We start from the raw sequence: 1,153,433 nt of genomic DNA, 5'->3' as shown, positions 1-1,153,433 counted from the left end.
GCTTTCTAAGGTTGTGAAAGACCTCCTAAAACACCATAAGGGTTGTCTGGACTGGTGCAGCGTGTCCACTTACATAAGTGTACATCATATGCCAGGCCAGCCTCTCACAGACAATAAAGTCCCAACAAACAAAAATCAGTATGTTGATAAATGCATCATCCTGATATACATGTAGATAATTTGCCCCTGTAACTGAAACAATGAAAACATGTCAGATTTCAATGTAAGTGTACTTAATGTTATGTCAGCAACAATAATGTAAGCAACAGAACTATGTCAGCTGAGATAGGATGCATACTTTGTGCTAAAATGTCTACATATGTCTAATACTTCACACATAGAGAGAGATAAAAGAGTATGTTTGCAAGCACAGATAAAAATAGAAGAGGTTTAAACTGGCCCTGTCACAGTGTTCACAACAAAGGTGGACCAGCTGCTTCAAATAGTGGGTCTGTCTTGCACTAATGTGCTGTTCCCAGCACATTAACTGTAATAGGTTGTACTTTCCTGGTCGGAGCTGAGTGCAGCTTGCTAAAGATATACTGTGATGCAAACTGGGGAAGTGTACTCCATTTGTAATATGGGCCATGCTGTTCTTGGTTATGATGAGAACAATATAACTTTTCCCCAAGGGTGAGTTAAATAACTGTTCCAATGGTCATTGCAGTATCCTGTCATTCTGCTGAATGGATATGCAGTTTACGGTTATTAATGCGGGCAATGGCATGTCGTGTTGCTCTTGAACCTAGTATTATCCATGTCTATGGATAGACACTATGTTGTGGTACCCACTAGGGTAAATCTGACTGCCTAGCTTGGTAAGATGTTGTCGAATAACATAGGATTTGTTCCTGTCTGTATGCTGAACAGGCACTCCTGTCCCCATGTCTAGCCACTTACTTTTGTCAGAAGGTGGAGAAGGATTTAGTATAGGTTATTTGAACAGTTTTTGATAAAAGTGCATTTGTTCCCCAAATGGATGGAATGTTTCTCCTTATATCTGACCTCTCTTTCCTATATCTTCACGGTATTGTAGACATTGCAGATCTCTATGTCCTCGCCCCAGACCTGGACATATCAATTGCTTGAATTTTGCATTTCTGCTCCTCGCATTTTATTGTCCCACCCTTGTGGAATCTTACAGCTTTGTGTCACTTTCCTTGGCTCTCACAGAAAGTACGTCAGGGCATGTCTGCCTATCAGCAGGCACAAGAATTTCACATGTCAATCTATTTGCACCTTGAGGGATCTGTCAGGATGGGACAGCAAAAACATGACACCACTGTTACCACTGTTAGTGTATACATAGAGGGCACAATCCATGGCGTGGATATGATTGAGGGAGGAGGAGCCCTGGGCCCGCACCCAAACCGACAGACCACGCACGCAACCTGGGCTTCATCCTGGACTCCTCCTTCTCCATGACCAGACAAGTCAACGCCGTCTCCTCGTCGTGCTTCAACATCCTGCGCATGCTACGGAAGATCTTCCGTTGGATCCCCACCGAAACCAGGAAGACGGTCACCCAGGCCCTCGTCAGCAGCCGACTGGACTACGGCAACGCCCTCTACGCCGGAACCACCGCCAAGCTCCAGAAGAGACTCCAGCGGATCCAGAACACCTCAGCCAGACTCATCCTCGACATCCCACGACACAGCCACATCTCTGGACATCTGAGAAACCTGCATTGGCTCCCCGTCAACAAAAGAATCACCTTCCGTCTCCTCACCCACGCACACAAAGCCCTACACGATCAAGGCCCAAGCTACCTCAACAACCGCATCAACTTCTACGCTCCCAAGCGCCATCTCCGATCAGCCAGTCACGCCCTCGCCGCCGTCCCCCGCATCCGAAGAACGACAACAGGAGGAAGGTCCTTCTCCTACCTGGCCGCCAAGACCTGGAACTCCCTCCCGACCGACCTGCACCTGACCCAAGACCACCTCTCCTTCAGGAAGAAGCTCAAGACCTGGCTGTTCGAGCAGTAGCAGCACCCCCCCCCCCCCCCCCAAGCGCCTTGAGACCCTCCGGGTAAGTAGTGCGCTCTACAGATGCCTTGATTGATTGATTGAGAGCAGTAGACCTTGCCTTGATGAATGAGGATACATGTATTAGTTCTGCACTTACACACTCACAACCAGCAACTCTAGTCTTACTCCCTGCCCTAGCCGATGCTCCTGGGAGGAGGTTCCTTCTGTGGTGCCCCTATGTCTGCAAGAGGTGTAACTCAAAATGATGGGGCTCCCCTGCAGAAAGTGATGGGGTGGCTCCTACGTCTCCCATATCATTCAGATATTCATTGACATATGATTGAATGGCTCCCCTCCCTGGACGGCTGGGGCCTGCTCTGAGCTGCAGGGGGCTAAATTGTGCACCTAATGAGTGCTAGCTATACTAAAGTAGTCCATGCGCACTTATGATGGGTGTCAAGTGAGTGTGCAAAGCAGAAGCCCTATACGTGTATACTGACACACAAAGATCTATAAGTCAGGTCTTGCCTCTACAGGGATTTTTAAGCTTAGGAGTGCCCATAAGTACTATTTAGACATTTAGAAGTGGGCATATTTGCTTCAAAATAAACTTTGAGCGTCTTACAAGAGGCCTTCCATCACCCTTTAAAACAGAGACAGCGATTATATCCTGCAGGACTTGTCTGGAAGCATTTTACTTATTTTCTCAAAATAGTGTACAGGGTTGTCTTGCTCTCATCAATGGTATAAATATTTATGTAAATAAAAGACAGTCTGCACTTTTTTCAGAGCACCTGAATCATAGATGATGTGAACAATGTTGACAGCACAGTTAAGAACAGCTATCACTTGATAATTAATTAGTAATTACACTCCGATTGGCATTCAACTTAAAAGCAGTTTTTCCTGTCAAAACACCTCTTTGATATGTTGCAAGCCCGTTTTAATGTCGCCAGCTCCTTCTGGCAGTGAAACTGAGAGAAATAAAAGCATCTGGTTCACCAACAGGTTTTCTAAGCCTCGATGCCTTTTTTTTTAATCGCATCTGCTATGACAAATTGTAAAGTAATACATCACTGCACACCTTCTGGTGCATGGAACCATAGCTATGAATTTATCACGCTGAATGGTTTGTCACCGAAGCTGCAAACGCTAGGTCTTGGATCCACAGCCTGAAACTACATAATTAAGAACACTTACCTTGAACTCATTTGAATACTGTCAGGAGGAGCGCGAGAAACACTGACGAATATCACTTACCACCCACTTGCTCTCTGAAATCAGCAGGACAATAAAAGATATTTCCATGAAGTTTTTGGAAGGTGATGAAGGCGATGAGATAATGTTTTTAGTCTAAAACTCCCAACTCTATTGCACGAGTTTGTGTGCTAAATCTTGGCTGTGAATGAAATGCAGATGAATTTTAAGACATGCATGACTAATAAATAACATGAAAAGATATGCAGTGATACTTGAGTATGACGTGAACACAATACATAAAGGGCAAGGGACTATGTTCAAGCATATTAAAACTTTAAAAAGATGCAAATACCCATGGATGACAGATTACCCCTAGATGTGAAAATGGCCCGCATGCTGAGGCATAGGTATATCTCCTGATAAAACGATCAGGTCTTAAATGCTCCCCCGGAGGGCAGGCATGTAGCAAGGGCACTTTTTCACCCACATGATCCCGTGAAATTGAAAGGTTGTCCAATTGGGAATCGTCCAAATGTTGGGATTTTATGGCTGTTAAAATGTATCCGCAAACAGATTGTATCCCCAGGGGTTTTGAAATTAACATCTTCGCTTCAGTAGTAGATCTAGATGAGGAAAGTGCCAAAAGATAGGAAAAGAAGCTAAATGAGGCTTAGAGAGATTTAATAAGCATTTTAATAGAACGCCTCGTTGCAAATATGTGAAATTAATTGTTATCAATAGCCATACATGATGCTTCAGAAATATTGTATTAGTTAATTCCTTTTATAGATACAACGTTTGTGGGTCAGACATGATAAAAAACGCACAGGAATTGATACTGACTTTAAGAAAATGTCATAACAGTGCAGAGAAGCAACATTAACCTTATGATGAGTGGTTGAGGACACATTTAAAAAAATGTAAGAAAAAACTAGATGCTTCTTTTTTTCAATATTTGAATTGATCATGCTGGTAGAGGAGGATTACTGTTGTATCTTAACCCTGTCCTCCCCTGTGCCCTTGTTACCTCTCTGACGCGAGAGCTCCCTCTGTCACCTCTCCCCTTCCCATTGGTTCCCCAACGTTCCAACTCTTCTCGCTATTCCAAGTACTGCCAAACTGTCACTTGACAGATGATCTTCCTGACCATGCACTGACCTGGTGTGGGGCTGTCGTATGAATAAACTTGATTGCAGTTTAACTTCCTGCTTCCAGTATCCTACTTTCAACAGTGGCGACGAGGTAAACCTACAGCCCCTGACCACGCACTGACCTAGTGTGGGGCTGTCGTATGAATAAACTTGATTGCAGTTTAACTTCCTGCTTCCAGTATCCTACTTTCAACAGTGGCGACGAGGTAAACCTACAGCCCCTCACCACAGGGGCTTTATGAATGGTATTCTTGCAAGACTCATCAACCTGTTTTGTCAGTTGATGAGTCTTGCAAGAATACCATTCATAAAGATTTTCCTGAAGTGTTCTCTGGAAAGGTTGGTCTTCTCAACAGTTTTGAACACAAAATTGAACTTAAAGACTCAGCCGTTCCATGTATTCACAAAGTTAGACACTTACCTGTGTCAGTAAGGAGTGATATTCAAACAGAATTGAATAGACTGGTCAAAGAGGGAATAATTGAGGAGGTTGAATCCGCGGAGTGGGTTTCTCCCTTAGTTGTGGTCAAACGTCCCAATGGAAAAATTAGACTATGCATTGACCTTAGGGATCTTAACAAAAACATTATTGTTGACCAGTATCCCCTACCACGTATTTGTGAAATGTTTAATGCCACTAATGATATGTGTATTTTTTCCATAATTGATTTGAAATCCGCGTATCACCAGATACCCCTACACGTGGACAGCAAGAAATACACCACATTCATCGCCCCTTTTGGTTGTTACCGTTTCACTAGGGTACCGTTTGGGTTGGCCTCTGCCGCAGCGCTTTTTCAAAGGGTCATGACTTTCATCTTGGAGGGCGTTGCAGGCATCAGGTTCTTCCAGGACGATATTTTAGTCATGGGTGGCAATCAACTGGAACATGACACACGCTTAAAGCAAGTCTTCAACAAACTCAAAATGCATGGTCTTACTGTCGAATTAGATAAATGTAAAATATCTCAGGACAAGGTGGTTTATTTGGGGCACACCATTAGCCACGAGGGCATCAAACCAAAACAAGGCTTAGTAGATGCCATTCTCAATGCTCCCTGCCCATCCAGTAAAGAGGACATCAGAGCCTTTCTCGGATTAACGGAGTATTACTCCAAATTCATAAGGAACTTTTCAGAAAAAATGTACAGTCTAAGACAACTACTGAAAAATAAAACAAAATTTGAATGGTCCCCAGAATGTCAGAACACCTTTGAAACTATCAAAAAAGAAATAGCTGAAGCACCATTCCTCAAGGGATTTGATCTCAAAGCAGAAATCTATGTCACAACCGACGCAAGCAACAAAGGTTTGGGTGCGGTGTTAGCACAGAAGGATAATTCAAACCAGGAATGGGTTGTGGCTTTCGCATCCAGATCACTCACCCCAGCTGAGGAGAAGTACTCTGTAATAGAACGTGAGATGCTGGCCTGTTCATGGGCGCTCAACCACTTCAGAGCATACATATGGGGATACAATATACATCTTCGCACAGACCACAAGCCATTGATCAAAATCTTATCTGCTTCTGGTTTGCAAAATGCCTCACCACGACTAAGTAAAATGTCAATAAAATTATTGGACTACAAATACACAGCAGAATATTGGCCAGGTATCAAGAACAAAGTCGCTGATTTTCTCAGCAGATTACCCCTGCCACATAACGAGAAAATGAATGCTCCTGAGGATGATGAAAGAGTGGCTCTACTCTTCAACACGAATTTTGAGGGAATCTCTACTGGAGAATGGGCGAATCACATGTCTCAGGATTCAACGTTAAAAGACATATGTAAATTTGTCAACACCTCTTGGCCAGAGAAACGCCATCTTCAGGACAACATTAAGGTGTATTGGGAAATAAGGAATGAAATCAGTTTGGAAAATGGTGTGTTATATAGAGTCGGAAAAGCCATAGCCCCCATCACTCTCAGAGACAAAATCCTGAAACTTTGCCACATGGGTCACCTTGGCATTACCAAAACAAAGCAAAGAGTCAGAACCTATTATTGGTGGCCCGGTATTGACAAACAAATTGAAATCCTCATAAGAAACTGTGTCGAATGCAGTGACTCAGATAAAACTCTCAAGACTTCCAAAGTGTCTCTCTCTCCACTTCACCCTCCCCAGATGGCCTGGGAAAAATTAGGCCTGGACATTGCTGGACCAATTGAAGGACACGATGGAGGAATCAAGTACATCATAGTGGTCATTGATCATTTCTCCAAATGGCCGGAAATAGAAATTGTATCTGAAATAGACAGTTCAACAATCATATCCTTCCTGGATAAACTGTTCCTAAGTGAAGGTCTACCAAAATTTATTCTCACAGACAATGGTCCACAGTTTTGCTCAATGATGTTCAAATCATTCCTTGAAAGGAACTGTATCACCCACCACACTACTTCTTTATACCATCCAGAAGGTAATGGTCTTACAGACTGCTTCCACCGTGTCCTGAAGGGACACATACAATTGTCAAGGAATGCCAACCTTAACTGGGAAGAAGAAGTGTTCAAGCTCATCTGGGCTTTCAGAATATCTCCTTGTACCAGCACCCGCAATGCACCTTTTGTGCTCATGAGAAGCAGACAGCCCCTGAGCATTGACCTAGGATGGATGCCTGTTTCAAAGCAACTTGAATGGTCGCTAGATGTCATTAGGAATAACATAATCAAGGCGCAAAAATACTACAAAGAGTGGTATGACTCTAAACATAGTGCAAAAGAACACTCTTTCAAGGTAGGGGATCTTGTGAAAGTTTGTTTAGAAAAAAAATAAGGAAAGGAGAAAGCAGATTCACCTCTTCTCTTCGCATCAATGAACTGTATAACAACGCCGCTAGGCTCAGCGATGGGAAAGTGTGGCACATGAGTAGATTGGCTAAATGCCACCTTGAAAGCAAAGCTCCAAGTCAAATGCAACCTAATGTGCATAGCAAAGATTTGTGGGTTGATTATGATATGTCTAGCTCTGAACATAGTTTCAAGCCCAGCAATGAGACTTCACATGTTCTCCCACCTGTCTCTGACTTTGCTGATTGTCATTCATCAGACCGGTCTGTTGATGTCAGCCCTCACACTCCGATACCAATGCGGGGTTGTCAAGGCGACTCACACTCTGACTCTGAAGTCATGTCTGACAGTCATAGCGTCAGTGGTAGGTCTGGCAGAACCAGTAATGATCCTCACTCTGACACCGATTGTGTTCCTGATCCTCACCGTGTCATGGGAAGGTTTGGTCGAACCATTCGCAAGCCAAAGTGTTATGAAGACTTTGTATATGATTAATGTTCACTGTTCTTCCCGCATGACTATATGTTTCACTGCTAAGTGTTTAATCCTTTAAAAACTCTCAAGAGAGGACGATGTGTTGTATCTTAACCCTATCCTCCCCTGTGCCCTTGTTACCTCTCTGACGCGAGAGCTCCCTCTGTCATCTCTCCCCTTCCCATTGGTTCCCCAACGTTCCAACTCTTCTCGCTATTCCAAGTACTGCCAAACTGTCACTTGACAGATGATCTTCCTGACCACGCACTGACCTGGTGTGGGGCTGTCGTATGAATAAACTTGATTGCAGTTTAACTTCCTGCTTCCAGTATCCTACTTTCAACAATTACACTATCTATTTTTCTCCAGTGATACCTCTTTCCTTGAGGAAGTAATTACTAATAGTAAAGGTGATCTCAGATTGAATTTAAGGACAATTTATAAAAGCGCAGAGAGTTGACTTTCAGGATGAGTGATTAGAGTGATTTGTGAGTAACAAGAATATAAAATAAGTTTCCTTCCTGATATATATCAATTTCAATTAAATTCTTTATTCGGCGCTTAAAAAGACACCATAAAAGTACATAAGCAATTACATTTTAAAAACATATTAAAAAAGCACATCTAAAATGTGATAAAAAAGCCAAAAAGCATTGCATTCATTAAAAAAGGTTTCCAAAAAATGAGTCTCTGATTATGGGGCATTACAATCGCTTGCTTCTCTTGTGTTCCTTAGCCTCATTGCCACCTTGATAAAGCTTACTATACAAAACAATGTATGGACATCAGGAGCTTCCTGCAGAAACATTAGGGCTGCTTTCGCCTGTCTAAATTTAGCTTCTTTCAAAATCCCCACTAAAAACTTACGACTGGGAACAGAATAAAAATGGCATAGCAGTACGAAGTGAAGGGTATCCTGCGGAGACCTACCGTCGCAGCCGCAGGTACCCTTCACCTCCAATGATAGGGTAAATCCAGAGGGGACAGAAAGTAGATGATGTAACATATTAAGTCTGAAACGAGTCATGTAAAATGTATCCTGTGCGTTATACAGCACGGCGAGGTATGGGTCCATTCCATATGTCTTTTTCAGTGAGCAATAGGTCAGGACTGTAGATTTACGCTTTTCGACAACAGCCCTGTTAGCAAGTGTCCAATCAGTAAAAAGTTTTTTTACCATTATCTTGTTCTGGGTATTTAAAGTTTCCGGAGCAGTGAAAAAGTTTTTGCAGCCAATTGCTTCCAAGGAATCTTTTACGCAGTTCATCCAGGGGATATGACCCCCTCTGTCGAGGTTCAGGCAGTCTTTAAGAATTTGCCTGGTGAGGCCCGCCTCTGGGTTGGTCCAGATTTTAATCCAGGTCAGAAGTGGCCTGATCTTGATTGGGTCTTCAATGTAGGGCTCTCCCAGTTCTTCATGTATAATATGAGATGGAGTACTCTGTGGCACTTTCAAGATTCTTTTGAAAAACTTGGTTTCCTCCACCTGAATCTGGTGCAAATGTTTATTTGTAAAACCCCACACTTCTGATCCATAGGTTGCTTTAGCGTAGCAAATTGCCCTATACAGATTGAGCACTTGCTCCGGTGACCATCTGCCGAGTCTTCTCCCATAGCCCATTATAGCCCCTGATGACGCCACCAGTTTCGCTGCATGTTTTTCCATCAGGGGTTTAAAATTTAAATGTTCATCAAATAACACGCCTAAATAGGAGAAAGACTTGACCTGGCCTATTTTGTGAGAGCCTATCTTGTATACGAATTTCCTTTTTGCTCTACCTCCCGCTATCATGACGTAGGATTTTTCCAGGTTAGCTGATAGATCGAGTGTGGCCATAAAGTTGACGAATCCATCAATCAGCTTCTGGAGCCCCAGCGGTGTTCTTGCTAGCAACACCGCGTCGTCCGCGTAAAGCAATACGGGCACCGCTCAGTTTGGATAATTCTTTGTCCAGGTTATTAATATATACCGAGAATAAAAATGGCGCTAAAATACAGCCCTGCCGTACGCCACTCGTGCATAAAAATTGATCCGTCTTGCTTCCCTCTTGGTTATATCGGACCGTTGCTGAGGTGTTCCAATGTAGGGCCTTCAGGAAGTCAACTAGCTTTTGTTCCACTCCTATGTTTATCATCAGAGCCCACAGTTTTTCTGTTTACGCGGTCGAAGGCCACAGAGAGGTTCATAAACCCCATATAAATGGCCCCCTTACTGGCAATAGTATACTTAGCGGTCAAAAGATCTAAATTCAGACACTGGTCGGTAGTAGATCTACCCTCCCTGAACCCATATTGTATATCTGTGAGAATTTGATTTTCCACAGCCCATTCTTGTAGACGATTTAAAATGGCATGGCCCAGCACCTTAGCCGTCACGTCGATTAGAGATTTAGGGCGATAACATTGTGGGTCATCCCGATTCCCTTTTTTGTATATTGGAACAATAGTTGCCGATGACCAAGAACGTGGCAGTCCTGCCACAACTGCCTCGTTCAAGACCCTCGTGAGAATGGGAGCCCACAACTCTATGTTGCTCAGATAAAGGTCAGGGGTATACCATCTGGGCCTGGTGCTTTATTTTTAGTTAACCCTGAAATGGCCAATTCCACTTCTGCCATGGAAAAATCTAGTTGTGCGGTCAATTTTGGCCTCTGATCTTCATCATGGGTTGTTTGCCCTGTGTAGTTGTAAAGACTCTGGAAGTGAGTGTACCATTGTTCTGGTAAGATAGTATTTAGTACTTTTGGTCCGTCAGTTTCCTGGAAGCACGGTGTATTTATAACTTTCCAGAACCCAGACATATCTCGTCTTTCGGCCGCCTCCCTTAAGTCCTCCCAGGCTTGTGTTTGTAAACTTTCTTTACGGGATTTTATGGCCTTTTTATATTCTGATCTACAGTGGGCTATTTTTGAGTTGTCCCTAGGGCGCTGCTTAAGGCTATGTTTGAGGTCTTTATGTGCCTTAATACAATCTTGGTCGAACCAGTGCGATACAGGTACTGTTTTGCTTCCTTTAGAGGTCTTTAATAGACCTTCTACAAGACATGCTATTTCCTCAAATGCACTAACCACGATCCCTCCCTCCATGCTTTGATCAAGGCATATGTTTATAGCATTTTGCCCTGCTGTTATTAGGCTTCTATAAAATTTATCTCCGTCTATCTTAGCCCACTTGAGCCTCCTCCCCTGATCCACCGCCTTTTCTGTTACATCTGTTCTACATGAACGTTTCTTGCAATTTAGACCTTTTAATTCTATAACCAGAGGGTTATGGTCACTTAAAATACTAATTTCAATTGCCATACTGCTAGTCCTTTTTTTAAGTGTGGGCGAGACCAAAACGAAATCTATATATGAGTGGCAGCCTCTGCCCTTAAACGTTGGGTTAGGATCTCCATTACTGCCTAACTCTATCAAGTCCATAGTGTGGACCAAATTATGCCCTTTTGTTACCTTCTCTATTACCCATCCCTCTGTAGTATGTGCAAAGTGTGGTCCATTTAACACAGTGCACCGCGACCAATCCTTATTCAGTGGTCTCAAATTTTCACAGAGGTGACAGTTAAAATCCCCCGTAAGTATTATACTAGGGATACTTGTTGTCTTATTTAATGATATCTGCACGTCTAGTCGGGAATCCAATTCTTTTATTACGTTTCCTCTGCCATTTGAGCCCACCGCATTATACCAGTTTAGCACTAGGATATTAGTCCCTTTAGCGCGGTAACCTATCGCCTGCATGTTTTGTGAGTTCCAGTTATAATTGCACCAAACCCCTTGTATATGGAGGTCTACATATATTAGAAGTCCTCCAATCTCTCTACCCGATGACGGTCTTACGGCGGGGACAGAGAAACATTTATACCCCTCCATCCTGTACTGATTAGGGTCGACCACCCAAGTCTCTTGCAGGCATATAATTTGAAAATTATGTATATACTGTCGCCATTCCTGGCAGTCATATTTGGCCGCCAGGCCTGCAATGTTCCACGATATGATTCTAATACTATCCTGACTAACCAACATTGTTGCTTCTTCCAATTCCCTTAATGGACAAGATTTCCCAACTTCCCCCGCTGTTGTAGTATTAGTGTTTAGAACAGGTGTGTTTTCTACATTCATCCTTGCCAGTTTATCTATCGCCTTTGATTCTTTGTACTTTGTCTCCCCTTGTTGTTCTGAGGTGTTCCTTTTGCTGACCCTCCTACTTCGACTTTCTTCTGTAGTGGTGGGTGTGGTGTTTCCCATCCCAGACAGCCTTTCACCAAATATACTTGTGTCCTGTTGTGTTATACTAATTTCCTCATGTACGAGTCAGTCCACCTCGTCCAATACACAGAACCTATTCCAATGAGCATACTATGATGTGATAGGCTCATCATAGATGGGTGTACCCTGTCAAGGTGTTTGCCATTGTTGCGTTCTATACTGGGGGTCAAAGTGATAGACCTTACTCGCAGGAGCCCTATTTATCGGCATGGTTCTTTGAGGCATAATTGGGTAAAAGTATGATAGGTGCAACGGGTAGATTTGTATATTTGTTCCACTCAGCGGGGCATTACATATATAATTTACTGCAGCGGTGTCTCTAAAGTTAATCGTTATAATGTCCCCTGCTAACGTTTTTATTCCTTTCCCTATCCACTCCCCTCTTCTGACAGCAAGTATTTCACCGGAGATGTTTGGGGGTAAAGGTCTGTTCGCCCTTAACCATTGCACACATTTGTTTTTTAGCTCAAAGTGTGTTTCTCTTTTCCCCTCCTTTAGGGGGGGAACTCCTGTCAGTACTACGATGAAAGGCAAGGCTTCTGGGGGCAGATTAATTGTCTGGAAGCGAGCCGATCTTGATTTTTCAGGTATGTCTTTGGGCAGAGTATTTTTGGTTGTAATGTTACTCTCCTTCGTGTTTGGGCCAGTTGTCCCATTTGAAACTAGAGGGTTTCCCTTACCCTGATTTGTATGTACATGGGGGTGGTAGTAGTATTAGGGTTCGGGGGTATGGGAGCTTTGTTGTTTTTTGGGGTAGTAATTTGAGTACCTTTCTTAAATTTATTTATAGAAGGATTAGCAACTGGTACTGCCTTCTCCTTATGTGTGTTATTAGGAGTTCCCCTTTCCTGCCCAGCCTGGATTGGTATTCCGTCTTGTACCACCGGCCTAGAAATTCCTACCCCCCTATTATTTGTTATAGATATTAATCTGTCAATCTTTGACATCAGGGGTTTGATATGGGTAATGATGGTTTCTTCTAGATCTGCCTTTAAATCAGCTACCATGTTTGCCACCCAACAAGGTATCCCTGGTGTGATATTAGTTATTGGTGCAACTAAATTATCATTTGCCGTATAGTTTCTCCCTTTTTTTTGTTATTTACTCGAGTTTCTTTGGTCCTTTTCGGGTTTATATTACTTGGTCTTGCCTTTTCTGTAACGGGCGCGGGACTTAAGTTGATCGGGATATTCTCAATACCTCTGGGGCTCTCCGTGGGTGCCTGTGCACAGGGAAGCTCCGCATAAGAGGAAGTAAGACAAATGCTTGTGTCCGGGACATCTGTTGTAACTACTGAAAAGTCATCACCTAAGTCTTGGATGGTTATGGTCGGTGGTAATGAAAGCCTCCTTTCGGTGTTAACTATTGCCGTGGCTACTACCCCTATAGTTTGTTGTAGCATTTTGTCTATCGCTGTTAGTGTAGGTAAGGGCTGGGATGTATCAGGCTTCTGTCTGGTGTTAAAGCGTAGCGTGGGCATCCTGGCAATTTTAGCAACCTTCCTCATGCTTTTATGAATAACGATTATCGAGTTTGATAAGTTCTCACCCACTGAGGAATTTCTCTTACGCGGATGACAAGACAGTCAATATCAACACACAATTAACAGGGTACAATAATCCGATGGTCTTGATAGTACCTGTCAATGCGTTAGTTGTCCACACATAAGGCAGTTGGTCACAAGTAAGGGGGGTGGCCCAGCCCAGCCTCGGTGGGCCGTAGAGGGCCCGCCCTTTGCCCTGGGCTTTGGCCCGGCGTCCCGCGAGGCGCGGCTGGCGCAGTTTATATGCGCCTCCTGGCTGTTTCCTATCTCACTTCCCGCATGGGCTGCTGGGATTTGTAGTTCCCGCTCTCCGCTCTCCGCTCGGCGGCACCACTCGACAGATGCAAGTAGCGAGTGGGCGGCGGGAGGCAGGCAAGGTACTCCGGCGGCTGTGTGGCGCCCATGCAGGTAAGTCCCAGTGACTGTTCACCAGTCAATTCGTGTGGCAACTCGGCATGTCGGCGTTCTCAATTAGGCAAAGCTCTCCCCCCTCAGCAGGGGCTGGCGCAGTTTATATGCGCCTCCTGGCGCGGTTTCCTATGTCACTGCCCGCATGGGCTGCTGGGATTTGTAGTTCCCGCTCTCCGCTCGGCGGCACCACTCGACAGATGCAAGTAGCGAGTGGGCGGCGGGAGGCAGGCAAGGTACTCCGGCGGCTGTGTGGCGCCCAGGCAGGTAAGTCCTAGTGACTGTTTACCAGTCAATCCGTGTGGCAACTCGGCATGTCGGCGTTCTCAATTAGGCAAAGCTCTCCCCCCTCAGCAGGGGCTGGCTCAGTTTATATGCGCCTCCTGGCGCGGTTTCCTTTGTCACTGCCCGCATGGGCTGCTGGGATTTGTAGTTCCCGCTCTCCGCTCTCCGCTCTGCGGCACCACTCGACAGATGCAAGTAGCGAGTGGGCGGCGGGAGGCAGGCAAGGTACTCCGGCGGCTGTGTGGCGCCCAGGCAGGTAAGTCCCAGTGACTGTTCACCAGTCAATCCGTGTGGCAACTCGGCATGTCGGCGTTCTCAATTAGGCAAAGCTCTCCATATAGGGTTTTTGGGACTCATGAGGTTAATTTCGCAAACATATGATAGTTTATGTGAATAAAGTGAATGGATTATAAAAAAAACATTTTAGGAGTGTTGTAACCAATACATAAAAAAGAGATTTAGACAATATGTGAAGTTCCTTGATTATTCCAATCACTTTAATGGAATTATATACTAATGCTGGCACATCAAAACATCGAGGTATATTGGGCCAGAGGCATCAAACATTTTTCTCCTCGCAAACGGGCTGAATCACAGAATCGGACTGTTTGCGATCGCAAAAATTGCTTTTCCGATGCAGCAAACTCAATTTTGCGATTTGGTAACCTGTTACCAAATCGCAAAATGGGTTTGGGATTCGCTATTTGGAAGGGGCATGTTTAGGGCGTCCCTTCCAAACAGCGAATCCTAATTGTATGCATGAATGTTTTGTGACCATGACTGCGGTCGCAAAACATTTGCATTTTACCACCTACTTCAAGTAGGTAGTAACTGACTTGCAAATGGGACCCCTTCCCCTTTGTGAATATTTGTAAAATAACTTTTTTAAGAGCAGGCAGTGGTCCCACGGACCACTGCCTGCTCTTAAAAAATGAAAAGAAAACTTTTCATTTTTGTTTTTGAAACAAATCCCGTTTGCCTTTAAGGAAAAAGGGCTGTATTTAAAAATAAAAAATTGCTTTATTTAAAAGCAATCACAGACATGGTGGTCTGCTGAGCCCAGCAGGCCACCATCCCTGTGATTTTTGCAATTTCTTGGGGGTCGCAAATTGCGACCTACCTCATTAATATTCATGAGGTTGGTAATTTGCGATCCCTAGGAATCCCTAAAAGTATTCCACACACCTTCATACATTTTGTTTTGCAATTTACTAATTGCGAAATAACAAAGAAGACCAATTAGGAAATCGTAAACCAGTTACTTTAGGCATCTGCCCTAAATATACAAAGTGAAAGTTTATTTGAATCCTATATTTTAATGATTTGTGATACCAGCACAGGTGTTGTTGAGGGGGTGGGGGGATTGGGGTAAATCTTAAGCAGTGACTTAATTTACAAATGACACTATGAGAAAGAGATCCACACAGACAAACGCTTTACAGAGAATGCGACTGATTTATGATTAGTTTGATATATTTTAGTGGGACATTTATACGACATGAATTCAGATTGAATTTGAGTTATGCTGATTTGTGCTTTGATTTATCGACAGCCTTGAAAAGAGGATTCTTCCCGAAAAACGTGTTGGCTTTTATGGGAAAGACTGTTTTTTTAAAATATTTATGAAAACAAATGTGAAAATATAGAACTACAATTAAAACCAAAATAAAACAGAGTCAATTGAATTGATCAATGGCTGAATGGAGTCCTTAGAATTGCTGAACGTTTTGGGTGAATGCTTTGGAGAAAGACCTCCAGAAAGATACTATTTTGAAACTACCTACTGGGGTTGGGTGCTGGGGGTAAAGATGCTGTGCTATTTTCCCGAATTGCAAATGGCTAAGTCTAAACTGAGGTGGCGTGGTGAACAAAAAACAAAACAATGGGTTAAACCCAGATCTTTGACCGAAGGAGGAATGTTTGATGTGTTCAGCATTCCATTCATCATTTGTTCTTTTTGATTTCGTCGCCCTAAGAGGGAATGGTGCGCCCAGGCGTGTTCCTGAGTTCGCTGTGCCACTATATGCAAGCTAGCCTGGATGATGAGGGGTGATACCCCGAAACCGGTTTCAGGATGCTTGTTTCCGGTGCAGGGAGGACCTGGCCTGGCAGTTCGGACTAGTCCATTCCGATGGGGAGCAGGGTCAAGTCTGATTGACGTATGGCTGGGTCAAAACTGGGGTGGCATGGTGAGCAAAGAAGCAATGAATTAAAGCCAGATCTTTGACTGTCGGTGAATGTTTAATTTGTTCAGCATTCTGATGACGCTGGGATTCCCACCTTGATTTTGACCTTACAACTCCGAGGAATCCCCTGGTCGACGGGTCTTTTTAGTTTGCATGGAAGTGTGAAGGAAGTTCTTTAAATTCAATATACCTTGACAGATTTCCAAAATCATTACATTTTAGTATGAAGAACAACTGACGCCAAGAGGAAATTTAAGAATTTATTGCAAAGCCAAAAATAACTGAACATACAAGCACCTCAGCAAGAGGTTCAAGAAATAAACTGGTACTAATACAAACATAATCCTACGCAAGAGTCTCAGACGACTTAAAATGAAAAGCAGAGTTAATTCTAGAAGCATTAGACACGCAATCACCGTGCCTACTGGAAAACTGGACTACATCTATTCCGGTGAAAAAGAAAAGATTAGTCTGTCCCTACTCTAATTCTAAAATGACATCCCTACTTAACACACCTCCCAGGCAAGAGAAAAAGGTGTCAACTGTGAGGCTCCCTAAGAAGCACATTCACTTTTTCCAGGTAAGTAGTCTAAACTACCAAGCTCTTTCTAAGATGCTCCTTAATTTCTCCTGCCTAGTCCAAACTAAGACCCATGTCTAAATGCATATCCAATTGGACTGCCTTAGACAGGACCTCGTCTAAACCCAACTGACCATGCCCCTAGCTTCACTAAGACTGAACTAACTCTCCACCCTCGGGGCACTTTCCCTAATACAAAATCCCAAAAACAATGAGTACGCCCATGACACTCCTCCTTCAGCAGGTACAGCCCCTCGTACTTTTCCTGTGTCGAACCTTCTTCTTCCAGAAACCATTGCTGCGTCCTTGGATCCCAGGCACCTTCTCCGCCTAATGTTGCAATCGTACCTGCCAGCACATTCTTTTTGTCTTCACTCCTATTAATCTAACTTCTAAACAATGGCTTATTCTACCTAACGAGCTACACGACCTTGCACCTGCAAAGGAAATGCATGAGAACGATCCTTCCACACGCCCCAAGTTACAATTCGGAATTCAACTGCAACCATAAGTTTTTTTTCCCAAAGCATTCTTCCAGCTCTAGGCCTTTGCTAGCATTTCTTCTCTCAGGTCTTTACTCTTTTAAATGCATTTCTAATATAACAACATAAGCATTTCATTAATAAATCCTAACATTACACTCTATGTTAACGAACGTTATTCTCATGTTAAAACATTACATTTCTCACTAAGCAAACTACACGTGCAACTTTAATATGGCACGTTTAATCTTGAGGCACATTACATGCACAGAACAATTAATCCTAAATTACTTAAAGCATTATTTTTTCGATTAAGCACTACATTAATCAATAAATGATATGAGCTTAATTATATATGTTGCAACACTCTCGATTAGTCCTACATTTCTAAACCAAACATTAGTAAGGTCCTCTAAATATGCGGGTGCTGACTACAGACGATTATAATGCACCCCTTCAATTTTTCAAACAACATGGTGCTCTATCGGACCCCCCTTTGATGACCTGTGTCATCACACACTATATCATTGTTAGGAAAGAACTGACTTAAACAGGACTTGTTGCCATTCTACCTCTCCTGAGCAACTCCATGTTTTTCAAATTCTGATATTGACTTTCCTGCAGCCTCTCCTTTCGTCTCTCGAGTTCTCAAAGATCTTTCCACTCTGCCAGACTTATACCATTTATAAGTTCCGATCAAACCCCACAATCCAATCACACATGCCACGACTATGATAAGAGGTTTCAACACATAACCAAGAAATCCCTTTCCAAGATTTGCAAGCCAACTCCCCACTTTGCCAAATCTTTTTCCAACCTTTTCCCACACACTTTCCGCAGTCAAATCCTCAATCTCATAGTGAATGGCAGTGATGTTACTTATATATTTCTCCAGATCTTTACTGTTGTCTGGTATATAAGTACAACACTCTTGGACCTTCAAAAGTTTACAGACTCCTCCCTCTTTTGCTAGAAGGACATCTAAAGCAAGACGATTTTGCAAAACCATCATCCTTATCGATAACATCTCTCCTTCCACCAACACCAACAACTTAGCAGTATTGATTGACAACTCGCAGTCAGAGACACTTGGGATTTCGCCCACATTTAATACTTGGAACATTTGCAGACATCGAAGGCTGACACCTGGGGTTTCCTACGTCGGAGCGGGACTGCGAGGACCAGAGGTGTTTGCGGTTCCTCATCTTCCGCACCTGGTGCCTCTTCACGCCCCTTCCTTCACCTATTTATTTACGCCCATAACCGCTATCGCGGGACGCGGGCGCGCGCGCGCCGGTGCGAAGCCCGGGCAAATGGCGGGCCGTCTAAGGCCGTCCAAGGTCATTCGAGGCCGGGTTGGGCTCCCCCCTTTAAATCGTGGTTTGGTGCTGAGTGTTTATGATTCCACATCAGCCTACTAGTCCTTTAATATTGTTGTGTTTTCTTTCCTGTGTTAAAGCCTCTAGGAACCTTTTACTATGTCACTACGGTCTGGGAAGGATAGAAATGTAACCCTTTCATCCACGGGCGGGGTGGTTACTGAAACATTGGACCATTTTTTAAATGGGCAACAGTAATTTTAGAAAAAGAAATAGCCCTTATGGAGAAACGCTTGTCCCTAGATCTCATAACGGGGAAGCGCTCGTCTCTAGGCCTAATTGGGTCAATTGTCTCCCCCGAACCACCAGGACTATTAGACCCCTTAGCTGCTCAGGGCTCCAGCTCTAGTCCCATGCTGGTAGCCCCCGATAATGTAGCGGGTTGCCCTATCTTAAACACAACTACAACTAGCACGGTCTCTATCAGTTCTAATTGCAGAGTTTTAAATTCTTCCTCGCCACATAGTTCCCCCCTAATAGTTCAGAACCAGGGCCCACCAGCTAATACTAAACATAGCAAAAGCAAAAGAGGGGGTGGTCCTCAGAAGGGTGGCCTGGCCAAAATTCAAAAGAAAAATAGCAAAATACCGGCTTCACTTGTTGCTGCCCAGCCCCCCAGCCCGCCTAGAGCCCCCACAGACTTTACCCTACAATCCCTCAATTGTGGTATAGATGATGCTGGGTTCCTGGGTAAAATGGAAATTCTAGTCAAATCCTTGATGTTGCCCTTACTGGAAAGAACTAGGATGATCAATTCTAAACTAGATCAGATAGAGAAGCTAGTTATAACAAATTCCAGCACGCTGGATAATCTTGTAAGAGGTATGGATAACACAAAGGACCTAGTCATTGCTCCCCAAGGTTTGGGGACTGATAATGGTTCAAGGGTGGTCCAAAAAGCTACTATCGACAAGCCTAATATCCAGTCTGGACGACCATGTACGGAGAAGTGCCCTGTAGGAAAAAAATCCTTAGGTATTACCAGGGACAGGGGCTTGGTGGCAGGCGCGGTGCCTAGAACGCAGACTGCATCGTGTGTACTAGACACAGGTAGTAAGCCTAATGGGTATTCCTCGCTGGAGAAGGAGGTCATTAAACAGCGACTCCCATGTGTAAATCTTCCCCCAGAGTCCGCACCTTACACGATTATATTGGTGGGAGTACCAGCAATTGGGGAGGAGAAAAAAGAATCACACAGGGAGCTGAAAAATAAAGTCATTTACTGGCTCAATAAGAACAGAACTCTTACTCCCTCCTCCAACACCGCGATATTGGGTGTTAGAGGGGTGAGCTGGGTGGGACACAGTCCTAAGGATTTAGAGGGAGATTGTGTTATTGTGAATTTTAGGGATCCCTGGGTGGTCGATTTCATTCGTAGAGAACCAAGGTTTGGGAGAGTGGGTGATGTTCAATCATTGGAACTTGATTATTTTTATCCCCGTACAAACTGTGGTCCATTCCACCCCCAACCAAAATTCCGTCGGGGAAGACCCTATGGTAAAAACCCTTTTGATCGGGTGGTGCAATATCCTCCCTTGTCGAATAGGTTTGAGCCTTTTACTGATTTAGAGGGGGTATATTGACTTTTGAATTCATCTGGTGGTAATATTTTGTTCAAGCAATCTGAAAGGTTTCCCTTGGAGGAGGGCTCACTGGTGGTTGGAGTCGCCGTTGGTAGCGACACTGTACCCTGCAGAACTATAGGGGAGGATAGGGTGGGTCAGGAGGTCAGTATTGGGGTGGGAAGGTCTTCCCCGGCTTCCCCAGCCAGAGAGTCCCCAGTTAGAGAACCCCCGATAGAGGGTGGGTGGCCACCAGGGTCTAACCTGAGGGTGCCAGAACAAACACAGTTAACCACTCAGGACGCTCTTCTCAAAATAGCTTCATGGAATATTGCAGGGCTGAAAAGCAAATTAGTTATAGGAGAGTGGGGCGATTTTGTGGATAACCATGATATCCTAATATTTCAAGAAAGTTGGGCCCCTGACCCTATCCACCATCTAGGGTATCTCAATTTCTATATACCTGCCACCAGGGCCAGAATGGGCAGAGCGTCATGTGGTCTAACTATTTGGGTAAGGCCGTCTCTTATATACAGGCCCACAGAAGTGACAGTATACAACCCAGATATTCTTGGGATAAAGCTTACCAGGCCTAACCATCGGGAGATTTTTATTGTTAATGTTTATGCCCGTGGCCTTCCTGGAGGGCGGAGTCCGGTGATTATTAATGAGCTAGATTTCTTTCTCAACTCCCTGGGGAGGGACACGTTTGTGGTTGTGGCTGGGGACCTCAACTGTACCATTGAGCCCCTATTAGGGGAAGGAGAGGACTTCTATGCAGAAGAAGATATGCTATGGAATGTCCCACCCCTTGAATTAAAACCAATTAGGAAAGGGACCGAGGCAGCACTACACTGGTTGGGATTGTGCCTCGAGTGGGGGCTGAGCGCAGTCAATGGCTGATCACATTCCGACAAAATAGGCAGGGTTACATTCGACAATGGTATTAGAACGAGTCGAATCGATTATATTTTAATCAAGCTAAGTATTGGTCACTACTGGAGGACATGTTAGTTTCCGTCCGTCCCGAGAGTGATCATAATCCATTGGTGCTCAGTTTAAAACTTGAAAGTAGCCCAGTGTGTATTAGAGCAACTGAGTGTGTCACGGCAGAGGCCATCCTAACAAATGATAGGCGTAGGGTTCGGTGGAGTAGGGTAGTGGAAGACCCTGTAGTTTTAGACAGGATCTCCCATGAAGTTTCATCTACCCTGCATGCCATTGAGGCATTGATTGATCACCTGGACCATCTGGCCCATATAAGTGCACTTCATGAGCAGCTTTTCAGTATTCTGAAAGCCCTCTTTTCTAAAAGTTTTAAGCCCGGGAAAATTTCGGCTATAAAATCAGGGAATAAATGGTATAATAAATCGTGCCGACAGGCACATAGCTCCCTGGTCAAAGCCTTAGAAACCCGCAATATTGCAGATATTAGTAGGATGGCAAGGTTAGAGTATGAAAAGACCCAAAGGGAGGCTAAGAGAGAATGGGATGGCCAACACTGGCAGGACCTATATGAGGCAAGCAGGTCTAGAAATCTGACCAAGTTTTGGCAGATCGTTAAAAGGGGAATTACCCTGGAATTGCAAGTCCCAGCGAATCATGTATCTGCGGATGATTGGGTTGATCATTTTGAGTCCCAGTTTAGGGGTCCCGAAATAGAAACTGTTTGTGTTTCTGCTGTGTGTGCCCCATTGACACGGACGCCGCGTCTTCTCCTAGTGTTTGAGAATAAAGATGCAGAGATTGCACTGGGTTTGGTACAAGCCGGAAAGGCTCCGGGTATGGACTGTATTCCAGCAGACTTATTTAAATATGATTCGTCGAATAGGGTGCCGTACATCACCTTACTAGCCAACGCCATCGCGAATGGGGCTCCGATCCCGGACTCTTGGCGGGGGGCCGAAATATTTCCTATATTTAAAAAGGGGGACCAATCGGCCCCGGGGAACTATCGCCCCATTAGCTTAATAGATGCAATTCAGAAAATCATAGCTAGGATGGTGTTGGCTAAAATCCAGGTTTGGATGGAGCTTGAGAATATTTTATCCCCCATGCAAGCTGGTTTTAGATCCTGTGTCAGTACGATCGACCAGGTGTTTAGATTTATTCTTATCTATTGGAAGGTGGTGACCTTGGGTGGAGGAACTATTTATGCAGCGTTTGTAGACTTAAATTCTGCTTTCGATCTTGTCCCAAGAGCTAAGTTATGGGTTGCTTTAGGAATTATGCGATCTTCTGGATTTAGTAATAAGATTGCACGAGGCAAACTTTGCGCAGGTTAGATGGGGCAAGCAGGGGCAGGTCACAGAAAGATTTCCTGTTACTCGTAGTGTCCGCCAGGGGTGTGTACTTGCACCGACTCTGTTTTTATTATTTATCAACAGGGTCGTGCAGTATTTTGCGGATACACCGACAGATGCCACTGCCCTAGGTGGTACAAAGTTTCCACTTCTTATCTTCGCAGATGATACCCTTATCCTATCCAAAACTCAAATGGGGCTCCAAACTGCATTAAATAAGTTTGAGGAATTTTGCAAGCACAACGACCTCCAGGTTAATGTGAGTAAGACCAAATTTATGGTGCTAACTAAAAACAGGCCGTTGGTGGGTCATGTTAGCATGAATGGCATTGGGCTAGAGCAGGTGCAAGTGATGACTTACTTAGGGGCGGTTTTAGAAAATAAGCTTAGATGGAAATCGCAGCTTAATGTACTTTCCTTGAAATTCGCCCATTTGACTGGGTATCTTATCAAGGAATAGAGAACTTCACTAACAAAAAGGATTGGTCCCGCACTTAAAATATATAATGCTAAAATAAGTTCTGCCATCTTGTATGGTGCGGACCTTTGGGGCTATTCGGACCGATCCTGGCTGGTTAGAGTACAAAACAAATTCCTTTGTAACTTGGTTGGCCTTCCCCAATCTACCCCATGAAACCTTTGTTACTGGACCTGGGTTGTCATTCTTTTGATGAAGCTGCCCGGTTCAGGACTGTTGCTTTGTGGAGGAGGATATGGTCAACTCCGGAACTTGCACCCTTTGCTAATGAAATTCTAGAACTTAGATCCATAGTGGGATCAGGTAATCTTCCCTGGTTCAGAAATGTAAAATCTATATTGGATAACATGAGTCTTAGTCAGTTGTGGTTGGCCCCTGGAAATAATGCCTTTCCTTCTAAAAAGGACTTTAAGGCACTTTATTGGGCGGCCCAAAGAAACCAGCTTATCGTCCAGTCTGACTCTACCTCTCTGACTGGCAGGTTTTTGGATCATAAGCTCGACCCCTCGCTAGAGGATTACTGGGATGTTATCACCAAGAGTAGCGATAAGAAGCTATATCACCTGTTTAGGGTCGGGTCGTTACCTTTGAGATCTTTTACAAATAAATGGCGGGCCAGTCCAAAGAGCTCTGTCCCTGGTGTAGGGACCAGAAAGAGTCACTTGGCCATGTTTTCTTTGTCTTCCCTGCTTACCTAGCCCCCCGGAGAAAATGGTTAAAACCAATTTGTAACAACCTGAGAACATGGGTGGGTCAGGAGGCTCTATGGCTTCTAAGGACAAACACATCTGATCCTGTGGCCATAGCTGTAGCAACTTTTTTGGGTTGGACATGGATTATTAGAGCAAGGCACATACTTGACACTTGTTAGTTGATCTATTGATTGTTTTAAATTGTAATATACTCCTGGTATGTCTTTAATTGTAAATGTAATCATGTTTTAAGTATCTTACTTAATTAGATTGTATGACAGGTCTAATCCATTATTTGGTGAGAATTGTGTTTAGAAATCAACTTTTTTAACTAAGTCTTAATGCTCTTTATTATGTAGGGTACACGCTGTAATTAGTTTGAGTAGAGTGTTTTATGAATGTCTTTTATGATGGAAAATTTTGAAATAAAGACGTATGAACTGAACTGATTGACAACTCATCCACAACAGTCACCTTCTAATTTTTACATCATTTAAGATCACTCCCAAAGTTGGTATCATTGCTGCAAAAACATCTCCAACCACAGGTGCCGCACCTCGCTTCACTCTTGCATGTTGCCCTCCTTTTATGAGCTTAAAATCTTCTGTATGGTAAATCTTAGGAAAGATTATAGCTAAATAGCACGTATCATACCATTTCTCGGGCAATCGCAAATAAGCATTCTTCCCGCACACAAAATAAACAGTTGGAATTACTTGCACTATACCTTGCAAAAAGTCCTTTGAATAATACTCCATCGTAAATGTATGCTCACATTTGGTCTGCCCCTCATACACATTCTCATAATAAGTCTGTGGACGACTGATGCACAACTTCCCCTTTTGCACCTCATCTAGGGCTATCGGACCATAACTCCTATTCAACTTGTGTAACTTCTCCTCATCTGTCCGATCTACCTTACTTTGCCCTGAATCTCCCAACTGCTTTTGTTTCCTGTATTTATCTTCCACTTGATCTATAAATTTCTTCTCTGTATCTGACAACAAACATGTCAAGTTATGGCGATGAGCATAAGCTTTGTCCAACTCTTGAGTCGGAATGAAACACGTTCTAAGTCTATCTTCAGATTTATAATAATCATACTTATTCAAATGCTTGTAAGCAGGTACTTCAGGAAGAACAGCATCATAATTTGAAAAGAAATACTCAAAATTATTTCTCCCATAAAAAATGCTAAGCAGCAAACTACATGAAATACCATATATCAAGGGAAGATGATGGTATCTGATACCCTCATCCACTGAAGCTGGCAACTGCATACACACATAACAATCTTTCGCATCCATCGCATCAATATACTCATACAACAACTTTGCATACGCATTAAGCTTGAAATTGCCTCTGGACAGATCTGCATGTAACCTACGACTCTCCTCTACTAGCAAAGCTTTTTCGTTTCCTACCTTGACCTCTTCTTTGCTAGGAGTTGTAGGTGTAGGGGTTCCCTCTACCTCCACTGCCTGCTCATTTGGTGCTAAATATGAGACTACAACTACCAACATTATGAAGAGTATCACTCCTCCTACAAGTGTGCCTACTATGCACCTAGCTCTACGATTTGGGTTTCCAGCCTCCATGGTCTCAGAAATTTTTCAGCTTCTTCATTCAATGAGAAACACTCAAAAGTCTCTCTTTTTTTCAGATACTGGTGAATCAATTTGAACCACACCTCAGAAAGCTGGAAGCCCCCTTTTTGTTTCAGTTCCTTATTTATAGCAAGCAAAAGACAACCATAACTCTTCTCTGTCTTCTGTGGAAAGTCCATAAATTTCTTCTTCTTCCACTCGGACCTAGGTTAATTGTATTTATTTACAGTAAAAGTCTCTTTTAGTCCATAATAAAATTTGTTCCAACTGCTTCTAACACATATTCCAAAAGTACAAGACAAAGAACAATCGATTCATGAGATGGAATTTCAGTACCAAACGTAGGAAAGATCAGTCTACTCAGAATTAGATGGTGAATTCCACTCAGTATCGGGGGATTCGGAACTGTGATGGTCAGTACGCCTTCGATCTCGAGTCCTGGTACCAACAACAACACATCCAACTTGCTGTTAGGACTGGTACTGATCACTGGCACTGCCCTCACCCTTCCCGATCTCAGCACTCCGGGCATCAGTCACGATGTATGTCCACTCTGGAGCTGCGTACTTTCGGCAAGGCACTCTCTTTCTTCTTGATCTTCTCAGACCTCCACAGGCTTGCCCTTCTTCACCTTCGTCTGACTCTGACTCTTCAGACACAGGGGCAAGATCCCTCTCGGAGACCAGTCTCAAGTTCAAGCGCCTCTGCCTCTCTGGCAACTGCTCCTCAGCTCTACTTGTTGTCTGGCTTTTTCTTCGCTCACTCTGCTCACAACTTCTCTCAGCTGAGTCTGACTCTGGACCACTTTCACAGCAACTTCCCCTTTCAGAGGCAGTTTCAGCTTCGCTGCTGTCGTGACCCTCCTCAGCTTGGTCAGGTGAGCAACCAGCTTCTTCAGACACCCTTACAGCTTGGCTTGTCCCCTCCCGTGGCCCTGCCAGTTCAACTGTGTTTTCATTGGGGAGAGGAGCTGTTTCTTCCAAGGGAGCTGAAACTCAATGTGTGTGCAAAGCATGCACCCAGTTCGGCAGACCTCCACACTTCACTGCAGTGTTCGCACCATGATGACTTGGTATGGGCCTCTCCAGCGAACATCCAGGCAGCTCTTTCTCACGTACTTCCAAACCAGCACCCAATCCCCAGGACTCAGGTCGTGACAGAGATCGCTTGCAGCTGGGACCACAGCAGCCTGCACCTGATGGGACACAGAACGGATGACATCAGCTAGTCCCTTGCAATAATCAAGGATCAGATCATCGGTGATGCTAAGCAAGGCTGTCACTGGAACTGCTGGCAACCTCATCGTCTTCCCCATCAGTATCTCATGAGGTGAAAGACCTCTTCGCCTGTCTGGGGTACTGCGCATACTCATCAACACCAACTGCAATGCATCAGGCCACTTCAGAGACGTTGATGAACACACTTTTCCCATTCGGGCTTTCAGAGTCCCATTGACTTGCTCCACTATCCCAGGAGCCTCTGGGCAATAGCTGAAATGAAGTCTTTGATCAATTTGCAATGCGGCACAAATCATCTCCATTATTTCACTATGGAAATGCGTTCCTCTGTCCGATTCCAAAGAGGTCAGAATCCAAAACCTAGGCACAAGTTCCCACAACAACAGTTTTGCTACTGTGAGTATATCACATCTACGTGTAGGGTTCACCTCCACCCACCTTGAGAATACACACACCACAACCAAAATGTACCTCAACCCATTACACCTAGGCATCTCAATGAAGTCCAATTGCATCCTGTTGAAAGGCCCCCCGGACCTCTCAATGTGACTCATTCTGACCACAGTTTTCTATCCTGCATTCATTTATTGACAGGTGATACATCCCTGACACACAGCTTCTGCTACAGCACGAAATTGTGGATTTTACCACGTTTTCTGAACACTCGCATCATAGCATTTCTTCCCAGGTGCACTGCACCATGGATCTGTCTTGCCATTGGGCTCAAAAACTCATCCGGCAACACTGCCCTTCCATCACTTGAAACCCAAATATCCACATCTCCTTTCAAGCAGCCTGCATTGATCCACACATTCTTTTCCTAATCAGAAACCTGTTCCTGCAGATACTTGAGTTCATCCCAAGTATTTGCCATGGCCAACATTGTGTTAAACTCGGTTCTTTCTTGACTCCCATCTACATGTTTCTCCGTGAATGAACAACCTTGTTCAGCACAAAATCGTGCAACTTCATCAGCATAGCGGTTTCCAAGTGAATGAAATATGTTCCCTTTCCATGAGCTGTGCACTTTACAACTGCAATTTCTCTGGGAAGCTGCAAGGCCTCTAGAAGAAACCTGACAAACTCCCCATTTCAGATGGGCGATCCAGACGATGTCATGTAACCTCTCTTGGACCAGAGCTGTCCGAAGTCGTGAACCACACAAAACCCGTACTGGCTATCAGTGTAAATGGTAATTCAAATTTGGTCTGCTGCCATGCAAGCAGGAGTCAAAGCAATGATCTCAGCCACCTGAGCAGAGTATACTCCTTCCACGCAGGCAGCTTCAACTACTCCTGTAATGGTCAATACAGCAAAGGCTGCTCTCAAACGACCAACACTGTCTCTTAAGCATGAACCATCGACAAATACAATCTCATCAGGGTCAAGCAATGGTTCATCAACAATGTCAGGTCTCGGCTTAGTGCAAAGTTCAGTCTCATCAAGACAGTCATGGTCCGCACAATCTTCATCAAGTGTTTTCGGCAACGGCATCAAGGTAGCAGGATTCAAAACAGAACACCTCTTGAGGGTCACATTCTCTGCAGCAAGTATGACCTGCTCATAGCGTGTGAGCCTATTATTGGTCAGGTGCTGTGTCTTGGTCCTGGTCATCAACAGTTCAACAGAATGTGGAACATGTACAATCAAAGGGTGACCCATGACAATACTCTCACACCTCTCAAAGCTGACACCTGTTGCAGAAACGGATTTGAGACATCCGGGCAATGCTAAAGCTACTGGATCTAGGGTAGCTGAAAAGTAGGCAACTGGTCTACGGACACCTCCATGATCCTGGACTAAAACTGCCAATGCACATCCTTCTCGCTCACAACAGAATAGTGAAAAAGGTTTGTTTGAGTCAGGCATTCCCAATGCCGGAGCACGACAGAGGTCCTCTCACAACTCTAAGAATGCCTTCATACAGTCATCATCCCATGGTACCGGATCACTTACACCCTTGTGCATCAGTTTCTGCAAAGGCTTCGCTTTCAATGAAAAGTTAGCAATCCACTGACGACAGTAGCCAACCACCCACAAGAAAATCCTGACTGCTCTCTGAGTAGAAGACACCATCATTCCCATGATTGCTTCTATTCTGTCTGGTGACACCTTTCTCTTGCCTTTTTTCTATCCGGTGACCCAAATACTGCACCTCATTCAGGCAGTATTGTAGCTTGTTTGGCGACACCTTATGTCCATTTTCTGCCAAATGATTCAGTAAAGCAATGGTGTCAATCCTACACGCATCTTCAGTCTCTGACGCCACAGGAGGTCGTCTATGTACTGTACCAGATATGTACACCAATCTCAGCGCGGCTTCACACCAACTGCCCTATCACAGCGCGGCACCTTCTGACGTCACTTTTCCTCCGCTCGCAGCAGTTCCTTTTTGAACAAATTTCGCAACACTTTAAAGCACTTCATGAGGAAGCCAGCGTTTCTCTGTTCACAGCACTTGTTAACTTCCTGACGACAATCCACCAATCTCAGCGCGGCTTCACACCAACTGCCCTATCACAGCGCGGCACCTTCTGACGTCACTTTTCCTCCGCTCGCAGCAGTACCCCTCCTTTTTACTCCGCTTCTCACTCACGCATACGTCCCATACATACACTGAAATGATCACTTACGACCAAGCAATCACTTCTCTGAATGTACGTCCACAGTCTGACTGTATGTCCACAGTCGTGCAATTGTCTACCGAACTGGCAACTGTCTGTCCACGAAATGACCAGACAATAACCTCAACTGATAGGTTACAAACACTCAGCAACTAGGCCAGCGTCAGTTACTCACTCACTCACACATTCATTCTACCTATCTCGGTCCAGCGGGTACCTCACGATCCCCTTCACAATGGTTGACAATTACGTTTTAGGTGTACGGTACACCCGACCCACTTAGGCTACTCCTTGAGCCTAAGATTTTTCCTGGGCTGCACGCACTTGCAGCCTGATCTCCTTTCATACAACAGGCATACCACAAACATCACAAAATAAACCGCAATCTAACAACACAAAATCCTATTCATACTCACTCTACCATGAACTGCTGCTTTTCACCTCACCGTCACTCTCTGTCAGTTTCCATGGAACGCCGTCTTCCAACGGTAATCCACTGAACGGTCATCACCTGAATTCTATGGGCCTCAGGAAACTCTTATCCTACTCTAAAACTCCCTTACTTCCAGAGACAAACCGTCCTCTGGCTACCGACTGATGATGCTGGGATTCCCACCTTTATATTTACCTTACCACTCTGAGGAATCCCCAGGTCAACGGGTCTCTTTAGTCTGCATGGACGTGTGAAGGAAGTTCTTAAAATTCAATATACCGTGAAAGATTTCCAAAATCATTACATTTTAGTCTGAAGACCCACTGACTCCAAGAGAAAATTTAAGAATTTATTTCAAAGCCAAAAATAACTGACCATACAAGCACCTCAGCAAGAGGTTCAAGAAATAAGCTGGCACTAATACAAACATACTCCTACACAAGAGTCTCAGACAACTTAAAATGAAAAGCAGAATTAATTCTAGAAGCATTAAACACGCAATCACCGTGCCTACTGGAAAACTGGACTACATCTATTCCGGTGAAAAAGAAAAGATTAGTCTGTCCCTACTCTAATTCTAAAATGACATCCCTACTTAACACACCTCCCAGGCAAGAGAAAAAGGTGTCAACTGTGAGGCTCCCTAAGAAGCACATTCACTTTTTCCAGGTAAGTAGTCTAAACTACCAAGCTCTTTCTAAGATGCTCCTTAATTTCTCCTGCCTAGTCCAAACTAAGACCCATGTCTAAATGCATATCCAATTGGACTGCCTTAGACAGGACCTCGTCTAAACCCAACTGACCATGCCCCTAGCTTCACTAAGACTGAACTAACTCTCCACCCTCGGGGCACTTTCCCTAATACAAAATCCCAAAAACAATGAGTACGCCCATGACACTCCTCCTTCAGCAGGTACAGCCCCTCGTACTTTTCCAGTGTTGAACCTTCTTCTTCCAGACACCGTTGCTGTGTCCTTGGATCCCAGGCACCTTCTCCCCCTAATGTTGCCACCGTACCTGCCAGCACATTCTTTTCATCTTCACTCCTATTAATCTAACTTCTAAACAATGGCTTATTCTACCTAACGAGCTACACGACCTTGCACCTGCAAAGGAAATGCATGAGAACGATCCTTCCACACGCCCCAAGTTACAATTCGGAATTCAACTGCAACCATAAGTTTTTTTTCCCAAAGCATTCTTCCAGCTCGACATTTCTAATCATGCTAAGAAAATCACAGTTAGGCCTTTGCTAGCGTTTCTTTTCTCAGGCCTTTACTCTTTTAAGTGCATTTCTAATATGACAACATAACGATTTCATTAATAAATCCTAACATTACACTCTATGTTAACGAACATTATTCTCATGTTAAAACATTAAATTTCTCACTAAGCAAACTACACGTGCAACTTTAATATGGCACGTTTAATCTCGAGGCACATTACATACACAGAACAATGAATCCTAAATTACTTAAAGCATTATTCTTTCGATTAAGCACTACATTGACCAATAAATGATATGAGCATAATTCTATATGTTGCAACACTCTCGATTAGTCCTACATTTCTAAACCAAACATTAGTAAGGTCCTCTTAAAACAATAGTGAAAGATTTCGAATGTTTTTAGATAACAGCGCAGATATCATAATATGCATGTAACCCCTCTCAAATATGGCCGCTACGAACGTAAGGGCCGCCTGTCTTTGCTAACATTTTCGTTTACCTAATGAAAAGCAAGGAGGCGATTACCTCAGGGTAAACAAAGGGATCACTTCCAGTCTCGCGGGTTTTTGAGGCTGCCGCAATGGAGATCACATTTGTTACACTGGACGTGTCCTGTGGAGTCCACGCCGTTCGTTCCTCAGATAGAGAAGATACCATGAGAGCATTATTAGATATGTGGCACTTGGTTGATATACCGGGGTACAGGTTATTTAAATACTGCGCAGGGTGTAAAATAAGAATTTGGACTTCTGGTTCTTTTATAGTCCCTTTTTAATTTGTCCGACATACTGCCTTTTATGTTTGAATGTAAGCATAATTGAGTATATTGCCACACGTAGGCACCAGATATTTCACGTGTTGTTCGGCACGTTTAAACAGATAAATTATTATGTGCATCTCCAGTATTTTAACGTGGCTTTTGGGACCGATCTAAAAGAGGGGGTCACTACTTGGTAGATAAATACTGTGTAGTTCAGAAAAATATTGAAAATTGGACCACAAAATGCTCGACTTCTTGTTCCTATGTTTAAGTGGAATCTCCAATAGATAGACTGCATAAACAGTCACTAGACGCCTCACGTGCTGCTGCGAATGGGTAAAACAGGAGTATCACTAAGGACTTTGGAGATATTATCTTGAGGTGTAGGAGGAGTCCGATGAAAACAAACAGAATAAATAGTGTGAAACGTTTAACACTCTTAAGAAAAGTCTTAACTAGACTCTGTTTTAAAACATGGTTATCAGTACCATAGGTGAATATACGCAATTAGAAATTCTGACTTCCTTTCTTTCAGAGGCCTATCATAGCCAGCCTGGTTTCTATGTACGTCTTATGTTGCACAAGAGGAACAAACAGGAGTAAGTATTACTCTGTTAGACCGGATCTGATGTCTAGGTACTATTAATGATCATTATCAAATTTATATTTCAGTCATCTTCTCTATTCCTACGAAACATTTCTATAATGTGGTAACCACGGCGAAGCATTTGAATAGCCATTTAACTATTGGTTCTATCACCAATTACACTAATATTCAATTACGTGTCAACATACAGGTGCGGCCAATGTCAATTATTTTCTTTGACATTACAGTCTGACATGGCATAGATGCTTATGACCTACAATCTTCTTATTTGCCTTTTGAATTATTAGAATCCTCTGATGTGAGGCCTATCGGATCCATTTTGCAGGCACCTTTTCGATAAAGTGGGTGGATCCTTTACGTGTAACTGGAAAGTGAGTTCTATATTTGATCACCAGCCCAGAACACTATTAGTATTAAATCTAGCTAATATGATCACCATTTACTATATACTCATAATTACAGATCCTTGGTCACTGCTGTACATGATTGAAGACTTCCCGAATCTAGCAAACTCTTCGCATTCAATGCCTTTTGAATTAGGGAAAAGGTCAGTGTCTCTAAAATTGTGACTGGATAATAGGGACCTGGCTCACCATCTGTGTTTATATATTCCTTTCGGACATCTATTGCTTGGCACGGTGTGGCAATGGGTCTATCTTGCCTTTGGATAAAAAGTTAGAACTTATTTGGCAAATTTGTTCAAGTCTTTTTTCCTAATGCTTCCACTCCTAATTGCCTTCCTTTTCTGGTTCTCCATCGTTTTTGGTTCTTTTACTTTTCTTTCTCTTTACCTAGAGAAGGCAAAAAAGATTTTAAACTTTGTAGGATTCACTAAATTTTCTGCACGTATATATGAAATGAATGAGACTATATTATTATCTTCACAGCCTTGAGAAAGTCACTTGGCGTGACGAAACACGTGTCGGCTGCCGCTCATCTGGACCAAGATGAAGAGGACACAACCACCAACTTTAGTCTTTTGAATGTTATTCCTTATTGGGGGACATTTGTCCTTCCTTGGTCTATTTTTTTAAATCTTTTGAAACTGTATGTTTGAAATCTTTGAAATTGTGATGTTCCAAATGTAGCTTTGAATTAAACATCTATCAATTTTGAGAACCTAAATTTGTCTACTGCCAGTGATATTTGGAGAAAATATAAAGCATTTTGTTTTGACCAACTATAAATAAGAAATGTTACTTTTGAGTGCCGGGATATCTGTACAATTACATTGTGCTTTACGGTAAATGGACCTGTGGACTTTAGCATCTGGGTAGTAGGGTGCATATTTATCCTGAGTGGCACCGCCTTCAAAAAGATGTTTTGAGACTTGCGAATTTTGAATATTATACTCTCTGACCCAATCTGACTTCATACGTGCTTGAGGTGTGCTTCCCTTACATTACTACCATAAAGTGTTGCTTTAAAGTTTTCTGCTTGAGCGACAGGAAAATCTGCTAAATTGACCATGTGCTCTTGTGCACCGCATCTGCTTGTGCTTCTGGTGCTAAATTGTAGCTTGAGGCCTTGAGCAGTGCGATATTCATATATTTAAGACCGCTGTCGAAGTCCACTGGATTTCACTGAGTTTTTTAGTACCTCCACGAGTTCTACCCTCCCCTACTTATACGTTGCTTTTGAACACCCTTGTTGGAATTATGGTTTATTAGTAGGTATTGGTAAGTACTTACCACTAGTAATAAGACCTCAGTCACAATATAAGGTCCAGTCAAGGTCTCAAAATGATACCCTTGCTCAAAAGCTGGTAGCTGGCTGTGAGCAAGCAGTCTTAACTTAGGAGACAGTAATATAAAGCATTTAAAAACATCAATGCATTAAATAAGCAAGACACAAAACACTATAAAAATCCAACATCATATTATAAAAATAGGAAATACTGTTATGTGTAAAATGACATAAAAACAAACAAATTCCAATGCAGGGAACCAGAGACATACATTTTTAAATATTAAAAGTAAAACCAGCTCGTTGAAGCAGAGAGCGCTCAAAGTGTTAAAAAAGGACATGGTGTGCTAAGGCAAAGTCAATAGTTTAGGTCGCCTTCAATCTAACACTTTAACACTTACTTCCAAAAGTGTTTCTTGATGTAGGAAAGTGGTCCACATCACCAGTCAAGGGTTCAGAAGCTATGGTTTGCCCCTTGCGGTCTGGAACTACCACTCCCACAATGTACCATGTCAATCCAGGTAAAAGCCAGGTGAAGCTTTTCAGCTAGAGTTGACATCATTGTAGATGTTGCAGGTAGACCTTCCAGCACTTTTCTACCTGTTGCTGATCAGGATGTCTACTCCTTATCCTTTAAGACAGGCAAAATCCATGTGTTGTGAAGCTTTTGAGTGCAGCAGGTGCACTCCTTATGAGTGTGGTCCTCTCTTGTGCAGTCCAAGGGTCCAGCAGGGCAGTCCTTCTTGTCCAGATGTTTCTGTTGGGTCTTTAAGCGTCCACAACACCAGTCCAAAGTTTGAGAATATTTGAGCTGCTGTTTGGGTAGTTTGGATTATAAGACCAACAATGCACCTGGCCAAATCCTTACAAGTCCACTGAAAGGTATCCAGCTGGGTTATTCTTGGTGGAGATGATGCAGGTGGAGCTCTTTTAAACTGTTGCTTTCAGGGAGTCCACATCTCAAACTTTTAGAGTCAGGCAAAGTCTGCACTAGGTGCAGTCCTTCACAGTACAGTCCTCTTGGTGGAGGCCAGGGGTTCAGCAGTGCAGTCCTTCTTTTTCTTCCAGGATGGGATCTAAGTTGCTGGGGCAGCTCTCTCATATTAATCAAGGCTTCTGGACTGACAAGCAGGGGGGCACCTCTGACCAATAGGGTGCCACCCTCAGGTATGACAATTTCCTACAAAGTGTGACATATTCCTATCCCAAAAAGCACTGTTCTTTAAAATCTAAAATAGGGAAAGTCTCTCCTGGAGCTTAGGATCTGGCTAGCCCAACCTATTGGTGTGGCCACCTTTCACTAACACTCCCCTTTCAGCCCCTATCCGAATTTGATTGCTGGAGATCCCACCTGGTTGGTGGTGCAGGAAATGAGCGTGGGTTTGTTCCTGCCCTAAACTGTAATTCCCTCTTTGAAGATCAGTTTGAATACCCAGCCACATTCCTGAGCAGTGCTTGGCAGCAACATTTCTCCTCCCACCAGATGTTTCATTTGTCTCAATGCAGGACGCTTCACACTTCATCAGAGCAGTTTGGCTCAGCCTGTCAAAGTCTGGCCAATCATGAAAGACTGATAGAAGGTTGTAATTTGGCATAACAGAAAAGCAAGTTCTTTAACGTATGTTCTCTCATAGTTATAATAAATCTAACCTTGGCAAGTTGGTGGATTCATGCTAATACGAGAGGAGAGATTGGGTTTGGGTGAGGGACAGGAAGAAATGGCGTCTAGCGGGTACGAAATAAGTAAATTGTATGCTTGTTCAGATAACACGGTGCAAACAGGTCAGGGGAACAAACCCAGACAGAAAACAGCCCCTGCATAGGTAAGGAACAAGTTCCCTACCAAACAAATGTAGACAAATCCTGTGCACACATTTTCAAATTATTTGGTTCTTCTGTAAGAACTCGATGAGTAAGGCAAAAGTTCAATAAATGAGGTTGAGATCCAGCGACGTAAAGTGTACGTTCATAGTTCAATCTTGATCAGTACATACGAAATACAACTAGCCGACACGTGTTTCGTCACACCGTGTTAAGGATGTGACTCTTCAGGGCTGTTGGATTCACAAGGATAATGGGATGGCACGCCGGTCCGGTGTGTATCAAGACCTGGCTGCGTGGTGGGTAGAGGCGGTATGCATCAATTAGGTGAGGTACACCTCCGTATGGCATTAATTGCCGATGACCGAAAACACATCTTTTATTACGTCCCTGCTTATAGTTACAAGGCACCCTGTCCCTGGGGCTCCTAGGGGAGAACTTAGAGGTGACTCATATGTAAAGATAAGGTTGTTTAAGACTTTGGCAGTACCTTTAATTCCAAAGTCAAATGTGCATATGATTATATATTAAAAGCAGCCTGCAAAGCAGGCCTGACTTTAAATTGACAGCAGCCAACACAGCAGAGCACACTTACATGCATGAAATCAACTGGGCCTCTAAACCTACATCCTCCACCATACACTAGGGACTTACAGGTAGATTGTCATTACCTATTGTAAGTATGCGTAATTACCATTTACCTTTCACACAGAGCACATGGGTCTGGTTAGCAGAGCCCAGGGCACAATCAGAGTCAGAAAACCAGCATCTATTAGTCAAGAAAATGTGGGCAAAAAGTGAGGGGACATTGCAAAAAGCCCTGTTTTCTCACAACCCTTCCATAGAAATTAATTTAGGCAGGAACTTAAAATAAAAGCCCATAGGTACTAATGTTCGATAAAATAAACATATTTTTAAAGTTTAAAAAATATCAATTAATGTACTTTAATGTTAAAACATATATAAATATGTCATAAATAAATATGTCTTAATTATTAATTTATTATGAAACGTTAACAACCTTTTTAAAATGTAAACGTTAAAGTAATTTAAAAAAAAACATAATTAAAATAAATGAAACATATTTATAACATTACACCATTTGTATTATGTGATATGTAAATATCACATTTATATTTTAGCAGTTTTTTATATAAACTGTAAGATACATTTTTTAATATGATTTAATACATCAGAAAAGATACATATTTGATCAAAAATCAAATTAATAATGTTATAATATATTTTGTTCTACATATAGAAACATATTTTACATTAATTTACATTCTTATAAAAATATACATTTTTACTAATCTATTTTTAAGTTTAATAAACTTTTCCCTACATATTACCATATGGCAGAGGTCTTCAAACTTTTCCAGGTTGAGCCCCCCCAGCTGAAATCCCCCAGATGTTGGGCCCCCCCACCACCCGACAGAAACCTCGGGAATCCGGCACACCACATGATCGACTGCCAAGCGCACACCACGGGCCATATCCGGCAAACAATGCTCAACACAACAAGAGTGCCTAGCAAACTGCAGGCCTGTGAGTGGGTGTGGCGAAACGACAGAGGCGTTCCACACATCTCAAAACACAATCCTCCAAGACAAAATGTGCGCAAATTCTCCCCACTAGGATGCCCTGCCTTACACAGGACACAGATCAACAACAACACCACCAACATGAATGTGACGGGTGTGCCGGTGCCCAGCCACACCTAGACTCTCAATCTGTGGGTGGATCCCTGACACTGCCATCCTCAGGCTGTGCTCCACATCCAGTCCTGAACGGTACCTAGTCTTCAACACTGCAAGTGCTGAGAACCCAATCTCACAAACTACCCAACAAATAAACAAATACATTGTAGGATGTAAAGCACCATGCACAAGTGAACCAAAGGGAGGACCGCCATGATGAACCCACTATAGGGAACACACCATGGGTGCTTCACCAAGCGGAACCCAAAACATGGAATCCGACCTTGCCCATGGGGACCCCGCATTCAAGTAGCAGCTGGACGTCACGCAAAATGTCACACGCATGATGCATAGATCCCACACATGAGCACACATAGAATACAGAACAGTAACACATGGGCAAGGGAGCAGCCAAACAATTCAAATACCTTCCACTCTGAACCACAGCTCCCATGGCACCAAGAAAGCAAAGGAAGTCATCACAACCCTCCCCATCCATCATGTACACCTTGTCATCCACCAACTCCCCCACCATTCATTCCGTCCCTCCATCTGAGCCCCATCCACATCCAAACCCCTTCAACCACTTGCAAACCCATCCACCATCCATCCCTCCATCCATCATTTCACCCATCCATCCCTCCATCCACCCCCTCACCCATCCATCCATCATCCATCCATCCCTTCACACAATCCATCCACTCACCAATCCATCCACTCTTCCACCATCCATCCACCCACTCATCCATCCAACCATTAAACCAAGCTATCCTCCCACTCATCCATCCACTCCTCCACTCTGCCATCCACTCCTCCACTCATTCACCCACTCTTCCACCCATTCATCCACTCCTCCACCCATCCATCCATTCACTCATCCATCCAACCACCCACCCTCTCACCCATCCAGCCATCCCCCCACTCACTCATCCATCCACCCAGTCACTCATCCGTCCACCCAGTCACTCATCCGTCCACCCACTCAACCCCCCACTCATCCATCCACCCATCCATCCCGCTCTCCACCCCCCCACTCATGCATGCACTCTCTGACCCATCCATCTCCATGCTCCTCTCCTCACCCATCCATGCACACACCTGCCCATCCACTCTGCCAATCATTCATCCATGTCCTCACTCATCCATCCATCCAGCCTCCCCCTCTCTCTCCATTCCCCCCTCACCCAGCCACCCATCCCTCCAGCCACACTTCACCCATCCACCCACTCATCCACCCACTCATCCATCCACTCATGAATCCATCCATTGACCACTCATCCACCCCTTCACTCCTCCATCCATCCATCCCCCCGTCCATCCACCCTCCTCAATCACCCATCCATCCCCACATCCACCCCTTCACTCATCCATCCATCCATTCATTCATTCACCCCTTCACCCATCAATACATCAATCCATCCATCACCTCTCTCATCCATCCACCCACCGACTCATCCACCATCCACCCCCCCATTGATCCATCCACCATTTCACTGATCCATCCACCCCTCCACCAATCCATCCATCTACCCTTCCAACCATACACACATCCATCCACTCCCATCCATCCCTCCACTCATGCATCCATCCTCTCTCCCACCATCCATTCACCCCTTCACTCACCATCCATCCCCTCACTCATCCATCCACTCCCCACCCATACATCCACCATGTCACACACACATCCACCATGTCACCCATCACCCCACCCATACATCCACCACTCCACCCATACATCTATTCACCCACATGGCAACATAACAGACGTCTGGTGGCCGGCTCCACCCGAGATCCCTCACACATTTGATGATTCAAATTCGAATCTGCAGACCAACATCCCTGAACACTGACACTTCGGTGCCCACACAAAGATCCTCATGAATTGAGGACCACAGACCAGATCCCACTGTCCCGATTCATGGCCCAAACCCGGATTGCAACCTCTCCCTCCCTTCCCAAAATAACTAAAGGACTCCCGCCCCCTCAACTCCCCCTCACTCCCACCCTCCTTGAAAGGCTGGGGCCCTGGGCCAGAGCCCACCCCGCCCGTGCCTCAAAACCTCTGCAAAACCTTCTCTCCCTTCGGGGAAGAGCTAACTCTCCCAGGAGGGGGTTAATGCACGGAGATGACAGATTCAGCTGCAGTGGGAGGCAAGGGGTCTCCTCTGCTAAAACTGAAAGCGTGTCTGTTTGTTTGCTTTCGTTTTTAGCAGAGGAGACCCCTGCCTCGCACCACAGCCGAAGCTGTTGACTCCGTAAATTGGCCCCCTCCTGGGAGAATCACCCAGACAAAGGAACGGTCACAAAGGGAAGATCGGAGTGGAGCCCACGCACCCCCTGGGATGGTGCCGCGCCCCCCCAGGGGGGCGCGCCCCACAGATTGAAGAACCCTGCCATAGGGAGATCCCCACCTGCATGTGAAAATTTACAAGTAGTCATTTTGTCTATCATGATGGGAGTGATCCTGTTGAGGAGATAAGGGCGGGGTCTGTGAAGTCTATTATTAAAAAGTGTACCCCCATACCATGAATTTGTATATTCCAGTTTGAAGGCTACGTGAATATTCTGTACCTACTGGCCCAACATCGGCCAGATATTTGTTTGTAATGTTCTCCCTGTTTCTTGTCACACTTTGGTACCTCAGATGTTCCCATGGCATACATTTATTTCAAAGCATACTGGCAAACATGTGACTTACAAACAATCATACACATACATAATGAGGGGTCTACAACATTGAAACTTGCTACGAGGGATCTTTTAGTCATTCCTCACAGCATATTAATCAAACATTATAAACAAATGATCGCATAGATGGCATCTTTGACAAAGAAAGGAAAGAACTTAAACACTGAGCTGATTTAATGTTACTTGGCAATACATGATTTAACTGATTTCTTTACCCACATAAAAAGTGTCCAACATATATAGTCACATACTCATATTATGAAAAAAAAAAGAATTTGTCGGGTAGTGTCCAACAAACAAGATCCACAATATCAAGTTTCAATGTTGTAAAACCCTTTTTACATATGTGTATAATTGTTTGTTAGTCACATTTTTGTCAGTATGTTTTGGAATACGTGGATGTCATGCGAGTATCGAAGGTATTGAAGTGTGAGGAGAAACGGAGAACATTACAAATAAATATCTGTCCGAAGCTGGCCCAATAGGTACTGAAGAATCAAAATGGATATACAAATTCATGATATAAAGGGTACACTTTGAATAATAGACATGTAAATTAGGCTCTGCCCCTGAATTCAGAGGGTGGAGACATGCAAGTCTAAACTTCTGAGTAACTTTATGCGCATAAATGATGAATTGCCAAAAGTAGTAAAGTTACTCAGACGTTAAAGAGTAAAGGTTCTGGATCTAAAGCCAGTTTGACACCAGGGCAGCATGTTCTCTACAGTTACTCAATCTATTAGGTGTTGAAGGGATCATTTTGTGAATATTGTAACCTCAATGTCTAAAAAGGCAATTAGGCAATAATTTGCCAGTTCAGTTCGTTCACCATTTTAAAATATTTGTTCCAGTGTGATTCCACTCCTTGTTTTTTTCATATTTTCAAGACCAAATGTAAGTTATTGTTCTGCCCATAAAATAATATTATTCTTCAAGAAAGCCACACAGATACCATTTTGTCTGGTTGCTCTTGATCAGCTTCTGTCCCCTTAATTAACTATTTGATTATATCTACAAAAATCACCCAGTTAACTTAGGACAAGCTTGTTGTCCAGGTCTTCAATCCAGGTCTCGCCTGCCATATAATTAATCAGTACCTTTTTCCATTTTTCTTTGGTGAATGTTGAGTTAACCCTCTAAACCATCTGTATACCCTAAATATTTTATCTCCCAACCTATACCACCTAGCCTCAATATTTCAGATTGTATCTAGCCTACACATGTCTGCAACTGCATGATGTAATGTAAAAGTTATTTGTAAAGCGCGACATTCACCGGACGGTTTCTTGGCGCTGGTCCCTTTGTTCAATGAGAGGTGGAGGACGGGGAGGAGAAGGCTTACGTGTAGATGCAGCGGAAGAGGTGAGTTTTAAGGAGAGACCTGAATTGAGGGTAGGAGGAAGAAAGTCTTAGTTCCAACGGGAGAGAGTTCCAGAATGAAGGTGCCAAGAAGGAGAATCTAAGACCACCGTGTTTTTTGCGTCTGAACCGGGGGTCTGAAGGAGCGCAAGATGAGAGGATCGAAGGTGCCTAGAGGGAGCATAAGGAAGTAGAAGAGAGGAGATAAGAGAGGGACCGGTACCGGCCAGAGATTTATGGGTCAGGCAGCCCAGTTTAAACTTGCAGCGCTCTGAGACTGGAAGCCAATGGAGGGCTTTAAGGAGGGGACGGACGTGGTGATGTTTAGGTTGGTGATAAATCAGGCGAGCGGCCTGATTCTGTATCAGCTGCAGTCTGTTGATTTGGTATTGTGGAATGCCAGCATACAGAGCGTTGGCATAGTCAATCCGAGATATGACCAGTGCCAACAGTGCTAGAGTGAGGGCTTCAGTAGTCAGAAAGTGGGCTATTTTCCGAATCTTCCTGAGTTGGAAAAAACAGGAGGACACTGTGGCACTGATCTGGTGCTTCATAGAGAGGTCCTGTGAGATATAAACCCCTAGGCTTTTCACTTTGTCAGCAGGGTGGGGAGGGGGACCAAGGGAAAGGGGCCAGAAAGTTGGATTCCAGGGATTGGATGGGCCTCCGACAAGAACAAGCTCCGTCTTGTCGGGGTTGAGTTTGAGATGATGAACTCCCATCCAATTACTGATATGGCAGAGGGTGGATTGAAAATCTTGAACCGCTTCGTCCGAGGAGTCAAGCTTGAAGATGAGCTGAATGTCATCTGCATAATTAAATGCAGTGACATTCCTACTGCGGAGGGAGCGGATCAGGGGGTGAGATACAGATTAAAGAGGAGGGGTGACAGAGACGAACCCTGTGGGATGCCACAGGTGAGCCTCGTCCTGCGTGCCGTGAATTGGGAAAGACGCACCGATTGGTGACGGTCCGCCAGGAAGGAACGGACCCAGTTAAGGGCCGTCCCACTGATACCCGCCTCTTTGACACGGTCGACCAAGATGGTGTGGTCGACCGTGTCAAAGGCTGCCGACAGATCTAAGAGCACTAAGGCTTGACTGGTGTTGGAGTCAGCGCCTTTGCGAAGTTCCTCCATGACGGATAGGATAACAGCCACTGTCGAATGGGCAGGTCTAAACCCGGCTTGCTGGGAGTCTAGAAAGTTGGAATCCTCAATGAAGGTGCTGAGGAAGAAGGGAGATGGGACAGAAATTGCCCAATACTGAGGGGTCGGCGTTGGTTTTTTTTAATATAGGGACCACTTCAGCGTTCTTGAACTGACTGGGGACCTCACCGAGTAAAAGAGAATTGTTCAATAGTGCAAGTGGGGGGGCAGGGCAGGCCGAAAAAGCTGCCCGGAGAATCGCCGGAGGGCAGCAGTCAGTGGGGGAACCAGATGAGACTTTGTTAAGGAGGGAGCGGAAGTCTTCTTCGGGTATAGAGGGAAGCCGAGTTAAGGAGAGGGGATTAGAAAAGGGGGTGGCCTCCGGGAGGGACAGCACCGGAGGGCCAGAGGAAATACTGTTTTTAATTTTGCTGATTTTGTCTATAAAAAACCATTAAGGGAGTCACAAAGTGACTGAGATGGAAGGGGTTTGATGGTCACCCTGTCCGGGTGTGAAAGCTCCTCCACAATAGCAAAAATGTCCTTGGATTTTTGCGCGGAGTTGAGAATTTTTGTGGAGAAGTAGGTAGTTTTGGCCGCTGAGATTGCCTGCTTATATTCTCCGGATAATTTTAAGAAGTTGGATTTTTCTAAGGGATCGTAGTTTCTACGCCAACGGCGTTCAGCCTGGCGAAGTCCCAGCTTCAAAGTTTTAAGACCATCAGAGAACCAGTGATGTGCGTCGTGGGGGTGCTTAGTTCTAATTGACTTAATCTTAGTTCTAATTGACTTAAGAGGGGCGATCTTGTCGCTGGCAGACTCTAGCCATTTGGTGAGTGCGGCTTCCTGGGAATCAAGAGTGCCTAGGCCGGGCGGAGCCAAAGATGTTAGAGAGGAAAGGAAAAGGTCGAGGTCTACTTTATTCCAGTTGCGGGCCAGGAAGCTAGGACCCTGGCTGCGGGGGGGCGACGGGGGGACCAAAAGAAGAAAAGAAATTAAGAAATGGTCCGACCAAAGACAGGGGAGGATCGTGAGTGATTTGATTTCGAGGTTATAGGTCCACACCTGGTCCAAGGTGTGGCCTTTGAGGTGGGTAGCTGTGTGGACATGTTGAAGGCCATTGAGACCGCTTAGTAGATCAGTGAAAGCCAAGGAGTGAGTGCTTTCATGTGGGTCCGACGGCCAGTAATTAAAGTCTCCTAAAACCAGGAGTTTAGAGTAGTTAATAGTGAGCTGGGATAGTAGATCGCAGAAGAGGGAGGGGAAGTTGGGCATGGGTTGAGGAGGACGGTATACCAAAACGCAAATAAGAGGGGACACCGAGGAATCGAGTCTGACAACCAGGCAGTCGACCTGGGGGATAGTGAGTAGGGAGAGGGAGGTGAATCTGATGGGGAGTTTGATAATAGCGGCTACGCCACCTCCAGATTTACCAGCTGGACGGTTAGCTTGAAGAATGTAATACCCCGGAGGAATGGCTGCCAAGACATCAGGGGAAGAGTCCTCGTTCAGCCTGGTCTCGGTAAGAAGTAGAATATCAGGTCGATCTGAGTCCAGGAGGTGGCAGATGTCATGTTGGTGACTGACTAGCGACCGGGTGTTAAGGTAGGTGATAGTTAGTTCCAAATAGGGTGGTGATTGAGCAGGCCGGGTTATGGAAGGTGGGAGGGAAGCGGTATGCTCGGAGGTGGAGGAGGATGGGAGGGCCCTGAGTTCAGGGAAAACGCTACGGGCGTTGAAGACGCCAAGTTGGCATAATTTAAAGTGGCTGGTGGATTCCAACGGCCAGGGAGAGTGTAATGCGATCAGGTCCCGGGGGGCATAGGATAAAATTTGGGCAGAATGACGGGCCCCCGGCCCCAGCCGGCCGCGGACGGGCGCAGACGGGCTTGCCTTAGGCGCGCCTTCGGCGCGCAATCGTCGCGCCCGCTGCGCTCGTCCGCTGCGCTTCCGATGGTGACACATGTTAAATACCAGTGAGGGAAGGAGGTGGAAGGGGGCGTGGCCTGCGCGAGTGGGCGTGGCTTAGCGCTCGTGTCCAATGGCGGCAATCAGGATTTCAAGCACCTCGCCCGCTGCAGCGATAGCTCCGCTGTGCGGGGGGAATCAGTGCCAAAATGAAGGTGGTGGCCCAGGGGTGAGTCCAATAATACAGTTTTAAAATACACAAATAACAGTTTTAAAAGAGCGAAAAGCGCTGCTCCCGGCTGTGCCTCAGGAGAGCAAAGTGATTCTGGGGCCGGCGCTTGTGATCAGCGCTTAAAAATGATGCGAGCGGAGGGGGCGTGGCCTGCGCGAGTGGGCGTGGCTTAGCGCTCGTGTCCAATGGCGGCAATCAGAATTTCAAGCACCTCGCCCGCTGCAGCGATAGCTCCGCTGTGCGGGGGGTGTCAGTGCCAAAATTAAGGTGGTGGCCCAGGGGTGAGTCCAATAATACAGTTTTAAAATACACAAATAACAGTTTTAAAAGAGCGAAAAGCGCTGCTCCCGGCAGTGCCTCAGGAGAGCAAAGTGATTCTGAGGCCGGCGCTTGTGATCAGCGCTTAAAAATGATGCGAGCGGAGGGGGCGTGGCCTGCACGAGTGGGCGTGGCTTAGCGCTCGTGTCCAATGGCGGCAATCAGGATTTCAAGCACCTCGCCCGCTGCAGCGATAGCTCCGCTGTGCGGAGGGTGTCAGTGCCAAAATGAAGGTGGTGGCCCAGGGGTGAGTCCAATAATACAGTTTTAAAATACACAAATAACAGTTTTAAAAGAGCGAAAAGCGCTGCTCCCGGCTGTGCCTCAGGAGAGCAAAGTGATTCTGGGGCCGGCGCTTGTGATCAGCGCTTAAAAATGATGCGAGCGGAGGGGGCGTGGCCTGCGCGAGTGGGCGTGGCTTAGTGCTCGTGTCCAATGGCGGCAATCAGGATTTCAAGCACCTCGCCCGCTGCAGCGATAGCTCCGCTGTGCGGGGGGTGTCAGTGCCAAAATGAAGGTGGTGGCCCAGGGGTGAGTCCAATAATACAGTTTTAAAATACACAAATAACAGTTTTAAAAGAGCGAAAAGCGCTGCTCCCGGCTGTGCCTCAGGAGAGCAAAGTGATGCTTCCTCTCCACTTCCCAATGATGTTCGGGCACCACTCTTTCCCTGGCATCTGTCTTATTGCGCCCAAGCACTTACAGTTTCCTTCTTATCACGCTCCCAGGTCACAACTTATAGTGTATACCATACATACCCCTACTGCCCAGAACCATAAAAGCTGAACATATAGGCTACATTATCCATACCATCAATAGTATTTGTCCCACAATCAACCCTGCACCTTAAATGACCTTATATGTACACCTACTATTCTGCAAACCAAGCACACAAACATTTACACTACCCCAAAAAACTGATGCAACTGCCATTTCACACGTACACCATATACACAACCAGCTACATCTTACAATACCTCTTCTGGTATCAACCGTTGACACTACTTTTACAGTCTATAAATTACAGGGAATTACAATATGACACACTTACATGCTTCACTAATTTCTAGACTAGAAGTTTGTGAAATTGTGATTTCTTTGGGAGGTTAAATTTGCCAAAGGTTATTTGAAATCACACAAATTAAATGTTGCTGTATCTTACTTGAAATTTGATCAAAAGGGCACACGTAGTATTCAAAATTACCCTTGCTATAGAAACAAAATGACTACTCAAGGAGAAAATGGCTCCCTCAAAATAGTTTCTGCCCAATCGGGTCTCTTGTGACACTGTTTATGCTAAAGCAAAAAACAAGCAACACAAAATAGTGCAAAATTTACACCCACAAACTCTGTGGAAGTGTCCTTTAAAAAAGAGCAAATCTTTTAAATGTAATGGGTGTAATTAAAAGTACTCACACCCGTAATCTACACCTCTCCTGCACTCACTGCGCATGATGTTTTCTACTTTCCACTTCCTCAGGAATTCACATACACTTCAGGTTGACCACCATTTCTAAGTGATTGCAGACACTGTTTCCAGTTTCTGAACGTTCATGAGATCATTTAATGTATCTTAAGTCTTGTAGTCATGCTTTAATTCCATTTAACAAATTAGACCAACATACCTAAAAACAACTGGTAAGTAAAAACATCTGCACTGGAGACAATGTCCTAATGATTAAGACGGTTAACCTCATACAATATCACCGACATTTGACGTACACACCTGTTACAACACTCAAATTTTTATCTCAATTGCATCAAAGGCAGACTTGGTGGTGGACAGATTTCATAGCTTTCTCGGCCACATTATGAAATGGATGCATAAGAATTACTTAAAACTCAACAGGTCCAAGACCGAGGTCATGGAATTTGGCAATGGTCCTTCTATCTGGTCACAAGCATGGTGGGCAGCAGCAGCTGGGGCCTGCTCTGTTCCTGCCACCAAAGTGAGAAAACTTGGCTTTCTATGTAACGTCCAGCTCAATCTCTCAGGGCAGATCAAACAGCTGATATCAGCATGTTACTTTCTTCTAAAAATACTTCAGAAAATCCTAACTTTTCTACCTGAGGATCTGAGAAAACGGTTGTGGTGGCTCTTATTCTTTCCCACCTGGACTATTGAAACGCCTTGTACTTAGGTGTTGGTAAAGGTCAGCTGATGAAACTTCACTCCCTACAGAATGCGGCGGCAGGCACCCTCCTAAATATCCCAAAATATGGTTCTATCTCGGGCACAATCAGAGACCTGCACTGGCTTCCAGGCAAGCACAGAATTCAGTTTAAGGTGCTGTGATTGGTTCATAAAGCCCTTTGTGGGTGGGGCCACAACTACCATAAACTAATCCAATGGCATTCCCCCAGCAGGATGTTAAGATCTGCTAACAAGACCTGATTTACGTCCCCAGAGATAAGAGAATTAGATGGGGAGGCCGATGTCTATCCTTCTTGGCATCTAAGCTTTGGAATGAAATTCCACTCAATATTTGGTTGTTATCGTCTAGATCGCAGTTTAGGAGTCAGGTTAAAACCGGGCTTTTCTCTCCCATACAGTGATCTAGCCCCTACTGACTACGCCATCGCCATGCTTGCAACAGTGCCAAGACATCTTGGCATCCGTGCGCGATTTAAGACTTTACTTACTTACTTACTTACTTAAAATGTCCTAATGATTGGAAGGCTCAACCTTATACAATATCACCTACATTGTGCTTACACACCTGTTACACACCTTATCACCTACACCCCACAGAAGGGGTCTCCAACCTTCTCTGTAGTGAGAGCTACTTCTGACCAGTGAAAATCATTGTGAGCTACTGAGCTAAACAATTCTCGCATTGTTGACAGACCTCCATGTTCAGCTGCAATGACTTTAAGGCTAATGTCCATAGAGCCAAATACTATGGTTTAAAAACAAATTCTTTGACCAGTGTCATTATGACAGGGTTGCATTGTGTGTCGGTGAGAGTGTGGTCTTTGGGGACGTATGAACATGTATTCGTATGAATGGTATATATGTGTATAGGTGACTGAGAGCCTGTATTGTACGTGCTTTTGGCACCGGACATACCTTGCACCATATGTGGCAATGTTACATGTATAACACAAACAGACAACACGTGCGAAAAATGTTCTGCAAAAATGTTTGAAAGTATGGAACATTCTTCTGCACTTTGAATATCTCCCTCTTAAAAATACATTTGATATTTTTCAGTTATAAATATGGCACAGTATCTCCTGGCCACCTGGAGAAACAGTTTGTATTGGGTGAAAATGTAAATGAGTTAACTTAATCAGTTAGCTGACTTTTCATTTTAAATTATTTCTCTCATTTATGAGCATTTAGAAACATAATTTTGTTCTCACAGTGCAATATTAAGTTGACAAGGATTTTGTTTAAGAGTTAAGTTCCTCAGTGCTTCAATTCTTCACCTCTGTGTACCAGCCCCAGCATGGGTCCTAAATTTGACTGAGCACTGCTCATTATCAGGCCCTATCATCTGCAGTCTGAGGATAATAATATAAAAGAAACACAGCCTTCCCTTAACTTAAAAAGAAAGGTGTGACCCTGCGCTTACTTAAAAATGAACTCAAGGCTGTGAGCTACTCTGAAGGTGTCCGGGAACTACTGGTAGTTTGCGGTCGACTGATTGGAGACACCTGCCCTACAGCGTCCACAGAATTCTTCATTTACACCTACAACTCTGCTTCCATCACCATTGTATCACATACTACCAACAATGCAAACATGTTTATCCTTTTACTCCCAAAATCACCTAGATGCTGCATTCTCTCCCTACAACTTACACTCAATAGCATCTACTCTCATCATTGCCATTATCATTCAGCACTTTGAAGCCATATCGATATTAGAAGGGAAGTATATATCTATTGTGTCATATAAGCTAATACACTGATAGTTACACACTTGCAGAGCCTCACACAAGTACAGAGATACATATGATAACATATATACCGGAGGGTCTAACAAGTACGCACAATGTGTCCAGAAGGGGTAACCTAAGACAACCTAAACCTCGTTTTTCATTTGATTTGTATTTTTGTGTTATTTTCCCCCTGTTCTTAATTGCGCCTGGCCCTCACCTGCACTCTAACTTTTGGGAAATACACCGCTGTTGGGCGGGTCCGCTTCCCGGCGTACCTCCTCGCAGTAGCGCCATCTTGGAAGTAGATGGTGCCGCTTTTCGGCGCTAGCAGGTAGTCTTCTCGCTCTAGTCGTCAGAAGGACGCTAGGCGTGTACATAAGTGAGTCATGCAGACGCGCAGCGGTTACGCGCAGCGGGGACGCCTGAATGACGCCGGAGTTACGCCAGAGTTCAGCCCGTCTGCGCCCGTCCGCGCTGAGGACGTGCTGCAGGACGGGCTGGACCCTGGGACTCCTGATATGTCAGCTTTTGCTTTCAGTGACGATTTGTTACGCGACCTGGTGTCTCTCAGACCCCCTGTGCTCCTCTGCCATCATCGGCTCCCCCCGGAGGCCCTCTGTCAGGCGCGGGTATGCCCTGCGTGTAAAACCTCTTTTGACTTCTCCATACAGGCTGCTAGGAAATTTGTTCCCCTTACCCCTGGTCGGCGCTGTTCTCAACCCAAACAGGGTTTTTTGATCAATGCTCGGTCTCTGATCAAACATAGTACAGACTTTCACGATTTCGTAAGTATGAGGCAACCTGACTGGGTCTTTGTTACCGAGACATGGGCCTCTGACTCTTCTGGTCATGATCTCCTTTTGGCAATTCCGGAAGGATATGCATTCCAGAGGCTGGATAGAGTACGATGCAGAGGAGGTGGATTGGCTATCCTTTTTAAGTCCACACTCTCATGCACTGTAAAATCATTATCGGTTCCCTCGGACCCATTTGAGGCCCTATACTTCTGCATTGTGAGTGCCCCCTCGAGTTCCTTCACTGGAATTCTGGTATACAGACCTCCAGGATCCAGATCCAACTTCTGCCCGGAGCTTTTCCGAATCTTGGAACCCTACTTTGGTAGATCCCATTTTACTATTCTGGGTGATATGAATTTTCATCTAGAGGATCTGGCATCTAAAGACACATCCTCCCTGGTCAATTCCTTGGAGGCATGTGACTTTGTCCAAAGGGTACTCCATCCAACCCACAAGGCTGGTCACACCTTGGATGGGATATTTTCCAATGACTCTAGACCAACAGTCGGCATGCCTTTGCCGATAGTCTGGTCTGATCATTTAGCAGTTCCACTGTCCTTGGACATTCCTTGTCGGGAAGGTAACTTGGGTACTAATAAGAAATGTCTCAAAAGAAGCTTCAGGAATTTTACGAATGAGGCTCTGGCCCCTTTCATTCAAAATACTAATATTACATCCCAGCGGATGGTAGATGAGGCGGCACAAGAACTCGCTGACTCCATCACCAAAGCAGTAGATGAGTTAGCTCCCTCCTCACTCAAATATGTGGCGCGACATAAGCCGACAGCCCCCTGGTTCACGGAAGCACTGAGGCTTCTCAGACAAAAATGCAGAAGGAAGGAACGAGGTTGGCGCAAATCTTGGGATCCTAAAGATCGAGAAGTTTACAAGGGCCTGTTACGAGAATATTAAAGCAGAGTTATTAAGGAGAAACAGGATTATTTTACCAACTTGACCTGTTCTCTTACATCATCTAAAGAGCTCTTTAAGATCGTGGACTCTCTATGCTCTCTCCAGGCACCCGACCCTGTGGTTGTATCACAGGAGCTATGTAACAACATTTCAGATTTCTTCTATAAAAAAATAGATGACATCTATCTGGCTCTACAATCACAGAGGAACTCTTTGAGTGAGGATGACTCCTCTCGAGTTAAACATCTGGAATTTTGGGATGCGGATGCTCCCCAGGCCCTTAATCGTTTTCCTGCGCTCTCCTTGGAGGGACTTAATTGCCTTCTAGACAAAACGGAATCAGCTTCTCCCCTGGACCCGGTTCCTTTGAAAATACTAAAGGACTGTAGGGATATCATTCTTCCTCCGATGCTGGAAATAATGAATGGAGCTATGGAGCAAGGCATTTTTCCGGTAGCATGGAAGAGGGCTATTGTAAAACCTCTTCTTCAAAAGCCTACCCTGGATCCTGGTCTATTGAAGAACTTTAGACCAATATCCCTTCTGCCGGCTCCTGCTAAGATGTTGGAGGCCCACCTGAACTGTCATCTTTCCAACTTTCTGGACACATCAGGGTTTCTGGATGGGTCCCAACATGGCTTCAGAAAGCTTCACAGCACGGAGTCTGCGTTGACTAAGGTCACAGATAACATCCGCCGGAAAGTAGATCTGGGTCAAACTACTGTGCTAGTATTGCTGGACCTTACAGCAGCATTCGATACCCTGTCTCCCTCTACTTTAACATCCAGGTTAAGGGAGGCAGGGGTAGCAGGACCGGCCCTTAGTCTCCTGAACTCTTTTCTACAGCAGCGAGAGCAGCGTGTGATGCTTGGAGATTACCTCTCCCCTGCTAAGTCTTTGCAATGTGGGGTGCCACAGGGGTCGGCATTGAGTCCGACCCTGTTTAATATCTACGTTGCCCCCCTTGCAAGACTAGTAAGATCTCAGGGGATGGAGGTAGTGTCGTATGCTGACGACACGCAGATTATGGTGTCCCGGACCCACTCTGTGAATGTCACCGCGTCCAGCTTTAGGTCCTGCATGCAACTTGTTGCAGAGTGGATGATTTTCAACTCCCTAAAGTTGAACGGCGACAAAACTGAGGTCCTGGTCTTTGGCAGTGACCAGGGCATGTGGTCAGGTGAGTGGTGGCCTCCATCTCTAGGTATCTGCCCCACTCCCACACAATCTGCTAGGAACCTAGGCGTCATCTTTGACACCCGGTTCTCCATGGAACTTCAGGTCAACAGGACGGTGGCCACCTGTTGGGGTGTCATCAGGACTCTGAAAAGAATCGTTTACTGAAAAAATGAAAAAATAAGTGATTATAAAATAGGATGGGGGGGTACTAATAAGTTTTATTCAGGTGTTACCCACTCTTCCAAAGTTAAAAAGTAGTCAGTGACAGTCACTATAATAAGGACTGCCCGAATGTTTTATGTGATCGACATGTTTCAGCAATTAGTGACAAGTTCATCATTGCTTTCTTCAGGACCATGTGTACTGATAGCTACTGCAAAGCTAGTGATAATGAAAACGGATATGTGCTAAAAATAAAAAACAGATACAGAGATCACCTGAAATCACTAGGTGTTCATCTCATTCTTCTTCCCTCTTTCCAAGTTGTACTGAAAAAGAGGAAAGGGAGATGTAGAAGGTCAAACCCAAAGTACCCTTCAGGACAACATGGCGTATCATATTATAAACATAGTTATGATTAATAACAGGTATCAACAATGTATACTGATGGCACTGATCACTGAGTGCACGTGTATTACCATTGGGTCTTGTCTAGTAAATACCAATGTAGGAAAGCATAAACCATCTTACCATACTTGTAAGAGGTATGGACCTCACCCCACCTGGCCACGGCTCAGGAAAAAGGAAAGCACTGCTCTATAGTAGAAAGAGATAAGTACACAGCGATCTGTTAACTATACTCAGTCTATCAAATGCTTGAAAAAAAATCAGATCAGCACACGTAAAACCAAAAAATCACCCACTCTCAACTTGTATACATAAGGTTAAAAGCCAATTGCTAGTGGTGAAAGTCACATGTTCTCATACATGGTGGAGTAAAAAAGAGGCTTAATAGAATGAAGGCTGATTGTACCGCATATGTTTCAAATGACCAGCGCGTCGTCCGAACTTTACAGACTAGTCGTTCACGCACAGATGGTTACAAGCAGACTTCAACGATCAGTGACCGAACAACCCTTTGCTTACCTGTCCGTCGGTACTCCTAGAATCGGCGCCCGAGCCGATCAGGGAGGTGCCGAGGGATGGAAAAGCCTAGGATTATATCGTATCGCGTGATTGGTCAGAAAATGATCACGTGGTGCGTTGCAGATACTGAAATGTAATTGGGCTTCTGATTGGCTCAGAAAAACTAGTTACCAGCCAATCAAGATGCTGTATTTGCTCAATATCAGTTTTATCTCTTCGTGATTTTTTGTAAAACTTGATCTTTATTTAAAACTTTGTCAACGATGCTGCACAAATTACGTGTGCATCACTTTATTGACAAAGTTAGGAGAACATGTCTATTTTGTTGTTTACAAACATGTCTACATTTGTAAACAAAGAACCGCGATATTAGACAATGATACGATCGATGTTCAAACCATTGTACATGATATCAGGCTACTGATCGGACGGGAAAGAACTTGTTACCCGCCGACCCAATGTCATATTTATTTGATACCTGCTCCAGCTATCCGTGATTTTTCGGGGATGTTTTTAGTATATATATATATATATATATATATATATATATATATATATATATATATATATACACAAGAAAGGTGACCTTCATCCCTCACCAGATAAATACTGCTGTATTCAAGATGTGTGAAACTTTATCAATGTACTGGAGCTCCCTTGTCAGTGTTAAGGACATAAGCTGTCACTTGCACAGTAAGTAGAAGTGGCTATCAATGATGTTTAACCAATGGTATAAAAGATGTTTGTGGAAAAAGGTAAAGGGGTTAAGTCGTATTGTATCAGTCCATTAGGGAACTGTTCCCAAACCATCACCCCTATGCTTTTATGTGGACTTGGCCATTAACAACAATTTCAATGATTATTCGGAAGTAACCGATCACTGTTACAAGAAATCAGAGGGTCGACCAGGGTATGTCATCATTCAAACCCACCCGATTAGTGCCCATCTTAAAAACCCATTTCTGTTCTTTTAATAAGAGGTATTTGGACACATCTGTAACATGCGCAGGGATGTGAGGCTGTTCAATCACAGTCCACTGAAACGCGGTCGAAGGATGGCGTGCTTCAAGGAAGTGATTGGTGAGTTTTGTCGCTTGTCTCTTGCACCTGATCGTGCTCTTATGTTCAGAGATTCTAACTCTGATTTTTCGGGTAGTCATCCCTATGTATTTCAAACCACAGGGACAGGTGATGAGATAAATTTGTGCAGCATCGTTGACAAAGTTTTAAATAAAGATCAAGTTTTACAAAAAATCACGAAGAGATAAAACTGATATTGAGCAAATACAGTATCTTGATTGGCTGGTAACTATTATTATTAATTACTTTATTGTTTGATTATTTAAAATCTTACAATATACAGTTATAAAAATACTTTTAGCATAAACCAATAAAACTTTCATCATAAAATTCATTAAAATATATCGTTAGTATACTTCATTTAGAACTTAGTCTACTAATTTTGTTTTTACCATTAATAAAAATTTTACAAAGGTAGCATTCATGGCTATATCATTTGATTGAAGACAACATTTCAGGGCTTGCCTACATGATCGTATTCCGCGTACAATAAAAGGGACTTTGAGTAGTTTTGTCCTATTATTTCGTAGTCCCGGACAAATACAGAGCAAGTGGACAATATTCTCCTTTCCGTTGTTACATAGTCTACATATTAAACTCCTTTCAGAGATTTTCCAAGGCGGGAGGTGGCAGTTTCCCAGAAAGATTCCAAATCTTGCTTTTAGAAGGATTTGTTTGTTGTTTTTCTGACCATGGTATTTCTAAATAGTCTTGAACCTTCTTTGTTTTATATCCATTTATAATTGTCCAGGCATGTTTTCTTTTTGTCAGACTATCTTTATCATTTAAAATTGATAGTTGATTTGACGTTCTATTAATTATTTTCTTAAAGGAAGCGTTAGTTATGGTATTATTCCAAATTGTGGTGACTGCAAACTCTTCTATAGCCTCTTCAAGAAAAATCCATGGTAGTGCCTTTGTATTATTACTTATCTCCTTCCATAATAACTGAGAGATTTGGTTATCTTGATTGTTTTTAATCCGATTCCAGGTTTTAATAAAATGTCCCTTCCTCGCATAATATTGGTTGGTTAAACCAAATAATTTGGGCTGGTGAGGCATTTGTTGGGAGATGAAATAGTAATTTGTATGTTTTAGATACAGCATTATTGATTGTTTCCGTATCCCTTCCCATTAACGACTCACTGCCGTATGTGATTGTTGGTAGTAATCTTGCCGCTATAACCTTTAAAAATGGCCCATATGTGAGGTTGCCCAGCGATCTCTGCAAGATTCTAAATGCGGCTGTTAGGGAGTTGGACTTCCTCTGAATATCTTTTATTTGGGGCTGGTAACTAACCTTCTCATCAAAAAGTACGCCCAGGTACTTATATACTTCAACCTGTTCTAGTTTGGTGTTTTCCATATACCAATTACATTTTTTCTTAATATTTTGCTCTTTGCGACAATCATGATCTTTGTTTTGGTTTCGTTGATCACCATCCCATTTTCCCTTGCGTAGGTACATGTTCCAGAAATTAGTCGCTGTAGCCCAATTTTTGTTTGGCTTAGCAGGATGGCATCGTCGGCATACAGTAGGTTTGAAATATGCCTATCCGCTAATTTCGGGGGGTGAGCATTTAATTCATCTAAAGTCCCTGACAGATCTGCCAAGAATATATTAAAAAGAAGGGGGGCCAGTACACAGCCTTGTTTTAATCCTTCGTTGGCTGGGATTTCCTTCGACAGCGTTTGCCCATCCCCCATCCTTACCCTTACCCAAGTTTTGCTATACAATAGCTGGATCATTTTCAGTAGGGCTGTTGGAATGTTCTTTTCTCTGAGCTTTTTCCACAGTAAGTTCCTTTGAACACAATCGAAGGCTGATTTAAAATCAACGAAACAAAGATACAAGGGCTGTTTAAGACTAATTGACTTGTCCATTATTAGAGATAAAGCCAAGATGTTTGTTGATGTCTCCAATCCTTTAATAAAGCCCGTTTGATTCAGTAGCAGGATCTTACTTTCTGTTGCCCAGTCACTCAACTCATTCAGTAAGATCCTAGCAAACAACTTGGCATCTGTATCTTGAAGTGTGATGAGCCTGTAATTTTCTGCAAGCGCCCAGTTCCCTTTTTTGTAAATTGGCGTTATTAATGATCCTCGCCATGACTCCGGGATAACGCCTTTTTTAATAACTTCATTAAATACCTTTTCTAAATGTGCTGCCCATAGATCTGGATTCTCTTTGAATAGGGCAAACGGGATGCCGTTGGGTCCTGGTGCTCCATCTTTCTGTTTTATAATTAGTTTTCTTAGTTGATCATTTGTTACTACAATTGGGGTTTCCATATCTCCATCGTGTGTATCTGTCGGTTGGGATTCAATTTTCTCTATTGTCATACTATTTTGGTTTAAATGTTTTTTAAGAAATGTCACCCATTCCTGCTCAGTTAGAACGGGGGAAACAACCCTTTTATTTGGTCTAGCCAGACCATTTATAATTTTCCAGAACTCTCTTGTGTTTATCTGTTTGCTTGCGTGGTATATTTTTGCCCAGAGTGCTTGTTTTGCCTGATTTTTCTCATCCCATATTAATTTCCTTAGATTTTGATTCGCAGCTTTCAGTTTGCCTGACGTTTCCTCGTTAGGAATAGTTTTCTTGATTTGCCTTATCATCCTATTCCGTGCTCTTTTTAGTTTAGTAATGGTATATGGCAGGTTTATGTATGATTTGTTTTCCTTTCGATCATCGTTTTGATTACTTTTCTCCCATCGCAGCTGAGGTTGGGGTTTAACCAGCATCATGGTAAATTTTACCCATTGTTCTATCAAGGTTTCAGATGATCTTTCATTGAAGCATAATTCTATTATTTGGCTAACATGATCGTTCATCACATCTTTGTTCTTAATAGTCCAAATTAGTTTTTTATAGTTTACTGTTCCAATATGACCCGGAACAGTTTCATATGGTTGATTTGTCTTATTCATTAGAATAATCGTTGTTATCTGCTGGCAGTGATCACTTCCCTTATCTGATATGCAATAATATTATGGAAGGCATTAAGAGATATCATTGTGTAGTCAATCCTTGACCTTGCCTTGTTCTTAAAATATGTATACGCTGGAGGTGAATCTTCTTTAAATCGACCATTTAGTATACGCAGGCCCATCGCTTCCATATCTTTGACAAAGGATGTTGCAATTTTATTACTGTACGGCAAGCTTTCTCTTCCTAAGTCCTGTTGTGGGATAGACCATTGATAATCCTGTGTTTGAGAGGTGTCATCCCTTGTGAAGGATGGCATTAAGTTAAGGTTAAAGTCCCCAGGCACAATAAAATCCGCTAGAGGCTCTGACAGCATTAAATCCACGAGAAGGTTATACAGTATGCCACAAGTTGATTCCCTACTTAGGCCTGTTGGCTGAATATAGACATTAATCAAATATATCAACTTTAATTCCTGTTTCGATGTTTTATATTTCAACTTAATTATTAAAATATTAGCACTTTTTGACTCGAGTCATTCATGTTCAACCTGTAAGTCCATGGAAACGAAAATTGCTAGCCCTCCGCTGGGACGGCCAAATTTGTGGTTTTTATTTGCATGCTCAAAATAACCTTTGAATCCATGTAGTACAAATGGTTTGGTTTCCCACGTTTCTTGTAAAAAAATAATCTGAGAGGGGAGCAATATTGAGTCTATATGAGCATTATGAACCTTTGCACCAAGCCCATTTATATTCCATGAACACAATCGGAAAGGACCTATATCATCTACTTTGTCTGTGGAGTACATATTGATATTAAATCATTGTTCCTCGTTACTGTGTAGTGACTTGGTAATCCATTTTTCATTTATTACAGGGTTTTTGCCCATATCCTTTTGCGATAACCATTCTCCTCGTTTATTGGGAGATTTTCCTCGGGCATTTTTTAGTACTGGTACTATTTGTCTGTCTATTTTTGGCTGTTTGGTTTTTTTCTTCATCAATAAGCGGTGTTGGATAAACCTTTGGGCCTTGTTTCATAATTAATATACCCCTAGCTTTGAATACATGTTGTTCTGTCAAAATCACTTCCGCTATTACCGGGGAGTTTAATGTAATTAAAGTGGGATCATGTGAATTCTCGTTTCCTGACATAAATTCAATAGAATCGATATCCTTACTCACTATCTTCGAGAGGGATGGAATTGACTTGAATAGTCTGAGTATATTGCCTCGATTCAGGGTATCTTGCGTACCTCTAGATTCAAATTCTGGTTTAAAGATAATTTGTACTTTGTTATTTGGTGAATAGTTGTCCTGCGGGAGGTTTTCATTTGATGACTTTGATTTGAAGGTAATTCTTTTTACCCCTTCACTACTTTCTATAACCAACTTGTCCCATTCGATATTTTTGGAATTGTCTTTGTGTTCCTCAGTTATACTGGATTTGATGGAAAATTCTGGTTTTTCACAAGCATGTTGATATTGCTGGTTTGTTGTATTTATTACTACTTTTATTGGGGTTTTAACCTTCCTTCTTTGGTGACTGCTGGTTAATGGACCAGTCTCTTCTTCTTCCTCCCATTCGAGTATCTTTTCCTCCAACTGAGGCGAACAATCCGTGGTTCTTTTATCCTCCTGCTGTTTTTTTATTTTTCATACCTCCGGCTGTATTTTTTGGTCTTTAATCACCCGTTCACCTTTTAGTTCTAGATTCCTTCTACCGATATTTTTTTCGTTCTCTTTTTGCTTTGTTTTAGCGCATTTTTCATGGACAAATCCCTTGGTTAATTTTTGTTCAAATAATGGGAAGTATTTGTTAGTTCCAATGTCGTGTATTTCTATAGGTTCTGAATCGATCCCCCTATTCCTGACCCTATTCTGGTTAAACTACCTAGCTAGTTAACTAACAGTCAGCCCATGAGGCAAGAAAACCCCCATGATGCAGATACCGTTATCTGACGCAGTCACACTACGGCACAGGAACGTGTTATCTGATTAGGTCATAACGCTTGAGATCTAATTAGACAAGCGACATTCCTCCAGCCCCTGATAAGGCATACGACGTTCTCATAACAAATCAAACCTATGACAACCTGGATAATCCGTGCGGCCATTGTTTTGATTTCACAGAGAACTTTAGTAAAGAATGTGCTAACGAGCAAGTCGTATGACATCTTTATTGACGTACCTATGTCCATCCTTACGTCAATCCCGGCACCTTTAAGGTATAAATATTGCCGACCTTGCCCTATGCAAACACACGCGTGGTGACAAGACGGAGCAGCCATACTTGCCGAAGCCGAGAGCAGAAGCAGACCCCGCTGGCAGCAGCCCTGCCTTCCTGACGCGCTGAGAGACGCGCTGCTATCTCAAGCCGAGAGACCCAGCACCGGCGCTTCCGGGTAGCCCTCGCAGGCAGCCTGGAATATCGAGAGCAGAGAAAGAGATACCATTCCTCATTCATCCTAAATTCCAGGTACAGAACTGAATAACCCCTCACAGAGAATTCTTTAGTTATTCACTTGGCAAAAACAAACTTAACTTAAACTGTAACTTTCTATTCCCGCCCACGCATTAGACTTAGGTCAGGTACACGGGGTAGGCGTATTTAGAAACACCAGTTGAGTACGTTTAGTCAAATGTATATGTGTATGTAAATATATTTTAATCATTTTAAACATCATATGGCTCAGAAACCATATCAATGTTTTTACAGTATTATTTTATACTATTGCTTCTAATGTATGCACTTTACTTAACTATAAGTATTGCAATAATATCGATCCATTTCTCTTGTACGAGAAAAGAGACTGATCAATAAATAACATCTTTTATTGAACACGCCCGTCTCTTCCTTTTCTCTACATTCTGATGAGACTAAGAATGCACGTACTGACTGAGTAAAATAATTGCCTTGTGCTCACACGACTCTCGAGATTGACTCTTGATTAGGGGAGAGCAAAGTTGTCATGTTCTATGGTTGTCAGAAACTAAATCCCTTCTTGTCTAATCAGGGAAGTTAATCCTTCCTTGAACATTCGAGAAAGTTTCTAGCGAACTCTGAGCTTAGCTGGCAAACCCAAAAATTAAGTCTAGTATCGACAGTAGTAGACCTAGTTAACGTCTGGCCTAGGCCTTTACTGCTGTAGGTACTATTCCAATGCGCAGAGCCTATTGGGAAAATAGGAGCTACACTACATGGCGCCCAACGCGTTTGGAAAGGGCGATAAAACTAACGTAAGACATTTAGAGTAACTCAGTCGTGCTTTCTCACTCAGACCCCTTTTCCCAAATACTCCAAAGACGTCTGGAGTGGGTGAAAGGTTATTATATCCTCCAAAACTTCGCAGGAGGGAACTCCTATGTATGGTTTTTGGTCTAGTCAACGTTGAAGGATAAAACAGTTCCAGAATATTGTGCATCTAATCTCTGTTTCCATAAGAAACCTGATCTGCAAATAAAAATAATACCATCCTGTCAGTAAAATGGGAGACAGTGATGGAGAAAGAGAGGCAATTAGATTAGCTACTGAAATAGCAGATGCTGATGCTACCATGCAAGCAGCAGACGCGGATATAATACTCATTCCGGTCATTAAAAGGAGATCTATAACCTTAAAACTTATAGAAAATGGACTGACACCTAGAGGTGGCACAGTCATATTCGTAATTGAGGCACACGAATATCGGCAGACAGAGGTATACTATACATGGATACATTTTCCAGCAGCAAATGCTGTAACAAAGTACTTCCACTATTACAAAGTAGAGGAACCTCCTGAAACGTACACTCCTTTCGAGGAGGTGGAAGTACCACTCAAATTCCAAGAGCATTTGCTCTTATTTGATGGCGCCCTAATACATAACAATCACATTACAAGGCTCGGTCCTTTAGGAAGACCAGGAGCAACGTGGCCGGTCTTAGCCGGATACACACCACATCCAGACATCGAAAGAATGCCTGCAGCAGAGCTATTAATACAGCTAAAACAACTACTAAAAATCCATAGACAATTAGTTCAGTATGTAATGCGGACTTCAACAATTCAGCCAGCGATTAAACTTCCACAGCTGACCCCTCACCAGGGGAACACAAATAAAATTACACCACAGAACATCCAATCCTGCCTAGGTAAAGTTCCAGCTAAACGGGAACAAATACCATTCTGGTTGGCACAGAAAATTACCCAAATAGAGGCGGTGTTTCCTGACACCACCCCATTAGAAAAACACAGGATTCTGACTATATGTCTCCCAATGGGAATCGCACCACACATTGAGGACTGTGACACTTGGGGTACAGTCTTTGCTTCCATCTACACAAAAACGCACGGTGTTCCATCCATTTCGGTAATACCAGATGTGCTAAAACAAATTCAAGATGAATACGGTCCAGAACCTGCTTTAACTCTTGGTATGAAATTACTGAAAGACTTCAAGCAGGTCTCGGCTATATTATTAGCCAACATAAAAGGTGAAGCAGCAAACGTGGCGATCCGCCAGAGGTTAAAAGAGACAGATATAGCAGACCAACCAGCTGAAATTGCCAGAATCATAGAAAAATCCTATGAAGAACTAGGCAGAGATAGTCTAGGTGGAATACCAGTAAAACCGCAACTGACTACAAGTCCAGAAAAAATGTTTTTTAATAATAATAATAATTCACCAAAAAAGAACTGGGATGGAAATAAACAATCCAATCCTAAAGAAAAGAAATTCCAGTCCAGAGGAAGGTCTCCTAGGCGAAGAGAGAAATCTCCAAACCCGAGACAAAGGTCACCCCAGAGTGACCCCTCTGGGAATAGATATAACCTTAGAAATAGGGATAATATTAAAAAACCTGATAGATATCAAGACATTGATACACGTCCCTCTCAATCTTTTCAGAATTCCTCGCAGAAATCGGAAAGAAGAGGACGATCAGAAGAGCACGCCAAGTCCAAAGACAAGGAACCTGCTCAACTGAAAAAGAAATCACAATTTCCAAAAAAGAAGGTAGCCAGTATCAAGGTAGTTAACAATGCCGAGAATACTGAGGACACAACTGAAAAACGGAGAGTGGGCTCAGACAATGCTAGACAGCGCAGCAGAGGTGAGCATAGCTCGCAAAGTCCTTATGAATCATCTGGAGACAGTGGACACGAATGAATACCTTCAAGTGGAAACTGCAGATACCAGAGTTAGCAAGCCCCACAAAATATACGAGATAACATTACGTATAGAGGGAGATAAGACTAGGAAAATTAGGGGACTATTTTGGGATAACCTCTCCAAAGGCTATGACATCCTTCTAGCTGAAAAAGACTGGCCACCAGAGTTTGTCAGGGAGTGCCCTCATGGCGAAGAAGTAATTATGCCTGCCTTCTCGAATCAAATACCGATTCATAAAAAATATACACTTGCTAGAAAGTGGGCAGTGGCCTTAGCACCTGCTTTATATAAAAATCATGTAGGATGGGATGAGGATTCTCCTCCTCACAAAGTCCAGTTAAAATCACAACCAACTGCACAAAGGCAGTACCCAATTAAGCAAGAAGCTAAGAAACAAGTAAATGAAATACTAGATCAGCTAGAATACCAGGGGGTGATTGAAACTTGCACCTCACAAATGAACAATCCTTTGTTTCCGGTCGCCAAACCAGACAACTCATATCGTCTAGTTTTGGATTACCGGCACCTTAACACATGTTGCAAAACCTTTGCAGTGCAAAACTCACACAGTGCTGCACTAATGAATAACATAGTGCGCAAAAAATACAAAACAACCTTGGACATCTCCAATGGATTCTTTTGTCAAAACATAGCACCAGAGAGCAGATATTTAACAGCTTTCTCAGTAAATGGCACTCAAAAACAATTCTGTCGGTTAGCCCAGGGGTACAAGAACAGCCCGGGGGTATTCTCAGCGAGAGTAACAGAATTACTACAACTATATGATGATGAAGCATTATCTTATGTCGATGACATTTACTTAACAGATGATGACTTGGAGACTCACTTGAAAAGAGTGAACACCATAATACTTGGTTTCGCTGCAGAGGGTTACAAATTCAACTTCAAAAAGTCCAGAATTGCCCATCTGACGGTCCTATTCTTAGGATATGAGTTATCAAGTGAAGGTAAAAGCCTGGCAGACAATTTCCTAGAGAAATGTGCCGTAATCCAAGCTCCTAAAACACTAAAAAACCTACAGTCAATTCTAGGCTTCCTAAATTTCGGAAGAACATATATTGCAAATTACGCAGAAAGGGTCAAACCCCTTTATGATCTAATTAAACCAGACTTTAAAAGATCCAGTTGGACTCAAGCACACACAGAAATTTTGAGATCCTTACAAACAGACATGCTAATTAAAACAAAATTAGAAACCCGTGATAATACACGCAACCTTGTGATCCGAGTCATCCCAGGGAAATGCGGATTCACATACCTGACCTCTAATGAGGGAGAGAAGGTACCAATTGCATTCAAATCACATTTGTACACAAAAGCTGAACAGAGATTCAGCAACAAAGGAAAAATGGTTCAAGCAGTTCAAACCGCAATAGCTAGAGAAAAAGACATAGCTGATGGTAGACATATCACAGTCAGAACAGCTGAATCAGCCTTCGAGGCACTAACAACACCGTGTAATTTACCAACAACAACATTGAATCCGGAATGGATACAATGGGTGAATTCAATCACAACGGACAAAGTATACTACTACTTTGATCCAGAACTAGAAGAATTGAAAAATCTAAAATATGAAAAGACGTATCCTCTGCCAATCGACATTCTGCCTCTACGACATTACGCCTGTGTAATCTATACAGACGGACATGCTCAACCATCCGTTTGGGGAGAACAAGCATACAACCCCACATGTGAGATTACAAAAGAAGTGTGGCGCGGAGGTAAACTAAGACCTCTATTAACAAAGACACACTCAGTAGAAACCAATTCAGAACAACAAACTGAAATATTAGCTTTGAAAATGGCGCTAGATAATGCGGATCGCGAATTCCCGACACTTATAGTGTCAGATTCATATTACTGCGTCAAATCATATAACAGCGATTTGCAGACATGGATTCAGAACGGTTACAAAGATGACACAGATGCACCAATAAAGCAGAGACTGCTCTGGGAACAAGTAGCTCTTTTGAAAAAAGAACTACCAAAGACTCACGTGACTCACTCACTGAGTCATCAACGTGATGGCGTTCACGTTGTAGGGAATTCATTGGCTGAAGCAGCCGCAGCGGCAGCCACTAAACCGGCTCCCGTAGATCGAAAAAAGCGTACATTAAAATACATTGACGGTGAAACATTGCTGGCGGTGAAAACGTCATCAAAAGGCGACTGCTCAGCGTTACCGATCAACTATCCACTCAATTATACATACATAATCGATGCAAACTCCGTCCCTTTTGCTCGAATCCCTGGAGTGGGGGATAGAGTGATTCCAAACATGGACAAGAGAAACTTGTTAATCGCAGACGCACACATGGGCGAGGGTCACAGACACCTTAAATTAAAAGATTCTCTGGAAGAATTACAATCACGGTACTGGTGGCCAGGCATGAGCCTGCACTACACCATGTTTGTAAAAAACTGCCCAAACTGCAACAGAGATCGCAGTGGGGAGAGAAGCAGTTTAATACCTCGTCGTATCAAGGCAGATAATATTACCAGCAAAAAGAATGGCTTGCGATTAACATATACAGGCTAGTTTCCACTTATAATGTAGATCACCAGCACTCGGCTGACGTCCGGACTATTATACAAGATTTGCGAGTCTAAATGGCATATACGCTAAGAGCATGCTACGTTCGACCATTTCTTTCACTCAGGCAAACCAGCCTGGGGGGGAAACATGGCCAAATGAGCACAGCCCAGCGGGAATCTTCTCACTTCCTTCCTGAGGGTATGGGACGGTGTAAAGAAAAAACCAAGGCAGAAAGCAATCTATAATAGAAAGGATATTAGGTTCGGGAGCTGGGTGGGTCAAACATCTAATAAGTGTCCAACGTAGTCTAAATAACTTGCCAAGAAATTCTCTGAAGGGATTCAGTCCGTACGAATTATTATTCGGAACTAGGATGTTGATCTCTGACCTTGATAGTCAGACTTCAGTGGTAATAGAAAAAACCTTTGATGTCAAAGACCGTTTGGCTATTTTACAGGACTTAAACAAAACAAGAAAAGACCTGAGCAACATACAGTTGAAACAACAGCCAACAACCACTGAAGAATCACCACCTGTCCCAGCAAGACCTGTCTGGATTCCAAAAGTCGGGGATCTAGTCAGGGAGAAGATCGCGGTAAAGAAGGAATTTGGGCCTTCTTACAGAAAAGCAGTTCCTGTCTTGTCTGTCAACGGGACAAGATCAGTTGTACTACCGCCACTTGCTGGAAAAAAGGAGAACCGAGTTGTATCCATCGACCTGGTAAACCCACAACATGTGGCCAATAACAAACAGTAGGCCAAGTGGACTCCCAATAAGTAGCAGAACACCAAGGTTTGCTACCAGTACAGAGGTCCTAACAAAGAGGCTCATCACATTCGAAACGCCTAAAGAAGAACAACAAGGACTATGCAACAATGCAATAGAACTCAGACCTCTGAAAACCCAAATAAAGACATTTATCAGAGACACACCAATCTACAATGAAGTTCCAAGTGAAAATGCAAGAAACAAAAATCCTGAACCAATTGGAACAATTGACAGAACTGCATCTGGTTACTTCATCAACTTCGATGATTCCTCTGAAGGTTTCAGCGAACAAAAGACACAGCCATCATCAAAATCCTTTAAAGACAAAGCTAAGGAACTTTTGAAACAACTGAAAGAAACATATCTGGTTACTCCATGGATTGAATTTTGGGTGGGTTTTGGTGCATTTATCCTCATACTTTGGCTCATCATGGTATTTACCTTGGGACGCTTCATTGAGGGAAAATATGCTAAAATGGACACAGCAAGTCAGAACATCAACTTGGTCCTCAAACCACACACATCTTCACACGTCGAGAAACGAGAACTTTCTTCAGAACTTTCTTCAGCCAACTTCACAGCAATTCCAATACCTGGTGGGGTAGCCTGGGACAACACTGACTATGAAATTTATGGTCCGGTCGAGATCCTGAAATATCCACACCAAATCAAGATCTCCTTGAGTGACTTTGCAAAACCAAACTCATTTGCTGATGATTGGGACTTTGAAAGTATAAACAATATGATGTCTGACTTAGTAATGTCTGCTAAATTTACAAAACATGATTATTTGCAAGGTTCTACAAATTATGATAGTATGTATTGCTATAACCATTATGGTAACAGTGTTTTGCATAAATCTGCACAACCAAGAAATGTTTTAAATTATAATCAATGGGAACATTGTGCTACACCTCCAAAAGGGAGCTCTAGAACCGTGTATGACAAATATTCATACTTTCAAGGTTTTAACACTAGTAATGCTGAAACATTTTATTACAAATTGTCAAACAAGACAGGGATGAAAACCATGATAACCAACACAAAATTGATATATTCAGATTCATTCTTTGAAAAAATGAATACTTTTGGATTTGATTATTGGGACAAAAATGTTGATTTGAAAAGTGTTTGGGGTACAAAAGAATGGCAAGTACAGGGTTTAGAAGCTTTGTTTAGAGCCTGCATGATCCCAGAACAAATGATATTTTTAAATGACACTGTTCAACAAACCACCTGTCTTGGCTTAGCCAAAATCAAAGATTTAAAAAACCCGTCTATTCCAAAGCCAACAATGTTTAGCAATAGCTCTGAAACAGATGAAGAAATAGACATAAACCATATATTAAACCAAAACAGAACACATCCTGATTGGAAACAATGGTTGATCTGGCCCACAGATACAAATAACTGTCAAGATAGATTCCTGAATAAAACACAGGGTTTCAAAATGACCAGGCCAGACCCTAGATATCCCCAAAGACATCACCCAGGGATAATAACAACCTACAGTGTGGGCAAATTATGCCTTCAATGGCTACAAACTTCCACACTGCCTGAAATTAAGCAACACCTAACTTTACTTACTGATGGTGCTGACTTGCGTGATTTCATACTGGGACCACGCAAACAGCGTCAAAAGCGTTTCATAGCAGCCTCTGTATATGCAGCATACAATGAGGCCTGGAAGGTTACTCAAATTGAAACAGCAGAAAGAATACGGGAAATTGACCGTATTAATTTGGAAAAATCACTTTCTGTAGTGGACAATGGGTTAATGACTCTGTCCTCCAGAATTTTTTCATTGGACAGCATTGTGTCTTCAGCAATCGATATATTATCGCAAGACTTACTGTTATTACAACATGGACAGTCACAATTGCGTTTCATTGTACAGCTTGGCTGGACGTTACAAAATCTGCGTTCAGGCTATGTGCCTTGGCGTTTAATCAACACAACGTCACTATTCCAAATCTTTAACCTTACTGATAGACAAATCGGTATGGCGCAGAAGGGTGCTGATTATACAATCTTGAGCATTGAAAAACTAGAAAGATTACCAATGACAATGTCAGAACGACCTGTCAGTTAATGGATAATCCACGGAATCATAAATATTCCAATCTCAACCTTCAGGTTTCAATACTGCCAAAAATATATACAGGCTGGCATGTACGAGAAATTGGGAAAGGGGTACCTTAAAACAACTTGGAACCTGCCCTATTCACATGCATGTGTCAGTAACAAAGGACAGAAAGTGTTTCTTAGTGGCAACAATTGTGCTATGTCACTAAGCGGCACGCTTCTGTGTAACGGTATTAGTTTGCACGGAGCCTGTGAAGGGAATTCATACAACCTTTCATGTCACCAGCAAGGCGCACCTGCAACTGAAATAGAACCATTCTTTCAAAGACTCTATAATGGGAGTTACATTCTTATTGTAGACCGCAGATGTTGTAGTCTTATGCCCGGGACTCCTTATCTCGTCACTACGACGGCGAAGGTCAAGTGCTGTGGACGTTCTTTGTTCCCCAGCTCCTTTCCAGACAGGGAGGCAAGGGCATGGCCCGGTTTGAAAATTACTTCTATTCGAATAGATACTTTAAGCAGAATGAAAACAGTGCTTCTTCAGACGCCTACAAGGCTCACGTCATCTAAAGAAATGTATGATCTACAAGTCGCAAGGACGACTGCAGAGATACATACATTATTATCAACTAATTCCCCCGTACATTTCGCGGAAATCCTGAGCGAAATCTTAAATATTTCTGATACCACTGGGGTCTCAAAGGTATTTAAGACAGTATTTTCGATGGCATTAACACCATTCAAAGCCATACTGGGTATTTTTCCAGATTTCGTCCATTCGATTTTTGGCGGACTTCCCCTGATCCTGGGACTAATTGCAGGAATCCTATTCCTAGTCCTTATTTTTCGTTATGGCAACCCATGTCACAGATCAAACTCTCGCGACAATGGAAGATACGATCCTAGCCATTGGATACCGGGACCGGATATCAAAAATCCTGGGACTCTCCCGGCTTAGAGACCTAAACATGACTTGGTTTCTATCATTTCGACCAATGTGGCAAAGGTGTGTTTTACCTGTACTAAGGTGTCTGCTATGCGGAGAAGAATGCGTGTTAGACACCTGTCTGACGCTACAATCGGATGCGCCGGTGGATGCAGATACACTGTTGGTTCCTACCAAGGTTCACGCACTGTGCTGCCCTCAAAGGCTGCCAATTCTGATGACGGCATTCCTGGAATCTTCACCACTACGATTGAAGGGTAGTGAAGTTCGAGATGAAAGCAGCATCGAACAGGTACGACCTTCTGTCAGCAATGCAAATCAGAATGTCAATGGAGACAATCATGCACACGAATGCATGGTTACCCCTATTTCCGACTTAGTGGAACTTTCCCATGAAGCTGTTGACAGTTTTTTCGAAAGCCTGAATGATATGATGTTCTCTCCGGAACAGAAATAGAGACTTTTGAGTAAACTCGCACACGGCGTTCCCTGAATTCGGCCTTCAACTTTAAAAATAAAGTCACATGAACAATTACAATCCAGTTCACGGACAGCAACTTTTTTCAGCAAGCCCTTAAAAAAAAATTTCTATATATTTTTTCCCCGGGACACTGATCTTCTGCTTAAAGTAAGAAACTATTCCTAGAGAACTAAGATTTCTATTTTAGATACTTTATATAGACTTTAGCTGCCCGCTGGTATGTTCACAAATATTTTATTATGTGATGAAATGGTCTCGACCTTCCTTTCTGTATAGCCATATTAAGAGCCATTTCATGTGTATTTCTCATATACCAAAAAGCAATAATGCATAACAATGCGTGTTTAATTTTGCATTTAATTCATAGCTTAAGTGCATACAATATATATGACTGCAATTTTTCAGTATATTTGAAAATTTCAAAATGCATTTATGTATTTTGGGGTGGTAAGGTATACACTATACTCTATAGTATGTTGTACTATGTTATACTATGCATAGATTAGTAGATATGACCATAGTTAGCGTGGAGTGGGTGTCGTGTATTTCTATAGGTTCTGAATCGATCCCCCTATTCCTGACCCTATTCTGGTTAAACTACCTAGCTAGTTAACTAACAGTCAGCCCATGAGGCAAGAAAACCCCCATGATGCAGATACCGTTATCTGACGCAGTCACACTACGGCACAGGAACGTGTTATCTGATTAGGTCATAACGCTTGAGATCTAATTAGACAAGCGACATTCCTCCAGCCCCTGATAAGGCATACGACGTTCTCATAACAAATCAAACCTATGACAACCTGGATAATCCGTGCGGCCATTGTTTTGATTTCACAGAGAACTTTAGTAAAGAATGTGCTAACGAGCAAGTCGTATGACATCTTTATTGACGTACCTATGTCCATCCTTACGTCAATCCAGGCACCTTTAAGGTATAAATATTGCCGACCTTGCCCTATGCAAACACACGCGTGGTGACAAGACGGAGCAGCCATACTTGCCGAAGCCGAGAGCAGAAGCAGACCCCGCTGGCAGCAGCCCCGCCTTCCTGACGCGCTGAGAGACGCGCTGCTATCTCAAGCCGAGAGACCCAGCACCGGCGCTTCCGGGTAGCCCTCGCAGGCAGCCTGGAATATCGAGAGCAGAGAAAGAGATACCATTCCTCATTCATCCTAAATTCCAGGTACAGAACTGAATAACCCCTCACAGAGAATTCTTTAGTTATTCACTTGGCAAAAACAAACTTAACTTAAACTGTAACTTTCTATTCCCGCCCACGCATTAGACTTAGGTCAGGTACACGGGGTAGGCGTATTTAGAAACACCAGTTGAGTACGTTTAGTCAAATGTATATGTGTATGTAAATATATTTTAATCATTTTAAACATCATATGGCTCAGAAACCATATCAATGTTTTTACAGTATTATTTTATACTATTGCTTCTAATGTATGCACTTTACTTAACTATAAGTATTGCAATAATATCGATCCATTTCTCTTGTACGAGAAAAGAGACTGATCAATAAATAACATCTTTTATTGAACACGCCCGTCTCTTCCTTTTCTCTACATTCTGATGAGACTAAGAATGCACGTACTGACTGAGTAAAATAATTGCCTTGTGCTCACACGACTCTCGAGATTGACTCTTGATTAGGGGAGAGCAAAGTTGTCATGTTCTATGGTTGTCAGAAACTAAATCCCTTCTTGTCTAATCAGGGAAGTTAATCCTTCCTTGAACATTCGAGAAAGTTTCTAGCGAACTCTGAGCTTAGCTGGCAAACCCAAAAATTAAGTCTAGTATCGACAGTAGTAGACCTAGTTAACGTCTGGCCTAGGCCTTTACTGCTGTAGGTACTATTCCAATGCGCAGAGCCTATTGGGAAAATAGGAGCTACACTACACCAATCATATTCGATATTACAACCTTTTTTCCTTCATTAGTTAGTCCTAATTCCTGACTGTTTAAATCTAAGATTATCTTATGTTTTTGATCTACAGCACTATCTTTCCCTATCTCCTATCTCTTCCCATCTATGGTTGTTATCTGGTCTTCATCTGTTTGTATTGTAACACACTGTTTAGTTTTTCTTTGTTTCCTCGCTTTCCGTAGTTTTTTCTTTTGATGTTTGGACAGCTTATTGGAGCCATTGATATTATCTTCCTTAGCTTCCTGATCTTCCTTTATTTCAGTGTTAATAGTATTGTCCCTTATAGAGTCCATTGATTGATCATTGAATGTGTGTTTGTCCGTTGTTTGATGTTCTTCACTAGATACTACTGTTTTTTTGTATACATTTTTAGATAATATTTCTTCCTGGCCCCTATCACTTTCTTTGAGACTGGTAAATTAATTTTCCATCTTATTATTTATTTTGTTGTTTTTACTGTTACTGATTTCTTCCTTATTGTCATAATTTTTACCTTTTTTCATTTCTATGCTTCGTTTAGTGTCTTCTATTATACTGGTCAGGACCTCCGGTATTGTGGCAAGTTTATCTATGATTGGTGAATAGATCTGTTCTGTAGATAATTTCTCATTCTCTTTCTGGGCCCTAATTATCAATCCATTTAGTTGAGCAATTTTATTGTCAATCCCTACAACTGTATTTGCCATTGTTTTTAGCAGTTCAATTTGTACATCCATTTTGCTGGATTGGTATTGTAACGCTTCCAAAGTAAGGGTCGATGTTTGGTAGAAAATATCCCAACTTATTTCGAAATTTTGTTGTTTTGTTCCCAATTGGTTATTTTGTGTAGTGTTCTGATTTTGGGGGTTATTCTTTACAGCTGTGGTTTGTGTTGCCATGTTGTTCTCACAGGTATTTTCTGTTGATATATATTCCACCAAGCTATCCTTTATTTTTTTATCTAATCCATTATTTCGAAACCTCCCTTTATCTTTGTCTCCTGTGAGATTACCTTGACTTATGCCTTGATGTTCAGTATCCTCATGTATATCACATCCCTCTTTATGTTCGTAATTATTCTGAAGATTTAGCGAGTTTTCATCGAGTGGTATGTGTAACCTTTTGTTTATTACTACATTTACTTCTATAGGTATCTTTAGGTGTTTTTGTTCTTTCATACACTCCTGAGTAATTTGGTTGGTAACTAGTTTTTCTGAGCCAATCAGAAGCCCGATTACATTTCAGTATCTGCAACGCACCACGTGTTCATTTTCTGACCAATCCCGTGATACAATATAATCCTAGGCTTTTCCATCCCTCGGCACCTCCCCGATCGGCTCGGACGCCGATTTTAGGAGTACCGACGGACAGGTAAGCAAAGGGTTGTTCGGTCACTGATAGTTGAAGTCTGCTTGTAACCATCTGTGTGTGAACGACTAGTCTGTTAAGTTTGGAAGACGCGCTGGTCATTTGAAACATATGCGGTACGATCAGCCTTCATTCTATTAAGCCTCTTTTTTACTCCACCAAGTATGAGAACATGTGACTTTCACCACTAGCAATTGGCTTTTAACCTTATGTATACAAGTTGAGAGTGGGTGAATTTTTTGGTTTTACGTATGCTGACCTGATTTTTTTTCAAGCATTTGATAGACTGAGTATAGTTAACAGATCGCTGTGTACTTATCTCTTTCTACTATAGAGCGGTAGTTCCCCTTTTTCCTGAGCCGTGGCCAGGTGGGGTGAGGTCCATACCTCTTACAAGTATGGTAAGATGGTTTATGCTTTCCTACATTGGTATTTACTAGACAAGACCCAATGGTAATACACGTGCACTCAGTGATCAGTGCCATCAGTATACATTGTTGATACCTGTTATTAATCATAACTATATTTATAATATGATACGCCATGTTGTCCTGAAGGGTACTTTGAGTTTGACCTTCTACATCTCCCTTTCCTCTTTTTCAGTACAACTTGGAAAGAGGGAAGAAGAATGAGATGAACACCTAGTGATTTCAGGTGATCTCTGTATCTGTTTTTTATTTTTAGCACATTTCCGTTTTCATTATCACTAGTTTTGCAGTAGCTATCAGTACACATGGTCCTGAAGAAAGCAATGACGAACTTGTCACTAATTGCTGAAACATGTCGACCACATAAAACATTCGGGCAGTCCATATTATAGTGACTGTCACTGACTACTTTTTAACTTTGGAAGAGTGGGTAACACCTGAATAAAACTTATTAGTACCTCCCCATCCTATTTTATAATCACTTATTTTTTCATTTTTTCACATTTTTTGAGCACTGCAACATCAGTCCCCCGTTATGATATGTATGTTAAGATCCTCACAAGTTGAGTAGCAAGACCACAGGTAGACCTAACTAATCGGCGGTGACTTCCTTCCTTACATCTGGACCCCCGACCGTGAAAGTTGACTGGCTATCCCAGTGGTGGTCTTGATGGAATCCCACATGATGAAGGGCGGTTCCGTGTGGTGACTGATGGGCATCCTTTCCTGACCACTGTAGGGATGACCCTAGTCAGATACATAAATGTTTAGGTTGTCTTAGGTTACCCCTTCTGGACACATTGTGCGTACTTGTTAGACCCTCCGGTATATATGTTGTTATAAGTTGGTAGGGAACATATTGGAGTTTGGTCTTTAAAATTCCCCCTGGTCCTAACTACCTGTTTTTGCTTGCTCAGAGATACATATGCACACACAGTCATTTACATGCTCACAAACATGCAGGTTGAAACACACAGTAACATATTCAGATACTTCAACATAGTGTAACAGACATGCAACAGTTGCATATACTCAGTTTAGTACATGGATAGTATCTCTCTGACATAGATCCTCACCTATGTCAAGACCCTCAGCAATGAAATATTACACATATGTGGTGAGTGTGACTCTGCTATAAAGGCTTAAACAGTCATCGATAGTAACACAAGGAGACAGCCATAACCAGAAATAGGTTCACACTCATATTGAGTCATATGTAGAAACATACAAGCCACACACATACATGCACACATACGCAGTCTTACATAGAGTCTTTCAAAAACTTTGGCACAAATGATGAGAATTTGGCAGAGGTGTGACGGGGCTATGCAAACTGCCTCACCACCGCTCCCTTAAAGCGCACGCTGCCCGCCCACCAGAATATGATTTATTCATAGTCTGAAGGGTGGCGGTTACCATTGCGGTGCCCTTTAAAAGGTGCGTCCCTTTAAAAAACGCACCCCAATGGGAACGCCTCCCAAGGTTCCTGCACGACATGGCCTTATAAGTCCCTGCCATGTAGGAACATATGTTTGCATGCACACATGCAGGCATATGTTATGCTCCCTGTGTGCATCCACATATGTCTGGGGCAGAGGGGGTCTGTAGGGCCCCTTTTATCTCTTCTCCACCAGACTTTTCATGGTGGTTGCACCACCATGAAAAGCCTGGCAAAGAGGAAACTTGTAATATGCTTGGCGGGACCGCAGCAGTTCCGTCAAGCATATTGCAGCCTCTGATCCCGGTTCCCTTGCAGAGCTAGCAGTCCGACTGCCTGAGTCGTAATCGGGCGGTCAGACTGCGGGTGCGTGGTGGGTGGATCCACCACCGCTGTGCCACCACGAGCCGGCGGTCTGAGGACCACCAGACTCCGAATCTGGCCCTAAGTGTCTTTACAAACTATCAAATCATGCAAGATGTTTCACAGAAGCAAAACCAAAGGGGATGATGGACGGAGTGTTGAACATTGCAAGCACTCACCCCCAGTCAACTGATCTGGGTTCAATCCATCATCATTCTTTAGCTCACTCCGCCACCCCAGTTCAGACATGGCCATATGCAAATCAGTCTGACCCTGTGCCTCATGGGAACTGTCCAGCCCGAACTGCCAAGCCATGTCTTCCCTGGACTGGAAACAAGCATCCTGGGACCGGTTTCTGGCTAATCAGCCGTCATCGGCCAGGCTAGCTTGAATCCAGTAGCACAGTGAGCAAGGGGCCCACGTCTGGGCATACCCTGCCATCTTAGGGCGCCCAAAGCAAAACCCGAAACAAGCATCCTGGGACATGTTTCACATAGGCATGATGCTTTTCACCAGCTACTTCCTCCTCCACCACTTATGGCACAAGGTATATCCTATGCAATAATCTACAGGGGACAACTTTCATTGTAAAGTATGCCCTCACAATCAATTTTCAGGCAAGTTACTCACATGTGAATTTAGCAAAATGTGGCAGAATTATGCTATAATGTCTTGACATAAAACATAGCAATTTCAGTCACCTCTTTTTTTACATGATTGTACCACCAATCTTGCTTTTTATATTATATGTATAAACATACAAGTTGCATGATGCAAGGTTTTGTTGGCTGAGGTGCTGGAATTTAACAGGCTTCTGATGACTGGAGGACAGATCTGTAGGCATACATGCAGAAATATATAAAAGCCAGTTCACCTCTCATTTTTGTATTAAAGAATAAGCCTAATATTCATCCTTTCCCATTGCAATCCTTTCCTGCTTAGTATTTGTGTAAGTGCAGAATCATTTAGTGAAATTTGCAATTTGTAGTTCAGTCTAGAAATAAGAATTTTGATTCGAGATTTAGATACAGTAATACGAGGGATTGACAGACAATGTATTCTGTCATTTTGCTAAAAAAAAAGCTAATGCATTCTGCAATGCTATGTTATGTTATATTTTATTCCTGAAGTACACATACACTGAGGCTTCTTCGTACTAAAAAAAATACTTTCATACAACATGCTTCACCTATCCAATCTGTAAACTCAAAAAAACGGTTTTCAGATCCTTATGGAAACAAAATTCCTCACCTCCATACAGGGGGAAATGTACTAAAATGTGAGGCAATGCAGCAGCAAAGGGAGAATGAAAAACAGCACCATATTTGCTTAGGTTAGATATTGCTAAGCATGGTAGGTATATATTTTAGGTATGACAGATCGATATGGTTTGTTCAGCATTGTATGTAGGTGTGGTAGGTTATGTTAGGTTACATATGGTAGGACATATGACATTTCTAATGATAATTCAAATGTTACTAAAACATTTTCTAGACTGCTTGTTTACAAATCCTTGTTTTGTTTAGGAGAACCACAAAGACAAGCTCTTAGTAATCATCAAAATGTTTTGCTTAAGGAATAGTGGTTTATGATATTTGATCCTGTGAATGGTTAATGATGGTTTCTAAGTCGCACGTTTAGAGTAGTAAACTCTGACACCAGCCAAGGGTTCTAGGGAGCAGCTCTTAATTGTAAGGACTCACTCAAACAGAAGTCACCAGGAAAGGTCCAGTTGAAACTGGTCTGCTGGTCTTTTTCAGGAAAGTGTAATTTGTGCAGCTTTTGTGTCCCTGTTGATTACCAAGAAGTCAGCCAACTGACCCTTGCAGTCCACTTCTTTGTCCTGGGCAAAAGTGGGAGCAGGTCCAGCTCTGAGGGTTAACCTCAAAGTCTCAACAGCAGGTAAATCTCTTTTTATGTTCTCTACATGCCCAGTAGTGTTCTGAAAAGGGTACCACAGGTGCCACATTTATGCCTAGTACTAGCCTATGAGTGTGGGTGACTCATGTCCCCTCTCTTTCCAATAAGGAAAAAGTTCCCAGGGTTAACTGTACCCTTTTGTGCAGTGATATGGCATTTTTTTCAGTTTTTCAATGCTCAACACTGAATGCTTTGCTCCCCTCTGTGCCTGTTCGACCTGTTTATCAGTGAGATTGAATTCTGAACACAGTGACGTTGTATTGATAAAACGCCAAGGCACATAACCTGCATGCAAGTTTTGTAGGGTCCAGTCTAATAGCAAAATAGAACGTAGTTGAGACTGCCCTTGTCGCAGCATGACCAAGTCTTGTTCCATGATGTCTATGAAAGAGGATACAATGTTGCCCAATGAATATATTCTGGATGACCTAGTTGTTAACCCATTGTCGACTACAGCGAGAGATTTCTCAAAATTAATACAATCAATTTCTCTTATTCTTTCTGCAGTTTCTGCCTGTGTAATCTTCAAAATTTTATTATAAGCAGCATAGATACCGGCATATATAAAACGACTTTTTGACGGGGTTTTCTTGGACCGAGCAAGAAATCTCTAAGGTCTACGCCTCCTTTAAGTAAAAATAAGTGTTGTTTTGGATCCTGTAGTGTAGATTTCTGTAGCCAAGCAAGGCATATTTTCCTACACTGTATGTTGTTACTACCCCTGGATGCTGTCTTCAAACATAGAGTGGGTCTGGCCTATTGATTGTGAAACCCTGTGTTTTGTTCAGGAATTGTTCTTGACAGTTGTTTGAGTCTATGGGCCAGAGCAACCATTTTTTCCATTTTTAATCTGATCTGTTGTGATGTAAAATAGTATGTATGCCGACCTACCCCTGTGTCGTGCTATTACTTGCAGGTCTAGGTATGGACGGAGTGTTCATGTCTTTGATCTTAGCTAATCCAAGACAAGACATTTGTTGGACAGTGTAATTCAAAAACATTATTTGCTGTGGGATGATACAGGCTCTAAACAATGCTTCTATTCCCTGCACTTGCCAATCTTTTGTACCCCAGACAGATTTTGTGTCAATTGTGTCTTTCAGAATGTCGAAACCCTGTCTAGACAGTAAAGGCTGCAGAATAAATCTGTTTTGTATTGGTTAACATATTTTTCATTCCTGTTTTGTTCACGTTTTTTAAATGAAACGTTTCAGGATTGGATATGTTGAACCCTGAAAAATATGGAAACTTCATTGCAAACGTTTTCGAGCTACCCTTTGGTGGTGTAGGACAATGTTCCCATTGGTTATACATAAATACATTTATAGGTGTTGCAGATTTATGCAAGAAATGATGACCATAGTGGTTATAACAATAAAGCTGTTCATAGTCTGATGAACCCTCTAAATAATCATGATTAGAGAATGCATCTGATTTTTCTAGATCAGACATCATTTTATTAACAGTGTCGAAGTCCCAATCATCAGAAAAGGTACTACAGGTAATAAAGTCACTCAATAAAATGTTAAATAAGTGTAGAATCTTGAAAAGTTCAGACGGGCCGAATATGTCATATTCAGTTTTGTCCCAAACTATACTATCTTGTATAGGAACAGCTGTGATATTCACTGATGACAAGTCTCTTGCCTCACGATGGGATGTTTATGTGGTTTCAGAAGTAAGTTCACTTTTTTACTTGCTGTGTCCATTTGAATATATCCTTCATTTATCAGCATACTCATAGTCATTACTAAAGCTAGCCAAAGCAGAACGAAACATATTCCAGAAACAATCCATAGTTCAATCGATGGTAAAACCAGATAAGTCTTTTTCAGGAGATGAAAAAAGTCTGTTGCTTGTTCTTTGAAAGTTCTTTGTGCTGGCATCGTTTCAGATTTGCTTGGATCCTCAGAAAACATATCAAAGTTAATGAAATAGCCAGATGTAGTTCTGTGAATGGTTGGAATTGCTGCAGGATTTGTTGAAATCGCTGGAACCACTTGATCACGTGTTAAATTGGTGTAGACAGGTGTATCAGGACGAACTGTTATTTGGGTTTCAAGAGGAACAAGTTCCATAGCATTGTTGTTTAGTCCTTAATTTCTCACTTCTGACTCTTTGAAGGTTATGAGTCTTTCAGTTTGAACATCTTGGATAGTAGCTAGAGGAGTGCGTCTGCTACTTGGTCGGAGTCCACTTGGCTTACTGTTCAGTATTGGCCACGTAGTGTGGTTTGATGTGGTCGATGGACACAATTCTTTTCTCCTTGTTACCAGCAAGAAGCAGAAGCACTGTTCTTGATCTGTGGATTGCTAGGACAGGTACTGGTTGTCTCTAAGAAGGCCCAAATTCCTTCTTGTCTACGATTTTTTCTCTGACTAGATCCCCTAGCTTTGGGATCCAGACAGGCCTTGCTGGAACGGGTGGATTTTCCCCAGTGCGGGTTGGCTTCAGGAACACGTTGCTTTGTTTCGTTCTTAGTTCATTTATGTCCTGTAAAACAGCCAAACGATCTTTGATATCAAATGGTTTATTTTCCACCACTGTGCCTTTACATTCAAGATCTGGGACCCACATTCTTGTCCCAAATAGGACCTCATATGGAGTGACTCCCCCTAGAGAACTTCTTGGCAAATTGTTTAATGAGCGTTGGACCACATGAAGATGTTTGACCCACCCATCACCCAAACCTAATACCCTAGCTGTGATAGAATGCTTTATGTCCCGAGTTTTCCTTTCCACAACAGAATTTCCCTCAGGATGGAAAGGAGAGGAATACCGCAAAGCTACACCCAAACTGGCCATGGCTTCTTTGTAAGCTCGAGAGCTAAACGCAGGACCCTGGTCAGAGTGTAGTGTGCCAATTGCATATGTGCTGATAAAGACTCGCAAATCTTTTATAACAAATCGAGCATCAGCCGGGCCCTGAGGCCACATTTATAGGAACCTTGACTTAGTGTTTGTGGGATCGCATTTGTCCAAAAGGCTGCCTGCATGTAGATAGTCTAATGCCAACTAACAAAGGTGTCTGTACTGGGTTGGCTACGTCGAAGTCAGGTGTCTGGTGGCATTCTGTACTGCGATCTCTATTGCAGTCTATGCAGTTATTGATGAAAATGTGAATCAGTGTATTCATCCCTGGCCACCAGTACATCTCTTTTAATGTTAATATAGTTTTAGAGATCCCCAAATGTGACAGACCCTCCACAAGATGTGCTTCATAAATCAAAGCTGCGCTATGTTCCATGTTTGGAATTATCCTAGCCCCCACTTTAGGGATTCGAGCAAACGGAACATTGTTTGCATCAATTATATATGAGTATTTGAGTGGAAACTTTTTAGGTAACTCTGCACAGCTGCCTTTGCTTGAGGCATTATTAGCCAATAATATCTCACTATCTACTGTTGTTTTTGAATGAGTGATCGCAGCTACGAAAGCTGTTTGCACAGCCCCTTCGCGGCTTCTTCAGCCAATGAATTCCCCGCAACGTGAACGCCATCACGTTGATGACTCAGCGTGTGTATCATGTGAGTATTTTGTAGTCCGTTTAACAACTGAACTGCTTGTTCCCAAAGCGTTTTATGCTTGATTGTGCCACCTTTTGCATCTTTGAAACCATTTTGAAGCCAATTCTGTAAATATTAATTATGTGATTGAACACAGTATAAACAATCACACACAATGAGTGTGGGGAATTCGCGATCCGTATTTTCAAGTGCCAATTTGAATGCTTGTAGTTGAGCTCGCTGAGTTGTAGAATCTCCTAGAGATTGTGTTTTTGTGACCATCGGTCTGAATTTGCCATTTCGCATATGACCTTTAGCGATTGCGCATGCTGCACTGTAAGCTTGCTTACTTTCCATAGCGGGTTGTGCTGATCTGTCAGTATAAATTATAAATTCGTACTGGTCAAGAGGGGGAATCTCAGTAGGCAGAGGACATTCATGTTTGTATTGCAGGAATGCTTGTGTTTTCAAATAAGGATCAAAAACATATTCAACATCTGTTGCAGCAAGAGAAATAACCCATTGTATCCATCTCGGATATAAAGCTTTTGCATTTGGAATGCTCGCTTTTGTAACCGCCTCTAAGGCTGGTACCGGAGTCACAACAATTATGCGTTTCCCCAGAGCTATAGCTCTTTCTTTGGCAACAGCGGTTTGAACTACTGTCAGAATTTTTTCTGTTGATGTAGGGCGCATTTCCGCTTGTGTATACAAATGTGATTTGGATGCAATTGGTACTTTTTCACCTTCATTAAAAGTTAAGTAGGTGAATCTGCATGGACCCGGAATGATTCGGATCACTAAATTACATACTTTTATGCGTGTTTGTAAGTGATTTGTTGGTAATATGTCAGCTTGAATTGAACGCAAGACATCTATGTGTTCCTGTGTCCAATTTTTGATTTTGAAATTGGGTTTGATTAATTCGTAGAGAGGTTTAATCCTTTCTGCGTAATTTAGGAATTAAGTTCATCCAAAATTTAGGAAACCTAGAATCGACTGTAAATTTTTCAGCATTTTTGGAGGTTGAAGCAGCGCACACTTTTCTAAAAAGTTAGCTACCAGGCTTTTACCTTCACTTGAAAGCTCATATCCTAGAAAAAGAACATTGAAGTGGGCAATTCTCGATTTCTTAAAATTGAATTTGTAACACTCAGAGGCGAAGCCCAATATAATGGTATTCACCCTGTTCAAGTGCCTATCCAGGTCATCGTCTGTCAGATAGACGTCATTGATATATGACAATGCCTCATCACCATTAATTTGTAGTAACTCTGTTACTCTTCTGCTGGGAATAACCCCGGGCTGTTCTTTAACCCTTGTGGGAGTCGACAAAAATGACGTTGAGATCCCATTATTGAGAAAGCTGTCAAATACCTACTTTCAGTTGCTATATTTTGACAAAAGAAACCGTTATACATGTCTAATGTGGTTTTATATTTTTACACACAATGTTATTCATTAATGCTGTACTATGTGCATTTTGCACTGTAAATGTTTTGAAACAAGTGTTCAGGTGTCCGTAATCCAAAACTAGACAATATGTGTTGTCAGGTTTGGAAACAAAAAACAAAGGATTGTTCATTGATGAGGTGCATGTTTCAATCACCCCTTGGTATTCAAGTTGATCTAAGTTCTCGCTGACCTGTTTTTTAGCTTCTTGCTTTATTGGATACTGCCTTTGTGAAGTTGGTTGAGGTTTTAATTCGATTTTATGGTGAGCTGAGTCCTCAACCCATCCTACATGATTTTTGTATAATGCTGGGGCCTGGGCTACTGCCCATTTCCTGGCATATGTATATTTTAAAAGTATTGAAACATGGTTTGAGAAGATTGGCATAATTATTTTATTTTTTAAAATATCTTTTATTGAGTTTTATGTAATTAAACATACAGTTTCACATTTGTCATACATTGTGAGAGTGATGTTATTACAATCCTGTACATACAAAAATGGATACTCCCATCATTAGAGTACAACACTATATACAGTGATGGCATGTGTACCTTCAAACATGTACATATTATTACTTTCTTCATCTCCATGCGTGTAATGTTACCTCCATTAACAAAAGGTGTTCACTCCTATATGTGCATATATCTGCCAACTTTTGCGTGTTTTCAAATGTTTCCGTCATCTTGTAAGCGCTCTTTATATAAATGATACGTGCCGAAGCATTGCTGGCATTGACGTATACTTTAAATACATGAATACTGTATAAATTGATAGATATTTTATTTTAATTTGAAAAACAATAACTAGGGGAAAAATAAGAAGGAAAACAAAATTAATACTAATAAAGGAAACATTGTGGAGGGTGCCATCTTGAGTGTGCTGCAGCTGAGTCATATTGTATATACTTTGTTTGAGCTGCATCTCATGCTTTGTTTTTGACCGGTTGGATGTTAGAGTGGAGTAAGTCAAATCTGTTGTTGCAGAATGTTTCTTGGACATGCAGATGTGAATCTTATCCTAACAGGTAAACTAAGGTAGCTGACACGTATAGAATAGAGGGTTAATTGGGCACTAATATCCGCATTATCGCCTGCCGACTGCGAAGGCATTGTGTGTTCCGAAGCATTAGGGTGGGTAAGTGTGTTGAGGATAGCGTCCCAGGACTGCGCTATTGGATATTTAATTGGCCACGCCATCTCTTCCCTGTGTAGTACGGTACTTTCTGCCTGTGCCCACACCTCTGGAGATTTCATCCAACTAGCCACCGCAGGGGGATCTTTGTGCTTCCATCTTTTGGTAACCAGTCGTTTTGCAGTTATTAGGCCCAGGTCACGGAATCTGGAGATCACCTTATTTTCCTTTGAGCGTGTATAAATCCCTAGGATACAGATCTCCCAAGTGTTGGGCATCAGGGTTTTACTGCATTTCTTAAGTGTCTCCGTGACTGCACACCAGTGTGTCTGGAGTGAGGTACAGGATCATAACATGTGTAGGAGGCTAGCGTTATTAAGTTGGCACCACGGGCAGGTGGAGGTGTTTATATTGAAGTATTTATTTATTTTATCCAGTGAAAGGTACGCTCTGTGTACTATGTATGTTTGTATAAGTTTAAATTTGGAACTCCGCGGTATATATGTAGAGCTAGCAAGTACATGTTCCCATTCCCTATCTGTCCAGGGTTGACCCCTGTCTTCAGCCCATCGTGCATGGAGATTTGTCAACGGCTTTAATGTATGTGTAAGTAGGGCCTCCACTAGCCAGTGTATCACATGCGATCCTTCCCCCATAACATGTAAGTATTGTATCAGCAGGTGTGTTGGTGGCTCGGTTGTCCCATCTCCCCATGCTAGTGTCGGAGTCTGCGTTATGGCTGTGTGTAGGAGAAATTGACCCACCGGGATGCCACTATCCACTGATAGATTTCCAAAGGCCAGAAGAGTACCCTCTGAGTATAAGCCTCCCAATGTTTCTATGCCTGCCTCATGCTAGGGTGTCAGTGCTGTTTCTGTCACTTTGTCTCTGCCTCTGGGTGTTCCGACAAGTGGTAGCATCTGGGTTTAAGGGATTGTGTCTCTGGTGAGTTGGAGACTTCTCCCGTAGCATTTATGGCCCAGTTCTATGTGCATCTGAGACGGAGGGGGAGATTTCGCAATTGGATGAAACAGGTTATATAGTTGAAATTGTGTCCACGGGGTGCCGGGGTTGCTGTGTGAGTCAGTTTTTTGCCACTCATCCATTTTGTGACTCACTGTATTTGGGTTGCTAGGTAATTCAGTTCCATGTTCGTAACTGCCAGACCACCCTTTTCTGTTGGCGCATATAATGTCCGTAATGCTATTCTTGGCTTTCCTTTATTCCAGATTAAATCCCGAAATAAAGCCTCCAGCTCTCGAAATAATTTGACTGGAACATACACTGGGAGAATCGAGAAGTAATACAACAATCTCGGTAGTATTATTATTTTGACCAACGTGATACGGCAAATTAGGTTTAATGGGAGGGTTTTCCAGAACTGTATCTATGCCTTGACAGAAGAGATGGCCCGTACTAGATTACCGTCGAGTATATCTATTGGGGACCTATATATGTATATGCCTAGATATCGAAATGTGGTTGGGTACCAGGTGAGGGCAGTCTCACTAATAATTATGTCTGCCTCTGCGACATCATTACTGAAAGAGTAGACACCTGATTTGGACCAGTTTACCCGGAGTCCCGACATTGTTTCGGATTTCCGAAAGAGTTTGGATATGGTTGGAGGGATATTTTGTAGGTCTTTTACATACAAAAGCAGGTCATCTGCATACAGGGAGACCGCATGTAGCCCATCTCCCAAGGGGATGCCCCAGTCCGCGCCGCTTTCTCGAAGGAGCACTGCTAATGGTTCCATGGTGAGAGAAAAGAGCAGTGGGGACAGTGGGTACCCCTGCCTGGTTCCTCGCTTTATATGTATGGTGTCGTCGGAGATTAGTTTTCCCGTTCAACCTCAGACCATGGGGTGCTGATAAAATAGCTGTATCATTTGCATATATCCATCTCCCAACTCGTATTTCTATAGTACTGCTGCGAGATAAGGCCATTCCAAAGAATCAAAGGCTTTCTCCAGATCCAACACCAGGCATCTGGATCGTGGCCAGTGTTCCAAGGCATACTTTTGGATTCTAAACAGCCAGATTCAGGATCTCTGCCAGGTTTTAAGAGGGATCAGCATTGCCTCGTTTTGTGTGGGTGCAAGAGCTGAGTCTTCTATTGCTGCTTCGTACACATGTAGCAGCAGCAGTATTAATACATCCGAATATGCTTTGTAGAATTCTACCGGCAGGCGATCTGGGCCTGGTGATTTGCCGTTTGATAATGAGAAAATGTTTTCTCTGATTTCCTCTGGTAAAATAGGACCATTGAGTTCCTTCCGTTGTTCTGGTGTCAGTTGTGGTAGTGTAAGTTCAGTGAGAAAGGCTGTATGTCCGCACTTGTAGTCTTTATAATTTCTGTGCTCCTCACTCTGATTTTGTGTTCAGTTTTCCCAATATATGCTCATCCACATGGGTATTTGAGTAGATAAACTAGATTTTTCGAATCACAGGTAGCAGTTGTGTATAACCTGGTTTTCGTTCCTTTAGATGGATGAGTGATTTCAGTGTCTTTGATAATGTTGTTGTAATTGTTGCAGTTTAAACAAGTAGGACTGCCTTAATAGTTGGTGTTAATATTGCATTGAACCTCATCTTTGGTTTTGGTTTCTAATAGCTCTTTCAAGTTCTTAGACCTCTCATAGGCAAACAATGGTACTTTATCGAAAATACCATGAAAATCACTTTCTGTCTGGAGCATAAATTAGATACAACGACCATTATGGAGGAATTGCTTTTGTTCCTTTTGCTTGTCAGAACCAGGTTTTTATATCTTTTGCTTCAACTCTGTCAACTGTCTTTTGGATTATACTGCTGGGGTACCCTCTGGTTTTAAACTTTGTCATGCATCATATTTATCCCTTCTTCATATTTCACACGAATGGAAACAACGTGTTTCAAGCGTAACAGTTGTGAAAAAGGTAAATGCATTTCCAAGGCTGCTTGATGAAAGCTGCTATATAAGAGATTGTTCTAATCTGTTGGTTTGACATAGATGTTTTCATGGTGTTGACCTCCAGAGTGATTACAACATCAGAAAATGCTATTTGTTTTTCATTGATTTCATAAGTATAACCTATGCGATCATTTACAGTATTGCATTCAGCGATTGCAGTTGTGATGTCTTCTTTGGAACCCTATGATAAGGTAAAGATGTCATCAATGTATCTCCAATAGGCTACCAAGTTGTTTTGCCATTGCTGCTTAGATAAGATGTGATCTTGTTCAAATTTAATCAAGAATAAATAGCATAACATGGAGCTGCACAATTTCCCATTGATGTTCCAGTGCGTTGAAGATAGTATCTGTTGTTTTATGGGAAATATCTGTTGTAAAGTCTGAACTGCATCATTTCTAACAAAAATATCTTCAGGTAATTTTCCATTATTGCTGTTAACAAGCTATTCTCTATTACTTCAATTTTCCAAATCAAGCAGAATAGAGGTGTATAATGATCTGATGTCGATAGTACATACGATAATCCTCATTTCAGGTTTGATATTAACCATGGCTAATTTATTGCAAAAATCGGTTGTATCTATAAGATATTACATCATCTCTTGGACTAAAGGTTGAAAAATGCTGATCAAGGTATCTACCAACCGGCTCATGGATCGAATTTCTGGTTGGAACAATAGGTCTGAAAGGAGGATGATATAAATCTTTGTGGAATTTTGGTAACATGTATAATTGGTGTTTTGGGGTGTGATTGAATGAGGTATCTCTAGTCCTCTTCTTTTATTGTGAAATGATTGACAGCCTCATTTAGTATGGTACCCAGAATTTTGGAAAACTACATGGTGGTGTTGTCATCAAGTTTCATTTAAGTGTATTAGTCCAATACGTGCACATTGACACGTTGCACATCAAACCTAATGTCCAGATTAAACAGTGCATCATCTTTATCAGCTTTACAAGTAAACTTGGAGTTTTAAAAAAAATCTGTTAAATAATGTCTCTCTCTTTCATGCTTAGATTGGAGTGCCAGGATTTGTTAGATCTGAATATGTGTTTCACTTCCGTCTCAACCACTACGTCAAATGAATCAAGTACTTTGTGACTGACTGGGGCCATAAAAGCACTTTTTGATCTTAGATTCTATAGGGTCTCCTTTTACTTTTTGAGCTATTCCCCTATAATGTTGTTAAAGAAGTGCCCGTAACCTCAATGTTTGCATGAATTCGAAAATGCTTATTCCCATTGCCAATTTGTTAGAATAATAGATTGGTACAAATGAAGTCCCTTTTTGTAGGGTATCTATTTGAACAAACGTTAGTTTTTTTTTTTTTTAAATGTTGATGTCTAAACTCGTTTTATTCATGTCTTCTTCTGGCTTACAGTCTGTACTCCAAGATCTTTCTGTACTGTGGTCTCTTCGGGTCACATCAGAGAGTTACGCCGTTGACAGGAAAGATATCGTTCGTTCGTCAATGGCTGTAGAGTTGATAGTCCGCTCCTCAAATTACCCGTAGGACATAGGGCAGAACCATAGTCAATACATGGTAAGAAATAGGTAACCATAGCTAATACATGGTAATAAACAGGTAATAGTACACAATAAACTCACAGGCCCCCCTAGCAATGCCCACCTCCCTGGAATCCCTCCCGGCACAGCACATATTAAGCAATAGCTCGTATCTGAAGAAGCTCTCAGCTATTCGCCCACTACGCTAGCATTGTCAGCTTCCTTTACATTGTCTCTCTGCCACTGCAGGAATGGTTCCCATATGTTTCGCGGCCTTGAGGCCACAGGCATCAGCTCCCAAAAGGTGCCCAGTTGTGTGTGCCCAAAAATGACATCAGCAAGCCAAGTTTTGATTGTGGGCACCCTCCTTCTACCCAGTTTATGGCCACCTGTCGTTTAGCGTATAACAGCAGCATAGCATGCAATTTGTGAGACTTGGGCTGGGTGTGTTGGACATATCCCAGTATTGCTAATTCAGGGGATGGGGTGTCAGCCCGACCCAGCACACTGTTAATTATGTCAAACACCGAGGACCAGTAGTCGCTAGTCGCTCACATGCCCATGCCATGTGTAAAAATGAAGCTGGGGAGTATCTACATCTCCAACAACGGTCATCCTCACGGAGACCCATCCTATGCAAGCTTATCGGAGTCCTATAAAAACGATGCAGGTACTTAAAATGTATCAACCACAGCCTGTAGTTTGGGGACAGTTCAGACAGTTGCCCGCAGCAGAAGGACCACTGTTCCTCCGTGAGCGGGGGGTCGAGCTCAGTATTCCAGTTTTCCAAGGCTGTGATCTGCACTAGAGGCGCCGCTGTCAGTATATCCTGGTGATCAATTTGTGCGGAGATGGAGAGCCCACCATCGCTTCCAGCGCTTGAAACACCGGGGGAGCTCGTGGAAATTCACTGCACAATGGCCGGCAGGCAGACCTCAGTCTATGATCCAAGAACATGTCCGAGAAGGGGACCGCAGTTCCTTCCTCAGCAACGGGGGGGGCAATGAACTCTTCATTAGGAAACAAGTCACCGAGCGTATGAAGATTCAGCCTAAGGAAAAAAGGTCTTAACCATCAAGTGGTGGGAAGGGCAAGGTGCCATGGCTTGAGTATCCCAATGAGAGAGGGAGCCTCAGCCTCGTGCTCCTCATTCCATAGACTTCATCATTGCTCAGAGCTTGTAAGAAGTCCTCTGAGCACCACCAAGTCTGCATGTTATGATAGCACAGACTGTCAGAGTGGTCTAGGGAATTGAGGAAGGAACAGTGAGGAAGAGATCTGAAAAACAATTTTAGCAATGATATGATGCTTGATATGAATAATCCTCCCTAGTATGGTGTATAATGTTGACATAACACTGTTACCTGTGTGTGAACCTTGTGTGAATTCCAATTGAGTGGCTTGGTAGTATAACATGGACCTTAAGACATAAAGCACAATGCGTTATTTAGTTCACTTCATCCTGGGGTTCTTTCTATCTAATCACTAATTCACAGGGAAAGGTGAACATATATATCACTACAATCTTACATACCGTAACGTTGCCTGGGTGTCGAATAAGTCTGCAAGCAGATACCATAGGATTCAGTTATTAACAGCTATTACTATTCATTCATATAGGCTCCATTGTGCAGTTCCACAACCGTTCTGCATAATGTATATTGCTGTTTTACCCTAACATGGGTGAAACACAGTTCTATACAAATCTGTCTTTGCATGACAGTTCTCTCCTTTTACCATGAAGTCATCTACTTGCAGGACGTGCCTCACAAGAGGTTAGGCTGAACAATATTCTTTAAATCAATTTCATCCATGAGTACAGCGCTTTTACCCCCAAGACACTTCCAGTCTCTGTTTTAATTATCCTGTATCGCTGCTGCTAAAATACACAAGTCACATGTAGAAATGGTTTCAGGCGAAGCAAAAGGAAAAGAAGGCAGCCTTGGTTCCCTGCAGAACAGACAGCAGCCGCAGGTAGATAAGCTGTGGCCGGCAATTGATAAGCCCTTTTCCTTAAGCTGCCATGGGAGAACCAGCACAACTGATGTGCAAAGAATAATGAGCGTGCAGTGTTGGGCAGGGCCGCCCTTATAGTAATGCCCCTCCCAACATTGCAGCTGCTCAAGATTTGCTCGGACAAAAAAGTCCTTGAATAGTACTTGGAATTTTCCTGCAAAAATAAAAAGCATACACATGACCATTTCGCAGACAATACCGCAAAGTCTCATATATAGCTTTTCCTTTGCATGCAGGCTAAAACACACTGTCCTGTGTACATGCAGTTTATGAAAAGGTGCTAAGTCCGCAAGATGCACAGTGAGCCGTGCGGAGGCAAGGTAGCCAGTACTGTCCTCCTGCTCCTGTGACAAGCCTCCTGACTCATGACCTAGGTTTCAAGGGACAGCCATTAGGACCTGAATGCAATCCCATGGTCCTAGCAATGCCAGCAAGTCCCACAATAGTACTCCCTCCTCCAAAACAGGTTCAAGGGCCAGGCTTAGTGGGATGCAGGGCATGGAAATGGTGTACCAGCAGCGTTGCATGAACATTCTCAGTGGTCTCCCAAGAATAGTCCTCGGGCCCATATCCCTTCCATGAGATCAGATACCAGAGTCTAGCGCCATGGCAGCAAGAATCAAGGATTTTGTAAAGCTCTTATTCCTCTTGCCTCTGTGTCAATGGAGGCAAAGGGCAAACTTTGCAACCCAGAAGTGCCGGCTTCAACAATGAAGTATGAAACACAGGGAGGATACGGAGGATGGCAGGTAGCCTTAAATGAAAAGACACTAGATTGACCTGGCAACAGATTGAATATTGGCCAATGAATTTGGTATGAAAAGGAAACCTGTTCTTGAAACAGATGTGTTTTGTTGAAAGCCAGACTTTGTCGTCCATAGTACACGCAGGGCCTGTGTGTTGATGTCTGTTGGACATGGTTTTGTACAGATTTTTCCAGAGGTTTCACAACTTGTGCCTGACTTTTAAGTGTTTGGATTTGATCCTGAACAGTCAGCCCAATATCCAGGTCATCTGAGCATGGAGGCGATACAAAGTGAGTGTTTGGATTTGATCCTGAACAGTCAGCCCAATATCCAGGTCATCTGAGCAGGGAGGCGATACAAAGTGAGGATGGAAACAGTATGTGCAATAAAAGGGAATTGTAGCCATTTGAGAAGCGTTCAAAGAATAGTGACACTACCTTTTAGGTGCTCATCATATCCTGACAGTATATACTGATCGCCGAAATTTACAATTTACGAAAGCAGCAACAAATTTGACTCCTCAACAACTAAGATGAATGACATTTTTTTGCACAGTATGATTTAATTGCTACTTTCATGCCAGAAGGAGAAAATCAAAAGGCTGATGCGCCGACCAGAAAAGAAAGTCCTACCCATGGAGTGAGGTTCAAACCACAATCCATAATTGAACCTAGTAAAGTGCTACATTTTGTTTCATCAGAAGAATTCTTGAGTTCAATCAAAGACCATTTTCAGACACAAAACTGGCAATTAATGGCTTAAAGAAGCCAAGGGTAGAAAAACTGTGCAAGAATTACCCAAAACTATGCATACCCACTTAGAACCTGCAAACAACTGTGTTCCACTGGTGCCATGGACACTAATGTTCAGGACATCCAGGCATACATAGAACTGTAAAAGCAGTTGCTCATAACTTTTGATGGGAAACACTAAAACAAGATACATACAGACATAGGTCAATGAATACGACATGTGTGCCCGTGTAAAGAATGCCCCAGGGAAACCTCAAGTATACTAATATTGATACTGTTACCACCTCCCAAAATACCTTGGGAACATTTCTCACTTGACTTTGTAACAGATCTTCCAAATGATCAAGGATACACCAAAATTCTAGTGGTAACAGATAGTCTAACCAAACTGGGACATTTTGTAGCCTGTAAGAAATTATCAACTTCCAGTCAACTGACGCAACTGTTTTTACAAAGAGTAATACGATTACATGGATTGCCGAAAAAGATAATTTCTTTTTCTTGGACATATATGCCAGTGAGTGTAACTGTCCTGTTATACTATTTGTATGAGACAAAATGGCTCCAGGAGCCACATCAGAGGTGTCAGTTTCAATAGTATACAGTAATTGAGGATTTGGATGTGGATGGGCTAAAATAAGTGATTAGTGCTGTTTTTAGATGTTAAAAGGCTTGATTTGCTTCCTGATTCCATCTAAAAAATATGATTTTTCCTTAGAGGTTTTGTGACTGGGATGACTATTTTGGAGAAATGATCTATGAAACACCTCTAAAAATTGGCGAATCTGAGAAAACATTGTATATCTCCGACGTTTTTTGGTATTGGTCAATGGAAGATAGCTTGTATTTTTTGTTCCGCCATCTGCAATCCACTTAGAGACAAAAGTACTCCCAAGAACTCAACTTCAGTAACATGGAAGTCACATTTAGTGAGTTTACAGAATAAGTGATGTTGCTGTAAAACTATTTGAACATGATGTATATGTTCTGCTTTGGAGATATTCACAAAGCACATATTTAAGGAAGAACTGAAATGGGTCCACTGCACAAGCCAAATGAAATCACTGTGTCCTCACATAAGCCATATTTGCTTTTGAAAGCTGTCTTCCTCTCATTGACATCTCTCAACTAGATGATACTTTCTTTTGAGATCAAGGTTGGTATAGTTGATGGCTGTCTTAATTTGATCTAGGAACACAGGGATAAATGGTAATAGATACTTGTTTTTCATTGTTCAGTTTTCTTGTTCAATACCTGATAATTGATACATTTGTGAAGTTCTCCATTTGCTTTTGGTACGAAGAACAAGGGCAAAGCTGTCTGAGACTGAGAAGGGCGATTGAAGCCATTAGCTAGCGATTTATTCAAATACACTCTGAGGTATTCATTTTCTTTCTCAGACAACGCATAAATATGACAATATGACAACTTGGAACTACTGGTCCAGGAACAAGATCTATTTTGCAGTTGTATGAATGGTGCGGGTCAACACTTCAACTTGTTAATCATTGAATAAGTCTATGAATTCCTGATGGAGAGTAGGGAGTACCACTTCTTTCTCTGCGGGTGTTACTATGAAGTGACTTTGTGTTATTTGAATACAGTGCTTTAGACAATGAGAGGAGAAAGCTTGTATTGATCAGGTGCTGCAAATAATATTGGGATTATGTATACAATGCTTAATGAGGGGAGCAACCTGATTGGATTAAAAAGATTCTTTACACATGTTTATGGGATGCCACTTGACTCTCGAGTCATTTCAGCAGTCGGCAATGTGATTGGCCCAGATGCCGCTCGAGGCTTGGATTGTGTGAAGTTGTTTGTCTCCTGACTCCGGGGCATTCTACGAGGGGCAGAGAACTACCGGTGCAAACGGGACTGCGAGGGCCAGGCTGCCTAGCGGCGAGTCACCAGCCGTACCTGGCTCCTCTTCCCGCCCCGCCTCTCTCCAGTACTTAGCGCCTCGCGGCCCCCGCTCCGCGCGAGCCGCTCGAGCCGCTCGAGGCTTGGATTGTGTGAAGCTGTTTGTCTCCTGACTCCGGGGTATTCTACGAGGGGCAGAGAACTACCGGTGCAAACGGGACTGCGAGGGCCAGGCTGCCTAGCGGCGAGTCACCAGCCGCACCTGGCTCCTCTTCCCGCCCGACTCTCTCCAGTACTTAGCGCCTCGCAGCCCCCGCTCCGCGGGAGCCGCTCGAGGCTTGGATTGTGTGAAGCTGTTTGTCTCCTGACTCTGGGGCATTCTACGAGGGGCAGAGAACTACCGGTGCAAACGGGACTGTGAGGGCCAGGCTGCCTAGCGGCGAGTCACCAGCCGCACCTGGCTCCTCTTCCCGCCCCGCCTCCCTCCAGTACTTAGCGCATCGCGGCCCCCGCTCCGCGGGCGCCGCTCGAGGCTTGGATTGTGTGAAGCTGTTTGTCTCCTGACTCCGGGGCATTCTACGAGGGGCAGAGAACTACCGGTGCAAACGGGACTGCGAGGGCCAGGCTGCCTAGAGGCGAGTCAACAGCCGCACCTGGCTCCTCTTCCTGCCCCGCCTCTTCTCTCGGAATACTATTTAGCCACACCCACCCACGCGCACGCGGGACGCGCGTGGGTGTGCGCCGGGCAAAGCCCGGGCCAAGGGCGGGCCCGTTTGTGCCCGTTCGTGGCCAGCAGTGACCGGACCGGGACACCCCCGAACCTTATTTCTTTAAATCGCCTGCACGTGCTACCGGGCATCCATGGCGGGTCGGGAAACACGGAGTAAAACCTCGATTGCCGGAGGATCTGCATCTGGAGGTATGGAAAAATTTCTCATCAGGGCGAATACCATCATTGACACGGAAATTAACACTCTTGAGAAACGCCTGTCCAAAGAATTGATGTCTATTAAAAGATCCTCCCTGGGGAGATTGGCTGATGCTAAAACACCAGAAAGACATGTTGTTAACGCTACCCCCGAGGCGGCTATCCATTCCCCTCTCCCTGAAGTAGATAATCTGCCGTCAGCGGACCCTGACATTTTGGTGAATGAAATTTTATCCGAAATCAACCAAGTTCTTGACACTAATAATGTTTCCATTGTTTCTGTTCATGAAGATACCTCTAATAATTCTGTGTCTCAGGGGGTCAGGGAAGGGGCTACTGTGAAACGGAAAAGATCGTATAATAAGAAAGATAAAAAAGCTGGAAGGACCTCAAAAACAGCCAAGTTATATCACGACCCTACCCCTCCTCATACCACCATGCCAACAGTTCCCTCTAGTGGAGAGGTCTCTATCGAAAGTTTGGCCGCCCTATTTAAATAAATCTTATTTCCTTTAGAGGCCAAATTGGAAAGGTTGGACTACAGATTGTCTAATATCGAGAAAGCCACTGCCTCCATCTTAGCTAACTTCACCAAACCTAATAGCCTAAACACCCTACAAATTGTTCCCACCATGCCAGTTATTCAACCAGCAAGTGTGACCCAACACCCCACCTGTCCTGCACCAGGTCCCCCAGTAGATTACCAACCCCCCAGTAAGGGGAATAATGCTCCCTCACATCAACTTCCCGGTCATCAACCCTGTATGTCTAATCCTCCCGGGCCAACGGCTGATGGGATACTAGGGTCCCCAATCAAAGAACTTAGAGCCCTTAGACCACGCCGGCCCGATCTCCCCCCGGAAGCAAACCGGTGTACGGTAGTTTTAGCTGGAGTTCCCCTATGGAAACCGGGGAAACTGAAACCTTTAGCTCCCTGAAAGGTAGAGCTGTTAAGTGGCTTAATTGGAATAGACCTCTTCCGGCCCATCTCCACAATAAAATTATCATGGTAAGGAGGGTACCATGGATAGGTAAGACGCCCAAGTCCATTAATGGGGATTGCATTATGGTCAGTTTCAGAGACCCCAGAACGGTATCCCATATCTGTGCGGGATTCAATAGGTCTTTCGACTCAACCATCCAGACCCTTCCAGTCTCTTTCTTTTTTCCACCCGACAATGTAACCCATTTAAAGGAAGGCACGACTGGACTAGGTTGAACGTAGGGGTAGACAGAGATACTATGAAACAAGACACCAGTACACCCCCCAGTACAATCCTTTTTCTTACTATAACCGGTATAGCTGTCTAGAGGGCCTAGAGGGGGTTGATTGACTACTGCCAAAACGTACCTTAAAGCCCTCTCCACCTGAGATGGTTAATGATATAGTGGATGGGGAAATCACGGGCAATGTTACGAGTCCAGATGAATGTTTGTTAACTCCCTTAACTCCTGAAATGCAGCCCTTGGTACCCTCTTTGCATGTTGAGTCAGCGGATATCCATCCTCCACCCCATGCCTTGGGTCCGTCTGAGACGGGGCGTGCTATTATAGCCCCCTCTTTTAACCCCGCGCAGATGGATGCGGTACTGACATCTAGTCCCCCAGGCTGTTTAATGGCGAGCTGGAATATCGCCGGGTGGCGACAGAGGATGTCAGCCCTGGGCTGGAGGGAATCTATCTGAGGGTTTGATATCCTCTGCTTACAGGAGACCTGGTCTACTACTGACATTCACTATGATGGCTTTGTCTCCTATAACTGCCCAGCACAAGAATCCACCATGGGTAGGGCAAAAGGTGGCCTGTTGATTTTATTGTCTGTGCATTTTCCAGTACGTGTAAGATCTTACTCCACTGTTGGTTCACACTCCCAATAACTCAAGTTAGAAAATAGAGGGGGCCGGAACATCCTGCTGATCAATCATTATAACAACACATTTAACCATACAAGCGCCCTTGTTGTAGACGAACTTGAGACAGCTTTAAACAAAATCTGTAACGACATTCACAAACCATTTGACATTATTTGGGGGGGGACTTTAATATCAGATCCTGTCCGTATTCTTATACTAACGCATGTGGATATGATGGGGACAATGGGGAGAATCTGGCTCATTTTTCCCATACCCCTTATGGCGATTCCCTTAATACTCTCCTGCTAAAGCACGATCTGGTCATTCACCAACCCGCCCTAGATAAAGAGGGTAACACTGTCCCAACCTTTACAGGGAGGAACACTGCATCCGTTATTGACTATTTGATAATATCGACACAGATGGTCCCCCTCTGTAGGGTCCCCATTATCATGGATTTTGGTATCAGTGACCAGAATGCCTTAACTATGTCAATCCACATATGGGGTCCCAAAAATCAATTTGTTGGTAGGATTGTAGATGAGATCACACCGTGTAGGGAAAACGGTATCCGAATCAAATGGTGCGGAGATAAATCCGATAAATTACTACGAAAAATTGTGGGAGCTGGTTCCAAAGTGATATCCCGATGCCTTGAAGTTGATGCTACCCAAAGTCGCATTATAACCGATTTCGAGGAACTTGGTAATATAGTTAAAAAATCCCTCACCATTACCAAGGGTTTAACTAAGCGGGCCACGTTAGGTTGGTTTGATAGAGTGTGTACGTCCGCACTACAAGACCTAAAGAAGGCATTATCTAACCACCCGAGAGATAGGGATGCTGTTAAACATCTGAGGTTTACATACAATTGTGAGTTGAAGCGTAGGAAACAGGAACTGAGAGAGCAAGCCTGGGAGGACCTGACTAAGGCTGCAGCCCTACGGGATAGCAAACTGTTCTGGAGTACTGTTAATAGTCCATTTCTCCAGAAGGAGGAATTTCCAGTTCTTACTGCACAAGTTAGCCAGGACAGCTGGGTCCTACATTTTACCGGGATTTTTGACCCAAATGGTAAGGTCCAGGATAGCTCCTGTAATAACCCTATTATACCCAACCAACCGTTGGGGATTACCCTCCAGGAAGTTGACATGGCAATCTGTAAAAGTAAAGGGGGGAAAGCCCCAGGCCCAGATGGGGTACCGATTGATCTTTATATAACCGATCTGGCCTTGTGGAGTCCCCTATTGACCCAAGTATTCAATGCTGCTGTTAACGATACTACCCCCTCTACTTGGAGTGAATCTGTAATTATACCAATCTACAAGAAGGGAGATAGAGGAGAGGCCAAGAACTACCGCCCTATCTCCCTTCTGGATTCCTCACTAAAAATTATGAGTAGGGTTTTATTGCTACGCTTGGAGGAATGGGCCGAAAGTAATAACATTCTTGCCGTCTCCCAATACGGCTTTAGGAAGGGCCTCGGCACTATTGAGCAGTGTATTAATCTAGATCTCCTAATAGGAAAATACACTAAAGCTAAACAGGGTTCATTCTTTCTCTGTTTTGCGGACCTCTCCAGTGCCTTCTATCTGGTTGACCATACTTTGTTGTGGTCAACCCAACTCGAAATGGGTGCACCGGCTGCGATTATTCATTTTCTAGCCAGACTCTACATTAATTTATCTGCCCAGATCCGCTATGGCCCTGAGGGGGAATGTACGAGGAAGATCAGGGTTAAATCTGGTATTAGACAGGGTTGCGTCCTGGCCCCGCTGCTTTTCTCCCTTTTCATAAATTCAATCGAGCAGGAACTGAAAAAAGTGCAAGCTGATGCCCCACAAGTTGAGGGACAATCTATCCTGGTGCTGCTTTATGCAGACGATACCGTTTTACTATCAAGAACCCCCATAGGCCTTCAGAAACCTATGTATTGCTTTTATGATTTTATACAGGGGAAGAAACTAAAAATTAATCATTTCAAAACTTTTACCATGGCATGCGGTAAAAAGGTAAACCAACTTAAATCATTTTACTTTAAGAAAAACTGCATTGAGGCTGTGAACAACTTTTGCTGTCTGGGCATTACCTTTAACAATGGCGGGTCCTGGGCCCCAGAGCAACATAATGTCAAAGCTAGGATGGGTAAGGCTTCCTCAAGTGTATATCGTTTTGCTGCTAAATTGGGAAGCCGGCGTATACCGGACATGCAGAACGTTTACCGACACAGGTGTGCATCTATTGCACTATATGTTTCAGGGGTCTGGGGACATTGGACCCAAAGGGACTTGCAATTACTGGAGAACTCTTTTCTTAAAAGACTCCTCTGCCTCCCTTCTTCGGCATCCATTGAACTGACCCATAAAGAACTAGGGTTGGACTACATATCTGATCTAATCGGACTGAGACCCTTAATGGCATGGAGATCTATTTGATCTAAGGACGAAACCAGCTTTACCAGAGAAATAATTAAAGACTGCTTACGCTTGGATAACACCTACCAGATCCCGTGGCTAAAGTATGTTGTTTCATCCTTTAAGGAACTCTACAATTTGGATGTACACGAGGACCCAATGTGTGCCATTGTTCTATCGAAACAGGAGGTTAAAGGTGTCTTCCTGAGGCATAAACATAATAAGCGTAAAGAACAAACCAGAGATTATTCAACCCATGCCTTCTATTTTTCTAATAAGGAAGAAGGGACTGGCTTTCCTATGTACCTAAAAGTTATCACCAGACAGCCTCATCAATATGTTCTTACAAGGCTGAGACTAGGAATTGTGCATAACCTGGTGGCATTCCCGAGAATGAAAATTTACTCTGCCACCCCCTGTCCATGTGACGGAATTACTAAGCAAAGCACACTGCACTTTATGTTAATATGCCCTTTGTATAAACCTCTGCGTATTTTCTACCTCAAACCCCTGTTTAAGAAATATTTTGTGTCTACAACTGGTAATGCTATGAGATTCTTATTTGCACTTGCTACTCCGGATATATGCTTTTTTATTGCAACCTTTATTTTAAAATCAATCAGGCCAGAAAAAGTATGTTTTTTTAATATTATGTTAATCCGAACCTTTTGCTGCTAGTCCATGTTTTATTGATGGAGCTCTGCTACGTCCTGTACTTCCCTATCCTGTGATAATTCATATGTGCCATGTTTATTCTGTACACTTTTATGATGTTTTTACGAACAATCGAATAAAGTTTAAGAACTGAACTGAACTGATTGGCCCAGATGTTAAAAGATGTCCATCTACCTTTTGTACTACTTCAGCCTTTACTTTGAGTAGGGAAAACAATAATCATTGTTTTGCTAATTTGGCATCTACAAAATTTCCAAGTAAAATGACATTCTGATGAGAAATGTTATTATGAAGAGTATGTCTCATGCTCATCTTGAAATGACATGCACTATCAGAACTCTGCGTCTTGAGAGAAGGGATTTTCCAGTTTCTCAAAATGGTCCTTTCCATTCCTTTTAAGCATTCAAGTGTTAAGTACTATTCTTCATATTTCTTGCTACTTTCATCTGAATAGGCTTTAGGGTTCCTCTGCTCATGGGTTTTCGAGTGGCATTCCTTTACAAAATGCCCCTTTTTTCCACAGTAGAGGCATTGGCTGTTCTTCTTGCATTGCTCTTTTTCTTCTTTGCTAAGTGAGGCCTGTACAATCCTAATTTCCATTTCTTCTCCAGGACTGTCACCTGGTGTGGACTGAGTATTAGTCTGCATATTGTTGTTGTTGTGGATCAATTTGTGAAACCTTGGGCCCGATTCACAGAATGAATTTAAGACTAAATCCTAAACTTACTACTATTTGGTATTCACAGAATGCACTTACTACTTTCGGGATTCACAGAGTGAACTTACTACTTTTGGGATTCACAGAATAAACTTACTACTTTCGGTATTCACAGAATAGATTTATGACTACTAACTCTAAGTCCGAACTCGGGCCGTAAATTCCGGCCTGGAGGCGGAGCTTCCGGCTTGGGGGCGGAGCTTGCGGCCCGGAGGCGGAGCTTGCAGCTTGGAGGCGGAGCTTCCGGCTCGGATGTGGGGATTTTTGCCATGCTGAAATCTCCACCTCAGGGCCGCAAGCTCCGACTCCGGGCCGGAAGCTCCGCCTCCGGGCCGGAATTTACGGCCCGAGTTCGGACTTAGAGTTAGTAGTCTTAAATCTATTCTGTGAATACCGAAAGTAGTACGTTTATACTGTGAATCCCGAAAGTAGTTAGTTCACTCTGTGAATCCTGAAAGTAGTAAGTGCATTCTGTGAATACCAAATAGTAGTAAGTTTAGGATTTAGTCTTAAGTTCATTCTGTGAATCGGGCCCGTGTCTTTGAGGTCTTCCTTGAGACCTTGATAATAAATTGCAGCTCTTTTTTATTCCAGCCACGCAATGTTAGCAACCACATGATTGAACTGTGTTAAGTATGATACTAGATCTCTATTTCTCCTATGGAGTTCTAACAACTCTTGGTCAGCAGAAATAGTGGCCGCTCTATAAGCAATAATCTTTTCAAAATCACTCACAAAATCTTTCCAGTTATTGTGAATAGGGCAATTACTTCTAACAATAGGCACCGCCCATGAGGCAGCATCACCCGCCAAATATGATATGAGAAAGAGAATACGGGATTGTGGGTCAGGAAATGCCACTGGTATACATGTTAAATGCAATTCAGTTTGCGTTAAGACTATTTATTCTTTGATTGGCTAACCTGTGAAGCATTTAGAGGCCGCTAATAGAATCTGAGGAGGAATATGATTAAATATTGGTGGCATTGATGACCAGTGTTCCTACGTTACTAGGTGTTGTAGTATGAACCACATTAGGAAAATGTCCCTAAAGGTATGTATATGTATTTCAATTGAGGGATCCTCCAAGAACATTCACATTATGCAGTATTTGTACAACCTTATTGGCTAAAGCTGCCGTAGTAGCTTTACGATCTGTCAAATCCCTCTGTACCTGCACTAGGCCCTTCATGATATTGTCGAGTATGGCCATTCTGAAATCATAGAGCCAGGAGGAAAACAAATTGTGGCCTCTTTATTCTGTTGTAGGCACTGTTGTTCCTCTGAGTTTGTACGATGAATTTCAGAGGTCCACCCTCAGGCACCACCAAGTCCGCATGCTATGACAGCACAGACTGTTGAAGTGGCCAGGTGAGGAAAAGGGTATTAGGGAAGGAACAGCAGGGAAGGAGATTAGAAAAATAATATCGACAATGATATGATGCATGATACGGATACTCCTCCCTAGTATTGTGTATAATGTTCACATGACACTGTTACCTGTGTGTGAGCCTGATACGAATCCCAATTGAATGGCTTGGTAGCATAACTTGAACCTTAAATAAAGCACAATGGGCAAGGTGAACATACATATCACTACAATATTACATACTATAACCATTCCTGGTGTAGACCTTGCCTGGGTGTCACATAAGTCAACAAACAGATGTTACAGGATGCAGCTATTACCAGCTATATCTATTCATTCATTCAAATAGGCTCAGTTGTGCAATTGCACAACAGTTCTACATAATATCGCTTGCTGTTTTTTCTTAACATGGGTGAAACCCAGTTCTATACAATTCTGTCTTTGCATTACAGTTCTCTCCTTTTACCATGAAGTCATCTACTTTCAGAACCTGCCTCACAAGAGATTAGCCTGAAAAATATTATTTTGGATGAATTTCATTAATGAGCGTAGCGTGGTTACCCCAAGACCCTTCCGGTCTCTGGGGCAGATTTATGAGGCCCTTGCGCCACGTTTACGCCGCTGTTGCGTCATGCAAGGCGGCGTAAACGTGGCGCATCCCTACGAATGATTTACAACGTGACGCATCTAGGCAGATGCGTCACGTTGTAAAGCCCTGCGCCGCTTGTGGGCGTTCCCGCGCAGGGTGGGCGTTCCGGGGCAGGTGCGCCTCGCAAAAGTGGCTGAGTGAAATCTATAAGATTTCACTCAGTCACTTTCAGGCCAATGCTGCGTCAAAAGCCTGCACCTGCTTGAAGCAGGCGTAGGTCTTGATGCAGCATTGGTCAGATAGGGCACCCCCGAGCCTTGCTGGAGCTGCGTCGCGCTTGCGACGCAACTCCAGCAATGTGCCGCCTTTACGGCACAGATGCGTCACGCATCTGTGCCGTTTTTGCCCCATGGTGCGCCGCATTGTAAATGCGGCGCACCATGGGTGGCGGAGCTGTGGCGCACTGTGGCGCACATTAACTGGCGCATCCCTGGGGATGCGCCAGTTAACATAAATCTGCCCCTCTGTTTTAATTATCCTGTATCGCAACCACTAAAATACACAAGTCGTATGTAGAAACGGTTACGGGCAAAGTAAAATGCAAAGATAGCCTTGGTTTCCTGCAGAATGCTGCAACAGTCTTGAGTCAAAAGAAAGCGGCCGCAGGTAGATCAGCTGTGGCCGGTAATGGTTCAGCTGTTCCCTTTTGTGCGACTGCCGTGGAGAACTAACACAGCTGCTGTGAAGAGAATAACAAGGGTGCAGTATTGGGCGGGGACACTCTTATATTCGTGCCCCTCTCAACATTGCGGCTGCTCAAGGTGTGCTGGGACAAGAAGTCCTTGAATAGTACTTGGAATTTTACAGCAAAAATAAAAAGCATGCACATGACAATTTCTCAAACAATACCGCAAAGTCTCATATACAGGTTGCCTTGTGCATGCAGCCTAAAACACACTCTCCTGTATACATGCATTTTATGAAATGGCGCAAAGCTCACAGTGCTCACAGCCAGTACTGTCCTCCTGTTACTGTGACATACTTCCTGCTGCATAGTCTATGTCCCACAGGACAGTGTTTAGGAACTGCATGCATTCCCATGACACTAGAGACACCAGTGAGCACCACGACACCTGGGAATGGAAACACTGTGATGATTAATGGTACCTGAGCATATATTATTAGATGGTTTAGTTTTTTGACTATAGTCACCCTCTGAAGAAGATGTCTCCCGTTCTGAAGATCTTTGTATGGTCTATTTTGCTTCTTCCTGGCATATATTTCTGCCCATAAGTAAACCTCTCCGATTTTATAATCAATAGTGATGTATTTGTATTTCCTATTTCCTGATTTCGAGCTCATTTATCTCAAGTGAGTGTCTCTCAAGTTGAATTTTGATAGGTTTCAAGACTTTCTCCAAGTCATCATTTTGAATTTTGTTAGTGATATCACGTTTTACACGAGCTATTTCTCCACTCACCTCATCGAGCATCCTGGATAATTCTTCAATCATCAATTATCTCAAATTCAGAGAGCATTTTTTTGAAGATGACCATCACACAACAAATTTATGATAATTTTTGCATAAAGAAGGTTGCAGTGAAATTCTCAAACCTCTGGAAATTCCTTGTATTCTGTGTTACGTGATGAGTGTAGATGCATGTAAACGTTGATTCACTCCTTTCTACATTAGGTACAATAGTTGTTTGGTATTACTCTCAGTCGATCCTGGGCTTATACTGATGGCTTCACATTCTCCTATTAGGTAGTAAATACGCTGTGCTTCATCTTTAGTAAAACCAAACTTGTTGGCCCTGTTGGTAGTGTTGTTTGATATTTTATCGAAGTTTTTATCTTGGATGGTATTATCTGTGATCAGCAGATGCATATAAAAAGTTATAGATGACAAGTATAAGTTATTGTTAAGTAAAGGATGTCTTATTGTGAATCACTAATATGTGGAATTATTGATGCTTGATGAATAATTGGGGCCATATAAAAAATGGTGTTGCATGATATCGCTGGGAAAATTAAAAAAAATCTATGTAACTGCTCCCTTGTCTGAATGTACATAAATACGTGGGGTAGTTCAACAACACCTAGTGACGTAAAGGTTCAAGTGTTTGCTCATACAATAAATTCACATATTGTGATAACTTTAAAATAATGATGTTAAGGCATGTTTACAGATGAAAAAAAGCAAAAAAGCTACCGGGTTAGAAATGAAATTGCACTGGATCTCTTGATTGGCGTCATAAATCAACGCCATTTTGGTAATATTCAACAGGTCTTTCCGATGAGCTCAAAACAGAACTGCAGTCAAATGAAATAAAATAAATCAAATCGAAACAGCTTCAGAGGGTGCAGTATTAATAACGGTGTATATTAGGTGTCGGTGTAAAAATACAATTCTCTCTATTGAAACTTTAAAGTCTATGTTAAACTTGATTAAAACATGAAAAGAAACCAATAAAAATAACAAAAAGATATGTGAAGGTGTTCTCTTACAATTCCACCAATTACCACAAAAAGCAAGCTATCCTGCAAACAAATTATCAAAAAGTCCGAGCAGACTGATGTTAGTGAAAAATTATCACCTGGGGAATAAGTACTGGAGCTGCAACTTCATCTTGAACCCAGGGCCCCGGAGTGAGTCAAAGGGCTAGTCTACTGGCCTCATGATCTGAGTCCTTGGACGCAAGAGGCTCCCGGACAGCTCCTGGACCTGTCTTTGGAGAGTTCCTAACCCCCGAGTGGTGCCTATCTGATCCTGGGCCCTTGGGGTGGCTCATGCGCTCTTGAAATCAAATGCTTGGACTCTTCGCGACTGCGCACTGGCCCTTTCACACAGGAACTGTGTTGTGTGCACCTGAACCCCACTGCTTGCACTGAAAACCAACATGCACTGCTGCCAGCTCGTCTCTTTGCACAGCAGCATCAACAGCCCATGGAGGACCGCCAGTGCAAAGCTCCAGCCGGCCTGTCCACGACGCCTGAGCTGCTCTTTACCTCACAGCAATTGCTGCCTGTGACACTCTCATTGCTCCTCGTGACCCTCTTCAATGTGAACAGGATTACTGACACAAAACTTGAGAAGGTAAAACTTCAGGGGGACTAATCTGGGATCGTATCTGTCCCACACCCCAGTGCGGTCAGCTTGAACTTTGACTTTGACCCAGTGCAGCACGACCAGATGATTGTGGTTGACTCTTTCTGGTTTTAGTCATTATATTACAGTTTATTCTTTAAAAATTCATAACTCCTGTTCTACTGATTGGATTTTTTCCATTTTGGGCATGTTTTATGTATTAAACTAAGCTCTATTTCTCCAAACTGGTGTGGGACCTTTTTGTGTGGTATTTTCACTGTTGTACTGTTTGAAGTATTGCACACACACTTTACACATTGCCTCAAAGTTAAGCCTGACTGCTCTGTGTCAAGCTACCAGAGGGTTGAGCACAGGTTAATTTGGGGTTTGCTTGTGCCTTACCCTCACTAGTATTGTGGTTACTACTGACCATGGCTCACACCCCAGTTAACCAGTAACCCAATTTCTAGCACATTCTTTTTTATTTCTTGGAGAAGCTGAAGTTCCAATTAACAAGAGCAATGTTACTTTACTTACTTTTCCATCTGAACAGTTTTAGTTCATGTGATAACTGCAGAATGTTTTAATTAATTTTTATTGTGCATCTGCAGAGTACAGACTGGTCCAATGTAGAGCGTTGTGTTGCAAATAACTGTAAGTTTTGAAGGAAGTTTAGGAAAGCTTCATTGTGATTGATCCTGCATCAGTGTGCCTTAACCTGATTGTAGTGTTTTAGGAAAACCATGTGTAGGTGTAGCAAAAGTTAAAATCATGTGATTTAAGCTAGTGCACAGCTGAACTTTTTCAGAATATGCTTTTTTTTTACTTAACATTTGAGATAACTTCAAACTAATTTGCCTTTTTCTTATGTGACTTTCATTGATCTAGACTTCATAACTACGAAATGCATTCATGTATTGATTATTGATTGACACTAATTTGATGATTTTGAATCTGTGAACCTGTTAACCTTTTATTAAATCCATATGGTTTGAAAACGTAACCCCTTTCTGTTGTCCTTTTGGGGCATACTTGTACTTCATGTTTGTTTCAATGTATTAATTTGTTGGCTAGCCTCAGTTGTCGATTTTATTTATTATTTATTCATTTATTTATTCAACTTATAAAGCGCACTGCCGCCTTGCAGGCATCCTGGCGCTGATAGCTCATGAGGGGTGGAAAGGAGTGTCAGGTCAGGCCGAGCAGCTAATACTTAGGAAACAGCTAGGTTTTAAGGCTTTTCCTAAAACGGAGAAACTCCTTGATTTGCCTAATCTCCCATGGGAGTTTATTCCAAAGTTTGGCAGCAGCCACTCCAAAAGACCTGCCCCCTGACCTGGCCTTCCGAAACCTTGGCACTCTCACCAGTCTTGCCGATGGGGAGCGCAGCAGTCTGGATGGAATATACCAGTCAAATTTAGATTGCAATGATAGGGGTCCTATCCCATGAAGAGCCTTAAAGACGAGACAAAGCGACTTAAATTGCACTCTCTGTCTCAAAGGGAGCCAGTGGAGTTCAGTTCATTTTTATTAATTTGATAGCATTATAATGACCTCCAGTTGGTTTGAAAGAAAGTAGAAGCTCACTACAGAAAATCTCATTAAATAGAATGGAAAGAATTGGGTGAGAGGATTGTGAGACTATTAAGACTCGCTAGAGAAGATGGCATCATATGCCAACAGGAACCTCATTTTCTGCATAATGAATATCCTATAGTACCAGCCTTTTATGGACTACCTATGGTTCACAAGATCATCCTAGACCTTCCCATGAGACCCAATGTATTGGGTCTCAACTCCTTGACAGAACCTCTTAGTAAGTATGGGGATTGTTTCGTGAGACCATTAGTCTCGAGACAACCCACGTACATAAAAGACATGACAGATATGATTAAGAAAATTGAAGGGTTGGAATTCGATTCAGAAACAGATTGGCTTATGTCTTTGGACACTGAACTCTTGTTTACAAACATCCAGCAGGAGGCCACCATAGAAATGATTGGCATACTACTTGAGGATAGTGAGGGATATCTGACACCACGTACAAGATTTGTTTGGGATTGTATTGAGATGGTCTTGAGTGACAACAGCTTTCTGTTTAATGGTGAATTTTTTCGCCAAACTAAAGGGACAAGCATGGGGCTACCTGTGCCCCAACCTTAGCTTGCCAGTATGTTGGGAGATTAGAGGACAATCATGGTTTTAATGAAGCTGCGCCATTCTTTGAGAATATTAAATATTGGTCCAGCTTTATGATTTTTTTTTCATTTGCCATGAAGATAAGAGTACCTTGGAGGAATTTATTAAATGGATCAAATGTGGAACGTGTATTTGAAGTTCACATCCACAATGAGCCAATTCTTCTGTGACTTCCTTGAAATTAAAATTAAAGCAGTGGACAAAATAAAGTAGAACTAATCACATAACCTTCAGCTAGAAACATCATTCTAGACTATACCAGCAATCACCCTACTTCCCAAATGGATAATATACCCCTTGGACAATGTTTAAGACGGAAAAGAAACGGTATGAATAGGAATGACTTTGACCATCATGCAGATTTATTAAACAACAAGTTACGCAATAGAGGGGATCCAAATGGAATCATCAAACAATCTATAAGAGAGCCAAATATTTCAATAGGGAAATTTGTTCACAACTGATGGAAAAGCTACAAGGGGGAGTGATCAAAAAATAGTTTGTGTGACCAACTACATGTGTATAAGCAATAAGGTGAAAACCTTATTAACAGAAATTGGTCCTTAGTAAACAATGCAGATAAAATGAGTTTATCTAAACATTTATTTGATTTTAGGAGGAACAGTACCATTCGTAATGAGCTGGTACACACTTATAGAGAAACCCAGTTGGTGGAACAAATGAACCTGTTGGATGGACAGAGGGTAGTGGGCAATTTCCCATGTGACAGCTGTGGAAATTGTGCTTCTATAATAAAAGGCAACACTGTGGAACATAACGGTAAACAACATCAGTGTAGAATGATGATGAATTGTAAAACTAAAATGTTGTTCATTTAATCATATGCCCCTGTGAAAAAGGCTACATAGGCAAAACGAAAAGAGAGATACGAACTAAACTCAATGAGCATAGATCTGCCATCATAACTAATAAGAAAAATGCCCTTCTGATGGAACACTGGCTCAAGTATAAACACACAGAGAAGGATATTAGATGGTGTATACGGGAGCGCATAAGCTTGATACTTATAGATCCGGGGTTGAATAACCGTGAAGAGTAGGAGCGGTTGATAAGATAGATGGATCAGGCTCTCTTAACTGTCTGTATTTCTGTAATATTAATTGGCTTAGAAGTATACCCCAGAATGGTAAATTAATTTTTCAGGTACACAATACATCAATATATATAGCAGGAGCTGTAGGAATATATTCTTGGAAATCGAATAGGAAGGGGAGGTGCTTGATATAATTATGACATCGAGTATAGTGAACGAATTTTCAATGTATTGACATGTGAAGGAATGAGTGTAACATACAGATCATGATTCCTTTCAGTTAATATGTTGTAGTTACTAAGGTTAGTTAATTGTACGGTTTGTTTTTTTTAAACGCAGGGACGTGCACGTACGTTAAACGTGATTCCCCACAGCTGTATAAAAAGAGGACCGGCTACGTCCGTGTTCCTCACTAACAGGAGAAAGAACGCCTGATCGCGAAGACGGGACACGCCCGAGCGATAAAGTGATTAGAAATGGTGGGTAATTTTAAAGCCAAGCATGGGGGAAGAAAAATTGTATTGTTCCACATAAAACATAATGGGAGCGTGGGGAGGCAGGCCAGTGGCGTCACTAGGGTTGGTGTCACCCGGTGCGGGTAACTCATGTTGTCACCCCCTCACGACTTACTGCATGGACCTCCTCCATTCCGAGTCTGCCAGTGGACACAGATGGCAAATAACGGGACCATACAGAATCCTTAGTAATGTTTGTAAATTTAGTTCCCATATTTACAAAGGCCATAGAAGATCATTTTAATTCAACAAAGTCGGAGGTAAAAGATTGTAAGAAGTTAAGAACTAAGAATTACATAGAAAATATGTTACTGTCTTTTTTATTTTTATTTTAACATTAAACTTTTAATTTTACTGTTGGTAACCTGAGACCTATCTCACTCAAGAATGTCTGCAATGAAAGCAGTAACTCGCTGAGCTTCTTACTCATAATATGGGAAGCAGCACATGAGGGGTGCTTAAGCGTCAGTGAAAAGGGAATAGTGCGTATTGTGAGGGGTAAGTGAAACACAGTATTTTTTCTAAAATAATCATATGCAAAGAGCCTCAAAACAGACGAGAGAGAGAGAGTGTGCGTGTGTGTTTTTTTGTCTGACTATTTAAAACCCCAGCTGAAATCCAACACACACCTTAGCATAGCCGATGGACTGAAAGCACTTGTACCCAACTATCTATTACATAATATATTTATTAGGTGGGTGTGATATCTCAAACACCCCCCTGAGGCTACGCCCCTGGGGAAATAACAATAAACTAGGAGACCAAAGGAATTGTGCTGCTGTGTAAATGGCACAAGAACACAGAGTTTGTATTTTCATACTAGTAATACAGAGGGTACTCATTGTGTATTGTTTTAAGTACTTAAACTATTACCATTTGTTTGAATTCTGTGATTCATGGGCATGTTATGTCGTATGTGCAATAACAGACTCAGACAGCAAAAGGCTCAAGTTGGGGAAACGTAAAAGAAAAGAAGAGTTGGAATAAAAAGATTCATAGTGACAATCCAGTGGTCTGACTCTGCACAGTGCGCTGCAGCACGGGTGCTTGCACACTCGTGGTCTCGCACCAGCACTGGTCCGCACTGGCTCTACCACACACAGCCGGCTAAGCTTCAGAGTGGTGCGACCGGTGCAGCCGCACCTGGGGTAATGGGGTTGACTTTGATGGGGGGCACTGTGTTTAAAACTAACTTTTGGTTTAAAAACACGTGAGCTTCCTTGTGCGACCAGCATTTTTAAGGCAACAATAACAATGGCAAGATAACCTAAACCCTGGTGAGGGGTCGGAGTTCTGTCTAGCGGCAGTTTTGTCTCGTCATAAGGTAGCCTGGAGCTGGAGGATTAAAGTGCCTGCTGCAAAGAACTGACGCATCTGAGTACACTATGAGTAGCTAGCCTATAAAAATCAAATATATGGCACATCAATGCAGTACTGCATCAATGATCATGAGGTGGTGGGGGGGGCGGGCCGGGCCGGGCCCAGGGCAGGGCCGGACTGGGAACCAAAAACCGGCCCTGGCAAAGTGCTCGGCCGGCCCCCCGCCCCCCGGGCGGGAGGGGGGCGAGTGCTTTGCCAGGGCCGCTTTTCAGCCGATTTTGTTACAGGGCCGATTTTGCAGCTATGCTGCAAAAACGGCTCTGCAACAAAAACGGGCCCCAGGGCCCAAAACCGGCCCCCACCCTTGCAGCCGACCGGGGGATTGCCCGGTGCCCACAACGGCCAGTCCGGGCCTGGCCCAGGGCCTATCGTGACTGTCAGCCGGCCAACTACGGAATGTTAGAAAGCTTTAGTTTAGCCTGCTGCACCCGCGCGTTCGTTTGTGCCAGTAATGTACAGACAGTAAAAAAACTTTGTAGATAGTACTAACTGAATGATAATCATTTGTGTGCCACTGCACTGCCACATTTTTAACTTAGTAAAAGTTCATGCTCCGAGTACTGTAATACATAAATTATTTCTCTCTAGTCTCACCGTCCCAAATTTTGAAGGGGAGAATGGACCACGACCGACGGCGCAATAATCATCAAAAGCAGAAAGAACAGAATGATGGTTGGTGATGGTGATGTGTCGTGGTATTAATTCTAATTTTTACTTTATTCTGACGACGACGCACCACTGTGCGTGACCGCCGTGGCGCGTCAGAGTACCAGGTGCGCACTGCGCACAGCGCACGGGGGCTGTCCCAGGGCCGTCATTGGTAGCGCAAATTAGATTGACGGCCCTGGGACCCAAACTGCTGGGTATGCAGCTTACGCCGCGCCGCACGCATCCGCACGCATCCGCATCGCACCAGTGGCAGTGAGTGACGATGGATCATCACACACATTAGTATTATCACTGGGTGCTGTGCATCGGACTCGTGCATTTGGTTTTTGCTTGGCACGGAGCTGCGTGCGCGGATTGCAGTGCACTAGCAGTAGTGGCCAGGAGGAGGCTGGCTATCTTATACTTAGATCACCCTGCCGGGCCTGCCCTGCACTAATGACTGATCAAACTCAAAGCCTAACTACTAACTTACTAGATTGGTGTCACCCCCAGATGAGGTGACACCCGGTGCGGTCCGCACCCCCGCACCCCCCTAGTGACGCCACTGAGGCATGCTATTTAGTGTATGAGTTTATGGAAGGGGCCCATGGGTGGTCCCGAATGGCAGTATCCAACAGATTTAATATCCGGTGAGACCAAAGACTCCAAAGGCTATCAAACAGTGAATATTTTATAGGAAGCACAAGTTTGAGAACAATTTAGAATTGGTACGGGGGCTTGGGGGAGTGTATTTGTCCCTTGTTTATGAATATAATAGCCCAAGATCACTATTAGACCAAAGGGGACAGGCTAATACATTTGTAATATATTTAAAGTATTTAAGTAATGTAGTATCTCCATAAAGACCAAGGGCCTCATTTATGAGGCCTTGCGTCACTTTTACGCCGCCGGTGTGTCACTTTTTGTGATGCACCAGCGGCGTAAAAAATGTGCCTTGTTGCACCATATTTACAAAGTGACGCATCTAGGTAGATGTGTCACTTTGTAAACCCCTGCGCTACGCCTGCTTCACAGCGGGTGTAAGACGGACGCAGGCGCTTTCACATGGGGCTGGCCCCATGTGAAAGGACACATTGCTGGAGTTGCGTCACTTTTTCGCATACAGATACGTCAAAAATACTGACATCTTGCGCAATGATGCATCATACTGTAAATATGATGCATCATTGGTGTCGCAAGGAGGGCGCAATGAAAAGTGACGCATTGCTGTTTTCACGTAGCGATGCCTCACTTTTCATAAATGAGGCCCCATGAGAATAAGAAATTATATCTTATTTTTCCCCTGTGTACTTACATACTAGAACGCTGACTTTAATGGAAGATAGAAGACAGCTCGGGGAGAGGAGTGATTAAATAAAAGCATCACCCCATCCACACACCAAAAAGGAGACTTTGGGAGCAACAAACTAGTAATAGATAAGCTATATATACTAAGAACAGGGCCCTATAAGTATAACAAATTGAAAAGGGGATAACAGGACCATACCCTGAATGGTGTTTCATCTTCACAGAGTGCCAGAGCAGAAAAGAGATTGAGAGTGGAGTTTAGGAACTAGCTGGAGCAGATCGGGGGTATACTAAATTGCCCTTAGACGGTAATGGAGATTTTTGGAGTGATGCACTAGCTGGAGTGACTTAGACCATAAAATTGAGCTACAGAGATACCATGTTCTCTTGTTATTAGAACGTAATATATCCTGGAGGTATTTCCGGTATAACAACATATACCCCTAAAGACAACATAAAATTATTTGTACATACCATTATTCAGTGCAGGGCAAGTGCAAATTATTAAATAGTTAGTCCCCTCTTTCCGTTACAAAATCGCTTTTGTAATCTGCTATGAATGAGGTTTGAGTAGTGGTTAGACGACGTTGAATATGGATATATAACAGTACCGAATGTTTTATATGTGATTTTATTATTGTTAGTATTAGAAATTGTGTTTTTCATATATATTTTTATTAATAGATTACTGTTGTCATTAAAGTTAGAGTCCTGAAGAAGGTTGTTCCAACCGACTTCCATCCACTGAAACACTGAGTCGACAACTTTAGGGTTTTGTATTTATTCTGTGCAACTGGATGGATAGATGCGAGATATAAATGTGTTTTTTTAAAAAATGATTTGGATTAATTAATGTATTAGTATCCTGTATGCATTGTTACATAAGCTGTGCCTGCATATATGAAAGACAGCAATTTGTGAATAACATCAGAATATAGCAGGTTTTTGTTTTATTTTAAACCAATAGCACTGTTTTTAAGGAATATTTTATACTGCTACTAAAATAAATAAAATTACTACATAATTTGGGTTCAGTAGTTTAGTTGTGTGGGTAAGATTGTGAATAGGTGTGAGCCTTGTGTGCAAAGTAATTAAATGTCACGTGGGGGACACCACCCTGATTTCGGTGTAACCGGCCCTGTCCCCTACGTTTGTAAGGGTACCTCTCAAATTATTGTATACATGAAGGAAAGCACACCAACAGTAATCCTATAAACAAATTAAATATATATGAGAGAGGGGCAATGGAGAGATGAGGGGCACTGTTGGAGGGTGGTAGTGAGGGAATCCATGAAAGAAGGCAGGGAGGGGCAACAACAAAGATTGTCCCATCATGCAGCATCAGAACTAAAGCTGGTCCTGTGCAGATTATATAACATCAGTTGAATCACTCCATCAATCCTCCAGGAACTGATTATTTTTGCATCTAGAAACATGATTCACACTGCCATCATATGGAGCACTCTGGAGTTTGTACAAGCAACAGAGGTGTACATGAAAATGCTTTTGTTTGCCCTCACAACAAACAATGGCACTGGAGAAATACAAATCATAAACCCAGTACTACAGCAAGTCAGGGAAACAGTTATGTACACCCACACAGCAACCAAATCAAAGAGGAAGGGCAAAACAATGACTAGAGACCAGGAAGCCATGGAAACACATGTATGTCCGTACGTCAGCTATTGACATGGGGGAAAACTGACAAAGCATTGGAATCCTTCGCTTTCCACATTGAAACGGCAGCCATCTTCTAATAGACATCTTTCATAGTGCTGCAGATTATAAAACAAGAAAAATAAATGCACGAAAATCAAAGAAAACTATCGCAGTCAGTGCTCATTTAAAAGAATATAATGTATTTATGTCTGAGTATAATTTCTTTGCACTTGACGTATTTGTAACAGTCATGTTGACTATTCAGCAAGCATTTTGCAAGTGCAGCAGGGCGTGGGTGGAGCAAAGGTGAGTAGAAGTCAGGGGGTAAGTTAACAAATAGAGTGACTGTGCAGGAAAGTGAGGACAAGAAGGAATAGGGACTGTTAACCTCAATGAAGCCCTGACAAGCAGGAGCGTAGCTACCATTGGTGCAGCAGGTGATTTTGTTTGTCTGCACTAAGGTCCATGTCATCCTTGCTACACTACTGTTGACAAGGAGTTGTCTGTGAGCCCTGACAAGAAAAGATTACTGATTTTTGGTATATGTTAGAGGAGTTGGCCTGACGGCTAGGGCGGTCGACCTCAAATCTGGGGAACTTGGTTCGAGTCTGAACATCCTGTGATTCTGGGCAAATCATGATATCTCCCTGTGCCTAACAAAAATTAATGTGTCCTCATGTAATGCAACTGGTGCTATGTAAAACACTCTGATACCCGATTCGGGTCAAGTTCGCGCTATATAAAACTCCGTAAAAGAAAGTTTATTTACAAATGACTTCCACATGTGCTGGGCAAAATGTGACACTCCTATGTAATGTAGCTGGTGGTTTAAGTAGGCCGACTCACTGCCCAATGATGTATGTTGCAGTGGGCAGTGATTGTGAAGAAAAGAGGTACCCCCGACTAATAATCCTAAACCGGGGTAGATAAGTCAATTGTAAAAAAAGATATTTAGGAAAAGTTAATAAAACTTATGGGCCTAAACAGACAACACAATATGACAATCAATGACAATATATAACAAATGTGATTTACAATGGACAACTCGGAAATTTAATAATTTATTAATTTTTCTATTTTTATAGGAATTATTAAACAAAAATATAAATAGAATAAGGATGTCCAATACTGATGATAAGACTGGTTCTAAATTATTTTGCTTAAATATCACAGTTCATAAAGTTCAGAAATAACTTTCAGAGTTCATCAAATTAAATGGACACATTGAAAAAAGAAAACAACAATAGATGATGACATGGCTATAAATTCTGATAGTTGCTACATGCGTTTCGGCTATCAGCCTTCATCAGGGAGCCATGATTTGAGTTTCATGAAAACCTAAACAAAAATACAAACGTCCAAAAACCCATATCAGTGCTATATTACGGTCCTATATACAGGATTAAAAAATGCTAAGTACACAGCATAAGGTATAAGTAATTACAATTATTAAAAACTACTAGTCATAGCATACTTATTCTAAACAACCTAACAAAAAAATGACCCAAAAACTAAGGAGGGTCCGTGCCACTTAGTTACTAACACCACAATTTCATGGAGGGAGGAGAGGGAGAAAGATGGCGGCCGGTCAGTGAGCCCGGTCGGGAGCTCTGTGCTACTCTCACGCTGGAAAATGGTGCAATCTACCAGCAGTGAGCTTGTCTTCGCATAACTCATAGAAGAAACCAGTCGGCAGTCGGCTTCATTATGGAACAGTAAATCATCTAACCCCGGTTCTCAGAACGAACGGGTAAGAGTTGGATCTTTCACGGACCTTTCGCAGGCCTTCCTGCCGACGGCCCGACAGCGGCATTCTGACTCATATTCCCCACTTGAATTCCCTCCTTAGCATCGGCCCGGTCAGGGTGCTCGGATTGTGGAAAGACGGAAGAGATGCTTGGAAAAAACACACGAGGCTCACCTTCTGTCGCATCAGTCCCTTGGAAAGGCATATCTCCGTTGCAACAACCAAGCTCCCTGCTCCAAACACTCGTCGGTCGGTGGGAGGTGGCGTCGGAGGCAACCAGGAACTGCCGGAGGGCTGCTCAGAGAGTCGCCGTCTTCTTCCGGGGCAAGGGAGGTAGCGGCAGCACATACAGCGCATACAGCGCTGGGAATGCTGTGAAACCACGGAGCAGCTCAGAGCCCGAGGGACGCGATTGGGAACAGGAGGAACCAACGGAGGACTCCTCGCGTTTCTATCTGGAGGTGAACACGGAGAGGAAAGGCTCCGGGGGTCCGTGCTCTCAGTATATGAGTCGGGTAAGCCAGAAAGAAGTCCAGAAGGCGGGGGAGGGTACGAGAAGGGCGGACAAAGGGGGTTGGGAAAAAACTAATCAAGAACAAACTGCTAGAGCAAGCCCTGGTATACAAATTGAGAAAGGGGGATAAGGGGGTGCTGAAATTCTGGAGTTGCCTGGTCAGATCATAGAGAGTAAAGGGAGATCGACTTACTGCTTAAGAAATAGGCAGTTTCTTAATACTAATCCAGCCACGAGCACCAAACTCCCTGTCCTTCCCAGAAGCACCAAAAGAAAATCCAAAAAAACCACTAAAGTGCAAACAAAGGCAGGAAAGACTTCTAAAAAAACAGGGGGGTCTACAGATACACGGGAGGGTCCGGACAGTGCAAGGATCAAAATTACCCCCTCATTGAGATCCTTCTTCAAATTACAAGAACAAAAACTGGATAAGGAATAAAAGGGAGAGAAGACTCGAGACTCTGAGCCAAAACCTAAAACTGTAGACCAGAATAAATTAGGAGTTTACACTAATCACACGCAGAATCCACCCGGGCCCCCAATCAGCTTAACCATGCCAAATACGTCCCTAGCAAGGGATGTAGACCATCCTACTCAAGACCAATGCTCAGCTCAAACAGAAACCCAAACAGAAACCCAAACAGAGACTCAAACCTCAACAGTACCCCAAACAGTAGCCCAAACTCCATGTCAGATGAGAACTCTCATTCCCGCTCCCACTCCCACCCCCACCAACCTATTCCTAGAAAAAATGATGGAAGAGATGAAATCTAGATTCATGATCTCAGAAGGAAACCAAAGTAAGATCCAGGAAGCATGTGATCTCTTAGACTCCAAACTAAACGCCTTAGGAGACAGAGTAACTGCAGTGGAAGCTGAGGTAGTCTCTATAAACAGAAGAGTGGAATCCAACTTAAAAGAAATCAGATCTTTGAGAGATGCGGATAAAACCTTCGCAGATAAGCTGGAATCATTAGAAAATCACTCCAGACGAAACAACTTCAGAGTCCTAAATGTTCCGGAAGGTAGAGAAGGTACAGACATTAAAAGGTTCACCATTGCGCTTCTGGAGGAGTTCTTCCCATGGTGCAAAGAGCTAGGGCTGGAAGATGATATTCAGAGGGTGCACAGAGACCCGTTTGGAAAAAACAAGGAAAGAAAGAATCCGAGGAAGATCCTGGTGAATTTTCGCACATACTCAATCAAAGAGAGACTACTAAGCGAAGCAATAAAAACGGGATCATACAACAAAGATGATTGGTCATTCAGGATCCGTTCAGACATCTCAAAAGTTACGCAAGACAGGCAGTGGGAGTTGGGCCAGATGATGCCGGAATTGAAAGCACTGGGCGCTACGGTTCAGATGAAATTTCCGGCTTCTCTCTGGATAATGTGGAGAAATAAAATGCACTATATAAGAGACCCCAAAGAAGCCGAAGATTTTCTGGAACAATTACGTGATCAGATGAGGAAGTAGATTGCACCTCTATATACCTTGCCCAAATATTAATAAAGCACAGAGCTCATAAGAGGGCCATAACAAGCCCAAGGTAAAAGGGAGGTTTCTCCAGGGAAGGGGGGAATTTTTAACTTATTACTTAATTTTTGCACTATAGAAAAGATAAAAATGAAACAACAATTACACACGGGAAATGGGAGCAAAATAGGGAAAAAAAAGGAAAAAAGGTCCTCAGCAACAATCAGAAATGCAAGGAGTACTTGGAGGCCCGTAAAAACAGAAAGAACTAATCTCAAAAATGAATAAAAATACAACTCATGTCAAAATAATATCCTGGAACGTGAATGGTTTAAGAATTAAGAGTAGAAGAAGGAGAATATTAGAATATTTAAAAACAGTAGATAGCGAGATCATAATCCTCCAGGAAACACACTTACAAAAAAAAGAGTGGGATGACATCATGAAAAATTTGCACTGGGTAGACTCATATATCTGCACTAACCAAGAGTGCGTTGTTAAAGGCATTGCCATTCTCTTAAAAAAATCTCTGAGGGTAAAAGTGGAACTTTCAGAAATTGACCCAAAGGGGAGATGGGCCCTGGCCAGAGTAAGGATACAGAACAATCCGTTAACCGTGGTAGGTTACTATGGTCCAAACATGAACGACCCGGTTCCGCTGCAAACCTTGTACTCTCATCTACTCTCTGCTTCATCCCCAATAATTCTAGGTGGAGACTTTAACATAATACTCGACCCAAAAACAGACCGCCTCCCCATTAGAAAACAAATAACTTTGCCAAAAATGAGAGATTGGTTGGGGGTATACAAAAGAGATCTGGGCCTAGTGGATATATGGAAACTAAAAGGGGAAAAACAGAACAATTTCACTTTCAAAAACAAAAGACTCGGAACCCAATCAAGAATCGACTTCTTTTTGCTGGAGCGTAGCCTAGTTGAAAAAACAGTTAAAGTAGAACACATCCCTGCCCACCTTTCGGACCACTCTGCAGTCTTGATCACCTTGAAACTAGACTCTATTAAAGAAAGTACAAGATGGACTCTGGACCGTACAATCCTCCTAGACCCCCAGATCATTGACCAGCTAAAAGCAAGGGCCGAGTCTTTCTTTGAGGATAATAAAGAAGGCACCTCGATACAGACTACCTGGGACGCTTATAAAGCGGTGATCAGGGGACACATCCTCAGCCTAGCAGCCCATAAATCAAAGAGCATGAAACAGTCAATATTAACGTTGGAAGAAAAAATTTAAATCTTAGATATACAAATAGCCGCAGCAACTTCTCCCTCCCATAAAGAACAACTAGAGGTGGACCGGATGAGTCAAAAAGATAGTTTAACAGAAATCTTAGAAAACAAAGTTCGAGAGAAATGGGAAGCCAGCAAATTCGCCCACTATGAATATGGCGAAGGTTGTGGCAAGATGCTCGCTTGGAAAACTAAGACAGAGCAAGCTAAAAATAAGGTTGCTTATATTGACCCTAGAAACCCAGCGGAGAACGGATCTGAAGAAGTCGTAATAAAACAAGAATTCCACACTTTTTTCTCAGATCTTTACAACGAGGATTGTAAACCCAAAATGGAAAAAATAAAACATTTCTTGGATCCCCTAATTCTTCCATCCTTATCAACAGATTTGAGAGAAGAACTAAACGCAGAAATCTCGTCTCAGGAAGTAGAAGAGATATTAAAAAACCTTAAGAAAGGCAAAGCGGCAGGTCCAGATGCTCTACCTAACGAATTTTATACAAAACTAAAAGAAGCATTACTTTTACCCTTAACCACACTATTGAACAAAATATTCATAGGAAAAGAGGATCTCCCAGACTCATGGAACGAAGCGACAATTACCATCCTTCTAAAACAGGGAAAAAGCCCCAAAAAATGCGAATCCTACCGTCCAATCTCGATCTTGAATTGTGACTACAAGATCTTTACACAGAATATGGCAAAGAGACTTGGAAAAATAGCGAGACTTCTAATAAACAACAACCAGAAGGGCTTTATACCCGGAAGACAATTACAAGACTTAACGCAAGAACTGTTCGCCGCCATAGATCTCGCCACCATCGAGAAAATCCCTCTATCAATAATCACCATCGACGCCGCTAAAGCGGTTGATAGAGTTAACTGGGTATATCTATGCGAAGCTCTGAAAAAATGTAATCTAGGGGTAAATATCCTGAACATGGTCACAAAAATATACTCCTCTCCTAGAGCACAAATCTTAATTAATGGAAGCCTTACCTCTAATATACAGATAAAGAGAGGAACAAGGCAGGGATGCCCCCTCTCCCCCCTGCTCTTCAACTCTTATATTGAGCCTATGGCGGAACATCTTAGAATTGATCCCTCTATATCTCCATTTTCCTTCCAAAACTGGACTAAGAAGATTGCCCTCTACGCAGACGACTTGATGATCTTCACAAGTAACCTCAGTGGATCATTAACAACAGTCGAAGAGGCCTTAACCAGCTTTGGAAGTATCTCTGGTTATCAAATCAACCAAGATAAAACGGAAACAATGAGTTGGAATGATAGCTCAATCAGCCCTTACAATAAGGTTAAAATCAGATACCTTGGTATAGATTTAATAAAAGACTTAGACAAGGTGACTCTCATTAACATACAAAGAATAGAAAAGGAAGTGAAAAGATTACTGTAGGTATGGGAGGGACTCCCCTTGACCCTACTAGGTAAATCGAATATAATAAAGATGTCAATTCTACCAAAATTTATTTTTGCTTTTGGTGCCATCCCGCTGGAATTCAAAAAAGAAGTAATAAAATCTGGTCTGGTCTTCAAAAACCCCCAGAATTGCCTGGAGCAAACTAAGAAGGAAAAAAGTGCAGGGGGGGATCGCAAGCCCTGATCTCTTTGAGTACTGCAGAGCTTTTCAATTTAAGTCAACCAGAAAGCTCCTCAATACATTTGAAAATTATCCGTTGTACCTTCAAACAATGACTAATAAAACCAGCCACTTCCTATACAAATTTGGACATCCCAAATTTTTCAAAAAAATTAAACTTAAGACGCGGAAGTCTGCGGCCAAATCTTGGTTCGGCATAAGATGCACATTGAACATTCCTTACTACAGCGACTTGGCCCCCATATGGGACTCCCCTGGTGCCCCAGAGTGTCTTAAAGACAAACTAGCACTCCCGATAAAATCAGCAGGAATAATCAAGTGGGGTCATCTAATGTCTCAAAACATCCTTCTGGACTGGAACACCTTGTATTCAAAAACTAATGGCCTATTAGCCAAATTTAAGTTTTATCAACTATCTAGCTGGGCCAAATCTCTTAAAGAAGTTAGAGCGGGCAATCTAACCTTGGAAAAAGAAATGCTGAAAAATGAGACTATAAAAAAAGAAATTTCGCTTTGGTACTGGGCCTTGATTCTTGCAGGGGAAGAAGAATTTCGGATTCCGGAGAGAGTATGGGGGAAAGATCTGCCGACGCTGGAGTTAAACAACCAATGGCAAGTATCTATGAATAAATGCTGGACAATTGTAACATCAGCTGCACTAAAGAGAAACCATCTGTTCACTTCTCATAGAGCCTACTGGACCCCAAAAAAAACTGTCGAAATTTGCTGGGACAGTAGTGAAAGTCTGCCCAAAATGTGGATTGGAAAGGGCCAACGACTTACATATGTTTCGGCAGTGCCCCCTTCTCGACGGATTCTGGAGTGATGTGGGTAAGACACTTGAGGGGGTCCTAGGAAGACATCTAAATGTAAGTATCGACTTAATTATATTTGGGGTAAGGAATCCAAATGTTCTAGAAAAACTTTCTATAGCACAGGAAAATTTACTTTTCATGTTAATACTGCTGGCAAGGAGAGAAATCTGTGTGAATTGGGTAAACCCAGTCCCTCCATCCCACAGTGATTGGTTAACATCAATTCTAAGAATATACAAACTTGATAAAAGAAAAGCCCCAAGTAAAAAGCTTAAATTCTGGGACATCTGGGAAAAATACCAGCTTAGCCTTAGCTAATTTGTTTGGTTAACTGTTCTTATATTTGTTTTGATATTGCTTCTAAGGCTGACACGGCTCAGAGAGACCAATACAAAAGTCCAATGATTATGTGTAAGCAATGGAAAATCAGGAAGAAGGCCTGTTTGAGTAGCCAAAATGGCTAGCTCTCCCCCTCACACTAAATCCTTCTACAAAGTAATGGAAATAAGGGAATCCTCCTCTCTTTCAAACGCTCCAGGGGAACTGTCTAGATATACACACTCGGATATATGACAGTGAAGGCAAAAAATCAAAGAGAGTTTGGGGCCCCGACAACTCCTTACTAATAAAATTGCACTAATGAGGACTAAAATAAAAAAAATTAAAAAAAACACCACAATTCCATCACCAAGTGAATTCACTAACAATGTCATTGGTCTATTATGCTTTTGACCAAGAAATTATATAAAAAAGAAGAGAGAACCAGATGAAAGGAATATAGGAAACGATAAACCAGAAAAAGAAAGTAACTGAAGAAAATGATACACTAGTACCTTCTCATGATTCCTAAACATACAGCAAATATGATGTAAAGGGGGCCAGAAAAAATGTGAATGACTCAATAGTAGACCAATGAATGAAGAGGGCTCGTTGAAACCACATATGCCTAAATATAGTGGGAGAGATTTACAAGCCCCTTGCGCCTCATTTACGCCGCCGTTGCGTCACTTTTGTGACGCAGCGGCGGCGCAAATCCTGGTCCATGGTGCGGGGGTACTTACAACGTGACGCATCTGGGAGATGCGTCACGTTGTAATGCCCTGCGCCACATGTAGGTGTTCCTTTGCAGTGGGAGGGGCGTTCCAGCGCAGGAACGCCTCCTAAAAGTGGCTGAGTGAAATCTAAAAAATTTCACTCAGTCACTTTTAGGCCCATGCAGCGTCAAAACCCTGCGCCTGCCTGAAGCAGGCGTAAGGATTGACGCAGCATTAACTAGACAGGGCCCCGGACCATTGCTGGAGCTGCGTCGCGCTTGCGACGCAACTCCAGCAATGCGTCACTTTTATGCACAGATGCGTCACGCATCTGTGCCATTTTTGCACCATGGTGCGCCGCGCATCCATGATGGCGGAGATGTGGTGCACAATAACTGGCGCATCCCTGCTGATTTGCAGGGATGCGCCAGTTATTGTAAATTTGCCCCATTATCTTTATCAGTTTGCTAAAATCAGAAGAACATGGCAATTCCCATAGCTAAAAATACTGCAGGAACTCAGAAGGAAACATTTTAAGACAACTTAGAGAGTCATGGGGTCTGCTACATAGATAAATAGGCATATTTATAAAGTTTCAGGGGCTAATTCACAAAGGAAAACTTACACTTTTGTGCAAGTTTACTATTTGTTTTTGGTACTCACAAATGCCGATTTAATAATAAGTTTACGACTGCAGTGAATGTTCAGTTGGAACGAAGAGCTTTGCACATAAAAAGATAAAAGACAGGCCTATATTTTTATGCACTGATTTCTCCAGTCATACACGTACTATTATATCCAAGTTTGTGAATAGCAAAACAATAGTAAACTTATACAAAAGTGTAGGATAACCTTTGAGAATTGTAAAGCCCTGAGTTTATAAAACGCGCAAGGTAGCTCAGGTATTAAGTGCACTTGCAACACAGATCTGTGTGCAATCTGATGATCTGTTTTCAATCGTCATAAAACAGCATGGAGTGTTCATTTACCTACTGCAGAGATCCACTTGTGAGCTGACAGTTTTTTTCAGAAAATGCTTATGTAACCTATAGGTACTACATTTTATTTGTCATAAAATTGCTCAGTTTTAGGAACACTCTATTAACTGCTGTGTTTTGCCTGTAAACTCAGACATTTGGGGGGCGTGGCCTAGTAGTCCAACATGGCGGACTCGCTCTAGGCATACTCTGGCAGCCTTCAATGTTATCTGCTAAAATCTTGCCAGACTACTACCTCTGTTTCCCTCTTTGGCCCCGTAGTGGCCTGGAGAACGTAACTGGAGAATATGTAGTGGTGGAAGCGGCGAGCGACACCCTGGAGCAGACCCGAGGTCTTGGGAGTGTGCGGCCTTCCACATGATGGGCTTCAGCGGACGTGTGAGGCCGCATTGGCAGTGCAGACTCGCCGCGGTGGAACTGCCCTGCGCATGCTCACCTAAATGCCGATGTTGGGCTGCTCCTGCCGGGGTGGCCATGCAGTTCTGATGCTTTCCTGAGGCCTGGTCTAGGCCCTAGGGCCATAAAACATTTGAGAAGCCCAGGCCGGCGTGGCCACTGCCAGATGCCTGGTTAGCACATCACATGCCAACCTGTGGTGGCTGTGCTGAACAGTGGCGGACAATGTGTCAATCCAGAAGGGCCCCATCGTGGAGGCCCGAGGCTTGGGACTTCCTGGTGCTTGGAGATTTTCACATGTGAAGGGCTCTGTGGCCCTTGACCACCTGTGGGGGAGGCTGTTTACCTGCTGGATTGCCCCAGACAGATTCAAATGATGCACCCTTAAGAGGGGTGGGGGGAGACTCCCGCTTGTGGAGGAGGTCGGACCAGGCCTCGGTGCACAGCCGCGGCCGGTAGTGGGAGTACTGGCCGGGCGGTGATGTGGGGAGGGGGAGGGGCAGGGTGGGGGGTTGTAATGTATGGAATCCAGACCTTAACAGGTAAGTAAACATAAAAATAAATAAAACGAATTTCGTTGCGCGCACTGCATCACCAAATGCGATGCAGTGTGCGCAAAAAAAAATTAGTTTTATTTATTTTTATGTTTACTGACCTGTTAAGGTCCGATTCCATACATTACTACCCCCCACCCTGCCTCTCCCCCTCCCCACATCACCGCCCGCCGGTACTCCCACTACCGGCCGCGGCTGCCGGTGCAGCTTGAGGGTGCCCAGCCTACACCTTGCATCGTGAGGAGTAGTAGTGCTCTCTTCCCCCTCTCTACATCTACAAAACGGTAGAGTTGCCCCCACGTGGGCAGGGCCCGCACGCTGCCTGTGTCTCCCGCATCCACCTGATATCCCTGCCATAGGAGTTCAGAAGGGCTAGGCTCACTTGGCCTTTGCAGCCACTACAGAAAGTCCTCGACCACTAGAGCCTCACAATGAGGAAGGACAAACCTCTGGGGTCCATAATCAAACAGAGCACGATGGCCTGCTTCGCGGGGCGCTGACCAATGATGCTGGGGGCATGGCGTGCACCACCAGATAACGTGACTCTACTGGCTGCATCACCCAGTCCACGTACATGCTGGATGCTAAGATTGGGGCAGTGAGTTCGGATGTGAAGCTGCTGAAGTAAGATCTTCTCAGTGCAGTACAGCAACTCACTGAGGCACAGATGCCAGTGTCCAGTGTTGAAGATGCTGTTTTTATTCTCAGGCAGGCTAGATTACAGAGATCTCTCTCCTTTGAGCTCCAACGTATCATGATTTTTCCAGATTAAACCAAGCTGGTTCAGCAGCAGCACCAGTCCATGGCGGCAAAGGCCCAACTTTGGGACTTTAAAATATCCTACATGCCCCTCTTCCCAGCCTGCCTACGCATCACCTACAATTTCCACACGCTTATCTTTGATATCCCTGAGGAGTCATTTACCTGGACAGATGAAGTGATTCCTGTGAACCACATCTTGATTCAGACTCATCATCCAGCGACCTACAGCAACAGCACTCCAAGCTCAAGGAGAAGTGTGGACACAGATCCCATTCATCATGGCATGATGCTCCCGGCCCCTAAACGAGGAACAGACAGACGTCCCCCAGAATTGAAGGCTAAGCCTACAATACACTGCGACAGTACGGTCCCCTTGTGAGGGCAAGGCCATATCACTTCGCCAAAACATTTAGTATGATGGCATCTTACACATGCTGCACATCTAGAGAGGTGCACCCCGAACTATTGCACAGGCCTTTCCACCCCCTGTTAGGGCTGGTGCGGAGTTCCCTCTGCGACAAATGCTTCAAAGGTTTTGAGGTATTGGGGTAGAGGGTTGGAGGGGGTACACAGTTATATTTTGTATGTTGTATCCTGTGCACAATTTAGATTCTCTCTATGTAATGGCTAAATGTTAAGTTTGTTTTTAATGTGCTAATCATGTACCCAGATGATTGATTTAGGCACCAGTGCTCCACAGGGTAGGCTCCAAATCATCAGATGGAATGTCTGGGGGTCCTAGACATGTGAAGCAGGAGCAGTGCTCTGCCAGGCCAAGCGCTTAGGGGTAGATGTATTGTTAGTGCAAGTGTCATAATTCTGTCACGTCACATTCCTGGTGCACCTTGTCTGGCAACTGTTTACTGTTTTTTATTGTTTTTGCTAATGCTGTTGTGACATTTGCCACTTGTCTTTGCCACTTGTCTGTGCCATTGCGTGTTGCAGACTATGATGTTCTCTGTTTACTGTTTGTATTGCTTTTGTCAATTCTTGCTGTGACTTTGCCACTTGTCTGTGCCAATGCTTGTTGCAGACTATTGCAAGGCCTACTGTCCCTTCTCAGCTCCAGTAGTTTACCTATGAGCTGGAATCTGGAAGCTAATAGGGACCACACCCTGTTCTGGAAGCTTCTTCCTCAACCCTTTTATTAGGGGTCACATCCTGTTCTCATTGCTGGTTATTGAGAACCCTGAGCTTAAGCAGCAGCTGTTCCTGTTCTCTGGTTGCTGAAAGAAGATTCTGGTTGTAGCAAGAAGACTTCTGTTATCTTTTCCCAGGTTGTAGATCCGCTCTCAGCTACAATCAAGTAGGATCGTTCCTTTCTTAACCAACAGCATCATGAAAGGAACTGCGTGCTATTTTTGTTATTTTGCATTTTGAAAGAAAGTTGCATATTGCGCTGAAGTGCTTTTTTGAGCATTTACATGTTTGTTAATTTTGCCACTGTTGTACATCGCGCTGTAGCGCTCTTTAGTCATTTACGTGTTTGGTAATTTTGGCACTGTTGTACATAACGCTGAAGCGCTCTTTAGTCATTTATATGTTTGGACATTTTGGCACTGTTTTAAATGTTTAGTAATTTTGGCATTTTCGTACAACGCGCTGTAGCGCTTTTTGGACATTTACATATTGATGACTGCCATTTTATGCACGTTGAGCTGAAGTGCTCTTGGGGGCATTTGCATACCGGGTGACTTTGGCTTTGTGTCACATCGCGCTGAAGCGCTTCCTGGACATTTGCATATTTTAAACTCTGATACATAGCGCTGAAGCACTCCTTTGGGCGTTTGAATATGAATCTGCCTCATTAGAATATTTAACGTGTTGTGTATTGCAAAAAGGTTGTTGGAAGTACCACTGTGATATTTAACAGTGGTTAAAGCACATAATTACGGAAACATTGTGTCTAAAAGCCAAGTGACTTTTTATATGAATGTGTGCTTTGTTTTGAAACATGGTTGTTTAGCCATAACATCGTGTCCTTGAGAATAAAAGGAACAGGATTTGCCAGTGAAGCCTGAGAAGGTGTACACACAACTGTTCTATGCATTACCTGCTTTTCTTTTACAGGCATGTTGTAATTGCTTAACCAATGTTAAATATAGTCAAAGAGTTTACAAAGCATGAAAGGAAAGTTAATCAAGTACAACGCCTCGTTCCAGGTCTCCCTTCTCGCAGTACCCAACCTAATTCCCTTCCCCCCCTTTAGCCACTTTGATACTCAGTGCAGTTAAGCTTGAGTCAAGGCTGCTGGAAGTTGGGCTTCTTGAGGGTACTGCTCCTGAGGAACCCAATGGAATTTTATCAGTTTTGACAGCAAGAGACACATCTACTGGGATCTAAAACTCTATGTCTGACCTGCTCTGGCAATGCCTATGCCTTTCACTCAGGATTCACGAGAGGCTCCTGAGGTGTGGCCATTTTGATCCATTATAGAGGTCCCTTTCAGTTCTGAAGACCTAGGTAGATACACAGAGCAGGTATGTCTTTGTTTTGTGGACAGTACACAGGGAACCCATAGTTTTTGGCAGCGTACAAGCCCCCCACAACTCACCCAATCTCTTGTGAAATGAATAGTGGACACATGGGGAACCATGTCTGAGGGGGTGGTGGTGATTGGAGGAGACTGGAACGTGATAGGGTGTGAGCCACTGGGGGGAGAGGAAGGACATGAGAATCTCACCCGAGACTATTAGCCAATATGGTGGACTGGGTGTATACATCCTGCCGAGATGGGCTATCCCTACTACTCCCCAGTACACGGGTCATTCTCCCGGCTTTTTCCTGATGGGCCATGTACCTAGAGTCCCTGAGGTCTTATTACTACTCAGGGGGCTTTCTTATCACTCTCCGGTAGAACTCTGGCTCCTGGTAGGTACCGGTTGCCCTTTGTTTTGCTGACGCCTCTCTCCCTGGTATTTGCAAGACCAAACATACAGAACACACATACCTTGACAGAGTATTGATTATTCAATACAGCGACTGCTGCCTCTGGAGCTGTCCTATGGGAGGCAATGAAGCCTACTAATCTCGGGGTCGATATTGGTTTCTGCACGGCGAAACGCAAATTGAGCCGAAACAAACTCTTGCAGATGGAGCTTAGTATTTTGGAACTGGAGAAACTTGGGAGGAAGCAGGAAGGGGTACAGGCACATCGACAAATGGTCCTGGCATAACAGAAGTACCAGGAGGTGCTGCTAGAGAAAGCCAGCTATGCATAGTTGGTCTCTCGAAGCCAGATTTATCAATCAATAGACAAATCTGGGGAATTATTGCATCAACTGTCAACACGCTCTGAGGCCGATCCAGATCCCTACTATTAGTGAAGCTAGTGGGGCAGTACTTACAGACCCATCAGCAGTCGCTAACAGCTTCCCCGGCTTCTATTCAGCCCTCTACAGAAACAATGATGCTCTGCCGGTCACCGAGGTCACAAAGTTTATAGATTACCTACCCCCAAAGACCCTATAAGCCATGGCAAGAGGGTCATTAGATGCTTCCCTTACAGTTGAGGAATTAACAACAGTCATTGCATAACTGCACCCAGGAAAAGCCTTGGGCCATAAATGGCTCCTCCGTGATTTTTTTAAGACGAACATGACGCAGCTGGGCACGCACTACCTTGAGACGATAATGGCCATCCTAGATGGTGCACGCATGCCCCTGGACTGGAGACATGCAGAGCTCGTGGTGTTTCTCGATCCAGGTCATCCCCCGGAACTTCATTCCTCATAGCAATATTACTATTAAAAATAGAGGCCATGTTGCTGGTCAAGGCCCTGGCTTACAGTTTGATGCCCCATATGACTGACCTAATGCATCCAGATCAGGCATAGTTCATGTCCCATCATGCAACGTGCCATAAAATCTGTTGGGCACATAATGAATGTAATAGCTGCCATAGATCGCTTGGGATTCCCAGCTGCCCTACTGTTCGCAGATATAGATAAGGCCTTTGATTCAGTTAGTTGGCATTATCTATTTGCTCACTTGCAATGCCTTAACATGGGCCCTCATTTCCTCTCTTACATCCATCTGTTGTATACAGACCTTACAGCATCAGTAGGCGTGGCTGGCTCAGTCTACCCCCCCATTCTGCATTAGACGTGGTACTACGCAGGACTGCCCACTGGCCCCCCTTTTTTTTGCTCTGGCCATGAAGCCACTAGCCACTTGGGTTAGAATTGATGCCCTGGTCCAGGGCTTTGAGTGGTCGCAGGACCGCATTGCGCTATACGCGGAGGATGTCATGTTCTTTCTTACAGACCCACATAAATCTTGTGGCAGGATCCTTCGAATGATGCAAGTATTCAAGGAAACCACTGGACTCTACCTGAACATCGGTGAGTCTATATTGTGGCTGTTGTGGAGACTGTCCAATGAGAGTTCAAGGGCGGCTGACTTAACCATCGCAGCTGAAAGGCTGCAAAATGGGGCATCTTCTTGTCAGGCAATCAGTTTCTCTCTTGGGATCGCAATTTGGCACCTTTGATGGAACAAGTGAAGACGGAGGTAAGATGTTGGTTGCATCTGCCTCAGTCCCTCTATGGCCCATCCACCATTTTCAAGATGGTCTCCCTCCCCTGCCTTCTTTACCAGCTACAGAACCACCCCTACCCAATCCCCACTGCATAGTTTTGGCAGATTAATGCAATACTGGGTCAGGTTTTATGGGGAGGCAGCTCCTCTCGAGTGGCTCTACATACCTGTTTCCAATCCACCTACTGCAGAGGCATTGCAGCCACAGATATACAGTCCTACCATGTGGCACACTTGCAAGTGCTTAGTGAGTGGTGGTACTACTCAAGAGACGTACCAGCCTAAGCAGTCGAGCGCTGGATGATGGGAGATACCTCCCTTCATTCCTATCTATATAGCAGATCAGATGTTCGAGCTCTGCCTTCTGCAGAGCGAGTAGTAATTCTAATGTGAAGGCAATCCCTGCGTCAGATGGGGTGGTAGGGCCATCTCACGCGAGAGATCTGGTTGTGGTGAATAGACTCCTTCTCCGGGTGGCAGATCTATCGGTTTTTAGGGATGGGTCAATATTGGCATCTCCTCATTTGGGGTTGCCATGCATGGCCTAACCCTTAAATCTTTCAGAGTCTGCAGACCGAATTATCCATGCCTCGCAGCCAATTCTGTAAGTACTTACAATTTTGTCATGCCCTAACTCCTTATATTAAAGGTCTGACAGTTATTCCAGAGTTTAACTGGCTAGGAGGTAAACTTATTTTGGGAGACCTTAGAGATCCTAAAATAACAAAGATCTATCAATCCCTAATCACCAATAGTTCTACCACCTTAGATGTCCTCTGAGCTACATGGCAGAGCGATTTAGGCCGGATTGACAATGATGATTTGACCGGGGTATTAGAGTCCCCACACGGGCCTGCAATCCCATTTTGCTTTCGTCTGATTCAATTTAAATATCTTCATTGTGCCTACTATACCCAGTACAGGCTTTGGAGAATGGAACTTGTGGCCTCCCCCATTTATTACGATGTGCAACAGCGACAATACCTTTCTACACACAGTACGGGCCTGCAGTGCTCTTGCCAGGTTCTGGAAGGGGTCTTGGCGTGTTTGGCTGAGGTCTCGGTCTGGGACCTTCCCATGTCCCCGAAATTAATCCTACTACATACCACTGACGGGATTGGGTTTAACAGATATAAACGCCACATACTGTTCCTTAGTTTTACCTGTGCAAAGCGTGACATAGCTAAACTCTAGAGTGCTGAGTCGCCACCCCTGCTGGGTGTATGGAAGAAGGGCATGAACTTTTGTATGGCCCTAGAAATATTGATATTTCAAACACCCCAAAATCTAGCAGTGATGGGCCGACAACCGAGGCTTGATCCTGGAGCCTCCTGCCTCAGTAGACAAGCAGTTGGACACTGAAATCTGACAATATGAACTGGACACACAAAATGTTTCATCATTCAAGTATTTGGCAGGCTTTAAGAGATGGGCTGGTTGGGCACAGGGAGCATGGTTGAGATAAAGCGCACCCAGTTTTATTGTTGACCTGTGCTTTTCTTTCCTTATCCAAAAACATTGGTAACAATGCCATGTCAATATTTGAATGTCTATTTTGCTATGTGCTTCCCTCTCAGTCCACATTCTGGCAGAAAATGTAATAAAATATGTTGTGAAAAAAAACCTCAGACATTTGAATCACTGGCATGTTTTCTTTTAGTTCATGTAAGATTGATACAACGGGTATCATTGTGTTTGGTAGAATTGGCCACTGTTATTAAGTGCCAAAACAGCAATTGATTTTGTTTTCTGTGCCACATAAATGATGATTATGAGTGTCATTACATACATATCGAGCTCAAAAGTAAAACTCTTTCATGTCTTGATTTTAATCTTGGCCAATTTTTCCAGTCGCATGCAGTGTGCATCTTTGTGCCTCAGATTGGTAACGCGGGCATTCGGGCAATGCCCGAGGGGCCGATGTCTGAGTTGCTGCTATGGGCTGCTTTTTTGAGCAGTCTGGGGCCGATTTGGGCGGTGTCTCTATTTTCGGAATACAGCCAGCGGCCCAGTGGGTGGATGAGTGGCCTTTCTGCAGGCAGATGGGCGCTCATTACCACCTCCCCCGCCACCAACACCGCCGATCCCCAACCCCCGGTTTAGCAACAGGCAGAGGTATCACTCCCTTTGTCTCACTGGCCGGCCCATTAATGTGTGCACATACTGAACGGGGCAGGGGTCCTCAGTAGAAGTGGCCTCACTTGTTCTCAGGTGTGTTTCACTAGTGTAAACTAATGCGTGCATTTTTTTAAGTCCCCCCCTCCTTCTTTTTAATGCAATTACGCAGAAGCAGTGATTTGAGGAAAGGCATTATGCAAATGGAGGCCGATTTTTTTTGTGTGCCGGGACGATTTTTAATCCCAATCCGACCCTGGTGTCAAACCATGTCCTTCTTTGATCCCAGGCGAGAAAAAAACTGAGAAATGAAATCCTCGAAATAAGGGATTTGGGGGCCACGAGTGTTTGTGGGGGAGAAACAGACATTCCACCTCCCCAGCCTCCAGACAGGTGCTGCTTGGCATTGGGGTTGTCATTTGTGATACTTCACAAGGAACGGCCACCAAACCGGGAAAAAGCCACTGCAACGCGGCCGTTTCTCACGAATACACTAACCACGCATGCTTTACAACGCATGCGTGGTTACCACATATAACCTTTACCACGCATTCCTTTACTAGGAAGGAATGTTGGAGGTATTTCTGCTCATGCTTCCTCAGTAAGTAGTTACTTAACGGATACATCCAGCATGCACATATGTTTGTTCTAGAAAGACACATGGGCTCGCAAATCCATACTGAAGAGATTCAAAGACATGTAGAGCCCTCTGGACCCCACTCTCATTAACTTAGCATTTGTTTGAAATTAAAAGTTCGTTGTTGGCACAGTAATTTACTCTAGCTGGAATACTATTCCAATGCGACATTCACAAAAATAATTTTAAAAAGAAGCTGTTACTTTGGACTATAACTTGGGATCTGATCTGAATTTGATGACGTTTGCATTCAGTATCCTGAAAAGAGACCACTGATGAGTGCCTGAAATTAAATAATCATACATTATTAACAATATTCTCGCTGCCGGTCTCCTTAAAAAGTAGTTCCGTGTCGCGGTTCTTTCTAAACAAACTAGCAATGTTATAAGACTACTTTTTGATTTATTTTTTTATTCTCCTCTTTACACATCTTCTCGGGAAAATTGGTTGGAGCGACCCTGCGCTACTAATGCACATGTAGGAGAAGTGGTTTGATTTTTAAAGGCTTTCTGTATCCGCAGTAAGATTATTAGACCACTACAGGAAATCAGGGGAAAGCACCTTTTGACACGCCACTGGCACCGCGTTAATGTATGCAGCCTCAGGACGAGTTCAAAACAAAACAAGTTTAGTCACATAATCAGTAACAACACTGTCTATTTTCATGGTTACCGGCTTCTGGCGCTTTCATTATGTTTTTAATTGTTCTCAATTCTTGGACATTACATTAACACTTGTACCGTTGCTATAGCAGCCGTGCTATGTCAGCACACCCATGTACCAATCTAATTCTGTGAGAGGGCCTGCAGGGGAACGTCATATGTTCTGTGGCAGGATGTTTTCTTTCCTTCAAGCCTGCGTGTGGTCAATATAGACAACAGATTTTCGTAGAATATTCCGGAATCCATTCTCCCTGCTTAAACTCGATAACGAAATGTACCAGTGACGTTATTCAGTTACGCTGGGCAGGAAACAAAATGCATTGAATTAGAAAATGTACATGTGATTAATTTATCCTTTGACATCAGATGCTGCTGACCAGTTCAATTAGCTGGTGGCAATTCAGAACAGGAGACAAAATAAGGAATTGAAGGACTGATATGTATTCATCACCTCATCGGCTTGCTTTAGAAAACACGCATTTGTAGAATTATTCAGTCCGCACCAGTGTGTGTTCTCATAACTTTAAAAGGTCAGGAAAATGACAGGATAATCAGGTATTTTCAGTAGGAAAAAGCTTGATAAGTGCTATTTTGTATTCTTCCTTTTCTTTTGTCTCTTGAAACGAAACTGATTGGCAGTAGAAATGAAAGGACTCTAACAGTAAAAAAATCAGTTACAAAAAAGTGTGCCTATTTAAAACGATGGTGTGTCTTTTGCACAAGTAATAACCCATATTCGTTTTTATCAATTACACCGTTTTCAGTTCTTTCCACCCACTCACTGTGTGTTTGATACTCATAATATTAATTGCGCTCAGTGTAACTAACCAGATTGAAACTCAAAGAAATATTCTAAAAAAAACATATTTTTTATATTTGATTGCTCTTAGTGCTATCAAGAATTATGCTAAATCTGTATATTATTCTTTATTCGATCAAAAATATGATCATTTACAATCGTATTATAAAACCGTAAAAAATGTAAAATACAATATTTCATAAGAATCATATAAAAGTCGGACAATAACAGCGCCAGAAGAAAATATATAAAATGCATGATTCCATTCCCAGGAACTATATTGCGCATGCGCATTTCTCGCGAGAAATGCGCATGCGCGGGCGGCCGCACATGCGCATTACTATACAAGACGGCGGCGCGAATCGCGCGATGACGAGAGGGAGCCCCGGGGACGCGGCGGACAAGGTAAGGGGTTTTTAATCCTTTCTAAAATGTAATTTAAGTATTTAGGGAGGGCGGGAGGGAGGCGGGTGGCGGGCAACTGGCGGGCAACTTCGCTACGCCCGCGGGGTGGGCGTAGTGTTGCCTGCTACGCCTACTTCGCAAAAGGCGAAGTAGGCAACACTACGCCCAGGGTTAGTCAGCGTAGGTTGGACAGCAAAAAAGAAAATGATCAAGGGTCTCTGATCGAGTATGGCATGTAGGACAATATGATGTTACAACTGCATTTCCCCACAAGCTTCTTCTAGAGTTTAAAGGTAGAGCCCCAAGTCTAAATTGAATATACAGAGCTTTTGCCTGTGGGGGTTCGATGTCATCCTTGAATGGTTCAAAGCCATACCCTCCTTTAAAATGTAAAAACTAGTAGTTAAAGTGCCATGTGCAATACCTTCTACACTTTGGAATTCCATATGCTCCCGGAACCTTTTTTTAATGAGGGGAACCGTCAGTTTAGATATAGACCAGGGGTCCTCCCTAATGCACCCCAATCCTAGTACCAAGAATCATTCCTTAATTTTGTTGAACCATTTGATACGGCCTGATTGTTTATACAAAGCAATCAATTCTCCCAGAGTCACCTTCAGTGGGACATGTGTGTTTCTGATCCAAATTCTGATCCAAAACAGAAGTGCCCTTAGAATAGCAAAATATTCTATTGGTTTAAAGCCAAGATCTAGTCTTAGCGACAATAGGGGGGTGCTTACAGGTAGATTCAGGATTGCCCTGATGAATTTGTTTTCGGCTAGGGTAAGTTCTTTTAGATTTTCTAGCCCCCATAGCTCTGCTCCATAGAGGGCTGCACCTAGGCCTTTAGCCCTATAGAGTTCCAGAATGGGCATCACCGGGCGGTATGGGGATGCCCTGGCCCTCCTCGCTATTGCAATTTCAGCGTGTTGGAGGGTCAAAGTGCTCTTCTCAATTTGGGGTGTCCATACCAGCCTGTCACTAATGCGTACAACCAAATAGTTGAAGCACTTGACCTGCTCCAGTGCTTGCGTATCCCAGCATGAGTTTGCCCTTGTTATTTCTAGCCCCTTTTCCCTGAATACTTTATCAAATTTATTCAGAAGGTTCTGGATCCCTTTGGGTGTTCTAGAAATAAGCAAAGTATTGTCTGCAAAAACCAGACAAGGCACTAAACTGCCTGCTAATCTTGGGGGATCACCACCACAGTTATACAATTCTTCTATCAATCCATTAATATAGAGGGTGAATTGAGTTGGGGCAAGGACACATCCTTGACGTACACCCTTCCGTACCGAAATGTCTTTTGTCAAACTGCCATTAGTGTTCCACCTGACCTTTGCATATGTGTCATGATGTAAATGGATCAGGGTGTTAAGTATTTAAGCTGGAAGACCTAGTTCGCTCAATACTAGCCAAAGTTGAGTACGTTCTATTGAGTCGAAGGCTGTTTTTACATCCACGAATACAACATACAGGTGGCCACCTCTAATCGTCACTTCCTTCCAGATTAATAGGAGAAATGTTAAAACTTGGTCAGTGGTACTTGTGGAGGATCTAAATCCCGCCTGGAAATCTGACAGAATATTATTATCCTCGATCCATTGTTGGATCCTGGCTCAAAGAATTTTGCAAAAGATTTTTTGAAAGGCATCTAAAGGCTGATCGGCCTGTAATTACTAGGCAGCACCTTGTCTCCCTTTTTGTAGATAGGGATGATCTCGGCACTGCCCCAGGTTGCCGGGATTTTGCCACCTGAAATGATGGTGTTAAGGACTACTTGAAGTAGTGGTCCCCATATTAAGGGTTCCACCTTGTACATGTCACCCGAAAGCTTATCTAGACCCGGTGCTTTCCCACTCTGTAACACATTTATAGCTATAATGGTTTCCTCTATGGAAATGACTGTCTCCTCAGTTAAGACTGTGATTGTGGGTCTTGATTGCTAACCAGGGTCAAACAGGACACCTTGACCAGCATATAACTCTTCTAAGTATTCCTCCCACACATGGGGTTGTATATAAAAATCAGTTTCTAGTTTTAAGTTAGGGGATCCCTTGGCCATAAGATGCCAGAACAGTTGGCTATTCATTTGCTTTGCTGCTTCGACAAGCCTGGCCCATATATCTGCCTCCCATTCCCTTTTTGCCTTCGCTTGGACTAGTTTATATAACTGCCTGTGATTTTTGATGTCTATGGGAAGTTTCGTTTTTACCGCCACAGTAAGTTCAGCTTTGGCTTTACCACAGGCCTTATTGAACAAAGGGCCTGACTTCTGTTTTACAAAATGACCATTACACTGTTTTTAAAATAACGGTCTAATTACGGCGGTCAGTTGGAGGAATTTAGCCATGATGTCATCTATACCGGCGGCACTAGTGCTCAAATCAACAAGGGTCAGCTCCACCTCAGAGTATATTTTCAGAAGAGCAGTTGGATTGGCCATTTGACTCTTTTATTGTTATTACTGGTGATGACCGGGGCACTCCTAGGCCCAAGGTTACCTTGCAGTAAAGCTGTACCCGACACTGTGAGGTCCAGAGCATTATGGTTGCTGTCTTCCAGTGTTAATACAGCCATATCTTTCACACAAGACCAAAGTTAAAAATCGACAAGGATATAATCCATCCTGGTTTTGGTTGCTGCCCTCTTAAATGTGTGACATGCTTCTCTATCTGAGTCAGTCCGACCATTACACGCTCGATTCATATATGTCATAGTGAATGATAGTACCTGGTGCCCCACACTGGTATGTCTCTTGATAGGTGGTATCTGTAGCTTGGGAATCCCTTTGGTGTTATCTCCATCTAGAATTTGATCTTGTACATATTTAACTGGTACGAAGGTTGTGTTAAAATCGCCTGCGACTATGAGTCGATGGTTCCCCTTTGCAGTTTCAAGGAAATTAGTTAGAGTTATTAACATCTCAGATGGCTTATGTGGAGTCTTAAAGCGATTATATATGTTAATTAGCCTGACCTGGGTATTCCCTTTAAGAGAGGTTAGTTCTAACCGAGTATTTCATCTGAGCTGAGGTTTAACACCTTGATTTTACAGGCCAGGATGTTTTTAACCCAAAATTAAAAGACCACCAGATGGGCGACCCACACAGGACCACTTACTTCAATGCTGTAAGTGGTAAAACCCACCCTATGAACAGGTTCAACTGCCCAAGTTTCCAGCAATAGGCATAGGTGGAATTCATCCACTAGCTTACACCAATCAGGATCAGGTAGCTTAGACCTGAGGCCTGCAACATTCCAGGATTGAAGTTTAAGTTCCTTTATTTCGATTGTGAGTTACTGAGTTTGTCCTTCGTTATTAGTTACTCCCCTGGGCTCAGTTTGTTCTCACAGATTACTTAACATGATAACTTGGTCACATCGGGTAGATTAATTATTGTAGGTCAGAGGAATTACATCTGACTGTGCAGTGGATGGTTCTTCTAGTGTCCTTGTAGGGGGTAGGGGAACTAAGTGCAGTCAATCTTGGGAATCTAAACCACTTAATATTTGGAATCAATTACTGGCCTCCAGAGGGGTGACCTCCATATGCGTGGAATGTGGCCTACATGATAGCCCAGTGCCCAAGGGGTTCCCATCTCTGCATTCAAAGTGCCTGTAGAAAAATCCCAACAGTAAAATTTCAATGACCTACTCAGCCTCTGATTTTTTAAAAGTGGCTCCCTACTAAGCAGCCGACTCACTAATATTGGGGATCTACAATTAAGCAGAATGCAATCTCCATTAAAGGATTTGCATAAAGGGCCCACCCAGCTTACTCGTCTTAGGAACAGAATATCATTAAAGTATCTATTAGTAAAGCTTGCATTTTGTAGTAGCCAGTGGCATACTTTGTTCTTTAACTGGGTCTGTGATTCATTATGATTTTCCAGCAGCTGGGGAACATTAGTAAGAATGCCACATAGAGGCAACACTCGGTGGAAGGTGAAGAGTCGCCTTATCATCTCGATTAGTTGGTTCATTTTTGCGCAGCGTTTTGGTATCGTTTGTCGTTTAGGGCCTGCCTGACTCCCAGTGGTGGTTAATGGAGTGGGGCTGGGCCTAGTCTTGCCAGGGGATAAACATTTTGCAGCCGGGTTCCCAGAACTCGGTGGCCCTGGGCGTTTTTGTGCTACATTATATCACAAAAAAGAGAGGGGGGGGACCAGAGGGCTAATTAAGTTCCAGTGTCCATGCTCCCTATAACAACATGTAAACCCACAGAGGATACTGTTTCTATGGCCAGGTGCAAAAAGCCACCCATGCCGAAGGAGAAAAGGGAGAGAGAAGAGTGAAAGGAATCCTAGCTGAAGGACCCACTCTGCTAATGGAAGACCACTCTTTGTCCTCTGTTGCCCTCACACACCCCGTAGGATGTCATGCTTCATCATCGGGCAGTGCTCCTTGTAGGGCCCGCGGTGCAATCCCATATGGGCCCCCCCGAAGGGTCACTTTGTCGGAGATCTTGTGCCGGATGATGCATGTGGGTGTGTGGAGAGTGGGTCCTCTGTCGAGGGTGAAGGTAGTGCGTGCAATAATAATAATAATAATAATACTGTCTTTTATAGAGCGCGAACAGCTACCTCCTAACAGGTGTCCCGGCGCAATAGCAACTAGTGGTGAGCCAGGCCGCCTGCGTAGTGTAGAAGATTAATAGTGTAGAAGATTAATAAAGGGTCATTATGCAGCCAGTGTAAAACCGATGTACCCTTAACAGAATCTAACTGCTAAAATAAAATGTATACCTTGTGGCATATTATGCCCGGGTGTCATTAGTCATAGGTCGACATGTTTCTCGCCTCTAACGCCATAAGGGTCGTATGCGATTCTTCAGGACCAGAATTGTAATTGAGGTGCACGTGAAACGAAACATAAAATATACCCTCCATGTAGATCAGGGCAGTACCCTGTATACCCTCACTGTGGTTACAGCGTAATGATGGAGGCCGCTCCTGATCAGTACCCTCCATGTAGATCGAGGCAGTACTCTGTATACCCTCACTGTGGTTACAGAGTAATGATGGAGGCTGCTCCTGATCAGTACCACAATGAGGGGGCATCGAGTCTTTACCAAACAGTACCGGAACAACTTCTCCACAAACTTTGCGGTGTGACCTGCCTTCAAGTTACCGTGGGTTCTGCCCCGGTGATAGCCCATGCAAGCCTGCCCCGTCCACGTAACTGCCCTACGAGGAGTACAGCCGGATGATGAAGCATGACATCCTACAGGGTGTGTGAGGGCAACAGAGGACAAAGAGTGGTCTTCCATTAGCAGAGTGTGTCCTTCACCTAGGATTTCTTTCACTCTTCTCTTTCCCTTTTCTCTTTGGGCATGGGTGACTTTTTGCACATGGCCATAGGAACAGTGTCCCCTATCGGTTTACATGTTTGTGTGCTACAGCATTGGTAACATGTGTGGGACAAGATAGTGAATTGCCGTACGTAACTGAAGACCCTCACTTTGGGAGTGGGACTCCCCCCATGATCAAGACCCCTTTCCCACTCTTTCCTTTTGGCCCCATCCCCTACAGACTTATCGGTAAGCAAGGTGTACATTAGAGCCAATGTTGATTCTAGTTTGTCCAGTCTTTCGAGAATAGGAGAAAAGAAAGTTCTTGGCTATTGCTTCCTCTATGGGTAATGTGAGTGCTGCCATGATTTGTGGAGGCTTGTCCTTGAGGTGGGACGGTGACAATGGGTTATGACCATTCGGGGTGGAGGGACTTTGTGTTGCTTCAATGTGGGCTGTTATGTTTAGTGTCTCAGGTTTTTTCTTAGATATAGTGTGTATACTCTGTGTGGGCTCCTGATGTTTAGTTTTTCTTTTCCTTTTGCCTGCCAAATCACGTACTGGTGAGGCTTCAGGTGTTGTACAAGGAAACACGGCCGGAGCAGAGGTATCTAAGGACTTGGTAGATGCATGATTAGTTTGACTTGTGTCATTCGTTCCATTAGTAGGGGCTAGGTGTGCGGCAGTCAAAACAGGTGAGTTGCCCCCTCCCACTGATAGCCGTTGTTCCGCTACTTGGATCTTCATATCAATGGCCTTAGCGGCTCGGAGAAGAAAGCAGTCAAGGGCAGAGTTAGTCAAGGTTCTGGGCGGAGCCACCTTCCCCTCTCTAATTTTTGTAGTAGCCACCATTCCAGAAAAGACAAGGAAGGGACATACAAAATGTGCTTACTTGAGCGAGTGGAATAATGCAGCAGTGATGGTGTACCAGCATCCGGTGTCCCGAGACCAGGGGTCTGGGCCCCGCCATGCCTCCTCCTGCCACTGACGGGCAAGGACGGACTTTGCCTGGGCACAGCCCGCACGTGTCCCGCGCTGCGAGGGCCCTGTGGTGGTTTTGGGCACCTCTGGTGCAGCGGGAGTGACGCGGTGAAAGAGCACCTCCTGGCAAGGGTGTCACTGGGGGTCCGATTCCCCCCCTTCCTGGCAGCAGCAAGTAATCCTCCTTCGCGTCCCTCGCTGCAGGGACCCTGTGGTGGTTTTGGGCACCTCCGGCACAGCAGTAGTGACGGGGCTTGAGAGCGCCTCCTGGCACAGGTGTAACTGGGGGTTGGAGTCACCCCCCTTCTTGGCGCAGCTATGGCAAGCAGCAATCCTCCTTTGCGTTGACCAGTTCAATTATATATTGGCAATTCAGAACAGGAGAAAAAATAAGGAATTGAAGGACTGATATGTATTCATCACCTCATCGCCTTGCTTTAGAAAACACGCATTTGTAGAATTATTCTGTCCGCACCAGTGTGTGTTCTCATAACTTTAAAAGGTCAGGAAAATGAAAGGATAATTTGGTATTATTTTCAGTAGGAAAAAGCTTGATAAGTGCTATTTTGTATTCTTCCTTTTCTTTTGTCTCTTTGACCGAAAATGATTGGCAGTAGAATTGAAAGTACTCTAACAGTAAAAAAATCAGTTACAAAAAAGTGTGCCTATTTGAAATGATGGTGTGTCTTTTGCACAAGTAGTAACCCATATTCGTTTTTGATCAATTACACTGGTTTCAATTCTTTCCACCCACTCACTGTGTATTTGATACTCATAATATTAATTGCGCTCAGTGTAACTAACCAAATTGAAACTCAAAGAAATATTCTAAAAAAACATATTTTTGATATTTGATTGCTCTTAATGCAATCACGAATTAGCTATATCTGTATATTTGAACCCCTCCCATTTTAAATATTTTTCATAAGTTGGTGCTGCTAGTGAAAGAGTGGTCATATTTAGGGCAGGAAATAGTTCACTGCATCGGATATGCATCTGGTTATGCGTGTGATTTACATTGCACAACCATACATAAAAAAACTAATAATATTCTACTAAGGGACTTTAAAAAAAAAAAAAAAATCATTACATTTTATGGCAGTGGATGATTATTTTATACATAGAATAGGAAAAGACAAAAAAAAATCACAATTGTATCACCATTGATTAATTCATCACAGAGAAGAACATGATCAGCATTATCACAATAAGAATATACACAACATAATACAGCAAAAAGAATAAAGATGTATAATATTTTAGAATGAAATTAGATCCAGGCTGAGGGATTATATCCAGTTACTAATAGGAGCCCATAATTTTTGTCCAAACATCTTCTTTTTACGGCCCTTGAGTCTGTATACCGCGATTTCAACCTGGTAAATGTTTAGCGGTATAGACTGCCAGTGAAAGGAAGCTGGAGGATCAGCTTCTAACCATCAAGATGTTATGCAATATCTGTAAACAGACATAGCCATAAATAAAAAGCCTTCCTCTTCCATCGTTATAATACCCGTTTGCTCAGCTTGAAGTCCTAATATCACTAATTCTGATGATAATATTGGTGAAGACTCCATTATATTGTTTAAAAAAACGTGCACTTCTGATATAAACTGAGCTAATTTCGGGCACTGAAAAAACATGTGAGCTAAATCGGCAGCCATGTGTCCACAGCGACTACAATTAGTACCTTTTGATGCTTGCCATTTCGCCAGCTTAGACGGTGTGTAATACAAATCAAAAACAGACATAAAGTGCTGGCTTTTAAATGACCCATTGAACAAAACAATACTAGCCTTTTTTAGAGATCTAGATATGTCCACTTGCTCTATTCCAAGATATCTACTCCATTTAGCAGTATAAACCTCTAGATCATCCTTGGTTCTCTGAAGCATCAGTTAATAAATCGTGCCAATTCTACTTTTTCTCCTGCAGCTTTCAAGTACCTCCATTTTACTCATAGAGCTGGCATTTTGCAATTTTTTTTTCGCCTCTTGAAAGCTGCGGATTTGAAGATATTTGAAAAAATCCCCTCTTGTAAGACTATGGGGTTCATTACGATGTCGGGCGGATCGCCACCGCCATGGTGGCGGTGGCGATCCGCCCAACATAAATGCCCGCCCGCCACCCTTTTCCCCCCCGCCACATTACAATGGCGGGGGGGACCGCAACGGAGTCAAACACCGCCCGCCACTTTTCCGCCCCGGTCGCCTTGCGGCCGGGGCGGAAAAGGAATAATATGGTGGCGGTGTCTAATAGACACCGCCAGTCATATTATGATATGTGGTGTTCAGTGCCTTTCCGCGGCGGCGCTGCCGCCACGGAAAGGCATGCGGTCATCACTCTGGGGGCCCCCTGTGGGCCCCCAGAGTGAAGTACAGGTTGGGGGGTGCACATGGGGGATACCTGTGGTACCCCCCTTCATTGTCATTTACAAAGCGTCAGGCACCGCGCGGTGCCTGACGCTTTGTAAATGACAATGTGAAAGTGCATTTTCAGCATTGTGGCGGGCGGTGCAGAGAGCACCGCCCGCCGCAATGCTGAAAATACAGGATGTGCCCGCTACTGTGGCGGGCACATCCTAATGGCACCCCCGGGACCCCCGCCCTTATGGCGGGCGGTCCTGATTTACGATGGGATGACGGGCGGGCAAAGTCCGCTCGTCATCCTATTGAGGCCCTATATCTTTCTGGTAAATAAGAGAATGATACCAATTGCGCATTCTGATATAAATCACCAAATGAACAGATTTTAAGATTGTGCCACCTTTGCATAACAGAATCCCTGAAAATTTCAGGAAGTCGAGGGTTCCCTAAAAAAGGCGTATAATAATTCCATTTTATACAAGAACAACATTTTTTATTAAATTGTTTCCAGATTTCCCATGCCGTGATCAAGACTTTAAACTTCGTTTTTTTATAGTAACTCGGTTCTATAAACCTAAGCAGACATAGTCGAGCTTCAGCTCTGAGTAGCATTTCGTAAATTGAGGGTGCCATAGCTTCATCCAACTTAAAATCCGGAAAAATTAAGATACCCATATTTTTTAGAAAAATTGCCCAATTGTATAAGCGAAAATTCGGAAACCCTAGCCCTCCTCTTTCTTTGGGCATTACACACCATCTAAGAGATCTTCTGGCTCTCCGGAACCCCCATAAAAACCTGGATACAGTTCTATCTAACTTATTATAAAAAACAGAGGGGAACAAGAGTGGTATAGTGCGAAATAAATACAAACATTTTGGAAAAATAATCATATTAACAGTATTTGTACGACCATATAAAGATAAATGTAAAATATTCAGCCTCTCAAAGGTTCGGTTAACAGAAAGCAGTAATGGATCTGTATTCAGACTAACAATGTCTTCCACTTTAGCTGAAATTGTCACACCAAGGTAAGAGGCTGTGGAAGCGAATACTATACCATCCAGTCTGCCTACATCCGAATGAATTACCTGGGTTTTCGTGATGTTTTATTTATATCCAGATAGTTCCCCGAATTCTTGAGCAAGTTCTTTAATTTTAGGTAGGGCAGAAGCAACATCTATAGTAATGATCGCGACATCATCCGCATAAGCGAAGACCTTGTGAGCTATTTGATGTAATACTACCGGGGGGATCCCATTTTCTCTTATTAATCTATTTAGATAAGGTTCAATATATAACGCGAACAACAAGGGGGAACAAGGACACCCTTGCCTTATCCCCCTTGTGATCGGGAAAGGGTCGGACGTGTCAGTAGCTATCCGAATTACTGCTCGGGGATTAGTGTACAATGCCTGCACAGCACAGATAAATTCTCTTGGAAACCCTTTCCAGGCCAAGACAGACCACAGGAACCCCCAATCGACCCGATCGAAAGCTTTTTCAGCATCGAGCAAGACTACGCCGACTGGGGATCCCGTGGCCTGCGCCCAATCTAATAAATCATCAGTTGTGTCCCGTTTTTTTATAAAGCCGTGCTGGATCTTAGAAACAACCTTTGGCATTATGTCTTCCAATCTATTAGCTAGTATTTTGGAGAAGATCTTACTGTCTGATGTTATAAGGGATATCGGCCGATAAGATCCTAGTTCCTCTCCATTTTTTCCTTTCTTCTTAAAAATCACTATGGTGGCCATAGACCAGGATATTGGTGAATATCCTTGAAAAGCTTGTTGAAAAATTTTGAGTAACTTGGGTTTGAGCGTATTTCGAAAGACATGGTAAAATTCCAGGGGGATCATATCTGGCCTCATCGCTTTACCTGAAGCTAACCCCAAAAAAGCAGCTTCAATTTCATCCCAAGTAATTGGGGCACCCAAAAGTGTTCTATCTGCATCAGCAATCGGGGAATTATCAATATTCGTCAAATAGTCTAATGGATCCTGTTGTATCTTCTCCTTTAAGAGTAAGCATTCTCTACTAGGAATGTGTCTGGTCAGGGAAAGAATGTTGTTGGTCAAGTAATGTTCAGTTGGAGCCTGGACCTTGCTTAAACTACTTGCCTCCCTGGTGGGTGTCAATAAAAGCTACCTTTAACCTCATCTGTGCATGAAGGACCATTTTATCACTGTCGACGATCGAACCCACCAGGAAATAAGGAACCCAGCGTGCGTGAGGATTATTTCAGAATTTATTTCTATTTTATGACTGTCTATCTATTGACTGACGTATTTTGAAAAGGACGTACTGCACGAATGATTTGTTGTACACGGGTGTTACGAGGGAGAGTGGCACACCATTTACTTGTTTAACGCTACCGATGTGACCTTTCATCATTTTAAGGAAACTGTCTTACCTATCGTTGCGTCTTTTGAAAATCTGCAACGAGCTGTGCGCGAACTCTGGGCGTTCTGTTCCGAGGCATGCACGAAGGAAGTCAACTTCTGTGACGTAATCATGCGGTATAGCGTGATACGCTTGGCAACGAAGGAGTGTTACGTTGTCAAGGAAGCACGGAGACGGAACAGAGAATAACTGAGCGCTAGCGTTGTTAAGGAAGCACACTCTTTATTGATTCAGACGGAGCAAAGAATAACTGAGCGCCACATTTGGAAGCAAATGATGTACCATCTTCACAATTTAAATAGATAAGTGTGGTACTGTGATGAACGAGGCAAGTTTAAAAAGTAAGGAAATTCTTGTAATACCACGCTTAAAGCAAGAAATGAGAAGTCACCGTTTGGAATACTGTTAAGTCAAACTTCAATATTTAATTTCTATTTTGTTTAAGAAAGCCTTATTCACCTTTGATTTAGTTTGTTTTGTTTCCATTATTATTTTAGATTTTTATTTTAGATTGTTATATTAATTTATTTAGTTATCTTGGTCAGAATGTCTTCATCGACAAGTGGGATGAATCAACCACCCCAATTTTTGAGTGAGTAGGGTGAACCAATTTTACTCTGGAAGAAATGGAACCCGAATTTTGATTCTTATCTGCTCGCTATTGGAGGTGAAAAGTTTTCAGCGATCAGGAAACAAGCAGTTTTGTTGAACAACCTTGGAATTGAGGGAAGAAATATCTATGACAGCTTAGATCCCATACCTATTGGCAGGGGCGCAGGTGAACCCAGCGATGTGTACGAAATGAGCGTTCTTCTGTTAAAAATCATTTTGGAGCACGCATTAATGTAGTCATGGAGCGTCATAAGTTTTTCATGCGTACTCAAGGGAAAAGTGAGAGAGTAGGAAACTATGTAGCTGCACTTAAATCCCTTGCGCAGACTTGTGAATTCGATCAACTGATTGACTCTCTCATTCGTGATCAACTTGTACGTTGTACTAATGATCAGAAAATCCAAGAGAAACTACTGTCAAAGAACCCCAGTTTGAAAGAGGCTATTCTCATAGTTGAAAGTGTTGAGCATACATCTACCTGGGTGAAAGAAATAAGGAAAGGCCCTAGCCAATTAGACCCTGTTTCTAGTATTAACAATGAAAACCGTGAAATTTTTCAACCAGAAGTATCTGTTGCAGCTGTAGGTAAAATTCCTATAAAACAAGAGAAGATTTCTCTAAGATCTGAGAAATCTAGACAACAACTTGGTTATAATAAAGACAGCAAATTTAGATGTCCAAGATGTGGGAGTGAAAAACATGGACCAAATTATCCGAACTGTTTTGCCAAAAGTACTGTTTGCAGGAGTTGTGGTAAAAAGGGTCATTACGCTAGAATGTGTAAAAACAGCAGAGTGAATTTTGTTGACGATGAGGAAGAATGGATTCAAAACGCTATTCATTGCATCACAGACTCATCACTTGAAGTTATAAATGATGTTAAAACTATAGATACTAACGTTGTTGAAGTTGTAAACGATGAAAAACCAATTGATGACAATATTGTTGAAGTTGTAAATGATGTGAAAACGATAGATTCTGATGTTATAACTATGCCCACATGTCACATTCATATTGCTGATAAGGTTGTTCCTGTTCTAGCTGATTCAGGTTCACTATTTACTCTTATTAGTGATAAGTTTTGGTTCTCAAATTTTGGTGCTGACAAGATTAAACTTTTGACTCCTGATATCAATCCGGTTGGGTACGGGAGACAAAAGATTGATTTAGTTGGATATTCGATTCAGACCATTTTGTTTAAGGGAAAGAGAAACTGTAGGCAAGATTTATGTTGCTAAAAGAGGGGATAACCTACTTGGTTGGCGTCATCAAAGGGACCTTGGAATCATTCTTAACCCAAATGCTCCTGAACAAGTTATGTTGATTTCTCAACAAGGTGATGTTCTTGATATCCTTGAAAAATTTCCAGAAGTTTTTAGTGAAGAGTTGGGCCTTTTGGAGGGTTTCAAACATAAGATAATCCTTAAAAACAATGCAAAACCTGTAGTGCACAAGGTAAGAAAGGTACCTAACCTTATGTTGAAACCACTCCAAGATGAAATTGATAGATTATTAAAACTTGGGGTGATTGAGGAAATTGAATCCTCAGAATGGCTCGCGCCCATTGTTTTGGCTCCAAAGGACAAGGGTAGCAAAATTAGGATGTGTGTGGACCTGAGGAGTCTAAATAGTTCAATTTGGGTTGACAGGCAGCCTTTACCGAATATAAATGACATTTTGACAAAAGTGGGTGGGGCCACTGTTTTTAGCGTAATGGATTTATCAGCGGCATACCATCAAGTTATGCTCCATGAGAAATCAAGACATTTGACGTCCTTTGTAACTCCGATTGGTGCTTACAGGTTTATTAGGATGCCTTTCGGTTTGGCGAGTGCAGCTGCTTGTTTCCAAAGGGTAATGAATTTTTTTTTATCTGGAATCAACTCTGTATTGCTCTTTCAGGATGATATTTTAGTGTACGGGAGTAACACAGGTAAACATGATGAAGTTTTGTTTGGTGTTTTATCTAGACTGAAGAAATGTGGTTTGACATTAAAAAGTGAAAAATGCAAATTTAGAGTTAATTCTGTATCCTATCTGGGACACTCCATTTCTGGAGAGGGTATTAGTCCTAAAATTGATTTGGCATAAGCTATTATGCAAGCTCAGACCCCTTCGAGTAAAGATCAAGTAAAATCTTTCAATGGTTTGTCGGAATATTCCTCAAAGTTTATTCGGAATTTTGCAAGTGTAATGCAGCCCATCAGACTCCTGTTAAAGAAAGGTGCTGTTTTCAATTGGAACAAGGAGTGTGCTGAAGCTTTTGAAACTGTGAAATCTGAAATTGAGAAAATGCCAACGTTGGGTCACTTTGATGTGTACAAAAAAACGATTTTGACCACTGATGCAAGTTTACGTGGTTTGGGGGCTGTGCTTTCACAGATGGTTGATGGCACTGAGAAGGTCATTGGATTTGCCTCTCGCTCACTTAAAGGTGCCGAGGAACGTTATTCTGTTATTGAGCGTGAAGCTCTTGCTTGCTTTTGGGCCATCAAGCATTTCAGATTTTATTTATGGGGCATACCTTTTATTGTCAGGTCCGACCACAAACCTCTTGTACAATTATTTTCTTGTAGGAATGTTGAATGCACGACTCCCAGGATCAAGAGGTGAGTTGAAGGGCTCATGGAGTATAATTTTTGTGTAGAATATTTGCCAGGACTAAAGAATGTACCTGCTGATTTTCTTTCTAGATCGCCTTTGGAGAAGTTCGTTGTGTGTGATTCAGAAGTTCAAAGTGTCTCTTGGGTGAAAGAGTCGGCTCTGAATGAGACGGAATGGAAAGATTGTTTTTCTAGTGATCCAGGCAGAGATGTTGTCTTGGAATTTACTGTAAATGGTTGGCCAGCGTTAAGAGAGGTTCCTGATTCAGCTAAGGGTTATTGGAATGTGAGAGACGAGATTAACATTGTTCAGGGTGAGTTGTTTAGGGGTATTAGGTTGATTCCTCCCCTGATGATGAGAGAGAAGATAATTAACTTAGCACATGAGGGTCATCTTGGGCGCAGACTTACTAAAGCAAGGGTTAGAAAGTCCTATTGGTGGCCTCAATTGGACCGTGAAGTTGAGTCTGTTGTTAGAGATTGCACCATTTGCGCTAGTAATGATAAGTCAAAGGAAGTGAGGGTCGCTCCTCTCTCACCTGTTGCCATTCCGGAGCGCCCTTGGTCTAAATTGGCTGTGGATATAGTTGGTCCTTTTGAGAATTTAGCTCCTTCTGAGAGGTTTGTTGTTGTTCTTGTAGACTACACGTCAAAGTGGTTATCTGCTTCTTGCATGGGTTCTGTGTTGAGCAAGAACATCATTGAGTTTCTGAAGGATGCTTTCACCTGTGAGGGAACCCCTGATGTTCTTGTTTCTGATAATGGAGTGCAATTCACTTCTCAAGAAATGGTCGATTTTTTGAAAGATTTGTCCTTCATCCATCAGAGAACTGCACTTTATGCTCCTCAAGCAAATGGTTTGGTGGAAATAATGAATAGATTGATCAGAGCTTGTGCTCAAACTGCCTTGGAAATGAGGGTTCCTCTTAAACCAATTCTCAGAGAAAAATTGTGGGCTCACAGGAACACTCCCAACAGTGTCACAGGGTTGTCACCTTTCCAAAAATTGAAAGGGAGAGTGGCTGGTTCTAAGTTGAATCCCTTGTGGCTATGTGTAAAGGACAGAGGGTGTGTGGAGAATAATTGGAGGGTGAGAAGTTATCAGGAAAACTACAAGCAGAGATTTGATATCAAGAAAGGGGCAATGAAGATCCCATGGAAAGTTGGTGACCTCGTTTTCATTAAGAAGGCTGTATGTATGGTCTCCCAAAGGTGAATCCAAGTACTTTGGGCCTAGGCGCATTGTGAAGGTTATGAAAAATGTTGCCATGCTTTCTGGGGGAGATGTTTGAAGTATGTCTCGTTTATCCAAGTGTGCAGAGGAGGATGGCATTGGGGAGCGTTCTGATGGTGCTGTTAAACCCAAATCTGATTGCTTTACAAAACCAAAATGTTCCAGTGGTTTGTCACAGAATATTTCTTTTCGCAGCTCCAGGATTAGAAGACCACCTTTGTACCTACAAGATTATTGTTCTTAGTCATTTAGTAATTTTAACTTGCAAATCGTTTTTGTTGTATCAAAGTTGTTTTTGCTTTGTTTCTTTTCTTTTTATTATTTTTACATCAATGTTATTTTATTTCATTTAGCATTGTGATGAGGGAGATGTGTTGTATCTTCTCCTTTAAGAGTGAGCATTCTCTACTAGGAATGTGTCTGGTCAGGGAAAGAATGTTGTTGGTCAAGTAATGTTCAGTTGGAGCCTGGACCTTGCTTAGACTACTTACTTCCCTGGTGGGTGTCAATAAAAGCTACCTTTAACCTCATCTGTGCATGAAGGACCATTTTATCAGATCCCTATTTACGGTACTAACATTATCCAATTTATTATATAATAATGTATATAAACCACTGAATGCCTTTAATATCCCGGCTTGGGTTTCTTGGACTACGCCTTCTAGATCGATGATTTTTGTTATATCATTCCTAACAGCTTTTTGTCTTAGCCTTTGAGCTAAAATTTTACCAGTCTGCTCATTAAATTCATAACATTCTGCCTTGTGTTGTTTGTATTTAATAGGGACCTGATCAGCCAAGTAAGCATATAAAACAGCCCGTTCAATAGTTAAGAGGCGTTGAGCTTCCTCAATTCCTTGGCCACATCTAATATTAGTGGCTAAATTCAATTCTGCCTGCCTAACTCTATCGGATTTATAAATAAATTCCTCATTGATTTTCCTACGCCGAAAATTAGAATAGCTAATGGTTTCCCCCCCTTAAAACTGATATGAAAGTATCCCAAACAGTTTGAATAGAGGCTGTGCCATTATTACATGAAAAGAATTCCTGAATGATTTTTGACATGTGTGACAAGGTAACTGGGCATAATATCGACTTGAAAATATCGAATGGACTAAATATCGAGTAAAAAATATCGATTGTATAGAAATATCGAAAGAAATTATATCGATGTAAAAAATATCGTCATAGTTTTCACTAACAAAATATCGAAGTAAAAAATATCGAATCAAAAATATCGTGTAGTGTTAATATCCAATTATTAATGTTGTTTAAAATATCGAAATAATATATATAGAATGTAAATAATATTAAAAAAAAATATAGATTGTAAAAAATATCGAAAAATGTATATAATGTTAATAATATTAATATAAAAAAAGAGTTAATAATGTAGAATGTGTAAATTTTGTGAAATATTTTAAATGTTATAATTATTTTAATTGTGTATTTTATGTATATTTTTAGGGACGGGATGTTGGGTTAATAGGGGATAAGGGTGGGGAGTGTTTTAAAATAATAATTTTTAAATTAAAAAAAAAGTAAATTTTTAGAAAATTACAGAATGTAATTTAAATTTTTGGGATTTTTTTTTTAAAGTAATTTCAATTTTAGGGGCGGGATGTTGGGTTAATAGGGGATAAGGGTGGGGAGTGTTTTAAAATAATAAAAATGAAATAAAATAATAAAGTACAATATTGGAAAATGCAATAATTAAAATAAAAAATTCTAAAAACAATTTATTAAATGTATTTTAAATTTTAGGAGCGGGATGTTGGGTTATTAGGGGATAAGGGTGGGGAGTGTTTTTAAAAAAAAATCATTAAAAAAAAATATTGAATTAAAAAAATTTATTATGTTATTTTAGGAGCTAAATGTTGTTTTAATAGGGGATAAGGGTGGGGAATATTTAAAACTATGTATACATTTTTATAATGTTATGTTAAAATAAAAGATTTTAATTATATGCAAATATTAAATTTGAAATTTAAATTTAGAAAAAAAAAAAAACAATTTAATATATGTGGATAATTGTGTTTAATGTTGATTATTGACCTTTAGAATATTTTTTATAGTAAATTAAAAAAAGAATTGGGGAATTTTTTTTAAAAATTTAAAATTGTGCAAAATAATTTGAAATGTTTTAATTATATTTAAAAAAATGTATTAAAGAAAAACATTAAAACATATTTAGCATTTTGGAAAATATTAAAAAAATTGAAATATTTAATTCAAAATGCTAAGTCAATTAAAAAATTTATAATAATACAAAAAAATTATTAGGATTTAAAAAAAATTAAAACAATTTAAGAATAAAATAAAAAAAATATCAATGTGAGGTTTGTTTAATATGGCTTATGAGATATATAGTGAGATGTAAAAACTTTATTTTTAATGTAAATTTATGGTATTAGGATTTGTAAAGTTGATATTATTATTAATCTGCACCTTCTCAGAATTTAATCTGACTGGAGTGGGAATAGTAATTTATAATGGGTCTGTGTTCAGCACAATACTTGAATGTTACATTATTGTAGTGTGGATATTACATTAAATAGAGTTAGTGTACAGCACCTTCCCAGACATTTATCAGATTGGAGTTTGAATAGTAAATTACATTGGGTCAGTGTCCAGCATCTTTCCTGTTTTTCATCTGACTCGAGTTTGATTAGTACATGAATTTGGGTTAGTTTCCAGCATCTTCACAGACTTTCACTTCATTGGAGTTTGAATAGTAATTTATGTTGGGTTACTGTCCAGCTCCTTTGCAGACTTTCACCTGACTGGAGTTGGAATAGTAAATTGTATTTGGTCAGTGTCCACCGCCTTCCCTGATTTTCACCAGACTGGAGTTGGAATATTAAATTATATTGGTTCAATGTCTAGCACCTTCCCTGAGTTACACTTGACTAGAGTTGGAATAGTAAATTGTATATGATCAGTGTCCAGCACCTTCCCAGTTTTTCATCTGACTGGAGTTGGAATAGTAAATTGTATTTGGTCAGTGTCCACCCCCTTCCCTGATTTTCACTAGACTGGAGTTGGAATATTACATTATATTGGTTCACTGTCCAGCACCTTCCCTGAGTTTCACTTGACTGGAGTTGGAATAGTAAATTGTATATGGTCAGTGTCCAGCACCTTCCCTGTTTTTCACCTGACTGGAGTTGGAATAGTAAATTATATATGGTTAGTGTCCAGCACCTTCCCTGTTTTTCACTTGACTGGAGTTGGAATAGTAAATTGTATATGGTCAGTGTCCAGCACCTTGCCTGTTTTTGACCTGACTGGAGTTGGACTAGTACATTATATTGGATCACTGTGCAGCACCTTCCCTGTTTTTAACCTGACTGGAGTTGGAATAGTAAATTATATATGGTCAGTGTCCAGCACCTTCCCTGTTTTTCACCTGACTGGAGTTGAAATAGTAAATTGTATATGGTCAGTGTCCACCACCTTCCCTGTTTTTTATCTGACTGGAGTTGGAATAGCAAATTGTATATGGTCAGTGTCCAGCACCTTCCCTGTTTTTCACCTGACTGGAGTTGGAAGTGTCCAGCACCTTCCCTGTTTTTCACCTGTCTGGAGTTGGAATAGTAAATTGTATATGGTTAGTGTCCAGCACCTTCCCTGTTTTTCACCTGACTGGAGTTGGAATAGTAAATTATATTGGATCACTGTCCAGCACCTTCCAAGTTTTTCACCTAACTGGAGTTGGAATAGTAAATTATATATGGTCATTGTCCAGCACCTTCCCTGTTTTTCATCTGACTGGAGTTGGAATAGTAAATTCTATATGGTTAGTGTCCAGCACCTTCCCTGTTTTTCACCTGACTGGTGTTGGAATAGTAAATTATATTGGATCACTGTCCAGCACCTTCCCTGTTTTTCACTTGACTGGAGTTGGAATAGTAAATTATATATGGTCAGTGTCCAGCACCTTCCCTGTTTTTCACTTGACTGGAGTTGGAATAGTAAATTGTATATGGTCAGTGTCCAGCACCTTCCCTGTTTTTCACCTGACTGGAGTTGGACTAGTAAATTATATTGGATCACTGTGCAGAACCTTCCCTGTTTTTAACCTGACTGGAGTTGGAATAGTAAATTATATATGGTCAGTGTCCAGCACCTTCCCTGTTTTTCACCTGACTGGAGTTGGAATAGTAAATTGTATATGGTCAGTGTCCACCACCTTCCCTGTTTTTTATCTGACTGGAGTTGGAATAGCAAATTGTATATGGTCAGTGTCCAGCACCTTCCCTGTTTTTCACCAGACTGGAGTTGGAATATTAAATTATATTGGTTCAATGTCTAGCACCTTCCCTGAGTTACACTTGACTGGAGTTGGAATAGTAAATTGTATATGGTCAGTGTCCAGCACCTTCCCAGTTTTTCATCTGACTGGAGTTGGAATAGTAAATTGTATTTGGTCAGTGTCCACCCCCTTCCCTGATTTTCACTAGACTGGAGTTGGAATATTACATTATATTGGTTCACTGTCCAGCACCTTCCCTGAGTTTCACTTGACTGGAGTTGGAATAGTAAATTGTATATGGTCAGTGTCCAGCACCTTCCCAGCACCTTCCCAGTTTTTCATCTGACTGGAGTTGGAATAGCAAATTGTATATGGTCAGTGCCCAGCACCTTCCCTGTTATTCACCTGACTGGAGTTGGAATAGTAAATTATATATGGTCAGTGTCCAGCACCTTCCCTGTTTTTCACTTGACTGGAGTTGGAATAGTAAATTATATTGGATCACTGTGCAGCACCTTCCCTGTTTTTAACCTGACTGGAGTTGGAATAGTAAATTATATATGGTCAGTGTCCAGCACCATCCCTGTTTTTCACCTGACTGGAGTTAGAATAGTAAATTGTATATGGTCAGTGTCCAGCACCTTCCCTGTTTTTCACCTGTCTGGAGTTGGAATAGTAAATTGTATATGGTCAGTGTCCAGCACCTTCCCTGTTTTTCACCTGTCTGGAGTTGGAATAGTAAATTGTATATGGTTAGTGTCCAGCACCTTCCCTGTTTTTCACCTGACTGGAGTTGGAATAGTAAATTATTTTGGATCACTGTCCAGCACCTTCCCTGTTTTTCACCTAACTGGAGTTGGAATAGTAAATTATATATGGTCATTGTCCAGCACCTTCCCTCTTTTTCATCTGACTGGAGTTGGAATAGTAAATTCTATATGGTTAGTGTCCAGCACCTTCCCTGTTTTTCACCTGACTGAGGTTGGAATAGTAAATTATATATGGTCAGTGTCCAGCACCTTCCCTGTTTTTCACTTGACTGGAGTTGGAATAGTAAATTGTATATGGTCAGTGTCCAGCACCTTCCCTGTTTTTCACCTGACTGGAGTTGGACTAGTAAATTATATTGGATCACTGTGCAGCACCTTCCCTGTTTTTAACCTGACTAGAGTTGGAATAGTAAATTATATATGGTCACTGTCCAGCAGCTTCCCTGTTTTTCACCTGACTGGAGTTGGAATAGTAAATTGTATATGGTCAGTGTCCACCACCTTCCCTGTTTTTAATCTGACTGGAGTTGGAATAGCAAATTGTATATGGTCAGTGTCCAGCTCCTTCCCTGTTTTTCACCTGACTGGAGTTGGAATAGTAAATTGTATATGGTCAGTGTCCAGCACCTTCCCTGTTTTTCACCTGTCTGCAGTTGGAATAGTAAATTGTATATGGTTAGTGTCCAGCACCTTCTCTGTTTTTCACCTGACTGGAGTTGGAATAGTAAATTATATTGGATCACTGTCCAGCACCTTCCCTGTTTTTCACCTAACTGGAGTTGGAATAGTAAATTATATATGGTCATTGTCCAGCACCTTCCCTGTTTTTCATCTGACTGGAGTTGGAATAGTAAATTGTATATGGTCAGTGTCCAGCACCTTCCCTGTTTTTCACCTGACTGGAGTTGGACTAGTAAATTATATTGGATCACTGTGCAGCACCTTCCCTGTTTTTAACCTGACTAGAGTTGGAATAGTAAATTATATATGGTCACTGTCCAGCAGCTTCCCTGTTTTTCACCTGACTGGAGTTGGAATAGTAAATTGTATATGGTCAGTGTCCACCACCTTCCCTGTTTTTAATCTGACTGGAGTTGGAATAGCAAATTGTATATGGTCAGTGTCCAGCTCCTTCCCTGTTTTTCACCTGACTGGAGTTGGAATAGTAAATTGTATATGGTCAGTGTCCAGCACCTTCCCTGTTTTTCACCTGTCTGCAGTTGGAATAGTAAATTGTATATGGTTAGTGTCCAGCACCTTCTCTGTTTTTCACCTGACTGGAGTTGGAATAGTAAATTATATTGGATCACTGTCCAGCACCTTCCCTGTTTTTCACCTAACTGGAGTTGGAATAGTAAATTATATATGGTCATTGTCCAGCACCTTCCCTGTTTTTCATCTGACTGGAGTTGGAATAGTAAATTCTATATGGTTAGTGTCCAGCACCTTCCCTGTTTTTCACCTGACTGGTGTTGGAATAGTAAATTATATTGGATCACTGTCCAGCACCTTCCCTGTTTTTCACCTGACTGGAGTTGGAATAGTAAATTGTATATGGTCAGTGTCCACCACCTTCCCTGTTTTTTATCTGACTGGAGTTGGAATAGTAAATTGTATATGGTCAGTGTCCACCACCTTCCCTGTTTTTTATCTGACTGGAGTTGGAATAGTAAATTATATTGGATCACTGTCCAGCACCTTCCCTGTTTTTCATCTGAGTGGAGTTAGAATAGTAAATTGTATGTGGTCAGTCTCCACCACCTTCCCTGTTTTTTATCTGACTGGAGTTGGAATAGCAAATAGTAAATGGTCAGTGTCCACCACCTTCCCTGTTTTTTATCTGACTGGAGTTGTAATAGCAAATTGTATATGGTCAGTGTCCAGCACCTTCCCTGTTTTTCACCTGACTGGAGTTGGAATAGTAAATTGTATATGGTCAGTGTCTACCACCTTCCCTGTTTTTCACCTGACTGGAGTTGGAATAGCAAATTAGATTTGGTGAGTGTACAGCACCTTATTTAACTATTATTTGAATGGAGTGGGAATAGCAAGTTATATATGTTTTAAATATTTTTTTCAAAAGTAATGTAAATAACATATGAGGTAGTAATATAATTGTAGAATAAATATTTCTAATGGAAAAAGGTAGATGTAAATAGAAAAATGTTATTATAATAATCACAATTTTTAAAATTAACATTTTATTCTTATTTGTAAAATAAGTAGACATGCAGTTTTAAAAAAATTTATTGACAGATTGTATTTATAATATGTACAGTACAGTATACAAATATGTAGGCTTTTTTATAAACAGTTAGGTAAATTGAATGTATTACATTACATTTATTTATATTCATAAATGTTTTACATTTAAAAAAAAAAAAAAATTTAACAGTATTTTTCCAAAAATATATACAGTGTTGTATCAGAATTTTTATAAACTTTGTTAACAATATTTTTACATTTTAATCTTTTTTGATTAACTTTTTTTAAATGTCCATTAATAATGTTAATATATAATATATTAATTTTATTAATTAAATATTTAGAATATTTACATGAACAGAAAATAATATACAGGTAAGTATATATTTGCTACATTTACACCCTAAATATATTTTGTATATCATTTATACATATTAAATACAATGTTCTTAATAATAATTAATATTTGTAATTAATTATTATTAAGTATATACTAAGATTTTAAATAAAAAATAAATCTTAATACAGTATAAAATTGTAAATCATTTATACAGATGCATACAATGTTTGATATGTATTTTAAATTATTTACATACATACATACTATTAATAATAATTAATATATTGGATTAATTATTATTATTAATTTACAAATGTAAATTAATTATTACATATCAACAAATAACATAAACATATTTTTGAAATAATCACTTAAGTGTAAATTTGGATTTGTATTTATTTACAGTATATACATAAATATGATTAATAATACGAATAAATAATATTGATTATTTATTATTATTATTAATTTACAAATGTTACATATTTGTATAGTAACTTTAAACATGAAACATAAATGTAAAAGATATATAAACTCAAGTTTTATTTGTTATATGTATTTATTACCATGTTTATATAATAAATTAAGTATTAATAATAATTAATAATATGTTATTATTATTTATTATTAATTTGCTAAGGAGATTTAATCTAAGATTATTTTTATAAGTGTTAAAAAAATGTATAACATTTTAAGTCTAATAGTATATATTGTTTTTTACTTAGAACATTGTAGTTAATATGTTTAAGTTTCTATTATTGTTTAAATGGGACTACTTTTTTAACCACGTAAGGTTATTTTGCTTCATTCAGGACTGGAGAAGCTCGCGGTTGGATGCTGCGTCGCGTTGCGAAAGGTAAGGTGAATTTTAATATTATATGTTATAGTGTAGTAGTGTTTGAGTGTATTTTGGAGGTGTGTAGTGGTACTGTGTCTGTTTAGTTGTGGCTTTGGTATGTTTTAGGTGTTACTTGGTTTTTACGGAGGTGTAGTGAGTGTTTGAGGCCTACTGTATTTTGTGAGTTTGATGTTAAAATATGTGTATTTTAATGTTTTATACTAATGTTTAGGTATATTTGGAAATGTTTGGGGGCTTTGCGTGGGTGGTTTTGTTTTCAATATTTTTACTGGTTCCGGGATTTCGCCGTTTCGATCCAGAGAAGGATGCGTTTTTTTTTTTGGAGAAGAGATTGTATTACTTTATTGAAGTATTGTTTTTATTAAGGGTGGGCGTAGTTCGCGAAGTAGCGCTACGCGAAGCTACGCGAAGTGCACTCCGCACTACGCGAACTTCACGTAGCACTACGTGAGCTGCGTAGTAGCATGTTCGCACTGTGCAAGATGCGTTTTCAATGATTGCACAGTGCGGACAAGCATCCGGCACTGTGCAAGCATTGAAAACGGCATCTTGCACAGTGCGAGCTGTAGTTTTCTGCTGCTCGAGTAGATTATTACTCGAGCGGCAGCTTTCTCAACGCGAATAGGTAGTTTCTCATTGAGAGTGGTCGCGAGCATGCGCAACCACTCAAAAATGAGAAACCTGACCTCCTCGCGTTGAGAATCTCGCCGGGATGTCATTTTGCTTGCTCGCGGTCGCGAACTTGACGTTCAGGACCGCGAACAAGCAAAAAATGACAGCTGCACTACGCTATGCTGCACTACGCATGTTCGCACTGTGCTACGTGCAGCTCGCGTAGTGCGAAGTTGCAAAAACTTCGCAAACTCCGCGAGCGTAGCGTAGTGCTTCGCCCAGGGTTAGTTTTTATACTCTCTCTCCTTTTATCGTGAGTTCATGGAGCGATTTTTACTCTTTTTGACTATTTTTCGGGTTTTTAAGGGTATCGATTTGGATTGGGAGAAGACCATGCGTTTTTTTTAAAGAAAAGTGTGTGTATGTTACTTTTATGAATAAACTTACCACACTTTGGGGGTCATTATGATGACGGGCACCATAGTGGGGAATGGGACCGCCCTTCATAAGGGCGGAGGTCCCGGGGGTGAGATTAGGATGTGCCCGCCACAGTGGCGGGCACATCCTGTATTTACAGCATTGTGGCGGGCGGTGCTCTCTGCACCGCCCGCCACAAAGCTGAAAATGCTTTTCACCATTTGCATAATGAAAGCGGCAGGCACCTGTCGCTTTCATTATGCAAATGCAGGGGGGTACCACAGGTACCCCCCTGTGTGCACCCCCCTACTGTCCTTCACTCTGGGGGCCCGCAGGGGACCCCAGAGTGAAGACCGCCTGCCTTTCCGTGGCGGCATTGCCGCCATGGAAAGGCTTGCCTCACAGCCCATTGTAATATGGCGGGCGGAGTCTTACAGACACCGCCACCATGTTACAGGTTTTCCGCCCCGGCCGCCGCCGCCTTCCCCTCCGCCATCCTAATCTGGCGGAGGGGATTTGGGCTTGCGATGTTGGGCGGTTTGCCTCCGCCAGGCCGGCGGTGGCCACCAGTGGAGTACATGTATTACAAGTGGTTGGATTACGTATTCTTCTGCAACATGAATTGTAAGTTTCTTAATTTAATTTTATTTGGGTGGGAAATGTGATTGTTATTATTATTGTTATATTTTATATTATATCAAATATTGCTTAATTGTCTACAATTTATTTTGGGAACATAAATATGTTTGACAAATATGGAATATTTATTATGATATAAAAATGTTATGCTACTTATCACAATTTTATTAAATAAATGAGAGTATTGTTATTTGTGTGTAGATAATTCACAGGAGGCTTTTGGCTATTAAGGATAGATAGTCTAGGCCTCTTGTAGAAGGATATAGGGTGACTTGGCTTTGGAGTAGTCTAAACATTTGTTTTGTTTGTTTAGTTCGTTTTGGTCCTATTTGGGTTACTGACTGTTGTATACGTAGCTCTTGGTAGCTCTGTTCTTTTTGTAAAGCTTCTAATAGTTTTTGGACAGTGGGTTTTCCTCTGCCAGTGGTAGCTTGAAATGTATTGTGCCATCCTTCTACACTGTTGTTAGTTTTAGCTTCTTGATTCAGTGTACTTAAATATACATTCCACCAAGGTATGTGTAATTTAGGTTGGCGTCTGTGTTCTGATCTATGTAGCCTTCCCACCCATGTATCCTCGAAGTAGTCTAGGAGTGGTGCTAGTTTTTCCTCATATTTTTTGTAATATAGGCTATCGATTAGGATGTTATAATGTTCTGCTACGTCTGTAACAGGGACATATGATAGGGCAATACATTTTTTGATTTGGTATGCAAAGGTGCTGTCTGTAGCATATTGTATGCTTAATGTAGATTTTTGGAGATGTCTCCAAATGCTTTGATTAAAATGATAATAGCAACCTTGTATTGCTGTGTGAGGGAAAGTTTTTAATATACTATTGATCATAGCTAGTTCGAAATCAATAATTGTTTTCTGTGGAAAATAATTATTTGTTTCCTGTTTTATTGTGTTTAGGACTTCTGTGTAAGTATTTTGCTGTTTGTTGGCCAACAAGCAGTAAATAAATGGGATGTTAGAATGATGGTACAATCCATGTATGCTGTAGAGTTGGTAAAATGGGGTAGGACACGTTTTAAAAGTCCCATCCTCCATCCAATGTTGGCACTCTTGTAATTTTCTTACATTGTTAGCAGTAGCAAACATTATAATTCGGTTGGTAGGGCATTTGTTGTCAAATAGTAAGAATGGTTCCTTATTATGTGTTATACTCAGTACATGGGGAATAACAACTTCTTCTAACGTTTTAGGGTTAGGTTGAGTAGTTGTTGTGACTTGCAATTGTGCGTTTTAGGGAGTCAATAGAGGGGAGTTGGCCAGAGGCATGTTGAGGAACTTTTAAGAGTTCCTCTTTTAATATTTGGGTTGTTGGTTTATCAGTCCCTGTACTTGCTTCTTTTATGCTTTCAAGTGCGTCCCTGACCTCAATTTCAGTTATATTAGGGGAGTGATTGTGTTCCTTGGTAGATAGTACATTAGCTTCTTCTGTTGTAGCCCTACCATAACATTTATTAGAGTAGTATTTACTACATTTCCAAAAAACTTTGCATCCTGACTGTCTTTCTTGGGTATAAACATACCCCATATAACATAGTAAAAGCTTGTTTTTCTGTGACATAACAAACTCTGCACCTTCAGTCATGTTTCTATTTGTAGTGCTAGGAAAGGTTAGAAAGAAATATAATTTAAGTTTAAATACTGCTATACATGATTTTAATGCATTCATATTTCTATGATTATATTTTTTTTGTATTTCCTTGTTATATTTCTGTTGGTAGAAAATGAAAATAATTAGATAATCTATTATTTAATTACATTTTGAGCGGTTTCTAGGGGGAAGCTGTCTTGTAGTTAGCATTTTAGGGTTTTTAAATAATTCACAAAATATACTTAGCCTACTACTTTTTTCAATTTAAAAATTAGTTTAACTTACTTTAATTATTTCTGTAGGAGTCTTGTCTGGTAAAGTAGTCTTCTCAGGAAACAGTTGGTCAGAGTGTCACCTTCTTCTTTCTTTAGAGTTAGAAGCAGGAAATAGCAGTAGCAAAATAATCCTTTTATAGTGTGTATTTCATTAGTTACTTCATTTGATTGGATTATTTAAGAATGGGAGCTTTTCATTGGTTGGTTTGATTTTTTTTAAATTTAATTGCCATGTTTGGTTTTGTGGAAATGCTATTTACTTAATACTTTTGCAGTAAACCAGGTTTGTTTTTCTTATCTTTAAAATTTATGTAAACATATTTGGCACAGATATGTTAAAAGTATCCTATTTATTTATACTTTCACTGCAATGTTTTGATGATATATGTTAAAAAGTTTTATTTTTATTGTATGTGTTTTAAAAAAAATGTATTCTTTGTATTATGTCTATTGTGGAGTGTATTATAGATTTAAAATATATAGTTGGATTGTATTTAAAACGTTTTAGGTATTTTTTTGAGTTGATATTCCATTATTTTCGATATTAGTGTCATCGTTATATTTTGTTTCGATATTTTTGTTGTGTACTGTTTAAGTTTTTTATTAGACGATATTTGTTTATTCTATATTTTGTCTTTCGATATTAGTGATGTCGATAATTATTATATTCGATAATTAGTAGTCGATATTTTTGTAGGTTATTAAATAAGTATTAGATGTCGATATAATGGTAGTCGATATTATCTCGCCGATATTTTTGCAAGTCGATATTGTGGTTGAAGATATTATGTCAGTGATCCGTGTGACAAATAGTTTACATCTAGAAGAAGACTCCTTTGGAACGACCATGAACAATTTGGATTAAAACTCTGAAAGGGCAGCGATACTTCTAATATAATGGGATTATGGTCTGAAACTACTTGGGGCATAATATCAATATTAAACTTCTCCCAAAAAAAGCAAAAAATAAAAAAATAATCTAGTCGAACATATTTCCGATGTGGTGATAAAAAAAAGCATAACCAGGGTCAGTAGGTTGACATCTATTCCAAGCATCAAATAGCCCATTGCCTAATACTAAAGCTTGCAGAGCTCTAAACGTCCTAACCTTCCGTCCTTTATATCTCCCTAGTGACCGGATATTGCACTCAGCTTCCACATGGATATTTAAAACTCCACAGAGAATAAGGGGTTGGGGCCAGGAGGCAAGTTCTAAATTAACTGTATCAAGCAGTTCATTATCATCCAAATTTGGACCATATAAACAACATAATGAAAATGTATTGCCCGCTATAATTATTTCCACTAGTCCCCACCGCCCCCATTTGTCAGCTGAAGTTCTAACACATTTTCCAACCCCTTGTCTCATAAGTATCGCAATACCTCTTTTTACCCCTGTCTGCTTAGAACAAACTAAAAGATTAAGCCCCAAGCTATGCAGTATATTCCGTTTACCCCAAGAGATGTGTGTCTCTGGTAAACACAAAATGTCAATCCGTGAAAGTTGAATTAGTTTACACAAAATCCCTATCTTCTTTGGGTCATTCAGGCCGTTAATGTTAAGAGTACATATTTTAATTTTTTTATTCATGATGACATACAACTGACACCACGCCTGGCATCATTAATCCTTCTCGACCAGCACTCTAACCAAAAAATACATGCTGTATTAATCTGTCTAACAGTATGCACCACAAAATCTACCACTGCCTTACACCCCCACCACCCCCCCTTCCCAGCGCACCCCCACCCAAAGAGCCCCCCCTGCCACCTCCCCAACATGTGAGGCTCAGGAACCATCAGTTCCTGTAAAGTATGGATTGCCGCCCCCCCGCCCCCCCCGAGGACCCCAGGAAGAAGAGAAAAGAAAGAAAAAGGAAAAAACCATATAGTAGTCAAAGAGCAAATAATGACAGTAACGGTAACAGGTCAATATTTTTAGTAAATGCGCTACTTAATTAAACTAACCCTTGTTTTTAGACCTCATAAAGACTCTAAGTACTCCTTTGCTTTAATTTCTGAAAGGAAAAATTTTGTTTGCCCTTTAACCAAAGTTTTTAATTTAGCTGGATTCTGCAAGAATACAGTGGCCCCCTTTTTTTGAAATTCTGGTATTAACTGCCTTAAGTGCCAACGCTGGGAGACTGTAGCCTGACAGAAGTCAGGTCGTACGAAAAACGAACAATTCTTAGCCACAGTTTTTTTATCGGGACGGGCTAAACTATAGATTTCTTCCCTGGCAAGAAAGTTATTGAAACAAACTAGTATAGCCCTAGGATATTCCTCCTCGCCTAGGCTTTCTGGTATTAAACAGAAATCTGTGCGCTCTTTGCACTTCTTTTGACCAGTGCCATGATGAGAGGCCAGGGAATGCTTCTGTCAGAAGTTCGATAATAAATCTTCTTGCTTCGACCCCTTCCTTCTTCTCAGGTATTCCAAGAAAGCATAAATTATTCCGGCGCTCCTGGTTCTCCAGCCCAGACAGTTTGTATGAAATATCATCTTTGTGCGCTTTAACATTCTCAAGCTCACGTTTTTGTGACATAGCTTCTTCCTCCAATACCAGAATTCTTGCCTCGGCCTCTGACACTCTGCTAGCTGTTTCAGTACAGAGTTTAATGGCCCGCCGCACAGCGTTTTTGACTTTTGAGCAAGTTGCCTGAGTGCGCAAACTTTCTTACTTACTTTCGACACGATGACTCATCATAGTGGTATAAATAGTAGTTAGAGTTATTTCTTCAGGATTCATTGGAGCATCCTCCTTCCCAGATTCTTCTCCAATTTTGGATCCAGTTTTTGATCCCGCTTCTTCCACTGAATCCACAATGGCTGTTTCAAGTCCTTCGGGTATTTTAACGCGCTGATCAATGACCATACCGGTCGTACGTTGCGAGCCTCTTTTCTTTCGCCTTCTAACAGTGGAAGCGTTCGAATATGGAGACATTACATTGTGTCTTGACTCCTCCAATCCTGCTTCGACAGAACTACTATCTTCGCTGTGATCTACCCAATCTCTACTAAGATTCATGGTCTCATCCGAGGAGGGATCAGATAATGAAAAAAAGTTCTCAACTGCCTCTTGTGTTACAGGCACCTCCAATACCTCTGGTCCCAGTGCCTGTGAAATATCGGTAAGCCCAGGAATTCTAGTGTTTTGAGGCAACGCGTCGGAATTAGAATCCGACATTATACCACCACGGGGTTCTGTGAGGACTCCATCTCCCAAAATACGGCTGTCCTCTGGGGCCGAGTTCCTTAAACCTAAATGTATTGATCCATCGTCAATGGTATTTGCGCTAATGATTTGTGTCACTGGCTGGAGAAGGTGATCACCGTGTTTGCTGAGATTTCTTGGATTAGCGCTGTGTTCTGGCTCGCGCTTCTTTTTAAAAGCACCCTATTTTGTATTTGAGTTTCCTTTTGCTTTTATTCCCCCTGATTTTAATGTGCTGCTGCGACCCCCCCCTGGCCCTCACCGCATATAAAAAAAAGTAAAAGCACCGCTACTTTGCGGGTCCGGGCTCCGGGGCTCCTGGGTCACGTGACGACGCCATCTTGGGATGGCTGTTCCCTTCCTTTGCTTGGGGGTTAGCGCGCTAGCGCTTCTCACCGCCACTCGCCTACTTAAGGTGAGCTTTGACACGGGGTCAGCCTGGAGAAGGTGATCACCGTGTTTGCTGAGATTTCTTGGATTAGCGCTGTGTTCTGGCTCGCGCTTCTTTTTAAAAGCACCCTATTTTGTATTTGAGTTTCCTTTTGCTTTTATTCCCCCTGATTTTAATGTGCTGCTGCGACCCCCCCTGGCCCTCACCGCATATAAAAAAAAAAGTAAAAGCACCGCTACTTTGCGGGTCCGGGCTCCGGGGCTCCTGGGTCACGTGACGACGCCATCTTGGGAAGGCTGTTCCCTTCCTTTGCTTGGGGGTTAGCGCGCTAGCGCTTCTCACCGCCACTCGCCTACTTAAAGCTCGCCTGAAACGAAGCGGTCTCGCGCAGCGGTCGCGCCCTCGCTACGCCTGAGTCTCGCCAGAGTCCTGCCCGTCTGCGCCCGTCAGCGCTAAGGCAGGGCTAGGGCAGGGGACTCTGGCTCTCCCAGGATGACATCTGCTGGGGACCTGCGTCTACTGCGTCGTGAGGTAAGAGACTGCCATCATGGCGCTCTGGATCCTCTTAGTGGGCCTTATCAGTGTCCCACCTGTTCTTTTAAACTTCCTAAGCCGTTGTCTATTTTGAGTCTTCAATCTAGACCTCCCTGTGTCCACAAGCCAGACTCTGCTCTAGGCTTAGTTCCTTGACCCACTCTTAAAATTTTCCATCTGAATGTTAGATCACTGGCATGTCACTCTCAAGAAGTATTCTCTTTGATCACAGATGAGAACCCGGATATCTTCTTTTTTACCGAAACCTGGCTGCATGACCAATCTATGGCTGTCATGAATTTAGCACTCCCAGTGGGATACAACATGCACTCACTCCACCGTAATGCTAGAGGCGGAGGCATCGCAGTCGCGGTAAAAACACGCTATCTTTGCGCCTGGCAACCTACCATCATAGCAGGGTGTGAGAGCGCGCATTTTAACATCATAGTGAATCCCCACTTTACCTTCTCGGGACTACTAATCTATAGGCCTCCCGGTCCCGAGGGCGCTTTCCGTCATAGCCTCCCGGAGGTGGTCTCCTCTCTAGTCATGAAAACAGCTAATTTCACGATTATTGGTGACCTTAACCTGCATATGGATGCCCCACTCTCCAACTCGGTCCATAGCTTGTTAGCTGATCTTGAAGCATTCCAATTAATCCAACTGGTACAATTATCGACTCATACAGGCGGACATTTGCTAGATCCCTTCCTGACGAATATCTCCACCAATATTTCAGTGCTCCAACCCAGGCCTATGGCCTGGACCGATCATCATTTGATCAAAACTCATATTACCACTTTTATTCCTCCCCCTAGAAACAACACTCCTGATATTTTCAAACGTCCCTGGAGAAACTTGAATTTAGAGCACTTTCACCATCTTCTGATGAAGCACCATCCTCAACCCCCTATTGAAGTTTCCCTTGGCTATGATAGCTTCTGTGAGTGGATAAATCACTCACTAGATATTCTTATACCGGCCAGGTGGAGTAAAACTAGATCAAGTCCCTCTAGCCCTTGGTACGACGAATCCCTTAAGACGCTTAAATCTTCTTGTAAAAAAGCGGAACGTGCATGGCGCAAATCTTATGACGCTGACCTTAAGTCGGCCTATAGGGCCTGCACTAGAGTGTACCATCGGGCAATATGCATAGCCAGGGCTGCCTTCTATTCTCAGGAGATAAAGAACAGTACGAATCCTACCAAGGTTATCTTTAGGGTATGCAAGGACCTCACAAGTAAAAAGACTGCTACTACTTCTCTTGAAGCTTCCTTGGCACATTGTGAGGATCTGGCCTCGTTCTTTGTTGAAAAGGTGGAGGTCATTTACAGGTCATTCTCTCAGACCCCCATCAGTGAGAATATTATCGCACTAATGGTCCCTAAACCACTGTTAATCATTCCCAGCCCCACTCTAGAGGAGTTCAAAGCTTTGACGATAAAAGTCAAATCCGGTTCACCGGATGACCCTATGAGACCCACTCAATTTCGGGAACTCGCCGAGTGCTGCTACCCGGCCATGCATAGTCTTATAGATCTCTCCTTTAACACCGGTAGTGTTCCCACTGCCTGGAAGCAGGCTACTATCATCCCTATTCTTAAAAAGCCCTCCCTTGACCCTACAAAATCAGAACACTATCGGCCTATTTCCCTTCTCCCTTGGCTAGCTAAATTAGCAGAAGCGCATGCTAATCACACTCTATCATCTCACCTGCAGGAAGCTAATATACTGGACAATTCCCAGAATGGGTTCCGAGCGGGCCACAGTACCGAGACCGCTCTCTTGGTTGTGGTGGAGCACATCAGGAAGATGCTGGACCAGGGTCAGACGGCGGCACTGATCCTATTGGATCTCAGTGCCGCCTTTGACACGGTTTCCCATCAGATCCTTATGCATCGTCTTGTGGAAGCAGGAGTTGGAGAGGTAGCACTTGAGTGGTTCCGATCCTTTTTTACAGATCGAACCTTCAAAGTATCTACACCACCCTATGTCTCCGCCCCTCGCCCCATTCGTCAGGGTGTCCCGCAGGGTTCGGCCCTCAGCCCTACCCTATTTAATTTGTATGTTCAGCCGCTGGCGGAGGTAGCCCACAGTTATGGTCTCACCATGGTGTCATACGCCGATGACACGCAGCTGGCGGTGGCACTTAATGGTGATTCCAACATGGATGTCCCTACCTTTCAGTCTGCTCTTAAAGCTGTGGCAGGCTGGATGGCGAATAATCGACTCCAACTCAATGCCTCTAAGACCGAGGTCATCATTTTTAGTAGGGAAAGTGGGTTATGGGGAGACCAATGGTGGCCATCCGAGTTGGGCCCTGTTCCCACTCCTGTAGCTGAAGTTAGAAATCTTGGGGTGTGGCTCGACGACAAACTTTCCTTCACTCCCCACACTAAACGTGTAGCTGGTACATGTTTTGGTGCCCTGCAGTGCCTCCGACCTATCTTCAAATTTTTTGATGCGGACACCAGACAGATCATAGTCCAAGCTTTGGTTCTCACCAGATTGGACTACGCCAGCTCTCTGTTTTTGGGCGTGAATCAGGCAGAACTAGCTCGCCTTCAGCGGGTTCAAAATGCGGCGGCCAGGATGCTGGTCGGCCTTCCGAAGTTCGTCTCTGCTCGTCGAACCATTCAAGATCTCCACTGGTTACCTGTAGGTCAAAGAATTAAGTTTAAAGCTCTCTGCTTAACCTTTAAAATTCTTAAGTTAGCCTCCCCTCCTATCCTCTCACAGACAATCCTTCACTATGCCCCTTCCAGAGCCCTTCGATCCTCAGGGTTAAATCTAGCCATTGTTCCACGTTTTAAAAAAGCTAGAATGGGTGGACGTTCTTTTTCAGTGTTGGCGGCAGCTCTCTGGAACTCTTTGCCTGCCCCACTCCGTTCCATCCCTGACCTGCTCTCTTTTAGGAAGGCATTAAAAACCTTCCTATTTTCTGCAGTTTAGTCCCATTCCTGTATGGTTACCTCTGCTGTGTTGTGTTTCACTATCTCCTAAAGCGCCGGGACGCCTCTTGGCTGCGGCATCTGCGCGCTATATAAAATAAAATAACATAACATAACACCTCGTCGGCGTTCTCGTCATTATCATTCATATTGCGGTTTCTAGCTGCCTGCTTCTCGAACAGTGCCGGCAGAGTTAGAGCCCTTCCTTTCCCAGAGGAAGACACACCCGTGTCCACTTCAATGCTTGCCAGCATTTTTTTTACCTCCCGCCACCGCGTACCTGCATTGTTTACTTCCACGGCAGCTTTGGTCACGGTGCTCCGAGTAACAGCTTTAGTTTGCTCCTTAAGTTCTTTAGGCTCCTTGGGCAGCTCTTTAGGCAGCATTTTCTGCTTACGGATCCCTCCACGGCCACAGACCATGAAGCTTCGAAAACCAAATGTCAGAACAGGAAAATGCCACAGCGGAGCACACCGCCGAGAAAGGAGCAGACCGGCTAGCATCCGCGGACCGGGAATCAGGTTTACGAGCTTCAGCTGAGTCAAATGGAGGGTGGATCCTTGATGCTATTTACACGCCGATTCTTGCTATTCACTGCTTCTGCTTACAGCTTACTGCTTGCAGCTTGATTGAAACACTGCTGTAGGAGGCATCTGTTAAACGCGTAAATACACATAAGAAAAGCCAAGTAAATTTGGCTAAATTCTGCTAAATTCAAATCATTCTCCCACCAGGGCACTCAGAGCAGGGAGCTGAGCTGCTCACACAGCCAAGGCAACGGCAGCCATCTTGCCTCTGAGACCGTATCTCTTTCCTACTAAGGGACTTTTTATAGTGGATTGTGTAGAAGACACGAGTGAGTGGGGGTGGAGTGGAAAAACCACATCAAGAGAAAGGGGAAGGGTTTTGCGGTGAGGGTTAGAAGTTGGCCTTCAAGGCTCATCACAGCTGCTGCAGCATCTGTGTTGTTACACTGTAATGTGGTGCTGCAATGTTTTTGACTACTTACTAAAGTGCAGAAGTGATATAACTTAGAGCTTCTGGAATGGGATGGTATTCAAGATTCTAGGAACATTGCAGATTAGCTTGTTGTCTCTGGCCTCTGGCCGTCTGCATCCTGCATTGCCTGTCTTCCAATCTGTCTATGCTGCAGCATTTTGTGTGTGCTGCTCCAGAGGTGTTAGTCTTGTCTGCTAGTTGTGGTTGGTTACAAGAATTGATGGTCTTCTTGTAGATAGTGCTGCAGGTCATGAAAAAGGTGTGGGCAGCGAAAAAACAAGTTCTGAATAGCAGCACTGATGTCTTGCTCAGGTAGAAAAGACCTTATTCTGTGAAGAAGGGCCAAAGGACGCCATCATTCTTTGTCTAGTGCATCATGTGAGACTGAAGCTATGGATGCTGTGGATGGAGAACCCCAAGAATATTCCTCTCAGACAGCCACATTTGCAGACTATGGTAATGAGTATGCTTTCCTTAGTAATGGGGTTCGGAGTGAGTCAGTCCTTGGGCACGAGCCTTAAGTCCATGCAAGCTATTCTTTTAGGCACCAATGTCGTAACATGACGACTTTCAGGTAAGCTTTCGTGTATTCTGTACTTTGGTGGATTCTGAAGTCTTTGTCAGCCAGCAGACATACCTGCATCTGTAGGGCCAAAATCATTTTCAAACCAAGATAGGCCTTTTTCTTGTGAAGGACGGAGGATCAGAAACATGAGTTTAAGTGAAAGCGTTGTCACAGACGTTTCCTTATAATCTTCGAACATTTCCATTAGAATGTAACTTGATTGGGAGGAATAGACTCTCTGGTTTGAATAAATATTAGATTTTCTCTGTGCCTACTAGGAAACTTCCGATTATAAGGCAAGGCTGGAAAGGAATGTTATATTGATGTCTTAGATTAATCACCAATGATATCTTAAGGATTTTGGGAGCTCAGGGCAAGAAATTGTTTAGAGGCCCCTGTTTGGAAAAACTTTGAATTTTTTTTACCCATGTTCTGCTAGGTCAAGCCCTGTGTTGAATAACAATATTGAACTATATGATGAAGGTCGAGATACAGGAATACACAGGTGTGAGCTAGAGAGAAAGTTTGTTTTCCCATGGGGACCCTTGAAAGGTGGGTCCTTGGGCAATTACCCACTTTGCCCGAGCCTTAAAACACTTCTCCTAATAACTACACAGTAGCAATGTGTTTTCAACTGGCTAAAAATATCGCTAAGCATTAAAACAATATTTTGTTATAAAGATGTTCTCAGGGTTACTATCTCAAGAAAAGGTTTTCAATGACTGCTGTTCAAGCAGAATGTGTTATATTTCTCAGTAAGCCCAGTGCCAAGTCAGGGAGAAACACCTCACTGAAAGATATTTAGTTTTGTGTAGAAGAGACCTAGACCAAATTTCATAAGGGCCTACGTTGCCATTACATCTCATAACACAAGCCCTCTAACCAGATTTATTATACCATGCACAGCTACCTTGCGTGGCTCTGCATAGCGGAGAACATTTGGAGTTATTCGAAGCAGTGCAGGTGGCTGCCTTGTGTTATCCGGCAGGGGAACACATGCCATGGGTGGAGCAAGTTTGTTCTCATGTATCCACCCATATGTTTGGGGGAATTCCCAGATTTACTAACTCTAGAAAACCTGAGAATGCTTCAAATTGCCATGCCTTCCCAGGTAAGGAATAACGAGGAGAAATATCTTTATTCCTCCTTGTTATTCTGCAGTACACACAGAAAGAGGAAAATGCATCAGAAAATTGTTTTTGTGCAGAAAGGTGCTCCTTCCTGCACAAAACCAAACCTTCCTGTAACTTAGTCATCTTTGAACCATGTTGCAAGGGTATCTGCATTGGCAATAGGGTGCACTCAGTATGCCAGGGCAGAGGGAGAGCAGTAATACACCATATGTTAGTTGATATAGTACATTTCCATTTGGCGCAGCACAGCAAATCGTTTTCCTGCATTGCATTTCATCAAATCTTCGTAAAGCCCCCCACTTGATAGCCAAAAATACCCTCGTTTCATGCTCTTACAGATAGCTACTACAAAAGCCTTGATTTAACAAAGAAATTCGTACATCTTTGAATGTACATCACAGGCCGACAAATTGCAGAGATTTATAAACTGTAAACAAATTCACAAAACTCTCAGAAATACCATGCATTGTCATCAAGATTGAGCATTCCCAGAGACAGCTATAGATATTTGGATATGTTATAGTCCGTGTTTGCTTTTCTTAAAATTAACAGCTTCTGTCGCAGTATCTCTTAAAGGTAAGGTCTTCGAACCCTTTCTGATTTTTAGAGGCATTAAAGCAGGGCTGGGCCCTTAACCAACGCTTTTTGCTCTTTTTAAAAAAACCTCTTTTTGAGCCTCTTGCCTGCTGCATTCGCCAAAGTGTAGGAGTTAAGGCAGTGTTGCCTGGAACTGCAAAACTTAAACTATATGCAGATGACCTAGTGCTGTATCTATCACCAGAAAGAGGGGTATTTCAAGAATTATTTAGCATCTTTTCCCAGTTTTCACAGCTCTCAGGATACTAAGTAAATATCTCTGAAACCGAGATTCTGGGGCATATTATTAAGGACCAGTGTTAAAATTATTGCCATTTTATCGTCAGGAAACTGGCGATAAAACGGCGATGATGGGCTTGATAATACACCCTTGTTAATTCCCATTAAAGCCCATCTGCTTCTATGGGAATTAACAAGGGCGTATTATCAAGCCCATTATTGCCGTTTTATCAGCAGTTTCCTGCCGATAAAACGTCAATGATTTTAACACCTGTCCTTGATAATATGCCCCTCTGTTTTTTTTATTCGGATGTATCCATTTTGTCTTCAGAGGGTGATCAGCAAAAGCCTGTCAGGTATCTGGGTATAGGGGTCTCTGAATATTATGAGAATTTGTATGAATTGAATGAACCTGCCGTGTTTTATAAGACCCTGGCTTTGTACTATCAAGAAATATGGAAAATGTGATAACTCGAGCTCATCAAGTTATATTTTATAAATATTCAAATGTATCAAGACCACGGACAATGCTTATAAACTTTGGGGACTATATGGTGCGAGAAAAAGTGTTGAATTCTGCTATCAAACAAAAGGGTATCAAAATTAGGGAAGTCAAGATTATTCAAGTTTTCCACCTCATGTCGTACAAGACTTCAAAATGGGGGAGGGAGTTCCAAAAAATGATATCATTATTTTAAACTGCGGAGGTCAAGCAACAATTATACAACCAGCTAAACTGTTAACTCTGGTTAAAAAAGTGTTTCATGATGTTCAGGTGGCTCAGAATTATTTGCATTTGATACAATCCATGGATGCAATATGTGCTAGTTTCATAAATATGCTGGAATTTTGCTATATACATTAGTATATCCTAAATCGCTGACAGTAATTATCTTAATGTTTTATACATTAATTCTTCTGAAATTGAGCAGTTTTTTTGCCTGTGAAGTTATGGATATGAATCTAAGACCTCCAAGGGACCTGTTTTTACATCTCAACGTGATTTATGCTAAGCGTAAATTTGTGAATGCTTCATACAAACTAATTTCATCTGGAAGGGAATGAAAACAGTCCTAATACAATGTGCGCTCCTTTGTGCCAGACGCAACTACTCATTGTTGCCAATAACATTTTGAATAGGATCAATTAAATATAATATACAGGTTTCTTACCTGTGTATTATTCCAAGTGTTAAGGTTCCTTTTGCATCCTTGTATTTTGAAACGGCAACATAGCTGGACAGTAATACCACAGAGTTTGCATGTGCTTCACAGTGCATGCTTGTGTTGGGCGGTAAACGACCTTTACAACGCAACTTTTACCACGCACTGCCTTTACGACGCAACTTTTACAACGCAAACCATTACAACGCATTGCGCAGGGGGGCGCTCTAGGATAGGGAATAGGTTTAATGTACTATCCAACACCTTCCCTACTATCCACGGGGACTGGAGTTGGAGTAGTAAATTAAACTATTCACTATCCAGCGCCCCAAAGCACTATGCGTTGTAATGGTATGCGTTGTAAAACTCGCGTTGTAAAAGCATGCGATGTAAAAGCATGCGTTGTAATGTCATACATCCGTGTTGGGCTAGTGGTATCTTTTATTGGTCACCAAGTGACCGGGAAGTTAGCGTTATCTGTGTGCAATATTCTGTGTCTGGTTGCTTGGCTTGGGACACTACCTGGACATGGGAAGACAGACTGTTGACTCAAAGTAAGGTAATGGCATCGAATGCAGAAGGTCGACTGAAGTCCTATTTAGTAGCAGTACCAGCCTTCTCAGCCTCTTAAAACAATACATGGTCAGTATTTTTCTCTTTGAAAGGTGACAGACTTCTTTTTAGCTCTCCATTAGGCTGCAATGTCCAGGTTTGGGGCCCCCTTACCTGGGCCTTGTACCCATTATGTAGTCTTCCAAGGCCGAGGAAAGGGGGTCTTTCTCCTTTGCCTTGCAGCGCTATACTATGGAGCTGGGAACCAGTATAAAGTCCTGCTGTCAGCTCAACATCCTGTGATTCTTGGCAAATCGCATACATCCCCATATCTAAAAAAAATATTCAGACCTTTTGTAATGTAACTGGTGCCCATGTAAAGAAATTCAGAGACCATGGGCAGAGTTGAAAACTGTGAAAAAAACAAAAATTGCTATGTACATTGGTGTAGGCAGTGCACATGAATTCCAATAGTACAGGTGTGGGAGATGCTGCAGCTCCCCCAAAACACGTGCTAATAACCCTGCTGCAGTTCCAAAGTGAATGGGAATAAAAATATCTTTAGAGTGTGCTTTTATCTTGTCACATCGGCTGTGTGTTCAAAGACAAAGGTGAAATGTCAGACTAACTCTGCAGAATAATTGCTACATTTTTAAAAAGGAGATTTGTGTCAATTTTTCTTTTTCTTGAGTGCAAAGTGAGAGGATTGGTAAATTCAACTAAGGGACAGTCTTGCTGGTAAGAAAGGAAAGCCTATAGGATAAATTGCTTTACACACACACAAAAAAATGTAAGAAATAAAAATGGGCTCACAGGAGTAAAAACAGGGCAGCACGGTGGAGGTTGGTTGATGGTCACTAAGGGGCCAGCAATGCCAAGTTTCCCAGCTCTGTGCATGATGTGCTGCTCCAGTCCAGGAGTATTCTGTAAAATTCTGGTACTTTTAGTCATGTTTATTCTATGATAAAACAGGACTACAATTCCTATAATTCAAAGAAACAAAATCTGGATTGGAGCAGCACATACCAAATGGGCCTGGGAAACTTGGCAGATGCAAGGACCTTGAAAATATATATGGGTGTTGGTAGAAGGTATCTTAAGAATTCTTATAGCTCCACGAAGGAAGTGAGGACTGACAACCAGGGAGAACACTGGGTCACAGCCACAGATGTTTTAACCATTTTAATTCAGTTTGGAAAAAGCTTGGTGTGTTGGCTGCACTATATGTTTTAGGGCAGGATCCCCCGTTGGTCTAGGACTGCTTTGCTTAAGGGGTTCTTTTTCAAATTCATCAATATGTACATCAGTGCTTTGCCCTTTAAAGGACATCACTGCAGAGTGGGAGGCTCCCATTTCTTTCTCAGATTCTAATTACTTCTGGGCCTGAGACCCATTGACCTGCCTCACTGAAAGCCATGATACTGGTTTTATGATGCTCCATTTGCCCTGGCACAGGCTTGTCTACAATTAATGTTTTTCACTGGCCTATGACTCTCAGCCCTAATGTAGTGCTGCAAAGCCTAGATGAAGGACCCCTTTCCCTGGGGCATGGCAGCCTTGAATAATGGGTGCCATGTCCAGAAGTGGGAGGCACCCCAACACTGAGCATCATCACAGCCATGATTAAGTGCTGCAAACCCTGAGAGAGGTAGACTCTCACCTGGGCCTCGTAGTTCCACATTCTGGCTGTAAGTCCCTAGGCAGGGTGGGGAATTCTTAAAAAGGAAGGTTTAACCAAATCAAGTTACACATTATAAATGCACAATCAATGCTTTCAATGAGGCAGGTCCCTCTGGGTCTCTGGCAAATCAGTAATTAAAATCTGACTTTGAGACATTGTGTGGTATTTAGAAATAGATATAGGTATTTAGATGTTTTAGAGGGCAAAACATTGATAGATATCTGAACAATGACTGTAAACCCTTTCACAGCAACCCATGTCAGTCATGTCAAAGAGGTTGCTCCTGTTAATGTTTCACATGCCTTGCTTACTTTACTTCCCTCAGAATATTCATTTTTTTTCTTCAGATTTTTGGTTTTATGATTTTGTTTCATGCAACATATCAATATTTTACTGTGCATAATTTGAACCATCAGGCCTCTGGGTGTCTGTATGACTTTAGGTTGTTTGTGGGGGATTATAACAAGCCATGACTGAGAGCACTTGAGTGGAGCCTATAGGTCAAACTCTACCTACTGAGAAGGAGAAATCTCTTTAACAGTGGATCCAGTTATTTGTAGATTACGCTTATATCACTGATATTGGAGTAAGTACCTGTTGATCGAGTATAGATCTGTGTAGAAAGCCCCTACATATGTTGAGGGACCATTCTTTAACTGTAACTTCTTTATTTTTAGGTTTTTTTCTTTCTTTTTTCTGCTGTGTAGGAATGAGGGAGAGAAGTATGTTTTAGATAATTTGTATAGTGTTATTACATTTGGTCATAGCAACAAATATTTTCCACCGGGTTTATAAAAATACAGAGATACTGTAGAAGTCACTATATTATAAGCAATCTCAAGTATGTTTTAGTTTGAGCTGGGTAAATATTATTTATTGGTAAGTGTTAGTGAATCAGATATCAGATAAAATATTATCTTTTCTTGCTTTGATTTGCTATTGAAATAGAATCCTATCCATTTTTCTTGATAGGTATATTGTATCTTTGAAAAACCTACAGATACTGTATGATCCCATTTATGTATATAAAATGGTATTTCATTCTACTTATATTCTGCAGGGGCAAGCATTTAAACATAAGGGAAAATGGCTAGCTGTGACAGTGACATTGGATGGAAATATGCCTCTGGTGCATTCGAGAGGAAAAGCAAGCAGGAACAGATTGAAGTAGATAAAAGCCTGCAGGAAGCATTACTTAAATTTATGAGAAGAGGGATGTACAATGAGAAGGAAAGTAACAAGCTTACCATGGGAAAGCCGGTGATAGTGGGGTGGCCCAGCCCAGCCTCATCCAGCTTGCAGAAGCGCTTTTCAGTAAGTCACAGGAGGCCCCACCCCCTTTGGAGCAACACACCGCAGCTGCTTCTCCTGGCACTGTTGATTGTGTGGGACGAAGTTCCCAGTGTTAGTGAGGGTCCAAGTGCTCGGACACCCCAAAGCTGCCAGCCAGAATGTCCCGTGCAACAGGCTTGCAGAAGTGCTTTTTTGCATGTTGGAAGACGCCTGCCCCCTCTAGAGCAACATACTGCAGCTGTGCCTCTTGGCACTGTGAATGGTGGGGGATGAAGTCCACTGCGCTAGTGAAGGTCCAAGAGGGTTAGACAACCTAAAGTAACCCCAAAACAGAAGTCTTCCAGTTCCAAAATCAGGAGCCAGAGAACCCTCAGGACCAGCACCAAGCACCCACTTCCACTAGTGTACTCCTTAAGTAGGAAAATAAAGTGGTGAAGAACATCCTGGGTCAAGATCACAAACACATCACTACTTCCACAGTCAGTAGAGTCTTCAATTTCTAGGAAAATGATCAGTAACATGAGCAGCAAGTTACAAAAGGACCAGGTGCAAGAACAGGAACTGGAGGACCAGCAGCAAGTGAAAGCCAGTGATGCTTACAAGCTCCAATAAGAGGTGCAAAGCAACTTAGAGGGGCAATAGCAAGTTAATATGCCATCCGAATATTGTGATCATGGAGTAAAGAACCAGTATGGCTAGTGGCTGGACATTGTAAAAGTGGCAGAGACTGAAAGCAAGGAAACTACTAGTGAAACTGCTGAAATGTTTTCTCCACCACATTGATGATGGCCCAGGGAAATGGCCTGCTACCCTAGATGATTGAATACGTTGCTACCTAGTAGAATGAGGACCTACCCAGGCTGGACATAATGCATGTGATTATTTCCCATGTGACTCTCAGTTTTAATCCTTCGATCCTACTTATTTCAAAAGAAAAATGCATAACAGTCAGCAAATTAACCGATAGTGGATGGATAAAGTTTTGAAGACCAGAAGTGAAGCAACACCACTAGCTTGAATCATATGAATTCCTCCTATTTTTGGTAATATGGTATGATGTTTTAATGATAATCAACACAGTCAATAAACCGATGCAGAGTGAAAACATGCAGCTTGATGTAGCTGTGAAGCATGTTCAGGAACTACTTGCATTCTTAACAAGGTATTGCTATTAAGGATTTACAGCTGCATTAATATCAGCCAATGAACTTGCAGATGATTAGGAAATTCCAAAAGAATTCAAATGTGATCGAAGGACATCTAAGAAAAAGAAATGTTCGGAAATGAGGGAGCTGATATGCCAATAATGGACCCAAAAGAGCAATTTCGCATTCAGTTTTTTAATGCTTTTGTTTTTAGAGGCCACCAACTCTCCCAAAGAGCTGTTTAAAACAGTTACAGCATTGTCCCGTCACCCAAGAGACATTGTCTTTGCCCCTGATCAAGCTTTTGTTGATAACCTGGCGGTTTTCTTCTAAACAAAGATAACAACAGTATATGAAGAGCTTTTGAACTCTGCGGAGCCCAATACCATAGACCCATTCCAGAGATGGGAAACACAGCATGTTCATGGCAGCTTATCTCAATTCACTAGTCTAGATGACAACCTAGTGGTGGATACACTCGCCTTAACTAAATCAGGATACCCTCTTGACCCCTGTCCTCCTCACATTTTACATCTAGCTATCAACGAGGCTGGGGCACTGCTGACCCCTCTTCTTAATCTAGTCCTGAGCACTGGAACTTTTCCTGAAGGATGTAAAATGGCCTGTATCAGGCCCATTCTAAAAAAGCCCTCACTTGAACCTTTAGAGGCTAAAAACTATCGTCCCATTTCCTGTTTACCTATGCCCTCTAAGGTTCTTGAAAGAGCCATCAATTCGGAACTGACTGTCTATCTTGAAGAGAATGACATTCTCGATTCCACCCAGCATGGTTTTAGAGCTCCTCACTCTACTGAGTCGGCCCTAGTCATGGCTACTGAAGAGATCAGAAGGGTACTGGATGAGGGTGGTAGGACGGCCCTAATATTGCTAGACCTCACTGCAGCATTTGACACTGTAAATCATACAGTGTTAATTAATAGAATGCGGACCGTGGGAGTCAGTGGCAAGGCTCTGTCCCTTCTCTCCTCTTTCCTTGACTCCAGAGAACAAATAATTCACTGGGACGACCTAAGATCAGAGCAGTTCACCCTTCCCGGTGGAGTCCCTCAGGGTTCAGCCTTATCTCCCACCTTTTTCAACATTTATGTAACTCCACTGGCAATATTAATTAAAAGTCATGGTCTGCGCCTTGTGACCTATGCTGACGACACTCAGTTGTTGGTGTTGGTTACTCAAAACAAACCTATGTCTGCTGATAGGTTTCGTGACACTCTTTCCTCTGTGATGTCATGGATGAAGGCAAATTTCTTAAAACTAAATACTGAAAAAAACGAGATCCAGGAATTTGGCAAACAACCCTCATTCTGGAGCTACTCCTGGTGGCCCCCCGCAGCCGGCACCTGTCCATCGCCGGTGGATAAAGCCAGAAACCTCGGCTTTCTCATTGACAAAGGTCTCACTTGTGCATCCCAGACTAACCAAGTGGTCTCTACCTGTTTTTTTACGCTTAAGATATTATGTAAAATCCTTCCTTTTATTCCATTTTCCCTTAGGGAATCGGTGGTTGGTGCCCTTCTTCTATCTAGGATAGATTATTGTAATGCACTCTAGTTAGGTGCAGGAGTGAAACAGATGAATAAGCTCCAGTCACTTCAAAATGCGGCTGCTAGGGCCTTGTATGGTCTACCTAAACATCATTCCACCCCGGCCAGCATCAAACAACTGCATTGGCTGCCAGTTAGGCGTAGGGTGGATTTTAAAGCACTGTGCCTGGTGCACAAGGCACTCTATGGAGGCAGGGCGGAAGACATACAACGACTCTTCCCCCGGTATGTTCATTCACGCTGCCTAAGATTACTGGATTCGGGGTTGGTTCTTCCTCCACTTATAAAGCGAGTCACATGGGGTGGAAAACGTTTCTCCTTTTTAGCAGCGAAGTTATGGAACGCTCTTCCCATCTCGCTTCGACTCCAGCCGTCTCGGACCATATTTAGGAAAGCTATTAAGACCAGGCTTTTCCTGCAAGGCTAAAGTTAGCTGAGCGCCTTGATCTTGTACCCAGTGCCAAGACGCCTCGGCATAAGTTCGCTCTATAAGTACCTTCAGTCAGTCAGTCAGTCAGACCCCCGGACACCGACCACAGTTCAGCGACTCCGTCGCCGACTTCGTCAGCACACAAGCCCTCCCCTCCATGAACTACATCCTCCTCGGGGACCTGAAATTCCACCTAGAAAACAACAACGGCACCAACTCCAGCACCCTGATCAACAACCTCGCCAACCTCGGACTCAGACAACTCATAACAACACCCACCCACACCGCCTGCCACACGCTTGACCCCATCTTCTCTGCAAGCTCCGACGTCTCCTTCAACCACACCACCGAACTCCACAGGACCGACATTGCTGCATCCACTTCACCTTCCGGAAAACCACCACGCACCACTGCACCCAACAGATGCCTCACCGCTGATGGAGCAAAGTCACCAAAGACCAGCTAACCACCACCCTCGCCCAGAGCACACCTGCCGACCCCATCGACCCTGACACCACCGCCCGCAACCTCAGTGGACAGTGGATCGACGACTGCGCCAACACCCTTACCCCGTTCAAGAAGCCCTCCAACACTCACACCGGCAAGAAAGGCAGCTGGTTCACTGAAGATCTCCAGGCCTCCAAGCAAACCTGCCGAAAGCTGGAGAAGAACTGGCTCTGTGAATGAACACCAGACAGCTACGCAGCCCACGAGAACGCCACCCGCAGACACCACCACCTCATCAGATCCCCCAAAAGGGCCTCCTTTAAAGACCGCCTAGACAACAACGCGCACAACAGCAAAGAGCTCTTCAACATCATGAAGAAACTTTCCAACCCCAGCTCCAACACCACCGACATCCCATCTTCGCAAGACCTGTGCAACTCACTGGCTACCTTCTTCCACTGCAAGATCGCAGACATCCATGACAGCTTCAATGCCACGACCACCCTGACAACCACTGAGACCTCCGCCCCCATGACCACCATCCGCACCAACCGCCTGCTCTCCTGGGCCAATATCAACGACAACGACACCATCAAGATCGTGAACACCATCCACTGCGGATCTCCGTTAGACCCATGCCCACAGCACATCTTCAACAAAGACAGCACCACCATTGCACCCCATCTCCGGAAAGCCATCAACATCTCCTTTGAGAAAGCAACCTTCCTGGAGAGCTGGAAGCACACCAATATCATTGCCTTACTCAAGAAACCCAAGCTAGACCCCAAGGACCTCAAGAACTTCCGGCCCATCTCCCTGCTCCCGTTCCTGGCGAAGGTCATCGAGAAGACCGTCAACATACAACTGACCTGCTACCTCGAGGAGAACGGCATCCTAGACCCGTCCCAGTCTGGGTTCCACAGCAACCACAGCACCGAAACTGCCCTCATCGCCACCAGCCATGACATCAGGACCCTGCTAAACAACGAGAAACCATGGCCCGCATCCTCCTGAACCTGTCAGCCGCCTTCGGCACAGTGTGCCACCGCACACTATGAACACGCATCCACGACTCCGGGATCTAAGAGAAGGCCCTAGACTGGACCACCTCCTTCCTCTCCGGCAGAACACAGAGCATCCGCTTCCCCCCTTCCGCTCCGAAGTCACCGAGATCGTCTGCGGCATACCCAGGGCTCATCCCTCATCCCAACGCTGTTTAACATCTACATGGCACCGCTCACCCACGTCGCCCGACTGCACGACCTCAACATCATCTCTTACGCCGACGACACCCAGCTGATCCTCTCCCTCACCAAGGATCTCCACACAGCCAAAACCAACCTCCACGAAGGTATGAAGGTCGTCGCTAAATGGATGAGGAACAGCCGACTGAAGCTGAACTCAGACAAGGTGGAGGTCCTCATCCTCGGCTCCACCCCTTCATCCTGGGACGACCCCTGGTGGCCGACAGTTCCAACACTGACCGACCACGCACGCAACCTAGGGGTCATCCTCGACTCCACCCACTCCGTGACTAAGCAGGTCAATGCCATCTCGTCCTCCTTCTTTAACACCCTCTGCATGCTCCCCAAGATCTACAAGTGGATCCCCACTGAAACGAGAAGAACGGTTACCCAGGCCCTCGTCAGAAGCAGGTTGGACTACGGAAACGCTCTCTACGCAGGAGCCTCGGCCAAACTTCTTCAACGGCTCCAAAGCATCCAGAACGCCTCTGCACGCCTGATCCTCAACATCCCTCGCCGCAGCCACATCATACCCCACCTGAGAGACCCGCACTGGCTCCCCGTCAACAAGAGGATAACCTTCAAGCTCCTCTCCCACGCACACAAGGCACTCCACAACACCGGACCAGCGTACCTCAACAGACTACTCAGCTTCTACACCCCCACCCGCCAGCTCCGGTCCGCCGACCTTGCCCTTGCGACAGTTCCACGCATCCGAAGAGCAACCTCCGGTGGCAGATCATTCTCTTACCTCACCGCCAAGACCTGGAACACCCTCCCCACCCACCTTTGGCAGACCCAAGACCTACTGACCTTCAGAAGACTCCTCAAGACCTGGCTCTTCGAGCAGTAGCAGCACTCCCCACCCCCCAGCTCATTGAGACCCTCACGGGTAAGTAGTAGTACGCTTTACAAATGCTATGATTGGTTGATTGATTGATGTATCTGAACTCAAATACATCTTGCTATTCCTTGTTGCATAATGTTTCCCAGTGATACCATTCCATTTATTTTCCGCAACACCCTGGAATTTTTATCATGCACTCATCATAAAACAATCAGTTAACGGGGAGTAAAAAATGTGACAAAAGTTGTCCATTTAATACAGTTTTAAAATATGTGGACTTATTTCATTTGTATATTTATCTTTTTGTCCATGTTCCTGATATCCACATTAGGTCGCTTCAGTGATGCCAAATAAGATTAATACTCCTGCAATGTCACTTTCAGTGATGTCAATACTTGTGATGTAACATTCAATTTAGAGGGGCCTCACATCTTCCCTTTCGCCTAGGGCCCCAGAAGTCCTAGGACCTGCCCTGCCTAACGCACAAGCTGTCAACGCATCTCAGGGTATGGCTGCCATCCAGCAGGCATACATAATACCACAGAGTGCTCTCCCTGCTGCAGCTTCCTTGAGGATTGTTCTACTCGATGTAAGTTAGAGCAGGTCTATTAACCATGTTGTGATAGCTGCATGGTTACAAAAAAAGGAAAGAATTGCCAATCTAAGAATTATTTTCATTACCTATGGTAACCTCTACGGCCCATATGTATGAAGCCAATTTGCGAGCGCAAACGCTGAAATTCACAGAATTAGCAGTGTGCAATGTAGCACACAAACCCCTCCTTGCAAAAAAAGGAATCGCAAATTTTGCAGTTCCTTATTTTGCAATTGCATTTAAGGAATTGCAAATTGCGATTCCATAAATGTAATGTAAGAAACACAAAAGAAAGTGTGATTTGGCCTTATGGAATCGCAAATTACCACCAACTTCAAATTGGTAGTAAATTGCGATTTCACTTAAAAATACACTATTTTGCATTTTTTAAAGTGCCATGTGGCGCACATACATGCCTGTAGGGCATGTATGTGTGCCACATGTACACACATGCACATTTCAGGGGTGCAAGAGGGTGTCCTTTTGACACCCTGCCACCCATGAAATTGCATTCTCAATTTATGATTCTCTAATTGCTAATCGCAAATTGAGAATGCCTTCCCATTCATTCCTATGGGCGTCCTAGCCCATAGGAATGAATGGGAGGGTATTCCTTATTTGCGAATCTCAATTTGCGATTCGCCAATAAGGAATATGTGGAATTCGCAAAATTATTAGCAAATCCCATATATATTGCATTTTGCAATGCTCAAATTGCGATTCGCTGAAAATCGCAATTTTAGAATCGCAAAACAACATTTTGATACATATGGCCCTAAATGATTCGTGAAACTGGCAATCTTTTGTTAAAATATGAAAAATACACAATTGTGCAGAAGCAAATAGGGAACAGTAAAATGCAAGTACATCTTGTTCGGGGATTGCAGTTTCACCTTTCAATTAAGGTGTCACACATGAAATAGAGCCAAATAGTAGGTATCCTCCACTTTTCTCTGAGCTTCTTAACTACAGCTTGTGTTTGTTGAAATTTACTTATGCATAATGTTTCTAATGTATAATAGATTAGGGGCTTCCGCTACTCACTTATTTGGCAACAGGGCTAAAGAAGAAGCATTTGCAGGTTGCTCTGAGGAGCCCTATCACCTCTGCATTCTGAGTCTGGTATCTGAGTGCTTCTCTCACATAGAAGGCCTTATTTTGGAAAATGTTGTGTCCTCCACATCAGGGGTCTATAATCTGATATATTGGTCATCTCAGGGATTTGTCACAGCCCAATGCACCTCTGGAATGGTAAGCCCAATTTTACACTGCAACAATAATTTGTGCTATGTAACAATTTGAGAAATACTTATGATTAGTTTTCCTTTGTTTAGCAAAACACTGATGAGACCCTTTTTATGAGATTGCAGATGAGCCTGTGTTTCTACCGTTTCCCTATTTTCTGTATGTCCCTGTGGCTGGTATTGTGTAAAACCATACCAACATAGAGACTGTGGGACCATTGGGCTTCTTGGCAGGTTCCAATGCGATTGTGATACTCAGGAATCCCAGGAGGAAATTTCCAGGGAATTCCATCCTTTTCATGAATGGCTCTTATTACGTCCAAAACGTAGGACATCCCAGTAATCCACAGAAGTAGCATTCCTGAGTTTGGCAAATCATTCCCAACAAAACATGTGTCCTAGGAAGTACCCAATAGCTTGGGTATTTCGTTCCTTGTGCCATGGTCATTCCGGCAAACAGTCTTCCTACAAGAGGCAGTTACAAACAGCCCTACATATCTTTGCATTAAACAGATAACTCCCATTCTCAAAAAATGTATGAGATTTAAGAAACTGACAGAATACACACTGCCAGTTTTCTTCCATTAGTTGAAAATCTCCATGCCTCTGGCAGGGAGGCATTAGCCTTCAGTGGCTCCAAACAAGTTTTAAAGTCAAATTAGCTAACACCAAATATAGTAACGGAAATTAGACTAATATGATGTGCTTGACTGACTTTAAAAATATTAGGGAAAATATCCCACGTATGCAATTTCCACATTTATCACCATGGGGATGCACTTTCTGTGAATAGTGGTACTACAGTTTGTCCAAATGCCATGTTTGTTTGGGGATATTCTAGGTGGCAGCTTCAGGGTGCCTAACCCTCTTGGACCTTCATTAGCACAGGGGACATAATTTCCCACCATCCACAGAGACAGGAGGCACAGCTGCAGTATGTTCCTCTAGGGGGGTAGGCCTCCTCCAAAATGCTAAAAAACTATTTTGCAAGCCTGCTGCACTGGATATTCTGGCTGGCAGCTCTGGGGTGTCAGAGCCCCTTGGACCCTCACTACTATTGGGAACTTCATCCCACACAATCCACAGTGCCAGGAGACACAGCTGCAGTGTGTTGCTCCAAAGGGGGTGGGGCCTCCAGTGACTTGCTGTAATGCACTTCTATATCATGCAAAATAAATTATGAACAGTTCCATCGGTTCTTTTTTTCCTTTTCCGTTTTATTTCCCTGTTCTTGTCTTTTAGTTGTCAAACGCCACAGCCAACACGTTTTTCGTCGCTTATTGGGGGGTATGTGCCCGCAACTTTCTCAAGGCTGTATAACTGTAAACATACAAAATGCCTATGTATTTAATGTGACTTGACCTCTCAGAGGTAATGGCAATAGCATTTTAAAAGTCATGAAATGCAAATGTTCAACACAAGGTGGATATATCCCAATTTCCGTACAAGTGTATACCTCTAGACGAGGATGACTGTAACCCGAATATGATGGAGAGATTAATTAAAAACAAGGTTCCAATCGTCTTAATATATTGCAAGTGCAACCTTAATGCCATAAGCGCACAGAATTGTGAAGTCATTATTTAAATGTATCATATGTTTGTGCTCTACATTGAATAGTGTCAAGTCACATTAAATACATAGGCACTTTGTATGTTTACATTTATACAGCCTTGAGAAAGTCGCCGGAACATACCCCCCAATAAGCGACAAAACACGTGTTGGCTTTGGCGTTTGACAACTAAAAGACAAGAACACGGAAACAAAACGGAAAAGAAAAAAGAATCAAATGGAACTGTTCATAATTTATTTGGCATGATGATGATATAATGCATTGTTCTCAATCATAAATAGGGAAACCTGTTTGAAAACTTGACGTGTGCTGGGGAGCAAAGTATATTGTGTATTGAGTTGAGGCTCGACGTTTGTAGAGTTCTGTGGTTCTCTACACCCTACAGCACCGTCCCATATAAGTGTCAGAAACCCTTAAATAACCTGTGTAACTCTACCTAGAAGGCGCCGTAATCCTAGTAGTAATACAACATTTCGAAAGTTTTTTCTAGTGTAAATCGAGGTTGGCAGTCAGGTGGCCACTATGACTTCTTTCTCTGATGAGAAAATGAATAGGGACAAAGAAGCAGAAGATTTGTTCAGCAACATAGCTAGTAATAAGCCACTGAACACAATTGCACAAGGTGGCCAAAATGCTAAAGCAGAAGGTATAAAAGACAAATTTATCAGGTTGGAGAAATTGAGCATAAATGAATTGTCTCGTTGGTGGGATGCTGCCACGCTAAAACAATATATAAGAGTTCAGAGGATCCCTAGAGGTTTAAGATCGCAAATTATTCCTACTTATGAGTATTTAGAAGAGTATTTATTATCTGATTGGGAAAAAGAGCTACCGAACAACTCTAATAGACTAATGGGGATCCTCATAGAAAACTGTGAGAGAAAGGTCACGCAGTTGCGGAAGGACATAGAAGTATTGGAGTCAGAAATCGAAGACCTAAACTTACCGGATGTTGCTATCAAAAACTATTCGATTTTAAATGACATCATACAACACCATGTTGCAGACATTAAGATATGGAAGGCTAGGAAATTGCGCAGGGATGAACGGGATTACTCTAGCTAAAGGGTATTCACATTTGCCCGAAAATATGATCACATGGTCCCCAAAGCTAACCAACATGGTAACGCTGAGAATAAATCTATAAGCTCAAGTTCGACCTCCCTGGACACAGTCCACACAAGTGGCAGTGAGGCCGAAACTAGCAATACCACCTTAAATAGTAACAACAGTTTTTTATTGGAGGTGAGGAGGTATAAGAGAGGCAATCGGGAATAAAGACAGGCAGAAAAACAAGGAGGGGAAAGAGAGGGGACCTCAGGAGACGAAAGACCAGGAGTCAGGACAAGGTCAAGGACCAAGAAGAAGTAACTGATGTTAACATTGTAAATCTGTCTGTTATTACATCCAGTACCCATTTGTCGAAATGGTGGCACTTATACTTGACAATAATGTATTCCTGTTCCAAGACAAATGGTATAGACAAAAACAAGGAGTGGCGATGGGTTCCAGGTTCTCTCCCTCGTATGCCAATCTGTTTATGAGTTGGCTCGAGGAGAAGAGAATCTGGGGTCCGTAGGGCTCAAAGTGGAATGACTCTATATTGTACTGGGGAAGATACATAGATGAATGATTTATGATTTGAACAGGCACACACATCAAACTAAAATAATTATTTGGATATCTAAACTCTAATGATTGTAACATCAGATTTTCATCAGAAATAAGTAAACCAATATATCATTTTTGGATGTGAAATTTTTTGTGAAGGACAAGCAGATTCAGAGTAGACTGTTTCGTAAACAAACACCATGCAACTCATTACTACACACATCTAGTGGACACCCATAGCATCAGATACGCTCAATCCCCTATGGGGAATTGGTCAGAGTCAGAGGCAACTGTAGTGTAGACACTGAATGTGAAGAACAATAGAAGGGGGTTTTAACAACATTTAAAAAGAGAGGTTATGATGGGTTAACTCTTAAAAAAGCAGAACAAAGGGTTGACTGATTAAGGAGAGATGACACATTGAAAGACAAAAAAACACCATTGACAAAAGCAATGATTACTGGCTATAACAACTGGTCGGGGGTACTCAGGCGCAGTTTGCACAAACACTGGCACTTACTACAGGCTGACAGATCTCTCAGGGATCACATCACGGAGAAACCGAACATTACATATATGAAAGGATTATCACTAACAAACATTTTGAGCCCGAGTTACACTACTTCACCAAACAAAGAAAATTGGTTGTTTGAACACACAAAAGGTTTCTATGGCTGTAGTCAATGCGTAGCTTGCAAATGGGCCATCGCAAAGAAAACTCAATTTCATGGACCTAATGGCAAAACATACGACATCAGGACAAACATCAATTGTCTGACTAAGTTTGTTGTGTATGCCATAGAATGTAAATGCAAGAAGAAATACATTGGCAGCACTATTAGAACACTAAGAGAGAGGATTGGAGAACACATACGGGCAGTCAAACAAGGTGAGGTACCCGTTGGCTGCGCATATGTTTATCTGCCCTTCACAAGTAAGTAACAAACGTTTTGAGTTTTATGGGATTGATCATACACCGAGACACCCCAGAGGGGGTAATAGAGAATTAGCACTACGTAAGAGAGAGGCGTTTTGGATATTGAAGCTTAGAAGTACAGAATGCGGGCTTAATATCGACCAGGAATTGCACTATTTCCTGGGCAGGTAAAATGAAACTGAACCTAGCATATGGTCTGTGTGTCTAAATGATTTGCATTCCAACTGTACACATTCAAGTGTCGCTAACATTAGGTGTGCTTGCTATTACCATGTACAATAGGTGTTAAATACTATGCGTATCCTATGACATATGCAACTAACGATTGTTTTCTTCTTTTACCGTTTAAATTGTTTGCTTAAATTTTCTTTATTTTTTTCATTTAAAATGTTTATTTTATTGGATGAGACAACATATTAATTCTTATATACAGTGTTTGTTTTGGCTGTGTTACAAATACGGATAGCATTGTTCTAACCTTAAAAGATGGAGAGAATGAGGATATAAGAGCACATAGGCATGGAACAAATAAAGCACCCAGTATGAGCAACTATATACGTTGCTTCTGATACTGACTTCAAAAACCATACCAGGTAAATTAAACCACATGCGTGCACTTCGTTGTAATATACATTACCTATGGTCGAATCGTTCAAAGAACTTATTATGTGTTTCAATAACCCAACACGTTATAACTATAGTTCTAGGTTTCTTTGTTAAATTACGTCGATTTAGAAATACAATAATCTGATAAACGATATATAATCATTATTCGCGTTTATAAGTGCCTCTTTTAAGATGGCGGCCCATTTCGACAGATTCTAGCGGTCTGTTTCAACCACGAACACACAACGAGCACGTGACCACGCATGCGCATGCAACCGGGAAAGGGGAGGCGGACTTGTATACAGGCAGGTTAAACTGGCATTCGATAGATTGCAACCAAACACGGTAACATACTGGAGCAGCGTGTTGTCTCGCATGGATACATATTGAAGGTGAGTCAGAGATTGGGCGGACGGCGTGTTGACGAGACCGGTCAAATATGGACCATGTCAGAATTGCACGTTTGGATGCAAGTGTTTTTAAGTGATGTATAACAACAGTGGACTGGATGTAACTAGTAGGAATGGCTTTAAAGAAAACAGGATATTAATTGGGGTCACAAACATGTTCTAACTTAATGAGACCGATATCAACATCCCGTGCCAATGTGGAAATTTATTTATAGGCATTCATATTGTAGTGTAGTTCCTATATTCCCAATAGGCTCTGCGCATTGGAATAATATAAACAGCAGTGTAGACGTAGGACTGAGGTCAACTAGGTCTCTACTGACTATATTAGACTTAATTAATTTTGCCAGCTAGCTCAGAGGTCACTAGAAACTTTCTCGAATGTTCAGGAAAGAGTTAACTCTCCTGATTTAGACAAGAAGGGATTAGCTTCTGACAACCGCATAAACATGACAACTTTGCTCCCTCACAATAAAGAGTGTATCTCTAGAGTCGTGTGAAAACAATAGACAACTATTTCACTCAGTCAATCGTGCGTACTTAGTTTCACCAGAGTGCAGAGAAATAGAGAGACAGGCGTTTTCTATAAAAGGTGTTATTTATTGAGCAGTCTTCTTACTCATGCAAGAGAAATGAATTGCCACAATTGCAATATTTATCATGAAGTAAAGTGCGTACAGTAAAAGGAGTATTATGAAATAATACTGTAAAAGCATTGATATGGTTTCTTAGCCATATGATACTTTAAAATGGATAAAATATATACATACATAAAAACATTGACTAACGTACTCAACTGGTGCTTCTAATATACGCCTACCCCGGTGTACCTGACCTAAGCCTAATACGTGGGAAGGAGTAAGTAAGTTGCAGTTTAAGTTAAGTCGGTTTTTGCCAAGGATCTGAATCAAGAATTCTCTTAAGGGTTTAGTCAGCTCCGTACCTTGGTTCTAGAATGAAGGAGGTCTTGTATCTCGTGTCTCAGGACTCGATCTCCCAGCAACCCGCAAGGGTGACTGGAAACACCAGAGCTGGATTTTCTAGGCTGGATAAATAGACAGCGTCTTTCTCAGTGCGTCAAAAGGGAGGGGCGGCTTCCTTCGGCTCTCGCATCAGCTGGGCTTCGGGTAAGTAGATAGCCGCTCTGCTCCAAACCACCGTGTGTTTGCTTAAGGCAACGTTGGTATATTTATACCTGAAAGGTGCCGGGTTTGACGTAAGGTTGGACATAAGACGTCACTAAGAACTAACAGTTCTTTCTGGACTCCAGGAGTTCTTGTGCAAATCAAAACAAAAGCAGGGGGAATTCCCGGGCTGCTGGAGGCTTGGTTTGTTTAAAGAACGCGTTTTACTTTCTAGGAGTCTAGGGGAGTAGCCTTGCCGAATTAGGACTGCATGGGCTATTACTAAATATGGATATGATTCTTATGCCTTTATAAGGATACTATTTATTATAACCGCATAAGGGCATAAATCGGGAATATCGAATTAGGGTCCTAGATAGAAACACGAAAATGTGCACATACTAATTTAGAAACAATCGATAGCAACCGTGGGGTATTAGATATTAGTACCGACCTTTTTTATTGCTTTAAAGGCATTTCTGTTGGAATTCAAATGAGTTTGGTAATGAACAGTCAGCTAAAGCGGACAGAAAGAGATACAAGCCATAGAGGCCGTATAGTTATACAAATGGGACAATGACAAGATTAAACTGAATATGTAATTTCCTGGGCACGTTTCTGCCAGAATATTATAAATATATAGTGTAGAGTATTATGGAAGGGAGTAGATAAATATTGTCTAAGCAGTTATGGTCTGCTTTATGTAGATTGGTTGGTCACGCAAGAGATAGAGATAAAAGCTATATATATCTCTCATGGACTTTACATAAAACTGAATTATTATTGAAAGGATATTACAAATTGGACGGAGATTTTTGGACACGTCGCATGAAGTGGAACCCCAATGTGGGTTGTAAATATCACCACATTTCAAGTAGGTATAAGTATCTGTAATATAGGGTGGTGTGTGTTTTTCAAAATAGATTACAAATAGTGATTATGAGTACATTGACTAATGTGTATTATATACATGTTTGTCTTCTTTTCATATGACAGAAGTTACGGATCTGAAGCATTTAGGTATTTTGGATTTATGGTTATTAGACATTATTTCTGACCGTTGATCACTCTCTCACACTTGTTTACCATTAACTGACACCATGTTTATTCTATTGACTAGCAGCCCGTCCCGACGTTGTCCGGGTATGAAATAGATGTGTGCAATGTGTGTATTTGGCAAGGGCAATTTATTTTAAAATCTCGCTGTAGACACATTTTTTTGTTTCATTAGAATAGGGACGGAGAAGGCCCAGTTGCAGCCCTGGTTGATGTTAGCAGGCGCGTGTAATTGGTGTAGTGATCCGCTGCCTGAGCCCGGCTACAGCCCTGGTTGATGTTTGCAGGCGTGTGTAATGTCGTTGAATGAGAGAGTTATCAGCCGCGAGTAAATCCGTTTAATGAGAGAGTTGAGTGACCGCGAGTAGGAGAGGCTGCAGTAATTGCCCCCGCAGACACGCACATTTGCGTATTCCCCCGCTTGAGGCCCAGATGCAGGCCTGTTTGATGTTAGCAGGTGCATGTTTCCCCGCTTGAGGCCCAGCTGCAACCCTGGTTGATGTTATCAGGCGCGTGTAATTAGTGTACTGATCCGCTGCCTGAGCCCGGCTAGAGCCCTGGTTGATGGTAGCAGGCGCGTGTAATTTCGTTGAATGAGAGAGTTCAGTAACAGCGCGCAGGAGAGGCTGCAGTAACGTTACTTACCAGGCCTCCAGGTGAACGCGTTTGTCACGCCCCCAGCACATGGCCACAGAAGACGATCTTCTGATTAATGTACGACCCACATGGCATGAAGGGCGGAACGTAGCACACACCCCCAGTGTTTCTCACGCCCCCAGCGTGCCCCTTGATGCGGCGCAATTGCGTTCACATGGCATGAAGGCCGGACACACGCACCCAGCGTTTCTCACGCCCCAGCGTGTCAGGCCCCCAGCATGCCCCTTGATGCTGCGCAGCAACGTAATTGGTGCTTGTATGTATGACTCACATGGCATGAAGGGCGGACACACGCCCCCAGCGTTTGTCACGCCCCCAGCGTTTGTCACGCCCCCAGCACACGCCCACAGCCCACGATGTGATGGCCGTACCACATGCCCCAGCGTTAGTCGAGCCCCCAGCCCACGCCCACAGCACAACGAAGACACGCCCACAAGGGACTACTTTGCTGGCACAGTTCTTTTACCTTTTAAATGTATAGAGGAGTTGGCCTACCGGCTAAGGCGCTCAACCTCGGACCTGGGTATCTGGATTCGAGTCTTGGTAACGATGCCAAACATCCTGTGATTCTGGGCAAATCACTTAATCTCCCCATGCCTAACAAAAATGAATGTGTGTTCTCATGTAACGTAACTGGTGCTATGTAAAACGCTCTGATGCCTGATTCAGTTCGGGTCTAGTTTGCGCTATATAAAACTCTGCAAAAAAATAAATATATATATATATATTGTGGCCCTCTGCATAGCCTATGTCCTTCTGCTGCAACTGCCCTTTCCAACGCTGTATTGGGTGTTGTGATTGGTGCTGTGTTTACTGAGATTACCCGCCTCAAAGGTTTGGGCTCTTTCTTTATAATATTAGTATGGATCACAAGTTGTAGTTCACACTGTGCACTATTCAATGTAGAGCACAAACATATGATAAATTTAAATAATGACTTTTCACAATTGAGTGCACTTATGGCATTAAAGTTGCACTTGCAATATATTAAGGCGATTGGAACCTTGTTTTTAATTAATCTCTCCATCATATTCGGGTTACAGTCCTCCTCGTCTAGAGGTATACACTTGAACGGAAATTGGGATCTATCCACCTCGTTTTGAACATTTGCATTTCATGACTTTTAAAATGCTATTGCCATTACCTCTGAGAGGTCAAGTCACATTAAATACATAGGCACTTCGTATATTTACATTTATACAGCCTTGAGAAAGTCGCGGGAACATACCCCCCAATAAGCGATGAAACACTTTTTGGCTGTGGCGTTTGACAACTAAAAGACAAGAACACGGAAATAAAATGGAAAAGAAAAAAAGAGCCAGATGGAACTGATCATAATTTATTTTGCATGATGATGATATAATGCATTGTTCTCAATCATAAATAGGGAAACCCGTTTGAAAACTTGACGTGTGCTGGGCAGCGAAGTATATTGTGCATTAAGTTGAGGCTCGAAGTTTATAGAGTTCTGTGGTTCTCTACACCCTACAGCACCATCCCATATAAGTGTCAGAAACCCTTAAATAACCTGTGTAACTCTACCTAGAAGGCGCCGTAATCCTAGTAGTAATACCACATTTTGAATGTTTTTTTTTAATGCACTTCTGCAAGCCGGAAGAGGCAGGGCCACCCCCCCACCATCGGCTTTCACGTGGTAAACACATTTCCATCCTCTCTTTCCATCTTTATTTGGCCTATACTGCCACAGCGTATCCATCTGCTGTTCACCTTGGGAGTAGGGCCTGATCCTACAGGTAATTGTTGCTTACTGACGAGGGGCTTGCCAGCAGGCACTCAATCAATCAATCAATCAAGACATTTATAGAGCGCACTACTCACCCGTAGGGTCTCAAGGCGCTAGGAGGGGGGGGTGCCGTTACTGCTCGAACAGCCAGGTCTTGAGCTTCTTCCTGAAGGAGAGGTGGTCTTGGGTCAGGCGCAGGTCGGTTGGGAGGGAGTTCCAGGTCTTGGCGGCCAGGTAGGAGAAGGACCTTCCTCCTGTTGTCGCTCTTCGGATGCGGGGGACGGCGGCGAGGGCGTGGCTGGTTGATCTGAGGTGGCGCTTGGGAGCGTAGAAGTTGATTCGGTTGTTGAGGTAGCTCGGGCCTTGGTCGTGTAGGGCTTTGTGTGCGTGGGTGAGGAGGCGGAAGGTGATTCTTTTGTTGACGGGGAGCCAGTGCAGGTCTCTCAGATGTCCGGAGATGTGGTTGTTTCGTGGGATGTCGAGGATGAGTCTGGCTGAGGCGTTCTGGATCCGCTGGAGTCTCTTCTGGAGCTTGGCGGTGGTTCCGGCGTAGAGGGCGTTGCCGTAGTCCAGTCGGCTGGTGACGAGGGCCTGGGTGACAGTCTTCCTGGTCTCGGTGGGGATCCACCAGAAGATCTTCCGTAGCATGCGCAGGATGTTGAAGACTTGTATCTTCACATGGCCATCTGAGGTTGGGCTGGCCTAGGGACTCTACGTCTGGCCTCACCATGTTGATGGCTATTAAGACTGCCTGTTCCAAGGGGCATTGAGCATGTAGGCACTGTAAGTCAAGGCTGCCACATCCCATATGAATAATCCTGATTAAATAACTGTGGCTTTCCCTTCTGCTGATCTCTGGTCACTCCCCCGCTCCTACAAGACACAATTCCATCTGTTATTTTGAGGTCCAGACCCCTTCTTCTTTCCTGGACTGGCCATTAACATCCTACTAGAGCACCCTAATCGAAACAGTTTACTCAGTGTTTGTTAGCATATACTGTATAACCATATTTTAATTGTGTTGCTTTCCCTCTTATAAATTGTATACTTAAGACTCCTAGGGCCAGATGTAGGTAACTCATTTTTACCGACTCTAAAATACCGATTTTTACTGAATCGGTATTTTAGAAAAGGGAAATGAGATGTGGCTCAAAAATCGGTAAAAAATACCGATTCCGATACGGCAAATACCGATTCGGTAATTCACATGCAATCCTATGGGCCCGGAGGCCCATAGGAATCGAATCGGTATTTTTTACGAATCTGTACATTTTGGGCGAGCTACATCTCAATGTCCAAATACCGGTCGGTAACGGCCTAAATTACCGATTTTCGGCCGTTACCAACCGGTATTAGGCTACCTACATCTGGCCCCTAGTTTTTAACTTAGATAGGCACCATGGGCAAGCGCAAAGTGACAGCCTATCATCGGAGCTGAAACTCTCCCCAAGACAACCAAGAACCTCACATTAAGCAATATATACCTCCTGATAGAGGATTTCAAATCCATCATTGCAAGAACAATCTGCCCAAAGGACCCTCTGGAAGAATTCTAAAAAAGCCAAGCATGCTACACATACCTTCCCTACTATGTTCAAAGAAACTGCAGCAATAGCACCCAATAGACAGGGAAACCCTGGCGCTAAAGGCTACACCCTTGACCTCTAATAGTGATGCTCAAAACCAATCAGCCCTTAAGAGCCAGACATAATTTGCAGCAAACACTTCCAGCCCCTGCAAGCCCTCCGACCTGCCTCAGAAAAGGTAGATGTCCCTAGGCCCCCCTTCGAATTGATTGTCCAGAGGGTGTCTATAGGGCCAGTAAAATCAAAATATAATTGCTACCAAACCCCCTCAAGGAGAAGAGAGAGGAGATAGGGTGATTAGAAACTATGATAACACATCCAACTGCCTTGATGAAGCACTTGACAGCGGTAGTTATAAAATCAAAAAAGAGTGAGGCATGTAACCATGGAATGAGAGCCAATGGATCCACCCCAAGCACAACCACTTTCACAAATGACACATAAAGGCTCAAAACCAAAGTACCCTTGCCAAGTCAGAGCCATAATACCAATGTCCCTAAACTTTCTTTTGCAGAAAGACACAATGGCTAAGACTCCTTGATCAACAAGATAATTCATTGGATCCTCCATATAAGAGGCTGCAGTTATGTAATTAGGAAGGCATCACCCATGCCAGAAGATATCCTGCCCATGGCACTGAGTTTGACTTCATTGAACTGTCATTTGTTGACAGAAAAATAGCAGACAGTTTGGGAGCCCTTGGCATCAGGATGTGTCCACCAAATGGCTCTTTCTTCCAATCTAAATACCCCAGAGTAGACCCACACTTGGCGAAATCTAGCTTAGACCAAACGGTCATACATACCAAAATTCTGTTCTGGGCAATTTTGACTGACTACCTAGTGTAAACACACCTCCCCAACATCCAAGCTTATGTCACCTAAAGCTAAGTGTAGGTGGTTACCAGTTAATCTCCCAGAACCTTTAATATCTAGGGTGCTGCCTATTCCTTTCCAATTTAAGCCTAGTAGGGGGCATTGCATCCCCTAAATAACTGGTCCCCCACCATGCAGACTTTACATTCCTCTACCATCAGTCCGGCCCCCCTTGAAGTGACTCTCAGGCCAACCAATTCACATACAAATTTTACAAGACACAACTTAACAGTAGTCCATTGGAATGTGGCAGGTATAAAATCTAAAATACAACTGCCTGCCTGGAATGATTTTATTGTAAGACGAAACACCTCCTTACTCAAGGAAACCCAATGCCCAGATCCTGTTGGATAGTGCTGGGTATACCAATCACTGCAATCGTAGTTGTACCAAGGCTTGAGAGCGACCACATTCACCTCTGTCTCCAACGTTGTCCCCATTGGGGTAAAACGCCACCAGTCTCTCTGTCACATACGCTAACTGGGGACCTCCAGCAAACAAACAACAAGCGAAAACTTTAATGACACTATGTCACAGCCCGACACAATATTCTGTCTATTATAACCCGAAGCCTTACAACTGCCACCCTAAACGTCGGACAAAAGACACAAACACCAAGAAAGCAATTATCATTAACACTTGCTTCTTCGATCGACTAGTGCTTCTTTTCCTAGCCCCTCCTCCTCAGGCCTATGGAAATTTTAGAAAGAGCAACAAATTGAATAGCTGGTACAACAAGGTCTGCAGGCAGACAAAAAGGCATCTCGGGTTAGCTATTAGATTCAAAACCCTGGAGTTGATAAAAGAAACACGGACGATCTACAAGCATACCCAGCTTTAGAAAAAACAAGAGCACCATAGACCAGTTCTTCTGCTTTCTGACCATGTGCTGGAAGATGGTACAAATCGGCAGTGGGCACTTATACTTGGCCTTTGTTGATTTGAAATCTGCTTTTTATCTAGTCCCCCGAAACAAGATATGGTTGGTGCTAAAGGATATGGGCATGCCAATGTACATACTTACCATTCTTGTCCAGCTACCTGAGGACAACCATGCCAACATAGGGTGGGGGGATCAGGGCCATCTCAAAGACCCTATCCTGATCAGCAAGGGTGTCAGACCGGGTTGTGTCCTGGCCCTACCTTGTTCTCGTTACACCTGTTTGACATTGTTCAGTTTCTATCAACATGCCAAATGACGCCGCTAGCATTGCGGGCCTGAGAACACCTACACAACTAATTGCTGATGACACCTTGCTAGTCTCTCAGACTCTGTGTGGTCTCCAGTGTTTATTAAAAAGATTTAATGAATTATGTTAATTGTGGGATCTAGTAGTAAACATCATCAAAACAAAGTTCATCTCTATCAACCAAAACAAGTCATTTAGAGGAAAGATGTCTCCAGAGGCTTTGAAATCGAGAGTGGAGGCCTTCAACTACCTAGGAATCAGGCTGTCACATGAACTGCAGTAGAAACCATACATAGACAGAGCCTCACTTAAATATAACCAAATTGTGGCCGCTTTCTTAAAAGAACACTGCATCGTTCACAAAGCCAATAAATTCACCACTGCATCTACATGATGCTAAAGGAGTGGGAACAGCTCTATATGAGGCATAGCTCTGGGTCTTCCAAAACACAGTTGGGCTAACCACAACCGAAAATAAGTTTCAGGGGATTTTAGTCAAGCTTCCATTCAGTACTCCGTTGCATCCACTGAAACTTGCTATGGGAAGGAGGTTAATAGTGGACAAAGCAATAATTAGACCTGTCCTATTTTGGAGGAGGCTAAGAGGCACCCCGGAAGTAGGCCCTTATACCAAACCCTTTTAAGAACATATGGAGCGGGACAGATTCCACAAAATTGGCTCAACTACATGAAGAAACTGTTGTGCTCTGTGGGGGCTACCCAATTGTGGGATTTCCAGCCACCCACCTGTCTCCCCCCTCCAAGGAAAAATCAAAGGGCTATATGTGCCCTGGGTTGGCCAGAATGCAACCGTTAATACATTCAGGGGTTCACTGACTACTGAATTTATCATGTTCAAGTTCCCCAGTGCTTTTAATCCCCACTTGGATTCAGATCACTGATACAACATCGACTCTGATGACATGATTTACGAGTCAACAATTTCGTAAAGAAAAATATCGACACAAAATAGAATTGACACTAACATCAATTAAAAAATATTGTTTAAATAAATCTCGATTGCAAAAATATCGACAACAAAAATATTGAACTTTAAAAATTCGATAACATTAAAATAAAATGAAACACATCAAACATATTGATACAAACAATATCGACAACACAAAAATTGATCAAATACATATAAACTATATTGAAAATAACATTTAAACATAAAAATACTGTTAATGATAATACTATAAAATAACATATACCTAATATTTAAAAAAACAATAAAAATAATTATGAATTAATCACATTAATTTAAACAAAGAAATTAAAAATACAAAAACAAATTAATAAACAAACAACTCATGGGACAACCCTTGCAAAACCAGGTTGTTTTGTGATAGGTAATTTTGATGTCGCCGCAATAGGTTTTGGGCCTTTGCCTGTCGCGGGTACTTGACTTACCCACACGAGTGAGGTATCATTTTTATCGGGAGACCTAGGGGAATGCTGGGTGGGAGGAAATTTGTGGATCCACATAGATTCCAGAACTTTCCCACACAGAAATTTAAAAAAAAGTGATTTTTTTAGCTAAATTTGAGGTTTGCAGGGGATTATGGGTAGGAAAACTTTGAGGGACCCACGCACACCATACCTCGGTGGACTCCCCCGGGAGTATAGTTTTCAGAAATGTATGGGTTTGGTAGCTCTTCCCCAGCTCCGGAGGCTTTGGGGGGATAAGGAAATCCTTCTGCTGTCTGTAGTGTAGTTCCTATGGGCCAGATGCATCATGCATCCATTTTGCGATTCCTTATTAGCGAAAAATAAGGAATCGCTAATAAGGAATAGCAAAATGGAATGCATCAAGCAATAACTACATAAATAGCGATTCCTTAGAATTCCTTAATTGCGACTCGCAAATTGTGAGTCGCAATTAATGAATACCTCCCCATTCATTCCTATGGGCCCAGAGGCCCATAGGAATGAATGGGAAGACAATTTCAATTTGCGAATCGCAATTAGCAATTCGCAAATTGAGATTGCGAGTTCAAGGGTGCAGGGGTCTCCAAAGGACACCCTGTTGCACCCCTGATTTTGATCTGTGCACATATGTTGCGCACGCACATGCCCTTAGGGCATGTGTGTGCACAACATGAAACTTTAAAATATGCACAAAAGTGCATTTTTCTAAGTTTTTGCAAATTACCACGAAGTTGTACTTCGTGGTAATTTGCGTGCCCTATTAGCGAATTCGCTATTTTTGAAACTTTCATGCATTGCATTTAAGGAATCTCAATTTGAGATTCCTTAAATGCAAACAATCGCAATTTAGCGAATTCTCTATTAGCGATTTTTGCATTTGGGATGATGCATCCCAAATGCAAAAATACCGGTCGCAAAGGGGCAGATTCTGAGAATCTGCCCCTTTGCGACCGGTTTTTAGCTTGATGCATCTGGCCCTATATTCCCAAAAGGCTCTGTGCATTGGAATAGTATATCCTATAGATTAGACGTAGGACGGAGGTTTACTAGGTCTCTATCGAATGTACTAGACTTATTTGTGTGCGCCAGCTAGTTCAGAGGTCACTAGAAACTTTCTCAAATTCACAAGAAGGGATTAGTCTCTGACAAATGCAGAAACATGACAATTTTGTTTCCCCAAGATATAACGTATCTTCAGAGTCGTGGATACAATAGATAGATATTTCACTTAGTCAATCGTGCATGCTTCGTTTCACTAGAGGTGCAGAGAAAGTAGAAAGTAGGGCGTTTTCAATAAAATAATTTATTGAACAGTCTTCTTTCTCAAGCATAAGAAATGATCTGCTACAGTCGTAAACTGGTTGTAAAATATAATGCATACAGTATCAATTTTTGCGGGCAACTTACCGATTACTGACTGTATCGTTTGTGGTGTGATATTGTTTGTGTTCCCCTGATGAGGGGTGTGCTGTGGAATTCTTATAGCAGGTTGGACTGTTAAAGTCCGCATGACATATTATACCAATTGTCTATGTATTTTCATTAATTGTTTTAGCTGAGCTAATAGTTCTGGACCTGTCATTTGTTCTATGGCAGGATGTGGTGTATAGCTGGCTATACTGGCCATGTTGCTCCTGGTCTACCTAGTGGACCGAGCCTGGTAATGTGATTTTGATGTTGTAGGGCGCCTTTTAACGAGAGCTGAAGCTCTTGGTAATTCAGTGGAATTTCAATGTCCTCGAAAGGAACGTATTCCACTGGAGGTTCCTCTATCTTATAGAAGTGGAACTCATGTGTTGTTGGATTTGCCTGTGGAAAGACAATCCATGAATAGAATACCTCTGTCTGCCGATATTCATGTGCCTCTATGACAAATATGACTACCACCTCTTGCTGATAGGCCATTTTCTATAAGCTTTATAGCTATGGTTTTCCTCACGTTTTCCGGGATAATTATGGCATCCGGGTCATTTTGTTGGAGACCTGTCTCGTCTAAGCCCGGTCGAGTAATAGTGCCTGCAGGTCCAACGCTCTCTTCGTCGCTATATTCCATTTTGTTGCAAGTTTTGCAGAGAAAGTTTCAAGGAATAAAGATAAGGTGTACAATATTTTGGAACACTGTATCCTTCAACGTTGAACAAATACCAAAACTAATACATAGGATTTTTTGTCCTACTTAGTTTATGACAGATATTTTATCCTTTAAGCCACTCCAGACGACTATTGGAGTTTTTACGGGATAAAGGGGTCTCTTTGAAAAGCACGACTGAGATACTGTAGAATCTAGCGTTAAATTAGTTCCTTGCCCCACGTGGGGCGCCATGTAGTGTAGTTTCTATATTCCCAATAGGCTCTGCGCATTGGAATAGTATATGCTATAGATTAGACGTAGGACTAAGGTCGACTAGGACTCTATTGAATGTACTAGACTTAATTGTGTGTGCCAGCTAGCTCAGAGGTCAATAGAAACTTTCTCGAAGTCACAAGAAGGGATTAGTCTCTGACAACCGCATAAACATGACAATTTTGTTTCCCCAAGATATAACGTATCTTCAGAGTCATGGAAACAATAGATAGATATTTCACTCAGTCAATCGTGCATGCTTCGTTTCACTAGAGGTGCAGAGAAACTAGAAAGACGGGCAGAGAAAGTAGAAAGACGAGCGTTTTCAATAAAAGGATTTATTGAACACTGTTCTTTCTCAAGCATAAGAAATTAACTGCTACAATTGTAAAACTGGTTGTAAAATATAATGCATACAGTATAAATATTAGAATCAAATAAAACTGTAAGCGCATTGTATGGTTCCTAAACCATATATAAATTCATACATAAATAACAGAGGCTAAAAGTACTCAACTGGTGCTTCTAAAATATGCCTACCCTGGTGTACCTAACCTAAGCTTAGTACGAGGGAAGAAGTAAGTGAGGTGTAGCATAAATGTAGTATTCTTTTGCCAAGAATCTGCCCAAGATTTCTCTAATGGTCTAATCAGCTCTGTACCTTAGTTTAGAATGGGGAAGGTCAGTCTCGGGACTCGATTTCCCAACAACCCGCAAGGTTAGCTTCGAAACACTGGAGCTGGATTTCTCGGCAGGAGAAAAGACAGCGTCTCTCTCGGTGGTTCTGCTGGAGGGTCGGCTTCCTTCGGCACTTGCTGTAGCAGGGCGCGTCGGGCAAGTAGATAGTCGAACTGCTTCAAACCACCGTGTGTTTGCTTGGGCGAGTGTGGGCATATTTATACCGTGAAGGTGCCGAGTTTGACGTACAGTTGGACATAATAACATCATCAAAGAGTCTCAGTTCTTTGAAAACTCCATGAGTTCTTGGACAAATCAATATTCAAGCAAGGGGAAGTCCGTAGCTGCTGAAGCTGAGTTTTTCCAAGAAATCGTTGTGGATTTTCGGAACTAGTGGAAGAAGCCCTGCCATATTTGGACTGCATGAGCTCTGCCTAAATATGGTTATGATTTCTATGCCTATATAAGGATATGGTGCTTTATACCTATATAAGGGCATGAATCGGGAAACTTACAATAGGGTCCTAAAATAATACATAACAGTCTGCAGCAGAGGGATTTCCTGCCCCTGTCCTCATGACAGAATGGTTCTGTCATGAGCACAGGGTCACCGATGCTCATGACGGAACTATTCTGTCATGAGCATCGAAGGGGTTAAACTATTACATACTTGACCTATTTAATTTCTGATGTATTCAATATGTAAACTGTGTACTCTTTAATCATTACTTCCTATCTCAATCTTGTTGAATATTTTAAATTAGGAATTCATTTTTGGTCCCTCTACCCGCTTGCTCAAAATAGGATTAATATGGCTCTCTAATCAACACTTTGTTCCTGCATTATAGGTGTGTGCGCCAGTCACCGATTATGAAAATCCAGTCCATAAATGAGGTTGATCTTCGTTCCCGAATGCCAGAATAGATTGCTCCTTCTTTACTATCACAGATGCCAGAATAGATTACTCCTTCTTTACTACTGTAAAAATCTAGTCCATAAAGGAAGTTGAGGTTCATTCATGGATGGCAGAATAGATTGCTCTTTTTTTACAACTGTGAAAATTCAATCCATAAAGGAGGTTGAGCTTCCTTTGCTGAAGGTCAGAATAGACTGATCCTTCTTTAATAATGTGTGGATAGTGGCTAGTCCTGATTTTCCCCTCTCAGTTGACAATGCAAACCTATTCTACCTACACTTCCAGTAAAAACTAACAATACTCATGGCTAATCACTGTAAGATACAAATGTAAGCAGCAGTATGATGTACCAGAGTCCAATGCTATCAAATTAAAAATAGTTAAAGGTTTATTAAGCAAAAATACAAACAGAAGTGTATAACTTTACAATAAAGTTGTTTACCTATGGGAATGAAAAAGTCTTCAAGTCTAAAGCTAGACTTCAGGGCTACAGTTAGACTTTATTTTTAAGTTTACCTTTGTCAACCTGGCCCTGAGTGTTGTTTTTAAATATTGAGAACAACAATATTGTACACGTTGAGAATTTGGAATTTTCTCCTAACAAGTATCCTATGGTGATGTTCTAAAAATCATTCGTAAATCTGATGCTTCCATACAAATCCCATTACATACATATACACACACACTTACATAACACATACAGCTAGAAAAGACATGAATACGTAAATTGTTATATTAATAGATAGAATGCTGTGAGCAATGGCATCTATAAAATTCTAAACAAACACCCATACATAATAAATAAGGGCTCAGAACTTTCTAAAAACATTTGCAACTCTCCGAAAATTATCAGTCCCAACAGCACTTTCTCTCACACTGAATCAACTATTAAGGTTAACTTTTTTACTCATATTCATTGGGAGTTTTATAAATGTGGAAGGTGTATATGTTGCCACATAGGATAAAACTAAAGAATGTAGTAACTGTAATGATGGTCACAGCGATAGGATACACATTTATTAATTGCAGTACTATTCAATGCATACACATAATAACTTGCATGTTCTCCAATTAATATGTGGAAAATGAAGTCTTTAAACAAGGTGGTATGAACACCTGAAAGCCACCCAAAACATAGATCAATATACTCCATTCCAATTCATATCTTTGAAAAGCATGCTTGAAATTATATTAAGAATATTGCATTTGTTGGTATACATCAAACTCAGTCAAATAGGAAAGGGTATATTTGAAAAACAACTTGAATCAGCATAGAAAAAGTTTGGATCAACTATCTGTAAACAATGAGAATAGGACTGAACAACATTAAAAATCTTTAGCTTTGACTTTCACTCAGTACAGCCTGGGGTCTAAGAGCAAAGTACATTATCCTTAAGAAGGTTTCAGTGAGTAAACATATAAGGGATTTATTCAGCAAGTCATTCCCTCTCTGGGAAAGTGGTCAGATCAGAGGCTCTTTACAGAGTACTCGGGATAGTCATCAAGAGTAAAGCGCCTACAAGAACTGGGGGTATGAAAGCTCTGTATAATACATTTACTAAGGTTACAGTAAATGAAGCTATAAAAGAGGGATACAGCAAGTCATTCCCTATTCTTGATGGTGGCCAAATCAGAATATTTTTACAAAGTGCACAGGGACCATGTATTCCACCATCCATAGGAGAGACTGAACGGAGTCTATTAGAAGACACACTAGTATAGGAAAATTTATCCTGCAAGTATTTTTCAGTAAATAGGGATTTGAATTTCCTCTTGAAGGTGACTAAGGAGGAGTTAACATACAAGTTGTACTTTTGTGACTTGAACCTAGGCCATTCCAAACTAGGGATTTGGCACTGCATATCTAGAGGCTTTCCCAAATTGGGTGAGTTTTTGGACTAGGTATTTTAGGCTGCTACTGTACAGGGTAATGCAGCCTATTGTACTTTGGTTGATACCCATTTGAGAGTAATGAGGCCTGAAGTAATGTAATTGAAACTCCTTCCTCCTGATACCAATATTACTGCTGCATTGAAGGTAGCTGTAACAAAAGGGATTATTAGTTGGGAAGGATGCAATTTCTTCCCATGCACAAGGTCCATAATCGTGTTAGTTTCAACACTGAAGTTCAATAAATAAGCTGGATGTCCACTCCTGGTAGCTGTGGCATAAAGCAGACATTTGTAATTTATGGAAAAGTGTGTAAAGTACTTACTAGTAGCAAACAAATTAAAAATCCAAAACACAAGACAAGAAAAATCAAACAACAAACAGAAAATGTTTTACTTGGAATAATGGAACAAAATTTTTTAACATCCAATAAGAGGAACCAAAGATATGAATTCTTAACGTTTAAAGCCAAACATTGCCAGAAAGCAGTAAAGTACCAATAAAAAGTCATTGTTTATGTGTGACCAGGACCTAGCCAACTGTGATGGAGAGGAGGTTGGATACAACAAGCAGGTCATCCCTGTCTATCTATTTATCTCTTTACTTAGTCAAGATCCTCCAGTAGGGCAAGGTTGCAGGGTGTATTGAAAGTTGGATGAGGTCCGTCTAATGCTGGTGGTTTTAAAAGGAAAAGCTCTGAGCAGGAAAATCCAATTTTCACACTTGCCAAAGTCTTTTTTTGGTTGAATATTTTTGTGCCTTTGCCTGGTCAAGAGTTCTACCGTAAGTCTTAGAGGCTGATTTAGAGTTTGCCAGAGAGGATACTCCATTGCCACAGCAACAGAATACCTTTGTCGCCAAACTTTGAGTCCACTCGCCTTATTTGAAGGCAGGCAGACCACCTGATTTATGTCAGCAGAGTAAAATTTGCTTCATTGGAATAAACCTTCATCCAGCTTTTCAAAAGAGTAGGGGGCACTGGAGGTAAGTAATCCGACCATCCAACCTATTTTATGTAGTCAGTCAGATGGCGTTATCTTTACTGTCTGTCACCACCCTTATTTTGTGACAATGAGGGACAGTAAAAAGGAAATGACCCCCACACCTTTGAAGAAAATCACTGACATCATGCTAGACTGCCTGTAGATGGCCCTGAGATCAAAGGCTTCTCTTCCTTTCAAGTTCATGCAGATCCTGTACCCTCCCTGACTCCCCTTCTTGAGCTCCAAGAAGTCACTTATGTCACACCCAGATCTTCCTGCCAAATGTCTTAAGCCATTGTTTTTGCCCTCAGAGCAATGTTTACCCCCTCATTAAGGTGAAAGCACTGACAGGGTCAGCTGCTGGCATGCTAATGGCTAATAACACCACTGAAGCTTCAGACAGGTACGGTCTAATGTTTCAAAACTTACTTTTCTTGTATATTTATCAGAAATACAACTTCACCATTGAATTTGATTTTTCATAAATGTTAAAATCAGTGATTGAATTAATTCTGTAGCTTAATTCCAGCTCCAGCCCTTTTGCACCACAAATAGTTTATGTAAACTAGCCGCTGTAGGAAAGCGCCAACAGAAGGTTCTTGCAAATTTCCCTTCTAAATACTAGGCCCCTACCTACAAGGCCTAACTAGAATTGACTTATTAAGTATTTAAAAGCAGAGCTCTGCCTTCCACCAAAGTTATTTTGAGGATTTGCCTGCAAGTTTAAAATCTACATTCATGCAAAAAAGGATTTTCTCACACTAGCCTTCTTTGGCACCTATTAGAATTGATTAGCTGTAGCAGAGTCTGGATATGACTAAGCACATTTTTTAAATTTGAATAACGGAAGAAATGTTTGATCTTTGTCAGAAGTCTGAGTTGGTGTTGAGTACTTCTTGTCATTATTGGGAGCTAACAGGTTCAGATTCCTATCTTTGGTGATCTACAGTGATTTGATGCAGTCATTAATTTTGGGGTTGCAGTTTAATGGTTCTAGTGAGTGGAGCCAGTATTGAACCAAGGGGTGAATGATGCAGCGGGCATGGGAGATGAGGAGGAATACAGTTTTTAGAAGTTCCATACTTAGGTGGTTAAATACCAGCCAGGCTTGACTATCTTTTAGAATTCAGTTAGGTTGGCGTATATCATCCAGAGTCTACATTTTTAAATAAATCTGAGTACCGTCAGCATAAAGATAATAAGCAAGATTCAAATGATTTAGGACTGCAGTCAGGGCTTGTTCCATAGATTTAAAAGAGTAGGTAATGATATCAAGCCCTGAGATGCTTCTGGAATTTCAGGAGTCAGACTGGATGGGGCATCATTCACTTTACATTGTTGGGATTGGTTGTGTAGGTTTATAAGATAACCAGCTTATGGCTGTGCCATTTATCCCCATTCTCGCCTTCAGATTTTAATGTCATGTAGTTCTTGACTGCATCAGATAGGTTGAGGAGCACGAGGAGTCACTTTTATCCAGTATGAAAAGCACATCTTTCATGATCTGTAGAATATCTGTTTCTGTCCTTTAACCAACTCTGATTGGATGTGTACTAGCAGATTACTGTCATCAATAAAGTGCCTGAATTGAGCCAAACGCTTTCCAAATATGTTGCCAGGAAAAGGTGGTTATTCACTAAACAGATAATGTGTTCTTCAGGTACAGCTCATGATTTCTTCAGGGGAGGGAGTAAAGTGCCCAACCTAAAGGCAGTCAGAGACTTTGCCTTGGGTAAGTGAAGAATTGAGTCCAGAATCAGTGATGTTTATTTGTCTTGTCTTATTTAGACGTAAAGAAGGAGGCTCTCACCATAAAACTGTGTTTCTTTTATCTTCTCTATCCCCTCCAAATTCGAGTCAGACCCATAATTGAGGGATTTTATCTGTACTTTTCCCCACCAACGAGGGATTTGCCTTTCTTTGTTAAGATCCTCACTGTTCCACGAGCAGGAGAGTTTTGTTTTTTACCTTGTGAGTTTCATGAGGGTCATCTTGTCTATTATATTTGAAAGGTTTTCCTTAATTTTTTGTGGTCTATCTAGGGGTTGGAGATGCAGCATCATCTTTGCTTCCACCTCTTTCTAATTCATTTATCTTGTGTCCTTGATCCAACGTTTAGGTCATAAGGCTTCACCTTTTTTGTTAGGAGCGAGGATGTGGCCTAGCGGCTAGGGCCGGCAACATCAAAGCTGGGGAACCTGTTTCGAGTCTCGGCAGGGACGCCCAACATCCTGTGATTCTGTGCAAATCACTTAATCTCTCTGTGTCTAACAAAACAAAACAAAAACTTAATGTGTCCGTCTGTAAGCAACTGGTGCTCATGCAAAGTGCTCCAATACCTTTGGGTCTAGTTTGTGCTATATAAAACTCCCCAAAAAACAAAATAAGCTTCTTTCAGAGGTGAGACGGCAGAGGATGATGTTGTGGTCAGACAAATCTACTGGTAGTATGGAGTCAATGGGAAAAGACACTTCGTTTGAATCAAGGAGGTCAAAATAGAGCTGCTAATGTAGTTTGAATTCACACAGATTGGACTAAGGTTGATTTTGGTTAGAAAATCTTTTAGTTGTGTTACCTGAGAGTCTTTAGTGTCATTGAAGTGCCAAATAAAGACTCTCATGAAAATGATGGTAGTAGCCAGGAGGCATTTCTCAGTGATGGCATCTAGTAGTTGCTCAATAAAAGCTGGTTGTCATTGATGTGGATCATGGTCAGAATCACTTCTGTTGAAGTAAGATCTAGTTCCCAAAATTTGAAGGCAGATTGATTATCAACATCAAAACATTTGAATTGGATGAGGTTTCTTTGAACAACTATGATCTCTCCACCAGGGTACTCCTCCTAATCTAAGCATATGATGATAGACCCAGTGTGTAGTTCCATGGAGTGTACACAACATTTAACCTGGTTTCATTGAGGAATAGAATGTCAGTGTCATCAGGGATCTCTATGCAATGTTTCACTACAGATCTGCAGTGATGCAACTTGCATTTCAAGGTGTATTTGGTAGAAATTGAAGTTTGTTCCAAATCAATTAGAACAAGGAAGAGATATTTAGGGGTTATTCTTTTTCTGTGTAATCATGGCCTGCATTTTCTAGACCGCTCTGCCACTTTTGTGGGAAAAGGATCTAAGAGTTTTGTGGGAGTTTGTGGATGGAAGGGTTGTTGAGCTATAGGTTTGCAGTAGTAATCCAATATCTTCCCTCAAGAGATAGTGTGGGCTCTTCTAGGTCGGTGAGCTTTGTAATTTCCAGGGATGGGGGGCAATGAGCGGAAAGAAATTTTGTTCTCTAGGCTTAATGTTGTGGCTTTGTGAGGTTGCAGTGCACTGAGAATGGTGTTGAGTCATAGGGCTGCTAGAAAGAAGAGGAGACTAAAGGCAGAGAAAGGCTACAATCTCATAAGCTTTGATTCTGGAGCGGGTAAGGCAGGGTAGAAGTGAATTTCAGTGCATACTAGGGCATAGGTGAGAGTGTAACATGTAGTTGGAGGAGAATCAAGTTTAGAATCAGACAAACATGCCGGGAAAGGCTGTTAGGTGTCGTAGGGTCCAGGCAAGAGGTAGTGGGAGTACTCCGGAGAAGGTAGTAAAATAAAACACTAGGAAGGTAGACATCTAAGTGGGGTAAGAGAGTGACATAAGACAATCAGGGGGGTTGATGTCAAGTTGGTGGGGTGGTTAGTCTGTAGATATTGGAGCTAGGTGGGGTATATGAGTGAACTGAGACATGTTGGGTTGCTAGTGTGGTTTGGCTGTCAGGGTGGGAGTTCTGAGGGGCATATGAGTGAGTACAGAAAGTTGAGGGGGGGTTCTAGTTTGGGGATCATGCAGGCTGAGAGAAGAATGACATTGATAATCCGTGAAAGAGGTTCAATAGGGTAGAAAATCGAAGATCAGATTTTCTGTTGTTGGTATCCAAGGCTTGGATCAAACTATTGCCAATCTTGTAATTGGAGAGTGATACTTCAGCTCTGAAGCAAAAGGATAGCGAGATCGAAAGTTTAAAACCATATGAGATTTTGTGGTGTGTTTCACACTTAGGGGTCGATTATAATGTCGAGCGGATCGCCACCGCCCTTATGGCGGTGGTGATCCACCCGACATTATTCCCCGCCTGCCCCCCATTTCCTCCCTGCCATATTAGGATGGCGGGCAAACCCCGGCGGACGGAAAGACCATCCGTCGGTTTTCCACCAGTCACACAGGTGACCAGGCAGAAATGGGGCCTGATATGGTGGCGGTGTCTGCAAGACACCGCCATCCATATTATAATGAAGGCGGGAAGCAGCCTTTCCGTGGAGGCATTGCCACCATGGAAAGGCATGCGGTGATCGCAGTTGGGGGCCCGTTGTGGGCCCCCAGGATGTTGGGTGTTGGAGGGGTAGGGGAGGCACATGGGGGATAGGTACACCCCTGCATTTGCATGCACAACATGGCAGGCACCGCGCTGTGCCTGTCACGTTGTGCATGGCAATACACAACATGTCTGTTTAACATTGTGGCGGGTGCTGACTACAGCACCACCTGCCACAATGGTAAATATACAGGATACAACCGCCATGGTGGCAGTCGCATCCTGATAGGCATAGGCGGGACCACGGCACCTCTTGCAGTCTGTCCCGTTGACTGTTACATTATAGTAATAGACCCCTAAGTTGGCTAACCAAGAGGTGTTCCCAGTGTAAGATGTAGCATGTGATAACACAATAGACTTCAAATATGAAAGAATGCTTTGATGTCTTTAAAGCTGGGAACTGTTTCACAAAATAGCCTGCATAGAACTTTAGCTTTTTACATGTCAGACCTTTTCTTGAGAAGCTATACGATCCGTGGCTTTATCCGGTAAATGTGAATAGCGGGTGCCGCACGGAGGCATTGGATTGGTGAACTTTTGTCCTGGGGCATTCTCTGGAGCACCGGCGGGACTGCGAGGACCGGCAGCCCGCGCGGCAGTGCTCCGTCCTCCCCCCGCCCCCACCGCAGCATAAAGCAGTGCCTTGCGGCCACCGGCTTCGCGGGAGCCGATCGGAGGCATTGGATTGGTCAACTTTTGTCTTGGGGCATTCTCTCGAGCACCAGCAGGACTGTGAGGACCGTCAGCCCGCGTGGCAGCGCTACGTCCTCTTCCCGCCCCCACTGCTACTCCTCTATATTACTGGCCCTGCATAACGCGACGCGGGACGCGCACGGGCATGCGCCAGGCGAAGCCCGGGCCAAGTGCGGGCCCGTTTGAGCCCGTTCGAGCATGGGCGAGACCGGACCGGGCCACCACTCTTGAATTTTCGCTCTCTTTCCGGACCTTGCCTAAAGGATTATGGCCACTAGAGAAACGAGGAGTAAAACAATGCAGGCTGGTGGACACTCAACAGGTACTTTGGATAACTATTTTGTCAAGGCTGGCTCCCTTTTAATCGATGAAATTACCACACTGGAGAGGCGAATATCCCAGGAAATCGCATGGGTAAAAATATCTTCCATGGGCACTATAGCGCATGCCAGAACTCCCGATAATGGACTTGACACTATGGAGTGCGTAACACAAGACAATGGGGTGATGGGTTCGCCTAATGTATCTAACCTAACTGCACAACATAGGGTCAACGAGTCCCTAGGCACTGAAGAAGCACGACAATTGTCCCCACCCCCCCAAACACAACCTAGCTCCCCCTCCTCAGTATTAATTACATCAAATAATGTAACCCCTAGTGCTAGAGATACTCGTCAATTACGGGGAGACAGGGAAGGAGCGGTACCCAAAAGGAAAAGAGGGGCCCAAAACCCTGTGGGGCGTAAGGCAAAAATCCCCAAGCACAATATCCCAGTGGAAGTTAACATCTCGAAAAACAGCAAAACTGTACTTATTCCCCCTGATGACTCGCTAATAATACCCCTTGTAACTTCACCGGCGCGAGTCACAGAGCAGCCGAACTCCACCCCCATACCAATGGAAGGAGGTGATATCACCATCGCCAATATTGGCGCCCTTTTGAGGTCACTACTTAGCCCCTTAGAAGCCCGTCTAACTGCAATTGTGGCTAGACTGACAACTATTGAAAAAACATCGGCATTAATAGCAGATGGCCTCAAATTAGATACCACGGCTCATAAGGGTGGGGTTTCGTCTAAGAGTAAGAGGGGTACAACAGCACCCTCTACTAAGGATCCCAAAATAGCTCCAAATAACCCCCAATTGCATCCGCCGACCACCCACACTGTAACTCCCCAACCCAATCAAGTGGCCATCACAATAAATCACCCCAAGCCTAACAGCAAATTCAACCAAGGGGTGGGTGATAAAACAAACAAGATCTTAACCATGGACCTCCCCCTGAGGCAATCCTTACGTAGTTATTTTAAATGGCATTCCGGAGTTAAATCCAGGGACCAAAGAATCTGCCGCCTCTCTTAAAAATAAGGCGGTTAATTGGCTTACTCTAAACAGACCCCTCCCTCCAGGAATAGTGACTGAGGTACCTATGGCAAGAAGAGTCCCCTGGCTAGGTAATACAACGAAATCTATCAACGGTGATTGCGTCCTGATTAATTTCAGGGATCCTAGGACCGTTTCTCACATATGTGGGTGGCCATACCGTGGCCAAGGGATATCTATACAGTCCTTACCCCTATCTTTTTTCTATCCGCCCTGGAGCAATGCACGGGAGAAAGAGGGATGGGACACAGTCACAATAAGAGGGAGAGGATGGGGAAGCAGGGAGAGAAGGGAATTCCATCACCCCATAGTTCAACAGCCTGCCTACCTCACTACACACAATAGGTTTAGCTGTTTGGACATGAATGATTGACACAACCCGCTGAGAGGGGGTGGCACATTATCGATCTTGGGTGAGTGGGTGGGTAAGATCATCTTCTCCGGCCGAGGTACAGCTGGCACCCCAGGGACGAGGTCACGCGTAAAACAAGATCATGACAAGGAATGCCAACAGTCCCTAGCTAGGCAACTGCACAGAAACACGCAACTTATGGTTACCCACTGGGATTCGAACCAAAGTGCAACACCACCGGCTAGCTTAATTGGCCAGGGGGCCACCCAAAGTTCTACCTTAAATTCCAAGCCAGCTACACTAAAGATACTCTCCTGGAACCTGGCTGGTTTGGGAAACAAGCTTGATTGCCGCGATTGGAGCACATTCATAGACTCTAAAGATGTCTGTATGTTCCAAGAAACTTGGGCAAGAAAGGAACATATTCGCCCAGGATTTGCTGTAATTTCTATTCCTGCACGATGGGGTGGCAAGGGGCGCCCCTCTGGTGGCCTTGCAATCTGGGTGGCAACGCACCTGGGTTGCAAGGCCACATCTCTTTTCACAGCTTCGGAGGACGTCCAATGCGTCCTCATGGTATGGCCCAACTCCATTAAATTGGCAGTGGTAAATGTTTACTCCAGGCCGGTGAATATAACTCGGGAATCGAGTACCATTGAGGAACTTTCCACCTTCCTCAATGATATCACCAAGGGTACGCCGTTCGTGGTCGGAGGGGACCTGAACTGCCATTTCGAGACATTAGGATTATTAGATGGAACATCACTGGAGGAGGATGCGCTATGGTTAATACCTCCTACGGAGGCCCCCCCCCCAGAGCCTGGACACCTTTGGCGATACAGATTGCCGCTTTAACTCTCAAACACGCTATAAGGGCCTGCAATGGCCGCAATAATTCTGACATGCCCCCTAAATGCACATTTAACAAAGCGGGAAGGGAGTCAAGATTGGACTATATATTAGTCCAACTGTCCTCCTGGTCTAAAATCAAGGACTTCAGGGTGATAGCCAGGGATGATAGCGACCATAACGTCCTTGAATTAGAATTTTCTCTCTCCGGATTAGACAATAAAAACCGAGCTGGTGTAGATGTGCCCGCCACAGGGTTGACCCTGACGTCCAATAGACGCAGAGTGAGGTGGGAAAAACTAGCCACTAATCCAGAAAGGGTCTCAGAGCTATATGGTCGTGTTATTCCCACACTCGAAAAGGTGATTGTACTAGTGGAGCAACCCAATACCCAGGACATGTACAAAAAACTCTGGTCCTCTCACGAGGACCTTATCAAGACCATGGCTTAGGTTCTTTTCTCCCCAGGAAAAACCGGGGGCAGTGCGAGCCATCGTTCCTCGTGGTACAATGCCGCCAGCCGAAAGGCCAAATCAGATCTATTAACTTCCCTAAAGTAAGGTAATGATCGATCTGTAATACACGCAAGGAGAAGGGAATACAAGCAGTTGATTACTCATGCCAAGGTGGAATGGGACCAGGAGAAATGGGAGAATCTCACCATCACACTAGCAGAGAGGGACTTCCGTAAATTCTGGCGAATTGTAAATACGGGGTCCGATGAGCCAATTTTGGCTGTCGAACACAATATCTCAGCTAAGGTTTGGGAAGAACACTTCCAGGCTCTTTACACGGGAGCTGACGTGGATAATGATGGGGCCTTAGCCCACCCCTTGCTAATTATTGGCTCTCAGTCAGAGGGGGATATTTTCACAGAGGGAGAGGTGCGGGCAGCAATCTCCAGACTGGCAGCTGGTAAGGCTCCTGGTCTGGATGGGCTACCGGGTGACCTCTTCAAAGAAGAACCAGATGTTTGGGCACCTTACTTGTTGACAATCTTTAACGCCGACTTCAGGGGCATGAAGGTGTCCTGTACTTGGCTGGGAGCAGAGATTGTCCCTATATTCAAGAAGGGTTCACCTCTGCTTCCAGCCAACTACAGGCCCATCAGCCTCATCGATGTGTCACAAAAACTATTTGGGAGACTGATACTAGATCGCCTCCAAGACTGGATTGAAGAGTTTGCCATTTTGAGCCCCTATCAGGCAGGATTCAGAAGGAAGACCTCAAAAACGGACCAGATTTTCCGTCTTAGCCTGCTATTCTGGAAAACTGTAACAGTCGAGGGCGGCAGCCTGTATTCGGTCTTTGTAGACTTGCATGCCGCCTTCGACTTGGTGCCAAGATCCAAACTGTGGACCGTGCTGACGGAGCTGGCCATCCCATCCGACATCCTGAATATACTGATAAGACTCCACCAAGAAAACTTTGCACAGGTCAGGTGTGGCAAGAATGGGACGCTTTCAGCAAGATTCCCCGTTGACAGGGGGGTGAGACAGGGTTGTGTGCTTGCACCTACCCTGTTCTGCCTCTTTGTCAACGGGGTAATCGCCCATCGGACTGGGATCAACGACATAGATGCCCCAAGGCTCAACGGCAGCAGGGTGCCCGCAATCATGTTTGCAGAGGAGACCCTGTTGCTGTCAAAATCCCTGATGGGGATACAACGAGTCCTGGATGATTTTGTGACATTTTGTGGTGAGAGTGGGCTGGAGATTAATGCTCTGAAAACTAAATACATGATCTTCAGCCCCCCTCCACAACTCGCCCCAACCCAACCATAGGCTCAACGAGCCTAGAGAGGGTCCATACATTCGAGTATCTAGGGGTGACCATCAATCAAAATATGACCTGGGACACACACCGAATAAAGGCAAACCTCAAACTGGTCCAGTTAACGGGTGGTATCTCCAGGATAATAAACAGATCAACTTCTAAACCCCTCGGTCCTATACTCGAAATTTATAAAATGCAGGCGAGGGGGGCGGTCACATATGGCGGGGAACTGTGGGGACACACACCTGGCCAAAACTTGACGACAACAGAAAACAAGTTTATTAGGCAGTTGGTAGCCCTACCCTCAAGCACCCCGCTTCTCCCTCTCAGACTTGATTTGGGCCTCAGACCGATAGAAGAAGAATTGGGTTTAAAACCACTAACATACTGGCGACGACTCTGGATTACTCCAGAGCTCCTGACTTATAGGATGGAGTTGAAAGAGATTTTAAGTCTACCAAACATAACGAACACCCCTTGGTTGAAACACATAAAAAAGATCTGTGAAAGTTTAGGAAGGCCAGAATTATGGCTAGACCCTGAAAATGCTTGCAGTAAGGTCTCACGCAAGCGTTTATCAAAGGACTACTACGATTCTAAACTAAACACTTTACTAGGGAACACGTGGTTGGGGACTTTAACAATCTCATTTATCCAATCTAAGGACTCTTATCACCTGGAACATGTTTTCGATGGAATTTGTCCTGCCTTCACCAGGAAACTCTTTCTACAGTGGAGGTATGGCATCCTTCCCTTTAGAGCATTCACAAGTACTTGGTCCCAGTCCACCCCTACTAAGCAATGCCCCGCATGCTCATACCAGCTGGAAAATGAGCTACATGTTTTATTCTTTTGCAATGCCTATCAAAAACCTAGAAAGTATTGGCTTGTCCCTCTTCTTAAAAATGTAGGTTTTAGGCATTTTTTTCCAGCTTACAGAATATTTAAGACGGACTTATCACCTCCTACTGTGTTCGCGATAGCCAAATTCCTAACAGCGATCTGGCACAAGCGCACCCGTTACATTCTGAATTCTGATATGAACTTGGCACAGGCTTTATAAACATTCAATGCATAGAAACTCTTAAATTGAAAGGGAGTGCAACTGATTTTATTAATTGCAACCCAATTGTATTCTAACATGTAAATTAGTTGCCTGATTTCCGTTTCGCACCTGCACTTTGAATTTATACAATGTGATGACTACTGTAATGATCTTTTTTAATTCCTTTTTTATGATAATGTATTACTAATGTGTCTTTTTTAACCATGATGTGTACCTTTTATGATCCAAGCGATCGAAATAAAGACAGAAAATGAAATGAAAATGAATAGCCATAGCACCATAGAAGTGTTCTTGCACATAATAATGTGTCTCTCTTTGAAGCATTAAAGTGGCAGGTGTGGTACCTTGTTTACGGAGCAAACATTAACATATTTGTTTTTCTTTTTTTAATAGTCAATCTATATTTTAATAAATCCATAAGTACCTCAAAATATTTTTTGTATGATGGTACACTTATAAAATCACAATCCATTGTATGACACACAACTCCCTACTAATTACTTTGACGGGTGAAAGTTTCAGTTTGTTGTACAATGATGCAATTAGATCTACACTAGCAGCTTCAAGTGATGTACAGTTTATTAACCAGGATCCTTTCATGGAACTTGAGGTTAATATAGGCACTGCTTATGTTTAGACAATTACGTATTCTATTTCACACTGCTTTCCAGATTAAATATTTTTATACTGTTTACATTGTAATGTTTTACTAGGAATATACTCCAATCAATTCCTTAACAATTCCTCATTATAGTAAAGCTACATTTTGAAATCACCATCTGGATGAGCTAACTATGAAAAATATTCTTGTTTAGAAACAGCTATGTGTGTAACTACATTGTAACCTCAAAATATTTAAAATATAAAGATAACATAGAATACGATTATCTATGTTCCCACACTAAAAGATAACCCTCTCACATTATAGGGTTTTTCATACTTGAAACGTTTACATCTTTTTTGCTTACCACTTTATTAGTATCAGGCTTTATGAATTTTTATGAGTAAAGTTGTAAATGAGCATCTTTTGTGTGGTGTACCCCCAACGTTTTGCCTTGACTGTCTTTGCTAGCTGTAGAACTCTGTGCACTTTACTACTGCTAACCAGTGGTAATGTGTATGTGCCCCCCCCCCATTCAACAAGATGAGCTAGGGATACCCCTAATTGACATATTTAACTTAGCTACAAGTCCTTAGCATGTGGTACAAAACAGTACTCAGGGACTGTAAGTTAAATGTCGCAAGTGGACTGCAGCATCCTTTGTCCAATACAGTGACATTGTAAACATGTCTGCTTGTATCCTGAGTGTGCAGTTTTAAACTGAAAACCTGACCTTTCAAAATAACCCCTTTTGACAGGCCTAAACCATCGTTTTAAATATGTATAAGTCATGCATGTAGGGCTTGTGACCTATAAGGTAGGGGCATGGTATTGTAAAGTAGGACATGTAAAACATTATTGTTAAATATGTTCTGTGGCCAGAAAAAAATATTTTCACTGCAGGGGTAGCTGTTCTATATGAAAGCATTGGGAAACAATATTACATTTAATAATGTTATTTCCGGCTAGGAAACACCTACAAAGTTAATTCTTGGACTTTTTTCAACATTTTTCATAATCCCAATTCACTGGTGAAGTCAGATTTCTAATACATATTCCAGAAAAGGTTCTTTTAGAAAGTTATCCTTTCTCTACCACAAGCCTATATTGGCCCATTTGCATGAGCTCCAATTGTCACCTGGCAGCTGAATAGTCCCTTTGATAAAATGGGAAAATTGCTTAGAGAGTGGGACAAAGACCTTCAGTGGGGAGGTGTGTCTGTTCCTCTGGCAGGGTCTACCCTGGCATAGGTAAATGTTTCTGTATACCTGGGAAGGGCTCTTCTTTGTTCTTCCATTCAGACTTGCACCAATTCCAATGGAGGATGAGATAACCTCAATATTGGTTTAAAGTTACCACAGAGGAGGGGTTGCCCATTTTCTTGGCCACACATCCGGGGTGGGCACAAGAGCTCTGCAAAGGGCAAGAAAGTATTGCCATTTTGGTTTTAGGCTGAGAGGGGTACTATTGGATTCCTTGCAGCACGGCACACTGAAACGCTGCAGAAGCGGGTAGGAACCTTTACCCTATTGGTTAGGGAGGTGCCAGGAGTCACACCTACCCACAGGCTGATGCTGATGGAAGTCATAAATGTGGCACTCGCATAATCCTCATCAAAACACCTTCTGGGATTGTGGTGGGGCAGAAGAGTACTCGATGTGCTATTTGTGAGCTGGGAAGAGCCTAGAAGATTTGAAATATCTTCCTCTTGTATCTAGGGAGGGCAAAGGATAGGGCTCCAAGGTTTATAAATGGGTCTCCTGTTCAACTCACAGGGACACACAAGCACACTAGAGGCCTTTCCTCCAACTGGACCTACTCTGGACACTTCTGCTGGAGTGAGCCTTGATCCTCAAGTTCTGTCCCCAATATTATCGTCAGCTCAACTAACCATAACGGACGAATCTCTCTTGTCCCTGAATACTGTGGTTTTATCAGTGAATATGAATGGTTTTTTAAATGCTAATTTCTAACTATAAAGTCCCTGAAACCTGTGTTTTTTTCAGTGAATTCCCGCGTTTTTTAAATGCTAATTACTAACTATAACATCCCTGAAACCTGTGTTTTTTCAGGGAATTTCAAAGGTTTTTAAAATGATAATTAGTAACCATAACGACCCTGAAACCTGTGTTTTTTTCAGTGAATTTCTAAGGTTTTTTTTAAATGCTCATTTTGAACTATAACGTAGTAGTCGCATTTGCAGAGTGTTGCAGAAAGGGGGCTGGGTCTCAGACCAGCGTAGGACTTACAGAAGGTACCAGGAAGACTTCTTGTCCCCCAAAGTCCCTCAGGAGTAAATCGGACTTCATCCCCCAACCCGCAGTGTGCCAGGAGGTGCGTTTGCAGAGTGTGGAGAAAGTGGAGCATGGCCTCCGAAGATTTCTTAGCAATCCCAATGTGTGCGACTTACTGGAGGTAACAGGAGGGGTAGTTGGCCTCCAAGGTTAACCTTGGGGCCAACTACCCCTCCTATTACCTCCAGTAAGTCCCACACAGCAGGATTGCTAAGTTCTCATAGCAGGACACGCCCCCTTCCCCCACCTCTCTGCAAATGCACTTCCGGGTGCACTCTTGGATGGGAATTAAGGTCCCCTTCGCTGCCGGGGATCCTTAGGGTCCACCTATCCTAGGAGATACCTCCAGTATGTCCCAGATAGTGGGATTGCTGACAGGTGGACACAAGTCACGCCCCCTTTCTCCACCACTCTGCAAACACACCTCCTGGTGTGTTCTGGATAAGGGGAATCCTGAGAGTCCCACCAGGTACCTCCAGTAAGCCCTCACAGCTGGATTGCTGAGAGTGGTCCGAGGCCATGCCCTATTTTTACACCACTCTGCATACTCACCTCCTTTGGGGCCCAAAACACATTTTCCTAATGTTAGGACATTTGAACAAGCCTACAGCCTGAACTGCTGGACAGAATTACACACAATTTGGCAGAAAGGTAGAATTTGTTATGCGGATCACACTTTCACTTATTTGGTGTAAATCTGTTCAGTAGTTTCAGAGATATTAACCAGAAAACAAATTGATATACATAGGGACGCGGGACCACCATGGATCCACTCACCACAGCAAAGTGCTGATTGGCTGGCTGCACCTTCAGAGAAAAGTTGCAGCAACCATTTTGTTTGTCGAGGAAACAGTCCCTGGGCCGATTTTGTGTTTGCAAATTGAATAAAGGGGTTAGCCTACATCCAGTGACACACCCATACAGACGCTGTCATAACCATTTAGAAGTCTTATAGACACAGTTATATCCATTCACATACCCATACAAAGACTCTCACATGCACACTTATATCCATAAAAAGACTTTTAAAACCAGTCACATACCTATAGAGACTGTGTGATACCCACTTTTACACTTATGCAGACACTGTTACACCCTTTAACAAACCTATACAAACTCTTACATCCACACTTACATCGACAAAGACTTCCACACCCACTCATATACTCATACAGACCATCTCACACCCAGTGTTATACCGATGCAGACACTGAAACACTTATTCACAAACCCATACCAAGACTTTCACATCCACAAATAAGATATATAAATATTTTTTCAGCTACTCAAATAGCCATATAGACAGTGTTACACTCATTCAAGTATTGTACATACAATGTTACACCCATTCAAAAGTGTACACAAACACTGTTACACTGAGCATTACACCTATATAGACACTTTTAAAAGCACTCACATAGTGGTATGCTCATACAGACACAGTTACAAGAAGCAAAATATGCATTGGGACACTTATGCACCTTAAATCAAATCCATGCAGATTCTGTTATATCCACTGTCAGATCCATTCACAACTGTCTACTAGAAATATTAAATGGGCTGTTTGTCATTGAATGCATGCTGTTGGTTTGCGGATCCACGATGGATCTAGCTTGTCTCACTAGAACTTGGAAAGTACATTGGAACTAAACAAATTTATAGAAAAAAATATATTGAGATACCTTCAATAACAAAAAAAGTACACATATTTTTTATTTCAAAAACCATTTCGGAAATGTATTAAAAATATAAAGAAGTATTAGTTAAAAAAAAATTAATAAAACAAAAAACAAATTATAAAAGAAATAAAAATCATATTATATATTTTTACAGCTAAGCCATAAACAATAGAAGTATTTAGAAAAAAACATAGTTGTTAAAAAAAGACAGCTTTAAAAATATTAAAGGATTCCTGAAACAAATACTATTTAAAAAATACATGAGTTAAAAAAGAGATCACAAAATATTGTAAAAAAAATCATACTGAAAAAATTTAAATTAAAAAAACAATGGAAGTTCACTGAAAAAACTAAGGTTATAGTGACATTATAGTTAGGCTGACATTTTAATAAAACCTGAGAAGTTCTATATCATATATGCATTTTGAGCAAGTTCCTTACCGTCATCGAGTTCGTGACTCGGGTGATGACAATGAGTTTAAATAGCTTCCTCGCCGTGAACATAGTTGACACTGACGAAGGAATTTCTGAAACGCGTCTGTTTGGTGCAGTTGTTTGCTGATTAAAAAGATTTGTTACGCTACCCCCGTGGAGTGATTGACTTTTTGGAAAACGAAGGAAGTCGTGGCAGCATGCATATAAATATATATATATATATATATATATATATATATATATATATATATATATATATATATATATATATTACCTACTGGCGGTCGCCAGTAGGTATATATAGTTAGGATTTTTTCTCTATGGGTTTTTTGAAAATTCTATGTCTAATAACTTTGGCGTTTGTGGACGGAATTGGCTGAAATTTTCAGGAAAATGGCACATTTTGTTTCTGAGCAGCCCTTGAAAATTTGGGGGGGGTTCGTCGGGGGGGCTGAGAAAAAAGGGGGGTCCCAAAACGTGTTTTTAACATTGAGTTTTCCATAGGGCGGTTGGCCTCACTTTTAGCCCGAACGGCTGAATGGATTTGCACGAAACTTGGCAAAATTGTAGGGACTGGTAGCCCGATGTGCCTTTTGTAGGTCTCAATATATGTGCTACAGTGGATTTTGAGAAATTAACGTTTAAAAAAAGATATATATCTGTAACAGCGGACCGGGCAGCGCTCCAGGACGCGTACTTTTCGCGCAACGGAGCTTTGTGAAGCGAAGCTGATTGGTTCTCCGGCGTCTGTCAACATTCCAAACAGTCCGTAGCGGCCGCCATCTTGTCTCTCGGTAGGATCGAGAGACAAGAGGAGGCCAAAGCGAAGGGGCAAATGACCATAAGGGGGAATAGTAGATCCTCGCTGACCCCCTACGTTTGATGTGGAGGTATTAAAAGGGCCCCGCGGGGCAAAAAAAAAAAATAATAATAATCGAACGGCTGAATGGATTTGCACGAAACTTGGCAAAATATTAGGGACTGGTAGCCCGATGTGCCTTTGCTAGGTCTCAATATATGTGCTCCAGTGGATTTTGAGAAATTAACGTTCAAAAAAAGATATATATCTGTAACAGCGCTCCACTTCGCGTACTTTTCGCGTTACGGAGCTTTGCGAAGCTGATTGGTTCTCCGGCGTCTGTCAACATTCCAAACAGTCCGTAGCGGCCGCCATCTTGTCTCTCGGTAGGATTGAGAGACAAGAGGAGGCCAAAGCGAAGGGGGAAATGACCATAAGGGGGCATAGTAGATCCTTCCTGACCTCTTAGGTTTGATGTACCATTTTGCCAAGTTTTGTGTAATTCCGTTCAGCCATTCAGGCTGTAGACGTATGTAAATGTCCTATGGAAAATTGCATGGGGAAAACACATTTGAAAGTGTTGAAATTTAGAACCAATTAAAATGTTAGTTTGGTTTTGTATTTGTGTGTGATGAAAGTTAATTGGTTATGTATATATTTCAAATGAGAGGAAACCACAGCCATTTTGTGATACTACTGTCTGAGGTACATTTGTGAGGAATTTTTGGTGGTGAATTTCTGGTGTTTGATTTACACAGTACTAACACTTCTCCTACTTTTAAAAAGGTGAGTTGTTAATTTGTAAGGGGAACTATGTTGTACACTTGAAGATAATTTGAAAAATGTTTTCTGTTATTTATTTGCAGTCCTTCTGTTATACTAAATACTTGATAAAGTTAGTTTTATATTATGTATTACTAAAAACGATAAATGAAAGTGATTATTTTTTTCTGCAATTTACAGCAAGCAATTTCAAAATAAAATGGCTCACAATGAAGAGACGTGGCAATTTCTTTTGAATTGTCCACTACATTGATTGAAATTGAGAGCACCAATAATGAAATATTGTCACAAGGAGGAGATGACTTGTATGATTCCATTAGATTGATTGAAATGGACAGCACCAATAATGAAATATTGGCACAAGGAGATGACTTGAATGATTCCACTACATTGATTGAAATTGAGAGCACCAATAATGAAATATTGTCACAAGGAGGAGATGACTTGTATGATTCCATTAGATTGATTGAAATGGACAGCACCAATAATGAAATATTGTCACAAGGAGGAGATGACTTGAATGATTCCACTACATTGATTGAAATTGAGAGCACCAATAATGAAATATTGTCACGAGGAGATGACTTGAATGATTCCACTACATTGATTGAAATTGACAGCACCAATAATGAAATATTGTCACAAGGAGGAGATGACTTGAATGATTTTTTTGATCAATCTCTTGATGGCGAATTTATCGAATGTTTGGAGACCATAGAGTTACAAGAATCATCATTGCAGACTTTTCATGAGGACATTGCTGATGAGGACATGTTAATAGTTCTTTCAAATTTAGAAAATTCTGAAGAATAAATTTATATTTAGAAATCAAAAATTGTTTGAGACATTATTCATTTTTATTTTTAATTTATGAGGTTGTAGCGAAGTGATTGTAGTATAAAATGAGACTTATAGTATAGAGTGCAACATTTTTATGTTACATGGTAAGTTTACTCATATTTACTTCCCTTCTGCCACTATATTATCTCCAATGTGTATTTGACATCTCTTCTTCATCTCCGGCCTCCTTTCTCTCACTGTGTCTCCGATGCATCTTATCGCTGCTATTTTGTGTAATTACAGAAGAGAGTAAAATAAAATAGTTCGGAACGTGAAAAGGGGGCAAAGTAGAGTACTCCTCACCCCCTAGGCCTTTTTAGGCGGTCCCAAAAGGATCAGTTTCTGCTTTCCTGAGAGATTATGGTATGAGTTCCATATACCACAATAACTTGCATTACAACATGCAAGATATCTATCTCCTTTTGGAGATATTCGCGCTAAGCGCGAATATCTCCAAAAAGTAACACCTGCCCTGAGCAGTTCTTAGCCATGTTATCCAATGGGAGGTGGATAACATGGCTAAGAGCATTAGCTCGGTAATGCATGAATATCGCTGAGTTTTTAGCGATATTGATGCATTGCGGCCGTTTATTATCGCATTTGCGATAAACCTTGATAATAGCAAGGTTTATCTTCGATAATTTCTGACGATGCTTAGCGGTAAAAAATTCGTTGGTAAGCATCGTTAGCGATAAATATCGCTTAACTTTGGTAATATGCCCCAACGTCTGTTAACGTTCGATTCGAAGGAAATGAGGAAGTGTTGAAAAACATTGTTTGCGCCATCTTGCCTTTTTTGAAATGCCACACTTTTGTGGTGCACGGCAGCCATTTTAGATGTCTTGACCAGACCCACTCTCTGCACGCTGTCGATTCGTAGCATGGCTCCTCACCCTCGCAAGCATCTTCCCCAGGCACTGGTCACCCCCGCTCTCTGTCTTATGCATGGGCAATAAACCTCCCCCCATCTGCGCTGCTCTTCCCTGAAAATCACACTCTGTGCCCGCCCGACACCTCCCTTTCGCCCTATTCACTACCGCACCCTCTGACACTCCTCTTCCTCTGTGTCCGATTGTCCAGGCTATCAGCTAGCCCTGCAGATGTAGTTTATGGCCCCAGCTGTAAAGAATCACCCCTCTTCAAAGGAGTTATAGTAGATCAAGGCCCACACCCGATGAGATCCGTCACACCACACGCGTTCCTACTATCTGAAAACCATCCTGTATTGTGATTGGGGAGGGGACCGAGCCTGAAGCGGAAGATTCCAGGGATGACTCTTTGTACATCAAAGTTTTTACAATTATGTGTCACATTAAAAATATGTAGCACTCCAACAAAGTAGTAGGAATATAAAACTTTAATAACATATAAATATATACAACAAAACAAAAACAGTAAAAACATTTAAACAACGAAGAGACCGTGGCAATTTCTTTTGAATTATCCAATAGATTTATTGAAATTGACAGCACCAATAATGAAATATTCTTGTCAGTAGCGGTCTGTTGTGTGAATAGTTACAAGGCAGCAGAACGCGCTGAAATCTAGATGGCACGAAAGTGATGTCTAGTAAGTTGCCGCCCAGCAAATAACGGCGTGGGGCGCCGCGGGGGTGAGTGAGTCCAGTAGGCACCACAGCTATTCTTACCGCCATCGCAGAATTACTGCTGGGGACAATGCCTGTGCTGTAGCAGGGTCACAGCAGAAACAAAAAGGATTTTGTTGAAGATGTTGTTGGTTTTAAATTTGAAAACAGTTCTGGTGTCAACTGCTATGCTAATGTAGTGGTTAATGTTTTGTTTTCTCTAGAAAATGTAAAAGAGGGGGAGGCAGTCCAAAGTTCCGTTAAAAGGGCAAAGGAAAGGATCGGTGGTTTGAACTATCAGTGAAAAAGGGGAGGGGGTGCAACAATTTTTCCTACCGGGTCACACTGTGCTTTCACCGGAACTGAGGTCTGCAGGATTCTAGTAATTCAAAGTGAGGCTGGCGCCAGCATGGGAGCGCCGACGTCCCGCGGATACAGTTTCGTCACTCCACGGGCGATCATGGCAGTCATTCCCCATCGGGGGTCGGAGACTCCCGCGGCTCCTCTAGAATCTTCAAGGTCGTGGAGGACTACGGTGGTGGAGTCAAGCAGTGACCGGGCCATTTCTTTATGCTGGGCCCGCTCTTGCCAGGTCGACCGCCATTTTGAGAGTTCGGTAGCTACTGGCGATCGCGGGGTCAAATGAGCGGACGGGCTCCACCCTGCCGGGCGAGACGTTGCAGCATGGCCACAGTGGAAGAACCCTTTTCCGGGCGCCTGGAGCGCTGAGGGTGCAGCTGGGAAGCCTCCACCTGGGGAGGCGGGAGAGGCCTGTTCGCACCGTCTCTCCCTCCCAGTGCACCCCACGGCGTCTCGCTTGAGATTTGTTATGGCCGGACCAGGCGATGAGGACGAGGGGGGGGGGGGGTCGGAGGCATGTGTAAGAAATCCCCCCCCAGTGTTGTCGCAGCCATTATTCAAGAAAGAAGAAGTGTCCCGTCCGTCTTCGGGCCGGGCTTCCGGTAGATGTCGGCCGGACGCCCCTGGCTCTGGCCCCATGAACGGGTTTCTTGGTTTATCGGCTGCAGCCGGATCCCGTCGTCCTCGGCCCCCCGACCGTTGGTGGCCGGACCGGAAGAGCATGTGGCGGGACTACCTGCAACTCTCAAGGGCCACCGCGGCCGGACTGGGAGAGAGAGGGGAGGGTCGAGGAGACATTCCCCCCCCCTGAAACTCTTCAGCGTTGTAAAGGCAATCCCCTGGCCGGGTCCCGCTGGCCTCGGCCTCTCCTCCGGCTACACCCTACGTTAGGATCTCCTGGCCGAGGCGTGGCAGCAGGACCTGCCTTATATGGGCTGCTCCCGGCTGGGCGTAGCCGCAACCCTGCCCCACCTTGGAAGTTTCCAGAGTGGGGGCGGATGTTCTACTGACTTGCATTTTCCCTAGTCTATCGATTTTTTGGGCATGGCAGGCGGTGGGACAGCGAGGGGTGATTTGGTTTCTCTTACTGTTTTTCTGGTCTCTCACCACTGGCATATTTTAACGTTTTCTTGTTTCTAGGACATTAATAGGTTTTATCATTACGTTATGTTATCGTTTCTTTGTTCGTTGTTTAATAAAAGTTCATGTTCATCAGTGGCCTACTGATTTTCGTTTTCCTATTCTTTTCTTTCCAGGTTGTTTCATGCTAAAGTTTCTGTTAACAGGATACAGTGATCACTTCGTTATTATTGCATATGTCCTTTTCACTAGGGGTGCTCTCTGGTCGGGCCAGATAACGTATCTCTAGTAAATGGTCCGGGTGAAACAGGTGCATCAATCAGTGGGGAGTAGATAGGCATGACAGATTACAACGGGGGAGAAAGGTCCGCATTACGTACCCTTTCACTACTTGCAAAGATTTTCCTACGTTTATTTGCAAACAGGGAATACCTCCAAAAAGAACTAATTCCCAAACAGTCAATGTTCGGACAATCAATCAATCAATGAGGAATGAAATAGGTACGACGTGTTAAAGGCTTGCGTTACCTACCCTTCACTATCTGCAAAGGGAGAGAGAATATTCCTATTCTTCCTCGTTTGCAGGCAGAGAAGATCCTTAAGAGAACCAACTTCGAACAATTCAATGCTCGATTGAAACAATCAACAAGGGGTACTGTGAACACAAATGAACGCCGCTTATGTACATACGCATTGCTATTTTCAACAGGTTGTTCCTAATGTTTCTATTTTAGCGAGGTCAAAAAGAGATCCCATTAGTGGCCTACTGATTTTGTTCGATTCCTTTTGTTTTTTTACACGATTTTTCGCTATCTGCAAAGACTAAACAGAGTATTGCGACTCTGTGCTTGTTTGTAAATAGAGAATGAACCAAAGAGAACAATCAATCAAATGGAGAGAGAAGCAGGCACGACGGATTACAAAGGGGGCAAAGGGCTGCGTTAACTACCCTTCACTATCTGCAAAGAGAGAGTACTCCTAATAGAAATGAGGGGTGGGGGGCAGCATTCAAAGCAGATCAGTGTGCATAAACACGAAAATGTTTTTACTTACCACGTACTTGACATTCGACAGCTTATGATATTTGCTATTAAAAAACCATTGAAATTCACTGAAAAAACCGTAGGTTATAGACCATATATAGTTAGGAATTAGCATTTACAAAACCTTGAAAATTCACTGAAAAAACCATAGGTTATAGACCATATATAGTTAGGAATTAGCATTTACAAAACCTTGAAAATTCACTGCAAAAACCATAGGTTAGAGACCATATATAGTTAGCTGGACATTTTATTGACATAAAACCAATGAAATTCCATATATAGTTAGTTGCACTAACTATATATCGCGCACCCGCAATCCACTGCTGATGATGTCACATATTACATCATTCATGACATGGTCAGTGACATCACTGATGACATCACTGATGACATCTCAAATGACATCACTGATGACATCACTGATAACATCTCATTTGACATCAATGACCACATCACTGATGATATCATTCATGTGACAATACAATGCATCTCCTCACATTTTAATATAACCTCTGTTTCCCCAGTGTTAAAAAGAGTATAATTTTTGAAACCATTGCACACACCAATACTAGTTACTACATACGCACTCACTGAGTGCTACGTCTACACACACCTTCACTCATTCACCCATACAATCATTCATACATACAATCACTCATCTTTACAACACTATCATATGCACTCATACACCTATACAGACACTCACAGTCTGCCACTCATCCATGGAGTTACTCACACACCTAGTCAGTCCTGTAAAGAATCAATGAGACTTCCATTTTCTTGTCTATACAGTTAAACATAGAGCACCTTACATTTTCAAACATATACTAACACATACTTACCTTCTTATACAATCATTGATACAAGTACAGATTGATCTGCACAGAGTCACACACCTCCCAGCTAGCCACACACACACTCAGTCTCCCATACAAATACTTGGGCAATCAATCAATAACCCATATAGTTACTCATATAGCTACTGATCAACACATGCAGCAGTTTACAGAACAACAGACATAATGATGCACAAATTAAGACAGTTTAGTCACTAACCCATGCACTCAGTGAGACACATTTAATCACTCACTCATACAGTCAGTCATGCACCTACTAAATCCTTCGTCCAGACACTTACACATCCACTCATTCTTCAATATGTAAGACATATTTAAACTTTATAGAAACAAAAAATCACTGGATGTTGTTATCAGTGATGTCATCAGTGATGTCATTTGAGATGTCATCAGTGATGTCATCAGTGATGTCACTGACCATGTCATGAATGATGTAATATGTGACATCATCAGCAGTGGATTGCGGGTGCGCGATATATAGTTAGTGCAACTAACTATATATGGAATTTCATTGGTTTTATGTCAATAAAATGTCCAGCTAACTATATATGGTCTCTAACCTATGGTTTTTGCAGTGAATTTTCAAGGTTTTGTAAATGCTAATTCCTAACTATATATGGTCTATAACCTATGGTTTTTTCAGTCAATATATATATATATATATATATACAAAACAACAGACCAAGTGCAGTCGTGCACAAATTTGGATAAGGACACTGGATTCCCTGGTGGCAAAATTAAAGATTTACCCCCAGATTCATCAAAGTCCCGTTTTGCGAGTCTTTAATAGCGATTTTTAAGGAATTGCTATTAAAGACTCGCAAAACGGGATGCATGTAGAAATCGCAATATTTTTTGCGATTTCTACTGCTTCCTTATTTGCGATTTGGTAATTGCTAATCGCAAATAAGGAATGGCTTTCCCATTCATTCCTCTGGGCCTAAAGGCCCAGAGAAATGAATGGGGAGTCATTCCTTATTTGTGATTAGCAATTAGCGAATCGCAAATAAGGAAGCGAATTCAAGGGTGCCAGGGTGTCCAAAGGACACCCTGTAGCACCCCTGAAATGGTAAGGTACACTGGTGTTGCGCACACACATGTCCAAAGGACATTTGTGTGTGTAACATACAACTTAGAAAAATGCACCGAAGTGCATTTTTCTAAGTTATCGCTATTTACCACGTAAATTGAGATTCCTTAAATGCAATTATTCGCAATTTAGCGATTTCTAAAATTGCGATTTTTGCATTTAGGATGATGAATCCCAAATGCAAAAATAGCGCTTGCAAAGGGCCAGATTCTCAGAATCTGGCCCTTTGCGAGCTGATTTCGGCTTGATGAATATGGCTGTAAATACCTAAAGTGCTGTCCATGACGTGTTTCAGCCATGTCCTGTGGCCTTGATCACATATATATTTATTTACTTTAGGTATGGAATGGAATCCTGTCACCTTTCTTTTCCTTCCAATGATGCTGTGAAAGTGAGCTTTCCACTGAATTTGAAGTATGAACACTGTTTTTAAATGTTTAGAAACTGAAAGAGGCCTGGAACAGCCAGTAAAAACAACACCACAGCTGCTGGATTTGATAACAAGGCTCTCAATTTGAATGGAGCACAGAAAGCACATCATTTTCTGATGTTGCTGGAGCAGATAAAGCACATCCTTAACGTAGAAGGAATTCAATGAAGAAGAAGTATTGTGGCCTTACTCTGGTGAGAGTAGGTTTTGGCAATGCTGGTGGATTAGTATTTAGAGATTTTGATGACCCATCAACTTCTGCATGCTTCAGGTTAGTGTAAACTATTTGTTTGAAACAGTTCCTTTGCTTGTAGATTGACAAAGGTCCAGTGCTCACATGCTCACAGATAGTTGCTACAAAACTAGAATTCCACTTTTATGACACTGTTTCTTTGTAGATGACTGCATTCCATATTACTTGTATAAAAATGTTTAAACTGCTGTGCAACAGGGCTGGCAAGTCAGTAGGAAATACAATTCTTTAAAGTTTTTTATATCAGATGAAAAAGCATGCTATTTCGCGAGAAAAAGTGATGTTTTGAATTTTGAGATCATTCGAAATGGGGATCTCTAATTGGCAGAGGTATGCACCTTTGTCCAAGTAGGGACCCTTGTTTCTAGTCAGGGTAAGGGAGTTACACATTTTAGATAACCCCTGCTCACCCTCTTGGTATCTTGGCACGAACAGAAAGGCTTATACCAAAGGCAATGTGTAAAGTATTTGTACACCAAACACACAGCAAAACAATGAAAACACCACAAATGGACACAATAGCGTTTTAGAAAATAGAGTACCTTTATCTACACCTAACAGTACCAACACGCCGAAAATCCAACATACATTTATTAAGATGTCACTTTTAAAATAGTTACGTGAAAAAATAGCACTTTAGAAACAAATAATTCTAACTGAGGCTATTGCAACGTTGTGACAGGAATAAATGTAAAGTACGGTGTCAACCGCAAGGTGCGTGGTGTAGGGCACAGAGTCACATGGACTCAAAAACCACAGTACCTTGGAAACAAAGTCTATGGACTATGCAAGGCATCGTGGAGGTGAGGAGTCAGTGCTGAGGTGAAGCGGGCTCCCTAGTTGCCACGGGGAGGCGAGTGAAGAGTCTATGAGGAGGCGAGGCATCCAATCTAGAACAAGGGAAGTTAGGCAGCTTCAGCAGTGAGGCATTGGTTCTGCTGAAGTGATGCAAAGTCGAAGAGTTTGTGAAGTCACCCTTGTTGGTTATCGGCTCCGCGATGACGGGATGCTAGCACCTGCGGTGACAGCATCAGTACGATCGCTGGAGCCGGGAAGGCTGTTAACTACAGGCATCGAAGGGCATTGGATCTGTGGTGCAGGTGAGGCAGTGCATCGTGCACTACATGAGCGTTGCCACTGACCTTGGTGCAGGTCGCGGCATCACTGGCCGCATCGCTGATAGTGTAGGAGTTGTCTTCCTTGCTGTGCAACACCAGCCAATTCTCAGGGCCTAGGAACTGGAATTAGTGCCCTTTTGAACACAGGAGTCCACAGAGGAGTCCAGGTGCTGGTCAGTGGGTTACAGGTGAAGTCTTTGTGGTCCTGGGACTTAAGAACAGGAGGCCAGCACACACAGGTTCTTGGAGGTTCACAGCAAAGTTCCAGTTGTTGTCCTCTCCTTGTCAAGAGCAGCAACTGCAGGCTTCCCCAGCAAAGCCCATGCAGCAAAGGGGCAGTACTCCTCCTTACAGCTCTCAAACTCTTCTCCTTGGCAGAGGCTTTTTCTTGAGTCCAGACGTGGTCTAATTATCTGGGGATTAAGGCCCAGTACAAATACCCCATATTCCCTTTGTTCTCTTTGTGGTAAGGGTCTGTGACCTCAGTGCAAACCAGCTCTGCCCTCTCCGGTGCAGCATGACCACAGGAGGTGGAGACAGCATTGTGCAAATGATACACAGCCTATTCAGGTGCAAGTGGAACTCCTCCGACCAATCTAAACGCAGCCAACGTCTATTCAGCCAACTATGAGTAACCCAGGAAAGGCCAGACCCACCTCAACCCCCCTTTTGGCTCTCTACAGTGAATGCATATCCCCAGCAACTCTCACTCCAAAACCAGCAGGTCAATACACAAAACAGTAGAGGCACCCAGAATGATTAAACAAAACAATGCCTCATTTCTAAAAGTGTCATTTTCACACAAACAATTTAAAAACCATCTTCCTAAAAAGATGTGCTAGTGAATTCTGAGTTCAAGGAGCCTATACTTTATTTCCTAATCTTGTCCAAATAGACAGATAGCCCTTCAATTGTGAAAAACAAAATTGACAGTATTTCAATATCAGGACATGTGACACAGACCAGTACATGTCCCACCTTTCACATACACTGCACCATGTCCATGGTGGTACTAAGGCACCCCTTAAAGCTCACAAATTCTTTCCCATATTTTAACAATACTGGATAGAGGCAATAGTAAAGAATAATTTCCTACTAGCCAGGTATTTTTAGTTTCTTTTTCCCCCACTCATACCTCAACACTTCATCTGCACATAGCACCAACCATAATTGCTCCCATGTCCCCATAGGTTGTATCACGCCCCTTTCCGCAGCAGAAGTGGAAGAACCTGACGATGAAGCATGCCACCAAGGGGTAACCCTAGTGGGCGAGGATTATCTTAGGTAAACACATTGTTTTCCAAACAAACATCAATTTGGAAAGAAAAAAAACCTTCTTGTAACAGAGGGCTCTTGTTTCTATTTTTTCTCTGTATCCCTCCCTCTTTTAAAAGTAGGTATACTTGCCAGTAGTTTACAACTGGTTGTGCAGACACTGCAGTGGTAGGTCTGAAGAACATTTACAGGGCTACTCCTGTGGTTGGCTCAACCAGTGCTCTAAGCCCACTAGTAGCATTTGATTTGCAGACCCTGGCACACACAGTGCACTATACTAGGGACTTACCAGCAAATCAAATATGGCAATCATTGATAACCAATCAGAATCACAATTTACACAGAGAGCATATGTATGCACTTAAGCACTTTAGCAATGGTAAAGTGCCCAACACCCTAAAGCCGGGACCCGCGCGTAGCTGTAGTTTTCTTGCCCTGCTGCTGCCATGGGACTCCGAAGACCAGGAGCCCCGTAATTCACCGCATCTGTGCTGCCTGTGACTGATGCCTACAACACAGCTCACGGCCCCCACTTCGCGGGAGCCGCTCGTAGCTGTAGTTTCTGTTTTCTTGCCCTGCTGCTGCCACAGTACTCCGAAGACCAGGAGCCCCGTAATTCACCGCACCTGTGCTGCCTGTGCCTGACGCTTACAACACACCTCGCGGCCCCCACTTTGCGGGAGCCGCTCGTAACTGTAGTTTCTGTTTTCTTGCCCTGCTGCTGCCACGGGACTCCGAAGACCAGGAGCCCCGTAATTCACCACACCTGTGCTGCCGGTGCCTGACGCTTACAACACAGCTCGTGGCCCCCGCTTTGCGGGATGCTCATGTGCACGTGCCGGGCGAAGCCTGGGCCAAGGGTGGGCCCGTTTGAGCCTGTTCGAGTACGGAAGAGGACCCTCCTCTAACTTGTTGATACGGAATCCACATAAGGTCAGTGTACGCATCTTGGGCCGTAGGACTGTTCGTATATCCAGTCATCGCTACTCATTGCGGCCCTGTGTTGTATTATAGGAGCAATTGCTGTGCATCCCCCTTAAATTATGATGACGTGTAGAGGGGGGAAAGGCAGGAAATCTACTTCTGGTGGGACGATAGTGGGCTCACTGGACCAATTTCTAATTAGGGCATCCTCTGTATTGGCCCATGAGATCGAACTGACTGAAAGACGGTTATCGTTAGATCCTATCTTTGACAAGCGGTCATCCTTGGGCAGGTTGGCCAATGCAACCTCACCAAAATTGCCTTCAACTAAAGCCACTGACTCCGCTCCCAATGCAGGCAAAGGCATCCAGCAGCTTGAGGATGTAGGGGGCCAGCCCAGTACAGCTGTCTGTCCGGATATGACACTAGATACCCCACAAGTTCGTCTAATAAATCAAGAGCATGCTAGTATTGTAACGCAAGGAGCACAAACGAGGTCTGCGTGCAACTCAACCTTGAAAGCGGCAGCCAAACGGTGTGAACCGGACCCAGCCACCAAGAGAAAGTGCGGAGGAACCCTGCAGGTGAACAAAAAAGCTAAAATTCCAAAACGTACTAAGCCAGGAGACTTGATAACTAGTCGATCTAGCCTTGAATCACGCAGCCCACGTATGCAAGAGAGTGCGACCATACTAGACCATGGTGATGGCAACTTTATACAGACAGGAACAGACTTTTGGTCTAAAATGGAAGTTCTATTTACCAATTCCTGTCTTCCTCTCTATGATAGACTTAAATCTATAGAGGAAAGACTAGCGCATCTTGAGCATCTCTTACCATCAACTCATGCTAAGGACACTGTGCGGGAAAAAAAGGTTAATGGGATTCCGGGGAGACCGCTAACTAGTGCTAACGCTGCGACAAATGCTATAACAATGGGCAGAGGGGCGGTTAATGTTGGGAGTGGCGGAACCAAGGACACAAATCCAGTTATATTGTCCAAGGAGGGTGGTATGATGTATGAGTCAACGAGAATGGCTGGCCTGCCTGCTCCTTTAAGGGGTGCTGGGACCAGAGATACACCAAAGTCAATACTACCGTCCAGAGATACACCAAAGTCAATACTACCGTCAAGAGATACACCAAAGTCAATACTACTGTCTATAGATCTTCCCCTGAGTCAACACCATATGTTGTGGTATTGGCTGGGGTTCCCGCATTAAGCGAAGGCAAAGATGAGACATTTATTAATCTTAAGAACAAATCTATCCATTGGCTGAATAATAATAGGCCATTTCCTGTACAGGTATCCTGTGAAATCCTCTTTGCTGGAAGGGTGAACTGGGTGGGGCAACAAAAAAAAAGTATTGAAGGTGACTGCATTGTGATCAACTTTAGAAGTAGGCAGGTTGTCGAGCACATATGTTATTGGTATTCAGCCAGTCAAAGTACACAAATTCAGTCCCTTCCTTTAACTTATTTTTATCATGCCACCCGAACCCATACTAATTGTATTTCCAATGAAACAAGAAGATTTCACCGCCGGTTTAACTGGGACACCTGGGGACCGAGAGCACAGACAATTAATAGAAATTGGAGGGAAGAATTTAACAACATCCCTCAATTATTTTCACTTCCCCTGAGCAATAGATTTAGTGTCCGGGACCAGGTAGATTGACAGGCGAGGAATTGCGGTCATTTGATCGCCCTTGATAATGGCCTAGAGTTGCTGGGGGTGGTGAGGGAGCGGTGCCACATGAACAGACTTTCTCCCCAAAAAGCTGCCAGGGGTGTGAGAGCTCTATGCTGGGAGTTAGTGATGAGATTAGGGGAGACATAGGCAGGATTAGTAGGGATGATGGTGTGCTGCTTGGTACTGTGCTACAAGTAACAAGGGATTGTGCAGTTAGAGCTGTATCTCCTGTAGTAGCTAGGGGGTTTTAGGGTCAGACATAGAACTGGTGGAGGGGTGCCCAAGCAAAATCAAGTGGGATTAAACACCAATGACATCTCTGTCAAAGTTGATAGACACAGCATCGTACCCCAGAACATCCGAGGGATGGAGGATAATGCTAATATAAGAATCCTCTGTTGGAATTTGGCTGATATTAAAAATAAGCTATCCTGCCCAGAATGGGGATCTTTTGTAGAAGATTCTGATGTGTGCCTGTTCCAAGAGACGTGGGCTCGGGAGGATTACCAGAGAATAGGCTTTGCCACTTATAATATAATGGCCTCCAAGAAGGGCAGGGGAAGACCCTCGGGTGGCCTAAGCATTTGGGTAGGTACCCACCTCGGTGCTAAAGCCGAGCAAATTTCAACGAAATCCGAGGATGTAGAATATGTTCTTCTAACTATGCCCGACAATACACAAAATGCCCTACTTAACGTCTATTCCAGGCCAGTACAGAATGGGCAGGAATCTGGGACGATTGATCACTTGAGACAGTTCATACAAACTCTTGATCCATCAGTTGTTTTGATAGTAGGGGGCGATTTTAATTGCCAGTTCGAGCCCCTAACTATTCCAACTCCGGATGGTCCTGCTGACGAGGAACAGTATTGGCATATACCTGACCCTCAGATTCCACCTGTTAGAGCTTGGACACCATTGGTCCTGCAAATAAACTTGCTTACCTTGGCACTCTCACTCAGGGCTTTTAATGGGAGGGGCAAATCAGATAGACTGGGCAAGTTTACCTTTAATAGAGAAGGACAAAACTCATTATTGGATTACATTATGGTCGAAACCAGAACATGGAATAGGGTCCTGGACTTCCAGATCCATTGAAGAGGAGACAGTGACCATAACGCCGTAGTAATGACTCTCAAACCGGGTAGTTTGGGCCTGTCCAACCCTGCACCAGTACCCAATTCAGCACAGGCTCCACTGTCCTTAGTGAACAATAGGCGGAGAGTAAACTGGTGCTATATTCAGGGCTCGCCAATTAAATTGGCAAATATTTATCAACAGGTTTTACCATACCTATAGAAATGAGTGAGGTTGGTGAAATGAATATACAGCCGGGGAATGAGGATAGGCCCGTAAAAATCCATAAACGGCCGACATCTAAATTGTTGGATGTGTTCTACCCGATAGGGAAACAAAGGGCAAAAACCCTCCCAGCCCATCCCTGGTACAGTGCAAACTGTCGCAAAGCTAAAACAGAACTGCTAACTGCAGTAAAGGCTAAGGGTAGGCAAAGTATTAATTTCTGCAGGACTAAGCATAAGCAGATTATCTATCAAGCTAAGAAAAATTGGGAAGCCGATCAGTGGGAAGATCTTAGGACCGCCCTTCGGGAAAGAGACCTGAAAACATTCTGGGCAATAGTAAGCTCTGGGACAGGGAGGGGAGACCAGCGGTAGAGCCTAATATTGCCCCAGCTGTTTGGGGAGCATACTTTGGGGCATTGTATGCTGAGTCGGGCAATGACGGCAACTCTTTTTCGCTCCCAAGCCCCTTCCATGAGTATCGACTGGAGGGAGTCTGGGAGATTACCCTATGCGAAGTAGAATACGCCATTGATAAATTACAACCCAATAAAGCACCAGGCTTAGATAAGTTACCCGGGGATCTTTTCAGGATGGAATCAAAAATGTGGGCCCTGTATTTATGTGCCCTGTTTAATGCTATTGTAAAGGGCATGGATCCCCCGGATACTTGGCGAGGGGCGGAGATAGTCCCGATATACAAAAAAGGCTGCCCACTTTTACCGTCCAACTATAGGCCTATTAGCCTAATAGATACCACCCAGAAACTTATGGGACGGGTTATTCTGGACAGAGTCCAGGGATGGATTGAGGAGAAAGAGATCTTGAGCCCCTTCCAGGCTCGCTTTAGGATGAGTACATCAACAATCAACCAGATATTCAGACTTAAGGTCCTATACTTGAAGACGGTGAGGGTAGAGGGTGGTAGCCTCTACCTCATCTTCATTGACCTGAAATCTGCGTTTAATCTGGTACCCAGAGAAAAGTTGTGGAGGGTATTGTATGATCTTGGAATTCCTCCATATCTTTTGGATGTGATCGAGAGACTACATAGGGAGACCTACGCACAAGTTAGGTGTGGGAAGCATGGAGAATTGTCAGCACGCTTCCAATGTGAAACAGGGGGTTCGCCAGGGGTGAGTTTTGGTGCCAACCCTATTTTGCCTTTACATCAATGGGCTCATAGACCACTTTCTCAGAATTAAAGACAGCGATGCCCCCAAACTAATTTCGGGGAGGGTGCACGCGTTGATGTTTGAGGACGGTACCTTGCTGCTGTCCAAAACATCAACGGGCATGCAGCGTACTTTGGATGGCTTTGCAGGTTTCTGTATTTCGAGAGGCCTGGAGATCAATCTATCTAAGACCAAATATATGATCTTCAACCCTCCTAGGACCACTCGTCCAAACCCAACATTGGATGACACTCCCCTGGAGAGAGTGAAGACGTTCGAGTATTTGGGCATCACTCTATCGGAACAGTTTGAGTGGGAGACCTAGATAGCTAGGGCATCCTTAAAATTAACTCAAGTAGCGGGGGGGATATTGAAAATTTATAGATTGTCCAAACACAAGCCAGCTGCTCCTAGTATTGAAATCTATAAAGTACAGGCCAGGGCGGCCACTTTATATGGGGCCGAACTTTGGGGGCATTATAGCCTCGCCAACCTCATGAAGGTAGAGCATGCATTCATGAGGAATTTGGTCGGACTTCCGGGGAGTATGCCTCTTGTACCCCTCCGTATGGACTTGGGGCTTCTACCCATTGAAGAAGAAGCTGCGCTGAGGCCATTGATGTACTGGAGAAGACTTTGGGAGGAATTTAGTGAGTTAATGCCAACTTTGAGCAGCAGGAAAATCCCATTGCTCAGCCACGTAAGAGCAGTTTGTAACCGACTAGGAAAGTCTGAGCTCTGGGAAGTTCCCGACACAGCGTGCCATTAATAACTAGGGCGGACCTGGGGCGGCATTATAGGCACCATAATCTGTTGACCTTACAAGCAAGTTCCACTGTTGGTCGCTTGACAACAGAGTTTTTCCAAGTGAAAGCGGAATATGAAAAAGAAGAGTTTCTAAACTTGATTTACCCGCCTGCGGCTAGGAAATTATATATGCAATTAAGATTAGGGACTCTCCCTCTTAAGCCGTTTACCAGCAAATGGGACTGTGAAAAGAATATTGACTGTCCAGCGTGTAGTAAATATGAGTTAGAGTCGGAAATCCATGTATTTTTCATCTGCCCTGCATATCTGGAATCTCATAGAAGATGGGTAATTCCAATTTGCAGAAACTTGGGTTTTAGACACTGTCTGCAAGCTTTTAGGGTTTTAAAGTACGATACCCATCCCCCTATTGTTTTTGCAATCTCACGTTTTCTCAACGCGATGTGGCACAAGCGTAGGAGTATTTTAAAGTAACTAACTATGTAACTGTATACTTGTTTTGTTTTCTATGAAAGTGATAAGTATGAAGGTATTGATGCACTTGGATATTTGGAATTTGTTTTTTACTTAGTTTACTCGATAACTTTTAATAAATCCTTCTGTGTTAAAACTGGGATGGTAGAAGCGTTGTTTTAATGTGGTAAATGATTGTAAATATGATTGTTTTATACTGTTTAATGCTATTTATTAACTTGGACGTTGTCTGTATGCATGTTATAAATGTGCTTTTATGGTCTGAAATGACCGAAATAAAGTTATAGATTGGAAATTGTCTGCGTGCTGCATAAATACTTTACACAGTGCCTCTCAGTTAACCTTGACTGCTTTTTCCTCCAAGCTGCGCAGGGTTCAGCAATGGTTAATTTAGTGACTTTTTGTAGTTCACCCAGCAAGAGATTGTAGCTGCTGCTTAAGAAGAGCTTACACCCCAGTCAACTAACAACCCAATTTCTCACAATTCTTAAATCAGTACAATTTTTCTAAATTTAGAAAACAAAAAGCTGCACCTTCATTTTCAAAGGTAGCATAAACAGACAAAATCTGTCAGTAATTTGTTGTACAATATCAAACTCCCATCAACCTGTAGAGGAATAAGGAGTAATCATATAATTCATCAAAATGTTCAACACCTATGCTAATTGCATTGTCACTATGGGTCCCATAATGTAATAAGGAACCCATTCCCAAATGATAAGGAAGCTAACCTGGTGCCAATTGGTTTTCCCAATGCTCTCCAATGTATACTCAGAAGGAACCGTTCAGATTTCCTTGGGGAGAGAAAGAAGAGAGACCGCCTTAAGGTTGCTGGTGCTGCCTTCTGATTTCCCCTCTCAATTCTCTTCCTGCAAGTTTTCATTTGGGGGAGTTACTCGAATTTACAAGCACCTGAAAACGATAACATTCATAAACATGACAGTTGGCATACAAATACTTCTCTTAAAATACAATATCACAACTGTTTTTACATATACAGGAGTAGTTATGCAATATAACTCGTCTGTCATAGAAACCTTCCAGAACTTTTCCCTCTCCTATGCAGTTGATGAGTTAAGTGTCCTATTATGACTTTAATCCTCTTCTAGAGTCTATTTTAATAAGGTCCACCAGTGGAATTCTGAATAATCAGGACGACTCGTTTAGGAAAGGAATATACTTCTATGTTAGTTTCTTCCTTGTAGGTAATGCTTTCTGTAATTGTAATTCAAGAATAACCTTACTCGGTTGTCTGGGAAAAACTCTTTGCTAAACTGACTGCTGCAGCCTCAAATGAAACACCAGCTTTGTTTCATTAGGAGAAGCCTCTCAGTAAATGATGCTCTCGAATTTTCTTTTGAAGCAAAACCAAAAATTAAACAAATGCCTTGAGGAAACTCCTTGGGTGTGCGCACCAGCCAATCTAGTAGGCAGGACCTTAAAAGATGTTTCGGACTATTTTTTCCTACCAGGGGAGCAGGCACAAAGATGAGACGCTATCTTAAGGCAACAAATTCAGTTAACATTCGCCATGTGAGCTTCACGCAAGTGCAATCAGACCTGACTGATTGCTTGAAATTTAGAAGAAGAGTAGAGCGTTGAATTAGCAATGTGGATCACGGCGCCCATGTTGGGTTTTCACAAAGCTATGGTTGCCCAGCATTTTCAGGAGATAGTGAAGGAAAAACCGGGCAAAAGATATTTGGAATCTCCAACAGGGGTAGCTTTTGGCATTGAGCCATTTTCTGGTGCTTTTTCCTTTAGGGATAACATTCATGTTTATATTCCTTACACCAAACGATACCTTCGGCACAGGATAGGCTGTAATGTTTGCAGCGTAGAGTTGTTGTCAAGCTCTGTGGGATGAGAGATGCAGTTGAAGTTCTCAAATCACGGGTGTGGAATAGTTCCTTGAGGGACAAAATGTCTATTCAGTAGCAGTAGACAGCAGTCATCATGGCCAGCCACATGATAGAAAAGAAATACTCTTCGAGGGATCCAGACATAGGGCCACGGTGGTATCTTCACAAAACTAATGATATGCATGGAGAAATCGATGGTGAAGAGTGACTGTGGTCATTATTTTATTTTTCTATTGAGCAGATCCATAACATTACAATCAAGAATCATCATTGATTGGAATATGTAATGACAAAGAGAAAGAGGTATACCTAGATAAAGTACATTTGGAGTTTTCTAAGAGATGTTTCATTTCATTTCAAATATATCTTTAAAAAAGGAAAGGCAAAAGATAGTAGAGCAAAGAATTATTAAAGTAGCCTAACAAACATCCATATTGAGCACAAAATAATTTAAGAAGATATATTTCTAAAATTCAATATATTACGAAAATGGTGGATATAAAACATAAGGTTTAAACATGTTACATTCTTAAATATCAGGATTATAATGGATTTTGACCATGATTCCAGTGGGCCCACCTTAGCTACCACATTAAAAACATTGGTCATGAGAACCAAGATGGCGGGTTGATGCCGCCACGGAGTAGCGGCTCTGACGGAGGCTCCCGGCTCCCTGCTATTTTTGATGCCTATGGAGGAATAATCAAAAATTTAAATAGGCTGAGAGGAAAAGCTTCGTATGAACGCTGCAGACTCTTTTTTTTTACCTGTTATTACACGTCGCCGCTGGATGCTGGATGCTTCGTTTCGTCTGGAGCCGGTGCCGGTGGCGTCTGCTAGCGGTCGGATTGACGAGTCCGCGGCGGCTCGGCAGACTGGGGCTCGGTTAGTCGGGTCTTGCTGTGTTGCCAGCTCCGCTCGCCTCGAGTGCCCCGGCGCGGGCGGTGCAGATGGTGGAGGTGCTGCCGCGGGCTGACTTGTCTGGTGCAGGGCAGACGTTGCAGATGAGGATGGCACCAAAGAATGCCCCCAGAACTACCCATGCAGGAAGAGGAGTTACTGCAGAGACGCCGGTCCTTATTAATCCATTGGAGCTGGATACTCCGGGCAGAGCGCCTGCCTCTGCTTTCACTTCTTCTTTGGTAGCAGCTGTTTCGGAGAGAACTGAACAATTAGCGGGTAAGCAACAGATACGTGCCCCGCTTTTTGTAGCTCTAGACAGTACGGTGAAAGTCAAATCTAGTGATAGCTCTGGGAAGAATGCCGGCAACAATGTAACCCCTAGGGAAAATATCTGCAACAGTACTACAGCACATTCCGGCATGGCAGTGGTTTGCAAAAACATAGATAATGGAAAACCGGTATGGTTTTTTAAAGATAGGTTCCAATCTTTCATCAACAAGGTCGTCTGGCAAAATTGATGTAACAGATAAAACTGATACTATAAACATCTGTAATGCTGACTTGGACCCTGATACTATTTTGAGAGGGAGGACAGACGTAGATAGCACGGAGGGAGAGGCTATCCCGAGCACAGGAGCTACTGAAATCAATGAGACATTGGGCACTCTAGGTGAATTAATAACTGAACCCTCCCAGCAGCCAGACCCTGGCAGTGAATTAGGTAATTATGACGCCAAGTTGACTTTGGCGGAGGGGGCAGGAGTAGCGGACGAACTGCCTCCTGAAGATTTGGACACAGCAGACTTGGTGGTTTTAATTACTGAAGGGGCTGAGGAATGCTCGAATGGTGACTATGAGGAGCTTGTAGAGGATAATTTATGTAGCCCTCCTGCAGGAACTGCTAAACCCTTAGGGCGTAAAAGGGGAAGGACTAAAGCTAAAAACAAACTTAAGAAAGGGAACATTAGTGCATCCAACCTTTCTATCTCTACTTCTATTTCACGTGGGAAGCCCATTAGAAATGAAAGCCCTCTCCGAAAATGGATCCAAGCAAAAGGGGAGGTCAAAAACATGGCCCTGTGCCTTTCAGGCGCTAGTCCAACCTAAGGTGCAAATCTAAAAGATGTGGCTGACTCTTCCCTAACTATCGATAATACCACATCCCTGCTTCCTGCCCAAGCTGGCTTAAAATCAGCTGTTATAGACCAGATCAGACCCCGGTCTCAGTGTGAGTCCGACAGTACTATAACAGCTACTGTATTAATCCCCTCCTCAACAGTCAGTTCATCATTCACTCCAGCTACAGCTTTACTGACAGATACAATGTACACTCAGGATGTACCAGATGAAATAAGGATTGAGAACTCGGAGCCCGTTACCTCCCCTCTCAACTTGATTCTTAAAACTCTAAACGACCATCGACAGGAAGCATTGCAGCACGTTCTGCAGTTGAGAGAGGATAATATTAAACTGTAGAATTCCTTACTGGAAATGTTGTGTAAATTGGGAAGGGTTGCTCAAGAGATCGAAGAACTGCAGCAAAGAGTAGTGGATGTAGAAGAAAGGTCTGTTCATACAGAGACTGTAACTAACCAACATGATACACAGATAACTAATCTTCAAAATAAGATGGAGGACATGGAAAATCGCCAAAGGAGGCAAAACCTTAGACTTTTTGTAATTCCAGAAGGGTCAGAAGGGTCAGACCCAAGGACATATGTGGTTAAACTATTTCAGAAGGCGTTTTTAGATCTCTCAGATTGGGACTGGGACTCGCAACTTCAAAGAGTTCATAGATTACCTCTAATTCAAAGAAACAAAGAGAGCAAATTCCCACGTCCCCTTTTGATTTAATTCTGAAATGTTCTACTAAGACAGGCAGTTTCACTTAAAGCTAGACCCAATACCCCTGTCACAATAGAAAATGTAACCTTTTTTGTCCGTTCCGACTTAAGTAAAGTTGCAATGGAAAAACGATGGAAGCTACGCCAACTGATAGATCCTTTTAAATCTTTGGGGGGAGAGGCGTTCCTACAGGAACCCGCCCGTCTCAAAGTTATTAAGGGCGGCCATACAGATATAAAGGAAGCTGAATTAGCCCTCTCTAAACTTAGGGGGTCATTAGGATGTCTGGCGGATTGCCTCCGTCAGGCTGGCGGTGGGACCGCCAGCCTGTCGGAGGCAATCCGCCAGACATCCTTCCCTGAATTCCCCCCGCCATATTACAATGGCGGAGGGGACCGCAGCGGGAGAAAACACCGCCCGCCTGTTTTCCGCCCCGGTCGCCTTGCGGCCGGGGCGGAAAATGATTAATATGCCAGCCATATTACCATGGGCTGTGTTTCGTGCTTTTCCGCGGCGGCAATGCCGCCACGGAAAGGCAGGTGGTGTTCACTCTGGGGGCCCCCTGCGGGCCCCCAGAGTGAAGCAGAGTGGGGACATGCACACGGGGGTACTTGTGGTACCCCCACATTTACATAAACAAAGCGGCAGGCACCGCGCGTTGCCTGACGCTTTGTTTATGTAAATGCTGCAAAGCATTTTTAGTATTGTGGCGGGCGGTGCAGAGCGCACCGCCCGCCACAATACTAAAAATACAGGATGTGCCCGCCACTGTGGCGGGCACATCCTAATACCCCCCTTGGGACCCCCGCCCTTATGGCGGGCAGTCCCATTTACCACGAGGATGGCAGGCGGGCAAAGTCCGCCCGCCATCCTAATGACCCCCTAAGTGTATGAATATTAATATTGGATTAACTGGCATTTGTATTCCCAAATAATAGTATGCTATTTTGGTTACTTAAAAGGAAATGTTAGATAGGAATGAATAGTAATGAACCAAGGAATTACGCCTGGGGGCCAACTAAGTAGCTCTTAGTTAATTGGGATCTATTTAGTTTTATTTTGTTTTGTTAATTTGTTAAGGTATTTGTAGAGCGCGGCGGTCGCTCCGGAAGGAGCATCATGGCGCTAAATTTCCAGGTAGAGGATCAGATAATTTCCTAGAGGGTGAGGAGTTATATAGCGGCCTTGATGTAGTCATCCTTAAGGCTATAGATCCAGGTTTTTAGCAATTTCCTAAATGGTTTTTCTTGGGTTTGGAATCTCAGATTTTTGGGCATGAGGTTCCAGGCTTTAGTGGCCAGGTGGTGTAAGGTTTTGTCACCTTTTGTCTTCATATTGAACCTGGCAGAGAGGATGAGATTGTCATGGGAGGAACGCAGAGATCTGGACGGGTTGTAGTGGGGGAAGCGTTTGGTGAGGTATAATGGGCCAGAGCTATTGAAAGCCCGGAAGGCGACAAGCAGCATCTTGAAGAATATTCCATGTTCCAGAATATTTATTCCATGGAAATCTGTTTTGTGTTCATCATTTTCCTTTTGAGTCTTTTCTTGATTTCTCCAGCCTTATGTCAGTTTTACCCCTTTTCTTTTTTCTCTTTCTGTTTTTTTTAGCAGAATAAACTTTAAGTGATTACAAGCATAAGAGAGATTGTCTTTGTTTCCTCTTTTTTTCTTTCCTCTCTCCTTTTTATTCCTCCATTTTCTTTTTCCTTCTTCTTCTCTATATAGTAGCATGGGATCTCGGGAGTCGACTCCGTGCTGCTACTCTATAAGGCTGCCCTTTCAGCGGCAGCAGGACATAGAGGGGTGTTCTCCCCTAAGGGATTATAAGGAAGGGGGGAGCGGGGGTGGGTTTAGAGGGGGTTGGGTAAAAAATGATTAAAAAAGCCAGCGCGAGAACTAGAATTATTGAAAATGTTCATGATGAAACATTATATTTTGGCACTTAAAAATACAGACGAAGGAAATTTATTTAAGGAATGTATTGGCTTAGGTGTTTAGCTTGGAATGTTGCTGGCCTTAACAGCCAGATCAAGAGGCGTTTAGTACAAGAAGAACTAAAAATGTATAAACCCCATCTAGTTTTGTTATCAGAAACCCACATATGTTTTAAAGATAGGAAATTACTAGGGCAACTAGGATATGAGCTATTAGTATGTTCTACTTTAAATGCTTCAATTAGGGAGGTTGCAATAATGAAACAAAAGCAAGTAAGATTTGATACTATTCAAACTGCTGCTGATAAAGGGGGTAGATGGGCAATTGACCAAATAGAACTTGAACGTTGCAAGTATATATTCTGTGTGATATATGGACCTAACATTGATGATCCCTCTATGTTTGATTGGTTAAATGTTGAACTATTAGGCTGGGAAGGAGAGTTGATTATAATGGGCGATTTTAATTTGTGTAATGATTTACGACGTGAATACCACAAGGCGGGGTGCTTTTCAACGAATGCGCAAAACTAGAGCTGCCATATTAGAACTAAGCCATCTACACAATTTAAAAGATGTTTGGCGTACAATTCATCCTAACCTAGCAGGATTTACATATTACTCTGCACCACATAAATTATGTTCACGAATAGATATGGGTTGGGCCACGGATAAGACTCTAGATTCTAGCACTATAGAAATATGTCCTAGCGTTACATCCAATCACAATCCTATCATTTTTTAATTTAATATTACTACAAAGAAACAAGGTCCCAGGCAGTTTACATTTCCTAGAACCTCTTTTCTGATTTAGCCTTTATCTCATGACTTAAAGAACATAAAAATGAATTTATTAAATTTAATCTAAATTCTACCTCAGTTATATTTGTCTGTGACTCCTCTAAGGCTAGTATTAGGGGTTTTGCACAGCAATAAATTTTTAGGAAGAACTTAGAATATCGGAATGAGACTAAGACTTTGACATCCAACATTTTGCCTTTGGAAAATCACTTGGCTGAAGCGCTTCGTCAAGGAATACTAAACAATGATGAATTAAGACTTGAACTAGTGAGTCTTCAGTCCGCCACGAAAAAGATATTTAGAGAGAAAAATGCAGTGCTAAACTACATAAGTACCATCTATCTCAGTACGAGAGCGGCGACAAAATTGGAAAAATTCTAGCTTATAAAGTTGCTGATAAAAAGGCTAACACACTCATCAAGTCTATCAAAGGAATGAATTCTATATTTTATCACCAACCAGAACAGATATTAGACCAAATTGTCAAATATTACAATAACTTATATACCCCGGAAAATTATGCTACACAGAATAATATATCATCATATATCAATAACAATCTGATGGCTCAAGGAGATAATGAAGGAATCGGACAATTGGCTGAAAATATTACCCCAACAGAGATTAGACGTGCAATTGCCTCTCTCCCTTCTGGTAAGGCTGCCGGGGAGGATACGCTCCCTATAGAACTTTACAAAACTTGCATTCAGGAACTACTCCCTCTTTTCAGTTCAGTCATTAATTCAATTGGGGAAGCAGGAAAGGCTCCTAGCTCATGGAACATAGCCAAGATTGTATTCTTCCTTAAAAAGCATAAATCTGCCGACGAGTGTGGGTCATATAGACCTATCTCGTTAATCAACACGGACACTAAAGCATTCGCGAACATTTTTGCTATGCGACTTGCTCCTTTCATGCCAGAACTAGTTAACACACATCAACAAGGATTTGTTACGGGGAGGGATACTACCTCCCATGTAAACATGGCAATAACTGCCTTTGATGTGGCAACAACTACCTCCACCCCACTCAGAATGATCATGCTAGATGCTGAGAAAGCATTCGACCGAGTGGGGTGGGACAATCTATGGGCTGTGATGATGGCATACGGTTTTCAGGGTCAATATTTAAGGTGGATACAGTCGCTATACGACCATCCTACTGCGAAAATTAGCTATGCAGGTATGATATCTCCCAATTTTTCAATAGCTAGGGGCGCTCGGCAAGGGTGTCCTCTGTCACCCTTGCTGTTTGCGCTTTCTTTGGAACCATTTTTAAATGCACTGCAGAACCAATCGGATATTATTCCTTTTAAACAAGGCCTAAACACTCTTAAAATAACCGCGTATGCGGATGATATCGCAATCTTTACTACTGATGTGATAAAAGCTCTTCCAGGGATAACAAAGGAAGCTAACAGCTTTGGGGCTATCTCCGGATATAAATTAAATCTAAACAAAACGCAGGTCATAATGAGTTACAAATCCTTGGTTCCGGTCCAAGGTATATGTAGAACTGGCATATACTTGGGAGTAAAAGTCTTGTCAAATATAAAAGAAATAGTCACGTTTAACTATGATTCTTTACTAAAGGAAGTAGCACTTTCATTGAAAAAATGGCACAAGATTCCACTTAGCTTAGTAGGGCGGATTAATCTAATGAAAATAAAAGTACTACCAAAATTTCTTTACTTATTTAGATCAATTCCCCTATATGTTAGTAGTTTTTTTGTAGCAGCTACATCTGAGGATATAAAAAAGCTCGTATATCGATTTCTTTTGTTGAAATCACCAATTGAACAAGCATTTACAATGCAACGGTTTCGCCTTTGGAAAAGTTAGAGCTATTGGCATTGTAAATGACAACATTTTTATTTATGTGTTGGCTTTGACAACATAAATAAATGGCATTGTCATTTACAAAGCCAATAGCCTAATCTCTCGCTCTGCACTCCCACTGCACTGCACACGATTAACTAACATGAGCTTGCTCATGTTAGTTAATGTTGGAAAAATCTTTTCACTAAACAAAGCCAAACTGATTGGCTTTGTCAATAGGTCTTTGAAAGTGAAAGGTACTCGAGTTGGTGACACAATATAGTCTCAATTTAACATCAAAATTAACTCGATCATTTACCGTGCGTGGGTGATTAAAAAGATTTCATGATTTAAACAATCACATGTATAATTCTTGCGTCTAGTGCGAGTATTTCCATAAACCCAATGCCCAGCAATCGCTGCCTAAATTAATTTGTGAGTCGATTAGAACATCTGCAGTCACCCTGCAGTTAAAGTGCATATGGTGCAGTGCAAACTTGTAATTTATTGAGGCGTAGGAAGGGCCCATTTCGAAACTGAGCAATGCATCTAGAATGAACGCTTCTAGTGCAGATGGTGGCGTCAGTAAAATGCAGCTAGTTATAATCCAGCCGTAGGTCAAAATCGCTTCTTGGGCCACTACTTTTAAATTATTTACAGTCGTTTAAGTGCATATGGTGTTGTGCACACTTAGAACGTATTAAGCAATAAAATACCCCATTATCTAAGACATGTCGGTGCCTATGAAATAGACGCTTTTGATACAGATAGCAGCATCACCCCTACTTGTGCCCACTTAAACCTAATTGCTGCCATAGGCAACACGGATCAAGTGCAAGTAGAATTTAAGATCAAAATTGTTTATTTATGTCCGAGGGAGAATTATCGTGTACTGCACAATTTTAATAGAAACAGCGTGAATTTGATATAATTCGTGAGGTTTTTAGTTAATTAGTTTTCTATAGATTGTCTGGAAAAAAAGTAAGGCACTACTGAGATTCGAACTCAGGATCTCCTGTTTACTAGACAGGCGCTTTAACCAACTAAGCCACAGCGCCACCTGTGCAAGCCAGCATTTCCACTCTAGCCTCTTTCTGTTTAGAACTGTCTGGTGCTGCGTTTTCAGTTCTTGAAAGTTTTCATATTTTTTACCTGTTCCCAACAAGAAGATGGAGAGGAAAACCTGATACAGGAATGGAAAAACTACAATACTCATGAAAAGTTTATGTCGGTACAGATTCATATTCGTATTCATTAGTAATATTTTGAAGCATGAACACCATGCACTGGACACCATGCACTGGCAGACGAAGTGCTTGACATAGAGAAAGGTACAAATGTAATAGAAAGGGAAATACTATAAAGGTCACTAATACGTACGAGTCACGTAAATGAATGTCTACGTAACCTCTCGTGGCCATCAGACGCCCCCCCCCTGTGCTGTACAGAGATAACTACATACCACATGTTCTATCTGCAAAGCCCTGGTGAATGCACAAAGATACAAAAGTGTTTTGGGTGTTTTATTCGATACCTTGTCTTCGTCTCCTAAGATGAAATTGACAGGAATTGTTTTGCAGTTTTACATAGCGTGAACTCGTCCCGAAGGCATCAGAGCGCTTAACTTGAGTACCAGTTGCGTTGCAGGCGTCACTTTCTCACCAAAGAACACGTTTCAGTTTTCCCGGTACAGCCGAGGAACCCGCCAGTCTCGGAAATAAAGGTGGGATCTAGAAGTGCAGAATGAGAGCCCCATTAAAACACTAACGAGGCTGGTGGTAACGATTGAAGCATCCACGGTGCACCAATTACAATCATTGTTAAACACCAGGCACCACATCACACGGTTATTTACCAGCATAAACAACAGTCCTCACTTTAGCGTGCCACTTTAAAAGGTCCTGCACTGTGCATAGCTTTTTTTTATGTAGATACATACAAAAGACAAGCACCTACGGGCACACGGACAGCGGGAGGGGGGCGGGAAGACAAACAGCGGGAGGGGGGGCAGAACGGGCACACGGACAGCGGGAGGGGGGGCAGGAACGGGCACACGGACAGCGGGAGGGGGGCGGGAACGAGCGCTTAACTTGAGTACCAGTTGCGTTGCAGGCGTCACTTTCTCACCAAACAACACGTTTCAGTTTTCCCGGTACAGCCGAGGAACCCGCCAGTCTCGGAAATAAAGGTGGGATCTAGAAGTGCAGAATGAGAGCCCCATTAAAACACTAACGAGGCTGGTGGTAACGATTGAAGCATCCGCGGTGCACCAATTACAATCGTTGTTAAACACCAGGCACTACATCACACGGTTATTTACCAGCATAAACAACAGTCCTCACTTTAGCGTGCCACTTTAAAACGTCCTGCACTGTGCATAGCTTTTTTTTATGTAGATACATACAAAAGACAAGCACCTACGGGCACACGGACAGCGGGAGGGGGGGCGGGAAGATGAACAGCGGGAGGGGGGCAGAACGGGCACACGGACAGCGGGAGGGGGGGCAGGAACGGGCACACGGACAGCGGGAGGGGGGCGGGAACGAGCGCTTAACTTGAGTACCAGTTGCGTTGTAGGCGTCACTTTCTCACCAAAGAACACGTTTCAGTTTTCCCGGTACAGCCGAGGAACCCGCCAGTCTCGGAAATAAAGGTGGGATCTAGAAGTGCAGAATGAGAGCCCCATTAAAACACTAACGAGGCTGGTGGTAACGATTGAAGCATCCACGGTGCACCAATTACAATTATTGTTAAACACCAGGCACCACATCACCTGGTTATTTACCAGCATAAACAACAGTCCTCACTTTAGCGTGCCACTTTAAAACGTCCTGCACTGTGCATAGCTTTTTTTATGTAGATACATACAAAAGACAAGCACCTACGGGCACACGGACAGCGGGAGGGGGGGCGGGAAGACGAACAGTGGGAGGGGGGGGCAGAACGGGCACACGGACAGCGGGGGGGGCAGGAACGGGCACACGGACAGCGGGAGGGGGGCGGAAACGGACAGCGGGACATCACGCAACCCACCCCTACAAAGGACACTTCCGAAATGGTGGAAAACAAAGCTGTAAAAAAAAAAAAAAAACACCGCCCACCGCCGCATGACGATCGCAAGGGGGCAGGATGAGTAAAAATGGATGGAACGCCCACGAATCTGCTCCGGCTTTGACGGACAGATCTCTGTTCCAATGGCTTGCCTCCATTTATGGAGCTAGCCAATGGAACAGAGGGGCGGGACTAGACTCACATACTCTAAACAAAAGATTTCGCCTGCGCAAAACGCTGCTTGCGCAGCTTTTGACAGGCGAAACCTAAAAAGGAGGATTAAACTTCCCTGATATTAAATGATATGTTTTTGCAACTTTCTTTGGTCGTCTTCAAAGTTTACTAAAAGCTAATAATTCGTTTTACTTTTTTCAGTTTATGTTGGGCACAGACTGTAACCAGTTTCTGTCAAGACTCAATGATCCAAACTATTTTAAGCGAGTCAAGTTCAAGATTGCTAGGGAGATTGTCAAAATATGGAATCTGATCTTTACCTTTAGTAAAACTTCTTTCTTTCATTCAAAATTACAGCTATGGGGCAATCCGGGACTTCCTGGAATTTTCAATGATGGGGCGGAGGTCAGATGGTCTGGGTGTGGTATTAATACCTTAGGAGATCTCTATGGTCCAGATGGTTTTTTAGATTTCGTAACGCTTAAACTCCTTTACAAACTGAATGATGCCACACATTTTAAATATATGCAAATTTAGGACTTTTTAGTCCGTAAAATGAAGGTGTATGCAGTCTCCGACTCAGACATCTGGACTTGTCTATATTCTGATAAAACAAAGTCAATCATCAGCAAGAGTTATAGATGTCTCAATCAGGTAAAGGCTGACGATTGCATAAAACTTGCAGCAAAGTGGACTACTAGACTGGGTATTAATATAACATCTAACCAGATCTCTGCCTCTCTCTGTAGTATTAATCGTGTCGTACAGTCCTCTAGTTTAGGACTACAATTATATAGAACTATTTGTCTCTTGTATTATACCCCGCAAAGAATATTAAGGCGGTCATCAAGCAGCTTATTAAACGATCGTTTGAAGTGCCCCAAATGCGATCTTGAGGAGGCGGACTTAGAACACATGCTTTTTTCTTGCCCCGCACTATCGGAGTTCTGGTCCGGAATGGAAAGCATTCTTAATCAGAAGCAGATTATTTTCTCCCCTCTTTCAGTTAACACGGTTTTACTAGATATACAATCACTAAATTGCCCACACAAAGATTTAATTACTATTTTATTCGCATGTGCAAGATTGACTATTGCAAGGGCTTGGATCTCACCGAAACCTCCGCATGTTATGGAATGGTGGATACTTGTTAATTAAATTCAAACCATGGAGTTAGCATTAGCCAAAGTAAAAGGACTGCGCTCATTGATGAAATGGGATAAAATTTGGGGATTGCTCATATAATTTTGAACTTTCATCCTCCTGTGTGTTTAATTGGTGAAGAGTGTAAATTACTATTAACGCTATAATCGTACTGCGTTCATTATCCTCAATTTGTTTTGCCGAATATTCCTGAACTATTATGATTTATACTTCTGTATGAATTGGTTTATATCGAATTGCTTAATTGTTTGTTCAAAGTGAATGAACTTTATTTTCTTGTTTATGTTTTTCTTGCTGTCAATAAAAGATTTCTAAAAAAAAAAAAAAAAAAACATTGGTCAAAAGAGGGCCCCAAAGGTTTGGGAGCTCAGTAAAGTAGTGTATTGAAGTGCCATCTGGGCCCGGGGCCTTGTTATTTGTGCGTTGGGAAAGGGCTTGGAATGATGGGCCACCCATGATTCTTCATCCAGATGGCTATCTAGGTTGAGGTCTAGAGATGCTTTCAGAAATGGGGCATTGATTACCTTCCAAAATTCCCTGGAATTTTTCAAGGTGGAAGCCTGCTGGACTTGTTCCCAGGCTTCCGCCTTCAGTGCTTGTAATCTGGCCCACCTATCATCTTTATAAAGTTTGTATGACAGCTTGACCTGAGCCCCATCTCTTGATTCACTCTTAAAGGCCTTTTGTAGACTTAAGAGCGCTCTAGTACAATTTTGATGAGACCACCTTGGGGGGGGGAGGGGGGAGTTGGACAATGACACCATATTTTGTTAGGTTATTTTTTACCTCACACAGTATCAACTCAAAGACAGTCACAACCTTTGTTGGGTCAATAACCATTTTGAGACACGTCATGATTTTGTTATATCTATGTGCGAGTGCCAAGAGGACAAGTTTCTCCTGATCAATTATTATAAAACAATACAATTTTTCCTAGTTGTAAGTAGTTTTATATGTTTTGTTTGTTGAACATGTATCCCTTCCCAGGCAAGGCGGCAAGAGATAGCTGCATGGTCACTAAACGCAGTGAAGGTTAATCTTAGGGCTGTAATAGACTTTTTGAAGTATACTGAAGCAATTACAAAATCAATGGTTAAACCCTGAAACATGGATCCTAACGTATTCTGTAGCAGGCCTGTGGACTCTGTAATGGGGTTCATTATGTCTAGGTTGTTTATGAAAAGGAGTCTATTGAGAGTGTCACCAAGCGAGTTGTGGGTGAAGTGCATGATGCCTAATCAGATAAGCCACAAATCATATTTGTTGCCAAGGGACAGCAGAGCGTATTGAAAATAACCACCCATAATTTCCCTTCAAAAAATTCTACTTCTTTTGCCATCTCACCACTAAAGCTGTAATGGTAATAATATATTAAAAGTATTGTATTGAAGTCTTCCTGGCCTTTATAATCTGTTTTGAATGCCTTTTGTCCTTGATGATTGGATAGAAGGCCCCCATGATTATCTCTATATTAGTTTTGCCTCTAAAGGAGTAGTAACATGAGGAGGGGGAAGACAGAAAGTGGAATGTTGAAGAAATTGAGGCATTCTTGATGATTACCTATCTCTCAGATGTAAGTTGTAACACTTGGGGGGACACTTGGGGGGACGACCAGCTTTGCCAGCAGACCTATTGCAGAGATTGTTTGGGACACACAGATCAGGCCCCTCCAGGGCGGTGTCATTAAGGGTAATTAAGTGGGAGCTTGGTCAGGTGTTTCTCTCTCTAATAGGTTACCCCATTGTGGAATGAGTAAGCTAAAATTGACTCTATTCTGGTAAGTCTTTCCGAGATGGGCAGCAACAACTAAGCAATTATCTGTACGACTCTGTTGAGCATTTCCTCCTGGTCCGATAGGGAAGAAAGAATAATGTCTGTATCCATAATCAAAATACAAAGAGAGGGACGATTAGGGCTATTTTTAACGGGGTCCAGCGCAAATGCCCAGATACATTTAAACACTGATGGGTACGCAGTCCCCCAATAAAGGAAAGAAGGTTAAAAGTTAGAAAAGGGGATGAACCAAGAAGTGGGTGAAAGCACAAATAAGGGGGAAGGGGGATCCGCCCTTTCGGAACTAAAACCCTCACACACCCAGCAAGCTAGGTGTCATGCTTCATCATATGGGTCTGCTCCTCGTCGGGTCGGCGGTGCAATACCCGACGGGCACCCATAGAGGGGCTCTTTACCGGAGATCTTTTGTTCCTGCCGTGTGGTGCCCTGGGTGTGAGGGCCCTAGGAAAAGGTGTAGATGTGGATGGGTGGTGGATTAAAAAAGGTTAGATAGTCCACTGGGTGAGTTTAATAATGTGGTAATCTACCTTATTAAAAATCGTGAAGAGAAGCTGCTCGCTGGAGCAATGATCCAGGGGAGCAATGCACTACTCTGTGTTACTGGTCAACATGTTTCATGCTAAGTGTTCACAAGGATACAGTGCAATTTATCAGGACCTTAAAAAGTAGCTATCTACACGCTGTGGTGAGGGGAAGATATCCTACCTACCACAGGATATTTGGAGGCGGAAAAGTCCCGCCACTTCTAGTGAAGCCTGTATAGGGATGATAAAAAGGATGACAAGAAGGTAGCAGTGAGGAATGTCATCAACCCGGTCTAACTAATCATGGTTCAACTGGCTGGAGCAAGTTAGTGATTGAATAAGATAAAACCTAGCCAAGGGAAAGGGAGGTATGGGTAGGGGATGGTGTATTAAAACAACATAGACATTGACTGGTACTGGTAATAACGTGATCAAAAGTTAAAAATAGTATGGTTGAGAAATAAGGTATAATAGTCTCAACCTACTAATGTTAAGCATTGGCTTCAGCGGTTTTCTCTTGTGCAGAGCACCTCAAATGTAGGTACCCTATGTAGGGGAAGCAAAGTCAGGGTAATGAATGGAACATAATGTAGAAGCCAACCGCTCTCACTCATGGCAACAATTCCCATGAGAGGGCCATATGCTAGAGAGTACTTATTTAACCCAAACTAACTGTCATCCCCTCAGCAGGTTAATCAGCCAAACAACCAGTGGTCGGGTTACAGAGGCTCATGAGGCCAGCGCAGTGCACCTGGGGACTTCTGAAGCAAGACAGTGCTCGCAGACACTCATAGGCCCCCAGTTGACCCCCACGCATACAAACACGCCCCCGCAGACACTCATAGGCCCCCAGTTGACCCCCACGCATACAAACACGCCCCCGCAGACACTCATAGGCCCCCAGTTGACCCCCACGCATACAAACACGCCCCCGCAGTACACCAGGCACTGTGGTTGAAGGTTTGGAGTGTGTGTCCGTCAAGCGGACAGGTAAGTGCCGGGTGGGGGCCGTTGGATGTATTGCTGCCCTATAAGTTACCTCTACCCGACCATGGCAACCCGACCATTCAGTGTACCGCTGGGCAGGGTGCCTTTGGATGACCACCACGAGATCTGCCTCCCACCGGGCAAGGCGTCCTTGGCATCATTCAACCACAGTGCCCGGTGGTGTAATCTTGGCTTGAGGTTGGGTTACCTACCGATTTCATAGAAAGGTATAATCTGCAGAAAGCAAAGTTTGCCGCACAGTTTCCTTAAATATGAATTCCTTCACTCATTAAATCAATAGTTCTTTTAAAGACAGCCATCTTCCCCAGAATTCCTATTGCTTTATTGACTTGTCTTCTGAATATATGAATTCGTTTAAGCACTAATGTATACAACGTACATTGTAAGCTGCAAAGGGCATTAAAAGTGAACCCAACGCTGCTCTTTGTAAAGGCATTGCAAGAAACTGCTACTTGCACTTCATAAGACGAGATACAAAATTTGTATCGAACAGTGTTTAAAAGAAGAAACTTACTCCACCGCAGAATTCTCTGTAGGGGAGTGAAGCTTGCATTCAGCTGTGAAAATGTAATTATTATACGAAATGATTTTTTTTGTACGACCTTCGTGTGAATTATGGGCATTAAGCCAAAAAGTGCTGAGAGAAAAATACATTTCTAATTTTTTTTTGTTTTCAACATGCCGTTTTTAGTCCATGCGAGATAACTGTGTGCCTTTTCAGCCAATGTATTTCGCAAAATGTGAGAAAAAATAAATCATTACAAAGGCTTCACCTGCTGAAGCTAATATAGCAAGTAAACTATCGAAAGTACGAAATCCCCAGCAGGGATTATATCTTTTTTAGCATAGACTGTGAAATAATCACTTGGGCCGGTGCTGGATAAAACTCAGCTAAGCGAAATTACATAAGAACCTAAGCATGCACAATTTTCCATGTTTAAGTATTAATTTTGTAACTGTATGTGATCAGTAATATTCTACCCTAGTCAGGTGTTTATAAAAGCCAGTTATAATTCAGGATGTTAATGTTTTAAGGTATGGATCTTCAAGTGAGATATCAATTGTTGTATTGCAAACAAATCAGGACTATTATTAGTCCATAAATATTTTTTCATAGGGATTCAAAAATACTGAAACCTATTTGAAAAAAAAGTCGTTAGATACTAGTTTTGGGGGCACACATTGTTTTACCTGAAAACCCCATTTGAAATGTCCAGGGTTATTTGAAATGTATATTTTTATTAGATTGATTTCTAACGCTGTGTTATGTGTTTGCTTGTGTGTGTATATATATGGGACCATGTAGACATACCAGCCACAGAGCCTGCCACCGGCCTCAGGCGAGGCTGCAACGCTCTGTCTGGCGCAGGAGCATCAAAAGTCAACGGGAGGCGCCCGCAGCGTGGGACACCGGTAGACATACGACTACAGCTCAAAGCCTGCCACCGGGCTAAACAGGGTCCTCAATGCCGGAGAGTCATAAATCCATGGGAGGCGTCCTGCAGCACAGGACCCCGTAGACATACCCGCCACAGAGGGAGACTACAGCTCCCAGCCTGCCCCCGGCCTAAGGAGGGGCCGCAATGCTCTCTCTAGTGCAGGAGTGCTATAAATCTACGGGAGGCATCTAGTAGCGTGGGCCAACGGCAGGCAAGTCCTGCGCCCAGCGGCGACAGGAGGAGGTGGGCGGCCCTTGATTGTGGATCCTGACTCGTGGTACTAATCCTGTGCACGGCACATCACCGGATTGACAGGTACTCTATTTTGCAATAGCCATGAGACTATTCTTTTTCTTCAATACTAACTGTTATTGGCAGGACCTCCTTGTAGGGATGCTGTGATTAAGAGAGGGGGCAATTATCTTTTGGGTCAGCAAGTGGGGGCCACGTAAGCTTCCTTTAGGCTAACACAGATTGTGAACCATTGGTCCTAGCCTTGCCCAGTATATCCCAGGTGCCTTTTTGTTCCGGTTGCACCTGTAGAATTTGTTGAGCAATGGGCAAAAGGAAAGGTCATGCAAAGCCCAGGGCATGTCTCTCTCCAAAGAAAGGCCCTCAAGTGCTATTTGTTCCGACACAATGGATATAATTGAGACCCTACTTACGGAATGCTACAAAATTGTGCATACAGCAGCTACCCCATCTTCCCCTTAATCTGTTAACTATGATAACTCTGATATCCCTCCTTTAGCTCCGTTGGATCTCTCCCCTGTCCCACCCCCCACCAAGAAGGCAGCTAAACGAATCCCTCAGATTTAAAAAATACCTTGAAAGAGTACTGGGAAAAAGGTTAGGATGTAGGATTCCAGAACCGGAACCAGAACCTTTAGTGGGCTGTAGTGAGCACTAGGACATTCCTGTAGATGTACAGGTAGTCCATAATGAATGCCATAACAGATATGAGGCACTTCCAGAGGAGGCTAATGGAGTGGTGGAGCGAGTATCTCTTGGTGTTAATGATAAGAGCGATGAAGGCTCCTCCTTATTGCAGAGCCGCAAGGTCACTATTGAGTCCCTTAGGTATGAGGTTGCATCCTTGAGAACGGAGGTTGCTGATTTAAAGGTAAAGGTGATCTGTGGAAAGGCTAATTCACCACTTGCTAATACCTCTATTGCCATTAAATATAGACTTTCCATGGCTATGGGTCCGGGTTCCATTGGGTTTGTACCGAAGAGATGTTATTTAGTGAACCAGATCATAGAGGGGAGGCAGTGATGACTGCAGAAAGGAGGATTGCCGTTCCTGGATGATAATGAAATGAACGCTAGTCCAATTTTGGCAAAATCTCACCTAAGATATTATTCTTTTTCTGTCCCTTGTCAACTCCGATGCTGTTCTTTTCCCAACCATGTTTAAAGGGGGAGGGTGACAGCAATGCTACCTACAATGAGGAAAGGGGCAAAATCCCTGAGCATAGGCTTGATAATACTGCTACTGTTGTACCCCAATGGCAGCTAGGAGTTCTGGTATGGAATGTCGCAGGGATCGCCAAATTGTTAGTTGACCCGGAATGGGGCAATTTTGTGTATTTCCACAAAGTGATTCTATTCCAGGAAACTTGGAGCCTACATATTCCCTATAGGTGTGGGAACTCATTTGTGACGTTAACGCAAAAGGAAAGAGATGGGGAGACCTTCGGAAGACCTAGTAATGTGGGTGAAATTTGCACTTAGGTCCAAAGTCAAATTAGTTCATGTTGACTTCTCAGGATTTGTCGCTGAGCCTAAGACTTTTCAACGTATCTATATGGTCCCCCTTGCCTCCATTGTAGCTCCTTTTGGGATCCGTATGGTCACCTACGCCGAGGACACCCAATTAGTAGTAGCCCTAAATCAAGCCTTTCCCTACTCCTCGACCCTGAGCGACTGTCTTACGTAAGTGGTGAACTGGATGGGATCTTCCCACCTGAACCTGAACGGTGGGAAAACGGAAATCATGACCCTGGGTAACTTTGATAACTCTGCCCTTAGAATCATCTGACCTGCCTGTATGGGTCCAGTTCCATCCCCCAAACCCGAAATTAAGAGCCTGGGTTTTTGGCTGGATCGCAATCTGATGTTCCAGGCACAAGCCAACAAGACTGTGGCAAAATGCTTTGGCCTAATCAGAATGGCCAGGAAAGTGCTCCCTTTGCTTTCCCCCAAGCCAAGAAAACCATGGTCCTGTCCATCCTGCTCTCCAGACTGGACTATGGTAATGCGCTCTTCCTGGGTTCCTCCATCGCTGTGATAAACAAATTGCAGATCATCCAGAACTACGCAGCAAGACTCTTGACGGGGACTGTCCTCCGCAAAACCCGCCCTCCGGCTCCTTCACTGACTCCCAGTAAGAGAGCGAATCACCTTTAAATCCCTCTGTATTGTTCACAAATCCCTTCAAGATCTTGGCCCCCCTCTGATTTCTGCAATAGTTCAACCCTACAAAGCGAAAAGACAGCTGCGATCAGATGATCTCCACCTCATGGTTACCCCCCGAATAAAATGTGCTCGAAGTGGCGGCAGGCTCTTCTCCCTCAATGCTGGCAAACTCTGGAATGTTCTGCCTCTCTATCTCCAGACGGAACCCAACCACCTATCATTTAGGAAACAGTTAAAAACGTTCCTATTTCCCTACTCTGTCTTCCCTCGTTCTGCTCTGGACTAGTTGGTTCAGCCTAAGCGCTGGGAGGCCTCCGGGTAGCCATGCGCTCTACAAATGCCCTTTTCACTTTCACTTTCACTTCTCGGACATCTAGTAATTGATCTGGAACTATACACAGGACTAAAAATTAGAATAATTTAATGTATACACTGACCCTCGGCTCTGAGGAAACAAATACTCGTATTTATTCGTATTTAGACTATGCCCTGTCTGATAGCACCGGAAATGCCCCTCCACTGGTAGCTGGGTATTTCAATCGTACATTTGAGCCATTTGCCCATGTCCCCTTTGATTTGACAGAGGAGTGGGACAGCCTTTGGCAAAGCCCTCTTTTGGGAGTCCACCCTGTTAAAAGATGTGACAAATTTGGTGAACAATTTGATCAGAAGCTTATGAACTCCTAACCTCTTCTGCAGTTTGATGAAACCATCAATGAAATTGTTACACCTCTCGCACATAAATTATTCCTCCAATTTTGATACAAGTCCCTTCCCACTAAACTGTTTTGTAATAAGTGGTGCACTAATGATTCCTCTGATGATAAATGTCTAGCTTGTAGAGGAAGCCCTGAATCTCTAGTCCATCTGTTATTATTTTGCCCCTATCAAATAACCTTCAGGGGTAAGTGGATAATTCTCTTGTGTAGATTTATTGGCCCTGGCCACTACCTGTGTTGATAATTCTCTCTACAGACACTCGTAGAGTAATTGTCTTTGGCTTGGCTAAATTTTTGTTAGCCTTATGGATCAAGCGCTCGAAATGTATTGTATAATTATTTTTATTCTATTTTTAGCTGTATATGTTTTCGCTTGTTTCTGTGGTGGGAAAGCCAAGACCACAAACCCCAGGATGCCAAGTGGCTCGGGATGCCGTCAACGAAAGCTGAACGCGCCAGGAGGCACATACATTCCACCCATGGCTCCCACAGTGCTGGAGCCTATTTTCAATTATTTCTGTGGAGGGAAAAGCCTAGACCACAACCCCCAGGCTCCCAAGTGGCTCAGTATGCCGCCAACAATAGCTGAACACGCCAGGAGGCGCATAAATTTCACCGAGGGCACTCACAGTGTTGGAGCCCGTTTTCGCTTGTTTCTGCAGGGGGAAAGCCAAGACCACAACCCCCAGGCTGCCAAGCGGCTCAGGACGCCGCCAATGAAAGCTGAACGAGCCAGGAGGTGCATAAATTCCACCCACGGCTCCCAGCGAAGCCGGGCCAAGGGCAGGCCTGTCTGTGTACGTCAGGGACCGACAGAGGCTGGGTCACCCCTCTTTCATGAAGAAGCCAGCATGGGTAGGAGCAAACTCCCATGTAGTACTGATATGACAAATGCTAAGGCAAAGGTACCACGTAACTGTGCCTCCATTATATCCTACTTAACAACAGCCGTTGGAGCCTTAACAACTGAGATTCAGAATGTAGAGGAGCAGCTGGGACTGGGAAATGAGGCAACTTCTAGTAATACTCACCCTTCAGTAGCTCCATGCCATGTAACTCTAGGAGCAGACACTGTCATTGATCGAGAAGGGGGGATAGCAACTCTATCCGGGACAATCAAACTTTGTTGACCTCACAACAGGACCCCCAGTTCGAAGATGAGGGGAGCCTGGAAAGGAGTACATGTCTGGTCCAGAACACAGAACAAAAAAGGAGGAAAAGAGGCTTAAAGTCAGGTCTTATCACAAAGGAACTATCAACCCACGAGGGGGCTGAAAGCCACATGATTACAGAGGAGCAGCTATTCTCTCACTTTAACACAACAATGTCGGACTCTATCCTGTCGCTAATTGACACACTTTTTTAAGACACTTAGGGAGGATCTAATTAATTGTGTTATGACTGGGCTAGAAGGTACGATGGAGAAGCTGTCTAGAATAGAGTTTAAATAGGGTGATTTAGTGGACTCTAGTACTACGGTTAGGAGGAAGGACTATAATGCCATGTGTAATGTGTCTAAATACGCCTATATTTCTCATCACACACCGTATCAGACATCCATGAGGGAGGAGTGTCATAACACTACACATCAAGGGCCCCTGAAATTCAAAAAGGTTACCTTAGGGAACAGTTGTGATACCCGACAGGGGTCAGTAGTGATACTCAATTGGGGCCTGAAAACCCGCACATGCAAACCCGCACACGACGGGGCTAGGCAAACCACCTACACGAGGGTCTGGTAATCTAGGAAGGCTTCACCTACCACTCGAGGCTACCCCGTTGGTATCAGTACTAATAGAGGCACATCAGCTTAAGGATAACATCACTGAAACAACAGAAGAACTCATCCGTGAAGTAAAGTTTTTTGTAAAAAACTCATCACTGAAACAACAGAAGAACTCATCCGTAAAGTAAAGTTTTGGTGTAAAAAACTCTCCGATGAGGGGTTTAGAGCATCTTCACACATTATAATGGCTAGGCTGGTGGGATGGGTTGGATGATGCCCTAAATCAGAAGAGGGTGATTGTATAGTTATTAACTTTGATCAGACAGACGTAGCAGGCTGGTTATTTCAAGAAAACTATAACCGTGGCCTAGGCGGGATTACAGGATTACCTCCAGGTTATTTCTATCCCCCAGTCAAGGTTGAGTGGGCCAAAGACCCAAACGTTTTGCTGAGACAACCCCCAGGGTTATGTGCCAGGTGCTAGACCTAAGAACAATGATAGCTAACCCCTCCTATTTAGCGCTATTTACCATCCCATGGGTCATTGGATCTCTGCTGATGTACCAAGAGTAGGGTGGCAATAAACAGGCTTGAATTAGTAAATAGATTTATTCCATTGAGGCAGCTAGACAGTAATGACTAAGCCTGGGCGTAGTTCCCAGAGTTTTGCTACATGGAACTCCACGAAGTTTAAAAAAAAACTCTGCGAAGTTCCGCAAGTGACGGAGTGCAGTGCAAACTGCAGTTTGCGCTGGTATTCCTGCCACTCGGGTAGAAATTCTACCCGAGCGGCAGCTCGCGCTCACAAACGTAGTACTTATATAGCGCGCAACTACCCAGAGGTTTCTCGGCGCTGTACTCATACCGCTGTAGGAACCCTTCCTGGTTTTTCCCTGTGAAGTGTCCATTCCTGGGCACCCCCATGGTGAAACTAGGCATCCCAGCCCTGTTGAGGCCCTTGTGGAGACTAAGCAAGCTATTGCCCAGAGTTGCAGCGTGGGACCCATGATTAGAACAGGCACTAAGGCAGGAATATCAGGTCCGAGGAATTTTGAGCCCGAGACCCGCCGAGGCGGTAATCGAACCCTGGTCCCGGGCCAGAGTTCTGCATCAAGGTCTGCCGCTCTAACCATTGAGCCACACTTCTCTACTAACTTACTGTTCGCACTCGCAAACTTATAGTTCGCGATCGCGAGCGGGGAAAAAACTCTGCTGCACATCGCAAAGCGGAGTTTTCTGCACTCCGCGACCCCCGCGGAGTGCAGAAAATCCTGGCAAACTCAGCGAACGGAGCGAAGATCAGCCACCCATGCCTAGTAATGACTGGCTAACCAATTGTTACCCTATGCGCGGGCAGGTTACAGGTGGCTGTAGGGGTCACATTATCAGTCCCAAACTGGAGGAGGAGGTTAGTATGATTGAACAATTCAAGGTACTCAGCTGGAACATAGAAGGGCTAAAAAACAAAATCGATGATGTTAGGTGGAAAGGTTTACTATGGGAATATGATGTGGTTGGGCTTCAAGAGACTTGGGAAACTGAAAATATATTTGGGTTGGACGTTTTACAACATATTTTGAGCCTGCAAGGCCCTCTGTAGCTGGCAGGCCAAAGAGCGGTTTAATAACCTTAATTTTAAGTATGGGCGAAATTTGTGAATTCACGTTCCGCGAATTCGCACAAAATCGAATTCGCAATCCGCAAAATCCGTGAATTCGTGCAAATTTGCGGATGTTTGGGTTTTTGAGTGTTTGCGGGGCTTTTTGCGTGTTCGCGGGCCGCATGCATGGCGAAGTTACCCATGCGGTCGTGTATGGGCACAGCACCCTCTGGTTCACCACTGCCACCCTCTGGTTCATCACTGCCACCCTCTGGTTCACCACTGCCACCCTCTGGTTCACCCCTGCCACCCTCTGATTCATCACAGCACCTCTGGTTCACCACTGCCACCCTCTGGTTAACCACTGTCACCCTCTGGTTTAGCACTGCCACCCTCTGGTTCACTACTGCCACCCTCTGGTTCACCCCTGCCACCCTCTGGTTCACCACTGCCACCCTCTGGTTCATCACAGCACCCTCTGGTTCACCCCTGCCACCCTCTGGCTCAGGACTGTCACCCTCTGGTTCACCACTGCCACCCTCTGGTTCACGACTGCCACCCTCTGGTTCATCACAGCACCTCTGGTTCACCACTGCCACCCTCTGGTTAACCACTGTCACCCTCTGGTTCAGCACTGCCACCCTCTGGTTCACCACTGCCACTCTCTGGTTCACCACTGCCACCCTCTGGTTCACCCATGCCACCCTCTGGTTCCCCACTGCCACCCTCTGGTTCACCCCTGCCACCATCTGGTTCATCACTGCCACCCTCTGGTTCATCCCTGCCACCATCTGGTTCATCCCTGCCACCCTCTGGTTCACCCCTGCCACCCTCTGGTTCACCCCTGCCACCCTCTGGTTCAGCACTGCCACCCTCTGGTTCAGCACTGTCACCCTCTGGTTCATCACTGCCACCCTCTGGTTCACCACTGCCACCCTCTACCGAGACCTTTTGTGACGCAGCGGCAGCACAAAAGATGCGCCATGGTGCTGGGTATTAACAACGTGACGCATCTGAGAGATGCGTCACGTTGTAAAGCCCTGCGCCATCAGGAGGCATTACGGCGCAGGGGAGGGCGTTCCTGCGCAGGAACGCCTCCTAAAAGTGGCTGAGTGAAATCTACAAGATTTCACTCAGTCACTTTTAGGCCAATGATGCGTCAAAACCCTGCGCCTGCTTGAAACAGGCGCAAGGCTTGATCCAGCATTGGGGAGATAGGCCCCCCCAGAGCATTGTGGAGCTGCGTCGCAAGCGCGACGCAGCTCCAGCAATGCGCTTCTTTTACGGCACAGATGCGTGACGCATCTGTGCCATTTTTGCCACATGGTGCACCGCATTGTAAATGCGGCGCACCATGGGTGGGGGAGCTGCGGCGCACAATAACTGGCACATCCCTGGGGATGCGCCAGTTATTGTAAATCTGCCCCTATACATTTAGCCAACGAGGGAGCACTTACTGATTAGACAGTAGAAAGTACTCCAGTTGAGTAGAGGTATTGCACAAAAAGGTGGCATCTTCTTGGACAAACATGCAGGGCGGGATTCATTCTGCCCCCTGTTAGACTCGTTTTTTGTGCCCTTCTGCCCTCTGTTAGACTCGTTTTTCCCTTGTTTTTCTGCCCTTCTGCCCTCTGTTAGACTCGTTTTTCCCTTGTTTTTCTGCCCTTCTGCCCCCTGTTAGACTCGTTTTATGTGCCCTTGTGCCCTCTGTTAGACTCATTTTTCCCTTGTTTTTCTGCCCTTCTGCCCTCTGTTAGACTAGTTTTTGTTCCCTTCTGCCCTCTGTTATTCCCTTGTTTTTGTGCCTTCTGCCCTCTGTTAGACTCGTTTTTTGTGCCCTTCTGCCCTCTGTTAGACTCGTTTTTGTGCCTTTCTACCCCGTTAGACTCGTTTTTTGTGCCCTTCTGCCCTCTGTTAGACTAGTTTTTCCCTTGTTTTTCTGCCCTTCTGTCCTCTGTTAGACTGGTTTTTTGTGCCCTTCTGCCCTCTGTTAGACTCGTTTTTCCCTTGTTTTTCTGCCCTTCTGCCCTTTGTTAGACTGCTTTTTGTGCCTTTCTGCCCTCTGCATCACCACATCATCACTCAGCGCTACCCCAGCATCACTCAGCACCACCACATTATCACTCAGCACCACAACAGCACCACTCAGCACCACCACAGCACCACTCAGCACCACCACAGCATCACTCAGCACCACCACAGCACCAATCAGCACCACCACAGCACCACTCAGCGCCACCACAGCATCACTCAGCACCACCACATTATCACTCAGCACCACCACAGCACCACTCAGTACCACCACAGCATCACTCAGCACCACCACAACATCACTCAGTACTACCACAGCACCACTCAGCACCACCCCAGCATCACTCAGCACCATCCCAGTATCACTCAGCACCACCACAGCACCACTCAGCATCACCACAGCACCACTCAGCACCACCACAGCACCACTCAGTGCCACCCCAGCATCAATCTGCGCAACCATTCAACAACAACTGGTTCTCTCAATGTTTCAAACTTTATTACAAATGTCACAAAAAGATGTTAATATTTCACTTCTGTTCTTGGATTTTCGTCACAATAAAATACTCTGAACATAATCTTCACAAAAGTTATTTACAAAAGTTTAAGCTATTGCCATTATAAATTAAAATCACTTTTATTTAAGTATTAATTATTTTAAAAAATTAAAAGCTATTGTAATTTGTAATATCAATACAGCTAAGTCACGTAAATACAAAACATGTTGCATTACAAATGCTATAGGTGTCACATTTGCGAAAGTTATAACTATTGGTATTGTAAATGACAAAGCTATTAATTTAGCTATTTTCAAAACCAACACATAAATAAAAAAAATTATCATTTACTAGACCAATAGCTCAAAATTCCTAATGCGAGACCTCATGCATTGCAAATGCTTGTTTTTATATCTGTCAGTGCTTCCTGTTGGGGTTTAATTTTCATGACAGGCGCCTCATTGCCTACTTGTAACTATTCTCTGACCCTGCTTCAAGGGTCAGAGCAGGGTCAGAGAATAGTTGCAAGTAGGCAACGAGGCGCCAGGAAGCACTTACAGGCTTACAGCAGCAGGTGCCCAAGTTGAAGTTAATTTCTTTGTAACCCTTTTGTAAAAGGTTACAAAAAATTAGCTTCGACTTTTGCACCTGCTGCTGTAACCCTGTAAGTGCTTGGCTGAAAATTCGTCCCCGCTGATTTGCGGATTTTACCACGATTTCGCGAGATTCGCGGATCACGAAATCGCGGAAAATCCGCAAATTCCACGAGCGGAACGAATTTTCAGCACATGCTTACTTAATTTCTCTAAAGTTTATAGGTAACCATTGTAAACTGGACTCTATGTCAGTAAACTGTCTAGGTGTTCAGATCCAGCCCATTAATGCTCCTAAAGTACTTATTGTTAATTTTGACAACTCATTTGGTAGAATTTCTAGTATTGAACATTTGGGCAGTCTTAATTGTTTTCTGGAGTCTTACAAGGAAAAGCAAGCTGCAACTTATTTGGTTATTATTTTAGGAGATTTTACTATACACTTATGTCCAAAGAACTGCCATGTTACCGATAGCCTCTACCCTGGTAACTACTCAGAGACATTTTGAACACACACAACAAGGTGTTTATTTAGAGGATACCCTAGCAGGATTTGACCTATCATACCTCAATGCCATGTATGACAAGGACGATATTCCATCCTTTAAGACAAGGGGAACGAATTCTATCATTGATTACATTTTTATTTAGACTGCCCTGGTACCTCTGGTTGTGGCATATACGGCTAAGTAGTCACATTTTAGTGATCATAACCCCATACACCTCATATTGGCAGGGGGCATCAAGACTAATCCTAAAATAAATAGATGTGTTCCTATATTTAATTAAAAGCAAAAGACCAAGGCCATAGACTCAAGTGTGCAAGGTAGTTCCGGATGAGTTTTATGATGATTTAGCGAGTATTGTTGGAACTGAGATGAATCTCTGTTTAGATGATAAGAAAGGGATGATGTAATCCTTACAGCATATGCAAAGATCTGTAACCAGGTGATTAGAGCCCTCACATATCCGTACAAGGACATTTTAAACAGAAATGAGACTTTTTTTTATCACAAATGCACAGTTGCCCATCAAAAGTTGCTGATTGCGTCAAAGCATAACCCACAAGACAAAACTTTAATAGCTGCCCTTAGGAAAACTTATGAGTTGCCTATGCAAGTTTTGGAAAATCAGTAATAAACCATTTTTCTCTGATACTAAGGGTAACCCACTGGAACTTAGCATGGTTTAGTCACTTTAAACACATATGTGGTGACCAGGAGGACCAATGACCCCCAGGTATACCGTTTACGGTTGAGGCTTATACCTTGGCTTTCACAGACAAAGAAATAGTTGTGGCCATTGCTCAAATGTCAAGTAACAAGGCTCCTGGACCGGATGGTGTAACGGGCAAACTTTTTTAATCAAAGTGACATTATGGTCAAAATTATTAGCTCACGTTTTTCACATGGCCTGTAAATTTTGCCTGCCTAGATCACGGCCTACTATTTTCCCAGTTTTAGAAAAAAGACTCGGCAGTGAAAGTGTTAGGAAGAGCGGTACTCAGTAAACTCACTGATTAGCTAAATGAGACCAACATACTTTTGAAACTGCAATATGGGTTCAGGAAAGGGAGGGGCACCACAGACCAGTGCCTTAACCTGCATCTGCTAGTAGGGAAGTAGAAAATTGCCAAGAAAGGGGCGCTATACTTTGCGTTTATTGTTCTGTTCTCAGCCTTTGACGGGGTGATCAGATACAAGCTATGGGCATTGTTACTTAAACTAGGCGTGGATAAGAATATTGTAAACTTCCTGGCGACCTGCATGGCGATTTAACAGCTACAGTGAGAATTGATCAAAGGGGCAACCACACACAGGGAGTACGCATCATAAAAGGTGTTAAACAGGGATGCATCCCAGCCCCCCTATCATTTACTTTATATATTAATTACTTGGACTCTGTCTTAGGGGGAGCTACTAAGGACATTCCACGTGTGGAGGAATGGCTGATTCCAGCTCTACTGTATGCTGATAATGCTGTCTTATTAGCCAGACCAGCGGTTGGTCTACAGTGTCTTATATCTGCCTTTGCCGATTTTATGAGATCGTTGGCTTTCAATGTACATTTTTCTAAATCTCACACAATGATCATGGGCTCTAAACCCAGAAGAGCCAAAATGTACCATTGTGAAGGAAATGAAATAGCCAAGGTAACAACGTTTTCCTACCTTGGTGTCCTATTTGATGATAAGGTCATGTCGGTACCATAGAAGAAAGCAAAAGAAATGCAATGGCCAGATCTACAATAGCGGTTCTTGATTTTGCACGTAGGCTAGGGGCAAAGCCAATACATGCAATGCTAAATATATTTAGAGCCAAATGCATTGCTATTCCAAACTATGGCTCTGAAATATGGGGGGATAGAGAAGTTAAGGATATCCAAATAAAGGAAAATAAATGTCTAAGAAACTTGCTCTTCGGTGCCACAATCAACACCTTCTTATATAATTCACCAAAAAACTGGCACAGGTTTTGTGTCAGATTTAATTGGAATGGCACCCCTACTAAAACGGATATCTATATGGATAACCCCGAGGCTTGAAATGAATTGCGAAACCATGCGCAATTGTCTAGCACTAGATAGAGCAAGTAGTATCCTCTGGCTGAGTTATGTGAACAGGTTAACAATGCAATTAAGACGGCCTGAGCTATTTAATTACCCAGATAAATTATTGAAGGAAGACTTGTTGTGGGCCGAGAAAACGTACCTACATATGGCATACATAGAAAGAGAGGCCAGGGAATTGATCAAACCAACGGTACGAGCCCATCAACTATTAAAAACTACATGTGCAGTCAAACCCTTTTTTAAAATATGTTTATTAGGTTTTATACAAAACAAACCATGAAACTCCATACTGCAATGGTACATTCTCAGTTATGTTATGTTATGTTAATATTTAATTATAGAGCGCACGTACACCCATAGGTTTCATGGCGCTAATGTCAGTGATCCAGATATATTCCTTAAACGTAAGTCTGCTTGAATAACCACGGTTTCAGGGTTTTTCTGAAGACCAAGAGATTATCACAATTCCTGAGTGGGATAGGAAAGGAGTTCCATAAAGTAGCCGCTAGAAACGAAAAACAGCTTCCTCCTTGCTTCTTCCTTTTAAAGGAAGGGATCGTGAGCCGATTAAGATGGGCTGAGCGCAAGTTGCGTTGTGGTTTATAGACAGTGAGCATCTGTCTGACGAATTTAGGGCCCTTGCCCTGAAGTGCTTTAAAAACTATACAACCGGTTTTGAAGGTGATCCTTTGGGCCAATGGTAACCAATGGAGTTTTTCCAGGCCAGGTCAGTCTCACTGCCTTTTAGGTTGTGTCCATATAAGTCTTGTCGCCTGATTCTACACCATCTGGAGTTGTTTTAATAGTCCGGCTGGGAGCCCGACACACAGTATACAAAAGTATCATTACCATATGATCACAGGCCACTGAGCAGACATATCCCATGCGATCTTGTGTGCGTATCTCGCTCCTACACCCCCAACCCATAGCTCAAACCAGACCTATCATGACAGTGCGTAATAATGTGGTATACTATCGGTGCAGTCCCCCATCTACTTGTCAACCTGGGGCATGTGTTGGTCAGTCTCTTGCGCCTCTTCTCCAGGAACCGTTGTGCCCTTCCCTTTAGTTGCCAAATAAGTTTTATACAGTTCCCAAAAGTCTTTAGGTCTATTTCATGGTGTCAGGAGGTTGCTATAGTTTTCCGTTTGAGTGCTACAATATAACATGTCGCGTGTGCCAATGTGGGAGGTGGACCTCGTAACCAGCAGATCGCTACACATCTTTTAGCCAATAGCAAACCCATTTCAACCATTCATCTTGCCCCCCTGGGTATTTGCCTAGAGTAGCCAAGTAATGCAAGAGGAGGTTCTGGGGCCAGCAGCAACTCAGCAACACAGCCCAGTTCTCCAAAGACTAATTCCCAAAAGTAAGAGATCACTGGACAAGTCCTGGCTAAGTGAAAGAAATCTGCTGTCTGTGCATTACACTTGTCACAAACCATACCTATGTAGGCCCCCCCGGGAATAGTAAACCGTGTTGAGAAATTTAAAGTGTATCAATCTATGTCTCCCGTTCAGGGGTATGCGCTTCCTGGTAGTGCAGCAATATGTCCAGATAGCATCCTCTAAGTCCCGCTGCAGGTCTCATTGCCAGGCCATATGTGCCTTAGTGTAATGATGTACTCGATCTGAAACTGAGAATTGGTAAATTTTTGATACTATCCTGAGGGGCGACTGTGCTTTTATAACGTAGGTCAAGGTTGGAAGTTATGGGGGCTCTAGCATGTCCTCTCCCAGGACGTTCAGTAATGCCTGATTTACTCTATGGAATTGGAATTGAGTAAGTAGAGTAGGTGTCTGGTCTTCGGTTCCCATGTCGTCCCAGCCCTTAGCCCCACCATCAGCAAAGAGATCCCCTACGGTCTGTGCCCCAAAAGCTTTTAGTGGCGTCATAACCCCTTTATCCGTACACGGTGGCAGCCAGTGGCACCAGTCTAGCCGAGCGAAGGGAGAGTACAGGATAGCCCCGGCTTGCAGCTGCAGCAAGTAGTACCAAGCGTGTGTGGTTGTGTTGATTGAGTCAAGAATCCCCGTCCGCCTATCAGGGGGTGTGAACATCAGGGCTGGCAGCGACAGAGGGGCCGCAACCACAGATTATATGCAAAGGTGTGGGATGTCAAAGGGACCATGGATCCAATAGTATGCATGCGCACCGTGCGCAGCTCTATAATATAAATCAAAGTCTGGAGCACCAACTCCTCCCATAGAAGACAGGAGTGCGAGGACCTGTCACCTGACGCGTGCCTATTTGCCAGCCCATGCTAATTTAACCATAAGGGACGTTAGGCGTCGAAAGTACACCCGAGACAGAACCATGGGAACATTCATGAAAAGGAACAGAAACCAAGGCAGTATAACCATTTTCATAATGGAAACTCTGCCGAGCAAGGATAACGACAGTTGAATCCATTTGGCGATGTTATCTTCTAGTTTGTTAATTGCGACCCCATAATTTTCCCTGAACACAACTTCTAAATCGATGTGCACCCTAATGCCTAAATATCTCACCGCCTCAGTGGAACACTGAGGCAGGGTAATCGGGCTCAAAAGCCATCGTAGCCAGCGTTAGGGGGAAAATAAAAGATTTTATCCAGTTAACTCTCAGTCCAGACATAGTGCCTAAGAGCACCACTTCTCGAAGTACCTAGGAAAGGTTATTTTCTGGATTACGAACATACAGTAACGTATCGCCAGCGTAGGTAGACACTATTAACTCATAGCCCGGGAACTGGATGCCTTTGTGTTTATGTTATTCTCTAAGCACACAGGCCAGTGGTCAGCCACAAGAGCATATAAAATGGGGGGCAGCGGGCAACCCTGTCTAGTACCCCTGGAGATATGCATAGGATCCATTACCAAGTTGCCTATTTTAATCCTAGCCCTGGGTGAGTTATACAAAACACTAACTACAGAAAAAACGGCCCTAAGCCCATCCTGGTGAGTACATGTCTTAAAAAGGGCCTTTCAACAGAATCGGACGTCGTTTCCATGTCTAAAAAGACAGCTACAGCTGGAACTTCCAGTCTGGTATGCTGCAGAGTGGCAAACACTGTGCGCAGATTATAAGTCAGGTTCCTGCCCTGTACAAACCCCACCTGCTCCTGCACCACCAAGGTCAGCACCAGGGGAATCCGTCGATTTGCTCGTATTTTTGCAAATATTTTTGTGTCCACTTTCAGCAGGGAGCGTGGGTGGTATAATGCACAGTCTTCCGGTCATTTACCAGGTTTATGAATCGTAACTATAATTGCTTCTCTCAAAGAGGGTGGCTTTGTGCCTGAAATGCACATATCATCAAGAAGCACGGCCATCTGCAGTACTAATAACTCTAGAAATGCCTTATAGAAGGGCACCATTAGTCCGCCTCCTCCTGGCGCACTTCTCGCTTTCATTTTTAAGAGGGCTAGAAGTATTTCCTCCTTCTCAATGGGACGCATGGGAAACTCCCGATGGCTGTTCATTAGCCATGGCAGTTTTATTTGCGCAAGATATTCTAGAATGCGCTCTTCCGTGCTGCTGCTGTGACAGGTATATAGGTCGGAGTTGTATTGTCGGAACAGGCCAGCCACGTCCGTCTCCTCTGAAAGGGAAACTCCATCCACTGATGTGATCTCAGTCACAACGGTCTTATCTCTAGGTTGTTTAAATAGTCGGGCCAATACCGCCCCCGGACGCTCCCCCTCTCCGTATACGCGGACTGTGGCGTACTTGCCAAGGTGTTTGATCTCTATATCAGCTGCCTCATGGTACTCTTCCAGCGCAACTTTGATCTCTTGTGTGACTATCTCATCTGGTCTGGTCTGTTGGGTCTTTTCTAGGAGCGTGAGCTTCTGTTATAGATCAAAAAGACGCTTGTGGATCGACCGAAGAACACTCACATGCATGGAGATGGCCACCCCTCTTATATATAGGTTAAACACCTCCCACACACTTTGAAAGCTGTCCACTGAACCCATATTGGCATCAAAATATATTTCAATAGCTTCGGCCATTTCTTCCTTAAAGACTGCATCAAGGAATGAATAAGGTGGGAATCTCCAGGTGAAAGGCGGGATACGTTTTCTAGGGGAGTCTCTCACCAACAACAGTCTAGAGTGGTCTGAATAGATACGAGGGAGAAACTTACACATATGAGTGCTTTCAGTCAGTTGCCTGGCAGCGAACCTGTAGTCTATTCTAGTGTGTATATCATGATATGGGGATTAATGCGTAACCCCCCCTCTAATTGAATACCGTTGGCGCCATACATCACTTAGTTCAAATCGCACCAGAGCTCCTTCCAGTACTCTAGCTGCTGCCGTAATGCACCACTCTGGGCCCCCCAATCTATCCAATGTTGGGTCTCTGACTAAGTTAAAATCCCAACCCCAAATGAGCTGGCAAGCCTACTGTGTCGGTCAACGTTCTGTAAAAGTCTGGATTATTGCAATTCGGGCCAGATACATTGACCAGAATTAGGACCAGACCTTCCCTTTACATCAAGTGATAATACACCCACCCTCTTTATCCGTTTCTAAAGGCTCTACTGTTCTGGCAGCCTTAGGATTCACCCACGTTAAAACCCCTGTGCATGATTGGTAAACCCTGCTGCATGAATATTGCCATGTAGCCCTCTAATACATAACATAGGGCTGTCTAGAGGAAGGTGAGTTTCCTGCAACAGTGCAATGTCAATGTCATGTTTTGACATGTAGCTCAGGACCTTACAAATTTTTCTGTGGTCGTTGAGGCCTTGTACGTTCCAGGTGAGCGCGCTTAGTGTATCTAAGCCTGTGTCCCTGCAGGGCCTACCAGTATCTGTCATGGGATACAGCTTGCCTGTTTCATTGGGCCGTACTGTACTACAGATGTTGTGTGTGAGTTCTGTGTGTCACCACAAAGTGTAAAAGAAGCTGAAAAACACATTGCGAGACACTCTTTACCCCCTCCCAAGCCAGGCTATACCCAACTGTGCCTGGACGACAATCTCCCACAAACCCCTCCCCAACAACTGACATTTGGGTGGATGTAGAATCAAATATCCCAAACTCAGGATCCCAACCCACCCCCCCAAACAAAACTCAAACAGTGTGATTCACTCATGGGCAGATGTTGCTCCCCGAGTAAGTGTATGTGCAGTAGCTGATCCCAGCACAAACTCCGCTCCACCGCCCATGTCAAACTTGCATCTGCAATTAAAGCAAGCCCTGCAGCGAAATCTAGAACCGGATACAGCGGCAAGTCCGTGTTCCCCACCCCCTTCACTGAGTATCAGTAACAACATACTGGCTGTAGCAGCACTTTAACACCCAATGTAAAACGTTCCTACAATAGAGCAACCCTCCAGAGCCAAGGCCACCACGGCCCTCCCCCGACTGATCTCAGCGTACATCACCGTGAATCTTGCTAACTAGAAACCTAGCAAAGTATGGGTCAGCCTTGTTCATCCAGGCGGCCTCCCACGGCCCCCTCCAGGAAGTCTTGCTCCGGACTAACTCACTGCTCCCTGGCCTAACTCCTTCAAGGCTTTTTGCAGTGTCTGTGAATATTTGCAAATGACCGTTTCTGTTAACTCGTAAACTCGTAGCCTGGCTGGATAGAGCATGGTGTAGTCTATGTTCCGGTCCCTCATCTGGCGTTTTAACGTGGCGAACTGTCTGCGTGCCTCCTGGACACGAACTGTGAAGTCAGGATATAGGGAGATATTAGACCCCTAGTATTGCAAGAACTGCTTGGCTAGAGCAGCTGACAGCGCAGAGTCCCTGTCCTGATAGTTCAGCAGTCTCGAGATTGGAGTCTTGGAGTGGAGTGGTGCCAGGGGCAGGATTAGAACCCAAAGAACGGTACGCTCTTTCCACCACAAACATAGTGGAGAACGTGTCAATGCCAAGGAGTGTAACCAAAAGCTTCTCAACAAACTTCTCCATGTTGCCTGTTGATGTTGATTCTTGAATGCCTGTGATTCGCAAGTTGCGAACGTACTTCCAAATCTTTAGCTTTGTCCTCCAACACTTGGAGGACCCTAACCATTTGTTTGTGGCCGGAGTCCATCAATGTCTGTGCCTCCTTTAACTCCGTACTGCTGCATTCTGCCATGTCTAGGCACTCAGCATGCTTATCTAGTCTCTCTGACATCCTGTCCATGTGATACAAGAGCGAGTCACATCTAGTGCCCAGATCTGCAAGGCTACCTTGTAAGCTTTTTTCCATAGCTACCAAATAGAGTGTATGTCACCATCCAGCTCGTCTGGCGGCAGGTCTGGTGTGGGTTCACCCTCTTCAGTAGCATTGTCTCGTCTCTTTCTCTTCCTTTGGTCAAATGTGATCTTGGGTTGTTTTTTATCTACTCTGCCCATCTTAAGCTGTTCACTATTTCAAGTTACAAGCACAAACTCCAAGCCCCAGAGTTGTTAGAGTCAGCAAGATGTCTTCCGGTCGACCAGTTCTTATACTCAACACACCCACGTATGATACTCAGGGGCATACAACGCACCCCAGCACATTTGCAGCTCTCCACCAGTAGGCGTGATCCCACATTCACACCTCCAGCACCGCTCACGGCTGCACCGCAGCCAAGCCGCTATAGCGCCAACAGGGCAGACAGCACCCCGATGTCCTTGTAGATGGGGCGTCTCACTTGCAACAATACTGTGCCAGGCTACTTGCAATTGTTGCAGCGATATCCATCACTTAGCAGTAGATGCAATCTTAATCAGGCGGCTGGTACGATCTGGGGCAGACATTTCATAGCTCTCCAGACAGCTTCTGTCCTCCACAATCGCCGAGCACAAAATGGCCGACTCTCAGCCTCAAGCAGCTCCAGGCCCAACTGTATGTCTGGTACTCACTTCTGGATCAGGGGGAGTGCGGGCCTGTCTCTGCAGCAGGGTGCTGACGTGTAGTCGTTGTCCCCCATACCGTTCACCGTTCAGTGGGTGTTCGGCAGACCGCAGCGCCTCAGCCCTGCAGCTCCGCCCAGTTCAGTGGCAATGGCAGAGACACCAGCTCCTGTCGTACACCTAAGGAAAGCGGGAGGTCGATGCGCTCCCAACAGCTTGCAGCAGGGTGGAAGCAGTCCGGAGCCCGCCTGTCACCGCTCATCAGCAACTCTTCCCGCAGCAGGGGGACTCGGCAGTATCAGCACGGGCGCGTCGCTGCTGCATGCCCACTCCATCTCACCGCAGATCGGGGCTCTGCACTTGCGAATAGGCCACAGCGACTCGTGGCCGTCTTACAAGCGTAGCGGGGGGTGGATAGCCCAAAAGCAGCTCAATCCGTTCCGGGGCCTCACCCAACCCAGTCAGCAGAAATGCAAGGCGGTCAATCGATGCAGGCGCAGGATATTAGCCAGAGTGTGGCGGTTTCACGGAGCTGAGAACTCAAGCGGCCATCTTTGCGGCTCTCAAGCTCTGCCCCCATGTGCAATCGAACCCTATTTAAACTTAGTAACAAGCTCGCATCATCGCTTCCTTCTAGTTAGATTTAGATTTAATCAGTTGCACATATTACTTGCTGAACCTCTGGGGTGGAGAAAGGTGGAGGATCTGGGTACCTACACATGCGATAACTTCTCCACCCAGGATACGTTGCATTTTGTTCTGTTCTGCGAGCATTTTTTGCACATTCCGAAAATATTTTCTTTATATATTTTTAATGAACTATATGATGAATTGTTTGTTTGCTATGTTTAAGATGTATGTTTATTATACTTTGTTTGCTGCTTATGTCACATTGCTGTCTTAAAATAATTTTTTGTAGTATGCTTTTATGGTTTTAATTAACCAAATAAAGTGATTTTGACTGACTGACTGACTGACTTTCAGTGGTAAGTGGATAATTCCCTTGTGTAGGTTTATTGGCCCTGGCCCCTACCTTGATGTACTCATAATTCTCTCTACAGACACTCATAGAGTAATAGTCTTTGGCTTGGTTTTTGTTAACCTTATAGATTAAACGCTCAAAATGTATTGTATAATATTTTTTTTTCTATTTTTATCTGTTGATATGGAAGAGATGTATTCTTTTTATGGTTCTTATCTTCTTATGGATTTCAACTTGTTTCTTTTTCTAGCGCTTTTTAAGATCTTTGTGATTGAAAATAAAGTTATGATGATTATAGTATATATGCATGTCTAAATGTATATTTATTCATTTGAGAGTTTTATATCGTGCTGGAAAGGCCAGAAGGTATCTGATCAGTTTACAGACATGTGAGCAGAGACCATGGCATAATATCACAGCTGTAACATCTGTTATACATCCATATTTACATATACAAAACTGGAAGCTATAGATGAATTGAAGAGACATTCGTACAACAATGCAAAAGATCGTGTCAGGAATGTGTAGCCGCTAGCTTGTTTAGGGTTAAATCGACAATCTTCAATCGTTAGTCTACCATCTGCACCCCAGCCTAACCCTACCCTTCCTGGACCCCAATTAATACAGCAAATAGGCTCTGCCCCTTTGCACACACCCAGCCCTGCACTGGATGTTAGATATGGCAGCAGAAAAGCATGCCGGTTTCCTTGCACATTAATGAGGTGCTTGCCACGCATAGCACCTTGAAACACGCAGCCCTTTGGTTGGTATCGGTGCAGCTCACACTATGTGCTTCTCTCTAGGGGCACTGCATGTTCTTGGCCCAGCTGAGATGACACAAATACTAATTTGTGGTGTGTATCAGGTTTACTAAAACCAGAAATAGAGGCATGTGCATTATAGGACTGCAAGGCACTATAATGCCTTGATATTGTAGCTAGTCTATTATAGCTTTCATATCACGTTTAGGTTCTATATTTAGAGGATGTTAAGCCTGCACATGAGGCTCATTCCTTAAGGGAATGACTTGTGGAACTGATTTCTTTTTTTATCCCTCCCCACTTTATTTCTGTACAGGACTGGAGTCTATTTTAAAATCCCACTTGCTTAAACAGCTTTCTCTGAACTCTCCAGGTACTGAGGAGGAAACAACTGCAATGTTATTACCTCCTCACTTTGAAGTACATCTCTTTATAAGGTCTAGGGACCAGACAACCTCTGCAAAACATTCTGTTCAAAAGGATGTCACAAGCATCAGATAGATGCCGCCAGAAAGTTGCTTTATTATTGTGTGGTATGCCCACTCCAATCTGTATATAGTTTTGTTAAATTTACAACCAGAAGGTCTTTCAAGATTCTTGTGAACATTTATCACTTCTGCTGCACTACCCTGAAGTGCTAATTATGTATTGATTACATATATTGTATGAATTGCATGTGTGCACATGTTGTGCAGGTTCGGTAGGTATTGGTCCTATAAAGGTCATTTGTATGACCTATTGTCTAAGTTGTCCGTAGACTAATACTAATTAATTCAGTAGGGGTGTTACTGTGGAAGTGTAAAAATGTGTCTGTCAGCACATGGTCTAAACTCAGCTGACACGAGGCAGGTGACACTGTCACTCTGTAGCAAACCCTTACTAACATTCTTTGTCTGGGGGCAATTGACCACCAAACCAATGTTGGTGTACTTGATGTCTCAATGAGACTTCTAGGTCTCTGTAGAGCACCTATGTAACTACAAACTGTGTAGGTCTGTATTACGGGTGGGCGGAACTCGCTGAGTTTTTCTCCGTGGAATTAAATGGAGTTTCTCCCACATGTAGTTACTTTGTGTATCTTTCCCAAAGTCAGAGTCCATTCAACACATCAGTATCCCCATATCAGTTCCCCAATCCTATGACATGTTCCCTGTGCCAATATCCCTCAGTTCATGCCATATTTCTCTGTCAACGTCCTAGGTCAGTATCCCAAACCCAGGATACCCCTTGTGTCTAGTGCCAGGTATGACTACAGCACTGCACATCCCAGGAAGCCATACTACTTCAGGAATGTGCCCACCTCCACGAGGATGAGCGAGGCAAGCAGAGCTTTGGAATTCCTGCAGAGTCACTTCGATAGCACGACTGGCTACAGCGCACCTCTGAAGGAGAACAGGTAACACAGCTGCTTCGAGAAAACAGGGTGACTCCGAGTGTACACCCGGAACATGAATGGGAAACTCAGGACGGGGTCCCTAAATTCTAACAAACTCCAAATTACATTTAACTTCTAGTATATAGAAAATCGAGTCTAACCTGGAAAAACTCTGCAAGAGCCATTGCTATCATGATTACAAAATAACTTCTGTCACCATTAACACCTTCTTAGGCAACTAAAGAACCCGCCAGAAAAACAATGGTAACACATCTATCATGGTAAACAAGAGACTGCCTCCAGTTTCTCTCTCCCTGCAGTCACGCTATCAGAAGCAGGAATAACACAAGCATTTACAATGCAAAGGTTTCGCCTTTGTTAAAGTTTGAGCTTTTGGTATTGCTTTTGACAAATGGTCTTTTCTAACTTCTTTGAATTATGTGTAAAACGTTGATGTGTTTTACTTTACACAGAAATATGGAGTGCCTCCTGGAAAACACCCTCTCTGCACACGCCCTCTTTACACATGCCTTATCTTCACTTGCCCTCTCTACACACGGCCCTGTGCAGAGAGATTATATGGAGAGAGGCCGTGTGTTGAGAGGCTGTGTGCAGTGATAGCGCATGTTGAGAAGGTATATGCAAAGAAGAGTGGGGAGGATACAGAGGTAGGGTAGGAAGGCGAAAATGCAAGTAGGAGTGGGAGGTCAGAAAATAGTGGGAGAGCAAGAGAGAGGACAGAAGGGAAAGGGAGGGCATGATGGAGGGCAGGAGTAAGAAGGAAGAAGGAAGAGAGGTCAAAAGGAAGAGAGGGCAGGAGAGAGAGGGAAGGCAAGAAGGAAAAGAGGCAGAAGGGAGAGGGAGGGCAAGAAGGAGTGGGAGGACAGGAGGGAAGGTAGGAGTGTGTGAGAGGGCAGAAAGGAGAGGGCGGCAGGTAGGAGAGGGAGGGCGGGAAGGAGAAGGAGGGCTAGAGGAGGAGAGGACAGGAAAGAGAGAGAACAAGAGAGAGATGGAGGACAAGAAGGTGAAAGAGAGCAGAAGAGAGAGGTGGAAAGGGAGGGCAGGAGGGAGTAAGAAGGCGTCTTTGACAGGGAGCAAAGGCCTGCCTGCTGTCAAGCCATGGCCCTATTGAAAGCAGTGAGCACCAATAAATGCCTTACCGTGCATAACAGAAGTCAAAAGTGCTTCGGCACTGCACACTGCCAACACCACGCTACCAGTGCTGGAGGCCTGAAAGGGAGCAAAGGGGTCCTTGTATCATACCACAGGCAAGCTAAAAGTACTAGTGAAGGTCTTACTGTAAACAGCAGGAGTCAAGGGTGCTTCTGCACTGCACACCACACACTACCCCCACCACGCCACCAGTGCTGGAGGCCTGACAGGGAGCAAGGGGTCCTTGTATCATAATAAAAGCACAAATGAAGGACTTACCGTGCGTAGCAGGAATCAATGGTGCTTTGGCACTACACACCAAGGAAGAGAATGCAAGAGTGCCTGTGTGTGTGCGCGAGAGAGAGAGGGGGGAGAGAGAGAAAGAGCGTGGGCGTGTGTATGTGTGAGAGAGGAAGAGAGCGTGGATGTGTGCGTGCATGTGTGTGAGAGCAAGAGCGCACATGTGTGTGCGTGGGTGTGTGTGAGAGAAAGAGAGAGTGAATGTGTCTGTGTGTGTGTGAGTGAGAGAATGTGTGTGTGTCTCTGTGTGTGTGAGAGAGAGAGAGAGAGAGAGAGAGCGTGCATGTGTGTGAGAGAGGGGGAGGGAGAAAGAGAGCAGAGAGCCTGCATGTGTGAGTATGCGTGTGCTTATAAAGGACATCAAAGTGCCGAAAGGGGAGAAAGAAGGGGTGAGTGCATGCCGAGGTGACAAGAAGGACTGGACGAAAAGGGAGGGGGGAATGCCAGAAGGGAAAGTGATCACGGGGGAAGCACGCGAGTGTTGCACGCGCACCCGCTCACATGCACTGCAACTGTAGCCAGCACAGTGCATGCTGGACACTGAACAGTAAAGGAAGTAATATGCCAACGGAATGCTGATGTAAGGCATTAAAACGCAATATGTGCGATGTTGTCATGATCGGTTTTCTTGAAAAAATAGTTTTATAAAAGAAAGAAAAAAGTACAACATATTAAAACAAACCGGCTCCTTCCAGCCAAAGCAAACATCCGGTCTCCTAGAAGAAGCATTCGAGTTTTCACAAACAGTGTACAGCAGGCCAATATTTGCAGAGTTTACTAGCACAGCCAGCAGAAACGCCATGTAATAAGCTGTTAAGTTTTTAGAACATTTGCACTCACACACTGTAAACACTGCTGTTTCTAGTAGGTGCTCGGTGGAGCAAGACGACACTGCAAACACACACACTTTCTATCAGAAGCGTCTTTCTGCTGTCTCTGGCTGCAGCCATTGTGGGGTTTGTATTGTGCTGCATGTAGGGAGGCACACACGGAGATTGTATGCTCTGTAATCTTAAAGTAGTGTGCTCAGTGTAGTCACTCAGACTGGCTTCGCGTAAACACTGAATTATTGTAAGCTTGTGCTTAGTGCAGCTACACACAGGGGCAGTGTAAATCCTCCACATTTGTGCCGTGCTACATGCGGCCAGGGTTAGGCTCTCATTTTGTTTTTTTCATGTAGGCAGCCACGGGTTTTATATTGTTACATTAAACTAGTGTGCCCATTGTGTCGGATACTCAGCAGTGTTTGCAATATGTGCCTCCTGTAGCCAGACAGAGTCTGTAAACAGAGCGCTATCTGTACCGCGCATAATGTAGGCAGGTGTGCAGATGGACTGTCAACATTTTACTTTTATTAGTATGTGTATAATGAGTAGGAAACAGCCGCAAATACTTAATTGCTATTGTATAATACAGACTCACATTGTCAGTATTGCGCTCTTCGAATTATATACCTCAAGTAGGGAGACATCCATCTACATACATTACTGGTTGTATCAAGCTTAATTTAGCAAGTCACACAACCTGTAAACACTACACCATAAATATCCTGTGTTTAGTGAAGGGCGGGCAGGCACACGGACAGCGGGAGGGGGGCAGGCAGGCACACGGACAGCGTTTCTTGCATTTCTCTCTAATGTCTGCCCTCTTTCTTGTCCGGCTACCCTCACTTCTCTTCTCTCCATCCACCGCTTGTCAATGGTCCCCCCCTCGTTCATCACGGCCCTCTCTTTCGGTCATTCTTTCCGCTCTCCCTTTTCCCTCCCTCATGACTGAGCCCTTTAAAAAGATGCATCGGGTGTCTCCCACACCATGGACCCTTCAGGACTACAGAAGGCCCTCGGCACACAGCGATGTGGCAGGGCTCCAGCCAATGGGTGCGTCTCGGCCGATGCCCACCCCCTCCCCTCTCTTCCCGGACTCATCTCTCCCCGGACATCTCTTCTGCCGAGTTCATTTCTTCCAGGAGGCGGGGCTGTCAGGCCATCGACCCGAGGCCCTCCTGGCGGTGTGGACAGAAGGGCAGCCGGGCTCCCATGGGGGGTATTTACCAACTGTTGGCAAGAGTCGATGACCCCAGCAGGCCTCGCCCTCTCCTCTGCAGGCTGCCAGCCCGAGACCCCATCTCCACTAGAGTATCATTTCTGCCCCCTCCCCCCGTCATCTGCTGAGACGCAGCAACACGGGAGCCCTCTGGGACACAGCCCGCCCACCCCCGCCCCACCACCATTAAGGCAAGTGATGCCTCCCGAGTGGGGGAGCAGGGCCATCCGGATTTGACCATCCGGATTTACCCATCCGGATTTACCCACCCTCCATTCGCAGCGTGGGTTATACCCCAGGGGCATTCCTCACTGCCGCTGGGCGCCTTGTAATCCTGCTTCCCTTTGGGCCTGCAGTAGTTTTCGAGCCACGTTGTTGCTTTCTCACCCTACTTGCTGCCCCAACTCCAAGAAGTGGGTGCATAGGTGCAGACCAGCCAGGATTAAGTGGGGACTGTGAGCAGCTCATCTGACATTCCAGCGCTGGTGCACAGAGCTATCCGCCGACGCAGCATGAGGCATGAACCCTCTTTCATTCCAGGTGTTGCTCTCGGCCCCCACTGCTGGCCCGATCTCCTGCTGGACACGACCCTCTTGGGCCCTGATGAAAAAAATAAGCACACAGATAGTGACGCCTCCAGGCAAACCCCAGTACAGAGCGACTGACACTCGCCGTCAGCTGAAATCGTGCATCTACCCCTGCAGAAACAATGAGAGGTGCCCACAAGGAAGGCACGGGCAGCAACTGAACGAAAGAGTTTGCAGCCCATGTTTAAAGCAGGAAAGGGACGGACAGCGGGATGGGGGGCGGTAAAGACACGGACAGCAGGAGGGGGGGCGGGAACGGCAAGGCACTCACCTGGACTTCCTCCGGCGGCGGGGGGGGCGGGAACCGACAGCGGGAGGGGGGTCGGGAAGGCTTCCTCCGTTGGCGGTCGGCCGCGAAATGAGAACACAAACATGGGCGCAACAAAAAAATAAACCCCGCCCACGGCCGCGATGACGACATCGCAGAGGCGGAGATGGAAAAAATCTCGGGAACGCCCACGAATCTGGTCCGGCCATGACGGACAGATCTCTGTTCCAATGGCTAGCCTCCATTTATGGAGCTAGCCAATGGAAGCAGAGGCGGGACTAAGCCCCACACTGTAGAGACATAAGATTTCTCCTGGGCGGAGCTAGGAGCTCCGGCCCCAGGCGAAACCTAAAAAACACGTGCAGTCTACTAGGAGTCATATACACTCCTTTTCGCAAATGTATTAGGTATTAGAGCAGAAAAGAAACTTTTGAGCACACCTGCCAAACTCACTCTTATTTAAGGCAAGGGACGTGCAAGCGGGCTGCTTAAGGTGACTGTTCTTCACAAGCTGTCATAACTCTAGTTTGACTTTAATTAAGCGGTTATGAGTGAAACAAACATGTATAGACCCATTTGCCCTCCTGCTCTGCACTGAGCACAAATAACTACAAAAAACAGCTTCCTTACGAGAGAGCAGCAGTAATAGTTGCGTGCGGCCCACTTGCGGTAGTAATAATAGCGCTGCTTCCGGCTCCACTGCAGGAAGGCCATCAGGGTGCGGGTTTGGACAGCCCAGTGTGTCTGCCAGGAGTCCCGCAAAGTGCTGCCTCTTTAACAAGCCGGCCGAACAATATGATATACACTACTCATTACAAACCCAACATCTTCCCATTTGCTTCACTCTAGCCAACCCACTTCCGAGCGGTGGGCCCGTGCAGCAGCTAAAGACGGTTCACTGTGTACATGAAGCTTTTTAGAGCCAAGGATAAATTTGACAAACATTCTTCCAACCTAACCTTGACAAGACTGACTTTCTTGGGCTTGCCTTTAACAGCCAATAAAATAACTAACAAGAGCGCCTTCAGCCATTCCTGGACCACGTATAGGATCTGGTGTTTCTTAACCAACGAATATATGACAAAAGTCCCTAGCCTATCTTAAGGGAGGAATTCCTCCAACAACAAATCCCAGAGCACCAGAGTTTCACCCATCTACTTGATTGGATTGGAACATGTGGAGGCTCGAGACTTAGATTCCCTCTTCACCGCAATATGGGACAAAGGAAAACTAGTGCGTGGGGCTCAGCAGGAACTGCATATGCGATGAAGATTAATTCCGCCAGTGGAGCAGCGGAATTTATTAGTAATTGTGCGTTACAAGAGTAATGCAGAATTACTATATTCCTTACCGTTCCGTTACCGACCGGTAATTGCCGACCTACATCTAGCCCCTAGTGCACACAATTTTGGTAACATCACACAAACTAATAAAAAGCAGCTAAGATTTTCAATAAGAAAACAGGGAGAAATTGTGTAACATCAAAATGTATAGCACTTACAGCCTCACTATGCTATCTGTAAATGCTATGCTAGTTCTAGCAGAAGAATAAATAATAAGCCTGAGGTTTGGAGGTGATAAGCATACCTGGATAACAGGGTTTGTTGGCTGTTTGGAATAGCTTGTCAGTTACTTTGAGCACAAGGCCAAAAGCTAGGAGATTGCATCTGTGCGAGAACACAATCCTAGCAACTATTTGTAAAGGCAGAATAAAATGCTTAGCAGGGCATTGGAAAGTCTTGCTGTCGCCTTCTTCTCTCGAGATGGAATCTGGTGCTGTGCTCATCTGGATCTGCGGTCTGCATTTGCGACCCGAGTGAAGTTTCTCTTCTGACAATACAGACTACACTATGATGGCTCTATGTCTAGTTGTCCTTATGTGACCTAACATGGAGATAAAAAGACACTTGACCCAGACTCATGTTCCATCAAGTGTTATATCTAGGTCATCAGTCGAATGCCCTGACACTGTCACAGTTCTTAGAAAGATAAGGCCAGACAACACATACAAAAAATGGCAGACGTGACAAAGATTATGCATAAACTGAGAAAGATGGCAACCTCCATATTCTAAAATGGTGACCTCCATGACCTAAAATGCCAACCTCCATGACCTAAAATTCCAACCTCCATTACCACAGATGGATTCAGGGTCAAAGGTAAACAAAGTGGACAGACTAATTAAAATGGAGACTATGGCTTAAAAGGAACCTGTTTAAGAAGCCTAAAAGCAAGTGCTTAAAATTGATAAAAGAATATAATTATGGAGGGAAACCGTCATGGAACAATTTCTAAGCTAACTCTTTGGTAAATTATCACTGAATGATTTCCCTTCACTGTACTTAATTGTGTTGTCACATCCTTTCAATCCACACGTAACAGACTTTCACCAATACATCTCCACATCAGTGCACAGCATCCCACCGTGGGATGCTCGGTATTGTGCTTTGCCCACCAGTACCTCCCTTCCGTCCTAATGCTTCATGAGACACATTTGATGGGCATGTACTGCTCATGCCTGCTTCATCAGGGTTACAATAGGGTCTACCATGCCTGATATGCCGAGGAATCCCATGGGGTGCTTATCCTTCCACACTGATCCTTTCGCATGACCATTACCCGAAGAGTGCTTGAGCTGCAGGGCCATTACCTCACCCTTGCAGGCAATGTGGGAGGAAGGGTGCTGAATCTTATGTCTATTTATCACCCCCCCACTTCAAAGTCACTGGCTGGTCAGGTGATACCGGAGATACTGGACAGCGATGGTTTTCCCCAGCGCACTACCTGTGCCATTGCCAGACATTTGCTGTGTACTGTAGCCGCCTCTATACCAGTGTGCACGACCACTGGCAGAAGTCAATACCCCCCTCCTGGACTAGGACCCCTTCAACTGTCTTGAGCTGAGATACGAGCCCTATACTACCCCTTGACAACTGAGAAAATTGGAACTGCTATCTCAACCTTGGTGTGTAGAAAGACTCCTGACCCCAATGGGTACCTTAAATAGTTTTAGGCTAAATTTAGAGAGGTTCTTGCCCCCCCATTGCTTGATCTCTTCAAAGAGGCAGTTGAGAAGGGTTCCTTCCAGCGAGAAGTTGGCATGGCCATCATTGTTGCCATACCAAAACACATTCCTCTCTTCCTCTTGTGCTGCTTACCGTCCAATTTCCATAATCAAGGGGGAGGGTAAGGTGTTCACGACAATTTTTGCCTCAGGTTTTAAAAGGAGTTCTACAAACTCTTACACGCGCATATCAATGCAGGCATATGCCTGCCAGGAGAAAGAAACAATGCCTTAGGCAGCTTCATGTAGCCCTTGTCTGTCTCCAATTACCCTGCTCCTCACAGACTTTGAGAAAGCATTTGTTATGGTGGACTTGGGGTACCTCTCCTGGGTCATGCAGAAAGCAGGGAATGGTCCCCACTTCCGTAGCTTCGTCTGGGTACTTTACTCTAACCTGACTGCCCAAGTGTAGATAAGTTGGGTGGTCTCTGATGAGTTCCCCATACGCCAAGGGAATCGACAGGGCTGTCCATGACCCCCCCTCCTTTTTGCACTGGCCATCAATCCCCTTGCATGACTCCCTCACTGCAATGTGCCGTGCGGGGCTGAGAGTAGGACATGAGAACATGAGTTATACCAATGACCTCCTGTTTTTTCCTGAACCTGAAACTTGTGATCCTCGCTGTCTCCAGCTCCTTTGATTTTTGCTGAGGAGTACGAACTGCATGTTAACCCCCCCAAATTGATACCGGTGCGGCTGTCACCATTGCAGAACTGTGTCGACTGGCAGACTACAATATCCGTACTTTGGCTGAACTTCCGCTATCTAGATATACAAGTGGTGACACACCCCGCACTGACTTGGTCCCTTAACCGTACCCCAGTGACCTATAGAGTTAAGGTGGATCTCAAGGAGTGGCAATCCCTCCCACTTAATGTGATGGGCAGGATAGCCTTATATAAAATGATGGTGTCGCCAAGATTTATATACCTCTTTCAAAATGTTCTGCAATTGATACTCTGCCATTGGTTCTGTGAGATTGATTCAGTGGCGTTTTTCATTCTCTGGCACAACTCTAAGCTGTGCCAGTGGTGACCTTGGTATGGCCAATCCTTATCTTTACTACTTTGCATCACAGCTTCTGGTGATACATGACTGGTTTAACGGGGGATGGTTCGACCCACATACAGAGTGGCACCGACCTCGTTGGGGTTTCAACCGGTCAGGACCATGTTGCACAGTGCCAGTGTCTCCATTACTATGCCGGAGGTGACTCAGGTAATCTTAATGGATGGCAGGCTGCACTCCAACACACTGGGTGGACATCCAAACTCACCCAACAGACTCCCCTGTAGCAAGTTACAAGGTTGGGCTAAACTGCTGCACTGGAGGGCTTCGATCACTGGGATGGCATTGGCATCTCGCAATTGGGTGATGTTTGGTCCGGGACACGGATGTACTCCTTTCAGGAACTCCAATCCACATACATGTTATCTTTGATACAATTTCACAAATATCTACAACTTCGACACATGCTGCGTACCCACATTTCACAAGGTATGCTTCTACCTGAGTTTAACCCCGGAAGCTCCACTTCTGATGGGCGCATTGGGGAAGGGTGGTGTCTCACAGATTTATGGCACATTGATTATGAGTGCCCCTGACACACTGGAACACCTATGGACCCAAAGGGAGGGCTGGTTGGAATTGCTGATTGCTGGAGGGTGACGATTGGTGTGATGTGGTAATGGCCCCATGGGTCATCATAATCTCCTTCAGGATTCGTTTGGTGAAAACGTATTACCTTTACTGTGCCTATCTTACTCCTGATACATTGTGTAAGGCGGGTCCGCTTCCCAGTCCTGCATGCTTTTGTTGCTCACAAACTCCTGTGGACTCCTACCACATGCTTTGGACCTGTTCCGTGATAACACAATACTGGATTGCTGTGGCTGCGGAGCTCTGAAGCACTGGTATGGGAGGTGGAACTTTCACTGTAGGTGCTGATTTTGGGTATTTTTGAGGGTGCTGGAGGCATGAGAGGGGACCAGGTGCTTCTAGGTACAGCTACTATGGTGGCCAAACGATATAGCAGCTCGCTGGAGTGCTTCAGAGCCCCCCACATTGCCTCAGTGGCATTGTGGAGTGGACTGGTGAGCCCATCTGGAGAGACTGGTGTATGAGGCCAGAGGATGCCCTTCCAAACATGTCCAGATTTGGGGTAAATGTTAGGACCACTCTGGACTAGGTCCGCCACTGCAACTATATTTGCCTTATAACTGCACTGTTATTCTGTCAGTTTTGCTTTAGCATGATGTCTTCACTATACTCTAAATGCAAGGTGGTGTTGTTGCTGTTTGAACACTGAAATTATGTGACCGGTTTGTTTCTTCTAGTGACACTAATAAAATTGTTTATCAAAACTAATTATTACAGAATGTGTTTTTAATTTTTTTTTTCTTTTCAGACATATTCATTATACTTTTACAGAATAAAAGCATTTGCCAGAAACGCGCATTTGATGAAACAGAAATTCATCACTTGTTGCAGGTTCAATTCCAGATGTCTTCAAACTGACATAAAAAGGGGTATCTGGGCTGGATGACATGATCCTTACAAGAAAAGGAAAGAAAGACCCTCCTCAAAACAATGTATGTTTAGTCTGGAGAACACTGAAAAGTAAAATCAACCTTGATCAAATGTAAAGTGAACAGTCATACCTGTAGGTGCAGTTTTATTATAGAGACAAAAAAAATTAAGCTTTTGCTTAAATTGTTGATGGGCAGTCAGTTACACGTTACAACAAAATGAAATCCATCTGTAAAGATGCATAGTGGAGACTACTCAATCTCCTTAATAATTAAATCACTCTGACAGTCATGTGGAGTAAGGGCCAACGGAGGCAGACTTTTAACTCCACCCACCTGATTTAGATGGGCAGAATTAGAGGGCAGTTTTTACTGCCTGTCACTGCCAGGAGAACTCTGAAGGCATGCCTCCCTTGCCACCCAAGAAGACTGTTATAGTGAGGGGGGTATTTTCTCCTGTATTTTTAAAAAGAACATCCCGAAGCTGGAAATTTTCAAAACAGACAGATTTGTGCACTATACTTCACAAAGCATTGACAGGAACCGCTGTGACGATGGTTCGTGCCAATGCTTTAAGAAATGACCACCTGCTTGGCAGTCCTTTCTCAATTTTGCAGGCAGCACCTCGATCATTGTGACAGAGCAATTTACACCATCACACTGGTGGAGAAACATGCAACCCGACAACTTTTAAATAAGGCCCTAATGATATATAGCTTGTCAGAGTGTCTTCTGGCTCCTGAAGCAAACATATTTTTGCAGCAACTATAGTAATAAACTATTAAATGGGAATGGTGCCATGCATGTCTTACTAGGGGGGAGTAGCAATGCTGACTAGGTTTTCAGAAGTTAATTAAGTACAAATGGGTAATACTTTTCTGATACATATCGGTTGGTCAAACTACAAGTTTTAAAAGTTTGTCAAATATTTTTAGTCCTCCGTACTTCTCATACTCTTACCTGAGGAAAACTTCTTGGAAAATGTCTTTATAGCACTCAGTATAATTTGAAAAGTTCTGCCTATTTCAAAAGATTTTTTCTGGCAAAGTTTGCTAAAACTTTACTTGATTCAGTTATCACATGAAAGTTTGTGAAAGCTGCTCCTATAGTCAGGTATGTGTGATTAAAATTTCTCATTGAATGTTGCTAGGTGACCATTTTTCTCTGACAATTACAAGCTTAGCATTAGGTGGAAATATCTTAATGACATGTATTGTATAGCAAGTTTCACAAATGAATTTGTTTGCCACCAAATTATCAGCTGTATGACAAAAAGACATTTAGTGTTAATATTTGGTATGAGGCATGACATTAATTAACCTAGTGAGTCTATGCAATAGGACGTAGAAGGAATAAGAAAGGATGACACTTAACAGAAAAAATGTGCAATTATTCATCAGCTGGTAGAGCCTATCTATGTTACAGCAGTCTTTGAATATTACTTTATGTATGGATATCTCTGTATATCACATATTTATTTGCTGTTTGTTGTTGGATGCTCTATTGACTTGGAGACTGATTCACCCACACATTTTAAAAAAGTCAGCATTCTTACTGTGGGTTTCCTACAATGACTATATTGGACCGTTTTGGGTTTTACATTTTTTTTAAATAATTTTTATTGATTTTGAATGTGGCATCACATACGCATGCAGAACAAAGTCACAAAAACATGGTATATGTAACCCCTAAGAGCCACGTCACTGTATGACAACATGCCTAGTCAAAAAGGAGTACTTAGTCCTAGGTTACACACAAGTAAATAAACAATGAGAACATTTAGGGTGCAACAGCCACGTATTCAAACATAATTAATTAAGAAGCAGTGTATTCATTCACCAGCCCTTAGAGTAAACTGCCCTGGTGGGGCAGTGGCGGGTGTATGCTTATCCAAAACTACTCGCTCCCGCTGAGGGGAAGGTGGTCTGTGGAATCACCAGATTTTCTCAATGCAGCCCTGGCAGTGAGTTCGCTCAATCAGGAAGGTCCTATTTGAACTCCTGCAGTTCATGAAGGAAAGTGTTCCATTTTGCCGGTATGGGGACCCTGGGCAGGTGTCTGGTTTCCTCCTGCCGGAGGGCCACTGAATCCGCCCTACCCCACTTAAGTGTTGCTGCGCACCAGTGTTTTAATTCAGGTAGTGTGTTGGCCTACAGTGCATAGCAATAGATTTCCAAACTATGAGCAGCGCCAAATCGATAAACTTGAAGGAGTGGGAGCACACTGCTGACCTCCCAGCACAGTTCGCCCCTTAGCATTATGGTAAATGCAGTTTGTAGTGCTTGCTTACTTGGTATGTTGCTGGAGTGTTCCACCAAAGTTGGTGCACGTTAGTGCTGTACATCTCTAGACACATGTGTTTTTGGATTATATCCTTCTTCAGTAGAGATAAAAAGGATATAAGGATATAATCCAGAAACACATGTGTCCAGAGATGTACAGCACTAACCTGCACCAACTTTGGTTGAACACTCCAGCAAAATACCAAGCAAGCTTGCACTACAAACTGCATTTACCTTAATGCTAAGGGGCGAACTGTGCTGGGAGGTTAGCTGTGTTCTCTCACCCCTTCCTGTTTGAAAAGGCTCCCTTGAGCAATTGAGCTGACGAGGTTGTGGAGATGCACCTGTGCGAGGTACTGAGACCTGTAAGAATTGTGGCAGCCTGCTCAGCAACCCCAGATGAAAATAATTTTTTGTTTATCTCTACTGATGAAGGATATAATCCAGAAACACATGTGTCTAGAGATGTACAGCACTAACCTGCACCAACTTTGGTGGAACCCTCCAGCAAAATACCAAGTAAGCTTGCACTAAAAGACTGCATTTACCATAATGCTAAGGGGCGAACTGTGCTGGGAGGTCAGCAGTGTGTTCCCACCCCTTCCTGTTTGAAAAGGCTCCCTTGAGCCATTGAACTGACGAGCTTGTGGAGATGCACCTGTGCGCCTGTCAGAGGTACTGAGACCTGTAGGAATTGTGGCAGCCTGCTAAGCCACCCCAGATGAAAATCGTTTTTTGTTTATCTCTACTGATGAAGGACATAATCCAGAAAAACATGTGTCTAGAGATGTACTGAACTAACCTGCACCAACTTTGGTGGAACACTCCAGCAAAATACCAAGTAAGCTTGCACTATAAACTGCATTTACTATAATGCTAAGGGGTGAACGGTGCTGGGAGGTCAGCAGTGTGCTCCCACCCCTTCCTGAAATCGATAAACTGGTTGGTAGCGCTCCCAGTCTTTGTAGGTCTGTACAAGCCCAGGACTTTCTATAGCGCATAGATCTGTGTGTCCTGTGATTTCAGTCAGTGCTTCTGTGACTTCCTGCCAAAATGAGGCCACCACCGGACCGCTCCAGAATATGTGGACTATGTCTGCATCTGGAGCATGACATCCAGGACAGCGTGAGGCAAATCCAAAGGCCCTGTGCAAACACGGTGGGCCAATATAGGCCTTAGGTAGGATATTGTGTTGGGTGTATGGGAACTTGGCATTACAAGATATGTTACGTGAATATGCCAAAGTCGTATTCCAGTCTTTTTTGAGTCCGGTCTCAGACTATGTCATGTTTGCATTTCTGTCTAGTTGGCTGTAAGAGATCTTGTGGTGTGTATGTTACAGATTGGGTGAACCAGGTGATTAGTTGGCGGCCGCCAACTATAGGGCCCGATTCACTAAGGTAAGCATAGAAGTTTGGTTTAAACTTGGACCAAACATCTAAGTTTATACAAAAGGCTTTTACAAGGACTATCTTTATTTATTTCTTTATTTATTTTTGAAGGTTTTATATAGCGCTAGCTCCACCTGAGGGTATCAGAGCACTTTACATCATCAATGGAAGTACACAATAAAACAATCATGGTAGTTGAACAAAAACAAGTTATACCGGTATTAAATTGTGATTAAAGGCACATATAGGAAGAGATGGAGCAACAAGTTGCAGGAACCAGAATGTTATTGTAAACAGGAAATGTAATTTAATGGAATGTCAAGGTGGTTTAAAAGGACATAGTAGGCAGTGGGTGGGAAAGAGAGGGGGAGGGAGAAAGGGGGGCGACAAGAGGAAAATGGGGGGGGGGTGAATGGGGAAAGGGGGGGTAGTCTAAGGAGGGAGCAGGCGAGGTAGCCAGAAAGGGGATCTGGGATTTAGTTTCCCCAGCATGTAGTGAGCAAATTAATTTTAATGTCTTTTTTGAATCTGGGGTAGGAGGGGTTGCATCGAAGGTCTTTGGGTAGGGCATTCCAAATGGTTGGGGCTTTACCAGAGAAGGAGCAGGATTTTGAAGCAGTTTTTTGAGCAGGGGGGAATGAGAAGGAGAGTGTTGGAGCTTCTCAGTGTTCGGGTACAGCCAGCTTTTTTAAGTTTAGTTGAGAGGTAGGAAGGGGTCTTCTGGTACAGGGCTTTGTGAGTAATACAGGCAATTTTATAGGAGGATCTGCCTTCAATGGGGAGCTACTTGAGGGACTTGAGGGCAGAGGAGATGTGGTCAAAGCGTTTACAGATCATTGTTAGCCTGGCGGTTAGGTTGAGAACGGATTTGAAGGGGGCCAGGTGGATTTTGGGCGTGCCAGAGAGAAGGGCATTACCATAGTCTATTTTGGAAAGAACAAGAGACTGGATAATTAATTGGAAGTCTTCAGCTGGGATAAAAGGTTTGATTTTTATGAGATGCCGGAGAGTGAAGGGTGCACTTTTTGCAGAGTTCTTGACATGGGAGTTTAGTGTGAGTTTATTGTTGATAGTGATGCCTAGTGATTTAACCGAATCGACGACGGAGAGAGAGCAGTTTAGCGCATTAAGGTCGGCGATCCATGTTTGGATGGGGAAAGGGTTGTTTTTGGGAGAGAAGAGGATGATCTCAGTTTTGTTAGGATTGAGTTTCAGATGATTGTTGAGGAACCATGTTTGGATCTTGGTTAAGGCCGAGTTAAGGTGCAGGATATCAGCATGGGATTTTATTTTATAGTACAATTGGGTGTCGTCAGCATATAGGTGGTAGTTGATTTTTTCTTGTTTGAGTATCCAGGTAAGGGGTTCCATAAAGAGGTTGAAGAGAGCGACAGAGAGGATGGATCCTTGAGGGACACCAAGGGAGACAGAGGTTGGGCTAGAGAGGCAGTTTTAATTTGTTGGGTTCTATGTTAAAATTAGGAAGTGAACCAATTAAGGACAGTGCCACTGAGGCCGAATAGATTTTTGAGTGTGTTGAGTAGGGTTGAGTGGTAACCTGTGTCAAATGCCGCGGAAAGGTCAAGAAGGATGAGTAGGTAGGTATCACCCTTGTCCAGGGCTAGGTGAATATCGTCAACTATGTTGAGAAGTGCGGTTTCCGTGCTGCACCCTTTGCGGAAGCCAGATTGGAGGGGGTCAAGCAGGTTGAATGTGTCAATGTGCTAGTCCAGCCAGTTGGAGGAGGGCATATATTTCCAGGGCTTTTGAGAGGAGTGGGAGGTTGGAGATGGAGCGGAGATTATTAGGGTCGTTGGGGTCAGCCTTGGGATTTTTGCTGATGGGACTGATTTGTCCGAGTTGAAGGGAGACAGTACACTCCCTGTTGAGAGGGAGGCGTTGATGATGTTGGTCCAGTAGGGGACGATGACATGTTTGAGATCTTGGATGAGTGCAGAAGGGAGAGGATCTTTGGTGTAGAAGGAAGGTTTGATTTTGGCTAAAATGTTGAGGACCTCCTGTTCAGATACAGGGTGGAAATTATGCCATGAGGCGTTATTTTTAAGCGGAAGGGCAATGAGTTCCGGAGGGGTAAGAGAAAGGAGGGAGAGGGGGTCAGGGAAGTGTTCAGAGGGGGAGGTGGAAGAGGTGCAGTGATCAGGGGTGGTTGAGGGGTGAGCAGGGGTAGAGTATTGAGGAAAGAGCGGTCTATTTTTGCGAAAGTCGTAGATGTTTGGTCGACGTTTACACCAAACAACTAAATTTATTTTTGTGAATTGGCTCATAGTATAGAGTGTGTACCAAGGGATGTGACGTAAGCTCTGTGTCGGTTATCTGCCAGAGTCATTGAATTTCAGCTACCAACCTGCTATGTGCCAGGAAATGACCAGTTGGCAACTTGTGAACTGTCTGCATCTGTGTAAATGGAATTACATGCTGTTTTGGAACAAAGTGCCTAGGGTGTCCACCCAGCAACTTCCCATGTGGCCAGTCCCTCCCTCCCAACCAAATCCCGGACGCGTTGTATGGAAATAATGCAAATCTCTTGCATTTATTGTGTTAGGGCCGAAATGAAGCAAAGACTCGTGCAAAAAACTCTTGTGCGCTATTGTAGGATGGTTTTGGACTCATGGGTTACCCTTCCTTGGGTAGAAATTTCTCACGCAACTGTAGCTGCGCTCGATCAGCTGTGGGCTATCCCAGTTCTTTCAGTAGTTATCCCACTAACCAGCGAAAAGGCCATTGCAATTGTAACGCTTGATAATAGTGTTCAAAGTTGGGGCCTCCTTGGCTCATACTCTTAATTTGGAGGAAATCCCATACCATACCATGCAAAGCATGTAATGTATTGCAAAGTATGTGCACTGGAAGATTGTGGAAACAATATAGCAGACATGGGAACATCACCATTTTGGTAAGGGGTACTCTATCCTGGACTGTGGGTAGCAGTGTGCTCCAGAAGGCATGGGGTACAAAGGGGGGAGGTGATGGACGGAGCATCTGAACCAATCAAACACTCACACCCAGTCAACAGATCTGGGTTTAATCCATCAGCGTTCTTTCGCCCACTCTGCCATCCCAGTTCAGACATGGCCATATGCAAATCAGTGTGACCCTGTGCCTCATGGGAACAGTCCAGCCCGAACTGCCAAGCCATGCCTTCCCTGGACCAGAATCAAGCTTCCTAGGAATGGTTTCTGGCATTCCAGCCGTCTTCAGCCAGGCTTGCTTGAATCCAGTTGCAAAGTGAGCAAGGGACTCAACGTCTGAGCATACCCTGCCACCTTATGGCGAACAAAGCGGTACAAAAGGGGGTGGTGATGGACGGAGCATCTGAACCAATCAAACACTCACACCCAGTCAACAGATCTGGATTTAATCCATCACAGTTCTTTAGCCCACTCTGCCACCCCAGTTCAGACATGGCCATATGCAAATCAGTCTGACCCTGTGCCTCGTGGGAACAGTCCAGCCTGAACTGCCAAGCCATGCCTTCCCTGGACCGGAATCAAGCTTCCTAGGACCGGTTTCTGGCATTCCAGCCGTCTTCAGCCAGGCTTGCTTGAATCCAGTGGCAAAGTGAGCAAGGGCCTCAATGTCTGAGCATACCCTGCCACCTTATGGCGAACAAAGCGGTACAAAAGGGGGTGGTGATGGACGGAGCATCTGAACCAATCAAACACTCACACCCACTCAACAGATCTGGGTTTAATCAATCACCGTTCTTGAGCCCACTCTGCCACCCCAGTTCAGACATGGCCATAAGCAAATCAGTCTGACCCTGTGCCTCATGGGAACAGTCCAGCCCGAACTGCCAAGCCATGCCTTCACTGGACCTAAATCAAGCTTCCTAGGAACGGTTTCTGGCATTCCAGCCGTCTTCAGCCAGGCTTGCTTGAATCCAGTGGCAAAGTGAGCAAGGGACTCAACGTCTGAGCATACCCTGCCAACTTATGGCGAACAGAGCGGTACAAAAGGGGGTGGTGATGGACGGAGCATCTGAACAAATCAAACACTCACACCCAGTCAACAGATCTGGGTTTAATCCATAACCGTTCTTTAGCCCACTCTGCCACCCCAGTTCAGACATGGCCATATGCAAATCAGTCTGACCCTGTGCCTCATGGGAACAGTCCAGCCCGAACTGCCAAGCCATGCCTTCCCTGGACCGGAATCAAGCTTCCTAGGACCGGTTTCCGGCATTCCAGCCGTCTTCAGCCAGGCTTGCTTGAATCCAGTGGCAAAGTGAGCAAGGGACTCAACGTCTGAGCATACCCTGCCAACTTATGGCGAACAAAGCGGTACAAAAGGGGGTGGTGATGGACGGAGCATCTGAACCAATCAAACACTCACACCCAGTCAACAGATCTGGGTTTACTCCATCACCGTTCTTTAGCCCACTCTGCCACCCCAGTTCAGACATGGCCATATGCTAATCAGTCTGGTCCTGTGCCTCATGGGAACAGTCCAGCCCGAACTGCCAAGCCATGCCTTCCCTGGACCGGAATCAAGCTTCCTAGGAATGGTTTCTGGCATTCCAGCCATCTTCAGCCAGGCTTGCTTGAATCCAGTGGCAAAGTGAGCAAGGGACTCAACGTCTGGGCATACCCTGCCAACTTATGGCGAACAAAGCGGTACAAAAGGGGTGGTGATGGACGGAACATCTGAACCAATCAAACACTCACACCCAGTCAACAGATCTGGGTTTAATCCATCACCGTTCTTTAGCCCACTCTGCCAGCCCAGTTCAGACATGGCCATATGCAAATCAGTCTGACCCTGTGCCTCATGGGAACAGTCCAGCCCGAGCTGCCAAGCCATGCCTTCCTTGGACCGGAATCAAGCTTCCTAGGACCAGTTTCTGGCATTCCAGCCGTCTTCAGCCAGGCTTGCTTGAATCCAGTGACAAAGTGAGCAAGGGATTCAACGTCTGAGCATACCCTGCCAACTTATGGCGAACAAAGCGGTACAAAAGGGGGTGGTGATGGACGGAGCATCTGAACCAATCAAACACTCACACCCAGTCAACAGATCTGGGTTTACTCCATCACCGTTCTTTAGCCCACTCTGCCACCCCAGTTCAGACATGGCCATATGCTAATCAGTCTGGTCCTGTGCCTCATGGGAACAGTCCAGCCCGAACTGCCAAGCCATGCCTTCCCTGGACCGGAATCAAGCTTCCTAGGAATGGTTTCTGGCATTCCAGCCATCTTCAGCCAGGCTTGCTTGAATCCAGTGGCAAAGTGAGCAAGGGAATCAACGTCTGGGCATACCCTGCCAACTTATGGCGAACAAAGCGGTACAAAAGGGGTGGTGATGGACGGAACATCTGAACCAATCAAACACTCACACCCAGTCAACAGATCTGGGTTTAATCCATCACCGTTCTTTAGCCCACTCTGCCAGCCCAGTTCAGACATGGCCATATGCAAATCAGTCTGACCCTGTGCCTCATGGGAACAGTCCAGCCCGAGCTGCCAAGCCATGCCTTCCTTGGACCGGAATCAAGCTTCCTAGGACCAGTTTCTGGCATTCCAGCCGTCTTCAGCCAGGCTTGCTTGAATCCAGTGACAAAGTGAGCAAGGGATTCAACGTCTGAGCATACCCTGCCAACTTATGGAGAACAAAGTGGTACAAAAGGGGGTGGTGATGGACGGAGCATCTGAACCAATCAAACACTCACACCCAGTCAACAGATCTGGGTTTAATCCATCACCGTTCTTTAGCCCATTCTGCCACCCCAGTTCAGACATGGCCATATGCAAATCAGCATGGGGGCAGAGGGGGACAATGGCCCAAGTAAGGGTGCTATCTATTAGGTGAGTCGTGTGATAAATAAGGATGCCCAAATATTGGAAGGTGTGTAGTTCCCACCAGAAATGGTGCATGTCCACTGTCAAGTGCTGCTGTGGGCAATCTGAGCAAAGTGGAAATAGACATGTCTTCGCCCAATTCACCCCATGCCAGATGCAGCCTGGAACTCCACTACTCCATTTTGAAAGTCTTGGATATAAAGAGAAGATTGTCTGCATAGAGGGAGTCAATATGCATTTCATCACTGACCTGTATGCCCCATGTCTGCCCTTGTTGTCTGAGCCACTGCAACAGCGGTTCCATTGTTAGAGCAAAAAAGAGTGGTTGTAAAGACCCCCCTGATGTATTCTTCCACTTATTATTATATGGTCTGAGATGCTCTATCCAATCTTCATAAAGGCTGTTAGCTCATTGTAGAAGAGTCTACTGAGGCTTTGGAGCCTACCTGTAATGCTCATAGAAGATTATGTCATGAACATAAACTCCCAGTCTACAGTATCATATGCCTTCTCCAGGTCTAATACTAAACAAGCTGCGTATGGCCATTGGATCGGTGCTAGTTACCTCACTCTATGGAGTCTGCGTATATGAAGAGTGATTGATCTGCCTGGGATAAAGCCATATTGGTCGGTGTGGCCCAAAGAAAGAAGGCATTTAAGTAGTCACTCTGTGATGATCTTACTAAATTGTTTTATAGTCAGTCCCCAGCATGGACAGTGGGTGATATGCTACAACCTCTAGGGGAACATTGTCAGGCTTGAGGAGGGAAACGATTAAGGATTCACAGATTGTCGGCAAAAGTCGACCTTCCGTTAAGGCACTCGGATATCGTTTGAGCTTCTTACGAGCAAGAAGACCCTCATAGACTTTAAAGAACACAACTGGGACTCCATCCAGTCCAGGAGTCTTACATGTGGCAGTACCCCGGATGGTCTCTCTGATCTCCTGCTCTGTGATAGGTGCGTTGAAATCCCCCCGGGCTAAAAGGTCGGCAATCACATTGTGATTCTGTCAAGAAAGTCTCGGACGTGGACTTAAATTTTTAGGGGGAGGAGAATAGAGATATGGTATCTCAGTTGCTCAATCACCTGGGTATGACGATCTTTGCTGTCGATAGAGTTTGTCGGGCGGTGGGCTCTATGCACACATCCATCTCTATGGTACCTAAAGATGTTGCTATACAAACCAAGGCTTTATGGAGGTCCACCCTTTCACCACAGTAACATTGATGCACTATCCACACAGTACTGTCTATAGTGTATCCCGTTCCACAAGTCTAGTTATAGCTGTACCCCAGTTCTCCGTTAGGTAGTGGGAAAATGCCTTGCAGGACTTGTTGCGAAGTAATTGTGCCTCTAACTTGATTGGCTACAGTTGCCATGTATGGAATGGGCCAATGCTGTGTACCCCATTCTAGGTGTAGTTGAAGCGGGTTGTGATCTGAAAATGTCTTCTATAAGTATCCAGTGTTTAAGACTTGCGAGTGCATGGTTGAATGACAGAGTATTTGGTCCAGACGCACATGAAGATCATGTGGGGGCGATAATAAGAGTATTTTCTCACACCAGGATTGGCCAGCCACCAGTTTAAGGGGGAGTATACCTTGGCAATAAGGGACCTCACCTGACCCTCCAGTCAGACACTGTGGGCCGGATTTCATCCAGCATGCATTCCATTTGCACGACCCAAGCAGTGAGTTTTCTGTGGTTGTTGCGTAGCAGTCTAACTTCCACCATCAGTGCATTGACTCTGTTGTGTACATCTTGATGGGTGTCAACTATAGTTGCTAATATTTTGTCTAATTTACCATCTGTCAGGGTTGTGGGTGTGTCCCCCATCATCATTAATTGTTCAGTCCGTTCAGTGGGCTTGAGTTCTGGGTGTCCCAACAATTGGGCTCCTCCTCCTCCCCGCTACCTCATCACTGGTGGGGAAGTGCCGGCTAGCGTCAAGATGACAGCTGTATCGATGGGGTAGTGGACTCCTGGGGAAGGAGGAAAAAAGAGACTGTACAGTGGGTGCCTGACACCGCAGACCTGTCAGTCCCCTGGCCCTTGTCCCAGGGCCCTATGCAAGGGCGGCACGAGCAGTCACAGTAGCACAGGGTCTACCTCATTGTTTCTATCTGGTGTGTGTTCCATCCATGCCAGAGGCCAGGAGGGCTGCCAAATAATGCCCAGAGCAGGATGGGAACCACCTGCCACAATTGAGGTCTATGAGAGAAATTCTCCAGAATTATCTTCAAAACGCTAAAACAATTTCATTTATTGTTACTGTGCATTTGTTATGAATCATTTGTTAGCATATGAAATATACAGAAAGTAACAATATATTAAACATTCGCGGATCTACAACATGGGGAACATGGCGGCAGCTAGCTGAGCGGCCACTGCACTCGGGCTCTGCGTTGGCCCCCTGCTCCCTGCTGTGCCGGAGATGCCGAGATCTGTTGTTTTCTGAGTGCCACGGCATGGATTGTTGCTGAAGTACTGTTGAGCGTATTAAATTAAAATCCGATTTTGCGTTCTATGCGTGTTTTCCACTCTACGGCTCGGATTCCTGAACATCGTTTGTTTTTCCCCCTACTGACCTCTGCTGACCGGGGGCTTCGCATTTCTCGCCTGGATGTGCCTGTGGGTCACCGCGCCCCCCCTTTGCCTGGCTTGTCGCGGTGGGGCACAGCAGCACTGGAGCTTCGGAGAGGTCGCAGAGTTCAGAGCCTCCTCCTCCGGGGCGCCTGAGGCGGCGGCAGTAGAGGTGCCTCTGAGGTCTCCGAGGCTGGGGGTGGATCGTAGTGGGTCTCTGACGGTGTGACAGAGGTTTGTGCCGGCATTGGAGGGGGGAGCAATGATACAGGTGAGCTGAGACAATCCCGGTCCCAGGAAAGGAGAGAGTCTTGCAGGGACACCCAGGCTCAGGCGATATTGGCCACTTTGGGTTTGGGAGGCTTGAAGAAGGGCAGGAAGCGTGGAACGAAGGCTCAGATCCCCCGGGGGGTACAAGCGGGGTAGACCACCTCTTGCCTGAGGCTAGTAAGGCTTTGAAGAACCAGGCGTCCCCCTCCAATATCAATAGAGGCAATGCCTCCACTTTTTTGTATGGGGAGGTAAAGGCAAAACGGGCGAAAACACGTAAATCTACAAAGGCTCCCTTAATCTTTAGCACAAAGTAACGCCCTCACTAGGGTCATATTTCAAAGTTTTGCCACAAGTCCTGGATTTGGTGAAAGAGGGGGCCTCCTGTAAAGCAGTACCTGGGTGGGTCTCCACCCTCCCGGAGCCCCAGATATGGAAGAGCTGCCAGGGCCCTCATTAGCAGTCGATAATCTCCACCTCAACAGTGGGGCACCAGCTATCACCTCAGGTGAAGTGAGCCGTACAGTGGAGGTGGCTGACGGGATTCCGGGGGTGGAGCAGCGAACAGAGGCAACAGCTGCATCTCTGGTGGACACAACTTCAGGGAGCGGTAATCCTCAGGGTGGAGCAGGCCCCTCCTTGGAGTCCATGCTTACAGTCCTTTCCCTGGCTATTAAAAGGGGTTTTGAAGTCTCCACAGCCAACCAAACTGAAATTAGAAGCTTTTGTGAGTCATTGGAGAGTAACATTGACGTGTTGAACGCTAGAACGGTGGCCTTGGAAGATACTGTGGCTGGCCTCTCTGTTCATCTCGGGAAAGCAGAATCAGACATCATTACTCTCAAAAAAGAAGACCATGTCCTTTCTGAAAGGCTAGAAGTATTGGAAAACAATGCACAACGAAATAATCTTCGTATTCTTAACGTTCCCGAGGGGAGTGAGGGGACCGATACCAAGCAGTATGTGATTACTCTCCTAAAGGAATCTCTGGAACTCAACCAATCTGCGGATGACCTGGGAATAGATATCCAAAGAATACATAGGGACCCCTTTAGGAGGATTCCACAGAGATCTAAACCTAGGAAGATCCTGGTTAATTTCCATGCTTATTCTTTGAAAGAACAGATTCTCAACCAATCGCTGAAACAAAAGACCCAAAGTACTAAAGGCTTCCCATTCCAAATAAGATCAGATTTGTCCAGGGCAACCCTCGACAGGCAGTGGGAGTTGGGCAGGAGGCTGGATGTCTTCAGGAAACTGGGGGCTGTCGCACAACATAAGTTTCCGGCTGCCCTAAAAATTATGCATAACAACAAAATGTATAATGTCAGAACTGTACAGGCAGCCGATGAGTTGTTGCTGGATTTGGGCAGAGAGGAAGGTCCTTTGGGCTAGACTTAGGCTTAGTTCTTAGCGGCCCAATTATTATTATTTTTTTTACCCCAGGTGAACTCTGCATGAGTTTCCTTGTCTAGCCTGGGAGCAATTCACACTTAGTACAGGGGTACTACTTTAAATGGTTTTTCTCCCTTATCTTACCCATTATTAATCCTCAATAGCTGGAGGCCTAAGAATAGGTATGGCATTGGACCTCAATAATTTCTAACTTTACATGACTTTTATATGTAATAAAAAGTCGGTATCTACGCTCACACTTCTTTTCTCACTTTAGGGAGCAAGGGTCAGCAGGAGCCCGCGGGGTGCAATTCTCTGGACTTTGTCCGGATAATTGGGGCAAGGGTTCCCCGGGTGGGGGGTGGGGGGTGGGTAGGTTTGGGCGCAGGGTACAGGGGAGGGTGTTGCAAGGTAAACATTCTAAATAAATTCCTCATTCTCTTTTTAACAATTTTCTCTTTTTTGGATTAACTTATGTTGTAAATATGGCTGGATTAGATAGGCCGAGGTGGATTCTGCGTCAGAAATGGGTACGACGGAAAGGAGGCTACTCTATTTATGACTAGTCTGCAGATCCTCTCCTCGAACGTCAATGGCCTGCGTACTGGACCTGGAAGGGATAAGATTTTACAATACTTCCGGGATTCTAGTGCGCAGGTTATTGTCCTTCAGAAGACCCATCTATTAGAATCAGAGATGGTCTCTCTTGCCTTGAAAAATAAATGGATAGACTTTCAAGTTTGCACGACTCAGACGGTGAATATTAGGGGGGTCACGATCTTCTTTAAGAGAACAGCAAAAGCTCACCTCATTTCAAAATTAGTGAACCCAGGTGGCAGATGGGTCATTCTGACTGTTAATATTTTGGGGGCCCAGATTACTATTGTCGGATATTATGGTCCGAATCAAGACAACCCTTCCGTCCTTAAATCTATTTTTTCTCATTTATCAATGTTTCCAGAACCAACTATCTTGGCGGGAGATTTAAATATTGTTTTGGATCCTTTTCTTGATAAATCACCTAACAGCCGTGCTTCAGTCCCCTTTAAAACCAGGGCTTTTTTACTCGAAGCCATGAAACAATATGCTTACTCTGACATTTGGAGGTTAAGGTCAGGTCAACAATCAGGATTCTTGTTTCGTAACTATAAATACCGGCATCAGTCCAGGATCGATTTTATCTTGGTTAGTCATGCATTGAAAGACACAGTTAAGAACATCTCAAATCTTCCCTCTCACTTATCTGACCACTCTGCAGTCTGGCTGGAAGTGGAGGGCATAGTTCCTGGTTTTTCTAGGTCTTGGTCCTTTGATCGCTCACTACTTTTAGAGGATGAGGTGATTTCATCCTTGATTGTGGAGACAGAATGGTTCATGAAAACGAACATAGCCTCTGCCTCATTAGGGTGCGTATGGGACGCTTATAAAGCTTTTCTAAGGGGCCAAATCACCAGCAGGGCTAGTTACAGAAAGAAAATATATAGAGAGGAGGTCCCTACCATTGAGGCCGGAATTAAAAGACTGCCATCGGAATTAGATCAATCCATTAGTACCTCCCCCGAAACATCTCAAGAGCTACAAAACAAATTGACATTTTTGAAAGGACAGCTGTAAACATTGTTAAATAGACGGTTACTTCATAGGTGGGAGGCAAGTAAAATTGCTAATTTTGAGTATGGCAAAGGCGCATGGAGGCTCCTCGCCTGGAAATCAAAGACTGACCAAGTTAGAAATAACATTGGGTCAATCACACAAGGTAATGTAACGTTTACATCAGATGAAGATATTCTGAGGGTCTTCCAGTCATTTTTTCATGATATTTACAAAGAGGACAAATGTATTGACCATCCTTGTATTGAGGCTTGGTTGAATGAGGTCACATTGCCTTCCTTAACCACAGAACAACAAGTTTATCTCGATCAAGTGATCACGCAGGAAGAAGTTAGTGCAGCAATTGTAAGCTGTAAAAAGGGGAAGGCGGCAGGTCCTGGCAGCCTCCCCTCGGAAATCTACAGGGCCTTGGGCAAGGAAATTGTTCCTATTTTGACCGTTCTTTTTAATCAGATCCTCCAGGAGGGTGTAGCCCCTCCAGCTTCGTGGGATAATGCATCCATAACCATGATCTTAAAACCTGGCAAAGCTGCATCCAGTTGTGGGTCCTACAGGCCAATATCTATTCTCAATGCCGATTACAAAATCTTCCCCTCTGTTATGGCTAAAAGACTGGGACTGGTAGCGGGCGACATCTTGCACCAGGATCAGAGGGGCTTTGTTAGGGGCCGACAGCTTTCCGACTTGACGTACGACTTGATCGGTGCTCAATCTCTCCCTCTGGCAGTTCTGACTCTTGACTCTACCAAGGCCTTATACAGGGTTCATTGGTTGTACCTGTCGGGGGTCTTGGGCAAGTTTAATATTGGGGGAAAATGTTGCAGAGCTGTTAGGTTGATTTATCAGAATCCTTCCGCATGCCTTCTGGTGAAAGGAACTCTTTCAGACCCCTTTAAGATCACAAGAGGTACTCGTCAGGGCTGCCCTCTCTCCCCTCTTCTACTTGATTTATATATCGCGCCTTTTGCCCAACGGCTGAGGAATGATCTCAACATCAAGCCCTTCAGGTAAGGGGAGTGGGAGAGGAAGGTAGCTCTGTATGCAGATGATATTCTGACTTTCTCCTCCGAGCTGCATACAGCTCTCTCCTTGGATGTCAAACTAGCCCAGGACTTCGGAGCTGTCTCCGGGTATGAAATTAACGCCTCCAAAACTGAAATCATGGCCTGGAACACGGGCGGGATCTAGCCAGGGCTGCAGCTTAGCTCCAAAATGAGGTATCTTGGAATCTGTATTCTTCAGGACTTCTCCAAGATTGTTGAAACCAATCTCTCAGATGTGGCGAAGGAGTGTCAGAAACTTATGCGGGCATGGGCCTTATTACCCCTGTCTGTTTTTGAAAGGTAGAAATGTCAATTTTACCAAAAATGACGTTTCTTTTCAATACCATTCCTCTTTACTTTGAGGCTGCCTCTGCAGTTAAGTCGCAGAGTGACATTAATTCATTTATTTGGGCATATCATACTCCTAGGATCGCCTGGAAAAAACTAAGGCGGCGGAGAGAAAAGGGAGGCCTAGCCGCTCCGGACCGTCAGTTGTATGCATGGGCTTTCCAACTCTCCCATTCATGCATGCTGCTGAAAATGCCAACTAACACCGGGGCTGGTGGCATGTTCCTGGCCATGCTTAGAGGGGCTAGGTTACCAGATGAAGGTTTCCTGTTCAAATTCGGTAATCCCAAATAAAAAAAAAAAATTAAGCTAAAGGTTTTACAGGGCCTAGCTAAAACATGGGTAAAGCTGAGAAGCTCAGTAGCGCTAGGATATTTTTCCAGCATGCTCCCTTGTGGGATACACCGGGTGGCCCGGGATGGTTCAAAGATAGATTGGTCTTACCCTTGAGAGAAGCAGGGGTTGAGGTCTGGGGAGATCTGTTTGTGGAAGGGACCCTTATCTTATGGGAGTCTCTTAGAGGTAGGGTTGGTATAGGCCTTTCTAGGTTTAAATACTAGCAGATGGTTAGCTGGGCCCAGTCGCAGAAGTCCACCCAGAGCAAATACCCAGTTGGAGGGGGAAACCATTTAGAATATCAGCTTGTCAACAAAGCTCCGGGAAGGAAGGAAGTCTCTTGGTATCATGCTATATTGGAAGAAGTAGATGGTGAATGTCAACTGGCCAATAACCTCTGGGGCAGCTCCCTTTTGGACCATGATAGCGAACGTTTGTGGATAAATTCCTGTAAGACCCTGTGGGAGGTAGTTAAACCAGCATGGCTTCGAAGGAACCATCTCTTCACCATACACAGGGCCTATTGTTCACCTCAGAGACTATCAAAACTCTCAAAGGGCCCCCCTGTGTATTGCATGAGGTGCGGGACAATAGCTGCCTCCGACATCCATATGTTCTTTGATTGCCCAGTCCTTTCCTCCTTCTGGGACTCTATTGGTAAAATACTGACAACATCTCTTGGCTGCCTCATTATAATCAATCTTTCGTTGGTTGTATTTGGCTTGGTGAAGGGCGTGACAGGCCATGCTAAACAACTTTTTTATGCCATCCTGTTGGCCAGAAGAGAGATTATGTAAAAAATGGAAGGAACCCTCATCCCCCTCCTTCTTGGACTGGCAGGCATCGGTATTAAAGGTCTCCAGATTGGATGTTATGAGAACAGGCAATCAAAGTAAGCAAGCCTTCTTGAATCTTTTAAAATGGGGGTAGTTATAGAGACAGTGTACACGGGTTTTTTTTCTCGTTTTTTTCCCCCCTGTCCTATGATTACGCTGCCCTGCTATTCTATAGATACCTCCGGTGCCATCAGGTTGTGTCCTGATACGACTATGCTGGTTAAGCCTGGTAAGGCGGCTCCCCATAGGGCTCAATATAAGCCCCTGAGTATCCTTCAACACTGGTAGGCGAGGGCCCTCACCTCCAGATGCCTACATATCCAGTATGCTGAGGCAGTGTGTGGATATCTCTAGGGTAGATTGGAGCTAGTTGGGTAGAGAATGAGGACAAGAAAGAAAAAAATATATATATTAAACATTCGCTATATTGTTGCATCTATAAATGCAGTATATCTGATTGTAAGAAATTGAATTTAAGTTTGGGGCGGGTGACTGCCCATCTCAAGGAATAATCACACCTCTTGTCAGAGGTAAATTTTATATAAATTAGCCTGGGCTCAACCCCCTGATAGCCATGGCACAGAGAAGACATACTGAACTTGGGGCATTGTGTAAAGTATGTATAGATTGCCACAACAGTAATAAAGTCAGAACACCAAGCAATAAAAATCACAGACTAAATTAGAAATATGGAAAAAAATGTAAAAATCAAAATGGCACCAAAGTGACAAAACATCCAATAGAGTGAACCAGAGTTAAGAATTTTTAAAGTTTAAATTAAATTTAGCAGCAAAAATCACAAAAGCGCCAATGGTTTGCAACAGTCAGTGTAGACCGGGACATAGAGCAGTGCTTAATTTGTAAATGAATAAGTGCCAGGGCCCTTGTCAGTAGACCACTGCAGCTTGCATCACCCTTTGCCCCTGCCAGCTCTGCCAACCCAACTACTTACCAACTGACTCCTACATTTGTGACAGTTAAGATTAATCCAGGCATCCAACACTATAAAAATGGCTCTTGTGGTAGGTATTAGTTTTCTTTATTGTAAATCGATTTACAGAATAACTGTTGTTGCGCTCATTTAAAAATAAGACAGATAACGCCACCATATGGCATACCATCACAACTGCTGGTGCTAACAATTAAGTGTTGGTGTCAAGTGGTGGAACCCACTGGCTCAAACTATGCTCTGCTTAGCATGATTTGAGAGCACCCACGATGGAGTCCCAGGTGGCTAAATCAAGCAGATTGGTCCCATCAAAGTTTGGAAGTTGGAAATGTTGAAAACAAAATCTAAGACTCATTCAGAAAGGGACTTCATCACTTTTATCAAATAACATTCCTCTCTGTGTGGGTCTAAGATGGAAATGTAGCCACTGCTGTGGTACCAGAGGTCAGATAATGGAAGCAGGTTCGAGTTTTCAATTTTTGGTAGAAAATCTTCTAAGTCCTAATGCAGAAAGGGACTTTGTCATTTTTTCGGTGGTGCAGAGATATCTGCATGGAAGAAAGTTGAAATTTAATCCAACACCTTTCTGATACTTTTCACGGAGGGTTCCACTGAGGCTCTGGAGCAAACATTTTTCAAAGTTTCCAAACTATCCTCTGGTGCCCAAACAACCACAGGAGGTCACTTCTAAAGCACCAAGGTCTTTAGTGGAATGAACTTAGAGACATTCACAGCATCAGGCAGAGTCTTAAGCAAAGTACAGTTAAAGTCCAGTTGCCGCTAGTCACCTGGGCACTGTAGGAAAAAGGCTTCTTGAAGCGTGTTGTGTCCCTCTAACTATGCAGGAACTCAGCCAGACTGTCCCACATCCTGTGAATACATGGGGGCAGGAATCTACATAGCAAAGAAGTCACTAGCCAAAGTACACCTCATGTGCCACCCTCCAGGAGACAATCAACTGTTCATGGAACAGATAATGGAAACTATTGCAATACACTCCATGCCACACCCAATGCCATTTTACTTGGAGCCTTCAACCTTTACTGGAACAACAAGATCGACATGCAAGTCTCCACTCTAAACTAATTCCTTTTGGACCATAACCTTACCCTATCATGCACAAGCCCAACTCATAAAAAAGGATCAACTTTCAACCTAATCATAACGAGAGAAGGAGCACTGTCAATCAAATCAATCCCACCCAATGATTTGTCTGACTGTCATTCAATCATTTCCGCCTAAATTTGCACACACAGAGAACCAAATGGCAAGAAACCAAAACAGAAACGCTGGGTTAGAGACACCAAAATTTTGGACAAGGAGGAATTGACTGCACTTTGCACACACAAAAAACTCACTGCTCCTGCTGTCACAGAGAATGTTCTCAGATTAACCTAGCACCACAACCAAACAATTTCAAACATAATGGAGTCAGTAGCCCCTCTGAACTTCAAAAGACAAAAAATCAAAGCCTCCCATCCTTGGTACAATCAAAGCCTAAATGAGGAAAGGAGAAGTCTTTCACAAGTAGAGCAAAGATGGAGACAGGTACCCTCAACATTGATTCTAAGCAAACTACGTGAATGACGGAACAAATACAAGAAAATCACCTGGAATGCAAAAGCATTATACTTCATATCCCAACTCAACAATGCAAAGAATTGCTCTAGGCGACTATTTGCAATCATGAACCAACAAACCAGGCCAAGATAAAAACCAAATCAGTAGAAAACTGTGAATACTTTTCCTAATTTTTCAATGATAAAATTTTAGAAATTGAAAAAGAACTTGTGATAGACAAAGAAAGATTATGAGCCACCTTAGACAACGATCGCCATTTAGTTGATACATCTCTGCCCCTAGTGGAGAACCTTATGGCAAACCATCCCTCCAAGGACAAAAATCAAGCTTTCTGGAGTGAGTTCAAAACGCTAACTCCACGAGACCTTACTTATCTGTAAAACAAACTTCTCATTTCAACTACCCTATCCCCTCCACTATGCTAAAGGAACTCAGTCAGCTCTTTGCACCCACACTTATATAGTAAATTCATCACTAAAACAAGGCACTATCCCGGACTACCTGAAAACTGGGCAAGTGATTCCCCTCTTGAAAAATGTAGGAGCAAACCCAAAAACCCTGAGCCATTTTTGTTGGGTGTCAAATATTACCTTTCTAGCTAAATTGTTTAAAAAAATGGGTGCACAACCATTTGCAACAGCATGTAGATCAATTCAACCTACTCAACAAACTTCTATCCGGAATTACACCAGGGCATAGCACAGAATCAGCAATTTTTCACATAATGGATGATGCACTGAAGAAGCTAGATAACAACGATTCATGCCTACTCATCCTCCTAGACCTCTCATCAGCGTGTGACACGGTATTCAAATCAACTTACTAAAATTTCTAGAAAACATAATGGGGCTGTCAGAGAAAGTGCTCTTCTGGTTCACATCCTTCTTGCGAAACAGCTCAAAAAGAATCAAACTAGGCAATTCCTTCTCTGTCTCTTCAATCGTGGGATGCGGAGATTGCCCACTCCCCTCACACTCTTTAACCTATATATGGAACCTCTAAAGGGAATTCTCAAACAATCAAAGCTTGCATACCACAAGTATACATATGACACACAATTATACTTAAAGATATCCTCCCTTGAAGATGTTATCCAACTAAATAATGCTCAAGTCAGAACTCAGTCTTGGCTAGCCCAAAACAATCTCAAGCTGAACTTGCTGGAAACAGATTTCTTACTTTTTACCCCTCATAACAGCTCCATACACATACATGAGTGGCTCAATTACCTTGAGCGCTCAACTGCATACTTACCATTATTGAATCCACTAAATCCCTTAGTATAACTTTGGACAAGAATTTGAACATGCAAGCACATATCAGTGCAACCACATGCAGTGCTGCAATTCAATTCAATCTGCCGAAGAAAGAGAAACCATTCCTACGACATAAGGACTTCAAATTATCGGTAAAATCAATAGTGATCTCCAGACTAGAATATGGATGCGTGACCCTTTCTGGACTTCACAAATCTCAAAGCCATCCTAAATGCAGCAGCTAGACTGGTTATAGGCACTAGATGCTTCGAATACATTATCCCATCTCTTAGGTCTCTCAACTGGCTCCGTCTCAAAGCCAGAACCCAACAAAAAATTGCTTGCCTCCCACATAAAGCCTTACATTTTAACAAACCCAGGTACCTGGCAGAAAAGATTTGAATCCCAGGAGATAGCCGCTCCCTCAGAAGCACAAACTCTCTCAGGCTGGAACCTCCCTATATATGCAGAAAACAATTAACTTGCACATGTTTCTTTTCAGGATTTGCTCCTAGGATTTTGAACTCCCTACTAACCAAGATTTGGTCAAACCTATCGATCCACATTTTGAAATAAGAGGTTATTATTATCCTAATGAAAAACTCATTTTTTATAGTTGTGCTAAGCTTGTCCCATTGAACGCAGTGGATGCCCCAATGTCACTAATTCCAGTACTGGACAGAAGCACATCCTTCCAGGCAAAACACCTCATAAACATTGTTCCCCGGGTAACTGGAAAGGATGGAGCTCAGAACAGACTCAGAAAACCGTCATGGAGAATCAAACACAATGTCTCGGAATCAAAGGATGTGCATTTATCAATATTTGTGTTACAACATACCATATACTACTTGAGTCTTCCTGGTCATTCTCATATATGAATGGAAATACTCTTATAGCCCCAAAACAAGGTAGAATCATATGGAACACCCACATCATGAATAAACTGAACAACATGATTATCTCTCAGCAACTGCTTCAATCTGATAAAGAAACGAATTCAGTCCCAAAATTCAAACAAACACTTTGTTGAATAGTCCAAGCATTCCAGAAGCCGGTCGTCCCTAATAAAAAACCAATACAGTCAAGCAAATTTAACAATCCTAATGAGGGTATCTCAGGACGGGTAAATAAGCTAATTAGACAGCAATTTATAGGCTTCTCAGTCTTCAGGAAGAAAGAAATCTCCACTTTACACAAAAAAAATGAAGACAATTAAGCAGATTAAAAAAAGAGATATAATGGATACAAACTGGGTAGAACTGCAGGTGGCAGTCACACAAAAACAATCAGCTATTCGGGCGCCTAATCGCTAAAGCAAGTGGATGCAGAAAATGCTTCTCCAGTTCCACAAAAAGAAAAGGGAAAAGTATCTTCTCGAGCTCTACAAAGCAAATCTGGACAAATCTTGCAATAGAGAACCTCTAATCTGAAGCTCTTGAATGTAACTCATCAACTGACAACTGCACCTACTGAGGAACAGATTGAATTATATATCAGAAGGGCTAGAGCCTGCCACAATAGGTCCAGATATGATCCCTGTAAAAGTTCTCAAACCAACCCTGAAGAATGGTGCAAGTTTCTGGCTCCACTTTTTAGTTACAGCTATGATACTGGCCAAATTCCAAAATCATGGACAGGAATCATTGTCATCCCACTCTTAAAGCAAGCCTCTAGGCTATCTCCCAGTAGCTATAGACAAATTGCAATCCTGGATGCAACTGAGAAAATCTTCACATCAAGTATTTGAGGTCATCTGAAAGACTGGTACTTCTCAAGATGTGTGATTCTGATGGCACAGGCAGGTTTTCATCCTAAGCACTCTGTAACTGACATCTTCGGACTTTTGCAAACAATAATTGACAAGTAAGTTATAACGATAGTCTTTAGCCTGTTTGTAGATTTTTCAAATGCCTTTGATAGGGTCAAAAGCCTGACCGTATGGAGGAAATTGATGAAAATGGGGATCACGAATGCTCTATTAAGATTAAATGTGGCCTTGCATACAGCAACGTGGTGTAGAGTCTCGAGGGGGGTGGAGGGGGTCAAGGGTTTCACCCACAAGAGCGCCACTTTGAATGGCCTGAAGCAGGGCTGCTTATTAGCCCCTCTGTTGTTCTCCTTTTTCATAAGTGACCTACCTGAGTACTTCATAAGACTAAAGAATGTCCCCCCTAAAATAGCTTCACATGACATACACACCTTAATGTATGCTGTCATATTTGGCTTAACACCGAACGGCTTACAACATTACTTAGATGACCGAAGATCATTTTCAGAAAATAAATATTCCTAAAACAAAAGTGGTACTACCCAGGGGAAGGGAACATTAAATTGATTTCAACTGGAAACTGGGTGGGAAATCAGTAGAAGTACTAAAGGCGTACACTTACTTGGGGAGAGTGTTTGCAGACACTCAAAAATAATTCCCATCTTCAGCATTTAGAATATTTGGCTAAAACCCACGTAAGTTCATTAAAAAGTTTGTATTCTTCCCCTAGAAAGAGACATTTTTTTTCCGCTCCTGTAAATACACCACGTTAAAATCCCTCCCACCCTGACATATGCAGTGGAATACTTACCGATAAACAAATGGCATATTCTGAATAAGAACAAGGGGAAATTACTACCATTACAAGTCAGGCCATTTCGGTTCAGGTACTTCGTTTAGAATTTTTATTGACTAGTGCTATACAAATATAATCAGATAGGCATATAATATGTTTACAAGCAGAGAAAGATACTTTGAGAGCTCTCCTAAAGCATGAAACCTTCAAGGTTGTGTTGAGGACCTACACTTAAAAGCAAACAATTATTTTCTTTATTGGCATTTCAAAATAGAAAACAAACAATACAAACAGCTTAGCCAGGTACACACTGTGTTATCATTGTCCATACATTTGTGTAATACAGTAATGTAGATTGGAAAAGGCAAACGCCCATACTGTCCTCTAAAGAATATCATACATTGTACAACAGTACGGAGGGAGACATATCATTTCCAGACTAGACCCCAACACACCTCATATCAACAGTCGGATTAGGGCCTATGTATGCTTACTGATATCAATATATCAAATGTGGGCAGTGCAACCCCGAGTTCAGTTTGTTACCTGTATTGAGACTTTTGAAAGCATATTTACAGATCTTTTGGTGCCATTGGAGCGCCCGCCCCATCATTGTGTTGTGTGCGCACCCACTCCAAAAATTGACCCCATATGTCCTTTGGCCGGGATGCTGACGGCATCAGCTCCCAAAATGTAGTTAGTTGTGTGTGGCTGAAGGTTACGTCCTGTAGCCATGCCTTCATGGGAGGGGCTCCCCTCCTCCCCGAGTGCACGGCTACCCAGCGCTTAGCAAAAAGTATTAACATAGCGTGTAATTTACTGGTCCCAACCTGTGTGTCACTACCATATCCCAGTAGTCCAAGCAAAGGGTCTGGGTCGGCCGCCGTGCCAATTATATCATGTATGGTGGTGAAGATTTTTGACTAAAACAAGGTCAGCCGGGGACAACTCCATGCCATGTGTAGAAACATAGCTGGGGCACAGCCACATCTCCAGCAGACATCATCTGCCTTAATTCCCATGCGGTGTAACTGGGAGGGGGTCCCATAGAATCTGTGGAGATATTTAAAATGAATCAAGCGTAGCTTGTAATTAGGGGACAGAGCCGTAAGTTGGTTACAACAAAAGGCCCACTGTTCCTCTGTTATCGGGTTTTGCATTTCGGCCTTCCAAGCTTGAAAGGCCTTGGGCGTTAACAGGCAGGCAGAATTCTGCATGTTATTATAAATGTGTGGGATGAGCCTGCGAGGGGAGTCTGTCTTTAACTCGTTTTCAATGGCAAGCAGTGTAGGAGGAGGGTTGGGGAATGTGTCATGCAGAGCCCTGCATGTGGCCCTAAGTTTATAGTATAAGAATAATTCAGCAAAGGGTACTGCGCGCTCCTCTGTGGGATCCGGGGCGGACCTGAACACCTCCTCGGGGTATAGGTCAGCAAAGGTATGTAAACCCATCCTCTATGCCCATGCTTTACTACGGAGCTATTACACCCTAAAGGCCAATCGGCGGTACCGTTTTGACACCATATTAAATGTGGACCTAGGACCCCGCGCCATTCAAAAAATTAGAACCCCATCAGACGTGTGGTCATCTCGCCACTCCGTCCACAGATTCAGGTGCAATCACGCAATTAAACCCGGATCCGAAACCCTGTCTGCCAACTTGCAGCCAAGCCAACCCTCTGAACTGTGCCGGCATCCAGCCGCACTGACACCACGTTCGCTCTTACCAAGAGCTGAGGACCGCCGTAGAACCACTTGTCCACGAGCGGTCGTATTGTATATTCAAACAGGCAAATGACATTTACATTTGCTCTTATTTGCCTGTGCAAATCTTTTCCACACGTTGTTTGTCCTTCTTGAGAAAGGTACAGGACTGTGCCTTTAACCATTCACACAATTGTTTCTGATTTTGTTTGAAATAAATACCCTGTCCGGCTGGACAGAGGATGAATATAGTTCCCTATTATGGCCTATATTTTATTGACTTTGTATATTCTAATAAGCTCAGGACCCCTGTCTTCTAAAGCTTAATTCCCCAGGGTCCTCAGCTAACTGTTTGGGTTCCCTTGTTTTACTAAATAACATGCTCTACTGGCGTCCTCCCCCATGGTGGGTAACACATGGTTATGTGCGAGGGGAATGGACGGGGCATACAGAATTTTAGGATGGGCTCTTTCCTAGAGCTTATCCCACGCCCACCTCAGGGTTTCAACCATGTTAATGCCATCATGGAGCCATTTGTAGGCCTGATATAGGGCCACCTGGAGAGGGACAGGTGCCACAACGTCCATCTCCACAGCCGTGTGTGGTTGAAAAGGGGTGGGATGTGCCCAAAAATGCAGGAACTGAGCCTGTGCACAGAATGCTTACAATTGGATGTCTGGGGTTCCCAGACCACTTGGGATAAAGGTAGGGTTAAAAGTTCTCACGAGATCTGAGCCTGTCGACCCACCCAAATTATATAAATTAGTGAAGAGCAAATGGATTTAAAAAAGCCTTCGGCAGAACCACCATTTTTGCTACTGAGATTTTCCCAGCCAGGGATAGGGGGAGACCAGCCCATGCAATGAGCTTCTCCTCCAGTCACGAAACTGTACGCCCGAAATTCATGTTCCAGATATCCTGCATGTTCCTGCTAAGCCAAAAGTCATTGTATTTCACCGGCCCATTGGCCCATTTTAGTGGATTGTCAATAGAAAAAGGCGTAGTAGCTACCGTTAAAGGAAAAATAGTGGACTTGGCCTAGTTTATTGAAACGCTGGATAGGCCCCAAAATTTGATTAGTTCACGGAGGATAGGGGCGGTATTTGTCATCGGGTCATTGATATATAGGCTGACATCATCGGCCTATAGCGAAATCAGGTGGCCTCTCGTGCTAAACCCCAGGCCCCTAGCAGAGTAGTGTTGCCTACTACGTGCCGCCAGTGGCTCCATCGCTATCGCGAAGGACACAGGGGACAGAGGGCACCCCTGTCTTGTACCTCGCGTTATGTCGAAAGGATCCAATAGCATACCATTCACTCAGATCCTAGCAGATGGCTTCATGTAAAGTAAACGCACAAGACTTAGGAAAAAGGGGCTAAACCCCATCCTCTCCATGACTGCAAATAGATATACACACTCTAGTGTATTGAACACTTTTTGGTGTGGAGAAACACTGCTTGCATATCAGGATGCAGGTAATGAACTACAGTTAAAAAGGTCCGAAGATTGTATGATGTGGAGCGCCTGGGGATAAACCCCGATTGATCTGAGTGGGTGATCAATGGAAGCAGAGGTTGCAATCAGTTAGCAACTAGCTTTGCCAATATTTTAACATCCACTTTTAATGAGAGTGGTCTGTAAAAGTCGAGTTCGTCGTTGGGTTTTCCTGGCTTCAGCAGGGTTATAATGATGGCCTCACGCATTGAGGGTGGTAATATACCCATGGTCTGGGCCTCCTCATACAGTGCTATTAAATGTGGGGCTAGTTCCTCAGCATATGCTTTATAAAAAAGCAGTCGTTAAACCATTGGATCCAGAAACCTACTCCAGTGGGAGACCCTTAATCACCTGGGAGATATCTTCTACAGAGAAGGGAACATCCAAGTATTCCCTATGCCCCCGTCCCAACCAGAGCAGCTCTAGGGAATCCAGGAAAGGCTGAAGGCCCTCCTGTTATAATCTATGAGTGGCTGTAAATAATTTGGCATAAAACTGTGTGAACTCGTCCATTATTTCTTGTGGGCCTCTAATCACTTGAGGGTGAACACCCCGGATTTCCATAACATGCTGTGGAGCGCGGGGTGCGAAGCATTGATGCTAGGGTTTTCCTGGGCCAGTCCCCCTCCCCGTACCTTCTGGCTTGTGTATGCTTACTTAGAAACTTTACCTCACGCCGAACCTCTTCCTCAAATTCCAGCAGTTTCCTTTTCAATTGGGCTATATTAATTGGGTCATCAGTGGTATAAAATTGTGTCTCAAGCTCCTTGATGTGTTTCTCTATGGAAGCCAATGTACCTCTTATTGTCTTCAGTACCCCAGCTTATGCTATGCATTTACCTCTTATTACAACTTTAAAGGCCTCCCATAAAGAGGCCTGGGTTGAGACCGAGCCAGCATTCAGAGCAAAGTAATCAACTGTATCTCCTCTTATCTCTTCTTTAAAAGCTTCATACAATATGACATTAGAGGGAAGCCTCCAACTGAAAACCTTGCGAGGTGAGTTTGGCATTGTAAGGCACAGGAGACTAGAAGCATGGTCGGATGAAGACCTGGGGAAGTGAGAGGTGTCCCCATGCTGCCTTCCTCATCTTCATTGCGTTCTCGGTGAAAAGTGCGCATGCATGGGTGCCTGAGCATGAGCAGTTTTCACAGAGAACGCGATGAAAAGGAGGGCTTCCCAGGGAACGCCGCAGCTAAGGTAAGGTGCTTTTCATTTACTTTAAACTCGTTTTTTAAAAGTTATAACAATTGTTAATAGGGCAGGTGGGAGGCGGGGCTGGCCAACTTGCTCCACTGTGGAATGTGCAGAGATTTGCCTGCTCCAAGTTCTCTGCGGAACACGGAGTTGGCAAATCTCCATACACTCCGCTGGCAGAGCGGAGTTCTCCGCCCACGGTTACTTTTGATCTTTCACAGGTAGAGAAAGTGTTCTAAGAAGGGTGCCTTGGGGTACCACATTTATGGTTGACCCCAGCTAGTGTGTGGGGGTGACTCCTGGGCACTTCTCACCCCATGTAGTAAATGTTCCAGGGGGCAATGTTGCCTACTTTTTCAGTAGATCCTGTTTACCCTACTGAATTTCATGAGCTGTGGTATTTTCAAGATGCTGAAAATCTTCAGCCATACTAAACTTGGGCTCTGAAGGCTGGGAGTGTGTGTGTGAAAGTGTCATAGGGAAGTCACCAGTCTCCTTCCACATCTGATGCTAAAATCCAATTTGAGGCAAACCCTGGACCACAATTACCAGGAGACAAAGGTCTAGTGAAAATAAGCAATGTCCCTCAGTGCCCAAGACAGGAGTTAATTTAGAGAATTAGTTAAAGGGCTACGTCTTTAGCTTCCTGAGGAATGTAAGAAATGAGGAGGAGGACCTGGTAGATACAGGGAGGTAATTCCAGGTTTTGGCCCTATGTTCTGCTGTGCTTTGTATGCATGCTGTAGGAGTTTGAACGGGCACTGTTTATAAATGGGGGTGCATTGGAGCTTTCTGAGATGTGGTGGGAAGTGATCACTTCGTGGAAGATCGATGATGAGTGTTGCTGCTGCATTCTGGATAGTCTGGAGTTCATCGAGGAGAGGGTTGAAGATTTTGGCGTAGAGTCCATTGCCTTAGTCTAGTCTGCTTCCGATAAGGGATTCTGTGACAATGTGTCTGGTATTCCTGGGTATCCATTTGAAGATATTTTAAAGCATGCAGAATAAATGGAAGCAGGAGAAGCGGACAGTGTTGACCTTTGCTGAAATTTTGAGTTTGTCATCATGGATGATTCACAGGTTTCTTGCACGGTTGGTTATGAGAGTCCAAGCTCTGAAAGGTACCAGGTGGAGTGCCAGCAGAAGCTTCTGTTCCCAAAGATCAGCACTTCCGTCTTGCCAAAGTTGAGTTTCAGGCAATTGGCTTTCATTCACTCTGGTATGTTGAGCATGCATTCTGTGTCATTGTTTCAAGTGATGGTGGACTAAGATGAATGGGGTGTCGTTGGTGTTGGAAATTATGGAGATGCCATGTGCTCTGATGATGTCAGTGAGCAGAGTCATCTAAATGTTGAACAGGGTTGAGCTGAGTGATGAACCCTGGGGGACTCCAACAATCTTTGGTTCATTTGTACAGGGTGGTAGTCTTACTCTGTATGTTCTCCCTGTACGGAAGGAGTAAATCCAATTGAGGGGTGAAACCCCAAAACCGGTCCTGGGATGCTTGTTTCCGGTCCAGGGAGGAACTGGTTTGGCTGTCCGGGCTGGACTGTTCCCATGAGGCACAGGGTCAAGACTGATTTGCATATGGCCAGGTCTACAACTGGGGTGGCATGGTGAGCAAAACAAAGATGGATGTAACCAAGATCTCTTGACTGGGGGTGAATGTTTTGATTTGTTCTGCATTCCGTCCATCAATCTTTGTCTTTTGCTTGTATATAGCTCTGGCATCAGCTTCATGGTTGGCTCTCCATTTTCTTTTCAGCTGTTTGGAGTGTTGTTTGGTTTTGCTGGTCTTGTCTGTGGACTATTTGGCTTGATTGTTGGTTCTGTCTATGATGTATGATGGATGTGAGCGCGTCTACAGAAATCTTGATCAATTGAAGCTGAAGTTAGTGATGTCCTTGTCTAGGTTGTTGATGATATTGGGTTGGTCCATTTCATGGCCATTGCACCAGTTAGCTTCTGTAATTTTATTCCAGTTTTGGCTAGGCAGGTTGATGCTGGTGGGTGCTTTGGCTTGGGAAGTAGAGGTTTAGAAATGTATGATGGAGTGGTAGGTCCATGTGAGCTGTGAGGTGGTGCTGCAGTTATTGTTGTTGCTAGTGGCGAAGATTGGATCCAGAGTGTGTCCTGAAATGCCATGTGTGAGATCTGTGAGGAGCTGGGAGAGACCAATGTTATTCAGTCCCTCGAGGAGATCTTTGGGGTCTTTATGTGAAAATTGAGATAGCCAAGTAGTATGAAGTCTTAGATTTGGTTGCTGAAGTTGTCTCATGGTCCTGGTGGTCTGCATACTAGGATTCTTTTCAATGTAAAGCTGTTTGTTTGAAGGCTGAAGTGCATGTGTTCCATGAAAGGGGTGTCTGAGTCCGTGGTTGTGGTGCATTTGATTGTGTCTGTGTAGATAATTGGGAGTCCACCTCCTACTTTGCGGAGACCATCTTGGTGAGCAATTTTATGGCCTGCAGGGGTCCCCAAGGTGATGTCTGTAGAAGACGTTGGGTGCAGCCAGGTTTCTGCCAAGAAGAGCGGGTCTTGTGCACTGTTTCTGAGGAGGCCCTAGATTTCTATGGTGTGTTTGCCCTATGAGCAGGTGTTGGGGAGCATGCAGTCAAGCATGTGATGAGATTGTGTGGCAGTGAGTAGTGAGGTGATAGTCTGGGTGGGTGATGCAGGTGTAGGAGTACTTAGAGAGCTGTTCAGGTGTATTGTTGCATGTGAAGCAGCCTGGCATTCTCCAGAGGAAGGCTGGGGGATATTTGATAGATAGATATGTCCACATCTACTTGGTTATGGTCAGATAGCCCTCCCGGCAAAATTTCTGTCAGGAATAGGGAACACAGAAGAGAATGGTGGGTCAGAAAGAAATATATTCTTGGCTATGTATGATGGACTGGCAATAGGAATGTGTAGTTCTTTGTCATGGGGTGATTGATTCACCATATATTCACAATCCCATGTCCCACTAAAAGATCCTCTGTCTTTTGTACCGCTTTGTTCGCCATAAGTTGGCAGGGTATGCTCAGACGTGAGTCCCTTGCTCACTTTGCCACTGGATTCAAGCAAGCCTGGTTGAAGACAGCTGTAATGCCAGAAACCGGTCCTAGGAAGCTTGAATCCGGTCCAGGGAAGGCATGGCTTGGCAGTTCGGGTTGGACTGTTCCCATGAGGCACAGGGTCAGACTGATTTGCATATGGCCATGTCTGAACTGGGGTGGCAGAGTGGGCTAAAGAACGGTGATGGATTAAACCCAGATCTGTTGACTGGGTGTGAGTGTTTGATTGGTTCAGATGCTCCGTCCATCACAACCCCCTTTTTTACCGCTTTGTTTGCCATAAGTTGGCAGGGTATGTGCAGACGTGAGTCCCTTGCTCACTTTGCCACTGGATTCAAGCAAGCCTGGCTGAAGATGGCTATAATGCCAGAAACCGGTCCTAGGAAGCTTGAATCCGGTCCAGGGAAGGCATGGCTTGGCAGTTCGGGCTGGACTATTCCCATGAGGCACAGGGTCAGACTGATTTGCATATGGCCATGTTTGAACTGGGGTGGCAGAGTGGGCTAAAGAACGGTGATGGACTAAACCCAGAACTGTTGACTGGGTGTGAGTGTTTGATTGGTTCAGATGCTCCGTCCATCACCACCCCCCTTTTGTACCGCTGCAGTATTACATTTGCCAAGAAAAACAATTCTACCACTGATTGGGTCAGGGGCAGAGTCCAATCCCCTCCCACTACCAGTTTAGTCTTGCCACATTGCATAAATACCCTAATAATTTGACTGAAAAAGGCAGCTTTACAGCCATTGAGTGCATGTACATAACCTAGTACTTGTGAGTGATCTCCATTTTTAGCTGTAAAACAATATGTTTACCTTTAGTATCTGCTCACATTTTAATAATGTTATGGGTGAGTGACTTATGGATCAGGGTGGCTACACTGCATTTTCCTCCATCATGGCAGATGGCAATTGGTCAGACCAAACCCAAACTATGGCTGATGGATAACCACCAGCCTGAGGGACAGATCAGATCCACTGTCACAGCTTTTGTCAAAACCTTAGAAAAAGTGCTACTGCGAAAAACAAGTGATTGGTGATAAATAATGGAAGGTCAATAATGTTTTAGCTAGTACAGACTAATGGGTTTCTTAAGTCAACCAGAGTCTGATTTTCTCAACAAAAAAGAGGCCAGGATCCCTACCATTTACACCCTGCCAAAAATACACAAGCGCTTGGAAAAAATCCCTGGCTGACCGTTTGTGTCTTGTTGCGGGTCCATTTTGGAACCACTCAACCAGTTCATAGATCACTTCCTACAATCATGGATACCAGAGACTAAAACGTTTGTGCGCAATACTATGCACATTATTCAACTTTTGGAAGGACAACCATATGACATACACACCCAATTGCTTGTCACACTGGACGTATCCTCGCTCTACACCTCCATTCCCCAGGCCAAGGCTCTGGATGTCATCAGAGCCACCTTGGACAAGAGAACAAGGCCTCATTGGATACCCACCTATTTCTTAATCGAACTTTTGGAGATCGCGATGAAGCACAACTTCTTTGTCTTCAAGAAGCAATTCTATACCAAGTAAGTGTGTCGCAATGGGGGCCACCCATACGCCCAGCCTGGCTAACATGTTCATGGACGCATATGAAGAGGAACATCTTTACGGTTATGGCAATCCATATGTAACCAGATCTCGGTTTGGAAACGATATATAGACGACGTTATAATGATTTGGTCAGGCATAGAAGATGAACTCAAACAATTTCGTGACTAGCTCAACACAAGAAGAAGTAACATCCAGTTTACCAAGACCAATGATAACTAAGCATGGGCTGAAAATTCGTTCCGCTCGTGGAATTTGCGGATTTTCCGCGATTTTGCAATCCGCGAATCTCGCGAAATCGCTGTAAAATCCGCGAATCAGCGGGGACGAATTTTCAGCCAAGCACTTACAGGGTTACAGCAGCAGGTGCAAAAGTTGAAGCTAATTTTTTGTAACCTTTTACAAAAGGGTTACAAAGAAATTAACTTCAACTTGGGCACCTGCTGCTGTAAGCCTGTAAGTGCTTCCTGGCGCCTCGTTGCCTACTTGCAACTATTCACTGACCCTGCTCTGACCCTTGAAGCAGGGTCAGAGAATAGTTACAAGTAGGCAATGAGGCACCTGTCACGAAAATTAAACCTCAACAGGAAGCACTGACAGATATAAAAACACGCATTTGCAATGCAATAGGTCTCGCATTAGGAAAGTTTGAGCTATTGGTCTTGTAAATTACAATTTTTTTTATTCATGTGTTGGTTTTGAAAATAGCTAAATTAATAGCTTTGTCATTTACAATGCCAATAGTTATAACTTTTGCAAATGTGACACCTATAGCATTTGTAATGCAACATGTTTTGTATTTACGTGACTTAGATGTATTAATATTACAAATTACAATGGCTTTTAATTTTTTTAAATAATTAATACTTAAATAAAAGTGATTTTAATTTATAATGGCAATAGCTTAAACTTTTATAAATAACTTTTGTGAAGATTATGTTCAGTGTATTTTATTGTGACGAAAATCCAAAAACAGAAGTGAAATATTGACATCTTTTTGTGACATTTGTAATAAAGCTTGAAACATTGAGAGAACATATTTGAACCAGTTGCACAGATTGATGCTGTGATGGCACGGAGTAATGTTGTGGTGGCGCTGAGTGGTGCTGTGGTGGGGCTGAGTGATGCTGTGGTGGTGCTGAGTGATGCTGGGGTGGCGCTGAGTGATGCTGAGGTGGTGCGTAGTGGTGCTGTGGCGGTGCTGAGTGATGCTGTGGTAGTGCTGAGTGATGCTGTGGTGGTGCTGAGTGGTGCTGTGGTGGTGCTGAGTGATGCTGTGGTGGTGCTGAGTGGTTCTGAGTGATGCTGTGTCGGTGCTGAGTGATGCTGTGGTGGTGCTGATTGGTGCTGTGGTGGTGCTGAGTGGTGCTGTGGTGGTGCTGAGTGATACTGGGATGGTGCTGAGTGATGTTGGGGTGGTGCTGAGTGGTGCTGTGGTGGTGCTGAGTGATGTTGTGATGGTGCTGAGTGATGCTGTGGTGGTGCTGAGTGGTGCTGTGGTGGTGCTGAGTGATGCTGTGGTGGCACTGAGTGGTGCTGTGGTGGTGCTGATTGGTGCTGTGGTGGTGCTGAGTGATGCTGTGGTGGTGCTGAATGATGCTGTGGTGGTGCTGAGTGGTGCTGTGGTGGTGCTGAGTGATAATGTGGTGGTGCTGAGTAATGCTGTGGTGGCGCTGAGTGATGCTGTGGTGACACTGAGTGGTGCTGTGGTGGTGCTGAGTGGTGCTGTAGTGGTGCTAAGTGATGCTGTGGTGGTGCTGAGTGGTGCTGTGGTGGTGCTGAGTGATGCTGTGGTGGTGCTGAGTGATGCTGTGGTGGTGCTTAGTGGTGCTGTGGTGGTGCTGAGTGATAATGTGGTGGAGCTGAGTGATGCTGTGGTGGTGCTGAGTGATGCTGTGGTGGCACTGAGTGGTGCTGTGGTGGTGCTGAGTGGTGCTGTGGTGGTGCTGAGTGATGCTGTGGTGGTGCTGAGTGATGCTGTGGTGGTGCTGAGTGATGCTGTGGTGGTGCTGAGTGGTGCTGTGGTGGTGCTGAGTGATAATGTGGTGGTGCTGAGTGATAATGTGGTGGTGCTGAGTGATGCTGGGGTAGCGCTGAGTGATGATGTGGTGATGCAGAGGGCAGAAAGGCACAAAAAGCAGTCTAACAAAGGGCAGAAGGGCAGAAAAACAAGGGAAAGTGAGTCTACCAGAGGGCAGAAGGGCACAAAAAACCAGTCTAACAGAGGACAGAAGGGCAGAAAAACAAGGGAAAAACGAGTCTAACAGTAGGCAGAAGGGCACAAAAAACGAGTCTAACAGAGGACAGAAGGGCACAAAAACAAGGGAATAACAGAGGGCAGAAGGGCACAAAAAACGAGTCTAACAGAGGGCAGAAGGGCAGAAAAACAAGGGAAAAATTAGTCTAACAGAGGGCAGAAGGGCACAAAAAACAAGTCTAACAGGGGGCAGAAGGGCAGAAAAACAAGGGAAAAACAAGTCTAACTGAGGGCACAAGGGCACAAAAACAAGGGAAAAACGAGTCTAACAGGGCAGAAGGGCACAAAAAACGAGTCTAACAGGGGGCAGAATGAATCCCGCCCTACGTGTTTGTCCATGAAGATGCCACCTTTTTGTGCAATACGTCTACTCAACTGGAGTACTTTCGACTGTCTAATCAGTAAGTGCTCCCTCGTTGGCTAAATGTATAGGGGCAGATTTACAATAACTGGCGCATCCCCAGGGATGCGCCAGTTATTGTGCGCCGCAGCTCCGCCACCAATGGTATGCCGCATTTACAATGTGGCGCACCATGTGGCAAAAACGGCACAGATGCGTCACGCATCTGTGCTGTAAAAGCAGCGCATTGCTGGAGCTGCGTCGCAAGCGCGACGCAGCTCCAGCAATGCTCTGGGGGCCCTATCTCCCCAATGCTGCATCAAGCCTTGCGCCTGCTTCAAGCAGGCGCAGGGTTTTGACGCAGCATTGGCCTAAAAGTGACTGAGTGAAATCTTGTAGATTTCACTCAGCCACTTTTAGGAGGCGTTCCTGCGCAGGAACGCCCTCCCCTGCGCCGGAACGCCTCCTGATGGCGCAGGGCTTTACAACGTGACGCATCTCTCATATGTGTCACGTTGTTAATACCCAGCACCATGGCGCATCTTTTGTGCTGCCCCTGCGTCACAAAAGTGCTGCAACTGCGGCACAAAAGAGGCGCAAGCGGCTTGTAAATCTGCCCCATAGTGCTTTTACTACACTGTAGCTGCGTAAAGGGCCAGAAGATGTGTCTCCAGTGACCATGTGTGCCTGTGCCTGTGTTACAGGCACACATGGTCACTGGAGACACATCTTCTGGCCCTTTACCCAGCTGCAGTGTAGTAAAAGCACTATACATTTACCCAATGAGGGAGCATTTACTGGATTGGCCAGTAGAAAGTACTCCAGGGCAAATCGATAAAAAACCCGCGATTTCGCGGGAACATTTCGCGAATTCGCAGATTTTTTTTGCGATTTCGCCCATGCTTAATGATAACAAAGCTATCGATTTCCTTGACCTAACTTTTAAAGTAGAGGATGAACATCTGTTTTGCCATCTCTACCACAAACCCACTGAGAGGATTATCCTCCTCAAATATAAATCCCACCACCTACGCAGCCTGAGGGATAACCTACCGTACAGCCAATACCTCAGGCTGAGAAGGAATTGTACTACAAGGACAAACTTCTTCAAGGAAACAGAGACTCTAACCACCCGTTTGAAAGAGAGAGGCTATCCCACAGGTCTGCTGAAACACGCACGCAAGCGTGTCTGGTATTGTTCGAGGGACCAACTCCTACAAGTGAAAGAGAAACCGGAGAAGACTGACAACATTGTGTGCGTGACAACGTTCAATACCAAAAGCAACAATATTAAGAAAATTGTGAAAAAATACTGGAATCTTGTCTTGAGAGAACTCCAGACCACCGAGGACCCTCTGTTTTCCTTCAAAAGGGGCAGGAGTATAAAGGAAGAATGTGAAGATTATAGACAAAAAATATAATCATGCATGCACCATTATGTTGTAAGGAATCAGATTAAATGGAATTTGCACACATGAATATGCCCTTATTAACACATTGACACCATTTTTCAAGGAATCGAATTCATGAGCGATAGGGTATTCCAAACACTTGAACAAGGAGTTAATAGGACAGCATAACTTATTCTGAATCACATCAGTTGCCTAGCAATGAGAGCTGCAGGCTCCCAGCTACTGTACGTTACGCGTCACTAATGGACGTGCACGCTGACGCCCAATGACGCGTCAGCTGCTTTAATCTCTGCCTGTCAAACGTGGTTCTCCAAAGCAACTCGAGGAGGTTAAGCGGCAGGATTCAACAATGCTTGCTGACTAAGAATCGCAATCCAATTCTCAATACAACATCAAGGTGAGCCACACACTGCTGATGGCACTCGATTCTGTTGATTTCCTCCTGCTAGCTTTTGAAGTGCTATACTAACGGGCGCTTCCGATTTTGTCCATAGCTGAGCCCAGAGGACAATTGCCCGGCCATCGTCTATATTTGCCTTAACGACCGAAACTCTTAGGTGAGCCCAATTCTGTTAGGCTTGTCTCATCACTTTTCGGTTTTCCAACAGAGCGTATGATTGCAAGAACCAGCACGGCACTTCCTGAGCCTCCCATCACTGCATGGATGTGCCCTTGCCAGCATGCATCATTGACTGGTTAGACCCACCTTGCAAACCCGCCTTCCAGATACCGCACAGGTTGTAAATTTCAAACCTGAACACCCTCCTCACATGTCTCAACCTTTGCCCACGCGCGTTACTGGCTGGATAATCCCTCCGGGTACCACACAGGTTTTGACTCAGATGCCTGAACCTCTTGCAAGCCTGTTTATTACCAAACCTTAACACCCCCAAACTGGTGATACAAGCCTCCACCTCTCGCGCTCTGCCATGGGCCTTGTTTAAATGCCTCATCTCCATTAGGCCCTTTAATGATTAATAGTACTGTGGCTCCCTAACCTATACAGCAAATCCTCCTAGATATAATGCCACTCATGTGCCTTGTCCTTCTTTTAATTACTGAAGCACTGAATTGCGCCAAACTAGGCATCTTTCTTGCTATTTGTTAGATGAGTTTTCACCACCTCACATTGCCACAATACTTTGGTGGTTTTTGGAACATGACATTTTTATGTATGATTAGTTTAACACACAACTTAATTACTCCTGCAGGCTGCCATCCCACACTCAAGTCCTGATGAAGACACGCATGACAATTTAAGATCTCATACATAGGGTTGAAACGTCGACAACATCTTGGCCCAGTTCAAGGCCCCGCTGGCACAATACCCGAGTTATTTAGAGCTGCAGGGTCATTGTGTTATCTCTTGTACTCGCCTGTTACAAACTTGTATATAGCCTTTTAATCACCTTGTACATATTGTGCACTCATTGTGTCACCTACTTCACCATGTCACTTAATCACAACTCACTTTCTATCAATCTTCAAATTTGTAGAGCGCGCTACTCACCCGCTAGGGTCTCAAGGCGCTTGGAGAGGGGGAGTCGCTACTGTTCGAACAGCCAGGTCTTGAGTTGCTTTCTGAAGGAGAGATGGTCCTGGGTCATCCGAAGGTGGGTGGGGAGGGAGTTCCATGTCTTGGCCGCCAGGTAGGAGAAGGATCTTCCTCCGGCGGTGGATTTGCGGATTCGTGGGACGGAGGCGAGGGCGAGGCTGGCGGATCGGAGCTGGCGGGTGGGCATGTAGAATGTGAGGCGGCTGTTCAGGTATTTTGGGCCCATGTCGTGGAGAGCCTGGTGTGCGTGGGTGAGGACTGAACGTGATGCTCTTGGTGACGGGGAGCCAGTGCAGGTCTTTCAGATGGGCAAAGATGTGGCTGTGGCGAGGGATGTCCAGGATGAGTCGTGCAGAAGCGTTCTGTATGCGCTGGAGTCTTTTCTGGAGTTTGGCTGTGGTTCCGGCGTAGAGGGTGTTCCCGTAGTCCAGACGGCTGGTGACGAGGGCCTGTGTGACCGTCTTCCTGGTTTCGGTGGGGATCCACCGGAAGATCTTTCGGAGCATGCGCAGGGTGTTGAAGCAGGAAGACGAGACGGCGTTTACTTGCTTGGTCATCGTCAGAGAGGAGTCCAGGATGTAGCCCAGGGTGCGTGCATGGTCCGTTGGCTTGGGTGCGGTGCCCAGTGCAGGGGGCCACCAGGAGTCGTCCCAGGCGGAATGGGATTTTCCAAGGATGAGGACTTCTATCTTGTCTGAGTTCAGTTTCAGACAGCTGATCTTCATCCATTCCGCGACGTCTTTCATTCCTTCCTGGAGGCTGGCTTTGGCGGGGTCGTTGGTGAGGGAGAGGATCAGCTGGGTGTCGTCGGCGTAGGAGATGATGTTAAGGTTGTGTTGCCGTGCGATGGCAACGAGAGGGCTCATGTAGACGTTGAAGAGGGTGGGGCTGAGTGAGGATCCTTGCGGGACACCGCAGATGACTTTGGTGGCCGCGGATCGGAACGGGGGAGGCGGACTCTCTGGGTTCTTCCGGCAAGTAACGAGATGATCCACTCCAGGGCCGCTCCTTGGATTCCGGTGTTGCTGAGGTGCTGGATCAGGGTGCGGTGGCATACGGTGTCGAAGGCTGCTGAGAGGTCTAGGAGGATGAGGGCAACAGTTTCCCCGTTGTCGAGCAGGGATGTGATGTTGTCGGTAGCTGCGATGGGAGCGGTCTCGGTGCTGTGGTTTTCTCGGAAACCGGACTGTGATGGGTCGAGGGATCTGTTGGTCTCAAGGAAGGCGGAGAGTTGTCTGTTGACGGTCTTCTCGATGACTTTGGCAGGAAAGGGGAGGAGCGAGATGGGGCGGAAGTTCTCGAGGTCCGTGGGGTCCGCGATGGGTTTCTTCAGGAGGGCGCTCAGCTCGGCATATTTCCAACTCTCTGGGAAGGTGGTGGATGCGAAGGAGCTGTTGATGATGTTCCGGAGCTGGGGTGCGATGATGGAGTCGGCTTTGTTGAAGATGTGGTGTGGGCAGGGGTCGGTTGGGGAGCCGGAGTGGATGGTGTTCATCAGGCAGGTGGTGTCTTCGGTGCTGACAGGGGTCCAGGTGCAGAGGGTGGTGGTGGGGGCCATTGGTTCGGTGGTTGGGTGCGTGGTCTGTGCGCCGAAGCTGTTGTGTATGTCGGCGATCTTGCGGTGGAAGAACAAGGCGAGTGAGTCGCAGAGGTCTTACGAGGGTGTGATATCGTTGTTGCAGGCGCTGGGGTTGGAGAGCTCTTTAACGATGCTGAAGAGTTCCTTGCTGTTGTGGGTGTTGTTGTCCAGTCGTTCTTTGAATGTTGTCCTTTTGGTGATGCGGATCAGCTGGTGGTGTTTGCGGGTGGCGTTCTTGGGGCTGTCATGTTTTCTGTTGTCTGGTCGTGGCGCCAGGCTTTCTCGAGGGTGCGGCAGGTTTTCTTGGAGTTTTTGAAGTCGAGGCTTTCCTGCTGCCGGATCTGCTGGGAGGGTTCTTCAGTGGTGCGAGGTCGTCGGCGCAGGTGGTGTGCCACTGTGTGAGGTTGCAGGCTGCTTCGCTGGGGTCCGTCGTGTTGGTGGGTGGGTTCTGGCTGAGGGCGGTGGTGAGCTGGTCGGCGGTGATCTTGCTCCAGTTTCTGCGGGGGACCTGCTGTGGGTGGTGGTGGGTCGTGGTGCTCCTGAAGTTGAAGTGGACGGAGCTGTGATCTGTCCAGTGTAGTCCGGAGGAGTGGCTGAAGGAGATGTGCTTGCTGGAGGAGAAGACAGGGTCAAGCGTGTGGCCGGCGTAGTGGGTGGGGGTGTTCACCAGTTGCTTGAGTCCGAGGTTGGCAAGGTTGTCCAGCAGGGCGGCGGTGTTGAAGTCCTTGTTGTTCTCTAGGTGGAAGTTGAGGTCCCCTAGGAGGATGTAGTCTGATGAGGTGAGGGCGTGTGGACTGATGAAGTCTGCGATGGCTTCGCTGAATTGTGTGCGTGGTCCCGGGGGTCTGTAGATGAGAGTGCCTCTGAGGGTGGTCTTGGGGTCGGTGTGTATCTGGAAGTGAAGGTGCTCGGCGGCGGTGAGGGTGACGTCGGAGTTGGTCGTGATGCGGATGGTGTTTCTGTGGACGATGGCGATGCCTCCTCCGGTTTGGTTGACGCGGTCCCTCCGGGTGATCTTGTAGCCATCCGGGATGGCTATGGCGATGTCGGGGGCTGAGGAGGCGTTTATCCAGGTTTCTGTGAGGAAGGTGACGTCTGGTGATGTTGTGTCGAGGAGGTTCCAGAGTTCGACGGCGTGCCTGTGGACGGAGCGGGTGTTGAGCAGGATGCACTTGAGGTGGTTGTTGCTGATGCTCGGCTTGGCGGGTGCGGTGCAGGTTCGGAGGCAGGTGAATTGGCAGGCTTGGCAGGTGAAGGGTCCGTGGGTGCGTTTCGGGGTGGCTTGGTAGCAGGCGGGGTTCCGGCCGGCGTTGAGTGTGTGGAGGGTGGCGGCGTCATAGGTCCGTCGGGTGAACTGGCATCGTTGAGGACCAAGGTTGCTGGCGCTGGGCGCGGTCCTGGCGAGGACGGGCGTAGACGGGCGTAGACGGGCGTTGATGGGCTTGCCTTTGGCGCGCAATCGGCGCGCCCGCTGCGCGTGGCCACTGCGCGTACGCCTGGTCCCCGCCATTTATGGCGAAGTGGGAGGGAGGAGCGGCTGGGAGGCGGGAGCGGGGTGGCGAATGGGGAGCGGGAGACAGGAGAGGAGGGCGGGGCCGCAGGAGAGCAGCGGCGGGGAGCAGAGGGGGGAAAGAGCGGGAAAGCGGAGCGGGGGAGAGCGGGGGCAAGCCTGGGCAAGCCTGAAGATCGGGCAAGCCTGGGTAAGCCTGGAGAGCGAGGGCAAGCCTGGAGAGCAGGGGCCCTAAGGAGAGGCGGCAGCAAGAGGGCCAAGCAGGCAGCGGCAGCAGAATCCGGGCACACGGGGGCCCTGCGGTAGTGGAGTGACCGGGTCACTGCACTACACTACACTACACTACAAGAATTATGGGTATATGGGTACAAGTATAAATGATGCAATTTATATAAAAATATCTTTTCACCCAGCAAACCTGATTCACTTGTGGTTAATGTATCCTTGTTTTTCCATGTGTTCCTTCCCCCGCAAAAAAAAATCTTTGCCCAAAAATTTCCTTTGCGCATTTGTCTGTAAAGTGAAATAATTTTTTCTTCGTAGATTCAATTGTAATGTGAAGCAATATTGTGGTCATACCCGACAGAACCACTGTACCTTTTTGCGTGTTTGCCCTGTGAGCAGGTGTTGGGGAGCATGCAGTCAAGCATGTGATGAAATTGTGTGGAAGTGAGCAGTGAGGTGATAGTCTGGGTGGGTGCTGCAGGTGTAGGAGTACTTAGAGGGCTGTTCAGGTGTATTGTTGCATGTGAAGCAGCCTGGCATTCTCCAGAGGCAGGCTGGGGGATATTTGATAGATATGTCCACATCTACTTGGTTATGGTCATATAGCCCTCCCGGCAAAATTTCAGTCTGGAATAGGGATCACTGAAGAGAATGGTGGGTCAGAAAGAAATATATTCTTGACTATGTATGATGGACTGACAATAGGAATATGTAGTACTTTGTCGTGGGGTGATTAATTCGCTATACATCCACAATCCCATGTCCCACTAAAAGATCCTCTGTCTGAAGTGTTACATTTGCCAAGAAAACCAATTCTACTACTGATTGGGTCAGGGGCAGAGTCCAATCCCCTCCCACTACCAGTTTAGTCTTGCCACATTGCATAAATACCCTATTCATTTGACTGAAAAAGGCAGCTTTACAGCCATTGAGTGCATTAACATAACCTAGTACTTGTGAGTGATCGTCAGATTTTGCTGTAAAACAATATATTTACCTTTTGTATCTGCTCACATTTTAATAATGTTATGGTTGAGTGACTTAGGGATCAGGGTGGCTACACTGCATTTTCTGTAGGGGTGTGCAGACTTTTGAGGGTCTATAGCATTGTCTGCTTCGTTTTTAGGTCTCGCCTGTCAATGCGCATGCGCATTGAGCGGAGCGAGACTATAGGGGCTTAAACAGAGTTTAACTAGACTGGCGATTTGATGCAGTGCATGTGCGCTTTTAGCTCAATGCGCAAGCGCAATGAGTTAAAATGCGCGTGCACAGCATCAAATCGTCAGCTTGGTGCCGCCAGCAGCTCTTTCCGCTCCGCCCCCTGCTGCAGCAAACGCTTTGCACTCTGCCTCAGCCCAGCCATTCTCCTCCCCTAATTGCACTCATCCCTCGCACCCCCTCCTCGCTCATCAGGTCTGCAAAGCTACACATCCCTTTTATTAGGATCAGGTTTCCCCTTGACTATATTTTCACTGCAGCCCTCATTTCATCTCCTTCCTTAATGTAGTCAACTCACATTCAAGCACAACACTACAGTGCTCATTCCTTCACTCTCCATTTTTCTTACATATGAATTGAACTAAAGTTAGCAGGGTTACCCCTCCCCCTGTCATTTGTCGCTCACACAAGAACGGTCAGCATTCGCCAATCCTTCATTTTTGTTTTTGTTTGGTATTTTCAGTTTCACGGCTCCTTCCAGAGTGCTCTGTATCTAAGCTTCGCCTGACCTCGGGTAAATAAAGAGATTTATCAAGCGTGCCCTAGTAGTTAGTTGATGTAGCAGCCTTTTTTAATTCAAATAATCTGGATCTGTGAGAAATATTCAACAAAACAAACTCCACAAAGCCATCCGCACATCAAAGCCATCAGCCTCGCGCTGCCCTTACTTCTCCTCCACCCTAATTGCTCTCACTCTCCATCTGCGCACCAACCAGGCAGGCCACCCCCTCCCTCTCCAGCCCGCGCCCCATTCTCTCTCTAATGTATTTTCAGTTTCACGGCTCCTTCCAGAGTGCTCTGTATCTAAGCTTCGCCTGACCTCGGGTAAATAAAGACATTTATCAAGCGTGCCCTAGTAGTCAGTTGATGTAGCAGCCTTTTTTAATTCAAATAATCTGGATCTGTGAGAAATATTCAACAAAACAAACTCCACAAAGCCATCCGCACATCAAAGCCATCAGCCTCGCGCTGGCCTTACTTCTCCTCCCCCCTAATTGCTCTCACTCTCCATCTGCGCACTAACCAGGCTGGCCACCCCCTCCCTCTCCAGCGCGTGCCCCATTCTCTCTCTAATGTATTTTCAGTTTCACAGCTCCTTCCAGAGTGCTCTGTATCTTAGCTTCGCCTGACCTCGGGTAAATAAAGACATTTATCAAGCGTGCCCTAGTAGTCAGTTGATGTAGCAGCCTTTTTTAATTCAAATAATCTGGATTGTGAGAAATATTTAACAAAACAAACTCCAGCGGTGTACACAAATCATTCCTGCCGGCTCCATGAGTTAGGATTCTTCTTACATCATTGCAATGGACTTGCTTTGCTGGAATGTAAAACCAATTGGCTGGGAGTTAGCTGATCAATAGAAGAGTGTAGAGAAATCTGCATTGACATGGCTGCCAAAAAGTAGCTAATTTGCCTCGAAGGATGGCTCAGTGAGGTAACTTTGATCTATGGGACATGAGTTCTAATCCCAGTAAGGCCAACTCAGACTTTCATCTTCAGAGGCCTGTTACGTGATTGTCATTAAATTCGGTAGTTGCAATTCATTGTGTATATAGGGTATTTACACATTTTCAGAGATGCAGAACAAAGCTCTACATTATATCTTGCTCGCTGCTTCCCTCACTGTCTGCCTTCTTCCGTCTTCCCTCTCCTCTCGTTTCCTTCACTTTCTCCCCTCTCTGTTTCTATCGTCCGTCTCTCTCGCTCGCCGCCACTCTTCCTTTTCTGTGACTCTTGCATGTTGCATTACAAATGCTATAGGTGTCACTTTTGCAAAAGTTATAACTATTGGCATTGTAAATGACAAAGCTATTAATTTAAAAAACAACACATAAATAAAATAAATGTCATTTATAAGACCAATAGCTCAAACTTTCCTAATGCGAGACCTATTGCATTTCCAATGCTTGTTTGTGTGGCAGCTCCCCACTCTCTACCAATGCAGTCTCTCTTTAGTTGGCATCTTCAGATGGTGAAAATGAATCTCCTGCAGGATGGCTATGTCTCTTCAATGGAGCCGCAGATTGCTCAGTGTATTTTGTTACTCCTAACAAAGTTAGAGGGTCCATTGACATTGATCAACTAGATCCCTAGAGGGTTTGAATGTGTTGTCCTCTGTTTCATGATGTCCTCTGTCTTAAGAGACCCTCCCTCCCACTCCGATGTCGGGAAACTCTAAATTCGGCGGATGGATAACCTTGATGGAGTGGTGTGTAACAACAGAGGATTGGGAGAAGACCAAAGGAGGACTGAAGGATGGCCAACAGGCCTTCCTCCTTCATGGCAGATGGCATTTGGTCAGACCAAACCCAAAATATGGCTGATGGATAACCACCGGTCTGACGGACAGATCAGATCCACTGTCACAGCTTTTGCCAGAACCTTAGAAAAAGTGCTACTGCAAAAGAACAAGTGATTGGTGATACATAATGAAAGGTCAATAAAGTTTTAGCTAGTACAGACTATAGGCCGACCAATATGAGAAGATACCCTTACACACTTCACGTACTTGGACAATAGCTATAGCCTTGACCAACTACAGTCATGGAAAGGCTGGATTGATCCTCTTTATGAGCCTTTAGGTAGGGAGTCATATCAAAAATGGGTATAATTAGTAATGAGAATAAAGCATTTTAGGGGATTCACATAAAATGTGATTGCCAGTGTCCTATTGCCTTGGTGATGGAATTCCTATGATGAAGGGTAGCTTCCATGTGACCTTCAACTATTGGTGACATTCAAGGAAATCCATTTTTTGTCACATAATCCCCACTTTTTGATCTATTAGGTGTGCATTTTTGTGACAGGCCCCTTTTTCTCTTTTGTTTTTTCAGTGACCCCGTTTTCAGTTAAATAAGGGGCGCCTCCAACCCGACTTGATACCCTGAAGCCAGTAACCCATTTTTGATTCATTATTTCTTGGTTTCTACTTGTTTTTTCATTGCTAGGAGGGTGAGCAGTCACCTTGCTCTGGTGTGTCATCGGAAAGGGCAGAATTGTGCCGTATTTAACATTATAGAGCACATTCCTGTCTTTTCACTGCATTGGCACACAATGTGCTGCCTAGTGCCTGCACAGGCATCCTTGAACCATGGTGCAAAGGTGCCCACATTGTTACCAGGATTGTTTTGGTGAAGGAAGAGACAGCTTGCTGCGCAAAAGCAATCCCCTGAGGCATTTTCCTCTTTCTTTGTGTGCAGCACACAGAAATAGGAAACAACGTGGAGAAATAAACATATTTCTGCTTGTTACGCTGCTCCAAGGGATGCAGAGGATTTCGAGGCATTCCCAGGTCCAAAAGTTACATTAAATCTGAGAATGCACCAAAGCCGGTGGGTGGATGTATTGGAAGACCCACGCTCTACCCATGGAACACCCCCCTGGGTCAAAATAACAAAATGCAGCTTTTTACGTTACTCTAGTTTCATCAAGTCACTCAAAGCCATGCAAGATGGCCTTACGTGGCTTGATAAATCTAACTTAAGAGTTGCGTAGCTCTTGCTCTTGTCCATTGTGCGGAGCAAGGGCAACACAACTCTTTAATAAATTTGACTCCAGACCATACACAACTCAGCAGTCAGGCTCACACTCTAACAGACCCCACACCCACATTACCTCGTAACTCAAATACCTTCACTGGCTTGCAGTACACAGACTCTTCAAACTCCTCATGCACACACACAAAGCCTTGCACAGCATTGGCCATCCTTACCTTATCAACTGCATAAGTCTCCACATACATGCCAGACACCTCCCTTCTGCAAGACTCCTAATAGCACCCCCGCAGAATCTGATCCAGTGGCCATGCCTTCTCCAAACTCAGAGCCAAAGCCTAGAACAGTCTGCCCATGCATATCAGAGCTGCTGCCTCAGTTCTTAAATTCCATAAGAAACCTCAAACCTGGCTCTTCACCATATCTCAGCCATGGCCTGGCCTATGTAGCTCCTGATTTCAGTGCCAGGATACCCTCCTGGGTAAGTCGTGTGCTCCATAACATCACTAAGATAGCTACCTCTGATTTCATGCATATGCACCTTCAAGAATTAGTGGATCTTTTCTGATTACTTCTCTACAATTGTATATTAATTAAATATGTGTTAATAATTTGTAAATCCCCATCCTGATAACCCTTATATCTTATACTTAGCATCACTGATTGCTTAGTGCACATAGTAACATAATAGTATCAGTGATGTGTTTGCCGAAATAGTTTCTACAGTTGCCAAAGAAAAGAATCCACTTTCAAAAGTTTGTACTTGTTCCAAAAATATTTGGCATTTGTGTCTAAAAAACAGTTCAAATGATCAGTTCCCTAACAAGCTTAATTCAAAATTTCTTTTTCCTAAGATGTTGACTCCCAGAATACTTCTCTGTACTTTAATTGCCCGCAGTAATTCTCAAGAAGAAATATTTCAGAATTAATAATCAGGAAGTCAGGAAGCAAACAAAGATTTGTGGCAGCAAAAAGCAACTCGACCTAGGAAGAACACCATGACACGTGAAAAGTTATCTCCAGTCATCAATGATGGTGGCCACTATTTGCAACAAAGTGAGACTTCAAGAACTCTGGAACTTGAGGTTTACAGGCAAAATGTTATCAAGGATGTGCTTTCTAAAAATGTATAGTATTCTGCCAATAGCACCAAATCTATGCACATACCGCTGGTCTTTCCTTGTATGTAGTAGCCTCAGCGATGGCAGGACCTGAGCTGGAACATGAACAAAATGTCCTATTTCCTTATGTGCTCTATAGAGCTGCAAAGGTGACAAGGAGCAGCTGTGCCTCATACAACATCTGATTGCAAAGGCTGAGGAGGTTACAAATTTAATCCTGTGAGTGTTTGTATTCACAGAGTATCCATACCCTATATTTGGGGTCAAAGTTGAATATAAATGGCAGGCATTCAAGGAATTGTTAGTTGACCCAGTCCAACACTTTATTTGCATCCAGAGAAATCAATATTGCACTCTTCCAGGTCCTCTGAATGTTGCCTATGATGTGACTGAATGTTTTGCTACTAGCTCAACAATTTTGTTTGCTATAAAGATAGATTGGTCAGTGTCCTCCAAGCCTGATGTGAATTTACAAGCTTGCAGCTAGAATGCCAGTGAAGATATTTGCATCAACATTTAATGAGGAGATGGGGCAACATGAGCTGCACATGCTTAGTTCTTTCCTTGGTTTTGGGTAAATGCCCTACATTTTTCCAGGAATATGTTGGATGTACCTGCTCCACAAATATGTTAAAAAGCTTGGTCAGTTTCGGGGTGAACATGACACAAGACATTTTTTAGAACTACGGTGAGAAGCCATTGGATCTAGGGGATTTCCCATTTTACGTTTAGATATTAAGAAGATTATTTCTTCGGGTCTAATGGGATGGTCCAGGCTATCAGATTGTGCACTTGCCAGGGCCTAAAATCCCACCTCAGATATCGCTATATGGAAAGGGCATTAGGGTCCTCTACTTTGTATAGAGCCCAACACACACTTTAACAATGCCTGGGATGAGTCCAGCAAGGTTTTTGTTGTTTCTCTGACAAATTCAACTTCCTCTTGTATGTATTTGGTTTGGAGTTTACAAGCTAGTTATGAATCCTCCTTGTTGTCCTTCTGTAAAGTATTTGTTTTGTCTGGAGTAGAGCGTATTCTACTTTATCAATATCTAGTACTTTGCCCTGAGTCTGCTGATTGCAGTAAGTTTCCGCCAGACTTTCTTGACTCTCATTCTCCTATGATTTCCCACTAACTGTTGAAACTGATATTCCAGATGAGCATGTAGTTCCTTTGTGGTCTTGTTAAATGGTGTTGAGGCAGCTAAAATGGGATCAGTCCACTTATGTATGTGAATCCCAGATTGTGCCTTTACTGACCTCCCCATTTTTGTTCTCGGCCAGAAATAAATTGATAGTCACTGTCAGTGAGTCCAATATCTGTGCATTCTAGAGTAGGCTATCCCTGATTCTCCATTGAACAGATTTTGCCATGGTTCTAAGAGCCTAATCTTTATAGATATTGGGACATGGTCAGATATGGTCACACATACTATCTCGGAGGAGGTCACTTCATCTCGGATGGTGAAAGTTATAAGGAAGTGACATAGGACCATATGTATCATTTCAAATTTTGATTGCAAGTTTGCAATCACAATTTGGCTCAGTGGTATGTCTGAAAGCAAAACTGCCTTGCAAAATAAGGAATCGCAAAATGTGTGATTCCTTATTTTGCGATTGTATTTAAGGAATCGCAAATTGCTATTCTTTAAATGCAATGTAAGAAGCACAGAAAAAGTGTAATTTGGCCTTAAGGAATCGCAAATTACCAATAACTTCAAGTTGGTGGTAATATGCGATTTCTTTGAAAAATGCAAGTTTTTTGCATTTTTCAAAGTGCCATGTGGCGCACAAACATGCCCTTAGGGCATATGGGTGTGCCACATGTGCACACGTGTACATTTCAGGGGTGCAACAGAGTGTCCTTTTGACACCCAGGCACCCTTGAAATTGCATTCTCAATTTGCGATTCTCTAACTGAAAATCGCAAATTGAGAATGTCTTCCCTATGCCCATAGGAATGAATGAGGAGGTATTCCTTAATTGCGAATTGCAATTTGCAATTCGCAATTAAGGAATATTTGCAAATCCTACATACATAGCGTTTTGCGATTCTTAAATAGAGATTCCCTCAAAATCGCTATTTGAGAATCGCAAAACCAAAGTTTCATACATATGGCCCATAGTCTAGCATTGGGTTAATGGTAGTGAGAAAAGAATGATTAGCCAAATGAGTTAGGGTGTTGGTCTTGTCAGATATGTAGAAATTCCTTCTTCCTCAATCAGTCATGCATTGTACTGTGAGAGTACTGGAGTTATCAGCTGTCATTGAGAAACTGCCTCTCGCCCCATCCATTACTGTGTTGAAGTCCCACCCTATAATTATGTCTGTCAGTCCTACTTTGAACATATTAGTCATGGCTTCTTTATGTAAGTGTTTGTTCAAAATGGCCCTTTTGGCAGGGTTATCCCATGCTTTTTGCCCCCCTCCACCTATTTTTTCGGACCTCGTTGTTGTTGGCTTTAGGACTCTGGGCACTTTACCACTGCTAACCAGTGCTAAAGTGTATGTGCTCACTCCCTAAAACAAGGTAGCATTGACTCATACCCTATTGGCATATTTATTCTACTTATAAGCCCCTAGTAAAGTACATTACATGTGCCCAGGGACTGTAAATGAAATGCTAAAAGTGGGCCTCTAGTACTGCTTGTGCCACCCACCTAAGTAGCCCTTAACCATGTCTTAGGTCTGCCACTGCAGGGCCTGTGTGTGCAGTTTATTGCCACTTTGAATTGGCATCTAAAACTACTTGCTAAGCCTTAAACACCCCTTTTACTACACATAGGTCACCTCTAAGGTAGGCCCTAAGTAGCTCTATGGGGAGGGTGTTGTATACGTAAAAGGTAAGGCATGTACTTTTGTGTTTGACGTGCCCTGGTAATAAGAACCAACCTATTTTGTTTTTCACTACTTTGAGGCCTACTCCTCTCATAGGCTACCATCGGGAATACCTACAAGGAGTAGGTTTGTCATGTTTGGTATTTGTAGAATGGTAATGATAACTCATCTTTACTGGTGAAGTTGAATTTCACATTACGGTTTTAGAAATGTCATTTTCAGAAAGTGGGCATTTCTCTGTGCTTGAAATTATTTGTGCCTGACAGCCTGTCTCCAATACACGTCTAGGATGGGTGGCAGTTGCACTTTTTGCATTCCTCTAGGCAGTCACAACACAGGTAGGAATGGGTGTGACAGGAGATTCATCTGCATTTGTCTGCAAACTGATAGCCTTCCAGGGCAGAAAGGGGGAGAGATGGCTCACACACACATCTGAATAGATTGTGTCCTGCCCTCACACAAAGGGCTGATTTACCCCCTACTGGTAGTCTGGAGCCAGGGCTGGGCTAAAAGAGATCCTTGTGAACTTCAGAGAGTTTCTTTAAAGCCACCCTTATATCAAAGGCATTTTTGCGTACAAGTACCAGGGCTTTGGCCCTATTTAATCAGTACACTAACGGACCAGGGAAGATCTCTGCTGTAGTAAAGACTGATGTGCTGAAAGGATTGCCACTTTCCTGTGGCTGACTGTTCTGAGGAACTGCTTCTCTGCTTTGCTGAGCTTCCCTGCTGCCTGCTGATCTCTGCCCTGTTGAAGACAAGAACTGGACCCTCTCACTTGAACTCAGATTGACTCCGATGGCTTTCTGGCTTGCCTCCTGTTTTTTGAAGTCTCACGGACATAAAGGACTTCCTGCAATCCTGCTGGGGCTGCTGGACTCTGCCATCGGTGAATCCTAGCCTTGCCTGAGGTGCCCCCTCTGGGCTTATGCCTCAAAAGTGGGTTCTGCAGCTGATTTCTGTAAAAACTGATGCATTACCATGACTGCATAATAATTTCCACCACAGTGCCACTTCAACGCAGAAGCTGTCCGATGAAGAAATCACAGCCGGAACAGCTCATTGACGACACCGAAGCGGCTCGATGACAAAGCTTTGCATTCACTGCAGTGGAGCTTGACAATGATGCTGGACCCTGTCTGGTTTCTTCCACTACTTTCCATCACTCTCGCTGCAATCTTGGGGTTCATCACTGGGGTCTGCAGCTCCACAAAATGTGACCTTTTCGAAAATATTGTCTACCTCTGGTTTCAGACATTACTAATTTTACTATAGTTCAAAATGTAACAATGTATCCTGTTGAGAGAAGCATGACTAATAAGTAAAGTATAAGATATTGTGATAGATTTCTGAATTGAAAAAAGCATTGGCAACGTTAATAGGCCTCCTTTGTAAAAAGTACATCTATTTCCATTCAAATATGTTTTTCCAATTGCACATGAGCATTGAACCACTGCATCTTTCATTTCAAGGGGCCTACAGCGTGCATGCTTGTATTGTGGCGCATGCACACATCATGATACACGCATATGCATGTGTCATGACACAAGTGTTCATTTTTAATTTACCGATCTAATATGGCAGATGGCCTTGTGAGAATAGCTAACTAATCAGTAATACAAAATGAAAACAAGTGTGAATAAAGGGCAAAAAGGAATTAAGCTTGCTTGCAACACTGTGCAGCTTCCGGGCTGTTAAAATAAATGAATAAATAAAGACATTTAAACATTTTAACACAGGGAGTGGGATGAGGAGTGAGGCAGAGAGCTCTGGGATCAGCATTATGAAAAGAGACCATGCATGGGGAGAGAGAACAAGTAAATACATGTAGTCCCAAGGAGTAGTGAACCTAAAATAAAACAGTTCCCTCAGGCAGGTAGTAGAAGGATACAGCACGTCCATTCAGGCCATTGTGAGACAAATGCTTTTGGGGCAGACAGACACAAGTATAGAAAGGAAAGTGTGATAGTGTGAGTGTGGGTGGGCTTTTGTGCGAGTAATGAGTGTTTGTGGAAAGATTATACAGGATTGAAATGCTTGTGTGGTGCTTGTCTGAATGCAAGCGCAGGTGGATGCATGTGTGAAGGATTGGAATGGAGCGAGTAATCGAATTGGAGCAGTCGGTAAGAAGATGTGATCTCTGATAAGAAGTTGACTTTGCTTACTGTAATAACCTATTTACCTTTTCCATAAATAGTGCTTGCATCAACCACTGCTCTCCATCGTTATTCCTGGTATCTTACACTGGTGATGACTAGACTTTCGGATGTGCAGTTAGCAGTGAAGTCCATGAGAGATGGCCATTGTTCATCTGAAGATTGATTAACAGTGAGTAACTGTGAGGCTAAGTTCTAAACAGAAATGTGACTTGCTGATGTTTTTTTAGGACAGAGCAGATATGGTCAATTAGTTTTGGTAGCTGTGCATAAATTATCAATTTTGGTAGCTGTGGAAAATTATACAGTTTGTGAAAACGTTCCTGACCTTGTGGCACTTTTCATACACATCAGCAGGAATAAATCAAGGTTCACTGTGCCTAGCAATTCATGTCAACCATGCAGCAGTTTAACATTGGTAGCCATATTAGAGGCAAGCTTCAACTGCAGTTTATGGCAATACAGGAAGTATACTGTATCTATGTGGTGTCTCATTTTGGTGGTCATATTGGAATAGTCTGAATACACAAGAAATGTGCTGAACATTGGCAAGTCTTCATTTTCTAGCACATTTACAAGCGGCATCAGTATTCCTGTGATATATATACATTTTCTTGCAGTGTGTTATTTTCACAGCTATAATGGAGGCCGACCACCACTGGGTCCACTTCTCCTTCAGCAACCCACCACATGCCATCATGCCCACTGCAATCCTCGCAGAAGCTGGAACAAGGTCACCAAACACTAGCTCATCACCTTCCTCAGCAAGACCCTACCACAGACATCCATGGACGCCAACACCTCAGCACGCAACCTCCACCGCTGAATCTCTGACTGCACCAACACATTGGCCCTCCTCAGGCAAGCAGCCCTCCAAGAAAGCCAGCTGGTTCTCCCCCACCCTCCAAGAGTCCAGGTGCACCTGCAGATGTCTCGAGAAAAGATTGAGGAGCAGCAAGATAACAGCAGAACATGCAGCCTTCAAATCTGCTATCACTGCACACCACCGCCTCATCAGAATAACAAAAAAAGCAACCATCGAGGAACGCATCAATGCCAATGTACACAACAGCAAAGAACTCTTTTCAGTGGCAAACAATTCACTCAACCCAGCACAGAGACAGGAGACATCGCCCCATCTCAAGACCTCTGCGACAACTTTGCCACCTTCATCTACTGCAAGATCAAGAAGATCCATGACAGCTTTGCAACACAATACACACCCACCCCACCAGCAACAACCACGCCCAATGGCTCCAGCCCCCAGCAGACCTTGTCCAACTGGCATAGCTTCACATTGGATAACACCCTAAGGATCATGAAGAGCATCCAGTCCAGAGCCCCCTCGGATTACTGCCCTCACCATATTTTGAACAGAGCCAGCAGCTCCATCGCACCTAAGCATTTGTGGAATGATTATACAGGATTGAAATGCTTGTGCGGTGCATGTCTGAATGCAAGCGCAGGTGGATGCATGTAAGAAGGATTGGAATGGAGCGAGGAATCGAATTAGAGCAGTCGGTAAGAAGATGTGATCACTGATAAGCTGACTTTGCCTATTGTAATCACCTATTTACCTTTTCCATAAATATTGCTTGCATCATCCACTGCTCTCCATCGTTATTCCTGGTATCTCACACTGGTGATGACTAGACTATCGGATGTGTAGTTAGCTGTGAAGTCCATGAGAGATGGCCATTGTTCATCTGAAGATTGATTAACAGTGAGTAACTGTGAGGCTAAGTTCTAAACAGAAATGTGACTTGCTGATGTTTTTTTAGGACAGAGCAGATATGGTCAATTAGTTTTGGTAGTGGTGCATAAATTATCAATTTTGGTAGCTGTGGAAAATTATACAGTTTGTGAAACCGTTCCTGACTTTGTGGCACATTGCATACACATCAGCAGGAATAAATCAAGGTTCACTGTGCTTAGCAATTCATGTCAATCATGCAGCAGTTTAACACTGGTAGCCATATTGGAGGCAAGCTTCAACTGCAGTTTATGTCAATACAGGAAGTATACTTTATGTATGTGGTGTCTCATTTTGGTGGTCATATTGGAATAGTCTGAATACAAAAGAAATGTGCTGAACATTGGCAAGTCTTCATTTTCTAGCACATTTACAAGCGGCCTCAGTATTCCTGTGATTTATATATATTTGCTTGCAGTGTGTTATTTTCACAGCTATAATGGAGGCCAACCACCACTGTGTCCACTTCTTCTTCAGCAAATCCACCACATGCCATCATGCCCACTGCAATCCTCGCAGAAGCTGGAACAAGGTCACCAAACACTAGCTCATCACCTTCCTCAGCAAGACCCTACCACAGACATCCATGGACGCCAACACCTCAGCACGCAACCTCCACCGCTGAATCTCTGACTGCACCAACACATTGGCCCTCCTCAGGCAAGCAGCCCTCCAAGAAAGCCAGCTGGTTCTCCCCCACCCTCCAAGAGTCCAGGTGCACCTGCAGATGTCTCGAGAAAAGATTGAGGAGCAGCAAGATAACAGCAGAACATGCAGCCTTCAAATCTGCTATCACTGCACACCACCGCCTCATCAGAATAACAAAAAAAGCAACCATCGAGGAACGCATCAATGCCAATGTACACAACAGCAAAGAACTCTTTTCAGTGGCAAACAATTCACTCAACCCAGCACAGAGACAGGAGACATCGCCCCATCTCAAGACCTCTGCGACAACTTTGCCACCTTCATCTACTGCAAGATCAAGGAGATCCATGACAGCTTTGCAACACAATACACACCCACCCCACCAGCAACAACCACGCCCAATGGCTCCAGCCCCCAGCAGACCTTGTCCAACTGGCATAGCTTCACATTGGATAACACCCTAAGGATCATGAAGAGCATCCAGTCCAGAGCCCCCTCGGATCCCTGCCCTCACCATATTTTGAACAGAGCCAGCAGCTCCATCGCACCTAAGCATTTGTGGAATGATTATACAGGATTGAAATGCTTGTGTGGTGCATGTCTGAATGCAAGCGCAGGTGGATGCATGTAAGAAGGAATAGAATGGAGCGAGGAATCGAATTAGAGCAGTCGGTAAGAAGATGTGATCACTGATAAGCTGACTTTGCCTATTGTAATCACCTATTTACCTTTTCCATAAATATTGCTTGCATCATCCACTGCTCTCCATCGTTATTCCTGGTATCTCACACTGGTGATGACTAGACTATCGGATGTGTAGTTAGCTGTGAAGTCCATGAGAGATGGCCATTGTTCATCTGAAGATTGATTAACAGTGAGTAACTGTGAGGCTAAGTTCTAAACAGAAATGTGACTTGCTGATGTTTTTTTAGGACAGAGCAGATATGGTCAATTAGTTTTGGTAGTTGTGCATAAATTTTCAATTTTGGTAGCTGTGGAAAATTATACAGTTTGTGAAACCGTTCCTGACTTTGTGGCACATTGCATACACATCAGCAGGAATAAATCAAGGTTCACTGTGCTTAGCAATTCATGTCAATCATGCAGCAGTTTAACACTGGTAGCCATATTGGAGGCAAGCTTCAACTGCAGTTTATGTCAATACAGGAAGTATACTTTATGTATGTGGTGTCTCATTTTGGTGGTCATATTGGAATAGTCTGAATACAAAAGAAATGTGCTGAACATTGGCAAGTCTTCATTTTCTAGCACATTTACAAGCGGCCTCAGTATTCCTGTGATTTATATATATTTGCTTGCAGTGTGTTATTTTCACAGCTATAATGGAGGCCAACCACCACTGTGTCCACTTCTTCTTCAGAAAATCCACCACATGCCATCATGCCCACTGCAATCCTCGCAGAAGCTGGAACAAGGTCACCAAACACTAGCTCATCACCTTCCTCAGCAAGACCCTACTACAGACATCCACGGACGCCAACACCTCATCTCTCTGCTCCCCTTCCCAGCCAAGGTCATGGAGAAAGTCATCAACGTCCAACCCTACAAGTTCATTGAAATGAACAACATCTTGTACCTCTCCCAATTGGGCTGCAGAAGCAACCACATCACCGAGACCGCTCTCCTCGCTGATACAGACGACAGCCGCACCCCACGCCACCTAGGGGAGACTGCTGCCTTCATCCTCCTGAACCTCTCAGCCACCTTCGGCCACACCCTTTCTGCAAGACTCCACAATGCCATGCCAGCATCCTCATTAAAGCCCTGGAATGGATTTTCTCCTTCCTCACTGGAAGAACACAGAGTCAGACTTCCACCGTTCAACTCAGAACCCACAGAGATCAGCTGTGGAGTACCTCAGGGATCCTCCCTGAGCCCCACCTTCTTCAACATCTAAATTGCACAGCTTGCAGCCATCATCAGAAGCCACAGACTCAACATTGTCTCCTACACCAATGACACCCAGCTGATTCTCTCCCTCACAGCAATACACACAACTGCCAAAGCAACTTCCATAACGGGACGAAGGCAGTCGCCACCTGGATATGGGGCAGGTGCCTCAAGCTTAACTCAGACAAGACTGAAGTCCTCATCCTGGGCTCCTCCCGCTCCGCCTGGGATGACTCTTGGTGGCCCACAGTGCCCAGAAACCTCCCTCATTCACCAACCATGCACAAAAACTCAGCATCATCCTGGACTCCTAGCTCTCAATGAACTGCCAAATCAACGCTATTTAGTCCTCCTGCTTCCGCACGCTCTGCCTCCTTCATAAGATCTTCAAGTGTATCCCCTCATGGTCCAGGACAAAGGTCACCCATGCACTTGTCAGCCTCAGACTCGACTACGGCAACACACTCTACAACGTCACCACCCAGAAACTCCTAAAAAACTGCATACCATCCAGAACCCCTCCGCCAGACTCATACTGAACATCTCATGCTGCAACAACATCACCGGCCACCTGAGAGACCTTCACTGGTTACATCTCAATAAAAGAATCACCTTCAAGCTTCTCATGCATGCCACAACACCGGACCTGCGTACCTCAAACACCACTTCTCCTTCTACACTCCCACCAGACATCTCTTCTCTACCCAACTGGCCCTGGCCACCATCCCATGGATCTGCAAGACAAATGCTGGAGGCAGATCCTTCTCCAACCTCGCTGCAGAGACCCGGAACTCCCTGCCTCTGGAACTCAGGCAATCACCATCACTGCCGCAATTCAGGAAGGACCTCAAGAACTGGCTCTTCTACTGAACCGCAGACCCCATACCCCACTCAGCGCTTTGAGCCCCTTACAGGAGAGTTGTTGCGCTGTATAAGATTACTGATTGATTGATTTTGAAGTTCTTCGTTAATTGTCTTAATGACACTAGGCCCATCAGTATTATATCGATACCTAAACAACAGTAATCACTGTGATATGCCCACCAGTATTAGTGGGTACACTGATTTCAACTGTGTTGTGTTCCATGGTGATAGCTGCTTCAGTTGCGCTAGTGTTTGTACTGATTTTTCTTGCGTTGAGTGATCACAGTGATAAGCACATTAGCCATTCAGTAATTAAGCTGTTGTGTATTTAATGTGAAAAATAGTATTATACTAATTTTGCAGTTTTCTTGTATTAATATTGATTACCATATTAATATATATTTGATTTCACATTGCTGTCTAAATTTTATAGCACAGTCAGAAGAGCAGTAATATTACTCAGTGTTGTTATTCTATTCATTAATAGCTGTTTTATCTGTAGGAGGCTGGCTTAGTATATGAAGCTCACTTATGTAAGTGTAGCACCCTGCACTAATCCAGGCGACCCTCATGGTGATTTTAGACAACCTTAAAAAAGCTCTCTAAGTGGTGGATGAGGAGAGCAGCCTTCAGGCTTAGTCTAGGAGGAGTGTAAAGCAGCTTGGTTCACCAGTAGCTAACTTTTAGCATAGGCTAAGTGAAAAAGAACCACACAGTGTACTTATAAAAATAGATATTTGTTACAGTCACTCACTAACACACTACAATAGCTCATACTCAGAGATATACTGACAATTGACACCGTACTTTGAACTAGAATAGTAGCACCAATACGCTGGGGTGCCCAGGGGGAGACCAAACCATATACCAATATGGTAGAGTGTGAACGTCAACAGTAGTAAAGACAGCACCTGGAGACATAGCAGAGTTGGGGACCCACGATACCAACCCAGGTGAGAATCTAGGCACTCCAAGACAGTCGTATGCAAAGAGGATATACAACTGTGTACTCAATCTATTCAATGGGTACATTGTGGTTGGAGTCTCAGGGACAAAGGACCCTTCCCAGTGGACCCAGAAGACACCTGTGCAGGACAGGAGGTTGAGGAGCCACCCCACCTATGGATAACCTCGGAATCAGGATAACTACAACCACTGCCGAGCACAGAGACTTTAGGACGAGGCCGCTGTTGCAGAAGGATGAAAGAGCCTGTCGGCACCGGAAGCGGGTTTGTGTCGAAAACTACCTGAAAGCAGAGGGGACAGAGTCTATGCCACTCCAGGGCATCCAGGAGGCATAGATGACGAAGGCCACTCGAGTTCAATGAAACAGGTCAGTTGATGATGAGACTTCAAGTACGAGTAAAACAAACAGGTAGCTCTACCGAGCCACCGTGATACTGAAGACAACAGAATCCATCCGTCCAACCAACCACGTCGGCACGAGTCAGTTATAGCAGGGACAGACTCATCGACAGGACCTTTTAATGCGTACGACTCCATTGACACGAGTCGGTTGTGGTAATTGATGCGGTTACCGTGTGATGAAGCTATGCAGTGGTGCGGTGCACAGGGGTTCGGTTGCAGGGCGTTCTACGAGGGATGCTGGCCTCAACTAGACGAGAGAACAACTCAGGCCTTGAAGGAATGCAAAACTACCACCTGTGTTGCTGAGCCTCCCAGACTCCATTGGAGCCCAGGTTCAGCAGACCAGTCGATTGTATTGTGGTGTCTGCAGATGCAGGGGAGTGACTCCTTCACTCCAAGGGAGATTCCTTTGAATGTCTTTAGATGTCTACAGGCCCAGAGCGGAACCTGTATGGAGCACAGACACCGATAACACAGCAAGTTTGCAGGACAACGAGGTCAGGAGCAGACTAAGTCTTCTCAGTTGCAGTCTCGGTCCCAAATCCAAGGACCATACGTTCAGTACGGCGTGGTCAGCACGACTCGGCCAGGATGTCCAGATGGTCAAAGGTGAAGTGGAGTTAGAGCTGAATGGAATCCCACTACGAATCTAGAGAACCCACCCACAGGTAAGCGCTTAAGTACCCTAAGGTGAGGTTTGGGATGATTATGGGGTACCTCCCACAGGAGGGGCTGGACAGTGGGGAGGATACTCCCATGTCCTTTCTCCAGTTTCATGCCAGAACAGGACCCAATGGCTCCCTGAGCTGGTTTGAACTGGAGTATGCAAGCAGGGTCCATCCCAACCTAATACATTTAATCGTGACTGGGAGGTGGTCACACCTCCCTGTGACAGGAAACCTATTGTTCTATCTTCCCCTGCTTGGGCTTGGCCCAGAAGCAGGGGGCAGAATCATATCTATGGTTGGAGCAGTCCTAGATTGCTGTCATGCTCTGTATGATAGGTCCCAGGAGCATAGAGGGCTCCCTGTAGGGTCCTACCGAGGATGGAATTATACCTCCAACACCGGATAAGGTGTTGGGGTAAGATTCCAACCTGTTTGATACTAAACATGCCCAGCTTTGTTTCAGCCATTTCAGAGATGGTCATTGCGTAATGACGCTTGGCCCCTCTATCTCGTAATGGCTGATTCTCTTATAAAGACTGGAGAATGGACCCAAGGGTTTGTAGGGGTGGTCTGCTCATGCAAGGCCACCCTCACGTTTGGAGCCAAGCACCCTGCCTTTTGGACTGAAAGACCTACTAGAGGGGTGACTTATAGGTTTCAAGTGCAGTGATGTAAGATATGAGGGAACGTATATCTTTCATGAGAGGTGAATGCACCAACTCACACAGGCTGCAATGGCAGGCCTGATGTCAGAATTTGGAGGGTCCCTTATGGGTGGCATAACATATGCTGCCGCCAATGGGTGGGGCCTGGTGTACCTAGGCCCTAGGTACCTTAGTACGATATACTAGGGACTTACTAGGATACACCAGCAGCCAATTAGGAATGAAACCAAGGTACTCACCATAGCCAATTTAGGGAGGAAGCACTGTGACTGGGGTCCGGATAAGCAGGTTCCCAGTTAAACTAATCAGAAAAACAGTAGAACACAAGCAAAAACTGGGGGTAACCATGAAAGCAGATCCTACTTTCCTACAATATCAATCTTCCTATTGTAACTATTATAGTTCACTATGAATTATTGAAGGTTTACAAATCCAACAGTCGTGCCATGACAAGTATTGTTTCTGTTCCTGGATTTTTGCAAACTGCTGGAGAACCACTTATGGTTTAGAACATTTGGCTAAATGTGGTCTTAGCTTATGTAGAAGTACTCCAAGCTGAAGATTGCTCACCTCCACGTAAATTATCACTTCTTCAACAAACATTACCTGGGAGGTCAGGGATTTAGTTATTTTAGAATATGCCTCCATTGGTTAATCCAGGAGATATCAATGTTTTTGCCTACACAGTAAAGACATTTGGGTATAAGATGTGGAAAAAGAGGCAACACAGTTATGGGAAGACTTAAATTGTATTCTGTAAATCAAGATGGGGAAAGCATTTATAATTATGTATCTGCATTAAGAAATGTGGCAGCGAACTATGATTTTCTGCACATAGCATGTGATCAAGTTCTTAGTGACCAGATTCTTATGCAGACTTCTTCCAAGGAATTGAAAAATATCAATGATTAAAAGATAAGGGTTGATAGTGCAGCCAAATGTACTTTAGTGAGTGTTGTAAGGATGAATTTCGAAGAATTCCTTATGTGGTAGCTCAGCACACTTAGGAAATGTTATGGGCTGTCTTGCTATAGATAGGAACTGGCTGAAGAGTAAAGAAAAAGACCATTTTAGCCGAATGCTAAATCAGGCAGATATACTCATGTGCATTGTACACTACTGCAGGAAAATGTGTTTTAGATCATTTGTGAAAAGGCATTGTTTTGCATAAATGGGATGTGGCACCAAGTAGATATGTTGGGTATAAAATCCACTTGCTGAGTTATAGTTATTTTTGGTGGACTTTAGAATTTTATAGGATGAGCACTTAGGTAAAAATGCATGGAGCAGACAAATGTGGAGCTATACTAGGCTGGTCGCATCAGCATGCCTTCAAAATGGGCTGAGAGTGTGGTCACATGTTTAAATTACTTTTTCTGCAGAGAAAGTATTCTGGAGAAACTCGTTTTGTAGAATGGTAAGCAATTCACAATTAACGTGGTACAGACACTTTTGTCCAAATGTGGGGTGAACATTTCGGTGTATCATCCAAAGGCTAATGGTGAGGTTGAGAAGTTGAATAGAGTGTTAAAGAAATCTTTTCAATTATCAATTAGGAGTGGTTTAGAATGAAGAAAGGCTATCAGGACTACTTTGCTGTCCTATAGGATCACCCCCAATGATATTGCAGGAGTGTCTCATTTCAAATTGGTGGTCATGATGAAACCCAGTTGAAAGCTGATAACATGTTTGTTAATGATTCTACAGTAGATTTTGCAAGGACACGAAAAGCAGTTATTAATCATAAAGTTAGGATGACCAAACACATCAACAAATGAAGAGGCTAGATTTATAAGAAGGTGTTGGAACTTGAAAGTAGGATGTCTTTGAAATTTGTCTAAACAGTTGGTAAAGGGACATCACATTGGTCTTATCCCATTAAAATTATTGACGTTTTTAAGAATGCTGTGAGAGTCTAAGAAGGAAAGATATGGAATATATTGAGAGTGTCATTTTATGGAGTGAGTGCATGGAAAAATGCTGCTCAGTTAAGTTCTTGTGAGGAAGACTTAGATTATGAATATTTTGGTGCTGCCTTTGAAGGGACCAAGTAAGTGACTGGTCAAGAGCGTAGTGAAGAGAGGAACACTGGGGGAGGGAGAACTGATGGTGTGATTAATGGTGGATGTTAATTGTTAGATAACGGTTAAAAACATGTTAGACATCTTACTACTAAATTGAGTGATTACATACTGGCTTGATGTCATCAGATCTTTGGTGAGCATTCATTTTTCTTCCTGACATTCAAAGTTTTAGTTTAGGTTATTTTGTTTCAATAAAAGAAGAAAAGTGTTTTGTATCATGGGTATCGGTCAGCGTTTGTGTGAGTGATGAGTGATGTGGAAGGATTATGCAGGGTTGAAATGCATGTGCAATGTATGCCTGAATGCGACAGCAGACTCGTATATGAATGATTGAAATCATGGCAGTTGGTTGGAGCATTCAATCACTGTTAAGAAGCTGGTTAACAAGTGCATAACCCAGTACTCGCCATAGTTTTTCTTGGCATTTCACAGAAATACATCAACTTAAGAGTAAACACTTGAGATAGACAACACAAACCGACAGCTAAAGGTTCCTGTAGACAAAATCTAAAAAGTACAAATCTGCTAAAAACATTAACATGTGCAGAAACAAATATGAAGAAGGGAAGTAGTGTTTACCAGTGGAAGGAGATTTAGAATGGCAGTTCAAACCTTAATGGATGCACTCTTCAACCTAACAACATCAATAAAGCAACTATAAATTACAAGTCATTTACTACTACTGCTGTAGCATATTCATGATATAAGCACTGGGACCCCTGTGATTCTGGGGTGGACGTTGAAAAGGAACCACGTCATATGTGCAGAGGTGTTATGGTGTGGTTAATGGTGAGTAGGAGGTAATGCGTAGTGTGAGGTTCTATACTGAGGAATATTGAAGTGCTTAACTGCAACTCGTGTGTGGTGTAATTTATCTGCATGCTCCACGGCTGGGGAAGATGCTATATCTGGTCTCGAGTAGGGGACGCATGGCCCATAGAAAACAAGGGTGCTCTCCCTCCAAGTTTGCAATGGTAAGGCAAACTGCTCACGTGTGCCACTTGTGCCTTGATGCAAAGCAGTCTGTGACAGGTACATGTGGAGCCAAAGCCCTTTTCCATATATGGACAAAGAAGAAAGTGAAGGGCCTGCAGTGGAGCACATTCAACACCTCTCAAAAACACCAGCTAAACGGTTGACAGACATGCTGCTCTACGCCACAAATACAGGTCTATTACTCAAAAAAGCAAAAAGATGGCAACGACAACCAGGTATGAGAAGCAGAGAATTTACTCACCATCACAGACAAGTGAATAATACCATGACCTCAGATCAAGCGTGGTGACCCAAGTTCAAGCACAAGGGTTGTGGTTGCAGACGTTGCAGTCAGCAGGGTACAAAGAATGCTGTCTGGACAGAATGTGCTTTCAATGGCAGAAAAAGAGAGTGCGAAATACAATGCAGCCGTGTTTCTGAAGTCAGCACCACCTTTCTACACTTCTAAGAAGCAAGGTGCAAGGTGGGCTATGTGGATCAAAACTTTTGATGACATCATGGATTCACTAGAAGAAGAAGATGAAAAGAAGATTATCTAATACTTGATCAATCTTGCAGGCAATGGAGTGAAAGAAGTGCTAAAGAAAATTTCACTGACTGACGCAAAATCATACCAAAAGGTGAAAGAAATGTTGGAGGTCAAGTTCAATTCAATACCGAATATCAAGTATGAAAGGTATATCTCCAACAAAGCACAATAACAGGTTGGTGAAACAATGGACAAATTAGCTGAAAGACTTGAAACACTCATTAAACTTTGCATATTCTGTGATTTCACCAACAAAGAAGCCATGCATCTCAGAGTCATTGAAGGCTGCCGTTCATATTCGTTTAGGAGACACATTTTGAGAGAAACTCACATCCTGGAGGAAATGCTGATGGTTGCGAGAGCAGAAGAACAGCAGACCGACAAGCTGCTGACATGGAAGCAGGAACAGCAAACAATGAATTGGTGCTGATTGTGAAAAGCAAAACGAACAATTTATGTATGGAAGGTGAACACTGTCAAACACTCCCCGCCAGTCAGAGATCTGGGTGTAACCCATTGTTTTTTTTGCTCACCATGCCAATCTAGTTAGGACCCCGCCATATGCAAACCAGTGTGGACCCTGCTCCTCATGGGAACAGTCCAGGCCGAGTTTCCAGGCCAGGTCTTCCCTGGACCGGAAACATGCATCCTAGGATCGTTTTGGAGGTATCACCCCATATCAGCCAGGATAGCTTGAATTCAGTGGCATGGAGAGCACGGGACACACGTCTTGGCATGCCCATCTCACTCGGGGTGACAAATGCTAAAATAAAAGTTGATCGACGAAATGCTGAACAATTTCAAACACTCAACCCCAGCCATAAATCTGGGTTTAATCCATTGTTTTTTGCTCACCGCGCTAAACCAGTTTGAACCCAGCCATATGCAAATTCGTCTTGACCTTGCTCCCCATGGGAGCAGTCCAGCTCAAATTGCCAGGCCAGGTCCACCTTGGACCAGAAACAAGCATCCTAGGACTGGTTTTGGGGTATCACCCCTCATCAGCCATGATAGCTTGAATCCACTGGCATGGTGAGCACAGGACCCACGTCTGGGCATACCCGGTGCACTTTGGGTGGCAAATGCAAAAACCAACAAGGTGATGGATGGAATGCTTGAATGAATCTCACCCACTGGCAACTGCTCTTGGACACATCCCAATCCATCATTTTTTCCCACTATGCCACTTCAGTTTGGAGCTAGCCATTTTTAAATCAGTCTTGACCCTGCTTTTAAAGAAAACAACATTGTGTTTCTGCTGTGGATTTTTATTTTTCCATGAAGGTGAATGTCCAGCCATTGGGCAGGTCTACAAAGGATGAGGAAAAAGGAATAATTTCATAACTGTGTACGGAGCTAAAGAAAAATCAAGTGTGTCGCAATAGAGAGAAAAGATGGATGTGAGAATGTTCCCGAAGCATTCTTGTCATGCTCACAAAACCAAAAAGCAACATCAGCTACGTCAAGTGGAAACCAAGCAAAATCAATTGCCATCAATCTCATCATGAAAAGGTTCCTCAATGTCCTTATTGAGTGCCAACTAAGAAGATGATGGGCCCTGGTGATATATGCCAAAGGGTGGTGTGCACATGTGGGATTAGCTGCCTATAAGGAAAGTCACAATTCAGCAGCAAAATTCATTTGGACAATGTCCTAAAATCACATTGAAAGTTAACGATCACCCAATAACTTTCATAATAGACAGTGGTGTGTTGATTAACATCATGCCAATGGAAAAGCTTGTCAGCCTATCCCCTGGTGCCTCACCTCGCCACGTCAGGTACAAGGTTGTAAACCTGGGCCCCTTCTGAGCCACTACAATGCCAAGGATCGTTCACAGCGACAGTGAAACACAACAAAAAGACATTGGTGATACCATTCATGTTCTTCAAGGGACTCTGTCAAGCACCTGTTCACTCACTTTTGCCACCACTGCTGACATGGGGTTAAAATCCCTCAACTATTACCTCTGCGCTCAGTCTGCAATCATGAGCCAATTCCCATCGTTATTTCAGGGCTTGGGAAATCTAAATAAAACAAAGTACAGCTTCATATCAATGATGACATAGGCCCTTTTACTCAGCGACACCATAGTTTTCTTCCATTTAGAAGAAGCTGTAGAGAAAGAGTTTGAAGTGCTTTTAAAGCATCACGTCATTGAACGTTCCATAGGCCCCATGCCATGAGTTTCATCCATAGTACTAGTGGCAAAAAAGTGGAGAACTATGCATCTGCGTCTATATGCTCCAGGCAAACAAAGCCATAGTGAGAGAAGCACCCTGGTCCTGACATAGCGGACATGATCAGGCAGTCAAACGGAACCAAAGTGTTTTTCTGTCTTGACCCGAATAAAGTATACCATCATGTCGAGCTGGAAGAGAATTGCAGATACATTACTGCCTATTTGACTCATTTTTGTTTATTCAGATATAAGAAATTGGGTTCAGGAGTATCTTCAGCTGCGTAGCTATTTCAGGACGTCATTTGATGAGTTATCCAACCAGGTGCACATGACTTTCAATTACAGTAATGACATACTGGTTTTTGGGAGAACACAAGAAGAACATGATAAAGCCCTTAACCAAGTGTGGCAGTTACTTGTTAATGATGGTCTCACTCTAAATGCTGCAAGGTGCGAGTTCCACAAAACCAAACTCATGTTTTTGGGGAACATATTCTCTGATGGGGTAATGACTTCGGACCCAGATAAGCTGCAAGGTTTGTCATCCACTTTCATTCCCCCCCAAGCTGTCCATGCTGCTATCCTTTCTAGGCACGGCCAGCTATTGCTCAACATACCTTTGCAAATTTGCTACAGTGAGTGTCCCATTAGGAGACAAAATAGATCATTTCAATAGTCTCCAGAATCTGACAGCAGTTTCAAAGACATTAAGCTTGAAATTGAAAATGCAACTGAAATGGCCTAATTCTAAGCATGGGTTGAAAATTCGTTCCGCTCGCGGAATTTGTGAATTTTTGGCAATTTTGCGGTCCCCGAATCGCGCAACATTGCCAAACAATTCACAATTCGGTGATTTTTTTTTGCTTGGTCGCGCTTCAAAAATAAAATCTCGCGCGTGGCGTTGACTTACCATGATTCTGAGTTCGCCGAGTTGTTTTCCTCTCGGTTTGCATGCGCTGCGCCATTTTGGATCTGGCTGCGTGATCGCGCGAGACTTTTCGATCGCGAGCACGTCATGGAGTCCCGCCATCTTGCACTGCGAGACTTTGAGAACGCGAATACGTCATAAGGGCCCGCTATCACGCATCGCAAGAGTAAACAATAGCGAATACGTAGATGCGACGCTCAGCTGACATCCGGAGGGAGATTGGAACAGCTCGCTTTCCCGAGGTCGCAAAAATTGAAATTCTGCACAAGAAATCTATCGCTGGCAGCATAAACCTTCTGAAAATGATGATTTGAATCAGAATAACTCCTCAGATTGACATTTGGCTGCACTTTTTTGTGCAAGGAGTCCGTTTTTGGGGGGTGGGAGAATGGAGGTGCCCCAGAGTCTCCAACTTCCTGTTCCTGTCCAGCAGGCTCCTCCCAGTGCTTTGTCCATGTCCTGGTCACTTTTCATTTGGATCTGGAGCTGGAAGGATTACTCTTTGTGGCTGCTGCTGGATATTTGTATTTGAGGACTTTTTGTTTGGATCACTTTTGGATTTGAGATTTTACAAGTAAGTTGGTGTTGTTTCTTTGGGGCATTGCAGTTGCTGCAACTACAATTTATAAACTTTTTCACAACTTTAAAAAATATATATTGTGGGTAGCCACAGTATCCAGTAGGCCCAGGGTTAGTCATGGGTGCATGATACAACTGTTTCTGTGCGTTTTGTTTAATTTAAATATCATTTAGGGCATGGATGGCATTGCATTGGGGTGATTTTTGTGTGTATTTCAATTTTTGGGGTGTTGTTGGGGCCTGGTCCAGGGCCTGGCCATGTGGATGGGGGCCATTATGACGCCTGGTCCAGGGCCTGGCCATGTGGGTGGGGGTCTAGGGGCCATTTTGAAGCCTGGCAGTGTGCTTTATGCCATAGGCCTGCACCCAGTCTGCCTTGCTTTCATCCATTATGCTCAGGGGTACTCAGTGGTGCATGGACTAATCTTTCTGTGGGGTCTCTTGAATTTAAACATCATTGAGGGCATGGGTGGCATTGGATTGGGGTGATTTTTGTGTGTATTGCTATTTTTTGGGTGTTGTTGGGGCCTGGTCCAAGGCCTGGCCATGTGGTTTGTGGCCATTTTGAGTCCTGGTCCAGTGCCTGGCCATGTGGGTGGGGGTCTAGGGGCCATTGTGAAGCCAGGCAGTGTGCTTTGTGACATAGGCCTGCACTCAGTCTGCCTTGCTTTCATCCATTATGCCCAGGGGTACTCAGTGGTGCATGAACCAAGTCTTTCTGTGGAGTCACTTGAATTTGAACATCATTTAGGGCATGGATGGCATTGGATTGGGGTGACTTTTGTGTGCATTTCGATGTTTTGAGTGTTGTTGAGGCCTGGTCCAGGGCCTGGCCATGTGGGTAGGGGCCATTTTGAGGCCTGGTCCAGGGCCTGGCCATGTGGGTGGGGGTCTAGGGGCCATTTTGAAGCCTGGCAGTGTGCTTTGTGTCATAGGCCTGCACCCAGTCTGCCTGGCTTTCATCCATTATGCCTAGGGGTACTCAGTGGTGCATGGACCAAGTCTTTCTGTGGGGTCTCTTGAATTTAAACATCATTTAGGGCATGGAAGGCATTGGATTGAGGTGATTTTTGTGTGTATTTCGATTTTTTGGGTAATGTTGGGGCCTGGTCTAGGGCCTGGCCATGTGGATGGGGGCCCTTTTGAGGCCTGGTCCAGGGCCTGGCCATGTGGGTGGGGGTCTAGGGGCCATTTTGAAGCCAGGCAGTGTGCTTTGTGCCATAGGCCTGCACCCAGTCTGCCTTGATTTCATCCATTATGCCCAGGGGTACTCAGTGGTGCATGAACCAAGTCTTTCTGTGGGGTCTCTTGAATTTAAACATCATTTAGGGCATGGATGGCATTTGATTGGGGTGATTTTTGTGTGTTTTTTCGATTTTTTGGGTGTTGTTGGGGCCTGGTCCAGGGCCAGGCCATGTGGAGGGGGGGGGGCATATTGAGGCCAGGCAGTTTTTGCCAGAGGCCGGCAAGCTTGCGGGCCAGTATGCCTAGGGTTATGAATGGGTGCATGAAACAACTCTTTCTGTGTGGTCTCTCTTCTATTGATTTAAACATCCATTTTTGATTAGAATTGCAATTTTTATTTTGGGTCTTTCCGTTTTGGGTGTGTTGTGTTAATAATAATAAATGCTGAGTTGCAATAGTATTGATTGAAGCACGACATATGCAACATTTATTTAACTGATGTTCCTCTGGCTTCTTTGCTTTTAGGTGCACAAAGACTGAGAACCAGGAATCATCCTCATCCTCATCACTTGTTGTAGTGCCAGGAAGAAGTCCTGCTGCAGTGTGTGCACGACATCACGTTTGGCCACAGACAACTCTGCAACTCGTGCAACTGCGTCCTGCTGTTCTGACATCTGAAGAAGATGGGCCCAAAGAAAGGTGGCCGTAGCTCCTCTATCAAGAAAGTTGGCAGTGCCACTGCCAGTAAGAAGGAGCAGTAGAAGCAAGTGGCGCCACTTACCAAGGAGACTGGTGTGCCGACCAACACTTTTTTTGGAGAAAAAAAACTACACCTGCCGCAGCGGTGTCCGCCGGGAACCAAGCTGGGAGCAGCACCTCCGCTTCATTGGTCTCAGTGCCACCACTTCAAGTTAGGCCCAAGCCCATGAGTGCCGCAGAGGCAGCCACTTTAAGGCTCTTTCACCATCGAGCAGTGATGTTGGCGTTGACTCATCGAAAAGTAGCATCCAATCAACGCAGGGTGTAACTCATCTGACGAGTGTTCAACCACAGCCGCAACGACAACCACAGGTGCAACAAGGAGAGGCGCAAGGAGAGGCGCAAAGAGAGGCGCAAGGAGAGGCGCAAGTAGAGGCGCAAGTAGAGGCGCAAGGAGAGGCGCAAGGAGAGGCACAAGTAGAGGCGCAAGGAGAGGTGCAATGGAGAGGCTCAAGGAGAGGCGCAAGGAGAGGCGCAAGGAGAGGCGCAAGGAGAGGCCCAAGGAGAGGCGCAAGGAGAGGCACAAGGAGAGGCACAACTGCCCACAATACTTGTTCCACCAGAAGTAGCGGTACATCAGGAAATCGAGATTCATGCAGAGGTATCAACCGAGCAAGCCACTCCTGATGATCCATTGTCTTCCAGATCCCCAGCAAGGAAAAGGAGGGTGTAGTATCTTGGTATTCTCTATGCTGTCCTTCTCTACCTCTAATAGAATGTTCATGTCATGCATCTATCAGAATGTTGGTGATCTGCCTGTGAGTTTACAGTTGGCGGCGCTGAGCACCATGATGGATGCTCCTGGTGGGGTCTCTCTGTACATCTTGGATTAAAGCATCTCTTAAATACTACATCACTTGTGGACTTCTCATCATTACATTCATGGCGACGATCTTAAGAAAGAACCTACTTTTCTCAAGTCAAGAAGCACTTCAAACTAGAAGAAATTAAGAAAGAAAACTACAAATTAAGAAAGGACCTCCTGCAACAAGAAAAGCTTCCCCAACTGCCAGCATGACCCCACCAGTGACCTACAACCGGTCACCCACAGCAGTCTGGCAGTCATCCTGTGTAACAGTGAGTCTACAAATTTTAACTTGGAGCTGTGCCCTGACGCTGGGTAAGCCAGTGTGTTTTGACTTTGGGACTCACGCTCTAGCCTCACATGAGGGTGAGCATTCCATACTACATCACTTGTGGACTTCTCATCATTACAGAGTGCTAGTACAACTTCTTCTTCAAGCCCCCTTCCTTCTGATGATCTAGATCTTGATTGCCACCCACCAATTCAGTCTGAGAGGGAGGCACGCGATGAGCCAACAAAGCTAGAAAAAAGGAAGGTTCCTGCAAGGCTTTCAGTTATGGGTGATGATGAGTCTGACAAAGAAGTAGAAGTGGTGTATTCTGCTGCTGATGAAGAGTCTGGCAATGACAACCCAGTGATCACAGTTGTCACTCCAGCCCCAGCGGGAATGCAGCAGAGAGACATTTTTACCATATCCCGAAATGCTGCGCGGGATGTGGGCGGTGTGGCACTGGTACCACCACCAACACAGGTAACTACTACACCAACACAACCTACAGCTTCCATATTATCTCTTCAGAAGGGCCAGCAGGGACCTCCATTACCTCAAGTAGTGGTGCTGAAAGTGCACAACAGAGTCAAATTCTGCCACGCCCATCCTCCACTTAATCTGGCATTGAAAGTGGCACCTACACCACCACCAGAAATCTCAACTCCCCAGTTTGGTACTTCTTTAGTATTAGCAAAAAAGCAGAAAACCAAGTTATTTGTTTGATTTGTAAACAAGTAGTTAGTCGGGGTAAGCTTGGTACCAACTATGGTACCAGAGGCCAGAGAGGTCATCTCCAAAAACACCACAGCATCCAGTGGGAGGCGCACCTAAGCAACATCAGGAAAGCCAAAAGTACAAATCCAAATGAAGCCATTGATATTGCATCTGATGACGATGAGCTGATGTTGCAGGGGGGAGGTGAAGAAGTGAGAGACATTTTTTCTTGTACACACAGTACCCCTGGCAGCAGCACTGCAGTGGTAGCGCCCACACCCTCTACCCCAGCAACATCTAGGAGGCACAGTAAGAGTCTGGTAGAGGCACCAATGCGAAAAGTACATCAATGAGCCTAACTGGGTTGAAGAAGTCTGGATCATCATCACATATGAAAACGGTCCAGACCCTCATTAAAAGCATGTTTTGGTCGGAGGCGCCATTTGAACGCAACCACACAACGGCACGTCTGTATAATGCAATGCTGGCTACAATGTTAGCGCTGGACCTTCTCCCTTTTTATTTCGTGGAAGGGATGGGTTTTCTAGAATTTGTGGCAACAGTCTGCCCTAAATGGAAGGTTCCTAGCCAGTCCTATTTTGCCAGAGTTGCGGTTCCAGCACTACATCAAGATGTGCTGGACGTGATTGGGGCTGCTTTGCAGAAGAATGCTGTTCACACTATCCACCTGACAACAGACATGCGGACCAGTTGCCAACCCGTTGATTACATGTGCATCACTGCACACTGGGTCTCTTTTGCGGGGGTTAGAGAGAAGATAGCTGCAGGTGTTGACAGTGTCACAATTTTTAAAGCTACTCGGAAACATGCAACAGTAGCCATGTTTGCCATGGAGAAATCTCATACTGCAGTAAACATTTTGGAGGAGTTTAACAGTAAGGTCTTTCAATGGCTGCAGCCAAGAAGGCGCATGATTGGTTATGTTTCCACGGATAATGGCAGTAATGTAATTAAGGCCATGGCTGATGGTAGATATTTCAGAGAGCCGTGTTTGGCGCACAACATTAACATTATTGTTCAAGATTTCTTGAAAAAAGAAAACACAGTCAGTAAGTTACTGACCACCTGCTGAAGAATATGCACACATTTCAGCCATTCTTTTAAGGCCCGGAAGCAGCTGAGGATCATTCAACGTGACCGTAGAGTGCCAGTCAGAGGACTCATCCAGGAGGTGGCAACACGTTGGAACTTAACCTTCTATGTGCTTGAGCGTCTGTTTGAGCATTACTTGATAATCAATGAGTATGTCTTTCACGCACGGGGTGCTTCTATGAAAGACATGAGGTTAGAGGTGGAGGAATGGGACCTAGTTGAAAAACCTGACAGACATGCTTCGATCTTTTGAGGTCTTCACACGTGAAGTCAGCAGGGAGGACTGTACTTTGGGCAAAGCTATCCTATTGTGCGCATGCTAGAGCACCAACTGAAGGCGGTATCTTCAACGTTCCGAGTTGATGCTGAAAAACAAGACGCATATCGGTTGGGGGAGAGCTTATTAAGCCGCCTAGTTGACAATGCAAGGCTTAAAGCAATACATTCAGAACAACATTACATTTGTGCCACTATTCTGGATCCACTGTACAAAAAGGCACTGGCCAGCAATACATTCATTCCTTTTTCTGAAGCATAGGTTTCCAAGTACAAACATTGGCTAGCTCTGTCAGCCACTCGGTTTGAAAAAGAGCGGCAGGAAATTGAAGGAACCACCACAAGTACTACTGAAGCAGCAGGCCATCCGGCGTCAAGGCCCAGTTCTGTGGCCGAAGGCAGTCACTTTCCCTCAGAGCCGTTACCGACACCAGCAACCGTATCATCATCACCTGCACCAGGCCCAGCCATAATATTGTCGGAAGCGGATGGGATACCTCCTCATGGGTTTGCTCGTTCCAGTGTTGATGCAAAGGCAACCCCTGGAGGACCTCGAGTGGATGGTGCAGGCCTATCTGGATGACCCAACAGAGGTCTTCTTTGATCAGAACCCATTAGTGTATTGGTGTGGGAAAAGGCCTCAATGGCCACTGATCACCAAGCTGGCTACAAATTATTTGACTTGCCCACTCGCAAGTGTGTCTTCTGAACGTGTTTTCAGTGCTGCTGGTGGCATTGTAACTTCAAAAAGGACCCGCCTCTCACCCAAAAATGTGGAGAGGTTAACAATGATCAAAATGAATCAGCACTTCATACCACCAGATTACAAAATATGTGAATCCACGCAGGAAGAAGAGGACACCGACTTTGGTGACGGAAGTTCTTCTCTGTTAGCTGACCTACTCCCGTTTCAATTCACAGATTTTGAGGACGAGCTCTACTTCCCTGACGCCTAGGCTTGAAATACTTACTTTTTTTTTTTCGTCCTTATTCGATTTTATTTCTGTGTGTCTTTCTTTGTTTTGCATCTTTTAGCACAACAAAACTCTAATCACAACAAATCCATCAGCAGCACTGTCTTCGTCTTATTTCCATATTGAAGGTGCCGCTGTCTGCATTCCTGAAGTTCACAATTTCACAATTCAGTCATGCTCCTTTATCCTCCTCCTCCAGACTCCCCCTATCCATTTTCCTCAAGGCAGATGGCCAGATTACGCAGAATCAAGAAATTGTAGCTTCGTAGACGAGTCCCCTCAAAAGAAGTGGGACTGGAATGACTGACTATGCTGACTGTTACTACTGAAATTGACACGAGAGGCTGCCTTGTGGCCCTTCACCTTAAGAATAAGATGCTGACAAAAAGTGGAACAGGTAATGAATGATGAGATGGCATGCACTGGCTATCTGGCTCTGATGAAAGCAATTGCTGTTTGTTTGTTGTGCATGAAATGAATCCTATGTGTTCTGTTATTATTTAATCTTTTACACACTAAGGGGTCGATTCCGATTTGGGAAAATGCACTCAGAATAGCTGTACGGAGCGTATTTCCCGTACGAATCGTACACCTTCAAGTTCCCCGTATGTACGATCAAGTACGATCCAAACCCAAAGCAGATCCCAGTACAAATCGTAACGAACACCGTACAACACAAAAATGCATACGATTTGTATCCGGGTCACGCAGTACGCTACGTTCGTACGTAAACAAGCAGCAGTTTCCGACCAAGCAAGTACGATTAGTCTCTGCGACACTCCGTACGACCCTTTTTCTACGGACCCGAAAACTGACGTAAAAGCAGAGATCGGCTCGAACCGCACCCCGTACGCGACATACATGAACCACATCATCCGTGTCATCCCAGTCCTGTACGCCTACGACCTGGTGCATAGAAACCGACGACGGCGCAGACGGTGAGAACAACGTACCGCAACAACGGGAGTGTACATGTACGGTGCGTCATACACGCTCGCGTATACCACCATTGCAATAGTGATACGAGCCGCACACAAGCCATGAATGTTGGGGTAGTGTGCGTCACACGCGCTCGCTCATGGCACCATTGCAATAGTGATACGAGCCGCACACACGCATTTTAATGTTGAGGTATGGTGCGTCACACGCGCTCGCGTATGACACCATTGCAATAGTGATACAAGCCGCACACACGCCATGAATGTTGGGGTGCGGTGCATCACATATGAGGGGGGGTGGATATGACTCCTAGCAGTGCCCAACAGTATGGGGGTGGGTGCAGAGGACTCCCAGCAGTGCCCAGCAGTATGGGGGTGGGTGCAGAGGACTCCCGCCAGTGCCCAACAGTATGGATGTGGGTGGATATGACTACCAGCAGTGCCCAGACATAAGAGGGGTGGGTGCATAGGACTCCCAGCAGTGCCCAACAGTATGGGGGTGGGTGCATATGACTCCCAGCAGTGCCCAACAGTATGGGGGTGGGTGGATATGACTACCAGCAGTGCCCAGACATAAGAGGGGTGGGTGCACAGGACTCCCAACAGTGCCCAACAGTATGGGGGTGGGTGGATATGACTCCCAGCAGTGCCCAACAGTATGGGGGTGGGTGGATATGACTACCAGCAGTGCCCAGACATAAGAGGGGTGGGTGCACAGGACTCCCAGCAGTGCCCAACAGTATGGGGGTGGGTGCAGAGGACTCCCAGCAGTGCCCAACAGTATGGGGGTGGGTGGATATGACTCCCAGCAGTGCCCAACAGTATGGGGGTGGGTGGATATGACTCCCAGCAGTGCCCAGACAAAAGAGGGGTGGGTGCACAGGACTCCCAGCAGTGCCCAGACATAAGAGGAGTGGGTGCACAAGACTCCCAGCAGTGCCCAACAGTATAGGGGTGGGTGGATATGACTCCCAACAGTGCCCAACAGTATGGGGGTGGGTGGATATGACTACCAGCAGTGCCCAGACATAAGAGAGTGGGTGCACAGGACTCCCAGCAGTGACCGACAGTATGGAGGTGGGTGGATATGACTCCCAGCAGTGCCCAACAGTATGGGGTAGGTGGATAAGACTACCAGCAGTGCCCTGACATAAGAGGGGTGGGTGCAAAGGACTCCCAGCAGTGACTAACAGTATGGGGGTGGGTGCAGGGGACTCCCAGCAGTGCCCAACAGTATGGGGGTGGGTGGATATGACTCCCAGCAGTACCCAACAGTATGGGGGTGGGTGGATATGACTCTCAGCAGTGCCCAGACATAAGAGGGGTGGGTGCACAGGACTCCCAGCAGTGCCCAACAGAATGGGGGTGGGTGCAGAGGACTCCCAGCAGTGCCCAACAGCATGGGGTGGGTGGATATGACTCCCAGCAGTGCCCAGACATATGAGGGGTGGGTGGATATGACTGCCAACAGTGGCCAGACATATGAGGGGTGGGTGCACAGGACTACCAGCAGTGCCCAGACATAAGAGGGGTGGGTGCACAGGACTCCCAGCAGTGCCCAACAGTATGGGGGTGGGTGGATATGACTCCCAGCAGTGCCCAGACGTAAGAGGGATGGGTGCACAGGACTCCCAGCAGTGCCCAACAGTATGGGGGTTGGTGGATATGACTACCAGCAGTGCCCAGACATAAGAGGGGTGGGTGCACAGGGCTCCCAGCAGCGCCTAGACATAAGAGGGGTGGGTGCAGAGGACTCCCAGCAGTGCTCAACAGTATGGGGTGGGTGGATATGACTCCCAGCAGTGCTCAGACATAAGAGGGGTGGGTGCACAGGACTCCCAGCAGTGCCCAACAGTATGCGGGTGGGTGGATATGACTCCCAGCAGTGCCCAGACTTAAGAGGGGTGGGTGCACAGGACTCCCAGCAGTGCCCAGGTTTAAGGTTTGTTTATTGTACAGTTAATAAAAACTCACAATATAAAAACTTACATATATAAGAAAAGCCTTATTTACAATTAAAATTTAAGAAAGCGGGTGGTCACACTGTTTCAGATCATGGAAGTCTCGATTTCATTTTTGGTGGGGGCCATTAAAATTGAGGGGACAAAGTACTCAGGGTGGGCTAGCATTGCATTGGCTTGGTAGATGCTTTAGGTCAGCCAGGTGGCTGTTTCGTGAGTCTTCTAGCCAATGTGTCAAAGAATTTTGTTAGCCTACAATTTAACTGAGTCTCTTCAGAATTAAAACAGAGCATCACAGCCTGCCTGCAACTTGTTATGCCTATTAGTACCTATATTAACAGGGATGGGGGCGTGGGGGAGTGGGGGGGGGGGGTTTGTGGTTGGTACATTAGGAAGGTAGGAGTTTAATAGGTCAGCAATGTCAGACGGGGAGAGATGGTTAGAGGTGCGGTGAGGTCTGTGTGTATCGCGGCGGAGAGGGAGTGATCTCCAACTGTTGTGTGTGGTGTGAGGGGTTTTTGAGGGTGGATGGGTGGAGGTTTTATGGTGGGAGAGGGTTTTGGCGCTTAGGTGGATGAAATCTTTCCTGAGTCGGGTCAGTTCAGTAGTTACGTTAACAAGGTCAAGTTCAATGTTTTGTTGGCTTTGGGCAATAAAGGAGAGGAGAGAAGTCGAGAAGGCGCAGTCTGAGTTATTTGCGGAGGGTAGATTTATGTGAGAGGGGGGAGATGGGGTTGGAGACGTGTGGTGGAAGGCGATGAGGCTGGGAATTTTGAGGGGTTCGGTAGTCAAATTAGATCCGTCAAGTCTGGTGTTATGTATGTTCGGAGTCATATGGTTCCGGGGACGGATAGAGGGGGCGTAGGAGAAAAGAGGAATAAGGCCTGGGAAAAGGGGGTGGTCTTGAATAGTTGCAGAAGGTGGCAAGTTGAGTAGGTGGTGAGATAGGGTGGTAGGTGAAGAGTGAGGGGTGACGGAGCTGTTAATTGTCAGTGGAGGGGTTAGGTTGTTTGGGGGGCATAGGGTTACCGGTGAAGCAGGTGATTGAGGGGTGAGGGCAGTGAAGTACGTGAGTGGTTGGGCCGGAGGGAGGGCGTTTGGCGGGTCGGGGGAGGTGGGGTCAAGGGAGGGGAGTGGTAAGTGGGCACTAGGAAGTGGGTAGGTGAGGAGTGAGGGGTGACAGAGCTGTTAAGTGTCAGTAGAAGGGTTAGGTTGTGTGGGGGTCATAGAATTTCCGGTGAAGCGGGTGATTGAGGGGAGGGTGCGGAGGAGTACGTGAGTGTTTGGACCAGGGAGAGGGCGTTTGGCGAGTCAAGGGGATGTGGGGTCGTGGGAGGGGAGTGGTAGGTGGGTGATTGGGAGTGGGGGCTATCATTTCTGAAGGAGGAGTCCAAAGTTATTATCAGTAGGGAGGTCCCAGGAGGGAGATAATGAAGTCCATTGTTGGGTGACAGTGTTAATTGGGTGGTTAAAAGTGGAGGTGGAGCAGGGGGGGAGGTGCAAGGGGTGCTATTTGTTTGGGGAGGTGGAGTGTTAGGTGCCGAGTGGTCAAGGAGGAGGGACATAATGCTGAAGTGGAGTTCGAAGATGGAGAGATGGGATGGCATGGCTTGTATGAGGATGTTACCTGTTTTGTATATGGAGATATTAACATCACCATGAAAGGCTGGGGAGGGAGTGGTGGATAGTTTGGATCCATGTGGAATTTTGGTTATTTTAGAGATTGGGAGGTGTTGAAGGAAGATGCTCTTCCATTTGGAGGGGCGTTTAGAGTAAGAGATGTAGTTGGTGATAATGGGGGAGGTGAGGCTGATGTAGTTGTCAACAATGAGTGTTTCTGGGTTACGGATAAGGAGTTTATGTTTGAAGTTTTTTCTAGCATGTTTGGAGAGACTGGGGGTAGCGAATGATCCTGGAGTTGGGGCCATGTTTGACGAGAGTAGGGTCCGGGGGTTGTAAATGTAAATGTAAATGTATAGGCATTTATATAGCGCACTACTTACCCGTAGGGTCCCAAGGCGCTTCGACCGCTGCGAAACCCTTCCTGGCTTCCCTGAGAGATGGTCCCTTAATGGGTATCTCCAGGGTGAGACCAGGCATCCCCGGCGGTCTGGTGGGGCCGTTAGTGAAGATGAGGCAAGCTAATGCCCAGAGTTGCCGAGTGTGAACGCTGATCAGAGTGGGCACCGAGGCGAGAGAATTATCGAGTCCGCTGACCCTGGTCCAGAAACCTGCCGCGCCGGGAATCGAACCCTGGTCCCGGGCCGTCCTCTGCTCTCGGGTCTGCCGCCTCTAACCAGTGAGCCACACTACTTCACTTGATGGACGGTGGTGTGAGGAGGCATGTTGGGAGGACGAGGGAGAAGGACTGAGTGAAGACACGGAAGTTAAGGACATGAGGGTAGAGGGGGAGGGGGTTTGGAACTCCAAAAAAGAGGGGGGCAGGGCTAGGTTGGGAGAGCAAAGGTAGAGCGGGATCTGCAGGTATGAGGGGAGGGTGCACAGGACTCCCAGCAGTGCCCAGACATAAGAGGGGTGGGTGCACAGGACTCCCAGCAGTTCCCAACAGTATGGGGGTGGGTGGATATGACTCCCAGCAGTGCCCAGACATAAGAGGGGTGGGTGCACAGGACTCCCAGCAGTGCCCAGACATAAGAGGGGTGGGTGCACAGGACTCCCAGCAGTGCGCAACAGTATGGGGGTGGGTAGATATGACTACCAGCAGTGCCCAGACATAAGAGGGGTGGGTGCACAGGACTCCCAGCAGTGCCCAGACATAAGAGGGGTCGGTGCACAGGACTCCCAGCAGTGCCCAACAGTATGGGGGTGGGTGGATATGACTCCCAGCAGTGCCCAGACATAAAAGGGGTGGGTGCACAGGACTCCCAGCAGTGCCCAACAGTATGGGGCTGGGTGGTTATGACTCACATCAGGGTCCATACATAAGAGGGGTGGGTGCAAAGGACTCCCAGCAGTGCCCAGACATAAGAGGGGTGGGTGCACAGGACTCCCAGCAGTGCCCAACAGTATGGGGGTGGGTGGATATGACTCCCAGCAGTGCCAAGACATAAGAGGAGTGGGTGCACAGGACTCTCAGCAGTGCCCAGACATAAGAGGGGTGGGTGCACAGGACTCACCGCAGTGCCCAGACATAAGAGTGGTGGGTGCACAGGACTCCCAGCAGTGCCAAGACATAAGAGGGGTGGGTGCATAGGACTCCCAGCAGTGACCAGACATAAGAGGGGTGGGTGCACAGGACTCCCAGCAGTGCCCAACAGTATGGGGGTGGGTGGATATGACTCCCAGCAGTGCCCAACAGTATGGGGGTGGGTGGATATGACTCCCATCAGTGCCCAGACATAAGAGGGGTAGGTGCACAGGACTCCCAGCAGTGCCCAGACATAAGAGGGGTGGGTGCACATGATTCCCAGCAGTGCTCAGATATAGGGGGGGGCATTATCATCATCATACCACAACTACATTGGGTATGTTTACATCCCTAACTTGTGAGTTTCCTGAAAGTGCCATAGCAACACATCACTTACAGGTGTGTCCCACTCCACGGAGGATGGATTTCTGTCACACACTGAGTGACACACCACATGTGGGTGTGATGCTAGATCCCACATGCATACCCACCCATGAAGGTTGCTAGCAACCTAGACACCCTACCATGATGAAACAATAGTGTATAGTCATGTAACAGCCCACCAAACAAAGAGAGCGAAATGGAACACACACTGTCATGTACATCCCTGGGCTGATATGAATGTCCAGGTGGTGGTCAGACCACCAACATGTACTCTCTCATGGAAGGAATAGGGTTCAAACCCTTTAGATACAATGCACAAAATTGTGAGTCATGTGCACAAATACCCTGCATAATAATTCCCAACATAGGGGTAGGCTGTGATTACACACCTGCATAGTGGGAAAAAGGGTGAATGTGTCCATGAAGGCATTTGTACATACTCAAAACACAAGTACAGTGAGTAGCATTGATGGCTCAGACTAATGAGCAGTAGTCATCTGTGAGCAGGCATGGCCATTGCTGAAAGGAACTGTCAACGAAATAGGAAATCTGCACACGTCAGCACAACAATTGGGCAACTGTCTGTAGTGAAGATCTCATGTGTCACAGAGGAAGGAACACTCATTGGGACAATGTCTGTAGTCAAACTGAAAACACACAACCAATGATTAATTGCAGAGACATTGTGATGGCACATAGATACCATGGTCCACCTCATTACCATCATAAAATAGACATCTTTCAGAACCCCAAAACATTACCATGACACCAACTCCTAGGCCCTCAGCACCCAAAGCATGTACCTGAAATGCAATAGTTTAGAAAAACAAATAAAATGCTTTATTCAGCTCCAAATGAAAATGAGTGAAAAAATGAGTCCCGGCTCAAACAAGGCCAATGGCCAGTCCACAATAAAGTCTGGTAGGGGGACGTTGGGGAGGTCGTTGACCCCAAACTTGCCTGCACATGAATGACCTAAAGGGTTGTTGACCCATGGGGGCATCATCTGGGTCAGTGCCAGGCAACGTAGGGACAGTAGTGGGAAGGGTAGGTGTGGTGGGTGCAGGGGGGGAGGTATCCTCCTCAGTGGTTTGTGCAGTGCCAAAGGTGGAAAGGAACTCAGCACTGCACACTGCTGCCAGTTCAGCCAGACCACCACCTGCACCCTGGGACACTATGGGAGTGGAGGTAGAGGGCTGTGACACTTGCTGACTTTGTCTGTGGCTGCATGCCTGCCGTCTGACCCCAGTCCCTGTGGGTGTGCCTGCATCCCTCTGAGATTGCGCGCCAGGAGATCTGCGCTTACACTTCTCTGGTGGTGTGCTGGTTTTGTCCGTTGGTGTGCGTGATCTTGTTGTTCTGCGTGTGCTCTGGACAGGTATGGGAGAGGGGGGGACGGACCGCTGCAGGAGGGAAACTGTTGCCATCAGTGAGGAGTCCATGGATGATAGAATCCGATGTTGGTCAGACATCGTAGCTGACATGCCCTCCATGAATGACAACAACTGTGTCAGTATTCGAGTATGGCCATGGAGGACAGTCAGCATTGATGTCTGACCAACCTGAATCTGCCGGAGTAGGTCCACAGACTCGGCACTGAGGGCAGCAGGGGAGACAGGGGCAGGGGCTATGGTGCCGGGGCCAAAGTAGACATGGGGGGCAGCACAGACAGAAGGGACCCTAGCAACTGGGAGGGTGGAGATGGGTCTGGAGGAGGCGGGGACAGACACAGTGATGTTAGATGGTGTTGCCGCGTATTCCCCCTCCTCCTGGGAGTCAGAAGCGGATCCGTCCACATAGTAGGAAGTGTCACCTTCCAAAGGTCCTGCCGCCTGACTCCCCTCACCCTCCATGCCACTGGCTCCCTCCGACTCCGCAGCTGTGGTGGCATTGCGGCTGGGTCCCTCCTATTGGTCCGTGCTCATGTCTCCTCCTGTGTCTGATGATGATGCTGTGGGCAAGGAGAAGAAACAGAAATGCATCAGTCACCTGTACACATCTGACACATAAGCACAAAATCAGTAGGTCACACTGCAAATCATGGCATACATCATGAGTAACAGCCAGATAGCTCTGCACATATTTGAGACTAGTACTGCCCAGTTGGTATAGACACAATGCTACTTGGACACAAGGATCCAAAGAACACACCAGGCCACAACTTGAATGAGAATTACACTGAGAAGCTTCTGTTTGTTTACAGGAGAGCAGCTCTATACAATGAAGTGATGCCACCTCAAGTTCACAAAGAAATAAACAGTAGTGTTGCCCCTCAGGGCAAACTAACCCACCTCACTCCCCAAGCTGTCACCACACTCAGAGCCCTGTAAGTACATTTGGGTGAAAAATAATGTCACAAATTGTTGGCATCTTGGGACTCACCATACTTCACACATTCAACATGTATTTAATGTGTTAATTCTCCATCTTGTGAAGAGAACATGTATGTGCCTGCATGAAAGATGTCTCACAATGAAATGCACACAAAAAACATATACAAATTCATTGAAACAGCTGGCACACTTAAAGATGAGATACTATTAGAGACAAATGGCGTAGCAGATTTGCCATATACATGGTCCAATGGAGGTCTTGATGGCTTGACACGCATTAGTTTGTACAATTGACAACAAAGGAGTCTCAAGAACTCAAGACCACTGTGGGGACATGTATATGGAGATCAAGGTACAACATTATTCAATAACACTGGCCTGCTAGAAAAGCTGCCTGCTTCTTCCAAAAAATTGCAAATGTTGTTTTGTGTGCACTACCTTGTGAGACAACTATCATGCAGGCACATAAGTGTTACCTACACAATTTGTCATATGAACACATTCAAAACATAAACAACTTTTAACAAGTGTTGGGAGTGCCAAGGTACAATCATCAATGTGAGACAACTTGAAATATGTCAGTCCTCACAGGGGCATCTATTAGCTGATCATACAGTTGCTAGCACATAAGACCCACTGGCTGTCATGTGAAGTGGCCCACATGTCCCAAATCAGGACAATGCTCAAGCTAATGGGCCTGCAATTGTGAAGATCAAAATCACTGCTGCATCGTGGACACACCCTTATCCCCAGGCAAAATAAGACAAAACAGCGTTGCACCAAAAATACATACATGTGGCAAAAATGAATGAGGCACAATCATGTCTGGAAACAAATGACATAGGCTGTCAAGCCCCAAATGAAAGCACTGTCCACCATCACAGGGGAAGTGCATGGTGAAACACCGACCAGCCAATTCTCTCCCACAGGTCACAACTGCCGAGGCCAAATCAGGCAGGCCCATTAGACCTCTCCTGCACAATACCCCATCCCTCAGTGAATGTGATTGATACAGCTCAAGAAGTGAGAACTCAGAATCGGGGTAACAAAAACTGTGCAACAACATTTCAAAAAGTAACCCAAGCTCACCTTGTGGGGCTGCCAATACATATTAGTCACAAACAACCAACAATAGATTGCTGTGAATAGGCACACAGGAACTGCCCAGTGTGAGTATGCACAAGCTAAATTTTGTATCCATGTCCAGTGGGAACATGTAGCAGACACAGGATAAATACAAACTATGCCAGGGACCGATGCCACTGAGGCAGACCCATGCTGAACCCATATAGAAAGGGCACAGTGTTGGATGACACACATGATTCTGAGGCCAGGGTGTCTCAGGGTGCTGTAGTGGGCACACTGATCTGTGGTTCTGGAATGAGCTGACTGCTACATTAAGAACCGTCATGGCACTATGCATATCTCCCAAATGATGTACATCATGTCTGAGAACACAACATGGGTCATGCATGCTGCAAGGGTGTGCAGTTGAAACCTCACACTCCTATGTTGAGATTCATCATCAGTGTAAACAAATGTGAAGCCCTAACACAGTGCACAGGTCATGGCACAGGCAAGGTCCCAACACATGTCACCGATCACCTTCCCACATGATGTGCTAATCAATGTGCAGTCTAAATAACTTGCACCCTAGATGAACATGTGCAAATTTGAATACACACAGACCAGGGGACATATGTGAAGGAGGGGAAGGGATGAAAAAGAGCACCAGCTGAATATGGGGAATTGAAAATACACTGCACATATAACCTGTCTGACCAGACACCCCAACTGTGGGAGTGTTTCCAGGCTTCTGAGCACCTCAAGAAGCAGGTGACCCACAACACAACAAACAGCCATGTACCTACCCCCTCTTTGCTGCTGTCTATCCTGCAACTGCCTATCGAGGTCTGGAAAGACTACTGCCAGGACCCGGAGCATGTGGGGGGTGAGGTGATGGCTTCCACAATGCCGGCGTGGTGGCTCCATCTTCAGCTTGACCCGGGCGATACGCCCGGTCCAGCACCGGATGTCCTGCCACCTTTTCTCTCTGTTGCGCAGCCGCCGGCGATGGCCCCCTGCAGTCCTGACAGCCCTGACAATCTCCAGCCATATCTCCCCCTTTTCATAGGCAGATACCTGTCAGGAAGACAAAGTGAAACAACTTCACTACACCTGCTCCATGTCCCAGAGACACACACTTGCACACCATTGATAATGTGAACAGGGCATAGGATGCTGACAGGACTTGCATCATTGTCCATGTGAATTAGGCCTGTGGGCAAACCCCAGTGCACTACATGGCATTGAAAGGCAACAGATGGCGTAACAGATGCAACACACACACTGATCATGGCACACACTGGAGAACACATGCAACGGCAGGGTGCGGGACAGGACGTGGCAGGCAGTCACATATCCTACTCCACTTAACAACCCTCAGCAGACCAGACAGACACACCCTGGGTCAGATCACTCGCCTGTCACTGACAACAGTGGATACAACCCTCACTTTGCAAATGTGCCACTTTACAAAGAGGTGTCACAGGTGTCGTGCTAACTTTGCAAGTCAGGCACACACCACTGCTTACTTGTCACATCAGATGGCTATAGCTGCTGCAAACACCATGCATCTGTGGTGCAACACTTCACATACACACTCACCCAGATGACAAGGAACATTCACACACTGCAATGTCCATGAGGTTAAACACATAATTTGTACAATATCACCACAGGTCCCCACAAGTCATAAACATCTGTGAGTACAGTCAGCTGTCACTCCAGGGGGAACACTGTTACACCTCAGGACATTTGGGAATAAAGCCACCAAGGTCTTGCACGGCTGAATGTGTCATGCACTATGCAGTGAATGTCACAGTAAGCACAATGCAAGTGAGGAGTGAACACACATGAACTACATCATGCTCTGCATGAGAGACACCACCATGTACACCCCCTGGTACTCTCTCAAAGCCACATTGCATGTCTGTCCCACCAATACACAATGCCTTTTGTGACACTCACACAACAGGTGTACAGTCAAAGCTACTGCAGTCATCACTCACCTGCTCCCCTGGTCTCCCATACAGCTTGCTGTACTGTGGTAGGAGGGCATCCAGCAGGGCCTGGATTTGCTCCTCAGGGAATGCTGGTGCCCTCTCCATCATACGCGACATAAGAGTCCAGGGAATGCAGGGACAGCAGCAGTGTGGTCCACTCCAATGTTGTGCTGGCAAGTGCTCTCTCACAGCCAAAAGCAGCCTTAAATCAGTGCTGCTGAGGAGCTTTCAGTCTCAGGAGTACAGTGTGATAGGCCAGATTACTTTGCATCCTACGTTTCATCCAATCCCTTTAAACATAAGACCCTGACACACATTTGCATGGTTTAAAATTTGAGCTTCAGCTCCACAATAGTTTTGCAACATTGTATATTTTTGCCCAACTGACTTTTGCAGGACACCTGTAGCACACACTCAAATCTCAGTATCCATGACAACTAGCCTGCATTCAGGGCCTACTACTCGTCCCCAAGGTGTCCCCTAAGTATTTTTTTAGATCCACACACGTGTACGGTGTGTTTCACGTCGCGTATGGCACCATTTTAATAGTGAGACGATGCGCACGCACGCACGTAATGTCGGGGTACGGTTCATTCGGGTATGGCACGATTACAATAGTGAGACGATGCGCACACACGCACCTAATGTCGGGGTATGGTTCGTTCGCGTATGGCACGATTACAATAGTGAGACAATGCGCACATACGAACGTAATGTCGGGGTACGGTTTGTTTGTGTATGGCACGATTACAATAGTGAGACGATGCGCACACATGCACGTAATGCTGGGGTACGGTGCGTTTCACAGCAGTTGTGAATGCAGGGGTACGGTGCGTTTCACACGGTGCGTTTCACACGCATTTGTGAATGCAGGGGTACGGTGCGTTTCACACGCATTTGTGAATGCAGGGGTACGGTGCGTTTCTCACGCTCATGCATGGCAGCATTACAATAGTGATACGAGGCGCACACATGGCAGGGATGTACGGGTACGGTTCAAACAAGGATGCATATCAAGTTCTTTTCATTTCATACTTACATGTGCAGGCCTTAGGTGTGGCAGGCAGTGATATAGCACAGGGCATATGATCTAGTTTCCAATTGTTGTGTGCTGACCTGTTGACACATGTCATGTGTGATGGGACACTATGTGGCACACATAACATTTACACGTGTCACATGTGTACCATTATGCAGATGTAGCCATGCACATCAACACTTGTATGGCACAGTCATCACTATGGGCACCTGTCTCATGATGCCAGGGACCGGAGCACTTTGTCACTTGACATTTCACACTCAGCATGACCCTATGTGACTATGTCCAGTGTGTGTAATGTCAAACCTTGAGCTTGTTGTTTGTGTTACGTAAACTGCATCTGCTGTTGGTGCATCTAACATTGGTCTGTGTTGAGATGGGGAATGGTTTCACATGTATGCTCACCATGCCACATGTGCATTTCTACGGCTTTTTGGTCTGATGGCATCAGACATCAATTTTCCCAAGGCACACATGTCTGCATCCTGACAAGGGCTGAGTCGTTTTTTGTCACATTCACACCTTTATCGCTATGTGTTTGATATGGAATTTTGCTATTCCATGTGACCTGTGCATGTGCCTTGCAGTCAGCTGTCTGGATGGGTTGACAACCTACCACTGCAGGTTTGGTGACGTGTGTCACTCAAGTGATATCTTGGGTTGTTCAGTCAGACCAGACCAGCAGCTTGTTTCAGGGTATGTCATGTTTATTGAGGCAAACAACAGGTGTATCTGGGTTTTCGTAGGAGTGCCAGCAAGCTGCCATATGTGTCTTGATGTATTGCACACGCCAGACTCCATAGTGACATGATGTCTAGTAGCAGTTTTGCATGTGCCATGTACCTTGCCATTGATGTTGTTTGACAGTTATTCTCCATTCTTCCCAAATATGTCCTGCAGGGCTCCGCCTCTACCAAGGCCATTTCCAGACTTGGCTACCATGAGGGTACGTGACTGCATCCGACGTTTCAGATTCACTCAACAGTTGATTCAGGACTTGACGAACAAGCTGGCACCACATCTCCAACTGCAACACAGGTATCCTACTGCGCTTACCCCCAAGATAAAGGTGATGGCAGGTACTTTCCAATTAACCATAGCTGATGTAGGTGGAATCTCCCAAACGATGTTCAGCTGTGTCTTGCGTGATGTGTTAGCAGCCATGTTGGAGCCTATTGATGAATTCATCAAATGTCCTACTCCTGAAGAGTTGAGAGATGTCAAGGGTGAATTCTATGCCCTGGGTGGGATGCCACATGTAATTGGGTCCATTGATGGGACACATGTGGCTTTGGTGCCACCACAGGCTCAGGAACAGGCTTACCACAACAGGAAACATTATCACTCAATAAATGCCCTGGTGGTGTGTTTCTTTCTAACATGCTGATTTCCCATGTTTGTACACGTTTTCCTGGATTGTGCCATGATGCATTCATCATGAGGTGTAGCAGGGTGCCAAGAATGATGCTGCAGCTGCGCAACGATCGGGCATGTCTTGTTGGTGGGTATACTCTTGTGTGTCCTGTGTGTTTCAGTATCTTTCGCTCTGTCTGCATCTCATGAACCCCTTATTTACATGATGTATATTTGCAGGTGACTCGGGATATCCCAACATACCATGGCTGATGACACCTCTCCGGAAACCAAGAACAGCTGCAGATCAGCGGTACAATAATGCAGACCAGGCGAGTGATAGAGCGGACGTTTGGCCTCCCGAAGAGCCGATTCCGGTGTCTCGATAAGACCGGCGGATACCTCCCATATGCCCCGGCCAAGGTCTGTAATATCTTCATTGTGTGCTGCATGCTGCACAACATGGCAGTTGAGAAGGCAGTGCCACTCATCCTGGATCCTGAGGAGCAGGAACATCCACCCGTTGAGGATCAAGGGCTTGGTCACGATGCAAGTGATGAGGAGGAGGAGGATGATATCCGGAGTCAGCTCATACGCAACTTCTTCTCATAATGGTGAGTCACTGCGAATGAGTGTGCAAGCTTGTAGCATTGAGTGGCATGTGTTGCAATGTGTGTGTCCAGCTGACTGTATGCAAAGTCACTTTGATGTGTGCTCTGATGTGTCACGCAAGTGCTGATGTCATGCCACACAATGCACAATAGCTTTAAATTTACATGTGTACTACATTGTTCGTGTTTTGTACCTTCCCATGTCTTTAGCAAAGATTTGTAACGGTGAGCCCTTGTGTGTCTCTCATTCCCAGGTTGCTCTGCCTGTTGTCTGTTTGTGTCATCTCAGTCCTCCTGCTATTCCTCATGATGATTGCAACGTGGGCTGAATCAGCGTTCCATGCACGGACATGTGTAAATGTCAGCTCAGGTAAGAGATCCAAACAGGCTTTTTTGGGTTGTTATGGTTTGGGAATGTGTGGGAACTGTTTCTGTGCATGTTGAAGAACCATCCATACATATCTAATCACCATGGATCAAATTACATGTTGCACCACTCCCATGACAGGACAGTCACCCTTCTTGACAGTCATCTGTTGTGGAGTATTGACTCTGGTAAAGGCATCAATGTGTGTCAACCTTGACCCTGACACATTGCGGATTCCACGTGTTGACATTGTGTGGGACATCACAACCACATGCTCCATGGTGAATTGCAGCCTCACTGTGTGCAGCAGGATGTGTTTGGCTCATCCACTTAATCTTGTGTGCCAGTACAGTTTGATTTGTAATCAACCATGTTGTGAAGGTGTGGGCCAGCGTATGTCCCACATGTTCTGTCAAGTGTCCTGTGAGTCTGTTTGTATGGATGCATTGCCCCTTGTGCCAGTATGTCATGTCACTGTCACGTTGCTTCCTCAGGGCCGGTGGAGAACACTGCTTTGCAAGCCTTCTCGGTCAGTTGATGTTAACTTTCTATTCCCATGATGCCAGGAACGTTGCGCTGATGATGTCACAACGTTGTGCTGTAGCTAATGTAAACGCTTCCGTTGCACCAGTCGGGTGACGTCAATCCCAGGATTCTCTTGTGGCGTGCTGCATATCCTGGTCATGGTAGGGTTGATTTTGTGGCATTACTCCTCATTACTCTCTGTTGATTTCTGGACCAGCAGTTTGTTATGTTAGGCATTTCAAACCCCAGTTGGACGAGACAATGACTGTCTATTGTGGGGCTTTCTTGTGTTTACATAATTCCCTCCCTCGTCAGATGAGCTTCTTAAGGCTCTTGCGGGTGATGTATAATTTCCCTTCTTGACCCTCACTGATTGCCAGGGGTAACTACGGATTGTTGCCTTTGTGTGAGTACCACTGCAGCGCATAAGTATTTTTTAACATATGAGCATTATTCATACACTGTGAGTACCTTCGTTACTGCATGGCTCTAATTACATTGAAACAGCCTGCACAGCATTATACACCATTCATTTTTGAAGAAAAACTCTGCTACCTTTTATGTGTCCGTGTTCAAACATCAGATCTAGTATAATTTTCATTACTGTGATGCCAAGTATGATACAGTGGCTGTTGTTTTCCTTTACAGGTGTAACGGTTACAGTAAAGGTCCTGAGGTATTCTGTGAATCAGTGGCAAGATGTGTTGAATGCTTATGCTTGTTTACCTTTGTTTCAGATCTCCCTCCCTGCTGTTCCCTTCCTTTCCTTCCCTCGCCTGATCACCCTTTTGAGTCAGTAATTTATACTCAGACCAAGGGGCTATCGGGAGGTGGATCACTATGATCATCGAACCTTTATGTGGATTCAAGAAACCAACAGTCCCAGGCAGTCGTGTGCACATTGTCTCACCAGCATTACAGGTAAACTCCTTGCATGACTGTTATTTTCTTCTGATCAATGGGACTGGACATGGACATTGGCTAAAGCAGCATGGCCTCCACACAAACTTAATCCATTTGTATAGCAAATGTGTCCCACACAGTACAATGTGCATCATTACTGTCATTGCAGATCTCTTGCCAGTTTGCATGCGTCATCTATGGCATAATTTACAAAGATTGTGCATATGGGAGTATGTGTACTGTGGCAACATGCATGGTGTTCATCATAGCTAATGATCCATATTGTGCATGAAGTACATGGTTGTGTATGTATTGTTGCAGCTTGATACACACAACGGGCAGCCCACACCTGCTGACGCTGTGTGTCCTGTGCGCAGCTTGGCCTTTTGGTGTCTGATCCTGTGCCCGTCATTTATGGTGATTGTTCTTCCATTTCAGTTCTGTGACCCATGAGTCCGCCACCACCCCCTTTTGTAGGGTTACATACTCAGCATAAGATCAAGGGGCAGTCCTGGCTCATGTAAGCATGCAAAAATGACTAATATGGACATGCAAGATCTGCTTGCTCAACAAAGTGGGAGGAGAGTTACTCCTCCATACAGCAGCAAAAATAGCCTGACAGTTATACTAGAGAGGCAGGTGCTCTAGGCACTTGTCTCTAGGCAGATTTCAAGAGCAGTTAACAGAAAGGTAGGACAGAGCACATGACGCGCACACGGCAAACAAAATGGCTGCCAGAAATACAAAATGGCTTTCACAAAGCAGATAAAATAAGCGGATAAAATAACTTCTAAATACAGGATGGCTTCTGCTAATGCAAACCCATTGCTGCCAATTTACAACAGGCTGACAGTCTGACTACATGCATCGGAATGCGGCAGTCCACCCTCATAATAGGGCCATTAGTAATTAGTGTTTGCCCTTAAAATCACGATCAGCAAACATTTACAGTAAAACAACAACAATAAAGCCTTCCCAAATACCTTTTTTATATCTCGCAGCTGAGGACTTGCCACACATGAAAAATACAATGACTTTCTTCTTCATACCATGGCAATGTAACATATTTTTTGAAGTTTCCACTTCAGTAATATTGCATGGACAATGCTTTACCTTGTTTCGGTATATCAGCAACATTTGCCTGTAATGGCACTTAATTTTAGCTAACTCAACCTGAGTGCCACAGATTGGTTGATCGTATGCTTGTTATTAAAATACACAACTTTCTGCATTGGCTACACTTTGTTCCAGTAAATTTTCTCTCCTTCCTTTCCATACACTGGTTACATTGTGCCTTTCAATCCTCCTTCTCTTTCTGTGCTAGTTTTTGCATGGTCTCTCAACCCCTTCCACCATCATGTGTTCACTCATTCCTGCTGCTGCCTCCCCTGCGGCACCACCCCACCGAGTGCCCTGATTCTGCAACACACACACACCTCCCACCCATTGTTAATACAGGCATCAGCTTGTCTGTGCCACTGTTGTTGTCCGTGCCACTGTTGCGCCACATCCGTGCCAAAAGCAGAACCGTCTACACCTGCAACGTGCACAGTGCAAGAACCTCTGGTCCTTCCATGACGCAGGTAACACAACAGACTCATGCTCCAGCCACCCTCCAAACAGGAAACACAAGACATTCATCCACCTGCTATCAGGCAACCCCTAAGCGCAACGATTATAGCTTTGCTGGCTGTGTGTGCAACTCCTACTGCCAACAACGCGCTGCCCAGCATGACAGACCATGTCCGTACAACCAGGTCATGTGCCTCCTACTGCACACCTGCTACATCCACCAGCACGCCATTGGACTCTGTCACCTCAGCCAACACAACAGCCCCACACATCGCCTTCATTACAGTGACCTGGTTGAACGCATCCTCAGCACACTACATTAACATTGCCATCACAGATGGATACGAGATCACCCACAGGGACCACACCAACACTCCAGGACGATGACTACCAATTTTATCAGACGTACCCCCTCAGAGTCACATACAACACCAAGGACACACTCAGCATTGTCAAACATGTGCACTTCAGGTTTCACACCAACCCCCAGACCACCCTCAGTCTAACTATCATCTACAGATCTCCAGGCATACACCCACAATTCTTCTAAGCCATCTACAATTATTATAATAGTCATGTATTGAGCGCACATGTAAGCCAACGGGGTTGCCCCAGGGCTGTAGTATGCCAAAATGAGGCAGCGTATGGAAGAGCAACTAATCTAGTAGGCTAAATATCCAGGTCTTAAGGGCTTAGTGAGAATCACATTCATACAGAATCAGATGCAGCGGAAGAGGAAGCTTAATCCAACATTGGGTGGTTACTACCTGAGAGGTTTCCCCTCCTGATCTAGGTTTAGCTAAGCAAGGACTAATGAGCAAGTGATTGTCATTGGAACATAGATATCGTGATTGACAATAGGGACGCAGTTTCCTCCTAAGGTAGACCGGACCACGGCCTTGTCCTGCCCAGAAGGCGAGTGTTAGCACCTTGAATTCTTTTTGTGTAGCCAGGGCAGCCAATAGAGTAGTCTAAGACACGGGGAGATATGTTGTCAAAGTGAGACTCCACATACCAGGCAGGCAGCAGCATTTTTGGCCGTCTGCAGTATATGGACCAAGCCTAATGTGAGACGTATGTATGAGACTTTCGCGTAGTGTAAATGGGAGGTAATCAGTGCGTGAAGCACCATTTTCCGGGTTACAATGTGCAGATAGTGTATATTTCTCTTGATGAGTTTAATCTTGCGAAAACAAGCGGCACCCGCCTCTTGTACCTGTTTTAACTGTAATAAGTTCTCAGAAATTGTGGTACATCCAGGCCACAATAATCTAGAGACTATTTTCTAGTGTGCCAAAATTAACGGCACACACAGCATTCAAGGTGAATAGCAGCTGAGGCTCATCAGCATATGATATGATTTTGACTTCAGACATGGCAATCGATTCAGCCAGCGGGGTTAAGTAAATATTACAAGACAGAGGGCTTAGAGCAGAGACCAGCGGCATGTCCCACTTCAGTGATTTGACTGGGGAGATGGATGGCTAGGTCTGGACCTGCTGTATGCAGTCAGATAGTAAGGACAATATACAGTTCACCATGAAGCCACCCACGCCTATGGTCTTAAGGAGGTTCAGAAGAATGGGATGGGCGACGGTATCAAATGCTGTAGACAAGTCTAACAGCACCAACACCGCCTTGGAACCTCCGTCAACCGCCCAGCGTATAGAGTCTCAAAAAGGGGGTGGTGATGGACAGAGTATCTGAGTTAATCAGAACACTCCTACCCAGTCAACAGATCAGGGCTTGATCCATCACCGTTTTTTAGCTCACTGCACCATCCCAGTTCAGAACCTGGCTACATGCAAATTAGTCTGTCCCTGGCCCAGTGCATCATGGGAACAGGGCAGACCAAACTACCAAGCCAATTCTTTACTGGAAAGGAAACAAGCTTCCGGGGACCGGTTTCTGGCATTACAGCCGTCTTCGGCCCGGCTTGCTTGAATCCTGATGGTGCAGTGAGCAAGGGACTCACATCTGAGCATACCCTTCCACACTTGTGGTGGCCAAAACGATTCAAAAAGGGGGTGGTGATGGACAGAGTATCTGAGTTAATCAGAACACTCCTACCCAGTCAAGAGATCAGGGCTTGATCCATCACCGTTTTTTAGCTCACTGCACCATCCCAGTTTAGAACCTGGCTACATGCAAATTATTCTGTCCCTGGCCCAGTGCATCATAGGAACAGGGCAGACCAAACTACCAAGCCAATTCTTTACTGGAAAGGAAACAAGCTTCCGGGGACCGGTTTCTGGCATTATGGGAACAGGGCAGACCAAACTACCAAGCCAATTCTTTACTGGAAAGGAAACAAGCTTCCGGGGACCGGTTTCTGGCATTACAGCAGTCTTCGGCCCGGCTTGCTTGAATCCTGATGGTGCAGTGAGCAAGGGACTCACATCTGAGCATACCCTTCCACACTTGTGGTGGCCAAAACGATTCAAAAAGGGGGTGGTGATGGACAGAGTATCTGAGTTAATCAGAACACTCCTACCCAGTCAGCAGATCAGGGCTTGATCCATCACCGTTTTTTAGGTCACTGCACCATCCCAGTTCAGAACCTGGCTACATGCAAATTAGTCTGTCCCTGGCCCAGTGCATCATGGGAACAGGGCAGACCAAACTACCAAGCCAATTCTTTACTGGAAAGGAAACAAGCTTCCGGGGACCGGTTTCTGGCATTACAGCCGTCTTCGGCCCGGCTTGCTTGAATCCTGATGGTGCAGTGAGCAAGGGACTCACATCTGAGCATACCCTTCCACACTTGTGGTGGCCAAAACGATCCAAAAAGGGGGTGGTGATGGACAGAGTATCTGAGTTAATCAGAACACTCCTACCAGTCAACAGATCAGGGCTTGATCCATCACCGTTTTTTAGCTCACTGCACCATCCCAGTTCAGAACCTGGCTACATGCAAATTAGTCTGTCCCTGGCCCAGTGCACCATGGGAACAGGGCAGACCAAACTACCAAGCCAATTCTTTACTGGAAAGGAAACAAGCTTCCGGGGACCGGTTTCTGGCATTACAGCCGTCTTCGGCCCGGCTTGCTTGAATCCTGATGGTGCAGTGAGCAAGGGACTCACATCTGAGCATACCCTTCCACACTTGTGGTGGCCAAAACGATTCAAAAAGGGGGTGGTGATGGACAGAGTATCTGAGTTAATCAGAACACTCCTACCCAGTCAACAGATCAGGGCTTGATCCATCACCGTTTTTTAGCTCACTGCACCATCCCAGTTCAGAACCTGGCTACATGCAAATTAGTCTGTCCCTGGCCCAGTGCATCATGGGAACAGGGCAGACCAAACTACCAAGCCAATTCTTTACTGGAAAGGAAACAAGCTTCCGGGGACCGGTTTCTGGCATTACAGCCGTCTTCGGCCCGGCTTGCTTGTATCCTGATGGTGCAGTGAGCAAGGGACTCACATCTGAGCATACCCTTCCACACTTGTGGTGGCCAAAACGATTCAAAAAGGGGGTGGTGATGGACAGAGTATCTGAGTTAATCAGAACACTCCTACCCAGTCAACAGATCAGGGCTTGATCCATCACCGTTTTTTAGCTCACTGCACCATCCCAGTTCAGAACCTGGCTACACGCAAATTAGTCTGTCCCTGGCCCAGTGCATCATGGGAACAGGGCAGACCAAACTACCAAGCCAATTCTTTACTGGAAAGGAAACAAGCTTCCGGGGACCGGTTTCTGGCATTACAGCCGTCTTCGGCCCAGCTTGCTTGAATCCTGATGGTGCAGTGAGCAAGGGACTCACATCTGAGCATACCCTTCCACACTTGTGGTGGCCAAAACGATTCAAAAAGGGGGTGGTGATGGACAGAGTATCTGAGTTAATCAGAACACTCCTACCGAGTCAACAGATCAGGGCTTGATCCATCACCGTTTTTTAGCTCACTGCACCATCCCAGTTCAGAACCTGGCTACATGCAAATTAGTCTGTTCCTGGCCCAGTGCATCATGGGAACAGGGCAGACCAAACTACCAAGCCAATTCTTTACTGGAAAGGAAACAAGCTTCAAGGGACCGGTTTCTGGCATTACAGCCGTCTTCGGCCCGGCTTGCTTGAATCCTGATGGTGCAGTGAGCAAGGGACTCACATCTGAGCATACCCTTCCACACTTGTGGTGGCCAAAACGATTCAAAAAGGGGGTGGTGATGGACAGAGTATCTGAGTTAATCAGAACACTCCTACCCATTCAACAGATCAGGGCTTGATCCATCACCGTTTTTTAGCTCACTGCACCATCCCAGTTCAGAACCTGGCTACATGCAAATTAGTCTGTCCCTGGCCCAGTGCATCATGGGAACAGGGCAGACCAAACTACCAAGCCAATTCTTTACTGGAAAGGAAACAAGCTTCCGGGGACCGGTTTCTGGCATTACAGCCGTCTTCGGCCCGGCTTGCTTGAATCCTGATGGTGCAGTGAGCAAGGGACTCACATCTGAGCATACCCTTCCGCACTTGTGGTGGCCAAAACGATTCAAAAAGGGGGTGGTGATGGACAGAGTATCTGAGTTAATCAGAACACTCCTACCCAGTCAAAAGATCGGGGCTTGATCCATCACCGTTTTTTAGCTCACTGCACCATCCCAGTTCAGAACCTGGCTATATGCAAATTAGTCTGTCCCTGGCCCAGTGCATCATGGGAACAGGGCAGACCAAACTACCAAGCCAATTCTTTACTGGAAAGGAAACAAGCTTCCGGGGACCGGTTTCTGGCATTACAGCCGTCTTCGGCCCGGCTTGCTTGTATCCTGATGGTGCAGTGAGCAAGGGACTCACATCTGAGCATACCCTTCCACACTTGTGGTGGCCAAAACGATTCAAAAAGGGGGTGGTGATGGACAGAGTATCTGAGTTAATCAGAACACTCCTACCCAGTCAACAGATCAGGGCTTGATCCATCACCGTTTTTTAGCTCACTGCACCATCCCAGTTCAGAACCTGGCTACACGCAAATTAGTCTGTCCCTGGCCCAGTGCATCATGGGAACAGGGCAGACCAAACTACCAAGCCAATTCTTTACTGGAAAGGAAACAAGCTTCCGGGGACCGGTTTCTGGCATTACAGCCGTCTTCGGCCCAGCTTGCTTGAATCCTGATGGTGCAGTGAGCAAGGGACTCACATCTGAGCATACCCTTCCACACTTGTGGTGGCCAAAACGATTCAAAAAGGGGGTGGTGATGGACAGAGTATCTGAGTTAATCAGAACACTCCTACCGAGTCAACAGATCAGGGCTTGATCCATCACCGTTTTTTAGCTCACTGCACCATCCCAGTTCAGAACCTGGCTACATGCAAATTAGTCTGTTCCTGGCCCAGTGCATCATGGGAACAGGGCAGACCAAACTACCAAGCCAATTCTTTACTGGAAAGGAAACAAGCTTCAAGGGACCGGTTTCTGGCATTACAGCCGTCTTCGGCCCGGCTTGCTTGAATCCTGATGGTGCAGTGAGCAAGGGACTCACATCTGAGCATACCCTTCCACACTTGTGGTGGCCAAAACGATTCAAAAAGGGGGTGGTGATGGACAGAGTATCTGAGTTAATCAGAACACTCCTACCCAGTCAACAGATCAGGGCTTGATCCATCACCGTTTTTTAGCTCACTGCACCATCCCAGTTCAGAACCTGGCTACATGCAAATTAGTCTGTCCCTGGCCCAGTGCATCATGGGAACAGGGCAGACCAAACTACCAAGCCAATTCTTTACTGGAAAGGAAACAAGCTTCCGGGGACCGGTTTCTGGCATTACAGCCGTCTTCGGCCCGGCTTGCTTGAATCCTGATGGTGCAGTGAGCAAGGGACTCACATCTGAGCATACCCTTCCGCACTTGTGGTGGCCAAAACGATTCAAAAAGGGGGTGGTGATGGACAGAGTATCTGAGTTAATCAGAACACTCCTACCCAGTCAACAGATCAGGGCTTGATCCATCACTGTTTTTTAGCTCACTGCACCATCCCAGTTTAGAACCTGGCTACATGCAAATTAGTCTGTCCCTGGCCCAGTGCATCATGGGAACAGGGCAGACCAAACTACCAAGCCAATTATTTACTGGAAAGGAAACTAGCTTCCGGGGACCGGTTTCTGGCATTACAGCCGTCTTCGGCCCGGCTTGCTTGAATCCTGATGGTGCAGTGAGCAAGGGACTCACATCTGAGCATACCCTTCCACACTTGTGATGGCCAAAACGATTCAAAAAGGGGGTGGTGATGGACAGAGTATCTGAGTTAATCAGAACACTCCTACCCAGTCAACAGATCAGGGCTTGATCCATCACCGTTTTTTAGCTCACTGCACCATCCCAGTTCAGAACCTGGCTACATGCAAATTAGTCTGTCCCTGGCCCAGTGCATCATGGGAACAGGGCAGACCAAACCACCAAGCCAATTCTTTACTGGAAAGGAAACAAGCTTCCGGGGACCGGTTTCTGGCATTACAGCCGTCTTCGGCCCGGCTTGCTTGAATCCTGATGGTGCAGTGAGCAAGGGACTCACATCTGAGCATACCCTTCCACACTTGTGGTGGCCAAAACGATTCAAAAAGGGGGTGGTGATGGACAGAGTATCTGAGTTAATCAGAACACTCCTACCCAGTGAACAGATCAGGGCTTGATCCATCACCGTTTTTTAGCTCACTGCACCATCCCAGTTCAGAACCTGGCTACATGCAAATTAGTCTGTCCCTGGCCCGGTGCATCATGGGAACAGGGCAGACCAAACTACCAAGCCAATTCTTTACTGGAAAGGAAACAAGCTTCCGGGGACCGGTTTCTGGCATTACAGCCGTCTTCGGCCCGGCTTGCTTGAATCCTGATGGTGCAGTGAGCAAGGGACTCACATCTGAGCCTACCCTTCCACACTTGTGGTGGCCAAAATGATTCAAAAAGGGAGTGGTGATGGACAGAGTATCTGAGTTAATCAGAACACTCCTACCCAGTCAACAGATCAGGGCTTGATCCATCACCGTTTTTTAGCTCATTGCACCATCCCAGTTCAGAACCTGGCTACATGCAAATTAGTCTGTCCCTGGCCCGGTGCATCATGGGAACAGGGCAGACCAAACTACCAAGCCAATTCTTTACTGGAAAGGAAACAAGCTTCCGGGGACCGGTTTCCGGCATTACAGCCGTCTTCGGCCCGGCTTGCTTGAATCCTGATGGTGCAGTGAGCAAGGGACTCACATCTGAGCATACCCTTCCACACTTGTGGTGGCCAAAACGATTCAAAAAGGGGGTGGTGATGGACAGAGTATCTGAGTTAATCAGAACACTCCTACCCAGGCAACAGATCAGGGCTTGATCCATCATCGTTTTTTAGCTCTGTGGTAAATAAATAATTAATTACCGGTACTATTTTTCTATACATTAACCCAAAACAGATAGCTCAATAAATAAGAGGCAGGATCCGTGATATCTGAGTCAGAATGGCTTTAATCGGATGGCTCGAGCCTAAAGACCATGAAGTGGCATGCAATGGAATGGAATGGCAGCTGCAACGTCTCATTAACATTACATAGTATATATAGGAAAAACATTACAATTGCATTGAATACAGTAGGCGTAACAAGTGACAAACGTAAGATAAGAACACATGGGCGTACAAAGAAGGCGTGCACAGGGCGTGCACGTAGACATGTGATGAAAACGTCACAGAAGTGTCATAATGGGGTGGATACATGGAGGGGGCTACCTGGGCAGCTGGAACCTTTAACCTACTGGTGCGCGAAAACGGGCCATGACGTGTAACTAGGGAGAGCTGGTGGCTCTGACTTCTACACTAGATGAGGAGACTGAAGTCTGGGATGTCAGGACGACATGTGCCTATAGCATATCTGGTATCTGGTGTTTGGAGTACATGTTGATAGAATCTAAAAGTCATCAGAGCAAAGGCTACTTGACACTAAGGTTGGTGCATGCATGTATTCTACATGTATTGCGTGTGCTATGAATCTTCTATGAATACTAATTCAGTAATTCTCTTGCATGGAGACAGGAAGACTAGACTATAGCTGAAGATGTTTATGCTGTTCGTTAGCTTAGGAATGTGAAGCCGGGGAGCTGAACTGATAACTAGAGGCATAACATATTCTTGGCAGACAGGCAGGCAGGCCAGGCCGGGCACCGCGCTGCTTGGCAGAAAGTAAGCGAAGGGTCAGGGATGCGGGAGGGGCTGCATCGCTCCTCGGAGAGATTTCAGGAGACGGGAGCTTGAATCTGGTGTCCGGGCCCTTTGAGGCCTAGAAACGGGGACAACTCGATGAATTAACGTGCATAATGTAAAACGTTGGCAACATAGGCCTAATACTCGTTGCTTTCACGAGGACTGGAAACAGGCATACTAACGTTGGACACAACTATAATTGCATCTTTATTCGGTCAAGGGGGAACATATGCATATCGATCATGCACATATAACATATAATGGGGAACACGTAGGGACACATGACAAGGCAAAATTCAATTTTCCTCATTCCCTCCTTGTGCCCTACGTTTCCTTCAGGAAACATCAATATTCATGATACCATCTATCTGTTCATAGAGCATCATTTGCTCGTCTCGAATCGTCTTGGAACGGGACTTAGGACTAGGAATACAAGAGGTAGCGCACAAGTCGCAAATCGCAGGGCCACATTGTAAACATAAACAACAACTGAATATGATCATTACTACTACTCCTAGGAATGACAATACTTTCCATCCCCAGGCAGATATTATACTCCAGAGCCAACCGGACCATGTCCAGGTGCCTGGATTCTGGTGTAACTGATGGGCAATTTTATGAAGTCTGGTTATAGCTGAATAAACAGACGGCGCGTTATTAGGAATGAAAATGCAGCAACTAGATCCGATGACTCTACAAGCTCCGCCCCTATCGGCCAGTATGACGTCAAGGACGAGACGATTTTGAAGGACAACAAATCGCATAGCAGATTGTTCCTCAGTTAAGTTACCTAGAGCGGAAGTAGTCTCATTCACTACTGCTTCAAGGGTTCTAGTTAGCCTACGTATTAGCTTACTATTCTGGACAGGACCTATGAAGAAAAAGAAACCTTTATTGAAGTCTTGATACTGTTCTAAGGCAGTTTCAGTTTGATCGACAATTGGGGACTCAGTCTCCCTTCTATGTCTAACGTGTACTAGATGTGTATTTCTGTGATAATCGGATGGGGCTAGAAAAACCGGTGGCAGTAGGAAGGCAATGTAACATGTTCCATCCCAATCGAGGGGCAGACGAACATATGCGGTCTGACCACATTTAAAATACGAATGACGTGAGGCTTTGAAATTAGATTTCCCACTGTCACTATACTCGACCACAGTAGTACAATCACTATGTCCTAGATGTACTGAACCATTCTTTCTGACACATAATTCGCCTTTCACTGGTAGGACTGTAATAGCAGGCAAATCTGGAGTAGTCTCGGACTGAACATTCAAAACCATGAAATTCGAGGAATAATTACCTAGATCATATACTTCATTTTCTAGATCTAACCCTGTTCTATGGGAAAGTCCTTCCTTGTCTGGGAAACAGGTTCTATTCAAAAGGGACTTGTCGTCTGAGGATGACGTTATCGTAAACCATGCTCCACACGAACCATTGTGTGAAAACGGATAGGGAAAAAGTGGCAGAACTCCCTTCGGTGTCTGGAAAGGGGGGAGTCGACCACACACCCAACAATTAGTGGCATTGCTAGTCTGGTGTGAATAGTGTAACATTCGGATAAAAGTATTGTTGCGCATGGCAAGTCTGTAGGATAACTCGTGAGGAGGTAGTTCACTAAAGGTGTGCTCTACTGTATCATTAGAAGACGAATGTACATGTGAATCAATAGGAGGAAAATATACATGTAAAACATAACTTATGCATGTAACCGTAAGACTCAGAAATAACATAAACAATAAAGTTATTACGCATCGGCTGCGCAAATTTTTACAATAACGTATTTTCTTGGAGTTTCGACTAACTCTCTCACTATGGGGGTCTATCTCATACATGTCAGGAACCTGTCTAACCGCTTCACCCGAGAGGGACTTAAACAATTAAACTGTCTGACTTGCTAGACCTGAGCTTCAGTTTATACTCCTGCTGCGGAGTTTTCTCTAACAGGGGGAGTTTAGAGTCAGTATCTGGGCAGTCCTTGAGAACGGGGCAGTCCTTGAAAAAAGTCTTTGGACGGAGTCCATGGAATCGTTTTATGTGGCTGGAATGTAGCCACCCCTTGCGGCACTCCAACTTGACTGCTGTCCTTGTGGTCATCAAAACGAGCTTCGGCTCCTTCCAGCGGACTTGATCGATCAAAATTCCGGATCAACACCAAATCGCCTGGAACGACCTCGTGCGGTTTCACCTGGGTGTTGTCTGGAAAGGCAGCAGCGACCTGTGAACGACAAGAGAGTAGTGCAGACATCAAGGAAGCCAGGTAATCTGTCAGCATATTACTGTCAACATCTGTAATTTTACGTTTCATTGGTGTACCCCACATGTTCGGTGCACGACCGAAAACAACTTCGAAAGGTGAGAGACCTGAACGGGAGTGAGCGACCATTCTCATGTAAAAAAGGGCGACCGGCAGAGCTACCATCCAATCTACGCCTTTTTCTGCGCAAACCTTTGCAATGCGGATTTTCAGAGTCTGATTATGTCTCTCGACGAGGCCAGCTGCCTCGGGGTGTCGTACACAGTGGAACTTCCACTGGTACCCTAACAGAAGGGATACTTGTTTCATGAGTTCGGATGAAAATGGCTGGCCGTTGTCTGAATACACGACCCTGGGCAAACCATAGCGGGGAAAAAACTCACGAACCAACTGCCTGGCAGTGGTCGCGGCAGTGTAATCTGGGACTGGATATGCTTCTGTCCATCTGGACAAAGCGCAAACTACTACGAGGACATACTTGAAACCTCGGCATCGATCCATCTGAATATAATCCATCTGGAGGACTTCAAAAGGGTGGTCAGGAGGATGGAATCCACCTTGTTCCACCGGAACACCTTTACCTGGATTGAACTGACAACATATCATGCAGGTACGTACTTTCTGTTTGGCTGCTGCTTGTAAATGCTTGTTAAACCAAATATTCTGGATGCTGTCTAACATGGCTTTTTCTCCTAAATGTGCTGGACTATGTGCGGTGTTAATAATGACTTGAACCATAGAGTCGGGGAGAAACCATGTGGCTTTTCCCTTCGTCAACCATCCCTGATCTGTCTGGACCCCTCCTTGTTCAGACCATTTCTTGATTTCATCGGGAGTAGCATGTGACTGTATGTCTAGTATATCTCGTGTAGGGTCTTTAACTGTCATACAAGTAGTCTGATCTGGAATCTGTATCTTGATCGTGTTGACTGGAATGTCTGGAGTCTGAGCTGTAAGCTTGGCTGTTCGATCTGCTAGATCGTTACCTTGAGAAATGGTGTCAGTAGCTTTCGTATGTGCTTTGCACTTCATAATGGCAATGGCTTTCGGTAAATGTATTGCTTCTAACAGAGCTTGAATGAGGGGGCCATGCTGAATCTTGGCTCCATGAGAGGTCATGAAACCTCTTTCTTGCCAGAGTACTCCAAAGTCGTGAACGACTCCGAATGCATAACGTGAATCTGTATATATGTTTACTTTCAGGTTCTTGGCTCGTATGCAGGCTTGGGTCAGAGCGATGAGCTCTGCTGCTTGAGCAGACAGGGTGTCAATACGTCGTGTTTCTATAACTTCAGATTCAGTAGTCACTGCATACGCGGCTACTAGTTCTCCTGTACTTGTTCTCATACATGAACCATCCACATAAAGTGTCAGGTCTGGATCAGGTAATGCAATGTCTGTCAAGTCTTGTCTTGGCTTTGTCATGATGTTAATAACTTCCACGCAGTCATGTGTGGCAGGATTCGATGTACTCGAGGGTAACAGTGTAGCAGGATTTAAAATATTGCAGCGTCTGATTTCTATGTGTGGCTGAAACAGTGTCAGTTCATAACCTGTTAAACGTGCAATTGTCAAGTGCTGAGTCTGTGTTCGGTTTAAAAGAACTTCCACAGAGTGTGGAACTTGTACTGTCAGGGAGTGTCCTAACACTATGGAATCACTTTGTCTGATAGCTAGAGCTGTGGCTGCAACTGACTTGAGGCACGCAGGCAGAGCCTGGGCTACTGGATCTAATGTGCTAGAAAAATAAGCCCAAGGCTTGTGTTGTCCTGCTTGATCTTGAGTGAGGACAGATAATGCTGTACCATCACGTTCAGTAACAAAAAGTGTAAAAGGCTTACTGTAGTTTGGTGTCGCTAACACAGGTGCATTACATAAAGCTTTCTTTAACTCATTGAAAACAAGTGTATGTTCCTGGGTCCAAGGGAGGACAGTCGATGTCGCTGCCTCCTGTGTCGTTAACTGTATCAGTGGTTTAGCTAGATATGCATACTGAGGAATCCATTGTCTGCAATAAGAAGTGAGGCCGATAAAAGCTCGTACCTCCTTCTGTGTCTTGGGCTGTGGAAGATGTGCTATTAACTGGATGCGGTCAGGTGTCAACTGTCTACCCCTCTTGGACAGTAAGTGTCCAAGGTATACCACTTGCTGGACACAGAATTGTAGCTTCGAAGGGGACACCTTGTGCCCCATCTCGGCCAGAAAATACAAGACTGTAAGTGACGCACGTTCGCAGTCACGTTCTGTACGGGCAGTGATTAATAGATCATCGACATACTGGAGCAGGGCAGTGTCAGTTGGCATGTGAATACTGTCTAGTTGTCTTTTAAGTGCTTGACTGTAAATACTAGGACTTTCTGTGAAACCTTGAGGAGCTCGTGTGAATTTATAGCTTCTTCCATTTAAACAGAAACCGAAAAGAAACTGGCTGTCTGGATGAATGGGGACACTAAAGAATGCGTTCTTGAGATCAATAACAGTAAAGAACGTGGCTTCAGAATCAATGGCAGTCAATAGGGAAGAGATATCTGCAACTACAGGGTACTGGGGTATGATACATTTATTAAGTTCTCGAAGGTCAATCACTAATCGATATACTGGAGGTGCATTTGGATCAGTACGTTTAAGAATCGGAATGATAGGAGAATTACATACATTGGAGTCAGTTTCTACAACCACTCCTTGAGCAATGAGCTCGTCAATAATTTTCGATAAGGCTGCTACAGCTTCAGGTGGCAATTTCTACTGTCTGATTCGTGGTAAAACAACACCTTTTTTCAGAGTGACACGATAGGGTGTAATGTGCATACAACCTACATCAGTTGGACCTTGCGCCCATAAATGCTGTGGTACATTCAGTAATCTTGGATCAAAATCTCGTATCACAAAATGACCTTTAAAATCACGTAAAAACAATCTCACACCTTCTGGGGAACAGCATATTACCGCTCCTAATCTTTCAATGTTTTAATACCTAGTAAATTTTCGGGACAGGATTTCGTAAGTAACAAGTCTGTAGTTCGGGTCAATGGAACAACTTCTAGGGAAACTGGTTTCGATATTTCATTAACAATAGGCTTTCCTGAAAATCCCAGGGAAACGTTTCTTGTGCCTGAGAGTGGAGCCCCTGGAACCTCGTCATGACTGATGGTAGTCCTACATGCCCCTGTATCAATCAGAAACTTTCTGTCTTTCCCTAATACTTGACTATGTACATAGGGACCCTCTTGATCTACAGGAACCTCGATGAGAGGCAAGCCAACCTCCCTCTCTAGGCTATTTCATGAATACTGCTGATATTCTGGATAATCTGACTGTGCGTACTGGTACATCTGTTGTGTAACGTGTTGTGTGGCAGCTATAGGCTGCGGTACTGTAACTGTCTGTTGTGCGTTCTGCGGTGGCTGGGCATTCTGCGGAACTTGTTCTTGTCTAGGAGGACGTGGTCTCTCTTTCGTCTTACCTGTAGCTATGTTGTGTTTCAGAACTGCACATTCGTTTATATAATGACCTGGCTGTTTACAGTAATTGCATGTCCCTTTAACAGGAGCTACAGAATGACTAGTCTGATTCGGACCCCTCTTCTGACTATCTGGTTGAACAGACTGTGCAACTAGTACTTTCATTTTCGTGTCTTTCATACGTCTCCTTTCGTGTTCTTGCTCTTCCCTGATTCTGTTCTGGTGATACTGTAGCATCTGGAGCATCTGAGACGGGGTATTAGCTTGCCAAGTACTTTCGACTTTCAATACTCTATTTTTAACTTACGGTAAAGAATTCTCAACTAGTTTGGTAACAAAAAGATGTGGATACGACTCACTACTTGTTTTCAGACCGCTATTAATAATGAAACATTTCTCAAATCTGGAATAAAAATCACTAGTGTCTTCGTCTTGTTTCTGTTTACAGGCTGAGATGGCATCCCAATCTTCCTTTTTCGTGGCTAGTAATCTTGGCAAGACTTGTATTAACAGTTCGGGCAATTCTTTGGCTTTATCCCCAAGACCAGTACCTGGGACTCGTGCATTATCTTCGGTCTCTAATGCGGTCCAATCTATCTTTTTCTCTCCCACCTCCCATTCTTTTTCTTTCAGTTTTTCATATATGCCCGCAGGCAACAGGACCTTTAACATTTTGATGATATCAGGATACGTGTATTCTCCCATACGGAGCATGTCCTTTAATTCACGGTGGAACCCTGCTGGATCTTTATCGTGACAGGGTATTAACTTTTTCATTTCTAGTAGTTCTATTTTCGTGATAGGGGTGTAAACAAATACTCGTTCGAGATTACCCCCCTCTCCCTTAACTGGGTGTACTTCTCGTAACGGATTCTGTCTGTCTATGTAGAACGGAGGTGAAACAGGAACAAAATGCGGAGTCAGGAACGTTCTGTATTTGTGGCGCTGTTCTAAAATAACACTAATTAGATCGGTACCTAGACCTTTCCATCTGTTTAGTAGTAACTCGTTCAATACAGTGTATAAGGGACCTGGATCAGAATGCTGACTCTCGTACAGTGTGATGAGGTGCTGGATCATGTACATACCCACCAGTCGCTGCTCGCCTGGGGGCAGTTTCAGAAACATTTGGGCCACTACTTCGTCTGGAAACGTGGCAGAATCACTAACCCATCGGACTGCTGATCGGGCTAGTTCTTGATCATGCATGGTACTAAGTTCACTGTAACCTATTCGTAATTTCAGAACTTTATCGGTAGCCTGGAATACTTGTTCAAGAGAACACTGTTCTGGTACGGGAGGAGGAAAAACTTTCTTGTAATCTAGGCGTGTGTGTCTATCGGAAAATCTCGCTCTACCTACATACGCTATTCTGCTGGGATTCTCGGTGTCTACATCTTCGTCTGAAGAATCATTCTCTTTGTCTGCTGCTATTCTTGCTTTCTCTTTCTCGTGTATACCTATAATTTCTTTCCGGATCTTTCTGTACATGGTTTCTATACAATTTTGTGTCTTGTGTTTTCCATCTGCTATATTGTCACTCCATTTTGTCAAGACTTTCATCTCGTCTTTGTCTTTATCAGGATAATCCTGTTCTCTTATTAAACAATTTATTAAAAATTGCAAAATCATGCCTTGAATCTCGTTTTCCTGTGTAGCATCGTGAATACTTTCTGGGTTCTCCCCTGTTCGGATAAAATGATATATTCTGTCTAAATGTTCTTTCATATCTGGCATAGTAGTCAAAAAGTTTGCAACTCGTCGTAAACGTACGGAACATAATATCATGTGATCTTCGCCTGGCACTGGATCATATCTACAATCAGTAAGGAACTTCTTGAGGGCTTCATACGTAGCCACTTTTGGCGTACGCTGTAATGCTGCATCTCTCAGCGTCAGGCGCTTTGTTTGAGGCGGGGAGGTAGGAGCACCTCCCCCTGCCCCTCCTGAACTGGAATCGTCAATTAATACTGAATGTGCGGGTGCTGGTAACGTGACTGGTACTGTAGGAGTACGTAATGTGGGTTGATCCTGGGGAACTGGCACATGGACAGGACCAACGACTGGAGGCACAGGAATTACATTATTAACAGGGGGTTGGACTGGGACTTGGACTGGCGGAGTAGGATCTGTATTAGCATATTCTGGGACAGTGTCGTCTAAATAGGAAGAAAGAAAAATTTCAGCTGCAGTCGGTTTATGACGCAGCTTAGTCGGAACCAAGGGTGGCGGTAAATTATGGAGTGCTTCCGGGGTCGCCTTCGGCAAACCCTCGGCGAGAAGAGGATACATACCTTTAATAAGGGCATTTCTCTGTCTGTCTGACTGTTCTGCTCTAACTCGTTCACCTTCTTCTAGTAGTTCCCTTTCTTGGGCTTTTCCTGAGGATTCTCTACTTAATTCTGCTTTTCTGAATTCTTTCTCGGTTCTCTTATGAGATTCTTTGCGCCATAACTCTATGGCATCTTTCTGGGACTGTCTGGCTTTCTTTTTCCATAATGCTTCTTCTACTCTCATGATGCACTCGGCATCCCATGTACCTGAAACAGGCCATCTGTATTTTTCTTCGAGATGTTTGGTGTAATCAACCCATAAATCTAGATACAGTATGGCATCTAAGCCATGCTTATGGTACATGAAATGTCCAGGACTGTCCCTGGGAGGGACAGGAACTGATTCTTCGAGTAACCCTTTTCTGGTTTTTATCTGACGTAATTTCGAAAACAGCGGCATATTTGAACCGTACTTGAACTTGAACACAATACACAATGAACACAGTAATGAATAGCAAAAACAATCAGTCATACCACGACATCAAGAACACATTAATAACAGTTCGGACAGAATACTACCTGATACATTGAAAAACACAATACTTGAATTCCTCGAGAACAGACTTACTGGATGCACTGCTAAAACAGTACAGAACATACCGGTCTCCTAAAGAGACACGTCATACCGTATCCACCTAGGTGAACACGTCGGACCGGATCTGTGTACCCAAACCCGTCGGACCGGGCACAAATTAATGAACACCCGTCTAGATACCCCCAGCAACGGTACTCACCGGGAAGCAAACTGAAGGCCTCGGACTGGACTGGACTGCTACGACGTCTGGTTACTGCTACGCACTACGCATGCGCTTCGGGCTTCGGGCTTCGGTTACAGGTGGGCCTCCGGATACCTCGGACCTTGCTCTCTCGGCTTGGGCTCTGGTCGGAACGACCCGCCTTCCTCACCGCCTCGTCTGGATGCCGGACCGCAGTCTCCGTCTCCTCCGTGGGCCTGAGGGAGACTTGAGCAGAAATATCTGCCGGTGCGCAGTAGAGGTCCGTCAGGGCTGTAAAAGGGTCAGGGGGCCTGCGTTACATCGCCGGCGCGTGGGGAAGGGGCTCGTCCCTGTTCGGGCGCCATTTATGTGGTAAATAAATAATTAATTACCGGTACTATTTTTCTATACATTAACCCAAAACAGATAGCTCAATAAATAAGAGGCAGGATCCGTGATATCTGAGTCAGAATGGCTTTAATCGGATGGCTCGAGCCTAAAGACCATGAAGTGGCATGCAATGGAATGGAATGGCAGCTGCAACGTCTCATTAACATTACATAGTATATATAGGAAAAACATTACAATTGCATTGAATACAGTAGGCGTAACAAGTGACAAACGTAAGATAAGAACACATGGGCGTACAAAGAAGGCGTGCACAGGGCGTGCACGTAGACATGTGATGAAAACGTCACAGAAGTGTCATAATGGGGTGGATACATGGAGGGGGCTACCTGGGCAGCTGGAACCTTTAACCTACTGGTGCGCGAAAACGGGCCATGACGTGTAACTAGGGAGAGCTGGGGGCTCTGACTTCTACACTAGATGAGGAGACTGAAGTCTGGGATGTCAGGACGACATGTGCCTATAGCATATCTGGTATCTGGTGTTTGGAGTACATGTTGATAGAATCTAAAAGTCATCAGAGCAAAGGCTACTTGACACTAAGGTTGGTGCATGCATATATTCTACATGTATTGCGTGTGCTATGAATCTTCTATGAATACTAATTCAGTAATTCTCTTGCATGGAGACAGGAAGACTAGACTATAGCTGAAGATGTTTATGCGGTTCGTTAGCTTAGGAATGTGAAGCCGGGGAGCTGAACTGATAACTAGAGGCATAACATATTCTTGGCAGACAGGCAGGCAGGCCAGGCCGGGCACCGCGCTGCTTGGCAGAAAGTAAGCGAAGGGTCAGGGATGCGGGAGGGGCTGCATCGCTCCTCGGAGAGATTTCAGGAGACGGGAGCTTGAATCTGGTGTCCGGGCCCTTTGAGGCCTAGAAACGGGGACAACTCGATGAATTAACGTGCATAATGTAAAACGTTGGCAACATAGGCCTAATACTCGTTGCTTTCACGAGGACTGGAAACGGGCATACTAACGTTGGACACAACTATAATTGCGTCTTTATTCGGTCAAGGGGGAACATATGCATATCGATCATGCACATATAACATATAATGGGGAACACGTAGGGACACATGACAAGGCAAAATTCAATTTTCCTCAGCTCACTGCACCATCCCAGTTCAGAACCTGGCTACATGCAAATTAGTCTGTCCCTGGCCCAGTGCATCATGGGAACAGGGCAGACCAAACTACCAAGCCAATTATTTACTGGAAAGGAAACAAGCTTCCGGGGACCAGTTTCTGGCATTACAGCCGTCTTCGGCCCGGCTTGCTTGAATCCTGATGGTGCAGTGAGCAAGGGACTCACATCTGAGCATACCCTTCCTCACTTGTGGTGGCCAAAACGATTCAAAAAGGGGGTGGTGATGGACAGAGTATCTGAGTTAATCAGAACACTCCTACCCAGTCAACAGATCAGGGCTTGATCCATCACCGTTTTTTAGCACACTGCACCATCCCAGTTCAGAACATGGCTACATGCAAATTAGTCTGTCCCTGGCCCAGTGCATCATGGGAACAGGGCAGACCAAACTACCAAGCCAATTCTTTACTGGAAAGGAAACAAGCTTCCGGGGACCGGTTTCTGGCATTACAGCCGTCTTCGGCCCGGCTTGCTTGAATCCTGATGGTGCAGTGAGCAAGGGACTCACATCTGAGCATATCCTTCCACACTTGTGGTGGCCAAAACGATTCAAAAAGGGGGTGGTGATGGACAGAGTATCTGAGTTAATCAGAACACTCCTACCCAGTCAACAGATCAGGGCTTGATCCATCACCGTTTTTTAGCTCACTGCACCATCCCAGTTCAGAACCTGGCTACATGCAAATTAGTCTGTCCCTGGCCCAGTGCATCATGGGAACAGGGCAGACCAAACTACCAAGCCACTTCTTTACTGGAAAGGAAACAAGCTTCCGGGGACCGGTTTCTGGCATTACAGCTGTCTTCGGCCCGGCTTGCTTGAATCCTGATGGTGCAGTGAGCAAGGGACTCACATCTGAGCATACCCTTCCACACTTGTGGTGGCCAAAACGATTCAAAAAGGGTGTGGTGATGGACAGAGTATCTGAGATAATCAGAACACTCCTACCCAGTCAACAGATCAGGGCTTGATCCATCACTGTTTTTTAGCTCACTGCACGATCCCAGTTCAGAACCTGGCTACATGCAAATTAGTCTGTCCCTGGCCCAGTGCATCATGGGAACAGGGCAGACCAAACTACCAAGCCAATTCTTTACTGGAAAGGAAACAAGCTTCCGGGGACCGGTTTCTGGCATTACAGCCGTCTTCGGCCCGGCTTGCTTGAATCCTGATGGTGCAGTGAGCAAGGGACTCACATCTGAGCATACCCTTCCACACTTGTGGTGGCCAAAACGATTCAAAAAGGGAGTGGTGATGGACAGAGTATCTGAGTTAATCAGAACACTCCTACCCAGTCAACAGATCAGGGCTTGATCCATCACCGTTTTTTAGCTCACTGCACCATCCCAGTTCAGAACCTGGCTACAAGCAAATTAGTCTGTCCCTGGCCCGGTGCATCATGGGAACAGGGCAGACCAAACTACCAAGCCAATTCTTTACTGGAAAGGAAACAAGCTTCCGGGGACCGGTTTCTGGAATTACAGCCGTCTTCGGCCCGGCTTGCTTGAATCCTGATGGTGCAGTGAGCAAGGGACTCACATCTGAGCATACCCTTCCACACTTGTGGTGGCCAGAACGATTCAAAAAGGGGGTGGTGATGGACAGAGTATCTGAGTTAATCAGAACACTCCTACCCAGTCAACAGATCAGGGCTTGATCCATCACCGTTTTTTAGCTCACTGCACCATCCCAGTTCAGAACCTGGCTACATGCAAATTAGTCTGTCCCTCGCCCAGTGCATCATGGGAACAGGGCAGACCAAACTACCAAGCCAATTCTTAACTTGAAAGGAAACAAGCTTCCGGGGACCGGTTTCTGGCATTACAGCCGTCTTCGGCCCGGCTTGCTTGAATCCTGATGGTGCAGTGAGCAAGGGACTCACATCTGAGCATACCCTTCCACACTTGTGGTGGCCAAAACGATTCAAAAAGGGGGTGGTGATGGACAGAGTATCTGAGTTAATCAGAACACTCCTACCCAGTCAACAGATCAGGGCTTGATCCATCACCGTTTTTTAGCTCACTGCACCATCCCAGTTCAGAACATGGCTACATGCAAATTAGTCTGTCCCTGGCCCAGTGCATCATGGGAACAGGGCAGACCAAACTACCAAGCCAATTCTTTACTGGAAAGGAAACAAGCTTCCGGGGACCTGTTTCTGGCATTACAGCCGTCGTCGGCCCGGCTTGCTTGAATCCTGATGGTGCAGTGAGCAAGGGACTCACATCTGAGCATACCCTTCCACACTTGTGGTGGCCAAAACGATTCAAAAAGGGGGTGGTGATGGACAGAGTATCTGAGTTAATCAGAACACTCCTACCCAGTCAACAGATCAGGGCTTGATCCATCACCGTTTTTTAGCTCACTGCACCATCCCAGTTCAGAACCTGGCTACATGCAAATTAGTCTGTCCCTGGCCCAGTGCATCATGGGAACAGGGCGGACCAAACTACCAAGCCAATTCTTTACTGGAAAGGAAACAAGCTTCCGGGGACCGGTTTCTGGCATTACAGCCTTCTTCAGCCCGGCTTGCTTGAATCCTGTGGTGCAGTGAGCAAGGGACTCACATCTGAGCATACCCTTCCACACTTGCGGTGGCCAAAACGATTCAAAAAGGGGGTGGCGATGGACAGAGTATCTGAGTTAATCAGAACACTCCTACCCAGTCAACAGATCAGGGCTTGATCCATCACCGTTTTTTAGCTCACTGCACCATCCCAGTTCAGAACCTGGCTACATGCAAATTAGTCTGTCCCTGGCCCAGTGCATCATGGGAACAGGGCAGACCAAACTACCAAGCCACTTCTTTACTGGAAAGGAAACAAGCTTCCGGGGACCGGTTTCTGGCATTACAGCTGTCTTCGGCCCGGCTTGCTTGAATCCTGATGGTGCAGTGAGCAAGGGACTCACATCTGAGCATACCCTTCCAAACTTGTGGTGGCCAAAACGATTCAAAAAGGGGTTTGGTGATGGACAGAGTATCTGAGTTAATCAGAACACTCCTACCCAGTCAACAGATCAGGGCTTGATCCATCACCGTTTTTTAGCTCACTGCACCATCCCAGTTCAGAACCTGGCTACATGCAAATTAGTCTGTCCCTGGCCCGGTGCATCATGGGAACAGGGCAGACCAAACTACCAAGCCAATTCTTTACTGGAAAGGAAACAAGCTTCCGGGGACCGGTTTCTGGCATTACAGCCGTCTTCGGCCCGGCTTGCTTGAATCCTGATGGTGCAGTGAGCAAGGGACTCACATCTGAGCATACCCTTCCACACTTGTGGTGGCCAAAACGATTCAAAAAGGGGGTGGTGATGGACAGAGTATCTGAGGTAATCAGAACACTCCTACCCAGTCAGCAGATCAGGGCTTGATCCATCACCGTTTTTTAGGTCACTGCACCATCCCAGTTCAGAACCTGGCTACATGCAAATTAGTCTGTCCCTGGCCCAGTGCATCATGGGAACAGGGCAGACCAAACTACCAAGCCAATTCTTTACTGGAAAGGAAACAAGCTTCCGGGGACCGGTTTCTGGCATTACAGCCGTCGTCGGCCCGGCTTGCTTGAATCCTGATGGTGCAGTGAGCAAGGGACTCACATCTGAGCATACCCTTCCACACTTGTGGTGGCCAAAACGATTCAAAAAGGGGGTGGTGATGGACAGAGTATCTGAGGTAATCAGAACACTCCTACCCAGTCAACAGATCAGGGCTTGATCCATCACCGTTTTTTAGCTCACTGCACCATCCCAGTTCAGAACCTGGCTACATGCAAATTAGTCTGTCCCTGGCCCAGTGCATCATGGGAACAGGGCAGACCAAACTACCAAGCCACTTCTTTACTGGAAAGGAAACAAGCTTCCGGGGACCGGTTTCTGGCATTACAGCTGTCTTCGGCCCGGCTTGCTTGAATCCTGATGGTGCAGTGAGCAAGGGACTCACATCTGAGCATACCCTTCCAAACTTGTGGTGGCCAAAACGATTCAAAAAGGGGTTTGGTGATGGACAGAGTATCTGAGTTAATCAGAACACTCCTACCCAGTCAACAGATCAGGGCTTGATCCATCACCGTTTTTTAGCTCACTGCACCATCCCAGTTCAGAACCTGGCTACATGCAAATTAGTCTGTCCCTGGCCCAGTGCATCATGGGAACAGGGCAGACCAAACTACCAAGCCACTTCTTTACTGGAAAGGAAACAAGCTTCCGGGGACCGGTTTCTGGCATTACAGCTGTCTTCGGCCCGGCTTGCTTGAATCCTGATGGTGCAGTGAGCAAGGGACTCACATCTGAGCATACCCTTCCACACTTGTGGTGGCCAAAACGATTCAAAAAGGGTGTGGTGATGGACAGAGTATCTGAGTTAATCAGAACACTCCTACCCAGTCAACAGATCAGGGCTTGATCCATCACTGTTTTTTAGCTCACTGCACCATCCCAGTTCAGAACCTGGCTACATGCAAATTAGTCTGTCCCTGGCCCGGTGCATCATGGGAACAGGGCAGACCAAACTACCAAGCCAATTCTTTACTGGAAAGGAAACAAGCTTCCGGGGACCGGTTTCTGGCATTACAGCCGTCTTCGGCCCGGCTTGCTTGAATCCTGATGGTGCAGTGAGCAAGGGACTCACATCTGAGCATACCCTTCCACACTTGTGGTGGCCAAAACGATTCAAAAAGGGAGTGGTGATGGACAGAGTATCTGAGTTAATCAGAACACTCCTACCCAGTCAACAGATCAGGGCTTGATCCATCACCGTTTTTTAGCTCACTGCACCATCCCAGTTCAGAACCTGGCTACAAGCAAATTAGTCTGTCCCTGGCCCGGTGCATCATGGGAACAGGGCAGACCAAACTACCAAGCCAATTCTTTACTGGAAAGGAAACAAGCTTCCGGGGACCGGTTTCTGGAATTACAGCCGTCTTCGGCCCGGCTTGCTTGAATCCTGATGGTGCAGTGAGCAAGGGACTCACATCTGAGCATACCCTTCCACACTTGTGGTGGCCAGAACGATTCAAAAAGGGGGTGGTGATGGACAGAGTATCTGAGTTAATCAGAACACTCCTACCCAGTCAACAGATCAGGGCTTGATCCATCACCGTTTTTTAGCTCACTGCACCATCCCAGTTCAGAACCTGGCTACATGCAAATTAGTCTGTCCCTGGCCCAGTGCATCATGGGAACAGGGCAGACCAAACTACCAAGCCAATTCTTAACTTGAAAGGAAACAAGCTTCCGGGGACCGGTTTCTGGCATTACAGCCGTCTTCGGCCCGGCTTGCTTGAATCCTGATGGTGCAGTGAGCAAGGGACTCACATCTGAGCATACCCTTCCACACTTGTGGTGGCCAAAATGATTCAAAAAGGGGGTGGTGATGGACAGAGTACCTGAGTTAATCAGAACACTCCTACCCAGTCAACAGATCAGGGCTTGATCCATCACCGTTTTTTAGCTCACTGCACCATCCCAGTTCAGAACATGGCTACATGCAAATTAGTCTGTCCCTGGCCCAGTGCATCATGGGAACAGGGCAGACCAAACTACCAAGCCAATTCTTTACTGGAAAGGAAACAAGCTTCCGGGGACCTGTTTCTGGCATTACAGCCGTCGTCGGCCCGGCTTGCTTGAATCCTGATGGTGCAGTGAGCAAGGGACTCACATCTGAGCATACCCTTCCACACTTGTGGTGGCCAAAACGATTCAAAAAGGGGGTGGTGATGGACAGAGTATCTGAGGTAATCAGAACACTCCTACCCAGTCAACAGATCAGGGCTTGATCCATCACCGTTTTTTAGCTCACTGCACCATCCCAGTTCAGAACCTGGCTACATGCAAATTAGTCTGTCCCTGGCCCAGTGCATCATGGGAACAGGGCAGACCAAACTACCAAGCCAATTCTTTACTGGAAAGGAAACAAGCTTCCGGGGACCGGTTTCTGGCATTACAGCCGTCTTCGGCCCGGCTTGCTTGAATCCTGATGGTGCAGTGAGCAAGGGACTCACATCTGAGCATACCCTTCCACACTTGTGGTGGCCAAAACGATTCAAAAAGGGGGTGGTGATGGACAGAGTATCTGAGTTAATCAGAACCCTCCTACCCAGTCAACAGATCAGGGCTTGATCCATCACCGTTTTTTAGCTCACTGCACCATCCCAGTTCAGAACATGGCTACATGCAAATTAGTCTGTCCCTGGCCCAGTGCATCATGGGAACAGGGCAGACCAAACTACCAAGCCAATTCTTTACTGGAAAGGAAACAAGCTTCCGGGGACCGGTTTCTGGCATTACAGCCGTCTTCGGCCCGGCTTGCTTGAATCCTGATGGTGCAGTGAGCAAGGGACTCACATCTGAGCATACCCTTCCACACTTGTGGTGGCCAAAACGATTCAAAAAGGGGGTGGTGATGGACAGAGTATCTGAGTTAATCAGAACACTCCTACCCAGTCAACAGATCAGGGCTTGATCCATCACCGTTTTTTAGCTCACTGCACCATCCCAGTTCAGAACCTGGCTACATGTAAATTAGTCTGTCCCTGGCCCAGTGCATCATGGGAACAGGGCAGACCAAACTACCAAGCCAATTCTTTACTGGAAAGGAAACAAGCTTCCGGGGACCGGTTTCTGGCATTACAGCCGTCTTCGGCCCGGCTTGCTTGAATCCTGATGGTGCAGTGAGCAAGGGACTCACATCTGAGCATAATCTTCCACACTTGTGGTGGCCAAAACGATTCAAAAAGGGGGTGGTGATGGACAGAGTATCTGAGTTAATCAGAACACTCCTACCCAGTCAACAGATCAGGGCTTGATCCATCACCGTTTTTTAGCTAACTGCACCATCCCAGTTCAGAACCTGGCTACATGCAAATCAGTCTGTCCCTGGACCAGTGCATCATGGGAACAGGGCAGACCAAACTACCAAGCCAATTCTTTACTGGAAAGGAAACAACTTCCGGGGACCGGTTTCTGGCATTACAGCCGTCTTCGGCCCGGCTTGCTTGAATCCTGGTGGTGCAGTGAGCAAGGGACTCACATCTGAGCATACCCTTCCACACTTGTGGTGGCCAAAACGATTCAAAAAGGGGGTGGTGATGGACAGAGTATCTGAGTTAATCAGAACACTCCTACCCAGTCAACAGATCAGGGCTTGATCCATCACCGTTTTTTAGCTCACTGCACCATCCCAGTTCAGAACCTGGCTACATGCAAATTAGTCTGTCCCTGGCCCAGTGCATCATGGGAACAGGGCAGACCAAACTACCAAGCCAATTCTTTACTGGAAAGGAAACAAGCTTCCGGGGACCGGTTTCTGGCATTACAGCCGTCTTTGGCCCGGCTTGCTTGAATCCTGATGGTGCAGTGAGCAAGGGACTCACATCTGAGCATACCCTTCCACACTTGTGGTGGCCAAAACGATTCAAAAAGGGGGTGGTGATGGACAGAGTATCTGAGTTAATCAGAACACTCCTACCCAGTCAACAGATCAGGGCTTGATCCATCACCGTTTTTTAGCTCACTGCACCATCCCAGTTCAGAACCTGGCTACATGCAAATTAGTCTGTCCCTGGCCCAGTGCATCATGGGAACAGGGCGGACCAAACTACCAAGCCAATTCTTTACTGGAAAGGAAACAAGCTTCCGGGGACCGGTTTCTGGCATTACAGCCTTCTTCAGCCCGGCTTGCTTGAATCCTGATGGTGCAGTGAGCAAGGGACTCACATCTGAGCATACCCTTCCACACTTGTGGTGGCCAAAACGATTCAAAAAGGGGGTGGCGATGGACAGAGTATCTGAGTTAATCAGAACACTCCTACCCAGTCAACAGATCAGGGCTTGATCCATCACCGTTTTTTAGCTCACTGCACCATCCCAGTTCAGAACCTGGCTACATGCAAATTAGTCTGTCCCTGGCCCAGTGCATCATGGGAACAGGGCAGACCAAACTACCAAGCCAATTCTTTACTGGAAAGGAAACAAGCTTCCGGGGACAGATTTCTGGCATTACAGCCGTCTTCAGCCCGGCTTGCTTGAATCCTGATGGTGCAGTGAGCAAGGGACTCACATCTGAGCATACCCTGCCACACTTGTGGTGGCCAAAACGATTCAAAAAGGGGGTGGTGATGGACAGAGTATCTGAGTTAATCAGAACACTCCTACCCAGTCAACAGATCAGGGCTTGATCCATAACCGTTTTCTAGCTCACTGCACCATCCCAGTTCAAAACCTGGCTACATGCAAATTAGTCTGTCCCTGGCCCAGTGCATCATGGGAACAGGGCAGACCAAACTACCAAGCCAATTCTTTACTGGAAAGGAAACAAGCTTCCGGGGACCGGTTTCTGGCATTACAGCCGTCTTCGGCCCGGCTTGCTTGAATCCTGATGGTGCAGTGAGCAAGGGACTCACATCTGAGCATACCCTTCCACACTTGTGGTGGCCAAAACGATTCAAAAAGGGGGTGGTGATGGACAGAGTATCTGAGTTAATCAGAACACTCCTACCCAGTCAACAGATCAGGGCTTGATCCATCATCGTTTTTTAGCTCACTGCACCATCCCAGTTCAGAACCTGGCTACATGCAAATTAGTCTGTCCCTGGCCCAGTGCATCATGGGAACAGGACAGACCAAACTACCAAGCCAATTCTTTACTGGAAAGAAAACAAGCTTCCGGGGACCGGTTTCTGGCATTACAGCCGTCTTCGGCCCGGCTTTGCTTGAATCCTGATGGTGCAGTGAGCAAGGGACTCACATCTGAGCATACCCTTCCACACTTGTGGTGGCCAAAACGATTAAAAAATGGGGTGGTGATGGACAGAGTATCTGAGTTAATCAGAACACTCCTACCCAGTCAACAGATCAGGGCTTGATCCATCACCATCCCAGTTCAGAACCTAGCTACATGCAAATTAGTCTGTCCCTGGCCCAGTGCATCATGGGAACAGGGCAGACCAAACTACCAAGCCAATTCTTTACTGGAAAGGAAACAAGCTTCCGGGGACCGGTTTCTGGCATTACAGCCGTCTTCGGCCCGGCTTGCTTGAATCCTGATGGTGCAGTGAGCAAGGGACTCACATCTGAGCAAACCCTTCCACACTTGTGGTGGCCAGAACGATTCAAAAAGGGGGTGGTGATGGACACAGTATCTGAGTTAATCAGAACACTCCTACCCAGTCAACATATCAGGGCTTGATCCATCACCGTTTTTTAGCTCACTGCACCATCCCAGTTCAGAACCTGGCTACATGCAAATTAGTCTGTCCCTGGCCCAGTGCATCATGGGAACAGGGCAGACCAAACTACCAAGCCAATTCTTTACTGGAAAGGAAACAAGCTTCCGGGGACCGGTTTCTGGCATTACAGCCGACTTCGGCCTGGCTTGCTTGAATCCTGATGGTGCAGTGAGCAAGGGACTCACATCTGAGCATACCCTTCCACACTTGTGGTGGCCAAAACGATTCAAAAAGGGGGTGGTGATGGACAGAGTATCTGAGTTAATCAGAACCCTCCTACCCAGTCAACAGATCAGGGCTTGATCCATCACCGTTTTTTAGCTCACTGCACCATCCCAGTTCAGAACATGGCTACATGCAAATTAGTCTGTCCCTGGCCCAGTGCATCATGGGAACAGGGCAGACCAAACTACCAAGCCAATTCTTTACTGGAAAGGAAACAAGCTTCCGGGGACCGGTTTCTGGCATTACAGCCGTCTTCGGCCCGGCTTGCTTGAATCCTGATGGTGCAGTGAGCAAGGGACTCACATCTGAGCATACCCTTCCACACTTGTGGTGGCCAAAACGATTCAAAAAGGGGGTGGTGATGGACAGAGTATCTGAGTTAATCAGAACACTCCTACCCAGTCAACAGATCAGGGCTTGATCCATCACCGTTTTTTAGCTCACTGCACCATCCCAGTTCAGAACCTGGCTACATGTAAATTAGTCTGTCCCTGGCCCAGTGCATCATGGGAACAGGGCAGACCAAACTACCAAGCCAATTCTTTACTGGAAAGGAAACAAGCTTCCGGGGACCGGTTTCTGGCATTACAGCCGTCTTCGGCCCGGCTTGCTTGAATCCTGATGGTGCAGTGAGCAAGGGACTCACATCTGAGCATAATCTTCCACACTTGTGGTGGCCAAAACGATTCAAAAAGGGGGTGGTGATGGACAGAGTATCTGAGTTAATCAGAACACTCCTACCCAGTCAACAGATCAGGGCTTGATCCATCACCGTTTTTTAGCTCACTGCACCATCCCAGTTCAGAACCTGGCTACATGCAAATCAGTCTGTCCCTGGACCAGTGCATCATGGGAACAGGGCAGACCAAACTACCAAGCCAATTCTTTACTGGAAAGGAAACAACTTCCGGGGACCGGTTTCTGGCATTACAGCCGTCTTCGGCCCGGCTTGCTTGAATCCTGGTGGTGCAGTGAGCAAGGGACTCACATCTGAGCATACCCTTCCACACTTGTGGTGGCCAAAACGATTCAAAAAGGGGGTGGTGATGGACAGAGTATCTGAGTTAATCAGAACACTCCTACCCAGTCAACAGATCAGGGCTTGATCCATCACCGTTTTTTAGCTCACTGCACCATCCCAGTTCAGAACCTGGCTACATGCAAATTAGTCTGTCCCTGGCCCAGTGCATCATGGGAACAGGGCAGACCAAACTACCAAGCCAATTCTTTACTGGAAAGGAAACAAGCTTCCGGGGACCGGTTTCTGGCATTACAGCCGTCTTCGGCCCGGCTTGCTTGAATCCTGATGGTGCAGTGAGCAAGGGACTCACATCTGAGCATACCCTTCCACACTTGTGGTGGCCAAAACGATTCAAAAAGGGGGTGGTGATGGACAGAGTATCTGAGTTAATCAGAACACTCCTACCCAGTCAACAGAGCAGGGCTTGATCCATCACCGTTTTTTAGCTCACTGCACCATCCCAGTTCAGAACCTGGCTACATGCAAATTAGTCTGTCCCTGGCCCAGTGCATCATGGGAACAGGGCGGACCAAACTACCAAGCCAATTCTTTACTGGAAAGGAAACAAGCTTCCGGGGACCGGTTTCTGGCATTACAGCCTTCTTCAGCCCGGCTTGCTTGAATCCTGTGGTGCAGTGAGCAAGGGACTCACATCTGAGCATACCCTTCCACACTTGCGGTGGCCAAAACGATTCAAAAAGGGGGTGGCGATGGACAGAGTATCTGAGTTAATCAGAACACTCCTACCCAGTCAACAGATCAGGGCTTGATCCATCACCGTTTTTTAGCTCACTGCACCATCCCAGTTCAGAACCTGGCTACATGCAAATTAGTCTGTCCCTGGCCCAGTGCATCATGGGAACAGGGCAGACCAAACTACCAAGCCAATTCTTTACTGGAAAGGAAACAAGCTTCCGGGGACAGATTTCTGGCATTACAGCCGTCTTCGGCCCGGCTTGCTTGAATCCTGATGGTGCAGTGAGCAAGGGACTCACATCTGAGCATACCCTTCCACACTTGTGGTGGCCAAAACGATTCAAAAAGGGGGTGGTGATGGACAGAGTATCTGAGTTAATCAGAACACTCCTACCCAGTCAACAGATCAGGGCTTGATCCATAACCGTTTTCTAGCTCACTGCACCATCCCAGTTCAAAACCTGGCTACATGCAAATTAGTCTGTCCCTGGCCCAGTGCATCATGGGAACAGGGCAGACCAAACTACCAAGCCAATTCTTTACTGGAAAGGAAACAAGCTTCCGGGGACCGGTTTCTGGCATTACAGCCGTCTTCGGCCCGGCTTGCTTGAATCCTGATGGTGCAGTGAGCAAGGGACTCACATCTGAGCATACCCTTCCACACTTGTGGTGGCCAAAACGATTCAAAAAGGGGGTGGTGATGGACAGAGTATCTGAGTTAATCAGAACACTCCTACCCAGTCAACAGATCAGGGCTTGATCCATCACCGTTTTTTAGCTCACTGCACCATCCCAGTTCAGAACCTGGCTACATGCAAATTAGTCTGTCCCTGGCCCAGTGCATCATGGGAACAGGGCGGACCAAACTACCAAGCCAATTCTTTACTGGAAAGGAAACAAGCTTCCGGGGACCGGTTTCTGGCATTACAGCCTTCTTCAGCCCGGCTTGCTTGAATCCTGATGGTGCAGTGAGCAAGGGACTCACATCTGAGCATACCCTTCCACACTTGCGGTGGCCAAAACGATTCAAAAAGGGGGCGGCGATGGACAGAGTATCTGAGTTAATCAGAACACTCCTACCCAGTCAACAGATCAGGGCTTGATCCATCACCGTTTTTTAGCTCACTGCACCATCCCAGTTCAGAACCTGGCTACATGCAAATTAGTCTGTCCCTGGCCCAGTGCATCATGGGAACAGGGCAGACCAAACTACCAAGCCAATTCTTTACTGGAAAGGAAACAAGCTTCCGGGGACCGGTTTCTGGCATTACAGCCGTCTTCGGCCCGGCTTGCTTGAATCCTGATGGTGCAGTGAGCAAGGGACTCACATCTGAGCATACCCTTCCACACTTGTGGTGGCCAAAACGACTCAAAAAGGGGGTGGTGATGGACAGAGTATCTGAGTTAATCAGAACACTCCTACCCAGTCAACAGATCAGGGCTTGATCCATAACCGTTTTCTAGCTCACTGCACCATCCCAGTTCAAAACCTGGCTACATGCAAATTAGTCTGTCCCTGGCCCAGTGCATCATGGGAACAGGGCAGACCAAACTACCAAGCCAATTCTTTACTGGAAAGGAAACAAGCTTCCGGGGACCAGTTTCTGGCATTACAGCCGTCTTCGGCCCGGGACAGACTAATTTGCATATAGCCAGGTTCTGAATTGGGATGGTGCAGTGAGCTAAAAAACGGTGATGGATCAAGCCCTGATCTTTTGACTGGGTAGGAGTGTTCTGCTTAATTCAGATACTCTGTCCATCACCACCCCCTGTTATGAATCGTTTTGGCCACCACAAGTGTGGAAGGGTATGCTCAGACATGAGTCCCTTGCTCACTGCACCATCAGGATTCAAGCAAGCCGGGCCGAAGACGGCTGTAATGCCAGAAACCGGTCCCCAGAAGCTTGTTTCCTTTCCAGTAAAGAATTGGCTTGGTAGTTTGGTCTGCCCTGTTCCCATGATGCACTGGGCCAGGGACAGACTAATATGCATATAGCCATGTTCTGAACTGGGATGGTGCAGTGAGCTAAAAAACGGTGATGGATCAAGCCCTGATCTTTTGACTGGGTAGGAGTGTTCTGCTTAATTCAGATACTCTGTCCATCACCACCCCCTGTTATGAATCGTTTTGGCCACCACAAGTGTGGAAGGGTATGCTCAGACATGAGTCCCTTGCTCACTGCACCATCAGGATTCAAGCAAGCCGGGCCGAAGACAGCTGTAATGCCAGAAACCGGTCCCCGGAAGCTTGTTTCCTTTCCAGTAAAGGATTGGCTTGGTAGTTTGGTCTGCCCTGTTCCCATGATGCACTGGGCCAGGGACAGACTAATTTGCATATAGCCAGGTTCTGAACTGGGATGGTGCAGTGAGCTAAAAAACGGTGATGGATCAAGCCCTGATCTTTTGACTGGGTAGGAGTGTTCTGCTTAATTCAGATACTCTGTCCATCACCACCCCCTGTTATGAATCGTTTTGGCCACCACAAGTGTGGAAGGGTATGCTCAGACATGAGTCCCTTGCTCACTGCACCATCAGGATTCAAGCAAGCCGGGCCGAAGACGGCTGTAATGCCAGAAACCGGTCCCCGGAAGCTTGTTTCCTTTCCAGTAAAGAATTGGCTTGGTAGTTTGGTCTGCCCTGTTCCCATGATGCACTGGGCCAGGGACAGACTAATTTGCATATAGCCTGGTTCTGAACTGAGATGGTGCAGTGAGCTAAAAAACGGTGATGGATCAAGCCCTGATCTTTTGACTGGGTACGAGTGTTCTGCTTAATTCAGATACTCTGTCCATCACCACCCCCTGTTATGAATCGTTTTGGCCACCACAAGTGTGGAAGGGTATGCTCAGACATGAGTCCCTTGCTCACTGCACCATCAGGATTCAAGCAAGCCGGGCCGAAGACGGCTGTAATGCCAGAAACCGGTCCCCGGAAGCTTGTTTCCTTTCCAGTAAAGAATTGGCTTGGTAGTTTGGTCTGCCCTGTTCCCATGATGCACTGGGCCGGGGACAGACTAATTTGCATATAGCCAGGTTCTGAACTATGATGGTGCAGTGAGCTAAAAAACGGTGATGGATCAAGCCCTGATCTTTTGACTGGGTAGGAGTGTTCTGCTTAATTCAGATACTCTGTCCATCACCACCCCCTGTTATGAATCGTTTTGGCCACCACAAGTGTGGAAGGGTATGCTCAGACATGAGTCCCTTGCTCACTGCACCATCAGGATTCAAGCAAGCCGGGCCGAAGACGGCTGTAATGCCAGCAACCGGTCCCCGGAAGCTTGTTTCCTTTCCAGTAAAGAATTGGCTTGGTAGTTTGGTCTGCCCTGTTCCCATGATGCACTGGGCCAGGGACAGACTAATTTGCATATAGCCAGGTTCTGAACTGGGATGGTGCAGTGAGCTAAAAAACGGTGATGGATCAAGCCCTGATCTTTTGACTGGGTAGGAGTGTTCTGCTTAATTCAGATACTCTGTCCATCACCACCCCCTGTTATGAATCGATTTGGCCACCACAAGTGTTGAAGGGTATGCTCAGACATGAGTCCCTTGCTCACTGCACCATCAGGATTCAAGCAAGCCGGGCCGAAGACGGCTGTAATGCCAGAAACCGGTCCCCGGAAGCTTGTTTCCTTTCCAGTAAAGAATTGGCTTGGTAGTTTGGTCTGCCCTGTTCCCATGATGCACTGGGCCAGGGACAGACTAATTTGCATATAGCCAGGTTCTGAACTGGGATGGTGCAGTGAGCTAAAAAACGGTGATGGATCAAGCCCTGATCTTTTGACTGGGTAGGAGTGTTCTGCTTAATTCAGATACTCTGTCCATCACCACCCCCTGTTATGAATCGTTTTGGCCACCACAAGTGTGGAAGGGTATGCTCAGACATGAGTCCCTTGCTCACTGCACCATCAGGATTCAAGCAAGCCGGGCCGAAGACGGCTGTAATGCCAGAAACCGGTCCCCGGAACCTTGTTTCCTTTCCAGTAAAGAATTGGCTTGTAGTTTGGTCTGCCCTGTTCCCATGATGCACTGGGCCGGGGACAGACTAATTTGCATATAGCCAGGTTCTGAACTATGATGGTGCAGTGAGCTAAAAAACGGTGATGGATCAAGCCCTGATCTTTTGACTGGGTAGCAGTGTTCTGCTTAATTCAGATACTCTGTCCATCACCACCCCCTGTTATGAATCGTTTTGGCCACCACAAGTGTGGAAGGGTATGCTCAGACATGAGTCCCTTGCTCACTGCACCATCAGGATTCAAGCAAGCCGGGCCGAAGACGGCTGTAATGCCAGAAACCGGTCCCCGGAAGCTTGTTTCCTTTCCAGTAAAGAATTGGCTTGGTAGTTTGGTCTGCACTGTTCCCATGATGCACTGGGCCAGGGACAGACTAATTTGCATATAGCCAGGTTCTGAACTATGATGGTGCAGTGAGCTAAAAAACGGTGATGGATCAAGCCCTGATCTTTTGACTGGGTAGGAGTGTTCTGCTTAATTCAGATACTCTGTCCATCACCACCCCCTGTTATGAATCGTTTTGGCCACCACAAGTGTGGAAGGGTATGCTCAGACATGAGTCCCTTGCTCACTGCACCATCAGGATTCAAGCAAGCCGGGCCGAAGACAGCTGTAATGCCAGAAACCGGTCCCCGGAAGCTTGTTTCCTTTCCAGTAAAGGATTGGCTTGGTAGTTTGGTCTGCCCTGTTCCCATGATGCACTGGGCCAGGGACAGACTAATTTGCATATAGCCAGGTTCTGAACTGGGATGGTGCAGTGAGCTAAAAAACGGTGATGGATCAAGCCCTGATCTTTTGACTGGGTAGGAGTGTTCTGCTTAATTCAGATACTCTGTCCATCACCACCCCCTGTTATGAATCGTTTTGGCCACCACAAGTGTGGAAGGGTATGCTCAGACATGAGTCCCTTGCTCACTGCACCATCAGGATTCAAGCAAGCCGGGCCGAAGACGGCTGTAATGCCAGAAACCGGTCCCCGGAAGCTTGTTTCCTTTCCAGTAAAGAATTGGCTTGGTAGTTTGGTCTGCCCTGTTCCCATGATGCACTGGGCCAGGGACAGACTAATTTGCATATAGCCAGGTTCTGAACTGGGATGGTGCAGTGAGCTAAAGAACGGTGATGGATCAAGCCCTGATCTTTTGACTGGGTAGGAGTGTTCTGCTTAATTCAGATACTCTGTCCATCACCACCCCCTGTTATGAATCGTTTTGGCCACCACAAGTGTGGAAGGGTATGCTCAGACATGAGTCCCTTGCTCACTGCACCATCAGGATTCAAGCAAGCCGGGCCGAAGACGGCTGTAATGCCAGAAACCGGTCCCCGGAAGCTTGTTTCCTTTCCAGTAAAGAATTGGCTTGGTAGTTTGGTCTGCCCTGTTCCCATGATGCACTGGGCCAGGGACAGACTAATTTGCATATAGCCAGGTGCTGAACTGGGATGGTGCAGTGAGCTAAAAAACGGTGATGGATCAAGCCCTGATCTTTTGACTGGGTAGGAGTGTTCTGCTTAATTCAGATACTCTGTCCATCACCACCCCCTGTTATGAATCGTTTTGGCCACCACAAGTGTGGAAGGGTATGCTCAGACATGAGTCCCTTGCTCACTGCACCATCAGGATTCAAGCAAGCCGGGCCGAAGACGGCTGTAATGCCAGAAACCGGTCCCCGGAAGCTTGTTTCCTTTCCAGTAAAGAATTGGCTTGGTAGTTTGGTCGGCCCTGTTCCCATGATGCACTGGGCCGGGGACAGACTAATTTGCATATAGCCAGGTTCTGAACTATGATGGGGCAGTGAGCTAAAAAACGGTGATGGATCAAGCCCTGATCTTTTGACTGGGTAGGAGTGTTCTGCTTAATTCAGATACTCTGTCCATCACCACCCCCTGTCATGAATCGTTTTGGCCACCACAAGTGTGGAAGGGTATGCTCAGACATGAGTCCCTTGCTCACTGCACCATCAGGATTCAAGCAAGCCGGGCCGAAGACGGCTGTAATGCCAGAAACCGGTCCCCGGAAGCTTGTTTCCTTTCCAGTAAAGAATTGGCTTGGTAGTTTGGTCTGCCCTGTTCCCATGATGCACTGGGCCAGGGACAGACTAATTTGCATATAGCCAGGTTCTGAACTGGGATGGTGCAGTGAGCTAAAAAACGGTGATGGATCAAGCCCTGATCTTTTGACTGGGTAGGAGTGTTCTGCTTAATTCAGATACTCTGTCCATCACCACCCCCTGTTATGAATCGTTTTGGCCACCACAAGTGTGGAAGGGTATGCTCAGACATGAGTCCCTTGCTCACTGCACCATCAGGATTCAAGCAAGCCGGGCCGAAGACGGCTGTAATGCCAGAAACCGGTCCCCGGAAGCTTGTTTCCTTTCCAGTAAAGAATTGGCTTGGTAGTTTGGTCGGCCCTGTTCCCATGATGCACTGGGCCGGGGACAGACTAATTTGCATATAGCCAGGTTCTGAACTATGATGGTGCAGTGAGCTAAAAAACGGTGATGGATCAAGCCCTGATCTTTTGACTGGGTAGGAGTGTTCTGCTTAATTCAGATACTCTGTCCATCACCACCCCCTGTTATGAATCGTTTTGGCCACCACAAGTGTGGAAGGGTATGCTCAGACATGAGTCCCTTGCTCACTGCACCATCAGGATTAAAGCAAGCCGGGCCGAAGACGGCTGTAATGCCAGAAACCGGTCCCCGGAAGCTTGTTTCCTTTCCAGTAAAGAATTGGCTTGGTAGTTTGGTCTGCCCTGTTCCCATGATGCACTGGGCCAGGGACAGACTAATTTGCGTATAGCCATGTTCTGAACTGGGATGGTGCAGTGAGCTAAAAAACGGTGATGGATCAAGCCCTGATCTTTTGACTGGGTAGGAGTGTTCTGATTAATTCAGATACTCTGTCCATCACCAACCCCTGTTATGAATCGTTTTGGCCACCACAAGTGTGGAAGGGTATGCTCAGACATGAGTCCCTTGCTCACTGCACCATCAGGATTCAAGCAAGCCGGGCCGAAGACGGCTGTAATGCCAGAAACCGGTCCCCGGAAGCTTGTTTTCTTTCTAGTAAAGAATTGGCTTGGTAGTTTGGTCTGCCCTGTTCCCATGATGCACTGGGCCAGGGACAGACTAATTTGCATATAGCCAGGATCTGAACTGGGATGGTGCAGTGAGCTAAAAAACGGTGATGGATCAAGCCCTGATCTTTTGACTCGGTAGGTGTGTTCTGCTTAATTCAGATACTCTGTCCATCACCACCCCCTGTTATGAATCGTTTTGGCCACCACAAGTGTGGAAGGGTATGCTCAGACATGAGTCCCTTGCTCACTGCACCATCAGGATTCAAGCAAGCCGGGCCGAAGACGGCTGTAATGCCAGAAACCGGTCCCCGGAAGCTTGTTTCCTTTCCAGTAAAGAATTGGCTTGGTAGTTTGGTCTGCCCTGTTCCCATGATGCACTGGGCCAGGGACAGACTAATTTGCATATAGCCAGGTTCTGAACTGGGATGGTGCAGTGAGCTAAAAAACGGTGATGGATCAAGCCCTGATCTTTTGACTGGGTAGGAGTGTTCTGCTTAATTCAGATACTCTGTCCATCACCACCCCCTGTTATGAATCGTTTTGGCCACCACAAGTGTGGAAGGGTATGCTCAGACATGAGTCCCTTGCTCACTGCACCATCAGGATTCAAGCAAGCCGGGCCGAAGACGGCTGTAATGCCAGCAACCGGTCCCCGGAAGCTTGTTTCCTTTCCAGTAAAGAATTGGCTTGGTAGTTTGGTCTGCCCTGTTCCCATGATGCACTGGGCCACGGACAGACTAATTTGCATATAGCCAGGTTCTGAACTGGGATGGTGCAGTGAGCTAAAAAACGGTGATGGATCAAGCCCTGATCTTTTGACTGGGTAGGAGTGTTCTGCTTAATTCAGATACTCTGTCCATCACCACCCCCTGTTATGAATCGTTTTGGCCACCACAAGTGTGGAAGGGTATGCTCAGACATGAGTCCCTTGCTCACTGCAACATCAGGATTCAAGCAAGCCGGGCCGAAGACGGCTGCAATGCCAGAAACCGGTCCCCGAAAGCTTGTTTCCTTTCCAGTAAAGAATTGGCTTGGTAGTTTGGTCTGCCCGGTTCCCATGATGCACTGGGCCAGGGACAGACTAATTTGCTTATAGCCAGGTTCTGAACTGGGATGGTGCAGTGAGCTAAAAAACGGTGATGGATCAAGCCCTGATCTTTTGACTGGGTAGGAGTGTTCTGCTTAATTCAGATACTCTGTCCATCACCACCCCCTGTTATGAATTGTTTTGGCCACCACAAGTGTGGAAGGGTATGCTCAGACATGAGTCCCTTGCTCACTGCACCATCAGGATTCATGCAAGCCGGGCCGAAGACGGCTGTAATGCCAGAAACCGGTCCCCGGAAGCTTGTTTCCTTTCCAGTAAAGAATTGGCTTGGTAGTTTGGTCTGCCCTGTTCCCATGATGCACTGGGCCAGGGACAGACTAATTTGCATATAGGCAGGTTCTGAACTGGGATGGTGCAGTGAGCTAAAAAACGGTGATGGATCAAGCCCTGATCTTTTGACTCGGTAGGAGTGTTCTGCTTAATTCAGATACTCTGTCCATCACCACCCCCTGTTATGAATCGTTTTGGCCACCACAAGTGTGGAAGGGTATGCTCAGACATGAGTCCCTTGCTCACTGCACCATCAGGATTCAAGCAAGCCGGGCCGAAGACGGCTGTAATGCCAGAAACCGGTCCCCGGAAGCTTGTTTCCTTTCCAGTAAAGAATTGGCTTGGTAGTTTGGTCTGCCCTGTTCCCATGATGCACTGGGCCAGGGACAGACTAATTTGCATATAGCCAGGTTCTGAACTGGGATGGTGCAGTGAGCTAAATAACGGTGATGGATCAAGCCCTGATCTTTTGACTGGGTAGGAGTGTTCTGCTTAATTCAGATACTCTGACCATCACCACCCCCTGTTATGAATCGTTTTGGCCACCACAAGTGTGGAAGGGTATGCTCAGACATGAGTCCCTTGCTCACTGCACCATCAGGATTCAAGCAAGCCGGGCCGAAGACGGCTGTAATGCCAGAAACCGGTCCCCGGAAGCTTGTTTCCTTTTCAGTAAAGAATTGGCTTGGTAGTTTGGTCTGCCCTGTTCCCATGATGCACTGGGCCAGGGACAGACTAATTTGCATATAGCCAGGATCTGAACTGGGATGGTGCAGTGAGCTAAAAAACGGTGATGGATCAAGCCCTGATCTTTTGACTCAGTAGGAGTGTTCTGCTTAATTCAGATACTCTGTCCATCACCACCCCCTGTTATGAATCGTTTTGGCCACCACAAATGTGGAAGGGTATGCTCAGACATGAGTCCCTTGCTCACTGTACCATCAGGATTCAAGCAAGCCGGGCCGAAGACGGCTGTAATGCCAGAAACCGGTCCCCGGAAGCTTGTTTCCTTTCCAGTAAAGAATTGGCTTGGTAGTTTGGTCTGCCCTGTTCCCATGATGCACTGGGCCAGGGACAGACTAATTTGCATATAGCCAGGTTCTGAACTGGGATGGTGCAGTGAGCTAAAAAACGGTGATGGATCAAGCCCTGATCTTTTGACTGGGTAGGAGTGTTCTGCTTAATTCAGATACTCTGTCCATCACCACCCCCTGTTATGAATCGTTTTGGCCACCACAAGTGTGGAAGGGTATGCTCAGACATGAGTCCCTTGCTCACTGCACCATCAGGATTCAAGCAAGCCGGGCCGAAGACGGTTGTAATGCCAGAAACCGGTCCCCGGAAGCTTGTTTCCTTTCCAGTAAAGAATTGGCTTGGTAGTTCGGTCTGCCCTGTTCCCATGATGCACTGGGCCAGGGACAGACTAATTTGCATGTAGCCAGGTTCTGAACTGGGATGGTGCAGTGAGCTAAAAAACGGTGATGGATCAAGCCCTGATCTTTTGAATGGGTAGGAGTGTTCTGCTTAATTCATATACCCTGTCCATCACCACCCCCTGTTATGAATCATTTTGGCCACCACAAGTGTGGAAGGGTATGCTCATACATGAGTCCCTTGCTCACTGCAACATCAGGATTCAAACAAGCCGGGCCGAAGACGGCTGTCATGCCAGAAACCGGTCCCCGGAAGCTTGTTTCCTTTCCAGTAAAGAATTGGCTTGGTAGTTTGGTCTGCCCTGTTCCCATGATGCACTGGGCCAGGGACAGACTAATTTGCATATAGCCAGGTTCTGAACTGGGATGGTGCAGTGAGCTAAAAAACGGTGATGGATCAAGCCCTGATCTTTTGACTGGGTAGGAGTGTTCTGCTTAATTCAGATACTCTGTCCATCACCACCCCCTGTTATGAATCGTTTTGGCCACCACAAGTGTGGAAGGGTATGCTCAGACATGAGTCCCTTGCTCACTGCACCATCAGGATTCAAGCAAGCCGGGCTGAAGACGGCTGTAATGCCAGAAACCGGTCCCCGGAAGCTTGTTTCCTTTCCAGTAAAGAATTGGCTTGGTAGTTTGGTCTGCCCTGTTCCCATGATGCACTGGGCCAGGGACAGACTAATTTGCATATAGCCAGGTTCTGAACTGGGATGGTGCAGTGAGCGAAAAAACGGTGATGGATCAAGCCCTGATCTTTTGACTGGGTAGGAGTGTTCTGCTTAATTCAGATACTCTGTCCATCACCACCCCCCCGTTATGAATCGTTTTGGCCACCACAAGTGTGGAAGGGTATGCTCAGACATGAGTCCCTTGCTCACTGCACCATCAGGATTCAAGCAAGCCGGGCCGAAGACGGCTGTAATGCCAGAAACCGGTCCCCGGAAGCTTGTTTCCTTTCCAGTAAAGAATTGGCTTGGTAGTTTGGTCTGCCCTGTTCCCATGATGCACTGGGCCAGGGACAGACTAATTTGCATATAGCCAGGTTCTGAACTGGGATGGTGCAGTGAGCTAAAAAACGGTGATGGATCACGCCCCGATCTTTTGACTGGGTAGGAGTGTTCTGCTTAATTCAGATACTCTGTCCATCACCACCCCCTGTTATGAATCGTTTTGGCCACCACAAGTGTGGAAGGGTATGCTCAGACATGAGTCCCTTGCTCACTGCACCATCAGGATTCAAGCAAGCCGGGCCGAAGACGGCTGTAATGCCAGAAACCGGTCCCCGGAAGCTTGTTTCCTTTCCAGTAAAGAATTGGCTTGGTAGTTTGGTCTGCCCTGTTCCCATGATGCACTGGGCCAGGGACAGACTAATTTGCATATAGCCAGGTTCTGAACTGGGATGGTGCAGTGAGCTAAAAAACGGTGATGGATCAAGCCCTGATCTTTTGACTGGGTAGGAGTGTTCTTCTTAATTCAGATACTCTGTCCATCACCACCCCCTGTTATGAATCGTTTTGGCCACCACAAGTGTGGAAGGGTATGCTCAGACATGAGTCCCTTGCTCACTGCACCATCAGGATTCAAGCAAGCCGGGCCGAAGACGGCTGTAATGCCAGAAACCGGTCCCCGGAAGCTTGTTTCCTTTCCAGTAAAGAACTGGCTTGGTAGTTTGGTCTGCCCGGTTCCCATGATGCACTGGGCCAGGGACAGACTAATTTGCATATAGCCAGGTTCTGAACTGGGATTGTGCAGTGATCTAAAAAACGGTGATGGATCAAGCTCTGATCTTTTGACTGGGTAGGAGTGTTCTGCTTAATTCAGATACTCTGTCCATCACCACCCCCTGTTATGAATCGTTTTGGCCACCACAAGTGTGGAAGGGTATGCTCAGACATGAGTCCCTTGCTCACTGCACCATCAGGATTCAAGCAAGCCGGGCCGAAGACGGCTGTTATGCCAGAAACCGGTCCCCGGAAGCTTTTTTCCTTTCCAGTAAAGAATTGGCTTGGTAGTTTGGTCTGCCCTGTTCCCATGATGCACTGGGCCAGGGACAGACTAATTTGCATATAGCCAGGTTCTGAACTGGGATGGTGCAGTGAGCTAAAAAACGGTGATGGATCAAGCCCTGATCTTTTGACTGGGTAGGAGTGTTCTGCTTAATTCAGATACTCTGTCCATCACCACCCCCTGTTATGAATCGTTTTGGCCACCACAAGTGTGGAAGGGTATGCTCAGACATGAGTCCCTTGCTCACTGCACCATCAGGATTCAAGCAAGCCGGGCCGAAGAGAGCTGTAATGCCAGAAACCGGTCCCCGGAAGCTTGTTTCCTTTCCAGTAAAGAATTGGCTTGGTAGTTTGGCCTGCCCTGTTCCCATGATGCACTGGGCCAGGGACAGACTAATTTGCATATAGCCAGGTTCTGAACTGGGATGGTGCAGTGAGCTAAAAAACGGTGATGGATCAAGCCCCGATCTTTTGACTGGGTAGGAGTGTTCTGCTTAATTCAGATACTCTGTCCATTACCACCCCCTGTTATGAATCGTTTTGGCCACCACAAGTGTGGAAGGGTATGCTCAGACATGAGTCCCTTGCTCACTGCACCATTAGGATTCAAGCAAGCCGGGCCGAAGACGGCTGTAATGCCAGAAACCGGTCCCCGGAAGCTTGTTTCCTTTCCAGTAAAGAATTGGCTTGGTAGTTTGGTCTGCCCTGTTCCCATGATGCACTGGGCCAGGGACAGACTAATTTGCATATAGCCAGGTTCTGAACTGGGATGGTGCAGTGAGCTAAAAAACGGTGATGGATCAAGCCCCGATCTTTTGACTGGGTAGGAGTGTTCTGCTTAATTCAGATACTCTGTCCATCACCACCCCCTGTTATGAATCGTTTTGGCCACCACAAGTGTGGAAGGGTATGCTCAGACATGAGTCCCTTGCTCACTGCACCATCAGGATTCAAGCAAGCCGGGCCGAAGACGGCTGTAATGCCAGAAACCGGTCCCCGGAAGCTTGTTTCCTTTCCAGTAAAGAACTGGCTTGGTAGTTTGGTCTGCCCTGTTCCCATGATGCACTGGGCCAGGGACAGACTAATTTGCATATAGCCAGGTTCTGAACTGGGATGGTGCAGTGAGCTAAAAAACGGTGATGGATCAAGCCCTGATCTTTTGACTGGGTAGGAGTGTTCTGCTTAATTCAGATACTCTGTCCATCACCACCCCCTGTCATGAATCGTTTTGGCCACCACAAGTGTGGAAGGGTATGCTCAGACATGAGTCCCTTGCTCACTGCACCATCAGGATTCTAGCAAGCCGGGCCGAAGATGGCTGTTATGCCAGAAACCGGTCCCCGGAAGCTTTTTTCCTTTCCAGTAAAGAATTGGCTTGGTAGTTTGGTCTGCCCTGTTCCCATGATGCACCTGGCCAGGGACAGACTAATTTGCATATAGCCAGGTTCTGAACTGGGATGGTGCAGTGAGCTAAAAAACGGTGATGGATCAAGCCCTCATCTTTTGACTGGGTAGGAGTGTTCTGCTTAATTCAGGTACTCTGTCCATCACCACCCCCTGTTATGAATCGTTTTGGCCACCACAAGTGTGGAAGGGTATGCTCAGACATGAGTCCCTTGCTCACTGCACCATCAGGATTCAAGCAAGCCGGGCCGAAGACGGCTGTAATGCCAGAAACCGGTCCCCGGTAGCTTGTTTCCTTTCCAGTAAAGAATTGGCTTGGTAGTTTGGTCTGCCCTGTTCCCATGATGCACTGGGCCAGGGACAGACTAATTTGCATATAGCCAGGTTCTGAACTGGGATGGTGCAGTGAGCTAAAAAACGGTGATGGATCAAGCCCTGGTCTTTTGACTGGGTAGGAGTGTTCTGCTTAATTCAGATACTCTGTCCATCACCACCCCCTGTTATGAATCGTTTTGGCCACCACAAGTGTGGAAGGGTATGCTCAGACATGAGTCCCTTGCTCACTGCACCATCAGGATTCAAGCAAGCCGGGCCGAAGACGGTTGTAATGCCAGAAACCGGTCCCCGGAAGCTTGTTTCCTTTCCAGTAAAGAATTGGCTTGGTAGTTCGGTCTGCCCTGTTCCCATGATGCACTGGGCCAGGGACAGACTAATTTGCATGTAGCCAGGTTCTGAACTGGGATGGTGCAGTGAGCTAAAAAACGGTGATGGATCAAGCCCTGATCTTTTGAATGGGTAGGAGTGTTCTGCTTAATTCATATACCCTGTCCATCACCACCCCCTGTTATGAATCATTTTGGCCACCACAAGTGTGGAAGGGTATGCTCAGACATGAGTCCCTTGCTCACTGCAACATCAGGATTCAAACAAGCCGGGCCGAAGATGGCTGTCATGCCAGAAACCGGTCCCCGGAAGCTTGTTTCCTTTCCAGTAAAGAATTGGCTTGGTAGTTTGGTCTGCCCTGTTCCCATGATGCACTGGGCCAGGGACAGACTAATTTGCATATAGCCAGGTTCTGAACTGGGATGGTGCAGTGAGCTAAAAAACGGTGATGGATCAAGCCCTGATCTTTTGACTGGGTAGGAGTGTTCTGCTTAATTCAGATACTCTGTCCATCACCACCCCCTGTTATGAATCGTTTTGGCCACCACAAGTGTGGAAGGGTATGCTCAGACATGAGTCCCTTGCTCACTGCACCATCAGGATTCTAGCAAGCCGGGCCGAAGATGGCTGTTATGCCAGAAACCGGTCCCCGGAAGCTTTTTTCCTTTCCAGTAAAGAATTGGCTTGGTAGTTTGGTCTGCCCTGTTCCCATGATGCACTGGGCCAGGGACAGACTAATTTGCATATAGCCAGGTTCTGAACTGGGATGGTGCAGTGAGCTAAAAAACGGTGATGGATCAAGCCCTGATCTTTTGACTGGGTAGGAGTGTTCTGCTTAATTCAGATACTCTGTCCATCACCACCCCCTGTTATGAATCGTTTTGGCCACCACAAGTGTGGAAGGGTATGCTCAGACATGAGTCCCTTGCTCACTGCACCATCAGGATTCAAGCAAGCCGGGCCGAAGAGAGCTGTAATGCCAGAAACCGGTCCCCGGAAGCTTGTTTCCTTTCCAGTAAAGAATTGGCTTGGTAGTTTGGCCTGCCCTGTTCCCATGATGCACTGGGCCAGGGACAGACTAATTTGCATATAGCCAGGTTCTGAACTGGGATGGTGCAGTGAGCTAAAAAACGGTGATGGATCAAGCCCCGATCTTTTGACTGGGTAGGAGTGTTCTGCTTAATTCAGATACTCTGTCCATTACCACCCCCTGTTATGAATCGTTTTGGCCACCACAAGTGTGGAAGGGTATGCTCAGACATGAGTCCCTTGCTCACTGCACCATTAGGATTCAAGCAAGCCGGGCCGAAGACGGCTGTAATGCCAGAAACCGGTCCCCGGAAGCTTGTTTCCTTTCCAGTAAAGAATTGGCTTGGTAGTTTGGTCTGCCCTGTTCCCATGATGCACTGGGCCAGGGACAGACTAATTTGCATATAGCCAGGTTCTGAACTGGGATGGTGCAGTGAGCTAAAAAACGGTGATGGATCAAGCCCCGATCTTTTGACTGGGTAGGAGTGTTCTGCTTAATTCAGATACTCTGTCCATCACCACCCCCTGTTATGAATCGTTTTGGCCACCACAAGTGTGGAAGGGTATGCTCAGACATGAGTCCCTTGCTCACTGCACCATCAGGATTCAAGCAAGCCGGGCCGAAGACGGCTGTAATGCCAGAAACCGGTCCCCGGAAGCTTGTTTCCTTTCCAGTAAAGAACTGGCTTGGTAGTTTGGTCTGCCCTGTTCCCATGATGCACTGGGCCAGGGACAGACTAATTTGCATATAGCCAGGTTCTGAACTGGGATGGTGCAGTGAGCTAAAAAACGGTGATGGATCAAGCCCTGATCTTTTGACTGGGTAGGAGTGTTCTGCTTAATTCAGATACTCTGTCCATCACCACCCCCTGTCATGAATCGTTTTGGCCACCACAAGTGTGGAAGGGTATGCTCAGACATGAGTCCCTTGCTCACTGCACCATCAGGATTCAAGCAAGCCGGGCCGAAGACGGCTGTTATGCCAGAAACCGGTCCCCGGAAGCTTTTTTCCTTTCCAGTAAAGAATTGGCTTGGTAGTTTGGTCTGCCCTGTTCCCATGATGCACTGGGCCAGGGACAGACTAATTTGCATATAGCCAGGTTCTGAACTGGGATGGTGCAGTGAGCTAAAAAACGGTGATGGATCAAGCCCTGATCTTTTGACTGGGTAGGAGTGTTCTGCTTAATTCAGATACTCTGTCCATCACCACCCCCTGTTATGAATCGTTTTGGCCACCACAAGTGTGGAAGGGTATGCTCAGACATGAGTCCCTTGCTCACTGCACCATCAGGATTCAAGCAAGCCGGGCCGAAGAGAGCTGTAATGCCAGAAACCGGTCCCCGGAAGCTTGTTTCCTTTCCAGTAAAGAATTGGCTTGGTAGTTTGGCCTGCCCTGTTCCCATGATGCACTGGGCCAGGGACAGACTAATTTGCATATAGCCAGGTTCTGAACTGGGATGGTGCAGTGAGCTAAAAAACGGTGATGGATCAAGCCCCGATCTTTTGACTGGGTAGGAGTGTTCTGCTTAATTCAGATACTCTGTCCATTACCACCCCCTGTTATGAATCGTTTTGGCCACCACAAGTGTGGAAGGGTATGCTCAGACATGAGTCCCTTGCTCACTGCACCATTAGGATTCAAGCAAGCCGGGCCGAAGACGGCTGTAATGCCAGAAACCGGTCCCCGGAAGCTTGTTTCCTTTCCAGTAAAGAATTGGCTTGGTAGTTTGGTCTGCCCTGTTCCCATGATGCACTGGGCCAGGGACAGACTAATTTGCATATAGCCAGGTTCTGAACTGGGATGGTGCAGTGAGCTAAAAAACGGTGATGGATCAAGCCCCGATCTTTTGACTGGGTAGGAGTGTTCTGCTTAATTCAGATACTCTGTCCATCACCACCCCCTGTTATGAATCGTTTTGGCCACCACAAGTGTGGAAGGGTATGCTCAGACATGAGTCCCTTGCTCACTGCACCATCAGGATTCAAGCAAGCCGGGCCGAAGACGGCTGTAATGCCAGAAACCGGTCCCCGGAAGCTTGTTTCCTTTCCAGTAAAGAACTGGCTTGGTAGTTTGGTCTGCCCTGTTCCCATGATGCACTGGGCCAGGGACAGACTAATTTGCATATAGCCAGGTTCTGAACTGGGATGGTGCAGTGAGCTAAAAAACGGTGATGGATCAAGCCCTGATCTTTTGACTGGGTAGGAGTGTTCTGCTTAATTCAGATACTCTGTCCATCACCACCCCCTGTTATGAATCGTTTTGGCCACCACAAGTGTGGAAGGGTATGCTCAGACATGAGTCCCTTGCTCACTGCACCATCAGGATTCAAGCAAGCCGGGCCGAAGACGGCTGTTATGCCAGAAACCGGTCCCCGGAAGCTTTTTTCCTTTCCAGTAAAGAATTGGCTTGGTAGTTTGGTCTGCCCTGTTCCCATGATGCACTGGGCCAGGGACAGACTAATTTGCATATAGCCAGGTTCTGAACTGGGATGGTGCAGTGAGCTAAAAAACGGTGATGGATCAAGCCCTGATCTTTTGACTGGGTAGGAGTGTTCTGCTTAATTCAGATACTCTGTCCATCACCACCCCCTGTTATGAATCGTTTTGGCCACCACAAGTGTGGAAGGGTATGCTCAGACATGAGTCCCTTGCTCACTGCACCATCAGGATTCAAGCAAGCCGGGCCGAAGAGAGCTGTAATGCCAGAAACCGGTCCCCGGAAGCTTGTTTCCTTTCCAGTAAAGAATTGGCTTGGTAGTTTGGCCTGCCCTGTTCCCATGATGCACTGGGCCAGGGACAGACTAATTTGCATATAGCCAGGTTCTGAACTGGGATGGTGCAGTGAGCTAAAAAACGGTGATGGATCAAGCCCCGATCTTTTGACTGGGTAGGAGTGTTCTGCTTAATTCAGATACTCTGTCCATTACCACCCCCTGTTATGAATCGTTTTGGCCACCACAAGTGTGGAAGGGTATGCTCAGACATGAGTCCCTTGCTCACTGCACCATTAGGATTCAAGCAAGCCGGGCCGAAGACGGCTGTAATGCCAGAAACCGGTCCCCGGAAGCTTGTTTCCTTTCCAGTAAAGAATTGGCTTGGTAGTTTGGTCTGCCCTGTTCCCATGATGCACTGGGCCAGGGACAGACTAATTTGCATATAGCCAGGTTCTGAACTGGGATGGTGCAGTGAGCTAAAAAACGGTGATGGATCAAGCCCCGATCTTTTGACTGGGTAGGAGTGTTCTGCTTAATTCAGATACTCTGTCCATCACCACCCCCTGTTATGAATCGTTTTGGCCACCACAAGTGTGGAAGGGTATGCTCAGACATGAGTCCCTTGCTCACTGCACCATCAGGATTCAAGCAAGCCGGGCCGAAGACGGCTGTAATGCCAGAAACCGGTCCCCGGAAGCTTGTTTCCTTTCCAGTAAAGAACTGGCTTGGTAGTTTGGTCTGCCCTGTTCCCATGATGCACTGGGCCAGGGACAGACTAATTTGCATATAGCCAGGTTCTGAACTGGGATGGTGCAGTGAGCTAAAAAACGGTGATGGATCAAGCCCTGATCTTTTGACTGGGTAGGAGTGTTCTGCTTAATTCAGATACTCTGTCCATCACCACCCCCTGTCATGAATCGTTTTGGCCACCACAAGTGTGGAAGGGTATGCTCAGACATGAGTCCCTTGCTCACTGCACCATCAGGATTCTAGCAAGCCGGGCCGAAGATGGCTGTTATGCCAGAAACCGGTCCCCGGAAGCTTTTTTCCTTTCCAGTAAAGAATTGGCTTGGTAGTTTGGTCTGCCCTGTTCCCATGATGCACCTGGCCAGGGACAGACTAATTTGCATATAGCCAGGTTCTGAACTGGGATGGTGCAGTGAGCTAAAAAACGGTGATGGATCAAGCCCTCATCTTTTGACTGGGTAGGAGTGTTCTGCTTAATTCAGGTACTCTGTCCATCACCACCCCCTGTTATGAATCATTTTGGCCACCACAAGTGTGGAAGGGTATGCTCAGACATGAGTCCCTTGCTCACTGCACCATCAGGATTCAAGCAAGCCGGGCCGAAGACGGCTGTAATGCCAGAAACCGGTCCCCGGTAGCTTGTTTCCTTTCCAGTAAAGAATTGGCTTGGTAGTTTGGTCTGCCCTGTTCCCATGATGCACTGGGCCAGGGACAGACTAATTTGCATATAGCCAGGTTCTGAACTGGGATGGTGCAGTGAGCTAAAAAACGGTGATGGATCAAGCCCTGGTCTTTTGACTGGGTAGGAGTGTTCTGCTTAATTCAGATACTCTGTCCATCACCACCCCCTGTTATGAATCGTTTTGGCCACCACAAGTGTGGAAGGGTATGCTCAGACATGAGTCCCTTGCTCACTGCACCATCAGGATTCAAGCAAGCCGGGCCGAAGACGGTTGTAATGCCAGAAACCGGTCCCCGGAAGCTTGTTTCCTTTCCAGTAAAGAATTGGCTTGGTAGTTCGGTCTGCCCTGTTCCCATGATGCACTGGGCCAGGGACAGACTAATTTGCATGTAGCCAGGTTCTGAACTGGGATGGTGCAGTGAGCTAAAAAACGGTGATGGATCAAGCCCTGATCTTTTGAATGGGTAGGAGTGTTCTGCTTAATTCATATACCCTGTCCATCACCACCCCCTGTTATGAATCATTTTGGCCACCACAAGTGTGGAAGGGTATGCTCAGACATGAGTCCCTTGCTCACTGCAACATCAGGATTCAAACAAGCCGGGCCGAAGACGGCTGTCATGCCAGAAACCGGTCCCCGGAAGCTTGTTTCCTTTCCAGTAAAGAATTGGCTTGGTAGTTTGGTCTGCCCTGTTCCCATGATGCACTGGGCCAGGGACAGACTAATTTGCATATAGCCAGGTTCTGAACTGGGATGGTGCAGTGAGCTAAAAAACGGTGATGGATCAAGCCCTGATCTTTTGACTGGGTAGGAGTGTTCTGCTTAATTCAGATACTCTGTCCATCACCACCCCCTGTTATGAATCGTTTTGGCCACCACAAGTGTGGAAGGGTATGCTCAGACATGAGTCCCTTGCTCACTGCACCATCAGGATTCTAGCAAGCCGGGCCGAAGATGGCTGTTATGCCAGAAACCGGTCCCCGGAAGCTTTTTTCCTTTCCAGTAAAGAATTGGCTTGGTAGTTTGGTCTGCCCTGTTCCCATGATGCACCTGGCCAGGGACAGACTAATTTGCATATAGCCAGGTTCTGAACTGGGATGGTGCAGTGAGCTAAAAAACGGTGATGGATCAAGCCCTCATCTTTTGACTGGGTAGGAGTGTTCTGCTTAATTCAGGTACTCTGTCCATCACCACCCCCTGTTATGAATCGTTTTGGCCACCACAAGTGTGGAAGGGTATGCTCAGACATGAGTCCCTTGCTCACTGCACCATCAGGATTCAAGCAAGCCGGGCCGAAGACGGCTGTAATGCCAGAAACCGGTCCCCGGTAGCTTGTTTCCTTTCCAGTAAAGAATTGGCTTGGTAGTTTGGTCTGCCCTGTTCCCATGATGCACTGGGCCAGGGACAGACTAATTTGCATATAGCCAGGTTCTGAACTGGGATGGTGCAGTGAGCTAAAAAACGGTGATGGATCAAGCCCTGATCTTTTGACTGGGTAGGAGTGTTCTGCTTAATTCAGATACTCTGTCCATCACCACCCCCTGTTATGAATCGTTTTGGCCACCACAAGTGTGGAAGGGTATGCTCAGACATGAGTCCCTTGCTCACTGCACCATCAGGATTCAAGCAAGCCGGGCCGAAGACGGTTGTAATGCCAGAAACCGGTCCCCGGAAGCTTGTTTCCTTTCCAGTAAAGAATTGGCTTGGTAGTTCGGTCTGCCCTGTTCCCATGATGCACTGGGCCAGGGACAGACTAATTTGCATGTAGCCAGGTTCTGAACTGGGATGGTGCAGTGAGCTAAAAAACGGTGATGGATCAAGCCCTGATCTTTTGAATGGGTAGGAGTGTTCTGCTTACTTCATATACCCTGTCCATCACCACCCCCTGTTATGAATCATTTTGGCCACCACAAGTGTGGAAGGGTATGCTCAGACATGAGTCCCTTGCTCACTGCAACATCAGGATTCAAACAAGCCGGGCCGAAGACGGCTGTCATGCCAGAAACCGGTCCCCAGAAGCTTGTTTCCTTTCCAGTAAAGAATTGGCTTGGTAGTTTGGTCTGCCCTGTTCCCATGATGCACTGGGCCAGGGACAGACTAATTTGCATATAGCCAGGTTCTGAACTGGGATGGTGCAGTGAGCTAAAAAACGGTGATGGATCAAGCCCTGATCTTTTGACTGGGTAGGAGTGTTCTGCTTAATTCAGATACTCTGTCCATCACCACCCCCTGTTATGAATCGTTTTGGCCACCACAAGTGTGGAAGGGTATGCTCAGACATGAGTCCCTTGCTCACTGCACCATCAGGATTCAAGCAAGCCGGGCTGAAGACGGCTGTAATGCCAGAAACCGGTCCCCGGAAGCTTGTTTCCTTTCCAGTAAAGAATTGGCTTGGTAGTTTGGTCTGCCCTGTTCCCATGATGCACTGGGCCAGGGACAGACTAATTTGCATATAGCCAGGTTCTGAACTGGGATGGTGCAGTGAGCGAAAAAACGGTGATGGATCAAGCCCTGATCTTTTGACTGGGTAGGAGTGTTCTGCTTAATTCAGATACTCTGTCCATCACCACCCCCCCGTTATGAATCGTTTTGGCCACCACAAGTGTGGAAGGGTATGCTCAGACATGAGTCCCTTGCTCACTGCACCATCAGGATTCAAGCAAGCCGGGCCGAAGACGGCTGTAATGCCAGAAACCGGTCCCCGGAAGCTTGTTTCCTTTCCAGTAAAGAATTGGCTTGGTAGTTTGGTCTGCCCTGTTCCCATGATGCACTGGGCCAGGGACAGACTAATTTGCATATAGCCAGGTTCTGAACTGGGATGGTGCAGTGAGCTAAAAAACGGTGATGGATCACGCCCCGATCTTTTGACTGGGTAGGAGTGTTCTGCTTAATTCAGATACTCTGTCCATCACCACCCCCTGTTATGAATCGTTTTGGCCACCACAAGTGTGGAAGGGTATGCTCAGACATGAGTCCCTTGCTCACTGCACCATCAGGATTCAAGCAAGCCGGGCCGAAGACGGCTGTAATGCCAGAAACCGGTCCCCGGAAGCTTGTTTCCTTTCCAGTAAAGAATTGGCTTGGTAGTTTGGTCTGCCCTGTTCCCATGATGCACTGGGCCAGGGACAGACTAATTTGCATATAGCCAGGTTCTGAACTGGGATGGTGCAGTGAGCTAAAAAACGGTGATGGATCAAGCCCTGATCTTTTGACTGGGTAGGAGTGTTCTTCTTAATTCAGATACTCTGTCCATCACCACCCCCTGTTATGAATCGTTTTGGCCACCACAAGTGTGGAAGGGTATGCTCAGACATGAGTCCCTTGCTCACTGCACCATCAGGATTCAAGCAAGCCGGGCCGAAGACGGCTGTAATGCCAGAAACCGGTCCCCGGAAGCTTGTTTCCTTTCCAGTAAAGAACTGGCTTGGTAGTTTGGTCTGCCCGGTTCCCATGATGCACTGGGCCAGGGACAGACTAATTTGCATATAGCCAGGTTCTGAACTGGGATTGTGCAGTGATCTAAAAAACGGTGATGGATCAAGCCCTGATCTTTTGACTGGGTAGGAGTGTTCTGCTTAATTCAGATAATCTGTCCATCACCACCCCCTGTTATGAATCGTTTTGGCCACCACAAGTGTGGAAGGGTATGCTCAGACATGAGTCCCTTGCTCACTGCACCATCAGGATTCAAGCAAGCCGGGCCGAAGACGGCTGTTATGCCAGAAACCGGTCCCCGGAAGCTTTTTTCCTTTCCAGTAAAGAATTGGCTTGGTAGTTTGGTCTGCCCTGTTCCCATGATGCACTGGGCCAGGGACAGACTAATTTGCATATAGCCAGGTTCTGAACTGGGATGGTGCAGTGAGCTAAAAAACGGTGATGGATCAAGCCCTGATCTTTTGACTGGGTAGGAGTGTTCTGCTTAATTCAGATACTCTGTCCATCACCACCCCCTGTTATGAATCGTTTTGGCCACCACAAGTGTGGAAGGGTATGCTCAGACATGAGTCCCTTGCTCACTGCACCATCAGGATTCAAGCAAGCCGGGCCGAAGACAGCTGTAATGCCAGAAACCGGTCCCCGGAAGCTTGTTTCCTTTCCAGTAAAGAATTGGCTTGGTAGTTTGGCCTGCCCTGTTCCCATGATGCACTGGGCCAGGGACAGACTAATTTGCATATAGCCAGGTTCTGAACTGGGATGGTGCAGTGAGCTAAAAAACGGTGATGGATCAAGCCCCGATCTTTTGACTGGGTAGGAGTGTTCTGCTTAATTCAGATACTCTGTCCATTACCACCCCCTGTTATGAATCGTTTTGGCCACCACAAGTGTGGAAGGGTATGCTCAGACATGAGTCCCTTGCTCACTGCACCATTAGGATTCAAGCAAGCCGGGCCGAAGACGGCTGTAATGCCAGAAACCGGTCCCCGGAAGCTTGTTTCCTTTCCAGTAAAGAATTGGCTTGGTAGTTTGGTCTGCCCTGTTCCCATGATGCACTGGGCCAGGGACAGACTAATTTGCATATAGCCAGGTTCTGAACTGGGATGGTGCAGTGAGCTAAAAAACGGTGATGGATCAAGCCCCGATCTTTTGACTGGGTAGGAGTGTTCTGCTTAATTCAGATACTCTGTCCATCACCACCCCCTGTTATGAATCGTTTTGGCCACCACAAGTGTGGAAGGGTATGCTCAGACATGAGTCCCTTGCTCACTGCACCATCAGGATTCAAGCAAGCCGGGCCGAAGACGGCTGTAATGCCAGAAACCGGTCCCCGGAAGCTTGTTTCCTTTCCAGTAAAGAACTGGCTTGGTAGTTTGGTCTGCCCTGTTCCCATGATGCACTGGGCCAGGGACAGACTAATTTGCATATAGCCAGGTTCTGAACTGGGATGGTGCAGTGAGCTAAAAAACGGTGATGGATCAAGCCCTGATCTTTTGACTGGGTAGGAGTGTTCTGCTTAATTCAGATACTCTGTCCATCACCACCCCCTGTCATGAATCGTTTTGGCCACCACAAGTGTGGAAGGGTATGCTCAGACATGAGTCCCTTGCTCACTGCACCATCAGGATTCTAGCAAGCCGGGCCGAAGATGGCTGTTATGCCAGAAACCGGTCCCCGGAAGCTTTTTTCCTTTCCAGTAAAGAATTGGCTTGGTAGTTTGGTCTGCCCTGTTCCCATGATGCACCTGGCCAGGGACAGACTAATTTGCATATAGCCAGGTTCTGAACTGGGATGGTGCAGTGAGCTAAAAAACGGTGATGGATCAAGCCCTCATCTTTTGACTGGGTAGGAGTGTTCTGCTTAATTCAGGTACTCTGTCCATCACCACCCCCTGTTATGAATCGTTTTGGCCACCACAAGTGTGGAAGGGTATGCTCAGACATGAGTCCCTTGCTCACTGCACCATCAGGATTCAAGCAAGCCGGGCCGAAGACGGCTGTAATGCCAGAAACCGGTCCCCGGTAGCTTGTTTCCTTTCCAGTAAAGAATTGGCTTGGTAGTTTGGTCTGCCCTGTTCCCATGATGCACTGGGCCAGGGACAGACTAATTTGCATATAGCCAGGTTCTGAACTGGGATGGTGCAGTGAGCTAAAAAACGGTGATGGATCAAGCCCTGGTCTTTTGACTGGGTAGGAGTGTTCTGCTTAATTCAGATACTCTGTCCATCACCACCCCCTGTTATGAATCGTTTTGGCCACCACAAGTGTGAAAGGGTATGCTCAGACATGAGTCCCTTGCTCACTGCACCATCAGGATTCAAGCAAGCCGGGCCGAAGACGGCTGCAATGCCAGAAACCTCTCCCCGGAAGCTTGTGTCCTTTCCAGTAAAGAATTGGCTTGGTAGTTTGGTCTGCCCTGTTCCCATGATGCACTGGGCCAGGGACAGACTAATTTGCATATAGCCAGGTTCTGAACTGGGATGGTGCAGTGAGCTAAAAAACGGTGATGGATCAAGCCCTGATCTTTTGACTGGGTAGGAGTGTTCTTCTTAATTCAGATACTCTGTCCATCACCACCCCCTGTTATGAATCGTTTTGGCCACCACAAGTGTGGAAGGGTATGCTCAGACATGAGTCCCTTGCTCACTGCACCATCAGGATTCAAGCAAGCCGGGCCGAAGACGGCTGTAATGCCAGAAACCGGTCCCCGGAAGCTTGTTTCCTTTCCAGTAAAGAACTGGCTTGGTAGTTTGGTCTGCCCGGTTCCCATGATGCACTGGGCCAGGGACAGACTAATTTGCATATAGCCAGGTTCTGAACTGGGATGGTGCAGTGAGCTAAAAAACGGTGATGGATCAAGCCCTGATCTTTTGACTGGGTAGGAGTGTTCTGCTTAATTCAGATACTCTGTCCATCACCACCCCCTGTTATGAATCGTTTTGGCCACCACAAGTGTGGAAGGGTATGCTCAGACATGAGTCCCTTGCTCACTACACCATCAGGATTCAAGCAAGCCGGGCCGAAGACGGCTGTTATGCCAGAAACCGGTCCCCGGAAGCTTTTTTCCTTTCCAGTAAAGAATTGGCTTGGTAGTTTGGTCTGCCCTGTTCCCATGATGCACTGGGCCAGGGACAGACTAATTTGCATATAGCCAGGTTCTGAACTGGGATGGTGCAGTGAGCTAAAAAACGGTGATGGATCAAGCCCTGATCTTTTGACTGGGTAGGAGTGTTCTGCTTAATTCAGATACTCTGTCCATCACCACCCCCTGTTATGAATCGTTTTGGCCACCACAAGTGTGGAAGGGTATGCTCAGACATGAGTCCCTTGCTCACTGCACCATCAGGATTCAAGCAAGCCGGGCCGAAGACAGCTGTAATGCCAGAAACCGGTCCCCGGAAGCTTGTTTCCTTTCCAGTAAAGAATTGGCTTGGTAGTTTGGTCTGCCCTGTTCCCATGATGCACTGGGCCAGGGACAGACTAATTTGCATATAGCCAGGTTCTGAACTGGGATGGTGCAGTGAGCTAAAAAACGGTGATGGATCAAGCCCCGATCTTTTGACTGGGTAGGAGTGTTCTGCTTAATTCAGATACTCTGTCCATTACCACCCCCTGTTATGAATCGTTTTGGCCACCACAAGTGTGGAAGGGTATGCTCAGACATGAGTCCCTTGCTCACTCCACCATCAGGATTCAAGCAAGCCGGGCCGAAGACGGCTGTAATGCCAGAAACCGGTCCCCGGAAGCTTGTTTCCTTTCCAGTAAAGAATTGGCTTGGTAGTTTGGTCTGCCCTGTTCCCATGATGCACTGGGCCAGGGACAGACTAATTTGCATATAGCCAGGTTCTGAACTGGGATGGTGCAGTGAGCTAAAAAACGGTGATGGATCAAGCCCCGATCTTTTGACTGGGTAGGAGTGTTCTGCTTAATTCAGATACTCTGTCCATCACCATCCCCTGTTATGAATCGTTTTGGCCACCACAAGTGTGGAAGGGTATGCTCAGACATGAGTCCCTTGCTCACTGCACCATCAGGATTCAAGCAAGCCGGGCCGAAGACGGCTGTAATGCCAGAAACCGGTCCCCGGAAGCTTGTTTCCTTTCCAGTAAAGAACTGGCTTGGTAGTTTGGTCTGCCCTGTTCCCATGATGCACTGGGCCAGGGACAGACTAATTTGCATATAGCCAGGTTCTGAACTGGGATGGTGCAGTGAGCTAAAAAACGGTGATGGATCAAGCCCTGATCTTTTGACTGGGTAGGAGTGTTCTGCTTAATTCAGATACTCTGTCCATCACCACCCCCTGTCATGAATCGTTTTGGCCACCACAAGTGTGGAAGGGTATGCTCAGACATGAGTCCCTTGCTCACTGCACCATCAGGATTCAAGCAAGCCGGGCCGAAGACGGCTGTTATGCCAGAAACCGGTCCCCGGAAGCTTTTTTCCTTTCCAGTAAAGAATTGGCTTGGTAGTTTGGTCTGCCCTGTTCCCATGATGCACCTGGCCAGGGACAGACTAATTTGCATATAGCCAGGTTCTGAACTGGGATGGTGCAGTGAGCTAAAAAACGGTGATGGATCAAGCCCTCATCTTTTGACTGGGTAGGAGTGTTCTGCTTAATTCAGATACTCTGTCCATCACCACCCCCTGTTATGAATCGTTTTGGCCACCACAAGTGTGGAAGGGTATGCTCAGACATGAGTCCCTTGCTCACTGCACCATCAGGATTCAAGCAAGCCGGGCCGAAGACGGCTGTAATGCCAGAAACCGGTCCCCGGTAGCTTGTTTCCTTTCCAGTAAAGAATTGGCTTGGTAGTTTGGTCTGCCCTGTTCCCATGATGCACTGGGCCAGGGACAGACTAATTTGCATATAGCCAGGTTCTGAACTGGGATGGTGCAGTGAGCTAAAAAACGGTGATGGATCAAGCCCTGGTCTTTTGACTGGGTAGGAGTGTTCTGCTTAATTCAGATACTCTGTCCATCACCACCCCCTGTTATGAATCGTTTTGGCCACCACAAGTGTGGAAGGGTATGCTCAGACATGAGTCCCTTGCTCACTGCACCATCAGGATTCAAGCAAGCCGGGCCGAAGACGGCTGCAATGCCAGAAACCTCTCCCCGGAAGCTTGTGTCCTTTCCAGTAAAGAATTGGCTTGGTAGTTTGGTCTGCCCTGTTCCCATGATGCACTGGGCCAGGGACAGACTAATTTGCATATAGCCAGGTTCTGAACTGGGATGGTGCAGTGAGCTAAAAAACGGTGATGGATCAAGCCCTGATCTTTTGAATGGGTAGGAGTGTTCTGCTTAATTCAGATACTCTGTCCATCACCACCCCCTGTTATGAATCGTTTTGGCCACCACAAGTGTGGAAGGGTATGCTCAGACATGAGTCCCTTGCTCACTGCACCATCAGGATTCAAGCAAGCCGGGCCGAAGACGGTTGTAATGCCAGAAACCGGTCCCCGTAAGCTTGTTTCCTTTCCAGTAAAGAATTGGCTTGGTAGTTTGGTCTGCCCTGTTCCCATGATGCACTGGGCCAGGGACAGACTAATTTGCATATAGCCAGGTTCTGAACTGGGATGGTGCAGTGAGCTAAAAAACGGTGATGGATCAAGCCCTGATCTTTTGACTGGGTAGGAGTGTTCTGCTTAATTCAGATACTCTGTCCATCACCACCCCCTGTTATGAATCGTTTCAGCGTATAGAGTCTGCCATTTCAATGAGGGCCGACTCCGTACTATATCCGGGGTTGTAGCTGGATTGAGAGTCGTGAAGGAGGCTATTATCTTCAACAAAGACCATCAGTTGCTGCAAGGAATTGTTCACCTAAAGCTTGGCCGGAGCTGGTATGTGAGAGTTAGGTTTATGATTGCAAGGAGATACGGGATCTGCGTTGGCTTTCCTTAGGATGGGCAGGAGGAACACATGTCTCCCCACATCCGGATTAGAGCCCAATTTGAGGGAAAGGTTCTTAAATGGTGATTGGGACTCATGGCAAGGATGTTGTATAGCTTGGCGTGCAAGGAGTCGGCAGGGTAACCGGATTTACACATCTGCAATTAGAGCAGAGAGGCTTCATATGAAAATTTGTTAAATATACTGAGACCACAGAGATGGGAAACGGTTTACAGATTGGTACTCAGATTGGTACTCAGACATTGGACAACTACATCAGCACCTACACAGACTACATGGGTCAGGGATACAGCAACTCCTGGCTGGAGGACAACCACAGCACCATCCTGCATTGGTACATCAACATTTGTATCCAGTTGCCCAAAAAACAACACACTGCACCACACTCCGTTACAGATCCACCAAGAACAATTGACCAAAGTCAACACAAACAAGCTGTGTGGCACCCTCACACAGGACACTCCAACCAACGACACCGCCACACCCTGCAACCACACACACTGGATCAGCGACTGACCCAACACTCTTCCCACATTGGCGGAATTTCCTGTGAAGCACAACAACAGTTAAGCCACCCGGGACAACGCAGAGGTACAGGACTCATACACGTCTAGCCAGACTCATGTGCAAACCTTGTAAAACAAACAACCATCAGTTACCTTTCAGCCCTGAAATCCACAACACACAGACATCAACATATCATCAGCCCGGTCAAGAGGAAAACTTTCAGGTATGGCCTAGGCACCAACACACACAACATGAATGACCTCATCGGCATTGTGAGAGAACAATCTGACCCCAGCTCTCCATCCAAGAGACATCCCACTCTTGCAAGGCCAAGGGGATCCCTTGCAACTTACTACCACTGCAAGCTCGTGGACGTACATGACAGCCTCGCCACACAGAGGCAGTCAGCGCTATTTTCCACAGGACATACCCCCCCTCAGGTCCTGGACTCCCGTCAGCAGCAAAGACACCACCCGGCTCATGTACACCATCCACTCCGGCTCTCCATCTGGACCCTTCCCACACATCCCAATCCCAGCATACACCATCCTTCAGGCCCACCTCCGGGACGTCATGAATGTCTCCTTTGAGTATGCCACTTTCCATGGGAGCTGTAGGCATGCAGGAACCCAGGCCCTTCTTTGATGACGTACGGCTGTACCGCAGGATCTCCAGGAACGTCACCCTGCTTCCCTACCGGGCAAATGTCATCAAGAAGACAGTCAACAAGCAACTGACCATCTCACTCCAAGCAAACATCTCCAGGCAAACCGCAAGAGACCATCTTCCACAGTAATCACCCCACTGCAACAGCCCTCATTGCCACCACCAACAACATCTTGGACCGTGCTCAACAATGGTGAGTACACCACCCTCACCCCATTAACCTCTCATCCAGCATTCTACACCATGTGGTACCACGGTGTCAGATCATACATCTCCAACACTGGGATCCAGAGGAAGGGCCAGGATCAAAGCCCCAAGTACCTCACCAGCATGGCCCAGGCAGTCCGCATCCCCCCTTCGGCATGTAGTACACTGGGGTCATCGGGCTCAGGCCTCATCTCGCAGTGTGACTATCTACATTGTCTCCATGACCCCCCTCACCAACATCACATGCGCACACGATCTCATCATCATGTCCTCTGCCATTGACACCCAGCTGCTCCTCACCCTCACCAAAGACCCAGCCACTCCCAGATCCAACATTCAAGAAGGCATGAGGTTCATGGACATATGGAGGAACATCAGCCACATGAGGCTGGACTTGGACAAGACTGGGCTCATCATCTGAGGAATGTCCCCTTACGGCTGGGACAACTCCTTGTGTCACAGCAGCCTCGGCTGTGCACAAGCACACATTGGCCACACACGCAAGCAGGTGCTCATCATACACTCCTCCCTCACAATAACCATGCAAATGAACACCATCTCTACCTCATGCTGCAAGTCCCTCCGCATGCAGCAAATGTTCATCAGATAGATCCACTCCTAGTCAAGACAGACAGTTACCCAGGTACACGACACCAGCCAGCTCTACTACAGCAACGCCCTCTACGCAGGAACAACGGCCAGACTCCAGGAGGACTTGTCCACATACAGGGTGCATCAGCACACCTCATCCTCAACATCCCCTGCCACAGCCACATGACCGTCCACCTGAGATACCTATAGGCTCACTCTCAACAGCAGGATCACCTTCATACTCCTCAGCCACACTCAGGAGGCACTCCACAACCCCAGCCCCGAACACAAATATGGATGTCTCCCATCCAACACCCCATTGCACCAACTCCGTCCAGCCAACCTTGCCCTGTGCACCACTCTTCACATCCACAGTGCCACTGCATGCGGAAGATATTTCTCCCACATCAACATACAGACCTAGTACTCCCTCCCTGGGCACCTCCACATGACCCATGCCCTCTACACCTTCATCACACTCTTTCAAAACTGTCTGTCTGAGCAGTATGGCAGACCCCCCCCAGCAGATTGAAACCATCACAGGTGAGTATAGCGCTCCATGTATGTATTTGATGATACATTGTGACTTATGTGTGTCCTCGACCGGACTCAGATCCCAGTGTATGGATGGGTTGAGTTTGTTCCACACTGTGGCATACTTTGACATATCCCCACACGTATGTTGTAGAATGATGGTAAATGACTGCAACATCAATTTCAGTAGTGTTGGTTTTGTTTATTTATCGTTCTTGTGCGGGAAACGTGAGCTAGTGATGGGTGCTGTACAAAAAGGGGGGAATCCAAAGTTCACAAAGGGAGATGTGATGCCTTGCAGTTTGAGTCACCAGAGTCCAGACCACAGTGCTTGCCATCATTGGTCAGACTGCAACCAGCAAGTCCATGTGGGAGAGTAGTACAGTCAATGTGGTGATGTTGTTGCACACAGACTCCAGGTGTCATACCAGGTGTCCCGGGAGATGTGCATGGCACGCTGCCTCTCAGTGTGTCTTCTGTGGATGACCCACCTTCCTTGGGGGACCATCATGTGCAGGCCTTGACGATGCACGGACCCTCCGTCGGACAATTCCTCCTCCTCCTCCCTCCCTGTGCCTGGTGGCCATCTTTGCCTTGAAGTGTCTTGCCTGGTGACACAGAGAGGGTGCTGCATGTTGTCAGCAATCCGACGGAGTGAATGGCTAATGTCCCTTTGGACCGCCAGGAGCTCAGCCAGTCTTGCCTCCATCCATCCTTGGTGTTGTTGTTGACTGGCGTGTTGCTCGGCCTGCAGGTTTTATATCTCTGTGAGGGCCCCCACTACCTGGCTGAACTCCCTGGTGTCCCGCCGGTATGCCTTCATGATGTTGCGGAGCTCACACATACCGAAACCTGCAGCTATCTGGTCAGGTTCTCACCTCCGCCTGCTGCCACTCCTGCCACCCCGGCCCACACGAGCCTGGCCAGCCGTTGTGGGCACATCGGCTCGACGGGACCCCTGAGTGATGGCAGTGGTGGTGTTGTCTGCCCCTCCTGGGTGCCCGTCGAACCTTGTCCCTCATTGTCAGACTGGCTCAGTTCTTGACTGTGGCCAGGGCTCCGAGCTGTCTGCTGGGATGTGGCAGGAATGGTGGTGGCGGTTGGCGCAGGTGTGCCTGATCCAGATGCTGCACGGTTTGGGGCACCTGAGGTGCCAGGTTGGTCGGAGTCATCCATGGAGTGGTGAGAGGCGTCGCTGTCGTTGGGGTTCGATTCCGCACCTTGCCCTGTGGGTGGGAGAGACAGACAATGTTAATGACAATTAATGCAACACCCTTTTCTCATACACATTGTAGTTGGCACTGTTCCACCTGGTAGTTGTCCATGCTTTGGATTGTCCTCAATGTTCAGTTGTGGATGGGTATGTTGTGGGGTCCGATTGATATGTGCTCCTGAGTCATTGACATGGGGGGGCAAATTTACTATAACTGGCACAGCCCTGCATATCAGCAGGGATTCACCAGTCATTGTGCACCACACCTATGCCAGCACAGATGCAACACATTCACATTGTGGTAAACCATGGTGGAAAAAATGGGTCAGCAGCGTCACACATCTGTGCTGTATGAGTAGGTGCATTGCTGGAGTAGCGTCACCAGCGCAAGACAGCTCCAGCAATGGTCTGTGGGGCCCTTTCTGCACAATGTTTCTTCATTCCTTACGCCTGCATCAGCCATGCACAGGGTTTTGACGCAGCATTTGCTTATAAGTGACAGAGTGAAATCTTGTAGATTTCACGTAGCCACTTTTGGGAGGCGTGCCTGCGCCATTACGCCCCCCCCCCCCTTGCGCCAGTACACCTACTTGTGGCACAGGGCTTTAGAATGTGACACATCTCCCAGATGCGTCACCTTGTAAATTACCAGTGCCATGGCGCCTCTTTTGTGCCACAGCTGTGTCACAGAGGTGACGCAACAGCGGCGTGTAAGAAGCACAAGTGGCTTGTGAATATGCACCATTCATTTGTTCCTTGGATGCTTCATCAGATCTGAATTGGTTTAGTTGTGTTACATGACCATTGTGACAGTGGGGAACTCCATTGCCTGTCCAAGGTGGGTATGTTTGTGTAAGGGGTGTGTGTTACAGCCTGTGGTGGCAGTTGGAGTCTGAGTTGGCACTGGGCCTCTCTTGTGGTGTGGCTGTCCCCCCATGGAGCATGCTGCCATGACAGTGGCTGTGAGTTCCTGCCCAAGATATCTGACCTTGTTGTCCTGGTGTTTGCACTGGTCACAGGAGGGCCATGTGCTGCCTACACCAGGGCCCAGTGTCAGCTAACTTGTCAGTACATTCACACTCCATGTGCATTGAGCATGGTGCATGGTTGTGTACCTGCGCCATATGGGATGAGTACAATTGGACATGGGCAACCACAGAGATGTTTATAGGGGTGGGCAGATTGTTAGCTTCATCACCATCCCCCTTCCACTCCGCCTTGCACCCTTCTCACCCTCTGTCTTGCACCCTTCTCACCCTCCGCCTTGCACACTCCTCACCCTCCCCCTTGCACCCTTCTCACCCTCTGCCTTGCACCCTTCTCATCCTCCCCCTTGCACCCTTCTCACCCTCCGCCTTGCACCCTTCTCACCCTCTGCCTTGCACCCTTCTCCCCCTCCCCCTTGCACCCTTCTCACCCTCTGCCTTGCACCCTTCTCACCCTACCCCTTGCACCCTCCTCCCCTCCGCCTTGCACCCTTCTCACCCTCCGCTTTGCACCCTTCTCACCCTCTGTCTTGCACCCTTCTTACCCTCCCCCTTGCACCCTTCTCACACTCCTCCTTGCACCCTTCTCACCATCCCCCTTGCACCCTTCTCACCCTCCGCCTTGCACACTTCTCACCCAACCCCTTGCACCCTCCTACCCTCTGTCTTGCACCCTTCTTACCCTCCACCTTGCACACTTCTCGCCCTAGCACTTGCACCCTCCTCCCCTCCACCTTGCACCCTTCTCACCCTTCTCACCCTTCACCTTGCACCCTTCACACCCTCCGCCTTGCACACTTCTCACCTTACCCCTTGCACCCTCCTCCCCTCCACCTTACACCCTTCTCACCCTCTGCCTTGCACCCTCCTCCCCTCTGTCGTGCACAATTCTGGGCAATCCCCTTGCACACTTCCCACCCAATGTAGGGTGCTGCCACCTGGGGCAATGGGACCATTTGTAAAGCATGATGGACTAGGGCTGGCCCTGATTGGGCCGACACCAGAAACACTGGTGATCCAGGGGGGCCTAAGAGCCCCCCTTGCCGCCCCTGCAGACGCACAGGGAATTGGGTCTGATTTGGGGTCCCACAATGCAATTTGTGACACCCACCCTCCCAGAATACTGGACGTCTATTCTTGGGTCTGTGCTTCCTGTAGCATGGGACATGGCATTGCCTTGGTTTGTCAATGGGACATACACATGTTAGTGGCATTTGCGTTGTTTTTGCCTGTAGTTATGGGCAGCTGGCGCTTGGCGCTTGTTGCGAGCATTTTTTGTACTTGGAGTGTAGATTCCATTACCCCCATGTTACATTAGTTGTTTGTATACTCACCAGGCTCTACGACTCCTTCAATGCCATGTACTACCACCGGTAGTAGCAGGGCCATGACATTCTCCTCCCAGGGATGGTACTATACTGGTCTGCGGGGACCACCACCTCCAGTGCCTTGGCTCTGTAGGTAGTCGTCGTCCATCTTCCTCTTCACCATCCTCCGATGATCGTACCACCTGGCCTGGCAATCCCTCCTGGTGCGTCTGATGGGTGCAACAGCATTCACCTTATTGACGATCCTCTCCCACATGCGTGTTTTCTCCGCTATGCTGGTCTGTGTAACCAATGCACCAAACAGTTGTGGCTCGACTCTGAAGGATCTCCATCTCCTCCTTTGTAAACTTTGGATTCTTCTGTGCGGACATGGTGTGGGGTGAATGTGATTGGGGGGTGTGAGGGTGTGTATGGATGTGGGTATGAATGTGAATGGGGGTGTGGGTCTGTATGTGATTGGGGCATATGTGTGAAGGGGGATGTGTGCAGTTGTTTGTGTGTTGTCTGTCTCTGTGGCTAAATGGGTGCGTTGCAAAGGATCATGGTTTGTGTGTGGGGGCCCTTTTTATTGGTCTATTTGTGGGTGGGGCTTAGTTTGTAATTTTGGTGGGTGTGTTATAAGGGGTGGATCTGAGTTAGGCCCTCTTTTGCCTCTTTAGATCTGGCCAGGACATTCATTTCCAATGGTTTGTACACAGGAGATATATTTTGTGGTGTTGTGCGAGTCGTTTGCACCCTCCTTGTGCTATTTTAATGGGTTCGGGTGCGCTTCGTTTGGGGGGTTCGAATCGTACTTGATTGTGTGGCTCGCACATACGCGACGTTTTACCGGGGTTCGCGTGCGCTTTGTTCAGGAGGGTTCAATTCGTATTTGCTTTTGTGGCTCGCTCATACGCGATGATTTTCCGGGGTTCGCGTGCGCTTCGTTCAGGGGGGTTCGATTCGTATTTGCTTTTGTAGCTCGCTGATACTCGACGTTTATACGGGGTTCGCGTGCGCTTCGTTCAGGGGGTTTGATTTGTATTTGCTTTTGTGGCTCGCTCAAGCGCAAAGTTTATTCGGGGTTCGCGTGTGCTTCGTTCAGGGGGGCTCGAATCGTATTTGATTGTGTGGCTCGCTCATACGCGATGCTTTCCGTACAAATCGCAGTTCATACACGAAGACGTTTTCCCGTACGAATCGCGATCTCAGTCCCTGGTCTGGATCCTACTTGTCGGATCGTACAGCATGATTACGAATTGTACGGTTTATTTCCCGAGTCCGTATCGTATGGATTCTCGCTTGAATTTCGTACGGTTCGCAAGTATTTGGACGTATTTTAGAACAACGTATCGTACTACGCGATTCGTACGGATTTGTACGATTCATACGGAAACGGCTACGAATACGAATGGTCAGATGGTTTTCTTTCCCGAATCGGAATTGGCCCCTAAATGTAACATAAGTCTACTCTGTTTACCTTGTTTATTGCATATTGTACTTCTACTGCAGGGGCCACTACATTGCATGACTTTTTAATATGGAAAATGTCCTTGGACTCACTGTGTGTAGAATGTGACTGCATGAACAACATTGAGTTTGCCAACACCATGATGATTGATGATGATGAGTCATGATGACCAAAGTTACATAATATCTTTACAGTCACTCATTGGGATGGATGGATCATCATCGTCGATTTACGGAAGAACTATGGCCATTTCGTGAGTGGCAAACAGGTAAACAAGTCAACAACAACCACAGCAGAACTACATGTGTGTCTAGTCATGGTATGGAGTGGTCGAGCCAGTGTAGTGTTATGCCAGAGTCCAGACAGCGGTTCATGTAAAATTGCGGCTATGTGGCTTGCTGTATAAAATTAGATCTGCTTTGTCTGTCTGTGTCAAAGAGGTATGCTACATGGAGGTTGGTTCACTCAGTGGCGCCTGCCTTGACCGTCTGCATGGCCCTGGCCTGCTGTGTGCTAATTAATATCCTGGAAACAAAGACTCAGAGCAGGCACTTTAGAAATTATGCATGTATGTAATACTGTCGCCTCTGAAAGTGAAAGTGTTATTTTTGCACTACACACCGTACCTTGTATTTTTCATCCGGGGTGTTTTAATATCCCTCTCTGTTTGTCCATCGACAATTACAGGCCGGCACTTACCCTGTGCGATGGGAAAAACATTAACTCAGGCTTACCATAGGAATCCGCAATTCCGCATCCGCCAGGCAGGCAGTGGACAGTGTGATCACCGAGTATAATCGATGGAGCGCCCGATGGAATGGAGGAGTACCGCGAATAAGAGGAATGGCTAGATGCATGCAACTTCCCAATTTGACCAGGACAACTACAACATATAGTTACAGTATCCACTTAACTTGTCCTTATCTTTTAAATAATTTTATTGTTGTGAATTTCTAGGAGTGCGACTCTGTGCATTTGCTCTCTGCTTCAAATTCATCCCTACAACTATTTGATACGTTTCTTTGCTATTTTTAAAACTAATGTAATGTACTACTAAGTGTATATTCTCTCTGAGGGCAAATAGGCAAGTGAAATTGCGTAATTACTGTAGCCCTGTACTGTCTAATTGTTTAGTAATAGTTAGTAAGTTGTAGTAAGTACTACTTTTCAGTAACCTAACCATCCATTTAGCAAACAACTTGATGCATGCACTTCCTTTATGTCCCTTAAAAGATTTATGGATATCTTCGTATCCAAAGATTTGTTTTTCTTCATTTGTTGTTTTTCCATGCTGTGTTTTTTTTTCTCTCTCCAAAATACTTTCCCAAAAACCCCATTCCCATCCATTTTTCGAACCCTAACCCTCTTCCCCCGGCGGGCTACGTGGTTTTCATTGAGGTGTGACTAAATGACACCGATGGTTCCACACGCTTGCTCGGGTGGATAAGGTCAAAAGCAACAGAAAATCAATTTCAAGGCAGGTCAAGGAATCCAAGAATATATTCTTATTCTGCTTGACACACACCCATGAGTATTTGCAAATCAATTCAGAATTTCATGTCCGCCATTGAGTGGATTGATCATCAACAACATCCTCCAACACGTGACGAAAGCTTACGCTGCTGTGTCCTTCAGTACTAGTTCTTGTAGTAGCCATAATCCATGCAACTAGTAGTTAACTTTTGATTGAATACTTTAGCATTGCCTTGGCTACAATTTATGGCACTGTTCTTGTGTACTGTACTATCATACTGTTCTAATGCTCCTCTCAGGCCACTCAATGCCTCATTTCCTTTTTTTTCATATGCTGCTACTGCCAGTGTGTATCACTACTACTACCACCACAATGATGCCATTTTATCCGTCCAGGATTCCATAGCCAACCTTAATCGCCATTTGCATGCAGCCAGCCCTGTGCCCCAGCCCTTTTCTCAAACACTAATCACAGGTAAGATAAGCATTTTGGGGGAGGAAGAATAATGCTGTAGGAGAAGAGGAGAGACTGACGGTAGTACTAGTAAAGTAGTAGGACAATTGAATTCACTAACTCTGTCAGTGGCACTTTTGTACAAATTTGGGCAATTACTTAGACAATTTGAATCAACCAGCCAGTTAAGTTTCAGGAAAACAAACGTGCAGGTAACCCCCCTTTCTACCCCAGAAAACAGTAAAAATGTGTATGCTATGTTTAAGTGGAAAATAAATAATTATTTCGACCCTGACAAAAATAAACTGTCCCACAAGACCCGACCCACCCCCTCCCTAACCCCAACCAATGTCCATGAAATGTCCCCAACAGTTCCAAAACCCCAACGCCCAATTCCCACCCCCCAAAAGTCTTTAAAAAAGGGGCAAGGGACAGTCTCTCTCTACTTTGTCCGGCGGTGTCCTGTGGCCAGGTGGTCATGCAGCTCTCCCGGGAGGGCCTTGAGCAGGACTTTCTGCCTCTCCACCTCCTACTCAAGGTAGGCCTCTTGCAGGGTTAGGCGGTGCACACACGCCTTGCAGGTACTGTGGGGGGCAGCTGTTGGTTTTGCTGCGTGGCGGATGGCTACCGGACCACGGCGCCGTACCGCTGGAGGATTGCGCTGGCTGTATGACCCAGGGGCAGTGGAGGAGGATGCAGTTGTTGTTGTTGACTGAGAGTCATCCTCCTCCTCCTGAGCCACCAACCGCCGATATTCGGTGACAATTGCCTCCAGCTTCCGTCGCCTGGCCCGGATAGCCAACTCCTTCCTTGATAGTTTAGAAGGAGTATCTATATGAAGAAAGAAACAAATACTGTAACCAATACTCTTTAAGATTAACACAACAGAAAGTTATGTCACAGTAGCACTAGCAACTTGCAAGCACAGTACATAACATTTGTGGCATGTATCTATCTAACCTCCCACTTCGTCGGCCTCTGCTCTAACATTAGTGGGAGTTTCAGGAATTCTACTAGCACTGTGAACTCACTACATTAGACTTAGACAGTACACCAGTCTTCTTCTACTCTCTTGTTTAGCAAAATTTGTACGTAAACTTGTGGAAGCCGGCATAATGCCAGCGCAGTCAGCTTGCACCCAAGAAAAACAGACGCAAGCCATGATGACGCAGACTCGTGGTACTGTTACCAGTACATGCAGGTGGGGAAGCTCTTACTTTTCTATTACGGGTGGGACTGGCCATACTCTGTTACAAGGGCTACTGCTCAATTAATTTAACTTTCACCCTGCCCTGCCCCTGACTACTACAAAAGGAAAATGAAAAAGATAATATGATCATCTATCCCTTCACATGATATTTGCTTATATAAGTGATGACTTTAGGTGCTTTGTTTTTATTGATTGAGTGAACACCGATAGGCCACACATGAATGACAGAGTTGAAAAAATATTATTACATAGGTAGTGAGAGGTTCCCGTAATCGCCGGAGTAAGGCACTTGTGACTTGACAATGTGAACTTTATAATATAGATACACAATATATGCTGTGCTTGCAAACTACTGTTAGTCAAGGGAGTATTCTGAAAAATTACAACTTCTACTTTCCTTGGCTTTGCTACTCTGGCATGGACGTCTGGTGTTACATGCTCTTCAAACTAACACTCTTCATCCAGTGACCGTCTACTCTGTCTACTCTACATACACCTATGCTATCTATGAGGAAGATACCATCCAGGCATCCATCCATTCAAAGTAAATGTCAATCATTCTTCTTAATGTCTCAACTGGACAAACCTTACTTTTTCTCACCGAAAAACACCCTTTTAATTTATTTTGTAATTTATTTTGTAAACCGCAACCCATTCATCCGTGCTTGACTTGCATTTGAATTTGACCCAAAGGATATATTGCGCACACATACAGTTTCTGTTTCACCCACCCGGGCAGTCCTCTTTTCTTTCTCCTTCCACCCATCCTTGCTTCAACCGGCCATGCATCAGATTCCTACCAGCCACCTCTGCCTGCATTAAAAAAACACATATCTTTCTTTGCCAGTCATTAATTTAACTCGCGCGTCCTTCCTCCTTCCTTACACCCTTCGTTCCCTTTTCGTTCATCCCATCCATCAAGTTCATCTCTGATCTGACTTGGCTTCTCGATAAAACTTTCACAGCTGAGTTGAAGTCAAATTTAGAGGAGGCCATTGGTTGCTCGTCAACTCCCGCCGCTAATGCTATTGCTAATGCGAAGTCAAGGGTGACTGTCTTCTACCTGGTTGACAAAAACTTAGTTCTAATTTTGTAAGTCTTCTTAACAGTAAAGTGTACTTGTACTGTACAACATACACCCCTGCAGCGAGCCTACTCTGCAATCTCAATAAGTAAGGAATATAATAGCTTACCACTGCCCGCCACTACCGAGGCATACCCCACAGCAGTTTCTGCGGCCACTGGTGGCACCGCATCCGCCCCTGGAGTGACCACCTCCGCGCTGGCCCTGGCACTGGTGTTTGTCTGTGCCGATGGTGTTCCACCTACAAAAAACATTTCATATTTTTAGATTCCATATACACCACTCCCTATTTTGTCAAGGAATGAAAAAAAATGTTACTACATAAAGACATTTAATTATTTGTGATTCTCTAGTCTAAACTAAAAATTCCCCTTTCGGAAGGGGAAGGTGTTTTTATTTATGCTTAGCCATAACATGCTACACTTTTTAGCACAACTGATAAATGCTTGCTTTTTAAGGCGCACCTTTTTTCTCATAACAGACAGAAGATTCCCTTTCACGAACAAGAGCAATATGTTACTCATCATCATCACCAACCAGGTGAGGGGTCTCCCACAATTAATGTGTAAATCAGCCACTGTTCAGTTTTCATGAGTTCACCATTTCTCTTCTATGAAGTTGATTTTAATAAATGTTTTTATATAATACACAATTGAAAATTAATATACAGAGTACACACAGAGCTAGTTGTTTTACTTTTAATAAAGCTTTAAAACTTACATAGACTCTGTGGTTTTTGGTCATGAGTGAGTGAGCGAAAGGGTTTGCAATTTGCAAGCATGATTCCGTGACTCTGAGAGGCCGGGACTCTGACTCCGTAGTCTTATTTTCTGGGTTGTGTAATCATTGGGGATCATCGCTGCATTCGGGAGCTAAATAATGACTCTGACACACTAGCTAGTCAGTAAGGAGATTGGTGGTTCAACTTCTGTTATGACTGAGGTATGTGGAAAGTCTAACTGCGCCTATTATCATCAATGTCCTATTTCTTGTCCATAGTTCTGTATGTGCAGAATAGTCCCTTCAACAGTAGTAGTATGTCCTCCTATCCAATCAAAAAGTAAACTAGTATCTTATTCTTGGTGGCCATTGACATTTTATTGTTGGGAATTGTCAAAGCATAAACATTAAGAAGACTTCAATAGACATTATGGACAACCCAGAGGACTGCACTCAGTGCCTAGAGCTATTGCTGAATAGGAGTTTTGTTTAACACCTTTTGCCAACTGTGCAAGCTTAGCTAGCTACACAGACAGACTAATAATAATAAATAGTAGTAGCACAGAGAGTAATAGTAGAGGCAGGATAAGAATTTAGAAACATTCTATAAGAATATCAAAGACGATTTAGGAAAAAATAGAATTATGATGAACGTTTGGAATAAATAGGTGCTGTAAAAGTTAGGGAAGTATAATTATTAATATTAACAGGAAAATTTACTGGGGCCAGCAGAAGAGCCCTCGGCGGACCAATCCTGGCCTTCCTGCTCCGCCGGCGCCGCCACCGCCACCTCTGTCCTCTTGCCCCTGGGAGCAGCTGATGTACATGAAAGAAAGACACACACATAGATGATTGTTGTCAACAAAATCAAACATTTCAAAAAAACAATAACAAATTATTTTGGGGAAATAAACAAAAAATGCACTAAATTTATTGACATTTCTGATGTGGTCTACTAGGATATTAGTATTGCTGGATTCGCGGACCGCTTACTTGGAAAGTTATGTAATTCACTAAACCAAATACAAAAAGGTTCTACTAGGACTGGCAGCACTCAGCAGCACGTGAAGTGACAGCCACAGTCCGTCATGATTGCAGACCACTAAAAAATGTCCTACTAAATAACAAGTCATAATATACTCAACCTACCAATCCACTACTATCTCTTCTCAGTGGCAGGAGTACAAAGGAAGGACTGGACTTGAGTCTCTAGTCTCTCAAGCATTACGCAGGTCTGTAGAGTACACTCATACATAATCACTCAGGCCAAATAAGCACAAAATTGAAAACAGGTAAGCATAGTAGCACCGCCACTGACTGAGCAGGTGAGCACCTGCAATCACAGAAGCTTTTGAAACATAATTTACTTGCAATATAATTGGCAGCATTCTTGCTCTTCGGAAAAAACATATATTTGCAATATAACACAGAGCAGAAGAAAACAAAGTAGTTATTAAATAGCTACTAGTACTCACCAAGCCCAGGGATCTCGACGCCAAGCAGGTCGAGCAGGTCTTGTTCCCGGTCCAGTATGTCGGACCACCGGTGCGTCACCTGGTTGTAGGTGCGCCGGACCCCTGACTCCCGATACATGGCCCGGCTCTCCTTACCCATTAGCAGGCGACGCTCCCAGAGGCCGTACCCGGTATCAGGCCTGCTGCCTGCTGTCATGGTCTTTGGGAGGTGGCGCTGCACAAAGAAGACCAGTGCGGCCACCTCCACTGCGCTGAAGATCTCCCTGGGACTTACAGACTCCCCCCTTAAACGTCTACATGGGAGCCGGCTGCGGGGTGCGGGACACTTCCCCTTGGACTTGCCGGCTCCCTTTGGCATGGTCTTGTGGTAAAGAAAAGAAAAATAGGAAAGAATAGGGAAAAAAAGTAAAGAAAAGAAAAGAGAGAGCTAAAAAAAAAAGTAGTTATTAAAGTAACAAAAAGTAGAAAAAACACAAAATATAGATGTACAAAAATAGAGAGATAGATAATGAGTAAAAAAGATTTTAAAAAAGTTCAAACAAACAAAGGATCACAAAGATTAAAGCAGGATAAAAAAGGCATGCCCAGAACCATAGCAATGAATGAAAAACAAGATGACCCCGCCAATTGCAACCACGTGGGTAAGTTTGCGCAATATTTTCCCCGCGAGCACGCACAAACAGACGAGAACACGCAATTGCGCCCCAGAACAGGAAATGCACAACGCGAGCATGCAACTAGCGCCCTGGAAACGGAAATACGCAACACGAACAGTGAAAACAAGATGACCACGCATGGGTAACTTCGCGGTAGCCATGGTAAAAAAAATCCAGCGAACTCGCAAAAATAAAAAAATCCACAATCTCACGAAAGTTCGCGTATTTTGCGGACCGCGAGTACGCTTTCGTGTGAATTAGCAAAATTCACCCATAATTGCCTAATTCGACCCCAATTTACATGCTGAAATAATGATTGATGTAAGTCTGGTAGGGCTAGGGGCAATCTTTGCTCAACACTATGAGCATCTGAATGCTCAGTGACACTTTGTGACCTATGCCATTCGGAGCCTGTCTGAGAAGGTAGAGAGACAAAATATCGAAATTAAAATATCGATATACAATAATATCGATGTTTTAATTTCGATGGTATAGAATATTGATGTGCAATAATATCGATAGAATATCGATATGAAGGTATGTATGTTACTAATATCGAAATTTTGTTTAGTGTTATGTATTTTATTATGTTGTTTATATGTCTGTTAAACATTAGTAATTTTGCTTACATTTTGCGTTTTAGTATCAGAGCGGGTTGTGGGTTTATAGGGGAATAGGGTGGGAAGTAATTTAATTATAATTTATTAATTAATATTTTTTTTAAATATTTTTGATTAATACATAATTATCAATTAATAATTAATTGGTAATTAATTATTATTAATTAGTTAATTAAATTATTTAGAGTTAATGTAGTAATATTTATTATTTTTTGTTATTGTTAATTAATAATTAATTGGTAATTAATTATTATTAAGTGATTAAATGACAATTACATTTTTTTATGTGATTTATTTATGTGTAGTGGGATGTGTGTTTATAGGGGAATAGGGTGTGACATAATTAAATTAAATTAATTAAAGAGATTGTATTTATTTATTGGTATTTATTGTTAACTAATTGTTGATTAATTAATTGGTAATTCGTTTTTTAAAATTATTTCATAATATTAATTATAAATAATTTTTTAATACATATTGTTTATTCTTTTAAATATCTTGTTAATTAATTATTAATTGGTCATTAATTATTAATTGGTCATTAATATGTGTTAATTAGTTAATTTATAATTACATCAATGTAATAATATTAATTGTTATTAATTGTTTAATTGATATTTATATTAATTGTGTTTTTTGTATGTGTAGTGTGTTGTGTGTTAAAGGGGGAGTAGTGTGGGAAGTAATTTTTACCCCCATGCTATCCAACGCTTTCTCTACTGCTGCACCCTCTGGAGTGGGAATAGTAATTTTTACCCCTACGCTATCCAACGCTTTCCCTACTGTTGCACCCTCTGGAGTGGGAATAGTAATTTTAACCCCCACGCTATCCAACGCTTTCCCTACTGTTGCACCCTTTGCAGTGGTAATAGTAATTTTTACCCCTACGCTATCCAACGCTTTCCCTACTGTTGCACTCTCTGGAGTGGGAATAGTAATTTTTACCCCTACGCTATCCAACGCTTTCCCTTCTGTTGCACCCTTTGGAGTGGGAATAGTAATTTTTACCCCTACGCTATCCAGAGCTTTCCCTACTGTTGCACAATCTGGAGTGGGAATAGTAATTTTTACCCCTACGCTATCCAACGCTTTCCCTACTGTTGCACCCTTTGGAGTGGGAATAGTAATTTTTACCCCTACGCTATCCAACGCTTTCCCTATTGTTGAACTCTCTGGAGTGGGAACAGTAATTTTTACCCCTACGCTATCCAACGCTTTCCCTACTGTTGCACTCTCTGGAGTGGGAATAGTAATTGTTACCCCTACGCTATCCAACGCTTTCCCTACTGTTGCACCCTCTGGAGTGGGAATAGTAATATTTACCCCTACGCTATCCAACGCTTTTCCTACTGTTGCAATATGTGGAGTAAGTATATATATTAATTTATATGTAGAGTTTTTAATTTATTTTAAATGTATATGTATGGTATTATTTTTTAAATATTTTTTAATGTTTAAATTTATAATTTGTTAAATTATATGTATTTTTTAATTATTTTGACATTATTATTAATACATTTAAAAAACTATATTTTTAACTTCGATATTTTTGTACTACGATATTTTTTCTCTCGATATTTTTGTACTTACCTTTATGTAGATAGAACTCCGATATTTTTTATGTCGATATTTTTGTGTCGATATTTTTGTATGTCTATATTCTGTCTGTCGATATTATGTTATAGATTCGTCTGAGAAAGAACGTGCCTCCTCGCAGCCAGAGAAGGAGAGTCTGGCTGTGGTGTGGGCCTACCAATATTTTCATCTATTCCTCTATGGAAAACGATTTACTGTCATCACAGGACACCAGGCATTAATCTTAATTATTAGGAACCTGAAGGCTAAGGTGCCACCTCGCATTGAGAGGTGGGGGTTACAACTGCAAGAGTACGAATATGAGATTGTACAAAAACCGGGGGAGGATAAAAACCCAGCAGATTAATTTTCAGAAGTGCCACTACATCATCACAGTTCGACATCAAAGACAGTTAAGGCATGTCTCAACTTCATTGTGTGATCCAGCACACCAATGGCTCCATCAGTGGAACAAATCATTGCTGCCACCAATGCTCATAAAGACATGATCATCGTTAAAGAACTTATTTCTATGCAATCATGGAGGAGAACAGTAGCAGTCGGTGGTGAGAGTGCTGCCGGGTGGTGACGTGGGGCAGGGGAGGGGCAGGGTGGGGGTAGTAAACTACGGAATACGACCAAATACAGGTAAGTAAACATATAAATAAATAAAACGAATTTCGTTGCACGCACTGCATCAAATTTTGCGATGCAGTGTGCGCAAAGAAATTTATTTTATTTATTTATATGTTTACTTACCTGTATTTGGCTGTATTCTGTAGTTTACTACCCCCCACCCTGCCCCTCTCCTGCCCCATGTCACCACCCGGCAGCAATCCCACCACCCACCGCTCCTGGAGGAGAAGAACCCAACCTCTTGCCATTGATGCTGAATTTCAAAAGTTCAAAAATGTGCTAGACTAGTTAGCCATTACTCAAGAAGGCTCGAGAATCATCAAGCTTCAAAGCTTAAGACAGCGAGTGATCGAGTTCACCAATGAAGGACACTGTGGCATTGTAGCCACCAAAACAGCCCTATGAGGTTGAGTGTGGTTCCATCAACTAGATCAACAAATTGAGAAGGAGCTGAAAATGTGCCAAATTCGCAATTGCTTGTCTGCTAAGGTGATGCAACACCCAGTGACAATGTCTGACCTTCCTGCTCATGCCTGGGAAAGAGTTACAGTTGACTTTTTTGGACTTTTAGGAAATGGACACCATCTCATGGTAGACATTGACAAATATTTGCATTTTCCTTTGGTGTAAGACCTGGCTTTGACAACCCGTCACAAGGGAATAGAATGACTTGATGACATCTTTGCAACATGGGGCATTCCCATAATATTCAAATCTGTCAATTGCCCACCCTTCAACAGCAAAGAGCTCACAGTTGAGTCTTGTCCGACTCAACTTCAAACACCAAAAGAGTACACCTCTCTGGACCCAAGCTAATGGTGTAGTTGAATGATCATGAGTACCCTCAAGAGAGTCATCCAGTGAGCTTTCTTGGAAGGAATTGATCTTCAGCAAGCCGTGGGCCAGGCTCTCCAGGCCTACCAATCAACTTCTCGCTTCACAGCTGCTGAGGGTCCAGCCACCTTGCTCTATGGGAGAGCCATTATAATAAAACTACCTCAATGGACCGCTGATTGATCAGTGAATACTTACCAAGTTCGAGACACCAACAAGACTCGAAAAAGGAAAAAGAATATATATGCTAATCAGCGTCACTATGCCGAGGAGACAGTCTTTGAAAAAGGAGAATAGGTATTGGTTAAACATAGACACTCCTTTTGCCACTGATCCTCTACAGGTTGTACGGTGCAAGGGACATATGATGACAGAACATCGTCCCAGACAATCTTTCACTCTGGATACGTCACATTTCAAACACCTACTGCAACACTTGTCTAGCCATGAAACCATGCATGAGGCAGGTTTGCCAGCAAGTCCGACTCACGCACCTGAGCCTATGCCACCATTGTCTACTTAAGGTTGACCTCAATCATCTAGGATCACCCGGTCTGGCTGACAAGTGAGATCACCTCACCGATTGATGGAAGAAATGTGATTTTTGTGATGTCCCCTGCTTTTTATTCAACAAAGGGGAAGAGATAGCATATTGATGACATACGCATTGCGACTCTTGTGGTTCTGTGGTGGACTCTGAGAGGAACTATGTCATATGCAGGGCAGTGTTAGGGTATAGTTAATGTTGAGTATACGATAATGCACAGTGTATGAGTGTATGCTATGGAATGGGGAAGTGCTCAACTACAGCTCCCTGTGGTACATTTATCTGCATGCTCAAGGGCTGGAAAAGACGCTATAGCTGCCACTAACTGGAGTTTCATTATTATTATCATAGGGGGAGATGCCTTGGTATTGCATATTCTTTAACCCTCTGATGGAATCACATGATGTGATATCTTTAGCCCCATGAACAGTAAAGGTGCAGTAAGAGTTTCATGTTTGTAAAAGTATGTGAAAAAGGAACTCTTTTGGCATGTTTTGATTAGTTTTCAGATGCGAAAATTTGTTTTTATGATGTGTGCAACACATTTGTTAGTAATGTTGAAAAAATGATTTTGATTCCGTTTGCATCCAGACATGGTTAGCTTTTCCATCTACTTCTGTATTATACAGGTTTTAGTAAGAGTCATACAGATATGCATTTACATATTTGAAGCCTGCCATGAATAATTCATAGCAATGATTGTGTTGGGAGGCTAGGTTGAAAAGTATTGTAGCTGGTTGTATAGGGGTATTTAAACAATTTCATACAATGTAAAATCTTTACCCTTCAACATGAATGCTAATATTATGGGCACACTGAATTATGTTAATGGACTGTATACAAATCAGAAAAATAAATGCATGCCCTGTGATCACATGCTTGGTAACAGCCCTAGTCTGTTTTGCATGCAAACGTCAACTCATCGAGGATGAGATAAGGTTGTACGCTGGAAAAATGCAGGGAAAGCACATGCCTTGACCAAGCTTTTTTTATCCAGCATTTTTTTACAACTCGTATGTTTTTACAATGCGTGCTATTTCCAAGCATTGTTTATATATATGAAAACAATGTATTTGTGGGGAGAGACCCTCTACCCCCCAACTTACCTTAGATGGGTGGTAAAGGCATGCATTGTAAAAACATACCAATGGTAACAACATGGGTGCTTAAAAATGTGTGGTAAAGGCACAACGTGGTAAAAAAAACTCATTCTAAAGGCTGTTTCCCATGGGCTAATATTGGCCAGATTTGTAATGCTTTTAATTTTGTGAAATACATTTGTAGAGAGACTGTGAAGCATTTAAGCATCGATTGGGAGAATATGGTTACATGCTTCATAATATGGTCCATTCCTAGTGATCATGCATTCTATCTCTAAAAGACTCCTCGGTATTCCTAAATCCATGAATGAAAAATGTACCTTAGCTTAAATGTGCAATGCATCTCTCATCTTCCTTTTTTGAAGGACCCACTCAATCCTTTCCATTCCTTACTCTCTCTGAGGGTAGCATGGTATAATGTTGTGTCTGCTTTCTATCATTGTATTTCTGCAGATTGCCCCCACTTCACCTCATAAATCATCACCTCTTTCTCTAAAACCATATTCGGTCCAACCATATCCCTGCATCCTGAAAAAAAACTAATATCCTCCTCCCTTTCCATTGCCCTTGCCAGACATTTGAATAAACCTACATTAATTCACACACCCCCACTAATGAACACATCATGCTACTATTAGGTTCACCTACCACATAGAAACTGAATCAAATGCATGGAATGATGTTCTTGAGAGTACAAGACTGATTCCAATAACCAATAAAAAACCATAATCCTTTTCATCAGCCACTTACTTTGAGATCCAGAGTAGTTTGCTACACACCGAAAGTACTTCATCCTTTCATCAAGGGTGGTAAGTGCAACCTAATTACAATAATAAATGCCTGTGTTGGGCCCCAGTGGTGCTTCTAAAATACAGAAGACAACATTCTAAGGTGGGTGTAATGTCTGGTTTAATGCCATTACGTTTCTTGTGAGTGAGTGAAGGAGGACGTTTTTAACTTTAAGAAGACTAGGAGCTTTATCATTGAAGCTGTTTCCACATGTAAAGGTGCTTAATAGCAAGAACAGCTTTCACACTTAGGAAATAAACAATGCAAATAGGACTTAGGACTCTGTGCACTTTGACATTTCTAAAGTGATTGTGCTTGCTCCCTCAACATGGTAAAATTGGCTTACCCCTGATTGGTATATTTGATTCACTTATATGTCCCTTGTACATTGGCATACCATATACACACACAAGGCTTGTGCCAGCCACTTAACTAGCCCCTTAAATCATAACCTAGTTTTGCCATTGTAGCCTGATTGGAGTTTTATACTGACAATTTGACTTGGCAATATAACCCCCTTGCCAAACCTTAAACTCCCCTTCTACTTCATGTACTTCACCCCTAAAGCAAGCCCTACTAGCCCATAGGGCAAGGTGCATTGTAATTAAATGATTGGACATGAACTTTTCTGTGGTCCCCACTGAACTCAACAACCGCGACTTACAAGGCAGGCCCTGATGCAGTGCCTCTGAAGAACTGCCACAGCATAAGTCCCGAGCGCCATGTCACTAACATCTGTGACACCAGACTGAAAGTCCGCCGCACCATCTGTGGTACCGTGGTGTGACACCGGCACCGCGGAGTCGGTACTGCATGGCTTGACTCTCAACATTTCATCAACCTCGCCTCATCGTAAGGAACTGATGCATCACAACCAATGCCGCATCACCTCCCCTGTGGCTTGCAACATCCCAGGTTTCACCGGCTCACCGACTCTGCCCTGCCTCCTGGAATCGATGCCTCACTGCTCCAGTGGAGCCTCACCTCTGTTGGACAAATCACTGTCCCGAGCCCGACGTTCCAGCATCATTCATCAACAGTAAGGAACCTTTGCTGCACCGGCTTCATTGACCCCTCACCTCCTCAGTGTGTTTGTCATTGTTTTCAAAGGTACTGTACTCGGGGTCTGTACGACTCTGTAACCATTCCGTCGCGGTTGTCCCTAAACTTTCAGATTCAACTTCATCAATCATGTTGTGATAGTTCCAGCAACATCTATTGTATTTCTAAGTGCTAGAACTGCATTTACTCTTCAGGAATTCATATTTTGAGTTGAAAATGTTCTATTTTCTGTCGTTTTTTTTTGTTACTGGTAAATATTTGCTATTATTCAAAACTGGTGTGGAGAACTTTTGTGGTGTTTACACCGTGTTACTGTCTGTGTACAAATACTTTACACATTGCTTCTGGGGATAAACCTAACTGCTCTTTACAAGCTGCCAAGGGAGTGAGCACAGGTTATTCTGAGGGTATAACTTACTTACCCTGACTAGATTGAGGGTCCCTATTTGGACAGGGTGCAAACTACTGCCAAGTAGAGTCCCCATTTCTTACACGTACCATAAATTATGTGGTGCCTGCAGCCTAGTTGGGTCAGTGGAGTGTAGTTGGCAGTGGGACTTCGTTTATTCCTCCCAGACAGCCACACAATAGAGGGGTGAGGAGAGATATGGGTGCATGGACCATCAACTGGCTGGATGGGGGTGGACACAGCCCCATTTATAAATGAATAGACTGTGCTCTGCCTTTACACAAAAGACACGTCACACCTGTATTGTTCCTGCAGCCAGTGCAGGGGAGTCAGGAAACATGAAGCACTTCAAAGGGAAATCTCTAGAAACATCTCCTAATTCAAACAATGCACCATGTATCAATCAATCAGGATTTATAAAGCGCAGCTAATCACCAGATAGGGTTTCCAGGTGCTTGCAGGCCCAGGAGGCTTATTTGAACAGCCAGGTCTTGAGGGCCATTCGGAATCCTGGAAGTGAGGTGATGGTCCGGAGGTGCGTGGAGAGGCTGTTCCAGCTCTTTCCTGCGATGTGGGAGATGGATCATCGTCCACTTCTGTTTCGGTAGATGCGGGGAGTGTGAGCAAGTGAAAGGAAGGCAGAGAGTAGTGTTCTCGAAGGTTGGTGGAAGTTCAGGCGGTGGTTAATGTAGATGGTCCTTGGTTGTATGAAACATTGTATTCGTGGGTCAGCAGCTTGAATTGGCATCTCTTCGGTACGGTTAGCCCGTGGAGTTTCCGAGGTGGGGTGTTTGATGTGGATTCGGCTGGGAAGGCTGAGGGTGAGTCTGGATGCAGCATTCAGTATGGTCTGACGTCTCTGTAGAAGCAGTGTGGCTATTCATATGTAAAGGGCATTGCCGTAGTCCAGTCGGCTGGTGTTGAGGGCCTGTCACATTGCGTCTCATGTGTAGGGGTACCAACTTAAGGACCTTGTGTAGCTTGCACAGAGTGAGGAGGCGGGGGGGAAGAAAGCATTGATCTGTGATTTCATGGTCAGCTTCTTGACATGATAATTCTGAGGTTTCTGGCGTGGTTGAAGGGAGTGGATGCAGGTCCTAGGTCTGAAGGCCTCCAGGAGTTGTTCCATGTGTTACTTTTTATTTCTAAAGTTCAGCACTTCTGTCTTGTCTGTGTACAGCTGCAGGCAGTTGTTCTTCATTCAGTCGGTGATATTTGTCATGCATATGTGGAAGTTGGTTCTGGTGGTGATGCGGTTGTCGGTGAGTAAGTGGTTGAGCTGGGTGTCGTCTGTGTAGGAAATTATGTTGAGACCGTGGGATAAAAAGGAGACCCGCAGACCCACTCTTCTGTACACTCCTGGACCTTTGTAATTTGTTCCACCAAATTAGCCAGCCTCCTTATGCTATGCTCCCTTGCCCACCTGATCAGGATCCATTATGATTGTTATATTTGACAGAGGTTTACAAGGGAGCAAAATCATAGAAGCACAGTTAAATGAAGTGAACATTTTATGAGGGAGCTATTCTAGGAAGAGTAAGAACAGATGCACATTTAGATCAATGAAACTTTGTGAGGGGCAAAATTAGGGATCAGAGTTAGAGAGGCACAAATGACATCATTTAATAATTGTCAGTGAGCAGACTCAAAGAGGCACAGCAAACTCAAGTTGAGTCACGCATGCACTAGAAGACAAAGACCCAAAGAAACCACAACCCCTGCATATATCTACCACCTGCTCATGGCAGGTGGCACATGTTTGAGTTAATCTCCTCAGAATAGGGAAGAACATGACCTTAAGGACCTGGTAATGTTGTGTCCGGCAGGATATTTACCATTACAGTTGAAAACTCGTGCTCATGATACCAGCAGTTTTAGTTAATTCCGGCCCCAGAGTATCTCCTCGTAGAATTAACAAGGGCCGAAAATGGTGCCATTACGCGGATACTCTTTTGTCCCACCTGTGACGTCTGACCTTATTTATACTGCATCAAGCTCCTTTTTCACCATTTGCTCACTGAGATTGTTTGAGGGTCAGATGCGTATCGAAGCTCGTCCAAGCCTTTGCCATAGCAAGCAAGCGATTTATAGCCATCCATCTATCAGCAAAAAAGGTCTGCACAAATAGCTCTTTCCTGAGAAAAACAAATTAATAATCATTGAAGGTGATGATACCAACAATCAAGGTGTCTAGGTTTTACAAAACAACACTTGTTAAATATAAGCTGTTTTCAAATTAGAAGACGTCGAGACCTACCTAGAAGTGGTCCCAATTAAAAGCCATTTCTGTGCCCTAAGTTACTATTTTGTTTTCTAACAATTTTACTAAAAGACAACTTTAAACTCTTTTGTAATTCTCTGTGGCAGTTGAAGCCGAGGCCTGGGGCTTGCATGCATTACAATAATAACAGCCTACCAACGCTTTTAAGGGCTTTCTGTCTTCAAAGAGAACAGTAGCCTACACAGCCATTTGCATTGGATAATGATCTCCAGGCGCAATTGTACGGATATGCAAGCAAACATTAGTAACTGCTAATCATGAATTAACTAGGTCTTACAATGTTGCGGTTTTTAATTGCATTGTAAGTTCAAGCACTTTAAGATATATTTGATGCAAATTAGCTTTGGCAAAAGAAGGCTTTTTGCATGCCTCTTCTCATAATTATAATAAAGGTAGAACAATATTAGTTGTTAAAATCTCTGAGTAGGAGAAAAAACCAAATGAAGTGTATGCAGTAGGTTTTAATCTTATACAAGTGGTCTGTATAATAGAAAAGCTCCCCCTGAGCATAGCATCAAAGTGAAAAGACTCATATTGTCTTTTGATTACAAAAATACAACAGCTACGGACTTGCTTTATAGGTATTATTCACTGCATACTGAAGGGTTTGTTTAGATTTTACATTTCTTATATCAAATGACAAGATATGTGGTGCATATTAACAACGGCCAGCGATAATTATCGCTGGCCGTGCTTAGCGATAATTATATTATCGCAGGCTATCTCTGGTATTTATCGCCCTGGTAGCGCGTAATTAACAACGTGTTACTCCAGGGCGATAAAAATTCCAGAGATAGCGAGGTTATCGCCCTTTTGCAGGGAGCATCGCTGGTTTTCCAGCGATGTTCCCTGCAAAAGGGCGATAACCTTGCTGAGACGACCCACAGGTACTTATCAGCATTATCCAGCCCCTATGTTAGGGATGGCTAAGTCAGGATTTTAGCAGACATTAGATTTTGGCGAAAACTGCAGTTTCCGCAAAATCTAATGTGGGCTAAAATAATGTGGGCTGCCTTGTAAATATCGCGATGTAAACATCAGCGATATTTGTAAGGTAGTCCATCTGGGGTATGCCCAGTAACACCCACTTTGCATCTCAGTGGAGATGCAAAGGGAGGCGTTGGAAAAAAGGGTGCTAACATGCGATTATGCATGTTAGCTCCCTCTTGTAAATAGGGCGCTGGTTTTATCTCAGATTTTTTGGCTTTGTAAGCCAAAAAAGCGGAGATAAAGCCCTTGTAAATATGCCCCATGTATTCTTTAAAAGACATAATGCCAATTTTGGAATTACTGTAAAATCTGCCAGGGAATTATGAACTTCGATTTGCATGTATCTGTCCAAGCTGTTATAAAATCAACAGATCAGTGATAGGCAAATGTTTGATATATAGTTCTAATAGATCAACCAAACTAGGCATTTAGGAAGATGTGCACACATAATACAGCAGTGAAAAATGCACGTTTGTCTTCCTCAACCGTCAGTCAAATCGCCTGTGAGTTAGCTACCAATGACAGCATTTGCAGGTACCATTATGTCAATGCTACCACGTTTTATAGTCAGGTTCAACTAAAACAATACATTCATAGCGTCACAGAATACTGCAAAGATATTGAGACTATGGTTGAATGTATTAGCCACAACTATTGCTGTTGAACTCTTTGTTACCTACGTTACAATTTGGCAGTAACTCCAGGGCTAATTGGGAAATTCTGTTTTGCAAGGAAGCCTTTGTGTATCAATCAGAATTGAGCATTATTACCAGTGTGCAGAATATTAATCCACACTCAAATTAACAAGTGTATGCTGACATGATGTTATTGCTTTTGAAACAATTGTAATCTGATCTGTTAAAGTGCATTTTAAAGGGAAATGCTAACTAGGCCTCAGCTAGGCCTCAATGCCATCTTGTTCAATATGGATGTCTCATCATAAATTGTGCTTTGTTTATTATTTATCATGCATGTAGGCAAGAAAGTTATGTTTGTTTGTTTCCGAATAACAGTTCTCAAATAAAGCTCTTCAGTAATGTCACGTTTTTCCAAGATTCTTCTGCTTGTAGATGGTATTACATTCCTTCACAATGGTTCACTGTTGTTCATGTAACTTGTTTATTCTGACACCTCCGGATGACATTAGGCAGAGGATATGGAACCAATATGCAATTAGTAGGTTAGTTCTTAGGTGCTAAAGCGGTATGATGATTGTGAAGTCTTATTTCTGACTTGATGAAAATGTATTTCTTTGCTCATACCATTGAAGTTTATACATTTTCCACGCTTTCCTATCAGAGCATTTCCCATATAAACCCTTGCATTGGTGGGAGAGCCAAATGATTTGTGGATGCAACTAAAGATGTTATCAGATTTTTTATAGAGTTTGCTGCACATTTGAAACATTCCCCCAGATTCATCAAAGTCCTGTTTTGCGAGTCCTTAATAGCGATTTGTAAGGAATCGCTATTAAAGACTCGCAAAACGGGATGCATAGAGAAATCGCAATATTTTCTGCGATTTCTTCTGCTTCCTTATTTGCGATTCGCTAATTGCTAATCGCAAATAAGGAATGGCTTTCCCATTCATTCCTATGGGCTTAAAGGCCCATAGGAATGAATGGGGAGTCATTCCTTATTTGCGATTAGCAATTAGCGAATCGCAAATAAGGAAGCGATTTCAAGGGTGCCAGGGTGTCCGAAGGACACCCTGTAGCACCCCATAAATGGTAATGTACACTGGTGTTGCTAATTTGTAAGGAATCGCTATTAAAGACTCGCAAAACGGGATGCATGTAGAAATCGCAATATTTTCTGCGATTTCTTCTGCTTCCTTATTTGCGATTCGCTAATTGCTAATCGCAAATAAGGAATGGCTTTCCCATTCATTCCTATGGGCTTAAAGGCCCATAGGAATGAATGGGGAGTCATTCCTTATTTGCGATTAGCAATTAGCGAATCGCAAATAAGGAAGCGATTTCAAGGGTGCCAGGGTGTCCAAAGGACACCCTGTAGCACCCCATAAATGGTAATGTACACTGGTGTTGCGCACACACATGTCCAAAGGACATGTGTGTGTGTAACATACAAGTTTTCGCTATTTACCACATAGTTAGACTTTGCGGTAAATAGCGGCCCCAGATTGCGAATTTGCAATTTTAAAATGGTTCATGAATTGCATTTAAGGAATCTCAAATTGAGATTCCTTAAATGCAATTATTCGCAATATAGCGATTTCTAGAATTGCGATTTTTGCATTTGGGATGATGAATCCCAAATGCAAAAATAGCGCTCGCAAAGGGCCAGATTCTCAGAATCTGGCCCTTTGCGAGCCAATTTTGGCTTGATGAATCTGGCTGTTAGTGTATTATTGATTTTTCTTATTATTATTTCTTAATATTCTGTATTATCTTATTGAGATTCTTAATGGTAATCATTTTATGCATTTAAATCCATCAACACTTTATTTATCCATGTATTGCTCTTATTACATTTTTGTAACAAATATTCATAAATTTCTACTACTACCCTAGAACTTACTAATTTAGTTAGTCCTTTCTTATTTAACTGCATTTTTAAATGTGCTGAGTTCGTACCTTATCTTGCGACACAGTCACTCATGAAATTAAGGTTAAATACCGTCCCTGATCCACACACCAATAGGCATACCTTTGAGATGACTTTTAGCGTGTGAGGTTCTAGGGGTATAGCGTATCCACAAACTTCAGGTAGCTGGGGATGGTCATGAGGTTAGTGGTGACTTTAGAGACTTCCTTTTGCCCTGGCACAACACTGGCCTTCTGTCTACATTCCCGAGTCCACCTTAAGCTTATTTGAAAAGTTCCTGACGCTGCATGGCTGTTTTTGAGCAAAGAAGGCTTGTATTACTAGGGCATAATGATTTTTGGAATTGGGTGTGTTCATTGTGCTAGTGATGCGTCATGGGATGTAACCGTGAGAGTGTGACAGTGTGATTTGTGTTGAGCGATGGACTATTATGCTGCATGTGAAAATCTTGGTTATGCGTTATTGATTCTTGTTTCAGTGGGAGGTTACATTACAATGATTTGAATGTACTTGTCTTATTTGTGATTTGCATTGAAGGGTTTTTGTTTATTATTTGTTGATTAAGGTAATCATAGTTGTAAAAAATCCAAGATCTTGAGAGATTATTGCTGAATTTGGTGAACTTGTCTGCAAAGAGAAAGTGAGATTTGCGAGGCGCTGCATTCAAACAGACAGGGATTTTTCAAGATTACCGCGATTTCTTCCAATTTTTGCTTTTCTAAATTGGTTTGGTGTTATTTGGTCTTTGGTGCACAGAAGTAAGTATACTAATCTGAACGTGAATCTGCCTTAGTGTGAATTGTGTTTGATGTGTGACACCAAGGGGGTGATTATGATGGCGGGCGGACCGCCACCGCCCAGCCAGCGGTGGTGGTCCGCCCGCCATTAAAACCTCATTTACCCCTGCCATATTACCATGGCGGGGGTACTGCTTCGGACGGAAAGTCCGTCTGCCGCTTTACCGCCTGTCGGCAATCGTTACGGAGCTGGGGCATAATATGGTGGCGTTGCCTTGAAGGCACCACCATCCATATTATGATGCCTGGTTGTAAAGGCCTTTCCAGAAAGGCTGGCAGAGATGTGCTTTGGGGGCCCATTGAGGGCCCCCAGGGGATTGAGGAGCTTAAATTGGGGGGTACCTATGGTACCCCCGTTCATTGCCATGCACAAGGTGGCAGGCACAGCGCAGGTGCCTGCCACCTTGTGCATGGCAATGCCAAAGATGCGGAATGCGACTGCCATGGTGGCGGTCGCATCCTGATTGATGGTGAAGGGACGCCGCACCGCTGGCGTCCGGTGCCAGCATCCTTATGTGCCCCAAATGTACTATTCTTGTTCTTTTTGTTTGGGAGAGTCTTTTAATCTAATTAGCTGATTTTCTTCTATTTAGGTTGGAAAGACTAGGTTATTTTTGATTTGTGTATTTTTTGTATATTCAGTAACAAGAAAAGGCTGTGCATTGTTTTCTCATTCACAGATATGTCACACTTTGATTGCTTATCCAGCTAGAGAGTCACAGTGGGAATGGGAAGACCAGTGGCATATCCTCTGCTAAAGGGGAGAATCGCTGCCCCACTGGTTTGCAGCAGTGAAATAAAGGAAACATTTTAATAACTAGAGGTTATCATTTTATTTTGTCCTGCTGTCGCAGCTTTGCAATGCGGCCAGGCTGCTCTGATGACAAGAGTAGAGGGAGTGGTGGGCACTCTTTGTAAGTGCCCCTAATTTTTTGGCCGGCTGTTTCAGGCCGGCCAAACAGTCATGCACACTTTTCATTATCTCCATCCAGACTGCATTACAGCCTGGGTGGAGAACATGCCCAGGCTCCCATTTCCTGGCTGAGTGCTGAAACACAGCATTCAGACCAATCGCTATGCTGAATTGCAGCGTTGTGATTGGCTTATGGGAGCCTGGATGTGCTACCTGTTCCGGTGGGCAGAGGGACGAGGAGGAGAGATGGTAAGAGACACGGTGGTAAGGGAATTTTTTTTTTTTTTATATTTTAGATGCCTTTACCACCCACCGCCACCCCTGATCTTTGCCGACAGCCACTGGGTAAGACGTCACAAAAGAGTCACTCTGTCATTAGTTGGTTGCTGCAAGAGTTACTCTGTAATAGGTTGACCTTTGGTGTAATCGTGCTGGGATTGGTTGTTGTTTCTTTTTTTAGTTTTGGATTATTTTGAGTGGGAATAATAGGTGTTGTGTCGAAAAAGCATTATTCATACGCCACCTTGACCACGCCCACTGGGAAGGTGGGCTATTTAGTACTTGGCCAGTGTGCGAATGCACCGCTGGCATGCTGAAGGAACGCCAAAGGCAAGCCCATCTGCGCCCGTCCATGCCTATAGGGCACCAGGGGCCAGGACCCCTGCTTGTCCAGGACCACTGCCAGTAGGTATTCTGCTAATGCACTCCACAGGCTGGCTCTGGGATTAGCCATGGAGTGCTGCCATGCTCTGGATGTCTCCTCCGGGGCTACTGGATGTGTGAAATGTGGGTTAACCTTGGTGAGGTGGACTGCTGCACTATCTCTGGGTGAGTCAGGAACACCTTGTGCGCCACAAGCCTGTTGCTTGGTACTAAATTGTTGGTCATTGGCCAAACTAAAGACCAAGATTTTTGACTCAGGGATTATAATCCGGACGTGTTATTTTTAATCTAAACGTGGTTGTCCGAAAACTCCACTCTTGACATTCTTATTGCCATCCCTGAGGGCTATGCACTGATTAGAAAGGATTGCTCCTCCCAAAGTGGTGGGGGATTGTGATTATTTTCAAACACCCTATTAGTTGCACTGTCACTGATACAGAGCTGGTAGACTGTGAGGCCGCATTTTTTACTTTGGCCTTCTCAAGCACCTGCTCAATGGCAGGTTTGCTTTATCTACCGGCCCGATGGCCATGCTGCCAATTTTGTTTCCTCATTAGCAGATTGCTTACCTCTTTATGCACTGTGGTATAACAACCTTGTGGTCACTGGGGATTTTAATATTCACCTTGAGTATGTTACTTGCTGCCTGGCCTCTACACTTGTAGAGGACCATGGCATCCTCCATTTATATCAACAGGTTAGGAGCCCTACGCACATTTTAAGTAATTTGTGTGAGCCAATTCACCTGCTTTGATTGCTGGCACACCTATCACCATTTTGTGGTCAGACCACTACCTTGTCCCTTTCCGGCTAGGGCTCTCCAGTCAACCCATGGTATGCATGATCTATAAGATCAGGAAATGGGCAAAGATGACCCCAGAGTCTCGTAATGAAGCACTGAGGACCAAATCAATTGTGTTTGGCAAGGACAGTGAATCGGCCAACACAGTTTTGTGATAAGCAGATCACTGGGCCCTAGACAAGATTGCCCCTCTAGAGGATCATCTAGTGCTGTAAGCAAAGCCTTCCGCCGAATGGTTGAATGGTGAGCTTTTATCTCTAAAAAACCTGTAAATGTCTGGAGCACCTATGGCACAAAGTCTGTAGTGTCGGCAGGAAGGAGGACTACCATGCAGCCTTGAAAAGCTATCATAAAAGACTACATGCTATTCGTAGGCTGTTGTATGCTGATAAGATTTAATCCTCTTATAACTCATGCAGAGAATTGTTCTCCATTGTTAAATCCCTGATATCATTGGATAGCATTTTCTAACGGGCTACACCCTCCCTTGAGAGCTGTAATTCCATTGCACACTTTTTCCACAACAAGGTGTCGCATATCTACCAGATGTTCCCTGAATTAGTGAGGGATCCAGGATGCCAGAAGGCTTGGTTTGAAGCCTCCACCTCTTCTGAGGGTCTTTCTAGCTACACCTGTCCCTCTCTGGAGGAATTGCTGGTTTTAGTCCCCAGAGTAAAATCGTGATCACAGAGGACCCTCCTCCCCTTAGAATCTTGAGACAGGTCATGGAATCCATTCTGCTGTGTCTGGGCAATCTTCTGAGTACCTCATGCTACTCGGCCTGATACCTATTAGTGGAAGCATGCTATCGTAAAGCCACTTCTCAAAAACCCACCTTTGTCCTTGCTTCACTGGAAAATGTTAGATCTATCTTGCTGCTCCCTTTTGTTGTCAAAGTGGTCCAGAAACATGCCCAATTGACATTTTCTATAGAATCTAATATCTTGCTTCACGATTTTGAATCTGGCTTATGGGCCAAATCATCACTGAGTCAGCATTATTCTGTCCTCAGAGTCTCTTAGATCTGCTGTGAACCAGGGCCACACTGCCGCTCCGATTATGTTGGACTTAAGTGCAGCTGCAAAAACGTTGGAATTGAGGTTGCACTCCTCCGCATAGAAGAGGCTAGCATACCTCCTTCAAGAATTCGCCTTCCAAGTAGTTCAGACACCTTTTGCTTTGGAGTGTTGCCCCTTTCCTGGGGGATGCCTGAGGGCTCTACGCTAAGCCCCACGCTATATATGTCCCATAGCAGATGTCGTCGACATACAAAATGTCGCTATGCAGTCTTATGCCGATGACACACAGTTGATCATCACTTTTGCTCAGGACGAAGAAGGATCTGTAATGCATTTTAGGTCCTGCCTGGTAGATCTGGTTCAGGGGATGGACTCTGCCGCCAACAAAACAGCTTAATGCCAACAAAACTGAGGTTCTCATAGTCGGCAAGCATCCCTCTGTGTGGTCCTAAGCGTGGTGGCTGAAGGCATTGTACCCCACTCCTAGCCCAAAGCCTAAGATGAAAAACGTAGGAATATGTTTTGACACAAACTTCTCTTTCAACGGCCAAATAGCCTGCCTGGCCGAGATATATTTTACAATTCTTAAAATGTTAGCCTAGAAAGATCTCTGATCTTCTTACCTCTGTAGATAGAAAATCTGTAGTGCAGGCCCTTGTGATCTGAAGACTAGATTACTGTAACATTCTCCACATCTGAGCCGCCCAGGGCACGATCTGAATGCTTCAAAGAATGAAAAATGCAGGTGCCTGACTTCTTTTGAAAGTCCCGAGATGGGCGCTTGTGTCCCCTGCCTTGGCTGAACTACATCATCTCCCGCTGGAAAAATATATCCTCTTTAAGGTTATGTACCTCTGTCAAAAAATTCATAACAACAGAGGACCACACTATCTTTCCAACTTGGTGAACCCCTACTAATCTGGATGCAGCCTCAGAACCTCCGGAACAGCATTTGCAGTGGTTCCTTGTGCTAAGAAATCCTGGATGGGTGGTTGTTCCTTTGGATTCCAACATCCAAGCTCTGGAATACACTTCTCCCCTATTTGAGACTAAAATCTGCTGAGGCTACACTCAGGAAAAAATTAAAACCATGGCTGTTTAGACAGAGTTAATTCCCTATACTCCTCACAGTGGTTTGGCATCAGTCGTATTCCTTGGATGCCTTATTCCTTTTAGGGTCTCTGCTAGCTTCCTGCGTTGTTCGTTTCCTGTTCCTTTAGGGTATCAATTCTAGCGCAGGAAACTATGAGATAAAAACGAAGGTGTGGGAGAAATGAACACATATGGCATAACATAACATATTTGCATAAAGCAACAAACGAGCGAGGGGATATATGTAGGTGGGCTTGATCCACATGGGGACCATTGTGTGGCACTCAAACAGAAAGTGTGTATGGGAGACAAACATTATGACAGCATGGTAAAGAGTGGTGTAGCATCGTGCTACCAATAATGATGCTACACAGTATTCAGGGTTCACCAGCTCTTTAATGTGCTTCTTCTCTGTTCCCCGTCCCTACTCTAACTGCCTCTTTCCTGTCGCCGCTCCTCCTCTTCCTATGTCCCCCTAGCTCCACCCACTAACAACTAAACTGCACACAATCTTACATCTCCCCCTTTGTTAGCAAAATTAGAAAATAAAAGTCTGACTTGGTTATAGCTCTTCGATCAGCCGCACAGGTCGTCGAATGTCTCGTATGGGTCGTAGGACCACACCTCCTGCAGAATCGGCTTCAGCATGAGTCCCGGCCCTCTGTACTGCAGCTGCACTGCCAGATTCCTCTGTGTCCAGTCTCTCAGTCACTTTGTGAAGGGCATCCTTGACAGTGGGGCTGCACCGTTGAAAGTGCGACACATTCCTGGTAATTCTCCGGTTCTCTGATTCAGCTGTTAGCATTGTACCCTTCTGTTGAGTGATTATTAGGGGTTCAGCTCTGAACTGGCAATCCGTCTTTCTCTGCTGTTCCTGCTTGACCAGAACACAGGCCCCTTCTTGCAGAGATGAAGATCTGACTCTCCTCCGAGTGTCAGCGTAGGATTTCATTTTGTTCTTTCACCCTTGGTCAGCCACCACTAGCTCCTCATGTGTTCTTGTCGGCGACACTGGTCGCAGGGCCTCTTCCCACATAGGTATCCGTGTTCTGATCGGTCGTCCTAACATGAGAGTGGCAGGACATTTCCCTGTTGTGGCATGAGGTGTCGGTTGATATGCTCTCAAAACTTAATTGAGAGCCACTTGTAAGTCCTTCTTATCACTGGTGGCCTGCTGGAAAGTCTTCTTCAAGGTTGCCATAAATCGCTCCACCATGCCATTGGCCTGAGGCCATAGGGGAGTGATCTTGCGATGCCTGAAATTGAGGTGTTTCGCAAATTCTCCTAATACGTGCCACTTAAAGGGGGGACCGTTATCCGTCTTGAGTTCTTTGGGAACACCCCAGGCAGCAAACACTTCATCCAACACAGCGATAGTGTTGGTGGCACTGGTGGATAATACAAACTGGGCTATTGGAAATCTGGAGTACTCGTCCATTATTACTAAGACATATTTGCCCGATTGAAGGGGTCCATAAAAGTCCATGGCAAGCTCTTGCCATACACCACTAGGTAGCCTTGACATCTGTAAGGGTGCTGGAGGATCTCCTTGGTTGACTAGTTGGCACTGGGGGCAGTCTTTTAGAGTGAGCTCCACCATCTCGTCAAGTAGCGGGAACCATACTCGCTCTCTGAGCGCTCTTTTTGTAGCGACCACTCCACGGTGACCCTCATGGGCTAAGTTAATGACACCCTGGCGAAGTTGCAGGGGGATAACGATCCGCTGGTCTCTCAGTAGGAGCCCCTCTGAGGTAGCAGATAGTTCTTCACTCACATGTCTGAAGGCCTGCATCTCTTGGCGGATGCGTGGATCGCACCTTTCCTCCTCACTGTCATGACGCCATCGATTGGTCCGTAATCGGCGCATCACCTTTTGAAGGATGTCGTCTTGAGCGGTGGCCTCACATATTGCTTCAAAAGGAACCGCTAGTGGTCTGGCTTGGTCCACTATGAAATTTTTGCACTCTTCCGCCACAAATGGACATGACGCCTGTGATGCTTGAGGGTGTCTTGACATGTAATCAGCCGGATTCGCTGATTTACCTGGTTTGTGCACTATTGTATAAGTGTACTCTTGTAAGCGCAAACCCCAGTGCTCAATTCGAGATGGCATTTTGGCCCTGGGATTTCCGAAAATGGTCACTAGTGATTGATGGTTGGTTACTAGAGTGAAGTGCTTGCCGTATATAAAAATGTGGAAGTGCTCGCATGCCCACACAACCGCAAGGCTTTCCTTTTCCGGTTGGGAATAAGCTTTCTCAGTGTCCGATAAGCTTCTGCTGGCATAGGCCACGATGTGTCTCTGGTCTGTCTCTTTGTCGACCTGAGCCAGTATAGCACCCAGTCCGACCGGGCTAGCGTCAACAGTGATCTCGGTACTTCTCTTGGGGCTGAAGTATGCCAGGTTGTCCGCTTACTTAACAGCATGTTTGATTTCCCATAAAGCCTGCTCACATTGGGGAGTCCAAATAAATGGCTGTCCTTGTTTGGTAAGAGCCCGTAACGTGTGACTGATGGTGGCATAGTCCTTTATGTACCAAGCACAATAGCTTGCCATGCCCAGAAAAGATCGAATGTCACTCACATCTTGTGGACTATTGGTGTCATTTAAGGCGATCACCTTTTCAGGATCAGGCTTCATCCCAGCCCCAGAAAACACATGGCCAAAGAATTTCAGAGTGGATTGATGAAACTCACACTTGTCTTTGTTGAGGGTGAGGTTGGCCTCCAGAAGAGCATGGCTCACCCGGTCTAGTGCTTTGTCGTGTTCTTGGACATTCGACCCATAGACTAGGATGTCATCACTATAATTTAGTGTATTTGGTATATGATGTATGGTCTGTCGGATGGCTTCTTGAAAGATCTCCGCAGCAGATGAAATGCCAAAACTAAGTCGTTTGCAGCGGAACAGCCCTAGATGAGTGGCGAATGTTGTTATATATCGCGACTTCTCATGCAGTTCCAACTGGTGGTATCCTTTATTCAAGTCTAATTTGGAGAAGACTCTAGCGCCATTTAATGATGAAATCATGTCACTCAAATGGGGTCCTGGATGACGCTCCCTTTCGATGGCTGTGTTGGGAAGCCTCATGCACAGGCGCACCTTTTCGGGTGTGCCCTTCTTTGGCACGATGACAACTGGTGACACCCACGGTGTTGGCCCTTCAGTCGTCTCGATAATGTCCGTTCGTAATAACTCTTGAATTTCATCTTCCACGGCTTGTTAAAGGTGGAAGGGCACTCGTCTGTGATCTTGTGTGACAGGACGTATTCGTTCATTTATGTGCAGCCGGATCTGACACTTTTTCATTTTCCCAAGTCCGGTGAATAGCTTATGGAACTTGTGTATGATGTCCGGATCGTCGCTTACTCTGTATAGAATTTCCACCAGCCGAAGTCGCTCCGCGGTAGGCAGACTGAGGAGACAGTCAGCTTCCGGCCCTTCAATTATATGTAGGGCTCCCGGTCTTCCGTTTTTACGGATATTTACATATAAATACAGACGGAAATCTATATTTCCTTTGTCTGTATTTATATATAGAAACGGCAAAACACTGGTAAATGTTGCCACGCTGCCGCTGCCTGAATTCATTTTAATCCTTTTAATCCCTTCCAATCAGTCTTTTGGCGCCCTCGTGTGGACAAATTGGCAGAGGGTCTTTAAAGGACAGCCGTTCACCTGAGCCAATCCTCGTGGGAATCAAGCCTATGTGTGTGGGCGTGCCAACACCTACGGCCTCGCCCTCATTATTTTGGGAGTCTTGCGAATACCACTGGGTAATTTCGTGCTCTGTTCTGTTATGTAGTTTACTCTATATGTTGTAGAAATCAATGCATATTTTGTGAAAACTAAACACCTGAAGAGGCGCGAGTGCAAAGTGGAACTCAGTATTGCTCTTCCAACGATAAACCGCGCATTGTTGTCTCTGATTAGAAAAATATTGCTGTGTTCTATATATATAATAGAGATGTAATCACAATCGAAGAACAATGTAAAAATAGTGGAGCATTCCAATGTATAGCATGAAGAGAATCGCTTTCCTGCGCACCTCCTCCTAGCTAGCGTCCGTTTTGCAGATTTTGACGTGACTCTGAAAGACGTTGGACCACAGCTGGCTGCGTGGTCCCTTCGGAGATAAGTCCCACGGATGCTGCACTTGAGAGATAAAATGCTGTGCTGATTGTGAACGTGTCCGTTCCACACCGCCCGCTACACAAATATACACAGAGAATGGCATGCGCAGTGACAGCAAGCCTCTCCTTCGCTCTCTCCATGGAGATGTTGTATGTACAGGGGATTCCATCGCCTCAAATGCTGTCATGGCAACTGATATTGATATGTGACACAAAACTGAAATTACGTTGATTTGTAATCGCGCCATTGACTGCTCATTCAAAGAAGGGAACCACAGATAGAGCCGCATTTAAAGATTTTTCTTTTATTGGGGGCTGCTGAAGCGATCCCCTGCTCCCCCATGCCCCTGCATCAGCAGAGGATCGTGTCCAGTCATCATGTGGGTGAGGGGGAGGTGGGGGCTATTGTTTGTTTTGAAATTGCTGTGTGTGCTCAATGCCACAGGGTGCCTTAGTTTATCGCGGTGGTTAAGGGAAAGGGCCCGCCGTCGCGCCATTCCACGATTGATGGCCTACTTAGCACAAGGTTAATGCTAAGTAGGCCATCAATCGTGGAATGGCGCGACGACGGGCCCTTTCCCTTAACCACCGCGATAAACTAAGGCACCCTGTGGCATTGAGCACACACAGTATTTCCAAAAACGCCATATTTGGATACATTCTCTCTCACTGCATTTCATTACTGTAAGGAGCTGCAAACGATTGTCTCAGTGAGCTCTTATTGAAGAATGTTGTCTCTGGATGTTCTGGTTTTTGGGGGATCTCTCATTTGTTTCTTTCTCTAGGTACTCCGTTGTCTTTATGAACATCTTTCATGTTAGGACACCATGTTTCAGTTTCACTTTACTCTTTGCATGAAGCTCAAATATCCCTTTATGTACTCCTTGTTTCCCGTCTGTGCCCATTTCAGCTATGAGTTCTGATGTCTCTGCATGTCTTTACTTTTTTAACAAAGGCCCCAGGGGGTGAACCTTCTATAGACACTGCTCGGTCGCACAATGAGTAAAGAAGTCAGCAGGGGGAAATAAAACAGATAGGATCAGGGTACTATTCTGGGAGATTTTATTGTGGATGTTCTTTATTGACGCCCTCTTTCAGAGACCACTCTTAGTTTCATGTATACTTTTGAGCATCTTGCTGGCTTGTCCTCTTCCTGAGACTACTCACTACTGGGACCTGTTACCTCAGTATGTGAATCATGCCGGCGTGTCCTCTTTGTGAGACTACTCAATGCAGGAAGCTGGTGTCTTGATATATGCATCATGCTGGCTTGTCCTGTTTCTGATACCTCTCTCTCCTGGAAGCTGGTCTCTGTGTATCATGTTGGCATGTCCTCTTCCTGACACCACTTATTACTAGCAGCTTGTGTCAAGGTGTATGCATTATGCATGCATGTCCTGTCTTATTGCTGGTAGCTGGAGTCTTGGTATGTGCATAATGCTGATGTGTCCTCTTTCTGAAGCTACTCGGTGCTAGGAACTAATGTCTATATATTTGCATCATGCTGGCGTGTTCTCTTTCTGACATCACTCTCTGTCCAAAGTTGTTGTCTGAGCATCATACTGGTGTGTCCTCTTCCAGGCATCACTCTCTGCTGGCAGCTGGAGTCTTATGTACGTGTATAAGAGGATTTCCCCTGCCCCCCCCATGCCCCAGCATCAGCAGAGGATCGTCTGCAGTCATCATGTGTGTGCTTGTACTACTATGGCAAAGTTTTCAAATGAATGTATTGTGTTGACCAATAACAACCAGGCGCAGGTGTGCATTGTCAATTTAAATAAATGTGGAAAAATACTAGCTGTAGGTTCGTCTTTTGCTTGTGGCAAAAATAAATGTGGATAAATACAGAAAAAATGCCCAAAAAATAAATATGGATAAATACAGACGGAAATGGCAAAAAAATAGATACCATAAAACCGGGAGCCCTAATTATATGTATGTATGCCTGCACAGAGGTGGTTTTGTGCTTGAGTGTAGTTGCAAATTTCCCTAAGCAAGGGAGAGGTTTCTTTGACATCCATGTGAAGACTCTGACATAGGCTGGGCACAAGGCGGGTGGCGGTTTCATTTTCTTGTATTCAGTCACAGGGATGTAGTTCAGTGATGCCCCACTATCCAGTACAAACTTGGTTGCATGAGTTCCCACACTTATGTCGAGTGTAGGGTATTTTTTTAGTTGGTCTGGATCAGCCACCATGCAGACATACTCATCAGTGTACACCGATTCCCGAGATGCTGACCTGGATCCTCTAGATGGAGACCTCCTCTCCCATTGGGACCTGCGGGACTCTCTGCTGGAGTGTGAAGAAACAGAGGATGATTCCGGCCGATCCTGGACTGCCTTCACATGATGCCGCCTTGTGTCAGGGCGCGATGATCTCGTTGTCTCTCTCATCCTTTCTTTGCGATATTCGCCACACATGGCCTCAAAGTGGTTTTCTCTCCCGCATTTTCGATACTGCTGACCAAGTGCTGGACACACATCAGTGTGCGGAAAGTCGTATCCACACCGATAACACTTTCGTGGGCGATCCCGTTTCTTGTCTCCACGGCCAGACTCATGGCGTCTGCGCCCAGTGTAATGTTGGTGGGACGATGACCTGGATGTCCGGCGTCGATCTCGAGAGTGCCTGCGAGTGTCTTTAGCTTGTACTCGATATGCTTGTTCCCGACTCTCACCATGCCCCGTCTCCATTCGTCTGGCATGCTCCTCTGCTTGATCATGTATCCGGGTCATCTCTTCAATCTCATCAAGGTTATGACTTTTTCGTAGTAGCCGCCTTCTGAGAGTTTCTAATTGGCAAGCTTCAATTATTCGCAATCTTATGGCGTCTTCCGTGGAAAACGTATCGAACTCACAGTACTGAGACAATCGTCGTAGTCTCATTATAAACGTACTCATCAGTTCCTCCTTTTCTTGACGGGTTGGTGAAACATGTATCTTTCATAGTCCACATTTCTCTTATGTAAAAATCTTTTGTTCAAAGCATCTCGCACCTTGACATATGATCCTGTTTCGGCAATCGGCAATTCCTTGATGAGCTTTCTGACTTCTTTCCCGACCAGATTGCGTAATGCAATTAACTTTTCTTCCTCATCCGTGACTTTTGATCCCTTCATATAGTCCTAGAAATCCTCAAACCACTCCTGCCATCTGGGCCCCATTCCCACTCCAGCTATTAGGGCCAGTGGTTCCGGGGGATGCAGATATGAAACACCAGTTGCAATGGGTGGGTTTGCCGCCGCATCCACCGCGTTCCGTTGCGGTGACGTCGCCATCTCTGATTTACGTCTTGGTCTCTTTGCCTTTGCTCGTGCTTGTATGTTACTCTCGCGTTTGCTTGAGCTTATCTTCTATTTTCCTTGCATTTGCTTGTGCTTATTTTCTTTGTTTGTTGCCCTTGCTCGTGCTTGTTTTCTGTTTTCCTTTTGCAATTGCCAGTGCTTGTTTTCCTCTTGTAATTGCCTTTGCTTGTGCTTGTTGTCTGCTTTCTGTTGCAGTTGCCTGTGCTTGTTTATCTCTTGTACTTGTCTTTGCTTGTGCTTGCTATCAAGATTGGAGGTTGCCTGACTCGAAAATGGCCGCATCTAGGCCTCGAAAGGGGATTGGTGGGGACAGCCTGACTTCAAGATGGCCGCCGTACTCGAAATCTCGTTTTCCGCGAGATTTTTGGCTCCCTCCACTGCACTCTGGTCACCGGCAGACTTCAGGCACTCACCGGGCAGATGAAGTACACGCCGGGTGCTGGGGCCTTCGCTCTCCACACTTCCCTTCGCGCAGGATCTCCTTCCAACAGGTAGGACCGGGGTGAGCTCCTGACGTCGCTACCGTGCCAGCAATTCTTCACGCATCTGGGGTAGGCACCCGATGCTAGCGCTCGGCAGCGCTTCCTCCGCTGGGTCACTTCAGCGCTCGACCGCGCTTTGCTCACTGGGCTTCCACGACCGGCTGGTCACGAACGTGGTGTATTCACGGCTGGCCTCTTCTTTTTCGGCGGCGGTTTCTGCCCGGCACACGTGTCGCGACGGCTACTTCTTCGGTGTGCTGCTCGGGACGGGTACTTATCTCCAGGGGTTTAGGGGTGGTAAACTTCACCATCCCATCCTCGACGCCAGCTGTAGCATCGTGCTACCAATAATGACGCTACACAGTATTCAGGGTTCACGAGCTCTTTAATGTGCTTCTTCTCTGTTCCCCGTCCCTACTCTAACTGCCTCTTTCCTGTCGCCCCTCCTCCTCTTCCTATCTCCCCCTAGCTCCACCCACTAACAACTAAACTGCACACAATCTTACAAGTGGGTAGTTCAGTAAGTCATAGCATCGTATTAGAAAGCAAATCACAACATCGTCATTCAGATTAGTGCATTTGCAAAAAGTAGAGGCACAATCATGCCCGGGGGGGAGAGAAGTGGTAGGAACAATTGGGGAACATGAAGAAAGAGGTAGGGGGCAGGATAGAGGATTGTGCGATTCGGCGTGTAGTAGTGAGTCCATACAAACCGGTCATCGCAAAGCGAGAAATCGGTATTTCAGATGAGTGAGGTCGATCAAAGATACATAGGTGACAAATATATGGCATTGTAAAGGAACTCAGATATCTGAATAGAGAAGCAGTAAGGTGTGCTAATAAAGTACATAATAATTTTGAGGATGTAGCTGAAGAACATGAAGTTGATATAAATAAGGCAAAAGATTTACAGAGAAATGACAGAATGGATTCCAGTGAAGCAGAAACAGCGGAGAGGGTCCTAGCTACTTTACGAGTTCTTATTAAAGATTTAGTTAACGCTAAATTAGTTGAATTAATGTTAGAGCTTACTAAGGACTCCAAAAGTTTGAGTAAATACAGAAAAAAACAGAAAATGGAAACGTGTACTAAAAATAAAAATACTGACACATGAGAGAAATTGAAGATGGTCATCAGTGATTTAGAATCAGAAGGGGGGTCAAAATTTGGGTATTATGTGCATGTGTCTTGGACTAGGGCATGATTTTTAAGCCATTCACAACCATTTCTCCAGGTTCATATTTTAGTGACAATTTTGAAAATGATTTAGATTGGTTTGGATGGAATATTTAGAATTGTAGTTCCTAGTGATGTATGGACAGAGTGAAAGGGTGCTGTTGCTTGGCCGACTGAAGAACCAACTAGAATTCTACTTAACAATGCTCTGCCTGAGGTAGATATGGAAAACTACAGAGCAGTGATAGAGCACTTGAAGAAGAAAGTGCCAGAGAAGGAAGTAAACTGGGCCAAAATAAATAGAGCTATGGAAGAGCTGATAGAGTCAGTGAATCCTTATTAGGAAAAGCTTGTTCAGATTTGTAGTAAGTCTAAAGGAGTTGAAAATTACAAAAAGGAAGATTGTAGCAAATTCCTATCAGCTTTTGTTTTGGGTTTGCATTGGGAGCTTAGCTCTCATATTCAAAGTGTGATGTTTTGGTAGTCTAAAAGTATTGATGAGAATCTGAAGTTTGCCAAAGATTGTAATGAGAGTTTTGACATGAAGCAGAAAAAGATTGAGGAGAATATGATGTTTGCATAGACAAGGTAGATTCAAAGAAACATTATAAATCAGATGAGGAGTTCTGTCTCTGATTTTGTACAACCTGAGAATTCTGGAATGAAGGGGACACAGGGGATACAAGGAGTGGGGTTGAAAAAAGAGATGGTGCAGACTCATGGTTGAGGTAGGGTCAAAGTGAATAATTCTGCAGTGAAAGCACATTTCAATTTGCTGAAGAAGAGCACTGCTTTCACATCTGCTGTGATACTGGATGCTGGAAGAGCAAGTGTAGACAAAATCCAGATCAAATTCAGAATAATCAATTCTTTAGATGCAGCGAAACGCAAATCTCAAGAGTTCACATAAAAGATGACCTGCCGTTAGCATTAAGACATTCTGTAAAGGAAGAGGTGTGGGATTTCACATGAAAAGAAATACGACTAGTAAAAAGCACAAAGCCAGTCAGAATTCAAGATAAACTGAATGCTGTTTATCCTAAAATTCAGCATCTTAAACTTTCAAGAGACTCAGAAGGAGGAATATATCATGTCACAGAAAAAAAGTAATAGAACAAGCTATTCCACACTATGCGACCAGTACCTTGCAATTCTCTTGTGATGAGCATTAAAAACCAAGTGCTAAATGGAAGATAGTGCAGGACCTTAGAAAATGTAATCAAATCATAGTCCCAAGTTATGCGGTGGCACCAAATCCTGGTGTAATACTGTGTGATATTCCTGTGGATGCAGAATGGTATACGGTTATTTATTTATGCCAAGTCTTCTTTTTCATTCCTCTGAATGAGTCTAGTTCATGTCTTTTGCCATTCTGGTTCTGAAATAAAGTCCACCTTCAGTGTCAAATCCCACAGGGGTATACTGAAAGCACTTACATTTTTCGGCAAATCCTAAGGAAAAATTTGGAAAATTTGCAGGCACCCTGTAACTCAGTCTTAGTTCAATTTACTGATGACATATTGCACTGGAAAGGTATGAGATGATGCTCTTCTAGGTGGAATTTACTTCTCATTTTCCTAGTTTTTCTTTACCTTAAAAACTGTTGGTGCTTAGATGATATATGGTTGCAACATAATTTTATTTTTGCTGATGCCCCTGATATAACACCCGGTTGTGGAGAATGAGGCACTGATTCCTTTGTTTTGTGTCTCGGTCTGTGGATAAGCTGGTGTGAAAATTATATTCAGAGTAGTCAAGATCCATTTTGTCCATCTGGCATCAGTGGGTGAGCTAATGCAACATACTATGGCTACTTCCCCCAAATTGTCAACAGCATGGTAGTCTGCTCATATCACTATGAGCATAACTTTCCCTTGCCTCAGGCTGATAGCCATGCGCTGACATCTCTTTACCAGGACATTTCCCACAGTTGGTGACATCAAGCATTGGCTGTTGGTACGGCCCAATTGATTCATCATGAGTAGTGATTGTTTATAGATTATGATGATTACAAACCTCTGCTTGTGAAGAGCATAACATACTCTGCTTCCTTGTCTTCTCAGAATAATTTCTGTTGCTGTTCTTGTCGTGGAGGCTGTTGAGGGAACATGAGCACTATAACTGCCCATTTGCTGGGTACCTAAGCACATGCACTAGGAGACCACATACATGTTCAACCATCTCCTCACATCAGTGAATATTGGAAACAAATTGAAAACATGGGCTAGTTTATCTAATCCTATCCCCTGGTGTGCAGTTCCAAAATAAGGCCCCAATTGTCTTTCATGATAAAAAAGACCACTAGGATCCAACATGCATTAATGTTTAGGAGCAAGGGCCCTCGACCCCCCCAAATTGCTGGCATGATTCATCACCGGGCATATGCCTCTTGTAGGGCTTGAGCTGCAATGCTCTACGGCCCCCTCAAGAGAACTCTTTGCCGGAGATCTTTTTTTATTCAGCTTGAAAGTCCAGTCCATGTAAAGTTAGGACTCCTAACTTTACCACTACTAAATGCCTTCTGTGAATACCAAAAGTAGTAAGTTCAACCAAAAAGTAGTAAGTTTAACCAAAAGTAGTAAGTGCATTCTATGAATACCAAAAGTAGTAAGTGCCTTCTGTGAATACCAAAAGTAGTAAGTGCCTTCTGTGAATACCAAAAGTAGTAAATTTAGGATTTTGTCTCAAATTAGTTCTGTGAATCAGGCCCCGGGTGAGGCAAATTTTAAATGAAGTAAATAACCCCATAAACGAATTAAATATTACTTGGGGGCATTTGTAAAGGTTAAAAACAATTCTGATTTCGAGGAAATAAGGTTCCCTAGGATCTAAACTGGATCAACATGTCTCTAGTCTTTTGTAGTCACTAAAAGGATCTTTGGCAATCCGTCAGGACCTATATTCTTGTGCCTAATCTACATACAGGGCTCAATTTAACTAAGGTGATACCTGCAAGATTCCAATATAGTAAACTCACATCTGGTGTCAGAGAAAAAAAACATTTTAAACTTCAATTACCCCTAATCTTGAGCTTACTCATGTAGTGCTGTTGTAGAACATAAAATGAACAAGACATAACACCATGTAACACACATATATTGCTTTTCTGATATGGAACACTGACTTTTTGTAGGCATATCATGCCTGTGCTAATTTATCCTAATCACTTACAAACGCAGGCAGTAAAATCATTCCTCACTTGGTGGATGCAGTAACATGTTCGCAAAGCATAGATGACATCTCACTTGGCACTCAGAGGGAGTCGGGCATGATCGTTCACACAGAGAGGACTGCAATGTAGATTACCTGTATGGAAAGATCCTCGCCCTATAAATTGTTTGTCAGGGGATGGCCACTGTCCGAGGTACAGACGCGAGTAAAATCACATGTTTTAGAGGAAGCTCTCCGCCATTTCGGGTAAATGTAGTTTCTCATTTTTTTACCTCTGAAACCAGGTGTGAGTCAACTATATGGTCATCTTTAAAGTATCTCCTGAGTGGTTATATGATGGAACAATGCATGCAACTACCATGCATATCTTTACAATGTGGTCATTCCCATACATGATCCAGTCCACGCACATCATTAGCACACATGTCATTACAACGCACGTTCATAAGAATACATTGTACATTCCTTTAATACACATACACTTACCACACATACTAGTGCAATGTGATCATGTACAACTGATTCTTTGAATATGCTGTTTTATGTTACTGTTCAAGTTTGTAATTTGGACAATTTCATGATTTATAAGAAATAGGTAAAGACATTAAAATAAACTCAGGACTCTCCAGCCCCCGCACCCATCTCTCTTTTATTTGCATTGGCACCATGACATCTTAGTTTGATTTAGTCCTTTTTTCCTTTCTTTTTTCCCTTTTTTTCTCTTAGGTATAATTAAGAATCCTTTTCATGTTACTCTCATGGGAGGGTGGATGGTTATATGCTTACATTACCGGGTTTGCGACTTGTCCTGATGAAACTGTGTCATATATTAAACTTCATCCATTAGGACGTTGGGGTTTAAACTGTAGCTCTTGTGATTGGTTTGTATACCTGGGCCGAAGATACTTTTGAAACTGGTCGCATTTGTAATGCTTTTTGATGCAATCTTTGAGGAAAAATTTCAATAAAAACATTTCGAAATAAAATAAACTCAGCAGTGCAGCAGTAAATAAGGCAATATCCGGAGCGAATAGCCAAAAAAGTGAAACACTGCCACCTAGCAACACAAGTAAGTACACACGCACAGCCTTTGAGACAAATATAGAAATTTTGAAACAAAACTAGTAACCTGTTTTTTTTTTTTAGACCTCCTCCATCGACTTGATGGGGGTGCTCAGCAAAGGATAAGGGAGCGCTGTCACTGCAACTCTATTCCCATCATGGGGTTAATTTAGCCTCCTCTTTCTTGGGGTATTCACAGAAATTGTGGCAGGTGTGGAATGGATGAGTAATAGAGAGGTGTGCCCTAGGTGTGGAGGTCAGGGTGCCTCTTATTATACTCCTGGTCCCACCGGAGCCAAACTGCATTTTGTACTTATTTCAATGATCTGCAAAAGCCATTGCCCTCCCAGGAAAAGGCAAATTGTATGATGGCAAAACATATTTTTGTTAATGCCATTTTTTTTATATTTAACCACACGTGGTAATGTTATCCGTGGTAAAGCCATGCCTAGTAATGCCATCCGTGGTAAAACCATGCGTAGTAATGTCATCCATGCTAAAGCCATGTTTGTTAACGTTTATTTGTGGTAATAGCATACATGATAAAGACATTAGTGTGGTAAAGGGTTAGTTGTACGTGTAATGTGTGGTTCTGATTGTGTTGTAATGGATGTTTCCCACCTGAGTTAGGTGGAGTCCTGTATGTAGATTAGGCACATGATTATAGGTCATGATGAACAGCCATATATCCTTTTAGGGACTACGAAAGGCAAGAAATATGTTTATCCATATTAATTCTAAGGAACATTGTTTCCATAAGATCCCCATTGCTTTTAACCTTATTAAAGGCCCCCAAGGAATAAATCATTTGTTTATGTGGTTCTTTCGTTCATTTAAAATTTTCCTTGTCCACTTCCTTGGCCAAATCCACTCCAAATACTGGGTCCATGAATGTGGACTCTCAGGCTTAATAGAAAAAGCTCTTGGGCAAAGAGCCCCCTTGAGAGGCATGTAAGGCATTGTAGCACCAGCCCTATGAGGAGCATATGTCGCAGGCTGTGGCCAAAGCGGGCAAGAAGGCGGATGCTGCCTAGTGAGGCTTCACCACCAGATCATGTAATCTGAAATATTTCCCCACTCTAGCTGCAATCTGTCTCTGCCCCACCCCAAGGATTGAGCAGGATGGGGTAGGGCTGTGATGGGGCGGGGGCTGTTGCAGAACCAGAAAATTGTAGTTGGTTGGCTGCTCAGGACCCCTGCTCTCCGCCTCGACCCACCACGTGGAGGACCCAGCCGGGACTTTGAGAGTGATGCTGTGAGTGTAGTTGGCTGATGGGATGCAGCCCTGCCAGGGAGACAGTACCACCTGTGGGATTCTGTGGCTGCCTGAGCCTGCCGGCTGGGTGTCCCTGCAGAGGCCATGGGCTTGAGGGTGGCTCCTCCTCCCCTCTGGCACTGCCGTGTTGTGACCCGGGGAGAGGTGGCGATTCTTTACTGACCTACTGACCGTGGACCCCTGCTGATGATGGACACCTATCGCTGGGAGCCCAGGTGAGCGGGGAGCCCCAACATTAAACACATCTCCACCCAGGCACCGCAGTACCCTACTATCATTGAGAGAAAAGAGGGGTAACTTTTCTGAGGGATTACATAACTGGGCCTAGAAGAGACACGGTGGACCCAAGAGTTTGAACCATGGAGGCCCGAACTACATCACCCGGGCACCGCTGATGACACACCTAGTGGCAGCCTGGTGGCCAGGTCTGCAGCTGTGTGCACCTCTATACCAGGATGCCCTTGTGACTAGGAAGCCCCAAAACTTTTTTGGGCCATACTGGGATGGCCCACCTCATGGTCTTGAGCGACAAGCCCTCTGTCCAGAACTGTGACCTGCTGAATTGCACAAGTTTTCTTGCCTTGCAGTAGATTGACATTACCTCCCTTCTGCCTCTGTGATTCTGCTGTAACCGTGACTGCTGCTGCTGCATGTATCTCCATTGTTGGGCTGCTCATGCTGTGAGAGGTAATGAAAACTGGGCTGCACTGCAGAAACGGACAGAATAGATGGGCCATCTCTGCTCTGAGTCACAACAAACACTTGCAAGCACCCTGATACAGTCAACCATGTCTGTGCGCAGTACAGATCCTATGGCATCCATATGGTTCCTGCCACAGTGGAAGCAAAGCTGGGCGTTGTCCTCCCTGCTATGAAAGCTTGCGCATATCCCTCGAACACAAAAATGATACTGTGGCCATGGATCTTACCTTGTTGAGAAAGGACCACTGCAAGCTGAATGGTCTGTTCAGCACGACAGAACAGACAGTGTCCTCACTTCAGCCACCAGTGCGGGAGATCTATCTGCAGTTGTACATGCTACAGACTCAAATAGGGCGGATGACTCTGAGAGGCACTCACGCAGAAACAGCATGCAGCTGGTGGGGGTCCCCAAAGGAGTGGAGGGGCAGGACACAGTGGCTTATCTTGAAACATGGTCCTGCAGCTCCATTTCCGCCCCTGACTTCTCATCCTTCTTTTTGATTCAGCATGCACATCGCATACCAGTGCATAAACCCCACTTGGGTGCCCTACCTACCTACTGGTGGCCAGCCTTTTTCACTACAAGGACTGTGACCTTATCCTGAATGAAGCCAGGAAGCAAGATGTCCTGGTGATAGACAGCTCTACGATGATGATTTTCCCAGACAATACGCTCACTTTCCAACAACAAAGGCACACTTTTTTAGCAATAAAACATAAACCGCAGGCATTAAATCTCAAAAACGTACTTCTGTTTCTGGCTCAACTCTAGGACCAAGCCGATGAACAGACACATTTTTCACTGACAGGAGGAATGGGAGTGGGCACAACGCTGTGGTGGCATGGAACCCTCCCTAATAAAGGAATCATCCAACAATGCACAATCGTCAGGAATCAACAAGCGACGGCGCAAGACCCAATATGCGCAGAGCCCTCCTCAGAAGCCCTGCTCACCTGACCTGGAACAACTAATGCAAGAGAGATGAAATGCACTGCGGACTGCAGTGGCCTTCCGAGATCCCGCACCAGAATCAGATACTGAAGAGAGGGACTCCAAGTCTATCAGTGATGACAGCTCTACACCCTCTATTCGTCTGCCACCAGGCCTCGGCACACCACCCTCTGTGACCTAGCAAATAGCAAATGAAGTCTTAAGACTGTTGCAGCACTCATAATTCATATATATGCGCTGGGCGTCATGACATGCTGATGCAAACAGATATGACACTTGCCCCCATACTTACCTACTGCCTGGGAGTCAATACCCATACTGACAAGAACTGCTACTGCCCAATGGTGGTTCCCTACCACACACTTGACACAACACATGCACTTAAATGTGAGAGACCAGTACCAATGACTGTAGCGGTACAATGTGCAAAAATAGACAGATAGGGCCCATAGCGACCCTCACACCGTTCCAGCGCACCCAACCTTACAGAATAGGTGACATAGAAGGCTGGATAGATTCCTCCATGATGATAGGATATAACACCTGCCCGCCACACTCCATGACACTTGCACCTCAACCAGAGTCCACCAGCTGGGATTCAGTATTTGTATGTTTGGGCAGGATGCCCTTGCATCTTTGCTCCCCATGGTATTACATGTTTTAGTTGTTAGGTTATGTTCATTTACAGCCACCGCCTGCACTTGTACTACACACCTCCTCCAGCAGTCACTTGGCCCTCCTTCATGGCCGAATGTCGTGCGCCACCCGAGCCCCTATGTACCTACACTAACCATGTCATCAGACACTAAAAAACTGATATGGAATGTCCATGGAATGCACTCTCCCTCTTGTGGATTGGCAGTTTACACGACTGGCAGATGCTGCTTGGCTCCATACATACACCAGATAGCGAGCAGGCCCCTTTCTTACGCACAAATTATCTGGAGTACTAGCATGCTGAAGCGCAATCCCATGGATGTTAGGAGGTAACTTAAATAATGTCCTAAATGTTGACCTGGAGAGGTCCTTCCCAACCCTTCCTCAGCTACAAAGATGGGAACTGATGACGTTTGGCGTAGGCACAATGACCACACTAAAGTTTATGTATTTTAATCTTACGCACATGACCTCCATGCATGCATAGACCTCCTCATCACCCAGCTGATGTACTACCTCATATCACGCAAATTGTCTATCTGGGTAGAACACATTCAGGTCACAGCCCTCAACACCTGCATCTGAAATGGGAAATTAGACCCCCTCGTGTCTCCACACGACACCTTCATGCCAACACGCTAGATGCCCCTCCTGTCAGGGTTTCCCTTTACTACCGTATATACAATTTATTTTACCTTAACATGGGCTCTGCCAGCTGATTGAATGAGAGGCATTCAAGGTGGCAATTTAGGGCATTGCTTGGGAAATGCCTAGAACATGTGGAATCAATGAGATAAAAAGGTTTCAGTCATAGAGCAGGAGCAGCTGCTACTGGAGGAACCTGCCCAAGAAATGGTAGTAGGCAGAAGGCTATTGTGGCATACAAGGCAAGAATATACGGGATTACTGGAATGGCTGCACTGTCTGAATTATGCGGCCCACAACACTAAGAAACACTGTGAATCCGATAAGGCTGGCGCTTTGCTATCCTGGCTGATTTGCCAAGATTTACATAGTCTGAGGCACTTGTCAAAATGTCAAAGATTAATGCACATAGCAGTATTATAACTGAGCAAAGAACGTATTCTTGAAAAGGATTGAATGTCCAGTCTTTAAACTTATTTTTCACGTGTTTCGTCACATAGTAATATTCTCCCCACGACTCAAGGCTAAAACAGTAAGAAATAATATATATTGGACAACAGTAATTCCAGTAATTCTAAACAATGATCAAAATAAACATATTTAGAGAATCACCCTAGTGTCAATCTTCCACTTAAGATGTCTAGCAGGAGAGTACTCTAACAGTGGAACCCATGCCTGTTAAGCTTTGTCTATGTATATCTACATGCTTATTGGACCCAAAACTTCGCTCTGAGTCTTTATTTCGGGTAAGGAAGGGGAGAGTGACAATATACTTCACTAGACCTTATAACCCTTGTGAATCAAATAGTGCAGCCTAAAATGTCATGCTTGTGTGTCCTGTTACCCTTTAACAGCAATATATAGAAAATGGCTGTGTGTACCTTCAATCTGGTCGGTATCCTGTTAAGTCACCTATTGTATTGGTGATAGTTAGTGAAATGACCAACAATTATAACACTAAGTTTGTGATATCTATAATTGATTGCAAGTGTCACAGAATTTATGTTGGTAGTACTATAAATTGCCTGAAAGAAAGAATATGTAAACATATGCGGGCACTTAAAGAAGTGGATGAAATTGCTGTACATGTTAGGAGTCATGAGGAAGAATTTTGTCTTTTATGGGATAGAACATATCCCTAGAGACCATCAAGAGGGAAATAGAGAGCTAAGACTGAGGGAGCAAGAAGCAATTTGGATAATGCGCCTCAAAGAGGGACTTAACATCTACCAGGAATTACAATAGTTTTAGGTGATTCCACTGGATCTCGATAGAAGTTCTAATTAATTCAGAATGCATCATTCAATGATATGCCTCCACCTTTTTCACACGATATTATCCATAATAGGTACATGGATCTTTTCCCCTATCCCACCACAAACGTCATCTCTTTTAACAAGGAGTTTTGCCGTCTAATACTTTTCTTGACCATACGTTTTTTTTCTAGACACACATAAGTCGAATTTGTTGGAAATGTGAGCTGGAAGGTGCGAGTAGGAAGGCAGTCAGTTATATTTGCCTATGGGGCAGGTATTATTTTTGTCTTTAACAACAATATTACCTATGGGGTAGCATACATTACCCAAACAGTCTGTTGAGGCACTATTAAGTTTACAATCCTACTTTAGGTCATTTAGGTCATTGATTACCGTCAGAACAAGCTATTGGTTCAATATAATAGGAAGACTATACATTCAAAGATGGTGGGCGGTTTTGACTGTCAGGTCACGTGACACGACGGAATACGAGTCCATCGCTTATCACGGGTAGCTGCTTCCTAAACACTTTGGAGATGGACGTACACGCCAACAGAGCAGAAGTCTCACTTGCACACAAGGGTCACACAACTGCATAGGTAAACACCACAAGCGTGTTCTGCCACACCCGGCACACTCATTACCTTGTACCTGAAGAACCATGAGGAAATGGTTCAACTCTTCATTTTTATCCTAACGCTTGTTCAATTTTTTTTTATAGGTTGGACTCTCCCTTTCTGCATGCTCCTTGATACAAACACCTAGATACAGGTAGATCCACACTCCTCCAAGTAGTATAAATTGCTACACGAGGTAAGCCAATATATAAAACTTTTTTTAATACCTTTGATACATACAAGTATCAATACGCTTTCATGTGACTGAGTAGTACAATGCAATCCTATATCTTACTTTTAAATAGTACAACTCGTATATTTAATTTAATTTAATTTAAAAAACATTTGTAAAGCGCGGCGTTCACCCTACGGTTTCTTGGCGCTATAGTAGTAGGTCCAGCAACTGGGGGCGGAGTGAACCTGGTGCAGGGAAAGGAAGGACAAGTTACAAGGAAAAGGCCTGTTTGAACAAAAACGTTTTTAGATCTTTGCGGAAGGAGGAGTATTGTGTGGCAGATCGTAAATGGTCGGGGAGGGAGTTCCAAAAGGTGGGGGCCAAAGTTGAAAAGTTGGCTCCCCCCACTTTTTACGTTTAAAACGCGGGATTTGCAGGAGGGATTTAGAGGAAGAACGAAGCTCTCTGACCGGAACATATTCATTGATCACAGAGGAAATGAAGGCTGGGGCAGTGCCCTGGCGGGCCTGAAAGACCATACAGCCGGTTTTAAAGAGGGAGCGTTCCTTGACAGGAAGCCAATGGAGCTCCGTAAGGAAACCATACACCAACCGAGCCGCTTGGTTCTGGACCATCTGGAGCTTGCGCAGGCTGTATGCAGGGATGCCGTTGTACAGGGCATTGGCATAGTCCAGCCGCGAGATCACCAGCGCGGACATGATCAGCTTAAGTGCCTGGGGGGAAAAGAAGCGGGAGACAGCGCGGATGGTTCGGAGAGTGAGGAAACAGGAAGAAACCACAGAGCTGATTTGTGAGTGTAAGGTGAGTTGGTTGTTTATTTTGACACCCAGGGTTTTAACTGTGGAGGAAGGAGTGGGGGGGGGACCAAAAGAAGAGGGCCAAAAGAGAGAGTTCCAGGGACTGGAAGAACCACCTGTGAGAACCAACTCGGTTTTGTCCGGGTTCAGCTTGAGATGGTTGTGGTTCATCCAGTCCCTGATGAAAATCATAATGGACTGGAAGTTTGAGATAGAGAGGAGAAAAGAGGAGAGGTTAAAGATGAGCTGGAGGTCATCCGCGTAATTATAAACGGTGACCTCCAGCTGCTGGAGTGCCAAGATTAGAGGAAAGATGTAAAGATTGAATAATAAGGGAGAAAGAGAGGAACCCTGGGGGACACCGCAGGTGACTTGAAGTGGGGTGGTCGTGAAGTCCCCCAACCGAACCGCCTGGGTGCGGTCCCTCAGGAAGGAGGATAGCCAGACCAGGGCTGAGCCCTCAATTCCCGCCGCCCTGACACGTGAAAGTAAGATGGTATGGTCCACCGTGTCAAAGGCGGCGGAGAGGTCGAGGAGCACCAGAGCCTGATGTTTGTTGTAATCCATACCCTCCCTGAGGTTGTCCAAGACTGACACCATGACAGATTCGGTAGAATGCCTGGGGCGGAAGCCGGCCTGACGAGATGCCAGACCCCCCATTTGCTTCTACGTGGGTGCTGAGTACAGAGGTGACATGGCGCTCAAGCACCTTGCCCAAATATGGCAGCAGGGAAATGGGGCGGTAATTAGCTGAGATGGATGGGTCAGCGCCGGGCTTCTTTAAAATGGGCACTATTGTAGCTGATTTAAGAGCGGGGATCACCACTCCCTGAGTAAGGGAGCTATTAAGGAAAGTAATGGGAGGCTGGGGACAAGTAGAGTAGATCTGTTGTAGGATTCGTGCCGGACAGATGTCTGCCGGAGAACCAGATTTGACTTTAGGAAGTATCTTTAAGAATACTTCCTCAGTAAGGAGGGGAATTGAAGTAAGGTGGCACTGAACAGGGGGAGGGGAAGGGTCAACAAAAGTAGAGGAAGGGAGGGGAATGTTAGCCTTAATGGTTGCAATCTTGTCCAGAAAGTAGGAGTTTAAATGGTCACACAGGGGCTGGGTTGGGGGGATTTGAGGTGAGGCTCTATCGGAATAGGCTAGGTCATTAACTATACCGAAAATCTCCCTAGATTTATTTTCCGCTGTCATTATTTTTGTGGAGAAATAGGAGGTTTTGGCAACTAAGATGGCTTTCTTATACTCAGTTAGTAGTGTTGAGTAGTGAGTTTTTAATAAGGGGCAGTAGTTTCTTCTCCACTGTCTCTCTGCTTGCCGTAAGGTCAGTTTTTGTTCTTTTAAGTTGTCGTTGAACCACCTGTTGGAGTCCTTGGGTCGTCGGGTAGAGATACGACGGAGTGGGGCAACCGAGTCGCAACCTCCAGCCAGCCAGGTATTGATAGCGATGGCTTGGGAATTGGATGAAAGACCAGTGAGGGTCGGAGAGGAGTTCTGAAGCAGGGAGGTCAGGGAGGGAAGATCAACTCGGTTCCAATTCCGCACCCAGGTGTTTCTGGCATGTGGGACCTTAGAAATAGGTTTGAGAAGGATGAAAAAAGAGATAAGGGCATGGTCGGACCAGGGACAGGGAGATACAGACACCGGGGAAACAGGAAGGTTGAGGGACCAAACCTGGTCAAGTATATGACCACGAGAATGTGTAGGGACGGATATGTGAGGGAAAAAGTTCAGGGAAAGGAGAGACTCAGTGAATTCTTTAGATGCGGTGCACTCTGAAGTATCTGAGGGCCAGTAGTTAAAATCGCCTAGCACCAAGACCGAGGCATAATTGACCGCCAGAGTGGCCAATAGGTCTTGAAATGCTGGCAAAAACAGAGACGAAGGCTGGGGTGGACGGTACATCAAGAGGCACGTAATTGGTGGGGAAAAGGATAGGGAGCGGACTACAAGGAATTCAGTTGGGGCAATGGGGGGAGAGGGAAGAAGTTGAAAATTAAAATCGGACCGAGCAATTAAGGCCACACCACCACCATCCTACCCGCGGGGCGATCGGCGTGCAGAGCAGCGTAGGAAGGGGGGAGGGCGGCCAAGAGTGCGGGTAGGGTATATAATTTTAGTTTAGGTCTGAAAATAATATTGCCGTTTGGATGCCTTAATGTTACATATTCCTAAAACACCATTTATATCATGAACAATGATCCATAAAGGTCTTTTGTATATGAGTTTAATTTACTGAGGATAATAAGGTACGCTCCTTCGGGCTCACATTTCCAAAACAGCTATGACAGCGTGTTATATTGTTGGTCATTTCAATATCACCAATATAATAGGTGACTTCACCAGATGCTGATCAGACTGAAGGAACACACAACCATCTTCTATATACTATTGTTAAAGGGCAACAGGACACATGAGCATGACGTTATAGGCTGCAATATTTGCTTCACAAGGGTTATAAGGTCTAGTAAAGTTTATTTTCACTCTCCCCATCCTTTCCCGAAATAAATGCTGGGAGACAATTTTTGGGCCCAATAAGCATGTAGATATACTCAGACAAAACTTAACAGGCATGGGTTCCACGGTAAGAGTACTTCCTGCTAGATACCTTAAGTGGAAGATTGACACAATGGTGATACTTTTTATATGAGAAAGTCTTGGGGAGATTACCCCGATGCAACAAAACACGTGTTGGCTAAAGCGACTAAAGCTTACAAGACCGTTGAAAAAGAGAAGTAGTCTAAAGACTGAACATTCAATCCTTTTTAAGAATATGTTCTTTCTTTAGTTATAATACTGCTATGTACACTAATCCTTAACATTTTGACTATAATACTGCTATGTACACTAATCCTTAACATTTTGACTATGTAAATATTGATCGGTCTAATTCTTGGGATTACACTACTTGTTGGGGAGTAGGGCATTCTTTAAATCATTGAGAGCACCGTAGGACTAAAGAGTTAGATTTAGACTTATACCTGTGTGTGACTGTCGATTGAGCACAGCACGTCTACCTGGTAATGTAGTTCCTATATTCCCAATAGGCTCTGCGCATTGGAATAATATATCCTATAGTTATGACGTAGGACTTAGGTCTCTATCGAATATACTAAACTTAATTGTGAGTGCCAGCTAGGTCAGAGGTCAATAGAAACGTTCTCGAATACACAAGAAGGGATTAGTTTCTGACAACCGCATAAACATGACAACTTTGTTTCCCTAGGACTGGAATAACTATCTTCAGAGTCGTGGAAACAATAGATAAGTATTTCACTCAGTCAATCGTGCATGCTTAGTTTCTATGGAGTTTGCAGAGAAATAGTGAGACGGGCGTTTTTAATAAAAGGTTTATTGAACAGTCTTCTTTCTCATGCAAGACAGGTGAACTGCTACAATAATTAGACAGAATGCAAAGTATAATGCGTACAGCGAGAACAGTATTATAAAATAATACTGTAATAGCATTGTATGGTTTCTAAGCCATATGAAAATACATACATAAATAACATAGACTAAAATACTCAACTGGTGCTTGTAAAATACGCCTACCCCAATGTACCTAACCTAAGTCTAGTACGAGGGAAGAATTAAGTATGGTCTTTAGCATAGGTTTAGTTTTTGCCAAGAATCTACCAAAAGTTTCTCTAGGTTCTAATCAGCTCCATACCTTAGAATGAAGGAGGTCTGGTATCTCGGTCTCGGGACTTGATTTCCCAACACCCCGCAAGGGGAGTCAGAAACACTGGAGCAGGATTCCTCAGCAGAGGAGGGCAGCTTCCTGATCAGTGCGTCAGCTGGAGAGTCGGCTTCCTTCGGCACTTGCTGTTGCGAGCTGCGTCGAGCAAGTAGGCCATCGAACTGCTCCAAACCACCGTGCTTTGCTATAGCTAGTGAAGGTATATTTATACCTTGAAGGTGTTTAGGAATGCCATGTTTTACGTAAAGTCGGGCATATGAACGTCATGAATGAACCCCTGAGGAATAGTTGTTCATTGTAAAACTAACTGAGTTCTTGGAGAAATCAATATTCAAGCAAGGGAAAGTCCCTAACGGCTTAAGCTGGTTTTCCAAGAAATCATTGTGACGTTTGGTGAACGGATGGAAGTAGCCATGCCTGTATTTGGGTTGAATGAGCTATGCCTAAATAAGGGCTTGATTTCTATGCCTATATAAGGGCAACGTGAATTGTACCTATATAAGGGCATGAATCAGGAAAATCCATTCGGAATCTAAAATGCCATACAACAACCTAATGCCCTTAGTTGCCAAGAGTAGCCACGGCAACCCATACCATCTATACGTCGGGCTTTGGGAAAATGTACACACTCACAGCAGGGCATACATGAAGCATGCACAAGTTATTACACTTCTGTATGCAAGTTCATGATGTCAGCCATTTATATCAAAAAGGGAGGGAAGAGGATGCACGGTCCATTCGGTTCCCCTAGTTCAATACTGGATTAATCAAAAGTGGGAATGGACACTAGTATCTACTTAACCGTCTACATGATCTTGCATTTAGATGTGATTGGTCGTCCATATCTTGGAAATGCACCCTTGACTATCTGGTGCTAATAGTGAAGACAGCAAAACGACTGTCTGATGCGCTATTAGTAGAAATACAAGACTGCGAGAATGAACTGAAGAAAAACATCAACCCTTTGATATACAAAAAACGGATAGATGAAATCATGAAAGAAATGGATGAATCGCAAGAATATTTAATGCAGAACAAATTGCAAAAACTGGGAAAAGACCTAAAAAAATTCAGCCAAGTAAAAATGCATCCTTACACAAAAGAAGATTTTGTAGCAACAGAAAATGGCTCTGACACAGGATCTATTGGCTCGGATGTGAGCTCAGACGAATCGACACCAAGAAGGGGCCGGACTAATTTTAGATCTTATCGCCCCAGAAGAGGCAACAGGTGGCAACGTCCATCATACTTTCATGGGAACCAAATGCCATACTATCGACCGTTCATACCTCCTTTTGCAGGATGGATGGACCCGTATAATCCTAATATCCATCCTCAACAACAAATGGACAACCACGGAATGTCTAACACCACGATCCAACAACAACAGCCTTTTTTAGGGAGAGGCCAAAATCAAACACGAGGCAGAAAGAAAAACTTGACGTGGCAAGACCAGCAACCGAATGTACGCAGTATGTCGTCAGCTCAACCAGGCCCCAGCAAGAAGACTCTTTAGTCGTCAATCTATCAGATATTAGTCTAACCAATGACCAGCTGTCTGTCCTTTACAAGGGATTAGGCTTTGTACCCACCCCCCCTTTGGATTGTTTCAAACTCAAATGTGAGATCTCGGAATTCTGTCGGACTCTAAAACTTAAAGCCTTTTTTAAAGAATCCACAATTTCCTATAACGAAGGGGATACTAATCTGAAGAGGAAATCCAAGTTCTGTCCTCCAACGGCCACAGTACCCATTGAGATACAAACATTCGAGCAGGCAATCATGAAAGGAATTGATAATTTGGGTTCCAAAAAGACTTATCAAAATCTAAACAAAAAGGAACGCCTTGCACTGACCGAGCTCAAGGACAATGAGAAAATCGTAATAAAACCAGCAGATAAGGGGGGGGGGGGTGTAGTGATTTTGTCAAAGGATGGATATGATCAACAATGCTTGTCTCTTCTGTCTGATGAGAGCTTTTACAAAAAAATTGAGGAAGATCCCACTGATAGATTAACGAACACCATAGCAATAATGGTACATGAAGCCGAAGTCAGTGGATGGATCTCAAAGAAAGAAGCAGAGTATTTGACACCGAAAAGTCCAAAAATACCATTCTTCTATTCACTCCCCAAAACGCATAAAAACAAATCACCCCCACCGGGACGCCCAATCGTCTCGGGTATAGGGTCGTTGTTGGAGCCCCTTTCAAAATTTGCAGATGAGTACCTAAAAGAGCTGGTTCAAAAAACTCCAACTTACCTAAAAGACACCAGAGACCTCCTGATTCAAATTGCAGACTTTGAATTCAACCCTAATACAATGCTGTTGGTAGGGCTTGATGTTGAAGCCTTATACACAAGCCTACCCCAGGAAGACACTTTGCAAATGTTAGAAGATCTACTCTTCCATCAAGAATGGCTCCATAAAACTCCTCGCCATTTTATTCTGGAATGTTGCCGTTTGGTCCTAAAAGAAAACTATTTTGAGTACAACGGACAACTGTTTCTGCAATGTCATGGAACCTCCATGGGGAGTGCCTGTGCACCATCGGTGGCAGGGCTCTATGTAAGCCAACTTGAACAAGACTCTGTGCTTAACACGGCAAATCCTTACGTTTCCAGTATTATATACTGGAAACGTTATATAGACGATGTGTTGTTGATTTGGGATACAAAAGAAGATCTTCTAAAATTCATGGAATGGCTGAACAATAGAGACCGGTGGCTTAAGTTCACCTTTGCTGCCAGCAACAAAAGCATAGACTTTCTTGATCTGACCATTTTCCATGAAAAAGGCAAATTGGAGACCAGAACCTTTACAAAGCCAACAGCAAAGAACAGCTTGCTTTCCTATCACAGTTACCATCCTCGACCTTTGCGGGACAATTTTCCCTTTAGTCAATTTCTCCGCCATAAAAGGAATTGCAGTAAGAACAGCGATTACTTAATACAGGCACAGGAATTGAGTCAAAAACTACAAATGAGGGACTATACCCCCCTGCGATCAAAAAATGCATGAAAAGGGCCAGATATCAACCACGTGAATGCCTTTTGAAAACCAACAAAAAGGAACCCATAAAAGACTTGGTAACGTGCGTAACCACTTACTGTCCGGCGACCAATGATGTACAAAAGCTCATTAGAAAGAACTGGCAGATAATTACATCTGGACAATTGAACTGGCCAAAACCCAGATTTGCCAACAAAAGAACTAAAAACATCAGAGACGTCCTGGTTCACACGAGACCAATGACAAAACAAATCATCCCTGTCATCAGGGATATGAGGATGGAACCTGTAGTAGGACACTACCCATGTGGTACCTGTGGAGTATGCAAATTAACAAAACCAACAAAAACTCTACAACTGACAGCGACCTTGAAATGGACCCAAAAGCAACACACCAATTGCAACTCAACGCATGTAATTTATATGGTCACTTGCCCTTGTGAACGCCAATATATAGGCATGACTTGCAGAAAAATCAAGTTGAGAATTGGGGAACACAGGAGTAATGTCAGGACGAAGAAAAATAACACCAAGCTTTGCACACACTTTGTGGAAGCAGGACACTCGTGTGAGGACTTACGTTGGACAGTAATTGAAATGTTAAAAAACAAGAATAACAATGCGGAGCAAGTTCTTTTCGAAAAGGAACAAAGGTGGGTGGACCGTCTTGGCACCCATATACGAGGAATGAACGATAATATTCCCTGGAATCAGTTCTATTAATTTCTGTTCATTAATATCACATACCCACGAACCAGTGAAATAATGAAAGTTTTTTCTCAATTAGATTGATATCTGTTCCCCAGACATCTACCACCTGATAACTGTGGGCAACAAATCTTTACATTCACATTAAAAATGATATTAATCAGTGAGACACTCGAATTTATTAGCGTGTTTTAGTTATGAGCATTTCCACTAAGAGTAAAAAAAACAATGCTCTTATACTGATCGAATGCCCAAAAACATATTGCGAGGTAATTGCGGGGTAGCCATCTTGAAGTATGCTTATAGCTGACTCTCTAGTCCTTTTTCAGTGTTCAGGACATTAGCCTTAAGCCCGGGAAACTGAGCTCCGCCTGTAACCAGGAGCAGAGTCAGCACAGGGACTGAAAGCCGGTCCTTGCGGGTAAGAACTTCCCTTGCAACACGACCTTTACCAGTAAGAAGTCCGAGTAACTATTGCCTAATTGTGTGAATATTTTTCAGCAAAGACCGCGTACAGCGACTCTTCACTCCTGCTGACGCTGGCAAGCTAAACCTAACCAGGTATTTACGCCCTCTAATTGCGCGCACACTTTCCAAGCTCTAATGCGCTCATTGACTTTGTTTTGCTAGGGCGCCGGTCTCCTTTTGTCGTTTGGAGACACACTGACTTGATAATGCTCCCTTTGCAAGTGGCAATAGAACCAGTACTTCACATTACATTACCCCATGTACCTATGAACGCGATGCACTAACTGCTCCTTAATTCAACTTACACCTACTCTCCTTCTCTCTTCCCACTCTGCGTAATTTATGTATTCTGAAATAGATACATAGAGTTTTTTGCCCTAGTAACTCTAGGATGTGCGCTTTTATTTAAAAGTACAATGCCTAATCACCAAAAACGATATACTCTAAATGTGGTATTTTTTGTGTCCCTACATTATAGGTGGCTTAACAAGATAAGCTAATATAGCTAAATAGGACCCAACACTAGTTGTGTGAGTACCTTATATATGTTGTTTGTTTGTTTACTGTCCTGACGAAAGCTCTCCAGACCCGGCTGGGCCAAAAGAGCTGAAACATGTTGACATATCCATATGCATATAGAGATATGGTAATCTAGTTACTCGATTATACCTTATATATCGACAATTTTTAATACAGTGTCAACCCTTCCCATTAAAGAATTTTTTTTTAAGGTGAAACACTGTTCTTAAAGTAAAATCCCCACGTTTTTCCTTCCCTATGATTTCTGGACACTTCTACCTGAGCCAGAGGTAGCCTCGGGTGAGGCAGGCATACCGCACGTTATTTGGCAACCCTATGACTATGCCATGACTCCTGGCGGGGCGGAAAAAAGATATACCGCAACGAACTGAACCAGGTGGTCTATGAGGTTTGTCAAAGCTTAGCCAACGGTTAAGTAGATACTAGTGTCCATTCCCACTTTTGATTAATCCATGATGTCAGCCACCCTAGATAACATGAAGTACTTTCTGGAACCAGTAGTGCTCCCCAGCATGACACCCGACCAATAGGAGGAGCTCAATGGGGAAATGACCCTACTTGAAGGCCGAGAGACAATTCAGGCACTAGCATCAGGCAAAACTCCTGGCCCAGATGGGCTACCACCTGATTTAAAGCTACACTTTATTCCTAGCGCCAAAACTGAAAATATTACACGATGCACGCCTCACACATTCTGCCCTCACTGTGCAAAGTCCTTCTAGTATTACTTTGTAAACTGGTTAGGGATCTTTTCCAATATGGCCTGTTACAGGCCTCTGGCACTCCTTAACAGGGACAATAACGTCCTAGCCAAGATACTGGCTGATCAACTGGGCCCGCCGGTGCTACACTTGGTGCACCTGGAACAGAACTGTTTTGCACAGGCCCAAAAAACCTCCCTGGACCTACCTTGATTTTTTAGTGTCTTCGAATACGCCCCCACCACCCATCCACACTCTGGATGTTTGTTACTCGATTTTGATTCCCTGGACTGGGACTAACTCTTTAAGGTGCTCCCCCGCTATGGCCTGGAGCCCCATTTTCTCAGATTGCTATTGATACATTTGGTGTTTGGGGATCCTCAGGAATAGCACCACCCAGATTCCCACTTTCCAGCAGCACTGTCCCTGATCAAATCTATTAGCCCAGATAGACAGAGTGGCTAGAAGGGGAGAAGGATGAAAGGGCGGGTACAGCAAGGAAGGAGACCTGAAAGAATGGTCATTAGGCAACAAAGTGTTCACAGAAAAGGATGTCAATCAAACACATCAAACATAGTCAGCATGCACCATAATGCGAGCATCAGGTAATACAGTGGTAGCAAACTGCTATACAGATGCATTGTTAAATTAAGCCCAGAACATTCAAAATGCTGTATCTCAGTGCCTTACCACTATATATGATTGTCACCTTTTGTGAAGCCAAGGCTTAACATGTATGTACACAAACAAAAATGTTCCCATGTCACACTTGGCAACAGAACAAAGTGTCTGACATCAACACAACACCATAGCCGCTGATCTGGGAGCATAAATGAAATGAATACCCTCTAAAGGTTAGGTGACATTTAGATTATGGCTAACCTCCGTAACTCGTATTCTACAATTAAGTCAAAAACTGAATATCAGATTGGTGTAGTCCTCTCACTTGAACACAAAAATGCTGGGAAAGCAGGGAGTATTTCATGTCCAAGCTAGCATTATACAAAAGTCACGAACATGATCAGATACCACCTGTGTATTTCCCGCAGTGCAGGAATCTCTGTGAATGCTGAAGCACTCCGGAGCGGAGTCCCAAAGCCTCCCATGAACCTTGGAACTCCCCTGGGGTGCCGGCAGCAGCAGACCGTGAGAGTGCACGAGAAAGGCACGATTGTACACAACTCAAAAGGCCCCAAATACCACACTGACAATCAGAAGGAAACTGTTCAATCCAGTGCACTCCCTCACAAGCTTGCGTCTGCCTGGACTTCTCACCTGCTGCAGGAATGAAAACCACAAATAGCAGGCACCAGTCCCATGATTCTTCAGCCCCTTATACTTGTGTTGGCCAATGGGAACAAAGGTGCAATTCTTCCCCTACTACACGTATGCAAGCCAGGGAATTCACGGAGGCCATCTTGAAGTGAAGTGCGCCCTATGATATTCTCTTCCAGCACAGCCACTATTTTTGACCCACAGCCATATGTTGTTTATTGTATAGGGGGTTATATGACTGATGCCTCGCCTCCGTAGTCATATTGAACGTCGAATGAGTGCTGACACGGCGATTCATGATTCCCCTCTAAGCTCATATCTCATTATTGGGTGTTGTTGCAAGGCCATAAAGTGCTGAAATAATTGGGGCACTCGGATTGTATGGGCCAGTTCCCACAAATCAATCCCGGTCCATAACCCACCCAAGAGACCAAATACCATATATGTCCCTACCTTTTTTGCATGTCTTTAATTGCCTTTACCCAATATTCAGGAATCCCTTTATTGAAAACAGGAGGAGGATGCAATCTCGCTTTGTCAGATGCAGGTTTAAGTAATGAGGTATGAAAGATAGGATAAACCTTCATTGAGGACGGGAGTTGTAGCCGAAAACTAACAGGATTCATTTGTTGAGTGATCCTGAAGTGAAGGGTCCTATGAATTTAGATTGGAACCTATGTTGTACCTTAAACTTGAGATTTTGTGTTGATACCCAAACTAGATCATGCTGTTTGTAGGCATATCTTAGTTTCCTTTTTCAATCAGCAAACGTTTTGTACTGAGGCTTAGTATGAAGGACACATTTTCGGGTTTGTTTAGTAATCTGATTTAACCCCTAAATATGCTTTGTGACATATAGGGCAGTGTAATGAGGGTGGTAACCGTATAAAATAAGGTCCTTGTTCAGATGTAATTGTCTGAGGAAGGCCATGCAACCAAACCACATTTCCCAACAGTAACTGAGCGACTTGAGGAGCTGAAGAAAATCAATAGCAAGCAACAAAACGAGCCATCTTTAATACGCGCTCAACTACTATCATGAATATATGACGTTACAACACATACCATTACAATGCATATTTTACCTCGCAGTTCTTACAACGCAATAATCATTACATCGCATGTTTTTACAACCCATACCATTACAGCGCATGTTCATTGAAATATATTGAAACTACCATTACAATGCATACTAATAAAACCCATACCCTTACAACTCATAATATGTTTTCATTGTTTTTAGTAGAATTTCAGTAATTTAATATGTTTGCATCCATTACCTGGGTCGGGATGCAAGGGAAATAGGGGATTTGGGTGGGGGGGGAGTATTAATACCCAGATATTGATTTTAATACTCTTGTATTTTTATAATAACTAGCCATTAAAATGTCTGTGTATTAATGATAAAATCTAAAAAATATGCTTGAAAAAATGGCAAAAATTACAGATATTATTACAGCATTTTGTTTAAAATACGCACTAATGTCAGAGGCAAAAAAAGATTATACATAGAATCCATTTGAAGCGCATAAAACGACAGTCCTTCAACGATTTGTATTAAAAACCTAGAGCCAGCAAAATGGCTGACATTCCGAGAAGAAACATCTAAACTAACAATTTTAAGCAAGAGAAAATAAATATACATTCAGTCATGGTATGAATCATGTGAAAAAACTGTTTCCAAAACATATTTTCCTTTAAATTCTCGTTTACCGACAAAAAACGTATGAAAGAAGCCATCCACAATTTAGTGCTCAGTGGTAAACTGACTTCAGTAGTGACCACACACAGCTGGAGTAGCAGGAGAATTTTGCAGATTTACCAGTTGACCACTGCCATCTACTGACCAAAGTAAGTGTATGTTTAAAAATAAACAGCTTCCAAATAATTACAACTTATTCTCAAGTACTTATAATATATTTTTAACTTATTTATAGCATTTACTGAATTTGAAAACCTTCCCAAAATATACAGCAGATATTCTTAAAATTATCTTTCCATTAAAAAGTAAGTGAATAAAGCGCAAAATGTTTTTCAAAGTACAAAAAGCCATAAACAAAAAAAAGAATATTAAAATGTTCCTTTTGATATCAACAGAGATTTGACATGCAGCAACACCAAATATCTACCAAGAACAAATAATCCTTTACCGAATCCAGTGTAAGTGGCTGATTACGATGGCGGAAGGATGCGCCCGCCATCAAAAGGTGATTTACCCACTGCCATATTATAATGGCGGAAAGACCGACCACCACCATTCCCCAAGGCGGTCTTTTTCCACCCGCCTTGCAGAATCCGAAACCAGGCAATCATTGTGGCAGTACCTTGCAGGCACCACAGTAGTGATTTCAATGGGCCTCTCCGCCTGTTTTTTTAGGGCGGATTACCTGCAGCAAAAAGGCACGCGAAGACTGGCTCGGGGGTCCAGCTGCAGGCCCCTGGGGCGGTCAACTGTTTTCTGGGGGGCATTTCCATGCACAACATGGCAGGTAACACACGGTGCCTACCACGTTGTGCAGGGAAATGCACAACATGGCCATTTGACATTGTGGTGGGTGCTGCAGCCAGCCGCACCCGCCGCAATATTAAACCGCTGCGGTGGCGCTCAAATCATAATTAGGGTGGCGGGACCGCCGCATGGCAGGCGGGCAGTCCTGTTACCACTAGGGTAGCGGGCAGACTCCTAATGACCCCCTAAGTGAGCTGTAAAAATTTATCAGAACAAAAAAAAAATATTTTTAAATGTCTGAAATAATATATTAGCAGGCACTGCTAAGTGATATGTTTTAAAAATAATATTTTTTCACCTTCATGACTTTGCCTCAGGGAACATGCTCAGGGAAAGTGCTGGTTGGTGGTGGGGCAAATTTACTTTTCCTATCCTGACCTGTGCTTACCTCAGGGATAGTGCTGGATGGTGGTGGGGGAAAATTTACTATGCCTACTGCGGCAAGTTCTTGCCTCAGTGAAAGTGCTGGATGGTGGTGGGGCTGAATTGATTGTTTTTAAAATGAACATTGAAAATTAAAACTGTAAATTTTACATTTTCATTTCTGTTCTTTCTCAAGCATGCAATCAAACAGTTTATTCTTTACAATTCTCCACAGATAAAATCAAATAAACCAACAAGAGTAGAAGAACACATCCACAACCTCAATAATCCAAACAGTTTCTGAAAGAACAAAAGAAATGTCAGAGTGGCTATTGGGAGCAGTTCAACAATTTTTGTTGATGATGGCTTCAGACTACCTGGATAATATTGCAAACATCCTACATTTCTAATCTATGCTAACTCCTAAACCATCTTAATTGCCTGTTTTGACAATAAATGTTCCCTATTCAATTGCCATTTTTCTAAAAAAAATATATATATAAATTAAAAGTCGGGTTTCTTACCTTCAGTTGTCTTGTTTTTTCAACTCTTGGACTTGCGTACAGTCCCACTTTTCACCAAGAGTCCTGAGCAATCCTTTAATCCATAGGAAATAATCCATAATACGTGATATCAGGTGTCTGCCTGCACTGCACACCTAGCGCCGGGACACCTCCGCCGAGGTAACTGCACGCGCTCTATAAAACTCTGTATTATTATTATTATTATTATTATAAACCATGACCCAAGTTAAACTAACCAAAATGGACACAGTTTGGCAAAGCCATTTTTTTACAGCATAAATTGCCCCGAAAACTGTACTGCGCTCACCTACAAAAAAAGTATCCCCCAAAAAAAAATCCGAAAAAGAATACTTGTTTGGCAAAAAAACACAACAAGAAATCCATCGTTGGAATCCTCTCTCGATCAAATTCAACTGAAAAGAACCTCAAAAAAGTAAAAACTTTTTGTGAAAATTGCAACAAAAAAATCCATCGTTAAAATCCTCTCTCTTCCGAAATCCAGCATAAGTCCCAAAAACCATATATCCATGTTTTAAAAATGTCCCAAAAAGTATTACTGCAATCAATGAAGTCTTTGTCCATGTTCCTTTGTCCTATCCGTAAAACTCCGACAACACAATAACTTAATATCTAAAAACCTGTAGCATCAAAAAGACTACTATTTAGTAGAAAAAGTAATCATTCTTTTAAAATAATACTATTAAACAAAAAGTGTTACGGAAGCAATCAACACGATGTGGTCCTACAACTGCTACCTGTTCAGGAAAACATTTTTAAGTTAAAACATACAAAAATTTCAAAATACAACTTCCCTAGTTCTTACTACCTCCCTCCTTACAATATACGATACGTAATCTATTTTTAATCGTTTAAATTTGCCTTACCTGGACGCAGCTCTTCCTTGCTTCTAATCTGGACCGTGACGATCCTCGCAATGACCAAACTTACGCACAAGCGGCAACATCACCTCTTTACATAAAAAAGAAAAAAGGACAATTTCTCATATTCTCTTCAATGGGATCAGTGGGAAAACCTACAAAGAAAATTAAAATGATATGTTACAATACATTTAAAAGTCTATGCTAATTTTAAAAATGTAATACAACTAATAGTTTAAAAAAACATTTTTGTTTATTTTTTAACTGTATTATTTTTATTGTAAATGTAATAAAATTACCTACAATAGTATTCATGTGTCAATTGATTGTTTTGTTAACTATTACATTTTTAATACTTTATTACTTAAATGTATGTTTTAAAACATTTTATATGTCTATTTATGCAAGCTCATGTTGTACATATATGCTTTTAAATGTTTTAAATATATTAATAACTTTTAAAAGATTATTAATTTCATAAATTACATTTAAAATGTATATTAATTTAATTATGATAGGTTATAATTATACCTTGATTTCAAGTCACCCCCCTACTCCAAAACACCCTGAGTTTCTCTGCATATCACTTTTATAAATTTTAATAATAAAAATAAAAGTAAAAAATCTATAAATACATAATACTCACGCATTAAAAAGGATGCCTGAGTATTAATACACCAACCCCCACCCATATCCCCTGTTTCCCATGCATCCTGACCCAGAGGATGGGTGTATAAGCCTTCTTTAATAATTTTATTTAAAAAATGTATTAATTATCTATCAGTAAATCTAAATATCAATCAATTCTCAAGTATTTAAATTAATACCTGAGTATTAATACATTCCCCCACCCAAAACCCCTGCCAAAGCTGTTTTTAATAATTTATTTTAAAAATATTCTATTCTATTACTAAAACAACATTTCTATTAATTCTCAAGTATTCAAATTAATACCCGAGTATTAATACACCCCCCACACACAACAGCTGTTTTCCATGCATCCCGTTTCAATGGATAGGTGCCTAACCATTTTTTAATAATTAAAACAAAATCTTTAAAAATTTCTATCTCTATAAATACGTATCAATTCATTCTCAAGTATTAAACTTAATACTTGAGTATTAATACAGTCTCCCACCCACAACCCCTGTTTCCCATGCATCCCGTCCCAGAGGATAGGTACCTAAGCCTTTTTTATTATTTAAAAAAAAATTGGAAACATTTCTATCACTAAAACTAAATATCAATTAATTCTCAAAACCCCTGTTTCCCATATGTCCCATCATAGGGAATAAGTGCAAGCACATTTAATATATTTTAAATAAATATATTATATTAAAGATATATATGTTTTAAAAAAAATAATAACTCATATATTTTTTTTATAATACTCGAGCATTAAAAATAAAACATGAGCATTAATACACTACCCAAACCGAAACCTATCCTTTTTAGGTCTCCCGCCTAGCTTTGCAGTGCGCAGCCCTGTCGCGCAGCACGAGACCTCCTGAAATCTGACCTCACGCTTGTGCGTGTGATCAGGCTTTCGCCCGCTGCCATTGGCTTGAGCGTGTTTTTTTTACACAAATAAGGCACGCAATTGGGCAAAGGCAGGTGCATGTCCTGCCTTTGCTCCGCCCATTCACGTCGGTGTCTAGGACACGCATCAGCGCGGCACAGACAACAGGCTCCCTTGCCCCCACTCCTCTGTGGTGCACACGCACAACTGGTTTCGATTCCCGCATTGGCTCCTCTCTGGTGCACGCGCACCACAGGTTTCGATTGCGTGCTTGTCTTTTTTATAGCATAATAGACAGTTTCCTGTTTTTATTCTCCAAATACCTCCAAAGCGTTTCAACGGAAACCTTGAGGAAAATTGAATTTTGCCTTGTTATATGTGCCTACGTGTTCCCCATCCTATGTTATATGTGCATGATCGATATGCATATATCCCCCTATGATCGATTTAAGACGCAATTATAGTTGTGTCCAACTCTAGTATGCCAGTATCCAGTTCTCGTGAAAGCAACGAGTATTAGGCCTATGTTGCCCACGTTTTACATTATGCACGTTAATTCACCGCATTGTTCCCGTTTCTAGGCCTCAAAAGGGCCCGGACACCAGATTCAAGCTCCAGTCTCCTGAACCCACTCCGAGGAGCGATGCAGCCCCCACCTGCATCCCTGACCCTTCACTTACTTCCTGCCGCGCAGCGCGGTGCCCGGCCTGGCTCTGCCTGCCTGTCTGCCAAGAATATGTTATGCCTCCAGTTATCAGTTCAGCTCTCCGTCTTCACATTCCTAAGCTAACGAACCGCATAAACAGCTTTAGCTATAGTCTAGTCTTTCTGTCTCCATGCAAGTGAATTACTGTATTAATATTCATAGAAGATTCATAGCACACGCAATACACGAAGAATATATGCATGCACCAGTCTTAGTGTCCAGTAGCCTCTGCCCTGATAACTTTTAGATTCTATCAACATGTACTCCAAACACCAGATACCAGATATGTTATAGGTACATGTCGTCCTGACACCGCAGACTTTAGTCTCCTCTTCTAGTGCAGAAGTCATAGCCCCCAGTTTTCCCCGGTAACACGTCATTGCCCGTTTGCGCGCACCACTAGGTTAAAGGTCCCAGCTGCTCAGGTAGCCCCCTCCATGTTTCCGCCCACTTTATGACACTTCTGTGACGTTCACATCACATGTCTACGTGCACGCCTTCTTTTCACGCCCATGTGTTCTTATCTTACGCTTGTCATAAGTTACGCCTACTGTATGTAATGTAATAGAAATGTCTTACTATATATATGTTGAATTGTGATGAAAACGTTGCAGCTGCCTTCCTTGCCATTCTATTTCAGGCTGTCCCGATCCTGTCCCTTCCCTTATGCCTGAATAAAGCCTGTTCAACTCGGATACATCGGATCCTGCCTCTTATTTATTGAGCTATCTGTTATTGTTAATATATTCAAAAATAGTACCGGTAATTAATTATTTATTTACCACATAAATGGCGCCCGAATAGGGATGAGCCCCTTCCTCACGCGCTGGCGATGTACGCAGGTCCCCTGACCCTCTGCAGCCGTGACGGAACTCTACTGCGCACCGGCAGATATTTCTGCTTCAAGTCTCCCTCAGGCCCACGGAGGAGACGGAGACTGCGGTCCGGCATCCAGACGAAGCGGTGTGGAATGCGGTTCGTCCCGACCAGAGCCCAAGCCGAGAGTCAAGGTCCGAAGTATCCGGAGGCCCACCTGTTTCTGAAGTCCGAAGTTCGGAGTCCGACGTCGTAGCAGTCCAGTCCAGTCCGAGGCCTTCCAGTTTCTGCTTCCCGGTGAGTACCGTCGCGGGGGAAGTATCTAGACAGGATCATTAGTTTGTTCCTGGTCCGTTGGGTTTGGGTACACAGATCCAGTCCGAAGTATTCACCTAGGTGGGTACGGTATGACGTGTCTCTTTATGGGACCGGTATGTTCTGTACTGTTTTAGCAGTGCATCCAGTAATTCTAGTAAGTTTCGTTCTCGAGAAATTCATGTGTTCTGTTTTCAGTGTACCAGGTAGTATTTCTGTTCGAACTGTTTTTAATGTATTTTCTATGTCGTGGTATGAGTGATTTGTTTGCCATATTATTACTGTGATTATTGTGTATTGTGTTCCAAGTGTATTACCGAAATGCCTCTGTTCTCGAAATTACGTCAGTTAAAGACCAGAAAAGGGTTACTCGAAGAAGCAGTTCCTGTCCCTCCTAGGGACAGTCCAGGACATTTTATGTATCACAAGCATGGCTTAGATGCCATAATATATCTAGACTTATGGGCGGACTATACCAAGGAACTAGAAGAGAAATATAGATGGCCTGTATCAGGTACATGGGATGCCGAGTGCATCATGAGAGTAGAAGAAGCATTATGGAAAAAGAAAGCCAGACAGTCCCAGAAAGATGCCATCGAGTTATGGCGCAAAGAATCTCATAAAAGAACCGAAAAAGAATTCAGAAAAACAGAATTAAGTAGGGAATCCTCAGAAAGAGCCCAAGAAAGGGAATTAATAGAAGAAGGTGAACGAGTTAGAGCAGAACAGTCAGACAGACAAAGAAATGCCCTTATTAAAGGTATGAATCCTCTTCTTGCCGAGGGCTTGCCGAAGGCAACCCCGGAAGTACCCTGTAATTTACCGCCACCATTGGTCCCGATTAAGCTACGTCATAAACCGACCGCAGCTGACATATTTCTTTCGTCCTATTTGGACGACACAGTCCCAGCCTATGCAAATCCTGTTCCGCCTGCTCCCGTTAATAATGTAATTCCTGTCCTGCCAACTACTGTTCCCGGGGGTCAAGTTCATATTCCAGCACCCCCGGACCAGCCCACAGTAAATGTACCCGTTTTACCAGTCACTCTGCCAGCCCGTACAGTATTAACTGACGATTCCAGCTCAGGAGGGGCTGAAGGAGGTGCTCCTATCACCCCGCCTCAAGTTAGACGACTGACGCTGCATGACGTAGCGTTACAGCGTACGCCAAAAGTGGCGACATACACAGATCTCAAGCGACTTCTTACTGACTGTATATATGATCCAGTTCCAGGCGAAGATCACATGATCTTATATTCAGTACGTTTAAGACGGGTGGCCAGCTTTTTGATCACCCTGCCTGATATGAAGGAACATCTAAACAGAATATATCGTTTTATCCGTACAGGAGAGAATCCAGGAAGTATTCACGAAGCTATGTCACAAAGGAAAGCCGAGGTTCAACTTATGATTTTAAAGTTCTTGATTAACTGTTTAATAAGAGAACAAGATTATCCAGATAAAGACCAAGACGAGATGAAAGTCCTGACCAGGTGGAGTGACAATATAGCCGAGGGAAAACACAAGACACAAAGTAGTGTAGAGAGTATGTACAAGAAAATTCGTAAGGAAATAATACGTATACACCAGAAAGAGGAAGCAAAACGAGCAACCGAGAAAGAGAATGACTCTTCCAGTGAAGAGGTAGACAGCGAGAATCCCTCCAGAATAGCGTATGTAGGTAGAACTAGACTTTCCGACCGACATTCACGCCTAGATTACAAGAAAGTTTTTCCTCCTCCAGTATCAGAACAGTGTTCTCTTGAACAAGTATTCCAGGCCACCGATCAAATTCTGAAATCACGAATAGGTTATAGTGAGCTTAGTACAATGCATGAACAAGAACTAGCCCGATCAGCAGTCCGATGGACTAGTGATTCTACCACGTTTCCAGATGAAATAGTGGCCCAAACGTTTCTGAAACTGCCCCCAGCCGAGCAACGTCTGGTGGGCACATATATGATTCAGCACCTCATTACACTGTATGAGGATCAGCATTCTGATCCAGGTCCTTTACATGATGTACTGAACGAGTTACTCCAAAACAAATGGAAAGGTCTAGGTACCGATTTAATTAGTGTCATACTAGAACAGCGCCACAAGTACCGAACGTTTCTGAATCCACATTTTGTTCATGTCTCACCCCCAGAAAATAAATCATTCTACATAGACAGACAGAATCCGTTACGAGAAGTACATCCAGTCAAGAAAGAGGGTGGTAGTCTAGAACGAGTATTTGTTTACACCCCTATCACAAAAATAGAACTTTTGGAAATGAAAAAGTTAATACCTTGTCACGATAAAGATCCAGCAGGGTTTCACCGTGAATTAAAGGACATGCTCCGTATGGGAGAATACACGTATCCTGATATCATTAAAATGTTAAAGGTCCTGTTGCCTGCGGGCATATATGAAAAACTCAAAGAAAAAGAATGGGAGGTGGGAGAGAAAAAGATAGATTGGACCGCATTAGAAACTGAAGATAATACACGAGTACCAGGTACCGGTCTTGGGGATAAAGCTAAAGCTTTGCCCGAGTTACTGATACAAGTCTTGCCAAGAATACTAGCCACGAAAAAGGAAGATTGGGATGCCATCTCAGCCTGTAAACAGAAACAAGACGAAGATACTAGTGATTTTTATTCTAGATTTGAGAAATGTTTCATTATTAATAGTGGTCTGAAAACAAGTAGTGAGTCGTACCCCCATCTTTTTGTTACCAAACTAGTCGAGAATTCAAGTCCACAAGTTAAAAATAGAGTATTGAAAGTCGAAAGTACCTGGCAAGCTAATACTCCGTCACAAATGCTCCAGATGCTACAGTACCACCAGAACAGAATCAGGGAAGAGCAGGAACACGAAAAGAGACGTATGAAAGACACGAAAATGAAAGTATTAGTTGCACAATCTGTTCCACAAGACAGTCAGAAGAGGGGTCCGAATCAAGCCAGTCATCCGACAGCTCCCGTTAAAGGGACATGCAATTACTGTAAACAGCCAGGTCATTATATAAACGAATGTGCAGTTCTGAAACACAACATAGCTACAGGTAAGACGAAAGAAAGACCACGTCCGCAAAGACAAGAACAAGTTTCACAGACTTCCCAGCCACCGCAGAATGCACAACAGACAGCTACAGTACCGCAGCCTATAGCTGCAACACAACACGTTACACAGCAGATGTACCAGTACGCACAGTCAGAGTATCCAGATTATCAGCCGTATTCATGAAACAGCCTAGAGAGGGAGGTAGGCTTGCCTCTCATCGAGATTCCTGTAGATCAAGAGGGTCCCTATGTACACAGTCAAGTATTAGGGAAAGACAGAAAGTTTCTGATTGATACAGGGGCAAGTAGGACTACCATCAGTCATGACGAGGTTCCAGGGGCTCCGCTCTCAGGCTCTAGAAATGTTTCCCTTGGATTTTCAGGAAAGCCTATTGTTAATGAAATATCGAAACCAGTTACTCTAGAAGTCGGTCCATTGTCCCGAACTACAGACTTGTTACTCACGAAATCATGTCCAGAAAATTTATTAGGCATTAGAACTCTGAAAGAATTAGGAGCAGTCATATGCTGCTCCCCAGAAGGGGTGCGATTGTTCCTGAGAGATTTTAAAGGTCATTATGTATTACGTGATTTTGATCCAAGATTATTGAATGTACCACAGCATTTATGGGCGCAAGGTCCAACTGATGTAGGTTGTATGCATATCACACCCCATCGTGTTACCCTGAAGCCAGGTGTTGTATTACCACGAATCCGACAGTACAAATTGCCACCTGAGGCTGTAGCAGCCTTATCTAAAATTATTGACGAGCTTATTGTTCAAGGAGTGGTTGTAGAGACTGACTCCAATATATGTAATTCTCCTATCATTCCGATTCTGAAACGTACTGATCCCAATGCACCTCCAGTTTATCGATTAGTGATTGACCTTCGAGAACTTAATAAATGTATCATACCCCAGTACCCAGTGGTTCCAGATATTTCTTCCCTATTGACAGCCATTGATTCTGAAGCTACGTTCTTTACAGTTATCGATCTCAAGAACGCATTCTTTAGTGTCCCCATTCATCCAGACAGCCAGTTCCTTTTCGGATTCTTTTTAAATGGAAGAAGCTATAAATTTACACGAGCTCCTCAAGGTTTCACAGAAAGTCCTAGTATTTATAGTCAAGCACTTAAAAGACAACTAGACAATATTCACATGCCAACTGACACTGCCCTGCTCCAGTATGTCGATGATCTACTGATCACAGCCTGTTCTGAACGTGACTGCGAACGTGCGTCACTTACAGTCTTGTATTTCTTGGCCGAGATGGGGCACAAGGTGTCCCCTTCCAAATTGCAATTCTGTGTCCAGCAAGTGGTCTACTTAGGACACTTACTGTCCAAGAGGGGTAGGCAGTTGACACCTGACCGTATCCAGTTAATAGCACGTCTTCCACAGCCCAAGACACAGAAGGAGGTACGAGCTTTTATCGGCCTCACTTCTTACTGCAGACAATGGATTCCTCAGTATGCATTTTTAGCCAAGCCACTGATACAGTTAACGACACAGGAGGCAGCCGTATCGACTGTCCTCCCTTGGACCCAGGAACATACACTTGTTTTCAATGAGTTAAAGAAAGCTTTATGTAATGCACCCGTTCTAGCAACACCGAACTACAGTAAGCCTTTTACACTTTTTGTTACTGAACGTGATGGTACTGCATTATCTGTTCTCACACAAGATCAAGCAGGACAATACAAGCCCTGTGCTTATTTTTCTAGCACATTAGATCCAGTAGCCCAGGCTCTGCCTGCGTGCCTCAAGTCAGTTGCAGCCACAGCACTAGCTATCAGACAAAGTGATTCCATAGTGTTAGGACATTCCCTGACAGTACAAGTTCCACACTCCGTGGAAGTTCTTTTAAACCGAACACAGACCCAGCACTTGACAATTGCACGTTTAACAGGTTATGAACTGACACTGTTTCAGCCACACATAGAAATCAGACGCTGCAACATTTTAAATCCAGCTACATTGTTACCGTCAGTTACTTCAAATCCTGCCACACATGACTGTGTGGAAGTTGTTAACACTACGACAAAGCCAAGACAAGACTTGACAGACATTGCATTACCTAATCCCGACCTGACACTTTATGTGGATGGTTCATGTATGAGAACAAGTACAGGAGAACTAGTAGCCGCGTATGCAGTGACTACTGAAACCGAAGTTATAGAAACACATCGTATAGACACCCTGTCTGCTCAAGCAGCAGAGCTTGTCGCTCTGACCCAAGCCTGCATACGTGCCAAGAACCTGAAAGTTAACATATACACAGATTCACGTTATGCATTCGGAGTCGTACACGACTTTGGAGTACTCTGGCAAGAAAGAGGTTTTATGACTTCTCATGGAACCAAGATTCAGCATGGCCCCCTCATTCAAGCTCTGTTAGATGCAATACATTTACCGACAGCTATCGCCATCATGAAGTGCAAGGCACATACGAAAGCCACTGACACCATTTCCCAGGGTAACGACCTAGCAGATCGAACAGCCAAGCTTACAGCCCAGACTCCAGACATTCCAGTTAACACGACACCGACACACATTCCAGATCAGACTACTTGTATGACAGTTAAGGACCCTATACAAGATGTGATAGATATACAGTTACATGCCACTCCAGAAGAAATCAAGAATTGGTCTGAACAAGGAGGGGTCCAGACAGATCAAGGATGGTTGACAAAGGGAAAAGCCACATGGTTTCTCCCCGACTCTATGGTTCAAGTCATTATTAACACCGCACATAGTCCAGCACACTTAGGAGAAAAAGCCATGTTAGACAGTATCCAGAACCTCTGGTTCAACAAGCATTTACGAGCAGCAGCCAAACAGAAAGTGCGTACCTGCATGATCTGTTGTCAGTTCAATCCAGGTAAAGGTATCCCGGTGGAACAAGGTGGATTCCATCCTCCTGACCACCCTTTTGAAGTCCTCCAGATGGATTATATTCAGATGGAGCGATGTCGAGGTTTCAAGTATGTTCTCGTAGTTGTATGCGCTTTGTCCAGGTGGACAGAAGCATATCCAGTTCCAGATTACACAGCTGCGACCACTGCCAGGCAGTTGGTTCGTGAGTATTTCCCCCGCTATGGATTACCTAGGGTCGTGTATTCAGATAACGGCCAGCCATTCTCATCCGAGCTCATGAAACAAGTTTCCCTTCTGTTAGGGTACCAGTGGAAGTTCCATTGTGTACGCCATCCTGAAGCAGCCGGTCTCGTAGAGAGACATAACCAGACTCTGAAAATCCGCATCGCCAAAGTATGCGCAGAGAAAGGCGTAGATTGGATGGTCGCCCTGCCAGTCGCCCTTTTTTATATGAGAATGGTCGCTCATTCCCGTTCAGGTCTATCTCCATATGAGATAGTGTTTGGTCGTCCCCCAAATATGTGGGGTACACCTAGACCACGTACAATTACCGATGTTGACAGTAATATGCTGACAGATTATTTGGCCGCCTTGATGTCTGCACTACAATCTTGTCGTTCACAGGTCGCCGCTGCATTTCCAGACAACACCGAAGTGAAACCGCACAAGGTCGTTCCAGGTGACTTCGTCCTTGTGAGAAATTTTGATCGTTCAAGTCCGCTGGAGCCCCGCTGGAAGGAGCCCCGCCTTGTTCTTCTCACCACCCGGACAGCAGTGAAAGTCGAAAACAGAAAAGGGTGGCTACATGTGAGCCACGTCAAGAAATTCCATGGACTTAAAGCAAAAACTTTTCTCAAAGACTGCCCCGTTCTCAAGGACTGCCCAGACACTGAATCTAAACTTCCCTTGTTAGAGAAAACTCCGCAGCAGGAGTATAAAACAAAGTTAAGGTCTAGTAAGTCAGCCAGTTTAATTGTCTAAGTCCCTCTCGGGTGAAACGGTTAGACAGGTTCCTGACATGTATGAGATAGACCCACACAGTGAGAGAGTTAGTCAAAACTCTAAGAGAATACGATACTGTAAGAATCTTCGAAGTAGATGTATCGTTACTCTGTTTTTTCTGACATTTCTGAGTCTTATGCTTACTTGCATAAGTTATGCTTTACATTTATGTTTTCCTATTTCACATGTACATATGTTTTCTAATGTTACAGTAGAGCACACATTTAGTGACCTGCCTCCTCACGAGTTATCATATCGTCTTGCCATGCGTAATAATACTTTTATCCGAATGCTGCACTATTCACACCAGACCAGCAATGCCACTAATTGTTGGGTGTGTGGTCGACTCCCCCCTTTCCAGACATCGAAGGGAGTTCTGCCACTTTTTCTCTATCCATTTTCACACAATGGTTCATGTGGAGCATGGTCCACGTTAACGTCATCCTCAAACGATATGTCCCTTCTGAATAGAACATGTTTCCCAGACAAGGAAGGACTTTCCCATAGAACAGGATTAGATCTAGAAAATGAAGTATATGATTTAGGTAATTATTCCTCGAATTTCATGGTTCTGAATGTTCAGTCCGAGACTACTCCAGATTTGCCTGCTATTTCAGTTCTACCAGTTAAAGGCGAATTATGTGTCAGAAAGAATGGTTCTGCACATGTAGGACATAGTGATTGTACTACTATGGTCGAGTATAGTGACAGTGGGAAATCTATTTTCAAAGCCTCACGTCATTCTTATTTTGTGTGTGGTCAGACCGCATATGTACGTCTGCCCCTAGATTGGGATGGAACATGTTATATTGCCTTCCTACTGCCACCAGTTTTCCTAGCCCCATCCGATTATCACAGAAACACACATCTAGTACACGTTAGACATAGAAGGGAGATCGAGTCCCCAATTGTCGATCAAACTGAAACTGCCTTAGAACAATATCAAGACTTCAATAAAGGTTTCTTTTTCTTCATAGGTCCTGTCCAGAATAGTAAATTAATACGTAGGCTAACCAGAACCCTTGAAGCAGTAGTGAATGAGACTACTTCCGCTCTAGGTAACTTAACTGAAGAACAATCTGCTATGAGATTTGTCGTGCTCCAGAATCGTCTCGTCCTTGACGTCATACTGGCCGATAGGGGAGGAGCTTGTAGAGTCATCGGATCTAGTTGCTGCATTTTCATTCCTAATAACGCGCCGTCTGTTTACTCAGCTATAACCAGACTTCATAAAATTGCCCATCAGTTACACCAGAATCCAGGCACCTGGACATGGTCCAGTTGGCTCTGGAGTATAATATCTGTCTGGGGATGGAAAGTATTGTCATTCCTGGGTATAGCAGTAATGATCATATTCAGTTGCTGCCTCTGTTTACAATGTGGCCCTGCGATTTGCGGCTTGTGTGCTACCTCTTGTATTCCTAGTCCTAAGTCCCGTTCCAAGATAATTCGAGACGAGCAAATGATGCTATATGAACAGATAGATGGTATCATGAATATTGATGTTTCCTGATGGAAACGTAGGGCACAAGGAGGGAATGAGGAAAATTGAATTTTGCCTTGTTATATGTGCCTACGTGTTCCCCATCCTATGTTATATGTGCATGATCGATATGCATATATTCCCCTATGATCGATTTAAGACGCAATTATAGTTGTGTCCAACTCTAGTATGCCAGTATCCAGTTCTCGTGAAAGCAACGAGTATTAGGCCTATGTTGCCCACGTTTTACATTATGCACGTTAATTCACCGCATTGTTCCCGTTTCTAGGCCTCAAAAGGGCCCGGACACCAGATTCAAGCTCCAGTCTCCTGAACCCACTCCGAGGAGCGATGCAGCCCCCACCTGCATCCCTGACCCTTCACTTACTTCCTGCCGCGCAGCGCGGTGCCCGGCCTGGCTCTGCCTGCCTGTCTGCCAAGAATATGTTATGCCTCCAGTTATCAGTTCAGCTCTCCGTCTTCACATTCCTAAGCTAACGAACCGCATAAACAGCTTTAGCTATAGTCTAGTCTTTCTGTCTCCATGCAAGTGAATTACTGTATTAATATTCATAGAAGATTCATAGCACACGCAATACACGAAGAATATATGCATGCACCAGTCTTAGTGTCCAGTAGCCTCTGCCCTGATAACTTTTAGATTCTATCAACATGTACTCCAAACACCAGATACCAGATATGTTATAGGTACATGTCGTCCTGACACCGCAGACTTTAGTCTCCTCTTCTAGTGCAGAAGTCATAGCCCCCAGTTTTCCCCGGTAACACGTCATTGCCCGTTTGCGCGCACCACTAGGTTAAAGGTCCCAGCTGCTCAGGTAGCCCCCTCCATGTTTCCGCCCACTTTATGACACTTCTGTGACGTTCACATCACATGTCTACGTGCACGCCTTCTTTTCACGCCCATGTGTTCTTATCTTACGCTTGTCATAAGTTACGCCTACTGTATGTAATGTAATAGAAATGTCTTACTATATATATGTTGAATTGTGATGAAAACGTTGCAGCTGCCTTCCTTGCCATTCTATTTCAGGCTGTCCCGATCCTGTCCCTTCCCTTATGCCTGAATAAAGCCTGTTCAACTCGGATACATCGGATCCTGCCTCTTATTTATTGAGCTATCTGTTATTGTTAATATATTCAAAAATAGTACCGGTAATTAATTATTTATTTACCACAACCTGAGGCTGGCCCCTGATTTTACTGTCTGCCGACCCTAATGTCAGGGTGAGAGCTGGGCCCGGCTGACCCTTCCACAGCACTAACGAGACAGCAGTCTTCAGGAAATATTTGACATCAGAAGAGACTGACTCCGTCCCAGCCCTACCAGCCTTTCTTGTGTCTTATAGCAAGCAGAGCATCAGCAAACAGGAAGATAGCTTAAAGACTCGTGGGTTGTGGTGAGTCTGTGAGTCTGTGAGTCCTGCACTCCAAGGAAGATCAGTGAAGTGCATTCAAGGCAGGGGGATTCCCTTGACACACCTGGGCTGGATGCCGTTGCAGAGGGGGAGGGGAGGGCTGCTGCCATGCTTAAGCCTGGTTTTTAGGATGAGCCTGCGAGACTACGCGCTAGAGCATGCACTCTCGCTTGCAAGACTCTTATATTTAATAATGGGCTTGGAACTCACACTTTGCTCACCATTCGTCTTCATCATTGTCGCTCTTTTTTACAGCCTTGTCATTGGGCAGCGCTTGCCATGTGACACTTCCTTTTTAGTCTGCAGTGCATGGACCAAGTACAGATTAATTAGCTGTGATTTAGTGCCCCTCCGCTGGCCATCTGTCACTCGCTCTTTGATTCAGGCACTATTTGCCCTCTGACGTGGCCAACTCTTTTTTTTAAACTTTATCAGTTCCTGCACTCCTATTCCTATTTTCCCTTTCCCTCTCAACCACCCTCCCATCCCTGTTTCCAATCTCCTCCCATATTTAAAATGTTCACCGACTAGAGGGGGCGCATGAATCGACGTGCTGTTGATACAGAGTACTACTCGGGCGGTTTTCGTCGGTGGAAGTGTCCTAACCAACAGCAGTCTTCGAATTGCCTAAATGCTGTTGTGGTGATGTACTGAAATGCACTTAGCATTTCCCTCCTCATGCATTTCTAAACACCTGATAGCTATTTCGTGCTGAGCCAGGGCGCAATATAAAACTGTTGCCGCCAACTCCTGCTTTTTAGGTCGAGCCTGGGCAGTGCAGGCATAGTTAAAGCTATTGGCATTGTAAATGACAATGCCTTTTAACTATCTGTTTTAAAAAACAACACATAAATAAAAGGCATTGTCACTTACAATGCCAATAGCTTGAACTCTAGTAAAGGCGAGACCTATTGCATTGCAAATGCTTGGTAATGATTTGTTATGACATATATATATATACATTTTTTGTTTTAATACAAACGTATAAACCCATTATAAATTAATTTACAAAAATGTAAAATAAAACCTGGGGATGTTTTCTTTTTTATTCAATTTTTTGATTTACTATAGTTTTAGTTACAAAATATATTACTTACCTAAAATACCAAAATATAAAAAATAATCAAAAATAAAAACTTACCTCACTTACCTCCATTACTTACCTTACAATGCGTTGTAAGTCATGCATGGTAATGGCGCATGCGTTGTAATGGCATGCGATGTATTGTCACCTGCATTGTAAAAGTTGCATTGTAAAAGCCTGCATTGTAATGGATATTTCCCAGATATCATATCTGTTATGAGCAGGCAACCTCACAATGAAGTCAACCTAAATATCACCCCACATTCTTTAAGGTAAGCTTAATGGGAGAAGTAGCTCTTTTGGTCAGGAGCACCCTGCCTTTGCTTCTGCACATGTATCACATTTGATGACTACTGAATAACATTGGGTGAGAGTTTAGGTCACCAATAGTTTGATCATTTTTTGGGTCTTGGCTCTATGTGGATGGCCTAGGGGTGTCATGACACCATTTAATTGCCTGGGTTCTCAATGAAGGGGTTAAAACATATATTTGTGACTCATGGAAGGGTAGCCATTCATAGATCTTCCTGAAAGGATCTTGGGACACCCACTTGGTCAAGTCAAGGAGGGAAATTGCCTTTTGTACCTTATCATGAAAAGTTTGAGCGTTTATTTAAAGGAATGATGGGGGGGACACTCACTTAACTTGGTGGATTTCTGCCCCTTCAGAACATCTAGACAAGGAGTCTGCTTTCTTGCTGTCTGATCCAGGCCGATATGTCACTACATAGTCAAATTCAGTGTAAAATAATGACCTGCGCAACTGTCTACGGTGTAGCACCTTTGTTGAATTAAAAAAACTCTAGGTTCCATTGGTTGATAGATACAGTGACTGGAAATGTAGCCCCTAGTAAATAGTGCCTCCATACCTGAAAGACAGTGCAGGTGACTAATAAATCTTTTTTCTCAATGGTGTAATTCAATTCAGCAGAATAACATTTCTTAGATAAATATGCTACAGAAAGGAGCTGATCTGGTTCTGGGTGTCTTTGAGACACAATCTCCCCTATGGTGTAATTTGAAGCATCTGCTTCAACTACAAATGGTTTCTCTACATCAGGGTGTGCCACCACCTTCACAGAAATAAAAGCCCTCTTCAAAATCTCATAGGCAGCATCTGCTTCAGGTGTCCAGGTGAAAGTCATATTTTTTCTACAAAACTTAGTGATGGAAGCCACAGAGCACCAGTATCTAGGAAATGTATTATACAACGGTGGCAGATTCCAGGAATTTTTGTACATCGTTCACCATCTGGGGTTGTGGACAGTCTTTTTCGGCTTGCACTTTCTGTCTGACATTGTTAGTCCCTTAGGTGTTATAATAAACCTCTGAAATTTTACTTTAGAGACATGAACTCGCATTTAAGGAGCTTACAGTAGAGAACAAAATGTCTCAAGGTACCCAAAATTGTTTTGACTTGTTGGACCTGTTCTTGCTCATTGTTAGAATATGTTAGGATATTATCAATGTATACAGATATGAACTGATCTAAATAAGCTTGCAAAACATCATTTACAAAAAACGGGAAGGCAGCCGGGGCATTGCACAACCCAAAGGGCATCACTCAATATTCATAATGCTCATACTGCATCCGAAATATGGTTTTTCATTAATCTCTCTAATGATATGCTCCTCTCAGATCTAAACAAGTGTAGATGGTGGCTGCTCTGACTTGATCTAGAAGGACAGAGATGTGAGGAGGTGAATAGCTGTTCTTCAGGCTGACAATATTCAATGCTCTGTCATCAATACAGGCGCATAGATCTCCATTTTCCTATGGGATGAAAAACAGAGGAGATGCTACAGGGGATTTAGATGGCTGGATAAACCCATTATTCAAATAGTTGTCAAGATATTCTTTCAATTACTGATTTTTATTTAATGTGAGTGCATACATGTGACTACAAGGAATATTAGCGCCTGGTATAAGATGTAACTGACAGTTCTACTGATGGTGTGGGGGAAAAGTCTCAGCCCTGCTTTGACTTAAGACATCTACATAGTCCTGATATTGATCAGGGAGAGTGGTATCTTTTTTGACTGTTGAAGCAATAGTATGATGCAGAAACCTAGTAGAAGGCCCTTTATAGGACACACTTCCTGGCAAAAGGGGGATAGAAAGATATATGCATCTGACCCCAATCCATTGTTGGAGTGTGTAAAGTCAACCAGGGCATTCCCAGAATTAATTTGAACTGTGGTGCATCAATGGCATCAAATTGGATCTGCTCCTGATGGTGCACTCCTGCACTTTGACATTGTAATGTAAACAAGTCAAGGCAAGTTTTGGAACTGGAAGTCAACAATGTACCATCCACAGCCTGGACAATTTCAGTATGTGCATTCAAAAAAGTGGGTATTTGAATCTGAATCACATATTTGGCATCAATAATGTTCCCTGTGGCAAAATATTCTATCATTGCTTCCTTTGGAATGAGAACTTGATCAAAAGTTTCGATGTGTGCCTTTAATGTAAAATGAGGGACAGTACTCTGCAATGTATTGGCCACACTCTGTTCAGGAGATACTTTCTTATATCCCGAAGCCGACTCCTGACTCCACCTCAGGATCTTTCGTTTTCCGACCCTTTTGTCTTAAAAATGTTTGGGCATGTAGCACATTCTTTTATTAAGTGTCCTTTCTTCTCCGCAATATAAACACAGCCCATTCTTCCTATGGGACTCCCGTTCTTCTTTGGATAAGGGACCTCGAAACCCTCCTATTTCCATGGGTTCTGGGGCATCCACACTTGGGGGTGACTAGAATTTATGAAAGGTTCTTGATTCAATATTTTTGTTCTGCACTCTGCTATCCAATGTTCTAATTGTAGATTCATTGTAGATTTAAATTAATCAGTTCTGTACATGTAGCAGGCTGCAGATCTATCTGGGCTAGCATGTCATTTAATTCATCTTTCAACCCTCGATAGTAGAGGGCTGCTGTTTCCTCTTCTGGACAGTTTGACTCTGCCACTAAATGATTAAGATGAGTAAAACATGCAACAAAGGGTGGGTATTGCAGGGATAGGAGACCTGAAAGAAGTGTTGTTGGGCAATAAAGGGTACACATGATCAGATGCGAATCAAGCACATAAAACATAGTCAACATTGCATTGTAACTCATTATAACTCAAGCATCAAATTGCTTTATGAATGTATTGTTATAGTAAGCACAAAACTTTCAAATTGCTATACCCTCGGTGCATTATCACTATAAAGCATTGTCACCTTTTGTGAAGCCAAAGCTTAACATAAATATACGCAAACAATTGTTTTCTCACATACAACAAAACAAAGTGGCTGCTACCAACACAGCACCAAAGCCACTGACATGAGAGCGTAATGGAAATAAAAACCCTCAAAAGGTTAATTTACATTTAGGTTATGCATAATCCCCCTGTAACTCTGAATTCCAAAATAAAGTCAAAAACTGAAAATCAGATTGTTGTAATCCCCATCTTGGAGTGGGGTGCACCCTAAGATATTTTCTTCCAGCATTGAACGTGAGATGGGCACTGTCACAGCAATTTGTAGAAGTTATATACAGATCCCATAGCAAGGGTAAAAACAGGGCAGCTTTTACCCGATCCAATATCGATCCATAGAAGCACCAATCAAGGAGGCCTGTTATCCTCGCTACTGGCACATACTTGCATAGAAGACAACCAAAGTGTGGGAATGCTCCAGAGTGATGGGCTACACTCAGTGGTCTTATAGGCTGAGGATTTGCTCTTATACCTCAGACATATCTGGGCTGTCCCTGCTAATATTGCGCATATACTAGACAGGTTTGCAACAATATCTGGCCTCAAGGTCAACTGGCGTAATTTATGCTACCACCCCTGACTCATCCCTTCAAATAAGTGTAGTGTATATATTGTGGGATCCTGCCACATTCCATTATTTAGGGATCTGTATATACCCGGCCCCGGCAGATTTAATGGACAGAAATGTAGGGGCCTATAAGGATGGCGGGTGGACCTCAGTCTACCCGCCATCCTCGCGGTGTTGGGACAGGCCACCAGACATGCGGCGGTTCCGCACCATGAATTAAGATGTGACCGCCACCCTGGCAGTCGCATTCTGCATTTTAACATTGAGCGGGTGCTGCTGTAAGCAGCACCCGCCGCAATGTCAAAATTGCATGCCTAGCATTTCCGTGCACCACGCGACAGGCACCATGCGGTGCCTGCCACTCGGGTACAGGGAACTGCAGGGGGGGTACCATGGATGCCCCCCAAGTGCATACCCCCACCCCCTTGGGGGCCCGCAACAGGCCCCCAAAACCAATCCCCGCCAGCCCGATGCTGCCATGGAAAGGCCTGTCCGCAAGCCACATTGTAATATGGCTGGCGGTGCCTGTCACCGTCATTAAGCCATCGTAATGAGCCCCTTAGGTTCACTGTTCTACGCGCACAAAGGGCTTTTGGCAAACTTTGCAACTCTCAGTTGCAGGCCGTACATCGCTTACAAAAATGGTAATGCTGCCACATCTTTTATATTACTTCACCAATCTTCTCATGTATTTCACAAAGCCATTTTTTTACTCTCTGGAATGCACAACGGTCGACTTTATTTGGCATATCTCAAACCACAGAGTGGCACGAGCTAAACTGTATCTCCCATCCAATCAGGTCAGCTTAGTTTTTCCAAATTTCAAGCAGTATTACCTCACCTCCCAATTACAGTGGGTAGCCATGTGTCTGACCGGCCATCAACTGGAGGACACAGTTTCGTCCTCTCCACCCAGGGCCCAATTCTGCATGCTCCATCTGTTTTAACCCCACACTACAAACCTGATGCCTCAACCGCTCATTCTGTGAATTGCATACCACTGCTTCAATAGAAGCCTCTTCCATACAGGAGCAGTGCTACCCTATGCCTCAACATTGCCACTACAGGGCCGTCGCCGATGTTACCTCGCGATGTGAGCCAAGTCACTGCAAGCAACAGGGATACATACCATAGGACACCCACACCATGATGGTGCACTGCTTTCCATGGAAACACTCACAGCAGAGACCATCCTCCCCTGGAACAATGTCTGATGTACATCTCCATCACTAGATCACTGGGGCAATATGCAGCAGCTATGCATTTAATTATCCAATAGTTGCACTGCTGGTCGAGGCTCGTCACCTGACACAGTGGCAGGCCGGATCCCTGTGCTCACATGCAGCAACGTCCGTAGCAAATTTACAACAGCATTTGGACACAGAGCTGGGTCATCCCCACACTGGCAAGAAGTGTTAGCTCATCCAAGAATAGCTTGCACTGGTGTCTAGCACAGCCCGCTTTTGATGTATGCAGTGTTATGTCTTACATAGGGTTTATCTCACTCCTGATGCTGCCTGCCCCCATTGCCACACTCTAGAAGCAAACTTTCTTCACATGTTCTGGGTGTGCCCGGCACTTCCCCATTATTGGAAGAGATCACAACACACTTATCCAGTAGAATGGACATGCCACACAACATAACTGGTAGGTTTGCCTGCTCAGCCTAATCGGCTGGACCAAAAAGAACAAGGCCAAATCATGAATCACAATGCTGGCCATGCTTTTGATCAAGTGCCAGATTATGTGTACATGGAAATCGCTTACTACCCCCTCCCTTGTCGGGTTGGCACTTTCCATGACAGCATGGTCCCAGGCGAAAAGTAAAGCACTGCATTGACCAAAAGGTCTACATAAATGCCCAACAGCTACTGACTGGGACACTCTCCTGTGAGAGCTGTAAGTCAACATATATGAGGCAGACCACTCTCCTGATTCAATACTGGTGGCATCTCCCTGTTGAGACACACTCTTCGCTCTGTTGCCCAGAGCCAGACACTGCACAAATAAATGTGACAAATGCAGGCGGGAGCAGGCTTGTTTTAATAGTTATTACTGTAAAAATGTACTTTTTTCATTGTGTAAGAACTTACATTAGGTGTTATTAAATTGTAAACTCAGAGTAATTGCTGAATATACCAGTCACTACCAAGGTACCGCACTAACCTCGGTCCAGACTGATTTATGGACATGGTGTACCAATAACACACTTGATATAGTTGGTCTCTGTTTTGATATTTATGTTGTATACTGTATTGTACCTTATGAAAACACACAATAAAAAGAGTTTTAAAACATGTGGAGCAAATGACCAATGATGAAGCATGTCACTAATTTGGTGAGTGAGGGCACTTTCTGTGTTTGACACTAGTGTGGTCCTCTAAAACAAGAAATAATTTGGACCTTGTTTTGGGAACTAAACACCAGGAGATTTGATTATGACATGACATTAGGGTGGTAGGGGGCCGTGTGATATGCAGCTCTTTCAGTTGTTTAAGTGTAGTTCTGCTTTGAATGCGCCTATTTCATGTCTTGATGTCTGCATGCAAGTGGAAGCATGGGAGATGAGAATTCTTTAGGATTTGATAGAGTCATTCAGAAGAGGTGAAGTGTGCTAATAAGATTCGTCCTGGTTTTGTATCACATCTTCTTAAATACATCTTACAGCACAACATCATGCCTAATATCTTTTCATATGAACTTAGGTTTCTGCAATATCATGGTTGGTAATGCTGTAAAATGGTGATGCAAAGGATACCAATTCCATTGAACTATTTGAATGAGTGAATTGCATGATTCCTCAGATTATATTCAATAGTCTGTTCAGGGAAGATACCTCACTATACAGGAATTCAGCCAGAATGGGTGCATGCAACTCCTCTGGTCCTGACTGCAGAAACACCTTCTAGTAACTTGGATGGCTCTTGTGGCCATCCATGTGGCAGTTGTCACCTTCCTGCTGTGGCCAGGCAATCGCTTCTCTAACATTTATGTGCTTCATGTCATGTAGTTTGTATTTCAAGTAGGAAGGTTTTTTAGCTGTGTTTAATGGACAATTGTTGATGGCATGTTTTGCAGTAGAAGTATGCAAATACATGATGAGTGGTTCTAAACCTCATGTTTGTTTTTCTAGTGCTATAGTGAGACATCATGTTTTGTTGAGCTGGAGATAAAGCATGTGCAGTCTTTCCAGATTCAACCCTTTGAATGGTTACTCTAAAAATGTTTCCCTATCAGAATTTTAAGGCAAAAAAAGATTTCCAGTATGCATGGATTCAAGACAATGTGACTACAACCCTGGTACTAGTGGATTGTGGTCACTCAAAAAGAGCTCCAAGCTTCCTCATGAAGTCTGTGATGGAAATAACAAGATCTATTTGGTACAAGATAATACAACTTTGTGAATCTCATTTATGTTTCTATGTAGTGAATATTGAGAATATGTAAGGACATAGCTAACAGAGTACCAATGATACAGACTGATTGTTTCCAGCTTCAAAGTGGTATTACTCAGATTTGCTGATTCTCCTTATTACTATGCATGGCTTAAATTTTAGGGTGAATTGAATCAGAGCATCCAGTCAGTCAAAGCCTAGTAATCCTCAGCCAAAACCAGAAACAAATCATGCATTCTGCTAAATGCAGCATTATAAAATGTGTAAACTGAGTGTACCAGATGATTCAAGGAAAATAGCAAAATGTGCTAGTTAATCCACTACAAAATATGAAAAGTGCTAAGAACGTGTTATAGAATGTAAAAGCATGCAAACTCTTGGTATTAACAAAATTTACTTGGTCTGTTGACTTGAGAATTATGTAAAATTGCAAAGTTCTAGAGCTGCACTGTAGAAAATTGCACAGTATGCTAGCTGTGGATTGATGAAAACACACAAGTAGACTAACAGGGACATTGTAGAAACTTGCTAAGGGCTACCTGAGATGCATTGAATGTGGCATATGTGCATCCTGAGAGCAATACAGAACCTTGCAAAATAAAGTATCCTAACTCATGCATTATGGAAACTTGTATTTTGAAAGTTGTCCTCACATCAGTTTATGGAACCTCTGCTTGCTACAGTAGTGCTTTTTAGTTCTCGGCTTTAGACAGCACATCAAAGAGATATGAATATACTCTGTGGGCTTCAGCCCGTTCATAGGCTTCCCATTTACTGGATCCAACCTTGCTTTGCTCCCCTATTCTTTGTCCCCATTTGTACATAGCATGCATGGGTCATACCTCTAATTGTGTTTAGTCCTCTCCGAGAGCATAGACAAATTACTACTATCCTTTCACAACTCCCATTTTAGCAACTTTTTTACAGACTACTTTTTTCTTTGTTGCAGAGCACTTAACATGATCACTTGTGTTCTCACTCGCTCACAGCTCCATTTCTGTAAACTGACCTGTAAATCTTGTTCTTATCTCATCACATTTGCTGTGAATTCAAGTTCCGATGTCAAATGTCAGGCGCTATTTCCAAGGCTGCCTGTTTACTTTTCTGTCTCAGACTTCAAAGTTAGAGGATTTGCAGACCATGACCATTGTTTTGTATCATTTATTTTGCTTATGCTGGCTTTGTAAGGGGTCCCGCTGTCTTTCCCCATTTTTGCTCATGCAGTTACATACACTAAAATGCTCTTTTGGATGACGGGTACTGCCGTATAACAAGATGTTGAAAACTGACTCACTAACCTCAATTTCATTTGTTTACTTGCGCTTAAAAATGAAACCAGGGTCCCGTAGATTAACGTATCAGACACTCATTTGAGATTTTATTTCCTCATACCCTTAAATACTTTAATGGATTACAGTAACTGAAGTTTTTGAAAATGGACTTGCTGGTTTTGTTTCCATGAGTTTACATATACTTAAACTGAAACCTGGGTCTTATGAAATATAGACATGCTATATAATTATTAGAGACTCCTTACCTTTCAGTGTTCCTTAACCAAATATGGGCACCCTCACTTAGCTATTTTTTAGCTTCACTTACCGCTACATTTCTCTATATTGTGGAAATATGTCCATGGACTGACTGATATCAGCTCAAGTTGTGTGGCTTGTCCCACCCCTGCTGCCAGACAAAAAAGCACTAGGACACGGCCAGTGCTGGCTACATCATAGCACTTTTTTTTCAAGAACTATCAGCCATGCTGAACAGCCGCAAATGCTGTTATACAACAGGCTAAAAGACATTGACAATGCCAATAACTCTGGCATTTGCTTGTGAGGCTAAGTTTTCAACTTTGGATCTTGGTGGATCTTAGTGACCTGAGTTCATTGTCTGGCTCCAGCACTTTATTCGACATTGTATGATGCTGTACAAATCACTCAATCTTCCTGGATTTGTTTAAGTATTTCAATGACAAATGTAGCATGCAGAGAAATGAAATCAAATGTATGGCTTTCATTGCCAGCCGGAATTTGGAGTTGCCACACTTGAATAGATTTATAGGTCCAGAATACAGCAACATGTTTTCTTGCATGTCTATTTTAAAAAGACAAAGGCATAGATTCATCAAGCGAAATAGCGATCGCAATAGCTGCGAAACAGCGACTGCAATTGCAATTTCCGCTCCCGCAATTCATCAACTACAAAAGTAGCAAATAGTGAATTCGCAAAACAAAGAATCGCAAAACCATTTGGTAACCCCCATTGCGATTCCTTAACAGCGATTCCCCACATCTTCTGCTAAATTTATTGCGAATTCGCAAATATATTGCGAATTCGCAAATAAATCGCTATTCAAATTCATCATAAATCGCAATTTGCGAAAATACCCAAATTCGCTAAAAACGAGTCGCAATTTAAGGAGAAGCTAAACCAGGTGGTAACCATGAAGTCCAATTCGAAAAAAAAAAAATATGCAAACAAGAAACAGGTGTAGGGTAAATCAAACACACTTAAGGAGACTCAGTAGGAGCATGAGGAAAGTCACAATGTCTCTACATTGTGGCAAGGTGCCTGAGGCTCCAGGCTGCAGCCCAGAACCGATGCAGGATCCAGGAGCGCATCTTCCGGCTGCGGATAACACTCCTGGGACAGACTGAAGAGTAGATGTACTCAAAATACAGGCTCAATGGGGCAATGATAAAGAAGCTCATCGGAGACCTTGACCCCCTGATGCAGCACCCAACACGGAGGACCAATGCCGTGCCCACCCATGTCCAGGTCCTGTGCTGCCTGCACTTCCTGCCCTCCGGAAGCTTTCAGGGGATGCTAGTAGCATATGCAGGGGGCATATCACAGAGTACACTGTCAAGCTGCCTACAGAGTTTCCTGGACGCCATGCTGAGCCGGATCCACCACCACATCACTTTCTCAGCAACCCAACAGGACTTAACGCAAACTAAACTGGACTTCTATCACACCGCCCATTTCCCCCATGTAATTGGCTGCATTGACTGCACCCACATTCACATCTGTCCACCCGCTGAGACCGAATACATGTACCGGAACTGCAAGTCATACCACTCACTCAACATCCAGATGGTCTGCAATGCGAAGACTATCATCACAGACATTGTGGCCAAATACCCGGGGAGCACGCATGATACATTCATCTTCCGGCACAGCGGCATACACACCCGTTTGGCCAGGGGTGAATTTGGCAAAGGACATCTCCTAGGTAAGTACACATGCCCACATACAGTATGTCAAGACCATGTTGCTGCGCATAACTGGCACTGACCCTCTGCTCCTATCCTTCAGTTGACAGCGCCTACGGCCTCCGTGAATACCTCCTCACCCCATACCTCAATCCTGCTACACCACAGGAACGGCATTACAATGCTGTGCACATACACACCAGAAATGTTATTGAGCGGACATTTGGCATGCTAAAGAGTTGATTCCGCATCCTCCACAAGACTAGTGGGGCCCTCAAATACCAGCCTGAGGTCTGCTGCCGCATTGTGGCCATGTGTGACATACTCCACAATATTGCCACCAAGCGGAGGGTACCTGTGGAGGTGTCTGGTAGTGAGTCGGAGGTGGACAACCTGCCACCTGCACATGTGCATCATGCATGCGGGGAGAATCCTGCTGAAGGACACAGGCGCCGCAACAACATCACAGTAAACTATTTCTAGTGCACCCATACCCCTCACACAACAATGCACTCATGCATGCCACATGAATTAATGACATGAGGAAGATTTGTGTTCAAAATAAATTCTTATTTTTTTGGTCAACAAGCTCTAGATGTGCTTTAAATTAGCAAAAATGTTGCAACTGTATTGAGTCATACAGTCTCTTGTATCCAGAGCAGGCGTGCGTGGTTACTTCACCATGGCACTGACGGTAATGTATAGTCAGTCACTGGCGCCTCCTGCCGGACGCACCATGTCGCCTCTCAACTCCACGTTGGGTGTCCGGCCATGATGCAGCATTGGGCCTGGAACTGCGGCGACTTTCAGGTAGCACCGGCACAGACAGGCTGCTCAGGCTCGATGTACCCTCACTGGCATCATCACCCCCCTTGCATGGCTATGGCCGCACACCTGTTGGTTCTCCACAGCGGTGGTGACCTGCTCCAGGGCCCTTGCTACATCTTGGCAGCATTGTACCATCTGTAGCTGCATGGCCAGTGACCTGCGCGACAACTGTGAAGTGGAGTTCCCAATGAGGTGGTTTGACCGGGTATAGGCAGATAGCCGTGTCAGCCGCTGGCGGTGGCGTCGGCGGGTGATGTCCTGCTGCGCCACCATCAGTTGGTTGCTCTCTTTCACAGCAGCAGGTAGCTCCTGCTCACTTTCAGTCAGTTGGTTTATATTGCGTGCAGTTTTGTACAGCTGCAGCTGCATGGCTGCCATGTGCTGGGCCTGCTTGCGGTGCACAGCAAGATTCCGAGCTTCAATTCCTAGCCCTAGATTTTGTGCCTGTGGCTGCATGTCTGGTGGTGTGGCCACAGAGCGCTGCTGCCTCAACCTGCCACTTGCCTGGGACCGCACAGTGGCTGTGCGGCGTGTCTGTCTCCTGGGTGGTGGTGGGGTCTGCTCCACTGCCATGCGTGATGCCTGGGCTGGTTGAGCACCTCCTATGGCTGCAGGGGTGGCCCTGTGCATTTGGGAAGGTGCATGTCCAGGTGCTGGTGCAGGTGCAGGTGCATGTTATGGTCCAGGTGCTGGTGCTGTTTGTCTCTCTCCCTCCATCTCATCTGGAGTCTCCACGAAATGAAGTGTCTCGCTATCAGACGTCTCAGCATCTGCAGCACCTGTGATGTGAATGAGTGCATGATTAATTATATGATTCAAGCACCTGGGATGTAGCAACATGCATGCAGGCTTGCATTCCCTGACTGGCTTTAGGGGTATGTTTCACTTGACTGTTCTGTCTGTGTGTGGCTATCATGGCACATTGTCACACTACAGGTCCCACAATGCAATTGGGCGTTTGGGATGGGCAGGGACTGCATTACTGGGGTTACCAATATGGCTTGCTCTGGGGGCATGGGCATTGTTAGGGGACGGGGTCGTAGTTGCATGGCTCTTACCTTGTGATTGGTGTGTGGCACGGGAGGTGTCCAGCTGAGTGACCCCCACGCAGGCTGCAGGGTTGATGGTATCCTCCACCAAGTCCTCCAGTGGTGTGTTTGCAGGAACTGTGGATTCTCCTCCTCCAGTGGCCAGTCTCTCCCCCAGTCTCTCCGCAATGCTCTCCTTGGCACGGCCTCTGAGGTCGTACCACCTCTTCTTGAGGTCATCGATTGACCGCTGTGTCACTCCAACAGCATTGACCTTTGCCCTGATGCTCAGCCAGATGCGCCTTTTGTCAGCCTCGGAAAGCTTTCCAAACAGCTTTTCATGGTCCCTGCTGACTCCCTCTATCAAGTACTTCAGCTCTTGTTCAGAGAACTTGATTTTCCGCTTCCTGCCTGTTTCACTGGATCCTGCTGCATCCTGGGACATTCTGGTATCAATGTGTATCCTGTCTTGGGACTGCAGGGTGTGTCTCCTGGAGCTCAGTGCTGTGCCTCCTCCTCTATTAAGCTCTGTGTTCCAAATGAGGCATGGAGCTGCATAGTTCTTATTTGCAATGTCATTATTGTGCTAAAAATGCGACTTCCCGTTTTTGCGATTTCGGTATTTGCGAAATCGCAATTTGGGGTTGGGAAACAGCCGATTCTGCGATTTATTAGCGATTTTGGGTAATTGGCATACGGGGATTGGGGGCGATTGCGAATCGCAGTTGATTAGCGATTTTGATGATGCATCCCATTCTGCGAATTCTAGATAGCGATTCGGTATTTTTCGCTATTTAGAATTCGCAGAGTGGGTGCTTGATGCATCTGATGGGAAGTGATCCCGTCTTGATGTGCCTACTCTGGGTGATAGTGAAAACGAAATCAACTTTAAAGCCATACTCATAGTGTATAGAGGTGTACACAAACATAGCTCCGTGTTGCTGACTGATCAATTCACAGATTACAACCTGTAGTCACCCTTGTATTCTGCAGAGGCACGTCTCATACTTAAAATGAGACACAAAAAGCTATGAACTGAAAAATTGCGCAAGTCATTGACAATGACACCATTTATTCCTATTAAGTTCCTAAGACTGCGCTTCAGTAAGTCCTTTGCACTTTTCGAATGTGACACCATTAAGAAGCTAGGTTGCTGTCAAATATTGTTTTGGGAATAAATCACATCGAACCAACATAAATCCGCTATCAGAACAGCCTATTTGCAAAAGCCAGCCTACCCTTAATTAATGAGAAATGCATGGTGCTGGGAAATTCTCTACAAGCAGGGTGTGAGCACTGATCTTTGCTAGAATCAACTCATTGTCCAATTCAATAGGATTGAAAATGGAAAGAGATGGTTTTAAAGTGTGGCGCGAGATTAGGCTGAAAGTAATATTTTTTGGGGCAGATTTACGAGCCCCTTGCGCCCCTTTTACGCCACCGTTGCGTCACTTTTGTGATGCAGCGGCGACGCAAAAAGATGCGCCATTGTGCAGGGTACTTACAACGTGACGCATCTGGGAGATGCGTCACATTGTGAAGCCCTGCGCCAGAAGGAGGCGTTCCTGCGCCGGGGGGGGGGGGGGGGGCGTTCCAGCGCAGGAACGCCTCCTAAAAGTGGCTGAGTGAAATCTACAAGATTTCACTCAGTCACTTTGGGGCCCATGCTGCGTCAAAACCCTGCGCCTGCTTGAAACAGGCGTAAGGATTGACGCAGCATTAACAAGATAGGGCCCCCCAGAGCCTTGCTGGAACTGCATCGGGCTTGCGACGCAACTCCAGCAATGCGCCAACTTTTACGGCAAGGATGTGTCACGCATCTGTGCCGTTTTTGCCCATTGCTGCGCCGCATTGTAAATGCGGCGCATCAATGGTGGCGGAGGCTTGGCGCACAATAAGTGGCGCATCCCTGCTAATATGCAGGGATGCACCACTTATTGTAAATCTGCCCCTTTATATTTTGTTCTCAAATATTTGCTACTTGAAATTCCAAGAAGCATCACAGTGTCACCGTGTAAGTAAATTAGGTACTTTCAGAACATCAGACTTGATCAGTTTTTCTAAAATGTTGAATATGTTCTATGATTCATGGGCTGGTTTGTTACTGTAATTCACTTCACTCTGTTCTCTCTTTTTTTACTTTCAACTTTCCTGAGTAATGTAATTTGTTATTTAAAGCATTCACATGGAACAATGTTTGCTGGTGCCTTAGTTTGTGTTTTGGCCTTTTATCACTGAATGCTCAATGTCATTATTTTTGTATTTTTTAATGGTAGTGACCTTTGATACTTTAATATTAGCGGTGACTGATTTTTCTTCTGTTTATACTGTCCTGTAGTGTTATGGAAGCTCATTTATTTTCTTTATTACTGATTTCCTGCTCAATTGTTGAGCGCACCGGAATTCACTTGTGGAATACCTGACTGGCACGGTGTTCGCGCTTCCAGTTTTTCCAGGTGCAAGAACATTCTACCCGATTTTACTAGCCAAACATTCCATCCAGTAAAATCATTTGCGTCTTTGGCTCCAACAGCAGCCCGTCTCACTTGCTTTCACCCAGTTTTCCAAGGGGCAGGAACATTCGACTCGATTTTACTAGCCACTTGCAGAAATTTTCTCCCCTTCGCTTCCCTCATCTGTCCTCCTAACCACCCACCCTCCCTCCACCTCAACCACACAGAAGCCTCTTTTTATTCTTGCTCAATGCAGTTGGTAAATGCTAGCGTTAACCACATGGACTTGGAAATACCATGCAACTTTACATCCAGTAGAATGCGCTCCACACATTTATACGACAATCTTTGTTGTTTAACTCATAAATGCCCGGTACTGGTAGGATGTTACAACGCCATATTGGTGATTGCATGTGTGGAGTTTGCATCCCAGTATCACTATGCAAAATATAATCAAGGCCTAGATCAAATTGAAATGGTGGTGGCTTCAGGTTGCTGCAGATTACAGGGCAAGGCATCAGGTTAGTGTTGAAATAAGATCAGCAAAATTTCCAGCTGAAGCTTGGGATGTACAGCTGTATTTATCGGTGCAATGTGAGGCGACAGGTGAGACACAGGGCTTCCAAGTTCTGTAAATGATCTTTCATACATTTAAGGTTAAAATCTTCTTTTAGCAAGATTTGTGTCCTGTGGTTTGTAGGTTCAGTTTGGGCACCTTCACAATTGTCTTTCCTTTTTTAAATTCACTCCTGCTTCCATGAGTGACTCGTGCTTTCTGCTTCATTACTTTGTGATACAATCTCCCCTGATGAAGGGCTTTGCTTGCCCAACATGCATTGGGTTTGCGCAAGCATAACTTACCCAAGATTATGGACTTGACACAAATTTTGAATATTGAATAAATCGTGTTGTTGGAATACACCCTACAAGTGACCTTATTGTTGTTCCTAATTTTGATTACCATTAGATTACTCCTCTCTGCTGTGCATTGAGGGGACGTCACCACTGTGGTGATGCTTTATCCCACTTTTAGAAAGTGGACTTTTCTATGTTCTTACAGCTTTGTGTTCCTGCAGCATGTCCCCAATACATGTCTGTGGTAGGTGACAGCTATACTTTGTGCATTCTGCTAGATAGTCAGAAACACAGGAAAGTTAGGTGTGTCTGAGTACTCATCTGCATTCTGATAGCTCTTCCTGGGCATGAAGGGTGGGAGGGCTTGACACTTACATCTGAATAGGCAGTGTCCTTTCCCCACACAAAGGGCTGATTACCCCAACTGATAGTCTGGAGCCATGGCTTGGAAGAAAGGACCTCTATGCACTTCAAAGACCCTTTTTTGATGTAACGCTCACTCCAAAGGCACAACTGGATATAATTACTGGATCTTTGACCCCACCAAATCAGAATCTTCTGGACCTGTACCTGAACTCTGTCGGAATAACTGCTGTGCTGCATCAAGGACTGACACTCTGCTGGACTGCTGACCTGGAAGACCTGCTCTTCTGCTGTGCTGCCCTGCTGCCTGCTGCTGGCTGACTCTGCTGAGGGAGAGCTGGACTCTGCTTTGCAACTGAAATGAACTCCAAGGCTTGTTGGCTTGCTTCTGTTGCTTGAGACTCAGGGCTATCAACATTCCTATCCCTGCTCCTGTGCCTGGGCCACTGGAAGTGGGCCTGCATACTTGCACCAGGGAAAGCAATGCCTCTCCAGTTTGCGTGTAGCAGAACTGACGCTTTGACCCTGTTGTGGGAGTAGAATCAGCGCATCGTTCTCAGAACCTATTCATTTATTTATAAAGATTTATATAGCGTGAACAAGATCTTGAAGGATATCAGAGCGCTTTACAAAAGGATGGATGCAGGTAATAAATGTAATATCTGCATTAGATAAGAATAACAAAACAGAACAATTATATGACAAAGGGGTCAGAAGAGATAAATACAATAACTGTTACATAGCGTGTTCAGAAGGGAACAAACGGTAGGGTCAATAAAGTAGTCTCCAAAGAAGGTCTCACAGTTGTAAGGTCAATGAGTTAGAGCAGAAAATCCTATCCCATTTAAGGTATTGCCTTGAGAACCCGATACATAGGAACCGAACATCGCCGCAAAGTGGAGAGATCGATACATCACCTTGACTGTGCGGAGAAACCTGGTGCATTGCTTTAGAAACTAACGCATCTCAGTCGGCGCTTTGTCTACAAAACCGATGCATCACCACCACTGTGTGAAGAAAACCGACACATTACCTTTACTGCGGGCTCAACATCGATGCATTGCTTGTCTTCACCCTGCATCTCGCTGTTGCGACCCATGATCAAGTTACTCTGTTCACCGGGCCTGAGTCTCCCTTGTCCACGGTCAACACTCCCTCACAGTTGGTCTGAACTGTTGACTTTGTCCACCGTGACCAGATAACCCCTCATAGGCGCTTATTGCTTCTAAGTGCTAGTAACAGTTTTATTATTTAAAAATTCATATCTAGACTTCTAATTAATGGACTTTTGTCATTTTCATCTTGATTTATTTATAAAATTATTGTACATTATTCTAAACAAGTGTGGAGTTTTTTTGTGGTGTACTTGTTGTGTTACTGTGGGCGTGTATTGAACAAATGCTTTACGGATTGCGTCTTTAGATAAGCCTGACCTCTCTTTGCCACAATACCAGAGTGTGAGTACAGGTTATCTTTTATCGTGTATCTGACTTACCCTGACTAGGATTGTAGTTCCTGCTTGGACAGGGTGCATACCTCTGCCAACCTGAAACCCGATTTGTAACATGTCCTTTACAAAGTGTGGTCGCCTTTAGTGATGTGGTAGACTCTTCATGGATTTAACACCTGTTATATTACAGTGATAAACTGTGTCCCACATTTTCACCAGGGTGCAGTGGTCCTCTCACACCTTTCACCTTTGCTATTTTTTTGGATCCCTTTTTCACCTTGGTAAAATCTTTCACCTTGATAAAAGCTTTATTTATGTAATGTTACCAATTTTAACATATCACCTTCTGTGGGTTTTGACATTCTTTGAGCATTTCTCATTTCAAGTATCAAGGAATGGAAAGAAGCGATAAACCTCACATCTGAGTACTTAATTATAATATAAACTTTTGTATGGAGAAGCAAGGATATTGTTTATTCTATGTCAGGACCGAAGTGGAGGCCTATGATTATTTAAAGCTAATTTAAATCAACTGATGTTTCATTTAGTCTAGTTTTAAAATAAAACTTCTTGAATATGAACCAGAAGAGCAATGTGCTCCTGTCATGATTCCCTCCAGGCTGGAGACTAGAGTAAAAGGTTTTGGGTCTGATTCACAAACTGTATTTTGAAGAATTGTATGTAGTACTACAGTAGTATTACCCGAACATAACAAAATGCAATTTACAAACTTATGTCTGTAGGTATAACATTTTGTAGTAAATATAGATGAGACTGTCAGTTGGCGGAAAAATTGGAAATAATGAAAAATTGTTTTTTTAAACTTTTTATTGAAAAAAAAAGAAACGACATTGGGATAAGTCAAAACTTCACATAGACATACATACATTTTGCTCTTGTACATCATGATACATTGAATTCCATTTTAACATCATCTACGGCATATCTGGATCTTCGAAAGAGGGTACAATTGGAGGGACACAAATATTACTGCGGTATCCATTTCATTTGCTCCATATATTAGCCCATTTTTAAGGGCATCCTCTTGCTATATATACCGTTTTTTCCCTTGGCATGCACCAATCCATGTCAGCCTTCCATGCCTCCACTGTGGGAGGTGCAGCTGCGCTCCAAAGCATAGCAACTTTCTTTTTGGCCACTATAAACCCAATGTCACCCATGTTCTGTCTTTAGTATTTAAGTTGGTGGGTTCCCAAACATTCAACAGACATCTTTTGGCCTCGATTCCCACATCCAGTCTGAGGACCACTCTAAAACAGTAATGGATTAACTTCCAGTATATCGGAATGTGCCCACATTCCCACAAAATATGCATGAATGTACCTGTCTAGCCACATTGCCTTCTGCACCTCCAGTCATCTGCCCTGCCCATACTGATTAGCTCGAACCCTGTGATGTATATTCTATGGAGGATCTTGAGTTGGACCAGTCATAGTCGGGCAGAGATTACGAACTCTCGTGTGGAGGCCAATGCTTCCTGCCACTCCTCATCATCCAGCTCCAAACCATGGGGTCAATTAGGATGGTGGACGGACAAAGTCTGTCTGCCATCCTGTCGAAGGACGGGACCGTCCGCCACAGGGGCGGAGGTCCTGTGTCTCGAATTAGGATGCACCCGCCACAGTGGCGGGTGCATCCCGCATTTTTAACATTACGGCGGGCGATGCTGAAAGCACCGCCCGCCGCAATGCTAAAAATGCATGTTGTGCGTTTCAAAGCACAACATGACAGGCACCGCGCGGTGCCTGCCATGTTGTATTTTGAAATGCAGGGGGGTACCATAGGTACCCCCCATTTGCACCCCCACCCTCCCCCTTCACCCTGGGGGCCCGCAACGGGCCCCCAAAGCAAAGACCAAATGCCTTTTTGTGGCGGCATTGCCGCCACAGAAAGTCATTGCCCAAAGCACATCCTAATATGGCTGGTGGTGTCTGAGAGACACCGCCACCATATTAGACCTTTGCCGCCGCGGTCGCCTAGCAGCGGACGGTCTTCCCGTCCGCCACAGTACCCCCGCCATTGTAATATGGCGGGGGGGAAATAGGTGGCAGACGGGCACGGATGGCGGACGGATCGCCACCGCCTGCATGGCGGTGGTGATCAGTCCGCCATCCTAATCGACCCCCATGTTCTTCCCAGTGCTCTCGCACCAGTCTAACGGGGTCTGGGGCATTAATAATCAGTGTCTGATAAGTCAGGGATACCGTTTTTTTTGCATGTATCATCTAGCAAACTATCCTCTAAAGGTGAGGCCTCTGGGAGAGATTCCACCTTGGGTAACTGTGATGCTAGTGCGTGTCTCACTTGCAGGTAACTCATATTCTTGTTGCAGGGTGGCGAATGATATCATCTCTCCCCTCTTCGATCCGTCGCCTATCTTTGTGATACCGATCATGTCCCACTTCTCAAACCCCTTCGTTTTCTTCAGGGTGCCCAGTTGCTCTGAGTCCAACAGTAGAGTAGCTTACGTAAGCTTCTTCTCCCAACCCAAACTTCTATTAACCGCATGCCACATCTGTACAAATGCCTGGTTGGCCCCGTCAGGGAAAATCCTTTGGGTTTAGAGTAGAGGGCCATGTTGTACTTACCACCTGGCCATTTGTCCATCTTATAGCCCAGGTCATCCCAGTGACAGTATGTGCACTGATTGATAACAGCCAAGTGAGCCGCCAATAATATTTTTGGATGTCGGGGAGCCCGATTCCCCCATCATACCAGCTCATGACTAATTTTGGAAATGCTATACGAGGTCGACCATCCCAGAGCAATTCTCTCTGGAGACTCTCCACCTCCTTGAAATATTTCGCCGGTACCGAATTTGGGAAATTCTGAAGTGAGTAAAGGAAGCATGTTAATGACATCATTTTGAACAACGCTGCTCTCCCCAAATGCGATATTGGGAGAATTTTCCAACTGTTCACATCCTGCTTTAATCTCTGCAGTGGGGGGAGCAGGTTACGTTCATAGCTAGCCTTGGGGTCTGTTGTAATAAATATTTCAAGGTATTGGAATCCATCTTTCATTCACTTCCTGCATAGGACAGCCCCTGGGTAGAGGAGTAGGCCCTCCATGGAGGACCTACATTAAGGATTTACTCCAGTTCATTGTATGTTCGGAATATTTGCCAACATTTGTAAATAATTTAAGACTTCTACGGAGTGATGTTTTGAGGGATGCTAGGTACAGCAGAATATTGTCCACGTAGAGGGAGATGCGGTCCTACCATGTTTCAGCCCATTTCAAGCCCCGAATTATGGGGTTTCTGTGGATACAGGCTCCAGAGTCAGGGCGAAAAACAAGGGGGACAGCGGACAACCCTGTCGAGTCCCACGGCCCAGTGTAATTACTTGCGATTTTTTATTATTGACCACCACTTGCGGTGAGTGCTTTGTATACAAAAGGCGTACCCACTTAGTAGAATTTGGCCCGAATCCCATCTTGGTCAAGGCTGCACACAGATACGGCCACTCAATCGTGTCTAAGGCTATCGTACCATCCAATGAAACCACAACTGTTTCTTCTTGTATAGTTCCTTGACGCCCTAACACACCATGCACTCTCCTCAAATTTAGAGCTGTTTTCCGGTGCGGCATAAATCCCGACTGGTCCAGGGGCACCAATTTGATGATCACTTGAACCAAACGACTAGCCAGCATTTTGGCTAGCACTTTAGGATCAGCATTTAATGAGGAGATGGGAGGAGATGGGCCTGTATGAAGGAAATAATGACTATTAAACATAAGGTATATAAGGAAAGGTAAGGAAAGGTTTTGGAAAGAAATGCTAATACAAAATACCCACCCGCAAAAGAGCCGACCACTGCTATTCCCTAAATAGACTTGTAATGTTTCTACTGCCCCAATGGTGTTAAAACATCCAGCCCAGCCTTAAAGTAAGCTAAGCCACATACATAGCCAACCACTGGTGCTGCATCACACTCCTATAGAAAACAATGGAGGCAAGGAATTCAAATAACACCCCATTGGGCTACTGGAAAATAAATGAAATGAAAACATGATAACGTAAAAAAAGTATATACATTATTTAACTACATCAGTGTTAACCAAGTATTAAATAATAATAAAAATGTTAGTGAGGATAAGTATTCAGTGCTTAATTTGAGCCAGTGGTTTCTGGGGATCGGCACCGGCACTTATTTGGCAGCACCAGCAATTATGACAGTGTGCCACATGGTGGACTGTTTGTCTGATCTAGAGTGAGTACGTCAAAAGTTGTTCAATAAACTTTAAAAATTACTATTACCTGCCGCCAATGCTCATCTTATCATTTTGGGGCCTGGAATAGTCTGAATTTCTACACTTATAGGAGTGTGATGGGTAATAGCTGGTTTGGTACCGTCATTGGCAGTGCTGGCAGGAGCAATGGGTGGTGCAGGCTGCAGTGGCCTCCTGATGAGGGCCCTGGTGCTTAATGTTTTACAAATTAAGCACTGTAAGTATTATTTTAAGTCATTGTTTAAAAATAATATTTACACATTTAATTATTATATTTAAATTATTTTATTTGTTATGTATATTGCATTTGCTGAGATAGGTACTGTAAAATGTTATTTTATTTTTTCTTGGTTAATAATAAACAATTTAAGTTAACTTGTATTTATATTATACATTAAAATAGAGTTATATATGTTTTTAACCTAATTACATTTTATATACTTTCTCATTGGGAAATCTCCAAACCTGTGATGGAGATCTTCAATAACAGGTAAAAAGTTACTATTGGTAATTCTGTACTAATTAATTCTGTTGTAAGAGGCTCCACCTGCTCATTTGATCAGGTAAATATAGGCACAAAGGATTTCCTGAAGAGAATAAGAAGCTGTCTTGCTCCTATAGATATGAATTGCTCTTTACATCTCCATTAACCTTTTAGCAGTGCACTGGACACAGTTTGATGTGACAAAGAAAACCTGGATATGAGATCAGGCAAGTGCTGGACTTGATCAACATGGGCACTGTAAAAGTGACCCCATCTGGAATAAACGTTCTCCTATAATGTCCAGTCACCTTACATCAGATGCCCACCTGCATGAAATTAGGCACAGAAAGATAGTAAATTTAACAAACAGTTATTTCTTAGACAAATCCTCCGTGGTTGACCTTATGCTAAGAAATGGAGCATAACCTTGATGCCCCAAATGTGTATGTATCTAGCCTGGAGAGCTGAAAATCATTTTAGCAGCTTAAAAAACAGAGGGTGCTCTCCATTAGGGCCCCACAATTGATCAGTCTTCAGCTGAAACAGCCAAATTATATGTGTTCACAATCCTGCAAACAAAGCCTTCTTCGTCACAAATTGATAACAAATTCACAACATTGATGATATCTGTCTCTGTGTGATTTAAAAACGTGGCAAACACCAATCACTCAAAGAGCCCATCGCATACTCGTGCTATCTGTCCAAGCCTATTGTATAGAGAAAGAAGATTTCTCCAAATGCTGTAGGACTTGACACTGTATCTTAAAATCCTCCATACCATCAAGTGGAAGTGGCTTTAGAGTACCAACAGGCGAGTCTTCCCCATGATGTTCTTCTCATCCTCCTCCCACTCTGTGTCTTTTTCTGAAGGATGTCTAAATTGTGCAAGAGCAGCCATCCTCATAACACTCATCCTATCCAGGAGATTGAGTCTCTTCTCCACTAGTCATTATGGGTTGAGGTATTATCCTCTTTCCCTGGGGTCAACGGTAAAATGCACAATATATTTCACCCTGGGTGGAGTGGGTTCCCCTTGTGGTTCTAATGCTGGTCTGCGACTCTGACCAAAACTTACCTCTTCAATTATTCTAAGAGAATGGAAGAAGGATTACTTATGTGTTTAGTTTATAACAGCTTTCACAAACCGTGAGCCCATTTTTGGTGGGTCATTAAAGTCAGAGCAATAAATAAAGATGCCCCTAAATTCTGAGTTTATCTTGTGACATTTGCTGGTGCTTCAAAGACAAAGGTCAAATGTCAGGCTATGTCTTCTGACAAATGATTGCCCATTTTCTTTCTCTGACAGCAAAGTGAGAGGAGTTTTTAATTTGAAATATATGACAATCTTACTGAAGTACAGAGAATGTGAGCAGTTGGGAAAGCAAAAAGGAAGCATAGTTTTTTGTAATTCTGAAGTGTGCTGAAAACAGAGAATTTAATAGGATCAGTGTAGCCAATTTGGCTACACAATGAGGACTAGGAATCAGAGAGTACAATTAAAATGTTTTATTACTAGTTGTTGTAAATAAATCTCAAAACAGTGCTATAAAGGTACAGAATTACAACAGTTTAGCCAAACCTCCTAAAGAAGTTCAGGCACATCAGCATGAGACAAACAAGAAGTTTAGTCACAGCAATACAGAACATTTGTAAAAGAATCTGATGCTCAGAGAACAGTCTCCAATTCTCTCTCCTTATCATGAGTAATTCCTAAAGTCATCTAATTTAGGGTCTAAAACATCAAGGGATGATTCAATCTAAAGGGGTCTCAAAAAGTTGGCAAAATGCAGAAAATTAGGAAATAATATGAGGGAAGGGATCAGCAAATCAAGACACTTTATTTGGAGATCCACAAATGATAAATATTCACAGAAACACGATTTCCACAGATTATCATTTGTGAGCTATATAGCCGTATCAAGAAAACGGTATGTCTGTGCAAACGTAGTGTGCATTTCAATGGAAAATATGCTGTGTTAAGATGACAATGCGCCACCACAAACTACTTTATTACATTCAGAAATCTCCACACCTCATGAATATTAAAGGTAGGAGGGTAGCGTAATATTGTTTGTGTGAAAATTGGGTCGTGATTCTACAAATCTGAGAAACACTGGTTTAGAATCTGCCCTTAGTGTACAGAGGTTGCATAGGTATTCTTGAAGAAGCAGAAATTCTTGCAGGATCAATCCCCTATTCCCTCAAGGAGAAGCCATGGTGGGACAGTCAAGCCTTTCCGCTTCTTATTCCACAAACCTAGGAGTCAGAGATAACTCATTGTAACAACCTCTGGACTGGGGAGTAATTGGCCTTAGAAATCTCTGTTTCTTGCTGCTTCTAGTGCAGCTCCTTTACAGCAAGATTACTCCTCTTGAGCCATCCTATGGACGTGAACATTTGAGGGGAGGATGAGCAACCAGGAATTATGTTAATCAAACTAAGCAATGACATATTTGGGTCTGCTTTTCAATACCAAATATAGTTAGTAGATTTGGTCGGCAATTAGAAAACCTGACTTCACAGGTGCCAAATTCCAAAGAGACAAGGGACATTTACAGAGGTACCCTGTAGTGACAGGATTACATAGATGGCTCTGTGAGGGAAGACATTGCGGGCATCAACTGCTGTGCCTTTTAAAGGCAGACTGTGTAACCTGGGCACGAAAAAATACTAATGTGAGAATGATGGGGCTGCAAAAGGAAGAAGACACAGGGCAAACTTAGCCTCTCCCACTTCCCTTTGCAGTGGTTTTAATAACCAGCAGCGGAAAAGGAAAGGGGTTTGTAGGTGGAAGTGTCCCTAGGCTCCCTAAGGAGAAAAAAGCTGCACCCTGGGTGTGTACTACTAATTCCGCTCTGATGAAAAGGAGGCTGCCCTAGCAGGCCAAGTCCTAATTGCAAGGAAATCAAATGGGTACTTATCTTAGTCTACCGTGAAGCCAAGAGGCTGTAGGGGGGCCAGGGACATTAATATGTTGAAGCTTTTGTAGTGATTGGTTCACTGTAGTTCACACCCTATGACTTGTGTGTAATGTCGTTTCTTTTGTTATGGAGTTAATTGAGCATAGAAAGTTAGGTATAAACCTCACCTCCAACCCTAGCATCCAACATCCTAAAACCTGAAGTGCTCATCACCTTTGTTTTTCTTCCATATTCAAATAGCTCTGTCAAATATTACCTACTTGAATGGGCAATATATCTTAGTCATTCACTACCTGGAGTGGTGTTGGAAAGCCGTCCTTTAAAAAAAGAGCTGTAAGGGTGTCATCAATATGGGCTAAGGAGTCTTCTCTAAATATTGTCGATCATTGCAGCTGATTCCGTTCATGAAGTAGTACCCTCTTTTCAGATTTTCTCTAACAGTACTCTTGATTACGCTTTTATAGTGCTTACTAATGTGATTTAACAGCTTTCTGCTGCGGTTTTGTTGAGGTTGTCAGTTTGTTCCCGTTATTTGTTCCTAGTAAGTGCTGTTTCCGTCAAAGCTCCTTGAGACTCTCAGCTGTTGTATATTCAGCATCTTGGAAACAGTTCCATATTACTCTCCCTCTACATTGTTCTCAAGCGTGCTCTCATGTTTGATTTTATGCTAATAGATTCTCTATATTATTCTGCATTGCAATAGATAATGGATGTTACAGTTCCATCTTCTTTGATTGTTTGTAATACTGAGTACATGTATAAGGTTAATTGTTAATTTTACCATATCTCCCCTTCAGCATATTAAGGTTTTTGGCCTGATATTGTCAGACTGCAGTTCTCATTCCAGCAGACAGTTGCAGGAGAAGTCCTCCCCTTGCAAAAACATTCTGACAGTGCTTGCATTGCATGTTCTTAGATACAGGTGTCCAGTGTTTCCACACTTGGTAATACTAGATGGAGGAATGAACAAAGATTCTCCTTTTTCCACCTGCAGAAAATGCCCTGGAATCATGAAAAGCCTGAGACGTTTGACCTTTTAATGGTGCGTCCCACAGGGTATTCCCAATGAATGGTACTAGAGCAGTTTTGAGGGTGGGGTGCTGCTCAGCAATGTCAATTAACTAAAGCCATAGGTTTTTCCCACTCACTGTTCTTACCGCCAACTGTGGCCCCATACACCCTAGGACATACTTAATGCAGCACGACCACACTAGTAGGCACATGGGCACCTAGTCTGCCACTTGCATGTGGCCTCCAGTTCCTGCCTCTTCCAGCCTGGTACAGTGACACCACCACTGCCTGGGTTTTCCCCCTCACCATTCTTCCCGCCAACAGAAGCCGCACCCACCCCAGGAACTACTTCATTCAGGCTACAGCAGGACCGCACTAGTAGACACTTGGGTACATAGCCTGCCACTTGCCTCTGGCCTTCAGTTCCTGCTTGTTCCAGCCTAATCCAAACACACTGCTGCTGCCCGGGTTTTCATGCTCACTGTTATTCCCAACAACAGAAGCCCCACCCATGACAGGACCTACTTAATGCAGGCCACAGATGTGCCAAAGACAATCTCGTCTGTGCCCGTCCGCGCCTTGACTGTGCCCAGCACTGCAACCCCTGGCCCCTCGCAGATACACCATCACTGAGTTCTACACCCCTGACCCTGCACCCAGCAACAAACACTGCCACCGTGCTGATCCACGCACCGTGGTAGAAATGTTCACCTGCACCCACTGCCACTTCACATGCGCCAGCACACACACCAGTCCACCAAATAGCCCCACCCCGAACATACCACAGACACTGTCTGAACAAAAACACCAACTTGCATGTGCTCTTCTCAACACACACTCACTATGCAAATACACCACCGAGATTTGGGACCTCATCTCCACCCTCAAACACCCCTCCACACCCAACATCGCAACCACAAAACCGTAGGCATACAAGATCACCCACCATGACCGCATCAACAAGCTTGGCAGAGCGTTTGCCATCATACACAAGGAATCCATACAGTGCACCACCACAAATGACATCACTCCAGCCATGGAACACCTCATCTTCTGATTTCTAGCAGACAACAAAACCACCATCAGGGGCACCCTGCCTACTGTCCTCCAGGACCTCGTCCCGCCTTCTGCAACTTCATCGCCAACTTCATTGTCTCCTCGTCACAGACTCAAACAACTACACTTTCCTTGGTGACCTCAACTTCCATCTTGATGACCACCATGACATCAACACTACCAACCTTCTCGACAGCTTGAAAAACATCAGACTCACCCAACTCATCCACAACCCCATGCACAATGCAACTCACACACGAGACCCCATCTTCATCTTCAGTGACCGCATCAGGTATAGTCCCCTAGAGAACTCACCTTGACTGGCTACTTCAATGTCCACTTCAACATCATCAGCTCACAGCCCTCCACCCCTATTCTTCCGAACACCCCCCACCAAAGCTGGAGCAAAGTCTCAAAGGACACTTGACTCAATGCACTCAACACCACCCATTCCATCTCCTCCAATAATCTAGACCAGAGCATCAGAAACTTTAAAATTAGATCAGCAACTGTGCCGACAGCATCACTCCCATCTGCCACAACACCTACAGAAGGTCCACCAAGCAGGCTAGATGGTACACTGAAGACCTCAGAACCACTAAACGACACTGTTAACAATAGAATTGAAATGGCATACTAGCACAACTCTCCTCACTTCTGGAATGGAGCCTCCTACTTGACTCCTCCCAATCCAGATTATACAGCAACCACAGCGTCATCACGACTAGTGATGACATCCGAGCCCTACTCGACTGAGCAGAGACTGCGGCTCTGATCCTCATAGACCTCTCTGCAGCCTTGGATACAGTCTCCCACCACACACTCATCACAAGGCTGCACAACATGCGCATCAAAGCAGCCGCTTTCAGATGGATTGCCTCTTTCCTCACTAGAAGAACACAAAAAGTCTGCCTTCGCCTCCGAAACCAAGAAACTTATCTGTGGAGTACCCCAAGGATCCTCAATCAGCCCCACCCTCGACAAATCTTAAGGAAACCTCTGGCCAGTATTTCCAAAACCCACGGCCTCTACATCAAATCCTTCACCCACAACACACAACTCATCCTCTCCTTCTCCAAGGACATCGCCAAGACAAACTTCCACAACTGTATGACAGATGTTGCCAACTGGATGAATGGCAACTGCCTGAAGCTTAACATGGACAAGACAAATGTACTGAATTCCAGAAACAAAATCTCCCCATGAGACGCATCCTGGTGGCCCCCAGAACTCAGACCTACTCCTACTGACTACACTAGGAACCTAGGTATCATTCTGGACAACAAGCTGTCCTTGATAACTCAGGCCAACTGTGTTTTCTCCTCCTACTTCTTCATCCTCTGAATGCTCTGGAAGATATTCATATGGCTAGCCAAAAGCTCAAGCTGCACCATCACCCAGGCTCTCATCTCCATCTGATTGGACTGCTGCAACACTCTCTAATCAGGGATCACAACACACCTCCTCCCTCGACTACAGACCACACAGAACATGGCAACTGGACTTGTACTGGATCTCCCTAGATGAACACACATCACCCCCTATCTCAGGAACTCAGGGAATTTCACTGGCTGCCTGTATAGAAAAGATGCCAGTTCAAGCTCCTGATCTGACCCATGCATACAAGGCCCTACACAACTGTGGACCCACCTACTCGAACCATAACCTGTACTTCCATCAGCCCACCAGACACCTCTGCTCGGCTTCCCTTTCTTCAAACCTCATACCCCCATCCGATGTAGTAGATGAGGAGGTCACTCTTTCTCCTACTTAGCAGCAAAGACATGGAATGAGCTACCCTTTCATCTATTGCCCTCCCCATCTCTTTTAGAGTTCTGAAAGTCCCTGAAGACCTGGCTATTCGGCTAATCAACTCGACCTTTCCAGCCCCTGCATACCCTCACGGGTGACAAGAATCGCTCTACAAATCTACTGATTGATTTACTAGCAGTGGGTTCCAAAGGGGCATACTGTCTTCCCAACGCGTTTCAATGTCTCATCAGTAGTAGTAAGTGTTATATAAATTGAATTACAATATAATACTGCAGTCTTCTACTTTCACAGTTTCCTGACCCAGCAAGAATGGCAAAATTGCCTCCATTTTTTAATCAAAGAAAAGAAGAAAAAACAATGTGTTAAAAGAATTAAACACAGGTGGTCAGAAGACATCTGACTTTTGATGTTCTGTCTTTAAAAAAAATTATATGTTTCAATGCAAGCATTCATAGTAGGGGTGGACGGACCTTACAAAGTTTCACTCTGTGGAACTCCATGAAGTTACATAAAAACTACGCTAGTTCCGCAGAGTTCTATGAGTGAGCGAAATTCGTCACATCGTCACATCGTGCTGCTCGCGCTGATTTTTCGTGCCAGGGGGCACAACAGGCACCACCCGGAACACCAGAGGGTGCTGATTCTTTCTGCCACTTGAGTAGATTTTATACTCGATCGGCAGCTTTCTCAATGCGAACTGTTGCCACCTGCCATAAAAGCCCGAGTTGAGAAATCTTGTTGGTTAGCGTTTTAATGACTGAAAATCCCACTACGGAACGCAAATTCTCGCTCATGCTCAACCAACTTAAGACTGGTGAACGCATGCAAAAAAAATCACTGAAGCGTGGCAGTTGGCGGAGTTTTAGTGCACCTCTGTGCTCCAAGCGGCTCGCAGAGTTGGCAAAAGTCTGCAAACGCCTCCAGCAGAATTCTTCGCCCACCCCTAATGCAAAGTCCTCAATTGTTTATTCGAAAGTGAAATCTTAAAGGTTATCTAGGGGTGCTGCATCACCTCCAGCACCCCTCATTCCAGCCACTGTTACCATTCTGATGCCTGCAACTCGTGAAGGCAGGAGAATAATACTAGTTACCGGCAGGAACCATTAATTTCAATCCCGGGATCTCCTCATGCAGTTTCTGTTGATCTCGTAATGAGGTCCTGTGGGAGCGCACTCAATCGCATCCCATTGAGGTGGAAGGTCCTAGGGCCTACATCAGTTTAAATGTGTATTCATTAGGCTGCAAATTATCAGTTCCACCTAAAGAAAGATAGCAAATAAAATTCACATTTGCAACCTCGTGCGACAGCAATTTAATGCATTGTAATAATTATTCTCCCGGTGTCCAAAGGCAAATTAAAATGTCCTTTTTTTCTATCAGCAAAACTTTGCAGTACGGGGACAGCATTCTTGACGGACGGAAATAATTTGTGTTGATAGGTAGCTGGGAGGTCGAAGCATGTCACGGTACAGTGCCCAGCTTTAATTGTGCAGTTTCTATAATGCTTACAGCAAATTAAAATATGGAAGCAATTTATGGTGTAAACTCCAGGGAAACCGTGTTGACAATTAAATACATAAAATTACAGTAGGTCGAAAATATTATGCCTTTAGGCAGCAACACTGTTGTGATGAAACCAGACTTTACCCTGAACTATTTTAATATTTAGATATATGGATTCACTCAGCTAACTCTTCACGCGTTCCCTTCTCTCTCTCCCTTTCTGTGCATACATACAGAACACATATATCTATAGATTTCTTTGTTCTTTTTATATCTCTTCTCCGGTTTCTCGCGCTCATCTATTTTTCTACCTCTTTTAGTTCGTTCCCTTTCATTGCCTTTTATCTGTCTCCTTCCTCATTCCTACACAGCCTGGTTAATTTTCTTTCTCATATCAGCCCTCTTGGCCTCTTCTCTTGGCCTCTTTCATACTTTATTGTCATTGCAAGGGTTGCCAGCCGTTAACAGATTCTGACGAATTTCCAGAGCTTTACACTCATATCTTTCAGTTTTTGCTAACCGTTGCAAGTATCTTTCTGCGAGCTTGGGGTTTTCTCAGAGTAGAATTGCAAATTTGAGAAAGGATTCTTCAAACGTTGTTGAGACAGTGAAACTTCTGTATAATGCCCCGATCTATGTTTCCTCATATTTAATAGCGTGTATGAATATTGATTTTCCATAAAGCCCTGGAAGCACTGCTGCCAGATATAATGTAGCCTTGCTTTCCAGCTATATCTTTGGCAGCATGGTTCTCTATCCAGCCACGTGTCACTGATCACGTTTCATCACCAATATTAAGGGGTCTATTAGGATGTCAGGCGGAGCTACCGCCCGCATGGCGGTGGCGCTCCGCTCGACATTTCCCTCTGCCCGCATCTCATTTCCCCCGCCATATTACGATGGGGGGGGGTCCTTGGTGGACGGAAAGACCGTCCGCCACTTTTCCACCAGTCGACTCGTCGACCGGGCGGAAAACATCTCCAATATGGTGGTGGTGTCTGCAAGACACCACCATCCATATTAGGATTCAAGCGAAGATCAGCCTTTCCATGGCGGCGTTGCTGCCATGGAAAGGCATGCGGTCTTTGGCATTGGGGGCCCGCTGCGGGCGCCCAGAGTGTTGGGGGGTGGAGAGGGCACATGGGGGTACCTATGGTACCCCCCTGCATTTGCATGCAGAACGTGGCAGGCACCGCGCTGCGCCTGCCACGTTGTGCTTGCAACTGCACAAGGTGCAACCACAGCATTGTGGCAGGCGGTGCTGTGAGCACCGCCCGCCACAATGCTGGGAATAGGGGATGCCAGCACCACTATGGCGGTGGCAACCTAATTGCCGGTGTGGAACCGCCGCACCACTGGTGGCCGGTTCCAGCACCACTAGGGTGTCTGCTCGCCATCCAAATAGGCCCCTAAGTGTTTTTGTTGATCACTGTCATTGGATAATATGATAGAAGCTAGTAGTTTGCTTCGGTCAACTATTTTGGGTCACCAGCACTTTGGCATGCTTTGAGGCTGACCAGCAACAAAGGGAGGAGAGGAAAGGGGAACGTTTTATACTAGTTAAAAGATTTACCTTTAGATTTAGTTTTCAGCGGCCAGAATCCTTCATCGGGGCAAGGCTGGATGCTGAACTTGATCAAGGCTTCAGGAATATGGATAACCTCTTTTTGCAGAGCAGAGGTAACCTTGAACATCACACTGGACAAACGTGGTAAAAAGTCATTAACAACGCACCATGTTTGCCGACTATGGGGTCCATTAGGATGGCGGACGGATCGCCACCGCCATGCAGGCGGTGGCGATCCGACCGCCATCCCTGCCCGTCCGCCACCTTTCTTCCCCCGCCATATTACGATGGCGGGGGGACCGTGGCGGAGGGAAAGACCGTCCACCGCTTTTCCGTCGCGGTCGGCTTGCGACCGCGGCGGAAAAGGCCTGATATGGTGGCGGTGTCTATCAGACATCGCCAGCCATATTAGGATGGCCGGTGAGGAATGCCTGAAAGGCATACGGTCTTTGCTTTGGGGGCCCGTAGCGGGCCCCCAGGGTGAAGGGGGCTGGGGGATGCACATGGGGGGTACCTATGGTACCCCCCAGCATTTCAATGTACACCATGACAGGCACCGGGCGGTGCCTGTCATGTTGTGCATTGAAATGTACAACGTGCATTTTTTGCATTGCGGCGGCCGGTGCTTCAAGCACCGTCCGCCGCAATGTAAAAAATGCAGGATGCACCCGCCACTGTGGCGGATGCATCCTAATTGGGGGCACGGTTCCTCCGCCCTTGTGGCGGACGGTACCGGCCCCCGACAGGATGGCAGACGGACTTTGTCCGTCCGCCATCCTAATGGACCTCTATGTTTGGCATTCAGTCTTTCAGAGGTCATATCATTTTTAAGTCCTAGTTGAACAACTTGGATTTCAGCAGGATACACTCTTCACGAACTCAGTCAAAAGTTCTGTTCCGATTTGACATGCTGGTCTTTCATCAGGCCAGTGCAACAGACTGTGTTCTTGGTATCATCACTCCTTTGCAGCCTTAAAGAGAGTTGATTCACTCCAGGACTACAACTAAGACATTCTTATTTATAGAAGCAGAGTTTCAAGGTACAGCTGAAGTCCATAACTCCATTGCCCTCTTCCTTGACGTCTATAAGTCATTTTTGAGGGGTCTCCTGTTTGCCTCTGTTCCAGGAAGTATTCTGACTTCAAGGTGGTAGGAGCAGTTATTTATAAGGTTACCCCACTATGGCTTAGTTCATTTCCTAAGGCTGTGAAATAGAAAGTCCTGCACAATCTTACCCTGTCTTTGTCAGAAGGTCCTCTGCTCAATCACACAAAAAATCCACATAGCATTGTGTTTTTTACTTTTCCCATAAATGTTGTGGAGAGACCTAGCAAGGGCTCCCTCCCCGGAGTCTCTGCCCCACTTCCCAGCTCACCCCTTACAATCTAACCCAGCCCTTCCTTGATCAAAACACAACCCACCCCTTCTGGTCACCAATCTGTCCTCCTTCCTTGCGAGTGAAGGGCCAATATGTCTCTGGTGGCTCTCTTGTCAAATAGAAGCCCTTCAGGGTACTACGTTTGACATTTTCACAACCACAAACAGAGAGTTTCATTCTGTGGGCTAACTTGAAATTACTTTGCTTTTCTTTGGCGAGTGTTTGTTAAACACAGTGCTAGGCAGAACTATCTGCGCAAGGGGATTGCACAAGGTCTTTTGCTTTCTGATAACCTGCCATGTGTGAGAGACTGGTTAGTGGTTTTCCGAATTCTTTTGGGAAAGTCTTAATTATGTGAGACGTTAACGCCTCATTCGGGTTTCCTGAGCTGGGGGAAAACTAATTATTATTCCATCCCAGCTGGTAAATTTGCTTTTAAAGCCCATTTGGGAAAGTCAGAAGGTAGCTAGATTTCTAAATATCATTTTTGTGATTGTTGTACTTAAAATCTATGTTCAGCAAGACTCAAATTTGTATAAATATAATGTAAAAAAATTATGTTTTATGAGTTCCTGGCCATTGTTCTCTTTTAATCGATGTTTTACCAATATTAACCTGCAACAGCACTTACAGTAACATAACTGTAATTTTGATGTTACCATTGGAACATGCAAATTAGCACTACCTCCATTTTATTAAATCTGAACGTTATGCAACTGGGAATGCGGCTTCAAGGCATGCTCACTGTTGACTTACATAATGTTAGATATTTGCCTTGAATGGCAAAAACTGATTGGTTTGACCGAGGCATTGCCTGCAGCATGTCACTTCTCTAAATTCAGGAGTGGCCATGGCAGCTAAGTGCGGTGGGCAGGGTGGAGAAGGGTGTGGGGGTGGGGGGGGGAGTCGACAGATGACAAGGAGGTCATATAACATAAAAAAAAGAAAACCTTGCCTTGAGATCGCCGCATCGCCGACTCAGCGATGCAGTGAGTGCAAGGTAAGTGGTTTTCTCTTTTAATATTATTTGCCCTCTTCATCGTCTGTCAACTCCACCACCACCTCACCGCGCTTAACTGCATCGCCAGCTACTGTCTAAATATAGACTTAATGTAGTGTCTCAATAGGGACATTGGCTCAATAAATCATTCCTGTTTATTCTTAGGTGAGTATAAGTTTTTTTACATTAGTGTTAAGCTCCATAATTTCCTGTAGCAGCCTTCTTTTTCCTCGGGCATATCTGCACTCCAACTTGCAAAGCAATATCAGTTTATCCACCAAGGTTTGGTGACTTAGCCTGCAGGAGGTGCACAGTGGATATCAATTTTAGCATGGGATCCAAAACAACTACATACCATTTAATTCAAGGCAATTTGTTATTTAATATATCACCTATTTCTGACAAGACTAGGACCAATTGTGAGTTTGGCGGTCCTGCCGCCATACTGCTGCTGCGGAGGTCCCAAGAAGACCACTGAGCTTGTGGTCTTCCGCCCGCCCTATTACGATGCATGTAGCCTGAACCACCGACTGTGTTGCAATGTTGGGGATGCGTACTCTGTCGCCTCCAGGGCTGGGTGATCCCACAAGCTGATTCTGAAAACACAGTTGTACTGGTGGTCATCTTGTCGTGGTGCACGGATGGCGGTAGTCGGCCACGGTATGCTCTGAGCAAAGCACCATAACAGTGGACATTGGATGGATTTATTTATAAAGTGTTTTTATAGCGCGAACAAGATCCCGAGGGATATCAGTGTACATTACAATAGGATGGAATGAGGGACATAAATGCAATATTGACCTCAGGTAAAAATAGGAAACAAGAATAATCGCATAATTACAGGACAATTGAATCAAGGAGAGTAGTACATACCCAGGTGTATAGCGGGCTACGAAGGGGGGGCATGCGGTAGAGGAGAGCAGTATCAAATGATGGTATAACGATTGTAGGATCAATGACTTCGAGCAGGTGAACCTAGTCCAATTCAGGTAAGAATTCATTCATTAAGAATCTTTTGGCTTCCAGTTTGAAAGCAGTCGTTGAGGAGATTCTGCGTACTTCCGGTGAAAGAGAGTTCAATATCTTTGGGGCAGCGCAGGAGAAGGCTCGGTGACAAGTTCTCTTTTTGCTCACGAGGAGAGGTTTCAACAGGAAAGTGTTCACGCTTTTTGAAGCTCTACCACCACTGGATAATTCAAGCTTTTGCGCTAGGTACCCGGGAGTTTTGAAATGAAGGGCTTTGTGCGCCAGAACAGCAATTTTTCACTAAATTCGAGCTTCAATGGGCAACCGTTTAAGAGATTTTAGGACTGGGGATATGTGCTCATTTCGTTTGGTGCCTGCAACCGGTCTTGCTGCAGCATTCAGTGATGCCATTAGTGGAGCCAGGGTGTATTTGGAAAGGCCACAAAGTGTAGCGCTGCCGTAGTCTAGCCTCGGCAAGACAAGTGCTTTTACGACCTGCTTGAAATCAGATTGTGGAAGGAAAGGTTTGATGTTTCTAAGTGTCCTCATCAAGTGGTTATCTCACTTACACCCATTGCTGATATGAGTTTTCATATGCAGGTGCTTGTCCAGGGTGATTCCGAGAGATTTGGCTGAGTCTATGAAGAGAGGGGTGCAGTTGAAAGCAGTGAGGTGATTCAGCCAAAGGTCTAGCATGGGGATGTGGTTCGGAGGAGAGATGAGCAGGAATTTAGGTGGAGGTGTTGAGCAGGAGATGGTTCTCAGTTAACCAATTTTGAGTAGATGTCAGGATAGTGTTGAATGCAATGTTGTTATCCGGGGATTATATTTTCAAATAGAGTTGCGTATCATCTGCATACATATGGAAGAAAATGTTAGTGGAATTTAGTGAATTGGCTAATGGTTCCTAGAAAAGGTTGAAGAGGATAGGAGATAGGGCAGACCCTGGAGGGACACCCATGAGTACTGGAGAGGGCTGGGAGAGAGAGTGGTTTGCCTTGACTCATAGTGATATCTGGCAGAGGAAGGACGAGAACCATTGTAACACCTGACCAGAGAAACCCATCCTGATCTTCAGAATGGATAGGAGGTTGTTGTGGTTAACTGTGCCGAATGCAGAGGAGAGGTCCAGGAGGATCAGTGGGCAGGATTTGTTTTGGTCAAATATTATAAAAACGTCATCCATAACGTGTGTGAGAGGCGATTGGGTGCTGTGCTCCTTTCGAAAGCCGGATTGATGCTGGTCTAGGAGTTGGAAATTCTCTATTTGATCACAAAGTTGGGATTATATGCATTTTTCTAGGAGTTTGGCTTGGGTGGGGATGTTGGAGATAGGGCGGAAGTTATTGAGGTCAGCTTTGTCTGCATTAGTCTGTTTAGTATAGGTGATACCTGAGCTGCTTTTAGGCAGTCAGGAATGTTGCCTTGTGATAGAGAAGTGCTTACAATCCTAGTCCAGGTGGGGATGAGTACATTCTTGATTTCTTCGATGATGGCCGGGAGCAACGGGTCGCTGAAGTGGAAGATGGGCTGATATTCTGAAGAATCTTGTTGATGTCTTTTCCACTGAGTGGGGTACATGGTGCCCCATGACGCACTGTTCTTGGTGTTCAGGCTGATGGGATTGCGCTTTTCAAAGAGGTCAAGGGGTGCTATGGACCTGGAGGATGGCAGTAGAGCCTTCTTAGAGTTGAGGTCAATGCTGATGAGTCTTGATTTCTGGGTGAAGAAAGCAGCAAGTTCCTCGCATGAGGGTGGGCTGCCTCCAGAGTCAGGGTGGTTTGGACCTACAACTGATTGCTGTTTGACCAATTCGAAGAGTTTCTTGGGGCATTTAGCAGCTTGATCAAGTTGGTGTCTAAAGTAGTCTGCCTTAGTGCTCTTGATTTGTTTGATGTAGAGGCTCCTAGCATCTCTAAGGAGTTTTACTTGGTCCGAGGAGGGTTTGGATCTCCAGGAATGTTAATCTGATCTAAGGTTGTGGCGTTCAGTGTTTAAATTGTCATTGTACCATGGTTTGGATAGTTTTGTTGAGGCATTTTTTTGTTGGAGTAGTGCAATGTCATCCATGATGTTGGCGATGGTCGAGTTGTAGGAATCGGTGAGTGACTGAACCTTAACCATGACATCTTGGGCGGAGAGGGCAGATTTGAAGCGGGCAGATAGTTAATCTGAGTTTATTGATCTGAGGTCCCTTTTCTAGATATTTGATTTTGTCAGTTGAACCTTCCTCATCGACACCTCCCTGATAATATAAAAGAGGATGCAGTGGTGATCGGACCAATCGTACGGTGTAATGGAATCCAATGTGATAGTCTGCCCTTTCAAGATAATGAGGTCTATAGTTTCTCTTTTATTATGAGTTGGTTGGTCACAGTGCTAAACTAGTTCTTGATTATTTAAGAATGATTTAAGAAAAGATATCGCATGAGCTTTGGGGTTAGACCAGTAAAGGTTGAAATTACCAAGGAAGATTTAGGACAAAGCTGAGTGGACATTGCCAGAGATGATTTGCATTAGTTGCTCGATGAAGGGGAGATTGTCTCCTGAAGGGTGATGGAAAGTGTGAAGTTTGCAAATCGGCAGGGTATTACTAGAGATGTTGAGACAAAGATATTCACAGGAGGAAGGCGTAGAATACTCCAAGTGAGAAATCGAGAGTGTGTTCCTATGATTACAGGCTAGGCCACCCCGCAGCTTTTGAGCTCTGTCTAGTCTAATAATGTTGTGAGTAGGAGGTACTAGGAGGTCTAAGATAGGAGTGGAGGCGGAATTTAGCCAAGTTTCCGTGAGGATGAGATTGTCTAAATCATTGTGTTGGATGAAGTTGAAGATAGCGGAGGCGTGTTTACTGGCTGACCTGCAATTGAGTAGTACACATTTACGTCATAACAGATTAAGGGGGAAAGGAGTTTGAATGACATTCCCTCTAGTGAGGTTGTATTTATTGATGATTCCAGGATTGTGAGGCGGTACCCTGTTCGGGTCAGAATGGATGGTTTGAATTTGTCTTGGCGGGATCATGTTTGAGTTGTGAAGGTCATTAACATCATTGGATGCCGGGTATGTCTCTGAACTACCTGGGCAGGAGGGGGCATTAGGTAGGGGTATGGTTTTCGAGATGGAGGAGGCTATGAATACAACACACCTGACGTCCATTGGCCAAGTGGATACACCTGCAAATCACACTATAAAACACACCCCATTCCAGACCATGATCCTATGACACCCCACTTCAGCTGAGCAAGTCAGACCCCAATTTCTGGTGAGAGAAGGCAGCCCTTTGTAACCACATTCCTTTTACCACTCCCCACACACTTTTGTTGCCCTTTTTTCCCACACCCCCTGGTGTTTTTTAGCATTGTCACTTACTTTAATTTGGAGTTATGTCACGCCAAACAAATCCATGTTTTCAGAGGCTGAGTTGTCAGTTAAAGAGTAGAGCCACACTTGTTTGGAGCACAAGTCCAAAATACTGCTCTCAGTAAGAAAAGGGAAATGTGGTCCAGAATAGTCAACAATGTGAATGCTGTAGGTACCACCTTGCGCACACAGGAGAAAATTAGGAAGAGGTGGAACAGCCTGAGGGGGGAGGTTCATTCTCTAGCCTCCAAGCAACACCTGAAGTCCCAGAGGATTTGTGGTAGTCCTCCAAGTATCCCAATGCATCTGTTTCCCTGGGAGGAGAAGGTCTTGGTCATCCTACATTCTTAGGGCTTGACGGGAATACCTTTAGGATTAAATTGTAAAATCTCCCTCACTGTCACAATACCTCAATGTCCTGTTTGCTCTCAACTCAGCTTTTGCCATTGTGTTGTGTACCTAGTTTCCTAACATTAAATCCTCAACGTATCAGAGATGTTGGTTTGTACGTATCAATGTGCATTTTTGCATATTAGTTCATATGTATCAATGTCCATTACATGCCACATGTTGGAATGGTATCTGTAAGTGAATTACTATAAGAATATCCTCCTAGGATCCATGATATTTGTTAATATGTACATGTATGGTCCATCCCAACTGCATTTTAGCAAAATAATAATAATAATAATAAAAACATTTATTAAGCGCCTGAATACACTAAGGACAGTGCGTCTCCGCGCTAGGATGCATTCCAACACGACTATAACAAAAATCAATCCAAGGAGAGGAGAAAGGACAGGGGAGGAGACACCTTGAATTTATACTAATCTTCAGGAAACAGATAGGTCTTCAGTTTCTGCCGGAACATGGTTTCCGACGGTTCCATCCGCAACTCAATAGGGAGTTCGTTCCATTGTTTGCTGGCCAAGAAACTAAAGGGAGGCCCACCCATCCGTGCTTTATAAATGCGGGGTATCGAAAACTGCATACTACCCATTGATCTCAGAAGACGCTTAGGACGATAAATAGTTAGCATCCTCTGGAGGTAGGCCGGGCCTTTGCCGTGTGCAATACGGTGGCTAATGCACATGGCCTTGAACCGGATGCGTTCCCGCATGGGGAGCCAGTGCAAGATCTGTAACGCACGTTTTCCCAAAGACTTCCTCGGCAACTTTAGAATAAGCCTGGCCGCCGCATTTTGGACACATTGCAGCTGGTTCAGTCCCCTTCTACTGAGGCCACAGAGCAGGGCATTCCCATAATCAAGATGGGACGTGACCAGGGCATGGACTAAAGTTTTTCGGTAGGAGATTCAAGATTTTATGCAGGACCTTCAGTATGCCATAGCATTTCCCTGCCATCTTGCCTATGTGTTGGGAGTATGAGAGATTGGAATCCAAGAGAACACCCAAGTTCTTCACAGTGTCAGCAGGGGTGGGTGTAGGACCCAAGTCAGTGGGCCACCAGGCTGATGTCCAGATTGAAGGAGAGGAACCAATCACAAGAAGTTCGGTCTTATTACCGTTCAGGCGGAGGCAATTGCACTTCATCCAAGCTGCAAGTGCCACAAGACAGGCAGAAAAATTATCTGCCGTCTCAACTGGGTTGTGAGATAGAGTAACCACCAGTTGCGTATCAGCCGCATATGATACGATATCCACCCCATAAGATTCCACCATCCTGGCCAGGGGTTCCATATACAGATTAAACAGCACAGGGCTGAGAATGGAACCCTGCGGGACCCCTTGTTGTAAAGTTCGAGGCGTGAATCTAAAGGGGGGACAGTGTATTTGGAATTTTCTATCCGCCAGGAAGGAGACCATCCATTCATGCGCCAGCCCGGCAACTCCCATCTCGCTCAGACGGGCAAGAAGTCTAGAGTGCGATACAGTATCAAATGCCGCACTCAAGTCCAGCAATATCAGGGCGGCGGTCTGTCCTTCATCCACTTTCTGGCAAAGCAGTTCTGTGGAGAAAAGAAGGGCAGTTTCTGTAGAATGCTTCGCCCTAAAACCAGATTGGGAGGAGTGTAGAAGATGGTTATCCTCCACAAATTTAACCAACTGGTTATTGACCAATTTTTCCACCACTTTGGCACAGAACGGTAGAAGGGAAATGGGCCTAAGGTTGTCCAAGTGGGAGATACTCAGGTTAGCCTTCTTTTTAATCGGGACTACCTGTGCGAGTTTCCATTCCTCAGGCACCTGTCTTTCTTGGAAGGAAAGGGAAGCCAGATTGCCTATGTAGTTCCATAGGAGGTGAACATGGTTCCTAAGAATTTTAGGAGGAGCAACGTCTGTAGGGGATCCTGACTGGATGCTCATAATTATCTTTATCAGTTCCTCCCTCGGAGGCACCATGAATTCCTTAAGACATGCATTCTTAGTGGGCCCTTGGCCGATGTCCCTAGCCGATACTTCTTCAGCTGGAGCCTGCTGAAAAGACACGTATATCTGCTCCACTTTGTTTACAAAATGATCCGCGATAGATTCGCATATTTCAGTGGAGACAAGGTCTTTGGTCTCTATCCTAGTGAGTGCCGTGAGCTCCTTATAGATTGAGAAGAGCTCCTTGGAGGAGTTTTCAGCAGATTCAATCCTCTCTTTGAAGAATAGTCTTTTCGCTTTATTAATCCACCCATGGTACTTTCTCAGACTATTCTTATATGACTCTTTCCTGACATTGTCGTAGTCTTTGCACCACAGGTGTTCCAGTTTTTTACATCTAGCTTTAGCGGCACACAGTTCCTCGTTATACCAAGGGGCGGACCTAGTCCTATGTGCTGGGGCTTTAGAGTCTATGGGGCCACCTTATCTAAAGCCTCAGATACCCATTCATGATACTCCTTCCGTGCTTCCTTAAAGGTTTTACTAAGTGGAGGCTTACCCTGCATTAGTGTAGATTCGAATGTCTCCTGACTAAATTGTTTCCAATTCCTGCGTTTAGGTAGGATAGGTCTCTTGAGTATTTCCCTTCTGGGTCTGCCTGGTATTATAAATGGAATGAGATGATGGTCAGACCACAGGATTCTAATGGGGGGAACACCCTAATTCCGTTCCAGTTGGAAAATATGGGATCGAGAAGATGACCTGCCTGACGCGTTGGCATCTCACGAAAAAGAGTGAAGGTCAAGGATTTCAGAGAGGAAATCATGGATTGGGCCTCTGCACATTTCGCATCCTCAAAATGTAGGTTAAGGTCACCTAGTATGAGGAATTTACTGTAGCGTAAGACCGGTTGGATCACCGATTCCATTAGGCTTTCAGCAAACTGTGTAGAGCCCCCTGGGGGGCGATATTTGAGATAACCCATAATAGTACACTCAGGGGAGATTAAGATAGAAAAAAGGCCAGCTTCACAATTGCTAATTGCTCCAATGAGCACTCAAACTTAGTATTATACACCAATGCAATGCCCCCCCCTCTTTGCACCCCTCTATCGATTCTCAGCAGACTGTATGCTGGTGGGAGGGCCTCCAAAATCTCAGGTGCCCACGCTTCATCCAACCATGTCTCCGTTAAAAACACCAGATCTGGCTGGTGGTCAGTGAGGACATCGTAGATGTCTAAGCTATGTTTTTTAAGTGAGCGGCAGTTTACTAAGAACATGGTTAGTTGGTCCCCCCTCTTAGTGTTCATCAGCAAAAGATATGTAAACCACACCATTTTGCATATGTTGGCAAGTAGAGATTGAAATGACTACACTTACCATGAGGCCCTGTTTAAGTAATCAAAACAAGATGATATTGTGATTGTGCCCATTCTCACTTGTCTGACCTATTACAAGTGATGTTGATTCTTCATGGAGGTTCTCATTTTGCAATTGGTGTCAAGTAGAGATTGAAATGACTACAACTACTATGAGGCCCTGTTTCTGTAACTCAAAACAACATGAAATTGTGATTTTGCCCATACTTACTTGTCTGACTTGTTACAACTGATGTCCAATTTTCATGGACTGAACAATCTACATACAATGCTGTACTCAGAGACAAGTCTGCCTACTTAGCTTTATGGTCTCCTGGTCTCCTCAACTGAAACTATTGATGTCATGAGTTACACCATACCAAGTGTGTAGCTCAAATATTTGTAAGGCAGGAAGGTAACTCAGCTGATTAGAAGTGGCGGGTGACCCATTGACTCTGAACTGCTCACTTGATGACTAATGCTAAATATACAACCAATTTGTTTGACCGTCTGTTTTGTACATGCCTAGGTCTTGAAATGGTCAAACACTCAAGTTACCTCTCCAATGTGTTGCCTTGAATGTTTGGGAGCTGTCATGCTTATTCCATAATCCAAAACACGACATCTCAGGACATTTGATGAGCTGCTTAATTCAAGTACATATATTTAATGTCTCTAAATGTCTTGTTAACAAGTTCAGTACCACTGAAATATATCAGAATAGTATTCTCTACCTATTATGTTTTTCCTAGGTTTCTACTTACTGTCTCACCAGACATTTGGATGTAGATACCACATTTCCACCAATAACAACGCTCTCTATTTCCCAACAGGTCTATCTGGCAGAGCACCTGGCCAGAGCTTGGCCACTGAATAGACTCTCACTTCACTCCCGAAATCAAGCCCTTAGTGATGACTACACTCCTGGAGATCTGGACATGGATGATGGTGCTGGTTCATCTGGTTATTCTTGTCTGACAGCAACATTGAGTATCACTCAACACCTCACTCAACCTTAGTACCTCCAACCTGTGTACCTAGCACAGTTACATCCATTGTGTGCCCCCAAGTTCTGGATCCTGACCTGACAATCACCAGAACAGCTAGACAGGACACAGTGGGAAAGGGCATCCTGGGCCAAGGGCACATGCTTGTGGGGCTAAGAATCGTGGGAAGGGTACTGTGGGCAAGCTGAGTAAAGCCACTGAGGCCACTCACACCCAGGCTACCATTTGCCAAGTCCTATCAGGACTCCAAATGCACAATGGACCAGATACTAACCAAAATCCAGGAGATGAAGCAGCTACAGAGGGACATACACCATGAGAGGCAGGCCTATAACACCAACATGGGCTCTCTCATGGGTGTTCTGCACGACTACCGCACAGACCTGTTCAGGGCTTTTCCAGCAACATCTACCTCTTCCTGTGGTCCAACAACAACCGGCCCATCAACATCTGCAGCAGCCTTAGGAAGGGAGGCCCTGCCAGAAGAAGACACACCTGCAGAGCTGCCCGCAGCTCTGGATACCCCCTGCACTGCCAAACTGGGATGTCCATGCAAATGTCCAGGAGGTGCAGACATTTGGAATGGTGATTGTGGTTACCCCATGACTTGATACTTCAGCGCATTGGCCTACATTTCCAAGGTGTGTGATTTCCTAATGACAGGCCCCTTACTACCACAGGTCTGTTTTCACTGTTCCATTAGTATTGCATGCACTGTACGGCCCTATCTCTCATGTGACACATTGACAGTACAGATAGTCGGTCACTACATAACAGGTGTTGTATCGGTGAATCACCATCTTTTATATATTCAACTAATCCAACAGGACATACAATTGTATGTTGATGTCATCTCTATAACAGTGCCACATATGGAAAAAGGTGCGTACTGTGATACTAGTATATGCCACACATACTGCATCACCCATAGTATGACATACCATCTATGAGTACAGATGGCCTCCCATCCCCAGCGAGCAAGCTCCTACTGACACACATGGCAGCACTTTCATTGTGACCTCAGTCATTGGATGTAGTCAATTCTAGGGTACCAAGCTCTATGGACCATAGCCATGATGTCAATGGGCCTAGCTGTAAAGGTGTCAGTACGTGAAACGCAGAAGAGGCAAATCTCCACACACTCCATGGGCGGAGCGGAGTTCTCCGCCCAGGGTTAGTATATTGTGAGCCATGGTGATAACAAGGTAGTATATAATTGGGTAATGGCTGTTTTCAGAAAATGAAAAGGCAGCCATATTGTTTTACTACACTTTGGCTGTGCTCTGTGTTAGGGCCTTAGACATAGATAGGGAGTAGATTTGATGGTAGCTCCTCACCTATTACCACTTTATTAAAGTAGTAAAAGGTAGGGAAATCTATTTCTACCATATTTTTTAGGAAATATTTCTTTTTTTTTACAATTGTTTTAAATTTAGCACAATGTGTGTGGTATTCTTTTGCTGCATGTGCCCCCAGTGCCTGCCTCTGCCTCAGCGCCGGCCTCGCTGCCGCCCTGAGCGCTCTCCTTTGGTTTCCCCCGTTTTTGTCCTGAACTTGTGCTTGTTTTTCTAGATCGTGTATCACTGTCTTTTTCCCCCGTTTTTGTCCTGAAATTGTGCTTGTTTTTCTTCCTGTGCCCCAGATCGTGTATCACTGTATTTTCCCCCGTTTTTACTTAAATTTGTGCTTGTTTTGCTGTATCTGCCGTTTCTCGTCGTTTGCCCACCTCGCCGCCCCCCGCTCCCGCTTCCCGCCACCGCCTTTAGCCCCGCCCCTTTTCTCTTCTGTTTCCCTCCCCGCTCCCGCCTCCCAGCTGCTCCGCCCACCCGCGCACTTCGCCTTAAATGGCGACCGTGCGAACGCGCAGCGGTCACGCGCAGCGGGTGCGCCGATTGTGCGCCGAAGGCGCGCCAAAGGTAAGCCCGTCTGCGCCCGTCCGCGCCTGGACCGCGCCCAGTGCCAGGACCCCTGGCCCCCACCGACGGAAGACGACCCGACGAACCTACAGCGCCACCGACCTCATCGCACTCAACACCGGCCACATCCCAGGATGTCACCGAGCCGCCCCGAAGCACACCCACGGACCCTTCAGCTGCCACGCCTGCAAGTTCACCTGCATCCGGACCTTCCCTGCACCCGCCAAGCCGAACTCCAGCAGCACCCACCTCAAGTGTATCCTGCTCAACACCCGCTCCGTCCACAGACACGCCGTAGAACTCTGGAACCTGCTCGACACCACCGCCCCCGACGTTGCCTTCATCACCGAGACCTGGATGAACGCCTCCTCAGCCCCAGACATCGCCATCGCCATCCCAGAGGGCTACAAGATCACCCGGAGGGACCGCGACAACCAGACCGGAGGAGGCATCGCCATCATCCACAGAGACACCATCCGCATCACTACCAACACCGATGACACCCTCACCACCGCTGAACACCTGCACTTCCAGATCCACACCAACCCGAAGACCACCCTCAGAGGCACCCTGATCTACCGACCCCCGGGTCCACGCACACGATTCAGCGAGGACATCGCCGACTTCGTCAGCCCGCACGCTCTCCCCTCCGCCGACTACATCCTCCTGGGGGACCTCAACTTCCACCTGGAGAACAACAACGACCGCAACACCATCAGCCTGCTCGACAACCTCGACAACCTCGGACTCAAGCAACTGGTAACCACCCCCACCCACCTCGCCGGACACACACTCGACGCCGTCTTCTCATCCAGCAAAGACGTCACCTTCAGCCACGCAACAGGACTCCACTGGACGGACCACAGCTGCGTCCACTTCACCTTCAGAAGAACGACGATCCACCACCACCAGCAACAGGTTGCTCGAAGAAGCTGGAATAAGATCACAGCCGACCAGCTCACCGCTTCCCTGAGCCAGCACCCTCCCGCCAATTCAGCGAACCCCAGCCAGGCCGCCGACAACCTCACGAAATGGATCAACGACTGCGCGGACGAACTCGCCCCTTTGAGAACCCCACCCAGCAGATCCTGCAGCAGAAAAACACCATGGTTCACCGACGAACTCAAGAGCTCCAAGAAGAACTGTCGAGCCCTCGAGAAAGCCTGGAGAAGGGAACCAACGACGGACAACATGACCACCCTCAAGCTCGCCACCCGGAAACACCACCAACTGATCCGCGCCACCAAGAAAAATGCATACAAGGACCGGCTGGACAACAACGCACACAACTGCAAGGAACTCTTCAACATCGTGAAAGAGCTATCCAACCCCAACGCCGGAAACAATGACATCACCCCGTCGCAAGAACTCTGCAACTCCCTCGCGTCCTTCTTCCACAACAAGATCACGGACATACACAACAGCTTCAACAACCAACCAACGCAAGCCACAACCGCAACGACGCCACCCACCACCACCCTCCGCACCTGGACCCCGATCAGCACCGAAGACACCATCCGCACCATGAACTCCATCCATTCCGGATCTCCGACCGACCCCTGCCCTCACCACGTCTTCAACAAAGCCGACGCTGTCCTCGCACCCCACCTGCGGGACATCATCAACACCTCCTTCGACTCCGCCACCTTCCCCGAGAGCTGGAAGCACGCCGAACTCAGCGCTCTCCTCAAGAAACCCACAGCAGACCCCACCGACCTCAAGAACTACCGTCCCATCTCGCTTCTCCCGTTCCCGGCCAAAGTCATCGAGAAGACCGTCAACAAACAGCTGGCCGCCTTCCTCGAGACGAATGGATCCCTCGACCCCTCACAGTCCGGCTTCCGAGCGAACCACAGCACCGAGACCGCCCTCATCGCCGCCACCGACGACCTTCGAACTCTGATGGACAACGGAGAAACAGCGGCCCTCATCCTCCTGGACCTCTCCGCGGCTTTCGACACTGTCTGCCACCGCACCCTAGTACAGCGCCTCAGCAACATCGGAATCCAGGAGAAGGCACTGGAATGGATCACCTCCTTCCTCGACGGAAGAACACAAAGAGTCCGCCTACCACCGTACAAGTCAGAGGCCACCAAAGTCATCTGCGGCGTCCCTCAAGGATCCTCACTGAGCCCCACCCTCTTCAACGTCTACATGAGCCCCCTCGCGACCATCGCACGCCAACACAACCTCAACATAATCTCCTACGCTGACGACACCCAGCTGATCCTCTCCCTGACCAACGACCCCGCCACCGCCAGAGCCAACCTGCACGAAGGGATGAGAGACGTAGCCGAATGGATGACGACCAGCCGCCTGAAACTGAACTCAGACAAGACGGAGGTCCTCATCCTGGGCTCCACGCCCTCCGCCTGGGACGACTCCTGGTGGCCCCCCGCCCTGGGCACCGCACCCAAACCGACGGACCACGCACGCAACCTGGGCTTCATCCTGGACTCCTCCCTCTCCATGACCAGACAAGTCAACGCCGTCTCCTCGTCATGCTTCAACATCCTGCGCATGCTACGGAAGATCTTCCGGTGGATCCCCACCGAGACGAGGAAGACGGTCACCCAAGCCCTCGTCACCAGCCGACTGGACTACGGCAACGCCCTCTACGCCGGAACCACTGCCAAACTACAGAAGAGACTCCAGCGGATCCAGAACGCCTCGGCGAGACTCATCCTCGACATCCCCCGACGCAGCCACATCTCCGGACACCTGAGAGATCTGCACTGGCTCCCGGTCAACAAGAGAATCACCTTCCGTCTCCTCACCCACGCGCACAAAGCCCTACACGACCAAGGCCCGACCTACCTCAACAACCGGATCAACTTCTACACTCCCAAGCGCCTCCTCAGATCAACCAACCACGCCCTCGCTGCCGTCCCCCGCATCCGAAGAGCGACAACAGGAGGAAGATCCTTCTCCTACCTGGCCGCCAAGACCTGGAACTCACTTCCGACCAATCTGCGCCTGACCCGAGACCACCTCTCCTTCAGGAGGAAGCTCAAGACCTGGCTGTTCGAGCAGTAGCGGCACCCCCCCCCCCCCCAGCGCCTTGAGACCCTACGGGTGAGTAGTGCGCTCTACAAATGACCTGATTGATTGATTGATTTTTCATTTTATACATTCACAGTATCATATTATCACAACATGCTTTAAACAGTCATGTGCTCATGAGAAGTCCCCAAATATAAATACCAGTCTTTTGTTTCCTTGAGCCTTTAGCAGAATACAAACTAAATTCTAAATTATATATATTATACATTCTGGCTTGCCACCCTTCAAAAGCGGGGGACCTCAGACTGAAGCCAAGCAGCAGCAATACACAAACGGGCAACAGCCATGGCCATAAACAATAGATAACGATGTTTATACATTGGTTTTGCAAGTTCTGAATCCCGACCTATACCTAATAACATCATAGCTGCAGTAATTCTAATAGGCATCCCAATAATCTCAGACAAAAACTTTTCAATATCAATAATATAAAGAGACAGCTTACTACAAGAGAAAAAAACAAGTAAACAATCTGCATTATCGCTCCCACAATGAAAACATTTGCCGTCATACCTCCCACCGCTTTTCAACGGGGAACATCCTTTACAACGCGGATGTTACCCCGCAGTACTGTTACGACGCGTCTTTTACAAAGCAAGTCGTAACCACGACTTGCGCTGGAGGGCTCTCTAAGATAAGGAATAGTAGATTTACTATTCCAACACCTTCCCTACTGTACGTAGGCAGGTGTTGGCATAGTAAATTAAACTATTCCTAAGTCCGCACCCCTACAGCGCAAGTCGTGGTAACGACTTGCGTTGTAAAAGACGCGTTGTAACGGTACGCGTGGTAATACAGGCGTAAAATATAAATTGAAAGCAGCTTTTAAAAATGAGCCTTTAAATTTGCAGATAGAAGGGTTTCCCCAGCCATTATAATAGCTTTCTCTAAAGATAATTCATGTTCTCCGAAAGCATTAGCCCATTTGACATTATGTTTCTCCAGATCATCGGCCTTAGAGGATAAAATAATTTTATATAAAACCCCTATTTTTTCCTGACGCCTAATCGCTTCAATAAGTGTATGGTGTACAGGTGCAATATTTTTCCTACCTAGAAAATCCCACATTTGAAGAAACTTAAAAAACTGCGGCCTAGGTACGCTATTTTGCCTTGCAAAGTCCAAAAAAGTAGGAGGAAGCTCCTCACCCTCATAAAAATCACCAATTTGCAAAATACCCTTACCTCTCCAACTTCTGGCTACATAATCCCAAAAAATAAGTGGTAGAATGTTTAAGGCATTTGTAGGTGTGTAATATGTTATCCCTTCCAAAGAAAAAATTTTCAGGATAACTTTCCACACCTTAAAGATGGCATCCATATTCTTAATGCATGTCCTCTTGTAACAGCTACCATCCACTTCTTTAAACAAACAATTTTTTACTTCAGCCCCAAGTAGTACTTGAAAAATTGACGGGGATTCTGCTATATTACTGACCTCTTCTCCAATCAGCAATATACGCATTTTAGACAAAGAGCATGCATAATAATAAAATGTGAAATCGGGTATCGACTAACCCTGGGCATAATACTACGCTACGCTAACAGAGCATGCAAAGTTTGTACTAATTCGCACTTCGCAAATTGCTTGTAGTACAGAACCAAAACTGTGCTTAATCACGTAGCATAGCAGCTAAATCAACAACAGCCTCAGATGCTTTGAAAAAGCAATTTTATATGCTTGAAAGCATATAACTAATTCACAAGAGTGAACTTTAACAATGAAAACAATTGGCAATGAGAGAGCTGATGATTTTGCCCCCCCAAAACTAGGGGGAGGGCCAAGAAGATGCCTTGAACAGAAAGAGCATAAACAAAAAGCACATTTTGTTGAACTTCAGTGGTGGTCCCATCCTATTAGGACCACCCCAAGCACAGTTATTGGCAAAAAAACAATCCTAACCAAAGGCCCTGCAAAGCATTATGGGACGAGATTAGCAGTGGGCAGTGGATTTTATAGTATCCAATATCAAAATAATTCTACAAAGAGCTGCAGTTCACCTAGTCGTTACTAGATGTCCCTCACGAGTCAAATGCAAAGCATTTAAATTATTCTTACATCAAGCTGCACTTCCACTAGTCGTTACTAGATGTCCCTCACGAGTCAAATGCGAAACCATTGAAACCCTTTCATCAAGCATTTGCATTTGACTCGTGAGGGACAACTAGTAACCACCAGTTGAACTGCAGCTCTTTGTAGAATTATTTTGATATCGGATACTATATAATATTCACTGCCCACTGCTAATCTCATCCTATAATGCTTTGCGGGGCCTTTGGTTGGGAATGTTTTTTGCCAATAACTGTGCTTGGGGTGGTCCTAAGAGGACGGGACCACCACCAAATCGTTCAATAAGATGTGCTTTTTTGTTTACAAGGCATGTGTTTGCTACTCCCCCTAGGTTAGGGAGGATCCCAAAATCATCACCTCTCTCAGTGCTTGCTAATTTTTCTGTTTCACTTTTGTGAAAGTACTATATGCACTTTAGCATATAAAGATACTTATTGTATCATAATTGGCACTGTGCAAGATGCCATTTGCAATTATTTTGCAATTTTTTCACAGTGCAGACAAGTACACAGTGTCATCAGCTACACTACGCAGACTATGTGTACTATGTGAAGTTCAAAGTATACTACGTGAAGCTACGTGTAGTGCTGCTACGCAAACTATGCCCATGCTTAGTATCGACCAACCACCCCTTTCTCTCGGTAGCGCCATGTACCGTGTGGCTCTTCTAGGTCCACCCGGGGCATAGAAATTTAGTACAGGCAGTTTGCAGTTGCTGGAGTTGCACTCGAGTCACCTCTAAAGAGAATATAAAACCCTGGGGCGAATACTCATTTTTAAGATATTACCTCTATCACATGGGTATTATATATCAGAGGTGACCCTTTTGCGCTATGTAATCTTTGCGCTCGAACCTACTTCGTGACTGTTCACTTACACTGGCGTTACATGTGTGGTCTTCACGCTGAGCACTATGGCTGTATTTCATGAGATTCTAGATATGATTTGACCGCCCCCTTTCTTAATGTCTTTCTTGTCGTGATACTGACCGATGTTATCGTGGTTAATTTTCCATGATTTATGTTCACTCAAGAATGAGGTTTGATTTCAACTTAGATAGGCTTAAGCACATATTTAGTTTTCGTTATTATTTTCCAATAATCATTGTGTAGGGTGCTTTACTATCTTTTTCACTTACACATTCTTTCAGCGTCCTTTCACTGGTTTGGACATTTATTTAAGCTCATCTTTTGTCCTCATTACTATTTTTTTAGCGATGTACTATATTGTGGTAGATAGCTCCTCTTCCTGACATGATTCATTTCATTTTCAGTTTTGTGAATTGTCCCCTGATGAAGGGCCCCTTCCCGAAATGCATAGGGACATCATCAATACAATTGGATGTTGTTGAAGATTAAATTGTGTGCACCATTCTTCAATACAGTCACTATGATGTAATATGTGACCTACAAAGTAAAGTTATTCCTAAATGGATTACAATTGAATAAAACATTTTCCAGTTTCTTGACCTTGATTACTCTCATTGGAACTTGTTGAAGGAGTCTTTGTCTCCTGTTGGTGTGCCTTAGGAAGCAGTGCGGGCGACTCCTGCACTCCCCTTACCTTTGAGTTGAAACTTTGAGCCCCCACCGGCCAGGAGGGACTCTTTCCCTGGCACCCTAAGACACGATTATCACCTCATACATTGACCTATTTGAAATACTTACCAAGGAGTGCCGCCATCCCCATGTAACTTGTTATTCCATAAATAGTCCCACACAATGCGATCGGACGCTTTCTCAGCGTCTAACAATATTAGTACCAGATCCCTCCCTTCGGCCTGGGCAATGTCAAATAGCGTCACAACTTTGTTAACATGAGCCACAGTCTCTCAACCAGGGAAAAAACCATGCTGGTGCAGAGATACTAACGAAGATATAACCTTTTCCAGCCGAATCGCCAATATTTTAGCGTTCATTTTTCCGTCACAATTGACCAGTGAAATCAGTCATCAAGACCCCGGCATTTCTAGTGGTTTCTCCTTCTTCTTAAAAACCACAATGATGGCCTCATCCCACATCTTAGGTGCATACCCATTTTGTGCAGCTCGCATAGCGGCTAACATCTCCTTCTTAATATCGTGAAAAAATACCCTATACACCTCCCCAGGGAGCTTATCCGGGCCAGCAGCCTTCCCAATTGCCAAACCATTAATAGCCATCTCTAACTCATCCATAGTAATTAAGCTATCTACCACCTCTGTCTCCTCCTGATATAGCTGTATTAAATTCACTGCCAGCGGCAGATTATTTACAATATCCTGTGGTTTCGGTTAGGTTTATAGATCTGTATAGAACTGGTGGAAAATTGCAAGAATCCCCGGAGGGTTGGAGCAAATTACACCTGACCTATCTCTAAGACCAACGATTCTCTGGGAGGATTCCTTCATTAGCATTCGGAGCACCAGACAGCGACCAACCGCCGCACCATACTCATGGCACTTCCTTTTATGAATCAGATATTTCCTATCATTCTCTTTGTTCCAAAGAGTATTAATATTTGCCCGACATCTTGCTGCACCAGGTTCCAGACCTGTAATATCCTTACGATGTGCAAACCCCGTGTTAATTTTTCCTCAGCCAGTCTCAACTTCGAATATAATTCCTGTAATTCTATTTTAGCAGTTTTTTGATAATGTATACCAAAGCTCAGCACTTCTTCTCTAAAACAGGCCTTAAAAGCACCCCAAAGCACTGCAACAGGGACTGAATGTCTATTATTATCAAAAGAAATCCTTAATCCATCTCCGCATGTGCTCCTTAAAACCGTTATCAAGAAGCAATTTTCTATCAAATGTGAAAGTTCTCGGACTGGAATCAACAGAGAGTGCAGGAATTTCTAAAACTAATGGAGCATGATCAGAGGTGATCCTAGGGAATATATGTACCTGCGCCCCGGTAAGAAACGCAGACGTTATAAAAAAATAATCGAGACGGACCAGTTTCTGGTGAGGAAAAGAATAAAACATATTGCCAGGCGCTGATGATTGGAGACTATCCCATACATCTAATAATCCATGATCTTTCAACAAGTTTAATAATGCTTTAAATACTCTAGCTTTCCGACCCATATATCCTTGTATCCCCTTCTGTAATTCTTTATTAACCAAATTGTTATTAAAGTCTCAAAAGAGCACTAAAGGGACTGGCCACGATGCAAGTTCTATATTTAGCTCTTCCAAAAGTAGTGATTCGTCAAGGTTAGACCCATAGACAGTACATATTGTAAACTTAGTACTACCCACAACACATTCCACAATTGCCCACTGCCCTAATTTGTCAACTAAAACATGACCTGTACTTTGAATGGCAGGTTTAGCCAATATTGCCACTCCCCGTATCATTGACGTCTGTTGTGATGCCGCAAGAAGTACAAACCCTAAATCTGCCAACATTTTACGTTTCCCCAAGGAACACGCGTCTTTTGAATACACAATAAATTCGGTTGAATCGAGCGCAATTCAGCAGCAACCCTCTTTCTTTTATTATAATTATTGAGGCCACAAACATTTAGAGAACATATTTTAGCCCTCTACTAGCCGTAAGGAAAATAACAGGCAAAAATTAGATACCATAAACCACGCCTTAGTGCAGTTTTATACAATACACCATATCTCCTGTTGCCAACAACTTTTCCCAACCTGATGCTGTGGAAATTTTTCCCTATTTTACCCTGCCTCCCCCCAAACCCTCCTCCACCTGAAAACCTTCCCTGATCCACCGCCCCATCCTCCCATCCACAAGGCTTTAGGACTCGTGGTCTTTGAGATGAAAAGCTTTAAGTCATCCCATGCCGTTGCTCACAACCTCCTCTCAAAACTGAGAGGAGGACAAATAAATGTAAAACCACGAGAAAATAAATTTGGAAAAATGCAATGTTACATAGGCAGCGGGATAAGCCTTTCCAGCAAGAGAACCTCTCCCACAATCTACCAAACAGTGGAAAAAATAATATGTAAACACTCAACCAATTAGCTGGTTTTATCCTGCCCAATCCCTTCAGCTATGTCACTGCTCACAAATATCCTATATGGATTTTAAATACTCTTTTACGGAAACCTCTGTGGAGAAAAATTGGGTATGATCCTGAAATATCACTTTAAGTTTAGCCGGGTTCAATAAAAATGCTTGAGCCCCTTTAGCATGAAACATTTGGATAAGCTGGCGTAACTGTCACCGATTCTCTATGGTAAAGTGACAAAAATCTGGCCTAACAAAAAACTAAAAATCCTTCCCTGCCTTTTTTTTGTCTGGACGAGCTAACTGAAAAACATCCTCCCTAGCTAAAAAAAATATTAAAGGAAATCAGAAATGCTCTAGGCTTATCAGATGTTTGGGCAGTCTTTGTGCGAATATTAAATGGGAAGCGATGTGCGTGTCCAATCTCTCTATTCCAATCCCATCTAGTAAACTCAGGGAAAGCATCTGTGAACAAATCAACAATAAATTTACCAGGGTCCTGCCCTTCCCACCCGTCAGGAATCTGTAGTACTCTGAGATTTGTTCTACGCGTGCGATTCTCTAAGTCATCTAATTTCCACTGTGTATCATCTTTAATAGTGCAAAAAGTTTCAGTCAAAGCCTTTTGTGCCACGAGTTCACTTTCCAAATTTGAAATGTGTGCTTCCACTTCGTTGAATCTAGAAGTAAACTCTGAGCAGGTCTTAGCGACTCGACGCACTGAATTCTGAAGTTTTCGACAGAGATTCTGTACCCTCTGACTTTCAACTCTTGTTTCCTCCCGGTGGGACATTATTGATTGATAAATTAAAGTCAGGAACATATCTTCAGATGGTTGTCCTATATCCACCTGTAAACCGAACTGGTCTTTTTCAAACTCAGTACTAACAATTTTATGATCCAGCCTCTTGTGTACAGTGTGGGGACTGCCTTGTAGAAACTCACCAGAATCTTCCAAATATGCGCTACTGTTGTCGCTGCCCCCGACCCCATTCGCCTGTGTAGAAAACATCACCGCCAAATCCTCACAAGATGAAGTAGACTGATACGACAATAAAAAGAAGTCTTCAGATTCGGCATCCTGTATTGGAACATGGGTATCACCATGGGTATGTCCACTTTCATTGATATGTATCCCAGTGCTCAGACCCCCTGCATTTGAGTTAGATATAGTGACAGGAACAAGATCCACATCTGCCGTCTGAGCCAGCCCTTGGGTACTGGGTGTGGTGAATGGGGCCACATCACCTACCAAAAGGGGTGAAGCCTTACTCATCTGTTTGTCGAGTATACCCTCAGTGTTGGGAGGAATTGATAAAGGAACAGCTGAAGGCGCTGGTATAGGGGCTCCATTTTTCACAAGCATGATATCCTCATTAATTTCAATATTTTCTCCCCCGTCAAGCTCCCCCATTCCGTCTACTCCCTCAGCTAGTGTGGAGGCCACATTCTTACCCTTTTTTTAAAGTCTTTCTCTGCAGAAAAGAGTCCCAGAATTGTTGTTTTTTTTTTATAAACCATCAGCTTTGGCCCCGCTAACACTTGTGTCCACTTTTGTATTTTTGGCGGGATTCCCTGGTGTATGTTCCCCATCTCCAGCGGTCCCCTCTCCAGCAACATCTTCCTGCTGCCGTGGTCTTCCAAGCGTACCTTTGGGAGGCTTTACCTGGAGCCAAAAACGCACCCGTTTTGAGCCTCCTAAGCTTCCGTATCGCTTCCAGTTCATAGCCCAACACCAAAGTCAATACAGTGTAGCCGCCCAGCGCCTGTGGGTGAAACCACCACACTTCGCTGCCGCCGATACAATTAGCATCCCCCGCTGTTGAACACAGGTGAGCTACCAGTCGGCTCCCAGTCAGCGTCTTTCCGCGTCCTTCTGCGTTTTCCTCCACTCCCGCTTTTCACCGCTTCAGTACAATACTCTCTCCCACATAATTATCACAGCTCCAGCACTTTTCCCCAGGACAGCATTTGCGAGCTCCAGCATCGGCGAGTGATCAGCTTACGTGTCCGACCGCGCGGACGCCATCCTGCCCCCTCAGGAACTTTCCATGCACCTTCTTTTAGATATTTCATGGTACTCCAGTCTCTGTACAGTTTTTTTTACAGAATTAAATATGCTAAAAATTGTAAATACACTATACTACACTATAGTGTTTTTTCACGTTTTATGCAATTCATTTTTTTTAAAAAGTTTTAAAATACTGCAGTACTTCCTAGGTATTATTGTGGTTCTCCGTAACACTTGTTTTTAAATATATAGAAACTGATCATTATTTTACTCTACCTGTTGCCACTTTACTAAAATGGTAAGAGGTAGGGAAAAATATAGAACCTAATAATTACCTATATATAAGGCCCTAAGCCAAAACATTGCCTTTAAACTTTGTAAAGGCAGCCATTGTCCAATCAGATAATGACTTGTAATCGCTATGTACCACTGTAGTTTCAGAAAATTCAATGAAACTGGGTGAAATTACCACAGTCACAGCTATCACTACGTCTAAATGCCTTATAACTCAAATAACACCTACTCTACTTCCCTGCAGGGCCCATAAAGAATCATGTGTGGACCATAATGTATATTACTGCCACATTTAATGTAAATCCTGCTAGACCTAACATCTTGGGCATGGTTTACCTCCAAATGGTTTGCCTTCAAGTCTCTTGTTTGCTGAATTATTTTTGCTGGCTTTAGGACTCTGCCAAAGGTCTGTAAATTCATTGCTACTAGTGGGCCTTCAGCACTAATTGTGCCACCCACATATGTAGCACTTTAAGTATATCTCAGGCCTGCCATTGCATCCTGTGTGTGAGCTTTAAACTGCCATTTTGATCTAGCAAAATACACCTTTTTCCAGGCCCAACCTTTCTTTTGTAATATGTACAAGTCACCCCTAGTGTAGGCCCTTGACAGCCAAGAGAGCAGGGTGTAATCTATTTAATACGTAGGACATGTGCTTTAGGTTTTACATGTCCTGGAAGTGAAAAATGCTTCCATTAATTTTTCACTACTGCAAGTCCTAACTCTCCCATAGGATAACATTGGAGTTTTTCCAAGTTGGAGGTTAAGAGTTTGGGCATTATTCCGGACAAACATGTTTCTATGACATTCCAGGTAAAAAAAAAAGTGGTTGCCAGTTGCTTCAATCTCTTTAGAGCTTTAAAGAAGACTATGGAATGGCTTCCTAGGGAGGCCCACAGGACAGTAATTCAAAGAATAATTATTTCCTGCTAGATTATGGCAACTCACTTTACCTGGGCACTTCAAGGTTAGTCATTAAAAAACTCCAATTGATCCAATACGCTGCAGCTCTAATACTCTTGGGTATTCCTGAAACACAGTCAGCACGCGCAGCGCTCAAAACTCTTAATTGGCTGCCCATAAATTTTATAATACAATTCAAGGCACTATGTATCACACACAGGGTAAACCGTACAGTGGGCCCAGATATTCTCCACTAGTTTGTCACCCCCGTCGGACCAATAGGGATCTTAGGTCAACTAATCTAGGCCTTCTTCTCATCCCCAGCAGCAAGAGAGCCAGAAGTGGAGACCATTATTCCACCTATCTTGAATCAAAACTCTGGAACTCTTACCTGCCAGCTTGAGACAAGAGGACAATTTAATGAGTTTTAAAAAACAATTCAAAACATACCTTTGGTCCTAAACTTCTTTAACCTTTCTCACTGCAGCTAGTACTGATAGCACTGTTAGCTCGTTTCGGGTAGCTATGTTCTTTACAAGACATGAGAATAGAATAGAATAGAATATTTACGTTACTACATTTAATATGCTGTAATTAAAAAATGGGAGCAGGTAACCAGGTCATGTTTGGTGTCAGATTTTAAACTTTAATTTAGAAAATACCACTTTAAGAAAGTCAGCATTTTACTGCCTTAGCCATTTGGTGCCTGCAGCTGGCCTCTGGATCAAACGACTGGGTGTAGTTGACATTTGGGCTTTGTGTATTCCACCTAGACAGCCACACACAATAGGGAGTTTATGGGTCTCTGGATGGGCCATCACTGGCAGGAGGGGAGGGAGGAGCTGGGCACACAGGCAAAAACCCTTCAGTACTCTTCTGGACCTGTGGATACACTGCCCGGAAGAAGGACTGCTGTGCTGCCGAACAGACTGCCACTCTGCTGGACTCCTGATCTGAAGGACTGTTGCCCTGCTGTGCTGGCTTGCTGCCCTCTTTCCTGGGAGAGTTGGAGGGGACCTGCATCTGTTGAACCCAGACCCCAGAGTGACTCCAATGGCTTATTGGCTGGCCTCCTGACTTGAGCCGCGAAGAAAGAAGGCTTTGACAAACTCAACCCCAGCACCATGACTCTGCCATTTGTGAGTCGGCCCTCCCAAGTGGTGCCACCCCAGTACTGGGCTCTTGGAGGTGGGCCTAAGGAGCTCTGCCAGCCTCTGTAGATTAGGCTGCAACAACACATCTCCTTTGCTGCATGGCGCAACCGCGAGCAAAATCAACACATCTCCACTGCTGTGTGGATTGGACCCGTGGCAAAGACCCGCAATGCCTCTGCAGCCCAAAGCCTCTTCGGAACTGCCGCTGTGCAATGCATTCTCGGTGCAGGCACTCGCATCCCATTTCGACGGCAGCCTTCAACGATGACGACGGACCCCACATCGTAGCCTCACAGCTCCCCTGCACTACCACATCACCCTGACTGCACGAACTATGGTCAATGATGCACTTCGCATTGCAAGCCCTCGTCAATGAGATGCTCGTTAACAATGTGGGACCTCGCACTGAAGCCTCGCTGCACCTCTGAACTGATGTATCACTTCAGCTGCGCAATGCATCTTCAACACAGATTTTCACAGCTCTCCGCAAACCAAGATTTCATGTACTTTGTTCAGCGGGCCTAACTGGGTCCCTGTAGCGAGCCAGTGCTCCATTGGTGTTGGCCTGAACGTGTGGCTTTGTCCCAGTCCGGCACAACCCAATATCCACACTTGGCACTTTATGTTTTTTGGCACTTTTTTTCCTGAAATCTTTAAACATATTTATCTCCAGCTCTATTGATTGAAGTTTTTTTGGTTTTGGTCTTATTTTATTTATTAAAGAAATCACAAATTTTTCTAACTTGGTGTATGATCCTTTTTGTGTGTTGTTTTTCACTTTATTACTGTTTGAAGTGTTACACAAATACATTACACTTTGCGTCTAAGTTAAGCCTGACTGCTATTTCCGCGCTATGTTGAATACATAGGGGCACATGCATCATTGATAGCTTTTGCGATTCTTAATTTGCGAAAATTACCGAATCGCAAATTAAGAATTGCAAAATGCTATGCATCATTTTTTTCACTATTTATTTGCGAATCGGTAAAAATCGCAATTTTTACCGATTCTCAAATAAATAGCGAATTCCAAAGTGCATTTTCGCAATTCCCATTGATTCCTAGGGGCCGAAAGGCCCATAGGAGTCAATGGGAAGGCAGTTAAGAATTCGCAATTTGTTGATGCATTCCACGGGTGCAGGGGGGGGTCCAAAGGACCCCCCCTGCACCCCTGAAATGTATTTGAAAGTGCATGTTTCACACACACATGTCCTAAGGACATGTGTGTCTGTAACATGACACTTTAAAAAATTCAATTTTTAGTTTTTGTAAACATTTTCGCAAATTAACACGAGGTTCAACCTCGTGTTAATTTGCACTTCCAAATTCCAAATTCGCAATTTTAGAAAAAATGATGCATTGCATTTAAGGAATCGCACAAATGCGATTGCTTAAATGCATTCGCTTTTTTTGGAAGTGCAAAAAAAAGCGAATTGTGCAACAAAGTTTGATGCATCCCAAAAATGGTTTTTGCATTCGCAAACGGCCGATTTTACCGATTCGCACCGTTTGCGAATGCAAAACCCAATGATGCATGTGCCCCATAGTCTATGGAAAATGCATTGGTGGAATATCATGTTTTGGGACCCCTGTTTGCACCCCATTACCGATTCACCTAAACAAATTACATCATCACAAAATGTAGAAAATGCTAAAGGTCTGGAAAGTTTTGTGGTGACTCATCTAACAGGTAAAAAGTTATTATGAGAGCTAAAATCCAAGGAATTCCTATCTATGGGAAACCTAACTTTAACTACAGAGCGATAACCTGATTAAAGTGAATTCTTTCTTTTTATCTATTGTATTTATTATGTATTTATTTATTGGTTTACATAATCATGTGACCATAAATGTGTCTTTTAGTCGTTCGTGTACTATAAAATCTCTTCCTTTTGAGAGCCTGCGTGTGTGTTTATAGGTATGAGTGTGTGTTTATGTGACTTTACTTAATTCTGCATGATTTATTGTATTGATATCTGTTCACACGTTTGTGTGCATTAAAAGTTCTAAATATATTAGGATTATAATTACATTTCGAATTGTGTTCGCCTTTCACGATGGGCAAAGGGGCCTCGGATCTCTTCTCACGATCAGTGAATGAATTTGACATCGCACTACATATTGCTCACAAACTTAAGAAAGAAGTGCATGGCCGCCTGGAAAAAACATATTTGGTGTAGGCGCATGACAACTTCCTCCAACATGAAACATTTCTTAAAGGGTTTGTGTATGTGTTCATACCTATGAACTGAAAACACATTTTTTTATTAATTACAAAGCATAATAAAAAATGGTGATTCATTACGTGGTAGCCTTGTTTTCGGATTAGGACAGTGTGCTACGACGAAAGTGGGCCTCAATGGCGATAACAATTTTTTTTGTCCTCATTCGCCACAGGCTATCCTTCCATAAATGTGTTCAGTTCCATTCTTGCCCTTGTCTTGGAAAAGCCCCAAACCACAAGGCATAATTCCTGCATTCTGCTTCTTATACCATGGCTATCAAAAACCAGGTAATGAAGTGCATCAAGAGGTACATAGGCATAATCATGGGACATGTCTCTTAAGCACTTAGCCCTCCAGTTTCAGCCACCTTACAAGGGGTGCCCAAAACTTGTATCTGATTTTATTCAAATATACTGTGTCTATTTAACAGCATATTAAATGGACTTAAAATAATAAACAACGGAGGAAGGTTGCTACCCATTTTCGACAAATCTCCATTCGAGCCAGCAGGATCATATAAAACAGGAATTTCATCTGACTCCTATTGATTTTCTTTTCCAAAAACCCCAAAGAATATGAGAGATAGGCTTAACTGGATTTGTGCTTCAAGGATGATAGATAAGCATTACCCACGTTCTCCCAAAATGTATGCACTTCTGTGCATTCCGCAAACATGTGTACATTGTGTGCTTTTTCAAACCCACATTTCATGCAGGATACCACTCCATCTTTTCCCAGTTTCGACAGCCTAAGTGGAGTCCAATATGCCCTTTGGAGGGAATATTGATTGTTTCTCCTTAAATTGACAGGCTTAACGATCAGTGAATGAATGTGACATCGCACTGTCTGAAACTGTGCATATTACTCACAAACTTAAGAAAGAAGTGCATGCGCGCATGCAAAAACATATTTGGTGTAGGCACATGACTACTTCCTTCAACATGGCACAATTGTTAAAGTATTTTTGTGTGTGTTCATACCTACTAACTGAAAACTCAGTTTGCGCCATTCACGGTCACAAAACATTCATAAATACCGTTACAATTCGGTATTTGGAACGGATGCCCTATACATGCCCCTTCCAAATACCGAATCACAAACACAATTTGGGATTCAGTAACAGGTTACCAAACCGCAAAATAGGGTTTGTTACATGTGAATAGCATTTTTTGCATTTGCAAAGGGGCCATTTCTGAGAATTGGCCCGTTTGCAAACGCAAACAATGTTTGATACATGAAGCAAATAATGGTAACGGTTATTCGGAGCGCACTGCACAGTCAAGGTACATGTAATTCAACTTGAGTATGTGTGGTGCTCAGGAAGAGAACGGCGGTTGGTTACCACAACCTCCAAAGATAAACCAAATGGTCCAAAAACATGCAGGTGTTCCTCCGAGCACTCATTCAATATAACAAAGTCTTTATGTAGTTTTCACTTTTCCATTTAATGTCCAATTCTTCAATCCAATTCAAAGTAAAGATCCCACAATTGATAATGCGCAGCCAACACGTGTTTCGTCAAGTCAGTAAGACAAATGATTTCTTCAGGGCTGCAACCCAAAATATTTAAAATAAGCCATGGTTCTAATAAATAATAATCACAAAAACAGTACATGCTCTACAAATTCTACTTGTAAGAGAGCAAAGAAAGAGGAATACACCCTCAAACCATATTCAGTGCAATGGCATATAGATCTCATATGGTAAATGTCGAAAGAAGGTAAATGTACACCAGGTTCGTGCTCATATCAGCATGTAACACGTAAACATTCATAAATAAAAGCTAAAGAACTGTTGTTCTACATTAGTCTAAAGTTATGGCTATGGATACCGGTAACACCTCAAGTGCCAGGTTCACGCATCGTGAGATTTGACAAGTCATGACAAAATTAATAACTCACCAATCGGTAAATGTTGATGTCTTCTAGTGTAATTAACCAAACTCAGCAATTATATTTATTCCAATATGATCCTCTCATCTAGGTATCTTAATATCCAAGGCGGACTCCAGTCTACATCAGATCAATTATAGGTACGTATTCCTACAGATAAGTTGATATCGCTATCAGTAACATACGTTAAATACATGGCAGCAGAAAGGTCCCTTGCTACAGATATTAATAACGATCTCAAATAGTCTTGCCGTACAAATTATCACTATTCCTCACCTCGTACATTGTCTGCATTAGTCGGTAACTAGTAGTTCCAAATGTTGAAGAAATTAGTCTTTTGTTGTATCACAAGTGTGTGTCTATAACAGAAGTATCCACCAATTTCTGATGTATCACGAGTACGTGTCTATAACAAAACTATACACCAATGAGTTGTATGACTACTTTCCATTACCAAGAAACGCTAACTTAGTTCACGTACTTACCGATCTGAATGTATCTGCTGGCGTAGAGTGGCGTTCTGCACCCGCGCCATCTTGTAATGGTTTTTTATAGATAGCCTTAGACCACGTAACTTAACACTGTGTCCGCCGTACTACATCCGCGCCATCTTGTAGTGGCTTTTTATAAATAGCCTCAAGCCAAGTAACTTTAAATTATGTACCGTCTTAATAAGTGGGTATATAACCGGCGAAAGCCATTTGATACTTTGTGTTCTCAAGAAACACAGCTATCGCATTGTAAATAATTTGCGATCTGTGTATATCTACTGGCGTCGAGTAACGTCCTGCTCCCGCGCCATCTTATGATGGCTTTTAATAAAAAGCCGCGTAACCATAATATCATCTTCTACACTCTTTGTTTATATCTATAGTGCCTTAGCGAGGTTCAAAAGTAAAATGAAGTATCAGTACTACATCGCGCGCCCTCTTGAAAGAGTAAAGACGCATTATCCATCTTAAATGACGTACCTAGTAAATCTACAAATAATCTAAGTATCACCATATTGTACTGGCCTTAATCGTAATCGAAACATTGTTTCTAAATATTCTGTAGTATTCTAATCATTGAAATTAGTTCGTAGGCTACACATCTATTGAAACTCATTTATGCATGAACCCGGAGACCTGCGGCATCCCCAAGTATTCCACCACCAATGCTCATGCTGTCATATTGACAATTGCAAAACCGATTCGGAGAGGTAGTATATCGGGCGAAAAACATAATTTTTATAACAAATTAACTCAATTGTTACATATACACAAATATTGATAAATACTTTCAGGCATCGGACACCAAGACAGTTTTTTCCAGTTCAGCTGTCCATATAGTAAATATGAACAGAAATTATTTTGTACATTAACTCACTGAAGAGGGGACAAGGTTACAATATATAACAATGCAATCCAACCTTTCTCATTGTCAATTCCACATTTGTAACATATACATTGTTTCACTGTCCCAAGTAGAATTCATACTCATGATCAACATTGAGACCACATTCTACGGCTTTCATTTTAATCAGCCAAAGTACTTCACGTCTTCTTAATGTCAAGAGTCTATTTCCCCCACGGGGATCAGGTTTTATATGATCAATTCCATGGTAAGAGAAGACGTGTTGTTCCTTATTCTCAAAGTTTTGTACCAAATGAGATGCAATTGGATAGCGTGTGTCACCATTTTTCAATGCTCTGAAGTGCTCAGCAATTCTGTCCCTGTGCCTCCTAATCGCGCTCCCCACATAAATGTTTCCACAGGAGCAAACAATTACGTATACTACAAATGTAGTATCGCAATTGATGACCATTCCAATAGTATGTTCTCCTGAATTGTTATATTCAAACCGCAGCACCTTCTTTTTTGCCCATCTACACGAAATGCATCTTCCACATTTGTAAAAACCTTTAAAACTGTTCAACCAGTCAGTTTTATTAAGTTTACTAGGGTAGCTGGGACTCAACAAATTCCTCAAAGTTGTTCCTCTCTTAAAAGTCACGCTTGGTCTGTCATAAAGATACGGTCTCAAATCATGATCCATGAGGAGGAGATGCCAATGTTTATTCAAAATCGTAAATAGTCTTGTACTACCCAGGCCATAGTTTGTTATTAATCTGACCTTCTGATCAGTTACCTTACCAACTTTACTCTGTCTGATTAATGTGAGTTCCCTTTTCACTTTCTTAGCTCTTGATACTGCTGCTGTAATCACTTCCTGTTTGTAACCCCGGTTCAAAAATCTAGTTGACATGTCAGCAAGGTTACTCTCAAAATCATTGTCTAGTGCACAGTTACGTCAGGCCCTAATTAACTCACCATAGGGTATGGCCCTTTTCTGACAGCTAGGGTGACAACTCCCTGCATGCAGAATCGCATTGCAACTCGTAGGTTTCCTATACATCCTGCTCCTTATCTTGTCTCCCTCGACAAACAACTCAACATCCAGAAATGTAATACATTGTTTATCATATGAAGTAGTAAACCTCAAATTGTATGTGTTATCGTTAAGATAGTCAAAGAAGCCTTTTAGTCTCTCTACTGTTCCAGTCCATATTAAAAGGCAGTCGTCGATAAATCGACCCCAATAATGTATATACTGGGTCCATTCTCTTCCATCTGGACCCCAGATTCGCTCCGCCTCGAACCAACCCATGAACAGGTTGGCGAAAGACGGAGCAAATCGTGAGCCCATAGCTGTCCCAAGACGCTGCCTAAACCACTGACCATTAAATAGGAAAACACTATTCTCTAGTACCAATTCGGTCATTCGTAATATCATTTGGGTATGATCATACATCTCAGCCGGTCTGCGGCTGAGAAAGTGATCCAAAGCACGTATACCAAGATTGTGATCAATAATAGTATATAAGGATACTACGTCTAACGTAACTAGCATCATACCGTCTTCCCATACTATGTCTTCAAGCAGATTTAAAACATGTTTAGTATCTTCAATGAAGGATGGTAGATTATATACATACTGTCTAAGAAAACAGTCAATAAACTCAGATAAACGTTCCGTAGGTCCACCTATGCCGGAGACAATAGGCCGCCCTGGCGGTTTGTCCCGGCATTTGTGGACCTTAGGAAGAGTATACAGGCATGGTGATCTAGGTGTACTTAACGTCAGGTAGAGGTATTCATCATGATCAAGGAGTGATTGTTCATACCATACTTTAATTTCACAGTTAATTTTGACAATCAAATCAGTCATTGGATTGGAAGTAAGTTTCTCATAGTATAGAGTATCATTGAGTTGGGAGTAGACCTCATTGTTGTAATCCCTTGTATCCAGTACAACAATATTCCCACCCTTATCCGCACTGCGTATCGTGATCGATTTATTATTGATGAGTTCATGTAAGGCCTCTCTTTCACCAAAGGTAAGATTGTCTTGAAGTCTCTTGGTACTCCTCAAACGGGACATATCTATTTCTTTGTCAATATCAGTACTAACCATCTTAAAGAACACATCAATAGTATTACCAGGTATAAGTTGTGGGGTCCACTTGGATTTAACTTTGAGTCCACTTCCCTCCCTCTGAAATCTAGCGATTTCCAAGTCCTCCATAAGTTTCAACATAGTTACAGGGTCATCCTCTCTCTCCGTTAGTGATAAAAGAAGCTGTGTATCTTTCAATTCTTGTATTGTCAAATCACTCAATGTTTTATTAGAGGATTGTTTTTCTTTCTCTGTTACATTAGCAAAGAATTTTTTTAGCTTAAGGTTTCTAACAAATTTAAAGAGGTCTATTTTAGTCATACACCAATCCAATTTTGTTACAGGACAAAAACCTAAACCTTTCTTCAGTACAGATATCATGTTATCAGACAATTCACATGAAGATAAATTGATCACCTCAATGTCACATGCAATGGAATCACCACTTGTTATTACTGTTTCCATGACCTTAGGCTCCTTATTCTTGCGCCTGGTTCTCCTGCCGCCCCTGCTACCTCTCCTTGTCTTTTTGCACTTAAATCCCGATTTCGCATCTCTGAGTCCCGATTCCCCCTCCTCAGTCTCTGAACTTCCTCTAAAAAATAGTTCTCAGTGATCGGGACCAACTCAGGTGCATCTTCATTTTCACTGCTAGAGATAACTGAAGATGCATCAGTATCACTCACCTGCGGGGTGCTGCCACTATTTACAGTAGAAGAACCTTTCTTTATAAGATAGTCGAATCTTTTGGCAAATGTATATACCCTTCCTGTACTGTAATCTTTCTCATCTCGTTTAAGTTTATGAGCCTTTCTTCTCTTAATTTCCATTTGTAAATCATTCAATTTGTCATCCAGAATAGTATAATTCTTGATCGTAAGTTCTGGTAAATTCATTTCTTTGATCTCATCTTCTATTTTATTAATCTCAATGAGTAATTTCGCTATCTTCCTTTCTGCATTTTCAATTAAGATCTGTATAAGATTACGTGAACTATTGTTTAGTTCTTTTTCCCATGTATTATACAAGTCTGGTTCCAAATCTTCGTATGTCGGTATTATTTGAGATCTTAATCCACGTGGTATCCTGTTCAGAGTTAAGTATTGTTTAAGAGTGGCAGCATCCCACCATTTGTTCAATTCAGTGCGTTTAAGTGATTCCAGTTTCACAAATTTGGCTCTAAGCCCTTCTTTCTTAGTACCCCTAGGAGGGCCAACAGCATTACCTATGGTGCCTCCTGCAACTAAGTTACTGAACAGTAATTCTGCCTCCTTATCTCTGTTCATCTTATAACCTCAGCGGCAGCTCACTTAACCCAATAAAGAAGCAAATAATGGTAACGGTTATTCGGAGCGCACTGCACAGTCAAGGTACATGTAATTCAACTTGAGTATGTGTGGTGCTCAGGAAGAGAACGGCGGTTGGTTACCACAACTTCCAAAGATAAACCAAATGGTCCAAAAACATGCAGGTGTTCCTCCGAGCACCCATTCAATATAACAAAGTCTTTATGTAGTTTTCACTTTTCCATTTAATGTCCAATTCTTCAATCCAATTCAAAGTAAAGATCCCACAATTGATAATGCGCAGCCAACACGTGTTTCGTCAAGTCAGTAAGACAAATGACTTCTTCAGGGCTGCAACCCAAAATATTTACAATATGTCATGGTTCTAATAAATAATAATCACAAAAAACAGTACATGCTCTACAAATTCTACTTGTAAGAGAGCAAAGAAAGAGGAATACACCCTCAAACCATATTCAGTGCAATCAATCAATCAATCAAAGCATTTGTATAGCGCGCTACTCACCCGGAGGGTCTCAAGGCGCTTGGGGAGGGGGGGTCCGCTACTGCTCGAACAGCCAGGTCTTGAGCTGCTTCCTGAAGGCGAGGTGGTCCTGGGTCAGGCGGAGGTGGGTCGGGAGGGAGTTCCAGGTCTTGGCGGCGAGGTAGGAGAAGGACCTTCCTCCTGTGGTGGCTCTTCGGATGCGTGGGACGGCGGCGAGGGCGTGGCCGGTCGATCGAAGCTGGCGTTTGGGAGCGTAGAAGTTGAGGCGGCTGTTGAGGTATCCTGGGCCTTGGTTGTGCAGGGCTTTGTGTGCGTGGGTGAGGAGACGGAAGGTGATTCTCTTGTTGACCGGGAGCCAGTGCAGGTCTCTCAGGTGTCCGGAGATGTGGTTGCAACGGGGGATGTCCAGGATGAGTCATGCTGAGGCGTTCTGGATCTGCTGGAGTCTCTTCTGGAGTTTGGCGGTGGTTCCAGCGTAGAGGGAGTTACCGTAGTCCAGTCGGCTGGTGACGAGGGCCTGGGTGACCGTCTTCCTGGTCTCGGTGGGGATCCACCGGAAGATCTTGCGTAGCATGCGTAGGATGTTGAAGCACGACGAGGAGACGGCGTTGACTTGTCTGGTCACGGAGAGGGAGGAGTCCAGGATGAAGCCCAGGATGCGTGCGTCGTCTGTTGGTTTGGGTGCGCTGCCTAGGGCGGGGGGCCACCAGGAGTCGTCCCAGGCGGAGGGTGAGGATCCCAGGGTGAGGACTTCCGTCTTGTCCGAGTTCAGTTTGAGGCGACTGTTCTTCATCCATTCGGCTACCTCTTTCATCCCTTCGTGTAGGTTGGCTCTGGCGTTGGCGGGGTCGTTGGTGAGGGAGAGGATGAGCTGGGTGTCGTCGGCGTAGGAGATGATGTTGAGGTTGTGCTGGCGTGCGATGGCTGCAAGGGGACTCATGTAGACGTTGAAGAGGGTTGGGCTGAGTGAGGAGCCTTGAGGAACACCGCAGATGACTTCAGTGGCCTCAGATCTGAACGGGGGGACACGGACTCTCTGTGTCCTTCCGGCGAGGAAGGAGATAGTCCACTCCAGTGCCTTCTCCTGGATTCCGACGTTGCTGAGGCGCTGTACTAGGGTACGGTGGCAGACAGTGTCGAAGGCCGCGGAGAGGTCTAGGAGGATGAGGGCCGCTGTTTCTCCGTTGTCGAGCAGGGCTCGGATGTCATCGGTGGCTGCGATCAGGGCGGTCTCGGTGCTGTGGTTGGCCCGGAAGCCAGACTGCGAGAGGTCGAGGGATCCGTTTGTCTCGAGGAAGGCGGCCAGCTGCTTGTTGACGGTCTTTTTGATGACTTTAGCGGGGAACGGGAGCAGAGAGATGGGTCGGTAGTTCTTGAGGTCGGTGGGGTCGGCTGATGGCTTCTTTAGTAGGGCGCTGAGTTCGGCATGCTTCCAGATCTCCGGGAAGGTAGCGGTGTTGAAGGAGGTGTTGATGATGTCCCGCATGTGGGGTGCGATGACAGCGTCGGCCTTGTTGAAGACGTGGTGAGGGCAGGGGTCGGTCGGAGTTCCGGAGTGGATATAGATCTCATATGGTAAATGTCGAAAGAAGGTAAATGTACACCAGGTTCGTGCTCATATCAGCATGTAACACGTAAACATTCATAAATAAAAGCTAAAGAACTGTTGTTCTACATTAGTCTAAAGTTATGGCTATGGATACCGGTAACACCACAAGTGCCAGGTTCACGCATCGTGAGATTTGACAAGTCATGACAAAATTAATAACTCACCAATCGGTAAATGTTGATGTCTTCTAGTGTAATTAACCAAACTCAGCAATTATATTTATTCCAATATGATCCTCTCATCTAGGTATCATAATATCCAAGGCGGACTCCAGTCTACATCAGATCAATTATAGGTACGTATTCCTACAGATAAGTTGATATCGCTATCAGTAACATACGTTAAATACATGGCAGCAGAAAGGTCACTTGCTACAGATATTAATAACGTTCTCAAATAGTCTTGCCGTACAAATTATCACTATTCCTCACCTCGTACGTTGTCTGCATTAGTCGGTAACTAGTAGTTCCAAATGTTGAAGAAATTAGTCTTTTGTTGTATCACGTGTGTGTGTCTATAACAGAAGTATCCACCAATTTCTGATGTATCACGAGTACGTGTCTATAACAAAAGTATACACCAATGAGTTGTATGACTACTTTCCATTACCAAGAAACGCTAACTTAGTTCACGTACTTACCGATCTGAATGTATCTGCTGGCGTAGAGTGGCGTTCTGCACCCGCGCCATCTTGTAATGGTTTTTTATAGATAGCCTTAGGCCACGTAACTTAACACTGTGTCCGCCGTACTACATCCGCGCCATCTTGTAGTGGCTTTTTATAAATAGCCTCAAGCCAAGTAACTTTAAATTATGTACCGTCTTAATAAGTGGGTATATAACTGGCGAAAGCCATTTGATACTTTGTGTTCTCAAGAAACACAGCTATCGCATTGTAAATAATTTGCGATCTGTGTATATCTACTGGCGTCGAGTAACGTCCTGCTCCCGCGCCATCTTATGATGGCTTTTAATAAAAAGCCGCGTAACCATAATATCATCCTCTACACTCTTTGTTTATATCTATAGCGCCTTAGCGAGGTTCAAAAGTAAAATGAAGTATCAGTACTACATCGCGCACCCTCTTGAAAGAGTAAAGACGCATTATCCATCTTAAATGACGTACCTAGTAAATCTACAAATAATCTAAGTATCACCATATTGTACTGGCCTTAATGTTATGTTATGTTATGTTATGTTATGTTATCTTTATTTGTTATGCGCACAGCTGCTCCAGCTAAGGAGCGTCCTGGTGCAGCGACAAGGCAGGACAATAACACAACAAGAACAGAATAGGCGTAAAAAGTAACTGGGTTTAAAACAGAAAAGTTTTAACTGCTCTCCTAAAAAGCATGAGATCCTCCATCTGGCGGATATCTAAGGGCAAAGAATTCCAGATGGTAGCCGCTTTGACGCGGAAGGAACGCCCTCCGGAGCGGCTAAGCCTAAATCTAGGAACCACGGTGAGGGCCTGACCTTGAGAGCGAAGGGCACGCGTGGGTATGTAAAAGGAAACAAGATTGGACAGAATTTGGGGGCCAATACCTTTCAAAATTTTAAAGGTTAAGCAGAGAACCTTAAAATGGATTCGCTTCCTCACTGAGAGCCAGTGAAGGGAGCGGAGAACATTGGACACCGAGCAAAATTTGGGCAAAGCAACAATCGCTCTGGCCGCCGCATTTTGTACTCGTTGTAAACGAGTAAATTCCGCCTGATTTGCTCCAACCAGGAGAGAGCTGGCGTAATCCAGGCGCGAGATGACAGTGGCCTGGATCACCACCTGCCTGGTAGGAGCATCAAAGTATTTGAGGATAGGTCGTAGTCCTCGCAGCAAGCCGAAGCAGCAGGCGGCTGTTTTTTTGGTGTGGCCGACAAAGGTAAGGCCGGCATCCAGCCAAACTCCCAGGTTTTTCAGCTCAGACACCGGGGTCGGAGTTGGTCCCAGTTCCGGCGGCCACCATTTGTCCCCCCACCAGTCCACCTCCTTCCCGACGACCATAACCTCTGTTTTGGTGGCATTAAGCTGGAGACAGTTAACTGTCAACCAGCTGGCCACCGCCTTCAGTCCATTCTGAAACCTGGGGGCATCTTGCTCCGCGTCCCCGCTGAGAGTAACCGCTAGCTGAGTATCGTCTGCGTAGGAGACCAGGGTCAAGCCCCACTGCCTAGCGACCTCAGCCAGCGGTCTCACGTATAGATTGAATAACGTGGGACTCAGCGAGGACCCCTGCGGAACCCCCATGGCCAGTGGCTGGAAATTGGACTTAAAAGGAGGGGTGGCCACACAGAAGGAATGGTCGTCAAGGAAAGAGTGGAACCACTGCAGAGCCCGGCCGCCAACGCCACAGTCCTCGAGCCGATGCAAAAGGATGGTATGGGAGACCGTGTCGAAGGCGGCGCTGAGATCTAATAATATCAGCGCCGCCGTCTGACCAGCATCCAGCACCGCTCGGAGTTGTTCAACCATCACAAGAAGGGCAGTTTCCGTGCGGTGCCCAGCACGGAAGCCATGTTGCGTGGGATCAAGGACATTGGTCCGGGCGAGATGTTCCGACAAGATGATGTTAACATGGGCCTCCGTTATCTTTGCCGGCCAGGGTAGCAGTGAGATGGGGCGATAGCTTTCCAGTTTTGAAGGGTCCAGGGTAGGTTTCTTAATGATTGGGGACACCACCGCCTGCTTCCACTTGGTTGGGACCACACCCGACTCCAGCGAGAGGTTGACTAAGGAACGCACAACCGTACGTCCCATAAAAGCCTGATCTCTGAACAAGGCTGGTTTTACTGGGTCCAAAGGAGATCCAGACTTAACTCGCAAAGCAAGTTTGTCAAATCCCTCTAGAAGGAGTGGAGGAAATGAGAGCAGAGGAGAATGGACTAGGGCCCCATTCTTAGTTTCCCGGTAATTCCCTATGCTAGGGAAGGCCCGATAAATATCCCGGACCTTTCCCAGAAAGTAGGTGGCAAGGGATTCACAATGAGCGGTGGATCCCACAACCGCAGAGGGAGGCCGTTTCACCAGGAGGTCTTTCATAGCCCTGAAGATAATCTTTGATGGATTAGAGCTGTTACGGATTTCGGAAGCATAATATGCCGCGCGCGCTCGACACATTGCCCGATGATAGCTCCTGACGGAGGCGACATATGCAGCTTTTAAATCAGCCTCATAGGTCCGCCGCCAAGCTCTTTCCGCCCGCCTACAAACTACCTTCAGGGCATGGAGGGCGCTGTTGTACCAGGGGCTTGGGTCTCTAGAGCTGATTTTGCTAGATACGATTGGTATCAGGGAGTCCAAGGCCCTGGTTACCCAAGAGCAAAAGTGGTTGTAACCCTTTTCCACGTCATCAAGAGGATTTGGCGGTTCCACCGCTAGAAGGCGGTGGAAGTCTTCAAGTTTAAGTTTGTTCCAATGTCTCCTGGGCACCCGTCTGGCCAAAGAGATGGACGCGGCCGCGGGTAGAGGGCATTGGATGGTCACCAGAGAATGGTCTGTCCATACTAACGGGGAGACAGATATAACTTTAGTCTCATCCAAATTAGTAAAGAAGGGGTCCAGGGTATGACCCCCTACGTGAGTGGGCTGAAGAACCAGCTGGGAGAGCTGAAGGGCCTCTAAGTCTGCAGTAATGCTACGAACCGCCAGGTTAGAAGAGATGTCAAAGTGTAGATTCAGGTCACCCAAGATGGAATAGTTAGCACAACCTATGGCTAACCTGCTAACAGCATCGGGGAAAGAGTCTCTGAATACCACATCACTCCCAGGCGGGCGATAGACCACCATCCCAGAGAATGTAAATTGGGGGTTAACTGAGACTTTAAAAGAGGCACTCTCACACCCAGCTATGTTGAGGCCACTCCATTTGCAGGTGTAACAAGACCTGACTATAAGGGCAATGCCACCACCTCTCGATGATCTGTTTAGGGTGTACATGGTATATTCAGGTGGGCAAGCTAAATTCAGAATAGCAGTGTCCGCGTCTTGAAGCCAAGTTTCCGTCATGGCAAAGACGTCGGGGGCTTCATCTACAATTAAATCATAGATGTCTAAATAATGCTTTAATGCCGATCTGACATTCAGGTTTAATACCCGCAGAAAAGGCGGCGAGCCCCTAGTACAAGGGGCTACTAGCAAGCTCTTTCGAGGGATGGACCCCGGTGGATCAAGTGCCCATCCGTTACAGCAGCATCGGTATGGGCCACTAAGCGGGTGTACAGTGGGAAGCCAGCACCGACACGAAGCACGGCCGATGGAACGTAGCATGTCACTAGTCGTAATCGTAATCGTAATCGAAACATTGTTTCGATTACGGGAGGCAGGCCATATAAACAATGTGCATCCAGGAGCGCAGCGGACGAGGGCAGCGGGCGCGACGAGTGCGCGCCGAAGTCGCGCACAAGTCAAGCCCGTCTGCGCCCGTCCGCGGCAGACCGGGGCTCGGGGCCAGAACCCCTGGTCAAAATTACAAATACACCGCTGCATCGCTGCTGTCATTAAGACCCTCTGACAGCGCCAGTCTCTCCCCACCCGCTCACATTCTAAAGCGCGCCGCCACGTATGGTATTTTAAAGCCTGATTTTATGCTTGCAAAAGCCTGTAAGCCCTCACTACGGTCTGCTCCCTTATCCCCACATGTGCCTCAGACCACTCTCAAATGTTTATATTTAAACACCAGGTCCATGGTAAAACACCATTTGGACATCTTCCTTCTGCTCCAGGCCGAACAACCAGATCTTTTATGTCTATCTGAGACTTGGCTTAATGAGGCATCCTTACCCGACATCCTGGCGTCAGTTCCCGCTGATTACTATATACTGCATGTCGACAGGCCAGCCGGTAAAAGGGGCGGAGGGGTTGCTGCGATTCTTCACAAAAACCTAAAAAGTCTCTCCTTTACCATCTCTTGATCTGACAGGATCAGACAATTTAATTTTTAAAATGGATGTGGACACTGGATCACTTCTTGTGATCCTCATATATCGCCCCCCTCAAAACATGCCCACTTTTGCTGCATCCCTAGCGGAACAACTTGCCCCTCTGATTATTTCCCATGATAAAATTGTACTGCTGGGTGATTTTAATCTCTGGCTGGACTCGGTGGAGTCTGACTCTCAGGCAGCTACACTGAAAGAAATCTTTTTAGACCGTAATCTCATCCAACACATTCACCTCCCTACTCATGAGAAAGGGCACAGCCTTGACCAAATCTGGTCTCAAAACATCTTTCTGGCTGTTAACTCCATCTTGCCCTGCATCTGGTCGGATCACTCTCTGATCAACTTCATCATGACCATTGGAAAAAACAGTAAACCTGTGTCTCAACAAGGTGGGAAGGCAAGAATGTGGAAGAATGTTGATATCCCGGCCTTTCTTGAATCGCTAACCTCTACCTGTCCCTCATTTGATCAGGACATAGGAAAATCAGAAGAGGTTTTCTCGGAGTGGCTACTCCAGGCAGCTGACGCCCATGCTCCCTGTATCAACTTCTCTCGCTCTCGCCCCAATGACGCCCACAGGTGGTTTACACCTCATTTGAAAACCCTCAAACTTAAGGCTCATCAAATGGAGCGCAAGTGGCGTGCAGCCTATTCAGAACACGACAGAGCCAACTTTCGTAAGGCTCGCAGGGATTACCAAAATCTCATTCTAAAATGTAAAACTAACTATTTCTCGGACAAAATTCTTAAGGCCCAAAATAAGTCAAAGGAGCTGTTCAACATTGTGGAAAATCTTAGCACTAGCGACAGAACCTCTCTTCCAATGGTCCCCACCCAAGAGTCTTGTAACACACTCAACTCTTTCTTTTTTGATAAAATCTGTACTATCAAACAAAGTATTCCCATCACTCAGCCCCCTCTTTTGTTTGTAGACACTTTTTACAACTCTGCCACCTTAGACTCCTATCCCCTCATAGACAATGTTAATTTACTCAAACTTTTAACTAAAGTCAAAACTGGCTCCCCTGATGACATTTGTCCCCCCCACATCCTGAAAGAAGTGGGCACCAATCTTCCTGGGTGCTTACTTTCTATACTGAATGCGTCACTTGTACAGGGCAAAGTTCCATGCAATCTGAAAAAAGCTCTCCTCGTCCCCCTCATAAAAAAGGCAGGAGCAAACCCGTTAGATCCCATCAATTACAGACCCATATCGTTGTTGCCATACTGTGCCAAACTGCTGGAGTCACATGTATGTGAAAGTATCTCCAGCTTTTTGGAAAAATCTGAGTATCTGGCACCGATTCAAGCAGGGTTCCGACCTTGCCATTCCACCGAGGCGGTCATTCTCTCGGTGCTAAATACTTTGAGGCGGAACGCAGATGCAGGAATTCATCAGGCGCTTGTGCTTCTGGACCTCTCTGCTGCGTTCGACACGGTCGACCACACCATCTTGGTCGACCGTGTCGAACAGGCAGGTCTCAGGGGCCCTGCATTGAGCTGGATCCGCTCTTTCATCACGGGCCGTACACAATCGGTCAGATTGGGCTCCTTCTCTGCTCCCACTATACCTACCACCTGCGGGGTACCACAAGGTTCCTCGTTATCTCCCCTGCTTTTTAACGTATACCTACGCCCCCTTCTGCACTCCCTTCGGAATGCAAAGGTAACTATTTTTAACTATGCGGATGATTTGCAGCTCATCTTTCCTCTTAACACCAAGGACTCAGTGGTTGAATTCCAAAGAACTATGTCCCACATACTGAGTTGGATGAGCTGCAATCACCTGAAGCTCAACCCGGGCAAGACCGAGTTGGTCCTGCCCGGACAGAGCTCACTTAGTTGGAATCCCAGCTTCTGGTTTACTAGTATGGGCGCCCCCCATCTAAGTCATCTTTGGTCAAGAGCCTAGGTATCTTCATCAGCGAGGATCTCTCGCTAAAAAGACAGGTTGGAGCAGTGGTATCCTCTAGTTTCTTCCAATTGAAGAAAATAAAAAAAATCGCCCGCTTCTTTTCCTCAGCAGCCCTCACACAGATCGTCATCTCCTTGGTTCTGTCCAGGCTGGACTTTTCTAACAGTCTCTATCTCGGCCTCCAAATTGGAGAGCTCAAACGTCTCCAGCTTGTTCAGAACCAAGCCGCCAGGCTTCTTCTGAATATACCCAGGAGGCAATCCATCAGATCTGGCCTTAAGCAGCTACACTGGTTGCCAGTCGAGCAACGTGTGGCCTTTAAGGCCGGGTGTATTCTGTTCAGGTCTCTGAATGACACTGGCCCTTTATTCATCAGAGACTTATTCAAAAAATATTGCCCCTCCCGTCACCTCCGATCCACTTATAAATCACTCTTGATTGTACCCCCATTCAAAAGGAAGCGCCTCGGAGGTAGCTGTTTCGACCACCTTGCTGCTGCTCTTTGGAACTCTTTCCCCCTCCACCTAAAGCTGAATGACAACATCCTCAGCTTTAGACACTCCTTGAAAACTTGGCTTTTCTCTCAAGCTCACTACTGATCTAGTACAGCTCCACTTATTGACTGCCTTGCCTGGTTCCTTTCTATAGCGCCATGAAGCCTTCGGGCGAACGAGCGCTCAACAAATTCCAATTAACATTAACATTAACATTAAATATTCTGTAGTATTCTAATCATTGAAATTAGTTCGTAGGCTACACATCTATTGAAACTCATTTATGCGTGAACCCGGAGACCTGCGGCATCCCCAAGTATTCCACCACCAATGCTCATGCTGTCATATTGACAATTGCAAAACCGATTCGGAGAGGTAGTATATCGGGCGAAAAACATAATTTTTATAACAAATTAACTCAATTGTTACATATGCACAAATATTGATAAATACTTTCAGGCATCGGACACCAAGACAGTTTTTTCCAGTTCAGCTGTCCATATAGTAAATATGAACAGAAATTATTTGTACATTAACTCACTGAAGAGGGGACAAGGTTACAATATATAACAATGCAATCCAACCTTTCTCATTGTCAATTCCACATTTGTAACATATACATTGTTTCACTGTCCCAAGTAGAATTCATACTCATGATCAACATTGAGACCACATTCTACGGCTTTCAGTTTAATCAGCCAAAGTACTTCATGTCTTCTTAATGTCAAGAGTCTATTACCCCCCACGGGGATCAGGTTTTATATGATCAATTCCATGGTAAGATAAGACGTGTTGTTCCTTATTCTCAAAGTTTTGTACCAAATGAGATGCAATTGGATAGCGTGTGTCACCATTTTGCAATGCTCTGAAGTGCTCAGCAATTCTGTCCCTGAGCCTCCTAATCGTTCTCCCCACATAAATTTTTCCACAGGAGCAAACAATCCCGTATACTACAAATGTAGTATCGCAATTGATGAACATTCCAATAGTATGTTCTCCTGAATTGTTATATTCAAACCGCAGCACCTTCTTTTTTGCCCATCTACACGAAATGCATCTTCCACATTTGTAAAAACCTTTAAAACTATTCAACCAGTCAGTTTTATTAAGTTTACTAGGGTAGCTGGGACTCAACAAATTCCTCAAAGTTGTTCCTCTCTTAAAAGTCAAGCTTGGTCTGTCATAAAGATACGGTCTCAAATCATGATCCATGAGGAGGAGATGCCAATGTTTATTCAAGATCGTAAATAGTCTTGTACTACCCAGGCCATAGTTTGTTATTAATCTGACCTTCTGATCAGTTACCTTACCAACTTTACTCTGTCTGATTAATGTGAGTTCCCTTTTCACTTTCTTAGCTCTTGATACTGCTGCTGTAATCACTTCCTGTTTGTAACCCCGGTTCAAAAATCTAGTTGACATGTCAGCAAGGTTACTCTCAAAATCATTGTCTAGTGCACAGTTACGTCGGGCCCTAATTAACTCACCATAGGGTATGGCCCTTTTCTGACAGCTAGGGTGACAACTCCCTGCATGCAGAATCGCATTGCAACTCGTAGGTTTCCTATACATCCTGCTCCTTATCTTGTCTCCCTCGACAAACAACTCAACATCCAGAAATGTAATACATTGTTTATCATATGAAGTAGTAAACCTCAAATTGTATGTGTTATCGTTAAGATAGTCAAAGAAGCCTTTTAGTCTCTCTACTGTTCCAGTCCATATTAAAAGGCAGTCGTCGATAAATCGACCCCAATAATGTATATACTGGGTCCATTCTCTTCCATCTGGACCCCAGATTCGCTCCGCCTCGAACCAACCCATGAACAGGTTGGCGAAAGACGGAGCAAATCGTGAGCCCATAGCTGTCCCAAGACGCTGCCTAAACCACTGACCATCAAATAGGAAAACATTATTCTCTAGTACCAATTCGGTCATTCGTAATATCATTTGGGTATGATCATACATCTCAGCCGGTCTGCGGCTGTGAAAGTGATCCAAAGCACGTATACCAAGATTGTGATCAATAATAGTATATAAGGATACTACGTCTAACGTAACTAGCATCATACCGTCTTCCCATACTATGTCTTCAAGCAGATTTAAAACATGTTTAGTATCTTCAATGAAGGATGGTAGATTATATACATACTGTCTAAGAAAACTGTCAATAAACTCAGATAAACGTTCCGTAGGTCCACCTATGCCGGAGACATGATACATGTTGCCCATAGTGTTTTCCATACAAATTCTGTCTTCTAAATTGGAAATTGTTCATAACTGACATACTATCTGAAGTATATATGTAATCTGTCTGAAACATAAATGTATATCATGTGGGCACATAATGACATGTGAATTCATATTTATAGTGGTGCGTGTTATCTGAAATACGAATTCTTACTTGGTGAAATATGTAATAATGTTTATATGTGTGCACTCTGAAATATGAATTCCGATTTATATGGGCCCATATTGTCTGAACTGTGTATTCGTAGTTACATGTTCACACACTGAAAAAAAACTCAGTTTGCAAGTGTGAATGTACATACGTAAACTAGTGGATATACACCATGTGCGCGCACACACACACACACACACACACACCCACACACACCCACACACACACACACACACACACACACACACACACATTGCACTCGTAAACAGAAATCATTTTTTTCATACAACCATTCCTAATGCATTAAATTGCTCTTGATGTACATCTTTCTGGTAGCGCCTAAACGAAAAGAAGAGAGTATAGGAGCCCAAACAAGAACTGCCATCCCAAGACGAAAAAAACCCAGTTGTCTCAGTCGACGCCATAGCCATTTCGCGCCTTGAGAGTCTTGAGAGCCGTCGACAAAGCAATATTTACTAACAGTGTCAGAGAGTATTCCTACCATGCCCCTATCTAGACCTAGTGGTTGGCACTACCTGCACTGCCAGAGTCAAAGAGTCAGAGGGCACACCTACTTAGCAGCAGCCATCGGGATGCAGGCAGCCAGGCTATTATTAGAGCTGAACTTTGGATCTGGCTGCAAGGTAAGGAGGGCACGAAGCTGGACTCAGTGCCTCCCCCTCGTTGTGTATCTCTGAGGGAGTGTGAGAGGGGGCCTGAAGAGGTCTCTCAGAGTGTGCAGACTGTGTTCAAGCCATGCACAGGGAAGAGGGAGCTCTTCTGTGGGACAGCGGGCGAGGTAACTAGGAACCTGTAGTAAAACCCGTCCACATCACCTACAGAACATGGAGCATCAGCTGGACTTCTTTTCCCCAGTGGGACATCTCTGCTCCTGCCACAAATGAAGCCATCTCTATTCCGGTGAGATATGTCTTCTGACAAGGAGCCAGCCAGCTATGGGACAGTTCTCCTAAAGAGGAGTCTGTCATCCTCTTAGAACTCTCTGCTCCTGTGAGACAAGTGTGGGATGTATCCAGCCATGAGACATCTCCCACTATGGTGCTTCTCTCCTCTGACCAGATGCTCTCATTGTTGGAACATCTGTTTGCCTGTGAAAGGGGGGCTATTTGCAAGATGCCTCTTCTCTGGGGACACCTTTTATCCCATGCAGCATCTTTCCTTACAAAAAAAGATATTTTCCTCACAGATGCATCTCTCCTAATTGAGAAGAAGCTTTTAGAATATCTACATTCATACAGCATGAACTTCTTAAAGAACACCCCTGGAATGCATGGTGCTACTGTGAGAAATCTCTTCTCCTGCAAGACAACCCTCCTAATTTGAGATATCTCCCTCTTGTGTGATATCTCCCCCTACTTCTGCAAGGCAGCTCTCTTGGTGTGACGCATCTTTTCTCATGTGTGACATCTACTTATACATGTCTCCTAATGACCCCTGCCCCCCGCATGTACTAAAGGAAGTATATTCTGTACTTCCACGAGGGATACTCCCCCTCTTGAATGAGTCCCTATCGCAGGGAATAGTTCCCAACTCGTTTAAAAACGCTACGCTGGTTCCATTAATCAAAAAACCAGGTGCCGATCCATCTAATCTATCGAACTACCGGCCCATATCCCTCCTCCCTTTTGGTGCTAAGATTCTAGAAGCCCATGTAGCTAGTTGCATCTCTAACTTTATAGAGACATCTGACTACCTGGAGTTCAACCAAGCCGGCTTTCGCCAGGCGCACTCTACCGAGGCGGTGATCCTCGCTGTTCTGGACACAATGAGGTCAAATGCCGATAAGGGCATACATCAGGCCCTGGTGCTCCTGAATCTGTTGGCAGCGTTGACACGGTGGACCACACCATCTTATTACACCGTGTCGAACAAGCCGGCCTTCGAGGCGTAGCCCTCGGCTGGGTTAAGTCCTTTTTGAACGACCGATCCCAGGCAGTCAAGCTTGAGAATTTCACAGCGCCCAAACTGTCCACCACCTGCGGCGTCCCGCAGGGCTCATCATTGTCCCCCCTTCTATTTAACCTGTACCTTAAACCCCTATTACACTCTTTAAAAAACAGGAAGGTTACAATATACAACTATGCGGACGACCTGCAACTTATTTTTCCTCTAAACTTAACAGACTCCGTTGAGGAATTTCAGGCCACTATGCTGCACATTCAAGGGAGGATGGAGCTGAACCACCTTAAACTTAACCCAGGAAAGACCCAGCTGGTACTCCCGGGTAAAAGCTCTACCAGCTGGGGCCCTCACTGTGTGCAGCGAACCGGAGAATCGAGGTCGGACAGTATGGGGAGGACGGAGGTCAAGCAAGCGAAGCTATCCTTCGACGCGAGGAAGGCGCCAGGCTCGACCCCCAAAACACGTACGGAGCTGAACCACCTAAAACTTAACCCAGCTGGTACTCCCGGGTAAAAGCTCTACCAGCTGGGGCCCTCACTTCTGGCCGTCATCAATGGGATATCCTCCATCTCCCTCTCTTTCGGTGAAAAGCCCCGGAATCACCCTCAACTCCGATCTCTCTCTGAAAAGTCAGGTGGGAGCGGTGATCTCGTCTAGTTTCTTCCAGCTACGGAAGATTAAGAAAATTTCTCATTTACTCACGCACTCTGCCCTCATCCAGGAGGTTATCGCCTTGGTCCTTTCCCGATTAGATTTTTCCAACTCCATCTATTTAGGCCTCCCCCTGGCTCGGTCTAAATGCCTGCAAATCGTGCAAAATCAGGCGGCTAGACTAATCTTCAAAAGCAACGGTAGGAGTTCAGCGAAACCGTTGCTGGCCACTCTTCACTGGTTACCTATAGTCCAACGGGTAACTTTTAAGATAGGCTGCTTGGCCTTTAAGGCTCTCCATGGAAAAAGTCCTAAGTTTATTAACAACCTCATAAACAAACATGAACCGACTCACAATCTCCGCTCTGCCCACATGTCCCTTCTCACTCTGCCTTCCTTCAAAAAGAAACGTCTTGGCGGATGTCGATTTGCTCATTTAGCCCAAAAGGTCTGGAACTCTTTTCCCTTGTCACTCCGGAGATGCACTAATCTTTTGGAATTCAGGGGTGCACTGAAGACCTGGTTATTCAAGCAAGCACACGGTTAGGTTACTGTTTTCCATCTTCTCTCCATAGCGCCATGAAACCTCTGTGTACCCGTGCGCTTAATAAATCTTGAATAACATAACATACCATAACATAACATAACATAGAAGTGTATCAGTTCCCCCTATTGAGAAGGGGTGACCATGGGAAATCATGAGATAAACTTCGCTATGTGCTACTGAGGGTACAGGAGCTGAACCATACTGTCGGTGTACCCCTCAATCTTGTTTCAGCATCCTGAGACTAAGGACCAAGAACTACTCTCCTTTCTAAAGATCACTGAAGCCCACCTGCTGGTCCATAATTCCCATGCCCTACTGCCCGTCTCACTACCGCCTTGGCCCTTGATCCTTAGCCCCATCATTGAATAACGAAGATCGCTGCGCTAGCGCTTGACTGTGACCAGGATTACTGAAAGCACTATATCGTTTTAAAGACTTTTTTAAAAACCTATTGATTGTGATATTATGTGTTTTTATACTTAGTGCTGAGCTCTTACTTGCATTCTGTCCGCCTACTCCCCGGTCCACCACAGCTTGTGCTGATTGTTGTGGAGGGAGGTCAAGCGACACCACTTCCTGGTTGCTCCATCCAGGGCAGCCATTTTGGGGAGGTTGACGGGCTAGTCTCCCCCCTCGCCCTCACTATTTTAGGGCGGAATTCACTCGCGCACGATCATTGAATAACGAAGATCGCTGCGCTAGCGCTTGACTGTGACCAGGATTACTGAAAGCACTATATCGTTTTAAAGACTTTTAAAAAAACCTATTGATTGTGATAATATGTGTTTTTATACTTAGTGCTGAGCTCTTACTTGCATTCTGTCCGCCTGCTCCCCGGTCCACCACAGCTTGTGCTGATTGTTGTGGAGGGAGGTCAAGCGACACCACTTCCTGGTTGCTCCATCCAGGGCAGCCATTTTGGGGAGGTTGACGGGCTAGTCTCCACCCTCGCCTAATCTATATGGTCCCTCCTCTCCCGCGCAGCGGTGACGCGCAGCGGTAGCGCCGTATACGCGCCGAAGAGGCGCCAAAGAGAAGCCAGTCTGCGCCAGTCCGCGTCCAGACGCTTCCCGCTGGCCCTGGCCTAGGATTAGTCCATCACTATGGCAGGGACGCGTATTACCTACAACTCCCTCCTGCTACACTCTCTACGACCCCCCACTAGTCTCTCCTGTCGCCACTCCTTCTCCCCATCTAATTCTGAACACTTTTGCAAGCACTGTATGTGGAGCACCTCCCGCCCATATAGTTGCTCCCTCCCTTCGGGACAGAATTGGAGACTGTATCTTCTTAACTGTCGGTCGCTACCGAAACACTTCACGGAGCTGTTCCTGTTGATTGAAGAGCTCAATCCTGATGCTCTATTCTTAACGGAAACTTGGCTCCAGATGGACAATGACCCGACTACAACATGGGCCACACCTCCAGGCTACACCCTTAAGCGCCTCGACCGCCAGTCAGGGAGAGGCGGGGCCTAGCCATCATATACAGGGATAGTTTTAAGTGTCGTGTTACCCCAAACCCCTCGCCGACCTGCGAGAGTTTACATTTTGCGCTCGACTTTTCTCCTACTACCACCTTCTCTGGTATTTTACTTTATCGTCCACCAGGCCCCCTCAAGAATTTCATTACGCAGATTACGGACCTCTCTGCCAACGCGGCGTTGACCTCGCCCAACTTCAGTTTGCTCGGAGATTTTAATCTTCATCTGGACGACCCACATGACACGTCAGCCAACAACCTACGGGTCAACCTGCGAGCGTTAGACCTCCGCCAGAGAGGCACTCAGGCGACCCACAAGAAGGGCCATCTTCTTGATCATATATATAGCAATACCAATCTTACTGTAGAGTCCCCTGTTCCACTACCCTGGACCGACCACTTTTTGATACCTTTCACCTGGCTATCCAACTCTCCTCCCCCTGGTGATGCTCCTATCAAGCAGCCGGGTAGGAAATGGTCCTCACTCCCCCTCTCTGACTGGACTGCTGTTCTTGTCCAAGATCCCCCGAGGAAGGTTTTGACTCCTGCCTCTGCCTCTAACAAATTTGATCATTGGATTTCCAGCACCCTTGATCAGGTTCTCCCCAAACGCCCTTGTAAACTTATCAGAAGACCTAAAGTCGCACCTTGGTATACTCCCGCTCTAAGGTTACTAAAACTTGAGTGTCGTAAACTTGAGAGAGCATGGAGGAAGGACCGCTCTCAGTCCAGGAAAGAGGATTATAGGGCTGTAATGAAGCTTTACAAATTAGAGATCAAAAAGGCGCAGGCCTTCTTCTATGAAGGGAAAATTAATGCAACAGCCAATGCGCCTGGGGAAATCTTTAGGATAGCTAAGTCCCTTATCTCCCCTCCGGTGGAGTGTCCCATTCCCGAAGGTGCACAAGATCGCTGCAATGAGCTGGCGGCTTTCTTCTCGAAGAAAATTCTGACCATATACTCCTCTTTTAACAATCCTATGGTCAACACCAGCTCTATTTCACTTAATTCAGCTGACTCTCTGGCTCTCTATAAGTTGGACACAATTCCGCTTCTTGACGCTTGTGGTCTTGATAGACTAATTCCCAAAGTCACTTCCGGGTCACCCAATGACCCGGCACCCCCCCGGATCCTCGTTAAGGCCCTGGACGTTATTCGTCCTGTCATTCTGGAAACCTTAAATACCTCCATTGTTTCCAAATCAGTCCCTCCTTCCTGGAAATGTGCCATGGTGAGGGCATTGCTCAAAAAACCTACCCTGGATCAGAGCAACCTGTCTAACTATCGCCCCATTTCGTTGCTCCCCTGGTTGAGCAAACTGCTGGAGAGGCACGTTAATAACATCTTAACAGACTATCTGGAGTCCAACTGTCTGTTGCGTGCCTCCCAGACAGGATTTCGTCCTCATCATGGTACCGAAACCGCTTTGTTAGCGGTTACGGAAGACGCAAGAGCCGTTCTTGATCAGGGAGGTAAGGTGGCCATTATCTTGTTAGACCTCAGCGCCGCGTTCGACACGGTAAACCATGCCACGCTATTACATCGTCTGGCTGGCATGGGCGTGTCGGGCGCGGCCCTAGAATGGCTCACCTCCTTTCTGAGCGAGCGGTTCTTTCAGGTCTTCGAGGGCGAGACAGTCTCTCCCAAACATCCCCTTAGGTGCGGGGTTCCTCAGGGCTCCTCCCTGAGCCCGACTCTTTTTAACGCCTACATGGAACCTCTGGACAGGATAGTCGACCCCTTTGGTGTGCGTATTGTCACCTACGCGGATGATACGCAGCTGGTGGTCTCTTTAGACCACTCAGATGGATCATCCAACACCTTAGGCCCCTGTCTAGAGGCTGTTGCCAGATGGATGCAAGCCTCCTGCCTGAAACTTAACGGGGAGAAGACAGACATCATTCTCCTCGGGAATCCGTCCCCGTCTGTTCTTGCATCCGTCTGGCCACCATGTCTGGGCGTTCCCCCCGCCCCTAAGTCCCAGATAAAGAGCCTCGGGATCTGGCTTGACACCGCCCTTGACTTTTCGGTCCAGGCTACTAAGACTGCTGCTACTTGTTTTGGACTAATGAGGATGCTTCGGCGGGTGCTCCCCTTGCTCCCCTTCCAGGCGAGGAGGATCATGGTCCAGGCCCTGATTCTCTCCCGCCTGGATTACGGGAACGCTCTCTATCTGGGAGCACCGGCATCGGTGCTTCAGAAGCTTCAAGTCACACAAAACAGTGCGGCCCGCCTACTGTTTAATCTGTCCCGTCGGCAGTCGGCGAGGAAGGTACTGAAAGATCTCCACTGGCTCCCAATGGCTGCCAGAGTGCAGTTCAAGGCTTTGTGCATTTTGCACAAATCCTTCCACCGCACAGGCCCTCCGATTCTATATCCTCTGGTCACGCCCTATGTTCCAGCCCGTTCCCTTCGTTCTGGCACCCTGCAGCTGGCCACCTCTTCCAAAATCAATAGATCCCGCTGGGGCGGCCGCTCCTTTTCCCACTCGGCGGCCAGACTCTGGAACGCCCTTCCTTTCACCATCCGAGGAAACAGCAATCTCCTGTCTTTTAGAAAGGCCTTGAAAACGCATTTGTTTGCCAAATTCTGCTGATCTACTCTGAGCCTGCGCTAAGCCTTTTTCTCTTAAAGCGCTGCGAGGCCTCAGGGTAGTTATGCGCTATACAAATGCAATTTTTCATTTCATTCCCATAACCAGCTTTTCTTCAGCTCCCGGCTCAGCCTCTGACTTGGCAATGGTCCTCGGCCGCTAACTCGATCTCCTTATCAGGAGCCTTTGGTTGTCATGTAGTTCCTAGGAATTCCCAGGGCCTGCTCGTTTTGGATGACCTAAACTAAGGGCTTGGTGTCCAAACAGATCCCACACAACCGTTACAGGATACTTCAGCTGTTAGACCAGCTAGCTCTACAGTGCCACTACTATCCCCCTTTATCTTGTAGGTCGTTTCTGGCAACCACCCAACATGACAGGCCCAATTCTTCAAGGATCATGAAAAACAGTACAGTACTTTTCGCTCAATCCTCTAATATGCAGGGGGGGTAAGGGATTTAATACTAGAGTGGTCACTCAAGGGTTTCTTCTAGAATCAATATGTTTTGAAAACCATCATAAATGTTTTGAAAATAATCATAAATGTTTTTCTAAAACAATGCGATCATGCACAGTGGGCCTGTTGGCCGAGGATGGAAAAAAGTGGTGACCCATATACAGAATAATTATGCCGTGCCCAAGGACATGTTTATGTACGTTAGGTACAGGGATTATGATAAAATACTAAGAGGCTGGTGTAGAAGAGAAAGGAGCAAACTACTAGGTAAAGGTCACCTGCTCAGAAGTGTTATTTTCGTGTTGATGGGACAATGTATGTAAAACAGGGGGCATTCATGACAGGACTAGCCTAAAGGTCATGACATGATCTCCTTTCCATCATCTCCCAGCTCCTGCACTGAGTTGGCACTGGTCCTTGCACTCTGACTTGGACCCACATACCTTTGCTCTCGGCCAGTCCTAGGTCAATCATGCCAGTGCTACCCACCCCGGGCCTCTGCAGTTGCTGTTGGATCTCCAGCCTGGTCAGCTCCTGCAGTGAGGGAGAAGTCCAAGAACGTGGCCAAGAGCTGGCAGTAGAAGGGGGGCGCTAGGTGGCGCTTGACCGTCATGGCAGAGCTTGAGTAAAGCTCCCGCCGACCCGGGCGGTAATATCCACATCATCCTAATCCTGCCATTAAAAACAGCCCTAAACCAGTGTCACCGGACAGAGGACAACACACTGCTGCTGGTGACCCATCGGAGAAGGTGGGGGGCCGCTAAGAAGCACAGCGACGAGCGGCGGTGCCGGAGTGCGGCACGAGGACGGCCTGGATCCCCTTGGCGGCTGAAGAAAGTACGCGAGGCTGGGGATACGTGGGCCCTGCCCCGCCGCCGATTACGCTACTAGCCGGTGAGCAGAGGCTGCGGGGAGCGGAGGTGCCACGCGCCCGCCTAATTTCTGCTGGAGACAATCGTGGCGACCGGAGAGACTGTGATGCGGGGGATTTAGCGGTGAGCTGTGGGGAGCGGACGTTGGCCTGCACGTGGCACATATGACCAGAGAGGCGAGTGATTAGGAAACCAGTGCGGGGCGTAGAGCACATGCCGGAGAGCAACAATTGCATGGTCACTTTGGCCCTGGAGAGGGACAGAGGCACGGTCAGTTGGGCATAATAGCGCATCGGGGAGGTGCACACGGCAGCGGCGCCGGCCGCAATGCAGCGTGGGCCCCAGGCCGCCACTTTAGGTGGTGAAAGCTGGAGCATTACCAATACGTCTTGGCGGGACGTCTGAGGCGCGGAAGGAGTTCTCTGTGCCAACTTGATGGCCCCACAATCGCTAGCTGATCCCATCGGCTAGCTTGGGACCACGCTGGGGTGGGAACTTACTGTTAGAGGGCTCCAGACGCCCCGGTATTCACTTTGAGATACTGAGCGCAAGCTGGCTGATTTATATAGCGCTAAATACCTGATTGGGGGAGCAGGAGGTGGACACGAGTTGAGGCGGAGAGACCGGAAAAATAACGCATCCGGCAGTGTGGGACATTTTTCTCAGCCCTGTGTGCAGCGAACCGGAGAATCGAGGTCGGACAGTATGGGGAGGACGGAGGTCAAGCAAGCGAAGCTATCCTTCGACGCGAGGAAGGCGCCAGGCTCGACCCCCAAAACACGTACGGAGCTGAACCACCTAAAACTTAACCCAGGAAAGACCCAGCTGGTACTCCCGGGTAAAAGCTCTACCAGCTGGGGCCCTCACTTCTGGCCGTCATCAATGGGATATCCTCCATCTCCCTCTCTTTTGGTGAAAAGCCCCGGAATCACCCTGAACTCCGATCTCTCTCTGAAAAGTCAGGTGGGAGCGGTGATCTCGTCTAGTTTCTTCCAGCTTCAGAAGATTAAGAACATTTCTCATTTACTCACGCACTCTGCCCTCATCCAGGTGGTTATCGCCTTGGTCCTTTCCCGATTAGATTTTTCCAACTCCATCTATTTAGGCCTCCCACTGGCTCGGTCTAAACACCTGCAAATCGTGCAAAATCAGGCGGCTAGACTAATCTTCAAAAGCAACGGTAGGAGTTCAGCGAAACCGTTGCTGGCCACTCTTCACTGGTTACCTATAGTCCAACGGGTAACTTTTAAGATAGGCTGCTTGGCCTTTAAGGCTCTCCATGGAAAAAGTCCTAAGTTTATTAACAACCTCATAAACAAACATGAACCGACTCACAATCTCCGCTCTGCCCACATGTCCCTTCTCACTCTGCCTTCCTTCAAAAAGAAACGTCTTGGCGGATGTCGATTTGCTCATTTAGCCCAAAAGGTCTGGAACTCTTTTCCCTTGTCACTCCGGAGATGCACTAATCTTTTGGAATTCAGGGGTGCACTGAAAACCTGGTTATTCAAGCAAGCACACGGTTAGGTTACTGTTTTCCATCTTCTCTCCATAGCGCCATGAAACCTCTAGGTACCCGTGCGCTTAATAAATCTTGAGTAACATAACATCACATAACATAACATAACATAGAAGTGTATCAGTTCCCCCTATTGAGAAGGGGTGACCATGGGAAATCATGAGATAAACTTCGCTGTGTGCTACTGAGGGTACAGGAGCTGAACCATACTGTCGGTGTACCCCTCAATCTTGTTTCAGCATCCTGAGACTAAGGATCAAGAACTACTCTCCCTTCTAAAGATCACTGAAGCCCACCTGCTGGTCCATAATTCCCATGCCCTACTGCCCGTCTCACTACCGCCTTGGCCCTTGATCCTTAGCCCCAGTCTCCATTCCCATAACCAGCTTTTCTTCAGCTCCCGGCTCAGCCTCTGACTTGGCAATGGTCCTCGGCCGCTAACTCGATCTCCTTATCAGGAGCCTTTGGTTGTCATGTAGTTCCTAGGAATTCCCAGGGCCTGCTCGTTTTGGATGACCTAAACTAAGGGCTTGGTGTCCAAACAGATCCCACACAACCGTTACAGGATACTTCAGCTGTTAGACCAGCTAGCTCTACAGTGCCACTACTATCCCCCTTTATCTTGTAGGTCGTTTCTGGCAACCACCCAACATGACAGGCCCAATTCTTCAAGGATCATGGAAAACAGTACAGTACTTTTCGCTCAATCCTCTAATATGCAGGGGGGGGTAAGGGATTTAATACTAGAGTGGTCACTCAAGGGTTTCTTCTAGAATCAATATGTTTTGAAAACCATCATAAATGTTTTGAAAATAATCATAAATGTTTTTCTAAAACAATGCGATCATGCACAGTGGGCCTGTTGGCCGAGGATGGAAAAAAGTGGTGACCCATATACAGAATAATTATGCCGTGCCCAAGGACATGTTTATGTACGTTAGGTACAGGGATTATGATAAAATACTAAGTGGCTGGTGTAGAAGAGAAAGGAGCAAACTACTAGGTAAAGGTCACCTGCTCAGAAGTGTTATTGTCGTGTTGATGGGACAATGTATGTAAAAAAGGGGGCATTCATGACAGGACTAGCCTAAAGGTCATGACATGATCTCGTTTCCATCATCTCCCAGCTCCTGCACTGAGTTGGCACTGGTCCTTGCACTCTGACTTGGACCCACATACCTTTGCTCTCGGCCAGTCCTAGGTCAATCATGCCAGTGCTACCCACCCCGGGCCTGTGCAGTTGCTGTTGGATCTCCAGCCTGGTCAGCTCCTGCAGTGAGGGAGAAGTCCAAGAACGTGGCCAAGAGCTGGCAGTAGAAGGGGGGCACTAGGTGGCGCTTGACCGTCATGGCAGAGCTTGAGTAAAGCTCCCGCTGACCCGGGCGGTAATATCCACATCATCCTCATCCTGCCATTAAAAACAGCCCTAAACCAGTGTCACCGGACAGAGGACAACACACTGCTGCTGGTGACTCATCGGAGAAGGTGGGGGGCCGCTAAGAAGCACAGCGAGGAGCGGCGGTGCCGGAGTGCGGCACGAGGACGGCCTGGATCCCCTTGGCGGCTGAAGAAAGTACGCGAGGCTGGGGATACGTGGGCCCTGCCCCGCCGCCGATTACGCTACTAGCCGGTGAGCAGAGGCTGCGGGGAGCGGAGGTGCCACGCGCCCGCCTAATTTCTGCTGGAGACAATCGTGGCGACCGGAGAGACTGTGATGCGGGGGATTTAGCAGTGAGCTGTGGGGAGCGGACGTTGGCCTGCACGTGGCACATATGACCAGAGAGGCGAGTGATTAGGAAACCAGTGCGGGGCGAAGAGCGCAGGCCGGAGAGCAACAATTGCATGGTCACTTTGGCCCTGGAGAGGAACAGAGGCACGGTCAGTTGGGCATAATAGCGCATCGGGGAGGTGCACACGGCAGCGGCGCCGGCCGCAATGCAGCGTGGGCCCCAGGCCGCCACTTTAGGTGGTGAAAGCTGGAGCATTACCAATACGTCTTGGCGGGATGTCTGAGGCGCGGAAGGAGTTCTCCGTGCCAACTTGATGGCCCCACAATCGCTAGCTGATCCCATCGGCTAGCTTGGGACCACGCTGGGGTGGGAACTTACTGTTAGAGGGCCCCAGACCCCCCGGTATTCCCTTTGAGATACTGAGCGCAAGCTGGCTGATTTATATAGCGCTAAATACCTGATTGGGGGAGCAGGAGGTGGACACGAGTTGAGGCGGAGAGACTGGCAAAATAACGCATCCGGCAGTGTGGGACATTTTTCTCTGCCCTGTGTGCAGCGAACCGGAGAATCGAGGTCGGACAGTAAGGGGAGGACGGAGGTCAAGCAAGCGAAGCTATCCTTCGACGCGAGGAAGGCGCCAGGCTCGACCCCCAAAACACGTACGGACCCGGACCCACCAGAAGCGCGAGATGGGGACTGGAAGGCTCTGCTGGTGGGGATGCAACAGAGTCTTAGCTCCATAGACTACAAAATGGACGCCATGAATGGCAGACTAGAGGTGGTAGTGCCCAAGATTGATCAACATGATGAGCGGATCAAAGAGGTGGAACAAAGAGTATCGGAACTGGAGGACAGAGCGGCGGCCAACAAACAGCACATGCTCCAAATGGATAAATTGCTAAAAATCATAGCAGACAAAAACGAGGAGTTATAGGCCCTCTCTCGGTGGAATAACGTGCGGATACTGGGCCTGGCGGAGTCGACGAACACTGGGAGGATGGAAGACTTCATGGAAAGATTGATGGTGGAACTATTTAGAAAATAACCCTTCTCTGCCCACATGACCATCGAGTGAGCCCATAGATCACTTGCGGCGCGCCCTCCCCCGGGAGCCCCTCCGCGCCTGGTGATAGTACGTTTTTTTAACTATCGGGACAGAGACACTGTTCTACGCTTGGCCCGCGAGAAAGGAGAAGTGCGATATGAGAACACCATCTTGGCCTTCTCCCCGATTTCACCCAGGCCGTGCAGGAAGCCCGTTGAAAATTCACTGCCGTGAAGAAAAAGTTGCAGGCAAAAGAAATTACATATTCCATGCTTTACCCTGCCAGACTGAAGATCCAGCATTGGGGGAAACACCACTTCTTCAACTCCCGCCAACAGGTGGAGGAATACCTCAAGCGAGATCATAGAGCGGCATCTCAGGGAGAGACTTCCCGCCGGCGGTCCCGGTCCCAGTCGTCACTGTCAGACCCAGACTGATCCCACGTCCCGGCGGCAGATGGTGGGTGATGTATCATTGAAAATTAATGGTTGTTAGGACACTTTCTACCGTCCGGACGCTAGCTTCGCCCCGTTAATGCAGCCCGCTTAGTTCAGTGGGTTAGCGGATGGGTGAAATAAGGAGGCTGAGTGTACACAGTGGGAGCCCCTGGTGCCCCCCCCCCCCGAGGGCATTCACCCTGTTCAAGTTTACTGGTTCATATCAGGGGAAACAGATGTTTATTTGTGGACAGGATGCTGGGAGGGGGAGGGGGATGATACCCGGCGAGTTGGGGAAGCCGGTGTGGGTTGGGATCTGGGTTGTATTAACGATTACTCAACAGTTGGAGTGGAATTGATTGACTTTGCAGCTAAGGGGGGAGAGGGGGGGAAGTACTCTGCATGTTGGGGGAGCCAGAGTTGGTGGGGGAGGGAGGGATTAGGGAGCAAGGTTACGCCGTATGTTTGAGCAAGACAAGTATGACCACTACAGAAGTCAGAATGAAATAGATAGTAGCCATGACTGAGGACGCAATAAGAATAATCTACACATTATTTCCTGGAATGTGAGGGGATTGAATGATCCGAGGAAATGGAGGCAGGTGCTAGGATATCTAGATCGCCACCATGTCCAAGTGGCTTTGTTACAATAGACCCACCTACCGCTCGGAGGTGTACCCCAATTTGCAACACGATGGGCCTCCCATAGATGCTTCGCATCGTACTCAAACTACTCCAGAGGGGTGGCCATACTTATTAAACAGGGTGTCAGGTTTGTGCTGGGCCTGACGGAAGTGGACCCAGAAGGGTGGTATTGTCTACTCTGGGAGAAGCTGAACTTATTTATTTTATTTTTTGGTTTTCTAAAGCGCGTAGCTACCCTAGGGCGTCCCAGCGCTGACATACGACCTATTATTCCGGAGGGGGGGAGAAGGGGGGTGAAGAATTATGGAAAGAGCCATGTTTTTAGTTGCCTTCGAAAGGCAAGTAGATTGTGTTCTCTTTGGATGGACAATGGAAGGGAATTCCATAGTTTGGGGGCATTGTAGGAGAACAATCGCCCCCCAGATCGGGCCTTCTTTATTCTGGGGATACTGGCCAGGGAGAGAGAGTCAGATCTGAGTTGTCTGTTTCAGTGGTGGGGTTTGATGAGGGATCTCAGGATTGGCGGGCCTCTGCCTTATCTTATCTTATCTTAGGTGCAATTTATAAAGCGCACTGACACCGAAGCTTCCTGGCGCTGATAGACAGAGCAAATGAGGGGGGAGCACAGATGGCGAAGTTCTAGCTAGGTGTGGGGAAAAGATGAGTTTTTAACAGTTTTCTGAAGTTCAGGAAGGAAGGGGAGGATTTGATTGAGAGAGGAAGGAGGTTCCAAAGGACAGGAGCAAGGTAGGAAAGACGGCGACCGCTGAATTTCTTAGTTTTGCTTTTAGGGGTGACTAGCAAATCACGGTGGGCTGAACGGAGGTTACGTGTTGGGCAGTGAGGGCGAATGAGAGATTTGAGGAACGTGGGGCCAGAGCAGTGAAGGGCCTTAAAAGTGAGACAAGCCACCTTAAAGGCGGCCCTTCGGTCGACTGGAAGCCAATGGAGGCTGATGAGCAGAGGCTTGGCAGATTGCCATCTGGGGGTTCCATGAATCAAGCGGGCAGCTTGATTCTGAACAACTTGGAGACGTTGCATCAAGAATTGTGGAAGACCGTGATAGATGGCGTTAGAAAAATCCAGGCGGGAAAGTACCAGTGAAATGACAGTTTGGGTAAGTGCTGCAGGGGGAAGAAAGTGACGAACTTTGCGGATCCTCCGAAGTTGGTGCATGCAAGAGGAGACCACCGCTCCAACTTGAGCCTTGAGGGAGAGTTCGGCGTCGATGATTACGCCCAGGCTCTTTACTGTTTTAGCTGGGGTAGGGGGGGAGCCAAACTCCGGAGGCCAGAACTGCGGGCCCCAGTAGGTGTGACTGAGTCCAGGGAGGAGGAGCTCGGTTTTACCGGGGTTCAACTTCAATTGGTTCTGGTTCATCCAGAGTTGGATGTGGATCATGGCTCCGTGGAAGGTTTTTATGGCGTGTGGTGAATTGAGAGAAAAAATGATTTGTAGATCGTCGGCATAATTATAGGTGACGATGTCCCATTTCAGAAGAGACTGAATCAGTGGCCGAAGGTATAAATTAAATAAGAGCGGGGAGAGGGAGGAGCCCTGGGGGACTCCGCAGGACGTGGGAGTTTTTTTGGCAGTGTAAGGGCCCAGGCGAACCGCCTGTGTTCTTCCCGTAAGGAAGGATTTGACCCACTCAAGAGCAACGCCCTGGATGCCTGCCTGCTCGACACGGCGGAGAAGGATGTTATGATCCACCGTGTCGAACGCGGCCGACAGATCCAGTAGGACGAGGGCTTGGGGGATCCCTGCGTCCGCATTGCTCCTGAGTGTGTCAAGGACTGCCACAATGACGGCCTCTGTGGAATGGGCAGGTCTGAAGCCGGCCTGAGTCGGCTCGAGGTAGCAGGAAGATTCTATAAAGCTTGACAGGCATCGGGTGACATGTGCCTCCATGAGTTTGGAAAAGTATGGGAGGAGGGAGATGGGGCGATAATTCGACGGCTCCGTCATGTCAGCACCGTTTTTTTTTAAAAGGGGTACCAGGATGGCCTCCTTAAAGGAGATGGAACAGATGCCGCTACTGAGGGATCTGTTGAGTAAGAGTATGATACAATCTGGCAAATTAAGACAAATGCCCCGCAGGACAGACGGTGGGCAACAGTCATTCGGAGAGCCAGATTTCACGCGGGTGGCTAGTTCCGCTAAGGAGGTGGAATCTAGAGCAGGAAAGGTGGTGAAGATCGAGGGGTTGTTAGAGGAGTTATCCGGTGGTGGTGATTGGGGAAGGGGAGGGATGGATTTTTTGATTTTGAAGGAAGAAGGAGTTCAGGGTGTCACAGGCCTCCTGAGTGGGGGTCTGGGCTGGGAGGGTTCTGTCGTCTGTAGTTAGCTCATTCAGGACTCTGAACACCTCCTTGGATTTGTCGGCTGCCGAGGAAATCCTATTGGAAAAATTTTCCATTTTAGCTGATCGGATAGCTGCTTTAAAATCTTTACGTGCGGCCAGATAGGACTGTTTGGCTGAGTCAGAGTAGTCATGTCTCCAGGTGCATTCTAACTGGCGTGTTTTTAGTTTCTGAGCTTTAAGGTCGTCAGAGAACCACCTATGGGAGTTCCGATGTCTGGTACATGGAAATTTTACTAGGGGGCAAACAGGTTGCTAGCCGACTCTAGCCAGGAACCGATGTCTTGTTCTAAACCATCGATATCGTTGGAGTCATGGATGACTGGGCAGGAGTCGGCCAGGGCGGTGAGAAAACCCTGGGAGTCGTATGAGCTCCATTTCCGAGAGAGCCCACCGGCCATCAGGGGGGCAGGAGTCTGACCGGCAACTGTGATGATGGTGTCCACCAAATGGTGGTCAGGCCAGGCACAAGGAAGTATGTCTGGTGGGGACAGAGCCAGATTGCAAGTCCAGATCTGGTCCAGAATATGTCCCTTGATGTGGGTGGGTTGAGAAATATTGTGAGCGAGATTTAGATTTTTTAGAGTCTCAAAGAGCTCGGTGGCATGAGGGCCGGCGTTAATGTCGTCAAACCAATAGTTTAGGTCGCCGAAGATAGCAAAGCGGGAGTGCAGCGTTAGAAGGGAAGACAGTTGTTCACTCATGATAGAGGAGAAAGACGGCATAAGGTGTGGAGGCCGGTATAGGAGGAGGAAAGTGAGGGGGCCGGTGTCAGTTTGCACGCTAATGAATAAGTTCTCCACCTCAGGGAGGGGAAGAGAATAGGAGGAGATAGAATTCAGGCGCTTAGATATAATGGCCGCTACCCCACCCCCGGGCCCGTCGCCGGGACGGTCGGCGTGGAGAATATAATAATCAGGGGGGAGGGCCGCCAGAATATCTGGGAGGGATTCAGATGTAAGCCACGTTTCCGTGAGTAAAAGCATGTCAGGATTAGAACTGGATAATAGGATAAAAATGTCCTCAGAGTGTTTCACTAGCGAGCGAGTATTCAAGTAAGATACCCTGATGGACGTGGTGTTCCTGGATGACATAGCAGGAGGTAGGTGTCCACAAGGGTGAAGTTGGTCGGGGCACGTAAGGCCGGCAGAGGAGATGCGATGCATAGCCATAGAGGATGGCATAGTGGCAGTATTCTGTAGGTCTCTAAGTGAATGAGGAGAATACCTGATAGGATGGTCAGCGTGGCATGCCCTAAGGCCCGTCCTGGCGTGGACGGGCGCGGACGTGGAAGACACATGATTTAAGTAGGAGGGATGAGGGAAGGGGCGTGGCCTATCGCGGAGGAGGCGTGGCCTGACCAGGCTTCCCCTGGATGGCGTCACTAAGTGTGGCGACCCGCGACAGCGTTAAGATCGGCTGTGCGGGGGGTGTGCCAGCGAGGATGGTGCAAGGTAAGTAAAGTTAAAAACACAGCAAATACAATTTTTTAAAAAAGCACGTTGCTCCCGGCTTTCCGCCTCAGGAGTTTGACTCTATCTGCCAGTGCGCAGGTTTTGGCACGTTATGAAGGCAGGGGGGCGTGGCCTATCGCGGAGGGGGCGCGGCCTGACCAGGCTTCCCCTGGATTGCATCACTAAGTGTGGCGACCCGCGACAGCGTTAAGATCGGCTGTGCGGGGGGGGTGCCAGCGAGGATGGTGCAAGGTAAGTAAAGTTAAAAACACAGCAAATACAATTTTTTTAAAAAGCACGTTGCTCCTGGCTTTCCACCTCAGGAGTTTGACTCTATCTTGCATTATTTTATGTGAAATGCAAAGGGTTTTAAAGATGACCCTTTCCTTGATTGGAAGCAAATGAAGGCTTTTGAGGGCCGGTTTAGCGGAGCATCTGGATGTGGTCCCTGTTAAGAGTCTGGCAGCCGCGTTTTGAGCAACTTGCAGTCTTTTGATGGCCGATGCAGGGGCCCCTAGATAAAGGGCGTTTCCATAATCCAGTCTGGAGTTCACCAGACCCTGCATGAGCAGTTTCCTGGATTGGAAGGGGAGCAGATGGAGGATCTTCCGTGGATTTTTAATAAGCCCGAAGCAGATGCCAGCGGTTTTTCTAGCCTGGGCTTTAAAGTTGAGCTCTCGGTCCAGCCAGATACCGAGGCTCTTAACTTCTGCTTTGGGGGTGGGGGGTGATCCCATGCAAGGTGGCCAAGAAAGGTAAGGAGGAAGTTTGCGTGGGTTGCCCAAGAAGAGGATCTCGGATTTCTCTCCGTTTAATTTCAGGCGTGATTCGCACATCCAGTGGAAGATGTTCTCAAGACAGGCTGCTAGGTTGTCCAGGCTTTTACTTGACTGGTTTAAGGACACCACAAGTTGGGTGTCATCGGCGTACGTGACTGTTTTTATACCAAACTGAGCTATAATGTCCTCTAATGGGGACATGTAGACATTAAAAAGTGTGGGGCTCAGGGAGGAGCCCTGGGGGACCCCACACTGGAGGGGGAGAGCACTGGACAAGACTGCGCCATCGGACACCTGAAAGGTTCTATCCTCAAGGAAGGATTTGATCCAGGACAGGGCGGTGCCAGACACTCCTACCGAGCTGAGCCGGTGGATAAGAATGGTGTGATCCACCGTGTCGAAGGCGGCACTCAGGTCGAGGAGGATCACTGCCACTGATCCTCCTGCGTCTATGATGGTTCTTGCCTCTTCGACCACAGCTAGTAGTGTCTGTTCCCTGTCCCGGTCTGAACCCTGTCTGGGATTGGCGGAGGAGATTGTTGGTTTCTAAAAAATGGGATAGTTGGTGGTTTACAATTCGCTCCGCGACTTTGCCAATGGCCGGGAGGAGGGAAATGGGTCTAAAATTGGATAGGTCCGTTGGATCAAGATGAGGTTTTTTAAGAAGTGCCCTGACTGTAGCTTTTTTCCAGTAGTCTGGAACCATGCCTAGTGTAAGGGAGGCGTTAATCAGTTGGGTGAATGGAGGGGCGATAGTTGGTTGGTTGATAGCTTTATTTCGATATGCAGATATCATAAAAGCATTACAGAAATATATAAAAAATAGCACATCGTAAAAAAACTGTACAAGTTAAAATTGGGTAGATAAAAAAGTTTCTGAATTGTACAACAATAAATTATTTAAAAAGGAATTAAATTGATATAGACAGTCTTTTTAGGCGAATCAACCATGCCCATTTTAGGAATTTAGACACACCACAGACTATGGGGGAGGATGTGTCAGTTAATAAAATCCGTAAAGCCACCGTGTAGTGGCAAGTTCCCAGTTGCCTGCAAAGAGGTTTAAGCCAATATCTTCTTGGGCGGGTGTAGTCAGGGCACTCAAAAAAGAAATGAGCCACAGTTTCTGGCCTAGTTGAACATAATGAACAGTATGGTGATGCCTGCGCGGGTGTGTTCCATCTTGAGAGCAAATCTCCTAGAGGTAAGGTGCCTACTCTAAATTTGATATAAAGTGTCCGGTCAGCAGGAATTGTAATTAAGTCCAAATAGGGCTCAAAGGCGACAACGTCTTTTATTTTCAAGTAAGCTGCGGTGGAATTGTAGTGACGTGGATTACTGATGAGCTGGGCAGAGACCCACTCCCAATATAGTTTTTTCAGGGTCGCCTTAGGCGGGGCAGATTGGGTAGTCCAACAAGACCCCAGACCTAGGTCTCCCAGGAGATTTTTAATATCCCTCAGCCACTTAATCTTGTTCCAACCGCACATTCCCATCACCTCTGACAGCCCATCCGCATATGTTTTCAATTCAGGAACTCTCCACAGACGAGCCCATAAGAGGAGTGGCCGGAGGCGAGCCTGGTCCTTAACTGCTTTGCAACCCGCGTCCAAAAGCACCGGAACTGTTGGAGTGCTCATCGGAATGGCCAGGAGGTCCTTCAGAAATGTATTCTCTGCCTTGGAAAGTACCTCCACATTACCAAGGCCCCATAGCTCAGCCCCGTAAAGAGATGCCGTGACAGCTCTGGCTTTGTAAATGTCAATTACTGGAGCTACACATTGCTTGCAAGAATTGCAGTACTCATTCAACAAAGCTCCCCCCACCCTTTTATGACTAAGGGTCATTTTGTTGATATGGGGTGACCAGCTCATGACATCACTCATACGGATCCCTAAATAATCAAATTCTGATACTCTCTCAAGGGGAACAGAGTTTAGTACTGGTGGACGACCAAGCTTGCGTGGAGGGTGCATGATCAAGTATTTGTTTTTTTCCACGTTTATGACCAATCCTCTTTTTGAGCAAAAGTCCTGAAAGCGGTTCAAAAGCTTCTGGAGGCCCTGGGGAGTTTTTGAAATGAGCAGGGTGTCGTCTGCAAACAACAGGGTTGAAATCCTCACGCCCCCCAAAGAGGGGGCGTCTGCTGGTTCTTCAAGCAGGTGCTCTACCACACCATTCATGTACAGGGAGAATAGTGTGGGAGCTAATACGCAACCCTGTCGGACACCCCTATTAACCGGGATCCTGTCGGTCTTTTCCCCGTTCTGGCCCCATCGCACCTGGGCATAGTTGTCATTATGTAGTTTGATGAGGAGCAGTAAGATGTAAGGGGGCAGCCCAAGACCCTGCAAGACCCTCCAGAGTTCCTCCCTAGGAACCAGGTCAAAGGCAGTCTTCAGGTCTATAAAGGCCAAATAAAGACTGCCCTTGCCCAGTTCCACCACCTTCCAGTGTAGAAGCAATAATCTAAACACTTGCTCAATAGTTCCTGTACCGGAACGAAAACCCGCCTGCAGGTCGGACAATATATGATTTTCATCCACCCAATGAAGAATCCGCCCCAAAATCGCCTTTCCCGCCACCTTCTGTGTAGAATCGATGAGGCTTATTGGCCTATAGTTCCCCGGTTGGTCCCGACAACCTTTCTTAAAAATCGGGACTACCTCTGCCCCTTTCCAAGACTCAGGGACAGGTCCTCCGTCTAGGATGGCATTCAAGATAGCAGAAATCAGTGTGCCCCATTCACCCAGATAGGAGGGGCGATAGTGGCAGCGACCAGTTTTAATTTGCTCATAGGAGCTGGGTCTGATGGAGCCCCGCTTTTCACGGATTGTAAGGTGGTCAGAAAAAGTTCGGTGGTGACCTGGGAAAATGATTGGAGGCAAGGGGCCTCTGTACGCGAAGGGGGGGAGGCGGGTAGCTGGAGGCAAGTGAGAGGTGGGAGGGATTTGATGATATTGCTACTTTTTGTTGCAAAGAACTCCGCTAGCTGATTACTTCTGGTGCCCGATTGGTCTGGTACGGGCACAGGATCTGGGGTTTTGGTAAGAAGGCACACGATGCGATAAGTTTCTCTAGAGGAGTTTGATGCTGCAAGTATTTTTTTCTCGAAGAAAGTAGCCTGGGTATTTTTTATACAGGTTTTGTAATGTTTTATGGCGAATCTGTATTCGTTTTTGCTTTCCGTCGACCAGTCCTTTCTCCATAGGCGCTCAAGCTTTTTGCACTGTTTCCTGAGTAGGCGTAGTTCTTGGGTGAACCACGGAGATTTGAGGGTTTTCTTCTTGGTGGGAAGGGGTTTGACAGGAAGGATAGCATCCAGGGATTGATCGATCCAGCCACGTAGTTGATCGTCTGCTCTGGAGGGGTCTGGGTCCAGCACTGGCGAGGTACCGAAGAGTGTTTGTGCCCATAAGGCCGTATCCAATTTTTGCCAGCCACGGTCGGGATGGTACTTGAAGAGGCGGGCTCTCCGGTACCTCGGCCAACAGCTGGAGCTTGAAGGGGATTAAAAAGTGGTCTAACCAAGGGACAGGACGGTTAATCTCGAGAGGTTTGTGAATATAGGGTCCAACAGGTGGCCCTTGTTATGGGTGGGCTGGTTGCTTTTCAAGTGCAGGTTGAGGGAGGCTAGGTCATTTTTTAGGTCAGTGGCTCTGTTGTTTGTTAGGTCGTCGAAATGGAGATTTAGGTCTCCTAAGACCATAAAGTTAGGGGTTAGGCAGGCCAGAGAGGTGATGGATTCCACAAGGGAGTCACCAAAAAGTTGTTGCTGTCCTGGGGGGCGGTAGACTAATATTCCCGAGAGGGTTGTGGCTGGTGGCAAATGGATAGAGAAATGGACGTTTTCGCAGTCCTGGATTGGGCTGTCTTTAAGAAGGCAAGACAGGTGATCACGGTAGATTTATTTTATTTATTTATATCATTGCTATCCCGCCTCCAGTTCCAGAGGGTCTGTCCTGGTGTTTAATGAGATAGCCTGGTGGGAGTGTTTGGATTATGTCTGGGTCAGAGTTGGCGTGGATCCATGTTTCTGTTAGAAAGAGGATCTCAATCTCCGAATCCTGTAGGAGCATGTTGATTTCTGTTTGATGTTTCGGGAGGGATCTGGAGTTGAGTAGAGCCATATTAAGCCAACGTGGTTTAGGGGGGAGGCGTGGGGTGAGCCTGTATGGACAGTTTGTACAACAGGACTGTCTCTCCTGTAGGGAGATAATGCTGCAACAGGGGGCAGAGGGGAAGCCCCTAAGTTTGAGGAGAGTTTCCTGGGTGTACCTCCTGGGCGACGGTGTGACCGAGGCAGGGGTCCTGGACTCTGGGCTCGATCTTGCGCGGACGGGCGCAGACGGGCTTGCCTCAGGCGCTCCCGCTGCGCTCGTCCACTGCGCTTCCGGTAGATGCACATGGATTATACGGGAGGCAGGGGGTGGAGGGGGTTGGCGTGGCCTTAAAAAAGGGGCGTGGCCTCTGTCCTCTGCGCTACTGGCGTCCGTAGGGGTGTTCTGGTCAGGCTTCGCGGCAGCGCTTACATCAGCTGCGCAGGCTGATCAGGTTCGAGCAAGTGCCGAGAATGTAAGCAGGGTAAGTGAGTTTTAAAAAGCACACAAGACAGTGACAATAGTTAGTTTTTTAAAAATTAGCTTGGGTCAGCCTCCCGGCTTCCGCCTCAGGAGATAGATTGTAATGATACACGGCTCTTGTATTCAGCGTCTTATGTACCGGCGGGGGTGGGCGTGGCCTTACAAAGGGGCGTGGCCTCTGTCCTCGGCACTACTGGCGTCCGTAGGGGTGTTCTGGTCAGGCTTCGCGGCAGCGCTTACATCAGCTGCGCGGGCCGATCAGGTTCGAGCAAGTGCTGAGAATGCTGGCTGGGTAAGTGAGTTTTAAAAAGCACACAAGACAGTGACAATAGTTCGTTTTTTAAAAATTAGCGTGGGTTCGCCTCCCGGCTTCCGCCTCAGGAGATAGGTTGTAATGATGTTGCCATTGCGAATTATTATGGCCCCAACACGGATGATGTACATCCCCTGCTTATGCTGAGAGGCAAACTTCACACGCTCGGATCCAAATATGTTCTCTGGGGAGGGGACTTTAACACCGTAGTGGACCCCACACAAGATCGCTCTTAGGCAGTTGCAGCACACTACACCATCGCCCAGCGTACCCTGCATGACATAATAGACTCCGAGTACTTATTGGACACATGGCGTCACATGCACCCCTCATGGAAAGAAGGGACACATTATTCGGCTGTGCATAACACATGGGCAAGATTGGATTATATACTGGTAACGGTGGGGATGGCGCACTGGGTCAGCAGGGCGACGCATCTGGCCCGTACGTATTCAGATCACTCCCCTGTGCTGGTGACTCTTCAAACCCCGATAGATCAATCCCCTTATCTTAATTGGAGACTGAACCCACTACATTTGCAGGATGCTGTGTTTAGGGCGGAGATGGAACAGGACATTCAGGATTTCTTCACTAGGAATATAGATTCAGTGGACAGTTTAACAACGGTATGGGAGGCTTCCAAGGTGACAGTGCGAGGCTGGTGCATTTCCAAGGGAGGGGGTATACTGAGGGACCTCCGTCGGGAACTGCATAAATTGGAAGGAGAGCTGAAAACGCTAGAGCGGGAAATAGGCGGAGGTGGTGAGACAGGAACGTTGAGAGCTAGACTGAGAGGGAAAATGACAGATTATGAGGAGGCGGCAGATAGAGAATGTAAGTTTCGGGGGAAGCACGGCCTGGCTAGGGTGTACGGTGAAGGTGACAGGCTGGGGAGGGCGCTGGCCAATGCGATACGCTCACCCAGATTCCATAACTATGTCACTGAATTGCAGGACGAGCAAGGACAACTGCATAGAACTCTCCCTGAACAAATGTCTACCCTAGTAGCATATTATACCAAGCTCTATACCTCACAGAGGAGAACTCTGCTAGATCTTCGGGGGTACTTTGAGGACACCGCACTGGCATGGCTAGGGGAAACGCAGAGTAACTTTTTGGCTGCAGACTTAGAAGTAGATGAGATAACGGAAGCCATTATGTCCATGTCGTCAGGGAAGGCACCAGGGTCCGATGGCCTTCCCATTGACTTTTACAAAACGTATGTGACGATATTAGCACCCATACTGAAAGCCGTATTCTATGAGGCACTGGAAGAGGGTAGTCTGCCTGCAACAATGAGAGAAGCCCAGATAATGCCACTATTAAAACCCGGCAAGTCCGCCGTCTATTATGACTCGTACCGGCCTCTGTATCTCCTTAACAGTGACACAAAAATGTTGGCAAAAATATTGGCGACGAGGCTCAATCTTCTCCTAGAATGCTTAATTCTGACTGACCAAGCAGGCTTTGTGGCGAATCGAGCAACAGCCCATAACCTACGAACTCTCCTGGCTGTACTTCAGGATATTGACCCGAATAGCGCCGCGGTGGATGTCTTTTTGGACGCCACCAGAGCGTTCGATTCCGTAGAATGGGACTATGTGATGGGGACGTTGACCTAGATGGGTATGCCGGAATCCTTTGTCAACTGGATTAAATTGCTATAAAGGCAGCCGGGTGCCAGGGTTCTTCTTAATGGCTCACGATCTGAGGACTTTCGGATTACCAGAGGGACGAGGCAGGGGTGCCTGCTCTCCCCAGTACTCTTTGCCTTATCACAGAGCCCTCATATACCCATCTAGGCAGTTACTAGTGACCCTTTATGCCGACGACATCACGTTGTACATACATAAACCACAAGACAACCTTAACCCAGTTCTACCGGAGATCACGAAGTTCGGGGCTATATAGCTGGGGTGCAAATAATTGGAAAAAAACCTGCAGTCTTCCCTCTAACAGACCAAACTCTGCCTCATCCATTGGATTACCCCTTAATATGGGAGACCGAGGACTTTAAATATCTAGGCATTTATGTCACTAAAGATAAAGACGCACTAATGAGGACAAATTATGGACGGGCTATGGACCAGGTAACGGATAACATCTCCAAATGGATTAAACTGCCCCTCTCAATGGTGGGGAGGATATCTTTGATTAAGATGAAGGTACTGCCGACATTTCTATATTTATTCCTAAATATCCCTTACCATCGGGGTGCCTTCTTTTTTAATGCGCTTAAAACGCAATTGGTACTCCTCATATGGGGGGTAAGCAAGCACGTTTGAAATTGGCCACGCTCATGCTGCCATATCATTTGGGCGGATTTGACAACCCTCATTTTGAACAGTATTACTATAGCGCGCAGGCACACTTCGCGGTGTACTGGTTCCATCTACCCCCGTATATGCCCCATCTGGTGGTGGAGGATGGGTATATGGCCCCGGTCCCGCCGGCGGGTTATGTGTTTACACCATCCAAGGAACAGGAAAGGGACGCATCCACGGTCGACTCCACAGTTAAGGCATGGAACTGGTTGGCGCGTGCTGAGGGGATGCAACTGAAGTACTCCCCCAGGGTGTCCTTGCGACACTGTCCATTGCTGCCAGTCACGACTGAAAATATATGTCAAAACTTGGTAGACAGATTGCAGTACAGGACCTGGGGAGATTTGTATACTGGGGGAGAATTCCGTACAAAGGACCAGTTTTTTGGGGAGCACGAACACTCATTCATGGATGTGTTCCTTTACACTAGACTTAGACAGAGTGTCAGGGCTACAACCCGGAATTCCCAAAAGAAACGGAGACGTTCATGTCGCTTCATTTACTGCTGCATACAGAGGCTCCCACACATGTTATTTTTCTGTTATATAAGCGGGTGCGTAGTGCTCCCCACTCACCCGGTGAGGGCCAGACGGGAATGGGATGAGGACCTTAACAGCCCTCTAACTGACGACCAGTGGGAGGCGGCATGCCTCCAAATGGACGCAATTTCCAGCAACAGCAGGCTACGGTTACTGCACTATACGTTTTTACCATACCCCAGCGAAGTTGCATAAGCTACACTTATGGAACAATGACGAATGTCCGCGCTGCGGTCAAGGCGGAGCGGACTTTATGCATTTGGCATGGAGGTGCCCCCGGGTAGCCACTTACTGGGAGGAGGTATTTATGGGACTGACTCGTATGCTGGGTACTCAGATTGAACCAACCCCCCTTAAAGCTCTGTTGGGACTGACTGGCTACATAAAGACACCTCACCAAAAATTCCTGGCAATGGGTGTGATGTTGGCACGTAGACAGGTGGCCTGCAGGTGAGGCAGAGGTAGGGCGCCTAAATTTAAGGCTTGGATCCATGAAATGTCCACTTGGCAGGAATACCTTCATGTGTATGCAGAACAATTGCAGCTGAAATTCCATCCCAAGGATATTTGGGGGCCCTGACAACCTATCTATTGAGTCAGCATACAGATGATGAGAGTGCGGAGGCAGCGGGTGGGGGGGATTTATAGGAAATGTGAATTTGGTATGTGACGGTGTAGGGAATGATGATGATTATACAAGTGTTGTGGGGTGGGGCTGCATGTGAGCCGTGGGTGGGAAGGTGAGCTCAGCGACGGAAAGTAAACATTTGCCACTACTCAAGAGACATTGCCTCGCTTGACGAGAGGACTTCCGAATTTTGAACTTCTATATTGCTATCCTGGTCGAACTTGTCGGTGCTTGGTTGGAGTTTGGGGGGTTCTGTGGGGTGGGATTGCGGGGGTATGGGGAGGAATGGGGGTGGTTAGAAGGGAGAAGTACACTACTTACACTGTATTTATGGCCTTGGTTTAAATTGATGATGGCGATGTGCATAATTCTGTACAACATGCTATATAATACAATAAAGTACTTTTAAAACCCCCCAAAAAAGATCTGGCAGTAGATTGAGAACGGTAAGTTCCATGAGCTTACCAAGCTCCTGCCCCGCCGGCAGCCATCACCGCTCAGCTGGACAAAGTGTCCATCATCCCCCTCACTACCAGCTACCTCAAGATCCAGGCCATCTTCCCCAAAAGTATGAGCTGACTCCTGGTGTAGGGGTGCACTTGTGAGCTGCTGAGGTGTTTGTGACATGCATATGTGTATGTGGTCATGTATGTGTATGTATGTGTGAGTAAGTGAGCATCTTAATTTCAGTAACGTTTAGGGGAGGTGGTGGTACCTGGGGCTCATAACAGCCTCCGGATGGGGGCCCTGTGCACCCCCTCCTTTATTTTTTTAATGTATGTGCAAATCGCCAGGACCTGGCACCAGTGGCGGCCAGCACATGGAAGAGTGGTGCGGCGGTGGGGCAGGGAGGGGTATGGTGAGGGAAGTCAACAGTCGAAGTGAGAGGTACATTTTAATAAAAAAATTAATAAAACCACCTATTTGCGCTCGCTGCATCGCCTAGTCGGCTGTAGACTTCATCCACCTCACCCTGTCCCGCTCCTGCTTTGCCTCACCGCTATTACATGTGCCAGCCACCACTGCCTGGTACACCTGGGGGCTTTTTTTTAAAACAAGCGTTCATTTTTCTTTTACATTTTCCCGTCAAATTTGCAAATAGGTCACCACTTGTGCTGCAGATATTTAAAAAAACGCTTTTTAAACCTGGCGAGGTTACTCTTGGGACCCCAGCTCCAAGGCTAGGGGCAAGGGTATTTTTACCCTGTCCCCTTTTCTTTTTTTAAACTTGATTTAAAAAATCATCTGAGTTTAAGTCCCAAGATAACTGCCAGCACTTTCTGGTGGAAGTGTTGGCAGCCAATCAGATCTCTGCACGAGATCGGGAGGATTCGCTAAGGGGTCACGTAATTATTTATACAAATTTGGTTTTTCTTTAATAAATCAAAACTATTGAACGGATTTACACCAAATAACAAAAACACACTCTTTCTAGACCAAGAGCTAGCTTTCCTCCAAATTTGGTGTAATTCCGTCCAGCAGTTCGGGCTGTGGCAGTGTTCAAGATTCCTAAGGGAATTAACATGGAAAACACACTTTTTTCTCTGGCCCGCTTGATGGATCGCTCTGACACTTTCCATGCACAACTACAAATAGCGGTGCATTTTTTTGGGAACATTTGGTGAAGATTTGTCAACCGGTGCCAAAGATATTGATAAGTCAAAAAATGTTTTTCCTATGGAAACTAGGTCCTAATGTATATATTTTAACCAAACAGATGCCACACTTGGAACTTTACAAACACCTCACCTACTGTGACAAAGAACCAGAGTGGTCGAAATGCATTGGCGGAGCCTTTGTAAAGTTGCAATATATCTTTGTAATCGAATGCAGCGTCTCCTTGGTTGAAATGAATGTTGGAGGGTGAGCGGTCTAGCCCCAATGCCAGCTGTAGAGCACGCTGTTTGACTGAGGCTGAATTTTTGACTTTATATATATATATATATATGCAAAAAAGAAAGAGAGAACTTAGGGTAGTTCTCCAGTTTAGGTGGAAAGCAGATACTGTATACAGCAATCTCAACACCGGCGACACTGTAGATCTGCTCACCTCAAATGTCTGCTTTTCTATCAAAGTTTTTAAGCATAGAATTAGCACATTGCCATCCATGCGGAGATAGAAATGGACAACGGCCCACATGCATCATTGTGTCTTTTTGCATTTCTTAATTTGCGAAAAATAAGGAATCGCAAATTAAGAAATGCAAAATGATATGCATCAATAATTTCGGTATTTTTGTGGGATTCGGTAAAAATCGCATTTTTTACCGAATCCCAAAGAAATACCGATTTCTTAACTTAATTTTCGCAATTCCCATTGATTCCTATGGGCCAAAAGGCCCATAGGAGTCAATGGAAATTGCGAGTGGCACTTAGAAAATTTCATGGGTGCAGGGGGGGGTCCAAAGGACCCCCCCATGCACCCCTGAAATGTACTTTTCAGCATAAGTTACATACACACATGTCCTAAGGACATGTGTGTGTGTAACTTTACAGTTTAAAAAATGCATTTTTGTGCATTTTTAAACAATTTCGCAATTTACCACGAAGTTTAACTTCGTGGTAATTTGCACTTCCAATTTTAAAAAACGCATATTTTTCTTTAATGATCCATAGCATTTAAGAAATCGCACAATTGCGATTTCTTAAATGCTAACGCAATTTTAGAAATCGTAAAAAAGATGCGACTTCTAAAATGGCATGATGCATCCCAACAAGCACTTTTGCATTCGCAAACGGCCGATTTTAAGGAATCGCACCGTGTGCGACTGCAAAAATGCTTGATGCATGTGGGCCAAAGTCTTTTGCCATTTCTACAGGGTGGAGTTAGAGTCCAGTACAGAAGGCTCAGGGAACTTTAAGCATGTTTACACAGTATACCGAGCACATTGTTACGCCACCACTATAGAGCCTTGATATTTGTCTAAGAAGACTCTGAAGAGTTGTGAAGGTGCGTTATTGCAGTAAATATATCTGGTTGGAAGAGTTGAGGGTGGATTTATATTAAAAGAAGGGTAATGGTATGTTTTGATCTTTTGCCTACAGTGTGTTCGTACAGAAGTTACCACACTGAGTGTTAGGTTCTTTTGGTTAGGGAATTGCATGTGACTAATTGGCACCGTTTTGGTGGAGAGCTATGGAATAATTTCGCATAATGCACCTTTCAGTTTCTGTTGGGATCTGTTTTACTTTCACATTTCTTTTTGTTCGGTGGATTTCCATCTTGGGTGCATTGCATTGTGGATGTAAGCAGATTGGTTCGGCACATTCAAGAGTTCTTGTGACTATGTACTTCCAAGCTCAATGAGAATGTTGTGATAAAAATATTATGTGTTTTTGTACTTTATAGACTGAAGCACCTGAAGGAGGGCCCTTGGCCTGAAATGCATTGGGCAAGAAAGAAATTCTGGAACTTCTTGAAGAGATTATGTTTTTGTGATGACTAAATATGATTGTTTTTCGTTAAAGTGAATATGAGTTGTTAAATAATTTTTCACTCTTTGATTTATGTAACCGTTGTAATATAATGTACATATTATTGTAAATAATTATGATTTATGAAAGATTATTATGCAGATTTTGACAGTGCAGTTGCATTAAGTTAAAGTGCACAGTGGTCAAAGCTACCACCAAGCCATGGCAAACAGCTATGTCCTGGGGTGGACACCCTGGGACATAGCAGGAGCCGGCCCTGGGGGTGGTGGTCCCAAGGGCTATGTATGGCTCCAGTAGAGGGGCCCGCAGCCTCACTCCTTTCTTGTAATTTACCCTGGGGAGGTGGTGGTCCCCAGGGCTGCAGGAGGGGGCCACCAGGCCACTCACATTTATTTTACTGAAGCCCCAGAGAGGTGGCGGTCCCCAGGGCTGTTGGGGCCATGCAGCCCCGCCTTTAATTTTACTTATGCCTCGGAAAGGTGGCAGTCCCTGTGGCTGCGGGGTCGTTCAGGGCCCCCTGCACTTCTATAAAACATTGCCCCAGAGAGGTGGCACTTTTCAATGATTAATTGCCCCGGGGAGGTGGCAGTCCATGGGGATGCAGGGGGCCACGTAGACCCCTGCATAATATGACATATGCCCCCAGGACTTAGCCCACCCAGGAGCTTTTATTAAACGCAAGTGCGGGAGCCCTTGCTTGTGTTTTTAAAAATGTTTACTGGGAATTTGTTGCGACCTCACAGTAAATTTAAAAATGCTTTTTTTGCATGGTGGGGTCCAAGAGGGACTCCAAGACCATGATTTGGGTATCAGGGTATTCCTACTATGCCCCCTTTTCTTTATTTTCACTGTTTGAGGGCGGACTCTGTAAAGTTTGCCGTGCGCCAGCGGCGTGACCGCGCAGCGGCCAGCATGTATGGGGAGGTGGGAGTGAGGAGCAGCTGGGAGGCGGGGCAGTGAATGGGCAGTCAGGGGGCGGAGCCACAGGGGACCCAGCGGCGGGGGCGGTGAGGGGTGACGAAGGAAACAGAAGGCAAAAGGCACAACAATTGAGGGGTAAACGAGTGGCACAGAGGGCAGAAAGGTCAAAAAAGGGCAAAAGGTCACAGAAAACGGGGGAAACGAGTGGCACAGAAGGCAAAAGATCACAAGAAAAGGGCAGAAAGGTCACAAAAAACGGGGGGAAACGAGTGGCACAGAAGGTAGAAAGGTCACAGAAATGCAGGGGCAGCTAAGCAACAGAAAGCAAAAACGGGCAGAGAGACACGGGCCGCGAGGGGAGCAGAAGGAAAAGCCGGGCAGAGAGACACGGGGGCAGTGAGGGGAGCAGAAGGGAAAGCGGGCAGAGAGACACGGGGGCAGAAAGGGGAACAGAGGGAGAGAATGGGCACAGACCACGTACAGGCAGTGGGGAGAAGACAACAGCAGTCACAGACACAACAATGAAAATGCAGTCACAACAACGGGAGCAATGAAAGAAAATACAGGCAATACAATGGAGGATGAGCAAATCTACGGCCTACCACTGGCCACCAGGGATGAGGCGCAGGTGGTAGCCTGCGGGTGGAGGTGGGCCTCAAACTTCCTCAGCAGCGGCAGCTGGGGCAGGGGCACATAGGAGGTGCTGTGCAGAGGGGGAACGACCTACCTGGATGGGTCAAGGGTCCCTCCTACAGCCCAAACCGCCGAACGGCATTACACCAAATTTGTTAGAAAGATATATCCTGTTCCAGAAAGTGACCTTTTCATGATTTGGTTTAGACCCGTTCAGAAGTTTCCAAGATGTTAAAAGAGAACCAAATTTGTATAGGTAGGGACGCTGATCCTCCTCCAATCCTCTATAGAGAATGTCCATACACCAACAGCAATGCAGTGATTGGCTGGCAGAAACCTAAGAAGAAAGTTGCAGCTAAAATGGTGTGTACAAACCTGTAACACAAATCAAGGTGCACAACACATGCCCAAAGGGTTCAACAGTAAAGAACATTTTTACATCAACGATTTTAAGCAATTGGTTTTGCCATTTATTTCAATTTTTCATCTTTTTGTTATTCACAACTAATATGTTCAGATGTTGCGATTATTAAAAGATACAATAATCATTATTCATCTCTCACATTACATTGTATTTTCACATAACATATTCAATGCTGTGTTCTGAATGCATTTAGGAAAAGTCCCTTCGTCAGGGAATTCGAAAAATGACAGATAATACATATGTTTTATCATATATAATACACAAGATTTTTTATGAACATAACAGGCTCTCTTATCCCATTTGGGCTCATACAAGAATACCTGGTAAGGGTGTCCAAAATTGGCAGTCACTTTACCCTGATAACCGTGACTTCTAAAGTACTCCTAACACTTTAAGCGCATGCACAAATTTAAAATCTATCAGAATGACCATGCTTCACACATCAATCATTGCATGCCATCGCATGCAGCCTGACATCTTGTTTTTGTTATATACGAATACTCACATACAGTCAGTGACAGTAATTATGAAATGTCTCACACAGCACTTGACGATTTGGTGTTCACGGTTAGGTCCAACTGTAAAAATACCTACCAACTGATAACCGAGTTATGATGTATATTCCTACTTTGCTTAATGACAGGAAACATATTTTTTTATTTATATTCGGCTTGAATGTTTTGGAAGTAATTTTCTTTTCATGTGCCCTGATAGCAGTCAATGATATCTGTCAGAATGAGAACTGAACTCTGGATGTAAGCCAAAATCACATCCAGCAGAATAACTAGACTGAATGGGAGTTTATCTTTCATTTTAAGAGCTAGCTTTTTGACATTTTTCCGTTGCGAATACCTTTATTCTCAAGGTCTAAAAAAAAGTCAGCAAAATCGCAAAATGAAACCTGGCACTTTATAAAAAAACAAATTTGTATGCGTAGTGTAAGAACAGAGAATGTGAAATATATAATGTTCACAAACGTTAGGGGAGGTCGACTGAATGAAAAAAATATATACCTTTCATTTCATATTTCTGAGACCCTTCTGCCAGAAAAGAAAAAAAGTAATGTGTGTTTAAAGGGCATAAAATGCATTCCATGACTGTTGAGGAATAAAACATGAGCCCAGCCTTTTTTTTCTTTGCAAGGTCGTACTTCCTGTTTTGAAATCATGAAAACTACCTAAATTCCACCCTCATGGATTATTCCCTGTATGCTTATTTATTATTCTTTTCACTGCTTTTTCATTTCTCCAGCATTATGATTCGCTTCCCACGTTAGTGTAAGGAACTAAGGCCCACATGCATCATTGTTACATTTTGCACTTCCTAATTTGCGAAAAATAAGGAATCGCAAATTAAGAAGTGCAAAATGCTATCCATCATTATTTTCGGTATTCATTTGTGAATCGGTAAAAATCGCAATTTTTACCGAATCCCAAATGAATACTGAATTCTTAAGTTAATTTTCGCAATTCCCATTGATTCCTATGGGCCAAAAGGCCCATAGGAGTGAATGGGAAGGCATCAGCAAATTGCGAGTGGCACTTTGAAAATTTCATGGGTGCAGGAGGGGGTCCAAAGGACCCCCCCATGCACCCCTGAAATGTATTTTTCGCATCATGTTTCACACACACATGTCCTAAGGACATGTGTGTGTGAAACATGAATGTTGAAAAAAAAACATTTTCAGCATTTTAAACACTTTTTCCAAATTTACCGAGTGGTTCAACCACTCGGTAAATTTGGCACCCTAATTGCGAATTTGCACTTCTAAAAGTAATGATGCATTGCTTTTAAGAAATCGCACATCTGCGACTTCTTAAAAGCACCCGCAATTTTAGAACTCGCAAAAATGTTACGAATTCTAAAATTGCTTCATGCATCCCAAAAAGCACTTTTGCATTCGCAAACGGCAGATTTTAAGGAATCGCACCGTTTGCGACTACAAAAATGCTTGATGCATGTGGGCCTAACAGCCTGATTCATCAAGCCGAAATCGGCTCGCAAAGGGCCAGATTCTGAGAATCTGGCCCTTTGTGAGCGCTATTTTTGCATTTGGGATTCATCATCCCAAATGCAAAAATCGGTAATAGCGATTTCGCTATTTTGCGAGGAATTACATTTAAGGAATATCTATTTGAGATTGCTTAAATGCAATTCATCATCCATTTAAAATTTGCGAATTCGCAATTTCGGCCCGCTATTTACCGCAAGGTCAAACCTCGTGGTAAATAGCGAAAACTTAGAAAAATGCTTTTAAAAGCATTTTTCTAAGTTGCATGTTGCATACACACATGTCCTTTGGACATGTGTGTGCGCAACACCTGTTTCGATTTGCATTTAAGGGGTGCTACAGGGTGTCCTTTGGACACCCCTGGCACCCTTTAAATCGCTATCTTATTTGCGATTAGCTAATTGCTGATCGCAAATAAGGAATACTCCCCATTCATTCCTATGGGCCTTTTGGCCCATAGGAATGAATGGGGAGTTATTACTTATTTGCGATTAGCAATTTGCTAATCGCAAATAAGGAATGTGTAGTAATTGCATTTCTTTATGCAATTTTTACATGAATCCCGTTTTGCAAGTCCTTAATAGCGATTCGTTATGAATCGCTATTAGGGGCTCGCAAAACGGGAGAATGATGAATCAGGCTGTAAAGTCCCAATATACAAAGAGACAGGTTGTAAATAGTGGTCACAAATTGTACATCAACATTGTATGAACTATCTGTAATTCTGGAATGCAACCGATATACTATTAGGTCATGTCCAGCTGCAGGGGGTCACAGAAGACCCTACCTAACAAATATTAATTTGGCAGGCCTCTATTAGCACCCCCCTGTAAATGACTCCAAATGCAGGTGTACTGACCTGCAAGGAACAGCACACTACCATCCCTGGGTTGCTATTCCCAAAAGGGAATCCTGTCTAATGCAGCTCCTATTCCTTAGACAAACAGGTGCTGCTTTAAAAATAATGTTTCCCATTTGTTAACACATCGAGAGTCACTGGCCACTGCCTCCTCCCTCTGATGCTGCACGACTCAACTTCCAAGGGGAAAGTTGTCAAATGGCAGCTACTTTCCATTTTTGAATGGGTTACCGCCTCCTTTAAGGAGTCTGTATCTTATCAGTGATTTGTCATCACAAACAATTGACACGCTTAATTGCAATCAGTCGGGGATCTTCTTTAACAGGCCTTCCTAATTGCGACTCGGAAAGAGTTGATAAGTTGCAAACTCTGTGAATCACAGGGTTTGTGACCAGAAAATCATTTTGTACATATGGTCCTTCATCCTCCCACTGAACAGTGACAGCCTGAACTGTCAATCACCCGGAGCCTACCTAAATTGAGAAAAGCATCAGTAATTTCTAGCCCCTATTTTTTTATTTAGGGAATACAAACCGTCATAAATGGAATACATGATTTAAGTATGATTTGTAAAAAAAACTGTAATACATTACTAATACATTCTTTTCAAATGAATGCATTAATAATACAATATTGTAGCAATATGATTTAGAATTGTAATTTAATTTGTCCGATAGTCTATTTACCAGACCTAATATTTCATGCTGAGAAAGAAACACAGTTTTGCGATAAGTTATTGGTAGGAAAACGTTATTTACTCTTTCTATACAAACCCAACTTAATCTAGAAAAACATTAAAATAAAATCTGAAGTTATAGTTATAACTTGAATGTAAAACTTACGCACCACTTTCAAATTACTATACTTCGTTCACCTCTGTATCCAGTGCTGTCACCTCGCTTGCCACACTATATTAACTATAACTCACACCATCACCATGCATTGGTTATGCCCTTCCATAATACATCATTTATGCCATATGAAATCAAAGCACTCATAACAACACTTGTGACTTCTCGAATTACATAATTTTTGATAACACACTGCATGGAGAAGGTGCAAGTTATAGCGACAGAATAAATTGACGTAGAATGGGGTGGCATAGAGTAGGGTGGTGTTAAATGAAGTAGGGTAGACTAAGGTGGCATGGAGTGCAGTGGTGTATAGTGGAGTGACATACAGTGGAATCATATAGAGTGTAGTGGTGAGTGTAGTGGTGTAGAGTGGAGTGTTGTAAAGTGGACTGGCATACAGTGGAACAGAGTAGAGTAGAGTGGCATATAGTCGAGTGGTGTAGAGTGGACTGGGGTAGAGTGGAGTGAGGTTCAGTGTAGTGGCATAAAGTCGAATAGCTTGGAGTGGAGTGGCGTAGAATGTAGTTGGGTATAGTGAAGTGCCATAGAGTGGAGTGAGGTACAGTGTATTGGTGTACAGTGGAATAGCTTAGACCGGAGTGGCGTAAAGAAGAGTGCTGTATAGTGGAATACCGTGAAGTAAAGTGTTGCAGAGTGGAGCGGGTTAGAGTGTAATGGGATAGACAGTAGTTGCATGCAGTGTAACAGCGCACTGTGGAGTGGTGCAAATTGGGGTGTTGTAAAGTGAAGTGGCGTACAGTGTAACAGCATAGAGTGTAGTTGCGTATACTGTAGTGGGCTAGAGAGGAGTGGCGTGAAGTGGAGTGGCACATAGTGGAGGAGCCTACAATGGAGTTGTGTGTAGAGTGGAATAATGTTGAGTTTAGTGGCGCACAGTGTAGTGACATAGAGTGAAGTGGAGTGGCATATAGTGGAGTAGCATAGAGTAGAGTGATTTAGAGTGCAGTGTCGTACAGTGGAATAGAATTGAAAGTAGAGTGTAGTGATGTAGACTGGAGTGGCGTAGAGTGAAGTGACACAGAATGCAGTGTCGTGCAGTGTAATAGCGTACACTGGATTATCGTAGATTGGGATTGAATATAGTGTTGACAGTGTAATAGCATACACTGGATTGTCGAAGAGCGGAGTGGTGTAAAGGTGTACAGTAGAATAGTGTACATTGCAGTAGTGTTTAGTGAAGTGGCATGCAGTGGAGTGGCATAGAGTATAATATCTTAGAGTTTACTGTCATAGTGCCAGGGTTACCAAGTCACTCTTACCTGAAAGATGAGTACAATCTTACCTGTAAGGTGCTTGGCAGGTTTTGCATAGACGCTATGGGCCAAATTCCCAGAACTCTTAAATATAACCCGAGACCTGAATTTAAACTCTTGGCTATGAATTAAAGATCTAGGGAGGAAGGCCGGATTCGGACGCTGATGAATTCCTGTTGTTGACCTGCGAGGCAACAGAATATTTTGAGCTTTCGGGAAACTCTAGATGTTCTTAACTAAACAGTGCCTAAAGTATTCTAGAGAAGCAGATAACGTCAGCGTCCTACCTGCGAATCAACAGGAATGGATCTAGCGTCCTGGTCATCGTGGTGTGATGAGTTCTCGTCTTCAGTAAATAGTGAAGATTGTTGTTGAAGTCGTGAAGGTTGAAGTTGAAAGAAGTCACCTGATCTTGTTCTGTATTCACAAACAAGAATTATATATTAGCTTTTTATTCTAGTGCTCAAAAAGATACCAACACTCCTAACTCTTTTATTTACTACTTTCTAGTTTCCTAATCACTTACTTCAAATAACTTCTAAGTTGTCCTTCTCCATCACACAATCTGTTCTTTAAAGAAAGTTGTTAAAATGCACCAAAAATATAAAAATTACCATTCTTCCTAATTTCATAGTCTTGAACACACAACTCTTAATAATAATATATAACCTTTTCTTTTGCCAAATGTCCTTGAAAATTAAAGCTTTCCAAAGTGTTTCCAAAAATTGTTCTCAGTTTTTTAACAAGGAGCCTTCATCTGTCTTGCGTGGGGTGCCTTTTGAACAGAAGAACAAAAGAGTTTACTTAGCTTTCTTTTTATTTTCAGAAGCTGTGCAGAAGCGGTGTGAACAACGGAGATCCAGAAGTCCAGGTAAGCCACTTGTCTTCTGCAACTCTCATCCTGAAGGCTAAGCTCCTTATAGAAGCTCGGGTGTGGCTTTTATACTCTAGCTACACCTGAACCGCACCCAAGCAATGATTGACGTCGCTTGCGTTTATATGCGAGGTGATGTATTACCGGAGAAGCTCTTTCTTCCTTGTGCGCTTGTAGCGCGAGGTCCTTGTTCACTTCCTCCGGTCTCAAAATCAAAGCGAAAACATTGTTGCTCACAAAAGAAAGATCACCTTTTACCCTTGGAGTGAAAACTGCCCAGATTAACTCTGATCTAAAAAGTGCTAAGAACTACATACATAGAAGAGTCCGAAAACCTGTGCACACATGAAAATAAAGCATATGATATGACAGTTTGTAGGACTGGAAGAAAAGTAGTTGACGCGTGTTGTTCTTGTTGTTTTAATGTTCAATTAGAAAAGGCCAGGTTTTCGGTCTCAAATGTAGATGTTGGTCTTGTTTAACATCAATTAAGGGGTTGTAAGGGTCACCCTTTACCTGGTAGCACCATAACATTATAATCTGTGTCAGTCAACTTGCCAGTTAACCAGCTGAACGCAATCACTCCCTCACATTAGGAACCTTTCGCTTTGGCTAATACATACATACAATATGTAATACATACAATATGCAAGACATGTAACTAGATTCACATATATACATACCACATTTTTTGGAGTGCTGGATGCACGGGACAGGGGTGGGTTTTTTAACTGAATATAAAGGCATAACCTAGTAAGGTTTTATGTTTTTAATGTCTTTAGAGACTACAATTATGTTTAGGAACTGGAATCATGACACATAGAGTGTAGCTGCGTACAGTGGAAAACCATACAGAAGATTAGCCAACAGTGAAGGGACTGTCACATGGCCCGTAGGGACATTGTCATTTTTCACTAACTTGGCATGAGCACGTTGCAGATTGCCTGCTGCTTTTGCACATGTTACTACATGTCTTTATTTTTTGCAATAAATTCAATGACTGCTTTCACATGAGAACTCATTGCTGTGTTCACTCTCTGTGTGTTCCTGGATTTTAACTGAACATTATGTGCAAGGTCGTACAACAATTAATCTTGTTATTTTGTTCTGGCCAGACCTTAGCCCTTAGACATACATACCTATGCAGCTGTTTGGACAGCGTACTTGGGTTTTTAGTGGAGTACACAAATAGGTGAGTGACACTTGGAGAGGAATCTTTCCAGGTAGAAGAGTGGGATAGCACCTATGTTGTAGATATACCATCTGTAGGCTAAGGTATGGGGTCTTCTGACAAAGCCCAGAGATCTACTTTTATAAAATAATGCTTCTTCTTAGCAAGGGGAGGGAGGTTAGGCACTATAGTCTTTTCTCCATTGTCTTTCTATGATGACATCTACCTTGATGATTTATGGACTAGCTGCTGTGCTTACTATATTTGTATTATGCATTTTCTTGCTTGTTTTGGAACCTATACTGCATGTTAGGGCACAATAGTTAAAATAAATATTTGAAACTGTTTTGTGTCTCTGTCAGATCTTATTGTGGGCAAGTACAAGAGTGTGAGCAAAAGGGTGTGTCTTGCTACAGCGATTCCTGAGAGATCTGGGAGTGTTGGGTTCTGGGGTATCTAATAATTTTTTTCTCTGGGAGTGAGTAGGAGAGCAAGTGAGACATAATAGCTAGTTGGTCCTGGGTTTGTGGGTACTAAGGTGGTAGGAAGACTCAGTCCCTATACACCAAGGTCCCATCCCATACTCCTGCACATAGTTCTGTATTTGTGCAGAATCCCTGCAACAGGATGTACAGTGGAGTGGCAGAGATTACAATAGTATAGAAATGAGTGGTGTAGAGTCTTGTACAATGGAGTGGCGTTGAGTGGAGTGGAGTAGACTGCAGTACAGTGGATTAGCATAGGCTCTACTGGTTTATGGTGTTATGACGTAGAGTGGATTGGCATAGATTGCAGTGGTGTAGAGTGGAGTGTGTTCATTTTAACAGACATAGCGTGAAAGTGAATGAACGGATGTAGATGTAATGTAGCAGGAATATACATTATGAGGTGTAAATGGTAATTTATGAATGGTAATTTTTGAAAGTATGTGTGTATGTGTGTACGTGTTAATAATATAAGTAGTGTTAAAGTATTAAGTTTAAAAGACTTAGGGGCATATTTCAAAAAAATGTTGGAGCGTGGTGCTACGCCAATTTTGACAACGCACCGCTCCGACATTATTTAAATGTAGGACTGCACCATCTTCACGAGAATACAGCGCACCACTGTGTTTCCCCTAGCGCTGGCAAAAAAAACTGCTAGCGGAGCCACCCTGCCGCCATGTTGCAAGGATATGTACGCTACATTGGCGATTGTTTATGTGCAGGAAGGGATAGTGATTTGATCTTTCTAAGTATGTTGCAAGATGCAGCAGACATAGAAAGAGAAAAAAATTAGGGGATACTAATAATTCCTCCTTGTATCGCCATGCTAAGACCAGGTATTCCCTGGTGTTAGTTTTTTGGTGCTGCCTTGGGATTGTAAATCAGGGTCAGCCTAAAAAAGCAATAAGTGTTGCAGTGGAACACCCAGTTCATGCCCCTTTGCCACAGAGGATTGCACCAGTAAGGGCCATATTTACAAGGCGGTGTTAATCCCTGTTAAGTGGATTAGCGCCACCTTGTAAATATGGAAATGACACTACGCCATCGGAGCAACAAAAAACGTAATGTTCCGTTCCGTTTTGTAAATATGCCTCTTATACATTGTGGTGCGGTATACAGTATTACCGTGCTACTCCGTAGACTTTTTGGGGCTTAGTTAAATATGCTACAAATAGAAAATACACTTTAGTACACTGTACTCATAAATCATAGTGTATTAGAGTGCACTCTTGAAACAGTACAGTGGTACTCCATTCATTTAAAAAAAATATATAGAAACGTATAAATATTTTTCCTACCTATTACTACTTTACTAATGTGGTAATAGTTAAGGGAAAAGTGCCAAACTTAATACTTACCTATATCTGAAGGTGTAACGCAGAACACAGCCAAGATGAACCTAAAAACAACATGGATGCCTTTAACTTTTTTAGAGACAATCATTAGCCAATCACTATGTACTGCGGAACTTCTGCAAAATACAATAACGTTTTGTGAAAATACCTCAACAACAGATATCCCTAAGTTAAAATACCTTATAACTTACAAAAATACTTACTCTATTTACCTGTAGTATCTATAATGAGCATCTTTGCACCATAATGTCTAATCTTGCCAAACTTCATGTAAAACCATTTAGCCCTTTTTGTGCAATGTCCAATACAAAAGTCTATGGCAAAATGAATTGGCAGCTAAATGCTTTTTCGGACCCCCCCCCCCCCTTTTACCTTTGCATCTCCTGGTCTAATCACCATGAAACTTTGTATTATCTGGTAGTGTAGAAGAAAGAATAGATCTGCCGAGTTTGGTGCAAATTCGTCAAATGAGCACCTGGTAAAAAATCCTAGGAAGTGCCATTTCTGGTCGCCCTAACTATAGCTACAGAGTGGCTCCTTCCACTTTGTAATATATGTATCTTTTTAGACTCTGGGTAGCTTTGGGAAAGATAATGCACATTAACCCATTCTCTAAAGGTAGTTGAACGGAAAGCGGAGTAACAAACCTATAAATATTCATGAATACATTTGTTAAAAAGTATGGCCCTAGTTGTGCAACATGCCCACTAAAGAACATTTCTAACACTATAATTCTAGGTTGAGGAATATGTTATAGTGATACTTTCTAATGGACATTTATGGCAGTGATATGTTCAGAGGTCAAATCAGCAGAAAGAAGCTTTCTTCCCTACACTTTTACAGTGTGTTATTTTTAGTTTATCAGATAGTTTTTATTTTATCACCATAATGCAAGGGTGCCTGAGTTGGCGCTAGGCCCCAAATTGAGCACCGGGGCAGGCAGAAAGGACAGGAATTCATTGTAGCTAGTAAATATGGGGCTTACCTGCCCTTTCAAATTGGTGTAGAGCAGTGCAGCAAAATGAATTGTGGCACTACCCTATGCCAATTCATTGCAAATGAGACCCTAAAACTTGTATGGATTTTTTAAATCCTCAACTACTCGACCTCCCCTCCTGCTCTAACATGTGGCTGTCGTGGGGCAGTGGCCACAGGAATTGCCAGGACCCCCCCCATCCCCCACCCGATCTTACATTTACCTGCCGTGGGTGGAAAACACAGGGGCCGTCACGGACAGCATAATGCCTAGCTACACCACTGTTTCAATGGAAGGGAGATGCCTCATTTATGAGCGCTCTTATCGTGCTCCTACAAAGGCAAAATCATGTTGTTCCTAAGAAGTAAATATGTTGCTGTGAAGAATGATGAGCTTACCCTTGGTAACTTGACAGTACCACTTTCATCACACAAACTTTCATGTTTCATGAAAAATCACGCCAAATTTTCTTGCTTCAGCAGAAGATGTGAAACTGCTGAGAGCCCTGGTTGTACCCGATTTTCTCTGGAGGTACCAAATAATGTAATACCTCACAAGAGAGGCAAGAGACAAATAGGGAGAGGAAGAGAGAAAACAGAAGCGATCGCTGTTGCAGGTTGGAGATGACAAAACCTGGGCTGGAATGGCAGCAACTGATGGAGGGACCCAACATTTGATCTTGGATGTCAGAAGGAGTAAGCTGAATAAGTATGATGAAGGTAGGGGGCGTGGCTAAGCGCCCGTGACGGATGGTCGCATCAGGGTGAAGCTCCGTCTCCACCGGGGATATTCGGCGGTTCCAGCCTTCCCCTGCCGACATGCCTACCAGCAAACGATAGCGGAATACTTCGCACGCCTGAACAGCCACACGCTGCTAACCGGCTCCTCATCCCTGCCCGGCAGCTTCCGTTTTGCTTCGGTCGCGGCTCTGCCACTGCCGCGACCGCCATCTTGATGCCTCAGCCGGCGCTTGTCTCAGGAGCGCGCCTGACACGTCGTCGTCTGTAGCAACGAGCACAGCTCACGGAAACATCCCATAATTGCAGGAAATGACCGCGCTTCATGAATACATCGCCAGGTGACTTTCTTTTTCTTCTGGAATCATTTTTTTTTCATTTTTATTCGATTTCCAGCACTCTCCTCAGCTTTGGCGGCCATTTTGAACTTCCTACTGCTTTGTTGATCTGCCACCTCTGCTATTCACTTAATATTGTTCGGCCTGCGACCGTTTCTTCTCAATTGTTCCTGACTTGTGTTGGATTTCACTCCACCACCTCCTATAACTGACTCTGCTGGGTTTTCCTCATTCTTGTGCTGTATATCTGCTCTATTTATTATTGGAGATTTCCTTTCATTGTCGCTTCCATGGCGGAGGGTCCTGGCAAGACCCCTAAACGCAACTTTGTTAAAAACTCAAAGCTATTTACTGCGTTGGCTCAATTAGAAGCCTCTGCAGGCCCCTCCAGTTGCGAATCTTCTCTCAACATGGACACCCTCCCCCTGCCAGGAGCGAAAACCACTCCTAAGAGGGTGAAACATAATCCTCCGTCGCCCCCAAAGTCACCAACAGCTATCTCCATGGAACTTCTTCTTGAGGAAATACGAGCACTGCGCCCATTTATGGAGGAGACCAACTCAAAGCTGCAAGCACTAACTGACAATTGGTCGTTAATGGATACCAGGGTCTCTAATGTGGAAAAGACTGTGTCCTCTCTCCAGGAAGCCGCTACCAAATCAGTACATATGGATATGAGGCTCTCCACTCTCCAGAAGCAGGTGGAGGACCTTGAAAACAGGAATAGGCGCAATAACCTGCGTCTTTACGGCCTGAAGGAAGGTTGCGAGGGGAATGATGCCATTGCCTTTTTCAAGTCCTTCTTGCCCAAGCTCCTCCATTTTCCTGAAGGCACCTCTCTTAACATTCAACGCGCACACAGGCTTGGTAGAGCTCCTTCCAATACTTCTCCTGAGACAAAGCCAAGAGGCGTCATAATGTACTTTCTTGAGTATACAGATCTGCTGAAGGTTCTTTTCGCGGCTAAAGCAATACCTCATTTGAAATGGTCGGATTCCACCTTGTTTATTTCCCAGGATTACGCCAAAGCTACTGCCTCTCGCCGCAAAGCATTTCTTGACATGAGAGCAGAACTGCGGTCCATTGGAGCCAAATATGGACTTTTTCACCCTTGTTTATTCAAAGTTACTTATAACAACAAGACAATGACTTTTGAAGATCCTCTCCGACTCCGCAGTTTCCTCAATTCCTGTGGTCCAGCTGATATGGAATTCTCTGGCCCTTCTTCTTCCTTTCCGCCATGACTCTGTTGCTAGTATTTCCGGTCTTTCCTGCTATTTATGATATTTTGTTGTTCTTCTAACGTTATGATATTTTTTCCACAGATTCCTCAGTTATTACATGACCTTATCGATCTCAGCTCGTGCTGGCTTATTCTTGTTCTCCAATTGTTTAATCTAACGCTTTTTTCCTGTTATTTAGTCGTTTGCTTGTTCTAATCTCACTGTTTTCTTTTTCTCACAGATCATCTCGTTGTGTGCCGTCATGTCTCTCCGGTGGGACGTCCCGTGACCCCGTTTGCTTGTCCTCCGTTGGTTGGCCTTTCCCCCCTCCTCTCGTCTCCACTCCTTCCCTTCTGTTTCCTGCTCTTGAACACACCCATCCCTCATCATTTTTTGTAAGTACTACCCCATGTTTTCTTCCTCCATTGTTGACATGATCCCTACTTTTCCGCTAGTTTTTGTCTTCACTGTTTATCTGTTATTACTGGTTCTTATGAGATTAATCTTCTTTAGATCGCTCCTGCTTTGCGTTTCATTTTTCTTCTCAGTTTCCTTTCCTATTAGCCGACTGTCTTTTCTCATTCTTCTTCTTTTTCTATCTTTCTTTCTCATTTTCCTTCAGACACCATCTCTATTTCCTTTATGCTCCTTTTTAGGCCATTTTTACATCCTATCTTTAACTTCTACTATACCAACTCCTCCCTTTACTGTTTCCTCTTATGCACAATTTCTTCCTGCTTTCCCGATACGATTTTCTTCTCTCCTCCTTGAATTTTTCTATCTCATGCTATCCCCTTTTAGCACTTCTCTGACTATTTTCTTCCTTACACCATCCTCCTTCTACTCCTTTTTTCGTTTTTCTCCTCTCGCATTTTATGAGGCTTTCTCTCACCTTTGTTCTGCACTATCCCTTTTCCCTTCTTCTTGATGTCAGTCCGTATTGTTTCTTGGAACGTTAAAGGTTTACATTCGCCCATTAAGAGGCAAAAGATACTTTCTCATTTAGCTAAATTCAATGTTGACATTGCCTTTTTACAGGAAACCCATCTATCTGATAGTGAGGCTGCTAAGCTCCAAAGAGGATGGGTGGGTAAGGTTTTTTCCGCCCCTGGCGATGGCAAAAGAAATGGTGTTGTTTTGTTAATTAGGAAATCTTTCACTCATTCAGTGCTACATTCTGACTTTGACCCTGAGGGCAGATGGTTATTTGTCAAACTTTCTTCTAAAGGTGTCCCTTTTTCTTTGCTTAATGTCTATGCCCCTGCAGGTGGAAGTCCTATTTTTTGGAATGCGTTTGCCTCTCGTATCACTGATTGTATTGATGATAATTTCATTTTAGCAGGTGATTGTAATCTACCATTAGACCCCTTTTTGGATAGACGCTCCAAATCTTCCTTTGTTCCTAATAAATCCCATAAGCTTTTTACCCACGCCATCTCCCAACACAAATTAATTGATGCATGGCGACTTTGTCACCCAACAGACAAAGAATTTACGTTCTACTCCCCGGTCCATCACTCCCAATCCCGTCTTGACTACATATTTCTTTCTCACCATATTTCCCAATCCCTCACCCAAGCTGAGATTGGTCCCATTGTATTCTCCGATCACGCCCCTGTCCTCATCAACGTTGATTTTTTACCTAAATCCAATGGTCCTAAAAGGTGGTGCTTCAATAATACCCTCCTCACTGATCCCAAATTTACCGTCTCCTTTATTGAATTTACTAATGAATTTTTTGTTATAATGAGACTCCATCCTTGCCTACTCACACTGTCTGGGACGCTTTCAAAGCAGCAGCCAGAGACTTTATCCTCAGACATGTTGCGGCAAAACGTAAACTTGCTCGCCAACGCACTCATGATCTTTTATCTCAGATTAAAACCCTTGAGCACTCCTACTATACCTCTCATACTCAGGAGACTTTGACAGCTCTTATTACTGCGAAAATGAACTATAATAAACAATCCACTGATGATGCCTCCCTATACCTCCTGAAATCCAGTTCGAAATTTTATGGTGGGAAAAATAAGGCGGGGAAAATTCTTGCCAAATATTTAAAAGTCAAACAAAATAAGTTGAATGTTGAGTCTGTTTTTGATGTCAATTCAATATTGCAACATAAAGATGCTGACATCCTGGAGGTATTTTCTCACTTCTACTCTACACTTTACTCTTCTGGCACTCAACCTTCTGACCACTCTATTTCCAATTTCTTATCCAGCATACATCCTCCTCCCTCCTTTCCTGTTGATTTGGCCTCCCTTGAGACTCCCCTTACCATTCACGAACTTCGCACTGCACTCCATTCACTTAAAAAAGATAAGGCTCCCGGTCCAGATGGCTTCACCGTCGAATTTTACCAACACTTTGCCAACCTTTTACTACCCAAATTGTCCCGCCTTCTTGATTCCTTCCAGACCAACGATGCCTCCTTAGGTACTTTTTCGGATGCTTACATCTGCATCATACCGAAAGAAGGTAAGGATCCTCAACATTGCAAGAATTACAGACCAATTTCCCTTGTTAACATTGACTATAAAATATATGCTAAATCCTTAGCCATTAGGCTCCATCCTTTTCTCCCAGATCTCCTTGGCCCCGAACAATCTGGATTTGTTAAGGGTCGTTTCATTTCCGACAATACCAGACTCCTCTTCAATGTTCTATCTAAGTCCTCACAATTCAATAGCTCCTTGGCTGCCATTGCCTTGGACGCCGAGAAGGCATTTGACAGGGTAGAATGGCCATTTCTTTTTTCCGTGCTAAAATGGTTTGGATTTGGCCCTCATTTCATCTCCCTCATCTCCCTCCTTTATGCAAATCCTAGAGCAGCGGTTTGTGCTAATGGTCTCATTTCTTCATTTTTTCGCCTCGGTAGAGGCGTTCGACAAGGCTGTCCTCTCTCCCCATTTCTCTTTAATCTTGCCCTGGAACCTTTCTTATCCAGAATACGTCAAAACCCGAGCATTCATGGCTTCCCTCTTGCTCACTCGCAAATTAAAGTCGCTGCTTATGCAGATGACATTTTACTTTTCCTTTCCAATCCGTCTGTCTCCATTCCTGCGTTCCTCGATGAAGTTCATACCTATTCCCACCTCTCTGGTTATAAGCTTAATAGCGATAAGTGCGAAATCCTGCCTATCACCAAATTCACCTTTAAACCCGATTTTGCTGCATCCAATTTCACTTGGAGTCCAGCTCATATCAAATATCTTGGTTTATACATTACTCCTTCCGTTTCAGATACTGTCTCGTAATGCCTCACTAAATGCTCTCAAAAACTGTCTGACCTTACTTCTAGATGGCACCCCCTATACCTTTCTTGGTGGGGCCGTCTCGACACCATTAAGATGATGCTCTCCCCAATCGTCCTTTACACAATTTCTAATTTACCGATTTCCATCCCTACCAAATTTTTCACTAAAATTAACTCAATACTCTCCGTATTTTTATGGTCTGGAAAGAAACCGCGTATGTCCTTATCACGCCTTCGCTTCCCCAAATCGGAGGGCGGGGTTAACTTCCCAAATTTTCCTGCCTACCATAAAGCCTTCCTCCTGAAGCAAGCAGCCGTTTGGCTTACAGATCCTGCTGATCCTCTTCCTCTATGGGCTGAACTCGAGCGTCTTTCTCTTTCTCCTTTTACCTTTGCTGAGTACTTATCTTTCTCTCGCAAGCCCCAATTCCTGTCCAGTCCAATTCACAAATATACTGCGAAATTACTTTTAGCCATTACTCCGGCTCCTCCCTCTTCTATTCCAGAGCTTCTTGCTACCACGATCTGGTATAATAACAGCATTCTTATTAAATTGAAACCCTTTTATTGGAAAACTTGGCGACAGCGTGGCTTAATCTGGGTCTCCCAACTTTTCACTGGATCTGCCTTCATACCTTTTCCAATTCTTAGTCGACTCTTCTCTCTTCCTGCCTCCTTTGCTCACAAGTACACCCTACTCAAAAATGCAGTTATGTCTGCCTATGATTCTCTCTCTACCTCTAATTCGATTGTAACCACTAATACTCCCGTCTCTTCTCTGCACACCCGTCTACGCTCCAATCCATCAGCGTCTTCCATATATCATTCCTTTTACAATCCTCCATCACCTAGGCCTAAATCCAAAGTTGAGGAGCAATGGGAATCTGATCTAAATGTCTCCTGGTCCACGTCTCTGTGGGACAAGATATGGACTAAAATTCGCAAATCTTCCAGAGCAGCCTCTCTCACGCAAACACTTTTTTTCCTTTACAATCGACTTCTTTACACACCATCTCTCCTTCACCAACGTTTTCCCCTGACTCCGGACCTCTGCTGGTCTTGCTCCAACCCTAATGCTACACTTTTTCATATGATTTTCACATGTCCTCTCACGCATGCTTTCTGGACTAAAGTCTGGAATCAAATCAATTCTATTTTCCAAACCTCCATCCCCTTTTCTATCACTGACATTTTCCTTGGTTCACTTTCCTCTTCTTGGATTGCTGTTGAAGCAAATGTTCATATCGTTGATTTGTTATTGGCTGTTGCGTTTCAGCAGATTACTGTTAACTGGAAAGACTCCAAGGGCATTACTTTTAAAGCTTGGTGGTTCAATGTATGTTACAATCATAGATTAGATACTGCATTTGTTTATCCCACTTCCCTAGCACCGAAAAGACTTGCGTTATGGCTTCCCATCACCCTTTACCTAGATGCTTGTGCCAAGCGCTCCTTTCCTCTATCCCCAATTCAACAAGAAGTTTCGAAACCCCCTTGAATAACCTTTTGTTCCTTCTTATTCACTAATGTTTATTTATCTGCATATTTGCGCATTGCTTCTACTGTTGTATAGCCTCAATGATTGTAATTTTAAAAGTTTTAGCCTCATAGCTCTCTCCCTTCCCTTTTTCTTTTCCCTATCCTTCCTTTCTTTTTTGGCCCTTTCCCCCATTTTACCTTATCACGATTTTTAATGATGTGCTCAGTTATTATTCATACTTTACCTGCTGTTTTCTCTTTATTTATTGTACTGCCACTACTTGTTTCTCTTAATAAACTTTTCTTTGAACTAAAAAAGTATGATGAAGGTATAGAAGTGAGTAAGCAAATATACTATAAAGGTGTCATTTCAGAGAAAACATCAACCCAGCAAACTAGCAAGATTACTCAAATCCCAGGCGGATGGAACTGTAATGAGAGCAGCTGATGCCCCTCGGAAGCCCAGCCATCCGAGACTACACTGTAACAGCAAATAGTCAAACTCATAACACAGATGACAACACAAACATACAGAGAGCCAAGGATAGCACGGAAAGGGTGTATGAGAGAACCAGAAAAGAACAAAAACAACAAAAGTGCAAGATGTCAAATTGGGTGAACATTCTAACAAAGAAGAGATCCAATGCAGGCAAATAGTCAAGGAAGTTAGGCCCAATTTCCTAGTGCATATGTAAGTGCACATGTCCTAGGGTCATATGTGCGCTTCATGTCACATAAAAAAATGAATTTTTTAATTTTTCACATGGGTACCATCGACTTCAAGTTTATGGCAATAGCATTGCCTAAATACCTGCTTCACATTTAGCTAATGCTATGTAAATGTGCTTTAGGAATCACAAATAGATAATCTCTATTTGTGAATCCTATATTACAGTTGTGGTTTATGATTACTACCAGTTAGAAATCGCAAATTGCGTCATTTTCTGGCCCTTTGCACATCTGAAAAGGCCATTTTGCATTTCTTAACAGGCCGAAATAGCAATTAGGCCCATTGAGAAATATTAAATGGCTTCATACATCTGGGCCTAGATCTGTTAAAAACCTTTATGTCTCTATTGACCCAGAAGTGAATTGCAACCTAGAAGTCTTACCCCACTGTAGTTATCGGTCTATTTTCCCAACCTTCCAGTGACCGGTCTTTCACAGCCTCAATTCCGTACCCTGCCAGAGACTAGTGCCCCTATATATAAGCCCAACCACATCTCACCCCCTCAGCCCCACAGGATGAGCAAGAACAACAACAGTGAGGGGGAGGATGCCTAAAGTTATCGGCTTACCTACTAGAACACTATCTAATGGTGTAGACGCAGCCCTCACATTAAGAACATGCAGGACCCATCCACATAATTCCCTTGACATGGTGTACCAGCCCAGCAGGGTCAGCAGGGCTCAATGTTATCCAACAACTCTTGCAATTACCGCGGACCATATCATGTTGACAAGGGAGGGCTTAAAAATGCCCACTGACAACAGCAACTGGAGGACCTAGCAGCATCTGGAAGAAGCCAAGGAAACTTGCAGCAGTCCAACCAAATGCCGCACCACACCAGGAATGGAAACTGACAGAAGCTGATGCAAGTTGACACCACTCAAGGGGAGACTGAAGGCCAGACAGGGCAGTGTGAGAATATTTATTAAATTTATTTATTAAAAGTTTTGTATATCGCTAGCTGGACCCGAGGGGTATCAGAGCGCTTCACAACAAGTACAGAGGCATCAGACAGACATTGAGGACGGAAAACATGGCAAGGGGCACAGGGGCGAGTACAGTCTGTACAATAGCAGCCAAGCGCAAAACAGGGCGGAAAGTCATAAGCAAGTCAACCAGCTCTGGGGACACAGAGATAATGGAACTTCAAAGTCCAGGTGGAGTTCTAGTATGCCCCAGAACGCTCGAGGAAGAGGACTTTGAGTAACTTCTTGAATTTCGGGAAGGATGTGGTCATTCTGATGTGTGGGGGGATGGAGTTCCAAATCTTGGGAGCATTACCCGCAAAGGATTTGCTAGATGTTGTGTGTTTCTGGGATTTCAGAGGAATGAGTAGGAGCGTGTTGGAGCTTCTGAGGTTCCTAGACTGACCGGCCCTTTTGAGCTTGTTGGCCAGGTATTCAGGTTTGCCTGTGTGCAGGGCTTTGTGTGTGAGGCAGGCTGTACGGAAGCTGTCTCGTTGGTCAATAGGGAGCCACTTCAGATCCTTAAGAGCTGGGGTGATGTGCTCATATTTCTTTGTTCCCATGACCATTCTTGCTGCGGCGTTTAGGGTAGAGGTCAGAGGTCCCAGGTGTGATTTGGCTGTTCCAGTCAGAGTAGCAATGCCGTAGTCAATTCTGGAGAGTACCAGAGCCTGCGGGCCTGTTTCAGGTCTTTCGTGGGGAGGAATGGTTTCAATTTGTAGAGAAGTTTCAGGTTCAGGAAAGCACTTTTGGCAGTTTTTGAGATGTGTTCTTTCATGTCCAGTTTGGGGTCAAGGGTGATCCCTAGGGATTTTATGGGACATTCAGGGCATTTACGGCTTTGAGCCATTCTAGAATTTGGGGGTTTTCATCTTTGTTTGAGATGAGGAGCACTTCTGTTTTTTCTTCATTGAGTTTGAGGTGGTTGGATGAGAGCCAGAGTTGAACTTCAGTAAGTGTGTGGTTCAGTCTATGGATGTCTGTGATCGACGTGGTTTCCAGATAGAGTTGTGTGTCGTCCGCATAGAGGTGGAAGGGGATGTTGGCTTTCCTTAGAATTGAGGTGAGGGGCTCCATGTAGATGTTGAAGAGTTGTGGAGAGAGTACTGACCCTTGAGGGACTCCTCTACTGATGGGAAGAATGTCCAATTCACAGCTTTTAATTTTGATTCTTTGTGTGCAGTTGTTGAGAAAGGAGGAGAACCATTTGAGGACAGTCTTTTCCAGGCCCGCTCTCTCTTGGAGGACATTGAGTAGCAGGGCATGATCAACTGTGTCAAATGCAGCTGATAGGTCTAATGGGAGGAGAAGGCTGCATTGGTTGGAGTCGAGCAACATGTGTAGATCGTCCAGGACATTAAGGATTGCGGTTTCAGTACTGCAGCCTTTTCTAAACCCCGAATTGGTATGGGTCGAGAAGATTCGTGTTCTCTAAGTGCTGGGATAGCTGAGACAGCACACATCTTTCCAGAATTTTAGATAAGAGTGGAAGGTTCGAAACTGGTCTGAAGTTGTTCATATCCTGGGGTCAAGGCCCGTTTTTTTTAGTAGTGGCGTGACTTGACCTATTTTAAGGCAGTCAGGGATGGAGCCCTCGCTCAGAGAGCTGTTGATGATCTTGGCCCAGATAGGGGCTAGAGTGAGCTTCAGGTCTTTGTTCAATCTCGGGGGAAGCTGATCAAGGGAGTGGGTTGAGGGTTTGGCGGTGGTTATGAGATTGTTTATCAGTTCAACCTGGATAGGTTGGAAGGAGGACCAGCGAGTGGTTGTGGTTGCTGGTCTGAAGTGGGGAGTTGCAGATGGGAGGGAGGAGGGCATAGTGCAGAGTGATCTATCAATTTTGGCAATTTTTAGGACTGAGTTAAATAAAACAGTTGGCAGCAGGTAATTGGGAGTTTGTAGAAGATAAGGGACGCAGATGTAAGGTAAGTGAAGATTAAAGGGAGGAGGGAGAAGAGGAGACAGACTTCTGGATGGTAGGCAGTGGAAATAAGATTGTGCCACAAGATGTAACATATGGATTGGTAGTGAAGGGTTGTAGGAAAGGAGGTGAAGCTAAGAGAGACTAGCTAATGTATGCAGGAAACATTTTCTCATTAGCATGATATAGTAAGCAAGATTAATGGGATTTATTTTGCAAATGTTTGTCTGCTTGTTGACTTAATTGGAGGTATACTCTGGATCGTTCAGACCATATATGTCCTAGCTTGTAGTTGCCTCCAAAGGGATCAGATTGACAATTCGGTGATTATTGTTGGACACTGATATCAAAACATGCCCTTCAGAGATCAGATTAATTAGTATTTAGTGCGTCATTGTTTACTCCAATTTAGCAAATATAGTGAGATTCTTGACTTGGGTGTCAAAACCACTTGGATTCTTTTTTAGATGTAATCCTGGCAGCGGACCAGGTTTTAAGTTTGAAAGTGGTATTAGATCTGTTGTAACAGATGCTTAGCTACCAGAAACCCTTGGATCTCAATTGGGTGCAGGATAAATATAAGTTCCCATTTTAGGTTACAGTATAGTAGGTCATTATAGCACAGCTTTGTCACAGGTACAGTGCGTTCGCTCTGGGTGATTGGGTTCTTTATTCTGGGATGGTGCTGATATTTATTGTAGTCTGGGTTTTTTTTAGATTGCACCAGAGAAAAGTCAGATTCCAGAACCATATGGATATTTTGTAGTTAGAAGTCTGACATGGCTTTCTATTTTTGAGGTCTGGAGAAATGGAAGCCCTGCCATCAAAACCATATGCTTTTTTTTTAAGAACCACGTTCCATGAATGTTGCTATGTTTTTATCCTAGCAACAATCAGCAACCCAAAATTGGTAGGTCAAAGACTGATCATTTTAATTGCGAAGGGCCTGATTTTAGTCTGGAGCGCAAGACCCAGGGATGGTTGTTATTTGAGAGAGTAGTAGACTAATATTGAGGCTTGCCTGTACAAGCATTGCATGAAGCATCCTTCTGGTATAGAATAATTGGCTTGTGCACCGCATCCAATTCACGCATTGTCCCCATTACTTGTTCTAGTTGACAATTCTGTGTCCAAACATTGGCTCTTTTGCAACAGGGGTACTGATATGCACCACTATATCAGAAAGGGTGCTGAACCTACCTATACAACCATGAAATTCAAACTGCGGCGGGTAGCTGTGGGATAATCCCTAATTTAAACAAGCAGAAGTGTCACATGTGCATGGCATCTACAGTTAAGGCCTGATTCACAAAGGTGAACTTACACTTTCGTGTACGTTTAGAATTGTTTGATATTCACAGAGGGATTTTCGCATAGTATCTTTACGATTGCGAAGCGTCTGCACAAACACACAGGTCTTGTTATGTGTGGAGACTCTGCACTTGTAAAGATAATACTTCGTGTAAGTTTACCAGGCCCTTAATATTTAAGGTCCATAAGTACAAAAGGAAAATTCATTTCTTAGCGGATCGAATCGCCATTTTGGGTTGTTAAGAAATGCAAAATAGCCTTTCCTAATGTACAAAAGCATATATGCGGACACAAATTGCGCTTTCTACCCAGTAGAAATCGCAATTTGCCATTCCCAAAATAGGAAATTGCAAATAGGCATTTCCTATTTGCGATTTCCTAAGCACATGTACATAGCATTTCTTATATGTGAAATGGGCATTTAGGAAATGCCACCGCATACATCCAATGGTGACCATGTGCAAAATCAATTAAGGCCCCAAAATGCTGTTTTTGCAGTTCCATATAAAGCACGCTATTACCCAAGGGCATTGAAGCGCTTTATTCTAGCACCACTTATTTTTAAAGTACATAGAAGGGGGCCTAAGGCCCATAGGTAATAAAGGTTTACCCTTCCTAATACCGAGTTTCACTTCAATGTACAATTGTTTTTCGACCGCAATTACCATCGCAAAACACTCCCAATTTACCACCTACTTCAAGTAGATGATCAGCCACTTGTAAATAGAAGGGGTCCCTTCCCCTTTGTGACTGATAGCAAAAATGTTTTATTAGGAGCAGGCAGTGGTCTCGCGGACCACTGCCTACTCCTAAAAAATGAAAGAGTACAGTTTCATTTCTTTTTCATTTTTCTTTTTTAAATGCATCCCATTTTCTTTTAAGAAAAATGGGCTGCATTTAAAAAAAAAACAGCTTTATTTTAAAATCAGCCACAGACATCGTGGTCTGCTGACCCAGCAGGCCACCTTCCCTGTGAGTGCTAGCCATTCTCAAAGGGGTCGCAAATTGCACCTGTCTCATGAATATTAATGAGGCAGGCAGTTTGCGACCCCATTAGGAATCGCAAATATTGTCTGAGACACTGTTGTAAATTCCCTTGCGAATCGCAAAATGTGAGTCGCAAAATGACGCAGTTTGCGAGTCGCATATTGGAAGAGTCGTACATCTGGCCCTCGGTCTCTGCAGGAATTGCTGTTAGTAAAATCGCATTTTTAGTTCATTCCATTTTGTATTTCCTAAATAGCGATTTCTTAGGATTCGCTATTTAGGAAATGCAAAATGGATGTTTCGTACATATGGGCTCAAGTTACTCATTATCAGCAAGAGAAGCATAAGCACACTGCCCCATGCTTTTAGCTGGATATATGCAGTATCAATATTCAAACTGTGCCCCAAGTAGGACTGTTAGATTTGCTTTACATATTACAATTTCTTTTGGTAATCTTTTCTTTTTGAATAAATGGCAATGTCAGAACACTATACTTTATCTAGAAAAAAAATGTGGGATTCAATTTCCCTGAAACTGGGATAAGATTTGCTGCATTTACGGACCCTCTATGAAGACGAACATAAGGGAGAAATATAAACCTGAAAAATGAATAATTATTTCCACCATATGCTTTGTTTGTGATAAAGAGTGGAATTTATTAAAAGGCGACAGCATTATTTTGGATGGATCCTACGAAATTGAGTTCACTAGCTGAAAATCTTCTAAGTTACGCAGATTTATTTCTATTATGATGCACTACAGCAACTGCATGTGGTGAGTAGCAATCTCACAGATCAATGGAAGAAGCACAACGACACCAGATGGAAAATATAACGTATTTCGCAGATGCAGGCCATCGTTTGTAGATGCAATTCGTCATTGCTTCATCGAGAAAGGTTGAATAGAAATTGAGGTCCCGAAATTATCAAGGCTATGTCAAAACTACCAGTAAATATATTTTACGGTTGGAATGTTTATTTATTTTTTATTTTTTTTATTTATTACGTAAAACTTTGTGTAGTGGCAACCTTCGTCAAGGGAGAAGGATTGTTTAGATAATAATAAGACACGGGTGAAGAGATGTTGCCGAGGGCCGGAAAAGAGGTAACGAGACGTGCTGAATGCGGAAAACCAAATAACAAAACATGGCACGAAGCATGAAAAAATAAAATAAAAACAAGACAAAAAGAAAAGGGATGATAGGAGCTAACACTGCAGAAGTGGAACGTTGCAATGCTTCTCTTTCGAACTACGTGTTACTATGAAAATTGTGAGGAAAACGAACTGTGGGAAATAATTTCAAGATGGTTCTATTTGCGTTTGTCAATTTCTAGCTCTCTGCGTGCCAGTATTTTTGTTGAGTGTCATATTTTATCATACTGGGCCAGTTCGCTCTATTGCTTGCCCCTTTGCTTGAGAAGAGTCGTGTCAGGGTGCATAAGCCAGGAGAGGTCAGATGTAGGCCGTATCTACTCAAAAGGTAAGGCAGCCGGAACGTTTCATGTAACTGCTCACTCCGCTGTTTGTTTGACACGTACAGTGAGGGCCTGGAGGGTGTTTAAAACTTGACACAGAATGTGATAAACACAGACGCGAAACTTCACTCGTGCGCAGAGACCTTAACATTTTCAATACAGATTAAAATCAAACAGACGGACAATCAAAGCAAGCATTATCCCTCTTGACTGAGATTCTGATGAGTATGGTTTTATTTTACTTGGCAAGGTTGTTGTTACATATCGCTTTTCACAGTTGGCGGTTTTACAGCATTATCTTTCCTTGCAGGTATACAGGTACAGGTACTCATATGTCCAAAGGGGTGTTTAAAACCAAAGGGATGTTCAAAACCAGACAGAGAAAGGCCTACAATGCTTGTTAAATGGTATTACGGCAGAAAAGGTATGCTTTAAAAAATTTCAAACTATTATGTGTCTGATCTATATAGGTATGTATATATATTCACTTAATAAAACTGGTTACAGTGATGTTATAGTTTGGAAACAGAATTAAAGAAACCTTAGAAATTAACTGAAAATACCAAAGGTTACAGGTAAGTTATGGTTAGGCTCAGACTTCACTCTTACCAAACCATAGAAATTCAGCAAATATAGTTACCTGAGCTGTAGCAAGCACTCTGATTGGCTGGCTGTTGGAATATCAGAAATAAAAGGGGCGCCATTACTGTTTACTGTGAAAATGTGGAGGGGTTGTGGAAGTGTAGTAAAAAAGCTATAGAAAGGGACAGCAGAAAGGCAAGCTGTCCCCTTAGATATAGAGAGGAGGTGTCTAAGGGATAATTACTGTGAAGAAAATAAATGTATTATTGTTTCCAACTATCATTTATGAATTGTGGGACTATCACAGGATAGTAAATAGTAAAAAGGAGTAAATGAGTTTACATTAAAGTCTATTAGCAGGAATGCATATTGTGGTCCTGGTTTTTGAGAAGAAGTTTGTAACAGAGAAGAACTGTGCGTAAATAGTTAACTTTTACGCACATCAATCATCTGAGAAAGAGGTCTGAAAGGAGGGCCCAGCCCCTGCCTTAGCCTTCCTAGGCATACCCATCATCACAGAGAGAGGTCTCAGCAGAGAGGCTAGTCCCTCGAACACCCTTCATCTGCGAGAGAGGTCTGAAAGGAGAGCTCAGTACTTCTCCGCACCCTACTACACACACCCGTCATCCAAGAGAGAGGTCTGAGCGAACAGGCCAGTCCCTGTCCACACCCTACGACAGGCAGCTATCATCTCAGACAGGGGTCAGGGAGGAGAGGTCATTCCCTTCCCTTACCCTCCTGCTCACACCCATCATTTGAGAGAGGTGCCTGAAAGGAAACGCCAGTCCATCCACACACTCTACTAAGCATATCTGTCATCTGAGAGAGCAGTCTCAACGAAGAGGTTAGTTTCTCTCCACAACTCCTACCATGCACACCCATGAACTGAGGGAGAGGTGTCAAAGGAGAGGTCGCTCACTCGCCATACACCCTACTATGCACATCCGTTATCTGAGAGAAAGGTCTCAAAGTAAAGGACAGTCCATTCAAACACCCTACTACCAACACCAGTCATTTGAGAGAGAGAGAGATCTGAAAGGAGAGGCCAGTCCCTCCTCACTCACTACTACCCACATCCATCATTTGAGAGAGAGGTGTCAAAGGAGAGGGCTGTTATTCCCCATACACCTTACTACTCACACCCGTCATCTGAGGGAGAGGTCTTGGATGAGAGGTCAGTCCATCCACACACCCTACTACGCACACCCTTCATTTAAGAGAGGGTGTGCAAGGAGAGGCCAGTTCCTCCATACTCACTACTACTATGCACACCAATAATTTGAGCGATATGTCTTAGCGGAGAGGCCAGTTTATCCACACAACCTACTACGCACACCCATCATCTGGAAGAGATGTCTCAAATGAGAGGCCAGTTACTCCTCATACACCCTACTATGCACACCCATAATCTGAGAGAGAGGTCTCAAAGGAGAGGCCTGTACCTCAACACAACCTACTATGCATACCTGTCATGTAAGAGAGAAGTCTCAGAGGAGAGGCCAGGTACTCCCCATGCACAATACTATGCACACTTGTCATCTGGAAGACATGTCTCAAAGGAGAGGCCAGTCACTGCCAATGCACCTTCCTACACACACTGGTCATCTGAGAGAGAGGTCACAAAGGAGCGGGCAGTCCCTCCCCACTCACTTCTACGCACGTCTGTTATTTCAAAGAGAGGTCTCAATGATGGCAGAGTTGGCCTCATGGTAATTAAGTATTACTTTTCATTATAAACACTTTAGAAATTCACTGAAACTTTTTTTTCTTAAAGTAACGTTATACATAGGTGTGATAAAATGACCTATTTTCTTTTTAAACGTTAGAAAGAAGCTGAAAAAAAACAAAGGATAAAGTAACTAGAGTTAGAATATGTCATTGATAGCATTAATGTTTTTTTTTTTTTTTTTTAAGACCTTTATTGACAAAAAACCGCACTTACAACACAGCAATGAGCCCGAGGGCTAGCAAGTATAGTACATTGCAACAGAAAAGGTGCTAAGGACACGTAACAGGAATAATGAGGTCTAATTTAAAAGATTTTTCCCGTAGGATAGACAAGAGCAGAATATCAAGGACAACGAGTTGGACCTGGCGTCATAGAAACAGGATTGACAAATAGGAGCCGTAATAAAATGCCAGAGTCGCTGCCCACCACACATGTGAAACGTCTAAACCCAGAAAAAGGAAAAAAGAAAAAGAATAGAGGGCCCATAGAACCTAAAAGAAAAAACGGAAACCCCCCCCAATCCACCCCCCACCCTGCACCCCTGCAGCTGGCTACGGCCCAACCCCCCCTAGCAGTGTGCCTGTTGCCCAGTAAAAGGAGTCCCGAAAGATAGAGAGTAAGAAAAGAATCCTAATCTATAACTCTCAAAAATAAAGAAAGGAGGGGAGGAGCCCACCGCCCGTCCCCCGGCCCCACCGTCCCGCAAGTACATCAACAACACAGAGTAAAAGCCCGGTGATCGTAAGCAGTATAATCAGGATAAATTAGAGATGCAGAATCGACACATAGCGCAGTCAATGTCAGCGACACACCACCCACATGCCCAGGTCAGCAACAGGAGATCCCCAGACCATAAAAATAAATGTTCACCCCTGGCCAGTTCTCTCTCCGCCACCACTGCCAACCACGGAAACCCCGAGAATCCAAGGAGATGCGTACGATAGTCCAAACGGGGAACATCGACTAGAGCACTCAACCACGTCCCGTACATACAGGGCCAATGAAAATAAGCTGGGCCAGGAGTACGCCACACCCGTGGCACCGAGCGTAATCGAACCAAGGATGAAAGTCTCAGTGTCAGGCCCCTTCTGGAGCGATCTCCGGGTAGAGGGAGATACAGTGCTGGGATAGAACACTCGTCGTGATTGCAGTTCGTACTTTCCACTTCGGCCAGGGCAATAATCAGCAGTAGCAAAAGGCACCTCGTGGTCTGGGGTCGTAGGGCAGGCACCGCTACGCGACGCCGCCATCTTGTCATGGTCAGACGTAGAACAAAGAGCCCCGCTACAGTCTGACGAGGCGGCCATCTTAGAGCATCCACGATCACTTATTAGAACGTCCACCTTGTTGATCAGGGATTTTGCAGAGTGTAACACTTCGGAGTGAAGGGAGACAATAGCAGCCAATAAGGCTCCATAGCCCCGAGCAGTTCCATGTGTCCTCCCGGTCAAGTCGTCTCGCACCACACATCCACCATCACTCCATGATACAGTCTCTCCGAAGCTGCCCTCCATTGTGCACTTCGTGATCACCACTGGAAACACCTCGAGTAGTGCAAAGCCGCTAATTTTGGCGAAAGGCGTACAGCTCGAGAAAAGGCGTTAAGCAGGACCAAAAAGAGGCCGTAAACAGCGCCCCAAAAGCAAGCCGCTCTGCCCGACATTGAGGGGATAGAAGAATCGGGAGCCTCCCGCCGCTAGCAGGGTAGTGATCAAGCATTTGTCCGTAGTCGCGATATGGACATCTGCACTCATGCAATCTCTGCGGATAGTCTGCCAGGCACAACCAGCGCAGTACCTGTAGTCCAAAGGGGCGCACGTTCCAAATTCGGCCGCTTCTGTTGGGAATGTTCCGACCGGGTCAAAGCCGCTTCTGACGCCCGGTGTGGATCACACGGCAGCCGGTCCCAGCATCCACTCGAGACCCCGGACTCGGGTCCGTCGCGGGCCGCAAACTTCAGTCGGACATTGCACCCACTCGCAAAGAGTCGCAAGCCTCAGGATTGCACCGCAGGATGCCTGGGCACATCGGCTTCCACGGCGTGCCTTCTAAAAACAGGATCACCGGCAGGATAGGCACAAAGAAGGAGACGGTCTCCGGAGCCGAGGGACTACACGTCCGATCAGGTCGCCATCTTGGCTCCTCCCATTAGCATTAATGTTTTGAACTAAAAGAACTACAGAAATTCAGCAGTTATAGTTAGCAACGCTAACTATAAATTGTGCTCCTGCCACGCACTGCTTATGGCCTCACATATGACATCACTCGTGATCTGTTCTATGACATAATTTATGACATCACTCATGACATCTCAATTAGCAACATTGATGGCATCACTGATAACACCATCCAAGCATCGTGTTTCCGCATATTGCTGCATAAATTACTATGGCATTAAAGGCCTGACCATAAGTACAAAACAGAAAATCGGGCATTATTACTATCAACACAGAAACAAGGGTTCAGAGAAAGCCAAAATAGTGAATGCCACTTCCAAAACAAATGCCCTACTACTGACAGCTTTTATCTGTGCCAAACACCTAACAAGCCGAACCTACATTAAGAATGGAAGTTGATATTAGTAGAGAACTGAGTACTATAAACAGTGTTTACTCTAAGGAGAGAGTTCATTCTATACTGCACGGTTTGCAAACAGTGTAGCTCTCATACGAAATACACCACAGAGTATCAAAAATAATCTATGAACAGTGTACATTCTATGCAACAGTTGTCAAAAAATACACTATTTGTTAACAATACCAAGATCTGAAGGTGCTAAAAACCACACTAATTGCACCCTTCATACTGTGGTCAAAACTTTACAGATAGCCAATTTCCTGAAGCAAAACAAGCACATATACATAGGTTAGTACATGGTGCACACACTTTTCTATGTTATGTATAAATTATCATCCTGGCACAATTCTCTCTGGTTAGTATCTACTACGTAGAATCTTTCTCCTGTTGAAAACCTTTTCTGTAGAACCAAAACGTGTGGAGTATAATGAATTCAAGTCACTGTCACTTGCATACAGACTTACTATTGAATGCAAACATTTATAATGTGTTCAATATCTCTACACAACTATGGTGCATTAGGAGCACATGCATTTTGTAAACCGCCCATTAGCTGAACCGAAGCTGTACAAAATTCCATAGATCATCAATCTAATGATGTCATAGAACATGTCATGTGAGATGTCATTTAGGAAGGTCATATGCAGTCCATTGCATGGGTGCATGTTACAGATACTGCCGCTAAATATAACTAGTGCATATCTGTGTTTTTCTTTTTAATGCTAATGTTTTCACCGACATATTCACCTAACTATAATACTACTTTAACATGTGGTTTATTTCAAGCTAAAATATTAAATACTTTGGAATAGCAACCGTTCCAGGGATTGAGAGTTGAGGAAATAGAACTTTGAAATGGAGATGCTTGGAGTCAAGATTAGTCATTTGGTTCAAAATGAATACTCTCCATGGTCTGATTGGGGATGAAGAACTGTACATTGATTTATGAACTAAGACATTCTAATACAGGTTTAAGGATGTGAAAGATTGCAGTAGTTGAGAAATGTGGACAGGAAATGTCATGGATAAATGGACTATGCAAGTTGGAAATGGCCATTCAACATGAACAGGAGATGATTGCTAATATATTTTGAGTAAAAGGGCTGATCATAGAAGATTATATAGATAGGGTGTCAGATCCAAAGAAGGGGAGTAGATGGGACTCTCAGTGACAATCGAATGGAGTAAACCCATGATCTGAGCATGGGAGTCTTAGATTCCTAATACCATCCGAATTTACCCGTAGACTATATGGCTCTAAGCCATCAATGAGATTCCATAGTATATTTGGAAGGAGAGAATGAGAGCCGTAGGGGTAAGGAGATATATATGGAACTGGTTGTGACAAAACCACTTGTGTTTATAAGGGTAGTTCTGGTAGAGGGGCACTGAACCATGTATTTAAGATTATCCGTTAAGACACCGGTCATATGTTGTAATTATTAAGAAATGCTTGTTAAATAAGGCCCTTGTTACTGTGGAGGGAGGAATCATGAAAGAGAGTTGCCACACTCGATATATATGTCATACACAAAGTTGAGGCAAAATGTAACAAAAAAGAAAACAAGATACAGAGATCTATATCAGTTTCCCATTTCCCTAACACAGATAAGAAACACCACATATTTGTAGCCCTTTGTATCATATTTAAGGGATACTAAAATGGAAACACTGACTAAATGATCACTCTAAAATATTATAAAATATAAAAAATCGAGATCAGTCCCTTATAACTCTACAATATATTTTAGCTGAAAGTGTAAGGTACATAACACACTGCGATCAAAAAGGAAATAAGAGGGAAACATAATGACAATTGATTTTAAACTTGTGCAGACAAAATCACCTTCAAGGACTACGCCTACCAGAATGCTGATGGGGGACAGTGTTAGCCACACCCACTAAGGGAGGAGGGATTTAAATAAAAAAACACGTTTGATTCTCGAAGGTGTAATGACATCATTTGTGTGTACATCCCATGAAGAAGAGGTGTACAGGGCCTCAAAACGCGTTGGATATGGAGAATTGTAAGGAGGAAGGGTGTGAGAGCTGCCTGAGGCCATACAGGCTGGATAGCCAAGCAACGCGGTGTGCCTTCTTGAAAGCTCAAGTGCTGTTTTTGCCTGAGTTTGATTGTGTGGAACATTAAAGGGAATACATTGGATAGTCACGTGTTAGCTTTTCATTTTAGCAACGTACCTCTGAAGAAGGGTGAAGCCAGAAACGTGTCAGGTGCTGCAGGCGCAGGGTGTGCTGACGATCTTCCCTGACCCGAAACACGCCGACAGTGAGTGCATCCCGCTTTAGGGCAACAGTGGACAAGAATAGATCCGGCCGGTCTGGTTGGGGGGTGCACCGCCGCAGAGTTAGCGGCTCCGCAGTTGTCACGGGATGATAGCACGGCGGAAAAAACTGGCGAGTGGCTGAATGGGGGAAGAGGCCAGCGGCATGCCCATGAATTGATTAACTTTATTTTGCATGAAATGCTGCCAAACCCACTGGGGTATGATATGGACTTCCAATCCCAGAATACTTGGTTCTAATACTGACCTGAGTTTGATTGTGTGGAACATTAAAGGGAATACATTGTATAGTCACGTGTCAGCTTTTCATTGTAGCAGCGTACCTTGGAAGAAGGGCGGAGCCAGAAACGCGTCAGGTGCTGCCGGCGCAGGGTGTGCTGATGATCTTCCCTGACCCGAAACACGCCGACAGTGAGTGCATCCCGCTTTAGGGCAACAGTGGACAAGAATAGATCCGGCCGGTCTGGTCGGGGGTGCACCGCCGCAGAGTTAGCGACTCCGCAGTTGTCAATGGATGATAGCACGGCGGAACAAACTGGCGAGTGGCTGAATGGGGGAAGAGGCCAGCGGCATGCCCATGAATTGATTAACTTTATTTTGCATGAAATGCTGCCAAACCCACCGGGGTATGATAAGGACTTCCAATCCCAGAATACTTGGTTCTAATACTCTCCTGAGATTGATTGTGTGGAACATTAAAGGGAATACATTGGATAGTCACGTGTCAGCTTTTCATTGTAGCAGCGTACCTCTGAAGAAGGGTGGATCCAGAAACGTGTTAGGTGCTGCAGGCGCAGGGTGTGCTGGCGATCTTCCCTGACCCGAAACACACCGACAGTGAGTGCATACCGCTTTAGGGCAACAGTGAACAAGAATAGATCCGGCCGGTCTGGTCGGGGGGTGCACCGCAGCAGAGTTAGCGGCTCCGTAGTTGTCACGGGATGATAGCACGGTGGAACAAACTGGCGAGTGGCTGAATGGTGGAAGAGGCCAGCGGCATGCCCATGAATTGATGAATTTTATTTTGCATGAAATGCTGCCAAACCCACTGGGGTATGATATGGACTTCCAATCCCAGAATACTTGGTTCTAATACTGACCTGAGTTTGATTGTGTGGAACATTAAAGGGAATACATTGTATAGTCACGTGTCAGCTTTTCATTGTAGCAGCGTACCTTGGAAGAAGGGCGGAGCCAGAAACGCGTCAGGTGCTGCCGGCGCAGGGTGTGCTGATGATCTTCCCTGACCCGAAACACGCCGACAGTGAGTGCATCCCGCTTTAGGGCAACAGTGGACAAGAATAGATCCGGCCGGTCTGGTCGGGGGTGCACCGCCGCAGAGTTAGCGACTCCGCAGTTGTCAATGGATGATAGCACGGCGGAACAAACTGGCGAGTGGCTGAATGGGGGAAGAGGCCAGCGGCATGCCCATGAATTGATTAACTTTATTTTGCATGAAATGCTGCCAAACCCACCGGGGTATGATAAGGACTTCCAATCCCAGAATACTTGGTTCTAATACTCTCCTGAGATTGATTGTGTGGAACATTAAAGGGAATACATTGGATAGTCACGTGTCAGCTTTTCATTGTAGCAGCGTACCTCTGAAGAAGGGTGGATCCAGAAACGTGTTAGGTGCTGCAGGCGCAGGGTGTGCTGGCGATCTTCCCTGACCCGAAACACACCGACAGTGAGTGCATACCGCTTTAGGGCAACAGTGAACAAGAATAGATCCGGCCGGTCTGGTCGGGGGGTGCACCGCAGCAGAGTTAGCGGCTCCGTAGTTGTCACGGGATGATAGCACGGTGGAACAAACTGGCGAGTGGCTGAATGGTGGAAGAGGCCAGCGGCATGCCCATGAATTGATGAATTTTATTTTGCATGAAATGCTGCCAAACCCACTGGGGTATGATATGGACTTCCAATCCCAGAATACTTGATTCTAATACTCACCTGAGTTGGATTGTGTGGAACATTAAAGGGAATACATTGGATAGTCATGTGTCAGCTTTTCATTGTAGCAGCGTACCTCTGAAGAAGGGTGGAGCCAGAAACGCGTCAGGTGCTGCAGGCGCATGGTGTGCTGACGATCTTCCCTGACCCGAAACACGCCGACAGTGAGTGCATCCCGATTTAGGGCAACAGTGGACAAGAATAGATCCGGCTGGTCTGGTCGGGGGGTGCACCCCCGCAGAGTTAGCGGCTCTGCAGTTGTCACGGGATGATAGTACGGCGGAAAAAACTGGCGAGTAGCTGAATGGGGAAGAGGCCAGCAGCATGCCCATGAATTGATGAACTTTATTTTGCATGAAATGCTGCCAAACCCACTGGGGTATGATATGGACTTCCAATCCCAGAATACTTGGTTCTAATACTCACCTGAGTTTGATTGTGTGGAACATTAAAGGGAATACATTGGATAGTCACGTGTCAGCTTTTCATTGTAGCAGCGTACCTCTGAAGAAGGGCGGAGCCAGAAACGCGTCAGGTGCTGCAGGCGCAGGGTGTGCTGACGATCTTCCCTGACCCGAAACACGCCGACAGTGAGTGCATCCCGCTTTAGGGCACAAGTGGACAAGAATATATATATATATATATATATCATTGCTTCCTTGTGTCGCCAGGTCGCGCACTCAAACACGGGTGCTTGTGTGCGGGGGGCGGCACCCCCTTTAATCAAAGCTTTCTCTTCCTCACCTTTTAAGAAAGCACAGCACTCGCAGCAGGAGGGTTCAGATTTTTTATTGCAACCCTCAGAGAACCAGACGCGTTTCGGCTACCGCCTTAGTCTATGGTACCATAGACTAAGGCGGTAGCCGAAACGCGTCTGGTTCTCTGAGGGTTGCAATAAAAAACCCTCCTCCTGCGAGTGCTGTGCTTTCTTAAAAGGTGAGGAAGAGAAAGCTTTGATATATATATATATATATATATATATATATATAAACTCCAATCCCCCTTTCCTTTCAAAGAGGCACACCGGCTCTGGCTGGGTTGCAGTAAATTCATTTATTTGAGTGAAATAACACGAAGGCAAGAGGCTTCCTTATCCCAACGTTTCTGCTTGTGAAAGCCTTGGTCACGGGAGGCAGTCTCTGTTTTTTGAATTGCACCCACGTGGTCTGCTTTTAAACAGCGTGGGCCGTATTCTCTTTCAGAGTGCGCACTGGAAAACTTGAAGGCTTTAAATGAAAGAAACATTTGTATGCTCCAACTTTCTTATATTGATGCCCTTTCCATTGCGCAAAAAATAATGTCAGCTTCATTGCACAGTTCGAAAAGTTAATTTTCCACTCACATGATTCAAAGCAGCCCCAGCCTGCATTCTCGGATATACATCCTTCTGCTCCCAAACTTGCCACACGCCGAAAACAGGGGGCAAGCAGGTCAGGTTCAACCAGTAAATCAATCCACAGTGCCACGCAAATAGACCTGGACCTTAGCTGGCCGCCCTGCTAAGGTCCAGGTCTATTTGCGTGGCACTGTGGATTGATATATATATATATATATATATATATATATATATATATATATATATTCACTGAAAAAACCATAGGTTATAGACCATATATAGTTAGGAATTAGCATTTACAAAACCTTGAAAATTCACTGAAAAAACGATAGGTTATAGACCATATATAGTTAGGAATTAGCATTTACAAAACCTTATTTTACTCACACAAAACCATTGAAATTCGCATATATAGTTAGTTGCACTAACTATATATCGCGCACCCGCAATCCACTGCTGATCATGTCACATATTACATCATTCATGACATGGTCAGTGACATCACTGATGACATCACTGATGACATCTCAAATGACATCACTGATGACATCACTGATGACATCTCAAATGACATCACTGATGACATCACTGATGACATCACTGATGACATCTCAGATGACATCACTGATGACATCACTGATGAAATCTCATTTGACATTACTGATCACATCACTGATGACATCATTCATGTGATAATACGATGAACCCCTTCAGACTCTAATATAACCTTAGATACACTCAGTGTAAACAGACACTCACAGACTGTCACTCATCCATGGAGTTACTCACACACCTAGTCAGTCATGCAAAGAATCAATCACACCTCCATTTCCTCATCTATACAGTTATACACACCTTACTTATTCAAACATATACTACACATATTTACTCTCTTATACAATCCCTGATACAAGTTCACAATGATCCATACAGCCACTCACACATTCACTGGCTCTTATGCACAGTTATTTATATATGTCAACTCTCACATGTACTGTGTTTTACATATGTACTTACTTTGACATGTAGCACTGAGATATCCATTCACTCACCAATACACTCATGCACACAGTCAATCGCCCATACAGCTGTTTCCACATGCACTTTTGAACCCATACATCTAGTGAATCAACTGCTCACACATCTATGCACAGAGTCATACACCTCCCAGCCACCCACACACACACTCAGTCTCCCATACAAATACTTGGGCAACCAATCAATAACCCATATACTTACTCATATAGCTACTGATCAACACATGCAGCAGTTTACAGAACAACAGACATAATGATGCACAAATTAAGACAGTTTAGTCACTAACCCATGCACTCAGTGAGACACATTTAATCACTCACTCATACAGTCAGTCATGCACCTACTAAATCCTTCATCCAGACACTTATACATCCACTCATTCTTCAATATGTAAGACATATTTTAACTTTACAGAAACATACAGTCACTGGATGTTGTCATCAGTGATGTCATCAGTGATGTCATTTGAGATGTCATCAGTGATGTCATCAGTGATGTCACTGACCATGTCATGAATGATGTAATATGTGACATGATCAGCAGTGGATTGCGGGTGAGCGATATATAGTTAGTGCAACTAACTATATATGCGAATTTCAATGGTTTTGTGTGAGTAAAATAAGGTTTTGTAAATGCTAATTCCTAACTATATATGGTCTATAACCTATCGTTTTTTCAGTGAATTTTCAAGGTTTTGTAAATGCTAATTCCTAACTATATATGGTCTATAACCTATGGTTTTTTCAGTGAATTTCAATGGTTTTTTAATAGCAACTATCAAAAGCTGTAAAATGTATTCTTCTTTTAAAGGAAAAATATATTTTATATGTATTTAATATAATTTTTTTATGTATATACATTTTTTGAGGGAACGAATTTATCAACTATCATGCTGAAGAAGAGTGTGGGGAAAAAAAAACAAAGAGGAGGACTAAGAGGAAAGAACAATCAATTCAAAAATACAATTGCTTTAAAGCATGAAGTGCTTTTCCACACATTTACATTTAAATACCCATATTAGAACATACAAAATATCTACAGAGGAGACGGTGTACATTGAATTTTAGACTCTTCATTGGTACCTACATGTTGGTACTTACATCACCCACACAACACAACAGCTCTATTCAGAGCTACCCTACCTCAAAGCATTCTAAAATATTATTTTAATATTGCCCTTGGTTTTCCCCTTGTTACGCTTTCCGGAACGCTACCCTGTGCGCGGACCGGGCGCTAACCGCTTTTTTTAGTTTTTACATATATGGGCCTCCTCAGCCACCCTCAGAAAACCTAGGGGGTCAGGATATGTCTCCCGTGCCCCCTTATACCCATTCCCAACATTGTTTATCCTCCATCTTGTGACTAAATTCGTCCGAAACACAAGATGGCGGACTCCCATTACGCTACCGGTGAGCTACCCGGTTCGCGTACCGGGTAGCGCTTCCACCGCGAAAAATCGAAAAAAAAAATATTTTCTTTTTTGCCCCGCGGGGCCCTTTAATAGCCCCCACATCAATCCTAGGGGGTCAGGAGGGGTCTACCTTGCCCCCTTTCATTCATTTCCCCCTTCGTTTATTTCCACCTCTTGTCTCTCGATCCTACCGAGAGACAAGATGGCGGCCGCTCCGGACTGTTTAGAATGTTGACAGTCACCGGAGAGCCAATCCGCTTCTCCTCGCGAAGTTCCGTTACGCGTCTGGTAAGCGAACCGGGGCGCTAACCGGGACGCTGTCTCAGATATATATTTTTTGGGAACGTTAATTTCTCAAAATCCACTGGAGCACATATCTTGAGACCTAGCAAAGGCACATCAGGCAAACAGTCTCTACAATTTTGCCAAGTTTCATAGAAATCCATTCAGCCGTTCGAGCTAAAAGTGAGTCCAACCGCCCTATGGAAAACTCAATGTTAAAAACATGTTTTGGGACCCCCCTTTTTTCTCGGCCCCCGCTTGACGAAACCCCCCCAAACTTTCAGGGGACGCTAAGAAACAAACTGTGCCATTTTCCGGAAAATTTCAGCCAATTCCGTATATCAACGCCAAAGTTATTCAACATAGAATTTTCAGAAATCCCTATTCAAAAAAATCCTAACTATATATACCTACTGGCGGTCGCCAGTAGGTAATATATATATATATATATATATATATATATATATATATATATATATATATATATATATATATAACATTTCTATGGCAAAATGAAACCCCTTATTTTGTTCCTTTTCAAATTAAATGTATTAAGTGTTACCACTTTATTCCAATCAAGATGACTTCAGGTGTGCCATACTTTTGTCATAAGTAAGACTGTTAGCGTTCTAGTTGTTCTTTAAAACACTCTGGGACATTCTGTCACTGGGCTATAGTTGGGCTACATCTGGCTGATATTTGGGCTATATTTGTTTTTTTTTGTCTCTGGCGGCCATCTTTGGGCTACATTGGGCTTCATTGGGCTTCATTGGGCTACATTGGGCTACATTTGGGCTCCAACATATATATAGCCCAATGTAGCCCAATATATATTTTTCAAAGTTAATTTTCGTAAAAACCACTGGAGCATATATCTTGAGACATAGCAAAGGCACATCGGGCTACCAGTCCCTACAATTTTGCCAAGTTTCGTGGAAATCAATTCAGCCGTTCGAGCTAAAAGTGAGTCCAACCGCCCTATGGAAAACTCAATGTTAAAAACACGTTTTGGGACCCCCCTTTTTTCTCGGCCCCCGCTTGACGAAACCCCCCCAAATTTTCAGGGGCTGCTCAGAAACAAAATGTTCCATTTTCCAGAAAATTTCAGCCAATTCCGTCCTCAAACGCCAAAGTTATTCAACATAGAATTTTCAAAAATCCCATAGGAAAAAAATCCTAACTATATATACCTACTGGCGACCGCCAGTAGGTAATATACATTACCTACTGGCGGTCGCCAGTAGGTATATATAGTTAGGATTTTTTCTCTATGGGATTTTTGAAAATTCTATGTCTAATAACTTTGGCGTTTGTGGACGGAATTGGCTGAAATTTTCAGGAAAATGGAACATTTTGTTTCTGAGCAGCCCCTGAAAATTTGGGGGGGGGTTCGTCAAGGGGGGGCCGAGAAAAAAGGGGGGTCCCAAAACGTGTTTTTAACATTGAGTTTTCCATAGGGCGGTTGGCCTCACTTTTAGCCCGAACGGCTGAATGGATTTGCACGAAACTTGGCAAAATTGTAGGGACTGGTAGCCCGATGTGCCTTTGCTAGGTCTCAATATATGTGCTCCAGTGGATTTTGAGAAATTAACGTTCAAAAAAAGATATATATCTGTAACAGCGGACCGGGCAGCGCTCCAGTTCGCGTACTTTTCGCGCTACGGAGCTTTGTGAAGCGAAGCTGATTGGTTCTCCGGCGTCTGTAAACATTCCAAACAGTCCGTAGCGGGCGCCATCTTGTCTCTCGGTAGGATCGAGAGACAAGAGGAGGCCAAAGCGAAGGGGCAAATGACCATAAGGGGGCATAGTAGATCCTCCCTGACCCCCTAGGTTTGATGTGGAGGTTTTAAAAGGGCCCCGCGGGGCAAAAAAAAATAATAATAATCGAACGGCTGAATGGATTTGCACGAAACGTGGCAAAATTGTAGGGACTGGTAGCCCGATGTGCCTTTGCTAGGTCTCAATATATGTGCTCCAGTGGATTTTGAGAAATTAACGTTCAAAAAAAGATATATATCTGTAACAGCGCTCCGCTTCGCGTACTTTTCGCGTTACGGAGCTTTGCGAAGCTGATTGGTTCTCCGGCGTCTGTAAACATTCCAAACAGTCCGTAGCGGCCGCCATCTTGTCTCTCGGTAGGATCGAGAGACAAGAGGAGGCCAAAGCGAAGGGGCAAATGACCATAAGGGGGCATAGTAGATCCTCCCTGACCTCTTAGGTTTGATGTACCATTTTGCCAAGTTTGGTGTAATTCCGTTCAGCCATTCAGGCTGTAGACATATCTAAATGTCCTATGGAAAATTGCATGGGGAAAACACATTTGAAAGTGTTGAAATTTAGAACCAATTAAAATGTTACTTTTGTTTTGTATTTCTGTGTGATGAAAGTTAATTGGTTATGTATATATCTAAAATGAGAGGAAACCACAGCCATTTTGTGATACTACTGTCTGAGGTACATTTGTGAGGAATTTTTGGTGGTCAATTTCTGGTGTTTGATTTACACAGTACTAACACTTCTCCTACTTTTAAAAAGGTGAGTTGTTAATTTGTAAGGGGAACTATGTTGTACACTTGAAGATAATTTGAAAAATGTTTTCTGTTATTTATTTACAGTCCTTCTGTTATACTAAATACTTGATAAAGTTAGTTTTATATTATGTATTACTAAAAACGATAAATGAAAGTGATTATTTTTTTCTGCAATTTACAGCAAGCAATTTCAAAATAAAATGGCTCACAATGAAGAGACCGTGGCAATTTCTTTTGAATTATCCACTACATTTATTGAAATTGACAGCACCAATAATGAAATATTCTCACAAGGAGGAGATGACTTGAATGATTTTTTTGATCAATCTCTTGATGGCGAATTTATCGAATGTTTGGAGACCATAGAGTTACAAGAATCATCATTGCAGACTTTTCATGAGGAGATTCCACATGAGATGATTGAAGAGGAAATTCCTGATGAGGACATGTTACTAGTTCTTTCAAATTTTTTAAATTCAGAAGAATAAATTTATATTTAGAAATCAAAAATTGTTTGAGACATTATTCATTTTTATTTTTAATTTATGAGGTTGTAGCGAAGTGATTGTAGTATAAAATGAGACTTATAGTATAGAGTGCAACATTTTTATGTTACATGGTAAGTTTACTCATATTTACTTCCCTTCTCCCACTATATTATCTCCAATGTGTATTTGACATCTCTTCTTCATCTCCGGCCTCCTTTCTCTCACTGTCTGTCTCTGATGCATCTTATCGCTGCCATTTTGTGTAATTACAGAAGAGAGTAAAATAAAATAGTTCGGAACGTGAAAAGGGGGCAAAGTAGAGTACCCCTCACCCCCTAGGCCTTCTCAGGCGGTCCCAAAAGGATCAGTTTCTGCTTTCCTGAGAGATTATGGTATGAGTTCCATATACCACAATAACTTGCATTACAACATGCAAGATATCTATCTCCTATTACCAACTTTTGGAGATATTCGCGCTAAGCGCGAATATCTCCAAAAACTAACACCTGCCCTGAGCAGTTCTTAGCCATGTTATCCAATGGGAGGTGGATAACATGGCTAAGAGCATTAGCTCGGTAATGCATGAATATCGCTGACTTTTTAGCGATATTCATGCATTGCGGCCGTTTTTTATCGCATTTGCGATAAACCTTGATAATAGCAAGGTTTATCTTCGATAATTTCTGACGATGCTTAGCGGTAAAAAATTTGTTGCTAAGCATCGTTAGCGATAAATATCGCTTAACTTTGGTAATATGCACCAACGTCTGTTAACGTTCGATTCGAAGGAAATGAGGAAGTGTTGAAAAACATTGTCTGCGCCATCTTGCCTTTTTTGAAATGCCACACTTTTGTCGTGCACGGCAGCCATTTTAGATGCCTTGACCAGACCCACTCTCTGCACGCTGTCGATTCGTAGCATGGCTCCCCACCCTCGCAAGCATCTTCCCCAGGCACTGGTCACCCCCGCTCTCTGTCTTATGCATGGGCAATAAACCTCCCCCCATCTGCGCTGCTCTTCCCTGAGAATCACACTCTGTGCCCGCCCGACACCTCCCTTTCGCCCTATTCACTACCGCACCCTCTGACACTCCTCTTCCTCTGTGTCCGATTGTCCAGGCCGGTCCTAGGCTATCAGCTAGCCCTGCAGATGTAGTTTATGGCCCCAGCTGTAAAGAATCACCCCTCTTCAAAGGAGTTATAGTAGATCAAGGCCCACACCCGATGAGATCCGTCACACCACACGCGTTTCTACTATCTGAAAACCATCCTGTATTGTGATTGGGGAGGGGACCGAGCCTGAAGCGGAAGATTCCAGGGATGACTCTTTGTACATCAAAGTTTTTACAATTATGTGTCACATTAAAAATATATAGCACTCCAACAAAGTAATAGGAATATAAAACTTTAATAACTTATAAATATATACAACAAAACAAAAACAGTAAAAACATTTAAACAACGAAGAGACCGTGGCAATTTCTTTTGAATTATCCACTACATTTATTGAAATTGACAGCACCAATAATGAAATATTCTCACAAGGAGGAGATGACTTGAATGATTTTTTTGATCAATGTCTTGATGGCGAATTTATCGAATGTTTGGAGACCATAGAGTTACAAGAATCATCATTGCAGACTTTTCATGAGGAAATTCCTGATGAGATGATTGAAGAGGAAATTCCTGATGAGGACATGTTACTAGTTCTTTCAAATTATGAAAATTCAGAAGATGTTGCCTGGGTGCCGCACTGATTTGGGTATCCGGCGTGGGGCGTCCCGGGGGGTGGGTTGTCAGTAGCGGTCTGTTGTGCGAATAGTTCCAAGGCAGCAGAACGCGCTGAAATCTGGATGTCACGAAGGTGATGTCTAGTAAGTTGCCGCCCAGCAAATAACGGCGTGGGGCGCCGCGGGGGGGGTGGGGAGGCAGTCCAAAGTTCCGTTAAAAGGGCAAAGGAAAGGATCGGTGGTTTGAACCATCAGTCAAAAAGGGGAGGGGGTGCAACAATTTTTCCTACCGGGTCACACTGTGCTTTCACCGGAACTGAGGTCTGCAGGATTCTAGTCATTCAAACTGAGGCTGGCGCCAGCATGGGAGCGCCGACGTCCCGCGGCTACAGTTTCGTCACTCCACGGGCGATCATGGCAGTCATTCCCCATCGGGGGTGTCTGCGGGGGTCGGGGACTCCCGCGGCTCCTCTAGAATCTTCAAGGCCGTGGAGGACTACGGTGGTGGAGTCAACCAGTGACCGGGCCATTTCTTTATGCTGGGCCCGCTCTTGCCAGGTCGACCGCCATTTTGAGAGTTCGGTAGCTACTGGGGATCGCGGGGTCAAATGAGCGGACGGGCTCCACCCTGCCGGGCGAGACGTTGCAGCATCGCCACAGTGGAAGAACCCTTTTCCGGGCGCCTGGAGCGCTGAGGGTGCAGCTGGGAAGCCTCCACCTGGGGAGACGGGAGAGGCCTGTTCGCACCGTCTCTCCCTCCCAGTGCCCCCCACGGCGTCTCGCTTGAGATTTGTTATGGCCAGACCAGGCGATGAGGACGAGAGGGGGGGGGGTCGGAGGCATGTGCAAGACATCCTCCCCCCAGGGTTGTTGCAGCAATTATTCAAGAAAGAAGAAATGTCCCGTCCGTCTTCGGGCCGGGCTTCCGGCGGTTGGCGGCCGGGCGCCCTTTGCTCTGGCCCCATGAACGGGTTCCTTGGCTCATCGGCTGCAGCCGGATCCCGTCGGCCCCAGCCCCCGGCCGTTGGTGGCCGGACCGGGAGAGATTGTGGGAGGACAACCTGCAACTCTCAAGGGCCACCGCGGCCGGACTGGGAGAGAGAGGGGAGGGTCGAGGACACGGAGATTCCCCCCCCCCTAAAACTCTCCAGTGTTGTCAATCCCCCTGGCCGGGTCCCGCTGGCCTCGGCCTCTCCTCCGGCTACACCCTACGTGATGATCTCCTGGCCGACGGTTGGCAGCAGGACCCGCCTTATATGTGTTGCTTCCGGCTGGGCGTAGCCGAAAACCTGTTGCACTTTGGAAGTTTCTAGAATGGGGCGGATGTCTGCTGACTTGTATCTTTCCCAGTTTGCCGTTATTTGGCCGTGGCAGGCGGTGGGACAGACACGTTTTGGGGCAGTGAGGGGCGATGTTTTCAGGTTTCTTATTACGGGCTTACTTCTAACGTTTCTTGTTTCTAGGACAATAATAGGTTTTATCATTACGTATTGTTATCGTTTCTTTGTTTGTTATTTAATGAAAAGTTCATCAGTGGCCTACTGATTTTCGTTTTCCTATTCTTTTCTTTCCAGGTTGTTTCATGCTAAAGTTTCTGTTAACAGGATACAGTGATCACTTCGTTATTATTGCATATGTCCTTTTCACTAGGGGTGCTCTCTGGTCGGGCCAGATGACCTATCTCTAGTAAATGGTCCGGGTGAAACAGGTGCATCAATCAGTGGGGAGTAGATAGGCATGACAGATTACAACGGGGGAGAAAGGTCCGCATTACGTACCCTTTCACTACTTGCAAAGATTTTCCTACGTTTATTTGCAAACAGGGAATACTTCCAAAAAGAACCAATTCCCAAACAGTCAATGTTCGGGCAAACAATCAATCAATGAGGAACGAAATAGGCATGACGTGTTAAAGGTTTGCGTTACCTACCCTTCACTATCTGCAAAGGGAGAGAGAATATTCCTATTCTTCCTCGTTTGCAGGCAGAGAAGATCCTTAAGAGAACCAACTTCGAACAATTCAATGCTCGATTTAAACAATCAACAAGGGGTACTGTGAACACAAATGAACGCCGCTTATGTACATACACATTGCTATTTTCAACAGGTTGTTCCTAATGTTTCTATTTTAGCGAGGTCAAAAAGAGATCCCATTAGTGGCCTACTGATTTTGCTCGATTCCTTTGTTTTTTTTACACGATTTTTCGGAATCTGCAAAGACTAAACAGAGTATTGCGACTCTGTGCTTGTTTGTAAATAGAGAATGAACCAAAGAGAACAATCAATCAAATGGAGAGAGAAGCAGGCACGACGGATTAGAACGGGGGCAAAGGCCTGCGTTAACAACCCTTCACTATCTGCAAAGAGAGAGTACTCCTAATAGAAATGAGGGGGGGGGCAGCATTCAAAGCAGATCAGTGTGCATAAACACGAAAATGTTTTTACTTACCATGTACTCGACATTCGACAGCTTATGATATTTGCTATTAAAAACCATTGAAATTCACTGAAAAAACCAAAGGTTATAGACCATATATAGTTAGGAATTAGCATTTACAAAACCTTGAAAATTCACTGAAAAAACCATAGGTTATAGACCATATATAGTTAGGAATTAGCATTTACAAAACCTTGAAAATTCACTGAAAAAACCATAGGTTATAGACCATATATCGTTAGGAATTAGCATTTAAAAAACCTTATGTTACTCACACAAAACCATTGAAATTCCATATATACTTAGTTGCACTAACTATATATCGCGCACCCGCAATCCACTGCTGATGATGTCACATATTACATCATTCATGACATGGTCAGTGACATCACTGATGACATCACTGATGACATCTCAAATGACATCACTGATGACATCACTGATGACATCTCATTTGACATCAATGACCACATCACTGATGATATCATTCATGTGACAATACAATGCATCTCCTCACATTTTAATATAACCTCTGTTTCACCCAGTGTTAAATACAGAGTATAATTTTTGAAACCATTGACACACCAATACTAGTTACTACATACGCACTCACTGATTCCTACGTCTACACACACCTTCACTCATTCACCCATACAATCATTCATACATACAATCACACATCTTTACAACACTATCATATGCACTCATACACCTATACAGACACTCACAGTCTGCCACTCATCCATGGAGTTACTCACACACCTAGTCAGTCCTGTAAAGAATCAATGACACTTCCATTTTCTTGTCTATACAGTTAAACATAGAGCACCTTACATTTTCAAACATATACTAACACATACTTACCTTCTTATACAATCATTGATACAAGTACACATTGATCTGCACAGAGTCACACACCTCCCAGCCAGCCACACACACACTCTGTCTCCCATACAAATACTTGGACAATCAATCAGTAACCCATATAGTTAATCATATAGCTACTGATCAACACATGCAGCAGTTTACAGAACAACAGACATAATGATGCACAAATTAAGACAGTTTAGTCACTAACCCATGCACTCAGTGAGACACATTTAATCACTCACTCATACATTCAGTCATGCACCTACTAAATCCTTTGTCCAGACACTTATACTTCCACTCATTCTTCAATATGTAAGACACATTTTAACTTTACAGAAACATACAGTCACTGGATGTTGTCATCAGTGATGTCATCAGTGATGTCATTTGAGATGTCATCAGTGATGTCATCAGTGATGTCACTGACCATGTCATGAATGATGTAATATGTGACATCATCAGCAGTGGATTGCGGGTGCGCGATATATAGTTAGTGCAACTAACTATATATGGAATTTCAATGGTTTTGTGTGAGTAAAATAAGGTTTTTTAAATGCTAATTCCTAACGATATATGGTCTATAACCTATGGTTTTTTCAGTGAATTTTCAAGGTTTTGTAAATGCTAATTTCTAACTATATATGGTCTATAACCTATGGTTTTTTCAGTGAATATATATATATATATATTTTCATATATATATATATATATTACCTACTGGCGGTCGCCAGTAGGTATATATAGTTAGGATTTTTTCTCTATGGGTTTTTTGAAAATTCTATGTCTAATAACTTTGGCGTTTGTGGACGGAATTGGCTGAAATTTTCAGGAAAATGGCACATTTTGTTTCTGAGCAGCCCCTGAAAATTTTGGGGGGGTTCGTCAAGGGGGGGCCGAGAAAAAAGGGGGGTCCCAAAACACGTTTTTCCCATGTTAATTTCCATAGGGCGGTTGGCCTCACTTTTAGCCCGAACGGCTGAATGGATTTGCACGAAACTTGGCAAAATTGTAGGGACTGGTAGCCCGATGTGCCTTTTGTAGGTCTCAATATATGTGCTCCAGTGGATTTTGAGAAATTAACGTTTAAAAAAATATATATATCTGTAACAGCGGACCGGGCAGCGCTCTGGTTCGCGGACTTTTCGCGCAACGGAGCTTTGTGAAGCGAAGCTGATTGGTTCTCCGGCGTCTGTCAACATTCCAAACAGTCCGTAGCGGCCGCCATCTTGTCTCTCGGTAGGATCGAGAGACAAGAGGAGGTCAAAACAAAGGGGGAAATAACTATAAGGGGGCATAGTAGATCCTCGCTGACCCCCTAGGTTTGATGTGGAGGTTTTAAAAGGGCCCCGCGGGGCAAAAAAATAATAATAATAATAATAATCGAACGGCTGAATGGATTTGCACGAAACTTGGCAAAATATTAGGGACTGGTAGCCCGATGTGCCTTTGCTAGGTCTCAATATATGTGCTCCAGTGGATTTTGAGAAATTAACGTTCAAAAAAGATATATATCTGTAACAGCGCTCCGCTTCGCGTAACGGAGGTTTGCGAAGCTGATTGGTCATTCTGTCACTGGGCTATAGTTGGGCTACATCTGGCTGATATTTGGGCTACATTTGTTTTTTTGTGTGTCTGGCGGCCATCTTTGGGCTACATTGGGCTACATTGGGCTTCATTGGGCTACATTCGGCTAATTAGCAAATAGCTCATCGCAAACTAGGAATGGTAAAGAATCGCTATTTATTCCTTAAAGTTCGCTATTTAGGAAATGCAAAAAACTTTGATGATACATATGGCGGTTCATCTCTAACAAGATAAGAAGCATAGGGATACATTTATGATGACTGGCGCATCACCAGGGATGTGTTAGTCATTCTGTGCCGCTGTTCCGTCACCTATGGTGTGCTGCATTTACAATGCGGCGCATCATGGGGCAAAAACAGCACAGATGCGTGATGTATCTGTGCCGTAAAGGTGGCGCATTGCTGGAGTTGTATCGCAAGTGTGATGAAGCTCCAGCAAGGGTCGGGGGTGCCCCTGTCGCAGGGTTTCTGTTCTCACACAGAACTGTGGACAGAGGATTGGAACCTCGGCGAATGCATTGCTGGAGTTGTATCGCAAGTGTGATGAAGCTCCAGCAAGGGTCGGGGGTGCCCCTGTCGCAGGGTTTCTGTTCTCACACAGAACTGTGGACAGAGGATTGGAACCTCGGCGAATTAGGGTGTCCCAAAACTCACGTTAGTAATCAAAAACTCCTTAGCAAGCTAGGTACAGTGTCACATTGGATATAACAAACTCTCAATGTTTAGACAATCCAGAATATGAACTTATAGTACCTCAGGATACGTGGAACTCATGAACAGTCGGTCGTTATAGATTTCTTAGAAACCAGAACATGGAGTTAAGAAGAACAGATGTGTATTTGAAATGTTTATTTACTAATGCCGTCTTCTCAGGCGTAGTACCTTAGATAATAAAAGTACACATATTATCAGTAGCAAAATTACCAGCATAGTTACTAGTACATAAAAAGTGAATGGTGATAGTATGTTAACATGCTGTAAATGAATAAGAGTTAGCAACACTTATAAGCAGCCGCGGGCCGTGGAGGGAGTTACGGTGAGGCAGGGAGGCGGGGAGGGGGAGAAGCAGGGTGGAGAATACAAGTACACATATTATCAGTAGCAAAATTACCAGCATAGTTACTAGTACATAAAAAGCGAATGGTGACAGTATGTTAACATGCTGTAAATGAATAAGAGTTAGCAACACTTATAAGCAGCCGCGGGCCGTGGAGGGAGTTACGGTGGGGCAGGGAGGCGGGGAGGGGGAGGGGCAAGGTAGAGAGGGCTCCACCCTGCTTCTCCCCCTCCCCGCCTCCCTGCCCCATCGTAACTCCCTCCACGGCCCGCGGCTGCTTATATCTCACCCTCCCTAATACACATATTATATTATTTGCTAAGAAGGTCTCTTTGTGTTGGTTTAGGGCGTGCCTATACTTTAGTGTCTTAGATTTGAAGGAATCACATCAGCATACACCAGCTCTCTCTTCATGTGAACCGCATCAACTGTTGTGTATGTGTGTTCGGCAAAGCAATATAAAACCCGCCTCATGCCCAGAATTGGCAGAAGTTGCACTTATGTTATGAGTATGAAGTCGTGGAGATCAGACCTCATAACAATTCTGTATCGTGTTGTTCTTGAAACTTTAGCACTCGCTGTACAGATATAGTTTAACAAGTAAAGCAGATAGTAGACCAATAACATATTATTCTCATGTAAACCACGATGAACTACTAGGTGGAAAGCTAAAGCAACAACTAAGTGTTGTGTGCAGAAGTTGCAAAAAAGGAAAAATGGCGTTTAAACCGGTAATGAGCCCATGCTAACTTAACACGGTGTAAAGATATCCAGGACCTAGATGACACCTCCTCATGATCCGGAAACGTACTGAATAAGATAATAGAAGTGCCATCTCATGAGAGCAGATTGCAAGTTTATATGTGGACGGTCCGCAAGGTAAAGCATTAAAAACTAGGAAAATTTAATGCTAAAGAAAAATAAAACAGCCAAGTACTTTATCGAGTCTTAAGCCAATAGGCAAGGTAAATAATAAAAACTTGACAAATAAGTCAATGAATTGTCAATGAAATGCTAGTACTCAGCATATCAAACATGAAAAAGGTCTATGACATAACTGTGTATGCAAAATAAGCTGCAACAGCCTCCAATAGGAAGTCACCGTCTTCATCCGAAAACAGTTCAGCCATCCAATTTAAAAGCGGAAAAGAACATACGTGCTCTCCCAGCACCGGATCCTCTATCACCATCAGAGGACAGCTCGGTGGGTTTTCAAGAAAGCTCTGTTCCAAGAAAGACTGTGCTGCCGCCAGTAAATTCCAGGGACCAAGTAGTCCATGCATCAATGCCACAGCCATAATCCTTTCGCCAGGACAAACCAACTCGTGAGTAATGATAGGAGTCATCAGCTGATTAAAGTCGACGTCAGGAGAAACCGGTCCGCAGAGACACAAATCAATGGCCCAATCGAAATCACAGGTCAGGCAGTGAAATACAGGCTGGACACAGGTGAAGTAGGAGAACCGAAAAGATAATCCATATGCCGTGCTTAATATCGCCAACGGCATTGTGCCATAATATTCTAGCATGCGATTGCGGAACAGTGTCAGCAGCTGCAGGGTCGGAGGTTGCATAGGAGGGACATCCATATTTAAAAATGTAAAAAAGCACAAGAGCGTCCGCTGGTAATGCAAGTAAAAATGCCAATCCACGAACCAGAGTGCAGAAAATACAATGAAAGGAAGCAGGGATGACTCCAAAGATTTTCTCAAATGAAGTCACGAGACCACTGGTAACAACTTTAAAAAAGTGTGCCAGGGACTTTGTGGAGGATGCGTTAAAGATAGTCGGAAACATGTTGCTGAAATTGAAAGGCAAATCTTAATTGAAAAGGGTGTGCACCTCTGTACGGGTGTTCGCTATGTGAAGTACGAAAGTTTCACGGGCCGAACTCAAGGCCACCTCTCTCTGAGACAAAAGAGCTCTTATTCTTGCCATGCCGTTGAAACGTGTCCCAAGGTTGGTATTTGTGGCCAGATTGAAAACTCCCTATGTTCATGTGTGGGAGGAAATAGAACATTTCTGCAGCAAATAACCCGTTCACTTACTGTTACGATAAAAGGAATACTTTTAATTAACTCAGAACAATCTTCATTATTGAGCATCAAATAACTACCATTTTCCAACAACTTGAACGTGGGGATGATAGCAGGAACTGGCGTGCCTTGCAACACGCAAGCCATATTTGGTCGGTGTTTGTTGCATGAACCGTGTAACTGTATGTGCCTACACATTAGTGAATGATCTGGCGTCTCAGTGCATTCCTCTCCATTCAGATAAACTTCTTGATCATCTTTGAAACATCTGTATGTGTATGGAAGCGACCAGACCTCATGAAGAAAAGCACTACCTAAAGGTTCATAACGACCTATTGGTATATATTTCATACAATTTGAAAACTTATATAAAGCAAAAGGCAGCGTTATTAAACCGTGGATAAGGCATGTTGCCAAAAAACCCGCAATCCTCTGCTGATGATGTCACTGAGCATGTCATGAATGATGTAATATGTGACATCATCAGCAGTGGATTACGGGTAATGGTATCTCTAGTTTACTCCCTTATAGCTGTCTTTCTTTTAACATAAGTGTCTGTTTCCTTCCCTTATACTTACTGTTTTTGGTTCGCTTCCGGTTCGCGAACTGGGAAGCGAACTAAGAGAAATAGAGGTTGGCACAGTTCCAAATATTGTACCAATTTTTTAATAACGGGGAGGTAGTTCTGAAAAGAACTTTTTTTTTTATTTTTCTGAACATTTTTTTACTGTTTTTGAATTTTTCGGAACAGTTTTATATTTTTTGGGGTTTTTCTTGGAGGGGGCAATGAAAACGATTCATTGTAAAGGGCTCAACAGGAGCAACAAAACAAAAAAAAGAAGTATTTATTATTTTGGGCGTTTCGGACAAACTTGCATATGATAGTCAATAGCTCTGTTGATCAGAGTGATGCTTTTTTCTCCGTAGGAAATGAATCCATCGCAAAATGCGCAGATGTGTTTTACATCACCAAATCTCATTTGTATATTTGGCACCATCTCCCTGCCCTCTGGTCCCGTTACTTCCGGTACAACAGATCTTCTGGCCATAATAGGGAGATTATCTAGGTCGTTCCGAAACTGTGCAGCACTGTAGTTGTTAGGATGCCACCTAGTCATATGGCGATGCATTGTGTAGTTTCCGAAACTGTATTTTTTGTCGGTCCCTCTGGACAGTCTATCTTGACATATAAGGCAAGTTACGTATCTTGCATTTACTTTTTTCTGACCTTTGGGAATTTTAAAAAATTGCCAAATGAAGTTTTCTTTCCGGTGAGACGTCCTGGGCTGCTCAGGCAAAAACTGCCTCTCTTCGTGCTCGTCCTCCTGTTCCTCTTCTTCTTCTTCTTGTTGAATTACAACTTGAGCAGGTGGTCCACTCTTCCTTGGATGTGGTGGAGGTGGTGGGGAAGCACCAGCTGAAGCTACTAAAGAAGCCATTGCTCAGTGATCACAAAGGGTCTTTCTCTCACAATGATGAAAGTCAGAGTGAGGAAAGAAGGAGGGATTTTCATCATTTGGGAAAAACAAGAGTTCTCAACCAATCAAAAGTGTTCATTTTAGATTATATGACCTAGTCTTACATCATTAGGAAACCAAAAGTGAAATGAACCAATGAAAAGTGTTATTACCAAGTCACATGACTTGCTGTGTTTACGTTAAGCGCTTTGCAGGGCCTCCCGGTTTGCTTCCAGAAACCTGCGCTTTGCGACTCGCTTCGCGTACCAGTTCGCTAACGTAGTACGTCATATGACGTATCACGCGACAACGTGAAACGTCATGCGGACGGGAGGCGTCACGATGTTGTTTTGTAACGCGGCACTTGCGGTAAAGAAACGTTTACCGGCTCGCGGTCTATTTCGCGGCATCAAGGTCAGCTAACGGGAAGCTTCCCGATTTGCGAAGCGGGAACGAAGAAAAAAAAATATTTAAAAAAAAAATTATTCATAAACATATAAAATATATTTTTGGATTTAAAGAAGAATACATTTTACAGCTACAGATATTAGCTGTTAAAAAACCAATGAAATTCACAGAAAAAACCATAGGTTATGGACCATATATAGTTAGGAATTAGCATTTACAAAACCTTGAAAATTCACTGAAAAAACCATAGGTTATAGACCATATATAGTTAGGAATTAGCATTTACAAAACCTTGAAAATTCACTGAAAAAACCATAGGTTATAGACCATATATAGTTAGGAATTAGCATTTAAAAAACCTTATTTTACTCACACAAAACCATTGAAATTCCATATATAGTTAGTTGCACTAACTATATATCGCGCACCCGCAATCCACTGCTGATGATGTCACATATTACATCATTCATGACATGGTCAGTGACATCACTGATGACATCACTGATGACATCTCAAATGACATCACTGATGACATCACTGATAACAACATCCAGTGATTTTTTGTTTCTATAAAGTTTAAATATGTCTTACATATTGAAGAATGAGTGGATGTGTAAGTGTCTGGACGAAGGATTTAGTAGGTGCATGACTGAATGTATGAGTGACTGATTAAATGTGTCTCACTGAGTGCATGGGTTAGTGACTAAACTGTCTTAATTTGTGCATCATTATGTCTGTTGTTCTGTAAACTGCTGCATGTGTTGATCAGTAGCTATATGAGTAACTATATGGGTTATTGATTGATTGCCCAAGTATTTGTATGGGACACTGAATGTGTGTGTGGCTAGCTGGGAGGTGTGTGACTCTGTGCAGATCAATCTGTACTTGTATCAATGATTGTATAAGAAAGTAAGTATGTGTTAGTACATGTTTGAAAATGTAAGGTGCTCTATGTTTAACTGTATGGACAAGAAAATGGAAGTCTCATTGATTCTTTACAGGACTGACTAGGTGTGTAAGTAACTCCATGGATGAGTGGCAGACTGTGAGTGTCTGTATAGGTGTATGAGTGCATATGATAGTGTTGTAAAGATGAGTGATTGTATGTATGAATGATTGTATGGGTGAATGAGTGAAGGTGTGTGTAGACGTAGCAATCAGTGAGTGCGTATGTAGTAACTAGTATTGGTGTGTCAATGGTTTCAAAAATTATACTCTTTTTAACACTGGGTGAAAGAGAGGTTATATTAAAATGTGAGGAGATGCATTGTATTGTCACATGAATGATATCATCAGTGATGTGGTCATTGATATCAAATGAGATGTCATCAGTGATGTCATCAGTGATGTCATTTGAGATGTCATCAGTGATGTCATCAGTGATGTCACTGACCATGTCATGAATGATGTAATATGTGACATCATCAGCAGTGGATTGCGGGTGCGCGATATATAGTTAGTGCAACTAACTATATATGGAATTTCAATGGTTTTGTGTGAGTAAAATAAGGTTTTTTAAATGCTAATTCCTAACTATATATGGTCTATAACCTATGGTTTTTTCAGTGAATATATATATATATATATATTACCTACTGGCGGTCGCCAGTAGGTATATATAGTTAGGATTTTTTCCCTATGGGATTTTTGAAAATTCTATGTCTAATAACTTTGGCGTTTGTGGACGGAATTGGCTGAAATTTTCTGGAAAATGGCACATTTTGTTTCTGAGCAGCCCCTGGAAATTTGGGGGGGGGTTCGTCCAGGGGGGGCCGAGAAAAAAGGGGGGGTCCCAAAACGCGTTTTTAACATTGAGTTTTCCATAGGGCGGTTGGCCTCACTTTTAGCCCGAACGGCTGAATGGATTTGCACGAAACTTGGCAAAATTGTAGGGACTGGTAGCCCGATGTGCCTTTTCTAGGTCTCAATATATGTGCTCCAGTGGATTTTGAGAAATTAACGTTTAAAAAAAGATATATATCTGTAAGCGCGCTCCGGGCAGCGCTCGTGTCCGCGGACCTTAAGCGTACCAAAACTTCGCGTAGCTAAGCTGATTGGCTCTCCGGTGTCTGTCAACATTCCAAACAGTCCGGAGCGGCCGCCATCTTGTCTCTCGGTAGGATTGAGAGACAAGAGGAGGGCAAAACAAAGGCGAAAATGACCATAAGGGGGCATACTAGAACCTCCCTGACCCCCTAGGTTTAATGTGGAGGTTTTAAAAGGGCCCCGCGGGGCAAAAAAAACAAAAAAAAAAATTATTTTTTTTTGCGTGGGGAGCGCCCTGTCCGCGAACCGGGAAGCGTTCTGGGCAGCGTACTGCAATGAAAAATGAATGATAGACTTTTCAAATGCTGTATGTTAATTGATTGTTGTTTTTGTTGATTATTTTTTATTTTCTTTATTTTTTAAGCATTTTTTTAATGTGATTGTGTTTCATAATTTATTAAACTTTCTAACATTTCATTGTCAGAAATTTCATAATTATCATGGAATATACATTGTAGTCTCTGAGGGTGTAAAATGTCCTCATTTGCAAGGAGGTTATCTACTGCTTGTACACATTGCAGTAGTTCATTGTCCCAAGTTTCATCGAAAAATTCAATGTCAATTTGATCAATTGTATCAATCAATTCTTGGCTGCTGTCTTGCAGGTCCATTTCAAAAGAAACTTGGTTTTCGCCTTCCATTTTGCCTGAAATTTGAATTAAAAAAATATATATTAGTAGAGATAGGGCAATGTTGGGAATAATTTTAGATAGGCATTTTTTATCAGTGAATTTATCTTTGGGCAGTGTATAGTATCAGAGTGGAAGTAGGAATATAAAAATGTGTATGTGATTTAACGTAAGTAAATTCATAATTATACAAGAGAAGCCTAACTCCATCATTAACTATAACAGAGAAGTCTCTCTAAATCTATAACTACTACAGAGGGATAGTATATATCTATCAGAAAAAGTTTACCATATTAACTTATAGTGCACAATATACTTCAGTTTTAAAAATAAAAACTTACCTTTAGAAAGAAGTTGAAGGAATTAGTGAAAATACTATTGAAATGTACAGCAAGAAGTAGTAGTCAAAATGGCTGTGTTTTCTTCTCTTCCTTTATATATATTCAGGTATATAACCAATGAAATGTCAGGTAAAAAAAGTAGAAAATGAAAGTAACATTTTCATTGGTTGTCAATTCCAACACTTCAGATGTGTTTTGTGAAGTAATTTACCTCAGGGTATTTAGAGAGGTCTACAGGCTAAATGACTAAATGGAATTCCAATCAAATTTGTGAAAATGGTAGGGATTGGTATGTAGTATGAGCTAATCTATATTTGGTGAAATTGTCTCCAGTGGCTTTTCTGTGAACTACTTTCCCACCTTTTTTGATGGTGCGCTTCCCAGGGAGCGACCCGGTACGCGAACCGTTGAGCGCCCCGGTTCGCGAACCTTAAGCGTTCCGGGAGTCCACCATTTTGTGTTTCGGTCGAATTTAGATACAAGATGGAGGGCAAATAATGTTCAGAATGGGTAGAAGGGGGCACGGTAGACTTATCTTGACCCCCTAGGTTTTGTGAGGGTGGCTGAGGAGGCCCATATGTGCGAAAAAAAACCATTTTTTTAAAAAATTTCGCGAGGTTAGCTCCCGGTTCGCGTACCGGGTAGCGCCCCGGGGAGCGTACTTTGTTGAAAATTAGTGAAAATGTTAGAGTAAAATAATAATTGTGAGTGATTAGATGTAGGGTAGCTCTGAGAAGAGCTTTTGGGTTTATGGTACATTTAGGTACTTATAAGTAGGTACCAATGCACATTCTTAAATTCAGAGTGAAAACTCTGTTGCCCTCATCTGAGAAGTGAACTCCATCTCCTCTGTAGATATCTTGCATGTTGTATCGCAAGTTATTGTTGTACAGGGTGTAGTGTAGCTCCTATTTTCCCAATAGGCTCTGCGCATTGGAATAGTACCTACAGCAGTAAAGGCCTAGGCCAGACGTTAACTAGGTCTACTACTGTCGATACTAGACTTAATTTTTGGGTTTGCCAGCTAAGCTCAGAGTTCGCTAGAAACTTTCTCGAATGTTCAAGGAAGGATTAACTCCCCTGATTAGACAAGAAGGGATTTAGTTTCTGACAACCATAGAACATGACAACTTTGCTCTCCCCTAATCAAGAGTCAATCTCGAGAGTCGTGTGAGCACAAGGCAATTATTTTACTCAGTCAGTACGTGCATTCTTAGTCTCATCAGAATGTAGAGAAAAGGAAGAGACGGGCGTGTTCAATAAAAGATGTTATTTATTGATCAGTCTCTTTTCTCGTACAAGAGAAATGGATCGATATTATCGCAATACTTATAGTTAAGTAAAGTGCATACATTAAAAGCAATAGTATAAAATAATACTGTAAAAACATTGATATGGTTTCTGAGCCATATGATGTTTTAAAATGATTAAAATATATTTACATACACATATACATTTGACTAAACGTACTCAACTGGTGTTTCTAAATACGCCTACCCCGTGTACCTGACCTAAGTCTAATGCGTGGGCGGGAATAGAAAGTTACAGTTTAAGTTAAGTTTGTTTTTGCCAAGTGAATAACTAAAGAATTCTCTAGGAGGGGTTATTCAGTTCTGTACCTGGAATTTAGGATGAATGAGGAATGGTATCTCTTTCTCTGCTCTCGATATTCCAGGCTGCCTGCGAGGGCTGCCCAGAAGCGCCGGTGCTGGGTCTCTCGGCTTGAGATAGCAGCGCGTCTCTCAGCGCGTCAGGAAGGCGGGGCTGCTGCCTGCGGGGTCTGCTTCTGCTCTCGGCTTCGGGAAGTATGGCTGCTCCGTCTTGTCACCACGCGTGTGTTTTGCATAGGGCAAGGTCGGCAATATTTATACCTTAAAGGTGCCGGGATTGACGTAAGGATGGACATAGGTACGTCAATAAAGATTTCATACGACTTGCTCGTTAGCACATTCTTTACTAAAGTTCTCTGTGAAATCAAAACAATGGCCGCACGGATTATCCAGGTTGTCATAGGTTTGATTTGTTATGAGAACGTCGTATGCCTTATCAGGGGCTGGAGGAATGTCGCTTGTCTAATTAGATCTCAAGCGTTATGACCTAATCAGATAACACGTTCCTGTGCCGTAGTGTGACTGCGTCAGATAACGGTATCTGCATCATGGGGGATTTCTTGCCTCATGGGCTGACTGTTAGTTAACTAGCTAGGTAGTTTAACCAGAATAGGGTCAGGAATAGGGGGATCGATTCAGAACCTATAGAAATACACGACACCCACTCCACGCTAACTATGGTCATATCTACTAATCTATGCATAGTATAACATAGTACAACATACTATAGAGTATAGTGTATACCTTACCACCCCAAAATACATAAATGCATTTTGAAATTTTCAAATATACTGAAAAATTGCAGTCATATATATTGTATGCACTTAAGCTATGAATTAAATGCAAAAGTAAACACGCATTGTTATGCATTATTGCTTGTTGGTATATGAGAAATACACATGAAATGGCTCTTAATATGGCTATACAGAAAAAAAGTCGAAACCATTTCATCACATAATAAAATATTTGTGAACATACCAGCGGGCAGCTAAAGTCTATATAAAGTCTATAAAGTATCTAAAAAAATAGAAATCTTAGTTCTCTAGGAATAGTTTCTTACTTTAAGCAGAAGATCAGTGTCCCGGGGCAAAAATATATAGAAAAATATTTTAAGGGCTTGCTGAAAAAAGTTGCTGTCCGTGAACTGGATTGTAATTGTTCATGTGACTTTATTTTCTAAAAGTTGAAGGCCGAATTCAGGGAACGCCGTGTGCGAGTTTACTCAAAAGTCTCTATTTCTGTTCCGGAGAGAACATCATATCATTCAGGCTTTCGAAAAAACTGTCAACAGCTTCATGGGAAAGTTCCACTAAGTCGGAAATAGGGGTAACCATGCATTCATGCGCATGATTGTCTGCATTGACATTCTGATTTGCATTGCTGACAGAAGGTCGTACCTGTTCGATGTTGCTTTCATCTTGAACTTCACTACTCTTCAATCGCAGTGGTGAAGATTCCAGGAATGCCGTCATCAGAATTGGCAGCCTTTGAGGGCAGCACAAAGCGTGAACCTTGGTAGGAACCAGCAGTGTATCTGCATCCACCGGCGCATCCGATTGTAGCGTCAGACAGGTGTCTAACACGCATTCTTCTCCGCATAGCAGACACCTTAGTACAGGTAAAACACACCTTTGCCACATTGGTCGAAATGATAGAAACCAAGTCATGTTTAGGTCTCTAAGCCGGGAGAGTCCCAGGATTTTTGATATCCGGTCCCGGTATCCAATGGCTAGGATCGTATCTTCCATTGTCGTGAGAGTTTGTTCTGTGACATGGGTTGCCATAACGAAAAATAAGGACTAGGAATAGGATTCCTGCAATTAGTCCCAGGATCAGGGGAAGTCCGCCAAAAATCGAATAGACGAAATCTGGAAAAATACCCAGTATGGCTTTGAATGGTGTTAATGCCATCGAAAATACTGTCTTAAATACCTTTGAGACCCCAGTGGTATCAGAAATATTTAAGATTTCGCTCAGGATTTCCGCGAAATGTACGGGGGAATTAGTTGATAATAATGTATGTATCTCTGCAGTCGTCCTTGCGACTTGTAGATCATACGTTTCTTTAGATGACGTGAGCCTTGTAGGCGTCTGAAGAAGCACTGTTTTCATTCTGCTTAAAGTGTCTATTCGAATAGAAGTAATTTTCAAACCGGGCCATGCCCTTGCCTCCCTGTCTGGAAAGGAGCTGGGGAACAAAGAACGTCCACAGCACTTGACCTTCGCCGTCGTAGTGACGAGATAAGGAGTCCCGGGCATAAGACTACAACATCTGCGGTCTACAATAAGAATGTAACTCCCATTATAGAGTCTTTGAAAGAATGGTTCTATTTCAGTTGCAGGTGCGCCTTGCTGGTGACATGAAAGGTTGTATGAATTCCCTTCACAGGCTCCGTGCAAAATAATACCGTTACACAGAAGTGTGCCGCTTAGTGACATAGCACAATTGTTGCCACTAAGAAACACTTTCTGTCCTTTGTTACTGACACATGCATGTGAATAGGGCAGGTTCCAAGTTGTTTTAAGGTACCCCTTTCCCAATTTCTCGTACATGCCAGCCTGTATATATTTTTGGCAGTATTGAAACCTGAAGGTTGAGATTGGAATATTTATGATTCCGTGGATTATCCATTCACTGACAGGTCGTTCTGACATTGTCATTGGTAATCTTTCTAGTTTTTCAATGCTCAAGATTGTATAATCAGCACCCTTCTGCGCCATACCGATTTGTCTATCAGTAAGGTTAAAGATTTGGAATAGTGACGTTGTGTTGATTAAACGCCAAGGCACATAGCCAGAACGCAGATTTTGTAACGTCCAGCCAAGCTGTACAATAGAACGCAATTGTGACTGACCATGTTGTAATAATAGTAAGTCTTGCGATAATATATCGATTGCTGAAGACACAATACTGTCCAATGAAAAAATTCTGGAGGACAGAGTCATTAACCCATTGTCCACTACAGAAAGTGATTTTTCCAAATTAATACGATCAATTTCACGTATTCTCTCTGCTGTTTCAATTTGAGTAACCTTCCAGGCCTCATTGTATGCTGCATATACAGAGGCTGCTATGAAACGCTTTTGACGCTGTTTGCGTGGTCCCATTATGAAATCACGCAAGTCAGCACCATCAGTAAGTAAAGTTAGGTGTTGCTTAATTTCAGGCAGTGTGGAAGACTGTAGCCATTGAAGGCATAATTTGCCCACACTGTAGGTTGTTATTATCCCTGGGTGATGTCTTTGGGGATATCTAGGGTCTGGCCTGGTCATTTTGAAACCCTGTGTTTTATTCAGGAATCTATCTTGACAGTTATTTGTATCTGTGGGCCAGATCAACCATTGTTTCCAATCAGGATGTGTTCTGTTTTGGTTACGTATATGGTTTATGTCTATTTCTTCATCTGTATCAGAGTTATTGCTAAACATTGTTGGCTTTGGAATAGACGGGTTATTTAAATCTTTGATTTTGGCTAAGCCAAGACAGGTGGTTTGTTGAACAGTGTCATTTAAAAATATCATTTGTTCTGGGATCATGCAGGCTCTAAACAAAGCTTCTATACCCTGTACTTGCCATTCTTTTGTACCCCAAACACTTTTCAAATCAACATTTTTGTCCCAATAATCGAATCCAAAAGTATTCATTTTTTCAAAGAATGAATCAGAATAAATCAATTTTGTGTTGGTTATCATGGTTTTGGTCCCTGTCTTGTTTGACAATTTATAATAAAATGTTTCAGCATTACTAGTGTTAAAACCTTGAAAGTATGAATATTTGTCATAAACGGTTCTAGAGCTCCCTTTTGGAGGTGTAGCACAATGTTCCCATTGATTATAATTTAAAACATTTCTAGGTTGTGCAGATTTATGCAAGAAATGGTTACCATAGTGGTTATAGCAATACATACTATCATAATTTGTAGAACCTTGCAAATAATCATGTTTTGTAAATTTAGCAGACATTACTAAGTCAGACATCATATTGTTTATACTTTCAAAGTCCCAATCATCAGCAAATGAGTTTGGTTTTGCAAAGTCACTCAAAGAGATCTTAATTTGGTGTGGATATTTCAGGATCTCGACCGGACCATAAATTTCATAGTCAGTGTTGTCCCAGGCTACCCCACCAGGTATTGGAATTGCTGTGAAGTTGGCTGAAGAAAGTTCTGAAGAAAGTTCTCTTTTCTCGACGTGTGAAGATGTGTGTGGTTTGAGGACCAAGTTGATGTTCTGACTTGCTGTGTCCATTTTAGCATATTTTCCCTCAATGAAGCGTCCCAAAGTAAATACCATGATGAGCCAAAGTATGAGGATAAATGCACCAAAACCCACCCAAAATTCAATCCATGGAGAAATCAGATATGTTTCTTTTAGTTGTTTCAAAAGTTCCTTCGCTTTTTCTTTAAAGGATTTTGATGAAGGCTGTGTCTTTTGTTCGCTGAAACCTTCAGAGGAATCATCGAAGTTGATGAAGTAACCGGATGCAGTTCTGTCAATAGTTCCAATTGGTTCAGGATTTTTGTTTCTTGCATTTTCACTTAGTACTTCAGTATAGATTGGTGTGTCTCTGCTAAATGTTTTTATTTGGGTTTTCAGAGGTCTAAGTTCTATTGCATTGTTGCATAGTCCTTGTTGTTCTTCTGTAGGCGTTTCGAATGTGATGAGCCTCTTTGTTAGGACCTCTGTACTGGTAGCAAACCTTGGTGTTCTGCTACTTATTGGGAGTCCACTTGGCCTACTGTTTGTTATCGGCCACATGTTGTGGTTTTACCAGGTCGATGGATACAACTCGGTTCTCCTTTTTTCCAGCAAGTGGCGGTAGTACAACTGATCTTGTCCCGTTGACAGACAAGACAGGAACTGCTTTTCTGTAAGAAGGCCCAAATTCCTTCTTTACCGCGATCTTCTCCCTGACTAGATCCCCGACTTTTGGAATCCAGACAGGTCTTGCTGGGACAGGTGGTGATTCTTCAGTGGTTGTCGGCTGTTGTTTCAACTGTATGTTGCTCAGGTCTTTTCTTGTTTTGTTTAAGTCCTGCAAAATAGCCAAACGGTCTTTGACATCAAAGCTTTTTTCTATTACCACTGAAGTCTGACTATCAAGGTCAGAGATCAACATCCTAGTTCCGAATAATAATTCGTACGGACTGAATCCCTTCAGAGAATTTCTTGGCAAGTTATTTAGACTACGTTGGACACTTATTAGATGTTTGACCCACCCAGCTCCCGAACCTAATACCTTTGCCGTTATAGATTGCTTTATGTCACGGTTTTTTCTTTCAACAATTCCGTTCCCCTCAGGGTGAAATGGACAAGAGTACCGCAATTGCACGCCCATGCTGACCATGGCCTCCTTATAAGCCCGAGAGCTAAAAGCAGGACCATTGTCCGAATGCAGAATGCCAATTGCGTATGTGCCGATAAAGACTCGCAAATCTTTTATAACAGTTCTGGCATCAGCCGTTCGCTGGGGCCACATCCATATGAATCTCGTGCATGAGTCCACTGCGACCAAGATATATTTATAGTTACCATCCCTTTGTAAGGGACCGCAGTGGTCTAGATAAACACAGGCTAATGGTTTATCCGAGATTAGAAGGGGCGTCTGTGCTGGACGTCTCACAGTTGATACTTTCATTTTTTGACATATTTCACATGCTAGAACATAGTTCCTTGTTTGTCTTCTCATTTGTGGCCACCAGTATCTCTGTTTTAATAATGATACTGTGGCTGAGACGCCAGCATGGGTAGAAGCAAGCCCTTCGTGTGCCGCTATTATTAGTCCTAACCTATGTTCCATGTTTGGAATTGCCCTATCCCCCACTCCAGGGATTTGAGCAAAAGGAACATTGTTTGCATCAGTTATGTATGAGTATTTTACTGGAAAACCTTTAGGGAGTGGTTCTATCGAATCCTTTTCTGAAGCGCTGACAGCTTGTAATATTTCACTGTCTATTTTTGTTTTTGACCGGGTGACGGCAGCTACGGAAGCCGTTTGCACAGCTGCCTTCGCGGCCTCATCAGCCAATGAATTCCCTGCAACGTGAACGCCATCACGTTGATGACTCAGTGTATGTATCACGTGAGTCTTTGGTAGTTCTTTTTGTAAAAGAGCTACTTGTTCCCAGAGCATTTTGTGCTTGATTGTGCCACCTTTCGCATCCCTGAAACCATTTTGAAGCCAGATCTGCAAGTATTCATTGTAAGATTGAACGCAATAATACGAATCGCACACTATGAGTGTGGGGAATTCTCGATCCGTATTTTCAAGTGCCATCTTGAATGCTAGTAATTCAGCTCGCTGAGCTGTACAATCTCCTAGAGATTGTGTTTTAGTTAGGGATGGTTTAAATTTCCCTTCGTGCCAACGACCTTTAACAATCGCGCACGCAGCACTGTAAGCTTGTTTACCCCCTACTGCGGGTTGTGCTGATCCGTCTGTATATATTATACAGCCGTATTGGTCCAGAGGCAGAATTTCGGTTGGCAGAGGACATTCAAATTCATATTGTAGAAATTCTTGTGTTTTTAAGTAAGGATCAAATTCGTACACCACGTCTGTTGCAGCAAGAGAGTTAGCCCATTGTATCCATCTCGGATGGAGTGCTTTCGCATTTGGAATGCTTGCCTTTGTTACCGCCTCTAAGGCTGGTATCGGTGTCACGATTATTATTCGTTTACCTTGTGCCAGGGCTCGTTCTTTTGCTATAGCTGTCTGTGTTGCTGTAAGAATTTTTTCCGTTGGGCTAAATTTCATTTCAGCCTTAGTGTACAAGTGTGATTTGAATGCAATTGGTACCTTTTCTCCCTCATTAGAGGTCAGGTATGTGAATCCGCATCTCCCTGGGATGACTCGGATCACAAGGTTGCGTGTATTATCACGTGTTTCTAATTTTGTCTTAATTAGCATGTCTGTTTGTAAGGATCTCAAAATGTCTGTGTGTGTTTGAGTCCAACTGGATCTTTTAAAATCTGGTTTAATTAGATTGTAAAGGGGTTTGACCCTTTCTGCGTAATTTGCAATGTAAGTTCTTCCGAAATTTAGGAAGCCTAGAATTGACTGTAGGTTTTTTAGTGTTTTAGGAGCTTGGATTACGGCACATTTCTCTAGGAAATTGTCTGCCAGGCTTTTGCCTTCACTTGATAACTCATATCCTAAGAATAGGACCGTCAGATGGGCAATTCTGGACTTTTTGAAGTTGAATTTGTAACCCTCTGCAGCGAAACCAAGTATTATGGTGTCCACTCTTTTCAAGTGAGTCTCCAAGTCATCATCTGTTAAGTAAATGTCATCGACATAAGATAATGCTTCATCATCATATTGTTGTAGTAATTCTGTTACTCTCGCTGAGAATACCCCCGGGCTATTCTTGTACCCCTGGGCTAACCGACAGAATTGTTTTTGAGTGCCATTTACTGAGAAAGCTGTTAAATATCTGCTCTCTGGTGCTATGTTTTGACAAAAGAATCCGTTGGAGATGTCCAAGGTAGTTTTGTATTTTTTGCGCACTATGTTATTCATTAGTGCAGCACTGTGTGAATTTTGCACTGCAAAAGTTTTGCAACATGTGTTAAGGTGTCGGTAATCCAAAACTAGACGGTATGAATTGTCTGGTTTGGAGACCGGAAACAAAGGATTGTTCATTTGTGAGGTGCAAGTTTCAATCACCCCCTGGTATTCTAGCTGATCTAGTATTTCATTTACTTGTTTTTAAGCTTCTTGCTTAACTGGGTACTGCCTTTGTGCAGTAGGTTGTGATTTTAACTGGATTTTGTGAGGAGGAGAATCCTCATCCCATCCTACATGATTTTTGTATAAAGCAGGTGCTAAGGCCACTGCCCACTTTCTAGCAAGTGTGTATTTTTTATGAATCGGTATTTGATTCGAGAAGGCAGGCATAATTACTTCTTCGCCATGAGGGCACTCCCTGACAAACTCTGGTGGCCAGTCTTTTTCAGCTAGAAGGATGTCATAGCCTTTGGAGAGGTTATCCCAAAATAGTCCCCTAATTTTCCTAGTCTTATCTCCCTCTATACGTAATGTTATCTCGTATATTTTGTGGGGCTTGCTAACTCTGGTATCTGCAGTTTCCACTTGAAGGTATTCATTCGTGTCCACTGTCTCCAGATGATTCATAAGGACTTTGCGAGCTATGCTCACCTCTGCTGCGCTGTCTAGCATTGTCTGAGCCCACTCTCCGTTTTTCAGTTGTGTCCTCAGTATTCTCGGCATTGTTAACTACCTTGATACTGGCTACCTTCTTTTTTGGAAATTGTGATTTCTTTTTCAGTTGAGCAGGTTCCTTGTCTTTGGACTTGGCGTGCTCTTCTGATCGTCCTCTTCTTTCCGATTTCTGTGAGGAATTCTGAAAAGATTGAGAGGGACGTGTATCAATGTCTTGATATCTATCAGGTTTTTTAATATTATCCCTATTTCCAAGGTTATATCTATTCCCAGAGGGTTCACTCTGGGGTGATCTTTGTCTCGGGTTTGGAGATTTCTCTCTTCGCCTAGGAGACCTTCCTCTGGACTGGAATTTCTTTTCTTTAGGATTGGATTGTTTGTTCCCATCCCAGTTCTTTTTTGGTGAATTATTATTATTATTAAAAAAAATTTTTCTGGACTTGTAGTCAGTTGCGGTTTTACTGGTATTCCACCTAGACTATCTCTGCCTAGTTCTTCATAGGATTTTTCTATGATTCTGGCAATTTCAGCTGGTTGGTCTGCTATATCTGTCTCTTTTAACCTCTGTGCCAACCAGAATGGTATTTGTTCCCGTTTTGCTGGGACTTTACCTAGGCAGGATTGGATGTTCTGTGGTGTAATTTTATTTGTGTTCCCCTGGTGAGGGGTCAGCTGTGGAAGTTTAATCGCTGGCTGAATTGTTGAAGTCCGCATTACATACTGAACTAATTGTCTGTGAATTTTTAGTAGTTGTTTTAGCTGTATTAACAGCTCTGCTGCAGACATTCTTTCGATGTCTGGATGTGGTGTGTATCCGGCTAGGACCGGCCACGTTGCTCCTGGTCTTCCTAAAGGACCGAGCCTTGTAATGTGATTGTTATGTATTAGGGCACCATCAAATAAGAGCAAATGCTCTTGGAATTTGAGTGGTACTTCCACCTCCTCAAAAGGAGTGTACTCATTAGGAGGTTCCTCTACTTTGTAATAGTGGAAGTACTTTGTTATAGTATTAGCTGCTGGAAAATGTATCCATGTATAGTATACCTCTGTCTGCCGATATTCGTGTGCCTCGATTACGAATATGACTGTGCCACCTCTAGGTGTCAGTCCATTTTCTATAAGTTTTAAGGTTATAGATCTCCTTTTGGCGACCTGGATGAGTATTATATCCGGGTCTGCTGTTTGCATGGTAGCATCACCATCTGCTATTTCAGTAGCTAAACTAGTAACCTCTCGTTCTTCATCGCTGTCCATTTTGCTGACAGGATGGTATTATGTTTATTTGCAGATCAGGTTTCTTTATGGAAACAGAGATTAGATGCACAATATTTTGGAACTGTTTTATCCTTCAACGTTGACTAGACCAAGAACCATACATAGGAGTTCCCTCCTGCGAGGTTTTGGAGGATATAATAACCTTTCACCCACTCCAGACGTCTTTGGAGTATTTGGGAAAAGGGGTTTGAGTGAGAAAGCACGACTGAGTTACTCTAAATGTCTTACGTTAGTTTTATCGCCCTTTCCAAACGCGTTGGGCGCCATGTAGTGTAGCTCCTATTTTCCCAATAGGCTCTGCGCATTGGAATAGTACCTACAGCAGTAAAGGCCTAGGCCAGACGTTAACTAGGTCTACTACTGTCGATACTAGACTTAATTTTTGGGTTTGCCAGCTAAGCTCAGAGTTCGCTAGAAACTTTCTCGAATGTTCAAGGAAGGATTAACTCCCCTGATTAGACAAGAAGGGATTTAGTTTCTGACAACCATAGAACATGACAACTTTGCTCTCCCCTAATCAAGAGTCAATCTCGAGAGTCGTGTGAGCACAAGGCAATTATTTTACTCAGTCAGTACGTGCATTCTTAGTCTCATCAGAATGTAGAGAAAAGGAAGAGACGGGCGTGTTCAATAAAAGATGTTATTTATTGATCAGTCTCTTTTCTCGTACAAGAGAAATGGATCGATATTATCGCAATACTTATAGTTAAGTAAAGTGCATACATTAAAAGCAATAGTATAAAATAATACTGTAAAAACATTGATATGGTTTCTGAGCCATATGATGTTTTAAAATGATTAAAATATATTTACATACACATATACATTTGACTAAACGTACTCAACTGGTGTTTCTAAATACGCCTACCCCGTGTACCTGACCTAAGTCTAATGCGTGGGCGGGAATAGAAAGTTACAGTTTAAGTTAAGTTTGTTTTTGCCAAGTGAATAACTAAAGAATTCTCTAGGAGGGGTTATTCAGTTCTGTACCTGGAATTTAGGATGAATGAGGAATGGTATCTCTTTCTCTGCTCTCGATATTCCAGGCTGCCTGCGAGGGCTGCCCAGAAGCGCCGGTGCTGGGTCTCTCGGCTTGAGATAGCAGCGCGTCTCTCAGCGCGTCAGGAAGGCGGGGCTGCTGCCTGCGGGGTCTGCTTCTGCTCTCGGCTTCGGCAAGTATGGCTGCTCCGTCTTGTCACCACGCGTGTGTTTTGCATAGGGCAAGGTCGGCAATATTTATACCTTAAAGGTGCCGGGATTGACGTAAGGATGGACATAGGTACGTCAATAAAGATGTCCTACGACTTGCTCGTTAGCACATTCTTTACTAAAGTTCTCTGTGAAATCAAAACAATGGCCGCACGGATTATCCAGGTTGTCATAGGTTTGATTTGTTATGAGAACGTCGTATGCCTTATCAGGGGCTGGAGGAATGTCGCTTGTCTAATTAGATCTCAAGCGTTATGACCTAATCAGATAACACGTTCCTGTGCCGTAGTGTGACTGCGTCAGATAACGGTATCTGCATCATGGGGGATTTCTTGCCTCATGGGCTGACTGTTAGTTAACTAGCTAGGTAGTTTAACCAGAATAGGGTCAGGAATAGGGGGATCGATTCAGAACCTATAGAAATACACGACAAGGGAGCCCATTCCATGGTCTCTCATGTAAGCTGAAACAGATTTGTTTACCTGCTTCCTCGACTTCTCAATTTGTGGACAAAATTGGTTTGACCATCTCCATTTCTGTCTTTGGCATATATTTGAATATACCAAGGCAGTCTGAGGAAAAAGTGCCATTAATTGCTCAAAGGTGTCCTTTAAAAGCATTTCCAGACCTACACCAGTCAAAGTGCCCAAGTCATTACCTCCACAGTGCACAATTAACAGGTCAGGTTTGGGCAAATGCATAAAGGTTTTCACCAATGGTATCAATTGGTGACATTTTAATCCTCTGTGGCCAAACCACTTAATTTCCACATCTTGTAAATTGAGGTTAGGTAATTTCCTGTTTTCAACGTACCTTTGAGCCCAGTGAATATAACTATGTCCAACAATCCAGACAGAAAACATGGTGAGAGAAGGTTCTCCTGCAGTCAGATGAAGTGTGGCAATGAAATGGCAGTTGAAAAAATGAGAGTTTAAAATGAAAAAAACTGTGGAGTTTCTGTGTTCATGAAGCAGTAACAGTGATTGGTGGATTTTGATTGCTGAAAACAGAAAGTTAGGGTGCACGGATGTGTTCTTTGAAAGATGTATTTTGAATGGTCAATAAAAAATCATTAAATGAAAGAATGCACTGGATATGCAGGTGCACTGAGAGTTCAGAGTTCAATTGCAACAAAGTTGTGTGAACTTGCAAACACCAGAAGTCTTCCAATGAGGTGGTTGCCATGCAGAAAAGACAGAAAGGGCAGAGGGGGGAAGGGTTTTCATTTGAAAAAAAGTGAGGGAAGAGTTTTGATTGGGTGACATGAGAAATATGTGTGAAGAATTACAGCATTTCTGTGCTTTTGATAGCTGCAGACTCTGGAGTGCATACCTTTTGCTCTGCTGAAGACAAATTGGTGTGTTTCTGAGACTGTTTTCAAACTCAAAGTATTTGCTAAGGTGAGAAAATATTTCTTTAACTTAGATAGAGAATAGTGTGCTTTAAAGAGAAAATTATGAATTATGTGGCGCAAATTGCTTGTAAATATGCTCCCACCTGTGCATGGAAAATTTAGATTTTGAATGTTTGTGTTACATAGCCATGTTAAAAGTGACCCAACCATGCAGGAAAGGCAATCAAAAAACGCTTTTATGTGTCTTAAGGACATTTTAAGTAATTTTCCCATGTGCAGTGTTTTGAAATTATGAATTGAAAATCGTTTTTGAGGTAAAGGAATTGTTTTTAAATTTATGACAAGGACATAATGGTGTATGCTTCTTTATAAGGCAATTGACTGTCCCTGATGTTATTTTTCCCATTTTAATGTAAGACTTTTCTCTGTGGCGCAAATTGCTTGTAAATATGCTCCCACCTGTGCATGGTAATTTTAAATTTTAAATGTTTGTGTTACATAGCCATGTTAAAAGTGACCCAACCATGCTGGAAAGGCAATCAAAAAACGCTTTCATGTGTCTTAATGACATTTTAAGTCATTTTCCCATGTGCAGTGTTTTGAAATTATGATTTGAAAATCGTTTTTGGGGTAAAGGAATTGTTTTTAAATTCATGACAAGGACATAATGGTGTATGCTTCTTTATAAGGCAATTGACTGTCCCTGATGTTATTTTTCTCATTTTAGTGTAAGACCTTTCTCTGTGGCGCAAATTGCTTGTAAATATGCTCCCACATGTGAATGGAAAATTTAGATTTTGAATGTTTGTGTTACATAGCCATGTTAAAAGTGACACAACCATGCAGGAAAGGCAATCAAAAAACGCTTTTATGTGTCTTAAGGACATTTTAAGTAATTTTCCCATGTGTAGTGTTTTGAAATTATGATTTGAAAATCGTTTTTGAGGTAAAGGAATGTTGTTAAAATTTATGTGCGCCATATGCCCCCAAATTTCTTTTTCAGGGGTGCAGCAGGGTGTTATTGAGACACCCCTGCAGCTTTGGAAAAATTCCTAATTTGTGATGAGCACATTGTTAATCGCAAATTGCACCTTCATTTATATGAGCCTCCTAGCCCATGGAAATGAATGGGTAATTTGCAATTAGCAATTTTCTCATCGCAAATTTGGAATGGTAAAGAATCGCTATTTATTCCTTAAAATTTGCTTTTTTGGAAATGCAATATAGTTATATGATACATATGGCGGTTGATGTCTAACAAGATAAGAAGCTTAGGCATACATTTATGATGACTGGCGCAATGAAGTAGAAATCACTTACTTCATTGGTAGAGCTTTACATGTATTATCTCCTCTTTATTCTTCATCAAGCGTAACTTTAATCTGCAATCCTGAGTAGGCCTCACTTTAAACAAACCTCTGGATAGGCCACATCTTGTTGTTATCTTGATTTAATCATTTAAAATGCTAGGGACAGATTTATGATAGGTGTATGCCTCTTTTGCGCCACTTAGAAAACATTGTCCATGGGGAAATGACTTAAAATGTCCTTAAGACACATGAATGTGTTTTTTTAAAACGTTTGCAATTTTTTTGGGTCACTTTTAACATGGCTATGTGACTCAAACAGTCAAAATCTAAATTCGCCATGCACAGGTGGGAGCATATTTACAAGGAATGTGCTCCATGGGGAAAGGTCTTATAATGTAATATGGGAAAAATGACATCAGAGACACTGAAATGCCTTATAGAGAAGCATACACCATTATGTCCTTGTCATAAATTTGCAAACCATTACTTTTCCCCAAAAACGATTTTCAAATCATAATTTGAAAACACTGCACATGTGGAAATGACTTAAAATGTCCTTAATTCAAAATGTGCGATTCCTTAAATGCAATGTATCAAACAAAAAATATGTAAAAAATGATATTAAGGATTTGGAAACTACCACCAACTTCTAGTTTGTGGTAATTTGCGAATTCTTTTCAAAAAGCATTTTTTTCCAAAAAACAAAAGGTCCCATATGACGCCCATACATGCCCTTAGGGCATGTAGGTGTGCCATATGCCCCCAAATTTATTTTTCAGGGGTGCAGCAGGGTGTTCTTGAGATACCCCTGCACGCTTGAAAAAATTCCTATTTTGTGATGAGCTAATTGCTAATCGCAAATTGCAACCTTCATTCCTATGAGCCTCCTAGCCCATGGAAATGAATGGGTAATTTGCAATTAGCAATTTGCTCATTGCAAATTAGGAATAGTAAAGAATTCCTATTTATTCCTTAAAATTTGCTATTTAGGAAATGCAAAATAGTTTGATGGTAGATATGGTGGTTGATCTGTAACAAGATAAGAAGCTTAGGGATACATTTATGATGACTGGCGCAATAAAGTGCACATTACTTACTTCATTGGTAGGCCTTTACATGTATTATCTCCTCTGTATTCTTCATCAAGCGTAACTTTAATCTGCAATCCTGAGTAGGCCTCACCTTAAACAAACCTCTGGATAGGCCACACTTTATCGTCATCCTGGATTAATCATTTAAAATGCTAGGGACAGATTTATGATAGGTTTATGCCTCTTTTGTGCCACTGTGCGTCACTTTTATGATGCAGCGGTGGTGCAAAAGATTTGCTATGAGGCGACAACATTACAAATTGATGCATTTAGGCAGATATGTCATGGTGTAAAAAAAACGTACCACATGAAACCGATGCAGCAGTGATGCAAAAGATGCACCATGTCGTAAGACAGGCCTCACTTGGGGCCATATGTATCAAGCTAATTAGCATTCGCAAAGATCAAAATTCTACGAATTTTGGCCTTTGCGAATGTTAATTAGACAAATGGTATGTATCAAACAAGTTCGATGCAAAATAAGGAGTAGCAAAATTTGCTATTCCTTATTTTGCAATTGCACTGAAGGATTTGCAAATTTTGTGACTACTTAAATGCAATGTATCAAACAAAAAATATGTAAAAAATGACATTAAGGATTTGGAAACTATTGTGGTAAATTGGTGGTAATTTGTGAATTCTTTTCAAAAAGCTTTTTTTAAAAAAAACAAAAGGTCCCATATGACGCCAACACATGCCCTTAGGGCATGTATGTGTGCCATATGCCCCCAAATTTCTTTTTCAGGGGTGCAGCAGGGTGTTCTTGAGACACCCCTGCACCCTTGGAAAAATTCCTAATTTGTGATGAGCAAATTGCTAATCGCAAATTAAACCTTCATTCCTATGAGCCTCCTAGCCCATGGAAATGAATGGGTAACTTGCAATTAGCAATTTGCTCATCGCAAATTAGGAATGGTAAAGAATCGCTATTTATTCCTTAAAATTCGCTATTTAGGAAATGCAAAATATTTTGATGATACATATGGCAGTTCATATCTAACAAGATAAGAAGCTTAGGGATAGATTTATGATGACTGGTGCATCACCAGGGATGTGCCAGTCATCTTGCGCCGCTGTTCCGCCACCCATGGTGTGCTGCATTTACAATGCGGCGCAGCATGGGGCAAAAACGGCACAGATGCTTGACGCATCTGTGCCGTTAAGGTGGCGCATTGCTGGAGTTGTATCGCAAGTGCGATGCAGCTCCAGCAAGGCTCAGGGGTGCACCATCTCCACAATGTTGCGTCAAGACCTATGCCTGCTTCAAGCAGGTGCAGGGTTTTGACACAGGTTTCTCCTATCTGATTGTAAATGCGGCACACCATGGGTGGCAGAGCAGTGGTGCACGTTAACTGGTGCATGCCTGGGGATGTGCCATTTAACATAAATCTGCCCCTTTACATTTAAGTATGTGCAGGGGACACAGAGTCGGTGAGGCTTATCCAAGGTTAAGAACAGATGAGTCCTGTTCAGTGAAAAATTAGACATAGGCTTCACCTGCTCAGCATCGCTGGACATGGCTAAATAATAGCTGCAAAATGTTACTCTTGTTAAACAATTTTACTATTATAATCTGTGAGATTTGTCTCTTACTCTGCAACATCTCATTGTTGTTATCTTTCTTTAAAGATAAAGACAACCTCAACATGAGCGACAATCTGCAATCAGTTGATTTTGACCTCATCATTGAACTTGTAATTGAAACATCAGTGGATGTTGATCCATTGGATGATTTAAATCCTGAGGATGAAGAAGAGCGTGATGAGGATGCAGATTTGTCCGAATTATATGATATAGGATGGGAAGCTGACCTGCTTGAGCCTTTGGAAATATAAACATTTATTTTTAAAATTTATAATTAATAAAAAGTAAAAAGGAAACCGTTTAATTTAAAAATAAAGACACCTTCAAAAGCAGGTTATGTGTAGTGTCTTCAATAAAATATTAAAATATGCTCATAAAATTAGATCAGATTCACATATAAAACAGCATAGGTAACATAAATATAAATGTCATTTCTTTTCTGGTATTTCTGAATTGTAAAATTGCCAACGACTAAAAAATCTTCTAATTAAAATGTCAAGTAGTGTGTTAAGTTTTTTATCACTGTTACTGATTTACTGTTTGGTAATAATGGTTAATAACATTATTTATTATATTTTTCCACAGATTCAACTGCAGATCATTTCAAGATTTCACCATGCCTACAATAGAAAGACAGAGAAAGGCTGCAAAACGTCAAAGACAGCAGGTGAAAAATAATACGCAGCAGTCCTCTAACAAAAAGATTTGTCAAGTCACGAAGAAAGCACCGGGTAAGAGCACAAAACACTTTATAAGAAATATGTGTAATAAAAAAAATATTACTACAGAAAATGTTTCAGTCCATAAAATGAGAAGGAAATCAAATGGAAAAGAAAGGCCAATGAAAAATGTTACTGCTAGAGCAAGAGATAACTCTGTGCATGATAGTAGAAGGAAACAACAGTTTAGGGAGATTCGTAAACGAATGTTCCGGAACAGGATAATTGGCAATTCGTTAAAAAATATTAAGAAAGGTCAACATAAACTAGTTTTTTATAAGACAAAAAAAAAAATTGAGAAAGTTATTGATCAGGCATTTGAAATTAAACGTAAGTTATTTATTTTGATAATCAATAGAATTAGGAAGCTAAACAAGGCAATTTTTGATTTCAAAAGAAATAGTAGATGGAAGAGAATAGTTAATCGTAGTAATTTTTGTGAAGTTTTTTCTGGAGAATGGATGCATAGTTCAAGCTGTGAGGCATTTTTTAATGAGGAGAGTTATTTCCAGGATAAGGATTTGGTGCATGCAGTTGACACCAGTGGTCGTGCTTATGAAGTGAAAGATGGTTGTCCAGTTGAAAAAGAAAAACTTGTGACAACAGAGGCAGAAGAGGTGTTAGGTAATGAGGTTTTAGGAATACGTGCTAAGGGTCCTGTGTACACCTGGAAGTGTAGTAGTATTTGCAGTGTGCGACAGGATTCCATCAATTTGCTTTGTGATTTTGTACGGTCATTTAATAAGAAAAGTTTGAAGCAGAAAATGATGTTGTTGCAAGAATTAGATCCTTGCAGAGTAAGAGAAGTGACAGGTTTGCATGGACATTCACTGGCTTGTCTTTCCAGGAGAGTATGCCAGAGTGTTTTTCATCATTTCAGGATGCTAGCAGTGCATCATAACAAAGTGAGGAAATTAGTTAGAATGTTGTATTATGCTAAGAGTCCAGCAATTATGCTTAAACAATTATGCGCTGCTCTTTTGCATGGTTCTGAAATAGATGTGAAGAATATATGTGAAGAAATTGAGTTTTGTTACTTTGGAAGTAAAGAGGAGAATGTTGAAATTGACCAAGAAGAAGAGGGTCTTGTGGAAGATAGTGTACATGTTTCCAGTACAGATAATTTCCAGAGGGAAATTGCGACGTTTGAGGTGAAATCAAGTGAGAGGCCGAATTTCACTTGTGTGTGTTGTCGACGCACTTATTATAAGAATCAGACTAAGTTAGTGAATTTATATGCAAAAAGTGAAAGGGAAAATAATAGTGAATGGAAGGATTTTGCAACATACTTGATGGTAGAAAATTGTTTTGATTTGGGATTGGATCAACGTGTGTGTACTTATTGTTCTTGCAAATTAAATCAAAACCAGATGCCTGCTAGAGCAGTTCATAATAATCTGGAATTGGTTGAGATTCCTTCTGAATTGAAGGATTTAAATACTTATGAATCTATTTTGATTCAAAGTATCCATCCCTTTCAGGCTATTGTAAGAATGGAGCCAAAGACAGGGAAATTGCCTCCATCAGATTTACAGAGAGGATTAAAGGGAAGAGTTGTTTATTTGCCTCTAGATTTGAAGAAAAACATTAACACAATTGGAGTAGAAAAAGTGGAAGAGGAACCTCTGGTTATCTTAGTTAATGGGGTTCCGACAAAGAATAAGAAAATATGGCAAGATTTAGTAGATGTTAGGAAAGTTAAAAAGGCAACATTGTATTTGAAAAAAAATAATAAATACTATAAGAATGTATATGTTGCAGAAGAGGAAGTAAGTGAGGAAGAGGATAGCGATTTGTGTGCTGGTCAAATTGAGAAAGTAGAACCCTCTACTAGTGAAGAAATATATGAACATTATAGTGTTCATCCTTTGCATTCCAAGGAAGTCATGGGGAATGCTATTGAGTTGTTTCAAATGAAACAAGCCAAAGGGAGTCCCATTAGTGTTTGGGAGGAAAGTTTGGAAGCTCGGTGTTTCCCACAGCTTTTTCCAACAGGTCAGGGAGGAAGATATGATGAGCGACCTCATCAAATTCCTGCTTCTGAATACCGGACTTTGCGATTGTATGCAGGAGATGCTAGGTTTCGACAATGCATTCCTTATTTGTTTCATCTCCTGTTTGAAAGTGATCTGTCTGGACTGTCATATGCAGTGAACCACATCTTGAAAAGTGGTATACACATGCAAAACATCTCGGCAAGTGACTTTATGGATAAAGTCAATGTCCAAGACAGTATTTTGGATTCTCACCTGATTAATCTCATGGCGTGTCAGCGTGGTACTAATGAGTACTGGTACCGTCATCATGGTGATTTAAAATGTATGCTGAGGAACTTAGGTACTCCCACATGGTTCCTCACTCTGAGCTGTGCCGAGTATGGCTGGGAAGACTTACTTGAATTTCTACGAGAGGCAAATGCTAACGTAGATAACATCGAATTCAAGACACCCGGAGAACTGTGCTCTTTGGATCCAGTCAATGTATGTAGGTACTTCAATCATAGATTTGAAGCTATGATGTCTTTCATCATGAATAAGAAGAATCCACCTCTTGGAGAGGTGTTGGATTTCTTCTGGAGAAAAGAGTACCAAGCAAGAGGTGCTCCTCATATACATATGTTGCTGTGGATCAAGGATGCACCTAAATTTGGAACGGATCCAGAAGACTCAGTGATGAGTTTCATCCAACAGTATTCTACGTGTGCTGTTCCAAATGCAAAGGAGAAGAAAAGCCTAAGAGAAAAAGTTCTGCGTTTCCAAAGCCATCGATGTGGAAAGTACTGCCGTCGTAAATTCCGAAACAAGGACAAGTTCTACACTAAATGTCGTTTCGGCTTTCCACGACCGGTGATTTATAAAGGAAGAGTAAACAGTTTGATGTCTTCGCTGCGACACAATGTCATGAAGAAATCACCTAAAAACACTTACAATTTGAAGAGGAACGAAGAGTCCAAGTACATCAACGACTACAACCCGGTGATTTTGTCCATGTGGAATGCTAACATGGATATACAGTTTGTGGCTGATAACTGTATGGCTGTGGCTCGGTATGTGACGTCTTACATCACCAAAAAAGAGAAGACAGAATTGAAGGATATGTGGGAGGACATTTCCCATGAAAAGAGCCTCAGCAAGAAGTTGTACAGTTTCAGTCTGAAGATGTTGTCGCATCGAGAAATCGGAGCGTACGAATGTTCTGACCGGTTGTCTTCAGCAAGTCTCTATGCCAAGTCCAGGAGTATCGTTTGGGCGAGTCTTGGTCTTGCTGCAACGCGTAATCGAGTTCTCAAACCTGTGCGGGAAATTGAGTATTTGGCGGAAAAGGAGCCAAACAGTACCGACATTTTGAAGACAAACATGTTGGATACATATTATCCAAATCGAAGCAGTCACCTCGAGAATGTTTGTCTGTATGAGGTTCTGCAAAATTACATATTCAAGAGGAACATCAAAGAAGATACTGAGAAAGGAGTGTATGCTGTAATAGGAAGTGAGGGATGTCTGGTCAAGCAAAGAAAATGCCACTTGGTAAACCATCGAAAATTGAGTGGCGAATCTCCTGAAAAAAAGGAGTTTTTCTATTTAGCACTTTTGCAACTTTTCAAGCCTTGGCGTGCAGAAGAGGAACTGCTTGGAGATTTCCTCTGTTACGAAGACTCTTTCAATGCCGCCATGGAGACCATAGAATGTCCTGCTTTTCCCAAATATGTAGAAATGTTGAATGCGGAAATTGAGCAGGAAGCAACGATTGCAGCCGAGATTGCCAGAGACAGTTCTCAGGACAGTCAGAGTTCTGCTTCATTGAGTCAGGATCCACTAGGAGGACCTGTTATTGAAAATGAAGCTGCCACTGCTATGAATGAAGTGGAAAGAGCCATGGCACATGCTCAGGAGGATGCGGTTAACTTAGAAGAGTTGGAAAGACAACTTAACGTTGAGCAGAGGAAAATATATGACGAAGTTACCATGCAAATTGATCATGGATTAAGTCATGATAAGAAAGAGTGCTCATGTACGTCGTTGAAGCCTGTCCGACTGTACGTGAGTGGAGAAGCGGGAACTGGAAAAAGTTTCCTCATTAAAGCAATTTCATGCTATTTGCAGGAAAGGACAGAGTCATCGCTGTCTTGTGTTGTCACTGCTCCAACTGGACTGGCAGCACATAATATTAAAGGGATTACTTTACATCGTTTACTGATGCTGCCAGTGGAGCATGACAACAAATTACAATATCACAAGCTATCTGGAGATGCTTGTTTTGAAGTTTCAAGAATCTTGAGGAAAATGAAACTTCTTATCATTGACGAAGTAAGCATGGTTTCCAATGTCATGCTTGCTTTTGTGCATTTGAGGATGCAAGAAGTTCTCAAAACAGAGTATGATGTGTTATTTGGTGGCAAACACATCATTGTTTTCGGAGATCTTTTGCAGCTGACACCAGTGAAAGGGCAACCTGTGTTCAAAATGCTCACGCATGAAGATACCAGGAAGTGCCTAGGCAGCATTGGCAACGTCAATATATGGTTAAACTTCAATTATGCTGAACTGCATGAAAATATGCGTCAGGCGAAGGATGAAGTTTACAAGACTATTCTACAAGATGTTAGAATTGGAAAAGTGACCGAGCATGGGAAAGAAGCTTTACATGCACGATTACTGTCAAATTTATATCCAGAACAAGATGTTGTGCCTGAGAATATTTTTCAGAAAATTACTGAGAAGAAATCTGGAATATGTTTGATGCCAACTCTTGCAGAATGTGCCAAATTTAACAACAAAATGTTGCATTTAGAAAAGCAAGAGATTGTGAAACTGGAAGCTATTGATAGAGTAGAGCATATGGGATCAACAATTATTTTGTCTGAGAATCTGAAAACAAAATTGGATTCATTAGAGAAGAGTATATCTAAAACTGCAGGTTTTGAAAAGACTCTGAATGTGTGCTTGAACTGCCGTATAATTTTAAGAAGGAATTTACATGTTGAAAGAGGTCTGGTAAATGGATCAATGGGTAATGTTGTTGATTTTGTGAAATACAGAAATAGAGATGGAATTGAATTTTTAAAAATTAAATTTGATGGCATTGAGGAAGTACAGCTAATTGCTCGTTGTTCTGCTAGATTTTTGCTTGTAAAAGACTTATATGTTCGCCGTAAGCAGTTTCCTGTTTGCTTGGCATATGCGGTGACAATTCATAAATCGCAAGGTTTAAGCGTAGACAGTGCATTGGTGAATATTGGCAGTTCTGTGTTCAAGGAGGGTATGGCATATGTGGCATTGTCACGAGTTAGAACTTTATCGGGATTGTACTTGATTGAGTGTGATGTCACAAACATTTGTGCGGATCTAGATTGTGTTAAGGAATACAATAGGTTAAGAAGAGAGTATGCGCCACATTTGCCTCAGTATCCTTTGTTTGGGAAACGTGTGGTAGGCCGGAAACGAAGAAATGAGAACAATACTGGGGAGGTTGTAGCAAAAAGACAAAAAGTCAATGAACCTAAAATTACAAGCAGAAACAAAAAGGATTCTGTTGAAGATGTTGTTGGTTTTCAGTTTGAAAACAGTTCTGGTGTCAACTGCTATGCTAATGTAGTGGTAAATGTTTTATTTTCTCTAAAAAATGTAAAAGAAGAGATTGTGGTCAATTCTGATCAAAGATTTTGCAGTTTGTTAAATTCTGTGTTAGAGAAATGTACCACTGATAGAAGAAACATAGAAAGTGTGTCTGAAATTCGAAATCTGTTAGACAGATGTTCAGGCCAAACACAATTCTCTCAAAATATTCAGCAAGATTGTCAGGAGTTTTTAATGTATATGCTTGATGTATTACATGCTGAAGGTGTAGATGTAGATCAGCTGTTTGGGCTTTCTTATCAATGGCAGCATGACTGCGAGAACTGTATGGTATCAAGTACTACTAGTGTAGACTCAGAAAGATTTATATATTTAACTTTGCCAGACAGTAAATCAGTCTCTTTTAATAAGCTAGTAAAAGCAGCTGATCACAACATGGAGTGTAGCCAATGTAAATCTGAAATGATGTCCACATTATTTATACGAACATATGGCCAGTATGTCATTTTAATGTTCCAACGATGTAGGCCTGATGGAACAAAATTGACAACTTTAATTAAAAATGTTGTAGCTTCGCAGTTGTCAATATCAGGAAGGACTTTTGTAACTGCAGCAATTATATATCATGACGGCCCTTCAATAACATCAGGACATTACACAGCTTATTTAAAGTCTAGAAATGGCTGGTCATTCTGCAATGATTCTGTTTTAATTTTCAAAAAAAAATTGCCGTATGACCTTAAAAACTCTTACCTGGTGTTTTTAAAACCAAAATTTTAGGGAAATAATCTCGGGATGTGCTCTGTGGAATTTCAAGAAGTTCTAATGGCTCCTACACAATTTGGCCTTGAGGATAAGTGTAGTTCAGAGACATAACTTCTAACCATAGGAATGGACATTATGGAGAAATACGTGCACTTTGAATGAGTTCAGAAAAACTGTTTCTTTTTATAAACTAATTGAAGCAGCCAATCAAAACATGGAGTAGAGGGAATGTAAGTCTGCAATGCTGTCTACTGTTTTACATTGCTTTGTGATTAAAAGTGATGTAGAGAATTAAATAATTGTAGTAGTCATAGGGGTAGTGTAAGTCTGCTTGTATCAGTGTCATAGGAAAAGTAGAACATGACTGAGCAAGAAGGGGAAGATATTACTATTCCAGGATTGTGAAAATGATCTTCAACATTTTAATTCTGAAAGTTGCGGAAATGCCAAATGACGGGATTGGCTTACAAGAAATCCAAGAGTTATCAATGGCTCTGACAAGATTTGGCCTTGTGGAAAATTGTGGTAGAGAGCAAGAAGTCATTTATTGCATGTAACGTGTTTTTAAAAACGATGGAGATTTTCTTTCAGAAAGTGGCGGGCTTAAAGTAATAACAGCACAAAAGAGTGTAAGCTGTTCATAGGACATCCTTGGACGTCATGGAAAGTAAGTTAACTTTAAGGAGTTCTGAATTTTGATTTCTGATGTTGTATGGGTTTTTTAAACACAATCATTTTGATTGTGTTTTTTTTCCCCCGCTGGTACATGATGAATACCTTCAAGTAACTGTTTTTAGTGAATTTTGATACATTCTGAGAACAGCAAAAATAAACCATTTAACATGTATAATTAATTCTGTACTGTTTGCATTTATGATGTATATGTAGAACTGAGTAGGAGGCATGGAGAAGGTGAGGCTTCTGTAAGTGTCAAAGTTGTTGCATGCAGTGCTGCACTTCTGCGTATTCTTTCATATGCTAGACTACATCTGCACAATGAGATACCTAAGCAAAGGAAACGCAAGTGATGTGATTGAGAAATGAGCAAAATAAATTGCACGTATTTCAATTACATCACCTGTGTTTTCTATCATTACGAATCACATTGTGCAGATCAAGTTTAGGTCTGTCCAGGGAAACATAGGAGGTTTCTACTTTGTTGAAGAGTGCAGTGGACATGACTCACTTCATTGGTAGACTTTCACAGATATTATCTCCTCTGTACACTTCAACAAGTGTAAATCTCATCTTGAACTCTGAGTAGGCCTCACCTCAAACAAACCTCTGGATAGGAGACATGTTATTGGAATCCTGAAGCGACACTTTTCTGAAACAAGAGCAATGAAAAAGATGCACCATGTTTTAAGATAGGCCTCACTTCATCTGTATCAAGATACTGTTAGTTTAAAATGTATATCTTTAGGACTGTGTAGAGGACCTGGAGAAGCAGAAGCTTCTGTCAGTGTCAAAGTTGTTGAAAAACTATTTGTCCTTCAATCTTTTCCCTTGTCTTTTGTAATTTTTAAATACATGTTTTAATATTTTTCAAATGTTGGTTCTCTCTTTCACAGATTGAAAGTATAAAAATAAAAAGTGAGTAATTTAACGGCAATTATAAGGTAAATAGTTGTACTCTTTTCGTTACATTTCTATCACATTCACCTACTATTAGATCCACTGCTTCACTTCTTTAACCCTCAGTTTCCTGCCTTTGCTACTTTCCTCATTCCTTTCTCTATTACCTACTTACTCAACTCCTTCCACTCTTTTTCTCAGTCCCTCTGTTCTCATAGTTCCTCAGTCTTGTTCACTCACTCCGTCTCTATTACTCTTAGTGTCTGTGAATTACTTTCCCACCTTTTTTTTTGGACCGCTTCCCGGGAAGTGGCCCGGTTCGCAAACCAGCAGCGTTACGGGAGTCCACCATTTTGTGTTTCGGTCGAATCAAGATACAAGATGGAGGGCAAATAATGTTCAGAATGGGTAGAAGGGGGCACGGTAGATGTATCTTGACCCCCTTGGTTTTCTGAGGATGGCTGAGGAGGACCATAGTTCTTCACTCTTGTTCACTCTCTCTGTTTCTATTAATGTCACTGTTTCTGACTGATCAAAAAAATTTTTTTAAAAAAAGAACAGTAACTATAAAGGAAGGAAACAGACAGTTATGTTAAAAGAAAGACAGCTATAGGGAGTAAACTAAGGATACTGTTACCCGCAATCCACTGCTGATGATGTTACTGACCATGTCATGAATGATGTAATATGTGACATCATCAGCAGTGGATTGTAGGTAACAGTATCTCTTGTTTACTCCCTAGAGCTGTCTTTCTTTTCACATAACTGTCTGTTTGCTTACCTTATACTTACTGTTCTTTTTTTTAAAAAATATTTTTTTTGGTTAGCTTCCGGTACGCGTACCGGGTAGCGCTCCGGGGAGCGAACTAAGAGAAATAGAGGTTGGCAGAGTTCCAAATATTCTACCAATTTTTTTATAACGGGGAGGTAGTTCTGAAAAGAACTTTTTTTTTATGTTTTTGTTGTTTTATATTTTTTTTAGTATTTTTTGAACATTTTTTTACTTTTTTTGTATTTTCTGAACGTTTTTATATTTTTTTTGGGTTTTTTTGGGGGGGGGAAACAAAAACGATCCATTGTAAAGGGCTCAACAGGAGCAACAAAAAAAAAAGAATTTATTTTTTGGGGCGTCTCGGACAAACATTAACATGATTCTGAATAGCTCTCATAATCAAAATGATGCTACTTTCCCTGTAGCAGATGAAATCGCCGCAGTGCACGCACACTTGCTTCACGTGCCCAAACAACATTTGAATGTTTGGGATCATCTCCCTCGCCTCTGGTCCCGACACCTCTGGAACAACCGATCTTCTTGCCATTGGGAGGGGATTTTGTTGCTCATCACGTAGCTGGGCAGCACTATAATTATTTGGGTGCCACCTACTCATATGCCGATGCATAGTGTGATTGCCGTAACTGTATTTTTTTTCAGTTCCCCTTGACAATCTATCACCGCATATACGGCAAAACACGTAGCGTGCATTCACTTTTTTTTGCCCCTCAGGAAATCTATAGAATTGCCAAATGTAATTCTCTTTTCGATTGTACCTCCTGGGCTCCTCTGGCAAAAACCTTGGCTCTTCCTCCTCTTCCTCCTCTTCCTGTTCTTCCTCTTCTTGCAAAATTACTTCAGCAGGTGGTCCTCTCTTCTTTGGATTTGGTGGAGGTGGTGGGTTAGAACCAGCTGAAGCTACTAATGAAGCCATGTCAAAGTGTAAATAAAGGGTCTTTCTCTCACCAAGATGAAAGTCAGAGTGAGGAAAGAAGGAGGGGTTTTCATCATTTGGGAAAAGCAAAAGTTCTAAACCAATGAAAAGTGTTCATTTTAGATCACATGACCTAGTATTACATCATTAGGAAACCAAAAGTGAAATGAACCAATGAAAAGTGTTATTACCGAGTCACATGACCTGCTGTGTTTACGTTACGCGGTCGGCGCCGCGCCGCGGATCGCTTCCGGTTCGCGTACTGCTGCGCTTCCGGGTACGCGAACGTAGCACGTCATATGACGTATCACGCGAGAACGCGAAACGTCATGCTGACGCGACGCGTCACGATGTTGTTTTCTAACGCGAGAGGTGCGCAAACGGAACGTTTACCGGTTCGCGGACCGGGTCGCGGCTCCGAATTGAGCTAACGGGAAGCTAACCGGTTCGCGTACCGGGAGCGAAACAATAAAAATAATAAAAAAAAATTGTATTAAAAACATGTAAAAAATATTTTTCGATTTAAAGAAGAATACATTGTAAAGGTTTTGATATTTGCTATTAAAAAAACATTGAAATTCACTGAAAAAACCATAGGTTATAGACCATATATAGTTAGGAATTAGCATTTACAAAACCTTGAAAATTCACTGAAAAACCATAGGTTATAGACCATATATAGTTAGGGATTAGCATTTACAAAACCTTATTTTACTCACACAAAACCATTGAAATTCCATATATAGTTAGTTGTACTAACTATATATCGCGCACCCGCAATCCACTGCTGATCATGTCACATATTACATCATTCATGACATGGTCAGTGACATCACTGATGACATCACTGATGACATCTCAAATGACATCACTGATGACATCACTGATGACATCTCAATGACATGACTGATGACATCACTGATGACATCTCAAATGACATCACTGATGACATCTCAAATGTCTTACATATTGAAGAATGAGTGGATGTATAAGTGTCTGGATGAAGGATTTAGTAGGTGTGTGACTGACTGTATGAGTGAGTGATTAAATGTGTGTCACTGAGTGCATGGGTTAGTCAGTAAACTGTCTTAATTTGTGCATCATTATGTCTGTTGTTCTGTAAACTGCTGCATGTGTTGATCAGTAACTATATGAGTAAGTATATGGGTTATTGATTGGTTGCCCAAGTATTTGTATGGGAGACTGAGTGTGTGTGTGGGTGGCTGGGAGGTGTATGACTCTGTGCATAGATGTGTAAGCAGTTGATTCACTAGATATATGGATTCAAAAGTGCATGTGGAAACAGGTGTATGGGCGGTTGACTGAGTGCATTGGTGAGTGAATGGATATCTGAGTGCTACATGTCAAAGTAAGAACATATGTAAAACACAGTACATGTGAGAGTTGACATATATAAATAACTGTGCATAAGAGTCCGTGAATGTGTGAGTGGCTGTATTGATCATTGTGAACTTGTATCAGGGATTGTAAAAGAGAGTAAATATGTGTTAGTATATGTTTGAATAAGTAAGGTATGTATAACTGTATAGTTGAGGAAATGGAGGTGTAATTGATTCTTTGCATGACTGAGTAGGTGTGTGAGTAACTCCATGGATGAGTGACAGTCTGTGAGTGTCTGTTTACACTGAGTGTATCTAAGGTTATTTTAGAGTCTGAAGAAGTTCATCGTATTATCACATGAATGATGTCATCAGTGATGTCATCAGTAATGTCAAATGAGATGTCATCAGTGATGTCATCAGTCATGTCATTGAGATGTCATCAGTGATGTCATCAGTGATGTCATTTGAGATGTCATCAGTGATGTCATCAGTGATGTCACTGACCATGTCATGAATGATGTAATATGTGACATGATCAGCAGTGGATTGCGGGTGCGCGATATATAGTTAGTACAACTAACTATATATGGAATTTCAATGGTTTTGTGTGAGTAAAATAAGGTTTTGTAAATGCTAATCCCTAACTATATATGGTCTATAACCTATGGTTTTTTCAGTGAATTTTCAAGGTTTTGTAAATGCTAATTCCTAACTATATATGGTCTATAACCTATGGTTTTTTCAGTGAATATATATATATATATATATATATATATATATATATATATATATATATAGTTGTGTCATCAATATTGTCAAGATACGTTTCAGATGCATGTTAGTTCTCCTGAGGCGGAAGCCGGGAGTGTGTTTTTGTAACTTTTTAATATTTGAGAGTCACTTATAGCCTGTTGTACTATCTTCCCCACCCCCCCTCCTGGCACTTTGATTCTGGGCATTAGTCTCACCTGGTCAGGCTGCGCAGCGGATTTCATCGCTACTGCCATTCCGGCGTTCATTGAGGCCACGCCCCCTTTTTGAGGCCACGCCCACCGCCGAGCATACATAAGACGCTGAATACAAGCGCCGGTTGATGCATGTTAGTTCTCCTGAGGCGGAAGCCGGGAGTGTGTTTTTGTAACTTTTTAATATTTGAGAGTCACTTATAGCCTGTTGTACTATCTATCTTCCCCACCCCCCCTCCTGGCACTTTGATTCTGGGCATTAGTCTCACCTGGTCAGGCTGCGCAGCGGAGTTCAGCGCTGCCGCCATTCCGGAGTTCATCGAGGCCACGCCCCCTTTTTGAGGCCACGCCTCTCTACCTTTGTCATCCGCGACTATAAATCATGTGCTTGTTTTGGAAGCGCAGCGGGAGCGCCGTTTGCGCACCGAAGGCGCGCCTAAGGCAAGCCCGTCTGCGCCCGTCCGCGCCAAAGTAGCGCCATGCGCCAGATACGCTGCCTGTTTTGGTTCATCCGACCCTGTACAGCTGCCTCCTGGCCCACACACGGCAGTTCCACGAGTCGACTTTCTGAATAATGGTCTTTTAAAATGTGGGCTTTTGAATGTGAGGTCCTTACCTAGGCACAGCACCGAGATCCAGCTCCTGATCGAAACACGTGAACTAGATATTCTCTTCATGACGGAGACATGGACTCGTCTTGACTGCGCGGTGGACCCGGGATTTGCCTGTCCCCCTGGGTTTAAATTTCTTCACACTCCTAGACAGAGTGGAAGAGGTGGAGGGGTAGGTGTCATTTTCAGTGCAGCCTGCAGTATTAAGGTTGTGGTTTTAGACCCTATTGCGGGCACAGAGCTTCTTGGTTTATCTATTCTACACGGGGGTAGTTTGCTATCGCCCGCCTGGGGCGTTTAGCCTTCAACAGCAACAAGATTTGCTGACTACCCTCACCAACATTGCCTCCTCCCGCCATAAGCTGATCATCCTTGGGGACTTTAATCTCTGGTGCAACGGTGCCCTTGACTCAGGTCTTGGCAACCTACTCCAAACTTGTGAAAGCTTCGGCCTCCATCAGCTGGTGTCCGGGGCTACTCACAAAGCTGGACATCTCTTAGATTTGCTGTTTGCCGCCCCTGACCTGGTGACGATGGGGGAGACCTTACCTATGGAGTGGACAGACCACTCACTGGTTAAATTCTTCTTACATATGAACGGTGGTCTCTACAAGGGCCCTGCAACGACCAAGGATTTTAAGTGCAGAGACTGGAAGGCTCTTGCACGTTTGCATTCCTCTGGCAGGGTTTTCCACACTGACCAGTCTTTTAATGGGGAAAAGCAAATAGAAGACAATTATGCCTCTCTCTGCAGTAGCATCACAACCATCCTTGATGCACATGCCCCGCTAAAAATCCGTAGCTGTAAAGGAAAAGACTCCGCCCCCGGGTTTAATGACAATCTAAGAAACCTAAAACTGGGTTGTAAACAAGCAGAGAGAAGATGGAGACGGGACTACAATGAAACTTCTAAAGAGATGTGGAAAAATAAGGTCATGATCTATAAGAGTCAGATTAATAAATCTAAGGCAGAGCACTACGCTTCTGTGATTTGCAATTCCACCAACAATTCTAGGAGCATTTTTAATATACTTAACAGTGTTACTAATCCTGAGTGCTCAAGAAACGCTATTGTCCCCTCCCAAGATCTTTGTGACAATCTTGCGGGATTTTTTAAGGATAAAATTGACCTTATCCTTAAGGACTTGAACACTCCAGATTGTACTCCGTCCTTAGACACAGGATCTGGGCCTCGCACGGCATGGGCGTCCGGCCCGGCCATGACCATAGTAGATTTCTTATGTGAGTTCCCGCCCTTGACATATGAGGCCTTTTCAAAGCTAGCCAGAGGGATTTCGAGGGAGAATTATTCCCCGCACTCTATCGTATATGTAACCAGTCTCTGGTGACTGGTAGTGTCCCAGCTCAATGGAAGCGATCATTAGTCTCTCCCTTGCAAAAAAAGCCCTCCTTGGACCCAGACTGCTCGAAAAATTTTAGGTCCATTTCCCTGTTACCTTTCCCGGCTAAGATCGTCGAGCGTTTGGTCAGTAACACTCTGTCTAAACACCTGGAATGTCATCAACTATTGGATAGGGATCAATTCGGCTTCCGGCCTGCTCACGGCACTGAAACAGCTTTAATCACCGCTATGGACGAGCTTCAAAGGCGGGCAGACAGAAGTCAGGCAGCGTTTTTGATCCTGCTTGATATGTTTGCTGCCTTTGATACGGTGAATCATAAGATTCTGCTTAGTCAGCTGTCCGAGGCAGGAGTGAGAGGAACAGCGCTGCAATGGTTCCAATCATTCCTGCAGGATAGGCAGCAGGCAGTATCCATGCCCCCTTTTCAGTCAGCCTTTTCATTAATATCACATGGGGTACCCCAGGCCTCGGCAATTAGCCCGATTCTTTTTAATCTGTATCTTAGACCGTTGATCTCTCTGATTAAAAGCTTTAATATCAGGATTGTCAACTATGCTGATGACACGCAATTGATCCTCTCCTTAGAAGGGAAGGAATCTACATCTGTGGAGATGTTCCACAACTGCCTGTGTGTCACGTCTCGGTGGCTAAAAGACAACTCCCTCCAATTTAATGCTGGGAAGACGTAGGTGCTCTTTAGCGCCGGAACTAAGATCTCCCGGCCATTCCCAGACAACTTTTGGCCCCCGGAAAGTGGGTCCAAAGTAAGACCTGTGAAATCAGTCCGCAATCTTGGGGTCATGATGGACCAAAGGCTTAGTATTGAGACGCACGTGCAAAAGACGTCCGCCTGCTGCTTTGCCATTCTTCGATCCTTAAGGAAAGTTTTGCCTATCCTACCTATCCATACTCGTGCCCAAGTGGTTAGGTGTACCATCCTCAGCAGGTTGGACTATTGTAATGCCCTCCTGCTTGGCTCTCCTGGTTTTTTGCTGGACAGGCTCCAGAGGGTCCAATCTGCGGTGGCCAAGTTGGCCTTAGGGCTTCCGAGAAGATCTCATGGACCGTCTGCCCTGGGCAAACTTCACTGGCTGCCGATCAGACAGAGGATACAATTCAAGGCCCTCTGCATAGTCTTCAGGGCTCTTCATGGATCTGGCCCGGCCCCTTTGCAATCAAAGTTTGCCTGGTATTCTCCAACCAGACGACTTCGATCCTCAGACTCTGGGCTGGTAGTGGTCCCCAGATTCAGGAAGGTCCGAGCTGGAGGGAGATCCTTTGAAGTGGCAGCCGCCATACTTTGGAATACTCCCCCGGTTGAGATTAGACACATCACTGAACTCCGGCCTTTTAGAAAAATGATTAAAACCTGGCTATTCCCCAAGGTAACTGTCTGAAGCCCGCACTCCTTGTGTTCCTCTTTCCGCCTCATCAGATCTTATCAGCGCCAGGATGCCTGCAATGGTGACAGCTGCGCTTTATACGTTTGTTTAATTAAATAAATGTTGCGGTCATGTTATCAATGGTGTCATAGAACCTTGTCATGACTGATGTAATATGATAGGTATTTTGCAGTGTATGGCAGAGGGCATGAGTTATAGTTACTTTAGGCCACGAGTTATAATCACTTGACATGACAATAACTGGTGTATTTCAGTAATTTTGTTAGTTTAAAATGGCATGTCAGACTGTTATTTTCACTTGCTTATAAAATCCCCTTGTTTTTCAGTAAATTCCTATTTTTTTTAATGTAAGGTAAGATGTCTATCACTTTGTGTGGTGTGGAGTTGGGCACAGGGTCTTAGGCCATGCGGGCATGCGGTCGGGCCATGCGATGGCCTTCTATGTTTAAAATAAGATGTGCATCACCAAGCATGGCATGGAGTTGGGTGCAAGACCTGGTCACAGATGCGACACAACACAAAGACGCAGGCTGACCAGAGGCCTTGCCTAGCGTTGAGAATGCACAGAATGCCTATCCCCTCTGAAAAGTCTACACAGATGACCCATAGATGTTCCCATCCCCCAAGCACAGTGTATAAGGATTCAGATGATGCACTTGGCCATGTATTGTGGCTGGATCCGGGTCTGGTTATTGTTTCACAGTTTGTTTAATTATTGACTAATGACTCCTGTATAAGGTGTTTCTTGCAGTGATTATCAAATATTGCGTAACAACAGCAATAGTGACATAACGTACTTACATGGACATTACCTCGCCAGGGCCTATAACAAGCCCTGCTGCAAAAGGAGGGGGACTAGCTAGCTACCCCATCATGTAAAATAAATCCTAGCCACAGAAATCCCAATCAAAAGACCAGAAGACATCCTGGCCTTAGGGAGAGAGGAATCTACTTCACAGAGTGCTTTGATGTCTTGTGGTGAAAGCCAGAGACCCCTGATGCCACAAATCTGATCCACCTGCTTTAGAAGTTGGCAGAGGCATGCACGCCTGTCTAAGTAAGAACCGCAATTCAAGTCACGGTAGGTCACAACACAACCTAAATGATCCTGTGCTCACCCTCTGGTAGCTTGACGCAGCTCAGGCAGGCTTAACTTAAGAGGCAATGTGTAGACTCTGCACAAGGGGTGAAAATAGATTATGATTTTATGAATGAAACAAAATCAAAAGGACAAACATCAATCCAGTAGAATTCAAGATGTGAATTTTTAAAGATAAAATGCTAAATATAGAGCTTAGAATGAGCAAGTAGTGCCTAAAAAGTTAATTGGTTGCACTGGACCAGGACAAAGCCAAAAGTTCAGGCTGACCACGATGAAGCTCAGACCTGGTACAGGACCCATGCAGGCCTCTCTGAGCAAGCATACCTTGATCTTGGTCGGAACAGCGACATTAATCGGTGATTCCCACGCAGTTGAGGTGTTGTACCAAATTTTTCTGCGCAACTGTGGTGATGCGACGGTTCTGTAAGTGAAGTGTCAGTTCTGAAGTGCGGTGGTTCTGAATGCGATCCACCGGGTTCCTCCACGCAGTAGAGGCAATGCGTTGATCTTCTCCATGCAGTGGAGGTGATGCATAGGTTCTGAAGCAGTGGTTCTGAGTGCGATGCGCCGGTACGATTCCCGCAACAGAAGTGATGCGTCAATTCTGCTCTCACAGCAGAGGATTTGTCGGTCCCACTGAAGCAAACCCCTAGGTCCACTTCCAAGTGTCCAGGACTGGGGTGGCACCACTTGGTAAGACAGACTCTCAAGAAAGGGTTGCAACAAGAGGGTTCTAAGCCTTATATGCCTGCGACAATAGGAGGCAAGCCAGAAAACCCTTGGAGTCAATCTGGGTTCAAGTGATGCAAGTCCAGTCTTTCTCACCCAGGCATAGAGAGCAGCAGGCAGCAGGGCAACACAGCAAGGCGTTGCTTGAATATGAATTTACACTGAAAAAATTTAAGACAAGAGGCATTTGGCAAGACAGGAACAGTTGGTTTAATTAAATGTAGCAGCTGGAAGACCAGGCAAAAGAGACTGTCTCAAAGCACATTGGTTTCAGCCATCTTTTCATACATTACATGAAGCGTCATAAAGCAGTTTGTACATTCCTTTGGAGACAAAAATTTGGGCCCTGTCACGGGGCCATAAATCTGGTAATTTGATAAGAAGCACAGGTGGGTCTCGACCTTGCATGGACACAATGTGAGGCCATTGGGTATGTGTTCAGATGTCCAGCATGGGGAGCGCATGATCATTGCGTGTAGTGTACATGCTGTGTTCTGATTGGCTAAGTATTCATTACTTAGTGTGGCATCTGACTTTATTGTGTTTTGGGAACATGCGCCCCTCTGGACGAAATTATTTTATTGGGGCCAGTCTCCTCCGACCATTGTGGTGTCGCTGCCAATCTGTGGGATCAATCTGGGTTTTCCTGTTAGCACGTTTGTCTAAGGGTTATGTGTCACCCCATCTGTGATCTATCAATCAGTTGCTTCAGGCCAAGGTTGTAGTTCCTGCCTGACCACATATTTCTGACTCAGGGTTAATGGGGAGATCATATTGGGTGGAATCAACAACAGCTATGCAAGTTCTTTGTTATACGTACATATATCATTGCGTACATGGACATTATATTTATCAGTGTTTTCATTGTTATAGTAATCTTTATTTAGGAAACTTCCATAAAAGGACAGTTAAAACAATAATTAAATAAATGGATTAAAATTAGTAGTGCAGACACATGATGGAGTACATTGTAGAAAATAATCAATGCTTAAAAGATGAGCCATATTACATGAAGAATAAGAACATTACAAAAGAGTAAAGATCAAACATTGTTATCAGTGTTAGGCAGAAGACCACAATCCCTTTGGGGTGAGGGGTATCAATATTAACATTGCCCCCACACTTCATGACAATCACATTATTTGAAGTTTGGCTTGTTTCTTTTTTGTCTGTTACTACCTCCCTTCTACCTATTATGAGGACTGTGTTTTTACAGAAGGTTACCCCCTTTTGTAGGGAACCACACAAAAACAGCACAAAAATTATGGAGGCAATGATGTGCACAGTCTGATCACCCACCGGGGGAGTCAGGAAAACAAATCAATGAATCTGTCCTGCTCAGGGGCACTTCCCTCCTTCTTCATGTCAGTTGTAGATGATGCAATGCTTGGATGGCAAGAGTTGGTGTTCTATTGCCCATATCATTTCTAGGGATAAAAGTACAGCAGGACCCACCAATGTTGGTACACACCCCACCCTCCATTGTGGTTATCAAGTCCAGCATATACCGATGTTGTATCACTATGAGGCAGATAGGTCGTAGTTCTTATTGATAGCATTTAGGCTGAGCCCAGTATTGTTGATCGTCTTTATTAATTTCCACCTGGTTATTTGTAACCAGCAGGCATTTGCCTTTGTTTGCAGGGTGAAGAAGGGTATGGACCCTCCTGTGTTTACTTGAATTCCTTCAGAATGTCCTTGTACTGAGCCCAGCCAAAATAATCAGCAGTTCTTTTTTATTGAGTTTAATGCAATAGAGTTGTTTTCTTTTGTAGCGGATGTTTGAACAGCTCAGACAGGTCTTCTCAAGGGATGACCGGGGTGGGGTGTGTAAGGTTACAAGGGTACAGAGGCCCCACCTTTCAGGGATGACCTGAGCATAGGCAAATTGCCAGTAGATATCCTTCAGCGCGGAGGTGCTCTATTGCATATCTTGTACGTGGAGTATTGCTCCACAATTTTCATTTGTGCCTAGAGGGATCATTCCTTTGCCTCTGAAACACAAGGAAAACAGTATACGTTTCTGTGAAATTAGGGATTGCCCCTTCCCTTGTACCCACGTGTACTTATCTATCTCAGTGTCCCAGATTACCTGGCAGGGGGTATCTATGCTGGCATTCAACCCTTCCCTTCTAGACTTATTTCCCCTTGTATCATTGAGGTGGATGGCCCTGCACTGAAGCTCCAACATGGGGTCCATGTGTTATTAACCCCTTGCATGCTGATGATGGCCCCCATCCGTCATGCACGACGGCGCTCGTGTGCTGATGACGGCTGGGGGCCGCCATGAACCCGCCCACTCGTGATTCTGCCGCACAGGCACAGAATCGCGGCAGTATGCAAGGGGTTAAAAAAGACCGCACTCGTGTGGTGGTTTTGCCACCCCCAAGAACCTCTTTTCTGGAAAATCTCAGTGCCAAACAGTTTCCTCCCCTAATGTGCCCCGCCTTCGCATCCTGTCTAGCTCAGTTTGAATATCACTAGGCTTGGTTAGAAGGTACAGTGTAGTGGGGTTGGTCTCATACCGGGTGACGTTTACTACTACTATAAGGCTAAAGCAGCAACTGTTTTTGGCTGCAGGGGGGAAACTGCTAGACTCAGTAGCTGTGAGTCCATGTTTATGTGTTGTATTTGTAAAGTGCACAGCTGCCCAAGCGACGGGGCGTCCCAGCGCTGCACTCATACCGCTGTGGAACCCTTCCTGGCTTTTCCAAGGAGGTTTTTTTCTTAAAATGTGTTTATTGTACTTATGCTCCAAACCTTGACATATTCTTTTGTGCAATGTCACTGCAGGGATACCGAGGTAAGTTGAGGATCTGGCATTTCGCTGTGTAGCTGAGCTCCAGTTTTTTTCAACAGACCCACCTTCAAATGGAGGTCACTTGACAGATGCTCTACTAAAGCAGCTACAGTTTTTGGCTGAGAGGAAACTGTTTCACTCAGAAGTTGTGAGCTGAGTCTTTGTTTTTAGGAAGGTTTTAAAAAATTTATTTATTTTAATTGTGCTCCAAACCTTTATATATTCTTTTGTGTGGGGAATATCAATGTAGGGATACAGAAGGAAGCTGAGGATCTGGCATAGCTGCACTCTAGTGATTTTTATAACAGCCTTCCTTAAAATGGAGATTGAGGCGCGGACTCACAGCAGGCGTGGCAAAGGCATGCCTCAGGCATGCCCGTCTGCTCCCATCCTCGCCGATATGGTACTAGGGACCAGTGATGCTGCTTGTTTGCCACGAGGTAGGATACAGTACAATACTAGTCAATTGCGAGCGCATTGTAGAACTCAATCAAAAGCATGCATACAACTGTGTAGACCCCAGTCAGTTCTCCTGGGTCTGCCTAACTGTGGATGGGCAGCTTCACCGGGCTCCAGACAGTGTTACCCTGGATGTACCTCCCTCCCGCTAGCTGAACAGGCTGGCATGATCAACTGTCAGTCTCTGGCCACGTACAAATAAAAAACAGCCGATATTCTCTCTGAGTTTTGTTTAGACGTGCTATTCCTTACAGAAACTTGGTTGTCAGAGGACTCTGGACCAGAAATAATTCAGGCGCTCCTCTCCGACCACCGCATTGCAAGGCTAGATTGGCAGTTCAAAAGTTGTGGTGAAGCATGGGGCTCCGCGTTGAGCCCCGCGTTTTTTAACCTCTATGTGCAAACTTTGGCAGTCCTAGCGAGGAACAGAGGGCTTATCATTGTATCATATGCTGATGATATACAGCTTGTGGTTGCTCTCTTGGATGACACCGGGGGGGGGGGGCAGCATCCAAGATTCAGGAGGGTCATTCGGCTGTCGCCGAGTGGATGACTGATAACTGTCTCCAACTGAACTCCAGCAAGTCAGAGGTCCTGCTGGTGGGAAATCATCAAGCGCTATGGGGGATCGGTAGTGGCAGGCCAAATTGGGTTGTGCACCTACCCCTAAGCAGGTGGTGAAAGATCTTGGTGTCTGGGTCGATTCGAACCTCAGCTTTCAGTTTCAAACCAAGAAAGTTGTAGGGACCTGCTTTGGCATACTTCAGGGGTTTAAACCGTGCTTGGGTTTTTTGACCCACCCGTTAGGCAAATGATTATTCAGGCCTTCATTTTATCAAGACTGGACTATGCTAATGCACTGTACATAGGGGTAAATAAGACTAAAACCCTAGGATTACGGCAAGCTCAAAATGTGACTGCTAGAACCCTGCTGGGTCTCCCCAGAACTTGCCCCACTTCTAGGACAATTCGCTGGTTGCATTTGTTGCCTGTTGTCAACCGAGTAGAATTCAAGGTCCTCTACACTGCATTCAAAATCTTGAAATCTTCCTCTCTGGCCATCTTGTCCAATCTACTATCACCTTATTCCCCTACGCGCTGACTTCGCTCCTCGAGACAACATCTGGCGACTGTGCCACGTACGAGGAGGGTGCGGTCGGGTGTGCGCTCTTTCCGTCTACTGGTTGCCAAGCTCTGGAACGCTCTGCCACTTCCCATTCGTGCCATGAAGAACAACTTGGCTTTCTGCAGAGCTATTAAAGCCCACCTTTTCCCCATAGCCTAGTGCCTTTTTCTGATTGCCAGCCTCTATGTTCTGCTTCAGTGCTCGGACGCCTCTTCGCTGAGGCAGCTGTGCGCTATACTAAACATGCTAACATAACAGTCATTGAACTGCCTCACCTCTCCGCTCAATATTGCAAATGTGAGAGCATGTCATTCTCTTTGTCACTATCTTCCACCTTTTTCTTCTCTGGAATCCCTGCATACAAACCCCTATAATTCGTTTCTTCAAGCCATGCCAGAATTGGTAGAAGAGCTGGCCATAGATAAAGCCTGGGTGACTTTAACCTACATGTAAATGACACCAAAGACAGTGCCCCAAAAATACTTGTATGTGACAGGGAATCACTACAGCTAGTACAGCAGGTGGAAGGCCCTACACATGAGAAGGGACACACCATTGATTTCATTTTAAGTAATATGGATACTCTTCAGGTTCAGACCCCTTTGCCGTTGATCTGGTTGGATTGTTTTCTGATCCCTTTCAAGTTTCCAATACTCCTTTTATTTCCATTGCTTCTTTTGGTCAGGCGGTTAGATCGCGCCTGGCCCAAACTCAATGTAGAAGATTGGTAACAGGCCTTGGGAACCCTAACACCTGATTTTACAGAAGGTGCTGCAGTGGCAGTGCATCAGTTCAATCAATGGATTACTGACTCACTCAACCGAGTTCTTCTAACCAGTTGAACCAGAAAAATGGCAATAATTCCCCTTTTTTAATGCCTATCTAATGCCTCTGAAGAAAGAATACAAAGGTAGGGAGAGAAAATAGAGAAAGACTTTTGATGAATGTAACAAAACAGAGTATAGGAAATCCTTCAGACTGTACCATGCAGAAATTAAATTGGCTGGAGCCACTTTTTATGCCACTAAAATCACCAACTCCCCCAAATACTGTGCCACCTACAGCTTGCCTCAAGGTTGATGCCTATGTGGATAACAATAATGACTTGGCACATTTCTTTCAGGAAACAATATTGAATAACTATTCCTCCTTCACTGATATAATTTTAACTCGAGTGGTTCTTCGTGTAATAAATCTCTATCTGGTTTGAGAGCTGGCCATCTCTCATAGTTTCACCACCTTACAGAGAATCGTGTTAAAGAGCTTATAAATACGATAAAATCACCTTTGGACCCAGCCCCTCTACATGTCATTCAACAATTAGCTGATTGCATTGTTCCAGTGCGGACAAAGTTGCTAAACATCTCTCTCTCCAGTGGGAAGGTCCTACACTTTTGAAAGCATGCAATAGTTAGACCTCTTTTAAAAGATCCTACCATGACTTCAGCCAGTGTAAATAAGTATAGGCCCTTCTCTTTGCTACCAGGAGTAGCAAAAACATTAGAAAAACATGTCAACAAGAATCTCTCAGCCTTCTTGGCTGGAATAGCAGGCAGTGCTTCATCCTACTGAAATGGGTTTCCGACAACAACACAGCACTGAATGTGTCCTGTTGGAGGTACTCAAGGAACTAAAAACATTCTTGGACCAGGGTGGCTCCACAGCCTTCATCCTCCTCAACCTGAGTGCTGCCTTCAACACCATGGACTATCCTACTCTCATTCAGAGAATCTATATTGCAGGTGTCGTGGGCAGAGCACTGGCCTGGCTCCCCTCGTCTCTGAATGATCACACCTTTTATGTTTTAGATCAGGCATATTACTCCACCAGTCTTCCACTGAGTTGTGGGGTGCCTACGGGATCTTCCCTGAGTCTCACCCTTTTTATTTTGCATATGCTTCCCCTTGCAAACATTGTTCATTCATTTGGACTTTCTTTGGTTTCTTATTCTGGTGACACCCAGCTGGTCATGTCTATCACACCTAACCATACATCTAACCATCGTTCCCGGACTGCGTGTCTTCGGGAAGTAGCCAGCTGGATGGCCAGCTGCAAATTAAAACTCAATGAGGACAAGACAGAATTTGGGCTTCTGGGTAACAAGGCTCAGAGCAGCATACGTAGGCCCATTCCAGACTGTTTAAGCAAGCTTCCAACCCCTACAGGGCCAATAAAGTGCCTGGGGGTATGGCTAGACCTCAAGCTTACGAAGGAGCATCAAGCCAAAAAGATTTCTGCAAGCTGCTATGGCATTCTGAGACGAATGTATGTCATTACATCGCATACTAATACCACATATGCCATTACAACGCAGGTATTACTACGCAATATCAATGACATCGCATACTTTTACCACGAGTATGCCTTTACCACGCATGCCATTACAACGCAAAGGCATGCGTGGTAAAGCTTTACTCGTGGTAAAAGTATGCAAGGTAAGTGACAACCCTACCTCTACACCTACACAACACACTACTCCCACCCCTACACTACCCCTAACCCTAAAACACTACCACACTACACTACCCACACTACTCCCACCCCTACACTACCCTAAACCCTAAAACACTACTACGCTACCCACACTACTCCCACCCCTACACTACCCCAACCCAAAAACACTACCACGCTACTACACTACCCACACTACTCCCACCCCTACACTACCCTAAACCCTAAAACACTACTACGCTACCCACACTACTCCCACCCCTACACTACCCTAAACCCTAAAACCCTACTATGCTACCCACACTACTCCCACCCCTGCACTACCCTAAACCCTACAACACTACTATCCTACCCACACCACTCCCACCCATACACTACCCTAAACCCAAAAACACTACCACACTACTACACTACCCACACTACGCCCACCCCTACGCTACCCTAAACCCTAAAACATTACTACACTACCCACACTACTCCCACCCCTAAACTACCCTAAACCCTAAAACACTACTACGTTACCCACACTACTCCCACCCCTACACTACCTCAACCCAAAAACACTACCACATTACTACACTACCCACACTACCCCCAACCCAACACTACCCTAAACCCTAAAACACTACTACGCTACCCACACTACTCCCACCCCTACACTACCCTAAACCCTAAAACACTACTACGCTACCCACACTACTCCCACCCCTACACTACCCAACCCAAAAACACTACCACACTACTACATTACCCACAATACTCCCACCCCTACACTACCCTAAACCCTAAAACACTACTACGCTACCCACACTACTCCCACCCCTACACTACCCTAAACCCTAAAACACTACTACACTACCCACACTACTCCCACCCCTACACTACCCTAAACTATACTAAACATGCTAACATAACAGTCATTGAACTGCCTCACCTCTCCGCTCAATATTGCAAATGTGAGAGCATGTCATTCTCTTTGTCACTATCTTCCACCTTTTTCTTCTCTGGAATCCCTGCATACAAACCCCTATAATTCGTTTCTTCAAGCCATGCCAGAATTGGTAGAAGAGCTGGCCATAGATAAAGCCTGGGTGACTTTAACCTACAAGTAAATGACACCAAAGACAGTGCCCCAAAAATACTTGTATGTGACAGGGAATCACTACAGCTAGTACAGCAGGTGGAAGGCCCTACACATGAGAAGGGACACACCATTGATTTCATTTTAAGTAATATGGATACTCTTCAGGTTCAGACCCCTTTGCCGTTGATCTGGTTGGATTGTTTTCTGATCCCTTTCAAGTTTCCAATACTCCTTTTATTTCCATTGCTTCTTTTGGTCAGGCGGTTAGATCGCGCCTGGCCCAAACTCAATGTAGAAGATTGGTAACAGGCCTTGGGAACCCTAACACCTGATTTTACAGAAGGTGCTGCAGTGGCAGTGCATCAGTTCAATCAATGGATTACTGACTCACTCAACCGAGTTCTTCTAACCAGTTGAAGGAAAAATGGCAATAATTCCCCTTTTTTAATGCCTATCTAATGCCTCTGAAGAAAGAATACAAAGGTAGGGAGAGAAAATGGAGAAAGACTTTTGATGAATGTAACAAAACAGAGTATAGGAAATCCTTCAGACTGTACCATGCAGAAATTAAATTGGCTGGAGCCACTTTTTATGCCACTAAAATCACCAACTCCCCCAAATACTGTGCCACCTACAGCTTGCCTCAAGGTTGATGCCTATGTGGATAACAATAATGACTTGGCACATTTCTTTCAGGAAACAATATTGAATAACTATTCCTCCTTCACTGATATAATTTTAACTCGAGTGGTTCTTCGTGTAATAAATCTCTATCTGGTTTGAGAGCTGGCCATCTCTCATAGTTTCACCACCTTACAGAGAATCGTGTTAAAGAGCTTATAAATACGATAAAATCACCTTTGGACCCAGCCCCTCTACATGTCATTCAACAATTAGCTGATTGCATTGTTCCAGTGCGGACAAAGTTGCTAAACATCTCTCTCTCCAGTGGGAAGGTCCTACACTTTTGAAAGCATGCAATAGTTAGACCTCTTTTAAAAGATCCTACCATGACTTCAGCCAGTGTAAATAAGTATAGGCCCTTCTCTTTGCTACCAGGAGTAGCAAAAACATTAGAAAAACATGTCAACAAGAATCTCTCAGCCTTCTTGGCTGGAATAGCAGGCAGTGCTTCATCCTACTGAAATGGGTTTCCGACAACAACACAGCACTGAATGTGTCCTGTTGGAGGTACTCAAGGAACTAAAAACATTCTTGGACCAGGGTGGCTCCACAGCCTTCATCCTCCTCAACCTGAGTGCTGCCTTCAACACCATGGACTATCCTACTCTCATTCAGAGAATCTATATTGCAGGTGTCGTGGGCAGAGCACTGGCCTGGCTCCCCTCGTCTCTGAATGATCACACCTTTTATGTTTTAGATCAGGCATATTACTCCACCAGTCTTCCACTGAGTTGTGGGGTGCCTACAGGATCTTCCCTGAGTCTCACCCTTTTTATTTTGCATATGCTTCCCCTTGCAAACATTGTTCATTCATTTGGACTTTCTTTGGTTTCTTATTCTGGTGACACCCAGCTGGTCATGTCTATCACACCTAACCATACATCTAACCATCGTTCCCGGACTGCGTGTCTTCGGGAAGTAGCCAGCTGGATGGCCAGCTGCAAATTAAAACTCAATGAGGACAAGACAGAATTTGTGCTTCTGGGTAACAAGGCTCAGAGCAGCATACGTAGGCCCATTCCAGACTGTTTAAGCAAGCTTCCAACCCCTACAGGGCCAATAAAGTGCCTGGGGGTATGGCTAGACCTCAAGCTTACGAAGGAGCATCAAGCCAAAAAGATTTCTGCAAGCTGCTATGGCATTCTGAGACGAATGTATGTCATTACATCGCATACTAATACCACATATGCCATTACAACGCAGGTATTACTACGCAATATCAATGACATCGCATACTTTTACCACGAGTATGCCTTTACCACGCATGCCATTACAACGCAAAGGCATGCGTGGTAAAGCTTTACTCGTGGTAAAAGTATGCAAGGTAAGTGACAACCCTACCTCTACACCTACACAACACACTACTCCCACCCCTACACTACCCCTAACCCTAAAACACTACCACACTACACTACCCACACTACTCCCACCCCTACACTACCCTAAACCCTAAAACACTACTACGCTACCCACACTACTCCCACCCCTACACTACCCCAACCCAAAAACACTACCACGCTACTACACTACCCACACTACTCCCACCCCTACACTACCCTAAACCCTAAAACACTACTACGCTACCCACACTACTCCCACCCCTACACTACCCTAAACCCTAAAACCCTACTATGCTACCCACACTACTCCCACCCCTGCACTACCCTAAACCCTACAACACTACTATCCTACCCACACCACTCCCACCCATACACTACCCTAAACCCAAAAACACTACCACACTACTACACTACCCACACTACGCCCACCCCTACGCTACCCTAAACCCTAAAACATTACTACACTACCCACACTACTCCCACCCCTAAACTACCCTAAACCCTAAAACACTACTACGTTACCCACACTACTCCCACCCCTACACTACCTCAACCCAAAAACACTACCACATTACTACACTACCCACACTACCCCCAACCCAACACTACCCTAAACCCTAAAACACTACTACGCTACCCACACTACTCCCACCCCTACACTACCCTAAACCCTAAAACACTACTACGCTACCCACACTACTCCCACCCCTACACTACCCAACCCAAAAACACTACCACACTACTACATTACCCACAATACTCCCACCACTACACTACCCTAAACCCTAAAACACTACTACGCTACCCACACTACTCCCACCCCTACACTACCCTAAACCCTAAAACACTACTACACTACCCACACTACTCCCACCCCTACACTACCCTAAACCCTAAACCCTAAAACACTACTGCGCTACCCACACTACTCCCACCCCTACACTATCCTAAACCCTAAAACACTACTACGCTACCCACACTACTCCTACACCTACACTCCCCTAAACCCTAAAACACTACTAAGCTACCCACACTACTGCCACCCCTTCACTACCCAACCCAAAAACCCTAAAACACTATTACGCTACCCACACTGTTGTAAATAAACGGCGATTAAGTTGAGCGTTAGCAAAAGACATCTAGGTTTTTTCATTATCTTGACATTTGTTATGGCATCCATTTTCAATCCATGGCAGCCATTTTGTCTGCCACGTGCTACCTCGTGTCGACCATGTCCGCTGTCCTACCTTCCTGCTCATGGCCTCTAAACTGCCCGGCAACAAGCTATTAATAGCATCTTTGTGTTTTCTGCTGACCGTTAGGGTCCGCATCTGTTAATGGTTAGCCTTAGATTGGAATGTGTTAGCCGATACCCCAAGACGGATAGCTCCACCCACTGATCGATTGTGCCTTTCGATATTACCATGTATGGACATAAAATGTGCTCTTATGCTTTGTACTGCCTTCTTTTGGGCCCCTGTGTGGGTATAAATAAACCATGTGTTCAGTAGCCCTTTGTGCTACTTCTCGCAGTGCCGAAGGGTACTGGTTGAATTCTAGCACCACCTCATGAGGTGTAATAAACGTTATGTTTTGTATTTCCAGTTTCCGTGCCAACTTTTTCCTTTGGAGTCTGCGGACTTTTGTGTACAGAAGGGCGAACCCTTTGCACTAGCGGACCTGGCTGAGGTCTGCTACGACAAATTAGCGCCGGTATGTGGGGCTCATCGCCGACTCGGATGCCCGAAGGATTGGTCGTGATGACGGTTCGGAACCTCGCTGAGGATGCGATCGCTGCCAGAGGAGACCCGAGTCTTGGGACCCGAGGCGGTTCTTCCCTACTTTCCGATCCGACCGTCCAGGCGGCGCCGGTCCTCGACTGAGATCTCTTCTGTTGGTCTGCCGTGCAGTGACCGTTTGGTCGAATTTAGAACTTGGCAGTTGGAACCTGGACAGCCACGTGCTACCTCGTGTCGACCATGTGCGTTGTCCTACCTTCCTGCTCATGGCCTCTAAACTGCCCGGCAACAAGCTATTAATAGCATCTTTGTGTTTTCTGCTGACCGTTAGGGTCCGCATCTGTTAATGGTTAGCCTTAGATTGGAATGTGTTAGCCGATACCCCAAGACGGATAGCTCCACCCACTGATCGATTGTGCCTTTCGATATTACCATGTATGGACATAAAATGTGCTCTTATGCTTTGTACTGCCTTCTTTTGGGCCCCTGTGTGGGTATAAATAAACCATGTGTTCAGTAGCCCTTTGTGCTACTTCTCACAGTGCCGAAGGGTACTGGTTGAATTCTAGCACCACCTCATGAGGTGTAATAAACGTTATGTTTTGTATTTCCAGTTTCCGTGCCAACTTTTTCCTGCGGACTGCGGACTTTTGTGTACAGAAGGGCGAACCCTTTGCACTAGCGGGCCTGGCTGAGGTCTGCTACGACAAATTGGCGCCGGTACGTGGGGCTCATCGGCGACTCGGATGCCCGAAGGATTGGTCGTGACGACGGTTCGGAACCTCGCTGAGGACGCGATCGCTGCCAGAGGAGACCCGAGTCTTGGCACCCGAGGCGGTTCTTCCCTACTTTCCGATCCGACCGTCCAGGCGGCGCCGGTCCTCGACTGAGATCTCTTCTGTTGGTCTGCCGTGCAGTGACCGTTTGGTCGAATTTAGAACTTGGCAGTTGGAACCTGGACAGCCTCTGATTGGTAAGAGCCGTTTTGCGGCGCCTGTTGTAGGTTTTGGAATTTGGATGCCCTTGAGTGGTAGGTAGTTTTAGGAAACGCTTACCGTGGCATATTTGTATTTGGGAATAAGACTAGTCTACTTGGATTTGTATGTGTATTTGGGAAATATATGAACTGCAGCTCATATAGGCAGGTAATGCGAGGACTTTTCCTCAACTTTTGTTTGTATAGCGCGATGTACTAAGAAGGTACCTTAAGCGCTCTTTCCCTATAAATAGTGTATATTTTGCGCTATTTCTTTTGACATGCCTGTTTTTAGCGCACTTTGAAGGTTGTGCTGCTTTTGTAAGGGTACCAGTTTATGACTTGAAGAATCGCAGCCGGCTCCCCCCGAGGGGACACCTAATAGAGATATGTATGTGAAGTTTGGTCTTTCTGCCATAATGTACAGCACGTTGTGGCACAAATACACTAAAAAGGATCCTGAGTTACGATGGCCACTGCATGGGTCATTTGATGCGCGAAAGGTTGAGTATGTGGAGCAATGTTTGTTTGAGTGAAAGTCTAGGCGTGATATGTTTGAGAGTTTGCGAATGTGGGAAAAAGAAGTACGACAGCAAGAGAAGCGTGAGCAAGCGTTGATTGAAAAAGAGCAGCGAAAGAGTGTGTATGAGAAAGCGCTTGAGTTGCGAAAGAAATAAACGAAAGAACTACAGGAACGAGAGGATAAGGAACGTAGATTACAGATATCTGGCCAATATTCTGTCCGACAGCCTCTCTATCCTGTCCTTAATAAACCGCAAGATGATTTTTTGTTATTAGATCGACCTCCACCCCCGTATGCCATTCCGACCGCTCCGTCCGGAGACGACGAGGACTCTGACTCGGAGCACCAGAAAGCGCGGGATACTCGATCCATGTTATCAGCTGAACGTTCGTCCGAACTACGGCAGGCTGCTCGTAAAGCACTACGTAGTACTCATTCTGCTCCCGATCTCTTAGCTATTATGAAGGATTGGTCGGAAAAGGAGCAGATATATTTTTCTGCGATATTTGCTGACGAAGTTGTAGAAATGTTTCGAAAATACTCATTGGTGTTAGAACCAACTGATATAGCGCATGATCGTAGGCTTTTACGTGATGGCTCTTTTGTTTTTTCTCAGGTACCAGACGCGATTAGACGACTGGTTAAATTACGGAATGAGGCGTTCCAGCTGAAGGAGCAGAAAAAGAATGCGGACAACGTTCCACAGTCCAATCCGAATGGAGTACCGCAGTCTTCTATCTCCGAGACAGATAAGATAAAATCTGCCGATATGAGACCTATGCGGGAAGCCGCACCCTTGTATGTTCCTCCTAAAGGAAAGGGAGACGATGGTGATAAAAATTCTGTTGATGCCAAGGGTTATTTTATTTATAATTGGATGTATACTCCCTGGAATAGAGCCGATGTAATGGCGCTTAAGCATGCGTTGCCTGACCCGCGCAAAAATCCAGTGGCCTTTTATGAGGAAGTTGAAGGCGCCTTAAATTCTTGCACTATGACCTTATGCGATATAGATTTGTTTTTCGGTCTCATACTACCCCCAGACATGTGGCGGACAGTCCGTAAGATTGACGATCGCGCTACTTTGGGTGCTGAATGGAAAGATCTTGAACAGTTGGATATCGATAGAGAACCCGCCCAAAAGCCGCATCGGCTAATATTAGATCTTCCTGCAGCCATTTTGACCAAACTTAAAATGATTATTCCCCCTAAAAAGATTGATTAGACGGTTTTAGCGTCCTGTAAGCAAAAGGCAGATGAATCGGTTTCAGATTTTTTCACACGTTTTGAAGAAACTTTTCACAATTTTAGTGGACAGTCTTTAACAGATGATACCGGCAGACATCTGTTTGTTGATAAATATGTTACGAATTTGTTACCAGGGATAGCTAGCCGCTTAAAAGCTAGTGAGAGTTCTTGGACTACCTCCTCTCCGGCCTCTGTTTTAACGATTGCTCAGTATTATGAGCGCCAAGAAGCGGAAGCGAAGGGGAATGAGGACAAGAAATCTAAAGAGCTAAAAACGAAAGTTATGATGGCCCGGGTATATGGTCCGCCTTCTAGAGGTTATGATAGGGGCCCTGATAGAAATTATGATAGAGGTGGACGAACATCTCTCAATACTCCTTACACTCGTACGAATTTAAATATCAATCAATGTGCATATTGTAAGCAGCCCGGCCATTGGATGCGTAATTGCCCATTATTGCGTCCCCAACAGGATGCTTGTGGGCGGGGCCAGGGGAGAAATGGTTCAGGATACTCAGAGGCTCGGGGAAATGTGAATGATCGTGTTCGATCCGATACGAATGCACACCCACAGTATAGACAGAACGCCTTTGAAAGGCGAAATCAATATCAAATGTCTGAATATGTTCAGCCTGATCTGTACGATTCAGCTCATGCATAGGATTGCCTAGGATGGGGTAAGGAATCAGTTGAAGTTCCAGTAGATCTGACGGGTCCCTACGTTACAGCACATGTTTTGGGTTCTACTGATCGGTTTCTGGTTGATACAGGAGCTACTCGTAGCGCTTTATCTAAACAATTGGTTCCGAGGGCTCCCCTGTCTGGCATGACTATTACTTCGATAGGTTTCGATGGAACACCTTCCCTTAGCCCATTGTCACAACCACTTCCACTTCATGTTGATAAATTTAGTGCTTCATGTCCGTTTTTGCTTTCCCCTAAAACACCAGACAATATTGTAGGCCTTGACATGCTGAAGTATTTTAGAGCCACGATACGATGTTCTCCTGAAGGGGTACGAGTCATTTTAAATGATAATCACTCCGAATTAGACAGAATTTGTCTTGTTAAAGAGGATGTTGCATTAGCCACTCTTCCTGAGTCCCTCTGGGCTACATCAGACACCGATGTGGGTCAGATGGTAATTCCTCCAATTCAGATCAATGTTAAGGAGGGAGCTGTGTTACCCCGATTGCCACAATACCGGATTTCACAGGAGGGAGAAGAAGCACTCATACAAATTGTACATGATCTTATCTGGGTTGGGGTTGTTGAGGAAGTTCCATTTAATGTTTGCAATAGCCCGATTCTTCCAATTTTGAAGAGAGACACTGATAAGTGTGTTTACAGATTCATTATTGATTTAAGGGAAGTGAATAGGATTGTCATACCGCAGTATCCTGTGGTGTCCGACATCACAACACTCCTTACTTTGGTCCCCCCAACTGCTACTACATTTTCTGTAATAGGCTTGAAGAACGCTTTCTTTTCGATCCCTATTCATCCTGACAGCCGATATTTGTTTGGTTTCACTTTGAATAATCGATCGTACTATTTTGTAGAGTTCCTCAAGGCTATACCGAGAGTCCGAGTATCTACAGTCAAGCATTAAATAGGGAACTTGATTTGTTTGTGTTGCCCGAAGGTGTGGCTCTCATCCAATATGTCGATGACATCTTGTTGGCAGCCGACACCCCAGAACAGTGTGAAAATGCACACTCTCTTTGCTTTCTTTCCTTGCTTTACACCATCATAAGGTATCTCGGAAGAAATTGCAATATTGTAGACCAAAGGTAACCTACTTAGGTCACCTTTTGTATAAGGAGGGACGTGCATTGACATCAGACCGCATACAAGCAATTTTAGATACACCAGTTCCTACCACACAGAAAGGAGTACGTGCATTTTTGGGTCTCACTTCCTTTTGTAGACAGTGGATCCTGGGATTTTCGCACATTGTTAAACCCTTGTTAGCACTTTTGACGAAAGATACCCCAGTACCTCTCCCATGGACAGAGTACTGTGAAAGTGCTTTTCGACAGCTACGACAAGCCCTTTGCTCAGCACCAGTGTTAGGAACACCAGATTACACGAAACTTTTCACACTTTATGTATATGAGAAAGACGGATGTGCATTGTCAGTGTTGGTTCAGTTACACGGCGATAAGCAACGCCCGTGTGCCTACTTCTCAGCAGTTCTTGATCCTGTTGCCAGAGCATTACCTGGATGCTTTCGTTCAGTTGCAGCAACAGCAGTGTCAATTCGACAGAGTGAGGGAATAGTTTTGTCACACAAATTGTTAGTGTTAGTACCACATGCTGTTGATGCCCTTTTGAATCAGACGAAAACGCAGCATTTTACCAGTGCTCGTCTTACAGGATATGAATTGACATTGCTAGCTCCTCACAATACATTGAGGAGATGTGCAACTCTGAATCCAGCCACTTTGTTGCCATATCCGGTGACCCAGCCTCAGTCACAAGAAACGCACAATTGTATTTTTCTGACTGAGGAACAGACAAAGGGTCGCATTGATTTACAGGATACGCCCCTTCCAGATGTGGATGGTGAATTGTGGGTTGATGGGTCTTGCCTGAAGCTACCAGATGGTACGACTTCAGCCGCATATGCAATCACCACACTTGAAACAATAGTGGAGACAGCTTCCATACCACAGAAATCATCCCAAGCAGCTGAGTTGATAGCTTTGACAAGAGCATGTGAGCTCAGTACTGGTTTGTGCGTGAACATCTATACGGATAGCCGCTATGCTTTCGGAGTAGCACATGATTTTGGCCTACTCTGGAAGGAAAGAGGCTTTCTTACATCTAATGGAATGCAGATAATGCACGGAGATTTGGTGCATAATCTTTTGACCCCATTGACATACCCGAAGAAAGTAGCTATCATAAAGTGCAGCGCACATAAGAAAGTAACAGATGAAATTGGTCAGGGAAATGCCTTTGTTGACCATGTAGCACGTGAAACTGCCATGCGCAGGAACACTACTTCTATGTATGTAGTGAAGTCACAAGCTGAAAGATGGCACAATGCTAGGCAGGAAGTGCGAGAGATACAGAAAACAGCCTCTGACCAAGAACGTGAACAGTGGTCAAAAGATGGAGAGTTAGATGACGAAGGTTGTTGGAGAAATAAGCAGATGGACCGATGGAAGCTGCCTATAGCTTTCGTACAGCCTATGGTCCAGATGGCACATGGGTTAGCACATGTTGAAGCTTCTGCAATAATGAAAATGCTTACGCAAGTTTGGGAGCATCCAGAAATTGTTAGCACAGCTAAAAGAGTAGTACAGTCCTGCTTGATTTGTTTGCAATACAATCCTGGAAAGGGAACGCGAGTTCCATCTGGACGTTTTGTCACACCAACTGCACCTTTTGAAGTCCTGCAAATGGACTATATCCAGCTTGAGAGGTGTAATAATTTAAAGTATGTTTTAGTGGTGGTTTGTGCTTTCAGTAAATGGATTGAGGCATACCCTACGAAAGACAATACTGCGATTACTACTGCTAAGGTGCTACTGAAGGAGTTCTTCCCGAGGTTCGGTGTTTGCAGACTCTTATGGAATGATAACGGACCTCATTTTGTTGGAGAAGTTATCAAGTATGTTTTGAAAGGATTAGGAATCAAGCAAAAGTTCCATGCTGTGTCCCATCCACAATCAGCAGGATTGGTGGAAAGGTACAATGCTACTCTGAAGCTAAAAATCGCGAAAATCGTAGCCTCTACGGAATTGACTTGGCCAGATGCATTGCCATTGGCATTGTTGTCCATTAGATCAGTACCACATTCTAGAACGGGTCTCACCCCGTATGAGGTGGTATTTAGACGGCCGATGAACATTTGGGGAGTTCCAAAACCAAGCTCTGTGTATGATGTACCTTGTGTTTTTATGAATGACTATTTGGCACAATTAACTGATAGCTTGGTTTCTATTCATCAACAGGTTCGAGAAGCACTCCCTGATAAATCCCAAGGTGAAGGCCATGAACTCCGTCCTGGCGACTTCGTAATGGTGAAAGCCTTCGGGAGGTCAAGCAGTCTGGAACCAAGGTGGCGTGGACCGGAACAGGTACTCCTCGCCACGAGAACGGCAGTTCGTATTACCAACAAGAGGAATTGGGTGCATAGCATCCACTGCCGGAAGGTCTTGCCGACCCTGGTGGAACCTGCTGTGAGGAACGATCATCGAGACATCCTGACTACGGAGAAAGGCCCTGCTGTATCACCTGGCGGATCTGAGGAGTTCTTCCCGGACCAGACAACTCCTAGAGCAACGCGATATAATTTGAGATCAAGAAAGTGATTCCTATAGTTGTTTTGTGTGTTTCGAGACTGGTTGAGCAACCGCTCTGGGTAGTAGAAACGGAGAGCCGATATGACAAGGGAGGGGGATCAGCCCTGCGTAGTGTAGTGACACCTGTCTTGGTCTGTGGTGAAGAAACCAACGTCTGCCCAGAGTAAAGAGCTCATTGACTATTTTAGTTTTTTCTATTTTTTTGTTTGAAGATGACTCTTGTGACTATGAATACTACTAAGAAGAAGATTTTAGGAGTATTAAGTGTTTTTGTTGTTTTGACGATTATAGCGGTGATCACTTGGTCCGTTGAGATAGTGGCTCCTGCTCGTGGGTTTGTGGTGGTTCCTACTACACCTATTCCAGAAGAGCACCAGCATTTCACTCTTCCTTATCATGAATATAAGCATCGAGAGTCCTACCTGAATAATACATTTGTTCAGATGCTCCACCACACTCACAACGCCACGAATACTACAAACTGCTGGATATGTGGTATGCTTCCAGCTCATCAGAAGAAAGGTGGAACACCGTTTATTCCACTTCCTTTTTCGCATAATGGTTCTTGTCGAGCCTGGTACACTCTTTTCTTTTCAAACAGAAAACCTGCAGTAGGTGGACTTCTCTTTCGCTTGAATAAAGAGTGTTTTCAAGATGAACATGGGTATCCCCAAGCGAATGGAACTATATGGGAATGGGAAGAATACCGACCGGACAATGCTTCTACGCCTTATGTTTTCACCCACACAAGAGACTCTACTACGAGCAATGAATCTGTAATTATAGTAACACGGACTAGAGCAAATTTATGTGTACAAAGTACTGGACGAATTCCAGTTGGGTCCAGTGATTGTGTTGTTGTATTAAATATGGATGGAATAAATGACAGTACTTTTCTGGCTTCACATAACACATATCTAGTGTGCGGAAGTCATGGATATCACAGATTACCTATAGGGTGGTCTGGCACATGTTATGTTTCTTTCCTATTACCCCCTGTTTTTCTGGCACCTGCTTCGTATCATCGAGATTTTTAATTGTTTAGAAACATTTCCATGAATCGCTATTAACGGACAATAAGAATTGATGATGTGGACCAAACCGACACTAGTTTGCAACAATATGTTGATTTCAATTTAGGGTTATTTCCATTTGTAGGTGTTGCATTAAATAGTAGGAAAATACGACGACTGACTAGAGTTGTAGATGCTGTCACTAATGAGACTGCTGTAGCTCTAGGAAATATTACAGAAGAGTTGCAAATTGCCAGAATTGTAACCCTTCAAAATCGGATGGTCCTAGATGTTATGTTAGCAGATAGAGGAGGAGCATGTAAAGTTATTGGAAGTAGCTGTTGTGTATTCATCCCTGATAATTCACCTTCTGTGTATGAAGCAATTGTTAAACTGCATACAATCGCTTCTGATATTCATGAAAAAAATGGCACTTGGACCTTTGCGGGATGGTTTTGGGCTTTGATCTCCACCTGGGTTTGGAAATTACTGACTATTCTATGTATCGCAATTGCAGTGATTTTCACTTGTTGTATGTGTATCCATTGTGGCCCAATACTATGTTCCATGTGTATAACTGCCTGTATACCATCTAGAAGAAGTGCCGCAAAAGCACAACAGACCTTGGATAAAGAAGTGACCAATATAATGTGCATAGATATACGAGATGAATGCACAGATTACCCCAAAAGAGCGTATGTCTTTAGCTAACGCTAAAAGGGTCGTCTGTTGTAAATAAACGGCGATTAAGTTGAGCGTTAGCAAAAGACACCTAGGTTTTTTCGTTATCTTGACATTTGTTATGGCATCCATTTTGAATCCATGGCAGCCATTTTGTCTGCCAAGTGCTACCTCGTGTCGACCATGTGCGTTGTCCTACCTTCCTGCTCATGGCCTCTAAACTGCCCGGCAACAAGCTATTAATAGCATCTTTGTGTTTTCTGCTGACCGTTAGGGTCCGCATCTGTTAATGGTTAGCCTTAGATTGGAATGTGTTAGCCGAGACCCCAAGACTGATAGCTCCACCCACTAATCGATTGTGCCTTTCGATATTACCATGTATGGACATAAAATGTGCTCTTATGCTTTGTACCGCCTTCTTTTGGGCCCCTGTGTGGGTATAAATAAACCATGTGTTCAGTAGCCCTTTGTGCTACTTCTCGCAGTGCCGAAGGGTACTGGTTGAATTCTAGCACCACCTCATGAGGTGTAATAAACGTTATGTTTTGTATTTCAAGTTTCCGTGCCAACTTTTTCCTTTGGAGTCTGCGGACTTTTGTGTACAGAAGGGCGAACCCTTTGCACTAGCGGGCCTGGCTGAGGTCTGCTACGACAACACTACTCCCACCCCTACACTACCCTAAAACCTAAATCACTACACTACATAAACATTACACTACCCTCCCTAATACACTACACTAAACAAACACGACAACACGACAACACACACTAAAACGTTTTTAAAAAAACACTACATTTCAACTACCCTAAACCCTACGAAAGTAACCCCCACCCCATGCAAAAACCCCCTTACCTCTCTCCTCTCCAGCGTCGCCGTCGGATCCTGCTTCCTCCTTATTGCTGGCTTCACGTCGTTGTGAGGAAACAGCCTAAGTTTCCTCACAACGACATGGATAGCCGCCCCCCCCCGCCGCCATTACACATTACATCGCATGCGTTGTAAAAACACATGCGATGTAATGGTAAGCATGGTTTTACCACGCGTTGTAACATCGCATGAGTTGTAATGCAAGCAATGTAAAAGCAACGCGTGGTAAAACCCGCGTTGTAATGGTTGTTCCCCTTCTGAGACTAGTGAGGAAAGTTCTCAAGCTCCTCCCTTTCATAGCCTAAACAGTAATTGTCCATGCCCTGGTGTTGGCACGCCTGGACTACAGGAATGCCTTATAGCTTCGCTCACCGTGCTATGTTGTGAAAAGACTACAAACTTTACAGAGTGTGGCAGCCCGACTTCTCACAAACACACCTACATTTCAGTCAATCGCCAAGGCCTCAAAGATCCCCAGTGGAGTGCAGGGTTCAGTTCAAGTCACTCTGCATCATGCACAGGGAAATAAACAGTAGAGGTCCTCCTCTGTTACATTCACTAGCCTCTTTGTATGTGCCCAACAGGCCTCTCAGGTCAGTCTATACCCATTTACTCAAGATTCCCAGGATTCAGATCTCGCACTGGGGTTGGCACACCATATCTTTTTTGGCATCTAACTCTGGAACTCTGTCCCTCTTGAACTACGACTTTTAGAGCAAAAACTCCCCTTCCACAAAGCATTGAAGACCTAGCTATTCAGGTAATAATTCTATTCTTGGGCTAGTCTTTACTAAACCTGTGAAAGTGCTGGGAGGCCTGCGGGTAGCCATATGGTATAAAAAAAAACAGAATAGAATAGAATAGGGTTCTACTCTACGAGGTCATATGTTGGCCTTAATCCTACATAGGTAGAGGTGCAAGATATATTTAGCTTTTTCAGGGGCTATTTCTTGGGATAAGTCAAGTCTGCCTGTGCCCACAGCATGGGGTATCAGTGAGCAGACATAGCACAACCTAGCCGACATGAGGACACCCACAGCAGTCATGTGCTGATACCATGTGTTGTGTGAGAGTGCGCTCTGTAGTGCATATGGAATACTAGTGTTCGGTTCGGTGTAAGTGTAAGTTGGGTGGGAGAGGTGCCTACACAAGCGCTGTAGAAATGTTGAGATTGACTCCATGTAACTAGGTAGATTTCCTGCTTCAGATGGATGTGGACATACCCATGCTAAGTAGATGATGTACAAAGGTGCAATACTTAACATTTGGAATGTTGCAGGTCTTGGAATGGTGTCTGGAGGGGTTGTCTGTAGTTTTTTATCGCCAGTGGTTGTCTTTACTTGGCATAGTGTAAGGTGTTTGGTTTTTTAAAAAATGTCCACAAAAAATAGTCTGTGTTTTTTTTGGCTTGAACCCTCGGGCCTCGTTTGGACTCCAGAAGTTGCTACTGAAGAGGTGGCAGTCCTCAGTAAAGGTGGTGCATGTGGGGCTCGAGTGCAGACATGTTGGATAAGAGCTGTGGGTTGTAGGTAAGCTTTTAAAACAACATACATCAGCAGTCGGTCTCGGAAATTCATCTGCCTGCCCTTTTTGGGGCATTTCTGTGCCTATATTTTGCGCAATCTTTGGCGAGGTACTGATGGGAAGGGCCCCAGTTCGGGCTTTATTTTAGGAATCAGTGAGTTTTTGGTCATGGGTAGCCTGAGTTTTATGTTGTGGGCTTTTGGTCGTCCACCCTTGTCATGACAGAGATGAGCGTTTTAGTGGCGTGATCATCGTGCGTGTGTGGATGATTCTTTTTACCTAACTATAGTTTTATGGGCGTTGTTGGCTCTTTAAAACCGTATTTTCCTTAATGTGTTGTGGAAAAGTAAATTTTGCCATGTTGTATGTGCCTACGTGTTCCCCATCTTATGTTATATGTGCATGATCGATATGCATGTATTCCCTTCTGATCGATTAAAGACGCAATTACAGTTGTGTCCATCTCTAGTATGCCAGTTTCCAGTCTTCGTGAAAACAACGAATATTAGGCCTATGTAAAGCTACGTTGCCACGTTTCACAGTGTGCACGTTAATTCATTGAATTGTCCCCGTTTCTAGGCCTCAAAAAGGCCCGGACTCAGATTCAGCTCCTGTCTCCTGAACCCTCTCCGAGGAGCGATACAGCCCCCACCTGTATCCCTGACCCTTCACTTACTTCATGCCTTGCAGTGCCCGGCCCGGCCTGGCTCTGCCTCCCAGTCTGCCAAGAATATGTTATGTCTCTAGTTATCAGTTCAGCCCTCCTTCTCTGCATTCCTAAGCTACTGAATCGCATCAATAGTTACCGTTATGGTCTAGCCTTTATGTCTCCATGTAAGAGAAATACTGTATTAATATTCATAGAATATTCCCCGCACACGCACTACATGTAGAGTTATGCATGCACCAGTCTTAATGTCTATTAGCCTTTACCCTGATAACTTTTGGATTTTATCAACATGTACTATAAACACCAGATACTAGATATGCCTAGGTACATGTCGCTCTGACACTCCAGACTTTAGTCTCCTCTTCTGGCACAGAAGTCATAGCCCCCAGTTCTCCCTGGTAACACGTCATTGCCCATTTGCGCGCACCACTAGGTTAGAGGTCCCAGCTGCTCAGGTAGCCCCCTCCATGTTTCCGCCCCGTTTATGACATATTCTGTTACGTTTACATCACATGTCTATGTATACGCCCTGTACACGCCTTCTTGTTACATCATTTTGCCCTTATCTTTCGCGACTGCTACGAAACCACGCCTACTGCTACGCCTACTGTATTGAATGTAATGTATTTGTTTAACTATAAATATTGTGCACTGTTATTAAAAGTTAGCCTATTCCCTTATGCTCCCAGATCCTGCCCCCGGCAGCTGCCATCCTATTCCCATGCAGGCTGTCCTGTTCCTGTCCTTTATGCTTATTAAAGCCTGTAAACTCCAGCTACCTCGAATCCTGACTCTTATTTATTGAGCTATCTGTTTATATGAGTATCCTGAAAAATAGAACCGGTAATTAATTATTTATTTACCACATAATGGCGCCCGAATAGGGACTTGCCCTTTCCCCACGCGCCGGAGAAGCCACGCAGGCCCCCTGATCCTCTGCAGCCGTGACGGAACCATACCGTGCACGTGCAGATATTTCTGCTTCAAGTATCCCTCAGGCCCACGGAGGAGACGGAGGTTGCGGTCCAGCGTCCAGACGAGGCGGTGGAGGAACGCGGCGAGTCCCGACCAGAGCCCAAGCCGAGAGTCCAAGGTCCGAGGTATCCAGAGGCCCACCTGTAACTGAAGTCCGAAGTTCGTCCGTCCGTCGTCGTAGCAGTCCAGTCCAGTCCGAGGCCTTCCGTTCTTGCTGCCCGGTGAGTACCGTTGCTGGGGTAGTATCTAGACAGGGTCAATTAATTTGTCTCTGGTCCGTGGGTTTGGGTACACAGATCCAACACGAAGTGTTCACCTAGGTGGACGCGGGTCCTGACGTGTCTCTTTATGGGACCGGTAAGTTTCGTACTGTTTTAGCAGTGCATCTAGTCATTCTAGTAAGTTTCTGTTCCAGTAAGTTCTGTTCTCAAGAAAATTCATGTATTCTGTCCGAACTGTTATTATAAATGTTATTTCATGTGTTTTCAATGTCGTGGTATGAATGATTTGTGTTCTTAGTTATTATTGTGTTTATCGTGTATTGTATTGTGTCCAGACTCCAGCCCAAAATTATGCCTCTGTTCTCGAAATTACGTCAGTTAAGAACTAGAAAAGGTCTGCTCGAGGAAGCAGTTCCTGTCCCGCCTAGGGACAGTCCAGGTCATTTTATGTATCATAAGCATGGCATAAGTGCCATATTATATCTAGACTTATGGGTGGAGTACACCAAGGAATTAGAAGAGAAATATAGATGGCCCGTATCAGGTACGTGGGATGCCGAGTGCATCATGCGAGTAGAAGAAGCATTATGGAAAAAGAAATCCAGACAGTCCCAGAAAGATGCCATCGAGTTATGGCGCAAAGAATCTCATAAAAGAACAGAAAAAGAAATCAGAAAGACAGAATTAAGTAGGGAATCCTCAGAAAGAGCCCAAGAAAGGGAATTAATCGAAGTAGGTGAACGAGTTAAAGCCGAACAGTCAGACAGACAGAGAAATGCCCTTATTAAGGGTTTGTATCCTCTTCTTGCCGAGGGCTTGCCGAAAGCAACCCCGGAAGCACCATGTAATTTTCCGCCGCCATTAGTTCCGATTAAGCTACGTCACAAACCGACCGCAGCTGATATTTTTCTCTCGTCCTATTTGGACGATACAGTCCCAGAATACGCAAATACAGTTCCGCCAGCTCCTGTAAATAATGTAATTCCTGTTCCTCCAGTCACCGGGGCACTCGTTACAGCACCCGTTACGGTACCCCCGGTCCAGCCCACAGTACAAGTACCCGCTACATCAGTCACTCTGCCCGCCCGTACGATACCCGTCGACGATTCTAGTTTAGGAGCCGCGGGGGGAAATCCTCCTTGTACCCCGCCGCCACACAAACGTCCGTCATTTCTCGAGTTACATGAACGTGCGTTACAGCGTACGCCCAGACCCCAGTCCGTTGCAGATATCAAGCGAGCTCTTACCGAATGCCGTTATGATCCAGTCCCAGGCGACAATGATATGGTCATATATTCATTGCGCGTAAGACGGGTGACCGAGTATTTGGACACCCTACCGAATATGAAGGAAGATCTAGACAGAATATATCGTTTCATCCGTACAGGAGACGATCCAGGAAGTATTGGCGAAGCCATGTCTCAAAGGAAAGCTGAGACTCAGCTCATGCTTTTAAAGTTTCTAATTAATTGTTTAATAAGGGAACAAGATTATCCAGATAAAGATCCGACCGAAATGAAAGTCCTGACAAGGTGGAGTGATCATATAGCCGAGGGAAGACACAAGACACTAGGTAGTATAGAGAGTATGTACAAGAAAATTCGTAAGGAAATAATAAGGTTACACGAGAAAGCAAGGCAGCACAAGTAAGCGAGAAAGAAGACGACTCTCCTACCGAAGAGGTAGATGACGAGAATCCCGCCAGAATAGCGTATGTAGGTAAAACTAGACTTCCCGACCGACATTCACGTCTGGAACACAAGAAAGTTTTCCCTTCTCCAGCACCAGAACAAGGTTCTCTTGAGCAAGTATTTCAAGCTACCGATCACATTCTGAAATCACGAATCGGTTATAGTGAACTTAGTACCATGCATGAACAAGAACTAGCCCGATCAGCGGTCCGATGGGCTACTGATTATACCACTTTTCCAGACGAAATAGTGGCACAAATGTTTCTGAAACTGCCCCCAGCCGAGCAGCGACTGGTGGGTATGTATATGATCCAGCACCTCATTACACTGTATGAGGGACAACATTCTGATCCAGGTCCGTTACATGATGTTCTGAACGAGTTACTCCAGTATAGATGGAGAGGTTTAGGTACTGATTTAATTAGTGTCATTCTAGAACAGCGCCACAAATATAGAACGTTTCTGAATCCGCATTTTGTTCATGTCTCACCTCCAGAAAGTAAATCATTCTACATAGATAGACAGCATCCGTTACGAGAAGTACACCCAGTTAGGACAGCGGGTGGTGAAATGCAACGAGTATTTGTTTACACCCCTATTACAAAGATGGAACTCTTAGAGATGAAGAAATTAATTCCCTGTCACGACAAAGATCCAGCAGGGTTCCATCGAGAATTAAAAGACATGCTCCGTATGGGAGAATACACGTATCCTGATATCATTAAAATGTTAAAGGTCCTGTTGCCCGCAGGGGTATATGAAAAACTCAAGGAAAAAGAATGGGAGGTGGGAGAGAAAAAGATTGATTGGACAGCTCTAGAAGCTGAAGATACTTCACGAGTACCAGGTACCGGTCTTGGGGCTAAAGTTAAAGAATTGCCCGAGTTATTGATACAGGTCTTGCCAAGGTTACTAGCCACGAAAAAGGAAGATTGGGATGCAATCTCAGCATGTAAACAGAAACAGGATGAAGACACTAGTGACTTTTATTCTAGATTTGAAAAATGTTTTATTATTAATAGTGGTTTGAAGACGAGTAGCGAGTCGTACCCTCATCTTTTTGTTACCAAACTAGTCGAGAATTCAAGTCCACAAGTTAAAAATCGAGTATTGAAAGTCGAAAGTACCCGGCAAGCTAGTACCCCGTCACAAATGCTTCAGATGCTCCAGTATCACCAGAATAGAATCAGGGAAGAGCAAGAACATGAAAGGAGACGTATGAAAGATACGAAAATGAAAGTATTAGTTGCACAATCTGTTCCACAAGACAGTCAGAAGAGGGGTCCGAATCAAGCCAGTCGTCCTGCAGCTCCCGTTAAAGGGACTTGCAATTATTGTAAACAGCCAGGTCATTTTATAAACGAGTGTGCAGTTCTGAAACACAACATAGCTACTGGTAAGACTAAAGAAAGACCACGTCCGCCTAGACAAGAACAAGTTTCACAGACTTCTCAGTCACCACAGAATGCACAACAAACAGTTCCAGCACCGCAGCCTATCGCTGCAACACAGCATGTTACACAGCAGATGTACCAGTACGCACAGTCCGAGTATCCAGAGTATCAACAGTATTCATGAAACAGCCTAGAGAGGGAGGTAGGCTTGCCTCTCATCGAGATACCTGTAGATCAAGAGGGTCCCTATGTACACAGTCAAGTATTAGGGAAAGACAGAAAGTTTCTGATTGATACAGGGGCAAGTAGGACTACTATCAGTCATGACGAGGTTCCAGGGGCTCCGCTCTCAGGCTCTAAAAATGTTTCCCTTGGATTTTCAGGAAAGCCAATTGTTAATGAAATTTCGAAACCAGTTTCCCTAGAAGTAGGTCCATTGTCCCGAACTACTGATTTGTTACTTACGAAATCATGTCCAGAAAATGTGTTAGGTATTAAAACACTGAAAGAATTAGGTGCAGTAATTTGCTGCTCCCCAGAAGGAGTCCGATTGTTTTTACGCGACTTTAAAGGTCACTATGTATTACGTGATTTTGATCCAAGACTCTTGAATGTACCGCAGCATTTATGGGCGCAAGGTCCAACTGATGTAGGTTTTATGCACATCACACCCCATCGTGTGACTCTCAAACAAGGTATAGTTTTGCCACGAATCAGACAGTACAGATTGCCATCTGAGGCTGTAGCAGCCTTATCCAAAATTATTGACGAGCTTATTGCTCAAGGAGTGGTTGTAGAAACTGACTCCAATGTATGTAACTCTCCTATCATTCCAGTCATGAAACGTACTGATCCAAATGCACCTCCAGTATATCAATTAGTGATTGACCTTCGAGACCTTAATAAATGTATCATACCCCAGTATCCAGTAGTCCCAGATATTTCATCCCTATTGACAGCTATTGATTCTGAAGCTACATTTTTCACAGTTATCGATCTCAAAAATGCATTTTTTAGTGTCCCCATTCATCCAGACAGCCAGTACCTTTTTGGTTTTTGTTTAAATGGAAGGAGCTATAAATTTACACGAGCTCCTCAAGGTTTCACAGAAAGTCCTAGTATTTACAGTCAAGCACTTAAGAGACAACTAGACAATATTCACATGCCAACTGACACTGCCCTGCTCCAGTATGTCGATGATCTACTGATCACAGCCCGTTCTGAACGTGACTGCGAGCGTGCGTCACTTACGGTTCTGTATTTTCTGGCCGAGCAGGGGCACAAGGTGTCCCCTTCCAAATTACAATTCTGTGTCCAGCAAGTGATCTACTTAGGCCACTTACTGTCCAAGTGGGGTAGGCAGTTGACACCAGACCGTATCCAGTTAATAGCGAGTCTTCCACAGCCCAAGACACAGAAAGAGGTACAAGCTTTTATTGGCCTCACTTCTTACTGCAGACAATGGATTCCTCAGTATGCATTTCTAGCCAAGCCACTGATACAGTTAACGACACAGGAGGCAGCCGTATCGACTGTCCTCCCTTGGATCCAGGAACATACACTTGTTTTTAATGAATTAAAGAAAGCCTTATGCCAAGCACCTGTTCTAGCAACACCGAACTACAGTAAGCCTTTTACACTTTTTGTCACAGAACGTGATGGTACTGCATTATCTGTTCTCACACAAGATCAAGCAGGACAATACAAGCCCTGTGCTTATTTTTCGAGCACATTAGATCCAGTAGCCCAGGCTCTGCCTGCGTGCCTCAAGTCAGTTGCAGCCACAGCTCTAGCTATCAGACAAAGTGATTCCATAGTGTTAGGACACTCCCTGACAGTACAAGTTCCACATTCCGTGGAAGTTCTTTTAAACCGAACACAGACTCAGCACTTGACCATTGCACGTTTAACAGGTTATGAACTGACACTGTTCCAGCCACACATAGTAATCAGACGCTGCAACATTCTAAATCCTGCTACACTGTTACCGTCAGTTATTTCAAATCCTGCCACACATGACTGTGTGGAAGTTGTTAACATTATGACAAAGCCAAGACAAGACCTGACAGACATTGCATTACCTAATCCCGACCTGACACTTTATGTGGATGGTTCATGTATGAGAACAAGTACAGGAGAACTAGTAGCCGCGTATGCAGTGACTACTGACACTGAAGTTATAGAAACACATCGTATTGACACCCTGTCTGCTCAAGCAGCAGAGCTAGTTGCTCTGACCCAAGCCTGCATACGTGCCAAGAACCTGAAAGTAAACATATACACAGATTCGCGTTATGCATTCGGAGTCGTACACGACTTCGGAGTGCTCTGGCAGGAGAGAGGTTTCATGACTTTTCATGGAACCAAGATTCAGCATGGTCTCCTCATTCAAGCTCTGTTAGATGCAATACATTTACCGACAGCTATCGCTATCATGAAGTGCAAAGCACATACGAAAGTTACTGACATCATTTCCCAAGGTAACGATCTAGCAGATCGAACAGCCAAGCTCACAGGTCAGACCCCAGACATTCCAGTTAACACGACACAGACACTCACTCTAGATCAGACTACTTGTATGACAGTTAAGGACCCTACACAAGATGTCATAGACATACAGTTACATGCTACTCCCGAAGAAATAAAGAAATGGTCCGAACAAGGAGGGGTCCAGACAGATCAAGGATGGGTGACGAAGGGAAAAGCCACATGGTTTCTCCCCGACTCTATGGTTCAAGTCATTATCAATACCGCACATAGTCCAGCACATCTAGGAGAAAAAGCTATGTTAGACAGTATTCAGAACCTTTGGTTCAACAAGCACTTACGAGCTGCAGCCAAGCAGAAAGTCCGTACTTGTATGATATGTTGTCAGTTCAATCCAGGTAAAAGTATCCCGGTGGAACAAGGTGGATTCCAACCTCCTGACCACCCTTTTGAAGTCCTCCAGACGGACTGTATTCAGATGGAGCGATGTCGAGGTTTCAACTATGTCCTCGTAGTTGTATGCGCTTTGTCCAGGTGGACAGAAGCATATCCAGTTCCAGATTACACAGCCGCGACCACTGCCAGGCAGTTGGTTCGTGAATTCTTTCCCCGCTATGGACTCCCTAGGGTCGTATATTCTGATAACGGCCAGCCATTCTCATCTGAACTTATGAAACATGTTTCCCTTCTGTTAGGGTACCAGTGGAAGTTCCATTGTGTGCGCCATCCTGAAGCAGCCGGTCTCGTAGAGAGACATAATCAGACCCTGAAAATCCGTATTGCTAAGACATGCAAAGAGAAAGGTGTAGACTGGCTAGTTGCCCTGCCAGTTGCCCTATTTTATATGCGGATGGTTGCACATTCCAGATCAGGTCTGTCCCCGTATGAGGTCGTATTCGGCCGCCCCCCAAACATGTGGGGTACACCTAGACCCCGCAGTATTACAGATGTTTCCAGTAATATGCTGACAGATTACCTAGCTTCCTTGATGTCTGCCCTACACTCTTGTCGTTCACAGGTTGCCGCCGCATTTCCAGACAACACCGAGGTGAAACCGCATGAAGTCATTCCAGGAAGCCTCGTGTTGGTCCGGAATTTTGATCGTTCAAGTCCGCTGGAGCCCCGCTGGAAGGAGCCTCGCCTGGTCTTATTAACTACAAGGACAGCAGTGAAGTTGGAGGGCAGGAAGGGATGGGTCCACCTGTCCCATATAAAGAAATTCCATGGACTACCAGACAAGACTTTTTCTAAGGACTGTTCCATTTCTAAAGACTGCCTAAAAACAGACTCTGAACTTGACTCAGAACTTAAAGTTCCTCTGTTAAAGAAAACTCCGCAACAGGAGTATAAATTGAAACTCCGGTCTAGTAAATTAAGTCAACCAGTTTAATTGTCTAAGTCCCTCTCGGGTGAAACGGTTAGACAGGTTTCTGACATGTATGAGATAGACCCCCATAGTGAGAGAGTTAGTCAAAACTCTATCAAATGTATCATTGTTCTAAGTTTTTTATTATATGTAAGTCTAATGGTTACCTGCACAAGTTATGCTTTATATTTATGTTTTCCGAGTTCACATGTAAACAAGTTTTCTAATGCTACAGTAGAGCACACATTTAGTGATCTGCCTCCTCACGAGCTATCCTATCGTCTTGCTATGCGAAATAATACATTTATCAGAATGTTACACTATTCACACCAGACCAGCAATGCTACTAATTGTTGGGTGTGTGGTCGACTCCCCCCTTTCCAGACACCGAAGGGAGTTCTGCCACTCTTTCCTTATCCATTTTCACATAATGGTTCGTGTGGAGCATGGTCCACGTTAACGTCCTCCTCCAATGACATGTCCCTTCTGAACAGAACATGTTTCCCAGACAAGCAAGGTCTCTCCCATAGAACAGGGTTAGATCTAGAAAATGAAGTATATGATTTAGGTAATTATTCTTCGAATTTTATGGTCCTGAATGTTCAGTCCGATACTACTCCAGATTTGCCTGCTATTTCAGTACTACCAGTCAAAGGCGAATTATGTGTCAGAAAGAATGGTTCCGCACATGTAGGACATAGTGATTGTACTACTACTGTCGAGTATAGTGACAGTGGGAAATCTATTTTTAAAGCTTCACGTCATTCTTATTTTGTTTGTGGTCAGACCGCATATGTTCGTCTGCCCCCCGATTGGGATGGAACATGTTACATTGCCTTCCTACTGCCACCAGTTTTTCTAGCCCCATCAGACTATCACAGAAACACACATCTAGTACACGTCAGACCTAGAAGGGAGATCGAGTCCCCAATTGTCGATCAAACTGAAACTACTCTAGAACAGTATCAAGACTTTAATAAAGGTTTCTTCTTCTTTATAGGACCTGTCCAGAATAGTAAGTTAATACGTAGGTTAACCAGAACCCTTGAAGCAGTAGTGAATGAAACTACTTCTGCTCTAGGTAACTTAACCGAAGAGCAATCTGCTATGAGATTTGTCGTGCTCCAAAATCGTCTCGTTCTTGACGTCATACTGGCCGATAGAGGAGGAGCATGTAGAGTCATCGGATCTAGTTGCTGCATTTTCATTCCTAATAACGCACCGTCTGTTTATTCAGCTATAACCAGACTTCATAAAATTGCCCATCAGTTACACCAGAATCCAGGCACCTGGACATGGTCCGGTTGGCTCTGGAGTATTATATCTGCTTGGGGATGGAAAGTATTGTCATTCCTAGGTATTGCAGTAATGATCATATTCAGTTGCTGCCTCTGTATACAATCTGGCCCTGCGATTTGCGGCATGTGCGCTACCTCTTGTATTCCTAGTCCTAAGTCCCGTTCCAAGACAGTCCGAGACGAGCAAATGATGCTATATGAAATGATAGATGGTATCATGAATATTGATGTTTCCTGATGGAAACGTAGGGCACAAGGAGGGAATGTGGAAAAGTAAATTTTGCCATGTTGTATGTGCCTACGTGTTCCCCATCTTATGTTATATGTGCATGATCGATATGCATGTATTCCCTTCTGATCGATTAAAGACGCAATTACAGTTGTGTCCATCTCGTATGCCAGTTTCCAGTCTTCGTGAAAACAACGAATATTAGGCCTATGTAAAGCTACGTTGCCACGTTTCACAGTGTGCACGTTAATTCATTGAATTGTCCCCGTTTCTAGGCCTCAAAAAGGCCCGGACTCAGATTCAGCTCCTGTCTCCTGAACCCTCTCCGAGGAGCGATACAGCCCCCACCTGTATCCCTGACCCTTCACTTACTTCATGCCTCGCAGTGCCCGGCCCGGCCTGGCTCTGCCTCCCAGTCTGCCAAGAATATGTTATGTCTCTAGTTATCAGTTCAGCCCTCCTTCTCTGCATTCCTAAGCTACTGAATCGCATCAATAGTTACCGTTATGGTCTAGCCTTTATGTCTCCATGTAAGAGAAATACTGTATTAATATTCATAGAATATTCCCCGCACACGCACTACATGTAGAGTTATGCATGCACCAGTCTTAATGTCTATTAGCCTTTACCCTGATAACTTTTGGATTCTATCAACATGTACTATAAACACCAGATGCTAGATATGCCTAGGTACATGTCGCTCTGACACTCCAGACTTTAGTCTCCTCTTCTGGCACAGAAGTCATAGCCCCCAGTTCTCCCTGGTAACACGTCATTGCCCATTTGCGCGCACCACTAGGTTAGAGGTCCCAGCTGCTCAGGTAGCCCCCTCCATGTTTCCGCCCCGTTTATGACATATTCTGTTACGTTTACATCACATGTCTATGTATACGCCCTGTACACGCCTTCTTGTTACATCATTTTGCCCTTATCTTTCGCGACTGCTACGAAACCACGCCTACTGCTACGCCTACTGTATTGAATGTAATGTATTTGTTTAACTATAAATATTGTGCACTGTTATTAAAAGTTAGCCTATTCCCTTATGCTCCCAGATCCTGCCCCCGGCAGCTGCCATCCTATTCCCATGCAGGCTGTCCTGTTCATGTCCTTTATGCTTATTAAAGCCTGTAAACTCCAGCTACCTCGAATCCTGACTCTTATTTATTGAGCTATCTGTTTATATGAGTATCCTGAAAAATAGAACCGGTAATTAATTATTTATTTACCACAGTGTGTGTAGTTTTATCGATGCTGATGGTACCTTTTGACCTACACATGTGTGATGCGATGTGAAAGGAAAGGGACCTGTCACAATTTGGGGGTTGTGGGTAATGGCAAGTTGTCCTGAGGACACAAGTATGCCCCTCTGGCGTGTAACGAGGTTTTCTCTAATGGAGTTTGGTGGTTTGGCGACTCCCTTTCTCTGGAAGCTTCATTTTTGGGCTACTTTTGGGATGCTTCCTGCAGGTCATTGGGCGCCTTCCTAAGGTCTCTTGTAGTGTTGATTTTATTGTGGCATACTGGTGGGGGTTGAGAAGCTGATCTGTGGCCCCTGTGTTATTCAGATGTGGCAATGACTGGGATTAGCAATCACAGTATAAGAAAAATGTCTAGGATCGGGCCTATTGCTCCCTTGGTGTTGGTGTTCGTGAGGCCCTGAGTTACTTGATTAAACAAGCTAGGTGCTGTTGGTGAGCATATCCGTGCACCTTGTGTGAGGGCTGTGGTGGTCATTTACAGAACCCCTTTCCCTCCCGGGGCACCTCTCTCCCTCGGATGCAGGATGCTTTGGGTCTGCCACCCTCGGTGAGCATCAGGGACTTCTTACCCTGTGGCACGCTACTCCCGTGGTTTTAGAGGGACATCATCTGATGAGCAGACTTTGGATGTTTGGAAGCATTAGGGGAAAAGAAGCAAAATATCTTGCTTACGACGGGAGTCAGGTGCTCGCTGGAACTTGTTGTACTTTGAGTAATGAACTGAGATGGCTGATTGTCTGGTGAATTTCCCTACTCACTTGGTGCCAAATTGTTGCTTTTGCACGTGTACTATGGAGTTCTATCGAGAACACAATTATCCAGAGTGCATGGAAAACCTGGATTCTGGTACTGGAGAATTGCCTTGTTTTGTAACTGAAAGGGGGCCTCCACTATCTGGAGGCCTACAATTGTAGGAGAATGGGGTTATTTCGATCTGGGGCCCGCCCTAGTGGTTTGGGTGACAGCACCTGGGTGCCTGTTTTCATGCACTGGTCAGGGGCCGCCCTGCCCCCTCATCAGACTGTTCTTGCCCTGGGGCGTGGCTAGCCAACCCTGCATTGGGGAACTAGCAGCAGATTGAGGCCTAGGCCCCTGCAGGCACCCATATGGTGGATTTTAGCATGGATTCCCGATCAACCAAACACATGGCAGCCCTGAGTTCTTCCTGCAAGTAAAGGCATGAGCATACTCCAAATGCTGTGCCACTAGTATTGTATTTATTGTTGAGGTGAGTTGTCTGAAGTTGGTGTGAAGTGGATGTGTAATATTTGGGGGTTTGGATTTACTGAATATTTGGATTGGGCAATTGTGTGAAGGCATTGCCTCCCCAGACAATCAATTATCCCTCCCTGCTGTGGCTGTGGCCACCGCGCTTGCTGGGCTGAGTTCCCTGCCTGCTGCTGTTGCCATGTGTTTGACCAACCACCTGGTCCTTTTTGCGGTAGTATGTTTGCTGACTGATTTCCTTGTGGCTGAATGTGCTGTGCATTCGGGTTGATCTGGGCTTGGTTTTGTGGATGGGGATTCTTTGGGGATTGGCTCATGCCTATCGATCTTTACTCATGATACGCCTTTAGGGGGCGTCAGTCGGCCATGTGGCCCATTCAGTTGCAGAAGTAGCACTCTCTGAGATCTGGCTGCTGCTGCCAGCACCCCCTGACCACTGCTGCCATGACTAGGTGGAAACCTTCTGGGGTTCGGGGTCGGGGCTCCCTTCAAGACTGGTGCTAGTTGCACGCTTCTGGTCAATGCAGACCTCGAGAGTGGACTTTTTAAACTTATGTTGGACCAGCTTAGCGGTGTCTCTCTGGACTTGATCCTGTTTTTCCCTGTCCTTTTCCTGTTTCATCCTGTAGTAATGTAATATATGGGCTTGTATTTCCCATAAAGTTTTGGTGTCTAATCCTACTACGCTGTCAAGCCCACTCTGTATTTCGGTGGGCAGTCCCTTTTTGAGGATGTTGTAAAAGAATGCAACCTGGGGGCTCATGTCAGTCCATGGCTGTCCTGCCTACTGTCCCCTTATTTGGTCTACAAAGTTGGCCACATTTTCCCCAGGTTTCATACTCTCTGCCATCAATCGACCTACATCTGGGCGGTCAGGGACATTTCCCACAGAGCCGTCCATATCTGATGTCTAAATGAATTGAATGCGGCCTGTCATGCATCAGGTGTTGGTCAGCATGATGGCTAGGATGCGGGCTCACGAAAACACTGTGTTAGTTAGCTCTCCATTGAGGCTGCTGAGGAGACGCTTGGCATTGCCTATTGCAAGGTTTATCTCTGTAGTGTTTTCTCAAAACAGGAGATCCATTTTCCTGCCCAATGCATCCATGGGGGCAGTTTGGTCCTGAGTCCTACTTTGTCCATCTGAGCCCATGGCACGTAGATGGTCCCCGACGTGCATTTCTATAAATATGGGCATATTTTTGCTTGCAGCCTCTCTGCTAGCTTTTCTCCAATGTAGCACTCCCATATTCTGAGGTATTCCTGCTTGTAGGGGAAGTTCCCCTCGAAATCTCCCCCTGCATGCCAGATGCAGTCTTTCGCGATGACTATGTCCTTTTGTTCAAAGGATCCCTCTTCTGGCCAGGGTCTATCATGATGGCCCTCCCTTTTGGTCCACCCGGCTAGCAGGTAGCAAAATGGTCATTTGAAGACATCGCCTTCTTCTCCAGATACTATCTTTCGAGGGGTCAGCTTGTTCGTCCGGCGCATTCGGGGGTGCAGCAGATGTCCTCATTGATGCTCTCCTTGTGCATGTATAGAGGTGCCATTCTGCTTCTCCTATATCTTAATTGAGTTTGGGCCAGGCTAGCCTGATCTTTTATTTCTTGGTTGCCCCTCTCCTACACTGATAATCTGGTGGTGTTCGTGTTCCCGATAGTACCTCCCTGCAGATCCAACCCTGGGCTCCTCTCCATGTGGGGCCCAGGACCTAGTTCCACTCTCTTCTGGGGGAGGTTGTGTGGTTCTGTTCTGCCTTTGCTCCCATGCGAGAGGTTTCTTTATCTCCATTCCAAATGCACCTCTCCTCTAACTCCCACCTAGGCTGCCAACTTCTCTCGGTGCTGTGTGTGGTTCTCCTTAGTAGGAACTTGTCTTCCAGCTCACTTACTGTTGTTTCTTCCGCTGCCTGGGCATACACTGGGGGAGTGTGCCATGACCTCTTCCTCCCCCACACAGGTGGTATCACTATTCAGTATGGTAATAAACCAGTTACCTGAGAGGTCTCTACAGGATGGGTTGGAGTACATGTTCCCTGCGCCACTCGGGCTTGGTGGGTTGCATACAATCACTGGGGGGTCGAACTTTGGGGAATCCTGGCACCGGACTGAGATGAGGCCGGGAATTGTCTAGATTTGCCAATCTGGAAACCTCCCTGCCCTAGATCTAGTGGTTTGCTGCCTGGTGGGGTGCCCTTCATTCCCCTCGACCAGGCGATTGGTGTAACCCATTGCAGGCATTAGAGAGGGCACATTTGTGACTGTGTATGGTGGGTAGGTACGGACGCCTTGTTTGCGGGTTTCTGGGACAGAATTGTAGGTTAGGTGCACCTCAAAGATGACCCATAGTTCTAGCAATGCTTCTCTTCTAGCCTTGTTCTGACCTACATACTTGATCCAAATGTGTGTCCGTGTGTGTTCTATTAGGTTGTTGTGGAAGGTTCCCCCTCTGGCCAGGGCAACGCATCCGTCTTAGGGGCCAATTACGATTTTTTTGGGAAAGCATGCCCACTGAATTGGGTTACGAATGCTTTCCAAACGGTTCGTATTTTGGGATTCCTACCAACCGATTACGATGCGTCCGGATGCTTACGGACTTGGTTCGGTCAGACTCCTATTGAGTTCAATTGAAGCCTGTGTGCCGAACGAGAACACAGGCTCCCATTGGAAAAAGAGGTGGGTGGTTAAAACCTTGCACCCTGTGGTGAAAACCCCACGGGGCCTGCCACATTATGCAGTGTTGGGAAGAGGGATCACATAGGTGCACCCAATGGTCATATTCAGTCGCCTCCTGGTGAAGGGGGCCTGCAACAAGACCCCAAAGATCGATTCCAAAAGCTGTTTCATCTCAGTCAAACCAATTCGGAACGGCTGCCCGAATCGGTCATCGTACTCGCTCATTCAGAAACCGACTCCATTGTGCTGTTTGATTTGGCTCTGAACGACTCAGGCTGCCTGAATCCCGTTCAGAACTAATTTAGACAGCTCAGACAGCTTACTTGCATCGTACTTGGTCATCTGGAAATGTGGCCGATTTGGTAGGAAAGAAGGGTTCTGAATCGGATTTGACATTACTGAATCCCATCCTGAACCCTTCCTAACGACATCATAATTGGCCACTTAGTGTGTGCATTCCTTTCACAGCAGGATTTATCTAGCTTTTTAGCATTTGTGGGGAATGTAGTTGCATGTGGTTCAAAGGCAACTCCATGATGGGTGGGGAACATTTAAAGGGATGTTGTGCACTTCTAACTTCCCAAGGCCTTTTAAATAATCCTAAATTCATATTTCTAAATTCTACTCTTATCGCAGGGAAAATATGTATAAGCAATTATGCCAACAATAACTATTTTACTATGAGCTCAGCTCTAGGACAAAGATGCATCAAACAAACTTTCACAATACATAAAACAAAGCATATGAATGGTAACAACCTATAAAAAAAGTGCAGTGATCAATTTAAAATATTGTGGATTGTACTTTTAGTAGCCGAATAGGAAATACAAAAAGTGGCATTTTCTTAATTCGCGCAGGAACGTTAACAAGACATAACATTCAGCATGAAACACAGTTCTAATAATTTATCAGCACCACATCATCAAGAAAAATGCATCAATTTAAAACCACAAAGAAAATAGAAGAGAAAAAAGTGACAGAAGAAATAATGCTGACTTTCTCCAAAAAACGTTGGCCCGCTCCTAGCAGCATGCTGTTGAATGACGAGGAGAGGCTTTGGTGGTTCATAAAACTAAGTGAGCCCGATAGGTTGTCAGTATTGGCTTGGTGACAAGGATAGTAACAATTTACGTGGAGAAGACAGAGCAGCTCAATAACTGCAGGCCCTCCTTGTCAAAGCACAACTTGCACCTTAAACTCCAAGATCCTAAATATTCCCTAATGTCCAAATTACACCCCATGTCTCACCCAGTGGTCATGCCTACTAGCTGTGTCACGCCCAGTGGTCCAAGCAAATAACACCTCTTACTTCTTTCAGATACTATGAGTGTTAAGAAACCAATGTCACTAAAAAGTTCTTTTAGACAAAAAAAATTAGGATTGAGATGTTGGCTCTATATCACACCCAGAGCCTATCTGTACCACCTGTGTCATGCCCAGTGGTCCGAGCGGTGAGGTTCCACCCCTGTATCACACCCAGGGATCAAGCTTACCCTCTGTGTCTCGCCCAGAGGTCCAAGTGGTCCCTGTATCACACCCAGAGACCAAGTGTACCCTCTGTGTCACGCCCAGAGGTCCAGGTGATTAAACAACTGACACCTTTCTTGTGTGCCTCCAAGGCCACGTTGCGACTACTCAGCTCGGACACATTAAAGGCACTATGTCAGATTTCTGTTACTGGCCGGGTGCTCAGGTTAGATTCTTACACGTCTGGCTGCAATTGGGCTCAAATAATCAATCTCTCCAAAATATTGTTTGAACATAAATTTACCTTGAAAAAACTGAAAGACAAGAGGAATTTAGAAAAGCAGACACAGTTGGTTTAATAAACGCAGTAGCCGGGAACAGGCAAGAGAGTAGCAGTCTGAAGACTGTCTCAAAGTACATTGGTTTTGCCCATCTTTTTATACATTACATCGAGTGTCATAAAACAATTTGTACATTCCTTTAGAGACAGAAATCCGGGCCTAGTCACAGGTCCATAAATCTGATCATTTGATAAACAGCGCAGGTGGGTCTCGACCTTGTGTGGACACAATGTTTGGCCAGTGGGTTTGTGTCCAGATGTACGGCATAGGTAGCACGTAATCATTGCATGTACAATGTATGCTGTGTTCTAACTGGCTAAATGTTCCAAACTTTGGTACTTATCACGAGTCGGGTGGTCCACTGACCGTTAGACTTGCAGGGGCATGGTGGTGGCCGTCTTCCGACCCTCCTATTAGACGAACACTGTCTACCTCTTCGGTGATTTATATTATGACGGAGTAGGAATACACATTCATGTATTCAATATGGAACTCAATCTCTGGTAATTCTAGTCAGAGTGCACTAACAGTGAACTGATCCTACCTCTTTATATAATTGCCTATTCTAAGATGGCCACCATTGTTCTAGAGGGGTGTAGGTTCCCACTTACCCTGAATCCTTTAAAGATATGCTCTTATGCGGGTTCCTTGATGCGACAACTGAAATTGATTCATTGTGTGGGTACTCCATGATATATTCTTGCGTTTATATAGTTTATAAGTATACCTGACCTGTTTAAGGATGGCCACTAAGGCCTTTGAGTTGTGTAAGTCGTTCATTACTTTTGCACAAGCTTCACAGGAAGTGACTTCGTGCATGGGTGTCGTATTTAACCGCTCGGTTTCTGGCTCGAAGCTCCCTGCAGCAATCATTCATGTGGTCAGTGCCCTACAGGTAAAATGCTTGGCGTTTCCCTTTCAATTCTCTAAATTAAAGTGTTTAGCTCTGCCATTGCTAATTTGTTATAGGTGTAGCCTGCTTTGGCTGCAAGGCTCCCAATGGAGGGTACGATGCAAGTGTGCCAGTCTCCTCGTAGGATTCGCGACATTGGTTTTTAAGCATAGTATGGTATTATGGCAGTGCACATCTTTAAACTGTACGGGCACTAAGCATGGGCGGATTTTGCGGATCCACGATTCGCGGATTTAGCGGATCCACGGATCGTGGATCCGCAAAATCCGCGGATTTAGCGGATTTGCGGATTTGGGGGCGGGGCTTCATCGAGTGTGTGGGCGGGACCAAACGGACGGGGCTTCCACGCGAGCGCACATGCCTCTTGTGTGTCTAAAAGGTCAGAGACCGATCAGAGCAGCATCACAGCGGATTTTCGATGATATATTTGGGAAGAAGGCACATCTGCCCAGCCTCCCAACGCTCACGATTTTTTTTGGGCTGATTAATGAGTCACTGCATTTGCGCTTCAACTAGTTCCAGCGACCAAGTGTGTGTTACTATGCAATCGCGCCGAAGTGCGCAGGGGTCCCTTGAGTGAAATGTCCATCATAGTGGGTAAATGGCGGGAAGACGGTGCACACCTCGAGTGTGTGGGCGGGGCCAAACGGACGGGGCGTCCATGCGAGCATGCCTCTTGTGTGTATAAAAGGGCAGAGACCGATCAGAGCAGCAGATTAATTTTTGGGCTGATGAATGAGTCACTGAATTTAAGCTTCAACTAGGGCACATGCTTGATTGATATCTGCAAGTGTTTCCTGTTGAGGTTTATTTTTTTGTGCCAGGACCGTCGTGCCCGAATGAACCCTGCCCTTCATATTTATTCAAGAAGACACCACCGTTGAAATAATTTACGATGGCGCCGGCAAGCTGCCAGCGCCATCCTGCAATAGTTACTTAATTAGCTTCAACAGGAAGCTCCAACTGTTAAAATAAAGCAGGCGCTCGAGCCCCTGCTGTATCTTATCTATTAGAGCTTCCTGTTGAAGCTAATTAAGTAACTATTGCAGGATGGCGCTGGCAGCTTGCCGGCGCCATCGTTAATTAGGCTCGCTTGAACTTTTGACCGCAAAATCCGCTCCGATCGCGGATTGCGGATTTTCGGTAAATCCGCGAGAGTTCGCGGATCGCGGATTCACCGAAAATCCGCAAAATCCGCGATCGGAGCGGATTTTGCGCTCATGCTTAACGGGCACATACATGGTATATACTGCATGCACTACTGTTGTTGTTTTTTATGGCCAATTTTTACTAGTAATGCAAGATTGAAAGCTTTATTTCCCTTTTGTTGAGAATAACATTCGTTTGACATCAAATTGAGGCCTTACTCTGAATTAGTTGGTACTGTCATGACTTTGCCTGATTTGGTCAATAACTAATGTGCTTTTCTTCTATACATTTTTTATTTCTTTGGTTATACTAAGTTCTTTCACATTTTTTATTTTGGGAGGGTTAGGGAATACAGCGCTTATCCTCCTTTTGATTAAAGTTGTATTGTTTGTATATTATTGGGAATTTGTATCTATTAATATTTTTTATCCTCTGGAATGTGACTTTTTACTTTTTGTAATGTAGTCAAAAGCTTGAATATCTAATTTGGTTCCATTTCAGAACCCACTGGGCTAGACCTAGCCTATGAGCCTTGTTGGTGACAATCTATTAAAGGCGACTGACAGGTACACATCCTGTGACTTCAGTTAACTTGTTGATCCTTTTAATTTATTTAACATATAACGAAAAATTCTATCTTTCTTTCCCCTCCTTTTTTTTCAGTTCAAGTATATGCTTCTGTAAGTGCGATCAAGTTGCGTAGCATTTTGATACACATGTATATATTTTTGTCCTTAGATGTTTTATTGAAATCGGTACGGACACTCATAGAATTACCGTTTGTCCTGATGATGACCATTTAGTCTTACTATGAATGAAACACTGTTGACGCACAGATGTGGCTGAAAATTGAAGAGGACTCATTGTTTGCTTTGTGTTGTTTCAGTTTTGTCCTGAACTTCTGATTTTTGTAAACCTTTTTCCTCAACCACTTGTTTGTCTACACCTTGCATTGTTTATAGGTCTTGTTTTGTGTATCATGTTGAGCGCCTTTTTTTTATATGTTTACCGATTGAACTATTTATTATTGTTAATAAAAACTTATTCTAAGATATGTATACATTCACACATGGGTTTCTCTCTTTTTCTATTGTCTTCTTTCTCTTCTGTTTCTTCAATGAAAACATTTTCCTCATATCTTTTCATATTTCTCACATAAGAATGTATTTGTAGGCCTTTAAAAATTGAATGCATGTGTTGTGTCAACTTTAATCCTTGTTAGGATTCCACTGTTACAACTAGGGTAGTCAGACAACAATTGCACCACTGCAACGGCCAGGGATCAGAGATCACTGGCGGTGGTGCAGCAGTCTTGAGAACGCAATATGCTTGGCAGGACCACTGCGTTCCCGTAAAGCAAATCACAAATTTGCTCTCCACCATAATTTTCATGGTGGTTCCTCCTAGGCCTGGGCGAAGAACTACGCTCCGTTCGCGGAGCTTGCGGAGTTTCGGCAACTCCGCGTTCTACGGAGAACGCGAAGCTGTCGATTACTCCGCGATCCGGTGCGTAGCGTAGTTCTCGCGCGCTGAATAACATTATCGCGTGCGCGGCAATGGCTTACCTTGGCCCGTCGCGACCGCCTGGGTAGGTTCGCGCGATATTTGACGCGATCACGCACTTTTGTAGTGCGAACGAGAAGATGAGTTCCCGAACATGTCTTACACAACGCGAACACGTTACTTGTGACCCGGAACAGGAAATAAGGGAACGCAAGCGGGCGGGACAAACCTCTTGGGTAACTTAGCGCGCTAGCTATCTCGAGCATGCAGGCAGCGCCCCGAACACGCGCACCGCGCTCCCGAAGACGAAAAACGGCGCGCGAACCGGTCTAGCAAGCAACTACGCATGTCTGCGGAGCTACGCGTAGGTCGCGGAGTGCAAGTGCGTCTTCGCGTAGCTCCGCGGAGTGCGGCTCCGCGAACTACGCCCAGGGTTAGTTCCTCCTCCATGAACATCGGGGCTGGGAGGAAATAAAGGGGGCCCTACAGGGCCCCTGTTGCCTCTGGGCCATGCAGTGCATACAGGGAGGCACAAGTTGTGCCCCCACCTCATGCATGCACCCAAGTACCTGCATGGCATGGACTGCCTTTGACATTCCCATTGTGGTGCCTATTTCATAGGCACCGCCGTGGGAACACCAAAGAACTGCCCATCAGTGACTAAAAAAGTAATATTATGGCAGGCAGTCCATACACGGGTTTGGTGATTCCACTCCCTCACCAGTAAAATCGGAATTAGGCCCTAGTGTGGTATCTGACTTTTGGGTGTTTAGGGAATGTGTGCCTCTCCGGCTAAACATGTTTTATTGGGGCCAATCTCATAAGATCATTGTGGTGTTGCTGCCTATTTGTGGGATCAATCTGGGTTTTCCAGTTCAAGTGTTTGTGTAAGGGTTACATGTCTTACCATCTGTGATCTGTCAATCAGTTGCTTCAGGCTTAGGTCACAGGGCTTGCCTGACTACAAATTTCCGACTCAGGGTTGATGGGGAGGTCATATCGGGTGGATTCGACAACAGCGATGCAAGTACGTTATTATACATACATTTATCATGGTGTACATTGACATTACATTTATCAATAAACAATTCAGCCAACAGCAGTTCCAGCAGAGTGGCAGCCATTGAGTAGCCCAGCAGAAACTTTTCTTCTTGGCAGAGCAGTCACAGGTCTGAAGTATACTGATTTGGTACTGACAGAGGTCCAGAACTTATAACCAGTGGTGCCTCAAAAGAAAGCTTTGAAATGAACAAATGTACTCCCTTTGTGCTCTAGCTTCAGACACACTACAGGGGGTAATCAATCCTTTGTTTAGGGAAAGGACACAGCCTTTTCAGATATAAGTGTCAGCTCCTCCCTTCCATCTTGCTCAGAATGGCCTATCAGCATGTAGATGACCACTCAGGCCCACCTACCCTTCCTTTATTTATGACTGTCTTGATGGAATGTAGAAAGCCATTATTTACCCACCACAGATGTGTAGTCAGGAGACAGGCAGAAGGCACCAAGGGCCGAAAGGATTTATAATTTCTTAACTGAATTGCAACTTTGGTCTATTAAGAAATGCTAAATTGTCTCTCCATATATACAAAGCAGATAGGGAATTACAAAATGTGATTTCTACCCAGTAGAATTTGCATTTTGCGATTCCTGAAATAGGAGTTTGCAGATAGGAATTTCCTATTTGTGATTTCCTAAGCACATATGGAAAGCATTCCCTAATTGCGAAAAGGGCATTTAGGGAATGCTATTACCATTGACTCCAAGTTGATGGTAATCAAGTGCATTACTACAAAAGGTACCCAAAATGCATTTTTTAAAGAGCCATGTAGCGCACAGGCTCCTAGGGCATGTGTGCGCTTTACATGTTCACCACTTTTTTTTTTAGGGTGCAACAAGTGGGGCTTAGGTCCATAGGCACCCTCGGTTTTGCATTTCTAACTTGTGATTTCCTATTAGGAAATCACAAATTTGGAAATGCAAAACCATTGGTACCTATGGGCTTTTTGAGGCATTTCCTAAATAGCTATTTCCTACTAGCGATTCTGTAGGAATCGCTATCAGGAAATCTCAATTTTTGTACATTCGATTTTGCATTTCCTAAAAAGTAGTTTCTTGGGATTCGCTATTTAGGAAAGGCAAACTGGAAATTTCATACAGCTGGCCCCAAATGGCTAAAGAAAGCAACGGTCAACTTTCTAAAAGTGGCATTGCTAAACTGAAAATTAAAATCCAACTTCACCATAAGTTGTGATTTTAAATTGTGAGTTTTGTGTCACAAAACTTGAGAAGACTATCTTTTCACAATTCAAAAGATGTAATAAGTTAATTCCAATGTTATCCAATAAGAGTGATAGGCTTTGCAGTTTTTGAAAACGAAAATGGGAGTTTTTCATTACCAAGACATGTAAAGTTTAAAAGTACATGTCCTGCCTTTTAAATACACTGTACTCTGCCCTGTGGGTTATACAGGGCCTACCTTAGGGGTAACTTATATGTATAAAAGGGAAGGTTTAGGCCTGGCAAGAGGGTTCACTTGCCAGATCGACATGGCAGTGTGAAACAGCACACACAGGCTCTGCAGTGGCAGGCCTGAGACATGATTGAGAGGCTACATATGTGGGTAGCACAATCAGTGTTGCAGGCCTACTAGTAGCATTTAATTTACAGGCTGGGACACATGTGTGCACTTTACTAGGGTCTTACAAATAAATGAAATATCCCAATTTGGGGTGAACCAATATTACCATTTTGAGGGGAGAGCACAAACACTTAAACAAGGTCAGAAATATGGAGTGAGGCAGCCAGAAAGTTGGAGGGAGACTTCCATAAGGCTGTCAGGTCTAACATGTGTCTCCCCCAGCTGAAAGTGGGGAGAGCTACCCATCCCCTTGGAAGTTCTCTTTAGTAAGGTGGAAAATCTGGAGAGACTATCAGCATTGGCATGGTCTGTCCCCAGGTTCCACCATAAAGACCATTCCCTTTAGGGAGATGGACCACCTCAACAGTTTGGGATTTTTACCTCTCCTCTCCATGATCCATTTAAGGGGTCTTTGGTCTGCCTGTACCAGGAAGTGAGTCCCAAACAGGTATGGTCTCACCTTCTTCTGTGCCTAGACCACAGCAAAAACTTCTCTTTCAATGGCACTCTACCTCTGTTCCCATGGAAGTAACCTCTTGCTACTGAACGCTACCTGTTGATCTAGGCCCTTCTCTATCAGCTGGGCTAACACTGCCCCTGCGCCATGCTCTGAACATCTGTCTGCACAATGAATTACTTGTAAAGGTCAGGGGCCAAGAGCAGCAATCTGGGCTGCTCCTTAGAAGTTAGCTTAGTTAAGGGGCAACAATGGTACCATAACTCTTCACAAATCGTCTGTAGCAGCCAGTGAGGTCTAAGAAGGTTCTTACTTCTGTTTGGGTTTTAGGTGGTTGCCAGGCCATGATAGTTTCAATCTTGGCCTAGAGGGGCTGCACCTTGCCTTCACCTACCAGGTGTCCCAAGTACACCACTGAACCCTGCTCACTCAGGCGCTTGATTGTCAGGCCTGCTTGTTATAGGGCCTGAAGCACCTCATAGAGGTGATGCAGGCGTTCCTCCCAGCTGGAAATATAGATGTCAATTTTGTCTAAGTAGGCAGCACAGAAAGCCTCCTTACCAGCCAAGACCCTGTTAAATAACCTTTGGAAGGTAGCAGGGGCATTCTTGAATCTAAAGGGCATCACTTGGAATTGGTAATAACCCTCAGGGTTGGGAATGCTGATCTCTTTTTTGCCCCCTCAGTCAAGGCGATCTGCAGTACCCTGGTATAAAATCAAAAGTACTGAGGGATTTGGCAGCACCCAGCCTGTCAATGAACTCATCTGCTCTGGGGCAGTAGCGGCCGGTGCTGGGAGTGCTTCTTGGCGGTGCGGCGGGGCGGGGGTAGAGCTGGGTGCGGTGAAGTAAACTGCGCAATTATCAAGGAGATAGAGAGGACTAGCTAGCCAGTCCGTATCCCCAGGTATATTTATATGTAATCAAAAAGGACTAGGCTGATTATATGTGGTACAGGACTCAGGACTGTATGAGGAAGGGGAGGAACCGTTTTGTTTCCTTATGAAGCCCTCACCCACCAACCTAGTTGGTGGCATGCTTCATCATCGGGCCCACCCAGTGATACAGAGTGTGTCTCGTGTGTGCTTCAACGCCTGTATTACAGCGGAGCAGGTATGTTACTGACTGTGCAGTGAAAGGTGATGTGAATGTGATTGTTTAAAAAACTATTCAGTGGTTTTCTTCAGAGGGTTGTCTTTAATATCTGGGCCTCTGATAGTAATAAAAGCAAGGCTATGGATGTAGGTGAAGTATTGGTTATGAACTCCTGCATCCGGTGGATTGGTCTACATGTTTCAGCCAGACCTTTCTGTAATTCTGTCTTTCCTCAGGATCGTAAAATATGTGAAGGTGAGATCTACACTTAAAGTGAGTGTGTGATCTAAAATGTCTTGCACGCGCTAAGGTGTCATACGTGTAGGAGGGGGATTCCCTCTACAAGCAAAACTAGACATATAACAGTTAGGGACAAACAAACATACAGTAAAGATTCTCATTATGATTGGTATTGCAATCACATTAGATGCATTTTTGCTAGTAAGTGCGTGCTAGATAGGCGGGAAAAATGCGGCAAAGGTGAAACCGCGGTGGTGACGCTGTTTGGTGAAATTACCAATGTATGCGGTAGAACATGCGGTGGGCTATATCAGTTAGGCACACACACACATATGTAAAGAGGTCGACACAATTAATTTGTATCCTTAAGTTTTCGATTTGAAGCTAATGCCCCTATGGATGTTTCCGGCAACGGTACAGACCCTGTAATGAGAAGTCAAGTGGTGCAAGGGCCATTAAAACCTGTGGAGAGAAGAGTTCTTACCCGGTGGTTGATAAGTGGTCTACTCACGACTTGGCTGATAAGAGCACTCTAGAAACCTGTCCTGCTGCGGCGGAACTCCGAAGGAAATGATCCCTGGTTGCGCCAGCGCTTAAGTACCCAGATCGGCATGGACAGTTGTTGCTAGTTGTGCAGATTTTGAGCGGGTAGCATCTCCGATAAACAACGTAGAGGAAAGACTGCATGTGTGCGGGCGCCTGGCGTCTGTTGTCATGGTGTTCAGGCGTGCACACGTGGGTTGTGGGAGGTGCTGTGCTCGGCAGAGAGCAGGTAGCAGCTCTGAGAAAGTAAACAGTATTTAAAAGTATTAAAAATTGTGGGCGCGAGGCGTCCGTAGTCATGGTGAGGTGCTGGGTATGACAAAGGACTGTTAAGCTGTCCAGGCGGGGCTCGTGTGCAGATCAACTAAAGACGAAGGATCAATGCACATGTGCCAGGACAGTATAATGGGTGTTGGTGATAGCCTTAAACATGAATATGCATGAATCAAGGCGCGGTCTCATATTGAGGCGTGTGGCCGTGTATATAGAGTCTGCCTAAATCAACCAGGGTTACATGTGTAATGTGAGCCTCCTGTTAAGCTGTCCAGGCGGGGCTTGTGGGTAGATCGACAAGAGATGAAGGATCACTGCACATTTGCCAGGACAGTATAATGGGTGGTGGTGTTTAGCCTTAAACATGAATGTGCATGAATCAAGGCGCAAAGAGAGGGCGTGGTCTCATTTTGAGGCGTGTGGCCGTGTATATAGAGTCTGCCTAAAAAAACCAGGGTTACACGTGGAATGCGAGCCTCCTGGAATGTCAAGCACATGTCTAGGCACTGTGAAGTTGTTACTGGACAAGGTGTAGGTTTCACATTTTTAGGGTGAACCAAGGTATAGAGTCATTTAGGCCCTGGCGTTGGGTCGATAAGCGGTAGATCCACCGTTGTTCTTTAGTGAGTAGAATTTTTTCATTGTCCCGCTGGTGGTAATCATATTGTTTGATTACTGTCCATGTCATGTCATTGGGAGTGTGGCCCACTTGGAGTTAGTGGTCCATGAGGTGGCTGATGTTCTTTTTGCATCTTATCGTGCTCCGATGCTCCACTATTCTAGTTCTGTCCTTACGTGTTGTCATGCCTATGTAGCGGAGGCCGCAGGGGCATGTGATGAGGTAAACGATATTAGTCAAATTGCAATTTGTGTGGAGTTGTTGTGTCCAGGTCTTTCCAGGTTCCAAGTTCAGTGTTTTGGAGAGTTGGGTTAGGTGGCACACACAGCAGTTGTTGCAGGGATAGTGTCCTGTCACTTTTGGGAGTTGCCAGGTGTTAAAGATGGTGTTAGGGGTAGGTTTTTGAGTTGTCTTAGGTCGTGTAGACACCAATTGATCCTTGAGATTGCTTGCTCGTTTGTAGGCAAAGAGGGGTTTTTCCCATTGTCTTGGGCCTGAATTTATGATGCGCCAATCTTTTCGAATTATGCTGGAAACTCTGTTGGAGGCCACATTGTATGTGGTGATGCATGTCAAGGGTGGGTTTCTAGGTTCCTTGATGACAGTTTCAAGTAGGGCCTCTCTGTTCTGGTTGCGTGCCCTTTTCTTGGTTTTCTCAATGATTCTATTGGGGTGACCTCATTCCTGTAGTTTGGAAGTAAGAGCTGCAGACTGTGTTTTGTAATCAGTAAGTTGGCTGCAGTTCCTGCGTATGCGCAAAAATTGCCCGAAGGGGAGGTTTTCCCTTAGGGGTCTGGGGTGAAAGCTGTTGAAGTGTAGCAGTGAGTTCCTGGCAGTGGGTTTTTAGTAGGTGTTGGTAATGAGGGCTCCTGCCTCTGCTGATATATTGAGGTAAAGGAATGCCAGGGTGGTGGTACTGGATGTGTAAGTGAAACGAGGTATGGGTCACATGCATTAAGTCTGGTCAAGTAAGAAGTCAGGGTTTCTGGTGTGCATTCCCAGATCATGAAGATACCGTCAATGTAACGCCGTCACATCTTGATGTTAAGTAGATGTAGGTTGGTGGGAGATGTTACATGGCTCTGTTCAAAGTGATGGACATAGAGCCCCACTACACTGGGGGCAAAAACGCTCCCATGGTCTTACCGTTGGTTTGCAAGTAGTACTCACCCTCATATTTAAAGTAATTCTCTTTAAGTGCAAGTGATGCGCATTTAAGGATGAAGGTGCTGGGTGTATGATACTCCCAGGGTGTGTGCATGAGTATGTCATGGAGGACTTGCAGTGTGGCATCTTGGGGTAGGCTCGTGTAGAGGTTTTCTATGTCCAAACCCACCATTAGTTGGGTCGTGGGGTCAAAGTTCAGGTCTTTGATGATGTTAAGTAGGTGTTTGGTGTCTTTTATGTAGGTTGGAGTTTGTTGGACCAATGGGTTGAGGAAGTGGTCACAGTATCTGGAGAGTGGTTCCAGTAAGGAGTTGATCCCAGAGACAATTGGGCGTCCCGGTGGGGGGTTACCCATTTTTTGGACTTTGGGGACGGTATAGAAATAAGGCACTTTGGCATTTTTGGTGCAGAGATAGTCGGCTTCTTGTTTTGATGTATGACCTGCTTCTTGTGCCTAATCTACCAGTGTTTTGATGGTGGTCTGTATAGCCTTGGTGGGGTCACTTCTGAGGCATTGTAATTACGATTGTCACTCAGCAGTCTACGGCACTCCTTGTCATAGTCTGTCTTGTCTTGTAGAACGATCCCACCGCCCTTGTCGGCTGGTTAATTGGCAAGGGATGGATTCTCCTGTAGATTTTTTGATAGTTTCTCGGTCTGCCTTCGACAGATTGTTGTATGTGTTGGTAATGTTGAGTTCTTCTGTGTCATGATAGATGGCTTGTTCAAATGTGGTGATTTCTGCCGGAATGCTACTGGGGGGAGGCGTGAAAGATGATTTCAGTTTCAGACCTGATTCATTGGCGTTCTCATTGATGCTGACATCACTTATCCTTGGTTTTTCGAAGAAAGCCTTCAGTTTGGACCGAACAGAGGTAAGTAAACAAATAAATAAAAAAAAGCGAATTTCATTGCACGTGCTGCATTGCCAAATGCGATGCTGTGCGCACAACAAAATTTGTGTCATTTATGTATTTGTTTACTTACCTCCGTTGGCCTGTATTCCATAGTTTACAACCCCCTCAACCTGCTCCACCCCGCCCCAACTCACCGCTCGTATCCCTCCCACCACCAGCCGCTACTGCTCTGGGGATGGGGTATGCATCAGTCCTGGTGACTGAGTTGAGTCTTCTGTAGTCCACACAGAAGCACAGATCTGGTTGGGCACCTGGTGGGGAAGCCTTTGGTCCCAATACCATGGGGCTGGACCAAGGACTATTAGAGGGCTTAATCGCCCCTAATGCCAGAATCTTGGAGACTTCTTCCTTGATGCTGGCTCTCACCCTGTCACCACGGCCACAATCGCTGTCCACCAGCAATGCCACCTAGCCGACCATCACCGCTTGGACCCCTGTCACCATGGAAGACACCGCAAAGACCATGAGCAGCATACACTCTGGAGCTTTTTTTTCATTATAGCAGCCAGGTGTTTAATGGATGGAAAAGGATTTGTGGGGTGGGATGCGGACCTCACACAAGGGAGAAGAAGGATTGTTTTTTAATGGATTAATACATTTTAAAACTTTGAAAAAAGAAGATGACGTGGAGAAAATGTTTTCGAATTTAAACATAGATTGAAGTATGGATTTGTTTTGTGTTTTTTAGGGTTCAAATTATCTTTTCAGGTTGTTTACTCAAAATTTTGCTTTGGGATTGCGTTTTTTGATTTAAAACACAGCTTTTTAAACCAACAAATACGTTGTTGGTACTGGTGTTTACTCAAGAATGTGTTTTCTTTTTGAATCAGGCCATTTATGGACTTATGGTCAAAGAATGTGGATTTTTGGAGTACAGGAGACTTTTGAGGACAGGATGAATTGAAACATCACCAAACATTGAAGAATGAAGACATCTGCAGCTATAATTTCCAACATTCCTAATGAATTAAAAAAAAATTAAATGTCAATGTAATTGTTTAAATAAACACAAGCAAGTAAGTTAGAAGAAGGGGTTAGTCTGTATTTGAAATGTATTATTCTTGCAAAGTTTTCCAGTTAGTCGGAAGCCACTGACAACATAAATTGTTGCTTTTGTACCTATAGTCGATCTGACATTTCTTTACTTTTTCGGGATATACCTGGGTTCAGACTACCTGTTAAAGACTGAACTATTCTCATTTATTGGTAACTTTGCTCATTCTTCAAGGTTTCCAAAAAATGATAGAAGGTTGGGTGGGTTTTACCGATAGATTTGTTGAAGGAGTTGTGCCATCCCTGATCAGCATTATTAGTCTTTGTCCCACCCTCTAAGCAGGTTGTTTAACAGTTCCACCAAACAATTGGGAACCTTGGTTTCCTCCTGCCACCCGACCTGCTTCGATGGTCAATACGTGTGTATTTAAATTAATTTAGTAAGGGGCCCAATTTTTCATTGTTTCGTGTAAAGTAGTCAGATTCAGTAATTAATGTGTAGTATTCATCTACATAGTTGGGTGGCACAAAGCATAAGGCTGTTAGTTTCTTTACTTGATATTGTAGTTCACGGTCTGATATATAATCTTCACCTGAGGATGTTTTTTGTATTTTCTGCCAATATACCTGTGAAGAGTGGAAAAACCATCCTTGAATTTAGGTTTCCAGGTATAATTTAGTAATGGTATTAATCATGGATAATTCAAAATCAATAATCAAATTTCTGGGACTTTTATTAAGAGTTTTAGTTTTTATCACTAACAAAAATTCAGTGTAGGTTGATGCTTGTTTATCAGGCAGTAAACTGTACACTAAAGGAATAGTGGTATTGTTAATGTTGGCATGAAGGTGTATATTTAGCTGAAGGGATGGGAGTGGATTTAAACATACCATCCATCATCCAAATATCCATTTCCATTTCCATTAATCTTTATTTCGGCAATACATGCCCTAAAAGACATACACGCAATTATAAAATCAACACACTTTTTCTTTTTTCTTTTCTTTTAAAACAACCTAGGATGAAGAATAGTTCATGATGGTACAAAATCTGTATGACAAATAATTCTAGTCAATCAGTAGCCTCTACATCATCAATTAAAAAAAAAGAAAACATTTTTCTTTACAAAGTGCATGTGCAAAGTGAAATTATACAATATTCAGCACGCCCCTACGATTGAGCCATATCGCTGCAAGAAATTTTGCAACAGCAAAAACAACTGTAGTTGACAAATCAGTTTTAAGAATACTATAGGCTTGCATGCATTGTGTAATTCCCATGTTTTTGCATAAAGGCACCAGCCAGTACTTCCTCGTTTTCCGATAAGCAGGACAGGAAAACATGATATGCAAATCACTTTCCAGATCGCAACTGCAATTAGGACAATTTTTCAAAGCAGCTGGGGACCATTTGCATGTAAAATCTCTGATTGGTAATGTGCCATACCTCCACTGCAAATACAAGACAGGAAAGATATCATCCAAGACAATTTCGAAATGATAAAAATCTTTTTTCCTTTAAAAAACAAACAGTTAAAGTGCCGCTTTGTGCATGAAGTATAGAGACATTTAATTTGCTTTCATAAAAGAGTTTGGACAAACTTTTTCTTGGGGTCCTAGGACAAGCAATTTCAGGGTTATACCACATTTGCGGGAGCCCTAGCTTGATAAATAATTTTTTTTATATAAACAAGCCAAGGGATTTTCCCGACATTCTGGAAGCTTAAATTTCTAATAATTCCTGTCTATAGGCAAGGAGCTCCGGAGTACTCCATAGTCTCCGCCAAAACGCTAGAAGCTTAAATCCCACAACCTCATCTATTGGCCTGAGGCCCATATCAAGTCTAATTGGTAACAAGGGAGTACTAGGGGGCAGCGTCAGAAGTTGCCTGAGAAATGTATTTTCTGTAACAACAATCTCAGGCCTAAAAGCGTGCCCCCAGAGTTCGCCCCCATAGGTGACAGCCCCTCTTACTTGTGTTTTATAAATCTCCACGGGTGGTCCAATGGGTTTTATTGTAGAGGTATTAGAGAGCTTGAGAATACTCCCAGTCAGCTGCGTCTGTTTGAGTTGGGACTTGATTTGATGTGGGGCCCACGTCATTTTTTCATTAAGGGTTACCCCTAAATAATCAAAAGTCTGAACTCTTTCCAGCCTGGTTGTTCCAATTACAGGGTTAGGACGCGTAGATGCAGGGGGGTTGAAAATCATAAATTTAGTTTTCAAAGCATTGATTTCCAAGCCCCTTTCCTCACAGAATACCGCAAAGCTGTCCAGTACCCTCTGTATCCCCAATGGAGATTTTGAGAGCAGCAGGGTGTCATCTGCGAACATTATGGCAGGCACCCTACTGCCAGCTAGCTTGGGGGCGTCAATATTTTTTATCCCATTTAACTGAGAGATTACCCCGATGACGTAAAGGCAAAATAGGGTAGGCGCTAAGACGCACCCCTGTCTTACCCCCTTGCCAACGGGAAATTTTTATGACAGGAAACCATTCCTTCTGCACCTAACTTGTGCAAAGTTCTCATGATGGAGCCGTATTAAAATATGCAGAATTTGGTGGGGAATACCCAATTCGGCGAGTACAGCCCATAACTTGCCTCTTGGAACCAAGTCAAAGGCTGCTCGTAAGTCTACGAAAACCGTGTAGAGGCATCCCCCTTCAATCTTAACAGACTTCCAGAACAACATATTCAGCCGGAGAATCTGGTCCATTGTTGATATGTTTTTTCTGAACCCTGCCTGATAGGGGCTAAGTATGGAATTTTCCTCCATCCAGTCCTGGAGCCGGTCCAATAATAACCTGCCAAAGATCTTTTGCGGCACATCGATCATGCTGATCGGCCTGTAGTTGGTTGGGAGCAGAGGGGAGCCCTTCTTGAAGATAGGTACGATCTCTGCACCCAGCCAAGTAGCAGGTATTGGCATTCCTCTCAGGACTGCCTTATAGATAACTAACAGGTAGGGGGCCCATATTGCGGTTGATGTTTAAAAAGGTCGCCCAGGAGCTTATCCAGCCCCGGGGCTTTCCCCGCTGCCAATTTGGATATTACATCAATGACCTCCTTCACCGTGAAATCAATAACGTCCAGGTGTCGTAATGTATCTAGCGGTCCCGCCCCTAAATCCCCCTCGAGATTAGTGGCTCCTACTGCATAGAGGGTTCGGAAGTGTTCTTCCCAAACACTTTCAGCTATATTTGCCTTCACGGCTACAGCCGGCTCCGCTGAGCCTGTGTTTACAATCGACCAAAATTTGCGTAAGTCTCTGGCTGCAAGAGCATTATTTAAACCTATCCAGTTATCATGGTCCCATTCCTCTCTCGCGCACTTCATTACGCGCTTATAGTTAGCTCTCATAGTCTGTACTGCTAACTTATCAGCCATGTGTTTTATGGCAGATACTAGTTCGGCTTTAGCTCTTCTACAGGCGGGATTGTACCATGTAACTCTAGTGCCCTTTGCTGGCCGCTTTGTCATACAAGGGTAGAACACATCTGCCAGTTTGTTTATTAACTGTTCATGTAGGGCCCCTAACTTACAGTAATTATCAGAAGTGTGTTCATCCTTGATTATAAAACTGATCTCATCTAGTATAGGAAGTAATAAAGCATAAAGCTTAAAAACTCGCTCTGGCCTTTCCACTATTTTTGCCCACTTTATTCTTCTTCTATCATTAGATAGGATCGATCTTGGATCCGGGGCACCAATGCCATCCATAGTCTCTCTAGCGACACCAGGCATGGATATTTTTAGGCTTAGGGCATTATGGTCGCTAACATTTCTTGAAATTACGGTAAAATCCCTTATTTTGGCCCAAGATCGAGGTTCGACGAATATGTAATCCAGGCGAGACTCATGGCCCAGTTTATTGTAGGTACATTTTGGGGGGACATCTGATTTGACACGCCCATTGCAAGCCCTAATAGAGTGCTTGAGTGTTAATGACAAAATTTGGACCGCTAATGGTGTCCATGGCCTGGGAGATGGAGCCTCCAATGGGGGTATTGCCCAGTGAACATCTTCCTCCATAAGGACTCCATCTGCCAGGCCTGCCAATGGCTCAAAGTGACAATTGAAGTCACCCCCAATCACAAGCTGGGCACCGCTGGAGATGGAACTTAAAAATAAGCACAATTCCTCAACTGTTTTAGACTCCACGGTGACACTCACTGGTCTAGAATATACATTGACCAGTACAAGCTTGGAGCCATTAGGCCATTCCAAAAGTACGCACTATACGTCGTCAGATGATGTGTTCAGAGTCTTGGCCGTGCAGCCCAGGTGGGAACCCACCCAAACTGTAAGGCCCCCCGATGGGCGTCCCTTCCCCCCAATCTCGCTGGGATAGAGAAGGAGTCATAGCCGATACGTGTCTTGTCATCTCTAGCCCATGTTTCTTGAAAAAGACAAACGTCATTCCCATCTATAAATGCTCCCCAATCTGGGCAATCTATCTTATTACAAAGCCCTGCCAGATTGCATGACACTATTGTTAAAGGGCCCTGATTAGTGTAGTTAGTGATGCCTCTCCTACCCCCACTCAGATCTCCCGTGTTGGCTTCCAGCACCTCCTGTGCCACAAGGGTAGAAGGTAAGCCTTCCGGCTGAATAAGGTGGGCAGTGGACGCGCAGGGTTGGGTCTCTGCTGTGTTTATGGTGGTTGTATTGTTACACTCAGCCTGCCTGGTACCTTGTTTGGTGCTACGACAGTCCACGTCACGGTTCGCTATACGGGGCCCCCTGAATTTGGACATATTATTGCAGCCTAATGATTCCAAGCCACCCTCCCCCACCATATTGGGGAGAGTCAATCGACCATATCCAGAGGGCTGAAGCGGTTGCGGCTCAGAAAGGGGCCTGGTAGGTAGGTGCTAACATTCCCACCCCTGATCCACTTCTCCCTCCCCTGTAACCCACTCTCGTCCAACCATCCTCCACCTCCCCACCGTCACTCCTAGAACCTGGTCGGTAGAAGAAAGACAGAGGAAGGGACCGAATAACAGTATCAAGGTCTCGATATGGCCAGGTACATATGTGCGAGACTGTTCTCGTGTCTCTAAAGTTTACCAAAACACAGTTCCCATTAATGTTTTTGGTGATGTTGCCTACCCACTGCACCCTGCGGACCATTAAGATCTCACTAGAGATTTGGGAGGGAGAGGCTTATTTTTGCTCAACCAGCTAATGACCTTGTTTTTCAGCAACTGGAAGGATTACCTGGCCGAAGCCTCCAACACCAGGACACCTGTTAGTACTACCACAAAGGGACTCACTTCAGGAGGTAAATTCAATGCCCACTTATTTGATGGGCTACCAGTTAAATGGGTTTCTCTTTGGTGGATTTGGTCAGAATTAATCACTGCCCTGGAGGTCTCTACCAGAGTTTGCGTCGGGGCATTGGCAATAATAGGGGGACTCCGTACTGTGGCTCCTACACCTACTGATAGATTCGAAGTATCAATATGAGATCCCCCCTGGCCCTTCTCCACCCCCTTTGCACCCTTCATCAACATCGCTTTGACCTTGTCCAGGCCATCACCAGCCAGGACAGTAGCCCTCTCTATACTTGACAGCCTTGACTCCATCTGGGCGAGTCTGGCTTCCAGGGGGGCAAGCAGGGCCTTAAAAACCGTACTCAAGTTAGCAATCATTAAATCTTCTTGCATCGGTGCGGGGTTACTAGTATTTGGATCAGCCGTGATTGAAATGGGGGAACTAGCCTCTGCAGGGACAGCCGCTAATGAAGCCTTTGTGGTGGCCGTCCCTCGAGGTTCCGAACCGCTCGTTTGCTTAGCGAGCTTAGCCTTTCTCCCGCCTGATTTGTGGGTTATCCGTTTCCTTTCGGGTATACCCCCCTCATGATTCCCCCTTAAATTGCTACCATTTTGCTTCTCTTGGTTAACACTAGCAAATTCTGTATTCACATTAGACAAAGCATTAACTTCCAGTGCACTTGGTCAACAGTATGGTTACAATATGAAAATGCCCCCCCCCCAACAGTTCTATCCCCTCATGTGCTACATTATCTACCGTTTCCACACATCCGACATTAGTTATACCCACTCCCCTGTCCAGGGTTTTCGCGTTCATTATATAACCCAACGAAGATCTTTTAACATTTAGAAGTTCCTGTGAAAGGCGCCGTTCCAGTATAGTGATTTCATTGGACAGGTGCGAGCAAGGCTCTAATAATAAAATTATCCAGTGTTCCTGTTGTATTGCAGCCCGCAGTTGTGGTTTTACTCCTCAGCTCGCGGCCTGCCATCTTGAACTATGGCGGTAACACAGTACTATTTTCCTATGACTTGTAGAGCCGCTTACCTCACCCACATCGGAACAGGGGATAGCCAAAGGATATGTCCCGGTCCGGTCTCTGCCGGTCTCGAACGGGCTAAAACGGGCCCGCCCTTGGCCCGGGCTTTGCCCGGCACGCGTCCGCACGCGTTCCGCGTAGCGGGAGGCATCCCCAAGGATATATGGTAGGGGGGGGAGGGCGGGAAGAGGACGCAACGTCGCCGCACGGGCTGCTGGTCCTCGCAGTCCCGCCGGTGTCCGAGTCCTTTGCCCCACAAATCTTTCCTCTCTCCTTAGCCTCCGAGCGGCTCCCGCGGAGCGGGGGCCGCGAGACGCGGGTTTATGCTCCCAGGTGGGGGGGGGGCGGGAAGAGGACGCAACGTAGCCGCACTGGCTGCTGGTCCTCGCAGTCCCGCCGGTGTCCGAGTCCTTTGCCCCACAAATCTTTCCTCTCTCCTTAGCCTCCGAGCGGCTCCCGCGGAGCGGGGGCCGTGAGACGCGGGTTTATGCTCCCAGGTGGGGGGGGCGGGAAGAGGACGCAACGTAGCCGCACGGGCTGCTGGTCCTCGCAGTCCCGCCGGTGCCCGAGTCCTTTGCCCCACAAGTATCTCCTCTCTCCTTAGCCTATTCTCTAGTTTAGCAAGGTTACAGGGGGTGCTAAAAATTTGTAGGTTTGAGTTGCAACACGCTGAGGGTTACTTGAATGTTTTTGTCCATGTATAATACGAAATAGATTAGGAATAGTAGGCATATAACTAGCTACATGCTTAGGTATGTTTTGGAAAACCTCCCTCAACACTGAGCCACAGGGTTCATTGGAGATGAATGCAAGTGTTTTTATTTGTTCAATATGTTGTTGAACTTCAATCTCTATTGCAGAGGCAGAGTGGTTATGCTCGGTTGTTTTTTCAACATTGTCACAAAGAGTAACTGCTCTTCCTTTGCAATGAGATGCATAATACTGCACACACCTACAGTGACACCTGGGCTCAGATAACCTCTCCTTACAATAAATCTAGCCACCGTAACTCAGTAGTCTATTTCCCCTGCTTGATTAAGAATAGTTGGCTTGATTGCTTGCTGCCATTCTTTATCTGTATTTAGAAAGAATAAAAAGAAAACATTGTATTGGTGATTTTGTATATGAATGTATTTTTTTAATATTCATCTGCAATTGAAAAACGTTTTTGGAGTAATTATTTTACAGCCTATTTTTCTACATTATAGCAATGGTTGAATTTCTTAGGCTTTGCAACGTTGGCTTTGAAATGTTTGATTAATTGATACCTGTGAGAAAAATGTTATTTTTGACTTTATGATATATGTCACCTTAAATAGGGTTCTCTGTTGTGTGATTTGTTATTTCTGAAGGTGATGGTGTGTGTTTTCGGATTTTTGGACAATTTGTTCCTTCTGATTGGTGTTGTGATGTGGCTTGTTCGTTCTGCAAGATAGAGATTTTTTTTTCATATTTTGATTTTAAAATGTACTTTTGAAATTAGCCTGCAAAGAAAAATGTGTTCACATTATTGATTTGAAAAATTACATTTTATATTGTTTACCAATTACCTACTTTTTAGGCAATGCTATGTTTGCATACAAATGTATTTTCACTTGAAACCTGCAAAAAGAAAGTTATTATTTTTGTTAACAGCTTTTTTGTTCAATTTTAACTTGTATGGTTGGCTCGTTGTGTGATCAGCAACCTCTGATGGTGTTGATTTGCTTGTTATTGAGGAGGTGTTCCTCTACTCTGGTGGTGTGATATGAGCTGAACTGTAGAGAAATGTAAAGAAGAAATAACTCTATATTATGCATTGCTCTTGTTTTCCTGTGTATGGATGGTTGGCTTTAAACCTGGTAAAAGGAAAAGGTTTTTTTCTGTGGTTAGTTCTGACATGCTCCATTAATCCAGATATATGTTTTTATTATATCTAGTGAAATTAGGTTAGGAGTGGTTTTTCATGCCTTTTTGTTTTGGTGCAGTTTTTAATACTGTATGGACTTAAAAATGTTCTTGTATTACATTTTTACCTGTCGAGCTATTTCAATGGTTAGGAGCTCTCGGGATTGGTTGTAGTATGTTGTGGTGTGTATTCTAAAGCTTTGATTTCCTCGAAAAAAAAATGCAGATCTGAAAAAGAACGAAAATGTGAGTAGGAATAGTAATTTTGCCCCCAACATCATCCGGCACCTTCTGTGAGGCAAGCCCCTGTTGGAGTAGGAATAGTAAATTTGCACTACCACCATCTAGCACCTTCCCTGATGCAAACACCTGTTGGAGTAGGAATTGTAAATGTGCCCCCACCACCATCCAGCACCTTCTCTGAGGCAAACACCTGTTGGAGTAGGAATAGTAAATTTGTCCCCACCACCATCCAGCACCTTCCCATTGGCAAACACTTGTCGGAGTAGGAATAATACATTTGCCCCCACCACTATCCAGCACATTCCCTGAGGCAAACACCTGTCAGAGTAGCAATAGTAAATTTGCCCCCACCACCCTCCAGCACCTTCCCAGTGACAAATACCTGTCAGAGTAGGAAGAGTAAGTTTGCCCCCACCATCATCCAGGTAATCACTTGTTGGAGTAGGGATAGTAAATTGCCCCCCACCATTATTCAGTACCTTTCCTGAGGCAAACACCTGTCGGAGTAGGAATAGTACATTTTCCTCCACCACCATCCAGCCCCTTCCCTGAGGCAAACACCTGTTGCAGTAGGAATAGTAATTTTGCCCCCACTACCATACAGCACCTTCTTTCTCTTAGGCAAACACTTTTCAGTTTTGGATAAGTAAATGTGTCATCCTTCACTTATATGCATGAGCACTGATGTAAAATTAGAGTACTACTTTTCTAATTGACGGTCTATAGTGTACTACTATAATTTTTTTACAATACCATCTTAGTAAGTCTTTTTTTCTTTAACAAAAAATGTTGGAAAATGGTTTCTGAAACACCTGTCGATTTATATAAGAGGTACACTTACTTTTGTGAGTGTCTTTAGATAGATTCAGGCAGAAGTCTGTGGATTAATAAAATTATTATTATTAGAAGATATTCTGGGGTTTTCTTGTATAATGTGTATGTGTGTTTGACGTGACTCTTTTACTTACTTGATCTGTAGGTAGCAGTGTTCCAAAGCAATGTGTCTCTTTCTTTTCTCCATTCCCTGATGCGTGTGGATACCTTGGAAGTCAGTGAACCACTGAGCACGAAATGGTGGATGGCTCAATTTAAACGTTTGTGTGTGCTGAATGATACTTGAAAACAAAGTATGTTTCCGATTGCATTTTAAATGTAGAAATTAAATCTGACAGAAACTATATTTAATATGTAATGTGTAGAAAGACTTTTTTTCATGTTACGCAAATGAATCCAGAGTTATTAGTAGTAATATAGAAAGGACACTTGAAAAATTGCATTTGCAATGCTTCTGCTTCGTTTTGTATTAGTATTATATAGAATAAGTTTTTTTGAACCATGAAATATTCTGTAAATGTGAATTCAAGATTTAGGGCTCATTAGACTGGTGGATGGACTGAAGTCCGTCCGCCATCCTGGTGTAAAACGGGACTGTCTGCCATGCATGCGGCAGTCCCGCAAACCTGATCAGGATGTGACCGCCACCATGGCGGACAGATCCTGCATTTTAATATCACGGCTTGTGCTGCTGACAGCAGCACCTGCCGTAATGTTAAAAAGCCATGTTGTGCATTTCACTGCAATATGTGGCAGGCACCACATGGTGCCTGCCACGTAGTGCTGTGAAAGTGCACCCTCACCTCCCCCTACACTAGAGGGGCCCGCAATGGACCCCCATCAGAAATACCCACCAGCTTTTCCTTGGCGGCATCGCTGCCATGGAAAGGCCTGCAATACCAAACATCCTAATTACGTGGACGGTGCCTGCTAGGCACCGCCACCATTTAGGTCTCCGTCCACCAGGCAATCTGTTAGATTACTTTTGGCAGATCCGTGGTGGATGGTCTTTGTGTCCGCCACGGTCCATGCGAGATTCCCACCGCCATCGTAATGTGGTGGGGGAAAATCGTCGTACGGTTGCGAAGGACTGCCACCGCATGGCTGATGGTGATGGGCCTTCCACAATCGTAATCAGCCCCTTCGTTTTTAAATTAATTTCTTATAATGTACTGTTTCCGATTTTTTCCCTCCAAATTTTTTGTGAGGCATATAATCTTTTTCTACAGTTCATTATATTTGCGTTGTAAAGGTATGTATTGGAGTGCGTTGTAATGGTAATTATAATGTTAGTCTATGGGACCTTGTTGTAACAGTATTGGTTGTAAAATCATGCGTTGTAGTGGTTTTTGTGTTGTAATGAACACGTTGTAGAAGCATGCATTGTAATGGTATGTGTTGTAATGTTATACAACCCCTGATGGGGACAGCCCCCTTACGAGGGCCCTATGGGACAAGAGGAATGAAGGCAGGGGAGGTGTGTCACTCTGTGTCTGCGGGTGGGCTAAAGTCGTTCCACCCTGATCTAACCTGACCTCCTGCAAAGCACCAATATGGGCAGACACAGACCATCCCATGGGCCCCTGCAGACAAAATGGATCAATATACAGCCTGCGACCCACCTAGGAAGCAGGCTGACGAGATGAAGGGTGAGGACTAGACGCCCCAAGGCCACACTGATGCCCAGTGAATCATCCAGTACCAATGTCCAGGCATAGATTGGATCCATTGCACTGGATGTGATCCTCCTGAGGGAAGATCTCCGTAAGGTGGCAGATCAATCGAAGGCAATGGAGCAGCAGGTAGCACATTATAGGAAGTACTTTCCTCCCTCAGGGCCACAGTGAAGACCCTGACAGCACAGATGCAGAGACTGGAGGTACATTCAGAGGACGCTGTGGGTCGCTCCAGGAGGTACAATGTACGATTCGTGGGATTTCCTGAAGGGGTGGAAGGGGCCGCACTTGAGCTCTACCTGGAAAGGTGGATTAGGGAAGGATTCTGGACACTGCCCTGTCCTCAGTGTTTTTTGTTTTGAGGGCCCATTGCGCTTTCATGCAGCTTCCCCCCATGGAGGCCCCACCTTAGACATTGATAGTGAATCACCTTATTTAATGGGACAGAGTGAGGTCAAGCTGCATGCATATCCCGAACATGAGAATCATGTAATCCATATATTTCCAGACTATACCCAGTTGCTCCAGGAAAAGTGACAGTCATTCACAGGGGACAAGCAAAAACTGAAAACTATGGGCCTAACTTACATTCTGTTTTACACTGCAAAGCTGAATGTGCTTCGCAAGGGTCAGATGAGGTGTGGGGCTGGCAGAAGTCAGTGTTGGGAGTCGCCCTTCTGGACATGGTCCCAAAACAGAGAGTGCTGGGTTTCAGGGTGGTCACCGGCAAGGGATGTCACGCTAGACGCACTCCAGGAGGATTGGGCAAAGATTGGCCTGAGCTGCCTGGATGGTGGTGGAGCAGCACGGAACTTTGGATATAGAGACCCGGAGACAGGAGAGGGAGGAGGTCAAAGCTCCTTTTTAAGTGGTTAACTCTGCATGAGGTGGTAGAGGACATGCCAGACACACACAACTCAGCTGAATTAACACTCTGTTAAATCTGAAGTTGCCTGCTGGCTTGGCACTGGTTGTGCTCTGCTCATCCTTTCTGGTGAGACGACAACCAGAATAGTCAAGCCTTGATGTCTTTGAGTGAGCAAGAGAGACAGACTCTGGCAATCACCGGCTAGAACTATTCGTGATACGACTCTGGTAAGTGAAACCACAACATTGTGGGGGGTCAAGACGTGGTCCACACTGTATGCAGAGCTATCAGGTCCGGAACTAAGTGTAAGTGGGTCAGTCTATGGGCTCAGAGAATGCTATTCTTCTCCTTTCTACTACCCCCTTTCTTTTCCCTCTGCTTGCATCCCTATACGATGGAGTCCTCACTTGTCCTGCTCTGTCTCTCTCTATCCCCTCCCTCCCTCTTTAATCTGGGGAAAAGTGGGTGTTTCTTCTGCCTGTTTTTTAATATTTTTCATTCTGTGGTAGTTGAAGCACTGCTATTGTATCAGGGGCTTGAGGGTGGCTGACAGAATTATCTGACCTTATACACAAATTGTTGTACAACTGATATGGTTCATTATATTTGTGAGGGGCAGTGGGGTGTCAGGAGGTGAGTGGGGGGGGGGGTACCAATCTGGTGTCTCGATTTGGGAAAGTTAATTTGTTCCACTTTAGTTAAATGGGGGGGCTATGAATCACTTCATCCTGCCCGCCAGAAATCAGGCCTCTTGGTTAACACTGCACATTGTAGGATAGGGCACATGACATCCAACGCCTTCATATTATGTCTTGGGATGTCAATGGATTGGGTGGTAAAGTGAAGCCAGGTCTGGTCACACAAAATATATGAGGCCAGCGGCCTGATGTCATTTTCTTTCAGGAGAAGCATCTGAGGGGGACCCAGTGTCGCCTCCTCAGAAGGGGTGCCTATACGGTGCTAGCGCACGCAGGATGCACCTCTGGTTTGAGGGAAGTGACAATACTTGTTAGGAAACAGCCCCCATTTGTGCTTTTTAGGACTTGGGTGGATGAGTAAGGTAGATACATGGCAGTCCAAGGTGCCTGGGTCAGTTTGTCCATTACATTAGTCAGCGTCTATGCACCACCATGTCTTAACAAGCAGTGTATGATCAGGTGATGGTGATCCTTTTGGAAACCACATCATTGAGGGGGACTTCAAAGGTGTCATATTCCTGGCTATGGGTCACTCAGGTTTGGCTACGGTCCCAATTGAGCCCACCCCTTTGGAAAGATTTGCCTGCTCCCTGGACCTCCACGACTTGTGGAGGCATCACTATCCCTCATGCAGCAATTACTGCTCTTTCTCTGGAGTGCACTGGGTGTTCTCCCAACTTGACTACATCTTTCTCCCAGCGGTGAGGCAGCCATGGTGCTCCGAGCGCAGTACCTGGCTAGCGGCCTGTCGGACCACTCCCCGTTATGGATTACTATGGAGAGTGCAGGCCGCCGGCAGGGAACCGGATGAAAACTGAATGTGTGAGGCCTGAGAGACGTGGAAGTTGCAAATGAATTTAGAATAGACACAGAGCTCTACTTCCAGGAGAATCAGGGATCAGTCAACTCGGCAGTGGTTCTATGGGAGACCTTCAAAGCAAAACAACCTGGCCTGGAAGAAAAATGCGGGAGGGAGGTAGGTGAGGTTGAGAGCCTGGAATGACAGATTGTGGCCTTTGAGTATTCCCCTGGTCCCGGAATGACCCCAAAGCCTTGCGCTCTTTTGAAGTGATCCAACGCTCATACCGGGACCTGGCCATGGGAGAGAATGTTATTCAGCTGTTGGCAGCACATCAACTCTATGATGCTGGTGATAAAATGGGCAGGTTACTGTATTGGCCCCCCAAATGCTCCATATCTTCACAGGATCGCGATAAGTGTGCTACTACGGAACCTTCAATTCACAATGATTGTTGTGATTCACAAACAAGGTAAACCCGACACCAACTGTAGTTCCTACCATCTGATATCTTTACTGACTATTGAGGTGAAAGTGCTAGCCACCATTCTTGCCACGTGGCTTTGTACTGTTATTGTTCTGCTTATACATCGAGACCAGTCAGGATTCATGGCAGCCCGGTCCACGTGTCTCAATCTCCAGCATCTACATAATTGGATGTCGGAGGTTGCATTAAAACAGACCCCCACATTTTCTTAAATCGTTTGATGCCATACATTGCCACTTTCTTCATCTGATTCTCAGTAAGTTCAGCAGTGGATCTCTGTGCTGTACCAGGCCCCTATAGTGGCAGTCCGGGTAAATCAGGTTCTCTCCTCGGTCTTCCCCATACAGCGTGGCACCTGACAGGGATGACCCTTGTTGCCATGTTGTTCGCCCTTTTGATTGAGCCGGCGGCGGCAATGATTTGCTCCCATCAGAGCATCCGAGGTTTTAATGTCTCAGAGATGGACAGTAGGGAGGAGAGAATCTCGCTCTACACGATATCAGTCTGCTGTATGTCAGCGAGCCTGTGACCACCATACCACTGATCCTCTCTGCCTTTAAATCCAATGGGGCCCATTTGGGCTATCGTATAAATGGAAATAAATCTATACTGAGCCACCCTTTTACCCAATGAGCTGCAGGTAGTGACTCATGGCTTTCAGTATTTAGGGATCTAAGTGACACCACACTGGGAAACAAGCTTTATTAGGAACCTTGGCAGAGTGATTACTGCCTTCCGGGAAGAGGTGGAATGGTGGTGTGTGCTCCCCCTCAAATTGATGGGTAAAGCTGCCATTTTTAAAATTATCATGCTCCCAAAACTCCTGTACGCCATGCAGAACACCTACTACCTGCTCCCGAGACAGTTTTAGTTCAGCTGGACAGTGCCGTCTGCTCCCTGTAGTGGTGTGGCAAACACCCAAGGATAGCCCTCGCCATGTTTCAATGTAATTTTTAAAACAGGGGTCTGCTCTCCCAGACATTCGATCCTATTACTAGGTGGCTCACTTAGTGGAGGTGAACAACTGACTGTTCACACCCCAGGATCATTCCACCTACAGGCTGGAGCACAGCCAATTCACTGATCGCTTGTGTCTCCATTACATTTAGGAGGGTAGGGGAGTGTGGCAGATGATGCTGCCGACTCATATGGCAATAGAGGCCTTCTGGAAGGCCATTGGATGCATAGGCTCGGAGGGCAGGTTGACGAAAGGGATGCTACTCTGGGAGGGAGTGTGTTTGAGGGAGATTGGGAAATTTAGAGTGTTTGGAGCTTGGGGCCTGTTGGGGATCTCCAGGGTGGGAAACCTCCTTAAAGGTGTTGAGTTTGCATCATACGCATCACTCCAACGGACCTACTCCATGCAGTCTTACCAGTTCCTGAAGTATGCTCAGTTGTGCCATGCTAGGAAGGTGGAGAACACCACCAAAGCCATATCTGTTACATATAAAACACTCAATAATAATATGCCGGATAGGTTGCACAAGCTGAGGGGGAGGTGGAGTTTGGATGTGGGGACCTAGAAGATGTTGATTGGGAGGCAGCCCTGATGCACCTGAGGGAGGTAGCAATAAAATCCCGCCTACAGCTAATACAGCTGAAAATCCCCTACCTGGTGTACTGCGATAGGGTAGGGCTACAGAACATGGGATGGGCCTCCTCCCCTAGCTGTCTCCAATGTTGTGACGAAGGGGGCTCCTACTTCAATACACTCTGGAGGTGCCCACCTGTCCAGGTTTACTGGGGGCAGGTGGCGAGGGAATTGACGCGGTGGGTGAGACCATCCCCATTGACCCTAGATATGTCCTGTTGCAAATTCAGGGGGATGTTGATGTTCCGAGGGCTTGTTCTGAAATTTGGAACTGGTTGTGGCTAGATGGGATGTAGTAAGATACTGGGGAGCCTGAGGCTCCGACACTGTCAAAGTGGAAAACAGAGATGGATTTGTGTATGGCGGTTGAGAAGGTTGTATATAAGCTTAGGGGTTGCCCACATAAAGTTTACAAGATATTTACAGGATATGGGGCAGATGGTTGAAAAACTACAATGTTCCTCTTTCTCAAGGGGATGAAACATCCTTGATTTGATTGTGACATTGTAAAGAATTTGACAGCATCCTTGTAACCATGATTGTGATTTTTCTTTTAGTTCTATGCAGATGTTATGAGATTGCCCTACTGTGACTACTGGGGTGGATGTGCACAAGGGCCTGCCTATTGTTTCATTGTTAATGCCCGGTGACCGTTTGGCACCCTCAGTAAAAGTTTACTGCAATGCTTCAGTAACGCTGTATACCTTAAAATCAATGTAGGTGTATATTTTTAAAATGTCTTGGTCACTTTTCAGCTATAGGCGTGAATGTTGCTCCTTGTTGGTGAAGTTCCGGAAAGGTTAAGGGACGGATTTTCCCGATAGTGTCAAACCCTTTGAACAGAGCTTGTTCAAATGTTCTTGATAGAAATGAGGGTCACTCATTGGCAATGGTTTGTACCTTTGTCTAAGTAGGGACCCTTGCTTCTAGTCAGAGTAAGGGAGTTACGCCCTTAGACAACCCCTGCTCACCCCCTTAGAAGCTTGGCACAAGCAGGCAGGCTTATCTTTGAGGCAGTGTTTAAAGCATTTGTGCACACATGCAGTAATACCGTGAAAATACAACAAATGGACACCACACCACTTCAGAAAAATAAGTTGTCTTTATCTAAACTAAACAAGACCAAAATGACAAAAATCCATCATACAGTTATCAAGATATGACTGTAACAACAGTGCTGTCCATAGCAAACTATAGATGCGACACTTTCAACACAAACTACCTTGGATGGGTCAAAATCATAAGCAAAAACAGCCGCTGGGAAGGTGATGTGTCGGTTCCTTACAAACAGGGAAGGTAATGTTATTTTCCTTGCTCCAGGGGAGGTGATGCGTTGGTTCCTTACTGCCACTCAGGGGAGGTGATGCATCGGTTTTTAACTGTGCGTGGAGGTGTTGTGTCGGTTTCTTTTTGAGGCACTGGCATTGCTTTAGACTTTTCGTCATTGTGCGGTGCGTGGGCATTCAGGGTGGTGTCAGCTCTTGATTCAGCTAAAGCAGTGGCAACAGTGGTGTGTTGATCTTTCCAGCTGCAACCCCACGATGCGTCAGTTCTTGCAGCCACACAGCAGGGCCTGCGTCGGAGTTAGTGCGGTGATCTCGGACTTTGGAGAGCAGTGCAAGCGACTCGGCGTGCAGTGGTTTCTCCAGCCGCGGGCAGGTGCTGCATCGGTTTCTTCAGTAGTATGGCGGCGATGCATGGAAATTCTTCCTGCATGGTGGTGTTGCATCGGAAACAGGTACAGACGTGTCACGCTTCTTTAGTTGCTTTAAATTTTCTCAGCTCCCAGTAGCAGGAACAACTTCCCAAGGCCCAACACAGGAACAGGCACCTCTTGGCAGGACAGAACTCCCAGCAATGGAGTTCAGGGAAGTTGGTGGTTAAGTCTTTGTGTCCATGAGACTCCAGAACAGGAGGCAAGCTCTACCCCAAGCCCTTGGATATCTTCTTCAAGCAGGATACACAGCACACAGCAAAGTCTTTGTCCTCTCAATGGCAGAAACCGCCACTGCAGGCCTACCTCAGACAGCACACAGCAAAGGGGCATTACTTCTCCTTCGGCTTTCCCAGCTCTTCTCCGTGGCAGAGGGTCCTCTTGAGTCCAGAAGTGTTCTAAAGTTCTGGGGTCTGAGCCCCAATATTTATACTGAAGTTCTCTTTGTTCTCGTGTGGCTGAGAGGTTATGTGCTCAGTCAAAACCAGTTCCGTCCTCTCTCGTCCAGCATCCTAGCAGAAGGTGGAGACAGCATTGTTTGAGGCAGACCAGGCCTATTCAGGTGGCAGGAAACCACCCCCATACTCTAAATGCAGCCCAGTTCCATCCAGGAAAGGTGGGACACACCTAAACCCTCCCCCACAGTGGCTGTTTGAAGTGAATGCACATCCCCGGCCCCTGTCACTTCAAAGCCAGACAGTCAATTCATGAATCAGCAGACACACACATGGTGGTTAACTAAGAATATATTCACTTTCTAAAAGCGGTATTTTCAAACACATATTATAAAAATCATCTTTACTAATAGTTGCATTTTTATATTCTGAGTTCAGGCATACCTAAACTCCATCTTTCTATCAGGTCCTTATGGGACCTTATACTTGTAAAATGTTGCAAAGTATTCCCAATTCTATCCTATGGGACAGATAGCCTTACCATAGCGAAAAACGAAAGACACTGTATTTCACTATCAGGACATGTCACACACCAGTGCATGTCCTACCCTTCACATACTCTGCACCCTGCCCACAGGGGAACCTTGGGCTTACCTTAGGGGGATCACATGTACTAAAAGGGAAGGTTAGGGCCTGGCAAGGGGGTGCACTTGCCAGGTCGACATGGCAGTTGAGGCTGCACGCAGACACTGAAGTGGCAGGTCTGAGACCCCTTTGAAAGGCTGCTTGTATGGGTGGCACAATCAGTGCTGCAGGCCCACTTGCAGCAGTTGACTTACAGGCCCTGGGCACAAACAGTGCGCTGTACTAGGGACTTAGTAATAAGTCAAAGAAGCCAATCACAGAAACACCAATGCATATGTACAGTCTACATAGGAAGCACTTGCACTTTGGCACTATTTAGCAGTGGCAAGCTGCCCAAAGCTTATAGACAAGCAAAAACAAAGTCCAGCACACAGCAACAATACAGGCGGCAGAGGCAAAAAGACAGGGGAAAACCCCAACATGGATGCCAGGTCTAACAGTTGTCATTTCAACCGGTGTAGAGGAATGAGCCAGGATGAACATTCCTTTTCAAATTGGTATCTCCTTCTGTTGAAACGGTTGCCTCTGAGGAAGAGGAAGAGGATTGCGCTGGCAACCAGCCTGGCGAGGCCCTAGTTTTCAAGAGCACAACATACCCTACTTCAATCGGTTTTAACCACATTTTGGAGGTTGGGGTAATCTTTTTTCACAGGCCCCCAACTAAACTTTCCCCCAACGTTTTGGCTGTTTTTTTTAGGGTGAGGCCAGACTGAGCAAGAGGCCGGAAGAAAAAAGACATGAGATGGGCAGGTGCAGAACAAGAAGTAACAACCAGGAGCAACAAATTCCTTGGACAAGCACAAGCAATTATTAGTGTTTTACTTAATTGACATCAAACTAACAGAAGTGCAACAAACTGTACTGCACAATTGACTAGGCTTTGTCCCCACCCCTACTCTCGATCAATTCAAACTTCATGGCAAAACAGCAGAATTCTGCCAAAAATTCAAAGTCAAAGCTTTCTTCCTTGACAAAGAGCATCCACCAACAGAAGAAGAAACCAATTTGAAACCAATTTGAAAAGGAAGTCCGTGTTCATCCCTCCACATTCCTCTACATTGGTTGAGATAATAACATTTGATCAAGCTCTATTCAAAAACATTGACACTATCGCGAAAACCTGTCCTAAATCTTTTCAGAACTTCACCAACAAGGAACAAAAATCCTCCTCTCCAAATTATTAAAAAGGTCCCAGTGGATGGAGTCCCCAAGGCCTAAAGGAGGCTGAAGGAAGGGAGCATCACGCCCCCATCCCCAATATATAAATACTTGCTGAGGTGGGTTAGGGTCCCCTGGGCCTAATAAAGGCTCCATGAGGGGTGCCACATGCTCCCCTTGCCTAATTATTAAAACTGCCTCGGGGAGGGGGGACCCTGGGGAAAGAGCCGCACAACCTGGCGGTGGTCCCTCTGGGACCCTCATCACAAGGCCAAGAGGGTTCATGGTATCCCTACCCTGCTCCCTTATATCATTAAAAAAAACATTTTAGAAAAGTGGACCAAGTCATGTAATGGCCACCACATCTTGTTTCATGTTGCGGCCAGCCATTCAGAGCGCATACATACATCTGACCATAATTTCTCAAAAACTACTGAATGGATTTAGACCAAATTTCAAAACTACACTTTCTAGGTAAAAGCTTTCTGCTACATTCGGTGTAATTCCTTTCAGCCGTTTGGGCTGTAGCACTGTTCACAATTCCCCATCGAAATTAAACGGGGAAATTGCGTTTGGGCCCGTTTTTCTTGGACCCCGCATGATGGATCTTCTCAAAACTTTCAAAGAAAAAGCAAAGGTGCATAAAGCTTTCTTTCGGAAGGTTTCATGAAGATTCGTCAAATGGCACCAAAGTTATTAGCAAATCAAAAAGCACTGTTCCTATGGAATCTATGTCCCTAATATAAACACACAGTGGTGCCCGCCATTGTGTAATATACATCTATATGTACACAATGTACACACAAATGTGCTTCCTTTTTATCTTGGCAGTATGGGACAAATACCCAGTGGATCAGTTACAATTCCCTTTATTTCTCAGTTGGCAAAACGTGGACATGCCTCATTTCCTTTGTTTCACATGAAGCAAAAAAGCTGTCCCTGCTTTCTCCCTTTGCCGCTGTCATAGTCTTTCTCTGCATTTCCCTTTCTCCCTTTTGTACATTTCTCTCTCTTCTTCTGGGACAAAACCTGATGATGGAAAATAAGTTCCCGCACCCAACACTGTGTGCCGGTAGGCCCAGCCAGCACTCACCAGCTCAAATTAAACATTGCACAAAGTTGAAGTAGAGCCAGGGTGGAATTAAGAACTTGATCTACGCACATTGTGCATAAAAAAATAGTGGGTTCAAATATATACCAGAGTTCTTGAACTCCTAAGATAGGGTAAGGTGGCCCAATTGCAGTGGTGAAAGTTAAACTCTCATTAAAAATATTATCTGATCATTTGAGACATCTAAGATCTAAACGCTAGATGGAATAGAGATGTCAGTGGGTTGGAGGATTCAGACTAGTATGAAGCATGGTTACACCACAGGAAAGTGGTTATTACCGAAACTTTTAGACTAATACAACTCATAACCCTACTCAGGGTTCACTATACCTGTGCAAGACTGGACACTATTAGGCATGTGATCAGGGCATGATGTCTAAGATGTTAAAAATACAGCAATTTCGTACAAACTGTCTGAGGGTGCCCAATGGTAGAAGGATAGAGAAAACTTCTCGCAGGTATTGGACAGAGACATAGCACTACCAGCAACAATGATAGTACTGAACATATGGAGAGAACAGACCCTGCCTAGATATAAAAAGATATTTGGAGCCAAGAGACGTGCATGCATGTACAGTCCAATTGCACAGTAGGCTAAAATATGTGAAGCTGTTCACCTAGATGCCACCTGTAACATTGGACCCTTTTAGTTTTGCTATGAACCCCAAGCATCCTACACGTCATCAGCTAGACAGTCAGTATTTTTCAATATATTTACTGTGCCATGGTCAGATAATTTCCTGCCAAGGCCCATGGAGGGAGTTGCAGTGGGGCAGAGAGGCGGGGGAGGGGCAGGGTGGGGGGTGCTAAAAACCGGCATATGGATAATTGGAGGTAAGTAAACAATTTAATTAATAAAACGAATTTCGTAGCGCGCGCTCTCTGCCCCACTGCAACTCCCTTCACGGGCCGCGGCTGATCATTTCTGGATTCGAATTGGCTAGCAAAATTAAACTGAGATCACACCCCTGCAACTTTTTACGATGTGGAATTGGTGTAAAATATCAATTAACAATTTCATTGATAAAATTCAAGATCTGAAGCTGTCCAATCTGGCAGAACTAGACACATAGTTGTGGTAATATGTGGGAGTAATACAGTGATTACTTAAATGAGATGCTACAAATCAGACTCAGTAACAAATCTAAACAGCATAATGATTGGTGTAATGAGGAACGTATTAAATTGCAGCTGTTACATCAGTTAGAACACTCCTGACACCATAATTAAGTACAAGGAAAAGCCCAATGGAAGATACCTAATTATAAGTATAAGAAATACTAAAGCCAAGTACGTTGTCAAAACATTCTTCTCTGGTTTTCAAAAGACTGCCATTACTGCGATCATAAATGAATTCAAAGAGTCTTAACTTTTAACATTCAAAATAAAACTGTGTAATCATTTATATAAACATTTTGAGTCCGAGGTAAATTTTATCAGATATCATTTGTCGGAACTCAGAATAGTTTTCCCTTAGTCATATGATGATTAGGCATCTAACACATTAAGGACTGCTGAGAAATACTGATCACAATTTTCCTTACTAAATTATGAGGATAGTAAAACTTTAGGTTCAGCATAGGTAGTCTGCCTGCTAAGCTTCATAACGAAATCCTACTTAGAAACCATAGAGGTGTTCCTGCTATCCTTCACAGCTCGTTAAGATCAGGGCTCATTATTGGACAATTAAAGAGTGTTCAAATGATTCCTTTGCAAAAAAAGCCTTACCATGACCAAGAGATCCCTGCTAACCTTGGGACTATTTCCCAACTCCCCTACTTATCTAAGCTTCTCAAAACTGTTGTTTACAATCAGTTGTTGAGCTTTGTTTTCGATCAAGTATTGCTATATCCAGCTCTGGCTGGTTTCCGAATGAATGTAGCACTGAATCCGTTGTAACAGTTGAGAGATAAACATATGCACTGAGGTAGATTTTTAATTTTGTTAGATCTGTCTGTAGCCGTCAACAAGATTGATGAAGAGCTGTTATTAAATTATTTATTTCTACAGGAATCATATCAGTTACCCAGCAATGTTTCAAAGCTTTTTGTCTGACAGGATTGTACAAGTTTCACTTCCGCCTTGCGTTTAGGAACCAATATTAGTGTTGTGGCATAGCCAGAGACCTGTACCATCTCCGCTATAGTCAAATCTGTACATGGCCTTATTGGCCTCTCTGAGTCAATTGATTGGGTTCATGGTGCACATGTATGTAGATAATACACAGCTCTGGTATAAGGTCTCATGAGATCCTATTCAGAATGATAATGTGCTAATAATGCCTTATATAATTGGCTTCAAGCCCTGGACCCACGGATTTCTATTCACACCATGAAACTTAATGGCAATAAAACGGAAATCTTCGTGCCTACATGTTCTTTTACTCCATTAAGGATATGTCGTTTTGGTCACCCTGTTTGGGTGAAAAACCAGAGCCAGTAGACTGTTGTTTTGAAATTGTTTCTAAATTGTCACTCTTGGAACAAGTCAATTCACTAGCCGCTTTGCATGTTTCAACTTCGCAAGCTTAAAATGATTTTTCATCTTTTTTCTCTCCCATATAAGAATCAAATTCTTAACGCTTTTATATCCTCACGTTGGAGCTAACCGCCTGTGTGTCTGTATTGGTCCAGAATACTACTGCTAGGTTAGCTTTTAACTAGAAAAGATTGGATTCGATAGCTCTAGCTTCACTTCACTGGTTCCCTGTGAAGAAATGTGTGGCCTTTAAACCCCCTTGTCTGCCTCATAACTCTCTTTTATTTGAATCCAAGCCTTCATCTCTATCCCAAAGATTTACATTTTATAAACCGGCGGTAGAGGCTGCGTTTTGCTTCTGTTTTCTTTGCCATTATTCCCAAAGTTCGGCGGGCAACCGCCAGGGGTTCTGTCTTTTCTGTGGTAGCTGCCAAGCTGTGACACTCTGCCGTTTTCTTTAAGATCTCATAGGCAGCTTTTAAAATTCTGGAAGGAGTTAAACGTGACTTTTTCCAACCATTTAGCTGTGACTTGGTTTGAGTTGTGACAAATCCTAGTCAGTTCCTAACGCGAAAATATCTTGTTGGGAAGAGCTGTACATAAGAAATGGCTAAAATAAAATTAATTAAATAATAATAATAATAATTATTACATAGGCCCACGTGATCCTCTTTTGCCCTGCCTACAAGGCTGCAAGATCAAAGTGGGTTCTCCAACTCTGTAGGAATTTTGGAATTAGGAACTTTAGAGATGTTCTCAGGCTACTTAAGTATGACACACACCCAGCTTTTGTTGTCGCTATAACAAAGTTTCTTTTGGCAATGTGGTGTAAGTGCAAATGTTTAGTGAAAAGTTAAGGCTGTGTAAGGTAATGACCCTCCCGATGTTAACGTTTTCCCCCCAGATTTTAATTGTTATAAATTAACGCCTGATTTAATCAAGTTTTTTAATTATGTCCTTTGGCTTTTAATGAAATGTCCCATATGATGTATTCCCCCCTTAAGATGAGATTTCTCCCCTTAAACTATCATCTGTCTCTTTGCCCATTGTACCTCAAGACTTTTTAGGAAAAATTATTACCACTCAGTGTCTAACCGTCATTGTTTTTTAACTTTAATAGTATATTTTACTGTGTGTTTCATTATGAAATTGTGCTTCTATGGCAGCAATTGCAGAAATAAAGGTTATATTGATTGATTGATTGATTATTGTTATTAACAATTCTAATAATTAAAAAAAATGGACTGGTGTTTGTCAGCAGAAATAGTGCAATATGACAGAATAGGTCATCACAAGAAGCTTGAAAAATTATCAGTGACAGTTTCACGATATTGGCTGAATTGAGTGGCTCGAGGCTAGACATCCGAATGAGCAAGCAGATGCCACACAGACTTTATGTAACCAAGACAAAAAAATGTAGCTGATGTTGTCACTTAATTGTAGATAATGAAACAGCTATTAACAGACTTTGATAAACACACAATATGTCTGACATTTTCATAAATGCAAGTGCTTATACTTTGTTTGGCAAGCTGTGTGCCATTGTGTGGATGGGTAAGTGGGTTAATGCCAGAATAAGTCAACGGCCAAGGAGAGGATGTGACGTCCAGCCGTCAGCTCAAAATCCTGAGGTTTTGCGTAAATCGTTTAATTCTTCCTGTGCCTAAAAAAAGAACTAACAAAATAAATCTGACTTTGTGTATTGTAACTGGTGCTCATGTACAGAGCTGTGATGACCTTTGTCCGAGTTTGCATATAAAACTGCAAAAATAAATAAATGAAATTATGAAGAATGGATGATTAACGAATGCATGCTCTTTGAGAACATGGAATAATGCAAGTTTGGATGGAACAGTGAAAATAATGATTCAGTGCGTTTACAGAAATGTTTTTAGACATGGAGTGAGGGTTTCCATTAATGAAGTAAGATGCAAGTTGCCTCTGTTAGGAAACACCAAAAATACTGTTTAAGTCCGCCATCCATGGTTCTTCTTGCATGTAACTGGTAGTGCATGCAAATTGACGACACCATGGCTCACACTTGCCGGAAGTGGGTGCCATCATCCCTTTGATGCTAGAGCCATGGGTGGGCACGGGCATGGCATTAAGAGCATGAATAAAGAGTTAAAGGGCAATATTTCAAATTCTGTGGCATTTTTCTTGTGTTGTGTTTACACTTTAGTACTATTTGAGTGCTGCATAAATACTTTACACATTGCCTCTAAGATAAGCATGTCTACTTTGTGCCAAGGGACCAGAGGGTTAAGCACAAGTTTATTTAGTGACAATATTGGGTCTCCCTTACAAGTATTGTGATTGTCATTTGAGGTGAGTTCCCACCCCCTCAAATACTCTAATGTCTTCCAGGGCAGTCCGAGGCCTATTCAGGGGAGGTGGTGTGGACTAGTAATCTCCATTTACTGGCAGGCAACAACAACACATAATACATTGTTGTCCAGTCACTGCTTTTTCTTTGAAAAAGGAAAATTACCTTTATTACACAAACACTACTGAATAATAAGCTTTAATTTACAAAATACATTTGTTGCATAATTGTAGAGGTTCTGCATTTGCCACACAATCCATCGGCTGCTGAATAATCATCAATTTTAACAAAAAAAAGAGTTTCTAGATCAAACAGTTAAAAAATTCCTAAAAACGCAGTAACACGTGTTGCTGAACAGTGGAAGGCCTTTGCAAGGTTTGACTGGCCAGCTTTCTGTTGCTTATTGCTATATTTAGGTGTTAAACTGACACTAATGAGGTGCAAATAATGCCCAGACCGTCATAACAAATGTAAAAATAACAAAATAATGAAGTAATACTATCCTAAAATATGCTGCATTACGCTGCATAATTTGCATTTTCCTGCTGCATAATTTACTCAACCCTGATGCATATTTTGACTCTCCCCTGCCACATAATTCCAGTGGCCTTGTATATAATGTAGATGGAAATATATTTGGTGGTTCACTGAATATCAACTCCAATACCTTAACAGGTAAGTACAAAAATATCGAATCAAAAATATTGAGGTAAAAAATATAGATGTAAAAAATGGTAATTAAAAATATATAATATTATATAGTAAATATATTTAATATTAATATTAACAAAATGAATTGCATTTAATAGAAATTTTATCTAAATAGAAAAAATAAACTTAATTAAAAAAGCATACAAACACACAAACATAAAAATGTATACCTATAAATATATTTACTACTAAAATAACGTATTGACTATTATCTTTACTTAATTGTTATGCTTTACAATTATATAAAAATTATATATATATATAACAATATTAAAAAATCTAGAATAAATTAAAACATTCAACTATTAGAAACAAATTACACTTACATTTCCCAATACAATGAGTGCAACAGTAGTGAAAGTGTTGGATAGTAGAATAATAAAATGTACTATTCCAACTAAAGTGAGTGCAACAGAGGAGAAAGTGTTGGATAGCGGAGGGGTAAAAATTGCTAATGCCACTCCAGTGATAGCAACAGCAGGGAAAGTGTTGGATAGCAGAGGGGAAAAATTACATTTCCCACTCCGAAGAGTACAACAGTAGGGAAAGTGTTGGATAATGGAGGGGTAAAAATTACTATTTCTACTTCAAAGAGTGCAACAGTAGGGAAAGTGTTGGTTAGCAGAGGGGTAAAAATAACTAGTCCCACTCCAAAGAGTGCAACAGTAGGGAAGGTGTTGGATAGTGGAGGGGTACAATTTACTGTTCCCACTCCAATGAGTGCAAAAGTAGGGTAAGTGTTGGATAGTGGAGGAATCAAATGTATTATTCCAACTCCAGTAAGTGTAACAGTAGGGAACATGTTTATGATAGCAGAGGGGTAAATATTACTATTCCCACTCCAGTGCAACAGTAGGGAAAGTGCTAGATAGCAAAGAGGTAACAATTACTATTCTCACTCCACTGATTGCAATGTTAGGGAAAGTGTTGGATAGCAGAGAAACAAAAATTACTAATAACACTCAAACAATAAAAAAAAACAGAAACTATAAAACATATTACAAATCATAAAAATAAATAAACAATATTTTAAAAATATAAAATGTAATATATTAAATATATAAAAAGAACACATATTATGATATTAATTACATATAGCAATAACCTACAAATAATATATAAAATAAATTAATAAATACATTTATAAACAATATTTATTTAAAAGTAGCAACTATTAACAAACAAAAACAATATTTAAAACATAAATCTATTTATTTTATGTCCTACCCTATAACACCACACCAATAACAAAACACTTCAATGTATTTAATTGCATTTATTTGAATAATGAACATAATTAATAACCAATTAAAGAAAGCTCATTAATAAAAATTATAATAAACATATATTGAGTACTCATGCTTTAACACTATAATATCACAACACACACCTAAATTAAACTATAAAACTATAAAATAATAAAACACAGTTAAATATTATTTTTAAAACAAAAACTATTACTATTAACAACTAATAATTAACTATTTTAAAATGTATTTAATACCCACCTTTTACTACTACTAACTACTAAAAATAATCACTTAATGTTATATAATTAAATTACTTCCCACCCTATTCCCCTATAAACCCACAACCCGCTACGGAACGAAAAACGCAAAAATCAAATAATTTTTTTATAACTACTACAAATGTAATACATATATTAAAAATACAAACAGATATTATACAGAAAAACATACATCACATACATATAAAATATATACTAAAATACATAACATTAATAAAACATCGATATTTTTAACAACTATATTTTTGCAAACAATATTTTACAAGTTAATATTTTTAACATCGATATTACTTACCTAAATTAGATATTCTTGACCATGAGAATTTGTCTGTCGATATTTCTGACCCACGATATTTTTAACTCGATATTTGTGTAAATCAGTAGTTTTGATTCGATATTCTGTCTCTGCACAACATTGGGTGACATCACATTTGACTCCAAATGGGTTATGACCCCCAGTACCCCCCAAGTATACCAAATGCAACATCATAATCTAAGAGGACATCATTTTAAATAAAGCACGCCTATTGGCTATGTTGAGGGGTCACCACATTATAATATAAGGCAGGCCTATTGGCTTTGTCAAGGAAACATAACATCAGTATATAAAGCAAGTGTTTTGTCTTTGTCAAGAAGTCACCACATTAGAAGGAATATAACTCCATTTTAGAATAGAAATCACCATCATACCAATGGAATCAATAACTATTTCTAAATGCAATTATTACCATTGATAAAAGCATTGTAATGTTTCTCAGCAATCACTGTTCAAAAATGCATCCTATTCCTAAACGAAGAATTCTAAATCAAAATAGCATGTGTTAGAGTCTTTCTTTACACTCATTAGGCCACATAATATGGAGCCATAGAACCAACCACAAGGAGTTCCCGCACTCCTGAGCTGTAGAGCACCAAGTCCCAGTTCCTGGAATACCTGAAATATGGTAAAAAGCCTCCCAAGATCATGCATCCAATGACATGAGTGACAAAGGGATAATGTTATTTGACTCAAAAGTGGGAGGGCTGCTACACCCCCTGCAGCCCAACCACTTAGAAATTATGTTGGTGGTGCCCTGCCCCTTCTTGGAGCACCACAAAGCATGAGGCATATTCAAATTCACCCTTGCAGGAAATTATGGGCCACTCCCAGTTAAGAGCATTGAATATTTCATATGGTGCTCTATTGATTTCTTTTGTTTTGTTGTGCAGGATGACCACAAGTCTATTCCCTCGTTTTAGCTAATCTGGGTGCTTCAGGGCACCCACTATTGTACATAATGGTCGAGAAGCATGAGGAGGTCACTCCCACACTGACCAGCAGGCTCCTCTGCCCACTGAAAATCCCAGTGCAGGCATGTGAGGCATCCTGTTTCTTCTCCCACCTGTGCTCCATACAGGCAGGAAATGGATAATGGGTGTGGCTGCCAATCTCCAGACATGGGCTCAGGGGGATGGAGTGATGTCAGTTGCAGTCCCGGGGCTTTGACGTGTCCTGTGAGACCTTCTCCTCATTCTACGGTTCTAGGTGGTGAGGTCTCCCCAGACCATTTTAAAAGTGGCAGCCCTGGGAATGGTATCCCTGCGTGAGAATGAGCCTGGGTAGGCGCTGCATGCATGCCCCCTCCCAGGGTCTGGGAAAATATTGCTCATGTGCTGACCCCTGGGCACTGACCCATCCCAGGGATAATTTGTAGAAATAGCGGCACAGTGCCATGCACTCAGTTTTTCTTCTTTTGGCACGTTTAAACGGGCAATCTTCAAAGGTGCGTAAAAACGGGACCCGTTGGGATGGTTTTCTTGATCTTGGGCATATTTGGAACCTTTTTTAGCAAGCCTCCTGAACTCCACAGGGGCATACTTTGTGGTGAGCTGGTTTCACTAGCTCCCTATGTCAGCCTAGTTATCTGCTTTGCCCTTCACAGGCCTCCTGGCCATCTTGCAGGGCACCTGGGGGCAGTGGAATCCAAGTCTTTCCCCAACTGTGAAACATGGCCAGGTTAGAAATTACGCCACATTTCTGGTTAAGTTTTTAAAGTGGCCTTCTTTCTACAACACTGTGACTTTTGCAATACATTTGTGTATGTATAAGTGCAAAATAGGATTCCCAAAAATTGCATGAAACCTTGAACATTCAGTACGATGTATAAAGTTCACGGCACAAATGTTACGTCATTTGATTGCCCAGTTGGAGACAATGCTATCCAGCTAGCATAAACAACTGTGGCCTGACAAAGATCTCAACATGCCAACATGGGCACTGTTTATTATATATACAAACTCATTTCCTCGTTAAAATCAAAGGAGCAATCTGCTGACACTTAGTGGTCGTGTTATGTTGGAATTCCAGCTCAGCTGATTCCTGTCCTCTCAACAAGGAATGTCCCTCTCTACACCCAGACGGACGGCCTGACACTTGCCCTCCGGTAATGGGGAGTTAAATCACCCAGCAGTGATTTTTGGCAGATTACCCACACTAGTCCAAACTAAGGGGCTCATTAGGATGGCGGACGGAAACGGGTACCGTCCGCCATGGTCGCGGCAAAATCACTCCCGCCCGCACCGCGGAGAATCGGCGGTTACGATTAGGATATTCATGTCAAGAAACTCCGACCGTGGCGGACGGATCACATCAAACACCGTCCACGGCGGACGGAACCAAAATAACACCCACCGCCGTGGACGGACATGACCGCGGGAACAGGCCCAACCGCCGCTATACCTGTGGAGGGTCCGTCCGCGCGATTAGGATAATGCCGCCATTCCAACGGAACTCACCGCCGTCCTCCACCGCCGCAGAAACAATACCTCCGAAAACGGACCATGACTGCGGAAGGACCACACAAACACCATCCCTGCCGTCAAACCGATTACAAAATGGCAGACGGAAGTAAATAGAAAATACATTAAACAGAACACCGAATCACCTGAAACACCCACCCCCAGCAACTACACGCCCCAATGACACCCCCCCAAGCTCCGAAAAATGCACCTAAATCACCACACCCACAGAACACCTGATTGCAAACAACCATTGGGACACCACCACCACACAGAGTATAAAATGAATCCCTCCCACTACCACAGTCCTTTGCATCACAGCATAGCTGCAAGCAAGAGCCACATTACCATGAACAGCACACACACACAAACACACATACAACCTGCTCACAAACACACACACCACACAAACCAACACAACCCCATCCCTACACACCACACACCTGCACATCCCACCCCACCCCACCAACACCTTGCACATCACACACCATGGCACCAAAGAAAAATCCAAAATTCACTGACACTGAGTTGAAGGTCATGGTGGATGAAATCATCCGTGTCGAACCACAGCTCTTCGGCAACCTAGTCCAGCAGACAACCTTGGCAACCAAAAACCACATGTGGGACAGGATAGTGACTAGAGTGAATGCGTCAGGGACCGTGCCACGCACCAAACACGACATCCAGAGGCGGTGGCACGACCTCAAGGCAAGGGTGAAAGGCATCAGGGCGAAGAACCACCTGCGGGCACACCACACTGGCAGCGGCACTCCCCCGGAGCCCTTACCATTTGCTGAATGGGAGGAGAAGGTGCTGGGCATACTGCACCCTGAGAGCCTGGAAGGAATCGAGGAGGGAGAAGAGGCTGGTAAGTACAAACAAATGACCACGATCACACTGCCATGGTCTGCCATGCACAACTGCCAACACACATCTCCCTGGCCCCAATCCATGCATGTGGACCACACAGTCACCCAAATGTGAAGTCCTGGCCACAAATGTACCCACCATGACCAAACACAAATGTTGCCTCCTACGTTCCCAGGCTTGCATGTTGTCAAAGCAGCCAGTACTACAAATCCCAACAGGCCCCCATGTCCAAAGGGAGGGTGGCGGTGGGGGGGAGTGCGAGAGGTGTGTGGGGTGTGTGAGAGACCAGCACTACAACTCCCAACAGGCCCCCATGTCCACAGGGAGGGTGGCGGTGGGTGGGGGGGAGTGTGAGAGGTGTGTGGGGTGTGTGAGAGACCAGCACTACAACCCCAACAGGCCCCCATGTCCACAGGGAGGGTGGCGGTGGGTGGGGGATGTGAGAGACCAGCACTACAACTCCCAACAGGCCCCCATGTCCACAGGGAGGGGGGGAGGGTGGCGGTGGGTGGGGGGGAGTGCGAGAGGTGTGTGGGGTGTGTGAGAGACCAGCACTACAACTCCCAACAGGCCCCCATGTCCACAGGGAGGGTGGCGGTGGGTGGGGGGTGTGAGAGACCAGCACTACAACTCCCAACAGGCCCCCATGTCCACAGGAAGGGTGGCGGTGGGTGCGGGGGAGTGCGAGAGGTGTGTGGGGTGTGTGGGGTGTGTGAGAGACCAGCCCTACAACTCCCAACAGGCCCCCATGTCCACAGGGAGGGTGGCGGTGGGTGGGGGGGAGTGCAAGAGGTGTGTGGGGTGTGTGAGAGACCAGCACTACAACTCCCAACAGGCCCCCATGTCCACAGGGAGGGTGGCGGTGGGTGGGGGGTGTGAGAGACCAGCACTACAACTCCCAACAGGCCCCCATGTCCACAGGGAGGGTGGCGGTGGGTGGGGGGGAGTGCGAGAGGTGTGTGGGGTGTATGAGAGACCAGCACTACAACTCCCAACAGGCCCCCATGTCCACAGGGAGGGTGGCGGTGGGTGGGGGGTGTGAGAGACCAGCACTACAACTCCCAACAGGCCCCCATGTCCACAGGGAGTGTGGCGGTGGGTGGGGGGGAGTGCGAGAGGTGGGTGGGGTGTGTGAGAGAGGTAATTGATTTGTAATGTTGTTACCAAAAACATGTCATGTCCACAGCATTGAGGGAATATGGTGTGGGCAGAATCACCTACCCACTAGAATGTGCGCTCGGTAAACAATGAAATACGGTGGTTTCTTCACAAGATTGAATTTATTTGCTTCGAAATTGAAAATTCTTCAAAACATCTTTTTACTCGACTGTTTAATTCAATATCCTATTGCATACATAATGTCCATCTTCTGTCGCAAACTTCATCATAATCACGATTTTTAAATCCACCCAATGCATTTCGGGTCAAAAAACAAGGACCCTTCGTCAGGGGTCTGAAACAAGGGATAAAACAGGACCAAATCAGTTACTCCATCTACAATATTCGCAGAATATACATGTGGCTATAGTGTCCGAAGTGAACGGGCAGGTTGGTGATATGGTATAATGAAAAGGTTGCAGTCACGGTGATAGAAACGTGATAGTGTGACATAGATTGAAACGAGTTGAGTTCGGATTGATAAAGTGAAAGATAGTGAAAAAAGTAAATGAACAGAACGTGAGCAGAAAAGAAGCCGAGTATCCCCGTATATTACATGCATGGCGTAGAAGAAAAACAAAGCCACCAATATGAAGTAACTTTCCCTAAAAGACTGAGTGCACAGGGATAACACATTTTCTCATTGTTTAACCCAGTCGCCCCCATCCCTGGGTGCACCAAATCCTCAAAATGCAACTCGATGACATCGCTCTGTTGACTACCAATAAAGCAGAGACCCTAGGGTTCACAGCTGAAGCCGCTAAAGAAATATATGGGCTAATACAGGAGACCAGAAAATTTACTCCACAAGAAAGAACCACTGCACAGTTATTGAGACAATTCGAATTCATGAGCAAAAAAGAGATCAACCAAAGGTTGCACGCCACGACACTGATTCACTATCACAAAAATCAAAGGATACCACGGGGACTCAGGATAGCACTTAAGCCAATGCTTTGTAAAAACAGCAAAAAATTCATAGAGAAATGGTACCAGATTTTAAATAAATGTTCCTTAGATTTGATCTTATTGATCGTGGAAGAACTCTCTAAAGCATTAATTGAAATCGAGGAGGAAATCAAGAATATTCAGTTGGAAATCAACAAAATTCCAGACCTTCAGAAAACATTAGAAGATATTAACAACAAACTAGAACGTTATGCAAAAGAAGTCAATGAAAGAAAAGTTCGCAAATACCGACGTGACACATTGGATCATAAACTTGAAGAAGTTTATACGTGGGCGGAGATATATAATCAGAAAAAATGGCAACCACAACAACAAACACAAAAATCCGGCACAACATCCTCGCAACAAATGTTGTTTCTGATTCAGATATAGCCCAGTCAAGAGCACCAGTGAACATAGCCAGCAAAGCTATAGCTAAACCATCCACAAGCCAAATCACTCAACAACAACCAGCTTTTTTAGATATAAGTCCGGCAGCAAATGCACCACCAATAATAGGAACACAACAAGAAGGGGCAAAAGAAACCGATGAAGAAGTAGCAAAAAGGACGAGGAGCCAGATGTCAAAAGTGACTTAATTATCAATATTTCATCTAAGAATCTCACCAAGGCACAACAAAAACTTCTAAACAAAGGAACTACATTTGTCCCCACATATTGTTCAAACCAAGCTGAGATCGAAATATCATTATTCAAGTTTTTCAGAAATTTGAAGTTAAGATTTTTCTTTAGAGACATTCAAGAAACACAAACAGTTGACACATGGGATAAAGATTTCAAACCTAAAAGTACTTTCTGTGCACCCTTTTCTCATAAAACGATTGAAGCTTTTGAAAGATCTGTGTTATCGGAAATTCATAAAATTCCATTCAAGAAACCGAATAAAAGCAACTTATCTTCTAAAGAATGGAATACTCTCAAGAATCTCAGCCATGATAAGAGCTTAACGTTCCAGAAGGCAGACAAGGGGTTGCACTCATTGTGATGGACACTGAATTCTATCTTAACAGTGTTAATAACCATGTTCAAAACCAAGACATTTATCTACCACTAGACGTTGATCCTACCCAAGAGTACCAACGAGTTCTACAACAAATTTTGGATCGGGCTTTGGAAATGAAGTGGATCAGGCAGAAGACATATGCTTTTTTTTAAATGAAATATCTTAGAAGACCGCAACTGTATATGTTGCCAAAAATCCATAAAGATCCAATTAGTCCTCCTTTCAGACCCATAGTCTCGGCCTGTGGGTCCATCTCCGAACCCATTGGGAAGTTCGTCGATCGATTTTTACAACCCATTGTACAGAATTGTGCTACACATATCAAAGACACCACAGCATTCTTAAACTTACTGAAAACTGTGACATTGCGTCAAGATACCACATACTGGTTATGTACAATAGACGTCACCTCATTGTACACGTCTATCCCTCACAATGAGGGCATTGAAGCATTGGAATGGAGCTTACTCAATAGCGATTTAGAAGAATTAAAAAAAATATTCATCTTGGAATTGATGCAATTCGCATTGTACGATAGTTATTTCGAGTGGCAAGGACAATTTTTTAACCAATGCAACGGTACATCCATGGGCTTTGGGGGGGCGCCCTCATACGCCAACATTTACATGCATAAATTCGAGACTGATCATATTTTACACAACCAAGTTTGGGTCGAAGGTCTCATAATGTTTAAGCGCTACATTGACGATATCTTCGTAATATGGCAGGACTCCCAAGAACAACTAGAGAAGAACATCATCTCACTCAACACGTATAATGAACGTATCAAATTCACTCATACTATTGATAAAGAAATGATTTCATTTTTGGATGTACAAGTGATGATGGTCAACAATGTTATTAGTACCAAAGCCTTCACAAAAAAGACAGACAAGAACGCTAGCCTCCTGTTCCAAAGCTTTCACCCAGAATCTCTAAAAAATCATTTACCCATGTCACAATATATCAGGTTGAAAAGGATCACCACCAATGACCATGACTTACAAGAATCATTCAAAGAACAAACAACTAAATACCAACAAAGAGGATATCCACAAGATATCTTAGAAACTTCTCTTGGAAAAATCCAAAAACTCAATAGAGAAACTTTGCTACAAGAAAAAGAAAAGATTCCTGGAAAGAAGATTGTATGTGTCATGAAATATTCTACAGATTCCACCAAAATCAAACACATCATCAATAAACATTGGCCACTGATCCAATCTGAACCTGATTTAAAGGATCTATATAGTGAGAAAATCACATTTGCATTTCAAAGATCTAACAACTAGAAAGAACTATTAAACACACCTAAAAAAGAGAATGCAAATTGGAGAGGCATGCTAAGATGTCAAAATTGCACTCACTGCAATAATGTTATTACAGGGAAAACCTTCACACATCCAACCAAAGGCAATCTAATTGAACTACACCATACCAGTACTTGTGACACCACCAATTGCATTTACGCAATTAAATGCCCTTGTGGCAAAATATACGTGGGACAAACGGAGCGTAAAATCAAAGTTCGTATTACCGAACATAAGAGCAACATTCGTCTTGCAAACATGAAATCAACCATAGCATGTCATTGGAAAGAAGCTGGCCATCAAATTGCACAATTAAGATTCATGGTTTTGGAGACTATCCCACAACGTCGAGACATGGATCCTTTAAAACAAAGACTAAGAGCTGAGTTTCATTGGATTAAAAAACTCAATTCTACTCATCCCGTCGGGTTGAATGACCGAATTGAACATTCTTGTTTTCTATGATCAGTAAACATATCAATATACATTGACTTATGACCTCAACTGGGTCCCCAGTAATGTAATAAATGTTATTATTTTCCTCGAATTGCAATATACACTATGTCGTTCCATGTATTTGTATTTGCATTTCACCTAGTCTGTTTTCTCGTGCACGCTATTTTTACATATCCATACACGTTTTATTTTAGGCTTTTTTACACGCAACTTTATTATTCGGTGTGTCAACACTAACACTTCCTGATTTGAAGCCCCTATACTCAGATCACATGGTGGAGGCCTCCGGGATCATTCACTCTCTCATTGGATGGTGAAAGCCGTTCACGTGACGTTCTGGTCACATATCACATTCGGTGTTACTCTACTTCCAAAACCCGCAGACTTTCCCGAGACGCGGCATTGTCCGGTCCTCATGTGAGTTTCTCCATACTGACTCGAACTTCATTGTACTTTAATATATTATCCTTTTACGCCATGCATGTAATATACGGGGATACTCGGTTTCTTTTCTGCTCACGTTCTGTTCATTTACTTTTTTCACTATCTTTCACTTTATCAATCCAAACTCAACTCGTTTCAATCTATGTCACACTATCACGATTCTATCACCGTGACCGCAACCTTTTCATTATACCATATCACCAACCTGCACGTTCACTTCGGACACCATAGCCACGTGTATATTCTGCGAATATTGTAGATGGAGTAACTGATTTGGTCCTGTTTTATCCCTTGTTTCAGACCCCTGACGAAGGGTCCTTGTTTTTTGACCCGAAATGCATTGGGTGGATTTAAAAATCATGATTATGATGAAGTTTGCGACTTCCCCAAACGGCGGACTACATCAGCTAACTGCGCGACGAGCACAGCACTCTGAAGAGATATCAGCCAACGACCGCCGCAAGGGAGCTCATGGAACCTGATAATGCAGTGACGCCGCAGCGATAACGAGACACACTCGCGGCAGCAAACTCTACCACAGACCCTGCGTGCTACACAAGTGGCACGCACATGCAAGATGCCTCCTCAGCGTGCACGAGTCCGAGACCCAACACTGAGCACCCGAGCTCGGCCGGGGTGCAGCTACAGAGACGCTTTGCTTCGCCTGGTTGCAGCTCGGTTGGGACACGTAATGTATAGAGTTGCATGCATGTACATACGAGGTTTACTGTACGCAGGGGCGGTTTAGACTGGTACATTCCTCCCGGGAAGGCGATGGGCCTTCATACAGAAACTGTACTGACTCAGAACCGTTGATAACGTGCGCATAGCACAAACGCCCCCTCAGATTTGAATTTTGTTGCTCTCCTAGAGAGTATGGACGGGAGCATGTTTCGCATCCGACCTTTTGGTATTTTGAATGTTCATGAAGTTTATTGGCTTATTGTTCCGTTAGCCATGTTTCCTCCCCCTCATTTGGTCTCAGGGAAGTGGTGTGACAACTTTAATGTTTATTCGATTGCAGGGACCGCTTGCATGTGGGTGGGCACGGAATGCATGGACGGGTGGCAGGAGGACCGGGCGAGGGACGTTATTATTAAAATATTGTAATGACAGCCATTAAGATTTGTACGTGGAATGTGAGGGGCATACACATGCCATCCCGACGTTACCAAATGTATTCGTACCTCAAGCGCCACCACATACAGATTGCCCTCCTACAGGAAACACATCTTGGCGCCACAGAAATCCCCACGCTACGCCACAGATGGCGTGGACAAATACATTCTACGGGTTACTCGTCGTATGCTAGAGGGACACTGGTATGGGTCAGGCCGGGCACTCCGTGGACCACACTAGACGTACACATAGACCCCGGAGATAGATACGTGGCAGTCCACGGCAGGATGGATGGCAGCCCGTTAGTACTGGCCTCGGTGTATGCACCGAACGCGGGGCTGGCGGAATTCCTTGCCCAGTTGTCACAAGCGTTGGCCCCCTGGCACGGGGTCCCCTGGGTGCTTGGCGGGGACTACAACAGCTCATTAGATCTAGTGCTGGACCGCTCTCTCCCTCCCCCACCCACCTCACAGGCACGGACTACGACGAGCGCACTACAGGCATGGTCCACACAATGGGGTCTACATGATGCATGGCGCACTCGCAATCCGCACTCCAGAGTCTATTCATATTATTCAGGAGCGCACACCTTACATGTACGCCTAGATCGATACATGGTGACCAATGAGATCCTACCACATGTCACGGATACATGCTACATGGGCCGCACACACTCTGATCACAACCCACATCTGTTGGAACTGGCGTGGGATCAACCTCGGCCTCCGATACCCACCTGGCGGTTACAACCTGACCTATTACTAGATGGCCCCTTTAGAGGTTCCATATACACGCAAACAGCACATTACTTCGAAGAAAACTCGGGCACGGCATCAACACCACAGATTGAATGGGACGCCTTCAAGGTGGTCCTCAGGGGGCAATGTCTTGGCACTCAAGCACATTCCCGAAGGCAATTGGAGACAGATCTCAGGCGCTTGGAATCAGACTTGTTGCAAGCGGAACAGACAGCGGCCGCGGGCGCGGACACGGACTTACTGGAGGCACGGGCAGAACACGGCAGGCTGATTGACAGGCTGAAAAATATTAATTACAAGGCCCACTCAGCCCGCACACATCACACCGGCGACAAACCTGGCAAATTGCTGGTTTGGCTGATACAACGCGAAGAACGCGCGGCGCCAGTGACGGCGATCCAACCAGTAGCTGGCCCGACGGTATACACCCAGACGCAAATTCATGAGGCCTTTGTGACACATTACAGCACGCTGTATGTGTCCCGTCTTCTCACCACACAACCCACCATAACTGAGTAGCTAGAAGGCGTTGCACTTCCCGCCCTCACGGGCAACCAACAGGACGACCTCGGGTCGCGGTTAATAGCAGAGGAGCTCCGCGAGGCCATCTTTGCCCTCTCAAATGGCAAAGCCCCTGGCCCTGATGGGTTGCCAGCGGAATATTATAAAGCCTGCTCTGACATCCTGATTCCGGAGCTCCTCAAGGTGTACGCAGCGGCACTGGACGACTCGGCCTTACCCCAGTCGATGAATGAGGCGACATTGGTATCCCTTCTCAAGCCAGGTAGAGACGGTACACTCCTTGGCTCGTATAGACCCCTTGCGCTGCTGAACACAGATTACAAGATACTGGCATCGACCCTCGCCCGGCGACTGGCGGGTCTGGTGCCTGACTTGATACACAGTGACCAAAACGGTTTTGTACCCACTAGTTGCACCTCCCACAACATACGGAGGCTGTTCCGAGTGCAAACATATGCAGTACAAAATTGGCCTAGGTCAGGCTGCCTAGTTCTAGACCTAGAGAAGGCATTCGATTCGGTCGAATGGCCCTACCTACTAGCCGTGTTACGGAAGTTCGAGCTTGGGGAAGACTTTATTGAACTGGTCGGGTTGCTATACAGACACCCCATAGTGCGGGTCCTCACGGGCAAGCTGCTGTCCGACGCCATAAGTGTACGACGTGGCACCAGACAAGGCTGCCCATTGTCCCCATTGCTCCTTTCGCTGGCGATAGAACCCCTTGCTGAAATACTACGCACTAAGGGCACGCAATGGGGCATCCCCCTGGCAGATGGTATACACATAGTCTCGCTGTATGCGGACGACCTACTCTTATACGTCAGGGACCTCACCCAAATACCGCCGGAACTCTCGGAGATCTTCCGATCCTTCGAAGCCGTGTCGGGCCTCAGGGTCAACTGGGCCAAATCATTCAACCCCGATATTCCAGACACTGAAATTAGGATCAACGGCGAGCAATTGCCGTGGCATCATACCACGTTCAGTTACCTGGGGATATATATTTACAGGACGCCCCCGGATGTCCTAGATGGCAACCTAACACGCGCCATAACGTCCATAAGATCCCAAATTACCTTTTGGAAATCACTGCCACTCAATGTCCCAAGCAGAGTGACATTGACGAAAATGATCATTCTCCCCAGACTCCTATATTATTTCGCCAACATCCCAGTATACGTACGGGTCCGCACCTTCAAAGAACTAGCATCCATGATCAGAGACCTGATATGGAACACTGGGAGGCCCAGAGTAGCCCTGCAAAAACTATATACACCAATTAGCGAGGGCGGCCTTGCAGTACCGAACTTAGAACTTTACTATCTAGCAGCGCAACTGCAGTGGGTAACCGCTTGGCTCGCGGGAAACCGCCTGGAGGACACGGCCACGACAACAACTGTCCTGTCCCCCACGCAGATACATACCTTGTTCCACCCCCTGACACACCCGAGGAGAACGTCACAACTACATGTAGATGTGGCGGTGCGATGCTACGTCAGGAGCTTACGGCTCACGAAACACATCAAACCATATGCCCCGGCACTTCCGCTCCTAGGCACCCCCAAAACCGCCACTATTGTCACGGAAACAGCACTGGAACATTGGTCGCGCACTGGAGTGGACACCATGGCGGACCTGTACGATGACGGTGCCCTGATACCTTTTGCGACACTAGCTACTGACACGGGTCTCCCAGCGGGACAGTTTTTGCAACATACCTCCATAATTCTGGCATATACACAAAGGTGGGGCTCCATCGCTGAGGAACTACCAACACATCAATTAATACAGAGCCTACATGTCATGGGGAACGGCACACATGCGGTACACTGGCTGAATCAGGCACTATTGACACACATGCAACACACGCTGCAGCCGCTACGCGACAAATGGGCAACTGACAGAGGGAGGGACTGGACTGATAAGGAATGGCAGACAATACTGATGGGCCCCAGGCACATCCCCCGCAATGCTCGCTTCAAGCTGATCCAGTTCTATATACTGCATAGAGCGTACCTCTCACCCGACAAAATTAACCAGTACTACCCAGATGCTGCGGCCGGCTGCCCGAGGTGCGCACTGGAGGGAGCGGACCTGCTACACATGCTGTGGCAGTGTCCGCAGCTTCAGACGTACTGGCAAACTGTACTGACAATACTAGATAAATGCACAGCTGTGTCGATACCGCACACATGGGAGGCATGCGTGCTAGGCCTATACAAACGAACCAAATTGAATAGAGTCTCCTCTCGCTTCTGGGACCTTGGCCTCCTCACGGCCAAACGGCTGATCACGAAACACTGGAAGCAAGTTACCCCACCCCTGACGGCACACTGGCACGTGTCCCTGGACAACTGGGTAGGAGCAGAAAGCGCCACACTCCATAGCGAGGAAACAGCAGGGCTACGACAGTTCCCAATTGCAGTACTATGGGATGAAATACTAAGGTCCTTACTTAGGGAATGTCAACAGGCACGGAATCCCACACATGACAGCCACCCAGACAATGTCACCGACACGCCCCTTACTGGCACTCCGTGCGGACAGACAGGGTGATACTCTGCCCAACACTCCCCTCATATCGACTGCCTACCACGGCAGGCCCATTGTCCTCCCCAACGCCACACTCATGCCGTTTGTCCCGATCCAATAGCGCCCGTGCGCCCCCACTGCATTGATGAGCCCACATCTTCACACACATGCCACACTTCCAAATCAGATGACCACGAACCCCTTTACATTTTTCCCCCTCTCCTTTGTTTTCCTTCATTGTTTATCTCAGAATGTTATTTCCTTTATCACGCCGACATGGTTGAAACATTTGTGATTAACCATTGCTATGATGTATAGAGCGAAGACCTACTGCATTGTATGACATGCCCCACACACATGACAGACATCTATGAGATGTAGAGATATGTATGTTGTAGCATTCATGTTTTCATTCCTCCTGTGACATCAATAAAGGATATTCAAACAAAAAAATAAAAAAAATAAAAAAATGATGAAGTTTGCGACATAAGATAGACATTATGTATGCAATAGGATATTAAATTAAACAGTCGAGTAAAAAGATGTTTTGAGGAATTTTCAATTTTGAAGCAAATAAATTCAATTTTGTGAAGAAACCACCATGTTTCATTGTTTACCGAGCGCACATTCTAGTGGGTAGGTGATTCTGCCCACACCATACTCCCTTAATTTGAAGGCACGGTCAGACTACGTGCGACGAATGCAGCGCCAACTTGAAAAAGCCACCAATACGAAGTAACTTTCCCTAAAAGACTGAGTGCACAGGGATAACACATTTTCTCTATGTCCACAGCATTGATCATGATAATCTTGTCCCTCAGGTGATCGCAACTTGACTGGCGAAGGCAGCAAGCACCAGTCGCCCCCCTCACAGCACGGACTCTCTGGGGACGAGCCCATTGCCAGCTCAGACGCAGAGGACGATGCGGGACCAAGCAGACTTCCAGAGCCATCAGGCTCCCAGGACATCACTGCCTCCACCACCTCGGCCTGTGTCACCACACCATCACCTGCCATAGTGAGCTGTGCAGCCACCACCACCACCTCCACCACCACCACCACCACCACTCCTGCCTGTGCCACCCTGCCTGATACATCAGCCGATGATGGACCATCAACATCCCAGGTAAGCAGGGAGAGTGGACGTGAGAGGACACAGGTGAGGGCACAGCTCACAACCAGGAGTGCAGTTGTCCGGCGAGGTGGGGAAGGACACCCACCTCATCCTGGCGCCGAAACCCTGGAAGCCATCGCAAGAGTCAATGCCTCCTATCAGCGGGCGCAGGAACAGTCTGATCGGGCCCACCAAGACTCACAGGAGAGCAGTCATCTGTTGCGGTCAATTGATACCCGCATAGGCCAAATTGTGGACCTCATGGGCCAGCAAACTGCTCTGTGGAGGGACTGGCTATCCCGCGCCACACCACCACCCCCTCACCCTAGTGCCCAGCGGGACCGCTCCCCAACACCACCGCCACCCACACCTGAGCCCACGGACAGGGAGGTGGCCCCTGACCAACCTGCCCCCACAGCTGTCTCCGCTCCGGCTACAAGACGGAGGGGCCATCCACGGCTGGATGCAGGTGAGAGCAGTGGTGTTGCGCCATCTACCCGCTCTAAGAGGGGGCGCCAATGACTTCACCCTTGTCTGAGCCTGCCATTCACCCTGAAAACTATCCTGTCCCACAATGCCAACCATTGCCACAAGTCTGTTGGACTAGCTGGACATCACACATTGTGGTGTCCCCACGGTGTTTTCATCTGCCATGACCTTCAACTCTCACTCCCCCACCAACACTTCTTTGTAAATATGCACCAACATCAATCCTCAACCTGTAAATAAACATCACGTAAACACTCAATGATGTGTGGCCTCCATGTTTTAATCACAATTATTGTTGTTAGAATGTAACGTTACCAGGTGCAGGGATCAATGTTGTTGAGAATCATGCCTCTGTGGGAGTGACCTAGGGATAATGAGGGAACAACAAACACAGGTCAGGAAAGAGATTCACACCCATCACAACACACTGTACTGCAACATCCCACAAACCACACTCATCACCAATTAAGTGGATCACAGGACACACATCAGGGAGCATAGCATGTACCCCATCTAACACACACATTTGCAAACAGAACATACCAGAACAGGCAGCATAGACACACCACATCCACACTCCAGCACCAAACATACATCACGCATTGTCTGGCTGTACAAGCGGTAGTTACTCACATTCAAGGGAAATAGCGATCAATGAGCTGACGCCTCTGGTCCACACCTTCTTCCTCACCACTATCCTCATCAGTCGACATGGGTGGGTTGGGAGGCCGAGCAACCTGTTGGTCTTCAGCATCCATGATCAGTTCAATGTTATTGCGCAAGGCCAGGTTGTGGAGCATGCAGCAGGCAATCACGATTTTGCATACTTTGCCTGGTGAGTATGGCAGGGCCCCTCCGGTTTTGTCAAGGCAGCGAAACCTAGACTTCAGCAGTCCAAAAGTACGTTCTATCACTCGACGTGTCCTCCCATGGGCATCATTATAACGCAATTCACCAGGGGTAGTAGGATTCCTGATGGGGCTCAGCAGCCACGTCCTGTTTGGGTACGCAGAGTCGCCTAGGTGGGGTGATGACTGACACAAATTTCATTACCAGGATTTGTGGAAACACCATGCCACACATACAACACAATTGTCCTCACAACACACTGACAACACAATTGTTCTTTCAGCACACTCACCTACAAGCCACGCACGTTCTGGACGCAGACTAGCCATCAGTTGGGGGACAATGCTGCTCCGCATGATGTGGGAGTCATGGGCGGAACCAGGAAATCTGGCACACACATGCGAGATGATGTTGTCAGCCAAGCACACCACTTGCACGTTGATGGAATGGTAGTGCTTCCGATTCCTATATACAGCTTCACGTGCCTGGGGTGGTATGAGACCAATATGTGTCCCATCAATTGAATCCACTACGTGTGGTAACTGGGCCAGGGAGTAGAAGTCCCCTTTGACTGCTGCCAACTGTGCCTGACGTGGAAAATGGATGTAATCATCCTTGTAAAGCATCATGGCCTTCAGGAAATCCCGCAGAACCATGCTGAACATGGATTGTGACATCCCTCCCGCATGACCAACTGTGTACTGGAAAGTGCCAGTCGCAAAGAAATGAAATACCGCCATCACCTTTGCTGTGGGTGTGAAAGCTCCAGGATATGTCCTGCGTGGCTGCAGATGAGGTGACAATTGTGTGACAAGCTCCTGCAATCTCAGTCTGTCAAGCCAGTATTTGTGGATCACCTCCTCGTCAACCTTGTCCTCCAGGACTGTGTATGGTCGATGCACATTTGGATCCCTCCTGTGTGGGAGTAGATGGCAGCAGATGTCAAATGACCAACAGCGCATAGCTGTGCAACACTATCACATCTTGAGCACCACAATGCTAATAATACATGTTGCAGACAGTGATGATATGTGTGACCGGAACAATATATAAGGCAATAGAGCTGACTACACAAACAATGTACAGCCACAAAGAACATCCTGTGGGCTAACATGTACAATGTAACGTGCACACATGTTAAAACATCTTGCAACAATACATGACTGAGGGCCCATATGTGGACAAGCGTCCACACAGACACACATGTACGTGCACAAACATGAAATTGGAACACACCCTACTTGTGTTCATGCACCCATGAACACACATACAATGCCCCCTCAGCTGGCATGCAGGGGCACACAACAACAGACACGCATACACAGAATGCATGTACACACACATCATTGTTACTTGCATACACATACCACACACTCACAACAGCTAATGAATGTGTGTACACACCCTTGCGGTACTGTGTAGATGTGTAGAAATGAACACGTGTGTCCACAAGACCAATACGCCAACACGTCGCAATGCACATCTGACGCAACTTTGGCCCACAACACTGGCCTTTGTTAACCACTGGCAAGGTCTACAGTCTGAGCACACATGCAACAAATGGACATGAATGTCGCACGTGGACATGGTCCATAGACTACACATCAAAAATCTTACAGCATTCCGGACATGTCCTGACACACACGTACAACTAAGAAGATTACATGTGTGCGGAGACATGCAGTGTGTGTACATACGCCATCTGGGGACGCCTTCCACCAACACAGGAGATGACTGATTACACAGCAATTAAGCATGACATATGCTGTATGGCCAATGACCATCCCAGTTACACCCCGCTAAATGCATGTGTGCACTACCGCGGCGGTGCATCATTTGAAATCAATCACTCACTGGCGCCGCTATGGCGGTGCACGCCTTCCGCGGTGGCGGTGCAGTCAAACACATACATTTGATGATGGAATCTGAAATGGCAGTTGAGACAACCCCTTACAGTGTTATTGCCTCACCCACCGCCAGTCCAGCCCGGCACCCACCGCCAGTCCAGCCCGGCACCCACCGTCAGTCCAGCCCGGTCACCCACCGCCAGTCCAGTCCGGCACCCACCGTCAGTCCAGCCCGGTCACCCACCGCCAGTCCAGGCCGGTCACCCACCACTAGTCCAGGCCGGTCACCCACCGCCAGTCCAGGCCGGTCACCCACCGCCAGTCCTGGCACCGCCCAGTCCTGGTGGAGGGTGCCCTGCCTGGATTGGCGGTGGGTGCCCGGGCTGGATTGGCGGTGGGTGCCCGGGCTGGATTGGCGGTGGGTGCCCGGGCTGGATTGGCGGTGGGTGCCCGGCCTGGACTGGCAGTGGGTGCCGCAATAACACTGTAAGGGTGTTTCTCAACTGCCATTCCAGATTGCATCATCAAATGTATGTGTTGGCCTGCACCGCCCCCGCGGAAAGCGTGCACCGCCATAGCGGCGCCAGTGAGTGAATATTTTCAAATGATGCACCGTCGCGGTAGCGCGCACATGCGGTTGCCGGTGTGTGAACGTGACGGTCCGTGCACATGTAGCCAATGGGAACAGGTTACGCGTTGCGCATAAGCGCATTCAAAAATTGCGGAAGACGTGCACCGCCACAACAATGCAAGTCATTGGCTCTTTTTGAATGAAGCATCCAGGGAAAACCAATTGCTGCAGACGTGTGCCACTGATATGAGCTCAGGGCCCTATATATGTGTGAAGATTTCCTGCACACATTCACTGCTTCCAGCCACTGCTGCCTGCGACCGTCACCTCCACATGCTGCTCCTGAGCTATCCAACAACTGCTGCCTGTGACCGTCACCTCCACCTGCTGCTCCAGAGCTATCCAACAACTGCTGCCTGCGACCGTCACCTCCACCTGCTGCTCCTGAGCTATCCAACAACTCCTGCCTGCGACCGTCACCTCCACCTGTTGCTCCTGAGCTATCCAACAACTGCTTCTGTAGTGCCACAGTCCTGGACCTTGCCATGTCGAGAGTGCGAGAGATCCGGTCTCATCCCTTCACCGCAGCGGAGCTGGATGTCCTTGTGGACGGTGTGCTCAGCCACTATGAACGGCTCTACGGTGCCCCCGGACAGGTGGTAAGTGAAGTGGGTAACATGTTGGTGGGCAAGAGGTGGTCACTGTCTCCTTGCTTCTGCAAACTTGGCGGTGTGCTGCGGGACCTTCACATGTTTTGTACTGCGCATGGCTGCATGAAGATACGTGTTTCTGCAATGTATATTATTGTGAAACAGTCCACTGACGTTCCCCTCTTGTCTCCCATCCTGGTAGGTGAAGCTGCACCTTCGCAAGGCCGTGTGGAGGACCATAGCACATGATGTACGGGCAGTGGGGGTGTGCAATAGACGACACACACACTGCCACAAGCGCTGGGACGACATATCCAGGCTCAGCAAGAATGTTGCGGAGATGACACTGGGGATCATTCCGAGAACAGGCCGCCTTGCCAGACGCACCATGACACCTCTAATGCTCCGCATAATTGCTGTGACGCATCCTGACCTGTCCGCCCGGCTGAGAGGGGATCAACAGCAAACTAGCGGTAAGCAGACTGTATGTGTCTGTAACTTTTGAGTGAATGCATGTATCCGTGCTCAGACACAGTAGTGACATCCTTGGTGCATATCTTTTGCATATATTGCATGTTGGTGTCATTAGCGGAGTGAGCGGTAGCACCCATGTCCGCCAGGTGGACATACCAGTTGATTTGTATTTGAGGGTTCCAGGACATGCCGTTAAGGTCTGGTGTCCCATGGCATGACATGTGTGGTGGTCTGCATGCACTTGCCCTGTTTGTATGATGTACAGGTTTCACAGACACCCACGGATCTATGATGTGAGGATGTGTGGTTGGGGTGGTTCGTGTACAGGATGGGTGCTACGTGTCAATCGACTGTAAGAAACGGTGTGACTTTGTAACCTTCAGTACGTGAGTGTGTCACTTAGGTTAACATCTCTTCCCTCTCTCTTCCAGCTTTGGCCGAGGGCACTGACACACAGACGACGGAGAAGAGTGGTGGCAATGCATCCGGATCCGAGATGACACACACGCAGAATGAGACTGAAGAGAGCAGCCACGGAGAGGGGGACAGAACCCTCCCTGAGGACTCACATGTGGAGACACCATCGTCCTCATCCTCAGACAGTGTTGGTTAGTCAGCACCGTTGTCACAGACAGGGAGTGGGCAAATGACACCTTCAGTCGGGACACAGCACACAGGGCCCACACTGCCACCCACTGCAACATGGTGCTCGTGCTCACCAGAGGAGGGGGAGCAGAGTTGCCTTCGGTGCAGGAACCGCTGCCCCTGCCCCTGTGACACAAAACACACTTTGTGCCGAGGCTGTTGATCTGCTGCGACAGCTGCGTGTAGGGCAGACCAACATGATCAATGCATTCCAAGACCACGATAGGAACTTGGGGCAGGTGGTGGCATTCATGGAGGGGACGCATGGCGATGTTGCTGGTCTCCACAGAACAGTTCAGTCATTGGCAAACACTGTGTCCTCAGCCATTGTACAGTCGCATAGACAGGGTGCTACTTCTGTACCACCATCCACACCAGGGGAGAGTGAGTCATCAGACCAGGCCTCTTTTTCAGGTTATTACACTAGGAGCAGCCACAGGCAGCAAGGCAGGGCACGGTGGGCACAGACACCATCCCCTAGGACTGGGATATCTTTCTCTGAAGACGACGTGAACAACACTGGAGTTGACACACAGGATCATCAAGGGGTGTTGGGGGAAATGGATTCACATGCTACACAGGCATCCCCCACAAAAGGGACAACCAAACCAAGAGCACCTCCCAAGAGCAGGGACACTCCCAAGGACAAGGACACTTCCAAGGAAAGGGCACCTCACAAGAGCAGGGACACTCCCAAGGACAAGGACACTTCCAAGGAAAGGGCACCTCCCAAGAGCAGGTACACTCCCAAGGACAAGGACACTTCCAAGGAAAGGGCACCTCCCAAGAGCAGGGACACTCCCAAGGACAAGGACACTTCCAAGGAAAGGGCACCTCCCAAGAGCAGGGACACTCCCAAGGACAAGGACACTTCCAAGTAAAGGGCACCTCCCAAGAGCAGGTACACTCCCAAGGACAAGGACACTTCCAACGAAAGGGCACCTCCCAAGAGCAGGGACACTCCCAAGGACAAGGACACTACCAAGGAAAGGGCACCTCCCAAGAGCAGGCACACTCCCAAGGACAAGGACACTACCAAGGAAAGGGCACCACCCAAGAGCAGGGACACTCCCAAGGGCAAGGTAGCTTCAAAGGAGAGGGACACTACAATGGACAAGTCTGCACTCAGGGACAGGGCACCGGCAAGGGATGAGGGACATTCCAGGGACAGGACACCTCCTACGTCCAAGGCACATCCCATGGCCAAGGGTTCTCCCATGGACACGAGCACCATCAAGGACAGGCATATATCACCCCTGGCTGCACTGAGGATGATGTTTAAGGAACGTACAACACATGTGTCAGAGGTGGAGTCCCCCCATACCTCTACTCCCATCCACGCCCCGCAGAAGCAGAGGAAGGACTACACTGTTGTTGCATCCCCATTACACATGATGCAGAGGGCAGAAGGCAGGCCCACAGCAAACGGCAGGCAGGGTCAAGCACGTCCCCAGAGAGCAGACTACCACAAGCACATGATACACCTTTGATGTCGTATGATGCCACTCCACTTACCAGTCCAGTCATGTCCGGGGTGCCCCAACATTTCACAAAAAAACGGAGGCACACACCAGTGACACATGACCACCCAGATGTCGCTCCAGTACAGCTTTCCCCAGCTCCCAGGGCCACACTGCCTCCTGGCCCATACAGCCCTGTGGCTCATCATTTCAGTGGTTCTAGTGAGTCAGCTGCAGTTCACTCTCATGTGTCAGATAGTGGCACTGTGTCTATTGTACGCTGTCATGCATTATGTAGTAGCACTGTGTCAGTTGTGCCCTCTCCTGTTGCAGGTACTGGCACTGTGTCTGTCCGCCACTCTCATGTGTCAGATGCAGGCATGGTATTTGTTGGTCAGTGTACAGGGACATGTCCTGGCACTGTGTCTGGGTCTATGGCTCATGTGTCAGTCAGTAGATCTGTGGCTGTGTCTCACACTCCTGTTTCTGGTGCTGGTGGTGTGTCTGGGTCTAGGGCTCATGTGTCAGTCACTACAGCTGTGGCTGTGTCTCACACTCCTGTTTCTGGTGCTGGCGGTGTGTCTGGGTCTATGGCTCATGTGTCAGTCAGTAGATTGGTGGCTGTGTCTCACACTCCTGTTGCTGGTGCTGGCGGTGTGTCTGGGTCTATGGCTCATGTGTCAGTCAGTAGATGGGTGGCTGTGTCTCACACTTCTGTTTCTGGTGCTGGCGGTGTGTCTGGGTCTATGGCTCATGTGTTAGTCAGTAGATCGGTGGCTGTGTCTCACACTCCTGTTGCTGGTGCTGGCGGTGTGTCCGAGGCGAGTAGTTCAAGCAGTCCACCAGATTCTGTGGTGTGAGGTTTAGTTGCCATCACTCACATGTCATTTTACTTTGTGTGTAGATTGACGAATGTAACCACCCAGACATTATTATTGTCCTTGTCACGGGTCGCTTGACACACGTACTTGGGTAGCCAGTGATGTACCTGCTCTGTTGGCCACAATGCCCTGTTGCTGTTCTGGTACTGCATTCTGCCCTCTCATGTGCTGCCAATGTTGTAGCTGTTCTGTGCAATGGACTGTTGATGCACTTAGCCCCTCTCATTTACTGCCTCTGATGTACCTGCTCTGTTGTCCACAAGGCCCTGTTGCTGTTCTGATACTGCATTCTGCCCTCTCATGTGCTGCCAATGATGTAGCTGTTCTGTGCAATGGACTGTTGATGCACTTAGCCCCTCTCATTTACTGCCTCTGATGTACCTGCTCTGTGGGCCACAATGCCCTGTTGCTGTTCTGGTACTGCATTCTGCCCTCTCATGTGCTGCCAATGTTGTAGCTGTTCTGTGCAATGGACTGTTGATGCACTTAGCCCATCTCGTATGCTGCCTCTGATGTAGCTGTTCTGTGCAATGGACTGTTGATGCACTTAGCCCATCTCATATGCTGCCTCTGATGTACCTGCTCTGTTGTACACAATGCCCTGTTGCTGTTCTGATACTGCATTCTGCCCTCTCATGTGCTGCCAATGATGTAGCTGTTCTGTGCAATGGACTGTTGATGCACTTAGCCCATCTCATATGCTGCCTCTAATGTAGCTGTTCTGTGCAATGGACTGTTGATGCACTTAGCCCATCTCATATGCTGCCTCTAATGTAGCTGTTCTGTGCAATGGACTGTTGATGCACTTAGCCCATCTCATATGCTGCCTCTGATGTACCTGCTCTGTTGTCCACAATGCCCTGATGCTGTTCTGATACTGCATTCTGCCCTCTCATGTGCTGCCAATGATGTAGCTGTTCTGTGCAATGGACTGTTGATGCACTTAGCCCATCTCATATGCTGCCTCTGATGTACCTGCTCTGTTGTCCACAATGCCCTGTTGCTGTTCTGATACTGAATTCTGCCCTCTCATGTGCTGCCAATGATGTAGCTGTTCTGTGCAATGGACTGTTGATGCACTTAGCCCCTCTCATTTACTGCCTCTGATGTACCTGCTCTGTTGGCCACAATGCCCTGTTGCTCTTCTGGTGCTGCATTCTGCCCTCTCATGTGCTGCCAATGTTGTAGCTGTTCTGTGCAATGGACTGTTGATGCACTTAGCCCATCTCATATGCTGCCTCTGATGTAGCTGTTCTGTGCAATGGACTGTCGATGCACTTAGCCCATCTCATATGCTGCCTCTGATGTACCTGCTCTGTTGTCCACAATGCCCTGTTGCTGTTCTGATACTGCATTCTGCCCTCTCATGTGCTGCCAATGATGTAGCTGTTCTGTGCAATGGACCGTTGATGCACTTAGCCCCTCTCATTTACTGCCTCTGATGTACCTGCTCTGTTGGCCACAATGTCCTGTTGCTGTTCTGGTACTGTATTCTGCCCTCTCATGTGCTGCCAGTGATGTACATGATCTGTTGTACCCAGTGCCCATTCTCTTGAATATTCTGATATTATACACCTATTATGTTGAATAAAGCTAATAAATCATGTTTTGTTGTTTGTCGTTGTCATTCCTGGTTGTGTACTTCAATTGTGTATATTTTGGTGCGATCGTCAATGTAGTTTCTCTGACATGACTCCCCCTTCCAACGTCACAGCCCTGGCAGGTACTCCCCTTCCGACAGCAATTGGTGGGTTGGCGGACCTGCGTCAGCGTCGATGATGGTCCATGACTTGCTGGTGGTGGAGCACGAAGAGTATCGGAAATGCGTGTAGCGCTGGGTCCATGACGGCGATCTGCTCGTGGTGTGTATCTCCGCTGTGGTGATTCCGCCGTGTTCAGGCAGGTTATTTTTCCGCAGCAAATTTATGTGTGTTTTCTGCCATCGTTATTTGGAGGACGGTCGGAGACATCATTCCGTACGGCGGTGTGTCTGGATTGGTCACGTCCGCCGCAGGGTCGGGTGTAGTTCCGCGGCGGTGCGTGCTCTTCCGCCGCGTACGGAAATTTGACAGTGTTTCCCATCCTAATATGGCGGACGGAGTGTCCGCGGCAGGCGGACAGAAAAAAGGCTTTTTCCGCCTACTCCACGACGGCGGTCGTCCTTCCGTCCGCCACCTAATCCACCCCTAAGTTAGGAGGGTGTGGTAGGAGCACACTACGATTTATTATTATACACTACATATACAGGACATACCGTGGATGGTATTTTCTCAAACCACCCAAGCTTGTCGTTTACAGGCATATTACCACTTGTGTGGTCCAACCATACTGCTGTCCAATTTGATCTTACCATTGTGGAACAGCATGCGAGGAGTCGTAATCCCAAAGGTCAGATAGAGATGAGTGCCTGGAATAGAGTTGATGGGACTGCTCTACTTGCGCTTCTAACTTCCACAGCAGGTCGTTTACCGCAGGGGGTAGAGGAGGCATCCTCCATCTACATCACATGGCTCGCACAAGCGTGTGGTAAAGTAGCTCCACTAAAAACTGTCTTCCCTTAAAGATTACATTGCTCTGCTCCATGGTTTACGGAGAAGGTGAGAAATCTAAAACGCATCTGTAAACACCTTGAACGTAATTGAAGGAAAGGCTACAAGGAAGCAGAGAAGAAACTGTATAAATCTAGCCTTCAGATCTATAAACAAGCTATCTTCTCCACAAAACAAAACTTTTATTCAGCCCAAATTGATTTGGCAAAGAACTGGGCTAAAGAGCTCTTTGGAGCCGTCTCCAGTCTTGCTTCCCCGAGCCCAGTTAATGTCCAATCTAGTCAGGAATTAAGTGAGGAGATCGCTAAATTCTTCCTTAATAAAGTGGTGAGCATATTCTCAGTCTTCAGCGGATCAAATGATGCTGGACTGAACATGGCGAAGGAGGCTTTTGAGCCTAAAAGGATCCCTTCTTGTGCCTTGGACAAATTTAGGCCACTGACCATTCACGATACTCTTGAGCTCCTAATGGGAGCCAAATCAGGCTCACCTTTTGATCCATGCCCCGTGATGGTTGCAAAACTTGTCCCCGATCCGATCACTCTTTTTCTCCCATCCATTGTTAATGGTATGTTTGAAACAGGAAAGTCTCCAAGCTTTGGAAGGTGGCCTCAATATTGCCCCTTCTGAAAAAGCCAAGCCTGGACTCCAAGGACCCAACAACGTCAGCCCGTTCTCTTGTCTTCCTCTCCCTGCCGAAATGGTTGAGAAAAATTTGAACCGTCAACTCAGTGCTTTTTTGGGGGAAGTCCAATCATTGGATCCCTCCCAATATGACTTTAGAGAGGAGTACAAAAGGGGGTGGTGATGGACGGAGCATCTGAACCAATCAAACACTCACACCCAGTCAAAAGATCTGGGTTTGATCCATCACCGTTCTTTAGCCCACTCTGCCACCCCAGTTCAGACATGGCTATATGCAAATCAGTCGGACCCTGTGCCTCATGGGAACAGTCCAGCCCAAACTGCCAAGCAATGCCTTCCCTGGACCGGAAACAAGCTTCCGAGGACCAGTTTCTGGCATTCCAGCCGTCTTCAGCCCGGCTTGCTTGAATCCAGTGGCAAAGTGAGCAAGGGACTCACGTCTGAGCATACCCTGCCACACTTATGGCGGCCAAAAGCGGAACAAAAGGGGGTGGTGATGGATGGAGCATCTAAACCAATCAAACACTCACACCAAGTCAAAAGATCTGGGTTTGATCCATCACCGTTCTTTAGCCCACTCTGCCACCCCAGTTCAGACATGGCTATATGCAAGTCAGTCTGACCCTGTGCCTCATGGGAACAGTCCAGCCCAAACTGCCAAGCCATACCTTCCCTGGACCGGAAACAAGCTTCCGAGGACCGGTTTTTTGCATTCCAGCCGTCTTCAGCCCTGCTTGCTTAAATTCAGTGGCAAAGTGAGCAAGGGACTCATGTCTGAGCATACCCTGCCACACTTATAGCGGCCAAAAGCTGTACAAAAGGGGGTGGTGATGGACGGAGCATCTGAACCAATCAAACACTCACACCCAGTCAAAAGATCTGAGTTTGATCCATCACCGTTCTTTAGCCCACTCTGTCACCCCAGTTCAGACATGGCTATATGCAAATCAGTCTGACCCTGTGCCTCATGGGAACAGTCCAGCCCGAACTGCCTAGCCATGCCTTCCCTGGACCGGAAACAAGCTTCCAAGGACCGGTTTCTGGCATTCCAGCCTTCTTCAGCCCGGCTTGCTTGAATCCAGTGGCAAAGTGAGCAAGGGACACACGTCTGAGCATACCCTGCCACACTTATGGCGGCCAAAAGCGGTACAAAAGGGGGTGGTGATGTACAGAGCATCTGAACCAATCAAACACTCACACCCAGTCAAAAGATCTGGGTTTGATCCATCACCGTTCTTTAGCCCACTCTGCCACCCCAGTTCAGACATGGCTATATGCAAATCAGTCTGACCCTGTGCCTCATGGGAACAGTCCAGCCCGAACTGCCTAGCCATGCCTTCCCTGGACCGGAAACAAGCTTCTGAGGACCGGTTTCTGGCATTCCAGCCGTCTTCAGCCCGGCTTGCTTGAATCCAGTGGCATAGTGAGCAAGGGACTCACGTTTGAGCATACCCTGCCACACTAATGGGGGCCAAAAGCGGTACAAAAGGGGGTGGTGATGGACGGAGCATCTGAACCAATCAAACACTCACACCCAGTCAAAAGATCTGGGTTTGATCCATCACCGTTATTTAGCCCACTCTGCCACCCCAGTTCAGACATGGAAAATTTGCAAATCATTCTGACCCTGTGCCTCATGGGAACAGTCAAGCCCGAACTGCCCAGCCATGCCTTCCCTGGACCGGAAACAAGCTTCTGAGGACCGGTTTCTGGCATTCCAGCCGTCTTCAGCCCGGCTTGCTTGAATCCAGTGGCAAAGTGAGCATGGGACTCACATCTGAGCATACCCTGCCACACTTATGGCGGCCAAAAGCGGTACAAAAGGGGGTGGTGATGGACGGAGCATCTGAACCAATCAAACACTCACACCCAGTCAAAAGATCTGGGTTTGATCCATCACCGTTATTTAGCCCACTCTCCCACCCCAGTTCAGACATGGCTATTTGCAAATCAGTCTGACCCTGTGCCTCATGGGAACAGTCAAGCCCGAACTGCCAAGCCATGCCTTCCCTTGACCGGAAACAAGCTTCCGAAGACCGGTTTCTGGCATTCCAGCCGTCTTCACCCGGCTTGCTTAAATCCAGTGGCAAAGTGAGCAAGGGACTCACGTCTGAGCATACCCTGCCACACTTATGGCGGCCAAAAGCGGTACAAAAGGGGGTGGTGATGGACGGAGCATCTGAACCAATCAAACACTCACACCCAGGCAAAAGATCTGGGTTTGATCCATCACCGTTCTTTAGCCCACTCTGCCACCCCAGTTCAGAAATGGCTATATGCAAATCAGTCTGACCCTGTGCCTCATGGGAACAGTCCAGCCCGAACTGCCAAGCCATGCCTTCCCTGGACCGGACAAGCTTCCCATGACCGGTTTCTGGCATTCCAGCCGTCTTCAGCCCGGCTTGCTTGAATCCAGTGGCAAAGTGAGCAAGGGACTCACGTCTGAGCATACCCTGCCACACTTATGGCGGCCAAAAGCGGTACAAAAGGGGGTGGTGATGGACGGAGCATCTGAACCAATCAAACACTCACACCCAGTCAAAAGATCTGGGTTTGATCCATCACCGTTCTTTAGCCCACTCTGCCACCCCAGTTCAGACATGGCTATATGCAAGTCAGTCTGACCCTGTGCCTCATTGGAACAGTCCAGCCCAAACTGCCAAGCCATGCCTTCCCTGGACCGGAAACAAGCTTCCGAGGACCGGTTTTTTGCATTCCAGCCGTCTTCAGCCCTGCTTGCTTAAATTCAGTGGCAAAGTGAGCAAGGGACTCATGTCTGAGCATACCCTGCCACACTTATAGCGGCCAAAAGCTGTACAAAAGGGGGTGGTGATGGACGGAGCATCTGAACCAATCAAACACTCACACCCAGTCAAAAGATCTGAGTTTGATCCATCACCGTTCTTTAGCCCACTCTGTCACCCCAGTTCAGACATGGCTATATGCAAATCAGTCTGACCCTGTGCCTCATGGGAACAGTCCAGCCCGAACTGCCTAGCCATGCCTTCCCTGGACCGGAAACAAGCTTCCAAGGACCGGTTTCTGGCATTCCAGCCTTCTTCAGCCCGGCTTGCTTGAATCCAGTGGCAAAGTGAGCAAGGGACTCACATCTGAGCATACCCTGCCACACTTATGGCGGCCAAAAGCGGTACAAAAGGGGGTGGTGATGTACAGAGCATCTGAACCAATCAAACACTCACACCCAGTCAAAAGATCTGGGTTTGATCCATCACCGTTCTTTAGCCCACTCTGCCACCCCAGTTCAGACATGGCTATATGCAAATCAGTCTGACCCTGTGCCTAATGGGAACAGTTCAGCCGGAACTGCCAAGCCATGCCTTCCCTGGACCGGAAACAAGCTTCCGAGGACCGGTTTCTGGCATTCCAGCCGTCTTCAGCCCGGCTTGCTTGAATCGGGTGGCAAAGTGAGCAAGGGACTCACGTCTGAGCATACCCTGCCACACTTATGGCGGCCAAAAGCGGTACAAAAAGGGGTGGTGATGGACGGAGCATCTGAACCAATCAAACACTCACACCCAGTCAAAAGATCTGGGTTTGATCCATCACCGTTCTTTAGCCCACTCTGCCACCCCAGTTCAGACATGGCTATATGCAAATCAGTCTGACCCTGTGCCTCATGGGAACAGTCCAGCCCGAACTGCCTAGCCATGCCTTCCCTGGACCGGAAACAAGCTTCCGAGGAACGGTTTCTGGCATTCCAGCCATCTTCAGCCCAGCTTGCTTGAATCCAGTGGCAAAGTGAGCAAGGGACTCACGTCTGAGCATACCCTGCCACATTTATGGCGGCCAAAAGCGGTACAAAAGGGGGTGGTGATGGATGGAGCATCTGAACCAATCAAACGCTCACACCCAGTCAAAAGATCTGGGTTTGATCCATCACCGTTCTTTAGCCCACTCTGCCACCCCAGTTTAGACATGGCTATATGCAAATCAGTCTGACCCTGTGCCTCATGGGAACAGTCTAGCCCGAACTGCCAAGCCATGCCTTCCCCGGAACGGAAACAAGCGTCCGAGGACCGGTTTCTGGCATTCCAGCCGTCTTCAGCCCGGCTTGCTTGAATCGAGTGGCAAAGTGAGCAAGGGACTCACGTCTGAGCATACCCTGCCACACTTATGGCGGCCAAAAGCGGTACAAAAGGGGGTGGTGATGGATGGAGCATCTAAACCAATCAAACACTCACACCAAGTCAAAAGATCTGGGTTTGATCCATCACCGTTCTTTAGCCCACTCTGCCACCCCAGTTCAGACATGGCTATATGCAAGTCAGTCTGACCCTGTGCCTCATGGGAACAGTCCAGCCCAAACTGCCAAGCCATGCCTTCCCTGGACCGGAAACAAGCTTCCGAGGACCGGTTTTTTGCATTCCAGCCGTCTTCAGCCCTGCTTGCTTAAATTCAGTGGCAAAGTGAGCAAGGGACTCATGTCTGAGCATACCCTGCCACACTTATAGCGGCCAAAAGCTGTACAAAAGGGGGTGGTGATGGACGGAGCATCTGAACCAATCAAACACTCACACCCAGTCAAAAGATCTGAGTTTGATCCATCACCGTTCTTTAGCCCACTCTGCCACCCCAGTTCAGACATGGCTATATGCAAATCAGTCTGACCCTGTGCCTCATGGGAACAGTCCAGCCCGAACTGCCTAGCCATGCCTTCCCTGGACCGGAAACAAGCTACCAAGGACCGGTTTCTGGCATTCCAGCCTTCTTCAGCCCGGCTTGCTTGAATCCAGTGGCAAAGTGAGCAAGGGACTCACGTCTGAGCATACCCTGCCACACTTATGGCGGCCAAAAGCGGTTCAAAAGGGGGTGGTGATGGACGGAGCATCTGAACCAATCAAACACTCACACCCAGTCAAAAGATCTGCGTTTGATCCATCACCATTCTTTAGCCCACTCTGCCACCCCAGTTCAGACATGGCTATATGCAAATCAGTCTGACCCTGTGCCTCATGGGAACAGTCCAGCCCGAACTGCCAAGCCGTGCCTTCCCTGGACCGGAAACAAGCTTCCGAGGACCGGTTTCTGGCATTCCAGCCGTCTTCAGCCCGGCTTGCTTGAATCCAGTGGCAAAGTGAGCAAGGGACTCACGTCTGAGCATACCCTGCCACACTTATGGCGGCCAAAAGCGGTACAAAAGGGGGTGGTGATGTACAGAGCATCTGAACCAATCAAACACTCACACCCAGTCAAAAGATCTGGGTTTGATCCATCACCGTTCTTTAGCCCACTCTGCCACCCCAGTTCAGACATGGCTATATGCAAATCAGTCTGACCCTGTGCTTAATGGGAACAGTTCAGCCGGAACTGCCAAGCCATGCCTTCCCTGGACCGGAAACAAGCTTCCGAGGACCGGTTTCTGGCATTCCAGCCGTCTTCAGCCCGGCTTGCTTGAATCGGGTGGCAAAGTGAGCAAGGGACTCACGTCTGAGCATACCCTGCCACACTTATGGCGGCCAAAAGCGGTACAAAAGAGGGTGGTGATGGACGGAGCATCTGAACCAATCAAACACTCACACCCAGTCAAAAGATCTGGGTTTGATCCATCAGCGTTCTTTAGCCCACTCTGCCACCCCAGTTCAGACATGGCTATATGCAAATCAGTCTGACCCTGTGCCTCATGGGAACAGTCCAGCCCGAACTGCCTAGCCATGCCTTCCCTGGACCGGAAACAAGCTTCTGAGGACCGGTTTCTGGCATTCCAGCCGTCTTCAGCCCGGCTTGCTTGAATCCAGTGGCATAGTGAGCAAGGGACTCACGTTTGAGCATACCCTGCCACACTTATGGCGGCCAAAAGCGGTACAAAAGGGGGTGGTGATGGACGGAGCATCTGAACCAATCAAACACTCACACCCAGTCAAAAGATCTGGGTTTGATCCATCACCGTTATTTAGCCCACTCTGCCACCCCAGTTCAGACATGGAAAATTTGCAAATCAGTCTGACCCTGTGCCTCATGGGAACAGTCAAGCCCGAACTGCCCAGCCATGCCTTCCCTGGACCGGAAACAAGCTTCTGAGGACCGGTTTCTGGCATTCCAGCCGTCTTCAGCCCGGCTTGCTTGAATCCAGTGGCAAAGTGAGCATGGGACTCACGTCTGAGCATACCCTGCCACACTTATGGCGGCCAAAAGCGGTACAAAAGGGGGTGGTGATGGACGGAGCATCTGAACCAATCAAACACTCACACCCAGTCAAAAGATCTGGGTTTGATCCATCACCGTTATTTAGCCCACTCTGCCACCCCAGTTCAGACATGGCTATTTGCAAATCAGTCTGACCCTGTGCCTCATGGGAACAGTCAAGCCCGAACTGCCAAGCCATGCCTTCCCTTGACCGGAAACAAGCTTCCGAGGACCGGTTTCTGGCATTCCAGCCGTCTTCACCCGGCTTGCTTAAATCCAGTGGCAAAGTGAGCAAGGGACTCACGTCTGAGCATACCCTGCCACACTTATGGCGGCCAAAAGCGGTACAAAAGGGGGTGGTGATGGACGGAGCATCTGAACCAATCAAACACTCACACCCAGGCAAAAGATCTGGGTTTGATCCATCACCGTTCTTTAGCCCACTCTGCCACCCCAGTTCAGAAATGGCTATATGCAAATCAGTCTGACCCTGTGCCTCATGGGAACAGTCCAGCCCGAACTGCCAAGCCATGCCTTCCCTGGACCGGACAAGCTTCCGAGGACCGGTTTCTGGCATTCCAGCCGTCTTCAGCCCGGCTTGCTTGAATCCAGTGGCAAAGTGAGCAAGGGACTCACGTCTGAGCATACCCTGCCACACTTATGGCGGCCAAAAGCGGTACAAAAGGGGGTGGTGATGGACGGAGCATCTGAACCAATCAAACACTCACACCCAGTCAAAAGATCTGGGTTTGATCCATCACCGTTCTTTAGCCCACTCTGCCACCCCAGTTCAGACATGGCTATATGCAAATCAGTCTGACCCTGTGCCTCATGGGAACAGTCCAGCCCGAACTGCCTAGCCATGCCTTCCCTGGACCGGAAACAAGCTTCTGAGGACCGGTTTCTGGCATTCCAGCCGTCTTCAGCCCGGCTTGCTTGAATCCAGTGGCATAGTGAGCAAGGGACTCACGTCTGAGCACACCCTGCCACACTTATGGCGGCCAAAAGCCGTACAAAAAGGGGTGGTGATGGACGGAGCATCTGAACCAATCAAACACTCACACCCAGTCAAAAGATCTGGGTTTGATCCATCACCGTTCTTTAGCCCACTCTGCCACCCCAGTTCAGACATGGCTATATGCAAGTCAGTCTGACCCTGTGCCTCATGGGAACAGTCCAGCCCAAACTGCCAAGCCATACCTTCCCTGGACCGGAAACAAGCTTCCGAGGACCGGTTTTTTGCATTCCAGCCGTCTTCAGCCCTGCTTGATTAAATTCAGTGGCAAAGTGAGCAAGGGACTCATGTCTGAGCATACCCTGCCACACTTATAGCGGCCAAAAGCTGTACAAAAGGGGGTGGTGATGGACGGAGCATCTGAACCAATCAAACACTCACACCCAGTCAAAAGATCTGAGTTTGATCCATCACCGTTCTTTAGCCCACTCTGTCACCCCAGTTCAGACATGGCTATATGCAAATCAGTCTGACCCTGTGCCTCATGGGAACAGTCCAGCCCGAACTGCCTAGCCATGCCTTCCCTGGACCGGAAACAAGCTTCCAAGGACAGGTTTCTGGCATTCCAGCCTTCTTCAGCCCGGCTTGCTTGAATCCAGTGGCAAAGTGAGCAAGGGACACACGTCTGAGCATACCCTGCCACACTTATGGCGGCCAAAAGCGGTACAAAAGGGGGTGGTGATGTACAGAGCATCTGAACCAATCAAACACTCACACCCAGTCAAAAGATCTGGGTTTGATCCATCACCGTTCTTTAGCCCACTCTGCCACCCCAGTTCAGACATGGCTATATGCAAATCAGTCTGACCCTGTGCCTCATGGGAACAGTCCAGCCCGAACTGCCTAGCCATGCCTTCCCTGGACCGGAAACAAGCTTCTGAGGACCGGTTTCTGGCATTCCAGCCGTCTTCAGCCCGGCTTGCTTGAATCCAGTGGCATAGTGAGCAAGGGACTCACGTTTGAGCATACCCTGCCACACTAATGGGGGCCAAAAGCGGTACAAAAGGGGGTGGTGATGGACGGAGCATCTGAACCAATCAAACACTCACACCCAGTCAAAAGATCTGGGTTTGATCCATCACCGTTATTTAGCCCACTCTGCCACCCCAGTTCAGACATGGAAAATTTGCAAATCAGTCTGACCCTGTGCCTCATGGGAACAGTCAAGCCCGAACTGCCCAGCCATGCCTTCCCTGGACCGGAAACAAGCTTCTGAGGACCGGTTTCTGGCATTCCAGCCGTCTTCAGCCCGGCTTGCTTGAATCCAGTGGCAAAGTGAGCATGGGACTCACATCTGAGCATACCCTGCCACACTTATGGCGGCCAAAAGCGGTACAAAAGGGGGTGGTGATGGACGGAGCATCTGAACCAATCAAACACTCACACCCAGTCAAAAGATCTGGGTTTGATCCATCACCGTTATTTAGCCCACTCTCCCACCCCAGTTCAGACATGGCTATTTGCAAATCAGTCTGACCCTGTGCCTCATGGGAACAGTCAAGCCCGAACTGCCAAGCCATGCCTTCCCTTGACCGGAAACAAGCTTCCGAGGACCGGTTTCTGGCATTCCAGCCGTCTTCACCCGGCTTGCTTAAATCCAGTGGCAAAGTGAGCAAGGGACTCACGTCTGAGCATACCCTGCCACACTTATGGCGGCCAAAAGCGGTACAAAAGGGGGTGGTGATGGACGGAGCATCTGAACCAATCAAACACTCACACCCAGGCAAAAGATCTGGATTTGATCCATCACCGTTCTTTAGCCCACTCTGCCACCCCAGTTCAGAAATGGCTATATGCAAATCAGTCTGACCCTGTGCCTCATGGGAACAGTCCAGCCCGAACTGCCAAGCCATGCCTTCCCTGGACCGGACAAGCTTCCGAGGACCGGTTTCTGGCATTCCAGCCGTCTTCAGCCCGGCTTGCTTGAATCCAGTGGCAAAGTGAGCAAGGGACTCACGTCTGAGCATACCCTGCCACACTTATGGCGGCCAAAAGCGGTACAAAAGGGGGTGGTGATGGACGGAGCATCTGAACCAATCAAACACTCACACCCAGTCAAAAGATCTGGGTTTGATCCATCAAAGTTCTTTAGCCCACTCTGCCACCCCAGTTCAGACATGGCTATATGCAAGTCAGTCTGACCCTGTGCCTCATGGGAACAGTCCAGCCCAAACTGCCAAGCCATGCCTTCCCTGGACCGGAAACAAGCTTCCGAGGACCGGTTTTTTGCATTCCAGCCGTCTTCAGCCCTGCTTGCTTAAATTCAGTGGCAAAGTGAGCAAGGGACTCATGTCTGAGCATACCCTGCCACACTTATAGCGGCCAAAAGCTGTACAAAAGGGGGTGGTGATGGACGGAGCATCTGAACCAATCAAACACTCACACCCAGTCAAAAGATCTGAGTTTGATCCATCACCGTTCTTTAGCCCACTCTGTCACCCCAGTTCAGACATGGCTATATGCAAATCAGTCTGACCCTGTGCCTCATGGGAACAGTCCAGCCCGAACTGCCTAGCCATGCCTTCCCTGGACCGGAAACAAGCTTCCAAGGACCGGTTTCTGGCATTCCAGCCTTCTTCAGCCCGGCTTGCTTGAATCCAGTGGCAAAGTGAGCAAGGGACTCACGTCTGAGCATACCCTGCCACACTTATGGCGGCCAAAAGCGGTACAAAAGGGGGTGGTGATGTACAGAGCATCTGAACCAATCAAACACTCACACCCAGTCAAAAGATCTGGGTTTGATCCATCACCGTTCTTTAGCCCACTCTGCCACCCCAGTTCAGACATGGCTATATGCAAATCAGTCTGACCCTGTGCCTAATGGGAACAGTTCAGCCGGAACTGCCAAGCCATGCCTTCCCTGGACCGGAAACAAGCTTCCGAGGACCGGTTTCTGGCATTCCAGCCGTCTTCAGCCCGGCTTGCTTGAATCGGGTGGCAAAGTGAGCAAGGGACTCACGTCTGAGCATACCCTGCCACACTTATGGCGGCGAAAAGCGGTACAAAAAGGGGTGGTGATGGACGGAGCATCTGAACCAATCAAACACTCACACCCAGTCAAAAGATCTGGGTTTGATCCATCACCGTTCTTTAGCCCACTCTGCCACCCCAGTTCAGACATGGCTATATGCAAATCAGTCTGACCCTGTGCCTCATGGGAACAGTCCAGCCCGAACTGCCTAGCCATGCCTTCCCTGGACCGGAAACAAGCTTCCGAGGAACGGTTTCTGGCATTCCAGCCATCTTCAGCCCAGCTTGCTTGAATCCAGTGGCAAAGTGAGCAAGGGACTCACGTCTGAGCATACCCTGCCACATTTATGGCGGCCAAAAGCGGTACAAAAGGGGGTGGTGATGGATGGAGCATCTGAACCAATCAAACACTCACACCCAGTCAAAAGATCTGGGTTTGATCCATCACCGTTCTTTAGCCCACTCTGCCACCCCAGTTTAGACATGGCTATATGCAAATCAGTCTGACCCTGTGCCTCATGGGAACAGTCTAGCCCGAACTGCCAAGCCATGCCTTCCCCGGAACGGAAACAAGCGTCCGAGGACCGGTTTCTGGCATTCCAGCCGTCTTCAGCCCGGCTTGCTTGAATCGAGTGGCAAAGTGAGCAAGGGACTCACGTCTGAGCATACCCTGCCACACTTATGGCGGCCAAAAGCGGTACAAAAGGGGGTGGTGATGGATGGAGCATCTAAACCAATCAAACACTCACACCAAGTCAAAAGATCTGGGTTTGATCCATCACCGTTCTTTAGCCCACTCTGCCACCCCAGTTCAGACATGGCTATATGCAAGTCAGTCTGACCCTGTGCCTCATGGGAACAGTCCAGCCCAAACTGCCAAGCCATGCCTTCCCTGGACCGGAAACAAGCTTCCGAGGACCGGTTTTTTGCATTCCAGCCGTCTTCAGCCCTGCTTGCTTAAATTCAGTGGCAAAGTGAGCAAGGGACTCATGTCTGAGCATACCCTGCCACACTTATAGCGGCCAAAAGCTGTACAAAAGGGGGTGGTGATGGACGGAGCATCTGAACCAATCAAACACTCACACCCAGTCAAAAGATCTGAGTTTGATCCATCACCGTTCTTTAGCCCACTCTGCCACCCCAGTTCAGACATGGCTATATGCAAATCAGTCTGACCCTGTGCCTCATGGGAACAGTCCAGCCCGAACTGCCTAGCCATGCCTTCCCTGGACCGGAAACAAGCTACCAAGGACCGGTTTCTGGCATTCCAGCCTTCTTCAGCCCGGCTTGCTTGAATCCAGTGGCAAAGTGAGCAAGGGACTCACGTCTGAGCATACCCTGCCACACTTATGGCGGCCAAAAGCGGTTCAAAAGGGGGTGGTGATGGACGGAGCATCTGAACCAATCAAACACTCACACCCAGTCAAAAGATCTGCGTTTGATCCATCACCATTCTTTAGCCCACTCTGCCACCCCAGTTCAGACATGGCTATATGCAAATCAGTCTGACCCTGTGCCTCATGGGAACAGTCCAGCCCGAACTGCCAAGCCATGCCTTCCCTGGACCGGAAACAAGCTTCCGAGGACCGGTTTCTGGCATTCCAGCCGTCTTCAGCCCGGCTTGCTTGAATCCAGTGGCAAAGTGAGCAAGGGACTCACGTCTGAGCATACCCTGCCACACTTATGGCGGCCAAAAGCGGTACAAAAGGGGGTGGTGATGTACAGAGCATCTGAACCAATCAAACACTCACACCCAGTCAAAAGATCTGGGTTTGATCCATCACCGTTCTTTAGCCCACTCTGCCACCCCAATTCAGACATGGCTATATGCAAATCAGTCTGACCCTGTGCTTAATGGGAACAGTTCAGCCGGAACTGCCAAGCCATGCCTTCCCTGGACCGGAAACAAGCTTCCGAGGACCGGTTTCTGGCATTCCAGCCGTCTTCAGCCCGGCTTGCTTGAATCGGGTGGCAAAGTGAGCAAGGGACTCACGTCTGAGCATACCCTGCCACACTTATGGCGGCCAAAAGCGGTACAAAAGAGGGTGGTGATGGACGGAGCATCTGAACCAATCAAACACTCACACCCAGTCAAAAGATCTGGGTTTGATCCATCACCGTTCTTTAGCCCACTCTGCCACCCCAGTTCAGACATGGCTATATGCAAATCAGTCTGACCCTGTGCCTCATGGGAACAGTCCAGCCCGAACTGCCTAGCCATGCCTTCCCTGGACCGGAAACAAGCTTCTGAGGACCGGTTTCTGGCATTCCAGCCGTCTTCAGCCCGGCTTGCTTGAATCCAGTGGCATAGTGAGCAAGGGACTCACGTTTGAGCATACCCTGCCACACTTATGGCGGCCAAAAGCGGTACAAAAGGGGGTGGTGATGGACGGAGCATCTGAACCAATCAAACACTCACACCCAGTCAAAAGATCTGGGTTTGATCCATCACCGTTATTTAGCCCACTCTGCCACCCCAGTTCAGACATGGAAAATTTGCAAATCAGTCTGACCCTGTGCCTCATGGGAACAGTCAAGCCCGAACTGCCCAGCCATGCCTTCCCTGGACCGGAAACAAGCTTCTGAGGACCGGTTTCTGGCATTCCAGCCGTCTTCAGCCCGGCTTGCTTGAATCCAGTGGCAAAGTGAGCATGGGACTCACGTCTGAGCATACCCTGCCACACTTATGGCGGCCAAAAGCGGTACAAAAGGGGGTGGTGATGGACGGAGCATCTGAACCAATCAAACACTCACACCCAGTCAAAAGATCTGGGTTTGATCCATCACCGTTATTTAGCCCACTCTGCCACCCCAGTTCAGACATGGCTATTTGCAAATCAGTCTGACCCTGTGCCTCATGGGAACAGTCAAGCCCGAACTGCCAAGCCATGCCTTCCCTTGACCGGAAACAAGCTTCCGAGGACCGGTTTCTGGCATTCCAGCCGTCTTCACCCGGCTTGCTTAAATCCAGTGGCAAAGTGAGCAAGGGACTCACGTCTGAGCATACCCTGCCACACTTATGGCGGCCAAAAGCGGTACAAAAGGGGGTGGTGATGGACGGAGCATCGGAACCAATCAAACACTCACACCCAGGCAAAAGATCTGGGTTTGATCCATCACCGTTCTTTAGCCCACTCTGCCACCCCAGTTCAGAAATGGCTATATGCAAATCAGTCTGACCCTGTGCCTCATGGGAACAGTCCAGCCCGAACTGCCAAGCCATGCCTTCCCTGGACCGGACAAGCTTCCGAGGACCGGTTTCTGGCATTCCAGCCGTCTTCAGCCCGGCTTGCTTGAATCCAGTGGCAAAGTGAGCAAGGGACTCACGTCTGAGCATACCCTGCCACACTTATGGCGGCCAAAAGCGGTACAAAAGGGGGTGGTGATGGACGGAGCATCTGAACCAATCAAACACTCACACCCAGTCAAAAGATCTGGGTTTGATCCATCACCGTTCTTTAGCCCACTCTGCCACCCCAGTTCAGACATGGCTATATGCAAATCAGTCTGACCCTGTGCCTCATGGGAACAGTCCAGCCCGAACTGCCTAGCCATGCCTTCCCTGGACCGGAAACAAGCTTCTGAGGACCGGTTTCTGGCATTCCAGCCGTCTTCAGCCCGGCTTGCTTGAATCCAGTGGCATAGTGAGCAAGGGACTCACGTCTGAGCACACCCTGCCACACTTATGGCGGCCAAAAGCGGTACAAAAAGGGGTGGTGATGGACGGAGCATCTGAACCAATCAAACACTCACACCCAGTCAAAAGATCTGGGTTTGATCCATCACCGTTATTTAGCCCACTCTGCCACCCCAGTTCAGACATGGCTATTTGCAAATCAGTCTGACCCTGTGCCTCATGGGAACAGTCAAGCCCGAACTGCCCAGCCATGCCTTCCCTGGACCGGAAACAAGCTTCTGAGGACCGGTTTCTGGCATTCCAGCCGTCTTCAGCCCGGCTTGCTTGAATCCAGTGGCAAAGTGAGCATGGGACTCACGTCTGAGCATACCCTGCCACACTTATGGCGGCCAAAAGCGGTACAAAAGGGGGTGGTGATGGACGGAGCATCTGAACCAATCAAACACTCACACCCAGTCAAAAGATCTGGGTTTGATCCATCACCGTTATTTAGCCCACTCTGCCACCCCAGTTCAGACATGGCTATTTGCAAATCAGTCTGACCCTGTGCCTCATGGGAACAGTCAAGCCCGAACTGCCAAGCCATGCCTTCCCTGGACCGGAAACAAGCTTCCGAGGACCGGTTTCTGGCATTCCAGCCGTCTTCACCCCGGCTTGCTTAAATCCAGTGGCAAAGTGAGCAAGGGACTCACGTCTGAGCATACCCTGCCACACTTATGGCGGCCAAAAGCGGTACAAAAGGGGGTGGTGATGAACGGAGCATCTGAACCAATCAAACACTCACACCCAGGCAAAAGATCTGGGTTTGATCCATCACCGTTCTTTAGCCCACTCTGCCACCCCAGTTCAGAAATGGCTATATGCAAATCAGTCTGACCCTGTGCCTCATGGGAACAGTCCAGCCCGAACTGCCAAGCCATGCCTTCCCTGGACCGGACAAGCTTCCGAGGACCGGTTTCTGGCATTCCAGCCGTCTTCAGCCCGGCTTGCTTGAATCAAGTGGCAAAGTGAGCAAGGGACTCACGTCTGAGCATACCCTGCCACACTTATGGCGGCCAAAAGCGGTACAAAAGGGGGTGATGATGGACGGAGCATCTGAACCATTCAAACACTGACACCCAGTCAAAAGATCTGGGTTTGATCCATCACCGTTCTTTAGCCCACTCTGCCACCCCAGTTCAGACATGGCTATATGCAAATCAGTCTGACCCTGTGCCTCATGGGAACAGTCTAGCCCGAACTGCCAAGCCATGCCTTCCCTGGACCGGAAACAAGCTCCCGAGGACCGGTTTCTGGCATTCCAGCCGTCTTCAGCCCGGCTTGCTTGAATTCAGTGGCAAAGTGAGCAAGGGACTCACGTCTGAGCATACCCTGCCACACCTATGGCGGCCAAAAGCGGTATAAAAGGGGGTGGTGATGGATGGAGCATCTGAACCAATCAAACACTCACACCCAGTCAAAAGATCTGGGTTTGATCCATCACCGTTCTTTAGCCCACTCTGCAACCCCAGTTCAGACATGGCTATATGCAAAGCAGTCTGACCCTGTGCCTCATGGGAACAGTCCAGCCCGAACTGCCAAGCCATGCCTTCCCTGGACCGGAAACAAGCTTCCGAGGACCGGTTTCTGGCATTCCAGCTGTCTTCAGCCCGGCTTGCTTGAAAGCAGTGGCAAAGTGAGCAAGGGACTCACGTCTGAGCATACCCTGCCACACTTATGGTGGCCAAAAGCGGTACAAAAGGGGGTGGTGATGGACGGAGCATCTGAACCAATCAAACACTCACACCCAGTCAAAAGATCTGGGTTTGATCCATCACCGTTCTTTAGCCCACTTTGCCACCCCAGTTCAAACATGGCTATATGCAAATCAGTCTGACCCTGTGCCTCATGCGAACAGTCCAGCCCGAACTGCCAAGCCATGCCTTGCCTGGACTGGAAACAAGCTTCCGAGGACCGGTTTCTGGCATTCCAGCCGTCTTCAGCCCGGCTTGCTTGAATCCAGTGGCAAAGTGAGCAAGGGACTCACGTCTGAGCATACCCTGCCACACTTATGGCGGCCAAAAGCAGTACAAAAGGGGGTGGTGATGGACGGAGCATCTGAACCAATCAAACACTCATACCCAGTCAAAAGATCTGGGTTTGATCCATCACCGTTCTTTAGCCCACTCTGCCACCCCAGTTCAGACATGGCTATATGCAAATCAGTCTGACCCTGTGCCTCATGGGTACAGTCCAGCCCAAACTGCCAAGCCATGCCTTCCCTGGACCGGAAACAAGCTTCCAAGGACCGGTTTCTGGCATTCCAGCCGTCTTCAGCCCGGCTTGCTTGAATCCAGTGGCAAAGTGAGTAGGGACTCAGGTCTAAGCATACCCTGCCACACTTATGGCAGCCAAAAGCGGTAGAGAGGGACACAGCACTGAGTTGGCACTCTTCAAGGCCACGGAGGAGATCAGGGAAGCAGTGGATCAAGGAGGCAGGGCAGCTCAGATCCTCCTGGATCTGGCCGCTGCATTTAATACGGTCCATCATGATATTCTGATGGACTGTCTCAAGGACTGTGGGGTCTGGGTTAAAGCTTGGGATCTTCTCAAATCCTTTGTATCAGACAGAGGACAGATTGTATCTTTAGGTATATTTCAGTCCAAACCGCAGGGGTCATCTCTGGCCCCGCACTCTTTAATGTGTATGTCTCATCATTGGCTCCTGTTATCAGTGCATTTGGGTTTGGGATTACGTCCTATGCTGATGACACACAAATTGTGGTGTCTTTATTAACCGGCCAAAAGTTGGGAATAGATAAACGTTTTCAGGCCTGCATGGAATCGGTTGGGAGTTGGATGGTAAACAATTGTCTAAATCTGAATTCAGATAAAACCAAAGTTATGTTGTTCAGGAATTATCTTAACTTCTGGACTCCTAACTGATGGCCTGCTTCCCTGGGGTCACTCCCTACACGCTCTAAAAAGGTGAGAAATGTGGGAATTATACTGGGGCCCGAGTAAATGCAGTAGCTTTAACAACAGCGCATGTCCTGATAACTGTTAAAAAGGTATTGCGGCTTCTACCTTTGGGGAGCCAGCAAGTAGTGGTTACAGTATTGGTCTTGTCCAGGTTAGACGACTGTAACAGCCTCTATCTAAAAAAAAAATCCTGCATAAACTCCAGCTGCTACAAAATGCCGCAGCCAGATTACTTACGGGCATATCCAAGTTCTCCCCAATTTCTAAGGAGATAAAATATTTGCACTGGCTCCGGGTGAGGAACCGGGTGCATTTTAAATCTCTCGGTATGATTTTTAAAGCACTTCAAGGCCTGGGACCAGATCATCTAAGATGCCAGTTTCAATGGTGTAGACCGGCAAGAACGCTTAGATCACTGGGAGCCAAACTGGTCGTAGTTCCACCGACAAAAAAAGCTCCGTTGGTGACAGAAGCTTCTCTTCATGCGCAGCAAAAGTCTGGAATGACCGTCCGTTCCATCCAAGAAACGCCACCAATCTTCTAGCTTTCAGGAAAGGGTTGAAGACCTGGCTTTTTGATAAATAAACTCTCTGTTTTTCCAGCTCTGCATTAGGGAGAAGTAACTAGTGCCAGGACACCTCCGGGTAATCGTGCGCTCTATAAGTCTCCAAATAAATAAATATCTGTCAGCAAGTATTCATTGTTTTCGCACAATTGTGGAATTATTAATTCTTTCCACTCTTCTCTTATTGCTAATTATGGTACTATTTCAGCACATGTATTTTACTCAAGAATCTCACTGGTTCAATACATTTTGAAACTGCAGGTTGTGTATTCGTTGCGTATTTCCTTTGAGTGTGCATAAGAGTCTGAACGAAAAGTTTCTAGATCTGTTACCACACGATGGATGTGAGATCAGGGTTCTCATTTCTGAGGTTGAACACACATTTATTACCCTGTAAGGTTAGGGGTCGGATGGTGCACTGTCAGCTAGCAGGACTATAGGCCAACATATCACAAGGGTGTGCACAGAATCAGTCTGGCACAATACTGACGTTTATTTTGTACCCACAAACACACTGTTTTACCAATGGATGTACAAACCGTACATCATGACGCCACCAGTGTTAGAGTTGGGGCCCTTATTAAATGGATCACCTGAGTAATTTTCTTTTGTATACCAAAATAACCCTACTCACCTACCAAATGGAGATGTCTGAGATGTTAGGGAAAATCCTCCTCAGCTAAGTAGGGTTTGCGTATTGGATGTAGGTTGTTCAAGCTTGAATTTTTCAAAAGATTGTCCTATAGTGGTACCCTCTCTGATTTCCACATTCTCTTATGGCCGAACCAGCCATAGTAAATATAGCAGAAAACTACAGCCATGCAGTTACTCAGATGCTTGAACAACATGGTCTCGCACTCCTGACTGGGGACATTACCTTTGTGGTGGAGGATTATGAAGCATTTAGGACAGAGGTGTTCTATTCATGGGTTAAATTCCCAACAGCTGATGATCACTCAAGATTGTTCCACAAATGCACTACAACTGACATTCCATGTAATCATACAGCTAACATAGATCTGGAAATGACACTAACATACCAAGAACATAAACATTGGTTTAATGGTGCCCTACCACATACTATAGAAAAAGTTAGACTTGGTCACCTTAGCAATGAGGGAGCAACATGACCAATCTTAGCCAGCTACATACCACATCTAAATAGTGCTAATTTAACAGCAGCACAAGTACGAACTGTATATAATAATTTGGTCTGAATATATAGAAGTCTGACACAGTTCGTTATGCGATCAATTACCTTAAATACTGCAAGGGCTGTTCAAACTGCACAACCACAGTTGGTTACATTGGGTATCAAGCCCACTAACTATAAATGCAGTCATGGGGAAAGTTTCCAACAGGCAGAAGGAAATCCCATTTTGGATTGCACAGAAAACATGTCAGCTTGAAGCAGTGCTTCCCTATACAAGACCCCAGGAAAAACACAGGGTTCCTACCATATGCTTGCCATTAGGGATGGCTCACCCTGTCTTCCCTGCAGTATAAACCAGAACTTGTGGTATACCCTCATTAGCTGTGTGGTGTTGCTATGTTCTTTATTAGAATATGTATGTATGTAGAATGCTAGTGGCAGCCTGTTTCTTTGGAAGGCAGATGGGGTTTGAAGCCTGGATGTGAAGGGCTGTGCTTGCTTTCTTGCTTAAGTGGAGTTGAAAATAAAGGAATATACTTCTTTATTTAATTGCTTGACGTGATCTTTCACTACAAAGTTGGCGGCGGACTCAACTCTGCGAGAACCAGCATGCCACTGTGATTTTAGTGGTTGTTTATGGAAACAACGCGAAGACTGGTGAGTGGATTGTGAAGATCTGAAGAAAGGAGATTTCCTGCATTTGTTACGGAAGAAGAGCAGATTCAAGGGAATTTACAAGTCAGCACTGCAGTGAGAAAGGGATTTGAGAAGAGGAGTGCAGCGGAGCAATCACGTGCACAGTCATTGAATAGGAGGAGCCCGAGGCGTCTCGTGAGACTGAGTGAGAGGACAACTTAGGACGGCTGAAGGAGAAGGAAGCTGTGAGTGGACATGACGTAACGCGACACACATAGGAGTGGCCATTTTGAGTTGGGTGCGAAATACAAATGTGAGTCGTCATTTGCGGCTAAGGAAGGAGGAAACAAGCAAGCGTCATGACGCAACGCGTCCGGCGTAAGGATTGGCCATTTTAGGTTGGAAGGAAATTACTTTGTGTGGAAGATTCCTAACGGTGATACGCATGCAAGTCTCAAGTGAAGTGCGTTCACAGACTGTGACGGGTACACCATTAAGAAGTGATTTTGCAACAAGTTGATAAGCGGAAGGCGTATTATTGCGCTGATGCGCACACCAGAAGGAATTAGGTGTGTTCACACTCGGTGATACGCACACCAGTATTGGTGATTTGTGCAGTGGTAAAACATACTAAGGTACTTTTTGTTAGGAGATAATAAGTTATTGGAGGAGTTATACCACATTGATGTGCACACCTTAATTGACTGGGAGATTATTATTTTTTTCATCTGTGCACAATTAATTAGTGTGTGTTGGAGTTGAAACTATTTTTTTTATTATTTTGTTAGGTATTGTAACAAGTTTTGGGTAGTACAATTTTGCAATATTGAATAGGAATACTGTGTATAGAAGGTATACATAGCTGCAGTGATGTGTGCAGCACAAACTTTTACGTTAACTCCACCACTACAATTTTTGCCGTGTCTAGGGGAGCCACGCATGAAGTGTAAAGCATGGAAAGATTATTTTGAGGAGTATATGGTCACTATAAACAATGAAACATTAACACCTGAGATTAAAAAAGGGTATTCTTTTATATTCTTTAGGTCCAGAGGATATTAAGCAATACAATCATATGGAGAAGAAGGTGGGAGGAGAAGATGAAGCAGATGTCTATGTTAATGCTTTAGATGATTTGGAAACATTGTGCTCTTATTGTGCGTATTGCTATAGATAGATATAGGTTTTGCCACAAGAAAAGTAACATAATGAAATTATTGATGATTATTTGGCTGTACTTAAAAAAATGGCAATACCATGCAGATTTGGCGCTGTGCAAGAGTAATTGATAAGCGATCAAATTATCATGATTAAAAATAAGAGCGTACAAGAGAGGTTATAGGCCATGGGAGATGACACATTAAGTTATGTGTTGGCAGTTGGCAGGAAAGCAGAAAAGTCTTTGAGGTGTGCGAAGGCTGCTTTGGGTGACAGTAAAGAACGTGAAGATGTTTGTGTAGGCTATAATAAGAAAAGCGCAAAATCTGTTAAAAAAAAGCTGAAGGGAAGTAAAGCTCAAGATGTAAATGAACCAAGGAAACATTTTACTCCAGCAAAAGTGGAGTACAGGAGAGAAGCACAAAAATGGTTAAGTTGTTACAGGTATGGTAGTCAGGAACACCTTGCAAACAGTAACAGTGCAGAGTGAAGGAGCAGAAGTGTTCTATATGTGGTTTAATTGGACATTATGCACGTGCGTGTAGGAAGAGAGATAGGAGAGAAAATATTGAGTGTGTGACGGAGAGTAACAGAGAATTTTCATCGGAGGATGAATGGTCTGAAGAAGAGGATGATCGTGTAATAATAGTAAATTATGTAGTTTTGGATGTCGAGAATCAAGGAAGGCACAAACCCAAATGTGAAGTGGTGGTGGCAGGATTTCCTGTAGTTCTCGTCTCGTGGCAGATTCAGGATCACCTTTCACCATCATCAATTTGGAAATGTGGAAGAAGTTTGATGGAGTGATTGGTGATGAGTTGAAGAGGTGTAAAATGAAGCCTGAAAGTCTTCCTCGGGAGGCAGTTCCCATTGTGGGGTGCAGAGATGTATCTTTTGCAATTAAATGAAGAAAAGCTGAGGGTAGAATGTATGTGGCAGAACATGGACCTTATGTTTTGGGAAGGAGAGACCAATGAAGTTTGAATATTATTATGAATCCAAACAGTAAAGAACAAGTGTTAATATTAGATGAAGGAAACACTGTGTGGGAGAATCTATATGAAGAATTCAAGGGAGTACTTTCAGGCAAAATTGGATTGGTAATAGGGTTCATCCATAGGATTATAGTGAAAGAAAGTGCTGTTGCAGTTAATTTTAAAGTTAGAAATGTTCCTTTTGTGGTTCGAGGTGAAATGGAAAATGAATTGACCCGGATGAAGGAGGCTGGAGTGATAGTACAGATAGAGTCATCAGATTGGATGTCTTCAGCCGTGGTGGCCAGGAAGGCCAATGAGGAGATTATACTTTGTGTGGACTTGAGGGGTGTGAACCGGCAAATTCAGGTAGATACATTTCACTTACCAAAAATAGGAGAGTTATTGGCAAAAACAAAGGGAATGAGCTTGTTTTCAACGGTGGACTTATCATCAGCATATCACCAAGTTCAACTTCATGAGGAAAGCAGGAAGATTACAGCATTTGTTACACCGTTCGGATGTTTCAGTATGTTAGGATGCAGTTTGGGCTGCTTCAGCAGCCTCAGTGTTCCAGAGGCTGATGAGCGAAATCCTGAAGAACATCAAAGGAATTGTGTATTTTCAGGATGATGTACTGATTAAGGGGGAAAACAGGAAAGTGCATGATCAAAGATTGTAGGAGTCGTGAAAGTTTTAGATAAGAAGGGTTTACAGCTAAATTTTCAAAGTGTCTGTTTGCACAAAACAAAGTGACTTATCTGGGTCATGTAAATGGAAAGGGTGGTAATTCACCGAAGAAAGAATTGCTAGAGGCATTAAGGGATGCTCTGGAACCTGGAAATAAGGATGAATTACGCTCATTTCTGATGATTGCGGTTTTTTATTCAGAATTTTTAAGAATGTTTGCTGAAAAACATATGATTTGAGAACATTTTTGAAAATCTGAAACAAATTTGACTGGACAGAAAAGTGTATGGAAAGTTTTGGGATGATAAAAGAGGAAATTTGTAATGCAGCACCTATTCAAGGTTATGATCCAGATCTTCATAGCATACTTACGGTGGATGCAAGTGGGAAAGGTTTGGGAGCAGTTATAACTCAAATTGAGAATGGTAAAAACGAAGTTGTGATTGGGTTTGCTTCTAGAAGTCTTGCACCTGCTGAAGAGATGTATTCAGTAATTGAGAGAGAGACTCTTGCTTGTGTGTGGGCAATGGAACATTTCAGAGCATTTTTGTGGGGTACAGAATTTGAGGTTAGAAGTGATCACAAGCCTTTAGGGAAAGTTGTACCTCCCAAAGGTCTGAGAGGAAGAGTAATGGATTTATGTCACGAGAGACATTTTGGAATTGTGAGGACAAGAGAAGAGTTACATCTTTTTATTGGTGGCGACGAGTGGATCTTTATGTTGAGAGAAGAGTGAGGGATTGTGAGCAGTGTGCCAATTTTGACAAAAGTTGGAATACTTTGCGACCTTCATTCATACCGGTGGAATGTCCCAAGATGATTTGAAATATGTTAGCAGTGAATTTTGTGTGTCCCATAAAGTCTGAGTCAGGCTAAAGTAAATACATCATTGTGTTGGTGGATTATATTTTAGTAAGTGGGTAGAGTTGGAGGTAGTGGAAAGGGCGGATGCGGACACGGTTGTGATATTTTTGGAGTAAGTATTTTTAAAGGGAGGGTTGCCTAAAAAACTGCTGAGTGATAATAGAGTGCATTTTACAGCACTGAAGGTGCAGGATCATCTTAAAAGGAATGGCATGTGGCATGTTAAGACATTGGTGTATCATCCAGCTGGAAATGGTGCAGTTGAACGATTTAATTGCGTTATTAAAGGTACAATTCAACTTGCATGTGAAAACAAAAAGAAATGGGAAGTAGAGTTGCAGAAAATGTTGTGATGGGGATACAGGATGACACTGAGTTTGACAGGTTTTAGCCCATTCATATTGGTGCGTGGTAGGGAGTCTTTCGCTAGATATAGCATTGGATGGATAAGAAGTTCTCGACAAGTGGAGTGGTCCCAAGAAGAAGTCAATGATCATATCTTAAAAACTCAAGGTGTGTATAAAAAGAATCATGAATTGAGGAATTCGTCAAAGGAACAAAACGTTGCATGTGGGAGAATGGGTGAAAGTGAAGAAGATGGCCAGAGTATCAAAAGGTCAGAGTGCATTTTCAGAGCCATTAAGGGTTGTGGAGTATTTAAAAAAAGCTCTGCGAGATTAAGTGATGATCGTGTATGGCACATGAGTTGAATTGCTAAGTGTAGGAAATTTGAGAAAAAGGAAGGAGGAGATGGGGACATGTTGGATTTGAATGATTGGTTGTGGGAGGATGAGGTGGATGAGGAGCCCATGCAGGTGCAATCCGAAATGGGAATTGAAGATGGAGAAGTGGTGGAACACGATTGTGAGAATGTGGGTTTGAGGAGGTTGGGTAGATTGGGAAGAGTCATCTCTCCAAAAATGGACTTTGTGTTACCTGGGACCCTTTGCTATATCGAGGACCTCCTGCCATTGCGAGGACACGCACAACTACTCGCAGTTGGTCTCCCCCGCTGCCGTTGCATTCTGCCATCTTGCATGGCCGCCGAGGGGGAGAGACCACATTTCCCAGTGCTCCCCGCGGCTGACACCGCCCCCACGCCGAGTTCGTGCCAGGCGGCGCTTTAAAGAAGGGCAGGGTTCCCGTGTCGCGGGACGCGCGCGGGCGACGCCGGACTAAGCCCGGGCAAAGGGCGGGCCGTCTGTGGCCGTCCGGGGACGGACGAGGCCGGGCTGGGCCATTCCCCTTGGTTGAACTATCAGGTTCTGTCATTCTGCCTATAGGTGTTTAACGGGTGATAAATAACCCAACTGTCCAGTGGTAATACAGTGAGTGCAGGCCCCTGCTATCCTTGCAGATGACTAGTGATTTGCCTGACGGATTCATGACTCCTGGCCCTTAGGATTCAAGGAAATGTTTGAGTGGCACCTTGGATGGTTTTTTCCTACGGGCGGAGTCGCTCATTAGCAATGAAATTGCACGTGTAGAGAAAAGGCTGTCTATGGATCCATCTACTCTGTCGTCGCATTTGGTACACATTTCCCCCGGTTTATTGATCGCATCCCAATCAGCCTGTAAATCATTGCCAGCAATAGTACCAACACTTGTGACACCTGATGACACGGATATTCATGTTGCCCAAACATCACAAATATCACAGTTAGACTCTGATGTTTCCTTGACGCCACCAATGATGACTAGGTAAAGAGGGGCTCGCAAAGGGTGTCGGGAAAAACCCAACCCAAAAATTACTCAACAGAGGAAAAGAATATATAAAAGTAAAAGTGTGGTGGGCCAAATGCAAAACAGGTGGTCACAAAGTCGGTTCAAACGGGTGACTGCACTCTTAAAAGTAGATCATTTGGTACATAAACAGAAGTGGTTACAACCATGCCAGGGGTTGGATCTGACAGTATGATAGACTCTCTCGACTTGATAGTAGCGGATATTTTCAAATCCACACTACATTCCATGCAGGAGCAAGTGAATGATCTTTTGGTCTCTAGATCTAAGGACTTGGACGAGCAAATTAGAGGACTAAACCTGGGACTTTTAGAATTGGAAATAATGATAAAAAAGGGGAATGATATTTTTAAAGAATGTTCTAAAGCTTTGGAGGAGGCAATTGCCTATGCTGAAATGTCTAGTGAAGGTCCTTCTGAGCGGAATGTAACAACACCATCAGTGACGGCTGCTCCTCTTAACACAATACCAGTCCCAAGTGTAACATGCCAACCCCCAACTGAGAGGGGGATAGCTACCAATAAAGTGGGCGTAAGCAATGAAGGTTCCTTAGAGCGGAATGCTACAACATCATCTGTGACAGCTGCTCCTCTTAATGTAACACCAGTCCCAGTCGTAACATGTCAACTCCCAACTGAGAGGGGGATAACTTGCAATAAAGCAGGTATAAGCAGTGATAAGAAGCTTAAATTAACAGGGAATCCACAAGATTCTATCAACTGCAAACCAATAACGCCCAATCCAAGTTTGCGTTCATTCAACATCACCCCAAATAATGATAATCTAAGACTGCCACCCGCAGCGTGCCCATACGTCTTAGTATTATCAGGGGTGCCTGCACTTAGCTGTGACCAAAACGAAACATGGTACATGTTAAGAAATAAGGTTGTAGATTGGTTGAAAAAGTTTAAAGGTTTTAGTCACTCAAAATTAAACGAGATCATTATGGTTAGGAGAGTGGGGTAGGTGGGGGAATTGAAGAGAGATATTGAAGGGGATTGTATTGTTGTCAATTTTAAACGCCCCAACACTGTTCGCCACATTTTGAGTGTACGTGATGAAACACAGATGGCCCATACTAATATACATGCCCTCTCTCTTGGCTCTTTTTACCGTCCACCAACTCAAGGTTCGGCTCCTGGGGCAAACTCCCTGGAGATGGTCGACTGACTACCTAAACTGCCCCTGGCTATAGACCCTGAGGACAAGGATAATTCACATGGGTGGAATGTTACTGGTGGTTGCAAAACTTATGTAAACCTACAAGAGTTACTGTTGGAGATTACAGGAGTGGGGTTGCAAACAAATTTGGAATCTGCTATTAATAGTGGGGCTTTGGGTGAATCGCCAGCACTTATACCTGTTGTGAAGAAAGTGACACAAGAAATGACATTAGCCCGGTTTAACCAAGAGGGAGCTGATACTCATGTAATAAGCATTTCAACCACAAGGTATGAGGAGGTAGTTCATCACCCCCCAGTAATAACCCCTATCACAGGGACAAGTAGCCGTGAAGTTTTAAATAAAGGGATTACAATAGTAGAAAAAACCTTAAATACACATCCTAACTTAACATTGATATCCTGGAATATCGCGGGTCTGGCAAAAAATCTTTCGGACCCCGATTGGTCCAACTACATAGATTCCAGTGATATCTGCCTTCTTCAGGAAACCTGGGCCCTTGATATACCACACAGAGTAGGGTATAGGACTTTTAATATAGTGGCAGTATCATCAGCCAGAGGGAGACCATCTGGGGGGCTCACAGTATGGATCAAAGTGTCATTAGAAGTAAACATCACGCAATTAAATACAGATTCAGCTGACATATTGGGGCTAGTAGTTAATCTAAAGGATGGTATTTTTTATTACTGTTCCTAATGTATACAATCGACCCTGTGAGTTATCAAAAGAGTCTGCAATTCTGGAAAAACTGGACATTCTCCTTACTTATCATGTAGTTATACCAAGTATTATAGTTGGCGGCGACTTTAATTGTAACTTCGAGCCCATCATAGGGTTTGGTGATGAGTTTGGAGATGAGGACAGAGCCAATAATATTCCATCCCTATCTTATACGGAGGGAGTGCGTTGCACGACTTTAGCTGTGCAAATAATGAGATTAGTATCAGTACATGGACTGAGGGCCTGTAATGGTCGTTTCCCATCCGATTCTCCAAAGGCTCAAACCTATGTTAAAAATAACTCCCACAGCCGTATTGATTATATCCTGGTATCTTTCGACATTTGGTCCTATCTGACAGATTTTGAAATTGTGTCTAGGCATGAGAGTGTAATAGTGAGCTCAAAACATGCCATGTGTTGCTGGCTATGTGTCTGCTACTACTATGAAGGTAGAAGACAGACTGGACAGTTAACCACTGTGAAAAATGTCCATCAGTTACGCGATTTTAGGCACCCAGTACATCATTTGGTCTACTCCACAGTAGTTTAGCCACCACTCTATCACCATAGATATATATTGGAGATACGGAGTGATGGATGGATGTCTGGTGGATTAAGTTTGTTTGTAACTGTGAGCAGTGCATAAAAAATGAGTGTAATAAAAAATTATAAGTGTAAGATTGGATGGTGCATACAATTATTACTTTATTCTGGAGTCATGCACCTCCAAAATTAAAAACAATAGTGCAAAAAAGTCAGGTGGTTCAAACAAATACCTTCTGACTGGGCTATCTGGTCGACATGTTTCTGCGGGTGCTGGTCAATTACTATACCATCCGCTTCCTCAGGACCCATAGACTTAATTGCTACTGCTAACGTCGTGATATGTGAAAAAACAGGACATTTGTGAACGGAAAAAAAGTGTCACCTGTACACTTCCATTTTTCTCCTGTGAGTGTCCGTTTTTGACACAGCCAGCAAATCCACATGTAATGAAACACAAACAATAATAACACTTACGTTAGTTAAGGCTATACAAACATTATTGTTCAAATTATTCTAATACTGCATCTGGGTCAGATGACCCTAGTGTGTATAACATTGTCAGCGTAATCAATGTCTCACCTTAATTTTTAAGGGAAATTGCCTCACCTCACCTGGCAAACAGCTCAGGAAAATGAAGCACCGCTCTAGAGTGCAGAGAAATATATACAGAAGTCAGTGTTAAAAGCTAGTGTCTGGCAGGTACAGAGTCACCACCTATAGGATGCCAAGCAGCAACCCAATAGGGGTCAATTGTCTTATCATTATTCACGATTATGGCATATTTTAAATCATTCGGCATAACATGGATAGAAGATCTGTTAAATCGCCATGAGGTGTCTATTGCTACCATAACGTAATGCTTATGCTCCAAAAGGTAATAGTATGGCCGTTAGCACCAAGCGCATAAGCATTACGTTATGGTAGCAATAGACACCTCATGGCGATTTAACAGATCTTCTATCCATGTTATGCCGAATGATTTAAAATATGCCATAATCGTGAATAATGATAAGACAATTGACCCCTATTGGGTTGCTGCTTGGCATCCTATAGGTGGTGACTCTGTACCTGCCAGACACTAGCTTTTAACACTGACTTCTGTATATATTTCTCTGCACTCTAGAGCGGTGCTTCATTTTCCTGAGCTGTTTGCCAGGTGAGGTGAGGCAATTTCCCTTAAAAATTAAGGTGAGACATTGATTACGCTGACAATGTTATACACACTAGGGTCATCTGACCCAGATGCAGTATTAGAATAATTTGAACAATAATGTTTGTATAGCCTTAACTAACGTAAGTGTTATTATTGTTTGTGTTTCATTACATGTGGATTTGCTGGCTGTGTCAAAAACGGACACTCACAGGAGAAAAATGGAAGTGTACAGGTGACACTTTTTTTCCGTTCACAAATGTCCTGTTTTTTCACATATCACGACGTTAGCAGTAGCAATTAAGTCTATGGGTCCTGAGGAAGCGGATGGTATAGTAATTGACCAGCACCCGCAGAAACATGTCGACCAGATAGCCCAGTCAGAAGGTATTTGTTTGAACCACCTGACTTTTTTGCACTATTGTTTTTAATTTTGGAGGTGCATGACTCCAGAATAAAGTAATAATTGTATGCACCATCCAATCTTACACTTATAATTTTTTATTACACTCATTTTTTATGCACTGCTCACAGTTACAAACAAACTTAATCCACCAGACATCCATCCATCACTCCGTATCTCCAATATATATCTATGGTGATAGAGTGGTGGCTAAACTACTGTGGAGTAGACCAAATGATGTACTGGGTGCCTAAAATCGCGTAACTGATGGACATTTTTCACAGTGGTTAACTGTCCAGTCTGTCTTCTACCTTCATAGTAGTAGCAGACACATAGCCAGCAACACATAGCATGTTTTGAGCTCACTATTAGACCCACAGTTATTTGTTGTTCTTTAATACTTGTGTGGGGGGTATAACTGTGCTCAGGTCTTAAAACACTTCCCTTGAACCCTAGAATAATTGTTTGTTGATTGTAGGCATGAAAGTGACCACCGGCCGCTACAGTTGTTAATAGATTACCGATTGGTTCCTAGCAATAGTCCAACAATGGAGTATTATTCTATGGATAATCAATCTCACGATGCCCCATTAATGAGTAACAATAGGCGCTCTCTTAAATGGGCTAGCCTATTGGGCAATGGGGATGCACTTTCTATCATTTATCTACTCTTTGCAGACACATTTTCAAGACACTTATCTCAACCGGTGGATGGCAATGACTTTATTGATCTGCATACCGAGTTCTTCACATCCCTTGTACCCTATGTATCAAAAATGCCCAAAAAAAAGAGGCTACAAAAAATTTGTTCTGTTGGGACCAAACCTTGGTATAACAAGGAGTGTCCTCTATCCAAGAGTTCACTTTTAGAGGCAATTAACAACAAAACACCGGATGTGATTAGGACCCTAAGGAGTGAATATAGGAGGATACAGAAAAACGCTAGAGTTAACTGGGACGAGGATTGTTGGGAGAACATGTTATTAGCTGCTAAGGCCAAGGATAACGTGGGTTTTTGGAAACTAGTTGCAAATGAGAAAATCGGAGATAAAACGCCAGATGATGTGTTTATTGATGAACAAACTTGGGTCAATCATTTTACCCACTTATATGAAGCTCCAGGAAATAAGCAGTTAGCTATTGAAAATTGCCCATGGATTGTACAAAGCACAAACACCATAGTGTTTAGCCTAGAAGAAACTGAGCAAGCTATTAGCTCAGTTAGAAATGGTAAAGTACCAGGTCTAGACAAAATACCTGACGACCTGTATAAGCACGAGATTGGAGTTTGGGCACCCTACATTAATCAGCTTTTTAATATATTAGTTACCGGTGTAAATTTACCCGATAGCTGGAGGGGCGCAGAAATTATTTTAATTTTCAAAAAGGGAGATAGAAATGATCCTTCTAACTATCGTCCCATTTGTCTTTTAGACATTTTACAAAAAATATTTTCGAGGCACCTTTTAACTCGCATGAATTTGTGGATTGATGAGAATGAGATCTTTACTAAATTCCAAGCAGGTTTCAGACGTAATACTAGTACAATTGACCAAGTTTTCAGATTTTGTTGTATTTGTTGGAAATATGTATTTTTATTAAAGGGACACATTTATGTAGCTTTTGTTGACCTTAGGGCAGCTTTTGATTTAGTTTTGCGGGATCGTTTATGGGATTGTTTGTTTGCGCTGGGATTACCAGCTTGTTTACTCGAGCAGATTAGAAGATTGCATGACAACAATTTTGCAAGAGTACGTTGGGGTCCAAATGGGGAGCTAACTACGCCTGTTCCAATTAGGCGGGGAGTCCGCCAAAGGGTGCGTGTTGGCTCCCACTCTCTTTTCTTTATTTGTTAATGACATTCCGGCTTATTTAGAAGAGAGTAAAAATGATTCACCTAAGCTGAATGGAGTGAGGGTTCCCGCACGCTTATTTGCGGACGATACTATCCTGATCTCGCAAACTCCCATTGGTCTGCAAAGCCTTTTAAATTCCTTCAAACTGTACTGTGATAAGAAAGGCTTAGAAATAAACACAAAAATGACCAAATGTATGGCCCTTAATCCCCATAAATCTTTTAAGGGCCATTTCTTTCTTAACAGTCAAAAACTGGAACTTGTGTCAAATTTTTCCTACTTGGGTGTTTCTCTAGACTCAAAAAACTCACGGAGAACGCAAATTGAAAAAAGTGAAACCATTTTTAATCAGAGCACCCGACCTATCGTAAAGCGACATGGGGCAAGCTTAAATACATCTATTACACCAGCACTTGAAGTGTTTAAATTTAAGGCCCAGTCTGGTGCCCTATATGGTGCTGAAATCTGGGGCATGACTGCGGGGAATCTTTTTAAGACAAGTGAAAATAACTTCTACAGAAGTATTTTGAGATTGCCCAAACGTACCCCACTTTTACCCCTTTTTTTAGACTTGAACATGAAACACACTGACCACCTTGCAGTACTTCGTCCACTCTTATTTTGGGTTAGACTTTGGAGTATTCTAGAACTTGCAGATTATAAAGATGGCCTTCTAGAAGTGAAGAACCTTGATGTCTACAATTCTAATCCTTGGTTGAAGCATGTTAAAACCTGGCTCTATCGAATAGGCCTCATCCATTTCTGGGAAGATCCGGCATGTTTGACACAAAGTTGCAAGAAACATGTTAAGGCAAGATTCTGGTTTTATATATCTCATAACTCCATAAATGTTCATCCATGTGGCTTTATTACTACAGGATTTCTTGCTTTTAAAGTTTCACCACACTTTGAGGAGTTCTTAGATGAGATACAACCACCACTAGCAAAAAGTCTGTACTTAAAATTTAGATATGGAATACTCAAAACGAATGTAGTTTTAGCAAGATGGGAAACGCCTATAGGGCTACCGAATAGTGCAAACTGTACGTGTTGTCAACTAAATTCAAGAGAGGATGACAATCATATATTGTTTTTTTGCACCACATATGACTTAGCAAGGAGACGATCGTATGTGGAAGCATATAGGATCATTAAAACGGATACTAGTCGTCTTACTGTGTTCTGTGTAAGCAGATTCTTACTGGTTGTAAGTTACTCACGCAAAAAGCGGGGGTTGGAGCTGTAGATGTTTAGTTGGGTGTATTCTGTGTAGAGGTTAGGTTGTTCTGATTGTTTGTGGTATACTGCCGAGTAGTTTAATCGGATCAATCTCTTCGGTATCACACAAAAGCGTTCTTTTAGATCTGTATCTTAACCTAATTTTATATTTTAAGTGCCTTTTTAACTGATGAATTGTATTGTAATAATGGGACGAATTGTATCGTATTTGTACTTCCCGAGGCATATCATGTACTCATTCTTGTATTCACTGTGTAAAATGTATTGTTGTTTTATATGTTTCTTTTATGGCCAGAATGTGCTGAAATAAAGATCAAATGAATGAATGATGAATGAAGAGTCATCCACATCCCAAACAGACTGAAACATTTGTGTTAATATAATTTTTGCGTTTGCAACCTTTGTTGCATCTCTTTGTATTTATCCGGAAAAAATGCATTGTATATAGTTTTAAGTTTTGTTATTCAAACTGCTATGTTTTTGTTTTCCTCATTGTAGGTGGGAGGGGGATGTTGTGTGGTGTTGCTATGTTCTTTATTGGAATATGTAGGAGCCATTATGAGGTATGTAGAATGGTAGGGGAAGCTGGGTTCTTGGGAAGGCAGTTGGGGTTTGAAGCATGGATATGAAGGGCTGTGCTTGCTTTCTTGCTTAAGCGGAGTTGAGAATAAAGGAATATACTTCTTTATTTAATTGCTTGCTTGACGTGATCTTTCACTACAAGATGTTTTACCAGAAGTGTTAAAAACAGATCCAAAATTAGTATGGGCAGCCCCTATCCTGGACTTGGGAATGAAACTGATGGACAATTTTGTCACGGTATCAGCCATAATGTTAAGTAACATTAGAGGGGAAGCAGCAGCACTGGCTATACACCAGCACCTAATGGATTTGCCTCTGGGACAACAAGAGCATGAATTACCAAAAAGTATCAAAGAAACAGTGGATAGAGATAATTTGGGAGCCAGACTTTGTAAACCACAAATTAATGAGTGATTCTGAAAAGGAAACTTAAAAGCATGCACCCGACTCTTCGACCAAGAAGGAGTGGAATAATGAGAGAAATAAAGAAAAGACTAAGCCACAGGGTGGGTCTCCTCAACATGAAACCACTTAAAAGCACTATAATCTGTGCAACCATGAAACTATTGAAAACGCCTGACAGGTTTCGAGATACTGATACACGTTCATCTTGTTCCTTTCAGGATTCATCTGAAAAAGGCTCGGAGAGAGGGACTATAAGAGCGCAGATCAGAGGAGTACATGAAACTGAAGAAGAACTCACAACACTCATTTGACTACATCATAAAACAGGGAGACAAATCTAAACAGTCCAAGTCTCAATTCAAACAGAAGAAAGTGGCTGGCATCAAAGTGAAGCATGCCACAGATATTGAGGATACTGCTTCTGAACAGGGAATAGGCTCTGACCATGCTGGACAGCATGGTAGAAGTCCTTGTTAGAACAGTCAATGTCAGTAAGAGGTGAGTACCTATTTGAGCAGAATACAATTGGATCAAGCAGGCAACGGGGTGAACTTTCTGCCTCTGTATCCACTATAGTTGACCCATCGTTTAAAGCATCCCCTGTACCTTCGTCAATATTACGATTATTCTTTTTCTTCAGGAACATCACAGGGACAACTGTCACACCCCGTTTGCCATTTTTCTGCAATATGTCAATTAAATCATCCCTATTGGTCTCTCTCGAGATATTCTCTGACGGAGGCTCAGATGTAAGAATAAGACTACAATCTTCTATAAGTTCTTCAATGCGTGACATTACACAGTTCTCTCCTGCATGTTTGGGTACTTTAACAGCCTTCTTGGATTTTCTCCTTTTCACCTGGGTACTAATACTGTCTGTAACACCCTCCATACATTTTCTCTTTCCCATTGCAGTTATTTGTATTAAAACAGTACCTTAATGAGTGATGGGGCGATGCAGATGTATATGGCGTGGCCCTGCCCTGCCTCCTCCTGCCCCTGACGGCCACAGACGGCCCGCCCTCTGCCCGGGCTCATCCCTCGCGTGTCCCGCGAGGCGGGAGATGTTCTGCGCTGTTATAGCGCTTGTGGGCGCAGCAGTAGCGTCACGGGAGCGCCGGGGTGCCGGGGCTTGCGGGGGATGTAGTCCCTCCGCCTCGGATGATCCCGCTGTAGCCGTTCCCCTCACGGCAGTGATGTGCTCTTTGCAGGCCGTTCCCCTCATGGCTAGGCTGTTGCTGGAAGTCGGCCGTTCCCCTCACGGCAAGGTAAGACTGTCGGAAAATGTCCCCCGCGCCCCGCTCGATGCTCTGCGCTGTTATAGCGCTTGCGGGCGCAGCCGGAGCGTCACAGGAGCGCCGGGGTGCCGGGGCTGCTGGGGGATGTAGTCCCTCCGCCTCAGATGATCCAGCTGTAGCCGTTCCCCTCACGGCAGTGATGTGCTCTTTGCAGGCCGTTCCCCTCCTGGCTGGGCTGTTGCTGGAAGTCGGCCATTCCCCTCACGGCAAGGTAAGGCTGTCGGAAAATGTCATGGTAGAAGTCATCATAGTTCGCCAGAACCTGATGGATAGTCTGGCAGCAGTAGCATTGAGTGACTATATCAGGTGGAAACACCGAATAGGAAAATGAGTGTTCCACATTGTTAATACGAGATGGAGCTCCAGATTGAAGGGAATTTACAATACCCAATAAAGGTTCTCTTTTGGGTGTAACAGAAAGCTGCAGCTTTCCTGTGAATAATCCCCTATTTCCAATAATGAAATCTGATCCTTCATATTGTCTAGTATTAGATATCACAAATGTCATACAGCTTCACATACAGTTGCAGTACAAAATGTGCACGGCGCATCAGAAACGAACAATATAGTACGTACAGCTACACAAACATTTGCAGCACAAAATGCACACAGCAAAACACTAATAAACAGTATAGTGCATAAAAATTTAAAACTACACTAGTAATCTCTATTGGATTTTTATGCCAAAATATAGTGCCTGAGTGCAGGTATTTGACAAGCTTCAGCACTTTAGCTTCTCCGAAACTGTTCTGTCATTTACTTCAGAGGTATAAGAACTGCCCTGGGTTTTTTCAGCAGAGGTTACAGAATGTTTACAACGAATTGATGATGAGGCATTGTTCTATGTTGATGATATTTATTTGATGGATGTTGACCTTTCAACGCAGTTCACCTGAGAAGATCACATAGCTCAAGGATTTGTTCATATGGGCTATACAAGTAACTTTAAAAATCAAAAACGTACCCATCACGACCCCCTGTTTCTGGGATACGAGTTGTCTAATGATTGCAAAAGCCTTGCAACGCACTTTCTAAGAGAGGAGTATACTTTTAAAACCACCAAACATATCGAGGAACTTCAATCCATATTGGAATTACTAAACTTTGTTAGAACTTACATTCCACATTATGAGAAATAGGTCAAACCATACTATATCTGGATTTGTCCAGACTTTTAAAATATAAATCGGACAACTAAACACACAAATAATTTATGTTCAGTCCAAGCTGACATGCTAGCTACAAAACAATTAAACACATGTGTAAACACCACAAAACTGGAGTTACGAATAATTGCAGGATCATCTGGGTACACCTACTTACATCCAATCAAGGTGACAATACCAATTGCATATAAAAAGCATTTGTACATACGCAGGATATAGAACAACTGGCTGACAGAAATTTGGCGAAAATCAAGAGAGTCCGCTGAATCTCTGAGAAGTTGGTCACTTCTTCCTTTGACTTTAATTGGGAGAGTCAATATTATCAAGATGATGCTCCTCCCTAAATTAATGTTCCTATACCAGAATATTCCGTTAGCCTTTAAAGAAGTCAAGTTAAGCAAAATCCAAGCTAAATGGAATTCCTTTGTATGGGCCGCTAAGGGTATAAGGATTGCATGGAAGAAGCTGCGTAGGAAGAAAAGCAAAGGAGGGCTCTGTGCTCCAGATTTGAAATTGTATGCCTGGACCTTGCTAATGAAGGTGGGGGTAATGCTATTTGACACTTCAGAGAGGACAGAAATAGGCAATATGTTCCAGACGATGTTATCAGGGGTTCAAGGAGGCGCTCAGGGTTACCTGTTCAAGTTCGGGGATCCGCGTTTTTTCAAGAAGGTTCGTTTAAAGGTGTTGAGAGATATGGCATACGTCTGGGCCAGGATAAGAAGATCGCTGAGTATCCCATATTATTCCGCTTGGGCTCCAATTTGGGAGTCACCTGGCTCTCCAGAATGGACTAAAGATTCATTGATTACCCCTCTTTTGGTGGCCAATCTAAAATCTTGGGGCCAGCTAATGCCGGAAGGAGTGTTGTTAACTTGGGAGGAGATCTCTATTCTCACGGACAATAACTTATCCAAGTTTAAATATCTACAAATCAAGAGCTGGAGTCTGGCCACCACAGTTGAAATTGGCGCTAAGACAGTGTTGGAGGAACTTTTACTGAGGAAGCCCAGGCGGATAAAAACATAAATTCTGTACTGGACTATATTGGAAGCAGAATGGGGATTTCTCTCTGCCGGCTCAACTATGGGGAGACCAAGTTCCGGATGTCGACTTGCAGGCTTTATGGCAAGTATCTTTTGGTCTACTTTATATTACAGTCTCTCCCGCCAATTTAAAGCGCAACCATCTTTTTTCTCTTCACAGAGTATACTGGTCTCCTGCTAGGCTGGCAAATTTTTTTAAGGGTCCCACTCCCTGTTGCCCAAAGTGTAAGCAGGGAAAAGCTGACGGCCTTCACATGTTTTTAACTTGTCCTCTTCTAAGAAATTTTTGGGCCACGGTAGAAGAAGGTATGAAAAAGCTGTTTAATTTTTAGATACAGTTTAGTATATCACTTGGTTTTTGGGGAATTTTTCCTAATTATGAGGAACTTCCTTAAGATATTAATAAATTATCTCTATATCTAATTATTTTGGCACGCAGAGAGAAATGCAAACTTTGGGTTAAGGATATTGCACCTTCATACCTAGATTGGATCAGGGCAATTAAACACGCACTTAAGTTAGATAAGTTAGGTTGGAAGAGGAGGAAGCATTTTTCGATTCCCTGTATTGAATGGCTGGATAGGATGTAAACGATCTTGTCCAATGATTATGCATTTTTGCAGAATGAGTTACCCTAAGATTAGTTCAAGGGCCTGGAAAGATAGATGAACTGAATTGAATTTATTCTCCTTGGTACCGTTTGGCACCCTGTGGGTATCTGCAGAAAGAACATCCAATAAGATCTTCAGGGTTTAAGGTGGGGCCTCTCTTCCGCTGCGTAGTGGGAGGCACGAACCTGCTACTCTGAGAATATCTTTTTTGGCGTATGAGGACTAAAAAAAAAAAAAAAACCATTTGTACATTAATGCCAAAATGTATTTTGCACCGACAGAATAAATACTGACTGCGTTACAGTCTGCTGTGGTGAGATAGAGAGCATTGGCTCAAGTGAAACAAATAATTGTTGTCATTCCAGTTCTGGCCTTAAAGGCTGTGACAAAGGCCAGCATTCCTGTTAGATTTGGGGGTCTATAGTTGGCAGAGGTAGGTACCTTGACCAAATAGGGACCCATGCGTCTAGTCAGGGTAAGGGGGTACACTCCTAAAATAACGCCTGCTCACCCCCTTGGTAGCTTGGCACGAACAGACATGCTTATCTCAGAGGCAGTGTGTAAAGCATTTGTGAACACATACAGTAACCTAGTGACAACATTACAGATGGACACAACACAAGTTGTAGAATAAAAAAAAATGTTTTATAGATATTTAACACAAGACCACAAACGACAAAAATCCACAATACTGTACTTTAAAAATAGGTAGAATTAGCTTAGTTCTCTTTAGATGGTAAATGTGACACTTTAAGTTCAATGTACCTTTAGATGCGTAATGCTATACAACGAAAGTGTTGTAGGAAAGGTGATGTGTTGGTTCCTTACACGCATGAACGATGATGCGTTTGGTCCCTACTGATATGTAAGGGATGCGTCGGTTCTTCTCGGCTTGGGGAGGTGATGCGTCGGTTTCTTACTGCGCTACTGTGGCGATGCGACCAGCAGCGCCGTGATGCGATTAAGATCCGGTGCAATGAAACAAAAATGGCGTCTTCTACTTGATGCAACACGATGCGTGCACGCCCGACGGCCGTGCGGCGACTGAACGATTCTTTCAAGTCGCAACAGGCCCTGTGGCATGCTCCTCCGGTGATGCAAAGGCATCTGATACCGACAGCGACACTCTTCTCTAGTGATGTGAGATGCTTGGGCGATGCAATGCGAAAGCTGCAGCGGCAACACCCTTCTTCAGTGATGCGACGACAGCGGCTGCGGCGGCAACACACTTCCGCATGATGCGATGGCGTCTGATGCGATGGCAACACTCTTCTCTGGCGAGGCACTTCTGCGAGACGAAGCGGCAGTGGAGACACCCTTCTTCTGTGATGCGACGAGAGCGGCTGCGGCGGCGATACGCTTCTTCTTTGTGAGTTGCGCTTACAGCTTCTTGCGACACGCAGTCCCTCAGAAAGCTCAACACAACTGCAGGCACTTCCAAAGTTCTCTTGGGGAGCTGGTGGGTGAAGTCTGTTGTCCCTGAAACTTCAGCAGGAGGCAAGCTCTATCTCAAGACCTTGGAGATCCTCCACAAGTTGAATAAAAGTAGCACAAAGTATTTTCTCCTTTCTTTGGCAGTCAGGCAACCACTGCAGGCCAATCCCCAGACAGCACTCAACTCAAGTTAGTACCTCTGGTTCCTCTCCTCAGCAAAGGTTTTTTCTTGTTTCCCAAAAGTGATCTAAAGTTCTGGGGTTTGGGTCCGCTCTGTTATACTGATATTCCCTTGTTATTCTCTGAAGGCAGAGAGGCCTTTGCCTAGTCCAAACCAGTTCTGGTCAGTCCTGGAGCACTTTGTTGACAAGACTCCTTCTTCCCTTTCACAGTGTAGGCCAGGGACATAAGACGCATCACAGGAGGTGGGGCCAGCATTGTGGAGGGTAGGCACAGCCCTATTCAGGTCACAGGTGCAAATCCTTTCTCCCATCTGCAAACAGATCTCTCTATTCAGCCCTGTGCTGACTCAACCTGTCTCTTGGAATTCCCCAGCCCCTGTCACTCAAACTCCAGAAAAAGGAATACATAACCTAGCAGAGGCAGGCTTGGATAGTTAGACAAGAAAATACCTACTTTCTAAAAGTGGTATTTTTAAACACAGAATGTTAAAAACAACTCCACTAAAAGATAGTTCCCTGAGTCAGTTAAGTTTGTAAGATGTAATAATAAAACTGACCATTCTGGCCTATGAGGAACAGGTAGCCTTGCAATAGTGAAAAACGGAAGTAGCTGTAATTCACTATTAGGACAAGCCACACACATCAAGCCATGTCCTACCTTTTTCCTACAATGTACCCTGCCCTTGGGCCTACCATAAGGGTGACTAATATGCAGGAATGGGAAGGTTTAGGGACTGGCAAGTGGGTGCACTTGCCCAGTCAGTATGGCAGTACCAGACTGCACACAGGCTCGGCAATGGCAGACCTGAGACACACTTCACAGGCTGCTTCTGTGGGTGGCACAACCAGTGCTGCAAGCCCACAAGCAGCATTTGGTTTACAAGCCCTGGGCACACTCAGTGCACTGTACTAGGGTCTGACACGTAAACCAAAGCAACCAATCATGGAATTACTAATCCATACATCAATTTACCATAGGGAGCACTTGCACTGTGGCACTGGACAGCAGTGGCACAGTGCCCAAAGCATTTATAACCAGCAAACACACGTGAGGCAACAGCAAAAAATTGAAGGGAGACCGATGCCAAGGTGCGAGGTCTAACAATTCTGTAGTATCCTGCTATTCTCAATGTGATGCCTTTCTACCACCAATGGAATGTTCATTGGAGCAGCTGTCAGAATGTTGGTGTTCTGCCTAGGCAGTGACAGTTGGATGGGCTGAGCACCCAGATGGATGCTCCTGGTGGGGTCTCCTATTGAGCTTATACCTGTTATAATCTAACTGCTCAATAAATCTACTTGAGAACTACCTACTAGCGTGGACACAATTACTACATTATTTTGGCGACGATTCTGTTAAAAGCCTAGGCAGTGACAGTTGGATGGGCTGAGCACCCAGATGGATGCTCCTGGTGGGGTCTCCTATTGAGCTTATACCTGTTATAATCTAACTGCTCAATAAATCTACTTGAGAACTACCTACTAGCGTGGACACAATTACTACAAATTCCTAACACAAAAGCCTTACATTCACGGTGGATAAAATGGGATAACTCTCTCCCTAATGAAGCAATACCTCTTGATCAGTATGATTACATTATGTATACTGATGGCTCTGCCCAGATTGGCGTAGGGACAAAGCAACAATATTCAGCATCATGCACAGCCATAAAAGGGTGCATGCGGGATGGAGAATCCCATCCTGAAAAAAATCTATACGCAGTCACTAGGTGACTGCACTGCGCAGCTGACAGAACTTAGAGCTTTGATTCTGGCCCTGAAGAATACGGATCCTAGATTTCCCACACTAATACTTTGTTATTTGTATTATTGTCTTCTATCATAGAATGAATACTTACACTACTGGAGCCAGAATGAATCCAGAGATTCCAAGGGGTACACAGTAAAGCTCAAAATGCTTTGGGGACAGGTGGCCAAGCTGAAAGCATGCTTGCCACAGAATTGTGATTCATACCTTGGTTTGTTGGTGAGAAGATGACCTACCCTAAGCACCACTTTCAACACAGCCCAGTGTTTGTTTGAGATCTTAACCACCTCTTGGTTAAGAATGGAGTTTGCAGTGATGAACGAAAGACGTTCCATTGTCTTTTTGTCACTGATCTTTAGAGTATCACTGCATTTGACCTTACGGGCTTGGGCTATGTTGTTTATGTAATTATCTGTGTCTGTGACACAATGTATGTGAGCAGCACAATGCACCCACTCAACTCATGCATTCAGGAACATACAGGGCATGTCTGAGTGGTGATCTCTCTTATTCCCAAGTGTCGCACCAATGTTCTGCAGGTATTAGTAGAGCCAATTTAAAATTCCATGCTATCGAGATAGCCCTTCCGAACTGGAAAGGAGGAGACAAAGAACTCTTGTTCAGACAGTTAGAGGTAATATGGATCTGTGAATTGAGATCAGTGACTAAAGGGCTTAATTAAGTTCACAAGCTCCATCCTTTCCTGTGATGGGATTACAAGATATGTCTGTCCACTAGGTCTGGAATGAGAAGCATAGCCAGTATGCTTGACTAACCAATGATAAACAAGGTTGAAGCATCACCCCTCCCTTTAACAAAACTACAAGTGGAGGGAGATTTTCAGAGCTGGATACCAGGTTCCATTTTACAGACTCTCCAGCATTTCGCGAATTTTCGATTCCCGAAAAAATCACGAAATCAGCAGATTAGTGGGATGGCCACGATATTTGCTGATTTGGCTGCTAAAAAGGGTCTCCCTGAATAAAGGAAATAATGAAGGCTTCTTATTGGTTGCACGCGGCACACACGTCACTAGGTGTCACCGTGCAGCCGTAAAATTGCTGCGTCCTCTGCATAACTCGGTGTTAAGCTGTGGTCGTAATTTTACAGCTCTAGGAATGGGGCAGATTTTCCTCCACTGTACCCAGTGCTGAAACTGAAAATATAAAAGTGCTGGTTTTCACTGTATCAGAGTACTTGCTGCATCTGAGAAGTACCAGTAATATTCTATTAAAAGAGCTTGCATTCCGGTTAAGAAGTCGAGGTTCTAAGTCACCGTGGCAAGGCCTTGGCACTGCCCGGGTGAGGCCTCCCGTGGCTTGAAGGCAGCAGCAGTGAGTGGAACTGAGCCATGCTGTTCCATGCCTTAGTGAAGGTTGTTCCACGCCACTTTATAGCACCCTTGCCACGTCACTGTTTATCCTGCGTGATGTGTGTGCATATAACTTGACGAAGGTTGTGCACGCTGTGACACGTCACTGTTATCGTGTGCTATGTGTTTATATACTTTGACGAAGGCTGTGTGTGCTGTGCCACGTCATTGTTTATTGTGTGCGATATGCGTATGTATATCTTGCCGAAAGTATGCGTGCTGGTATATCACCTGAGTCACGTCATTTGTTTATCAAGTCTGTCATTAATTTCTTTATGTACATGAAGGTCGCGCCATGCAATTTTACGTAACCCGTGGGCCGTGCCACATCCATATTTATCATGCTTCTCCTTATCCTGATTCAAGATTGTTCCATACAATATTATGTCACATACGCCAAGTCATTTACACTATATGTAAAATGCCAACGTGAAGGATGTGCCATGCCATTTTATATCATGTGTGCCACGCCGTTGTCATGTGCGCCATGCATGTGCATGCATTGATGAAGCCATGTGATTGTATATTCTATGTGCCATGCACGATGCATGATGAAGGTGGTGCTGTGTCATTTTATATCACCTGTGCGTGCCATCATGCGGCTTTACAGACATTCCATTAAAATCTTCATTCACAGATCACACGCCAGTTGTTTGCAGCTGCTTCAGTCTCATATTTCCCCAAGGCAGTGGCCTGGCAGCCCTTTGTATTTCCCTTGTGGAACAACACAGATATCTAGGAAGCTAAGCCTTGCATCAGCGTTCCAGTCTGATTTCTACGCTTGCTGTTTTTTTTATCTCCGCCTTGTCTTAACTCTGCCCCTTTAAGCAGAGCACCCAGTGTATGCTTGCAAAAAATGCTAAATGTGTTATTTACTTGTCCCACAAAACTTAAAATGGTGCTCAAAGGATGCAAGGTTCTGCCTTTTACCCATCTGCCCTTTGTTGTGATTCTATCTAGGACCCTAATTCGATATTCCCGATTTATGCCCTTATATGGTTATAACAAATAATATCCTTATAAAGGCATAAGAATCATAATCATATTTAGTAATAGCCCATGCGGTCCAAATACGGCAAGGCTACTCCCATAGACTCCTAGAAAGTACAACGCGTTCTTTAAACAAACCAAGCCTCCAGCAGCCCGGGAATTCCCCCTGCTTTTCTTTTGATTTGCACAAGAACTCCTGGAGTCCAGAAAGAACTGTTAGTTCTTAGTGACGTCTTATGTCCAACCTTACGTCAAACCCGGCACCTTCCAGGTATAAATATACCAATGTTGCCTTAAGCAAACACACAGTGGTCTGAAGCAGAGAGGCTATCTACTTACCCGAAGCCCAGCTGATGCGAGAGCCGAAGGAAGCCGCCCCTCCCCTTTGACGCACTGAGAAAGACGCTGTCTTTTTCTCCAGCCGAGAAAATTCCAGCTCCGGTGTTTCCAGTCACCCTTGCGGGTTGCTGGGAGATCTAGTCCTGAGAGAGAGATACAAGACCTCCTACATTCTATTACCAAGGTACAGAGCTGACTAAACCCTTAAGAGAATTCTTGATTCAGATTCCTTGGCAAAAAACCAACTTAACTTAAACTGCAACTTACTTACTGCTTCCCAAGTATTAGGCTTAGGTCAGGTACAACGGGGTAGGCGTATCTTAGAAGCACCAGTGGAGTACGTTAGTCAATGTTTTTATGTATGTATATATTTTATCGTTTTAAAGTATCATATGGCTAAGAAACCATATCAATGCTTTTACAGTATTATTTTATAATACTCATTTTACTGTACGCACTTTACTTCATGATAAGTATTGCAATTATGGCAACTCACTTCTCTTGCATGAGAAAGAAGACTGCTCAATAAATAACACCTTTTATTGAAAACGCCTGTCTCTCTATTTCTCTGCACTCTGGTGAAACTAAGTAGGCATGATTGACTGAGTGAAATAGCTGTCTATTGTTTTCACACGACTCTAGAGATACACTCTTTATTCTGAGGGAGCAAAGTTGTCATGTTTATGCGGTTGTCAGAAACTAATCCCTTCTTGTCTAAATGAGGACGGTTAACTCTTTCCTGAACATTCGAGAAAGTTTCTAGGGACCTCTGAGCTAGCTGGCAAAACTAATTAAGTCTAATATAGTCAGTAGAGACCTAGATGACCTCAGTCCTATGTCTACACTGCTGATTATATTATTCCAATGTGCAGAGCCTATTGGAATATGGGAACTACACTACATGGCGCCCAACGTTTGGTAAGGCGATAATCTAACGCAAAACATTAGAGTAACTCAGTCGTGCTTTTTCACACAGACCCCTTTTCCCGTAAAAACTCCAATAGAAGTCTGGAGTGGGTAAAAGGTTAAAATCCGCCGGAGGTTAGTAGGAAGAGATTCCTATGTATTCATTTTTGGTTTAGTCAACGTTGAAGGATACAGTGTTCCAAAATATTGTGCACCTAATCTTTGTTTCCTTGAAACTTGATCTGCAACAAAAAGCTTTCTGTTAGTAAAAATGACGGAAAGTGACGATGAAAGGGAGAAAGCTAGAATAGCAGCTCAACTCCTAGCGGATGACACAAGTCTCCAAGACAATGACTCGAATGCTATAATCATTCCGTTAAATGTAAGAAGAACTATAACTAAAAAACTTATAGAAAATGGAGTATCATCACGAGGTGGTACAGTAATATTCGTGGTAGAGGCCCATGAATATCGGCAGACAGAGGTATTCTATTCATGGATACAAATTCCAGCAGCACATGCTGTAACACACGAATTCCACTATTACAAAATAGAGGAGCCTCCGGATGAATACGCTCCTTTCAAAGACGTTGAAATCCCACTATCTTACCAGGAGCACCTGCTCTGGTTTAATGGTGCCCTAAAACATCAAAATCACATCACCAGGCTCGGTCCACTAGGTAGACCAGGAGCAACGTGGCCGGTTCTAGCCAGCTACACACCACATCCCGACATTGATAAAATGTCAGACCGGGAACTTTTAGCTCAGCTAAAACTACTAATTAAAATACATAGACAATTGGTCCAATATGTCATGCGGACTTCAACAGTCCAACCAGCAATAATAATTCCACAGACCACCCCTCACCAGGGGAACACAAATAAAATCACACCACAGAATATACAATCAGCCATTGGCAAAATACCCGCAAAACGGGAACAAATTCCATTCTGGTTAGCACAAAAAATTACGCAGATAGAGGCATTATTTCCTGATACTACACCTCATGAGAAACACAGAATTCTGACTATCTGCCTTCCAATGGGGGTCGCACCACATGTGGAGGACTGTGACACTTGAGGCACAGTCTTTGCTTCAATATACACAAAAACACATGGTGTTCCGTCTATGGTGATAATACCAGATGTGCTACGACAAATTCAAAATGAATACGGTCCAGAACCTGCTTTAACTCTGGGTATGAAATTACTGAAAGACTTCAAGCAGGTCTCGGCTATATTATTAGCCAACATAAAAGGAGAAGCAGCATCTGTGGCAATCCGCCAGAAATTGAAAGAAACAGATATAGCAGAACAACCATTTGAACTTGCCAGAATCATAGAAAAATCCTATGAAGAACTAGGTAGAGATAGTTTGGGTGGGAAACCAATAAAACCCCAACTAACTGAAAATCCTGAAAAAACATTTATCAAAAATAATCTAAACACTCCAAAAAAGAGTTGGGATGGTAATAAACAATCCACTCCCAGAGAAAAACGATTCCAGTCCAAAGGAAGGTCTCCTCAACGAAGAGATAGATCTCCAGAACGAGGAGGCAAGTCTCCCCAGAGGGAGCCCTCTGAGAAAAGATACAACCTTAGAGATAAGGATAAATTGAGAAAACCTGATAGATATCAAGATATTGATACACGTCCCTCTCGATCTTTTCAGACTTCCTCACAGAAATCGGAAAGAAGAGGACGGTCAGAACACAAGGAAGACCACGTCAAGTCCAAAGACAAGGAACCTGCTCTTCAAAGTAAAAATTTTAAATTTCCAAAGAAGAAGGTAGCTAGTATTAAAATAAAACATGCCGAGGATACTGAGGACACAACTGAAAAACAGAGAGTGGGCCCAGACAATGCTAGACAGCGCAGCAGAAGTAACCATAGCTCGCAAGATCCTGATGAATCTTCTGGAGACAGTGGACACGAATGAATACATTCAAGTGGAAACTGCAGACACCAGAGTTAGCAAACCCCATAAATTATACGAAATAACATTGCGTATAGAGGGGGACAAGACTAGGAAAGTAAGGGGTCTCTTTTGGGATAACCTTTCGAAAGGCTATGACATCTTGTTAGCTGAAAAAGACTGGCCACCAGAGTTTGTCAGGGAGTGCCCTCATAGCGAAGGAATGATTATGCCTGCCTTCTCAAATCATATTCCAATTCATAAAAAATACACATTTGCAAGAAAATGGGCAGCGGCCCAAGCACCTGCATTATATAAAAAGCATGTAGGATGGGATGAAGATTCTCCTCCCCACAAAATCCAGTTAAAAAATCAACCTACTGCACAAAGGCAGTACCCAGTTCAGCAAAAAGCTAAAAAGCAAGTCAGGGAGATCTTAGATCAACTTGAATACCAGGGGGTGATTGAAACATGCACCTCACAAATGAACAATCCTTTGTTTCCTGTCTCCAAGCCAGACAATTCATATCGTCTAGTTTTGGACTACAAACACCTAAACTCCTGTTGCAAAACATTTGCAGTACAAAACTCACACAGTGCAGCACTAATGAATACCATAGTGCGCAAAAAATATAAAACGACATTAGATATCTCTAATGGATTCTATTGTCAAAACATTGCACCTGAAAGCAGGTATTTGACCGCTTTCTCAATAATGGGGTCACAAAAACAATTCTGTCGACTCCCACAGGGATTTAAGAACAGACCAGGATTATTCTTAGCAAGGGTAACAGAGTTACTACAAATATATGATGATGAAGCATTATCATATGTCGATGACATCTATCTCACAGATGATGACCTGGAGACACACTTGAAAGAGTGAACACCATAATACTTGGATTCGCAGCTGAAGGGTGCAAATTCAACTTTAAAAAGTCACGAATTGCTCACCTAACTGTCCTGTTTTTAGGATATGAATTATCAAGTGAAGGCAAGAGCCTAGCAGACAACTTCTTAGAGAAGTGCGCTGTACTCCAAGCACCAAAAACGCTGAAGAACTTACAATCAATACTAGGTTTCCTGAATTTCGGAAGAACATACATTCTAAATTATGCAGAGAGGGTTAAACCTCTCTATGAATTAATAAAACCTGATTTGAAACCAATAAATTGGACTCAGAAACACACGGAAATTTTAAGATCATTGCAAACAGACATGTTAGCTAAAACAAAATTACAAACTCGCGAAAAGTTACGCAACCTGGTAATCCGAGTCATCCCAGGAAGATGCGGATTCACGTACCTGACCTCTAATGAGGGAGAAACGGTACCAATAGCTTACAAATCACACTTGAATACACAAGCTGAAATGAAATTCAGTTCAACTGAAAAGATTCTAATAGCGGTTCAAACTGCTGTAGCAAAAGAAAGAGCCCAAGCCCAAGGCAGAAGGATATCTGTTTTAACAGCAGTATCAGCCCTTGAGCCATTAACAAGCCCACGCAATCTGAATGCTGTGGCACTAGATCCAAAATGGATACAATGGGAAAATTCTGTTGCTGCAGAAGACGTGAAGCACTATTTTGACCCGAAAATGAAAAAACTAGAAGATCTAGAATATGAACAAGAATATCCTCTGCCAATCGAAATTCTGCCTCTCGAACAGTACACATGTGTAATCTACATGGACAGATTTGCACAACAATACGATGTAGATAAAAAATCCTACAACGCAGCGTGCGCGATTGTTAAAGGTCGCTGGCGCTTTGGTAAATTCAGACCAATAATCACAAAAACTGAATCACTCAGAAACTGCTCAGCTCAGCGAGCTGAAATAAGATCTTTAAAGATGGCGCTTGAAAATGCCGAATGCGAATTCCCCACACTAATAGTGTGCGATTCGCATTACTGCGTCAAGTCTTACAATAATGACATGCAGACATGGATCAAAAATGGCTACAAAGATGACACAGGAGCCACAATAAAGCATAAAAAGCTTTGGGAACAAGTAGTTCTTTTGCAGAAAGAACTACGAAAGACTCACGTGATACATACACTGAGTCATCAACGTGATGGCGTTCACGTTGCAGGGAATTCATTGGCTAACAGAGCCACAGCGGCAGCGGTTCAACCGGCTTCCGTAGCCACAAAAAAGCGTTCTAAAAAACACATAGACGGAGAAACCATGCTGGCGGTAAAAGCCTTGTTAATCGGCGACTATGCAGCATTACCTCTTGGCTATCCACTCAATAATACATACATAATTGATGCAAACTCCGTTCCTTTTGCTCAAATCCCTGGAGTGGGGGATAGAGTAATTCCAAACACGAACCGGAGAGTCTTCTTGATAGAAGACTCACACATGGGATTGGGTCTAAGGCACCAAGAGATCGTGAAATCGCTAAAAGAATTACTATCAGAATACTGGTGGCCCGGGATGAGCCTGCAAAATTACAAATTTGCAAAGGATTGTCCAGACTGCAACAGATATCGCAGTCGTGAACCGGACCAGACCACTGCCAGGACACCGTTATTAGAAAACATCAGGCTATCTATACGCAAAAATCCAGCAGGAGAAATGCGTTCCCATAATTATTAAGACTAGATTCACTTAAAGATGTAGACACCAGCGCTCGGCTGACGCCAGAACTGTTATAAAAGATTTGCGAGTCTTTATCAGCACATGCGCAATTGGCATGCTACATTCTGACCAGGGTCCTGCGTTTAGCTCTCGGGCTTACAAGGAGGCCATGGCCAGCATGGGCATTGCATTGCGGTACTCTTCTCCCTTCCATCCTGAGGGAAATGCGGTAGTGGAAAGAAAAAACCGGGACATAAAGCAATCTATAACGGCGAGGGTATTAGGTTCGGGTGATGGGTGGGTCCAACATTTAACAAGTGTCCAACATAGTCTTAACAATCTGCCAAGAAATTCTCTAAAAGGTTTACCTCCCTACGAACTATTGTTCGGTACTAGAATGCACATTCAGGACTTAGATAGACACACTTCAGTGGTAGAAGAAAAAGCCTTTGATATCAAAGACCGTTTGGCTGTTTTACAGGACTTAAATGAAACAAGACGAAGTCTGAGTAATATAAAGTTAAAGCCAACAGCCACTGAAGAGAAACCACCTGTCCCAGCAAGACCTGTCTGGATTCCAAAGATTGAGGCTCTAGTCAGAGAAAAGATTGCGGTGAAGAAGGAATTCGGGCCTTCTTACAGAAAAGCAGTACCTGTCTTATCTGTCAGCGGAACAAGATCAGTAGTACTACCGCCCCTTGCTGGTAAAAAGGAGAACCGAGTTGTATCCATCGACCTGGTAAAACCACAATCATGTGGCCAATAATAAGTAGTAGGCCCAGTGGACTCCCAAGAAATAGCAGAAGACCAAATCTTGCTACAATCCAAGAGGTTCAAACTGAGAGACTAATCACATTTGATAAACCTGCAGTGAATAAAAAAGGACTATGCAACAAAGCCATGGAACTTGTGCCTCTTGAAACCCAAATTGCATCAGTTTGTCAAGAAACACCTGTCTACAACGACGTAGCCTCAGACTATGCTAATGAAACAAAGAAAATCCAAAAGCAAATGAAAATCCGGAAGCAATTCCAACAATTGACAGAACTGCATCTTGCTACTTCATTAATTTCGATGACTTTTCTGAAGATCCAAACGAGCATGAAGAAACGCCAGCAACAAAAACTTTCAAAGACAAAGTAACTGAACTTTTTCACCAACTAAAAGAAACATATCTGATTTCACCATGGATTGAATTTTGGATTGTGTTAGGTGTACTTTTCCTCCTGCTTTGGCTCATCATGGTTCTATGTTTGGGAAAATTCATTGAAGGAAAATATAGTACAATGGACACAGCAAGTCAGAACATCAACTTGGTCCTAAAGCCTCACAGATCCTCTCACATCGAGAAAAGAGAACTGTCATCAGTGAACATCACAGCCAATCCAATACCCGGTGGGGTAGCATGGGACAAAACGGATTATGAAATCTATTGCCCGATTGAGCTCTTGAAATATCCACACCAGTTTAAGGTTTCCTTAAGTGACTTTGTGACACCAAGTACTTTCTCTGATGATTGGGACTTTGAAAATATTAATAATATGATGTCAGATTTAGTAATGTCAGCTAAATTCACAGAACATGATTATTTACAGGGTTCATCAAATTATGAAGAGTTATATTGTTATAATCATTTTGGTCATCACTATTTGCATAAATCTTCTCAACCTAGAAATGTTTTACTTATAACCAATGGGAACATTGTCCAACACCGCCAAAAGGCAGCTCGAAAACATTTTATGAGAAATTCCAATACTTCTCAGGGTTTAACAACAGTGAACCAGAAACGTTTTATTTTGAAATGTTAAATAAGACAGGAATGAAAACAATGTTGACAAATACTAAATTGATTTATTCAGAAAAATTTTATGACAAAATGTCTACATTTGGTTTTGATTTTTGGAAAAATAACATTGAAACAAAAACCATCTGGGGTTCAAAAGACTGTCAGGTACAAGGTCTAGAAGCATTATTTAGAGCCTGCATGATCCCAGAACAGATAATATTCCCGAGTGACACAATTCAGCAAACAACCTGTCTTGGTTTAGCCAAGATAAAGGACTTAAATAAACCGTCTATTCTGAAGCCAATACCTGATAGTAATAGCACTACAGATGTTGAGATACACGTATCCCATATTTTACACCAAAACAGAACAAATCCTGATTGGGAAAAATGGTTGATCTGGCCCACAGACACTAATAACTGTCAAGATAGATTCCTGAACAAAACACAGGGGTTAAAACAGAACAGGCCAGACCCAAGATACGCCCAGAGACAACATCCAGGGATAGTTACAACATACAGTGTAGGGAAACTATGCCTTGAGTGGCTACAGATATCCACACTGGCTGAAATTAAGCAACACTTGACTTTACTTAAAGACGGTGCTGACTTGCGTGATTTCATACTGGGACCACGCAAACAGCGTCAAAAATGTTTCATATACGCCGGTATATACGCTGCTTACAACGAGGCTTGGAAAGTAACACAAATTGAAACAGCTGAAAAAATACGAGAAATTGATCGTATTAATTTGGAAAAATCACTTTCTGTAGTGGACAATGGGTTAACGACTCTGTCCTCCAGAATATATTCACTGGACAGCATTGTATCATCTGCTATTAATATAATAGAGCAGGACTTGCTAATGTTACAACATGGTCAGTCCCAATTGCGTTCTATTGTACAACTTGACTGACGTTGCAAAATCTGTGTTCAGGCTACGTGCCATGGCGTCTAATCAACATAACGTCATTATTTTCTATCTTTACAATCAGTTTGGCACAAAAAGGAGCAGACTATACGATTCTGAGCATTGAAAAACTTGAGAGATTACCATTGACAATGTCAGAGAGACCTGTCATTGAATGGATAATACACGGAACAATTACAATTCCGATAACAACTTTCCAGTTTAAGTATTGCCAAAAATGTATACCAGCAGGCCTGTATGAAAGGTTGGGTAAAGGATACATCAAGTCAACATGGAGCTTACCTTATACGCACAAATGTTATAGAGAAGGGAAAAAGGAGGTATTTCTTAGTGGTAATAATTCTAAAAAATCACTAAGCGGTACACTTCTGTGTCAAGGTATTAACTTGCATGGAGCCTGCGAGGGTTCATCAAACAACCTTTCATGTCACCTGCATGGCACTCCTGCAACACAGATAGAGCTATTTTTCAGACAGCTTTCCAACGGCAGCTACGTTCTAATAAGTTACCACAGCTGTTGTGGCATGGTGCCAGGAAAGGCCTATTTTGTGAGCGTTACTTCCATGGTCACTTGCTGTATGCAAGTATTGTATCCAAACAGCAATCCAGACATGGAGGCGGCAATATGGGCTTCTTTGAATATCTTTTCTATTCTAATTGATACTTTAAGCAGAATTAAGTCTATTCTTTTACAGACAACTGTGGCTTTAACCTCGTCCAAAGAGACGTATGATCTGCAAGTTGCAAGGACAGGAGCAGAGATACATTCCCTATTATCAACAAATTGCCCCGTGCATTTCGAAGAAATGTTAGGTCAAATCTTGAACATGTCTGATACCAGTGGCATCACACATGTATTTAAGACGATTTTTTCGGGACTGTTAGCACCTTTTGAAACAGTTCTGGGCATTTTCCCGAATTTTGTTCATTCATTTTTCGGCGGCCTGCCTCTTCTTTTGGGACTCGTAGCAGGAATTTTATTTTTGATACTTCTGCTCCGATATGGCAAGCCAAGCCACAGACAAAACAACAGCTACGATGGAAGAAACGATCCTAGCTATGCGCTACCGAGACCAAATCACTAAAGTCCTCGGATTAGCCCGGCTACGAGATCTGAGTGCAACCTGGTTTCTTTCATTCAGACCAATCTGGCAAGATTGCATCTTACCTGTGCTTTATGTCTGCTATGCGGAGAAGAATGCGTGTTGGACGTCTGTCTTACACTACCATCAGCAGTACCAATGGATGTCGATACTTTGCTAGGTCTGGTACTGACTCATGCAACGTGTTGTCCCCAGCGGCTACCTATTCTGATGACGGCATTCGTTGAGACTTCACCACTACGAGTAGGTGGCGGTGAAGTACGAGAGGAAAGCAGCACCAAACAGGTACAACCTTCTGTGAGCATTGCTGATCCAAACATCGATGATAGCAATCACTCTCACATATGCACTGTTTCAGCATTTTCGAACTTGGTCGAACTTTCACCCGATGTTGTAGACCAATTTTTTGCAAGCCTGTCTGATATGATGTTCTCTCCAGTCAACGAGAATAACTTTTAAAACAACGAGCACACAGCTTTCCCTGAACTCTGAATTCGGCCTTCAGTTTTTGATAAACAAAACTACTGAAAACATTTGGAACTATTTTTTCCCCTGAAGCAAAATTATTTTTTCCATTTCCAAAATATTTACTTTTTCTTCTGGCACATGGTACTCTGCTTAAAGTAGAACTATTCTTAAAGAACAGAACTTCTATTTTTAGTATAACTAGAGACAATATTTTACCTCAGCCTCTAGCACATGTACAGTATTATATAAATATGTGATGAAATGGTCTTGACCTTCTTTTCTGTATACATAGCCATTTCATGTGTAATTTTCGCAATTCATTCAGCTGATATATATATGCATTTAACTGAATGATACCACTGCTTGAAAAACGTACAGTACCAATACTCATTTTCGTGTATTTACCATACACCATTTCAAATGCGAATTATGTATTTTGGGGTGGGTTGGAAAACACACATGCATCATTATATGTTTAATATTGCTTAGTATTTAGTAATGATGGACATTAATACGTGGAGTGGGTGTTGTGATTCTATCTAGGACCCTAACTTGATATTCCCGATTTATGCCCTTATATGGTTATAACAAATAATATCCTTATAAAGGCATAAGAATCATATCCATATTTAGTAATAGCCCATGCGGTCGAAATATGGCAAGGCTACTCCCATGGACTCCTAGAAAGTACAACGCGTTCTTTAAACAAACCAAGCCTCCAGCAGCCCGGGAATTCCCCCTGCTTTTGATTTGATATGCACAAAAACTCCTGGAATCCAGAAAGAACTGTTAGTTCTTAGTGACGTCTTATGTCCAACCTTACGTCAAACCCGGCACCTTCCAAGTATAAATATACCAACGTTGCCTTAAGCAAACACACGGTGGTTTGGAGCAGAGCGGCTATCTACTTACCCGAAGCCCAGCTGATGCGAGAGCCGAAGGAAGCCGCCCCTCCCCTTTGACGCACTGAGAAAGACTCTGTCTTTTTCTCCAGCCGAGAAAATTCCAGCTCTGGTGTTTCCAGTCACCCTTGCGGGTTGCTGGGAGATCGAGTCCTGAGAGAGAAATACGAGACCTCCTATATTCTATTACCAAGGTACGGAGCTGACTAAACCCTTAAGAGAATTCTTGATTCAGATTCCTTGGTAAAAAACCAACTTAACTTAAACTGCAACTTACTCACTCCTTCCCAAGTATTAGGCTTAGGTCATGTACACCGGGGTAGGCGTATCTTAGAAGCACCAGTTGAGTACGTTAGTCAATGTTTTTATGTATGTATATATTTTATCGTTTTAAAGTATCATATGACTAAGAAACCATATCAATGCTTTTACAGTATTATTTTATAATACTCCTTTTACTGTACGCACTTTACTTCATGATAAGTATTGCAATTGTGGCAACTCACTTCTCTTGCATGAGAAAGAAGACTGCTCAATAAATAACACCTTTTATTGAAAACGCCCGTCTCTCTATTTCTCTGCACTCTGATGAAACTAAGCATGCACGATTGACTAGTGAAATAGCTGTCTATTGTTTTCACACGACTCTAGAGATACACTCTTTATTCTGAGGGAGCAAAGTTGTCATGTTTATGCGGTTGTCAGAAACTAATCCCTTCTTGTGTAAATCAGGACAGTTAACTCTTTCCTGAACATTCGAGAAAGTTTCTAGTGACCTCTGAGCTAGCTGGCAAAACTAATTAAGTCTAATATAGTCAGTAGAGACCTAGATGACCTCAGTCCTACGTCTACACTGCTGATTATATTATTCCAATGCGCAGAGCCTATTGGGAATATAGGAACTACACTACACCTTCACTTGGATCTGCATAACTGATTAAAAAAAAATGGCACTTAAAATTGTAATGACAACAGCACCAGAGTCAAGAATGTCATAATTTAGTCACAAGGTAGATACTGTTCTTAGAACATCCCAGAAATGAGTGGGGTCATAATAACTTAATCGGCAGCCATCTGCAATATCTGGAAAATGTTTACATATTTTAGGAAATAGCGCCAGAGAATGGCTTTCAGACATTTCTGACAATTACCCTGAGGTGAGAGGTATAACAGCAACACATCCCTCTAGCCCTGGTTCAGCTCCTGCTAATTAGTGTAAATATTTGCAGTTCCTCATAACAGGAAAACATGTCCGGTCAGTCGCCGCTCACAATTCTCGCGGGGGGGTTAGGGGGGTCGCGCATGTGTTACGGGGGGTATGGGGTAGAATATACCTAAAACGTACCTGATCCCGTTCCTGGGCCGCCACTGCTCCTGGGCCTTCTGGAACAGGCATGCTCCCTCCCCTTCTGTAGCCAATCACAGCGTTGCAATGGTAGCGTTGTGATTGGTGCAGGCAGCGCCCAGCCGGGCACTTGTAGGGAGGCAGCCTACATAGAGAAAATGTAGAGTGCGCATGACTGCTTTGGTTTGCCCCAGAGCCAGCCAAGCAGTCAGGGCACTCAGAGTGGTGCAAGTCACTCCGCCAGCCCCAACCAGGCATATCCTCCCGCCTGCCCCAACCAGGCATACCCCTGTCTGCTTTCTCGCAGCGCAAGAAGCAGAAAATAAAATGGTATTTAAAATACCATTTTATTTTCTGCTTCTCGCACTGTGAGAAAGCAGTGGGACGTCACTCCTCCACCCTAATGGAGGAGCTGCCCCTGCAAATCTCTCCCTTTCAAATGCAAAAAGTGCTGGAACTCGGCACCCACAGTACCTGCCTTTTTAACACTTGTCAGGTTCATGTGTTTTATGCAGTGACTGAAACAGAAATATAAAACTGCATGTACTCACTATCTCAGAATACCTGTTTTCTAAGAAGTGCAAGTACTCTTCCATTTTTTATAAGATTTTTCGCTGCGCAAGCAGGTTGATTATCATTAGATCGATGTTAAAAACCTTCTCTCAATTTGTTGGACAGTTCCATTAGACATGGGAAAGCAGCCCACGTCTCCTGATCTTCCGTATACGGCTTCAAATGAGGGTGAAATTGATTTGGGGTAGGTAGGGGGAGTAGTCCCCTTTCGGGGACTAGTGCACACCTGCTGAGCATGATTGGACTAGCATAATCTGTATGTTATGTCATATTTATTGACTGATGTCTCTTCCTAAACGCAGAGCTGGGGTGGGAGAGAGGGAGGAATGTATAGAGATGACCCGTGGAAGTATGCTTAACTGGTTGTAAACCCTCTATCCCGGGAAGATTGCACCTGATAATGTACATTTACACAAATTGGTGAAAAAACCAGTAAGCAGGAGGTAGGCCACTACGATCCTGCACCCTAGGGTGCCTGGGGAAGAGGTGTCCTGCCTCACAGATCTGGGAGGCAGCCGTGCCCCGGCAGGGGTGCGTGCATACATGGGCACTAAAAAATCCCAGTGAGAAATCCAGCTCCCTCCCACGAGCTTAGGACTGGAGCTGTGCTTTCGTAGAGCTGCAGACACTTTAAACATGCCTATTGCAAAGTGGAATATTCTGCTGAAGCAGTTTCATTGATTTCAGACTGAAAATGAATGATTATGAGTAAAATAAAGTGCCGCAAAAATGCGCTAAATGTCCATATTTGTGCCGCTAAATTTCTATGTTTGTGCCGCTAAATTTGCTAATCCGTGCTGCAATATCCTGGAGGGTATGATTTTATGTGATAAGTTGACATTGTCGTTTTTAGCTTGGAGATAAGATATATTTGTGTAAAAGCATCCCTTGAAGCTTTCATACATTTTAGTTGAGTTTTCTTTGTTATTGGTGTTATAGAGACTAGAACTAGAATTTCGGGGAATTGTTTCCATTTTTGATATGGGTCTGAATCTGGCAAGAAAGTAGGAATAGAGAGCGCTGTATGAACTTTAAGATGTAGGACCAAAATCGACTGATCAAATATAGCCATTTTAGGATAATGCATAACTGATGAAAGAACAGATAAGGCTAATGCATCAAAGAACAGAGAAATAAGGGAATATGTTTTCCTTTGGCGTTCCATTTAGGAACAATCCATAAGCGTGTATGGATAAGAAACAATAAGATAACTGATAAGTATATATTGGTAAATAATGCTGAGAGAGCCCAAAACAACCACATAACACAAGAATTGTAGGGTAACAGGAGTGGCAATACGAAACACACCAACACAAGCAAGCACAGTTGATGTAATGATCAGCGGTGTAGTTGCTGAAACTCCAGAATGCCGCTATGTGTCGCAACGCATAGTATGCAGAGATCTCGTGAGAACCGGTTTGGAGACGCAGACACAACAGAATGTCGGGTCTGCGTTCTAGTCTTTTGTAGTCATATATGGGTTCCCGGTATTTAAATCAGCCCCGGAAAATACAATGGTAACCTCTTAAGTATAATCACTGTTTTTTTGCACACCCAGCCACTCCACTCTTTTTTATCACAAGGGACATGGTGGTGTTACCGCCATCTCTCTTTAATAACAACTTTCATTGTTTTGAGTTGTCACATTAGCCCTATAAGAAGCCTTCGTGATTACTGAGATTATACCGTTTGTGGAATTCACAGCTTACTGGTCTCTTTATTCTTTTTGTTATATAATGGTGGTTACAATGGCATTACACATCTTGACGGTAAAGTAGTAGTGCATAAGGACTTCTTGTGCATCCTTTTGATAAAACGCAGAACTTAGTCAACTGTACCTGCCCACTCTTGGTTTCATATTGGAGATGTTTTCTCATTTGGTCCACAGAATGTGTGCAATAAATTGACACATAGACCAGGACTGTTTGCAGAACAAATCTACCTTTGAATATTGGAAATGAACATAGGATTTGTCTAGGTAAGTGATAGGAAATGGCAATTTCATGACAAGACCGGAGGCGAGTATTATGCTTATCTTATCTTGCTTTATTTTCCATGGCAGCCAAGATAAGTGGCAAACTACAGTTCCCAGACACAAAACCGGCCAATGGGAATGTAAATAGAAGGAAACATCACAACCAATCATGGATCAACATTCAGGATAACGTCACTATCTGACTGCGAACATTCCTCTTTTCTTGGTGCTCGCAGTCAGATAAGTGCCTTATCCTTGTTGCTCTGTTAATTTCTGTATTTACTCTGCATTAGACTGTGTTTATGCATATTTTCACATTGTCTTATGTATTTATCGTTTTCACTGTTTTAGCTCTTCAGTTTCGGCGTGTTTACTACAGTGCGAGTTCCGCTCTCTGCCCCCTCCTCCCCCGGCGACTCTCGCGCGCGTGGTTGCTTTCGCGGTGCAGTTGTCTTTCAGCCTCAGCGCGCGTCTGCGCTAGTTCCCCACCTTGCTGCTGAGCCTTTCTGAGGTTTTTTAGGGGATTTCTTGTTAGCTTGCAAGCGTCCTTTCTCGCTCTCCTGCCCTCAGCGTGTGGTTCCAGGTTCGGTCTCGGGCTGTTGTCTGCCAACTGAAGGGCTGAATTCACACCTCCTTGGTGAGTGTTTTGAAGTCCCGCCCACCTCCTCCAGGTTAACTCTTTCCTACCTCGTTTTTTCATTACCTTTGCTTGCCACTATGGAAATTGATAGTTCTCCTGCCTCAGACCGACATCAGGAGGAAGGTGAAGCCTTCAGAAATGATTTAAGTATATTTATTAACAATTCTGTGGAAACTGCGGTTGAGTCTTCAATGAAGCGACTGTCTAAAGGCATGGAGGACTCCATGTTAAGTCTTTTGTCCAAGGCACTGGCCCAGTCTGCGGGGGAAAGCAGAAAGAGAAAGGTGGTGTACTCTGCTTCTGTGCATCCTTCCGCAAAAGCGTCATGCTTGGATGGCGAGGTTCGCACGCACTTGGTTGAGGACTATGTGCCTCCCAGGCCTCCTGTTAAGGAGGGTGTGACAGGTTCCTATGGCAAATGTATAACAAAAACGAAGCATGCAGAGGCTCCCAAGAAATTGATTATATCCACCATCTTGGACACTGACGTCGACATTGGTGACGCTGATGACCTTTTTGACCTGTTTTATATCTCTGACCCCCCTTCTCCTCCTTGTCAGAAACCCAAATCTGATTCTTTTTCCTTCGATGTTATGGATGCTGAGGGCGTACCTATGTTCGACCCTTCCACCATTCGCCACCCTAATTCTACCGAATGGTTTCCCGCCCCTCATGTTGGCAAATACATTGCAGCCAGGCTTCGTCGACCTTTGGAATCGACAGTCAGGTCCAAATTGAAATCTGAGTGCCCGAGGCCCTCGTTGGCAGACAAGGTTACTATGGTTCCTTCTATTGATCAACCCTTGCTCACCTTTTTCTCCAAATTTGGCAAGGGTCCCCACAAGGGTGTGGACAATGCCTGGTCCACCTGCCAGGACAAGTTGCTCGACAAGTTGCTTGATGTGGTGGGACCCCCGCCACACATCTTTGATCTGCCGGAAGCAGCTCGCATGGAGGGTGCTGAGTTGTCAGCTGATGATGTTTCTATGTGGGTGCAAAGAGCATTCTGCCTTCTACGGAACGCCTATCACACACGAGCGCCGTAAGAGCCTCCTGATCAAGTTGGATCCCAAATTAGCTAATTTGGCCCCTCAGGATCCCGGGGTCAAGGCCAACGGTCTCCTCTTTGGAGATTCCCTAGTTAAGGACCTCAGTAGGTTTGTGTCTACCCTTGCCTCCTTAGCCAAGGCTCAGCAGTCCATCCAAAAGGTTTTGCCCCTCGGGTTTTTGGCAGGGCCGGCAGAGGCAGGGGTCGCTCTTCCATACCTACAACAACCAAGGCTCCAGAGGTTCCTACAATTCCAGCTCCTTCTGGCCCATCTATCCACTACTCAGTCTTTACTTCTGGATCTGGGGTTTCTTCTCAATCACCAGAAATCAATGCTTCAACCTACCAAACAAATAGAGTTACTGTGCTTTCTAGTGGATTACCCCTCTGCTTCCCTCTTTCTCCCTCAGGCCAAAGTCTCAACCATCAAATCAGAGATTTCTCAAGTACTTCGACCTCTCTTTTTCCCCTTTAACGATTCGGTAATTCTCATTCATTCCTATGGGCCTCCAGGCCTATAGGAATGAATGGAGAATACCGAATCGGTAAATACCGATTCGGTAAGTGCCGAATCTTAACGATTCGGTAATACTTACCGAATTTTCCCCTACATAGCATTTACCGATTCTAAAATACCGAATCGGTAAAATTCAGTATTTAAGAATCAGTAAATGTCCCTCGCCTACATCTGGCCCTTAATTCGATGGCTAAGGCAGCATTATTCCATGCTGATAAATTAGACATTAAAATAAACATATTACAATCTTTGGAAATTGCCAAAATGGAAACTGACAGCAAGCTAGACAGCCTCAATACCTTAATAAGTAGAGCGCAAGACACAGAAGAGCTGACACAAAGGCAGGACGCATGTCATTGTAGCCCATTTTTTAAGAAACTAGAATCGCTACTGGAAATAATGAGTTCTCTGACTGATGACTTAAAGAAGGAAACAAGACGCCCATTGGGTAGGAACAACCTCCTTCTGCAACAAAGTCAATCAAGGCTAAGTACAGAGAACAAGACAACTTCACAAAGCTCAACTTGTGAGACGGAGAACCGGGGCCAACAAATGGCCATTTGACTCCTGGTAATCAGAACCACTCTTTGTATCAGGCATTGGAAGCGCATCAGCAGGAGCAGGGGCATGAGCACAAGCAAAGACATGACCACCTAAACCAAAAAGGCAGCGATCTAAACAGTGACGGAAATGCACAGGAAACGGGAAGCTTGTCCTTGGCAAGGAAGAACAAAAATACTGAATAAAATCAACAAAAACAGAGAAGTGATCTTTCTGCAGAATCCAGAAAAATGCCAATGAATCAAAGGGAAAAATAAAGAGTCCCACCATAAGTTCAAAGAATCCCATCAGTCACAATCTAATGAAAAATGGCAACAAGGAGGCAGGCTATTTTGAGAACCAGATTCCCCCTAACTAAATCTAAACAAAAAGCCTGGGGTATTTCGACAAGTGGGTGGCTCACCCAAAACCGATCGATCTATTGTAAAGTCTATGCAGTCTAGCAACAAGGCGGCTAAAGCATGTAAAAAGATCCCAATTTGGTCACAAGCAGAAGTTAAACAAAAGGAAATGAGTGACCAAAAAGAAATAGACCTATATCAAACGGAGCACATGAGCCCAGAGAAAAGTACAGGAATTAAACCATCTCCCTTGAATAACGCCCACCCAAAGTGGCCCCAATGACCTATTGCAAAGAACAAGCAGGAATTACAACCTATAAAGCAGCCCTAAAGATCCATCAAGAAAAATAGCAAGCAGCAAAACCCCTCAGGACCGAGTCTGCAACGAGGGAGATACAGCCCCCCCCAAACAAACCAACTGTCATAGTCAAATGACGAAACAAAAATGAACCATCGTGATTTCAAAATCAATCTATATCCTGAGTATACTCTGCAAGGCAAATGGGATATTCTTAATAGAGGAGAGGGAATGTGGTGAAACTTGGCCAAGAAAAAAACAACCCATGCTGTCAACAGAGTAACCTTCCTCGCTCCTGACACCGTGGATATAAAAAAATGCACTGAAATAACTTTCATCAAGCCCGAGCTGACACGTGCCTTAAAAAGGAATAAAAAACATCTAGAAAATTGGAGGATGCAAGTTAGAATAGTGACTTAATTGAAATATCCGACTTTCTTAATAGAGAGGTATGAGGGCCCAAATGAAGTCTGGAGTCAAGCCAAGTGCAACAACAACAAACCAAAGCCACTGGAGAAGAGGGTTTAAAAATCATAGGAAATGCAGGAGGCACACGCCAATACATCATGCAGGCCCAAAAACCCTGAGATTGGGCAAGGTTCCCAAACGATCTAAGCTTGTGACCCTAGCAAACAAACTCCAGAAACCCATAACCCAGCAATAAGCTCCAACTTCAAAATCGGCTTATGGAATAAACGAGAAATAAACGCAACCATCAGTGAACTAAATAAATTTGATCTTATCACCCTACACGAGAGTGGGCCATCCAATCGTCCCCTTGGCCTGATTTCACAGCTAATGAAGCAACAGCAGCAGACTCAAGCAGAGGGGGCATGCTTCTGGGGTGTCAATGTATGTGAAGAATGATTTGGCAGCCACTGTTACAATGCTGTGTAGAGGGTGCAAAGATTATATCTTCATCAAACTTTTGCTGGCAATGTAAGTTCAAAGTTCTCAACCATCATTTTAGACTGAATTTACCTCGACCCATTAAAAACAACAAAAAGAGTCTACAATAGAATCACTATTCCCAGCAATGAAGGAACTGTCAGACCTCTACCCATGTTATATTTGGGTGGCGATGGGTATTGTGCATAGAATCAATCACTTCATTCACAATCCTGGATGGTCCAATCTGGGACATACCACTGATAAAGAGGCAGTTCCAAAGAACAGATAAACAGGAAATTAGGGTGTCCTCCTTTTCAAACCAGCTAGGATTGTACTTGTTAAATGGTACATTTTGCCCAGACTAGCCAGCGGCCTACATGCATGCGTAGTGTTTCAGAATGGCAACCTTGGATTACATCTGAGTGTCGCTGGCCCATTTTCAAAATATTAGCAAGTTTGTAATGACCGGCACCTTGACGAGTGACCATGCAATTCTCCTCTGTGAAGCCTGGGATATCTGGCCCACCCGCCCTAAAATAAAACCCCTTGCCATTGAGGAGCAGCTCGAGCCAGTTAAGAAAATAAAGTGATCCATGATAAATCAAGACAAGTACGGGGAAAGCCTGGACAACTTCCTGGACCCATCCCAGCAAGTAAGTGAAGACAAAATCACAGAAAACCTCTGGGATTGCCTGGTCACTGGTTTAAGGGAAAATGTGACAGGTGTGGGGGAGAAAGAACAAGACAAGCAGCCTCCACGCTCCAGCCTTACTACCGATAGGGGACATCAAATAGTGACCCTGAAACGCAGATTGGATCGGGTCCCACGGGATCTGTTTAGATCTGAACAGGTAGTCTGGGCTCCAAACCTACAGCGTCTTTTTAACACAATACTCCATGGCTTGAATCCCCCCTCCCACCAATTTGGGCGGGAGCTGAGATCATCCCTATCTTTAAAAAGGGCTCCCCTCTAGAACCGGCAAATTACAGGCCTATCAGCCTAATCAATGTAACACAAAAGATTTTTGCTCGTGTTCTATTGGGGAGGCTGCAGACCTGGATGGACCAATACAATATATTAACTCCCCTACGAGCTGGATTTAGATCGAAGATATCTACCATCGATCAGCTGTTTAGATTACAGCTAATCCACTGGAAAACCATAATACTGGAAGGGGTTTCTTTCTACCTAACGTTCGTGGACCTGAAATCCGCGTTCGACATGGTGGATCGAGACCAGTTGTGGGGCCTTTTGCTTGAGATGGGTGTGCCAGTGTATCTTTGCCAACAGCTCAAGCGCCTCCACGATGGCACTTTTGCCAGAATTAGATTTGGGAATGGCGGGAAACTATCGGCTCCTTTCCCCGTTGAGAAGGGAGTGAGACAGGGTTGTGTGCTTGCCCCAACCGTCTTCTCCCTCTTTCTCAACGGATTAATCAAGGACCTTTTGGCTGTTAGAGATATAGATTCCCCGAAACTTGCTAACCGTAAAATACCTGCATTAATGTTTGCGAATGACACGCTACTGCTATCGGAAACACCCATGGGGATGCAGCGTGTCTTAGTGGAATTTAGCTCGTTTTGTAAAAGAAGGAATCTAGAGGTAAACATGAATAAAACTAAGTACATGGTGTTTCATGCTGATTTAACCAACTGTCCGCACCCCAAATTGGATTCCAAGCCCTTAGAGAGGGTCCTGGTTTTTGACTACCTGGGAATTACTCTCAATGAGAATATGGAATGGGGCCCACAGATGAACAAGGTAAATCTAAAACTCATCCAGGCAAGTGGGGAGATTTCAAAAGTGCATAGGAACTGTGCCGTAAAAGTTATTGCCCCCCCTACAGAAATATATATGGTTCAGGCAAGGGGAGCCACATTGTATGGAGCCGAACTCAGGGGCCACCGTCCTAGTAACATTCTGACAACAACTGAAAATCATTTTTTAAGGCAACTCCTGGTCCTCCCGCAAAGTACCCCGCTAATTCCTCTCAGGATGGACATGGCATTGCTCCAATTGCAGATTTGATAGGTTTTCGCCCGCTTCTATATTACCGTAGGCTATGGAGCACTCCTGAGCTGGAACACTATAGAGAGGAGCTTAAATCAGTTTTGTCTATCCGGGGGGCGGGAAAGATTCCATGGCTGTCTTTTATCTGGAATGAACTTTGCAAAATAGGGAGAAATTACCTATGGGCAACACCTGAAGAGTCTTGTCCCACTATATTGAAACAATCCTTAACATTAGCCTTGAAAGAACAAAGACTGGCAAGTATGTTCCAGACAGTAGACTCATCTAGTCTTACCTACAGGTTTCTAGACATAAAGCAGAACTATAGTCTGGAGCCTGTGTTAGATAGTATTCAACCTCTCCTAGCGAAGAAACTGTACCTCAAATTTAGGCACGGGACACTCCCCCTTTATGTATTTACCAATAACTGGGTGGCAAAAAAGTTACTATGCCCCGGATGCAAGAATGTGGAAGAAACAGAGAACCATGTGATCTTTTTTTGCCCGCTATACAGTGCTGCAAGATTCAAATGGGTTTTTCAACTCTGTAGGAATCAGGGCATTAGAAACCATAGAGAGGTTTATAGGATATTTAAACATGATACTTATCCAGTTTTTGTTCTGTTATGTTATGTTACTTTATTTCTTTTATAGCGCACGGCGACTCCAGAGGAGCATCCCGGCGCTTTGGCAAAGAAAGACAGCATAGAAAGCAACCACACAACAGAAAAGAACAGAAAGAAAGACTATTTCCTAAAAAGCCATGTCTTCGGATCCTTTCTAAAAGTCAGAAGACAGGGAGCCGATCTCAGGGACAATGGTAATTCGGTCAATGCCTTGGGTGTCAGATAGCGGAAAGATCGACCTCCCAATCGTGCGCGACGAATTACGGGAACAGTAAGCAAAGACAGACCAGATGACCTGAGATTCCTGCTTGGCATATACCGGGAAATACGTTTCCCAATATATTTGGGGCCAATACCATGTAGGGCCTTAAAGGCCACAGTCAGGCATTTAAAAAGGACTCGCTTGGAGATAGGTAGCCAATGAAGAGTGTTCAATAAGGCAGTGGCGCCAGCTCTCCTCTGGAGTCCAAAGATGGCACGGGCTGCCGAATTCTGGACTACTTGCAAACGGGTCATGAGATATTTTGGTAGACCCAAAAAAAGAGCGTTTGCGTAGTCCAGTCGCGACCCGATTAATGCCTGAACGACTGTTTTCCTGTGGTTGAGTGATAGTAGAGGAAGAAATTTCCTCAACATCCGTAAGATGCCGAAGCATTTCCCAACAATGGACAAGATGTGGGGTCCAAAGGATAAATCACAGTCCACTATCACTCCCAAATTCTTGGCCTTCACAGCAACCTTGTCAGGAGGAAACATATCCTGTGGCCACCACGATTTCCAGTCATGTTCTGGTGCGCAACCGAAAAAAAGCAACTCTGACTTGTCAGAGTTGCATTTTAAGCCATGACCTCTGAACCACTCAAACACCGCACCAAGGCAATCCCTGATCTTGATGCCATCAAATGACCCACCCCTGTCACATGTGAACAGGAGTTGGGTGTCATCAGCATAAGACACGACCTGGGCGCCAAAAGATTCCGCGACTTCCGCCAGAGGGGCCATAAAGATAAACAAAATAGGGCTGAGAATGGAGCCCTGCGGGACTCCCACCTCTAGCGGAGCCATATCAGCGGAAAAAGGAGGCGCCCAGATCGTTTGTCGGCGGTCGGCCAGAAATGATTTTAGCCAGTTCCACACCGTTCCTCGAAGGCCACACTCCCTGAGTCTTACAAGGAGGGCATCATGAGGAACGGTGTCGAAAGCCGCCGACAAGTCAAGCATGACTAACACGGCCTTTCCCCCCAAGTCGAGTACTTCCCTGATGGCATCAGTGACCTCCAGCAGAGCAGACTCCGTGCTAAAATTAGCACGGAAGCCGGACTGCGAGGTGTGCAATAGGTCGTTTCCTTCGATGAAACTGGAAATTGTCCTATGCACATACCGCTCGGCCACTTTTGCCAGAGCAGGGAGAAGGGAGATTGGCCTGTAATTGGCATGTATCAGGGGGTCCAAGGTGGGTTTTTTGAGCAGTGGTAAAATCATGGCTCGCTTCCAGGCCTGAGGCACCTCCCCTGTCGACAAAGATGTGTTCAGCAGGGGGTTCACCAAGATGTTAATGGCGGAAGCCACTTTCCCCAAGCATTTAGCCGGACATGGATCTAGAGGAGAGCCGGATTTCAAGCCGGACAACAACTCTAAAGATGTACTAAGATCCATAGGAGGAAATGCAGAGAGGAAAGGGCCATGGTCTTCCACAGAACAAGGTAGCGGTAGATGGCTCACATCCGATTGCGCACTAGAGAGAGAGGCCTGGATGGCTGTGATCTTACTGACAAAGAAGGTGGCAAGTTGTTGTATCCACGCATCCGTATGAGTGTGGCTAGGGGTACAAACCGCAGGAGAGATAAAATCCTGGACCACTTTGAAAATTTCTTTGCAGACATTGTCAGCCTCATCAATACGATGCTCAAAATAGGCCTTTTTTTAATCCCAAATAGAATGATGATAGGCTTTAATGGCTGCCCGAAATTTCAATTTCTCAGTTGGGTCGTAAGTCCGCCTCCAGGCCCTCTCAGCCCTTTTACACTCCTGACGTTGTATCCTCAGCTGAGGAGAGAACCATGGGGCAGACGCCCTACGCTCTCCTAGTTTAGATCTTTTTTAGGGGATTAGGGTCTCAAATCTTGCTAAAAGCCATTTATGTAGGAGGACAAGATTCTCCTCCAGACTTCCCAAAAGGGGGCAAGGTGAGGAGACGAGAGCCTCGGACAGCATGTCCCCAGAGAGCAGATGAAACGGGCGTGAAGTTCTCGTGGCCGCAGTTTCTCTCTCCCGAACAAAGGCAATAACAGGCAAAGAAAAGGAGATTAAAAAGTGATCCGACCAAAGTACTGGCTGTATGGCACAGTCCGAAATGGGTCTTGTTGAAAATACCTGATCTAAGGTATGGCCTTTATTGTGTGTGGGGCCTTTCACAAAGGGAAATAACCCTAACGAAGCCGTGATATCGTTGAGTTTTGTAGTGTCGGGGTCACAGCTATTGTCCATATGGACATTGAGGTCTCCAAGAAGAATGCAGTGATCAGACCTGAGACAAGGGACTGCTAGTGCTTCTTGCAGTTCATCAAAGAAGGGCCCTATTGATCCAGGGGTTCTATATACAAGTATCCCAGTACAGGCCTGGAGGGGGGAAAGGTGTAAGGTGAAGCCAAGTGCTTCACATCCCTGTATATTCTCCACCGAAAAGGTAGAGCAGGGAGTACTCTTTTCCACATAAGAGCAACTCCACCACCTCTGCCCGATGTTCCATCCCTCCTAAAGATGGTATAATTCGGAGGGATGGCATTTGCCAGGTCTGGTGCGGAGAAATCGCCCAACCAGGTCTCGGTCAAAAACAAACATGTGATGTTTGAATTATACAACAAATTCCAAATGTCACTAGAGTGACGGTTCACGGACCTGGTATTGAGGAGGAGACATTGAAAGGGGACAGGAGTATTGTCGAACCTGGTATCGGCCGGTGCCGGGAAACGCCATGCACATGACGGACAACCTTTCCTTAGTTTCCTACCACCAGGGAAAATATGGGAGCATTTTCCTCGAGGGAGACGTAGAGCGAAAAGCTCAGCTGAGGAATAGGTCAGCATATTAAAAAAGTTAAAAACAACAATGGCCAATATGATACAAACCACGAGACCGGCCCCAGAAAACCGTCCTGCCCCGTCCGCCTCCGGGACGCTGACGGGCGCAGACGGGCTGGACTCAGGCGTGACTCCGGCGATGCGTAGGCGCTCCCGCTGCGCGATCCCGCTGCGCTCGCAAGGGAGCTTTATGTAGGCGAACATCCACCCCCACAGAGCGCTAGTCCGCTCGTGGTCACCGCCCCCCTCCCGGCAAAACACCACTCCAAGATGGCGGGCGCTGTTTTTTTTCACCCCGGGACCCGGACCCGCTACAACAGCGGTGGTACCACGATTATAGTGCAAGTGTGAGGGAAGAAAAGCCCCGCTATAAAATCAGGGGATAAGAACCAAACGGAAAAGCAAATATTCAACAGGTAAGAGTTAAAAGTATAGCGCGATGTTAAAGCGCAAAATGCAGAGCGCTATGCAGGGCAACATATTTGTTGTTGATATTGCTACATTTTTATTTGCAATGTGAAACAAACGAAGATGCCTTGTTAGTAGATAGAGCACTACCCAAAGCTGCCGTTGTTCTATCTAAAGTTCAATTTCCCTGATTTTAAATGCTATTAATTGAAGTTCACCTCTTTTTATCTCTTACATTTGCTTATTTATATTTTTAAATAGTATGTGCTATAGGCTGACGGAATGTAATACGTCGCTAATGTTATCCCTAAATGTGATACTTGTATATGCCCGAAGCACTTTATGAGGCACTCCCTTGTTAGGGCGTGTGCCTCTTCTTCTTAATAACCATTTTGCTTTTGGGGTTATCTCGCTTACATTTTTAATTGTTCCCGCTGTTCCTTTTTACATTCCCTTTTTTAATGTTTCCAGATATATCATGTGTTTTTATGATAATGAGTATAAAAATGTAATGCTACTGTACTTTTATGGCAGAACTTGCCGAGATAAAGTTTTTTTGAATGAATGAATGAAACGCAGACTAAATAAAGCAATGCGACAGCCCAGCAATGATAAAGGGGTAGCAAAACAACAGCGAACCCAGGTCGCTACCATTCCCCGAGAATATAGGAAATCCGTCTACATCCAAAAGTGAGAAAAAGAAGCTCTGAGGTGGATCGACTCACACGAGGTGATAAAATCCAAAGTTCATAGAAAGTTTTGGCCATTGGTAAACAAATGTTTCAGACCAAACCATCAGGTGACTGTTACAAATATTGCCCCAGGACATTGGGAAATGTACGCCAAAGTGCTCTACGTGGATTCAACAGTGGCCCTTAGGCAGCGCATATTGCCAATTGAAACCAGAGATGGAAGATATTATCAATGTGGCAACACCAGATGGCGAAGGCACCCCTTCAACACCCACATCACAAGTAGCCTCAAGAATCAAGTCAATGCTTGCTGGAGGTGCACCGGCTGCAGTATACAGGTGAGAAAGCAAAAGACACACAATTGATGGACTGAATTCAGAACAAATTAAAACATTCACCCCCAGTCAAGAGATCTGGGTTAAATCCATCATTCTTTTGCTCACCATGCCACCACAGTTTAGACCAGGCCATATGCAAATCAGTCTTGAATATGTGCCTCATGTGAACAGTTCAGCCCGAACTGCTAAGCCAGGTCCTCCCTGGACCAGAAACAAGCATCCTAGAAAAAAGCATCCTAGGACCGGTTTTTGGGGTTTCACCCCTCTTCCGCCACGGTAGTTTGATTCCAATGGCACAGTGAGCCCAGGACCCTCGTGTCTGGGCATACGTAGCACACTTAGGGTGAGGAAGCAAAAGACACACAATTGATGGACAGGATGCAGAACAAATCAAATCATTCACCCCCAGTCAAGAGATCTGGGCTAAATCCATCATTCTTTTGCTCACCATGCCACCCTAGTTTAGACCTGCCCATATGCAAATCAGTCTTGAACCTGTGCCTCATGGGAATAGTCCAGCCCGTACTGCCGAGCCAGGTCCTCCCTGGACCGGAAACAAACTGCCAAGCCATGTCCTCCCTGGACTGGAAACAAGCATCCTAGGACCGGTTTCGAGGTTTCAACCCTCTTCTGCCAGGATAGCTTGATTCCAGTGGCACAGTGAGCCCAGGACCCACGTCTGGGCATACCTGGCGCACTTAGGGCGAGAAAGCAAAAGACACACAATTGATGGACGGAATGCAGAACAAATCAAAACATTCACCCCCAGTCAAGAGATCTGGGTTAAATCCATCATTCTTTTGCTCACCTTGCCACCCCAGTTTAGACCTGGCCATATGCAAATCAGTCTTGAACCTGTGCATCATGAGAACAGTCCAGCCCGAACTGCCAAGCCAGGTCCTCCCTGGACCGGAAACAAGCATCCTAGGACCCGTTTCAGGATCTCACTGCTCTTCAGCCAGGATAGCTTTATTCAATTGGCACAGTGAGCCGAGGACCCATGTCTGGGCATACCTGGTGCACTTAGGGCGGGAAAGCAAAAGACACACAATTGATGGACGGAATGCAGAACAAATCAAAACATTCACCCCCAGCCAAGAGATCTGGGTTAAATCCATCATTCTTTTGCTCACCATTCCACCTCAATGTAGACCTGACCATATACAAATCAGTCTTAAACCTGCGCCTCATGGGAACAGTCCAGCCCGAACTGCCAAGCCAGGTCCTCCCTGGACTGGAAACAAACATCCTAGGACCGGTTTCGGGGTTTCAATTGTTCATTTTGCATTTGTCACCCCGAGTGGGACAGGTATGCCCAGACGTGGGTCTGGTGCTCTCCATGCCACTGGAATCAAGCTATCCTGGCTGATGAGGGCTGAAAGCAGAAAACCAGTCCTAGGATGCTTGTTTCCAGTCCAAGGAGGACCTGGCCTGGCAGTTCGGGCTGGACTGTTTCCATTGGGCACAGGGTCAAGACTGATTTGCATATGGCTGGTCCAAACTGGAATGGCAGGGTGAGCAAAAAAACGATGGATTTAGGCCCAGATCTCTGTACTGGGCTGAATGTATGACATTGTTCTGCATTCTGTCCATCAATTGTCCTTTTTGCATTTGTCACCCAGAGTGGGACGGGTATGCCCAGACGTGGCTCCCGTGCTCTCCATGCCACTGGAATCAATCTCTTTGGCTGATGAGGGCTGAAAGCCTGAAACCGGTCCTAGGATGGTTGTTTCCAGTCCAAGGAGGACCTGGCCTGGCAGTTCGGGCTGGACTGTTCCCATTGGGCGCAGGGTCAAGATTGATTTGCATATGGCTTGGTCCCAACTGGAATGGCGAGCAAAAAAACGATGGATTTAGGCCCAGATCTTTGTACTGGGGTGAATGTATGACATTGTTCAGCATTCTGTCCATCAATTGTTCTTTTTGCATTTTGTCACCCCGAGTGGGACGGGTATGCCCAGACGTGGGTCCCGTGCTCTCCAGGCTACTGGAATCAAGCTATCCTGGCAGATGAGGGCTGATAGCCCGAAACCAGTCCTAGGATGCTTGTTTCCAGTCCAAGGAGGACCTGGCCTGGCAGTTCAGGCTGGACTATTCCCATTGGGCGCAGGATCAAGACTGATTTGCAAATGACTGGGTCCAAACTTGAATGGTATGGTGAGCAAATAAATGATGGATTTAGGCCCAGATCTCTGTACTGGGGTGAATGTATGGCATTGTTCTGCATTCTGTCCATCAATTGTTCTTTTTTTGCAGTATACAGCATTGTGATTGGCTTAGGAGAAGGAAGGGAGGCTGCCTGCTTCCTGTATGGAGAGGAGACAGGAAAGAGGAGACGCAATTTTTTTTAAATTAAATTAACCCCTCTCCATGCACGACCCCCTCTCAGCAGGACCCCCCCCCCCCTTCCCCCCCGCCTCCCCCCCACCTGCGAGTCATGCTGGCCTCGACTGCCTAAAGGTGAGGACAACAAAAACAAAGGTGATGATAAACTGCTGTCAGCAAGTAAACAAGGGGACATGGTTTATCTGGGGAAAGGCCATAGAGGCGGTGACCACATACAAATATCTTAGAGTCTGGCTACACTACATAGGCTGCTCAGAAGTACTTGAAGGGACATTATGTAAAGTGAAAAAATCAATTAATACACTGGACCTAACTGCCCTCCTGAAGGTAATAGGATATAAATGTATAAATACAGTTGCTTATAGGGAACTCACCTTCAGAGACAGAATAGCCAACTGCCTGGACAGAGTGCAGTCATCTTGCTACCGCAGAGTATTTCAGATTTCGAACTGCACCTCGCATGCTCAAATCCGGCTAGAGTTTGGGCTAATCTCCCAACAATGGTTACTAGAAGCCAGGAATGTAGTTTTTTGTCTGTAAGCAAAGCAGGCACAGGAGCACACTCTAAAACACTCCATCTGGAAGCTAATAAGCAACCCAACGACAAACTGGAACAAGTTCTTAATGCGTGCATTGGAGACATTAGAAGCACGATCAATATGGTCAAGTGGTGTGCCGGCTCATATGGTGGCTAAACTACTGACGAAACAAGCTAATTTAATATCGGACGACAAGTACGCACAAGCAGTGAAAAATCGGAGTCCTGGTAGTTTGGCCTCAAGGGTTTACGAAATAGGATCTCTGCCAACTTACCTTTCCCTGCCCTTTAACCTTACAATGAAATGAGAGTTAATGGACCTGCATTTCTGTCCTGCTGAAGTCCTATGGGTGGAGGAACTTGGAGGCGAACTACAGGCGATGCTGCCTATGTGCCAATTAATCATTGAACCATGTGCTATGTATTTGCGAGGAGTTGGCTACACTAAGGACATTTTGGCTTCGTCCAATATTTTGAATATTTACACTGCAGGGAAGCTTTAGAGGCATGCTTGAGAAAGGAATCAGCGCAATTGGCCACTTGCTTCGTGAAGTTTATGAAGGCGGCAAAAACGTTATTGTCTGATTGACAACTGTAACTGAACGAGTTCGGAGCAGCTCCCCTCTTAGCACATAATGCTGAATCAACCACCAAAGAATACCCTGATGCCTGGACCTCCTTTCTTTTTAGTATGCTGACCAAGCATTGGGGCTAAAAATAACATGCCCCGGCATGGACCTTTGATTAAATAATTGATTTTAATATATCATGGGAATTTTTTATTCAGTTTGCTAACGTATCATTAATGTGTATAGAAACATTTTATCACTGGGATTTTTATCATGAAGTGCAATTTTTATAATGATTTTAAGTAATCATACAATAAATTAATCATTCTAATCTGCTGTCACTGTCTGGGATGCAGAGCCATTTCACCGGCTGCATCATGGATAGCTACATTCTGCATGTCTTACTGTCTTTTACTGACTTTGTTTTCCCCATCTTTCTATTTATTTTGCTCTGCCTCTCTGTTTCAGTGCTGAGCACTTCATTTTTGTCTTATATAAGAACTGAAAATTCAATTGTGAATAATTTTGAATGGTCTGTTTAATAGAATTGAAGAGCTTTGGGAATTCCGTATATTTTATCATGCTACATCTAATTAAAACGCATTAAACAGAGTAGGCTTTGTGGCTCCTTGCCTGGCACGGAAATGTGTATACAAATACTTAAGGGAACCCAATGACTTCTTTAAGCTATTGTTGAGGACAAACTCCTTCTAATACCTTACACCCTGGGGAAGCTGCATGGGTAACTGTGCGAACAACAGACCGCGCAATATTTACAAGGATAGTTCCCATTCAGCCAGAACCAGGAATAGTGGTATGTTATGTTGATTTGTACAGAGCCTAAATCACCAATGAGTGTATCCAGGTGCTTTGCAGGTGGGTAGGCTGTGCCCTCCCAAGGAGAGATCACTAGAAGATTCAAGACCTCCGCTTCCTGTTGAACCCGAGAAGCAACGAGGAGGCTCTAATATGCTGTAGCAGGTTGTTCTAGGCCTTACTGGATGTGTGAAAGAAGGTGCGTCCTCCAATCCTGTTCTTGTGTATGCAGGGTACCTGTGCTAGTGAGGGTCCGGAGGATTGGAGGTGACTAGAGGGGTGGTGGAAGTGTATGTGGCTACTGAGGAAGGTGGGGCCTGTGTTGTATAAAGCTTTGTATGTATATGTGAATAACTGAATTAAGTGCACTTGTGAATAGGAAGCAAGTGAAGTTCTTTGAGGTGTGGAGAGATGTGTTTGCAGTGGGGAAGGTTGAGGATGAGTCTGTTTTGGTGATTCTTGTGTTGAGTATGTTGCCATAGTCGAATCTGCTAGCAGTGAGGTCTCTGCTACTTGAACATTTTTCATAGCATCCTCATGAAGTGGAAGCAGGTGGAGGTCACCGCATTTACCTCAGTTGACATGTCAAGTTTGGATATAGTGGTGGAATAATTACAATAAGACAGTTCTTGCATATATTTTAGCAGCAACCATGGGCGCAGTGGGGATGTCCTATGTCCCTTGTACTGATTGTACTGCTAGGCTACTTGACTCAAACATACACCCGTTTTGGTCTCAGTTCCAACTAAATTGAAGCAATAGAACACTTCAAAGACGAAAATATTAAAATCATTTTCAGAGCAAAACAGCCATGCAAGGTGTGGACTTTACTCCAAAAGAATAAGCTAGATCTTGTTCAAGAGAGACTGCATTGGTATATTATAAAGCGAAGAATCAAACTGTTCAGCCCCTAATTGGAATGTTTACCTACAATATGGTCATTTTGATGCTCAGAAATTTCCCTTGAAGAGCAGAGACGACTCAATCAACATAAAGGGCTGCATGGACACTAAATATTATAGGTAAGGATGGCTCTCTTCTGACTTTAATTGGGTTTGTTGGGCTAGCCATTCATTTTATTCTCTGGCCTAATCAACTGCCTGTCCTTATGATGACTGTTAGAAATGGGATTTTTGGCAGGCTAGGGCATATGCCCAAGCCAAGCAGAAACCACCACTCTACTCAGGATAAGGGAGTTACACTACTAAAATAACCCCTGCTCACCCCCTTGGTAGCTTGGCACAAGCAGTCAGGCTTATCTTAGAGGCAGTGTGTAAAGCATTTGCACATAACCAACCGTAATACAGTGTAATCACTACAAAAGGACACCACACCAGTTAAAAAAAATATCCAATATTTGTATATACTTAAGACAAGACCAAAAACGATAAAAATCCACAATACAGTATGTAAAAATCATTAGTTAGCAAAATACGCTTTAGCCGCTTAACCGTGGCATGAATTCCACTGTGGTGCGGCGGTTTAAATGAGTGGGCGGGGTCGCATCGGCCAACGGACGTGCGCAGCACTACCAAGGTAGTGCTCACGATGGCCTATGGCCAACGCGCGCAGCAAAGGGGTTAAAACAGTTCCTTGATGTCGATAGCTCCGTCCGGGGCAATCACGGCGTAGTGAGCAAACAAATCCAAACAGTTCAGGCTGGTTGCTGCGTCGTGGACCAGCGAGGGTGTCGGGAAGACCTGCAAACATTACCTGTTAGAGATGCAGGGCACTGAGGCCCTTGAAGTCACTTGCATAGCAGGTCAAGCTCCTTTCTGTTGAGATCAGGAGCGCTGGCGTCTGCAGGAGCCGGGTGCGGCGGTGCGTAGTGCAGTGGTGCGGCGTGCGGTGCCCTCAGGTCGCGGTGCGAGCAGCAGCTCGGTGGTGGCGTCAAATGACGTCGTCGGTGAGACCAGTGTCATGGTGCGAGGTGAAGGCGGTTCTCGTCACGTTGCTGGCAGGTCACGGTGCAAGCAACGGCATCGTCGTTACTGACGTGCGGACGTCGGCTGACGAACAGGAGTCGATGGTGCAGGCATTGGTAGACCAAGGCTGCACTGCAGGATGAGGGTGGTGCGTCGTGTAACTTTACGAGCGGTGCCCTCGAACCACGTTGCAAGCAGCGGCCTCGTCAGGGAGGCCACAGCGTCGTCGTGAAGTGAGGTGGTGCAGAGTGCGTTGCCCTCTGCGATACCTTCAGGACACGGAGTCGGCAGTGGCGTCGTAGACGTCATTGAGTTGCTTTTCTTCTGTCGCAGCACAAAACACACAGTTCCCAGTGCTGCGGGCAGAAGAGCTTGAAGTCTTTGCTGTTCCTGAGACTTCTTGAACAGGGGGCAAGCTCTACCTCAAGCCCTTGGAGAAACTCAGCTAAGTAGATTGCAGAAAGTTCAGTCCAGTTCTTTCACTGCCCAAGACTGTAGCAGCCACTGTAGGCCAACACGGCAAAACAAGCAGCAAAGTAGTAGTCCTTCCTCACAGCTTCTCCGGCTCTTCTTCTTGGTAGTCTTCTTGATCCAAAAGAGTTCTAAAATTCAGGGGTCTGGGCCTCAGTATTTGTATCCAAAAATCCTTTGATCCTCTAGGCATAGGGTGTCTGTCACCAGCAAGAACCAGTTCTGCCTCCTCTGGTGTGATATCCCGGCAGGGGGTGGAGACTGCATTGTCAGAGGCAGAACAGGCCCTTTGAGGTGCAAGGAAATCTCCTCCCTCTTCCCACATCGCAGTCCAGGTCTATTCAGCCCTTTCCTGACCTACCTAGACTATTGCTAGCCACCCTTGCTTCCTAACCATCTGTTGTTCAAACCCCAGAAAGGCAATCAACACAGGATCACTGAGCACGAAAATACCTACTTCCTAAAAGTGGTATTTTCAAACACAGAATGTAAAAATTACCTTTACTAAAAGATGCATGGTTATATTATGAGATAAGGATTACAAAATTGTATTTTTCCATCTAGTTCCCAGGGCCATTTTTTATAAGATGTTATAGAAAAACTTCAGATTCTGTCCTATGGGGAATAGGTAGCCTTGCAATAGTGAAACATGAAATGGGCTGTAATTCACTATCATGACATGCCATACACACCCGGGCATGTCCTACCTTTCACATATACTGCACCCTGCCCACAGGGGTACTTTGGGCCTACCTTAGGGGTGCCTCATAGGTAAGAAAAGGGAAGGGTATGGACTGGCCAGTGTGTGCATGGGCCAAGTCAACATGACAGTTACAAACTGCGCACAGACTCTGCAATGGCAGGTCTGAGGTACCTTTTTAGGGCTACTCACAATCAGTGCTGCAGGCCCACTAGTATCTTTTGATTTACAGGCCCTGGCACACTCAGTGCACTTTACTAGGGACTAACAAGTAAATCAAGTTTCCAATCATGGAACATTTACGCAGAGAGCATATGCACTTTAGCACTGATTAGCAGTAGTAAAGTCCCCAGAATCCTCAAACCAACACAAACAAGTCAGGAAAAAAGAGGAGGAAGAAGCAAAAGGTTTGGGGATAAGCCTGCAAAAAGGGGCATTTCCAACAATGACCCTCTATATTCACAGGGTTCTATGGTTCCACAAATGACTGACCCTACTTATAAATTCTGATAGAAAAACAAGGCCCTTAATGGCCATAAGTATTTATGACACTTTTTGACTGCCGGTACTACCTGTGAACCACTCTGAGCAACAAACACTCACCTGAACTGATCATGATTCTTCATTTCATTTAAATATCTTTACTAATTTTATTTGTATCTTCAGTATTTTGTATATTGTCTTATGAGAGATCTTGCTCCCACCACAATCTCTAATCTATAACTCATGGTATCCTTCCTCCTGAGGGCAACAATAAAGGAAATAAGAAAACAATGAGCGAGAAACATTTTAACATGACACGAGGGCCAGATGTAGAAAGGCATTAAGCATTTCTTAACAGACGAATCGCTATTTTGGTCCTTTAAGAAATGCTAAATGGCCTTTTCAGATGTGCAAAGGCCCACTCGCGGTCACAATTTGCAATTTCTACCTGGTAGAAATTGCGACCACGATTTAGGTATCATAAATAGGGATTCCCTATTTGCGATTTCTAAAGAACATGTACATAGCAGGACATATGTATCATGCATTTTACCAGATACGCAGAATCGGGCAGTGTGCGAAAGGTAAAATGAATTTTGGTATGTATGAATTCCAATTTGCAATTCGGTAACATGTTACTGAATCGGAATTTGGAATTGGAATTGCGAATACATACCGATTCTGTATTAGCAAAGGGCGTGTTTAGGGCATCCCTTCCTAATACCGAATCACAGGGGTATGCAGGAATGTTTTGCGACCGTAATGTGGTCACAAAACATTCACATTATACCATGTACTTTAAGTTGGTGGTAACCCATTCGCAAACGGAAAGGGGTCCCTTCCCCTCTGTAAATGTTCATACAAATATTTTTTAAGAGCAGGCAGTAATCCGTGGGACCATTGCCTGCTCTTGAAAAATGGAAAGAAAACTTTTAATTTTTCTTTTTTAAAAGCAACCCGATTTCCTTTCATTAAAACGGACTGCATTGTTACATAAAAATGATTGCTTTATTTAACAACAATCACAGATATGGTGGTCTGCTGACTTTAGCGATTCCTAATTTGTTACAAATTGCGTTCTGCCTCGTTAATATTAATGAGGTAGGTCAATTTGCAACCCAACTCAAGGAGTTCCATACATTAAAATAGCGATTACCAGATTGTGATTCGCAGAGAATTGCAATTATGTATCGCTATTAGAAATAATTATACATGAGGCCCAGCATTTCCTAAATGCGGATTGGACATTTAGAAATGCTCTTACCATCGACTTGAAGACAATTCTAACCATGTGCAAAGTTAAAAAATGCATTTGAAAATGCGTTTTCTTTTAATGTGGCATGAAGAGCACACATGCGCTTAGGGCATATGTGCACTTATATGTGCACAACGCATATCGGGGTGCCTCCAGGATGGACTTAATGCAAATCATTTCCTATTCTACCCATAGGTGGGAATGCAATGGCATTTCCTATTTGCGATTCCCTAATAGCAATTTGTAGGAATTGCTATTAGGAAGTCGCAAAATTAGTACATATAATTTTGATTTTTCTAAATAGCGATTCCAACGGAATCGGTATTTAGGAAATGCAAAATACCATCTTTATACATCAGGCCCTCGGAGTCTAAAACAAAGTGTCTGGTAATCACAATTATATAAAAACAAGCATTTGCGTGCAATCAGTCTCGCCTTTGGGACCTCATATGTACTTAGCTATGCAGCACATTAGCCTGGTTGCTGAAACATCTACTGTTCTTTAACATGGAGGGAAAGTAAGCACCAAACTGTGTGACACGCCAGGTATGGGAACACATTGAAAGAAATATTGCCTTTCAGCAAGAAATGGTAAAGTCCAAATTTCTGTTTGTAATATAAAATCAGGGCCTTTGGTGGTCATATCACTGAAAATACAAGATTTGAAAAAAATATTATTGTCTACAGGTGCACGTAGAAGACAATTTCTATGGACTGGAATCTAGACAATGCTAAAGTGATTCTGGTATTTTACTGACCTCTGCTGGTCGTTTTCTATTAAGACAGTAAAATAGAGGAAGTTGATCAGAAAAACGTCCCTAAGCGGAAGGAGACAAGTCCTAGGGCTGATCTCCAGAGCCCACAACGTATATACACATATAAGTATATACTAAAGTATATACAAGATGTCTGGAATGCTCGACCTAACAATTTGTTGCAAATAGCCTTTGCGGTTTTTAACTTAATGATGCCTTCTGTGTCAGGCGATTGACCATATCTGCGGAGACTAGAGTGTTTTTGGTTGCTTTTTTCCCTCTTGAGCAGGGACAGTACACACTTCGATTTGAAAAAGGAAATTCGTAGGGTGATGTAGAAACTGTGAAAGGATATGCAGGAGGCGAGCACACACGTCTGCGAATCTGTGGCAGGATGCTGTCTTCAGAGTGTGACTGACACAGGAGTGAACACCATTTAGCCATGTGATGAAAAGATTTGTGTGGGAACTTTCAACCGTGATGATTGATGGTAAGAATTACTTCTCTTGGAAGCAGTAAGACTCAAGATGAAAGTAATCTCGCATGAAAGCTTGAACTCCATACATTTTGTACAGGGAGTGACGCCATTGCTTTTAAATTTCTAGAACGATTTAGGATTTCTGTACTTTATTTCCTCTCTTTTAAAACATCAAACATAAAAGGAAATCCGTTCAACCTCTGGAATTGACAGGGCACTCCTGTCGCTATGCTAAAGTCTGCCTCACGAAAATGCACTTTTCCCTAACTTTTTATCATAAAGCCGTATTTAAGTGCACATGTTCCAGGAAAGCATTTAAGAACTGAGTGTATGATTCATCTGATAAATGTTTTATCTCTTGCTTTTTTTTTTTACCGGAAGAATAAAACAGTTTTTCGTGAAGCGAAAGCAGTGTCACTTTTTGGATTGTCACCACTGACTTTTAAAGTGATACAAGTGACTTTTAAAATAACAATTAATTCTTTTTTCAGCCTGAGGTAATTGTGAACGAGTAGACATGTGTCTACAACCTTCTGCACTTTCAAGTCCTATACAAGCATGCTCTGTCTTCAACTGTCGCTAAATGTCATCATGTTCTGTCAGTTTCCGACCTCGCAGAACACAGCCTGCCGACCAATTTACCTGCAAAGACTTTCACACACTAGCACAACAATTCTGGGCACTTCTGAATGCAAAGGGGGTTTAGTATAATCCAAATATAGCTAAAAAAATGCATGAATATCTTACACGCCATGGGACATAATTCGGTACGATTGTTTTTTGGTTCCTTACTAACTGGCAAGATCATCATACCCTGTAGGGGGAGTGGAATGGATTTCTGGCAATCCGCTTTGCTGCACCGCTGAATGGAACACCTTTCTGCTAATCTAACGACAATAAAACCTCTCGAGGATGCTGCTATGAACGGCAGAAAGATTCAGAAACCCTCATTCCACATGGGATGCAGGAATGATGTCCCTGTTCTTTAACCCGCAAAAGCAAGTCCACAGTGATTCAGGAAGGCAAGGTCTTTCTTGGAAATCTGCAGGGCTTTGCAGACCATCACACTGGCCACTCAAGAAAAAACATATGCTCGATCCTCCAGTTATGCAGTTGTGCTAGTCTGAGTGGGAAGAAGTTGGATTAGTAAATGTTCTCGCATCAATTTTGTATTCCACGAAGGCCGTAGGACATTCTAGCCAATCTGTTTGGTCGCACCATATAGATCGAAAGGTCTCCCTACCGACCTATGCATTTTCACTAACGGCTAACAATAGCTCTGTGGGCTCCCCATTGCTATACAGATTTGACAAAGCTATACCTCTCTGAAGAGCTTTACTGAGAGGGAAACACGTGTCGAGGAAAATAAGAATGAACTGAATATTACAATAAACTGAATTATAAATATAAATTGATGCTTGATCGATCTGTATAGCAATGGGCATCCCTCAGAGCTATTGTTAGCCACCAGTGAAAATACATAGGTCAGTTGGGAGTCCTTTCTAACAATAAAGTTTGGTTTGTTCCCCCACTGCTCACAGACCTATACATTACCCCTAGGGGGTTACCTTCCCTTTTGTAATCTGTTTGGTTGATTCATGATGAATATGATTGGCCCCTCCATTCAGTTAATTTGGTTAGATTTAGGGTAGCCAGTAATAGTCGGTGAAGTATTTATTGTATTGTAATATAGTTATATTTGTGTAGTGCCTCAGGCTCCTGGTTCAAGTAGAGCATTGCTCCATTAGTTGTGCTTTTTTTTTTAGAAATATGCAGCGTTATAGTAAGGCCTGTGTGGGTAGTGTGCGGGTTTTGTTCGTGATAACCAAGTGAGGTAGTCTTATTGCATTGTAGTAATCATGCAGCATGGGTGGAATGAAGAGGAGTCAGAGATAGTTTTGAATGTCCATACCATCTTTGTATGGGTGACTGATTCTACTTTGTGGGATAAATACATTCTGCAGCCAGAATTTGGAGAATATTTAGCCACAAATATTCTGTCTGTGTGGCAGCGATCTCTAAATAAGGTGGGCAGTCACCCACCTGGTACTGTAGCTTAGAGCCTCCACTGATCTGGCAGGCTGACATACAGTACACCAAACTTTAAATGAGGTCATAAGTCTGTCATGTTATCCAGCCGTAGTATGTATATCATTGGCCTTGTGGTAAATAAAATATTACCCTGGCAGAATTTCTAGGCATTAACAAAGTATCATGCATCAAATGAGAGACAGGATCCGTGATGTCCAAGTTAAAATGGGCTTTATTCCAATAACTCGAGTCAAAGGGAGAATCAGTTCCATCACCACAGAGGTTTAGGAAGGGTCTTCTAACAATTATTTACTGAACATATTATATATACATTTCTTGTACATAGGCTAAGCAGAGCAAGAAAGAAAATGAGATAAGAACATGTGGGTGTACATGAGGGTGTGTACTTTGATGAGTCATAGGTAGGTGATAGGTAGGTGTCATAGGTGGGTGGGTACTTAGGAGGAGTTTGCATGACCAGCTGGAACTCTGCCCTACTTGTGCAACTGGAGCATGACGTGCAATTGACGTGTAATTGGGAGGAGAGCTGACTTTCAGTCTAGCAAGAGATCTCTTGTGTCAAGGCGACTTGAGCACGTCTTGTACAATCTGATATGATAGGGGATGTATTATCTGGAGCAAAAGTTGTTCGTCACTAAAAGACAGAGAGGGCATATTTATTCGTTGCATGAGCTTTCTATGGGTGCAAGCACTGTAATTCACTTAAATGGAGACAGAATGGCTAGGCCCTATCTCCCTCGGACGGGTTCTGTTTACTTTTCCTCACCGGGCAGGGATGCCACTCTGTACAGCAAACAGATAACTGTTATTCATAATACTGTCTTGGCCGGCTTCTTGCTGACGTGACTGCAATTTCTCAGTGTGCCAGGAATCATGAAAACAATATTTCAGAAAGTGGTTTCAGGCTCAACCACAAAAAATAAAGGGTTCAGTACGATATTTATTTAAAAGTGCACAATGCAAAATGTAAATTGCAAATACATGGGCCTTCATTTTAGCTTAACGTTTGGGAGACTTGATGACAGGCACCTTAATGCAGGACGTGATTGCAGAGGCCTTGTGATTCAGGCCACTTAAGAGAAATATGCATGGGTGACATAGGGTATACGTAGGGGGCATCTTGGTCAGGCAAAATTTCATTTTCCTCATTCCCTCCTTGGCCCCTACGTAACCCTTTAGGATACATCTATATTCATGAGACCGTATAGTTCATCATACAGCATCATTTGTTCGTCCTTAACCCTTTGTATACTTGGATGGGGAACACAGGCAGTTGCACACAGGCCGCAAATGGCCGGGCCACACTGCAAACAGAGACAGCAACCAAATATCATAAGTAGAATTATTCCTAGGAAGGACATAACTTTCCATCCCCAAGCAGATATTATACCCCAGAGCCAACTGGACCAGGTCCATGTGCCTGGGTCTTGATGTATGGCATGAGCAATTTTGTGGAGTCTTGTTATTGCTTCGTACACAGATGGTGCATTATCTGGGATGAAAATGCAACAACTAGATCGGATCACGCTACAAGCTCCGCCCCTATCCGCCAAGATGACGTCTAGAACGAGGCGATTTTGAAGAACGACAAGTCTAATAGCAGACTGCTCCTGGGTCAAGTTCGCCAGGGCAGATGCAGTTATATTTACAACTGTTTCAAGAGTCCTTGTTAACTTGCGTATCAGTTTACTGTTTTGGACGGGACCTATGAAGAAAAAGAATCCTTTGTTGAAATCTGTATATTGCTCCCAAGCTGTTTCAGTCTGATCAATCCCTGCGGAATCTGTCTCCCTCTTTTGTCTAACATGTTCTAGTCGTGAATCTCTATGATAATTGGATGGGGCTAGAAAAACAGGTGGCAATAAAAATGCTATATAACAAGTCCCACCCCAGTCTAAGGGCAGATGTACATAGGCTGTCTGGCCGCAAATGAAATAGGTATGGCGTGATGGTTTGAAAGAAGAAAGTCCTTTATCACTATACTCTACTACAGTGTTACACTCGCTGTGTCCCATAAGTACTGAGCCTTTCTTTTTAACACATAAATCACCTTTTGCTGGCAGGACTGATATAAACTGTGGACCTGTATTTTGCTTGGGCTGAACATTTAACATTATAAAATTAACGGATGCATTTCCCTGTTCATACTCTTCATTTTCTAGATTGGTTCCCTTTCTTTGGGGGAATCCGTCTTTGTCTGGAAAACATGCTTCATTCATCACTTTATTCAGGTTTCCATATATCCAGCCACCTGGATAAGCTATGTACCTTCTATCTATTGAGGTCATTAGAGCAAACCATGCTCCACACGAACCATTGTGTGAGAACGGTAAAGGGTAGAAGGGCAAGACTCCCTTCGTCTCTTGATAAGGTGGCATTTGGCCACATACCCAGCAATCTGTCGCATTGCTGGTCTGGTGAGAATGGTGTAACATTCGAATAAACGTATTGTTACGTAGTGCTAGTCGATATGACAATTCATGAGGTGGCAGGTCACTGAACGTATGCTCTGCGGTGCTGTTACTGGAAGAGTGTATATGTGAGGAAATGGGAAAGAAAACATGTAGCAATAAACTAACACCAATTATAACAATGCACAGAATGAAAAGGATGATCAAGGTAACTATACATCTACTGCGTAATATCTTGCAGTACTTCTCTTTCATTTCTATCTTTTTGCTATTCTCATATGTGATCTTATACATGTCAGAAATCTTAGTTTAACCGATTCACCACCGAGTGGACTTAGACAATTAAACTACGTCTGACTTACTAGATCTTAATTTAGATTTATACTCCTGCTGAGGCGTCTTTTCTAGCAAAGGTCAGTGTTCTTTATAAAAGTTCCAAAGTTCCTAATAGTCCAAAGTATCTTTTGTAGTGATGAAGGTGAGTTCGGCCTTTACGTCCTTCCACCAACTTCGGCGTCTTCCAACGTGGCTCAAGGGGACTTGAACGATCAAAATTCCGGATGCATACAAAATTCTCGGGGACAATGGCGTGTTCCTTGACCTGGGTGTTGTCAGGGAAGGCAGCAGCAACCTGTGAACAACAAGAGAGTAGTGCAGAAATCAAGGAAGCCAGGTAATCTGTCAGCATGTTACTGTCAACATCAGTTATTTACTTAAGCATAGGTGTACCCCACATATATTTGGCGGTCTACCGAAAACTACTTCATAAGGAGATAGGCCTGTTCTGGAATGAGCTACCATACGCAAGTAAAAGAGGGCAACCGGCAAGGCAACCATCCAATCCACGCCTTTGTCTGTACAGATCTCAGCAGCTTTTGTCTTAATTGTCTGATTATGTCTTTCTACAAGGCCTGCTGCTTATGGGTGTCTGACACAATGGAATTTCCATGTATAACCTAACAGAAGGGACACTTGTTTCATTAGTTCAGAGGAGAATGGCTGATCGTTATCTGAATAGATCACATAAGGTAATTCATATCTGGGGAAGTACTGCGCACTAATTGTCTGGCTGTTGTAACAGCAGTATAATCTGGAACTGGATAAGCTTCTGTCCATCTAGATAGTGCACACACAACTACTAAGACATACTTGTAACCTCTACATCTGTCCATTTGGATATAATCCATCTGGAGAACCTCAAAAGGGCGGTCAGGAGGATGAAATCCGCCTTGTTCCACCGGAATGCCTTTTCCTGGATTGAACTGGCAATAGATCATACATGTTCGCACTTTCTGTTTCGCTGCTGCACGTAGGTGCTTGTTAAACCAAATATTCTGTAAGCTGTCTATCATTGCCTTCTCTCCTAAGTGTGCAGGACTATGTGTTGTGTTTATGATTATTTGTACCATAGAATCTGAAAGAAACCATGTGCTTTTTCCCTTAGTCATCCAACCTTGGTCAGTCTGGACCCCTCCTTGTTCAGTCCAATTCTTTATCTCATCTGTTGTGGCATGTGTCTGTATGTCAAGTACATCTTGAGTGGGATCCCTGACTGTCATGCTTGTTGTTAGTAACGGTACCTCTGTCCTTGTCGTGTCTGTTGGTGTCTGGGCAGTAAGTTTAGCTGTTCGGTCTGCCAGGTCATTACCCTGGGAAATGGTGTCTGTAACTTTGGTGTGAGCTTTACATTTCAGGATAGAAATGGCTGTAGGTAAATGTATGGCTTCTAACGGGGCCTGAATAAGCTGGCCGTGCTGAATCTTGGTCCCATGGGAGGTCAAGAAACCTCTCTCCCTCCACAGAACCCCGAGATCATGAACAACGCCAAAGGCATATTGTGAATCTGTATAAATGTTTACTTTCAAGTGCTTGGCTCTTATGCAGGCTTGTGTCAGAGCGATGAGCTCTGCTGCTTGTGCTGACAGGGTGTCTATTTTCTGTGTCTCTATGACTTATCAGGTCTTGTCTTGGTTTTGTCACTATATTCACAACTTCCACACAGTCATGTGGCGGTGCATTTACTGTACTTGAGGGAAAAAATGTTGCAGGATTCAGAATATTACAACGTCTGATCTCTATGTGTGGTTGAAATAATGTCAATTCATATCTTGTCAGTCTTGCTACAGTCAAGTGTTGAGTCTGTGTCCTGTTTAAGAGAATAAAATAAGATAAAATAATTAAATAAATCTTTTACTGTAACATGGAGTCGCTAAAATTGGCGCTTGACATAAAGCTAAGGTATGTTCTTATGTCCAGGGAGGACAGTTGGAGTAGTTGCCTCCTGTGTAGTTAACTGTATGAGTGGTTTGGCTAGATATGCATACTGGGGAATCCATTGCCTACAGTAGGAAGTAAGGCCAATAAATGGTTATGTTACCTGTATACCTGGTGTACCCTCCTTGGAAAGCAAGTGTTGTACACCACTTGCTTTTCACAGAAAGTGTAAGACTGTCAGAGATGCAATGTCACAGTCTGGTTCTGATCTTGCTGTAATTAGAATGTCGTTTATGTACTGTATCAGTGCTGTGTTGGTAGGCATGTAAACACTGACTAGCTGTCGCTTTAATGCTTGACTGCAAATGCTAGGACCCTATGTCATCAATCCAGCAAAAATGAATTACATAAAAATAAATAAATAAATAAAAATGAATTTTCAATCCAAAACCACAATTTTTATTTTGGGGGAACCACAAACAAACGCCCACGAACCTCTGTTAACCTCTAAGTTAAGTGGAGCCTCGTTCCAAAAGCTCTGCAGTTTATACTAAAATCCTACTCTAAATCTTGGGAATAGTATGACCATACCACCTACAATATGCTCTCTAAATGTATTTGAATAAAACCAAAGTATTCTTGTCATAGACAGAAGGCCTAGAGCCTCGCCACTCCTCACTCCTTTGAGAAGCAGCCCCTCCCTCTAGAATTATGTTCGCGCTCGGAGTTTTGAATCAATTCCAAGCCGGGCTACACTGTGATCTAAAATTGAATGACTGCCAGATGCTGAACCCATCGCAAGAGCAAGACTCCTTCCAATTATTCTGTTTACACTATTTTAAACTATACATTTGCAAGCGTGACTTATCTGTAAGGAAGAGCAACTATTTGTACACAAGTCAGAGGGGCTGGGGAGGTAACTTCGCTACGAACTCACTCCTTGCTCACCTACCCCTCCCCTCAGAGCCAGGAGCTGGCTCAGTGTCAAACATAACAAATAGGAGACCAGCCTCTCACTCGTCTCTGCTTCTCTAAAATTGGGTCGCTGCCAACGCTGAGCTCATTGAAAGAGTCAAGCGTCTGCCAAGTTTCTTAAAGAGTGAGCTGCAAGCCTCCACCCTCTACATGCGAAGGAAGCTAGTGTCAGTCGGATGAGTAGCCCTCCCTTTACATAAACAAAGGGATCGCGGAAAGAATTGGAGTATGGCCAATATCAACAAGACAGGCACTGCTCGCTCCAAGAGGGAAAAGCCCTCCCTTTACATACACATTTACTGGGAGCCAGGCCATCTCGGTCTCGGACGGACTGTCTCAAGGTCGAAAAACACATTCCTTGTACGTCATAACATATCTCTTCCCAGGCCAGAACCATTATTTTCTAACTAACTGAAGCAAATTTAAAACGTGTTAAAAAGTAAATTAATAAAGACATGTATTTTTCTGTAACTGAGTGACATGCTAGCATTTTAAAATAATTCTGTTACAATGTACTGCTACTTAGAAGCTCCACTTTCTAAAGAACACTTTTGTCTAACTAATTCAGCTAGAAGGCAAGACATTTGAAACATGGGCATTTGTTTAGCATGCAAATTAATACACAAAAAGGGACAGTTTGCTTCTGCACACAAGGCTATGCATTTTGCATTGAGAGAAAAAAAAAATGAATTATCATGGACTGTTAGGTTGGGACTGTTCTCTGCATATATCAATTGAAGCTTCTCCACTAAATGTTTATCTGAAACCATCTGTTTAAGCATTGCAACCTAACTGACCTCTGAATCAGACATAATAAAACCTATTTTCCAAGTCTTGTTTAATGAATACTGCTTTTACCGTGCAAGATTATACCTTTCTATCAGCAGCCTGTCAAAGTACATAGGTGTGCCTTGAAACTAAATGAATGCAAATTAAACTAATGTAGGGGACACTTAGCAATGCATTAAGATGGTAGTGTATTATAGCTATCTAAAAGGGCCACGTTCATTAATTTACAAATAGCCACTTTTTCTAATTAAGTGGATTACTGTCACTACGCTATTCTAAAGGGCAGCTTGCATTGGGAAAAATATTCTGTAGGAACATTCCTGTTCCCATACACTGTTGCATTACACTAATTTTCTTTCTCAACCATGAAAACAGTAAAGCACTCTCCGACTGGTTTATTTACAACTACCGACCTCTGAGCCAAACACATTAAATCAAGTGTTCCAAGGCAAATCCCTTACAAATACACTTCTTTACTCTCCATGCAAGATGTTACCATTCAATCTGCATGCTGAATACGCCCATTGGATAACATGGCAAATCGCACCTCCACACAAAACATGCTTTTTCCACCACTTCCACAGCTCGGATCCTTTTCAAATTTGGCATCACAGTAGTCCAAGATATTCCCTAAATCCTAACCAAAAAGCAACCAAATCCCTCCACTGGAACAGGTACGAATTTCCTCTCAAAAACACGCCCCCCGCAAACACCAAAAAACGCCAAAATCCCTCAACACCTTGTTAAACAGCATGTTAAAACAAATACTGCCTTCTCAATACAAGATATTAACTCTTTGGCAGCTGAAGCACAATCATTCCCCAATGACTGCAGTACATGGGAAAGTCATGAACTCATCTCTCCACGTTATCACATAACACGTACGCACATCTTCAAAACGTTTTCTCCAAGTACTTGAAAGAGATCCAGCTCTCTCCTGACTAACGTAATGATAACATGCTCTGCACAAGCCATAACTACATGGCGCTATTCACAAGCCATATTTACAAGAAACTCAACAAGTCACAGAAATGACACGCTATTCACAAGGCATATTTTACAAGGCGCTATTTACAAGGAACTCCACAGTAAACTTATAGCTCTAACTCTAACTCTAGCTAGTTCTTCTGAGAGGACGTGATTCTTTTTCTTTGGCTTTTTCCTCTGCTAGTTTATTTCTCTCTACTTTGTTGAATTCTTTCTCTGTTCTCCTATGTGACTCTTTGCGCCATAACTCAATGGCATCTTTCTGAGAGGGTCTTGACTTTTAATACATATCATGACCAGGTGTGTCTCTAGGCGGGATGTTAACTGACTCTTCTAGTATACCTTTTCTGATCCCTATCTGACGTAATTTTGAAAACAGTGACATGTTGAAATCAACACAATGAAAACACAATACACAAAAAGAGACTGAAACAATCAACAACCATTCACACTAAACAATTTAAACACAGAAACAGACACAACCTAAACTGATACAGAGAGTTAAACATGTACTTGAAAAACAGTTTGTGCACTGAAAATACAGTACAACCATACCAGTCTCAGAAATGAGACACGTCTTTACCGGGCCCACGTTTAACCGTGGACCCGTCTTGACCGTTTCCACTTTTTACAGTGGACCCGTCTTGACCGTTTCCACTTTTTACAGTGGACCCGTCTTGACCGTTTCCACTTTTTACAGTGGACCCGTCTTGAACTTGATGCATTCCCCATAGTGGTACTCACCGGGAAGCAGAACTTGAAACTTGAAGGCCTCGGACTTCTACTACTGCTACTACGCATGCGCCTCGGGACAGATGGACCTCTGGAGACCTCGGACCTTGCTCTCTCACGGGTTGGGCTCTGGTTGGGATGATCCGCAATCCTCACCGCCTCGTGTGGACGCCTGGTCACAGTCCGTCTCCTCCGTGGGCCTGAGGGAGTAAGCAGGAAGTCCTGCTGACGCGCTTTGAAGTCCGTCACGGCTGTAGAAGGGGGCAAGAGCTGTACCTACGTCACCGGCGCGTGGGGAAAGGGATGTTCCTATTCGGGCGCCAAATTATGTGGTAAATAAAATATTACCCTGGCAGAATTTCTAGGCATTAACAAAGTATCATGCATCAAATGAGAGACAGGATCCGTGATGTCCAAGTTAAAATGGGCTTTATTCCAATAACTCGAGTCAAAGGGAGAATCAGTTCCATCACCACAGAGGTTTAGGAAGGGTCTTCTAACAATTATTTACTGAACATATTATATATACATTTCTTGTACATAGGCTAAGCAGAGCAAGAAAGAAAATGAGATAAGAACATGTGGGTGTACATGAGGGTGTGTACTTTGATGAGTCATAGGTAGGTGATAGGTAGGTGTCATAGGTGGGTGGGTACTTAGGAGGAGTTTGCATGACCAGCTGGAACTCTGCCCTACTTGTGCAACTGGAGCATGACGTGCAATTGACGTGTAATTGGGAGGAGAGCTGACTTTCAGTCTAGCAAGAGATCTCTTGTGTCAAGGCGACTTGAGCACGTCTTGTACAATCTGATATGATAGGGGATGTATTATCTGGAGCAAAAGTTGTTCGTCACTAAAAGACAGAGAGGGCATATTTATTCGTTGCATGAGCTTTCTATGGGTGCAAGCACTGTAATTCACTTAAATGGAGACAGAATGGCTAGGCCCTATCTCCCTCGGACGGGTTCTGTTTACTTTTCCTCACCGGGCAGGGATGCCACTCTGTACAGCAAACAGATAACTGTTATTCATAATACTGTCTTGGCAGGCTTCTTGCTGACGTGACTGCAATTTCTCAGTGTGCCAGGAATCATGAAAACAATATTTCAGAAAGTGGTTTCAGGCTCAACCACAAAAAATAAAGGGTTCAGTACGATATTTATTTAAAAGTGCACAATGCAAAATGTAAATTGCAAATACATGGGCCTTCATTTTAGCTTAACGTTTGGGAGACTTGATGACAGGCACCTTAATGCAGGACGTGATTGCAGAGGCCTTGTGATTCAGGCCACTTAAGAGAAATATGCATGGGTGACATAGGGTATACGTAGGGGGCATCTTGGTCAGGCAAAATTTCATTTTCCTCAGCCTAGCTGTAGAGATTCAAGTTGAAGGACTTGATGCGTTCCAATGGCAGGCTGAGGCAGGTGCTGAATAAAAATGGGGCTTTATCTCAGATTCCTAATTTTGAGGTTTGTTTTGAAATGCCCAAATTACGTTGATATATTTAAATAATTCGTGAAGCCGTGGTCCTTGAACATATTTCCCTTTTGAACTCTGTTTCTAGAACTCATCAATATCAGACTGCATATTTTGCTTTTTTGCAGGAGGCTTGCTCACTACAATATGGTTGTATATTCTTTTATCATGGCTTACAAATATTATCATGGAAACATCTGCTTTAACTTCTGCCTCACCTGTAGCATGGTGGCCAGCATGGTGGCCTTTCTTAAAGCATTTTCTGCTCTTCGTTTTGCACAGATTTAGAAAGATAATACTGTAGCTGCACGTCGGTGTGGAAATCTATACTTCGTTTGAACTCATAGGAAGCACCAACCTCTAGGACCCGGAGCAGTGTAGTACTGTTGCGGGCTTTGGTGTTCCCTGACTGGAACTGTCGCTTTAGTTAGGAAAATATTCTCATAGGAATAAAAGACAATGATTCTCTTTTCAATACCTTACATTAGAATTAATTGGCAAAGTTAGCAGCAAAGTATATAAATCAGGGCATCAAATGCATGTAATCTTATTCCCTAGCAGATTACCATCCACCAAAAATAAAGATCTCTGACCACACTGAGGAAACCTCTTTGCCTACAGAGGAGTCACTGCTACTGTGGCTCCTCTAAAGGTGCCGAGAATGCTCTGAGCGGCTGCAGTGTTCCATGCAGCTGATCAGCAAACTTTGTTGTTTTCAGAAACAAACTCCTAAAGTAGGAGTAGTTTCCGAACAATGAGAAAGAAATAATGGCCCTGACACACTGGGATTTCCTCTCAGGCTCTTGGTGTCTATTTAAATATTTTTACCGTACCAAAGAGTAAAAGAAAGTATGTCCACTGTCCACCAAAGACAGGGTGAATGGACAAAGGTATTTAGACTAACAGCCTGATGTCTGTTTGGGCCATTGCTCTGTTTTCACTGGCAGAGTCAGTGTGGACTCTGCTGGTGGAAAGATTATGGTTTGCCCTACTCTAATTAGAGCAGGCACATCATCAACGTAGTGGTCTAAATTACTCCCAACACTAAAAGTTCATGACAGACAGAATGAAGAGCAACACCGTGTACTAAACAATTGTTCAGTTCCTCCTGAAGTCCACTACAAAAAAGTGATGCTTACTTTTCTCAATCCCTGGTGTAAATTGAGCTACTTCTTGTCTACTTACTGGATAAATGTATACGTGACAAAGAGCTTCCTAATGACCTCATGCCCTCACAAAAAAGCTGCAAAATTATACAATAAGGTATAATTTTGCTCAGTCGCCAGTTTGAACCAGGACATTCTGTTTAGCCATAAATAAGAGAGCACAAAATCAAATTCAGATTGTTTAACCAGAAAGGAAGCTCGTTTGCACAATACTTTCAATGCACTTATTCAAGTGTGCAAGATTCATACCTTGCCATTGCACTGTTGCACATACTCTTGTTGCTTGCAAAATGTAAAGTTTTACAGTTGTTCTGTTTGTGATTGTAATGCAGAGTATTATCCACAACTTCCATTTTGATATTCATGTTTAAGTTAATTTTCTCTGGCAAATCCTCACCTTAGGGCTATTGTCAAATGAAAACTGCTGGGAGGCAGGACCTCAGGCATCAGTTGGCTATTGGTTGGGTGTTAGCCTACAAGAGAGGACACTGATATCTTTGAATGACTATGGCTCTGTGGTTGCTGTTGGCCCCCAGCATAGATGATAAGGGACTATGATATTTGGAGGCCAGAGAGGTTGTTACATGATGTTAGAGATATGAGTGACGGCTGCTTTATTAGCCAGTCTTTTTAATAACAGTACATCGCAGGTTAGTGATAAGCTGGTTGGAATGTCCAGGTGAACATACTTCTCCTATGATGTAGGAGGGTTTTAGGTTGCTTTGAAAGATGCATGGATGCATGATGTTATGGAATTGTTGAGCTTGGTTCTTGCTGGAATGGGGGCATGTATAGTGAGTACGATATTGTTGATAGCTTGAGGTAAGCAAGTGTCCAAATGAAAGCAAGTCGACCACCTGTCTTGAGCACTTGCTTCAACTGTGTCTTGGATATTGATTTAAAGTAACCTGTTGGGCATCTGATGTTGTCTTGATCTTTATGGTCTGAAGTATGATGCTTTTCTGGGTTAGTGTTCCATGGTTGGGGCTTTTATGATGAAATGGTCTGTAAGGGTGTGAAAGATGATTTGGGAGTGAGTGATCTTTGTGATAATGCATTCCAGAATGAGAATTTCCGAGCACATCCAATATTGGTCCTTGGATTGGCTTTTTACTTTGGTAGGAGGAAAGTCCTTTTGATTCTTCATCAATGATTTGTAGATCTTGGTGTGACATTACAAGCAGAGTTTATCATTTTCCACAACCTGTTGTAGATGTTCCAAAGGAGCGGTTAGGTATGTATATTATTGGTCCATTTGACCCCCCAACTCAGCATCAAGGAATAAGTATATTTTGGTTGTGGTGGACCATGCTACCAATATTCACAGGCAGTTTGTAGTGATGATGTTACATGCGTACAAATGTAGTGATGATGTTCCATGCATTGTGGTGATGATGTAGATGAAGCCGAGTAGTGTCTTTGTAAGTTATTTATTAAGTCTTTAACATCAGTGGTAGTAGCCCCACAAGGAGCAGCTTGATGCTGTTCAGCCTATCTTCAACTGTCAACACTCAAACCAGGCAACCAAGCAATACACTCATGTCCATCAGATTCCAAACAGAACACTCACACTGGCTGAGCAGCTATGAACCAAGTAACCATGGAATATTATAAACACAACAGGAAGATACCACATATCTTCTCCCCATAAAATTGAAAATTAATTAAACCATACAAAAATGGGAACAGCTATACATAATAATGTATAAATGAAGGAAATAGTCTAGAACCCAAGGATGCAAGGTAAAATACCACATCATGAGAGGGAACAAAGACTAAACAAAGGAGGAAAGACCAATGAAAAGATACAAATGGAATATCACACATCCTCCTCCTTTAAAATAAAATAAAACATGAGAATGATAAACTCACAATTACAAAGTGAGATAACACCACATGAGAAGATACTAAAAAACTAGACAAATGAAAGTTGCAACAGAAGCATCCAACCATGCACCACGAAGTATGACAAGGCACAGTGAAGAGCAGCACACTGGAGTAACACATCCCAGAACACTACCACTATGGGTGGACTGCACCCATAAAAAGGTTTCCTTATAAAAGGAACAAAACCACAGAAACTGTGAAGGAGGGACTGCAATCCAACTCACCACCACTCATGTAAAGGACCATACATGTGAAAATGAGACTTGACTAATAATGCAAACAAAACTAAATGGGACTAACACCCATAAAGTCAGAGAACATGACGTGTAGCACAGAGTAACTTACACACACATAACAACTAAGAGAATAGGTGCAGCACAAGGTGACTTACACACCATATAACCAACATGCAGCACAAGGTGACTTATGCACAATGACAAACTGTGTAAAAACCTAACTCATGTAAGGGTAAAACTGTGTAAGGGGAAAGACCCCAGAAAGTCACTCCTCTCTTAAGGGACATGACTAACCACGTTAAATGGTACTACAACACATTAACTGTGAAATAGGAAGAGAACCCTTTAAGCCACCCCTCCTGGAAGAGTAACGTGACTTACTGCGTGGAAATGGGACTAAAACCTATTCCCCACCCCTCAAGGAAGGGATGCAAGAAAAAAGTAAACCAGGCCAAAAACACCTATAACGATGCCTCTAAAGAGTCTGGAATTACAAATCCCGAGATGAGTGACAACCACCCATACCAACAAATGAACAACCCTGCTGTAAGGGTCAAAAAGAATAGACAAGACAACAAAAATACCATGGGCACATCAATAAAGTAGAATACAAGAAGTAATGCGCGACGTATGCATATTACATTGAGAAGGTATGTCCTAAAAGATTTTTTTCTTTTAAAAAAAAAACTTGAAACATGCCTATTTCAATGAAGCCATGCACCATGTACATTTGAACATCCCAAAACACACAGCAAAACAAAGCAGCTTTAATACACACATGCAAAGTCAAAGCATACATCACAACTAGAAACAGAGTCAAAATAAACATCTCCAAAGAATATCCAGGAAGCACAAAAATCCTCTGAACAATTGAATGTACACGCACAGTCATGTCCAAATTGAAAGTATTGTTACCAACTGCTGTGGGCTGTGTGCAAGGTTGGTCCGTCGTACTGACCAGTTCCAGAAAGACAGAGGAAACCACCAACAACGAAAGTTTACCACCTCTGTAAACCTTTTAATCGAACCTGGGAGAGAAAGAAGTTCCGTCCGACCCCACATGTGATGGCTTGCTGTGTTCTGACCCCAACTGGGATGGGAAGCTGAAATGCCAGTAGCCGAAGACTTCCAACAAAATAGTACAGCTGCCTTACCCCAAAAGCACTACCAACTACTCCCCGCACAGCAAGAACAAACAGCTAAAATAGGGAGCGTTGAACATAAATTCAATTGAAATGATGAGTACTGTGCGCAGGACCAGTGTTGGGACGTCCGTGGAGCCTGCAAACCAAAGATGGCGGCACGCAGTGGTGATGCATGCAGGTTGGCTCCCGGCTTGTCCATGCCACAAAGAGTCTCTCAGCAGCTTGCCGGGAAGACTAGCAACAAATAGGAACAGTCTCCGCATGACTGCAAGATGCCAGTAATTTTGAGTGTGCTACACACGACTCACGCCTCCGTTTCAATCAATCAATCAATCAATCAAACCATTTATAGAGCACGCTACTCACCCGTGAGGGTCTCAAGGCACTGGAAGGGGGGGGGGGGGGGTGCCACTGCTGCTCGAAGAGCCAGGTCTTGAGGTGTTTCCTGAAGGCGAGATGGCCCTGAGTAGTTCTTAGGTGTGCGGGGAGGGAGTTCCATGCTTTGGCCGCCAGGTAGGAGAACGATCTTCCACCGGCGATTGTTCTGCGGATCCGTGGGACGGTGGCAAGGGGGAGGTTGGCGGAGCGGAGCTGGCGGGTGGCCGTGTAGAATGAGAGGCGATTGTTGAGGTATTCGGTGCCCATGTTGTGGAGTGCTTTGTGTGCGTGGGTGAGGAGCCTGAAAACGATCCTCTTGTTGATGGGGAGCCAGTGCAGGTGTTTCAGGTGGGCGGGTATGTGGCTGTGGCGAGGAATGTCGAGGATGAGGCGGGTGGAGGCGTTCTGTATGCGTTGTAGTCGTTTCGGAAGCTTGGCGGTGGTTCCTGGGTATAGGGTGTTTCCGTAGTCCAGTCGGCTTGTGAAGAGGGCATGGGTAACCGTCTTTCTGGTTTTGGTGGGGATCCACCAGAAGATCTTACAGAGCATGCGTAGGGTGTTGAAGCATGATGACGAGATGGCATTGACTTGCTTGGTCATCGTGAGGAGGGAGTCCAGGATGAACCCCAGGTTGCGTGCGTGATCTGAGGGGGTCGGTGCGGTGCCCAGAGCCGTGGGCCACCAGGAGTCATCCCAGACGGAGGGGGATTGTCCGAGGATGAGGACCTCTGTCTTGTCTGAGTTCAGCTTTAGACGGCTGAGCTTCATCTATTCCGCGACGTCTTTCATTCCTTCCTGTAGGTTGGTTTTGGCGGTGGCAGGGTCTTTGGTGAGGGAGAGTATCAGCTGGGTGTCGTCGGCGTAGGAGATGATGTTGATGTTGTGTTTGCATGCGATGGCGGCGAGGGGGCTCATGTAGATATTGAAGAGGGTTGGGCTGAGTGATGATCCTTGGGGTACGCTGCAGATGATCTCGGTGGCTTCTGAGCGGAAGGGAGGGAGGCGGACTCTCTGGGATCTGTCGGAGAGGAAGGAGATGACCCAGTCCAGGGCCTTTCCTAGGATTCCAGTGGTGCGGAGGCAGGTTATTAGGGTGCGATGGCACACAGTATCGAAGGCTGCCGAGATGTCCAGGAGGATGAGGGCGGTTGTTTCTCCATTGTCCATCAGGGTCCTGATGTCATCGGTGACTGCGATGAGGGCGGTTTCCGTGCTGTGGTTGGCTCGAAATCCAGACTGGGATGGGTCGAGCGAGTTGTTTGCCTCGAGGAAAGCGGTCAGCTGCTTATTGACGGTCTTCTCGATGACCTTGGCCTGTAAGGGAAGAAGAGAGATGGGGCGAAAGTTCTTCAGGTCACTGGGGTCTGCTGTGGGTTTTTTCAGAAGGGTGTTGATTTCTGCGTGCTTCCAGCTCTCAGGAAAGGTGGCTGATGCGAACAAGCTAATAATGATGTTCTGGAGATGGGGTGCGTTGATGGTGTCGGCTTTGTTGAAGATGTGATGAGGGCAAGGGTCCGAGGGGGAGCCGGAGTGGATGGTGTTCATGATGCTTATGGTCTCTTCAGAGCTGATAGGGGTCCAGGAGCTGAGGGTAGTGGTGGGGGCTGCTGGTTCGGTGGTTGGAGGCGGGGTCCGGGGTCCGAAGGTGTCGTGTAGATCTGCGATCTTTCGGTGGAAGAACGTGACGAGGGAGTTGCAGAGTTCTTGTGATGGTGTGGTGTCGTTGGAGCTGGCGCTGGGGTTGGAGAGCTCTTTGACGATGTTGAAGAGTTCCTTGCTGTTGTGGGTGTTGTTGTCTAGTCGCTCTTTGAATGATGTCCTTTTGGTGGAGCGGATCAGCTGGTGGTGTTCACGGGTGGCGATCTTGAGGGCTGTCATGTTTTCTGTGGTCCGTTCGTGGCGCCAGGTTTTTTCGAGGGTTCGGCAGGATTTCTTAGATTCTTTGAGGGCGTCCGTGAACCATGGGGTTTTCCTGTTGCTGGTCATGCCTGAGGGGTTCTTAAGTGGTGCGAGGTTGTCGGCGCAGTTGGTGATCCACTGTGTGAAGTTGGGGCTGTGTTGTTGGTGTCAGTGGAGTTGGCTGGTGGGTTCTGGCTCTGTGTTGAGAGGAGCTGGTCTGTGGTGATTTTGCTCCAGCATCTGCGGGGGATTTGTTGTGTGCGATGGTGGTGAGTATCCCTTTTGAAGGTGACGTGGATGCATCTGTGGTCGGTCCAGTGTAGTCCGGAAGAGTGGCTAAAGGAGACGTGCTTGGTGGCGGAGAAGATGGGGTCGAGAGTGTGGCCAGCGATGTGGGTGGGGGTGCTCACCAGTTGCTTGAGTCCGAGGTTGGCGAGGTTGTCAAGCAGGGTGGAGGTGTTCTTGTCGTTGTTTTTCTCCAGGTGGAAGTTCAGGTCCCCGAGGAGGATGTATTCTGGTGAGGCTAGGGCGTGCGGGCTGATGAAGTCAGCGATGGTTTCGCTGAATTGCGCGTGTGGGCCCGGGGGTCTGTAGATGAGTGTTCCTCTGAGGGTGGTCTTGGGGTCGGTGTGAATCTGGAAGTGTACGTGTTCGGCGACGAGGGGTGTGTCTTCGGTGGTGGTCGTGATGTTGATGGTGTTTCTGTAAATGATGGCGATTCCTCCTCCGGTTTGGTTGACACGGTCCTTCCGGGCGATCTTGTAGCCGTCGGCGATGTCTATGGCGATGTCTGGGGCAGAGGAAGCGTTCATCCAGGTTTCCGTGATGAAGGCGACGTCTGGTGCTGTTGTATCCAGGAGGTCCCATAGTTCGACGGCGTGCTTGTGGACGGAGCGTGTGTTGAGGAGGATGCACTTGAGGTGGTTGTTGTTGTTGCGAGGTCCGGGGGGTGGTCTGCAGGTACAGAGGCATGTGTATTTGCAGGCTTGACAGGTGAAGGGTTCATGGGTTCGCTTTGGGGTGGCTTGGTAGCAGGCTGCTCTTCGTCCGGTGTTGAGGGCGTTGAGGGAGGCGGAGTCGTATCTCAGTAGGGTGCTTTGAGTGTGGTGGGGGCCAGGGGTTCTGGCGCTGGGCGCGGTCCAGGCGCGGACGGGCGCAGATGGGCTTGCCTTTGGCACGCCTTCGGCGCGCTAGCGGCGCGGCCGTGCAGCGGCCGCCATATGAGGGTAGGAGGGGACAGCTGGGAGGCGGGAAGGTAGGACAGTGAATGGGTGCAGGGGGGCGGGGCAGCACGGGAGGCAGCGATGGGAAAAACGGGGGTGAGGAACCCGGTGACGATCGAAGCAAAAAGAATGGACAACCAACAATAAAATTAGAAAGAAAAACACTCACACGGGGTACACGAGAGGAAGCGGGCAGGCAGGCGCACGGGGGCACAGAAAGCAAGAGGGCACAGGCAATCAGCAGGGGACCAAGGCGGCGATCGCACAGGAGTTCAGCGCCGATATGGAAAAGCAGGTCACAGCAGTCAGAGCAGGCGCAGCTGCAGCTGCAGCGGTGGGGAAGCGACCTACCCAAGGGTCAAGGCTCGCTGTCTCTGCCGTGCAGCGGCCTCCATATGAGGGTAGGAGGGGTCAGCTGGGAGGCGGGAGGGTAGGACAGCGAATGGGTGCAGGGGGCGGGGCTGCACGGGAGGCAGCGGCGGGAAAAATGGGGGTGAGGAACCCGGTGACGATCGAAGCAAAATGAATGGACAACCAACAATAAAATTAGAAAGAAAAACAATCACACTGGGTACATGAGAGGAAGGGGGCAGGCAGGCGCACGGGGGCACAGAAAGCAAGAGGGCACAGGCAATCAGCAGGGGACCAAGGTGGCGATCGCACAGGAGTTCAGCGCCGATATGGAAAAGCAGGTCACAGCAGTCACAGCAGGCGGAGCTGCAGCGGTGGGGAAGCGACCTACCCAAGGGTCAAGGGTCGCTGTCTCTGCCGCACAGCGGACACTATATGAGGGTAGGAGTGGAGGAGGGGTCAGCTGGGAGGCGGGAGGGTAGGACAGCGAATGGGTGCAGGGGGGCGGGGCCGCACGGGAGGCAGCGGCGGGAAAAAGGGGGGTGAGGAACCCGGTGACGATCGAAGCAAAAAGAATGGACAACCAACAATAAAATTAGAAAGAAAAACACTCACACGGGGTACACGAGAGGAAGGGGGCAGGCAGGCGTGCGGGGGCACAGAAAGCAAGAGGACACAGGCAATCAGCAGGGGACCAAGGCGGCGATCGCACAGGAGTTCAGCGCCGATATGGAAAAGCAGGTCACAGCAGTCAGAGCAGGCGGAGCTGCAGCGGTGGGGAAGCGACCTACCCAAAGGTCAAGGGTTGCTTTTAAACTGCATAGAGCGATTTAACTGCCAGAACTGCGATGGGGAACCTCAAGTGAAAAATACAAATAAAAGACGAAAATTGTCTCACCATAAATGTTCTGCTCCTGCTGCAGGTACCTAGGCTGATTTCCACACGTGTGTAAAGGCATTTCAAGTAAACGTAACTCACAGAGTGTAGAAGACACAAAAAAACATGCCTTAGACCTCGCAAGACCCAAACTAAGGCATGTGGTGAGGCTCTCCACAAACGATTCTGTTTCACACACAGCGAAAATTGTAGAGTAAGTTGAATGCCATATCCACTAAGCCCATTGCTGTTTGATGAGTGCCACATGACCAAGCACTACAGCCATAGGAGAGAGATCCCAAGATAGCACGGCTGAAAAAGAACTCAGTGTTACACAAGCAGTTTGTATTTTGCTGAGCTGGATGTTGTGAGATATCGGTGAACAAAGCACACCTGGGCTGGACACTAGTGGGGCTGTGAGGCATGCTGCTCCAGTTACACTTGATTCTTGTACAACTTGATACCGGGTCTGGTGGCTCAGTGGAGTAATGCATCCACTGCAGGGGCCTGTGTTTGACCTCATGGTCACAGGTTCGAATCCCGGCGGGTCCACTCAGCCTTTCATCCATTTGAGGTCGATAAAATGAGTACCATTGAGTTGGGTAACAATATACATCTGTTATTTCAGCGCCAAAATTGCCCTGTTGCTGGGGCGAACGTGCGCTTTACAAATACACGTGTTATGCTATGTTGAAGATCTTGTTTCACGCTCTGTCAGTGTGGTCATCTGTAAACCACTTCCTCCAGGAACTGTAATGCATGCTGTTTGCGACAGCCATTTCCGTAGGTTTCTACCGCAATGAAGTCTTTTCTGGCAGGTCATCTTTATCTTCCTTGAGAGGATACGTAGGGCATGAGTTTGTCTCAAGATCGTCATCAAAATGTAGTGATGATGTTACATGCGTAGAAATGTAGTGATGATGTTCCATGCGTTGTGGTGATGTATTAGACGTAGCCGAGTAGTGTCTTTGGAAATTATATAATAAGTCCTTAACATCAGTCTTAGCAGCCAAGCCAGGAGCAGCTTGCCTGCTGCTCATCCCATATTCAACTGTCAACACTCACACCAGACACACAAGCATTCCACTCATGTCCATCACACCAAAATTCTAAACAGAACAATCACACTGGCTAAACAGCTAGGAACCAAGTGAGCAGGGAACATTATAAACACACCAGGAAGATACCACACAGTTCCTCTCAGGAGAATAACTGTGAATGTACTAGCTAGGGCACTCATAAGGATATTTTCAAGGGTTGGATGTCCTAACTCAGGGATTTCCGACCATTGAGCAAACTTTATCTCCTCTTACATTAGAGAGATGTGGCAGCAAGCTCTATGACCTACTGCAGTGCTTCCCAAAGTGTTGGCTCCTGAGGACCCCCATTGAGTCAGCACTGGAAGCCGGGGACCCCCTAGCAATCTGTATGATTTAAATTTCAAACATTAAAACAGTAATTCGAAAAAAATAAACACAGGTGTGAACACAAAACAAATAGTCGAATTACTAAGGATTTTAGTATTTTATATTGAAAGAATCTGCAAAAAACTAAAGACTTTATTGGGAAGGTTGGTGGTGCATCTCCATGACTAACTTTTAAATGGTTGGTTTTATTTCACACTACGAGGCTCCTGCTCCTGCCAGGGCCAGACTGGAAACCCAAAGCAGCCCTGGCAAATGTTTTCAGACCAGTCCCCACAGGGTGCACGCCAAGGGCCCGATGAAGGTAATCTCGATTTACCTACTCTTAAATACCGAATCATATCGATTCGGTATTTAAGAGTAGGTAAATTGGAAGTAGGCAGATGTAGGTAATTTTTCTTTTTCAATTACCGAATCTGTAAATACCGAATCAGTATTTGCCATTGATTCCTATGGGCCTTGAAGCCCATAGGAATCAATGGCAAATACCGATTTGGCAATTACCGAATCGGTAAATATCGAATCCTGCCAGGGGGAACGGGGTGTCACTTTGACACCCTGTAGCCCCCCAATGTCAGGCTTGTGTGCCATGTGGCACACATACATGCCCTAAAGGCATGTCTGTGTGCCACATGGCACAGGTGTACATGCACAGATGTGCATGTACACCTGAATTCGTTATTTACCATGCAATAGTATTACATGGTAAATAACGAATTCTTAGGGGCCTGTGGCACTGTTTAAAGCGCCACCTTCATATGCATTTACAGATTCTGTATTTTTACAGAGTCTGTATTTACCAATTCGGTAATTTTACCGATTTGTGGTAAATAAATAATTAATTACCGGTACTATTTTTGACCATAATCAATAAACGGTTAGCTCAATAAATAAGAGTCAAGATACGAGGTAGCTAGAGTTTGACAGGCTTTAATTAAGCATAAAGGACAAGAACAGGACAGCCTGTACGGGATCTGGGTAAGATGCGCATCTGGGGGCAGGATCTGGGGCAGGTGGTAACTTTTAATAACAGTACATTAGTATATATAGTTAAACAAAATACATGGCATTCAATACAGTAGGCGTAGCAGTAGGCGGAGCTTGTAACAGTCGCGAAAGATAAGGCATAACTGATGCAACAAGAAGGCGTGTACAGGGCGTATACATAGACATGTGATGCAAACGTAACAGAATATGTCATAAACGGGGCAGAAACATGGAGGGGGCTACCTGAGCAGCTGGGACCTCTAACCTAGTGGTGCGCGCACACTGACAATGACGTGTTACCAGGGAGAACTGGGGGGCTATGACTTCTGCGCTAGAAGAGGAGACTAAAGTCTGGAGTGTCAGAGCGACACGTACCTAAAGCCTATCTAGTATCTAGTGTTTAGAGAACATGTTGATAGAATCCAAAAGTTAGCAGAGTAAAGGCTAACAGACATTAAGACTGGTGCATACATTATCCTATATGTAGTGCGTGTGCGTGGAATATTCTATGAATATTAATACAGTATTTCTCTTACATGGAGACATAAAGGCTAGACCCGGACGGAAACTATTGATGTGATTCAGTAGCTTAGGAATGCAGAGAAGGAGGGCTGGACTGATAACTAGAAACATAACATACTCTTGGCAGACTAGGAGGCAGAGCCAGGCCGAGCCGGGCACTGCGAGGCATGAAAGTAAGCTAAGGGTCAGGGATACAGGTGGGGGCTGTATCGCTCCTCGGAGAGGGTTCAGGAAACAGGTGCTGAATCTGAGTCCGGGCCCTTTTGAGGCCTAGAAACGGGGACTTTTCAATGAATTAACGTGCACACTGTAAAACGTGGCAACGTAGCTTTACATAGGCCTAATATTCGTTGTATTCACGAAAACTGGAAACTGGCATACTGGAGATGGACACAACTGTAATTACGTCTTTAATCGATCAGAAGGGAATACATGCATATCGATCATGCACATATGACATAACATGGGGAACACGTAGGCACATATAACATGGCAAAATTTACTTTTCCACATTCCCTCCTTGTGCCCTACGTTTCCATCAGGAAACATCTATATTCATGATACCATCTATCATTTCATACAGCATCATTTGCTCGTCTCGAATTGTCTTGGAACGGGACTTAGAGCGGGACTTAGGACTAGGAATACAAGAGGTAGCACAAATGCCGCAAATCGCAGGGCCACATTGTATACAGAGGCAGCAACTGAATATGATCATTACTGCAATACCTAGGAATGACAATACTTTCCATCCCCAAGCAGATATGATACTCCAGAGCCAACCGGACCATGTCCAGGTGCCTGGATTCTGGTGTAACTGATGGGCAATTTTGTGAAGTCTGGTTATAGCTGAATAAACAGACGGCGCGTTATTAGGAATGAAAATGCAGCAACTAGATCCGATGACTCTACATGCTCCTCCTCTATCGGCCAGTATGACGTCAAGAACGAGACGATTCTGCAGCACGACAAATCTCATAGCAGATTGCTCTTCGGTTAAGTTACCTAGAGCAGAAGTAGTCTCATTCACTACTGCTTCAAGGGTTCTGGTTAATCTACGGATTGACTTACTATTCTGGACAGGGCCTATAAAGAAGAAGAAACCTCTATTGAAATCTGTATACTGTTCTAGAGCAGTTTCAGTTTGATCGACAATTGGGGACTCAATCTCCCTTCTATGTCTGACGTGTACTAGATGTGTGTTTCTGTGATAATCAGATGGGGCTAGAAAAACTGGTGGCAGTAGGAAGGCAATGTAACATGTTCCATCCCAATCGAGGGGCAGACGAACATATGCGGTCTGACCACAAACAAAATAAGAATGACGTGAAGCTTTGAAAATAGATTTCCCACTGTCACTATACTCGACAGTAGTAGTACAATCACTATGTCCTACATGTACGGAACCAATATTTCTGACACATAATTCGCTTTTGACTGGTAGTACTGAAATAGCAGGTAAGTCTGGAGTAGTATCAGACTGAACATTCAGGACCATAAAATTCGAAGAATAATTACCTAAATTATAAACTTCATTCTCTAGATCTAACCCTGTTCTATGGGAGAGACCTTGCTTGTCTGGAAAACATGTTCTATTCAGAAGGGACATATCATTTGAAGATGACGTTAACATGGACCATGCTCCACACGAACCATTATGTGAAAATGGATAAGGAAAGAGTGGCAGAACTCCCTTCGGTGTCTGGAAAGGGGGGAGTCGACCACACACCCAACAATTAGTAGCATTGCTGGTCTGGTGTGAATAATGCAACATTCTAATGAATGTGTTATTGCGCATAGCAAGACGATAGGATAACTCGTGAGGAGGCAGATCACTAAACGTGTGCTCTACTGTAGCATTAGAAAACTTATTTACATGAGAAATTGGAAAACATAAATGCAATGCATAACTTGTGCAGGTAACCATCAAACTTAGAAACAATAGAAAACTTAGAAAAACGATACATCGGATAGAGTTTTGACTAACTCTCTCACTATGGGAGTCTATCTCATACATGTCAGATACCTGTCTAACCGTTTCACCCGAGGGGGACTTAGACAATTAAACTGGCTGACTTATTTTACTAGACCGGAGTTTTAATTTATACTCCTGCTGCGGAGTTTTCTCTAACAGAGGAACTTCCAAATCGGGATTGAGATTAATGTCCGATTTAGAGTCTGGTTTCAGGCAGTCTTTAGAAATGGAACAGTCTTTGGCATTGTCATTAAAAGTCTTTTTCCGGATTCCATGAAATTTCTTGATATGCGACAGATGGACCCAACCCTTGCGGCCTTCCAACTTCACGGCCGTACGGGTGGTCAGAAGGACTAGTCGCGGCTCCTTCCAACGAGGCTCCAGCGGACTTGAACGATCAAAGTTCCGTATGAGTACTAGATCACCTGGGATGACCTCGTGCGGTTTCACTTCAGTATTGTCTGGAAATGCAGCGGCAACCTGTGAACGACAAGAGTGTAGGGCAGACATCAAGGAAGCTAGGTAATCTGTCAGCATATTACTGGAAACATCTGTAATACTGCGGGGTCTAGGTGTACCCCACATATTTGGGGGGCGGCCGAATACGACCTCATAAGGGGACAGACCTGATCTGGAGTGTGCGACTGTTAGACCTGGCATCATTGGCATGAGTCTCTCCTCCATTTTTTCTGTTTGCCTCCTCTGTTTACGATGTTTTTGCTGGTATATGCTTTGGGCACTGTGCCACTGCTGATCAGTGCCACAGTGCAAGTGCTCCCTATGTGAAATTGCTGTATTAATTGACTTCCATGTTTGGCTTATTTGGTTTACTATCAGTCCCTAGTAGAGTGCACCAGGGGTGCCAGGGCTTGTAAATACAAATGCTGCTAGTGGGCTTGCAGCACATGTTGTGCCACCCACAAGAGCGGCCTAGTAAAAGTATGTCTGAAGGTCTGCCATTGCCAGACCACGTGCAGTCTGACTGTCACGAGGACTGCGCAAGTACACCTACTTGCCAGTCCCTAAACCCTCCCTTAACTTCATGTTAGTCACCCCTATGGTAGGCCCACGGGCAGGGTGCATTGTAAGCATAAGGTAGGACAAGCCTGACAAAGTTGGCATGTCCTAATAGTGAATTACATCCATAGTCGTTTTTCACTATTGTAAGGTAGCCTGCTCTCCATCAGTTAGAATGGGCTGCCAGGATTATTAATGCTATAATCCTAGCGGGCTCGGGGAGCATGGTGCAATGTCGAGTTTGGTATCCCTGAACTCAGGGTTTAATAACGCATCCGTTTGTGTGGATGGTTTTTGGACTCTGTGTTTGAAAATAGCCCTTTTAGAAAGTAGCTATTTTCTTGTCTAACTGTCTACCGGTCTCTGCTGGTTCTGGTGTGTGTGTGACAGGAGCTGGGTGGCTCCAGAGAGTCTGAATGAGTCAGTGTGGGATGAGTGGGGCATTTGCATTGGGAGTAGGGGAAGAGTAGCTCTTGATAGCCTGCCCTGCCTGATACAATGTTGGCTCCGCCCCCCTGCCAGGCGACTGATGACTCTGTGCTTGCCTGGGACTTTCCTGGCCCGCCTCCTGCCGGGCAGCTGATGGCCCTGCCCCTGCCAGTAACAATGCTGGCTCCGCTCCTGCTGAGCGGCTGAGGACTCTGCCCTGCCCAGTGAATAGGCCAGGTGCTCTGGCCTGGCAACACCCACAACAAACCCAGGATGGGGGGAATTTCCCCTGCATGGACAAAGGGATCAAAGCCAAAAAGGGGTATAAGAGAAGGACCCCTGAACCAAGAATTCAGATCACTTCTGACAAGGAAACCTGAACCAAGGACAAGAAGCCTGCTGATCTAAGGACTGCCTACCCCTTCTGCCAGAGTGCTGTTTGTTGGGGGAATCCTGCATTGCTTCTTTATTTTTGCCAAGGAACCAGGAGAGAGGAACTTTGTGTGTACTCTCACTCTTTGCTGAGAAAATCTCCAAGGGCTGGAAGAGTGCCAGTCTCCTGTTGAGGTCACAGGGCTAAAGGACTTCATCTGCTTAAAGTGCTATTTGCTGGAGTTTGTGAATCCAGCACCTCTGAAAGAATCCAGCAATCTCGACGCCGACGGACGCCGCCGAATCCAGCTCGACATCGTGAGTAACGGCTCCAGTGTCCCGCTTCCTCGACGCCGGCCGCCGGGCCCGATCGACGCCAGCAGCAACGCCAGTGAGTAGTGAGTTCGGCTCCAGCTCCAGGTGACCCCGTGTCTGCACCGCCGCTGATCGCATCGACTTCGAGCCCTCTCGACGCCGTGAGCGCTGCTCACTCTTGCAACATCGACATCGACGACGCCGTATCCTGCTTCATCCCGTGAGCGCTGCTCCCGCCTGACTTCGGTCGACGCCGCTGCAGATCGCCCCGACTCCGAGGCCCGATCGACGCCGAAGACGCGACGCCGGACATCTCGACGCCGCTGATCATCGAGTGCTTCACTTTTCCAAGGTACTGTGTTGTTGGGGTCTGTGCGACTCCGGGCTCGACGTAGCGCTCCTCGCGGTCGACGCCGAACCTTTGGATTAACTTTGCCTCGACGTCGTGTGACTCCCGTGTGGGTTACATTGTTGCCAAGAACTTTGATTTAGAGAAGAAGAGTTGCTTTTGATACTAAAGACTTTTGTGCTAAGAAGAAACCGTGCTTGAACTATTATTTTTCCTTCCAACAGTATTTATTAAGATTGTGGTATATTTTTGTCGTTATTTGGTCTTGTGCTAAGCCTTATATAAAAATACTTATTTTTATAATACTACTGTGTCGTGTCCATTTGTAGTGTATTCACTTTATTACTGTATGTGGTCATAAATGCTTAACGCACTGCCTCTGAGATAAGCCTGTCTGCTTTGCCAAGCTACCAAGGGGGTGAGCAGGGGTTATCTAAGTGTGTGATCTCCTTGCCCTGACTAGAAAAGGTGTGTCCCTATTTGTCAGAAGTGTATACCTCTGCCAACTAGAGACAGCCGCTTCTAACAGCGACCATACGCATAAAGAATAAAGCAACTGGCAGGGCAACTAGCCAGTCTACACCTTTCTCTTTACATGTCTTAGCAATACGGATTTTCAGGGTCTGATTATGTCTCTCTACGAGACCGGCTGCTTCAGGATGGCGCACACAATGGAACTTCCACTGGTACCCTAACAAGAGGGAAACATGCTTCATGAGTTCAGATGAGAATGGCTGGCCGTTATCAGAATACACGACCCTAGGGAGTCCATAACGGGGGAAGAATTCACGAACCAACTGCTTGGCAGTGGTCGCTGCTGTGTAATCTGGAACTGGATATGCTTCTGTCCACCTGGACAAAGCGCATACAACTACAAGGACATATTTGAAACCTCGACATCGCTCCATCTGAATATAATCCATCTGGAGGACTTCAAAAGGGTGGTCAGGGGGCTGGAATCCACCTTGTTCCACCGGGACACTTTTACCTGGATTGAACTGGCAACATATCATACAAGTACGGACTTTCTGCTTGGCTGCAGCTCGTAAGTGCTTGTTAAACCAAAGGTTCTGGATACTGTCTAACATAGCTTTTTCTCCTAGGTGTGCTGGACTATGTGCGGTATTGATAATGACTTGAACCATAGAGTCGGGGAGAAACCATGTGGCTTTTCCCTTCGTCACCCATCCCTGATCTGTCTGGACCCCTCCTTGTTCGGACCATTTCTTGATTTCATCGGGAGTAGCATGTAACTGTATGTCTATGACATCTTGTGTAGGGTCCTTAACTGTCATACAAGTAGTCTGTTCTGGAGTGGATGTCTGTGTCTTGTTAACTGGAATGTCTGGTGTCTGAGCTGTAAGCTTGGCTGTTCGATCTGCTAGATCATTACCTTGGGAAATAATATCAGTAACTTTCGTGTGTGCTTTGCACTTCATGATAGCGATAGCTGTCGGTAAATGTATTGCATCTAACAGAGCTTGAATGAGGAGACCATGCTGAATCTTGGTTCCATGAGAAGTCATGAAACCTCTCTCCTGCCAGAGCACTCCGAAGTCGTGTACAACTCCGAATGCGTAACGTGAATCTGTATATATGTTTACTTTCAGGTTCTTGGCACGTATGCAGGCTTGGGTCAGAGCAACTAGCTCTGCTGCTTGAGCAGACAGGGTGTCAATACGGTGTGTTTCAATAACTTCAGTGTCAGTAGTCACTGCATACGCGGCTACTAGTTCTCCTGTACTAGTTCTCATACATGAACCATCCACATAAAGTGTCAGGTCGGGATCAGGTAAGGCAATGTCTGTCAGATCTTGTCTTGGCTTAGTCATAGTGTTAATGACTTTCACACAGTCATGTGTGGCAGGATTTGAAGTAACTGACGGTAACAGAGTAGCCGGATTTAAAACGTTGCAGCGTCTGATTTCTATGTGTGGCTGGAACAGTGTCAGTTCATAACCTGTTAAACGTGCAATGGTCAAGTGCTGAGTCTGTGTTCGGTTTAAAAGAACTTCCACGGAGTGTGGAACTTGTACTGTCAGGGAGTGTCCCAATACTATGGAATCACTTTGTCTGATTGCTAGAGCTGTGGCTGCAACTGACTTGAGGCACGCAGGCAAAGCCTGGGCTACTGGATCTAATGTGCTCGAAAAATAAGCACAAGGCTTGTACTGTCCGGCTTGATCTTGTGTAAGAACAGATAATGCTGTACCATCACGTTCTGTGACAAAAAGTGTAAAAGGCTTACTGTAGTTCGGTGTTGCTAGAACAGGTGCTTGGCATAAAGCTTTCTTTAATTCATTAAAACTAAGTGTATGTTCAGATGTCCAAGGGAGAACAGTCGATACGGCTGCCTCCTGTGTCGTTAACTGTATCAGTGGCTTAGCTAGAAATGCATACTGAGGAATCCATTGTCTGCAGTAAGAAGTAAGGCCGATAAAAGCACGTACCTCCTTCTGTGTCTTGGGCTGTGGAAGACTCGCTATCAACTGGATACGGTCTGGTGTCAACTGCCTACCCCACTTGGACAGTAAGTGGCCTAAGTAGATCACTTGCTGGACACAGAACTGGAGCTTCGAAGGGGACACCTTGTGCCCCATCTCGGCTAGGAAATACAGAACTGTAAGTGACGCTCGCTCGCAATCATGTTCAGAACGGGCTGTGATCAGTAGATCATCGACATACTGGAGCAGGGCAGTGTCAGTTGGCATGTGAATATTGTCTAGTTGTCTTTTAAGTGCTTGACTGTAAATGCTAGGACTTTCTGTGAAACCTTGAGGAGCTCGTGTGAATTTATAGCTCCTTCCATTTAAACAAAAACCGAAAAGGTACTGGCTGTCTGGATGAATTGGAACACTGAAAAATGCATTCTTGAGGTCTATTACGGTAAAAAATGTAGCTTCAGAATCAATAGCTGTCAATAGGGATGAAATATCTGGGACTACTGGATACTGGGGTATGATACATGTATTAAGTTCTCGAAGGTCAATCACTAATCGATATACTGGAGGTGCATTTGGATCAGTACGTTTCATGACTGGAATGATAGGAGAATTACATACATTGGAGTCAGTTTCTACAACTACTCCTTGAGCAATGAGCTCGTCAATAATTTTGGATAAGGCTGCTACAGCCTCAAGTGGCAATCTGTACTGTCTGATTCGTGGCAGGACTATACCTTGCTTGAGAGTCACACGATGGGGTGTGATTTGCATAAAACCTACATCAGTTGGACCTTGCGCCCATAAATGCTGCGGAACATTTGACAATCTTGGATCAAAATCTCGTAATACATAGTGACCTTTAAAATCTCTTAAAAACATACGTATTCCTTCTGGGGAACAGCAAATAACTGCACCTAATTCTTTCAATGTTTTAATACCTAACAAATTTTCTGGACATGATTTCGTAAGTAACAAATCAGTAGTTCGGGACAATGGACCAACTTCTAGAGTAACTGGCTTTGATATCTCGTTTACAATAGGCTTTCCTGAAAATCCAAGGGAAACATTTCTAGAGCCTGAGAGCGGAGCCCCTGGAACCTCGTCATGACTGATAGTAGTCCTACTTGCTCCTCTATCAATCACAAACTTTCTGTCTTTCCCTAATACTTGACTATGTACATAGGGACCCTCTTGATCTACAGGTATCTCGATGTGAGGCAAGCCTACCTCCCTCTCTAGGCTGTTTCATGAATACGGCTGATACTCTGGGTACTCTGTCTGGGCATACTGGTACATCTGCTGTGTAACATGCTGTGTTGCAGCGATAGGCAGCGGTGCTGGAACTGTCTGTTGTGCATTCTGTGGTGGCTGAGAAGTCTGTGAAACTTGTTCTTGTCTCGGCGGACGTGGTCTTTCTTTAGTCTTACCAGTAGCTATGTTGTGTTTCAGAACTGCACACTCGTTTATAAAATGACCTGGCTGTTTACAATAATTGCATGTCCCTTTAACGGGAGCTGCAGGATGACTTGCTTGATTCGGACCCCTTTTCTGACTGTCTTGTGGAACAGATTGTGCAACTAGTACTTTCATTTTCGTGTCTTTCATACGTCTCCTTTCGTGTTCTTGCTCTTCCCTGATTCTATTCTGGTGATACTGGAGCATCTGAAGCATCTGTGATGGGGTACTAGCTTGCCAAGTACTTTCGACTTTCAAAACTCGATTTTTAACTTGTGGACTTGAATTCTCGACTAGTTTAGTAACAAAAAGATGAGGGTATGACTCGCTACCTGTCTTCAAACCACTGTTGATAATGAAACATTTCTCGAATCTAGAATAAAAATCACTAGTATCTTCATCCTGTTTCTGTTTACATGCTGAAATTGCATCCCAATCTTCCTTTTTCGTGGCTAATAACCTAGGCAAAACCTGAATCAATAACTCTGGCAATTCTTTACATTTGTCTCGAAGACCGGTACCTGGTACTCGTATTTTATCTTCAGCTTCTAGAGCTGTCCAATCAATCTTTTTCTCTCCCACCTCCCACCTCCCATTCCTTTTCCTTAAGTTTTTCGTATACCCCTGCGGGCAACAGGACCTTTAACATTTTAATGATATCTGGATACGTGTATTCTCCCATACGGAGCATGTCTTTTAATTCTCGATGGAACCCTGCTGGATCTTTGTCGTGACAGGGAATTAATTTCTTCATCTCTAAGAGTTCCATCTTTGTGACGGGGGTGTAAACAAATACTCGTTGCATTTCACCATCCGGTGTCCTAACTGGATGTACTTCTCGTAACGGATGCTGTCTATCTATGTAAAACGGTTTACTTTCTGGAGGTGAGACGTGAACAAAATGCGGGTTCAAAAACGTTCTATATTTGTGGCGCTGTTCTAGAATGACACTAATTAAATCGGTACCTAAACCCTTCCATTTATACTGGAGTAACTCGTTCAGGACATCATGTAATGGACCTGGATCAGAATGTTGTCCCTCATACAATGTAATGAGGTGCTGGATCATATACATACCCACCAGTCGTTGCTCGGCTGGGGGCAGTTTCAGAAACATTTGTGCCACTATTTCGTCTGGAAAAGTGGTAGAATCAGTAATCCATCGGACTGCTGATCGGGCTAGTTCTTGTTCATGCATGGTACTAAGTTCACTATAACCGATTCGTGATTTCAGAATGTGATCGGTAGCTTGAAATACTTGTTCTAGAGAACCTTGTTCTGGTGCTGGATGATGAAAGACTTTCTTGTGTTCTAGGCGTAAATGTCGGTCTGGAAATCTAGATTTACCTACATACGCTATTCTGGCGGTATTCTCGTCTTCTACTTCTTCAGTATCAGATTCGTTTTCTTTCTCGCTTACTTGTGCTGTTTTACGATTTTCGTGTAACCTTATTATTTCCTTACGTATTTTCTTGTACATACTCTCTATACTACTGAGTGTCTTGTGTCTACCCTCGGCTATATTATCACTCCACCTTGTCAGGACTTTCATTTCGGTCGGATCCTTAGTCGGATAATCTTGTTCCCTTATTAAACAATTGATTAGAAACTTTAATAGCATGAGCTGGGTCTCAGCTTTCCTTAAAGACATGATTTCGCCAATACTTTCTGGATCTTCTCCTGTACGGATGAATCGATACATTCTGTCTAGATCTTCTTTCATGTTCGGTAGGGTGTCCAAATACTCGGTCACCCGTCTTACACGCAATGAATATAAAACCATATTATCATCGCCTGGAACTGGATCATAACAGCATTCGGTAAGAGCTCGCCTGATTTCTGCAACAGACTGATGTTTGGGCGTACGCTGTAACGCACGTTCATGTAACTCGACTAACGTTATACGCTTGTTTGGCGGCGGGGTGCCAGGAGGACCTCCTCCCGCGGCCCCTAAACTGGAATCGTCGACTGATACTCTTCGTGCTGGCAGAGTGACTGATGTAACGGGAACTTGTATTACGGGCTGAACCGGGGGTACCGTAACAGGTACTGTAGCAGGTGCCCCGGTGGCTGGAGGAACAGGGATTACATTATTTACAGGAGCTGGCGGAGCAGGATTCGCATATTCTGGGACTGTGTCGTCCAAATAGGACGAGAGAAAAATATCAGCTGCGGTCGGTTTGTGACGTAGCTTAATCGGAACTAATGGCGGCGGAAAATTACATGGTGCTTCCGGGTTTGCTTTTGGCAAGACCTCAGCAAGAAGAGGATACATACCCTTAATGAGGGCATTTCTCTGTCTGTCTGACTGTTCGGCTTTAACTCGTTCACCTACTTCGATTAATTCCCTTTCTTGGGCTCTTTCTGAGGATTCTCTACTTAATTCTGACTTTCTGATTTCTTTTTCGGTTCTTTTATGAGATTCTTTGCGCCATAACTCGATGGCATCTTTCTGGGACTGTCTGGCTTTCTTTTTCCATAATACTTCTTCTACTCGCATGATGCACTCGGCATCCCACGTACCTGATACGGGCCATCTATACTTTTCCTCTAACTGTTTGGTGTACTCCACCCATAAATCTAGATATAATATGGCACTTATGCCATGCTTTTGATACATAAAATGACCTGGACTGTCCCTAGGCGGGACAGGAACTGCTTCTTCGAGCAGACCTTTTCTAGTCTTTAACTGACGTAACTTTGAAAACAAAGGCATAACTAGGCTGGAGTCTGGACACAATACAATACACAATGAACACAATAATTACTTGGATACAAATCATTCATACCACGACATTGAAAACACATGGAACAACATTTAAAAATAACGGTTCGCACAGAATACTACCTGAAATACTGAAAACAGAATACATGAATTTTCTCGAGAACAGAACTGACTAGATGTACTACTAAAACAGTACGAAACTTACCGGTCCCCTAAAGAGACACGTCAGGACCCGCATCCACCTAAGTGGACACTTCGTGTTGGATCTGTGTACCCAAACCCACGGACCAGAGACAAATCAATTGACCCTGTCTAGATACTACCCCAGCAACGGTACTCACCGGGCAGCAAGAACGGAAGGACTCGGACTGGACTGGACTGCTACGATGACGGACGGACGAACTTCGGACTTCAGTTACAGGTGGGCCTCCGGATACCTCGGACCTTGGACTCTCGGCTTGGGCTCTGGTCGGGACTCGCCGCGTTCCTCCACCGCCTCGTCTGGACGCTGGACCGCAACCTCCGTCTCCTCCGTGGGCCTGAGGGATACTTGAAGCAGAAATATCTGCACATGCACGGTATGGTTCCGTCACGGCTGCAGAGGATCAGGGGGCCTGCGTGGCTTCTCCGGCGCGTGGGGAAAGGGCAAGTCCCTGTTCGGGCGCCATTATGTGGTAAATAAATAATTAATTACCGGTACTATTTTTGACCATAATCAATAAACGGTTAGCTCAATAAATAAGAGTCAAGATACGAGGTAGCTAGAGTTTGACAGGCTTTAATTAAGCATAAAGGACAAGAACAGGACAGCCTGTACGGGATCTGGGTAAGATGCGCATCTGGGGGCAGGATCTGGGGCAGGCGGTAACTTTTAATAACAGTACATTAGTATATATAGTTAAACAAAATACATGGCATTCAATACAGTAGGCGTAGCAGTAGGCGGAGCTTGTAACAGTCGCGAAAGATAAGGCATAACTGATGCAACAAGAAGGCGTGTACAGGGCGTATACATAGACATGTGATGCAAACGTAACAGAATATGTCATAAACGGGGCGGAAACATGGAGGGGGCTACCTGAGCAGCTGGGACCTCTAACCTAGTGGTGCGCGCAAACTGACAATGACGTGTTACCAGGGAGAACTGGGGGGCTATGACTTCTGCGCTAGAAGAGGAGACTAAAGTCTGGAGTGTCAGAGCGACACGTACCTAAAGCCTATCTAGTATCTAGTGTTTAGAGAACATGTTGATAGAATCCAAAAGTTAGCAGAGTAAAGGCTAACAGACATTAAGACTGGTGCATACATAATCCTATATGTAGTGCGTGTGCGTGGAATATTCTATGAATATTAATACAGTATTTCTCTTACATGGAGACATAAAGGCTAGACCATGACGGAAACTATTGATGCGATTCAGTAGCTTAGGAATGCAGAGAAGGAGGGCTGGACTGATAACTAGAAACATAACATACTCTTGGCAGACTAGGAGGCAGAGCCAGGCCGAGCCGGGCACTGCGAGGCATGAAAGTAAGCTAAGGGTCAGGGATACAGGTGGGGGCTGTATCGCTCCTCGGAGAGGGTTCAGGAAACAGGAGCTGAATCTGAGTCCGGGCCCTTTTGAGGCCTAGAAACGGGGACTTTTCAATGAATTAACGTGCACACTGTAAAACGTGGCAACGTAGCTTTACATAGGCCTAATATTCGTTGTATTCACGAAAACTGGAAACTGGCATACTGGAGATGGACACAACTGTAATTGCGTCTTTAATCGATCAGAAGGGAATACATGCATATCGATCATGCACATATGACATAACATGGGGAACACGTAGGCACATATAACATGGCAAAATTTACTTTTCCACAGATTATGTAAATACAGATTCTGTAAAAATACCGAATCTGTAAATACATGCCCCCTACATTGGAAAAGGGATTTACCGGTCGGTAACGGCCAAATTCGGCCGTTACCGACCGGTAAATGCCTACCTACATCGGGCCCCAAGTGCAGTGAGTGAGTCGAACCACTGCAAAGGGGACTTTGGGAGGCTCTCCCCCCAAGACAATTTAGGAAACAATAGTGCATTCTACAACACATTTATCATTATATATTGAATTGTATTAGCTTTTAAAGAATAGTAAATGATGACTTTACTATGCACCAGGATACGATAATCTTTGTTCGGGTTCTTCAATGATTCCCTTTTTATCACACTCCAACAGTGCCTCTCATCTCTCCATAGTCCCTCTGTCACATGTATTTCATTTGTTTTACAGCATCTCTCATACCATTGTAGGATGTCAGAGCACTTTACAACACACACACATATAGGGCAGATTTACAAGCCCCTTGCGCAACCGGTGCGTCACAAAAAGTGACGCTGCGGCAGCGCATTTTAGTGCCCCATATTTATAAGGACAGGAAAAGCCACCCTGCGTGACTTTTCCTGTTCTTATAAATATGGCCCCTTTGCACACAGCACTTTGATTGAAAGGTGCGTTTCATGGGTTTTGCTGTGAGTGTTCCCAAGCAAAACCCATGAAACCAGACACATTTCCAGATTTACGAGAAATCATGAATCTGGAAATGCGTCCGAATGCTACACCTCCCAAGGGAGGCATAGGGAGGTGCAACAAGAAGAAATGTATTCATTTCTCCTCGTTGTTTAGGAAGATGAAATCCCCTCTAGTGATTGTTTGTGTGCAGAAAGGGAATCCTACCTGAACATAAACAATCTCCCCACAATGCAGGCATCCTTGCACCATGGTACAAGGGTGCCTATGCCGGCGCATGGCAGCAGTTTGTGCACCAGCGCAGGGAGAGCACTGAGATGCAACATACTATGGTAAATATGTTGCATCCCTGTGCTTTGAAAGTGACTAAGGGCCAGATGTAGGTAATTTCCATTTACCGATTCATAAATACCGACTCATACCGAATCGGTATTCCTGAATCGGTAAATGGTATGTAGGTAAAAAATCGGTAAAAGTTACCGAATCGGTATGACTCGGTAACCAAATTCGGTAATTACCGAATCGGAATAATCCGATTCGGCTTTTTCCGAATCGGTGAAACCCAAGCATCCCTATGGGCCACATGGCCCATAGGAATGAATGGGATTCACCGAATCGGAAAAAGCCGTTTCGGAATTTACCAAATCGGAATTCACAGATTCTGTAATTACTGAATCGGGAGTTTGAAACACGCCATGTGAGCCTGCCAACCAATCAGGGACAGCCTACACACCCCACAACCAAGGCCCTGTGAATCCAACCAATGAGAGTGAAGCACCCCACCCCAGTACCTGGGAGCGGCCACACCCATGCAGGTGGAAACCAACAGAACAAACAATTCTTCAGAGGAGAGAGGAGCAGAGCATCCACAGGCAAGCAGAGTGAAAGAATGGAGGCACAGGAAGGCCAAAAGGATGGTGGGGAGAGGAAAAGGAAAATAAAGTTCAGCCCAGAGGAACTACAGGTGGCTGTGGATGAAATAGTAAGCCACTACAGCCAAATATTTGGGAGACAGTCTCTGCATGTTGCAGAGACTGTGAAGAGGAACATTTGGATAGCCATTCAGGCCAAAGTCAATGCCATTGGTGTCACCCACCGGGAGATTGAGGACATCAGAAAGAGGTGGTATGACCTGCGCATCGTGACGAAGAAAAAAATAGCTGCACAGAAAAAGGATGCGGGTTTGACTGGAGGTGGCAGGAGCAAAGCACCAAAACTGACACCAATAGAGGAGCAAGTGGAAACCACCATGGAGCGAGAGTGCATCCATGGGATAGGAGACCTGGATAGCACAGCGAAAGCAGCCAAGAAACAAGGTAAGAGGCATGTTCCCACATCCACCCCCAGCAACCCAACCCTGTACCCCACTGTGTACACACATCACACTGCAGAAGAGCTCAGATTTTGTGGCAGCAATGCATCATGGTAGACGTAGTCATGTATACATAGATGCAAAGTACACCACACATGACTCAGCAAGGCATGCCACACACATCACCAAACAAGCAATGTGGACTGTGCAAAGGTGTGCAGACTATTTAATTAAGAACCACACACAGACAAACAACAACATTGACCCTATGTCAATTTGAATCCACAGGAGAGTCGTCATGCAGTTCAGCACCGCCGAGGGAGGAGAGGGCAGCACCAACCACCAGAGAAAGAAAAGAGGAAAAGTTGTCACAGCGCAGGAGAAGGAGGGAACGATCCCACCCATGAGTCATCATCTCCAGACCCACCCACTACACCTGTCCCAATGTCCCCTCTGTTGTTTGGAACGCCTGACCTCACAAACACACCCAGTGCAATGTCCAGAGGGTCCATGCCGGGAGGGGAAAGTAGCCATGCGCAGCCCCCACAGAGGATCCTGCAGACCTCTGAATCAGAGAATGAGGAAGATGTCCCCCAAAAGAGTGCACCAGTGGCTGACAGGCCAAGACCAACTATTGCAGTAATGATTCAGAAAAGGGGGTGGTGATGAACAGAGTGCCTGAATTAAGCAGACCACTCTTACCCAGTCCAAAGATCAGGGCTTGATCCATCACTGTTTTTTAGCTCACTGCACCATCCCAGCTCAGAACTTGGCTCTATGCAAATTAGTCTGTTCCTGTCCCAGTGCATGATGGGAACAGGGCAAACCAAACTACCAAGCCAATTCTTGTACTGGGAAGGAAACAAGCTTCCGGGGACCGGTTTCTGCCATTTCAGGCGTCGTCGGCCCGGCTTGCTTGAATCCTGATGGTGCAATGAGCAAGGGACTCACATCTGAGTATACCCTTCCACGCTTATGGTGGACAAAATGATTCAGAAAAGGGGGTGGTGATGAACAGAGTGCCTGAATTAAGCAGACCACTCTTACCCAGTCCAAAGATCAGGGCTTGATCCATCACCGTTTTTTAGCTCACTGCACCATCCCAGCTCAGAACTTGGCTCTATGCAAATTAGTCTGTTCCTGTCCCAGTGCATGATGGGAACAGGGCAAACCAAACTACCAAGCCAATTCTCGTACTGGGAAGGAAACAAGCTTCCGGGGACCGGTTTCTGCCATTTCAGGCGTCGTCGGCCCGGCTTGCTTGAATCCTGATGGTGCAATGAGCAAGGGACTCACATCTGAGTATACCCTTCCACGCTTATGGTGGACAAAACGATTCAGAAAAGGGGGTGGTGATGAACAGAGTGCCTGAATTAAGCAGACCACTCTTACCCAGTCCAAAGATCAGGGCTTGATCCATCACCGTTTTTTAGCTCACTGCACCATCCCAGCTCAGAACTTGGCTCTATGCAAATTAGTCTGTTCCTGTCCCAGTGCATGATGGGAACAGGGCAAACCAAACTACCAAGCCAATTCTTGTACTTGTACTGGGCCAGGGACAGACTAATTTGCATATAGCCAGGTTCTGAGCTGGGATGGGGCAGTGAGATAAATAACGGTGATGGATCAAGCCCTGATCTTTGGACTGGGTAAGAGTGGTCTGCTTAATTCAGACACTCTGTTCATCACCACCCCCTTTTCTGTATCGTTTTTGGCCACTATAGGTGTGGCAGGGTATACTCAGACATGAGTCCCTTTCTCACTGCTCCATCAGGATTCAAGCAAGCCGGGCCGAAGAGGCTGAAATGCCAGAAACCGGTCCCTGGTAGCTTGTCTCCTTTCTGGTGAAGAATTGGCTTTGTAGTTTGGTCTGCCCTGTTCCCATGATGCACTGGGCCAGGGACAGACTAATTTGCATATAGCCAGGTTCTGAGCTGGGATGGGGCAGTGAGATAAATAACGGTGATGGATCAAGCCCTGATCTTTGGACTGGGTAAGAGTGGTCTGCTTAATTCAGACACTCTGTTCATCACCACCCCCTTTTCTGTATCGTTTTTGGCCACTATAGGTGTGGCAGGGTATACTCAGACATGAGTCCCTTTCTCACTGCTCCATCAGGATTCAAGCAAGCCGGGCCGAAGAGGCTGAAATGCCAGAAACCGGTCCCCGGTAGCTTGTCTCCTTTCTGGTGAAGAATTGGCTTTGTAGTTTGGTCTGCCCTGTTCCCATGATGCACTGGGCCAGGGACAGACTAATTTGCATATAGCCAGGTTCTGAGCTGGGATGGGGCAGTGAGATAAATAACGGTGATGGATCAAGCCCTGATCTTTGGACTGGGTAAGAGTGGTCTGCTTAATTCAGACACTCTGTTCATCACCACCCCCTTTTCTGTATCGTTTTTGGCCACTATAGGTGTGGCAGGGTATACTCAGACATGAGTCCCTTTCTCACTGCTCCATCAGGATTCAAGCAAGCCGGGCCGAAGAGGCTGAAATGCCAGAAACCGGTCCCCGGTAGCTTGTCTCCTTTCTGGTGAAGAATTGGCTTTGTAGTTTGGTTTGCCCTGTTCCCATGATGCACTGGGCCAGGGACAGACTAATTTGCATATAGCCAGGTTCTGAGCTGGGATGGGGCAGTGAGATAAATAACGGTGATGGATCAAGCCCTGATCTTTGGACTGGGTAAGAGTGGTCTGCTTAATTCAGACACTCTGTTCCTCACCACCCCCTTTTCTGTATCAACTATTGCAGTAGGCGCAGCGCGCACCAGTGTCCTTGGCAGGAGGGCACGTGAGGGTGGGGAGGGCCAGGAAGGGGCGAGCGTCTTCTGTGGCCTGGAGAGCACGATGGTGAAAGTACAACGCCAGCAGGCCAAATCACTGCAAGCCATGCATAGGCAGGTTCGCTGTATGAACACCAAAATGTCCAACATGGACAAGGGCATAAGCCAAATGGCATCTACCCTGGAGGTGATTGCACAAGGGATCACAGACATCTCGACATACATGGGAGTTCTCTCCGACAAGTTGGACAGGGATCCTCTCCAGCGTGCCAGGGAACGACAGTACATGCGCCAACAGACAAAGGCCGTGAGTAGGTTCGCAACCAATACAGCACTCCTCTGCAGGCGCTCCATTTCAATGCAGGAAGCAATAGAGCACTGCTGCACAGACTTAACACGGGGCATGGGTAGAGTGACCTCTGCGATGGAGCAGATGTTGAACTCCAACACAAGCAATGCTGGTGACACGGGTGTGGAGGAGACTGAGGGGTCAACCAGCAGGAGTGGCTCCAGTACACCTGTACCGGAGGTGCGCCGGAGCGGCAGGCACAGCCATGCGGAGTCAGGCACCAGCAGGGAAACTGAAGGACAGGCACCAATATCCCGCAATGTAGTGCGAGGACGCAAGCACTGACCTATGCGGGAGACAGACTCAACTGCACACAGTGACTGAAACTGAGATTGTGCAGCCAGTGACATTGACGTACATTTATGGATCCACTTCAGATGTGACTATGGTGAGGTAGTGCTGATTAAACTACTCATGTCATGAAGTATACCTGTGTATGTGTCATACTTTACCTAGAAATATCGTTGTGTTATTTCTGTCCGTCTCAATCTACCATCTAGTGCGGCTGGTCCTGTTGCCTGGGGCCCTGCATGTTCTTGGTCGTCATCTATGTCCTCATGATGTGTCAACTCCACCTCTGTGCCTTCCTTGGTAGCAAGATTGTGCAAAATGGCACAGGTGACTATTATTTTGCAACACAGAATGGGGGTGTACTGTCGCGCACCTCCACTTTTGTGGAGGCAACAGAACCTGCTCTTCAGGAGTCCAAAGGTTCTCTCCACTACGTTGCGGGTGGACCTGTGTGCCACATTGTATCGCCTTTCTGCTCTGTTGGTTGGGTTGAGGTACGGTGTCAGCACAAAGGAACGCAGGGCATATGCACTGTCACCTGGGAGAGAAGGAGAGGTACATGAGTTACATTCACATTTCACATTTAGATGAGATCCATTTCAGGGTGTGTACAACTTTTTTACCTAGCAGATATCCATCTCCAAAATCTCCATTCAGTAGCCGGGTGTATATTCCGCTGTTCTGGAATATGTAGGAGTCGTGCGTGCTGCCAGGGAATTTGGCAACTATGTCGGTGATGATGTTCCCTGCATTGCATATCACCTGCACGTTGATGGAGTGCGTCGACTTACGGTTTCTGTATATGTGTTCGGTGGCTGCAGGTGGGCATAGGGGAATGTGGGTGCCATCAATGCAGCCTATCACATGCGGGAAGTGTGCCAGTCCATAGAAGTCTGTTTTAGTTTTGGCAAGTTCCGCAGGTGTGTCAGGGAACTGTATGTAATGTCCCATTCTCTGAGTCATGACATCCAGGAATTTCCTGAAAAAACGGGACAGACAGCTCTGGGATACACCTCCTACTGCAGCTATCACACTCTGGTAGCTCCCAGAGGCAAGCAGGTGTATGCTACACAGCACCTGGACATGTGGAGGGATGGCGTGGGCACAGGGTGTTGGATGATCCAGGTATGGGTGGAGGTCCCTTATTAGGTCCATGATGGTAGTGGGGTGCAGCCTGTACCTCTGTAGTATCTCAGGCTCAGTCAATTGGAACAGAGTGATCCTCTGCCTGTACACCTGCTCCTCCCTTTGCCATACCCTCAGACCTGCAGCCTGTAGCCTTCGCCTCCTCGCAATCACATAGAGTGCCGCCATTTTGCCAACACTGTTGCATTTTGGGCCCTTTTTTATAGCATGCACATGGTTACCACCTGCTTTCAGTCCATGGTAAATGCCGACTCTTAAATACCGAATTTCTATGAATTCGGTATTTTTGGCCTTTCCTACATCTCGATGGCCATGTTTTCCGATTTCTTATTTACAGATTCGGTGAATAAGGACTCGGTAATTTTCGTATCGGTAAATTACGATTCGGTAATTATGTTCTCCGTAAATACCGAGTCGGTATTTCTCCGATTCATATTTACCGAATCGGTCTTTTTTTGTCACCTACATCTCGTTCTCGCTATACCGGTCGGTAACGGCCAATTTTACCGATTTCAGGCCGTTACCGACCGGTATTTGGCTACCTACATCTGGCCCCAAGTGCGGCGCAGCCAAATGGCTTGCAGCACTAACTGAGTCACTTTACTTGTAAATCTGCCCCATACAGACAATGAATCATACATGTAATTACATAAGGCATATGTGACTACTAGTTATGGGATTCACATGTCATTCATACTGGTAGGCATAACACAGTGTTTAGCATTGACTTTAACAATGAAACTTTATTTCCATTCAAATAAACCTTTTTAGCAGCATCAGGATAATGAAAGACTTGGAAGAAACTTAAGTTACTATCTTGCACCATGCAGTTTGCAAGCATCTTTTTGATGCCAGTTTATATGTCTCTGTGCTAGATCACAATTGTCTCTTATAAACTGCACAGTAACTAAAGAATCTCTGTGACAAAAGCAGTAACCCATTGACCTATGCAGATCAAACACAGTAAAAATTAAAATGCAGGCACACTTTCTTTGCAAGAGGCATATTAACCCTCTGTACTACATTAAATAAGTCAAGCTGCCACTGAACAAAACTCATCTCTCTCCAGCAGGAACATTAATGACTGGTGTTATCTTGACACTTTTATTGTTGCTCGAAAACTTCTAATTATACTTGGAACATTTGCAGTGCTTTTAAAACTGCTGCCTGAGGACCCCCTGGGAATGTCTCATGGACCCCTAGGGGTCCACGGACCACCCTTTGGGAAACACTGACCTACTGCTTCTCCAGAGCATATAAATTGCTAGTTAATGGGTTGGGGGAAAGGTAAGAATATGGTGAGAAAACCTCAGGAGGAATTGAGAGCTTGTCCTGCCATGTCTCTTGTTTGCCTACAGAGATATTCCCAAAAAGCTGCTGGATCAGTCAGTTTGCACTTCTGGCTTGCACCCAGTGCATGATCTACTCATCTTAGTCAGATAAGGATGGAAAGGAACCGGAGAATCAGCTCAGAAGGATGTGGTAGACTACGTGCTTCGGATGTGGATGGAGCAATTCATCAATCAGGCAATGAAAAACTTTAGGCAAGCCAAGAACTGATGAAAGATTGTTATGGACAGAAAGAACAACTAACTGGCTACCAGGAAGGTCTAGAGGTGTTGGCGTTGATATCCATTTGTCAAGCTTTGGAGGATCAGTTGTGTGGCTATACAAGGTAGTACAGACATTTTCACAGGGTAACTATTTGGTGGACACAGGTGCCACATTAAAAATCGTGGTGATGATAGAGGAGGTTGAAGGAGACAGTGAGACTGACCTACTGTATGGCGAGGAAAAGGATGATTCTGTGGATGGCATGCAACTTCTCTGAGGAGAAAAGAGAGTGTAGTGAGGTATTCTTGTGATTTTCCTATCTCTTTTTAAGAACCTTGGGTTGATCCCTGTCTGTGTACATGGCATAGACACATGAGATAGCTTATCAGTAACTAAAGAGCAAGGTTTGTAAGATGTCTGGCTGAGCACTGGAATGCGTCTATGCAGAGGTTGCCAATATGTTGGACTTGGGATCAAGTGTTTCCATAGTCTGGGGACCAGACTAATGTTATTGGTGCCAAGCATTGATCCACAGACTCGTACTTATGTGTGGACTGCTGAGCGCTCATTGAAGTGACCAATAAACACTTGATTCCCAGAGGTAATGAACTTGCTGGCCTGCTGGGTGCTGTTCGCTACTTGAGTATATTTGATCTGACCCGTGGCTAACAACAGATCACAATAGCACCTAGTGCAAACAAATAGATGTTTCCTTTTGCCAGAAGTATTGTATCACTTTTTAGGAATGCCTTTTGGGCATAAGAATGGCCCTTAACTCAACAATAGTTTCCTCCCTACCAGAAAGTGATGATTAAGAAGAGGAAAAGAAAGCCTATACCTACAACACATTTAGAGGTGGGAAGAGGAGAAACCTCTTTTTAAATACAACCCTCTCCCACACTAATAGTGCATGCTTCATCATTGGGTTCACCCTAGCTCATAAAAGTAAGGGTGGGCTCAACCATATTGCAGGGAACACATTGGAGAAGACTTGAATTTATTGGTTTTAGTTTTTTACATTCAATAAAAATCCCTACCTCACCCCAAGGTATCCCTTTATTAGTGGGGTGAGCAGGGAAGATTAAAAACTATGGAAAGGGGCAGTCATGGTCCTATGATGCTAAGGCAAAATCGCCAACATGTTTCTGCCCTATTCTTTTGGCCTATGAAGGACCTGGGCATTTGTCAGTATGGTACTAGAGAAGTGATCCCCAGAAACGTCACCCACTTACAAGTGTGAATGTGTGGGGCCAAAGAATTACTTCAGCATGCAAACAAAAAGAAGGAACTTGCTGTGTTTGAGGGATTTTTCTGTGAACAGAAAGTACAGATAAAACAATAGCATGATTAATTTCTCATTTCACTCAACGTCTTAATCACATCAAATCACAGAAAAAAGTCATCTACATTTTGTCGTATATTGTGTCAGCTAACAATTTTACCAGCAGGTTTGGTGATTCATAATTGCTTTGTTACATCTGAGCTCCAGACATTATCTCAACATAAATTAGAGGCTAATAAGCCGTGACATGCATAATTAGAGGATGCAAGTTAAAATCCACACATGGACGGCGTCAAACATACTTGAATGCATGCACACGTTTAACTCACCCCAGTTGTAAACAAGAAATACTTATCAGGGGGCGGTGGGGGTAGGCCCTGTAGTCACACTCTGGTTTGAAATTAAAGGTGATAGAGAGATTGAGCCTTAGAGGGAGATCGCCACCGCAGTTAGACTATACTGAAATGATAGAGTTTGCATTGGTGCCCAGATCCTTTCTTGTTTAAAAGCAAGGTTGTACTTACTGCTTCAAGGGTCCCAAACCTCAGCAAACCTGTTTGTCCTGACTGCTCCCTAGGCTGGTAGTATGCTGCGTGAGTGGGGCTCATTTTAACAACCCAGCATTGGAATTCAAGCACAAGATTTCTGGACACGTGTTAGTATTGGGGTCTCTAGTTGGCACAGGTAGGTACTTGTGACAAATAGGGATCCTCTCCTCTAGTCAGGATAAGGGGATTACACTCCTAAAATAACACCTGCTCACCCCCTTGGTAGCTTGGCACGAGGCGTTGTAAGTTAAGCATTTGTGACCACATACAGTGACCCAGTGACAACACTACAAATGGACACCACACAAGGTTTTATATAAAAAATAAGTATATTTTATGTAGAGTTGCCACAAGACCAATAAACAAAAAGAATCCACAGTACTGTCAGATTTCAAGAGCTCTGGTTAAAAAGGCTTAGATCAAGGTTCTGTGCGAGTTGGTAGCCCTGTCTGGCCACAGCGTTATTGAAATAACACAGAGTCTAGCAAATCCAGTGGACCACGTCTTTACGGGCCCACTCAAATGTTGACAGACTTAGTCACAGTACCTTGTACTTGAGGCGGCCGGCAAGGATATGCGAGCCAGTACCTGTGTTGGTCACGGTGCAGAAAGGAAGCGTTGCAGGATGCGTTGTCCCTCGATGCGGTGCAGGCAGCGGCCCGTTGACAGAGTTGGTGGATCCAAGGCGTGTGTTGCAGGGCGAGACGGTGCTTTGATGCGGTGCTTGCAGCTTGCGGTGCGGCGACAGAGCTGGAGTTCTGGAGCTGGCGTCGATCATTCCGGACAGCGGTGCAAGTCGGGCGGTCCGTCGTGAAGTGTGCGATGCGGTGCCCAACTCCAGTGCGTTTACAGGACTCGAAGTCAGCAGCAGTGACCGTGTTGGTCAGACCAGTACGAGTCGGTGTAGCGAGGCGTTGCACGTCGCAGTGTCCACCAGTCGTGTCAGTGACGGCGTCAGGGCAGAGTCGGTGAGCTCAGAGCTTGCGTTGTTCGAGGCGGATGTTGCTTGATGCGGTGCCTACAGGGCACCGGGCCGGATGTGAGAGTTGGTCACAGCTCCCTGCTTCTGTGGCCACTGAAACAGCGTTTCCAGCAGCAATGCACAAAGGCTGGTGAAGTCCACTGGTCCTGGGACTTCGGTCAGGGGGCAAGCTTTCTTTCAAGCCCTTGGAGATCTTTGCACAAGTTGAAAGTAAAGTCCATAAAGTTCCTTCTCCACTCTTTGGCAGTCAGGCAACCACTGTAGGCCAATCTCCCAAGCAGCACTTCAGCTTGGAAATAGTCTCTTCTCAGTTTCTTCAGGTTCCTCTCCTCAGCAGAGGTTTCGCCTTGTAAGTCCAGAAGTGATCTAATTTCATGGGATCAGGTTCCCAATATTTATACCCCAAAATCCTTTGTTCTCTGAGGGGAGAGGGGCCTGAGCCCAGTCAAAACCAGTTCTGAAGCACTCTCTTTACCAGACTTCTCCTTTCCTTTAACAGCGCAGGGCAGGCTTATCAGACGCACCACAGGAGGTGGAGCAGCATTGTGGAAGGCAAGTACAGTCCTGGAGCACTTTGTTGACAGTCTTCCTTCTCTTCTTTCAGTGGGCAGGGCAGAGACATCAGCCGCACCACAGGAGGTGGAGCCAGCATTGTAGAGGGAAGGCCCAGCCCTATTCAGGTCCCAGGTGCAACTCCTCCCTCCCATATAGATGCAGATCTCCCTATTCACCACCGGGCTGCCCCAGCCTGTCTCTTGGAATCCCCCAGCCCTGTCACTCACAAAACGAGACGAAGGAATACACAACCTCGCAGAGGCAGGCTCAAATGGTTAGGCAAGCAAATACCTACTTTCTAAAAGTGGTATTTGCAAACACAGAATATAAAAATAAACTTCACTAAGATATGTATTTTATTATTCTGAGTCCAGGCATAGTAAATTTGAATTTCTACCATGTTCTCTGAGTCTGTTAGGATTATAAACATGTAATAATCTAGCAGCCCATTCTGGCCTATGGAGAACAGGTAGCCCTGCAATTGTGAAAAACGAAAATGGCTGTAATTCACTATTAGGACATGCCACACACGTCAGGGCTTGTCATACCTTATTCTTCCAATGCCCCCTGCCCGTGGGCCCACCATAGGGGTGACTAATATGAAGTCAAGGGAAGGTTTAGGGACCGGCAAGTGGGTGCACTTGCCCAGTCAGCATGACAGTACCAGACTGCACGCAGGCTCTGCAATGGCAGACCGTAGACACGTTTTACAAGGCCGCTTCTGTGGGTGGCACAACCAGTGCTGCAAGCCCACTAGCAGCATTTGGTATTACATGCCCTGGGCACACTCAGTGCACTGTGCTAGGGTCTGACAAGTAAACCAAACATCCAATCATGGAACCACTAATCAATTCATCAATTTACAGTAGGGAGTACTCACGCTGTGGCACTAAACAGCAGTGGCACAGTGCCCAAAGCATCTAACACCAGAGAAAAACACATGAGGCAACAGCAAAAATGGAAGGGAGACCCACGCCAAAGGTGCCAGGTCTAACACGTGTCCCCTCCAGCTGAAATGTGGGGAGAACTACCCTACCTCCTGGGATTTCTCATCGCTAAGGCGGAAAAATCTGGACAGACCATCAGCGTTGGCGTGTTCTGTACCAGGGTGGTGTTCCACCGTAAAGTCCATACCCTGTAGGGAAATGGACCACCTCAACAGCTTTGGATTCTCACCCCTCATCTGCATCAACCATCTGAGGGGCCTTGGTATTTCCTTTCCCAGAAGTGAGTACCAAACAGGTATGGTCTCAGCTTCTTCAGTGCCCCGACCACAGCAAATGCTGCACGCTCAATAGCACTCCGCCTCTGTTTCCGTGGAAGTAACCTCCTACTGATGAAGGCTACAGTTTGATCTAGGCCCTCTTCATTCATCTGTGACAAAACAGCCCCCACACCATGCTCTGAAGCGTTTGTTTGAACGATGAACTCTTTGGAGAAGTTAGGTGCCAGGTGCACATGGCAGCTTTCAGGGCCTCAAAAGATTTCTGACAGGTGTCAGTCCAAATCACTTTCTTGGGCTGCTTCCTGGAAGTCAGCTCTTTTAAGGGTACAACAATGTTGTTATACCCCTTGACAAACCTCCTGTAGTACCCTGTGAGTCCCAAAAAGGCCCTCACCTCTGTCTGGGTTTTGGGGGGTTTCCAAGCCAGGATGGTTTCAATCTTGGGTTGTAGGGGCGCCAACTGGCCGCTCCCAACTTGGTGTCCCAAGTACACCACAGAATCCTGCCCGATCTGGCACTTACTCGCCTTGATCGTGAGGCCTGCTGTAGTGACTGAGCTATCTTTATGGATAAACGGCTCGATTATGACACACTACCATCTAAGTATATTTTGCTCTAATATAGTGCTGTGTAGGCCTACATAATGTGAATTAGCTACAAAGTAGGGCTTGATGATGTCCTCTCTGTTTCTGACTGTATCTTGCTTAATGGCAGGGCTTATCTATTGGCTTTGGCATACTCTTATGCCATCTTGCATACTAATTTTGGCTCTTTGCGGGATTAGTGGCCTATGCTTAAGCAACTCCATTTTCTAAGCTGTCGCTATCTTCTGAGCCTTTCTAGGTGAGAAGTCTTGTTTTGCTTTTCACTTGTTTTCTGCACTTTGTATGCTGGTAGGAACCGGTTCTTATCAAAGGATTGTGCTCACTCTGCTCCGGAGTCATAACAGACGTCTAGCTAGCCAATGCTGTGGCCTTGGTGTGGAGTGGTACGGAATCTGATGGGAAAAAGGGGGCAAGGCTCGCTAGATGCTTCGACCAACGTTTCCACTTGTACTAAAGGGGGTTTTCGGGTCTCGACCACTGGTAGTTCATCACAGTACAGAACGTGTAGCTGTGGCGGTGGAGCAGAGAATCCTGATTCAGCTGGAGAAACAGACTCCCCTCTGGCGAAGTGGAAGCGGGATGTGTAGAAACTTGGTGAGGTGTTCCACTAACTCTTATATTCTGCTGTTCTTGTCTAACTATCGTCTCCTATTTTCAGGTTCCATACATTTATATACATATACGTTATATCTATACATATATTTCTTACTGATTGCGTTTAGCAATTGCTTAGGTGCTGATATGAAGAAGGTCTATCGTGACATTGTAGTGATTCCTTTCCTTTGTCATTTTATCATTATGTAATAAAAAAAAAACAGAGTATATCATTATTTGTCTGTATTCTTTGTGAAGGGGGAGCAGGCTTTATTTTGACCAAATGCTTATAGATGAATGGGTGAATTCCCTTTTAATATGCAGTTGACGTTTTGGAAGGTGGTCTGGCCCTTAACGGGAGTGAAATTAGAATTCTTCCACCCTGGGCCTTGTTGGGAGGAGTGCGCATTGCTGTAGTCTCACCTGGGTGGGCTTTATTCGCATTGTTGCTACCCCGTGGCCCTTGGTATTGTGTTGTTGTCGTCCTCTGGGGTACGTTGGCCTCGTGGCCCTTGGTTTCTTGTGTTGTTGTTGCCAGTTCGCGTTGGTATTTGCGAGCTCCTCGGCAATGGCCATATCTTTAGTTAGTTGTTAGTATTCTTCCTTTCTTGGGTAAGTATTGTGAAGTGTTGTGTCCTTTTGGGTCCCAAGAGGGGATAAGGTCATATGTCCTGGTGATTGGCAGAATTATCAGGCTTTCCGCTTTCCTGCTTTCCGCAGCGACAACAAACACTTCCCAGAGGTGGCGCAGATGTTCCTCACAAGTGACACTGAACACTGCGATGTCATCCAGGTAGGCGGCACTGAACTCATCCAGTCCACCATCCCCTGGTTGACCAACCTCTGAAAGGTGGCAGGGGCATTCTTCATCCCAAAGGGCATACACAGAACTGGAAATGCCCATCTGGTGTGGAGAATGCTGACCTCTCATTTCCCCCATCTATCAAGGCGATCTTGCCAGTACCCAAACGTCAAATCAAACGTGCTGCGGTACCGTGCAGCCCCTAACCGATCAATGAGCTCATCATCTCTGGGGATGGAGTGGGCGTCGGTCTTCATGACGGAATTGAGCCCTCAGTAGTCCACATAGAACCGGAGTTCGGGTGTGGCAACCGGCGCCACAGCCTTCAGCACCAAGACCACTGGGCTGGCCCGAGGACTGCTGGAGGACTCAATCACCCTAGTGCAAGCATCTTTGAGACCTCCTCTTTGATGCAAGCCCTTACCCTTTCAGTTACCCTGTAAGACGTGTGCTTTACAGGTAAGCTGTCTCCTGTATCCACATCATGGACACACCAATCTGTAAAACTAGGAACCAGGGAGAACAGATCAGAAAACTGTCCCAGAAACTGGCGACAGTCATTCTGTTGCTCAGGGGTCACGGTGGAAGAGAGGTTAACACCATCCACTGACCCATCTTGCTCTGTGGCCGACAGGAGGTCAGGAAGAGGCTCAGTCTTCTCTTCCATTCCAGCATCAGTCACCAAGAGCATGCCCACTTCAGACCTCTCTAAGTGGGGCTTAAGGCGGTTGACATGCAGGACCCTCAAGGGGTTCCTGGGAGACCGCAAGTCCAACAAGTAGGTAACTGGACTCTTGTGCTCCACAACCTCGAATGGTCCGGTCCACTTATCCTGGAGTGCACAGAGCTCCACTGGGGCCATGGCCCATACTTTCTGACCAGTTTGAAGCTCTACCAGAGTGGCATTCTGGTCGTACCACCGCTTCATCTCCTCCTAGCTGGCTTCAAGATTCGCCTCAGCGAGTTGCCTGAAACACCTAGTCTGGTTCCTGAAGGCCAGCATGTAGCTGTATACATCCTGGGGAGGTTTCTTGGGAGATTGCTCTCAGCCTTCCTTGACCAGACTCAGAGGTCCTCTTACTGGGTGCCCATACAGAAGCTCAAAGGGACTGAACTCTAGAGATTTCTGTGGCACCTCCCGGTATACAAACACCAGGCATGGTAAGAGGACGTCCTCTTATGCCTCACGGGTTCCTCAAGACCCATAATCATGCTCTTTAGGGTTCGGTTGAACCTTTCAACCAACCCATTTCCTTGGGGGTGCTAAGGAGTGGTGAACTTGGAAGTTACCCCACACTCCTGCCACAGGGATTTCATATACTTGGAAATTAAGTTGGTGCCCCGGTCAGACACCACCTCTCGAGGGAATCCTACTCATGAGAAAATTCCCATCAGTGTTCCTCCCACCACGGGGGCCGTCACTGTCCTCAGCTGTATGCCTTCCGGGTACGGGCTGGCATGGTCCACCAAGACCAGGATGAACCTGTTGTCCATGGCTGTCTTGGGGTCCAGTGGCCCCACAATGTCAATCCCCACTTGCTCAAAGGGGGTACTGACCACAGGGAATGGCTGGAGCAGAGCCTTCTGCTTCCTCCCACGATTTCCACTTGCCTGTCAAGTCTGACAGGTCCTGCAATGAGTGTCTGAACTCTTGCACATTTGGGGCCAATGAAAGTGGGTGACAAGCCTCTCAAAGGTCTTGTCCTGCCCCAAATGTCCTGCCAATGGCACATCATGAGCGAGCCCCAGTAGGAAGGCTCTGAAGCTCGGGGGTACCACCAGCACACGGGCTGACCTAGGCTCAGCAACCTTAGGCTCACTATACAGGAGACCATTCTCCCAGTAGATCCATTGTGACCCAGACTGATCACCTGCTGCCTGGCTTGCAGCCTGTTGCCACAAGCCCTCAAGAGAAGAGAATTCTCTCTGCTCCCTGCAGAATTCTTCCCTGGAGGGGCCTCCTTCTTGCTGCCAATGGGTCAGCTCAGGCAGGTCCCCTAGTTCAGCTACCTGTTCCCCGGTAGGCTCTAGGGCATCCCCCTCAGGGTCTACCTCCTCCTGGGCTGTGGGAACTTCGGGGGCTGGTTTCCCACACCCCCTGCCTCTTCTCTCTAAGGTAGGTTCCTGGGCCTCCCCCTCCGGTTCCAGGTTCTCTTGAGCACCCCTACTGGCTGTCATTGACCGGGTGGTCACACACGCCCAGTCAGGCAGATCCACCATCCTCAGGTGAGTACTCTTCTCCACCTTCTCCCAAGGTGAGCTCTCCAAATCGTTCCCCAACAAACAATCAACAGGCATGGCGGGCCTCACAGCTACCTGAGGAGTACCAGAGATGCCCCCACTCAAAGGGAACCTGAGCCATGGGACAATGGCTCTCTGTGTTGTCTGCGTTAACAACTCAGCAAAATGCATGTGGGACAACCTGCTCTTGAGACACCAAGTGACACCTGACAGCTGTCACACTGGCTCCCGTGTCTCTAAGGGCCTCCACCTTTTGGCCATTGATGGTCACCCCCTGCCCATATTTCTTAGTGTTCCTGGGCAGTTGGTTCTCTTGGAACACCTCACAGTCTCCTAAAGAGACAAGGGGCATCTCTGCGGGACCCCACCCACCTTGGACTTCCATCTCCTCCCCAAAGGCCACACTAGCCATCTGCCGGGGCGGAGCACCAGTGGGTGCTGTTTTTATAAATAGGTGGCACCTGGGATTACTTGCCTTTTGACCCGGGTCCCCACATTTTTAACATCTCAGGGGTACCTCTGGAACAGGATTACCTGTCGGGACCACTGGCTTTCTCTCAGGGGGAGGCTGGGAACCTTTCTCTTGGTTCCCTTGGGAATTACTTTGGGGCCCTCTGCAGAACTCCCTCTGTTTTCCCCTATCCCCCCCACTCTTCTGCTGGGGACCCTGCCCACCTTTGGCTTAGTCTCCCACGTGACCCCTGTGGACCCTGGTACTGACCCAGCGGTCTGCCTCCTGAGAAAGCTTCCTAGGGGTTAGTCAGTTTGCTATCAATCAGGTGCTGGCGCAGCTCTGGAAATCAATTATCAGAAAAGTGCTCCCATGCAGTCAAATCCAAGAGACCTTGAAAATCATTAACTTTGCTGCCCTTCACCCAACCCTCCAGTGCTCTGAGAAAGAAAGTGACATATTCTACCCAGGTACTATTTTCTATCTTCTTGCATTTCCTGAACCTCTGCCTATAGAGTTCAGGGGTCAAACCAGGGATGCCCCTTTGCTGGGGTCGCTGAGCGCATTATAAATTGTTATAACATAACATAACATATCATAACATACCTAGTCATGAGTGTATCTTTCATGTGGCTATAGGAATTATGGACCTCAGAAGGCAAGTCCAACAGTGTGTCCTGCCCCTCACTAAGGAACCTTCCCCACAACCCCGCTCCCCAATCTCTCTCAGGGACCGGTGGGAAGACATGGCTACCTCATAGGCTTTGAACCACGGCCCAATATCATCATTTAAAAAAAAAAACTCCTTTACCCCATCTTTGGGGATGCACACTCTACCTTCCACAGGTGCTGACGGTGTGCTGCCACCAGAGGGAGGAATCCCTAGGCTCCTGGCTTTCAGATCCAACTCCCTCAAAACTTTGACATGCTCCAATTGCAATCTCTTTTCTTCTAGAGCTATCTTCTTGCTTTCTAGCTCAAGTTGCTTATTCAATTTGAGCGTGGCCATCTCCATTTCATGCATCCTGTTTTCTTTCCTGTCTGCCTACTCTTCTGGAGACAGACCTCGGGTAGAAACACTGCTACCCACTAGGGAGGGAGCACCCCTCTTCTCAGGACCCAGTGGCCCACCAAGTTGCTGCTCTGCATCCTCATTATCCACAACTCTCCAGGGGCATTCCTTTCCATCATCCAGGCCCTCAGTGCCTTGTGGTACTGCTCCTTTCTGGTGATTCCGGTAAGGGGAATTTTAAACTTTTTGCAGAAGCTCCTGAGCTGCTTGTTGGTGTTGCTTTCTATTTTCTCTTTCTCCCAATCACAGTCAACAGATGCAATGGATGCTGCCTCTTCCATGATGGTTGAATCAGGCATGACTTTTCAAAAATGGAGATCCGTGGCAAAAATAAGTATCAGAAATATAGGGTTGCGTTATGGTCTGTTGGTGTTCACCAATCACTGTACATGAGTCACATATGCAAATTCGAAATCCCTTCCGCTGACCGCCAATGTTAGAATTGGGGGTCTTTAGTTGGCACAGGTAGGTACTCGTGACAAATAGGGACCCTCTCCGCTAGTCAGGATAAGGGGATTACACTCCTAAAATAACCCTTGCTCACCCCCTTGGTAGCTTGGCACGAGCAGCAAGGCTTTATCTCAGAGGCGTTGTAAGTTAAGCATTTGTGACCACATACAGTAACCCAGTGACAACACTACAAATGGACACCACACAAGGTTTTATATCAAAAATAAGTATATTTTATATAGAGTTACCACAAGACCAATAAACGACAAAAATAATCCACAGTACTATTAGATTTCAAGAGTTCTGGTTAAAAAGGCTTAGATCAAGGTTCTGTGTGAGTCGGTAGCCCTGTCTGGCTAAAGTGTTGTTGAAATAACACAGATTCCAGCAAATCCAGCGGTACGTGTCGGTACGGGCCCACTCAAATGTCGAAAGACTCAGTGACAGTACCTTTTACTTGAGGCGGCGAGCACGGAAGTGCGAGCCGGTACTGGTGTTCGTCGCGGTGCAGTAAGGAAGCGTTGCAGGATGCGTTGTCCCTCGATGCAGTGCAGGCAGTGACCCGTTGACTGAGTCGGTGGATCCAAGGCGTGTGGTGCAGGGCGAGATGGTTCTTCGATGCAGCTTGCAGTGCGGCGACAGAGCCGGAGTTCGGGAGCTGGCGTCGATCAGTCCGGACAGCGGTGCGAGTTGGGTGGTGCGTTGCGAAGCCTGGGAGGCAGTGCCCAACTCCGGTGCGTTCACAGGACTCGAAGTCAGCAGCAGTGTCAGCGTCGGTCTGACCAGTATGAGTCGGTGTAGCGAGGTGTTGCACGTCGCAATGTCCACCAGTCGCGGTGCAGGCAACGGCTCAGTCACGGCATCAGGACGGAGTCAGTGAGCTCAGAGATTGCGTTGTTCGAGGCGGACGTTGCTTGATGCGGTGCCTAAAGGACACCGGGCCAGTCGTGAGAGTCGGTCACAGCTCCCTGCCTCTGTAGCCACTGAAACAGCGTTTCCAGTAGCAATTCACACAGGCTGGTGCAGTCCACTGTTCCTGTGACTTCTGTCAGGGGGCAAGCTCTCTTCCAAGCCATTGGAGATCTTTGCACAAGTTGAAAGTAAAGTCCACAAAGTTCTTTCTCCTCTCTTTGGCAGTCAGGCAACCACTGCAGGCCAATCCCCCAAGCAGCACTTCAGCTTGGGAATAGTCTCTCCTCAGTTTCTTCAGGTTCCTCTCCTCAGCAGAGGTTATGTCTTGTAAGTCCAGAAGTGATCTAATTTAATGGGATCAGGGTCCCAATATTTATACCCTTATCTGTTGTTCTCTGAGGGGAGAGGGGCCTGTGCCCAGTCAAAACCAGTTCTGAGGCACTCTGTTTACCAGACTTCTACTTTTCTTTCACAGCGCAGGGCAGGCACATCAGACGCCCCACAGGAGGTGGAGCCAGATTGTGGAAGGCAAGTACAGTCCTGGAGCACTTTGTTGACATCTTCCTTCTCTTCTTTCAGTGGGCAGGGCAGAGACATCAGCCGCACCACAGGAGGTGGAGCCAGCATTGTAGAGGGAAGGCCAGCCGTATTCAGCTCCCAGGTGCAACTCCTCCCTTCCATATAGATGCAGATCTCCCTATTCACCACCGGGCTGCCCCAGCCTGTCTCTTGGAATCCCCCAGCCCTGTCACTCACAAAACCAGACGAAGGGATACACAACCTCGCAGAGGCTGGCTCAAATGGTTAGGCAAGCAAATACCTACTTTCTATAAGTGGTATTTGAAAACACAGAATATTAAAATAAACTTCACTAAAAGATGTGTTTTATTATTCTGAGTCCAGGCACACTGAACTCGAATTTCTACCATGTTCTCTGAGTCTGTTAGGATTATAAACATGTAATAATCTAGCAGCCATTCTGGCCTATGGAGAACAGGTAGCCTTACAATAGTGAAAAACGAAAATGGCTGTAATTCACTATTAGGACATGCCACACACATCAGGGCTTGTCCTAGCTTATACTTACAATGCACCCTACCCGTGGGCCTACCACAGGGGTGACTAATATGAAGTCAAGGGAAGGTTTAGGGACTGGCAAGTGGGTGCACTTGCCCAGTCAGCATGACAGTACCAGACTGCACGCAGGCTCTGCAATGGCAGACCTTAGACACGTTTTACAGGGCCGCTTCTGTGGGTGGCACAACCAGTGCTGCAAGCCCACTAGTAGCATTTGGAATTACATGCCCTGGGCACACTCAGTGCACTGTACTAGGGTCTGCCAAGTAAACCAAACATCCAATCATGGAACCACTAATCAATACATCAATTTACAGTAGGGAGCACTCGCAATGTGGCACTGGACAGCAGTGGCACAGTGCCCAAAACATCAAACACCAGCAAAAACACATGAGGCAACAGCAAAAATGGAAGGGAAATCCACGCCAATGGTGCCAGGTCAAACAACACGTGACCCACATGACGTGATCACGTTCACGTGATCTGGCCACTTTTCAACCAAAGCAATGGTTGGGTGATCAAAATTAACTTTAGAGAGTGTTTTGATATAGAGACAATTTTACAGTTACTTGGGTGTGCTCAGAGCCTAATGATGGTAAGGGTCAATGAGCCTGGGCACATTATAGGTAGTATACACTGTGATACCATTCAAGATCCAAACGTCTCGGAGTCATTTGAGACATGTTCCTATTCGGGGGTGGCAGCGACTTATGGGATGTGTAGTACTACGTAGTACAATGAACTGGAGAGACTCTCCTGAAGTGCTGATTTCTTTCAATACAATGTGTAGGTTGATGTATGCCATGATTTCAGTGTTGGCCTATCGGCTAGGGCGCTCGACCTCGGACCTGCGGATCTGGGTTCAAGTCTCGGTAACGACCCCAAAACCTCCTGTGATTCTGGGCAAATCACTTAATCTCCCCGTGCCTAACATGAATGTGTGTCCGTCCTCATGTAACGTGGCTGGTGCTATGTAAAGCACTCTGATACCTGATTCGGTTCGGGTCTAGTTCGCGCTATATAAAACTCTGCAAAAAAAAAAAAAAACTGTATGTAGATATATAGTGGTAGGACACATTTAAAGGAATGGAGCCAGAGTCGCTGGTTTCTTATAAGGGTATTAGTCGTAGCCGGTATGCTGTGTCACATTGTATTAGGAGAGGGTAACTTTTTTTTTTTTTTTTTTTTTTTTTTTAAAGTTTTCAAAAACCTTTATTGCCTGGTAAGAAAATGAACACAGCTGGTGGCCTACAACCTTCCAAGGGCCGGCCGCTCCATAAACTTATTTCAGTTAACACAGCGTCCCGCCAACAACCCCACAGGGCCGGCCGCAGTCAAATCCTCATGGCTATCATATCAAAGAGAGCACAAATGACTTAAGTGGATACAGCATGGTGAAGTATGCATTATTGTAGCGCTGTGGAACGCTCCACCTGTCCATAACTGTTAAACCCATAGGAACATTATCAACAATTTCTTATTGTAAGTCGTAAGCTTAGCTATCCCCAAATAAGATAACCTTGTCAACCTATATACAGAGCACAGCCAGTGCAGAGAAATCAGGTCAAGCAGCAAGCGACATCACGCCTCCCGTTCTCGCCGAATACTCAAGCCAAGTTAGACAATGAAAAACCTGTAAGGATAAGGAACCTGTCAGCACCATGCCTCATATCAATGCAGTGCAGTCAATTAACCTGCCTCAGTAGTCCCATTGCTCCCACCAGTGTAGAAGGTAAGTGTGGTAAGGGCCCTCGCAGCCTGTTTCAGTCAGCCTCAGATTCAGACTCCGCTCTAGCAAGCATATAAGCAGTGTATGGTCCCCAAATATCGGTAGGCCGAGAACCAGCCGGCAGTTCTTCGTGGTAACAGAGCAGTTGATCCCGGCAGTACGCCAGGTCCTTCAGCCAGTCCTGCAGGGCAGGTGCTCTCCTACCACCCCAACACACTGCAACCCTTCGTTTAGCCATTTGCAGCGACAGGCATACAAGTTTACGCGCTCCCCTCGGGACCCCTGATATCAAGCCTAGGAGACACACTCGAGGGGTACAGTCAATCTCAACCTCAGCCATAGTAGATACTGTCGCGACCACAGCAGCCCAGAATTCTCCCACCTTATTGCAACCCCAAGCCAGATGCAGAAAGTCCGCAGCCCCAAGTCCGCAACGCGTGCAAGTATCGGTGTCACGAAGCCCATACCTGCACAATTGCACCGGAGTATAATAGAGTTGATGCAAATACTTATAATGTATAAGTCGAAAATTGCCATTTGCTGCATAATTACCTGTCATGGAGCAGCACTCCTCCCATTCATCGTCCGTCAATGGGTGCTGTAACACCGCGTCCCATTTACTTTTGGAGCTAGCATCCAACACACCCTCATCTCGCTGCGCAGCTCTATACAACCGGGACACCAGCTTCGTTCTGTCTTTTGCCGAGTAAAGGAGTTGCAACCCCTCCAGCACCGGAGGTTCTGCCGGAAAAGACGGATAGTGGCTCCGAAGTGCAGCTCGGAGTCGAATGTATATAAACGTAGCCATACTGGCATTGCCGCCCTTTGCCAAAAATGCCGCCAATGTGATAAAGGTGCCACCCTGGAATACATCCCCCATGAGGTGCAAGCCGGCAGATCTCAGAAGGCGAAGCGCCCCTGTGTCCCCCAGGACTGATATATGTTCATGCCACGAAAGGGGCATCGCCGGTGCATACAGGGGAAGTTTGCCAGCACGCTTTCCGAGCGTATTCCAGGCCGCAGCCGTGCTACGTACCGTATCCACGTCGTTCCGTTCATATGCCGTCTGAGAGTTCACTATCATGGCTTGCAACGGCAGCGGCCCGGACGCCCCGGCCTCCACAGCAACGTGAGGCATATAGGGCGGAGCCGATATCCAGTATGTGGCAAAATGTGCTTGGGCACACAGATAATAAAGGTGCATGTCCGGAATTGAGAATCCTCCGAGCTCATATGGTTTCGTCAAAGTAGTCCAGCTCAGGCGGGGCTTCTTGCCCCCCCAGACCAAGCTTATCAGCAAAGAACGAAGCGTGGCGAAAAAATGGCTCTTGAGTGCTAACGGGGCATTTACAAATAGATACAAAAATCTCGGGAGGACTACCATCTTGATCAATGCCACTCGGTCAGCCAGAGACAGTGGTAGTCTTTTCCATCTGTCCACCTGGTCCTCGAGCTTAGAAATCGCTGTGCCATAGTTCACCCGAAGCATTTCATCTGGATCACGGTGTATCCAGATACCAAGATAGCGGACCGGGTCGGTAGCCCATTCTAAGGGGAAGTTGAGCGGGAAGTGCACTGTGCTGTCAGTAAGTGGCATAATAATCGATTTCTCCCAGTTTATGGACAGGCCCGCAAACCACTCAAAGCGAATATATTCTCGTATCAACCCCTCCAGATAAATCTCAGGCTCCCTTACATACAATACCATGTCATCCGCGTACATGGACACAGCCAGCGGTCTCCGATCGAAACACAGGGCAGATTGCGAATGCCGTTGACGCAGGATACACGCTAAAGGTTCCATAATTAGCGCAAATAACAGAGGCGAGAGCGGACAACCCTGCCTAGTTCCGCGTCTAATGGGAAAAACGTCCGAAACATGACCGTTGATCCTAACCCGGGCCACTGGGTCCGTATACAATAGCCTTACCCATTGAACAAAGACAAGAGGGACTCCCATGCGGCGTAGCACTGAGAACAAGAAATGCCACGCAATCGAATCAAACGCTTTCGCCGCGTCTAAAAAAACAGCGGCGGCTGGAAGTTCCGGTTTTATCAGATGGAGGACCGCGAACATAGCCCGCAAGTTATGGGCAGTAGACCGGGAAGGAATAAAGCCCGATTGGTCCGGCAGGACCATCACCGGAAGAAGCAAGCGCAACCGCGTCGCAAGCACTTTAGCCAATATTTTCACGTCAGTATTCATTAAGGATAACGGCCTATAAGACTCACACTGATCAGGTGGCTTGCCGGGTTTGGGCAGCGCGACTATGAGGGCCTCTCTCAATGTGTCTGGCAGACGCCCTTGCTCAAACGATTCCTCATACATTTCGGCCAGGTGCGGCAACAACTCGTCTATATATTCTTTATAGAATTCGGACGGGAGCCCATCCGTACCCGCTGCCTTCCCATTGGGTAAATCAGCGATGGCTTCCCGCAGCTCTTCAGCTGTGATGTGATGCATTAGAAAGTTTTGTTGAGCCGCAGAAAGCCAGACCAACGCCACCTCATCCAGATACTGGCCCACCTCATCCTCACTGGCTGTCGTCCTGTGGCCATACATTCCCCGATAATAATCTACAAATTGATGAAGAATCCCCTCCGCGTCAGTCACGCTGTGATCATCTACCGTGATCCCTTGCACAGTATAGTGTTTCGCCCATGGTTCCAGAATACGCTCTGCTAGTGCACGACCTGGTCGGCCCCCCTCCCCATAATGCCGAGCTCTTCGTCGTTTGGCCAAATGGCAAGCCTCCTGATCACTCAACTCGTTATATTCGTCTACCTTAGATCGAATTTCGGCCAACGTCGCATCAGAGGCAGAGGCATCATACCGGCGTTCCAGTTCCTTCAAGTCACGCTCTAAGCGCGCGAGAGAGTCGCGTAATGACTTGAGTACTCCAGCTTGCTTCCCAATACACACCCCCCTAATAGTGACCTTGAACGCCTCCCATATAGTGCATTTACTCATCTCTGGACTCACATTCTCAGCAAAGTAAAGTGCTATCGCTTCCCGCAAGTCTGTCTTAAACGCCTGATCCAACAAGGCAGTGGGGTGTAGTTTCCATGTATAAGGCGCGGATGCATACTGCGGTATAGACAGTGTCAGTGCCACCGGAGCATGGTCCGACAGTGTACGTGGCAGATGTTCTACACCCTCTATCCATGCATTCACATCCCGCGTCACCAACCAGTAATCCAAGCGGGACCACGTGTCTCGTGCATACGTATAGCATGTGCCCTCTGTGTCCCCTGGATGTCGCAGTCTCCACGCATCCACCAGTCCCAAATCAGTCATACCATCCCGCAGCACTTTCGCAGACTTTTTCTCATGGGAGAGATGAGGAGTTTTTCTATCCACTTCGACATCTAGCACCACATTATAATCACCCCCACAGATAATGGCAGCAGGCGGCAGATCATATACCTTGTTCCACAGGACCCGAAAGAATTCCGGGTCGTCCGTATTAGGCCAGTAGATATTAACCATAGTAAACAACTTGCCACATAGCCTGCCATGCAAAAGGATATACCTCCCCTCTTTATCGACCTCCTCACGCAGACTCTCAAACTGTATACCCCTCTTGATCAGGACCATAACACCCCGAGCATAGGAGGAGTATGTCGTAGCTAGTCGGAAACCCGCCCACTGCTTGGCCACTGAGACTGCCTTTTGAGCCGTTAAGTGTGTCTCCTGAAGGAAAACAACATGAGCATTGTGACGTGTCAGATACCCCATCACTTGTCGAATCTTTTTGGGACTATTGAGGCCTCTCACATTCCAAGTTAGCCAGTTGAGTGAACTACCACTAGCCATCCAGAAAACGCATCACAGGGCTAATGAAAGCTGAGGCACTTAGCAGCGCGCAAAGTCTATGAGAAATATACTGAGTCGTGGCGCGCAAGCTGAACCTACCCATCCAACCCCGCTGCGCTGGCAACAGGGTATACAGCATAATAAAAACTCTGACATGGCCGTGTGTGCTCATCAAACCCTCCCAACAGGGGAGGAATCCAAAACATTCCCAAAACTGACCCCCCGCCCCCAACAACCCCCCTCCCACTTCAGCCACCCAATCTAGCCAAAGCCATCCCTTCCCGAACCCAAATTCTCCATCCCCCCCCTTCCATACAACATTTGGGGCACACCCATTGGAGAGACGCTAGGGTGCTCAGACCTCCCGTCACAACCGTAACAGGAGGGGATCAAGCCTCAAATACTTAACATCCCAATAGTGTCAGAGCGTGATGGCGACATTCCAACCAATCGAAATCACTCAAAGGATATCAAGGCCAACACCCTCCAGTATTCCCGAGATATGCATCCAACCTCCAGAGCCCAACCCAAGACAACCAGGCACCCCCAAGTCCCAGGGGCAGATCATCCATCAAACCAGCATCCAAGTGTGCATAGAATCCGCCCCCAACCCCCCGCAATCATAGACGCTGAACGCAGACCCATTAGTAGAGTGTTCGCACAGTAATGAAAGATGCCCAGGCAGCTGCCACTTAGCCCCGTCTAGGGGACCCCGGAATATCCATAACACTGTTCAAAGTTCCTCATTGGCCCCCTCTTCCTCCCCATGCGTCGTGGCAGAGTCTCGCTTTTTCCGTTTAAGCTTTTTTGCGTAATCCATCGCCGCCTTCGGAGTATGAAATATTTTATTGTCAGCAGGAGCACCAATTCGAAGTCTTGCGGGATAGAGCATAGCATACGGAACCTCCTCTTTTCTCAAAAATTGTTTAACTGTGCCATACTCCTTTCTAGCCGCTTGCACAGCCGCTGTGAAATCCGGAAAAAACTCGAGCTTGTTTCCTTGGTGCTCGATGGCGCCCTTTTCCCTCGCCATACGCAAAATGGCGTCCCGGTCTCTGTAGTTCAGGAGGCGCGCGATGACAGGGCGCGGTGGAGTGCCCGGCGGCGGTACGGCCGCCAACGACCTGTGCGCCCTCTCAACAATAAACATGGTCGATAAGTGCTCTGTCCCGAAGATATCAGTGATAAGACGCTCCATATACACCTCCATTTTCCCCACATTTGTCGATTCCGGCAGGCCTGTGACGCGGATGTTGTTGCGTCTTGAGCGGGCCTCCAAATCCTCGTTCTTAGCCCTAATGACCGCCAGTAGTTTATCCATGTCGGAGGTCTTGCCCGCAATCTCCGTGAGGCCCTCTTCAGTGGCCGAGACCCTCTGCTCAACTTCCCCCATGCGGGCGTTATGTTTTTCCAGTTGAGAAGACATGTGATCAAGGCGGTGGGTCACCGCTGACATGGCGCCTTCAATAGATTGCAGCGTTTTCTGCATGGCTGCTAACGTGTCCTCTAGTTTAGGCGCCCCTCCAGTGGCCGTTTCAGATTCCGAGTCAGAGGCCGCTTTTTGTGACTGTTTGGCCAGTCTGCGCGAGTCAAAATTTATTTTCGTTTGACCTCTGTCCGGCTTGCCCATGTTTAGATGTGGTCAGCACCTCTCACCACAGGAATATAGACGTCCAGAGAATCCCCTGAGCCCCTCAGGAATTGCAGGGTGTAAATGTCCCAGTGCCTCTTTACACACCCACCACACTTATGGAGGAAAGCGACTCACGATGTGACAGAGCTGTGCCACAAAAAACATTCGTCCATCAGATCACCAGGCCCCTCTGCAATCAGAGCCCCGAACAGAAGCTCCCGCCCTGGGCCACGTTTTAATCGAGGTCGGGGATCTCCGGCCTGCACGCCGTGAGGTTGCCGGTCAGAAAATGTCAGCTCGGTGAAGGCAAGGACCCCAGGATTCTCCCCGGACACCACAGGCCGTCCGCCGTATTCCGTCCAGTCACTCCGCCCGTCCCCCCCGTCCCGACCACAGCTCGCAGAGCAAGGGCGCGCGCTAGGCCCACAACCACCTCCGCGGTCCCAGGCCGCGCCCGATCCCAGCCCCACTCACCACAGCCGGAGCCGAGAGCGTCCGGACGCCGCCCGCACCTCCACTCTTGATTTAGCTGCCGGCCGCTGGAGCTAAGCCGTCCCCCGGGGCACCGCTCGCGGCTCCTCCCAAGCGGCCTCCGATGTTCTCCCGGTAGTTGTCCGCCAGCTGATGTCGCCGACTGCGGGCCAGGGCTCACCGCAGGATGTGCCAGCCAATCCGCACGTCCCCGGAGTCGCCTCCGCTGGGCTCCGTCACCAGGGGAGAGCCGGGCACGGCCTCACTAGGATATCTCTTCCACTCTGCAGGCCCGCCACGGGCCTCAGGATATCGATCGATCCTCGGGGCTCAGAAGCTCCGCAACCGCCACAGAGCTCTGGGTGAGCTGGGGATAGCCAGCCGCCTCAGCCGGGCCGTTTAGGCTGCAGGATGCGCAGGATTAATGAAGGATTTTTGCTCGATCCGACGGAGCCTCACTAAAGTGCGGCCATCTTGTCTCGCGCCCTCTAGCGCCCCTAGGAGAGGGTAACTTATATACATTATTTGATCTCATAGTCTAGTGTTTACCCCAACTTCACATTCAAGGGGGGAGATTGTTTTTATTTTTTCTTCCCTCAGGAAGGGCCAATCGAGTCGGACATACCCCTGGACTTCCACGTGTAATATATGTATCAGATTTATAAGTTAAGTTAGCGCTATGGAATATCATTATTCAATCTCATTATGTTTGTCTGCAGCTTGTACACCCATCTTTGTTCCTTTTCTATGAGTCTTTTGGTGGTGTTGTGGCCTGGAGTCAGTTTTTCAATTATAGACCAGTTTAGGTAATTATCTGAATGAAGTGTGAAGTGTGCTGTGATTTTAGGTGATTGTTTTTTACAGCGTATTATGTTCCTGTGTTCACTTATTTGTATTTTCAATTTTGTAGTTGTCATGCTGATTTAACGTACGACGCAGGGGCATGTGATCATGTACACAACATTACTGGTGTTGCAGTTTGTATGTGTTCTTTGCTCCCAAGCTTTTGTAAAGCCTAGGTCAAAAGTGCGTGCATGCCTAGTGGGGGCACAGACTGTACAGTTGCCATAAGGGTAGTGGCCTATCACTTGGGGTAAGCACCATAGAGTGCTTTGCAGTTGATTTTCTTCATGCCACAATTCGCTTTGGACTAGGCTGTCATGTATACTCCTATTTTTTTTAAAAGAGAACCCAGGCTTCGATAGATTCAGATGGCTAGAGGAAAGAATACACCAGTGTCTATTTACAATTTTTTTTATTGTGTCTGACATAGAGTGACAGGTACTCACAAAGATCAAAGAGTATGTCTCTTGTTTCTTGTTACTTTCAAGAAGGGATTATCTCGGGCTATTCCAGGTTCTCTTCTGGGCCTTCTTAATCACTCATTCTGGGTAAGCTTTTTTTTCTCTATTTGTTAGAAAGAGACTCAGCTTGTTTCTTATAGTCTTGTAGGTCCGTGCAATTTCTTCGGATTCTGATATGTAGGAGAATGTTGCGATCTGTTGTTTTTTTGTAAAGGGTTGTGGTGAGTTTTCAGTTTTTTGCAGAAATGGTTACATCCAGAAAGGATACCTTGTTCCTGTCTGCACTTGAAGTGAATATAAGGAATGGATTTTTGCCATTAAGCCAAGTTACGAAGGCAGGGATACTTGTATCTGTCCCATGACAGATCACAAAGTTATCATCCATATAACATCGCCATAGGCTGATTTCATTCCAATAGGGGTTATAGTTCCAGATGTTGTTGTCTTCGAACTAACTGACATACAATAATGCCAGACTAGTGGCTAAGGTACAGCCCATTGAAATACTGCGGCACTGTAAGTATATTTGGTCTTCAAACTGAAAGCCATTTTTGGTAAGGGACAATTTTGCTAGTTGTATAATCCATTGTACCGGGGCTGCCTAGTACCAGTCTTGTGTCATCAGTAGGTCGCTAATTACTCAGAGAGTTTCCTCTTGTGGGATACTCATGTAAAGTGCCTTGATGACCATAGCATGGTTTCAGTTGTTGGGTCATAGTCCATGTACTGCACAATGTTGAGGGGGTGTTTTGTACATAAGATGTAATATCTCACTAGAGGGTGGAGGAACAAGTCTGTGAATTGTGATATGGGTTCCAAAACAGAACCGATGCCAGAGGCAATGGGTCTTCCTGGTGGAGGTGTTTGTTCAAATAGATTTTCATTGGAGAGTAGAATTGCAATATTCGCTTTTCTTTTGCTATCAAGAAGTCCTGTTTTTTTTCTCGTGATCCATTCATTCTCCATCTCTTCATCTACAAGACGTTTGATTGTGTTATTCAGAAGAGGGGTGGGCTCCATCCTGAGGATTATGTGGTTCCTCCTGTCCTGCAGGCGAGTAAGGCAGGCTTTTCCATAGGCATTCCGACTTTGCATGGCTATGGTGCCAACTTTATCTGCTAGTTTTATTACAAGGTGGATCTTTTTTCGAAAGGAGTCTAGAGGTGCTCTCTCCTGCCTGGTAATATTCTGGAAGGTATTCTTATTTGGCTGTATTAAAGGCTAGTACCGCTGAGGGAAATTGAGGAGGATGGAGGTTGAAACCCTGATTTATTCTTCAGGTCTGTGTCTATTGTGGGTTTCTTTATATGGAGACGTGTCAAAAAACACTTTTCCGCACATTTTTAACAAAAAAATCTGCGAGTTCCCATCCTATATTAAACTTGTCCATCTGAGTAAGTGGAATGAACCACAAACCTTTACTGAGTACTGTAATTTCTGTCACTGATAATTCTTCTGTGGCTAGATTGACTACTATATCTGCTGGTAGCTCGGGCCTGCTTGCTGGTTATCCCGTGTGTGGCTGCGAGTATTCAATCGTTCTTCATGGTTTGTATCCCATTGGACCTTCTGTCCTCCTCTCCTGCATTGTCTGCCTCTCCTTCTGCCCTCCCTAAAAATTTTTGATGTTGTTGTAAGAATGGCATCATCTGTGTATTTGGGGATTTTCTGAACATGATGAACTGTGTTCTCAGGTGACAGACGTCCTAGGACACACCAGCTATCCCCTGCACCAACCTGGTGAAATACTCGAAAGACTCTTGCAAGTACACATGCTTGGCGAACTGCATGCACTGTAATGGTTAGGGGCGAACCTACTGGGAGGTGAAGCAGTGTGATCCCACATTGGTTTCCTGTTTAAAAGGCTCCCTCGAGCCATTTGAGCTGACAAGCTCGTGGAGAGGCACCTGCGCGCCTTGAGGTACTGTGACCAGAGAATACGTTGGCAGCCTGCTCAGCAACCCCAAATATTTGAAATGCCTAATCTCTACTGATGACAGATAATAATCCAGAAACACGTGTATAGAGATGGCCAGTATTTATCTGCAGCAACCTGGTGAAGTACTCTAAAAACTCTTGCAAGTACACACGCTTGGCGAACTGCATGCACCATAATGCTTAGGGGCGAACTGGCTGGGAGGTGAAGCAGTGTGATCCCACATTGGTTTCCTGTTTAAAAGGCTCCATCAAGCCATTTGAGCTGACGAGCTCATGGAGAGGCACCTACGTGCCTTGAGAGGTACTGTGACCTGAGAATATGTTGGCAGCCTGCTCAGCAACCCCAAATATTTGAAATGCCTAATGTCTACTGACGAAGGATAATAATCCAGAAACACGTGTATAGAGATGGCAAGTATTTATCTGCACCAACCTGGTGAAATACTCCAAATACTCTTGCAAGTACACACACTTGGCGTACTGCATGCACCATAATGCTTAGGCGCGAACCTGCTGGGTGGTGAAGCAGTGTGATCCCACATTGGTTTTCTGTTTAAAAGGCTCCCTTGAGCCATTTGAGCTGACGAGCTCGTGGTGAGGCACCTGCGCGCCTTGAGAGATACTGTGACCCGAGATTACGTTGGCAGCCTGCTCAACAACCCCAAATATTTGAAATGCCTGATCTCTACTGACGCCTGATAATAATCCAGAAACACCTGTATAGAGATGGCCAGTATTTATCTGCACCAACCTGGTGAAATACTCGAAAGACTCTTGAAAGTACACACGCTTGCTGAACTGCATGCACCATAATACTTAGGGGCGAACCTGCTGGGAGGTGGAGCAGTGTGATCCCACATTGGTTTCCTGTTCAAAAGGCTCCCTTGAGCCATTTGAGCTGACGAACTCCTGGAGAGGCGCCTGCACAACTGGAGAGGCTGGACTGTTCCCATGAGGCACAGGGTCAGACTGATTTGCATATGGCCATGTCTGAACTGGGGTGGCGGAGTGAGCTAAAGAATGATGATGGATTAAACCCAGATCAGTTGACTGGGGGTGAGAGCTTGCAATGTTCAACACTCCGTCCATCATCCCATTTGGTTTTGCTCAGTATTTATCTGCACCAACCAGGTGAAATACTCGAAAGACTCTTGCAAGTACACACGGTTGGCTAACTGCATGCACCATAATGCTTAGGGGCAAACCTGCTGGGAGGTGAAGCAGTGTGAACCCACATTGGTTTCCCGTTTAAAAGGCTCCCTCGAGCCACTTGAGCTGACGAGCTTGTGGAGAGGCACCTGCGCGGATTGAGAGGTACTGTGAATCGAGAATACGTTGGCAGCCTGCTCAGTAACCCTAAATATTTGAAATGCCTAATCTCTACTGATGACGGTTAATAATCCAGAAACACGGGGGGAGGAGCCAAGTTCGCGTCCGCGATGGCCGCGTTTTAGCTCGGCTCCGTTCGCTTTCCTGCCTGGAACGTCTATCCTGTGTCTTATCCTGCCCCGGGAAGTATTCTTTGGTAGACTATGGAACTAAGACATTTCACAGGCACTTACCGTCTGATCCGTCTGTTCCTAGGTGCCGCGGATCCTGAGCTGCGCCCTTGTTCGCTTCGGGGCCTCCGGAGCGGGCGGGCCTGAAACTCCTCGGCGGCGCCTGGGCTGGGCGGAGCGCTGTGGCCGGCCCTTGGTGGCGGTGTGGACTCGATCGGAGAGGCCGATGTGCAATTAGACCGGTTACGGCTCTCCGGGCCTGGTCCGGCGGTCCTGCGGCCTGGTGTTGGGGCGCTGCCTTCCATGGACGGGGGTTGACCGTGTATGTGGCTCGTCTCCCCTTTGTTCTCCTGTCCGGCCATCTTGAGTCCCGCCGCCCGGACTCGGAGAACGGAGCCGGTGGCGTGGGGGAGCCGGCGACTCTCCTTCTTCTGGTGGCCCGCCTTCCTGCCCTGGGGGTGCCTCGGCTTGTGGTCGGCTGTATCCTGTATGACCCCGCTTGTGGCCGGACAGGGGTCGGAGATTGCTGCGGCCCCGCCGGGCTTTCAAGATGGCGGGCGGCGCCCGGTCTCTCAGCCTGGCCAAGACTGGCGACGCTGGTCCACCGCGTGGCACGTTTGCTGAATACCGTAAGGGTGAGCCGACGCTTGGCGACATTCTCGCCGCCTTGCGCTCCTGGAGTGCCTCCATGACCGCACCTATCGCTGAACTGGAGGATGATCATTTTGCCGGGCCTGCTGGGCCCCCCCCCGGTGTGTGCGGCTTCATCGCTGCTGTGTGCTGCTGGGACTTTCCTGGAGGTCGTGGACCCGGCGGCTGCCGCTTGTTTGGGTGTACGGATGCCTGCTGCCCTCAATCATCATGTGCTCTCCCCTGTGCTGGGGGTCCGCCGGCCGGGTCCCGTCCGGACCGGTCTCGTTGGATCTCCCATTCTTTTTTTGCCTCGAATGGCCGAACGAAGATCCTGTGGTTGCTCCGCCGAGACGACTTTCCTCCTATTGTCGGCAGAACTGTGCCTGCATTACCTGCGGTGGTTGCCGTCTTTTCCTGTTCATCCGGGTCGAAATCGATATGACTTGTGTGGATTGACGATTGGACTCCCTGCTATTCGCCTCTGGTTCCTCATGATCTGGTTCCTTGTGCGTTGGATGCCTATGGCTTTGGATAGACGAGGACAGGGTTGAGATGAACTTGCCTCGGTGGACTATTGATTTGCGGTATGGTCGGATGATCCGTTTGTGACTGTATGGCTATGTTCGATTTTCCTTCATGTTCCTGGAGCTTATCCTTGTAATTACTATCTTCCCGTGGGCTCTGAGTATGTTCGGGCGGGGGGGTGGGAGCTGATGGTTTTGATTATGGGGCTCCTCTCCCGCCGTTATTCCCCTATTTCCACTTCTTCTTTTTGTCTTTGTGGTTCTTTCTTTAACTCTTCTATATTTCGGGTTTCTGATTAGGGCGACAGGCACGCTGCTGGGGGGTAAGCCATAGCCTTCTGCAGGGGTGCAGGGTGGGGTGTGCGGGGTGGGGGGGGGGGTCTGTCATTTTGTTTTCTCCCCCTTTTTTTTTCCTTTTTTGGTTCTATGGCTCTTATGTATCCCCCTTTTTTCGGGACGCGGTGTCGGCGTGTGGCCCCCTGGGGTGTTTTTTGCTAGCATGGGCCTTCCGGTCTCCCTGCCGTCACGGTTTACTACGCATTCATTACTCCTGTTACCACTGGTTCCATGTGCCGGTCTATTTTTGAGTGCTTCGTTAGCCATGGGGCGCGTGCCTTGATGTTGCGTTCTTTCTTCCCCCCCCTTTTATTTTCTCGATGTCCTTTTCCCTTTTCCCCCTCCCCCTTTTTCTTCCCTCCCCTGGGTTGTTGTAACGGAGGGCTCTTTGTTTTGCAAGCCTATTTTTCGTTCTGTGTATCATTGTGTGTTCTCGTAGTGGTGGGTGGGCGCTGGGCAGCGGTTGCAATTGCTTATTAATGTGGGGCTCATGTTCTGCCTTTGCTAAAATGTAACTGTTCTTTTTGAATTCTCCTGTGTTCTGTACTACTGCTTGCTCGCGGCCCGCCACGGCCCTCTGGACCTTAATGATTGCCATTATTCTGCTATACCCCTTCTTCTATTATAAAATCAACCTTCTCTCATCCTGCTCGTGGTGGTTGCTCTGTAGCTTTTCGCCTTTGATTCCTGTTTGGATTACTGTGGTATCCTGTTGGAGCTTCTGTCCTGACCAATGTGCTTCTATAAGTGTGGTGGCCGGCCCGATGGGTTGTAGGTCCGTATTTGTAAGCAATTTCTGCACAATAAAGGTTTTCAAAAAAAAAAAAATAATAATCCAGAAACACATGTATAGAGATAGCCAGTATTTATCTGCACCAACCTGGTGAAATACTCGAAAGACTCTTGCAAGTACACACGCTTGCTGAACTGCATGCACCATAATACTTAGGGGCGAACCTGCTGGGAGGTGGAGCAGTGTGATCCCACATTGGTTTCCTGTTTAAAAGGCTCCCTTGAGCCATTTGAGCTGACGAACTCCTGGAGAGGCGCCTGCACAACTGGAGAGGTACTGTGACCCAAGAATACATTGGCAGCCTGCTCCGCAACCCCAAATATTTGAAATGCCTAATCTCTACTGATGACGGATAATAATCCAGAAACACATGTATAGAGATGGCCAGTATTTATCTGACCAACCTGGTGAAATACCCGAAAGACTCTTGCAAGTACACATTCTTGGGGAACTGCATGTACCATAATGCTTAGGAACGTACCTGCTGGGAGGTGAAGCACTGTGATCCTACATTGGTTTCCTATCCCTGAAACATAGTCACCAACTATGGGACCAAAAAGAGCCTAAGAAGGTGAAATGACTGCAGAGTGTCAGAAGGCCTTTAAGCATCTGAAGGGAGCACTACATAATGCACCTATGTTAAAGACACTGTAATTCTGTTAACCCTTTATTGTACAGACTGATGCCTCAGATAAAGGAGCTGGGGCCATATTTGCTCAACTTGATGACAAGGGTAGAGAGTTTAAGGTTGTTTCCTAAGGAACAGAACCGGGCAGCTAATAAAACAGAATATTTTGAATTAGGTTGGCCTCAAAGGAGGAATTCTGGCCTTACCTCTTTCATACTAAGTTTGTATTCTAGACAGATCGCAAACCACTCAGGTGGTTGATACCAATGAAAGGTGATAATCCTAAATTGATGAGCAGTCTATCACACTACAAGGCCTAGAAGTCTCAGTGTTGTAAAAAGGCTTTAAATGAATTACAGGAATACAGAGGGTATTTCCTACTGGTATTGCAGATCTTATGACCGGACTTCTCCAGTGATCAAACAAGGTCCTAGATAGCCTCATCTGAGATAGCATCTGTTGGAAATGTCTCCTACATGATATACAAACTTATGACATCGAGGTGCAGAGACCTCACATTTCACTGTGCCTCTGTTGTGGGTACTGCTGTTTGAAGTCTACCCTATTGCTACCTGCTGTGCAAGTCATCACCTTGCACAAAGGATGTGTCTGGAGAGTAGCCTGAAAATGGCATATGAAAGTGAATCAAACCCAAACCGGCTGAGAAGCATAAGACAGTCGATCAACATCCCCTGTCTGGAAAATAAGCACAAAGGTTGGATCCAAATGACCCAACTTTGTTCCATTCGAAATCTCCACTGCTGCGTCGAACAGAGGAGTCCACCCGCGGACAGCGGGAACAGCACCCATACCCATCACATAGGTGCAACAAGTAACTGAAGAGCTTAGTGGTGCCTGGAGTTGAGAAAGAGAGAGACTGAGATGCAAGGGCAAATCAACTGTGCACACTTTGACTTTTTGGTTCAAAACCACTAAAGACAATGAACTGAATTGCACACTTAACTTGTGAGAACTTTTGCATGATCTGCACCTAAACCTAATTCTTGCCTCCTCCCTAGAAAAGTGGCTAGAGCAATAGCAGAATCTTGACTATAAAATGGTTACTGGGTAAGGAAGGTTAGCACAGCATGGTTAAAGTGCAACTCATGACAACCCTGTATGAAGTATTAATTGTAATGTGTAGCATTTAGTTCTGCTGTGAGATTAAAAGTACTTTCCTTTTCATAAAGATTAGGGGATGGGCATTGTGTTTGCTATTTGATAATTGAGCTACTGCCTCTCAACAAGAGAGCAAGAGCTCCCTAAGAAGCTTCATCAGAAGCTTGTGACAGCGTGCCCTCGCTACTTTGAGAGTCAAGAGTGTAAATTGTTGGACTCGACCCAGTTTGCAGAGGCATAATAGGATGGACTCCAGGACTTCCGGGGCAAAGGACCTCAACTATCATGGCTAGCACCCAGTAACATCTGTCAGCTCTGTGGCTCTTAAAATGAGGTCTAACACAGGCTTAGAGGAGAAGTGAGAGAATGCATTCTCTAAACAGGTAGTGATGCAAGTATGATTAGGAATGTTAGAGTGACCTGTGTTCTTTCCCCAATGGATGGTAGTGCAGTGGACATGAGTGGGTTGTTCACAAGTCAGTGCCCTCAGTGTAAAAGAGGGAGAAGGTGGTAGAACCTGTGAGTATCTAGCTGTCATTATGCATTTGTGTAAATTTGGTCAGTGAGATTACTGAGGGGAGGATCTGGGGTATACCATATTAAAAGAATGTCATAGTGAGGGGTACTATTCCTTCAGCAGTTGTGCAGTCAGGAACAATCAGACACCAAATGTATGCTATCCATGAGACTCCTACCACAAGGTTGCGTCCCTAGGATGGGCATAAGCTCTAGAGACAGTAGTCTACGAGGTGGAAAAGAGGTTCTCCTCAGCTCCTGTTAGAACGTCCTTGAAAAGTCCGATCACCCACTGCTCAGTTGTTACTGGAGCAACCACAGCTTCTGTAAGTGAAACCGCACCAGAAACTGGGAAGTGTAACAATAGATGGGCAGCTGGCCATCACGTATGGCGAGCAACCCTCTGAGTGATTGGAGACATGGTCCGTCACTGACACATTAAAAAAAACAATGACTGCTAAAATTCTAATTTTCCTTTGCATTTGGTGATTGTTGTCAGACTGCCCTCTCCCCAATGAAATTACAATAAAAATCTAGCAATTTGAAAAGTGATATTGCAGGTTTTCTCTACAAAGTAGGGCACTAGACACTAGGTAGGTGGCAGAAAGTTGGCTTTCCACATCTCCTTCAACCTCTGGGCGGCTTGGTTCAGTATTCAATATCTAGCTGAAAATAAGGTACTATGAACGTTGAGACTAGGCACAGTATAACATAATTATTGCAACCTCAATAGAGATAAAATGTCCCGTCAGAGTTGTTATTTTTCATAAAAGGATTTTCAGTTTTACAACCCAACAAATGCATATTCATCTCCACAATAAAAAAGTAATCAAACAAATGTGAGTCACATATATCAATAAAACTAAAACATAGCGTAAAAGAAATAAAGAAACAAAATACCCCACAGGAAATACTGTTGCACAAATCTGCACCCACTGGGTGGGTGTACACACTGTATCCTTTCATGCTTATGTTATGAAAAATAATGGCAAGCCTTCCGCCAAAACCTGATTCCATAACAAATGAGTGGAGATCTGTGTCTGACCCTTCAGAATATTACATTAAACTGATAGTATAAGTGACTTATTTATTGTATTGTTGCATTTATATAGCCTTTTCCTAACCTGGCCTTGCACCAAAATGTTTTGGTGATGGTTTAAGTGGCTAGCCTATTTGTTGTGCATGGATGGGTGCTATGGTTTCTGAGTGCTTTATGTGAGAAGTATTTTGGTGTCCGGCATGAGGTATGCTCCTTACCTGTTGTGGCAAAGTTGCAGTTTCATGTAAGAATGATGTGAAGTAGAGAGGGGTATGAGGGATATAGTATTATTTGCATATACCTACCATAGTTTCCTTATCAAATGTACTGTCTTCTGGAGACTGGGTGACTTAGTAAGAAAACAGTTTTGGTTCATTTTGGGACATGAAGATGTGCAACAAGATGTGCAACATAGCAGGTACTACTAGTACACGTGTGCACTTTGTTGGGGTATATAAGAACCTAAGGAAGGCGAGCTGCTCTCAAGTGTTGAAGGGTCTGACAAACATGGTGTGAAGTTAGGTGAAGGCAGGAGCAGGAATCGAGGCAGTGTTTCTCCCAAACTGCCACTGCTCGAAATGTCAAAGCTAGAAGTAATCTCATGTCACCTGGTTGGAAGGCAAGACTCATGAGTTTAAACAACTACATGTGTTTGGGAACCAAATTCGTAAATGCAGCAAACACACACATACTCTCACACAGACTCTGTTCCAGACTACAAACAATCCCTTTAAAAAATTCTTGTATTGTTGAATCTTGTACTAAAGAAGATTTTTCGCCCTCCAAGGAAAAAATAAATAATACATTCAAGTCAGGGTGGTGATGATGTCACCAAAAAGGAGTGACAGATGCCTGGCATCAAATTCATGCCCTGTCAGAAAGAGCTTAGGCAAATAGGAGAAACAAGCAGCTGTACAACAATGATCCTGAAGGCACACATGCTTGAATGGCAAAGGGAAGTCCAGACACATACAAAGTCCAGCTATTTCCTTATCATTGTACAAGCAACAGTTTATGCAACCCAGTGTCAAAACACAATCAGGAAGCAAGGTGATGCAGAGCAATTTTCGACAAACATGAGACAGTACATTGGTTGGCCACATACATATAAGTAAGACAACTACCCAATAATAGCTTCAAGTAAGCTAGCTGCTGGTAATATATATATGGGCTGTCACGTGCCACTATTTTGGCTGTAATGGAGATGAACTTGGTGGTGATTGTGGTTCTAACTTCTACTGCAGAAGATAATGGACCGCTACCCCCTGCTCCTTAAAGTAATTTGTGTTTAGTTATTTGTTCTAGGCATGTGTACTGCTGCTAACAGCTGCCAGGACAGTTACTTGCAGTGAATTTGTCTCTTGCCCATGTATAGACAAATGTAAAGTAGGTGAAAACCCATATGATTGAGGATGAGAATCTCCTACAATTAATGGAGCATTTTGGTTCTAAAATGTAGTGCTTGGTGCTGAATTTGCTGCTGTGTGATTCAGGACCTTCCAGAATACACCATTTTTCGACTGAGAGCTGAGTCAGCCATGCCAAGAGAATGTTCTTCTTGCAGATGCTCAAAGTGCTGCTTGTGTTGTCTGGATGCCTGTACATTCTGAGGCCTGTGGCCCAGGTGATACATGGCGATGGTACTTAGGTATAATATCAGAATATCAAGTACTAAACATCATGCTACAAAAATATCATACCAAAAAAGTACAAACCAAAATATTGAAAAGGTAAGAATATATAGTTATACATAACATTAATATACCAAACTCACAAACAATGTATATTAAAGAAATATGTATCTTCAAGGTACGTAGATGCAGCATTAAAATCGTAAATCATTACTGCCCTATATGTATTTACCTTGTTGATCTTTTGGTCATTGATGTTTTTTCCATAATAATTTTGTACTTCAATATTCTTGTAGTTAATATTCTGACAAATTGGTGACAGTCATAAGACAGCACGCTGCATTGTCATTTTGTGGTTTATGCAGTGGTGATGATAAAAGTGATGCTGCTTTCAGAAGCACTTCTGCTGCCATACTATGACTGACACTTTGGGCCAGATGTATAAAACTTGTTTCTGCTCGCAAATTTCAGAAAAGGGCCGTTTACGACCAGAGAAAGCATTATGCACCAATCCCTATTTGCGATCGCTAACCTATTACCGAATCGCAAATTAGGTTTGCGATCCGATGTTAGAAAGGGGTGTGTTCAGGGCGTCCCTTCATAATACTGAATCGCATCGGTATGTAAGAATGTTTAGCAACTGAAATGTGGTCGAAAAACATTTGCCTTTTAGCATCAACTTCAAGCTGGTGGTAAACCTTTGCAAATGGCAAGGGATCCCCAAGGGACCCCTTCCCTTTGTGAATGGTAGTACAAAAATATTTTCAGAGCAGGTAGTGGTCCCATGGACCACTGTCTACTCTTAAAAATTAAAAGAAAACTTTTCATTTTTTATTTGTAACTCAGCCCGTTTACCTTTATGGAAAATGGGTTGCACTTAAATAAAATAGCTTTTATTTTTATGCAATCGCAGAGATGGTGGCCAGCAGGCCACCATCCCTGTGATAGTAGTCATTCACAATGGGTCACAAATTTTTACTTGCCTCATGAATATTGATGAGGCAGGTAAATATGCAACCCACTGTGAATCGCTTACAGTGTCAAACACACTGTTGTAGATCACAGGTTGCGATTTCCTAATAACAAATTGCTAAAATTCGCTATTAGAAAATCGCGAACACGCAATTTCGTACATCTGGCTCTTCTAGTGATAATTGCCACCAGAGACACAAGTGATACGATTGAAGAGATGCTGTGTGTGTGGTAATTAATTTCTCCATTCTTCAAGACATCCTTCTGCTTGTTAATCATCCAAGTAAATTATAAAATTTACATAACACAACTCAAATTTCCATCCAAGCTTCCTCTCCACATCCTGTACTCTCAAACACAGTAATGCAGTACACTGCTAGTCAAAGGCCATGGAAAGGATATTTACGTGGTTTAGAAGAAAATATCACCCTTATGGTTCTCTGTTAGACCTGGCACCCTAGTGGAGAAGCGTGGCTCAGTGGTTAGAGGTGGCAGACCCGGAAGCTGAGATCGGCCGTGGACCAGGGTTCGATTCCCCGCCTCTGCGGGTCTCGGGCTCAAAAATTCCACGGACTCGACAATTCTCGCTCCGGTGCCTACTCGACTCACGGGGTCACACTCTGCGACTCTGGGCAATAGCTTTCTTAATCTCCACTACGGCCCCTCGCGGCGGGATGCCTGGCTTTCACCTTGTGGATACCCTGCCGGGGTATCTCACACTGGAATACCAGGACGGGTTCCCTAAGCAAGCGCCTAGATACCTTCGGGTGATACGTGCGCTATATAAGTCGCAATACATTTACATTTACATTTACCCTTGGTTTGGTTTCCCCTGATGATTTGCCTTCTGAACTTCTGTTTTGCTGACTTCCTTTTCACTGTCTTTAGTATTCTGAGCACTTTACTGCGGCTAACCAGTGCTAAAGTGCAAGTGCTCTGTACTCTTGAACAAGGTATCACTGGTTTATCCAAGATTGGTATATTTGATTTACTTATAAGTCCCTAATCAAGTGCCGTAAATGTGCCCAGTGCCTGTAAATTAAATGCTAATAATGGGCCTGTGTTAGACCTGTCTGACTTTTTGACTAGCCTACACCAGGAGTTTTCTCCTAGCGGCCCTCCTAATTTTTACTTTTGTTTTTCCAAATTTGTTCCTGGTGGTGGGGTGGAGGTAGCTTCAGGTTGCCCTTGCAACTCAAATTTCCTTGTGTGTATAACTTGGTATTGCCTATTGTAAAATGGAGTTTGCACTAGAAAACCTAGACACCTATTCTGTGGCTCAGCTGAAAGATTTCTGCCAACAAATGGGGGTATTTTTTAAGCATGGTGCCAGGAAGGGGGAACTCCAGACCAGTCTAAGGGCTTGGGTGGAGGCACACAAAGAAGGGAAGGAGGAGGATGAAGGGGCAGACCGGGACACGGTTGTGGAGATAGATGGATTATTCCACTCCGAGGGGGAAAACCTACTCCTAGGACCAGTGTCCTACTCCAGGAAGGGCAGTAGCGCCTCTGGGGGAAGCTTAACTGAAGCAGAGCTCGCTGACAGGAGGGCAAAGAGGCAATTAAAATGGGAGTTGGCTAAGCTGGAGCAGGAGAAGGAAGAGAGGAGGATGGCTCACAAGTTCAGGTTGAAAGAGTTGGAACTCCAGGCCCTGCAGCGGGGGCCCTCTCCTGTAATAAATGGTGGCAGCGAATCCAAAGAAACAGCCAGGGAGTCCAGACCCTATTGGCCAAAAGACCTTATTGCTAGCTTTAGTCAGGGGGATGACATAGCCAAGTGGTTGGCTGCCTATGAGGTCTCCTTAAGAGCCCATGGGGTGCAGGAGAAGCACTGGGGGGGTGGTTTGTATAAGTACATGCCTCCTACTGGTCGGGACACCTTGCTGGCCCTGGAACCAGAGGAGCAAACCAACTACCCCACCATGAAGCTAGCATTGGTAAGGAAGTTTGGGCTTACCCCAGAAAGGTAGCGTCAGAAGTTCAGGGGGAGCCACAAGTTAAGCACCCAGAACTGGGTGGACTTCCTTGATTACGCAAAAAAGGCCTTAGAGGGCTGGGTAAAGGGCAGTGAGGTGAAGGATTATGAGGGGTTGTATGATCTATTTTTGAAAGAGCACCTCCTCGAGAAATGTTTTCCTGAGCTGCGCCAACACCTGGTGGACAGCAAGCTGACCAATCCCCGGAAGCTTGCAGAGGAGGCGGACATCTGGGCAAGTACCCGGGTGCCCTCAAAGGGGACTGGAGTGGATTCCCAAAAGACCGGACAGGGCGCCCCCCAGAAGAAGAAGGGGGGAGATAAAAAGAGGGAGTTCTCTAAAGGTCCCCAAAACAATTTCCAAGGAAAGGGAACAGGTTCCACCCCTAAGGCAAACCCGCCCAGAAACCCTAATCCTGGCCAAAGCCAGCAGCCAAGGGTTCTCCACTGTTTTGAGTGTGGTGGTGTTGGACATTATAAGGGAGATGTCAGATGCCCAAAGAGACCACCCCCTCCCACCGGAGGAAAACCACCGGGAGTAGCTAGTGTAGCGCTCGGGGAGGAGTTGCCCTTAGATAAGGGGGGTGAGTGGGCGGGTGTCACCTTAGTGTCCCTGGGAGAACGGGAGATGGTCCCAAAGATCCAGGTGCCCCCAAATACTGTTAAGTATGGGCAATGGGTCACCATCAATGGCCAGAGAGGGGAGGCTCTGAGAGATACAGGAGCTAGTATGACTATGGTGAGAAGTCAACTGGTGTCTCCAGAGCAGGTGATTCCCAATGTACTCCACCCCGCCGCGATGGCTGACGGCAGAATGGGCCACTATCCAGTGGCTGAGGTTCCCTTTGAGTGGGAAGGGGTTGCAGGTTCACTTCGAGTTGCCGTAAGCCCTGCCGTGCCAGTTGATTGTCTGCTGGGAAATGATATGGAGCACAACACTTAGAGAGAGGTGGAATACGGGACGCACACTGCGATGCTGGGTACACCTGACTGGGCCTGTGTGAGCACAAGGTCTGCGACTGCCCGGAGAGGAAGTTCGCCTGGGTTGGAGCCTGGAACAATGGCCCAACCCGCTGCCAAAAAGGGACAGACCCGAAGACAGGAAGAGCCTGCTTCGGCTTCCGCACCCCATGTGACGGATCGGCCACCTGCAGTGGTGGACCAGGAGTCCGTGGAGGGGGAAGTAGACTCTCTGGAGGATTTACCCATCCCTGCTGAGTGGCATGTGGAGGGAGGACCTACCAGAGAGGAATTCTGTAAGGGGCAGAGGGAGTGCCCTACCCTTGAGGGACTGAGGCGACAGGCTGAAGCCCAGGCAGCAGGTGATGTTACGGGACACTACCATATTTACTGGGAGGATGGACTCCTCTACAGTGAACCCAAGGTACCCTTACCTGGTTCATCAAGGGCCTTGGTAGTCCCGCAACAATACCGAGCCTTTCTGCTGGAATTGGCTCATGCTATACCCTTGGCAGGACACTTAGGTCAGGACAAGACCTTTGCTCGGCTTGTCCTCCACTTTTACTGGCCTCAGATGAAAGTGGCGTCCAACACTTACTGTCGGACATGTGTATCCTGCCAGGCCAGTGGGAAAACAGGGGTGAAGCTGAAAGCTCCCCTGGAACCACTTCCAGTCGTTAGCACCCCCTTTGAAAGGGTGGGCATCGACATTGTAGGGCCGTTAGATCGACCAACAACAGCTGGTCACAGGTTCATCCTGGTTCTGGTGGATCATGCCACACGGTACCCAGAGGCAATTCCTCTGAGGACAGTTACTGCACCTGTGGTGGCTAGGGCCCTAATGGGGATCTTTACCCGAGTGGGTTTCCCCAAGGAAGTTGTGTCTGACAGGGGGACCAACTTTATGTCAGCTTACATGCGGGCAATGTGGAAGGAGTGTGGAGTGACCTACCGGTTCACCACTCCTTATCACCCCCAGTCAAATGGACTGGTTGAGAGGTTCAACAAAACCTTGAAGGGCATGATCAGGAGTCTGCCCGAAGGCCTGCGGAGGAAATGGGACGTCCTTCTACCCTGTTTGCTATTCTCTTACAGGGAAGTGCCACAGAAGGGAGTGGGCATCAGCACCTTTGAACTTCTGTATGGGCACCCTGTACGCGGTCCTCTCAGCCTGGTGAAGGATGGTTGGGAAAAGTCTCCCAGGAAACCCCCCCAGGATGTGGTGAGTTACATGCTGGCCTTCAGGAGCCAAATGGCGAAGTTGTGGAAGCAAGCTTCTGACAACTTGGAGGCCAGCCAGGCAGTCATGAAAGAGTGGTATGACCACAATGCTCACCAGGTGGAATTGGAACCTGGCCAGAAAGTGTGGGTGATGGAGCCTGGAGAGCTTAGTGCCCTTCAGGATCGCTGGACAGGCCCATTTGAAGTGTTGGAAAAGAAGGGTAAGGCCACTTACCTGGTGGACCTTAAGACCCCTCGACAGCCCCTACGGGTGCTGCATGCCAACCAACTCAAACCCCACCATGAGAGGCCCGAGGTCATTTTAATGATGGTGACTGATGGGGGAGAGGAAGCGGAAAGCGAACCTCTCCCAGACTTGTTCTCGTCTCAAGAGAAGGATGGGTCAGTGGAGGGAGTGATTCTCTCTCCCACTCTAACTCCTGAACAGCGTGAGGACTGCCGCCAGATACTGGAGCAGTACTCTACGTTGTTCTCCCTTGTCCCGGGAAGGACTCACCTGTGTACCCATGATGTGGACACAGGGGACAGCCCACCAGTGAAGTCGAAGACCTACCGGCTGTCCGACAAGGTGAAGGCTAGCATCCATGGAGAGGTTGCCAAGATGCTAGAGCTGGGAGTTATAGAACCTTCTAACAGCCCTTGGTCCAGTCCGGTGGTGCTAGTGCCAAAAGCCGCTCCACCAGGCACCACACCAGAACTGAGGTTCTGTGTGGATTACCGGGGACTGAATTCAGTTACAAAGACTGATGCTCATCCGATCCCTAGGGCGGATGAATTAATTGACCGGCTAGGAGCTGCCCAATACCTAAGTACCTTTGACCTCACTTCAGGGTACTGGCAGATCTCCTTGACAGATGGAGCAAAGGAAAGGACAGCCTTCTCCACGCCTGAGGGACACTTCCAATTTTGTGTGATGCCCTTTGGGCTCAAAAATGCCCCTGCCACATTTCAGCGGCTGGTGAATCAGGTCCTCTCTGGAATGGAGGGTTTCTCCGCTGCTTACCTGGATGACATTGCTGTCTTCAGTAGCAGTTGGGAGGACCATTTGCAACATTTGCAAGCAGTTTTCCAGGCCCTGAAACAAGCTGGACTGACAATCAAGGCCAGCAAATGCCAGATTTGGCAGGGGTCGGTTGTGTACCTTGGACACTTGGTGGGTAGGGGGACAGTGCAGCCCCTGCAGGCAAAGATTGAGGCAATTATGGCCTGGGAACCCCCCAAGACACAGACTGAGGTCCGAGCTTTCCTGGGCCACACAGGCTACTACCGTCGCTTTGTGAAGGGGTATGGCACTATTGTAGCGCCTCTCACAGAGCTCACCTCTAAGAAACAACCTCGACGGGTAGTTTGCACGAACGCTTGTCAGCAAGCTTTTGAGAAACTGAAGCAGGCAATGTGTGCAGCACCGGTCCTGAGGGCCCCAGACTTCTCCAAGGAGTTCATTGTCCAGACAGATGCATCAGAACATGGCATTGGGGCAGTGTTATCGCAACTAAATGAAGAGGGCCTGGATCAGCCTGTAGTCTTCTTATCCAGGAGACTGCTTCCCCGGGAACAGAAGTGGAGTGCAATTGAGAGGGAAGCTTTTGCGGTGGTGTGGGCTCTGAAGAAGCTGCGGCCATACCTGTTTGGCTCGCACTTCCTAGTTCAGACTGACCACCGACCCCTTCGTTGGCTGATGCAAATGAAGGGGGAGAATCCCAAGCTGTTGAGGTGGTCCATCTCCCTACAGGGAATGGACTTCCGGGTGGAACATCGGCCTGGAGTGGACCACGCCAATGCAGACGGTCTCTCCAGGTATTTCCGCCTTAGTGAGGAGGACTCCCAAGGGGTTGGGTAGCTCTCCCCACTTTCAGCTGGGGGGGACGCGTGTTAGACCTGTCTGACTTTTTGCGTAGTCCCTCCAATTTATTATTTATTTTGTCCCCTTTTTGCCCCTCATGCCTTTATTAATTTTTGTGTCCACTAGCTTTTTCAAGGTGTTGGTCTAGGGGATAGGTGCTTTTTCACCCTCATAGTTTTTCACCTCAGGCCTACAGGCCTTTCCTGACAGGAATTCCCTTGGAGTCACAAAATGGTGGCTACCAACTGACATAACTGTCATACCCAGAACCTGTCCCATAGGATAGAGTAGGGCATTCCAGAACCTTCTGGTCCCTTCTGGACCTCTGAGGGTCAGCCTATAAAAGGCGGAATGCTGGTCAGCCATTTGGTCTTGCCAGAGAGAGTCAGCTGGAGGACAGGCTGTAGCAGAAGGTGGGGGTAGGATAGTCAAAGGGTTGACCTCCTAGTCTAGGACGCTGCCTTATTGATTCACCACCCTTCCTCCCTTGGGTTACTTGTCTTGTCCCCGCTGCGTGGAATTACTGGAGACCCTGGGCGCCTGACCAACCCCTAGTCTAGAAGTTTGGGGGTGTGAAAAGGAGAAGGAGACTGCAGCGCTGTGGAGCGCAGTCCTCTGCCTAGTGGAAAGACTTGAGAGAGACTTTTGCTGAGTGATGCTCAGAAGGGGAAGCGTTAACCTTTGTGGCCCCCTTGTCCAGCTCCTTAACTGAATCCTGCCCCTGGTTGCCGTGGGTTTCCCTGGTGAAAACCCCACAGAGTTTCACCTCCTACCTGCTGTGGCCGATTGCTGACTGAGGAGAAGTTGGATCGACTGGAGTGAGGCTGGGAACTTGTATCTGGCGAGGCGCCACAGAGTGCCCTGGTCACTTGGTTTAGCCTGCCTCCATAGCTCTGTATCCGGTGGTTGCGGCGGTGTTATTGTGAAGAGAAGTGCCCTCTCTCTTTCCCGGTTTCAAGTCAGCGCCGACCCTGCCAAATGAACGCGTCAGCCGGCGCGTGGGGGTGGGACCGGAGGAGGCAGTCCCAGAGAGCCGAGCAGACTCCAACCTGAGCCGCTGTTCTCCCGCGCATGCCCGGTCGCGCCGCTTCCCGTGAGGAAGGTGGAGGCGGGACCAGACGGGGAAGCGCCGGGAGCCCAGCAGCGGCTTGGGAGCATTGCGGTAACTTCTTTCCCCCGCCGAGCGCCACACGGAGGAGCTGGCGTGAGCGGGAGGGGAGAGCTGAGGAGCCCAGCAGCGGCTTGAGAGTATTGCGGTAACTTCTCTTCCCCGCTCGAGCGCCACACGGAGGAATTGGCTTGAGCGGGAGGGGAGAGCTGAGGAGCCCCTAAAGGCTGGTGAGCCTTAATGTCATTCAGCTCCTTTTTCTTGCCGATCTTTCCCCCCACCTCTGGCGTATCAAGGCCCCCAGCCAGCAGTATTAATCACAAGTAAGGAGAAGGTTCAGAGCCCCCCAAACAGGGGCAGAGAAGCGAGACATAACAAGTACTTAAAGAGAGAATCTGACTCAAAGTGTGCAGCGCCTTGAGGAATCCCTGAAGGGTCTACATTGAATGTTGTTTTTATCTTGAATAGCCAGATCTTCTTGACATTAGTAGTGGAGAGGGAGGAAATGTGTAACCTTTCCTAGAGGAGTACAGACTCTGCTACCTGGGAACTACTGTTCTGTGATGCAAAGGTGGCAAGCCAAGTAGGGGGATTGTACTGATAACTTTGAGGAGGTTATTAATTCCTGACTAAATGTAATGTGCTGTTAAGTTAAAAGAACTGTTTAATGACATGATTTAGTAGCTTTAAGAGTATTATTATTTTTCCTGACAAAATGTACCATACTAAGCTGTGAATTCTAAAGACAAGAGAGCAAAGACTATTTTTATAAACAAACTCGTATTTTTCCAAACATTGGTGTAGCGTCCTTTTTGAGTGAAATTGCGTTGGTTTACTGTTGGGTGGTTCTGCAACCTTTACACATGTTCCTCTAGTGATAGTGTCTTACCCTAGGCCAGGCTACCCTAGGTGACCTGACATATTTAGGTTCCAACAGCCTGCATCACTGATTGTGCCTCCCACTCAGCAACCCTTTACATATGGCTCAGGCCTGCCTCTGCAGAGCCTATGTGTGCTGTTTAAACTGCCATTTTGTCCTGGCAAGTTAACCTAATTGTCAGTCCCAAACCTTCTCTTTTTCTACATATAGGTCACCCCTAAGGTATACCCTAAGCAGTCCTATTGGCAAGGTGCACTGTATTTTAAAGGTAGGACATGTACTATTTAATTTTAGATGTCCTATAGGTGTAAAATTGGCGAGTTTGTTTTCACTACTGCAAGACGTATATCTCTCCCACAGGTTAACACTGGTATTGCCTTAAAACATCTTTAAGTGTGATTTCCAATTGGGAAAAGATTGAGATTCGGAGTTTGGTGTCCCCGGACTGACAATTTAAAATCACAATTTACAGTGAAGTCAGATTTTATATTGTAAGTCTTAAAGTACCACTTTTAGAAGGTTGGCATTTTCTTACTTAAACCATTCTGTGCCTCTCTCTGCAAACACTTCTGGGTTGGGTGACAGCTGGGCTTCCTGCATTACATCAAGTCAGAGAAAGGGAGAAGGGGTGTGGCATTCGCATTCTGATGGCCCATTACCAGGCTGAAGTAGATTGGGAGGGAGGAGCTAACACTTGCACCTGAGTAGGGCTGTGCCTGTCCCCACACAAAGAGCTGCATACACCCATTTGGGGAGTCTGGACCCCGAGCAGAAAAGACGGGGACCTTGGGATCTTTAAAGGCCTCTTTAATGTTTCACCCACTTCAAAACTTCAAAGGCACATTTGGGTATATGTACTGGACACCTGACACCACCAAATCACACCTCTAATAGAACTAAGGGCATTCTGCCTGGAAGAAGAGCTGCTGCGCTGTAGGGAGGTGTGCCAATTTACTAACTGCATTGCTCTGTTGTCCTGTTGCCTGCTATGCTGTAGAGGGACTGACACTTTTCTACCTGCTCTGCTGTGTTGGCTTGCTGCTTCTTGCCTGGGAGTGAGAGGGACTGGACATGCTCTCTACATCCTTGAACCCAAGATTCTCCAAGGGCTTGTTGGCTTGCCTCCTGTTTTCTGAGGTCGTAGGGACAAAAAAGACTTCTTGCAACTCTGCTGGTGCTGCTGAACTCTGAAATCTGTGAGTGTTACCCTTGCCTGAGGTACCCCCTCCAGTCAGTGGCCTCAGAAGTGGGTTCTGCAGCAGCTATATTAAAAAACGGATGCAGTAAGCCCTTTGCGCCAATGTGAACCGACTCAGTCTCCTCCAATAACAGCGCAGTGGCGACTTGACGACGACCCGGGTCCCGACTACGAGGTTTGACAACGGTGCAGCACTGATCCTTCGACACAGCCTCCGAGGCTCGACAACAATGCAGTACTGATCCTTCGACAACACCTGGGAGGCTCGACTCCAATGCATTAATCTGACTGCGTGGAAAAGACCAACACATTGTGCTCTTGATGTTGACGTTTTGTCCATACAAGGAACGTTCTTCAGCGAATCCTGCGTGGGATCTGTATCCGGCCTTACCTCCATAGTAGTCGACCTGAACTTTGGATTTGTATTGGTCTCCCATGACCTCAAGTAAGCTTTTGACCACAAGTGACTTCTTTTTTTTCTTCTTTTTTTTTGTCGTCATCTCACTATTAGCGTCTGCAAAACAAACAGAAAGCCCATTCCGACCTTGGCACCCCGGGCTTCTGTTACTGCATTGGCTTTGAGCCTAACCAGGCCAGCTTCTTTGTACGAGGCTTGGTGTAATCATTGGACCAAGAAAACATTAGACCAACCTCATTTCGATACCCCAAGAAAGTAATAATGACCAAATGCTTTGGTTGTTATCATTCAAATGTCCCTAGTCCAAACGAGCCATACCAAATACAGCACTCAACCAGTTCTCATACAACGGGGGCCTGGAGTCTTTCCACAGTTTGCAGATCTCCCTCCGGGTGATTAAAATCAAACAGAGAAATAAACCCATTTGTGCACTAGAAAGCGAATTTGTGAAATTATTATCCAGACCAAAAATAACTAATGCTAGGTTCAATTTAAGCTTAATTTTAAAGAGGACTTCGAGGGCATGCTCGATGCTGTTCCAAAATCCTCTTAAAGAAACACATTAAAAGAATATATGTATGTCGTCCACCTCGGCAAACTAGCATCTTGGACACTTCGGGGAGGAGCAAGGGGCAAATCTTGCTATTTTCTTGGGGGTATAATACAGTCTGTTGATAACAAAGAAATGGTTCTTTTCAAGAGAGGCTGGCTTGACATGCTTGTATAGGGTTTGAAGGGATAAGGCATATAGGTTAACAGCTATATTATTCAAGACGGATGAGTTCCAGATGAGGTAGGGTGAAGGGAGGTCTACATCGTCGGCATTCAGCAGGCTCCTATACCAGTACCTGACTTCCTTTTTTATAGGGTTTATATTTTGAAGACGGTACTCGATTTCCCAATTGCCACCTATGAGCTCTTTCTCAGCTGTAAACCAGGAGCACAATTGCAAGTATTTAAATTTAGAGAAGAAGCTGCCAATTTTTGATCTTAAGACCTCCCAAGGAAGAACTCCGTCAGATGATATAAGGTCAGACCAGATCGTAATTCCTGCCTTCTTAATAGGGGATGCAAGACTGTCTTCCAGGCATACAGGTAGCCCGGGAGAATCCCAAATGGGAGCAAAGTCAGAATAGTAACCGATCCCCTATCTCACTCTTACTCTATACCACACATTAAGTGATGTTCTTAAGACTTTTAGACAAACCTTCTTAAAGAACCTTGGTGCCCCAAACTTATAGAGAAATCCCGCCCCCGCTCGAAACTGGCCATCACACTCAGAATCTTCCCCCTGTTGGTTTCAACAGTGCTAGTGAGCAATGATTGCATGTTTTTAAATTGAAAGGCATAAGAGTACCAGAGCACATCAGTGAGAGCTAGACACCCTTAAGGAGCCTCCGTCTCAACTTAATCCAGAATAGCCTGGCGTTATTATTAGACCAAACAAAACTTCCTATTTTGCCTTGTATTTTACTCAGACCTTATTGGGGAAGCCGAGGGGAATAGTGCTGAACAAATAGGTCAATTTTGGCAGGATAACCATCATGACAGGGTTTACCCGGCCATATACATTCAGGGATAGATTCTGCCATCTGGAAAAGAGATGGTCCTTTTCCTTGGCCACTTTGCTCAGGTTTATCATAGGGATGTCAACTAGATCTTGAACTATGGTTATCACTAAGTACCTAAATTCCTTACTACTCCTTCCGGCCCAATTGTCTACGCTCCAGTACATAACCTCTGTCTTGGAGGAGTCAACAAGATATCCAGAATACAAATCAAATTCCTCCAGGGTGGCTTCCACCCTTGGGAGTAACTCAGCTGGGTTGTTGGTATAAACCAGCAGATCGTCCGCATATAAGGCTAACTTACACCTGTAATCTAAAACTTGGAAGGGACTGATTTGGTCATCCAATCTTAAGGCTCGAGCAAGAGGCTCGATGTAGATGTTGAACAATAAGGGCGAGATAGGACACCCCTGCCTCGTTACCCTTGTTATATTAAAGCTTGGTGTCAACATGCCATTCAAAAGATTAACTGCAGAGGCACCCTTGTAACATCGAATAAGAGTCTGTATAAAGGTCAAGCCAAATCCCATCGTCTTTAAGGTTTCCCAAAGGAAGACCCAATTGACCCGGTCGAACGCCTTGGCTGCGTCGAATGCAGCCACAGCCAAGGGCTCTGACCATGCCATCGCTAAATCAATGCTACCTATTAGCTGCAGAGTTTGTTCCTGGATAAGCCTCCATGGAATAAAGCCTTTTTGGTCTACATTTATCGGCTGCAGAACTATCTTGACCAACCTGCTCGCTAAAATGCTCATAAAGATCTTATAATCTGCATTAAGCAGGGAGATTGGTCTTTAGGAATCTGCTTTAAGGGGATCTTTCCCCGGCTTTAAAATAAGGACAATCGTGGCATCCTTCCAAGATTTAGGTATCCTAACATCAAGACTGTAAATGTTATTGAATAGTTCACACAGTCTGGGAGCTAACTTGTCCTGGAGGACCTTATATATTTCCCTAGGAAGAGCATCCGTCCCTGCAGCCTTATTGTTCTTATTATTTTCATATAGTTTAATTTCATCTTCCGATATGGGGGCATCTAAAATAACTCGGCTGTCCTCTGTTAACTCCGGTAATGCCCTATTTCGCAGCCACTCTTGGATACTCCCAGGGCTAGAAATTGTCTCCTCTTTAAACAACTCGGAAAACATGGAGAGAAGGCACCTTTGCCTGTCCTCCTGTTTACAGGAGGTAACTCCAGTCTCATCAATGATCAGTTTGTTGATATTGTTCTTGGCCCGATCAACCCTCGCTTTCCATGCCAAAAAGGCACCCGCTTTTTCGCCTACTCGTGGTTTTCCATGTTATGGGCTCACCACTGCGCTCTTACTTTGTGATCTAGCTTGCCCCTATATTCAAGATGCAGGTGTTCTAGATCACTAAGGACCTGTCAAATTATCAGGGTGACAACTCAATCTGTCTCCTTCAAGCTTAGAGATCTCCCTTTACAAAATCTGAAATTCTAAAGCCTCTTCCCTATTCTTAGAACATCTCAGACTATGCAGCTGTCCACTCAGGTGAGCCTTGAATGTGTCCCAGACGAAGTCTGGGGATGTTGAACCTATATTGACAGAAAAAAAATCTGGTGTTGAAATTTTATGGGCACCGATGATTTTGGGGTTAGACAGCATTGCCCTTTTCAGTGTCCACCTAGAGTTGAGACTTGGCTTATTTCCTAAATATGAAAAGGAGATTGGAGCGTGGTCCTAGAGAATGCTTGGAAGGATAGAAATGTCTACTAGTTTCTCCAGACCCGACCTATCGGTAAGGATATAGTTGATTCTAGAAGATTGACCCTGTTTTTAGCTAAAGAACGTAAAACCTTGTTCTGTGCCCTTTTTAGCCTTCCAAGCATCGACTAGTCCGAGCTCATGGATCATGTTCATCATAGCCTGACAAGTACGGGGGGCAGCAGCATATTGGCTATAATTAGACCTGTCCTAAAGGGGGATGGCGAAAAATATAATACTTAAAATATAAAAGAAGATACGACGCTCTGAATGAAACTACAAATACCATGATCCTGTGGGGTGATCCCGCTGATGAGTGAGCGGTGTGCGAGCCCAACTTTGTGATATTCTGTCCTAAAGGGGGTTCAGAAGGACATTAAAATCACCTCCGATTATTACCGGGGTGGGGACTCCTATTATTTGGTCTGTACTCTGTGTAGGTAGGCTGGATCATCAACATTGGGGCCATAAAATGAGACAATAGTAAAATCAACTCCCCCAATGGCCAGCTGTGCTATTATCCATCTTCCAGATTGATCAGTTGAGACTGATTTAATAGTGCCTCCAGTGCCTGATCTAATTAAAATCGCCACCCCCTTACTATGAGCTGTCTGCTCAAAGGAGCAATAATGCTCAACCCATCGATATTTCCCAAAGACGGCCTTACACTCCAAACGACTCAGGTGAGTCTCTTGCGTGCGATAGACCTGTGTTGAAGATTGTTCAAGAAATTTCATAACTAACCTTTGTCTACATGGACATTGGAGCCTGTTGATATTCCACAAGACAAATCTAATCTTGGTACTCATTATGAATTACAGACCCTTCCAATTACCTGGACCTTAATAAAGCACTCTGGAAGTGGCTTACTGTTAGAATCGGGGATCTCTGGTTGGCACAGGTAGGTATTTGTGACAAGCAGGGACCCTTTCCTCTAGTCAGGGCAAGGGAACTACTCCGTAAGAATAACCCCTGCTCACCCTCTAGGTTGCGTGGCACGAGCCGACAAGGCTAATCTTCAGGGCGATAGTTAGTTAAGCATTTATGGTCACATACAGTAAACCCACTGACCCACCACAAACGGACACCAGTCGTTAGGTTGTATCAAAAATATGTAGAATTTATATCAAAATACTTCATATGCAGAGTTATCACAAGACCATATAACGTTTAACGATTTGAGGGCCACCAGATTTACATAGGCAATTGTTTCTTCAAGTGTTCTTAATTCAGCAAGGTATGAAGACAGGGAAAACAAACGTTGCGGACCCTGGATCTGATGCGAACTCGGGATAGAGTTCAAGTGTACCTTGCGTGGAGTGTCCGAGGCGTTTCAGGCGTGGCTACTGGTGAGGGCGGTCCCGGGGCGAGGCCAACGGTTCTCCACGGTGAGGAGGGTTGTGGCGATCCGGGGACTGATGCAGCTCACGGGGCGAGGCGCCGTTCTGGCCTGCGGGACGTACTACTTCTTAGCATGCCAAGTCGTACCTGTGGATCTGTGAGGGGCATCGCGTTCTCGGGCAGACAGGTGCAGCACCAGGCTTCCGGTACCACGGTACGGGGAGGCCTTTCTTGAGGTGCGGCATGAGCCTTGGTATGCAGGAGGGCAAAGCGAGACAGTCGGGTACGTTACGACGTACGGACCGTCTGAGGCTATTCGATGCGCTCCGTGCAGATTCCGGCGGGAGAAGATGAGAGGCGCACACGCGCTCCGTAGCAGGCGAGGTGACAGGAGAGCGGGTGGCCCGGCACTGAAGCGGAGAGCGACTCAAGCTTGAGCGGGGCTCTCTGCGGCGGGGCGACCAGGCTCCGAGCGGTCACGACCTTGGAGGGGCGAAGGCACCCGAGTCACAACTCCGGCAAGGGAATAAGAACTAAGGCCCAACAGCAAACGGGCACAGGCAGAATGGAACCCAATGGTCCTAGGGTTCCGTTCAGGGGGCAAGCTCGTGATCAGGCCCTTGGAGATTGTTTCAGGCACAAGTCTACGAAGTCCTCTCTGGTCTTTTCCTCTCCTTTCTCAGCAAGGCACCACTGCAGGCCAGTTCTTCAGGGCAGCGACCGGTTTCCTTCCTTCAGCTTCTCTTGGTCCTTCTAGTCAGGCAGAGGTTCGTCGTGGTCAAAGCAGGATCTCAGAAAGATGGAGCAGGCAGCTCCCAACAAAGGAAAATCCACCAGGCGTCCAGGGGCTGGGCAGGGCCCAGGGAGGCAAGCCTTCCCCTGGGCCCAAGCAGCAGCACGCCCCTGGTAGTTTCAAGTTGGCAAACAAGAACATTTTAGAAGAGGTCACAGCCTCTTTTTATACACGCAATTCCTTTGTCTAAAGGTGCAGGGTGGGGGAGAAACCAGTCGCAGCTGGTTTTGGAGTACTTTGTTTTCCCCAGCCACCCTTTCCATTCACCAGGCAGGCTAGGGTCATCAGTCGCACCACAGGGGGCGGAGCCAGCATTGTGTGGGGAAAGCCCAGTCCTATTCAGGACCCAGGTGCACCACTCCCTCACATCACACATGCTAATCTCAACACTCACCACCGGGCAGACCCATCCAGACTCCTGGAGCCAGGCTCACCAGCCAGCTCCAGCCAATCACGTGCCAGCACACTCACTGCACACGCACACCCATGTCTACAAGTGGCACTTCCACACTAGACACATACACGTCGCATACATCATCGCGCAGCATTCAATCTCACGAGTTCACACATACCAAACTCGAGCCTGCACTCCCCACGCCTCAGGAACTAACATGGACACATACATTCCCCATGCATTCCTATGGGAGGGCAGGCCAACCTTACCACACGCACACACTTTACCCTGGGACACAGTGGTAAAGTACGCAGAAACCAAAAATCACTAACACCATGTCACATTGGAAAGCAAAAAGTTCAGGGGTGAACCTGCCAGAAGGGCCAAGTCCAACACAACCCCCTTCCAGCCAAAACGCAGGGCAGACCAATCACCACTGTGATGGATTTCCCTGCTTTGGGCGATAGAACACGGACGCGGGCCCGCACTGCAGGGACACCCTCCGGTTCCACGCCCTGTTGTTCCACGTTCTTCAAACACTCTGGGAGATCATCCTCAAATGACCTATTGGTACAGCCTAGGCCCCAGACCTGACGTTCCCTTCAGAAACATTCCAGGCCCTGAGACTGGGTTTCGGGCACCTGGAGACACGCAGTCCCACCCACTCCTATTTATTTATTTTATTTTGGAATTTTATAAAGCGCATGGCATTACGCACACCGGCGTGTCCCCGCGCTAAGAGAGAGAATGAACAGACACGACGGGGAGGCTACACTACAACTGAGCGAAAAAGGTGTTGTTGGACCCGGCCTCGTGGCGCGGTCCGCTCTGCCCCTCCACACCCTGTGAGCGCGGGCCTGCACCCTGAGTTTCCTGCGCAGCGTCCCCGTTAGCATAGCCTGCACCCCGAGCCTGGCCGTTCGACCCCCGATAAGTCCCGTCCCCCGCAACCAACGACCAGGCCTGACTATCTCGTCCCACTCCCGGCTCCGAGCGCCTAACCTTGCATGCCCCACAAGGCCAGGCAGCCATTTTCCTTCCCCGAGATTCCCGTCTCCCTGGGCCTAGCGTGACCCCGGCCCCAGCGAAACCCAGACTCCCAAGGCGCGCCAGTCCCGGCTGGGGGGTAAAGGGCTCCCCGAGTGAGATAAGCCAGGGAGTTTCGATGGCACCTCCGGCCTCCCCTGAGAGACCGGTATCTGTCACACCTCTGGCCTTCCCCTGCGGGCCACTCCTGTTCACACCTCTGGCCTCCCCCAGTGCTGGCTCCAGACCCGCTGGCGTCTGGGACCCATCGTCAAAGGATCAAAGAACCAACCGCCGGACCTCGCCAACGACCAGCCCCCCAGGGCATGAGACCTCCGCCTGCGAAGGTCCGGACATCAAAGGGCCAATCGACTATATCTGGGCCTGCTCGACAACTAGCGGGCAGTTGTATCTTGGACCTGAAGCCCTGCTGACGCTGTCGCGGCTCCCTCTTCGCAACACGGAACTGAACCACCGGAGCCCTGCTGACGCAGTCGCGGCTCGTCCTCTCTAAGACCATCGGAGCCCTGCTGACGCTGTCGCGGCTCGTCCTCTCTAAGACCATCGGAGCCCTGCTGACGTTGTCGCGGCTCGTCCTCTCTAAGACCATCGGAGCCCTGCTGGCGCTGTCGCAGCTCTTCAAGACTTTCCCCGGACCGAGCCCTGCTGACCTCGTCGCGGCTCGAGGAGTACTCTGGTCCGGCTGGACCATCGAGACCACCATCACGACCCGAGCCGACTCGACGTGAGTGAAGCAGCCAGTGCAACCATTGTGATGTATTCCTATAGGTTCTGAATCGATCCCCCTATTCCTGACCCTATTCTGGTTAAAACAAACCAACAAGTTAACTAGCAGTCAGCCCATGAGGCAGAAAACCCCCATGATGCAGATACCGTTATCTGACGCAGTCACACTACGGCACAGGAACGTGTTATCTGATTAGGTCATAACGCTTGCGATCTAATTAGACAAGCGATATTCCTCCAGCCCCTGATAAGGCATACGGAGTTCTCATAACAAATCAAACCTATGACAACCTGGGCAAAACCCTGCGGCCATTGTTTTGATTTCACCGAGAACTTCAGCAAAAGAATGTGCTAACGAGCAAGTCGTATGACATCCTTATTGACGTATCTATGTCCATCCTTACGTCAATCTCGGCACCTTAAAGGTATAAATATTACCGATATTGCCCTATGCAAACACACGCGGTGGTGACGAGGACGGAGCAGCCAGACTTGCCGAAGCCCAGAGCAGAGCAGACCCCGCTGGTGCAGCCCCGCCTTCCTGACGCGCTGAGAACGAGACGCGCTGCTTTCTCCTGCCGAGAAATCCAGCACCGGCACTTCTGGGTAGCCCTCGCAGGCAGCCTGGAATATCGAGACCAGAGAGAGAGATACCATCCCTCATTCAACCTAGATTCCAGGTACAGAACTGAATAACCCCTCACAGAGAATTCTTTAGTTATTCACTTGGCAAAAACAAACTTAACTTAAACTGTAACTTTCTATTCCCACCCACGCATTAGACTTAGGTCAGGTACACGGGGTAGGCGTATTTAGAAACACCAGTTGAGTACGTTTAGTCAAATGTATATATGTATGTAATATATTTTATTCATTTTAAAACATCTTATGGCTTAGAAACCATATCAATGTTTTTACAGTATTATTTTATACTATTGCTTTTAATGTATGCACTTTACTTAGCTATAAGTATTGCAATAATATCGATCCATTTCTCTTGTATGAGAAAAGAGACTGATCAATAAATAACACCTTTTTATTGAACACGCCCGTCTCTTCCTTTTCTCTACAATCTGATGAGACTAAGACTGCACGTACTGACTGAGTAAAATAAATTGCCTTTTGTTCACACGACTCTCGAGATACACTCTTGATTAGGGGAGAGCAAAGTTGTCATGTTCTATGGTTGTCAGAAACTAAATCCCTTCTTGTCTAATCAGGGAAGTTAAGTCCTTCCTGAACATTCGAGAAAGTTTCTAGTGAACTCTGAGCTAAGCTGGCAAACCCAAAACTTTAAGTCTAATATCGACAGTAGTAGACCTAGTTAACGTCTGGTCTAGGCCTATACTATTGAAGGTATTATTCCAATGCGCAGAGCCTATTGGGATGATAGGAACTACACTACATGGCGCCCAACGCGTTTGGAAAGGGCGATAAAACTAACGTAAGACATTTAGAGTAACTCAGTCGTGCTTTCTCACTCAGACCCCTTTTCCCAAAATACTCCAAAGACGTCTGGAGTGGGTGAAAGGTTATATCCGCCAGACCTCGCAGGAGGGAACTCCTATGTATGGTTCTTGGTATAAGTCAACGTTGAAGGATACACTGTTCCAAAATATTGTGCATCTAATCTTTGTTTCCATAAGAAACCTGATCTGCAAACAAAAGACATAACCTTCCTGTCGGTAAAATGGGAGGCAGTGATGAAGAAAGAGAGGCAGTTAGATTAGCAACTGAACTCGCAGAAGCTGATGCTACCATGCAGGAAGCGGACCCGAATATAATACTCATTCCGGTCATCAAAAGGAAATCTATAACCATAAAACTTATAGAAAATGGACTGACACCTAGAGGTGGTACAGTCATATTCGTAATTGAGGCACACGAATATCGGCAGACAGAGGTATACTATTCATGGATAAATTTTCCAGCAGCAAATCCTGTAACAAAGTACTTCCACTATTACAAAATAGAGGAACCTCCTGAAATGTACACTCCTTTCGAGGAGGTGGAAGTACCACTTAAATTTCAAGAGCATTTGCTCTTATTTAATGGCGCCCTAATACACAATAATCACATCACCAGGCTCGGTCCTTTAGGTAGACCAGGAGCAACGTGGCCGGTCCTAGCCGGATACACACCACATCCAGACATCGATGGGATGTCTGCACCACACCTGTTAACACAGCTAAAACAATTAATAAAAATACATAGACAATTAGTCCAGTATGTGATGCGGACTTCAACAATTCAGCCAGCGATTAAACTCCCACAGCTGACCCCTCACCAGGGGAACACAAATAAAATTACACCACAGAATATCCAGTCCTGCCTAGGTAAAGTACCGGCTAAACGGGAACAAATACCATTCTGGCTAGCGCAGAAAATCACCCAAATAGAGGCAGTGTTTCCAGACACCACCCCGCTAGAAAAGCACAGGATTCTGACTATCTGTCTCCCAATGGGAATCGCACCACACATTGAGGACTGTGACACTTGGGGTACAGTCTTTGCTTCCATCTACACAAAAACGCATGGTGTTCCATCCATTTCGGTAATACCAGATGTGTTAAAACAAATTCAAGACGAATACGGTCCAGAACCCGCTTTAACTCTTGGTATGAAATTACTAAAAGACTTCAAGCAGGTCTCGGCTATATTATTAGCTAACATAAAGGGAGAAGCAGCAAACGTGGCGATCCGCCAGAGGTTAAAAGAGACAGATATAGCAGACCAACCAGCTGAAATTGCCAGAATCATAGAAAAATCCTATGAGGAACTAGGTAGAGATAGTTTAGGTGGAATACCAGTAAAACCACAACTAATTGAAAGTCCTGAAAAAATATTTTTTAATAATAATTCAACATCACCAAAAAAGAACTGGGATGGAAATAAACAATCCAGTCCTAAAGAAAAGAAATTCCAGTCCAGAGGAAGGTCTCCTAGGCGAAGAGAAAAATCTCCGAACCAAAGACACAGGTCACCGCAGAGTGACCCCTCTGGGAAAAGATATAACCTTAGAAATAGGGATAATATTAAGAAACCTGATAGATATCAAGACATTGATACACGTCCCTCTCAATCTTTTCAGACTTCCTCGCAGAAATCGGAAAGAAGAGGACGATCAGAACAAAGAGAAGAGCACGCCAAGTCCAAAGACAAGGAACCTGCTCATCTAAAAAAGAAATTACAATTTCCAAAGAAGAAGGTAGCCAGTATCAAGGTAGTTAACAATGCCGAGAATACTGAGGACACAACTGAAAAACTGTGGTAAATAAATAATTAATTACCGGTACTATTTTTGACTGGAATCAATAAACGGTTAGCTCAATAAATAAGAGTCAAGATACGAGGTAGCTAGAGTTGACAGGCTTTAATTAAGCATAAAGGACAAGAACAGGACAGCCTGTATGGGATCTGGGTAAGATGCGCATCGGGGGCAGGGACAGGCTGTTGGGGGTAACTTTTAATAACAGTACATTAGTATATATAGTTAAACAAAATACATTGAATTCAATACAGTAGGCATAGCAGTAGGCGGAGCTTGTAACAGTCGCGAAAGATAAGGCATAACTGATGCAACAAGAAGGCGTGTACAGGGCGTATACATAGACATGTGATGCAAACGTAACAGAATATGTCATAAACGGGGCGGAAACGTGGAGGGGGCTACCTGAGCAGCTGGGACCTCTAACCTAGTGGTGCGCGCAAACTGACAATGACGTGTTACTAGGGAGAACTGGGGGCTATGACTTCTGCGCTAGAAGAGGAGACTAAAGTCTGGAGTGTCAGAGCGACACGTACCTAAAGCCTATCTAGTATCTAGTGTTTAGAGAACATGTTGATAGAATCCAAAAGTTAGCAGAGCAAAGGCTAACAGACATTAAGACTGGTGCATACATAATCCTATATGTAGTGCGTGTGCGGGGAATATTCTATGAATATTAATACAGCATTTCTCTTACATGAAGACATAAAGGCTAGACCATGACGGAAACTATTGATGCGATTCAGTAGCTTAGGAATGCAGAGAAGGAGGGCTGGACTGATAACTAGAAACATAACATACTCTTGGCAGACTGGAGGCAGAGCCAGGCCGAGCAGGGCACTGCGAGGCATGAAAGTAAGCTAAGGGTCAGGGATACAGGTGGGGGCTGTATCGCTCCTCGGAGAGGGTTCAGAAAGCAGGAGCTGAATCTGAGTCCGGGCCCTTTTGAGGCCTAGAAACGGGGATATTTCAATGAATTAACGTGCACACTGTGAAACGTGGCAACGTAACTTTACATAGGCCTGATATTCGTTGTATTCACGAAAACTGGAAACTGGCATACTAGAGATGGACACAACTATAATTGCGTCTTTAATCGATCAGAAGGGAATACATGCATATCGATCATGCACATATGACATAACATGGGGAACACGTAGGCACATATAACATGGCAAAATTTACTTTTCCACATTCCCTCCTTGTGCCCTACGTTTCCATCAGGAAACATCTATATTCATGATACCATCTATCATTTCATACAGCATCATTTGCTCGTCTCGAATTGTCTTGGAATGGGACTTAGAGCGGGACTTAGGACTAGGAATACAAGAGGTAGCACAAATGCCGCAAATCGCAGGGCCACATTGTATACAGAGGCAGCAACTGAATATGATCATTACTGCAATACCTAGGAATGACGATACTTTCCATCCCCAAGCAGATATAATACTCCAGAGCCAACCGGACCATGTCCAGGTGCCTGGATTCTGGTGTAACTGATGGGCAATTTTGTGAAGTCTGGTTATAGCTGAATAAACAGACGGCGCGTTATTAGGAATGAAAATGCAGCAACTAGATCCGATGACTCTACATGCTCCTCCTCTATCGGCCAATATGACGTCAAGAACGAGACGATTCTGGAGCACGACAAATCTCATAGCAGATTGCTCTTCAGTTAAGTTACCTAGGGCAGAAGTAGTCTCATTCACTACTGCTTCAAGGGTTCTCGTTAATCTACGGATTGACTTACTATTCTGGACAGGGCCTATAAAGAAAAAGAAACCTCTATTGAAATCTGTATACTGTTCTAGAGCAGTTTCAGTTTGATCGACAATTGGGGACTCGATCTCCCTTCTACGTCTGACGTGTACTAGATGTGTGTTTCTGTGATAATCAGATGGGGCTAGAAAAACTGGTGGCAGTAGGAAGGCAATGTAACATGTTCCATCCCAATCAAGGGGCAGACGAACATATGCGGTCTGACCACAAACAAAATAAGAATGACGTGAAGCTTTGATAATAGATTTCCCACTGTCACTATACTTGACAGTAGTAGTACAATCACTATGTCCTACATGTACAGAACCATTCTTTCGGACACATAATTCGCCTTTGACTGGTAGTACTGAAATAGCAGGTAAGTCTGGAGTAGTATCAGACTGAACATTCAGGACCATAAAATTCGAAGAATAATTACCTAAATTATAAACTTCATTTTCTAGATCTAACCCTGTTCTATGGGAGAGACCTTGCTTGTCTGGGAAACATGTTCTATTCAGAAGGGACATATCATTTGAAGATGACGTTAACATGGACCATGCTCCACACGAACCATTATGTGAAAATGGATAAGGAAAGAGTGGCAGAACTCCCTTCGGTGTCTGGAAAGGGGGGAGTCGACCACACACCCAACAATTGGTAGCATTGCTGGTCTGGTGTGAATAATGCAACATCCTAATGAATGTGTTATTACGCATAGCAAGACGATAGGATAGCTCGTGAGGGGGCAGATCACTAAATGTGTGCTCTACTGTAGCATTAGGAAACTTATTTACATGAGACATTGAAAAACATAAATGGAATGCATAACTTGTGCAGGTGACCATCAAACTTAGAAACAATAGAAAACTCAGAAAAACGATACATCGAATAGAGTTTTGACTAACTCTCTCACTATGGGGGTCTATCTCATACATGTCAGATACCTGTCTAACCGTTTCACCCGAGGGGGACTTAGACAATTAAACTGGCTGACTTATTTTACTAGACCGGAGTTTTAATTTATACTCCTGCTGCGGAGTTTTCTCGAACAGAGGAACTTTCAAATCGGGATTTGAATTAATGTCTGATTTAGAGTCTGGTTTCAGGCAGTCTTTAGAAATGGAACAGTCTTTGGAATTGTCATTAAAAGTCTTTTTTCGGATTCCATGAAATTTCTTGATATGCGACAGATGGACCCAACCCTTGCGGCCTTCCAACTTCACGGCCGTACGGGTGGTCAGAAGGACTAGTCGCGGCTCCTTCCAACGAGGCTCCAGCGGACTTGAACGATCAAAGTTCCTGACCAACACGAGGTCGCCTGGAATGACCTCGTGCGGTTTCACTTCAGTATTGTCTGGAAATGCAGCGGCAACCTGTGAACGACAAGAGTGTAGGGCAGACATCAAGGAAGCTAGGTAATCTGTCAACATATTACTGGAAACATCTGTAATACTGCGGGGTCTAGGTGTACCCCACATATTTGGGGGGCGGCCGAATACGACCTCATAAGGGGACAGACCTGATCTGGAGTGTGCGACCATGCGCATAAAGAACAAAGCAACTGGCAGGGCAACTAGCCAGTCTACACCTTTCTCTTTACATGTCTTAGCAATACGGATTTTCAGGGTCTGATTATGTCTCTCTACGAGACCGGCTGCTTCTGGATGGCGCACACAATGGAACTTCCACTGGTACCCTAACAAAAGGGAAACATGTCTCATTAGCTCAGATGAGAATGGCTGGCCGTTATCAGAATACACGACCCTAGGGAGTCCATAACGGGGGAAGAATTCACGAACCAACTGCTTGGCAGTGGTCGCAGCTGTGTAATCTGGAACTGGATATGCTTCTGTCCACCTGGACAAAGCGCATACAACTACAAGGACATACTTGAAACCTCGACATCGCTCCATCTGAATATAATCCATCTGGAGGACTTCAAAAGGGTGGTCAGGGGGCTGGAATCCACCTTGTTCCACCGGGACACTTTTACCTGGATTGAACTGGCAACATATCATACAAGTACGGACTTTCTGCTTGGCTGCAGCTCGTAAGTGCTTGTTAAACCAAAGATTCTGGATACTGTCTAACATAGCTTTTTCTCCTAGATGTGCTGGACTATGTGCGGTATTGATAATGACTTGAACCATAGAGTCGGGGAGAAACCATGTGGCTTTTCCCTTAGTCACCCATCCCTGATCTGTCTGGACCCCTCCTTGTTCGGACCATTTCTTGATTTCTTCGGGAGTAGCATGTAACTGTATGTCTATGACATCTTGTGTAGGGTCCTTAACTGTCATACAAGTAGTCTGTTCTGGAGTGGATGTCTGTGTCTTGTTAACTGGAATGTCTGGTGTCTGAGCTGTAAGCTTGGCTGTTCGATCTGCTAGATCATTACCTTGGGAAATAATGTCTGTAACTTTCGTATGTGCTTTGCACTTCATGATAGCGATAGCTGTCGGTAAATGTATTGCATCTAACAGAGCTTGAATGAGGAGACCATGCTGAATCTTGGTTCCATGAGAAGTCATGAAACCTCTCTCCTGCCAGAGCACTCCGAAGTCGTGTACAACTCCGAATGCGTAACGTGAATCTGTATATATGTTTACTTTCAGGTTCTTGGCACGTATGCAGGCTTGGGTCAGAGCAACTAGCTCTGCTGCTTGAGCAGACAGGGTGTCAATACGGTGTGTTTCAATAACTTCAGTGTCAGTAGTCACTGCATACGCGGCTACTAGTTCTCCTGTACTAGTTCTCATACATGAACCATCCACATAAAGTGTCAGGTCGGGATCAGGTAAGGCAATGTCTGTCAGATCTTGTCTTGGCTTAGTCATAGTGTTAATGACTTCCACACAGTCATGTGTGGCAGGATTTGAAGTAACTGACGGTAACAGTGTAGCAGGATTTAGAACGTTGCAGCGTCTGATTTCTATGTGTGGCTGGAACAGTGTCAGTTCATAACCTGTTAAACGTGCAATTGTCAAGTGCTGAGTCTGTGTTCGGTTTAAAAGAGCTTCCACGGAGTGTGGAACTTGTACTGTCAGGGAGTGTCCTAATACTATGGAATCACTTTGTCTGATTGCTAGAGCTGTGGCTGCAACTGACTTGAGGCACGCAGGCAAAGCCTGGGCTACTGGATCTAATGTGCTCGAAAAATAAGCACAAGGCTTGTACTGTCCTGCTTGATCTTGTGTGAGAACAGATAATGCAGTACCATCACGTTCTGTGACAAAAAGTGTAAAAGGCTTACTGTAGTTCGGTGTAGCTAGAACAGGTGCTTGGCATAAAGCTTTCTTTAACTCATTAAAACTAAGTGTATGTTCAGATGTCCAAGGGAGAACAGTCGATACGGCTGCCTCCTGTGTCGTTAACTGTATCAGTGGCTTTGCTAGAAATGCATACTGAGGAATCCATTGTCTGCAATAAGAAGTAAGGCCGATAAAAGCACGTACCTCCTTCTGTGTCTTGGGCTGTGGAAGACTCGCTATCAACTGGATACGGTCTGGTGTCAACTGCCTACCCCACTTGGACAGCAAGTGGCCTAAGTAGATCACTTGCTGGACACAGAACTGAAGCTTCGAAGGGGACACCTTGTGCCCCATCTCGGCTAGGAAATACAGAACTGTAAGTGACGCTCGCTCGCAATCACGTTCAGAACGGGCTGTGATCAGTAGATCATCGACATACTGGAGCAGGGCAGTGTCACTTGGCATGTGAATATTGTCTAGTTGTCTTTTAAGTGCTTGACTGTAAATGCTAGGACTTTCTGTGAAACCTTGAGGAGCTCGTGTGAATTTATAGCTCCTTCCATTTAAACAAAAACCGAAAAGGTACTGGCTATCTGGATGAATTGGAACACTGAAAAATGCGTTCTTGAGGTCTATTACAGTAAAAAATGTAGCTTTAGAATCAATAGCTGTCAATAGGGATGAAATATCTGGGACTACTGGATACTGGGGTATGATACATTTATTAAGTTCTCGAAGGTCAATCACTAATCGATATACTGGAGGTGCATTTGGATCAGTACGTTTCATGACTGGAATGATAGGAGAATTACATACATTGGAGTCAGTTTCTACAACCACTCCTTGAGCAATGAGCTCGTCAATAATTTTGGATAAGGCTGCTACAGCCTCAGGTGGCAATCTGTACTGTCTGATTCGTGGCAGGACTATACCTTGCTTGAGAGTCACACGATGGGGTGTGATTTGCATAAAACCTACATCAGTTGGACCTTGCGCCCATAAATGCTGCGGTACATTGGACAATCTTGGATCAAAATCTCGTAATACATAGTGACCTTTAAAATCCCTCAAAAACATACGTATTCCTTCTGGAGAACAGCAAATAACTGCACCTAATTCTTTCAATGTTTTAATACCTAACAAATTTTCTGGACATGATTTCGTAAGTAACAAATCAGTAGTACGGGACAATGGACCAACTTCTAGAGTAACTGGCTTTGATATCTCGTTTACAATAGGCTTTCCTGAAAATCCAAGGGAAACATTTCTAGAGCCTGAGAGCGGAGCCCCTGGAACCTCGTCATGACTGATAGTAGTCCTACTTGCCCCTGTATCAATCAAAAACTTTCTGTCTTTCCCTAATACTTGACTATGAACATAGGGACCCTCTTGATCTACAGGTATCTCGATGAGAGGCAAGCCTACCTCCCTCTCTAGGCTGTTTCATGAATACGGTTGGTACTCTGGGTACTCTGTCTGGGCATACTGGTACATCTGCTGTGTAACATGCTGTGTTGCAGCAATAGGCTGCGGTGCTTGAACTGTCTGTTGTGCATTCTGTGGTGGCTGAGAAGTCTGGGAAATTTGTTCTTGTCTAGGCGGACGTGGTCTTTCTTTAGTCTTACCAGTGGCTATGTTGTGTTTCAGAACTGCACACTCGTTTATAAAATGACCTGGCTGTTTACAGTAATTGCATGTCCCTTTAACGGGAGCTGCAGGATGACTAGCTTGATTCGGACCCCTCTTCTGACTGTCTTGTGGAACGGATTGTGCAACTAGTACTTTCATTTTCGTGTCTTTCATACGTCTCCTTTCGTGTTCTTGCTCTTCCCTGATTCTATTCTGGTGATACTGAAGCATCTGGAGCATCTGTGACGGGGTACTAGCTTGCCAAGTACTTTCGACTTTCAAAACTCGATTTTTAACTTGCGGACTTGAATTCTCGACTAGTTTAGTAACAAAAAGATGAGGGTATGACTCGCTACCTGTCTTCAAACCACTGTTGATAATAAAACATTTCTCGAATCTAGAATAAAAATCACTAGTATCTTCATCCTGTTTCTGTTTGCATGCTGAAATTACATCCCAATCTTCCTTTTTCGTGGCTAATAACCTTGGCAAAACTTGAATCAATAACTCTGGTAATTCTTTACATTTGTCCCCGAGACCGGTACCTGGTACTCGTATCTTATCTTCAGCTTCTAGAGCTGTCCAATCAATCTTTTTCTCTCCCACCTCCCATTCTTTTTCCTTAAGTTTTTCATATACCCCTGCGGGCAACAGGACCTTCAACATTTTAATGATATCTGGATACGTGTATTCTCCCATACAGAGCATGTCTTTTAATTCTCGATGGAACCCTGCTGGATCTTTGTCGTGACAGGGAATTAATTTCTTCATCTCTAAGAGTTCCATCTTTGTGACGGGGGTGTAAACAAATACTCGTTGCATTTCACCAGCCGGTGTCCTAACTGGGTGTACTTCTCGTAGCGGATGCTGTCTATCTATGTAAAATGGTTTACTTTCTGGAGGTGAGACGTGAACAAAATGCGGGTTCAGAAACGTTCTATATTTGTGGCGCTGTTCTAGAATGACACTAATTAAATCTGTACCTAAACCTTTCCATTTATACTGGAGTAACTCGTTCAGAACATCATGTAACGGACCTGGATCAGAATGTTGACCCTCATACAATGTGATGAGGTGCTGGATCATATACATACCCACCAGTCGCTGCTCGGCTGGGGGCAGTTTCAGAAACATTTGTGCCACTATTTCGTCTGGAAAAGTGGTAGAATCAGTAATCCATCGGACTGCTGATCGGGCTAGTTCTTGTTCATGCATGGTACTAAGTTCACTATAACCGATGCGTGATTTCAGAATGTGATCGGTAGCTTGAAATACTTGTTCTAGAGAACCTTGTTCTGGTGCTGGATGATGAAAGACTTTCTTGTGTTCTAGGCGTAAATGTCGGTCTGGAAATCTAGATTTACCTACATACGCTATTCTGGCGGTGTTCTCGTCTTCTACTTCTTCAGTATCAGTGTTACTTTCTTTCTCGCTTACTTGTGCTTCTTTACGTTGTTCGTGTAACCTTATTATTTCTTTACGTATTTTCTTGTACATACTCTCTATACTACTGAGGGTCCTGTGTTTACCCTCGGCTATATTATCACTCCACCTTGTCAGAACTTTCATTTCGGTCGGATCTTTAGTCGGATAATCTTGTTCCCTTATTAAACAATTAATTAGAAACTTTAATAGCATGAGCTGGGTCTCAGCTTTCCTTAGAGACATGATTTCGCCAATACTTTCTGGATCTTCTCCTGTACGGATGAAACGATACATTCTGTCTAGATCTTCTTTCATATTCGGTAGGGTGGCCAAATACTCGGTCACCCGTCTTACACGCAATGAATATAAAACCATATTATCTTCGCCAGGGACTGGATCATAACAGCATTTGGTAAGAGCACGCCTGATTTCTGCGACGGACTGATGTTTGGGCGTACGCTGTAACGCACGTTCATGTAACTCGACTAACCCTATACGTTTATTTGGCGGCGGGGTACCTGGAGGACCTCCTCCCGCGGCCCCCAAACTGGAATCGTCGACTGATACTCTTCGTGCTGGTAGAGTGACTGATGTAGCGGGAACTTGTACTATGGGCTGGACCGGGGGTACCGTAACAGGTACTGCAACAGGTGCCCCGGTGGCTGGAGGACCAGGAATTACATTATTTACAGGAGCTGGCGGAACAGGATTCGCATATTCTGGGACTGTGTCGTCCAAATAGGACGAGAGAAAAATATCAGCTGCGGTCGGTTTGTGACGTAGCTTAATCGGAACTAATGGCGGCGGAAAATTACATGGTGCTTCCGGGGTTGCTTTTGGCAAACCCTCGGCAAGAAGAGGATACATACCCTTAATGAGGGCATTTCTCTGTCTGTCTGACTGTTCGGCTTTAACTCGTTCACCTACTTCGATTAATTCCCTTTCTTGGGCTCTTTCTGAGGATTCTCTACTTAATTCTGACTTTCTGATTTCTTTTTCTGTTCTTTTATGAGATTCTTTGCGCCATAACTCGATGGCATCTTTCTGGGACTGTCTGGCTTTCTTTTTCCATAATACTTCTTCTACTCGCATGATGCACTCGGCATCCCACGTACCTGATACGGGCCATCTATACTTTTCCTCTAACTGTTTGGTGTACTCCACCCATAAATCTAGATATAATATGGCACTTATGCCATGTTTTTGATACATAAAATGACCTGGACTGTCCCTAGGCGGGACAGGAACTGCTTCTTCGAGCAGACCTTTTCTAGTCTTTAACTGACGTAATTTTGAAAACAAAGGCATAACTAGGCTGGAGTCTGGACACAATACAATACACAATGAACACAATAATAACTGCAATACGAATCATTCATACCACGACATTGAAAACACATGGAATAACATTTAAAAATAACGGTTCGGACAGAATACTACCTGAAATACTGAAAACAGAATACATGAATTTTCTCGAGAACAGAACTTACTAGAGCAGAAACTAGAATGACTAGATGCACTGCTAAAACAGCACGACACTTACCGGTCCCATAAAGAGACACGTCAGGACCCGCATCCACCTAAGTGGAAACTTCGTGTTGGATCTGCGTACCCAAACCCACGGACCAGAGACAAATCAATTGACCCTGTCTAGATACTACCCCAGCAACGGTACTCACCGGGCAGCAAGAATGGAAGGCCTCGGACTGGACTGGACTGCTACGACGACGGACGGACGAACTTCGGACTTCAGTTACAGGTGGGCCTCCGGATACCTCGGACCTTGGACTCTCGGCTTGGGCTCTGGTCGGGACTCGCCGCGTTCCTCCACCGCCTCGTCTGGACGCTGGACCGCAACCTCCGTCTCCTCCGTGGGCCTGAGGGATACTTGAAGCAGAAATATCTGCACGTGCACGGTATTGTTCCGTCACGGCTGCAGAGGATCAGGGGGCCTGCGTGGCTTCTCCGGCGCGTGGGGAAAGGGCAAGTCCCTATTCGGGCGCCATTATGTGGTAAATAAATAATTAATTACCGGTACTATTTTTGACTGGAATCAATAAACGGTTAGCTCAATAAATAAGAGTCAAGATACGAGGTAGCTAGAGTTGACAGGCTTTAATTAAGCATAAAGGACAAGAACAGGACAGCCTGTACGGGATCTGGGTAAGATGCGCATCGGGGGCAGGGACAGGCTGTTGGGGTTAACTTTTAATAACAGTACATTAGTATATATAGTTAAACAAAATACATTGAATTCAATACAGTAGGCGTAGCAGTAGGCGGAGCTTGTAACAGTTGCGAAAGATAAGGCATAACTGATGCAACAAGAAGGCGTGTACAGGGCGTATACATAGACATGTGATGCAAACGTAACAGAATATGTCATAAACGGGGCGGAAACGTGGAGGGGGCTACCTGAGCAGCTGGGACCTCTAACCTAGTGGTGCGCGCAAACTGACAATGACGTGTTACTAGGGAGAACTGGGGGCTATGACTTCTGCGCTAGAAGAGGAGACTAAAGTCTGGAGTGTCAGAGCGACACGTACCTAAAGCCTATCTAGTATCTAGTGTTTAGAGAACATGTTGATAGAATCCAAAAGTTAGCAGAGCAAAGGCTAACAGACATTAAGACTGGTGCATACATAATCCTATATGTAGTGCGTGTGCGGGGAATATTCTATGAATATTAATACAGCATTTCTCTTACATGAAGACATAAAGGCTAGACCATGACGGAAACTATTGATGCGATTCAGTAGCTTAGGAATGCAGAGAAGGAGGGCTGGACTGATAACTAGAAACATAACATACTCTTGGCAGACTGGAGGCAGAGCCAGGCCGAGCCGGGCACTGCGAGGCATGAAAGTAAGCTAAGGGTCAGGGATACAGGTGGGGGCTGTATCGCTCCTCGGAGAGGGTTCAGAAAGCAGGAGCTGAATCTGAGTCCGGGCCCTTTTGAGGCCTAGAAACGGGGATATTTCAATGAATTAACGTGCACACTGTGAAACGTGGCAACGTAACTTTACATAGGCCTGATATTCGTTGTATTCACGAAAACTGGAAACTGGCATACTAGAGATGGACACAACTATAATTGCGTCTTTAATCGATCAGAAGGGAATACATGCATATCGGTCATGCACATATGACATAACATGGGCAACACGTAGGCACATATAACATGGCAAAATTTACTTTTCCACAAAACGGAGAATGGGCTCAGACAATGCTAGACAGCGCAGCAGAAGTGAGCATAGCTCGCAAAGTCCTTATGAATCATCTGGAGACAGTGGACACGAATGAATATCTTCAAGTGGAAACTGCGGACACCAGAGTTAGCAAACCTCACAAAATATACGAAATAACATTGCGTATAGAGGGGGATAAGACTAGAAAAATAAGGGGACTATTTTGGGATAATCTCTCCAAGGGCTATGATATCCTTCTAGCTGAAAAAGACTGGCCACCAGAGTTTGTCAGGGAGTGCCCTCATGGCGAAGAAATAATTATGCCTGCCTTCTCAAATCATATCCCAATTCATAAAAAATACACACTTGCTAGAAAGTGGGCAGTGGCTCTAGCTCCTGCTTTATATAAAAATCACGTGGGATGGGATGAGGACTCTCCTCCTCACAAAATCCAGTTAAAATCACAACCTACTGCACAAAGGCAGTACCCAATTAAGCAAGAAGCTAAAAAACAGGTAAAAGAAATACTAGATCAGCTAGAATACCAGGGGGTGATTGAAACTTGCACCTCACAAATGAACAACCCTTTGTTTCCGGTCTCCAAACCAGACAATTCATATCGTCTAGTTTTGGATTACCGACGCCTTAACACATGTTGCAAAACTTTTGCAGTGCAAAACTCACATAGTGCTGCACTAATGAATAACACAGTGTGCAAAAAATACAAAACAACATTAGACATCTCTAATGGATTCTTTTGTCAAAACATAGCACCAGGGAGCAGATATTTGTCTGCATTCTCAATAAATGGCACTCAAAAACAATTCTGTGGGTTAGCCCAGGGGTACAAGAACAGCCCGGGAGTATTCTCAGCGAGAGTAACAGAATTACTACAAATATATGATGATGAAGCATTATCTTATGTCGATGACATTTACTTAACAGATGATGACTTGGAGACTCACTTGAAAAGAGTGAACACCATAATACTTGGGTTCGCAGCAGAGGGTTACAAATTCAACTTTAAAAAATCCAGAATTGCCCATCTGACAGTCCTGTTCTTAGGATATGAATTATCAAGTATAGCCTGGCTGACAATTTTCTAGAACTAGAAGAAATGGAAAATTTAGACTATGAAAGAACATTCCCTCTACCAATCGACATTCTGCCTTTACGACATTACGCCTGTGTAATCTATACAGACGGACATGCTCAACCCCCCGTTTGGGGAGAACAGGCATACAACCCCACATGTGGGATTACAAAAGAAGTGTGGCGCAGAGGTAAACTAAAACCTCTATTAACAAAAACACACTCAGTAGAAACTAATTCAGAACAACAGACTGAAATATTAGCATTGAAAATGGCGCTAGATAATGCGGATCGCGAATTCCCGACACTTATAGTTCAGATTCTTATTACTGCGTCAAATCATATAACAAGGATTTACAGACATGGATTCAAAACGGTTACAAAGATGACACAGATGCACCAATAAAGCAAAAACTGCTCTGGGAACAAATAGCTCTTTTACAGAAAGAGCTACCAAAGACTCACGTGACACACTCACTGAGTCATCAGCGTGATGGCGTTCACGTTGCAGGGAATTCATTGGCTGAGACAGCCACAGCGGCAGCCACTAAATCGGCTCCCGTAGTTCGAAAAAAGCGTACATTAAAATACATTGACGGTGAAACAGTGCTGGCGGTGAAAACGTCATTAAAAGGCGACTGCTCAGCGTTACCGATCAACTATCCACTCAATTATACATACATAATCGATGCAAACTCCGTCCCTTTTGCTCGAATCCCTGGAGTGGGGGATAGAGTGATTCCAAACATGGACAGGAGAAACTTGTTAATCGCAGACGCACATATGGGCGAGGGTCTCAGACACCTCAAACTAAAAGATTCTCTGGAAGAATTACAATCACGGTACTGGTGGCCAGGCATGAGCTTGCGTCACACCATGTTTGTAAAAAACTGCCCAAACTGCAACAGAGATCGCAGTGGGGAGAGAAACAGTTTAATACCTCGTCGTTTTACTCCAGAAAAAATCAAGAGTAAAAAGGAAGGGTTGCGATTAACATATACAGGCTAGTTTCCACTTATAATGTAGATCACCAGCACTCGGCTGACGTCTGGACTGTTATACAAAGATTTGCGAGTCTAAATGGCATATACGCTAAGAGCATGCTACGTTTGACCATTGTCTTCACTCTAGCCCTCCAGCCTGAGGGGAAACATGACCAAATGAGCATAGCCCAGCGGGAATCTTCTCACTTCCTTCCTGAGGGTACGGGATGGTGTAAAGAAAAAACCAAGGCATAAAGCAATCTATAACGGAAAGGATATTAGGTTCGGGAGCTGGGTGGGTCAAACATCTAATAAGTGTCCAACGTAGTCTAAATAACTTGCCAAGAAATTCTCTGAAGGGATTCAGTGCGTACGAATTATTATTTGGAACTAGGATGTTGATCTCTGACATTGATAGTCAGACTTCAGTGGTGAAAGAAAAAAAGCTTTGATATCAAAGACCGTTTGGCTATTTTGCAGGACTTAAACAAAACAAGAAAAGACCTGAGCAACATAAAGTTGAAACAACAGCCAACAACCACTGAAGAACCACCACCTGTCCCAGCAAGACCTGTCTGGATTCCAAAAGTCGGGGATCTAGTCAGGGAAAAGATCGCGGTAAAGAAGGAATTTGGGCCTTCTTACAGAAAAGCAGTTCCTGTCTTGTCTGTCAACGGGACAAGATCAGTTATACTACCGCCACTTGCTGGTAAAAAGGAGAACCGAGTTGTATCCATCGACCTGGTAAAACCGCAATCATGTGGCCGATAACAAACAGTAGGCCAAGTGGACTCCCAATAAGTAGCAGAACACCAAGGTTTGCTACCAGTACAGAGGTCCTAACAAAGAGGCTCATCACATTCGAAACGCCTACAGAAGAACAACAAGGACTATGCAACAATGCAATAGAACTGAGACCTCTGAAAACCCAAATAAAAACATTTAGCAGAGACACACCAATCTATAATGAAGTACCAAGTGAAAATGCAAGAAACAGAAATCGTGAAGCAATTGGAACAATTGACAGAACTGCATCCGGCTACTTCATAAACTTCGATGATTCCTCTGAAGGCTTCAGTGAATCAAAGACACAGCCATCATCAAAAACCTTTAAAGATAAAGCTAAGGAACTTTTGAAACAACTGAAAGAAACATATCTGATTTCTCCATGGATCGAATTTTGGGTGGGTTTTGGTGCATTTATCCTCATACTTTGGCTCATCATGGTACTAACTTTGGGACGCTTCATTGAGGGAAAATATGCTAAAATGGACACAGCAAGTCAGAAAATCAACTTGATCCTCAAACCACACACAGCTTCACACGTCGAGAAAAGAGAACTTTCTTCAGTCAACTTCACAGCCAATCCTATACCGGGTGGGGTAGCCTGGGACAACACTGACTATGAAATTTATGGTCCGGTCGAAATCCTGAAATATCCACACCAAATTAAGATCTCATTGAGTGACTTTGCAAAACCAAGCTCATTTGCTGATGATTGGGACTTCGAAAGCATTAATAATATGATGTCTGACTTAGTAATGTCTGCTAAATTTACCAAACATGATTATTTGCAGGGTTCTACAAATTATGATAGTATGTACTGTTATAACCACTATGGTAACCATTTTTTACATAGATCTGCACAACCTAGAAATGTTTTAAATTATAATCAATGGGAACATTGTGCAACCCCTCCAAAAGGAAGCTCAAGAACCTTCTATGACAAATATTCATACTTTTCAGGTTTTAACACAAGTTATGCTGAAGCATTTTATTTTAAATTGTCAAACAAGACAGGGACAAAGACCATGATAACCAATACAAAATTGATATATTCAGACTCATTTTTTGAACAAATGAATACTTTTGGGTTTGATTATTGGGACAAAAATGTTGAATTGAAAAGTGTTTGGGGTACAAAAGAATGGCAAGTACAGGGTATAGAATCTTTGTTTAGCCCCTGCATGATCCCAGAACAAATGATATTTTTAAATGACACTGTTCAACAAACTACCTGTCTTGGCATAGCCAAAATCAAAGACTTAAATAAACCGTCTATTCCAAAGCCAACAATGTTCAGCAATAGCTCTACAGATGAAGAGATAGACGTAAATTATGTATTAAACCAAAACAGAACACATCCTGATTGGAAACAGTGGTTGATCTGGCCCACAGATACTAATAACTGTCAAGACAGATTCCTGAACAAAACACAGGGGTTCAAAATGACCAGGCCAGACCCTAGATATTCCCAAAGACATCACCCAGGAATAATAACCACCTACAGTGTGGGCAAATTGTGCCTTCAATGGCTACAAACTTCCACACTGACAGAAATTAAACAACACCTAACTTTACTTACTGATGGTGCTGACTTGCGTGATTTCATTATGGGACCGCGCAAACAGCGTCAAAAACGTTTCGTAGCAGCCTCTGTATATGCAGCATACAATGAGGCCTGGAAGGTTACTCAAATTGAAACAGCAGAGAGAATACGGGAAATTGACCGTATTAATTTGGAAAAATCACTTTCTGTAGTGGACAATGGGTTAATGACTCTGTCCTCCAGAATTTTTTCTTTGGACAGCATTGTGTCTTCAGCAATCGACATATTATCGCAGGACTTACTGTTGCTACAACACGGTCAGTCTCAATTGCGTTCTATAGTACAGCTTGGCTGGACGTTACAAAATCTGCGTTCAGGCTATGTGCCTTGGCGTTTAATTAACACAACGTCACTATTCCAAATCTTTAACCTTACTGATAGACAAATCAGTATGGCACAAAAGGGTGCTGATTATACAATCTTGAGCATTGAAAAACTCGAAAGATTACCAGTGACAATGTCAGAACGACCTGTCAGTGAATGGATAATACATGGGATAATAAATATTCCAATCTCAACCTTCAGGTTTCAATACTGCCAAAAATATATACAGGCTGGCATGTACGAGAAATTGGGAAAGGGGTACATTAAAACAACATGGAACCTGCCCTATTCACATGCATGTGTCAGTAATAAAGGACAGAAAGTGTTTCTTAGTGGCAATAATTGTGCGATGTCACTAAGCGGCACGCTTCTGTGTAACGGAATTAGTTTGCATGGAGCCTGTGAAGGGAATTCATACAACCTTTCATGTCACCAGCAAGGCGCACCTGCAACAGAAATAGAACCATTCTTTCAAAGACTCTATAATGGGAGTTACATTCTAATTGTAGACCGCAGATGTTGTAGTCTTATGCCCGGGACTCCTTATCTCGTAACTACGACTGCGAAGGTCAAGTGCTGTGGACGCTCATTGTTCCCCAGCTCCTTTCCAGACAGGGAGGCAAGGGCATGGCCCAATTTGAAAATTACTTCTATTCGAATAGATACTTTAAGCAGAATGAAAACAGTGCTTCTTCAGACGCCTACAAGGCTCACGTCATCAAAAGAAACGTATGATCTACAAGTCGCAAGGACGACTGCAGAGATACATTCATTGTTATCAACTAATTCCCCCATACATTTCGCAGAAATCCTGAATGAAATCTTAAATATTTCTGATACCAATGGGGTCTCAAAGGTATTTAAGACAGTATTTTCGATGGCATTAACACCATTCAAAGCCATACTGGGTATTTTTCCAGATTTCGTCCATTCGATTTTTGGCGGACTTCCCCTGATCTTGGGACTAATTGCAGGAATCCTATTCTTAGTCCTTATTTTTCGGTATGGCAACCCATGTCACAGACAAAACTCTTGCGACAAGGGAAGAAACAATCCTAGCCATTGGATACCGGGACCGGATATCAAAAATCCTGGGACTCTCCCGGCTTAGAGACCTGAACATGACTTGGTTTCTATCATTTCGACCAATGTGGCAAAGATGTGTTTTACCTGTATTAAGGTGTCTGCTATGCGGAGAAGAATGCGTGTTAGACACCTGTCTGACGCTACAATCGGATGCGCCAATGGATGCAGAAACATTGTTGAGCCCGATCAAGGTTCACGCTTTGTGCTGCCCTCAAAGGCTACCAATCCTGATTACGGCATTCGTGGAAGCTTCACCACTACGATTGATGGGTAGTGAAGTTCAAGATGAAAGCAGCATCGATCAGGTACGACCTTCTGTCAGCAATGCGAATCAGAATGTCAATGGAGACAATCATGCGCACGAATGCATGATTACACCTATTTCCGAGTTAGTGGAACTTTCCCAGGAAGCTGTTGACAGTTTTTTCGAAAGCCTAAATGATATGATGTTCTCACCAGAGCAGAAATAAAAACTTTTGAGCAAGCTCGCACACGGCGTTCCCTGAATTCGGCCTTCAACTTTAAAAATAAAGTCACATGAACAATTTTCCCTCCAGTTCACGGACAGCAATTTTTCAGCAGCCCCAAAATATTTTTGCATATTTTTCGGGACACTATCTTCTGCTTAAAGTAAGAACTATTCTTAGAGAACTAAGGTTTCTAAATTTTAGATAGCTTATAGACATTAGCTGCCCGCTGGTATGTTCATAAATATTTTATTCTGTGATGGAATGGTCTCGAACTTTTTTTCTGTATTAAGAGCCATTTCATGTGTAAATTCTCATATACCAATAGCAATAATGTATACAAATGTGTGATTACTTTGGCATTATTCTACAGCTTGAGTGCATACAATACATATGACTGCAATTTTTCAGTATATTTGATAATTTCAAAATGCATTAATGTATTTTGGGGTGGTAAGGTATACACTATACTCTATAGTATGTTTTACTATGCATAGATTAGTAAATATGTCCATAGTTAGCGTGGAGTGGGTGTGATGTATTCCTATAGGTTCTGAATCGATCCCCCTATTCCTGACCCTATTCTGGTTAAAACAAACCAACAAGTTAACTAGCAGTCAGCCCATGAGGCAGAAAACCCCCATGATGCAGATACCGTTATCTGACGCAGTCACACTACGGCACAGGAACGTGTTATCTGATTAGGTCATAACGCTTGCGATCTAATTAGACAAGCGATATTCCTCCAGCCCCTGATAAGGCATACGGAGTTCTCATAACAAATCAAACGTATGACAACCTGGGCAAAACCCTGCGGCCATTGTTTTGATTTCACCGAGAACTTCAGCAAAAGAATGTGCTAACGAGCAAGTCGTATGACATCCTTATTGACGTATCTATGTCCATCCTTACGTCAATCTCGGCACCATAAAGGTATAAATATTACCGATATTGCCCTATGCAAACACACGCGGTGGTGACGAGGACGGAGCAGCCAGACTTGCCGAAGCCCAGAGCAGAGCAGACCCCGCTGGCGCAGCCCCGCCTTCCTGACGCGCTGAGAATGAGACGCGCTGCTTTCTCCTGCGGAGAAATCCAGCACCGGCGCTTCCGGGTAGCCCTCGCAGGCAGCCTGGAATATCGAGACCAGAGAGAGAGATACCATCCCTCATTCAACCTAGATTCCAGGTACAGAACTGAATAACCCCTCACAGAGAATTCTTTAGTTATTCACTTGGCAAAAACAAACTTAACTTAAACTGTAACTTTCTATTCCCGCCCACGCATTAGACTTAGGTCAGGTACACGGGGTAGGCGTATTTAGAAACACCAGTTGAGTACGTTTAGTCAAATGTATATATGTATGTAATATATTTTATTCATTTTAAAACATCTTATGGCTTAGAAACCATATCAATGTTTTTACAGTATTATTTTATACTATTGCTTTTAATGTATGCACTTTACTTAGCTATAAGTATTGCAATAATATCGATCCATTTCTCTTGTATGAGAAAAGAGACTGATCCATAAATAACACCTTTTTATTGAACACGCCCGTCTCTTCCTTTTCTCTACAATCTGATGAGACTAAGACTGCACGTACTGACTGAGTAAAATAAATTGCCTTTTGTTCACACGACTCTCGAGATACACTCTTGATTAGGGGAGAGCAAAGTTGTCATGTTCTATGGTTGTCAGAAACTAAATCCCTTCTTGTCTAATCAGGGAAGTTAAGTCCTTCCTGAACATTCGAGAAAGTTTCTAGTGAACTCTGAGCTAAGCTGGCAAACCCAAAACTTTAAGTCTAATATCGACAGTAGTAGACCTAGTTAACGTCTGGCCTAGGCCTATACTATTGAAGGTATTATTCCAATGCGCAGAGCCTATTGGGATGATAGGAACTACACTACACCATCATCCCGTACCCCCCGGCTCGAGGATTGAGAGCTGTGCGTAGGGTGCGCATCGTACTGGCCCAAAGGCTAAAGACTGTCCCGCTTCCCTCTTCCCGAATCCTCAGAGACTCTGTGATTCCTCGATCCTTTCTGTACCTAAGAGTGCTTCCTTCTTTTTACTGCATATAAAGAACTTGTCATTGAAATTCAACGTTGTAGTGTCTGTTCATACGTGTGGTGTGAGCTCAGTGTGTACGATCCTAGACTCAACGTCCTCCCCGGTGAGGACATCACGATAAGACTCGGCAAGATCTGTGGGAGAGGTGGGTCCCGGGTGGTTGGGTGAGAACAACCTGGCCCTCTGAGATCGCCCCTTCCAACATTGGTGGCAGCGGTGGGATAAGAACCTACGTCTAGGGATCGTACAGTACTGACACACTACCTGAACGAAGAACAACCATGAGCCTCACGAACGACAAAACCACCTTCCAGATGGAGCTTCTGGGAGACTATTCGCACAGAGAGCTCAAACAATTCTGTAAGGATCTCCATATCCCGACAACGGGATTTAACACTAAAGAAGACCTTCAACAAGCTCTAACAGCCTGGGTGGAGAGCGGAGCAACACCTCCAGCACCGACAGAAGTCGATGGAGAGGGAGCACCCCTGACCGAAACCCACGCCCAAGAGCTTGAGAGTACTGAATCCCCGACGCGGAATTACAGCACGGAGAGAAGTCTGTCGCAAGAAGAGATGACCGACCGAGAACGCAATCGAAACCATGAGCTCGAACTAGCCCGTCTGAAAATGGAGGGAGAGCTCAAGCTGGCGGAGAAGAAGCTAGCCATCGAGCAGTTGCGGCTGCAGGGAGAACTGGAGGAGAAGAAACTCCAGAGAGAACACGAAGGGATAAGACTCCAGCTGGAGCACGAGCGTGGCTTGAAGGAGATCGAACTAAAGGCCCGGAACGAAGACAACCGAACATCGGCGACCCGAGAGGCCGTTCCCCCGGTGGAACCCAAAGTCCACATCCCCAAGGATGTGGTCAAGGAGTATTACAAGAGTGACGACATCCAGCAATGGTTCAAGGCCTACGAGGTCGCCATGACCTCCCACCGAGTCCCGCAGAAGGATTGGGGGGCCGGGCTGTGGGGGCGATTCCTGAGCGAGGGGAGAGACACCCTGCTCGATCTACCCTCCGCCGAACAGACCTCCTACAGCCACATGAAGGAGGCCCTTCTCACAAGGTACGGACTCACCCCTGAAATGTACCGTCAACGCTTCAGAGAATGCAAGAAAATCCCCGGCACCACCTGGGTGGAATATGTGAACTTCTACAGCAGGGCCCTGGAAGGGTGGATCAAGGGCAGCAAAGTATCCACCTTCGAGGGGCTCATCGACCTCATTGCCTATGAACATTTGTCCCTAAACTGCTTTGTAGAACTCCGACAGCACCTTCTGGACAGCAAGTTGGCTGACCCCCGGAAGCTGGCCGTCGAGGTCGATCGATGGGTGAGCACCAGAGTCCCCGGGGGCCCGGAGGAGACTCTGGCCGTAACGAACAAGGATCTTCCCGCCAGAGGGGAGGGGGGAATCAGAACAGACAGAGGGGGTCCCAGGTAGGGTCCTCGCGCAGTCCCCCCAGAAACCAGCCCGGCACCTCGCCTCCCACAGCGCGCGCAGGGTTCCCACCAGCCAAGCCAGGGCCCCAAGTCAGCCAAGCCTGCTTCCATTGCCAGCAACCAGGGCATTATGCCAATGACCCCCGATGCCCTTTGTTCAGGAAGCCCGCCGCTGCAGGGCCCCCAGTGCGCCACATCACCTCAGTAGCACTAGAAGAGGAGGGGGAAGAGGAGTTCGAGGGGGCTGACCCAGCCGCCATGATGTTAGTCTCCTTGGGAGATAGGGAGATGGTCCCAGGAGCCCCCCTGCCCGACAACACCGAAAAATACCGACAGCAGGTGACGGTCCATGGCCACCACATAGGGGTGCTCCGAGACACCGGGGCCAGTATCACCGCAGTCAAAAGTCACCTAGTCACCGAAGCCCAAATTGTTCCCCACATCTCCTGCAGGGTGATCGCAGCAGACAACTCCGTCCGCACCTGCCGGATTGCTCAAGTCCCTTTCGAATGGGGAGGCGTCTCCGGAGAGTTACGGGTGGCGGTCCGTTCAGACATGCCAGTGGACTGCCTGCTCGGCAACGATCTCGAGAGCTCCCCCTGGAAGCGGGTTGAGAAACGGACCTACCTGGAGATGGTGGGCCTGCCCGAATGGGCCTGTGTGAGCACCCGGTCGATGACCGCCCGGGCGACCCACCCCGAGGGAGTGAACCTTGAAACCACACCGCCAACCCCTGAGGACCCCGAGGTCCCCGAGCCCTTTGAAAACACCGAGCTGTCCCCCAGGGAGAGCTCCCCCCCGACGCAGGCCCCCTCGGCCCTGACGTCGAACAGACCACGAGCCTGGATGACCTTCCTGAGCTGGCCCTGTGGCGCCAGGAAGGGGGACGTCCCGAGGAGAGTTCTGCCTGGAACAGACCTCCTGTCCGTCCTTGGTTGGGCCACGGCAGCAGGCCGCAGGTGACCAGTCCGGCTCCCACTTTGTCTATTGGGAGAACGGCCTCTTATACAGCGAACAGAAGTCGGCCGAGCTAGGGTCATCCCGAGTGCTGGTGGTCCCCCTATGCTTCCGCGGCTTCCTCCTCAACCTGGCCCATGATGTGCCCCTGGCGGGACACCTGGGACAAGACAAAACGTATCATCGCCTGGTCACCCACTTCTACTGGCCAGGCATGCGCTCTGATGTAGAGACCCACTGTAAGTCCTGCCCCACGTGTCAGTCCAGCGGGAAGAGCGGAGGGAAGCGCAAAGCCCCCCTCCAACCCTTCCCGGTGGTCAGTACCCCCTTTGAAAGGGTGGGAATCGACATCGTGGGCCCTCTCGACCCCAGGACCTCCTTAGGTCACCGCTTTATACTTGTCCTGGTGGACCATGCCACCCGCTACCCCGAAGCCATTCCCCTCCGGACGGTGACGGCCCCCGTAGTGGGGCGGGCCCTCATGGAGATCTTCTCTCGGGTGGGATTTCCCCGAGAAGTCGTAAGTGACCGAGGGACCAACTTCATTTCAAAATACATGAAGTCCCTCTGGCAACACTGTGGGTGGCCTACAAGTTCACCACCCCCTATCACCCCCAGGGGAACTGTCTGGTGGAGCGATTCAACCGGACCCTCAAGGGAATGATCATGGGTCTCGAAGAGCCCCTAAGGCGTAAGTGGGATGTCCTCCTCCCCTGTCTGCTCTTCGCGTACCGCGAAGTCCCCCAGAAGTCCCTGGGGTTCAGCCCCTTCGAGCTCCTCTATGGACACCCCATCCGAGGACCCCTCAGTCTGGTCAAGGAAGGTTGGGAGACGGCGGCCTCAGAGCCCCCTCCAGATGTGTTTCGTTACATCCTGGCTCTCCGTAACCAGACCAGAAAGTTCCGAGAAGTGGCCGAGTCCAACCTCGAGGCCAGTCAAGAAGAAATGAAACGGTGGTATGACCAGAATGCCACTCTGGTCGAGTTTCAACCCGGACAACAGGTCTGGGTGATGGCCCCCGTGGAGCCCTGTGCCCTACAAGACAAGTGGACAGGGCCCTTCAAGGTGGTGGAGCGTAAGAGTCAGGTGACTTATCTCATCGATGTACAGTCCCCCAGGAACCCCTTGAGGGTCCTCCACGTGAACCGCCTCAAGCCCCACTTCGCCCGGTCCGAGTTGAGTTTGCTCCTCGCCACGGACGACGGAGAAGAAGAGGACACGGAGCCTCTTCCCAATCTCCTGTGCACCAAGGAAAAAGATGGCTCCGTAGAGGGAGTAAGGCTCTCCTCCTCCCTTTCCTCCGAGCAGCGCGAGGACTGTCGCCAGTTACTGGGACAGTTCTCGGACCTCTTCTCCCTAACTCCCGGCGTCACCAGCTGGTGCGTCCACGACGTGGACACCGGAGATAGCCCACCGGTACGGCACAGAGCCTACCGCGTTCCTGACAGAGTCCGGGCCTGCATCAAGGCCGAAGTCTCAAAGATGCTAGCCCTAGGAGTGGTCGAAGCCTCCGACAGCCCATGGGCTAGCCCTGTGGTTCTGGTTCCGAAGGCAGCTGCCCCAGGCGCTGTTCCCGAGCTGAAGTTCTGCGTGGACTACCGCGGGCACAACGCAGTCACCAGAACCGATGCACACCCCATCCCCCGAGCAGACGAGCTGATTGATCGCCTAGGGGCTGCTCGCTTCCTTAGCACGTTCGACCTGACCAGTGGATACTGGCAGATCGCCCTCACCGAAGGGGCCAGAGAGAGAGATCAGCTTTTTCCACCCCGGATGGTCATTACCATTTCCGGGTGATGCCCTTCGGGATGAAGAACGCCCCCGCCACCTTCCAGAGGCTGGTGAACCAGGTACTGGCTGGGTTGGAAGAGTTCAGCGCTGCGTATCTGGACGATATCGCAGTTTACAGTTCCCACTGGTCCGAGCACCTCCAGCACCTCTGGGCGGTGCTGTCAGCACTGAGGAGGGCTGGCCTCACTGTTAAGGCCAGCAAGTGCCAGATCGGACAAGGGTCTGTAGTCTACCTCGGGCACCAGGTCGGGAGCAGCCTCGTAGCCCCTCTCCAGCCCAGGATTGATGCAATTGTCGCCTGGGAGGCCCCCACGACCCAGACGGAAGTACGGGCGTTCCTAGGACTCACGGGGTACTATCGGAGATTTATCAAAGGGTACGGCAGCATCGTAACCCCTCTCACGGAGTTAACCTCCAAAAACCAGCCGAAGAAAGTCAGCTGGACCCCCACCTGCCAAGAGGCGTTCGAAACGCTGAAACACGCCATGTGCACTGCTCCAGTCCTACAGGCCCCCGACTACTCCCGAGAGTTTGTAGTCCAGACGGATGCGTCCGAGCATGGCATCGGAGCAGTCCTGTCCCAGATGAACGAGAACGGCCTGGACCAACCCGTGGCATTCATTAGCCGGAGGCTACTCCCTCGAGAACAAAGGTGGAGCACCATCGAGCGGGAGGCCTTCGCGGTGGTTTGGGCCCTGAAGAAGCTGAGGCCCTACCTGTTCGGTACTCACTTCCGGGTCCAAACCGACCACCGACCCCTCCGGTGGCTAATGCAGATGAGAGGGGAGAATCCCAAATTGCTGCGCTGGTCCATCTCCCTCCAGGGTATGGACTTCACTGTCGAGCACCGGCCTGGGGCTGACCACGCCAACGCAGACGGCCTGTCCCGGTTCTTCCGCCTCAGCGAAGAGAACCCCCAAGAGGATGGGTAGTTCTCCCCGCCTTCAGCTGGGGGGGACGCGTGTTGGACCCGGCCTCGTGGCGCGGTCCGCTCTGCCCCTCCACACCCTGTGAGCGCGGGCCTGCACCCTGAGTTTCCTGCGCAGCGTCCCCATTAGCATAGCCTGCACCCCGAGCCTGGTCGTTCGACCCCCGATAAGTCCCGTCCCCCGCAACCAACGACCAGGCCTGACTATCTCGTCCCACTCCCGGCTCCGAGCGCCTAACCTTGCATGCCCCACAAGGCCCGGCAGCCATTTTCCTTCCCCGAGATTCCCGTCTCCCTGGGCCTAGCGTGACCCCGGCCCCAGCGAAACCCAGACTCCCAAGGTGCGCCAGTCCCGGCTGGGGGGTAAAGGGCTCCCCGAGTGAGATAAGCCAGGGAGTTTCGATGGCACCTCCGGCCACCCCTGAGAGACCGGTATCTGTCACACCTCTGGCCTTCCCCTGTGGGCCACTCCTGTTCACACCTCTGGCCTCCCCCAGTGCTGGCTCCAGACCCGCTGGCGTCTGGGACCCATCGTCAAAGGATCAAAGAACCAACCGCCGGACCTCGCCAATGACCAGCCCCCCAGGGCATGAGACCTCCGCCTGCGAAGGTCCGGACATCAAAGGGCCAATGGACTATATCTGGGCCCGCTCGACAACTAGCGGGCAGTTGTATCTTGGACCTGAAGCCCTGCTGATCTGATCGCGGCTGACCCTGAGACGAACTCAACCTCGCATCCCTGAGCCCTGCTGACGCTGTCGCGGCTCCCTCTTCGCAACACGGAACTGAACCACCGGAGCCCTGCTGACGCTGTCGTGGCTCGTCCTCTCTAAGACCATCGGAGCCCTGCTGACGCTGTCGCGGCTCGTCCTCTCTGAGACCATCGGAGCCCTGCTGACGTTGTCGCGGCTCGTCCTCTCTAAGACCATCGGAGCCCTGCTGACGCTGTCGCGGCTCGAGCTGAACTCGTAACCACCGGAGCCCTGCTGACGCTGTCGCGGCTCTTCAAGACTTTCTCCGGACCGAGCCCTGCTGACCTCGTCGCGGCTCGAGGAGTACTCTGGTCCGGCTGGACCATCGAGACCACCATCACGACCCAAGCCGACTCGACGTGAGTGAAGCAGCCAGTGCAACCATCATCCCGTACCCCCCGGCTCGAGGATTGAGAGCTGTGCGTAGGGTACGCATTGTACCGGCCCAAAGGCTAAAGACTGTCCCGCTTCCCTCTTCCCGAATCCTCAGAGACTCTGTGATTCCTGGATCCTTTCTGTACCTAAGAGTGCTTCCTTCTTTTTACTGCATATAAAGAACTTGTCATTGAAATTCAACGTTGTAGTGTCTGTTCATACGTGTGGTGTGAGCTCAGTGTGTACGATCCAAGACTCGATGTCCTCCCCGGTGAGGACCTCACGATAAGACTCGGCAAGATCTGTGGGAGAGGTGGGTCCCGGGGTGGTTGGGTGAGAACAACCTGGCCCTCTGAGATCGCCCCTTCCAACAGGTGTGTTTTTAGAGCTCTCTGGAATTTTGCTTCGGAAGGTTCAAGACGCAGCTCCATCGGAAGCATGTTCCAGCTCTTCTGAGACAGGACGGGAGCCCCTACACCGAGACCTAGCTGGGCTACACTGAACCTCTTCCACAACACTGGGCTGGAAAACACCTCAGCCACTGCTTTTGGAATCACTCCATCCCCTATGTCTCTCTCCTCCCAGAACCTTACCAACTTCAAAATTCCGTCTCTAAACAGACCACAGAAATCAAAAGCAGGCTCCACTTCTGCAGATATTCTTTGGAAAAGTTTAACACACAGAACTTAGGTATCTGAGCAAAACAACAAGAGTACACAAGTATTCAACAAGCTCCCCATCCAGAGAACTCACACCATTCATCCACACACGCCCCCCCCAGACTGGTAAGGCAGTTTCTACCACCCCTGATTTCTCAACCTGACCACACGTGACACAGGTACCATTACTCCGGGAACGGGACGGGGAACACATGCACTGGACACACTTATGCTGCCACCACTGGATCCCACCCTTCCTGGGGAATCCAGAAAACTTACACTGCACTTAGGGGGTGATCTACCCTCCCGAGCTCAATTTAAGACGCAATTGAGAATGAGGACAATTTTCATATTTTTTCCCGCTGCAGCCCCACCTGTGCTCCCCCTCACCCCCTCCTCCCCATCCCGCCCACTGACCCCAACAACCCCTCGCTACCCTGGGGAACCCTCCCTTCTCCTCTGAGCATAAGCCCTTTGGACGAGGACCCCTGGACGTGACCATAACAAGACAACACATTATAGAAAGGGCCCAATCCCGCCAGGGCACCAGCGGCACTTAACTATACACTTACTAAACAAGAAAAAAGATATATATAAAAAAAATGGCCTTAGATCAGATAGATGCCTTTACCACCCCCCCCCGTTCCAGTTTCACTCCCCACTTCTTATTTTGTCTATTAGGCCATCAACTTCCTCTGAATGCCGCAGGTTATTCATATGATTGTTCCACATGATCCGGAGAGATGTGGGAAACCTCAATTGGGTCTTGGCCCCTAATGAATTTAAGATTACCATTCTTTTGCCCAGCTCCCACTGTTTTGTTGCAGTGATGTGGGAGACATAGGACCGGATGGAGAAGGAGAATTGACTGGAAAATGAATTACTCTTAACCTGACCAGCTTTCAAGGCTAGGGATAGTATTTTTTTCTTAATAGCGTACGTGAGGAAATTGACTAGAATTTTCCTTGGCCGTTGCTTTTCTGGGTTCCTCCTATATGGATCACGGTGAACCCTTTGCATGTCGGAGGCCAGATCCAATTCCGGAAAATCTTTTAAGATGGTTAACTTTAAAAGGGAGATCACAAAGTTTTTAATATCTTGCCCCCTCCAAATCTTCAAGAACATTTAATATTTTCACATTGTTTTTTCCTGAGTGGTTTTCCAAACACTCTATATCGTCCCTAAGTTCCCTGTTTTACTGTACCAATTTCTCTATCGTAACTGAGGAGGAGTGTAAGGCATCCTTAATCTTAGGAATCTCTAATTCAAGAACATCCGTTCTCTGCGAGACCTCTTCTATTTTCTTCGCCAACACCTCACATGAGGCCTGAATAGCAGCTTGATTAGCCTCTGAAGTAGAAAATCTTCTCCCCATATCCTCCGTTAAACTTAACAGGATGTCAGCCAATGAACCAGGGGGTATCATAGTCGCAGGCAAGGGAGGAGTAGGTGATCCAGCTAACAGAGTGCCAGATGTGGAAGGAAAAACATCCACTTTCTCCTCAACAGAAAGGGTACCTGAGACATTTTCATGATAGTCTAATGCAGAAAAACTATTAGATAACTCCACTGATGGGTGGACAACCACCAGCTGGCCCGAAGGTGTATCCGCCTCATCTGTTACACCCGTAGAGAGATGCTAGTAGAAGATTGACGATTTTCTATGGATGGATAGAGGCCAGACTGAGTGGCAGTAGAAGCCATAGTGGGTTTTTTATTCTGCCCTCTATCGGAGGTGGATAGCACCTTGTAATACGTCTTCAATGATTGAGTTATTCTAAGTTTAGAAGACAAATCCCTTTTGGCTTTCCCCCTCTCCCTACCACTAACTGGGGGGTACTCTCTGCAATAACTCTCCCTTTATCCTGTCTAACGGTAGCCTTAACTTCTGTAATTGGGGGAAAACTGAGGGAGATTTAGGCAAATCCGAGATAAGATTAGGAGCCCTGTTGCGCGAGGTATAGCGAAAGATGGCTCGCTCTGACGTTTGTTTCACAGTCGCACAATGAGGGGTGCTGTAGGGGACGCTGCTCCCACACTTCTCCATACAGTTCTTAATGCACTCCCGAAAAAGCACAGTCCCAACCAGATCTGTAACTCCACTCAGCGTTGCCTAAGGCTCGTAGAGAGCTCCCAAATTGGCACCTTCGGCTTCAGCTGTATTTACCTTCTGAGCTGTTACATCCTCCCTGGGCACACCAGGGGGTCAGACAGGCAAAACAACCAGAGGGTCCAACAAATCCCCAGGAATCAATTCCAAGACCTTACCTCCTCCTTTACTGATAAAAAAGCCGGTAGCGCGCCTACATGGATACCGTAAGCTGCTTCCAGCCTCCTGAGTGCTCTCCAAGTTGTTCTCCTGGCCGGTTACTCACATCGGCCTGCCACACCTCCTACTCGAAACGTACTGGAGGGTGCAGGCTCTACAGGAGAAGACCCGGAACTGCAAGCCGGGGATCCACCGCCTCCACTCCCTTGCCGCGCCCACGAATCGGTGCCATGAAGGTTCCAGGACCGCTCCTCCCCTATTTTCGCACACCATCAGACCTCGGGAGAGGTGTCGCACAAAGCTGTGAATATATCCTCAAAGAAAAAGTGCTCCGGACTAAAGGTAATGGAGCGGGAGGTCCGGCATTGCCTATTTTAAAAAAGAATCATCTCAAAAGTGCCAGCTGCAGCTCCTGGCAAAATTAGGCGTTACACATCAGTGGAACTCGGCCGCGGCCGTTAACTTCCGGCCGCCATGTTCCCCATCCAATCTCCCACTAGTGACTTCTAAGCACTGTCTTTGGATTTACTGGCAGATGCATCAACGTAGCCTTTTGCTATTCCTAAATAGCGATTTTTAAGGAATCGCTATTTAGGAATAGCAGAAGCCGATGCATGTAGGAATCGCTATTAAAATAGCGATTCCTAAACATTCCTTAATTGATACTCGCAAATTGCTAGTCGCAATTAAGGAATGCTGTCCCATTCATTCCTATGGGCCTACAGGCCCATAGGAATGAATTGGAGATTGCATGAGCAATTCGCGAGTACCAGTAGGTACTCGCAAATTGCTCATGCAATTTCAAGGGTGCAAGGGTGTCAAAATGACACCGTGTTGCACCCCTGAAATTAATCTCTGCACATATGTTGCACACACACATGCCCTAAGGGCATGTGTGTGCGCAACATGAAACTTTGAAAAATGCACAAAAGTGCATTTAGCAAATTACCATAAAGTTCAACTTCATGGTAATTTGCTACTCCTGTTAGCGAATTCGCTATTTCTTTGACTTTCATGCATTGCATTTAAGGAATCTCAATTTGGGATTCCTTAAATGCAATTGCAATTTAAGGAATCTCAATTTAGAGATTCCTTAAATTGCGATTTTTGCATTTGGGATGATGCATCCCAAATGCAAAAATACCGGGAGCAAAGGGGCAGATTTTGAGACTCTGCCCCTTTGCTCCCGGTATTTACTTTGATGCATATGCCTGTTGGTCTTTAAAAAGTCATATCGTGATTTCTACCAATTGGATGTTTATCATTATTGTCTTGTTTGACTCAGATATATATTCTCTATTTTTCTAAACTGCTTTGGAGTCCTTTTGCGGTATTTTCCCTGTGTTACAGAAATTAAAGAGTGCACAAATACTCTACACATTGCCTCTTAAGTTAAGCCTGACTGCTCTGTGCCTAGCAACCACAGAGGGAGCACAGGTTAATTTAGGTTTGTATCTGATTTACGCTGACTAGGATTTTGGCTCATGTCTGAACAGGATGTATACTCTGCCAACCAGAAACCTTAATTTTTAACACTCTCCTTCGCATGATGGTAATTATTTCTGCAAGTTGAATTTGCTTTTATCCTCATTATATTCAGTTGTGCTGCAGTCCTGAATTTGAGTCCATGGTTGAAGGTGGGGACCGGTATTTATTTTTCCTCAATAGACTTTGAACCAGAGCAAGAGAGAGAGAAACACACAAAAGGGGGAAAGGAGAGAAAGCAAGGACCAAAAACTAAATTGGAGTAGTGAGATAGTGAGGGATTGTCTAGTGGTGAGTGAGAGAGGCATGAGGTTGAATCTAGAGTAAATAGTAAGGTATTTGATACTCTGACATTCAGTAGCCCTGGCCTAGGGCTCCTGAGAAAAACTTCAGGCCCAGCACTTATTCTTTTACAAAGTAATCACTGCTATGCTCGATTTATTTTCTCGCACAGTCGTAACAGTTAGGCACCTACTGCTTCACAGGTTTTAGCTCTCTCTTCATGGTCTACATTTCTAGAATAACAGAATCCCTGATGTTGTCATTAACAAAGCCTTTGGGAGAAGATGTGGGAGAGAATGGGCAATTACCAGGGAAATCTGATCCAAAAAACCTCATCCCTCACTGTAATTACTTATTTCGCAAGAGATTATGAATTAGCCTTTGAAATCCCTCTTCAATCAAACACCTTGGAGTTAACAGGGCATCAGGTATTGGTGGTAGGGATGGCCGAGCTACTGGGAGCTCAAGTCATGGTTGAGCCATTGGCCTGGCTCTGACTCAGCTTAAGAGCCTCTTGGACCCTCAACCTCAAAAAGAGCCATGCTTTCATGTGGCTTCTTTCTTCCTTCCACCCTCTAAAAACAAAACAAAAATCTCTGAGGTTAAAAATAAAATAATTGACATCTAGTGGCCATATTGCATAATGTAAAACCAGACAACATGGGTTCGGGCCGGGCATCACTGCTTGAGCAAACTGTGGGATCCCAGGCAAGTATTTTGTTTCATTAAACCTCCTTTTTCTTTGTTATCATATAGGAGTGCACCTCCAAATACATGAGTTCAGTTTGTGTGCAGCACAAAAACCTCCTATCTTTGATTTAACAGCATATAATATCGTTCTGTGTTTATTAAGAATTTCACCCACATATAAGGTGCGCATGAAACTGCCTTGCTTCTTCGTTCACTGGTGGCATTGTTGTCAAGGCAGAGGGAGGGGCACAAGTGTTCTTAATTTATGTTTGAAAACAATTCATAAATGCCTCCCAATGAACTCCTATAATCTGAGATACTACGGTTTGCATGTTAAAGAAAGTAATTTTGTTTTTCCTGGTGATGAGACTTAATCATATTTTCAGATGATGTTTGTTCCATGTTATGTTACCAGAACTTAGTATAGCGCAAACGGCTCACTCCAGAAGAGGTACCTCGGTGCTCAACCAAATCAAGACAAAAAAAATTATCAAAATGGCCAGATCTTCAGATGTTTTTTGAACCTGCCAAAATCGGAGCAAGAACAAATGTGGAGGGAGAGCTTGTTTCTTTGGTGGGGGCAAGGTAGGAAAAAGACTGTCTGCCATATCTTGAATGATGAATACGGCGGAACATAACAGCTATTTATCGTTGGATCTAAAGCTTCTGCTACGGCAGTAGTGAGTAAGCTTCATCCATAGGTAAGCAGGGCCCTTTCCAACTAATTATATAACAAGAAGTGGGAGTACCACCAAAAATAAAGCTAGAAAGCGATATAGGTGGGATGGGGTTCTAATGAAGAAAAAGAAGAAGTCCTTCTTTGTTTTTAATAAACCCCTCACTCACCGACCTGGTCGGTGACATGCTTCATCATCGGGGCCACCTTGACAGCCGAGTGCCGTCAAGGTGTGCTGCAACACCTGGAATACAGTGGAGCGGGTATGTGAGTGATGAATGTAGAAAAAAGTGGGTCAGTGAGTTAAAAATTGTCCTGGTATGGCTTATACAAAAAAATGTTATTCTAAGACTACTGGACAATAATAAAAACAGTGTGTGTCGATACAATGAAGGTTTAATTATGACCAAATGTATCTGTGATATATGTGTGAGGTCAATTATATAACAAGAAGTGGGAGTACCACCAAAAATAAAGCTAGAAAGCGATATAGGTGGGATGGGGTTCTAATGAAGAAAAAGAAGAAGTCCTTCTTTGTTTTTAATAAACCCCTCACTCACCGACCTGGTCGGTGACATGCTTCATCATCGGGGCCACCTTGACAGCCGAGTGCCGTCAAGGTGTGCTGCAACACCTGGAATACAGTGGAGCGGGTATGTGAGTGATGAATGTAGAAAAAAGGGGTCAGTGAGTTAAAAATTGTCCTGGTATGGCTTATACAAAAAAAAAATTATTCTAAGACTACTGGATAATAATAAAAACAGTGTGTGTCGATACAATGAAGGTTTAATTATGACCAAATGTATCTGTGATATATGTGTGAGGTCTATATAACAAGAAGTGGGAGTACCACCAAAAATAAAGCTAGAAAGCGATATAGGTGGGATGGGGTTCTAATGAAGAAAAAGAAGAAGTCCTTCTTTGTTTTTAATAAACCCCTCACTCACCGACCTGGTCGGTGACATGCTTCATCATCGGGGCCACCTTGACAGCCGAGTGCCGTCAAGGTGTGCTGCAACACCTGGAATACAGTGGAGCGGGTATGTGAGTGATGAATGTACAAAAAAGGGGTCAGTGAGTTAAAAATTGTCCTGGTATGGCTTATACAATTTTTTTTTTTATTCTAAGACTACTGGACAACAATAAAAACAGTGTGTGTCGATACAATGAAGGTTTAATTATGACCAAATGTATCTGTGATATATGTGTGAGGTAACACATTGTAGATGAAACAACAAAGCTTGAACGGCTTTGTCACCGGTAGCCAGTGGAGAACTTTAAGCATGGCAGCTAACGGGGATCCAGTGGGGAGCTTACAAACCAGATGCGCTGCTGTGTTTTAGACTACCTGCAGTTTGGAAAGAATAGATTGATTAGCCTCTACCAGCAAGGCATTCCCATAGTCAAAGCAACTCATGATGAAAGCCTGGAAAATAATTCTCTTTGGCCTCAATGGAAGCCACTGGAACACTTTTTTAAGCAGGTGCATAATACTAAAACAGGTGCCACATACGGAGATGAGCTGTTCTTTAATGGAGAGATTCTTACCAATCATAAAGCCAATATTTTTAAGACCTCCTTGTACAAGAAGTTGAACCCAACTCAGAAAGCCACCAACCGTCAGACCGGTAGGCCTGTGTCTTGCCAAAAAGAGGAATCTCGGTCTTGTCTCCACTAAGTTGTAAGCAGTTAAGAGTCATCCAGGTAGCCATCTTCCTCATGCAGTCAATAAATCGGATTTTGTGTTTTCCGAATCTTGCCAAAAGGAGATGATTAATTGGGTATCGTCTGCATAGGATATTATGTCAAAGCCACAGAATTTAACAATCTGGGCAAGGGGGGCCACATAGATGTTAAAAACAGTAGGGATCAGGGATGAGCCCTGAGAGACCTGTTTGTCCAAGAACAATGGTTGGATATTTAAAAGGATCAAGTCAGACTATCTGGGTCTGTTTTTCCCAAGATTCTTTAAGCCAGTCAAAGGCTTTACCATGGATACCTATCTCATACGAAGCAGGATGGAATGGGAGACAGTATCAAAAGCGGCTGACAGGTCGAGAAGAACCAGCAATTCCCAAGTGCCAGCATCTAATAAAAGTCTGATGGAATCAGCTACAGCCACCAATGGGGTGACTGTGCTATGGAAAGCTCTAAAGCCAGCTTGAGTGGGGCCTAGCAAGTGGTTGCCCTCCATATAGGAGGAGAGTTGTTTATTCACAACGCTCTCCGTAAACCATGCCTAGGAGGGGAAGGAGTGAAATGGGCCGATAATGGGCAAGCTGGTTATGGTAAGCATTGGTTTTCTTTAAGATAGGGGTAACCCGCACAGATTTCCACTCCAGCTGCAGTTTTGCTGAGAGCAAGGATAATTTAATCAGAGATATGATGGAAGACGTTAATAAAGTTGACAAAGTGGCAAGTATGTGAAGGAGGCAGGGGTCAGAGGGGTAACCAGATTTAGCTTCGTCCACCGTATCTAGCACTTGCTCTTGAGAAATGGGCGCAAACTTCTCTAGCAATGCCGGGGAATTGGGGGAGGTTAGGTGAATCAGCAAGTAAAAGTTATGTAATGTAAACGTTCTGGCAGATTTTCGTAATTTACCCCTCAAAAAGGTCCGCAAGTGAGTTACACAATACTTGTGAAGCGGGAATAGCCAATGTGCAGACATGAGACTTGGTGAGTTCAGTAAACGGCAGACTTTACAGTCTGTTCAATCCTATTAATAGTATGTAATCTACTCCCTTCTCTGATCTTCCTATGATAAACTCCATATGTGGTTTTGCTCTCACTTACCATCTGCTACCTGGATTTTGCTTTGTAATCTGGACCCTCACGTCACGTTCAACCCTCCAGGACTCTACGCACCTGAATTGTTTATCTTAAATTGGACCCTTGCATCCTCTGATTGTCGTTTTTTCTCTGTTCATTTGTTTATGGGGGTTAAATGTTTCCAAGCCCTCACAGTCCTTTTACCTACCCTCTTATGCTTACAGGGCCCAACCGAGCTCAGAAATTGAACACTAATGATCAGTCCAGACTAAAGCCTGGGTAAATTCATTGTCTAAGTGCTGAAAGTCAGCAAACATTCAATCTAAAGTATGCCCTGATATATGTGTGGGGCCAACAACCTTCCATTGTAACCCTAACATTCTAAGATTGGTGAGTAGTTGAGTTACCTCAGTATCAGAGGCATCTTCCTGAAAATTAAAATCACCCACCAAAAGGTAATTATCCATTGCAAGCACATGTGGTGCAGACATTCTACCAGCCTGTGACTGAAGTCTTTCTTGGAGCCAGGAGCGCAGTAGGCTTCCATCTTAAGAACATGCATCTCCACCCAGTCAGAGAGAAAGGTGTGAATGATCCCAACCTTCAGGAAATCCAAGAAGGCAATAGCCACTCTGCCTCTCATTTTGGATTCTCTTTCAAGTCAATCCATCCTACAGTCTTCAGGAAACACCATAGGAATACAGGGAAGGGCTAGGTGTGAGAGCATGTTTCGGTGATAAAACAGATGTCTGGTTGTAGTAAATCATTTACGGAGACAGAGAAGTATCCAAGAACAGGATTTAATCCATATGTTAAACTCCACCCGGCAGCGGAGCGTCTGATCAGCGGTAAGCCAACTATACAAAGCCAACCGTAGATCTACCAACGTCCCTGCACGGGTGTACATACATTCATATCAAAACATGTTATGAGCACGTGAACTGACCTAATCGTCACACGTCGCGCGGTACTCTCCATGCACGAGATGTTCCACGCGGCGTATGACACTGAACTAGAATATACATTACATTACACCACCTTCCCCCTTATAACAATAAACAAAACCAAGACAGTAGTTACCTAAAATTTCACAAATTCATTATATCTCTCTGGCATTTTAATACATCTACCAAAAGAAGAAATTTTTTGACTGTCAACAGAGTTTTGAACCTCTACACTCTGTTCTCTAGAAAGAGGTTCATCAAAATGACGTGGAACTACTAACTCATGTCTGACTGAATATGCTCCATCCGGTCGATTAGAATCTCCCAATAATTGGGGTTCTTTAATCCAAAAGGACCAGTCTAAGTTTTCAGATATGTCGGAGTTCATTTTACTTTTGATAATTTCGGCTTGACGTTCTGTGATCTTTACTAACTGTCGCTTATTCCACCAACCTCTTTTATTAAGAAAAGCAGACCCTTTACTAACTTTTAACACTTGAACAGGCATACCAAATTTCGAACGTCCTTTCGTTACTTTCCCAGGACTTTTAATCAAGACCCAATCTTCCACATTAACATCAGTAAAATTACTGTTTAAACATTTGTCAAAATTCAATTTCATTTGATCTTGCTTTGCGCGAACCATATTTTTGATTGGTTGAGACTTAAATGGTTTCTTTACAGAATCTTTATGTAACCATGATGGAAACAAAACAGAACGATTTTCTCTTCCTCTTAATAGGGAAAAAGGGGATACACCTGTTACGCAGTGAGGGGAAGTGTTGTAATGCCACACTTTTCGAGTAACAAATTCTCCCACCTTATAACCACAAGAGACTGCAGTCTGTACACCTTCTTTAATTACTCTATTTCCCCTCTCCACAAGACCATTTGAAGATGGTGAATATAAAGCAACTTTGAGTTGTTTGATATCTAAACCCTCTAAAAATGTATGTATCTTATCAGACACAAAATGGGTACCGTTATCTGTAACTATGTACTTTGGGGTTCCTTCCAACTCAAAAACTTTCTTCAGAAAAACAATGGTGGAATTTGAATCTGGAGATTTGACAAAATCAAAGTATAACCATTTGGAAAAATAGTCAACTAAAAGGATCACATATTTATTCTCTTGTTGAAGAACAGAATATGGTCCCGAAAAATCTACAGCAACTTTCTCCCAAGGGGTATCTGGAAATTCTGTGGGATGTAATGGCATTTTCATTGTACGCCAATGCTTATCAGACAACAAGCACTCAGGACAAGAATCAATCAAATTCTTGACCTGAGTATCCAGAGACGGCCACCAATAATTTTGCTTAATTCGCATAGCTGTCTTTGTCACTCCTAAATGCCCCTGGTGTGCTAAATTAATGATTGATTCTCTCAATCTAAAAGGAGGAACAAATTTCTCACCTTTGCGAACAATATCATTCTCCACAACCAGTTGATCTGCCACCTGAGCAAAACTTCGTAACTCTCCACTCAAATTCCTTGGTTCAGGCCAACGTTGAGTTGAAAATTCTATAACCTTCAACAAAACGTTATCCTCTTTAGTACTATTCTTCCAGTCTTCTTCTGAAATGATAGTACTAATTTCATTGACAGCATCTATCAATGTAACACACTCTACATCTTCCTCAACAGAATCTTCTTCATCATTATTGGATATAGCCATTCTGGATAAGCAATCAGCCCGGAAATTTTTTCCACCTACTATATGCCTAATTGTAAAGTTGAACTCTTGTAATTTTGATACTAGTCTCATAAGTCGAGCTGATAAAGATGGGCTAGGTTTGGTAAAAATGTAAATCAAAGGCTTGTGATCGGTCACTAGCTCGAATTTCCTCCCCCAAATATACATTTTAAATTTATGAACAGCCCAAGAACAAGCTAATGCTTCCCTTTCTATCGTACTGTATCTTTGCTCAAACTCTTTCAATGCTCTTGAAGCGAATGCGACGGTTTGTTCCTGACCGTTCACTTTCTGGGTAAGAATTGCCCCTAAACCAGAAATACTGGCATCCACTGTAATAGTAGATACAGCATCTTCTCTAAATGCATGAATGGCTTTTGCAGAAATAATCATTTTCTTAACCTCACTAAAGACTTTATTTAATTCCTCAGTCCAAATAAAAGTCACTCCTTTTCTTAAAAGCTGTCTCAGTGGTTCTACTAACTGCGAATAAGATTGCACAAACCTGGCGTAATATTCCGCTAGCCCAAGAAACGATCTCAGAGCGTCTTTATCTGGGGGTGGTTTTGCATCTTCAATAGCCTTGACCACAGAAACTTTGGGAGTGATACCTTTATCTGAGACAGTATGCCCCAAGTATTCAATCTCATTTACTGCAATTTTACACTTTTCTTTATTAACTGTCATATTTCTAGACATTAGAATTGATAAAACTTTTTTAAGTATTTTGTTATGTTCATGTAAGGTTTCTGCAAAAATTAAAATGTCATCCAAGTAAGCTTGGACCCCTTCAATTCCCTGGAATAACTCATCCATCAACTTTTGAAACACACTACCTGCAGACGCCAACCCAAAAGGTAGGCGCATAAATTTGAATGCTCCGAAAGGAGTAATAAAAGAAGTAAGTTCTTGTGACTCCTTTGACAAAGCCACCTGGTGATACGCTGACCTCAAATCTATCAATGAGAACCATTTTGCCCGACCAATGTTAGCCAGTAATTCGTGAATTCTCGGTAAAGGATGGCAGTCGATAATAATGTTCTTATTCAAAGAGCGTAAATCCACACACATCCTAATTTTATTTGTCTTTTTTCGAATGACTACGATGGGTGTGACCCATTGTGAAGAATTAACAGGGGAAATGACACCCTGTTTACATAAATCATCTAACATTGTTTTTAATTCCGTTCTAACACTTAATGGAACAGCCCTGACTTTGTGTGTGACTGGTTGAGCCCCTGGAATTAACCTGATTTTATGTTCAAATCCTTTCACGCTTCCAATTTTTTCTTCAAACCCAGGTTTAAATTCTGATACAATGTCCTGAATATTTACATTAGAACTCTCTACGTTTGCTATAGTCGTTTTATCAGAATTTGTTTTAAATTTAGGCAAATCTCCCACTTTGATGGGATTTTCATCACCAGGAACTAAATAAAGACCCATCAAGGCTAAATCTTTCCAACCTACAATGTTTTTACCTTTTTCAGCTACGTAAATTTTTGTAACTGTTTCCCTTCCCAAACACTGAACTAAACCTTCAAAATAACCTAGCATGTTAATATCCTTTTCTCCGAATGCTCTTGGATTAACATCAGATTCTATTAGTACAACTCTTTTGTCCCATTTCTCATAAAAGGTGGAATCTCTGAGAATGGTGTAAGGTGACCCCGAATCCGCCATCACTTGTAATTGAACATTATCAATAATGGCTGAACATAAAGGGCCCTTAATAGATTCTACATCACCATTAGCATCAAGAGTTACAATAATGTTTTTAAAAGAATTAGCACAATCATCCACCTCAATGTAATTAACATTAGAATTTTTCTTTGCAAATCTACAAACACCTTGAAAGTGTCCTATTTTTTTGCAAATTGAACAACGTTTTTTAACAGCCGGACAATTTATAGCGTTTGCTAAATGGTCCCTTGAACCACACCTGTAACATATAGTGCTTTTTTTCTTTTGAAAATTCTTGTTAAAACTTTTGTTTTTAGGATTAATAGCACAAACAGCGCCTTCCTGGTCTGAATCTGAATAGTCCAAAGCATTGATTCCTTGTTTAGGTGGTTCCATTACTACCTTACTGGTTAAAGTAGATCGTTCAATGCTGAGGGCCAGGTCGATGACTTCATTCAAAGATGGGTTTTTACAACCCAGGATCCTTTGTTTAATTTTCCTAGAATTACAATTGAACACAAACTGATCCCTTATGAATTTATCCGGAGAAGGTTCAAAATCGCAAGTAATAGCTAGAACCCTGAGTGCAGCAATATATTCCTCCACCTTTTCTTCCTCTTTCTGTTTCCTAGAATAAAAATTGTGTCTCTCAAGCATAACATTAGGTTCATCGCAAAATTGTTTTTTTAGCCTGGCAATAGCTTCAATATATACATTCCATATATTATCTCCACTTTCATCTTGAGAAACAGGAGGAGCGATGGGAACCACACTTTTAAAGATTCGTTGACCAGCCTGGCCCAAGCAACCAAACAGTAATGCAAATTTTCGTTGCGCAGAGTAACTATTTGCGTCGATGGCCACCAAATGGTTCTCAAATAAGTCGAACCATTCTGACCAAATGATGTTAGGTGTGCCTGGTTTGCTCAGGAAAGGAGGTGGCTGTGTGATTTGATGCCATTGATTGTCAGACATGTTAAAAAGTAATTACTTGTATATATACAAATAACTCTAAATCTTTAGCAATAACTAGAAAATAATAACTTTGTAAATACCAAGTCTAAATAAACCTGTAATGGATATTATTATTTCTGAAAAGAATAATATATCGTAGTTTGCAGCCTTAGTTTTGAAATGAAGGGTATGTACCACTTTATAGCAATGCCACGCAGTATGTGAGTCACAGCGCTGATCTGTAGAATTTAAATAGTATGAGCGTGCGTATCGCTGTAGAAATACGCCGTTTGAAATGTTCACTTATGCGCGATGAGAGAAAGCATTCATGCGCGCGTTGAAACGGGTGCACTGTTCGAATGATGTCGGTGCACAGTAAAGTAGTACATGTATTTATAGCGTGCGTATCGCTGAAAGGACACGCGTGTCAAATTTAAAGTAACGTTGTTTTAAAACAAGGACCCACCAATTAAAATATAAACAGTACCTTGTTCTGGTAAAACGTCTACCTCTTAGTTTGTTTTGATGAGCGCTTGTCCAATGAAATGGAGCTTTTGTATTTGTCCAATGGGTGAGATTCGTTTTAAAGAAAACGAAGGAGTAGCGAATCCAAGAAGTCGTTTGAATCTCAGCGTCCCTATTGGATAATTATGCGTGTTGAAAGCTTATCATGCTGAAGGGCTCCGTCGTGTAACCAATGGGAAGCCGGTATATCCGAATAAATTAATGAAATTTCCTCTCCGCGTGGGAAAAAGGGTGGAGTTAAATCCCCAGCGTCGCCAAAATGTAGTAAATCATTTGCGGAGACAGAGAAGTATCCAAGAACAGGATTTAATCCATATGTTAAACTCCACCCGGCAGCGGAGCGTCTGATCAGCGGTAAACCAACTATACAAAACCAACCGTAGATCTACCAACGTCCCTGCACGGGTGTACATACATTCATATCAAAACATGTTATGAGCACGTGAACTGACCTAATCGTCACACGTCGCGTGGTACTCTCCATGCACGAGATGTTCCACGCGGCGTATGACACTGAACTAGAATATACATTACATTACACTGGTTGATAGGAGGATAGCAGATCCCAGAGTTCAGTTGTGTGTTAAGGAATGGACCTCACATTACCGTAGAGACATTTTAGGATCAAGGATTCACTGAAGAGTCAAAGATGAGAGTCTCTAGGGTCAGGAAGAATAATCATTTCCACTTAATTGTTCATAGAATATTGCTGCCATCTAGGTCAATCTAGGAGTTTACTTTATAGCAAATATAAAAATGTTTATTGTAGACACCAAAACTAGCTCTTAAGATGCCATTATGTTGGTAAAAATTGAATTGACCCAATAGGGGCCCCGCCACCTGTGGTTGCAATTGCCAGAGAAACCATCCAGGTCAGAACACATTGTAATAGGCACAAGACTTGAAGTGATAGAATTGGTGCACAGAGTGTGAAAGCAAGACAGTGGATATTTAGGGATATCATACATTCTGCCACATCCCAGAATTCTTATAGTGTGAAGAAGAGAGGTGAGAAATGGAGTAAGAAGGAGAGGATGTGGAGGAAAAACACAGGTTTAGGAGAAGAAATGTAGGAGGGCAAGGTGGGGAAAGTACATGAAGTGCAGGTAGAGAATTATAGGGGGGACTGAATGGGGAGGCTGGATGGGCAGAGAAGAGAGATGAGAAGGGGAGAAGAGAGGAGGGAAGAGGAGGGGAGAGGAGGGGAGAGGAGAGGAGAGGAAAGAGAAGAGAAGAGAAGAGAAGAGAAGGGAAAAGAAGAGGGGAGGGGAGGGGAGAGGAGAGGAGAAATTAAAGGAGGTTCTGGTGCAGAAAGAAAGAACAGAATAAGAGAAAAGATGGGACTGGTAACCGGAAGTATAATTTCAAACTATGATGTTGGGTGGAAGTCAATACTTGTTTACTACTACAGTAGCGCAACATCCTCAGACACTCACAAATGCACTTAGTAACCTGTTAACACATTACGGAGCATGGGGCTATGGCAACCAGCCTCCTTGAAAGTTTTTGTAAGAAATTAACCTTTCCATGGAGGGAATGTACTGGAAAAATGATTGTGAATGATCAAAAGCTCTTAAATTTGTTGGTGCTCCCATATGCTCCTGAGCATTCCACCATGGTATTATATACTCCTTTTACCACAGGGACACCTGGTTACATTAGCTACCAGGGTTATGGATATGCTGATCCTGAATATCAATGTTTCTTATTATTAATTTTATATTACTGTGCTTACCAGAAAATCGAGGATGGGACTATTGAGGCTAAGTATAGTGTTTTTTTACAATAATACTGAAGTTTTATAAATGAATTAGCTAAATATTAGGCATTTTTATGAATACTTTTATTTATAAAGGGATATTTTATTAGTAATGTTAAATGTATTACATTTAAAATTTTCAAAACACCATTTTTTTGGGGCAGTGGGGTTTTAGTGGAATTGGGTGGTGTATTTGCATGATCACCCCCAATATTTTGGATTGATAGGACTCGTTTTTTGACTCTGAGAGTGTACTGAGGCCTACTAACCAGATCTCAGTGCAGTGATCTGGATCCGAGTCTCGTGTTGGCTGCATAAGTGAACGAATAACGTCTTGCCAGCCGGGGAAGCAAATGAAGGGCTCATTTGATTACCCGGATGGCAAGACGTGATTCATTCACCTATGAGGATCTCTCAGATATTGGCCATCACGCCATACCCTCATGGGAGTCTAATCGTTAATCGTAGGCTCTGCCACTTCACACCGTCTCTGTGGAAGACTTTCAAGGGGCATAAGGTTCCCACTCCCACATACCTAAAGGGCCGTTTATTTGTTGATACAACATTTACTGTTGGAATAGGATGCCTACTAGTGAGGCTGCCTACACCCTAACTACAGGCTGTTTTTTCGTTTCCGAGTCCTGATGAAGAATCAAAGTGATGGTTGATAAGAGCAGATAACCCTATTAGATTGAAACATCGACAATAATTAGAAGTGCTCCTTACCTTTGTTGAGCATACTACACATCAAAGCAATAAGGATATATGCTTGAGCATATATATGTTTCCAATGGACACCTTACTGAGTCATTTATGGATTTTATGTTAATTTTTGTAATGTCTTTCATATTTAATATTTTTCAGTTTTGATACACTTAATTTCGTATTTTTTGGGGGGGAAAATATTTTTATTGCGAAATTATAAGAAGGCACAGGTTACACGGTAATCCAAACCACTTATATGCAAAGGTTGATAACATGCAGTTTCTATGACAATACACAGCCATATTCGGCCCACATCCCGGAGGCTGGGCGGCGTAGGAACAAAGCATGTAAAAAAGGAAAAAGTTCATCTGTGCCCTAAGGATATGGAACTATCCTTGTATTCGCTAGTTTTCCATTTTTTGTGCAGTTATTCTATTGAACGTTTAACAAAAACCAAATTCCCCAACTATGGCATCATTAGTACAGAGTTTAACGAGGCAGGTCATTTATGTGAGGCCCAGCTAAGGCACAGTCATTGTAATACAGTAAGGACCTGTGGGGATCACAGCTATGTACAATTATGCGTATCAAGGAATATTTGCGCGGCTGCGTAGGGCCTTCACACCGGGTCCAAACTCTCCAATTCAGCCCTCTCCCCAGCACACTCAGACTCCGATTCAGCCGGAGTGAATAATTCAGCGCTGGTGGCATCCGAATCATCATCTGCCAACCCCTCTATGCACAACATCCTCCAAGCAAGCAGACCATCCTGTAGCTTCCCATCTCTGCGAGTGTGCTGCATGTGCGTCTCCTCAGCTAGGGCCCATTCTCTAGCATCCCGCAGCCAGAGGGAAATCTCGGGCGCTCTTTGACCCATCCAGGTGATAGCCACGCGCCTCCTCACCAAAACCAGCAACAGCTGTAAGAATTTATAAGACAGCTTCTTCTTTCTGGGCTTGGGCACTAGTGCCAGGAGACAATGGAGCGGGTCTAGGAGAATTCCGATTTTTGCGGCTCGAGCAATGTGGGCCACCAATTCCCTCCAGAAGTTATGAACCAGGGGACATTCCCACGCAAGATGGAGAAAGCCCGCTCTTTGCGCCCCACACCTAGGACAATTGTGACGTTTATCTGCTGATATGCGATTCAGAGATACAGGGGTCATATAGGTGCGGTGGACAAAATTGAAATGTATAAGTTTAAAACGTGCATTGCAAGAGACCTTACCGGTCAAGAGTCCGATTCTTTTTCGTTGTTCAGGTTCCAGCCGCACCCCCAAGTCTGCCTCCCAGGCCGCCCAAGCCCGTGCGATCGGGGGGGTCGAGTCCCGACGCATGGCCGAGTAGAGCAGGGAAATCAGCCGTTTTCCTCTCCCACAGGATAAAATAATGTCGAGAGTATAGGTGAGTGGAGGTGCTTTCGGGTATTGGGGCCACGTTGTTCTGGCTATGTCCCGGAGGCTTCTGTAGTGGAGGTATTGTCCCCCACTTAGCTCAAAGGACTCCATGGCACGTTCAAAGGACACGAAGGAGTCGTCCGGGTAGAGGTCCGCCAGGGTCTCGCATCCGCCACAGCGCCACTCTCGGTAGGACATGTTCTCTTCCAACCGGAGTACCGGGGCCAAGATCCAAACTGGGAGCTCCCTATGAAATGGAGCCCTCCTCAGTACTCTTTCAACAAACCGCTGCCAAATTCCTGCTGTGTGACGCACCACATATGGCAGAGTTTTATCGGCGCCACGACCCTGCATCAAGGCCTCCCTCAGAGCCTTTTCATTCGCCGTACCTGCCAGCAGTGCCAGTTCCCAATTTTCCTCGTCAGCGAACCACTTTGCAGCTGGGAGAAGCTGCGCCGCATAATAATGCAAGTCAAATCTCGGGGCCTCTAGGCCTCCCTCCTCCCAACACCGTGTTACTGTGCGTAGCGCTACTCTACTGCGCCCGCCCGCCCAAAGCAGGGAGGTAAGGAGCGAGTCAAGTGTACGAAACACTCGGGGGGCAATGGACATAGGGCATTCTGTAAAACATACAAAATCCTGGGGAGCATCACCATTTTGGCGATCGCCAATCGCCCCATAAGAGAGAGGGGCAGCGTGTTCCAGAAGGTAACAGATTTATGGAGAGCTTGGAGTACTCTGTCGACATTGTAAGTCAGCGAAGCCTCATCAGATGTGGCCACCTGAATGCCAAGGTATCGAAACACCTTCCACTCACAAGGCAGACCCAAATACGACAGATCCACGCCTGGGTCCGGAATACAACCCGTCAGCGGGAAGACCAGGGATTTATTGAGATTAATACGCAACCCAGAGGCTGCACCAAAGCGGTCAAGGGTCCGCATCAAGACGGGGAGGGCCTCAGTGGGGGAGGTCAGATAGAACAGTGCGTCGTCAGTGTAGAGTGAGACCACATTTATAGTGCCACCCACTGCCATCTCCCATTGCTGTAGCTCAGCGCGGGCGGAGACGGCGAGGGGCTCGATCGCGAGAGCGAACAGGAGGGGGGAGAGAGGGCAACCCTGTCGGGTGCCTCTCTCCAATGGCCATTCCTCCGAGCGGGCCGAACCTAGCCGGACCCTGGCTCGGGGTGTTCCGTAGAGCACCCGAATCCAATTGCGAAATCCCGGTCCGAACCCCGTTTTTTGGAGCACCTGCATTAGATACCCCCAATGGACGGTATCAAAGGCTTTAGCCAAATCAATTGACACCAACACATGAGGACCTTCTCTTCCTCGTACTTCATGTAGGACATGATTTAGGCGGCGCAGATTCATCGCCGTATTACGCCCCGGAATAAATCCGCACTGGTCCGAGTGGATCAACCGAGTCATGTGCGGGGCGAGGCGAGTGGCCAACAACTTAGTAAGGATTTTTGCATCCGTATTAATCAAGGTGATAGGGCGGAACGCCGCAGGATCACTACTATCACCGCCCGGTTTCAAAATCATGCAGCCTTCCCCTTGATTCATGGTGGGCGGAAGGGTGCCAGTATTTAGAGCTTCATCATAAACTTGCAACAGGAGGGGAGCCAGAACGTTACCGAACGAGTGATAAAATTCGGCCACTTAATGTCGTATTTAATTTTTTTTTGTTACTCTCTATGTTACACGACAGTCATGTATGTTCTCGTGATATGTTATTCTTTGCATTGCTTCACGATATATGATTGACAATATACTGTGTTAAATTTAATTTCTTTGTTGGTGTCAGTTTGCTTTGTTACCTGTTAATGTGTTACTCTGCAAAATGTATTTGTCAACTCCTAGTTAAACAGGAGACCAAGAATGTTTGGTAAAAATATTGCACACCTCTTATGAACCCATTGTTGTTTCATACCACCGGATTTCCCAGGTTCTGTGGGATACTGGGTTACCCCATTAGTCTTAATGGTCAAAAAATAACCATGGCATATGAAACACCCCAAAGGCATGTGAATTATGGTCCAAGAAACCTTAGGCTTGCGGAAACATTTACATACCTCATGGTTCATTTTGTATAAGTTAAAACCCAAATAAGACAAAAGTGGTCATAAGAAGAGATTCTGATAAATTATCAAAGCTGTCAACTCATCAAGAAAATTTACTGGAACAAAGTGTAGCCAATGCAGAAAGTTGTGTATTTTAATAACAAGCATACGATCAACCAATCTGTGGCACTCAGGTTGAGTTAGCCAAAATTAAGTGTCATTACAGGCAAATGTTGCTGGTATACCGAAACAAGGTAAAGCATTGTCCATGCAATATTACTGAAGTGGAAACTTCAAAAAATATGTTACCTTGCCACGGTATGAAGAAGAAAGTCATTGTATTTTTCATGAGTGTCAGGTCCTCAGCTACGAGATATAAAAAAGGTATTTGGGAAGGCTTTATTGTTGTTGTTTTGCTGTAAATGTTTGCTGATCGTGATTTTAGGGCAAACACTATTTACTAATGGCCTTATTACGAGGGTGGACTGCCGCATTCCGATGCATGTAGTCAGACTGTCAGCGTGTTGTAAATTGGCAGCAATGGGTTAGCATTAGCAGAAGCCATCCTGTATTTAGAAGTTATCTTATCCGCTTTGTGAAAGCCTTTTTGTATTTCTGGCAGCCATTTTGTTTGCCATGTGTTCGCCATGTGCTCTGTCCTACCTTTCTGTTAACTGCTCTTGAAATCTGCCTTGAGACAAAATATATTTAGCATCTTCCACCTTCGCACATGCCCAGAAGGGCCTAGCTAGTAGAATGCACCTGCTTCTCTAGTATAACTGTCAGGCTTTTTTTGCTGCTGTATGGAGAAGTAACTCTCCTCCCACTTTGTTGAGCAAGCAGATCTTTCATGTACATATTAGTCATTTTTGCATGCTTACATGAGCCAGGAATGCCCTTTAGTCCTATGCTGAGTATGTAACCCTAAGAATATATAAGGCCTCTTGTTTCTGTACTCCTCAGACTGCCTCATATAGTTGCTAAGGCTTCTGTGTGACGTAGTCTCACTCATTTGAGGTTAATAAATATGTATTTTATATTTCAGCTTCTGTGCCAATTTCTTCTTGGTTTAAAAGGACTAAGTATCAGTGGGACCCCTAAGAAGGTTTTCTTGATTTCATCAAGCAGTTGGGGGAAGACCGCCGCCTCCGCCAGGATCTCAGATCCCGACGAGGCATCGGTCAGAATCGGTTTCTAAGGCAGGCACCGCTGTCAGCATTACGATGACCCTTTCCGACAGCCTTTCCATTGCGGGAAGACCGCCATGAAAGGGCTGTCGGAAACTGACTTTGGGGGCACCAAACAGGGACCATGCCTCGTGGTCCACTGTAAAGTGACCCTGGGGGAACATGTAGTGCCCTAACGCACCTCCAAGCACCATATGGTGCCAGGTAAAAAGTGCATGGATGTGCAGAGAGTGCTCATTTGCACTGTGGCTTGTGCTGAAGCCCTTTTCCTGGGGCACAGCACCAGCTGCAGTGTAAATGAGCACTTTCCGACTGCCACCTAGGGGGTCGCACCGTAATGGGGTGGTTGGACTAATGACTGCTTGTTGGGCGGTCTTCTGACCGCCCTGATAGTGGGCAGCAGTCCGACTGCCCAATATGGTACTCCGGGCCTTAGACTTTGAATCTGACAGAGTTAATGGACAGCATAACAGAAAACAGACTTTGTGCAAACTGCATTTTTTCCATGTTCCTGTGTGTGCTATGCATAACATTTGTGAGAAAGAAAGTTAAGACATTTGCATGTAAGAACTTTGCTACAGAGTTTTATTTTGTTGATTAGAATGTTGCATATATGAAAAGAACACCGTTTTCACTCTCTATGTGTCTTTGCATGGGTGTGGGTATGATAAGTTAAGAGGTGGAAATCAGACCACAGTGTATAACATTTAACCAAGACTGGAAGGCTGGCATTACTAAAGGTAATATATAGAGAAAAAACAGACATTAGACTGGTTGAACAAAAGGTTGTGCATTTTTTGTTCAAAGTCTCATCTGGGAAGTGCCTTAAGAAGTGGCATTTTTTCACAAATATTAGAAATCAAACACATTGATAGCCTGATTATGGTAGACTCAACTTTCTGTGGATTAACAACATTATATAAATAAAATACATGCAAATATGCCAAGCGTAATATGCTATTTATTAATTCTCGAAAGGTGAAGCATCAAGTGAGTGATGATGCTCCTCCCCTCCCTCAACAATGGTAATAGTTTTCAGTTTCAAAATGTATTTAAGGGTTAACTAAAACCATTATATTAAAAAGCATATGATAAGATATAAAACTGTTTATAAATGTATCGCTGCAATTATATATTTGCACACTGACCCTCCCCTGAGGAGGCCCACTAGCCCACTAGTCGTTTTCAGCTTTTTTACTCCTACCAAACATGTGCATTACATTTGAACCGAAACTGTCAAAGTCATGATTTGTTGCCTTTATCATAGATGCATCATTAAATGAATGACTTTTGTAAATTACAGGTGCTAGACTTTTGATATTCCGTGATTAAATGCCTCAGTGCTTTAGATGATAGCTTTCAATAAGGTGGGGAGGGCTACACTGAATAATCTGCTCTTCGCTAAACCCCACAACTGTCTTCAGGTCCCATATCGATGTCCCAGGCGCAGACCAGTGGTGTATCATTTGGTGAGTTGTTACAAATCTGCCATGTACTCTTTTGCGCAAGTAATTATCTACAGGCCACTTACTGTACCCACGCCTCCCTAGTCCGCCTACCTGGTAATAAACAGCATTTTTGACTCCGCCCATCTGCTTATATGGTTATGCCATTGTATTTTTCCTATTTTGGTGTTTTAACAAAATATATTGTTAAAGAAAAATTACTCTCAGGTCTGTTTGAAATCTTAATACATATATTAAGCAAAACAAGCAAAATGTGATATTGCTATGCAAAGCCTCAAAGTTTCCACTGATAGCAGTCGGGAATCCAATATTGCCTTTCCCCTACAACCCTCTTTTTAGTTTACATAGGCTATTCATATACAATTTAGACTACAATATAAAAAAGAAACACTTGTGGTACAAATAGAAACGTAGGAAAGATACAAGTAACAAAACTTCTAGTTGCTGAGTTAGGTGATCCAAAATCCTTGCTAAGTTTGGCAAGCATGAGAATGAGGCTGATACATACCAGGCGAGGCAGCCAGATCAGCTATGTTTAACATGGGTGAGCAATGTAGCTGTTGCAAAAGCAATAGTGTCAGCTATTATAGTAATGTCATACACTTTTACAACTTGTTCTCACTTCACCTGCTACAGGAGCAAAACGTAGAACCATTTTATAATCATCAATCTATTAATCTAATGTGTCCTATTTTCAAGGCACTTTTCAATGTCATGGTCATAAATGCAATGTGTAATTTCATCATGTTCAGAAACAGCGAGTGGGTTCATCTAGGGGTGAAACTTAATTATTGGTGAGGCGATGGATAGCACACATAAATATGTATGAATATTCAGGGAAGGATCAATAACCACACATAAGCCTTATTGCCATGCACATGGTATGTTCCAGGTTGTGCATCCAGTTTGCTTCCTGCATACAATATACCAGAGGCCAATCGAAAGTAGACAAAGATTAGGGAATAGAATCGAATGAGGCTCTGACGCAAGAGAGACACTCATTTTGCCCTAGGTAGATACTTTCATTGCATCGCTCACAGTACAACTCTTGGACAAAGTTAGCAAGCTGTATAGCTTCAGGGTTAAATCGCTGATTGGGAAAACAGTAATAAGCATTGGTCTTGGGAGGCGGATCAGCAACATTGTTAAATTTATTGGGGAAGACCCCATGGGTGTGTGACTCAACACATTGTTCCTTCAAATGAAATGGTCCAGCAATCAAAGGCATACCTCAATGGGCATCAGTGGGTAAATGAGTGCAAATTCAGCAAAGAGGAAATATTCATATTTTGGTGGTATTGATCCACCAAGTGCAGGAAAGTGTGTGAACAGCAGGGCCTGAAAAATCCACTCGCCCACTCTCTATGGCATGCCACATTTAATCAGGATGAACTATTTTTACGACCTACTTACCCTTTCTGGTGAGCTGAAAATCCTCTAACTTCAGGCACAGAAAGAAAAGTAAATGTAGGAAGAAAAACTGACTTTTGATCTCTGTCTCTGAAAGCGGAACAAATGTGGCAAGATAACAAGGTTCAAATACAAAATTACTGGGCTGTTCCTCTGTAAGAGGAATGTACGTATCCCTATGGTGTGAAGGGTGTAGTAGGGTCTGAGGGACTCTTACAGTTGGGCATCCGGCAGCGAGGGGTAGGTGCAGAGAAGGAACCACGCTGAAGTCACCAATCAGATACTTGGAGGTTCTTCACGTTTTTACAGCCCGCCGGATACTGTTGGGGTCTGTATACACAACTAATTAGGTAGATGCAGTCCGACAGGAATAGGACGCAGGAAAAATTCAATTTTCTGTGAGCTACACACCTGATTACCTGTCTGATACTCAGACATTTTTTCACATTGATGTAGATAGTCTACACATTAGATACACTAACTTCAACATTAGGTCCTGAAAAATTGCTAGCTAATTGCATCAAAGCGAGAAACATGTCGACCAACCATAGCACACACTAGACTGTCACTCGCAACCTTGAAGCATAATATTCAAACGAGTAACAGATAGTTTCCTTTTAATTAGAGCAAGGGGACCACCAGAATAAAGACAATCCTGGTACTCCTAGCTTTATTTTAACCACACTCACACATCTACGTACTTCTGGCCCCACACCCGCACTTCATCTATACGGCAGTTGGATAAAAGATCTCCGCTAAAGAGCCCCTCTTTGAGGTGTCGCCCGTTGGGTATTGCACCGCCGACCCAACGAGGAGCAAGCCCAGATGATGAAGGATGACATCTGAAAGGGTGTGTGAGGGCATTACATCCAACATAATGGATGCCCAACTGTAGGAGTCCCTCAGACCCTACTACATCCTTCACACCATAGGGATACGTACATTCCTCTTACAGAGGAACAGCCCAGTAATTTTGTATTTGCACATATTCTCAGGGCACCACTGAGGCTGGACCTACCACTTATTAGGAGTGGTGAAACAACCTACTTTAAACAGAACTCTCCCTCTCTTTGTAAAATAATAATAGGATAACAAGGTTCAAATGCATCTTTATTGCTCACAAATTGAATGAGCAATGAAGATGCCCTTAAATCTTGTCACATTTGCTCGGCTTTCAGAGACAGAGGTCAAAAGTCAGTTTGTCTTCCTACATGAACATGAATTGTGCGACAATCGTGTTGAGCTCAGTTGACGAGCCAAGTACATTACAGTTAGGTCGAATAGATATTTCAAGTTACTAGACCAGTAGGTCTAGTAACATTTGTATGATTTTTCTAGCTCTGTACAATGAATTGCGTCTTGATTCCGCATGCGAGACACCACATTCACAGTATGGTCAGTCTTGGGGAGCCAGCCACATTTTCCCTTCACACTGTTACCATACCAGGCAGAAAACAATAAGGCTGGCAATGAACACAGACCAACTGTGGGATCTGGTGATGGTCGGCCAGTTTGCTAGCGCGGTTAGAATTAATAGTGGTGTGGTAGAGGGGCTATATTCTAAGTTGGGCACAATAGTATAAGCCACTTCCTGTATATTTAATACACAGTAGTTCAGTGGAGCAGAGTTGGAAACAGGAGGCAGAGCTGTAGCAGAGTGCTTTGCCGATGCAGGAGAACTGGAATTCTGAGGCTCCATCATTATTTGCAATGAGGAGAGTATAGCCAGTTTTGGATTCTTTTTCACTTCACGCCAGTCTTCTGTTTGAGCAGACCTTGAACTTTTGTACCTGGGTTGAAAACCAGACTTTTGCTGATGCACCTTGACGTGGACCCAATCACCTGTCTATAGGTAATCAGACACTCTGGCAGGACAGTTTTAACACAAGAACGGAAGATACAGAGACAGTGTATTAATTTTGTGCAATACTGCAGAATTATATCATCATATATTTGCAATTCGAAAGCAGCTGGTGGGACTGGGGAATTCAAAGGAAGTGTTAGAAATGGGAGTCTCTAGTTGGCAGGGGTAGGTACCACTGTCCAAATAGGGACCCTTGCTTCTAGTCAAGGTAATGAGGAAACCCTCTGAGATAACCCCTGCTCACCCTCTAGGTAGCTTGGCACAAGCAGTCTAGGCTAACCAGAGGCAATGTGTAAAGTATTTGTACCAACACTTACAGTAACACAGTGAAAGCACCACAAACTGACTCCACAACAGTTTAGAAAAATAAAGGTATTTAATCTAAACTACACAAGACCAAAACGACAAAAATCCAACATACACAGTTCAAGAATATGGTTTCAAAAGAGTTCTTAAGGTTGCGATAAAGTTCTTTAGGTTGCGATAAAAATAATCCACAGTTACGTGAAAAGTTCACAGTTGCGTCACGTTTAGTACCTTTAGTTGCGACAAAGTTCCAAAAGGAGAAGCTGGTGCGGAGGACAACAAGCGATGCTTTGCTCCTGAGACCCTGGGGAGGCGTTTGCGACAGCCCCGCTGCAGCAGCGGGCGTGTTGCGACGAATCCGGTGAATATGGGGAGGAAGGCCACTTGTCTGCATTCCAGTGCATAGGTTCCGTAGGAAGTTTGTTCTCGCAAAGGTACGATGCGACGATCTTTGGAGTTGCGACGATCTCCGGGGCGACGATGCGCTGACCAGCGGTGATCTTCTCTCTCGCAGCTCCTCGATGCGATGGCTTCGGCGATGACTCTCGCAGCGACGTGATGCGGTCCGTAAGCAGGCGGTGCGGCGATCTCACCCAGCGATGACAGGCTCTGCGACGACACTCGCAGCGATGTTAGACTTCCCGCACCGATCGGGTGCGTCCCACAAACGAAGGATGCGACGGCTCTGACAGCGGCAACAGGTGCTGCGACTATCTCGACCTTCATAGCGGCGGGAATTTCCTCTCACTGTCGGGGATGCGCTCCGCAGCGAGCGATGCAATAACTTTTCTGTAGCAAAGTCTCTCCAGCTTAGTTTCCAGCTTCCCAACACAGGTACAACTTCCAGAGGCACCACACATAGGCCAAGCACTCCAGGAAGGACAGAACTCTCTCAGTAGAGCTCAGAGGAAGCTGGGGGTGAAGTCCTTTTGTTCCTGGGACTTCAGAACAGGGACCCAGCTCTTCTTGGAGATTCCTTCAAGCAATAGGACACAGCACAAAGCAAATTCCTTCCCCTCTCCGTGGCAGCAAAGCAACAGCAGGGCAATCCAGCAGAGCAAGAGCTGGACAATCTTCCTTCTTCAGTTTCAGCTTTCTCCTTGGCAGAGGTTCCTTCTTGATTCCAGGATGATCTAATTTTCTGTAGTCAGGGGTCGTGTACTTATACCCCTAACAGTCTTTGTTCCCTTTGTGCAGGAGGGCTTTGAGCCCGGTCTGAACCAGTTCTGGGTGTTCCTTGAGCACTCTATTTTCCTGGCTTCTCCTTTCCTTTCAGAGTGAGGGGCAGGGTCGTCAGCCGCCCAGCAGGAGGTGGAGCCAGCATTGTGGAAGGCAGGTACAGCCCTATTCAGGCCCAGGTGCTATCTCCTCCCACCACTCAAGTTGCAAATGCAGTCATTCAGCCTAGGGCTGACTCAGCCAGCCTCCTGAGGCATCCCCAGCCCCTGTCACTCTCAAACCAGACAGTCAATACACAAACAGGCCAAGGCACACAGAAAGGTCAGACAAGACAACAGCAACCTTCTAAAAGTGCTATTCTCAAACACAGGAGTTAAAAAACACCTTTCCTAAAAGATGTGTTATTAAATTCTGAGTTCAGGGATACCAGACTTTTATGTCCTATCTTGCTCCTATGGGAAGATATGCTGATAGCCACTGTAGCCAGCATCCCCCATGATAGCCTATGAAGCAAGATAGCCTTGCAGCAGTGAAAAACGAAATGGCTGTAATTCACTACCAGAGCATGTCACCTGCACAAGCACATGCTCTACCTTTCACATAAACTGCACCCTGTGCAGGGGGGTACCCTGGGCCATCCATAGGGGTGACCAATGTGCACAAAAAGGGAAGGGTTAGGTCTGGTCAGTGGGGACACTGACCAGGCGGACATGACAGTTCACAGACTGCACACAGGCACTGCAGTGACAGGCCTGAGACACCATTTTAGGGCCTCTCATGTGGGTGGCACAATTAGTGCTGCAGGCCCACTAGTAGCATTTGTCATCACCAGTCCTGGCACACCCAGTGCACTTTACTAGGGACTTCATGGTGATACAAATATGCCAATCATGTATATCCAATCATAATAACAATTTACACAGGGAGCACTTACACTCTGACACTGATCAGCAGTGGCAGAGTGTCCAAAGCATCTAAACCAGCAAAAACAAAATCCAGCACAGCATCAAAAATATAGGAGGTAGAGGCAAAAAGATAGGGGGAACCCACACCAAAGATGCCAGGTCTAACAGGAAGCATAACGGTTTGGTCCATCACAGTTTCATAAGGACTAAGCTTGGTTTGATAAGATGGTGTACATTGGATTGATCAGAGTATCGAGGGCATGGAACCAGGCCACCAGTGGGGTTTAACGCCTTAGTCCCCTGTCTAATCTTGTATGCCTGACTTGTGGCATAGTTGTGGTGGTCAATTGAAAGGAATATGGGTGCATACAAATGAGTTGTTGCAGCACAAATCATACCATCCCTTTCTACATGATTAAGACCATGATACAAACATGCAAGGTTGGGAGGCAAAGCTTTCCGTGCCACAACTCTTCTTTGCTGTCTCTCCACATTCCATCAGGGTACCATTTGTAGTTCTGTTTGGCCCAGGCTTGTATGTTTGAGCCATGGTTGTTTTTCAGAGTCATATGCCTGCTCCTGCAACATAGCTTGATCATTAAGCATTGGAATTGATTTTGATTGTACAACTACATTGTTATTTCACAATTAATTTAACAAAGCAGGCTGTTGGGCCACTTCATCAGCAAAGGCCTTCCCTTGAGACACTCTACCTTGGGATGACAAATGTGCAGCACATTTAACAATAGCATCTTTGCATGGCAGCATGAGAGCATGTAGCAGGTTGTTCACACAAATCATGCACTTTTGTGGTGGTCCCCACAAAAATGAGGAACCCTCTTTGCATTGACGAGGGCCCATCATTGGCAACTTTAAAGGCATATTTGGAGCCCTTAAACAAAGCAAGAATCTTTTTTGTAGGCGAATGGGTCCTGCCATGGAAACAAATCTAATTATCCACTTTACACAGTAACCTGCCATCCCCATTAGCATGCGTACCTGGAAGACTGTGAATAGGTGAAGTAACTGATGGGTGGTTTGATTTGGGTCACAAACAGTGCTCTCCACCGTAGATATTGTGACCTAGATATCGAACATGGGCGAGACACAATTGTAACTTCTCTTTTTACTCCTTTTGCCCTTATATATGCAAGTCAGTGGAAAAATACAACACGCCAACCTTGCATCGGTCCTGAGTGGTAGAAGCAAGTAACAAATAATCTACATTTTTCACGAGTATGGAACCTTCATGAATGACTACGGTATTGATATCTCTCTTTAAAACTTGGGCAAAGATGGAAGGAGAGTTCATAAAGCCCTGATGAAGTCTGCACCACGTTAGATGGCCTCTGTCAAATAGGAAAACGAATAGAAAATTAATCTTCTCTTGTACAGAAATAGGGAAGAAGGCAAAACATAAATCTGCAACTGCAAACTGCTTGGCTGTAGGTGGTATGCATGGAAGTGTGGTAGTTTGATTGGGCACGACTGGGAAACTCTGTGAAACAACATCATTAATAGCATACAGTCTTTAATGAAGTGACACAAATTATTATTTGATATGCACGAAAGGGGTATTGTAAATGCTTGTGGTAGGTACAAATACCTTGCCATAACAAATTGGTGATGACAAGTCAAATTTTAGCTTCGCCGTTCGGATAGAAGGGCTACCACAGGATATGAGGCCGTTTCTTCATGAAGTTAATTTTATTCTTGACTGGCTCAGGAGAAAGGACACAACCAACAACAGTTCAGACCACAGAGTAGAAGCAACTTGTTTAAACAAAACATCAGAAGATTTGATCATCTGGCTTTCAGAGTTACCATTATTATCAGTCATATAAAGCAGCTAAAACCTAATATTTGTTATTCGTTGGGACTTTAAGGGCCACTGTTAGAAATGGGGGTCTCTAGTTGGCAGAGGTAGGTACCATTGTCCAAGTAGGGACACTTATTCCTAGTCAGGATAAGGGAGGTACACTCCTAACATAACCCCTGCGCACCCCCTTGTTAGCTTGGCACGAGCAGTCAGGCTTATTTCAGAGGCAGTGTGTAAAGCATTTGCACATAATCAACAGTAATACAGTGAAAACACTACAAAAGGACAACATACCAGTTTTAGATAACTATAGAACATTTTTATATACTTAAAACAAGACCAAAACAATAATAATCACAACTCAGTACTTAAAAATGTATACTTTGCAAAAATACTTGAAGAGTACAGTTCCTTGAAGTCAGTAGCACTGTCCAGGGTTAACACGGCGTTGTGAACAACAAATCCCAAACAGTTCTGGTTGACCGCGGCATCGTGGGCCAGCTACGGTGTTGGGAAGACACACAAAACAGTACCTTTAGAAATGTAGGGTGTCACCAACCTCTCGTTGCGCTCCGATGAGCCGGCGTCAGCAGGCGTCGGTTCCAGAAGTTGGTGCAGGCGTCGTCGGGCCCTTGTAGTCCCAAGTATTGCAGATCGAACTACTCGCAGTTAAAGTCGGGAGCACCGGTGTCGGCAGGTGTTGGGTGCTGCAGTGTGAAGTGCAGCAATGCGGAGTACGGTGCCCTCAGGTCGCGGACCAGGCAGCGGCTCGGTGATGGTCATCCAGGGGCGGCGGTGAGACCAGGGCTGCGGTGCGGAGTGATGAGGGGCTCGTTACGGTGCTGGCAGGTCACTAGGCAAGCAGCGGCGTTGTCTTTGCTGAAGCTCTGTTGTCGTTTGATGAACTAGAGTCAATGGCTCCGGCGTCGGTAGGCCAAGGCTGAGGTGCGGGATGAGGACGGTGTTTCGTGTAATTTACGAGCGGTGCCCTTGAACCACAGTGCAAGCAGCGGCGTCAGTGTCAGCGAGGAGCGTCATCATGGGGGATACCAAGACGGCGTCGTGAAGTGAGGCGGTGCAAAGTGTGGTGCCCACAGGTCACAGTGCAAGCAGTGGCTCTGTGGCTGCGGTAGGTGGCGTCATCAGTGAGACCAGGGTTGAGGTGAGGCGTGCAGCAGTGCCCTCTGCAGTGCCTTCAGGACCCGGAGCCGGCAGTGGCGTCGTAGACGTCCTCGGGTTGCTTTTTCTTCTGTTGCAGCACAAAACACGCAGTCCCCAGTGCTGATAGTAGAAGAACCTTAAGTCTTTGCTCTTCCTGAGACTTCTTGAACAAGGGGGAAGCTCTACCTCACGCCCTTGGAGAAACTCAATAAAGAAGTTGCAGAAAGTTTAATCCAGTCCTTTCACTACCCAAAACAGAAGCAGCCAGAAGCAGTCATTGCAGGCCAACACAACAAAGCACTCAGCAAAGTGGTAGTTCCTCCTCACAGATTCTCCAGCACTTCTTTTTTGACAGTCGTCTTGGTCCAGAAGAGTTCTAAAGTTCTGGGGTCTGGGCCCCAGTATTTATACTACAAAATCCTTTGTTATCTCAGACAGAGAGTGTCTGTGCTCAGCCCAAACCAGTTCTGTCTTCTCTGGCCCAGTTTCCTGGTAGGAGGTGGAGACAGCAAGGTGGAAGGCAGACCAGGCCCATTCAGGTAAAAGGAAATCTCCTCCCCCTTCACTAAATGCAGCCCAGGTCTATGCAGCCCAGTTCCGACTCATCCAGACTCTCTAGGGCCACAGCACATCCCCAGCCCCTGTCACCCCAAAGCCAGACAGTCAATACACTTCCTAACAGAGGCACACTGGATGGCTAAGCAAGAAAATACCTACTTTCTAAAAGTGGAAATTCCAAACACAGAATGTAAAAATCACCCTCACTAAAAGATGCATTTTAACATTCTGGGTTCAGGAATACTAAACTTAATTTTCCTACCTTGTTCCCAGGGGTAGTTATGTTTATAAGATATTATAAGCAAACTCCCAATTCTATCCTATGGGAACAGGTAACCTTGCAATACTGTTAGGGGTCACGGAGGCTGCAGTCGCGCAGGCACGCCCTGAAGCTGGGAAGAACTACAATTCCCGGCAGCCTCGAAGTAGCGCATCGCGTCAGATGCCACGTCATTGGCGCGCCTCACGTGATGCGGAAATGCGGACATAGCGAGGCATCGGGATGAAGACGCTGCCGATTATTCCGCCTTGCTCTGGTTTTCTTGAGGCTGCAGTTCCTGATTGTTCGTGGTCTGGTAAGGGTGCCTTGTGCACCGCTTTCCTTTTATCCTGTCTGGATCCCTAGTACGATTGCTTGCTCCATTGGGTGTTCCTGAATTATCGGAGTACTCAATACTCTATCTTCCCTACGTTGGCGAACTTTCCTCATTACATAAAGTTCATGCGAGGGAGAGATACAATTAAGTTTTCGTGTCTGCCGTCTGCCATTGACCGGCAGTTGCAGTTGCAGTGAGATGAGAGCAGGGGAAGAGGAGGTGGATGTTTTGCTGCGGCTCTGACGGAAACGTGCTGAACCCTCCAAAGAACCACCGAAGAGCCACCGCAGCCTGTAGCCTCGCGCTCCTGCGGCCCCGACGGGCTTTGTTTGCTTTCCCATTGCTTTCCCATTGTCTCGAGGGAGTGAGCGGAGGTGAGCAGTCGAGGGAACGAGCGTCTGGGCCCGGAAGCAAGCATACTGGAAGCCCCTTGAGTGGCATCTGTTTGCACCCCTGCATTTGCTCTCAAGCGTTAGAAGCCGCAAGTGCAACACAGCTGCGGCCGGAGCCGCTGAGGTTCCGTAAAAATTATTACGACGTTTTGGGCATTACCGAATATGGACGAGTTTGGTATATACGAACCGTAAATGGCAAGTTCGATAAGTGTACGCGTTTTCGCTACACTACCTGATAGGGTTCGCCTAATTTACGTGTTCTTCATCTGAACCCTCGGGTTCCATTTTAGATACAGCATCCATTTTGTTTCTTGCCCTCACGTGGTCAGCGAGCAGGCAACTGTTCGCCTCCTGACCTTTTAGTTCCCAAGCCTTGCGGAAGACGCATATTCCTTTCATGCGTCTTTATGGCCGGAGGAATGACACAGCGAAGGCAGATGGCTCAGCTTGAGGGTAATCTGGCCGTGGCAGTCTATTGTGACAGCCGTGCAGGTGATTGGGTCCAGCTCTTTGATCCTACGATCATGCTTCCGATATTACCCCCACACTCTGTTCTCTACATGTGTCTGATTTCCTTGCAGCTGCTTTTGTCTTTTTCTCTTGGTCATTTACAACTCAAGTGGGTGTGCCTAATGGTGGGAAGATGTGCTTTTGCAGTTGGGAACCGGCATTGCTACTGTAATTATGTTCCGGGGTTCTGAAAACATGAAAGCGACCCTTTTGAAGTTTACTGTGGGAACTGGATTGTAACCTTTTGTTCACATGTTGTGCAATGGCAACATTTTGTATAAAGGAGAGCGACCCACATATGCAATTTGAAGCAGACTCACAGAACCTACATGCCGTTGTACTTCTAATGACTCTTGTTTCCCTACAGTAAATAAACGCTGATCTTTGACGCCGAAGGAAGTGTCCCGTGTCTCTGTCACTTGTGCGCCGAAACAGGTATCCCATGAAGGTTATAGGTGTTGTTCCCTGGCACCGCTGGTTCTGTTAAAAGTCCAGTCCTTCAGTTGGCGCCAAATGTGGGGCGACATCAGCGGTACCGGTCCAAAGCCTGACGATTGCGAGGAACTTCGTGTGAAATCTCCGAGGTAAGGTGCACCCCGCTTCATCGATCCTGTTGTCGAAATAAGTGGCCCGAAGATTTTCCCTGCGAAGATTCCCGCCTCCTGACAGCTGCGACGGACCGATGCCCTGACTGTCGACCTGTCTTCGACGCCCGGCGCAGACCTTTCGTACAAGCGAGATGATAGACGGGCCTTCCTGGTGATGCCATTGAAGTTCTGAGTTAAGTATTTGTGGGTCGCTCCCAGTCCTTAGTGGTTGTTGTAGCTTATTGAAGCTTTGTTGTAGCTTATTGAAGCTTTGTTGTAGCTTATTGAAGCTTTGTTGTATTGCATGGTTCCATTGCATTTGTGGTTCTTAGTTGTGGTTCTTAGTGGTTATTTGACAGTTGCAATTGCCAAAAACCGAGGGTTTTGTCTTACACGAAGATTTAGTACTTCGGTAACCCTTGAAGTTTGATACTAGGTTAGTGTGCACGATGCCTAGCCATAGTGGTTTTTTTGGTTTCTTCAAATGTTGCGCAATGGATTCCCGGTTGGAGGACTCGTGTCCGATACCTCCAGTTGGAACCCCGATATATGAGCTCTATAGTCGACACGGTGTGGGCCCTATTATATATAATGAATACTGGGTCCGTTACACGAAAAAAGACGGTGTCCTTAGTTGGCCACCACATGGAAGTTTTGAACTTACGATTTTAGATAATCTTGAAGCTAAATTATTTCAAAAGAAAGCTAGGGCCAGCTATGTTTGATTCCTTTCGGCTGTGGCGTAAAGAGGCCAAGCAGAAAGAAATCAAACAGCTTAAAAAGGATCAAAGAGAAGGGTTTGTTCCGATAATGCAAGTTGTACAACAATGTAAGCGAGAAAAAGAAGAAAAAGAAATAGAAGTTTCCACTAGGCTACATCACATGAGTGTAGATAAATGTTATCCGGTTTTACCGACTGGTCTAGATAAGAAAGAAGAAGATTCGAAGGAGGATTCCTTGTTAGCGTATTTGATGAAATCGCCACCTCCTTATGCGCAGGGTGCTACGGCTCCTGTAGCTCCTCCTGTAGTTCCTCCTGTAGTTCCTCCCATCGTTCCAGCGGCTGCGGGTCCGCCCGTTGTTAATCCTACGTTTGTCCCACCACCTGTCCCTGTTCCTACTGCCCCTGTACCTGTACCTCCTCAATCTGTTATCCCTGTTACCCCGACTACCTTGTCTGTTTCTACTACGCCTAGCTTCACTTCTAATGTTGTTGCTCCTGTTCTTCTTTCTCCTTCTGTTCGTAATCGTATCCCTAACACTGTTGCTACCTTTTATTCACCGCTTTCTGGTCAGTTATTCCCATCCGATATTTCTGAAACTCCCCAGAGACGGAGTCAAATCCCTGGTGGAAGGGAGAGTGCAACGTTAGCGACTATGGCTCGTAGATGGATAAGACATCCTGTTAACTACCCTCCACGTGTGGTCTTCGACACGTTTTCTCAGTTTAATGAGCCTACGCAGAGATTCGTGTTCGAAGAAATGTGTAACTTTTTGAGGGAAGAATGGTATAACGATGATTTAGATAACGTACCGCCCGATATGACTGAACTCCAGAGTCACTTTTCGAACGGTATGATTGTAGGGGGTGATGTACGACGTGCCTTGGAGCGTTTGTTAGCACTTAGATCCACAGTACCTTCTCAAGTATCGTTTGATGATGCCACTGAGAATTGGAAAGCGGCTCCTGGTCAGTACCCTATGCGAGGTGCCAGGTAATCCACAGGCTCAGCTTCCGGTTTTACCGCATTTCCGAAGAGTGTGGATACACCTCCCATGGAAACGATCAGAAGTTTTGCAAGTAAAGCAATCCTTGCCTGATCCGCGTAAGAATCCGGCTGGTTATTATAAGGAACTATCCCAACTGGTGGAAGCTTCTGTTATGAACCTTGCCGACATCGACATGTTGTTTGGTAATGTTGTACCACAACCAGTTTGGGCGAAAATTCGCCAAGCAAACAACGCAAATGAGTTAGGTGGTGATTGGGCTGCACTAATAGCGGCTGATGCATTACAAGTTGGAGGGGCTAAGCCTGAGCAGTTGATCTTAGATTTACCTCAGAAAATCATTACGCTCATGAAAACTCTCATGCCAGCGATGAGGGTGAACTGGGATAAATTATCAGCCTGTAAGCAAAAGAAGGACGAGAGTGTCTCGGATTTCTTCACAAGGTTTGAGGAAGCATTTGTCGACCACAGTGGTCAGGACATGGGCTCCGAGGGAGGCCAGCGATTATTTGTCGATAAATTTGTGTTGAATCTGTTGCCTGAACTATGCAACAAATTGAAGAATTCCGAAAGTGCATGGGCTGTTTCAACCACTGCACAGATATTAGCAACGGCTCAATACTATGAGAATAGGGAAGAGGAAGAAAGTGATCGTGCAGATAAGAAAACGAAGGAGCTCAAAACAAAGGTTTTGTTGCAGCAAGCGTATCCTCCGCGATCAAATCAAAATGATTCACAACAGCAGTATCGACCACGAGCACAGCCCGATAGGATGCAGCCGCGCTCTGACAACTTTGACTATAGATCTTCACTTGGGTATAATCAGTGCGCATATTGTAGAAGAGAGGGACACATAAAATACGACTGTCCCGCTTTACGTGACCGTCTAAACGGTGTGTCGACACGAGGAAACCGTGGTGGTGGTCCTCAACAGGCATCACGAGGTAGAGGTCGCGGTGCCCCCCAAAATCAAATTGATCGCCCTCAAATTCCATCAGATACGAATAATTGTTTTGACCAGCGAAATGCGGGGTCAGTTCGATCTACACAATATCATGTGGACGATTATTACGTTGAACATGAGACTGTTGCAAACGACCATTACTAGGACAGCCCCCGACAAAGAGAGGGAGTAGTATCAGTTCCGGTTGATCAGAGTGGGCCTTACGTCGCAGTGGCTACATCGGGCGTAGTTGAGCCTTTTCTGTTAGACACTGGTGCGACGAAAAGTTCCATCATGCATTCGAAACTCCCTGGCGCACCTTTGTCTGGCTTAACGAATGTTTCCGTTGGATTCTCTGGCGCCCCTGTTAGCAATCCTGTCTCTAGCCCTTTGCCCCTTACGATTGGCCGTCGTGAGCTGGAGGCTCCGCTGATTCTATCTACCGGCTGTGGTGAGAATCTTTTGGGTCTGGATTTGTTGAAACGACTATATGCGACTTTGTATTGCTCTCCCGAAGGAGTGGAGCTTACATTAGGTCGGAGAGTGATCTCTCCTATGTACTTGTCGATTGATAAATTCCCACCGGAATTGAGTTCCCTTCCTGCGTCTCTATGGGCCACAGGTCCCAATGATGTGGGTCTGTTAGACATTCCACCTTATGTGATTCAATTGAAACCAAATGTGCGATTACCACGTTTACCTCAGTATCGTATCTCTCTTGATGGTGAGCGAGCGCTGTTAGCAATCGTTCATGATCTAATTAAGAAAGGTGTTGTTGAAGAAACTCGTGGAAACGTGTGTAATAGCCCTGTATTGCCTATTTTGAAACGAACTGACCCATCCAAACCTCCTGTGTATCGTTTCGTAATAGATTTGAGAGAAGTAAATAAAATAGTGATTCCACAATTTCCCGTGGTCCCTGATATCACGGCCTTGCTAACAATGATTCCGGCCTCTGCCTCCTGGTTCACGGTGATCGATCTAAAGAATGCTTTCTTTAGTATCCCGATTGCTGAGGAAAGCAGAGACCTATTCGGATTCACATTAGGTGGTCGCAGTTTTAGGCTAAAACGCGCTCCACAGGGCTACTGTGAGAGTCCGTCAATCTACAGTCAAGCACTTAAAAGTCAGCTTGATGCCTTTGTGTTACCGACGGGTGCGGCTTTGATTGAATACGTTGACGACCTGCTAGTGGCAACTGATACAGAAGCTATTTGCAAAACGGCTACAGTATCATTATTGCATTATCTGCATGACTTACATCACAAAGTATCACCTTCTAAGCTACAATATTGTTGTCAAGAAGTTACCTATTTAGGTCACTTATTGTCAAAAGAAGGGAGAAGGTTGACCCCAGAGAGAATCGCAGCGATTTCCCGAATGACTGTGCCAAAAACCCAGAGAGATGTACGTGCCTTTTTAGGTATTACGTCCTACTGCAGACAATGGATTCCAAATTTTTCATTGTTGGCGAAACCATTGATAGCCCTTACGTGCAAGGATGTTTCATCTCCTTTGCCTTGGACTGAAGAGTGTCAGAAAGGTTTTTCTGAATTGCGTGATGCGTTGTGTTCGGCTCCTGTGTTGGGTACTCCTGATTACAGTAAGCCGTTTACACTATACGTTCATGAGAGAGATGGCTGTGCATTGAGTGTTCTGACACAACCTTTTGGCGGCAAACAACATCCATGCGCATATTTTTCTTCGACTTTAGACCCAGTAGCTAGAGCCTTGCCGAGTTGTTTAAGAGCAACAGCGGCAGCTGCGGCGTCCATTCGACAGTCCGCAGGTCTGGTCATGGATAATATGCTTACGGTGATGGTTCCGCATGCAGTTGACACTCTCTTGAACCGAACGAAGACTCAACATTTGACGAGCGCAAGATTGTCTGGATATGAGTTAACGTTACTGGCCGGTCATATACGGATAAAACGATGTAATGTGTTGAATCCAGCAACATTGCTGCCGATCGACACAGAGTCAAGTGGTGAAGCACTACATGACTGTTATCTGAGAACTGAAGAGGAAACAAAGGGTCGTATTGACCTGAAAGATACTCCATTGGTAGATCCCGATGGTACTTTGTATGTGGATGGTTCCTGTTTTAAGTTGCCGAATGGTGATGTGACGACTGCGTATGCTGTAGTAATTTTGAGTACGGTTGTAGAAAGCGCAAGATTGAGTCAGAATTCGGCTCAGGCTGCTGAGCTGATCGCCTTGACAAGAGCGTGTGTGTTGTCTAAAGATAAACGGGTGAATGTGTTTACAGGTAGCCAGTATGCTTTTGGTGTGGCCCATAGTTTTGGGCGATTGTGGAAAGAAAGAGGATTCCTTACGTCGCATGGCACGAAGATTCAGCATGGACAGCTTGTGAATGACCTTTTAGATGCACTCACATTGCCTAAACAGGTGGCTGTAATCAAATGTAGTGCGCATCGGAAAGTGACGGATGATGTGGGTCGTGGTAATGCGTTTGCGGATGAAACGGCTAAAGAGACAGCTAAAGATTTGACAAATCGAATGTATGTTACGAGTTCAGTGAGATGGCCAACGGAGACTAGTATGTGCGAAGACACGACTGAGAGTGTGAAGGGAATACAGAATGAAGCCACTGAGACGGAAAAGACTAAATGAAAAGAGAGCACGGGAAGGCTGGATGAGAACGGATGTTGGGTTGATTTGTCAGAGAAACAGAGATGGATGTTACCGGATGCATATGTGCTTGCTGTTGTTACAATGGCCCATGGTACAGCACACATAAGCACAAAAGGCATATGCAAGTTGTTGTCTCATGTATGGAAGAATGATGGGATTACTAAGTGTGCAGAGAGAGTGGTTAAGAATTGTATGGTGTGTTTGATGCACAATCCCGGTAAGGGCACTCCCACTCCACCTGGCCATTTTGCCCCTCCCTTGCTGTAGCCTCTATACCTGATTGGGTATAGTTGTCCCCCTGGGCACTGATTTGTGCTGTGTACCAGCTGTGTATTTCATGAATTTCCCAATTTTAGTTGGTTCGACCAAAATTCATTGTTAAAATATAATAAATCGGTTGTTCCATTGTTTGTTTACATTTCTTTTATTTTCCTTTTAGTTCCAATGCATTTCGGCAGAGCTTGCTGCCTTCATCAGGGAAATAATTAATCTGTGGACAATCAAAGAAAACACCATCTAAGAATGCATTCTAAATAATTTCTTCGTTTAAACAATCAATCATTATAACAATTTATTTCTCAATTGCTATTCTAGTGGTTTAACATCGTTTTATGTTAAATGAAACATTTATTACTTTCCTATTCCTTGCCTCTTTGTGCCTGATGTCTGGTCGCTTTCTGTTATCAAGTACAACTTCAACTTAATCTCAGGGCGGTGATTACTTGCCGCGCCTTCCGTTAAACTAACGTGTTGCTCTCGCTTTAGCCTTTCGCTATATGGCGCTAGCTGATTTTCAAAGAAATTTCCTTTTGACTGAGAGCTAAATGTTCATTACGCGCATTTTTATTTGCTTTATTCTTTCAATCGCTCACCTCGGCGTTTAGATGCCTCTCCTCGCCTTCGCGTTCTGAATCTGCTTGCTTCCGGTGTTTCGAATTACGCGCATGCGCTCTGCCTGGCCTAAAAGCTGCCGCTTTTTTTGTATGTGTATTTATTGTAACTTTATTGTTTTTGTGCTGTTTAACACTCGCTACTCCATGGGTCAAATATCACAATGTGTGGTTATAGTGCTGTTTTAAATGCGTTTTTCACTTAAGTGTAAAACTAGACATGGCTATTTACAAGTAACATAAAAATTCAGTCCGTTCATTTAATCCTCCTGGCTTCAGGCTTCCCAGGTGATAAATCCAATAATTGTCTTGTTTCAACAGTCTGGTTTTGTTTGTGGTTCCTTCTGTTTTGGGCAATGTTTCCAAAACGCATACTCTCAGTTGGGTTACATTGTGTAGCATTTTAGTGAAATGTTCAGCTATGGAGGTTTTCTCTGATTTGAGTCTTATTGTGCTTTTGTGTTCGTTTATTCGCACTTTTAATTTCCGTTCTGTATGTCCCACATAGACATCGCCACATGGACATTTGATCATATAGATTAAGTTACTCGTGTCGCATGTAGCATTAACTTTCAACTGTATGGGGTACCCCTTCTGCGGATGTGTTATAGTGGAGCCTCTCATGATGTTATTACACGTGTTACAGTTGTAACAGGGTATTGTTCCACGGAAATGCGTTTTAGTTGTTACTTCTTCTGTTGTTTTTAAGAGCTCTGCTATATTCTTGGAAAATTTGCTGACGCATGTAATGCGGTTACTGGGTTGGGTTACTTTCCGTTTCAAGAGTTCTTGTCTTGTTTTTTGTTGAGCTCTGTTTAGGGCCTGTTGTGTGATGTCTGGGGGATATCCCCGATCTTGGAATCAGCAAATTTTCCACAGCCAGCACATCGTTCAAACGGATAATTCTAAAGCATTGGCCAATGCTAAAAATGGAATCAGACTTCAAAGGCATCTTTTCTCAGGAACCAATTTTTGCACACTCTCGTGCAAAGAATATAGCAGAGCTCTTAAAAACAACAGAAGAAGTAACAACTAAAACGCATTTCCGTGGAACAATACCCTGTTACAACTGTAACACGTGTAATAACATCATGAGAGGCTCCACTATAACACATCCGCAGAAGGGGTACCCCATACAGTTGAAAGTTAATGCTACATGCGACACGAGTAACTTAATCTATATGATCAAATGTCCATGTGGCGATGTCTATGTGGGACATACAGAACGGAAATTAAAAATGCGAATAAACGAACACAAAAGCACAATAAGACTCAAATCAGAGAAAACCTCCATAGCTGAACATTTCACTAAAATGCTACACAATGTAACCCAACTGAGAGTATGCGTTTTGGAAACATTGCCCAAAACAGAAGGAACCACAAACAAAACCAGACTGTTGAAACAAGAAAATTATTGGATTTATCACCTGGGAAGCCTGAAGCCAGGAGGATTAAATGAACGGACTGAATTTTTATGTTACTTGTAAATAGTCATGTCTAGTTTTACACTTAAGTGAAAAACGCATTTAAAACAGCACTATAACCACACATTGTGATATTTGACCCATGGAGTAGCGAGTGTTAAACAACACAAAAACAATAAAGTTACAATAAATACACATACAAAAAAAGCGGCAGCTTTTAGGCCAGGCAGAGCGCATGCGCGTAATTCGAAACACCGGAAGCAAGCAGATTCAGAACGCGAAGGCGAGGAGAGGCATCTAAACGCCGAGGTGAGCGATTGAAAGAATAAAGCAAATAAAAATGCGCGTAATGAACATTTAGCTCTCAGTCAAAAGGAAATTTCTTTGAAAATCAGCTAGCCCCATATAGCGAAAGGCTAAAGCGAGAGCAACACGTTAGTTTAACGGAAGGCGCGGCAAGTAATCACCGCCCTGAGATTAAGTTGAAGTTGTACTTGATAACAGAAAGCGACCAGACATCAGGCACAAAGAGGCAAGGAATAGGAAAGTAATAAATGTTTCATTTAACATAAAACGATGTTAAACCACTAGAATAGCAATTGAGAAATAAATTGTTATAATGATTGATTGTTTAAACGAAGAAATTGTTTAGAATGCATTCTTAGATGGTGTTTTCTTTGATTGTCCACAGATTAATTATTTCCCTGATGAAGGCAGCAAGCTCTGCCGAAATGCATTGGAACTAAAAGGAAAATAAAAGAAATGTAAACAAACAATGGAACAACCGATTTATTATATTTTAACAATGAATTTTGGTCGAACCAACTAAAATTGGGAAATTCATGAAATACACAGCTGGTACACAGCACAAATCAGTGCCCAGGGGGACAACTATACCCAATCAGGTATAGAGGCTACAGCAAGGTTTATTACGCATCACTCCAGACGGGGAGTGAGCCCTGGAGCACGAAAAACGCACTTAGATAAAAAAGCGGTGCACAATCCTACTTACATAGAATCATTTTGCCCCTCCTACATGCCCTTTCGAAGTTATCCAGTTGGACTTCATCCACATGGAGAGATGCAACAACTTGAAATATGTGTTGGTTGTGGTATGTGCATTCTCCAGATGGATTGAGGCTTACCCCCTTAAGGATAATGCTGCCTTATCCACGGCAAAAATGTTGCTCAAGGAGTATTTTCCCCGGTATGGAATGCCTCGGGTTGTATGGTCGGACAACGGAAGTGAGTTCGTGGGAAGTGTGATGAAGAGTGTGTGTCGTGGCCTCGGTATAAATCAAAAATTTCATAGTGCAAATCATCCACAATCAGCGGGCTTGGTGGAAGGATACAATGGCACCCTAAAACTAAAACTGGCTAAAATTCAGGCAACAACTGGTTTTTCATGGCCCGACGCTTTGCCTCTAGCTCTCCTATCAACCAGGGCAACTGTACACTCACGAGTAGGGCTTAGGCCATATGAGATTGTGTTCGGCCGTCCTGCCAATATATGGGGAGTCCCAAGGCCTAAAGAATTTGATAGAATTGAATATCCAATGCTGATTGATTATCTTCATGATCTGACTGCTAAATTGAGTTTGATTCATCAACAGGTCTTTGAGGCTCTGCCGTCACAAACAGAGGGTCCTGGTCATCGGCTCCAACCCGGGGACTGGATCCTTGTCCGCAACTTCGGCCGAAAACGGAACCTTGAGCCGAGGTTTGTGGGACCTTACCAGGTGCAACTAGCAACGAGGACAGCAGTTCGGCTGGAGGGACGGAAGCACTGGGTACATGCTACCCACACCAAAAAGGTCCCGCTTCCTTTGCCGGCGGACACTTGGATGAGAAGAGGTTTTGCTTCATCTGAAACCGACGCTCCACAACGTTTTGTCCCATTCAGCGAAGCTCAGCTTGTATCTGACACCCTTGTTGATTCCCCTCAAACATTTTCCTTTCCGTCAACCCTGGAGAATTCGAGTGCTGAACAATCATCTGAACAATCGGACACTCATTTGCCATCCAATCCACTATTTGAAGATCAGACTCGCCCTGGGAGCAGCCGATACTTTCTTCATCCACGTACAAGAGACTAATAAAACCATTTTTTTTGTTTTTAGGTTTCACACTTGCCCTGAACATAGTGGACATTGTATATTGTATACCTTTTTCCTTTTCGTACAGCCAAGAATGTTATAATAAATTGAATGTTCAATTTAGCTAGAACCTATCATCCAGGTTGGCCGTAGGGCCGTGCGGGTACTTTCTTCTGTTTAGCAGCTATCGACACTAGGTCGGTTTCTTTTGTCAATTTCTGGGAACTCCTGGGAATTGATAATCGCTACCCAGAACGAAGTGCGTCAAGAACGTCGCGGACGGTCGTTAGAGGATGGAATCGTCATTGTCTGAGCTGTCGAAAAAAGAGAGAAAATGTCGGCGCAAAGATCTGCATTAGATAAGGTGTTTCGTACAAAATGGTTTTTGCTACAGGTTTTCATATTGTTCCTGACTGTATCTATGTTACTGGTGGGGGGAGTATATTTTGGGTCCCAATTATTACTGCCTTCTACTATACCTACTCCTCCATCTCATGATCTAAGTTTCATTTCAACTGTCTCTCCACATTCCTTTCATCTTCTGCCTCAACACGAACAAGCCAGACGTGCGGAATTTAGAAACAACTCCTTTATTCAACTCTTGCCTCAGCATCAGTTAGTGGTAAACACTACCAATTGTTGGGTGTGTGGGTTAATGCCACATACCATGGATAAGGGTATTCCATACTTGGATCTGCCTTATAGTTCCCAAGGGTCAGCCCGAGCATTCCAAACTATGTTCCGCAGCGCACTAGATTCCTACCCCCATCGAGAACCACGCTCAGCAAACTTTGGTCCTGCCCCGTACCACAAGACTCTGGCGATAGCTATGGCTGATTTAGATAGAAATATTTTTGACGCATCGCTTATCCCAGAGGAGGAGGTGCGAGCATATAAGGAACTAAGTGAGACTGAGTATAGTATATCAGTGGGTGATAGACAGCTTAAAAGCTCATCACCGATATGGATTGTACCTCACCGTGGTCACTTCTGCCTGAAAGGTCTTGGTCGAAATCCGAGAGCTCAGTTTGGGGAGAGTGCGTGTACTGAGACGTATGTCTTACCAACGCTCTCATCCCCTGTCTTCCTAACTGCCAAGGGTACCTATTTTGTATGTTATGATCGAGCCCATACGTGGTTACCTCATGACTTCTCGGGTACCTGCTATATTGCAAATCTTTTGCCTCCGACTTTCACTGTTGCCTCAGATTATCACAGAACTAGAGTTGTGAGAGGTGTTGGTAACAAAGAAGATACTGCCGGTCAAGAAGCAGGAGACTTCTTTAAGGGTTTCCTACCGTTTTGGGGCCCTATGGTCAATAGCAGGAACCTGAGACAGTTAACTCGTGCAGTAGAATCAACTGCCAACATAACTGCAAGTGCCCTTGGTAATTTGACAGCCGAGCTTCAGGCGGATAGACTGATGACGTTACAGAACCGTATGGTTCTAGACGTTGTTCTAGCAGATAGAGGTGGTGTGTGTAAGGTCATCCATTCGAGCTGCTGCATATTCATACCTGATAACGCTCCAACAGTTTATCAAGCCATCTCTAAGTTGCACAAAATCTCGGAGTCCATACACGTGGACGAAGGAAATTGGACGCTTCTAGGATGGTTTTGGGGCCTGATGTCGACTTGGGGTTGGAAGATTCTGATGATTATAGGGGTTGTTGTGACGTTTCTGTTCACATGTTGTCTTTGTGTGCAGTGTGGTCCTGCCTTATGTGGGCTTTGTGCTACAACGTGTATAAGACAGCCAGTTGTCACCAAAGAGGCATTAATGGATAGAATAATGTATCAGCAACATCTAAATGATCTGATGAATATCGAAATCGATTATGATTCCGACTAGTGCTTGCCTACATGAGGGCAAAAGGAGCGTCTGAGGTTCCGTAAAAATTATTACGACGTTTTGGGCATTACCGAATATGGACGAGTTTGGTATATACGAACCGTAAATGGCAAGTTCGATAAGTGTATGCGTTTTCGCTACACTACCTGATAGGGTTTGCCTAATTTACGTGTTCTTCATCTGAACCCTCGGGTTCCATTTTAGATACAGCATCCATTTTGTTTCTTGCCCTCACGTAGTCAGCGAGCAGGCAACTGTTCGCCTCCTGACCTTTTAGTTCCCAAGCCTTGCGGAAGACGCATATTCCTTTCATGCGTCTTTATGGCCGGAGGAATGACACAGCGAAGGCAGATGGCTCAGCTTGAGGGTAATCTGGCCGTGCCAGTCTAGTGTGACAGCCGTGCAGGTGATTGGGTCCAGATCTTTGATCCTACGATCATGCTTCCGATATTACCCCCACACTCTTTTCTCTACATGTGTCTGATTTCCTTGCAGCTGCTTTTGTCTTTTTCTCTTGGTCATTTACAACTCAAGTGGGTGTGCCTAATGGTGGGAAGATGTGCTTTTGCAGTTGGGAACCGGCATTGCTACTGTAATTATGTTCCGGGGTTCTGAAAACATGAAAGCGACCCTTTTGAAGTTTACTGTGGGAACTGGATTGTAACCTTTTGTTCACATGTTGTGCAATGGCAACATTTTGTATAAAGCAGAGCGACCCACATATGCAATTTGAAGCAGACTCACAGAACCTACATGCCGTTGTACTTCTAATGACTCTTGTTTCCCTGCAGTAAATAAACGCTGATCTTTGACGCCGAAGGAAGTGTCCCGTGTCTCTGTCACTTGTGCGCCAAAACAGGTATCCCATGAAGGTTATAGGTGTTGTTCCCTGGCACCGCTGGTTCTGTTAAAAGTCCAGTCTTTCACCGCGAAAATATTATCTTTTCACGGAGGAAGCCGCAAGTGCAAAACAAAAGCTGCAGGAGCCGACAAACATTTCCTTTCAAGCGGCAGAGGCCGCAAATCTGCTCTATGGTGGCAAAAGCCGCAAAATATTATATCACTGCATCTTCCCTGCTCCTTGCCGCCACGGGACGGGCCACCCCCCTTGTATCTTCTGCTAAAGGAGGTATAGTGTACACACATTATTTTGATTTTCTTCTGTAAAATTACTATCTCCACTCTGATCATGCCCTGCACGGGGGGAACAAGCTCAGCTGCGCAAATGCACCAAACGATTACCACAAGCTCCCTGCCTACTGTTCATGTGATAGACATAAACTGTCCTTGTTACTCTCCATCTAGTACGTTATCTCCTCCATTAAACTCCCCAAGAGTGCATAACCTGTCCCTGTGGGATGAACTAAACAGTCTATGCAAAACAAAGTATGTCAGTTTGGATGCACCCTCTCTTACCAAAGGCACCTGTACTATAAATACTAAAGGCAGTACACAGGAATCCCCCTTTTTATTGAACAAAGTCAATACACAAGCCTCTGTACTTCCATGGCTATTACCCGTCAAAAGAAAGCATGATGAGGACAATGCCGAAAGGACTCAATCCAAATTCCATAAACCATCTGTAAGCCCCGCACGGTCTGTTCATAATCTCCCTATCACCATGGAGACTGACGTCAAACTGGATGAATCAATATGTTATTCCCAGATCCCTCTACTGACTCAGATTGAACAGCTTGTTAAAACCATCATTTCCCCACTAACAGACAAAATCAACGCTATAGGAGAAAGGCTCTCGGGTCTAGAGAATAAAATCACGGCTATCCTGAAACCCATCGATAATTCAGTAACATCGAACCGACCCCAGCCATCTACCACTCTCCCAACAGCTAAGCCAACTGCCATCCACAAAAGCATGCAAGTCACTCTACAATCCCCTAAAATCCCAGATTCAACTACTTCCAAAGCTTCTTTCAAATCTGTTATACCAAGGCCCTCAGAGGTCAAGACAGTGCGCAAAGTACCACACATACACCTCCCGCCAGAAGCCGCGCCATATGTGTCCGTCCTCTCAGGAGTACCAGCACTTGCGATGGGAAAAGCTGAAAGACAGCAGGACCTATTGAACAAAGTTATATTCTGGATGGGAAGAAATAGACCCCTACCACCGGACAAAGACGGCGGAATCCTGAGTGTGAGAAGGGTGGGCTGGTTGGGCCCACTACCAAAAAACATTTCAGGGGGCTTGGTACTGGTTAGATGCAGGAACCGGAACATCGCACCATACTTAAGATCTTGTCCGCCCCAAGAAGGGGATGGCCCAATACACATTTGGGATCTACTTGATTTTTATCCCTGTATGCCAAATATCCCCCGGTTAGGACCAACAATAGCCTACCACCACGCGTTGGGTGGGGAAGTCCAGGTACCCAGTGGTATTAGTCTTTCTGTTTCCAACAGATTTGGTCCATTGTACAACTGTCGTAACTTTTGAGTCTATTCATCTTAAAGGACAAACCCGTGTATCTTTACTCCAGATAGGGATAAACCCCTTGAATAATATGTTATACTACTGAATTCTGAGGTTGGGGTTATGTCTTTTTTTAAATTGAAGTTATGTTATTCTTGAATGTACATATTTATTTTTAATGATGGTCTTTTTTTGTATGCTTTTATGATTTTAAAAAACAAAATCGAATAAAGCATTTCATAACTCTAACTCTAACTCTAAATAGACCCCTCCCACCTCACATGCATAGTCAAATTTTGTTTGCACGGAGAGTGAGTTGGGTGGGCAGAAGAATGAAAGACATAGCGGGTGATTGTATAATTATCAATTTTCAAGATAGCAGGGTAGCTAGGTACATTTGTGAAAGGCCCTCTCATACTATGAGAACTAAGATATAGGTTTGTGATCTAAACTCTTTCTATTCCACCGCACTGTTTAAAGAGAATTCAGGCCTCAAAGGAAAGACAAGTGACAGGGGCCAAAGTTATGGTAACGCCTGTAACAGAATGGGAAATGAAGAACAGGGGTTTGTGTCGAATATCCCCCTCAATAATAGATTTAGCTTGCTAGACTTGGTGGACTGACTGCCTACACACAGGAAATATCAGCATAGTGATATTACCCCGGATGTTGAGTGTATGAAATCCAATGTAGCCCGTAACAATGTAATAAGGCCCACAGATGTTGGTGGGGAAGAGGTAGACCATCTGACAATGGCTGGCAAATCAAATAGTCCTATATCAAGTTGAGGGATTTCTCTACTGGATGTACCTAGGCCTGGAGACAAGAACCTTGCGCCACCTGCAGTTATAGATAGAAGGGACCAGATTGTGACCGCAGAGAGCGAACAACTAGCAGGTAGCAGGCAAACGTCAAAATAAGGATGACCTAGGTAGATCAGGGACAGACACAATTATTACAGTAAACCCAAGCCCTATACCGGTGGCACTAGAAAAAAGTAACTCTCTTAAGTTATAATCATGGAATGTTGCAGGGCTTGCGTCTAAGGTGAGAGACTCGGATTGGTTAATGTTTATTAAAGATTACTCTATAATTCGTATACAAGAATCATGGGCAATGGAGGAACTACATATAGGCGGTTATAGTACATTTCATACCCCTGCTAGACCTAGCGTAATGGGACGTAATAAAGGGGGTTTATGCACCCATGTGTCTAACCTTATGGGTGATTTGGTAGTAAAAATTGAGAATGATTCAGAATTCTACCAGATAATGTCTTTAAGTCGTGGGGGCAAGAAGGGAACTTTTCTAATAAATCTCTATAACAATCTCCCGAAAACAGAAATTACTAAAGTATTAACAGAATTATGCCGAACACTAAAAAGTATAGAAGACCATATTAGGGGCGACATGTGCTTAATATAGGCAGGTGATTTCAATTGCTCACTCTGGCCATATAACCAACTGGACATTTGTGGCATGGGTAGAGATAAAAAAGATCCTCAAACACATTTCTCTCACACTACTGTGGGGGATATATTAAATGATATAATTTTCCAATTTGACCTGGGTTTCGCTAACGACCTATGCATACCGTCTGTACCATTTAAACCCACTTTCATAGGAAGGGGTTGTAATACAGTAATTGGTTTTATTATCATGTCAAAACGGTACTCTTTGAACGTCCACATGTGTAAAACTACCGAAATAGTAATGAGTGACCACTACCCAATTGGTTTATATTTTTATCTTGCTGGGGGCAAATATACCTCCAAGGAAATACAAGCAACTTATAACCATAACAGAAACCTTGCTAGGACAAATGGTTATTCTATTAACTGAGATAAAGTGGACCCTATGGTTTTCCTAGAAACTTTAGTAAAAAATAAATATGTGGATTTCGAGATTTGTCTTTCGCAAACGGACGACAATGCATCAGTGTGTGAAGCTTTCCTTAGGATTACAACAGAAATACATGATCTTCTCACTAGCAGGCAAAAACAGGCCACGAATAAGGCACAGGGCTGGTTCGATAGGGATTGTAGTAAAGCCCATGCTCACCTAATGAAGGTCTTAAAACAAGAAAACAGAAACAAGGAGGAACTGAGGCTGGCCAGAATTGATTATCAACAAAAAATCAAAAAGCGTAAGTCCCAGCTAAAAATGGAAACATGGCAAGCGTTACACCAGGCTTGTATAATAAAGGATAATACAGCCTTTTGGAGAGCCGTTAATGCACCCTTTTTTGTAGATAGGGACACCGACATTATTGACGTGGCAATCACGGAAGATAAATGGGTCAACTACTTCAAGGATCTTTATAAGGCTGATGCACTACCTCAGAGCGAGGGAAGTGTCATCATGCTGGGAGAGGATAATGCTCATATCACACCATTTCCCTTGAATATTAATATTTCCTATGAAGAGGTCCTAACAGCAATGAAAGAGAGTGCCCCGGGTAAAGCCCCAGGCCCGGATGGCGTGCCAGTAGTCGTTCACAGGTGTAATACGGAGTTATGGGCCCCGCTCCTAACCAAGGTTTTGATTAGTTGTAACAGATATAGATTTATCCCTACCTGGTCAGATGCCATCGTGATTCCGATTTTTAAAAAGGGCGACAGAAACGAACCCAACTGTTACCCTCCCATTTAATTACTGGATTCGTTAATGAAGGTGGCGTGAAGGGTTATTTTAAATAGATTGCAATCCTGGGTGGAGGAGACAGATTTACTTTCAAGGTTCCAATATGGGTTCAGGTCAGGGCTAGGAACCATTGAACAGGGACTAAACTTAGCCCTAATTATAGGTAAATATGTTTTAGCTAAAAGGGAAAAACTTTTTTTAACGTTTGTCGATTTAAGTTCAGCTTTCGACTGCCTAAGCCATGATAAACTGTGGAGTACCCTAAGAGAGATGGGTATTGATTCAAACCTGCTGTTATTTATTAAGGAGTTGTATAGGGGAGCGGGGGCGACGGTCAGGTACGGGAAACGGGGAGAGTGTACAACTAAATTTAATATTAACAAGGCAGACAGGGTTGTATACCTCTATATAAATAGTGTAGGCCCTTGCTTGGCCGGGGACAGGCAGGACTATCCTATGATTGAGAATGAACCAGTTCCTATTTTACTATATGCGGATGACGCAGTTATCATGGCGCGGACACAGATAGGTTTGCAAAGAGCTGTAACAAAATTTGCGACCTTTATGATGGAGAGAGGCCTGAAAATAAACAAAAGTAAAACCTTTACTATGTGCTGTGGGATGAAAAAAGTAAACACATGTAAACATTTTATTGATAAGACAAAAATAGACACCACAGACAAATTTTCCTATTTAGGTATTACTTTCGATAAAACGGGTTCGTGGAGATCAGCTTCAAATGCAAGAAAACTATGTTTCTTCAGAGCAATAGGTGCAGTACGGAATTTTGCCAATAAATTGGGTGGCCGACCAGTCCAGGTGTTGGTAGATATTAATAAGTCCAAATGCGTATCTACCGCGACATAGGGGGCGGGGCTCTGGGGAATAGCTGATGGCCATAAAATTCAGTATTGCGAGAATTAATTTTTGCACTACCTCCTTGCTGTACCAGGCTCCACTGCCACATATGCATGCCATAGGGAACTGGGTCTCCCCTATATTTATAGCATCGGTTGGATCCTGAGGATACATTCAGGCCTGGGACAAATAGTGAAAAACAAAATTGGCAGTATTTCACTATCAGGACATGCCACACACAGCGGGGCATTTCCTACCTTTCCCAAACACTGCACCCTGTCCACAGCGGTACCTTGGGCCTCCCTTAGTGGTGACATTTGTAAAAGGGAAGATGAGGGCCTGGCAAGTGGGTGCACTTGACAAGTCGACATGGCAGTTACAAACTGCGCGCAGACTCTGCCATGGCAGGTCTTAGTTACCTTTACAGGGCTACTTCTGTGGGTGGCACAATCAGTGCTTCAAGCCCATTAGAGGTACAAAAGGGGGTGGTGATGGACGGAGCATCTGAACCAATCAAACACTCACACCCAGTCAAAAGATCTGGGTTTGATCCATCACCGTTCTTTAGCCCACTCTGCCACCCCAGTTCAGACATGGCTATATGCAAATCAGTCTGACCCTGTGCCTCATGGGAACAGTCCAGCCCGAACTGCCAAGCCATGCCTTCCCGGGACCGGAAACAAGCTTCCGAGGATCGGTCTCTGGAAGTACAGCCTTCTTCAGCCCGGCTTGCTTGAATCCAGTGGCAAAGTGAGCAAGGGACTCACGTCTGAGCATACCCTGCCACACTTATGGCGGCCAAAGCGGTACAAAAGGGGGTGGTGATGGACGGAGCATCTGAAGCAATCAAACACTCACACCCAGTCAAAAGATCTGGGTTTGATCTATCACCGTTCTTTAGCCCACTCTGCCACCCCAGTTCAGACATGGCTAAATGCAAATCAGTCTGACCCTGGGCCTCATGGGAACAGTCCAGCCCGAACTGCCAAGCCATGCCTTCCCTGGACCGGAAACAAGATTCTGAGGACCGGTTTCTGGCATTCCAGCCGTCTTCAGCCCGGCTTGCTTGAATCCAGTTTATTACAGAAAACAAAGGTCCTAAGGCTAATTTTGATAATACAGAAAATGAAGTTATAGACTAGAATCAGTACTATATCCGTTTTTCCTGTACCCAGCCGGGTCAGGAAATTTTATTCAAGTTAGTCAAAAAGGAATCAATTACCACAGAGAGGGTAAATTTCAACAAACGAAAAGTGGGAGAAAACAATATCAGGCAAGAAAGCGTAGGAGCCACATGTCCCTTGCAAATGATTAGCTAATACGCAAGTTTAGACAAACAATTCATGCAAACACAGTAAACACAATGGATATAGTGCAGAACTGTTTAAATTGTCGACGACGTTTCGATCCCCTGGCTCCTAATGAACCGGGATCATCTTCAGGACTGTATAATTAGTTGCCTGTTTAGATTTTGATGCGCCTCTGGGGTTCCTGAGTGGAACACTGGTCAGTTGAATAATCTGGAAAATGCTCCGTATAGCGCAGTTCAGTGGAGTCTCTTAAGACGGTCAAAGGACCGGAATGGGTATTAGTGTCCTCTCGAAAAACTCCTCGTGGGGGGGCGTTCCCGGGTAGATATTCTTAATCAGTGTGAGGCTCCCGTGGGTCAGCCACTCACCCAACTTCGATAGTTTGGCGATATCGCCGATGACTCGCTCCTCAGTCGAGCAGAATTAGGGCTAGCGGTAGACTCAATGGTCAATACAGCAGGCAGCACGGGAATCGTGTTGAAGTTCGGGCTGGACTAAGAATAAGATTCTACACTGGTTAGGCCAAAATAGACCACTCCCATATTATATTGATGGGGAGATAGTCCATGTTAGACGCCTGCCCTGGCTAGGTACCAGGGAAAAAAACATTGAGGGTGATATAGTTGTTATTAATTTTAGGAACCCAGTAGCTGTTGGGGCTATACTAACAGGCCCCCCTATGAATTCGAATACCGCTATAGTCCCATACGACCTAACCTACTTTTACCCAAGGTCGTATGTGACTCCTGCTCTTTTCTCTGGGGGGGTTCCAGACCCCAATGGCATTAGGAACACTCATTTGCCTCCAACTAACAGCTATATGTGCCACTTGCAGAGGCCTCCCCCCCCCTAGGAATAATTCAGCGTGGAATATAGTCCCTGCTAATGGACGCAGCCAGCCCCTTGTGGGGCCAGAGTCTTTCCAGCGGAATAGAAACATGGACCACCTGATTCCTTTTACTCCACTGGAAACCTCGAATAGATATGGAGCCATCTCTGGCCTTGATGGCTGTGATTGACTTCCAGCTAAGGCCGCTCCCCCTGCTAAAGATTTTAGTGTTTGTGGTCGGGGGCTATTAGAGGAGAACACTCAGAGTGGGACAAGCGACTCACTTACATTCCCCCAACGTGGTAGTTCCCCCTATAGCATAGATGATGACAGCTGCATTGTAACTAACCAAGAGATCCCGCAGGAACAGACGAGTCCCGAAGTGGGTGATCCTAATGTGGAAATTGTTATACTCCCAAACAAGCCAGTTGATCAACAGTGTTCCAATAATAAAAATGTATTGTTGCTATCATGGAATGTGGCGGGGTTGGTAGTAAAGCTAGATAACATGGAGTGGTGTGACTATGTGGGTAACCATGGTATCTGTATTTTCCAGGAAACATGGGCTAGGACTATTCAGCATAAATTGGGTTTTGTAACTTATGCCGAGCCTGCAACTAAAGGTCCTAGGGGCAGATCATCTGGTGGACTGACCATATGGGTGGGTGTCCATCTTGGGTTTTCGGTTAAAAGAACCAACACCAATTCTTGCGATATTCTGTGTATTCTCCTAACCCGCAGAAACACACCCAAAATAGCGATCATTAATATCTACTTACATCCGGTTTTGGGTGGTACGGTTTCTCATACTCTAGAGTCCTTAACTGCCCTATTAAACAGCTTTTCAACCGATACTAAGGTGATAATAGGGGGGGACTTTAATTGCCATTATGAACCACTCGGGGGTGTCTCACAGCTAACATCAGATGAGGATGACGCTTGCCGGATTCCACCCCCAAACGTCTACCCAGTCAAAAACTGGACTCCCATGGCCATGCAGCTCACCTCATTTACATACACATTCTCACTTAGAGCCTGCAACGGCCGCTTTCCGGGGGACAGCCCAGGAAGGAGTACTTACAATGGAATGGGCCATTCGTCAACAATAGATTATCTGTTGGTTAGTATGTCCCTATGGCACCTGATTCGACGTTTCCACGTATTCGATCGCGTGGAAAGTGACCACAACCCCTTGATAGCAGAACTGGATGTGCCAAACCACGACGGGGAGTACCAAGAGGTCGACTTGGTCTCCAGTGCCATTAGGATCACACAGGGTGGTAAAAAAATTCGATGGTCTACTATCAAGTCGTCGCCAGACAACCTGGCATCACTGTATAAAAATGTCATTCCCCAGCTTGAGCGGCTAAATATATTGCATGAAAACGCCTTCAATCCTGATAATGATGTTAAATGTTTAACTATACACAAAGAATTAATGCTGTCCCTAGCGGATAGCTTCTCTAAACCGGCAAAACACACTAACCGACAGGCATGTGCCACAAATCCCTGGTACAACCAGTCCTGTAGGAAGGCGAAGATCACTCTAATTTCTGTCATCAAATCAGGCCATAGAGCTAACATTATGGCTGCAAGGAACGCCTATAAGAACCTCCTTTCTCATGCAAAATCTGAATGGGAAACTGAGAAATGGAAGGCCATTAAACAAGCACTAATAGCGAAAGATGCCCGAACCTTTTGGAACTTGGTCCATACTGGGAAGCCAGAAGGGAAGGTAAAGATCGATCCCAATATTGCCGAGGAAGCCTGGTGTGCATACTTTGGTGATCTCTACTCTAGTACTGCATCCCCCTATAACGCGTTACTTATACCGCTTTGGCCGCCATAAGTGTGGCATGGTATGCTCAGACGTGAGTCCCTTGCTCACTTTGCCACTGGATTCAAGCAAGCCGGGCTGAAGAAGGCTGTAATGCCAGAAACCAGTCCTCGGAAGCTTGTTTCCGGTCCAGGGAAGGCATGGCTTGGCAGTTCGGGCTGGACTGTTCTGATGAGGCACGGGGTCAGACTGATTTGCATATAGCCATGTCTGAACTGGGGTGGCAGATTGGGCTAAAGAACGGTGATGGATCAAACCCAGATCTTTTGACTGGGTGTGAGTGTTTGATTGGTTCAGATGCTCCGTCCATCACCAGCCCCTTTTGTACCGCTTTGGCCGCCATGAGTGTGGCAGGAAATGCTCAGACGTGAGTCCCTTGCTCACTTTGCCACTGGATTCAAGCAGGCCAGGCTGAAGAAGGCTGTAATGCCAGAAACCGGTCCTCGGAAGCTTGTTTCCGGTCCAGGGAAGGCATGGCTTGGCAGTTCGGGCTGGACTGTTCCCATGAGGCACAGGGTCAGACTGATTTGCATATAGCCATCTCTGAACTGGGGTGGCAGAGTGGGCTAAAGAACGGTGATGGATCAAACCAGGATCTTTTGACTGGGTGTGAGTGTTTGATTGGTTCAGATGCTCCGTCCATCACCACCCCCTTTTGTACCGCTTTGGCTGCCATAAGTGTGGCAGGGTATGCTCAGACGTGAGTCCCTTGCTCACTTTGCCACTGCATTCAAGCAAGCCGGGCTGAAGAAGGCTGTAATGCCAGAAACCGGTCCTCGGAAGCTTGTTTCCGGTCCAGGGAAGGCATGGCTTGGCAGTACGGGCTGGACTGTTCCCATGAGGCACAGGGTCAGACTGATTTGCATATAGCCATGTCTGAACTGGGGTGGCAGAGTGGGCTAAAGAACGGTGATGGATCAAACCCAGATCTTTTGACTGGGTGTGAGTGTTTGATTGCTTCAGATGCTCCGTCCATCACCACCCCCTTTTGTACCGCTTTGGCCGCCATAAGTGTGGCAGGGTATGCTCAGACGTGAGTCCCTTGCTCACTTTGCCACTGGATTCAAGCAAGCCGGGCTGAAGAAGGCTGTACTTCCAGAGACCGATCCTCGGAAGCTTGTTTCCGGTCCAGGGAAGGCATGGCTTGGCAGTTCGGGCTGGACTGTTCCCATGAGGCACAGGGTCAGACTGATTTGCATATAGCCATGTCTGAACTGGGGTGGCAGAGTGGGCTAAAGAACGGTGATGGATCAAACCCAGATCTTTTGACTGGGTGTGAGTGTTTGATTGCTTCAGATGCTCCGTCCATCACCACCCCCTTTTGTACCGCTTTGGCCGCCATAAGTGTGGCAGGGTATGCTCAGACGTGAGTCCCTTGCTCACTTTGCCACTGGATTCAAGCAAGCCGGGCTGAAGAAGGCTGTACTTCCAGAGACCGGTCCTCGGAAGCTTGTTTCCGGTCCAGGGAAGGCATGGCTTGGCAGTTCGGGCTGGACTGTTCCCATGAGGCACAGGGTCAGACTGATTTGCATATAGCCATGTCTGAACTGGGGTGGCAGAGTGGGCTAAAGAATGGTGATGGATCAAACCCAGATCTTTTGACTGGGTGTGAGTGTTTGATTGGTTCAGATGCTCCGTCCATCACCACCCCCTTTTGTACCGCTCAAGCCCATTAGAAGAATTTGATTTACAGGTCCTGGCACACTCAGTGCACTTTACTAGGGACTTACCAGTAAATCAAATATGCCAATCATGGAAACACCAATCCATTATACAATTTACACAGAGCGCATATGTACTTTAGCACTGATCAGCAGTGGTAAAGTGGGATTCTGTTGCTGACGCCGACCCTGTGCAAAGCACCTCCTACCCCTACGAGGAAGCCTGTGAGCCTGTTGTAGCCGCCACGCCTCGCCGGACCCGCTGCCCGGGTCCCGCTTCGCGGCTTACAGCACTTTTCTGTTTCGTGAAGGGGCATTGATCTGGACCAACCGGCAGGGCTGCGAGCGCTAGCGGTGGACTCCGAGGACCAGGAGTCCCCGCGCGCCCCTACTCCAGCTGGGCTGCTCTCCCTGCCGGCCCCGCCCTCACCTTCAAATTGGTTAAATCACCGCCACCACCTGGCCCTCAGTGGATTCTGTTGCTGACGCCGACCCTGTGCAAAGCACCTCCTACCCCTACGAGGAAGCCTGTGAGCCTGCTGTAGCCGCCACGCCTCGCCGGACCCGCTGCGCGGGTCCCGCTTCGCGGCTTACAGCACTTTTCTGTTTCGTGAAGGGGCATTGATCTGGACCAACCGGCAGGGCTGCGAGCGCTAGCGGTGGACTCCGAGGACCAGGAGTCCCCGCGCGCCCCTACTCCAGCTGGGCTGCTCTCCCTGCCGGCCCCGCCCTCCCGGTAGCTAGTTGGACAGCTACATTAAGGAACCTCCACTCCCGCCGCGCGGGAGCGCGCGGGAGGGCGCCGGGAGAAGCCCGGGAGAAGGGCGGGACCGTCTGTGGCCGTCCGGGGACGTTCAAGGACGGGACGGGCTACCCCACCAACATTTTTCATCCCAGACCGTAAGGTAGGCCTTTATCCATGGCGGCTAATTCTGAGAACTCCAGTATAGTGGGATCCAGTAAAAGGACACTTGACAATTATTTTATTAGGGGTGCCGTGGATCTGGACAAGGATAACTCATTATCTGAACGCAGGATTGAACGACGTCGTTCTATCGAGTCCCTGAAAAATAGACCTCTAATCGATCTGGCTTCCCCACCTATTTTGTCGGACACTATTACTGATACACCCCTTGATGATCCACTGTCACTGGACGAATTTCCACTATTGCTTAGAAGCACTCCACCGCCTACGGGCTCTTTATTATTTGTTCCCTCACCTAAAGTTTTGCTTCCATGTGTTTCTAGTCCGTCTCCAAATGTGGCAAATGTACTTTGTCCTCTACCAAAGGAGCAGCCGAAAAGGCTAGGTAGACCACCTATCACCTTTAAAACGCTCGGCCCTCCGCCTACCAAAAAGAGAAGGGGGTTAGGAGCACCCCAAAGGGGCAAGCTTAGTCATACTGAGTTTGGCAAGACATCTAAACTTAAGACCTCTGGTGTACTTGCACCCAAAACTTCGGTACTGACTGATACAGTGCCTATAGCGGTACCAACCTCAGACCCTATTAATATACATCTTGGTAATACCCGAGGGAAGCAAGATGAGGCTGTTTCTATCCCAAGCTTAGTGACTATTCCCCCCACTGATATTGAGCGGAATACAGTTGAGCAGTTACTTAGGTCCTTTATGCTCCCAATTTTGGATATCCTAAAAAGGATGGAGCACCGACTAGGCAACCTGGAGGCTCTGTACAATGGGAAATTAAGTGCTTCTACCACCTCTATAATGTCCACCCCTGTGTCGACAATTTTACCACAGACTCTAACAGTCTCTGCTCCTGCTACCTTGGCCCCAAACGACTCCAATAGTGGTAACAATAGAGTTGCTAAACCTCTTACCAGTAATAAACAGGGCACTGTAGACCCGCCAATGACTTCCGCTAAGACAACCACTGTAAACAGTAAGTCCTTGAATAATAACCAGCAGAAAAACTTGGTTTTTCAACAGGCCCAGGCTCCTGTCCAAACAGCTACAAAAACCATGGCTCAGGCTCCAAGAGATGCCCAGACGGGCGACACTAACTCTAGTACCAAGACTAAGTATTTGAGTAGGGGGAGGTTTGCAAAGTCCACTAATGGTATTCCTCACGGACCAAATGTAGAATTACCCCCAGAGTCGCTACCTTTTGTAGTTGTACTCACAGGTGTCCCCCCATTAGAAGCAGGCAGAAAGGAGGGCCATCCCCAACTTAAGAATAAGATTCTACACTGGTTAGGCCAAAATAGACCACTCCCATATTATATCGATGGGGAGATAGTCCATGTTAGACGCCTGCCCTGGCTAGGTACCAGGGAAAAAAACATTGAGGGTGATATAGTTGTTATTAATTTTAGGAACCCAGTAGCTGTTGGGGCTATACTAACAGGCCCCCCTATGAATTCGAATACCGCTATAGTCCCATACGACCTAACCTACTTTTACCCAAGGTCGTATGTGACTCCTGCTCTTTTCTCTGGGGGGGTTCCAGACCCCAATGGCATTAGGAACACTCATTTGCCTCCAACTAACAGCTATATGTGCCACTTGCAGAGGCCTCCCCCCCTAGGAATAATTCAGCGTGGAATATAGTCCCTGCTAATGGACGCAGCCAGCCCCTTGTGGGGCCAGAGTCTTTCCAGCGGAATAGAAACATGGACCACCTGATTCCTTTTACTCCACTGGAAACCTCGAATAGATATGGAGCCATCTCTGGCCTTGATGGCTGTGATTGACTTCCAGCTAAGGCCGCTCCCCCTGCTAAAGATTTTAGTGTTTGTGGTCGGGGGCTATTAGAGGAGAACACTCAGAGTGGGACAAGCGACTCACTTACATTCCCCCAACGTGGTAGTTCCCCCTATAGCATAGATGATGACAGCTGCATTGTAACTAACCAAGAGATCCCGCAGGAACAGACGAGTCCCGAAGTGGGTGATCCTAATGTGGAAATTGTTATACTCCCAAACAAGCCAGTTGATCAACAGTGTTCCAATAATAAAAATGTATTGTTGCTATCATGGAATGTGGCGGGGTTGGTAGTAAAGCTAGATAACATGGAGTGGTGTGACTATGTGGGTAACCATGGTATCTGTATTTTCCAGGAAACATGGGCTAGGACTATTCAGCATAAATTGGGTTTTGTAACTTATGCCGAGCCTGCAACTAAAGGTGCTAGGGGCAGACCATCTGGTGGACTGACCATATGGGTGGGTGTCCATCTTGGGTTTTCGGTTAAAAGAACCAACACCAATTCTTGCGATATTCTGTGTATTCTCCTAACCCGCAGAAACACACCCAAAATAGCGATCATTAATATCTACTTACGTCCGGTTTTGGGTGGTACGGTTTCTCATACTCTAGAGTCCATAACTGCCCTATTAAACAGCTTTTCAACCGATAATAAGGTGATAATAGGGGGGGACTTTAATTGCCATTATGAACCACTCGGGGGTGTCTCACAGCTAACATCAGATGAGGATGACGCTTGCCGGATTCCACCCCCAAACGTCTACCCAGTCAAAAACTGGACTCCCATGGCCATGCAGCTCACCTCATTTACATACACATTCTCACTTAGAGCCTGCAACGGCCGCTTTCCGGGGGACAGCCCAGGAAGGAGTACTTACAATGGAATGGGCCATTCGTCAACAATAGATTATCTGTTGGTTAGTATGTCCCTATGGCACCTGATTCGACGTTTCCACGTATTCGATCGCGTGGAAAGTGACCACAACCCCTTGATAGCAGAACTGGATGTGCCAAACCACGACGGGGAGTACCAAGAGGTCGACTTGGTCTCCAGTGCCATTAGGATCACACAGGGTGGTAAAAAAATTCGATGGTCTACTATCAAGTCGTCGCCAGACAACCTGGCATCACTGTATAAAAATGTCATTCCCCAGCTTGAGCGGCTAAATATATTGCATGAAAACGCCTTCAATCCTGATAATGATGTTAAATGTTTAACTATACACAAAGAATTAATGCTGTCCCTAGCGGATAGCTTCTCTAAACCGGCAAAACACACTAACCGACAGGCATGTGCCACAAATCCCTGGTACAACCAGTCCTGTAGGAAGGCGAAGATCACTCTAATTTCTGTCATCAAATCAGGCCATAGAGCTAACATTATGGCTGCAAGGAACGCCTATAAGAACCTCCTTTCTCATGCAAAATCTGAATGGGAAACTGAGAAATGGAAGGCCATTAAACAAGCACTAATAGCGAAAGATGCCCGAACCTTTTGGAACTTGGTCCATACTGGGAAGCCAGAAGGGAAGGTAAAGATCGATCCCAATATTGCCGAGGAAGCCTGGTGTGCATACTTTGGTGATCTCTACTCTAGTACTGCATCCCCCTATAACGCGTTACTTATAACGCCTTTGAGATCGGGCCTAGAATACCCCTCCCACCCCTTTACTATGTCGGAAGTTACACTTGCAGTCCAGGGGTTAAAATGTAATAAGGCACCTGGGCTGGACAAGATACCCGGTGATCTTTTTAGAGATGAGACAAAGATCTGGGTGCCCTACTTGACCGTCATATTCAATGCCATTCTTGACGGTCAAGAGCCTCCAAGCACCTGGCTGGGGGCCGAAATTATTCCGATTTATAAAAAGGGATCTCCGCTGGCCCCGTCAAACTATAGACCAATTAGTCTAATTGACGTTACCCAAAAAATCTATGCCAAACTCCTTTTGCAACGTTTGCAAGATTGGATTAGTGAGAATAATATCCTCTCCCACTTACAAGCAGGGTTCCGTGCTAAAACATCGACCATTGACCAATTATTACGGCTCCAGGTTCTCTACTGGAAGCATGTGGTGATGGAAGGGGGGAGCCTCTACCTGACATTTGTGGACCTAAAATCCGCATTTGACATGGTGGACAGAAACCAACTTTGGAGCATATTAACAACAATGGGGATACCACCCTACTTATGTCTCCAATTCAAAAGACTCCACGAAGGAACTTATGCAAAGGTTCGTTATGGCAAAAACGGCCAGCTAACAAGAGATTTTCCCATTGAGAAGGGAGTTAGGCAGGGATGCGTATTGGCCCCTACGCTATTTTCCCTTTTTCTAAATGGCCTTGTTGATGACTTAACTAATGTACAAAACAGTGACGCTCCTAACTTAGCTGGTGGTAAATTTCCTGCACTCATGTTTGCGGATGACACCCTGCTGCTCTCAAAAACATCTATGGGGATGCAGGGGGTGTTAGATCAATTTACCAAATTCTGTAGGGACAGGAATCTGGTAATTAACATAGACAAAACTAAGTACATGGTGTTTAATGGCACTGCAACTAATTGCCCTTGTTTAACAATGGATGGACGAGCCCTGGAAAGGGTAAATACTTTACCTATCTAGGCCTGACCTTAAACGACAGAATGAGTTGGGAAACCCAAATGACTAAGGCTAATTTAACCCTCTCTCAGTCTATGGGGGGTATTCTTAAAGTACAGAAATCCTGTGTCCACAAGCTAGTCAGTGTACCGCTGGAAATATACAAGGTACAAACCAGATCCTCCACCCTATATGGGGCGGAACTCTGGGGCCATTGTCCAGCGAATGAGATTAGTATAACAGAGAATAAATTTATTAGACAGCTGCTCTCCTTACCTACTAACACCCCTCTAGTTCCACTAAGGCTCGATACAAATCTGAGGCCTATTGCAGAAGTAATCGCCTCACGCCCGCTTCTCTACTGGCGTAGATTGTGGAGTGTCCCGGAGCTCGAGTGCTATAGAGAAGAATTAAAGATTGTGATGGCTCGCCCGGGTGTAGGGAGGATAAAGTGGTTATCTTTTATAAGGGGGCAGGCGTCTAAGATTGGCATGGAGAATCTCTGGTCCAACCCGGAGGACACATGCAAATCCATCTCAAAGAGAACCCTGGCTGAGTCTATAAAATACTACAACCTAGAAGAGGTTCTTCGAACAGCCAGGCCCTCTAGTCTCACTGACAGTTTTCTGGATTTTAAGAATGTCTATAGTTTTGAGAAAGAATTGGATGCTATAGAACCTGTCTTAGCAAAAAAATTGTTCCTACAGTTCAGATATGGTACACTACCCCTTTATTCCTATTCTGATAAATGGAAATTGGGTTTAGCTCGTCCTTGTCCAGGTTGCAATGATCCAAATGAATCTTTAATCCATGTGATCTTATTTTGTCCTGCTTATTCTGCTAGCAGGAAAAAATGGATCATACAGTTATGTGTGAATCTGAGAGTCAGGAACTACATAGATTATTTTAGAATTTTAAAAACTGATACTAATACATTGATAGTTACTGCTATTGCTAAATGTTTGTTTTCGATGTGGTTAACTAGACGAAGACTGATTCATTTGTAGTAACCCACTATTGTAGGTAGACTGCTCTGTCTCAGTAATAACTTGTTTTTTATTGTGTCTTAAAACTTTTTAGCTTCTGTATTTAATTGTCTTAGTGTTTTTATCGTCATATCATAAACCGCACGCTAACTGATTTATTCCAAATATTCAAAATGAGATGTAACCATGTATTGGTTGAGTTGTAAATGTATTTTTTCTAATTTCAATGTACTTTTATGGTTCATTAACAAACCGAAATAAAGTTAAAATGATGATGAAAGTGCGCAGAGTACTAAAAACCAATAAAGACAGGTCAGGAAAAAATAGAAGGAAGAAGCAAAAAGTTTGGGGCTAACCCTGCAAAAGGGTCATTTCCAACAGCCAATCCACAATATGTACAGTAGGCAAGGCAATTAAGCTTACACAACAAATTTCATCCCAACGAGTTGGCAGGTAAAAAAGGGTTCAACAAAAAGGCATGTCAGTCAGTAATAGGACATATAGTGTTACAATCAGAGTCAGTGGTGTGATGAGGAACTTTGGTGCTGGAAATACCTACTGCGTCAATGGACAAGACTGAGAAAAGCAAGGAGGTAGATTCAGAGGTTTTCAGAGTACATAGGCTAGCACTGTCATCAATAAGACAAGAGGATTAATCATACACTTCACATATGAATCATTTTGATCATAGGGGATTAAAGTATTGACTGCACAGTCAGCACCTCTTGGGCAGTTTTAATTGATTGAATATTGATTCTGCAACACCTGGATGAACTGAAGAGTTGTGGGCTGGGAGGGTCCACCAGATGTTAAATTCCAAAGTCATGCTTCCCTTCTCAAAACTGACCAAAACTGAAACACGATCCACCTAGAACTCACTTCTTTACTATTTTCCCTCCCTTGGTTCTGATTTGTCTACCCTTCTCCCTGCCCACCCCTTTCCTCTGTCCCCACTCATCACTCCCATTGCCCTCTCTTTTATTGCTACTTGGAATTATTGTTTTTGTAAATCAGCTTAACTTAATTCAATTTGTTTTTACATTCTTGCACCACCACAAAATGTTTGACGACTGTGACCAATTCAGCTACACTCTTAGTCTGCAAACCACTGCAAATAGTGTGCAATTCTTCATGCTCCTTTGGCAACAGTCCTTGAACAGAAGCAGTACCTTTATCTTCCTGAGCCTGTTCATCCAGCTGAGACTTTACCTGTGCATCCCTTGAACAAATCTTTCAATCTGTCTAAATAATCTGCTGTAGAATCTCCTTTATTTTGTTTACAGTTCATATCATTTCTCCTATCCTTTTTGACTTGACACACTTCCATCATTGCATTCAAAAACCCATCCATAGCCGCCTCCAAAGAAGCATCACCTACAAGGCCATGTGGTGGTAAACCACTCAACCACCAGTTTGCCTTTCATGTCACTCACACCACCAAACTCAACAACTGGTTCACATTCACTCAGTTCACTTTGTAACACTCAAATATTGTTTGCCACTCCACACAAAATCTTACTAATTGTATGTGAATACTGGGGAATTTCTACCTAATATTGCCTAAATCTGCACGGAGCAAAGGACATGAACAGTAATCTTTCCCCCAGGAGAATATTCTCTCAATGTGAGGTAAATGAGGAGCCTTCCCAAGGTTCGTCTTGGTCCACGTCACTGGTCGGTGGTGCGTATATTTTTTGGAGGGAGTTTTATCTAGTTCTCCAGCCAATCAGCCTGCAGTGTGTCTCTGACTGATCCAGGAAATAGTCAGACTATGACCGTGGGCCATTAGGTACCTCACATGAGCCGAATGGACACGAAGTCTAGAGGGAGTGTGCACGATAGTGGAATCAGTCTTTTGTTGTACGCACCATGCACAGCCCTCTAGCACCCCGCTCATCTCTCTGTGCTTGCTATGCCCTATCTCATTGTACCACTATCAGAGGTAGAGCAGCCAGCGCTGTTCCATTTCCAGGTACATCTACAGGTGCGCCTCCGCATCTCCTGCGAGTATGGGGAAATTAGAATATCTAGAATACCCGATTTCTTCTACTTCTGGCTCTGTTTTATCGGTGATTTGTAAAAAAAATAAGGAGTAAGTGAGGCAGTAGAAGTGCAAACCTTAACCGCGTCGCTCAAGTGACCTATTTGATACTCAAGTCTTTCATGGGTTTGCTTAATCCCACAGATTTATGATTCCTGTTTCAGTATGTTTGCTTCTTCAGCCCAATTAAAAAATACAGGCCATAGTTCTGCATCTATGTTATTTTGGGTCTCTCAGTCACCTTCTTATAATATGTAAGCACTCTAAATCAAGGGTAGTTACCTCTGGAAAGGACTTCTTTGCAGAATTAGGGTAAATAAGTCAGAGGTGAGGCAGCCCAGGCAGCTAAGCTTAATATGGCTGTGCAAAATGGCTGCTTCAAAATCACCAAAATGTCAGCTATTAATTACTGTATTATAAAGCACTTTTATAACATTTTACAGTATTTAATCAAAACCAAGATGTAAGGGGTTATATTTGTACAGCGATGCAAGATTGCACTGACGTGATCTCATGATAATTAGGAGAATCTTTAATCTGTATAAAGTAATTTTTCATGGAATGTGTGAGCAATAGAACATGTTTTACTCTTCTCAATTTTGCTTTTCTGTGGAAATACACCCATATTTGACCTTTCAAGTTAGACAATGTGTGAATGTGTGTTTACTAATAATGTTGCTCTTAATGATTTGTCATTGGGCCACATTTATTTTCACTGGCTGTATTTAACACACACACACATTTGTTTAAGTGGGAGAAGACTAAAATATTAACATTTTTGTTTTGAGAAATAATTGCTAGCCTACAAAATCTTGATTGTTGGCAAGTATGGAAAGGGTATGTGAAAGTGGTGGAAGAGAGACTGCATAGGGTTCCTAGGAGACTGAACAATTTCATTTGAGATAAGACAGCACTGAAAATAGTGCTCAGGATTTTTAAAACTAGTTGGATTTCAGAAATTCACAATCAATTGATTCATTCCGATAATGATAGGGTATCACTCAAGTTATCAAACTAAACCAGGAAATGTCACATACAAGGGCAACACAAACATGGTAACGTCACCCATAAGCAAAAAGTAAATTCGGCACTCCCGCAATAATATATAGGAAGAGCTAAATGCAAACTAGTATCAACAGATGTTTAAGCTTTTTTTCTTTGCAGATTTTATATAGCGCAAACTCGACCCGAAGGTATTGGAGCGCATTACATGAGCACAGGTTACGTTACAAATTCAGGCACGGGGAGATTAAGTGATTTGCCCAGAATCACAGGATGTGGACGCGACCTGAGGCTCGAACCCTGGTTTCCAGCACCAAAGTCGGCAGTCTAGCCAACGGACGACACCCTCTCCCCTATGTTTTTACCTGTCGTACATTAGCCATGCAATAGAACATGGAAATCATTTATTTATTTATGCGTTTTTGTATAGTGCAACCTTTACCCGAAGGTTCCAGAGTGCTTCACAACCGAACCAGTTACATTACATAAGGACTTCAGAGTACATGAATTACATAAAATGTGTCTATTTTGTTGAGCTGACGAGTTATTATATGTTTATACTGTAATTCTTTGTCGCTCTCCGCAACCCGTACCCTCCTCACCTCTGTCATCAGCTGAGCGTTCTGGAATGTTGACAGACGCCAGCTGATGACCTTCGTGACAAGACGCTTCTCCCTGCTCTCTACTCCTGACCTACAGCTGTGTTGGTTATTCTGCTTAATAAAAAGTATTTACTTCAATCGCTCATTGTGTTTTCTTAACAAATTGGCGACCGGGGCCAACACAGCAGAACCCGGGTGCAGTAATTGGTTATATTTCGGGAAAACATGACCATTGATGAAAATACAATAAGAGCAACTATAAGCACCAAGTATGAATATTACTAAAAAATAAGGTCAGTGAATAAGTGGAGAATCAATAATAAGGATTGATGAAAAAACTGGGTTTTCATCATGGAAGGCATCTTTAAAAATGTCGACTGAGAGAGGCATTCTGAACTTAGAAGAAAAAAAGGAAAAGTCGCACATTGCTCATGGACTCAAGAAACACATGTTAAGAAACTCTATGGTGTCTTAAGCGCTGCGCTGACTAAAATACTTCCAACTGCCATCTGACAACCGGCAGCTGGCAACTGTCAAACGCGCATTCAACAACGAAGTAATCTGTCAAACGGTGAATGACGTAGTGCGTAAGCTACGCTAGGCGGCCATCTTGAGTGTATTTCACACAGGAAGAAGTAACTCAGCCTTATTGAGTGATGAAAGAGTGTGGCACTTCTCAAGGTTAGCCTCAGACAAGCACAGTGAAACAGATGGAGAAGGAAAGGTCATGCATAGATCCACTGAAGATGGTGGGGGTGAATTCTGGGAAGAAGAGGACAATGGGGATATTCCATAGAACACCCAGTGTTCTGCCTCATCAGGCTACAGTTAGCGTATACCTGTCAATGATGTAAAAGAAACTGTAAGAACAAGATGTGGACGCAGGGTTGTTCCCCCAACCAAATTGGATGACTTTGTATGTGACTAATGACATATCTGTTATTACTGTTCCTCAAGGAGGAAGATGTGTTGTGTTTATACTGTATCTCTTTTGTCCCTCTCTTCACCCCGTACCCAGTCCTGCTAAGTGTCACGCATCAGGCGTGACACTATCATTTCAGTGTGGTGGCACGTATCACCTCACTAAAATGGAAAGTCACTAATTATAGCCTCTCCTCCGCTGTCAAAGCGTGAGTGCTTCTAATGCACCTTAAACTAGTGTGGAGGTGCGCAGTAACTGTGCGCGCAGCCGAGGAGTGCTCTGGCAGGCTCAGCGCCTGGCTCAGCTGCTACTACAATGTATCTAACACAACAAGGGCACCCATACGAGTCAGCACAGGACCTCGGGGAACATATTTATTATAGCAACAGTGGTCCCATGCACTAACAATGAAAGCAACCAATCAATATAGACACAATGGAAACTATATTCAGTTGTGTAACTTATCCAGCCGGACAGAGGTCAAGAATTTTTACTATACAAAAACCAAATCACAAAGGATGCCTTCACAGTTCTTTGAGAGTAGAGCACAAGCCTGTACCCTAACGCTTTCAGATTGGCATAGTGAAAAGGTAGTCAAGCAACAGAGAAAAGGTATTTAGGCAGAAGCTAAAGATTTCTGTAAATGAAACAATATCAGAAATTCAATTCACATTGTATAGTAAAAATTCTTGACCTCTGTCCGGCTGGATAAGTTACACAACTGAATATAGTTTCCATTGTGTCTATATTGATTCGTGGCTGCTACAATGTAACACACGGGCACGGCGCACTGCACGCACCCCGGGATTTCGCATACAACTTTATTTAAGGCGGGTCGGGTCCTCCCTCCTGCCGCCCGAGGCTCAGTCAAGCACAGTTCCTGAGAAAAGCTTTGGCTCGCACCGTTGTGGGAAATGTATTAATGACGGTCGAACCCACACAGGCAGCGGAGTGAACCTGGCCGCTGGAGTGGTCCCTAAGCTGCAGCCTCAGCCTCTACAGTGCACACCATCAGCCCGTAGCTTTAAAACATGTACTGAAGCTGTGTGGTCGTAGGCGGGGCCGCCTGGGAGAGTCCGAGTTGTGGGCTCCGGCTACCAGAAGGCGTGTTAAGAAGTAAGTGCTGTAAGTGCTGCTTGCAGTGCGTGTTTCTAGTACATCAATCAACTGAAACGTTGTGTGATTACTAACTTCCCAAATAAGGAAGTGTTAATTATCTTCGAGGCCACTTGCTGCGAATGTCTCTGTACTTACGTTTTACAAGGTGTCTTTAACAGAAACTGATGTGGCACTGCTCTCTCTGAGGGTTCTGTTTCTGTAAAAATTTTATTTTTTTTCTGTTGGAACAGGATCATCAATCGAATAAAGTTGCTGTGGGGGAGGGGAGCGAAGCGCGGACCGAACGGTCTAAACTCCCTAGTATACAGTTCCCAGCACACTCTATTGCTCTTGAGTTCAGCAGGTTGCTCAAATTACATTAATTTGGAAAGCGCCTGTGAGCCCTCCAGACTCCCTTATGCTGCAGTTGCGCCCTGCCGGGCTGCCTTCTCCGCCCTCCCTCTCTCTCACACATGTGCCTGCCCTGGACTTTTCTTTTAATAATCAGCACTGATGCTTTGTTTAGTTGGACCAGCCAATCCGAACCGGTCAGTACTACACACAGCTCCTGGAATACATTACGCAGTTAATGAACGTGACTAGTGCAGTGCTGGTTACACGGAGTTACCTGGTAGTAATGTTCTAATATTTACTGTTACGCCCTAAATATAGTGCTTCAGTTTATTCAGCCTTAGCGCGTTTTGGGGGGGGGGCTGTGGGTGCGTGTGTGTGTTAATTAGCAAATTTATTTTTAGCAGGGCGTGATCATGCAGCTGGTGCTGGTTGTACAGTGCGGATTATAACACATACAGTTACTTACTGTGCTTTGGTGAATCAGGCCAGTTTCAGACCTATGTTGCCCCGTGCAGGAAGTGTGTGTAAGTCAACATCTACTTTTGCACTGACTGCTATCTATGCTGTGAAAATGTATTTTTGCTGATGTAGAGTGTGCATTCTAGTTTATGCACGTCACGTCAGACGTGACGTGCGGCGGCCATGTTGGCGCGCTGCGCGCGCATCCCTCATTGCGCGCCGGGGAAAACAGAGAACGGCAGCGCCGGCCGGCGCTCCTCTATTAAGCTCGAAATTCACAATTTAATAAATATATACTTACTGGAACATAACCAGTGGTCCTCTAGTTATTTGAACACACAACATTACAGTGGCGACGAGGTCGGGAGGCTCCAGCTAACCCACCCACGTGGAAAGGAAAAGAGGAAGACAAGAAAAAAACGGACCCCCACGTGGACAGCAGCAGGGTAGGCAACCCCACATACAACTACAGCAGGATGCAGAGCTGCCCCACATAGCCCACATTGCAGAGGGTCCATGGGAAGGCACAGCTGAGCCACCACACGAGCGGAGGAGCGTGGCAGCGCCACTGACAACCGAGAGGCGGCGAAGAGGCCGTAGAGGCAGCAGCACGCCCACAGGAGACAGCCCACGGTGCAACCCTTGCCACCACGCCGGGCCCTGGAGATACAGCGCTGGCTACCAAAGAGGAGGAGGCGGGGACTAGCACTGAGAGTCCCCTGGCAGACACCACCACAGAGGTGAAGGACAGCACCCCAGGGAGTCCCACCAGCAAGGACGTCAAATCGACGGCGATCAGGGAGGTGAGGATGAGCACGCCAGCAGGCTATGCGATCGCGCCGGTGCAATTCCTACCGAAACCAGGGGACCCCCTGATGAAGTGGGAGGACTGGAAAGAATATATCGACAATTTCATAGGGGTCCTGGAGGATGAAAATGAAGAGTCGTTCACCCCCCAAAGGAAGAAACGGATCCTATTACTAAACCTGGGCCCGGAGGGGCTCAGGATTTACAAGAGCCTGGTGCCCAAAAAGAGGGACGATGCCGACAAGGATGTATATGCACACGCATTGGAAGATCTGGACGAACGTTATCGCCCCACTATATGCGTATCAGTGGACAGGTTTAACTTCCAGCAGAGAAGACAACGGCCGGGAGAGAACATTGAGGAATACGTAGCGGCCTTGAGGAAGCTAGCTGCCCCGTGCAAATACGCGTTGTGGGAAGACGAATTCATAAAGGACCAGATCGTGATGCATACCACTAGCACAAATGTCCAGGACAAGTTATGGGCAAGCAGCGACACCACACTCAAAGACGTAATGGTCATTGTAAAAAGGGCGGAACTCGCACGGAGATGTGCCGATGCGACAAAGAAAGACATAGCGCCCCCAACGATGGTGAACAGGATTCAAGAGGGAGACCACCGGAAAGACCAGAGAGGCAAAGAACCGATGGCCAGAGGAACCAACAGATGGCAAGGGAAACAAGCAGGCAATGAAGGCAAGAAATCATGCTACAGGTGCGGCAGTTGGTCCCACGACGCACGTGATCGAAGATGTCCCGCGTTCAGAGCTAAGTGCCTACACTGCGGCATCTTGGGCCACTACGAAAAGGTGTGTAGGAAGAAAAATCCCAAGGAAATGGTGAAAAGCATAGACCAAGGCGAAGAAGACCTAGAGGAGATCGCAGAGGAAGAGGTGATCACAGTCTTATGTATATACGACCAAGTACTAAGCGTAGAAGGGAAGAAATCCACGAAACCTATTCTGGACATGTCTATGGGAGGAATCACCATCACAGTAGTGGCAGACACCGGATCCCCTTTCACCATTGTCCAGCGAGCAGTGTGGGAAGAAATGTTCAGCCCCAAGTTGGGCCCAGAGCTGGAGAAACTAGACATTCGGCCGGTCACTTACAATGGCGACCGTATTCCAATGATGGGGTTCCGGCGCTTGTTGTTTGAATTTAGAGGCCGATCAGCGTGGTGCAAGCTATATATAGCGGAGAAAGGACCCTCCGTCCTTGGATGGCTGGACCAGGGTGACTTGGGGATAAAGCTGGATCCAGGTGGAAAGGAACAAATACTACTCGCAGAACAAGAGGAATGGCCGGACTTGAATAAGTGGAAGGAGAACTACCCAAAAGTGTTTGGAGGCACGGTGGGACGGATGGAAAAGTTCCAACACAAGATCGTGCTCAAGGAAGGGGCCATACCGGTAGCTCACAAGGTGAGAAACGTGCCGATTGCGGTACGAGAGGCGGTCCAGAAGGAACTTCAGGAGTTGGAAAAGAAGGGGATAATAGAACCGATAACATGTGCGGAATGGTTGGCGCCCCTGGTGGTCGTGATGAAGCCCAATGGGAAGGTCCGGCTCTGCGTGGACCTGAGAGAACTGAATAAAAATATCGTGGTGGAGAAGTTCCCTCTCCCCAGAATTGAAGAAATGTTGGCCAAGACCAGAGGAGTGAGGTGGTACTCCACTATCGACTTGACATCAGCCTATCACCAAATAGCACTCCACCCGGACAGCAAAAGTCTCACCTCTTTCATCACCCCGTTTGGTTGCTATCAGTTTTGCCGCATGCCGTTCGGGCTGGCCTCGGCGGCTGCAGTTTTCCAGAAGATGATGCACCAACTATTCCGAGACTGCAAAGATGTCCAGTATTTCCAGGACGACATCCTGGTGATGGGCCGAGACAAGCATGATCATGACCGAAAGCTGGAACACGTGCTACAGACGCTGGAAACAAAAGGCCTTACAGCGGAGTGGGCGAAGTGTCGGTTGGGACTACAGTCGGTAACGTACCTAGGACACGAGATCGGACAACAGGGCGTTACACCCAATCTGGAAAATGTAAAGGCCATCGCTGATGCTCCACCACCCAAAAGCAAGGAAGAGGTCAGGTCGTTCCTGGGGATGGCGGAGTATTACAGCAAGTTTGTGGTCCACTTCGCCTCAAAGACCCACAACATGAGGTTACTGACCAGGGAAAGCACTGTGTTCCAATGGACACCGGAAGCACAAGCCGAGTTTGAAACGATCAAAAGGGATGTAATAGGAGCTGTTCCCCTCAAGGGCTACGATCCACAAGGCACCACTGTACTGACGACGGATGCCAGCGACAAGGGCCTGGGCGCTGTGCTCATGCAAGACAGAGGAAGAGGAGACAATCAGTTTTGCGTCCAGGGCACTGACGGATACAGAGAGCAAATACAGCGTGATTGAGAAGGAGATGCTGGCGGTTGTGTGGGCCATGGCGAGGTTCAGGCAATTTCTGTGGGGAACACATTTTCTACTCAAAACAGATCACAAGCCATTGGTGAAGGTGCTGACATCGAGTGGACATGCCAGTGCCACTCCCCGAATATCCAAGATGTCACTAAAGTTACTCGAGTTTAGGTATGACGTGGAGTACCTTCCCGGGAACCGGAACCGAGTGGCGGATTACCTGAGTAGGGCGGCCGCCATGGAACCAGGAGAGGAAGACCCTGCAAGCAAAGGAGAGTTGGTAGCCCTTATAGAGGACCAAGAAAGGTTGATAAGCTTACAAGAATGGTCAGAGTCCTATGAGGAAGACACGGACATGCAAGAAGTAAAAGAGAACATTGTTCAAGGATGGCCTGAGAAAAGAACCGTGAGGGCGAGCCTCAAGCCGTACTTTGAAGTCAGAGAGGAACTGTCAGTAGGGGACAAGGGGGTATTCATCTACAGAGGAGACAAGGTGATCCCCCCCAGGAACCTCACCTCGAAACTGTTGGACCTGCTACATGAAGGACACCTAGGCATAGGAAAACTAAAAGCAAGGGCAAAGCAAAACTACTGGTGGCCAGGCATGGACATAAAGGCTGAGAGGCATGTCAGGGAATGTCCACAATGTCAAAGAGCAGATAAGACCTTAAAACCCTTGAGGCCAGCAATAGGGAAGTTTGACCCTCCCGCTAATCCATGGGAAGAACTATCGATAGACATTTTGGGACCCGTCCTAGATGACCAAGGCACGCAGAAATACGTGTGCGTACTCATAGATCAATATTCAAAGTGGCCGGAGGTGAAAATAGATGAGTCCATGGACACAGAAAACATCATAAAGTTCCTGTCAGAGACTTTCACCCGGGAAGGAATACCCAAATCGATCTTAAGTGACAATGGGCCCCAGTTCACGTCGGAAAGGTGGAGTAAGTTCATGCAAAGGAATGGCATCACTGTCAAGCACACGGCGATCTACCATCCGGCCGGTAACGGCCTAGTGGAGAGATTTAACAGGGTAGTGATGGGAGCCATCCAAGCCGCCATATCCAGTGGACAGAGTTGAGAAAAGGCGTTAGAGAACATGGTGTGGGCGTACAGAATAACCCCCACTGGTACGGGGTACAGCCCATTCCAAATATTGAGGGGACGTGAACCCTTCACCCATGACAACAGGATTTGGAAGGAAAAGGTCGTCACCAGCGAATGGTCCCCTGCAGTGGTGCGGGCCAACCTGGAAAGAGCACAGACAATTTACAGTGACCACTACAATAAACGGAGGAATGTCAAAAGTACAGGATTGGAGAAAGGAGAGTGGGTGAGAGTAAAGTTGGCCACTCTACAGAAGAAGGGAGACAGCAAGTACAGCAAGCCGATGCAAGTCGTGGAGGTGTACGATCGAGCCGCTTTGCTGAGCGATGGAAACGTGTGGTCCCAGGACCGGATGGCTAGGTGCAATAAGGTTTTGGGCTGGGAGCAACATGGAACTGAATGGGAAGACATGGAAGGTGCGAACGTGGAGAAGAGACAAGAAGCCGGTGAGCAGCAAGACAGAGTAAGGGGAGAAATGGATAGAGAAGAGGAAGAAGAGAACGGGAGTAGAGGTACGGAGATGGACAGGTTTGAGAGAAGCATGAATGAAGAGGGAGCTGTGAGAGAAGGAGCAGAGAGCCAAGAGGAGTGGAGCCAAGGAACTATGGAGAACCCGGTAAAGGTTACAAGAAGTGGGAGGCCGGTGGTAAGGCCCTCCAGATTTCGAGATTTCGAGTTGGACACTGGACTGTAAGTGACGCAGTTAAAGTTTGATAAAAAGGGGAGATATGTAGAGTGTGCATTCTAGTTTATGCACGTCACGTCAGACGTGACGTGCGGCGGCCATGTTGGCGCGCTGCGCGCGCATCCCTCATTGCGCGCCGGGGAAAACAGAGAACGGCAGCGCCGGCCGGCGCTCCTCTATTAAGCTCGAAATTCACAATTTAATAAATATATACTTACTGGAACATAACCAGTGGTCCTCTAGTTATTTGAACACACAACATTACAGACGCAGTCACGTTGCTCAAATGAGTGTAATTTCAGATATTTGTTTCCCTCATTTTATCTGCTTGATTTTTTTTTGTGAGAAAGTGTCACTCATAGTCGGTGAAATGTCACTCATAATTACTCTGAAATTATGGAAATGTCACTCATAGTAATGGCAGCTATGCGTACTCTCCTCAACCCTGTCATAAGCTGAGCGTTCTGGAATGTTGAAAGACGCCAGCTGATGACCTTCGTGACAAGACACTTCTCCCAGCTCTCCCTACCTGACCTACAGCTGTGTGGGCTAACCTGCTTAATAAAAAGTATTTACTTCAATTTCTCATTGTGCGTTTTTAACATATTATTCATTTTACATGTACGTAAATGATGTCAAACCCCATACTATAATACTGATAAAGTTCATAACTATTGCATTTACAAGAAAGATGTATTTTTAAACATGAGAGTTCTAAACCTGTGTGCCATATGTTATTACCTTCTATACTATGTGGTGGGTTTCATTAGACCATCAACTCTATGGTTTTTTTTTTTATTAAAAAATAACACCTCTGCGTCGACCTGCATTAAGTCATTCCTACACGCCTTCAGTCATTTCTACTTGTTCAGTTAGCTACAACCAATATTTACTACACACAATCCTCATGTGGGCAGTGAAATGAAAAAGGGACTGAAGTGTCTGCTAGGATTGGAAGTGGTGAGGTTTACTGTTTCAGCCGCCTAATTTGACAGAAACGCCATCTTGGAATGGAAGGTTTACTATTAAAAAACACTGAGCTTGTGAGGCGAGGGAAATAGTTTGGTAGAAGTTCAATAAAAGCCTCGTTTATCTTAGTGCTGTAACACATGTTCTTATATATCGTTTTTGCTTAAAGCGTTCCTAAGAATAAATAACGTATTTGTATTCAGATGTATGCTGTAAACATTCATGCATTTCTATAAACTAAAAAAACAGTTCGTACCTCCACACTAGATACAGCGTGATGAATCCTTTGTGTTTATGGGTATCTCTGAGTTGTTGATAATTCAAAATTGACTACATTTCAAACCAAGCAGCCTGGAGCTTCACATGAGCGTGATGACCTCATGCACAGCGTCAACGTCACGCGCAATCGAGGCCTAGGAGGACGTTTAACCTTTTTCTTTGTTTGGCTGCGCTGCTTGGGCAGCAGTCCCAAGTTAATATTTCGTTTTTTTTTTGTTTCTGTTCCCCCCGGCTCTTACGCTGCCCGTTTTCGACGTCAGGCTGTAGCGCCAGGAAACCTTTAGTAACCGGCCACAGACAGAGAAGCCCGCACCCAGGCGTCCGCGTTCACTTCCTGGTGTGCGCGAGCCCATTTCTCTGCGGCAATCATGGAAGATGCTTCGGACAGGGACGGCGGCTCAGAGGGAACACACTCCATCACCGTGTCGGCAGCCCAGGTGTCCCAGCTGGCGCAGCAGATCGTGTCGCTGCGAGGTGGTGCCGGTGGGGGCCAGCAGGTGACAGTGCTGCAGCTGCCCAGCGGAGAGCAGGTGCAGGTGCACGGCGTAATCCAGGCCGCGGCGCCTTCTTCAGTCATCCGGTCGCCGGCGCCGCCGCAGCATATCCTGAGTGCCGCTCAACAGCAGCTGGAGGATCGGGCTGACGAGGAACAGGCGGGCTCCCCTCAGCCGCGCAGCGAGGACTCCCAACAGAAGGCGGCGCGGGAGCTTCTGGCTCGGCGGCCCTCCTACCGAAAGATCCTAAAGGAGTTGTCCGGTGGCGAGCGCGGCGACGAGGAGCAGCTGCAGCACTTGCAGGAGGAGCAGGAGAGCGCGGGTGCCTCCACCGCCCTTGCTGCCTCGATGGCAGCCGCCACCACCACCATCTACCAGACCAGCACCGGCCAATACTTTGCCATCGCGCCCAACGGCGCTCTACAGTTTGCTTCCCCGGCCTCGGACACAGTGCAGGGCTTGCAGACCCTGAGCATGAGCGGTGGAGGGGATCTGCACCAGCACCTGGGTGGCGCCGGCACAACTATCCTGCAGTATGCACAGACCTCGGATGGGCAACAGATCTTAGTTCCCTCCAACCAGGTGGTGGTGCAGACCCCCTCTGGGGACATGCAGACTTACCAGATTCGCACCACCACCTCCGGGGGCGGCAGTACCACATCCGCGCTACCCCAGACAGTGCTCATGAGCTCACAGCTAGCCCTCAGTAGCGCCGCTGCCGCCAATGCCAAGACTGTGGATCCCCAGCTGAAGCGGGAGATCCGGCTGATGAAGAACATGGAGGCGGCACGGGAGTGCAGGAGAAAGAAAAAGGAGTACGTGAAGTGTCTGGAGAATCGTGTGGCAGTGTTAGAAAACCAGAATCGGACTCTAATCGAGGAGCTCAAGACACTCAAGGACCTATACTGCCATAAGTGAGGCTTCCCCCAACCCCAGGCCAACACCCTGGTAGTCGGACCCAGCTCTTTACACCAGACCAAGTCTTCAATAGAAATGTTTAAACCTGAAAAAGTACGTGAAGTAGAGTCAGCGGTGAATTTATATTGTTTTCTTAACCGCAAAGAATTGAGTTAGCCTTTACAATGTATTGAGGCAAATACAAGAAACGAGGAAACGGTGCAACCACTCCCTCCTTAGTAACAGGAAAGTGTCTGAACGGAAGTGACAGAAAGGCAACTTATGAGTAATGACCTGTTATGACTCATTCTCTTCGTCACTGAGGCAGAGCCTTGCCCTGTGTGTGCAGAGCGGATCATTTTGTAAATTCAATGGTATTAACACAATCTGTAGCAGTATGTTTTATTGCTTTTTTGAGATTGCATATGTGTAAATACTTTGCCCACACCCCCATGCATCAGCAAGAAAGTGTTGGGTGTTAGCGAGAAGTAAATATTGTGTTTCCCTCCATATTTATGTGATTTGCACTTGACAAATCCTAAATGGGTATCGGTTAACCCGGCCTCGTAAGATCACGGACATCACAGTTGATTAGGAAAGTTGTGGTAAACTGACTTGATTTGGCTACCAGTTTACCCCAGTTGCTCACCTGTCTGAAAAATATGTCTCGAGATCAGCTAGTTTCACAGTATCTCGGTTATAATTTCCAGTACAGGTCTTATTTCAGTAATTACTTATTGGGGTCCCTGCGTTTTCATTTGATTATGTCATTTAGAACGTAGGATACGCATGCTTTACTTTTAATCAATGGCATTGTAGTATAGATCATAGTTTTAAAGCTGTTTCCTTGAACGCGGCGCAGTGTTACTTAGCAAATCATTAATTTCCTGGCTAGACGTTCCGATATCTGTTAAAAATTCATTGAGATATCGCGACTGTGGGACCGCATGGCCCTGCGAGAGGACAGTCGAAGCAGTCCTCCAAATACATTACATATGCTCATTTTATCATCTTTAAAAAATATTCTTGAACCCAGTATTTGGCCTGCTCGTTTCATTGACGTCTAGTAGATAAACTGTTCCGTCAAGGGAAACGGAACATCGTTACTGAACTTTGTCCATGGTGATCTGCCATTCCATACTGCTAAACACTGCCGTGATAAAGACTATCCATTTCCCAAACCTAGTGGTGCTTCGTACCTATTCGGTGGAGTGTTGATTTGCTGGATGTTTCTGTCCCGTATCACTGCACAACTGTTTCTAGCTCGACAATAATAAGCAAGGTTTCTCCTCGGTACCTTCAAACAAAACATCAGGTCCGAAATTACGAACATTTATATTTGCTTGCCTTTACTTATTTTTAACTTCGTGTAGACCCTAAACTACTTCTCTTTATTTCCATAAGGGTTAAGCGTGTAAAATGAACTTGACATTATGCAGGATCCACTCTGCCTGCTTTGATGTGGGACTAGGAGTTACTGGTTGTCACCATTTGTTTCCTCTGAGGTGGCATTTTTAAATGATATTCATATTGTATTACAATTCTTTTTAATAAAACCAATGGAAAATTTAATTTAATTTGTTCCTGAACAGTGCACTTTCTCGGAGGCCATTTCAATTGATAGGTTTTGGAGCAGGGCAGTGGATTGACTAAAACAGCCCCAGTTAAAGCACACTTGCTCGTGAGGACTTTATTTTCATGACTTTGGAGTGCAAGTAAACATATAATTGTTAGATATTTGCAAATGAACTGTGTACCTCAACTATTAAGTTTCTAATGATCTAGATTCAAATAGTGGGCTAAGTTACCCTTTTAGGCCTCTGGTACAGACAACGTTGGCTCTCTTTTATTATTACCTGTTCGTTTCTAATATGTACCATATTCTTTAAGTGAGCTTTAAACACGTCCCTTCACGATTGAATGGTTTTGTTTTTGCATCAGAACATTAAAAAGGCCTCCGTGCGTTGCTGCACTTGCTTCATGACGTGACATGTGACCCGATATATGCTTACGCATCATTTACCCTCTTTATTAGACCCCCGCCCCCATTGGAAAAATGCTTGATGTGTTTGCTGATGCCTATAAACTCAATGACAAAAGCCATCGTTGGAGCTTTTTAGAACTGAGACAATTTGCGAATGTTTATTTTTCTTTGATATATCAAATACAATCTGTTAGGTAGCACAATATCTCATTATTATCTTGGACAACCAACAGCCCATGGTGTTAAGTACAGTGCTTAAATAAGTGAACCTGCAAACAGACCATGCTTATTGTCTGTCTTCTGAAAGCATACCAATGGCTTAGTTTTAGAAAAAAGTAAAGACTAAGAGGTTCCAATATGCAACACTGTGTCCAGGTGGAGTGTAACAGATTGTAGATTCCGAAATGCATCAGACACTGCATTTGGTAGCCTGGACATGGTGACTGATGCAACTCGCAAACTGTGCCTTGGTGTGTACAATTTTGTGATTATTTTTCAGCTTGCCTGCCTTCAACATTTATTCTATGCATATTTTTAAAATGTTTACCAAGATGCTGTGTTCTCTTTGGGCAATATCCCTCGTTGCCTCAGTTCTGCTCACCCTCTTTCTTAAGTGCGTCCCTGTGCTTGCACCTCAGTTGCTACCGGGGTTTGCTCCCCTTAAAAGACTACATGCTTTGGCTGGCTGTAAAATTCTACTTCTTATAGATTGCTCAGCATTTGCTCCCAGTTCTACTCATCAGCCTAAAGCTTGTGGTGGTTATACAATGGTCAAAAACACAATAGGAGCTCAGAGGGAAGATAGGGCAGGGTCGCCCTCCACTCAAACCTAGAACAACAACAAAAGACCCTGTCCAGTGGGCGTCTACTGGTGTCAGCAACTACGGAGATAGAACAGTCTGTATGTACTGCTAACTACTCCCAATCCCTACAGTTATGTAAGGACCATTCACTGCACTGCGCCCTGATTAACGTTTTAAAAGAAGGGAAAACCCTTATTCCTTGACAGCAACAAAAAACAAAGACAAGTCTAAACGTGAGGGGTCACTTGTCTCGCACATTTTTTCCTAAGTAGGACTTGGTCCAACACTGTGGGTGTGGATTCCTGTCTTTGACCTAGATGGTTTAGACTTTTCTTAGTTTTTTGTTGCTGTTAAGGAATAACGTTAATCAGGGCGCAGTGCAGTGAATGGTCCTTACATAACTGTAGGGATTGGGAGTAGTTAGCTGTACATACAGACTGTTCTATCTCCGTAGTTGCTGGCACCAGTAGACGCCCACTGGACAGGGTCTTTTGTTGTTGTTCGTGGTTATACAATGCCCAATCCATTGGTTTAGTTCTCTAGTATCCCGTGCTTGACATCCCAAACCATAGTCCCAAGGGCCGTAGCTCTGCTACTTGGAGGTAGGTTCATCCAAGCATTTACTATTGCTATTTTGCTTTCTGGTTGCCCCTTTGTCACTTTGAGTTGTTGTACAATACCATCCCTGTGACTTGCTCTTTCCCAGGTATGGGGGGGGATTTATTACTGACAATAGGGTTATATAATGTCTTTTCATATAGATTGTCCTCTGCCACACCTGGATAGACTTTTTGGGTTACACCACGCTTGTCCTATAAAGGAACTAAAAGTGATGCAAGGAGTTCCATCTCTCCATGCCGGACCATCACATCATATGATGTTTTTTTTTTATTGGTTGCTCCCTGCCCCTCATTGGATTCATCATGTATTAACTATTGCTGATTTTAGAACTGTTAGGTGCTTTGTTGTCCAAAGTGGATTCGACAAAGCATAGCATGGCTGGCTCTATAAAGTATGTTGCTGTGGGTTACTCCCCTGCCACTCCAGTGTGTACTCTAAGTAATAATTCATAGGCCTTATTCTTTGATTTAGATTCTACAGAGCAGTTCAAAACTGGTATTCATCCGCATGAATGCACAATTGTAGCTTTTCTCCTACATCCATGTTTAGGTTTGGATGCATGCTGGTTGCAGCAGGATTTAAGCAGTCTCTGCCATACATTTGAGGCAATAAAATGCTATTTAGGTCACACTATATTCACACATTACTAGCCTATACTCTTTAACCCCCAGAGTACAAGGCGGGCTTAAGGCTGTTTACAAGTATTTATTCTCGTGCCAAAAAATCTTTCGGTCACATCTTGTACATGTGAATAGAACATCAGCCAACATGTGTTCTACCCTTTTGACTTGCTGAAAATATTAAGTGCACACTTTGTATCGTGTGGTATTCAAGGTTCCAATAAAAACGTATTTCATTTCGCATTGGAAATATGGTAGCGATTTGAAAAAGAGGCAGTGATCAACTTCTTGAATGAAGAGTGGGTGTGAATGGGCCAAACATTCCTTACAAATGCCTCCTTCAGCTTTTATTCACTAGCTGTTTCCTCCTCCGTTGACTTTGTTGTAATAGGGAATGGCAAGTTGTGATTCTGAAGAAGTTTGTGTTGTAGGAATTCTTGCCAATTCTGTTTAGTGCTTTATGGTGAGATAAGGGGTCAGAAGATAGTTTTCCAGTTGTCAGATGCCAAATTGAATTATTGGGGCCAGATGTACGATCCTCAGTTGCAAGCGGGCAATCGGCCTGTGTGCAACAGCAATTTAGGGCATGGCCACGTACAAACCTTATTTTGCCAATAGGTACATTTTACTGATTTGCAAAATGAGGTTTGGGACTCGCTATTAGGAAGGGGTGTGCCAAGGGTGTCCCTTCCGAATAGCGACTCACATTTGTATGTATGAGTGTCGCAAACACTAACAATTTACCACCTACTTGAAGTAGGTGGTAACCTAATCGCAGACTTGAAAGTGTCCCCAGGGGGACCCCATCCCCGTTGTGAATGATTAAAAAACTATTTTTAAAGAGAAGGCATTGGCCCCAGGGACCTGCCCTTAAATAATGAAACAAAAAAGTTTCATTTTTTTTTAATGCATCCAGTTTTTCTTTGAAGAAAGCGGGCTGCATTTAAAAAAAAAAAAACTGCTTTATTTAAAAGCGGTAAATGGCATGGTGGCCTGCTAACCCCAGCAAGCCACCATCCCTGTGAGTGCTAGCCATTCCTAATGGGGCTGCAAATTGTGCTTGCCTCATTGGCATGTAGTTTGCGACCCCATTTAATTGCAAATCTTGTATGAGACGCGCTTGTACATCCCAATTTGTACAAGCGATGCAATTTGCGAACTGCAAATTGGTGGGTCGTACATCTGGTTGAACGTGCTTGAGATGTAGGATCATTTGCGTATAGATGTATTAGTTTGGCTTTGACATTCTACACCATTTTTTATTAGAAAAACAATCTTTGGTACAGTCAGTTGGTGTAGTCGGACTTGGCATTACATTTTCCTGGTTCTTGGGAGAACTACTGAAATGAGAACATGTTTCTAACTATACTCCAGAGATGGAATGGATGATTTTTTGTTTAATTTATTTCTAGGATTATGCACATGTGCTTTATTTGCTTGGGTCAATAACAGGTGAATGAATAGTGCAGTAAGGATGTCTTGCAGACTAGTATTTATTTCCGATATGTCTGCACTGAGTGTCAGATACTTATGTCACCCAGAGGTTTATTGTATGCTATTCTGTGTTTCTTTGTTGGAGAAGTGTGGCTCACTGGTTAGAGGAGGCAGACCTGGAAGCAGATGTCAGCCCGGGACCAGGGTTCAATTCCCGGCTCGGCGGGGTCTTGTGTCCTAAAATGTCCATGGACTCGACAATTCTCTCTCCGGTGCCTACTCGATTCACGGGTTCACACTCTGCGACTCTGGGCAATAGCTTGCTTAATCTCCACAACGGCCCCTCGCGGCGGGATGCCTGGCTTTCACCTTGCGGATACCCTGCCGGGGTTATCTCACAGGGGAATACCAGGACGGGTTCCCTAAGCAAGCGCTTAGAAACCGCTTGGTGATTTTGCGCTATATAAATGCCTATACATTTATACAGGTTAGTGTTTTGTTAGTTCTGTTGAGTTGTTAGTTGTCGTAGTAGTAGCATGAGAGGATAGTAGTAACTAACTGACTCGCATACATGTTGAGCAGATGGGGTATTAAGGTAAATAGTTGGATAATCCTACAGAAGACTGTTTGGAGATAAAAGGAAAGTAATCTAATAACTGTTTTGTTTTTGATAGGAAGGAATGGAAGGCGCTTTAGTGCTGACATTTTGGTTCTTAAGCCTTATGCAGAGAATATTTTGGATGATGGTATCGAGGGCTTCATAAATGTCCACTAATGAGGGTGGCAGCACAATGATATTATTTGAGGTGGCCTTTTCCTGGTACCACAGCTGCTTGCTCATTGAGGGCCTCCGATCTGATTGCTCCTTAAGGGCCTGACACATTGAGCATCATTCCTTTGTTGGTATGATTTTGAGGAACCTTTTAAGTTAAGGTCAAAGCAGCAGTTAGGCTTTGTAACCCAGCGTGGATTGTGTTTATTTGTTCTCCTTATTACCCAGTTTTCCTCGGCGTTTTAAATGAAAATCCTCTATGGTCACACAAATGCAGTTTTTAGTGGGAGCATAAGCTAGCACTAAAACTATAAACACAGTTTGCAATTAAAGACAGTCTCCCACGTTTCAGTGGGATAGAACCTGTTGTACCTGCACATATAGTAATACAGAATTTGAATGACATTTGTTAATTTAAAAACTTTTGGTACATTTAATCTCTTTGCTATTTTCCATGAACAGGTTTATGTCAAAGGTGAATCGAACTAATTGTGTGCATTAAACCTATTTATGGTCGGTTTAGCAGCATAGTTGTTGCCAGTTATGTGAGAATCACCAGGAGAGAGACTGACTTCCCCCACACCTTTGGAGTCAGGAGTACATGTTTTGATTGGGCAGAAGTTTGTGCTTCAACAATAAAGTTCTTGCTCTCTACACCACTCTGATCGTTATGGTCTGGGTCGACAGGGCCTCTGTCACCAGACACTTCTGTGAGTATCACTAGATAGGGATTTTAGCTCCTCACTTATGTTGGGAGCCAAGGGTGCTTGTTTTGATTCCACAGAATCTATTTCTCTGCTATTTGTGTTATGTGACCATACAACTTTCCTTTAAATCAAGATCTGTTGCCATTGCAGTGATTGTTACAGTTGTATTGGTGTCACCTGCTCCTATGCGCCCTGGTTGATTTTCCATGCACGCTTCCTAAGGATTGAGGGTAATTTGTATTGTGCATCACAATTTTATCATCGGATTCTATGATTTGATCAGTAATCTTATCATTTACTATCCTTAATTCATTGTTGTATTTAGGTTGCTCCTAACAGACGATTAAAGCTGCCTTTGAAAGACCCATTTTAAAACCCAACAGAGGGCTCAGAGCCTGTCCATTGTTAGGATTTATTGTCACTCAGATTTTATTTTTATTTTTTGTTTCTTTTCAATGGTTTGCTTCTTTTGTGTTTATATTCTATTGCATACTTTGTCTTCGTCTTCTCTCTCAGGTAGTCCTTGTTTATCCGAATTTTCCCAATGTCATTGACAAGACTTGGATCTTTGTTCCTCTCTTTTTTGGATCCCCTCATATCAGTGTCTACCCCCAAATCATGTGTATGGGGTCCTCTCTTTTGAGCCGAAATCGTCTCTGCATCTGCAACAACTAGATTCATTTTTCGACTGTATCCGAAGCTGGTAAACAAGCTCTTGCCATTCTCCTGCTTTAAAAAACCCACAACTGACCATTCGATTAAAAATTGTTTTTGCTCTATTTCTTTGCTTTCCTGTTAAGTTTCTTGAAAAAGCCATCACTAAACAATTTTCTGGAAATCAACGCACTGCTTGACTCTACCCAATCAGGATTTATTCCCTTCTGCAGCACGGAATCTGTGCTTGTGGTCATTGATGGCTTGCATATTCTGGCAGACCAGGGCGTGCTTCTGCCTGTCTTCTGATAAGATCTGTCTGCAGCCTTCAACACAATATCCAACTATCTTTTAGCACGTGTTTCTGAAATGGGGATTTAAGGCACTGCTCTTGCATAGTTCAAGGGTAATCTTTCCAAAAGATGCTGGGCAGTTTATCTTGCCATTTTTGTTCAGACTTTATGCGGTTTAAGGTCTGACTCTTTTACGTTTTATGTTGGGGTACTGCTGCTTTTTGAAGTGTCCTCTCCTCCATTTTCTCTTGAAAGGCAGTGTCTCCATAGGGTTCCTCTGTACTCTGCTGAGCACAACCGTCTTCAACATCACTGGCTGAATTTCTTTGTTCTTTTGGCTTAAAGTTTATGTGCTATGCCAATTACACTCCCACTTCTGGCTTGCCATGGTATTGACAGGCAGACAATTTGTTTGAACTGTATATCAGCAGTGGTGCATTAATCTGTCTAGAAATTCACTAAAACTAAATACAGACAAGATGGAATCTCTGGTCATTTCCTGCTGTTACATACCCAGGTTTCCTCCCAGAAATGTGTGGCCTTTTTATGTGAAAAGTGTGCCTGCTACTTCAGTTCGCAACCTGGGCATCTGCCTAGACCAGACTTCCAGCGCACACACTGTCACTGCAGTTGGGGGACTGTTGGAACCTCTTTCAGAGGGCCATGGTGCACACAGGGGCTACTGGACCCAGCTGTTGGGTTGAGGCCTTTTACTTCTTATGGCTTGGGGCCCGACCTACTATGGATGCCAAGTAACTGGGCCAAGTACCCCATCTGCACTTAACTCTTTGGGTTGCGATGCCCGAGCAGTTCAAGGCCTCCCTCGGTGGGAGGTGTGGATACAGGATAGTGAACACAGGCTCACTACTCAAATGCGCACAGCAGCAATATATAATTCTGCAGCCAAATACTCACTGTTATGAAATGGGAGATGTATTTTATTTCTACCGCTACCCACACAAAGAAAGAAAATAGAACATTAAAAAAAAATTCCCCTTGAGGAAGGGGCTCTAATGTTTTTGTCGATTACCTGTCTGTCTCTCTTTGCGTTAGCGATTATTCCCCATTACTGTTGGTAACATCCAGCGTATGCTCTACTTGCAGCCCGAGTCTCAAGGGTCCACTTTAACTCTGGTAAAGTCCACAATGTTCTGATGCCACAGTGATATATGACAGGATGTTCTGCTGAGGCTGACAGATTCGAAACCAGTCTTACACGCACCAGTAGGTGCGAAGTGTTGGGGAAGTTCCAAAGTGTGGCCTGTCCACGGGCGCTAACAGCAGCTGCAGCAAAGGTCATGTTATGTGGCAACACGTGGTCGCGGAGGTGCACTAAGCGGGTGGAGAGTTGCTCACTATGGGTCGCGCTCTTGTGGGACCCATTGATTTCTTTGGCTTTTCCTGTGGGGTAGGTGTAACGTTCGCTTCTGATGGGGGTGGCTAAAATAATCCGGTCCCAAGTCCCTTGCCTAGGTAACGGTGCCCTCATGGCATCCTCACTTCTCCAGCGTGCTACGGAAAGTGCAGTCTTTGGTAATTGCGCTGATACACCTCTGGCATACGGGGTCATTGCAACTCTCAGACCACAGGCATCAGCCTGATCTATACAGTGATACTCTCCATGGCCGCCCTTCCTGGCATATAGGGTTGCTGCTTCACAACCACACGGGGCTGCCACTCCTCTCCTCACAGCAGTCTTTCTTCAGCTGCCCCATCAGGTGTACGAGGTTGCCTGCTCACTACCACGCACAGACTGGCCCAATTGGCGTAGCACGACCCAGGGACAATACAGAGGTCACTGGCTTTGTCCTGCACACGGTCATTGACCCGATCGGTGCCTCCATTTCACTCCACTTCCTGACAGGGCACATAAGTCTTTGCAAACAGGCCGGCCCTTGTTGTCTAGGGCAGGTGGTCTTGGATTGCCTGGGTGGTGTCCCTCACCCAGCAGAAAGACTAGCAAGCCTTGGCCTCCAGTCCTTGTCACAGGCAGAAGTGTTGCAGAGCTTCCTCTCTTCACCAGCTAATTTGTGGGGTCTGAACCTCCCCATACTATATTCCATTTCTAGACACCAATTGCGATTTAGGATCAGAGTCCTTTAAGTTTTATTTTGGGGTTCTGCTCTTTTTGAAGTGTTTACTCGTCTCCCTCTTCCTCTTGAAAGGCAGTGTGTCACAGCAGGAGTGTCTTCAAAGATGATAGTCCCACAACACAGGCCATGGTAGTGATCCGAGTTCACACCTGGGTGTCAGCCACATTTATATGTGCATGAAAAGACTAGCCTAGGGTCCTCAGCCCGTCTCTTTACGATTCTCTTATCAGCCTCACCCCCTTCCTGAAATGTGCCCATGCTGCTTCCTTGTAACCTCACACTGAATCAAAGAGCACAAGTTGACGTCTGCAAGGGAGGCCTGGTTCGCCCTTCCCCAGTGTGTGCCACTCAGCTTACCACCAGAATGCAGCAATTCACAAGTCTGTGTGGGGAAGCTTACTACCTCCTCTGTGTTTCACCATGCAGGGCTGGGTCTCTCCCAGTGCCCGTCATGTATTGTACCATTCACAGGCACACGTTCGCCCACTGCATGTATAAACACACTACACAGTACTGTATCACTCACAGCACACACATCCAGCATATGTATATAACATGCACACCCTGTACCCTTCATAGCACAGATCTAGCATATTCATTTAACATGCATACACTGTACCCTACATGTACTGCACCACTCGCGTGCAAAGGATCACACATCACATGCATTTATCCTGCACACACAGCACTGCATCCTTCAGGTACTATACTGCTTCTAGGCACAAGCAAGGCACTGATAGCTTGTAAGTAGCTCCATGCAGCAATAAACACGGGGTGTAGCTGAAGGATTTGATTGCACAAGACAAGCTACAGGTGTTTGTGTAATCACATTCTCAAGTTTTGAAGGGGGATCCATTGCCGAGGTAAAGCAGTGCTCAAACTGTGGAAAGCAGTCATTGCACAGTGATTGCTCGGTGTTCCTGTATCCTTGGCAGTGCATTCTGCGGTCTGTGGGAATGTGTAGAATTTTTAATCTGTCGATGATTAAAATGTCATACAGGCAGGGAACTGTAGCACACATTTTTATGAAATATATATATTTTTAAAATCCTGAAATAGTCCCTGTGGAATTTTGTTGCAAAATTCATAACCACCCCATTATGAGATTAACTTGCCAAAAAATGCACTGCATCTTTCAGAAAGTTTTTTTGCCCACATTTTAATTGACACTATCATCTAACATAGTGATATAGGAAGTAATACATGCAATTTTAGAAATTATTTTTTTCTACAATATAAGCTTGCAGGCTAGGATACGTATGAGCTTCAATAATGAAATGTCCTAATCCCTTCCTATCTGTGAACCTACAACCAGGGTCTCAGACTTAAAAAAAAAAAACCCTCTTCATTTTAAAAATGTATGTTCATGGTTTTTATCGTATAGATACATGGTGCATGTATTCAGTGTACAAATACCTCAAAAAGGGATGCCCCAGCCCATCCTAAACCACTCTACGAAAGGATAGAAACGCGTAAGAAGCAGACATCATGATTTTTTTTTGAAGAGGTGAGATTTCAATCCTTTTCTGAGGTTCGTAATTGTCTTGAGCACAAATAGGAACACGCATTGCATTCCACCATGCCATGGCAGTTAAGACAGGCAGTGATCAGCCTCTGGCTCTTTAGTATTTCCGTTCTTTTGCCACATATGGAGACTTTGGAAGCATGACGGAGAGTACCATGAAAACGTAGTGGCCATGTAAGATCCAGATGCTGTACAGTACAACGTTTTGTGGCAGAGGCAGATTGTTATAAAAAGGTTTCTCTGGACTATGGGTAACAAATGCAGTTGCGGCAGATAATTGTAGTTGGCGTGATTCATTTTAATCATTAAATGGTATGGGCTGCAGTTTTTTCTACTAACTGTACTTTATATACTAGATTAATGAGTATGCATACTATTCTTACATTTTAGTTTCCAACCCTTGATATAATGAGAGCCTGGACCAAGTCTTTCCTGGAAGAATCTGTTAAAAAGCGAAGGTTCTTCCTTCTGACTAACAGAAGGCAAAAACAGGAAGTCGTGAGAGATTGTATATGTTCTTCACACCTAAGTTAGGAATTAAAAATATGTCCCTGGTGTACTTCGTAGGAAATGGTAAGGGAATTACAGAGGCAGGCTCCCTTTCATTTGTCCATATGTTGCGATCTACTAAGATAGGGGACGTAGTTTTATCACCATGGAGTACAGTAGAGTTGCTCCTCATCAAGCTAGCAACTTCTCCAAAGCACGATGAGAATTTGTGATGCAACGTTTGAATTCCCATCCAGCCTTAGGTTAGCTGTGTATTACTGGCATAAATGTTAAAGTCGACAAAATCTCTGTCTGGCCAGGAGAGCCATGCACAGATTGAAAAGTGTTTGACTGAGAACTGAACCGTTGGAAACGCCAGTCTGAAGCAGTTTACTTGAAGATTGAAAATTGGCCAATTGTTTGAGTGCAGTCTTTTAAGAACGAGAAAGACCAGTTATGGATGTGTGCATGATGCTGGTGGCTGCCAGGCATTCCAACAGGATGTTGTACTAGATGCTGTGAAAAGCAGGCTGTAGGCTTTTCACAGGCTCAACGTTTTTGATTAAAATAGTGATGCTCGACTAGAACTTTGCTTTTGGAGTAATCTAGAGAAGTTTGTCTTCCTTTAATAATTTATCACGTATATATGTATTTGACAAACTATCAGTAGCATTTTGATATTGACATACAATATAGATAGTTCATATTTGGTGTTCAACAGAGCCATTCAGAGGTGTTGGATCTTTTATTAAGGAAACAAAGGATTTTGTTTGTGGTGGGTTAATCCACATATGATACAGATGGTATATGGCATAGTAAGACGGCCAAAAAACAGACTGAGTTTGCTGTTTTTCGATTGCATAGAGCATTCACAGCACAGAGCTTTGTGTGGGGGCCACCTCATTGTACACTATTGTAGCATGATGTTTTTGTGGGTGGAGTCTTTAACTTGATTGCATGGTTCTGGAGAAAGGGGCCATGGGCAGAACCGATGCTTGACATACAGCTGTACAGATACAAGGGGTTTGGCCTGTTGATGCTCTTAATAGACCTACTTATGACTCATACCAGCTGATCTAACTTTCCTTGTTAAATTGTGATTATGTAGCTTTCTTGAAATTTATCAGTAACTTCAGCTGTTGACACTTTTGGAAGTTGGCTCTTATGCTCGATAGGCTATATATATTCAAGGTTCATCTGGGCTGTTTAAAGATTAAGACATGTGGGTAAGAACGCTTCTGGCTGGCCTTTTGAACCTTTTAATCGATCTACCTGTGACCATTTTACGAGCGGATTTAGTGATCCATGTGGGCTTTTCATTAAGCTCAAATGCAGAACCAGAAAATAATACCTAGTGTACTGCTTTTAAGACGCCAGAGAACAGGCTCTTCAATCCTCTTAATAAACCTACTTCTGACTCATGAGAGACAATTTCATTATCCTTATGGTGACTGTTGTTCCCCAACACATAATAACATCATTATATATGCTGAGTTGTGGGGCAAGACCATAGGTGTTAGTGTATGCTGGTATTATTGGGCTGTAGATTTCTGGTTCTAATTAGGAGGTTCCCTTTTTGTATATCACATATTTCAGAAAATCGACCATATCGGCTTCACAGCATATATAAAGCGCATGCTGTCTTATGGGCTTGCAAGTATTGTAGATGTTCCCCATCTTTGGCCTTTTTTTAGCAACCTTATTACAATAGTTGCTGCTTTAGAGTGGAGCTCTCGTGTTGAGTTTTTGGAATGCAAGCTTTAGGTGTACATTACACTTCCCCAAAACAACAGGAGCAGGATGCAGCCACAATTCTTGTACTTAAGTCACCAGGCAAAATTGACAAATTTTCAAAAGGTATGGTGCATGAGATTATGAAAGTACACACACCCCCTACGTGAAGTGCACTACGTGAGCTAAGCGTAGCACTACGCAAACTGCGTAGTACCCTGTACGCGATGATTGCACACAGCCGGATGCTTGTCCGCACTGTGCTACAATTGAAAACTGCCTCTTGCACAGTGTGAGCTGTGTTTTACTGCCATTGAGTAGATATTTACTTGAGCGGCCGCTTTCTCAGCGCGGACTGGTAGTTTCTTGTCGCAAGCATACGTGACCACTCGCAATGAGAAACCTGACCTCCCCGCGTTGAGCAGCTCGCCGGGAGGTTTATTTTCCATGCTCGCGATCAGCAACTTGATGTTGCTGATCGCGAACAAGGAAAAAGTCTTGCCGGGATGTCATTTTGCTTGCTCGCGGTCCTCAACTTCCATCTCATCTAAGTGTTGAGATGGAAAATATGTTCAGAAAAGGCTCTCTGTGTATCGTATGCCAAATTCACAGAACAGACCATTGTTTAACCCATGTCTATAAAGGATTTTTGATCGTGTGTTACCTCTGCCTAGTTGGGGATGGCTAAAGTGAATACACACCATGTGTCACTGGCTGGTGAAAATCAATTCATACTAACCCCTTCCTCATCATACACCCATCTCGTAAGAACCTCTTTGTGCAAACAACTGTCTTCTATCAGCCCCCTGGCCCCATCGCGTATCCACCACAATGCACCCGATATTAATGGGGGTTAATGAGGTAGTATAGAGCGTTTGCGATCATCTTATTAACAGGCTGCTTATTACATTACACAAGCACTGCACTGACACAGCCCAGACAGAGACTGTGAGTATGCTGACGGCCCGTGTCACTGTAGTGGGCCCTTAAGAAATTAAATGGAAATACCTGCACTGCTTCTGTATACTTCGTCTTGTGTAGGGTTTTTGGGAGGTGGAACAGTTGGTATTTTGGTCTATTTTACTTCCAGTGGTGGTCCGAGCCAGTTGTGCATCAAAGGGATCATGGGAAATGTAGTCCCTGATTCTCTTGTTGTTCAGAAATAACGGGCGGTCCAGCCCCTAGGTGGGCTGTTTATATAGGACCTGGCACTGTCATGGAACAGGGAGGTGTATACTTAGAGGCTATAAAGAAGCTTCTGATGAAAGAGGTCGGCTGGCTCGATGGGCATCCTAATTAGGGGATTATGGTACATGAGTACACTGGCTTTGTATCTCTCATGAGAAGTCAAATTTATGAAAAAGTCGAGTGGAGGGCTCTTACTAAACACCCTCCTGCTTGTTATCAAATGGTATTATGATATAAAAAAGTCATGTCTTTTCTGGGTTCATTAGAGAAAATGTAATGTGAGGGACAGCGGTATCATTGGGAGGACCAAGGTATGTTGCCATATAAGCCTCTTGGGTGACTTCCGAGTCTAAAAACCCACTGCTGTTCTCTCCAGAATAGTATGATGTGATCAAAGCATGAAGATGCCGAAACGTGTTGGACTAGTTTGGCCATGGAATAAACTCACTCTGGAACTCATTTGAAGTTTGCATTCTCTTTTTCTGGAAGGAATGTGTACTGTGCAGTTTACTGCGTTGTGGCGATTATTGGATATATATATATATATATATATATATATATATATATGTATGTGGGTCATGCTCCGAATCAACCTTCTCGGGAAGCACTCTCAGGCGGGTGCCGGTATGCGGCTGTGGACACCGCAATAAATTTTCGTTCCACTTTCCCCAATACTGAAGAAAAGTCCGCACTCTTGGGGCGCTTGAAGAACTTTTATTTTTCCAGCAAGCTAGCAACAAACACGTTTCAGCAATCTGCCTTCCTCGGTGTTACTACCACCCCGGAAGCAGACATGCTTAAATTCATTTGCGAGTACTTTTCACAATAGAGAAGGGACAATCGCCGAAGTGCAAACACGGGCGCCATTTTGTAGTCTGCATACATGCATTTTCATCATTGCCTGATAATTTATCAGTTATACATACTGAACAGTCACATTGTTACGCACTAATTCTCAGGTATATAGTTGTACCAAATAACATTTTATAACCATATATTGATCAATAGAAAACAGTGCATAATGGACTGTGCATCTTACCGTGGATCGGCTATGGTCCCAATTATTCTCATCACCTTGTGAATGTGCTACTAAGGCTTTGCCTATAAGATAACAGCTAGACATCCTTAAAAACATAATGCAATTTATATTCTCCAATAGGAGCTGACTCATTTCATCAGCCTTCAGATTCCACATGTAAGCAATTCATGAGCCAATTTCTGAGTGAGAAAGAGGTACAGTTCCTAGATCTCACAGTGTACATTACTGATGGGATGATAAACACTAAAACCTTTCGAAAGAGTACTGCCGGCAACCCAATACTCCATGCTCGCAGTTTTCATCCTTCCAAATTAGTCAACAGTATCCCGTATGCTGAGAATCAATGTATGAGAAGGAACTATAGCTATCCAGACCAACTGTATCAAGTACAAGAGGAGCTGAGTAAGCTCTTTAAACAAAGAGGGTACAGCAAGGTTATGCTTAAAACAGCTATAGAAAAAGCGAATTTGAAGCCAAGGGAGCAGCTGATAATTGCCAACACATTTAGCATAAGGGTGTCCAAAATAGCTGAGTCCAAATTTCGATTCATCACAGGTTACAACAGACAACAACTAAGTATAAGAGCCATAATGCAGTGTTGGCATGTGTTACGAGGTGATCCCATTTTGAAACACAAGTCGGAATATGGGCCTCTAATAACTTTCCGCAAAGCTAGATCATTGCAACCGGCATTGGTAAGAAACAAGCCCAGAGAGCCCGCAACTTGCAACATGGTTGAGTTAAAGTAAGGGTTTTAGAAGATGCCATGAATGCAAGGTGTGTAAATTTGGAGAGAACACAAAAGAGGTGCCCTCACCCTTTTCAGACCGTAAGTGGAAGATTATGAAACCACTGAACTGTAAGAGCCACTTTGTTGTATATGCCCTTGGGTGCAGATGTGACAAAATGTATATAGGGAGTACTATTTTACCAGTTCACCAGCTCATTTTACTGCACATCAGAGCTATAAACGGGGATCATTCATATCCTGTGGTCTGGCATTTTGAGCAATTTCACAGCAACAAGGTAGAAGATCTAGTATACTTTGTGCTAGACCAGGTACCGCAAAGCCTGAGAGGGTGTAACAGAGAAAGGTGCCTGAGGCAGTTGGAGTCAAGGTATATTTTACGCTTTAACAGCAAGATTCCCAATGGCCATAATACTGAAGATCTGTATGTCCATCTGTAATCAAGATAGGAATGTCAATGGCTGTTAAGTGACCCGTTGAATTGGATGTATATATATATTGCACCAAAAATCTCCTTCCAAGAAAAGAGAGACAGCGACCCAGGAGGAAACGGTAGGAGATACTAGTTTAATCAGCACAGATGCGGCGAATGCATTTCGGCAGAATGCTGCCTTCCTCAGCGCCCAAAGCAAACTGCGAGTGAAATCCCCATGCTGCCGGTCACTCCCTTATCTGAACGCTTGCAAGTGCAAGCCAGCTCCACCCCTTACGATAGTCTCCACACACCTGTAGGCAGTCTCGAGTGTAGCACGAGACTGCATGTCCCAGAATGCAACGTAATGAAGTCTGTGGCCTGTGGTGCATGAACGAGAACAGCCGTTGACAATGTCGTTGTAGGGGGGCAGGGAACAGCATGAGCCCCACAGAAACTGCGATGTGAGTCTTTCTTTGGTGTGCCAAATGTCCAGTACCTCCTCCGGTCCCCCGAACCACCGCAGCCAACTCCGCCAAAGAGTCTGTTGAGCAGGGGATGAGCCACAATGTACTCTACCCGGCAGGGGATTAAATAATCCCCAACTGCTTTCCTTTCTCTCCGGTTTCGAAGGCGGGATGCCGGCCATTCCAACCAACGTTGGCAAATTTAGAAGACCTGCTAGAGTCCAAGTCCCAGTGGAGCCGGCGGCCCAAAGCGCAGTGGGGGTCATCTGGAAAGCGTCTCTGGGTGACGCTGTAAGTATTGCACCAAAAATCTCCTTCCAAGAAAAGAGAGACAGCGACCCAGGAGGAAACGGTAGGAGATACTAGTTTAATCAGCACAGATGCGGCAAATGCATTTCGGCAGAATGCTGCCTTCCTCAGCGCCCAAAGCAAACTGCGAGTGAAAACCCCATGCTGCCGGTCACTCCCTTATCTGAACGCTTGCAAGTGCAAGCCAGCTCCACCCCTTACGATAGTCTCCACACACCTGTAGGCAGTCTCGAGTGTAGCACGAGACTGCATGTCCCAGAATGCAACGTAATGAAGTCTGTGGCCTGTGGTGCATGAGCGAGAACAGCCTTTGACAATGTCGTTGTAGGGGGGCAGGGAACAGCATGAGCCCCACAGAAACTGCGATGTGAGTCTTTCTTTGGTGTGCCAAATGTCCAGTACCTCCTCCGGTCCCCCGAACCACCGCAGCCAACTCCGCCAAAGAGTCTGTTGAGCAGGGGATGAGCCACAATGTACTCTACCCGGCAGGGGATTAAATAATCCCCAACTGCTTTCCTTTCTCTCCGGTTTCGATGGCGGGATGCCGGCCATTCCAACCAACGTTGGCAAATTTAGAAGAACTGCTAGAGTCCAAGTCCCAGTGAAGCCGGCGGCCCAAAGCGCAGTGGGGGTCATCTGGAAAGCGTCTCTGGGTGACGCTGTAAGTATTGCACCAAAAATCTCCTTCCAAGAAAAGAGAGACAGCGACCCAGGAGGAAACGGTAGGAGATACTAGTTTAATCAGCACAGATGCGGCGAATGCATTTCGGCAGAATGCTGCCTTCCTCAGCGCCCAAAGCAAACTGCGAGTGAAAACCCCATGCTGCCGGTCACTCCCTTATCTGAACGCTTGCAAGTGCAAGCCAGCTCCACCCCTTACGATAGTCTCCACACACCTGTAGGCAGTCTTGAGTGTAGCACGAGACTGCATGTCCCAGAATGCAACGTAATGAAGTCTGTGGCCTGTGGTGCATGAGCGAGAACAGCCGTTGACAATGTCGTTGTAGGGGGGCAGGGAACAGCATGAGCCCCACAGAAACTGCGATGTGAGTCTTTCTTTGGTGTGCCAAATGTCCAGTACCTCCTCCGGTCCCCCGAACCACCGCAGCCAACTCCGCCAAAGAGTCTGTTGAGCAGGGGATGAGCCACAATGTACTCTACCCGGCAGGGGATTAAATAATCCCCAACTGCTTTCCTTTCTCTCCGGTTTCGAAGGCGGGATGCCGGCCATTCCAACCAACGTTGGCAAATTTAGAAGAACTGCTAGAGTCCAAGTCCCAGTGAAGCCGGCGGCCCAAAGCGCAGTGGGGGTCATCTGGAAAGCGTCTCTGGGTGACGCTGTAAGTATTGCACCAAAAATCTCCTTCCAAGAAAAGAGAGACAGCGACCCAGGAGGAAACGGTAGGAGATACTAGTTTAATCAGCACAGATGCGGATAATGCATTTCGGCAGAATGCTGCCTTCCTCAGCGCCCAAAGCAAACTGCGAGTGAAATCCCCATGCTGCCGGTCACTCCCTTATCTGAACGCTTGCAAGTGCAAGCCAGCTCCACCCCTTACGATAGTCTCCACACACCTGTAGGCAGTCTCGAGTGTAGCACGAGACTGCATGTCCCAGAATGCAACGTAATAAAGTCTGTGGCCTGTGGTGCATGAGCGAGAACAGCCGTTGACAATGTCGTTGTAGGGGGGCAGGGAACAGCATGAGCCCCACAGAAACTGCGATGTGAGTCTTTCTTTGGTGTGCCAAATGTCCAGTACCTCCTCCGGTCCCCCGAACCACCGCAGCCAACTCCGCCAAAGAGTCTGTTGAGCAGGGGATGAGCCACAATGTACTCTACCCGGCAGGGGATTAAATAATCCCCAACTGCTTTCCTTTCTCTCCGGTTTCGAAGGCGGGATGCCGGCCATTCCAACCAACGTTGGCAAATTTAGAAGAACTGCTAGAGTCCAAGTCCCAGTGAAGCCGGCGGCCCAAAGCGCAGTGGGGGTCATCTGGAAAGCGTCTCTGGGTGACGCTGTACGTATTGCACCAAAAATCTCCTTCCAAGAAAAGAGAGACAGCGACCCAGGAGGAAACGGTAGGAGATACTAGTTTAATCAGCACAGATGCGGCGAATGCATTTCGGCAGAATGCTGCCTTCCTCAGCGCCCAAAGCAAACTGCGAGTGAAAACCCCATGCTGCCGGTCACTCCCTTATCTGAACGCTTGCAAGTGCAAGCCAGCTCCACCCCTTACGATAGTCTCCACACACCTGTAGGCAGTCTCGAGTGTAGCACGAGACTGCATGTCCCAGAATGCAACGTAATGAAGTCTGTGGCCTGTGGTGCATGAGCGAGAACAGCCGTTGACAATGTCGTTGTAGGGGGGCAGGGAACAGCATGAGCCACACAGAAACTGCGATGTGAGTCTTTCTTTTGTGTGCCAAATGTCCAGTACCTCCTCCGGTCCCCCGAACCACCGCAGCCAACTCCGCCAAAGAGTCTGTTGAGCAGGGGATGAGCCACAATGTACTCTACCCGGCAGGGGATTAAATAATCCCCAACTGCTTTCCTTTCTCTCCGGTTTCGAAGGCGGGATGCCGGCCATTCCAACCAACGTTGGCAAATTTAGAAGAACTGCTAGAGTCCAAGTCCCAGTGAAGCCGGCGGCCCAAAGCGCAGTGGGGGTCATCTGGAAAGCGTCTCTGGGTGACGCTGTAAGTATTGCACCAAAAATCTCCTTCCAAGAAAAGAGAGACAGCGACCCAGGAGGAAACGGTAGGAGATACTAGTTTAATCAGCACAGATGCGGCGAATGCATTTCGGCAGAATGCTGCCTTCCTCAGCGCCCAAAGCAAACTGCGAGTGAAATCCCCATGCTGCCGGTCACTCCCTTATCTGAACGCTTGCAAGTGCAAGCCAGCTCCACCCCTTACGATAGTCTCCACACACCTGTAGGCAGTCTCGAGTGTAGCACGAGACTGCATGTCCCAGAATGCAACGTAATGAAGTCTGTGGCCTGTGGTGCATGAGCGAGAACAGCCGTTGACAATGTCGTTGTAGGGGGGCAGGGAACAGCATGAGCCCCACAGAAACTGCGATGTGAGTCTTTCTTTGGTGTGCCAAATGTCCAGTACCTCCTCCGGTCCCCCGAACCACCGCAGCCAACTCCGCCAAAGAGTCTGTTGAGCAGGGGATGAGCCACAATGTACTCTACCCGGCAGGGGATTCAATAATCCCCAACTGCTTTCCTTTCTCTCCGGTTTCGAAGGCGGGATGCCGGCCATTCCAACCAACGTTGGCAAATTTAGAAGAACTGCTAGAGTCCAAGTCCCAGTGAAGCCGGCGGCCCAAAGCGCAGTGGGGGTCATCTGGAAAGCGTCTCTGGGTGACGCTGTAAGTATTGCACCAAAAATCTCCTTCCAAGAAAAGAGAGACAGCGACCCAGGAGGAAACGGTAGGAGATACTAGTTTAATCAGCACAGATGCGGCGAATGCATTTCGGCAGAATGCTGCCTTCCTCAGCGCCCAAAGCAAACTGGGAGTAAAATCCCCATGCTGCCGGTCACTCCCTTATCTGAACGCTTGCAAGTGCAAGCCAGCTCCACCCCTTACGATAGTCTCCACACACCTGTAGGCAGTCTCGAGTGTAGCACGAGACTCCATGTCCCAGAATGCAACGTAATGAAGTCTGTGGCCTGTGGTGCATGAGCGAGAACAGCCGTTGACAATGTCGTTGTAGGGGGGCAGGGAACAGCATGAGCCCCACAGAAACTGCGATGTGAGTCTTTCTTTGGTGTGCCAAATGTCCAGTACCTCCTCCTGTCCCCCGAACCACCGCAGCCAACTCCGCCAAAGAGTCTGTTGAGCAGGGGATGAGCCACAATGTACTCTACCCGGCAGGGGATTAAATAATCCCCAACTGCTTTCCTTTCTCTCCGGTTTCGAAGGCGGGATGCCGGCCATTCCAACCAATGTTGGCAAATTTAGAAGAACTGCTAGTCCAAGTCCCAGTGAAGCCGGCGGCCCAAAGCGCAGTGGGGGTCATCTGGAAAGCGTCTCTGGGTGACGCTGAAAGTATTGCACCAAAAATCTCCTTCCAAGAAAAGAGAGACAGCGACCCAGGAGGAAACGGTAGGAGATACTAGTTTAATCAGCACAGATGCGGCGAATGCATTTTGGCAGAATGCTGCCTTCCTCAGCGCCCAAAGCAAACTGCGAGTGAAAACCCCATGCTGCCGGTCACTCCCTTATCTGAACGCTTGCAAGTGCAAGCCAGCTCCACCCCTTACGATAGTCTCCACACACCTGTAGGCAGTCTCGAGTGTAGCACGAGACTGCATGTCCCAGAATGCAACGTAATGAAGTCTGTGGCCTGTGGTGCATGAGCGAGAACAGCCGTTGACAATGTCGTTGTAGGGGGGCAGGGAACAGCATGAGCCCCACAGAAACTGCGATGTGAGTCTTTCTTTGGTGTGCCAAATGTCCAGTACCTCCTCCGGTCCCCCGAACCACCGCAGCCAACTCCGCCAAAGAGTCTGTTGAGCAGGGGATGAGCCACAATGTACTCTACCCGGCAGGGGATTAAATAATCCCCAACTGCTTTCCTTTCTCTCGGGTTTCGAAGGCGGGATGCCGGCCATTCCAACCAACGTTGGCAAATTTAGAAGAACTGCTAGAGTCCAAGTCCCAGTGAAGCCGGCGGCCCAAAGCGCAGTGGGGGTCATCTGGAAAGCGTCTCTGGGTGACGCTGTACGTATTGCACCAAAAATCTCCTTCCAAGAAAAGAGAGACAGCGACCCAGGAGGAAACGGTAGGAGATACTAGTTTAATCAGCACAGATGCGGCGAATGCATTTCGGCAGAATGCTGCCTTCCTCAGCGCCCAAAGCAAACTGCGAGTGAAAACCCCATGCTGCCGGTCACTCCCTTATCTGAACGCTTGCAAGTGCAAGCCAGCTCCACCCCGTACGATAGTCTCCACACACCTGTAGGCAGTCTCGAGTGTAGCACGAGACTGCATGTCCCAGAATGCAACGTAATGAAGTCTGTGGCCTGTGGTGCATGAGCGAGAACAGCCATTGACAATGTCGTTGTAGGGGGGCAGGGAACAGCATGAGCCCCACAGAAACTGCGATGTGAGTCTTTCTTTGGTTTGCCAAATGTCCAGTACCTCCTCCGGTCCCCCGAACCACCGCAGCCAACTCCGCCAAAGAGTCTGTTGAGCAGGGGATGAGCCACAATGTACACTACCCGGCAGGGGATTAAATAATCCCCAACTGCTTTCCTTTCTCTCCGGTTTCGAAGGCGGGATGCCGGCCATTCCAACCAACGTTGGCAAATTTAGAAGAACTGCTAGAGTCCAAGTCCCAGTGAAGCCGGCGGCCCAAAGCGCAGTGGGGGTCATCTGGAAAGCGTCTCTGGGTGACGCTGTAAGTATTGCACCAAAAATCTCCTTCCAAGAAAAGAGAGACAGCGACCCAGGAGGAAACGGTAGGAGATACTAGTTTAATCAGCACAGATGCGGCGAATGCATTTCGGCAGAATGCTGCCTTCCTCAGCGCCCAAAGCAAACTGCGAGTGAAATCCCCATGCTGCCGGTCACTCCCTTATCTGAACGCTTGCAAGTGCAAGCCAGCTCCACCCCTTACGATAGTCTCCACACACCTGTAGGCAGTCTCGAGTGTAGCACGAGACTGCATGTCCCAGAATGCAACGTAATGAAGTCTGTGGCCTGTGGTGCATGAGCGAGAACAGCCGTTGACAATGTCGTTGTAGGGGGGCAGGGAACAGCATGAGCCCCACAGAAACTGCGATGTGAGTCTTTCTTTGGTGTGCCAAATGTCCAGTACCTCCTCCGGTCCCCCGAACCACCGCAGCCAACTCCGCCAAAGAGTCTGTTGAGCAGGGGATGAGCCACAATGTACTCTACCCGGCAGGGGATTAAATAATCCCCAACTGCTTTCCTTTCTCTCCGGTTTCGAAGGCGGGATGCCGGCCATTCCAACCAACGTTGGCAAATTTAGAAGAACTGCTAGAGTCCAAGTCCCAGTGAAGCCGGCGGCCCAAAGCGCAGTGGGGGTCATCTGGAAAGCGTCTCTGGGTGACGCTGTAAGTATTGCACCAAAAATCTCCTTCCAAGAAAAGAGAGACAGCGACCCAGGAGGAAACGGTAGGAGATACTAGTTTAATCAGCACAGATGCGGCGAATGCATTTCGGCAGAATGCTGCCTTCCTCAGTGCCCAAAGCAAACTGCGAGTGAAAACCCCATGCTGCCGGTCACTCCCTTATCTGAACGCTTGCAAGTGCAAGCCAGCTCCACCCCTTACGATAGTCTCCACACACCTGTAGGCAGTCTCGAGTGTAGCACGAGACTGCATGTCCCAGAATGCAACGTAATGAAGTCTGTGGCCTGTGGTGCATGAGCGAGAACAGCCATTGACAATGTCGTTGTAGGGGGGCAGGGAACAGCATGAGCCCCACAGAAACTGCGATGTGAGTCTTTCTTTGGTGTGCCAAATGTCCAGTACCTCCTCCGGTCCCCCGAACCACCGCAGCCAACTCCGCCAAAGAGTCTGTTGAGCAGGGGATGAGCCACAATGTACTCTACCCGGCAGGGGATTAAATAATCCCCAACTGCTTTCCTTTCTCTCCGGTTTCGAAGGCGGGATGCCGGCCATTCCAACCAACGTTGGCAAATTTAGAAGAACTGCTAGAGTCCAAGTCCCAGTGAAGCCGGCGGCCCAAAGCGCAGTGGGGGTCATCTGGAAAGCGTCTCTGGGTGACGCTGTAAGTATTGCACCAAAAATCTCCTTCCAAGAAAAGAGAGACAGCGACCCAGGAGGAAACGGTAGGAGATACTAGTTTAATCAGCACAGATGCGGCGAATGCATTTCGGCAGAATGCTGCCTTCCTCAGCGCCCAAAGCAAACTGCGAGTGAAATCCCCATGCTGCCGGTCACTCCCTTATCTGAACGCTTGCAAGTGCAAGCCAGCTCCACCCCTTACGATAGTCTCCACACACCTGTAGGCAGTCTCGAGTGTAGCACGAGACTGCATGTCCCAGAATGCAACGTAATAAAGTCTGTGGCCTGTGGTGCATGAGCGAGAACAGCCGTTGACAATGTCGTTGTAGGGGGGCAGGGAACAGCATGAGCCCCACAGAAACTGCGATGTGAGTCTTTCTTTGGTGTGCCAAATGTCCAGTACCTCCTCCGGTCCCCCGAACCACCGCAGCCAACTCCGCCAAAGAGTCTGTTGAGCAGGGGATGAGCCACAATGTACTCTACCCGGCAGGGGATTAAATAATCCCCAACTGCTTTCCTTTCTCTCGGGTTTCGAAGGCGGGATGCCGGCCATTCCAACCAACGTTGGCAAATTTAGAAGAACTGCTAGAGTCCAAGTCCCAGTGAAGCCGGCGGCCCAAAGCGCAGTGGGGGTCATCTGGAAAGCGTCTCTGGGTGACGCTGTACGTATTGCACCAAAAATCTCCTTCCAAGAAAAGAGAGACAGCGACCCAGGAGGAAACGGTAGGAGATACTAGTTTAATCAGCACAGATGCGGCGAATGCATTTCGGCAGAATGCTGCCTTCCTCAGCGCCCAAAGCAAACTGCGAGTGAAAACCCCATGCTGCCGGTCACTCCCTTATCTGAACGCTTGCAAGTGCAAGCCAGCTCCACCCCTTACGATAGTCTCCACACACCTGTAGGCAGTCTCGAGTGTAGCACGAGACTGCATGTCCCAGAATGCAACGTAATGAAGTCTGTGGCCTGTGGTGCATGAGCGAGAACAGCCATTGACAATGTCGTTGTAGGGGGGCAGGGAACAGCATGAGCCCCACAGAAACTGCGATGTGAGTCTTTCTTTGGTTTGCCAAATGTCCAGTACCTCCTCCGGTCCCACGAACCACCGCAGCCAACTCCGCCAAAGAGTCTGTTGAGCAGGGGATGAGCCACAATGTACTCTACCCGGCAGGGGATTAAATAATCCCCAACTGCTTTCCTTTCTCTCCGGTTTCGAAGGCGGGATGCCGGCCATTCCAACCAACGTTGGCAAATTTAGAAGAACTGCTAGAGTCCAAGTCCCAGTGAAGCCGGCGGCCCAAAGCGCAGTGGGGGTCATCTGGAAAGCGTCTCTGGGTGACGCTGTAAGTATTGCACCAAAAATCTCCTTCCAAGAAAAGAGAGACAGCGACCCAGGAGGAAACGGTAGGAGATACTAGTTTAATCAGCACAGATGCGGCGAATGCATTTCGGCAGAATGCTGCCTTCCTCAGCGCCCAAAGCAAACTGCGAGTGAAATCCCCATGCTGCCGGTCACTCCCTTATCTGAACGCTTGCAAGTGCAAGCCAGCTCCACCCCTTACGATAGTCTCCACACACCTGTAGGCAGTCTCGAGTGTAGCACGAGACTGCATGTCCCAGAATGCAACGTAATGAAGTCTGTGGCCTGTGGTGCATGAGCGAGAACAGCCGTTGACAATGTCGTTGTAGGGGGGCAGGGAACAGCATGAGCCCCACAGAAACTGCGATGTGAGTCTTTCTTTGGTGTGCCAAATGTCCAGTACCTCCTCCGGTCCCCCGAACCACCGCAGCCAACTCCGCCAAAGAGTCTGTTGAGCAGGGGATGAGCCACAATGTACTCTACCCGGCAGGGGATTAAATAATCCCCAACTGCTTTCCTTTCTCTCCGGTTTCGAAGGCGGGATGCCGGCCATTCCAACCAACGTTGGCAAATTTAGAAGAACTGCTAGAGTCCAAGTCCCAGTGAAGCCGGCGGCCCAAAGCGCAGTGGGGGTCATCTGGAAAGCGTCTCTGGGTGACGCTGTAAGTATTGCACCAAAAATCTCCTTCCAAGAAAAGAGAGACAGCGACCCAGGAGGAAACGGTAGGAGATACTAGTTTAATCAGCACAGATGCGGCGAATGCATTTCGGCAGAATGCTGCCTTCCTCAGTGCCCAAAGCAAACTGCGAGTGAAAACCCCATGCTGCCGGTCACTCCCTTATCTGAACGCTTGCAAGTGCAAGCCAGCTCCACCCCTTACGATAGTCTCCACACACCTGTAGGCAGTCTCGAGTGTAGCACGAGACTGCATGTCCCAGAATGCAACGTAATGAAGTCTGTGGCCTGTGGTGCATGAGCGAGAACAGCCATTGACAATGTCGTTGTAGGGGGGCAGGGAACAGCATGAGCCCCACAGAAACTGCGATGTGAGTCTTTCTTTGGTGTGCCAAATGTCCAGTACCACCTCCGGTCCCCCGAACCACCGCAGCCAACTCCGCCAAAGAGTCTGTTGAGCAGGGGATGAGCCACAATGTACTCTACCCGGCAGGGGATTAAATAATCCCCAACTGCTTTCCTTTCTCTCCGGTTTCGAAGGCGGGATGCCGGCCATTCCAACCAACGTTGGCAAATTTAGAAGAACTGCTAGAGTCCAAGTCCCAGTGAAGCCGGCGGCCCAAAGCGCAGTGGGGGTCATCTGGAAAGCGTCTCTGGGTGACGCTGTAAGTATTGCACCAAAAATCTCCTTCCAAGAAAAGAGAGACAGCGACCCAGGAGGAAACGGTAGGAGATACTAGTTTAATCAGCACAGATGCGGCGAATGCATTTCGGCAGAATGCTGCCTTCCTCAGTGCCCAAAGCAAACTGCGAGTGAAAACCCCATGCTGCCGGTCACTCCCTTATCTGAACGCTTGCAAGTGCAAGCCAGCTCCACCCCTTACGATAGTCTCCACACACCTGTAGGCAGTCTCGAGTGTAGCACGAGACTGCATGTCCCAGAATGCAACGTAATGAAGTCTGTGGCCTGTGGTGCATGAGCGAGAACAGCCATTGACAATGTCGTTGTAGGGGGGCAGGGAACAGCATGAGCCCCACAGAAACTGCGATGTGAGTCTTTCTTTGGTGTGCCAAATGTCCAGTACCACCTCCGGTCCCCCGAACCACCGCAGCCAACTCCGCCAAAGAGTCTGTTGAGCAGGGGATGAGCCACAATGTACTCTACCCGGCAGGGGATTAAATAATCCCCAACTGCTTTCCTTTCTCTCCGGTTTCGAAGGCGGGATGCCGGCCATTCCAACCAACGTTGGCAAATTTAGAAGAACTGCTAGAGTCCAAGTCCCAGTGAAGCCGGCGGCCCAAAGCGCAGTGGGGGTCATCTGGAAAGCGTCTCTGGGTGACGCTGTAAGTATTGCACCAAAAATCTCCTTAAAAGAGAGACAGCGACCCAGGAGGAAACGGTAGGAGATACTAGTTTAATCAGCACAGATGCGGCGAATGCATTTCGGCAGAATGCTGCCTTCCTCAGCGCCCAAAGCAAACTGCGAGTGAAATCCCCATGCTGCCGGTCACTCCCTTATCTGAACGCTTGCAAGTGCAAGCCAGCTCCACCCCTTACGATAGTCTCCACACACCTGTAGGCAGTCTCGAGTGTAGCTGCTGAATAGATAGAAAAGATCAAGTATATGGATTTTAATACACTCCTTAGAGTATTTATTAATTATATTCACAGTTACCAATTTCTTTCACAGCGCCTTTTATTTTTAAGTTAGAAGTGACCAACTTTGTTGAAACACAGAGGGAACAATGGGCACTGGCCCTATATTGAGGCGAGGCCAAGAGTGAGTCAACAGCGATATAATTGCTGTTTTATGTAAATTGTATTTACTCATGGTACTCACTGAGTCTGGCGAAGAAAGAGGTATCAGAGCATAAGATGGCTATGGGCATTTGCCATGGAAAACATGTTTGCCGTTTGGCCCATGTTAGGCATTAATATGGTTATAGCACTTTAAGAATATGTTCTTTGCAGAAGATACAGGTCAGAGTGTTTGGCCCGCGATGTGTGCTTTGGAGTATAATACGCATTGGGCACTGGCCCTTGATTTGGAATGTTATTGATGAACTATGTGGAATCTTAAATGGATTTGAATTTTTAATGTATTTGAAATTATTTGTCGCTGTGCATACTTGTTATATTTTCTATATTTGTTATATGGTTAATACAACTATAACATCTTAGGGATAATGCTCTTTTACACATGGTATAGGTCACTTTATCGTGAAATACGGATTGCAAATGTCACTTTAATTTACAAAGGATGCACTGTCACTTTAACCTTTCAGAAACTTTGCAGACTATATAAAAGCACAAAAAAATGGCTGCAACCTCAGGTTTGACAAAGAGTGCTTTGCAAGTTGAAACGCGTTACCTGGTTGTGTGTGGTCACAAAAAAAAACTCTTACAGCGAGCCCGAGTATGCTGGAGTATGTTTTGATGGGAAGCAGGCTGTTTTAACCCTTTACGTGCGTCATACAGCCCCCGGCCGTCCAACGTCACGGTGGGTGTGTGCGGAGGACGGCCGGGGGGCGTCCTAACCACGCCCAGTCATAAATCACCCGCACCGCGGCGGAATTCCTGCCGCGGTCAACGGGTTAATGATATATATATATATATATATATATGTGTGTGTGTGTGTGTGTGTATGTATGTATATGTATGTATATGTATGTATATATATAAGAAGACGACCGCCTGGTCGAAATGCGTCGCCAATAAACGATTTACGAACACGGACCCTGGAGTGCGAGTCTTCTGTGTTTCCTGGGACTTACTGAGTGGGGAACCCTTTCTAACATATTTATATATATATATATATATATATATATATATATATACTGTCCACCTATGGGCTGGACAGCCCGTTATTTATGAACAAGGGAATCGGGGACTACATTTTCCATGATTCCTTTGATGCACTTCCGGTTCAGACCACTGCTGGAAGTTAAATAGACCGGAATACTGCCTGTTCTACCTCCCGTCAGCCCGACACAAGAGGAAGTATGCAGAGCAGTGCAGGTAGGTCCATTTATTTTCTGAAGGGCATGGGGCTGTCCACATACTCATGGTCTCTCCAGACTTTCCCAGTACAGCTCTGCTGGAACTGTCATTGTGGTGCAGGTGTTATAGGTGACCTGTTAGTAAGATGACTGCGAGTGCTCTGTACTACCATGTTAACCACCACGGCTATCGGGTGCCTTGGGGTTGAGGTACAATGGGGCCTGGGGGCTGATATATGATGGTTGTTTGCCCAACGAGGCTCTTACGAGATGGGTGCATGACGAGGTAGGTGTTAATGTGGATTATTTTTTACCAGCAAGTGACACATGGTGTTTACTCACTTTAGCCACCCCCAGCTAGGTGGACGCAACACAGGATTAAATTCTTTAAGGACATGGGTTAAACAATGGTCTGTTCTGCAAATTAGGCATAGGATACATGGAGAGCCTTTTCTGAACATCTTTTTCATCTCTACACTTAGATTATCCTATGCCAATACTTGCATAGTACTTACATATGACAAGAGTGATACACTCCCACACTTTTAAAATCAGACATTAGTCTCCATACTTTGTCTCGTTTACCTTTTTTTGAGTGGTTTGAAAAAGGAAACAAGTACATGTACATAAGTTACACTCCATAGTCCAGTTGAGCCATAATTTGGATCACAATTGTGTCTGTTTTGTATATTGCATATATATACATCTCTGTGCTTCGGGTGGAGATTGATGATGGTGCAGCAGAGTTTTTTCACACACGCTCATGGTAATGATCTACCTATGCTTACTCTTATTATATGGTTCTTTGACACCAGTACTGGATTGTTGGTGATGGTCACTGGTGACACTAGAGTTTAAGTTGTTGCATGAGTAACGTCTATCTGTTTGTCTTTCAGTGTTTTTAAGTGGACCCTACTGCTGTGACGGGCCACCAGAATAGCCACCAAGTTGACTGTATGGCTAGTATTTATAATAATTCTCTGAACACATTAGCAGAGTGACATACATACCTTGGGTCTGACGGGTGCCTTTGAACGTTATGTCTTCCTTGGCAAAAAATGTTGACCACATAAGATAGGGTAATTATAACAACCCCCTAGCTACTCATTTTTTCAACTCTATCCAACAAGGGCCCCAGAGTACAGGACAATTGTCGCCCGCCATGAGATCATTTTAGATTACATTCCTTTCACTACTTTTGCATTCTGCTAGTCACTCCTTCCTACACGTTGAAATTGCTCATCTTTATAACAAAACACCTGTGCTGCTCCCCATGGGGAGTTATATCCCACACTGGGTTCCTTGTGGTCACAGTGTGAGGAGGGAACCAAATGATGCAGACTTATTAAAGCGGCACAGCTTATAAACTGAGAGCACTAGAAATGTGTAAAAAAAAAAATATGGATATGAACACCACTCCCTGTTCAGTAGCAAACGATCAAGAAACCAGATTAGGAAGACAGCGGGCACATTACTGTGTGTACTAAGAGAAGCCTATTGTACACTGAGCAATCTAGGTATGAATTATTACTAACGATGGACACTTTCTTTGAAAGATGGGGGAAGATTAAATAGCATTAGTCAATACATGATTAATAGAGAAGGTAATGAAATGAGTGTAACTTTGCCCAGAAAGGAGAAGTAATGCAAGTTATTTAGGGATTTGAAATTATTAGTTTTAATCAGCCTATAGGACACTGGTTAAGGGAAATGGCATTGGCGGTCAGTAATATCAAAAGTACATTTGAGCAGTTTCCGACCTTCATAGAAAGATGTGAAGTACAGCTCTAGCATTATCAGGCACAAAAAATGCCTCAGAGATCCTCATCAACCTGAAAGATTCCTATAGCATGGGCAAAATAAATTTGCAAGAAGTGCAAACAAAATCACTTAGGCTCTCTGGGCACATAGTAAAGCAAACTAGTTCAAATTAAGATGATCATGTATGAGACTTTGGGAAGTGAATGGGGTAAGGCTAACTTCATGAATAAAGTAGATTTTAATACATTCCAAAGAAACTTGTGCTCCTGTTGAAAAATGCCCAGAAACACAATTAAGCCAATAAAGAAGGATTGGTACAATCCTAAAAACAGTAGAACAATGATCTTAAAAAAGCAGAAAATTACCCCATATGAATTGATGTGATGCCTTACAGAAGAAAAGCTAAGCTGACCAGCTTAAGGTGGTCTCAGTCGAAATGTAATCCAAGATATGGTAATTTTCTGGGGATATGCAGATGTTGAGAGAAAGTGTCAGTTTAAACGAGTATGTCATTGAAAAACTCAATTTCAGAACTGATGAAACACAAGGGAAAGAAAAAGTGAATGAAAGATCAGTATAATGATTTTGAAGAGCGATCTCCATATTAAGTCTACATAATTAGACGAAAAAATTATCACAAAACTATAGAAGAGCAGCCCTTGACCTCTTGGTCTCGCCAGCAGCTCCCCTTGCCTGCTTTCTCAGTATCCTGGCCCCTTAACAGCACACCTGCCTATCCTCCCTACTGCAGCCAGTTTGTCCTGGCGGTAGGGACCTGCGTAGTTGACCATCCCACTGGGGAATCCTTCCTCGTAGGCATAGTTTCCCTCCGCACTGTAGTCTGCAGTTGGGATTGTGCTTTTGTATTTGGAAGGGTTCACTAAAATTGGGTTGGTTGCACTTCATTTGTTTTGGGACTCACCTATTATGTTTTTTTAAATGCGCCGACTGCTCCCCCTCATGCCCCACCCGTCACGCTCCTGCTGTTTTTCCCTGATGCTCCAGGCTTCTTGGCTTCCGTGCTCCATGCCCTTCCACCTCTGTCAGCCCCTCCCAGGATTATTTATGCAGGTTGCTGTGCCCCATCTTCATATCCATGCCTGGAATGCACTCAGCCCCACAAACCCTGGCCCTCCGCAGTCCACAGGTATTCTGCCGCAGACCTCCATGCCCTGGACCCCGGATGCAACACCACCTGCTGCCTCATATCACCTCGCTCCACAGCGGGACCATTCACCTGCTCCTGCTGCTGGTTCACCTCTACCCCAGCAGCCACTACATCATAGCAACCAACGCCACGTCAGCCCTGGAGACCGAGTCAATCGGGAAAACTCAGCTGCCTCCTTATCAATGCCAGGTCGCTCTGCAAACACGCCACCGAAGTCTAGGACACCCTCCCCACCCATACTCCAGACGTGACCTTTGTAGAGACTTTTCTTATCCCTGCATTGACCCCGGACATCGCTATGGCAACACCCATCTGCTACAAGATAAAACACCGCAATTGCACCAAGAGACACGGAGGCAGCATCGCCATCATTCACAAGGAATCGATCACCTGCACTATCTCTGACGACAAAACCATGCTGATCACAGCTCATGAATTTCCCACTCTGCAACAACGATAATACCACCATCAAAGGCACCTTCGAAAACCGGCCTCTATGACGCCATCACTTAATTCCTCACCCCGATCTCCATTGAATCCGAACACCACATCTTTCTGGGAGACCTCGGCTCCCTCCTGTAAAACCCCACTGACACTAACTCCTCCGATCCCCTGGAAAGATTGGACATTTGCCTCAAGCGGTTGGCCACTGACCCTGCACAGAAAGCAGAACATACGCTGGACCCCATCTTCACGTCCAGCAACAGAATCAGATAGTCACACCTCCGAAACCACCTGGTTGGACTGCTCCATCGTACACTTCACCTCACTGGACCTTCAAGCAGCACCCCCACCGACACAGTGCTCCTTCTGCAGCTGGTCCAAGGTAACTCAGCAACAATGGACCGACGCACTCCGCACCACCCAGCCCAAACACACCACTAACCTGTATCAGGCAGTACAGAACTTCAATGACTGGAACGCCAGCGCCGCCGACTAAGTCACTACCACCAAACCAGCCAAAAAGCACAGACCCTCTAAACAAGTCAGCTAGTACACCCCAGAACTCAGCATTTCAAAACACAAGTGCAAACAACTGGAAAAAAGGTGTCGCACCAGCTGGAACCACACAGACCCACCTTCAAATCAGCAGCGCCAACCAAGCCAAAGAACTCTTCACCTGCCCCCAAGTCACCGAAAACTCTATCATCTCCTCACAGGAACTCTGAGACTCCCCTGCTGACCACTTCTATAACTAGAGAGTAACCATCTATATAAAGTTTGATTACCAACTTCCTCAGCTTCTGACCGACCACCCATTCACCGCATGGGAACATTTCAGCACACCGAACACAACCACTCTTATAAACTCCATCCACTCACGACCACCAACCCTTCTTCTCCCAACATTTCAACCTTGAAAACAAAAATACTAGAGCAGCCTCCAACTCACCACCAGGCTCAATATAATGATAAACACAGCCACCTTTCACGTCACCTGGAGCCAGTCAGAGATCAGACCCATTCTCAAGAAACCCTTGACAGGCACCAGCGAGCTTCAGAACTACCGTCCCATCTCGCTGCTCCCGTTCCACGCTAAACTCCTGGAGAAGACCATCGACCTCCAACTCACTGAACACCTGTAGATAGAAAACCTACTGGGCCATTCCCAATCAGGTTCGAGAACCAACCATAGTACAGAAACAGATCTGATTGCTGCAACAGATGATATCTGCTCCTTACTCAACAGAGGAGGAACAGCCGCCCTGATCTTACTAAGCATCTCCACAGCCTTCAACACTGTCTCCCACCACACTGTTATTGATCGCCTTTGCCAGAATGAAATCACAGACAATGCACTCAGATGGATGGCATCCTTTCTCTTGGGCGCACCCAAAGAGTCCTCCTTCCTCCCGTCACATCGCAAGCCAAGCACACCATCCGTGGCATCCCCCAAGTCTCATCCTTCATCCCCGCCCTCTTCGACATCTACATGACTCCACTTGCAGACATCAGACTGCACTCAGCCGACCCCACCTAGACGAAGACTAGCTTCCAAAACTGCATGAAGAACGTCTTTGCCTGGAGGAAGGACAGCTGCCTGGAACTCCACAGGGCCAAGACTGAAGTTCAGATCTTTGGCAAACACCATCCGGAACTACTCCTGGTGGCCATCGGAACTCTGACCCACACTCACACCGAAAGACCACGCACACAACCTCAGCATCATTCTCGACAGCAAACTCTCCATGAAAAGTCCGATCAGCGCCATCTCCTCTGCTTGCTTCCATACGCTCTGCACAAAATCTTCAAGTGGCTACCCATCAGCACGAGGAAGACTGCAACACAAGCACTCCTCACCAGCCGACTGAACTACAGCATCGTATTCTATGCAGGCACCACCACTGAACTCATGCAAAGACTCCAGACGATCCAGAACGCAGCCGCCAGACTTATCTTCAACCTGCCCAAGAGAGGTCACATCACCCAACACTGAAAGACCTCCACTGGCTCCTGATCCAGAAGACATGCCTTTTCAAGTTCCTGACCCAGGCCCACAAAGCCCTTAGACCCACCTACATGAACCACCGCCTGCACTTCCACCCCCCCACCCCACCAGGAGCCTCTGCTCTACACACCGCTCTACAAGTCCAACTTGATTGATTTAATGATCAGATATGGAGCAATTCTGATGGGACCTCTTCTGCCACATACTAGAGGAAGGTGAGTCTGGAATTGTGCAAATAGTATGAATGCACAGTGAGGAACCCAATACAATTCACCTGGAATACATCTAAGGGACATACTTGCTAAGATAGCCTCATCTGTGAATGATACAATACTAAGAGAAGCCTGATGACTTGATTAATTGACTGCAAAGACTGTTCAGTTCAACTTTTTCAAGGTGTGTCCCAAAATAGTCTGAACAAAAAGACACGCTATGCTGGAGTGTACAAGGAAGCTGTGCCAGAAATAGATAAAATAAAGACGACCTTTCCAGTAGTGCTACTCTTTTCCCGTGAGTCTTAAAACTATAACTGTGTTCACTTCACCTATTTATCTTTGCAGAATTATTTGAAATGTTGGCAAAGTGCCACAAACGCAAATCAGTCATTTCATGCAAACTTTTAGTGCAAAATGCACCCTTATCTCAATTTTTGTTGGAGGGTGCATTTAAATAAAAGCCCTGCAAACAGCAGCAACTTGTGTTCTGTTGTTCCGGTGCATTAGCGATACATTTGCACTGCGAATGGCGTACAAGTACAAGAAGTGGCCTAATTCTGTAAATTTGAGTGTTTGACGTAAGAAGCCAAATGAAACGTTTCTGAAATGTCTCAAATTACGGCAACAATATTTGAATTTCACCAAGTTAAAACTATGCTATCAAGGACCTGGAGGAAGGATAGAAGGTGCTGGGACAGGGGACACACAGTCCTTCCCCACACAGAACATTCTGATGACAGGACCCAGGAACAAAGTATGGTAGGAACGTGCTTAGTCCACCCACAAAAAAGAAAGAAAACTAACAAGTTACTAGCTATGGATCTATGGACAAAGAAAAAAAAAAGACTACTTCTAGGAATATTAGCATGGCCTCTGTGCTATTAAGATACTTGACAAGAGGCAGGTAAAGCTGTTTCTTCAATAGTAAGAACATAATTAGAGAGACCAATGGGGAGGTGGAAAACTAGATTGGTCACTGGTATAAAGTAACAGTCGTGCCTTGGGCCTATCTAGGCCCCACCCAGGAAATCACCTGGATGTGAACAATGGTTGTGTTTGCTATTTGAGTTTGGGTTATTTTGAGGTGAGGGAATGGGGAAGAATTGAATTGAAGAGTAACACAGCTATATGAATAAGGTTACTAGAGGCATATGATAGAAAATCTCAACTGATAGCTTATGGTACCAATTATAATGTTGAACATCAGGGAACAACTTAATTCTCCTGTTAAGAGGCAAACGATTTGGGAGTATCTCTTGAAAGAATGCCCATGCATAATCTATCTGCATCAGACAGAACTATTCCAGAAAAAGAAGAGACTTATGGTACACAAATATTTTCCCACTCCGTATCATGCCTAAATAAAGTAAAGCTTGTGAAGCAATGGCGGTCCTAAGAAGTCATCTTCCCCTGAAGATAAAGGATACAATAAAATATTTAACATTAGCTAGATTCATAATGCTAGTAGGGTAAATGGGACAATTAGATTTGACAATAGTAGAGGAATATGCTCCAACTGCAGGGAAAGAAAAAATTTCTAAGGTTGTTAGCCTGTGAATTTGTGAGGACATCAGGGTGCCTTTGAGGGGTTCATCAAGCATCGCAGCGCTGGCCGGACGAGGACCGCCCAATGATGAAGCATGACACCCTACCAAGTGTGTGAGGGCACTTTGATCTGATCATTCGGATCCCTTGAAATCTGGCTGGTCTGAACGCTTGTTCCACCTATTAGGGCCTGTTCTGTGCCTTGCTTGAGGAACTGCCCCCTCTGTGTTTATTATGCACAGGGATGTGTGCCAGGTTGGCTCTTCACCTTTTATCTACACCAACATGGAGTATGCCTGTGTTTGGCAGGGGTCTCTTAGGGTGGCATAATACATGCTGCAACCCTTCAAGACCCTCTCTGGTCACAAGGTCCTTGGTACCACTCATACCTTTTACAAGGGACTTGTATGTGAGCCGGAGGTGTGCCTATTGTGGAAGCAAAGGTACAGTTTTGGGAAAGAACACAGGCAATGGGAACCGGGTTAGTAGGAACCTATGCACACTCAGTCAAAATTGCATCAGTCAGGCAAAAAGTGGAGGGGTAAGCATGCCAAAGAGGGTACTTTCCTACACAAACCCCTAAACGAAAGAGGAGACTAACCTTTCGCAAGAGAGTCTTTATTGTGTAAGTATAAGAACCTGGAAATGTGTTCTGCATTGGCATGGGGGGTCCCAGGTCTGTGTTTCACTGTAAAGTCCATTCTCTGTAGGGCGATGGACCACCTGAATAGTTGTGGGTACTCACCCTTTATCTGCATAAGCCATTTGAGAGGTATGTGGTCAGTTTGAACAAGGAAGTGGGTACCAAACAGGTATGATCTCAACTTCTTCAGGTACCAGACCACAACAAAGGCCTCCCTCTCTATGGCACTTCAATGCTGTTCCCTGGGGGGTAACCACTGGCTAATAAAAGCAGCAGGAGGGTCCTGACCATCATCGTTGGTTTGGGATAGGACTGCTCCTATCCCTAGCTCAGAGGTATCAGTCTGCACAATGAACTGCTTGGAGTAATCTGGAGCTTTAAGAATTGGTGCCAAGCACATTGCCTCTGTCAGGGTGTCAAAGCCTTTTGACAACTAACTCTCTTATTTATCTTCTTGGGCATCTTGAAGGTGAGTTCTGTGAAGGGTGCCACAATGGAACCATACCCCTTCACAAACCCCCAGTAATGCCAACTCAAGCCAAGGAATGCCCTGACTTGGTTGTTAGAGCCTCCCGGTCCAGAATTGTCTGGATCAAGGGTTGTACGTGGCCCCACCTGCAAGGTGGCTTAAGTATACAGCCGGGTCTGATGGCTCAGTGGACTAATGCTTCCACTGCAGGGGCCTGTGTTTGACCTCATGGTCACAGGTTCAAATCCCGGAGGGTCCAATCAGCCTTTCATCCGTCTTAGGTTGATAAAATGAGTACCATTAAATTGGGGAACAATAAACATCTATTATTCAGCGCCAAGATACTTACGGGTGAACGTGGAATATACATGTTATGTTATACAACAGTTAATGCCTTGATAGGGAGGCATGCAGATTGCAGGCCTTGCAAAACATTTCCAAGGTGGACCAAGTGATCCTGCCAGGAGGAGCTAAAGACAGCAATATCGTCTAGATATTCGTCACTAAAGGCCTCCAGTCCAGCAAGGACTTGATTAACCAACCTTTGGAAAGTGACAAGGGCATTCTTTAAGCCAAAGTGCATAACATCGAACTGATAATGCCCCTCTGTTGTGCAGAATGCTGCCTTTTCTTTTGCTCCTGGTGCCATGCCAATCTGCCAGTACCCTGCAGTTAAGTCAAAACCACTGAGAAATATGGTTGCACCCAATTTGTTTATCAGCTCATCAGCTCTGGCTATAAGGTGATCATCTGTCTTGGTGACAATATTGAGATCTCTAGTCCACACAAAACCTCATCTCTATCTTTCCACGCTGTGGGTGAGACTTGGGGACTAAGACTACTGGACTGGTCCAGAGACTAAGAGGGTTCAATAAACCCTCACTTCAGCATCTTGCTTACTTCAGCTTTGAAGCTCCCCTTAGCTTGGTCAGACTTCTGCTAGATCTTTGTTGTGACAGGCAAGCTATCTCCAGTGTCCACATCATGGGGACACCAGTGTGTCTGTCCAGGGGTTAAGGATAATAGCTCATCATACTGCGGTAGGACTTGCCTGCAGTCAGTCTGCTGTTGGGCAGAGAGTGTGTCTGAGTAGACAACTCCATCAACTGACCCATCTTTTGAACTGTAAGAGAGGAGGTCAGGAAAAAGGTGCACTCTTTCCTCATCAGTAACCATCAGCATTGTTATATCAGCCCTGTCACAGAAAAGCTTTAGGCGGTTCACATGGATCACCCTCTTGGGGTTTCTGCTAGTGCATGGTCTACCAAGTGGGGGCATCACTTTTCTTTTCAAGGATAGGGTAAGGACCACATTTGTCTTGGAGGGCCCTTGGTGCCACAGGCTCCAAAAACCATACCTTCTTCCCTGGCTAGACCTCCACCAATGAAGCCGTTTGGGCATAGCAGAGCTTCTGGAGCTCTTGGCTGGCCTCAAGGGTTTTGGATGTTTTTTTCCATGTACTCTGCCATCCTGGAACATAGGCCTAGTACATAGTTCACAATATCTTGCTTAGGTTCATGGAGGGGCTTCTCCTAGCCTTCCTTCACACAACAAAGTGTTCCCCTAAAAGGATGGCCAAGCAGAAGTTCAAAGGGAGATAACCCTACTCCCAAGCAAAAGCAGCCATGGCAAAATGACACCCAATCTCCTCTTGAGTTTTTCGGGGAGTTCCATAAGCATGCCTTTCAATGTCTTGTTAAATCTCTTAACTAGGCCATTGGTTTGTGGATGGTAAGGTGCAGTGAACTTATAGGTCCCCTACAATCATTCCACATGAGGTTTAGGTAACTAGACATGAAGTTTGCACCTTTGTTGAAAAACTCCTCCTTAGGAAACCCTACCTTGGGAAAGATACCAAGAAGTGCCTTGGCTACTCTGGGGCTGTAGTAGTCTTAAGGGGAATTGCCTCAGGATGCCTAGTAACATGATCCGCTACTACCAGTACGAATTTATTTCCTGGTGCTAAGGGAGGTTCAAGTGGACCTATTATGTGCACCCCTACCCTTTCAAAGGGAACCCCAACCACTGGTATTGGAATTAAGGGGGCCTTTGGGTGGCCACCTGTCTTGCCACTGGCTTGACAGGTATCACAGGGGCTGCAAAAACCCTTCATCTTCTGGAATATGTTTGACCACCAGAGTGGCTGACTAGCCTACTCCCAGTTTTAGTCTTGCCAAGATGCCCAGCTAGGGGGATGTCGTGAGCCAGTGTGAGGAGGAAATCTCTAAACTGCTGAGGCACAACCACTCTCCTGGTAACACCAGGCTTGGTTTCTCTGGGCTCAGTGTAAAGGAATCCCTCCTCCCAATAAGTCCTGTGGCGGGCCACTGACATCTCCCAATTTCTGTGCAGCAACTTTGCAGTCACAGGCTTTCATCCGTGGCACTCTCAAGAGTAGGACAAGTCCCCCATCCTTGACACAGCAGTTCCCTAGAGGGTCTCCCTGGGCCTAAGAGCTCAACCTGATAAGGTTCAAGTTCCATAGGCTCAGTTTCGTCTTAGGGTGACATGTCCTCTCTCTAAGAAGAGGGGTCCTGAGCATTTTGCTATTCCGAAGCTTGTTCCCCAGTCTTCTTACCTTTTCTCTTGGAAGGTAGGGTCAATATTCCAGGAACCAGCACTTCTTTTTCACCCTGTGCTCGACTCTTTGCCCAGGTTTTCACACACACCAATTCAGGGATTCCCAGCATGACTGCAGGGGTTTTCAGTTCTACCTCAGCCCATGCTGAGGTCTCCGGGTCATTCCCTAGCGGACATTCAATTCAGATTGCAGAAGAGACTACTACCTTTTTCAGGCCAGTAACCCTTTCCCATTCTAAGGACAACATATCCATGGGATGAACCGTAGTAACATTATCAGAATTGGTGACTGGGTATGTTTGGCCAGTCAAATACTGTCCTGGGGAAACCAGTTTCTCTTTCACCATGGTGACTCTGGCACCTGTATCCCTCAGGGCTTCTACCCTAGTCCCATTAATCAAAGGTTGCTGTCTGTATCTCTTCATATTAGAGGGCCAGGTAGCAAGAGTGGCCAAATCTACTCCACCCTCGGAGACTAAAATAGCTTTGGTGTGAACCCTGATTTGATCCGGGCACACTGTTGATCTTACCTGGAGATTTGCCATACACGTGCGAGCTGGAGGAGTACTAGGGGGATTCTTTTTGGGACATGCCAGGTCTCCAGTTTTGCGTCCTGTTTATAGTTGAAAAACAGGCCTTTATGGGATCAAAGTTTTTACCCTTGTACCCAT

At 45.0% G+C, this 1,153,433-nt stretch overlaps 1 long non-coding RNA gene, 1 other non-coding gene and 1 pseudogene across 3 annotated transcripts; 1 reads left to right on the top strand and 2 right to left on the bottom strand.

Moving 5' to 3' along the window:
* Nucleotides 1–248,441: 248,441 nt before the first annotated feature.
* Nucleotides 248,442–248,515, bottom strand: TRNAT-AGU (transfer RNA threonine (anticodon AGU)). The gene has a single exon. It is a non-coding gene; the product is annotated as a tRNA-Thr (tRNA).
* Nucleotides 248,516–638,790: 390,275 nt separating this feature from the next.
* LOC144761829 (uncharacterized) lies at nucleotides 638,791–1,110,855 on the bottom strand. Its single transcript, XR_013595912.1, has 3 exons — nucleotides 1,110,809–1,110,855; nucleotides 638,975–639,104; nucleotides 638,791–638,871 (listed from the first exon to the last, which is right to left on the bottom strand). It is a non-coding gene; the product is annotated as an uncharacterized LOC144761829 (long non-coding RNA).
* Nucleotides 1,110,856–1,110,934: 79 nt separating this feature from the next.
* On the top strand, nucleotides 1,110,935–1,114,209 carry LOC144763613 (cyclic AMP-dependent transcription factor ATF-1 pseudogene; annotated as a pseudogene). The gene has a single exon (XR_013596239.1). The product of XR_013596239.1 is annotated as a cyclic AMP-dependent transcription factor ATF-1 pseudogene (transcript).
* Nucleotides 1,114,210–1,153,433: the final 39,224 nt, after the last annotated feature.

This window comes from Lissotriton helveticus, chromosome 6 (genome assembly GCF_964261635.1).
Source record: "Lissotriton helveticus chromosome 6, aLisHel1.1, whole genome shotgun sequence".
NCBI classification, from domain to species: Eukaryota; Metazoa; Chordata; class Amphibia; order Caudata; family Salamandridae; genus Lissotriton; species Lissotriton helveticus.
Note: the sequence above shows the minus strand (reverse complement) of the source record. Positions and strands in the feature narration are given on the sequence as shown.